This window comes from Scyliorhinus canicula, chromosome 5 (genome assembly GCF_902713615.1).
Source record: "Scyliorhinus canicula chromosome 5, sScyCan1.1, whole genome shotgun sequence".
NCBI lineage: Eukaryota > Metazoa > Chordata > Chondrichthyes > Carcharhiniformes > Scyliorhinidae > Scyliorhinus > Scyliorhinus canicula.
In genome coordinates, this window is record NC_052150.1 from 170,021,480 (window position 1) to 170,955,150 (window position 933,671).

A 933,671-nucleotide genomic window follows, 5' to 3' on the forward strand; every position below is an offset into this window, starting at 1 on the left:
TTACTTTAACTTTTGGACCATTCAATTTTTCAATTACTGTAAAGTAAAGGATTCTAATTGTAGTACAAGGTGGGTGGCACTGTGGCGCAATGGTTAGCACTGTTGCCTCATGGCACTGAGGACCCAGGTTTGATCCCGGTTCCTGGTCACTGTCTGTGTGGAGTTTGCACATTCTCCCCGTGTCTGCATGGGTCTCACCCCCACAACCCAAAGATGTGCAGAGTAGGTGGATTGGCCAAGCTAAATTGTCCCTTAATTGGAAAAATAGACTAATTGTAGTGTAATGAGTCATTTGCAATAAACCACTCCTCCACTTTAATTGGCAAAAGGGTTTTCTACATTGCCACATAAGACATTTGGCAGAGGGCTTGATGTATAAAATCACCTAACTATTTAAATAGAATTTTTATGCTTGCTTTACAAAAACATAAGAGGGAGCTGAACAGGAACATCAGTCAACCTTGATTGTATATGCAAATATGAATACCGCTGAACATGAATTTGTGACCAAAACACCATTTTGTTTCATATAAATGTGTTCAATCTACTTTCTCCTTCTAATACAAAAACTGTATCAAAGTATGTCAGGCTTCAAATGCATGTTATTTTGTTTCAAAATCTGAGAGCTAGTTCATGGAGCCTTGCTGATTGCTTTAACTGGACCAGGAAGAACCCTGTTTGATCACTGATCTGTCATCAGTTGATAAATAATGGTGGAGCTTCTTCAGCTGGATGAGTGAGGGTAAAATCATTGAGGCTACAGAGATAGAGCGGGGAATGGGTTTGCGAGTGTCACACAGGATGGTTTAACTAGTATGGCGGGGCAGGGGGGGGGGGGGGGGGGGGGGGGTACCGGAGCAATGGGTCTGAAGGTGAAAAGATTGAGGGAGAACTAGGAAATAGGGCCAGTATGGCTCTGAGGAAGAGCAGACAGGGAGATGTTGCTGAAAATGGCAGGACTGGTGGGTTGAAGTGCATATGTCTTAATGCAAGAGGTACAACAGGTAAGGCAGATGAATTTAAGAGCTTAGATTAGTACTTGGAACTATGATGTTGCTGCGATTACAGAGACCTGGTTGAGGGAAGGACAGGATTGGCAGCCAAACGTTCAAGGATTTAGATGTTTCAGGCGGGAGAGAGTGGGATGCAAAAGGGTGGAGGAGTTGCGCCACTGGTTAGGGAGAATATCACAGCTGTACTGCGGGAGGAAACCTCAGAGGGCAGCAAGGCTATATGGGTAGAGATCAGGAATAAGAAGGGTGCAGTCACAATGTTGGGGGGATTTACTACAGGCCTCCCAACAGTCAGCGGGAGATAGAGGAACAGATAGGTAGACAGATTTTGGAAAGGAGTAAAAGCAACAGAGTTGTGATGGGAGACTTTAACTTCCCCAATATTGACTGGGACTCACTTAGTGCTAGGAGCTTGGACGGGACAGAGTTTGTAAGGAGCATCCAGGCATGCTTCTTAAAACAATATGTAGATAGTCCAACTAGAGAAGGGGCTGTACTGGACCAGGTATTGGGGAATGAACCAGGCCAGGTGGTAGAAGTTTCAGTTGGGAAGCATTTCGGGAACAGTGACCACAATTCAGTAAGTTTTAAAGTGCTGGTGGACAAGGATAAGAGTGGTCCAAGGGTGAATGTGCTAAATTGGGGGAAAGCTAATTATAACAATATTATGCGGGAACTGAAGAACCTAAATTGGGGGTGTATGTTTGAGGGTAAATCAACATCTGACATGTGTGAGGCTTTCAAATGTCAGTTTTAAGGAATTCAGGACCGGCATGTTCCTGTAAGGAAGAACGATAAATATGGCAAAATTTCAGGAACCTTGGATAACGAGAGATATTGTAGGCCTCATCAAAAAGACAAAGGAGGCATTTGTCAGGGCTAGAAAGCTGGGAACAGAAAAAGCCTGTGTGGAATATAAAGAAAGTAGGAAGGAACTTAAGCAAGGAATCAGGAGGGCTAAAAGGGGTCACGGAAAGTCATTTTACACGGTACATAAAAAGCATGAGGGTAGCCAGGGAAAGGGTTGGCCTACTGAAAGACAGGGGAGGGAATCTTTGTGTGGAGCCAGACGAAATGGGCGAGGTACTAAATGAATACTTTGCATCAATATTCACCAAAGAGAAGGAATTGGTAGATGTTGAGTCTGGAGAAGAGTGTGTAGATAGCCTGGGTCACATTGAGATCCAAAAAGATGAGGTGTTGGGCGTCTTGAAAAGTATTAAGGAGGATACATCCCCAGGGCCTGATGGGATCTACCCCAGAATACTGACGGAGGCAAGAGAGGAAATTGCTAAGGCCTTGACAGAAATCTTTGGATCCTCACTGTCTTCAGGTGATGTCCCGGAGGACTGGCGAATAGCCAATTTTGTTTTTTTTAGGAAGGATAGCAAGGATAATCCAGGGAACTACAGGTCAGTGAGCCTTACATCAGTGGTAGGGAAATTACTGGAGAGAATTCTTCGAGACAGGATCTACCCCTATTTGGAAGCAAGTGGATGTATTAGCGAGAGGCAGCATAGTTTTGTGAAGGGGAGGTCGTGTCTCACTAACTTGATAGAGTTTTTCGAGGCGGTCACAAAGATGATTGATGCAGATAGGGCAGTGGATGTTGTCTATATGGACTTCAGTAAGGCCTTTGACAAGGTCCCTCGTGGTAGACTGGTACAAAAGGTGAAGTAACACAGGATTAGAGGTGAGTTGGCAAGATGGATACAGAACTGGATAGGTCATAGAAGGCAGAGAGTAGCAATGAAAGGGTGCTTTTCTGATTGGAGGGCTGTGACTAGTGGTGTTCCGCAGGGATCAGTGCTGGGACCTTTGCTGTTGTATATATAAATGATTTGGAGGAAAATGTAACCGTTCTGATTAGTAAGTTTGTGGACGACACAAAGGTTGGTGGAATTACGGATAGCGATGGGGCCTGTCAGATGATACAGCAGGATTTAGATCGTTTGGAGACGTGGGCGGAGAGATGACCGATGGAATTTAATCCGGACAATGGCGAGGTAATGAATTTTGGAAGGTCTAATACAGGTAGGGAATATACAGTGAATGGTAGAACCCTCGAGTTTTGACTGTTAGGCGTACAGATCCACAGATCACTGAAAGGGGCAACACGGGTAAAGGTAGTCAAGAAGGCATAAGGCATGCTTGCCTTCATTGGCCGGGGCATTGAGTATATAAATTGGCAAGTCACGTTGCACCTATATAGAACCTTAGTTAGGCCGCACTTGGAGTATAGTGTTCAATTCTGGTCACCACACTACTGGAAGGATGTGGAGGCTTTAGAGAGGGTGCAGAAGAGATTTACCAGGATGTTGCCTGATATGGAGGGCATAAGCTATGAGGAGAGTCTGAATAAACTTGGTTTATTCTCAGTGGAATGAAGGCGATTGTGGGGCGACCTGATAGAGGTCTATAAAATTATGAGGGGCATAGACAGAGTGGATAGTCAGAGACATTTTCCCAGGGTAGAGGGGTTAATTACTAGGGGGCATAGGTTTATGGTGCGAGGGGCAAGGTTTAGAGGAGATGTACGAGGCAAGTTTTTTTTTAAACAGAGGAACTTGCTGCCGGAGGTGGTAGAAGCAGTGATGATAGTGATGTTTAAGGGGCATCTTGACAAATACATGAATAGGGTGGGAATAGAGGTATACGGAACCCGGAAGTGTAGAAGATTTTAGTTTAGACGGGCAGCATGGTCGGCGCAGGCTTGGAGGGCAGCATGGGCCTGTTCCTGTGCTGTACTTTTCTTTGTTCTTTAGATTGTTCTACAGAGAACTGGCAGGGACTCGAAAGGGGTGAACAGCCGCTATAATGACTGATGCTTGATTGATCAGTATCATTCAGTGAGTCGTGCAGGAAAGACACTTATGAATATCAGTTTTTAAAAAATTTTTGAATACCCAATTATTTTTTATTCAATTAAGGGGCAATTTAGCGTGGCCAATCCACCTAACCTGCACATCTTTGGGTTGTGGGGACGAAACCCACGCAGACACGGGGAGAACGTGCAAACTCCACACAGTGACCCTGGGCCAGGATTCGAACCCGGGTCCTCAGTGCTGTAGGCAGCAATGCTAACCACTGTGCCACCGTGCTGCCCCTTTATGAATATCAGTTAAAGACATCATCAAACTATGCTTCAATTTCCTCTTCTTCTATCTGATTAACTCTATCTGGGCTCAATCGACTTCCTCCAACATTCACTCCCTCGATCACTGTCGCAGCAGTGTGTTCCATTTACAAGATGCACTGCAGCAGCTCACCAAGGCTCCTTTGACAGCATCCAAAGTTGTAACCTCTGCCACCTAGAAGGACATGGTGCAGGTAAACACCACCACCTGCAACTTCCCCTCCAAGCCACACACCATCCTGACATAGAACTGTATCATAGAATTAAGAGTGCACAGAGGCCATTCGGCCCATTGGGTCTACACCAGCCCTTGGAAAAGGCACCCTACCTAAGCCCGCACCTCCACCCTATCCCAGTAACCCCACCTAACCCTTTTTTTGGACACTAAGGGCAATTTAGCATAGTCAATCCACCTAACCTGCACATCTTTGGACTGTGGGAGGAAACCGGAGCACCCGGAGGAATTTCACGCAGACATGGGGAGAACCTGCGCACTTTGCACAGTGACCAAAGTGGGAATCGAACCTGGGATCCTGGTGCTGTGAAACAACAGTACTAACTACTGTGCCACCATGCTGCCCATATCACTTTGAACTGTCGCTGGGTCAAAATACCTGCACTCTTTCCAAAAAGCATTGTGGGTGTACCTACATCACATTGACTGCAGCAGTTAAAGAAGGCGGCTCACCACCAATTTCTCAAGGGCAATAAAAAGATGGGCAGTAAAAATGTTGGCCGAGCCAGCAAGACCCACGTCCTGTGAAAGAATTAAAAAATTTCTATCGCTCCCTTCCAGTTTCCATTAATATTGGATTGATGGCTAATAAGTCTCTTTCTGTGCTGTAATTTTTCTATGTTTCTACCTCTTCTGGCAGTATCTGGAGTGACAATGAGGTAATGTCACTGCTGGTAGGAAAGGAGGAGGATGTGGACCTATCGACTCCTTGTTAACTATCTTTCTCAAAGGTGTTTATAAATGGTCATAGATCCAAGCCTGGACTGTTCAAGTCCCAAGTCATCAAGGGTGTCGGCAGGGGCAAGAGCTGAGGAGGTTCATGGAGTGCATTTTGGGGGGGGGGGGGGGGGGGTGGATGAGACCTCTGGTGGCCAAGGGCAAAGGAGTTCACATACTTCTCCCATGTGGACCAGGTTTGCTTTTGGATTGTCTTTATATTTTTATAAATTTAGAGTACCCGATTCATTTTTTCCAATTAAGGGGCAATTTAGCATGGCCAATCCACCCAGCTTGCAATTTTTTTTTGGGTTGTGGGGGCAAACCCCACGCAGACACGGGGAGAATGTGCAAGCTCCACACAGACAGTGGCCCAGAGCCGGGATCGAAACTGGGACCTCGGCGCCTTGAGGCCGCAGTGCTAACCTACTACACCACCGTGCTGCCCCCAGATTGACTTTTTGTGTTGGACAATTCGCTGCTGGAGGGGGTGGCAGACTCGGCAACTGTGGTTTTTGACCACACACCACATTGGGTAGATTTAGCTCAGGGGGGGCTCAACGGCCGCAGTGGAGGTTAGATGTGGTGCTGTTGGCCGATGAGGTGGTGTGTGAGTGGGTGAGGGCTACAATTCGAGACTACGTGGAGTTGAACGACATGGGGAACGTGACAGCCAGCAAGTTGTAGGAGGCACTCAAGGCTGTAGTGGGGAGGAGTTTTTAATCGATTCAGGCACACAGGTAGAAGGCGGAGCGGGAGGAGAAGGCAAGGCTGGTGGATAAGATTTTGAGGGTGGATAGGAGATATTCAGAGTACCGGAAACGGGATTGTTGAAGGAAAGGCTGAGGCTCAAGATGGAGTTTAGGCTAATTTCTGCAGGAAAGGCGGTGAGAGGGTTGCAGTGGTTCAGAGGGGCTGTGCATGAGTGCGGGGAAAAAGCGAGTAGAATGTTGGCCCATCGGTTGAGGAAGAGAGGGTGATTGGTAAATCGTAGAATTTACAGTGCAGAAGGAGGCCATTCGGTCCATTGAGTCTGCACCGGCCCTTGGAAAGAGCACCACATTTAAAAACCCATACCTCCACCCTATCCCCGTAACCCAGTAACACCACCTCACCTTTTTGGACACTAACGGCAATTTATTGTGGCCAATCCAGCTAACCCACACATCTTTGGACTGTGGGAGGAAACCGGAACACCCAGTGGAAACCCACGCAGACACGGGGAGAACGTGCAGACTCTGCACAGCGACCCAAGCCAGGAATCAAACCTGGGACCCTAGTGCTGTTAAGCAACAGTGCTAACCACTGTGCTATCGTGCAGCCCACATTTGTCAGCTGTAAAACCAGTTGGCCCAAGCACGAGGTTCAAGGCCAAACCACACAATCTAGGCAGAGTAGATAGATAGATAGCGATAGATAGAGAAATACAGCACAGAACAGGCCCTTCGGCCCACGATGTTGCGCCGAACTTTTGTCCTAGGTTAATCATAGAATTTTGGACAATTTTTCATGGCCAATCCACCCAACCTGCACATCTTTGGACTGTGGGAGAAACCAGAGTACCCGGAGGAAACCCACGCAGTCACGGGGAGGATGTGCAGACTCCACACAGACAGTGACCCAAGTCGAAATTGAACTTGGGACCCTGGAGCTGTGAAGCAATTGTGCTATCCACAATGCTACCGTGCGGCCCTTAAGAAGTTAACCTACACTCCCTTATTCTACCCTAATCCATGTACCTATCCAATAGCCACTTGAAGGTCCCTAACGTTTCCGACTCAACTACTTCCACAGGCAGTGCATTCCAAGCCCCCACTACTCTCTGGGTAAAGAACCTACCTCTGACATCCCCTCTATATCGTCCACCATTTATCTTAAATTTATGTCCCCTTGTAATGGTGTTTTCCACCCGGGGAAAAAGTCTCTGACTGTCTACTCTATCTATTCCCCTAATCATCTTATAAACCTCTATCAAGTCGCCCCTCATCCTTCTCCGTTCTAATGAGAAAAGGCCTAGCACCCTCAACCTTTCCTCGTATGACCTACTCTCCATTCCAGGCAACATCCTGGTAAATGTCCTTTGCACCTTTTCCAAAGCTTCCACATCCTTCCTAAAATGAGGCGACCAGAACTGCACACAGTACTCCAAATGTGGCCTGACCAAGGTTTTGTACAGCTGCATCATCACCTCACGGCTCTTAAATTCAATCCCTCTGCTAATGAACGCCAGCACATCATAGGCCTTCTTCACAGCTCTATCCACTTGAGTGGCAACTTTCAAAGATCTATGAACATAGACCCCAAGATCTCTCTGCTCCTCCACATTGCCAAGAACCCTACCATTAACCCTGTATTCCGCATTCATATTTGTCCTTCCAAAATGGACAACCTCACACTTGTCAGGGTTAAACTCCATCTGCCACTTCTCAGCCCAGCTCTGCATTCTATGTATCTTTGAAGCCGACAACAGCCCTCCTCACTATCCACAACTCCACCAATCTTCGTATCATCTGCAAATTTACTGACCCACCCTTCAACTCCCTCATCCAAGTCGTTAATGAAAATCACAAACAACAGAGGACCCAGAACTGATCCCTGCGGTAGGCCACTGATAACTGGGCTCCAGGCTGAATATTTGCCATCCACCACCACTCTCTGTCTTCTATCAGTTAGCCAGTTTGTTATCCAACTGGCCAAATTTCCCACTATCCCATGCCTCCTTACTTTCTACACAAGCCTACAATGGGGAACCTTATCAAATGCCTTACTAAAATCCATGTACACTACATCCACTGCTTTACCTTCATCCACATGCTTGGTCACCTCCTCAAAGAAGTCAATAAGACTTGTAAGGCAAGACCTACCCCTCACAAATCCATGCTATCCCTAATCAAGCAGTGCCTTTCCAGATGCTCAGAAATCCTATCCCTCAGTACCCTTTCCAGTACTTTGCCTACCGCCGAAGTAAGACTAACTGGCCTGTAATTCCCAGTGTTATCCCTATTCCCTTTTTTGAACAGGGGCACGACATTCGCCACTCTCCAATCCTCTGGTACCAACCCTGTTGACAGCGAGGACGAAAAGATCATTGCCAACGGCTCTGCAATTTCAATTCTTGCTTCCCATAGAATCCTTGGATATATCCCGTCAGGCCCGGGGGACTTGTCTATCCTCAAGTTTTTCAAAACGCGCAACACATCTTCCTTCCTGACAAGTATCTCCTCGAGCTTATCAGTCTGCTTCACTCTGTCCTCTCCAACAATATGGCCCCTCTCGTTTGTAAATACTGAAGAAAAATACTTGTTCAAGACCTCTCCTATCTCTTCAGACTCAATACACAATCTCCCGCCACTGTCCTTGATCGGACCTACCCTCGCTCTAGTCATTCTCATATTTCTCACATATGTGTAAAAGGCCTTGAGATTTTCCTTGATCCTACCTGCCAAAGATTTTTCATGCCCTCTCTTAGCTCTCCTAATCCCTTTCTTCAGTTCCCTCCTGGCTATCTTGTATCCCTCCAGCGCCCTGTCTGAACTTTGTTTCTTCAGCCTTACATAAGTCTCCTTCTTCCTCTTAACAAGACATTCAACCTCTCTTGTCAACCATGGTTCCCTCACTCGACCATCTCTTCCCTGCCTGACAGGGACATACATATCAAAGACACGCAGTGCCTGTTCCTTGACAAGTTCCACATTTCACTTGTGTCCTTCCCTGACAGCCTATGTTCCCAACTTCTGCACTTCAATTCTTGTCTGACAACATTGTATTTACCCTTCCCCCAATTATAAACCTTGCCCTGTGGCACGCACCTATCCCTCTCCATAACTAAAGTGAAAGTCACAGAATTGTGGTCACTACCTCCAAAATGCTCCCCCACTAACAAATCTATCACCTGCCCTGGTTCATTACCAAGTACTAAATCCAATATGGCCTCCCCTCTGGTCGGACAATCTACATACTGTGTTAGAAAAGCTTCCTGGACACACTGCACAAACACTACCCCATCCAAACTATTTGATCTAAAGAGTTTCCACTCAATGTTTGGGAAGTTGAAGTCACCCATGACTACTACCCTGTGACTTCTGCACCTTTCCAAAATCTGTTTCCCAATCTGTTCCTCCACATCTCTGCTGCTATTGGGGGGCCTATAGAAAACTCCCAACAAGGTGACTGCTCCTTTCTTATTTCTGACTTCAACCCATATTACCTCAGTAGGCAGATCCCCCTCGAACTGCCTTTCTGCAGCTGTTATACTATCTCTAATTAACAATGCCACCCCCCACCTCTTTTACCATCCTCCCTAATCTTGTTGAAACATCTATAACCAGGGACCTCGAACAACCATTTCTGCCCCTCTTCTATCCAAGTTTCCGTGATGGCCACCACATCGTAGTCCCAAGTACCGATCCATGCCTTAAGTTCACCCACCTTATTCCTGATGCTTCTTGCATTAAAGTATACACACTTCAACCCATCTCCTTGCCTGCAAGTACTCTCCTTTGTCAGTGTTACCTTCCCCACTGCATCACTACGTGCTTTGGCGTCCTGACTATCGGCTTCCTTAGTTGCTGGACTACAGATCCGGTTCCCAGTCCCCTGGTCAAACTTGGGCAACTTGAACAGTCCAGGTGAGTAGATGGTGATTAATTTCCAATTGAGTGTTAAAAAACAAAATGACAAACAGACCTAAGAACATGCAATGCTAATTAGTGACAGGAGGCCTGGCCCTACAGTATGACGGTAAACATTAACATATAGGTTTTATCATAGGTTTTTAAATGTTGATATAAAAGTTGTGACTCAAAACTAGAGATTGTAAATTAGCTTACTGTAAATAATGCACAAAATTAATAAGTAAATACATAATAATACATTGGTTGTTCAGTCCTTTATTAGAGAAATGTTTCATATAAAACATTAATACATGATTTGACACCATCAATAATAAAATATAAAAATGACAAAGTTTCACAATTTTTTTTGTAATTTAAAAATAGAAATGTTACGCTTAAATGTAATGAAATCCCAAAATTTGACATCAAGTATATACTCCATGTACTCCAATAACTTCATGTGAGACGCAAGTTGCATTTCTGTTTCTATAGGCAAAAGATTAGAAAAATATGACCAAATATTGCAATCTGGGTTCTATGTGAAATGCAAAAGCTCCTAATGACCTTTTTCAGCACATTGTTTATGATCTCATTGCACAGCTATCAACATTTATTGCTACCATAGCAACAATGCCTTTGGCTTGCTGTCATAGGAACAACAAACTACTGGCGTTCACAGTTGAGCTTCAGGTGTAGCCAGTTTACAAAGAACATACAAACTATTAAACTATTAATGAATGGGTACACATATGATACATCAATAACCTGTCTTTATTTCTTATCGATGGTAACTGACCTTTTTTATTTCCAGAATCTTTAGTTTTTATTTTGGATTTCCAGTATTTGGAGTTTAAAAAAATATTTTATGACACATCCTGCACCTTCACAAATTTAGCAATGAAAAAGCCTATTGTGTCCCTATTGGCAGACTTGATTAAATGTGCGATCTGACTGCTGTTCAGATCTGAAGGAAAAACACTAGCGCCCCCTTCAGTCACATTGGATGGATCAAATCTCTGTAACAATTTCCGCTGATCGTCCGACAGTCCAGCACCCATCATTCCTTCTTCACCCAGGTGAGGTTCCTATGGGAGAAGATGAATGTTAAAAACATACTGATCTAATCCTGTAAAAATCCAGAGTGCTTTTGAAGCAGGAGGACAGTTGATGAACTTCTAAAGAAATTCATCACCTTGAGGAAATTACATTTAAATCAACCTTCGTGGCCAGAGTTCTCCAGCTGTTTGCTGATGGCAGGATTTTCTGGTCCGGCCGGCAGGCCGCAGACACCTCCTGCGGTTTCCCAGTGGCGTGGGGTGGCTTCAATGGGAAATCACATTGACAGTGGCGGGAGCAGAGAATCCTGCCGCCAGCGAATCGCACGCCGCCAAGGGAAACACCCATCTGGGAGGCCAGAGAATCCCACCACATGATATTATTAAAACATAAGAAGATACAAGTGAAAATGCAAATTAGGTTAAAAACATAAATCCAAGAGCAGCAATTGGGAGAATGGGGTAGTGCGGATCTACCAGGACTGGAGTGCGGAGGTGGCTAAGCGGCGGTCCGGATTTAATCGGACGAAAGAGGTGCTTTATAGAAAAAAGATAAAGTTCGGAATGTTGCAGCCCGCGCGCCTGTGGGTAACTTATTCGGAATCGCACCATTATTTCGATTCCCCGGAGGAGGCGTGGGCCTTCGTGCGGACGGAGAAACTGGACTTGAACTAGGGGTTGGGGGTTGCGAGGTCGGCTGTAAGATATTAGTGCTGGATTCGGCTGTTGCTGTGTTTTCTTTTTCTTTGGTTTTTTTCGTCTTGTTTTAGTACTTTTGCAATTTTGAAAAGGTTATTTACGGAGGGGTTGTTCTGCTATGTTTTTGTTTTTGTGCTTGGGGCATTGTTTGGGCTGTGTATCTTGCGGGGAGGGTCGGGGGGGTATGTTGTATTCTATGTCGGAGTGGGGGTATGGAGGGGGGCTGATATTTGGGAGCTGCGTCAGAAGGGTGTGGTGGGGCAGTGCAAAAGCACGGGCTTTCCTCTGGTTTCCCGCACTGCGGGGCTGGGGGGCGGAGATGGTGACGGGGGAGGTGGGGCCTTGACTGGTTCTTCCCCGCGCTGGAGCGGTGCCAGGAGGAGGGATAGGATGGGGGATGATCCCACTTCGGGAGGGGTCGGGCTATTGGCGGGAGTTTCCGGGGTCAGCAGAAGTTAGCTGACCCACGGAAGTACAATGGAGGACGGTTCGCGGCTGGGAGGGTTCCTAGCCTGGGGGGGAAGGGAGGGGGGGAAAGGGGAATACCGGGTTGCTGCTGGTAGGGGCAAGAAGGAGCTGGTGGGGGTTGGGGGGACAGAGGTGAGGGGTTGTCGCTATGGGGACGGGGTCGAGCAGGGGATGCTGGCCTGGGACGGGCCGCCCTCTGATCCGGTTGGTCACCTGGAATGTGAGAGGGTTGAATGGGCCGGTGAAGCGGTCAAGGGTACTGGCTCACCTGAAGGGGCTAAAGGCGGATGTGGCAATGCTGCAGGAGACCCGACCTGAGGGTGGCGGACCAGGTCCGTCTGAGGAAGGGATGGGTGGGGCAGGTTTTCCACTCGGGGTTGGATGTGAGGAACCGGGGAGTGGCGATTCTGGTGGGGAAAAATGTGTTGTTTGAGGCATCGGAGGTGGTGGCGGATAAGGGGGGTAGGTATGTCATGGTTAGGGGCAGGCTGCAAGGAGAGAAGGTGGTACTGGCTAGTGTGTATGCCCCAAATTGGGACGATGCGGGCTTTATGAGGCGTATGTTGGGACAGATCCCGGATCTGGAGGCGGGAGGTCTGATCATAGGGGGAGACTTTAATACGGTGTTGGATCCTTCACTGGATCGGTCCAGCTCTAGGACGGGTAGGAGGCCGGCGGCGGCCAAGGTACTGAGAGGGTTTATGGATCAGATGGGTGGAGTGGATCCATGGAGGTTTGTGAGGCCGAGGGCACGTGAGTACTCTTTCTTCTCCCACGTACATAGGGTCTACTCTCGGATAGATTTCTTCGTGGTGAGTAGGGGACTGATTCCGAGAGTGGAGGAGGCCAAGTATTCGGCCATTGCAATCTCCGACCACGCTCCGCATTGGATAGAGTTGGAGATGGGGGAGGTGCGAGACCAACGTCCATTGTGGCGGTTGGATGTGGGGTTGTTGGCGGAGGAGGAGGTGTGTAGGAGGGTCCGGGCAAGTATTGAGGGGTACCTTGAGGTGAATGATATGGGGGAGGTTCAGGTGGGGATGGTCTGGGAAGCCCTGAAGGCAGTAATTCGTGGGGAGCTGATATCCATCCGGGCACACAGGGAGAGGAGCGAGAGGAGTGAGAGGGATAGACTGGTGGGAAAGATGCTGGAGGTGGACAGGAGGTATGCAGAGGCACCAGAGGAGGGACTGTTGGGGGAGAGGCGCAGCCTGCAGGCTAAATTTGATTTGCTGACCACTAGAAAGGTGAAGGCACAGTGGAGGAAGGCACAAGGGGCAGTGTACGAACATGGTGAAAAGGCGAGTAGGATGCTGGCTCGTCAGCTCCGTAAGCGGGATGCGGCTAAGGAGATTACTGGAGTGAGAGACAAGAGTGGGAATGTGGTGCGGAAGGGGGTAGAGGTGAATGAGGTCTTCAAGGACTTTTACGGGGAACTGTACCGGTCGGAGCCAACGGGGGAGGAGGGGAATGAAGAGGTTCCTCGACGGGCTTTCTTTCCCGAAGGTGCAGGAGGAGAAGATGGAGGGGCTGGGTGCGCCGATTGAGCTGGAGGAGCTAGTTAAGGGGATTGGGCAGATGCAGTCAGGGAAGGCACCGGGGCCGGATGGGTTCCCGGTGGAATTTTATAAAGAGTTCGTGGACCTAGTAGGCCCCTTCCTGGTGCGGACACTCAACGAAGCGTGGGAAGGGGGGACTTTGCCCCCGACGATGTCACGGGCACTGATCGCGTTAATTTTAAAGAAGGACAAGGACCCCCAGCAGTGTGGTTCATACAGGCCCATATCTCTCCTCAACGTGGATGCTAAGGTGCTGGCAAAAATCCTGGCCACCAGGATTGAGGACTGTGTGCCAGGGGTTGTACATGAGGACCAGACAGGTTTTGTGAAGGGAAGGCAGCTGAACACGAATGTGCGGAGATTGCTGAATGTCATTATGATGCCGGCGATTGAGGGGGAGGCAGAGATAGTGGTGGCGCTGGATGCGGAGAAGGCCTTCGATAGAGTGGAGTGGGGGTACCTATGGGAGGTGTTGGGGAGGTTTGGATTTGGTGAAGGGTTCATTAGATGGGTAAGGCTGCTATATGAGGCCCCGATGGCGTGCGTGGCCACGAATAGGAGGAGGTCGGAGTACTTCCGGCTTTACCGAGGGACCAGGCAGGGTTGCCCCTTGTCCCCCTTGTTGTTTGCACTGGCAATCGAGCCGCTGGCATTGAGAGATTCAGAGAGGTGGAGAGGCTTGGTGCGAGGTGGAGAGGAACATAGGGTGTCGTTGTATGCCGACGACCTGTTACTGTATGTGGCGGACCCGGTGGGAGGGATGCCGGGAGTGATGGAGTTACTAGCCGAGTTTGGGACCTTCTCAGGTTATAAATTAAACTTAGGCAAGAGCGAGGTGTTTGTAGTGCACCCTGGAGACCAGGAGGAAGGAATTGGTAGGCTCCCGCTTAGGAGGGCAGGGGAGAGCTTTAGGTACCTGGGGGTGCAAGTGGCCAGGGACTGGGGGACTCTCCACAAGCATAACTTTACCAGACTGGTAGATCAGATGGAGGAGGAGTTCAGGAGGTGGGACATGCTGCCATTGTCATTGGCGGGGAGGGTGCAGTCCGTCAAAATGACAGTGCTTCCGAGGTTCTTGTTCCTTTTTCAGTGCCTGCCCATATTTATCCCCAGGGCCTTCTTTAGGAGAGTGACCGGCAGTATTCTGAGCTTTGTGTGGGCACATGGGACTCCGAGAGTGAGGAGGGTGTTCCTGGAGCGAGGAAGGGATAGAGGCGGGCTGGCGCTGCCCAACCTTCTGGGGTACTATTGGGCAGCCAATGTGTCAATGGTGCGTAAATGGGTGATGGAGGGGGGAGGGGCGGCGTGGAAAAGAATGGAGATGGCGTCATGTAGAGGTACGAGCCTGGGTGCCATGGTAACGGCACCGTTGCCGCTCTCCCCCAAGAGGGTTACCACGAGCCCGGTGGTGGCGGCGACCCTAAGAATCTGGGGACAGTGGAGACGGCATCGGGGGGAAACAGGGGGCTCGATGGAGGCTCCACTGGGTGGCAACCATCGGTTCATCAACACGGATGGGGGATTCAGGGGATGGCAAAGGGCGGGCATCAGCAAATTGAGGGACCTGTTTATTGGCGGGAGGTTTGCGGGCCTGGGGGAACTGGAAGATAAATTTGGCCTTCCCCAGGGGAACATGTTCAGATACCTGCAGGTAAAGGTGTTTGCTAGGCGACAGGTAGAGGGATTCCCTTTGCTGCCCTCGCAGGGGACGATGGACAGAGTGCTTTCGGGGGTGTGGGTAGGAGAGGGGAAGGTGTCTGACATCTATAAGGTAATGCAGGAGGTGGAGGAGTCGTCAGTGGAGGAGCTGAAGGCTAAATGGGAGGAGGAACTCGGGGAGCAGATAGAGGACGGGACTTAGGCGGAGGCCTTGGAGAGAGTCAACTCTTCCTCCTCATGTGCGAGGCTTAGTCTCATCCAATTTAAGGTGCTGCACCGGGCCCACATGTCCGGGACTAGGATGAGTAGGTTCTTTGGGGGTGAGGACAGGTGCACCAGATGTTCGGGGAGTCCTGCGAACCACGCCCATATGTTCTGGGCATGCCCAGCACTGGAAGAATTCTGGAAGGGGCTGGCGGGGACGGTGTCGAGGGTGGTTGGATCCAGGGTCAAGCCAGGGTGGGGACTCGCGATTTTTGGGGTTGGGGTGGAGCCGGGAGTGCAGGAGGCGAAAGAGGCCGGGGTCCTGGCCTTTGCGTCCCTAGTAGCCCGTCGAAGGATTCTGCTACAGTGGAAGGATGCGAGGCCCCCAAGCGTGGAGACCTGGATCAGTGACATGGCTGGATTTATAAAATTGGAAAAGGTCAAATTTGCCCTGAGAGGATCAACACAAGGGTTCTATAAACGATGGCAGCCTTTTCTGGACTTCCTGGCTCAGAGATAGGTAACTGGGTCAATAGCAGCAGCAACCCGGGAAGGGGGGGGGGGGGGGGGGGGGGGGGTTGCATTATTGTAGTGTTTATTCTGTAACTTTATAGTGTGTTAATTTGCGTTGTTGTTAAAATGCTGGGTTGTTCATGGGGATGGGGCGAATGTATATGATTGTTAATATTATTGTTATTTTCGGTATTTTACCAAGGTGCGTTATTGTTGTATAAAATCAAAATTTCTCAATAAAAATTATTTTAAAAAAAACATAAATCCAGCAGATATTATGAATCACCATTTAAAAGTAAGAAGTTTTATCAACAAATTAATTATCAAAGTTCAGCTAAAATCGCTGAGCTACAGTTGAAAAACCTTTGAACTGTAGCTCAAAGTTTTAATTGAACTTTGATAATGAACCTTTGAACTGTCTGGGTTCTTGACACACAGGCTAAGACTAAATCCCAGAATGGAGAATTAATTATCCCTGTTAACTCACAAAAATCATTCTTTTTTGAGGTAGGCCACAGTAATATAAACAGCCATATTACCAAAAACTAAAGTCACAACTGGATGATGGAGAAATTATAATTGTAGCCAAGAATAAAATTGGTAGGTACTCAAATTCTGTAGTTTCTCAAGGCAGTGTACCCATTCAGAGCAACGAAGAGTAAATGTCCGTGATTGCACAGCAGTCAACGTTCTGGTTTTAATAGGCTGCACAGGGGAAGGATATTTTAAATTTGGCAAGCAGGAGGAATGGTCAGCAGACAATATCAAGCCAATCTCTCTCCAGCTATTGGAGACAGTGTCCACCCAAGCTTGGAATAGTATACTACTAAGAAAAGCTGTCTGGGTAGAACTAATTTGTTCCAGGAATGGGAATCTACAGAAGCAATCCTGGTTCTATTTTTTCCCCAAATGTCTCAAGCTCTATCCAACCTCACATTCTTCCATCTCCATCAAAACCATCCTTTACACTGGGGTCATTCTGAAGAGCAAAGGCTTCTTTAATGTCTTTGTGCATCTCTCTCTCTCTTACACTGCCCATCCACCCTGAGCATTTATATATCATGTCTGACCTGGTAAAGCAGCCCAAAATGTTTCAGAGAAACATTTTCAAACAAAACTTTTGAGACCATGCCACATAAGAAAATATTAGAGAAGGCATCACAAGAGGTAGGTTTTAAGAAATATCTTAAAGGAGTAAAGATAGTGAGGTGGCGATATTTAGGGATGGAATTCCCTAGGGAACCTTATGTCCGAGGAAGCTCAAGGCACAATAGCCAATGGTGGACGGACTAAAATCAGTACTGCTCAAGTGGCCAGAATTAGAGAAGTGCAGACATCTGAAAGAGTTGTAAGCCTGGAGGAGTAGAGAGAGGGAGAGGTCAGGTCATGGAAGGTCATTGAAAATAAGGGTGAAAATTATAAAATCAAGATGTTGCTTACGTGAGAGTTAATGCAGGCTAATGAATAAGTGGGTGATGGGTGAACAGTAATTTTTGCAAGTAAGAACATGGGCAGCAGAGATTTAGTTGATTTACAGTGTGCAGTGAGTGTAAGACTAGCCAGAAGCATATTAAAACGCAAAGGCATGGATGAGGGTTTCTGTAACAGATGAGCTGAATAGCAAATGCAAGGAACTCGTGGACCATTGTGTTGTGAAGGTAGCTGCATCTCCTCCATGGCCGCCAATCCAAACTTCCCCACCGCTCCCACAAACTAGCACTGCCCCTATGTGTCTTCAGTTTCTCTCCCACTGTAACTGTACCCGTCACAATTTCTTTCTGTGCTCATTTGCTCCAAGTAACCCACTCCATGGTCGTTTATTTCATTTTCATTGAACTGCTGACCAACCAACTTCCCACTGTCAGGGCCCATGTCACATTATCCCTCCTCCTCTCTGCCACCTTTGACACGGCTAAACGCATCAACCTTCTCCAATGCCTCTCTATTGTCTAGCTCACCAACACTGTCTTCGTATCTGTTGCCAAATTATCACCAGTAATGACTTCTCATTAAGCCCTTACACAATTGCCTTAGGAGCCCCAACATCAATTCTAGAACTCCTCATATGTGCCAGACATCCAGTGTTGAATTAACTGGCATTTCCTCCAGTTAAAAAAAATAAAAAACAAATCCAGAGTTAAATAGGAGAAGTGTGAAAGAAAGCAAGAGGAGGAAAGTGCGTGTGAAAATAGATTAACAGGTAATGTAAAAGGCAATGCAAAGTCTTTAAAAACATATGAAGGGTGGTTAAAGGAAGGGTAAGGACAATTAGGGGCCAAATGGGGGATCTTGTGAAGGCAGACACAGCATGCTGAAGTATTAAATCAGTACTTTGTATCTGTCTTCAATAAAGACAAATATGTTGCCAATGTCACAGCAGGAGGATGTAGTAGAGAAATTAGACAGGATAAAAATAAAGAGGAGGTACTTAAAAGACTGGCAGTGCTCATAGTCACTGAGTTCAGATGGGAAGCTTCCAAGATTGCTGAGGGAGCAAGGCTGGAAATAGCAGACACTTTGGCCACAACCTTCCATTTCTCCTTAGCTCTGGGAGTAGTGCCAGAGGATTTTTGTTGTTTGTGTTCTTTGTTCAAGGATAAAGGCGGCAACCACAGATCAGTCAGTTTGACTTCAGTGGTCGGGAAATTTCTGGAAGCCATAGTTTGGGACATATCAACGGTCACTTAGACAAATGCAGGATAATCAAGGAAGGCCAGCATGGACTCATTAAGGGAAAATCATTTTAACTAACTTGCATCAGTTTTTTGAGGAGATAACGGAGAAGGTTAATAAGGGCAACATTGTTGATGTGGTGTAAGCGGATTTTCACAACAGGCTTGAGAGCAAAATTCTAGCTCGTGGGATAAAAGGGAAAGTAGGCACTTGGAGAAGAAATCGGCTGAGTGACAGGAAACAGAGAGTAAGGATAAATAGTTGTTTTTCAGATTGGAGGAAGGTTTGTAGTGGAGTTCCCCAGGGGTCAGTGTTGGGACCCTTGCTTTGATGTATATCAATGCCTTAGATTGTGTTGTTCAGGGCATGATTTCAAAACCTGTGGGTGATACAAAGATTGGAAACGTCAACTATGAAGAAGATCATCTTGAACTTCAAAAGGATATAGACATGCTGGTGGATTGGGCAGACAGGTGACAGATGACGTTCAATGCAGAGAGGTGTGAAGTGAATCATTTTGGCAGAAAGAATATGGGGTGATAGCATAAACGAAAGAGATAAACTTTAAAGGAGGTGTTGGGACAAAGGGACCTCAGAATATATGTCAGACCATCGAAGATGGCAGGGCATGGTAAGAGAGCAGTTAATAACGTGTATGGTATCTTAGGTTTTATTAATATGGGCATTGAGGACAAGAGTAAAGAGGTCATTCGAACCTATAGAAGTTAGGCCCAGTAGGCAATTCAGCCCCTCGAGCCTGCTCCACCATTCAATACTATCATTTCTTAACAGTATTGACAGGCAGAGGGATCTAGGTTTACAGATCCACAGGTCACTGAAAGTGGCAACGCAGGTTGAGACAGTAGTCAAGAAGGCATACGGCATGCTTGCCTTCATCGGCCGGGGCATTGAGTATAAAAACTGGCAAGTCATGCTGTAGCTGTATAGAACCTTAGTTAGGCCACACTTGGAATATAGTGTTCAATTCTGGTCGCCACACTACCAGAAGAATGTGGAGGCTTTGGAGGGGGTGCAGAAGAGGTTTACCAGGATGTTGCCTGGGTTGGAGGGCATTAGCTATGAGGAGAGGTTCGATAAACTTGGTTATTCTCACTGGAATGACAGAGGTTGAGGGGGCGACCTGATAGAAGTCTAAAAAATTATAAGGGGCATGGACAGAGTGGATAGTCAGAAGCTTTTTCCCAGGGTGGAAGAGTCAATTACTAGGGGACATAGGTTTAAGGTGCGAGGGACAAAGTTTAGAGAAGATGCGTGAGGGAAGTATTTTTACATAGAGGATAGTGGGTGCCTGGAACTCGCTGCCGGAGGAGGTGGTGGAAGCAGGTACAATCATGATGTTTAAGGGGTGTTTTGACAGCAGGGTAGCATGGTGGTTAGCATAAATGCTTCACAGCTCCAGGGTCCCAGGTTCGATTCCCGGCTGGGTCACTGTCTGTGTGGAGTCTGCACGTCCTCCCCCTGTGTGCGTGGGTTTCCTCCGGGTGCTCCGGTTTCCTCCCACAGTCCAAAGATGTGCGGGTTAGGTGGATTGGCCATGCTAAATTGCCCGTAGTGTCCTAATAAAAGTAAGGTTAAGGGGGGGGTTGTTGGGTTACGGGTATAGGGTGATCATGGCTTGGCACAACATTGAGGGCCGAAGGGCCTGTTCTGTGCTGTACTGTTCTATGTTCTAAAAACATGAATAGGATGAGAATAGGGGGATATGGACTCCGGAAGTGCAGAGGTTTTGGGTTAGACGGGCAACATGGTCGGCGCAGACTTGGAGGGCCAAGGAGTTTATTGCTGTGCTGTATCTTTCTTTCTTCTTTGATCGGAAGATTGCAAATATTATATCCCTGTTCAAAAAAGTGGAGAAGGATAAAGCCAGCAACTACAGATCAGGTAGCTTAATGTCAGTGGTGGGACAGAGTTAAAGACAGCAATCCAAATAAATTGATTGCCGCTTGGATGAATGTGGGGTAGCACATCTAGCATATATTTGTTAAAGGCAAAAGTAAAGTACTACAGAACTGAAAATGAAAATCTGAAATTAAAACAGAAAATGCTGGAAACACTCAGATCAGGCAGCATCTGTGAAGAGAGGAAAACAAAGTTAACATTTCAAATGGATAAGCTACCATTAGTGTTCAGACAAAGGCAGCCTTCATACCAAAGGCCTTGCCTCGCCGTCAATGGGGTTAATGGCTGAGACTATAAATTGTGCTATATAAATGCAACTCATTTTAAAAAAATTCTCACCTTAATATCCTTATCCTCACATTCAAATTTCTTAAGTGTCTCATCCCTCCCTCTCTCTGTAACTTCTTACAAACCCGAAGAACCCTGTGCTTCTATAACTCTAGTTGCTTGCACGCATGCTTGACCCTATGTTCTGGCATTCCCACCTTAAAATTATCCACCTTTCTGATTCTCTCTCCTCCTGTAGGAGGCTACTTCAACCTACCTCTTTCAGCAAGCATTTAGATACATATAGAATCAGAAAGATACAGTACAGAAGGAGGTCATGCAGCCAGCTCTTTGAAAGAGAAATCTAATTATACCCCCCATTTCTGTCCTTTCTTTCCCTTTCAAATATTTACCTAATTCCCTTGTCGATGTTGCTACTAAATCTGCTTCAGCACATTTTCAGTCAGTGCATTCCGGAATCAAACAACTTATTGAGTAAAAAGGTTTCTCCTCCTGTCACCTCTGGTTGCTGTGACAATTAATCTCAAATCTGTGTCCACTATTGCCCAACCTTAGGCCAAACACAATTTTTCCTTATATACTTTATCAAAATCCTTCATGATTTTGTACACTTATAGCAAACCAAAAATTTCTGCTTTAAGGAGAACGTACTTAGCTCCTCAAGTTTCTTCACCTAACTAAATCTTATTTGGGAATATGAGGGGACTGGAAACTCTTATCTACCTTACCATTAATATTTATGGAGATTGATGGTAGATGAAGCATAAATCTTTAATCAATGTAATGCAGTTCAGCTTTTACTGTTACATCATGAATTATATTACATTGAATGGGTAAGATTTCCTTCATTTCACGCCCTTGTTTTCAACTCATCGATACATTTCTTACGTCTAGATTTGACTGTCCTGGGTGCCCTTCTTAAACCTCTGCTGCCTGTGTTCCAAATTGAATCAAGTCCTATTTACCTATCACCCCAGCTGGCCGGCATTGGCTCCTGGTTAGGCAATAATTTTAACTTTCTTCTCCCCGTTTTCAAATTCCTCATAATTTAACCCCTCCCCATCTCTGAAATTGCCTCCAGCTCCTCAAGCCTCAGATTGCTGTGTTCCTCTGATTCTGGCCTTTTGAGCATCCCCAATTTTAATCATTCTACCTTTGGTGGCCATGTCTTTAGCTACCAAGACTCTAAGCTCTGGAACCTCCTAGCCACATTTCTTCACCTCTTTTCTCCTTTAAAGACACCATGTAAAACCTACCTTATTGCCCACACCTTTGATCATCTGGCCTAATAATACATTACCTGTTACCTCGAGACCGAACTAGGAGGCAATGCAGGCGAGCAAGCACAGGGGAGATGGGTATACGGGATTTGGTTGGAGTTAGAATACAGGTGATCTTAGGGCAGCACGGCGGTACAGTGGTTAGCATTGCTGCCTACGCCGCTGAGGACCCGGTTTCGAATCCCGGCCCTGGGTCACTGTCCGTGTGGAGTTTGCACATTCTCCCCGTGTCTGCGTGGGTTTCACCCCCACAACCCAAAGATGTGCAGGATAGGTAGATTGGCCACTCTAAATTGCCCCTTAATTGGAAAAAATGAATTGGGCACTCTAAATTTATTTTAAAAAATACAGGTGATCTTTGCTTTAGAACATTCTTGTGAACTGCCTTGGGACAGTTTATTTTGGTAAAGGTGTCATATAAATACAAGTTGTTGTAACTTTACCATTCAATATAGGGAGCCAAAGTACAATTATAAATTGCTCTGCTTGTTATGCCCATAATGTCACATTGTTCAAAGCTTTGATGCCTGTCTTGATCAAATATGTTCGTTTATGATGTCACCATTTATTAAATTGATTTTAGCAACTTTTACACCTCATTCACACATATCTTGCGGTAAACGGCCTGCTCACCAGAGGGACTCATATTTTTATTAAATACAGATAAAAATTAAGGCTCATTCTCCTGATTGCTAGCCTTCTCATACCTTTGCTATGCTGTACCTTCACCTGCCTTACTCCCTTTCCCTTCAGCTGCCCAGTTCCCCTGCTATCATCAGCTAGTACCTCCTAAGACAGGCCTATTCCTGACCATTAACAGCGATAGTATCCCTTCCCTTTGCTGCATTCGAGACAGTAAACCATCGCCCCTCCCCCCAGCAAATTATTTTTGAGACTAACCTTTTCTTCCAGAAGTAAAAGCTGAGAGATTGAAAGGGGCTAACACCAGAGGCTAGAGCAGGGGACGGTCACTGACTGGAAACTGCCTCTTCTTATTAATCAGTAAATTTGAGAAGTTAATGAACACACATTGGAAAAGCTGTTTGCGGTTTATTCGGAAGTATGTTACTTTTAAAACAGAAACAGAGTATGTGATCCGCCTACTTACTCCACAGTAAAACCAAAACAGTGCAGATGCTGGAATATGAAGGTTTTAATTGCTCCCTGCAAGAGCTTTTTGTTCTGAGCCTTGTTACCTAGAGAGGTTGTTGCATTTGGAAATGTTAGTAATTTTACTGAATACCATTGTATGAACATAAATCTCTCTCTAAATTTCAGATTCATTTCACTAGATTAAATGAGTAGATGGAAGCTATAAGTTATTTCCTCTAATTTATGATGCACTCAAAAATGTGGATCTTTAAGTGACCATACAGTTAAATATGGTGATGCTAGTGCCAAGACCTTAATCCAACACACAGTCCCAGTCACAGTTTGATACTTAGCTTCAGTTGACATTTTCAACTGAACATATATAAAAAGGAAGGATAGAATGTATGACTTTAGAATGAGGACTCAATTACATTCCAGTTATCCAGCAGTATTTGACCCTGCTTAATCTGAAGATTATACTAAGCTTTCAGTCCCCATGTCTGCAGGGAGGTCAACTAGTTGATATATTTTTTTAACAGCTTCTCATCTCGAGAATACATTAAACTTGTATTTTGTAATTTTTCGAGCTTTTTTAAAATCAAAGTGCACAAATTACATAAATGTTTTTATTGGAGAAAACAGCCTGTATTAACCCTGCTGTATAAATCAGAAAGTTAGCTGTGTCGTTTGAACCAAACATAATTACGAAATTCATAACTTTAATATGAATCATACATGCTGAATTTAAGTATTGCACAAGAAACATGACAACATTGGGCAAGATCTTTCGACTTTTCATGTCTTCTGGTCCCGCTGATGGCACTGGTCCTGCCGACAGGACATCCCCACTGCGAGTTTCCTGGTTGTGTGGGATGGTATCAATGGGAAATCCCATTGACAGCGGTGGGACCAGTAGATCTCACGGCCAGCCAACACCTGCTACCCCGTGCCGCTGAGACACCTCGTGCAGCTGAGACACACCGCTGGGAGGCCAGACAATCTCGCCCATTATTTCATAAACTGCCTTAACTAGGTTAACCACATACCGTGAGTAATACGGACCTGTGACTCTAAGTGCAAACAAGGAAACAAATCGAGTGCCCAGGCAACTTGTTCTTCATTTTCTGCCAGTGTTATTGTACAAGTGCTATACACCAAAGTACCTCCAGGTTTCAGTAAGTTGACGGCCTAAGGAAATATGTCATAGTGAGAAACCAGAGGCAAATCTAAAATAAAACCAAAACAGTGCAGATACTGGAAATATAAAATGAAAACAAAAAAAAGCTAGGAACACTCAGTATGTCAGGAAGTATCTTTTGAAAGAGAAACACTGTCCCAATGTTTTTCTCTTTTTGAAGGACAAAAGGGGCAAGTCTATGGTATGACAAAGGACAGGAGTAATTAAATGGCAAAGTGGTTGATGGTGAAAGGCAAATGGAGCAGTAATGCGTTGAGTATCAAAACAAAAGATGGGTCCAGTGAGATGTGAATGGTACAACAAAATAATAGAAGGGAAGCATGGCAAAATAGAAAGAGTTGTAGTGACCTAGTAATGTAATGAAAACAGGACAGGCGGACACCATGGGTGAAGCCTGCGCCAGTCCATACCTCCACCATTCCCAACGGCTCTAGTGCAGCCATCCTCCATTAACAGCTGCTACCTGAAGGTAGATGTAATCACTGAGCTATTAAGAAGTATATATGGGGAGGCAGCGGTGCAGTGGTATTATCGCCTGACTAGTAATCCAGCAGCCCCAGGGTAATGCGCTGGGGACCTGGGTTCAAATCCCACCATGGCAGATGGTGAAATCGGAATTCAGTAAAAATCTGGAATTAAAAAGTCTACTGACGACCATGAAACCATTGTCGATTGTTGTAAAAACCCATCTGGTTCACTGATGTTCTTCAGGGAAGGAAATCTGTCATTCCTTACCTGATCTGGCCTACGTGTGCCTCCAGGCCCATAGCAATGTGGTTGACTCTTGAATGCCCTCGGGGACGGGCAACAAATGCTGACCCAGCCAACGACACCCACATCCCATGAATAAAAAAAAAGATTCGGCTTCCCTGAATTTTTTCCCATAAAGAGGATTATAGAACATAGAACATTATAGCGCAGTAAGGGCCCTTCGGGCCTCGATGTTGCGCCGACCTGTGAAACCATCTGAAGCCTATTTGACCTACACTATTCCATTTTCATCCATATGTCTATCCAGTGACCACTTAAATGCCCTTAAAGTTGGCGAGTCTACTACTGTTGCAGGCAGAGCGTTCCACACCCCTACTACTCTCTGAGTAAAGAAACTGCCTCTGACATCTGTCCTATATCTACCACCCCTCAATTTAAAGCTATGTCCCCTCGTGTTGGTCATCACCATCCGAGGAAAGAGACTCTCACTGTCCACCCTATCTAACCCTCTGACTATCTTATATGTCTCTATTAAGTCACCTCTCAGCCTTCTCCTCTCTAACGAAAACAACCTCAAGTCCCTGAGCCTTTCCTCGTAAGACCTTCCCTCCATACCAGGCAACATCCTAGTAAATCTCCTCTGAACCCTTTCCAAAGCTTCCACATCCTTCCTATAATGTGGTGACCAGAACTGCACGCAGTACTCCAGGAGCGGCCGCACCAGAGTTATGTACAGCTGCAGCATGACCTTGTGGCTCTGAAACTCAATCCCCCTACTGATAAAGGCTAGCACACCATATGCCTTCTTAACAGCCCTATTAACCTGGGTGGCAACTTTCAGGGATTTATGTACCTGGATGCCGAGATCTCTCTGTTCATCTACACTACCAAGAATCTTGCCATTAGCCCAGTACTCTGCATTCCTGTTACTCCTTCCAAAGTGAACCACCTCACACTTTTCCGCATTAAACTCCATCTGCCACCTCTCAGCCCAGCCCTGCAGCTTATCTATGTTCCTCTGTATCCTATAACATCCTTCAGCACTATCCACAATTCCACCGACCTTCGTGTCATCTGCAAATTTACTAACCCATCCTTCTACACCCTCTTCCAGGTCATTTATAAAAATGACAAACAGCAGTGGCCCCAAAACAGATCCTTGCGGTACACCACTAGTAACTGAACTCCAGGATGAACATTTGCCATCAACCACCACCCTCTGTCTTCTTTCAGCTAGCCAATTACTGATCCAAACCGCTAAATCACCTTCAATCCCATACTTCCTTATTTTCTGCAATAGCCTACCGTGTGGAACCTTATCAAACGCCTTATTGAAATCCACATACACCACATCAACTGCTTTCCCCTCATCCACCTGTTTGGTCACCTTCTCAAAAAACTCTAAGGTTTGTGAGGCATGACCTACCCTTCACAAAACCGTGTTGACTATCGCTAATCAACTTGTTCTTTTCAAGATGATTATAAACCCTATCTCTTATAACCTTTTCCAACATTTTACCCACAACCGAGTAAGGCTCACAGGTCTATAATTACCAGGGTTGTCTCTACTCCCCTTCTTGAACAAGGGGACAACATTTGCTATCCTCCAGTCTTCCGGCACTATTCCTGTCGAAAAAGACGACATAAAGATCAAGGACAAAGGTTCTGCAATCTCCTCCCTGGCTTCCCAGAGAATCCTAGGATAAATCCCATCTGGCCCAGGGGACTTATCTATTTTTACACTTTCCAAAATTGCTAACACCTCCTCCTTGTGAACCTCAGTTCCATCTAGCCTGGTCGACTGAACCCAAGTATTCTCCTCGACAACATTGTCTTTCTCCAGTGTAAACACTGACGAAAAATATCCATTTAACGTTTCCCCTATCTCCTCTGATTCCACACACAACTTTCCACTACTATCCTTGATTGGCCCTAATCTTACTCTAGTCATTCTTTTGTTCCTGATATAGAAAGCCTTAGGGTTTTCCTTGATCCTATCCGCCAACGACTTTTCGTGTCCTCTCCTCGCTCTTCTTAACTCTCCCTTTAGGTCCTTCCTGGTTAACTTGTAACTCTCAAGTGCCCTAACAGAGCCTTCATGTCTCATCCTAACATAAGCCTTCTTCTTCCTCTTGACAAGTGCTTCAACTTCCTTAGTAAACCACGGTTCCCTTGCTTGCCAACTTCCTCCCTGCCTGGTTATAGATCACAAATCTGGTTACACGAGAAGCTGCAGTGAAATTTACTTTCCCAGTATCACTCTTAGATTACTTATATTTTTAAAATAAATATACATCAACTTCCGACAACACCCAAATTTACTAATGAGTTCAAAGGGAGCTCAGAAAGCAAAAATACAGCACGAATCAAGTTTACAGAACAATAGGCAGCACAGTGGCGTAGTAGGTTAGCCCTGTTGCCTCACGGCACTGAGATCCCAGGTTTGATCCCGGCTCTGGGTAACTGTCCGTGTAGAGTTTGCACATTCTCCGTGTCTGAGGGGTTTCGCCCCCACAATCCAAAGATGTGCAGGCTAGGTGGATTGGCCAAATTGCCCCTTAATTGAAAGAAATTAATTGGGTATTCTAAATTTATTTTTAAAAAGTTTACAGAACATTACTTAAATTCAATTTTTCATTACAAGAAAGTAGAGAAATTGGTATTCACTAAATTTATTTTACTGATTTTGGGCGGAATTCTCCAGTCCCCCAGCCGAGTGTTTTTCCGGTTGTACGCCGCTCACGGCTGTGGGATCCTATCCTCTCGCCACTTGTCAATGCGATTTCCCATTGACAGCAGCCCACGCTGCTGCAAAACCCGCTAGCGGGAGTGCACTGCTAGTGGGGAAAGTGAATCCCAACGATCGGAGAATTCTGGCCTTTATAGAACTCTAAAAGACAGAGGAAACTTACAAGATGTTATAAAAGGTAAAACTTACCACTCTGAACAACTTTCGCTGTAACGGTGGATATGAAGTGATTTCTTTTAAGCTCCAATCACAGGCCATATTTGGTCTCTGACCTAACCCACTGCAAGGTGCGTCCAGCAGGACCCGATCAAAAGATTCCGGTAGGAACGGAGGACCTGATGTTGAAATCAGAAATAGTTAGCCATGCCTCTTGAACCAAACATAATTACTAAATTTAATAAGAATTATATATGATCCAAGTTGAATTAAAGAAACATGACAAATTAAAGTAATTTTCTGTTGGTTATGGTTTTCAAAGTATCTTTTCCAGTTAAGTACTGCCCGTTGTTATATGCTGTGAAGAAATCAAAATTGACAAAAAGGGGCAAAATTCTCCGACCCCCCCGCAGGGTCGGAGAATCGCCCGGGGCTGGCGTAAATCCCGCCCCCGTCGTGGCAGAAATTCTCCGCCACCCAGGAATTGGCAGGGGCGGGAATCACGCCCCGCTGATCGGCGAGCCCCCTGCGGCGATTCTCCGGCCCGCAATGGGCCGAAGTCCCGCCGCTGGGAGGCCACTTCCGCCGCCGTGGTTTGAACCACCTGTGGTGGCAGCGGGATCGGCGGCGCGAGTGGGCCCCTGGGGTCCTGGGGGGGCACGGGCCGATCGGACCCCGGGGTGTGCCCCCATGGTGGCCAGGCCCGCGATCAGGGCCCACCGATCGGCGGGTGGGCCAGTGCCGTGGGGGCACTCTTTTTCGTCCGCCGCCGCCACGCCTCCACCATGGCAGAGGCAGAAGAGAATCCCCCAGCGCGCATGCGCCGGTGGTGACGTCAGCGGCAGCTGACACACCGGCGCATGCGCGAACTGGCGAAGGCCTTTCGGCCAGGCCTGGGCGGCGGGCGTCAAAGGCCGTTGTGCCGGTTTTGGCGCCAGTCGGCGTGGTGCAAACCGCTCCGGCGCGGGCCTAGCCCCTCAATGTGAGGGCTTGGCCCCCAAAGGTGCGGAGAATTCTGCACCTTTGAGGAGGCCCGACTCCGGAGTGGTTGGCGCCACTCCGCTACTCTGGGACCCCACGCCCCGCCAGGTAGGGGAGAATTCCGCCCAAGATCTAAGATTTGTTACCAATTCCTCTTTTCCCTATATTTTAGGCACAGCAACATACAATGGACTAATTTGTAAAGTTTTAAAGGTGCTAACGTAAATGCTGGAAAGCTCTCAAGACATTTGCTAAATATTAGATACAGGGTACATCTTTGCCACATTCTTGGCACTGCCAAGGGTCAGGGGCCAGGGGGGCCATGCCCATGAAATGTGGGGGGGGTGGTGTTTGAAGGCTGGGGGAGTGAAGACAGGTAAGTAAGTGTCTCTGGGAGGTTGGGTGGATGATGGGTGGGGATCTTAGAAGGAAGGGGGTGCTGTAGAGGGCTTGAAGAGGGGGGGACTCCCAGGGACCTTATAGCAGGGTGTCATCACTTGGGCGATGTGGCGTAGTGTCCATGTGTGTGGGGGGTGGCATTGCCCATGGGTGGGGGATGTGGGTGACCCATAAGCTCCCTTAGAGATCGAGGTACCCTTTCAAAATGGCGGCCCGAACTCGGAGTTCAGCTCCCCAGTGCTAAAAAAAAAAAGCCCAGTGTGGGCTAAATCGGTGAGAAACTTCCTAGGGCCCAAAAAAGTGACTACCTGTCACTGAACAGGGGTAGGGAACTGAAAAACCCGCCACAAATTAACTTTGACATTTTTTGGAAAAATCGAGCCCTAAGTTTTTTTTATATACAAGCACAATTTCAACTACTCCGTGCTGTCTAATGCTATTCAGTCTTTGCTTTGAATCATACCTTGCCCATCGCAAATGCCTTCCTTTGCCAGGGCTTTAGTTCCATCATAACAAAACACTTTTATACAACTCAGCTGCAAGTTCTCAGCATTCTGCTTTATCTTCTTTACCTTATTTGCAATCTTATCCATTGCTATCACTTCCCCCTGTTGAAAAAGTAAATGGTCCACATTTAAAGAGGTAAAAATGAGTGTTTTTGATCACTATTGTCAAAAATGTAAACAGAAAGACCAGTGAGGCAAAATCAGCGCAGTAAGGGAAACAGTTAATGTTTAAAGTTGAAAGTTGAATTTAGCAGTGGGCTAAACAGCTGGCTTGCAAAGCAAAACAAGGCAGGAAGCGCGGGCTCAATTCCCGTGCAAGCCTCCCCGAACAGGTGCTGGAATGTGGCGACTAGGGGCTTTTCACAGTAACATCATTTGAAGCCTACTTGTGACAATAAACGATTTTCAATTTTCAATTTCAATCCTTCATCAGAACGGAGTTTCAGATTTCCAACAATTGTCGTCTTTTTCTCTAACTTTTACTTGCATCTAACTGGCATTGGAATTTTATTGCAAGACTTGAAATGTTCCGTGAGAAAACATACATTGTGAATTAAAAGATGGGACATTTTACCTGATGACTCATGTACCAATACAAAGTAAACATTTACAACTTGAAACTTTTCCACAACAGCTAAAAAATGATTGCATTATAAATTCCATCAAGCAATTCTGGTGTACAAATATTTTGGCAGGCAAAATGACAGCACTTTTATGGAGAAGAATTTTACTTGTGTTGTTATTTTATTATTAATACTGGGACAATTCAACTCCAAACACATAATATAAACCTTTTATAAAAAGGAACCAATACATCGAAACACCATTAGAGGGAACCAAAGTCTTACACCAATTAAAGCAGTACATGCAAACAATGCATAAGAATAAGCCAAATACCTCAACAAGTAAGAGTGCAAATGCCTTATTGCTTCTGTACAATGCTTCCAGACTCATTTATAATTTGTCTTTGCAACACAGAATACTCCTCAAAAATTAGGACAGACAGAGGTTGTAACAAGTACAGAACTTCAGTATTGCTGAAATAAGGGGCATGCTATTCAAGTTTTTTTGTCTTGCATTCATCAGCTCAGATGCAATTCTGCTGCCTCACGGCGCTGAGGACCTGGGTTCGAATCCCAGCCCCGGGTCACTGTCCGTGTGGAGTTTGCACATTTTCCCCGTGTCTGCATGGGTTTCACCCCCACAACCTAAAGATGTGCAGATTAGGTGGATTGGCCACGCTAAATTGCCCCTTAATTGGAAAAAAAAATAATTGGGTACTCTAAATTTATATTAAAAAGGACAGATGCAATAATGCCAAATTTCAAAGGGAACAACAATTAATACTGCACGAGTAAAGGGATGTGGATTGTTGGCCAAATCAGCTCGGATTGGTTGAGAAGTTACCATTGAAAATGCACCAGGGAGCTATTATTCCCCCATGCTTATGTTCATTCAAAAAAAGGGTGTAATGTCTGAATATTTTCCCTTTGCCTGCAGAGGACAGGTCCCTGCTTATGATTATATGTAGCTTCCAGCAAACGTAAGTGAGCCACATTGTGAGACCGACTGAAAATATTAAAATGATTGTTTGCGTAATCATTAGCTCAGGATTGTTCAGAAACTGCTGTCCAATCATAGAATTATATTTAACGTTAGACATTATATTGTAAGCACTAGTTGGTTGAGTATAGTAGTATTCTTCCTATTGTGAATAGCCGAAGGGATGTGGTGTTTGATATGATCCACCAGTCATTGGGATGTATGCCCCACACACCCTTGGGAGTGTGGCTTCGGGCGAAAAGGAGGAACTGAATGAGAGCAAAGCAAAGGAGTGCAGAAGATACAGGAGTTGGGTGAATTTTTCAAAGAGGAAAAGGTAGGGGTAATACTGTAGTGGGAGTGATATTGGTGGGAAGGGGAAAAGATTATGAGGAAAATAAAGGGGAGGGCAACTGTGGATAGTGGGAAAGGTGAGAAGGGAGCCACTGGGGGGACATTTTGCCTCCACCCCATCCTAAATGCAATCTGCACTGGTTTGTGACTCTCTTCCCACTGTATTAGACCATCCACACCTTCCACCAAAAAAATAGAAAAAGAGACTGACGGAGAGATGAGGTGAACAGAAGATAAAAAGCATCAAACAGTTATAAGAGTAACCATAATCTCAAACTTGCTCTGTGCAATGGCACAGGAGATCGACATACACACACCTCACGTAGAGCTGTGAGTGTAGTACGTGTCTGTCATATTTCGTAATATATGAAGACAAGAGCATTAGTTCCTAATGTCAGTTTAGCTCAGCCTGGTAACACTCTCATCTTCGTCAGAAGATTCTGGGTTCAATTGCTACTATAAACTTAAACATACAATCTAGATTGACATTTAAATTCAGAAAGGTTCAGTATGGATCAAAGTACAACTTTTTGGAAGAGAAGCTAAAATTGAGGTTATATTGAGTTTTTCTTTTTCAAATCTTAGGCTCAGTTGAATAATCTGAATAAAGGATTTCCCTTGATAATGGTCTAGAGATACCAGTGCTAACAAAATGCATTTTGTTCACCACCACCCCACATTAAGAATATCCTTTGTTAGGAATGAAAAATAAATTAATTTTGTTTGTATAGACAAAAGAGACAAAATACTCATGACTTTCTTGAAATGAAAAAATGAAAATCGCTTATTGTCATGAGTAGGCTTCAATGAAGTTACTGTGAAAAGCCCCTAGTCACCACATTCCGGCGCCTGTTCGGGGAGGCTGGTACGGGAATTGAACCGTGCTGCTCGCCTGCCTTGGTCTGCTTTAAAAGCCAGCGATTTAGCCCAGTGTGCAAAACCAGCCCCTTCTTAGTTTAGCTACAACCGTGGTTGAAAATTCACAACCTGACTAAAAAATGCCAAGTTAAAATATTACTGGCTTCCTTTTTCAGTGTACTGTCAAACATGGATCATAAAATTTCCTTTTGTCCAATGCTACAAAGTTAAATTAAAACGGTTGGGCTGGCATTATACCAATGGCGAGGGTTAAATATCAACTTTCATTCGAGAGGGCTCTTAAAACGGTGCTCAAGCTAATATTTCTAAATCTATATATTATACTTATATATGCAAGAGCTGGTCAACATTCAGGCTTGGGCCCACAAGTAACACACACACCACACAGGGCCAGACCATGACCATTTCCAACAAGAGAAAATGTAACCACCATCCCTTGATATTCAATGGAATTACCATCACCAAATTGCCCACTATCAACATCCTGGGGGGGGTTACCATTGATGAGAAACTGGTCAGAGGCTGGGAATTCTGCAGTGAGTAATTCATCTGCTGACTCTCCAAACCCTGTCCATCTTCTGCAAGGCACAAGTTAGGAGTGTAGTAGAATACTCTCCACTTGCCTGGATGAGTACAGCTCCAACAACACTCAAGAAGCTCAACACCACCCAGGACAAAGTAGTCCGCTTGACTGGCCCCCCACCACCATCGACGCACACTGGGGGAAGACAGTGAAGTCATGGTAATATCACTGGGTTAGTAATCCAAAGGCCCAGGCTATTGCTTTCCGGCCATGGGTTCAAATCCCACCATGGCAGCTGGTGGAATTTAAATTCAATTAATAATGTGGAATATAAAGCTAGTGTTAGTAATAGTGTTCATGATAACCATCATCAATTGTTTCAAAACTCACTCTAGTTTACTAATTCCCTTTAGAAAAATAAATATACCATCCTTAACTGTTCTGGCCTGTGAGCAGTAGTTATGTACCATCTACAAGATGCACTGCAGCAACTCACAAGGCATCTTCCAAACCCATGAACTCTATCACCAAAAAGGTCAAGGGCGGCAGATACATAGGAACACCATCTGCTGCAAGTTGTCATCCAAGCAATACGCCACCCTAACGTGAGAATATGCGTGGGATTTTCCATCGGTTCACAGCAATGGGATTGCCCAGTCTCGCTGCAGTGAATGGGAGATTTGGCTGAGCGGAGCACTAGATTCTCTGTCCTTGCAAGCAGTGGTAACGGGGTGGATTTGCAACGGGGATCTCCGGTCTATATTGCCCTTCCTTCACTGTTGCTGAGACAAAATCCAGGAACTCTGGGCGGGATTCTCTCACCCCGGGGCCCGGACGGAGAATCGCGCCACGCCGCCGGTCCGCCAATTCTCAGAGAACGGAGAATCGCCGCCATTGGCGTTGGCGCGGCGCCAGTTGGGGGCCATTCTACGGGGCCTCCCTGCCGATTATCGGATGGGCCAAGAGGCCACGCCAAAAAAGCTGAGTCCCGCCGGCGCCGTTCACACCTCTTAACCGGCGGGACCTCGTCAGGGATGCATCTGGGGGCGGCCTGGTGGGGGAGAGAGGGATCCGAACCCGGGGGGGGGGGGGGGGGGGGGGGGGGGGGGGTCCGCTGTGGCCTGGGCCGCGATTGGGGCCTACCGATTGGCTGGCCGGCCTCTCCGGCTGGGGGCCTCTTTTGTTCCACGCCAGCCCCAATAACTCTACATCATGTTGCTTCGGGGCCAGCGCAGAGAAGGGAGCCACTACGCATTCGCGCATTGGCGCCGGTCCCATTGTGCATGCGCAGACCCGCGACGCCCATCTGGCACCAGGGATCGGCAGCTGGAGCGGCGTGGGTTGCTCCAGTGCCGTACTGGCCCCGTGTAGGGGTCAGAATTGCTGCTCCCGAGGCCATGTTGACACCGTCAAGAAACGCGACGGCGTTTACAACGGCGTCAATACTTAGCCTTAGGATCAGAGAATCCCATACTCTGTCCCTCACAGCACTGTGGGTGTACCTATGCCTCATGGACTACAGCGGTTCAAGAAGGCAGTTCACCACCACCTTCTCAAGGGAAATTAGGGACAGGCAATAAAAATGCTGAATTGGTCAGCGACTCTCACATCCTGTGAAATTTGTTTTAAGTTAAGTGAACACCTTCAAGAGAATTGGTGAAGGCATTCTTGTATTTCACCCAGTTTGGTCACTTTTTTGGCGAAACTGAAATTCTGAAAAGTAATTTTCAGTATCCAAAGCACTGCTGAAAGGGAACCATTCTAGGAAATATTGTTAGGTCATGCTTGCCTGCTACATTTCCTCCCTTAGGAACACTACTGGATTTATGTCTTTGCTATTTTTCACCAATACAGTATCAGGACCAATCTGTTATGTTTTAGTTTTACTACAAGACCAAAACAGAGAAATAAAGTTTAAACTTTCATACAGAATAGTCTCCAGCCTCGTCCCCCTCTCGGCTGCCACCTTTAATTTGCAGTCACTAAAATTTATCATTTATCAAAGGTCTATAAAATAATGAGGAGCATCGATAAGGTAGATAGTTGACATCTTTTCCCAAAGGTAGAGGAGTCTAGAACTAGAGGGCGTAGGTTTAATGTGAGAGGAGAGAGATACAAAAGAGACCAGAGGAGAAATTTCTTCACACAGAGGGTGGTGAGCATCTGCAACGGGCTGCCAGAGGCAGTGGTAGAGGCAGGAGCAAATTTGTCCTTTAAAAAGTAGTTAGACAGTTTCATGGGCAAGGTGGGTATAGAGGGATATGGGCCAAATGCGGGCAAGTGGGACAAGCATAGTGATAGAAACTGGGCGGCATGGTTAAGTTGGGCCGAAGAGCCTGCTTCCACGCTGTAAACGTCTATGACTCAGCGACTATTGAATTAAAATGAAAATCACACTTCTGTTGATCTGCTCTGCAACTCAAATGCTTCCACTATTGTCTTAGATTCTGGATGATCTCTCACGTTTACTGCCATTGCTGACTGAGCGGTCATTTAATTGGCTGAAGGGCAAATATACACACTAAGCTTAGCTGCTGAGTGTCAGGTCTGACTTCACTACTTATACTTCTGTTGACGAGTTCTATTGGTAAAAACAAACATCCTTCCATTTTTCATTATAAATATATATGTTTTGTTTTCCACAATGCAGATTATTTACAGTGCTTTACCTTATCATTCATTAATGCTGCAATATGAGTAGTCTTCCCACCAGGAGCAGCACAAATATCCAAGATTCTCTCTCCAGGTTTAGGATCCAACACGTGACTCACTACCACAGACGGCAAGTTCTGAACATTAAGAAAGTTATATTATCACACTGCATAGACCTCCACAATTAATTTGACATCTTTTCAGTATTTGAAATACAAGCTTCCATGTATATCCTGAAGTTAAACCTTTAAACAACGCAGCATATTATTTTATCGCAAGGAGGGTCGGAAGGGGATGACACTAAACCTTTGCTACCATCCCTCAAGACATTCCACTGGTGGTTAAATGAATACTAAGTGTGTACCTTAAGCAAATTACATGAATACAGCTGTGAATTCAGCTACCTGAATTCCCATCTTTTCTTCAAATGGCCGCTCATTGATAAATAAACTGTCATTTAAGGAGCTCCTGACATTCCGAGATGTTTATTGGCAACTGGAATTGGATTGAAGGTAATTCTCAAAGGATTTATAATTTGTTAATTTTGACATGAGCCCATAAGAGCACTCACTGTCATTCTTTTGTCAAAGATATCAATAAGGAGACATCCAAAGCAACAATAGTTAACAGTTAATATAAAACATATACAACAATTGAAAAAAACAAGTAAAATACTGTAGTTGCTGGGACCTAAAACAACAACCGAAAATATTGGAAATATTCAGCAGGTCTGGTACCAGATGTGGAGCGAGAAAGAGAGTCAACAGCAGGGTGACACAGTGGTTAGCACTGCTGCCTCACAGCTCCAGGGGCCCAGGTTCAGTTCAGGCCTCAGGTGACTGTGTGGAGTTTGTACTTTCCGTGTCTGCGTGGGTTTCCTCCGGGTGCTCCGGTTTCTCCCAATCTAAAGATGGGCCGGTCAGGTGGATTGGCCATGCTAAATTGCCCTTAGTGTCCAAAGGAATTAGGTGGGGTTAGTGGGTTATGGGGTTAGGGTGGAGGTATGGGCTTAAGTAGGGTGCTCTTTCCAAGGGCCGTGCAGACTCAATGGGCCGAATGGCCTCCTTCTGCAATGTAAATTCTATGAATCTATGATATTACATTGACAACCTTTCATCAGAATTTGAAAAGTCATAAATACAATAAGTTTTAAGCAAAACATTGCTCTTATTCCATGTGGATTCCAACTGAAATTTGTGTTTGAGATCAACAAATGAGGCAACTCTATCACACACCTTCACTTTTTCTTCTCTCCCCCTCCCCTCACCCATACCAATATCTGCTGCCTCTACACCTATTCAAAATCTGTTATATCTCTAGCTTTTCACAATTTTGATCCTTGACCTGAAACATTAGACTGGATTATATACAAGTTTAAAGGTGGAGTGGGGCATGCAAATCCAGCAGGTTGCCTGCCCTATATCCCCTGACCCTTCCGCCAGCATAATCTTACAAGTGGTGGGGGTAGCTGGTGTCGATCCACCCATCAGTGGGCCAATTTAGACCCTGCTGTAGGCAAATAATGTCGACTACAGGGCCTCATCCTGCCACTACCAGGATATAAGCAGCAGTGGGAGCAGCCCACGCCATGTTCCCAGAGGTGTAGGGCGGGATTCTCCAAACCCCTACTGGGTCGGAGAATCGCCGGGAGATGGCGTGAATCCCACCCCCGCCGGCCGCCGAATTCTCCGGCGCCGGAGAATTGGCGGGGGTGGGAATCGCGCCACGCCAGTAGGCGGCCGCTCGCAGTGGCCCCCCCCGGCGATTCTCCAGCCCACAATGGGCCGAAGTCCCACTCGTAATATGCAGGTCCCGCCAACGTAAATTGGACTAGGTCCCTCACCGGCGGGACCTGGCGGCGCGGGTGGGCTGGCTCTGGGTGGGGGGGATGCGGGCCGATCTGGCCCCGGGGGGTGCCCCCACGGTAGCCTGGCCCGCGATCGGGGCCCACCGATCCGCGGGCGGGCCTGTGCCTTGGGGGCACTCTTTTCCTACGCGCCGGCCGTGTCAGCTTCCGCGATGGCTGACACGTAGGTGAACACCCCATGCACATGTGCGGGGATGACGTCAGCAGCCACTGACGCTCCCGCGCATGCCGGCGGAGTCCCTTCGGCCCCAGCTGGCGCGGCGCAAACCACTACGTTGCCGGCCAGCCCCTGAAGGTGCGGAGGATTCCAGACCTTTGGGGCGGCCCGATGCCGGAGTGGTTCCCGCTACTCCGTCCCGCCAGGACTCCCCGCCCCACAGGGTACGGGAGAATCCCACCCGTGGTCTCTACACACATCGGATGTCCCAGTGGCGCTGCCTGAGCGGCTCCAATCCAGGCTGCAAAGCAGCTGGTAATTCCTTGCCCCCCCAGGTGGGCTCCCACCTGAAATATTAACATGGGGGGTGGGGGCAGGGACAGCAGCACCCCATAAAATCTTAACTCTGTTTCTCTCTCCAGAGATGCCACCTGACCTGCTGAGTATTTCCAGCATTTTCTACCTTTATTGCTGTAAGCTAAATTCTTTGTGAACACCATGCAGTACGTACAGAGCTGTTAAAGCAGAGTTTAGTATCAGCATGGAATAAAAAGTGAATGATTGATAATCACACGCGACAAGAGTGGAACAAGGGTAGGCAATGACTACATGAAAAAGACTGAACCAACATTTCATCTGTAATGTAAAGACATAGAGGAGTTCAAACTTGCCTGTAAAAACACAAAGCTAGATAAGAGGTTGTCAAACGATGGGCTAATGTAAACTGGCTCTGTCATCCTGATTCCCACACCCCTAAAACAAATATAGAGCAAATAGTTACATGTGAAAAATATTGTATGCACATACAACTGTTGCAATTCTAATCCTTAATGATTTAATAGCATTATTTTAGATGCCAAAATGTTAATGATATTGTACCATCATTAGGAACTAGAATACAAGGTTATGTAGTCTTTATTTTGTTTCCAATGGTGCTCCATATTCTGTGACAAACTTACTTCAGAAACATTTTTGTTTGTAAAAAGCTGCATTTTGAAATTAAGTGAAACCTATAAATAATCTATGAAATATGTTGGGAAACATGTCACCTAATGGAATATGTTAGCTAATGGAATATTGGCTTTATCTCTAGAGGACTAGAATGCAAAGGAGTGGATGTTACGTTACAGTTATACAAAGTTCTGATTAGACTTCATTTAGAGTATTTTGTTAAGGTCCAGACACTGCAATTCAAGAAAGACACTTTGGGGGTGATTCTCCAGCCACATTTCGCCCGCCGCAAATCCCGCCATGTGAGAAGAATTCCAAAATGCGATTTGCACCAGACACCCAACAATTTCTGATGCTCCCGGCCCACTACAGCTGGCAGGATCTAATTCATGCCCTCGCTAGGTGTGAACTAGATTAACATATTTAAATCTTCATTCGAGACCACAGTTGTGGGGGGACGGTGGGTGCAATGATGGACGAAGCCATGTCCTATGAGAAGCGGGCAAGGATAAGGGCCTCCCATGTCCTCCAGCCACACCCTCGTCGCCGCTGCCTGTCCTCTATCCTCCTGCTGGTCCTCCTCGGCCTTGTCCTCCAGCCCTTCCTGGTCCGGCTCCTCCTAGTCCTCCTCCTCAGAGGTGGTCGCATGTTCAACCTCTAGCAAAGTGTTGTTAATACCCTTCGGGGGTATACTGCAGTGCACCCCCAGCACGGTCGAGGCACCAGAACTGCATTTTCAGCAGTCCGATGCACCGCTCAAATGGTGGCCAAATGGGCCTAATTATATTAGAGCTCTGCATCGTTCTCTGGCCTCTGTACTGGCGTCATCAGCCAGGACCTTTGCAGGTAACCCTTCTCCCCAAAGCCAACCAGTCACCCTGGGGTGTCCCTCAAAGATGCTGGGGATCTCCGACTTCCCCAGGATGTAGCTGTCGTGCACACTTCCTGGGAAGCGTGTGCATGATCTTCAGGTGGTGGTCGCGCATAAGCTGGACATTCAAGGAATTTGAACCCCTTGCTGTTAATGAAGGGTGCTCCCTAACCACCAGGTGCACACAAGGCAACATGCATGACATCTATCAACCCCTGGACCTGGGCCATCCCGGCGATGGTGAAGAATCCTGTGGTGAAGAATCCTGCTACTTAGTCCAGGAAAAAGTTTACTTAGTCAGCAGCTCGGGCAAACAGGCCATCCGTGACTTCACGGATGCAATTGTGGGCTGTTGGTTTGATATGCTACACAGGTCTCCGCGCGAGCCCTGGAATGATCCCGAAACCTAAAGGTTCAGGGCTGCGGGCCACCGTGAGCGGGTATCCTCCTCCTCCTCCATGTGATGTCAAGTCCGTAATGACATGGCACAGATGCTGCACTGTCTCCTTGTTAAGGCGGAGCCCCCAAAGGCACATGTTGCCCGACATCAGTTCAAAATACCAGATACGCCTGCACACCTTGGGCTGTCGCTGACCTTGCCCTCTGGGTTCCTCCCTGGTCTGATGGGCGGCCAGGTGCTCAGGGTTTGGGGCCAGGGCCTGCACATGGGCCGCCATCTCGGGCCATTGTCAATGCGGTTGCCGCCACCTTCTCCGGCGTCTGGCTGCCAGACCTGCCAGCAGCACCTTGGGGGCAGCTTCCATGGGGTCCACAATATCATCCATGGTGTGAGATCTGTAAGGCATTGGAGAGATTGTGAGACTGACAATCAGCTGTGGCTTCCACCCCAGTACCCTCAGAGCACCATGCATTCCTCATCCTCACATCCTCTGCCATCTCTCAGGGTGCCATCCCACATGTCCTGCACACACATACCCAGCAGCAGGGGCTCCTGGGGACCAATCCCCAGAAACCCGCTGGAAACATTACCTGGACTGGGCGCTCGTTCCCTCCCTGGTCACACATCCATCCTCTGGTCGCAGGGATGTCCCCAGTTCTGTGGCCCAGTTCTTGGGTGTTAGAATGTTGGCTGCTGCCTTTGTGGTGTTAATGTCTCTGGAGTTGAGGCAAAGTGTCCAGGCTTCACAGTCTGATTGGGATGCTAGGCAGTAACAAGCGCCTGCTTCATCGCACACCTACCCACGGGAATCCACTTGGGAGATGTGAAGTGCTCACATTACTAGAATTGCCAAATCCCTCCCAGCAATAGACTTCACTGTGCGGCCAGCGGCCACCAGGGTCAATGGGATTTAGTGACCTTCACCATGTTACCACGGATGGGGATCGGTCATGGGGGTGTTCGGTGGGACAGACTCACAGCGGTTGGAAATGTCCTAGTCATGGAAATAGACGATCTGGGGGGGGTGGCATGGCAGACCCATGGGCGCTGCGCCCCCTCCCCCCCCCCCAGGCCTCCGACGGCAGCCCACCTGCCCAAACGAGCCTGTACGCCTCCCCCGCCATGCATTTACTCGGGCAGCGGCCCCGGTGCCCCCAGGCCGACCACCTGATATTCAAGATGGTTACTCACATCCTCGGTTCTCCACAACAGCAATTGCGGTAGCTTCATGTTTTTAAATAGGTTTATTGAACGACAACTGCGTGACCGTGCACTGGGGAGGGGATTAGGTCACTGGTGACCATTCAATATGGGATCCTTCCGTTAATGATATGGAGGTTGGACTTAATTGGTGATAATTGGTTTCTCGCCATGGGATCAGGATCTCACCAACGGGAGCGGGCTGATTAGATCGTAAACCAATCAGCATCTAGCAAGCCCCCCCCCCCCCCACAATCGTTGAGGCTAGGTCAACTAACATTTCAGAAATGAAGCTAACAGATTTTTGTTAAGGGTTAGAGAATTGAGGTGAACAGACAGTTGAGGTATAGATCAGAAATGATCAAACTGAATGGTGGAATGGACTCAAGGAACTTTAAACAAAATTCAATTATGGGATGTAGATATTGCGGGCTAGGCCAGCATTTATTGCCTATCCATAATTGCCTTGAGAAGGTGGAGGTATGTTGCCTCCTTGAACCATTGAAGTCCTTAAAGTGTAGGCACACCCACTGTGCTGTTAGGGACGGTGTTCCAAAATTTTGACCGAGTGACAGTGAAGGAATGATGACATATTTCCAAGTGAGGATGGTAGTGACTTGAAGGGGAACTTCCATGTGGTGGTGTTCCCATATGTCTGCTGCCCTTGTCCTTTTAGATGGTAGTGTTTGTGGCTTTTAATGGTGCTGTTTAAAGTCTTGGTGAGTTCCAGCAGTGCATCTTGTAGATAATATGCACTGCTGCCATTATTTGCTGGTGGTAGAGAGAGTGAATGTTTGTGGAAAGGGTACAAATCAAGCAGGCTGCTGGGTCCTGGATGGTGTCGAGCTTCATGAATGTTGTTGGAGCTGCATTTGTCTAGGCCTGTGGAGAGTATTCCATTATGCTCCTGACTTGTGCCTTGTAGGTGGTGGGGAAGCGAGTTATTCACTGCAGGACCCCTAGCTTTTGACCTGCTCTTGTAGGCACAGTATTTATATGGCTAGTCCAGTTCAGTTACTGGTCATTTGTAGGTTGTCAATAGTGGGGGATTCAATTATGGTAATGCCATCAAATATCAACGGGCGATGAGTAAATTTGCTCTTGTTGGAACGTTACTTGCCACTTTTCAGCCCATATTATCCAGGTCTTGCTGCATTTAGTCAGGGACTGCTTCAGGACCTGAAGAGTCGCGAATGATGCTGAACACTGTGCAATCATCAGCAAGCATCCCCACTTGTGACCTTATGATGGAAGGGAGGTCATTGATGAAGCAGTGGAAGATGGTTGGGCCTAGGACACACTACCCTGAAGGACTGCTGCAGTGATGTCCTGGAACTGATATGATTGACCTCCAGCAACAACCATCTTCCTTTGTACCAGGTATGACTCCAACCAGTGGAGAGCTTTTCCCGATTCCCATTCCATTGTGGAATCTGCAAACTCCACACGGACAGTTACCCAGAGCCGGGATCGAATCTGGGACCTAGGCGCCGTGAGTCATCAGGGCTAACCCACTGCGCCACCATGCTGCCCAAGCAAGAACTGTTGATGGCCTTTTCCATCATTTTACTGATGATCAAGAGTAGACTGAAGGGATGGTAATTGGCTGTGTTGGATTTGTTCTGCTTTTGTGTGTAACAAACATGCAAATTTCCACATTTCTACGTAAATGCCAGTGTTATAGCTGCACTGGATAGCTTGAAAAGGGCACAAAAAATTGTGGTGTACAAGTCTTCTGTACGATTGTGGGGATAGTGTCAAGACCCAATGCCCTCTGTCATTTCCTGATGTCAATCAAATTGGCTGAAGACTGGCATCTATGATGCTGGGGACCTCTAAAGGAGTTCAAGAAGGATGGGACTGAATGGACCAATCTAATTCCTGTGATCCTATTTCTATATTTCACATGCAAAACACTCAAATTTTAAAAAAGATAGTGAGTAAGAAACGGAGGATGAAATTATCCCCAAAAATGACTCGAGTCATTCTGGGTGGGAATCGCGGGGTGATTTCCACTGGGTTTATGGGCGCTATCTAGATCGCAATTCACCCAACCTGGGGCACGATCCAATGAAAAAAATGAGTTCATTCTGGGTGGGATGAGAGTGGGTGTTTCAGGTGCTTCCATTCCTGCTATCTAACGGCACTCTATTTTATTTCCCACTCAGGTCACACTCAAGTCGCATTTCCGGCACTGAAGAGCCCTGCTCGCCAATGCAGGAAGAGATCGGAGGAGTGCTATTTTTGGACTCCAACCCACATAGCATGGTAATAACGTCTGGTTTCCGCTTTTGGAAACGAGTACTGATTCACGCTGGTCTCACCCTGCACCGGTGGGGCCGCTAAATTGTGGGAGCCGGGAGATTCCGGCCTCGAATGGGCTGCACAAATTTAAATGAGTTTTAAGACTCATTAAAATATATAAGTCTGGTTCATACCCAGCGAGGGCATGAACCAGATCGCATCAGACGGCGCAGGTCAGCAGCATCACGATCGGTCCAGCACCTTCCACTAACCCCGTTTAGGGGCTGTTTGCTATACACCGTAACAGAATCAGTGCCGGGCGCATCGTTTCCAGAGAATCACGTCCAAAATCTCTTCAAAACAATTTACTGAACATGCATGGTACAAGTGGATAGCACCACGGCTTCACAGCTCCAGGGTCCCAAGTTCGATTCCCGGCTTGGGTCACTGTCTGTGCGGAGTCTGCACTTTCTCCCCGTGTCTGCGTGGGTTTCTTCCGGGTGCTCCGGTTTCCTCCCACAGTCCAAAGACGTGCAGGTTAGGTGGATTGGCCATGATAAATTGCCCTTAAGTGTCCAAAAAGGTTAGGAGGGGTTATTGGGTTACGGGGATAGGGTGGAAGTGAGGGCTTTAGTGGGTCTCGATAGGCCAAATGGCCTCCTTCTGCACTGTATGTATGTTCTATGTGCATCCCAAAGCTCAGATCTATTTGATGAGCATGTTACAAAATGTATTGTAGGGGAGCCTGGACATGGAATACTTAAGGAGTGTAACACATTATTACTTAAACATTGTAACAAGATTAATATCAATTTTGGTTCTGACTCATTATGCAGAAATGTTTATTTTGAAATTAATAATGTGTAAAAGCACACAGTATTTCTAAAATATTTACCTTAAAGTGTAGTTGGAGCAAAATATTTCATTACGGCTTAATTCAGCAATTCCGTTCCCCACAAATGTTTTTGACCCCATGAATTCGACTGCACCCCTTTTACATTTGCCACAAATATCTGAATAAACAGAAACTGCATCACCCGCTTTCATTACTGAAACAGAGAAAGATCATTTTCATTTTGTATTGTACAAATAAATTAAAAATACAATATGAAACCTAGTATTAAAGCCAGGATATTAGATTATAGTGGGCGTTAGGAAAACATGATTAAAGAATATTTTTTGATTACACATATACCGGCTAAGGTATATTAAAATAGACCTGATTGCAGCAGCGGAAGAAAGAAGGGGCCTGAGGTGGGTTAAAGGCTGTTTGATTCACTGCCAGCTTTACCGTGGTTCTTTAAATCAGCAACAATGTTAGCAGCTCAATTTTGGCTTTCCTGAACAATAAAAGAGTGCAGGTGAGATGACAACCTGCACCAGTCAGTGAAAGGCTCTGCATTTAAAGAGCCCCTGGCAGGGATCAGAATGGCTGGATCCCACTATCGTTGCGAAACCAGAGGGAAGAAGAAGGATGTCAGGAAGGCAGAATCCTGGATTAACTCCAAGTTAATTAATTATTTGAGTTACTCGACGAGCACCAAAGGGGTTTTGTACATATCTCCAAACGCACCCCAGTAAACATGAAAATGAGGGGGGCCATGATGGGTTTTGATCCACCAGCACTTTTCAGGACTTTAAACTCCTGCTCCCTTTTCTCCCCTCCCCCCCTTTTCTCCTCCCCCCCCCCCCCCCCCCCCCCCCCCCCCCCCCGCATTCCCCAAATCACCACCATCCTACATTGGGGCAGATCTTCCGGTATCCGGAACAGCAATGCTGGTACACTTCGGGACCTTGAGAAAATCCTGATACATGCACATGCACCTTAATTGCCCAGAAAATTTAAACTTCCAATGGGTTGACTTGTATTGCAGCAGGGCCTCTGTGAAAGTCCCTTGTACTGATCTCTGATCTCAGTGTTGTGGACGTGGGCTAGATATGCGCAACTTAGTCTGATCGTTAGCCTAGAATTGTTACACTGTTTAATCTCTGGTGTAATTCAATGATAAACTCAACTCACCAATACCCACACATACCCACCATCAACCCCCGATCCCTCCCTGGCCAAACTACCCATCCTGCTAACGCAACTTCTCACTGACCCACCCACCCATCTGACGACACCACCATCCCCACTGATTACACCCCCCTTGCCCCATCCAACTATTGAAATGGCTACCCACCCACCCATAATCAAACCCAAAACCCTCTTCTCCCACCTGAACCTCTGCCCTCAGGTGTACTCAACACTGCTGACCCTGCCAGTCCTCCCTGCAGTTTCCTGTGCCGAGACTTTGTTATTCCAGCTGGGATCGGAAGTCCCGGCTGTAAGTGTCCAAAAAAGCAAGCATGCAGTTATTTCTGTATCAGTAGGCATGCAGTCAGCATTGCTGTTGATTGGAAGATCTGGCCCATGATCTTACATTATTTGAGGCCAGTAAGAAGTCTTACAAGACCAGGTTAAAGTCCAACATGTTTGTTTCAAACACTAGCTTTCCTTTCGGAGCGCTGCTCCTTCCTCAGGTGAATGAAGAGGTATGTTCCAGAAACATATATACAGACAAATTCAAAGATGCCAGACAATGCTTAGAATGCGAGCATTTGCAGGTAATTGAATCTTTACAGATCCAGAGATAGGGGTAACCCCAGGTTAAAGAGGTGTGAATTGTCTCAAGCCAGGACAGTTGGTAGCATTTCGCAAGCCCAGTCCAGATGGTGGGGGGTGAATGTAATGCGACATGAATCCCATGTCCCGGTTGAGGCCGCACTCGCGTGCGGAACTTGGCTATAAGTTTTTGCTCGGCAATTCTGCGTTGTCGCGCGTCCTGAAGACCGCCTTGGAGAACGCTTACCCGAAGATCAGAGGCTGATTGCCCTTGACTGCTGAAGTGTTCCCCGATTGGGAGGGAACATTCTTGCCTGGTTATTGTCACGCGATGTCTGTTCATTCATTGTCGCCGAGTCTACATGGTCACGCCAATGTACCACGCTTCGGGACATCCTTTCCTGCAGCTTATGAGGTAGACAACGTTGGCCGAGTCTCACAAATATGTACCACGTACCTGATGGGTGGTGTTCTCGCGTGTAACGGTGGTGTCCACGTCAATGATCTGGCACGTCTTGCAGAGAATGCCATGGCAGGTTGTGTGGTGTTGTGGTCGCTGTTCTGAAGGCTGGGTAGTTTGCTGCAAACAATGGTTTGTTTGAGGTTGTGCGGTTTTTTGAAAGCAAGTAGTGGGGGTGTGGGGATGACCTTGGCAAGATGTTCATCTTTATCGATGATGTGTTGAAGGCTGCAAAGAAGATGTCATAGTTTCTCCGCTCTGGGAAAGTACTGGACGACGAAGGGTACTCTGTCGGTTGTGTCCCGTTTATGTCTTCTGAGGAGGTTGGTGCGGTTTTTTGCTGTGGCGTGTTGGAACTGTCGATCGATGAGTCGAGCGCCATATCCTGTTCGTACGAGGGCATCCTTCAGCATCTGTAGATGTATGTTACGCCCCTCCTCGTCTGAGCAGATCCTGTGTATACGGAGGGCTTGTCCATCGGGGTTGGCTTCTTTAATGTGTTTAGGGTGGAAGCTGGAGAAGTGGAGCATCGTGAGGTTATCCGTGGGCTTGCGGTAAAGCGAAGTGCTGACGTGACCGTCCTTGATGGAGATGAGTGTGTCCAAGAATGCAACTGATTTTTGAGAGTAGTCCATGGTGAGTCTGATAGTGGGATGGAACTTATTGATTTCATCGTGTAGTCGTTTCAAAAATTCATGACGCCGGCATCTCCACATCATTATTTGGGGCCAGCAATTATTCCTTACATGGTTTAATGGTCTTTCCTGTTTGTTCTTATTTATTCCCTTATTTCCCCCTTCTTTTATTTAGTCATTACATTTTTGATCTATGGATATTTAATGGATCTGGGACCTTTAAGGCAAAGCAGTCTGTGCCTATAATTTAAAAAGCAGGATCCAGAGGGCGGTGCTGTTTTAGGCTGGTGTTGCAGATTGGCTGAAGTCAGTGGTGACACAGTTTAATTGATTTGGCTGGTGGCCAATAAATTGGCCCAAAAGGCTGTGCTCTGCCTGGTAACAGGTGGCTATTGGATCTGATTCCACTGGAATGTTTCAGAGCTTCAACGGTTGAGTTTTTAGTTTCACTTTTGATTCTGCAGCTTGGATGGAGGGGTCCAATTAATTCCCTCCAAACAGATCTAACTAAACTCTCCCCATAAGGCCACTTACGGGCTGACTCTCCAGTAAGTCTGGTTGTCATTTTCACGAGATAGCAAAGGCTTGAAGTCATGGGCTGAAAGCAAAGTTTGATGTGGAATAAAGTATCTCTTGATGAACCTCAAGCTGAAGGCCCAGTTTGATAAGAAATAAAGCATCTCTCCAGAAAGCCTTCTGCCAGTGAGTACTAAATTATCACTGGCAGCAGGCTCCCTGTTCAATGGCTCCTGTTGCAAACATGGGCTAGATTAGATTCAGACTAGATTCAGCCTAGGACCAGCTGTAATACTCTCCGAAATGAACATGCTTGTGGCTGTCACTTTAAGTGAGGTACTAAATTATGCACTGCAGAACAAAGATAATTGCCTTAAGAGAGAAACAGCAAGATGAAATAAATAAACAACGCAACTCACGTTTTGGAGCTGACAGTATGCCAGGAATAAAAACATGTGCTCCACGAAGTACAGCGTTCCCACATTGTGCTCCCACAATCACTTCAATGGAATGTCTCTGTAGGTTTAACCTGGAAACAAGAAATCACAGTTTTCAAACAAAGTTCTGAATTAGGTTCCTTTCCTTCCACTCTTATAAACTCCACAAGTTCCTTAAAAATGTATATTATTTAAAATAATCTTTTCAAATGGATCAAAGATGATAAGGAGCAGGCCAAAAAAAGGATGGAGAGAAGGGAGAAAAGGAGGGGAGGGACATGGGCAAGAAAGGAGAAAGAAAGGGAGGAGGGAGAAAGGGAGGAGAAGGTGGTAAAAAGGGATCGGGAGACATGAGAAAAATGGGAAGCAGGGAGCAAGAGAGGGGTAGGACTGAGAAAGGAAGGAAATAGGGAGAAGGGTAGGGGAGGGAAGGAGGGAGAAAGTGAGGAGGGAAAAAGGGGCAGAAGGAGGGAGAACTGGAGGGAGAGTAGGGAGGTGGGAGGAAGGAGAAAAGGAGGAAGAGGCAGAAGGAAGGAGAATGGGAGGGGAAGATAGAGAAAGGAAGTGGAGGAGGGAGTAAGGGAGGGGGAAGAGAGATAAATTGTGGAAGGAGGGAGAAAGGGAGAGGGAAGAAAGGGAGAGGGGATGAATGAAAGAACAATTCCAAATGGTCATTGTGGAGCAAATTCCCTTCTACAATCATATTTCCATACCTGGGACCAAGAACTGGAATTAGAAGAATGTCTGGAAGCTCTGGATGTTCTAATACTGTAATATTACTCATAGGCCATCCTTTAAACTGCTGTAAATGAAGTAATACAAAGGGCGGCATTTTGATAAGATTCGAGCCTCGTAGCCAGGAAAACATTTAGTTTTAGAAATCCATATAATTGGAACAAACTTGTCAATCTTTGAACATTTCCTTAAAACTTGGATTAATCAGATTCAGAAAACCCTCACCCACTCATTTGGTTACGTCTTCAAAAACAATCTCAGCATACTTTTCAGTTATGCACCATTGCTTCTAAAACCACCTTCCTTGCTTTTGGCTACTTCTGCTCGGCATTGAATAGCATCTCATATATTGCTCCATTTCCCCTACTACCCCCCCTTCCTCGCCAGGGGGCTATACTTAGCTCTGAACCCCCCAGAGGGATCCCCTCGACTACCTCACGTTTGGCTCAATCTGTTGTAAACCTGGTATGAATATTTAGTGAGGGGGGATCATTTGTGCCGGGGGTTGGGGGGGCGTCTGCCAATAACAATGAAATTAGTTTCCCCATTCTCGTGAGATTTTCCACCCACGCGGTCAATCACGCAGATGGCGAGTGCAGATTCCAGATCGTGCCCTTCAAGTGAATGGGGTGGTATCGATGTCTCCAGAACTCACAGACCAATGTAAAAAGTAATTTCCAGAGTTACAAACAGCCAGTGGCTGTACAGATGCTGGGTGGAATTTTTCAGTCCCGCCCATGGCAGGTTTGGTTGTGGGTGGGAGCACCTTCTTTCCCCTCTTCTCTCCCTTCCCTTTCTCCCTGCTCCCCCTCCTCTTCTCCCCCTCCCCTTCCTCTTCTCCCTCTCTCCCATCTACTTTGTCCAGCCCTCTCATTATTTTGAACATCTTTATCAAATCTCCTCTTAGCCTTCTTTTCGCCAAGGACAACAGTCCCTATCTCTCCAATCTTTTCTCATAACTGAAATTTTTCATCTCTGGAACCATTCTGGTCAACCTCTTCTGCACTCTCTCCAATACATTCACACCCTTCCTGTAGTGCGGTACCCAGAACTGTACACAATACTCCAACTGAGGTCGAACTGGTGTCTTGTACAAGTTCAGCATAACCTCCTTGCTCTTAATAAAGCCCAGAATACTATATATTTTATTAACTACTATCTGCCCACTTCTCAAGCTTTGTATCATCCACAAACTTTGAAATTGTCCCCTGCACACTACAGTCTAGATCATTAATATATATCAGGAAAAGCAAGGATCCTAATACCAGCCTCTGGGGAACATCACTACAAATCTTCCTCCAGCCCGAAAAATGTCCATTGACCATTACTCTTTGCTTCCTATTATTCATAGTGTTACTATGTTTTTTATTCTATGAGTTATAACCTTTCTCAGAAATCTATGGTTTGGCATTGTATTGAATACCTTAGAAAATCCATTAGCACCACATCAATGGCATTACCCTCATCGTCCTTTTCTGATACCTGGTCAAAGAACTCCAGCAAGGTGGCACAGTGGTCAGCACTGTTGCCGCACAACTCCAAGGTTCAATTCTAGCCTCGGGTCACTGTCTGTGTGGAGTTTGCACTTGCTCCCCGTGTCTGCGTGGGTTTCCTCCAAGTGCTCCAGTTTCCTCCCACAGTCCAAAGATGTGCACGTTAGGTGGATTGGCCACGGTAAATTGACCCTTAGTGTCAAAAAGATTAGGTGGGGTAGGGTGGTGGTGTAGGCTTAAGTAGGGTGCTCTTTCCAAGCGCCGGTGCAATGGGTTGAATGACCTCCTTCTACACTGTAGGGATTGTATGAAAAGCTAGTTAAATGTGATTTCTCCTTCAGAAATCTATGCTGGCTCTTCCTAATCAACCCAAATTTTTCCATGTGACTACCAAGGGCACGGTTCAGTGGCCTTGTTGCACTCAAGCGAGCGCGCCACAAGGCCAGTGAATAGCGGGAGTGGTCAAAAATGAGAACTGTGTCGGGCGCCAAACCGTTTGCGATGCAACTGGCCTGCTCCAGTATGCGAAATTGGGATCTCGTCGTAGCGTGGCGAGAAACCAATAATCACCACATAAGCCCTATTTCCATACAATTAACGGGAGTCACCCCATATCCAATGGCCTCCAGTGGTCCAGCAGCCTCCTCAGCAAGTACTCCTTTTTTAAAAATGTGAACCTGGTGGAAGGGCTGTTGCGGAGAGCCGAGGAGGTGGGCAGCCATCTTCACTCACAGGCAATGAGCCCGGGGGCACTGGGCTTGCTGCCACTGTGCTCGGTGGGCGGGGCTACCCTCGGCTGGGCTGGATGCTCCGCTGGGCGGGCTACTGTGCGCGGTTCCGCCATGGATCGTGTCTGCCCATTCAGTGGGCAACCTTAGTCTATGCCGCACCGACCACCCCTAATCCCCACTGACGGCAGAGGCCTTTGTCCATGTGGCTGAAGGCTATTGCTAATAGGGAATTGGCAATCTTGGTTAAGTAAGCACTTCATAAATCCCAAGTGGATTTCCTTGGGTGGGCGTGCTATTTAGCATGTGGGAGTTATTGCCTAGCACCCCAATCAGAGCATGCTGTCTGGACACTTCAGAAGGCAGCACCATGGACATAGCAGCCAACATCCGAACACCCAGGGGACATGTCCATGACAAGAGGGTGGGTGAATTCAATGGGGATGGGACCAGCACCCGGTCCAGGTAACATTATGTGCAGGTGTCAGGGCTTCAGGATCTCGGGTCCGGTGGACGGGCACCCTGCTTTAGCCGTTACATCTTTTGAGGGGGGGGGGGGAACAATGGGGGGCCCGGGATGGAAGACATCGCTGTTGTCAGTCTAACACCCTCTCCCAATTCCTTAAAGATATTCAACGGATGGACAATATTTTGGACTCTGTGGAACTTGCACTAGTGGTGCTGCTGGCAGGCCAGGCGCCAGAGAAGGTGGCGGTGGCAGCAGCAGCGTCGACAGAGGCTTGAGGCAGTGGCTCATGTGCAGGACCCCGCCCCACACCCTGAGGGCCCGGTCACCCATTAGGCTAGGGTGAGACCCAGAGGGGCAGGCCTGCAACGACCCAGGATGTACAAGCATCACTGGTCTTTCGAGCAAATGACGGACAGTGGATGCCGCAGGAGGCTCCTCCTCAACAAGATTGTGAGGCACCAGTGCCATGTCGATGCGGACTTGGCACCACGTGGAGGAGGAGGACACCTGCTCTCCGTGGTCGTCACGGTCACCGCAGCCCTGAACTTTTAGACCCCGGGATCATTTCAGAGCTCCAGCAGGGACTTGTGTGGCATCTCGCAAGCTACAGCCCACAGGTGCATTCGACAAGTCATGGATGCCCTGAAAACTAGATAAACTTTGAGACGGCCCAAACCCAACAAGGTGCCTGGGAGGCAGGGTTCTCCGCCATCGCCAGGGTGCCCCAGTTTCAGGGGCTGATAGACTGCACGCATGTAGCCTTGCACCCAGCGGGCCATCTGGAGGAATGGGTTCCATCCCTGTATGTCCACCTCGTGTGTATCCACCACATTAGGATCATGCACTTGTGTGAGCGCTTCCCAGGGAGTGTGCATGACAGCTATATCCTGGGGCAGTCAGACATCCCCGACATCTTCGAGGACCACGCCAGACTGGCCCTTAGGGGATAAGGGGTATCTGCTTAGGAACTGGCTAATGAGGCAAGGAGGCCGGAGACCGATGCGGAGACCCAGCTGGATTGAGCCCCGGCTGCCCATGTGCCATCTGGCCCTGCCAGCTTCCCAATGTCTGCACCATGGTGTCAACACCCTCGACGATGTTCCTCAGTGACTGGGACAGGTTCCGCAGCGCCTCGGCTATGCACATCTGAGAGTGGGACATGTCCAACAGCACCTTATCAAGGTCAGCCTGGTACTGGGTCACGTCCACCAGCGAGTCGGACAGTCTACCAAGGCCCGCAGCCATGGCTGTCACCAACTGCACCACGCCTTGCGCAACTCCACTCATGCTGATATGTCATGCACCAAGCTCTCCACTGTGATCACCACCCTAGCAGTATTGGCCTTGGTGCCATGCATTGCTGGCACCATCTCTTGCGCCTGTAGCTTCTAGGACTCCTCCAAATGGCTATCCTGCTGAATATCACGGCCACATCAGCTCCGGGTAAACCTGATCCAGAGCCTCAGCATCTGACTTAGACCGAGCTGGGTCTTGGGATCCAGCAGACCCCCGACTACTGTCTTGCCTGGGCGTTACTATCTCCACCCGAATTACATCTGCAACTGTGTGGTGCCCACCAGAATGTGTCCCAGCAGCCTGACCCACTAACGTTGGCCACCTAGGTGCGTGTTTCTGCGCTGGTGAAGGGTGAGGATGAAAGCTGTGGCGCATCTATGGCGGCATTCTCAGAGCTGTCCTCCGAGGTATTCTCCTGGGAGGCAGGGAGGAGGGGGACCACCCCAAATGACCGGTGCCACGGCTGGAGGTGCTGCAGGAGAATGGACGTGGTCAGTGGGGAGGATGACTTATTAAAATATGGCAATAACTCACATGTGACATCCATCTGGGTGGGGCCAGGCGAATCCTCACCACTGCAGCATGCTCCGACCTCCACATTGGTGACCGCTCTGCGCACGGTCACCCCCGGAACCTCCAGGGCCTGTTCCTCAAAGGTGGTGAGGATTCTGATGTCCGGCACCCCGCTGCCCATCTGAGCCCTCTCCCAATGGTTGCGGGACAACTTCTCCAGCGGAGGCAGAGAGGGCATCGTTAGCCGCACATGTGGTTCAGCGCAGGAAGGTTGGGGGTGGGGGGGGGGTGGGGGGTGGGGCGGCACCAGGTGCAGTGTCGTGGAATGTTGGGGGGGGGAGGGGGGGGGTTCGGTTCCAACACATCTGTGCGGCCCACTAAGTCGTTAATGTTCTCTCAGCACTGGGTGCCAGTCCTAGTCACGCTGTCCAAGCAGATGGTCACTGCCATTCCTCCCAGGCGGCACTGACCCTGTGGCTTAGTCTCTGGGACCATCGGGGGAACAGGACATATCTCCTTGCCTCGACCACCTCTAGGAGCCTCCCTAGGTCTACACCCCCGAATGGTGGGGCCAGTCGTCTCGGCGCCATGGCTGCGGGCTGAGTGGGATTGGCTGTGCAAGAGCAGTTTATGTACTTCACTACCTTGTTGGCGAGAGACTGGCAAGCACAATCCTGGCGAATCGGCTGGTGAGCCGTCATTTTTGATGCAAAGCCAGTGAGGCCTCCTTAAGTGGACCAATTAATGTTGTATTGCGGTGACGATCTCGCCGGGCCAAGTGCCGGGAAGCTCCTGCCAATTCCAGCTTGCTACCACACTTAGAAACTTCTTGGAAGAATCGTGCCCCAAGTCTAACTTGAATAATTGTTTCCAGAAGCTTGCCCATCACTGATGTTAAACTAACTAGCCTGTAATCACTGGGGTTATCCTTATAACCTTTTTTGAACAAAGGAGTAAACATTTGCAATGCTCCAGTCCTCTGTACCTCCCCTGAATCTAAAGACTGGTGGATTCTTTTTATTAAATTTTTTAAAATTTAGATTAATTTTTTCCAATTAAGGGGCAATTTAGTGTGTTCAATCCACCTAGCTTGCTCATCTTTGGGTTGTGGGGGCGAAACCCACGCAAACACGGGGAGAATGTGCAAACTCCACACGGACAGTGACCCAGAGCCGGGATTGAACCTGGGACCTCAGCGCCATGAGGCAACAGGGCTAACCCACTGCGCCACCGTGCTGCCCTAGACTGATGGATTCTGGCCAGCACTCCTGCAATTTCCATTATTACTTCCTTCAATATCCTTGGATGCATCACTTATAGAACATAGAACAGTACAGCACAGAACAGGCCCTTCGGCCCTCGATGTTGTGCCGAGCAATGATCACCCTACTCAAACCCACGTATCCACCCTATACCAGTAACCCAACAACTCCCCCCCCCCCCTTAACCTTACTATTTGGACACTACAGGCAATTTAGCATGGCCAATCCACCTAACCCGCACATCTTTGGACTGTGGGAGGAAACCAGAGCACCCGGAGAAAACCCACGCACACACGGGGAGGACGTGCAGACTCTGCACAGACAGTGACCCAGCCGGGAAACGAACCTGGGACCCTGGTGCTGTGAAGCATTTATGCTAACCACCATGCTACCATGCTACTTATGGTCCTGGTACCTTGTGAACTTTGTCTGTTTAATGCTTTCTCCTCATCAATTTTGACCCCTTCTATCTGTCAGTGCCTTGGGTAGCATCTACCTCCTTGGTGAAGACGATGTCAGCCATGCCCCCAGCTCCATGTCGTCTCTAATCGGCCCTACTCCTCCTTTTAGAATTTATATGCCTATAGAAAAACTCAGAATTCTCCTTTATGTTGGCTGCCAGTCTTTTCTCATAATCCCTCTTCACTTCTCCAATGTGCTTGGTTCTCAACTGTATTTTCAACCTGACACCAGCCATAAGCACATCTTTTCTTCCTTATCTTAATTTTTATCTTCTTTTTCATCCAGTGTGCTCGGGATTTGTTTGCCCTACCGTTACCCTTTCAGGGACTATACTCTAACTGTGTCCGGATCATTTCTGTTTAGAAGGTAACCCATTGTTCAGCTAGTCATTCATGCCAACCTTTTGTTCTAGTCTAACTGGCCTGTTCTTGCCGCATTGGCTCTCCCCCAGTTAATTATTTTTACTCCGGATTGCCTATTTTATTTTTCTATCATCACACTTAACCTTACAATACAACGATCCCTATCTCCTAAATCCCGCAGATCCAACCAAGGAACAGATCCGCCAACTCAACAGACTGATCAAGACCTTGGATCCAGACCTTCAGAGCACCCTACGTGCTCTCATCCCACGTAATCCCTGCATTGGAGATCTCTACTGCCTCCCAAAAATACACAAGACCAACACACCAGGCCGTCCTATCGTTTCAGGCAATGGGACCCTGTGTGAGAACCTCTCTGGCCACATCGAGGGCATCCTGAAACCCATCGTACAAGGTACACCCAGCTTCTCTCGCGACACAACGGACTTCCTACAGAAACTCAGCACCCATGGACCAGTTGAACCAGGAACATTCCTCGTCACAATGGATGTCTCGGCACTCTACACCATCACCCCCCCATGACGACGGCATTGCTGCAACAGCCTCAGTCCTCAACACCAACAACTGCCAATCTCCAGACGCAGTTCTGCAACTCATCCGCTTCATTCTAGATCATAACGTCTTCACCTTTGACAACAAATTCTTCATCCAGACGCATGGAACAGCCATGGGGACCAAATTCGCACGTCAATATGCCAACATCTTCATGCACAAGTTTGAACAAGACTGCCTCACCGCACAGGACCTTCAACCGACGTTATACACCAGATACATCGATTACATTTTTTTCCTTTGGACCCACAGCGAAGAATCACTGAAACGACTACACGACACGATCAATAAATTCCATCCCACCATCAGACTCACCATGGACTATTCTCCAAATTCTGTTGCATTCTTGGACACACTCATCTCCATCAAGGATGGTCACCTCAGCACTTCGCTTTACCGCAAGCCCACAGACAACCTCACGATGCTCCACTTCTCAAGCTTTCACCCAAAACACATTAAAAAAGCCATCCCCTATGGACAAGCCCTCCGTATACACAGGATCTGCTCAGACGAGGAGGAGCGTAACAGACACCTACAGATGCTGAAAGATGCCCTCGTACGAATGGGATATGGCGCTCGACTCATCGATCGACAGTTCCAACGCGCCACAGCAAAAAACCGCACCGACCTTCTCAGAAGACAAACACAGTACACCACTGACAGAGTATCCTTCGTCGTCCAGTACTTTCCTGGGGCGGAGAAACTACGACATCTTCTTTGCAGCCTTCAACACATCATCAATGAAGATGAACATCTTGCCAAGGTCATCCCCACACCCCCACTACTGGCCTTCACACAACCGCGCAACCTCAAACAAACCATTGTTTGCAGCAAATTACCCAGCCTTCAGAACAGCGACCACAACACCACACAGTCCTGCCAGGGCAATCTCTGCACGACATGCCAGATCATCGACTTGGATACCACCATTACACGTGGAAACACCACCCACCAGATACGCGGCACATACTCGTGCTACTCGACCAATGTAGTCTACCTCATACGCTGCAGGAAAGGATGCCCCGAAGCGTGGTACATTGGCGAGACCATGCAGACACTGCGACAACGAATGAAGTGTTGAAGCGACAATCACCAGGCAGGAATGTTCCCTTCCAGTCGAGGAACACTTCAGCAGTCAAGGGCATTCAGCCTCGGATCTCCGGGTAAGCGTTCTTCAAGGCAGCCTTCAGGACATGCGACAACGCAGAATTGCCGAGCAAAAACTTATAGCTAAGTTCCGCACGCATGAGTGCGACCTCAACCGGGATCTTGGATTCATGTCGCATTACATCCACTCCCCACCATCTGGCCTGGACTTTCAAAATTCCACCAATTGTTCTGGCTTGAGACAATTCACACCTCTTTAACCTGTGATTATCCCTCTCTCTGGATCTGTAATGAGTTGATTACCTGCAAATTCTCGCATTCCAAGCATTGTCCGGCATCGCTGACTTTGTCTATATAAATGTTTCTGGATCATACCTCTCCAGTCACCTGAAGAAGGAGCTGCGCTCCGAAAGCTCGTGTTTGAAACAAACCTGTTGGACTTTAACCTGGTGTTGTAAGACTTCTTACTGTGCTCACCCCAGTCCAACGCCGGCATCTCCACATCATATCTCCTAAATGATCACCCACTGACATTTGATATACTTGGCCCACCTCATTTCCAAGAACGAAGTTCACCATGCATCGGGGGCCAACAGTGCATCCTTTCTTGTTGGACTGGACACACACTGCTGTAAAAAATTATCCTGAACACAACCTAGGAACCTTGACTGCTTTCCGCCCTTTACTCTACCATTGTTCTGATCTACATTTGGGTAATAAAAATCTCCCATTATAACCACTCTATAATGTTTGCATCTCATTGTAATTCCCCTGCAGATTGGTTTTTCAACATTCTTCTCACTAATTGGCGATATATATAGACTACACCGAGCAATGTAATTTCACCCTTTTTGTTCCTTAGTTGTAGCCAAATTGATTCTGTCCATGAACTATGGGGGGGGGGGGGGGGGGGGGGATTATTTCTCCAGCACTGCAATGCTCTCATTAACCAATACCGCCATCCCTCCTCCTTTCCTATCTTTTTTTGAACACCTTGTACCCAGGAATATTTAACACCCAGTCCAGCCCTTCCTTGAACCACATCATATTTCCGCAGTGCAATCTGCGTCTGTAACTCCCCAATCTTATTTACTATACTCTGTGCATTCACATTTGGGCAGCACGGTAGCATGGTGGTTAGCATAAATGCTTCACAGCTCCAGGGTCCCAGGTTCGATTCCCGGCTGGGTCGCTGTCTGTGCGGAGTCTGCACGTCCTCCCCGTGTATGCGTGGGTTTCCTCCGGGTGCTCCGGTTTCCTCCCACAGTCCAAAGATGTGCGGGTTAGGTGGATTGGCCATGCTAAATTGCCCGTAGTGTCCTAAAAAGTAAGGTTAAGGGGGGGGTTGTTGGGTTACGGGTATAGGGTGGATACGTGGGTTTGAGTAGGGTGATCATGGCTCGGCACAACATTGAGGGTCGAAGGGCCTGTTCTGTGCTGTACTGTTCTATGTTCTATACACGCATTGTAATACTGATTTAGACTCCATTACTTTCTCCCTTACACACATTACCTTACTATTCTTTATACTAGTGATTTTTGTTGCTTAATACAATATTAAATTATGCTGTGAAAAGGTCAAATAAGGCGTTTTCTTAAAAAAAGACTTAATTTAGCACTTAATTTAATATGAGAAAGCTGGAGTCTATTTATGACTACATGTAGTGCAGTCATACTGTAATTAACTGTTTCAGCTAAAAAAAAAGCAAATAATCCAGATTGGTCCAAAATATTTATCTTCACTTCTGCATTACTCTCTTTCCCAGTCCTGGTAAATTGTAGGAATATTGGATGGAGAAAAAAGAACAAGGGAGTGGGATTACTTGAGGAGCTCTTTTGAAAGGACTAGCAGAGGCATGATGCACTGAAATGGCCTCCTGCTGGAATGTACGATTCCACGATCTTCAAAGTCCCTCACCAAACCTGGATTTCCCCAATTACTCCAGCAGCTCATAATCTTGAGCCTTTATAGTTCAATGATTTATGTGCACTTGCATGAAAATGAAATGAAGACATTATTTAAATGCAAAAAATATCCAGTTGCCATAGTTTTCAGTTTCTACTGTTCCAATGCGGAAGCAGCAGTTTAGTCAGCATTATACTGAAGTCTCAATTCATTTCATGGTAGAATACTTTCAAATAAAGCTTCACATTACAGACAGACAATTAAATATTTAGTTTTTCAAAACTGCTCTGTAAAACAGAATGGTTCTGTGCTTCCAGGCAATTTTTAAGCTTTTCAATCGGATATTCATGATGGCCCCAGATGTATGCTGAAAACGAACAGTTACATTTTTCGGTTAAGCAGTTTTGTCATTTATTTCAGAAGTTTGCAACCAATGCATTTTTTAAAAAACGTTGCAAGCTGGTAAATCAGTCAAAACCATGCAACGGTCTGACTGTTTAGCAAAGAAAAATGCTTCTTTCTGACTTATTTTCTAGATTTTAAAATGTACTTGTAATAGTAAAGAAAAACATTGATTTTCACTTGCAGTTTTTCAACATCATCTAGTTTTTGCAGACACAGTTCATCAATGACAGCTATAAAAAACATATTATCAATCACATCCAGCGCAGCAAATATTATACTGATAATTAGTCATTCTCCATTTCTCACAAGATGGACAGGTAATTCCCTCAGTCTGCAGCCATTTTTCACAATTAGCAAAATAGATTGCCAGTGTGTGTCATCGCTTCCTCTGACACTTTACTACTGATTAGAGCGTGTGCAGTTGGGCGAAAACATGTTTGGGAAATTGGATAGAATAGACGTCACACCAGCAAGTCACTATAGTTTTGGTAAAGCCAATAGACTCTATTGATGAGATTTAATTTTAACTACATGATGATTTCAACAAGAGTTTTTCAAATTTATTCTATTCTAGTTCTTTTAAAAATAGTTTTGGAGTTTAATCATTTCTCACCCAAGTTTGTCATATTATTTATCTCAGTGACACGTTGTGGAGATACTTCAATGAAAACAAATGATTCTGCCACTGGCAAACTTTATCATTCAACTACTTGAAAAAAAAATAACTTGCTGGTAACTTTACAATAAATTAATCACAGTCTTGTTCTGAATAATTCAGCTGACTAAATTCAGCGAGGCAATTAATGCAATACATGCAGACAAAACGTTATACACATATAAATTAAGACTTAGTTCGCCCGGTGAAGTCACATTACAATTTAGCATCTTTAAAATATGAACAAACAACCAGTTCAAACCTTCCGGATCTCCTCAGTCAACAATTTTTTAATATGGTCAGTGGGGGCTGCAGAAGTATGGAGTCTGACGGTTGTGAACGCTGGAGGATGCGACAAACGGCTTAAAAGGGCATCAAATTTGACCTCGGACTGTTCAGATCCCAGAGATGTCAAAAGCTAAAAACAGAATGTTTATTGTTAAGAACAAATCTTCATAATTAAACAGTGCAGTAAAGTCTGGTCTTTTGGCTGCATCAAATAAGCAATCAAAGAACTTAATGGGCGGGATTCTCCGATCCCCCGCCGGGTTGGAGAATCGGCCGGGGGGGGGGTAAATCCCACCCCGCCCCGCCGCTCCGATGCCAGCTGCCGAATTCTCCCGCGCCGGTTTTTTGGCGGGTGCGGGGATCATGCCGCGCCGGTCAGGGGCCGTTGGCAGTGCCCCCCCCCCACCCCGGCGATTCTCCAGGCCTTGATGGGCCAAGCGGCCACCCGTTGTCATCCGGTCCCACCGGCGTGAGATAGACAAGGTCCATATCGGCGGGACCTGGCTCTGAGGGCGGTCTGCGGAGTCCTCGGGGGGGGGGGGGGGGGGGGGGGGGGGGGGGGTGTGGGGGGGGCATGGTGGCCTGGCCCGCGATCGGGGCTCACCAATCTGTGGACGGGCCTGTGCCGTGGTGGCACTCTTTCCCTCAGCGCCATCCTGTCTATAGCTCCGCCATGGCCGGCGCGGAGAAGAAACACCCTGCACATGCGCAGGGATCACGCCAGTGGTTCTGCGCATGCGCCAGAACACGCTGGAGCACCCGCGCATGCGCCAACTCGCGCCGGCCGGTGGAGACCCTTCGGCGCCAGTTCACGCTGCGCTAACCACTCCAGCGCCGGCCTAGCCCCCGGAAGTGCGGAGGATTCCGCACCTACCGGACGGCAAAATGCCGGAGTGGTTCATGCCACTCTTTTGCGCCGGTACGGCCCGCCCAATATGCTTGGAATTATAGGCCCGGAGTTTGCTGAGTTTTTGACAGCGGCGATCAGTTTCCCCCATCATTGCTGCTCTCAAGGTCAGGATTTAACCAGAGTACAAAGAAATGTAGAAATCCTGACGTTGCAATCTGCCATTCACGCCTCTGCAACATGGTGGACCTCCCAAGAACTGGCAATCATTTGATTTGGCCTCTTCACCTTTTTGCTCTAACATGGCTGTCAGAAACTACATGATCCTGATTCACTGATGTGTAACTGGGTCTTTAAATTCTGATCCAAGTAATATCTACAACCATTCACCTCTGAAAAAAATTACATTTCTCCATTACGAATGATCAATTACCAATTTATTGAACTAGATGTTTCAAATATTTTATTCTGCGTAGGTTTGTTCATATTTTAGTTTCTATCTTAAACCCTTTGTGTATGTCCCAACTTTTGTTCGACTCAAAAATTCTTAAAAAGGGATTTGATCATTTTATTTCCTGGTTTGCAACCAATAAAAAGTCTTTAATGGATCAGATGCTTAGATAGCTGATGGCAGGGGCAGCACGGTGGTGCAGCGGTTACATACATAGAAGATAGGAGTAGGAGGCGGCCTTTTAGCCCTTCGAGCCTGCTCCGCCATTCATCACAATCATGGCTGATCATCCAACTCAATAGCCTAATCCTGCTTTCTCCCCATAGCCTTTGATCCCATTCTCCCCAAGTCTCCCAGCCGCTTCTTGAATATATTCAATGTTTTAGCATCAACTACTTCCTGTGGTAATGAATTCCACATGCTCACCACGCTTTGGGTGAAGAAATGTCTCCTTATATCTGTCCAAAATAGTTTACCCTGAATCCTCAGACTGTGACCCCTGGTTCTGGAGACACCCATCATTGGTAACATCTTCCCTGCATCTACCCTGTTTAGTCCTGTTATAATTTTATAAGTCTCCATGAGATCCCCCCCTCATTCTTCTGAACTCCAGCGAGAACATCCCAACCTAGTTAATCTCTCCTCATATGACATACACGCCAACCCTGGAATCAGTCTGGTAAACCTTCGCTGCACTCCCTCGAGAGTAAGAACATCCTTCCTCAGAGGAGACCAAAACTGCGCACAATACTGCTGGTGTGGCCTCACCTAGGCCCTGCATAATTGCAGCAACACATCCCTGCTTCAATACTGGAAACCTCTCGCAATGAAGGCCAATATACCATTAGCCTTCTTTACCGCCTGCTGCACCTTCATGCTTACCTTCAGCGATTGATGAACAAGGACACCCAGGTTCCGCTGCACACTTCCTTCTTCCAATTTACAACCATTCGGGTAGTAATCTGCCTTCCTGTTTTTGTTTCCAAAGTGAATAATCTCACATTCATCCAAATTATACTGCATCTGCCATTGATTTGCCAACACACCCAACCTGTCCAGATCATCCTGTAGGATTCCTGCATCCTTGTCACTGTTCATCCACCCAGTCACCTTGGTATAGTCTACAAACTTTAAGATGTTACGTTTTGTTTCCTCATCCAAATCATCAATATATATTGTGAATAGCTGGGGTCCCAGCACCTATCTCTGTGGTACCCCACTAGTTACTTCCTGCCAATTTGAAAAGGACCCATTAATTCCTACTCTTTGCTTCCTCTCTGCCAACCAGTTTTCTATCCACCTCAATACATTTCCCACAGTCCCATGTGCTATAATGATGCACAGTGATCTCTTACCCAGGACTTTGTCAAACGCCTTCTCAAAGTCCAAATATACCACATCGACTGGCTCCCCCTTGTCAACTGTACTGGTTACATCTTCAAATAATTCGAACAGAATTCGTTGGTACTGCTGCCTCAGGTTCAATCCCGGCTCTGGGTCACTGTCTGTGTGGAGTTTTCACATTCTCCCCGTGTTTTAGTGGGTTCGCCCCCATAACCCAGAGGTGCAGGGTAGGTGGATTGGTCACACTAAATTGCCCCTTAATTGGAAAAAATTAATTGGGTACTCTAAATTTATTTTTAAAAAACAGATATAGCTGATGACATTACTGCAGCTTGGCGCTGGGAAGCCCCTTTAAACAATGTTAGCATCCAATGCAATTTGAGGGAGGCAAAGTTCTTTCTTGCCACAAAGATCACTAGATCTCTCAGCGTAGTTTTCTGGGAGATCAACAGCAGTCACAATCACTTTGCTGTTGTCTGCAAATTATGGGCCATAAATACAAATATCTGTATCATTAAATTGATAATGTTTTAAAGAAAGATCATAGTCAATGAATAGTAAACAAGCCCTCTTGCAGCACAAATCCAACCATGTCTTACTTTTTTTTGGGTTTTGCACTGTAAATAACAATTTGCGCATGAAATGCTCTTACAAACAGCCAATGTGTTTGTTGAGGAGCAGGTGGCTGCCAGGATGCTAGAATTCTGTTCTCTTTCTAAACAGTGCCGTGGGATTTTTTACATTCACCTGAACAGCCACTGGACCTTGGTTTAATGCCACATCTGAAAGATAGATGGGTGAAATTGGGCTGTGCAGCATACATTTTCCAAGTGCCATGTGGTACTACAAAAATGGCATCTGCAATGCATGCACAATCATTTTTATAATAAAATATAATAACCTTTATTGTCACATGTAGGCTTACATTTACACGGCAATGAAGTTACTGTGAAAATTCCCTAGTCGCCACATTCTGGCAATGTTCTGGTACACGGAAGGAGAAGTCAGAATGTCCAAATTACCTAATCATCTTTCGGGATTTGTAGTAGGAAACCAGAACACCCGGAGGAAACCCACACAAACTCGGGGAGAACGTGCAGACTCCGCACAGACAGTGACCCAAGCCGGGAATCGAACCCGGGACCCTGGCGCTGTGAAGCAACAGTGTTAAACACAGTGCTATCGTGCCGCCACAGTGTGCTCCCTTGAGCATGCTCCACTATTCAAAAAGATAATGGCTGATTTGATTGTGGCCTCGATTCCACATTCCATCTACCCCCGATAACCTTTGACTCCCTTGTCAGTCAAAAATAGCCTACTCCTGCTCCTAATTGTATGTTGGCAAAACCTTTGATTAAAGAAATCTACGGATGAAAGATTGAAAATTAGTTCATAAAAATGATTGACAATTTTTGTTCTAATTTGTTGGTTGCTAAGAACTTCAGCAATCGCTACTGTCTAAACATTTGCATAGTAAACTCATGCCATTGAGTCCAAGCACTGTTACATAAATCATTACCTCTTTGTTCTTAAAGACACTTTGGAGATAGTCCTCTACCTCTGGCTTCAGAGCAATTTTGGGGAACACAGAGACCATTTTTCTTCATTCAGTAATCTCACAACCCAAATTCACTGAAATAAAATGACAAATACAACAGGTCATTTCTGCACAAAAATTAGCAGCATATTCTAGAATTCAGGGTTAATGTTGCAATGGTTTAATACCCATATGTTGGATGGATGTCGCCAAGTAACTTGTTGACACTAAAAAGACACTGATGCAAGTTGGAGGTGCCAATCCTAATGTGCTCCTGGCTTTCGTATGAATGATTGTTTCAGCACCTAAATTCCAGAAGTGAGGTGAGAGTGACTGCTCTTGACATCAAGCAGCAATTAACTGAGTGTGGCATCAAGGAGCTATAGCAAAACTGAAACTGATGGGAATCAAGGGGAAAGCTCTTCATTGGTAGGAGCAATATCTAACACAAAGGAAAATGGTTGTGGTTGTTGGAAGTCTATCTTCTCCCAAGTCATCACTGCAGGAGTTCCTCAGGGTAGTTTCCTAGGCACAGTCATCTTCAGCCTCTTCATCAATGACCTTCTCTCCATCATAAAGTCAGACGGTGGGAAGTCCACCGATGATTATAAGGCACTCAAGTCAGCTGCAATACAATCTGTGCCCACATGCTGCAAGACCTGGAGAGCATTCAGGCATGGTTCATACCACACAACCCCCTGGCAATGACCCTGTCCAACTAAAAATTTTCTCACCATCATCCGTTGCCATTACCATCACTGAATCCCTGATTATCAGCATCCTGCGGGTTGCCATTGATCAGGATCTGAACTGGACTAGCCATACAGATACTGTGCCAACAAGAACAACATCGAGGGCCGAAGGGCCTGTTCTGTGCTGTACTGTTCTATGTTCTAAGAACAGTTCAGAGGCTAAGAATTCTGCAGAAAGTAACTTTCAACACGTCATTGATGAAGATGAACATCTTGCCAAGGTCATCCCCACTACTTGCCTTCAAACAACCGCGCAACCTCAAACAAACCATTGTTTGCAGCAAACTTCCCAGCCCAGCCTTCAGAACAGCGACCACGCCACCACTCAACCCTGCCATGGCAATCTCTGCAGGACGTGCCAGATCATCGACATGGGTACCACCATTACACGTGAGAACACCACCCACCAGGTACGCGGTACATACTGGTGCGACTCGGCCAACGTTGTCTACCTCATACGCTGCAGGAAAGGATGTCCCGAAGCGTGGTACATTGGCGAGACCATGCAGATGCTGCGACAACGAATGAACGGACATCGCGCGACAATCACAAGGCAGGAATGTTCCCTTCCAGTCGGGGAACACTTCAGCAGTCAAGACCTTTCAGCCTCTGATCTCCAGGTAAGCGTTCTCCAAGGCGGCCTTCAGGACGCGCGACAACGCAGAATCGCCGAGCAGAAACGTATAGCAAGTTCCGCACACGAGTGCGGCCTCAACCGGGACCTGGGATTCATGTCGCATTACATTCATCCCCCACCATCTGGCCTAGGCTTGCGAAATCCTACCAACTGTCCTGGCTTGAGACAATTCACACCTCTTTACCCTGGGGTTACCCCTATCTCGGGATCTGTAAAGACTGAATTACCTGCAAATGCTCGCATTCCAAGCATTGTCTGGCATCTTTGATTTTGTCTATATATATATGTTTCTGGAACATACCTCTTCATTCGCCTGAGGAAGGGGCAGTGCTCCAAAAGCTAGTGTTTGAAATGAACATGTTGGACTTTAACTTGCTTATTTACCATCCCATACCGATCAACCTCCTACTTTTACATTAATGTACACTACAAATAGCAAGGGACCCAGCACTGATTCTCACGGTACGCCACTGCACACGTTTCCAGTCACGATAACAATTTTTGACCATCACTCTCTGTCTCCTGCCACTAAGCCAATTTTGGATCCAGTTGGCCAAATTGCCACAGATACCATGGGCTCTTACCTTCTTGACCAGTCTCCCATGCGGGTCCTTGTTAAAAGCCTCACTGAAGACCATGTAGACTACAGCAACTGCATTCATTCATTCCATTCATTCATTCACCTGAGGAAGGTGCAGTGCTCCGAAAGCTAGTGTTCGAAACAAACATGTTGGACTTTAACCTGGTGTTGTAAGACTTCTTCCAATGGATATGTACCAACCTGTGCCACCTTTCCTCACAGAATAGTACCCCAACCATTCACAGATAGATAGATCCCAGGATCGTCACCCTTACTATCCCAGACTCTTCTCCCCCCCCCCCCCCCCCCCCCAACTCATTCAAACAAATTTCCCAATCTCCAAAGAATAATATCCTCTCCAAATCTGGTACCCTCAATACTCCCAACATGGACCACCCTGCATCCTGTAGCTGTCAAACCCCAAGTATAACTCACTAAACCAGATCCATTGTTTGAAAAGCCTCCAATGTGGACAATAGAAAATCTCTGTCCCACTGAAGTTCTTCCTCCTCCCGATGGCTTTCATTCTCTCTAACTGTTGTTATTAGAACCGCCTCCCCGGGATTACGGACCCTGCATTTTTACCAGTGATGCGATGCAGCCGCACGACTCGAAATCCGAGTTGATACTATTTCCTGTGGCGCAAGGCCCTCCTCCTCTCAACTTACGCGGTAAATATTTGACCCATCCCACTCCCTGCCTGCCGTCCGCCAGAGCAGCGTCAGCTCCACCCACCGCCTTCCCTCCACCCAGTTCAGTCATATCGCGCGCGCTCCCACCCCTCGCAGGCCCCGCCCACTCTCGCCGCCCCGCCCACTCTCCGCGCTCCGCCCACTCGCCCGCCCCGCCCACTTTCCTCGCCCCTCCCACTCGCCCGCCTCTCCCCGCCCCTCCCACTCGCCCCTCCCACTCGCCCGCCTCGCCCACTCTCCTCGCCCCGCCCACCCGCCCCGCCCACTCGCCCGCCTCGCCCCTCCCACTCGCCCGCCTCTCCCCGCCCCGCCCACTCTCCCCGCCCCGCCCACTCTCCTCGCCCCGCCCTCCGCACCCTTATCACCTTCTGATGGGCGGCTCCGGATTCCCCTCGAAGACGCCAATTGTCATGCGTCCTTATGTGGAGGTGTCAAAACAATGAGGGGCGGGCTTGCGTCATTACGTCAAAGCAGTACTGACGAATGAACGGCGGGGATTGGTGCCTCTGCGCGCGCGAGGTGGCAGACACCTGAACTAACGGTCAGCGGGGCCTCCTGTTTGAGAAGCGCAGTAGAGAGCGGGAATGTTGCCTGCTGTCGCCATGCCGGCCGCGGTGCGCTTCCGACGCCGGAAGGCAGAGGAAACGCGCTAACAAGCTGCTTGCCTTCCGCCAAGCCAGGGTGTGGTCGCAGGGGATCTGCAACTTGCAGCAGAGCCGCGGCGCGTTTGCAGAAAGCGAGAATTTAAAACCAGGAGAGTAACCGCCGGTTGCGGTACAAGGCGGAGCTGGCGAAAGGCAGGGTCAGCCAGCCCCCGCCGCCAGGCTAAGGAAAGGTCGGACTGTAGACCAATGGTCATGGGGCTCCTCTTCACCAAATTGTGGAGCTTCTTTTGTGACCAAGGTAAAGGTGGACCGTTATCTGGAGCTTCTCCCTCCTGAAGTGGTCCGAGATTCCCCATTTGTTTTGTAAAGTTTAAAAACTCCGCTGCTGAAAATCTCTGACGTTTAAGCTGGTTTGTGTGGAGGAGCTCCCACTCCCAAGAACCGGTGGACACCGCAGTTACATTGACGAGAGTTGCATCTTTTTCAAATGTCCTGATTGTATCAATTACTCCCTATCCGTCCAACTGCCCCATATTCAGGACCAAGGCAAACCTTCCCACAGATCCACCCCAGCCCGGAACTTCCAGTTCCTCCCCTTGAACATCTCACTCCTTGTCATTTATTTCCCATTCCCAACGCCACCACAAACTTTCCCGTTAGATTTTAATTCTTTCTGCAGTACTGAAACCAAAGCTGCAAAATGCGTGTCCTGTTACTGTGATGAGTTTACACTTTTTCGGCCTCACTGCATCCTTTACATAGTTGATCACCTGTTGTCATTCTGCGCATCCTTCTTTGTCTTGAGGACCAAACGGTGGGTGGGTGTAATGAAGGGAAAAGAATTGAGGACATCCGGCCCTACTACTAACTATCATTAGAAAATAGTCTGATAGCAGCATCTGACGAGTTTACTCGTGTACCTATTAACTGGTCCATAAATCATCCAATTAATTCAGATTACAGGATACTTAAAATCTTAAATTATTTGGTTTGCGATTCATCCATCTTAACTGACCCTATGCTTTCTTTCTCTCCACACTAACCCTCTTTCTCACCCACTCCTCTCATTTTAATTTTTTGCAGCATTTTCAGCTTCACTGCTCTATGCCTGGAAGCTCATTCCCAGTTTTGATCACTAGAAGAGCAACTTTTATGATATCAATTCTGAAATTACTTTTTAACTTCTTAACTTTACCTACTATAGTTTAACTTAAAAGTAATGCTTCATATGATATTTTTTCCTGTCTCTATATGTTATAAGTAGTTGTAAATATAGCTCTGTGGTTACCTCCCAAAATACACGATAAAAATACCAAATATGTGCAATTTTCTCCTATGGTGCATACTTCTGCCAAGGAAGAACAGCTTTAAGGCTCTTTTCCACTAGCTCCAGTGTTTGACTGTTTCTCTTATTTGTCAGTGGCCTGAGACAGTAGTTAAAGTGCAGTCTGGCCAGAATATTGCATTCTAGAATTGCATTTGCGGTTTGGCAATATAGTTGGAATGTTTAATTGGCTTTTTTGACTGCTAATGAGTGTTAATTCCAATGAGATTGTGTCTTTCATCTGTCAATTTTCATATCTTTTAAACTATTATATATAATTTGAAATGTCCAAAAACTAGTTAATCTTTATGACAATAATCAAAGCAATATACTGCACATGCTGGAAATCTGAAATAAAAGCAGAAAATGCTGGATAACCCCAGCTGGTCTGGCAGCATCTGTGGAGAGAGAAATAGAGTTAACGTTTTAAATCCATATGACCCATCCACAGAATTGATGAGAAATCTATGACAATGTTTTTTTCTGTATGAAATTACATTGCCCATATTATATGATCTTCAATGTTAACATTGGAATTTCCTCTGTGTAGTGTTTAAGAATGGGTTTGAGATTAAGAATGAGTTTGAGATTATCTTAATCTTTTTAAAACTGTGGAACAAAGTGTAGCACTGTCTCTAGGGTGAGCAGCTATTTTCCTTTCTCCCTGTAGTGACTGTCGTAACACTGCTGAACACCTGCCACAAATAAACATAGGATGCCAATTAACAATTTCAGTTTATCAATCTGATGTGTTTTATGATAAATTGTAGCACAATACCTTTATGCAATCTGATTATTTTTGGTAAACGTTTTGCTTGTTTTATTTTTGAGTAATTATTTGTTTTGTCATCAAATGCTCCTAACCATACTGTATATTGCATAGACTAGATGCAAGCTATACTCTCACTCCACTGTGTGTTCCAACCAGAGATTGATGTACTTTTGTGGGGTTGAAAAAAACAAAAGTCTCATCAGACATCTGTATGATTTTTGAGTGAGCTTGACCGATTAGAGCTGCATTGTGATGAATTGGAACATTTTGTGCTATGGTCCTAAATGCACATCGGGAACTTGATTAAGGAGCCCTAAACTTGTCATGTTTCTACAGTTGATAAAAATGATCATAGAAACTTGCCCATCTCATTAAAACAAAACTGAGAGTATAAAGACATCAAAGCTGGATATAAGAGGATCATTTCTACTGCATCTTGGAGTAAAACATTTTTGTAGTTGAATAGAACTCTGCAAGGCAAGCAACGCTGCTATTTATTATCCGTAAATGGATAATGGTGTGCCAAATAGAACTTTAATATGGATATAGGTGTTAAAGATTGACTCAATTTTGTGGTTTACTTTTGTTGCATGTGGCTGAAGTTGAGATCTGCGATATGAATAGTTCTCAATATATTAAATCACATTAGAGCTGAAATCAGTAAAGCAAAGTAAACCATACTTAAACTGCACAGTGTGCTCTGACCAAATCATAGTTTAATTATGTTGCTCAGTTGATACATATGGGGAGCATTGAAGGTTTTGAGGAGCTATGGAAAAGAGCCAGAAGTTTACAGTGTTAAAAAGGGCTGTCACAATGTATTGGATTAATGGTACCAGTAAATTCAGCAAACACCGAATCAGTAACCATTGGAATGGGTCTCTAGGTAGGATAGTGGAGACAAAACAAAAACTTGGAAACATCAGTGATGCGAATGGAGAACTGGGTGTTAACTTAAACTTATGGATAAGTTAGATTAGGCTGCATGGTTTCCTTATCTATCTACCCGAGTGATTTGAGGATAATAAACAGATCTATAATTTGCAGTGACTGGACTTGAAGCCATTGTATTACAATGTGAGGATCAGGAAGCCTATTTTTGCATTAACTTGGAGATGCTGTCCTGTCAATAGCACAAACTTCCAATTCATCACAAAGCAGTAGTCTATACCCTATGTTGAAGTATAATTCTGATGAACACTCACTAGGGTGGAGTACGCCATCAATTATTGAGCTGGACTTTATAATTAGTTGAACCTTCGTTCTTTACATTTTAATCCTCTATGCTTCATATTTATCAATTACACATTTTTATCCATAATGTGTACAGTTGCTTATCAGTATGCTTTTATTACAATGTTTTATTGATGCGTTTAGCACTCTTCAAAAATCTATATTTTACAGAACATAAAGTTATAGTAGTCGGCTTGGACAATGCTGGAAAGACCACAATCCTTTATCAGTTGTAAGTAGTGGTTGTCTTTGGACGTATTAACAAATGCTACCTAGTTGTGATTCGTGGCACAAGTTCTGATATTAACTCATTTTGCATGCGATGTGATGCTCCGGTGAAATACTTTCCATTTCAGTCACCCAGCCGTAACATAAACTCTCCCAGAACAGGGGAATCCTGGTTAAATGCAGATTGAAGTTCCATTTAATCAGTGGAGAACTTCATACTGCACTAATTTTTCACACCTCTGTTCTGCGAGCTCTTAAGATTATCAATTTTGCACCAAATTGATGGTAAGTTTGTGCTCTGGGCTCATGATAGAAACTACCCAAACTCCTTTCAAGAGAATCCTATCGATTAAGTTGGGATTCAAATAGAGGTTTCAGAATTAAAAAAATAACGTCCAACATGCTCCTGACCTCAAATGTACTTTTGGATTGGATTTGTTTATTGTCACGTGTATTGAGATATAGGGCAAACTATTTGGGTAGCACAGTAGCATTGTGGATAGCACAATTGCTTCACAGCGCCAGGGTCCCAGGTTCGATTCCGGCTTGAGTCACTGTCTGTGCGGAGTCTGCAAATCCTCCCCGTGTCTGCATGGGTTTCCTCCGGGTGCTCCGGTTTCCTCCCACAGTCCAAAGATGTGCAGGTTTGGTGGATTGGCCATGCTAAATTGCCCTTGGTGTCCAAAAACGTGAGGTGGGGTTACGGGGATAGGTTGGAGGTGTGGGTTTAAGTAGGGTGCTCTTTCCAAGGGCCGGTGCTGACTGGATGGGCCGAATGGCCTCCATCTCCATCCCTGATGTTTCTTCTCCAACCTTGCCTCGTCTCATCTCCTCCCTACCCCCATGTCCACTTCTCTTGGCCTTCTCCCCCACTTTGTTTCCGTTCACCAATATTACCTGCCAGCGTGGCAACTCCTGCCCAAAGGCTCCTCCTACTGACCTCCCCTTCCCTCCCCTCACCTTTCTGTTCTGTGAGGAAGGGTACCCGCTGACCTCTCACTCTCTCACCCAAACAAAGACTCATCTCGAACCACCGATCACCTTCCCCAAGAACAAACAAAAAGAAAAAACACAGTGGGGGGATGGGGACAGCTATCCCCTCACAAACCTTTCACCCCTGCTACTTTGTCAACCCAACAGTAAAAAGAAGAAAAAAACTTCACTTCTGAGGAAAAGAACCCCGCCCCTCCAACCTCCACTCTACCTGTATTCCCAATTAGTTCAAAGTGCCAGCACCTCAGTCTCTCAAAATTGTTCAGTTCAGTTCTTCCCCCAGTTTTTGTTCCTTGATAAAGTCATTAGCTGCTCCTGGGGTCTCAAAGTGGTACTCTTGGCCTTCATACAGCACCCAAAGCTTCACCGGGTAGAGTGTACCGAACCTGATCTGCTGCTGATATAGCTACGCCTTCATCATTTTGCCAGCTCAGCTCCAATGTCCGACTATATTCGGACCTTGTTCCACTTCTCATTCACATTTGCACTTCTCCCTGGACTACTGCAGAATCTTCTTCTCCCTCCACGAACTTGTGGAGCTTCAGGATAACTGCCCTGGACAGCTCCCCCGCTCTAGGCTTCTGCCTCAGAGACCTGTGTTCTCTGTCCACCTCGGGTCTTCTCCGGCACCCCCATCATCCTCGGAACGTACCCCTCGTGGCACTTGCACCTTCCACTTCTTCAGGCAGGCCCATTCTGTCTTCTCGATCTATTTTCCTGCTCCTTCATCTTGCAAAGTATCCTAAGAGCCCCACCTAGTCTCCAATGCCACCGCCCGATCGCTGTGGTCCGACGTTACCCTCTCAATCTCTCGGATCTGCGACCCCTGTGCCTCCAAGTATTTCTCCACACTCTCCAGGGGTGCCACAGCCCCTTCAATTGCCTTTGAGCGATCCTCCTGCATCACCTTCCTCTACTGGTGAAACTCATCCTTGAAGGCCATCAACTGTTCTATCTGGGGCTTTGCTACTTGCACTAGCCCTTCTCCCTCTGCCATCCTTCCACTGGCTGCTGCACCACAGGTCTCTTCCAACTCCTTGGCCAGGTCTTCCACCTTCTGCCGGGTTTGGTACCACTCCCTGGGGGAACTTCTCCAACCGTTAGTTAAATTGCACTCAATTTCAGGTAAAAAGGGCTTCTTTCTACGCCTTCAAGCAGAAACTGCACGTGTGCGACCACTCACACCATGGACAACACCAGAAGTCTGTAGAGAGATAGACAGGTTTCTCCATGAATGTCATTTGATGTTCTGACCTAATCAACTATTTGTATTTCTCCTCCTCTCAGCTCTAAATGATCTAACCCTTATCCTGAAATTGTATCGCAATGTTTTAGATCAGGGTTTTCAAAGTTAGGGTTGTGACTGGCGGGTGAGTCGTGGGCGGGTGTTGGGAGGGTCACGGATCGGTTGGTGCATTGTCACGGGACCAAATTTCTTTTTAAAACGATGGAATCAGCGGCAGCGAGCAGATCACTTACCTGGCACACTGTGCTCTGGGTGCAAAATCATGGAGGAGAGATTCCTCCAGTTTGTAACTGACAGAAAACAAGGCAATAGGACTGTGAAGAATTGAAAATGGATTGTATCGTAATAAGGAAAAGAGCGCCAGAGGCACAATCGGGCCAGGATCTCTCAATTAAATCTACTGGTGCACTGGAGAGTCCGCGGCAGGACAAAGCAGTGCTGGTGTGAGCTGCACTGGAGAGTCCGCGGCAGGACAAAGCAGTGCTGGTGTGAGCTGCACTGGAGAGTCCGCGGCAGGACAAAGCAGTGCTGGTGTGAGCTACACGGGAGATTCCACGGCAGGACAAAGCAGTGCTGGTGTGAGCTACACGGGAGATTCCACGGCAGGACAAAGCAGTGCTGGTGTGAGCTACACGGGAGATTCCGCGGCAGGACAAAGCAGTGCTGGTGTGAGCTACACGGGAGATTCCACGGCAGGACAAAGCAGTGCTGTTGTGAGCTACACGGGAGATTCCACGGCAGGACAAAGCAGTGCTGGTGTGAGCTACACGGGGGATTCCGCGACAGGACAAAGCAGTGCTGGTGTGAGCTGCACAGGAGCGTCCGCGGCAGGACAAAGCAGTGCTGGTGTGAGCTGCACAGGAGCGTCCGCGGCAGGACAAAGCAGTGCTGTTGTGAGCTGCTGAGGAGAGACCACGGTAGGGCGAAGCAGTGCTGGTATGAGCTCCAAGGACCTCTGGTGAGCAACCCATAAAGAAGCTGAAATCTGGAACAAAGCCTTGTAAAGATGACTTATTGAGGTCTGGCTTTGTTAATTGTGCCAATGCAAATCAGGATGCAAAGCCCATGTGTGTTATATGCAAGGGTGTACTGGCAAATGAAAATATAAAACCCTCAAAGCTCCAACGGCATTTGAAGTCTAAGCACGGCGAGTTTGAGGACAAACTTCTTTATTTTTTTCAAAGGATGCAGCGAGAACTTAAATCATCAGCTGAAGTCCTTAGTAGAATTGTAAAATTGAATGACAAAGCAAGTGAGATCATGAGGACCAAGCAGGCTCACCCGTCGCATTAAGGGTAAGCGAAAATGGTGGGCCGCAAAGGCTGGCCGGCGTGGGTCACAAAAGTTGACTGGTTAAGTGGGTCCCAGGAAAAAAAGTTTGGAAAATACTGTTTTAGATTACACAACAGCAAAAACAATCAAGTGTCTCGCCTAAGTCTCCACTGAGTAGATGGTGGTGTAGTGGTAATGTCACTGGACTAGTAATTCAGAGGCTCTGGGGTCACCGGTTCAAATTCCACCATGGCAGTTGCCCACAACTTTCCCACTGCCCCTCTCTCTCCTCATTGGCCTGTGTCAATTGAAATTTGAATTCAAGTTTTATTTTAAATCTGGACTGTAAAGCAAGTGAGTCTTCATAATTGTGCACTTCATCTGGTTCACTGATATGATTTAGGGAAGGAAATGTGCACTCCTTACCTGATCTGGCCTACATGTGACTCTGGACCCACAGCAATGTGGTTAACTTTTAAATGTCCCAGCAAACCCCAGTTCGAGGGCAATTAGGGATGGGCAGCAAAACCTACATCCCATGAAATAATAAAGAAAGTAAAAGCTCATTTAGAATCTTGTAGAAATATGGAAAATAGGAGCAGGAATAGGCCATTCAGCCTTTGGAATGTGCTTCACCATTCAACATGATTTTGGTTGATCTGATATTTCAACAGCATACTCCCACACTCTCCCCATACTCTTTAACACCTTTTAGAGTCTGGAAATCTATCTGTTTCCTTCTTAAATATATTCAGTGACTTGGCCTCGGCCTTCTGTGGTAGAGAGTTCCACAAGTTCACCACCCTCTGAGTGATGAAGTTTCTCCTCATCTCAGTCCTAAGCAGCCCAACCCATATTCTGAGATGTGATCCCTTGTCCAAGAACCCCCAGCCAGAGGAAATAGCATCCCTGCATCCAGTATGCCCAGTCCTGTCAGAATTTTATAGATTTCAATTAGATCCCTATCATTTCTTCTAAATTCAGCGACTGCAGGCCTAGTCAACCCTATATATCTCCTATGACAATCTTGCATTCCCAGAAATCAGTCTGGTCTTGTGTGAGATCTTCAATGAGATTGCCTCGTTCTTCTAAACACCAGAGATTAGAGGTCCAAATTACTTGTCCCTCAACTTCAGACAGCCTCTCATCCCAGGGACAGGTCGAGTGAACCTCTGCTGTACTGCCTCCAATGCGAGTTTATCCTTCCTTAAATATGAAGATGAAACTGCACTTAGTATTCCAGATGTGGTCTCACCAATGCCCTATACAACTGTAGCAAGACTTTAATGAAGGACAACGTACCATTTGCCTTCCTAATTGCTTGCTATACATGTATGCTAATCTTCTGCATTCCAAATATGAGCATACCCAATTCTGTGTGAACATCTGTTTACAAGTTGCACATCTTTCAAAAAATATTCTGCTTTTCTACTCTTGCAACCAGTGAATAAGCTCATAATTCCCTACATTACACTCCATCTGTCACATTGTTACCACTTGCATAATCTGTCTCTTTGCAGCGTATCTGTCCTCTTCAGAACGTACATTTCCATATCATCAGCAAAATGAGATTATTACTCTATCTCTTCATCTAAGTAATTAATATTAATAAGATTGTAAATGATTGAAGCTTCAGCACTGATCCTTGTGACACTCTGCTAGTTGCAGATTGCCAACTTGAAAATGCCCTGTTTATGTCTACACTCTGCTTTGTGGTCACTCACCAATCCTTTACTCATGCTTATATTTATTTCCAGCTCCAAGAGCCCGTATCTGACCTATTAACTTTTTGTGTGACACCTTATTGAATGCTCTTTGGAAATCCAGGTGTACCATACATTCCAGCATTTTCCTGCCGACTGATGTCAGGCTAACCAGCCTAAGGATGCCAGCTTTCTCTTTTCCTCCTCTCTTGAAGCAGAGTTATATTTCCTCACTTCCAGTCCACTGGGAGTGTTCTCGAATCTAGGGAATTTTTGAAAATCATAGCCAGCACTCCAACTATCTCTGCAGCTATCTCTTTTACAACCATTAGGTCCCAGGAATTTGATGGATTTTAGTTTCTTGCGTTTCTCCAATATTTTTTCTCTGCTGATATCAATTACTTACTTTCCACACTCTTTAACTCTTTGGGTATCCTCTGTTTCTGGCATGCAACTTATGTCTTCTACTGTTAAGACAGCCAAGCATTTTTTCAAAACCTGCCTCATTCCATCAGTAATTTGTCCTGTCTCTACTAAGTGAAGACCAATATTTGCTTTATCTACTCTTAATCCAAAGATGTGCAGGTTAGATGGATTGGCCATCATCAATGCGCGCCGTTATGGGGATAGGGCGGGAGGTGGGCCTAGGTAGAGTGCTCTTTCGGAGGGTTGATACAGACTTGATCGGCTGAATGGTGGCCTCCTGCACAGTAGGGATTTTATGGATTCTATACACATACTAAATACTCTTGAACAGTTTTTATATTCTTGGCTAGTTTTCTCTTGTGTTCTAATTTTTCCCTTTTTTTATCAACGTGGAAAACCACAATGCAGATCAAAACTGAAAATTTCTAGTTAGCTTGTGCTACACAGTCCTCCGCTACCTGCACTTGCCTCAGTTCAGCTTGCAGCTTAACCCAGCTAATGGTTGTTCAGGAATGTGGCTAACTCGGCTAACAGCCATTTTATGTAACTTTTTAATTGTATGTCTGTATTAGTAATTCTTGGGTTATAAAATCACATGCATTGTTTATACACAATCTGTTCCTACAAATTACCTCTTATTCGGGCTCTAAGCCAGGGTACCTTTATCTAAAATCTTCTTTCTAAATCTGATTTCAACAACATGTGATAGCAGAGAAGAGGCAGGCTTGTGGTAATGATTCTATTCTCTTGATTTGGTCAAGTTGCTATATTGGTTTAATCCCCACTAAAAATGCCCATTGTCTCAGACCAGAATTTATAGGTTCCACCTAAGAAATGTTGTGGCTTTGTTATATTGATGAATATACTGATGATGTTGCTATTTAGCTGGCATGAATTGATCCTCATTTCATTTGGGTAGAATCCTACCTCCTGTTTTGCTCCTTCCCTTGAACTTCACAAAGTGTGAGAATTTCTCGGGCGAAAAAATTTCTGTGCTGTTGTGTAGTAGCTTATTATTAAAAATTATTCAATTTTTAATTTGTTTGAAATTATGCAGTTTTTAAAATACCCAGTTCAACACAATGTAATTATCTTATATTTTAAGTACATTATAACTGCTATTTTTCAGCTTGATGAATGAAGTTGTTCACACATCACCTACAATTGGAAGCAATGTGGAGGAGATAGTGGTTAAAAGTGCACATTTCTTAATGTGGGACATTGGTGGACAGGACTCGCTGCGTTCATCATGGAATACTTATTACACCAACACTGAGGTATGTGAAACTACCCTGGTAGAGCTAGTTGATTTGTACAAACCAATTCTGATTGATTTTAAACATTACTAGGCTGTAAGATTTTATTAACCTTAATAAAACTTTGTTGTATAGGGATTCCCAGGGTTAGGAAGTTTTACATCACTGTACCATTTCCTTCAGTGCAGTTCTAGCTTCTCCATTGGTACGTTTATTGATTGTATCCACTCACCATCTCCCTTTGTAATCAAAACCAAAAGAGAGAAGTAGAGAGCTTGAGTATTGCATGAAAAAAAAAATGCTGTCAAAGCTTTTTTTTTTTGCATTCATCAAAACAAATGCAAAATTTCAAAGGGAGCAGCAATCTGTACTGTATGAGGAAAGGGTGCTGATTGGTTGGCAAATGGCTCATTGCCATGGAGAATGCACCAGGAAACTACTGTCCCTCATGCTTTTGTTTAGTTCACAAAGGTACAATGGCTGGACATGTTCTCTGCAGGCAAAGAAGAACAGGTCCCTGTGTATGTATAGCTTCTAGCAAGTGTAAGTGAGCTGCATTGCAAACCCAACTGTTGATCTTAAATTGATTAGTAGTGTAATTCTTAGCACACTTGGAATTTCTGTCCAGTCATAGAATTGCATCGAACTTTAGACATATTGTTCTGGGTTTTACAAGCACTGGGTGGTTAAATACCATCAGTGTTCTGCCTATTACAAGCAGCCAAAGAGACATGCCGTTTGATAACATCCGTCGGTATTTTAATAATCTTTATTATTGTCACAAGTAGACTTAGATTAACACTGCAATTAAGTTACTGTGAAAATCCCCTAGTCACCACACTCCGGCACCTGACATGGTCTGCATAACGCTGGCACTGAAATTCATATACCACCTTATTCATTTGTGTGGTAGGCAGAATGCCTTTTTCGTTTGACAGCAACACCCTTTTAGTGAAAAATATCACTTGTTGCCACTGCATAGTAACATGTAATGCCTAGATTTACCTGGTACTGAAATCTTTTGAGATATCTTTGCAGGGCAACTTGAGATAGATTGGGCACTTTTCAGTCTGAAAGTGATGGCCTCTGACCTATTTGTGAGGATGTGCAGTACACAATGTGCAATGATTAGATTGGGTGGCCGTTAGCGCACAGAATAACTTTGATGCGCCTATACCCACAGAATAGCTTTGATGCCCCCTATTTCTGTGCCAAGCTTGCACAATGAACAAATGGCTCGAGTTCTATTTTAAGAAATTGCCAGTCAGGTCAATCTTATAGCATGTAGCGCCAAAAGAATGCCAAGGCATATATTGACCAATTAAGAATTACATTCAATTTAAGATTTAGTTTGGCTTGCAATGTGACTAACTTATGCTTGTCAGGAGCTGCACATATAAGCACGAACCTGACCTCTATAGGCAAAAGGAGCGTGCCCAGACATTACACCATTTTTGAGTTAAACAAAAACTTGAGGGACAATAGTTTCCTGCTATAGTCTCCATGATAACCCCTCCACCAATGGGTTGACTTCCCAATCAATCAGCAGCCGTTTCTCACAAATTGTTGCATCTTTTGAAACTTGGCATTATTGCATCAGTCCTGATGAGTGCAAGACAAAAATGTTTGCTTGTGAGGCATAGAGATTTCGGGAGGGAATTCCAGAGCTTGGGGGCCTAGGCAGTTAAAGGCATATCCATTGAAGGGGAAGTAGTTCAAATCGGGGCAGCTAAAGAAGCTACAATTATGAGTGCATATATCGTGGGTAGCACAAGTGGGTAGCACTGTGGCGTCATAGCGCAGGGTCCCAGGTTCGATTCCCTGCTGGGTCACTGTCTGTGTGGACTCTGCACATTCTCCCTGTGCCTGCGTGGGTTTCCTTCGGGTGCTCCGGTTTCCTCCCACAGTCCAAAGACGTGCAGGTTAGGTGGATTGAATATGTAGCCATGATAAATTGCCCTTAGTGACCAAAAAAAAGGTTAGGAGGGATTATTGGGTTACGGGGCTAGGGTGGAAGTGAGGGCTTAAGTGGGTCGGTGCAGACTCAATGGGCCAAATGCTCTCCTTCTGCACTCTATGTTCTATGATCTCGGAGGATTGTGGGACTGGAGGAGATCTCAGATACATATAAACATGGAAATTAGGAGCAGGAGTAGGCCATTTGGCCCTTCGAGCCTGCTCCACCATTCAATTTGATCATGTTTCCTCATCCAACTCAGTAACGTTCCCACTTTCCCTCCATATCCTTTGATCCCTTTAGCCCCCAAAGCTATATCTAACTTCTTGAAAACAAACAATGTTTTGACCTCAACTGCTTCCTGTGGTGGCAAATTAACCGCTCTCTGGGTGAAGAAACATCTAATTTCAGTCCTCAAAGGTTTATCCTGTATCTTTAATCAATGTGCCCTGGTTCTGGACACCCTCACCATTGACAATATCTTTACTGCATTTACCCGGTCTCATCCTGTTAGAATTGTATACGTTTCTGTGAAATCCCACTCATTCTTCTGAAGTCTAGCATATATAAACCTAACCGAATCAATCTCTCCTCTTGCGTCAATTCTGCCATCCCAGGAATCAGTCTGGTAAACCTTCTCTGCACTCCCTCTATAGCAAGAATGTTCTTCCTCCGATAAGGAAAGCAAAACTGCGCACAATATTTTGGGTATGGCCTCACCGAGACCCTGTGTAATTGTAGCAACAAAAGGAATTTGTGGAATGTTTGAGACTTTTTTTGGAGCAGCTTGTGGTAGATCCCACTAGAGAAGAGAGAATCCTGGATTTGGTGATGTGTAACGAGGCAGACACGATTAGGGATCTTAAAGTGATGGAACCCTTGGGGAGCAGTGACCACAATATGATAGAATTTACCCTGCAGTTTGAGAGGGAGAACCTGGAATCAGAACCCGGAATCGGATGTAACGGTATTACAATTAAGTACGGGTAACTACAAAGGCATGAGGGAGGAGCTGGCCAGAGTTGATTGGAAAAGGAGCCTACCAGGGAGGACAGTGGAACAGCAATGGCAGGAGTCTTTGTGGGTTATTCTGGAGGCACAGCAGAAATTCATCGCAAGGAGGAGGAAACATGCTTGGGGGAGGACAAGGCATCCATGGTTGACAAGGGAAGTCAAGGACAGCATAAAAGCAAAGAAAAAGCATAAAAAGTGGCGAGGATTAGTGAGCAGCCAGAGGATTGGGAAGCCTTTCAAAGCGAAGAGAGGACAACTAAAAAAGCAATAAGGGGAGAGAAGATGAAATATGTGTGCAAGCCAGCTAGTAATATAAAGGAAGGTAGGAAGCATTTTTTTCAATATTAAACGGTAAGAGAGGGGCAAAAATAGACATTGGACCACTGGAAAACTTGGCTGGAGAAGTAATAATAGAAAACAAACAAATGGCAGACAAACTGAATAGTTACTTTGCATCAATCTTCACGGTGGAAGACAGCAGTGGGATGCCAGAGCTCCAGAGAATCTGGGCAGAAGTGAGTGCAGTGGCCATCATGAAGGAAAAGGTTTTGGGGAAACAGGTCTGAAGGTGGACAAGTCACCTGGACCGGACGGACTACATCCTAGGATTCTAAAAGAGATAGCTGAGGAAATTGTAGAGATATTGATGATGATCTCTCCGGAACCACTGGAGGCAGGGAGGGTCCCAGAGGACTGGAAAGTGGCTATTGTAACGCCGCTGTTTAAGAAGGGAGGGAGAGAGAAGACTGGAAATTATAGGCCGGTTAGCCTGACTTTGATCATTGGTAAGATTTTAGAGTGCGTCATCAAAGATGAGATCGTGGAGTACTTGGAAGTGGATGATAAAATAGGACTGAGACAGCACGGCTTTGTCAAAGGGAGGTCATGTCTAACAAATCTGTTGGAGTTCTTTGAGTGGTAACAAAGAAGTTAGACAAAGGAGAAGCAGTGGATGTGATTTATTTAGATTTCCAGAAGGCCTTTGACAAGGTGCCACAAAGGAGATTGTTAAATAAGTTAAGAGCCTGATGTTAAGGGAAAGATCCTGGCATGGATAGAGGATTGGCTGACTGGCAGAAGGCGGAGAGTGAGGATAAAGGGGTCTTTTTCAGAATGGCAGCCGGTGACTAGTGGTATGCCTCGGGTCAGTGCTGGAACCACAACTTTTCACAATATACATTAATGATCTGGAGGAAGGAACTGAAGGCACTGTTGCTAAGTTTGCAGATGATACAAAGATCTGTAGAGGGGCGGGTAGTATTGAGGAAGTGGGGGCTACAGAAGGACTTGGCGAGGCGAGTGGGCAAAGAAGTGACAGATGGAATACAATGTGGAAAAGTGTGAGGTTATGCACTTTGGAAGGTGGAATTCAGGCATAGACTATTTTCTAAATGGGGTTATGTTTTGGAAATCAGAAGCACAAAGGGACTTGAGAGTCCTTGTTCGCCATTCTCTCCAGGTTAACGTGCAGGTTCAGTTGGCAGTTAGAAGGCAAATGCAATGTTAGCATTTATGTCAAGAGGGCTAGAATATGTGTCCCGGAATGTACTTCTGAGGCTGTATAAGGCTCTGGTCAGACCCCATTTGGAGTATTGTGAGCAGTTTTGGGGCCCCATATCTAAGGAAAGATATGCTGGCCTTGGGAAGGGTCCAGAGGAGGTTTACAAGAATGATCCCTGGAATGAACAGCTTGTATGAGGAACAGTTGAGGACGCTGGGTCTGTACTCTTTGGAGTTTAGAAGGATGAGTGAGGATCTTATTGAAACTTACAGGATACTGCGAGACCTGGATAGAGTGGACGTGGAGAAGATGTTTCCACTTCTCGGAAAAACAGCAACCAGAGGACACAATCTCAGACTAAAGGGACGATCCTTTAAAACAGAGATTAGGAGGAATTTCTTCAGCCAGAGGGTGGTGAATCTGTGGAACTCTTTGCTGCAGATTGCTGTGGAGGCCAAATCACTGAATGTCTTTAAGAGAGATAGATAGGTTCTTGATTAATAAGGGGATCAGGGATTATCCAGAGAAGGCAGGAGAATGGGGATAACAAAAATATCAGCCATAATTGAATGGCGGAGCAGAATCGATGGGTCGAGTGGCCTAATTCTGCTTCTCCGTCTTATGGTCTTATCCCTGCTCCTGCTATGAAGACCAACATACCATTTTCCGCCTCTTTTTTTATAAAATATTTTATTGAGGCATTTATAATTTTAACACTATTCAACAATAACATCCAACAGAACACACAACAAAATAATCATAATTTCCCCCCAAACACAAACTCCAACCAACGTGAATTATAAAAACACACCGCCTGCCCTTTCCAGCCCTCCCGCCATTGGTTTTTCTACCATTATTCGTCACTTCCATGCCTCCCCTTTCCATTTGTATGCATAACTTTCAGCGACTGGTGCACAAGGATTCCCAGGTCTTGGTACACATTCCCTCCACAATTTACAATCATTCAGGTAATCTGCGGTCCTGTTTTTGCTATCAAAGTGGATAACCTCCAATTTATCCACATTATACCGCCAAAAGCCATGCATTTGCCCACTCAGGTTGACCAAATCACACTGAAGAATCTCTGCATCTTCCTCACAGCTCAGGCTCTCCTCACAGCTCAGGCTCTCACCCAGTTTTGTGTCCTCTGCAAATTTGGACATTATTATTTTTAGTTCCCTGAAAATCATTAATATATATTGTGAATAGCTGGGGTCCCAGCACTGATCCTTGCGATACTCCACTAGTCACTGCCTGCCATTCGGAAAAATTTATTCCATCTGTTTCCTGTCTGCCAACCAGTTTTCTAGCCATAAAACAATAAAACATAGGAGCAGAATTAGGCCAATCGGCCCATCGAGTCTGCTCCGCCATTCAATGCTGGCTGATATTTTTCCCATCCCCATTCTCCTGCCTTCTCTCCATAGGTTTGTAATGCAGAACAAGGCCAGCAGCACTGGTTCAATTCCCGTACTGGCTTACCCGAACAGGGGCTGAAATGTGGCGACTAGGGGCTTTTCACAGTAACTTTATATTTGTGACAATGAAAGATTATTATTATAACCCCTGGTCCCCTTATTAATCAAGAACCTATCTATCTCTGTCTTAAAGACACTCAGTGATTTGGCCTTCACAGCCTTCTGCAGCAAAGAGTTCCACAAATTCACCACTACCACCTCAATAAACTACCCCCAATTCCATGCACATTAATTTTACGTGCTAATCTCTCATGTGGGACTTGTCAAAAGCCTTCTGAAAGTCCAAATAAACCATATTCACTGGACACCTCTGATTAACTCTGCGAGTTAAGTACTCTAAGAATTCCAGTAGATTTGTCGAGCATGATTTCTCTTTTGTAAATCCATGCTGACTCTGTCTGCTCCTGCCACTGTTTTCCAAGTGCTCTAATATAAAATCTTTGCTAATGGACTCCCTGTTTTCTCTTTACCTCCCTTTTTGAAAGGTGGGGTTACATTGACTACCCTCCAACCTTAGTGACTGTTCCGGAGTCTAGAAAATTACCACCAATGCCTCCACTATTTATAGGACCACTTACTTAAGATAGGGGTAGGTGAGGCGATAGAGGTATTTGAAAACAAACATAAACATTTTAAAATTGATGTGTTGCTTGACTAGGGGCCAATGTAAACACAAGGGTAATGGACAGAGGGGAATTGATATGTGTTAGGACACTGGAACAAAGTTTTGGATGGTCTCAAATTTATAGAGGATTGAATGTAGGAGGTTGGCTAGGAATGATTTGAGTAGTCATGTCTAGAGGCAAGAAAGACATGGATGAAAGTTGCAGCAGTGGGTGAGCTGAGGTAGGGACAGAATCGGTCATTTTTATGGAGGTAGAAATAGGTGTTCTGAGAGATGGCATGAATATGTGGTTAGTTCATCTCGAGGTCAAGTATGGCACCAAGCAGACAGACAGTTTGATTCAATTGCCTGATGAAGGTGGGAGCTGAGAATGTGGTTTGTGTTCCTACAATTCTTCCCTTAGTATTTTTTTTAAATATAAATTTAGATTACCCAATTATTTTTTCCAATTAAGGGGCAATTTAGCGTGGCCAATCCACCTACTCTGCACATTTTTGGGTTGTGGGGGCAAAACCCACGCAGACACGGGGAGAATGTACAAACTCCACACAGACAGTGACCCAGAGCCAGGATCGAACCTGGGACCTCAGCGCCGTGAGGCGGTTGTGCTAACCACTAGGCCACCGTGCTGCCCTTTTCCCTTAGTATTTTGTACACTGATCATAAAGGGATAAATTTGAATCACAACATAAAAAAGATGGCAGATTTGATGTTGTCAAATCAACTCTTACAAGTGCATTTGTACTGTTATCTGCATTTTTAAAAATAAAAATGAAGGACAATTCAATTTTCATGGGGATTCTTCTAATTTGCTGTAACTTAAAGAATCATAGAATGCAGTGCAGATCATTCAGCCTATTCTACCTGAGCTGGCTTTCTAAGTGTGACTCTAATCGACCCACTCCCTGCCCTTTCCCAAAAGCCCAACATTTTTAATTTTGAAAGCCACATCTCATAATTAGTATATTCAGTATCAACAAAAGCAGGGTTCTGGTACTGACTACTGGGGAACTCCACTGTATGCCTTCCTCCAGTCTGAAAAACAATCGTTCGCTGCTAATCACTTTTCAGTCTGCATGGTATCATTGTCACTTTAATTCCATGGGCTTGAACTGACAAACCTATTATGTGGCACTTTATCAAATCCTATTTGAAAGCCCATGTACGCCTCATCAATCACAACATCAACAAAAGATCGGCTGCAACTCCAGACAAACAACAATCATTTCTCAGGGTTTCCATGAATCAACCATTGTAGCAGATAATTGCTAGACCTGTTGAAATTCTTCCCCTCAGTATCTTTATTTAGTATCCATATTAATGCGCTACTCTACACTAACTTTGATAGTAAGCATGGATCACGGTTTCGTATTTTGGTATTTTCAAACCAAAATAAGCTGCTGTGTCGACAGTATTGAATGGACTATTTTTGTAACTTTTTTTTAAATTTAGAGTATCCAATAATTTTTTTTTCCCAATTAAGGGGCAATTTAGCATGGCCAATCTACCTTGCCTGCACATCTTTGGGTTGTGGGGGTGAAACCCACACAAACACTGGGAGAATGTGCAAACGCCACAGTGACCCAGGGTTGGGATTCGAACCCGGGCCCTCAGCGCCGTAGTCCCAGTGCTATCCACTGCGCCACCATGCTGCCCTCTATTTTTGTAACTTGAGTAGGAATTTCCCATTCTCATCTACTAATCCAAATAGTTTGCCAAATTGTTACTATAATAGCTGAAATACATTTTGTGAACATTTAAATTTTAGATGCTATTGTACAATGTACAATTCATCTGAATTTTGTTTCATAGTATTTTTGGTGAATAAATTAGCTATTGTACTTAATGGAGCTGGTATGATTTCTGATAGGATTGTGAATATGTTCCATTTGAAAGATGTGCAATTAATGTATTTTTATTAATGATGTGGAGATGCCGCCGTTGCAATGGGGTGAGCACAGTAATAAGTCTTACCACACCAGGTTAAAGTCCAACAGGTTTATTTGAATCACTAATGATTCAAAACAAACCTGTTGGACTTTAACCTGGTGTTATAAGACTTCTTGCTATTTTTATTAAATATATGGAATTTCACTTGAAAGTTGTCCATTTTGAGATAATTGAAGATTTTTTTGTATTCATGCCCAAGGTGCAAGCTAAAACTTTGAAGTAATCCTTCAGTATTTTGAGCCTTCAGTGGATTTCACCATTTTTAGACGTTAACACTATTCACTTTGATGCCTGCTTTCCCAATGGAGATGCCATTTGTGTGTCATTACTGACTTGTCTAACCGCGGCATCTCCGTATTTCTGCTTAAAGGTGTTTTTTGGAATTTATCCATCGTATGGAGAATTTGTTTCACACAAACTAGAATTGAATCTACAATTTTAAAAAGTTGAACTTTACAATTTTCAGTTTATAATTCTGGTTGTGGATAGCACTGACCGCGAGAGATTGCCAATCACCAAGGAAGAACTGTATAGAATGCTGGCTCATGAGGTAAGTCCATTGTTGAATTAACGATAAAAATATTTTTTAAAGGTGCTAAGACATTTTTAAAAAACTAGACCATTAATTTGTATATGCTGGCAGGGGCTTTATTGAAGATTGGGAAACATGAACTCGTCTCAGTAAAAGATTGAGTTTGTAGATCACTGAAAATTTTTCAGTGGAGTTGAGATGCTGATCAGCCATGATCTAATTGAATCGCAGGTAGAAGAATCTCCAGGGGCTGAATGGCCTATGCTTGATCTCGTGACATTTCAACCTTTAATTTTGACTAAAATAAATGGTGTTAACCGTGTCAATCTTGGGAAGAATTTTATCGATTCTGCTGCATAACAAGAGATTGTATTTAATTTTTTTGAATGAGGTTGATTTTTGAATTAGAGTATTAATGGAATTCAAAAATTGAAGCGCACAAATAATCTACCAGACTTGAAATTGGAAGATATCAAATATTTTTCCTTTCAGGATCTCAGGAATGCCGCTGTACTTGTATTTGCTAATAAACAGGATAAGAAGTGTTGTATGTCCGCAGTCGAAATTTCAAAATTCCTGAAACTAAGTGCTATCAAAGATCATCCATGGCATATTCAAGCCTGCTGTGCTCTTACAGGAGAAGGGTGAGTATACTGTTCAGTTTTACAATCAATTTGTTGTAAAATACTATGGCCAATGTAAAATATCAGATTTAGTTGTTTACCCCCAAGTTTCCAATTCATTCCACAAAAAATATTCCTTTCCAACAAAAATAGACTTCCCCATTTTACAGCTCCTAAAGTTATCTCCCCCTGCCTATTCTTCGCAAGTAGCATGAAGCAACCTGCAGTATCCCCAAACTCACTCCCCAAAAGCAAAATTTCTATTAAGCTTGTCCATAAATCCCTGAATGTCACTCTGGCTGTCTTTAATGAAATAACTCTCGCTGGTCATTGTGTGGCCATCACCATTCTGTTCTCCCATCAAACAAATGCATAGATTATTCTGGTTATTGCCTATCCAACTTTGTTTAACAGAACAACTCCCTGAGCCGCCTCATCCTCTTTCTCATATGCAGGTGTCAGTCTGAATCCCAATGCCAGGACCACCGTTGCTAGTGGCATTGCCCATTGAAATTAATCCTAGTAGTCCTCATTAAGGCAAGGGTTAACATAGAATATAAAGAGAGATGCTCATGCGTAATAGAATTTCCTTGCAGTACACTCCCTTCTAACCTGTGCTTTTTCTGTGCCTCGCATGTTTCTCTGCACATTCCCTTTTTCCTGCTTCCATAGATAGTTTGCCCATAATGTGAATGGCAGAGGGTAACAAGTCATGACAGAAAAAATTAAAATGAGATTCAAAAACCAAGAGCAAGAAGTGGAGAAGGAAAGGAAAATGAAGGAGTCATTCTCCTCCTCCTCCATATTAAAAGGGAGACCCATAAATGATGTCCCCATGTTCTGGAATCCCCAACAAAGGGAAACTCTTCTCTGCATTCATCCCCTCAGAATCATCTTTATTTCGATATGATCGCCTCTCATTCTTCTAAATGCCAATTTACAAGCCCAACCTGTTCAACCTTTCCTCATAAGGATCACAAGAATTGGCCAAGTGAACCTTCTCTAAACTGCTCCAACGGCAAGTATATCTCTCCTCGGGTAAGGAGACCAAAGCTGTTCTGATTATTCCCCTTGTTTGTAAATTCCTCTATTAATTCTTGGAAATTTCTTTCGCACAATTTCCTTACAAAACCACGATGATTCTGCCTGATTTTAATGTTTTAAATGTTTAATAATATTACCTGCTGAATAATTAATTCCAGCCTTTTCCTTATGACAGATGTTGGGAAGCCAACTAGCCTCTAGCTTCCTGTTTTTTATCTCCCTCCTCAGGTATCATATTCCAATCTGCTGGAACCTTTTCAAATCTAGGGAATTTTAGAAGATCACAGCAAATTCAACTACCACTTATTTTAAGACACCAGGATGAAAGCCCATCAGGCCTTGTCAGCCTTCAGTTCTAATAGTTGTCCCAGTATCATTCTCTAATGATTGTGATTGTTATTCCTCCCTTTTAGTCTTAATTTTTAAATATTCCTGGGATGGTTTTTGTCTTCTACTGCGAAGATGAACACAAAATACCTGTTCAGTGCATCCACCATCTGCTTGTTTCCATTATTAATTCCCTTGCCTCTCCCTCTAAGGGACCAGTGTTCATTTTTAGTTAGTATTTTTCTTTGTAAATAGTTGCAAAATCTGTTTTTAGATTTCTAGATAGTTTTCTCTCGTGCTCTATTTAGCCCTCGTTTTGTTTTTAATCATTCATAGCTGATTTCTGAAATCTGTCCAAACTAATCTTCACAGATTGTTTTTTTTTCTTTCAATTATCTGTAATTTGCTTCCTTAGTAATGGATAGTGGATCCTTTTCATAGTTTTTTGTCTCTTCAGGAACTATATCTTTGCTGAGAGTTAGGAAATATCTCTGTCCCTGCTCCTCTACTGTCATACATCTATTTCTCCAGTTCAACTCTTTATTCGTATTGTTTAATTGCCTTTATTTAAATTTAAAACACTAGGTTTAGACCTACACTTAACCTAAAACTGAATGTGAAATTCTCTCATGTTATGATCACTGTTGCCTAGAGGCTCCTGTTGCTAAGATATCTCCTTAACCCAGTTTCATTGCACACTACCAGGCCTAAAATAACTTGCTTTCTTTTTAAAAAAATTTTGGAGTACCCAATTCATTTTTTCTAATTAAGGGGCAATTTAGAGTGGCCAATCCACCTACCCTGCACATCTTTATATTGTGGGGGCGAAACCCACGCAAACACGTGGGGAATGTGCAAACTCCACATGGACAGTGACACAGGGCCGGGATCGAACCTGGGATCATTGCGTCACCGTTCTGCCAATAACTTGCTTTCTAGTGGGCACTAGAATGTATTGCTCTGAGAAATTGTTCTGAATGGCATTCTATGAACTCATCTTCAATTCTACCGTTGCTAGTCTGATTTGTCCAATCTATATGTAGATTAAAAACACCCATTATTTTCACAGTGCCTTTCTTGCAAGCCCCGCTATTAATTCCTGTGCACACTGTACTACAGTGTAGCTACTGTTGGGGGGCCTATAAACTACTCTCGCAAGTACTTTTTTCCATCTCTTCCCAAAATGCTTGTACATCTTGATCTTCTGAACTAGGGCCATCTCTTACTACTGTACTAATGTTATCCTTAATTAACAGCTGCTCCACCAGCTTTTCCTGGCATCTTGTCCGACTTAATTGTCAAATACTTCTGAATATTTAGGTCCCAACCCTGGTCACTCGGCAACCTATTCTCTGAGATGGCTATCAGGTCATACATATTTATCTCTTGGTGCTATCAATTCATCTGTTTTGTAATGAATGCTGCATGCATTCAGTTATGGAGCCTTTAATTCTGTCTTTTTACCATTCTTGCAAGCTCTGGCATTATCTGCTAGTGCAATCTTAGATTTGTATGCTCTTCTTGCCATACTTTGGTTATCATTACTCCTATCGCTATCCTCTCTATTGTCTTGTTCATTCTCTTTAATTTACCAGATCTCCCCTCACATGATCCCTTTCCTCCCCCTCGTGGTTTATAGGCCTATCTACTGTCCAAGTTATACAATTCACCAGAACACTAGTCCCAACATGATTCAGGTGAAGACCATCCCAGCAGTACAGCTTCTACTTTCCCCATTATTTGTCCCAGTGCCCCATGAATCGAATTAAAGCAAAATGCTGCAGAGGCTGGAGGTCCAAAATAAAAGCAAAGTGCTGGAAAAATTCTGGCAGAATCTGGGGAGAGAGAAATAGTTAACATTTTGAGCCCAATGTGACTCTTCTTCAGAACAGTTTCATCTGCCATCTTTATTGTGTTTAATTCAATTAATTAAATTTAGAAATAAGACTCAATAATCATCTTTGTTATGTCAAGTGGTGTAACTAGTTAAGCTGTAAATGTACTGCAATACTCGTATCTTCCCTTTGTCCATTTAAACTACTGCCTCCCCAGGTGTAGAAAGAAAAAAAATAAACTTAAACCTCACCAACTACTTATCTTTCTGTTTATTTAAATAATGCTTCTGGCTTCAGCTTCCATGCTCCACTACTGGTCTTGGACTCTCTCTTGGCTCGCTCCTTTGAGGTAAATGAATAAGCACCTCCTTGGTTACTGCACCAAATTCCTCTGGCACCAAGTTCAGACTCGTGGGTAGTTGCACTCTGGAAGTGCTCTCTTCATGCTTGCAATGCGCAAGGTTTGACAGGAATTTTAATGCCCCTGAAAAAATAGGATGCAAATCTACTCTCATGATAAGGTTCCAAAGTAAATTGAATGGGCACTTCTAGTGGATTGAGCTTTGGCAGAAATTGGCATTGTATCATTTGTAAGGATACCTAGTGTTAGAAACTGAAATGACAATGTTCATGTAGTGAGACCAGAGGTAAGGAAAGTCTTAGAACACAGCAAGAGGAGTTTGAGTCACTGAGTGCTTGGTTCTGGATGCCTAAATTGCAAAAGTACCTCCTCTACCAATCACCCTTGCCTTTATTAGAAAAAGACTAATCAGCAGAGGCTAGTGTGAAGCACTTGTATACAGTAGTTTATTCTTTTTTTCCAACAAGTGGCAGAGTATGAAATCTATCTGTATTTCAAAAGGGGAATTCCATGCAAAAATGAAATTGGAGCAGAAGGGAAGCCATTTGGCCACTGAAGACTCTGCCATTCCATGATATCATGCTGATTTGTTTGTTTTGGATTCCACATTCTCATCTATCCCCAATCTTTGACTCTAGGACAGCACGGTGGCGCAGTGGGTTAGCCCTGCTGCCTCATGGCGCCGTGGTCCCAGGTTTGATCCTGGCTCTGGGTCACTGTCCGTGTGGAGTTTGCACATTCTCCTGTGTTTGTGTGGGTTTCACCCCCACAACCCAAAAATGTGCCAGCTAGGTGGATTGGCCACGCTAAATTGCTCCTTAATTGGAAAAAATGAATTGAGTACTCTAAATTTAAAAAACATAATAATCTTTGATTCTTGTTAGGCAAAGCAATCAGTCTACCTCTGCTTTAAAAAAAATGTCAATGTTGCCACTTCCACTGCCTTCAGAGCATTCCGAAGTCGCACAACCCTCTTGAGAGAGAGAGAGAGAGAGAGAGAGAGAAAAAAAAGTTCTCATCTCTGTCCTATAAGGGTGACCCCTAATTTTAAAACCTTGTCCCCTAGTTCTGGGCTTGCTCGCAAGAGGAAAGATCTTCCTCATGTCCATTTTGTCAAGACCGTTCAGTATCTTATACACTTCAACCAAGTCACCCCTCATTCTTCAAAATTCCAGTGGAATCAAGCCCACCCCGCCCGACCAATCTTTATAAGATAACCCACTCATTCCAGGTATCGATCTAATAAAGCTCCTCTGAACTGCCTCCAATGGATTTACATCCTACCTTCGAGACCAAAACTGAACACAGCATTCAAAACATGGTCTCTGTATAAGTGAAGTTTGAAGAACATGCATTCTAACTCTTTTACTTAAGAACACCCAAGATCCCTCTGCAGTTTGGAATTCTGCAGCAGTTCACCATTTAAATGATACTTTGTCTTTTTATTTTTCCAGCCAAAGTGAACAAACTTCACATTTTCCCACATTAGTCTCCATTTGCTAGATTTTTGCCTACTCACTGAATCTATCTATATCCATATGTGTCCTCTTCGCAATATACTTTGCCTGTGCTCTTCCCGTCTCAGTCATTGATAGAAATTGTTGAAAGTTGACACTCCAGCACACAGACCCTTGTAGGACTCTACTCATCTCCTCCAGCCAACCAGAAAAAGTCAATTTATGCCAACTGTTTTCTGCCAGCCAGCAAATCTTCAACCCATGTTAATGTGTTACCCCGTGTACCATGAGCTTTTATTTCCTACAATAATCTTTGATATGGCACCTTATGGCACTTTGATATGGCACTTCAATGCCAGGAGTATACAAAATAAGGTAGGGGAACTGGCAGCATGGGTTGGTACCTGGGACTTCGATGTTGTGGCCATTTCAGAGACATGGATAGAGCAGGAACAGGAATGGCTGTTGCAGGTTCCGGGGTTTAGGTGTTTTAGTAAGCTCAGAGGAGGGGGCAAAAGAGGGGGAGGTGTGGCGCTGCTAGTCAAGGACAGTATTACGGTGGCGGAAAGGATGGTAGATGGGGACTCTTCTTCCGAGGTAGTATGGGCTGAGGTTAGAAACAGGAAAGGAGAGGTCACCCTGTTGGGAGTTTTCTATAGGCCACCTAATAGTTCTAGGGATGTAGAGGAAAGGATGACGAAGATGATTCTGGAAAAGAGCGAAAGTAACAGGGTAGTTGTTATGGGAGACTTTAACTTTCCAAATATTGACTGGAAAAGATATAGTTCGAGTACATTAGATGGGTCGTTCTTTGTACAATGTGGGCAGGAGGGTTTCCTGACACAATATGTTGACAGGCCAACAAGAGGTGAGGCCACGTTGGATTTGGTTTTGGGTAATGAACCAGGCCAGCTGTTAGATCTGGAGGTAGGTGAGCACTTTGGAGACAGTGACCACAATTCGGTGACCTTTACGTTAGTGATGGAAAAGGATAAGTATACCCCGCAGGGCAAGAGTTATAGCTGGGGGAAGGGCAATTATGATGCCATTAGACATGACTTAGGATGTGTAGGTTGGAGAAGTAGGCTGCAAGGGTTGGGCACACTGGATATGTGGAGCTTGTTCAATGAACAGCTATTGCGTGTTCTTGATAAGTACATGTCAGGCAGGGAGGAAGGGGTAGAGCGAGGGAACCGTGGTTTACCAAAGAAGTGGAATCTCTTGTTAAGAGGAAGAAGGAGGCCTATGTGACGATGAGGTGTGAAGTTTCAGTTGGGGCGCTTGATAGTTACAAGGAAGCGAGGAAGGATCTGAAGCGAGAGCTAAGACGAGCAAGGAGGGGACATGAGAAGTCTTTGGCAGGTAGGATCAAGGAAAACCCAAAAGCTTTCTATAGGTATGTCAGGAATAAAAGAATGACTAGGGTAAGAGTAGGGCCAGTCAAGGACAGTGGTGGGAAGTTGTGTGTGGAGGCTGAGGAGATAAGCGAGATACTAAATGAATACTTTTCGTCAGTATTCACTCAGGAAAAAGATAATGTTGTGGAAGAGAATGCTGAGACCCAGGCTATTAGAATAGATGGCATTGAGGTGCGTAGGGACGAAGTGTTGGCAATTCTGGACAAGGTGAAAATAGATAAGTCCCCGGGGCCGGATGGGATTTATCCTAGGATTCTCTGGGAAGCCAGGAAAGAGATTGCTGAGCCTTTGGCTTTGATTTTTATGTCATCATTGGCTACAGGAATAGTGCCAGAGGACTGGAGGATAGCAAATGTGGTCCCTTTGTTCAAGAAGGGGAGTAGAGATAACCCCGGTAACTATAGGCCGGTGAGCCTCACGTCTGTTGTGGGTAAAGTCTTGGAGAGGCTTATAAGAGATACGATTTATAATCATCTAGATAGGAATAATATGATTAGGGATAGTCAGCATGGTTTTTGTGAAGGGTAGGTCATGCCTCACAAACCTTATTGAGTTCTTTGAGAAGGTGACTGAACAGGTAGACGAGGGTAGAGCAGTTGATGTGGTGTATATGGATTTCAGTAAAGCGTTTGATAAGGTTCCCCACGGTCGGCTATTGCAGAAAATACTGAGGCTGGGGATTGAGGGTGATTTAGAGATGTGGATCAGAAATTGGCTAGTGGAAAGAAGACAGAGGGTGGTGGTTGATGGCAAATGTTCAGAATGGAGTTCAGTTACGAGTGGCGTACCACAAGGATCTGTTCTGGGGCCGTTGCTGTTTGTCATTTTTATAAATGACCTAGAGGAGGGCACAGAAGGTTGGGTGAGTAAATTTGCAGATGACACTAAAGTTGGTGGAGTTGTAGACAGTGTGGAAGGATGTTGCAGGTTACAGAGGGACATAGATAAGCTGCAGAGCTGGGCTGAGAGGTGGCAAATGGAGTTTAATGTAGAGAAGTGTGAGGTGATTCACTTTGGAAAGAATAACAGGAATGCAGAATATTTGGCTAATGGTAAAATTCTTGGTAGTGTGGATGAGCAGAGGAATCTCGGTGTCCATGTACATAGATCCCTGAAAGTTGCCACCCAGGTTGATAGGGTTGTGAAGAAGGCCTATGGTGTGTTGGCCTTTATTGGTAGAGGGATTGAGTTCCGGAGCCATGAGGTCATGTTGCAGCTGTACAAAACTCTGGTACGGCCGCATTTGGAATATTGCGTACAGTTCTGGTCGCCTCATTATAGGAAGGACGTGGAAGCTTTGGAACAGGTGCAGAGGAGATTTACCAGGATGTTGCCTGGTATGGAGGGAAAATCTTATGAGGAAAGGCTGATAGACTTGAGGTTGTTTTCGTTAGAGAGAAGAAGGTTAAGAGGTGACTTAATAGAGGCATACAAAATGATCAGCGGGTTAGATAGGGTGGACAGTGAGAGCCTTCTCCCGTGGGTGGTGGTGGCTAGCACGAGGGGACATAGCCTTAAATTGAGGGGTAATAGATATAGGACAGAGGTAGGTTTTTTACGCAGAGTGGTGAGGCCGTGGAATGCCCTACCTGCAACAGTAGTGAACTCGCCAACATTGAGGGCATTTAAAAGTTTATTGGATAAGCATATGGATGATAGTGGCATAGTGTAGGTTAGATGGCCTTTAGTTATTGACTTCCCATGTCGGTGCAACATCGTGGGCCGAAGGGCCTGTACTGCGCTGTATCGTTCTATGTTCTGTGTTCTATGTTATCGAATACCTTCTGGAAATCCAAGTACATTGTCTGAAGGCTCCCCTTTATCCACATTGCATCTCACTCCCATCAAATAACTCCAATAAATTGGTTAAGCATGATTTCCCTTTCGCAAAACTATGCTAACTATTCCTGATTACCTTGGGGTTTTCTAAGTCTCCAGCTGTAACCTCCTTATGATCAATCCGAGGACCTTCAGGCTAACTCACCTCTAGTATTCTGTTTTCTGCCTCCCTCCCTTGAATAGAACATACAGTGCAGAAGGAGGCCATTCGGCCCATCGAGTCTGCACCAACCCACTTAAGCCGAGAGGGAATGGAATATTTGCTACTTTCCAATCTAATTGAACTTTTCCAGAATCCAGCGAGTTTTGGAAAATTCTCACCAATGCACCTACTATTTCATGAGCCACCTCTTTTAAGACCCTAGGATGATGCCCATTAGGACCTGGAGACTTGTCAACCAGCAGTGTCATCAGTTTGCTCAGTACTGCTTCCCTCGTGGTTGTAATTTCACCAGGTTCCTCTCCTCACCTCGTAATTTCCAGCTGTTTTAAGAATGATTTTTGTATCTTTTATGGTGAAAACAGAAGCAAACTATTTGTTTTTCATTTGCCATTTCTTTATTATTGCACAGTGGTTAGCACTGCTGCCTCATAGCACCAGGGTCCTGGGTTCAATTCCAGCCTCGGGTGACTGTGAAGTTTGCACTTTCTCCCCATGTCTGCGTGGGTTTCCTCAAGGTGCTCCAGTTTCCTTGCAACAATGTGCAGGTAGGTGTATTGGCCATGCTAAATTGTCCCCTAGTGTCCAAAAGGTTAGGTGGGGTAACTGGGTTACGGGATAGGGTGGAGGCGTGGGCTTGAGTAAGGTGCTTTTTCCAAGGGCCGGTGCAGACTTGATGGGCTGATTGGCAGACTCTGCACTGTAAATTCTTTTAAACTCTAGTCAACACTCACTTTACTTGCTCTCTTCCTTTTTAATGCCTGTAGAAACTCTTACTATCCATTTTTTGCATTTCTAGCTTTGTACTCTAACTTCTTTCTCCTTATTAACCTTTTAGCAATTCTGATTAGTCCTGGTTGGCTGGACGGCTGGTTTGTGATGCGGAGCAATGCCAACAGCGCGAGTTCAATCCCTGTCCAGCTTGAGGTTTTTCATGAAGGCCTGACTTTCCCAGCTTTGCGCCTCGCCTGAGGTGTTGTGACCCTCCGGTTAAATCACCATCAGTCAGCTCTCAAAGGGGAGACCAGCCTATGGTCCTCTGAAACTGTGGCGACACACGCACATAGTTCCCTACATTTTTCAAAAATGTGTTTTTATTTAGCATTTTAATGCATAGAGCAGAGATTATCACTAAAAATATATTTTTTGTTCTTTAGGTTGTGTCAAGGTCTTGAATGGATGACAACGAGAGTTGGAGTAAGATAAATATATCACTCCATAAATATGAAATTAACTTGTACCTGTGGCAAACATTTGAAGTTGCAAACTGCCAGCTGAATTTTAATGAAGTGAATTAAAAGCTCCATTTATGTTTTCCATAACATCAGTCGATGAATATTAAGCACTGTCAAATTATACTACAAAGGTGCAATGTTTGGGTATGCATTGCACAGACTTTTCACTCTCCTGTCTTTACAGTGGTGGTAACTTTTTTTAAAAGAAACTTGTTGTCTTTTATTATATTTATGAAAAGTATACTGAGTGGATTCAATGGATAATGTGCTTTTAGGTCAATTCTTTTCATCTGCACTTTTTTAGGTCACATATCTTCACTGTTTTGGTGTTGGAGTGACTTTACCACAATCATGAAACTAGAGCATCTTTGCAAATAAGACAAACTGACAGAATATAGATTTAAAATACATTTTTTAAACAAAGTTAATATAACTCGCTGCACAATTACAGCATTTGCCAGGGTGCAATGTGTTTGTCGTTTTAGCTACTGGCTCCCACATTTGTAATTATTTCTCTTAGGGATGTCTTAACCATTATTTTCTGCTGAATTAATTTCGATATGAAGTTATCAATCATTACTTTACAATATCACCAGCATGATGTATGTATGACCATTTTATAAGAACTACTTTAGGGTTGAATTGACTAACACAGAATCTGATTCCTGGTGAACTAATCACAGGTGCAATACCTTAATTGAGTGCATCAATTGTGAAGTTAACAGTATTGATATTTATACTGATAAATCTGGAATGTACTTGAGAATTAATGATATCTAATATGAGTAGGTAAACGCCACAGGGAAAAACAGAGGATTCAATTATCCTTTAAAAAGGAACAATGATGTCTGCATCTAATAAACTCTTAACATAACAAACAAAATGTATACTATTAAACCATCATGGTCGAATCTTAACTCGGATTAGTGGCAATACAATCTTTTAGTCCATAAACCAATTGCCAGAATTGTTGCATATTAGCTCACTGTTTCCTGTTCCTATTATAAAGGTTCTACTGTGGTTCATTGACAAATCCTGCAGCATCAACACTATGTACAAGTTTATTATGTCTGGGAAGTCGGGCTTGTATGTCATTGTTTGTATTTGAAGAATATTAAAGGGATTTTTTTTTTTTTTTGCTACACATTGTTTCAATACGCGTTTGGCTCCTGATTAACTTACTACGTAGTTGAGTCTGCATTTACCTATAGCATTGGATTTCTTTGTCATCAGGAAGATTTTTCAAAAATCATGTGCAAGCGTGATGCAGTGTCAGCAATGTACACTTGTGAAATTTCTGGCACACACCTCAGAATTTAGGTTGAAAGCTTAAACTTTTGTATATTTTTGCCTGTTGGCTCGGTTCAATTATTTTTTAAAGTTATTTTTAAACCATGTATCATTACAACTTTGAGGGGGAGTTTTTTGCTTTATTAAAACATATTCCTGAAAGAAACATTGGCTATTTCTATGCTTGAATGTGTTCTATCTCTATTCTATTCTATTGTGGTGCGATAACATCAATGTTTTAAAAACATTTGTGAGGCGTTGGTTGTGCAGTGCTTGTTCCAACAAATTAAACTAATACTGATGTGCTCTTTCTACAGTATGACTTGTGGTGAAATATTATTTAAAATCCATATCAAGGGGTTCAGTCATGCTGTTGACCACAATACACTGCAATCTAATGTCTCCCATGATATTGCTTCTTTATTGGCTTTGTCTTCATTTTCAACCACTCTATGATGTGGTAAAATTCGATGTTGAACTATGCTAGTTAGGGTCCTTTCTCATTGCCATCCAGCACTCGGTTTCGTGGGAATTTGAGGTTGCTTCTGGTATCCAAAAATGTAGGCATTACATCGAAAAATCTAACTTCAAATACTTCCTACAAGATGCTGCAAACAATGCAGATTAATAACTCATAATTCCCATTTTTTTTGTATCCCACCTGAATGTTGGCTGGTCATAAATTCAATAATTATAATTATGAAAAGGGACCCTTAGACACAACACTCTGAATTCAGTTCTAAAATCTTTGCACAGACAGGAAGGTATGGATTTAAATATTAAGATTAGTCCAAATGCTTTAGAAAGATTTTTTTAAACCTCAACCTTGCCATCAGCTGCAATGTAACCATTTAGGTTATAGTGGTACTGTTGAGAATCTGCTCCTTCAACTGGTTCTGTATGTGACTTCAGAACCAATGTTTCAGCTTTGACTTTTCAGAGTTTTTATTGTAATTTGGAAGAGACAAAATAATATTGTTTTCGTTTATTATTTCTGTAATGAAAGATGTAGATTTGCAGAGAATTTAATTACTAGGTTTGTCAAATTGTTTCAGACTGCTAATAATCTCCAACTAAGCTCTTGGTGCAGGTGTTACTTCTGCTTTAATCAACAGCCATGGGAATAAAATAGCTGCAAAACCATACGTGTCATTGTGAGAGTTGGAAAGTATTATTCTATGGGGAGACCTGCATTATCCAACAAAAAGGAAGGACGGTAGAAAGGGGAAATCGACCGTGGATATCTAAGGAAATAAGGGAGAGTATCAAATTGAAGGAAAAAGCGTACAACGTGGCAAAGATTGGTGGGAGACTAGAGGATTGGGAAATCTTTAGGGGGGAACAGAAAGCTGCTATAAAAAAGAGTAATTTAGAGTATGAGAGTAAACTTGCTCAGAATATAAAAACAGACAGTAAAAGTTTTTACAAATATATAAAACAAAAAAGAGTGGCTACGGTAAATATCGGTCCTTTAGAGGATGAGAAGGGAGATTTAATAATGGGAGATGAGGAAATGGCTGAGGAACTGAACAGGTTTTTTGGGTCGGTCTTCACAGTGGAAGACACAAATAACATGCCAGTGACTGATAGAAATGAGGCTATGACAGGTGAGGACCTTGAGATGATTGTTATCACCTAAGGAGGTAGTGATGGGCAAGCTAATGGGGCTAAAGGTAGACAAGTCTCCTGGCCTTGATGGAATACATCCCAGAGTGCTAAAAGAGATGGCATAGGAAATTGCAGATGCACTAGTGATGATTTACCAAAATTCACTATTAGAAATTAATAGGATTAGAAATTAGCAAACGTGACACCACTGTTTAAAAAAAGGAGGTAGGAAGAGAGCAGGAAATTATAGGACAGTGAGCTTAACTTCGGTAGTAGGGAAGATGCTGGAATCTATCACCAAGGAAGAAATAGCGAGGCATCTGGATAGAAATTGGGCAGACGCAGCATGCGTTCATAAAGGGCAGGTCGTGCCTAATTAATTTAGTGGAATTTTTTGAGGACATTACCAGTGCAGTAGATAACGGGGAGCCAATGTATGTGGCATATCTGGATTTGACAAGGTGCCACACAAAAGGTTGCTGTATAAGATAAAGATGCATGGCATTAAGGGTAAAGTAGTAGCATGGATAGAGGATTGGTTAATTAATAGAAAGCAAAAAGTGGGGATTAATGGGTGTTTCTCTGGCTGCCAATCAGTAGCTAGTGGTGTCCCTCAGGGATCCGTGTTGTGCCCACAATTTTCACAATTTACATAGATGATTTGGAGTTACGGTTCAAGGGCAATGTGTCCAAGTTTGCAGATGACACTAAGATGAGTGGTAAAGCGAAAAATGCAGAGGATACTGGAAGTCTGCAGAGGGATTTGGATAGGTTAAGTGAATGGGCTAGGGTCTGGCAGATGGAATACAGTGTTGACAAATGTGAGGTTATCCATTTTGGTAGGAACAATTTGGGCTTCCCCAAGGAAACATGTTCAGATACTTGCAGGTAAAGGCATTTGCTAGGCGACAGGTAGAGGGAGTCCCTTTGCTGCCCTCGCGGGGGGACAATGGACAGAGTGCTTCCGGGGGTGTGGGTCGGAGAGGGTAAGGTGTCTGACATCTATAAGGTAATGCAGGAGGTGGAGGAGTCGTCAGTGGAGGAGCTGAAGGCTAAATGGGAGGAACAACTCGGGGAGCAGATAGAGGATGGGACTTGGGCGGATGCCTTGGAGAGAGTCAACTCTTCCTCATGTGCGAGGCTTAGTCTCATCCAATTTAAGGTGCTGCACCGGGCCCACATGTCCGGGACTAGGATGAGTAGGTTCTTTTCTTCCAGTTCCCCCAAGCCCGCAAACCTCCCGCCAATAAACAGGTCCCTCAATTTACTGATACCCACCCTTTGCCACCCCCCATCCCTGTTCCCTGGGATGAACCGATGATTGCCACCCAGTGGAGCCTCCATCAAGCCCCCTGTTTCCCCCCCGATGCCGTCTCCACTGTCCCCAGATTCTTAGGGTCGCCGCCACCACCGCCTCTCCCCCAACAGTCCCTCCTCTGGTGCTTCTGCGTACCTCCTGTCTACCTCCAGCATCTTTCCCACCAGTCTATCCCTCTCGCTTCTCTCCCTGTGTGCCCGGATGGATATCAGCTCCCCACGAATCACTGCCTTCAGGGCTTCCCAGATCATCCCCACCTGGACCTCCCCCGTATCATTCACCTCGAGGTACCGCTCAATACTTGCCCGGACCCTCCTACACACCTCCTCCTCCGCCAACAACCCCACATCCAACCGCCACAACGGGCGCTGGTCCCGCACCTCCCCCATCTCCAACTCTATCCAATGCGGAGCATGATCGGAGATTGCAATGGCCGAATACTCGGCCTCCTCCACTCTCGGAATCAGTCCCCTACTCACCACGAAGAAGTCTATCCGAGAGTAGACCTTATGTACGTGGGAGAAGAAAGAGTACTCGCGTGCCCTCGGCCTCACAAACCTCCATGGATCCACCCCTCCCATCTGGTCCATAAACCCTCTCAGTACCTTGGCCGCCGCCGGCCTCCTACCCGTCCTAGAGCTGGACCGATCCAGTGAAGGATCCAACACCGTATTGAAGTCCCCCCCCCCCCATGATCAGACCTCCCGCCTCCAGATCCGGGACTCGTCCCAACATACGCCTCATAAAGCCCGCATCGTCCCAATTTGGGGCATACACACTAGCCAGTACCACCTTCTCTCCTTGTAGCCTGCCCCTAACCATGACATACCTATTCCCCTTATCCGCCACCACCTCTGATGCCTCAAACGACACATTTTTCCCCACCAGAATCGCCACTCCCCGGTTCTTCACATCCAACCCAGAGTGGAAAACCTGCCCCACCCATCCCTTCCTCAGACGGACCTGGTCTGCCACCTTCAGGTGGGTCTCCTGAAGCATTGCCACATCTGCCTTTAGCCCCTTCAGATGAGCAAGTACCCTCGACCGCTTCACCGGCCCATTCAATCCCCTCGCATTCCAGGTGACCAACCGGATCAGAGGGCGTCCCGCCCCCCTCCCCCGTCGACTAGCCATAGCCTGTCGACTGCCCGCCCCAGGCCAGCACTCCCTGCCCGACCCAGTCCCCACAGCAACAATGCCTCACCTCTGTCCCCCCCAGCCCCCACCAGCTCCTTCCTGACCCTACCAGCAGCAACCTGGTATTCCCCTTTTCCCCCCCTCCCTTCCCCCCAGGCTAGGAACCCTCCTAGCCGCGAACCGTCCTCCATTGTACTTCCGTGGGTCAGCTAACTTCTGCTGACCCAGGAAACTCCTGCCAATAACCCGACCCCTCCCAAAGTGGGATCATCCTCCAATCTATCCCTCCTCCAGGCACCGCTCCAGCGTGGGGAAGAACCAGTTAAGGCCCCGCCTCCCCCCGTCATCGTCTCCACCCCCCAGCCCCGCAGCGCGGGAAACCAGAGGAAAGCCCGCGCTTTCGCACTGCCCCACCACACCCTTCTGACGCAGCTCCCAAATACCAGCCCCACTCCATACCCCCAACCCGGCATAGAATACAACAACCCCCCCAACCCTCCCCGCAAGATACAAAACTTAAACAATGCCCCACATCAACAAAAAACATAACAGAACAACACCCCCATAAATAACCATATCAAAATTGCAAAAGTACAAAAAAAAGAGAACACAGCAACAGCAGAATCCAGCAATAAAGTATTGCAACCGACCCCGCAACCCCCAACCCATAGTTCAAGTCCAGTTTCTCCGTCCGCACGAAGGCCCACGCTTCCTCCGGGGAATTGAAATAATAATGCCGGTCCGAATAAGTTACCCACAGGCGCGCAGGCTGCAACATTCCGAACTTTATCTTTTTCTTGTAAAGCACCTCTTTCGTCCGATTAAACCCGGACCACCGCTTAGCCACCTCCACACTCCAATCCTGGTAGATCCGTACTACCCCATTCTCCCAATTGCTGCTCTTCACCTTCTTGGCCCAGCGCAGCACACACTCCCAATCACTGAACCGGTGGAACCTCACCAGCACCGCACACGGGGGTTCATTCTCCTTAGGCCTCCTGGCCAGTACTCTGTGTGCTCCCTCCAGCTCCAAGGGCAGATGGAAAGACCCGGCCCCCACTAGTGAGTTCAGCATCGTAGCCACGTAGGTTGTCAGGTCTGACCCCTCCAGCCCTTCCGCAAGGCCCAAGATCTGCAGATTTTTCCGCCTCATGCGGTGATCAAGCTCCTCGAAGCGTTCCTGCTACTTCTTGTGGAGTGCCTCGTGTCCCTCCACCTTACTCACGAGGATCCCGGCCTCCTCCTCTCGTTCAGTGGCCTGCGTCTGTAACTCCTTGATGGCAGCACCCTGGGTCATCTGAACCTCCGAGAGCCTTCTGTTCGTTTCCTGCAGAAAGCTCAGTACCTCAGCCTTGAAGTCTGCAAAACAGCGGAGAGCAGCTTGTTGCTCCAGGGCCCACTGCTTCCAATCCTCTGGAGCTCCACCAGCCGCCATCTTGGATTCCTTCCCCCATTTTTTCTGGGGAGCTGCTGCCGTTTTTTCCCCCTTTCCATTCCGAGTTCGAGTCATGGACTGCGGGGAAAGTCGATCAGCACACCTTCTCCCACCGGGAGATGTTGAAAAATTTCCGTTTTGGGCTCTAAAAAGAGCCTAAAAGTCCGTTTAAAATGGGAGCTCCCAAATGTGCGGCTTCCTACGTCATCGCCGCCACCAGAAGTCTTGCCTATCCTTACTGATTGTGGCCTGTGGGTTAGAAAGTTCAGGATCCAGTCGCAGAGGGAAGAGCCAAGGCCTCCTTTATGTATTTTCTAATCCACATTGCACCATATTTTACTTTGAAAAATTCACATCATTTGAATGATGCAGGCAGTTATGGACAAATCAGACAGAAGAGATGTCTGCATTGTGAATCATCACAAGTTTCTGGATGATTTGTACTGTTCTGCTTTGTGAAATTGGCATCTCACGGTTAGTCTTCCTGTGATGTTCATGAAGTTTCTGCATTTTCAGTTCAATTGCCTGTTAAACTCCCCACAAAAACTTAAGTCTCGTAATTAACAATGCAAGTTTGCAGGCAGCGCGGTGGCGCAGTGGTTAGTGCTGCTGCCTCACGGTGCCGAGGTGCCAGGTTCGATCCTGGCTCTGGGACACTGTCTCCCTGTGTTTGCATGGGTTTCGCCCCACAACCCAAAGATGTGCAGGGTAGGTGGGTTGGTCACGCTAAATTGCCCCTTAATTGGAAAAAATGAATTGAGTACTCTAAATTTATATAAAAAAACAATGCAAGTTCCTTTGTAACAATGTGATCTTTGTAAGTGAACGTTAACTTTTCTCACCAAGAAAGTAAACATTTATAAGTGTGAAGACTCACTCTTTCAATTTGTGAATTGTTTAAGATTTTAAAATCCTGTATCAGATTTGATATTGAATCTATTCACTCTAATTCATTCCCTTTTCAATCCATCACCTGTTTGTTTTTCAGTCCTTTAATCTCATTGTTCAAGGAGATAGACTGCTTCTCAGATTGTTCACCAGATTAGCCTCACTTTGCTTGGATACGTTGACATTGACTGGGGAGAGAAAGGAGATTTTTATTCTATTAATCAAGGGTAGAATTTAGATCATAGATAAGAAATGACAGTTTGCTAAATCAACATGTGGAGCTTCCTGATTTTTAAAAATTCATTTGAATACGTTGCAGTTAGTTTAAATCTGGCTGCAATTGGGGCAGGTTCTGTCAAACATACTAAATGTATTTATTATGCAGCATAGGGCAGCAGAGCAGAGCTACTGATCAGCTGTTCTGGGGGAATTTGCATACGTGCAGTGCGGTCAGCCTAAGTTGAAGGTGGTTTGTGGAGAGGCTGTTGGCAAGTGACAGTTAAACCCGAAACACTTCGTGAGTGTTTCCCACCCTACCTCCTCCTCTAACCAACCCCCCCACCCCACGGTGGTTGGGAAGCGGGAGCAGGGGCCTGTCGTGAAGGTGAGTGAGTGCCTTTAAATTTGCTTACCTTTCAGCGGGAGCAGGGTTTGAGGTAATATCAGGTAAGCTCTTCCTTTCTTTTTCTTTTTCTTGTTTTTTTTTAAATCTAGAGGTGATGTCAGGGAAGGCAGTACAATGCTCCTCCTGCAGAATGTTTGAGGTGAGGGACGCCGTCAGTGTCCCTGCTGATTTCATCTGTGGGAAGTGCACCCAACTCCAGCTCCTCAAAAACCGTGTTAGGGACCTGGAGCTTGAGCTGGATGAACTTCGGATCATTCGGGAGGCAGAGGGGGTCATAGATAGGAGCTTCAGGGAAATAGTTACACCAAAGACTGGAGATAGATGGGTAACTGTAAGAGGGACTGGGAAGAAGCAGTCAGTGCAGGGACCCCCTGCGGTCGTTCCCCTGAGTAACAAGTATACCGTTTTGGATACTTGTGGGGGGGACGACTTACCAGGGGTAAGCCATGGGGTACGGGCCTCTGGCACGGAGTCTGTCCCTGTTGCTCAGAAGGGAAGGGGGGAAAGGAGTAGAACATTAGTAATTGGGGACTCAATAGTCAGGGGCACAGATAGGAGATTTTGTGGGAGCGAGAGAGACTCACGTTTGGTATGTTGCCTCCCAGGTGCAAGGGTACGTGATGTCTCGGATCGTGTTTTCCGGGTCCTTAAGGGGGAGGGGGAGCAGCCCCAAGTCGTAGTCCACATTGGCACTAACGACATAGGTAGGAAAGGGGACAAGGATGTCAGGCAGGCCTTTAGGGAGCTAGGATGGAAGCTCAGAGCGAGAACAAACAGAGTTGTTATCTCTGGGTTGTTGCCCGTGCCACGTGATAGTGAGATGAGGAATAGGGAGAGAGAGCAATTAAACACGTGGCTACAGGGATGGTGCAGGCGGGAGGGATTCAGATTTCTGGATAACTGGGGCTCTTTCTGGGGAAGGTGGGACCTCTATAGACAGGATGGTCTACATCTGAACCTGAGGGGCACCAATATCCTGGGGGGGAGATTTGTTAGTGCTCTTTGGGGGGGTTTAAACTAATTCAGCAGGGGCATGGGAACCTGGATTGTAGTTTTGGGGTACGGGAGATTGAGAGTATAGAGGTCAGGAGCACAGATTTGACTTCGCAGGAGGGTGCCAGTGTTCAGGTAGGTGGTTTGAAGTGTGTCTACTTCAATGCCAGGAGTATACGAAATAAGGTAGGGGAACTGGCAGCATGGGTTGGTACCTGGGACTTCGATGTTGTGGCCATTTCAGAGACATGGATAGAGCAGGGACAGGAATGGTTGTTGCAGGTTCCGGGGTTTAGGTGTTTTAGTAAGCTCAGAGAAGGGGGCAAAAGAGGGGGAGGTGTGGCGCTGCTAGTCAAGGACAGTATTACGGTGGCGGAAAGGATGCTAGATGGGGACTCTTCTTCCGAGGTAGTATGGGCTGAGGTTAGAAATAGGAAAGGAGAGGTCACCCTGTTGGGAGTTTTCTATAGGCCACCTAATAGTTCTAGGGATGTAGAGGAAAGGATGGCGAAGATGATTCTGGAAAAGAGCGAAAGTAACAGGGTAGTTGTTATGGGAGACTTTAACTTTCCAAATATTGACTGGAAAAGATATAGTTCGAGTACATTAGATGGGTCATTCTTTGTACAATGTGTGCAGGAGGGTTTCCTGACACAATATGTTGACAGGCCAACAAGAGGCGAGGCCACATTGGATTTGGTTTTGGGTAATGAACCAGGCCAGGTGTTAGATCTGGAGGTAGGTGAGCACTTTGGAAACAGTGACCACAATTCGGTGACCTTTACGTTAGTGATGGAAAGGGATAAGTATACCCCGCAGGGCAAGAGTTATAGCTGGGGGAAGGGCAATTATGATGCCATTAGACATGACTTAGGATGTGTTGGTTGGAGAAGTAGGCTGCAAGGGTTGGGCACACTGGATATGTGGAGCTTGTTCAAGGAACAGCTATTGCATGTTCTTGATAAGTACGTACCAGTCAGGCAGGGAGGAAGGGGTCGAGCGAGGGAACCGTGGTTTACCAAAGAAGTGGAATCTCTTGTTAAGAGGAAGAAGGAGGCCTATGTGAAGATGAGGCGTGAAGTTTCAGTTGGGGTGCTTGATAGTTACAAGGAAGCGAGGAAGGATCTAAAGAGAGAGCTGAGACGAGCAAGGAGGGGACATGAGAAGTCTTTGGCAGGTAGGATCAAGGAAAACCCAAAAGCTTTCTATAGGTATGTCAGGAATAAAAGAATGACTAGGGTAAGAGTAGGGCCAGTCAAGGACAGTGGTGGGAAGTTGTGTGTGGAGGCTGAGGAGATAAGCGAGATACTAAATGAATACTTTTCGTCAGTATTCACTCAGGAAAAAGATAATATTGTGGAGGAGAATGCTGAGACCCAGGCTATTAGAATAGATGGCATTGAGGTGCGTAGGGAAGAAGTGTTGGCAATTCTGGACAAGGTGAAAATAGATAAGTCCCCGGGGCCGGATGGGATTTATCCTAGGATTCTCTGGGAAGCCAGGGAAGAGATTGCTGAGCCTTTGGCTTTGATTTTTAGGTCATCGTTGGCTACAGGAATAGTGCCAGAGGACTGGAGGATAGCAAATGTGGTCCCTTTGTTCAAGAAGGGGAGTAGAGATAACCCCGGTAACTATAGGCCGGTGAGCCTAACGTCTGTGGTGGGTAAAGTCTTGGAGAGGATTATAAAAGATACGATTTATAATCACCTAGATAGGAATAATATGATTAGGGACAGTCAGCATGGTTTTGTGAAGGGTAGGTCATGCCTCACAAACCTTATCGAGTTCTTTGAGAAGGTGACTGAACAGGTTGACGAGGGTAGAGCAGTTGATGTGGTGTATATGGATTTCAGTAAAGCGTTTGATAAGGTTCCCCACGGTCGGCTATTGCAGAAAATACGGAGGCTGGGGATTGAGGGTGATTTAGAGATGTGGATCAGAAATTGGCTAGTTGAAAGAAGACAGAGAGTGGTAGTTGATGGGAAATGTTCAGAATGGAGTTCAGTTACGAGTGGCGTACCACAAGGATCTGTTCTGGGGCCGTTGCTGTTTGTCATTTTTATAAATGACCTAGAGGAGGGCGCGGAAGGATGAGTGAGTAAATTTGCTGATGACACTAAAGTCGGTGGAGTTGTAGACAGTGCGGAAGGATGTTGCAGGTTACAGAGGGACATAGATAAGCTGCAGAGCTGGGCTGAGAGGTGGCAAATGGAGTTTAATGTGGAGAAGTGTGAGGTGATTCACTTTGGAAAGAATAACAGAAATGCGGAATATTTGGCTAATGGTAAAATTCTTGGTAGTGTGGATGAGCAGAGGGATCTCGGTGTCCATGTACATAGAACCCTGAAAGTTGCCACCCAGGTTGATAGGGTTGTGAAGAAGGCCTATGGTGTGTTGGCCTTTATTGGTAGAGGGATTGAGTTCCGGAGCCATGAGGTCATGTTGCAGTTGTACAAAACTCTAGTACGGCCGCATTTGGAGTATTGCGTACAGTTCTGGTCGCCTCATTATAGGAAGGACGTGGAAGCTTTGGAACGGGTGCAGAGGAGATTTACCAGGATGTTGCCTGGTATGGAGGGAAAATCTTATGAGGAAAGGCTGATGGACTTGAGGTTGTTTTCGTTAGAGAGAAGAAGGTTAAGAGGTGACTTAATAGAGGCATACAAAATGATCAGAGGGTTAGATAGGGTGGACAGCGAGAGACTTCTCCCGCGGATGGAGGTGGCTAGCACGAGGGGACATAGCCTTAAATTGAGGGGTAATAGATATAGGACAGAGGTCAGAGGTGGGTTTTTTACGCAAAGAGTGGTGAGGCCGTGGAATGCCCTACCTGCAACAGTAGTGAACTCGCCAACATTGGGGGCATTTAAAAGTTTATTGGATAAGCATATGGATGATAAGGGCATAGTGTAGGTTAGATGGCCTTTAGATTTTTTCCATGTCGGTGCAACATCGAGGGCCGAAGGGCCTGTACTGCGCTGTATCGTTCTATGTTCTATGTTCTATGCTTTCAGTTGACGTTTGCTTGGTTTTCTTTGTTTTGCTTCCCAGCAGGCATTGATGCTGTTTCGTGAATAATTACCCTTCCAGTGGCTCGACGGTGACAGTGATTTCTTGCTTCAATCTTACCTTTCTTCAGGCGTAGAATTTTATACGTCAATTTTGGGCTGCAGCTCCGATCCATTCAGCCAGAAAATATGAGCAGTGTCAATATCTTGGCATTTCTTGTTGTTTAATATAAACAGAAAATTGCCTCTCAGTTTGGAATATTTTAGTTATCAGTTTATTCTTACTGAAAAATTGAAAATTTCACAAAGGCTCGATATCCACATAGGTTGATTATCTGACCTATATTTATTTCTGAAACTATATCACATGGGGGGCACAGTTTGACAAAATAACTAGTTTGCTCACATTTATGGGAATGAACAGCTGCTGAAACAGGCCTGAAGACTCCTGTTATCCTCACATTTCACAATATAAGTTTAGATTTTTACCCAAAAGTTCTAAAAGTAAATTAACTGAAAATAGCTGTGCTTCAAATCTGTGTGGGTGAGTTTGGTTTATTCTTGACCCGGTGGCAAGAAACAGTCTTGAAGTCAGGTATACTGGAAGTGAGAAATTTGGTTAACATTCATAGAATCTACAGTGCAGAAGGAGGCCATTCGGCCCATCGAGTCTGCACCGACCCTTGGAAAGAGCACCCTACCTAAGCCCACACCTCCACCCTATCCCCATAACCCAATCAAGACAATTTAGCATAGGCAGTCCACCTAACCACATCTTTGGACTGTGGGAGGAAACCAGAGCACCCGGAGGAAACCCACGCACACACAGGGAGAACGTGCAGACTCCGCACAGCCAGTGACCCAAGCCAGGAATCGAACCTGGGACCCTGGCGCTGTGAAGCAACAGTGCTAACCATTGTGCTACCATGCTGCCCATAACATTAAACTTCCAGAAATAAGAGAAATTGCTGAAAATTACAACATAATGTATCTATGGGCTGAATTTAATGCAGGTGGCAGTGGCCCTGGCAGTGGATCAGAAAGCCAAGGGCAAGTCAGCTTTGGCTGTTTCCGAGACCCCGGATCAAATTCTGTGTCCGTTAGGTGATTAACTCCTTGGCATTGGGGTTCCCTTCCCTTTAAGAGCGGAGATTCCATATTCAAGAGCTGCTGACCAATCGGACGATCAGCTACTCTTCAAACCCAATAGCACTACTATGAGCAGGAGCTACTGCTGGAACTGCACCTGGCCCAAGCAACATCATGGTTGCTGCCAGGTGAGTGGGGCAGGGATCACTGGGCCAGTCAGGCATGCCCTTGTGATGGGTGGTTGGTTGCTGGTGAGGGCATAGGAGGGTTTCTCTATGGGAATGGCCCTTGTTGCTGTGCTGGCCCTCGGTTGAGCACACAGTGCTTGATTAGGAGGGTCCCCTCAAGTCCACAAGGATGACACCAGCATTTACTGGGTGGTCTGCCAATATGGTAGAGGACCCTTCCAGTGATGGCAGCAGGAAGAGGCCATTAAGTGACCTTTAATTGGCAACTTAAGGTTCTCATTTCGCCTTTAGGCAGAAAGGCAATCCTGATGCTTCCCACCAAGAGGTTGGAAAGGTGGTGGTAACTCCATCCCCACCTTTCCTGGTTCTATCGGTCCCCTCACATTCCTCGCAACCTGCTTCCATGGGCCACATTTGATCCCGTCTATGTTTCTAAAAAAAGGTAGAAATGGTAGGAGAAAAAGACTTCGAATAAACTGGAGATAACATTCCACACAGCTGGAAAAATGTTTGCCCAGGTAATTAATTTCAGTGCTTTAACAATTATCAATCCATTTAAAATAGAATTATAATAAAAAGATAAGAGGAAAGAAAGTCTTGTATTTATTGAGGGGGAAGGGGTGGTGTAGTGGTACTGTCACTGGACCTAGGGTAATGCCCTGGAAACCTGGGTTTGAATCTATTAATTTCCAAGATGATGAGATTGGAATTCAATAAAAATCTGCAATTGAAAATCTGATGGTGACCATTAAATCATTGTTGTAAAAACCCATCTTGTTAAGCCTGGTTCACTGATCTGCTGCCTCACCTGGTGTGGCCTAAATATGACTCCAGACTCCAGGGCCCTCCGAAATAGCCTAGCAAAAATTGGATAAGGAATGAGACTAGACGGACACCTGGCATCGACCTAGGCACCTGGCACTGGTGACCCTGTACCGTCCTCCTTACTAACATCTGGGGGCTTGTGCCAAAATTGGGAGAGCTATCCCACAGACCAGTCAATCAGTAATCATACTCACGGAATCATACCTTACAGATACACCACACCATCCCTGGGAAGATCCTGTCCAACCAGCTGGACAGAGATAGCAGCACAGTGGTATATAGTCCGGAGAAAGGTGCCTCAACGTTGACGCTGGACTCCGTGATGTCTCATGGCATCATGTCGAGCAGAGGCAAGAAAATCTTCTGATTCTTGCCCCTGCCCCAGCACCCCCATGCAGCAGTTGGTGAGGGAACCAACAAGAGGGATAAGCATCCTCACCAACCTGCCTGCTGTAGATGCATCTGTCCATGACAATTTCGTTAGGAATGACCACCATGCAGTCCTCACATTGTATGGCACTATCATCGTGATAAATGGCACAGATTTCAAACAGATCTGGAAAGTCAAGACTGAGCAACTATGAGGCGCTGTGGGCCATCAGCAGCAACAGCGACAATCTGTAACCTCATGGCCCAGCATATCTCCCACTCAAGCAGAGGGATCAACCCCGAATCAAAAAAGAGGGAATGCCAGGAACAGCACCTGGCATACCTAAACATGAGGTGTAAACCTGGTGAATGTACAGCACAGGAATACTTGGGTGCCAAACAGCATTAGCAGCAAGCATTAGAGCTAAGTGATTCCATAACCAACGGATCAGATCTAACCTTGCAGTCCTGCCACACCAGCTGTGAATGCTGGTGGACAATTGAACAATTCACTGGAGGAGGAGGCTCTGCAAATATCTCCATCCTCAATGCTGGAGGAACTCAGCACATCACTGTAAAAGATAGGGGTCATCAACAGTGCAATCAAACGACACCTGCTGAGCAATAACTTGCTCACTGATACTCAGTTTATTTCTGCCAGGGTCATTCAGCTCCTGAGCTCATTACAGCCTTGATTCAAACATGGAAGAAATAGCAGAACTCCAGAGGTGAGGTGGGAGTGATTGCCCTTGACATCAAAGCAGAATTTGACCAAATGTAGTATCAAGAAGCCCTAGCAAAGCTGGAATCAATGGGTATCAAGGGAAACTTCTCTGTTGGTTGAAGTCATACACCTATTTAAAAAGAAGATGGTTGTGGTTGTTGAAGGTCAATCATCTCAGTTCCCAAACATCACTGCAGGAGTTCTTCACAGTAGTGGCTTAGGCCCAACTATCTTCAGCTGTTTCATCAATGACCTTCTCTACATTTTAAGGTCAGAAATGAGGATGTCTGCTGATGATTGTGCTATGTTCAGCACCATTCGCGACTCCTCAGATATTGAAGCAATTGATGTCCAAATGCAGCAAAACCTCAACAATATCTAGGCTTGGGATGACAAGTGGTGAGTAACATTTGTGCCACACAAGTGGCAAGTAATGGCATTACCAACAAAAGATAATCTAATCATCATCCCTTAACATTCAGTGCATTTCCATTGCTGAATCCCCTACTATCATCATCTTGGGAGTTACCACACCTGAAACTGAACTGGACTAGCAATGTAAATACTGTGGCTACAAGAGCAGGTCAAAGACTCGGAATTCTGTGGTGCATAACTCCCCTCTTGATCCTCCTAAGCCTGTCCATCATCAACAAGGCACAAGTCAGGAGTGTGAGGAAATATTTCCCACTTACCATATGAGTGCAGCTCCAAAAACACTCAAGAAGCTTGACACCATCTAGGACAAAGCAGCCTGCTTGGCACATCATTCACAAACATTTACTCGCTCCACCACCAGCGCATAGTAGCAGTAGTGTGTACCATCTACAAGATGCACCGCAGGAAGCCACCAAGGGTCCTTAGACAGCAACTCCCAACCCACAATCGCTAACATCTAGAAGGACAAAGGCAACAGACACATGGGAACACCACCATCTGGGATTTATCTTCCAAGCCACTCAATATTCTGACTTGGAAAAATATCGCCATTCCTTCATTGTCACCGGGGTTTTAACTTGGAACTCCCTCCCTAACAGCAATGTGTCTATACACCACATGGACTGCAGTGGTTCTAGAAGGCAGCTCACCATCACCTTCTCATGGGCAGTTAGGGGTGGGCAATGAATGGGTGGCACTGTGGCTCAGTATTTAGCACTGCTCCTCACGGGCTCGAACCCGGCCCCGTGTCACAGTTCGTGTGGAGTTTGCACATTCTCCCCTTATCTGTGTGGGTCTCGCCTCCACAACCCCAATGATGTGCAGGGTAGGTGGATTGACCATGCTAAATTGCCCCTTAATTGGAAAACATTTTTAAAAAAAGGGAAGCCAATGAATGCTGGCTCAGCCAGCGAATCCCACATCTCATAAATGAATAGAGAAAATAAAAATAAATTGCACCTTTGACAACTTCAAGATGTCCCAAATTATTTAATTACGTAATTTTGAAGTACAATCATTGTCGTGAGCCACCAAACCTATTTTCTAAATTCTAATACCCTAATCAAACTGTAATTTTGCTTCAAAACTCCAAAATGAATTCCCTTGTTAAATCCTCCCACAAAACATCTGTCAGTACATATGCTGTTTCTATACTAGTTGAAGAGCTGACAGAGCTACTCTTTATTGTTATAACTCAATGGTATTCGAAAGTGAGAAAAACGCTTGTTAAGGCAACAATCTTCTATGACAGCCCAGTTTTAAGGGCATAATTACATTTTTACATCAACATAATGATTGATCTCAAAGATTATTGAAAAAGTTGGTTAACAAATCCACTTAAATGGCACTTGTGGTCAGCCGTGGCTGAACATGACTTATTAAAAGATGTTGCTGTGAGCAATTAACTCCCTGAGGGAAAGACCAAATGGAATCTCGAATAAGATTTATTTGGAAGTTATTTCTCCTTTGACATCGCTAGTCGCCCAGATGAATTGCAAAATCCCAACTTGTAAGCAAAAGATTATGCCCCTGCACAAAGACAAAGCAACCATTCAACCATGCAGTATATAAACACTAACGCAATACTCGCAAGATTGACACTACCTCCTCCTACCATTACCCCTGGAGACAATGATTAACTTCCATCTCTTCCACCCTTACCGCTGCCCCTTCTCCTTACCTTCTCCGCTCCTTCTCCTGCAGCCATCTTTTCTCCTTCTTCTTCACTCCTTTCGTTCCTCACCTTGTTTCACACTCCCTTCTCCCTATCTCCTTTTTGCCCTCTTCCCCTTCCTCCCCTCCACTTTCTTATCCCTCCTCCTCTCCCATTCACCCGTACAACTTTACTTTGTTCCTCTTTTCCTCCCCCACTCCTTGTCACAACTCCTCCCTCTTACTCCCTCTCTCCCTTGCAGCCGCTCTCCTTCCTCTTCCCCATTCATCACCTTTTGCAAGTTCCCTCACTCCATCCCCACCCTTCCATCTCCTTTCTCCGACCCTTCCCTCTCCTTTCTCCCATGCTGTACTCTGCTCTCACCCTACCCCACCCCCATGTTTCCTCCTTCTCCTCCACCTGCCTCTCTCCCTCATCCTCATATCTGGACAAAGGCATCGGACACATAGAACACAGATTAGGTATATGCATAAATCAAGACCTTGTTTCTCTTTCAAAGTAAGATTCTAATCATGGCTGGCTGCAGTCCAGGCGACTAGTATTTTGACAAGCTATTTCCTGCTAGCTATACCCCCATATACTAATAATAATCTTTATTGTCACAAGTAGGCTTACATTAACACTGCAATGAAGTTACTGTGAAAAGCCCCAAGTCGCCACATTCCAGCGCCTGTTTGGGTACACAGAGAAATGGCCAAATTACCTAACAGTACATCTTTGGACTGTGGGAGGAAACCGGAGCACCCGGAGGAAACCCAAGCAGACACGGGGAGAATGTGCTGACTCCCCACAGACAGTGACCCAAGCCGGGAATCGAACCTGGGACCCTGGAGCTATGAAGCAACAATGCTAACCACTGTGCTACCATGCTGCCCCCAATCCTCTAGCTACATGGGGACTCCACAACCATTCTTTGTGTAAAACATTTATACCTATTAGATTAATAGTTGGAATAACGATTCAGATGTTCAATAACATATTGGAAACACAGAAATCTTTCATGTCTGTGTGACAGTGGCTTTATACAGGATTAACATTTGTTTTGGGGTTTCCCGTCCAATCACTGGCACAGGCATGATGACACCTGCATGAACAATCTTAATCCCAGTATTTATTCAAACATGCAGCTTGATGCGATTGGATTTTGCTGCCAGAAAGCTTTTCATGTTCCAGTGGAATCCAGGCAGTCAAAGACTGCATTGAGCTTCGTGGACACCTCACTGGATGTGCTGCTCGGGCTGTGAGGAGTAGGAGAGAGTGACTGTTCCCGAGCAATGGGATGAAGAAGCCTGTTGGAGAGGCCAGGACGGCATGATTAGAGGTAGCAGTTCAGGTCAGCAGCAGGAGTGCAGTGCCAGTGTCCTGTTTGCAATGCAGGACGTGATTTAATAACATAGGCAGTGCAGCAAAGGTGAGATCAATAGCATGTTCGCCACATCCTTCTGTGTATCACTCCAAATCCATCAGTCAGACCTCTCAAGTCTACTCTAACACTTCACTCCTCACCCCAGGTAGAAAGCATCCTATCTGACTGCATCACAGCATGGTATGGCAACTGCTCAGCCCAATACCACAAGAAACTTTAGAGAGTCGTGAACACAGCCCAGTCCATCACATGAAAATGCCTCCCATCCATTGACTCCAGCTACACCTCCCGCTGCCTGGGGAAAGCAGGCAGCAGAATCAAAGACCCCTCCCATCCGGCTTACTCACTCTTCCAACTTCTCCCATCGGGCAGGAGATACAAAAGTCTGAGAACACGCATGAACAGACTCAAAAACAGCTTCTTCCCCGCTGTTACCAGACTCCTAAACATCCCTCTTATGGTCTGACCTCATTAACACTACACCCAGAGCAGCACGGTGGCACAGTGGGTTAGCCCTGCTGCCTCATGGCGCCGAGGTCCAAGGTTCGATTCTGGGTCACTGTCCATGTGGAGTTTGCACATTCTACCCATGCCTGCGTGGGTTTCGCCCCCACAACCCAAAGATGTGCAAGGTAGGTGGATTGGCCATGCTAAATTGCCCCTTAATTGGAATAAATGAATTGGGGACTCTACATTTTATTTTAAAAAATTAACACTACACCCCTGTATGCATCACCCGATGCCGGGGTTTATGTAGTTACATTGTGTACCTTGTGTTGCCCTATTATGTATTTTCTTTTTCTTTTATTTTATTTTCCTGTGCTTAATGATCTGTTGAGCTGCTCACAGAAAAATACTTTTTCTTGGTACACATGACAATAAATCAATCCAATCACCCCTCTTGTGTATGGACTTACTCACATCCCCCATCTATCCAATCACCACTGCCATTTATTCTCATCTTTATGCATGATCATGGCTCTCATAGAACATACAGTGCAGAAGGAGGCCATTTGGCCCATCGAGTCTGCACCGACCCACTTAAGCCCTCACTTCCACCCTATCTCCATAACCCAATAACCCCTCCTGAACTTTTTGGACAGGAAGGGCAATTTATCATGGCCAATCCACCAAACCTGCACGTCTTTGAACTGTGCGAGGAAACTGGAGCACCCGGAGGAAACCCACCCAGACACAGGGAGAACGTGCAGACTCCGCACAGACAGTGACCCAGCAGGGAATCGAAGCTGGGACCCTGGCGCTGTGAAGCTACAAGGCTATTCACTGTGCTGCCATGCTGCCCTTTGTGCTACCATGCCCTCCCTCATCCCCACCCTCTTCAAATGCTCTCTAACTATTGTATAGGGCCTTACCAGACACTGGTAACAAAATGAAGTGTCACACGGTATACGGACCTCAATTATTATGGGTGACACAGAACTTAGCACTGCTGCCCCAAATTGCGAGGGACCCTGGTCCGTTTCCAGCCTTGGGTGACTGTTTGCACATACTCCCAGGGTCGCGATTCTCCGCAAATGCGGAGAGTCATAAAGGCTGGCGTGAAACCGGCCGTGTTTCATAGCAGCCTCCGCGCCCCCTCCCGGGACCCGATTCACCCCCCTGGTCGGGGCTAGCATCGCGGCCCCGTGAAGAACGGCATCGCGGGCTTAGCGAGCGTTCGCTAAGCCCGGCCGCCAAGACTCGCGGCGGCTGACGCGCACAATGACGTCAGCTGCGCATGCGCGGGTTGGACGGCTCCAACCCGCGCATGCGCGGATGACGTCATTGCGCATATGCATCAAACCCGCACATGTGCGGTCCGTCATGCCCCTCATGAAAAATTGAGTTGAACCTTCATCAGTGTTGGAAGTGGCGGAGGGACAAAGAGTGCGCGGGTATCGGACCCGCTGCCCGCGATCGGAGGGCCGTGCCAATCGGTGCCATGGTTGTGCAGAACGGCACTTTGCGGCCATTTTCACGAATGGTGAGAGGAGGTGTGTTTAAATTTGTGAAAACGGCCGGAAAGGCCTGGGAACTCGGCCCATCGGATAGGGGAGAATCGCTGTTCGCCGTAAAAAAACGGCGAGCAGCGATTCGTGTCGTGGGGCGGCCATGGGGGGGGGGGGGAGAATAGCGGGAGGTCGGGAAAAATGTCGGGAAGGCCCTCCCGCTATTCTCCGACCCGCCGTGGGGGGCGGAGAATCGCGCCCTCCTGTGTTTGCGTGGGTTTCCTCCAGGTGCTCCTGTTTCCTCCCACAGTCCAAAAATGTGCAGGTTATGTGGATTGGCCATGATTAATGCACAGGGTTACGAGGATAGGGTGGTGGAGGCCTGAGTAGCGTGCTCTTCCGGAGGGTCGGTACAGACTAGATGGGCCGAATGGCCTTCTTCAGCACTGTAGTAATTCTATGTAAACAGCAGGTAAAATATGATCATGTTCATACTGTTAACTTGCAAAGTTAGACTTGCAATATTCTTACGTTGCGAATTGTCATTCATGCTTTTTTAAAATTTCTAACAGTCTCACAGGAGTTGCTTGAGGTTTCTGATGAGAACTCCTCTGAGAGTACAACACTATCACAGCACATATGCAGACCATGCATGTACTTGTCATAATATACACCAGTATATCATGGTGCAGACACACACTGATGGACACACACAGGGACCAATCGACATGTACAAACTCCGCAGCCAATCACCAGTTAGAATACACACACTATAAAGGCAGAGGGCACCATGGGTCCCGCTCATTCTGGGTGCTGCCTCTCAGTGTAACAAGAACTCATCCAGCCCAGCACACACTCACAACACGTGCTGAGAGGATCAACTGGTTCGGACAAGGCTTAGGTCTCTAGTTTAAGTTAGCACCATTTAGACCCACAGTCATCGTGTGTTAGTTAGTTAGAAATAGTTAATAAAATTGAGTTGAACCTTCATCAGTGTTGGAAGTGTCTTGTCATCTCTCAAGTCTACACTAGCTAACACTTCAGTACTTTGGTAAGGCCAGAACAGAGGTAGTTGGGTTTTCACCTGGTGACTCACATCAAGAGGAAGAGCAAATGGGACAAAGGTGAAGAGTCTGGGTTGGAGAACACAAGCTCTGTTCAGCTGAACACAGATGCTGTATTTGGGGCGGCAACAAAAAACAAAGAACAAAGAACAAAGAAAAATACAGCACAGGAACAGGCCCTTCAGCCTTCCATGCCTGCGCCGACCATGCTGCCCGTCTAAATTAAAATCTTCTACACTTCCGGGGTCCGTATCCCTCTATTCCCATCCTATTCATGTATTTGTCAAGATGCCCCTTAAACATCACTGTCGTCCCTGCTTCCACCACCTCCTCCGGCAGCGAGTTCCAGGCACCCACTACCCTCTGTGTAAAAGACTTGCCTTGTACATCTCCTCTAAACCTTGCCTCTCGCACCCAACCTATGCCCCCTAGTAATTGACCCCTCTACCTTGGGAAAAAGTCTCTGACTATCCACTCTGTCTATGCTCCTCATAATTTTGTAGACCACTATCAGGTCGCCCCTCAACCTCCGTTGTTCCAGTGAGAACAAACCGAGTTTATTCAGCCTCTCCTCATAGCTAATGCCCTCCATACCAGGCAACATCCTGGTAAATCCCTTCTGCACCCTCCACATCCTTCTGGTAGTGTGGCGAACAGAATTGAACACTATACTCCAAGTATTGCCGAACTAAGTTTCTATATTTGAGTTGCCAATTTTTATACTCACTGCCCCGGCCAATGAAGGCAAGCATGCCATATGCCTTCTTGATTACCTTCTCCACCTGTGTTGCCCCTTTCAGTGACCTGTGGACCTGTACACCTAGATCTCTCTGACTGTCAATACACTTAAGGGTTCTACCATTCACTGTATATTCCCTACCTGTATTAGACCTTCCAAAATTCATTATCTCACATTTGACCGGATTAAACTCCATCTGCCATCTCTCCGCCCAAGTTTCCAAATGATCTAAATCCTGCTGTATCCTCTAACAGTCCTCATCGCTATCCGCAATTCCACCAACCTTAGTGTCGTCTGCAAACTTACTAATCAGACCAGTTACTTTTCCTCCAAATCAGTTATATTTACTAAAAACAGCAAAGGTCCCAGCACTGAACCCTGCGGAACACCACTAGTCACAGCCCTCCAATCAGAAAAGCATTTTCCATTGCTACTCTCTGCCTTCTATGAGCTAGCCAGTTCTGTATCCATCTTGCCAGCTCACCCCTGATCCCGTGTGACTTTTGTACCAGTCTGCTATGAGGGACCTTGTCAAAAGCCTTACTGAAGTCCATATGGACAACATCCACTGCCCTACCTGCATCAACCATCTTTGTGATCTCCTCGAAAAATTCTATCAAGTTAGTGAAACGCGACCTCCCCTTCACAAAATCATGCTGCCTGTCGCTAATACGTTCACTTGCTTCCAAATGGGAGTAGATCCTGTCTCGAAGAATTCTCGACAGTAATTTCCCTACCACTGACGTAAGGCTCACCGGCCTGTAGTTCCCTGGATTATTCTTGCTACCCTTATTAAACAAAGGAACAACATTGGCTATTCTCCAGTCCATTGGGACAGCACCTGAAGACAGTGAGGATCCAAAGATTTCTGTCAAGGCCTCAGCAATTTCCTCTCTAGCCTCCTTCAGTATTCTGGGGTAGATCCCATCAGGCCCTGGGGACTTATCCACCTTAATATTTTTCAAGACACCCAACACCTCATCTTTTTGGATCTCAGTGTCACCCAGGCTATCTACGCACCCTTCTCCAGACTCAACATCCACCAATTCCTTCTCTTTGGTGAATACTGATGCAAAGTATTCATTTAGTACCTCGCTCATTTCCTCTGGCTCCACACATAGATTCCCTCCCCAGTCTTTCAGTGTGCCAACCCTTTCCCTGGCTACCCTCTTGCTTTTTATTTACGTGTAAAAAGCCTTGGGATTTTCCTTAACCCTATTTGCCAATGACTTTTTGTGATCCCTTTTAACCCTCCTGACTCCTTGCTTAAGTACCTTCCTACTTTCCTTATATTCCACACAGGCTTCGTCTGTTCCCAGCTTTCTAGCCCTGACAAATGCCTCCTTTTTCTTTTTGACGAGACCTACAATATCTTTCGTTATCCAAGGTTCCCGAAATTTGCCATATTTATCCTTCTTCCTCACAGGAACATGCCGGTCCTGAATTCCTTTCAACTGACATTTGAAAGCCTCCCACATGTCAGATGTTGATTTACTCTCAAACATCCGCCCCAATTTAGGTTCATCAGTTCCCGCCTAATATTGTTATAATTAGCCTTCCCTCAATTTAGCACATTCACCCTCGGACCACTCTTATCCTTGTCCGCCAGCACTTTAAAACTTACTGAATTGTGGTCACTGTTCCCGAAATGCTGCTCTACTGAAACTTCAACCACCTGGCCGGGCTCATTCCCCAATACCAGGTCCAGTACAGCCCCTTCCCTAGTTGGACTATCTACATATTGTTTTAAGAAGCCCTCCTGGACGCTCCTTACAAACTCTGCCCCGTCCAAGCCGCTAGCACTAAGTGAGTCACAGTCAATGTTGGGGAAGTTAAAGTCTCCCATCAAAACAACCCTGTTGCTTTTACTCCTTTCTAAAATCTGTCTACGTATCTGCTCCTCTATCTCCCGCTGGCTGTTGGGAGGCCTGTAGTAAACCCCCAACATTGTGACTGCACCCTTCTTATTCCTGATCTCTACCCATATAGCCTCGCTGCCCTCCGAGGTGTCCTCCCGTGGTACAGCTGTGATATTCTCCCTAACCAGTAGCGCAACTCCACCACCCCTTTTACATCTCCCTCTATCCCACCTGAAACATCTAAATCCTGGAACGTTTAGCTGCCAATACCGTCCTTCCCTCAACTAGGTCTCTGTAATGGCAGCAACATCATAGTTCCAAGTACTAATCCAAGCTCTAAGTTTATCTGCCTTACCTGTTATACTTCTTGTATGAAAACATATGCACTTCAGGCCACCAGACCCGCTGTTTTCAGCAACATCTCACTGTCTGCTCTTCTTCAGAGCCATACTGGCCCTATTCCCTAGTTCTCTGTCAATTTTTTCACCTTCTGACCTATTGCTCCGGTACCCACCACACTGCCATACTAGTTTAAACCCTCCAGTGTGACCCTAGCAAACCTCGCAGCCAGGATATTTATGCCTCTCCAGTTTAGATGCAACCCGTCCTTCTTATACAGGTCACACCTTCCCTGGAAGAGCTCCCAGTGGTCCAGATAACTGAAACCCTCCCTGAAACCAGCTGTTTAGCCACGTGTTTAGCTGCTTTAGCTTCCTATTTCTAGCTTCACTGGCACCTGGCACAGGGAATAATCCTGAGATTACAACCCTGGAGGTCCTATCTTTTAACTTTCTGCCTAGCTCCCTGAACTCTTCCTGCAGGACCTCATCCCTTTTCCTGCCTATGTCGTTAGTACCAATATGTACCAAGACCTCTGCCTATTTCAGAGACATCCTGGACCCTGGCACCAGGGAGGCAACATACCATCCTGAAGTCTCTTTCACGTCCACTGAAGCAACTACCTGTGCCCCTGACTATAGAGTCCCCTATGACTATTGGTCTTCTGCACTTTGACCCTCCCTGCTGAACATCAGAGCCAGCTGTGGTGCCACTGCTGTGGCTGCTGCTGTTTTCCCCTGATAGGCTATTCCCTCCAACAGTATTCATGAAGTATCCATTGGCAATGAAGAGGGGAGTCAATGCTCTGCAGCAGGGAATGTGCAATGTACTGATAGGTGTTCTCAGTGCCTTGTCCATAATTGCATGAGGGATCGGTGGAATCACTTCATGCAAAAGTGATGCTGCTGCCATTGTTATGATGTCTTATTCCATGGGTAGAGATGTCAATTTTACAGAGCATCAAAAACTGCAATCATACAAATGTTAGAGCTTGCAGACTTTGAATGCACTTTAAGGAGGATGGCTGGAATTTTAGCATTGGCCTGGCACAGCACTCCATCAAAGTTCTCTTTGGCACATCAGTAGCAGCGTGATGGAGTTGGGTCATGAGAAGAATGATGGAGAAAATGATACGGAAGTGGGGACCTGTCTGAAACTGCTTCTATGTTTCACCTTTATTTCTCACCCCTCCACCCCTAACACCTATACTGTCTGTATCTGACAAGCTCCTTCATCTCCCAATGACTGTGTCTGCTTCTGCACAGAAGCGGTGGGATGGTCTTTGCTGAGTCCACAGGAGCTCCGAAACCCAGAGGACATCATGTGCAGTCAGAGCAGGAATCTGAACAGTCTGTCTCTATCTCTGCTGAAACCACAGGGGTAGCTTCATCTCCGTGCTAAGAAAAGACAGAGTAACGATTTGTAGTTGTACATGGGTGTTTTATGTATTGTTATACTGTGAAGTTTCTTTTCATAATGTAAATCATTTTGTTGTCTTAATCATTTTTCCATGTTGGTTGAAAAGTGGCTTTTTTAGTTTATTGACGGTGAGCAAGTGACTCTTGCGTGAGGTTCTTAGATGGGTCTGTATTGGAAGCTAAGTGGACTTTGTAATGCCTGGGCATCCGTGGCAATATGTGCAACTGGTGGTGCATAGTCCTCATCACCTTTCATCTCCTCACCTTTCTCCTCCTCTTCTGAATCCTCCAAAGAGACTCTGTGCTCAGCGCTTTGGTCCAAATCCTGCTGCTGGGCAATGCTGTGCACAACACGGTGACCATTCTGGAGATGCTGGACGGTGTGTACTAGCATTAATTCCAATAGCTCTACTTCCAGGCACCTTGGTGTCCGGAAGGTTGGACTGCAGGTGGAAAATGGCATGGCAGCGGCCGGGAATCTTGTCCAGGGAACCATCCAGCAAAAACACAAAGATACCTCCAAAGATACCTACACAAGTGGAAAGGAACTAGCCAATCTTGCAACAATCATAGAGGAATCTCATTTGCTTCCAACATCAGCAAAAACTTTGTCTGAATCCTTCTGAACCATTTAGTGCAACATCTCGAACAGGATCTGCTACCCAGGAGTCAGTGCAGTTTCGGAAAAGGTCGAGGAACCACTGATATGGTGTTTGCAGTTAAACATCTCCAGCTGAAATGCCAAGAACAGAATCATAGAATTTACAGAAGGTGGCCATTCGGTCCATCGAGTCTGCACCGGTCCTTGGAAAGAGCACCCTACCCAAGCCCATACCTTCACCCTATCCCCTTAAACCCAGTAAACCCACCCAACCTTTTTGGACACGGAGGGCAATTTAGCACGGCCAATCCACATAACTTGCACATCTTTGGACTGTGGGAGGAAACCGGAGCACCCGGAGGAAAGCCATGCAGACACGGGGAGAACGTGCAGACTCCGCACAGACCATGACCCAAGAGCCGGGAATTGAACCTGGGAACCTGGCGCTGTGTAGTCACAGTGCTAACCACTGTGCTAACGTGCTGCCCCTCTACACTAGGCTTGCATGCTGATCAAGACCTTTGACACAGCCAGCCTTGAGCGCCTTTGGAGGATAATGAAGAAATTTGGCTGCCCTGAGAAATTCACCACGATGGTTCGATAGTTCATTGAAGGCGTGTTCACGTGTGTTCTGAATGATGGTAACCCTTCGGACTTGTTCCCAGTCACAAATGGAATTAGACAGGGCTGTGTGCTAGTGCCAAAAGTTTTCATGGGTGGGATTCTTCGACTCTGCGCCGGGTCGGAGAATCGCCGGGGGGGCCGCGCGAATCGTGCCACGCCGCCCCGCCGCCCCGCCGCCCCGCCGCCGGGACATGATTCTCCGCAGAACAGAGAACGGTGCCATTGGGGCCGCGTGGTCAGCGCGGCGCCCGTAGGGGGCACACTACGCGGCAAGGCGCCAGTCGGGGCCAATTCTCCGGCCCGGATGGACCAAATGGCTGTAAAAATAAACCTGAGTCCCTCCGGCGCCATTCTAACATGCTCTGAGCCAGCGGGACCTCAGCGTTGAAGGGTCCGGGGGCTGCTCTGGTGGGGGAGGAGGGAGGGTCCGGCTCCGGGAGGGGGGACCCTCCGATGTGGCCTACCTCTCTGACTCCCGGCCTCCTTTCTTCTGCGCCGGCACCTGTACTCCTGCGCCATGTTGGATCGGGGCCGGCGCGGACAAGGGAGACACCGCGCATGCGCGGAAATCGCGCCGGTGGGACTGTGCATGTGTGGGTTCACGCTGGACCCACTGCGCATGCGCGTATCCCCCAGCGCCCAGTCCACTGCCGGAACATCAGCTGGAGCGGCGTGAACCACTCCAGCGCCCTGCTGGACCCCTGTAGGGGCCAGAATTGCTGATCATAGGGCCGTGTTGACGCCGTCAAGAAACGCAATGGCGTTTCCGACGGCGTCAACACTTAGCCTCAGGATCAGAGAATCCCGCCCCATGTTTTTTTCTCCGTCTATGCCCTCTGATGCCTTCCACGATGGTGATCCTGGTGTCAAAATCAGATATGATTTGGACGGTAAGTCGGTCAGTCTGAGATGAGTTCTGGCAATGACTAAAGTTTTGAAGGACATACCTCATGATTTCAAGTTTGCCAATGACTGTGGGCTAGCTGCTAGTTCAGAGCTGGACATACAATATAGCTTGGACTTGTCCTCCAATGTGTGAAACTTGAGCCTGATAAGCATGCAAAAAACTGAAGTAAAATATTAGCCTGCTACAGGAAAAGACTACCTTGAGCCAGGATTTCTGTCCATGACCAGAACTTGTCAGCAGTGGATAAGTTCATTAGTCTCGGCATCACACTCTTGTGAGCTATCTGTATTTAGGATGAGACACATCTAAGAATGACTAAAGCAAGCGTGGCCTTGGGCAGACTGTGAACTGTGGTCTGGGAATGAAGTGGAGTAAAGTCTGGACCAAGCTGAAAGTTTGTAAATCCTGCCCACTCTGCTCTGTGCTTGCAAGATTTGCACTGTGTACCAGCATCATGCCAAGAACCACATTCATTTGAGTGGCCTCCAAAGGTTTGTGAAAATCAAATGGCAGGATAAAATACTAGACACTAAGTTGCTCACCCAAACTGGTATGCCAAGCATCTATGCCATATTGAGTTAGTCACAACTGAGTTGTGCTGGTCATTTAGCAGAACACTTACCAAAGCGAATCTTCTATTGAGTCTGGGGTGTGCTTCGATGGTGGTCAAAGGCAGCACTACAAGAAAGCTCTGAAGGCTTCATTTATCCACTTCAGGTCCTGGGAGACGTTCGCCCAGGATCGCTGTACCTGGCGCAACCAAACAAAAAGCAGTGTGGCCCCCTTCAAAAGCAAACACAAAATCAGAAGCAGAGAGAAGACATAAGCATAAATCACAAGTCATAAACTTATACAAACATTAATCAAATTTGATATCTTGTCCTATTTGCAACAGAACCATCTGGGCACAAGTTGGTTTTGCTGTTCACTTCCTTACCTGCCAGAACCCTACCTAGTGCCCCAGATATTGAACATGGTCATCATCTTCACGTCGACGGGCAAACACGAAGAAAAGACAGATACATTTAGGTGGAGGCTAAGCAAGCAGAAGGAAATAGAGGGTGATATGCTGCGATGGGCTTGTTGGGCTGAATGGCTTGATACTGTTTTGTATTTTCCAGGTAATTCTATGTAGATATTGCAAGGATGCATTGGAAGTCGATTTGCCAAACCAATCAGCCCCCTTATCTCCTGTAATATAAATTGTTGTGATAATTTGAAATTTGGCATTCTTGCATTTGTCCTGATGAATGCGAGATGAAAATATTTGACAGATGTCTCTCTTTCCAAATTCTGTATTACCAAGTGACTATCTCTTTCAGTCTTCAAGACGAGGTGACCCAGTAGATAGTTAGAAATTTCCAGTGCTCTTTGTGTGATTCACCTGATTTCTTGATTTCACCTCCAAATGACTTAGTTCTAATTTTAGTATTCCATGCTATTCTTCCAGAAATTGTCACCAGACAGCATCTCAGCAACGAACTTATAAAATCCCTTTAAACACAATGCACATTTCCATGTATATCAGTGTTTGTCTCCCCAGTGCTCACGGGCTGGATTCTCAGTTTCAGGGACTATGTCCCCACGCCGTCGTGAAAGCTGTGGTATTTTACGCCAGAAAAACTGGCATCAAAAGGCCACAGATTCATAGCATTGCAAGGGGCTAGCAGGCAGCTGTCATTCAGCTCCAGCTGGCGATATGGCCTCCGCACTTCCGGGTCAGAGGCCTCACATGCGCACGGTGGCAGCCTCCAGTGGCCACACCATGCTCCATGGCGTCAGAGACGACGGACCTGGATCCCGGAAATAGTGTCATCGATTGGCCGCGCGCCTGACCCGCACCGCCCGCTCCAAAATACCCCAGTCCTGAATGAGGCCCCCCCGCCATCTGATCGACCCTCCCCCAACTGTGGCGGCCAAGGACTGAGTCCTCAGCTGCCTCGCGAGTATCCTGAATGGCAGGACCATGAGTGGTCCACGAAGTCGGAAATCCGTCCGGTCGGGGATGGAGAATAGCGGGGCGGGCCTCTGGCAATGGCTTCCAGTGGTGGATAATCAGCGCGGCATACTTGGAGAGTACGCCGCTATTTGGGTGGCAGAGAATCGCTGAACTGGCACCGGCCCCGATTTCATGCAGGAAACTGGATTCTCCACCCCGTCGCCGAATGCAATTTTGGCATTGGGGTGCAGAGAATGTCCAAATTAACTAACAGCACGTCTTTCGGGACCTGTGGGAGGAAACACAGACACAGGGAGAACGTGCAGACTCCACACAGACAATGACCCAAGCCGGGAATTGAACCTGGGACCCTGGAGCTGTGAAGCAACAGTGCTAACCACTGTGCTACCGTGCTGCCCTTGTCTCCGTTTTAGGTGGGTTTCCTCCGGGTGCTCTGGTTTCCTTACAGAGTACAAAGATGTGCAGGTTAGGTGGATTGATCATGCTAAATTGCCCCTTAGAAGCCAAAGATGTGCAGGTTAGATGGGGTTATGGGGTTACAGGGATGAGCCTAAGTAAGGTGCTCTTTCAGAGGGTCAGTGCAGACTCGACAGGCCAAATGGCCTCCTTCTGCACTGAAGGAATTATATGGTTCTACATGCAGGAGAACTGTATCCACAACAACTGGTATAGAGCACCTATTGGTTGTGGGGTGTCAAACCCTAGCTATCCTTACCAGACATGAAATGGGAGAACTGGAATTTGAGTGTGAGCAGAGGGGGAGGTTGTCAGGTCACGGTGAGGCTGACAGCAGAATCGTGCCAGGATGAGGGTGAAAGTGATGAATGGGTATCTTATCCCTCAGAACGACTTCAGTTAACCGCTGTTTTTTAAGACACTTCAATGCAACTAAGACTAATCGCAATGGGCAGCATAATGTTGAAAATTAAGCCTGCGTGATATGATTGATGATTCTGACCACTTGTTTTCATCCCTCAGATGGGCCATACACCAGCGCCAGCCAAGAGGCCACGACCTTCCTTTGACACCAGAGCGTGACAACTCACAAGATGCACTCGCAGCACATCCTCTCTCAGCATCATGCACCAGTGCAGATACAGGCATGTTGAAGGGCATAACTGTTTTGTACAGCAGTGAGGGTACTTCATGCTCGCTAGTGCAGAAGGCGGGGGCAGGGAATGTCCAGTGCGCTGACAGTCAGAGGACTGCTGGAGACAAGGGTCATGCTGAATCTGAGAAAGATGATCAGCCTCTGGAGTTGTCCTGAAGGTGACAAATGCTGGATGTCCAACAGGATGTGCAGAGAACTCTGGCAGCGATCTCTGAGGGTCTGTGTGCCATGATATCTGTCATGGAGGAGTGCCTGCAGAGCATAAGCTCTAGTGTTTACCGTGAGCTCTGAGCGCGCAGCATCATCCGTTGAGAGTGTGGCAACGCTCATGGAGACGCACTTCCAGGATCAGAATGAGACGTTCGAATCTGCACGTCTGCACACAGGCACTGACCTCAGGAGGTTACTGCCTGTATAGGAGAAGGTTGTGACGACGAGTGTCACTGATGGCTATATGCAGGAGAAATGAATCGTTGGCGGGCAAAGAACTGAGTACTCAACTGACAATGGTGGACATGATGGCTATCATCTCCTGGGCCGCCTCCCACGGTGCCCCGTATGAAGGCTGCATCTCCTCTGCCTCTGCCAATCACCACGCCATCCTCTGAGTTCACAGTGACTGAGGAGTGCCCAGCTATGTCGCTGCTTAGGCCCCGCCGGCCAGAGGATGACGACCAAAGTTATCTGCGCCAACAGAGCATCGATGTCAGAAGCGTTTCACTCATCCCACTAACAGTGAGGGTGGGACACCTAGACTAGCACCCGCAAATGGAAACTTAAATCACAGTGTGCACAACCAGGGTTTAAACAGGATGCTCTTGATTTCCTACCCTCTCACTGTTTTCTGTAGGTTATCAAGCTGGATACTTTGTTGTGAGATTGATGTTGCTATTAAAGTCTTATTGTTAGGGGCAGCACGGTGGCACAGTGGTTAGCCTGCTGCCTCATGGCGCCGAGGTCCCGGGTTCGATCCCGGCTCTGGGTCACTGTCCTTGTGGAGTTTGCACATTCTCCCCGTGTTTGCGTGTGTTTCGCCCCCACAACCCAAAGATGTGCAGGGTAGGTGGGTTGACCATGCTAAATTGCCCCTTAATTGGAAAAAATGAATTGGGTACTCTTAAATTTAAAAAAAAATTCTTATTGTTCACCAAATAACATTGTCCTGTGTGCTCAAATGGTTTCAATGTGCTTAAATGATTTCAGCCTCATAAATGGTTGTGGATAGACATCCAGGGTATAAACCTTTTATTAGTCAGGCATTTGGACTCGCGGAATAGTTAAATGTGAGATGTTTGAGGTGATGCCCACGAACTCTATGGGATGACAGGGCAGGTTCACCGAAAAAGCTTGAATCGGGGCCTGCCTGTACTTCCCTGATGTCAATCTGCTCGTCCTCGCATTCTGCCTGCCTGGGATCTGCATCTGAGTCAATTTTGGTGTCCTCTTCTGAACCGTGCGTATTAGGTCCAGAGGTTCACCCTTGGAGAGAGCAAGGTTATGAAGAGTGCAGCTTAAACTACAATGAGCAACACTCACTCAGACGGGTACAGCAGGGCATCCCCGGATTGCTCCAGGCATTGCAACCTTACTTCAGCAGTCCAATGGTCCTCTCCACCTGTGCCCTTTTGGATACATGGCCGTGGTTGTATCTCTCCTCTAATCTTGGGCACCTGACAGATGTCATCAGCCACTTTTTCAGTGAATACCCCTTGTCACCAATCAGCATCTCTATCTTTGTTCCCTGTCCCGATCCCCCTCCTCAGAGGAGGTGCTCCCTGTTGAGTGGGAATGCAGGTGGGAGTCACCCATGCACAAAGGGTAACAGAAAAAAGCTATGTCCTGAGAGCTCCACACTGCTGAGCCCAACACAGAAAACACTCTCTAAAACACCAACTCAACTCTCTCCTTGAAATCCAAACTCCTCATCCAGCATTTTCTCCATTTCTCTTTTATCCCACCCTTGAAAAGTTAAAAAACGGTTGGGCTGCCTGCCTGTGTTTCCCATGCACTGAACTTGTAATCACACAGGGCATGTAAAATCTTAGTTAGTTGGGATTTACTCCCCTCCTCAAGCGGCATAATTGTTGGTGGGTGTTCCAGATCCGTACCTGTGTCCACCGACAGAAATATTGCACGATTGTACGATGACGTGGGTATACGTGTTCGGTATCATTACGCACTATTTAACACGCTTCCCGCTCAGGCCCGCCTGTCTGGCAGACATAAAATTCTACTCATGGGATATCATTGAATTATAAAGCACAGGAGAAGATCTCTCTTTGATGTCCATGTTGGCTCTTTGAAGGATTTTGCAAATTAGTCACATTCTCCTGCCCTTTGCCCATAACCCTGCAATTTCTATGCTTCAAGTGTTCATCCAATTTCCTTTTAACTACTGAATGAGAAAAATCTCGATCACACCTCTCTTTTGGTTCCTTTGCATAGCATATTATACACATCGAGCCCATCGAACTGGCACCGACCCTTCAAAAGAGCACCTTGGGCTGATTCCCCCAACCTATCCTGCAACCCCACCTAATCTGCACATCCTTGGACTGTGGGAGGAAACTGGAGCACCCGGAAGAAACCCATGCAGACACGGGGAGAACATGCCAGCTCCACGCTGATAGCCACTGCGGTGATGTCCATCACTGTAAATACACAAGGGGTTAATGTAAATACACGTAGACTAGCTAGACACTAGAAGGAGCACCAGAGACATGACACACATACACTCAACCAGTAGATCAGTTAGATAGGACATGACCAATGGCCATTCACGATACACACAGGGGTGACACGCATTACACCAACCCATATATAAAGGACACCACACATATGATCGGCCTCTTTCCAGTGGAGACAGTCAGTGAGTACAGACACAGGGTTGATTCAATATCACTCCCACCACGTGGCTTGTAGCCGACTGGTTAGTCAGTCTGGGTAGCTATAGTAGGATTAGCAGTAGTGTCGAACCCGAGTAATAGAAGTGTATATAGTTTAATAAACGTGTTGAAGTTATCTCCACGTCTGAACCTTCCTTTGTCAAGTGCACCACAAGGAAGCCGCTTATGCCACACTTAGAGCATAACAAGACAGCCACCAAAAGCCAGAATTGAACCCGGTCCCTGATGCTGTGAGGCAGCAGTTCTGACCATTGTGCCACCCTTCAGGAAGGATTCTTACACAACAATCAACATTAGCTTCATGGTCACCATAGCTGAGATGAGCTTTAAATTCCAGATTTATTAAATGAATTAAAATTAACAGTCCAATGACACTGCAACATCACCCCTTTTTTCAGTTTTGACTATGTACTGATGGTTAAACAGTAAATTAACTTTTCAATTGTAATAATAATCTTATTAGTTGTCTAAATTAACAAGATTTCTAAGCTTGTGTATTGTTTACATCGCTGCAGGTTATATTGCAATGCCTGCAGAATATGTTGAAATATAACCGACTGCGCAATTGCTAGGCCTGGAGTATTCATCAGCATGGGAGAGATGTTGGGTTCTGGTGAGAACATAAACATTTACTGCCACCTGCAGGATAGATCTGACACACTGTCCTTTGCTCAATGGGAATGCAGATAGTTTCACAAATCAAACTTTGCACAGTGAAAATACACTTGTGATTATTTTAAGGGAAACATGTATCATCCCACAGTTTGTAAAGTGGGACTGGATCAGTTTCTGAGTGTGGAAGACTCCGAATGCAAGGGCAGCACGGTAGCATTGTGGATAGCACAATCGCTTCACAGCTCCAGGGTCCCAGGTTCGATTCCGGCTTGGGTCACTGTCTGTGTGGAGTCTGCACATCCTCCCCGTGTGTGCATGGGTTTCCTCCGGGTGCTCCGGTTTCCTCCCACAGATGTGCAGGTTAGCTGGATTGGCCATGATAAATTGCCCTTAGTGTTGGGTGGGGTTACTGGGTTATGGGGATAGGGTGGAGTTGTTGACCTTGGGTAGGGTGCTCTTTCCAAGAGCCGGTGCAGACTCGATGGGCCGAATGGCCTCCTTCTGCACTGTAAATTCTATGATATTGCAGGAGGGGTGGATTTCTCAAATATAATACTGATTTGGATATACCTTTCCATTTCTCAATCATATTGTAAAGTTATCACGTGACTACAAGTCACAAATAATCACCATAGATTTGAATTTAGGTCACATAATTGGGTCTGAAGGAGCAGGGTTTATGATGTGACATTAGCCCAACGCGTGGCGTCGAATGTAGGCAACATGCATCTGCCAACATAAATCATGTCATTTGCAGTTAGTGACAAGCACATTGGATTTGATTGGGTGCACTGGGGTTTCTGCTCCATGGTGGAGTGTACCACTGGATATCAGTCTCACTCTCTCTCCCAGTTCCTTACAGAGGGCAGCATGGTAGCGCAGTGGTTAGCACAGTTGCTTCACAGCACCAGGGTCCCAAGTTCGATTCCCGGCTTGGGTCACTGTCTGTGCAGTGTCTGCATGTTCTCCCTGTGTGTGTGTGGGTTTCCTCCAGATCCTCTGGTTTCCTCCCACAGTCCAAAGATTTGCGGTTAGATAAATTGGCCACGTTATTTTGCCAGTAGTGTCCAAAAAAGGTTGGGTGAGGTTACTGGGCTACGAGGATAGGAGGTGTGGGCTTAGAGTGCTCTTTCCAAGGGCCGGTGCAGACTCGAAGGGCCAAATAGCCTCCTTCTGCACTGTAAATTCTATGATTCTAAATACTACATAAGGCGGATGATATCTTGGATCTCGCAGAAGCTGCCTCGCGGTGCTGCTGGCAGACACCAGAGAAGGCGGTAGCACGAGTATCGACAGCGACTCGAGGCGGCGGTCTTTGTGCAGATCCTGCCCCACATCCTGAGGACCCGGCTGCCCATCAGGTCAGGGAAGGACCCAGAGGCAGAGGCCGGCAACTGCCCAAGTTGGCCAGGTGTTGCTGATCTTTCGAACAAATGACGGACAGCGTGTGCTGCAGGAGTCTCCGCCTCAATAAAGCGACATTGCGGCAAGTGTGCCATGTCCTCGCGGACTTGGCATCGCATAGAGGAGGAGGACACTCGCTCCAGATGGTCATCAAGGTCACCACAATCCTGAACATTATGCCTCAGGATCATTCCAGGGCTTGAGTGGGGACTTTTGCGGCTTCTCATGAGCTACAGCCCACAAGTGCATCCATGAGGTCAACGATGCCCTGTTTGGCTGGGCAGTGAACTATATAGAATAGAATCCCTATATTGCAGAAGGAGGCCATTCAGCCAATTGAGTCTGCGCTGACTCTCCGAAGGAGCACTCTACCTAAGACCACTCCCACACCCCCTCCCAATCCCCATAACCTCATCTGATCTTTGTACACTTGGGGGTAATGTAGCGTGGCCAAACCACCATGGTGGCACAGTGGTTAGCACTGCTGCCTCATAACTCCAAGGACCCAGGTTCAATTCCAGCCTCGGGCGACTGTGTGGAGTTTGCACTTTCACTCCGTGTCTTTTTTGGATTTCCTCATGGTGCTCCAGTTGCCTCCCACAGTCCAAAGATGTGCAGATTAGGTGGATTGGCCAAGATAAATTGCCCTTTAGTGTCCTAAAGGTTAGATGGGGTTACTGGCTGTGGAGATAGGGTGGAGATGTGAGACGATGTAGGGTGCTCTTTCTAAGGGTCGGTGCAGATTGCCTGAATGATTCTATGATCTGGTTAGAGACCAATAATGTTTTGTTTTGACAGTCGAAAGAAATGAAGGTTCAAGGCACCTGTTAGAGAATAAAGCCACAAGGCTCCAGGGGCTGGATTCTCCATGTCTGAGACTAAGGGCCAGATTCTCAGTTTCTGAGACTATGTGCGGAGGATCTATGGCATTGTACAAGGAAATAATTGGCACCGCGTAAAACTCCCGACCTCCACAAAATGAATGGGCGGAAAATGGCCGGGTCTGTGGCTGCACATGCGCATGGTGACGACGCTGCCACCATGCTGGGTTCCTGCACGGCTGAGACCGCACGTCAACTGCGCGGTCGGGAATTTGGCTGATCAGGACGATGGAGAATCGGAGGAGGGCCTTCAAGTGACATACTGAGGCCGTTCGAATGGCATGCAGTGCGTGCCGTGATGAAGCTGGGGGCGGTGCACCGCCGCTCCAGAATTTGGCATCAAAAAGAATTCTCCGCCCAATCGGCGATTCCGAATTCGGCGTCGGGGAGAATCCCACCCTAAGTGTTGACGTCAACGGAGAATCCATGCACTTTCATGCACAAAAGTTGGCAGCACCTGGACTGATTCCACTTCCATTGAGGGGCTGGTACCGGTGCCGCGTGGAACACAATTGATTCTAATGGAAAATGGTGCGGGATTCACCATTGATTGACACTCGGGAGGTTGTCAAATTGCAGCCACATGTACACCTTACAATCTCCACACACACTTATCCCAGTCAAAAGGACGGCATCGGCTGGGCTGGAGTGCGGCCATACACCTGATGGGTCGTCTGGGGCCAGAGGGCATCCAGGGGGGTGCCCTGGGGGAACACCTATATGATCCATGGCACCAGGTTCAAAGTGGGCTGTTAGTGGTGTGCGCAGCTGCATGGCTACCTTGCCGGCTGCGGCAAAGGTGTTCCGTACCGTCCACCCCAACTCCACAGCCCACCTCCTGGCCAACCTCCACTACTGCCTCCAGCCCTGGCGGAAGCCCCCCGGCCAGTGACACTTTCATATCCATTCGCTCTCCCTCAGCAGCTGCCACGCAGCTTTCACGATTTTAAAAGCACAAGTGAACCGCGCCGGCGGGAACTTGGCCCATCGGAGGTGGAGAATCGCAGAGGCCCGGAGAGTATTGGGTCCGGTCCGCTAATAATATGCAAATGGTGTCCACTGTGCATGCGGAGTGAAACACATTTGTCAAGGCGACGGAGAAGACCAATACGGCCTCAGCTGGATTATAGTATCCAATTCTGGGCACCAAACTTTAATAATAATTTAATAATCTAGACTAACACTACAATGAAGTTACTGTGAAAAGCCCCTAGTTGCCACTTTAGGAAGAATGTGAAGGCATTGGAGAGAGTGCAGAAATATTTATAAAAATGGATCCAGGGATGAAGGACTTCAGTTATGTAGATAGATTGGAGAAGCTGGAGTTATTCTGTCTGGAAGAGAGAAAGTTGAGAGAAGATTTGATAGAGATGTTCAATATCGGGGTGGCGGGGGGGGGGGGGGGGGGTGGAGTGGTGGATTAGGCAGAGTAAAATCATAGAATGAATAGAAACATAGAATCCCTACAGTACAGAAGGAGGCCATTCAGCCCATCAGGTCTGCACCAACCCTCTGTAATAGCGCCTTACCTAGGCACCCTCCCCCATCCTATCCCTATAACCCCACTTAATCTTTGGACAGTAAGGAGCAATTTAGCATGGCCAATCCACGTTGCCTGCACATGTTTGGACTGTGGGAGAAAATTGGAGCACCCTGAGGAAACTCACGTAGACACGGGGAGAAACTGCAAACTCCACAACGGGGAGAAACTGCATACTCCACGCAGACAGTCACCCAAAGTGCTAACCACTGTGCCACCATACCACCCCTCATAGAAAGAAATTCTTGCCATTGTTGGAAGTGTCAAGAAGCAGACGACACAGATTTAAAGTGATTCACAAAAGAAGCAATGGTTACATGAGGATTTAAAAAAATGTAGCAAGCAATTAGCCATAGAAAGCATCCTATCTGGCTGCATCACAGCCTGGTATGGCAACTGCTCGGCTCAAGACAGCAAGGAACTTCAGAGAGTCGTGAATACCGCCCAGTCCATCACACGAACCTGCCTCCCATCCATTGACTCCATCTACACCTCCCGCTGCCTGGGGAATGCAGGCAGCATAATCCCCTCCCATCCGGCTTACTCACTCAACTTCTTCCATCGGGCAGGAGATACAAAAGTCTGAGAACACGCACGAACAGACTCATAGAACATAGAACATAGAACAGTACAGCACAGAACAGGCCCTTCGGCCCTCAATGTTGTGCCGAGCCATGATCACCCTACTCAAACCCACGTATCCACCCTATACCCGTAACCCAACAACCCCCCCTTAACCTTACTTTTATTAGAACACTACGGGCAATTAGCATGGCCAATCCACCTAACCCGCACATCTTTGGACTGTGGGAGGAAACCGGAGCACCCGGAGGAAACCCACGCACACAGGGGGAGGACGTGCAGACTCCACACAGACAGTGACCCAGCCGGGAATCGAACCTGGGACCCTGGAGCTGTGAAGCATTTATGCTAACCACCATGCTACCCTGCTGCCCCTAACTCAAAAACAGCTTCTTCCCCGCTGTTACTAGATTCCTAAATGACCCTCTTATGGACTGACCTGATCAATACTACACCCCTGTATGCTTCACTCGATGCCGGTGTTTATGTATTTACATTGTGTAACTTGTGTTGCCCTATTATGTATTTTCTTTTCTTTTCTTTTCATGTACTTAATGATCTGTCGAGCTGCTCGCAGAAAAATACTTTTCACTGTACCTTGGTACACGTGACAATAAACAAATCCAAATTGGGATCTCAGAGGCACTGCACTGTTGCTTCACAGCGCCAGGGACCCGGGTTTGATTCCCGGCTTGGGTCACTGTCTGTGCGGAGTCTGCACATTCTCCCCGTGTCTGTATGAGTTTCCTCTGGGCGCTCCAGTTTCCTCCTACAAGTCCTGAAAGATGTGCTGTCAGGTGAATTGGACATTGTAAATTCTCCCTCCCTGTACCCGAACAGGCATCGGAGTGTGGCGACTGGGGGATTTTCACAGTAACTTCATTGCAGTGCTAATGTAAGCCCACTTGTGACACTAATAAAGATTATTATTATTATGTTTAACTAGAAAGGTCCTGGGTTGGTTACCTGATCCATTCCTTTTCGCCACCTTGGTGCAGTATAGTTAGTTAAGGATTATTCCTTCATGATGGTGGGGCTGTGCAGCAGACCTCCACAAATCTGCTCGTATGGCATGGCTCCTCTAGATGGCCATGTATGTTGTTTTGCTGATAGTACACTATCGGTGACCTTAAAAACTAAGGGTCGGACTTCCATCCCTCAGTGGAAGGACATCCTGTCCTTCAGATGTGTTGGCCAATCTGATTGACTGGCAGCTCCTGCAGCTTTTGCAGTCCCAGCAACTCTGGGAGAGCGTTGTTGGTACTGCTGGACTGCAATAGGGCTGTCAACTGTGATTAAATGTATTCCTGGAAGGTTCATCACATGACTTTCCCCCATACTCTACTTACTTGTCACCCAACACATCCATAGCCTTAATAAAAACAAATTACTGTGGGTGCTGGAATCTGAAACCGAAGAGAATATGCTGGAAAATCTCAACAGGTCTGGCAGCATCTACAGGGGGAGAAAAGAGATAACGTTTTGAGTCCAGATGACCCTTTGTCACAGCCATCCTATCCCAACTTGAAAGCAAAAAGACTCAATTAGATGATGCTTGACCATCAGCCAAACAGCCATCACCCCCCCCATTTTCAATATTTTTAGAAATGTTCAAAGGAAATATCGAAAAAAGTATTTTTCAAATTTCCTGATGGCTTTTCTCCAGGGTTGTCTTGGTGATAATTCTTCAATTGCTGGAGACTCCAGCGTAATCCCGGAAGGTTGGCAACCCTAAAGCGCAAGGTTGCCCATGAGAAAGTGTCAAGGATATTGGATAAGGAGAGTTCATGGTTTCTTGGGTGGGAAAGGATTGGGGTTCCTGCGTGAGTGGTGAGGTGTGGGTCCCAGGGGCCAGGCTGGGAAATACTAAAGGGGGGGCTGGGGGTATGATCTTTGGGGGGGGGGGGGGGGGGGGGGGGGGAAGAACAGGTCTCCCAGTGCAGACAGAACACTCCTCGAAGGAGGTAACATATCTTCCTTCCCAACACCAACTTTGGTGAAAACATGACCTTCCCATTCTAGTCAATTGCCCAGGCTACTATGGCAGAGGAGGGGGATAGAGGCCCTCAATTGCCACTTAATTGGGCAAATGTTGGGCAGGTGCCCACGTTTTCCCCTAGTCTGCGTGGGTTTCCTCCCGGTGCTCCGGTTTATTCCTACAGTCCAAAGATGTGTAGGTTAAGTGGATTGGCCATGCTAAAACTGTGCCTTAGTGAAAAAATGAAATGAAAATCGCTTATTGTCATGAGTAGGCTTCAATGAAGTTACTGTGAAAATCCCCTAGTCGCCAAATTCCGGCACCTGTCTGGGGAGGCTGGTACAGTAATCGAACCGTGCTGCTGGCCTGCTTGGTCTGCTTTAAAAGCCAGCGATTTAGCCTGGTGAGCTAAACCAGTGTCCAACAGTGTGCAGGTTTAGGTGGGATTACAGTGTCATAGGGATAGAGCGGGGGAGTGGGCCTAGGTAGGATGCTCTTTCAAAGGTTTGGTGTAGCCTCGATGGGCTGAATGGCCTCCTGTAGTGTAGGAATTCTCCCATCACCCCTGTGCTAGCCGACTTTGGCTCCTGGCCCAGCAACACTTCAAATTTAGAATTCTCATCCTTATTTTTAAATTGCTCCATGAAATTCCCTCTCCCCCTCTCTCGTTGTCTACCAGCATCGGCAGCTGTACCTTCAGCTGCCTAGATCTAAAGCTCCAGAATCTTTTCCTTAAGCCTCTTAGACTCTCCAACTTGCTTCCTTCCTTTAAGTTGCGCCTTAAACCCGATCTTTAAACCAAGCTTCTGGTCAGCTGTCAAAACATATAATTGAGATTTTTTGATGTGAAATCACAACACATGGAATAGGTTTTATCCCTTGCCAGCCACTAGATGGGGCTTCACACCACTCCTATTGTTGCTTCCTGGTCTAATCCTTTGTTCCATCAAGTACCCCCTTGTATACATTAGGTAAAAGCTAATAATGCACTCAATTCTAGAACTAGATAGCAAGTGCAATGGTGCTAACTCTTTTCTTCAAGAGCCCTCTTTTCAAAACTCCTCTAAAAAAACTCATGAAAATGTACATTTGTGGGCATAAGCTCTCCTATACCTCCTTGACTTTCCTGTATTTCCTAGCTGTGCCAAAGTTATTCAACGGATCTAGGCATAGGAGAAGATAAAACACTGCTACACGGTTTTAAATAGTAATTTTTCCTTTTCTTCCTGGTTCTGTTGGTCATTTGTGGATAGTGTTGGCACCTTGTTGGCCTATTACTTATGAATCGAGGTGCTAAGACCCGCTCATGTCTTGGTCTGGCAATGGAGTAAGGGAGTGCATGGAGAGGAGAGGGCATCTGATTGTAATGTAGACTGTTTGTGAAGCTGTAGCAATTCGATGCAGAGGGAGAAAAAGGTGCTCCTTTGTCGATCTTTTTTCAGCCTCCAGTGGCTGATGAGTCTTGTTCCTTTGTTTCCAAATGAGGAGAGCGTAGCTTTCTATCACTTAAACTGTGTAGATTAAAAACAATTTGATTAAATAAGTACGGTTGGACAGACATGGCAGTGATGGTGGTGTGCCTTGACTGCGGCATGTGGGAATCTGCGGAATGCAATGTAATCCCAGATAATCATTCCTTCAGTAAGTGTCTGCAGCTTGCACAACCTCAGCTCAGAGTTGCTGAGCTGCAGTCTGAGTTGCAGACATTGCAGGGAAGGTGGAGAGTTACCTTGATGCTTTATTCCAAAAGGCAGTTACACCTCTCAGATGAGTCCGAACTTTGGAGTTGGTGAAGGGTCAGGGACAGCAGGATGAGACTGCATGTCAGGGTGGGGAACCCGCATGTAGCGATAGAGGAATCTCAGCCCTTGACTTTGACCAACAAATATGAGGTGCTTGCTAACTATGTGGTTGAGGAGAAGAACTGCAAGGTGGATGGGCCGACTGAGCATGGCACCATGGTACAAAATGCCAGTGAAATGGGGGAAGCAAAAAGGAATGTCGTGGGGATGGAAACAGTACAGTCAGAGGTATAGATACTGTTCTCTGTAGCTGTCACTGGGAGCTCAGAAGGTTATGCTGCCTGTCCAGTGTCAGGGTTAAGGGCATCACTTCATGGCTGGAGAGGAACTGGGAGTAGGAGGGGATGGATCACGTTGCCGTGGTCCATGTGGGAACCAATGACATTGGCCAAATCAGGAATGATGTTCTGCTAAGAGAATTTGAGAAATTAGGTCCCAAATTAAAAGACAAGACATCAAAGGTAATCATTCAGCCACGTGCCAATTGACATTAGGGTCAAGCAGTTCAGCAAATTAAACACATGGCTTAAAGAGTGGTGTGGAAAGAAGCGGTTTTGATTCATGGGGCACTGGCATCAGTACTCAGGAAAGAGTGAGCTGTTGGGAAGGGCTGTTTTTAAACCAGGCTGGGACCAATGTCCTGGCCAATCATGTAACTAGGGCTGTAGACAGGTTTTAAACTCACAGAGGTGAGAAAGTGTTTGGGAGAAGGGAGTCTTAGAAATCGAAACAGAAAGGTCGAGGCAACGGAACTATGTAGTGATGTGGGTAAAGACAACAGAGTGGGACAAAAAGAGACATTAGAATTGTGCATCAATGAATAAGGTCATTGCAGGGAATAGAAGTAAAAAGGTGAAATAAAAATTTGTTCATCTTGCAATAAGATAGATCACAGAATCACAGAATTGTTACTGCAAAGAAGGTGGCCATTTGGTTCATCATGTCTACACTGGCTCTCAAAACAAGCATCAAGGGTGCGATTTAGTGATCCTGTTTTGCCTGATGAGGATCCGAGTGCACAGGTGAATTGTGCGCTCGCCCCAAATCGGGCTCCACGCTGGGTGCAAAATGTCGTGCCAGTCACCTGATTTGCTCCCTTTGACGCAATCTAGATCTCGTTCTCGCTGGGCGATATCCAAATCTGAATATTTAAATGGGCCTGACAACTCATTTAAATACCTGGACACCAGATTCACCCGGCTCTAGGGACTCAATCGTAGTTCCTGGATGACCGCGCCAGGGCGCCATTTAGTACTGGTCCACACAAACGTAGACCAGTGGTAACGGCATTTGGTGGGATCTCCTCGGCCGTTGAAGGCCTCTGGGAGGTCAGGAACAGGGTAGCATGGCCGGGAACAGGGCAGGGTGTCACCCTGGCAAACCTTGGCACCTTGATACTGCAGCCTTGCACCCTGGAAATGTTACCCAGGCAGTGTGCTCAGATGGTACTGCCAGGGTAACTAGATGGCATTGCCAGGATGCCAGAGTGGCACTGCCAGGCTGGTCAGGTGACACTGCCAGGGTGCCAGGGCCACTGTCTGGGTGCCAGGCTGGCAGTTCCAGGGTGCCTGGTCTCTGGCACTGTGAGGCAGAAGTGCTAACCACTGTGCCACCGTGCCACCCCTGATGACATACCTTTCCTTAAATGAGAGAACCAAAACTAAACACACTATTCTAAATGTGGCCTCATTTGTACCTTGTGCAGTTGCAGCAACACCTCTACTTTTATACTCCAGTCCCCTTGAAATAAAAGCCAAAATTCTATTTGCCTTTTGTACATCTATTCTAGCTTTCTGGGCTTCATGAACAAGGATCCCAAGCCACTTTGTGCTACATCTTTCTCCATTTAAATAATAATCCGCCTTCTCATTCTTGCTTTCAAAATGGACAATCTTAAATTTTCCTACATTGATTTTCCATTTGCCAATTTTCTGCTCACTCATTTAACCTGTCAATATCTCTCTATAAAGCTATTTATATCCTCCCTACAACCTGCCTTCCCTCACACCTTTGTATCATCTGCAAATTTGGGCGTAGTACCCCTGTTCTTTCCTCCATAACATCGACTGGCTCTCCTCTTTCTGAGGAGAATATTCTGGCTGACACCTCCTCAAAGAACGCTAGCAAATGTGTCAGACATAATTTCCCCTTCATGAAACCATGTTAACTCTGCTTGATCAGATTATGAGTTTCCAAATGCACTGCGATTCTCTCCTTAATAATTAATTTCAATAGTTTTCCAATAACTGAAGTTAGATGAATGGCCCGTAGTTTCCTTCATTTTACCAACTTCCCTTTTTGAGCTAGGACAGTTTTCCAATCCTTTGGCATAGTTCCAGAATACAAGAATTTCTTTTGGAAAATGGCTACCAATGCATCCACGATCTCTGTAACTACCCCTGTAAGATCCTGGGTGAAAATGATCAGGTCCAGAGGACTCATCAGCCTTTAATCCCATTAGTTTGCCGAAAATTTATTATAATCCCATTAGTTTGGCAAAAACTAATTTTCTGGTGATGGTGACTGTATTTAATTCCTCCCCTGTATTTTTTTTTACAATTTCTGGGATGCTTGTGGTTTCCTCGACAGTAAAGGTGAAAGAAAAATATCTATTTAACTCCTCTAACATTTCTTTATTCCCCATAATTATTTCCCAGTTTCATTTTCTAAGGGGCCAATGCTTTCTTTTACTTTTCTCTTCCTTACAATGTATTTAAACATTGCCAGCTTGCCCTCAGTTTATTTTCTCCTTTTTGATTTTTTAAAAATTCAATTTTGGCTGCATTCTGAATCTAGCCATTCTTCTGGCCCACAACTAACCATTGCCATATTATTATAGGTTTCCGCTGTCAAAATAATACACTCCTTAAAGTCCTTGGTTATCCATGATAGAGTCTTCCTCCTCTTACAGTCTTTCCTCCTCATTGGGAAATATTTTTGCTGGGAGAAATGAATTATCTCCCGAAATGTCTGCCATTGCTCATCTATTGCCTTACCTACTGATCTCTATGACCAGTTCACTTTATCCAATTCAACCCTTATACCTTCGTAATTCCCCTTCTTTAAGTTTAACACTGATTTTTCGGTCCCGATTTTCTCACACTCAAGATACAGACTGGTTAAATGAACGGGCATCAAGATTACAGATTGAGTATAATGTTGGGAACCCTGAAATTATTCACTTTGGTTGTAAGAATCAAAAAGCAGATTATTTTTTAAAAGGTATGAAACTTGTAATTGTTGATGTTCAGAGAGACTTGAGTATGTTTGTACCAGGAACAAAGTAAGTCAGCATGCAAATACAACAAGCAATTAGGATGCCAGAAGGCATGTTGGCCGTTATTGAAGGGGATTGTAGTACAGGAACAAAGAATTCTTGCTACAGCTGCACAGGTTTTTGGGCAGAACCACTTCTGGACTACTGTGTGCAGTCTTGGTTACCATAGTTAAAAAAGGATATACCTGCATTGGAGGTGAGACAGCAAAGGTTCACTAGAACGATCCCTGGGATGGGAAGTTTCCCACTGATGAGAGGCTGAGCAAATTGTGTCTATATTTATTGGAGTTTAGAAGAATCAGAGGCAATCGCATTGGAAAATACAAGACTCTGTCAGAGCTTGATAGGATAAATGGTGAAATTGTTCATCTGACTGGGGCAATAGTCTCAGGATAAGGAGCCAATCATTTAGGACTGAGATGAGGAGCAATTTCTTCACCAAAATGGTTGTAAATTCTCTACCTGGAATGGTTGTGGATACTCCATCGTTAAATACATTTAAGGTCTCTGAGGGAATCAAGGGATATGGGGAGTGGACAGGAAAGTGGAGTTGAAGCCCAAGATCAGCATGATCTTAATTACTGCTGGAGCAGGCTCGATGGGCCATATAGTGTACTCCTACTTCTTGTGTTCTTGTTCCTGTAACTCAAGTCATTGTTGCATCGTCATTCAGGGTAATTGCACGGCGATCATTCCTGTTACGTTACATTAAGAAATCTCATGATCCAGGGCAGCACGGTGGCGCAGCGGGTTAGCCCTGCTGTCTCACGGCGCCAAGGTCCGAGGTTCGATCCCGGCTCTGTGTCATTGTCCGTGTGGAGTTTGCACATTCTCCCCGTGTTTGCATGGGTTTCCCCCCCAGAACCCAAAGATGTGCAGGCTAGGTGGATTTGCCATGCTAAATTGCCCATTAATTGGAAAAAATTCATTGGGTACTCTAAATTTATTTAAAAAAAAGAGAAATCTCATGATCCTTTTGTCCATTACTATTGAAGACAGAAAGAAAACCAGATAATGCTGGAAATACACATCAGGTCCGGCAGCATCTGTGGAGAGAGAAAGAGGGTTAATAAGCAGAATCTTCTTAGCACTTGCTAGAAGATGGGCTGGGAGGTGAGAAGGCTGGTAATACAATAAGAGAAGGCATCAGGAGGTGACCCAGTACCTTGCTCCATCATGACACATTGCCAGCAGTGGGAACTTCAGTGGCATGGCTCGCCAACCGTGTGACCAATTGAGGCAATTAAGTGCCCAATTAAGGACCAGCTGCCACCCCAGCTGACGTTTTATTGATGCGCAATTCCCAGGGTGGTCCTCCAGGATAGCTGCTCCATTACCCTCCAAGGGGACCCCAGCGGAAATGACTCAAGTTGAGATTTGTGAATGTAATAATACCTTATAGATCGCTTGAAGCCTGACATCATTGGATCTTTTGGGATTGTAATGAACTCTGAATATTTACAAAACACCAAAGAAGTCGTCCATAATTTTTAAAATAACACATAGGGCGCGATTCTCCCGACTTATGAAAATTCGGAGAATAGCGGGCGGCGTAAATTTTTACGGACACGCTGGTCCGACGCCCTCCCGCTATTCTCCCCCCCCCCCACGCCCGCCTCCCGACACGAATCGCTGCCCGCCGTTTTTTTACGGCTAGCAGCGATTCACTCCTGGCCGATGGGCCGATTTTCAAGGCCTTTACGGCCATTTTTACAAGCGTAAAACACACCTGCTCTGGCCGTTTGTAAAAACGGCCGTAAAGTCCCGTTCTCGGGAACCATGGCACCGATTGGCACGGCCGTACCACGTGCCAAGGGTGCCATGGGCCCGCGATCGGTGGGCACCGATCGCGGGCAGTGGGTACTTACCCCCTCTTTCTCCTCTTGCACTCTTTCTGCCTCCGCCGCCCCGCTGGATCCATTCGCGGGGCGGCTGAGGGGCATACCGGCCCGCGCATGCGCGTGTTTCACGCATATGCGTGATGATGCCATCCGCACATACGCGGGTTGGAGTCGTCCAATCCGCGCATGCGCGGCTGATGTCATCTGACGCGTCAGCCGTCGCTAACTTTGGCTAGCGGGCTTAACGAAATTAACGACCGGGGAGACGAATCGGTTCCCGGTCGGGGGGGGCGGAGGCTGGCGTCAAACGCGCCCGTTTTTGACGCCAGCTTCCCGATTTTTCGTAACTCGGGAGAATCGCGCCCATAGAGTTCGGGAAATTTTCAAGGGGCTGGATTTTCCAAGCAGGGGCTGAAAGCAGGACTTGAGCCCATGTGGACAGGTGGCAAGACTTTAGGTGGCATTTATTGGCAGCGACCAAGTCCGCCACTGGAACCGCCATCCAAATAAGAAAGTCTGCGCAAGTCCTAGGACTGTCATCCAATCAGAGTGCTGGCAGCCTTGCAGCATTGGCAATGCCACTGCTGAGGCTGCAGGTAGAGGGAGAGTGAAAGAAACAAGGTTCCATACCTTACCATGCAGCAGCCAGGCAGGCAAGCTCCACTGATTGGCTGGAATTGAGGGGTCCATCGTCCAGGCTTAGCCATTGGTGGTCATTGTCACCATGGGGCCCTGCACAGGCCAAGAAGCAGCTAGAAAAGATGGTGGGTTTCACCGTGAACTTGTTGGGAAGCCACAAGTGTCACCTGGCTGTCCCGCCACTTGGAGGTGGCACCTCCTATACTGGGAAAATGTTGTGGTGTGTATTGCGGCCCTGAATTAGGCACTTTGCTGGCTCACCTGCACCATCAGTGGACAGCCATGCTGCCAAAGTCCTCACTGCTGGGGAGACAATGGTGTCTTGGTAACGTTACTGGTCTTGTAAGCTAAAGGGCCAGGCCAATGTTCTGGGGAGATGGGTTCAAATCATAGAATTTACAGTGCAGAAGGAGGCCATTTGGCCCATCGAGTCTGCACCGGCTCTTGGAAAGAGCACCCTACCCAATCCCACACCTCCACCCTATCCCCATAACCCAGTTACCCCACCCAACACTAAGGGTAATTTTGGACAATTTATCATGGCCAATCCACCTAACATGCACATCTTTAGACTATGGGAGGAAACCGGAGCACCCGGAGAAAACCCACGCACACACGGGGAGAACGTGCAGACTCCGCACAGACAGTGACTCAAGCCGGGTATCGAACCTGGGACCCTGGAGCTGTGAAGCAATTGTGCTAACCGCTATGCTATTGTGCTGCCCAAATCCCACCAAAGCAGCTGGTGGGTTTGAATCCAATTAATAAATCTGGAATGTAAAGTAATGGTGACCATGACACCTCATTTGCTGGAAATGAATGTACCAATCATGCAACAGAGATTGATGAAACAATAATGTGGATTCTTTATTTAAAGACAAGCCTATATACACACACTGTTCACTGGGAGGCACATCTGAATTCTACTGCTGCTGTTGTATTCTGAGATTAAAGGCATGGGACTACACCATCACACCCTGTCTCACTAGATTGACAACAGTTACGATACACAATTTTAAAGTACATGTACATCATATCGCAACAGCAACTACCATTGAATGTTGTAAAAACCCTTCTGGCTCACTATTAACCTAAATATCTTCATGCCCTGATAATTACCCTTACTTAAGTTTAAAACACTATTCTTAGATTCACTCCTCTCTCCCTCAAACTGAATACGGAATTCAGCCACATTATGATCACTGCTACCGAGGGGCACCTTCACTAATTAATTAATCGTGCCTCATCACACATTGCCAGATCTAGTATAGCCTCCTCTCTGGTTGGTGCTAGAATGTGATGCTCCAAGAAAGTGTCCCAAAAACACTCTTATGAATTCATCATCCAGGCTTTCTTTACCAATCTGATTTGTCCAATTTATATGTAGATTAAAATCACCCATAATTCTCTCAGTATTTGTCTCACAACCCCCCATTATTATTTTTATGCATACCCAATTGTACAGTGTGGTTATTGTTAGGGAGCCTATAGACCACTCCCACAAGTGATTCCTTGCCATTATGATTTCTCATCCCTACGCAAACTGATTCTACATCTTAATCTCCAGAACTAAGGTGATCTCTCTATTGTACCAATACCATCCTTAATTGACAGAGCTAACTCGACGTTATCTTAGCTTCCTGTCCTTCCTAGGTGTCATATACCCTTGGATAGTCAGATCCAAGTCTTTATCAACCTGCAACCATTTCTGTGTAATGGTTCTCAGATCATATATATTTATTTCTATTTGTGCTGTCAATTCATCTGTTTTGATGGGAATGCTACATGCACTCAGATAGAGCCTTCAGATCTGTTTTTGTAAAAACATTTTTTGTAACTTCTGGCCCTATTTGCTGGTGCACCATTACGTTTGTACTCTGCCCCATCCTGCTACACACTGATTATAATTTCCCTTATCCCTACCTTACTCTTTGGCTTTGTCTTCTCTGTTTACTTCAGCACTTCTTCCCAAACTTGATCCCTTGCCTTTACTATTTAAATCAAAGCCCTCCCTACTATCCTAGATATATGACTCTCCAGAACACACACATCCCAGCAAGATTCACATGAAGACCGTCCGAATGGTGCTGCTCCCATTGTGCCCAGCACTGGTGCAAACACTCCATGAATTAAAACCCTTCCCAATGGTGCCTAAGTCCCATGAAAGAATTACAAAATAAAAATCCTGTGGCAGCACAAAGTCATCAGTCTCCCCTTCCTGACACTATCTGCTCCCATTTTACCAGGCCTCCCTCTTACTAGTCCCTCTTCAGAGGGCTGCTAAAATCCAGCACCGTATTTCAATCAGCATCAGAAAGAGAAAACGATGGGTTAACCTTTTCAGGACAACACCCGAAGTGGAACTGATTTCAGCATTTTGCTTTGTTTTTCAGACTTCACAAATTTTCCATTTTTGTTAACATTGATCATTCTGAAGATTGCCCAACATTTTCGATTTGGCTGCTCATGCAGTATGGGAGATTCTAATCTTGCCTGACTGAGATCTATCATTCCTTTCGAGTGGTTTTACATCTGAGGATCTAGCTTTTGAAAACCAGGATAGTGGGGGTGACTAGATAGTGAATTGCAACAGGAGATATTTCACAGAGATGGAAATCATAAACACATTTCTTTGACAAAAAACAGGCAAATAGCTATAAAATAGTCAGTCACTGGCTGTGGCCCATCCTCTTGGGTCAGATAATCGTCTCAATATGTTGTGCATGTGAGATGTTCTATAAATTTTCAATGGTAAGGTATTGGATTCTATTAATGGTTAGTGGAGTAATTCATTTGAAAGGGCAGTCAGTGCCCTTGGCTTCATCAGGGAAATGCAAAAAACTGCAATAAATACAACCAAAGATTTTTTCAATCCACATCCATGTGGTATGAATTTCTAAGTTTATAGGTGTTTTCTTTATCTGAACTAAGATTTATGGGGTTCTTTATTTGCAATAACCCCCCCAATCGCAGACTTAACCGTGTGGCATGAACGAGAACTTTAAATGATTAATTCAGAAAGTTTATTAACCATTATAAAGGTAACAAATCAGAAAGATAAAAGGCCTTAATAGCAATCAGGAGTAATTAACAGTAAGAGGAGAAAGCTCAACTTTAACAGTTGAACAGATTTCACACCACCCTTCTCAGACCAAGGCTGGAATTTTCTCACCGTTGGGATTTTCTGTTCCTGCCAGAAGTGCACCCTCGCGGGTTTTCTGCGGGACGGCTTCAATCGGAAATTCCATTGTCAATGATGGGAACAGAGAATCCTGCTGCCAGTGAATGGCACGCCGGAGAATCCCGCCCCAGGCTGTGAACAAAGAAAAAAGAAAATTACAGCACAGGAACAGGCCCTTCGGCCCTCCCAGCCTGTTCCGATCCAGATCCTTTATTTAAACCTGTTGCCTATTTTCCAAGGTCTAAAAAAACAAAGAAAATTATTCATGTGGAACCAGCTCTCAGCACATCGCTCACTTCCCACCTCTCCTTCTTCTCCGCCTCTGCCTGTCTCTATCCAGAATGGCTTCTCGGGACCATTTTTAAACCTTAAAATATTGAAAGCCCACTTTAACCTACTGTTGGAAAACTAGCCAATTGGCCTGTAACTTGTCAATAATTTAATAACAATTAACCTGTTGGTTTTTCGCTATTTGCCTATGTTGCTTAAGTTTTAAGACAGTGCTTCTTTTCAAACTACATCTCTTATCTTGAGGTAGGCTTGGGTCTCGACCAATAATTGATCAACATGGCCATCTGTCCGCTGGAGTTGAGGTCCTTTACACAAAGCTCAATTCAGATCTTCTCCTATTCAAGGTTAATTTTCATGTTATCTCTTTATTCTGTGGCCTGAGAAACAGACATTAATCTTTTTCTCACAGCACTTCCAAAGTTTGTATTACTAATAATAATAATAATATTAATATGTTAATAATCTGCTTATAATTACAAAGTCATAAACATTTGTGTTATAAATTGCATTTCCTGCCTTTCTAACATATCTATTAATGAATTACATATTCGTTAATTGTTTCATGATTAAGGCTGGCTACCTAACAAATTTGGGTGGATCCCAATAATAAGTGGGGAGAGTCACCTGGTTCTGAATGTAGGGGGAAGCGGGCTAGACATACCCTCTATAATGGCAGACAGTTATTAGACGTTCCAGCTGCATCTATCCAACAGAGATCCAATCATAATTCATGAACATCCACTAACTCAGTGAAAGTTTGGCAGGGTTGGTGCTTGAGGATGTCTGCAGACAAGATCACTGGGATGAGTATTCACCAGTTGCCAATTAGTTGAGAAGTAAGAGATGGAAAATAAGTGATCACATTTATAGGAAATCTTATCTGTCTTGTGCCATCTATCTACACCTCTATGTCGTCCTAATTGGTTTGGGTTAGAATAAAATGCATTTGATTCAACGGTTAGCTATCAATCCTTAATGTGCTGAATGTTTCATGCTTGAATATTTGTGTATGTTATGGAATGCGATTCTGTGCTATTACCAAGACTGGTTTCTACTGGATTTCTGCTGACTTCATTTTATGCACATTATGAACAATAGTGCCTTCATGTTGCTATGGTGCTTGCTTCGCCCTTGATTAGATTACTGGTACAGCTCGTGTCTTAATGTCAAACTGTCTTTGAAAATATGTTTCTTAGAACAATAGCTTTTTCATCTTTGCTTAGTAAAAATGTTGTTTTAATCTCCAATGAGTTTATGCATTTGTCAGGCTTGTTATGTCTCTGTTGAAGTTGTGTGTTTTATCATGACCTGAGGTTATGAGTGCTGAAATCTTCAATTTAAAATGGGTATTAAAACTGGGGCTTAATATTTACACGAAATAGCCTTCTTTTACCTATCAGATCTATCAGGAAATAGTCGATTCCTATCAGTAAGGCTAATGTGTTTGTTCATTTTTTTACTACATATCTTAATGATTTGATAGAGTTGTGTACCCAAGGTTAGAGATGATATTAAGTTAGGAGGTAAATTGTATACAGATATATATGAACAGTAATAAACCATTCAGCCATTCAAGCCTGTTCTGCCATTTAGCTAATCATGGCTGATCTATATCACATGGTATGGGTGGCACGGTAGCATAGTGGTTAGCACTGTTGCTTCACAGGTTTGATTCCCGGCTTAGCTCACTGCGGTGCAGAGTTTGCACATTCTCCCTCTGTTTGCGTGGATTTCCTCTGGGTGCTCTGGTTTCCCCCACACATCCCCCACACATCCCGAAAGACATGCTTGTGAGGTGAATTGGACAGTCTGAATTCTCCCTCTGTGTACCCGAGCCTGTGCCGGAATGTGGCGACTAGGGGATTTTCACAGAAACTTCACTGCAGTGTTAATGTAAGCCGACTTGTGACACTAATAACGATTATTATGATTATTATTATATCTTAACGACCTACCCACCTTTTCTCTGTGGCCATTAATACGCTTAATTGCCAAACAAAAATCAATCAATGTCAGTTTGAAATTTTCAATTACATAGAACATGGAACATTACAGTGCAGTACAGGCCCTTCGGCTCTCGATGTTGCGCCGACCTGTGAAACCCCTCTAAAGTCCCTCTACACTATTCCCTTATCGTCCATATGCCTATCCAATGACCATTTGAATGCGTTTATGACCTAACCTAACCAAGGAAATTGAGACCAGGAGTTCGAACCTGAACAGAGTCGTTCAGTAGTTCAAATCCATCTGGTTCACTAATATCCTTTCAGGAAGGAACCCTGTCATCCTGACCTGGTCTGGCCTACATGTGACTCCAAACCCACAGAAATGTGGTTAACTCTTAAATGCCCTCAGGGATGGGCAATAATGCTTGCCCAGCCAGCGACGCCCACATTCCATGAACGAATAAAGGAAAGTTATGAATCCCGCTCAAGGTTGTGAAGTGACTGTGGTGGTATGATTTGCATAGCTGCCTGCCATTGGTGCAGAACACCAGCTTACCATTGGCCCTGGACGGTCATGTGCCTCTCGACCGATTGGTTGAGACCAGTCATGTGACGGCTCTCCGATTGGTCGAGAGGCTGAGTTAACCACGCCTCCATACCGAGGTATAAATAGTCTGAATGCCCGGCGGTCGTCCATTTACTGTAGTCGACCGCAGGGCTAAGTTCTAGCTTATTAAAGCCTAACTTTTGTACAGCAACTTGTCTCGCGTTCGATTGGTGGCTCATCAATTTAATAAGCTAGATTTTTGAAGATGGAGTTCCGGATCAAGCCCGAATGCCTCCGCATCAGCCCGCAAACTCAGAACGCTTCAGAAATTTTTCAACATTGGCTGGCATGTCTCGAAGGATACCTGGAGTCTGCAAACAGCCCCCCCACCATGGCACAGAAGCTTCACATCCTCCACTCCAGCGTGGGCACAGCAGCCTACGTGATGATCAACGAAGAGAAAGACTACGATGCGGCCATGCTTAAGCTGAATGGACAGTTTCTTAAACCAGTCAACAGCGCGCCTCTCTCTCTCCTCCGGGCCCTTCCGGGCCCCTCCAGCGCACCGCGCAACTCTCTCCTCGCTGCCCCCGGGCCCCTGCGCCTGTCCTGCGCGCCTCTCTCTCTCCTCCGGACCCTTCCGGGCCCCTCCAGTGCACTTAGCAACTCTCCACTCGCCGCCCCCGGGCCCCTGCGCCTGGCCTGCGCGCCTCTCTGACCCCGCGCCCAGCCGCTCTGGTCGGCTCGCCGGCACCGCTAACTCTGCCCCCCTCAACCACAAGGGCCCCGCGGGCGCCGCTATCTTGGGGCGCCGACTCCACATGCAGGTCCTGGGTGCCGCCATCTTGGGGCACCAACCCCACGTGCGGATCCTGGGCGCCGCCATCTTGGGGCCCCGACTCCACGTGCGGGTCCTGGGCGCCACCATCTTTGGGCCCCGACTCCACGTGCGGGTTCTGGGCGCCGCCATCTTGGGATCCCGACTCCATGTGCGGATCCTGGGCACCACCTTCCAAGACTGGCACGCAAGGTTCTTCCAGCACCTACTTGGACGACAACAACGACTATGGATCGTCTCCACAGCTCGCGGCCATTCAGCTCGATCAGTCACGTCCACGCACGCTCGCCAAAACTACAACGCTGATCCACCTCAACGGCCACGAGACGGGCTGCCTGCTGGACTCCGGGAACATGGAAAGCTTCGTTCACCCTACCACGGTTAGACGCTGCGCACTCCCTGTCCATCCTGTAAAACACAAAATCGGGTTAGCCTCAGGTTCACACTCCGTCCGCATCACCGGCTGCTGCATCGCGGACCTCACGGTCCAAGGGAAGGTTTTTAAAAATTATAAACTCCTTGTCCTCCCTGACCTTTGCGCACCGGCACTCCTAGGACTGGACTTCCAGTGCAACCTGCAGAGCTTGACCTTCCAATTCGGCGGCCCTATACCCCCGTCACTGTCTGCAGCCTCGTGCCCCTCAAAGTGGACCCACCCTCCTTGTTTGCTAATCTCACCCCCGATTGCAAACCCGCCGCGACACGGAGCAGACGGTACAGCGCCCAGGACCGGTCCTTCATCAGGTCCGAGGTCCAGAGGTTGCTGAAGGAAGGGGTCATCGAGGGCAGCAACAGTCCCTGGCGAGGCCAAGTGCTGGTGGTCCGGACTGGGGAGAAAAACCGGATGGTCATCGACTACAGCCAGACCATCAACCGGTTAACGCAACGGGACACGTATCCTCTCCCCCGTATTTCCGCCATGGTAAACGATATCGCAAAATACAAAGTCTTCTCCACTGTGGACCTTAAGTTCGCTTACCACCAGCTCCCCCTCCGCGCGAGTGACCGCAAATACACCGCGTTCGAAGCTGATGGGCGCCTCTACCACTTCCTAAAAGTTCCATTTGGTGTCACAAATGGGGTCTCGGTCTTCCAACGGGAGATGGACCGAATGGTCGACAAGTACGGATTACTGGCTACCTTCCCGTACCTTGATAATGTCACCATCTGTGGCCACAATCAGCAGGACCATGACGCCAACCTCCAGAAATTCCTCCAAACCGCAAAACTCCTTAACCTCACTTACAATAAGGATAAGTGCATGTTTAGCACCGACCGTCTAGCCATCCTCGGCTACATAGTGCGTAAAGGAGTGATAGGCCCCGACCCCGAACGCATGGGCCCCCTGATGGAACTCCCTCTCCCCAATACCCTCAAATCCCTCAAACGCTGCCTGGGTTTCTTCGCTTACAACGCCCAATGGGTTCCCAATTACGCTGACAAGGCCCATCCCCTCATTCAAACCACGACCTTCCCGCCGTCGACAGAGGCCTGCCAGGCCTTTAGCCACATCAAAGCGAACATTGCAAAGGCCACGATATGCGCCATCGACGAGTCCCTCCCCTTCCATGTCAAGAGCGACGCATCAGAAGTAGCTCTGGCGGCCACCCTGAACCAAGCGGGCAGACCCGTGGCCTTTTTCTCCAGAACCCTCCAGGCTTCCGAACTCCGCCACCCCTCTGTGGAAAAGGAAGCCCAGGCCATAGTCGAAGCGGTGCGACATTGGAGGCACTATTTGGCCGGCAGGAGGTTTACCCTCCTCACAGACCAACGGTCAGTAGCCTTCATGTTTGATAATGCACAAAGGGGCAAGATTAAGAATGACAAGATCTTACAGTGGCGGATCGAGTTGTCCATGTACAACTATGAGATCTTGTATCGTCCTGGGAAGCTCAATGAGCCTCCTGATGCCCTGTCCCGCGGTACCTGCGCCAGCACGCAGATGGACCGCCTCCGCTCCCTCCACGCGGACCTCTGCCATCCAGGGGTGACCCGTCTCTACCACTTCATTAAGGCCCTCAACCTGCCTTTCTCCATCGCGGAAGTCAGGACAGTAACCCGTGACTGCCACATCTGTGCAGAGTGAAAAACGCACTTCTACCGCCCCGAACGCGCACACCTGATCAAAGCATCCCGCCCCTTCGAACGTCTCAGCATTAACTTCAAGGGGCCCCTTCCCTCTAACAACCACAGCATTTACTTCCTGGCGGTAATCGACGAATACTCCCGCTTCCCCTTCATCATTCCCTGCCCCGACATGACCACATCGACCGTAATTAAGGCCCTCCTCTCCATCTTCTCCCTGTTCGGCTACCCCGCGTACATACACAGCGATCGGGGGTCCTCATTTATGAGCGACGAGCTGTGTCAATTCCTGCTCAACAGGGGCATTGCCTCTAGCAGGACGACCAGCTATAACCCCCGGGGCAACGGACAGGTCGAGCGGGAGAATGGCACCATCTGGAAGACCATACTACTGGCCCTCCGGTCCAGAGATCTCCCTATTTCCCGATGGCAAGAGGTTATCCCCGATGCCCTACATTCTATCCGCTCACTCCTCTGTACCGCAACAAATCAGACACCTCATGAACGTCTTCTTGTTTTCCCCAGGAAGTCGTCCTCCGGATTCCCTCTCCTGACTTGGCTGGCCGCCCCCGGACCCATCTTGCTCCGGAAGCATGTGCGGGTGCACAAGTCCGACCCGTTGGTTGAGCGAGTCCAGTTACTCCACGCTAACCCGCAGTATGCATACGTGGAGTATCCCGACGGTCGGCAGGACACGGTCTCCCTCCGGGACCTGGCACCCGCCGGCGTGCGGCCTTCCCCCCCTTCACCACAGACCCCCGCCTGTTTTTTTGCCCCCAGCACCCCACCCAGGCCACCCCTTCCCCATCCATGGCGTCTCCACAGCCAGCTCGGGTGACGGAGACTGTTCAAGGACCATCGCTCCCGGACTCCAGGACATCAGCTGAACCACCACCATCGGCTGAACCGACGTCACCTACTCCACTGCGGCGGTCTGCCAGAACGTCACGGGCCACGAAAAGACTGATCGAATCGATTTAAATTACAACAGCTCCATGGACGTTGTTGGGACTTTGTGTACTATTGTTAATTGTCTGGGCCAGTGGGAATCCAAAAAATGTAATAAAAGAAAAGAAGAGAAATTCTTTTTTCTCTCTCCCTTCCCTGGCTGCTACTCATACTACCTGTTCCCCTCCCCCCCCCCACCCCCGCCCCCAGCTCTCGTTGATACCCCCCCCCCCCGGCTTCTTTCTCCGCAAGGGGTGAATGTGGTGGTATGATTTGCATAGCTGTCTGCCATTGGTGCAGAACACCGGCTTACCATTGGCCCTGGTCGGTCATGTGCCTCTCAACCGATTGGTTGAGACCAGTCATGTGACAGCTCTCCGATTGGTCGAGAGACTGAGTTAACCACGCCTCCTTACCGAGGTATAAATAGTCTGAACGCCCGGCGGTCGTCCATTTACTGTAGTCGGCCGCAGGGCTAAGTTCTAGCTTATTAAAGCCTAACTTTTGTACAGCAACTCGTCTCGCGTTCGATTGATGGCTCATCAGTGACAACATTGAAAACAGCTATCAGCACATTGCAGCAGATGTGTGTTAAGGCTGGAGAGAAGATTTGAAGCCCTGGGCCCATCAACGGGTCAGGTATGCAAAGTGTTTGGGTACATACATACTCACGGGGGTGAAGTGATGTGGAGGATAGCATGGTATGGTGCTGGAGATGGAGGGCTGAGTACACAATGGAACTCTGCACTTACTGGAGAAATATAGGTCGTGATTTAACGGAAAAGTTTCTAAGTGTGGTACCAAGCGGGAACTGCCACGAGCTTCTCGATGCTTGACCCAGCGAGACTGTCACCGGTATCAAACATTAATTGGTCCACTTAACGAGGCTCCACAGGCTTCACACTGCAAACGATTGTCCCGCTGGCTGATTTGCTGGGACTATGCCCACAAGGCCCCTGCCAGCAAGGGGGAGCCGCACTTAAACCAATTCCGCTCAGCAAACCCCACACAGCACACAGCCACAGGGTTTTTGATGTGTCACAGGTTTCCAATAATTCTTCACTCTCCCGATGATGCTGCGCCACTCCCCTCCTCCCCTCCCCGGCCTCCTACCCCTTCTCCGGTACCCTCAGTGACCCTCAACGTGCATAACATTCCTTGCTTTACCGCTATGTCTAGGTGTGTCCCCAGGATGCACATCTGAGGTGGAGGCAGCCAGCTGCTTACCACGTCCCGTGGCCTTCGATACCCCGGCAGGCATCCTCTGGGGGCTCTTGTCGACGGTACATGCACAGTCGTGAAGCCCTGTCCCATGTGCTGACATTGAGATGCGGCCTCATCAGAGGAGTGGAACTCGGGGGAGCTGGTGGCCATCATACCCACTCCATGGGATGGGTCCGGGTTGGCATCCAGCTCTGTCTCCTCCCACTTGGTGCCCATAGGGCCCCAGTGTTCACCTCAGGATGGAGGGGCAGCTGGTTGGAGCCCCGTCTGCCCCATTGTCTTCTGGCTCTGCCAGCCCTGGTGGCTCCCCAATGTCTGCACCATGGTGTCGACGCCCTTGGCGATGCTCCTCTACGACTGGGAGAAGCTTCGCTGTGCCTCGGCCATTCCCATCTGAGAGCGGGACATGTCCCGCAGCACCTCATCATAGAATTTACAGTGCAGAAGGAGGCCATTTGGCCCATCGAGACTGCACCGGCTCTCGGAAAGAGCACCCCACCCAAGGTCAACACCCCCACCCTATCCTCACAACCCAGTAACCCCATCCAACACTAAGAGCAATTTTGGACACTAAGGGCAATTTTGGACACTAAGGGCAATTTATCATGGCCAATCCACCTAACCTGCACATCTTTGGACTGTGGGAGGAAACCGGAGCGCCCGGAGGAAACCCACGCACACACGGGGAGGATGTGCAGACTCCGCACAGACAGTGACCCAAGCCGGAATTGAACCTGGAACCCTGGAGCTGTGAACCAATTGTGCTATCCACAATGCTACCATGCTGCCCTATCTACTATGTTATATTATTATGATTATTATTATATCTTAACGACCAACCCACCTTTTCTCCTTGGCCATTAATACCCTTAATTGCCAAACAAAAATCAATCATTGTCAGTTTGAAATTTTCAATTGACCTAACCTAACCAAGGAAATTGAGATCTGGAGTTTGAACCTGAACAGAGTCGTTCAGTCATTCAAGTCATTCACTTTGCTACCGTGCTGCCCCTAACTTGACTGCCAACAGAAATATTCCGCAAGTACGCAGTAACATCGGGATGCGCAGCCGATGTCTTCTCACATGATTTCACGCACTTTCACGTCAAGCGCACCCCACCTAGGCAATGTAAAATTCTGCCCGATCTCTTTTTTTAAAGTTATTGGTTTCAGCTTGGATTGTAACAGTGATTCCCCATGAGGACCTGAGCATAGAGAGCCTTACAATAAATCTGCTGGCTGCACAAAGATTGGACACATAGTAGATAGTGTAGTTGGAAGCATAAAATTACAAAGAGGCAGTGATAGATTGAATGGGCAAAATGGTAATAGATAATTTCAATGAAGCTAAATGTGAGTTCATCCCTTTTTGACCACCAAAGGATCTGGTCTCGTCGCACTCTTGGTCAAGCGAAACGGGGCCGGTAAATAGTGGGAGATGACAAAAATGAGAACTGCGCCAGGCACCAAACAGTTGCATCACAACTGGCCTACGACCGTAGGCGAAATTGGGATCTCACTGTAGCCTGGCGAGAAACCAATTATCACCTCACCACTTAAGCTCTTTTTCCATACAACATGCTCCAGTTTCCTCCCATAGTCCAAAGATGTGCAGGTTAGGTAGATTGGCCATGCTAAATTGCCCTTAGTGTCCAAAATTGCCCTTAGTGTTGGGTGGGGTTACTGGGTTATGGGGATAGGGTGGAGGTGTGGGCTTGGGTAGGGTGCTCTTTCCAAGGGATGGTGCAGACTCGATGGGCCGAATCGCCTCCTTCTGCACCCTAAATTCTATGATTCTATGAACAACCTCCTGTCATTCATCGGCCTCCCCAGCAAGTGGTCATGCTGACGCCGATTTTTACTCCTTTTAAAAAATGTGAACCTGGTGGTAGGGCTTCTGTTGGGAGCTGAGGAGGTGAGTAGCTATCTTTTCTCACAGGCAAAGAGCCTGGGCACGCTGGTTTGCCACCCCAGTGCTCGGCGCGGGGGTGGGGTGGGCCACCATAGGAGGGTGGGGGGAGGTGCTGGGGGGGCAACCGGAAGGCAACCTGCCCATGGCACTACCATGCCCTGGATCATGTGTTCCCGTTCCGGGGGCAACCCTTATCCCTGCCACCGTGCCCCACCGACCACCCATAACCCTCACTGACTGCCAAGGCCTCGGGCCATGCGGCTGAAGTCTATTGCTAATCGGAAATTGCCAATCGTGGTTAGGTAAATACTTCACACAACCCAAGTGGATTTGTGTGGGTGGGAAGGCCATGTAGCATGTGGGAATCATTGCTGAGCATCCCAACCGGACTGTGATGCCTGGACATAGAGTCTGAACACTGCGGGAGGCAACACCACAGGCGCAGCAGTCAACATCCGAAAACCAAGAAGGTGGGACACAGTTCCGGGTACATGTCCATGGCCGTAGGGTGGGTGAGTACCAAGGGGAGGACATTAGGGCCCGGTCCAGATGATGTTATGAGCGGGTGTCCTGGGTACAGGGTCTGGGGCCCGGTGTCCAAGGGCAGGGCGTTCCAGTTGGAGGACAGGGGTGATCAATGGGGAATGGAGGATCCAGGGGTGGGACCACCGCTGTTTGTCAGTCTAACATCCTTTTGTAATGGCTTACAGATACTGAATGCTATGGATGGTATTTTGGACCCTGCAGAACAGGCTCCAGTGGCGCTGCTGGTAGCCCAGGCGGTCAGATGCCGGAGACGGTGGCAGCAGTAGCCGATGCTCGAGGCGGCGGGCCATGTGCCAGACCCTGCCCCACACCCTGAGGACCTGGCTGCCCATGAAGCCAGTGAGGGGCCCAGAGGGGGAGTCCCGCGATGGCCCGGGGTGGACTGGCATCGCTGGTCATTTGAACAAATGACGGACAACGCGTGTTGCAGAAGGCTCCGCCTTAACAAGGAGATGGTGCGGCCCATGTGCCATGGCCTCATGGACTTGGTACCGCATGGAGGAGGAGGACACCTACTCCCTGTGGCCATCATGGTCACCGCAACCCTGAACGTTTACGCCTTGGGATCCTTTCAGGGCTCCATTGGGGACCAGTGCGGCATCTCGCAGGACACAGCCCACGGATGCATCTGACAGGTCATGGCAGCCCTGTTTTCATGGGCGGAAAACCAAATCAACTTTGACAAGAACCAAGCCCAACAAAATACCTGGGCATCAGTTTTCTCCCCCATCACCGAGATGCCTCAGGTCTAGGGGATAATAGATGGCACTCATGTTGTCCTGTGCTCACCCAGCCATCTGGGAGTTCCATAAATTCATAGAAATAAGGCTGCACCCCCGAACATCCAGCTCATGTGCAACCACCACATGAAGATCATGTACAGGTGTGCACACTTCCCAGGCAGTGTCCAAGACAGCTACATCCTGGGGCAGTCAGACATCCCCAGCCTCTTAGAGGACCATCCCAGGATAGGCGGCCAGCTCTTGGGGGTTAAGAGGTACCCGCTAAAGACTTGGCTAATGTCGCCAATATGGAAGCCAGAGACCGAAGCGCACCAAGCCACTAGGTTCTCTATCTCCCTCCTGTACTCTGACTCATCGTTGTTTGAGATCTGACCCACTACGGTTGTGTCATCAGCATACGTGTAGATGGAGTTGGAGCCAAATTTTGCCACACATTCATATATGTATCGGAATTACAGTAGGGGGTTAAGTATGCAGCCTTGCAGCATGTTGTGGAGAAGTTGTTACTGTTTATCCTTACTGATTGTGGTCTTGGGTCAAGAAGCCGAGGATCCAGTTGCAGAGGGCGGAGCCAAGCCCTCGGTTTTGAAGCTTTTATATGAACTTGGCTGGGATTACGGTATTGACAACGGAGCTGTAGTCAATGAATCGGAGTTTGACGTAGGAGTCCTTCTTGTTGAGATGGTCCAGGGATGGGTGTAGTGCCAGGGAGATGGTGTCTGGTGTGGACGATTTGGCAGTATGCAAAATGCAGTGGATCAAGGCATTCTGGGAGTATGGAGCTAATGTGTCTCATGACCAACCTCTCAAAGCACTTCATAATGATAGATACCAAGGCCACCGGATGGTAGTCATTCAGGCAAGTTGCCTGGTTCTCCTTTGGCACCGGTATAATGGTGATCTTCTTGAAGCAGGTGGGAACCCCAGAAAGGAGTAGAATGAAGTTGAAGATATCCATGAAAACATCTACCAGTTGATTAGCACAGGATCTGAGTGCATGACCAGGGACTCCAACAGGACCCGTTCCTTTCCGTGGGTTCACTTTTAAGAAGGCCAATATGACATTGGGAGCTGTGACGGTAGGTATGGATGTGTCCGAGGCTGCTAAGGCAGTTGACAACAGTTTGTTGGTTTCTTCCTCAAAACAAGCATAGAATACATTGAGTTCATCGCGTAGGGGAGCACTGGTGCCAGAGATTCTACTCGACTTTGTTTCTTAGTCCGTCATATTGTTTAAACCTTGCCACAACCGCCGAGAGTCCGTGTCATTTGTCTGTGACTCTAGCTTAGTCTGGTATTGTCTCTTGACATCCCTGATAGCTTTGTGAAGGCTGTACGTAGATTTCTTGTATAGGTCAGCGTCACCTGTCTTGAACGCCTCAGGCCTGGCTTTCATTAGGGAGTAAATCTCCAACATCAACTATGGTTTCCGGTTGGGGTACGTACGTACTACCTTTTTTCGCACGCAATCTTCTACACACTTGCTGATGAAGTCTGTGATGGTGGTGGTATACCAGTTTAGGTTGGCTGCTGAGTTCTTGAATATGGACCAGTCAACTGACTCCAAGCAGCCACGTAGGAGCTCTTCTTTTGCCTCGGAACAAACAGCATCGTACAACCTTCTTAACCAGATTCTCCCGCTTATGTTTCTGCTTATATGCTGGGAGAAGAAGCACTGTCTTGTGCTCCGATTTTCCAAAGTGCAGGCGGGGGATGGATCGATAGGTGCCCTAGATGTTTGTTTAGTAGTGGTCAAGGATGTTGGGGCCCCTGGTGGGACAGGAGATTTGTTGGCGGAATTTTTGGAGTACACTCTTGAGATTGGCCTTGTTTAAGTCTCTGGCCACAATGAACAAGGCCTCTGGATATTCTGTTTCACTGTTATTTATAACGGTGTACAATTCATCAAGTGCCTTCTTGACTGCCGCCTGCGGTGGGTTGTAGACTGCAGTGATGATGGCAGAAATGATCTCCCGGGGAAGGTAGTATGGGCGATACTTCACACTCAGGTATTCCAGGTCTGGGGAGCAGTAGTTTACCAGGTCGCCACGTCAGCGCACCAGGAGAGTTGATGAACAGGCAAACCCTCGCTTTGCCTGATGATACCGTGTGGTCCATCAGTCAGTATAGCACTGATTATCCAAAATTATATCAAGACTTAATGATTTAAATTATTTGGACATGTTGCATTAACTTGGCTATTAGTTCCTTGAGGTTAGAATGTTAAGGAATAATCCAATCAATCTATTTAAAATGATCAAGGGATGTGATAGGGAGAAACTAATCCTCATACCTTTAAATGAAAACTCTTCATTTAGTTGGCAGTTAAATTAGCACTGGTATTCAATCTAATCAATCGGACTATAATTGTCTATCATTCTAAGGATCCTATCTGATCCAGATGAGTGCAACAGCATTAAGATAGCCATGGAGTGGGAGACAAAAAACAAGCATGCCACTTAAATTTTAACACCACTCAGGGCAAAAGTTTAGAATCTAATTGCTGATTATGGATCCAATAGCTCGGCTCTCTGGCTGAGGTTGCATGTTGTCTCTGGCTGTTGTGTTTGTTTGCCTCCAACATGGCCATTCTCCTTGGGCAGCATAGAGCAGGCTAGATTTATCTCTGAATCTTGACAGAATTGTACTGTAGCACTTCCTCTGACTTGTCTGGATGACTGAATGCTAACCTATAGTGTGCTCGGTGAAGATCTTGATGGAAGCATACGCTACAATGTAGGCTCCCTTGAGTCCCATTTTTAGTTTTCTAATGTTATATTGTCAGGCACGCCTGCAGTATATAATCTTGATCCGCCGAGAAACCATCTCTGCAGTCTTCAAATAAACATCACAAAATGTACTGCAGTTGGTCAGATGAAACAATCTTCACAACTGCCAGCTAACGAGCATTCATATGTATAATTAACAAACAAAGAACAAAGAAAATTACAGCAGAGGAACAGGCCCTTCGGCCCTCCCAGCCTGCCCCGATCCAGATCCTTTATCTAAACCTGTTGCCTATTTTCCAAGGTCTACTTCTCTCTGTTCCCCACCGTTCATATAACTGTCCAGATGCATCTTAAATTACCTCTACCACCTCCGCTGGTAAAGCATTCCAGGCACCCACAACCCTCTGCGTAAAAAACTTTCCATGCACATCTCCCTTAAACTTTCCCCCTCTCACCTTGAAATCGTGACCCCTTGTAACTGACACCCCCACTCTTGGAAAAAGCTTGTTGCTATCCACCCTGTCCGTACCTCTCATAATTTTGTAGACCTCAATCAGGTCTCCCCTCAACCTCCGTCTTTCCAACGAAAACAATCCTAATCTACTCAACCTTTCTTCATAGCTAGCACCCTCCATACCAGACAACATCCTGGTGAACTTCCTCTGCACCCTCTCTAAAGCATCCACATCCTTCTGGTAATGTGGCGACCAGAACTGCATGCAGTATTCCAAATGTGGCCTAACTAAAGTCCGATACAACTGTAACATGACCTGCTGACTCTTGTACTCAATACCCCGTCCGATGAAGGCAAGCATGCTGTATGCCTTCTTGACCACTCTATCAACCTGCGTTGCCACCTTCAGGGTACAATGGACCTGAACTCCCAGATCTCTCTGGACATCAATTTTCCCCAGGACTCTTCCATTGACCATATAGTCTGCTCTTGAGTTAGATCTTCCAAAATGCATCACCTCGCATTTGCCTGGATTGAACTCCATCTGCCATTTCTCTGCCCAACTCTCCAATCTATCTATATTTTGCTGTATTCGCTGACAGTCCGCCTCGCTATCTGCAACTCCACCAATCTTAGCATCATCTGCAAACTTGCTCATCAGACCACTTATACCTTCGTCCAGATCATTTATGTATAATCACAAACAACAGTGGTCCGAGCACGGATCCCTGTGGAACAGCACTAGTCACCTTTCTCCATTTTGAGACACTCCCTTCCACCACTACTCTCTGTCTCCTGTTACCCAGCCAGTTCTTTATCCATCTAGCTAATACACCCTGAACCCCATACGACTTCACTTTTTCCATCAACCTGCCATGGGAAACTTTATCAAATGCTTTACTGAAGTCCATGTATATGACATCTACAGCCCTTCTCTCATCAATTAACTTTGTCACTTCCTCAAAGAATTCTATTAGGTTTGTAAGACATGACCTTCCCTGCACAAAACCATGCTGCCTATCACTGATAAGTCTATTTTCTTCCAAATGTGAATAGATCCTATCCCTCAGATCTTCTCGAACAGTTTGCCTACCACTGACGTCAAGCTCACAGGTCTATAATTCCCTGGATTATCCCTGCTACCCTTCTTAAACAAAGGGACAACATTAGCAATTCTCCAGTCCTCCGGGACCTCACCCGCGCTCAGGGATGCTGCAAAGATATCTGTTAAGGCCCCAGCTATTTTGTCCCTCGCTTCCCTCAGTAACCTGGGATAGATCCCATTCGGTCCTGGGGACTTGTCCACCTTAATGTCTTTTAGAATACCCAAAACTTCCCCTTTCCCTATGACAACTTGACCTAGAGTATTTAAACATCCATCCCTAGCCTTAATATCCATCATGTCCCTCTCCTTGGTGAATACCGATGCAAAATACTGATTAAGAAGCTCACTCATTCCTCTGACTCCACGCATAAATTCCCTCTTTTGTCTTTGAGTGGGCCAATCCTTTCTCTAGTTACCCTCTTGCTCCTTATATATGAATAAAAGGCTTTGGGATTTTCCTTAACCCTGTTAGCCAAAGATATTTCATGACCCCTTTTAGCCTTCTTTATTGCGCGTTTGAGATTTGTCCTACTTTCCCGATATTCCTCCAAAGCTTCATCAGTTTTGAGTTGCCTCAATCTTATGTATGCTTCCTTTTTCATCTTAGCTAGTCTCACAATTCCACCCATCATCCATGGTTCCCTAATCTTGCCATTTCTATCTCTCATTTTCACAGGAACATGTCTGTCCTGCACTCTAATCAACCTTTCCATAAAAGACTCCCACATTTCAAATGTAGATTTACCTTTAAACAGCTGCTCTCAGTCCACATTCCCGAGCTCCTGCCGAATTTTGTTATAGTTGGCCTTTCCCCAATTTAGCACTCTTCCTTTAGGATCACTCTCGTCTTTGTCCATGACTATTCTAAAACTTACAGAATTGTGATCGCTATTCCCAAAGTAATCGCCGACTGAAACTTCAACCACCTGGCTGGGATCATTCCCCAATACCAGGTCCAGTATGGCCCCTTCCCGAGTTGGACTATTTACATACTGCTCTAAAAAACTCTCCTGGATGCTCCTTACAAATTCTGCTCCATCTATGCCTCCAACACTACATGAGTCCCATTCAATGTTGGGGAAGTTAAAATCTCCCATCACAACCACCCTATTGCTCCTACATTGTTCTATAATCTGTCTACATATTTGTACCTCTACTTCATGCTCGCTTTTGGGAGGCCTATAGTAAAGTCCTAACAATGTTACTGCACCCTTCCTATTTCTTAGCTCCACCCATATTGCCTCAGTGCTCGAATCCTCCATCGTGCCCTCCTTAATCACAGCTGTGATATCATCTCTGACCAGTAATGCAACTCCTCCACCCCTTTTACCTCCCTCTCTATCCCTCCTGAAGCATCTATACCCTGGGATATTTAGTTGCCAGTCTTGCCCATCCTTCAACCAAGTCTCAGTAATACCAATAACATCATATTCCCAGGTATTAATCCAAGCCCTAAATTCATCTGCCTTACCTGCTACACTTCTCGCATTAAAACAAATGCACCTCAGACCACCTGTCCCTTTGCGATCATCATCTCTTCCCTGTCTACTCTTCCCCTGAGTCACATTGAGTTTATTAACCAGTACCTTACTGGCTTTAATTGCTGCTTCTTTACTGACCTCTAACTTCCTAATCTGGTTCCCAATTCGATTTCCAATTTTCATAAAGCACTGTGCTCCAGTGCAGTACCAGAAAATAAAAAGGGGTAGGATTAAGATGAAGGGCAATTTAGAAATACAAAGATCAAAGCAGTGTAGTGATTTGGGTAAAGGCAAGCAAAATGGGACAGGAAGGGACAGAGAGTTTAATGGTGGTAGTGCATTAGTGAATAAGATCCATACAAATAATAGTAAAAATATAAAATGAAAGGCTTGTGGTAAACCACTGTTGAACCTATATTGGGTGATGCATGGTAGGACCTGTACTACAGGTGCGTCGGTAGTCCCTGCCTGCAGGCTCCAGAGTATAAATGTATGTGTCCTCCTTGCTGCAGCCTTTTCGCCAGCTGCTGTGGGAGGCCACACATCTTAGAGCAATAAAGCCTCAGTTGTATCCAACTCTTGACTTTGAGCAATTGATCGTGCATCAATTTATTGCTCTAAGGTTTTCAAAAGATAGACCTCCGTATCAAGCTGGATCACCTGCAGCTGGATCCGCAATCAAACAACGGCAAAAGGGACTTTCAGCACTGGCTAGCTTGTTTCGAGGTGTACATCAACTCGGCGCCAAGCCCTGTCTCGGAGGATCAGAAAATACAGATACTATACTCAAGGTTGAGCTCCAACGTCTTTCTGCTGATCCAGGACGGTCCAAACTACGCCGAAGCCATGACACCTCTCAAAGAAAATTACGCTCAGAAGACGAACACACTCTTCGCAAGGCACGTACATGCCACTCGCTCTCAACTCCCTGGTGAATCCATAGAAGACTTCTGACGGGCACTAATCCCACACGTCCGGGACTGTGACTGTCAGGCCGTCACGGCCACGGAACATTCAAACCTCCTTATGCAGGACGCTTTTGTTATGGGGATTGGGTCGGACCTCATACGCCAGCAACTGTTAGAAGGGGCCACGTGTGATCTCGCAGAGACAAAGAAGCTAGCACTCTCTATGACGGTCGCCTCGCGCAACATTCAGGCCTACACCCGCAGCCGTGCGGCCCAACCCTCCTATGCATCGTGGACCCCACAGATGGCTGCCCAAGCGGGGGCCTTACCCAGCCAATATGCCTGCGCCACGCGCCAGCCAATGAACCCCGGAGGTCCCCGATGTTACTTTTGCGGCAAGCAGAAACAGCTCCGCCAACGCTGCCCGGCCCGCGCTGCCCTTTCTAAGGCTTACGGTAAGAAAGGGCACTTAGCCGCGGTGTGCCAGGCCCGTGCAGTAGCCGCTATCGCCACCACCCCCCTTGTTTACAGACAATGGACACCGCCATCTTCACCTCCCCGGACCACGCACGGCCAGTGGGCGCCGCCATCTTCTCCCCCTCAGACCAAGCGTGGCCAGTGGGCGCCGCCATCTTCCCCTCCATGCAACACGTGCGGCCCATGGGTGCCATCATATTGTTCAACCCCCGCCACGTGTGGCCCATGTACGCCGCCATTTTGTTCCCCTCAAGATCTTCAGCCGCTGCCATCTTGTCTCCCCCTCGACACATGGGCACCGCCAGCGTTCCAGGACCTGTGCCCTCGGGCTCCCCATCATCCGACACCAGCGACGACCGACCACGACTTGCCTCAGTGACCATCGACCAGTCTCATCTGCACAACCTGGCCACCGCATTGACCAGCGTGAAAATCAACGGACATGTGACCTCTTGCCTGCTGGACTCAGGGAGCACCGAAAGCTTTATCCACCTGGATACGGTAAGGCGCTGCTCCCTCGCGGTACACCCCGCCAGCCAAAGAATCTCCCTGGTCTCCGGATCCCATTCCGTGGCGATCCAGGGGTACTGTACGGTCACACTCACTGTACAGGGCGTAGAATTCAGCGGCTTCCGCCTCTACGTCCTCCCTAATCTCTGCGCTGCCCTACTACTTGGCCTGGACTTCCAGTGCAACCTCCAGAGCCTAACCCTGAAATTCGGTGGGTCCCTACCACCCCTTACTGTGTGTGACCTCGCGACCCGAAAGGTCGATCCGCCTTCCCTCTTCGCAAATCTAACCCCGGATTACAAACCCGTCGCCACCAGGTCCGAGGTCCAGCAGTTGCTTCGGGAAGGCATCATCGAGGCCAGCAACAGCCTCTGGAGAGCCCAAGTGGTAGTAGTTAAAACTGGGGCGAAACACAGAATGGCCATGGACTACAGCCAGACCATCAATTGGTATACGCAGCTCGACGTGTACCCCCTCCCATGCATATCTGATATGGTCAATCAGATTGCGCAGTACCGGATCTTCTCAATGGTAGACCTCAAATCCAGCTACCACCAGCTCCCCAATCGTAAATCGGACCATCCATACACTGCCTTCGAGGCAGATGGTCACCTCTATCACTTCCTCAGGGCTCCTTTCGGCGTCACCAACCGGGTCTCGGTCTTCCAAAGGGAGATGGACCGAATGGTTGACCGGTACGGTTTGCGGACCACCTTTCCGTACCTAGACAGCGTCACCATCTGCGGCCATGATCAACAGGACCACGATGCCAACCTTGCCAAATTTCTCCACACCGCCACTCTCCTCAACCTCACCTACAACAAGGAGAAGTGCGTGTTTAGCACGACCCGCTTAGCCATCCTCGGCTATGTGGTCCAGAATGGAGTTCTGGGGCCCGATCCCGACCGCATGTGCCCCCTCATGGTGTTCCCTCTCCCCCACTGCCCCAAGTCCCTCAAACGCTGCCTGGGGTTCTTTTCATACTACGCCCAGTGGGTCCCAAACAATGCGGACAAGGCCCGCCCACTCGAACAGTCCACCCATTTTCCCCTAATGGCCGAGGCACAACAGGCCTTCGCCCATAGCAGAGCCGATATCGCCAAGGCCGGGATGCACGCAGTAGATGAGACACTGCCCTTTCAAATAGAGAGTGACGCATCAGACATCGCCCTAGCCGCCACCCTCAATCAGGCAGGCAGACCCATGTCATTCTTTTCCCGCACCCTTCATGCCTCAGAAATTCGGCACTCATCCATCGAAAAAGAGGCCCAAGCTATCGTTGAAGCTGTGCGGCATTGGAGGCATTACCTGGCCGGCAGGAGATTGACTCTCCTCAGTGACCAACGGTCCATAAGACCATAAGACATAGGAGTGGAAGTAAGGCCATTCGGCCCATCGAGTCCACTCCGCCATTCAATCATGGCTGATGGGCATTTCAACTCCACCTACCAGCATTCTCCCCGTAGCCCTTAATTCCTCGCGACATCAAGAATTTATCTATCTCTGCCTTGAAGCCATTTAGCGTCCCGGCCTCCACTGCACTCTGCGGCAATGAATTCCACAGGCCCACCACTCTCTGGCTGAAGAAATGTCTCCGCATTTCTGTTTTGAATTTACCCCCTCTAATTCTAAGGCTGTGCCCACGGGTCCTCGACTCCTCGCCTAACGGAAACAGTTTCTTTGCGTCCATCCTTTCTAAGCCATGTATTATCTTGTAAGTTTCTATTAGATCTCCCCTTAACCTTCTGAACTCCAATGAATACAATCCCAGGAACGCCAGCCGTTCCTCATATGCTAGACCCGCCATTCCAGGGATCATCCGTGTGAATCTCCGCTGGACACGCTCCAGTGCCAGTATGTCCTTCCTGAGATGTGGGGCCCAAAACTGGACACAGTACTCCAAATGGGGCCTAACCAGAGCCTTATAAAGGCTCAGTAGCACATCGCTGCTTTTATATTCCAACCCTCTTGAGATAAATGACAACATAGCATTCGCTTTCTTAATCACGGATTCAACCTGCATGTTTACCTTTAGGGAATCCTCGACTAGCACTCCCAGATCCCTTTGTACTTTGGCATTATGAATTTTCTCACCGTTTAGAAAGTAGTCTATGCTTGGATTCTTTTTTCCAAAGTGCAAGACCTCACATTTTCTCACGTTGAAATGCATCAGCCATTTCCTGCACCACTCTCCCAAACTGTCTAGATCCTTCTGCAGCCTCCCCACTTCCTCAGCACTACCTGCCTGACCACCTAACTTCGTAAGGGATTGGTGTGGGAAAGAGGGATTCCACTTCATGGGACATTGGCATCAGTTTTGGAACCGGGGGGATCTGTACCGTTGGGACGGTCTCCACCTGAACCGATCTGGAACCAGTGTTCTAGCGAAGAGGATAAATAGGGTGGTCAGTAGGACTTTAAACTTCTGAGTTGGGGGGAAGGGAAAGTGAAAGCGACAGGGAGCATGGAGTTAAATGGCAAGATACGCAGGAGGATAACATGTAGGCAGGTGGATTTAAGCTTGATGCAGACTAGGAATTCAACAAAAAGGAAGGATAACTTTGGACATCTTAGGACTTCCAATATCTGTAATGATAAGAAAGTTAGCATTAAGGTACTTTACCTGAATGCTCGTAGCATTTGTAACAAAGTAGACGAACTAATGGCACAGATCATCGTGAATGATTATGATGTGGTAGGCATCACAGAGACATGGCTGCAGGGGGTTCAGGACTGGCAGTTAAACATCCAAGGATATACAACCTATCGAAAAGACAGGGAGGTGGGCCGAGGGGGTGGGGTTGCCTTGTTAGTTAAGAACAAAATTAAATCTATGGCACTAAACGACATAGGGTCGGATGATGTGGAGTCTGTGTGGGTAGAATTGAGGAACCACAAAGGCAAAAAAACCATAATGGGAGTTATGTACAGACCTCCTAACAGTGGTCAGGACCAGGGGCGCAACATGTACCGGGAAATAGAAAAGGCATGTCAGAAAGGCAAGGTCACGGTGATCATGGGGGACTTCAATATGCAGGTGGATTGGGTAAATAACGTAGCCAGTGGATCCAAAGAAAAGGAATTCATGGAATGCTTACAAGATGGCTTTTTGGAACAGCTTGTCATGGAGCCCACAAGGGAGCAGGCTATTCTGGACCTAGTGCTATGTAATGAACCAGACTTTATAAAAGATCTTAAAGTAAGGGAACACTTAGGAAGCAGCGATCATAATATGGTTGAGTTCAGTCTGCAGTTTGAAAGAGAGAAGGCAAAATCGGATGTAATGGTGTTACAGTTAAATAAAGGTAATTACGAGGGCATGAGAGAGGAACTGGCGAAAATCGACTGGAAGCAGACCCTAGTGGGGAAGACAGCAGAGCAAAAATGGCAGGAGTTTGTATGCATAATTGAGGACACTGTACAGAGGTTCATCCCTAAGAAAAGAAAGATTATCCGGGGAGGGATTAGACAGCCATGGCTGACAAAGGAGGTCAGGAAATGTATCAAAGAAAAAGAGAGATCTTATAAAGTGGCCAAAAGCACTGGGAAATCAGAAGATTGGGAAGGCTACAAAAACAAACAGAGGTTAACAAAGAGACAAATAAGGAAGGAGAGGATCAAATATGAAGGCAGGCTAGCCAGTAATATAAGAAATGATAGTAAAAGTTTCTTTCAATACATAAGAAACAAACGACAGGCCAAAGTAGACATTGGGCCAATTCAAACTGATTCCGGAAGGCTAGTGATGGGAGACGAGGAAATGGCTGGAGAACTTAATAAGTACTTTGCGTCTGTCTTCACAGTGGAAGACATGAGTAATATCCCAAAAATTATAGAGGGTCAGGGGGCTGAGTTGAGTATGGTTGCCATTACAAAAGAGATGGTGCTAAAAAAGCTAAAAGGTCTTAAAATTGACAAATCTCCTGGCCCCGATGGGCTACACCCTAGAGTTCTGAGAGAGGTGGCTGAAGAAATAGCGGAAGCGTTGGTTCAGATCTTTCAAAAATCACTGGAGTCAGGGAAAGTCCCGGACGATTGGAAAATCGCTGTTGTAACCCCCTTGTTCAAGAAAGGATCAAGACAAAAGATGGAAAATTATAGGCCAATTAGCCTAACCTCGGTTGTTGGTAAAATTCTAGAATCGATCGTTAAGGATGAGATTTCTAAATTCTTGGAAGAGCAGGGTCGGATTAGAACAAGTCAACATGGATTTAGTAAGGGGAGGTCGTGCCTGACGAACCTGTTAGAATTCTTTGAGGAGGTGACAAGTAGGTTAGACCAGGGAAACCCAGTGGATGTGGTCTATCTGGATTTCCAAAAGGCCTTTGATAAGGTGCCACACAGGAGGCTGCTGAGTAAGATGAGGGCCCATGGTGTTCGAGGTGAGCTACTGGCATGGGTTGAGGATTGGCTGTCTGACAGAAGGCAGAGAGTTGGGATAAAAGGTTCTTTTTCGGAATGGCAGCCGGTGACCAGTGGTGTCCCACAGGGTTCAGTGTTGGGGCCGCAGCTGTTCACCATATATATTAATGATCTGGATGAAGGGACTGGGGGTATTCTAGCGAAGTTTGCCGATGATACAAAGTTAGGTGGTCAGGCAGGTAGTGCTGAGGAAGTGGGGAGGCTGCAGAAGGATCTAGACAGTTTGGGAGAGTGGTGCAGGAAATGGCTGATGCAATTCAACGTGAGAAAATGTGAGGTCTTGCACTTTGGAAAAAAGAATCCAAGCATAGACTACTTTCTAAACGGTGAGAAAATTCATAATGCCAAAGTACAAAGGGATCTGGGAGTGCTAGTCGAGGATTCCCTAAAGGTAAACATGCAGGTTGAATCTGTGATTAAGAAAGCGAATGCAATGTTGTCATTTATCTCAAGAGGGTTGGAATATAAAAGCAGCGATGTGCTACTGAGCCTTTATAAGGCTCTGGTTAGGCCCCATTTGGAGTACTGTGTCCAGTTTTGGGCCCCACATCTCAGGAAGGACATACTGGCACTGGAGCGTGTCCAGCGGAGATTCACACGGATGATCCCTGGAATGGCGGGTCTAACATATGATGAACGGCTGAGGATCCTGGGATTGTATTCATTGGAGTTTAGAAGGTTAAGGGGAGATCTAATAGAAACTTACAAGATAATACATGGCTTAGAAAGGGTGGACGCAAAGAAACTGTTTCCGTTAGGCGAGGAGACGAGGACCCGTGGGCACAGCCTTAGAATTAGAGGGGGTAAATTCAGAACAGAAATGCGGAGACATTTCTTCAGCCAGAGAGTGGTGGGCCTGTGGAATTCATTGCCGCGGAGTGCAGTGGAGGCCGGGACGCTAAATGGCTTCAAGGCAGAGATAGATAAATTCTTGATGTCGCGAGGAATTAAGGGCTACGGGGAGAATGCTGGTAGGTGGAGTTGAAATGCCCATCAGCCATGATTGAATGGCGGAGTGGACTCGATGGGCCGAATGGCCTTACTTCCACTCCTATGTCTTATGGTCTTATGGTCTTATGGTATCATCAGCAAACTTCGCTAGAATGCCCCCAGTCCCTTCATCCAGATCATTAATATATATGGTGAACAGCTGCGGCCCCAACACTGAACCCTGTGGGACACCGCTGGTCACCGGCTGCCATTCCGAAAAAGAACCTTTTATCCCAACTCTCTGCCTTCTGTCAGACAGCCAATCCTCAACCCATGCCAGTAGCTCACCTCGAACACCATGGGCCCTCACCTTACTCAGCAGCCTCCTGTGTGGCACCTTATCAAAGGCCTTTTGGAAATCCAGATAGACCACATCCACTGGGTTTCTCTGGTCTAACCTACTTGTCACCTCCTCAAAGAATTCTAACAGGTTCGTCAGGCACGACCTCCCCTTACTAAATCCATGTTGACTTGTTCTAATCCGACCCTGCTCTTCCAAGAAATTAGAAATCTCATCCTTAACGATCGATTCTAGAATTTACCAACAACCGAGGTTAGGCTAATTGGCCTATAATTTTCCATCTTTTGTCTTGATCCTTTCTTGAACAAGGGGGTTACAACAGCGATCTTCCAATCGTCCGGGACTTTCCCTGACTCCAGTGATTTTTGAAAGATCTCAACCAACGCTTCCGCTATTTCTTCAGCCACCTCCCTCAGAACTCTAGGATGTAGCCCATCGGGGCCAGGAGATTTGTCAATTTTAAGACCTTTTAGCTTTTTAGCACCATCTCTTTTGTAATGGCAACCATACTCAACTCAGCCCCCTGACCCTTTATAATTTTGGGATATTACTAACGTCTTCCACTGTGAAGACAGACGCAAAGTACTTATTAAGTTCTCCAGCCATTTCCTCATCTCCCATCACTAGCCTTCCAGAATCAGTTTGAATTGGCCCAATGTCTACTTTGGCCTGACGTTTGTTTCTTATGTATTGAAAGAAACTTTTACTATCATTTCTTATATTACTGGCTAGCCTGCCTTCATATTTGATCCTCTCCTTCCTTATTTGTCTCTTTGTTAACCTCTGTTTGTTTTTGTAGCCTTCCCAATCTTCTGATTTCCCGGTGCTTTTGGCCACTTTATAGGATCTCTCTTTTTCTTTGATACATTTCCTGACCTCCTTTGTCAGCCATGGCTGTCTAATCCCTCCCTGGATAATCTTTCTTTTCTTGGGGATGAACCTCTGTACAGTGTCCTCAATTATGCATACAAACTCGGTAGCCTTCATGTTCAATAACACATAGCGGGGCAAGATCAAGAATGATAAGATCTTGAGGTGGAGGATCGAGCTCTCCACCTCCGATTACAGGATTTTGTATCACCCCGGCAAGCTCAACGAGCCCCCAGACACCCTATCCCGAGGTACATGTGCCAGCGCACAAGTAGACCGACTCCGGGCCCTGCACGACAGCCTTTGTCACCCGGGAGTCACACGGTTGTACCATTTTATAAAGACCCGCAATCTGCCCTACTCCATCGAGAAGTATGGACAGTCACCAGGGACTGGCAGGTCTGTGCGGAGTGCAAGCTGCACTTATACCAGCCGGACTGTGTGCGCCTGGTGAAGGCTTCCTGCCCCTTTCAACGCCTCAGCGTGGATTTCAAAGGACCCCTCCCCTCCACCGACCGTAACACGTATTTTCTCAGTGTGGTCGATAAGTACTCCAGATTCCCCTTCGCCATCCCATACCCCGACATGACGTCTGCTACCATCATCAAAGCCCTCAACACAATCTTCGCTCTGTTCGGCTTCCCCACCTACATCCACAGTGAAGAATTCCCAGTCTGATAGATGAACTAACAATGGAAATGGAGGCAGAAGGTTTAGAACTAATTACCATAAAGAGACAAGGTGACCAAGTTTGGAAAATAAATATTCGAGGGCTCCTCACATTTCAAAAAGTCAGACATTGTAGAAAAGAAGGTCTGGTTTGGATATGGAAGGATGACATAAGGACATGAGTGAGAAAGGACTTTGGCTCAGGAGATTGGGAAGCAGATCCCGGGTGGAAATTTGGAATAACAAAGGTCAGAAACATTAGTGGAAGTAGTTTGTAGGCCAACTAACAGTAGTCATACTGTTGGACATGGCACAAAGTAAAGAAAAAAATGGAACTTGTAACAAAGGCAATATAATAGTAATGAGGGGCTTTATCATTCATATAGATTGCCTCTGCACCACCTTCTCAAGGGAAATTAGCAATGGACAATTAATGCTGGCCTTAGAAGCAATGCTCAATAAAAATAATCAAACGTGATCTGGAAGATGAGTTTGTAGAATGCTTCTGTGACCCTTTCCCGCCTCAATATGTTGTGGACCCAACTAGGGGTAAATTTATTTTAAATCTAGCATTGTGAAATGAGACAAGATTAGCTAGTACTCATAATAAAAGTGAAAAGTGATTGTAATACAATTGAATTCTGTGTTAAATTTGCAAGTGACATACTTCAATCTTGCACTTAAACAAAGCCAATTCCATAGGTATGAGGTAAGAGCGTTTGGAATGTAGATTGTTCAAATAAACTAAATGTTATACCGATAAATAAACAATGGGAAACATTTTAATAGACAATTCAAAATGTTCAACAAAACTGCTTTCCATTAAAACTTAGCATGAATGATCCATTCTTGGTTAATTTAGTATTAGAATATCAAGATAGTATGAGAACAAAAAAGACTTACAATGAGCCAAAGAGTACTAGCAAGCCTGAGGACTGGAATTATTTTAGAAGCCAGAAGAGATCCATAAAATGTTGATGTAAAGGAAAAATAGACAATGAGAGTAACGTAGCCAGGAATTTCAAAACAGATTGTAAGAACTTTTACAAATTTTTCAACAGAATAGCTAAATTAAACATGTGTGCCTTAGGGCAGAGACAAGAGAAATTATGGGTTATGGTGTTCGGGCCGGAAAGTGGAGCTGAGTCCACAAAAGATCAGCCATGATCTGATTGAATGGTGGAGCAGGCTCGAGGGGCCAGATGGCCTACTCCTGCTCCTAGTTTTTATGTTCTTATGATGGGGAACAAGGAAATGGTTGAAACATTGAATAATTTGGTGTATATCTTTGCAGTAGAAGACCCAAGTTACATTCCAGAAATAGAGAGTAACCAAGAGGATAAAGAGATGAAAAATTAAGATAATTGATGATGCAGAAAAAACATGTTGGTGAAACTTTAGGAACTAAGATGCAACTAACTTCCCAGGACCTGATGGCTTACAGCCTGGGGTTCTAAAAGAGATATCTTCAGAGATAGTGGGTCTACTGCCTGTGACTTTCCAAATTTCTATAGAAAACTCCGTGTTTTGGAAGTGAGCAAAACTCCGCTTGTCGAGAAAGCAGGGAGCGAGAAATAGGTAAGCACAGGCTAGTTAGCCAGACGTCAGTGGTCAGGAAAATGCTGAATTCACTTATTAACAAAGTTTTAACAATGCACTTAGGAAATCGTCAGGGACTTTCCATGGTTAGAATGGTTACACACAGGGTGGCTCCTGTATGGAGGCATTGGCTTTAGAAGTTTGTGACCATTTGACATTGTTAGCCACACATGTGGTTCACAGTTGTGGGAGGGTGTGAAGGGTGGTTTGGGGTGGACGGAGGGTTGAAGGGGTGGGTGGAGGCAGAGCTGAAGGGGGGGGGGGGGGGAGGGAGGGTTGGGTGTCACTGGGGAGATGTTCCCTTGGGGGGTGCGGCGGGGGGGGGGGGGGGGGTGATATGGGACATTGGTGTCTACTCACTCATGCTGTCCGGTGTAGGACGTTGACCTTTTGACACTGCTGCAGCCACTTCATCCAAGGCAGCTCTGACTGCCTTGTAGCTCACCCTCCTGAACCCCCAGGGGAACAGGACATCCCTCCTGGCCTCCACCGCGTCTAGCAACCTCCCCAGGTCAGCGTCCCCGAATCTTGGGACTGGTCTCCTCGGTGCCATTATTGCGATCTGGCTGGGGTTGGCTGAGCAAGTGCAGCTTAAGTGGCGCTGACATTGTTGCCGGGGGGGGGGGGGTCTGGCGAGCGCGGTCCTGACGAATCAGCTGACGAGTCGTCATTTGGGACGAGAAGCCCGTGAGGCCTTGTTAAGTGGACCAATTAGTGTTGAATAGGGTTGATGGCCTCGCCGAGCTGAGCGCCAGAAAGCCCGCGGCATTTCCCGCTCGCCAGTACACTGAGAAAGCTTTCTAGAGAAATGTGCCCTCCAGTGTATTCCAGCAGAACAAATTTGAACCCTTTACAACCAGTCTGGTTTACAAGCCAGTGTGCAATTTTTTAAACCAAGTGCATGACAGGAAATTATCCAAACAAATCAATGTATGTTTTTGTATTAATATTCAAAAATCAATTGGTAATTTACATGACCAAATCACATTTAACTAGATTTATATGAACATTATGAGTATCTGAAAGACTTTAGGCCATCATCATTCATTTTAATTGTTTTTCTCCATTATTTCATGTTGAAGTGATTGGGGCTTTGTGTATCAGAATCCTGGAACCTCCTTCGTAATAGGACTGTAGGTGTAGCTGCACCAGATGGACTGCAACAGTTCAAGGATCAGAAGAATTGTTTTGCAGTTAAATCAATTAAAGATACATTTACAATACAACCCTGGAGTGAAACTATTTTGCTTCACCGTAGAAGTTTTAAATTAGTGTAATTCAGAATAAATCCAGAATAACTGAAATGCACATTGGTGAGAGATTGAGAGGTGTTGGGGGGCACAGTAGTACAGTGGATAGCACTGTTGCTTCACAGCGGCACTGATCCGGGTTCGATTCCTGGCTTGGGTCACTGTCTGTGTGGAATCTGCATGTTCTCCCCATGTCTGCATGGATTTCCTCCGGGTGCTCCGGTTTCCTCCCACAAGTCCCGAAAGACGTGCTTGTTCGGTGAATAGGACATTCTAATTCTCCCTCAGTGCCCCCGAATAGGCGCCGGAGTGTAGCAACTAGGGGCTTTTCACAGTAACTTCATTGCAGTGTTAATATAAGCCTACTTAGGACACTAATAAAGATTATTATGTTCAAAGAGAGCTAGTGTCCTTTTTCATAAATCACTGTAAGCTAACATGCAAATTCAGCAAATAATGAAATGAAAATCGCTTATTGTCACGAGTAGGCTTCAATGAAGTTACTGTGAAAAGCCCCTAGTCGCTACATTCCGGCACCTGTCCGGGGAGGCTGATACGGGAAAGGAATTAGGAATTAGGAAATTAGGAAATTAGGAATTAGGAAAGGAAGTGGTATGTTGACCTTCATTGCAAGAGAATTTGAGTGCAGGTGTAAAGAGGTCTTGCTGCAATTACATAGCGCCTTGGTGAAACCACAGCTGGAGTATTGAGTCCAGTTTTGGTCTCCTTTCTTAAGGAAAGATATACTGGCCATAGCGAGAGAGCAACAAAGGTTCACCAGACCCATTTCTGGGATGGTGGGATTGTTATTATTGATTATTATTATTGATCTTATTGAAACCATATCAGATCCTGAGCGGATTTGACATGGTAGATACCACAGGGATGTTTCCACTTGTTGCGGAGACCAGAACCAGGGGACACAGTTTAAGCATTAGAGGGCTACCATTTAGGAGGGCGATTAGGAGAATTTGTTTCTCTCAAAAGGTCATTAGTATGTGGAATTCTCTTTCCAGAAAGCAGTGAATGCTGGGCCATTGAATTTATTCAAGGTAGAGATGGAGTTAGAAAGATAGAGTAGCACTTTGAAAGGACATAGATAAGTTGATGGAATGGGCAGAGAGGTGGCAGATGAAGTTGAATGCAGAGAAATGTGAAGTAATTCATCTTGATGGAAAGAACATGGAGAGACAGTACAAAATAAAGGGTATAGCTCTAAAGGGGATGAAGAAACAGAAATATCTAGATGTGTGTGTGCATAAGTCACAAAGGCAGCAGAACAGGTTGAAAGAGCAGTTAATAAGCATACAGTATCCTGGGCTTTATTATTAGGTCCATAGAATACAATTGATAGGAGGTCATGTTGAACTTGTATAAGTCACTAATGTGCCTTCAGCTGGAGTATTATATCCAGTTCTGCGAACCACACTTCAGGAAGGATGTGAAGACATTGGAAAGAATTTAGAAAAGATTTACGAGAATGGTTCTTGGGATGAAGAACTTCAGTTGTGAAGATAAATTGGAGAAGTTGGGATTGTTTTCCTCAGAAAAAGAAAGCTGAAAGGAGATCTGAAGGAGGTATTCAAAATCATGAGGTGCCTGGACAGAGTAGATGGGGAGGAACTATTCACATTCCTGAAAGGATCGAGAATGAGAGAACACAGATTTAAAGTATCAGCAAAAGAAGCAATGGTGATGTGAGGAAAATCTTTTTCATGCAGCCAGTAGTTAGGGTCTGGAATGTACTGCCTGGGGATTTGGGGTAGTCTGATTCAACTGAAGCACTCGAAAGAGGATTGGATTCTTATCTGAAAAAGAAGAATGTACTGGATTAAGGAGAGAAGGTTGGGGAATGGAGGTAGGTGAGAGCACGGCAGGGTAGATGCAAGAAGAATGTTTCCCCTGGGCTTGCTCCTGCTCCTATCTCATATGTTCCTATGTTCAATCTCAGTGTTTTATGCAATGCCACTGAGAAATGTATTTTCTCAATGGGGGAATCACATTCCAATTTGCTTCTTTGCTTTGCTCATTCATGGCGTGTGGGAATCACAGGTAAGGCCAGCATTAATTATCCATCCTTAACTGTCCTTGAGCAGTTGATGATGAGCCACCCTCTTGAACTGCTACAGGCCTAATGTGCAGGGAGGGAAGACCAGGATTTTGACCCAACCACAGTGAAGGAGCGTCGATATATTTCCAAATTTGAATGTGTCAGTCCAGAAAATAACACATAATCCACACATCTTTGCGATCATTTTATCTCTGGCAATAATGTAAATCAGGTGATAATCATATCGACCACCTGTTATACACCTTTCCTGATTCAACTGAAAATGAAGACCAGTCAGGGTGCCTAATGAATGGCTGAAGAGATGACATCTATTTCCACTCTGGTCAAAGTCAAAATTGCTTCCCCCAAGAAAGACACTGGTCGGAATTTTACGGCCATTTGCTGGTGGCGGGATTCTCTGGTGCCGCCGACAGCTCAGCCCGCCCACAGGTTACGGCCGTTCGCTGGTCGCGGGATTCTCGGGTGCCGCCGACAGCTCAGCCCGCCCACAGGTTTCTTGGTGGCTTTGATGGGAATTTCCATGACAGTAGTGGGAGCAGAGAATCCTGCCGCAAGCAAACGGCACGCCATCTCCCACTGCCGAGAACCGCATGGCTGGGAGGGTTGAGAATCCCGCCCACCGTGAATCCAGAATCGGTTTGCACAGATATACGATATCTGTACCCCCTGTGAATTACTAAAACGTCAAATTCAACTTCATAGTCTTCTTGTGAATATTAGATTGTGATTCGCGACTGTTGAATCACTCAAAGGTTCCTAACTTACTGCTGATAATGCCAGCAGAAGAAATAAAGTGGTAGCTGTGATTTTGAAATGATCAGTCTCCCAGTGGATGTATGTTTAAACATGGGACTCTTGCGTATGCTTGAGTCTTATCACTTCACCATTCATGCCATGCCAAGCTCTGCCAAGCCTTCGGCTGCCTCAGGCCAATGAGTTTCACTCCCTCGCTCCACATTAAATTACCTCTTCAAATCTATCCCTTTGACCAACCTGTCGTAACATTTCCTTATGTGTCCATGTGCCAAATTTTGTCTGATCATGCTCCTGTGAGGCACATTGGAATGTTTTACACTGCTCATTTAGGTACTGTAGAAATATAAATGGTTGGATTTTTTGTTTAAAGGAAGATGCTTCAAAGTTGTAAAGAACAAAAATTCTGAGTTCTGGTTTGGACTATTTAATCCAGTCATTGAAGGGTAGGGATCTTGCTTTTCCATATTACATTGTTCTATTTTTGCATACTTTTAATTGTCCTGTTTTATCTTAGTCAATCACATCAAATATTAGTTCTTGAAATCTGTCAAATCCTATGTTTTATTTTGCAGGAGTGGCATATTTCGGTAAGAGATTAATCTGCAGTGACAAACCACACGATAGATGAATGGTACCAGGCACATGACTAGTTTGCTAAGATATTTTATACATAAATCATCATTGTGTTTGAACCTGGATCTGTGATTTCACAGAAAATTGTCAGTTTGAAAACCTTTTGTGAAACCAGTGTTTAATCTTTTTGCTCAATAAACAATTTGATGAAAAACAGCAGGGAATACTTTTTTTTCATTTACGGAATGTGGGCGTCGCTGGTTAGGCCAGCATTTATTACCCATCCTTAGTTGCCCTTCAGTAGGGGTGAGTTGCCTTCTTGAACGGCTGCAGTCCTTAAATGGGAGCAATGTTGTGGAAGAAGCACTTTCAATGTAAACTTTTTTTTGTGACAATTGAGATTTTATTGCTCAAAAACATTCACATTCACGTTACCTCCCTTCCTCACCGGTTATGCTTTATTTTTGATGCATTTATAATTAACATTCAAGTCAGTCTTGTTGAAGCACATACAGAATAATATAAAGCTGTGTCTTGTTTTTTAAAATATTTTTATTCTTCTCCTTTTTCCACATTTTCCTCCCAAATTTACACCCAACAATAAACAATAATCAGCAACAGATATGTCAATCCCCATACCAATAACAACGATCCCATCCTCCCACCAACCCACAAACATCAGCCCACATGTTTACATAAACAAATGACAAAAAGGAATCAGGGATTACCCATAGCCATCGTTAATATACACAGCCCCCCTCCCCCCAACCCTCCCACCCATCCCCCCCAAACTAAGTTCGATGTTATCCAGTTCTTGAAAGTGCATAATGAATAATGCCCAGGACTTGTAGAACCCCCCCGTCCTTCCCCTCAGTTCAAACTTAACCTTCTCAAGGGTCAAGTATTCCAGGGCACAGGGTGGAGAGGTTGCTCTCCATCCCAGCAGGATCTGCCTTCGGGCGATCAACGAGGCGAAGGCTACGATATCTGCCTCCGCACCCATTTACAACCGTGGCTGGCCCAACACCCCAAATATGGCCTCCCGGGGACCCGGGTCCAGTTTCACGCGCACCACCTTGGAAATTACCCTAAAAACCTCCTTCCAGTACTCCTCTAACTTTGGACAGGACCAAAACATATGAACGTGATTAAACACACACCCCCCCCCCCCCCCCCCCCCCCCCCCCCCGCCCGCCCCCACAACGCTCACACATATCTTCTACTCCTTCAAAGAGCCGGCTCATCCTTGCCCTCGTGAGGTGCGCTCTGTATACCACCTCCAGCTGTATCAGCCCCAACCTCAAACATGAGGTTGTTTTTTTTACATAGAATTTATAGTGCAGAAGGAGGCCATTCGGCCCATCAAGTCTGCACCTGCTCTTGGAAAGAGCACCCTACCCAAGCCCATACCTCCACCCTATCCCCATAACCCAGTAACCCCACCTAACACTAAGGGCAATTTGGACCCTAAGGGAAATTTATCACAGCCAATCAACCTAACCTGAACATCTTTGGACTGTGGGAGGAAACCGGAGCACCCGAAGGAAACCCACACACACACGGGGAGAACGTGCAGACTCCACGCAGACAGTGACCCAAGCCAATATTCGAACCTGGGACCCTGGAGCTGTGAAGCATTTGTGCTATCCACAATGCTCCCGTGCTGCCCGTGGAGGTATTTACTCTCCGGAGCACCTCACACCAGACCTCACACACATCCCTCCCAGTGGTGCCTTATCCTCTCCCAAAATAGCTACGTACAGCGCTGTCCAGTCCCCTTGTTGTCAGCACCTCCTCCAGGAATGTGGAGCCGGTTCCTCTGGGAAGCTCTGTATTGCCTTTCTGGCAAAATCGCGAACCTGCATGTATCTAAACATTTCTCCCTGCTCCAGCCCATACTTCGCTTCCAGCTCCCTCAATCCTGCAAACAAATCTTTTAGCGTCTTAATCCCCTTCTCTTCCCATTTCCGAAAACTTCCATCCCACTTCCCTGGCTCAAATCTGTGGTTCTTCCGAATCAGCATTTCCCTTGACCCGGCCCCCAACCCGAAGTGTTGGCGAAACTGCCTCCAAATTCTCAATGAAGCTATTATTACCGGACTCCCTGAGTATTTCCCTGGAGCTATCGGGAGCAGCGTTGTTGCTAGTGCTTTCAGTCCCGACCCCCTGCACAAACTCGCCTCCATTCTGACCCATTGGGAATCAACCCCTCTGACCCAGCACCGCACCTTCTCCACATTCGCCGCCCAGTAGTAGTACATCAGGTTCGGGAGACCCAAACCCCCTGCCTGCCTTCCCCTCTGTGGCCAGTCCTGACCTCCTCGTGCACTCGTGCGATATTTCGGTTGGAGGGTACTCAGAAATCAGAAGTGCACCTGCCAGAAATCAAGCAGGCAACAAATAAGCAACATATTAAACAGTATCCAGCCATGATTCCATGTCCTATCTGCAAGATAATTATGGATGTCAGAGGCCATCTAACCCAGCTCATCTCATCAATCCAGAATGACATACGAACATACATGTCAAGAGCAGGAGTAGGTCATTTGGCTCCTCAAGCGTGCTCCGCCATTTGACTACATTGCACCAGTGACTACACAGTATTTAATTGGCTGTAAATCCATTTGGGACACTGTGAAAGGTGCTGTATAACTGTAGGTTTTGTTTTTCTTTCATTACACTTGCATGCATTAGGCAGTGTAGAAGGAAAATTAATGTGAGGATACATTAATATTGGTTGCTAATATAGAAAAAGCACCTGCTAAAGCATGACGGGATTGCTTGACTATATTTTAACACTGTTTTTAGCCATATCTTAGGATATTGGGTAATGTAACCAAAATACTGCTTAGAAACTGTGTTTTAGTTGGCCTTATTATGCTGACGAGATGTTTTTAGCCAAGGGCGAGAACTATGTACTTTCTCAACGTTTGTTTAATATAAACATGGCCAGCCAGATGCTGTTTTCTTTCTAAAGCTGTTTATTTCAGACTATAAAGATATGCTTTTTTGTGTCTAATCCCAGAACGCTTGGAATGGTCATTGATCATTGCAGCCTCACCACGATATCATGTCAATAAAATTCCTGAAACGGAGCTCGAAGCCTCTTTCCAATGTTATTTCCACGATAATTTGACGTGGTCTTGGCAGTATCCCTAATTTAACGGGATCCGAACTGACAGAAAAAGTAAGACTAGGCCGGACTCTCTCAGCTGTAAGGGGGACAGCACCCGGCAGCCTTCATTACCGGTCGTTGACTCATGCTAGGACGAGTTATCTTAATTAATAAATTAACAATAATAATAATAATCACTTATTGTCACAAGTAGGCTTCAATGAAGTTACGGTGAAAAGCCCCTAGTCGCCACATTCCGGCGCCTGTTTGGGGAGGCCAGTATGGGAATTGAACCCGCACTGCTGGCATTATTCTGCATTACAAGCCAAGCTGTTTAGCCCACTGTGCCACAATGACCAAATTATAGATAATTGCATGAGAAGAAAAAGGTGCCATAGAGAAAGCACAGTGAAAGTACTAAATTGAAAGACAAGACTTCGAGGGTCGCGAAAAGAAACACCGGTGAGCGTTCCTTGTAATATTTGTGAATAATTTCTGCGGTTGTTGTTGTTTTATATATATGTTCTCGAGTATCTTTGCAGGAAACAAGAGCCATGGGCAGTAAACTCGGACGCCCCCTCACAGGTCGTCCCGAAGCCTTGGTTGAAACATCCGGAGTGAGAAAGAAGGTGAACTCTAGAAAGAAGACAGATGAGGGAGTCAAAATGAGTAAGAAAATAGAAAAGAGGATAAAAACAATCGTAAAGCAATGGAATAAGGTAGGAGATCCTATCGTTTCCCATAGGAACCCAAAGGAAAGAATAGTGAAATGAGTGAAATGGGCTGGAGAGCTCAGAGTGCAAGTGTAGTTAATCATAATTTATTATTATTCTATCTTGTTTATTTAATAGCTAGTAAAAGTATTGAAGAATCGAACTCATAGGTTATTTGTTTAATTACTCAATAAATTATTTGCTTTCATTGGACGATTACTAGTGTTAATCTCAAGTTTGAGAGACCTTGGTGTAAAGCAAATGAGTAACATATATTACAGTGAGGAATGGAAGAGATAACTGAGGGAGGTTAGAGAGTAGGGTTGAGGACATGGGGGACTGGACCCAACTGGAATAATTGACCCACCCGATACCGTCCAACCCAGCTATTCACTGACCCAAGCAATCCCTCAATCAGCCAATCCCCTTGACATGACCCATCTACCCCAAACCCGATTACCACCCATTGAGCTACTCATTCAACCACCCACTCAATGACTCACTCACCTGCTCATACGCCCATCTCACTCTACGACCTCATCACTCATGGTGGACTCCACCCACTGACCCGCCCAAACACTCACTCACACACCCTCAGACCCATTAACCAATCCCCACACTCACCCACTCCCTCACCCACTCAACCACCCACCCACCCACCCAACAAATTACTTACACATCCACTCACCCACCCATTGACCCATCCACTTATTCACTCACCCATCCACTCATCCGCCCACTCATCCACCCACTCATCCACTCACTCACTCACCTATTCACCCACCCACTTACTCACTCATTTATTCCCTCACCCACTCACTCACCCTGTCACTCCCCCCACCCCCACCCATTCATGCACTTGCTCGCCCACAAATTCACCCATCCAGCTACTCACCATCCACCATTCACCCAGCCACCCACATAGGCACCCACGGAGCCACTCACTCACCCATCTCACAGATCCATCAACTCACCCACCCACCTATTCACCCACCCAGTCAGCCATTCACCCATCCATCCACTCACTCACCCATCCTTCACCCACCCATTCATTAATTGAAAGACTTGAAACCTTTTAAAACTAACCTGAATATGGCAGTTAGTGTTGTAAAAAGACAAAAAGCCACCCTGGCATTCTGTCTTCCATGTTTGTAGGACTTGCCATGGAAAGGCCGTGTTGGTCTGTTCCTACAGCAACTGGGTTAGGAACTATAGTCGGGCTGCAGAAAACTTTGTGGGTGCCAGTAATTGACCCAGCGTTGTCACTGACTAGATCTGTGCCACAGAGCCAAAGCATAACTATCTTATATACTTTATATTTGTGACACTAGAATGCGCTGAACACTGGTAGAAAGCCAGCTGGAATAGCAACAGCCAGAAAAAAAAAACAAATAGCAATGAAACAGAAAGTTGTTAATCCACTTTGTACAGTACTATAATTTGGAAGGTTACGGGTGTCATTCCTAATGCTGAACCTGTATTCAGATGTCTAAAGTTAAGAAATGGCATTAGCTAAGGTGCTGAGTTCTAAAATGGCATTGCTCAAATCAAATTAATAGGCTGATTGACATCATGATCTGCCTACTCTGGATATTTCCAGTAGACATTCGCTCACACACACCACTGACCTCAGCAGTCCAGAGTGGCTTACATAGCAAGTGTGTGCAAGTGGCTCAAACACCACTTTGGATCTCGGAGGCCACGTCGTTTACAGCTGAATATTGTGCCTTATTTCCTTTGGAACTATCATGGAGTTTGGGCCATGATGTGAAATAGATATAGAAATGAGTTAGAAACAAATAATTTTCTCTGTGTTCCTGGTAGTTGCTGATTCTTCAAATGTGGCGATATCGATAAGTTGAAAGCTGTTTAACTGAAAGCCAAATTAATTTCTCGGACCATTTTCCCCACTCCGCTTTACTAAATTAATTACCTTGGCCTACATTTGACAAATCACATACCTGCTTAATCACTGAGAGGGCACTGGATTAACTTGTGACGTAAATAGAAGCAAAATACATTGGATTCTGGAAATGTGAAATAAAAACAGCTGGCAAACACTCCACAGGTCAAGCAGTATCTGGGGAGAGAGGAACAGAGTTAACAAGCTGAATTTTAAAATGGGCATTGGGAAGAAACGGGAATCATGTGCCTTTGCCTGAAGTCAGGACGCCAACTGACGCAATCTTCCAGGAGGCAGCCTCCTACTGGCTACCTCTACACTTTCCGCCCTATTAAGTGTGGAGGTTGTGTTCCTGAAGCTTGAGGTCCACTCGAAGGATGGCCAGCAGCCCCACAGGAAGAGATGGGCATGATCGAGGCAGATTGAGTTCAAAGAGTCTCACAGATGGTAGGGAGTCATTAATTTTATTGTTTCACAGGATGTGAGCATCACTGACTAGGCCAGCATTTGCTGCCCATCCCTAATTTCCTTTGAGAGGTTGGTTGTGAGCCACTTTCATGAATCACTGCAGTCTTCAGTGCTGTTAAGAAGGGAATTCCAGGATTTTGACACAGCGACAGTGAAGGAACAGCAATATAGTTCCAATATAGCAGGGTGGTGTACAGTTTGGAGGAGAATTTGCAGATGGTGGCATCTGTTGCCCTTGTCTTTCTCGGTGGTAGAAGTCAGTGTTTTGGAAGGTGTTATCTAAGGAGACTTGAAGGAATGTCAGTGCATCTTGTAGATTGGACACATTGCTGCCACTGTGAGCCTCTGTGGTAAAGGCAGTGAATGTTGAAGGTGGTGGATGGGGTGGCAATCACGCGGGCTGCTTTATCCTGGATCTGTCAAACCTCGTCCAGGCAAGTGGTGGGTGTTCCATCACACTACTGACTTGTGTCTTATACAAGGCTTTATACAAGGTGGACAGGCTTTGGGGCATCAGGAGGTGAATTTCTCTACATAGCATTCCCAACCTTAAACCCGCTCTTCTAGTCACAGTACTTATTTTGCTGATCCAACGGAAGTGGGCAGGATCTGCTCCCAAAAGTTGCTTTGAGGTCATGGACAGGGGCTGGTTTAGCACACTGGGCTAAATCACTGGCTTTTAAAGCAGACCAAGGCAAGCCAGCAGCACGGTTCAATTCCCGTACCAGCCTCCCCGAACAGGCGCCGGAATATGACGACTAGGGGCTTTTCACAGTAACTTCATTGAAGCCTACTCGTGACAATAAGCGATTTTCATTTCATTTTTCATGATGGGACCTTGGTTCAAATCCCACCGTGGCAGCTGGTGGAATTTAAATTCAACGTTCTTCTCAGTAATGATACCAATGAAACTATCATTGCTTGTTGCAAAAGAGAACCTGGTTCAATAATGTGCTTCAGGGAAGGAAATCTGCCATTCTTACCCGATCTGGCCTACATGTGACTCCAGACACACATCAATGTGGGTAGCACGGTAGCAGTGGTTAGCACTGTTACTTCACAGCTCCAGGGTCCCAGGTTCAATTCCCGACTTGGGTCACTGTCTGTGCGGAGTCTGCGCGTTCTCCCTGTGTCTGCGTGGGTTTCCTCCGGGTGCTCCGGTTTCCTCCCACAGTCCAAAGATGTGCAGGTTAGGTAGATTGGCCATGGTAAATTGCCCTTAGTATTCCCCCAAAAAAGGTTAGGTGGGGTTCCTGGATTACGGGGATAGGGTGGAGTGTGGGTTTAAGTAGGGCCAAGGACAGGTGCAGACTCGATGGGCTGAATGGCCTCCTTCTGCTCTATAAATTCTATGATTCTATGACTCTTTGCCGCCCTTTGAAATGATCTAACCAACCATTCAGCTCAAGGGCAACTCGGAATGGACAACAAAAGCAAGCCGAGCCAGCGCCGCCCACATTCCATGAAACTAATAAAGAATAAACAAGTAAAGTGCAAAGGAATCTGGGTATCTTTTCCCACTGATTTTCCACCTCCCTCTCTTTGCAGAAACACTTTATTATGCATGAGTACACAGAGTAACAGTCAGTTCCTGAAACCTGAAATTCAGTGACATGTATAGCACAATGTTTTTATGTCACTGTATTTAATCAGAATTCCAAATTGGCTGTTTTCCCATCATTATGCATTGTTACTTTAGGAAACAAACTACCGTAGTATCTCAATTGTTCATATTGATAGGATCTCTTTGCTGATGAAATGTACTAACATATAATTCAGTTTTTGGACAGCTGTACAGGATCATGGCTTTTTAAGATCCCATTTTAAATGCCTCTCTTAATAATCCGGGAACATCAGATGGTGCAGCAAATAGTCAGGAAAATGTCCAGTAACAGGTGAAGAGCTCCTCTGGTTTTTCATTGGAAATGATTGATTTTGTGCCACTAATATATCATTTTTACAAATGGCATCATCCCAGCTATTAAGGATTTTGCTCACTGTATTTCTGAGGTAGATACATGTGCCCAGCAAAAGCAATAGTAATGGTTAACTAATGGAAGAAGAGCGATAGTGCAACTTTCAGCTGCAACACCAATCTTCCATTGACTGTGACATGAATGGTAAGGGCTCTTTATAGGTCGATACTATATATGGCAATTTTTGCACCTTGTTAAAGTTGTTTGGTGCCCGACTGTTTTTTGTGAAGGATAAGTTCAATACCGAGAGAACCCATTTCATCAGGGGCTAGAAAGGGCACTGCCAAGGTGCCCGGATGGCACTGCCAAGCCAGCAGGAGCAATGCCCGGGAGCTAGGGTGGCAGTGCAAGGATGCCTGAGTGCCAGGGTGGCACTGCCAAGGGTCAGGGGAGAACGGTGCCATGCCCATGAAATGAGGTTGGGGGGGGGTTGAAGGGTGGGGGAGTGCAGGGCAGGTAAGTAGGGGCCTCTTCAGGGTTGGCTGGGTGATAGGTAGGGGTCCTAGAAGGAAGGGAGTATTGTACGAGGGCTTGGGGGGGGAGGGCCTGAAGAGGGGTGACCCCGAGGGACCCCTTTGCGGGGTTTCCTTACTTGTGAGGTGGGGTAGTGTCCATGTGTGTTGGGGGTGACATTACCTATGGGTGGGGGGGGGCGTTGTGTGGGGGATCACAAGCTCACTTAGAGATCGGGACACCCTTTCAAAATAGCAGCCCGATCTCTGAGTTCAGTTCCCCAGTGCTAAAAAAAAATTCTTATTGTGGGCTAAACCGATGAGAAACTCCCCAGAGCCCAAAAAGGTGCCTAAGTGTCATTGAATAGTGTTGGGGAACACAACTCCTTGAAAAACCCACCACAAATTAACTTTGAAATTTTGGGGGAGAATCGGGCCCAGAGTTAATGTCCCTTCATCAGAACACAAAAGTATTTTAGCTGCCTCGTATTCCATCTCTGAACACTTCATTGCTGACATTGCCGCTGCTTCACGCCAAAGTGGTCCACCTTGACCTGGCACCAGATTAACCGAGCATTGGGAAAGGAGTAAACCAGGCCGCAGAGATTGTTAGATTTTCGTCCGCATCTTTCTTTGAGTTCTGCAGCAAGCATCCTTGAATTTCAGCCGAATGCAAAGTCATGGGCCATTAGTTGAATTGAATGAACTATGACTATGTTAATATAAAACAATATTTCCTTTGTGAATTCTCTAATCTTTCAAAAACATGTTAGAAATAAGATCCAACACTGCCTGCTGTCCTTAAAATGCATAGAAGAGTGGTTTTGCCTTTACGTGGTGTTATTAAATGTTCTGTGAAAGTGCCAAGTTTGAAAGCTTAAAGGTGCTTTGTACTCAGGAGAGTTAAAAGTATTTTAAGATAATAAATCTTCCGGACAGCAATCCAGTTCAATAAGTATGTACTTTAGTAGTGAATTAAAGTTTAATAATACTTGGGTTGGATTGGTATCCCACTATGTAAAAACTAGACTTCAGTCCCCGAGACTGATGAGATAAAACCCCAGTACAAAGCAATTTACATTTCAAAGGAACTGGCAATATGCAAAAGTTCCCCTGGGGGGTTGGGGGGGGGGGGGGGGGGGGGCGGGGAAACCTTGTGGATTGCTGGTGTGGGAATTGCAAATGTTATGATAGTGCAGTGATGATTGGGGGTGGGGGTTGGGGGGGGGGGGGGGGGAGGAACGGAGGCAGGCTTTTGAGTAAAGTTGTGGCACCAGTGGGTTAGTGCAGAGGGAGATTTAACCTGTGCCTAGCGCTGCTAAAGCTAACTCAAAAATGCTCGATGCAGTTACTAGGTGCAAAAAGTGGGTGAGCATGATGTTTCACCAGAATTTTCATAATGCGTTGAAGGTGCTGATATTCTCTCTTGTAGCTTTGGTCTTTGCTTTTATACAATGTCCTGGTAGGTTGCTAGATAGGTGGTGAAGCAGATAATGGAAACAAATATATCAAATACTGCATAATACTGTAGCGTATTGGCATGATGTAAACAAGTACAGACAGCCTGATGGAGTTTTACTGTTAAAAGATGGACAAGGTGAGAATGGATTTATTTCTTAATTAGTTTATGGAATGTGAGCACTGTACGCACGATTAACATCGGTTATACATCCCTAATTGCCATTGGTGAGACATTCAGAAGGAGGCAATTCAGCATATTGAGTCTGCACTGACCATCCAAAAGAACACTGTAGCCAGGTCCATACCCCGACCATCCCACCCCATCCCAAGGAAACGAAAACATGCCCCGACCAACCGGAGCGGCAGTTCCCCCAATCTCCTCTCCTGTCCCCAAGCATTAATTGAGAATATCTCACTTTTCCCCATGTTGAAAAGCTGCCAAACTCCCCTAAAACCCTCATGACCCTCACAGGGGCTGTTTAGCACACTGGGCTAAATCGCTGGCTTTGAAAGCAGACTAAGGCAGGCCAGCAGCACGGTTCGATTCCTGTAACAGCCTCCCCAAACAGGTGCCGGAATGTGGTGACTAGGATCTTTTCACAGTAACTTCATTGAAGCCTACTCGTGACAATAAGCGATTTTCATTTCATTTTCATCCTGTCAAGGCTTTCGGTTGGGTCCAAAATGTACAGCAGGAAATATCATCTGCATACAATGAAACTCAGTGCTTGACCCCCCCCCGCACCCCCGCCTTCCACTCAATACTCTTTTAAGCCTTCGAGCCTCTGAGCGCCATTGCCAATGGCTTAATAGCCAGGCCAAATAGCAATGGGGAGAGGGGGAACCCCTGCCTTGTCCCCCAGTGCAACCCAAAGTACTCTGAGCTGACCTTCTTAGTCCAAACACTTGCCTTAGGCGCCTTATAAAGCAGCTGAGCCCAGTCCACAAATCCATGCCCAAACCTGAACAACCCCAGCACCTCAGACAAGTACACCTACTCTCCCCGATTAAAAGCTCTCTGCGCGTCCATCGCCACAACCACTTCAACTTCCCGGCCCTCTGAGGGCATCATAATTACATTAAGTAACCGCCGTACTTTCCCCAACAACTGCTGCCCCTTCACAAATCCCGTCTGATCCTCACCTATCACCCCCGTGGCCCACAATCCTCTATCTGCGTCACCAGCATCTTTGTCAACAACTTTGCATCTATTTTCAACAGTGAAAGCAAGTGGTACAATCCACACTACTTTGGGTCCTTATCTTCTTTAAAATAAGCGATGTTGAAGCCTGAGGCAGCGTGGAGGGAAGCTCTTCATCGACTCGTTATACATCTCGACCAGCAGGGGCCACAGCTCCGAGCCAAACGTCTTACAGAACTTGACTGGGAACCCAACCAGAACTGGGCCCTTCCCCGCCTGCATCGACCCCACACAGTCCATCAACTCCCTCAACCCGATTGGGGCACCCAGTCCCTGCACCTTTGCCTCCTCCATTCTCAGAAACTGCAGCCCATTCAAAAACCGCCTCATCGCTTCATTCCCCCACCCAAGGCTCCGACCTATACAATTTCTGGTAAAAAGCCTCAGAAATCTCACTCGCCCCTCCGGCTCCGATACTACTGTACCCCTATCGTCTCTCAACTTCCCTCAGCGCCGCCTTCCTCAGCTGTTGCGCAAGCATCTTGTGGTTTTCTCCCTGTATTCATACACTATACTTCTGACTCTGCGCAATTGCCCACCGCCTTTCCCGTGGACACCGGCCCAAACTCCATCTGAATCCCCTGTCTCTCCTTTAGTAGCACCTCCTCAAGTGCCGCCAAGAACATCAAGTTCACTCTCAGAATGGCCTCCTCCAACATCAACCTCTCAGCTCACCTATTCCTCTCCCTATGATCTTGATCATATTTATTGACCCAGCCTCTACAACCCTCTGTGGTAAAGAATTCCACAGATTCACTACCCTCTGAGGTGAAATTCCTCCTCATCTCTGTCTTACATTGCTGACCCCTTACTCTGAGATTATGCCCTCTGGTCCGAGACCTTCCCATAGAGGGAAATAACCTCTCAACATTTATCCTGTTAAGCTCCCTGAGAATCCTATGGGCGCGATTCTCCGCTCCCCACGCTGGGAGGGAGAATCACGGGAGTGCTGGGCGAATCACGACACGCCGCCCTGGCACCCCCCGCGATTCTCCCACCCCCCCCAAAATGGCGTGTCGCGTTTTGCGTGATGCCACTTGGAGAATCGCCGGTCGCCGTTCTCCAGCCCGGATGGGCTGAGCGGCCTGACGAACCCGACCGGTTTACGCTGGCGCCAACCACACCTGGTCGCTGCTAGCGTGAACATCGCGCGATAGGTAAGTGTGGGCCCTGTGGGGGGCGGAGGGAGGATCGAGCACCACGGGCGTGCTCAGGAGGTGACTGGCCCGTGATCGGTGCCCACCGATCGTCGGGCCGGCGTCTCTAAGAGACGCACTCTTTCCCCTCCACTGCCCCGCAAGATCAAGCTGCTATGTCCGGCGGCTGTGTTTCTCACAACCGCGCTCCTAGCCCCCTGGGGGGCGGGGGGGGGGGGGGTGAATAGGGTGCGAGGAGCGGCCTCCAACGCTGTCGTGAAACTCGGCCGAGTTCACAACGGCTTTCCCGATGCCGTGCGGCGTCGGAGAATCGCGCCCTATATGTCTCAATAAAGTCACCTCTCATTCTTCTGAACTCCAATGAGTACAGAACCAACCTACTCAACCTCTCCTCATAAGAAAATCCCTCCATACCCAGGATCAACCTAGTGAACCTTCTCTGGACTGCCTCTAATACCAGTATACCTATCCTTAAATAAGGGGAATAAGAGGACCAAAACTGCTCACAATGGACGGAATTCTACGCTCCCGGGAAAAATCGGGAAGGCCGTCGTGAACTCAGGCCGAGTTTCACGACGGCCTCAGAGGCCACTCCTCTCACAGTATTCACCCCTACCCGGGGGGCTAGGAGCGGCGCTCCGTTATTCTCGGCGGCCAGGCCTTGACGCTTGCGTAAAGACGGCGTGCCGAGAATGACGCGTCGGCGGCGCCTATGTGACGTCAGCCACACATGCGCAGGTTGGCCGGCTCCAACCCGCACATGCGCGGCTGATGTCACGACGGCTGATGGCTCAAACCCGCGCATGCACGGTGGCCGTCTTCCACTCCACTGCCCCGCAAGACGCGGCGGCTTGATCTAGCGGGGCAGCGGAGGGGATCGAGTGCGTCGCTTTGAGACGCCGGCCCGACGATCGGTGGGCACCGATCGCGGACCAGTTCCCTCCCGTGTACGGCCGTGGTGCTCACTCCCCTCTCCGCCCCCCACAAGCTTCAAACGGGCCTTTGGCGCCCATGTTCACGACGGCAGCGACCAGGTGTGGTTGCCGCCGTCGTGAAACGGTCGCGAACGGCAGGCCACTCGGCCCACCCGGGTCGGAGAATCGCCGGTCGCCGTGAAAAACGGCGAGCGGCGATTCTTCCGAGCGGGTGGTGGGAGAATCGCGGGGGGCACCAGGGGGGCGTGAAATGAGTCGCCCGGCCCTCCCGCGATTCTCCCACCCGGCGTGGGGAGCAGAGAATCGCGCCCAATATTCCAGGTGTAGTCTAACTAGTGCCTTGTATAGTACGAGCAACACTTCCCTATTTTTATACTCCATTCCCTTTGAAATGAAGGCCAACATTCTATTACCTGCTGAACTTGCATGTTAGCTTTTATGATTTAAGAACGAGGACCCCCAAATCCTTCTGAGCTGCAGTTTTCCGTAGTCTCTCACTATTTAAAAATATTCAGCTCCTTTATAATTCCCACCAAAGTGCATAACTTCACATTTTTTTACATTCACCTAACTTGTCTATATCCCTTTGTCGACTTTTTGTGTCATCCTCACCACTTGCCTTCCCACCTATTTTTGTGTTATTCGCAAACTAGTAGCAGGGTAGCACAGTGGTTAGCACTGTTGCTTCACAGCACCAGGGACCTAGGTTCGATTCCCGGATTGGGTCACTGTCTGTGCGGAGCCCACACATTGTCTGCATGGGTTTCCTCCCACAAGTCCCAAAAGACGTGTTTGTGGGTGAATTGGACATTCTGAATTCTCCCTCGGTATACCTGAACAAGCGCCCTAATGAAGTGAAGGGGATTTTCACAGTAACTTCATTGCAGTGTTAATGTAAGCCTACTTGTGACACTGATAAAGATTACTATTATCATTAAACTTGGCAATAGTGCATTCACTTCCTTTGTCCAAAGTTATTAATATATGTTACATAGAAACATAGAAAATAGAAGCAGGAGGAGGTCATTCAGTCCTTCAAGCCTGCTCTGCCGTTCATTATGATCATGGCTGATCTTCCAACTCAATAGCCTAATCCCGCCTTCCCCCCATATCCTTCGATCCTCTTCCCCCCAGGTGCTATATCTAACTGCTTCTTAAAAACAAAATGTTTTGGCCTCAACTACTTTCTGTGGCAATGACCTCCACAGGCTCATCGCTCTCTGGGTGAAGAAATTTCTCCTCAACTCTGTCCTAAATGATCTATCCCTTTTATAAGGCCACGAGGGAATCCACGCCGAGTAGTTCAAAGAAACTTGGTTTATTTACAATAACTCTTATATTACATCACATGGTAGATCCCATGTGTAATGATATGTAGAATATAATTTGTGTATATAACATAATAACTGAACTGTATATAAACATTAGTGCCTGTATGCATAGATTACAATTCTAGCATCCGATCATAGGAGGTGTGGCAACAGGAGAATGTTTCTGGAACACAGCCACATGTGTCTGTATGTATGTATCTTCCACCGAGCCATGGAGCAGATGGAACCTGCCTGGAGTTCGGGTGTATGTCGATGACCTCATCATCTGGCATCAAATGTGGTGGAACGCAATGAGCAACGGAATCAAGACGTGTTCCAGGTCAAGCAGTACGGGCTCAAACTCAACAGGGCCAAGTGCCAATTTGGCATCAAAGAAATCACCTTTCTTGGTGAAAAGTTGTCCAATCGCGGAGTGCTGCCCGATCCAGAGAAACCTTGAGCCATCATCAGCATACCCCGTCCGCAGGTGCTACGTCTGCTGGGGATGATGAACTTCATCAAAAAGTTTATCCCCAATTTAGCCTCGAAGACCGTAAATTTAAGGAATCTAATCAGGAAAAAACTGTTCCTTTTCAATGGACGGTCAGCCATGAAACTGAGTGGGCCAACCTAAAACAGGCATTGACCACTGCACCACTGTTGCTGTTCTTTGACCCAAATACGAACATATCAACCGACGCCAGCCAGAATGGGCTAGGAGCAGTCCTATTACAGGAGAACGTTGACACGACCTGGCAACCAGTGGTGTATGCATCCAGGGCAATGACGGACATTAAGCAAAGGTTTGCCCAAATTGAAAAGGAATGTCTTGGGCTGGTGGAGGGCATTGAGAAATTCCACAACTACGTATTCAACCAACCAATGTTTATGGTGGAGGCCGAAGATCGACCACTGGTCGCCATCATTTGGAAGAACCTTTGTAAGAGGTCACCTCGCATCCAGAGACTAATTATGAAGCTGCAGAGGTATGACTTCAGTTGCGTGTACTTGCCGGGCAAATATATTGTGGTGGCGGATGCCCTGTCCAGAGCTACCAGCAACAAGGAACATACAGACATCACTGTAATCATACAGGGACAGGATGATCTGGTAGTGGAAACGCTGCCAGTATCGGAGACCAAGTCTGAACTAATAAAGGCCGAGACATTGAAGGATGTGACCTTGCAGAAGGTCATCCACCACATGCGGCATGGATGGCTTACGAATGCGTGTTCCAAATTCTGGAATGTCAGGCATGAGCTAAGCCACACCAATGGCTTTCTGCTATGAAAAAACAGAATTGTTATTCCATAGGTCCAACAAAACATGCTCGTCATCCAGATCCACAAAGGGCACCTGGGAATCAAGAAATGCAAGAGACAGGCCAGGGAGTCTGTTTACTGGCCAGGCACCGTGGAGCGCTGTGAGACCTGCTAGAGGTAGTCAACAAAAGCAACCGATGGCCGAGAGCGAGCCAGTCAACAAGCCATGGCTGAAGGTCGGGTTGATCTGTTTGATATGAATTGCAAACTACCCGGAGGTAATGAAGCCACCGAGCCCCAGCAGTGCCAGCGCCATCAAGGGTGCAAAAGATATCTATGCTTGGCATGGCATATCGCAAATGGTCATGAGAGACAGCGGTCCCTGCTTTGCAATGGCAGTAGTTCGCAACGAAATGTGACTTCAAGCCCGTGATCTCCAGCACGCACTACCCTCAATCAAATGGGCAGGCAGAGAAAGGAATTCACATCGTCAAAAGCCTGCTTAAAAAGGCCATGGCATCACACAAGTGACCTGCACTCAGCTCTGTTGGCATACCGCACCACGCCACTGAGTTGTGGATTGGCTCCACCCCAATTACTCATGGGTAGGAGGCTGTGGACAACACTCCCACCATGCCAGAAAGAGTCGATGAGCCAATCATGCAGAGAATTGCGGCACAAAAACAAAAACAAGTTCAGCATTACAACCGATCCAGAAAGATGTTGGACGATTTGCGACCGGACAACATCGTCAGGGTGCAGACACTGCAAGGATTGTCCACGACTGCCAAGGTCATGAGACAGGCAGGTCCCCAATCATTAATGATCCTCACGCATCAAGGATCCATACTGAGATCCATTTTGTAATGTTCTCTGTATGCACGGATGGCGAGGTCTATGTAGAGTCAAGGGAATACTGAAGGCTGCCACTGCATCCTAAAAAAAGTATCTACAGAGATAGAGGATGCATTGGCTGTCATTTTCCAAAAGTCCTTGAATTCTGGGAAGTACCGGAGGATTGGAAAACAGCCAATGTGACACCCCTATTCAAAATAGGAGGGAGGCAAAAATGGGTAACTACAGGCTGATTAGCCGAATATCTATTGTTGGAAAAATGTTGGAATCAATTATTAAGGAAATAATAGCAGCACATCTGGAAAATCATAATCTAATCAAGCAGAGTCAGCATGGCTTCATGAAAGGGAAAAACTGTCTGACTAATTTATTAGAGCTTTTCAAGCTCTAAGGAAGTCTCAACCAGGGTGGATAGAGGGGAACCAGTAGATGTGTTGTATTTGGACTTCCAGAAGGTGTCTGACAAGGTACTTCACAAAAGGTTAAGTTATAAAATAAGAGTCCATGGTGCTGGAGGCAGTATATTGGTATGGATAGAGAATTGGCTAAAGGGCAGGAAACAGCGAGTGGGGGTAGGGGTTATTTTTCAGGTTGGCGACTTGGAAACAGTGGGGTTCCACGGGATCTGTGCTGAGACTGCAACTATTTACAATGGGCTGGATTCTCCTGCACTTGTGGGTGTCTCCCAGGGTATTGGAAGTCTTCAGGTGCATGCCCTTTGGGCAGAGTGGCACCCTGGCACTGTTGGTAGCACCTGGCTACCCAAGGATTGCCAACTTGGCCGCCTGGTATTGCCACCTGGGTGCAAGCCTGACACTACCAAGGAACCCAGGTGGAACTGGCAAGGGCACTGCCAAGATGCCAAGCTTGCATTTTTTTCATGGTGGCGATTGGGCTGGGTTGCCCTGCACATATGTTGGGGGGGAGGGGTGTTGGGGGGGGGGGGGGGGGTGAGGGGTGTGGAGGGGTGTGCTTCCCCCCCCCATACGGGATTGGGGAGGAGGGTCAGGGGTTGCGCGGGGGTTCCATCGATCAGGACGCCCGAACTCTCACTACACTGAGGAGGTCCGTTGAGCGGAGCTCCTCAGCGCAGTAAACGGGGCTATGTGTGGCCTCGGTTGTACATTTCCTGCTGAGGCCCCCGATCCAATCTTAGTGCTGTTCGATAGCATTGTATTTCTCAGCACCGTGAGCGGCAGAAAACACGCAACAAAATGTGCTTGCTATGGGACTTTGTTCCCATTTAGTTCAATTGCATCCAAGGTATCTGAACGTGAAGCTGAACAGGAGTGCTCCACTATTAAAATTGCACAGTAAGAAGTCTTACAACACCAGGTTAATGTCCAACAGGTTTGTTTCTAATCACTAGTTTTCGGAGCTCAGCTCCTTCATCAGGTGAATGAAGAGGGAAGGAGCTGCGCTCTGAGAGCTAGTGATTCAAAACAAACCTGTTGGACTTTAACCTGGTGTTGTAAGAGCTCTTACTGTGCCCACCCCAATCCAATGCTGGCATCGCCACATCATTAAAATTGCAAGCTGCTAACATCCGCTGCTCATCACCTCCAGACCCTCACCATCCTCTGGTGCTAAAGTCCCTTCCCAGCCAATCTATGTCTTCCTCACAACTAGTAGAATGGCTCTTGGGCATGAGGAACATATCCTGATGACACAAGAGTGTCAATTCTGCATGGCTCTCTTGCAACATCAATTTCAGGTATGGTGAAATTGTTAGGCTGTGGAGTATTATTTATAGAAATGTCAGGTGAAATAGGTTAGACTTTCAGATCCCAAGTCGGTTGCCAGTTTGAAACAGCTGATGGATGGGAGCAGGATGTTGGGTGGAAGGAAGCCACCAGAAAGAATGCAAGGAACATTCACCAGTGTTAAAGAAGTTTGTGTTGCAGTCTTTTGCATTGGCTTTCAAAGGTATGGGGCAGTTGAATCAACGTAGAACATACAGTGCAGAAGGAGGCCATTCGGCCCATCGAATCTGCACCGACACACTTAAGCCCTCACTTAGACATAGAACAGTACAGCACAGAACAGGCCCTTCGGCCCTCGATGTTGTGCCGAGCAATGATCACCCTACTCAAACCCACGTATCCACCCTATACCCGTAACCCAACAATCCCCCCATTAACCTTACACTACGGGCAATTTAGCATGGCCAATCCACCTAACCCGCACATCTTTGGACTGTGGGAGGAAACCGGAGCACCCGGAGGAAACCCACGCACACACGGGGAGGACGTGCAGACTCCACACAGACAGTGACCCAGCTGGGAATCGAACCTGGGACCCTGGAGCTGTGGAGCATTTATGCTAACCACCTTCTACCCCATCCCTATAACCCAATATCCCCTCCTAACGTTTTTGGTCAGTAAGGGCAATTTATCATGGCCAATCCACCTAACCTGCATGTCTTTGGACTGTGGGAGAAAACCGGAGCACCTGGAGGAAACTCACCCAGACACGGGGAGAACGTGCAGACTCCGCACAGACAGTGACCCAGCGGGAATCGAACCTGGGACCCTGGCGCTGTGAAGCCACAATGCCATCCATTTGTGCTGCCCCAACCTTTCCTTGAGCTGCTGATCCCCCTTTGCCCACAAGGGAAGTATATGCATTTTTAAAAATTGTTTGTTCGGACCATTTTTCGTCCTACCCCTTCTCCCTGCTTGGGTCACTGAGCGGTAATGTCACACAACAGCTTTCCCGCCCAGGCCATTGGTTTCGGAAGCTGTTGGTTCTCTGAAGAACCTGATGTGCACATTGGGTCCAGCCAGTTTCCAATAGAGGTCACTCTTGCCTGTTCATAAACACAGATTGAAGTGGGAGACGGTGGCATGAGAGACATTGATAGATAACAATATGAACTGCATACCAGAGGGCTACGAGAGAATGTGGAACTATAGCTGAAACTGATTTAATGACTTTAGGACTTGAGTGGAAAAATAAATCTGCATTAAGGAATACAACTTTTGCTTTCAACCTCTGAAAAGTCAAATATGTAAATGAAGATGGTCCCTCACCATTTGTGCCCACATCAAAAGTCCACAGGCAATATCATGAATTTTCCGTTTGAGAATAAGCACAGTTTTGAATGAAAGCCAAGGAAATTATAAATATTCTCTGAATATTTCGCGTAATATATTATATGATTGATTTTAGCTTGCTATTTGTTTGATGAAGGGGAGAGTGACTTGTTACATTTTCACAGATATGTTTACATGGCAATGGCCACAATAATGTACCAACTGCCGCACCACCTATGCCACTCCCATCTGTTGCTCCAATCAGCTGCCAAGTTTAAAAGAAAACTACATGCATTGCGCAAGCATTTACCAGAGCATTTTCAGAAGTACTTATCTGAGCTTTATTGAAGACTACAGAGGCAGCCAACCTTGTGAGGCCTCAACTCGCTGTCCATAGTGGAACAGGGTACAGCCCTTTCATGGCTGGTTAATTCTATGTGAAAAAGAGATAAGATGAGCAGAACCTTTGAACGATTCGCTTGGTTCAGACGTTCAGTTTGTGAAATGTGGTTCATTCAACTTCTACTCAGAATCAATTTACGCTATTCAAAATGTGCATGGCTCTGAGGAAATGTAATTTCATTCCTGATAATCCATATTCTTTGCAGCCGAATGTTGTTTTGTCGAGTGAACTGACACATAGCTTGGGGCACATGAGGGGTGGAGCATATGAGAGGTGTTACTGTTGGGCACAATGCAGATAAAATACTAAAATCTGTTGATACTGGAAAGGCACTGACGGCATCTGCTATTCGAATTGCTATTAATTTACACAGCACATTTCACAACAGTTGAATGGAATTAGATACCGATTCTGGCTGCGATCTGCTCGTTGATATACTGGGATATTTAACTGATTTGTGCAGATATGTTAACAGAGAGAAAGATTAGGAGTTCCAGTGATGAGATTTCAAAGTTGTTACTATCGCTTGGTTTAAATATGGATTGCCTACACTGGATGACTGCAAAACTAAATAGGAATTGTTAATATGTTTTAGCTGTGTTCAAAAGTAGTTCTTAATTACAGCTTTATTACTTTTCATTTATAGATTGAATGTTTCTTCTGAAAAGGTTACCAGTTCCTATTGTAATTGCCGTACTGAATGTCCCCTGGAAGATAAGGGGAAGGTTGTGCACTGCAGTGTAATGAAGATCAAATATATATCCCACACAAAGATAGAAAATGCTGGAAAATCTCAGTGGGTCTAACAGCATCTCTGGAGAGAGAACAGAGTTAATGTTTCGAGTCTGGGTGAATCTTTGTTAAAGCTAGAGGGAACTGGAAATAGGATGAGATTTATACTGCAGTGGCAAAGTGGGGGGGGGGGGGGGGGGGGGGAGGGATTGGCAGGGGGGGCAATAGGGCTGGATATTGGGCCAGTGACAGGTCGAGGCTCGGGAGAGATTAACAAAGATGTCATGGACAAAAATACAATGGGAATGTAAATGGTGGTGATCAAGGCGAAGAAGGGTGCTGATAGGGTACATTAAGAGATCAGAATGTGTTCATAGAAGAACAAAAGTAGGCACTGTGTCAAAGGATAACCTGTAACAAGAAGGCCCAAGTGGGATGGGGGATGGGATGGTGGTAAGGGAAAAACAGATTGATGGAAGAAATTAATATAAATTGATAGAAATAAAAAAGTGTGAATTTGGGGGAGAGAGTTAACAGTCTGAAGCTGTTGAACTCAATGTTAATTCCAAAAGACTAACGTGCCTAATAAGAAGATGAGATGCTGTTACTCCAGCTTGCGGTGGGCCTCACTGGAATATTGCAGCAGGCCAAGGACAGACATGTGGATGCAAGAGCAGAACGATGAGTTGAAATGGCAAGGGACAGGAAAGTCTGGGTCCTTCCTGCAGACAGACCAAAGGTGTTCTGCAATGAGGTCATCCAGTCTATGTTAAGTCTCTCCATTGTGGAGTAGACCTCACTGGGAGCAGTGAATGCAATAGATCAGATTAAATGAGGTGCACAGGAATCACTGCTTCACCTGAAAAGAGTGTTTAGGCCCTTGGATGGTGAGCAGGTAGGAGGTAAAGGGGCAGGTGTTGCACCTTCTGCAATTGCATGGGAAGGTGCCCTGGGAAGAGAATGAAGGGCTCAGGGCAATGGAAGAGTGGACCAACGTGTCACAAAAGGAGTGGCCCCTGTGGAAGTTGTGGAAGGGGAGTGAGAGGAAGATGGATTTAGTGGTGGCATCATGTTGGAGTTGGTGGAATTGCGGAGGATGATTATTTGAATGCAGAGGCTGTTGTGGAGTGAAACGTGAGGACAAGTGGGCCCCATCTTGGTTATGGGAGGGAGGGAAAGGGTGAGAGCAGAGGTGCGGGAAATGGGTTGGACACAGTTGAGAGCCCTGACAACCACAGGGGTGAGAAACCACGATTAAGGAAGAAGGAAGACATGTCAGCAGCACCATTTTGTAAAGTGGCACCCTCAGAACAGATGTGACAGAGATGATGGAGCTGGGAGAGTGGGATGGAGTCTTTATAGGATGTGGGATGTGAATAGCTTTGCTCGAGGTAGCTGTGATACTTGGATACAGCGAGGTGGCTGTGGGCTTGTAATGGATACTAATGGACAAATTATTCCCAGAAATGGAGATAGAGAGGTCAGAGAAGAGAAGTGTCTCAGATGGACAATGTGAAGGTGATAGAGGGGTGGAAATTGGAAGTAAAATGGATACATTTTTATAGGACGAGACAGGCAGATGAAGTGGCACCGAAACAGTTGTCGACATACCAATCAAAGAGTTCTGGGAGGGCCTGGTGTAAGTCTGGGACAAGGAATGTTCCACATACTCCATAAAGAGACAGGCAAAAACTGGGACCCATGAGGGTACCCATAGACACATGTTTGGTTTGGAGGAAGTGAGACAAATTAACAGAGAAATTGTTAAGTGAGAGGGCAAGTCTAGCTAGATTGAGGTGGTGGATGGGGTTTGTTCAGGCCTCTGTCTGAAGAAGAAGTGGAGAGCCCTCAGACCATTCTGATGGGAAATGGAGGTATAGAAGGATTGGACATCCATGGTAAAGAGGAGATGGTTAGGGCCGGCAAACTGGAAGTTATTGAAATTATATAAGGCATTGCATGGTAGCACAGTGGTTAGCACTGTTGCTTCACAGCGCCAGGGTCCCAGGTTACATAGACACATTGAAGATAGGAGCAGGAGGAGGCCTTTTGGCCCTTCGAGCCTGCTCCGCAATTTATCATGATCATGGCTGATCATCCAACTCAATAGCCTAATCCTGCTTTCTCCCCATGGCCTTTGATCCATTCTCCCCAAGTGCTTTATCTAGCCACCTCTTGAATATGTTCAATGTTTTATCATCAACTACTTCCTGTGGTAATGAATTCCACAGGCTCACCACTCTTTGGGTGAAGAACTGTGTCCCCATCTCTGTCCAAAATGGCTTATCCGAATCCTCAGACTGTGACCCCTGGTTCTGGACACACTCATCATTGGTAACATCTTCCCTGCATCTATGCTGTCTAGTCATATTAGAATTTTATAAATCTCTGTGAGATCCCCCTCATTCTTCTGAACTCCAGCGAGAACAATCCCAACCTAGTCAATCTCTCCTCATATGACAGTCCCGCCATCCCTGGAATCAGTCTGGTAAACCTTTGCTGCACTCCCTTGAGAGCAAGAACATCCTTCCTCAGAGAAGGAGGCCAAAACTGCACACAATACTCCAGGTGTGGCCTCACCAAGACCCCGTATAATTGCAGCAATACATCCTGCTTCTGTACTCGAAACCTCTTGCAATGAAGGCCAACATACCATTAGCCTTCTTTACCGTCTGCTGCACCTGCATGTTTACCTTCAGCGACTGGTGCACATGTCCCGCTGTACACACCCCTCTCCCAATTTACAACCATTCAGGTAGTAATCTGCCTTCCTGTTTTTGCTTCCAAAGTGAATAACCTTGCACTTATCCAAATTATACTGCATCTGCCATTGCTTTGCCCACTCGCCCAACCTGTCCAGATCTTGCTGGAGGATCCCCGCATCCTCATCATAGTTCACCCTCCCACCCAACTTGGTATCATCTGCAAACTTTGAGATGTTACATTTTATTCCCTCATCATCATTAATGGATTCATTAATATATATTATGAATATGCACCGATAGGGGCTGGTTTGGCTCACTAGGCTAAATCGCTGGCTTTTAAAGCAGGCCAGCAGCACGGTTCGATTCCCGTACCAACCTTCCCGGACAGGTGCCGGAATGTGGCGACTAGGGGCTTTTCACAGTAACTTCATTGAAGCCTACTCGTGACAATAAGCGATTTTCATTTTCATTTCATTTCCCTGTGGCACCCCACTAGTTACTGCCTGTCAATTTGAAAAGGACACATTAATTCCTACTCTTTTTTTCCTCTCTGCCAACCAGTTTTCTCTCCACCTCAATACAGTTCCTCCAATCCCATGCGCTTTAATTTTGCACAATAATCTCTTATGCGGGACTTTGTCAAACGCCTTCTGAAAGTCCAAATATACCACATCGACTGGCTCCCCCTTGTCGACTGTACTGGTTACATCGTCAAAGAATTCCAACAGATTTGTAAAGCATGATTTTCCCTTCATAAATCCATGCTGACTCTGACTGATCCTGCCACTGCTTTCTAAATGTTCCGCTATAAAGTCCTGGATAATGGATTCAAGATCTTTCCTCACTACCGATGTTAGGCTTACTGGTCTATAATTCCCTGCTTTTTCTCTACCTCCCTTTTTGAATATTGGAGTGACATGAGCTACCCTCCAATCTGCAGAGACAGTCACAGAGTCTATAGGATCCCGGAAGATGACAACCAATGCATCCACTATTTCCAGAGTCACCTCCTTAAAACTCTGAGATGCAGATTCTCAAGCCCTGGGGATATATCTGCCTTCAGTCCCATCAGTTTTCTCAGCACCGTTTCTCTACTAATGTTGATCTCCCTCAGTTCTTCCCTCTCACTAAATCTATCATTCTCCAACATTTCTGGGATCAGGTTTGTATGTATTTAATTGCTCAGCCATTTCTTTGTCCCTTATTATGCATTCCCCTGTTTCTGTCTGTAGGGGACTTACATTTCTCTTTACCAATCGCTTTCTCTTCACATATCTATAGAAACTCTTAGTGCCAGTCTTTATGTTCCCTGCAAGCTTACTTTCATACTGTATTTTCCTCTTCTTAATCAGCCCCTTCATCTGCTGAATTCTTTTTTAAAAAATAATTTTTATTCAAATTTTTCAACAACAAATTTTCTCCCAACAGTTAAATTAAACAAGGTGTAAAACTAAACAGAAACAGAAAAAGAAATCCCCCCCAATACAAAGTAATAAATTAATAACTAATAACAATACAAGAAAGAAGGAAATAGCAAACACACCGTCGCAAAAACAAACCCCTTTAACAAGCCCCGAACCCCCCCCCGGGTTGCTGCTGAGATTGACCACCCTCTCACCCTCCACCAGGAAGTCGAGAAAAGGCTGCCACCGCCGGAAGAACCCTTGTACCGACCCCCTCAGGGCAAACTTAATCTTTTCCAGCCTGATGAACGCGGCCATGTCATTGATCCAAGCCTCCGGGCTTGGGGGCTTCGCGTCCCTCCACTGTAAGAGAATCCTACGCCGGGCTACTAGAGGCGCAAAGGCCAGGGTACCGGCCCCTCTCGCCTCCTGCACTCGCGGCTCCGATGCTACTCCAAGGATCGCGAGCCTCCAGCCCGGCTCCACCCTGGACCCGATCACCTTGGACAAAGTCCCCGCCACCCCCATCCAAAACCCCTCCAACGCCGGACATGCCCAAAACATGTGGGTGTGGTTCGCCGGGCCTCCCGAACACCTACCACAGCTGTCCTCCCCCTCAAAGAACCGGCTCATCCTAGCCCCAGTCATGTGCGCCCTATGCAGCACCTTCAGCTGAATTAAGCTGAGCCGTGTGCAAGAAGAGGACGAGTTCACCCTCCCCAGGGCATCCGCCCACATCCCATCGTCAATCTCCTCCCCTAGCTCCTCCTCCCACTTCGCTTTCAGCTCCTCCACCGAGGCCTCCTCCTCTTCCTGCATCATCTGATAAATTGCCGAGATCCTCCCCTCACCGACCCATGTCCCTGAGAGCACCCTATCCTACACCTCCCTAGGCGGCAGCAGCGGGAACTCCGCCACCTGGTTTAGCTCACGGGGCTAAATCGCTGGCTTTTAAAGCAGACCAAGCAGGCCAGCAGCATGGTTCGATTCCCTTACCAGCCTCCCCGGACAGGCGCCGGAATGTGGCGACTAGGGGCTTTTCACAGTAACTTTATTGCAGCCTACTCGTGACAATAAGCGATTTTCATTTTTCATTTTCATTTAACAAACGCCCTAATCTGCATATACCTGAAAGCATTCCCAGGGGGGAGGCCCCACTTCCCCTCCAACCCCTCCAAAGTCGCAAACTTCCCATCGAGGAAAAGGTCCCCCATCCGCCTGATGCCTGCCCTGTGCCAACTCAAAAACCCACCATCCATTCTCCCTGGTGCAAACCGGTGGTTACCCCGTATCGGGGCCCACACTGAGGCCTTCACTTCCCCCCTGTGCCGCCTCCACTGCCCCCAAATTCTGAGGGACGCCACCACTACCGGACTCGTGGAATATCTTGCCGGGGGGAGTGGAGCCATCACCAATGCCTCCAAACTCGTACCCACACAGGACGCCACCTCCAACCTCTTCCATGCGGCACCCTCCCCCTCCATCACCCACCTGTGAATCATTGCCACATTCGCAGCCCAGTAATACCCACACAGGTTGGGCAAAGCCAAACCGCCTGCCTCCCTTCTTTGCTCCAGGAATACCCTCCTCACTCTCGGGGTCTTACGCGCCCACACGAACCCCAGAATCCTGAACTGGAATCAGGAGTCCCTGAATCAGGAGTCCCACCTCCTGAACTCCTCCTCCATCTGTTCCACCAGCCTCGAAAAGTTTAGCCTGTGCAGGGCCGCCCAGCTCCTAGCTATCTGGACCCCAAGATATCTAAAGCTCCTCTCCACCCTCTTCAACGGGAGCTCTCCTATCTCCCTCTCCTGGTCCCCCAGGTGCAGCACAAACAGCTCACTCTTCCCCATGTTGAGCTTGTAGCCCGAAAAGTCCCCAAACTCCCCAAGTATCTTCCACCTCTGGCATCCCCCCCCCGCTGGATCCGCGATGTACAACAGTAAATCACCTGCGTACAACGACAACCAGTGCTTCCCCCCCCACCCCACGCACAATCCCCCTCCAGTTCTTCGAATCCCTCAGCACCATGGCCAAGGCTCAATCGCTAACGCGAAGAGCAGGGGAGACAAGGGGCACCCCTGCCTCATCCCCCGGGAAAGCCGAAAGTCCTCCGACCTCCTCCCATTCGTCACCACACTCTCCACCGGGGAGCTGTGCAGCAACCTCACCCAGCTGATGAATCCCTCACCAAACCCGAACCCCCTCAGCACTTCCCACAGGTAGCTCCACTCCACCCTGTCAAAAGCTTTTTCCGCATCCATCGATGCTACTATTTCTGCCTCCCCAGCCGCCAACGCCATCATCATAACATTAAGAAGCCGCCGAACATTGACATTCAGCTGCCTCCCCATCACAAACCCCGTTTGGTCCTCATGGATAACCATCGGGACCACATCTTCCACCCTTCTGGACAGTACCTTCGCCAACAACTTTGCATCCACGTTGAGGAGCGAAATCAGCCTGTAAGACCCACACTGGAGGGGGTCCTTATCCTGCTTCAGGATCAGTGAAATTATTGCTCTAGACATCGTCGGGGGCAGGGACCCCCCTTCCCTCGCCTCATTCACAAGCAGCGGGCCCAACAGATCTGAAAACTTCTTGTAAAACTCCACCGGGAACACGTCAGGTTCCGGTGCTTTCCCTGTCTGCATGCTCCCCAGCGCCTCCATCAGCTCCTCCAACTCGATTGGGGCCCCCAGACCTCCACCCGCTCATCCTCTACTCTTGGGAATTCCAGCCTATCCAGAATACGGTCCATCCCGCCCACCTCCCTAGGGGGCACCGCCCGGTACAGCCCCTCGTAAAAGGATCTGAACACCCCATTAATGTCCCTGCCACTCCGCACCAAGTTCCCTCCTGCATCTGTGACTACCTCTATCTCTCTCGTTGCCTCCCGCTTCCGGAGCTGGTGGGCCAGCATTCGACTTGCCTTCTCCCCATACTCATATACCCCCCGCCCTCCTCCACTGCGCCTCCGCCTTCCGGGTGGTCAGTATATCAAACTCCGCTTGGAGACTGCGACGCTTCCTCAAAAGCCCCTCCTCCAGGACATCCGCATACCTCCTGTCCACCCTGACCATTTCTTCCACCAGCCTCTCCCTTTCAACCCTCTCCCCCCTCTCCCTGTACGCCTGAATGGATATCAGCTCCCCTCTAGCCACTGCCTCCCAAACCACCTCAACTTACACCTCCCCGTTATCGTTGGCTTCCAAATACCCCTCTGTACCCCTACGGACCCGCCCACATACTTCCTCCTCTGCCAGAAGCCCTACATCTAACCGCCACAGCGAGCGCTGATCCTTCCCCTCCCCCAGCTCCAGGTCCACCGAATGCAGAGCATGGTCAGATATGGCTATCGCCGAATACTTTGCCCCCGCCACTCTCGGGATTAGCGCCCTGCTGAGAACAAAAAAGTCAATCCGGGAATAAGCCTTGTGGACATGGGAGAAAAAGGAGAACTCCCTACCCCCCCGGCTTCAAAAACATCCAAGGGTCTACCCCTCCCATCTGATCCATGAACACCCTCAGCACCGAGGCCGCTGCCGGCCTCTTGCCCATCCTAGACTTCGAACGATCCAGAGCCGGATCCAACACCGTATTAAAGTCCCCTCCCGGGATCAAACCCCCCGTCTCCAGGTCCGGGATCCGGCTCAACATTCGCCGCATGAAGCCCGCGTCGTCCCAGTTGGGGGCGTACACATTGACCAGAACCACCCGCTCCCCCTGAAGTCTACCACTCACCATTACGTATCTACCTGCACTGTCTGCCACCACACTCAACGCAACAAACGACAAGCTCTTGCCAACTAAGATCGCCACCCCTCGATTCTTCGCATCAAGCCCCGAGTGAAGCACCTGCACCACCCAGCCTCTTCTCAGCCTCACCTGATCCGCCACCTTTAGGTGTGTCTCCTGGAGCATAGCCACGTCCGCTCCCAGCCCCTTCAGGTGCGCCAAGACCCGGGACCGCTTCACCGGTCCATTCAGCCCCCTCACATTCCATGTGACCAGCCGAATCTGGGGGGGACTTCCCCCACCCTCTGCGCCGGTCAGCCATAGCTCTCCCTTGGCTCACCACGTGCCCAGAGAACACCCCAGGCCCGTTCCCCATGGTGGCAAACCCACACCCCCGACCCAGCCTCCCCCTTCACCAGCCGTTCCCCTACGGCCCCTGCAGCAGCAACCCCCCCTACTCCCCCCCCCCCCCCCCCCCCCCTCCAAGCTAGGGCCTCCCTAGCTGCGTAACCCCTACCATTGTACTTCCGTAAGTCAGCCGACTCCTGCTGACCCCGGCTGCTCCCGCCATCCCGACGACCCCCCCCCCCGATGCAACACAACCACCAATCCCCCCCTCCCAGTGCCGGCCCCGCCCCTTCTCCTCCAGCGCGGGAAGAAATCCCACGCTTCCATCCCAGAACCCACCTCCCCCCGACCCAACACGCGGGAAAAAGACAGGCACCTGACCCAGCGGGACCGCGAACAGCTCCCCAACCCTCCACCAGTGAAAAAACTAAAAAGCACCCCAATAAATAAATAACAGCCCCATAAAGCGAAAAAGCAGAACAGCGAAAAGGCAACATCAAACACTGCCAATAAAAACGAAAGGATACCAAGGAGGACAGAGCCTCCGGACTATGTACATCATTCCCCAGCCCCCCAGTCCTCAGTTCGAGTCCAACTTCTCTGCCTGGACGAAGGCCCAGACCTCCTCCGGAGAATCAAAGTAGAGCTGGCGGTCCTTGTAAGTGACCCAGAGGCGAGCCGGCTGCAACAGGCCAAACTTCACCCCCTTCTTGTGAAGTACTCCCTTCGCCCGATTAAAACCAGCCCTTCTCTTCGCCGACTCCGCTCTCCAGTCCTGATAAATTCTGATTTCTGCATTCTCCCACTTGCTGGTCTTTTCCTTCTTCGCCCATCTCAGCACACACTCACGGTCAACAAAGCGGTGAAAATGGAGCAGCAGCGCTCTAGGCGACTCGTTCAGCCTGGGCTTCCTCAACAGCACTCGATGGGCCCCCTCCAGCTCCAAGGGTCCTTGGAACGACCCCGCGCCCCATAACGAATTCAGCATCACAACCACGTAGGCCCCCAAATCTGAACCTTCCAGCCCCTCCAGGAGGCCCAGAATCCGCAGGTTCTTCCGACGGGAGCGGTTCTCCATCTCCTCCATCCTTGCCAGCCATTTCTTGTGAAGCGCCTTGTGCGACTCCACCTTCACCGCCAGGCCCAGGAGTTTGTCCTCGCTCTCCGAGGCCTTTTGCTGTAGCTCCCGGATCTCTGCACCCTGAGCCGTCTGAGTTGCCATGAGCTTGTCCAGCGAGGCCTTAAACGGCTCCAGGATCTCAGCTTTCAGCTTTCTGAAGCAACGATGGAGCAGCTCCTGCGGCTCCTGCGCCCACTGCTGCCACGCTGCCGGTTACCCGCCTGCCGCCATCTTGTTTTTCCTCCCTCGCACTTTTCTCTGCTCCAAAGCTGATTTTTTGACCGCCCCGCTCCTGGTCCAGTCCATCCACCGGCAGCTGAGCACAGTGGATGTGTTCCCACCCAGGGAAAAGTCCAACCAGCTCCGCTGCGGGCCTTTAAAAGAGCCCGAAAGTCCAAAAATAGCGGGAGCTACCGAATGTGCGGCTTAGCTCCGCATCGCCGCAATCGGAAGTCTCATCTGCTGAATTCTTAACTGCTCCCAATCCTCAGACCTATTGGGCTGGATTCTCCGGTCGCTGACGCCAAAATCGCGTTCGGCGACCGGCCTGAGATTTTAAGTTTACGAATGAATTGGGGGCAGCGCCGCTTTTGTGATGCTCCGCCCCCTCCAAATCCGCATACTCTGCGAGTACACCATGCCATGATCAGAGGATTGTGATAAATGAAGGGCAAGCTCGAAGGGCCAAAAGACTTCCTCCTGCTCCTATCTTCTATGTATCGATGTATATCACCCCCGTGTTCATTTATCTACATTGGCTCCAAGCACCCAATAAGTTTAAATTCTCTTCCTTGATTTCAAATCCCTCCATAGTCTCACACATCGCTATCTCATGTATCCTCAGGCACATCCAGCTGCCAAGGATGCTTATGGGCCTAGGCACACTGAATGGATGGCTCCTTGGTGATACTGAAGAAGTGGCTGCTGACTCCATTTGAAGAACTATGATGGAACCTGAACACCATCATAATGAAAGCCACACGACTGTCAGGTCGTGCATTAAGCTGGTCAACCATAGCTTGAGCTACTCGCATATATCATAAAACTTACAGTGTAGAAGGAGGCCAGTCGGCCCATCGAGTCTGCACCGGCCCTTACTAAGAGCACCCTACTCAAGCCCACGTATCTACCCTAACCCCATAACCCAGTTACCTCCACTTAACCTTTTTGGACACTAAGGGCAATTTAGCATGACCAATCCACCTAACCCGCACATCTTTGGACTGTGAGAGGAAACCGGAGCACTGCAGGAAACCCACGCACACACAGGGAGAACGTGCAGACTCCGCACAGACAGTGACCTAAACCGGGAATCAAATCTGGGACCCTGGAGCTGTGAAGCAACTGTGCTAACCACTATGCTACCATGCTGTCCTTCAATGGCTTGCTCAAGATGAGGTTTAGATATCTCGACAGCTTATGATCTATCCAATATACACCAGCCAGCGTATTCCTCATGGTCAGCATGATTGCACAGGGTTAGCACTGCTGCCTCATAGAGTCAGGGACCCGAGTTTGATTCTGATCTCGAGTGACGTAGAAGGTTTTAGTTAGATGGGCAGCATGGTCGGCGCAGGCATGGAGGGCCGCAGGATCTGTTCCTGTGCTGTACTTTTCTTTGTTTTTTGACTGGCAGTGTGGAATTTGCATGTTCCCCCCCCGTAACTGTAGGTTTCCTTTGGGCGCTCCGCTTTCCTCCCACAGTCTAAAGATGTGCAGGTTAGGTGATTGCCATGCTAAATTGCCCCTTAGCGTCTAGCTGTTTTGTTGGGTTACAGAGATCGACCCTCCCTGCTTTCTTGATACAGACCAGGAGGTGGATGTAACTCCAAATGCACCCTGTCTCTGGGCTGCCAAACACACAGATAAGGCGATGGAGTGTAAGTTAGATTGCACACCTCTATCCTTTCAGAGATCTGCTAAGTTTGACACTCCATGAAAGTTCCTAAATGCAGGAAGCACATGTTCTGTAGACTGGGTGATTGCAGTGCTGCCAGTGCACACAACCCCTCTGTATCTCTGCCACATCTCCACAAACCTCTCACTGGACATTCAGCATCTTCTGTCTAATGGATGGCTCCAGAGGCTCATTATCTCAGACTGGGACTCAGCAGTTGGCTTGCCTCCTGTGACTGCCGGGAACCTGCTCCATCCCAGTTTCCAGGAGCTGCATGATGTGCTCTCACCGGGTTCTGATTCCCTTACAGCCGAGGTGCTGGTACTAGATGCAACGCATGAACCTGATGGTGGCATCATCTTCTTCCCCAGAGCTCATTGTGTTACCCTGGGGGTTAGCAGCAGCAACTGCTAGTGTTGCACCTGTGAAGGAAACAAAATAAGGAGGGTTTGGGGCACCTTCAAACTTCGGGCTGTGTGTGCTGTGACCAACTTCCCCATTAAATGCACTGGAACCATTCTGAGTTGTGACTCAGTGTTTGAACCTTATACCATTCAACACAGATTCACACCTTCCTCCCTAATGCAAGAAAACCTTTAAAGTCACTAATCATCAATGATTCATTCCTGACAGCTTGCCAAGCATCTTACACCATCGCCTGCCCTCCCTGTCCGTCTTAACACATGTTTGTTGAGATTTTTAAAATGTTCGCCTGCAATGTCACCACCTCAGGGCCTTCCTCCTATCTTGCCTGACTAATGGCCAGACTCCAGTCATTGGCAGCCAACTCAATGGGAGGCAATATGGCCAGGTTTGGCACACTGGCTCGGGTTTTGCTTCTCTCCCTGGAATTTTTCTGCAATCTGAGGGACATTGTAATGATGATGATGCCGCAATGTAATTATTCTATTGCGTGTATAGACAATATGAACTCTATCAGCAGCACAATTTTCACAAATATTTTGGCCAACTAACTGGTGTGGCATTCCCTCACCCCCACTTCCCGCCCCTCCAATCCCCAATGCCACCCAACTCCCCTTCATTACCTCCGCTGCCTTGTATAGTAGCATTGTGCATCATGCTGTCTTGTGCACTTGGGTAAAGCAGAAGTCAGTCCAACAATGGAACTACCGCACATTCTTCTGTGTATGACTATCGGTTCCATGACTTCTATAACTCAGAACATAGAACATAGAACAGTACAGCACAGAACAGGCCCTTCGGCCCTCGATGTTGTGCTGAGCCATGATCACCCTACTCAAACCCACGTATCCACCCTATACCCGTAACCCAACAGCCCCCCCCCTTAACCTTACTTTTTTTAGGACACTACGGGCAATTTAGCATGGCCAATCCACCTAACCTGCACATCTTTGGACTGTGGGAGGAAACCGGAGCACCCGGAGGAAACCCACGCACACACGGGGAGGACGTGCAGACTCCGCACAGACAGTGACCCAGCCGGGAATCGAACCTGGGACCCTGGAGCTGTGAAGCATTTATGCTAACCACCATGCTACCGTGCTGCCCATTCATCCTTGCAGACATCAGAAGATCTTTGAGGCATTTACAGCGCTGAATCCATTTTTGCTGGGCAACTCCCGAGGCTGCTCACCTCTGCTGCAATCTTTAGCTGGTCTACTAATGTCAGGCTGGGATGTTTCTTCTTCCCATCAGCAGGCATGAGAATTACAACTCACAACCTGGAAGAGGGCTTGCAAGGAGTCATCATCAAATCTTTCATTTTACCTTCCTTATATCCTGGTTTCCTTCTCTTGGACACCTGTGGGGAGCCAGGGAGAGTTAACAACTTGATGTTCGATGTGTTCCTAAACCCCTGTTACTCCTCAGGGTTATGGGTCAGCTACATTCCAAAGCTATTTCTTACCTGGCACAGGTCCCGATTGCTTCCCAGCTATGAAAACAGCCACAAACATTAATAAATTAGCACTACACTTCTGAAATGATTTCAATAAATTCACATTCACCAAGACAACGTTCTGATTCGCAAAACCTATGTTGCTTGGTACACATGATAGAGCCCTGTGCCAGGGCCACCTTTAAGTGAGTGGCAGTGACTCCTTCTGGGTCACGGTCTGCCTCCTGTGTGCCTGGATACCTCACCTTCATTTGTAGATTGAGTACTCAGCCAACCATCTCCCAAGGCCATTGCTGTCTGTTAATTGGATGAGTCCTGTATTATTCCTCATATTATGTGGGTGGGAGTCAGTGATCCACTGGTATCCAGAATGGACCTCTGGCCACCGCTGGGACATGTAAAATTTAACCAAATATCCCTGTCAAATATCCTTCACAATTTTGAATGTTTCAATGAAATCACCTTTCCAAACTCCAGAGGGTATGGGCCCAATTTACCCATGGTCCAATCTAATGATTTTTTTCTGTACTTTGTCCATTGCAAATCTATCCTTCCTTAAATATTGAGGTCAAAATTACAGACCAAGTGTGGTCTCACCACAATTTTAGCAAGCCTTCTTTATCCCAGTATTACAATCCCCATGCTATAAAGGCTGACATGTCATTTACTTTCCTAATTGCCTACTGTAACTACATGCTAACTTTCTGTGTTACTTGTGCAAATACATCCAAGTCTCATTCACCATCATTTACAAATTCCACACCTTTTTAAAAAAATTGAGCTGGATTCTGTTTTTGGGACTATGTCCCCACGCCGTAGTGAAAACTGTGGGGCTGGATTCTCCAATAATGGGGCTAGGTCCACGCCAGCGTACAAACGCTGGCATTTCACTCTGGACTTTCCTCAAAAAGTCCTGAGTAATTCTCCTACCTGCACAGGGCTGGCAGGTCCCCGGAGTTGTTCAGGACCCCGGAGTTGTTCTCGCAGCTCTGGCTGCGGATACGGGCGCCTGCACTTCCGGTCGGGAGTCCGTACGTGCCCACGGCAGCAGCCTGCGGCGGCCGCCCCGTGCAACATGGCGGACTCGCACCGTGGACCGTGATGGAAGAAGTAATTCCGCCCGATTGTTTGCCTGGCCGTCCATGAGATGCCGCCCGATGAACGATCCCCCTGCTCCACCACCAGGGCAGCCATGGACGGAGTCCGCAGCCGCCCCACGACGTTCCCGATGGCCAATAGGTGGTTAGAACCAGGCCGTCAGGAACTTGGCCAGTTGCGCGTGGAGAACCGCGGGGGGGGGGGCTCTGTCAATGGCCCCCTACCCGCACCGCGTAGTTTGCCCGTGCACGAATATCGAGGGAGTGGCGCTGGTCCGAATTTCCGGGTTGACAACCATTCTCCGCGGCAAACGCGATTTTGGCACAGAGGCTCGGAGAATCCAGCCTTTTACGCCAGGAATACTGGCATCAAAAGGCCACAGATTCAACATCTTGCAGGGGGCTAGCAGGCAGTTGTCATGGAGATCGTAGCTCCAGCTGCCGATATAGCCCCCTGCACCTCTGGGTCAGAGGCCGCGTATGTGGATAATTTTCAAAGTGAGATCTCCCAAGTGCTGCCAGTGTGTATTAGAAAAGCTTATGGTATTGTACCTGATTTTCTGATTTGCACAGTAACTCAGCATTGGATCGGTAACTCAGAGTTGATCTCCATTTGGTAAACATGGGCCAGCATTTTTCTGGCTGAGGGGAGGCTGGATGCAAGTTCAAATCATGGGGAGCTCACTGGTTCGGGTCGGCTTCTCTCCATGGCTCTGCCCTCAGGACATTTTACCATCAGCATTACTGACTGCGGAGAGGCTGCCCACCCAAGGAGGCAGGCAGCTGATTTAAGTAAGGAAAGTACCTATTAAAGGCTATTCTACAGTTCTGATACCTCTCCTAAAATTCAAACCTTAGACTCATGAGAGAATTTTCCAGAAGTGATGATTCAGAATTGTGTGCTGCCTGTTAGTGACAGAAACAGATTGTGGTACTCAGAACAATAATGAGAACTCAATTGAAAAGATCACTTTGTGACATTTCATAATCCTGGAGGCTGTGGAAACAAAGTACTCAGTTAAATGGCAAGCATAAGATTAATCATTTGATAGTTTATGCTGAAGCTTCTAGAAATCTCAAAGAAAAGTACTGGATTACTGGATTAGGATCCAAATATGCCATCGCTGCACATATTTGTGGGATTAATTAAACTTGCCAAAACCACTGTTAACTAAATATCACTGGACTCATAATGTGGGGAAATGACTACTTTATTAATATCAATGGTCGGACAGCTGCTGCTTTCACAAGGGCCCACAGTGGGTGGCCACAGCCTATCTGGGGAAAACAACAGTAGCCAGAACAGTGGCACCACAACTGGCTCTGTTGCTCAGCAGGGGAGGGCAAAGTGCAGGAGAGCGATAGTTATAGGGGAGTCTATAGTAAGGGGCACAGATAGGTGCTTCTGTGGATGTGAAAGAGAATCCAGAATGATATGTTGCCTTCCTGGTGCCAGGGTCAAGGATATCTCTGAATGAACACAGGTCATCCTGAAGGGGGAGGATGAACAGCCAGAGGTCATAGTACACATAGGTACTAACGACATAGGCAGGAAGAGTGATGAGGTCCTGAGGAAGGAGTTCAGTAAGCTAAAGTTAGGCAGTAAGCTAAAAAGCAGGACCTCTAGGGTTGTAATCTCAGGATTACTCCCTGTGCCACGAGCCAGTGAGGCTAGAAGTAGGAGGATAGTGCAGCTAAATACATGGCTAAACTGGTGGTGTAGGAGGGAGGGTTTCAGATTTCTGGACCACTGATGCAATATGTAGATCGTCCAACAAGGGAAGGAGCAGTACTGGATCTGGTATTGGGGAATGAGCCTGGACATGTGGTTGAGGTTTCAGTAGGGGAACATTTTCAAAGTAGTGACCACAATTCAGTATGTTTTGGAGTGCTTTTGGATAGGGTTGAGTGTAACCCTCGCGTTAAGGTGTTAAACTGGGGAAAGGCAAATTCCGCTAACATTAGACAGGAATTGAAGAATTTGGATTGGGTGCGGCTTTTGGATGGTAAATCAGCATCCGACATGTGGGAGTCTTTCTAGCAACATTTGATTCGGATTCAGGAAAGTCAAGTTCCTGAATGAATGAAGGATATGTTTTGGAAGTTTAGGGACCCCTGGATAACGAGGTACATTGTGAACCTCGTCAAAAAGAAAAAGGAGACTTTTGTATGGTCTAGAAGGGTGGGGATAGTCAAAACCCTTGAGGAGTATGAAGAACGGAGGGAGGTACTTAAGCGGGAAATTAAGAGCGCTAGGAGGGGTCATGAAAAGTCCTTAGCAAGTAGATTAAGGTGAATCCCAAAGCTTTTTATTCATATGTAAAAAGCAAGAGGGTGGCCAGGGAAAGGATTGGGCCACTTAAGGACATTGGGGGAAATCTATTTGTTGAGCCAGAGGAATTGGGCGAGGCACTAAATGAGTACTTTGCATCAGTGTTCACCAAAGACTATGTGAAAGATGATTCTTGGGTAGGATGTGTGGACAGTCCAGATCATGTTAACATTGAAAAGGAGGAGGTATTTGGTCTTTTAAAAGATATTAAGGTTGATAAATCTCCTGGACCAGATGGGATTTACCCAGAATACTGAGAGAAGCAAGGGAGGAAATTGCTGGGGCCTTGACTGACATCGTTGTATCCTCTTTGGCTACAGGTAGAGTGGATAGAGTCGATGGGCAGGCACTCTTCCCCAGGCTGGAGGGGTCAGTCACCAGGGGCATACGTTTAAGGTCCGTGTGGCAAAGTTTAGAGGAGATGTGCGAGGCAAGTGTTTTTACACAGAGGGTGGTGAGTGCCTGGAATGCGTTGCCAGGGGAGGTTGTGGAAGCAGATGCATTAACGGCATTCAAAGGGCATCTTGACAAATACATGGATATGATGGGTATAGAGGGATATAGCACAAGGAAGTGCTGATGGTTTTGGCAAAGGTTGGTATCATGACCGGTACAGGCTTGGAAGGCCGAAGGGCCTGTTCCTGTGCTGTATTGTTCTTTGCTCTATTCTTTGCTCTGTTACACTGCATTTACCTCACTTTGATGTGGTCAATGTATGTAAACATTATGGTTTCACCACTTAGGCCACTGAACCATGAAGGAGAGGAAAGAATTAAAGCTGCAGATGGTTCGTAGAAGCTGTCAATCAAAAAACATTACTAGAAAGATTTGTAGCGAATGGATCTGTGGGAACCAGGTGCAAATCACAGCTGCTCTCCTTCCAGAAATGGATGTATGGACTTCAACGTAAGCATTACAGCTGTAATTTTTCTCACTGCCTCTGTCCGAACTACTCTTTAGCTTCCAGACAGGGTCCTTTTCTGCTATTGGGCTGCCATTTTCATTATTCAGTGCTGTCAATTTCCAGCACACCACTTCAAAATCACTCAAGCGTGAAAGGGGGTGATTGGAGAGCACTTAACTCTCTTCAAAGTAAGTTTATAAACATTGTGGTTAGAGCACTTCAGAGTTATTCAACAGTGAAGGAAGATGAATGAAGCAAGGCTGACAGTTGTGTGTGTGGAAGCTGTCACTGTCAGTCTAGTAAGAAAAATGAATTAAAGGCTTGCAGTTTAAGGATCTGAGGGGTTTAAACAGAGCTGACCGGTTTCTCTTCCCAGGAATTGACATGTGCTGCTTCCTGTGTCTGAGCCAGCAGGTGTATTACCCAGGTGAGTGTTGCAACAGTATTTTTTTTTCACTGCCTCTGTCTGACTGCTTTCTAACTTCCATACAGGGTCTCTTCTCTGTGAGGTGGTGGGAGAAGGGTGGCTGCCTGACAGGGGTCTCTTTTCTGGGGGGGCCTGTGGTGGGTCTCCTTACTTAGGGTGTTCTGGGTGTCTCTTTATTTATGGGGTCTCTTGGGGGGTCTCTATTTAGGTGGGTCTCGGAGGAGGCTCTTTTTTTACAGGGTCTGTGCGGGCCTCTTTATATTGGGGATCTCTGGGTGGGGAGGGGTCTAGTGGGAGAGAGGGAGGGTTGGGCAGGTCTTGCATTGTGGGGGAGGGTGGCTTTTGGTTGGATTTTGGGGGCAACCCCTTTGAGGAGTTACTGCTTTGGCCCACGGCGAGTTTCACCTTGCCAGGTTCACGCTTGTCCATATCTGTAGTAATCCTTGCCAATGTGATTCCCGGCCCCGAGGATTGGAGAATCATGCGAGCCTGGACAATATGGCACCTGGCCCATCAAGGTCGTGAACTTTGATTCCAATGCCAGCAGTGTGCCGGAGCATCGGAATCAGATCGGTGCCTGCGATTTCTCCCCGCTGCTGGATTCCCTGCCGAGAATTCTCCGCGGAGAATTCCGACCAGATTGTCTGCCAGATGTTGAAGTGCAATTGCTGCTGGGTGAAGCAGGAGTAGCAAGGGATACTGTTATGGGCCAGGGTTTAGAGAACCCCAAAGTGTATCATGGAGTTCACCTGACCCACAACTTTAAATAGATTTTGGTTATGGGGAACACACGGGCCTACTTTACAGGTGTGATGCAACAGAGAACTAAGAGTATTTTTAAATTAAAACAACGTTTATTTATGAAACCAGGTAACACTTTATAAATCCACAGTAAACATCTTAACAACTATCAATACCAATCATCCCCACAAAGAATACAGTACTCTATAAGTAACTCTTAATCTTTCCTTACACCATCCATAAGACAAATGACCCTTTTTAAGAGATCAGATTTAAATTATCTACTGAGAGCAGTTACCACTGAAATTAGCAAGTAATCTGAAGACATTTCTTCCATACAGAAAGAAATCAGAATCGCACCTTGTCTTACTGGATACAGCTCTAAGTCTGCAAAAGAAAACTAAAACACATCCTGTAGTAGACAGCCCAAAGCGAAAGTTAAAGTAGACAGCCCAGCTCCATCCACTCTTTGACATCACCGCAGCTATTTGATAAATACCCATTTCTCAAAGGCACATCCACTACAGCTATTTAATAAACACCCAATTCTTAAATGTCTCTCACATGACAATACCCTCTTTATCACCCGTGTCATCACACCCAGCCCAATATTGCAGTATGCCTACAAGGAGACACAGCCAAGTTACAGTTTACAGTTACTGTGTGGACCAGTTCTCATTAATATACATGAATGGGAAATTGAGCAGACCTCATTATAGGTGACTAACCATCTCCATCATACTTGCATCTATTGCTGAATTTAGGTGATATGATGGTTTGAAGTACGCCTGATTGACAGCTTGGGTTTTTAGTTGAGCAGGAAGCACTCCAGGGCATGTCACAGGCCCAGCTAGGTTTGATTCCCCCACCCTAGCATCCTGGAGGGGGTCTAATCCCAGATCTGAGGAGAGTTTCTAACCTTGAGTGGGCAGGCGGAAATGGTGTGGGTTGGAGATCTGATGGCCGGAGAATTTTGCTGTCCAGGAGAAAGCATTCCTACTGCATAAGGAGTGCAGTGGGGGTACCTGCCTTCCCTGAATCTGTCCTCATCTTGCAGTCACTGCAGGGCTTCTCCAAAGCCCAGGAAATGCGGCCGAGCACAATGAGAAAATATGAGCCTATGTGACAAGCTTAATAAGGTGCCCAGAGAAGCCAGTCAGGAGCAGAAGGGGTGGCAGCACAAGCAGTCATTAGCTCCATGCGCATAAGACAGAGGAGCAGAATTAGGCCACTCGGCCCATCGAACCTGCTCCACCATTCAATCATGGCTGATATTTTTCTCCTGCCTTCTCCCCATAACTCCTGATCTCTTTATTGATCAAAAACCTCTGTCTTAAAGGCACTGTGATTTGGCCTCCATAGCCTTCTGCGGCAAAGAGTTCCACAGATTCACTACCCTCTGGCTGAAGAAATTCCTCCTCATCTCTGTTTTAAAGGATTGTCTCTTTAGTCTGAGATTGTGTCTTCTGCTTCTAGTTTATCCTACAAGTGGAAATATCCTCGCCACATCCACTCTATCCAGGCCTCGCAGTGTCCTGTAAGTTTCAATAAGGTCCCCCCTCATCCTTCTAAACTCCAACGAGTGCAGACCCAGCTTCCTCAACTGTTCCTCAAACGACAAGCTCTTCAATCCAGGGATCATTCGTGTGAACCTCCTCTGGACCCTTCGGAAGGACAGCACATCCTTCCTTAGATACGGAGCCCATTTGGGCTCAGAGAAGCTTGTGGGGAGCTGGGGCACAGAAACGGCCTGAGAGCCATTGATAGTTCAATGCAGTTGAGAGCTGGAGCTCAGGAAGCCCAAGATCAGTAGTATTCTACTCAGAGCAGTTAGAGTGTTGGGATCATGCCGGTGATTAAATGCTGAGGTGCAGCCTTGTAAATCCAGTGGCATGAAGTCTCAGCAAAAGAGATTGAGCAACTGAGAAATGAGCAGTTGTTGGAGCAGTCTGAGTTGGAGTGGCTGCTGAGGGAAATAAGAAGCTATAGCCTCAAAGGAGAGGAGCTGAAATACTTCATGAGGAAGACAGATTTCAAAAAAATATTGTGACTCACAGTGGTTACTGATGCCTGGGTGATTTGCTCTGAGAAATTCATGGTACCAATCTGCCATTTTAATGTGCAGTACGTGGTGTGTTTGATCGCAATTTACTGATAATTTATGTTTACCTCAAATTAATTCTGTATTTTAGAGTATAAGATTGATAGTATTGAATGTGCTTTATTGATTCTTCTATAAAAAAATCCCTGTTTGTTTTAAAGTGTGGAGTCTTGTGGCTTTATTCTTTTAGAAAGTACCTGAGATTTCAAATTGTGTCTACTTTAAACAAAACGTTACTGGTACCTAACCAGGTCATAAAAAAATTGTGGGTCTTGTGACGGATCATAGAATTACTCAAAAATGAATTATATATGTCCGTTTTCCTACATTACAGCAATGGTGACATTTGAGGAATACTTCATTGGCTGAAAAGTCCTTCAGGCTGTCAGGTAGATTTGAAAGGTGCCACATGAATACAAGCCATTATTTTAATTAAACAGTGCACTACCAGATACATTTAATAATACATCATTATCATTTCTCCATCATTCTCTCAATAGTTAATATTTGCTGGTAATAAATGATACAAATAAAGCCTTATAACTAGAGTACACAATATTGCAGCAGTCAAATGAAGATTCATGTCTGTAAATTTGGAGTAATATCAACACATTATTCCCATTTGTGATTGCCATGCTGCCAATGAACAGTTTATTAAATCAACATACTGGAAGCTAAAGCAGTGGTACTTCAAAACAACAAGTATGCAAATAAATGCTGCTTCTGTGTATCACTGCTGCTAATAATGAGGGATTATTATCTGATACTTTGAATAGATTACAGCACATTTATAAAGCCCATCTTCAGACTTACAACCAAAGTTGAATGTGATAAAACTGAAATATATAATAAAACAAAGGAACTAATTTGCTCTTGGGGTTCAAATGACAAGTATAAGTTCTATTTTTAGTTATATAGATTAAGCTTTTGTATGCAATTCCCATTTCAATTAATTTACAACGATGGTACCTGGGCAGCACGCTGGCTCATTGGTTATCATTGCTGCCTCACGGCGCCAAGGTCCCAGGTTCGATCCCAGCTCTGGGTCACTGTCCGTGTGGAGTTTGCAATCTCCCTGCTTTTGCATTTGTTTTGCCCCCACAACCTAAAGTTGTGCACGGTAGGTGGATTGGCCATGTTAAACTTCCCCTTAATTGGAAAAAATGTATTGGATACTCTAGATTTAAAAAATTATGTTACCTCTCATTTTTCTACATTTTCTATTATTATTATTTGTACCCCTTATTACAAAGCTGTATCTTTAAAATAAAAGGATAAAGACGGTGAGATATTCCCTATTATTTTTTCCAAAGGTTGTGGGCTGGATTCTCTGTGGGCGGGATCCTCTGTTTCGCCTCTGTGGGGGTGCCCACAATGGGAAACCCCATTGGCCGGTTGCAGCGACAGAGAATCCCGCTGCCGGTGGGGCGCACTGCACCAGAAAATGGATCCGGTGGGATGGAGAAGCCCGCCCACTATTTTGTGCTTTGTCAAGTTTGGAGACAGAAATCTTCGCTTCCCCAGCAGAAGAAAGAGCTGAGGATGACATTTTGTTTCAGAATTGTGGGTACACATTTTAAAAATCATTTATTGGAATTAAACAGAGACAAGCTTTGCTTGATTGTTGAATTTTTACAATTATTTTTATGCTTTCTTTCAGGCTTTTCATCATTTTCCCATCTTCCTTTATTAAAATGATTCATTTGTTATGCATCATTTAGATTGTAGTATGTTAGCATGCAGCTGTAAATTGCTGATCTACAATCCCCACTGAAAACAACCTCTTAATCATGAGTGGAACATCTCCCAGCACAACAAAATAAAAAGGGAAAGGGCGGGGTGGGATCACACCCAGATTCCTCTGAGGCGGTCATTCATCTGCTGGTGACGGATGACAGTATAGTATTAGCAATGAGCTGGGCGACACCTTTCCCTGCTGTGGTGAATGAGGGGTGGTAAATGGGACAGAAAAATATTTTTTATAGATGATCAAATAATAGTTTAAAAATATTTCAAAGAAACTGTGTTCTTTGTTCTTTGAAGAAAGATAGGGCACCCAAAGCTAAGATTCCCTAGATGACCAAAGAAAATAAAAGTTAAAATATAACAGAAAAAAGTTTATGACCAATGGCTGGTACAGAATACAATAGAATTTCAGCACAATATAAAGAGTGCAAGGGGAAATTGAAAAAGAAGTGCAAAAAACCGATATGCCCATGTGTGAATGTTGACGTTCTTGATGAATATCAACTACAATAAATCTGGTATGATGACATACCTGCCTTTGAAACTGGCTCCGCAGGAGATGCCTAGCTCATCCCCATAAATGGTGTCACATGAGCATGGGCACGCTGAATTGAATCAGGCCACCCATTGATGATGGTATTCCACAGTCTCTGTCGTGCGGAATCTTTCGCAGTTTCCTCTTGTAGCTGCTGGCATTTGCATTGCACAAAATGTTAAGAAATCAATTGAGGGACTTGCATTTTCCTGCAAGCATAACATTGCAGCTCCCTTGAAACTGCCAATTGTTTTGAAACATTCTGGGTATTGTGATGTTAGGTTGTGAACTCAGGTGATAAGAGTCATTTCTGAGGTTGATCTGCCTTGTGACATCTGAATAGTCCCATGGATTGTTACTAGCATGTGCTCACAGCATGCTGGTAGATCTACAATGTTACCCATCATATGTCTCCAAAATGAAGAATATCCGTGACACCCAGAATTGATTGTGCATGCACCCTGGGACTATGGATTGTGCACATGGAGTAACTGAACCTTTGTATGCCAAAAGTTTCACCATAGTCTGTTTTACCATGGCCTTCCATGTCTGTGGATATACGTCTTTTAAAATTCACTGGGTAGTGTGTTGGCACTTGCCCTGTGTCAATCTTGGCCAATAATGGTGAGTTACCAACTTTCTGAGGGCAGATAATTCAAATCTTGGCAAACCCTTCAGCTGGTGTGATGGCATGCATGTTTTCCATGAGATTGATGGTGGGAAACATGTGTTCACTGCTCTTCATCTCATCATGCACATCGTCGTCATTTTCTGGTTTGTCAGTCACCTCATGTATATGTTTCTGATCGGATCACCCCATGCGTACATCCATCCTTCAGTAGCTCTTTGATCTATACCTCTTGGGCTTGTCTAGCAGATCTTTCAGAAATGCTTCCATGGGATTTGATACGATCACTAACTCAACATTTCTGCCTGCTAGCTCTGCAGTTGAAAAATCAAAGCATTTATCTTTATCTCTGCATCTGCTGACAACAAAGTGGTCTTTGGATTCTGTAGGCTGTTGTCAAAATGACGTGAACTTTGGTCGGTCAATATGGAAGATTAATCTGATTCTGAAATGATCTTCCCATGTTGCCCATATCCTTTAGCTCTTCTGCTGTTAATCCTGATTCATTCAGCCTTCATTCCCAATTGATAGACTAATTTTTATGGCCTGCTTGTCCGGTTCAGATACACATGAATCAAAAAACCAACTCTGTACATTGTTTAAACATTTTTGGCTGGATTCTCCAATTTGAAGACTAAGTGCTGACGGCGGCGTGGGAACAGTGGCGTTTTACACCTGAAAAAATGGCGTAAAAGCTGCATCAATCCTCCGTCTGGTGGGGAGCTAGCAGGCACGCAGCGTAAAGCCCCTGGCTTTACCTGCGGATGTGGCTGGAGAATTTGGGGGTCCTTGGCCGTTCATGTACACGGCAATGGCTTGCAGCGGCCGCGCCATGCAACATGACGCCGGTCGTGCATGGATCCAGCCTGCCAAAAACTGCTCCCCTTTGACCAGGCTCGCCACCCTCAGACCACCCCCTACTAGTGTCCCCAGCCCCCGCCAAAGACCCCCTTGCCTGCGAAATGGCTCCATCCAACTGTGGAAGTGCTGGACTCAGTCCGCAGCCGCCATGCCGGGTTTGCAAAAATAAATAGCATGAGTGAGCCATGCAGTTGGGAACTTGGCCCATCGGGGCAGAACATCGGAGGAGGGCCTCAGGTGACGTCCTGAGGCCGTCCCAACGGTGTACGGCACACTCTGCAAGTATGCCTTTTGGAGTGGGCGCATCATCGCAAAAGCGGCGCCGTCCCCAATTTCGACACAAACGGGGATTCTCCGGCCAATCGTCGATCGCGATTGTGGCGTTGGAGACCAGAAAATCCTGCCATTTGGATAGTAAGTTACCTGCATCCCAATTCAAACGGAGGAATTTTATGGACTTTCTGACAATATTCCTTTGGCCTTCCTTCTTCTATAGTACCCGGAATGAGTGCTGCTACAGCTGCTTTTGCACGCTTTTCCAAAGCTCTGCCCATTATACTCACAACCTTCTCTGGCCCAATTTTTATGTCATTTTTGTTTGACCCTCTCTTGCCTGCTATTGATCTGGCATAGACCCATGTCATTTGCCTTTCTGACTGAGCTAACCCAGTGCTGGTCCTCTCAACACCCTGCTCCACTCAATTTCACCACAAGATATACATCTGTTTACCAGCCCCTAACTTGAATGCTATCTTTGCACTGAGTATTCATAGATTTTCTGTGCAGTTACCACACTGCAATTTCAACAATCCCCATCGCTGCCATTCCGTTGTGGCCTGACCGATTGTTGAGGGTTGTCTCATGTAGCCATCTGGGATGGCCACTTCCAGAATACAAAATGGATGATCACAATGACTGTAGGGAAATATGGACAATGTTAGGAAAGCAAGCAGGCATAGCGCCTGTATGCGTATTGAGAAGGCAACTCCCAGACGAGACTGAAACTGTAAGGCAATTAGCATATTGATGGCCCATCTCCAAGAACAAAGGAAAGATACTCAAGTAACCGATACTATTGCAGCACCCCGGCGCCAGAAAGACACAAACAAAGCAAGGCCAACGGCGACCAAAGACACTCCCAGCCATCAGGGCACCCACCCCTTTATCGGTCAAGATCAATACGAGTGATCAAGATACGGCCCAATTAATTGGGGCCAAGTTCAAGACCCACCCAAAGGCGTGCAAAAATCACTTTGAGTAAAAGAAGAAGCACCCGAGAGAGAATCGCTCTATTGGACTCGGCTCTCGAAGCGGAGAGACGCGTCCACTAGCTGCACCAGAAGCAAGTAAGTCCAAGGTCAACGTTCACCATCAGACGGACGACCTTAGCTGTTCTCCTGTGACACCTTCGCACCCAACAGCCTCCGATCCGAACAACGGCCATTGTTCCTCTGACTGAGTGGGCACCCGAAGTTAAGTATAAGCGTTAGCGTTAGAGATAGTTTAGTTTATGGTATTTTGTGCCTGAGTAGATATTACTGTGTGTGTAAATAAATAGTATTGACTTTGAACTAACTAACTGGTGCATTGGTTCTTTGATCAGTATTCGGGTTTGAACTTTGTGACGGTATCGAGAGACACCTGGTGACTCTGGAGCAAACATAATTAGGATTAAGGAAGGCGACCACATTAACTGCTGTATTTATAACCAGATAAATATAGCAATACTCATACCAAGCAGCACAATCTAAGGCTGTTCACCACGTCATATCTGTACTTAATCTTGCTGTTTGACCACCGCTGAGCACTTTGTCATGTTGTTATAATGATATAAGCACCAATCACGTATAAGGGATTAAGCAAACACTATGGATTCATTTATTTAGACTAGGCTCATGAGAACATTTATACACAGGTAAAAAGCTTGAAGACAACAGCAGCCGACGTGTGTATGCGTGCGCTGCTCAGAACTAAAAATGTAACTAAGACTGAATCGCATGATATACTTCCCTTCTCGTGATGTCATGCTGCTATCCATTAAAAGCATATTACAACAGAGATACTGGAATTATATCAGGAATGAGGGACGTCTGTTAAATGGAAATACTGGAGAATCTGTGTTTCTTTTCCTTACAGTTGAAAAAAGGAGATTTGATATAGATATTGAAGGTTTTGAGGGTTTTATTGGCGGAAGTGGGGCAAATAGAGTGGGCAGATGATGAGAGGTTTCTATAGATTTAAAACATTTACAGAAAAACCAGAGGGGAAAATAGAGGAAAATATTTTACGCAGACGGCCATTATGCATTACTTGAAAGAGTGTTGCATTGGACCTTTCAAAAACATCATTGGACACGTACCTGAAGAGGAATAATTGGCAAAGTTATGGGGAATATTTGGGTTGTGGAACTAAATTGGAGCAACAACAATGCTTTATCTGTACAGTAAAACCAGTAAATTGCAGACACCTGAGGTAAGTGCTTCTCAAATGCTTTTCAATATGATCCAATTTTAACATTTGAAAATTAACCCATCCCCAGGCACCAATATAAACAACACACCAATAAAGCAGCATCATTGCATTCAGTATATAATTAATAATGTTCTTGTATTATACATTATTATATAAAACCTAAAACAGATATGAAAATCTGTGTTTATAAAGTCTTTCTAGAAAATTTTATTATTTCACTACTCACCAGACCAGTTTTTCAGCTGATGCATTCCAGCTTATGGCCAGGAAGCAGGTTGGGGGTTTTGAGGTGGCTGATGTTGGAGTCCAGATCAGTGCACAGTGCCATTGGATTGGATTCTGATACACTGCAGCTTAGCAGCAGATGCATCACTGCCAGGTTCATGGTGAAGGCTGAGATTTGAGACTCGGTGAAGCAGCCATGGGCAGGTGCCCATGGCCCAGAGAGAGAGAGACCAAGACACGGACAGGGCAAGGGCAGGAGTGGCCATGGGCTGGGCCTCATTGCTGATGCAGGGTGCAATCTGGGAGGAGTGGGAGCTTGCGACCATATTTGGTGTTTGTGCAACTCCAACTGGAGTCATGAACCACAGTTTGGAAATCGCTACATTAAAGACTGACATCAGCTAAATCTTTTTTGGAGATGTCCTTATTTTCAAAATGTCATTTGGTCAAATGGTAATGGAAAAATGTACCCAACAAGTTTTAAGAACTAGCTAAGATTTAATCAGTTGAAAAATGCTAAGAATCCCCTCTCCACATACCAGCGTTCATTTAATGGTTATATGGACATGGTGCGGGGGCAGAAAATCAGCATTTTTAAATTTTTTATTACAGATTTCTATGCTCCTCTTCCTCTGTATAATGTGTGTGAGTATGAGGGGCAGCACTGATACAGTTTAAGGTCGTTCACCGGGCTCACATGACAGTGGCCCGAGAGAGGCAGACATTCTGGCCTTTGCTTCCCTGGTAGCCCGGAAACGGACATTATTAGCTTGGAGGGACTCAAAGCCCCCAAGGTCGGAGACCTGGCTAACTGACATGGCCAGCTGTCTCTGCTTGGAGAAAATCAAGTTCGCCCTGAGAGGATCAATGTTTGGGTTGGCCCGTAGGTGGCAGCCGTTCATCGACTTCTTTAGGGAGAACTAACTGTCAGCAGAAAAAGAGAGGCCGCACGGTGGCACAGTGGTTAGCACTGCTGCCTCACAGTGCCAGGCACCCAATTTCGGCCTTGCGTGACTGTCTGTGTGGAGTTTATATGTTCTCCCCGTATCTGCGTGGGTTTCCTCCGGCTGCTTCGGTTTCCTTCCACAGTCCAAAAGATGTGCAGGTTAGGTGGATTGGCCATGCTAAATTGCCCCTTAGTGTCCAAAAGGTTAGATGGGGTTACAGGGTTAGGGTGGAGGCATGGGCTTAAGTACGATGCTCATTCCAAGAGCTGGTACAGACTCGATAGGCCGAATAGCTTCCTGCACTGTAGCGATTCTATGGATTCTATGATATGAAGAAATGAGGAAGATATTAAAGAGTGGATGAACTGTTTGTTATCCCTTTCAGGTTCACTGACAGACATAATATTATTTGTTTGCAAGGTGTATCTGTTCCTTTTATGGGCAACAGATGATTACATTGATTTGAAGCTTTGGTGCCAACTCACTGGATCCCAAGCAAACCTTTATCCACATTCTATTGGCGTGACAGGCTAGTCTATAGATCCATAGAATCCCTACAGCAGACCATTTAGCCCATTGAGTCTGCACCGACCCTCCGAAAGAGCAATCTACATCGGCCCACACACCCACCTTATCCCGGTAACGAAGCACATTGATCAAGGTTGATACATTAGCACAGTGGTTAGCACTGTTGCTTCTCAGATCCAGGGTCCCAGGTTCGATTCCCGGCTTGGGTCACTGTCTGCACATTCTCCCTGTGTCTGCGTGAGTTTCCTCCGGGTGCTCCGGTTTCCTCCCATAAGTCCCGAAAGACGTGCTATTAGGCAAATTGTATATTCAGAATTCTCCCTCTGTGTACCCGAACAGGCGCTGGGATGTGGCGATGAGGGGATTTTCACAGTAACTTCATTGCAGTGTTAACGTAAGCCTACTTGTAATAATAAAGATTAGGAAAAAAAAGAGGTCAATCCACTTAACCTGCACATTTTTGGACACTGGGCAATTTAACATGACTAATCCACACAGCACGCACATTCTTTCTTTTCAGACATCAATCCAATTCCCCTTTGAATACCTGGATCGAACCTGGCTCCACTACCCGTCCAGCAAGTTTGTTCCAGACACCAAACAGCCTTTGGATAAAAAAAATCCTCACATCACTTTTGCTCCTTTTCCCAATTATTTTGAATTTGTGCCCTCTCGATCTTGATTCTCTCCTGAGTGGAAACAGTTTATCTCTATTTACCCTGTTTATACCCCTCAGGATCTTGAACACCCTTAAGTCCCCTCTCAGCCTGGTTTTAAACCTAACTTCTCAAATTTATCCTCACAGCTACAGTTCTTTATCCCTCGAATTATTCTTGTGATCCAGATCCTGAATCATTCTTCAGATTCCTGAACCATTTGTTGTTTCTTAACTGTATCAAAAATGTTTCTGTTACTTGATAACCTTGATTAAAAACCTTGCTTTCTGCAGCTGTAATGATGGACACAATTTAATGTCATTTCCCAAGGAGAAGGCCCACTGGTGTCCAGTTAAGTGCCTGATTTCCATTTAATTTGGGTGGCCTTCCTGAAAAGAGGCAATGCTGGGTTTTTGATGCCTCTTTAACCAGTGAACGAGATCCATGTCGCCTACATTAAATTGCACCTGATGTCCTTCATCACTATTACTCCTCATCCTGCATTCCCGATTTTCCTAATGTTTCTCTAACTGGGAATATGTAGTCCCATTCGTCAGAGTCTGAATTGTATAATCAGACACTGATTTACGTGCCGTTCTGCCTGGAGTGAAAACTTTACTAAACTGGAGAGTTAATGTTAAGGAGGAAAGTGAGCAGCAACAGGAAGTGCCTCCAGTTGATATGTATTCTTCACAGGGCCTCTTTTCAACTCGCAGAGGTTAAATTCTCTCCGTTAAGTCTCTATCTTTCTCAAGCAATTTCAAAGCCATTCTTGAATCACAAGGTTAAGAAAATAATTGTAAGTTGCTCGGGCCAGCAGTCCTCTGCACACATTGATGCATTAGAGTCTTTTAGCTTCCTCTGAATATCAATTATTTTCAATTTATCCTATGAGTTATTAATATTTCCACAGACCAGCAGCATGACAATTAACTAGAGTAGAAATGTATGCGGTGTCGTCAACCATATTAAATTATAATTTAACTTCTCACACCGTGTAATAAACTCCAGAGTACAAAATTGAAAGAACCCTTTCAATAAATTGAGCATTACACCTTGATGGTGAATTAAAATACTTCTTCCAACCACAGGAGTACACCGATGTTTGTAACATTTACCATTTATAAATCTTTCTTGTATTTCAAACTCCAACACACCTTTTGCTGCAGAGAAGGCCTATATTAATTATTCAAAACCAGTTACAGAAAGCCATAGAATCATAGAATTTACAGTGCAGAAGGAGGCCATTCAGCCCATCGAGTCTGCACCAGCCCTTGGAAAGAGCACCCTTCCCAAGCCCACTCCTTCACTGTATCCCTATAACCCGGTAACCCCAAGTCCTTGCTTTAAGTCACCCTGTTTAACATTGTTTCATTTTAAAGCTCTTCATTCTTTTGGCCAATTTGCGTTGCAAGTTTTGTCTTTATGTCATTTTGCGTGCGTCGTCGGAATCAGGATGAGCGTCAGCATTGGCGTTGTGTGTCAGAGTGGCAGGCCAGCAAAGGAAGTGTATAGAAATCAAATTGAGGGAGACTTACAGTGATGTCATGTAAAGCAGGGGCAGCAGGGTAGCATGGTGGTTAGCATACATGCTTCACAGCTCCAGGGTCCCAGGTTCGATTCCCGGCTGGGTCACTGTCTGTGTGGAGTCTGCACGTCCTCCCCCTGTGTGCGTGGGTTTCCTCCGGGTGCTCCGGTTTCCTCCCACAGTCCAAAGATGTGGGGGTTAGGTGGATTGGCCATGCTAAATTGCCCGTAGTGTCCTAATAAAAGTAAGGGGGGGAGGGGGGGTGGGTTATGGGTATAGGGTGGATACGTGGGTTTGAGTAGGGTGATCATGGCACAACATTGAGGGCCGAAGGGCCTGTTCTGTGCTGTACTGTTCTATGTTCTATAAAAGCCAGATGCATGAAAGATGGTTCCTGGCAGGATATTTGTTTTTGATCCCTCTCACCAGTTTTTTCAGGGACTTTTAGTGTCCAAACTCATTTAGTGGAGTTACTGATCTGTTTCCCGATGGAGACATGTCAAAAGCGTCGATAAAGAAGGCCCAGGAGGGTAGTCCGTCGAAAGAACTTGAAAGGGGGACGATAGTTGCTGCGCCCATTACTTTGGACGTGCTGGCTGTAATGATGGCGTAGGAGCTAGAGAAATTTGGCAAGCTGATGGACAGGCAGTTTGCACAGCAGGTCATGGAAATAAAGGAGCCATTTAAAGCACTGTCGAGGAGGCTCTGAGCCCGATTCATAATCAGTGAATGCACAAGCAGAGATGCTGAAGGGTGTGAAGGAGGCCTTGTCGCAGTGGGTGGCTCACCTCGTTGGAGGCTGAGTTCCTGCTCATGGCAAACGGCAACAAGAGTCTGAGATTGAAGGTGGAAGGTCTTTAGAACAGATCGAGATGATTGAACCTCAGGATGGTGGGGCTGCCGGATGGAGCAGAGGGCTTGACATTGACCAAATATTTCTCAGAGATGTTTTCTCGGCTAGTGGGAGGGGATAGAAGAAAGAACAAAGGACAAAGAAAAGTACAGCACAGCAACAGGCCCTTTGGCCCTCCAAGCCTGCGCTGACCATGCTGCCCGTCTAAACTAAAATCTTCTGCACTTCCGGGATTCGTATCCCTCTATTCCCATCCTATTCATGTGTGGTGAATTATATGCCATCGTAATTCACACTGTATTGCCTTGCATGTATTGTGTCCTTGTGGGCTCTGTATGAGAGCCGTTGCGTGGCTCTGCCCATAGGGGGAGATGAGGAGCTTGTACTTTGGGCTCCACCCTTGGCTACGCCCATAGCTCCTCCCACTAACCGGAAGTATAAAGCACTGCAGCCATAAGCCGGCTCTCAGTTCCTCTGGTCGCAGGCTGGCTTAGTTGTAAGACTATTAAAACCACAGTTTACTTCCAATCACGTGTCTAGTGAATTGATGGTCACATCAATTTAATAGTCTTAGAAAACTTGAAGAAAACTACTATGGAATCAGCCCTCAAACCTGACCGACTAGAACTCGACCCACAGGCTGCAGAGGCAAAATAAATCTTTCTACACTGGCTCAGATGTTTCAAGGCCTACCTGGCTGAATCAAGCACTTCAGAAACTACGGAGGAGCAGAAACTCAGCCTACTGCACGCACGGGTGAGCCATCGTATCTCTACGCAACTTAACTGTGCTACCTCGTATACGGAGGCCCTGGCCATGCTCGACCGAATGTACGTGCGGCCCATCAACGAGCTCTACGTGCGCCATATTTTCATGATCCGCTGCCAACGCCCCACGGAGTCGCTGGAAGACTTTCTGCGCGATTTAAAAGCCCTAGTTCGGGACTGCAATTTTCAGGCTGTATTAGCCGCCCAGCATATGGAACTCGCTGTCCGTGATGTATACCTGGAAGGGCTCAGGTCCAACTATGTGCGCCAACGGTTGCTTGAGCAAGGGGCCCAGAACTTGGAGGACACTGCAGAGTTAGCTACAATCATGGAGGTCTCGTTCCGCAGCCTCGCCTCGTTCCCCGCGGACCAAGCGACCCTATTATGGGCCCCCGATCAGCGACTGCCCCAGACCTGCGCTGCGCGGCCACCCACCCACTATGCAGCACCAGCGTGCCACTTTTGTGGGCAGCCCCAACACCCACGGCAGCACTGCCCGGCCCGCAACACGACCTGCAGCAGCTGCGGTCGCAAAGGACACTATGCCTGGGTCTGCCTAGTGAAGAAAACTCCAAGCCCTCCCGCAGCCCAGAGCACTCGATTCCCAAACTCACAGGCCTGCAATGCTGCAGCGTGTATGCCGACTCCACCCCCACACAACATGTGCGACTCATGGGGGCCGCCATCTTGGCAACCCTCCTCCACGCGGCCGGCCATGCGCGACTCATGGGGACCGCCATCTTGGACGCCATCTTCCTCGCCGCCCACCACGTGCGATCCACGGGGGTGGCCATCTTGGGCTCCATCCTCTCCAACCTCTGAAACTCATCTCGAAGACTACGACCTCAGCGGACAGTCATCATGGGGCCACTCCAGCACAGCTGATCGAGCCGCCGACTACCCGCAACTCAGCGCGGTCAGGTTGGACCAGTCACGTCCGAAACACCTCCGGAACTCTGTGATGACCGTTAAAATCAACGGTACAGGACACCGTGCCTCTTCGACTGCGGGAGCACCGAGAGCTTCGTACACCCTGAACTGGTAAGACGCTGTTCGCTCCCTATCTTCCCTGCACGGCAAACTATCTCCCTCGCCTCGGGCTCACACTCTGTTCACATCCAAGGGTGCAGGGTCACGACCCTAACGATTCAGGGCACCAGCTACTCTAATTTCCAGCTGTATGTACTCCCTGAACTCTGCGCCCCACTCTTACTGGGACTCAACTTCCAGTGTAATCTCAAAAGCCTCACACTCAGCTTCAGCGGACCCCTACCTCCACTCACTATCTGCAGTCTAGCGACGCTACAATTCGACCCCCCTCCACTCTTTGCTAACCTCACTCCGGACTGCAAACCCGTAGCCACTCGCAGCAGGCGGTATAGGCTGCAGGACAGGGTGTTTATCAGAACCGAGGTCCAGAGGCTCCACCGTGAGGGAGTCATAGAGGCCAGTAACAGCCCCTGGAGAGCTCAGGTGGTGGGCGTCAAGACCGGGGAAAAATTCCGAATGGTAGTGGACTATAGCCAAACCATTAACCGGTTAACGCTCCTCGATGCGTACCCCCTCCCCAGGATTGCAGACATGGTGAATCAGATCGCCCAGTACCGCATCTTCTCCACAGTGGATCTGAAGTCTGCATACCACCAGCTCCCAATCCGCCCGGAGGACCGCCACTACATGGCGTTCGAGGCAGATGGCCGCCTCTTCCATTTCCTCCGGGTTCCCTTTGGCGTCACGAATGGGGTCTCGATGTTCCAACGAGCAATGGACCGAATGGTGGACCAGTACGGGCTGCGGGCCACGTTTCCGTACTTGGACAACGTCACCATCTGCGGCCATGATCAGCAGGACCACGACGCCAACCTCCACCGATTTCTCCAGACTGCCCAGAAACTTAACCTCACGTATAACATGGAGAAATGCGTTTCCGCATGACCAGGCTAGCCATCCTTGGCTATGTCATGGAAAACGGAGTCCTGGGCCCCGACCCGGACCGTATGCGCCCCCTCTTACAACTCCCTCTCCCTCATTGTCCCAGGGCCCTCAAGAGGTGCCTGGGATTCTTCTCGTATTATGCCCAGTGGGTCCCTCAGAATGCGGACAAAGCCCGCCCACTATTTAAGGCCACACTCTTCCCACTGTCAGCTGAGGCCCGCCAGGCCTTCAACTGCATCAAGGAGGACATCGCCAAAGCGGCCATGCGGGCGGTGGATGAATCCGTCCCCTTTCAGGTGGAGAGCGATGCCTCAGAGGTCGCTCTCATAGCCACACTAAATCAGGCAGGGAGACCAGTCACCTTTTTCTCTCGAACCCTCTCCGCTTCGGAACTTCGACACTCCTCGGTCGAAAAAGAAGCACAAGCCATCGTGTAAGCCATACGACACTGGAGGCACTACCTCGCAGGTAGGAGGTTCACCCTCATCACCGACCAAAGATCGGTTGCCTTCATGATTGACAACTCACAAACATGCCTTCATGTTTGACAACTGCGGTGGAGAATCGAACTCTCCACCTACAAGTACGATATTATGTATCGACCGGGGAAGCTCAACGAGCCCCCAGATTCCCTGTCCCGCGGCACGTGCGCCAGCGCGCAAGACGACCGCCTGAAAGCTATCCACAATGACCTCTGCCATCCGGGGGTCACCCGGCTCGCCCACTACGTCAAAGCCCGAAATCTGCCTTTCTCCACCGAGGAGGTAAAAGCCATCACCAGGGATTGCCCGATCTGCACGGAGTGCAAACCACACTTCTATAGACCAGACAAGGCCCACCTGGTAAAGGCATCCCGGCCCTTTGAACGCCTGAGCATCGATTTCAAAGGGCCACTCCCCTCGACCAATCGAAACGTGTACTTTCTGGACATCATCGATGAGTTCTCCCGCTTCCCGTTTGCCATCCCGTGCCCCGATATGACCTCCCACACAGTCATCAGAGCTCTGCACAGTGTCTTCACCCTGTTCGGGTTCCCAGCTACGTACACAGCGACAGGGGTTCGTCCTTTATGAGCGATGAGCAGCGTCAGTACCTGCTCGACAAGGGCATCGCCTCGAGCAGGATTACCAGCTACAACCCCAGGGGGAACGGGCAGGTGGAGAGGGAGAACGTGACGGTCTGGAAGACTGTCCTACTAACCCTCCGGTCAAGGAAACTCCCAACCTCCCATTGGCAGGAGGTCCTCCCTGACGCGCTCCATGCTATTTGGTCCCTCCTATGCACCGCCACCAACCAGACCCCTCACGAACGGCTATTTGTTTTTTCTAGGGACACTACCACGGGGGTTTCGCTCCCTGCTTGGTTGAACCGGGCCCGGTTCTCCTCCAGAAGCACGTCCGGGCACACAAAACTGATCCGCTCGTAGAAAGAGTGCTCCTACTCCACTCCAACCCCCAATATGCTTTCATCGAATACCCTGATGGCCGTCAGGACACTGTTTCCCTCCGGGACCTGGCGCCTGCAGGATCCAACTCCACCACCACTCGAGGTAACCCCCACGCTACACCCCACCCAACCCTCCATGCCCTGCACCCCCATACCTATAGGTTCACTGCCCCCGCGCCTATAGGTGTCCTGCGCTCCCCGTCGCCCGTCGCACAAGTCGGGTACAAAGCTCGGACCGAATCACCCCCGGAGTCCACCATCGTACCCTCACCGACCGCCACCACCCAGCCACCTGAAGAGGCTGCAACCCCGGTGCTCTGCCAATCCCAAAGGACGATTCGGCACCGGACCGGCTCAATTTGTAGACCCGTCACCCCCGCCGGACTTGATTTTTTTACAGGGGGTGAATGTGGTGAATTATATGCCATCGTAATTCACTCTGTATTGCCTTGCATGTATTGTGTCCTTGTGGGCTCTGTATGTGATCCATTGTGAGCACTGCCCATAGGGGGAGATGAGGAGTTTGTACTGGGCTCCACACTTGGCTCCGCCCATGGCTCCACCCATGGCTCCTCCCAAGTATAAAGCACTGCAGCCGTAAGCCTGCTCTCAGTTCCTCTGGTCGCAGGCTGGCTTAGCTGTAAGACTATTAAAACCACAGTTTACTTCCAATCACGTGTCTAGTGAATTGATCGTCTCATCATCATGTATTTGTGATGAAGTACTTACCCCTCTGGAGTTGGATAGAGCTCATTGGGAACTCCGGCAGAAGCCATTGTCGAACAAGCTACCGTAGGCGGTTATTATCCACTTTCGCAATTATCAGAAGAAGGAGAGGGTCTTGGAATGGGTGAAAATGAGCCACAATATTGACTGGGATGGACATAACTGAATATACCAGGAATTAGGCCTGAGCTGATGAAGAGGCGTGCAGACGTCAACAAGCTGAAGGCGGTGTTCTATAGTAAAGGGGCCCATTTCAGGATGATATACCTGACCCGTCTGCAGGTCACAATGGATTCAAAGGATAATTTCTTTGACATGCTGGAGCTGGCGGAGGCCTTCATCAGGGAGACGAAGCTGGGACCGGTCTGCGAAGGACTGGTGGGCTCTTTATGGGGTGTTTGTAAAATGTATTTCTGCCTCTTTTTGTTTTGTTATATTCCTGTGTTTTTTGAATTTTGAATCAATTGGAAGAAGGAAACTGACATGTTTTTTTGGAGAAAAGGGAAGCTAGTAGGGATTCTATGATCCTACTCACTAGTGGTGTTTGGGTTTGGACATTTTAGTGGGGCAGTGGGATAGGAGGGATTAGATGGTTGTTGTTTTTCTTTTCGGGGGAATTGGAGTGGGACCATTGATGGGAGCCACCTCACCAGCGGGAAGGAGAAGAGATGGCTAGTGAACGGGAGTGGAGTGGGGAATGACCTGTGACCCATTGGGCCAGGTTGGTGGGGCACAATGGGTCTAGTTGTTTGTTTGGTTAGTGGAGGGATGGGATTGGGTGAGGCAGCAGGAAGGGATGGTGCTGGCTGTATTTATGGAAAAGACAGGGGCGGGATTCCCCATCGGCTGACACTGAAATTGGGAAATGCGATTGGACGGAGGATCGGTTTTGACCCCAAAATCGTGGCGGGCGCCGGGTTCACACATGATCACAATTATCCGGTGCCTCAACAGCAGCATCAATGCATTCTACTCCGTACGCACAGTAAACACCAATGACATATCATTAGCGGGCCTGACCCAATAATCTCCGGGGCCTCCACGATGCTCCGCCTCCGCTGGGGGGAATTCCCGACGGTGATTTTCACTTGTTCAACAGGCTACTTGGCTGATGAAGGCGAGAGAGGAGGTAGGACATGCAAATGTGTGACCGTGCGCCACCGATCCTGGCACTAGCCAAGGTGGCTGGGGCATGGGGGGGGGGGGGGGGGGGGGGGGGGGTGCCTGCCCGGGACAGGTGGCGGTGATGAGGGGTGACAGGGGTGACCAGGAGATGGGCCATGGGGTTGGGGTGACATCCCACAGGACTAGAGTGTCCAGGCACGGGCCACCATTGCAGTAGCCTGCAAGGCAGCCACCTTGCTGCCCACCCCACTGACCACCCACCTTGGCCCGTGGTTCTGCAGAGTGACACTCGCCATATGGGTGCCCCCACCCCGCCACACACACCCACACCCAACCCTGTGCCATACACCACATCCAAACAGGCCGCCAGCCACCACCTACAGGCAGGGTATCACGCAGCCCACTGAAGGGCAATGGCCACAGTAGTCCCTACAGGGGGGGGGTGCTGGAAGGGGCAAGGGAGCATACCACTGGCAAGGGCAGTGCCAGCCAATGGTTCCCTGGGCAGCAGTGACTGGCGCCAGGGCCAGAAGCCCCCAAGATGACAGGCACTGACGGGGTACAGGGGAAAGAGGGGGAGGGGAGGGGGAGTTTGATATGCGAGGGCAGGATCCGCCAACGAGGGCCACCATGTAACCCGTTGGACCTACTCGGGCACGGGAGTATGCACCATGCTAACATGTCGGCCTTTCACCCGCTGCAGTCAATGGATATTGGAATTCAACCAGCAATTCAACCAGCAATGTTAGCATTCCTCCTAGTCGCCACAGCCCTGGGGTGTTGTGTTTGGTCCCTTTATACTTCAAGATGAGCTCACTGAACACTTCGATCTGTCCAAACCAAGATCCTTTTGGTGTGTCTCATGTGGTAGGATGGCAATCTGATACAAGGCATGTTATCATGGAGTGTTGGTACTCCATTAGAACTTACACCTTCTGCTGACCTGTTACATGTATGTCTTATCACTTTGTGTTCTTCTGGAGATGGCTGGATGAGTCTCTCTTTATATACAGGTCCCATGTCACATGATCTTGGTCTTGAGACCGCATGGTGTGTCTGCACTGCCACCTGCTGGCTGGAGGTATCACACCAACCAACTATGATATGGCCCATAGGCATATCACCACATGAGGAATCCCGTGAGGCTGCAGAAGCTGCTTAAGGAGGACGCTGCAGCAGCGGAGCCTGCCGCAAAGGAACAGGAGGCAGCCATTGAGGATGGACAGCTGGCCGCCCAGCAAGCTGTGGAGGAGGTGGGAAGGAGGCACTGCATGAGTCTTCATGTGTACCGGCAGCGTCTGTCATTCAAGGACCTGCCGGACTGGGTATGCTGTCGAAGACTCCGGCTGAGCAGGTGCGACATATCTGCAAGATTATGGTGCACCTGGCCCCGCGGGGGAATGGGGAAGGACTTTAAATTGCTACAAAAAACGTTTCTGGCATGACTTTCACATGAGATGTCTGTGACTTCTGTTGGAAATCTTTCACACAGTGACTTCGCAGTCGGGTATTCCAGATCCGGGAAGCAGTAGTTCACCAGGGTCACCATATCCGAGCTCCAGGAGGAGTTGATGAGGAGGCAAACCCCCCCCCCCCCATCCTTCGTTTGCACGATGACGCCATGCGGTTCATCCGGTGAATTGAGAAGCCGTTAGGTTGTATGGCGCAGTTTGATGAGGCAGGGGTGAGCCATTTCTCCGAGATACAGAGCTTACAGAAGCGGGGGTGCTGGTTTCAGGAGCGGGGTGTGGGGGAGTGCTGGTGGGTTTTGGAGGGTGGTGTGGTTGGGGAAGTGGGGGTGGGTGGAGGGGTGGTGGGGTGGTGGTGGGTTGACAGACCTGCCATGGGGAACTGTAACTCAGTGGGGTCTCACTTCCTCCCCCAATACCGACATCCGCCCTGGCGATTGCCCTTTCTTAAAACAACCGGCCATGTCCAGGGCCCTCTGTTCTGCTGCGGTGAGGGGGCCGCAGGTCTGGGGGTCCCACTCCAGTCCTCCCCCGCTCTTGGCAGTTGTGAGTGGCCTTCTCCTGGGTGGGGGGGGGAGGGAAACAGAAAACGCACAATGTCAAACAGTCTAACGCATGGAGTCCAGGGGGTGGGTAGCTCATGGTTCCATTGGCCAGGGCACCCGCCTATGGCAGCCGGTATAGGTGCTGGCAGGTGGTGCAGCGTGAGGGTTCGGAAACCCTCCTGGTGGGGTGGGGGTGGGGGGGGGGGGGCATTGCGTGTGTGCGGGACGGGGATCGATGCTAGGGGAACAATGCTACCTACTCACCCTGGCCGCCCTGAGGAGGTTGTGCAGTGTCATTCGGCACTGCTGGCCAGTCCTTGTGGTGTTGCCCATGGTGCTGACAAACTCTGCCACCTGTGTCCAGGCCAGACGAATGGCGGTGACTGGCAGCTTCCTTCCACCCCGGGGTACAGGTCGCCCGCCTCTCCTCCATGGTGTCCAGCAATGTATCCAGTTCCGCATCAATAAACCTCGATGCCACTCGTCTTGCTGTCATCCTGTTGGCTGGATGCTGTGTGTGGGGAATAAAGTGTGTATATGCGGCTGCAGCTTGTCAGCCTCCTGAGTGTCAATTCCGAACCTAGCTGGAATTGGGCACAGTTTCTCATTGGAATCGATCATGTTCCACATTGTGCCAGTGCTAGCCCCTGTGGTAATCACCACTGTTGTATATATATCGCATATGAGGTGTATTATGGTAATGCTCCTGTACTACAGGTACGGGGGTAGACCCCTGCCTGCTGGCTCCGCCCAGTAGGCGGAGTATAAATGTGTGTGCTCGCCGAGCTGCAGCCATTTCGGCAGCAGCTGCGGGAGGCTACACATCTCTGCGTAATAAAGCCTCGATTACACTCTACTCTCATCTCATCGTAATTGTTAGTGCATCAATTTATTACGCAGAGATTTTACAATGGTGGATCACCGAATCAAGCCGGATCGCCTGCAGCTGCACCCTCAAGCAGACAACACCAAGTCGGCCTTCGCACATTGGCTAGCTTGCTTGGAAGCCTACATCGGATCAGCGACAGAACCACCCTCAGAGGCACAGAATCTCCAGATCCTATACATGCGGCGGAGCTCTGCTATCTTTCCCCTCATCCGGGACGCGTTGACCTACGCTGAGGCCATGGCGCTACTGAAGGAGAACTACACTCAGCAGACCAACAAAGTCTATGCCAGGCACCTCCTGTCCACACGGCATCAACTTCCCGGTGAGTCTGTGGAAGATTTCCGATGTGCCCTGCACACCCTGGCGAGGGACTGCGATTGCCAGGCTGTTTCGGCCGTTGAACATTCTGAACTCCTAATTAGGGACGCTTTCGTTATGGGCATAGGGTCGGCGTACATCTGCCAGCACCTCTTAGAAGGGCCTACCCTCGACCTCGTGGCGACCAAGAAACCTGCGATCTCACACAGTCACCTCCCGCAATGTACAGACGTACGCCCCCGACCGAACGGCGCCCCCCTCCTGGACATCATGAACCCCGCCAGCAAACACCCAATCGTAGACCCCACCAGTGACTGCTCCCAGCCAACCCCAAGCCTGCGCCGCGCGGCAGCCAGCCAACCCCGGGGGTCCCAAGTGCTACTGCTGCGGACAGACAAAGCACCCCCGGCAGCGCTGCCCGGCGCGGAGCGTGCTCTGCAAGGCCTGTGGGAAGAAAGGATATTTTGCTGCTGTGTGCCAGGCCCGCTCAATCGCCGTGGTAACCAGACCCATTGTCCCTGCACCCCCCACGTGCGACCCGTGGGTGCCTTCATCTTCCTCACCTCAGACCTTGTGCGGCCTGTGGGCGCCGTCATCTTCCTCGCCTCAGACCACGTGCGGCCCATGGGCGCTACCATCTTCCTCGCCTCAGAACACGTGTGGCCCGTGGGCGCCGCCATCTTACTTGCCTCAGAACACGTGCAGCCTGTGGGCGTCGCCATCTTGCTTGCCTCAGGACACGTGCGGCCCGTGGGCGCCGCCATCTTTAATGCCACCCGCCATGTGCACCCTGTGGGTGCCACCATCTTCCTCGCCTCAGGACCCCTGCTCGACGGGCACCTCATTGGGTCCCTCATCGCCTGCAACCGCCGCCGACCAGCCAGGGGCCTTCCAACACCAGTCGCGTCTCACCTCCATCACGATCAACCAGTCCCGGCCGCACAATCTCGCGACTGCGTCGACGAAAGTGAAGGTTGATGGGCACAAGACATCATGCCTTCTGGACTCAGGGAGCACTGAGAGCTTCATCCACCCTGATATCGTAAGGCACTGCTCCCTCACGGTACACCCCATTAACCAGAAAATCACCCTGGCCTCTCGATCCCACTACGTGGCGGTCCGGGGGTACTGCACTGCCACCCTCACCATCCAGGGCATAGAGTTCAGCGACTTCCGGCTCTACGTCCTCCCCAACCTCTGCGCTGCCTTGCTACTCGGCCTGTACTTCCAGTGCAACCTCCAGAGCCTAACCCTGAAATTTGGGCTACCTCCCATTATTGTCTGCAGTCTCACGACCCTTAAGGTCGACCTGCCTTCTCTGTTTGCAAACCTCACCCAGGATTGCAAACCCGTCGCCACCAGGAGCAGACAGTACAGTGCCCAGGGCAGGATCTTCATCAGGTCTTAGGTACAGCGGCTGCTATGGGAAGGTATTATCGAGGCCAGCAACAGCCCATGGAGAGCCCAAGTGGTAATTGTGGAAACTGGGGCGATAAACAGGATGGACGTTGGCTACAGTCAATCGGTACACGCAGCTCGACGCTAACCTTTCCAAATTTCTCCACACCGCCAAACTCCTCAACCTAACATACAACAAGGAGAAGTGCGTCTTCAGCAGTAATTGATTAGCCATCCTCGGTAATTTGGTTCAAAATGGAGTTCTAGGGCCCGACCCCGATCGCATGCGCCCCCTAATGGAACTCCCCCTTCCCCACTGCCCCACGGCCCTCAAATGATGCCTGGGGTTCTTCTCGTACTACGCTCAGTAGGTCACTAACTATGCGGACAAGGCCCGCCCACTCATTCACTCCACCGTTTTCCCACTGACGGCCAAGGCTCACCAGGCCTTCAATCGTATCAAGGCTGACATCACCAATGCCGCGAATCACGCGGTCGACGAGATGCTCCCCTTCCAAGTCGAGAGTGATGCATCAGACGTCGCTCTGGCCGCCACACTGAACCAGGCAGGCAGGCCCGTGGCATTCTTTTCACGCACCCACCATGCCTCCGAAATTCGGCACTCCTCCGTCGAGAAGGAGGCCCAAGCCATAGTAAAAGCTGTGCGACATTGGGGGCATTACCTGGCCGGCAGGAGATTCACTCGCTTCACTGACCAACGGTCAGTTGCCTTCATGTTTAACAACACACAGCAGGGCAAGATCAAAAATGATAAGATCTTGAGGTGGAGGATCGAGCTTTCCACTTTTTGTATCGCCCCGGTAAGCTCACGAGCCCCCAGATGCCCTATCCCGAGGTACATGTGCCAGCACAAAAGTGGACCGATTCTGGACCTGCACGACAATCTGTCACCCAGGGGTCCCCCAATCTGCCCTACTCTATCGAGAGACTACCAGATCTGCGCGGATTGTAAACCGCACTTCTACTGGCCAGACCGAGTGCACCTGGTGAAGGCCTCCCACCCCTTTGAACACCTCAGCGTGGGTTTTAAAGGGCCCCTCCCATCCACTGACCGAAACACGTACTTTCTTAACGTGGTCGATGAATACTGCAGATTCCCCTTCGTCGTCCCATGCCCCGATATGACACCTGAAACCGTCATCAAAGCTCTCAACACCATCTTCGCTCTGTTCATTTTCCCCGTCTCCGTCCACAGCGACTGGGGTTCCTCATTTATGAGCGATGAGTTGCGCCAGTACCTGCTTAGCAAGAACATCGCCTCAAGCAGGACGGTCAGCTACAACCCCGGGGAAACGGGCAGGTGGAGCGGGAGAATGGGACGGTCTGGAAAGCCGCCCAGCTAGACCTACGGTCCAGGAATCTCCCGGCCTCTCGCTGGCAGGAGGTCCTCCCCGAGGCCCTTCACTCCATTCGGTCGCTCCTTTGCACTGCGACTAATGAAACCCCCCCATGAACGTCTCTTTGACTTCCCCAGGAAGTCCACCTCCGGGGTTACGCTCCCAATGTGGCTGACAGCTCTAGGACCCGTTCTCCTCCGCAAGCACGTGCGGCTCCACAAGGAGGACCCGTTGTTTGAGAGGTTACTGCTACTCCATGCGAACCTGCAGTATGCCTACGTGGCGTACCCCAACGGCCGCCAAGACACAGTTTCCCTCAGGGACCTGGCGCCAGCTGGGTCCCCACACCACCCTCCCTCTGCCACGGAGCCAACCCTTCCTCCCCCCACAGCACCTCACCACAGCCCCTGCTCCAGGACGATCCGTCCTCCCCTTGGTCGCACCCGGAGATGAAAATGAGGTCGACACACTCCCGGAGTCACCGGCGACCGAACCGACGTCTGCATCGCCACCGGGACTCCGGCACTCGCAACGGAGGATCAAGGCGCCCGATCGTCTGAATTTGTGAACTTTCCCCAAAATGTTAACATATTCATGTAAATAATCTCCCACCACCCCCGCTGGATTCTTTTTTAACAGGGGGTGAATGTGGTAGTCACCACTGTTGTATATATATCGCATATGAGGTGTACTACGGTAAGGCCCCTGTAGTACAGGTATGGGGGTAGATCCCTGCCTGCTGGCTCTGCCCAGGAGGCGGGGTATAAATGTGTGGGCTCTCCGAGCTGCAGCCATTTCAGCAGCAGCTGCGGGAGGCTACACATCTCTGCATAATAAAGCCTCGATTGCACTCTACTCTTGTCTCGTCGTAATTGATAGTGCGTCAGCCCTTTAACGGTCGTTGAATTGGTCCTGTTGTGGCTCCAGTTTTGCTCTCATAGAAGTCGACCAACCCTGCCCCAGCATCAACATTAAAATCAGGAATGGAAATTCTGGCCCAGAAGGTGGCGACCAGGAGGACGAGTTGGCCTGGAATAGTTTCTGGTATCTGGGTGTCCAGGTGGCGCTGGATTGGCTGCAGCTTCATAAATAAAATTCCATCAGCCTGGCGAGCAGATGTACAGCCTTTCGTTCTCACTGGTGGGTCGAGTTCAGTCCATTCAGATGAACATCTTGCCATGATTCTTGTTTTTAACTTCAATGCCTCCCAGTCTTTCTGCCGAAGTAATTTCTTCGGGGATTATAGCGACTCATAGCGGGCTTTCTATGGGCAGGGAGGAGACCTTGAATTCGGAGGGGGTTCTTACAGAGAGAAAGGCAGGTGGTGGTGGGAGGGGGGGGGGGTGTTGGTGCTGCCGCATTTGTTGTTTTTTATTGGATGGCCAGTGCGGGGAAGGTGTTGGGATGGTGTGGCTAGCAGGAGGCTACCTGTCTGCGGATGGAGTCGGGGTCTTGCAGAGGGTCCTGCTTGGAGACGCTGGCGATGGTGTGTCTGCTGTTCACAGCGGCAAAATATTTTTCGAAAGCCCAGCGGCTGTCTCCACTTTGAATATATGGCAGCAACTCCATCAGCATTTTAAGCTTAGGGCAGTGTCACGATGGGCCTCTATCTGCAGAAATTGTTTGTTTGAGCCGGTGAGATTAGGTGCCACATTTGGAGTGAGGTGTTGGAGAGGCTAAGGGATTTGTTTCTAAAATAATAATAAGCAGAATAATCTTTATTATTGTCAGAAGCAGACTTTTCTTTTCTTTTTTTAAATTTAGAGTACCCAATTAATTTTTTCCAAATAAGGGGCAATTTAGCGTGGCCAATCCACCTAACCTGCACATCTTTGGGTTGTGGGAGCGAAACCCACGCAAACACGGGGAGAATGTGCAAACTCCACACCGACAGTGACCCAGAGCCGGGATCGAACTTGTGATCTCGGCACCGTGAAGCAGCAGGGCTAACCCACTGGGCCACCGTGCTGCCCTCAGAAGCAGACTTACATTAACAGTGTAATTGAGTTACTGTGAAAATCCGATGGTTTGCTTGGGGTGTATTTTTGATTTGCGGGGTGTTCTGTTTCTACTGTTGTTTGCAATAGTTAATTTTGATGTTGGCATTGTTTTGGTCGTATATTTTTGACATAAAAAGCTTAAAGTTCAATGAAAATATAAAAAAAACAAAATCCAATTGATGTGAATCGGTGAAAATTCGGGTAAAGGATACTGGAAAACCATCCGAGAGTGATTGAAGGGCTTGGGTTAGCCATCTGTCTTATGGGATGAAACACTTTCTTCAAAGGGTGAAAAATCCTCAAGAAGAAAATCATTGTGGCAAGAAAATGCTGTGTGTGGAGATAAAAGAAAATGTGAAAAAGTTCAAAAAGATTTTTTTAAACGCATTTAGGTCGACGACTGGAGAAAACTGCAGAGGGAAGTACAAAGAGGGGCAATATTGCTGAACCTTACAGAGGAAAGTTTAGCAGATAATTTGGCCTGGATTTCCCTCCTTCATGCAAGTCATTAAAATTCATGGCTTGGCCACCCCCTCAGGTGGAGGATAGGGTTCGGGCCAGTCAACCCGGAAGATGGTTAAAGGCAGCCAGGTGAATATTTCTTTCTGTTAAAATAAGAACACAAATGTCCTCCAGTCCTCACTCCTCATGCCCTCACCCTCCAAACACTCCCCATGCTGCATCCATGCCACCCTGATCCACCACCCACCTCATGGCCCCTTCTGTCCCCATACCCATTGACCTTCTAAACATTGGCTGGAAACAACAAACCCGATAAGATATACAGATCATGGCCGTGCCTGGTAGATCTCACAGGGAGCCATTTAGCACTGGTTTCCATTAACATGGACCAGTTGTAATGGCACCTGGGTGGTCTCCTGGGCCATTAAAGACCCCCGGGTGGTTGGATACAGGACAGGGTGGCAACCTAGCACTCCCGCTGGCACACAGTCACCTTGGTATCACCAGCCTGGCACCCTGGCAATGCCCTCTGGCACCCTGACAGTTCCCCCTGGACTCGGCAGCAGGAAATTGCTCGAGTGCGGCCTCGGCGAAGAGAAACTCCCCAAGGCCAAAAAGCCGGCAAAGTGCCATTGAAGAGCAGGGTGTTTCTCCACACTGAAGACACCGAGAAACAAACTGCTAAATGCACCCAATACCGGACATAGATTTTTTTCAGTTGAGTCATACCCATAATATTCAAGCATCTGTTTAAATGATCATTTAATTTGACAAATATATGAGGTTTTGTCTGCTTTCAAATTTCAGTATAGGCCTCGTGAATTCTACTTAAGGCTACTGATTGAAGGTGTTTGGGTGTTTGAGGGTTGGGGTAAGGGACGATGAGAGGAGGCAAAGGAACTACGGGGAATAAGGGGATGAAGATGAAGATGTGAAGAACTGGGCTGATTTCTCTGGGACAGCAGGTGACCCTTTCAACCTACCTTCAGTTCACAGGTTCATAAGATATAGGAGCAGAATTAGGCCATTTGGCCCATCGAGTCTACTCCGCCATTCAATTAGACTGACCATCCTGGCCTTAACTCCACTGTCCTGCCCGTTATCATAAGTCCGTTATCATAATCTTTCAACCCATTACCAATTAAAAATCTGTCTAACTCCACAACCCTTTGAGAGAAGTAGTTTGTCCTCAACTCAACTTTAAATTTGCTACCTCTTATCCTTAGACTATGCCTGCCTCAACAATGCTTGCTTCTGTATCCTGGTGGCAAAGTGGCAGCAGCTACCTGTCCATTAGCAATGGGCAGCTAATTAGGAACAGTTAAATGGTAACTCAACAGCAGATAGAGAAAACTATGGGATTTGATGAACATTCCATGGAGCTCACCCTATGTCACAACCTAGGAAGCTTAGTAGAGTTGGCCATTGTGCAATGAAGGTGAGGAAGTCAGTGGCATAGTGGTATTCTTACTCGACTAGTAATCCAGATACTCAGGGTAATGCTCTGGGGATCTGGGTTCAAATCCACAGGGGCAGTTGGTGGAATTTGAATTTAATAAAAAGAATCTGGCATTAAAAGTCGAATAATGACCATGAAACCATTGTTGATTATCGTAAATGCTAAACTGGTTCACTAATGTCCTTTAGGCAAGGAAACCTGCCGTCTTTACCTTGTCTGGCCCATATATGACTCCAGATCCACAGAAATGTGGTTGACTCTTTAATGGCCCCTCAGGGATGGGCAATAAATGCTGGCCCAGCCTGCGATGCACACATCCCATGAACAAATAAAAAAAATAATGCACTCATAACTATAAAGAATGAAGGTAGCAATGTTGATCCCTTGCACTGACAGACACCTGTCATGGAGGAGTACTTGTTCTGGTGCTGCAGATATAAAAAGTGTGAGGGAAGATAACATAGGATGTATACCAATAGGCCACCAAAGCTGAGTAGCCCACAGCAATGAAGTTCACAAGCAGTGAGGGGTTCTACCAATTCAACAGTCTACTGGCCAATGGAAAGGAGCAGTAGGGGAGCAGGATAGGCAACCACAGGTAACAGCACTGTGTCATCTCCCGACTCCCTCTATGATGTTAAAACCAGTCCTCCGTATTCCCACAAAGCCAACAGGAGCTTGTAGAAAGTAATAAGAACATAACAATTAATGCGTTATAACCAATGAAGTATCTTTGAAGTGTTATGTAAACAATGTAGCAGCTCAATTACAAAGTTACATTCACTTTACTAAAATACCATGAATGCCGCTGAAACATCGCAATATTGATATGGGGAGGTAACCTTCCCAGATCTGCTCAGTCTGACCAGCATTGAATTCCAGCTCCATTCGAGATTTTATCTTGATAAACAACTAGGCCAGGAATTAATGCTAAAGTGTCGGTGTTTCTGACATCTAAGGAACAAATTTTAAAAATAAACTTCTATTCACCCGAAGAAGTGTTGAACTATTAATTGATTTAATTTAATTTCTCCAATGATAATTAATTGTTAATATTGGCTCTGCTTTAATGACACACAATGCTTCAAGGTAGAAACTTTGTAATATACATTTTGAAGTTTTTTTCAATACACTTGCTGTCACAACATATGCTGGAAAGAGCAAGTGTGATGTGAGGAAAACCTTTTGCACCCAGCGAGTGGTTTGGGTCTGGAATGAATGGCCTGGGAGTGTGGTGGGGGCAGGTTCAATTGAGCATTCAATGCTAATTTGAATAGAAACAATGTGCAGGAGTACAGGGAAAAGGCAGGGTAATGGCACTAAGACACGATGCTCATTTGGCGAGCTGGTGCAGACACGATGGGCTCAATGGCTGTGATTCTCTGATTCAATTAAATGCTAAAACAATGTTATTTGCTTTTTCAATTTATCTAATAGTGCTATTTCAATCTGTTCCAAAATTGCACTCTTATTCATTGCATTTCTGAGTGGAGGGTCACATGATAGGCACTGCCATAGATAATTTGAAACAATCAGATATTCCTTTCATAAAAGATCAAGGACAGGTGACAAGGTCATAGTGTCATTAACTGTGTTGAAGGTCTCTCAGTTGAAGTTTCTTTGCTGACATCTGCTTCTGGTTCTTCTCCCTCCATCTCCTGTGCCAGACCAACATTTGATGACTGTGATATTGAAGCTGACTTGTCCAGCTGTCATCAGGATCAAGAGGACGATTGGAAAATCTAATTTGGCTGGATTCTCCTGTCCCCCAGCTCCATGCTTCTCAGCGGCACTCCATTCCCTGGCAGTAGGATTCAGTACTACCGCCACTTGTCAATGGGATTTCCCATTAAAGCCACCACACACCGCCAGGAAACCCACAAGCGGCGGATGCGTTGCCGGTGGGAACAGTGAAACGTAATGGCCAGAGAATTCAGGCCGTTATGGAGCATCAGGGTCAGTTTCTGCAGGGTAATACCGGACCCTGCTACACACAAGGGTATGTTATGGGTGGAGAGAGGTGCTGGGATAATTTCCCCATTTTTTGTCTCAACAAAATTTTAGTTTTAAGGAGGATTTCAATTCCTTTTTGGTGCAATAAGGTTAAAGAACTTACATGAACAGGCAATTTATAAGATTAAAAATCAAAAGAAAGGATAAACATTTATTGTCCCAATGCCTGAAATCTACATAACTAAACACCCATTTAGCAAAGATGCAGGCATATAAACACACAAGAAAAATGAGTTCTAAACATGCAGCATGCACTTAGGTTACTAACACAGATGACTAACTCTGATACTTCCCTGCCTGTGAATGGTTTTGCAAGAGGCGGGTGCAAAGGGGCAGTTTCCTGCCCACCAGTTGTGAATAGCCAATTAGGAGCAATTAAATTGCACTTGAACAGCATACAGAGTGAGTCATGATATTTTGCAAACATTGCAGGAGGCCCACACTTTGTCAGCACTTCAGCATTTCACCAGAAGAGCTTTCACAGCAGCAAGCAATTGTTCAATAAGAGTTTAATACAGGCATCACTATAAAGAGTGGAGGTGGCATGGATAATCCCTTGTATTGGCAGCCACCTGCTATGGAATGGTTGTTCTGGAGCTGCATCCGTAAAATGTGCTCGGGAAAATAAAATAAGGGGCGTGATTTAACAGCTTCGTCGCACCCAACTTGGTGTCAGGACAAGGCCGTTGAAACTCATGAGAGACCTCCCGCCAGATTTGCGATGCTTGAAATGCCTCACGAGATTTATCTGAGTCACGTGAGACATTGCGATTTGGATCTGCAGATTAGCATATTTAAATGAGCCATTAAGCATCGTACAGCAGTCAAGACAAATAAGTCCTATCGGAGGTGGTGTAAATCCTGGACTGGGCTCACTGTTAGAAGTGGAGCGGAAAATTTGTTTATAATTGTCATTTTGTAAACATGGGCTGGATTTCGGAATGCAAACCACTAAGGAAATCACCATTGTGAGAGAAGATGTATTATATTATTTTGAAGAATGTTTTTGGAAGTGGAGTTTTGAAACACTCATGTGACAATCATCTGGGTGGATTGTGAGGAGAAATTAACGGACATTATCTTGAGTTTGGAATAGAGTGTGTGCATTTGACCATAGTCATTCTGTGTGCTTAAAAGGGACTGTGTGTGTTAATGAGACCATTGTAGCTGAAGATGCACTTTATAATCCATGTTAATCTTAAAATCTGTGTGATGTCAAACTAAGGGGGAGTAAAGAAGTATTGTATAATAATCCTATTTTTTTATGTCCAATAAATCATTTGTTTCTTGGTGTTACAACCAATTTGCTGTCCTGTGACTCTGTTCCTCCATGTTTTAAAAAAAAGTACAAATTACAGTCTTTTGTGCCAGGTTTCCATTCTTGAATCTTCCCGTCCAGTTATAACATCAACTGGGATCATAACATATGTCTTTTCTAGTCAAAAAGAAAAAGGATGCATACATTAGGTCTAGGCAACTAAAAACAGATGACGCAGTTGAAGAATACAGGGAAAGTAGAAAAGAGTTCAAACAGGGAGTTAGGAGGGCAAAAAGGGGTCACGAAATATCCTTGCCAGATTAAGGAGAATCCCAAGACATTTTGTACGTATATTAGGAACAAGAGGGTAGCTAGAGAAAGAGTTGGTCCACTTAAGGACAAAGGATAGAAATTCTGCATAGAACCAAAGGTCGTTGGTGAGATCCCTAATGGATCCTTTGCACCGGGGGTTCACAAAGGAGAGGGACACGTTGGTTGGTGGCATCTCAGAGGGCTATGTAAACAAATCATTATTGCGGGGGCGGAAGTGTTAGGTGTGTTAAAAAGCATTAAGGTAGACAAATCCCCAGGGCCAGACGGCATCTATTCCAGATTACTGACAGAGACAAGGAATGAATTCGCTGGGCCTCTAACAGAATTCTTGTTGTCCACAGGTGAGGTCCCAGAGGATTGGAGGGTAGCCAATGTTGTCCTGTTATTTAAGAAGGGTAGCAAGTATAACCCAGGTAAATATAGGCCAGTGAGCTTGACGAATGTGGTAATGAAATTGTTGGAAAAGATTCTCAGAGATAGGGGGCGGGGTTCTCCGGTCGCCGGTGCCAAAATCGCTTTCGGCGATCGGCCAGGGAATCCCCGTTTGCGCTGAAATCTGGGGCAGCGACGCTTTTTCCCAGGGCAGACATGACAATTACTAGAGGGCACAAGTTCTAGTTGAGGGGGGATAGGTTCAATGGAGATGTGCGGGTGAAGTGTTTTGCACAGAGGGTGGTGGTGGCCTGGAATGCACTGCCAAGTGAGGTGGTTGAGGCAGATACGTTAGCGACCTTTAAGACTTACCTAGATGGATACATGAACTGACGAGATATATAGGGATACAGGCGGTTGTTCTTAATAGATCATGTGATCGGCACAGTCTTGGAGGGCCCAATGACCTGTTACTGTGCTGTACTGTTCGTTGTTTTTCATTCAATTTGACACCAGCCTTAACTTCCTTAGTTAGTCACAGATTGTTCATCCTTCTCGTAAGAGTCTTTCTTTCTCAATTAAATATATCTTCACTAAGAGTTGAGAAATATCTCCTCGAATGTCTGTCACTATTTATCCACAATCTTACCTTTGAATCTGTTTTGTTCATCCACCATAGCCTCTGCTTTCATATCTTTTTAATTGTCTTTATTTATTTTTCAGGCACTACATTCAGACCCAGACCCAAGTTTCTTTCTCTCAAACTGAATGTGAAATTCTAACATTATTAAAACTTGTCTCTTGCGGATCTTTTACTATGAGATTATTAATTAGCTCTTTCCAATTACACATTACCACGTCTCAAATAGTTTCTTTCCTGGTTAGTTCCACAACGTATTATTTTATGAAACTTTCCCAAATGCACTCGGTGAACTCATCCTCAAGGCTATTTTTGCCAATTTGATTTGTCCAATGTATATGAATATTTAAAACAGCCACAATTATTTCATTAGTTTCCTTGCAAGCCCCAATTATTTCTTGATTCGAACTGTTAGACGGCCTGTACACTCTTCCCACCACTGACTTCTTTACATTTTTATTTCTTATCTCCACCCAAATTAATTCTACATCTTGATCTCCTGAGCCAAGGTCATTTATCAATACTGCATTTATTTCATCTTTATTAACAGAGCTACCCCACCTCCTTTTCCTTTCTTATTATCTTTCCAAAGTTTTGAATATCTTTGAATGTTCAATTCCCAGCCTTGTTCACCTTGGAACTATGTCTCTATAATTGTTACCGTATCTTACCCATTTCTTTCTATTTGTATTAGCTTTAAATATTGGACTATATTTTTGACTTCACTGTTTCAGTGATAATGAAACAGAGTATGTTGTCAGTCCTTTACAAATATGCCCGATCTACATTCCTTTGAAATTGCTGGAATAAATGTTGATGCATTCTATAAAAGTGACTTCTCCCTTCGGGTGCAAAATTCTGATTTTAAAGTTCTAATTTTCCCTTGCTGCGAAATAAGTTCCAGGATTTTGATTAAGTGACGATCAAGGTATGGCAACATCAGGACAGTGTGTATATTAGAACTGAATGTATAAGGGCATTTTGGGAGAGACTCATTCTGCAACTAACCCTAAAAAGCTAAGTTTTTTCCATTACATAGAATTTCTACAGTGCAGAAGGAGTCTGTTCGACCCATTGAGTTTGCACCGACCCTCCGAAAGAGCACTCCCTCATCCTAGCCCCGTGACCCCACCTAACATGCACACCTTCGGATGCTACGGGGCAATTTATCATGGCCATTCCATCTCTCCTGCACATCGTTGGACTGTGGGAGGAAACCGGGGCACCCGGAGTGTGTCAGGGCTGGTGTTTTTCCCAGCTGCCTGTTCATCATAGTGATGGTGATATGACATTTGCTTTATATATTGCAGTTTAATAATACTTCATAAACACTTCAAATCTGACAAAAACCTTCTTTGGAATTCCCTGCAGCTCAGTGTGATGATTTGCCATCGTAAATGATGCATATTGTAGGTTAGAACAAAGAATAACATATATTCCAAATTTATTATTATTTTTAAATAATTTCTTCAGATATATGAAGGTTTCAAACATGACAGGTGGGAAAAATGGGAATTTTGTTTTATGATAAGTTATGTTTTGGGGTGAATGAGTTTGAAAATAATTTGTCTTTCTACCTGTACCGTTTGTGTTTGAATATTGCCAAGGTTGTTGAGATAAAAGCATGGATTTTTAAGTCAGCTTTAAGTAATGCTGATGTGAACACATCCATTTTCAATAGACCAAGACCAGGTTTAAAGTAAGAATGATTGGAAATGCTAAAAACTAAGTCAGTTTCCAAGTGCAATGAGTGCTGTTAAATTACATCCAGTTATCTCAATGTCCTGGCAGGGAGGTGCGGGGTAAATTCTCACACTTATTACAATGAAAATCAGGTGGGTTCTATAGAGGGGTTGTCTTCATAGAATTTACAGAGCAGAAGGAGGCCATTCGGCCCATAGAGCCTGCACTGATTCTTGGTGAGAACATCCTACTTAAGCCCACACCTCCACCCTATCCCCATAACCCAGTAACTCCACCTAACCTTTCGGACACCAAGGGGCAATTTAGCGTGACCAATCCACCTAACCTACACATCTTTGGACTGTGGGAGGAAACCGGAGCACCCGGAGGAAACCCACGCAGACACAGGGAGAGCATACAAACTCCACACAGACAGTCCCCAAGGTTTGTTTGTGCTGAATTTGGTTGCATTTGAGTGCTATAGTGAGAGTTTGGTGACTTAGGGATATTAAGGGTTCATTTTTTATCTAAAGTCTAGTCTTTCTTTTATTTAGTTAATTAACTTCAAAGTTGCTGTTTTCAAAGGTGAGTTTTCAACCTTACACTACGGGCAATTTAGCATGGCCAATCCACCTAACCCGCACATCTTTGGACTGTGGGAGGAAACCGGAGCACCCGGAGGAAGCCCACGCACACACGAGGAGGACGTGCAGACTCCGCACAGACAGTGACCCAGCCGGGAATCGAACCTGGGACCCTGGATCTGTGAAGCATTTATGCTAACCACCATGCTACCGTGCTGCCCTAAATATATATATATATATATATACTTTTTTTTTAAAGGGCCTAACAGGTGTTTAATCTTTTCTTTTTTTTCCCCCTTTAAATCTCTTTGTGAATTCAGATCAGCAGGGATGGAGGCAAGGATAGTTGCATGCTCCTCCTGTAGGATGTGGGTGGTGAGGGATACCACCAGTGTCCCCGCTGACTACACCTGCGGGAAGTGCACCCAACTCCAGCTCCTCAGAGACCGTGTTAGGGAGCTGGAGCTGGATGAACTTCGGATCATCCGGGAGGCAGAGGGGGGTGATACAGAAGAGTTACAGGGAGGTAGCCACACCCAAGGTACAGGACAAGAGTGGCTGGGTTACAGTCAGGGGAAGGAAAACGAACGGGCAGACAGTGCAGGGATCCCTCGTGGCCATTCCCCTTCAAAACAAGTATACCATTTTGGATGCTGTTGGGGGGATGACCTACCAGGGGAAGGCCCTAGCGGCCAGGTCTCTGGCACTGAGCCTGGCTCTGTGGCTCAGACGGCCATGGGGGAGAAGAGAAAAGCAATAGTGATGGTTTGGGAAATGGATAGAAGATTCTGTGGTTGCGAAAGAGACTCCCGGAAGGTATGTTGCCTCCTGGGTGCCAGGGCCAGGGATCTCTTGGATCGAGTCTACAGGATTCCTGAGGGGGAGAGTGAGCAACCAGAAGTCGTGGTGCACATAGGCAACAACGACATAGCTAAGAAAAGAGATGAGGATCTAAAAAGTGATTTTTGGGAGTTAGGTTGGAAGATAAAGAGTAGGACAAGCAGAGTAGTGATCTCAGGATTGCTACCGGTGGCACGTGCAAGTGAGGCAAGGAACAAAGAGCGAGTGCAGCTGAATACGTGGCTACAGGGCTGATGCAGGAGGGAAGGCTTCAGATCTGTGGATCATTGGGATACCTTCTGGGGAAGGTGGAACCTGTACATGAAGGACGGATTGCACCTAAACTGGAGGGGCACCAATATCCTGGGTGGGAGGTTTTCTAGGGCTCTTCGGGAGGGTTTAAATAGTTTGGCAGGGGGACGGGAACCAGAGCTATGGATCAGAGGATAGGGTAGCTGTTGAACAGGCAGAAATAATATGCAGCAAGTCTGTGAGGAAGGATAGATAGTTGATAGGGCAAAGTTGCACTCAGTGGAATGGGTTAAAGTGTGTCTGTTTCAATGCAAGGTGTGTCAGGAATAAGAGAGATGAACTTAGAGCATGGATCAGTACTTGGAACTACGATGTTGTGGCCATTACGGAGACATGGATTTCACAGGGGCAGGAGTAGTTGTCAGATGTTCCATGGTTTAGATGTTTTCAGAAGAATAGGGAGGGAGGTAAAAGAGGAGGGGAAGTGGCACTGTTAATTAGGGGGTGCATCACAGCTGCAGAAAAGGAGGTGGTTGAGGAGAGTTTGACTACTGAGTCAGTATGGGTGGAAGTCAGAAACAAGAAAGGAGCAGTCACTTTATTGGGAGTTTTCTATAGACCCCCAATGGCAGCAGAGAGATAGAGGAACAGATTGGATGGCAGATCTTGAAAAAGTGCAGAAGACAGAGTTGTTGTCATGGGTGACTTCTACTTCCCTAATATTGACTGGAATCTCCTTAGTGCAAATGGTTTGGATGAAGCAGATGTTGTCAGGTGTGTACAGGAAGGATTCCTGACTCAATATGTAGATAGGCCGACTAGGGGGGAGACCATATTGGACTTGAAGCTCGGCAACAAACCAGGCCAGGTGTCAGATGTCTCGGTGGCAGAGTATTTCGGTGACAGTGACCGCAACTCCTTGACCTTTACCATAATCATGGAGAGGGATAAGAACAGACAGTATGGGAAGGTATTTAATTAGGGGAGGGGAAATTATACTGCTATTAGACAGGAGCTGAGGAGCATAAATTGGGAACAGTTGTTCTTGGGGCAATGCACAACAGTAATGTGGGGGTTGTTTAAAGAGCACTTGCTGCAAGTGCTGGATAGTTTTGTCCCACTGAGATGAGGAAGGAATGGTAAGGTGAAGGAGCCTTCGATGACAAGAGAAGTGGAGCTTCTAGTCAAGAGGAAGAAGGAAGCTTACATAAGATTGAGGAAGCAAGGATCTGACTCAGCTCTAGAGGGTTACAAGGTAGCCAGGAAGGAACTCAAAAATGGACTGAGGAGAGCTAGAAGGGGGCATGAAAAAGCCCTGGCGGGAAGGATTGGGGAAAACCCCAAGGCGTTCTACACTTATGTGAGAAATAAGAGGATGATCAGAATGAGAGTAGGGCCGATCAGGGATAGTGGAGGGAACTTGTGCCTGGAGTCTGAGGAGATGGGGAGGCCCTAAATGAATATTTTACTTCAGTATTCACTGGAGAGAGGGACCTTGTTGCTCATGAGAACAGTGTGAACCAGGCTAATAGACTCAAACAGGTTTATATTAAGAAGGAAGATGTGCTAGAAATTTTTAAAAGCATCAGGATAGATAAGTCCCCTGGGCCTGACGGGATATACCCAAGGTTACTACGGGAAGCGAGGGAGGAGATTGCTGCGCCATTGGCGATGATCTTTGCATCCTCACTCTCCACTGGAGTAGTACCGGATGATTGGAGGGAGGTGAATGTTGTTCCCCTGGTCAAGAAAGGGAATACGGAAATCCCTGGGAATTACAGACCCATCAGTCTTACGTCTGTGTGAGCAAAATATTGGAAAGGATTCTGAGAGATAGGATTTACGATTATTTAGAAAAACATAGTTTGATTAAAGATAGTCAGCATGGCTTTGTAAGGGGCAGGTCATGCCTCACAAGTCTCATTGAATTCTTTGAGGATGTGACGAGACACATTGATGAAGGTCGGGCAGTGGATGTGGTGTACATGGATTTCAGTAAGGCATTTGATAAGATTCCCCATGGTAGATTCATTCAGAAAGTTAGGGGGATGGGATACAGGGAAATTTGGCTGTCTGGATACAGAATTGGCTGGCCGAAAGAAGACAGTGAGTGGTAGTGGATGGAAAGTATTCTGCCTGGCGGTCGGTGACCAGTGGTGTCCCACAAGGATCTGTTCTGGGACCTCTGCTCTTTATGGTCTTTATAAATGACTTGGATGAGGAAGTGGAAGGGTGGGTTAGTAAGTTTGCCGATGACACGAAGGTCGGTGGAGTTGTAGATAGTGTTGAGGGTTGTTGCAGGTTACAAGAGGACATTGACAGGATGTAGAGCTGGCTGAGAAGTGGCAGATGGAGTTCAACCTTGATAAATGTAAAGGAATTAATTTTGGAAGGTTGAATTTCAATGCTGAATAGAGGGATCTTGGGGTCCATGTACATAGATCCCTCAAAGTTGCCACGCATGTTGATAGGGTTGTTAAGAAGGCATATGGTGTGTTGGCTTTCATTAACAGGAGGATTGAGTTTAAGAGCCGCGAGGTTTTGCTGCAGCTTTATAAAACCCTAGTTCGACCACACTTGGAATATTGTGTCCAGTTCTGGCTGCCTCATTATAGGAAGGATGTAAATGCTTTGGAAAGGCTACAGAGGAGATTTACCAGGATGCTGCCTGGACTGGAGGGCATGTCTTATGAAGAAAGGTTGAGGGAGCTCGGGCTTTTCTCACTGGAACAAAGAAGGCAGAGAGGTGACTTGATAGAGGTGTACAAGGTGATGAGAGGCATGGATAGAGTGAATAGCCAGAGACTTTTCCCCAGGGTGGAAATGGCTGTCACGAGGGGACATAATTTCAAGGTGATTGGAGAAAGGTATAGGGGTGATGTCAGAGGTAGGTTCCTTACATAGAGAGTGGTGGGTGTGTGGAATGCACTGTCAGCAGAGGTGGTGGAGTCAGAGTCATTAGGGACATTGAAGTGACTCTTAGACAGGCACATGGACAGCAGTAAATTGAAGGGGTGTAGGTTAGGTTGATCTTAGATTAGGATAAATGGTCGGCACAACATCGTGGGCTGAAGGGCCTGTACTGTGCTGTACTGTTCTATGTTTTGTATTCCAAGGTACTCCCAGGCTGTGAAGATGAAATGCACTCGGTTATTTGTAACTTTTATGCTCAACGCATCCACAGTTCACCCAATCAGAAAATGACATCTGTAACCAGCCTTTCTGGGCTTACACTGTTGAAATTAGCTCCGTTATCCCATTGATAGAATCGCAGGCTAGAAAGTGAACTATTTAAAATTTAAGACCCCGTGGCTCCACTTAAACAAGCACAAATGTTTAGTTCTTATTTTCTTATGTTCTTAAGGTTTTACTCTGTTTCCTCTCCGACATTCCTCCTGCAACCAACACCACTGAAAATATACCTCTTATGACAAGTTGGGAGATCTTGCAGTATGCAAAATAGCTATGTAACAAGTGTCTGTACTTGAAAGTTATCAATGATGTACTTTGATTGTTTCTGAGGCACAGTATAAGGTGATGCATGAATCCAAACTCCTTGCAGAGCCAAAAAGCAAAGTGCCTCAAGGGAGGACCTTGTATTGCCTGTTGCCCTTATATTGAAATTTCTACCAGAGGCACTGACATGGCCCCCATTTATATTATGTTGTTTCTCCCAGGACCGGGGCTGCCTCCATCAATGTAATATAGATGCAGCATACAACATCACTTTTGTTAGAAAATCAATATCCAGTTTTCAATGACTCGTGACTGGTGTAATTTTTACTATTCAGATTCACAGCACAATGTAATGAATCTCTCAGCAGATTCTCAAGCGAGGGCCCCTAATATTACAGTAAAATGGGATGACAGCTGTGATATTCCTTTTTCCAAATCTTACCTTCAGTTTTTATTGAAAGATCCTTTGTGCTTATAATTCCAATTCTGGTATTTAGAACTGACATTGTCTCTCTCAACATTTACCTGATAAAATGTAACTCACTCGGAAAATCAATTTGGAACACAGCTGGAAACCATGGCAATGAATGACAAATGGCTCTTGTGAACATTAATAGCCCCAGGTAAAATAACCATGTGTACTCCAGGGAGACTATCACAGCTATATAAAATTCACTTGTAACAAAGTGCTGTTATTTCTCACAGATAACATTAGAAGCAGTTGTTGGTTCTGATGTGATGGAGTTTGTTGCTTTTAATGGCATCAGTCTGCAACAAAACTCTTGTTTGCTAACTGGGTGTTGTGATTTTCAAGTTTAGAGAGCTTGGAGCTTCAAACCCAACTATTACCCTTTGCGCACCAAACAAAGATACAAACATCTGCTTTTTCCGACCAAACAAAAGACAAATTTGCATGCACGATCACGAGTTACCAAGTTACCCACTATTCTCCTGCATTAACAACTATTTCTTCTCCTAGTCAGTCTCTGCACCTGCATTGCATAGGGCTGCATTCTCCATTCCGCCACATTTCTGTTTCACCCCGCTGGCGGGACGCTCTGTAACGCATGTCGTCGAGAAACCCCTGGGCTGCCGGCAAAACGGAGCATCCCACCAGTTGAGAATCCAGCCCATAGTCTTTAAACCATACAGGTCTCTTAATGGTACATGTTCGCATTGACATTGGCTGTTCATCTAGGTGATGTTTCTTGTTCAGAGAGAGTTGTTCCCGTGACATGTGTTGCCATGGTAACTGCTGTTCAATTATGGTTGTTGGAGATAGGCGGATTTCTGGGATTGATGCCGGTTCTGTTCTCAGTACAGATGGTGATATCCTTTCTTCCTAAACAGCCAATTTCTGTGAAGGAACAGCTTTGCTCTGAGGAGGAGCAGCTTTGCTTGTTGTTTGTACATGCCTGCGGTTGCCCTGGCATATTTGGTCATTCACTTCCACCGAGTATGAACGGGGTGACAGTTCCTCTATGCATGTCCCAAGTTTCCTGTGGAATAATTCCTGTTGAGCGCATTGAAGGTTTTTACGTGAACCAGATCCCCAGTTCTCAGCTCTGGTAATTGCTTGGCAATCTTGTCAAACTAAAATTTGGCTTTCTGACATTTCATCTTGATCTTTTACTTACTACCTCTGGTTTCAGTAGTACTTTTGTTATTGGAAAGGTATTTGCATGTGGCATGATGTTAGACTTTGGACATGACCACTTTCCATGCCTTCAGTCAGTGTGTTTCTCCATTTGAGGATTGCCTTTGAGGCTGTCTGTGCTAGATTTGCCTGATTTTGATGACGACTCCTTTGGCAATTTTCACTGCTGCCTCAGCCTTTCCATTTTGATTGGGGATAGTGTGGAGATGGTGTGTAGTATGGAGTTTCACAATCTTATGTGAATTGGCCAAATTCTTCACTCGTGAACTGAGAGCCATTGTCACTCATCACCATGACTGGAATGCCGAACTGACTGAATTGTGCTTTCAGACATTCTTCTATTTCTCCGATCATCATTGAAGGCAGCTGGTCTAATTCCAAGTAGTCAGAAATAATCAACAGTGACAAGATAATCAGTTTCTGCTACAGTGAAAAAGCTTAATCCCAGCTTCATCTATCTGGGGCATCATGCATCATCAAGGGTTGTCTGTCCTGTTTTGCTTGGTATTAATTACAAGCACTGCACTGGCCTTTGTCGTCTTTAATTCCATTGCTCATATTCAACCAGTAGAGCATTTTTCTTGCCTGTCTCAGTGTTGATTCAGACTCTTGATGGCTTGCATGGACATACTTCCACATCTCTCCTTTCATCTCCATAAGGACGATAACTCCATTTCCTTTGTACAAGATGCTATCTTGGGCTGTTAATTCACCTAGGTATGAAAATCGTGCAATCTTACTTTTGCAGTCTTTATTTCTGGATCATAATGTAGCCACCTGGGGTGACCACTGCCCAAACACAAAATGGAAGATTGCAAGGAATGCAGGGTAAATGGACATGTTGTAAAAAGCAAGCAGCTTGCAAAGCGCTTGTATATTTGGACTGCTGCAGAAACTAGTTCTGACTGCTGCAGAAACCAGACAGCACTATGAAAAGAAAACAGTTAGCATACTAATGAGGCGATACTGGGCGATCCCCAGATACAATGGAAACAAGTTAAACACAGATCGATACATTCAATGGAAGGCCAGACTTTTCGGCTCCAAAGAAGTCCAAAACAATAATTCCCAAGAACCGCCCAGGGATCGAGGAACTGCCCCCTTATTGGGAATTCAAATCAATCGATTGGGAAGAGACCCAATCGATTGCGAGTGAATAGAGGGTCCGCCCAGACCCTGAGAGAGGTATAAAACAGAGACCGTGACCCCAACTCTCTCTCTCTGCCAGCCTCTCCTCGACCAGCTCTCTCTGCCAGCCTCTCCTCGACCAGCTCTCTCTGCCAGCCGCTCCTTGACCAGCTAGCCCTCCCAGCAGAACACCGTTGCAGCAGAAGAACCCCTGTGGAGGAGAGGTCTGGAAAAGCAGCCGCCAACAAGTAAGTGTCACAACGCACGCTACGGGAATAGACACTCCTGACCCCTTTAGACCATAACTACTGGAAGCCTGCGGACACAGGACAAAGCTAGAAGCCGTTGTTCCCTGATCCGGCAGTCCCCTTGTCCAGATAAGTATTTGGCCTATTAGTGGCAGGATTAGCCTAGTCTTATAGTTTTATATGCATGATTAGTAGATTACTGTAATATAATAAACGTGTCTTGTTTGAACTTACTAATTGGTGTATGGTTTTATTGCTTTGAACTTGACCTTGAAACTTGTGGCGGTATCTTAACGATACCTGGCGACTCCAAAGCTAAGTAACGAAACAGAGCCAAATTGAGTGTTAAGCACACTCACCCAGAACGAGCAACAATAATGATGAGAAGGGCAGCACGGTGGCCTAGTGGTTAGCACAACCGCCTCACGGCGCTGAGGTCCCAGGTTCGATCCCAGCTCTGGGTCACTGTCTGTGTGGAGTTTGCACATTCTCCCCGTGTCTGCGTGGGTTTCGCCCCCAAAACCCAAAAATGTGCAGAGTAGGTGGATTTGCCACGCTAAATTGCCCCTTAATTGGAAAAAATAATTGGGTAATCTAAATTTATTTTAAAAAAACAATAATAATGAGGCATTTTGCACAGGTCTGTGAAAGTATGATGTTGCAAGAGGCACCGGTGCCTACCTGACAATTTTTGTTCACTTGATAGCCTTCTTCATCATTGTATCGTTCACAGACCATTAGTTTCCTATTGACTTGACAGAGCCAACCTTGTCGATTATGTATTTTCTTCATCAGACTCTTCTGCTGATATCTCACCAGCGCCTTCTGTCTAGGCTTGTTTTGCTTTTTTCTTGTCAAGTACTTGTGTGAAAAATAATTCAGCTTCTTAAAATTAAAACATTTGCTTTCCACATGCCAGGCAATCTTCTGTTTGCCATTGTATGATGTCCTCTGCAGAATTTGCATCCCATCCTTTGTCTGCAATTTCTCTGCTCTAATGGCATAGAATGTCTCTCAGCATAATGTATCTCCTGGTCTGCTCTACCATGCATGTGCTCTAACTGAAGTTTTAACAAGTGTCGCATTGCTATCACTTTCCTGAGCATAGGTTTCTCCTCTTACAGTAGATTTTCTCTTACTGTGGGGTATGCCTTAGGCTATTCAGTCCTTAATCAGATCATATTTTAGCTGTCCAAATTCACATGATTCTGAAAGGTGTGTTATAGCAGTCACATACTGTTCAAAGGTCTCATTTTCACCTTGAGCATTCATAAGCAATGTACACTTGGGGTTCAAAGGGTTCATTCAAGGCTTTAAAATCTTTGCCGCCTTTTTGTTTGTTTGTTTGTCAATTAGATTTAGAGTGGTACACACTTTGTAGCAGTCCTCCCCAGCAGTGTTAGAAGTGTAGTTATTCTCATCGGCTCCTGCTTGTTTCGGAACTCTATTGCTAGCTTGTAATGGAAAAACTTGCCAATTCTGCCATATCTCCATTTCATTTCTACTGGAGCGAGGCTTGGAAAGCTTACATGTTTTTACTGGTAAATTTTTCTGCTACTTAACTTGTAGCTTTTGGTTGGTGTTTGTTTTTTCAGCAGCTTTTTGCTGATTTAAACATTACTGTGCGCCTTTCTGAGCTGGGTCCTCTCTGCAACATTTTCAGGTTTCAAAAATCTGTTTTAATATCATTAATGTTTATTAGTGTCACAAGTAGGCTTACATTAACACTGCAATGAAGTTACTGTGAAAATCCCCTAATCACCTGTTCAGGTACACTGAGGGAGAATTCAGAATATCCAATTCAGCTAACAAGCATGTCTTTCAGGACTTGTGGGAGGAAACTGGAGGAAACCCACGCAGACACGGGGAGAACGTGCAGACTCCGCACAGACAGTGACCCAAACAGGAATCGAACCCGGGTCCCTGGCGCTGTGAAGCAATAATGCAAACCACTGTGCTCCCGTGTCCACGTCCTGACACTATGGCAAGAATACTTCACTTGGAAGACTATGTTCACCCGCTGGAGATGAATCACCACTGATTTGAGCTTGCGGTGGGAGCGGAAATCCTGAGGTGATTCCCCATCCCTTGCCATGCAAATTTAAACATGGTAGAGATTGCAAGGGATCCCCTCATAAATTCCGCTCAGGCCACCATTTTGAGTGGTAGGCCCAACAGCTATGTCCCCTCCCCCACTGCAACACAATTCTACCACCACCGTGGGGTTATCTGGCCCCCCCCACAGTACGAGGATGACACGACCCCCCCACTCACCCCCTATCAGAGACCCCCATCACAGAGAGCCCCCCAAAGAACCTTCATAAGAGAGACCCCCATCAGAGACCACCTGATAAAATATATGCTTACCAGAGACCACCCCATAAGAGAGACCCTCACCAAAAACCCCCCATTACAGAGACCTCCACCAGAGACACCCCCATAAGAAAGGCCACAACCAGAAACCCACCCGTTACAGGGACCCCCATCAAAACTCCACCCCCCCCATCCCCATTAGAGAGAGCCCTGCCTTGAAGCCCTCCATTACAGAGACCCCAGCCTGGAAACCCCCCATGATAGACACCCCTGCCTGGAAACCCACCATTACAGATAACCGTGCCTGAAACCCCCCATTACAGACATCCCTGCCTGGAAGTTAGAGAGCCGTCCAGACAGAGACAGTGAAAAAAATCACTACTTTAACACTCACCTGTGCAATACACTTGTTGGCTCAGGCAGAGGAGGCAGCACCTGCAAATTCCCAGAACGACACAGTTAAGTACTTTCTGCAGAGAAAAAGAGGAAGTAAGAGCACTTAACTGTATTTGATGTGCTACAAGAGCTGCCAATAATAGTTAGAGGTTAATAAACATAGAACATACAGTGCAGAAGGAGGCCATTCGGCCCATCGAGTCTGCATCGACTCACTTAAGCCCTCACTTCCACCCTATCCCTGTAACCCAATAACCCCTCCTAACCTTTTTTTTTTGGACACAAAGGACTTTAGCATGGCCAATCCACCTAACCTGCACGTCTTTGGACTGTGGGAGGAAACCGGAGCACACGGAGGAAACCCATGCAGACACGGGGAGAACGTGCAGACTCCGCACAGACGCTGACCCAGTGGGAATCGAACCTGGGAAACTGGCGCTGTGAAGCCGCAGTGCTAGCCACTTGTGCTACCCTGCTGCCCAACATTATGGTTAGTTTCACAGTTAACTACTTGAAATTCACTCAAGCATGAAGAGAAATTAAGTTAAACAATTAAGACAGCTGGCTGTGTGTGGAAGCTCTCAATCAAAGCTTAGTAAAATCAATTTTGCATTGATGTAAATGAAAGCATGAAATCAAATATCTGAGGCGGTTTAAACCCAGCTGATGCGGTTTTCTCTTTATAGAAATTTACAGGTGCTGATTCCTCTGCCTGAGCCAGCAAGTGTATGGCACAGGTGAGTTTTAAAGCTGTGATATTTTTTCACTGTCTCTGCCTGGACTGCTTTTTAGCTTCCAGGCAGCGGTCTCTGTGTGGGGGGGGGGGGGGTTCCAGGCAGTGGTCTCTGTATGGGGGGCTTCCAGGCAGCGGTCTCTGCATGGGGGGCTTCCAGGCAGCGGTCTCTGTGTAGGGGGGGGGGGGGGGGGGGTTTGAGGCAGTGGTCTCTGTATGGGGGGCTTTCAGGCAGCGGTCTCTGCATGGGGGGCTTCCAGTCAGCGGTCTCTGTGTGGGGGGCTTCCAGGCAGCGGTCTCTGTATGGGGGGCTTCCAGGCAGCGGTCTCTGTATGGGGGGGGGGGGGGGTTCCAGGCAGTGGTCTCTGTATGGGGGGCTTTCAGGCAGCGGTCTCTGTATGGGGGAGCTTCCAGGCAGCGGTTTCTGTATGGGGGGGGGGGGGGGGGGGGGGGGGCTTCCAGGCAGCGGTCTCTGTATGGGGGGGGGCTTCCAGTCAGCGGTCTCTGTATGGGGGGGGGGGACTTCCAAGCAGCGGTCTCTGTATGGGGGGGGGCTTCCAGTCAGCGGTCTCTGTATGGGGGGGGGGGACTTCCAAGCAGCGGTCTCTGTATGGGGGGGGGCTTCCAGTCAGCGGTCTGTGTATGGGGGGGGGGGGGGGAGGCTTCCAGGCAGCGGTCTCTGTATGGGGGGGGGGCTTCCAGTCAGCGGTCTCTGTATGGGGGGGGGGGACTTCCAAGCAGCGGTCTCTGTATGGGGGGGGGGGGACTTCCAGGCAGCGGTCTCTGTATGGGGGGCTTCCAGGCAGCGGTCTCTGTATGCGGGGGTTCCAGCAGCGGTCTCTGTATGGGGGGGCTTCCAGGCAGCGGTCTCTGTATGGGGGGCTTCCAGGCAGCGGTCTCTGTATGCGGGGGTTCCAGGCAGCGGTCTCTGTATGGGGGAGGGGCTTCCAGGCAGCGGTCTCTGTATGGGGGGACTTCCAGGCAGCGGTCTCTGTATGGGGGGGGGGGGGGGTTCCAGGCAGCGGTCTCTGTATGGGGGGACTTCCAGGCAGCGGTCTCTGTATGGGGGGGGGGGGGGGTTCCAGTCAGCGGTCTCTGTATGGGGGGGGGGGGGGGTTCCAGGCAGCGGTCTCTGTATGGAGGCTTCCAGGCAGCGGTCTCTGTATGGGGGGGCTTCCAGGCAGCGGTCTCTGTATGGGGGGGGGGGGGGGGGTTCCAGGCAGCGGTCTCTGTATGGGGGGGCTTCCAGTCAGCGGTCTCTGTATGGGGGGGGGGGGGGGGTTCCAGGCAGCGGTCTCTGTATGGAGGCTTCCAGGCAGCGGTCTCTGTATGGGGGGGCTTCCAGGCAGCGGTCTCTGTATGGGGGGGGGGGGGGTTCCAGGCAGCGGTCTCTGTATGGGGGGGCTTCCAGGCAGCGGTCTCTGTATGGGGGGGGGGGGGGTTCCAGGCAGCGGTCTCTGTATGGGGGGGCTTCCAGTCAGCGGTCTCTGTATGGGGGGGGGGGGGGGGGGTTCCAGGCAGCGGTCTCTGTATGGGGGGGGGGGTTCCAGGCAGCGGTCTCTGTATGGGGGGGCTTCCAGTCAGCGGTCTCTGTATGGGGGGACTTCCAGTCAGCGGTCTCTGTATGGGGGGGGGGGGGGGGTTCCAGGCAGCGGTCTCTGTGTGGGGGGCTTCCAGACAGCGGTCTCTGTATGGGGGGGGGGGTTCCAGGCAGCGGTCTCTGTATGGGGGGACTTCCAGGCAGCGGTCTCTGTATGGGGGGGGGGGGGGGGGGGGGGTTCCAGGCAGCGGTCTCTGTATGGGGGGGGGGTTCCAGGCAGCGGTCTCTGTATGGGGGGGCTTCCAGGCAGCGGTCTCTGTGTGGGGGGGCTTCCAGACAGCGGTCTCTGTATGGGGGGGGGGGGGGTTCCAGGCAGCGGTCTCTGTATGGGGGGGCTTCCAGACAGCGGTCTCTGTATGGGGGGGGAGCTTCCAGGCAGCGGTCTCTGTATGGGGGGCTGCCAGACAGTGGGGGACCTCTTGTGGGGGTTCTCTCTTATGGGAGTCTCTGGTGGAGGGGGTTGGTTGGGGTGGGGTGGGCAGGATTTGCATTGTGGGGGGTGGTGGGCGGGTGCCCACCGATGGGCTTTGGCGGCAACACCCTTAAAGAGTTATCCTCTTGGCCCATGGCGAGGTCCACCGCATTAGGGTCATGCTGGGAAATACCTGCACCAAACCTCACCCATGTGAATCCTCGCCCCGAGGACCAGAGATTCACGCAGGCTTGGAGAATCTGGTGCCCAGCCCGTTAATAGGATGCAAATGGGCATCCTCCTAGTGCTGCCAACGGGGAACCGGAGCATCGGAATGGGATCAGTTGATTCTGGATTCTCCGTCGCATCGGAATGGGATCAGTTGATTCTGGATTCTCCGTCGCATCGGAATGGGATCAGTTGATTCTGGATTCTCCGTCGCATCGGAATGGGATCAGTTGATTCTGGATTCTCCGTCGCATCGGGAACACCGTTACCAACAGCGGCGAGAATCCATCCCCATGTTTCATGTATAAGACAGCAGAGCTTCATTAGTATCTTCTTGATGAGATGAATTTATTGAACTGACTCTGAGTTGGCAGCTTACAGAAGCTTAAATGGCACAGGTCACCTGACAATGGAAAGTCAGACAGGGTATGTCGACCTGATTGCATTTCAAACCCAAACACGGTCAAGCATTAATAATGAACAACAACAACTTGCGGCTTTAAGCTGCCCACTTAAACTTTATGTAGATGCACCCAATTTCTTCAGGCACTTTAGAAGGCAGTTCATTTTACAGATTACAGGTTTTTATTGGTGCAAATCGGAGTGAATCTTTGGCTTAGTGGTTGCATCCCTTCTCTGGTTCAGAGACTGGACAAGGAAGAGGGTTGACATGGGGTGAGGAAATCGTCAAGACAAAAGGAAATTAGTTCAGTGGGAGAGCAGTAAACTAAAACAGTTGGTCTACCAAGGAAGCCGTTGTTTTCAGCACCGGGTGGAAACAATCTGCAGATCAGTTTGGAAACAGGGGAGAGATGATCTTTGGAAGAGAAAGGATTGCCAAAATCTGGGAAATGATAGCATATCATTTGGTAGTGGATTCATGCTCCAGAAAGGGATAGGAGTCATCAGAGAATGAGCTTATAGCTTCAGCAGATTCTGCCACTGTACAATAATAACATGCCCTTTGTCAGCAGTTTTGACAGTGGGGTTAGAACTGAGGGATTGGAGTGGTACAAATTCAGATGGAGACAGATTAGAGTGAGTAATCGGAGCAGAAAAGCCGAGGCAGCAATCACAGCAACGATTGAGAGGCAAGAATTCAGAGGGAGGAATTCTGGGAAATAATGATGGTTGGAGATAGAAGACACCTAAGGATTCATGTGTAATGTTTAAGAATTTATGGCATCCAAGGGCATACATAACATAAAAACATAGAGATACGCCAGAGAAATAAAAAATTAATGAGATTTATCTTCTGTTATTTTACAATAAATATAATGGCTTTCTTTAAAGTTAGGCCTGATCTACTTACATAGAACATAGAACATAGAACATAGAACGATACAGCGCAGTACAGGCCCTTCGGCCCTCGATGTTGCACCGACATGGAAAAAAAAAACTAAAGGCCATCTAACCTACACTATGCCCTTATCATCCATATGCTTATCCAATAAATTTTTAAATGCCCTCAATGTTGGCGAGTTCACTACTGTTGCAGGTAGGGCATTCCACGGCCTCACCACTCTTTGCGTAAAAAACCCACCTCTGACCTCTGTCCTATATCTATTACCCCTCAATTTAAGTCTATGTCCCCTCGTGCTAGCCACCTCCATCCGCGGGAGAAGGCTCTCGCTGTCCACCCTATCTAACCCTCTGATCATTTTGTATGCCTCTATTAAGTCACCTCTTAACCTTCTTCTCTCTAACGAAAACAACCTCAAGTCCATCAGCCTTTCTTCATAAGATTTTCCCTCCATACCAGGCAACATCCTGGTAAATCTCCTCTGCACCCGTTCCAAAGCTTCCACGTCCTTCCTATAATGAGGCGACCAGAACTGTACGCAATACTCCAAATGCGGCCGTACCAGAGTTTGGTACAGCTGCATCATGACCTCATGGCTCCGGAACTCAATCCCTCTACCAATAAAGGCCAACACACCATAGGCCTTCTTCACAACCCTATCAACCTGGGTGGCAACTTTCAGGGATCTATGTACATGGACACCGAGATCCCTCTGCTCATCCACACTACCAAGAATTTTACCATTAGCCAAATATTCCGCATTCCTGTTATTCTTTCCAAAGTGAATCACCTCACACTTCTCCACATTAAACTCCATTTGCCACCTCTCAGCCCAGCTCTGCAGCTTATCTATGTCCCTCTGTAACCTGCAACATCCTTCCGCACTGTCTACAACTCCACCGACTTTAGTGTCGTCTGCAAATTTACTCACCCATCCTTCTGCGCCCTCCTCTAGGTCATTTATAAAAATGACAAACAGCAACGGCCCCAGAACAGATCCTTGTGGTACGCCACTCGTAACTGAACTCCATTCTGAACATTTCCCATCAACTACCACTCTCTGTCTTCTTTCAACTAGCCAATTTCTGATCCACATCTCTAAATCACCCTCAATCCCCAGCCTCCGTATTTTCTGCAATAGCCGACCGTGGGGAACCTTATCAAACGCTTTACTGAAATCCATATACACCACATCAACTGCTCTACCCTCGTCTACCTGTTCAGTCACCTTCTCAAAGAACTCGATAAGGTTTGTGAGGCATGACCTACCCTTCACAAAACCATGCTGACTATCCCTAATCATATTATTCCTATCTAGATGATTATAAATCGTATCTTTTATAATCCTCTCCAAGACTTTACCCACCACAGACGTTAGGCTCACCGGCCTATAGTTACCGGGGTTATCTCTACTCCCCTTCTTGAACAAAGGGACCACATTTGCTATCCTCCAGTCCTCTGGCACTATTCCTGTAGCCAATGATGACCTAAAAATCAAAGCCAAAGGCTCAGCAATCTCTTCCCTGGCTTCCCAGAGAATCCTAGGATAAATCCCATCCGGCCCCGGGGACTTATCTATTTTCACCTTGTCCAGAATTGCCAACACTTCTTCCCTACGCACCTCAATGCCATCTATTCTAATAGCCTGGGTCTCAGCATTCTCCTCCACAATATTATCTTTTTCTTGAGTGAATACTGACGAAAAGTATTCATTTAGTATCTCGCTTATCTCCTCAGCCTCCACACACAACTTCCCACCACTGTCCTTGACTGGCCCTACTCTTACCCTAGTCATTCTTTTATTCCTGACATACCTATAGAAAGCTTTTGGGTTTTCCTTGATCCTACCTGCCAAAGACTTCTCATGTCCCCTCCTTGCTCGTCTCAGCTCTCTCTTTAGATCCTTCCTCGCTTCCTTGTGACTATCAAGCGTCCCAACTGAAACTTCACGCCTCATCTTCACATAGGCCTCCTTCTTCCTCTTAACAAGAGATTCCACTTCTTTGGTAAACCACGGTTCCCTCGCTCGACCCCTTCCTCCCTGCCTGACTGGTACGTACTTATCAAGAACATGCAATAGCTGTTCCTTGAACAAGCTCCACATATCCAGTGTGCCCAACCCTTGCAGCCTACTTCTCCAACCAACACATCCTAAGTCATGTCTAATGGCATCATAATTGCCCTTCCCCCAGCTATAACTCTTGCCCTGCGGGGTATACTTATCCCTTTCCATCACTAACGTAAAGGTCACCGAATTGTGGTCACTGTCTCCAAAGTGTTCACCTACCTCCAGATCTAACACCTGGCCTGGTTCATTACCCAAAACCAAATCCAAAGTGGCCTCACCTCTTGTTGGCCTGTCAACATATTGTGTCAGAAAACCCTCCTGCACACATTGTACAAAGAACGACCCATCCAATGTACTCGAACTATATCTTTTCCAGTCAATATTAGGAAAGTTAAAGTCTCCCATAACAACTACCCTGTTACTTTCGCTCTTTTCCAGAATCATCTTCGCCATCCTTTCCTCTACATCTCTAGAACTATTAGGTGGCCTATAGAAAACTCCCAACAGGGTGACCTCTCCTTTCCTGTTTCTAACCTCAGCCCATACTACCTCGGAAGAAGAGTCCCCATCTTGCATCCTTTCTACCACCGTAATACTGTCCTTGACTAGCAGCGCCACACCTCCCCCTCTTTTGCCCCCTTCTCTGACCTTACTAAAGCACCTAAACCCCGGAACCTGCAACAACCATTCCTGTCCCTGCTCTATCCATGTCTCTGAAATGGCCACAACATCGAAGTCCCAGGTACCAACCCATGCTGCCAGTTCCCCTACCTTATTTCGTATACTCCTGGCATTGAAATAGACACACTTCAAACCACAGACCTGAACACTGCCGCCCTCCTGCGAAGTCAAAATTGTGCTCCTGACCTCTCTACTCTCAATCTCTCGCTCCCCAAAACTACAATCCAGGTTCCCATGCCCCTGCTGAATTAGTTTAAACCCCCCCAAAGAGTACTAACAAATCTCCCCCCCAGGATATTGGTGCCCCTCAGGTTCAGATGTAGACCATCCTGTCTATAGAGGTCCCACCTTCCCCAGAAAGAGCCCCAGTTATCCAGAAATCTGAATCCCTCCCGCCTGCACCATCCCTGTAGCCACGTGTTTAATTGCTCTCTCTCCCTATTCCTCATCTCACTATCACGTGGATCAGAACATAGTTCTCATTATAAATATAAAGAAGAGATTCAAATTTGGATTAGCCAGAAAGTAAATTCACAGAATGTCACTGAAATATTTAAGCAGATTATCTTTATTCACTTAAGAGGAAGTGGTATTATAGAACTATTTATTGTGCTGGTTTTGTTTAATTTCATCTCCTGCAGATACTTAATTTCATATTGCTGCATTTATTTCCAAGGTAACCTGGCCTCTATCATCACTCTTGGATACCACAGTTGCCCATTGTCTGACCTTCTGGTACCACCCGTGGGTAACTTTCACTTTTCTCTACTTTCAATTTTTGGAAAACTGGCAGCAGAATCTCCATCTAATTTACATAAATTTATAAACGGAATTGAAGAGAGGGCTACTGGTATTGTAACTGAGTGGTGCAAGCAGATTGAAAACCTTTCATTTCACCATCGAGAATTGCCAGTGAGGGTAAAAGTTCTCCCTTTATCTATGTACTGACCTTTTCACTTGTGCTCAGGATTGGAGGAAACTGGATTTGAAGCCAGTTCAGACAAATGTTCTTTTTGCTGATTTAAATTCACAACATTCGTTTAAGGAGGTACCTGTGGTTATGGCTCCATGGCACAGAGGTGTTCATTACCTTGAAACAAATTGATACTTAGAAAGATCATGGATGGGATTCTCCGTCGGCCGTTGCTGGTATCGGGAAACCCAATTGGGCGGAGAATGACACGTGAGGTGAATGCCATGCTCCTATGCCGCGACAGTGGTGTCAGTGCATTTTACTCCACCCTTAACGTAAATGCCGTTGGCATATCATTAGCGGGCCTGACCTGGTATTCCCTGGGGCCTCTGCGATGCTCCGCCTCCGCCAGGAGGAATTACTCACGGCGGGTTTCACTTGTGATTTCAAAAATCGGGAAACAGGCTGCTGAGGGAGATTGAGGGGGTATAGAAAGCGTCAACATCGCTATAGTCTGCTGACAGTTGTGTCACTGGCTGGGAGGCTTCTGGCAGGGCAGGGGGAGTAGTGGGGACCGGCCAGGAGGTGGGCCTTCGGGTCAGGGTGGACGGGCAGAGAACGCCATTGCCGCAGCCGGCAAGGTAGCACCAGCGCAACCATTGCTATCTTGTTTGCTGGGTTGAGTGTGTGTGGGGAGTGGAGTGTTAATATGCGGCTGCAGCTTGTCAGCCTCTCAAGTGCCAATCCTGACCCCGATGAATCCGACGCTGTTTTTCATTGGAATTGCCCGTGTTCCATGTTGTGCTGGTGCTAGCCCAATAATGGTTCCGGAATTGCTCCAGAACCGGTGCCAATTTTGCTGCTGTAGAAGTCTACCATTTCTGTCCCGGTGTCAACACTTGGGGCTTGATTCTCCATTTCGGACTAAGTGCTGAACTTGGGTGTCAACTACCAACACTCATCAACTGTTAATGGACTAGCACTGGCGCCATGTTGAATTTGAGCAATTCCAATGAGAAACGGTGTCAGATACGCCAGAGTCGGAATTGACACTGGAGAGTTTGACAAGCTGCAGCCGCATATCAGCACTCCACTCCCCACACACACTCATCCCAGCCAACAAGAAGGCAACACGGAGAGCGGCACCCTGGTTCGTGACATTGAGCATGAGACCCTGCTGAATGCCATGGAGGAGAGGTGGGCTACCCTGTATCCCGGAGTGGGAAGGACACTGGCACCCACTGCCGTACGCCAAGCCTGCACACAGGTGGCAGACACTGTGATGCCGTGTGCCCCACCGCCAGGACCAGACAGTAGTGCTGCAAGAAACTCCACTACCTCCTCAGAGCACCAAGAGTGAGTAGCCATTACTGTGCCCTTGGCATGAATCCCCGTCCCACACACCAGTAACCACCACCCCACCACCCAGAGGCAACTGAACCCCTCCTGCACCACATACCAACATCCATAACGGCCGCCAGGGCCAAGTGCCCTGGCCACAAAGGCCACCAGGTACCCACCCCATGTGTCTGACTGTCTAACATTGAGAATTTTCTGTCTCCAACCCCCCCCAACCCCCACCAACAAGAGAAGGCGGCCCACAACCGCCGGGGAGGGAAGAGATTGAAGAGGGACTGCCGCACCTTTGGCCCCTCACTGCAGTGGAGCAGTGGGCTCTGGACATGGTTGCTGAGCCCAGAGAGAGGGCAGTCGCCAAGGCAGATGTCGGCTGAATTGCAGTTCCCCATTGCTCATGTGTCACTACTCCCACCACCACCCCCACCACCCACACACCCCCTCCACATCCACACCAGCTCCACACACCCCCACCCACTCCCCCACACCCGACCCACACTCCTCCTCCACCACCACCACAACCCCAACACCACCGCGACCACCACATCCCTCCCCCACCACCACCTCTCCTCACCATCCTCACACCCCTCGCACACACCCCACACTCCCACACCACCAACATCCACATACCACCCCCTCTCCAACACCACCTCAACCCGCGATCCAATCATGTGTCATGTCTTGTGTCTTGCAGGATCATCTGGTGATGAGGCGGGTCTGTCTGGTGTCTCCTGCCTCCAACACCAGGTGGATAGCAGCGAGGAAGAGCACACGAACAGCGATGGGAGCCCGACTAAGGTACTGTTATGCTCCAGTTCCTTTGCTGTAGCTTGCTGCAGTAAATACACTTTTGGATATTTTGAGCAAAGGTCATTGAATGGAAACCTGGGGCGAAATTCTCTGCCACCCGGGAATTGGCGGGGGCGGGAATTGCGGCGCGCTGAGCGGTGAGCCCCCTGCGGCGATTCTCCGGCCCACGATAGGCCAAAGTCCCGCCGCTGGGAGGCCTCACCCGCCGCCATGGTTTGAATCACCTCTGGTGGCGGCATGATTGGCGACGCGAGCGGACCCCTGGAGTCCTGGGGGGGCGCGGGGCGATCGGACCCCGGGGGGTGCCCCCATGGTGGCCAGGCCCGCAATCGGGGCCCACCGGTCGACGGGCGGGCCAGTGCCGTGGGGGCACTCTTTCTCTTCCGCCGCTGCCACGGCCTCCACCATGGTGGAGGCGGAAGAGAATCCCCCAGCGCGCATGCGCCGGTGGTGACGTGAGCGCCAGCGCGAACACTCATCTCCATCAAGGACGGTCACCTCAGCACTTCGCTTTACCGCAAGCCCACAGACAACCTCACGATGCTCCACTTCTCCAGCTTTCACCCGAAACACATTAAAGAAGCCATCCCCTATGGACAAGCCCTCCGTATACACAGGATCTGCTCAGATGAGGAGGAGCGTAACAGACACCTACAGATGCTGAAAGATGCCCTCGTACGAATGGGATATGGCGCTCGACTCATCGATCGACAGTTCCAACGGTCCACAGCAAAAAACCGCACCGACCTCCTCAGAAGACAAACACGGGACACCACTGACAGAGTATCCTTCGTCGTCCAGTACTTTCCTGGGGCGGAGAAACTACGATATCTTCTTCGCAGCCTTCAACACATCATCAATGAAGATGAACATCTTGCCAAGGTCATCCCCACACCCCCACTACTGGCCTTCAAACAACCGCGCAACCTCAAACAAACCATTGTTTGCAGCAAATTACCCAGCCTTCAGAACAGCGGCCACGACCTGCCAGGGCAATCTCTGCAAGACTTGCCAGATCATCGACTTGGATACCACCATTACACGTGGTAACACCACCCACCAGGTACGCGGCACATACTCGTGCGACTCGACCAATGTAGTCTACCTCTTACGCTGCAGGAAAGGATGCCCCGAAGCGTGGTACATTGGCAAGACCATGCAGACACTACGACAACGAATGAACGGGCATCGTGCGACAATCACCAGGCAGGAATGTTCCCTTCCAGTCGGGGAACACTTCAGCAGTCAAGGGCATTCAGCCTCTGATCTCCGGGTAAGCGTTCTCCAAGGCAGTCTTCAGGACACGCGACAACGCTGAATTGCCGAGCAAAAACTTATAGCTAAGTTCCGCACGCATGAGTGCGGCCTCAACAGGGATCTTGGATTCATGTCGCATTACATCCACCCCCCACCATCTGGCCTGGACTTGCAAAATCCCACCAACTGTTCTGGCTTGAGACAATTCACACCTCTTTAACCTGTGATTATCCCTCTCCCTGGATCTGTAATGATTTGATTACCTGCAAATTCTCGCATTCCAAGCATTGTCCAGCATCTCTGACTTTGTCTATATAAATGTTTCTGGAACATACCTCGCCATTCACCTGAGGAAGGAGCTGCGCTCCGAAAGCTCATGTTTGAAACAAACCTGTTGGACTTTAACCTGGTGTTGTAAGACTTCTTACTGTGCTCACCCCAGTCCAACGCCGGCATCTCCACATCATGGCTACCACTTTTTCTTACTCAACGCTTGTGAATTACACTTAGGATGGTATTTAATGGAGGTTAGGGACAGCAGGGGTGCCAGCGTGAGCCCCATGCCATATCTTTTAGGAAAAACTCACCATATCAAGTATCGTTCAGGCACTTTTCAGGCCAGTGGTGGGCTTTACCCGGGAGGTGTCTGCTGCTGGTACAACACCCACCAAAGGCCTCGATAATCACTGGATGGAAGGAGTGTCACAGGTTGTGGGGAGGTCACAGGAGAAGGGTTCAACAGCCATAGCATGGGGATGGCTTTTAATGGGCACACCCCTCCCCCCTCAATCAGACACTGATTGCCCATGAATATGAGCTCCCTTCACCACCATGAGGTATATGCAAGCACCTCACTCTGGTTTGCTTATAGTCCTCCCCAGCAGTAGTAGTGGGATAATGGCCTTGAGTGAGTATTGATTACTGCCCCATCATGGTCTTAATCAGGAAGGCAGCGAGTTCACACCCACCACCCTGCCGCCTGGTTAAATGTTCCTCCTCCACTAAACTCTCCACAGGGAGGGCATTAGGTTCTGCCCTTAGGATCTACAACAACAATAACAACTTACATTTGTGCAGAGCTTTTAATTAAAACATCCCGAGGTGCTTCTGAAGAACATTATAAAGTAATATTTGTCACTCAACCAATTAGAGATATTAGGGAAAATGACTGAAAGTTTGGTCAAAGAGAAAAGAGGGGGAAAAAAACAGAAAGGATTACAGAGAGAATTCCAGAGTTATGGCAGCTGAAGGTATGGCCTCCGGTGATGGAGCAATTAAAATTGGGGATTCTCAAGAGGCCAGAATTGGAGTTAGACAGATCTTGGTGAGTTATGGGGCTGGAGGGGATTACAGAGGGAGAGGGAGGGAAAGAATATAAAGAGATCTGCAAACAAGGATAAAAATTTTAAAATCTCGAGCGATTAGTTTCTTATTCCTAAGTCCTTGCAATGTTTGCAATTTAGATTCAAAAAGGATAATTCTCCCCAGTTATGCTGAGACTAAGTGCTGATTGAACATTTTTCCATAGTTAAATAAATCATGAATTGAAGTCAAAGATTATTTATGAATCCAGAAATTCACTGCTTGGAAAATTGCCTAGTTTTGTTTCTTCCTGAACCTAAATTCATTTGTTTTTTTAAATAACGACAAAGAGATACTGTACTCCAACAAAATTGAATAGTTCATATCTGCAATCATTTATAGACTATTTATAATTCAATCACATTTAGAAAAATGAAGTGTGTCAGCAATTAATATAAAAATGTTTGATTATAACACTGTAGAGTCGGTCAAAGCCCAGAGAGACAATGGTCATCTTAGATAACACCCTCTAGGAAATGAGAATGGCAATGATTAGAGTGATGAAAAAGCAGAGCAGGCTCTCTGGCTGTCTGTTGTGGTAAAGATGCACTTGGAGTGCACATCAGATTAAATGCCAATTCCCTAACGTTCTTAATAAAGGTGGCTGTGCAGATAGTGGATGTATTGGACATGACCTTAGAAAATTCCCTAGATTCTGAAAGAGTCCCAGTGGATTAGAAAGTTTCAAATGTTACGCCGCTTTCAAGAAAGAAGGGAACTACAGGTCAGCTAATCTGACATCTAGAGGAGATAATGTTGGGATCCATTAGCAAGTAAGGACATTAAAAAAAATCAAAGGCAACAAAATTGAATTCCGTAGCACCTGTAATGTTGTTTTATTATCAAGTTGGCATTTTATTATCAAGTTGGCATATCCACCTTGCATGCATACTTGCAGCATGCATGCACTGAAGCTATCTTGCTGAGGCAATTAGTAAAGGTAGATGGTGACAGGCACTGTAGTGTGGCGACTAGGCGATTTTCACAGTAACTTCAGTGCAGTGTTAATGAAAGCCTACTTGTGACACTAATAAAGATTATTATTATTATTATATGGCAGTTTTCTTTCCCTGTAGGCTAGGGAAAAAAGAATAATAATAGTTTAAAGCAGAGCAGTCTAGTCTGAAGACAAGGAAGTGGCTGAAATAACTCAGTTGAAGATATTTGAAGATATTCAGCCAGAGCCTGAAGGGATTGTAACAAGAGCCAGAATCTGTACTGTAATGTAAGCATTACTGCATGCTATGCTGGTTTAAGATGGATTGAGAGCTGTATCTTTATTTTCTTGTTGTTTAATGGGAAATTGTATAGTTGTGTAAGCTGTTCTTTTTCAAATGCAAAGTTAAGAAGTTAATCTTGTATTTCATAGAATCAGAGAATTTATAGTGCAGGAGGCCATTCAGCCCATCGAGTCTGCACCGGCCCTTGGAAAGTGCACCAGACTTAAGCCCACACCTCCACTCTGTAATAAAGTTTTGTTTTAGACATACCAAAGCCCAATTTCCTCATGCAATCACTTCTGGAAAGAATCATTCTTTCAGCACAGTCTTAAAATAAACTAAAATATTGGGGTTTTGTTCCAGTATCCTAGCCACTGTTGGAGTCTGGTCTAGAATCATAACAGTGGCTTCTACTTGTGGTGCAGTGGAATCTGAGACTTTTGCTGTTGGATGCTGCGTCATTGTTGAGTCCATGGCTGTAGTTATGAAGATGGCCACACCTTAAATATTGGAAGGGATGTGTTATATTAGACTCCTCGCAAAGCCCTGTGCCATGTTGATGGTAGACTCCTCCATGCAGTGACTATGTTTTCTTTCAGGCTTACTGATGCACCAAGCAATCTTTTGTGGATGCAAACAATAGGGGTAAACTAGGCATTTTCAATATGGGATCTGCAACTAGTGAGTGCCGTAAGGATGAGTGCTGGGATCAGTAAGGTAATCAAGGATTATGGGGATAAGGTGGGAAAGTGGAATTGATTATAGCAGATCAGTCATAATCTCACTGAATGGCAGGGCAGGCCCGATGGACCGAGTGGCCTACTTCTGCTCCTGTGACTAATAGCCTTATGGTCTCAGCTATTTGCAGGCCTATATTAATGACTTACACAAAGAGACCTAGAGTAATGTATCTAAGGTGCTGATGATATAAAGCTAGGTGGGCTGCAAAGAGATATAGGCAAGTCCAGTGTGTGGGCAACAAGGTGGTGGATTAAATATGAGCGGGATTCTCTGTTTTTAAGACTAAGTGTTAACACCAACGCAGAATCTGTGGATTTCTATGACAGAAAAACCGACGCTGCACCTGGACCGATTCCGCTACTATTGAGGGCTAGCACCAATACCGCGTGGAACACAATCGCTTCCAATGGCCAGCGGCACAACTGTCAGCAAACTATGGCAATGTTGGGCACCTTCCATACCCCTCTCTCTCCCTCAGTAACCGCCATGCCGCTTTCATGATTTTTGGAATCACAAGTGAACCATGCCATCGGGAACTCGGCCCATCAGAGGCGGAGAATCGCGGTTGCTCCGGAGAATACTGGGTCGGGTCCCCTAATGATAGGCAAACAGTTTCTACTGTACCTGCGTTCCGGAACACATTGACACCACAGTCATGGTGCTGGAATATTGCAATTTGCTGTCAAATCTGCACTTGCCGCGATTTTGGCGTCGAAACCGATTCTCCGCCCAATCATCTTTCCCGATTTTGGCGTTGGCTAAAGGAGAATCCTGCCCAATGTATGGAAGCACTTTGGTTTTAAGAATTGAAAAACAGATATTTTTAAAGCGCAAAACTTCAAAAGATTGATATTCAGGGAAAATTGGCTGAACACAGAAAGCTATCATGCAGGTACAGTAAGTAATTAGCAGGGCAAGTGTCATGTTGGCCTTCGTTATATGGAACTAAAAGGAAATTTTGATCCAATTGTTTAGGGCTCTGATGCGACCACACCTGGAGTATTGTACATAACTCTATTCTCTGTACTTGAGGAAGGATGAGCGGGATTCTCTGATCCTGAGGCTAAGTGTTGAGGCCATTCTAAACGCTGTCGCGTTTCACGATGGCGCCAACATGCCCTCAGGAGCAACTATTCGTAGCCCTACAGGGGGCCAGCATGGCACAGGAGCGCTGCCGATGCCGGCATCAAATGGGCACCGCAGACCTGCGCATGCGCGCTGCGGCTAGCACGGTTGTGTGAATGCATGGTGGCTCCCGTCTCCGCGCGGGCACCGACGCAACATGGTGTAGGGCTAGAGGGGCCGGCGCAGAGCAAAAGAGGCCCTCAGCCCGAGAGGCCGGCCTGCCGATCGGTAGGCCCCGATCGCGGGCCAGGCCACAGCGGAGGCCCCCCCTCCAGGGTCGGACCACCCCTCCCCCCCACCAGGCCGCCCCCGGATGGATGCACGCTGAGGTCCCGCCGGGTAAGACCACACGTGCACAGCGCTGGCGGGACTCGGATTTCTTTAGCGGCTGCTCGGCCCTTCCCAGGCAGAGAATCGCGGGGGGGGGGGGGGGGGGGGGGGGCACACACACACACACGCGTAGAGCAGCTCCTGACCGCGCCGGCGGCAATGGCGCCGATTGTCCGGAAAGCGGCGAATCGGCGGACCGGCGTCGGGGCAGCATCGCGCGATTCACGCCTGGCCTGGCGATTCTCCGGCCCGGCATGGGCTGAGAGAATCCCGCCCAATATACTTGAATTGGGGACAATAAACAGAGGTTCACTAGATTCATTCCTGGGGTGAGAGGGTTATCTTCTGAACAGAGGCTGAATACATTGGACCTGGACTCTGGGGTTTAGAAGAATGGGAGGTGATATAGTTGAATCATGTAAGATTCTGAAGGGGTTTGAAGGTGTAAATAGGCACAGAGAGGTTGTTTCCCCTGTTTGAGGAATCTAGAACATGGGGACGCAGTCCCAGGAGAAAATGTCAATCATTTAGGACTGAGATGCAAAATCTCTTTACTAATCTTTGAAATTATATACCCCAGATGGGATGGTCCATCGTTGAGTATAATTAAACTGGGATTGACAGATTTTTAGCCTCTTGGGGTATCAAGGGACTTGGGGAGTGGGCAGGAAAGTGGCGTTGAGGTCAGCCATGATCATACTGAATGGTGGAGCATGCCCGAGTGGCCTTATGGCTTACACCTTTCATTGTTTCCTATGTTCGAATGTTACTAATAGAAAAAGCAATTCTAAAATGCTAGCAACATTTTGAAGATGTTTTCCTGTTATCTTGGTGATTGAATTTGTGAAGTTTCCACCAATCGTTCTTGCAGTAATAAATTCAAGACTGCTGGATAGTTATCAGCAGATGTTATTGTTGCACACTTCACCTCCTTCAACAATGAGTTTGTTTCCTTCATTTTTCAGATCATAAATACGTGTTTCCCTACTGAGTAGACGAATCATGAGGTTAAAATTGCTGTTAATGATATGCTAAATGTTTCATATGATATTCCTTTCTTCACTATTTTAATCAAGGTATGGAACTGTTTAACATAAATAGGTTAATGCCTGTTCAAAAAAGCAGGTGCTTATTGTTTTGTTACCTGTGTGGTAGGTAACATGTGCTACTCAGTCCTTGGTTAATGATGAGGTCTTCTGAATCTTGATGAAGAAGACTCAAACTCGTCCAGTAGTAACAAAGGTTTATTGAGTAACTATGATATTAATTGCATGAGTTCTTTACTTTAACTTTGATACTAGTGATAAGGTTAACAAGAGCTAACTTCAGTAACTATACGTAACTCCACTAGCCATCTGAACTAATCTGATACTGCCCTGGTCACAGTGCACCCAAGAGAGAGGGAGAGACACAATGTGGTTGCTTTTTATACCCCTGTTGGTCCGGCCCGCTAGTGATCATGTGGTGCTACTGATTACACATTAACCCTTTATGTACATGCACATACAGAGATCACTACATCCCCCTTTTTATTCTGGTGTTACATATTTTCTGTATGTAGTAAAGAAAATTGAACAAACATAATGGATGCAGTTTGCAACTGCATTACGTATTGGATTCATCTACCATGAGTAGAATCGTGTTGAGCTGTGCAACCATGTTGCTGATGCTGTGATCAGCAGATCCGAATAACTCAGCCATGTCTGAGTAGTATTGCATGTATTGTTCAATAGACAAATCATCTCTTTTTGTTTCGGAGTTGACATTGTGCTCTTCACTTTGGGTGGTGCAGACTGCTTGTTCCAGGGTGTTGTGAAAGTTACTTTCAACTGCTGGTGTAAGTTCAGGCATCGTTCTGTCTTTTGAGGTAAGAAAATTGGGTTTTGCAGCTTTAAATTTCTTTTTTTCAATTTTCGTGCATTTCCTTTTTAAGTGGGTGTGGTCTGGGTCCTCTGATGTCATGCCTCTCGTGACATCATGCGCAGGGCCAGTTTCCTTTACTGTGCGCTCTTTTCGCAACTGTGCTTCTTGCGCATGCGCAGAACATTGTTTCGGCGGTTTGGGTCTTTTCGGGTAATGCGCATGTGTGTACTGGCCAGAACGCTCTCGCTCAAGATGGCTGCCAATCAAAAAGTGCTGTTGCATTGAGTGAGATTCTGCCTCTGTCTCGTGGTGAGTATTCACACCATTTTTACGGATTTTGTTTTCTAGATAATGATTCTGTCTTTGTAAAGACTCAAAGTATTGATTTTGTTTTTGTTCATAAGCAAGGCATTTTTGTATAGCGATTTCTAATGTTACAAACTTTTTTTGTGAAAGTTCTTCCCTTGTGAAAGTCCATAAATTAATAGATCCAATATAATAGCATCTCTGAAATCAGCATAATTACAGCCTTGTGCTAGTACCTGGAGGTCTGTAATAAAATCAGTGATGGGCTCACCATTTCTCTAGCATCTATGCCAAAAGATAAATCTTTCCAGCACCTCACCAGACCGACTTTTACAGTGTTCTTCAAATTTGCGATAATCACTTTAAATTTAGTTTTGTCTTCACCTTCCAAGAAATTAAAGGAGTTATAGATCACTATAGCTTCATGTCCTGTTCTTCCGAGTAGTATTGCTATTTTCCTTTCTTCAGAGACCGTGTTTAAATTAATATATATACTTGGAACTTTTGTATAAACATTTTCCAGTTATTACTTAAGTTACCGTCCGTTTTCAGTTACATTGATACTTGAGCATAGTCCATCGAATCGTTTAGTTTCATAGATATTTCATAGAATTTACAGTGCAGAAGAGGCCATTCGGCCCATCGAGTCTGCACCGGCTCCTGGAAAGAGTGCCCTACCCAAGGTTAACACCTCCACCCTATCCCCATAACCCAGTAACCCCACGCAACACTAAGGGCAATTTTGGACACTAAGGGCAATTTATCATGGCCAATCCACCTAACCTGCACATCTTTGGACTGTGGGAGGAAACCGGAACACCCGGAGGAAACCCACGCACACGTGGGGAGGATGTGCAGACTCCACACAGACAGTGACCCAAGCTGGAATCGAACCTGGGACCCTGGAGCTGTGAAGCGATTGCGCTATCCACAATGCTACCGTGCTGTCGAGGATCCACCTGCTGCAAAGTCTTCCACAGTCGAATATCCGGTCTGAATTTTCTTCTCTTTTTTTGTCTAACCTAATTAACTGGTTCTGTTGAAGCCAACACGCCTGGTACTAGGTTTTGTTACCTGTGTGGTAGGTAACATGTGCTACTCAATCCTTGGTTAATGATGAGATCTTCTGAATCTCGATGAAGAAGACTCGAACTCGTCCAGTAGTAACAAAAGGTTTATTGAGTAATTATAACATTAATTGCATGAGTTCTTTACTTTAACTTTGATACTAGTGATAAGGTTAACAAGAGCTAACTACAGTAACTATACGTAACTCCACTAGCCATCTGAACTTTTCTGATACTGCCCTGGTCACAGTGCACCCAAGAGAGAGGGAGAGACACAATGTGGTTGCTTTTTATACCGCTGTTGGTCTGGCCCTCTAGTGATCATGTGGTGCTATTGATTACACATTAACCCTTATGTGCATGCACATATAGAGATCACTACACATATATTTCAAGTGAACAAGTTAAGTACTCGCCCAACAGTAGATGTGAGTCTCAGACCAATAGTAATTCTCTACCTGCCTCAGAAAATTGTGGAACTAATTCCTGCTCCGCATCTGAGGGAATGATCTCTACTGACTCTCCCTACAGTACTGAGAGGTGCTGCATTGTCAGAGGTGCTGTCTCTTTGGCTGAATGTCCTCTCAGGTGGATGTATAAGATCCCATGGCAGAATTTGAGAAAGAGCAGAGAAATTAGTGGGCATTGATATCCTGGGCAACATTTAGCCCTTAATCAATTAAACCTAAATCAGTTTAATTGGACATTTATCTCATTGCCATTTGTAAAATGTTTCTTTATCTACATTTCCTTGCACCAATTCAAAATTACTTTAATGGATGTGAAACCATTTGGAACATCAGTAGGTTAAGAGAGGCAATTTAACAATTCCAACTCTCTCTTTCATTATTATCACTAACAGTAATTGATAGCTTAAGTTTCATTAAGCTACAGCAGGCTGTGATATTTTTGGAACTTTGTTTAAGAAGTTAGAACATATTTTGATCACATTTTTCATCTCTGGTGCTTTCGATTCAAAATCATCCCACTGAGGTAAGCACAAAAACTACTGAGGATGTTCCTTTTGCTCTGATTGGAAATAAAACAATGCAAAATCAGAAGATCCAAACTTGGTGGAGTCAAGATGAGAGCAGGATCTTACCTCTGCCACTGACCTATCTAAGAATGGATAGTATGTCACTTTACACAAAGTGAAGAAATCTGTTAATAATCAAATATTCATCATTATTTAAGAATCATCTGTGTCGGAATGTTTAGCTTTGGTGCCGTTCATAAGGCAGTGATGCAGGAAACCTGACAATCAAGATGCCCTGGAGACGTGGGATCGATCACGTTTCTATCTGAGGTGGGCAGCACAGTTGGTAGCACTGTTGCTTCACAGCTCCAGGGTCCCAGGTCCGATTCCTGGCTTTGGTCACTGTCTGCACATTCTCCCTGTGTCTGCGTGGGTTTTGTAATTTTGTAGCACAGAGCCTTATGTTTCTTATGCTCACATAGCAATATTGACAGAGGTGATGCATGTTAACATGGATATACCAGTCCTGATATTTACTGCAGCGAGATTTCCAAGAGGTGGGTCAGAAGTGGGTGGGGTGCAAGGATCACAAAATTCTGGTTTGCTTAATCCCCGCAGAGTTTTAATTTTCTGGTGGGTGAGGATCAGGAGGGAGGAGTGGCCATTCGAAATGTTAATTTTAAAATGGACTATGTACACACACTTTGATGTTTCTTAAATGATGGGTTTTGTGTCATATAAGTGGCCCACCCTTCAGGGAGGCTTCATTGACATACTTCAGTTGAGAAACAGCAGTAAATGGGAGGATGGAGATGCTGGTTCTGGAAAGGAAGCACTTTATTAAAGCATTACCAGTGAGTCAAGAGGAATTAGATTGCATTCTTGTTTCTTCAACAAAGCCTTCGACCCAGATGCAGATTTTCAATGAAACACACAGCCCTGCAATATGGCCCCAGCCAACGGGGGAAGGGGGGGTCCATAGAGAGAGTTGACTGTTGTGATGGGAACACCACAGGGACACCAATCAGATCCCTTGCCGGCTCCAAATTTGCTGATAGGCTCATTCAAATTTCTGGAGCCTGTCTGCAGCCAATACAGAGCAACATCGGTCTCTGATTGGTAGGCTCCCCTTTAGAGCGGGTAAACAGTGTGCCAGATGTTGAGAGGTGGTGGAGACTTAGAGCAGCTCAGACACAGATTCTCTGAATTGGTGTGAAGTTTGAACTTTCATTGAGTAAAGCAAGACAGTTTTCTGGCATTCGGTCTGGCAGGCAGCCTGAGGCTGAGCGAACATCAGGGTGCAAGTCGGTGAAGCTTTCAATGAGGTGAGAAGGAGGTGCTGACCAAAGGCTGTTGAGGGGAGTAGTGGTGTGACTCTTGACCTCCAGGCCACAACTGAGGAGGGAGGGTGGGCAACTAACTAAGTAGAACAGAGGCCACCAGGCCAGATAGCCAACCAGGCAACCAGCCAGGTGCACAAGCACTCATTGAGGCCTGGCCACCCAAGCGAGATATGAGAGGTGAGCAGAGATGTAATTGTGGGTGGGGCTCTACGTCATTGGGGCAGGGTGCCACATCACCTTGAGGCAGGGCTTGCATCAATGGGGGCAGGGCTTGACATCATTGGGGCAGGCAGCCAGATAACCAGTGGTTGGCGGAACGTGGGATCCCCACAAAGGGAGAGCACAGGGCCCCCAAGGATGTAAAGCCTCTCCGGCCTCTTCAGCCTCTCCTCTGCCAATTGTAGCCTCACTCCCCACTTTGTTGTAATTGGCAATCTCCCATCAACAAACTTCATTTGCTAACTCCTAATTGACAGGGGCTTCTCCCCAAGTCCCTGCCTGAGGTCCCCTGGCACTGGCTTTTCCATTCCATGAGGTCCGTGTTTTTACCTTGAGCTACATCTGCTCCCCTCACCATGCCATGTTTTCAAATGCCAGTGCACTCCCCCTGCACCCTCCTCATCAAAAGTGGGGCCCTTTATCACCCCCTTCACTCTAAATTGATGTTCTCTTTAGTTTTAATGTCAATGAGCAAGTAGAACATAAGATATGAACTGGAGTAATCAGTTCGGACCCTCGTGCCTGCTCCACAATTCAATAGGATCATGGCTAATCCGACATTTCTCACGTCCGCTTTTCTGCACTTTCCCTGTAACTTTGATTCCCTTCCTGATCATCTATCTCCGCCTTAAGTATACACAAGAACGCTGCCCCCACAGCTCTCTGTGGCAAAGAGTTCCAAAGACTCACAACCCTCTGAGAGAAGAAATTCCTCCTCATTTCAGTCTTAAATTCGCACCCCTTTATTCTGAGACTGTGCTCTCTGGTCCTAGACTCTCCCATTAGGGGAAACATCCTCTCAGCATTTACCCTGTCAAAGCCACTTAAGAATCATTTGGTTTTAATGAGATCATCTCGCATTCTTCAACATTTCATTGAGTAGAGTCCCAACATGTTTACCCATTGCTCATAAGACAATTGCTCCATACCTGCATCACCCTGGTGAATCTTCACTGAACCACCTCTAATGAAATAATGGGCTGGATTCTCCGATCCCCAAAATTGTGTTCGACGGCGGGGCGGAGAATCCCCGATGAAGCCAAAATCGGGGGAGGCGCCGTTTTCACGATGCTCCGCCCCCTGAAAAGCATATTCATAGAATACACCGCACGCCGTATTCACGGCCTCATTAAGGCGTATTGAGGACCGCCCTGCGATGCTCCGTCCCTGACCGGCCAAGTTCCCGTCGGCGTGGGTCACATGTGGTCTCACCCGTCGGGAATGGCGGCTGCGGACTCAGTCCAGTGCCGTCACCATTGGGGCGAGCCGATCCACAGGCAGGGTGGACATATTCGGGTCTGGGGGCACTGTGGTGGGGCGGTTCAGGGCGCAAGGGCCGGCCGAAGGGGGGGTCTATTTTGTGGGGCGGGTCTGCGAACGACATCCACCATGAAGCACGGCACAGTGGCTACAGGCCGGCGGGTGCATGCGCGGCCACGGACCCGGCAACTCTCCAGGCTGTATCGGCAGCTAGAGCTGGGAGCTCCACGCTGCCTCCCTGCTAGCACCCCTGGAATAGGAAATCAGTGGCTGTTTTGCGCCAATTTTCCCACCATTTTCATGCTGGCGTGGGGACTTAGTCTCCCAAAAGGAGAATCCAGCCCAATATCTTTCTTTAAATAAGGGGACCAAAACTTCTCTCAGCGTTCCAGATGTGGTCTCACCATGTAGCCACCTGGGTTGGCCACTTCCCGACTTTAAAATGGAGATTCGCTAAGAATGCAGGGAAATTCAGCCAAGGACAGAAAAACAAGCAGGTGCAAAGTTTCCTGTATATTAGAACTTGCAGAACCCAGACAGCACTGAAACTGACGACCATCTACATATTGATGAGCGATCCCCGGGAACAATTGAAACAGTTAAGATAATCGAGGCCAAGCCAGACTCCTTGGCGCCAGCAGGAGCCAAGACAAAGGAAGGCCAACGGACACTTAGGAACCGCCCATCGATCAAGGAACAGCTCCAGTATTGGAGAAATCGATCCAAGTGATCAGAACTCAGTCCAATCACTTGGAACCAGGTACGGGGTCCGCCCAAAAGGGCGCGAAGCTCCTGGGGACTATAAAATAGAGTCCCCAAGTTCAGTTCGTCCTTCTTGGCAGCTCTCAAAGAACTCAACCATGACTCTCAACTCGGAGGGACTTGCCTAGCAGCTGCACCAACCAAGTAAGTGGCCAGTCAACGCAAGCTACGAGATAGGCACTCCCAACCATTAGTCCATACCAGCTGGAAGCCTGCAGACTCAGGATCGAATGAGAGGCCAATTGTTCCCCTGACCTAGCGGGTCCCTTTTCCAAAGCTAATTATTGGCCTGTTAGTGTTAGAAATAGCCTAGTGAATAGTATTTTATGCATGAGTAGCAATTGACTGTGTATATAATAAATGTGTTTTGATTTGAACCTTACTAACTGGTGTATTGAGTTATTGATCAGCACTTGAACTTGAACCTCGTGGTGGTATCATAAAAATACCTGGCGACGCTAGAGCAAGGTTATAAAACAGAGCAATTAAGTGTAAAGCACACTTAGCAAAACGAGCAACAACCAGTACCTTGTACAACTTCAGCATGACTTCCTACTTTTATACATCAATCCTCTTGAAATAATGACCAACATTCCATTAGCCTTTCTTTCTGTGTGACATGCACAAGAACCCCCAAGTCCCTTTGTGTTGCAGCTTTCTGCAGTTTTTCTCCATTGAAATAAAAGTTTGTTCTTTTGTTCTCCCTTCCAAAATGAAAAACCACATTTCCCCGTATTATTCTCCATTTGCCAACTTTCTGCCCACTTATATAATCTATTATTATCTCTTTGCAAACTGTTTGTATACCTCTCGCAACTTGTCTTCCACTTATTTTTGTATCATCTGCAAATTTGGCTACAATACATTCACTTCCCTCCTCCAAGTCATTAATATATTGTAAACAGTTGTGGTTCCAGCACTGATCCTTGTGGAATCTCAGTAGTTACAGGTGGCCAACCTGAGAAAGAAACCCTTATCCCCACTCGTTGTTTTCTGCCCATTAGCAATTCTGTATCCATGCCAATATACTACCTCCAACCTCCAAAACCATTGGCTCTAATCTTATGACTGAACCTTTCGTGAGGGTATTTGTCGAATGCCTTCTGGAAGTCCAAATACAACCCATCTACTGGTTCCCCTGGTTGATTTTCCTCAAAAATCTCTAATATATTAGTTAGGCACGATTCATTTTTATGAAGCCATGCTGGCTCTACTTGATTGAATTATGATTTTCCAAATGTACTTAACAATGGGTTCCAACATTTTCCCAACAATGAATGTTAGGCTAATCAGCCTATAGTTACCCACTTTTTGAATACCTCCCTTTTTGAATAGGGGTGTCACATGGGCAATTTTCCAATCTTCTGGAACTTTTCCAGAATTAAAGGATTTTTGGAAAATTGCAATCAGAATCAGTGCCAAACCGTCACCGATCCTGTGACTGGTGCCACGCCCAGTAAAACTCCCGGCTCCCACGATATAAACAGCTGTAAAATGGCCGCATCCGTGGCCGCACATGTGCACAATGGTGACCTGCAGCAGTCACGCCGTAAAACATGGTGCCAGCCGTGCGCAGACCCGACCTGCCAAATATTGCTCCCCTGGCCAACAGCATGGTTCTCAGCCGACCGTGACGGCGCTGGACACAGTCCACAGCCGCCATGTCTAATTCCCGACTGCTGATACCACACATCCCCTGTGCGGGTCGGGAACTCGGCCCATCAGGGGCGGAGCATCGGGGGATGGCCTTCAGGTGATGTGCCATGACTCCATTTAGGAAGGGGCAGAGGTTAGAAAACCAGCATCAAACCGGCACCGCCCCCGATTTGGGCGTCGGAAAGGATTCTCTGCCCGATCGCCGATTACGATATCAGCATCGGGGAACAGTGAATCCCACCCATAGTTTCCCAAATGGAGAATTCTGCCCAATATTAAGTGACAATTTTTTTTTTTTAATTGACCTTGTATGCAATTTTTCCTGAAGAATTTTAAAGAACTGGATTGTTTTATGCAATAATCAACCTGTATTTTTTCTTTTTATGGCTGGTAAACATTTCCATTGCTCTCAATGCACTTAATATAAAAGACACTCAAGTTTTCCAGAAAACTGGAATGGAAAACATGTTAGAATTTGAGACTATGGTGTGTGAAAAGTCTTGTATCTAACACAGTGAGTCAAGTGTCAGAACATCTATAACTTGGAGCCGACTCAAGTTAATGAGGTGCGATTCTCTTTCATCTCAAAGTTGTTAATATTAACAAATCAAGAGCAGTCATAATCCATTTCTCCAATGTGGCAGTGGATATGTGTGGCAAATACATCTTGAGCTAATAATATACTAACAGCAAAGCTGGTTTAAGTGTGCCCACCTAATTATATGTTAAACTCATTACAGGAGGGAATTAATATTAGACCAATACATTATGTTTTGATGTAACTCTCCCATCTTTGAGTTTAGACAGATAGTGACGGATTTTTAATTGCTAGGTGAAATCCTAATTTCATTAACATGACTGAAATGATTAAATGTTCTTTATGGATTGCAATATTATAGGCAATAGTTTTTTTTAATTGACTGTACAACAGTAATTTCTAGAATATGGATTGAAGTTTTCTTAAACAATTTTTATTTTAGTCAGTGTGAGAAATTCAGGCAAATAAATGGAGTTGTTTCAATTAAGCCCCCAAGGCTTAGAAGGAGGTGGATTTAGGTACTGTCTCAAAGGAATTGCAATGCTTTGCAGTGTTTTAGCATAAGCTGTGTTTGACTATTTGGTGATTAATTGCCATTAAAGCTATTATTTTGTTGAGGCACTGGAGAAGAAGGTAAGTGCCTATCTCTAAATTGTAATAGATCAAGTTAATTGTTCTGCAAACTGTTGAAAAAAATAATTACGAGCAGCTACAGATAGAACACTGGGCATGAAAATGGATGAGAACATTGCCCTTTCACCTCTGGGACTTGGGAGTCAGAATTCAGCCGAGACAGGTGAGATGAAAGTGTTCCTCTGTGATGGCTACTGATGTTCTTTATTACACTGCAGATGGGCAGGCAGGGTTGATGTTTGCTTTGCCTAGCTGCAGCAGAATTAAATAACACGACTCAATGGGCCAGCTGGCCTTCTTCAGCCCATATTTTCATTTTTATTTGCATGTATATAAGTGCGCTGCCCATCAGAACTGGGTGCCTTGCTACTCTTGCAGTTTGGGGTGTTTTAACTGTAAAGTTAACTGGTCGAAAGATTGGAATCCAGAAAGGTTGGATCAGTCAGTTGGATTGCCAATTGTGACAGAGATAGATGGGAATGAAGCAGACACAGGCTGTATATTTTTATGGTTTGTGGAGATTTGCAAAACGCTGGCAGCCAAATAAGCATCTTTATTGCAACAGTATTTCTTTAAGCGTCCATCACCAAGAGTGAGTCGGTACCTAAAGGACATATCTCCTAATCTGGGTCGACAACAGGTGGCGACGGAACCAACAAGAGGGAAAAACCTGGTGGACCTTGTCCTCACTGATCTACCTATCACAGATGCATCTGTCCATGACTACTGGGAGGAATGGCCACTGCATAGTCTTTTTGGAGACAAAGTTCTGCCTTCCTACTGTGGATACCCTGCACCTTGTCATGTAGCCCTAACCACCGTGCTAAATGGGATAGATCCCAAACAGTTCTAGCGACTCAAAACTGGGAATCCATGTGAGCCATTTACAGCAGCAGAATTGCATTCAATCACAATCGATAACCTCATGGCCTAGCATATCCCTCACACTACTGTTACCATCGAGCTGGGGGATGAACCCTGATGAAAAATGCAGGAAAGCATGCCAGCAGCAGCAACAAGCATACCTAAATATGAGGTGTCAAGTTGGTGAAGATATGACACAGAGCTACTTGCCTGCCAAACAGCAGAAGTAGCATGTGATAGACTGAGTGAAGCGATTCCACAACCAATGGATCAGACCTAAGCTCAGCGCAGTCCTGCCATATTCAGTTGCGACTGATGATGGACAACAAAACAACTATTCAGAGAAGGAGGCTCGAGAGATATCCCTTCCTCAATAATGGGGGAATCCCAGTAAGTCAGTACAAAAGATTGCATTTGCAACAATCTTCAACCAGGAGTGCTGAGTAAATGATCCATCTTGGCCTTCTCTGGAGGTGCCCAGCATCACAGATATTAGTTTTCAGCCAATTTGATTCACTCCACGTGACATCAATAAAAAGCTGAAGGCACTAGATACTGCAAAAGCTATGGGCCTGACAGTATTCCAGCAATAGTACTGAAGACTCCTGCTCCAGAACTTGCCTTGCTCCTAGTCATGCTGTTCTAGTACAACTACAGTGGCATTTACCTGGGAAAGTTACCAGGTATGTCCTATCCACAGAAAAGTAGGACAAATCCAACCCAGACAATTACCATCCCATCAGCCCTCTCTCTATCGTCAGCAAAGTGTTGGAAAATATAGGGCTGGATTCTCCGTTTCAGGGATATGTCCCCACGCTATTGTGAAAACTGTGGCCTTTTACGCCAGAAAAACTGGCGTCAAAAGGCCACATATTCACAGCCCTGCAGAGGGCTAGCAGGAGCCGTCATAAAGCTCGCAGCTCCAGCTGCATATACCGCCCCCACACTTCTGGGTCAGAGGCCACGCATGCACACGGCAGTGGCCTCCAGCGGTCACGGCGTGCTCCATGGCGGACTCAGACCGTGGAGCTGGAATGTGGAAATAATGCCACCAATTAGCCGCACACCCAACCCGGAATGCCCGCTCAATGAGGCCCCCCCCAGGTCCTCTGATCGGCCCGCCCCCGTCCATGGCGGCTGTGGACTCACGCGAGTATTCCGAACGGCAGGACGATGAGTGATCCACGCTGTCGGGACGTCGGCCGGTCAGGGGTGGAGGATAACAGGCCAGGCCCCTTGTAATGGCAGCAGGTGGGGGATACCCGACGCGGAGTGCTCCATGAGTACGCTGCATTTCGGGGGCCGGAGAATTGAGGAACTGGTGCCAGTCCCAATTCCATGCATGGAACTGGATTTTACGCCCAGGCGCCGGACACAATTTCGGCATTGGTCTGCGGAGAATCCAGCCCATAATCTACAGTGCTGTCAAGCAGCATATTACTCACCTGCTCACGGACACTCAGTTTGGGTTCTGTCAGGGTCACCCAGTTCCTAACATCATCACAGCCTTGGGCCAAGCATGGATAAAAGAGCTTAACTCAAAATATGAGCTGTGAGCCTTGACATCAAAGCAGCATTTGACCAAGTGTGGGGATTGGAGCCCTAGTGAAACTGGAGTCAGCCAGAGTCAGGGGTAAAATTCTCTGCTGGTTGGAGTCACACCTGGAACAAAGGAAAATGGTGGCAGTTTTTGGAAGTCAATCATCTCAGGCCTGAGAAATCACTGCCTCCACACTAGCATTATTAGCCAGGACCTCAGCAGCAAGCCCTTATCTCCCAAGTGCTAACCGGCCATCATGGTGTGTCCATTGAAGACACCCGGGATCTCCAACTGCCTCAGGATGTAGCTGTCATGCACACTCCCTGTGAAGCGTACATGCACATGCATGAGGTGGTGGTCGCAAACAAGCTGAATGTTAATGAAGGGCAACTTGCGTGCCATCTTTTTACCCTGGATCTAGGCATCCCGGCGATGGCGGAACAACCTGCTGCCCCCGGACATTTTGATGGGCTTGGTTCAGGTTAAAGTTCATATGGCCAGATGTCGGGTAAACAGGGCATCTGTGACTTCACGGATGCACTTGTGGGCTGTTGGTTGGGATATGTCCCCTTGTTGAGGCAGAGCCTCATGTGACACATGCTGTCTGACATCTCTTTAAATGACCAGCGACGCCTGTACACCTTGGGCCATCGCCGGCCTCCCCCTCTGGGATCCTCACTGGTCTGATGGGTGGCCACGTCCTCAGGGTGTGGGGTGGGCCCCTGCACATGAGCTGCTGCTTCGAGCCACTGTTGACGCTGCTGCCGCTGCCTTCTCCAGCGTCTGGCCTCCTGCACTGCCAATGCCACCGTGATATCTGCGTACGGCGATATCTGTCAGGACTTGGACAGGGTGAGAGACCAACAATCGGCTATGGCTTCCACCTCAAATTCCCCAAGCCTCCCTTACCCCAACACCCTGCCACCTCTCAGAGTGCCAGCCAATGATCCGGTTGTGCTGAGGGACCCCGCCCTGCAGGCCTCCCCCCCCCCCCCCCCCCCCCACCCCTCCCACCCTCTGGCCACAGGACAACAGACCCCTGTCGGGAATGGTACTTGGACCTGACTCTGGACCCCCCCCCCCACCCAACCACCCGATCTACACGCCCATCCTCTGGTCATGGGAATGTCTGAGCATTGAAGTCCAGCTCTTGGGTGTTTGCTTGTTGGCTGCAGCCCCTGTGGTGTTGAAGCCTCCAGTGTTCAGGCAAAGTGTCCAGGCCTCACAGTGTGATTGGGATGTTAGGCAGTAACACTTGCCTGCAGCACGGCATGCCTACCCACACAAATCCACCTGGGAGCTGAAGAGTGCTCACATAACTAACATTGCTAATTCCCTATTAGCGATAGCCTTCAGCTGTGCGGCCAAAGACCACCCCGTTCAGTGGGTTTAAAGTGACCTCCACCGTATTACCACAGGCAGGGCTCTGTCCTGGGGGTGATCGCTGGGGCGGCCAGGCAGCAGTTGGAGTTTCCCGTTACAGGTATACATGATCCCAGGGCTCGCCCCCTCCGAGCACTTGGACAGCAGCCCCGGGGCCCCCGGTGCCCCTGGGCTTATTGCCCAATTACCTAGATGGCTTCTCACCTTCTCCGAACCCCACAGCAACAATTTTGCTAGGTTCACATTTTTAAATAGGTGGCTAAATGGCGCCTACGTATCCGTTCACTGGGAAGTTGGTTAGATCACATGAGTCCATTAGATATGGGTCCTTCCTGATAATGGGATGGTGATTGGCCTTAATTAGTGATTATTGGTTTCTCATCACCCGGGATCCGGGTCTCTGCCAACGGGAGGGGGCCGATTGGATTGGAATCCGATTGGTGCCTGGCATGGTTTCTGATTTCAGACACTCTGCAATCTAACCGGTTTGTTTGTATTTGTACCCGGTGAGACGTGGCCTTTAAATTGCACCACTTATTACCAATCTTACTCCATAGTGAAATCCCTTGTTTAGGGTTCAAGTTTTATTTAAACCTGCTCCTTTCTTGAGCCTGAGTGTGTGGGCTGGCATACTCACTGGAGTTAGACCAGGGGTGGGCAAACTACGGCCCGCGGGCCGCATGCGGCCCGCCAAAGGTCTTTATGCGGCCGACCAAGTCATTAAAAAAAAAATTTTAATTATTTTTTTTAAGGTTAATGGGGGGGGGGGGGGGGGGGGGGGGGGGCTGTTGGGTTACTTACTGGTATAGGGTGGATACGTTGACTTGAGTTGGGTGATCATTGCTCGGCACAACGTCGAGGGCCGAAGGGCCTGTTCTGTGCTGTACTGTTCTATGTTCTATATGAGGCGCCCAGAATCATAACCGGGTGAAGTAATTATTTTACTTAATATACTATGCGGCCCTTTAAAATTGTGAATTTCTGAATGTGGCCCTTGCACGGAAAAGTTTGCCCACCCCTGAGTTAGACTGTGTCAAAACTCTGGGGTGTAAAGACTGCTATCACCTTCTTCATCTGTAGATTTAACACAAGTGTATTCTTTTAACTCAACTCAGTACTTTACATTTCTAAAACCTTTAAATTCATATTGAGTGAGTGTTCCTTTGTAGCAAAATGTATAGCTTTTGTTTTTCCACTGTTGTTGGGCTTGCCTTTGTAATGTCAGGGGTTAATGGTATAAAATATGCAAATGAGCAATGGAGACTATGATGTATTTGTCACATCAGCTGTCATGTGCTGAAGACTCTTACAGCAGACGGGCAGCACTCGGGGGAGATGTGCCGGCTCATTAACCCACCTTGTATATTTGGTACATTATATAAAAAAGCCAGTTTGGAGTAACTACCTGAGTCCGACTACAGTTGCCCTTTGTAAGATACGTGATCTAGCATGTTCATTAAATGCCCTTGCCTTCCGATGTTTTTGTGAGGCAACAACCCTGTAACAGCTGCCACCATCAACCGTTTGCAACCACACATCATGCTCCAGTCCTCCGATCACCTCATGCGCCGGCATGTGTGCAACCAAATGAACCAGGAACCAATGTGCCCCTTAAACTGACCAATCAAAACTGTCTTAACTGACAGAAAAACTAATATCATTACAATTTCGCCAAGATCAAGGAATCCTCATGCACACAGCATCCCTTCACTGAGTTTCTTCTGGGAGTCCCAGCTACTAATGACTGGCGGAATTTTCCGATCCCCCACTGCGCATTTCTCGGCGGAGCGCCGTTTGCTGGCGACGGGATTCACCTCTTCCTTCCACTTGTCAATGAGATTTCCCCACGCTACCAGGTAACCCGCTGGCGGGGGTAGTCTGCCAGTGGGAAAAGAGAATCCCAACAGCTAGAGAATTCCAGCTGGTATCTCCTCCTCCTTCTCCTTCATGGTGGAAGGGCAACAACTGTCAGGTCAAATGGTGTGACCTCCTTGGCTCTCATCAACAGAAACAGATTGTTCTACGCTCTTCACTGTCACCTAAGTCTCTTTGCTGCAGTGTTAAATTTTAAAATGTTTGTGCTGTGAATTTACAGCCACCTGAAAACAACTTTAGTCCCCCGGTGTGAGAAGTAGAGGTTTGGTTTTGTCATCTGACATTCATCACCCGGATGGGCACAAGACTTACTCCTTCAAAATATATTTGCGCTGACACCAAAGTTAATCTAGATGGTTCAGACAAGGCCATAAAAGCATAAAACTGCTTTTGATCTTTCACAAAAGAGTCCAAAGTGTACTTCTGAATTTATATATTCGTTATTCAAGATCTAAAAGGGCTATTACAAATCTGGCATGCAACCGTGATCTCCCCCACCCAATCTATTACTTTTGAACCTCATTCTGAATGACATTTTGAATCAAAGAATAATGTGACAGTACTTAAACCAGTTGGATCTGACTTTTGGGCAAGCTGATTGTCCTATTTAATCTAATGTCCCTGGCCATTTGTAAACCAATAGATACATAGATACAATTTACAGTGCAGAAGGAGGCCATTCAGCCCATCGAGTCTGCACCGGCCCTTAGAAAGAGCACCCTACTTAAGCCCACGCCTCCACCCTAACCCACAACCCAGCAACCCCCACCTAACCTTTTGGACACTCGGGGCAATTTAACATGACCAATCCATCTAATCTGCACATCTTTGGACTGTGGGAGGAAACCGGAGTACCCGCAGGAAACCCACGCAGACATGGGGAGAAAGTACAAACTTCACACAGACAGTCACCCGAGGCCGGAGTTAAACCCGGGTCCCTGGAGCTGTGAGGCAGCAGTGCTAACCACTGTGCCACCGTCACCTCAATGTTAAAATTCCACTGAATGGTCAGCCTGATCTTCTTCCAGGCAATAAGTGAATTAAATAAAAGGACAACTTTTAAAATGGAGGTCATTCTCTACATAGCCTTTTTACTCAATAGATGGTGGTCATGGTTGTATCAACTGGTTTAGGGCTGGTTTAGCTCACTGGGCTAAATCGCTGGCTTTTAAAGCAGACCAAGCAGGCCAGCAGCACGGTTCGATTCCCGTACCAGCCTCCCCGGACAGGCGCCGGAATGTGGCGACTAGGGGCTTTTCACAGTAACTTCATTGAAGCCTACTCGTGACAATAAGCGATTTTCATTTCATTTCATCCACTTCTGCCACTATTAGAGATAAAATATTAGTGGTGTTTCCCTTTGCATTGCCAATGGATATGTAAAAAACAACCCAGGCTCACAATTAGAATACAACTGTGACGCTGATAAAATCTATTTGCCGTTTATTCAGCATTACTTTGTAAATATTTATGTTGTGCAGGCAGATGTTTTGAGAGTATAAATAGAAAGGAACTGCTTCAATAAAGATTGTAGGGTTGCAACTGTTCTGTGAACAGAAGCTGCATTAGTAGACCTGATATTTAGGAGGAGTTGGGGAGAGGAGCAGATTCGGTCAGAACACACTGGGAAACCTGGAAGTGCGGGTAATTCTGAAATCCTGCTGAATTTAATGAAAGGATGTCATTCTTTTTTTCTCAGTTTCCATACTGAGAAATTGAACCAATGTCTGCAGAAAGTCCTCACTTACTGCCTGCACCCAGAGAACAGAGAGTTGGGAGTTGAGATGATGGTCATCAGATGGAAGAGTTTCATATACGCAAAGGCATTCATGCTGTAGTGTACCAGTTTTGAGTGTTTGTTGCGTTAATGTAAAAATGGAAAACTCTATTAAAATATATATTAAAAAATAGTTGAAAGATTGGGTGGGGGAGATCACGGTTGCATGCCAGATTTGTGGGCCTAACTATTTTCCATCCATGAGGCAAAGAGGGAAAGCTCGAATGTGATGCTAATTGATCAAATAACCTGATGCCACTGTCTCCAGTTTCATGCCAGATGTACAATACTCTGATATGGAGATGCCGGCATTGGACTGGGGTGGGTACAGAAGAAGTCTTACAACACCAGGTTAAAGTCACCTGTTTCAAATCACTTGCTTTCAGAGCCCAGCTCCTTCATCAGTCTCACCATACTTCTTACTATAATACTCTGGAGCTAGGAATTGCCTGGCATCTGTCAAAAGTAACCGCAACATGCTAGCACATCGGAGAGAGGAAAGGCCATATTTTTAAAAAGTTAAACTTTTTTATGACAACATTGACGTTTTTTGGATTGAACACATCCTGTGGTTATAAAAAGACTTCAAAAATTACTTTTTTTGCTTAAATGGACATGCTGGTTATTTATTTTGGGGGGATGTAATATGACATCCATTTTTATTTGTTAGAAACAATTTTTTCATCTTAATTTTTCTTTCCGAATGGTCAATGGCAAACTGTTGCCTTGGTTACCAATGCACCCCGCTGTTTACATAAATGTATTAGCATCTTTTCCACAGCATTTAAGAAACTCTAACTTTGGCAATTTTGAATATAGTGTTATATATATGTATGGCTGCATCTATCAAGGAAACCTGAGCACATACAGCTGGATGGATTTTATTTTTTTGTAGTCACCCATGGGACATCAGGAGCATTTCTGGCAGAGCCATCGTCTATTATCTGTACCTAATTTTCCTTGCGAAACAGATGGTGAGTCACCTTCTTGAAGCACTACAGGTCACATCACGTAGGCACACCCACAGTGCTCTTGCGGAGGGAGCTCCAGGAGTTTGCTCCAATGACAAGTGAAGGAATGGCAACATAGTTCCAAGTCAGGATTGTGAGTGACTTGGTGGGGAATGTGTAGATAGTGGTGTTCCCATGTGTCTGCAGACTTGTTCTTTTAAATGTACTTCAGAATGTGAGGTTAAAGAAGCTTCGGCAAGTTGCTGCAGTATATCAGTATGATAGTTCACAATGCTTTCTTTGTGGGTTGTTGGTGGGGTGATTGGATGTGCCAATAAGTGGGCGGCTTTATCTGGATAGTATAGCATTTCTTGAGTGTTGTTGGAGCTGAATGAATACAGGCACGTGGCGAGTATTCCATTATACTCATGCCTTATAGATCTTGGACAGGCCTTGGAGAGTCAGGAGGAGAGTTACTCGCCATAGAATCTCCAGCTTTGGTACCCACTATATTTATGTGGCTGTGCCAGTTTGTTTTCCAATCAGTCGTAAACTTCAGGCTGTTGATGGTGTAGGATTCAGCAATGCTATTGAATGAAAAAGAGAAGTGGTTCTTGTTGGAGATAGAATGTTCCTTGCCACTTACCAGCCAATTCTAAATGTTGAGCAAATCTCACTGAAAAACCCCAGGAGGACAATGAAAGACTCCGCAATAAGGGCAATGACAAACCCCACAATAAGGGCAATGAAAGACCCCAGAAGGAAGACAATGAAAGATTCCAGAAGGTGTGGAATGAAATGCCTCACAAGGAGGTCAATGAAGATCCCAGAAGGTGGACAACAAAAGACCCTACAAGAAGGGCAATGAAAGACCCCAGAAGGAAGACAATGAAAGACCCCAGAAGGAAGACAATGAAAGATCCCAGAAGGCGTGGAATGAAATGCCTCACAAGGAGGTCAATCAAAGATCCCAGAAGGAGGACAACAAAAGACCCTACAAGAAGGGCAATGAGAAAATTGTTGACTGGAAACATGTCAACACTTCATCAGGGACAGACCTGACCAAAAGGGAAGCCAAAGGGTTTAGCTGAAGTTAAAAAGTAGAAATGAAGGTTCGATTTGTGAAATGTATATGCCCAGCAAGAGCATAATGGATTCCCCTTGGAAGAAATACGGAAATAAAATACTTCAAAAGAAACTAGAAACTATTGAACATAAAGATGAATCAGAAAAAAGCATCAAAGCTCAAGGGAAGATGAAATGTCTGACAGAAAATTTGGAGAACAAAGAAGTTGCAAAAATAAATTACAAAATGAAGTTAAGATGAAGGAAACATTGAGACAATTAATAATCCATTATAAAACAAATAAAAATTAAGAACAAATAAGAACAGAACAAATAAAAAATAAAAATTGAATTGAATTGAGAATGAGAGCTTGAAGAAGGGAAGCTTGGCAATGAGAAGTTAACGGAAGAAGCAAAAACATTGACACTGATAGTAGAATGAGCAATTTAAAATCAGAAAGAGACTGAGATTGCTGAAATGGTCACACTAATAGAAAAGCACAAGAACCAATATGATAAAACGGTTGATGAAAAAGTTGCTGAATTGAAATGCTGGAAAGATAAGAAACTCTATCGCATGACCCAAGTTCGCTTAGGTAGGAGACATGTAGGGAGCTAGGTGCAGCATTGAGGCTGTTGTTTTCTTATTAATAAATCATTTTTATATCAAATTAAGTCTGTGTAAGTGTGTCATTACAGCAACATTCCATTTCAGCAAGTAAATGGCAGTTTTGTAGCAGTACAGGAACAGAGGGGCAGCTAGTTCGGAGAATGAGCAAGTTGATGGCAGCCCTGGATGATGGTGTATCCAATGCTGTCCAATGGTGCATCCTGGTTCTCGATATTCCGTGGAGTGAATCAATTTGGCTGAAGACTGGAATCTGTGATAGTGGGACCCCAGGGACAGGCCAGGGTGGATTAGTGACTTGGTACTTCTGACTGAAAATGGCTGCAAACCACATGTTGTTTAAGTGGAAGACAGGCCAAGTACCAACAGTTGATGTTAACAAATGTCTAAATTTGACCACCTGATGTCTATTTTCAAACACGTTTTGCAGCACAGCAATTTAAGTGCTGAGTGGGAAGTTGAAAAATGTTTTTGTACTTGTATGCAATCACTCTGGCACAAAAAAATATTAGTCTCAAGTGGCATAATTATGGCCCACACCCTCTCCGATCCAATGATACTTCTTATTTTCAGCCATATCTTCTGATCTTTGTTCAAGCAGAAATGGATCAGTGAAATCTCTCCAGTGGTAGGACTGTGAGTGCAGGTGAGTTGGGGGAAGTAGTGGACAGGCCCTTTGGTCAATGAAGGTAGCTGCCATATTCAGGTAAATGTTTAAAGTCTCAAGGGTGTGATTCTCCCATTACATCACGTGGGAGAGGCCCAAATCGGGCCTTGCACCAGGCGCAAAACCTCATGTGAGTATCTTGACTCGTGGCATCTGGAGCGATCTGGATCACGCCCTCACTGGGCTTGATCCAGATAATTATAGTTAAAAGAGCAAATACCCCGACGCTGCATTCACCCAGCACCCGGGAGGCAATGGCCATGCCTGTGAGTCCTCAACCAGGTGCCAATTAGCATAGTTTCCACAAACATGGATCCGGTGTGATAGCACCTCGAGGGTGGGGGTCTTGCAGACTACTTGAGCCCCCGAGATAGTCGCAGACAGGGCAGGGTAGTAGTATGGCACTCCCCCTGGCACCCAGACAACTTCAGGGCACTTTCCAGGTGCTAGGCTGATTAGGGTGCCCGGGTGCCAGGTTGGCAGTGTCAAGGGTTGCATGCCAATGAACCAGACACAGTCTGAACCAGATCCGACACCCCGGCCCAGCTCACACTTAGAAACTTTTTCTGCAGTGGGGAGCTGAACTCGCAAGTGAGAGACCGGAGCCTCAGGGATTGGAGAATCAATTTGAAAGGGCGTCCCAATCTCTAAGTGAGATCCACGCATCTTTCATAACCCCCTCACCCCCCCCCCCCTCTCTTTTCATGGGCAAGGCCCCACACAAGCCCCAACCCATGGCAGTACCAACCTGGATCCAGGGGACACTGGTACCCAGGAAGTGACTCTTCACCCTGGCAGTGCCAGAGTGCCTGGGTACCAGGGAATGCCAGGGTACTACCCTGTCCTGTCCCCAACCACCCTGGGGCTCTAGTGGCCCCTGAACTGCCATCATGCCTGGCCCACATTTGTGGAAAATAGTGTTAAATGGTGCCCAGTTGAGGCCTCCCAGGTTTGGTTGTTGACTCCTGGACGCCAGGTCAAAGTGGCATCGGGAATGTTAAATGGGCCAAAGGCTCATATCTGGATCACGCTCAGCATGGCACTGCTAGAGTGTCAGGGGCACTGTCCTGGGTGCCAGGCTCCAGTGCCTCTGGGCCAGGTTGGCACTGCCAGGGGTCGAATCTGGGTGGGGCCTTGCCCATTCGAGAAGGGGTGGCCAGGGGTCACGATAAGGTCTGAAGTGAAAGGGGGGGGGGGAAGGTCCAGGAAGCTGTGTGGGAGGGACCTGAAAGGGGGGAGGGTGTAAGATCGAGGCACAAGTCAAATTGACAACCCGATTTGTGAGGAGCCGGTCCTGCTGGAGAGTTCAGTTCACCAGTACAGAAAATCCACTAAAGAGTGACCTCGGTGGGAAACACCTCCCTGCGGCCCAAAAAGTGGGGTGAACTCCGGTGTTGCAGCTGCCTGGAATCACACCGCAATACCCGCCTGAATGTGGGCTTTGTTTCATGTCCACTGAATTACGCCCCACCATCTCCGAGGATCCAGAGATAGGGGGCTGGATTCTCTATTTCTGAGACTAAGGGCGGGATTCCCCCTCCTGCCACACCCATTTTCTGGTGTGGCCCGCCCCCACCAGCAGCGGGATTCTCCATCCCGTCAGCCAGCCAATGGAATTTCCCATTATGGGCACCCCTATGCCACCGGGAAATCCACGGGCACCCAGACTCGACCCCTGGCAGTGGGTCCATAGTGTGCCCCTTGTGAAGCGGAGGATCCCGCCGACAGAGAATCCATGACAGCACAACAGCAAATGGCGCCAGACTTGGACCGATTCCGCTACTGTTGAGGGTCTAGTATTGCTGCCACGTGGAACACAATCAATTCCAATGAGAAAAGGTGCGGGATTCGCCGGGTCTGAGAGTGACACTTGGGAGGCTGACAAGATGCAGCTGCAAATACACACTTCACTCCCCATACACACTCCTCCCAGCCAATAAGATGGCAGCTAGGGGAGCAGCTCCACTCTTCACCGACACTAAGCTGGAGGCGCTCCTGAACGCGGTGGAGGAGAGGCAGATGGCCCACTACCTGGCCCGGAAAGGAGGCTGCTAGCCGTTCCCTTTCATGCCTGCGCGCAGGTGGCAGAGGTGGTGAGCGCCGTGGGTAAGGCTGCCCGGACCGGCCAGCTGTTACGGAAGGAACTGCACAACCTGCTCAGAGTGGCCAGAGTGAGTAGGCAGCACTGTGCACCTGGCACCAACCCCCGTTCCATACACCCGAAGACAGGAGGGGGACCACCAGACCTGCGGCCGCTCACCATGGCAGAGCAGAGGGCCTGGAAGTACCCCATCACGTAGAAGTTCAGGGCGACCGTCACCTTGACGGCCACTGAGAGCAGGTGCCCTCCCATAGTGTCAGGTGTGGCATGATCTGGCAGATATGTCACATTGTCCTCCTGCTCAGCCAGTCTTCAATGGTTTTCCTGGTCTGGCAGGTCCTCGAATGACAGGCCCTGCCAGTACACGCAAAGCGTCCTTGACACCGCCTCCTCCTCGGCCTGTTGGGCGGCCTGCTCTCCATTCTTGGGCGGCCGCCTCCTGTTCCTCTACGGCACGCTCTGCTGCTGCAGGTTCCTCTTCCTCCTCTAGCAGCGCCAGCTCGTACAGCCGCCGGGCATCCCCAGCGCTGCAATGACTAGCCGGAAGGCCACCATTGCTGATTGAATTCTAATATCCATTCTCTGCAGGGGCTGAACGGCCAACATGTTCACATGGTGCTTACCCCTGTGCCCAACCAGGTCCACTGGGCTACATGGTGGCACTGCGGACTCCACCCCCGCATGTCCCCCCTCCATCCCTGCAACCCTGGCCCCTCAGTGGTTGGCACTGTGGTGGCCTCTGGACCTGGCTCCTGTCCTTGATACCAGGGGTACCGTTGGCTGGCACTGCCCTTGCCAACAGTATGCTCTGCCTCCCCTACCCAACGCCCCCATAGTGGCTACAGTGGGCTTTTCCCTTGGATGTGTCGCCTGATGCCCCACCCAGGGGTGGCAGCCGGTTGGGTGGTGGGGGGTATGGCGGAGGGTGGGGTGCGTGGGTGGGGGTGGGGGGTCGGGGCACCCATACGGCCGGTGTCACTCTGCAGAACCAGGGGCCAAGGTCAGTGGGATGGGCAACAAGATGGATGCCTTGCAGTCTGCGGTAATAGCGATCTATACCTGGGCACCGCCCCTGTCCCGTGGGGACTCACCTCGGCCACTCGAGTTGTTCCCCCGTCAGCCAGCTTTAAATGCACAAGTGAACCGCTCCGTCGGGAACCCGTCCCATCGGAGGCGGAGAATCGCAGAGGCCCCGGACAATACTGGGTCGAGCTTGCTAATGACATGCATTTACTGCACATGCATTCCAGGCTGCATGGAAGCCGCTGTCGAGGTGACGGGGAATTGCGATTAGGCGTCAAATCAGCACTCACTGCAATTTTGCTGTGGGAGCCTATTCTCTGCCCAAACACATTTTGCGATTTCAGCGTCAGCCAATGGAGAACCCCGCCCATGAAGATTTTGCTTTTTAGAGTTGCACAAACCATTTGCCATTTTTGTGTTTTATGAAGAATTGCTGCAGTAAAATGCATCTAAAAAACATAAATGGTGTGAAACAATCCAAATTGAAACTGGAAACAATATAGATACCTTGAGTCCATATTTTAATATGTCTCACAGGCACCAATTTCAATGTCTTTATTTATCACTGTAATTAAATGTATTGTAAAACGTTCTGATATAAAATCATGCTTCTTTCTTTCTCACTGTGATGTCTTCCATCTGTATCGAACCTCTGTAGCAAGGTCTTCAACATGAAGCGTTAACTCGCTTTCTCTCTCCATAGTGCTGCCAGACCTGCTGAGTATTTTCGCTGAACTCCTCACTACGGTGGCATAGTGGCATTTTCCCACCAAAGCAGATAGTGAAATTTAACTTCATTAAAAATCTGGTGTTAAAAGTATCACTATGATAACCATGAAATCATTGTCGATTGTTGTTAAAAACCTATCTGGTTCACTAATGTCCTTCAGGGAAAGAAATCTGTCTTCCTTACCTGGTCTGGCCTACATGTGACTCTGGACAGCAATGTGGTTGAGTCTTCAGTGCCCTTAGGAATGGATAATAAATACTGGCCCAGCCAGTGACGTCCACATCCCATGAATGAATAAAGTAATGATTTTGCTTCGGTCTAATTTTTGCTGGTTTTTCAACTTTACTCATATGACTGGTTCCAGTAATAAATCTGCTGCTGTGCTGGTGTGATGTTTCTGAGATTAATATCATGGTAACGTGGGGAAGGCTTCCTCGATTTGCAATTTTAAATCGCGTTGTTATGCCGCACACAGATAACATGTTCTCACTTTGTTTCACAGCAAAACAGAAGCATCCAACTCAAAATGCATTTGCCATTGAAAATTCTGTTACTGAAATTGAGCTTTAACTAGACCAATGTATAATTACGACAGTGCCCTACCTCTCGACATTCCGAATTTCAATGAGCACAAAGCTTGCCCTGAACCTGTTTAATTAGCTTTGATTTTACGGTCTGTGGTGAAGAGGCAATGCCGCCATTTATCACACTGAGAGCTGCTCATAGACATTTCAGGCGCATTTGAACAGCAAATTGCAGGGGGTAGAATTGGATTGTGGCAGCAGTGTGAAATGGGCCCGTGTCAAATCAGCAGCCAATTATTCACTCTGCCTGTTTCTGGTTTCCAGTGACTTGGAAAATAATGCTGAGATTCAAACCAAGGAAAAGCAACTGTGAAAGTAGGCAGTAAGTCCTCAAAATGCAGTTTGAACTCTCGTTCTGTGAACTTGAGTACACAAAAGATGGGGCATGGTGGAAAATCAGTTGCTAATTTGGAGCTCACATTAGCTGTCATGTGGCTCTGCATTCCCCTGGGGGGGCATTGGGAGCCCTTTATGAACTGCAAGGGAATCCACTCCCTCGACATCCAGATCATGTGTGACCATGCCATGCACGTTATGTAGGTGTGTGCCCAATTCTTGTTCGCTCTCAGTTCCCGGCCATCTTTGACGGAGACCAACGGATGGCAAGATGGCTCTTTGGGACAAAGGATATCCCCTCAGGAAGTGGTTAAAGATGCCAATACAGTGGCCACAAACACAGGCTGGTTTGTATGACAACAAGGCTCATGCTTCAACCTAGCCTGGTCAGGCAGGCAATAGGCCTGCTGAAGATGTGTTTCTGGTGTCTGAACCGGTTGGGTAGAGCCATCCAATACCAGCCCCAGAGGGTGTCGCACATCATCGTGGTTTGTTGCGCATTACATATGATGGAACCATCAATTCAGCGAACACGTGTAGTTGGATCTGAACAGAGGCTTTAATACACTTACAACAGAGCCAGCCTATTCGTCGTTGAACTCCAGATGACTGCAGGCTGGCTCTAAGGCACTGATCTTTATACATTGGTCCCAGGGGGAGGAGTCCTGGGCAGAGCGAAGGGAGGAGCCCAGTACAAACTCTCGTGTACTCCCAGAGCGACTCCCCTGGTGGTCGGATAGTGCAACTGCACTTACAATGGTGGATAGTGAACATATCACGGAGTTATATTGGCAACTATATACAGCATTGATCTTACAACGGGTAGATAACGAACATATATACATGGAGTGTATATTGGGACCGGTTCTGGGGGAGGTGGGACCAGTACAAACCGGACGGTCTGCACTTGGGCAGGACTGGAACCGATGTCCTAGGGGGGGTGTTTTCTAGAGCTGTTGGGGAGGGTTTAAACTAATGTGGCAGGGGGATGGGAACCAATGCTGGAAGTTGGAAGGTAGTAAAACATGGACAGAAACAAAAGGAAGTAAGGGGAAAAGTGCAAGGCAGAGAAGACATAGTCAGAAATCCATAAGGGCGACAGTACAAGGTACAGTGACTGAGGGGAGCACAGTGAATAGGCCCAGTAATAACAAAAGGAATAAAACTGGAGATGTTAAGATTCAAAACAGAGGTAAAAAAACCAACATAAGTGTACTTTACCTGAATGCTCGTAGTATTCGGAATAAAGTAAATGAGTTGATGGCACAAATCATCGTAAATGACTATGATTTAGTGGCCATTACTGAAACATGGTTAAAGGATGGTCACGACTGGGAGTTAAATATCCGAGGGTATCAAACTATTCGGAAGGACAGAGTGGATGGTAAGGGAGGTGGTGTTGCTCTGTTATTTAAAGATGACATCCGGGCAATAGTAAGGGATGACATCGGTGCTATGGAGGATAAGGTTGAATCCATTTGGGTGGAAATCAGGAATAGTAAGGCGAAAAAGTCACTGATAGGAGTAGTCTATCGGCCACCAAATAGTAACGAGATGGTGGGGCAGGCAATAAACAAAGAAATAACTGATGCATGTAGAAATGGTACAGCAGTTATCATGGGGGATTTTAATCTACATGTCGATTGGTTTAACCAGGTCGGTCAAGGCAACCGTGAGGAGGAGTTTATAGAATGTATCCGCGATAGTTTCCTAAAACAGTATGTAATGGAACCTACGAGGGAACAAGCGGTCCTAGATCTTGTCCTGTGTAATGAGACAGGATTGATTCATGATCTCATAGTTAGGGATCCTCTCGGAAGGAGCGATCACAATATGGTGGAATTTAAAATACAAATGGAGGGTGAGAAAGTAAAATCAAATACTAGTGTTTTGTGTTTAAACAAAGGAGATTACAAGGGGATGAGAGAAGAACTAGCTAAGGTAGACTGGGAGCTAAGACTTTATGGTGGAACAGTTGAGGAACAGTGGAGAACCTTCCAAGCGATTTTTCACAGTGCTCAGCAAAGGTTTATACCAACAAAAAGGAAGGACGGAAGAAAGAGGGAAAATCGACCGTGGATATCTAAGGAAATAAGGGAGAGTATCAAATTGAAGGAAAAAGCATATAAAGTGGCAAAGATTGCTGGGAGATTAGAGGACTGGGAAATCTTTAGGGGGCAACAGAAAGCTACTAAAAAAGCAATAAAGAAGAGTAAGATAGAGTATGAGAGTAAACTTGCTCAGAATATAAAAACAGACAGTAAAAGTTTTTACAAATATATAAGACAAAAAAAAGTGGCTAAGGTAAATATTGGTCCTTTAGAGGATGAGAAGGGAGTTTTAATAATGGGAAATGAGGAATGGCTGAGGAACTGAACAGGTTTTTTGGTTCGGTCTTCACAGTGGAAGACACAAATAACATGCCAGTGACTGATAGAAATGAGGCTATGACAGGTGAGGACCTTGAGAGGATTATTATCACTAAGGAGGGAGTGATGGGCAAGCTAATGGGGCTAAAGGTAGACAAGTCTCCTGGCCCTGATGGAATGCATCCCAGAGTGCTAAAAGAGATGGCTAGGGAAATTGCAGATGCACTAGTGATAATTTACCGAAATTCACTAGACTCTGGGGTGGTCCCGGTGGATTGGAAATTAGCAAACGTGACGCCACTGTTTAAAAAAGGAGGTAGGCAGAAAGCAGGAAATTATAGGCCAGTGAGTTTAACTTCGGTAATAGGGAAGATGCTGGAATCTATCATCAAGGAAGAAATTGCGAGGCATCTGGATAGAAATTGTCCCATTGGGCAGACGCAGCATGGGTTCGTTAAAGGCAGGTCATGCCTAACTAATTTAGTGGAATTTTTTGAGGACATAACCAGTGCAGTAGATAACGGGGAGCCGATGGATGTGGTATATCTGGATTTCCAGAAAGCCTTTGACAAGGTGCCACACAAAAGGTTGCTGCATAAGATAAAGATGCATTGCATTAAGGGTAAAGTAGTAGCATGGATAGAGGATTGGTTAATTAATAGAAAGCAAAGAGTTGGGATAAATGGGTGTTTCTCTGGTTGGCAATCAGTAGCTAGTGGTGTCCCTCAGGGATCCGTGTTGGGCCCACAATTGTTCACAATTTACATTGATGATTTGGAGTGGGGGACCAAGGGCAATGTGTCCAAGTTTGCAGATGACACTAAGATGAGTGGTAAAGCGAAAAGTGCAGAGGATACTGGAAGTCTGCAGAGGGATTTGGATAGGTTAAGTGAATGGGCTCGGGTCTGGCAGATGGAATACAATGTTGACAAATGTGAGGTTATCCATTTTGGTAGGAATAACAGCAAACGGGATTATTATTTAAACGATAAAATATTAAAGCATGCCGCTGTTCAGAGAGACTTGGGTGTGCTAGTGCATGAGTCACAGAAGGTTGGTTTACAAGTGCAACAGGTGATTAAGAAGGCAAATGGAATTCTGTCCTTCATTGCTAGAGGAATGGAGTTTAAGACTAGGGAGGTTATGTTGCAATTGTATAAGGTGTTAGTGCGGCCACACCTGGAGTATTGTGTTCAGTTTTGGTCTCCTTACTTGAGAAAGGACGTACTGGCGCTGGAGGGTGTGCAGAGGAGATTCACTAGGTTAATCCCAGAGCTGAAGGGGTTGGATTATGAGGAGAGGTTGAGTAGACTGGGACTGTACTCGTTGGAATTAGAAGGATGAGGGGGGATCTTATAGAAACATTTAAAATTATGAAGGGAATAGATAGGATAGATGCGGGCAGGTTGTTTCCACTGGCGGGTGACAGCAGAACTAGGGGGCATAGCCTCAAAATAAGGGGAAGTAGATTTAGGACTGAGTTTAGGAGGAACTTCTTCACCCAAAGGGTTGTGAATCTATGGAATTCCTTGCCCAGTGAAGCAGTTGAGGCTCCTTCATTACATGTTTTTAAGGTAAAGATAGATAGTTTTTTGAAGAATAAAGGGATTAAGGGTTATGGTGTTCGGGCCGGAAAGTGGAGCTGAGTCCACAAAAGATCAGCCATGATCTAATTGAATGGCGGAGCAGGCTCGAGGGGCCAGATGGCCTACTCCTGCTCCTAGTTCTTATGTTCTTATGTTCTTATGTTCTTATGAGTGATATTGGCAACTATATATAGTGTGAATCACATTCACCACAACATAATCTATCACTACAACGGGACAATGAACTGGATGAGGAGGAGATGGAGGACCATCACATCTCCTCAGATGAGGAGGGAGTCGAGGAAGGTGGCAAGGAGCAACCCCTAGAAGAGGCAGAGAGGACGGACCTCGGGCAATGACCAGGGTTTGAATGGGATGCAGGGTTCTGGACACCCTGATAGCATCTTGCTTTGGGGAGGACCAGGACTAGGGTGGCCAATATATCTCCTCATGGGGTGTGCCACTTTCTCACTTGTGTGCTGTCGGCGGGAGGCCATGCTGGTTCTCGCTCTTTCATGGGCAGGGCAGGACAGAGCAATGCTCCTCATATCTCCTGTGAATGTCTGACTCCTGCCTGACAGAAACCTGAGTGCAATCTCCCAATGAACAGGGTGAGCATGGGGCGACTAGATGCTGAATTTCACATCTCAACTGCCTCTGCTTGCTCTAAGGTTAGGTTGCCAGTGTGGATCTGCATCTATTGTGCAGAGAGACAGACTCTCATAAGCTTTCAGTCGATGGCTTCCGCATGCTGAAATAATGCTGCAACAGGTGATAGACCTGTGTGTTGCCCTGGGGTTGGGGGATGTTTACAACAGCATGACTGCGTCACCACAGTGGGAGAGGAGAAGCCCCATTGAGCTGCTATCCTCTCAGAGCAGACAGGGGATGTGCCGGCATTGCACGGAGGTTGGCTTCACATGCTGTAATGTAATGAGAGTGGGGAGGCACTTTAAGGGTGCACAACATGACTTTTAATACATTTAATGGTGCTAACGCTGGTGAATAATTTCTACCCGTGCTATAATTCACACTTCTTTTGTTAATTTAGAGTACCCAATTTTTTATTTTCCCAATTAAGGGGCAAATTAGTGTGGGCAATCCACCTAACCTGCACACCTTTGGGTTGTGGGGGTAAAACCCACGCAGACATGGGGAGAATGTGCAAACTCTACATGGACAGTGACCCAGCGTCGGGTTTCGACGCCTTAATTCACACTTGCCCATGCTGTAACTATCATTTCTTAACATTCCTCACCTTATTGCCGCATCTTGTTGTTTCCCCAGGACCTACAGCTGAGGATGACTGCCAAGCCCTGTTGCCTCAGACAACCTTGGCAGTTGTCCTCTGGTCAACCAGGACCTTGAGGGTCCAGTCCTGCTTTCAAACAGCATAGGTGTTGTTGGGCTATCCTCCTCGGTTTGCAGGGCTGGGGGGGTGTTTGTACACCCCCAAGGTCTCCTGGTGGAAGGCCCTGCACTGTGCACCTGACAATCCTCTTCCCTGTGGGTGCTTGAATGGCCCTAGGCTCCTCCAGGGGATAGAAGGGCAGCTGGAGTGAGATATTTCAAAGAAATATCAGAAAATTCCACCCTACGAGCCCATTTTGTGCTGATGGCTTAGACTAATTTCACCTCCACCTCCACTGGGGGCTGGTTTAGCTCAGCTTGGGGCTGGTTTAGCTCAACTGGGGGCTGGTTTAGCTCAACTGGGGGCTGGTTTAGCTCAACTGGGGGCTGGTTTAGCTCAACTGGGGGCTGGTTTAGCTGAACTGGGGGCTGCTTTAGCTCACTGGGGCTGCTTTAGCTCACTGGGCTAAATCGCTGGCTTTTAAAGCAGACCACGCAGGCCAAGCAGCACGGTTCGATTCCCGTACCAGCCTCCCCGGACAGGCGGCGGAATGTGGCGACTAGGAGCTTTTCACAGTAACTTCATTGAAGCCTACTCGTGACAATAAGCGATTTATATTTCATTTTCATTATAGGTCACTACCATCTCTGCACTAAAAATCGAAGCCTTGAATGTATGAGGAGTGAAAAAAATAGTGTGGCTCTTCAATCGACCATATCGAAGAATCGACACAGAGCGGATAACTTTAACCCCCAACAGTGGATGGGCTTGGGTTACATCATGCCATTGTCTGCTGAGGCTTCATCCTGAGTTGTTTTCCAGGCAGTTTGCCAATGTCATCTACTTTCAGGGGCAGGCCAAGGAGGCAAGACTACCTCATCCCCCACTGAGATTGAACCCACAGTGTTAATGTTGTACCAAACCACGTGCTGGCCATCTAGCCATCTGAGCTAACAGATGGGATGTTCAAAGGTTAAAAATCTGAAAAAGAAACCCCACCCACCAGAACCCGCCCAGTTTCATTGTATTGAAGGTGGGCCAGGTGGTGCAATGTAAAGAGTTTGCTTTCAGGGAACCGTATGAAGGAGGCTGCATGTCTTTTAGATTTAGAACAGTACAGCACAGAACAGGCCCTTCGGCCCTCGATGTTGTGCCGAGCAATGATCACCCTACTCAAACTCACATACCCACCCTATACCCATAACCCAACAACTCCCCCTTAACCTTACTTTTTAGGACACTACGGGCAATTTTAGCATGGCCAATCCACCTAACCCGCACATCTTTGGACTGTGGGAGGAAACCGGAGCACCCGGAGGAAACCCACGCACACACGGGGAGGACGTGCAGACTCCACACAGACAGTGACCCAGCCGGGAATCGAACCTGGGACCCTGGAGCTGTGAAGCATTGATGCTAACCACTATGCTACCGTGCTGCCCTTTTATTTCAGCAGAATTTTATTTTTAACCCATGTTGGGTGGGTTTTCCTGAACCCTGTCCAGCGTGGTTTCGATATCTTCCCTGACCAACACCTTACTCCGCGATTGTATCGGCAGGTAAAGCCGGGGGCTTTACGTGGCTGCTAGCCCCCCATTGGCAGAGCATCGGTGCAGTGCGCCGCCGACATTTTGGGCCTGAGACCAGGCGGATCCTGCGGACATAGCTGCAGAATCAGAGAATCCAGCCCACATTGTTTGTTCTCACTTTGACTAAGAACAAAGTCATCTAAACCTCGACCATTTCCTATGATGGATGATAGCACCCCATTATATGCAGCTTATCTTTATTCATGGTAATAAATCTTGTGTAAACTGAACATGCTCCCCTGCATCTAATCAAAAAGACTCAGATCAATCACTCAAGTAAAAGTTGTAGAAATGTTGGGCTGGATTCTCCGTTTCAGCGGCTAAGTGCCGGCTCGAACGGAGAATTCGTGGGAGGTTTGCAATTGAAAATTGCCGCCGATCCCTGACCGATCCCGGAATCGGTGAGGAGCTAGCAGCAGCGCTGGGTGAAACTCCCGGTTCCCGCGCGAAAAAAGGCCAGAAAATGGCCGGGACCCGGGCTGTGCAAGCGCACGGCTGACGTTCTGCAGCGATTGCGCCATAAAACATAGCGCCGGCCGTGCGCGGGCCCAAACCGCCACCCGTGACCCCACAGGCCATCCCCTGGCCACTTCCCACCAGTCCCCCCAGCCCATGTAGAATACCCCCCCCGCCCCCGAACCCGGCGAGCGGCACAGATCCGGGACCAAGTATTTCCGCACTGGGCACAGTCTACAGCTGACCCCTGAGACTACATGTGTCCCGCACAGTTGGGAACTCGGTCCATCGGAGGCGAAGCATCGTGTGAGGGCCGGCCGATGTCACGTCAACAGCGATTACGCCATTTCCGAGGGGGTGGAGCATGGCTGACCGGCGCCAAACCTCACCGACCCCGATTTGGGCGTCGGAGTCAATTGGCGATCTGCCTGATCGTCAATTACGATATCGGTGCCGGGTAACGGAGAATCCCTCCCATTGTTTTTAATCCTATGAAACGCGGATTCAGTATTCACCCTTGTTCCCTTTAGGTTGTCCGATTGTATTTGACTTTTCATTTCAGACTGTTCAAATTTTTTAGTTCTTTTCAAGTCGTTAATCAATATGAACCATAATATGAACTTTGTTCATCCTCTTGTGGCTAAGGCAAGAAACATACCATTCAGATTATGATTAATTACTGTTATCAAAGGAAAGTTGCACAATAAAAATCCAGATTTCAAAGTTGAACTTTTAATAAATTGTGCTGACTGATGCTTGGGTGCATTTTCTGAAATATTGATGAAAAAAAGTATTTCAGGACATTTTCTGTCTTTACTGAGGCCTATCATCATGTTCTTCAAGGGGCAGTGAACCCAGTGAGGCAGATTTTTACTGAATTATACTCTGAATTGTCATTTTGGGCAGGATTCTCCGACCGCCCGTCGGGCAGGAGAATTGCCGGGGGGGGCGGCGTGAATCCCGCCTCGCCGCCCTGACGTCGGCTGCCAGATTGTCTGGCGCCGGTTTTTTGGCGGGGGCTGGAATCACGCTGCGCCGTTTGGTGGCCATTGGCAGCGGGCCCCCCAGCAATTCCCCGGCCCACGGTGGGCCGAGTGACCGCCAGTTTTCGGCGGGTCCCGCCGGCGCATATTACACCAGGTCCATACCGGCAGCACCTGGCTCTGCGGCGGCCTGTGGTGTCCCCGGGGGAGGGGGGGGGTGCAGGGGGATTTGGCCCAAGGGGGGACCCCCACGGTGGCCTGGACCGCAATCGGGGCCCATCGATCCACGGGCAGGCCTGTGCCCTGTGGGAACTCTTTCCCTCTGCGCCGGCCGGTGTAACGGTCCGCCATGGTCGGCGCGGAGTAGAACCCCCCTGCGCATGCGCTGGGATGACGCCAGAACACGCTGGCGCTCCCGTGCATTCGTCAACTCACACCGGTCGACGGAGGCCCTTTGGCGCCACCTGGTGCGGTGCCAACCCCGCTGCCACCGGCCTAGCCCCTGAAGGTGCGGAGAATTCCGCAACTTCCGGGCGGTCCGACGCCAGAGTGGTTCAAGCCACTCCTCGGCGCCGGTACAGCCCGCCTCGCCGGGTAGGGGAGAATCCCGCTCTTGACTATTATTTGTCAGAGGTATTGGGAGTTTATACGACCGCTCCAGAAGACAAACCTCAGAAACTAAAATAAAGCAGACTACTGCAGATGCTGGAAATTGGACATGAAAACAGACTGGGCTGGATCCTTCCACTGCCCATCGCAATATCACTACGGGCGGGACGTGGACCATGTAAAGGTCCATTGACCTTGGGCGGTAACGTCCGGTCGCTGGGCCGGCACTGCCAGAGAATCCCGCCCACCGTGCTGGCAAATTTCAGCAGATCTGGCAGCGTCTGTGGAGGGAGAAACGGGGTTAACGTCAATTTTGGAGTTCTGAAGAAGTCATATTGGGCTCAAAACATTAACTCTAGTTCTCTCTCCTCAGAGGCTGCTGGGTTTTTCAAGCACTTTCTGTTTATCAAACCTCTGAAAGTACTCTGGAAGACAGTAAAAAAAAATGTCTTTTTACTTTTACCAATTGCTTTCAACATTAGAAAATATGCAAATCCAATTAATTATTCATAGTTTTGAGACTTTATATTTGTGACACATTTACTTCACAGTTTGTGTGCTGCATCTTTTCTTCATGTCAGGCTCTTGCGCCTGAACGTCACAGGTCATGCTTAACTTTCAATCCTTCAGGGGTTAGATGGGTAATGGGACATAATGACACCAGTGCTACCTTCCCTACTTTCTTCATGATCTTAGTATCAGTCTGGTTATGCTTAATTGGGAGATTGAATCCGAAGATTGTGGGTTCACGCCTCACTCCTGAAGACAAAGTCAGGCACTAACCTTACAGGATATTGCCAGGAAAATAATATGCTGTCGGAGGTACCATCTTTTGCTTGAGTGGTTAAACTGAGGTGCTGTCTGCCCTCTCAGGTGGATGCACAAAATCCCATGGCACTGTTCCAAAGACGAGCAGAGACAATATTCTCTGGTTTTCTGAACATTTATCCCTCCATCAATACTCTGAAACAGATTATCTGGTTATTATCTATCACATTGCTGTTTGTGGGAATTTCTTGATTTGAAAATGCTTTGGGACATCATGAGGTTGTCATACACTAAATAAATGCAAGCCTTTTTCTCCTTGCATTTCAGATGATTGTGTCAAAGTTAAAATGTCGGTGCTAACATTTTAAAAGGAACCAATATAGATCATAAAACCATGGCCACTCATTTATCAAAACAGAAGATTATATTGAGCAACCACTTTATCCTCCTATAAAACATACATCATACTTTCATATATAGACACCACAACACCACACAACCCTGCCATGGCAACCTCTGCAAGACGTGTCAGATCATCGACATGGGTACCACCATTACACGTGAGAACACCGCCCACCAGGTACGTGGTACATACTCATGCAATTCGGCCAACGCTGTCTACCTCATATGCTGCAGGAAAGGATGTCCGAAGCGTGGTACATTGGTGAGACCATGCAGTCGCTGCGACAGCGGATAAACGGACATCGCGCGACAATCACCAGGCAGGAATGTTCACTTCCAGTCAGGGAATATTTCAGCAGTCAATTGCATTCGGCCTCTGATCTTCGGGTAAGCATTCTCCAAGGTGGCCTTCAGGACGCGCGACAACGCAGAATCACCGAGCAGAAACTTATAGCCAAGTTCTGCACACATGAGTATGGCCTCAACCGGGACCTTGGATTCATGTCGCATTATATTCACCCCCCCCCCCCCCCCCCCCCCCCCCCCCCCACCATCTGGGCTTGCGAAATCCTACTGTCCTGGCTTCTGACAATTCACACCTCTTTAACCTGTGATTATCCCTCTCTCCAGTTACTCCGTCTGGAACTGTAAATACTTAATTACCTGCAAGTGACTTGCATTTAAAATATCATCTTGCATCATTGACTTTGTCCATGTGTTTCTGGAACCCACCTCTTCATTCATCTGAGGAAGGAGCAGTGCTCCGAAAGCTAGTGATTCAAAATAAACCTGTTGGGCTTTAACCTGGTATTGTCAGGCTTTTTACTGTTCTTATATAGTGGATTAGCATCTTTAGTTTTGCAATATACTGAGAATGGAGTATTATGCATTTTCCAAAATGCCAGCAAATGTAAATGCTCGGAATGAGACCAGAACATTAGTGTGCAACCAGCCCTGGTTTTGAATTTATTTATTGAAAGAAAGTACAGGTGACTCTGGGAATTATTTCTCAGCCTTCTTGGAATGAATCAAAATGAGCAACTTCAGTGTTTCACTGACAAGAATGTATATTCATCAATAATTATAAGAGGTAAATAATGTTTCCCCTATTTTGCAGCAGAAACAGTTAAAACAGTTCCAAGCCCCGGAACAATATTAGGGGAGGTGTTTTCTTCATTGTAACTGCAAACATATATCATGCTCACAGCGATTAAGAGGAATGTGCAGGCCATAAAACCTCCTGTCTAGAATTTAGCCTTTTCACTTTATATTTATGTTATTGCTCTTGCTTCCAGTGCCCTTGCACTGACGTGTAATGGTTTATAGATGTTTGCCTCTAGTGCAACATTTTTAGAAATAAGAAGCAGTATTTCTTTTATATTGCCAGACTGCTTGTATGATTCCAGTGCTGGACAGACAGAAATGTTCTCAAGTTAAATATTGGGAAGACGAAAGCCACGTCTGGATCCCACTACAAACTCCAGTCTCTAGTCAATGACTCCATCCCTCTGCCTGCAAATTGTCCTGATTGTTTACAAATTTGATGTTACATTTGATCCCAAGATGAACTTCCCACCATGTTTCTGCACCACCACGAAGATGGTCGTGTTCCACCTTCACAACATTATCTGTCTTCACCCATCTCTCAGCTAGTCTGCTGCTGAAACTGTCACCATGGGGCGCGATTCTCCGCTGCCCACGACAGGTCGGAGAATAGCGGGAGGGCCTTCCCGACATTTTTCCCGACCTCCCGCTATTCTCCCCCCCCCCCCCCCCCCCAACGGCCTCCCTACGACACGAATCGCTGCTCGCCATTTTTTACGGCAAACAGCAATTCTCCCCTGGCCGATGGGCCGAGTTCCCAGGCCTTTACGGCCGTTTTCGCGAACGCAAACTCACCTGCTCTCACCTTTCGTGAAAACGGCCGCAAAGTGCTGTTCCGGACAACCATGGCACCGATTGGCACGGCCGTGGTGCGCTGATCGCGGGCAGCGGGTCCGATACCCGCGCACTCTTTGTTCCTCCGCCGCCCCGCAGGATCAGTCCGCGGGGCGGCTGAGGGGCATGACGGCCCGCGCATTAGCGGGTTTGACGTATATGCGTGATGACGTTACCCGCGCATGCGCGGGTTGGAGCCGTCCAATCCGCGCATGCACGGCTGACGTCATCGTGCGCGTCAGCCGCCGTGACGCTTGGCGTGTGGGCTTAGCGACGGTCGCTAAGCCCGCGATGCCGTGCTTCGCGGGGCCGCGCTGCTAGCCCCGTCTGGGGAGGAGAATCGGTCCCGGGAGGGGGCGCGGAGGCTGCCGTGAAACACGGCCAGTTTCACGGCAGCCTTTACGACTCTCCGCATTAGCGGAGAATCGCGCCCAACATGTCTTTGTTAATTCCAGACTTGACTATTCCAATAAACTCCTGGTTGGTGCCCCACATTCACCTCTACCTAAACCTGTGCCATCCAAAATACTGCTGTCCAAACGTGCAGCAAGTCCGATTATGTACTATCTTTAACACAGTCAAATATCCCAGAGTGCTCCATAGGAGTATCATCAGACAAAGAGCAGTCACTGAAATGCACACACTGTAATCAGGGGTGCTGTTGAAATGAAATGAAAATCGCTTATTGTCATGAGTAGGCTTCAATGAAGTTACTGTGAAAAGCCCCTAGTCGCCACATTCCGGCGCCTGTCCGGGGAGGCTGGTACGGGAATCGAACCGTGCTGCTGGCCTGCTTGGTCTGCTTTAACTCATGAAATTCCATAGGATCCAGAGCCAGTCTGGGATTCTATTGGATACCACTGGATGTATTTTAGAAGCCACCAAGTGGGAATATTTGGAGGAACAAATTTGCAGAGAAATGACTGGGAGGTACAAAAATTAAACCAGTGATAATGGGGACTTTAAATATCCTGATATAATCTGGGATAGTAACAGTGTGAAGGACAAACAAAGCCACAATGCCCTGGATGATGAAAGTGTTAAAGAACACAATGAATCTGAAAAGGCTGTGTATGTCATGTACAAAACAGACAATGCTGGACAATCTTAGCAGGTCTGACAGCATCTATGGAGAGAAAAGGGAGCTAACGTTTCGAGTCTGGATGACTCTTTGTCAATGCTGGAGAGAACTGAGACCTGCTGAGATTGTCCAGTATTTTCTGGGGGATTTTCAGATTCCAGCATCCATAGTAATTTGCTTTCACCTTTGTGTATGTCAGCTGTCAGATTGATAATACAAGGGAAAACCAGGTTGAAAGTAGGAAGTTCAGAGGTGAAGTTGAAAAGGATGTAAGAGAGTTAAAGGGAGAGTATCAAAAGGGCAGCATGAAGGTGCAGCGCCAGGGACACAGGTTTGATTCTGGCCTTAGGTGACTGTGTGCAGTTTACACATTGTGTCTGCTGTGTGCGTTTCCTCCAGATCCACCAGTTTCCTTCCAGAGAACAAAGATGTGCTGGTTAGGTGGATTGGCCATGCTAAATTCCCCATTTGTGCCAAAGATGTGCAGGTTAAGTGGATTGACCATGATCAATGCACACGGTTACAGGGATAGGGCGGGGGAGTGGGCCTGGGTAGGGTGCTCTTTCGGAGGGTCAATGCAGACTCGATGGGCCAAATGGCCTCCTTCTGCACTGTAGGGATTCTACCCTGGTAGTGAAAATAAAAGGAAACCCAAAAGTCTTCTAAAGGAATATAAATATTAAAAGGATGGTAAAAGGGGTGGGCTGATTAGGGGTCAAAACAAGTGTCCAAACATAGAGGCAAAGGGGTACAGAGGTACTGAATGAATATTTTGCCTCTGTCTTTACCAAGAAAAAAAGACGCTGCCAAAGTCACAGTAAAATAGAAGTGGCTGAGATACTGGAAGGGCTAGAAAATTGATCAAGAGGTGGTATTAGAAAGGCTGGCGCTACATAAAGTTGCGCAGTCACTAGATCCAGATGAGGTGCTTCCCAGGATACTGAGGAAGGTAAAGGGAGTGACTATGTAGGCATTGAGGATAAACTTCTAAACCTCTTTAGATACGAGAGTGGTGCTACAGGCCTGGAGAATTGCAAATGGGGTAAACTTGAGAAAGTACTTCTTTGGTGCTCAAATACTTTGGGAGATTCTGAGATTGTAAAAGAAAAACACTGTAGAAATGAAAGTTCTTTCCTTTCTAGACATCCTGGGGTAATATCAGTTTTATTTGAGGAAATTAAAGTGATCAAGGGGATGTGCTGATGAATGACAAGAATTGGTTTTACGCCAGTTGTGGTGATATGCATCACCATATATACACAAGGGGTTAATGTAAATACACTACAACTAAGTAAACACTCGAGGGAGCACCGGAGATGTCATGATATGCAAACATGCAGCTAATGAACACTTAGAATCGGACACAACCAATGAGCAGTCAAGACACCCAGAGGTGACACTACCACAAGGGGGCATTACACAACCCATATATAAGGACAGGGCACACATGCTCTGTCTCTTTCCACAGGCGACACTTAGAGAGTAGGACAGGGGCGGATCAGAAGCATCGCACCCAACATGTGACTTACAGCAGACTGGTTTGTTAGACTGAGTTACAATAGCAAGATTAGCAAGAGAGTCGAACTCATAGAGAACTGTGCTAATGGTTCAATAAATCACATTGAACTTACTTCAAAGTCTGGAGTATCTTTTGGTCAAAGCTGCATCGAGTTGCAGTCTGTGCTATCCCAGAGTACATAACACAACACCAGTTACATTCATATTTATACTCTCTGACTGAAGGGAGCAAAGGTTAGAACTGTAGCAGAGGTAACAGCAGGGGTGGGAGATAGTGAATTATTTTCAGTCCTGCTATAAATAAATTGCAGATTATTGTGTAATGGAAATCCGATCATTAATCTTCCCTTTTGAGAATCATTGTTTAAATCCAACAGCTAAGGTAATAACGCATTTAATTCAGTCTAATTTTGAGTAAATTTCAGTAATACTTGTTAAAAGCACGGGCTAAATCTGAATTATTCCTGTTAATTTCATCTGTTCAAACTCAGCTATGAGAAGCTGCTTTGGGCTTTTGCTCTTGATAAGACATATTATCAGCTTCATGACAGCGTTTTGTTCATCAAGAGGCTTTCAGTTAAACTTCAGCAATGGAAAAGCTTTCAGAGAGGATAATGCACGACAAAAATTTTTTTTTAAAATTTAGAGTAGCCAATTATTGTTTTTCCAATTAAGGGGCAATTTAGCGTGGCCAATCCACCATACACTTTGCACATCTTTTTTGGGTTGTGGGGGTGAAACCCACGCAGACACGGGGAGAATATGCAAACCACACACAGACAGTGACCCAGGGCCGGGATTCGAACCCGGGTCCTCAGCGCCGTAGGCAGCAATGTGCCACCGTGATGCTCCTGCAGGACAAAATTAACAGTCACTTTGACAACTGTTGATTAATTGAGGGACGGTAGCACGGTTTTGTCAAGGGGAAATTGTATTTAACTAATTTGCTTGAGATAATTGATAATATAAAAGAAAAGGTTAATGAGGACAAAGCAATTGATGTTGTATACATGAAACTCTAAAAGATATTAGGCGTAACTTAATCAGAAAGAATCTGTCCAGTTTTGGTTGTGTTTGGCGGGGTGTTACTTGGTGGTACTGGGAACCACCCCGATATTCAATAGAATTTTACCATTGTTGTTTGCCTTGGGGAACTTCTCTCTGCCGAAGCCGCACTTCGAGTCCTGCTGGTGAGCTGAAGCTCAACAGCAGGAAATGCTCCTTGCAGATCAGGCCGCCATATTGGAAGGCTGCCCCGCTATTTCACCCCCTACTTTCAGCCATTCCCCCCTGTTTCCGACCACACCTCCTCCCCCCAACCTCAGGGATGCCTCTAGCATCACCCTCTCACCCCCCTCCCTCCACCTGAAAAGACCCCTCAGGCCCAATCCCTGCCAGTGCCAACCTGGCACTTGGGCACACTGGCAAAGCCACCCTGGAACCCTGACAGTGCCCCTGCAATGCCAGGGTAGTGCTGAAGTGTGCCCAGTTGACACTGCAGTGTACCAGACTGGCACTGCCAGGGTGCCCAGGTGCCAGAGGAGTGCCAGGTTGCCACCCTGATTTGTCCCCAACCAACTGGGCATCTCTAATGGCTTGAGAGATGCCCCAGGTGCCATTACGGTTGGCCCACGTTTGTGAAAGCTAGTACCTAACGGTGCCCTGGCGAGCTCTCCCAGCCGCAGCCGTTAGTACCTGATGTCGGGAGAATCCCGTCTAATGCCTCATTTAAATATGTCAATCTGGGTCACCCCAGGTGAGGGCGAGATCCAGATCATGATGGCAGGCGAGATTTCGTGAAATCCCGCAAGGTGTTTCGAACATTGCACTTCTCATGAGAGGCCTCTCGGAAGATCCAATGGCCTTGTTCCTACACGAAGATGGGAGCAAAGACGCTGTTAAAATGTGCCCATTAATGAAGTGTCACACAATAGCCATTGGTGTAAGAGTTGGGAACTCTAGAACATTGATTTAAAGTGAATGGGGACAGAACTTAGGATGACATGAGGAAAATACATTATTTGCAGTGACTGGCTGGGGTCTGGAAAGCACTGACTGAGATTATGGTGGAGGCAGATACAACTATGGCTTTCAAAAGGGAATGTTGCAGGCCTACAGGGAAAGAGCAGCACGGTAGGACTGGAGAGTTGCTCTTGTAAAGAGTACTGAGATATAATGGTACATGGGTATAATGGGCCGAATAGTCCATTCTGTGCTGTAACTATTCTCTGACTCAATGGAGTATTTGAATAAAGTACATTCAGTCCTGGTGCAACTGCTCTGTATCTGTCACTGGCCGATTTCCGGTTTATGAAAACAATTAGCGAAATTCTCTGTTGGCTGGAGCCTCCAGTCAGCTGGCAGCGCACCCACACACGCGGGTTTCCCGACAGCTTTGGGTGGCCACAATGGGAATCCCCATTTTCTAGAATCCTGCTGGCGGCGGGGGAGTGCACCGTGTCGGAAAACAAAGCTGGCAGACTGGAGAATCCCTCCCAATGTATTTTAATTTTCTCTCAGTACTAGCAAATTTCATACAAAAAGATCTATCCATTCAAAAGGCCTCACTTGAGGGGAAGCTTTTGTTTTAAAAATAAATGTGTTGCGATGATAAGGTAACGCTTTATAACTCCTGGTTTGTCTGTCAGTGTTTGCAAACAGACTGCAACTACAATGAGGTCTCAGGGAGAGAATGATTTGGAGAAACTCAACGCACTGATGGATTTGACGAATTTGCACCTGATAATTACACATCGGCTGTGTCAATCTTTTGATTATCTAAAAGGCTCCATGAGTTAGAATTCTTTCACAAGGAAATCTTGTTCACGAAGGCAACAATTTCTTCCCATCAGTATCCAGCAGTATTGCTCTTGGTTTGTTAAGAAACACCAAATTCAGTAACTCTGAGGATTACAAGCTTTTGATGGACAAAATGCTGTCATGAAACAGATAATATTCTTTATCAAAAGAGTGGAATCCCAAAGCTGCTTCTCGGAGCTTAGTTTGATCGGATGCCAATTACAGGAATAATTCAGATTTAGACTGTGCTTTTGACAAGTATTACTGAAATTTACTCAAATTTAGACTGAATTAAATACGTTATTGCCTTAGCTGCTGGATTGAATCAATAATTCTCAAAAGGGAAAATCTATGGTCAGATTTACAAAATAATCAGCAATTTATTTATAGCAGGACTGAAAGTAATTCACGATCTCCCATCCCTGCTGTTATCTCTGTTACAGTCCTAACCTTTGCTCCCTTCAGTCAGAGAGTATAAATCTGAATGTAACTGGTACAAAACCAATTTGTGTTATTTATTGGCAGATACAACTTGACCACTCCAAGCTTACCCTTCCATCAATACTGTTTGTTATTCCAGGATGTCCAGAAGGGAAAGTACTTGCATTTCCATAGAGTGGAATTTTCTACTTTGGGGAATAAATGCCGTGACAGGCAAATTCTGTGGTGTGTCTTCCACTGGTCGGGTTGGCGAGAATTTTCACAATTTCATGCACGGAGGCCAATGAATTATGCATAGGAAAGTACCTCTTTGAATCTCATGGTGGGACAGGAACTGATTGGCCTGCCGTGCCATTATCTAGTGGGGTTTGAAGATCCAGGCATCATATTTAAATGCTTCCTGACCACACACATTCACTCTCCAACCCAGCTGTCTTCAGGAGGCGTCTTGAGATGGCTTCTCATAAGAAGAATTCTGGCCTGAGGTTTATCCACGGCACCAAACACTGGGATATCCTCTATCCCAGGGATAGCTCCAGGAAGCCCACTCACCTCACCTCGCCGGCCTGGGAGGCAGTTACAAGGGAGGTCAGCTTATCGGCCACCCACCTAAGAACCCCACCCAGTGCAGGAAGATGATGAATGATCAGATCGGCTTCACCAGGGTAAGTAAACTTCCAGCTCACTCCAATCTCACACTCTCGTCATGACATCATGTACTCAAAGCGTTACACTTCTGAGGAATGCATAGAACATATAACATACAGTGCAGAAGGAGGCCATTCGACCTATCGAGTCTGCACCGACCCACTAAAGCCCTCACTTCCACCCTATCCCCATAACCCAATAACCACTCCTAACCTTTTTTGGTCAGTAAGGGCAATTTATCATGGCCAATTCAACTAACCTGCACATCTTTGAACTGTGGGAGGAAACCGGAGCGCCCGGAGGAAACCCACGCAGACACGGGGAGAACGCGCAGACTGCACACAGACAGTGACCCAGCAGGGAATCGAACCTGGGACCTTGGCGCTGTGAAGCCACAGTGCTAATCACTTGTGCTACCGTGCTGCCCATCTCACACTATATTGTGAGATGGGCAGCACACTATATTAGTGGGAGACACATCGGGCGTGATTCAGCGGACCCAATTTAAAGTCCCCTGAACAGCACGTTAGATCCCGCTTCTCATCAGCACTACATCATGTTCTGTGGCCACGGTTAGGAACTCCCCATTGAGTCACACTTAAGCAATTTCCTGCACTGGCGAGCTATACAAACCAGATGTGGTGCACCCGGGCAGAGCTGAGGCCAAAGTCCTTGTGGGGCTTTTGCTACTGCTGTTGGAGAGTATATAAACTAGCATGGCAGGGGGATGGGATCCCAGGAATAGGATCAGATAGATCAGATTCAGATCAGGTAAATGGAGGTAGAACATTAGCTAGTGATATAGAAGATGTAGCGATAGACTTGGAATTACAGGAGAAGCAAAGTTTAAAAAGGGTCCAGCAAGGGAAATTGATGGAGTTAAACTATTTATACTTCAAATGCAAGGAGTACTACAAGCAAGGTAGATGAGTTAAGGGCATAGGCAGATGCATAGCAGCAAGATGTCATTTATATAACGGAAACTTGGCTAAAGAAGGGGCAAACTTGGTAGCTCAATATCCCTGGTTATAGAGTCTTCAGACATGTTAGAGTGGGGGATAAAAAAGGATGGGGAGTAATACTAATGGTTAAGGAATCAATTCTAGTTGTGAGAAGGGATGGTATACTAAACGGGTCAACAAACACGGCTTTTTAGATTGAGCTTAGAAATAAAAAATGTACACTACTGGGTCTATACTACAGACCCCCAAATAGAGAAAGGGAGATAGAAGAACAGATGTGTAGGCAAATGTATGCCTGTAAGAACAATAGGACAATAATAGTAGGAGACTTTAACTATGCCGATATCAATTGGGATTCAAATAATGTAAGGGGCACTGAGGGAGAGAAATTCATGCAGTGTGTCCAGGAAACATTTTCAATCAATTAGTGACAAACCCAACAAGAGGAGGTGCAATTCTAGACCTAGTCTTGGGAACGAAGAAGGGCAAGCAGGTGAAGTGACAGCTGGCGACCATATCAGGGATACTGATCACAATTCAGTTAGATTCAGTATTGCCATGGAAAAGGGAAGAGGTAAAGCAGGAGTAAAAGTTTTGAACTGGGGGAAGGCAATGCTTTCAGGAATGAGAAGGGACTTGGCTGAGGTGGACTGGAAAGCACTGTTAGAGGATACATCAGTGGGATAGCATTAAAAAGCGAGATGCTAAATGTACAAAGTAGGCAGGCCCCCTCCAAAAATAAGAGTGGTACTGCTTAATCTCGACCCCCCTTGATTGTCCAGAAGAATACAGGAGAGGATCAAACAGGAAAAGAAAGTGTACAATAGGCACAAAGAACTAAGCACTGCAGATAGTCTGGATGAGTGTAGGAAGTGCAGCGATTAAGTAAAACAGAAATAAGGAAATCAAAGAGAGGGCATGAAAAAAGATTAGTAAGTAAAGTTAAAGAAAACCCAAAGATATTTTACCAATATATCAATGGTAAATGTGGGACCTACTGGAGATGAAGAAGGGAAGAGTGTGAAGTAGGTCAGGATCACTGTGAAGCAGACCGGGAGGAGTGTGAAGCAGACCGGGATTGCTGCAGTGTTGCAAAATAAAAATCAATTTGTGATGTCACAGGAAAGCCAAGAGTTGATTGGCTGGTGATTACTGCAGCTCCATTTCCCAATCTTCAAATGTATGCATTTACTCCGAGCAGCTGGATAATTTTTTGGGGAAGATTTAGTAAAACATTTCAATGAAGCTCTGGATGTTTAAATGGCAACAGAAAAAGAGAAGTGAGGATTTGATGATTCTTTATTTTTCTAGAAAGGACATTTTATTATCAAATAGATAAAGGGAAGGTGGAGGTGGGAGCTCCAACCAATGGAATGCATATCCAGCTCCATGTAAGAACTCCTGGATATTTCTCGATTCCTGGATAACTGTATGTACAAGAACAGTTGTCAGTTGCAGCAACTTGAGTACCAGGTTTCAGAGCAATATATGGCATCATCGTGACACATTCAAGAGCTTTTGAGGGTGGCACCTTTATAGACTGGCTCACTCTGCACCATGAAAGCATGAAGGGAAAGGGAATGGATGCCCATCAAGAAGAAATAGGCAGATAATGCAGGAGTCTTACTCTCTTTTGAGTATTTGATTCTGAATCTTGACACGGTAGCACAGTGGTTATTGTGCAAATCCCCTAGTTGCCACATTCCGGCACCTGTTCGGGTTCACAGAGGGAGAATTCAGAATGTCCAAATTACCTAACAGCACATCTTTCGGGACTTGTGGGAGGAAACCGGAGCACCCGGAGCAAACCCACGTAGACACAGGGAGAACATGCAGATTCGACACAGACATTGACCCAAGCCGGGAATCAAACCTGGGATCCTGCAGCTGTGAAGCAGCAGTGCTACCCACTGTTTAGGGAGGTAGATAAGGAATTAGCAAGCAGGACCTCAAACGCTGTGCAGCAAATCTCATCGGGAACAACACAGAGAATTTGAGCAGAAGTTATGCCCATTTTTCAGAACCTGCTTCTGTATTTGTAAGGAAAAAGTTCAAATTTGCCAAAGCTGCATGAAAACAGGTACAGAGGGAAGGTAAATAAGTAAGCTAAGTGGGACGGGTAGTCAGATGGGGCAGCTGGTTGGTGGGCAAGGTGGTTAGGATGGCAGGTGATTAGGTAGGTGAGGTGTGTAGGGTGGCAAGTGTGTGTGGCGGGTAGGTAGGTGGTGTGAAGTGGATAGGTGAGTGAGGTGGGTGAGTTGCATATGTAGCGGGCGGTGAGATGAGTAGGTGCGTGGGGTGTGTAGGGTGGCAGGTGGGTTAAATGGGTAGGGTGGCATCTAGGTGAGCGGGTGGGTGGATTGGGGTAGTTGCAGAGTCAGGTGGTAGCAAGGGGGTGCCATAGTCGGGTATGGGGGGATCAATGTGAATGATTTTGAGGTCAGTTTTATAAGTGAGCTAGGAGTTGGACTAGGACTTTTCTGTCTATCATTTCTAAGTAACTGTCCAGGTAAGTAAGTCAGAACCATCCAAAGCCATTGACTCTAATTCACAGTAAGAGACTTTTTGGAGGGTCCCAGGGAGCAGGAAAATTGCTCAGCAGAAGTTCAGTCTTATTGGACAATTCCCACAGAGTCCTTGTGTTGGGACATCCAAGGGTTTCCTGTAGTACATCTTCCAGGGTACATCCACTCTCCAACTATCCAGAGACAGGAAGATTTAGACCAGGATATTCCAGAGCGGCCAAGAAGCAGAGATTTTGACTAGAGCTAAGGAACAAAAAAGAGCAATTATATTGCTCACTGTAGTTTTCAGGCCACGAGTGGGAACTAATAGGGAACTGGAGGAACAAATTTGAAAGGAAATTATAGAGATGTGCAAGAATTATAGCAAAGCTATAATGGGGACTTTAGTTATTCAAATATGGTCTAGCATAATTGTAGTGTAAAGAACAGAGAAGGGCAAGAGTTCCCAAAGTGTGTTTAGGAGAATTTTCCACAACGGTACGTTTCCAGTCTAACAAACAAGTGGGTATTAATAGACCTGGTCCTGGGCGATGAGGCAGGCCAAGTGGATCAAATGTCAGTAGGGAATTATTTAGGGAACAGTGATCATTGTATCATAAGGCTTAGGTTATTGAAAAGGGCAAGGAACACCCCAAAATAAGAATAATTAACTGAGGGAAAGACAACTTCAATGTGGTAAGAATGAATATGGCCCAGAAAAATCAGAATCTACGATTAACGAGCAAAGCCGTAACTTCACAATGGTCTGCCTTGAAAGAAATGATGATGCGAGTACAGTCGAGGTATAGTCCCACACAGGAGAAGGGTAGGGTAAACAAATCCAGAGATACCTGGATAAAAATGGAGATATAGTTTAAGATGAGTTAGAACATGTGTGGTTATGACAGATGTCATATGGATAATACAGTTGAGAACATGGTCTAATATAGAAGGTACAGAAGGGAATTGAAGAAGCAAATAAGAGTAGCAAAGAGAATGTATAAGAAGAGACTGGCAGCTAACATAAAAGGGAATCTGGAAGGGAATCTATGTAAGAGGAATGGGGATGATTAGAGACCAGAAGGGGATTTAGGCATGGAGGCAGAGGGCACAGCTGAAGTACTTCTTGATTTCTAGTTCGACAAGGAAGGAGGCATTGCCTATCTGGCTCTTGGAAATGAGTTGGGACATTTAGATCAAGTCTCAGGGAGAAAACAGTGATCATTGGATCATAATGTATAGACTGACTATGGAAAAGGATGTACAACAATCCAGAGTGAAAACACGCTAATGTCAATGGGATAAGAACCGATCTGGGCCGAAGAGTTGAAGGTTGGCAGGAAAAATGGTTGGGCTACCCTCAACGAAGAGATAGTTCAGGCAGAGTCAGAAGGGAAATATGGGAAAACAAATCCAGAGTTCGCTTGATGAGAAAGGTGATAAAAGTTAAGATAAAGAAGTAAAAGTGTGTTCATGACAGGTGTCGGCGAGAAAAACGAAGTTGAATATATATGAGATTTAGAAGAGAGATGAAGAAGCAAATAAGAGAAGCAAAGAGGGAGCATGAAGAGAGAATAACATATACATAGTGACAGGGCGGTAAAAGGAGTAGGGCTGTTTAGGGACCAAAAAAGGATTTCCACATGGAGGCAGAGGGCATAGCTGAGGTATTAAGTTAATTCTGTGAACCTGCCTTTACCAAGGAAGAAGATGCTACCCAGCTGTGATAAAAGAGGTGATAATTCAGATACTAGATTTAAAATTGAAAAGGAGCAGATATTGAATAAGTTATCTGTACTTAAAGCTGATAAGGGGCCAGATGAGATGCACCCAAGGATACTGTGAGAAGTGAAAATAGAAATTGCAAAGGCACTGGCCATAATTTTTCAGTCTTCCTTAGAGTCAGAGGTAGTGCCAGAGCACTGGAAAATTGCAGAAGTTACACCCTTGTTCAAAAAAGGCTATAAAGATAAGCCCAGCAAATACAGGCCAATCAGTTTAAATTGGGTGGTGGGGAAACTTCGAGAAACAGTAATCCGGGGCAAAGTTAATAGTCACATGGACAAATACAAGTTTTAAAAAAAAAGTAAAAGTACTCAATTCATTTTTTTTTTCCAAATTCAAGGGCAATTTAGTGTGGCCAATCCACCTATGCTGCACATTTTTGGGTTGTGGAGGTGAGACCCATGCAGACACGGGAAAAATGTGCAAACTCCACATGGACAGTGACCTGGGGCCGGGATCGAACCTGGGTCCTCAGTGCCTTGAGTCAGCAGTGCTAACCACTGTGCCACCATGCTACCCTGGACAAATGCAAGTTAATTAAGAAAAGCCAGTATGGATATATTCAGAAAAAATATGTTTAACTAGCTGTTTTTTTTTTGAAGAGATAACAGAGGGGGTTAGTGAGGGAAATGCTGTTGATGTGGTGAACATGGGCTTCTAAAAATCTTTGATTCAGTAACGCACAACAGACTTGTGAGCAAAAATATAGCTCATGGAATAAAAAGGACAGTAGAAACATAGACACAGAATTGGCTGAGTGACAGGAAACAGAGTAGTGGGAAATTAATTTTTTGGGGGTTGGAGGAAGGCTTGTAGTAGAGTTCCCTAGGGGTCTATGCTCGACCCTTGCTTTTTCTGATATATATAAATGATCTAGACCTTGGTGGACTGGGCACAATTTCAAAGTTTGTGACTGATATAAAAATTGGAAGCATTGTGAACTATGAGGAGGATAGTGTAGAACTTCAAAAGAACATGGACAAGTTGGTGGGATGGGCGAACAGGTGGCAGATGAAGTTCAATAGAGAGAAATGTGAGGTGATTCTTTTTGGTAGGAAGGACATGGAGAGCCAATAGAGAGACTCTAAAGGAGGTGCAGGAGCAAAAGGACCTTTGTGTATATGTATGTACATCATTGAAGGTGACAGGATAGATTGGGAGAGTGATTAATAAAGCTTACAGTTTCCTGGGCTTTATTAATATGGGGCATAGAGTACAAGAGCAAGGAGGTTATGCTGAATAATAGCAAAATATTGCAGATGCTGTAAATCTGAAATAGATATAGAAAATGCTGAAAACTCAGCAGGTCTGGTAGCATCCATGGAGAGAGAAACAAAGTTAACGTTTCTAGTCCACATGACTCTTCTTCAAGTTATGTTGAACTTGTACAGGTCAGTAACTTGGCCACAGCTGGAATACTGCATCCAGTTCGGGACACAACACTTTTGGAAGGATGTGAATACATTACAGAGGGTGCAGACAAGATTTAATTTAAATTTATTTTGAAGTTCTTTTGTTGTTCATTGGGGTTGGGGGGGTGGGGGGATGTGATACATGCGTCGATACGGTCTGGGGGTGGTACGGTTATTATGGGTTATTTTGTTGCATTTCATTGTCGTTATGTTTTATATTTTCTGTAAAAAATTCCAATAAAAATTATATTTAAAAAAAAAAAGATTCAGAAGACTGGTTCCAGGGATGAAGAACTTCAGTTATGAAGATAGATTGGAGAAGACTGTTTTTCTGGGAGAAAAAGAAGTCTGAGAGGAAATTTGATAGAGGTATTCAAAATCATGAAGGATCTGGGCAGAATAGATTGGGAAAACCTGCTCCCACTCTTGAAAGGATTGAAAACGATGGCACAGATTTAAGGTAATTAGTAAAAGAAACAAAAGTGATATGAGGCAGTTTTTTCACTCACTGAGTGGTTGTGGTTTGGGATGCACTACCTGAGAGCGTGGTGGAGGCAGGTTCAACTGAAGCATTCCGTAATAAGTCCACGGAGACAGAGGACCCTTCACCAGAATCCCTTGATTAACAAAACCAACAACAGAACGGCCATGTGCATTCCACTCGCTGCCTACACTGGGAGTGTGAGGATCTCACACTCCCTGTTAGATACAAAGAAGAGGTTCCCTGATTGGGCCACTAAGCAGTGAACTTGTATTCCAATTGGCCAATCTCAAAGGCCTGGTCTAAGCCATTACACATTCAAAAGAGAATTAAACTATTATCTGAAAAGGAAGAATGAGCAAGGTTACAGGGGGAAGGCAGGTGAATAACACTAGGTGAGTAGCTGGTGCAGACATAATGGGCCAAATGAACCAAATTATGTGGTTCTGTGATACAAAATTAATATTTTGCATCTGTCTTTAGCAAGGAAGAAGATTCTGCCAGGGAAATTCTGGAAGTATTTCAGACACCTTAAGGGTTTGAAAATTGATAAAAAGGAAGTGTTTGATAGGCAGTCTGTACTTAAAGTTGATATGGACTGGAGGACTGGAGAACTTCAAATGTTATACTCCGGTTGAAAAAACGGTGTAAAGGTAAACTCTGCAGCTTCAGGTCAGTCTGCTTAACTTCGGTAGTGGGGTAGCTTTTAGAAATAATAATTCAGGTCAAATGTAGATTAAGTAAGGAAAGCCAGTTTTGATTTGTTAAGGGCAGATTGTGTTGAGCTAAAATGCTGGAGTTGTTTGAACAGGAGTGATCAGGATAATGCTGTTGATGTGGTTCACCTGGACTTCCAGAAGACCCTTGATAATATGCCTCATAACTGACTTATGAATAAAGTTAGAGCTCATGAAATAAAAGGGGCAACATGGGCAGGAAATCGGTTAAGTGACAGAAAAAAAGTTGTGGTGAATGGTTGATTTTCAGACTGGAGGAAGCTCTGTAGTGGAATTCCCCAAGGATTGGTGTTCGGAACCACGATCATTCTGGTGTATATTAAAGACCTTTGCCTTGGAATACAGGGCAAAGTTTCAAAATTTGCAGACAATAGCAAAACTGGAAAGTGTTGAGACATGAGTATAGCGTGGAACTTCAAAAAGGACATAGACAGTTTGGTGTTACGGGTAGATAAGTGGAAGATGAAATTTAAGGCAAAGAAGTGTGAAGTGATTCATTTTGGTGGGAAGAACATAAAGAGGTGATAAGGTAATAATTCTGAAGGAGATGCAGGAACAAAGGGATCTGAGTGAATACATAGATAAATAAGTGAATTTGACAGGCAGTTTGAGAACATGGTTAATATAGCATATGACATTCTGAAGTTGAGGTTAACATAAGATCAACCATAATATTATTGAATGGTTCGAAAGGCAGAGTGACCTACACTTACTCCTAATTTATATGTTTAGAAAAATGGTGAATGTGTGTCAATTTTCTATTTATGTGCACTCAGCATAAAGCTCCAACTTTGTGCTAGGAGAAATGCAAATATCCCAGCATCAGCAATTAAAATGCCCTGAAATCGGGTCCAAAAACACTTCCTGGTGATGTACTGAATCAATGAAAAAAGTACCAGATTGGATAACCGTGAAGAATTAGCTGATTGCAGTGGAGGTGGAGGTGTGGTCACTGTACATGATTTCAATGTCCATGAGTTGGGGATGAAGGTGTGCTGAGAGAGGTTAATCAGCATTCTTTCTGCTTATCATTATCCAATGCCTTTATAAAGAAGCAACTGTATAGGGCGCAGACATGGATATTGGAATAAACTGGGTTCAACTACAACACCCTTTGCAAATAGCTTGCCAGCATTCACTGTCCAGATTCAGTCACTGACAAATGATCACTTGTATGGGATATTTGGAGGGCTGCAACCAGCCTGAGTCAACACAAGAGATGTGAAGGAAATTGGTGAGTAATATCTTCAATGATAATTGACAAATGTTGAAGAGTATTTGCACTACCTCATTCTATTCATTATTTTAATTTCAAACTTCAAATGTTCCCTTATTATTTGTTACGTCAGTTGGGTGCTTTTTAACACTTCATTGTGTATCTGCACCACCTGTCATTTGAGGACCTGCCGGACCGGGCATGGCATTGGTAATTCCGGATGAGAAGAGAGACAGTGCGACATATCTGCCAGATAATGGCACACTTGGCACCCCGGGGGTATGGGGGAGGACGGCCACTCTCAGTGACCGTCAAGATCCCTGAATGTCTACGCGACGGGGCCTTACCGGTCGTTGAGTGGGAACCTGTCCGGGATTTCACGGACCTTGGTGCACAGGTGTATCCGCGCCATCACGGGGGCTCTATATGCCCAGGCAGAGCAGTATATCCACTTCCATTGGGACCACGCCCACCAGCATGCCTGGTCTGCGGGGTCCGCCACCATCACCGGGATGCCCCAGGTCGAGGGGGCGACAGACGGGATGTATGTCGCCCCACGGGCACCTGTGGATAACAGGCCGCTCTACACTAACTGAAAGGGTCCACCTGTTGGCTTTGGACCACATCGAAATGGATGTATTGAACTGCCTGGGCGTGTAAGTTCTCCATGATGACATGGATGCACCTGTCCACAGGTCCCTACTTGGTGTTTGGAAGGATCCCATGGCGTAAACATTCAGGGCAACTGTCACCTTGACGGCCACCGGGCGCGGGTATCCACCCCATTTCCCCCACCTTGATCTGGCAGTTATATCATACTATTCCCCTGCTCAGCCGGAGTCTTTGACAGTATGTCCAGTCCAGCGGGTCCTCAAATGACAGGCACTGCCAGTGCACACGAGGCCTCATGCAGCTTGCATCTGTGCATCTTTTCCTCCTCCATGGCCTGTTGGGCAGCTGGCTCTCCATCCTCAGCGTTTGCTGCTGCTCCGTTGCTGCAGCTTCCTCCTCCTCCTCCTCGTGCAGCTCTAGCTCGTACAACCGCAGGGCATCCCCAGCGTTGTGGCGACTCGGAGGAAGGCAACATTATTGGTTGTATTCCAATATACATTGTCTGCAGGAAGTAAAAGGCCGACATGAAAGCATTGTGCGTACCCCTGTGCCCAACCAGTTCCAACGAGCTACATGGTGCCGCCGGTTAACACTGTGGACCCTGCTCCCGCATGTCCCCCACCTCCCTCCCCCTCCCACAAACCCCGCACCCCAGGACCTGTCGGTGGCTGGAACCATGGGGGCCTCTGGCCCTGACACCGATCCCTGCTGCCAGGGGTACCAATGGCAGGCATTGCCCTTTCCAGTGGTACGCTCCATGGACCCTGCCCGATGTCCCCCCCGCCCCCATAGGGGCTACAGTGGGCATAGCCCTGGATGGGCTACCTGATGCCCCACTGGCAGATTTGTGGCCGTTTGGGGAGGATATAGCAGAGGGTGGGTTGCGGGGGGGGGGGGGGGGTGGTAGGGTGGGGGCAGTGGTGCGGGGGTGCAGGGGTGGGAGCACCCATACAGCCGGTGTCATTCTGGGACCAGGACCAAGGTGGGTGGTCAATGGGATGTGCAGCAAGATGGTTGCCCACCTGGTTTACTGATGTCTGATTACCAATTAACTGTATAAAACATTGGTTCAGCACCAGTTGGAATATTGTGTGCAATTCTGGAATCCACCTTATCGGAGGGATATGATAGCACTGGAAAGAGTGTGGAGGAGATTTACCAGGATGTTGCCTGTTGCCTGGGCTGGAGAGTTTTTGTTATGAAGGGATATTGGATAGACTGGGATTGTTTTCTTTGGAGCAGTGGAGACTGAGGGAGGATTTAATTGAGATGTATAGAATTATGAGGGGCAGAGATAGAATAAACTGGAAGAAACTTTTCCAGGGATCAATGAGCAGGGGGCACAGATTTAAGGTAAGGGGCAGGAGGTGTAGAGGGGACGTGAGGAAAACCCTTTTCACCGAGAACGTGGTGGGAGTCTGGAACTTGCTGTCTGAAAGGCTGGTGAAGGCAGAGACCATCATAACATTTAAGAAATATTTAGATGTGCATCTGCGATGCCAAGGCATACAAGGCTATGGACCAAGTGCTGGAAAATGGGATTAGAATGGTTAGGTGGTTGTTTTTGACCAGCACAGACAGGGCCTTTTCTGTGCTGTATGACTCTATTACTCTACAATGTCCTTGAGGGAAGGAAATCTGCCATTATTAAATGGTCTGGCCTACCTATCACTCCAGGTCCACAGAAATGGGGTTGATTCTTAACTGTCCTCTGAATGGCTGAACAAGCCACTCATTTCAAGGGCAACAAGTGATGGGCAACAAATGTTGGCCTGGCCAGCAATGCCCAACTCCCATGAAAGAATAAATTGAGCTTCAGTTGCTGAGGAGGGGCTGTTCACCATTTTCTGAGGGGATTGAATCAATGGCATGTCCATATTATTACTTCAATATATCACCATGTCATTCATCCACTTTTTTCCATATATATTTTCCAATGTTCACTGTGACTCTTATAAAACATTATGATAAATCAATAATAACCTGTGCTTTGCTTCAGAAAAAATATCGCTCCTGCACGTTGATTGATCAACTCAGTTAGGCGCTTTGGCATTTAATCAGCGCAGGAATTTATTCCATCAAGGATGCTCAGAACCCATGTGGTTAATGCTTAATTAACACAGGACCAATCTTTGATAGGACCAACTTAAAACAGCCATGGGGTGGCCATGCTGGTGATGAAGTGACAGAAAATTAGCGGCTGTATATCAGTAAGAATTGGGTGCTGTATTTGGCTTAAACTGCACAAAGGAGAGTGGAGTGAGATGATTGATACATTTTTTATCTTTTGCTCTTATTGTGGGCACAACTTAAATATGGTTATTGGGGGGGTGGGGGGCGAACATTGATGGATCCCCTTTTAAATGAAACGGAAACAAAATATGCTAATGCCCATTAACCACAGACAACCTATATTACCAACTTCGACAAAGAGTCATCCCAACTGGAAACATTAGCTCCCTTCTCTCGCCACAGATGCTGTCAGACCTGCTGAGATTGTCCAGTATTTTCTGTTTTTGTAACCCACATTACCAGATATTGTGACTGCTGTACACAGCACAGAACTATGTAGCAGATAATTGTTAGGCTTATTGAAGTGGTGGTTTGTTCCTTGTCCCATCATGTGAATTCAAAGCCTGAACTACATTGCTGAGTTCAGTATCCGTATAAAATGGGTGGTGGAAAGTGCTATAGGATGCCAGCTTGTAAAAAGTAGAAAATGCTGAAACAAAGAAACTGACAGCTCAACTACAGCAGTGATTATAAGCCCAGGCCAGAATAAGACATTCATGGGCAGCATGGTAGCACAGTGGTTAGCACAGTTGCTTCACAGCTCCAGGGTCAGTCGCAATTCGCCTTCAGCAGAAGATTCTCCGTTTCTGAGGCTAGGTGCGGAGGATCTTTGGCGTTTTAAGTGTAACAAATTGGTGCCACCTCCTCACCGTTCCTCCAACCGGTGAGGGGCTAGCAGTCGCACATTGTAAAATTCCCAGCCTCCACGATATAAACGGCCGGCGAATAGCCGGGTATGTGGCCGTGCATGCACACGCCGACGACCTGCAGCGAACGCGCCGTAAAATATGGCGTCGGCCATGCGTAGACCCGACCTACCAGATAGTGCCTCCCCCCCCCCCCCCCCCCCCCCCCCAGTCCCCCAGCTCTCGCGGAAAGCCCCCCCAGGCCAGCAGCACAGCTCGCATCCGACTGTGGCAGTACTGGACACAGTCTGCAGCCGCCATGCCGGGTTCCTGCGCAGCTGAAACCACATTTCAACCGCGCGGTCAGGAACTCAGCCCATCGGGAGAAGGGCCTTCAGGTGATGCGCTGAGGCCATCCCAATGGCTTGCGCTGTGCGCTGTGGTGGGGCCGGATCATACAAAAATGCTTTTTTAAGGCATACCTGGGCTAGTGATGGCAGAATCTGGGATGTTGACTGAGAGATGCGTATCTGTGAATATCACAATGTTAGCTCGCCCAAACTAGACACAGAATGCCAGTGCAAGGACCTGGCCATATTCCTTGGACGGGAAACGCCCGCATTTTGTCCTGATTCAATGTCAAATCCCTCAATGGCCTCACCCTCCCTATCTCTGCCCTCCTCCAGCTTTGCAGACCAAGATATTTGTGCTGCTTCAATTCTTGCACAAGTCTCCCTTTATTCGATTTGTCATTAGTGACTGTATCTTCAGCTCCTTGGGCCTTAAGCTCTGGAAATACCTCCCTAAATTCTTTGTCTCTCTATCTCTCATCTAAAATGCTCCTTAAAACCGACCCCTTTCATCAAATATTTGCACAGTGAGAAGTCTTACAGCACCAGGTTAAAGTCCAACAGGTTTGTTTCAAACACTAGCTTTCGGAGCACTGCTCCTTCCTCAGGTGAGTGAAGAGGTATCTCACCTGAGGAAGGAGCAGTGCTCCGAAAGCTAGTGTTTGAAACAAACCTGTTGGACTTTAACCTGGTGTTGTAAGACTTCTTACTGTGCTCACCCCAGTCCAACGCCGGCATCTCCACATCAAACGTTTGGCCATAAGCTCTAATAATATCTCCCATTGCGGCTCACTGTCAATTATTTTTGATTATTGCTGCAGTGAAAAACCTTGGGATATTTTATTACATTAAAAGGTGCTATATAAATTCAAGTTATTGCAGTTGTCAAACCAGAGATGATTTGTTGTGGCATTCTGGTACAATCCGCTCTTTTCCCTTCCTCACTTTTCTAAACTAAAGTTTTAAAGTCAAGGATGTCCACCATATTTCAATGTAATTCAGTTCCTCAACAGCAATTGGTAATCTACTTTTCCTTGATATAGGCCTCATGATAATATTCATTCAACATCTCAGGAAATCTAAAGTCCAATCAGCAACAAACGAGGCAGGTTTCTTTCTGCTGGACTCTAACCATTTGTCTAATCTAAACAAAAATCAGCACGGACATTTTTCTGATGGAACTACTCAATAGTCTGTGTTTATTTGTTTGCATGTTGCATCTTCAATTGAGCTTTTGGTCATGGTATCTGGAAAATTCATTATGTTAGATGTGGAATGTCAGCAGAAAAAGACATGCTGAAGGCAGTAATGGAGAAAACAAATAAGGTGATTTTCTAAATTTATATCAAGGGCTCATCGTCTTCAGACACAGCTTTCTCATTTCCCAGTTCAGATACCACAGGGCATTATTTTGGAAGATACAAGCAGGTGAAAGCACAGCAACAGTAGAAAAGGGATTCAATGAAATAAAGCAGTTAAAATCAAGACATTCTAAAATGTTATATACAGTAGGTTTTCCAGCTAATAGGATCAAATATACTCTTTTCAATCAGTTACTTTGCAAGGCTGGCCAGTGTTAGATAGCACTACCTGTACTTACATGCGCCATTTTCTGCTGGGGATGGGAGCAGAGCAGAGTTGCTCAACATAATAATAATAATAATCGCTTATTGTCACAAGTAGGCTTCAATGAAGTCACTGTGAAAAGCCCCTAGTCGCCACATTCCGGCCCCTGTTCGTCGAGGCTGGTACGGGAGGCTGCTGGTCTTGTTCCACATTACAAACCAGCTGTTTAGTCCACTGTGCTAAACCAGCCCCTAATTGGAGCACAGAAAGGAGAGAACACCCTAAATCTCCATTTATGTATTGGGTTGCAGCATTACTTGTCAATCAAGATTTACCGGGACATCTCATAAGATGTCCTCCCTCCCCAGCATTCAGAAACTTACAGCAGAGCAGCAGCTTAGCAACCGTTCAATTGTATTACAGGTTTATCAACACATTTTGTTTAATGTAGAAGAACCTGGGCATGAACTCTCCCTTTGTCGTTGTTGCAATGGGGCTGTTAGCATCCCTAATAAAATAGTTGACAATGGAATTCCACGTGTTAAGTATTCCAACACTAATATTCGCACAACCCAATGTCAAGACATTTGTTTCTAACAAATTGAACTTCTGATGTGCATCTTAGGAAATAACAGTGGCTCCCACAACCTCACGGGCATCTTCAGTTTTTCAGGGCTACAGTAGTGGGTGGTTGCCAATGTAGCCCCTCTGTTCAATAAGGGGAAAAGAGATAAACCAGTTAATATTTATTGCCTTTATTCTTTGGACACCCCAAAGCATTTCACAGCAGATAAATTCTCTGCCATCGTGTCTGACTCTGTTCTGGCCTCAGCTCATTTGCTGCTGAAACCTTCATCCATGCCTTTGTTAACTCTAGACTCGACTATTCCAGCACACTCACGTTCTACTTTCATGTACCCTCACAACTGAAGTTCATAAGGCCGTTCTAGCAATTCCTTGCACCACCAGTTCACCGGTGATTGAGTCTGATTCTTCCATCCTTTCTCTCTTTGTGGCAAGTGCGCATGTTGTGTCAATCAGTACCTAGCTACGTTGCAGATGTACTTCCAGCATTCACCTTCTCGAGAGTAGCCCTCCTGTTTCCACATCTACGTTCAGCTGAGTAGAGTTTGGAGAGGATTGTAACCCTTGACATGGACCCTCAACCACTGTCCCTGCCACCAATATCTTCTCATGCTCGCTTTGTGAATCACGAAGTGGTAGCACAAATAATATTGTAGTAGATTCATTGAAGGGCGGGTTGGTGCATGGCTGTGTGTCCTGTGATGGTGCAGATTCAAAACAATAAGACCCTCTGCTGAACTGTCCTTAGGTCCACCGACAATTGCTGCATGAAGGCCCTGAAAAGCAGAAGAATGTGATAAGAATTAGTCATATATATGTAAGTGAGGGAGTGTTCTGTGGGTGCCTTCAGTGAGCTACTGGTGTCATTAATGGAGTACTCTGAATCAAAATATTCCTTGCGATTGTTATTCTGTACAAGATTTGAATGATGGTGGTTTAGTTAATGGCAATAGTTGGTAATGGGCCAGATCTTCTGATCTTCACATTATCAGAGGTGGGAGCATGATCCAAGATGTGCATAGAATGTGCCTACGTCCCGACATGCTAAAATCTGTGGAGTTTGCCCAGGAATTATGAACTTCCGATGGGCAATTACCCTGCTCCTCGGGACCTTCTGAAAAAAGTCTCCAAACTCTGAGAGCTAAGTTCATTTGTTGATTGCCAGTTTTGCAGAAGATTTGGGCCTATGTTTTACGCCGCCTCCATTTTAGAAATGGAATGTTAATTGTGCAAAGAAAAAAGAATAAAGAACAATACAACCTTCGGCCCTCCTGTACCAGTCATGATATCACCCTTGGCCAAAATCCTCAGCACTTCTGAGGAAGTGAACAAACGAATATGATGGACAGTAGGACCCTGAGGGTAATGTGTTCACAGACAGAACAAAGGGATGAGCACAGCATGGCTAGGAAGGGGGAGGGGAGCTTTGCCTCGTGGAGAGAATAGTGAAAAGGATGCTGGGTAACAAGAGGCCAGGATTGGGAAAATGCGAAGTGAGCCAATCAGGATATATGGCCAGGTCAGAAGGTGTTTACATTGGCCTATGGGAAGCTTGTATGCGAATCTTGATGTGATTCAATCAATATGTGCTGTGATTTCTTTGTCTTAGCTCTCACTAACTTTTGGGAACTTTAGAAGACAGCTGTGTGTGTTCTAATGTCCCACGAGTGAGTCAGCCTTGCAAGCTGGTGGAAAAAAAACAATAATTGATACCTGCTAATCCATCTCAGATTTTATTGAGTCCAGACTGGCCACAAAGAATTAGGAATTAACACTTCCTTGTGCCATATCCCTGTATACCCATCGTATCTATGTGTTTGTCGAAATGCCCTTGGTAGCATAGTGGTTAGCATCAATGCTTCACAGCTCCAGGGTCCCAGGTTCGATTCACGGCTGGGTCACTGTCTGTGTGGAGTCTGCACGTCCTCCCCGTGTGTGCGTGGGTTTCCTCCGGGTGCTCCGGTTTCCTCCCACAGTCCAAAGATGTGCGGGGTTAGGTGGATTGGCCATGCTAAATTGCCCGTAGTGTCCTAAAAAGTAAGGTTAAGGGGGAGTTGTTGGGTTACGGGTATAGGGTAGATACGTGAGTTTGAGTAGGGTGATCATTGCTCGGCACAACATCGAGGGCTGAAGGGCCTGTTCTGTGCTGTACTGTTCTAAATTCTAAATTCTAAACGCCGTTAATGCATCTGCTTCCACAATTTCCCCTGGCAACGCGTTCCAGGCGTTCCAGGCACTCACCACCCTCTACGTAAAAAACCTACCTCGCGCATCTCCTCTAAACTTTGCCCGACGGACCTTAAACTTATGCCCCCTGGTGACTGACCCCTCCAACTTGCGAAAGAGTGCCTGCCCATCCACTGTATCCATGCCCCTTATTATCTTAATTCAGTACTGGTCTATTTACAAAGTTGGTCCAGTAATTTTTAAAAAATTTAGAGTACCCAGTTGATTTTTTCCAATTAAGGGGCAATTTAGCTTGGCCAATCCACCTTGCCTGCACATCTTTGAGTTGTGGTGGCGAAACCCACGCAAACACGGGGAGAATGTGCAAACTCCACACAGCCAATGACCTAGAGCCGGGATCGAACCTGGGACCTCGGCGCCATGAGGCTGCAGGGCTAACCCACTGCGCCACCGTGCTGCCCAAGTTTGCCCAGTCATGAGTATTTTTTTTTCTGTGTCTATAAACTCCAGCTCACAAAGTGAGACAAAAGCAACATCATGGGGATGCTCCAAATCTGAAATAAAAACAAAAGAAAACGCTAGAACACTCAGCAGGGAAGGCAACATCTGTAGGGAGAAATCAGAATAAATGGACAAAATCTTCCATCCTCAATCAAAGCTGGGATTTTACAATGCCAGTGAGAGGAAAGGGACTTTTGGTTGGATTGGCAAATTTCTATGCTCGCTTACAATGGGCCCTGCCACAGATGAGACTGGAGAATCCCACCCAATGTTTTAGATCAATAATCCACGCAGGGTCGGAGAATCGGCCGGCAGCGGCGTTATTCCCGCTCCCGCAGGGTTTTTAAATCTCTGACCGGCCAAAAACCGGCGCTGTGCAAATCCCGCCGGCAGCCTCTGAAAACAGCTGGCGCCGGCGGGATGTCATTATATTTTTAGTTTCCACAAATCTCCGGCCCGAATGGGCCGAAGTCCCGCCGACGTGGCCACGGGTCACGTCGGCGAAAATCACAGTTGCTTTAAAACGTCGTCAACCATTGATGATGGTTGACACCGTTCAGTGTCAGGGGGAGTGGGTTGCGGCATGGGGGCGGGGAGGTGGGTTGCGGCATCGGGGGGGGGGTGTGGGTTGCGGCATCGGGGGCGGGTTGCGGCATCGGGGGGGGTGGGTTGCAGCATCGGTGGGGGTTTGGGGGCAGCGGCGTGCAGAGAGGGGGGGCGACGGATGCCCGGGGCCAACGCACCGTTGCCCACCGGGGGGGGGGGGGGGGTGGGTTGCGGCATCGGGGGGGGGGGTTTGCGGCATCGGGGGGGGGTTGCGGCATTCGGGGGGGGGTGGGTTGCGGCATCGGGGGGGGTTGCGGCATCGGGGGGGGGGTTTGGGGGCAGCGGCGTGCAGAGAGTGGGGGCGACGGATGCCCGGGGCCAACGCACCGTCGCCCCCCCCCCTCTGTACGCCGCTGCCCCCTACCCCAACCACCCCCCCCTCACCACCCCTACCTCCCTCCAACGCCCCTACCCCCCTCCCCCACCACCCCTACCCCCCTCCCCACCACCCCTACCCCCCTCCAATGCCGCCCCCCCATCTCTCGCAACGCCGCAAACACCCACCCTCAACGCCGCAACCCCCCCTCATCGCCGGGTCCCCCCCCTCATCGCCGGGTCCCCCCCCCTCAACGCCGGTACCCACACACCCCCCCTCTCTCTTCCTCTCCCCCTCCTTCCTCCCCCCCTCCTTCCTCCTCCCCCCTTCCTTCCTCCTCCCCCCCTTCCTTCCTCCGTTAGGGGGGGGTGCGGCGTTAGTGGGGGGGGTGCGGCATTGGAGTGGGGTAGGGGTGGTGAAGGGGGTAGGGGTGGTGAGGGGAGGGGGTTGGGGTAGGGGCAGCGGCGCGCAGAGGGGGGGGCGACGGTGCGTTGGCCCCGGGCATCCGTCGCCCCCCCTCTCTGCACGCCGCTGCCCCCAACACCCCCCCGATGCCGCAACCCCCCCCATGCCGCAACCCCCCCATGCCGCAACCACCCCCCCCCGCTGCCCCCAAACCCCCCCCATGCCGCAACCACCCCCCCCGCTGCCCCCAGCCCCCCCCCATGCCGCAACCCCCCCATGCCGCAACCCCCCCCGCTGCCCCCAAACAACCCCCGATGCCGTAACCGCCCCCCCCCCCCATGCCGCAACCACCCCCCCCCCCCCCCCAAATGCCGGGTCTGTCTCTCTCCTCCCCCCCCCCCCAAATGCCGGGTCTGTCTCTCTCCTCCTCCCCCCCCCCAAATGCCGGGTATGTCTCTCTCCTCCTCCCCCCCCCCCCAAATGCCGGGTCTGTCTCTCTCTTCCTCCCCCCCCCCCCCCCAAATGCCGGGTCTGTCTCTCTCCTCCTCCCCCCCCCCCCAAAATGCCGGTCTGTCTCTCTCCTCCCCCCCCCAATGCCGGGTCGCTCGTCTCCCCCCCCCCCCCATGCTGGGTCGCTCGTCTCCCCCCCCCCCCCCAATGCCGGGTCGCTCGTCTCCCCCCACCCCCCCCCCCCCCCCCCCCAATGCCGGGTCGCTCTTCTCCCCCCACCCCACTGGGTCTCTCTCTCTCCCCACCACACAAACGCCGGGACTCGCCACTTCCGCAGCGGGTGAAACTGACGCCTATCGCGTCAGTCCGCTGCTGGCCCTTCTGGGAACGGAGATTGCCGGCTTAAAAGAAGGCCCGGACGCCGGAGTCATGCGCACCGCTTTTTCCCACCGGAAATGGGCGTCACGTCGGTCCGCGGAGAATTTCGCCCCAGAACTGAAAGAAAGATAGAAAATTTGTATGATGTTGAAGGCGACCAATCAGCCCATTGTGCCTGCACCACCAAAATGTTTATACACCAGGGGCGGGAATTGGGGTGCGGGGAGAACAAATGGGAAGCTCTGTGATAGCATGGAGGGCAGTAGAGATTATCTCAAGCTTTCATGATGCGACAGCCAAAGAGAGTGGTGACTGTTACAGTAAAGAAACAAAAGTTGTGTTGAGCTTCGGAAGAAATGGTGACATAGCGATGAGAAGAAATAAAACACATGGACCAAAATGAAGGCAGAGGTTATGATCGAATGCAGTTGAACTGAATGTTGAGTCCAGAAGGTTGTAGAGTGATGAGTTGAAAAATAAGGGACAGGATTTCTCTGTTGGCTGACACCGTATAGTGGAACACAATTGGGCGGAAAATAGGCGCTAAAATAATAATAATCTTTATCGTCACAAATAGGCTTACATTGCAATGAAGTTACTGTGAAAAGCCCCTAGTCGCCACATTCCGGCGCCTGCTCGGGCACACAGAGGGAAAATTGAGAATGTCCAAATTACCTAACAGCACATCTTTCAGGACTACTGGGAGGACACCGGAGCGCCCAGAGTAAACTTACGCAGATACAGGGAGAACGTGCAGAGTCCACACAGACAGTGACCCAGTCGGAAATCGAACCTGAGACCCTTGTGCTGTGAAGCCACAGTGCTAACCACTGTGCTACCGTGCTGCCCAATGTAGCGGGTGCCGATTTGATGCTAAATCGCAATTCTCCTCGATAGCGGCAACAATGCGGTCCGGAACACACGTACAGTAAACACCATTTGCATGTCATGAACGGGCCCAACACAAAGGGCGGGATTTCCCGATGCCAAAATCGTATTCAGCAATCGGGCGGAGAATCCCCGTTTGCGACTGAAGCCCTGTTGACGCGTTTTCGGATGCTCCACCCCTCCAAATCGGCATAATCAATGCACGCACCGCATGCCGTTGCGACGGCGTCAGCACGTCGCTTTGAGGCCCTCCCCCGCTGCTCCGCCCGAATGGGCTGGGTTCCCGACTGCGAGGGTCACGTGTGGTCTGAGTTTTCAAAAACCGGGCGTGGCGGCTGCGGACTGTGTCCAGCTCCGCCACAGTCGTGGGGGGTGGAGGGGTGGAGCCTTGCTGTTGGCAGCGGGGTTTCGAAGAGGGCTGGGGGAAGTGGTGAGGGGGTGGTCTGCGGGTTGCCAGGGGTGTCCAGGGGGAAACTATTTGGCTGACCGGGTCCACGCACGACCGGCACCACATTGTACGTCGGGACTGCTGCAGGTCGTCACCATGCACATTCGCAGCCATGGACCCAGCAAATCTCTGGCCTTTTATGTCGGGAGTTTTAATAATAACAATAATTATGGTGCGGCTGCTTGCCTCCCCATCGGGCGGAGGATCCGTGCGGGGGCGGCGGCAATTTTTGCATTGTAAAATTAGACACTTCCTCCGGACATAGCCTCAAAATCGGAGAATCCAGCTGACAAATTATAACTGACCTCTGTTTGAGGGAGATGTTTATTTCTTTACCAGCCATCTTGTTCTTAAACCTAAAACTTAAACCGCTTGATCACAGAACTACATCCCTACGATTAACTTAAGTTGATGCTTTCCCCTCTATTGTTCATCTGCCAGGTCAACCTGTTCACATGATCAAGCCGGATGCTTTGCCATCTAAAAAAATGGGCGGGATTCTCCGACCCTCCATGCCTGAATTGCGCCCAGCGCGGGAGCAGAGTATAGCCGTTCACACCGGAAATCCAGCGTGATGGCGCTTCCGTGATTCTCCGCGGACCCACCAGTCCCCTGCGTGCAGTCAACGCGGCGCTGGTTATGGGCCGTTGGAACAGGCCCCCCTGGCGATTCTCCGCATTCGTCCGGCCGAACTCCCACTGACGTGGTTTACATCTGGTACCACCCGGCGGGAGCTCGGACCCGCAGCAGCTGTCCTGGTGGGAGGAGGGGGGAACCTGACTTCGGGGGGTGCTCACGGTGGCCAGGCCTGCGATCGGGGGCCACCGATCGGTGGGCCATCGCAATCTGGACGGGACATACCTTACTCCGCGTGGACCCGCTGTGTGGGTCCGCCATGTTGACGGCGCCCACGCAGAGGTGGGCCCCACACGCATGTGCGGACCAGCTTGCGGCAGCAGGGCCCACCGGAAGCCAGAGCTGTAGGACACACACCAGGGCCCTGCTAGCCCGCTGGAAAACATAGAATCACCCCGGACGTTCGAGGAAAATGTTCAGAGTGATTCTCGCCCGTTTTCCGGCTGGCATGCGGACTAAGTCCCCAAAAGGGAGAATCCCACCCCTAGTTCTCAAAGGGACCGTCAACCCAAAATAAAATATAGGGTGCGATTCAACCAGAACAATTCTATGTCTGGTTTTGGGCAGGTTTAGCGGGGTGTTTCTTGGCATCTGCAGCACAGAGAAAGACCCGCTATTTTGTGGCAATTTGCTGGGGTTTTTTGGCCTCGGTGAGGAATGCCCTGTCGAAACCACACTTTAAGTCATTTCCTGCACTGATGAGCTCAGCGTGCCAGTGCAGGAAGCCTACTCACGGATTGGGGCACCATTTTTAACTATTAACTTCCATGAACAATTAGACAGATTAATGTTATCAATAAACCCGGGCTGCTATGAAAAACTTTATTGAAATGAAACTGCATTCCATTCTCATTAAAATGGATTTCATTGCTCTTGAAGCATGAGGATATGATGAAAATAATTTATTGTTGTAAGGTAGCATACTCTGCATTAAGGTTCATGATGTAGGTTATAAAATATGTTGCTACGGATCATAAACATGTTGAACTAAAATATGTATAACTGGAACTCCCAATGTGGAAATAATTCTTAACGTGCATTTAAAGTTTTAACTAAAACCAGAAAGTGCATGCGAGTGAGCATTTTCTGAAGATACTCAGACTGGAGACCTGTCCTGCCTGAATGCATCTGTCATTGTGTGGTACTGAGCTATAATGGAGCAGAAAATAATGCCTGCATCAAAGCACTAAAACAGCAGAATGTTCCTTTAAAAAGTCTTTTTAAAATTGATTTTCACTTGAGTCCATTATAATTATTTTACAGGCAGACATTATTTTTAAGAATGAGTATTGAACACCTTAAAACTCGGCGTTGCTATTTGAATCATGATTATTTCAATGTTGTAAAGCATTTTTAGAACCTCTTAAAGCATGCTAAGGTATTATTATAAATACAAGGGGTGGAATTCTCCGTGCCTGAGACTAATGGCTGGAGTCTCCGAATTTGAGACTGGGCTGAATACTCTGCTCACCGACGCTGAAATCGAGTGCGGCAATGGTGTGGAGAATCCTCTTTCGCGCACGAGACCGGGAGCAGCGCCAGTTTTTCGATTCTCTGCCCCCTGAAAATCGGCGTACTCGTGGTGTATGCCGCGCCGAGTATCCACCACCTCAGGCCATTGCCTGAGGCCCTCCCCACGATACTCCGTCCCCGAACGGCCGAATTCCCAACGGCGTGGACCTCTCATGGTCCCACCATCCGGCATCCTCGCGTGGCGGCTGTGGACTCAGTCGGGGCCGCCACAGTTGGGGGTGGGCTGGTCGGTGGGCAGGGGGAGGCTTCTTTCGGGGATGGGGACAATGTGTGCGGGCAGTCCGGGGCGCATGAGCAGCCGATACGAGGCACTACTTTGCCCGTCCAGGTCCGCTGGCTGAGTCCGCCTTGGGGCACGGCGCGGCCGCTGGAGCCCACCGCCGTGCGCATGCGCGGATTCTGACCCGGATGTTCGGGGGGCTGTATCAGCAGCTAGAGCTGCAAGCTCTACATCGGCTGCCTGCTAGCCCCCTGCAAAACAGGGAATCTGTGGCCTTTTGACACCAGTTTTCCTGGAGTAAAAGACCACAGTTTTCCCGACGGCGTGGGGACATAGTCCCAAAAATGGGGGATCAAGCCCACTACGTGCCGACGCCGGCATGGGAACCGTGGCATTTTACGACAGAAAAAAAAGCGCAACAGCTGCACCCATTCAGCTAGTTTAAATGGGCTAGCGCCGTCGCCACGTGGAATGCAATCAATTCCGTGGAAAACGGTGCCGGATTCGCCGGGCCCGTGATTGGCACACATGAGGCTCAAACGTCGTAGCCGCACTTAAACGATCCATCCCCAGGCCTTGTACCCTGGCCTTGCCTCTGCCCCATAGGGGACGGCCGAACCCCTACCCTGCCCCACACACTGCCCCAGTCAACAAGGTGGCTGGAAGGGGAACAGCGCCACGGTTCAGGGATGCTGACCTGGAAACTGTCACGGACACAGTGGAGGAGAGAAGGACGACCCTGTACCCTGGCCCGGGAGGAAGGTCGCCAGGTGCCACCGTTCGCCATGCCTGGGCACAGGTGACAGAGGCGGTCAGCGCCATTGCTGATGTCATCCGGACTGGCATGCAGTGCCAGAAGAAACTGCACAGCCTCCTCAGGACAGCCAGGGTGAGTTGGCTGCTCCGTGCACTGATCCCGCACCCTCACACACCCGTAGCCTTGCCTCTGCCCCATAGTGGACGGCCGAACCCCTACCCTGCCCCACATGCCTGCACCCATGCCAGCTGGCATGGCCGGGTGCCCAATCACTGAGGCCACCGACTATCCAATCTCTTGGCTGCATGCGTCGGACCATCTAACGGTTTTACTGTTTGTGTTTGCCCTCACCCCCCAGGAGAAAGCGGCGCACAACCACAGGAGAGGGAGAAGACCGGAGAGGGACAACCACAAGTGCATCCCCTCACCGTGCCCGAGCAGAGGGCACTGGGCATGGTCGCTGACTGGAGGAAATAGAGGTCACCGGGGTGGCGTTTGGCAGCGGGCGAGGAATTGAGACCCTGCTTCGTTGTGAATCCCTGTGACACATGTGTGGACACCCCCCCCCCCCCCCCACTCCCCTCAACCCTCAACCCCCTCAACCCCGCTGCCTAATCATACATGTCGTCTTGTGTCTTACAGGACCTCACGGAGATGGTGCCAATTCATCCGGAGTCCCCCGCTACCGGCCAGTGCCAGAGCCGGTGCCCCCCAAACAGTTGAGCACTGACGGGGAGAGCAGCCCAAACGCCAGCCCTCCGCCCGAGACTCCGGACACCCCGGAGCTAGGGTCGGAGGATGACACTGACCTTCCGTCACTGCTGTCACCTACACCCTCCATCATCCCAGCGACTATCACCTCGGTTGGGCACATTAGTGAAGAGGCTCCTGGGACACTATCTGGTGCGCACCACACATCACATCCGGTAGATCAGGTGGAGGTAGGAGCAACCGAGATGCCGGACAGTCGGAGGGCAGCCCGGCCCCAGGAACCATCTGCCATCCAGATGGGTTCCTGGCTTCTGGAACATCCATTCCCAGCCACAGTGCAGATACAGTCAGAATACCCAGGGACCACAAGAGGGGATGACTGCTGGCAGCCTGCGCAGTCACTCCATGCCATTTCCTACCTCCTCTCTCTCGCTCAGCAGCCATGACACCAGGTTCACGACTTTTGAAACCACAAGTGAACAACGCCGTCAGGAACACGGCCCATTGGAGACAGTGAATCTCGGAGGCCCTGGAGAATAGGGTGTCAGGCTCACTAATGGTATGCCTACTCCACTTTAACCCTGCGCAGCAAGTGACGCATTTATGCCGTTTTCGGAGTGCTGGAGCATCCCGACTTGGCGTCAAATCGGCGCCTACTGCGCTTTTGGTGTCAGAAGCTATTTTCCGCCCAATCATGTCTCACGGTTTTGGCGTCGGCAAGCGGAGAATCCCACCCTCAGCATTGATGCCGGGGCAGGATTCGTGGAGTTTCACGACGGCAAAACTGCCACTGCCCCTGGACCAATTCAACGATTGTTAAGGGGCTAACAGCTGCGCAATGTGGAACACAATCAATTCTAATGAGAAATGGTGCCGGATTCGTCGGTTTCGCGCTTGACACTCAGGATTAGGAGGCTGACAAGTTGCAGCTGTATATACACTTCACTCCCCACACACTCCATCCCAGCCAACAAGATGGCAGGGAGGAGAGTGGTGTGGTGATATGCATCATTGTAAATACACAAGGGGTTAATGTAAATACACGACTAAGTAAACACTAGAGGGAGAACCAGAGACGTCATGACATGCAGACATACAACTAATGAACACATAGAATAGGACAGGATGAATGGGCAGTCAAGACACCCAGAGGTGACACTACCACAAGGGGGCATTACACAACCCATATATAAGGACAGGGCACACATGCTCTGTATCTTTCCACAGGCGACACTTGGAGAGAAGGACAGGGGCAGATCAGAAGCATCACACCCACCACGTGGCTTAGAGCAGACTGGTTAGTTAGACTGAATTACTATAGCAAGATTAGCAGGAGAGTCAAACTCATAGAGAACTGCGCTAATGGTTCAATAAATCACATTGAACTTCAAAGTCTGGAGAATCTTTTGATCAAAGCTGCATCGAGTTGCAACCTGTGTTATCCCAGGGTACATAACACAACAAGCGGCACCCCGTTTCATGACGCCGAGCTGGAGACCTTCCCGGACGCGATGGAGGAGAGGCGGGCCACCCTGTACCCCGGCCCGGGAAGGAGTCTGCCAGCCACCACCATTCGCCATGACTGGGTGCAGGTGGCAGAAGCCGTCAGCGCCACGAGCAACACTATCTGTACCAGCCTGCCGTGTCATACAAAACTACACAACCACCTCAGGGCAGCCAGGGTAAGCAGGCAGCACTGTTCCCCAGCACCAGCCCCATCTCACACACCTGTAACTTTACCTGGCTTCGCAGCCCAGAGGAAAGGGAGGTCGCTATGGTGATATCAGCCGTGGCGAGGAAGTGAGCCCCGCTGAGTTGCGCTTCCACATGCCACGTGTGTCAACTCCCCCCTACACCACACCACACCAACCTCAGCCCACCCGCATCCTCACACCAACAACACCCTCACCCCACCCTCACTCCCACAATACCCTCACCATCATCCCCACCCCCATCCTCACCCCCAACCTCACCACACCCACTCCCCCTCCCCAATCCCACAGTCTAATTGTGCATCTTGTCTTGAGTCTTGCAGGGTTTGCTGGTGATAGGGTGGATCTATCTTGTGCCCCCTGCCCCGACCAGTGCCACAGCTGGAGGCCCCTCATGTGCCGACCAATGATGAGGAGAGCAGCCAGACGGCAGCCCTCAACAAGAGACCCAAGACACTCCGGAGCTCAAGTCCGGGGATGACACAGATTTCCCGTCACAGCTGTTTCCAAAACCCTCCACCATCCCAGAGACACTCATTTCGGTTGGGCACTGTAATGAAGAGGCTCATGGGACAATATCTGGTGCGTACCACACAGCTGGTTCAGTAAATCAGCCGAAGGTAGGAACTCCCGAGGGGGTGGACGGTCAGAGGGCAAGCCGACCCCAGGAACTAGCTGCCGTGAAGCCGGGTTTCAGGCATCTGCAGTGGATAGTCCTATCGATCGTGGAGCTGCAGTCCCAGAGCCAGAGACTACATGAGGGGCAGTTGGCGAGTATCCAGCAGCTGCAGGCTCAGGTTAGATACCAGTTAAGTCAGTGTGGGTGCAGTTTAGTTATAGGGGCTAGGCCTCGGTACTCTGTCAGACGGTTGTGAGGGGTGGGATGGTCTGGGCTGGCCAGAGACTGGGTCTGGGGAGGGCCGGAATGGGCAGATGTTGTGAGTGGCCAGGGCTCCCCATCCTATTCCCTGACCGTCCCCACCTTCACCACCCGAACGATCCGAAGGGACTGTGTGATGGAATGACCAGCTCGCACGCAGGGATTACCCAGGTGGACGATGGAAAATGCTACCATGGGCTGGAGTCAGATGTTGTCAAACAATGTGGAGCACCAGAGCTTATCGCGGGTTGTCGTCATCCTCCATCCCATGGACCAGACCCTGTGTTCCTGCCAACCCAGGGTCGGCACTCTGTAGTGCGGCAGGTATGTATCACAACGAGGGTTGCAGGCTTGCAGGCGGGGGTGTGGCCAGTGGGTGGGGGAGAGATGCGGGGTTGGGGTGGTGTGGTGTGGTGTCTGTGCCTCTGGCCAGTTTACCCCCTCCCCTGCCTAGTCGGTGAACCTGGAGGCGATCAGGTCTCCATGTCGATTTGCGGCCTCTGGATAGGCGTCGTCAGCCACGGCCATAGTGGATAAACCCAGTCGCCCAGGAGCTAACCTCCAAGCCGGTGTGGGGGGCATCTTGAACATCTCAGGAATCGTCGAGTGTGCCAGGATGAAGGCATCGTGCTCACTGCCTCAGGCTGTCTGGCTCAGTCATACATGATGCACATCTGATGGTCACATCAGCTGCACGTTCATCAAGTGGAACCCCTTTCAGTTTGTGTAGAGCAGCCTGTCATCGTAGGGGGTCATGCATCTCATCGATCAGCCCCTGGATACGGAGCATCCCATCGATGGCGGCTAACCCTGCTGCCCGGGCATCTTAATGGGCTCGGTCATTATTGAAATGGATGTATTGAGCCGCGTGGGCCTGAGCCTCTGTGACAGTGCAGATGCACCTGTGCACCGAGGTCTGTGAGATCCCGGACAGGTCCCCACTCGGTGTCTGGAAGGACCCCGTGGCATAAAAGTTCAGAGCCACCATCGACTTGATGGTTACCGGGAGCGGGTGTCCTCCCAAATCCCCCATAGTGCCAGGTGTGCCATGATCTAGCTAATATGTTGCACTGTCACTCTGCTCAACTGGAGTCTTAGACGCCATACCCATTCCGGCTGGTCCTCGAATGACAGGCGGTGCTGGTACTGATGAGGCTTCATGCGGTACCTTCTCCTCTCGGCCTGTTGGGCATATGACTCTCCATCCTGGGCGGTTGCCACCTATTCCTCTGCAGCACGCTCTGCTGCTGCAGCTTCTTCCTCCTCGAGCAGCAACAGCTTGTAAAGCTGGAGGGTATCCCCCAGGGCTGCGGTGAATAGCAGGAAGGCCATCAATGCTGGTTGTATTCCAATATCCATTGTCTGCAGGGGGTGAAAGATGTCCCAAATGTTCCAGTCAATGATGGACGTTTGAAGTGTTGGCACTGTCATAATGTGGCATTAGATTGGATTTGTTTTATTGTCACATGTACCAAGGTACATTGTAAAGCATTGTTCTGCGTACAGCCCAGACAGATCATTCCATACCAGAAAAAAAACATAGGGCATGTCATGATATGCAAACATGCAACCAATGAACACTCAGAATAGGATACAACCAATGGGCAGTCAGGACACTCAGAGGTGGCATCACCACAAGTGGGCATGGCATAAACACTATAAAAGGGATGAGGCACTCACACCCTGTCTCTTTCCACAGACAGACATCTAGAGAGTTAGACAGGGTTGATCAGCAGCATCACACCCCAACAAATGGCTTAGAGCAAGCTGGTACAGTTAGACTGAGTTACTACAGTTAGATTAGCAAAGAGTCAAACTCATTTGAGAACTGTGTTAATAGTTCAATAAACACGTTGAACTCATTTCAGAGTCTGGAGCATCCTTTAGTTAAGACTGCATCAAGTAGCAGCCTGTGTTATCCGAAGCAGCATAACACAACAGGACATACATAAATACACAATGTAAATATACAGGCACAGTCATCTGGTGAGCAGACCGACTGCAGTACTACTCACTACTCATTTAGGAGTCTGGTAACAGCGAGGAAGAAGCTGTTTTTAAACCTGGCAGTGCATGTTCTCAGGCTTTATGGAAGCATTTGCAGAAGCCAGTATTCACACCACAAGATCCCTAAAGTTGCACCATTAATGGCCAATTAACGTGTTTTAATGATGTTGGCTGAATCTTGGATATTGGCCTGGACACCAAGGGAATGCCCTTGTTCTTCTTCAAATGGGTCTGAAGGACTGTTACCTCCACTTAAGCAGATAGCTGCTGAGAGATAAATGAAAAACTCAGCAAATTTTATTTGAAACTTCACTCTGCCTCCTTCGTCTTTATTTGGTTTCTCAATACTCCAGCCAATTCCCCCGTCTGATGTTGAACAAAACTCAATTTGTCCTTTGCTTATGGAATAATTCCACTGATCCCCTACCATGGATCAGATGTGTTCAGCAGGTGGAAGTTACAGCTGACACTAAGCCTCCGATCTGAAATGACCTGATGTACCCATTGACATGTTTGAACAGCATGTGCTTGGTATCCAAACAGCCTTTCATTTATGTTTCCAAAGGCATATTTATATGATGGAATAAATTATTGTGATCTCCAATAGAAGGTATTCCATTCTGGCACTCCACCTGTTGAAAATCCAGTAATTGAAGAATCTAAGATTATTTTTTCTAGTGATCAAGTTATGATACCCACAGAGACTGTAAGTTTTTAAAGAGATATTTGAAGCCATGACTGATTGAAAGTTTCACGCAAGATTTCACATTTTTGAGTGGAATTCAGCTCATATTAGCTGTCAGTTTAAATGGGATCACAGGTGCAAACTCCCGCGAGAGTCGGGAAACGTGACTCTCACCGGCGAAATCCCTGTTTGGAATTTTGCAAACCCCTCCCCTGTGGCGCATCAATGTTCTCACTCAAGAAGGTCAGAAGCCTCATTTAAATGTATTAGCATCTCATTAGTGGGCATTCCCACCAGGACCTCAGCCCTCACGGTATATACATTGGGTGCTGGCGTGGCGCCACAATTTATAACAGCTGGAGGAAAATGTGAACCTGGTGATCTCACCTTCAAAGGGTATCTCAGAGGTGAATGCTCCTGTCGCCATCACCCTTCAGGATGGAGAGGGGGCACCGGAGAGGATGTGGGGGAACCAGCGAAGTGATTTTCGGAGGGGGGTTGGGGGGTTGAGTCTCCCATTGTGGGGGGGGGGCATACTCACAAGCTTTAGTGGGCCTTCATTGTTGCTGGCCATAGGTAATCACCAATGGGCCTGGCGCCTGATGTGTAGATAGCATTTCTCAGGTCCCTCTTGTTGGGGCGAAAGCGATCTTCCCTCAGAGGGATTTCTCTTCTGTCGCTGGAAGTCAGTCGCAGCAGGTACAACTACAGCGTTAGCACAGGGGGTGACTTGAGGTCCCTGGGTGGGGTTCTGTGAGAAGCTGGCTGCATGGGTAGTGTGGGGGACTCTGACATGGGGTGGTGAGCAGCTCCGTGAGGTCAAACCGAATCAAGGGCAGTTGGGGGTGGGGGGCCTCGGTCAAAATGAACCCCCATCATCAGGCTGCCAAATTCAGCCTCAGAGCATAAGCTGTGTGGAGGTCAAGTGCCACTGATCATGGAGGCCAGGCTGTCAGGGATGTAATCAGGGGTGGCTGGCTGCTCAAGTTGGGAGGTTCGTTAAATCCGCAAAATGGGAAAGCTGGGGGACGGATAAGGCTTACTGTGAATTGTACTCTTGACATGAATCAGGAGTGCCTCATCAGGGGGGCAGCACGGCTGCACAGTGGTTAGCACAGTAGCTTCACAGCGCCAGGGTCCCAGGTTCAATTCCCGGCTTGGGTCACTGTCTACACGTCTCCCTATGCCTGCATGGGTTTCTCCGGGTGCTTTAGTTTCCTCCCACAGTACAATGATGTGCAAGTTAGATGGCTTGGCCATTGTAAATTGCCCTTTGTGTCCAAACAGTTGGGTGGGCTTAAGTGGGATGCTCTTTCCAGGGGCTGATGCAGGCTCAATGGGCCAAGTGGCGTCCTTCTGCACTGTAAATTCTATGATCTATGCCTCACCTGCCGCAGGGGGAAGCCAGTTCCCGAATCAGATGCCTGATCCACCCTTGACAAGTCAATCAGGCCACCTTAGTCAGTATTGCGATGCATGGCTGCTATTAATTTAACCAAATTGTTAACCCTTTGGTAGCTAAGCCCCAAGCATTCAACGCCATGGCTTATATACACCTCTCCATAACTGCGAAATAACACAGATAACAGATATTGCCCCCAAAGCAAGTTGAAAAGGTAACTGAGCTCATCAGCCAGCCGTAACAGGACATGACAGGTATCAATGTTTCGTACCCCCGGGAACTCAGTACAAAGGTCAAGTGAGTGCCCTCTATCCTTGGCAGGTCACACAGGCCGCTGAGGCTCACCAAGGGGAAGCGCATCTGCCAACTGGAGTTGGGAGAGGCAAGTGTGCAGAATTGGCCATTGTGTGAGAGAGGAGGGATGAGGCTCATTGGAATGGAGCTGACTTGGGAGATGTGCACGGTTGGATGTCTCAAATGCTGAAGGGGCTGTGGGTCAGGGCATAGTTTGTCTTCTTTCAGTTTTCGGATCCAGAGGATGATGGGGCCAGTCGAGCTGGCAGTGCAATTGATATCTGGAGAGCAACGACATCAAGGTCAAGGTATGGCTGCACATGGGGAGGAGCAGCGCCCTGCAGAGGAGGGCGTGGCAGGGCCCGCTGATCAAACGGGTGCAGGGCCACACATGGAGAAGGCTCAGAGGTTTCGCTACCGGCCATGGAATTACTGGAGGAGAGCATAATATCTCCAGAAGTCAGACATCCAGATGCCGGAGGTGCATACATCTGTCCTGAGGAATAGTGGATCACATGTGTCAGGTGATGTAGGGGTTGGTGCCATGTGGAATTGTAGGTCACCCATTGCCTGTGGCCATGAAAGTTATAGCTGCGCTATAATTATACTAGCGGCTCATTTTAGGGCTGCACAGGTGACCTGTGTGGCATCTCCCAGTCTGCCGCTCAAAAGTGCATATGCAAGGTGACCAATGTGCTATTTGCGAGAGATCATATGGACATAAACTTTGCCTAGGACGAGGCGAGATAAAAGGCCAGGACCATGGGCTACACCCACATAGCTGGCTTGCCCCAGGTGCAGGGCTTCACGGACTGCAACCACCTGGCTCTGCACTCGCAATGGGGCAAGGGGCACTGTTTATAAACTGCAGCGGATTGCCTCAACCATTGCCTCAACATGTATGTGGTGTGTGGCCATGTGAAGTGCATCATGTAGGTGTGTGCACATTTCCCAGGGAGCAACCATGACAGCTACATAATAATAATCTTTATTAGTGTCACAAGTAGGCTTACATTAACACTGCAATGAAGTTATTGTGAAAATCACCTAGTTGCCACATTCCGGCACCTGTTCAGGTACACGGAGAATTCAGAAGGTCCAATTCACCTAACAAGCACATCTTTCCAGACTTGTGGGAGGAAACTGGAGCACCCTGAGGAAACCCACGCAGACACGGGGAGAACATGCAGACTTCGCCTAGACAGTGACCCAAGACAGGAATCGAACCCCTGTGAAACACAGTGCTAACCCCTGTGCTACTGTGCTGCCCTCTGTGCTACCGTGTGGCCCCGTGTCTCCCTGAGTCAGACACACTCAGTTCCCAGCTGTTTTTGAGGAAGATCGACAGTGTAAGGATCCTTCCTGCTTATTCCCTTATTTCCCTTTCTTTTATTTTGCTGTTACTATTTTGATCCATGGATGATTATTGGACATGTCACTTTAAGGCAAGCAGCCTGTATCTTTAAGGCAGGCAAGAAAATCCAAAAGACTGTGTTGGTTTAAACTGGAGTTACCGACTGGTCAGCACTGAGGGAGATGATTTGGAACTCAATTTAATTGATTTGCCTGAGGGTGACATCTCTCTCCAGAAGGCCTGAGAGTGCGGTTTTTCTAAAACCACAGGAGCCTGAAAGCAAAGTTTGAACAGAAATGGATTCTCCATTTCTGAGACTAAGGGCTGAAGCCAATGGAGAATCCGTGGACTTTTCCGAATCAAAATCCGATGCTGCACCTGGACCCATTCCGCTACTGTTGAGGGACTAGCACCGGTGCCGCGTGGAACACACTTGATTCCACCAAAAAATGGTGCAGGATTCGCCGGGTCCGTGATTGACACTCAGGAGGCTGACAAGCTGCAGCTGCGCATACACATTACACTCCCTGCACACACTTATCCCAGCCAAAAGGATGGCACTGGCTGTGCCGGAGCGTGCCCATACAGCTGATGGGTCGGCTGGGGCCAGAGGGCTCCTAGGGAGGTTCCCTGGGGGGACAACTATATGACCCATGGCACTAAGTTTAAAGTGGGCTGTTCACGGTGTACGCAGCTGCATAGCTGCCTTGCCAGCTGCGGCATTGGTGTTCCGTGTTAGTCCACCCCAACCCCACAGCCCACCTCCTGGCCACCCCCTGGTACTCCTCCTGGCCCTGGTAGAAGCCCCCCACCAGTAGCACAACTGTCAGCAAGACTATGGCGATATTGGACACTTCCAACACCCCCTCTCTCTCCCTCATCAGCTGCCACGCATTTTCACGATTTTTAAAAGTACAAGTGAACCACGCCATTGCCCATCGGAGGAGGAGAATCGCGGAGGCCCCGGAGAATACTGGGTCGGGCCCGCTAATTATATGCAAATGATGTCTACTGTACGTGCATTCTGGAACTGGGAGGATTACGGGGCGGAGGAGTGTGCGAGTGTTGGGCTTCCGTAAGGTGGCGGGGAGGCACAGGCTCTGCGAATGAGCCATTCCCTCACGTGCTGATGAGCTGCCCTCGCTCATTGCTGTCCCTTGAGGAATAAAGGTTACAACCTTTTCCATCATACATTTATAATAAAGCTTTAAACACATCGCCGTGACAACACACAAGGCTCCAGAGACTAGTTGCACTGAGTCTAATGTTACATGAATGTTCAGAGTTGGACAGTATCACTGAGTGAGAGGATGTCTATACCTCGAGATAAGAGGATTACAAAGTTCACATTCACAGTGTATTCAGTTGACCAGAACATTCACATGCCCATCAAACGATTTCAAAAAAGTGCAATTTATTTACAGTGAGACAACGAGCAGCATGGTAGCATTGTGGTTAGTATAATTGCTTCACAGCTCCAGGGTCCCAGGTTCAATTCCTGGCTTGGGTGGAGGTGGGGACCTTGGGTATGGAGCTCTTTCAAAGAGCCAGTGCAGACTTGATGGGCCTATTGGCCTCCTTCTGCACTGTAAATTCTATAACTATCAACATTTTTAACCATTCTAACATTACCATTATGGCTTGGTGCAGCCCTGACATCAGAAAGAGTGCTGACCACTGCGCCACCGTGTCGCCACGTTTGATATGATCAACCAGTCATTGGAATGTATGGCTTACGTATCTGTCATCACATCGGCCCTGAAATTCATACATCACATTACTCACTTATGTGATAAGCAGAATGTCTTTTTGACCTGATTGTAGTGACCACCACATGTATTGCTACTGCATAGGAGAGACCGGTTGCTGTCAAGGAAACATCAGTTATGACTCTAACAAGTAGATCAGCTATTTTGGTGTTTAAGAGGCAGTGGCACAATGGTATGGTCACTTGACCCGTAATCCAGAGACCGAAGGTAATGCTCTGGGAACCCATGTTCAAATCCCACCATGGCAGATGGTGAAATTTAAATGTAATAAAAATTTGGAATTCGAATCATTACAGTACAGAAGGAGTCTGCACCGACCTTCTCAAAGAACACCCTAACTAGGCCCACAGCCCACCCTATCCCCAATAACCCGCCTAACCTTTTGAACACGAAGGGGTAATTTATGATGGCCAATCCATCTAACCTGCATATCTTTGGACTGTGAAATGAAAATGAAATGAAAATCGCTTCTTGTCACAAGTAGGCTTGAAATGAAGTTACTGTGAAAAGCCCCTAGTCCCCACATTCCGCGCCTGTTCGGGGAAGCTGGTACGGGAATTAAACCATGCTGCTGGCCTGCCTTGGTCTGCTTTCAAAACCAGCGATTTAGCCCTGTGCTAAACTGTGGGAGGAAACCGGAGCACCCGGAGGAAACTCACCCAGACACGGGGAGAACATACAAACTCCACATAGTCAGTGACCCAAGGCAGGAATTGAACCCGGGTCCCTGGCTCTGTGAGGCAGCAGTACATAGAACATAGAACAGTACAGCACAGAACAGGCCCTTCGGCCCTCGATGTTGTGCCGAGCAATGATCACCCTACTCAAACCCACGTATCCACCCTATACCCGTAACCCAACAACCCCCCCCTTAACCTTACTTTTTAGGACACTACGGGCAATTTAGCATGGCCAATCCACCTAACCCGCACATCTTTGGACTGTGGGAGGAAACCGGAGCACCCGGAGGAAACCCACGCACACACGGGGAGGACGTGCAGACTCCGCACAGACAGTGACCCAGCCGGGAATCGAACCTTGGACCCTGGAGCTGTGAAGCATTTATGCTAACCACCATGCTACCGTGCTGCCCAATACTAACAGTACTAACCACTGTGTGACCGTGCCGTCCCTAAAAGTCTAATGCGAGCATGAAATTGCTGTCGATTGTTGTAAAAATCCACCTGGTTCAGGAATGTCCTTTGGGGAAGGAGATCCGGCCTACATGAGGCTCCAGGTCCACAGCAATATGGTTGAATTTTAAAATGCCCTTTGGAATGGACAATAAATGTTGGCCCAGCCAGTGGCACTCACATGCCATGAACGAATACATTTTAAAAAATGAGATCAACTTCAAACATATCTAGCAGCTCATAACTGGGCATCTAAGAGTGCTGTGGTTCATCAGAAGTAGTAGAATTGTACTCAACCACAATCTGTAACCTCATGGCCTGGCATATGAGCAGTAGCAGTTGTTAAAGGAGATATTCAATTCCTCCCAGCTAAAATATATTCCAGAGAGGAAGAAAGATTGTAAGAGAGGGAAAAACATCCATGGCTAAGCAAGGAAGTTAAAGATAACATAAAGGCACAAAACTAGGTTGTACCATGTTCCAAAGGCCAGTGGAAGGCTGGAAAATGGGAAGTTTTTAAAGATCAGCATAAGGTTCCTAAAAGTAATAAAATGAGTAAAGGTAAATTCTGAAAGAAAGCTAGCACAAAATATAAAAAAGAACAGCAAAAGCTTCTATGAATATCTAAAAGAGAAGAGACTAGCTAAAGCGAATGCTGGTCCCTTGGCAGATGAAACCAGAGAGTTAATATTGGGGAACACAGAAATGGCAAAGACACTAAAGTAATATTTTGCCTCAGCTTTCATGGTGGAGGACACTGGCACCACCCCAATAGTAACAGGTAATGCAGAGATATAGAAAGTGAGGAACTTTGAACAATCATCATCAATAGGGGAAAAGTACAAAACAAACTATAGGGAATGACAACAGACATGTGTCCAGGGTCTGATGACCGACATCCTAGGGTCTTGAAGAAAGTGGCAGCGGAGATAGTGGATCCATTGGTTATAATATTCCAAAATTCCCTGGATGTGGGAAAGATTCCAGTGGATTGGAAACATGCTAATGTAATGCCCTTATTCAAAAAGGGAGGAAGGCAGAAGGTAGGAAACTACAGACCAGTTAATTTAACATCTGTCACTGGGAAATTGTTAGAATCCATTATTAAGGAAGTAATAACAGGACATTTAAAAAGTCAGAACACAATCCATCAATATGGTTTTATGAAGGCAAAATCATATTGACTAATTTGCTGGAGTTCTTCAAAGATGTAACAAGCCAAGTGGATAATGGGCACCCTGTACATGTAATATATCTGCACTTCCAAATAACAATTTGATAAGGTGCCACACAAAATGTTAATACACAAGGTAAGATCACATGGGAGCAGAGGTAATTTATTAGCTGGAATAGAAGACTAGCTAAGTAATGGAAGGCAGAGTGTCAGGAAAAATGGGTCATTTTCTGGTTGGCAAGATGTAAATAGTGGGGTGCCACAGGGTTCGGTTCTCGGGCCCCAACTATTTACAATATGTATTAATGGCTTGGATATAGAGATAGAATTTGAAGATGACACTAAAATAGGTGGGACAGTAAGTTGCAAAGAGTACTGAAGAAATTTACAAATGGATATAATTAGGTTTGGCGAGCAGACCAAAATGTGGCAGATGGAATTTAACGTGGATAAGTGTGAGGTTATCCATTTTGTTCAGAAAAATGGAAAGGCAACTTATTATCTGAATATAGGGAAACTTCAGTGGAGAAGGAACTGGGTATCCTCATGCAAGTGTGTCCACATTCGTTATGCATTTTCCAGGATGACGCTTAAATGTATATTCATCGACGGACAGAATTAAAGGAGCTTCAAATAAAGTTTGATTTACTATCGACTAGGAAAGCTGTACGCCAGTTAAGACGTGCTAGAGGGGTGGTGGACGAGTATGGGGACAAGGTTAGTCGGGTGTTGGCAGGCCAAATTAGGCGTCAGATGGCCTTGAGGAAGATCATACAGATCCATGATAAAATGGGGAGGTTGGTATCAGCACCAGAAAAGGTGAATAATGTGCTTGAGTAGTTTTGGTGAATTTGTATAGAACAGAGCTCCCAGTGGATGAGTGGGATATGCAAACATTCTTCAAGGAATTGAAATTTCCAATGCTAAATGAAGAAGTTAAGGCCGGACTGAAGGGGCCTTTAGGGGTGGAGAAGATACAGACTGCAATGGAGAAGATGCAGACAAGGTATGCTTGCCCATCACAGTTGCTGACACCCCTGTATCCATTTCCATCTTCAGACACTTCCCATTTCACCAGATAATTTCAATAATTGACTGTTTTAAAATTAAACAGAGAGTGAATACCAGAATCACTGGTGCCAGGCTCTTCCACATTGTATACTTGTAACAGTTTGTGCAAGGGTCCTCTAGGGCAGCATGGTAGCACAGTGGTTAGCACTGTAGCTTCACAACGCCAGAGTCCGATGTTCGAGTCCCTGCTTAGGTCACTGTCTGTGCAGAGTTTGCATGTTATCCCTGTGTCTGTGCTGGTTTCCCGCGGGTGCTCCACTTTCCTCCCACTAGTCTCGCAAGACGTGCTGTTAGGTAATTTGGACATTCTGAATTCTCTCTCTGTGTACCCGAACAGGCGCCGGAACATAGCGACTAGGGGCTTTTCACAGTAACTTCATTACAGTGTTACTGTAAGCCTACTTGTGACAATAAAGTTTATTATTATTATGACCCCCTTGTCTAATACTTGCATTCTTTTAATGTCTGTCCTGTTCGCTGGCTTTAAAATCACAGCCCCTCCCCTCACCTCCCGCTACCCCCCTACCGACTGCGACGCAGCAGTGGCGGCAACGTCTGCACAGGTGGTGTCGGCGACGACGGCGTAGGTGCTGGCGGTGTTGGTGCTGGCCAGTGGCGGGATGACTCTGGGAGCGAGCCAGAATCCTCCATGTCCTCTAGTTTGGGCAGGGGGAACGAGGGATGGACCTGATGGGGCTGAATTCGAGGGCGCCGGGGAAAAGGAGGGTGGCGCGTAGGTAGGGAGGGGCGTGGGCATGGGATCGGCACCCGCGGGAGCCAGGTCCCTGAGCGAGACTGTGTCCTGGCGGCCGTCGGGGAACTCCACGTAGGCATATTGCGGGTACGTGTGGAGCAGGCGTACCTTGTCCACCAAGGGGTCTGCCTTGTGGTGCCGGACATGCCTACGAAGAAGGACTGGCCCTGGAGCAGCAAGCCAAGTCGGGAGCGACACCCCGGATGTAGACTTCCTAGGGAAGGTAAAAGCACGTTAATGGGGTGGATTGTTAGTTGGGGTGCACAGCTGTGACCGAATGGAATGGAGTGCGTCAGCGAGGACTTCCTGCCAGCGAGCGGTTGGGAGGTTCCTGGACAGTAAGGCCAGCTGGACGGCCCTCCATATCGTCCCGTTCTCCCTCTCTACCTGCCCGTTTCCCCGGGGGTTGTAGCTGGTCATCCTGCTGGAGGCGATACCCCTGCTGAGCAGGAACTGACGCACCTCATCACTCATGAACGCGGATCCCCTGTCACTGTGGATTTAGTCGGGGAAACCGAACAGAGCGAATATGGAATCAAGGGCCTTGATGATGGTGGCAGACGTCATATCCGGGCATTGGATGGCGAAGGGGAACCTAGAGAATTCATCGGCCACACTAAGGATGTAGGTGTTGCGGTCGGTGGAGGGGAGGGGCCCTTTGAAATCCATGCTGAGGCGTTCAAAGGGGTGGGACGCTTTCACCAGGCGCGCGCGGTCTGGCCGGTAGAAGTGCGGCTTGCACTCAGCACAGACTGGCAGTCTCTGGTGACTGTCCGTATTTCCTCAACAGAGAAGGGCAGATTGCGGGCTTTGACCAGATGGTACAACCGAGTGACCCCCGGATGGCAAAGGCTCTTGTGCAAGGCTGGTTCACTTGTGCGCTGGCACATGTACCTCGGGAGAGGGCGTCTGGGGGCTCGTTGAGCTTGCCAGGGCGATACAAGATCTTGGAATTATAGGTGGAGGGCTCAATTCTCCACCTCAAGATTTTATCATTTTTGATCTTGCCCCGCTGCGCGTTGTTGAACATGAAGGCTACCGACCGTTGGTCAGTGAGGAGAGTGAATCTCCTGCCGGCCAGGTAATGCCTCCAGTGCCGCACAGCTTCAACGATAGCTTGGGCCTCCTTTTCAACAGACGAATGTCGAATTTCGGAGGCATGGAGGGTGCGGGAAAAGAATGCCACGGGTCTGCCTGCCTGGTTCAGCATGGCGGCAAGGGCGACATCTGAAGCGTCGCTCTCTACTTGGAAGGGCAGTGTCTTGTCTACTGCGTGCATCCCGGCCTTGGCTATGTCAGAGCGAATATGAGCAAAGGCCTGTTGTGCCTCGTACATGAGGGGAAATTGTGTGGACTGGATTAGTGGGCGGGCCTTGTCCGCGTATTGTGGGACCCACTGGGCGTAGTAAGAAAAGAACCCCAGGCAGCGTTTGAGGGCCTTGGGGCAATGGGGAAGGGGAAGCTCCATGAGGGGGCGCATGCGGTCGGGATCGGGCCCCAGTAGTCCGTTCCGGACTATGTAGCCGAGGATGGCGAAGCGGTCTGTGCGGAACACACACTTCTTCTTGTTATATGTGAGGTTAAGGAGAGATGCGGTGTGGAGAAATTTAGCAAGGTTGGCATCATGGTCCTGCTGGTCATGGCCGCAGATGGTGACATTGCCTAAGTACGGAAATGTGGCCCGCAGTCCGTACCGGTCAACCATTCGGTCCATTTCTCGCTGAAAAACCGAGACCCTGTTAGTGACGCCGAAGGGAACCCTAAGAAATTGATACAGTCCACCGTCCGCCTCGAAGGCAGTGTAGGGACGGTCCGATTTACGGATGGGGATCTGGTGGTAGGCGGACTTCAGGTCAATTGTCGAAAAGACCGGTACTGCGCAATCTGATTGACCATATCAGAAATGCGGGGGAGGGGGTACGCGTCGAGCTGCGTGTACCGGTTGATGGTCTGGCTGTAGTTCACCACTTGGGCTCTCCAGGGACTGTTGCTGGCCTCGATAATACCCTCCCGAAGCAGCCGCTGGACCTCGGACATGGTGAAGGTCTTGTCCTGGGTGCTGTACATCTGCTCCTGGTGGCGATGGGCTTGCAATCTGCAGTCAGATTGGCAAAGAGGGCGGGATGGTCAACCTTGAGGGTTGTGAGGCCGCAAACGGTGAGGGGAGGTAGGGGTCCACTGAATTTGAGGGTGAGGCTCTGGAGATTGCACTAGAAATCCAGGCCTAGTAAGAATGACGCACAGAGGTTGGGGAGAACGTACAGGCGGAAACGGTTAAATGCAACGCCCTGTACGGTAAGTGTAACCAGACAGAAGCCCCGGATCGGGACAGAGTGGGTTCCGGAAGCCAGGGAGATCCGTTGGTTGGTGGGATGGACTGTGAGGGAGCAGCGCCTTACCGTGTCTGGATGGATGAAGCTGTCCGTGCTCCCGGAGCCGATGAGGTAGGAGGTCGCGTGGCCGTTGACAAGCACTATCGTGGAAGCGGTGGCCAGGTTGCGAGGACGGGACTGGTCGAGCGTCATTGAGGTGAGTAGCGGGCAATCGACCGAAGAGTCAGACGAGTCCGATGAATAGCAGCAGCGACCCGGGTCCCGTGGTCCAGTTCCGAGGGAGGACAAAATGGTGGTGTCTGGAGTACCTGCGGAGAAAAAGATGGCGGCGCCCATGCAGCACACGTTGCGGGGGCAGGGCAAGATGGCGGCGACCATGGAACGCACATGGTGTCGGAGGATGAAGATGGCGGCGCCCATGGTGCGCACATGGCAGGGGCGGCGAAAGATGGCGGCGCCCACCGATCGCACGTGGAGTCGGGGAAGGAAGATGGCGGTGGCCACTGATCGCACATGGCCCCGGGGGCGGCGGACAGCAGGGCCCATTGCGCGATCAGCTGTGGCGAGGGGGGAAATCCAGGTGCGATAGCGGCAACTACGCGGGACTGACACACCGTTGCATAGTGGCCTTTCTTGCCACAAGACTTGCAGGTCGCTGTGCGGGCCGGGCAGCGCTGGTGGGGGTGCTTCTGCTGGGTGCCAGGGTGCGCGGTGCGGCGAGCGGCACAGGCATACTGCGCGGGAGCGGCTCCAGTCGTGGGGGTCGGTTGCGTGGTCCACGAGGAGTAGGATGGGTGGGCCGCGCGGCTGGCGGGGTAAGATTGCACATTACGGGAAGCGGCCGTCATTGAGAGCGCTAAGGTCTTTGTTGCCGCAAGATCGAAAGCAGCCCCTTCCAGCAGTCGTTGCCGGATGGGGTCCGATGCAATACCCGTAACAAATGCATCCCGCATGAGTAGATTCGAATGTTCCACGGCTGAGATGGCCTGGCAGTCGCAGTCCCGTACTAGAGGGATAAGGGCCCGCCAGAAGTCCTCAATCGACTCACCTGGTTGTTGGACGCGAGTGGCGAGTACACGCCTCGCAAACAGAGTGTTCGTCGATTGTGTGCAATTTTCTTTGAGCAGTTCCATGGCCCGGGCGTAATTAGGCGCCGCCTGGATCAGCGGGAACACACTGGAGCTCAATCTGGAGTAAAGGAGTCGTACCTTCTGAGCCTCCGATGGCTCAGGGTCCGCTGAGGAGATGTAGGCCTTGAAAACAGCCAGCCAGTGGTTGAAGTCTTTCCTTGTGTGTGGCGACTGTGGATCCAGCTGCAGGCGATCAGGCTTGATTCTGATGTCCATGGTTTTGGGAAAATCTCACTGTAATAAATTGTGGCGCTAACAATTGCGCACAAAAGACTCGATAAGGTACAAGAGACACTTTATTACAGTGAGATGCTATTCCTCTGGCAGCAGCTGTAGAATGGCATCTCAGTGAAACTCATGCATATTTATACGGCTCCCTGGGAGCGGAGCTAGCCGGCCGGGGCTGACCAGCAAACCTGTAATACAGGTACTGTCATACATCCCCTAATGAACGCACACTCATATATACAGATGTGGTAGAGATCACCACACCCTTGATGCTATTTTGATGGACTCGACTACCACCCAATCACCTCCTCTTGAAGTCCGGACCTTCACATATTTTCATTGGTGATTGGTCAAGCACTTCAGAATGTTCTGCAGAACAGGCATGCTCCATTTTGTAAAGTAGTTTCACTTTTGGTGTTTAGACCTAGAAGGAAAGACAAAGCAGATCTCTTGCTCAGCTCTCTCTGCCTGGCATTTTAAGAGGTTTTCAGCCAGACCTGTGAAAAGAACTATTGGTTTAAAAGGCTGCGCGCAGTTTCTTGACCATTGCAACTGTAACAATCTCCTGTATGAATGAGTGGGAAAAGCCTAGGATGAGAACTCTCTTCACAATACTGAGACCAGAAAAGCAGTTGAAAGACAGAGTGGATGTAGAATCTGCTGTTAAGAGAGTATTCGACAACCTGCATGTTCTGGTTGAAGATACCATTCAAAGATCATTGGCTGCAAAGACCACTACCTCGGCAGCAAAGGACCATCCCATACCTCTTAATCCATATTATTGTTTGAAACTTCCCCCCCTTCCCCATCTCCTCCGTGTGTCTGTCCTGAGTGTGTCTGTGTGGAGGGTGGAACAGGGTTTTGGGAATAGTTAGACTAGCAGACCATTGTTCCATTCTTATCATTATATGTTCATCTTTTTCTGTGTTATAAATAAACAGTTTTATTAATGTTTTACTTATAAATATTGTGCCTAGAAATCATGAGAGCAGTCAAGGGTCAAAGATCATGTGCACAAAGTACACAAATTATTGGTTAATTCACTTATGTTGGGATTCTGAGGTTTGTGGGGCTGGAATTGACCGCACACTCGCCCAGTGTATCATAACACTAGGTTGATCGATTATTCGTTGGTCTTGACTTAGCTCTACACTACTTTATTAAATTTTGCCTTTTGTGACAATAAAATACTCAGCCTCCTTAAACCGACATGATTCAGGAGTGTGGTTACCTCCACATCGATAAAATTCCATATTAGCATTACTGACTGATTACCTATTCTGTTTCATTTTGTTTTGTTGGTGGCTGAAATTGTTTCTCACTGGCCACTGCTGCAATGGTTTTAATACAGGTTGCCATCCTAATTGATAAACACCACCAGTTTGCGCACCTTTCTGCAGCTCTTTGGCACCTTTTTTTAGCACTTTCCATGGCCAGTGCTATCTCAATTGCATGTTTAAAATTAATGTTGACCTCTGCAAGCAATCTGTTGAATAGTACTGTTGGTCACCCCACAAACTAACCTTTCTTGTAACATGTCATTTAGAGTCGCTACAAATTCACAATACTCTGATAATTGCTTAAATTTAGCGATGTAAGTCAAGATCGATTTGCCTGGGGCTCTACCCTCAAATTAAGTTTGAATCGCTGGAGTATGACTGATGGTTGAGGCTGAAATTGAGGCTTCATTAAATCCATTAAACCACTAAATGACTTGGAGTCAAGCATGCCTGGGGCTGTAAGACTGCAGATAAGTTTATAGATTCTATAAACCCTATTTTGTTTGATTGGAAATAATGCCTGAGGTGCTCTCAAAGGGACAATGACCATAGGCTTCCTTGAGCAGACACATTGGTAAATAGGCTAGAACTGTCGAACAAGCACATGGACACAGAATTGCTGCCGATATGCAAGTCCTTGCAAATCTTTGTAAATATGAAGTAATCCTTCACCCTGCATGTGATAAACTTGCTCAGGACTGGTCATGACAATGCACTCAACCATGCATAACATTTTCCATGACAACCTGAACCGTGCCTCCCTCCCCCCCCCCACCTGACCCCTCCCCCCACCCCCACATTCCTAACCCCTCACCCACTTAGCTTATACACTGATCTCCATTGTTTCTCAAAGAGTCTGGGACATTGAAATTAACCCCCTTTATGGCAGGTAGTGGTGTAAAAAAAAAGAGACATGACTACACTTCTTCAGGCCCTACACTGGGAGGCTTTAGGAACTGCAGTACTGCACATTTCTCATCAGGCCCGGGTAGGAAAATCGACCAAGAGAAGTGTAGCTCCCGACCTGGGTAAGTAAAAAGGAGTGGGATGGCACCCCGACTGGGAGTACCACTCCATGGAAGTTTCGGACCACAAATCATGTAACGCGTCAATTCAAAATTCATGTCAGGTGTCATGAGGCAACAATGTTGTTTTCTTTGAATTATTACTAATATGAGGAAGGTATCAACTGCAATGTAAAACAAGTACAAAGAAACATCTTTGACATTAAAGTAATTCATGGATTCTTGGCAAAATGATCTACTTTCAGCGTTTCCATATCAATTCTAGTGCAGAAGCAAATTACCTTTGTTCAATAAGCAGACAGATTATCAGGGATTCATGAAACTCTGTCGAGATTTATTCACCAGTTTACATGCTGCACCCCTTTCATAATGGTTTACATGAGCAGGAAAATATAGGCTGAGAATTCAACCAACCAAATCAATCTAGTTTTATATCTCCATCAACAATTTGATTCTGGGGAATTTAATAGCTTGCCATTGCAGATTGAGCTTACTAGAAGTGGTTGCACTCAATCAAGCAACTTGCTAGCTTGTATTTAATTTACCTTCAGGGCAAACCTGTCATGCTCTTAATAACTTGGTGGATGTCGTGAAAAGTGATGGAATTATTCTGTGCTGATGACACTACAATCTGTACCTGCTGAATACTCCATTGAATCAACAATTTGCACCAAATCACTAAAACAAATATTGTTTGAATCAGAGAGTGGACAGATAAATCTTCATTTGGACGATAGCTTTAATAAGGCAGTATGACTGTGAGATTGCCTCTTCTCATCTCTTTCATTAGAGTTTCAAGGTCATTTCAATCACAGTCTGCCAAAGTCTTCCTTTATTGAAATTTTATTAGGCAAAGCTGGCAATGAAAATGACTGGATAAGCCAATAAGAGAGTATGAACCCACGGGAAAATAAGTCCTGTTTTCTACTGCTAATATTACTACCCTTCTATAAGACCTTTATAATAGGCACAGCAGCTGTTTAAGGTGGAAGTAAGGAATTAGTGACAGAGAAGAGACTGCAGATCATTTTGTCCATTGCCTGGTTGCTTTTTAAAATCAGGACCGATATTACCCCACCTTTTGGATTTTCCTTAACCATTTGGGTCCTGCAACAGTGCTGTATTACTTCCACAGAAAAATTTTCTTTCATTAATGCTACACATTTGTCCATGATGTAAATTGATAGCAGTACAGTAAGGAAAATGTGTAATTTCTTTAAAAGGTCTGTGGAATTTGTAATTTTTCAAAGCTTGTTTCGAAAAGGAATTTCAAAAGTTTACCTCAATTCTCAGAGGATCATTTGTGATTTTCTTGGATAATAAAAAAATACTGGGCTATCTGACTTAGTGACCCTTAGCTTGGAAGCAGTACCAACAGGGAGGAAGCGATGAATGAAGTCACGTGGCTGGTAGACACAAAGGAGACCCCAAATAATTGTACTTTGCAGACTGTTTGTGTGTCTGCTACTTATTTGTAGGTGAAATTTAGGGCGGGATTCTCTGGCCTCCGCACCACGTGTTTCTCAGCAGTGGGAGGCAACGCAGCGTACACTGGGATCTTCTGGTCCCACAGCTGTCAATAGGATTTCCCACTAAATCCACTCCATGCCGCCGGGAAACCCGCGGTAGGGGTTCGCCGTCTGTGGGACCGGAGAACCTCGCTGGCTTGTACGGTCTGAGAATTCCAGCCCTAAATCTTAGATTGAGGCTGAGCCAAAGTTGCATTTCGTATTTGAGGAAGGAACCATGATGTCCACTTTGAACAGTGCATAATGCCGTAAACAACACATCAGTTCTTCAAGACGGGATTCACCACTGGATTACATCAAACTCAGTTGTACTAGGATTTCCAAACAGCATTATAAAATGCACTGATGCTTCAGAAACTGCCGGATCAGACCAACATAAGTGGCTGCCACCAGAATGAAAGAGTTCCAGCTGTTCACCTGGTTTATTTGTCAAGATCTTTCACAGTTGTTGTGAACCAGATAATGGTGTGCGAAGATAACTTTTTCCAGACCTGATCAGGTGTGATCAGATTTTCTAAAGCTGATTGAATTCGATGGTTGCAGTATTTTTTTTTAGGAATAATGAAAGGTCATTTAGCTCAAACAGGTCGTCAGATAAGGTCATTTAGTTATGAAATCAAAACCTATCGTAATGTTGAGCATGGAGGTCGGGAACCAGGAGTCCTAACAAACCTTGGCATTCCCACGCATGTACTGATTGGGATATCTGCACATGTGTAATTTAGCAGATCTGCACCTTTAAGTTTTTAGGGTCCATGACAGGCCCAGTGTGCCTGGGCATGAAGAGAGGAAAAGAAGAAAAATGGCACAAAAATACAGATCTGGACTGGAGCAGAGTATCATGAAAGACCAATCTCTTACCCAGGGGCAGCGAGACGTCCATAAAGGAAGGTTCATGTAGGGGATGGAGGAAAAGAAGGTTCGGGTAGGGGATAGAGACAGAGGGCAAAATACGCCACAATTAAGTTAAGGAAAATGAATGGCAGAGAGGTCAGCTCCAACAGGAAAAGGGCTACTGTGAGCAGACACTAAGTGAAGAAGGCAGCCAAAGGTTGGGATCTCTGTGCTTCGGACTGCTAAGAGAAAGGTACCCCTTTGGAGCAGTAGCATTCTGCTCAGTATGACCAAAGATCTGAAGCTATGCCTGTAGTTTTGTGTTAGGGTGCACACCTGGGAATTCAGGGGAATGGAATCTTGGGACTCGAGATCACAATTCTGTGAGATTGGCCATTGTTGAAACTGTCCAAGTTGGAGTAACATTTGGAGAGAATCCCAAGGTAAAATCTTTAAAGGTGATGATGGAATCCCTTGTGAGAGTGTCAGAGTTTCAGTGAGATTGGTTTATTACAGTGATAGTGGCTTGTTGAGAAATCCATGGAATCTGTTTTTAATGTGTCTTTGTCCCTTAACCATGGCGATGACTTCCATATCAAGCCCACTGCTTTATTGAAACACCTGCTGAAATTGTGCTGGCAATTCTCCAATGTCCTCTTGAAGAAAAGGATTTGAGGCAAACAGTGATCTTTTCCCATCTTGTCTAATTGCTGAAATCGCCTGTTGAATTCCTTTTCCAATTTGTTCAGGTGGCCACAGAATTTGTTTTTATGGAACCATTTCTGTTTGACCTGTTGTTGGATTTTCTCCAGATTTGGGAAGTGCTTTTCATCTTTAACTGAAGTGGCCACAGGCCCAGTATCAACTTGAATGCATTCACTGCACTGATCATGTGTGACATGTGTCTGCCCCTCCCTTGCATTTCACGATTCGGCTCATTCGATTTTGCACTTATGTCTGTAAGAAAGGACAAGTTTAACAACCGTACATTATCTGACAGCTTGATGTCATAAATGTGATAATTTCAGGGAGCAGATCTAAAAATCTCTAGAGCACTTGTCCTCAACTTGGCCATTTCCCATCTGTAAGATGGATTCGCTAATTGTAGGCGGCATCAAGCTCAGTGACTAATGATTTTAGCAAACAATGTTGCAGAAATCTGGCACAAATTGAGTTGACGATCTTGACAACAATTGTCATTGCATAAGAAAAATCAATAAGTTTGCTTTGCTAGCACTTGTTGGTGGATAACACAGTGCTAATTGACAAAGGAGGAGAATTCAGGATGAAGTGCATCAAAGCCTGGATTGACACCCAGCATTGACAGAGGTCGTGATTGAAGCAGGTTCTTGAGCTGAATATTTTTCTCAGTCACATACCTTTAGAATTTATTGTAGACATTGTAGACAGGGGCTGTTTAGAACAGGGCTAAATCGCTGTCTTTGAAAGCAGACTAAGCAAGCCAGCAGCATGGTTCGATTCCCGTAACAGCCTCCCCGAACAGGCGCCGGAATGTGGCAACGAGGGGCTTTTCACAGTAACTTCATTGAAGCCTACTCGTGACAATAAGCGATTTTCACATCCTCGTCTCTTGTCCTCTCTTTGAGTGACAAATGAGTGAGAAAGTCTTCCTTTGTTATTGAGTCTCTGAATGCCATGTGAATGAAAACAATCACCGTGGCCGTATCTGTTATGTCAACAGATTCATCAAACCGAATCGGAAACATTCACAGCCTGATATGTTTTGGTGTATTTGCTGAGACACGTCTTCGCATAACAATTGCACCCTTCTGGCTACTATTAAAGCACCATCTTGATGGCTGTCATAATTTCACCTAATTTGGTGCGGGCAATTAGCTGATTTACTCGTCATTACAAAAATCCCGAGTCTTGTGCAATTTGACACGGTTCAGCAGGCAATAAGCTGATTCACTCTTCATTGCAAGAATTCCGAGTCTTGTACGATTTAGTGCAGTTATCATCGAATCTACAGTGCAGAAGGAGGACTTTCAGCCCATCGAGGTGGCACTGGCTCTTGGAAAGAGCACCCTACCCAAGCCCATACCTCCTATCCCTACCCTATCCGTACACCTCCACCCTATCCCCGTAACCCCACTAACCTTTTTAAGGGCAATTTAGCATAGCCAATCCACCTAACCTGCACATCTTTGTTCTGTGGGAGGAAACCGGAACACATGGAGGGAACCCACCGAGGCATGGCGAGAACGTGCAGACTCTGCACATACAGTGACCCAAGCCGGGAATCGAACTTAGGACCCTGGAGCTGAGAAGCAACTGTGCTAACCACTGTGCTACCGCGTGGCCCTGTTAGTTCTGTATGCCCTTTGTGAAGGAAGACATCCTCCCACCTGTGGGCAGAAGTCACGGCCTCAGGCCTGACAACCTTAAAATCTGATCGTATCTTCCAAGGCTGGTGGAGGCGGCCCCCCCCCCCCCCCCCCAACATTTCAGCCATCCCAGGGCACAGAATCCAGCCATCTATTTCTCTTTCTGTTCCTAATTTGACATTGAATTCACTCAATTTAATTCACCCTCCTTGTGTCTTTTTCTGTTTACTTCCCAATCCTTAAGCGTTCAGGGTACAACTTTAACTAACAATACATAATGTCAATTGACATTCTGGAGTAAAATCTCACCCATTATTTCTGCAGATTGGTTCTGAATTTATTCCTTTCTGTGAAAGGTGTACTCTCCTCTGGTTCTTACATTTTGGATAGGAGGAAGCAGTTTGGGATGGCTTACAGTATCACATCCTCCTAGAATCCTTAGAACACTAATCATTTCATTGCTCCGCCTTCTCTTTTCCAGTGCAAACATGCCCAATTTGCATAATCACTCATCATAATCCAATCCCTTCTACAATCATTCTGCTTGCTCTGTTCTGTAGCCGTTCAATAGCCATAATATCCTATCTGTCCTGTGGTGGCTAGAACTGTACACAGTGTGGTCCGACTAATGATTTATAAAGTGTCAGGATTGTATCATAATTCAGCGCTCAATATTGACCTTTTCATAATCTCACCATTGACATTTTTCTGGCAATAAGGCAGACATTGATTCGAAGGATAGCAAGAGTATAAATCTGTTCTAATCATGGTAATGACATCAATTTACAGCGATGGCAAGAGATTCAATGTTGGTATGCCTACTTTTAAAGTGCGAAAGGGGTGCCTAAGTTTCCAGTATGCTGGCAGGATATACATACACATTATGAACCAAGCTTGTGATGCTTGGCAGAGGAATAGGTATTGGCAGAAGAATAGGCATCTAGGACATGTGCTTAAAAGACAGACTTGGACTTTGATTATGCAACTAATGGGCCTACCTCTAGTATGAGGACTGCTGTATAAAATGGGATCGACCTGAATGCAAATGGCGCTGTGTCACATTTCTACCCACTTCAAACGCATGGAGGACAAATTTGCACACAATGGAAGAGAGATCACCAATTAAAGAAGGTCTTATTACTCTATAAACATTACCCTATGGAAGGCACAACCATTGACAAGATAGGCAAGAGGTACAGCAGCCAGCGTTCAAACTAGCAAAGGTGAAGGCCTGAACTTAGTCATCCATTCCTGCCTTCAATCTGCACCTGGATGTTCCATGGTGTGGATGGTCATGGGAAAAAGCTGCAAGTGTGGAATAGTTGGAAAGACAGTGACAAAATGTTGAAGTTGTGAGTGAAAGCAGAAAGTAGATGCAGGACTGACTTATGGACAGTCATTGTGAGTGGAAAAGCTGAGGTTTCATTATGATATAAAGATGCATCTTGTAGGACTGTGTCTTCCCTTGAATACAATTAAATTACTTATTGCAGCCAGCTCCTACTCTTATTGCAAATGCTGTCACCTATTGCTATGTCCATTCACCAACTAAGAGGAAGAGGCCTATCTTCCTGCTGCAAACATGCTCTAGCATCAGCTCCAAGCTTGAATTTAATGCCCCCACTGACCCACTGAAACTCCTTTTGCCCTCAGAGACCTTCCCGGAGCTCAACAACTTATCATTGTTTGGTTGCAATAATAATATTGACACAAGAATCTCTTTATTTTGTATGTCTCAGCTCCTAACTACCAAAGTGTCCCCCATTTTAGGTGAAGTTCAAAAGCAGTTGCTTTGGGAGAGTGGACAAGAATAAATCATTGTTGACAGGGTTATCTGAATGTAGTTGTTGAGCAATTTACAGAACAACGTCTAATTAGAAGGAAACTTGTTTTCGTAATGGTTTTGATCATTCATGATTGCTCACTGTTCCTCCCGCTCTTTCACTTTTTCTTTCTTGTCCACTCCATCTCTCTCTCTTCTCCACCCAAAGGCAATGCTCTAATAGTGTTACATTACCCTTAATAGACTGGGCTCAAGCATGTTCTGGACAAATGGATTACAATGAATTTACTTTACAATATCACAACTTCTCCATTAATATACTCATGTAATTATTATTGAACTATACATGAGTGTTTTAACCATTAAAACAAATATTGCACCACACATCTAACATCGAGCTCAATTGGCTAGACAGCTGGTTTCATAAGAACATAAGAACTAGGAGCAGGAGTAGGCCATCTGGCCCCTCGAGCCTGCTCCGCCATTCAATGAGATCATGGCTGATCTTTTGTGGACTCAGCTCCACTTTCTGGCCCGAAGACCATAACCCTTAATCCCTTTATTCTTCAAAAAACTATCTTTATCTTAAAAACATTTAATGAAGGAGCCTCAACTGCTTCACTGGGCAAGGAATTCAAAAGATTCACAACCCTTTGGGTGAAGAAGTTCCTCCTAAACTCAGTCCTAAATCTACTTCCCCTTATTTTGAGGCTATGCCCCCTAGTTCTGCTTTCACCCACCAGTGGAAACAACCTGCCCGCATCTATCCAATCCATTCCCTTCATAATTTTATATGTTTCTATAAAATACCCCCTCATCCTTCTAAATTCCAATGAGTACATTCCCAGTCTACTCAAACTCTCCTCATAATCCAACCCCTTCAGCTCTGGGATTAACCTAGTGAATCTCCTCTGCACACCCTCTAGCGCCAGTACGTCCTTTCCCAGGTAAGGAGACTAAAACTGAACAGAATACTCCAGGTGTGGCCTCACTAACACCTTATACAATTGCAGCATAACCTCCCCAGTCTTATTCTCCATCCCTCTAGCAATGAAGGACAACATTCCATTAGCTTCTTAATCACCTGTTGCACCTCTAAACCAACTTTTTGCGACTCATGCACTGGCACTCCCAGGTCTCTCTGCACAGCAGCATGTTTTAATATTTTATCATTTAAATAAGAATCCCTTTTGCTGTTATTCCTACCAAAATGGATAACCTCACATTTGTCAACATTGTATTCCATCTGCCAGACCCTAGCCCATTCACTTAACCTACCAAATCCCTCTGCAGACTTCCAGTATCCTCTGCACTTTTTGCTTTACCACTCATCTTAGTGTCGTCTGCAAACTTGGACACATTACCTTTGGTCCCCAACTCCAAATTATGTATGTAAATTGTGAACAATTGTGGACCCAACACTGATCCCTGAGGGACACCACTAGCTACTGATTGCCAACCAGAGAAACACCCATTAATCCCCACTCTTTGCTTTCTATTAATTAACCAATCCTCTATCCATGCTACTACTTTACCCTTAATGCCATGCATCTTTATCTTATGCAGCAACCTTTTGTGTGGCACCTTGTCAAAGGCTTTCTGGAAATCCAGATATACCACATCCATTGGCTCCCCGTTATCTACCGCACTGGTAATGTCCTCAAAAAATTCCACTAAATTAGTTAGGCATGACCTGCCCTTTATGAACCCATGCTGCATCTGCCCAATGGAACAATTTCCATCCAGATGCCTCGCTATTTCTTTCTTGATGATAAATTCCAGCATCTTCCCTACTACCGAAGGTAAGCTCACTGGCCTATAATTACCTGTTTTCTGCCTACCTCCTTTTCTAAACAGTGGTGTCACATTTGCTAACTTCCAGTCCGCCGGGACCACCCCACAGTCTAGTGAATTTTGGTAAATCATCACTAGTGCATTTGCAATTTCCCTAGCCATCTCTTTTAGCACTCTGGGATGCATTCCATCTGGGCCAGGAAACTTGTCTACCTTTAGCCCCATTAGCTTGCCCATCACTACCTCCACAGTGATAACAATCATCTCAAGGTCCTCACCTGTCATAGCCTCATTTCTATCAATCACTGGCATGTCATTTGTGTCTTCCACTGTGAAGACCGACCTAAAAAACCTGTTCAGTTCCTCAGCCACTTCTTCATCTCCCATTATTAAATCTCCCTTCTCATCCTCTAAAGGACAAATATTTACCTGAGCCACTCCTTTTTGTTTTATATATTTGTAGTTTACTCTCATAATCTATCTTACTCCTCTTTATAGCTTTTTAGTAGCTTTCTGTTGCCCCCTAAAGATTTCCCAGTCCTCTAGTCTCCTACTAATCTTTGCCACTTTGTATGCTTTTTCCCTTATTTCCTTAGATATCCACGGTCGATTTTCCCTCTTTCTACCGTCCTTCCTTTTTGTTGGTATAAATCTTTGCTGGGCACTGTGAAAAACCACTTGGAAGGTTCTCCACTGCTCCTCCACTGTTCCTCAACTGTTTCACCATAAAGTCTTTGCTCCCAGTCTACCTTAGCTAGTTCTTCTCTGATCCCATTGTAATCTCCTTTGTTTAAGCACAAAACACTAGTGTTTGATTTTACCTTCTCACCCTCAATCTGTATTTTAAATTCCACCATATTGTGATCGCTCCTTCCGAGAGGATCCTTAAATATGACATTGTTAATCAATCCTGTCCCATTACACAGGACCAGATGTAGGACCGCTTGTTCCCTCATAGGTTCCATTACATACTGTTCTCAGAAACTATCGTGGATACATTCTATAAACTCCCCCTCAAGGCTGCCTTGACCGACCTGGTTAAACCAATCAACATGTAGATTAAAATCCCCCATGATAACTGCTGTACCATTTCTACATGCATCAGTTATTTCTTTGTTTGTTGCCTGCCCCACCATAATGTTACTATTTGGTGGCCTATAAACTACTCCTATCAGTAACTTTTTCGCCTGATTTCCACCCAAATGGATTCAACCTTATCCTCCATAGCACCGATGTCATCGCTTACTATTGCCCGGATGTCATCTTTAAATAACAGAGCTACACCACCTCCCTTACCATCCACTCTGTCCTTCCGAATAGTTTGATACCCTCGGATATTTAACTCCCAGTCGTGACCATCCTTTAACCATGTTTCAGTAATGGCCACTAAATCATAGTCATTCACGATGATTTGCGCTATCAACTCACTTACCTTATTCCGAATGCTATGAGCATTCAGGTAAAGTACACTTATGTTGGCTTATATACCTCTGTTTTGAATCTTAACACCTCGATCAGTAACATCTCCTGAGTTATATTTCCTTTTCACTTTTCTCCTAATTTTCCTTGTCGTTGAACCCATATCTTCATGTAACAATCTGCCGCATTGCTTACCATTTATGTTTTTACTTCCCGTTTTATTCCTTTTAGTATTACTGGGCCTATTCACTGAGCTCCCCTCAGTCACTGTACCTTGTACTGTCGCCCTTTTTGATTTTTGACTATGGCTTCTCTGCCTTATACTTACCTCCTTACTGCCTTTTGTTTCTGTCCCTGTATTACTAACTTCCGACTTCCTTCTAAGGTTATCATCCCCCTGCCACATTAATTTAAACCCTCCCCAACAGCTCTAGCAAACATGGCCCCAGGACATCGGTTCCAGTCCTGCCCAGGTGCAGAACGTCCGGTTTGTACTGGTCCCACCTCCCCCAGAACCGGTTTCAATGCCCCAGCAATTTGAATCACTCCCTCTTGCACCATCTCTCGAGCCACACATTCATCCTATCTATCCTGACATTCCTACTCTGACCAGCTCGTGGCACTGGTAGCAATCCTGAGATTACTACCTTTGAGGTCCTACTTTTTAGTTTAACACCTAACACCCTGAATTCAGCTTGTAGGACCTCGTCCCGTTTTTAACCTATATCGTTGGTGCCTATGTGCACCACCACAGCTGGCTGTTCACCCCCCCCCCCCCCCCCCACCCACCCAACCAGAATGTCCTGCAGCCGCTCCTAGACATCCTTGAACCTTGCACCAAGGAGGCAACATACCATCCTGGAGTCTCGATTGCGTCCGCAGAACTGCCTGTCTATTCCCCTTACGATTGACTCCCCTGTCATTATACCACTGCCATTCCTCTTCCTGCCCTGCTGTGCAGCAGAGCCAGCCACGGTGGCATGAACCTGGATGCTGCTGCCTTCCCCTGGTGAGCCTTCTCCCTCAAAGGTATCCAAAGCGGTATATCTGTTTTGCAGGGTGATGACCGCAGGGGTCACCCGCGCTGCCTTCCTACTCTTGCTCTGTCTTTTGGTCACCCATTTTCTATCTTCCTCAGTAACTTTCACCTGCGGTGTGATCAACTCGCTAAACGTGCTATCCACGACGTCCTCAGCATCGCAGACGCTCCAAAGTGAGTCCATCCGCAGCTCCAGAGCTGTCAAGCAGTCTAACAGGAGCTGCAACTGGACACTTCTTGCACGTGAAGGAGCCAGGGACAGTGGACATGTCCCTGAGCTCCCACATCGCACATGAGGAGCATGACATGGATCTGGGACGTCATGCCATGTCTTAAACCTTAGGTTAACTTATACAACTACATTTCAAAAAACGAAAAAAAAATACAAATAAATTAGACAATGAAAAGAAAAACTACTTACCAGTCACTTACCAGGGTTAAAAATAAATAAATTGGACAATGAAGAGAAAAACTACTTACCAGTCACTTACCAGGGTAAAAAAGCACCTCCTCCCCACCTAGCTTCAAATTCCCAAACTCACTCTTTGTTGTGTCCACTCTGGCTGTGTCTTCTCCTGATGCAGAGCAAGGCCAACAGCGTGGTGTCAATCCCCATACTGGCTGAGGTTATTCATGAAGTCCCCACCTTCTCAACTTTGCCCCTCGACTGAGGTGTGGGGATCCTCAAATTAAATCACCACCAGTCAGCTCTCCCACTCAAAGGGGAAATCAGCCTACGGTCATCTGGGACTATGGCAACATTACCTTTATGATTTAATCCTCTATTAGCATTTTCCTAATGATTTTATATTCACATCATATTTGCTGTGGCATGAGTTAGCCACTGAGGTAAAAAACAAATAACTCGCTTTAAAAAAAAACATTTTTCACAACCTTTGAATTCCCGAAGGACTGCACAACCAATAAATCATTTATGAAATGCAGACAATATTCTAATGTAGGAACAGTCTGCAGCCAATTCCTGCACTGCAAGATCCCATTAATAGCAATGAGATAAATGACTAATTCAATGGAGTTTGTAATGTTGGTTGAGAGATAAATGTTGGCCTAGATGCTGGAAGAATTCCTAAGTAGCAAACAGGAGATGGTAAAATGGCAGAAGCATCCAAGTATGAGGCAATAGAAGGCATCATAAGAGAAGTAAAAGGCATACAGAAGACCTATAAAGTGTGAAAATAATTAAAAGGATAGGAATAGACAGATGTAAGGTACACATGAAAAATATGCATAGCAGAGCAGTCTCCATTGACCTAGAAGCCTTGTAGAAGAATGAAGCTGGTCAGCTGATATCAAAATACAATATTTATTTTAAAGGTTGAAATACTTAAGTGTAGTTCAATAACAATAAATAATGGATTATGCACACAGTGTCACTGAATCGAGGGTAAACTAAATGATTAACAAACTTGACCTTTGATATTGCCTTTCCTGTTTGGCCTTGGCAAAGGGAAAAAAGAAAGGCTTGTATTGATTTAGCTGTTTTCAAGTCTGTACTTTTCAGCCAATTAAGTATTTTAAGTGCACTCAACTTTGTCATATGGGAAATATGACAGCCAATTGACTCTCTTCTGCTATTCTTCTCATATTTCCACAGGAGTTTTTTTCATGTCCAGGAGATCAAATATCTGTTTCAATTCTGATCCAAATAATTGCATGGCATGAATTTTCAGGATGGTGAGCGCTTGATGCCCACCATGCTGAGCATCGGCAGGGATTGGCCAACAGCTATCCAGCTCATCCACATACAGCGTTGCAGTGGCTGGACGAAGCACTGCATTACCTTGACTGAGACTGAGTGCAAGAATCAGTGTCAAGATGAGTGGCAGGGCTCCAGGGGCGGAGAGGATAGGATATACCTTGCGGGGTTGCCAATGGGGGTGATCTTGGTGTCGGGAGATAGGCCGGTGAGGATGGGGAGAGATCCAGATATCTTTGGTCTGTGAGTCAGAAGAAGGCTTCCAATGGAGACCCCTCCCACCACAGGGCGGCATGGTGACACAGTGGTTAGTGCTGCCTCATAGCGCCAGGGACACACGTTTAATTCCAGTCTTGGGTGACTGTTTTGGTGGACATGATGTGGAGATGCCGACGTTGGACTGGGGTGAGCACAGTAAGAAGTCTTACAACACCAGGTTAAAGGCCAACAGGTGTGTCTCAAACACTAGCTTTCGGAGCTCTGCTCCTTCCTCAGAATTCACCTGAGGAAGGAGCAGTGCTCCGAAAGCTAGTGTTTGAAACAAACCTGTTGGACTTTAACCTGGTGTTGTAAGACTTCTTACTATTTTGGTGCAGTTTGCATGTTCTCCTCGTGTCTACATGGGTTTCCTCCGGATGCTCTTGTTTTCTCCCACAGTCCAAGGATGTGCAGGTTAGTTGGATTGGCCATGTTAAAATAATAATAATCTTTATTAGTATCACAAGTAGGCTTACGTTAATACTGCAATGAAGTTACTCCAAAATTCCCCTTGTCGCCACATTCTGGCACCTTTTCGGGTACACGAGGGAGAATTCAGAATATTCAATTCCCCTAACAAGCATGTCTTTTAGCCAGAGCACCCAGAGGAAATTCATGCAGACACGGGGAGATCATGCAGACTCCTCACAGACAGTGTCCCAAGTTGGGAATTGAACCTGGGTCCTTGGCGGTGTGAAGCAACAATGCGAACCACTGTGCTATCTCTTTCCCATGCAGGTTAGAACGGGTTACAGGGATAGGGCAAGGGAGTGGGCCTAGGTAGGTGCTCTTATGGTGGGCCAGTGCTAACTCAATGGGCTGAATGGCTTCCTTCTGTACTGTAGGGATTCGATGTAGAGAATCTATGGAATTCCCTCCAAGATCGAAAATGATAACTCCCACTATTTCCCACGTGGTCATCAGGATCCACCGGCCTGAAAGGTTTAAGGCTACCCATTTGAGGCCCTTCCTGCTTCCCACTCCAATTGAAAGTTTGTTAGGGGAAGCATAAAATTCAGGCCCATGTCTGACAATGCAACACTCCCTCAGTACTGCCTTTTCAACCTAGGTTATTTTCAGGTCGTGACCTTTTGAATTAGAGCTAACACTGACTCAATGTTGACAACTAATCTAAAACAACTGATTCCCAAAGCAAATAATGGAAGTGGATGCAGATAATAAAAGTAAAGTAGGGTCGCTCCCTTGCCTTATCAAATACATTATTTTAAAAAAAATTACAGTAATAATAAAGAACACCCACAAAATACTGAATTTCCAACTGCGATCTGATAAATGTGGAATATATTTGTCTGAGATGATAGGTCACTTATTATTTTTTTCTTATATATTCAAAGAATGAGAGCTAAACATTTTCTGTCAGTTCTCTGAATAGTTTCAGTATCAACAGCCTGCCTGGCACAGGAAAAAAGCCCTCATGAGGAACCACTTCATTGACACCTATGCCAATTTATTGGACATCAACATCTGTCATCTGGTGGTACAAAGCACATTTTACTAAAATACTTTAATTAGAAGATAGCATTAGTGCAAGGCAAGCTTTCAGAAAGTAAATTATATATTTGCTTGAATCTCGTAAGTGTCAGTGATTAGACTAATTAAACACACCTGACCATGATTGGCACAATGTTAAAAATTCTTCATTACTTTTTTCTTAATTATGGAGAATGGAATTTACAAGTAATTAAGGTGAAAGATGTAATTAATCACCTGATAATTAGAATTAACTCACAATTTAAATGCCCTTGATGTGCAGTGCAAGGACATTGTGGAATATTTATACTTGGCAAGAATCAATAGATTATAAACAAGGAACATATCAGTTACTTCAGTTGTAGAACTTTGCACGCTCACTCAATGAATTCTAAGTTCAAACCAATCTTTTTCAATACGTGATCAAAGGGTGATTGTATTGGTGAATTCCAGTATTAGATACAACATAGTAGACTCTGTGGGCGCGATTCTCCCAAAACGGGAGAAATCGTAAAGCTGCCGTAAAACCCGGGCGGGTTTTACGGCAGCGCGCCCCTTCCCGACCGGGGACCGATTCTGGTCCCCGGTCGGGGCTAGCAGCCCGACGCCGTAGGCTCCGGCAAGACGGGCTTAACGAAAATCGTTAAGCCCGCTTGCCGGAGTTAGCGCCGGCTGATGCGTCATATGACGTCAGCCGCGCATGCGCAGTTTGGAAGACTCCAACCCGCGCATGCGCGGGTGACGTCATCGCGTTTTTGCGCGAAACCCGCGCATGCGCGGGCCGGGTTGCCCCTCAGCCGCCCCGCGAATGGATACTGCGGGGCGGCGGAAGGACAAGTAGTGCGAGGGCATCGGGCCCGCTGCCCGCGATCGGTGCCCACCGATCGCGGGCCCATGGCACCATTGGCACGGCCGTGGTACGGCCGTGCCAATCGGTGCCATGGTTATTAATAGCGAGTTTGTGACGCCGTTTTTACGAACGGCAAGACCAGGTGTGTTTGCCGTTCGTAAAAACGGCGGAAAGGGCTGGGACTTCGGCCCATCTAACAGCTGAGAATCGCTGCCGGCCGTAAAAAAACGGCGGCAGCGATTCGGGTCGGGACTTCGGCGGGGGGGTGGGAGAATAGCGGGAGGGCGGCAAAAATGTCGGGAAGGCCCTCCCGCTATTCTCCCACCCGTCGTGGGGGGCGGAGAATTTTGCCCTGTATGTCTTGGGGGTCACCTGTTCTAGGGTCAAGGTCAGATGGCTCATTTAAGAGAGGATCGTAACAAGGCTGCAGATGCCTTGTAGTTGTCTGTCCGTGCTCTGAAACTGTGTTAATTTCTATAAAGAAACAGAATGCATAAATTTTGTTTTGAATCATTTTAGTCTCTTTCATTTAGTTTTGTTCTCCAACTGAATGTAACATTTATCCTATCCATCCCTCCGTGCAGCTCCTGCAGTATGATCTATCTATTGAATATAGAGCAGCATCTTACTGAGGTTACTTCAACAGCACCTCTCGGCTCTGCCACCAAAATGGGACAATGTCGTTGTGAAATCATTAATTCTGGCTTCTCCTCCAAAGTACACAGTATCCTGACTTTGACATTTGTTGTCCTCTATTCATCATGAATGGATCAATATTCTGGGATTCACTGTCTGGTACCAGGTATGATATCATTGTATTCTGGAAATAGACTGTTAAATCCAAATGTGACCCAAAAAAGTCCATATCTGGATTGAAATACTATGCTCATACCTTGCCTTTGGGAAAGGCTGAGGCGTTCCAGTCAAACCTTCAATAAAGCATTAAAAGGCAGCAAAGACAATTCAAATGATAAATTTAATGATACTATTGAAGAAGATGTTGGGCGGCATTCTCTGTTTCTGAGACTAAGGACGGGATTCTCCACTTTCACACGCCGGAATCGCGAAACACAATTGGGCGGAGAATAGCGTCCGACGTCAAAACTGAGGTAGGCATCGGTTTGGGCGATAGACGGGATGCATGTCACCCTACAGGCACCTGCGGATAACAGGCTGCTCTACACAAACCAAAAAGGTACCACTCGATGAACATTCAGCTGGTCTGTGAACATCAGGTGTGCATTGTGCATTTCTGCGTCCGATACCCAGGCATTGTGCACGACTCCTTCACCCTGGCACACTCGGCGGTCCATGACATGTTCGAGGCTGAGGGGTTGGCTTCTGGGCAGCAGGGCTTACCCGCTGCGATTGTGGCTGATGACACCTATCCGGAGGCCACAGACCAATGCGGAGACCCGCTGCAACGACGGCCATACAACAACCGGGAATGTGTTTGAGCGGTGCTTCGGCATCCTGGAGATGCACTTCAGGTGCCTGGACCACACTGGAGGGGCCCTCCTGCATGATGCTGACAGGATCGGCCACATCATGGTGGCGTGCTGCACCCTGCACAACATCGCGCAGCAGAGGGGCGATGTGCTGGAGGAGGAGGGTGAGGAGGAAGACCCTTGTCTGGTGAGGAGGATATGGGGTAGGGGATCCCAGACCCACATCCCCTCACTTCCCACGCCGTCAGACCGCCCAGTTGCACACCACTCTGTTAGTTATACCTGCAGCGCGACGAGGTGGGGGCCCTGTGTTGGAACCAACAGTGGGTCTGGTCCAAGGGGTGAAGGATGATGAGAACCGGCTCTGCAATGAGGTCTGGTGGCTCCGCATCATATGACAATGTCTGACTCATGCCCACGGTAGCAGCTCCCACCGGACTGATTCCTGCAGTATTTGACTGGCCAGCTCGCACGGTAGCACAGTGGTTAGCACAGTTGCTTCACAGCTCCTGGGTCCCAGGTTCGATTCTCAGCTTGGGTCACTGTCTGTGCGGAGTCTGCACGTTCTCCCCATGTCTGCGTGGGTTTCCTCCGGGTGCCCCAGTTTCCTCCTAGTCTAAAGATGTGCAGGTTAGGTGGATTGGACATGCTAAATTGCCCTTAGTGTCCAAAAAAGGTTAGATGGGGTTACTGGGTTATGGGTGTGGGCTTAAGTGGAGTGCTATTTCCAAGGGCCAGTGCTGACTCGATGGGCCGAATGGTTTCCTTCTGCACTGCAAATTCTATGATTCTATGAAATACACAGTTCTGTCGAATCCCTGGGGGTGGGGTGCTGGGGATGTTCGAGGCGCGGGTAGGATGGGACAGCATGGTCCTCCCATAGTGCGTGCACTGGTTCCCCACCCCCCCCACCCCCACTCCCCCCTGGCCTGCCGGAACCCACCTACCACCCACACATCAGGCAGGGCACTGAGGCAGGTTATAACGGTGTTAACAGGTGTTTAATGTGAAGAAATATATGTCCTAACCCCTATAACTGAACTGTGCCCTGCAGCAATGCTGGCCTTATGGGCCCTAACACTACGCCTAGGTGGTTCCCCAGATGGTGCAGCAGGAGTGGAGGCAGTCTGCTGTGAATCCTGCCCTGCAACAAAGGTTTCTGTTAGCGCGCGTCTCCTGTGGTGACCCGCCTAGATGGGCCCGGCAGCTGCTTGAGTGTCCCAGAGGCATAGTGCCACCCTGTTCTGCCCGCTGCCCACCAGATGCCCCAGGGACAGGAGGTGGGGAGTCCGAAGTACTGTGGTGTTCCGGCACCTCCACTGCGGGAGTCACCGGCACGGGCCCCATTATCTCCTTCCCCCTCGGGGTACGCATAAAGGTTCAGGGCGACCGTCACCTTGACGACCACTGGAACGGGTGTCCTCCCCCATCCCACCACGGTGCCAGGTGTGCCATCACCTGACAAGTATGTCGCACTGTCCCCCCTGCTTAGCCGGAGTCTCCGACAGCATGCTCGATCCGGCAGGTCCTCGAATGACAGGTGGTGCTGGTACACATGAGGCCTCATGTGGCGCTTCCTTGGCATCTCCTCCTCCTTGGTCTGTTGTGTGGCACGCTCTCTATCCTGGGCGGCTACCAACTGTTCCTCTACGGAATGTTCCGCTGCTGCACATTACGCTGCTGCATGCTCTGCTTTGCCCTAAATGAACCCTCATGAGCTCCCCCACAACCACCTACAGATCCCCCCCCCAGAAAAGAGACTCCTGTCTGGGAACTAGAGTGCAGTCCAGACGGGGCAGTGAAAAGAATTATAGTTGCAACACTTACCTGGGGGCTATACGTGTCCATTCCTCGAAAGAGAACAACTGTGACCTATGTCTCAAACCCTCAGCTCCATTAGCTGCAAGACATTTATTCCTTGGTAGTAGTGGGCTGTGATCAACAGCTTCCACAAAACTGCTGCAACCTTGATTCATTCATCTCCCTTCATGGATGAGTGACTTAAATGCTGAAACCTCAATGTTTACAAACATCAACCACATCAAAGTGCGGTAATTGCATTGTAATCACAATCATATATAATATTTATATATAGCTGTGTTTGTACATGCATTAATTGAGGGACTTAGGGGGAAGGGATGTGGTAACGCGGATCCTTTAAGGGGCAAATGCTCACAATTCATGTGGTTGGCTTGGGGCCTGTCATGTGGTAATGCGCGAAACCAAACCAATGAGGGATCTGCGCAGGTCGCGCGGAGGGGGGTTATGGTCAGAGTGAACCTGGGAGCCAGATTGTTAACACCTATATTATAGATTCTGTTCCTGTAAATAAGTTACCCTTATTAGTTGCCAATAAATACGTTGTTCTTCATTACTTCCATCTACCTGGTATTGCCTCGAGTCACCACACTCTTATATCCTTCTATCCTTCTAAAGGGAGGTGATATAATGTGTTGAAGAAAAAATGCCATTCCCAAGCTGCATTTTGTATGAGTTTATGAGGAAAATGTTCAGTGGAATTCTCTGCTAGCAGGATTCTCCGTTGCGCTGGCAGTGCACCCAGAGCCGTGGGTTTCCTGGCGGCACAGGGTGGCCACAATGGGGAATTGGCAGGTGACGGGAACGGACAATCCCACAGTCAGCGGCTCAGGAAGACGCGGCTGGCGGACTGGAGAATCCCACAAGTTGTCTTCAGTAGTCACTTCTCATCCTTTCACCCAATCACTTGTGAATCATTTCTATTATGACCTCTGTCATCAAACATTGTATCCTCCCCTCACCTTGTTCCTCGCCTATAACTCTCCATACATTCTCTCCTCCCACATGCTCACCAAGATTTAGTGCTGTTCGGCCGACCACAGCTTCCCTCACTAACAACCATTTACCACATCCCCTTTCAATCAGTACTTCTCACTGCTTCTGTTTACTTTCAAAATTCAACTTGAAATAAAAGTGGATTAGATTGAGAAAATAAACAATTTTATTGCCTCGTTGTGTCTTTCCCTCGATCCCTCAGGTGCTAGAACACTCTCGTGTGTACATAGCGATTGATCTTTTCTGTAAAGAAAACTGATTTCAAAATAATTAGTTGCCTTCAGGGTTCAATTTCTTTGGAACATTCAAGTAATATTGCAAGATTAACAACATCTTGTATTTTTTCAAACCCCAATTATTGCAGCAAAACATCTTAAAGCGCTTCCCAGAAGTGTAATGAGAAATAAGAACTGGGTTAGGGATGGAAATATTAGAAGGGGGACCAATAGTTTGATTCAGTTGGTGGGTTTTAATGGAGTTACGGTTGTGGTGAATCAAAGCGGTTCAGGAAGGGATTTATACAGTGCATTTGTAAACAGGATTGCCGATCATTGGGAAAAAGGGGATTGAAAAAATCCAGAGTCAAATGAGCAGAAAGTTTGAGAAGCCTTGGGGATGGATGTTTGGGAAAGAGTGACAGGATTGGTTGCAAGACCAAAGGAGTTAACAAGTACATCAGGATGAAAATGTTAAGTTTAAGATGTTTGGGGAACCGTAAACCCATGTTAAGCAGCAAGGGCAAGTGTGATATGGACTGAGATTTGGTGCAAAGTCTAGGCAACAACATTTAGGAAGAGCTGAAGTTAACACAGTTAAGGAGGGGGAGCTGGTAGGCAGAACAGCATTGAACAGATAGTGAGCATTAGAATAGTCAAACATGAGCTTACAAAAGCATGGAGGAAGCTTTCCGCAGCAAATTGATGGACAGAGAAGGACAGTGGGGTGAGCAAATCAAGAAATAAAGCAACCTCTCGCAAGCTGCAACTCTAATTCATTTGTTCTCTGTGCTGTTTTGGACTACAATATCTCTCTAATCCTCATTCAGCTCAACGCAACACAGGTTCATAGAATACAAACAGAAACATGGGGCTGGATTCACGCGATGCCGGTCCGCCGATTCCCCAGTGACAGGAGAATCGGTGCTATTGGCGCAGGCGCGGTCGGGGGCCACTCTATGCGCCACCACCCCGGCGATTCTCCGCACGTGATGGGCCGCGTGGGCGCCGAGGTAGGCTGAGTCCCGCCAGCGTCGTTCACATGTGGTCCTCTTCGGCGGGACCTCGGCGTCCATCCTGCGGGCAGCGGCCTGGTGGGGGGGAGGGGGGTCTGACCACGGTGGGGGGGAGGTGGGTCTGACCATTGGGGGGGGGGGGCCTCCACTGTGGCCTGGCCTGTAATCGGGGCCTACTGAATGGCTGGCCGGCTTCTCCTGGTAGGGGCCTCTTTTGCTCCGCGCCAGGCCCCTGTAGTTCTATGCCATGTTGCCTTGGGGCCGGTGTGGAGAAGGAAACTAGCGCGCATGCGCGAGTTCGCGCCAGTCGCACTGCACATGCGCAGACCCACGGTGCCTGGTTGACACCAGTATAGGCAGCTGGAGCTGCGTGAGTCGCTCTAGTGGCATGCTGGCCCCCTGTGAGGCGCAGGAGTGCTGATCGTGGGGGCCTGTTGACACCGTCGGAAAACACAACGGTGTTTATGACGGCGCCAACTCTTAGCCTCAGGATCAGAGAATCCCACCCATGTTATCAGAACACCTTCTCTTTCAAATACACACACATGTGCACGCTCAGAGTCTCTTTACTTAAAACAAAAACGAAATTCAAGTACTATCTTCATAGCAACAACTTGCATTCATAAAATGCCTTGAACATAGCACAAACATCCAAACTGTTGGCAGTGAGCCACAGAAGGAGAAATCAGAAGAGATGAACAGAGCTTGATCAAAGAGGTAGGATTTAAATGAAAAAAAGAAAGTTAGAGATGGAGAGGTTTACTTATGTTATTGCAGAGTTTAGGGTTTTGGTAGCTGACGACAGGGCTGCCAATGTTGGAACAATTATAACCGGGGATGTGCAAGATGCCCGAATTGGAGAAGTGCAGTTATCTCAAAAGCTTCTAGGGCTCGAGAAGGTGACTGAGATTGGGAGGGATGAGACAATGGAGGGATCTGTAAATAGTTGAGGATTTCAAAATTGAACTGGGAGTCTTTTACATCACGGGGTGATGGGTGAAGAGGATTTGGCATGAGCCAGAGATTAAGATGATCACAAGCTAATGTAGAGTGGAAGATGGCAAGCCAGCCAAGAGAACATTGAAAAAGTCACAGCAGATGGTGGAATTTGAATTCAATAAAAATATGGAATTAAAATTCTAATGATGATCTTTGGACCATAAGACATAGGAGCAGAATTAGGCCACTCGGCCCATCGAGTCTGCTCCGCCATTCAATCATGGCTGATATTTTCTCATCCCCATTCTCCTGCCTTCTCCCCATAACCCCTGATCCCCTCATAAAACTGTTGCTGATGGTCGTTCAAAATCCATCTTGTTTAGGAATGCCCTTTAGGGAAGGAAATTCTTACCTGGTCTGGACTAAATGGGATTCCAGATCTTAAATGCTCTGTGAACTGGCTGAGCAAACCACTCAGTTGTATACACTGAGGATACCCTCCATCATGTTCTATGGCACTAACACTGAGCTAAATGGGATAAATTTCAAACAGATCTAGCAATACAAGACTGGGTATCCATAAGGTATGATCATCAGCAGCAGAAATGTACGTTACCATAATCTAAATCATCATGGCCCGGCATACCCTCCACTCTACCATTACCACCAAGCCAGGAGATAAATCCTGGTTCAGTTAGAAGTGCAAGGAGAGCATGCCAGGAACAACAACAGGCATACCTAAAAATGATGTGCCAACCTGGTGAAGCTACAACACAGCATTGCTTGTATGCCAAACAGCATAAGCAGCAAATGATAAACAGGGCTAAGCAATTTCTTATTGGATACGATCTAAGCTCTGCATGTTTTGCCACATTCAGTTGTGAATGGTGGTGGACAACTAAGCAATTCATGTGGGCAGCACGGTGGCACAGTGGTTAGCCCTGCTGCCTCCCAGCTCTGAGGTCCAGGTTCGATCCTGGCTCTGGGTCACTGTCTGTGTGGAAGTTGCACATTCTCCCCGTGTTTGCATGGGTTTCGCCCCCACAACCCAAATATGTGCAGGGTAGGTGGATTGGCCACGCTAAATTTCCCCTTAATTGGAAAAAAGTTAATTGGTACTCTAAATTTATAAAAAGAAACTAAGCAATTCATTGGAAGAGTAGTCTCCACAAATATCTTCATCCTCAATGATGGAGGAGCCCAGCACATCAGTGCAAAATACAAAGCTGAAGCATTTGCAAAAATCTTCAGCCAGAAGTGCCGAGTGGGTGATCAGTCTCGGCCTCCTCCAGAAGTCGTCAACATCGCAGATGTCAGTCTCCAGCCAGTTCTAGTCACTCCACACAATATCAAGAAATAGTACAAAAGCTATGGATCCTCACAATATTCTGGAAATAGTACTGAAGATCTGTGGTCCAAAATTGCTGCACCCCCAGTTAAGCTGTTCCAGTACAGCTACAATACTGGTATTTACTCAGAAATGTGGGAAATTGCTCAGGTATATTCTGTGTGCAAAAAGCAGGACAAAGTCAACCCGCCCCATCAGTCTACTCTAGATCATCAGTGAAGTGTTAGAACAACAGTGCTATCAAGTGGCACCTACTCAGCAATAACCTGCTGACTGACACTCAGTTTGGGTTGCGCCAGTGTAGCTCAGCTCCTGACCTCATTACAGCCTCAGATCAAACAAGGCCAAAAGAGCTGAATGCCAGAGGTGACTGCCCTTGACATCAAGGCAGCATTTGACCAAGTATGGCAGCAAGGAGCCCTAGCTAAACTGGAGTCAATCAGGAAGAAAATTTTCTGCTGGTTGGAATCGTACCTGGCACAAAGGAAGATGGTTGTGGTGGTTGAACTTACAAAAGCATGCAAGAGGCTTTCAGCAACAGATTGGTAGATAAAGAAGGGCAGAGGAGGGTGAGCAAATTAATAAATAGTCATCTTAATTCCACAGGATCACTGTAGGAGTTCTCCAACCATTTTCAGCTGCTTTTCAATGACCTCCCTTTCACCATAATGTCAGAAATGGGGATGTTTGCGGATGACTGTACAATGTCCAGCATCATTCTTGACTCCTCAGATGCTGAAGCTCATGTCCAAATGCAGCAAGACCTGGCCAATATCCAGGCCTGGGGCTGATAAGTGGCAATCAACATTCACGTCATACAAGTTCCAGGTAATAACCATCTCCAGCAAGAGAGAATTGAACCATCTTCCCTTGACATTCAATTGCATGACCATCATTGAATCCCCCACTATCAACATCCTGGAGGTTACCAATGACCAGAAATTGAACTGAACGCACCATCTAAATACTGTGGCTATAAGAGGAAGTCAGAGGCTAGGAATTGTGCAGTGAGTAACTCATCTCCTGACTCCCCAAATCCTGTCCACCACCTACAAGACACAAGTCAAGAGTGTTATGGAATACTCTCCACTTGCCTGATTGAGTGCAGCTCCAACAACTCTCAGGAAGCTCGACATCATCCAGGACAAAGCAGCCTGCTTGATTGGGATTCCTTCCACAAGCATTCTCTCCCTCCACCACTGACACACAGTAGCAGCAGTCTGTACCCTTAACAAGATGCTCTGCAGGAACTCACCAAAGTTCCTACAGGCAGCACACTCCAAACTCACGACTGCTGCCATCTAGAAGGACAAAGTCAACAAACACATGGGAACAGCACATGGAAGTTCCCCCAAGTCACTCACTATCCTGATTGAGAAATATATTACTGTTCCTGCATCGTTGCTGCGTCAAAATCCTAGAACTCCCACCCTGTCCCAATAAAGGGTACACCTATACCATATGAACTGCAGCAGTTCATGGAGGCAGCTCCTCGCCACCTTCTCAAGGGCAATTAGAGATGAGCAATAAATATCAGCCGAGCCAGCGATGCCCACATCCTGTAAAAAAATATATAGCTGAAGCCGACGATGGTACAGAACTGTAAATAGGCAGTTAATGTTTTGAGCCTGGATGATTCTTTGTCAAAGTCATCCAGACTCAAAATATTAGCTCCCTTCTTTCTCCACAGAGGCTGTCAGACCCGCTGAGGTTGTCCAGTATTTTCTGCTTTTGTTTCAGATTCAAGCATCCACAGTAATTTGCTTTTATGTAAATAGGCAGTATTAGTGGTGGCATAGATCCAGCAGAGGGCAGCAGAGCAGAGCTACTGATCAGCTGTTCTGGGGGAATTTGCATACGTGCAGTGCGGTCAGCCTAAGTTGAAGGGGAACCGGCGAAGGAGACCCAAGGAGTTTGAGTGAAGACAAGCATCCAGCAGAGGGCAGCAGAGCAGAGCTACTGATCAGCTGTTCTGGGGGAATTTGCATACGTGCAGTGCGGTCAGCCTAAGTTGAAGGGGAACCGGCGAAGGAGACCCAAGGAGTTTGAGTGAAGACAAGCATCCAGCAGAGGGCAGCAGAGCAGAGCTACTGATCAGCTGTTCTGGGGGAATTTGCATACGTGCAGTGCGGTCAGCCTAAGTTGAAGGGGAACCGGCGAAGGAGACCCAAGGAGTTTGAGTGAAGACAAGCATCCAGCAGAGGGCAGCAGAGCAGAGCTACTGATCAGCTGTTCTGGGGGAATTTGCATACGTGCAGTGCGGTCAGGTGGTTTGTGGAGGGGCTGTTGGCAAGTGACAGTTAAACCCGAAACACTTCGTGAGTGTTTCCCACCCTACCTCCTCCTCTAACCAACCCCCCCACCCCACGGTGGTTGGGAACCGGGAGCAGGGGCCTGTCGTGAAGGTGAGTGAGTGCCTTTAAATTTGCTTAACTTTCAGCGGGAGCAGGGTTTGAGGTAATATCAGGTAAGCTCTTCCTTTCTTTTTCTTTTTCATGTTTTTTTTTAATCTAGAGGTGATGTCAGGGAAGACAGTACAATGCTCCTCCTGCAGAATGTTTGAGGTGAGGGACGCCGTCAGTGTCCCTGCTGATTTCATCTGTGGGAAGTGCACCCAACTCCAGCTCCTCAAAAACCGTGTTAGGGACCTGGAGCTTGAGCTGGATGAACTTCGGATCATTCGGGAGGCAGAGGGGGTCAAAGATAGGAGCAGCGCCGGCCCTAGGGTTGCTGGCGCCCCGGGCAAGCTGAACTTCGGCGCCCTTGGGGGGCGGGGCCGAGGGAGGGGGAGGGGGGCGGGGCAGAGGGGGGGAGGGCGGAGGGGGAGGGGGGGCGGGGCGGAGGGGGAGGGGGGCGGGGCCGAGGGGGGCGGGGCCGAGGGAGGGGGGGCGGGGCGGAGCCGAGGGGGGGGGCGGAGGCGGCGGCGGCGAGGCCGAGGGGGGGGGGGGGGGGGAGGACCCGAGGGGGGGGCAGGGGGTCTGAGGGGGGCGGGGGGGGCAGAGGGCAGACCCGAGGGAGGTGCGGGGGGTCCGGGGGGGCGGACCCGAGGGGGGTGCGGGGGGTCCGAGAGGGGCGGACCGGGGGGGGGGCGCCCTGGGGGAGGGCGGCCACCGCGCATGCGCTGGTTGGCGCCAGCCCAACTGCGCATGCGCGGGACCCGAGTCTGGCGCCCCCTAGCACATGGCGCCCCGGGTGACTGCCCGAGTTGCCGGTGCCTTGAGCCGGCCCTGGATAGGAGCTTCAGGGAAGTAGTTACACCAAAGACTGGAGATAGATGGGTAACTGTAAGAGGGACTGGGAAGAAGCAGTCAGTGCAGGGACCCCCTGCGGTCGTTCCCCTGAGTAACAAGTATACCGTTTTGGATACTTGTGGGGGGGACGACTTACCAGGGGTAAGCCATGGGGTACGGGCCTCTGGCACGGAGTCTGTCCCTGTTGCTCAGAAGGGAAGGGGGGAAAGGAGTAGAACATTAGTAATTGGGGACTCAATAGTCAGGGGCACAGATAGGAGATTTTGTGGGAGCGAGAGAGACTCACGTTTGGTATGTTGCCTCCCAGGTGCAAGGGTAAGTGATGTCTCGGATCGTGTTTTCCGGGTCCTTAAGGGGGAGGGGGAGCAGCCCCAAGTCGTAGTCCACATTGGCACTAACGACATAGGTAGGAAAGGGGACAAGGATGTCAGGCAGGCCTTTAGGGAGCTAGGATGGAAGCTCAGAGCGAGAACAAACAGAGTTGTTATCTCTGGGTTGTTGCCCGTGCCACGTGATAGTGAGATGAGGAATAGGGAGAGAGAGCAATTAAACACGTGGCTACAGGGATGGTGCAGGCGGGAGGGATTCAGATTTCTGGATAACTGGGGCTCTTTCTGGGGAAGGTGGGACCTCTATAGACAGGATGGTCGACATCTGAACCTGAGGGGCACCAATATCCTGGGGGGGAGATTTGTTAGTGCTCTTTGGGGGGGTTTAAACTAATTCAGCAGGGGCATGGGAACCTGGATTGTAGTTTTGGGGTACGGGAGATTGAGAGTATGGAGGTCAGGAGCACAGATTTGACTTTGCAGGAGGGTGCCAGTGTTCAGGTAGGTGGTTTGAAGTGTGTCTACTTCAATGCCAGGAGTATACGAAATAAGGTAGGGGAACTGGCAGCATGGGTTGGTACCTGGGGCTTCGACGTCGTGGCCATTTCAGAGACATGGATAGAGCAGGGACAGGAATGGTTGTTGCAGGTTCCGGGGTTTAGGTGTTTTAGTAAGCTCAGAGAAGGGGGCAAAAGAGGGGGAGGTGTGGCGCTGCTAGTCAAGGACAGTATTACGGTGGCGGAAAGGATGCTAGATGGGGACTCTTCTTCTGAGGTAGTATGGGCTGAGGTTAGAAACAGGAAAGGAGAGGTCACCCTGTTGGGAGTTTTCTATAGGCCACCTAATAGTTCTAGGGATGTAGAGGAAAGGATGGCGAAGATGATTCTGGAAAAGAGCGAAAGTAACAGGGTAGTTGTTATGGGAGACTTTAACTTTCCAAATATTGACTGGAAAAGATATAGTTCGAGTACATTAGATGGGTCGTCTTTGTACAATGTGTGCAGGAGTGTTTCCTGACACAATATGTTGACAGGCCAACAAGAGGCGAGGCCACATTGGATTTGGTTTTGGGTAATGAACCAGGCCAGGTGTTAGATCTGGTGGTAGGTGAGCACTTTGGAAACAGTGACCACAATTCGGTGACCTTTACGTTAGTGATGGAAAGGGATAAGTATACCCCGCAGGGCAAGAGTTATAGCTGGGGGAAGGGCAATTATGATGCCATTAGACATGATTTAGGATGTGTTGGTTGGAGAAGTAGGCTGCAAGGGTTGGGCACACTGGATATGTGGAGCTTGTTCAAGGAACAGCTATTGCATGTTCGTGATAAGTATGTACCAGTCAGGCAGGGAGGAAGGGGTCGAGCGAGGGAACCGTGGTTTACCAAAGAAGTGGAATCTCTTGTTAAGAGGAAGAAGGAGGCCTATGTGAAGATGAGGCATGAAGTTTCAGTTGGGGCGCTTGATAGGGCTAGTTACAAGGAAGCGAGGAAGGATCTAAAGAGAGAGCTGAGACGAGCAAGGAGGGGACATGAAAAGTCTTTGGCAGGTAGGATCAAGGAAAACCCAAAAGCTTTCTATAGGTATGTCAGGAATAAAAGAATGACTAGGGTAAGAGTAGGGCCAGTCAAGGACAGTGGTGGGAAGTTGTGTGTGGAGGCTGAGGAGATAAGCGAGATACTAAATGAATACTTTTCGTCAGTATTCACTCAAGAAAAAGATAATATTGTGGAGGAGAATGCTGAGACCCAGGCTATTAGAATAGATGGCATTGAGGTGCGTAGGGAAGAAGTGTTGGCAATTCTGGACAAGGTGAAAATAGATAAGTCCCCGGGGCCGGATGGGATTTATCCTAGGATTCTCTGGGAAGCCAGGGAAGAGATTGCTGAGCCTTTGGCTTTGATTTTTAGGTCATCATTGGCTACAGGAATAGTGCCAGAGGACTGGAGGATAGCAAATGTGGTCCCTTTGTTCAAGAAGGGGAGTAGAGATAACCCCGGTAACTATAGGCCGGTGAGCCTAACGTCTGTGGTGGGTAAGGTCTTGGAGAGGATTATAAAAGATACGATTTATAATCATCTAGATAGGAATAATATGATTAGGGATAGTCAGCATGGTTTTATGAAGGGTAGGTCATGCCTCACAAACCTTATCGAGTTCTTTGAGAAGGTGACTGAACAGGTAGACGAGGGTAGAGCAGTTGATGTGGTGTATATGGATTTCAGTAAAGCGTTTGATAAGGTTCCCCATGGTCGGCTATTGCAGAAAATACGGAGGCTGGGGATTGAGGGTGATTTAGAGATGTGGATCAGAAATTGGCTAGTTGAAAGAAGACAGAGAGTGGTAGTTGATGGGAAATGTTCAGAATGGAGTTCAGTTACGAGTGGCGTACCACAAGGATCTGTTCTGGGGCCGTTGCTGTTTGTCATTTTTATAAATGACCTAGAGGAGGGCGCAGAAGGATGGGTGAGTAAATTTGCAGACGACACTAAAGTCGGTGGAGTTGTAGACAGTGCGGAAGGATGTTGCAGGTTACAGAGGGACATAGATAAGCTGCAGAGCTGGGCTGAGAGGTGGCAAATGGAGTTTAATGTGGAGAAGTGTTAGGTGATTCACTTTGGAAAGAATAACAGGAATGCGGAATATTTGGCTAATGGTAAAATTCTTGGTAGTGTGGATGAGCAGAGGGATCTCGGTGTCCATGTACATAGATCCCTGAAAGTTGCCACCCAGGTTGATAGGGTAGTGAAGAAGGCCTATGGTGTGTTGGCCTTTATTGGTAGAGGGATTGAGTTCCGGAGCCATGAGGTCATGTTGCAGTTGTACAAAACTCTAGTACGGCCGCATTTGGAGTATTGCGTACAGTTCTGGTCGCCTCATTATAGGAAGGACGTGGAAGCTTTGGAACGGGTGCAGAGGAGATTTACCAGGATGTTGCCTGGTATGGAGGGAAAATCTTATGAGGAAAGGCTGATGGACTTGATGTTGTTTTCGTTAGAGAGAAGAAGGTTAAGAGGTGACTTAATAGAGGCATACAAAATGATCAGAGGGTTAGATAGGGTGGACAGCGAGAGCCTTCTCCCACGGATGGAGGTGGCTAGCACGAGGGGACATAGCCTTAAATTGAGGGGTAATAGATATAGGACAGAGGTCAGAGGTGGGTTTTTTACGCAAAGAGTGGTGAGGCCGTGGAATGCCCTACCTGCAACAGTAGTGAACTCGCCAACATTGAGGGCATTTAAAAATTTATTGGATAAGCATATGGATGATAAGGGCATAGTGTAGGTTAGATGGCCTTTAGTTTTTTTTCCATGTCGGTGCAACATCGAGGGCCGAAGGGCCTGTACTGCGCTGTATCGTTCTATGTTCTATAGTGTGATGCTCTCCTTGGGGTCCAACCCAATACCACTGGTGGGAATTGCATGGCTCAGCTTCAGGTAGTTACCAGATAAAGGGATAGAGATTGTGAAACCCAAAGACTGCCTTCGGTCTTCACACTATTTAGTTGGAAATTTGTGCCTCGACAATATTGGATGTCAAACAAGCAGTTTGACATATCAGACCCAGTGGAAAAGTCAAAAGAGGCGGTGGTGAGTGGACCTGGTTATTGTCAGTACATACGTAGCTCCAGACAACATTTTGGATGATATCGCTGAGGGACAACATGTCGAAGATTAATAGGATAGGGCCAAGGAGAGATCCAGGGGCAACACCAGAGATACTAATTCAGCAATGGGAAGAAAAACTATTGCAAGTGATTCTTAACGACAAATCAATCATTTATTTTTAAAATTTCACAATTCAAACATTTTAAGTTTATCACCTTGCTTTTCCCCAATATTTGTACAAATGCTGGAAAGGAAAGGTAAGAAAAAAATCCAATCGGAACAGCAGAATGGAACAGAAATAATAATAATCTTTATTGTCACAAGTAGGCTTACATTAACACTGTAATGAAGTTACTGCGAAAATACTTTAGCCGCCACATTCCAGCACCTGTTCGGGTGCACGGAGGGAGAATTCAGAATGTCCAATTCACCTAACAGCAAGTCTTTCAGGACTTATGGGAGGAAATCAGAGCAGCCGGAGGAAACCCACGCAGATATGGGGAGAACGTGCACATTCCGCACAGTCAGTGATACAAGCTAGGAATCGAACCCGGGGCCCTGGCGCTGTGAAGCCACAGTGCTAACCGCTGTGCTACTGCTATAGCCTGGGTTTTTAGCTGCACTACAATGTAAATTAAGGTCACTGCCTCATCACCTGAGACAAAAATATTGGGCTGGATTCTCCGGACGCCGGCGCTGGAATCGTGCCAAGTTTACGACAGAATCGAGCACTGCGCCACTTTCGCGATGCTCCGGACCCTCCAAAGCGGCGTACTCGCGCGCCACGTATCGACGGCCTCAGGACATTGCCTGAGGCCTGCCCCCGATGCTCCGCACCCCGACCGGCCGAGTTCCCGACGGTGTGGGTCTCTAATGGTCTCATCCATCGGGAACTCGGCATGGCAGCTGTGGACTCAGTCCTGCGCCGCCACCGTCGGGGCAGGGTCGATCCGCGGGCAGGCGGGGGAAATTATTCAGGCTGGGGGCACTGTGGTGGGCGGTCTTGGGTGTGTGAGCCGGCCGAAGGAGGGACTATTTCACGGACCGGCTTCGCGAGTGGCCTCCACCATGAATCACGGCAACCGCCGTGCATATGTGCAACCACAGACCCGGCAATTCTCCAGGGCATATCGGCAGCTAGAGCGGGTGCTCTAGACTGCCGCCCTGCTAGCCCCCAACTAAACACGGAATCGGTGGCATAAACCGTTCCCACGCCAGCGTGAGGACATAGCCCCAGAATCGGAGAATCCAGCCCATTGAGTTCAAACCCAGGATTTTAAAAGAGGCTGAGGCCTTCAAGTAAAGATTTTAACTAAGGCATTAAATGATGGTTAGGGCTGAACTTTATAGATCACCGTAGTCCCCACCCACTCCACCCCAGTCTAAAAAATGGGTGTCGAGCCCACCCAGAGGAAGAACAGTTGCCACACTGTCACTTAACAGTCAAGCTAATAGGCTGGAGAGGGGAAAGAGACATGGAGTCCTGCCACAGAGAGCAGCAAGCCAACAAACGGCCAGCAGCTCTGCCTACAGGCAGCCCTCAATAGAGATTGTTGCTGGAGCTGGACACCATGGTAATTGGTGCGATGCTAAATTCATAGGTGCCAAGACGGCAGGTCCCAGTGAGAGTGAGGAGGGTGGGGTACAGTGTTTGAGAGGCCAGGAAGTGGATAAGGGAGCCATGAGTGCTTGCTTTGCAGATGATATCCCAAGCCTCAACTATGATTGTATCAGCTGCTATTCCTTTGGATGATGCAGGATACCTATCTGATAAGTCATGCTTCTCCTTTCTATAACACAATATTTTCTTCTAATGTCCTCTCTTACTTCCTATACGGTGAGGGGGGGAGGGTACCTTCAATGGATAGAGGGAAACAGTCCTGGCTCCTATTTCTGGGTGATCCAATAGTGAAGATTCAGACCCGGGTGTATATCATTTATTCATGTGTGCTCTACCCAAGGGCAGGACCTTCCCGACGTCTGGTGATGAACTGAGCTATTTTTGTTGCAGTTTTTGACAATAGTAGTCGAATCAGGGAAAAGGAGCAGTTCATAAGCCTACCACAGCCAGAAAGGGAATCGAACCTGCACTGTTGGCATCATTCTGAACTGCACACTACCTATCTAAGCAAACTGACCCCTCAGGGAATACATACGTACAAAATATCAGGTGTCATACAATGTGAAGCTTTAACATTGAAAATGTCTATCACAGCATTATTGCAAATGCTTATAACTTTTCAAATAATCCATTCATCATTTTTGCGCACCTGTGTAAAGGTCATTTTTACAGGGCTTTTAATGTAAAAGAAATCTGAGGCACTTGACATTTGGAAATAGGTAAAACGGTAGACATCCAGTTACAGAGACTGAGAGATTTGGAAGGGTGGGTGAGAGATTTGGAAGGGTGGGTGAGAGTCAATTTTATTTTATTTAACTTTAATTCAAAGGTAGGAAGTGGAGAGATGAACGGCTTCCGGGAAATTCCGTGAGTGGGACCAAAGCTCAGTCACCAATGGTGAGTTAGCGGTATTGGGGTGGAGGGCGAATTTTATTCCAAAGTTTTGTCTTATTTCCTGTTCTATGGGCTTTGGCACCTCATTTGCTTTCTTGGTGAAAAACAAAAGTCCATGCAGAGCTTTCTCATTTGCTGTTTCCAGTTTCATTCTTCCTTCTCCAGTCATCTCACTGCCCTCATTGTTTCTTTTATCGAACTGGTTCTGCCAACATTCTTTCTTCCATTTTGAACGACATCAAAGTGTTTTTAACACTTTAATCCCCAATTGTAGCTCACACAGTTCAACCAGAGATTCGACTAGGATTTACATAAGAACATAAGAACTAGGAGCAGGAGTAGGCCATCTGGCCCCTCGAGCCTGCTCCGCCATTCAATTAGATCATGGCTGATCTTTTGTGGACTCAGCTCCACTTTCCGGCCCGAACACCATAACCCTTAATCCCTTTATTCTTCAAAAAACTATCTATCTTTACCTTAAAAACATGTAATGAAGGAGCCTCAACTGCTTCACTGGGCAAGGAATTCCATAGATTCACAACCCTTTGGGTGAAGAAGTTCCTCCTAAACTCAGTCCTAAATCTACTTCCCCTTATTTTGAGACTATGTCCCCTAGTTCTGCTGTCACCCGCCAGTGGAAACAACCTGCCCGCATCTATCCTATCTATTCCCTTCATAATTTTAAATGTTTCTATAAGATCCCCCCTCATCCTTCTATATTCCAACGAGTACAGTCCCAGCCTACTCAACCTCTCCTCATAATCCAACCCCTTCAGCTCTGGGATTAACCTAGTGAATCTCCTCTGCACACCCTCCAGCGCCAGTACGTCCTTTCTCAAGTAAGGAGACCAAAACTGAACACAATACTCCAGGTGTGGCCGCACTAACACCTTATACAATTGCAACATAACCTCCCTAGTCTTAAACTCCATCCCTCTAGCAATGAAGGACAAAATTCCATTTGCCTTCTTAATCACCTGTTGCACTTGTAAACCAACCTTCTGTGACTCATGCACTAGCACACCCAAGTCTCTCTGAACAGCGGCATGCTTTAATATTTTATCGTTTAAATAATAATCCCGTTTGCTGTTATTCCTACCAAAATGGATAACCTCACATTTGTCAACATTGTATTCCATCTGCCAGACCCGAGCCCATTCACTTAACCTATCCAAATCCCTCTGCAGACTTCCAGTATCCTCTGCACTTTTCGCTTTACCACTCATCTTAGTGTCATCTGCAAACTTGGACACATTGCCCTTGGTCCCCAACTCCAAATCATCAATGTAAATTGTGAACAATTGTGGGCCCAACACGGATCCCTGAGGGACACCACTAGCTACTGATTGCCAACCAGAGAAACACCCATTTATCCCAACTCTTTGCTTTCTATTAATTAACCAATCCTCTATCCATGCTACTACTTTACCCTTAATGCCATGCATCTTTATCTTATGCAGCAACCTTTTGTGTGGCACCTTGTCAAAGGCTTTCTGGAAATCCAGATATACCACATCCATCGGCTCCCCGTTATCTACTGCACTGGTAATGTCCTCAAAAAATTCCACTAAATTAGTTAGGCATGACCTGCCTTTTACGAACCCATGCTGCGTCTGCCCAATGGGACAATTTCTATCCAGATGCCTCGCAATTTCTTCCTTGATGATAGATTCCAGCATCTTCCCTGTTACCGAAGTTAAACTCACTGGCCTATAATTTCCTGCTTTCTGCCTACCTCCTTTTTTAAACAGTGGCGTCACGTTTGCTAATTTCCAATCCACCGGGACCACCCCAGAGTCTAGTGAATTTCGGTAAATTATCACTAGTGCATCTGCAATTTCCCTAGCCATCTCTTTTAGCACTCTGGGATGCATTCCATCAGGGCCAGGAGACGTGTCTACCTTTAAATCAGTGTTTAAGCAGATTTGATTCTGGTGCTGTGTGGTGGAACTATCAGGACAGCTGATGTTTAAAACTGTGAAACCTGAATTGCCTTTTCCAGTAGGGCAGCATAAGTTATTTTACCGAATAAATAAAATACACAATTGACTTTTTTATGGATGGCAACGACTTAAACAATTATGTTTGAAGATATAAATGAACTCCTGCAATTTTGATGATTTTGAAATCCAGTGCCGTGGTAATGCTATAATTGGAGTGACTCATTTATGATAACTGAATAGATCAAGCTCCCTGGTTAAATATTTCTTGAGGTAGATATTGTGAAGTCAGTTGAAGTTTACGATCCTTCCAGGAACAGTGGGATACTGTGCAGTGAGTGTTCTGTGTGGTGCTCATATATCATTCGTACACCTGGCTATTTGTTTTTATTCATAAAAGTAGTAGCTGTTTAATGGGAGAAGTATTCGTGGAAATACGCAGGGAGGATTACTGACGCTTCATTGAATGACCAATGAACAAACCCTGGAAAAGACTGTTCAGACTATCGTCTGTGATATTCTTTGTGGTGGGACTATGTACTGGAGCTGAATTCCAATGGCCGACAGGATCTCATGTGCCTCCTGATAATTATAATTTTACAGATAAATACAGAGACAGTAATGAAGAAGAATGTAAGTACATGGTAGTGCATTTTCAGTTTGAAATATATGGGTTTAAATCTTTTACGTTCTCTTAAATTCTAATTTTGTAAGTATAATGCATATGGCGTCATATCTTTTCTGTTCTGTAAAGATACTTTAAAAAACAAACTCAGAAATTGGTGTTTAAAAAGTTGATTTGATCACTCGGAGAATACATTTTCTTAACTGTTACATTTGTGCTAATGTGCCAGTTTGTTAGTAGGGTGTTTATAGAGTCCTGTATGCTTCAAGATTTTTTTTGTTTGCATTTGTTTGTACAGTGGGTGTTGGTGGCAAGGCCAGCAATTTTACTGCCCGTTAATAATTGACAAAGTGTTGGTGAGCCTCCTTCTTAAACCACTGAAGTCCACATGGTGTAGGTACATTCGCAGTGTGGTTAGGGAGGAAGTTCCAGGCTATTGACCCAACAACAGTGAAGGAAGGATGATATAGTCAGGATCATGTCTGACTTGGAAGAAAACTTGCAGGTGTCGTTGTTCCAATGAATCTGCTGCTCTTGTCCTTCTAGGTGTTAGAGTTGTGGGCTTAAAAGGTGCCATTGAAGAGGTCTTGCTTGAGTAGCTGCAGTGAATCTTGAAGATAGTACACACGAGAGTCACCGTGTGTTGGTGGTGGAGGGAGTGAATGTTTAAGATAATTGATGGGGCATCAATCAAGTGGACTACTTTGTCCTGGGTATTGAGCTTCTTCAGTGTTCTTGGAGCTGCACTCACACAGGCAAGTAATGAGTATCCTATCACACTCCTTACTGTACCTTGTAAAAAGACAGTGGATGTCAGGAGGTGAGTCACCCACTGGAGACTTCCCAGAGTCTGACCTATTCTTGACGTCTCGGCACTTATATGGCTGGTGCAGTTAAATTGTCAATGGTGAGCCTGCGAGGATGGTTAAGTTCTCTTTTTTTGGAGATGGCCATTTCCGGGCAGTTGTGTGGCTCAAATATTACTTGTAATGTATCACCCAAGCCTGAATGTTTTCCAATCCATGCTTCACGCAGCTATGTACTATTTCAGCATCTAAGGAATTATGAATGTTACTGAGCACTATCCAATCACTTCTGAAATTAAGATGGAAGGAAGGTCATTGATGAAACAGCTGCAGATAATTGACCCAAGGACACTATTCTATGGAACTTCTGCAATGACATCTTGAGGCTGAGATAGTGACTTTCAATAACTAATGCCATCTTCTTTTACATTTGGTATGAATCTGTGGAGGAGATTCCCATATGTCTTTGGTTTTGTTGGGGCTCCTTGATGCCTTTCCCAATCAGATGCTGTCTTGATATCAACACAATCGCTCCCACATCACTGCTGAATTGATTATTAATTAATAGCTCATTAATTATCACTATTATTTAAAAAGGGAGGCAGATAGAAAGTGGGAGACTGCAGGCCAGTTAGCCTAACATCTGTCGTAAGAAAAATGTTAGAAGCTATTTTTAAAGAAGTGACAGCAGGGCACTTTTTAAATAATCTTTATTGTCACAAGTAGGCTTACATTAACACTGTAAGAAGTCTTACAACACCAGGTTAAAGTCCAACAGGTTTGTTTCAAATCACTAGCTTTCAGAGCACTGCTCCTTCCTCAGGTGAATGAAGAGGTATGTTCCAGAAACATATATTTAGACAAAGTCAAAGATGCCAGACAATGCTTTGAATGCGAGCATTTGCAGTTAATTATGTCTTTACAGATATAGATAGGGGTAACCCCAGGTTAAAGAGGTGTGAATTGTCTCAAGCCAGGACAGTTGGTAGGATTTCGCAAGCCCAGGCCAGATGGTGGGGGGTGAATGTAATGCGACATGAATCCAAGGTCCCGGTTGAGGTCGTACTGATGTGTGCGGAACTTGGCTATAAGTTTCTCCTCGGCGATTTTGCATTGTCGCGCGTCCTGAAGGCCACCTTGGAAAATGCTTACCTGGAGATCAGAGGCTGAATGCCCTTGACTGCTGAAGTGTTTCCCGATTGGGAGGGAACATTCTTGCCTGGCAATTGTTGTGCGATGTCCGTTCATTTGTTGTCGCAGCATCTGCATGGTCTCGCCAATGTACCACGCTTCGGGACATCCTTTCCTGCAGCGTATTAGGTAGACAACGTTGGCCGAGTTTTTCACGCGACACTGGTCCGACGTGCTCCCGCTATTCTCCCAAACGGCCATATGTGATCCATCGTGTTTTGCAAACCTGGAGAATCGCCCGATGCACCCAAAGTGGCGATTCTCCGGCACCCCCGCTATTCTCCGGCCCAGATGGTTCACGCCGTCGCCGTCCACACCTGCTTTTAAAGTCGTCAGCCAGTCGTGCTGGCTGACGAGCAGTGAGGAGGTGAGCGGACCGTCCCAGAGTCTCCGCAAACTGGGGAAAGTATCCCCGAGAACGCAGCGGCCGGGGGGAGGGGGGGGGAGCGAGTAGTGGGGGGGGGGGGAGGGGAGAGAGGGAGTAGTGGAGGGGGGAGGGGAGCGAGGGAGTAGTGGAGGGGGGAGAGTGAGTAGTGGGAGGGAGGGGGGAGAGTGAGTGAGTGGAGGTGGGAGGGGGAGAGGGAGTGAGTGGGAATTGGGGGAGAGGGAGTAGTGGGAGGGGGAAGAGAGGGAGTAGTGGGGGGAGGGGGGAGAGGGAGTGAGTGGAGTGGCTCGTCCACCCTCGGCTGCAACATCTCAGCCGCCCGGCCATGGCAGGACGGTGACGAGGACACGGCTGCTGGTTGCCCTGTGGCTGATGGGCACAGGCCACTGACGCACCGGTGAGGAGACGTTCTTAACTGCCCGTTGGAAGCAGAAAGTGACCAGGGGTTAGGCTGGGCGCGTGTCAGCAGCGCGACCAGGCCACCGGGACACACAGATATCCCATGGCAGGCAGCTACCGAGGTGTGGAATAACCTCCGTCTAACATGTCGTTTCTCTGCCCCCCACCACCCTTCTGTAGGTGAGCAAAATATATTCAAACTGAACGGCGATGTTCAGCGCAATGGTTGGGGCCGCTGAACTGCAATTGGACATCCAGCAGCATCCACAGCCACATCCCACAGTGGATACAGGGGCAGCTGCAGCAGCAGAGGGAACGGCGGAGTGGCTTGTCGTCGAGCAGCATGGGGGGGAGGAGGAGGAGGAGGAGGAGACATTGATGGTGGAGCCAGGGCGCCAGAGGTGACGATCGAGGCCTAGGGTGTACCGTGCCCGGATCTCTTTCGAGACAATGCCGGACATCACCTGCAGGAGGAGACTACGGTTGAGCAGAGAGGCGGTCGCACATATCTACCAACTCGTGTCGCATCTCGCCCCACGTGGAACGGGAGGAGGACACGCGATCCCGGTTGCCGTCAAGGGGGCGGTGGCACTTAACTTCTATGCTACCAGTTCCTTCCAGTCTCCGAGCGGGGATCTATCCGGGATATCGCAGACATCGGTCCACAGGGATGTGACTGACGCCCTGTTTGCCTTCGCTGACCGCTACATCACCTTTCCCGAGGACAGAGCAAATCAAGAAGCACAAGCCCGTGCATTTGCCAACGTGGCCGGGATACCGATGGTCCAGGGAGTGATTGATGGTGTTCACGTCCCCATGCGCCCGCCTGCAGGCAACAGGGAAGTGTTCACAAACAGGAGGGGGACAGACTCCATGAACATCCAGGTGGTTATGCGACCCCCACATGAAGATCATGCATGTGTGCGCAAGGTTCCCAGGGAGTGTGCATGATGCGTACATTCTTGCGCAGTCATTCATCCCTGCTATGTTTGAGGGACGGCCCCCCCGGCTGAGGGGCTGGTTGCTGGGCGACAGGGGTTATCCACTGAGGTCTTGGCTGATGACGCCTATACGGAGGCCTCAGACCAACGCGGAGACCCTTTACAATGAGGCCCATGCAGCAACCAGGGGTGTGGTGGAGCGCTGCTTCGGTATGCTGATAATGCGATTCAGGTGCCTGGACCGCTCCGGAGGGGCCCTGCAGTACCAGCCTGACAGGGTCGCTCGCATTGTTGTGGTCTGCTGTGCGCTGCACAACATCGCGATGCAGAGGGGAGATGCCCTGGTGGAGGAGCCGGAGGGAGAAGCCACTGGCAGTGGTGCCAACACGGAGACGGAGGAGGAGGAGGTTGGTGGTGCGTCGGGCGCAGCACGCAGACACGACCCGGGTGCTGGTAATGTCCAGGAGGCTGCACGACGGCACCGGCGAGGACAGCGGGCACGCAATACGTTGGTGGCACTGTTGAACACTACCACCTGTACCGCCAGTCGTGCAGACGATCAGCACACAACTCCCACCACCACCCGCGCCCCCCCCCCCGCCCCCCTCCCCCCCCCGCTCCGTGTACACTGCTGCACTTCAAGATCACCCTTACCACTGCAGCCAGACGGTATGGCACGACATTGATGGCTGTGTCAGCGGGTGTGATCAGTGCCATGTTGCATGATGACAGCCCGACCTGCGATGAGCTGTGAGCTCAGAATCGTTAGACAAAGTCTGACTCATGGCAATAGCTGAACCATCCATCTCGGTGGTCGCTGAGTTCGTCAGGGACACTCCATCACGTGCCTGCGTGGGGTAGCTGTGGGAGGGGGTGGGGGGGGAAGGGACTGCACACCCGGCACCGAAGTTTCACCACTCGTCAACCCCAGCGACACTCGGTCACCATCACGATCCCCGTGGCAACGGACAAATCACACAGTCTTACAAGTTAGGTGCAACAGTGAGTTTAATGGTGAATATTATGTACAGATGCCCTAGCCCCTTCAACTAAACTGTGCCCTTCACCCGTGGCAACTTACTCTGTGTCCCTCTTCATTGCCTTACGGGCCCTACCACTACGTCAAAGTGAATCCCCAGATGGTACAGCAGGAGTTGAGGCGGACTGCTGAGAATCACGCCCTGCGACATGTCTCCCCGTCGGCACTCGTTTCCTGGGGCGACCCGGCCTTGATGGGCCAGTCTGCTCCGCGGGCGCTTTGGGTGACGTGGTGCCACCCTGCTCTGCCCGCTGCCCACCCGATGCACCAGGGATGGGACGGGGGGAAGCCGAGCGTTCAGGGACGTCCCGTGATGGAGTTAATGGGACGGGCCCCAGAACCTCCTCCTCCCTCGGGGAGCCCGGTGGCCCCCGGGCCTCATGTGGGACGGAGGTGCGAGCGCCCCACCGACACCTGGTGCTGCCAGTCCTGGAGGCCTGAAACGGTATCGACCAGGGTCCGAACGTTCGCTGAGACGGAGTCCAGGGAGTGAGACATTCCCGCCAGGGACTGTGCAACCTCAACATGTGAGTACGCGACCGCATCCAGCACGTGCGTCAGGCGGTCGATGCTCTCGGCGACTGACTGCTGGGACTGTGCCATGGCGTGCTGGGACTGGGCCATGACCTGCTGGGACTGGGCCATGACCTGCTGGGACTGTGCCATGGCCTGCTGGGACTGGGCCAGGGCCCGTAGAGCGCCGGCAATGTCATGTTGGCTCTGGCGCATTGCTGCCTGTGAGAGGGCAACCCTCTCCAGGGCCATAGATGACGCGTGCACATTAAGCCCAACGCCTTGCATAACCTGACCCATGGCCGAAACCGTTTCACCCATTGCCTCGACCGCGGACGCCACCCGTGCGGTGTCGGCCTGGGTGGCTGCCATGAGCGGCACCACTCCCTGCTCCTGGATGCGGTTTGACTCCTCTAACTGCGTCTGCAGCTGCTGGAAGATGGCCCTCATCCCGTCATTGTGCCCCTGGGTTTCAAAATGCATCGGCTGTCCAGGTGGGTCGAGTAAATCCAGGAACCCGGGAAGAGTCTGGCCGTCAGCTGGATGCTGGGCCTGGGCTGCCCTCCGACCATCCAGCCCCACGGCTGCTCCGACCTCCACCTGCTGTACCAGCTCAGCTGTGTGGTGCACACCAGACCGTGACCCAGGAGCCGCATCACTTAATTGGCCAACAAGGTGAGTGTCTCTGGGATGGTGGATGGTGTGGGAGACAGCAGTGCTGCAAGCTCTAGGTCCTCGTCTGTCAAAAAATCAGGAGTGTCCTGGCCCCAGTCATATCCCAGCGCAGGGCGCACGCGGCCCATGTCTGGTTCTCCCTCATGTGAGTCCATTGACTGCATCGCCGTCCTCTGTGCGCCCTGCTCGAGAGTCCCGGATTTGGAGGATGGCACTCCTGGCTGACCTCCTGCCACCTTCTGGCGTGCGGCCCTGGGTGCAGTGGTCGTCGCGGATGGTCGCCTGTGTGTGGCACCAGACGGCCCTGGACGTTCGTCAGCACACCCTAGGGAACAGAATATTGTGGGGTTAGTTAGACAGGCTCGGCCGGGTGTAGGATGGTCCAGTGCTTAGAGTCTGAGGGCACAGAGGATGGGGGGGTCCAGTGGGTAGAGTGTGAGGGGACAGAGGATGGGGGGTCCAGTGATTAGAGTGTGAGGGGACAGAGGATGGGGGGTCCAGTGGGCAGAGTGTGAGGGGACAGAGGATGGGGTGGGGGGGGTGTCATGCAGGGCTGTCTCACTTGGTTCTGCACCTCCAACCGCGCATTGCGCGACCTCCCGGGTGCCAGGTCCCCCAGCAAGATCCAGTGCCCTCTGCTCGAACACTGTCAGGGGGTGCATAATGGGTGAACCACCTCCGGTTTGTTGCGCTCCCGGCTGTTGTGAGCAGCCTTGTCCTGTTGGGGGGGGGGCATAGATTGATCATCACAATTCGGCAGGGAACATCAGGGCGTTCAGATATTGGCACAGGTTGGGAGGAAAGTTGCAGCTACACCATGGCATCTCTCCAGGGGGTTGCAGCGCTCATGTGGGTCTGTCACAACTTTGTTAACCACTCTCCACTCACTCTCGCCCCCCCTCCCCCTCCCCCTCGTGCCCGGGAGGGAGGTGTGTGATGAGGGACATTGGGGGGGGTGATGACAGACATGGGGGGGGTGGGATGGTTGTGACCCGGGGGCACCCTCGTGGCACTTACCCTGGCAGCCCTGGCGAGGTCGTGGAGTTTCTTGCGGCACTGCACCCCACACCGAGGGGTCTGCCCCACAGCACTGACTGCCGTGCCCAACTCACGCCAGGCCCGTCGCACATCGCTGGAAGGGTAGCGATGCCCTCGTCTTGGGCAGATGATGTCCCTGCGCTGCTCCACCTCATTGAGGAGGGTCTCGAGGTCCGTATCACGGAACCTCGGGGCGGCCCTCCGTGACTCCAACATTTTCACTCCCTCCCTTGTTGTCGTCGCTCGCGCCCTTTTACGACGCGGAGCGACGTCATTCGGGCATCAGTTGGGCGTCGCGGGCTCCAGACGTCACCCCCCCCCCCCCAGCCGTGTTTCCCGCGGCCCCGCTCCTAGGCCATTTCCGGGCCCAGAATCAATCGCGATCGGGGCCGTTTCGCGCCATCGTGGAACTCGGCCGGGTTCACAACGACTTTCCCGATGTGGCGCGGCATCGGAGAATCGCGCCCATTGTCTTGCATCTTTCACTTTGTCTATACATTTTTTTTATAAATGTTTTTTATTGAGTTTTTGAACAAAGTATATTTACCGTTATGTACATAGAATAAGCAGATATATATAAATATAAGGGAAGAGCACACTCAAACATACCAAAAAAAAAGTAATAATAAAAAAGAAATAAAAAATAAAATAAAGTAAGTATTATGCAGCAACTCAACAGCAGCAACTCATTACAATTGTCAAAATTATTTACAATCACATAAGTAGGCATCTGTTTGTGTGTGTGTGTGTGGGGGGGGAGGGGGCGGACGGATTTCGCTGCCGTTGTCGCCTCGTGCTCACCTCCGCTTCAACCGTTCCTCCCATCTTTCGCCTGTATTCTCCTTGTTCTCTGCTACTGTAGATGCTAAGTTTGTTATCGTATTCCGTGCCCTCCTCCCGGCTATCATTTTCCTGCCTCCCCCGCCCCACCTCCCTGGTTCTCCACTCTTGTTCCCTGTCCCTTCCCTCTCTCCCCCTCCGCCCCCCGCTTATGTCCTGTGGTTCGCCTTTCTTTCCTCTTAGATTTAGCTGTCCCCCCACCCCTCTCCTGGTCTAAATCTCCCTCTCAGCCTTTGGCTACTTTCCCCTGATTCTTAGCTACCTGGTTATTCTTCAGCTTGTTCGTTGGCCACAAACAGGTCCCGGAACAATTGGGTGAATGGCTCCCACGTTCTGTGGAAGTCGTCGTCTGACCCTCGGATGGCGGATTTGATTTTCTCCATTTGGAGAGATTCCAAGAGGTCGGACAGCCAGTCTGCAGCTTTGGGTGATGCTGCTGACCGCCAGCCAAACAGGATTCTATGGCGGGTGATCAGGGAGGCAAAGGCAAGGGCGTCCGCCCTCCTTCCCAGGAATAGATATGGCTGGTCTGAAGCCTCGAAGACCGCCACTTTCGGGCATGGCTCCACCCTCATCCCCACCACTTTGGACATTGCCTCGAAGAAGGCTGTCCAGTACCCTGCAAGTCTGAGGCAAGACCAGAACATGTGGGTGTGGTTGGCCGGGTCTCCTTGGCACCGTTCACATCTATCGTCCACCTTCGGGAAGAACCTACTCATACGGGTTCTTGTTAAGTGGGCTCTATGTACCAGGTTTAGTTGCGTCAGGCTGAGCCTTGCGCACGTGGAGGTGGAGTTGATCCTATGCAGTGCTTCGCTCCGGAATCCCTACCCTATTTCAATCCCCAGGTCCTGCTCCCATTTCTTTCTTGTTGTGTCCAGTACGGTGTTGGCCCTTTCTACCAGTCGGTCATACATGTCGCTACAGTTTCCTTTATCTAGTATGCTTGCGTCCAGTAACTCTTCCAGTAGTGTCTGCCGTGGTGGTTGTGGGTACGTCTTTGTCTCCTTTCGTAGGAAGTTTTTGACTTGCAGGTACCTTGCAGCTCGTTCCCCATGGCTAGCTGGAATTTCTCTGTCGGTTCATCCAGTGTTGCGATCCTGCCATCAGTGTATAGGTCCCTGACTCTCAGTGTCCCTCCACTTGTCCCCACCTTCTGAAGGTGGCATCAGTCAGCGCTTCTGTGAACCTATGGTTGTTGCAGATGGGAGCTTTGTCTGACATTTTGGTCAGCCCAAATTGCTGCCGTAGTTGGTTCCAGGATTGGAGGGTGGCTGTCACCACCGGGCTGCTGGAGTGTTTTTTGGGTGGGGATGGGAGTGCTGCCGTGGCGAGGGCCCGGAGGGAGGTTCCCATGCAGGAGGCCTCTTCCGCACGCACCCACTCGGCTTCCGGCTCCTTGATCCATCCTCTTATTCGCTCGGCCGTCGCCGGCCAGTGGTAGAATTGTAGGTTTGGGAGGGCTAGCACCCCTCTGGATTTAGTTTTTTGTAGGACCTTCTTTGGGATCCTAGCATTCTCCCACCCCCCGCCCCCCTATGAATGTAATGATTAGTTTGTCTCTGATGTGACCATCAATTCACTCAAGATAAGAGTAGAAGTAAACCGTGGCTTTAATCAACTTAGAACAGTGCCTGCCTGTGACTGATCCAATACTGAGAACCGCCTACAGGTTGACTGCTCTTTATACGTCCCTTCAAGGGGAGAAGCCATGGGCAGAGTCCATACATGCCCCAACATGTTCCCCTATGGATAATGCCATACAATGGCCCATAGGAGAAGCCCACAAGGGCAACAGCATAGCACAGATACAAATACCAGGGCAACAGCACAGATACAAATACAATGGTGGATTATAAGGCATAATACATTCACCACAGTCTTGTGCTTTGAAAAAGTCATTGAGGATGTAGATCGGGATGGATCTAAGTAGGAAGAGGTACCTGGGCAGTACATTCATTTTGATCATCTGGACTCTCCCCGCAAGGGAGAGTGCGAGTGTGTTCCATCTTTGCAGGTCCTTTTTTACTTCCTCTGTCAGACTGGTGAGGTTCCATTTGTGGATTACCAGTTAGCGGAATTTGTGTCGAGCTTGTTTAAACGGCAGTCCCATTAGTGCTACCCCTCTACTTGTGGGTGTACCGGGAAGATCTCGCTTTTGCTCATGTTGAGTTTGTAGCCTGAGAAGGCGGCAAACTCTTTCAGGAGCGCAATGATCCCGTCCAAGCTGCTTTGTGGGTTCGAAATTTAGAGGAGCAGGTCATCTGCATAGAGACTCTGTGCTCTCTGCCGCTCCTTCGGATCCCCCTCCAGCTTTTTGCTGCTCTGAGCGCAATTGCTAGTGGTTCAATCGCAAGAGTGAACAGCAGCGGGGACAGTGGGCATCCTTGTCTGGTGCCCCTGTGCAGCTGGAAGTATCGGGAGTCTGTCAAAGGCCTTTTCTGCGTCTAGGGAGACAATCACCTCTGGTACTCGCTCCCCAGAGGGGCCATTATCACATTCAGCAGGCTCCTGGTGTTTGAGGTAAGCTGTCTACCTTTGACAAAGCCCGTCTGGTCTTCTGCGACCACTTCTGGCACGCAGTCTTCTAGCTTTTTGGCTAGAGTCTTGGCCAGTATTTTGGCATTTGCATTCAGCAGTGAGATGGGTCTGTATGACCCACATTCCGTTGGGTCTTTATCTTTCTTAGGTATCAGCAAGATTGAGGCCTGTGCTAGCGTGGGAGGCAGTGTGCCCTTGGCCAACGAGTCTGTGATCATCTCCTGCAGATGCGGGGCCAGTGCTGTCGCAAACATTTTGTAGAAGTCCACCGGGAACCCGTCCGGTCCTGGCACCTTCCCCGCCTACATGGAGTTGATGCTGTCCATGATCTCTCCCAGTGCTAGTAGTGCTTCCAGGCCCCGTTTTCTGCCTTCCCTCATGACCTGTATGTCCAGCCCATTAAGGAACCGTTTCATCCCGGACTCTCCCATTGGGGGCTCTGCGGTGTACAGTCCTTGGTAGAAGGCCTTGAAGGTTTTGTTGATCTTTTCTGGTTCTGTTTCTAACGTGCCTCTGGTATCCCTGATTTGTGCAATTTCTCTGCCTGCTTTCTCAGCTGGTGTGCCAACAGGAGGTGAACCCTGTTCCAAGCCCAAACCGCTCCAGTACCTCTGAGGTATTTCCATTCGACTCTGTTGAAGGCCTTTTCTGCGTCTAGGGAGACGATCACCTCTGGTACTCTCTTCCCAAGGCTGGCTTTGTCTCCATGTTCGTATAGGGTCCCACGTGCCTGGCGGAGTTGGTGACTGCTTTCCTGGTGGAGAGCAGATCAAATTCCCTTTGTAGGTCTTTCCTCTCCACCAGGAGCTCTACGGTCAGGGCCTCAGAGTATTTACGGTCTACCTCCAGTATGGAGTCAACTAGCTGCTGCCTAGCCACCCTTTCCTCCCTATCTCTTCGCGCTTTGATAGCAATGATTTCCCCTCTTAGTACGGCCTTTAGCGCTTCCCAGAACGTGGAGCGTGAGACCGCCCCGTTGTGGTTGTTCTCCGTATACTCTGCTATGACCCGCAATATCTTTTTGTTGAAAGCCTTGTCAGTTGTAGGGCAATGTCCAACCTCTATGTGGGGCGTTGGGCCCTGCCTGTCTAACGTCCATGTAGTGTGGAGAGTGGACTGATATCGCAATTGCTGACTTTGTCTACATATATGTTTCTGGAACATACCTCTTCATTCACCTGAGGAAGGAGCAGTGCTCCGAAAGCTAGTGATTTGAAACAAACATGTTGGACTTTAACCTGGTGTTTTAAGACTTTTTACTGTTCTCCTTCGATGGGGAATGACGAAGTGATACCAGACGAGGAATGTATCAATTAAAGGAGCACTCTCCAGACCAGGAAGCTGCATGTGGCACAACAGGGGAAACAATGGCAGAGGGCCCTATGGTGTCATTACATGCGCAATGGTCTATGGTGTAGTTGGTCAAATTCCTTGCAGCTGAGTTTAAAAAACAGAGACCAGCAGCTTGAGATGACCTGGTGAAGGTGGCAGCGCTGATTAGTGCTGCTCTGGAGAGAGTGGAGCAGAGGTTGGAGACGCAGAGTGCGTCGATCCAAAAGGTAGAGGAGTCAGCGACCAATCATGAAGATCGGATTGTCTTATTGCGGGCAGAAATTATGATGATGGCAGACGGCCAGAAAAGTTGAGGGAGAAGGTCGACGACTCTGCCTCAATGAGGTAGAACCTGAGGATCGTGGGGCTGCCCGAAGATATTGAGGGAACGAGGGCCATGGAATATGTAGCCAAGATGTTCGAAATGTTGGTGGGGGAGTGGATCTTCGATCGCCCTCCTGAGGTGGATCTGGCACACCGGTCGTTGAGGAGGACGCCGAGAGCGGGGAGCTGCCACGGGCAATTATTGTAAATCTACCTGGACAAGAAGAAGATTTCGAGGTCGGCGAAGGAGATGGGGGAATGCACCTGGGAAGGCCATGAGGTTCATATTTACCAGAACCTGGAAGCAGAGCTGGCTAAGCAAAGAGCCGGGATTAATAGGACAAAGGCGGCCCTATTCAGGAACATGGTGTGGTTTGGGATGTTGTACCCTGCTCGGCTGTGGGTCACGCATAGGGGAAAGGAACACTACTTTGATACGCCAAAGGAGGCAAGTAACATTTTAAGGGACCATGGACTGGGGGACGTTTGAAATTTGGATTTTGGTTGGGTTTGCCGGAGATCTGAACCGGGGAAATTTTATTCAGTGCTTGGAGCAATGGTCTGTTTTCACACTCGGTTGTTAAGTATGTTCTTGTTAGTATTACCCTCTCTGTGTTGTTAATTGTGCTAAAGAAGCAGGTTAAATGGATGTGGGAGCTTGAGGAGCGTTTTTGAAGCAGGGCTATGGAACGAGACCCTGTGGAGAGTAAACCCAACCTCCCCTTGTGCAAGTTTGAGCCTAATTCAATTCAGAATGGTGCATAGAGCGCAAATAACAGTATCACTGATTGCTTGGTTTATTTGGAGGGTGGAGAATAGATATGGGTGGTGTTCAGGGTGGGCCAGCAAACCACACTCACGTGTTTTGGTCTTGCTCGAAGTTGGTGGCGTGTTGGGAGGCTTTTTCGGATGTTATGTTGGAGATTTAGGGAGTTGAGTGGCCCCAAGCCTGCGGGTGGCGATAGTCGGGGTTTCAGAGGATCTGGGAGTGCAAATGGGGAGAGTGGCTGACATGTTGATCTGTACCTCCCTGATACACTGGAGGCGGATCTTGTTCGGGTGGTGGGACCTGCAGCCCTCCAAAGCAGCGGGGTGGGTGAGTAATTTGGTAGAATTCTTACATTTGGAAAAAATAAAATTAGCCATCACGGGTTTAGAGGAGGGGTTCGTCTCAAGGTGCAGGTTGTTCATCACCTTCCTTAAGGAGCGGTAGAAGTTGCGGGGGCGGGGGGGGTTTGTTCGGGGATAATGTGGTTTTATATTATAAGTAAAAAGTGGGGTATAGAACATAGAACATAGAACATAGAACAGTACAGCACAGAACAGGCCCTTCGGCCCTCGATGTTGTGCCGAGCAATGATCACCCTACCCAAACCCACGTATCCACCCTATACCCGTAACCCAACAACCCCCCCCCCTTAACCTTACTTTTTAGGACACTACGGGCAATTTAGCATGGCCAATCCACCTAACCCGCACATCTGTGGGGTGTTAAGAGGGATGGAGAGGTTTGGGTCTAAAATGTATAAAGATAATAGTTTCCTGTGTTTCATATATAAATTGAAAATGCCTTGAATAAAAATATTTTTTCAAAAGAGGTCACCCATTTAAAATGGAGATTCAGTGAAATATTTCCTCTCAGAGAGTCGTGAGTCTCTGGAACTCTCTTTCTGAAAAGGCAGTGGAAGCAGTGTCATTGAATATTTTTAAGGCAGAGGTGGAGATTCTGAGTAAACATGGGACTAATAGTTTATTGGGGGTAGATGGGATGCAGGTTTGACGTTACCATCAGATCAGCCATGTGGCAGAGCAGACTAAAGGGGCCGAATTGCCCACTCTTGCTCATTGTTCATATATTCTCTTCTTCAGGCAGGACAATCTCAGTTTTGTCTGTTGAACTCTTGTATAAATCACCTTGTACAAAATTCCAAGTAGGAGGAAGGAGATCAGTCTTGGGTCTGATGGTCCCGAAGTAGAACCTCATGCTCTGGGCACTGGTCCCACCATAACAGCTGGAATTATAAAGCTAGTATAAGTGACAGTAAGGAAATATGCCATGCTTACCCTGCGACTGACTCTTAACTTCCCACTGAAATGCCAATCAGCTCAAGGGCAATTAGGGATGGGTGCATCCCATGAGAGAATAAAGGAAACATGGTCCAAGCAGTAAACATACCACGAATAAGCAAGCTGCTTCATAGAATTCGAAGAGTGCAAAAGGAGGCTATTCGGCCCAACGAGTCTGCACCGACTCTCCGAAAGAGAACTCTACCTAGGCCCACTCCCCTGCCCTATCCTCTAACCCCACCTAACCTTTGGTCGTTAAGGGCAATTTATCATGCCCAATCCACCTAACCTGCACATCTTTGGACTGTGGGAGGAAACCAGAGCACCCGGAGGAAACCCACCCAGACACGGTGAGAACGTGAAAACTCAACACAGTCACCCGAGGTTAGAAACCATTCCGTGCCCTGGCATTGTGAGGCAGCAGTGCTAACCACTGTTCTACCGTGCCGCCCCAAATGCTGCTAATAAAAACCTAAAACGTTTTCTGCTCCGCAGGGAAGTTGTTGCTGATCACTTGGAGAGCTTTTGTTACATCAAAGGGTTATGCCATCATAGAAATAAATGAGAGTAATGTGACTCAACACTCATAAAAATAAGGTACTCAGACTGATTAATTTTACAACTGGTGTCACTAAACCCGAGAGTGTACGAATGAATCTTAAAAGGCATTCAGTTTGCTGTGCAACAAGCATTAAAGAGCTAACGGATGCTTTATTTTGCTGCACATGCAACTACACAGACTTCTTCACTCAACTTCGACAGAAGACACATAAACTTCAGTTGTTTGATTGTTTTATACAGCTACATGCACAATGCTGTTGTGCTTTATTTTAAGTGAGCCTTCATAGCCACACTGTTTTTTTGTCCTTTGGGGAATAATGGGAGGAAGTGGTGGAAGGATTCCTGGAAAGAAGAAAGAAAAGAAAATCGCTTATTGTCATGAGTAGGCTTCAATGAAGTTACTGTGAAAAGCCCCTAGTCGCCACATTCCGGCGCCTGTCCGGCGAGGCTGGTACGGGAACCGTGTTACGAACAAGTCTCCCACGACCAACATGCCCTTGTGTTGCACTCAAACCTGCAGCTTCTGATCTAGAGGAAGGGGCACTCCCACCGCACCACAAGGCCTCTGTTATGCCATTGGGTGACTCAGTGGGAAAGGATGTTTCTCTGTGGATCTGGAAATGAAAAAGCTGTGCGTACTTGTGATGCCTATATTCTCAGGCCTCACGCAAGCTACAATTCCAACAAAGGGAAAGAAGGTTCCAGTAAGAACCTTGGTTACAGGATATTCATGGCTGATTATACTTCTACGTAATTCATATAGACCAGGAAAGCAAATCTCCAATGAGATGCTTAAGAAAGACAGGCCTTTTAGATAGCCAAGATTTAGAATCATAGAATTTACAGTGCAGAAGGAGGCCATTCAGCCCATCACGTCTGCACGGCCCTTGAAAAGAGCAGCTCACTTAACCCCCATGCCTCCACCCTATCCTCTTTATCCCGGTAACCCAGTAACCCCATCTAACCATTTTGGACACTACGGGACATTTTAGCATGGCCAATCCACCTAACCTACACATCTTTAGACTGTGGGAGGAAACCGGAGCACCCGGAGGAAACTCACGCACACACGGGGAGAACGTGCAGACTCCACACAGACAGCGACCCAAGCCGGGAATCGAACCTGGGACCCTGGAGCTGTGAAGCAACTGTGCTAACCACTATGCCACTGTGCTGTCCGGCTTGGGTTACTGTCTGTGCGGAGTCTGCACGTTCTCCCTGTGTCTCCCGGGTGCTCCGGTTTCCTCCCACAAGTCCCAAAAGATCTGGAGCGTTCAATCCACACTGAGCATATTTGGGGTGCCCAATTTAATTATTTAACAAAGGCCAGAGAAGGTTTTTACTTGACGTATACAATGCACCAAAAACAAAAATTATCTTGTAAAATACCACTGTGAATAAAGGCTTCGTTATTTTGGGAAATTTGGTAGAGTCGTGGTATTATCCAGAGACCCAGGGTAACACTCTGGGAACCCTAGTTCAAGTCTCACTGTGGCAGATGATGAAATTTGAATTCAATAAACATCTGAAATTAAAAGCCAAGGGATAACTGCTGTTGTAAAGACCCATATGGTTCATTATTCCTGCGGTACGGTAGCACAGTGATTTACACTGTTGCTTCCCAGAACCAGGGACCTGGGTTCCATTCCCGGCTTGGGTTACTGTCTGTGCGGAGTCTGCACGTTCTCCCTGTGTCTCCCGGGTGCTCCGGTTTCCTCCCACAAGTTCCAAAAGATGTGCTTGGTAGGCGGATTAGAAATTCTGAATTCTCCGTCTGTGTACCTGAAGAGGCGCCAGAGTGTGGCGACGAGGGGATTTTCATAGTAACTTTATTACAGTGTTAATGTAAGCCTACCTGGGACACTAATATAGATTATTATGGGAAAGAGATTTGTCATAGTAATCTGGTGTGGCCTACCAGCCTCATGAGGCTATGACTAGTTCTACGATGAAAAGATCGGCGAAGCCCCAGCAGCAATGCTCCAATTGGTGAGGGGCTAGCAGCCGTGCCATGTAAAACACACGGCCCTTACAAAATAAACAGCCGAAGAATTGCCGAGTCCATGGCTGCGCATGCGCACGCGGCGATCTGCAGCGGTCACTGCGTACAACATGGTGCCGGGCATGCATGGACCCGACTTGCCAGATAGTGTCCCCCCCTGACACCCCCAAGCCACCCCCGGACCAGTCGCCCCCGCCCTCGCCGAAGCTCCCCTGGCCTGCAGCATAGCTCCCCTCCAACCCCCCCCCCCCCCCCCCCCCCCCACCCCCCACAGTCCACAGCCGACATGCCAGGTTCACGAAAACTGAGTGAACCGTGCCATCGTGGACCCAACCCATCGGGGGTGGAGCATCTGGGGAGGGCCTTCATGTAATGTCCTGAGGCCGTCCCAACGGCGTTGGCGTACTCCTGGGTGATGTCATTTTCGAGGGGGTGGAACATCAGAAAGCAGGCGCCGCCCCCGATTCAGTCGTAAAAAGGTATTCTCCACACAATCGCGGATTACAAAATCAGCATCAGCGAGCAGAGAAACCTGCCCATGACTGCAGACTCACAACAATGTGGTTTACTTATAACCGTCCACTGAAATGATCCAAACCACTCAGTTCAAGGCCAATTAGGAATGGGTAATAAATGCGAGTCGAGCTAGCAATGTCCTGTGAATGAATCTAATAAATTGCAAAATTGGCTGAGAAAGCAACATAGGAAGAGGAAGGAAAGAGTCATGAGTAACACAGCAGCTGGGATATGAAATATGATTTCAATTGAGCCATGTATATTTATTTTGCTCTGCCATTTGTGTTTGCTGTGTTGCCATTTCACTTGCTTTTGTAGTTGGGTGCCTTTCTGACAAGTCCATTATAAGGAACAGTTGAATCCAAAATTGGATATGCATTGTGAAATTTGTGTAATAGTGCATGCAGTGACTAATTTTGCAGCAGGGCAATCAGGGAGCAGGCAACCTGAGAGGAAATTAAATATCACTCTGTCAGTGTTGCTGAGGACCCAAAATAAATTGCATACTCCAAAGATATTTTCTAAATTAGGTAGGGTGTAAAAACAGAAAATGTTGTCACTACTCAGTCGGTCTGGTAGCATCTGAGGATAGAGAAACAGAGGGCTCAATGAACTTTCATCTGTGTATTTCGGTCTATCTTCACCTAGATCAATATAGATTTTAAAAACACCTGGGGCTGGATTCTTCTCTACCCGGCGGGGCGGGGAGTCCCGGCGGGACGGAGTGGCGTGAACGACTCCGGCATTGGGCCGCCCCAAAGGTACGGATTCCTCCGCACCTTCAGGGGCTAGGCCCGCCCCGGAATGGTTGGCGCCCCGCCGGCCGGCGGGAAAGGGGCTTGGTGCCACGCCTACCGGCACCGAAGGGCCTCCGCCAGCGGGCGTGAGTCGACGCATGCGCGGGAGCGCCAGCACGTGCTGGTGTCATCCCCGGACTTGCGCTGAGGGAATCGCTTACGCACCAGGAATGGCCTCCAGTGCGTAGCAATAGAGTGCCCCATGGCAAAGGCCCGCCCACAAATTAGTGGGCCCCGACCGCGGGTAGGTCCACCGTTGGGGTTCCTCCCAGAGCCAGCTCCCCCGCGACCCCCCCAAGAACCCTGGAGCCCGCCCGTGCCGTCAGGCCCCGGCGGTAAGCGACCTACTCTAATTTACACCGGCGGGACCGGCAAAGAACGGGCGGGACTTCGGCCCATCGCGGGCCGGAGAAATCAGGGAGCCCCAGGCCCATTGAGTCGCGCCGGACCCCGCCATTCTCCGAGGCGGGCAGTGTGACTCACGCCAGGGCAATGTTTGGGGGGCGGGAGAACTATGAGGACAGCGGGGGTGGGATTCACGCCGAACCCCGGCGATTCTCCTACTCGGCGGGGGGGGGTCGGAGAATTCCGTCCATGGTGTCTGACCCCCACAATACTCAGGGCACTTCCCAGCATGTAATTCATGAAGGCATATTACTGTGTACATGGTTACAAAAATATAGTGAGATTTAACAGAAACGTTTCAAAGTGTCATTTTGGGCATGTTGAAGGGGCGTTTCTCGACGGTCACATTGGCGAGATCGCAGCCTGTATTCAGCGGCACTTATTGTCACAAATGATTCTCAACATCACTGGCTCCCTCGCCATCTAATTCGTTGGACTCACCCCTCAGCTTCTTGCCGCTAACAAGGGGGAGCTGCTTTTAAAAACTCCCTCACCACTCACTCCCAGTCAGCACACAAGCATGGCAACGTGCAGACATGCTCCTTGCTTTGGCGATGGAGACCTGGCCAAGTTTCTCAACATCGTCGATGATAGACTGGCCACCCTGTTCCTCCAAGGTGGTCAGAGGGCCAGCAGCAGGGTCAGCAATAGAAGCTGAGAGACCATAGCAGTGGCTATCAGCCCGGGCAGCATGTCAAGGAGGACTGGCTTCCAATGGCGGAAGAAGATCAACGACCTCCATTGAGTTGCAGTTACCAGGTAAGTTACTACCTCGCTCCCAGCATCAGTTCCGCCTGCCACCCTTAAAATTGCCAAATATCTCCACCCCAAAAACCACTGGCTGCCACCTTGCACCCTTCCCACATCCAATCTTCGTGCTTGTTCCCCAATACTCTCTGCAACACACCAGCACAACGCCTTCATGTCCAGGTGTGGTGTCCATACATGCCACTTGCTATAGACCCCCCTGACCAATCAAGCATGTGGCTCATAATGCCCCCTCCTTTTCCCCACAGGAAAAGGTAGCCCACAATATGCGGGAAAGGGCCAAGGTGGGGTGGGATGTCAGAGATCCGATTCCTCACCTCCAATGAGAAACGGGCCCTGGAAATGGCATGTTGTCCAAGGAAAGAGCAGTCACCAGCAGTGAGGTTGGCCTGTGCAACCTGCACATCGAGTGAAGGCAGTGAGGATCCACTGCCCTGCAACCCAGATGATCTGTTGAAGTGAATTGTTCATGTCAGACAAAATGATCCTTCCTTCTCATTGACCACATGTTCATTGTCCACAGGATCGGCAGGTGATGAGGCAGGGTCATCCTAAGTTGTTCGCCCTACCCCCGCCATCAAAGAGATCACCTCATTGGAGAGTTCCGAGGAGATCACCATCACGGCATCACAACTATAAGCCCCACCTTCCAGCATCGCAGAGAAACACACCTCGTGGGTGACATTAGTGAATTGGCTTCTGGGTCACAATCTGGTGAGCACCACACATTTGTTGATGCACATCAGGTGGAGGCAGGTGACAGCAGTCAGAAGTCTGCTCGATGTCAGGACACAACGGTTCCCAGTCAGATGCTGAGCCTCTGGACAAGGTCCTCCCAGAGCTAATGTAGATGATACGAGCACATCTCAAGGGCATCGGCAGAATAGGGTGGCACAATTACACCTGTGACACTGGTGAGTCGGCTGCGGCACTCTGGCTCCAGGCCCTCCAAAAGATGTCCACCAAGGGCATCAAAGGCCACAGGGCATGGACAGCAGCACGCTCTTTCCACCTCTGATGTGCATCCTGGGGACACACCTAGATGTAGCACTAGACCACAAAAGATCAAGAAGAGTGAGGAGAATTGAGTGGACACTGGGGGGGGGGGTTCACTATCTGTAGCAAGGGGGATTTGAAAGTTAAGATTTTCACTATTAAAACATGTAACACCTATTACATATAAAGCTTCTGTTATGTTAATCTTCACAGCGGGCCTGCCTGCACTTTCAGCCCATGTTGCCCGCCACTCCCCTTACCCCCATCCCCTGAGAAGAGTGGTCCTGATCAAACATTTCCAGTGCAGACCCCATTCAGAGGATGGGTGTGAGCACGCTGTCAGCAGAAAGAGGAGTCAGACATTTTGCAGAAACTGTGGAGCATCAGAGTTTTCCTCACAGCGAGTGATCATCACTCTCCTGCCTTGTATAGAGACCCGCTAACAGTGCCAACATAGGCCCTGGAGTAATGTTGGGATTGGGGGGAGGGGGAAATGGGGGGAGGAGGGATTGGAGGAAGGAGGGAAATGGGGGGTAGGACGAGGGAGAATTGGGGGATGGGGGATTGGGGGGAAGGAGGGAAATGGGAGGAGGGGGGATGGGGAGAGAGGGAAATGGGGGAGTGAGGGAAATGGGGGGTAGGAAATGTGGGTGGGTTTAAGCTGAAGGACACAGCCTCATCCTATGAGAATCGGGATACAATGAGGGCCTTCCTGGTCCTCTGGGTATGTCGACCCTTGCCGCATCCTGTCCTCCATCTTCTGGCTCCTCATCAGGTTCGTTCTTCAAACCCTCTTGGTCCATTTTCTCTTCACACAAGGCCGCATGTCCCTCCTCCTCCTCCTCCATGTCGCTTTGCTGCTGTGCCAGGTTGTGGAGGGCACAGCGGACCACCACAGAGCGGGAATTACTCGGGGGGGAGGGGGTACTACAGGGCACCAACAGAGTGGTCCAGGCATTGGTACTGTATTTTCAGCAGTCTGATGCACTGCTCAACGACAGCACGGGTGGCAGCATAGGCCTTCTTATAGCGAGTCTCAACATCAGTCTGAGGCCTCTGCACCAGCATCATTAGCCATGACTTCAGTGGTTATCCCTCATCCCCCAAGAGCCAACCTGTCATCCTGGGGTGGTCCTCGAAGACACCAGGGATCTCTGAGTGCCCCAAAAAGTAGCTGTCATGCAAGCTCTTTAGGTAGCAGGCACAATTGTGCATGATGCAGATCGGAACATTCAGGGTGTAAACCCTTCCTGTTAATAAATAGCTCCCCTGATGGTCCAGTGTGCATAAGGCAACAGATGTGCCATCGATTGCTCTCTGGACTTGGGGTATCCCGGCAATGGAAATCCTGCAGTCCGGGCATCTTGGTGGGCCTCGTCCAGCTCATAGATTTCATAGAATTTACAGTGCAGAAGGAGGCCATTCGGTCCATCGAGTCTGCACCAGCTCTTTGAAAGAGCACCCTGCCCAAGCCCATACCTCCACCCTATCCCCATAACCCAGTAACCCCACCCAACACTAAAGGCAATTTTGGTCACTAAGGGCAATTTAGCATGGCCAATCCACCTAACCTGCACATCTTTGGACTGTGGGAGGAAACCGGAGAACCCAGAGGAAACCCACGCTCAAACGGGGAGAACGTGCAGACTCCACACAGACATAGAACCGTACAGCACAGAACAGGCCCTTCGGCCCTCACCCTGTCATTGTGGTGTGCTCCATGTACTTGAAAGTTCCTAAAGCGTCCGACTCCACTATCGCAGCGGGCAGCCCATTCCACACCCCAACAACTCTCTGAGTAAAGAACCTACCTTGTACATCCCTCCCATATGTCCCACCCTAAACCTTATAGTTATGCCCCCTTGTAACAGCTACATCCACCCGAGGAAAGACAGTGACCCAAGCCGGGAATCGAACCTGGCACCCTGGAGCTGTGAAGCAATTGTGCTAACCATTATGCTACTGTGCTGCCCATAGATGATGAAGTTTGATGCCTGGGCATACAGTGCATTGTCACCTCCTGGATGGACCTGTGGGCTGCAGATTGTGAAATGCCAGACACGTCCCCGTCCGAGCCCTGGAACGAACAGGTGGCATAAAAGTTGAAGGCTGCGGTGACCTTCATAGCTACAGAGAGTGGGTGCCCACCTCCTCTATCGGCTGCCAAGTCCACAAAGATGTGGCACAGGTGCCACATTGTTTCTCTCCTGAGACGGATTCTTCTGCGGCACATGCTGTTCATCTGCTCATTGAATGATCAACAGTGCCTGTGGAACTTGGGCCATTGCTGGCCTCCCCTTCTGGGTCATTCCTCAGCCTGATAGGGTCTTCAGGGTGTGCGGCATTCCCTGCACATCGGGTGCCACCTCCAGCCTGCATCGCTGCTACAGTTTTCTCTGGCGTCTGGCTGTCTCGGCGGCCACTAGAAGTGCAACACCAGTAACCATTTTTGTATCTGTAAGGAATTGGAGAAAGATATAGACCAGCATTCAATTGGAGCTTCTATCCTTTAGAGAAAGTGACCATAATATGGTATAATTCTTCATGAAGTTGGAGAGTGACACAGTTAGGTCTGAGAATAGGGTCCTGAACTTAAAGAAAGCTAACTTTAATGGTATGAGCCGTGCATTGTCTAGGATCATCTGGCAAAGGATATTTAAGGGGTTGACGATGGATAGGCATGGCAGACATTTAAAGAACATATGGATGAACTTCAGTAATTGTACATCCCTGTCTGGTGCAAGAGTAAGACGGGGAAGGTGGCGCAACCATGGCTAACAAGGGAAATTAGGGGTAGTGTTAAAGCCAAAGAAAATGCATGTAAATTGGCCAGAAAAAGCTGAAAGCCTGAGGACTGGGAAAATGTTAAATTCAGCAGAGGAGATCAAAAGGTTTAATTTGGTAGGGGAAAATAGAATACGAGAGTAAACTTGCAGAAAACATAAAAACTGACTGCAAAAGCCTCTGTAGATATGTGAAGAGAAAAAGACTGATAAAGACTGGTTAGTTCCTTACAGTTCCTTACAGTTAGAATCAGGTGAATTCATAAGGAGTAACAAAAAGGTGGCAGACAAGTTGAACAAATACTTTGGATTTGTCTTCACTAAGGAGGACACAAATGACCTTCTGGAAATACTCGGAGACATAGGGTCTAGCATGAAGGTGGAAATGAAGAAAATCCTTATTAGTCAGGAAATTGTATTGGGGAAATTGATGGGATTAAAATCCCATAAGTCCCCAGGGCCTGGTGCTCTGCATCCCAGGGTACTTAAGGAAGTGGCCCTATAAATAGTGGATGCATTGGTGATCATTTTCCAGTATTGTATAGACTCTGGAAAAGTTCCAATGGATTGGAGGGTAGCTAATGCAACCCCACTTTAAAAAAAAGAGGGAGTGAGAAAATGGGGAATTATAGGGCGGTTACCCTAACATTGATGGTGGGGAAAATGCTGGAGTCAATTATTAAGGATGGAATAACTGAGTATTTGGAAAGTGGGGACAGGATCACTCCAAGTCAGCAAGGATTCACTGAAGGGAAATCATGCCTGACAAATCTTCTGGAATTTTTTGAGGATGTTACCGCTATAGTGGACAAGGGTGAACCAGTAGATTGGACATGAACAGAGAATTGGTTGCTAGATAGGAAGCAGAGAGTGGGAATTGACTCCAGCATTTTCCCAACCATCAATGTCAGAACTAGGGGTTACAGTCTAAGAATAAGGGTAAGCCATTCAGGACTGAGATGAGGAAGAACTTCTTCTCTCAAAGAGTTGTGAACTTGTGGAATTCTCTACCACAGAAAGCATTGGGGCCAGCTCAATGGGTATATTCAAGAGGGAGCTGGACATGGCCCTTGTGGCTAAAGGGATCAAGCGGTACGGTGAGAAAGCGGGAGTGGAAAACTGAATTTATGTGATCAGCCATGATCATATTAAATGGTGGTGCAGACTCCAAGGGCCAAATGGCCTACTCCTCACCTATTTTCTGTTTTTATGTTTCTGGCCTGGTTTAGCACAGTGGGCTAAACAGCTGGCTTGTAATGCTGAACAATGCCAGCAGTGCGGGTTCAATTCTCGTTCCAGCCTCTCCGAACAGGCGCCAGATTGTGGCGACGAGGGGCTTTTCACAGTAACTTCATTGAAGCCTACTTGTGACAATAAGCGATTATTATTTTTATTATTAAATCAGGAAGCACTTTTTAAATAAGGGTTAGTGGAAATATGAAACTCTCTCCAAACGGCACTGACAGTTGCATGAAGACAATGAGTAATGCATTAATGTTCGGTAAAGTTAACATGGGATATGCAATGAAGGCAGGTAAATAGAGTTGAGATACAAATCTGCAGTGGATGGCAGAATAGGCGTGGATGGCTGAATTGCCTATTTCCATCTTTCGGTTCCTATGGTATATATGGGCATGATAGGAAGTTGCCATGAACAATGATATATGTTTAAATACCTGTGCATGTATCCAGAACTGGCAACACAAGTGTAGGCAGTAAAATTAAATGAGTCGCTAGCAAGGCGTCCACAAAGTCAGAGAAATTATTGCTGCAGGCTTACATTGCCAGTGAACACAGTTCTTGTAGAAGCAGATGGTTGTCTGATGATTCAAGCAGCTGTAGACTGATGGTGGTGTCTCACAGGGCACAGCCATAACCCTATCAGCTGTCTGTAATGGGAGATTGTTAGCAGGGCGGTCTTGGAGGAGATGCAAGAAATTCAGTGAGGGCTGGGGGAACTGGTATGGGGGTGGGCAGGGCATGGCGAATGTGTGTCCAGGGGAGCACTCTCTGGCAGGTTGGGTCCACGCACGGCCGGCGCCATGTTGTATGGCGCAACCGCCGCAGGTCGTTGCTGTGCGCATGTGAGGCCACGGATTTGGCAATTCTACAGCCATTTATTTTGTGGAGTTTGAGCATTTTAAATGGCGCAGCTGCTAGCTCCTCACCGGTCGGAGGATCGGTGCTGCAAGGGCGCCGATGTTTCCCACGCAAAACACCATGGATCCTCTGCACATAGCCTCAAAATCGGAGAATCCTGCCTTTAGTTTTTACTATTAACTACAGTTGTGCTTGTAGTTTTTGTTGTTGTTCTTGTTGTGCTTCTTGTTGTTTTTGTTGTTGTTGTTGTTTCTGTTTTGCTTCTTGTGGTTTTAGTTGTTCTTGTTGCGCTCAATGACTGTTCCGTGTGGATAATTTGAGTCATTCTCAAATTTATTGGTGTCAGTGTCCTTTGTGGTATCTGATGTTTCATTGAGCGTTTCTTCTTGAGGATTGTGAGAATGATCTGATGTTGCATTGATCTTGCTGCCATCAGTCATTTGTGGTGGGTTTGATTCCTCTTCTTTGCTTCCTTGGTGCTCCTCTTCTGGAGTCATTCTGGAGTCATTTCTGGTTCATTTGAATCATCTTTAGTTTCTTGGTGCTCCTCTTCTGGAGTCAAAATCTTCAAGATTTCATTTTTTTGTGGGTAGTTTAGGGTAGATGAGGTTTCAATTGATGTGGTCTTACTAGACTCCTGAGTGGTTGTGCTTTGATTGTCAAGTTATTTTGTACAGACGAGCTGAGATCTGTCAGTCTCGCTGTGATCTTGCACATCTTTTATGGGAATTGTGATTTCTTCGTCACTTGTCTCACATACAGTGGGCAGACGTACATTGTAGAACATAGAACATTACAGCGCAGTACGGGCCCTTCGGCCCTTGATGTTGCACCGACCCATGAAACCATCTGAAGCCTATCCGACCTACACTATTCCATTTTCATCCATATGTCTATCCAGTGACCACTTAAATGCCCTTAAATTTGGCGAGTATAGAACATAGAACATCTTGTTGATTATGTGAGTTTGGTAGACTTTCATAGTCTGCTTCTGCTAGCTCAGATAAGGTTGATAGACGTCCATGGTCTTGTTCACGCATGGATTTCGCTCTGGAGTCTTTAGTTGCTTCCAGTTTGGAGTTTGTCAATGAGCTCTCTGTGGAGCCTTGCATCGCTCTCTGTGTGGTGTCTTTCATTCCTCTTTGTGTGGAGTCATGCAGTGTTCTCTCTGTGGAGTCGATCTGTGCTCTCTCAACGGAGTTGGTCAGTACTCTCTGTGTGGCATTGTTTTCTTCTTGGGTATTTGACAGGTTGGTGTCATCCAATGTATCGACGATCTGCCATTGCATCATGGCATTGGATTCATCTACCATGAGTAGAGTCGTGTTGAGCTTTTCAACCTTGTCGCTGATGCTATGATTAGCATATCCAAATAACTCAGCCATGTCTGAGTAGTATTTTTCGATAAACAAATCATCTTTTTTTGTTTTGGATTTATTATTGTTCTCTTCATGTTCAATGAACAAATCATCTTCTTTGGTTTTGGATTTGTCACTGTGCTCTTCACCTTGGGTGGTGCAAACTGCTTGTTCCAGGGTGCTGCAAAAGTCATGTTCAACTGCTGGTAGAGGTTCCGGCATTGTTGTGCCTTTTGAGGTTAAATTTGTTGGTTTTGTGCCTTTAACAGACTTGTTTGTGATTTTCGGGCATTTCCCCGTTAAGTTGGAATGGTCTGAGTCATCTGACATCATGACGCTCGTGAAGTAAAGCGTAGGAATCAATTGCGCATGTGCAAATCGATTTTCCTTTCTTGTGTGCTTTTTCGTAAACTGCGCATGTGCAGAACGACCTGCGCCCAAAACTTATTTTTTCAATTGCGCATCCGCAGCTGCGGTTTCCTGCGCATGCGCAGACCCAGATTTGCATCCTTTGTTCCCCGGGCAGTATAAAATGTGCTCAGGTGCCATTTTAACTTCTTCAGACCCATGGAAAAGAATCTTTTTGCTGTTTTTTCTTGTTAAAATCTTAAAGTTATTTTTTTCTTGCGATATGCACTTGTCAATCGCGATTTCAAGCGTTAAACCTTTCTGGTCTGATGATTGTCTGAGTTTCGCATCACTCATTCCCTGTGCAATTTGGTCTCCAAGCATTGAATGTCTTAAAGCCGCATTGTTACTGGTGTAACAGTAAACTTCAAATTTTTTTTAAGTATTACTTCTAATTTGGTGTTATTTTCACCTTTCAAGGAATTAAAGCAGTTATAGATTTCTCTAGCTTCATGTCCTGCTAGTAAAAGTGCTATTTTCATTTCGTCTGAGGCTGTGCTCAACTCATTAGCTACAATATATAGTTCGAATGTTTGTTTAAAAATATTCCATCTATGACTTAAGTTAGGGTTATTTTCAGCTGCGGTGGAGTTCCAAAGAGTTTTATCGACTCAGCGAAGTCTACCCACGTACAAGTTTTCTTCTGTTTTCAATCTTGCTTTGTCTGCATCTTGTGTAACCTTTCTAGTAAGCGTTCTGAAGTCATCGGGTACCATGTATTATTCCTTCTGTCTGAAATTATTCCTTGTGTCTGAATAAAGCTCGTAGTCTTCCAGTTGAAACAGATACTTTATTTCTATGAGTTTGTTCTCTCTCCAGCATTTACACTATGTCACATCTGAGCTGCCTGTCTGTGTCGTGCTCACCAGCTGCCGTTCCTGTGAAGAGTCTGTTGACGTCCTGTTTGTCTATGTATATGTACATCTCTGGTGTACCCTTTCGTGGTTACTTAGTGAAATGAAAATGAAAAATGAAATGAAATGAAAAATGAATTAAAATAGTTATACTATATTTACATTAACCCCTTGTGTATATACAGTGATGCATATCACTACACTCACCGCCGTGGTGTGGTGGACATTGTTATTGGTCGGTGGGCCCGGAGAGCAGGCAGTCGCCAAGGCAGACATCGGCATGGGAGAACCAAGTGAGGCGCCCCCCCCCATGTTGCGGTGTCCTCATGGCATGCATGGCACCACCTACACACCTCTCCACCACCCCCACCCCAGTAACCCTCCCAGCTCTGCCCCACCCCTCCACTGCCCCCACCCCAGCAGCCCCCCAACTCAATGCCACCCCTCTGCCACCCTCACCCACAATCAAACCATGCGTCATGTCTTGTGTCTTGCAGTCGTCTGGTGATGAGGCAGGGCCTTCTGGTGCCCCTCCCCCCCTGGCCAAAACCCAGGACACGTTGAGCGATGAGGCGGGATCGGACAGCAACGTGAGCCCCAAAATGCCAGTCCGCGACACTCCAGAGCACCAGTCCAGACATGACACTGACTTTCCGTCATAGCTGTCTCCAACACCCACCACCACCTCAGTTGGGCATTATAGTGAAGAGGCTCCTGGGACACTATCTGATGTGCATATCACATGCTTAACAGTACATCAGATGGAGGTAGGAACCCCCGAAGGGGTGGATGGTCGGAAAGTGGCCCGACCACAGGGACTAGCTGCCATCCAGATGGTTTGCGGGCTTCTGGAAACTGCTGTTCCAACAATGCTGGGGCAGGAGGCGATGTCAACCATGCGTGCTACCTGGGCCAACACTGAATGGGTGGTATCTGTGGCGGAGGCCTTGGGGAAGATGGGTCAAGATGTCCAAGGCCTGGGACACTCTGTGCGGGCGGTTGCCCAGGCACATGACAGGGCAGCCTGGTTACAGGCAGCTCTGTACCAGGGCCACCTGGACATTGCAGCGGTGCCCCAGAGCTTGGCCCAGTAATAAATGGTCATGGCTGAGGGTGCCAACAGCGTAGTCTGGGCATTGGCTGAGCTGAGCCAATCACAGAGGTACAGAAGTCCCTGTGCTCCATAGCGGTAGTCATTGAGGTCCTGATTGAGGTGAGAGCGGCCTCCAGGACTGGTAGCACGGAGTAGCCCAGGGGCCATCAGGCCACCCTGAGGGAGGAGGAAGTGGTGGGGCCCGTGCCGGTCACTCACGCAGGGGAGGTGCCAGAACACCACAGTGCCTCAGACACCACCCCCCCCTCCTGTCCCTGGCGCATCTGATGGGCAGTAGGCAAAACAGGGTGGCACCACGCAACCTGGAACACCTTAGAGACTATTGGGCCCGTTCAGGCAGCCTGAGGGGCTGGTTTAGCTCACTTGGCTAAATCGCTGGCTTTTAAAGCAGACCAAGCAGGCCAGCAGCACGGTTCGATTCCCGTACCAGCCTCCTCGGACAGGCGCTGGAATGTGGCGACTAGGGGCTTTTCACAGTAACTTCATTGAAGCCTACTCGTGACAATAAGCGATTTTCATTTTTTTTTCATTTCAAAGGGGACCCAGGTCCCCTGGCATAAATCACAGAAGGTCACCTCCACACCTGATGTACCACGTGGGGAACCACCTAGACATAGCATTAGGGCCTCTAAGGCAGAAAGGTTAAGTTGGCATGGTGCAGCACACAGGATAGCTTTCAGGGCTAGGGCATATATCTGTGGAAACATGTTAACATGTTCACAATAAACACCTGTTCACAAATGTTCCAACCTGCCTTGGTGGTCTCTCAGAAGAGAGTGAGGGGTGGGCTGGGCTAGGCTGGCTGCACAGAGGAAGCTTGGTGGGGGGGGCATTGTAGGTTAGCACGGGCCAGAATCCCCAGGTCAGCCACCGCACATCGCTCTGGATCCTGATCCCGGCCCTACTCCCTCCCTCTTCAACCCCCGGTGCGGGAGGGTGGACATGGGAAGGGATGGTCAACCGGTTGTGGGCAGGAGGAGAGGTGGGAGGGATGTTCGTGTTGCCGATGGCCAGGCCCATTAGTTGGTGAACCTGGAAGCGATTAGAGCGACTCATGCACGGTGACCCTGGCGCACACATTGTCGAACCTTCTGTGGCTACCCAGGTCCCATGCCCTGCCCATCCTGGCTCTCCTCCGCATCCTCCTCATCAGATGAGGTCTGGCATTCACCTTACTCCTCCAGCACGTCGCCCCTCTGCTGCACAATGTTGTGGAGAATGCAGCAGGCCACCACGATGTGGGAGATCTCCATCTGATGTACTGTTAAGCATGTGATATGCACATCAGATAGTGTCCCAGGAGCCTAGCGCTATACTGCAGGGTCCCTTGAGAGCAGTCAAGGCACATGTTCCGCATCTTCAGGATGCTGATGCACCCCTCGAACATGAATGAAATGAAATGAAAATTGCTTATTGTCACGAGTAGGCTTCAATGAAGCTACTGTGAAAAGCCCCTAGTCGCCACATTCCGGCGCCTGTCCGGGGAGGCTGGTACGGGAATCGAACCGTGCTGCTGGCCCGCTTGGTCTGCCTTAAAAGCCAGCGATTTAGCCTTGAGAGCTAAACCAGCCCCAGTCATGACCCAGGTCTGAGGCCTCTGGATAGGCATCATTAGCTATGACTGCAGCAGAAAACCCCTATTGTTCAGTGCCCAACCCCTCACCTGGGGGTGCATCTCGAAGGTATCGGGAACGTTCGATTGTGCCAAGATGAAGGCATCGTGCATGCTGCCTGGATATTGGGAGCAGATGTGCATGATGTGCATCTCGTGGTCACACACCAGCTGTACATTTATGGAGTGGAATCTCTTTCAGTTTGTGAAGGCCAGCCCCTTGTGCGCTGCTGCTCATAGCGGGACATGCATCCCATTGATCGCTCCTTGGACCTGGGCATCATGGCGATAGCGGTGAACTCCGCTGCCCAGGCAACCGGGTGGGCTCGGTCCACTTTGAAGTTGATATATTGTGCCGATCAGGCATATAGAGTTCCGTGATGGTGCAGGTCCATCTGTGCATCGAGGTCTGCAAGATCCCAGACAGGTCCACACTAGGCGCCTGGAAGAACCGCATGGCAAAAGAGTTCAGGGCGACCATCACCTTGACGGCTATCAGTAATGTGTGCGTCCCCCCCTCAGAGTGAGTGATGGAATATTCTCCATTTAACTGGTTGAATGCAGCTCCACTTGATTGGCACCAAGAAGCTCAAAACCTCCTGGACAAAGCGGCCCACTTCTTTGGCACCACATCCACCACCTTAAACATTCACTCCCTCCACCACTGGTGCTCAGTGGCAGCAGTGTGTACCAACTGCAAGATGCACTGGACCAACTCACCAAAGCTCCTTCAACAGCACCTTCAAAACCTGCCACCTCTACCACCTTGAAGAACAAAACAGGAGATGGTGGGAATACCAGCACCTGGAAGCCCCCTCCAAGCCACACACCATTGTGACTTGGAACTGTATCGTCGTTCCTTCACTGCTCCTGGGTCAACAATGTGGAAATACCTTCTGAACAGCACTGTGAGTTTACAGACACCACATGGACTGAAATGGTTCAAGAAGTGATACCCACATCCTGTGAAAGATTAAGTTATAAAAGAGAGAACTGAGTTCAAAAAACTTTGAATGTACGAAGAACCACTCAAAGTAAACTCTAACAGACTGTCCACACTGTGCACCAGTGATTATTGGCTACCACACTGTCAGAATATGCAGATGTTGGGCAGCACGGTAGCATTGTGGATAGCACAATTGCTTCACAGCTCCAGGGTCCCAGGTTTGATTCCGGCTTGGGTCACTGTCTTTGCGGAGTCTGCACATCCTCCCCGTGTGTGCGTGGGTTTCCTCCGGGTGCTCCAGTTTCCTCCCACAGTCCAAAGATGTGCAGGTTAGGTGGATTGGCCATGGTAAATTGCCCTTAGTGTACAAAATTGCCCTTAGTGTTGGGTGGGGTTATTGGGTCATGGGGATAGGATGGAGCTGTTGACCTTGGGTAGGGTGCTCTTTCCAAGAGCCGGTGCAGACCTGATGGGCCAAATGGCCTCCTTCTGCACTGTAAATTCTATGATAATCTGTTTTTCAACACAGGAAATGGTAAGCGCATATATGAAGGAATGAAAAAATGTTTCATCAGGAAATGGCTCTGAGAAAAACAAAGGCAGCATCACTGACCACAATGAAACATTGTAGAGATAGGTGATATGCCACCTTAAGTTGTGCTCAAGGGAGAACAGTGTCACCAAGGAAGCCCCAGATACCATAGAAAGCCTACCTGTCACAGAAGAGCTGCATATCTAATCTACAGTGGAAGAACATAACAAAGCTATTGACACACTTGCCATTGGAAAACTCCAGGTACTGATGCTATACCAGCTGAACTCTTCAATCACTAGCAACCGACACTCCAGCATGAACTCCTCTGTCTGCTGAAGGCAGGAAAAATGCCCCAGGATATGGTCAATGTAATTACGACCTGTACAAGAACACGGACGATCAGAGCCATTATAACAACTGTCCAGAAATCTCCCTGAAGAACAGCATTGAAAAGATATAGGCCCATATTACTCTTGTCACACTGCAGATGCAGGCTGAGCGAATCTATCTCGAATCCCAATGGGGATAGGAGACTGCTGTATATTGCCTTCATCAATTTTCACCAAAACATTTGAACACATAAACAGTGGCAGTCTATTTAACCTGCTGAATAAAATTGGCTGTCCACCCAAGATGCTCAATGTGATCTCCTCTTTACATGATAACGTGATGGTAAGGTCCGCTATGATGTGGCTCTGTTAAAACGCTTTGTGATCTGCATTGGGGTCAAACAGGGTTGTCTTCTAGCATCAACACATTATTGTGTTATGTTCCAATCTTTGCTGGTGTCATATGCCTTCAGATCAGCTACAGAGGGTGTCCACTTACCTGAATTGACAGAAAGCTGTTCATCTTTGCTCGCATGGGATCCAAAACGAAGGTGTGCCAAGTCCTCATCAGAGAATTGATCTAGGATGATGATTTCACACCAACATCACATTCTGAAGAATACCTGCAGCAGAAAAGAGACAGACTCTCAAGAGTTTGCTTTGACCATCAGCACCAGGGAGACAAATGTCATAGTCCAGGTTCTGCCAGCAGTGACCTTGTGATGTTGGAGGTTGTGATAGTTTCACATATCTTGGCTCTACTATCACCAACAATCTGTCACTTGATGCTGATATCAAGACACGCATTGCCGTGCCCAAGCTGAGTAAGAGAGTGTGCAGTGACACCAACCTGAGTGAGGACACCAAACTGCAAATCTACCCAACTTGTGCTGAGATTGAACAATATAAACCAGACAGGAGAAAAGGATGAACAGTTTCCACCTTCACTGTCTCGGATGTATCCTCAGCAGCCCTTGGCAGAACAAGGCCACCAACCCAGAGTTATTGGAGTGTGAAAATTACATCAGCATATGCTCACTGCTCAGCCAATGACATATTTTTTGTCATCAGAGGGATGACAGTCATATATCCGTAGATCTTCCGTATGGTGAATTGGCCATTGGGCCATAACCTCCTTGGCACCCACACCTCTGCACCAAGGACACCTGCCAGCAAGATATCACTTTGGTGGATATTGACATTGACAACTGGGAGTCGCTTCATGAGTCGCTGACAGTCAGGAGGATGACTGTTTGGAACAGCATTGGAAGAAAGTAGCAGACACAAACAGTTGACCGAAAAGGGGGCTCAGAGAAAACTGAGGCCAATGAATGTTACACTTTCTCAGTCCACTGTCTTCCTCTGCCAAGCTGGAGTGGACCTCCAGCACCCACCAGACGATGCTGAACAAAGAGTTGGCCAGCAAGCGCAAACCATTGTGATAGAAGGTGATCACCGGTTTTTTTCTGGGGTATTCTGAATTCAGAAACATCTTGTGGTGTATTTCTGTGCATCACTATAAGACACTTTATACCTCCCAGTGAATGATGGCACAGGAATCCAAACAAGAGGTTTTTATGTGTCGTCAAGCCAGCAACTGTAACACTCGGGAAAAAAAGGATTGTGTGTATGCTGAAGCATGAGATTAAACTGCGTCTTAAATTCACGAAGGTGGATCTGGTATTATTTATAATCCACATCTATTTTTCTTTTCTGAAAGCATTGTGTCAATTGATTAATACTGCAGTTTCTGTTCCGGTTTATCGTTACAGGACATAGGACCTTAGGAAATAGAAGAATTTTGATGGGAAACTTTGAAGCTACATTTTATGTTGGGTTTCACGCAGTAAGAATACTGTTACTGGCAGGTTATCTTCTGTGGTCAATTGTAGAAAAACTAACTGTGTAGTATAGGCTATGAATTGCACAACATGTTACAAAGCAGTGTAGACCAAAGAGATGTTATAAAATGCAGCAACAAAACTCGAATGATTGGAAGTCTGAGATGTGTAATATGGGACGCTCTGGAATTCCCATTTTCCCAGTCTTTGGAGGAACCTGGGTGTAGGAACTTTGTCCGGACCCAGTGAACCTCAATTAGATCAGTGGCAGAAGACCTGGCCAGACCCATGTCCACAAGCCAGTAATTGCAAAAAATGACTTTTTAGGGTCAATGAGTGTAAAGTGTATGCAACTGATACACATTGCAGGAGACTGCATTCATGTGAATGAGTCCTCTTAGCTTAATTGATCTTATCAAATCATGAAATGTTTGTTGGATTTCTGCTGCCATCTGTGCAGGTGGGAGAGGAGTTGGTGTTGTCAAGCACTGCCATTTCATATATCATTTACACAGAACACCTTCACGTCCTGACAGTGAGAGGGCCCTTTAAGTAACTGCATAGCGTAAAGCCCAATAAGGTCTCTACTTCCTACAGAAGCTAACAAAATTTGGCATGTCTGCATCAACTCTCACAAACTTCTACAAATGTGCCATAGAGAGCATCCTATCTGGCTGTATCACAGCCTGGTATGGCAACTGCTCGGCCCAAGATCACAAGAAACTGCAGAGTGTGGTGAACTAAACCCAGTGCAAGCTTGTCACCCTCCCATTGATTCTGTCTTCACCTCCTGCTGCCTCAGGAAGGCAGACAGCATTGTCAGAGACCCCTCAAACCTGAGTTTTGCCCTCTTCCAGACCCTTCCATCAGGCAGAAGGTACAGAAGTCTGAACTCCCGCACATTCAGACATAGGAACAGCTTCTTCCCCACAGCTACAAGACTCCTCAACAACTCCCCCTCGGACTGATCTGTTCCCTGGAAGAACATTATTCACGATGCCCTATGCAGCTCTTGGGCGCGATTCTCCCCTCCTCACGCCAGGTGGGAGAATCGCGGGAGGGCCGGGCGACTCACGACACGCCCCCCCTGGTGCCCCCTCAGATTCTCCCAACCCCCGCTCGGAAGAATCGGCGCTCGCCAATATTCACGGCGACCGGCGATTCTCCGACCCGGATGGGCCGAGCGGCCTGCCGTTCGTGACCGGTTCATGACGGCGGCAACCACACCGGGTCGCTGCCATCGTAAACATGGTGCCAAAAGCTGGTTTGAAGCTTGTGGGGGGCGGAGAGGGGAGTGAGCACCATGGCCGTGCTCGGGAGGGGACTGGCCCGCGATCGGTGCCCACCGATCGTCGGGCCGGCGTCTCAAAGGAACGCACTCTTTCCCCTCCGCCGCCCCACAAGATCAAGCCGCCACGTCTTGCGGGGCAGCGGAGGGGAAGACGGCAACCGCGCATGCGCGTTGGCGCCGGCCAACCTGTGCATGCGCAGCTGACGTCATTAGGCGCCGCCGCGTTATTCTCGGTGCGCCGGGCCTTGACGCCAGCGACAAGGCCCGGCAGCTGAGAATAATGGAGCGCTGGTCCTAGCCCCCCAGGTGGGGGTGAATAAGGTGAGAGGAGCGGCTTCCGAGTTCACGACGGCCTTCTCAATTTTTCGCGGGAGTGGAGAATTCCTCCCCTTGTTCATGTATTTGCTTTGTATGCCCCTTGTTTGGCACTGTAATCAATCACTATTTGTCGATGTGCTATTTGTCGATGTACTCTGTTGATTGTTCTTTTTGTCTACTATGTATGTGCTGTGTAAATTCCCTTGGCCGCAGAAAAATACTTTTCACTGTACTACAGTACATGTGACAATAAAATCAATCAATCAATATTCAAATTCTTCCAGCATTATGGTTGTAAGGACCACTCTAGATCAGTAGAACAGGCGTATCGACATTTACATTATCCCCTCTTGTGCAGCAAATGCACAATAGAACTTTGTGTTTATATTGACGAGCGTAATATTGGGCTGAGTTCTCCGCCACCCACCTCGAGTAGCGGAGTTCCCGATGTGGTGGAGAATTCAGCACTGGGCAAAAAATGGGATCGACGCCGAGCCTGTTCCGATGCGCTAGTCCCCCACTGGCGGTGGGGGTTCACGTCCACACCAGCGGGAGGATGCAAACGGGTCATTTAGACCCACGTATATCCTATCAATGGGCCGGGGACCATGTTCTCCAAGCCTATGTGAATCTCTGGTCCTCTGGGCCCGGATTCACGTGGATGAGAATTGGTCCAGTTATTTACAAATATGACCTTGATGCAGTTGGCTTCACAGTGGGAAGAGGGGGTAACCCTTTAAGGGAGTTGCCCCCAAATTCCAACGGAGGGCCACCCTGACTCCCACAATGCAAATCCTGCCAATCCCACCCCCACCAGCTCCCCCAACAGAGACAACCCCATGAGAGAGACCCCACCAGGACACGCCAATTACAAAGAACCTCATCAGAGACCTCCATGAGAGAGAGACCCCCACCAGATCCCCCAAATACAGAGACCCCCCACCAGAGGCCCCCACCACAGACCCCCCCCCCACAGGAGAGACCCCAACCAAAGACCCCCCTAAAGAGAAACCCCCACCTGGAAGCTTGAAAGCAGTCCAGACAGAGGTAATTGAAAAAAGATCATAGCTTTAAAACGCACCTGTGTAATACATCTGTTGGCATAAGATGTAGCACCTGTAAATTCCTGTAAAGAGAAAACCACTCAGCTGTGTTTAAATGTCCTCAAATCTTTTATCTGTAAGGCTTTTATTCATATCTCTGTGAAATTGCTTTAACTAGGCTGTGATTGACAGCTTCCACACACATCCAGCTGTCTGCATTATTTAATTCATCTTCCTTCAGGCTTGAGTGGCTTTCAGGTAGTCAGCTGTGAAACTAACAGTAATGTTTATAAACATCTAACTATGATTGAAAGCTCCTGACCCACATGAAAAACAGTTAAATGCTTTCTGCAGAGAAAAAGGGGAAGTTAGAGCACTTAAAGCATTTAACCGGTTAGTTTCACAACTGATTACTTGCCTACTTCCTTTAAAGTCAGCTTGCTTTCCTTAACAACCGCTTTTGAATCGCCTCGCTCCTCAACCCAAAGACTAGTCTCTCTTGGAAGGTATAATTTAATACATCACCAAATTCACAGTGCTTAGCCAATCTTTTCAGTGTAGCTACAAGCTGTGCAGTCAATTCCCCTTCTTGGTTTCGCTTGTGAAATGTAAACCTTTCTGCAATGAAATAGAGGTTTTGGTGAGCAGTGGCCCCACAATATTTCCACCATTCCTTTGTATGTTTCCATGCCTGGCTTTTACCGGTTGTACCAGACTTCTGAGGAGGTTAAATGCTCCCCCCCCCCCCCATTATAGTCAGGCATGTTGGGGCTTTTAAACCTTTGCTATCTCGTTGGCTTAAACAAAATGTTCTTTATTCGAGCTCCATTGCTCTGTATCCAATGGTCCCATGGTGCCAAACACTACTGCCATTTTTCTCCATGGAAGAACCTGTGTGCTTGAAGTGCCACGAATCTTTAGTATCGCCTTGCTTCCTTTCTCCCAAGATAACGCACAACCTGATTTCAACCTGTTTTTCTTTGCGTTTTACAACACCACCAGCTCTAAATTTGTTGCTGCAGAGTAATTATTACTCATGGCTACTGAGTTTGTTCCAGGCGGAGCACAGTCTCTTCAAAGCTATTTTTATTCAAATGTTTTTTTTGTTCCTCGGGGTAGCTATAACTATTATTCTACTTCCTCGGCACCAGTTTTTGTGTGGCGACGATTTTTCTAAATTTCAATTATAGACGCTGACGGTAGATTAACAATGCCAGAGACATTACAGGTAGGTTATCAATTCTAGTTATATATGGTGCAAATGGGTTACCAAATTCAGTGATAGATACCGAAGGTAGCATATCAATATCACTTATAAACACTGCGGGCATTGTTTTGATCAATGACAATTATAGTCACGGTGTCATCAGCATCAGTTATATTCACTGAAGGTGCGCATCAACAATATCACTTGTTAGCTTAATACAAGAAAATATATAATATGTTTTTTCATAACAGATATTACAGGAATATTAAATGATTGTAAATATGTTAATATAGAACCTTAGTTAGGCCACACTAGGAATACAGTATTCAATTCTGGTCACCATTCTACCAGAAGGATGTGGAGGCTTTAGAGAGGGTGCAGAAGAGATTTACCAGCATGTTGCCTGGTATGGAGGGCATTAGCTATGAGGAGAGGTTGAATAAATTCAATTCGTTCTCACTAGAAAGACCGGGTTTGAGGGGCGACCTGATAGAAGTCTACAAAATTATGAGTGGCATAGACAGAGTGGATAGTGAGAGACTTTTTCCCAAGGTAGAGGGGTCAATTATTAGGGGGCATAGATTTAAAGTGTGAGGGCAAGGTTTAGAGGAGATGTACGAGGCAAGTTTTTTACACAGAGGGTAGTGGGTGTCTGGAACTCGCTGCCGGAGCAGGTGGTGGAAGCAGGGACGATAGTGGCGTTTAAGGGGCATCTTGACAAATACATGAATAGGATGGGAATACAGGGATACGGAACCCAGAAGTGTAGAAGATTGTAGTTTAGATGGGAAGCATGGTCGGCGCAGGCTTGGAGGGCCAAAGGGCCTGTTCCTGTGCTGTACTTTTCTTTGTTTCTTTGTATAACTAAAACATATTATTTGTTGATGAAAATGAATGTGTTGTTGCATATAATTATTAACATTTTGCATTGTTTGCAAGGCTCTTCATGTGAAAGATGTGATTTTGAAGCTGGATTCTGTAACTGGTCTAATGATCTGGAGTCAAGGACGAAATGGACCAGGATGAGTAGTGCCAGCGGCATTGGGTCAATGGGTGACCACATAGGAAATCAGTCAGGTATGGAATTGTGAAAATTTACTATCTTGATTTCAACTAGCGCCTAAAACTAGTTGAAGTAGAAAAACAAATTCCATGGATAGATTAACAAGGGCCAGGTGGTTGATAAGAATATGTCTTATTTGTGTTGAGTATCTGCAAGATCACAGTAAAAATAGCTTGTATTGCTTTTTCAATCATCGTCTTTTTAAGTTCTGCTCTTGCCTCAAATTTATTCCTGTTTATTTGACCATTATCTCCATATGGTTTTGGCTGAAGTCTCTGTTGAATTGTTTGAGTTGTGGTTTATATTAGAAATTCGATTATAGGAACAGTGCCCTGTAAATCGCTGGCGCGTGCTTTAGATTTGTGGGATATTTGCTTCAAAGGTAACAGAAGATAAAGTATGTCTGTTGAACTGAATGCTGGAAAGGAAGGCAGCTTAAAAGTTATCAATTAATTGAAGCTATCACCAAGGCTTTAGGCCGTGGATTTCCCCGGCTAATTTGGCCATTGCATTTCCTAAACTAAAGGATTTATGAAATAAACGGAGTTAATTAACGTTTAGGTTAATTGAATTTGGAAGATCTGTGTTTATACTGTGGGCATTTCTCCCTAGTAAGAGAAGCCATTATTTCAAACTCATGCTCGAAGGTAAAACCAGATGGAACACAGAGATATTCGCCTAGAAATGTGATGGCACCATATCCACTTCTCAGGCATAGAATGGCAGTTAAGCATCAAATATGTGCACCTACATTTCCTGGTATATGCTCATCAACTGTTCTTTGGTAGCCAAAGCCCTTGATTCCAGAATTTGAGCCCTTTAAAGCATAGCTCCCAGAAGGAAGAACTGGGAACACACAAATATTGGTCTGAATGGTTTGGGCTCTCCTATCCTAGTTCCTGAATAGTTGTTCTCGGTGATTCATAGCACGATGACCCTTCCTCTAGCCGAGCTTCTAAATTGCACAAGGTGCTAGTTCTAAGCTGGTGCTTCTGGGGGCTGAGATCAAGTTAAGGTTTATCCCCAGGACGGCTGGTTTCTTCCTCCTGAGATGACAGAAGTATCTCGCATCCTCAGTACCTGAAATAAAAGAGAGGGACATGGTTAGCTTTTAGTGCATAGGAAGCAAAGACAAAGATAAATGACTGGTGAAAGAAATTGTCATCCAGTTTTGGATGAGAAGGAGAAATCAGGACAAGGTGACATGTTATCAGCTGCCTTGGCCATAACTCTACTTCAGCCCTTGATGAGAAGCCACTTTCTTCCAGGGCGGTGAGTGTATGCAGGTCAGTTCAGCCTCTTCTGAGGGCAGCCTTCTTTCTGGAATTGTACGTGGCCTTCTCCTGCAAAAAAAAGAATGGAGTGTACTCATAACATAATGGTGAGGCTTTTAGAGGTTGTACCTCTCATGGTGAAGTCGGGTGGAAGATATGAAGTGTAGGGAAATGAGGGTTGCAGTCGGAGTGAGTGTGTGAGTCTGAGATGAAGGAGGAGTGAAGTACGGTGCAGTGATCCCAAAAAAGTAAAAGAATGCAGTGGAGGGGAGTGTTGATTGGTGATACTGTAGGTGGTGGGGCTGTGAGAAGAGACAAAAGGAGCAGTATTCTTAACTTGACAAAAATAAATTGTGACCATGAATCTCACTTAGTGCATGACGTGTCATCTGGCTTCCTGCTTGGTAATTCGACTCAAAAAGAGTGAATTCATTCACTCAGCAAATTGAGGGCAACGTAACAGAAGGTGAGGGAATAAAATTCATTTTGATCCAAACTGTATTAAATATATGACATTTTGGCAACCGAGTCGGGATCATTCATCCCCAGACCGACGCTGGGAGTGAAGTCTCTGACAGATCTATCATGCTGAGGTAAAAGGTGGAATTAGGAATTTATCTGCTCGCTCAGCTTGTATTTGTCAGAATTCTGAAATCTAACTTTCTCACAACACCGAGATGTGAACTTTTATTTTGAAGAATTAAAATTGAAACTAAATTGGTTACCGATAGGAATCTAGGCATACTTCACCCAGGAGGCATTTTGGTCGGAAAGTAGTGGCAAGTTATTATCAGTGAAAGGGATAAAACAGCAGTTCATTCAGCACTGAAAATCAGATTTATAAGAAGGATTAGACTGACTGATGTGGACATTACTGGGGAAAATGTATAACACTGAGTAAAAGGTAGTGCACATATACAACCAGACAGCAAAGGAAAGATCAAAGTCCCTGGTTGTAATTGATGCCGCACTTTGTTAGCTGGCTTGCCGAGAACAGGTTTCTTCATTCCTGATACTTTCACTCAAGGGACATTGCCCAACCACTGAACTTATCTCATAATTCAAATAAAGCACAAGCATTATTCAAATTCCTTGGAAAGCTAAAGAGAACTTTGTGCAAAGTGGCCTGTACAACAGTTTCGCTTTGGTGCAGAACCTTGCAGTGTTTTCCTATGTTTAAAGATGATATGTAAATGCAAGTTTTCTGTTCAGTTGCAAGTATTTAACAGTATTTCCAATGAAATGCCTCAAATTATTTACGCAGATTTCCAAAAGAAAATAAGGACGGGATTCTCTGAGCCTCCACGCTGCAATCACACTTGCTGCGGGGGCGGAGAATGGGCGTCAGATCCGTGATCGGGTCCGGATAATCGCCGCCAATTGCGCGCATGCAGTCGATGCGACACCAATTGGGAGCCATTGAAAGAGGCCCCCGTGACAATTCTCCGCTGGCAACTGGCCGAGTTCCTGCCGCCGTGGTTTTCTCATGGTTCCACCCAGCAGGAGCTCAGGTTGGTGGCTGTGGACTTAGTCCGCAGGCTCCCTGGTGAGGGGGCAGGGGGGTCCGTCACCGCGGGGGGCGGGAATCTCTCATCCCACCAGCAGCGCACCACCATACGTGTGTTTCCTGGTGGAGTGGAGCAGCTTCAATGGGAAATCCCATTGACAGCGGTGGGAGCAGAGAATGGCCCGCCACCTCCTGCCATTGGCTGGGAGGACAGAGAATCCCGCCTTCAATGGTTCGTGATTATTCCAAGGAAAGGAGGGCGGAATTGTCTGTGTGTTTTCTGGCGGCAAAGGTTGCTCGCCACTGGCTGCTGGCAGGAGCCTCTGATTTCTCCGATGTCTATGGTGTTTTGTGTGGCTTGCCCATCCTGTCTCCAGGCAACCTGCCGGGGGGTGGGTTGCCTTTAATGTACCAGACGTTCCCACCAGCGGGAAGGATGGGAAAATCCCACCTCTTGGACAAGTAGACGATATGGATATTGCTCCCCTAACTTTCGATTTTTCACTGACTAAGACTATGACTTTAAAGGTGCTAAAACAATACCAATAGAAAAACCTACTCATAAAAAGATAAACTAAGTCATTTTGGCATGTTACTCTGATGGAAAAAAACTGCCACAGGCTGATTGGGGAGAGAGAATTAGATAGATTTTTTTGTTTTGAAGAGGCTTAGCAACAGGTTCCTGGAGAAGATTCAGCTGGATCTTTAACTTCCACTGACAGAATCCAAAGTAAAACTAAAATGGAACCTCCTTGCCCTGAAAATCATTTTAATTGGATAATATTCAATCACCACCTGTTATTGGGCAGAGCACAGCCTTTCGGGCCAATTCATTGGCCAAATCTTCCTCAAGAAACTAAGGAAATTCAACATGTCCACATTGACTCTTACCACCTTTTACAGATGCACCAAAGAAAGCATCCTATCTGGCTGCACCATAGACTGATATGGCAACTGCTCAGCCCAAGATCGCAAGAAACTTCAGAGAGGCGTGAACACAGCCCAGTCCATCACACGAACCTGCCTCCCATCCATTGACTCCATCTACACCTCCCACTGCCTGGGTAAAGCAGGCAGCAAAATCAAAGACCCCTCTCACCTGGCTTACTCACTCTTCCAACTTCTTCCATTGGGCAGGAGATACAAAAGTCTGAGAACACGCACGAACAGATTCAAAAACAGCTTCTTCCCCGCTGTTACCAGACTCCTAAACAAGCCTCTTATGGACTGACTTGATTAATATTACACCCCTGTATGCTTCACCCGATGCCGGTGTCCACGTATTTATATTGTGTACCTTGTGTTGCCCTATTACGTTTTATTTTTCTTTTCTTTTTATGTACTTAATGATCTGTTTGAGCTGCTCGCAGAAAATACATTTCACTGTACCTCGGTACACATGACAATACACATATCCAATCCAATCAAACCGAGCCCAGCCAATCTCTATCATTGGTATCGGTCCACAATTTAAATCAGCACAGCCTTCTGGATCCTTCCATTTGAATTAAAGGCACAGGTCATAGCTTTCTACTGCTTAAATGAAAAGAGCAGGCTGCCTTAAAGTCACATGTCCATAAATCATCCATTAATCAAAAATGTAACGGCAAAAATAAAAGAAAGGGAAAATAAGGGAACAAACAGGAAAGACCCTTACAACATGGTGAGAGTGAACTACCCAAATCCTTGCTCCCTTCCCATCTACCCATAAGCAGTAGGCTTTTGAAAGACAGATGTGAGTGTTTCTTAATCCCGGAGTGTGTGGATAATTTGAATAACCAGCAGCAAGCTTTTCATGGATTTAAATAAAGAGAATTGTTTATTCATGCACTCGCCCTGAAATCTAATGCCAGGGGACTCACTCACACAGTAACACAGACAAACACACTCAAGGAAAGCAAAGTTGAAAAGAATAGTGCTCTTTTACAAGCTACAAGCAAAAGAATAGTCCATAATTCACGGTCATAATTTAGCACGGATCTGAGCGTAACAGGTAAATCATGCAAGGGCCCAAAACGAGGCTCCGTGCCGGGCTGATCACGAGATCCAGATCTGCATATTGAAATCAGCCTAGGGCTCATTTAAATGCCCCAATGCCTGATTTACCTGGTGCCCGGGACTCAACAGCCGCGCCTATGAGACCTCTCCAGAGCACCTTTTAACACTGGTCCACACAAACATGGACCAGACAATGGTACCTCTTGGGGTCTTGCAGGGGAGACCCTGGGTGGTCGGGGATAGGGCCAGGTACTGCCCTGGCACTCTGCCTGGCGCCTGGGCACCATGGCACTGCCAGCCTGGCACCCTGGCATCACCACCCGGGCATCAGCACCCGGGCACCCTGGCAGTCCAGGCAGTAGGTTGAAAAATCACTGCAGTGGGGAGGATTCTCCATTCCGGTGACTAAGTTCTCTTGCCAGATTAGAATTGCTCCTGGTTGGCACTGGTACGAGGAATGGTGCCCAGGAGCAAGTCCCTCTCCCTTGCCATGTAAATTTATTTTAGCGGACGGCCCGATAACGAAGCCCAGTGGCTGGACCCCCTTCGCCTCGCAATGCAAATCCTACACACCCCTGCTGACAAGTAGGGGCATCCTGCCCCCCACCACCACAGGGATTATAGGTTTTGTCCCCCCCCCCCCCCCCCCCCCATGCACCAACAGCCTAAGAATATAAGAACATAAGAACATAACTAGGAGCAGGAGTAGGCCATCTGGCCCCTCGAGCCTGCTCCGCCATTCAATTAGATCATGGCTGATCTTTTGTGGACTCAGCTCCACTTTCTGGCCCGAACACCATAACCCTTAATCCCTTTATTCTTCAAAAAACTATCTATCTTTACCTTAAAAACATGTAATGAAGGAGCCTCAACTGCTTCACTGGGCAAGGAATTCCATTGATTCACAACCCTTTGGGTGAAGAAGTTCCTCGTAAATTCAGTCCTAAATCTACTTCCCCTTATTTTGAGGCTATGTCCCCTAGTTCTGCTTTCACCCGCCAGTGGAAACAACCTGCCCGCATCTATCCCTTCATAATTTTAATGTTTCTATAAGATCCCCCCTCATCCTTCTAAATTCCAACGAAACAGTCCCAGTCTACTCAACCTCTCCTCATAATCCAACCCCTTCAGCTCTGGGATTAACCTAGTGAATCTCCTCTGCACACCCTCCAGTGCCAGTACGTCCTTTCTCAAGTAAGGAGACCAAAACTGAACACAATACTCCAGGTGTGGCCGCACTAACACCTTATACAATTGCAACATAACCTCCCTAGTCTTAAACTCCATCCCTCTAGCAATGAAGGACAAAATTCCATTTGCCTTCTTAATCACCTGTTGCACCTGTAAACCAACCTTCTGTGACTCATGCACTAGCACACCCAGGTCTCTCTGTACAGCGGCATGCTTTAATATTTTATCGTTTAAATAATAATCCCGTTTGCTGTCATTCCTACCAAAATGGATAACCTCACATTTGTCAACATTGTATTCCATCTGCCAGACCCTAGCCCATTCACTTAACCTATCCAAATCCCTCTGCAGACTTCCAGTATCCTCTGCATTTTCGCTTTACCACTCATCTTAGTGTCATCTGCAAACTTGGACACATTGCCCTTGGTCCCCAACTCCAAATCATCTATGTAAATTGTGAACAATTGTGGGCCCAACACGGATCCCTGAGGGACACCGCTAGCTACTGATTGCCAACCAGAGAAACACCCATTAATCCCCACTCTTTGCTTTCTATTAATTAACTAATCCTCTATCCATGCTACTACTTTACCCTTAATGCCATGCATCTTTATCTTATGCAGCAACCTTTTGTGTGGCACCTTGTCAAAGGCTTTCTGGAAATCCAGATATACCACATCCATCGGCTCCCCGTTATCTACTGCACTGGTAATGTCCTCAAAAAATTCCACTAAATTAGTTAGGCATGACCTGCCCTTTATGAACCCATGCTGCGTCTGCCCAATGGGACAATTTATATCCAGATGCCTCGCTATTTCGTCCTTGATGATAGATTCCAGCATCTTCCCTACTACCGAAGTTAAGCTCACTGGCCTATAATTTCCTGCTTTCTGCCTACCTCCTTTTTTAAACAGTGGTGTCACGTTTGCTAATTTCCAATCCACCGGGACCGCCCCAGAGTCTAGTGAATTTCAGTAAATTATCACTAGTGCATCTGCAATTTCCCTAGCCATCTCTTTTAGCACTCTGGGATGCATTCCATCAGGGCCAGGAGACTTGTCTACCTTTAGCCCCATTAGCTTGCCCATCACTACCTCCTTAGTGATAACAATCCTCTCAAGGTCCTCACCTGTCATAGCCTCATTTCTATCAGTCGCTGGCATGTTATTTGTGTCTTCCACTGTGAAGACCAACCCAAAAAACATGTTCAGTTCCTCAGCCATTTCCTCATTTCCCATTATTAAAACTCCCTTCTCATCCTCTAAAGGATCAATATTTACCTTAGCCACTCTTTTTTGTTTTATATATTTGTAAAAACTTTTACTGTCTGTTTTTATATTCTGAGCAGGTTTACTCTCATACTCTATCTTACTCTTCTTTATAGCTTTTTTAGTAGCTTTCTGTTGCCCCCTAAAGATTTCCCAGTCCTCTAATCTCCCAGCAATCTTTGCCACTTTATATGCTTTTTCCTTTAATTTGATACTCTCCCTTATTTCCTTAGATATCCACGGTCGATTTTCCCTCTTTCTACCGTCCTTCCTTTTTGTTGGTATAAACCTTTGCTGAGCACTGTGAAAAATCGCTTGGAAGGTTCTCCACTGTTCCTCAACTGTTCCACCATAAAGTCTTAGCTCCCATTTTACCTCAGCTAGTTCTTCTCTCATCCCCTTGTAATCTCCTTTGTTTAAACACAAAACACTAATATTTGATTTTACTTTCTCACCCTCCATCTGTATTTTAAATTCCACCATATTGTGATCGATCCTTCCGAGAGGATCCCTAACTATGAGATCATGAATCAATCCTGTTTCATTACACAGGACAAGATCTAGGACCGCTTGTTCCCTCGTCGGTTCCATTACATACTGTTCTAGGAAACTATCGCGGATACATTCTATAAACTCCTCCTCAAGGTTGCCTTGACCGACCTGGTTAAACCAATCGACATGTAGATTAAAATCCCCCATGATAACTGCTGTACCATTTCTACATGCATCAGTTATTTCTTTGTTTATTGCCTGCCACACCATAACGTGACTATTTGGTGGCCGATAGACTACTCCTATCAGTGACTTTTTCGCCTTACTATTCCTGATTTCCACCCAAATGGATTCAACCTTATCCTCCATAGCACCGATGTCATCCCTTACTATTGCCCGGATGTCATCCTTAAATAAGAGAGCAACACCACCTCCCTTACCATCCACTCTGTCCTTCCGAATAGTTTGATACCCTCGGATATTTAACTCCCAGTCGTGACCATCCTTTAACCATGTTTCAGTAATGGCCACTAAACCATAGTCATTTACGATGATTTGTGCCATCAACTCATTTACTTTATTCCGAATACTACGAGCATTCAGATAAAGTACACTTGTGTTGGTTTTTTTACCTCTGTTTTGAATCTTAACATCTTTAGTTTTATTCCTTTTGTTATTACTGGGCCTATTCACTGAGCTCCCCTCAGTCACTGTACCTTGTACTGTCGCCCTTTTAGATTTTTGACTATGTCTTCTCTGCCTTGCACTTTTCCCCTTACTTCCTTTTGCTTCTGTCCCTATTTTACTACCTTCCAACTTCCTGCATCGGTTCCCATCCCCCTGCCACATTAGTTTAAACCCTCCCCAACAGCTCTAGAAAACACCCCCCAGGACATCGGTTCCAGTCCTGCCCAGGTGCAGACCGTCCGGTTTGTACTGGTCCCACCTCCCCCAGAACTGGTTCCAATGCCCCAGGAATTTGAATCCCTCCCTCTTGCACCATCTCTCGAGCCACGCATTCATCCTATCTATCCTGACATTCCTACTCTGACTAGCTCGTGGCACTGGTAGCAATCGTGAGATTACTACCTTTGAGGTCCTACTTTTTAGTTTAACTCCTAACTCCCTGAATTCCGCTTGTAGGACCTCATTCCGTTTTTTACCTATATCGTTGGTGCCTATGAGCACCACGACAGCTGGCTGTTCACCCTCCCCCCCCCCCCCCCCCCCCCCCAGAATGTCCTGCAGCCCCTCCGAGACATCCTTGACCCTTGCACCAGGGAGGCAACATGCCATCCTGGAGTCTTGATTGCGTCCACAGAACCGCCTGTCTATTCCCCTTACGATCGAGTCCCCTATCACTATAGCCCTGCCATTTTTCTTCCTGCCCTGCTGTGCAGCAGAGCCTGCCACTGTGCCATGAACCTGGCCTCTGCTGCCTTCCCCTGGTGAGCCATCTCCCTCAACAGTATCCAAAGCGGTATATCTGTTTTGCAGGGAGATGACCGCAGGGGACACCTGCACTGCCTTCCTACTCTTGCTCTTTCTTTTGTTCACCCATTTTCTATCTCCCTCATTAATTTTCACCTGCGGTGTGACCAACTCGCTAAACGTGCTATCCACGACCTCTTCAGCATCGCGGACGCTCCAAAGTCAGTCCATCCGCAGCTCCAGAGCCGTCAAGCGGTCTAACAAGAGCTGCAACTGAACACACTTCTTGCACGTGAAAGAGCCAGGGACAGTGAACATGTCCCTGAGCTCCCACATCGCACACGAGGAGCATGATACGGGTCTGGGATCTCCTGCCATGTTTTAAACCTTAGGTAAACTTATACAACAACAATTTCAAAATAAAAATAAATAAATTAGACAATGAAAAGAATGAAAAGAAAAACTACTTACCAGTCACTTACCAGGGTTAAAAAGCACCTCTGAAAAAGCACCTCCTCACACTCTGCACCGAATTACCTCACTGCACCAAATTACCAAGTTGCAATCCCACTCTAGATGAGTCTCACTCACTCCGGCTGTGTCTTCTTGACCTGCGCAAGCTTACTGAGTGCGCTTTCTGTCTGTCTTTTATGCAGACCTCAGCTAACCGATGACTCAAAAAAACCTAAACTTCGAAGAGAAGAATACATTGTGCCCTTTGTGCCCCTAAACAGGCCTCAGGTGACTGACAGATAACTGCCTCTCAGCAATTAGGGTGGGGGCAGCTTCAACCAATCAGACACTAAGCTACACACTGCACTTTTAACTGAAAAACAGCAGAATTAGATTTTCCACTTACCTTTCCTGATTTACCTCACTGCACCAAATTACCAAGCTACAATCCCACTCTAGATGAGTCTCACTCCGGATGTGTCTCCTGGAAAAGCGCTAGCTTACTGAGTGCGCTCTCTGTCTGTCTTTTATCCAGACCTCAGCTAATCGATGACTCAAAAAATACCTAAACTTCAAAGAGAAGAATACAATGTGCCCCTAAACAGGCCTCAGGTGATTGACAGATAACTGCCTCTCAGCAATTAGGGTGGGGGCAGCTTAAACCAATCAGACACTAAGCTACACACTGCACTTTTAACTGAAAAACAGCAAAATTAGATTTATTAGGATAGAGGACATAGGAACATAGGAACAGGAGAAAGACATTCAACCCCTCGAGCCTGTCCCACCATTTAATGAGATTATGGCCGACCTATGACCCGACTCCATATACCAGCCTTTAGCCCATATCTATTAATATCTTTGCTTAACAGATGTCTATCTATCTCAAATTTAAAATTAAGCACTGATCTAGCTTCTGCTGCTATTTGTGGGTAGCACTGCCAGTGGCAGTGCCAAGATGCCAGGCTGGCAGTGCCACGGTGTATGGATGTCAGTGAGAGTGCCAGTGTACCACACTGTCCGCAGCCCGGACACCCAGGGGCTCCTGATGGCCTGGGGGCCCACCCAGGTCCCGTTACACATGGTCCATGTTTGTGTGGACCAGTGCTAAACAGTGCCACAGCGAGGTCTCCCAGGCGAGGGTGTTTGTTTTTGGCCTCAGGACCATTGGGTGCAGACATATTTAAGTGAGCCTAACTGCTCACTTAGATATGTAAATCTGGATCTCAAAGTATCACAAGATCTTGATCGTGCGAGGCATTCCGAGAGCCTGAAATCTCATGAGAGGCCTCTCACATGATATAACAACCTCGTTGCCTCTCCAAGTCAGGGCCGGCGAGGCTGTTCGATCACGCCCACTGATTTTTCACTGTTTCTGCCTAGAATGCTCTTTACCTTCCAGGTATATATAAACATATATATATATATATATATGGGGGTCTCTGATATGGGGTCGCTGATGGCGGGGTCTCTGATATGGGGTCGCTGATGGGGGGTCTCTGATATGGGGTCTCTGTTAGGTGTCTGATGGGGTCTCTGTTTGGAGTCTGATGAGGTCTCTGTTTGGAGTCTAATGGGGTCTCTGTTTGGAGTTTGATGGTGTCTCTGTTGGGAGTCTGATGGGGTCTCTGTTGGGAGTCTGATGAGGTCTCTGTTTGGAGTCTGATGGGGTCTCTGTTGGGAGTCTGATGAGGTCTCTGTTTGGAGTCTGATGGGGTCTCTGTTGGGAGTCTGATGAGGTCTCTGTTTGGAGTCTGATGGGGTCTCTGTTGGGAGTCTGATGAGGTCTCTGTTTGGAGTCTGATGGGGTCTCTGTTGGGAGTCTGATGAGGTCTCTGTTTGGAGTCTGATGGGGTCTCTGTTGGGAGTCTGATGGGGCTTCCCTGTTGGAGCTATGAATGCGGGATCTCTATGGGTGTCTGTTGGGGACTCTGATCGGGGGTCTGATGGGGACGCCTGATGGGGGTTGTGGAGATGTTGGGTCACCCTCATGCATGCATGCTCTGTGGGGGAGTGAGCCGTAATTCATGTGGTGGTGGGGGTGCAGGATGCCCCTACTTGTCAACAGGGAGAGGGGGGGCGTGAGGATTTGTGTTGTGACAGGAGGGGGGCCAGCTGCCAGACCTCGGTATCGGGCTCCCTGCTCAAAATGGCAGCCCGACGGAATCCTGCAAGCTCCCCTCCATGCATAAATTTGCATGGCAAGAGAGCGTGAATTGCTCCTGGGTGTTGCTTCTATCGCCAGCGCAGACCAGGAGCGATCGTACTCGAGCGAGAGAACTAGTCTCCCGAATGGAGAATCCTCCCCACAATGTAATTCTAGAAGTCTCAATTGATAGTTGTGCACTTGTCTGTTTCATGGGCTGATTTTGCAAATGAGAATACTTAGTTGTGAGTAGCTGACTGCTTTCAAAATAAAACTAGTGTGTGGTTTGTCTTAACGGGTAGTGCGAAACTGCAGACCATTTCACATTCAGCACAATTTTCCCTTCCATTGAGGTAAGTAAAATAGAAAATTGTGTGGAGAGTAAGTCAGCCTGCTGATGCACTATTACTATTCTGTGCTTCCACTAAGAAGAATTTCACCCCAACCACTTTCACTGCTTATCTACTAATTGTGTCTGCTCTCCATCCATCAGAGATGTTGGTCTAGTGAGAGGCATTGATCCATTACTTTCCATGGATTAGACAGGGTGTATCTCAGCTTTCTCGTGCTTCAGTATGGCAATGCATCTTTTCATTACTTTGTTTTTGTAAGCTGCTGGCGCAGACTGGAGATGGCTCTGTTGATGTGCCATTGGAGCCATATTCCCCTCTCAGGTCTATTTATTGCCTCTAGTTATACTGCTGAAACAAGAACACAACCTCGTTTGGCACCATTGGTGGCTACAACTGTTGATGACCCAGGATCTTGGCCAAGTACTCAAGGCGAGTTGATAACTGATCAAGCAGAAACCTTGGAACAGTGAGCCAGTCATTTTAATCACATTTTCAGTTGTCTCTTAGCAGTGTCTAGTGACATGTAAGAACATAAGCACAGTTGACCTTTAGCCCCGGAACCTGTTCCGCCATTCAACGAGATCGTAACTGATCCATGAACCTCCAATTCCATATAGCTTTGCCTAATATTCTTTAGTACATAAAAAGAACAGAGAAATAAACATCTATCAGCCTATTTTTTTACTATAAACCACTGATCAAGCATCAATTGCAGTTTATGAGCAAGAGTTCAAGACTTCCATCACCTTTTGCCTTTGGGAGTGTTTCCTACGTTCCTTTCTGGAAGGCCTGGCTGTAGATTTTTGACTGTGCCCCCACGTCCTAGAGTCCCCCCCCCCCCCCCCCCCAATTGGCAGAAATTATTTATCTCTATCTGTCCTATCTATTGCTCTTAATACCTTGAAAGGTTCAAGCAAATCACCACTGAACCTTCTAAGTTCCTAGTTTAAATGACTCAACAAATTTGAGTGCCCAAGCAGATTTGTTACATTGTTCCACAATTATATGTTGATAAGATGGCGCAACTATTAACTGATGAATGCCTAAGATGTCAAATCAAATTCCTGAATCCATTATCTTAACAATTTGGGTAATAGTGCTTCTATGAAAATAATGTCAATAGGAATTAGGCACATAACACAATAACATTGTCTATAGTAATTTTCCACCTTTAGTCTTTATTTCCTCCTTGTTAGAACACATTTCAGGTATTAATTATATATATTACACATATTGATGATTTGTGCAGCCAATATATAATCTGCATGATGCTGCACACAACACATTGGATACACTTACTTTGATTTTGCTGAGTTGGAAGGGAAAAGTACATATTTTAGGATAAGACTATTTGTCGTTATGTCGAAGGGCAAGAGACTATGGTGATTAGTCGGCAAAAGGAGAAAATGGTAGAAAATTGCACTTGTGGAGAGAGCAGGTTAATGATTTGAATGTGCGAGCTCTTCATCAACGTTGGAAAATGTCACAAGTAAACCAGCAATTAAAAAGGAACAGGACAAAAATGTAATCAAGAAGTTATGGGGAAATGAATTAGAATGAACTTTGTAAAGTGCTTATGTAGAAACCAAGGCAAGTGGCAGAAGTGATAAGTGTGAGAAAAAAAGAGGCATAATGAGAAGATAATGAGTGTGTGTGAATAACTAAAAGGATGGGAATAGACAGAGGTAAGGGCATTGGGGGGGGGGGGGGTAATTGATGTTGGATGTGTGGAATACAATACAATATTTATTTTAGAGCTTAAAACACTCAAAATGTTGTTCAATAATAGTAAGTACTGGATTGCGCACACAGTGTCACCAAATTGAGAATAAACTAAATGATTAACAGAATCTAATAGTATAACACTCCCTTAGTACTGCGCTGTCACCCGAGACTATTTGTTCAATGCCAATTGTTCTGAAAGAATTCGATGTGTCGGAAAATAATGCAATATTTATTTTGAAAATTGATTTAAAGACTGTAGAACAATTGAATAACAAGAAATAATGGTTTGGGCACACAGTGCTGCCAGATTGAGGAAGAGCGAAGTAATTAATGGAGTCGACCTTTGATTTTGCCCTTCCAGAATAGATTTAGTAAGAAAATATATTTACGCATTTTTTTGTTTTTGTCTCACCCGGATATTTGCTCATTTACTTGCCATATGGCAGTTCCAGAAATGCTGGAAGCAGAGAGAAAGGTGCATTATTTGCCTGAAACTGCTACATTTTAACAAAGGAATGATTTGGGCCAGAAATGATCTTCAGTGATAAGGCGTCCGAAAGCTAAGTTACAACTGAGGTGAAGATTTGACTACTAGCTGATTTCATGAATAAATTGCGACAAGAATAGCTATTATTTTATAACCCAGTTGTCACCATGGAGACACAGTGAAAAGTGATTATAATATAATCCCTACAGTGCGGAAGGAGGCTATTCAGCCCACTGAGTCCGTACTGACCCTCCAAAAGAGCAGTCCACCGAAATGCCCACTCCCCTGCCCTATCCCCGTATACCCGCGCATTGAACATGGCCAATCACCGAACCTGCACATCTTTGGACACCAAGGGGCAATTTATCATGGCCAATCCACGCAGCCTGCATATCTTTGGACTGTGGGAGGTAACTGGAGCACCTGGAGGAACTCCAGGCAGATATAGGGGAGAATGTGCAAACTCAACAGAGAGTCATCCAAGGCCAGAATTGAACTTGGGTCCCTGGTGCTGTGTCACAATAATCCAAATTTATCAACTGTTTGCATGTAGGAAACGGTGCACAGTTGTTAGTTTTGAAGGAACACAAACAAGGAGAGAAAAAAATGGCAATTAAATACAGCAAACAGGGTAATCCCTTAGGTAACTGTGTTATCAGAACTTCACAAATGTGAATATTTCACTGTAAGTAGGACCCCCACATAACCCTGAATTTTCTGAAGATTTTCATGGAGTGCAGATAGAAAGCCTCACGGGATAATGATGTTGCCAACGTTCTCTGCTTTTGCTGGAGGGAGTGGACACTAATCCATGGGCGACTGCAGTGATTGAAACAATTACTGAGGCATCGCCCTGCTGAGCATTGCGGGCAAGGTATTTGCCCATATTGCCCTTGTCAGACTACAGATCCTGGCTGAATGCATCGATACCTAAATCCCAGTGTGGGATTAAATGTGGACGTACAAATCAGTAGCAAGTGCAGGCCATTTGGTCCCTTAAGCTCGCTCCACCATTCACCAAGATCGTGGCTGATCTGATTTCGCCCTCAACTCAATAATCCTGACATCCCTCATTATCTTTGACATACTTGTTAGTCAAGAATTTATCTACAAATGCCTTAAAAATATTCAATGACCTTGCCTCCACCAGTCTCTGGGGAGGAGACTTCCAAAGATTCGCACCCTCTTGGTGAAACAAATTCTCTTCATCTCCATCTTAACTGCGAGACCCTTGGGCTGGATTCTCCGATTCAGGGGCTATGCCCCCACATCGGCGTGGGAACAGTGACGCTTTAAGCAAAAAAAAATGGTGCAAAATGGCCACCAATTCCACGTTTTGTTGGGGCTAGTAGAACGGCAGTGTAGAGCACCCAGCTCTAGCTGCCGATATAGCCCGGTGAAGTGTTGGGTCCATGGCCGCACATGCGCATGGCGGCGGCCTGCAGCGGCCGCGCCATGCTACATGGCACTGGCTGCTGGCAGACCCGGCCCACAAAATAGTTCCCCCCTTCGGCTGGCTCGAGCGCCCCGGACCACCCCTCCACAGTGCCCCCAGTCCCAAATAATGTCCTCCACTGCCCGCAGATTGGCCCTCCCCGACTGAGTCCACAGCCGCCACACTGAGTTCCCGCCGGCTGAGACCACACGTGTCTCACGTCGTCGGGAACTCGGCCGGTCGGGGTCAGAGTGTGGTGATATGAGTGGGAGCACTGCCATTGATGCAGAGCATTGGTTTCCCATTGGCTCTGGCTGGTCATGTGCCTCTCGTCTGATTGGCTGGGACTAGTCATGTGCCTGCTCACCAATTGGTCTAGAGGCAAGTAGACCCCCGCCTCGGAGGCGGGGTATAAGTACCCAGGTTTCCCGGCAGTCGACCTTTCTCTGTAGTCGACCACAGGGCTAACAACTAGCTGATTAAAGCCACAGTTTGGATCTTCATCGTGTCCCGCGTCCAATTGATGGTTCATCACAGAGCATCGGAGGGCCGACCTGAGGCAACATCTCAATCAGTACATGACGTGGCGTACTCATAGAGTATGTCGCTTTGTAGGGGCGGAGCATCGCAAAAGCGGCGCCGCCCTGATTTGATCGGGAACTCGGATTCTCCAGCTGGTCGGCGACCTGAGAATCCAGCCCCTTATTTTTATACTGTGTCCCCTAGTTCTAGTCTCTCCCACAAGGGGAAAATATCCTTTCAGCATCCACTCTGTCAAGTGCCCTCAGGGTCATATGTGTTTCATAAAGATCAGCGCTCAATATTCTAAACTGCAAATGAAAAAAGGGTGGCATGGTGGTACAGTCGTTAGCACTGATGCCTCACAGTGCCAGGGACCCGCGTTCAATTCTGACCTTGGGTCACTGTCTGTGTGGAGTTGGCACTTTCTCCCCGTGTCTGCGTGATTTTCCCCTGGGTGCTCCAATTTCCTCCCACAGTCCAAAGATGTGCAGGTTAGGTGGGGTTATGGGTTTACGGGATAGAGCAGGGGAGTGGGCCTAGGCAGAGTACTCTTTCAGAGGGTCGGTACACAGTCAGTGGGCCAAATGACCTCCCTCTGCACTGTAGGAATTCTATGGTTCAATGGAATGCAGGCGCATCCTTTCCTTGTAAAATAATTCCCTCATTCCATGTATCAGTCGAGTGACCGTCCCAGCAGGTCCACAGTTGACTTGCCATGATCCACATGGTCTTCTCAGTTTAACAGCTGCAGCAGGTGCCATGAGCAAAGGCAACCACTATATGTATTACCTTCATTAATCTCACCAAGGCATTTGAACATGTAAGCAGAGGTGGTCTATTTAGCTGCTGGAGAAAACTGACTGCCCACCGAAGCTGGTCAATGTATTTTTAAAAATTTGTTTACGGGATGTGGGTGTTGCTGGTTAGGCCAGTATTTATTGCCCATCTCTAGTTGCCCTTCAGAAACTGGTGGTGAGCTGCCTTCTTGAATCGCTGCAGTCCTTGCGGTGTAGGTGTATCCACTCTGCTGTTAGGAGGGAGCCCCAGGATTTTGCCCCAGTGACAGTAAAGAAACGGCAATATATTTCCAAGTGGGGCAGCACAGTAGCATTGTGGATAGCACAATCGCTTCACAGCTCCAGGGTCCCAGGTTCGATTCCGGCTTGGGTCACTGTCTGTGCGGAGTCTGCACATCCTCCCCGTATGTGCGTGGGTTTCCTCCGGGTGCTCCGGTTTCCTCCCACAGTCCAAAAGATGTGCAGGTTAGGTGGATTGGCCATGATAAATTGCCCTTAGTGTCCAAAATTGCCCTTAGTGTTGAGTGGGGTTACTGGGTTATGGGGTTATGGGGATGGGGTGGAGGTGTTGACCTTGGGTAGGGTGCTCTTTCCAAGAGATGGTGCAGACTCGATGGGCCGAATGGCCTCCTTCTGCACTGTAAAATCTATGGAAAAAAAAAGTCGGGTGGTGTGTGACTTGCAGGAGAACCTCCAGGTGGTGGGGCTCCCAGCTATCTGCTGCTCTTGTCTTTCTAGATGGTAGTGGTCGTGGGTTTAGAAGGTGCTGTCTAAGGAACGCAATACATCTTAGAGATGATACACATGGCAGTCAAGGATCATTTTTTTTTGGTGGTGGAGGGTTTGAATATTTGTGAAAGGGGTAGCAATCAAGAGGGCTGCTTTGTCCTGGATAGTGTTGAGCTTCTTGAGTGTTGTTGGAGCCAAACTCATCCAGACAAGTGGAAAGTATTCCATTACACTCCAGCCTTGTGCCTTGTGCCTTGTAGATGGTGGACAGGATTTGGGTGGGGTTAGGAGGTGAGTCACTCGCCATAGGATTCTTAGTCTTTGACCTGCCCTGGTAGCCACAGTAATAATAAGTCTAGTCCAGTTTAGTTTCTGATCAATGGTAACTCCCAGGATGTGGATTGTGGGGGATTCAGCAATGGAATGCCATTGAATGTCAAGGGATAGAGCTTATATCTTCTCTTATAGGAGATAGTCCTTGCCTGGTACTTGTGTGGCGCAAATGTAACTTGCCACTTGTCGGCCCAAACCTGGATATTGTCCAGGTTCTGCTGCATTTGGACATGGACTGCTTCATTATCTGTGGAGTCAAGAATCGCACTGAACATTGTGCAGTCATCTGCGAACATCCCCACTTCTGAATTTGTGATGGAAGGGAGGTCACTGATGAAGCAGTTGTAGATGGTTTAATCTGAAGCCATGAAGTCCAGAGTCAATGTTGAGGACTCCCAGGACAACTCCCTCCTGACTGTATACAACTGTGTTGCTACCTCTGCTGGGTCTGTCCTGCCGGTGAGACAGGACATACCCAGGAATGGTGATAGTGTCTGGGACATTGTCTGTAAGGTATCATTCTGTGAGTATGACTATGTCAGGCTGTTGCTCTCCCAACTTTGGGACAATCCCCCAGGTGTTAGTAGGGAGTACTTTGCAGGGTCGGCAGAGCTGGATTTGCCGCTGTCATGGCCTGTGTCTGGTTCGATGCCGGTTGGCCCGCCCGGTTTCATTCCTTTTTTGTGTTTTTGTTGGGGTTGAATACAACTGAGTGGCATGCTAGGCCATTTCAGACGGCAATTAATAGCTAACCACTTTGCAGTCAGTCTGGAGTCCCATGTAGGCCAGACCAGGTAAGGATGGCAGATATCCTTCCCTAAAGGACATTAGTAAACCTTGTGATATCCTCTTTCTATGACAACATGACGAATAAAGTCAGCTATGACATGGCAATCCTTTAAGATCCACTCTGAGTGAAACAAGGTGGTGTTCTGGCTCGTACAGTCTTTGGCATATTCTTCTCTTTGCTCCTGCCATTTGCCTTCAATCACCTACAGAGGGTGGCCACTTGCACAGCAGAACAAACTAAAAGGTTTTTGCCCTAATCTGGCTAAGTGTGCCAAGTCTTTGTCAGAGTTTTTCTGCTTTGATGTGCTGCACTTTCATTGTCTACAAGGAATACCCACAGTGGCAAATTAACAGACTGTCTCATGGTTCTAATGAGTTCGGTTTGATCGCATCAGGAAGACAAATGTCATGGCTAGGATGTTGACAAGGCGACATTGGAAGCTGTTATAGTTTCACATATCTAGGCTCTACAATCACCAGTAATCTGTCAGTTGATGCTAAATCAACATACACATATCACAAAAGCTGCAGTTGTTATATCCAAGCTGAGAAAAAGTGTTTGGAACAACCACAACCTGATCAATAACACTAAATTGTGAGTCTAGCCTGTGTCCTCAGGGCACTCGTCTCCAGTGGCAAGATTTGGACAATTTATGCTGTGCAGGAGAAAAGGCTGAATAGTTTCCACCTTTGTTGTCACAGTATCTTCAGCATTTCTTGATCGGACCAGCTCAGAGGTCCTTGAGTTAGCTAATTTCATCAACATAACTCATTACTAAGCCAATGACATCTCTGATGTCTCGCCCATTCTCATTAAATGGATGATGGCCATATGTCCACAGACTTTCTGCATAGTGAGTTGGCCACTGGGTCATGACCCACGCGAGGTGCCAGAAAACTGAGAGGACATGTGACCGATGCCATCTGGATGTTGGCCAGAGGATGGTGAATCTGTGGAACTCTTTGCTGCAGAAGGCTGTGGAGGCCAAATCACAGTGTCTTTAAGGCGGAGATGGATAGGTTCTTTATTAATAAGGGGATCAGGGGTTACAGGATAAAGGCAGGAGAATGGGGATTGAAAAATATCAGCCATGATTGAATGGCGGAGTAGACTCGATGGGCAGAGTGGCCTAATTCTGATTCTATATCGTATGGTCTGATGGGGCTGGATTCTCCGATTTTGGGGCTATGGCCCCACGCTAGTGTGGGAACGATGACGTATTACGCCAGACAAAAAGGCGCAAAACGGCCACGGGTTCCCCATTTTGCTGGGAGTAGCAGGATGGTAGTGTAGAGCACCCGGCTCTAGCTGCCGATATGCCCCGGAAAATTGACGGGTCTGTGGCCATGCATATGCACGACGGCGGCCAGCAACATGACAGAGGCCACTCGTGGATCCGACCCGCGAAATAGTCCCGCGCTTCGGTCGGCTCGCGCGTCTCAGACCCCCCCCCCCCCCCCCGCCCCCCACAGTACCTGAATAATGTGCCCCCTTGCTCGCGGATCGGCCCTCCTCCTACTGAGACGGCGCTGGACTTACTCCGCCACGCCAGGTTCCCGACGGGTGAGACCACACGCTGTTGATAGTTAAATTCTTCACCCGGTAGTCTGGCTCAATAAAATGAGAGATGGATTTGTAGGTATAGTATCATTTAATAATAAGCAACTTGCAAGGCTGGCTTACTCTTAGGACCTCAGAACACACACACAGCCGTCTTCTGGGAGCCCAGAGCAAGAGAGACCGAGGACAAAGGGTCTCTACAGATATATTCAAAATCACAGTAAGATTCACATATAAGCTTCCCATTGGTCATTCTATACACCTCCTGACCTGGCCATATATCCAGAAATTTGCATTTCTCAATCCTGGGCCCCTTGTTACCCAGCATCCTTTTCACCATTCTCTCCACGAGGCTACCCTCCCCCTTATCTAGCCAGGCTTTGCTAAATTTCTTTGTTCTTTGTCTGTGAGCTCACTACCATCGGACAAGCCCTATTATCTATACTATTTTAACTAATAATCCTATTTTATATCACATTCATTTGTTCAATTCTTCATTCCCTCCTTTTATCATTTCATGATAACCTATCGGTTCAAGCCGCAGTCACGGCCCCTCATCTAGGAACATTCGTCGCTGTATTTCTAATTCCTGTAGCAGCACCCCATCATCCGCTGCATCCTCGTGGATCCGAACAGCCAAGACTCTAGGGGCGGCTATCTGTTCCAGCGCATCCTGCATTTTACCCATCACGCATTTAAGGATGGCCAGGCCCACAAAGATGCAGCCGAGTGCCACTGCTAGATACATGGCCATATTTATCAACCAATCCTTCCAACCTCCGAATCCCCAGCTACCCCAAGAGCCAGGGTCCTTCATACCGTCCAGGTGGTCCCTTATGCGATCCATAAATGTAGTGATGTTAGCGGTTAAATCTTGAACTCCCATGATACACTTACCCTGCACTATGGCGCATACCCCACCTTCACGGGCCAGAAGATAGTCAAGAGCATACCGGTTCTGCATGGCAAACAACTACAGTTGAGATAGTTCCTTTGTTATTGCCCCGAGGGTCCCCAAGGTATCGTTTCCCAGGATGGTAAGGCTGCAAATAAAATAATTCCTATCGTTGACCGCCAAGGAACCCCCCACACCCCCCAGTGTCAAGGTGCTCAGAATTCCCCATCCGGCTGAGTGGCCCCGGTTGGGTGCTAGTACCTGAGGTTTCTTCCAACCTTTGCAGAATTCGGCTGAGACTGATCGGCGCGCCAATTGATGGTGCAGTATCCACTCAGTGGGGCAGGGGACTGTGGTAGGGACTAGAGTCCCGATAGCAATTTGGCGGGGAAATGGGGGTGACAAAACATTGGTCGCTGTGCCATTAAAGAAAACGTAGTATCCTTGATCCATGTACAGGCTAGCATCACAATCAGTATATTGGTTGAGCAGGGATCCCCCAGTAGCCCATTTCATCCAGCTTTGGAACGCCCATTCAGGCCTCCTAGCAATGCGGAATGCCTGGCGTTCAATGGAACACAGGTGGTGTTATGACAGATGCATTGGCCAGACGCCTGAGTGACGTGACACCTCCTGTCCGTACAGGTGGGGAACAGCCATGTTATATTCGTTTCCACCTCTACTAGCAAACATCCGTACCCCGGACTGCTGAAACAATTCTCGTACGACCGGGAATCTCTATTGGGAGTGAAGTGGCTAGGTATATACGCCCTCTACCGTCGAAGCTTATCATATTGAGAGTGGGAATTATCCCGAGGAAGGGGAAGGCAAATAGCCGGTGGTGCGGAAGCCGAATCGTAAGGAAGAGTGACTTGTTCAGGCGGTGGCTCGGAACGCTGACAATGAACCACAGTTTGGGGAGTGCCCCAAACCGGTGAAACTGAAAATAACCTAGACACCGATGCAGGGTTCGGGTAGCAGACAATCCGTCCCTGGCCATACAAACGGTGGTAAATCTGGTAGAAGAGATTCATACGCGACCCATGCCGTCGAAAACTCAGTCGGTCGAGGACGGAGCATTGGGGGGGGGGGGGGGGGGGGGGGGGGGGGCCTCAGACAATATCCTGAGGCTGCCGATACGTGGCGCGACGTACTCTCCCAGTACGGCGCTTTGGAGGGGGCGGAGCATCGCGAAAGCGGCGCCGCCCCCGATTTGGTCGGGAACTCGGATTCTCCGGCCTTTCACTGAACGTGATTTCAGCATCGACGAACGAGGAATACAGCCCCTGGCCTCAGGAACGGAGAATGCAGCCACATATTTTTGAGGTAAAGTTAAAAATATTAGACTTGCCCGCTATGATTATACAAATAGTTAATGCTGTGCTCAAGGAGAGGAGACAGAGAAATATGATTTGCATGTTGGAAAGGTTGAAGGGAGAGGAAGCAATCCCTTGAGTGGATTGCAAGGGCTCTGTGGTAGTCACCACTAACTGTATATTAGATGTAGTACCTGTATATTAGATGTAGTATGGTAAGGCCCCTGCACGAGAGGTACATGGGTAAATCCCTGCCTCCTGGCTCCACCCAGTAGGCGGTGTATAAATGTGTGTGCTCACCGGAGCTGCTCCCTTTCTGGTAGCAGCTACAGGAGGCCACACATCTTTGCTCAATAAAGTCTCGATTATTCACTACTCTCGGCTTTGTAGTAATTGATAGTGCATCAATTTATTGAGCAAAGATTTTGAAACGATGGAACTTAGCATCAAGCCTGATAGCCGACAGCTACACCCTCAAGCAGCCAACGCCACGTCAGCCTTTGACCACTAGCTAGCCTGCTTCGAAAGCTACCTCCGAACATCGGCTGAACAACCCTCGGATGCACAGAAGCTCCAGGTCCTTTACTCACGGGTGAGCTCTGATATTTTTCCTCTCATCCGGGATGTGTCCACTTCCTCTGAAGCAATGGAGCTCCTGAAAGGACATTTCTTTCGGCCGGTTAACAAACTCTACTCCAGGCACCTCCTGTCCACGAGACAACAACTCCCCGGTGAGTCCCTAGATGATTTCTGGCGTGCCCTGCATTTCCTGGCGAGGAACTGTGATTGCCAGGCAGTTTCGGCAGTCCAGCATACAGAACTTTTAATCAGGGATGCTTTTGTTACGGGCATGGGGTCGGCGTACATTCGCCAGCGCCAAATGGAAGGGGGTACGCTTGACCTTACGGGAACCAGGCAACTCGCAAATTCGCTAACAGTGGCCTCCCATAACGTCCAGACATACGATCCCAACCACACGGCACCCTCGTGGACATCGTGTGCCCCACCAGCTACCGACCCCAGCCCACTGCAAGCCTGAGCCGCGCGGCAGCCAGCCAACCCCGGGGGGCCCAAATGCTACTTCTGCAGGCAGACCAAACACCCCCAGCAGCTCTGCCCGGCGCGGAGTGCAACCTGCAAGGCCTGCGGAAAGAAGGGACATTTTGCTGCTGTGTGCCAGGCCCGGTCGATTGCTGCTGTTTCTAGGCCCAGCCTTCCTACACCCCCCACGTGCGACCCGTGGGCGCCGCCACCTTCGGCGCCATTTTGGATGGTGCCTCAGGACCCCTGCTCGTTGGGAACTTTGTCTGGCCGCTCATCGCCTGCCACCACCGCCGACCAGCCCAGGGCCTACCAGCACCAGCCGCAGCTCGCCTCGATCACCCTCGACCAGTCCCGGTCTCACAACTTCGCATCCGCAACGACTACGGTGAAAATCAATGGGCACAAGACTTCCTGCCTTCTTGACTCCGGGAGCCCAGAAAGCTTCATCCACACCACTACGGTAAGGTGCTGCTCCCTCACGGTACACCCCATTACCCAGAGAATCTCCCTGGCCTTCGGATCCCATTCTGTGAAAATCCGGGGGTACTGCATCGCGACCCTCACCATCCAGGGCATAGAGTTGCACTATTTCCGACTCTACATTCTCTCCACCCTCTGCACTGCTCTGTTACTCGGCCTGGACTTCCAATGCAATCTCCAAAGCTTAATTTTAAAATTCGGCGGACCCCTACCCCCCCTCACCATATGCGGCCTCACCTTCGGTCGATCCACCTTCCTTGTTTGCAAACCTCACACCGGATTGCAAACCCGTCGCCACCAGGAGCAGACGGTACAGTGCCCAGGACAGGACCTTCATCAGGTCGGAGGTCCAGTGGCTGCTACGGGAAGACATCATTGAGGCCAGCAACAGTCCCTGGAGAGCACAAGTGGTCGTAGTAAAGACTGGGGAGAAACACAGGATGACTATTGACTACAGTCAGACCATCAATCGATACACACAGCTCAACGCGTACCACCTCCCATGCATATCTGATATGGTCAATCAGATTGCACAGTGCCGGGTCCTTTCCAAAGTGGACCTGAAATCTGCCTACCACCAGCTCCCCATCCGCAAGGCGGACTGCCAGTACACTGTGTGCGAAGCAGATGGTCGCCTCTATCACTTCCTTAGGGTTCCCTTCAGCGTCACTAACAGGGTCACGGTCTTCCAGCCTGAGATGGACCAAATGGTTGACCGGTACGGACTGCGGGCCACCTTCCTGTACCTAGACAACATCACCATCTGCAGCCATGATCAGCAGGACCACGACGCTAACCTTCGCAAATTTCTCCACACTGCCAAACTCCTTAATCTCACGTACAATAAGGACAAGTGCGTGTCCTGCTCCAACCGCTTAGCCATCCTTGGCTATGTTGTGGAGAATAGAATTCTAGGGCCCAACTCCGACCACATGCGCCCCCTCATGGAACCCCCCCCCCCCTCCCCCACTGCCCCATGGCCCTGAAATGATGCCTGGGGTTTTTCTCCTATTATGCCCAGTGGGTCCCTAACTATGCGGACAAGGCCTGCCCACTCATTCACTCCACAGTTTTTCCCCTGATGGCTGAGGCCCGCCAGGCCTTCAACCGCATCAAGGCAGACATCGCCAAGGCCACGATGCATGCGGTCAATGAGTCCCTCCCTTTCCAGGTCGAGAGCGATGCATTGGATGTAGCTCTGGCTGCCACCCTCAACCAGGCGGGCAGGCCCATGGCATTCTTTTCCTGCACCCTCTGTGCCTCCGAAATTCGGCACTCCTCTGTCGAAAAGGAGGCCCAAGCCATCATGGAAGTTGTGCGGCATTGGAGGCATTACCTGGCCAGCAGGAGATTCACACTCCTCACTGACCAACAGTCGGTTGCCTTTATGTTCAATAATACACAGTGGGGCAAGATCAAAAATGATAAAATCTTGAGGTGGAAGATCGAGTTTTCCACCTACAATTACGAGATTTTGTATCGCTACGTGAAGCTCAACGAGCCCCACGATGCCCCATCCCAAGGTACATGTCCCAGCACACAAGTGGACCGACTCCGGGCCCTGCACAATGATCTCTGTCACCTCGGGGTCATCCGATTCTTCCACTTCATAAAGGCCCACATGCTGCCCTACTCCATTGCGGAGGTCAGGGCTGTCACCAGAGACTGCCAGCTTTGCGCGGAGTGCAAACCGCACTTCTACCGGCCAGATTGAGCGCACCTGGTGAAAGCCTCCTGCCCCTTTGAACGCCTCAGCATGGAATTCAAAGGGTCCCTCCCCTCCACCGACCGAAACACGTACTTCCTGAACGTGGTCGATGAGTACTCCCGATTCCCCTTCGCCATCCCATGCCCTGATATGACTTCTGCGACGGTCATTAAAGCGCTCAACAGCATCTTCGCCCTGTTCAGTTTCCCTGCTTACATCCACAACGACCGGGGATCCTCCTTTATGAGCGATGAGCTGCGTCAGTTCCTACTCAGCAAGGGCATTGCCTCGAGCAGGACGACCAGCTACAACCCCCAGGGAAATGGGCAGGTGGAGCAGGAGAATGGGATGGTCTGGAAGGCCGTCCTGCTGGCCCTGCGGTCGAAAGATCTCCCGGTCTCTCGCTGGCAGGAAGCCCTCCCTGACGCGCTCCACTCTACCCGATCACTACTCTGCACTGCAACTAACAAAACCCCCCATGAATGTTTCCTTGCCTTCCCCAGGAAGTCCGGGGTTTCATTCCCAACATGGCTGGCAGCTCCTGGACCCGTCCTCCGCAAACACGTACGGACCCACAAGGCCGACCCGTTGGTTGAAAGAGTACAACTCCTGCACGCGAACCCGCAGTACGCCTAAGTGGCACACCCCGACAGGTGCCAGGACACAGTGTCCCTCCGGGACCTGGTACTAGCTGGATCCCCACCCACGGCCTGCAGCCCGACACTCCCTCCTCCGATTGCCACGGCGCCACTCACCCTACCCCCAGCGCACCTCACCTCAGCCCCCACCTCAGGACGATCTGTCCTCCCACTAGTTCCAGTCGGGGGCGATGAAGACGAGGACAACACGCTCCCGGAGTCACAGGTAACCAAGTCAGTGCCCGCATCACCACCGGGACCGAGGCGATCACAGCGGAGGATCAAGGTATCCGACCGACTGAACCTGTAAATTTTGCCTGAACTTGTATATTTTGACTGAACTGCAAATTTTTCCACCACCCTCGCTGGACTCTTTTTTAACAGGGGGTGAGTGTGTAGTCACCACTAACTGTATATTAGATGTAGTACGGTAAGGCTCCTGTACTAGAGGTACAGGGGTAAATCCCTGCCTGCTGGCTCCGCCCAGTAGGCGGTGTATAAATGTGTGTGCTCACCGGAGCTGCTCCCATTCTGGTAGCAGCTACAGGAGGCCACACATCTTAGCTTAATAAAGACCGATTATTCACTACTCTTGTCTTTGTAGTAATTGATAGTGCATCAAGCTCAACTGAGGGAAGGCAGGGAAAGGTATCCTTTTGGGTCGGGTGGGGAGAAAAAGACAGAAACTATTCTGGAGGCGGGTATGAAAGAGGCAGAGATCTATTATATTTGAAAAGAGACGGGGATAGAAAGAGAGACCCTCTGCACAGCAAATCTGGAGAGGAAGACGAGAGAGAGAGGCACCATGTTATGGGGCGGAGGGGAGATAAATTGTTGAACAAAGAATGCATTGAAGGAGGAGAAGCAGAGGGATCCAACAGGAACACGAGAAGACGAAAAAATCAGAGTTGGAGTAGACTGTATGGCCTTTCATAGAGACATAGAAAATAGGAGCAGGAGGCCATTCACCCCTTCGAGTTTGCTCTGCCATTCAATACGATCATGGACAATCATGGACTTCAACTCTACTTTCCCACCTACTCTCCTTATCCATTGATTCTCTGAGAGACCACAAATCTGTCTATCTCAGCCTTAACTGAAAGGGCAAAATGATAGAGAAAAATCTTGTTCTTGGCTAAGGTCAACTGCTGGCTCTCCTGGGAGTGAGTGGGATGGTCGCTGTGAGGATTTAGCTGTCCCAACTTGGAAAAAAGCGTATCCTCCAACTCACTGCAAGAAGTCATTGGGAGAACTACAATATTAGAATTTACTTATTGGGTAAAGGAGCAATGAATAATCGCTTTTTGTTTTACAGCTTATTATCTAGTTGTCTTAAATGAAGGTGATCCAAAGCATTTCGCAACTCTACGAAGTGTTGTTTTCCTTCCACCAAAAGATAATTGCCAGGTAGGATTTATTTTGCAGAAATTTAGAGGGCAGCATGAAAAATTTTAATGCTGCCCTCTAATTTTCTGATTTAATTTTCTCTTCAAAATTATTGGAAATTAAATGAATGTTGCACATTTTTATGATTGAACGTTGCCTTTTTCATGATAGATGAAGTTTTATTATCATTTTGGTCGAGTGAGTGGAACACTAAAAGTTGGCTTGTGCCAGCCCCCTCGTGGAACTTTCATTGAACTTTGGAAGCGGACGGTTCGACAGGAGAGCCAATGGACCAGAGAAGTAATCACAATAAACAGCAGAAGCAAATTTCAGGTCAGTGCCTCCACTCAAGCTTTTAAACCTTTTCTGACAGGTCCACTTGTGGAGGAGGCTGAGGGGTTTGGATGTTGGGACTTATGCCTTTCCCCCAACGCTGGACCTTCCTTTCGGATTCAGGTTCAAGAGATCCATCTGTTGTGGCACTTATCTGTTTTCCACCTATAAGCTGCCTGCCTGCCCGACTGACCTTGTACCCTCGATTCCTGAGGAGACCCAAAGCCAAGATCATAGAATTTTCATAGAATTTACAGTGCAGAAGGAGGCCCTTCGGCCCATCGAGTCTGCACCGGCTCTTGGAAAGAGCACCCTACCCAAGGTCAACACCGCCACCCTATCCCCTTAACCCAGTAACCCCACCCAACACTAAGGGCAATTTTGGACACTAAGGGCAATTTATCATGGCCAATCCACCTAACCCGCACATTTTTAGACTGTGGGAGGAAACCGGAGCACCCGGAGGAAACCCACGCACACACGGGGAGGATGTGCAGACTCCGCACAGACAGTGACCCAAGTCGGAATCGAACCTGGGACCCTGGAGCTGTGAAGCAATTGTGCTAATCACTATGCTACCGTGCTGCCCACGGTGATGCATTGTGGAGACTTCTGGTGGCGGCATGTAGATGGAGGTCGCACGTTAGGTGGCTCCTGCTCAAGCCTCTGGTTTTTAGACTTTTTGCCTGGTGCCAGGGGCAGTTTTTGAAGGAGCTGGTGTGGGATGGTATAAGCAAGGTGTGAGATGTCAAAGACCCATGAAAAGGGCACTGGGAAGAAGGGGGCGAGCGAACATCCACCATCGAGAGAGTTGGTGAGGCCGTCAGGAAGAATGCTGGCGGAGGTTGGGTCGCTGGGTGGGGCCGCTCCCCTCACAGTGGAAACTCTGATCGAGGTGATGGCAGGGGAATTTGAGAGGCAGTTTGCCAAGCATATGGAGGTGCTGCAGAGGGAGATGATGGCCACAATGAAAGAGTGGGTGGAGGAGGCGATTGCACTGGGAAAGGTGTCAGTGTTGAAGACATCGGTCTAGGTGCGGGGGAGCAAGGAGAGTTGAAGGGGGTGGAGGAGGCTCTGTCGCAACACAGTGACCAGTTCACCTCGATGGGTGAAGAGCTGCGGGGGGTGGCGGAGGCCAAGAAAGTGCTCACAGCTAAGGTGGAGGACCTGGAAAACATCGGGGCAGAAAAATAGACAGATCGTGGGCCTGCCAGAGGGACTGGAGGGTCCAAGGCCAACCGAGTACTTTGCAAAGGTGTTGCCAGGGCTGGTGGGGAGGGGAAGAATGCTCCCGATACAACTTGGATAGGACACATTGTTCGCTCAGGCCAAAGCCGAAAGCAAATTAGCCATTAAGGGCGGTGATAATCTGCTTCCATAGGCTTTATGTGAAGGAGAAGGTCCTGAGTTGGACGAAGCAGAGGTGAGAGGGGAAGGCGTTGGTATACGAATATATCAGGGCTTGACGGCAGAATTGGTGAGAGGCCTTCAGATGGGTGAAGGCAGCATTGTGCAGCAGCGGTGTGAGGTTTGGAGTGGTCTACCCTGCGAAGTTGAGAGTGACGCACAACTCGAGGGATTTCTATTTTGAGATTTGGACGTGGCGGAGTCGTTCGTGAAGGCCGAAGGACACGGACTGAAATGAGAGTTGGGACTGGGACTGCGACTTGAGTTGAGGGGATGAAAAAATCTGAACTAAAAGTCTAATAATGATCATAAAACGATTGCCAATAGCCGGAAAAACACAACTGGTTCACTAATGTCCTTTAAAGAAGGAAATCTGCCACCCTTCTCCGGTCTGGCCTACATGTGACTTCCGGTCTCCAGCAATGTGGTTCCCTCTTAGCACTCAGCTCAGGGGCAATTAAGGACGAGCAATAAATGCTGCTGGCCCAGCCAGCAACACCAACATCTCTTGAATTTAAAAAAAAACCTAAGTGTGCAATGTTAGGTCCAAGTTAATAAAATCTGGAATTTTATAGTAGGTTCACAGCAATGTGGTTGACTCATAATTGCCCTCTGCCCTCTGAAATTGTCTAGCAAACCACTCAGTTCAAGGGCAATTAGGGATGGGCAACAAATACTGCCCACATCATTTGAAAGAATTTTAAAACCTTTTATTACTATTATTAAGTTTTAGAACATAGAACATAGAACAGTACAGCACAGAACAGGCCCTTCAGCCCTCAATGTTGTGCCGAGCCATGATCACCCTACTCAAACCCACGTATCCACCCTATACCCGTAACCCAACAACCCCCCCCCTTAACCTTACTTTTATTAGGACACTACGGGCAATTTAGCATGGCCAATCCACCTAACCCGCACATCTTTGGACTGTGGGAGGAAACCGGAGCACCCGGAGGAAACCCACGCACACAGGGGGAGGACGTGCAGACTCCACACAGACAGTGACCCAGCCGGGAATCGAACCTGGGACCCTGGAGCTGTGAAGCATTTATGCTAACCACCATGCTACCCTGCTGCCCCTTTATTAAAACTTTTATGACAAACTTTAAAAACATTTATTAAGTGAAGAAAATGGGAGTCAATTACAAAAATTTTAGGTAACTCATGGGTTATGACTTTAGCCAAAACTTGTGATTAATCTGCTGATTTATAATTTATTCATAATAAGTTGCTTTAAGAACCATAATTCAATTTCAGCATCAGCAGAGTTTAGTTATTAAAATAAAGGAAGATAGGGGCAGCACAGTGGCACAGTGGTTAGCATTGCTGCCTACGGCACTGAGGACCTGGGTTCGAATCCCGGCCCTGGGTCACTGTCTGTGAGGAGTTTGTACATTCTCCCCGTGTCTGCTTGGGTTTCGCCCCCACAACCCAAAGATGTGCAGGGTAGGTGGATTGGCCACGTTAAATTGCCCCTTAATTGTAAAAAATAATTGGGTACTCTAAATTTATTTTTAAAAATAAAGGAAGCTAAGCGTTCATTCAAAATTGACTTTGAGAACGTTGATGCACTTTTACAAAGCTTTTTTTATTGTGTACATGTGTTTTATATTTGCAGTGTCTTTGTTTTTGCAGGATTATCAGTTTTAACTTTGTATTTACTGTATACATGTACAGGTTGTTCTTCAGGGCAGTATTTTTGCCAATAATCAACCCAGTGAAGTGCTTGCCATTGACGATATTTCCTTCAGCAATGGCTGTCTCGCAGCTCCAGGTAAATTCATCAAGACAAATGATTACTTAAATGGCTATTGAAGTTTAGAACCATTCAAACATTTACACTGCAGTTACTATTTATGCAAAGGTCTTGTGGGGCAGTGGGTAGCGAGTGTCCCTGTCTCTGAGCCAGAAGCTCCATGTGCAGGTCCCATCCCAGGACTTGATAGGCAAGGAAAGCATGTTCAAAATGGTCAAACAGGCTTGACTGTCAACCTGCAAATCCCATCCAAACACGTCAATGGTTGGTGGTGTGGGAGACTCCTCGTGTAGTATCAATGGGTGCTTGTGTGAATGCAACAAACATTCTAATGATGAGAATGCAATTGACACTCCATGCTTGATGTGGAGTGGTGCACCTTCAAGCTATAAGTCCCATGTGATAGACTAGTCACCAGTTCCATGAATTACTAACTACGGAAGCTGACAAAAGGCTTCCTTGGTGCACCACTAGGTGTAGGAAGAGAATTGGAATGGGCTATTTATGTGGTTGGACACAAATGATATAAACAGCATCTTAGAGAAAAAGGATTTTGTATCATAGTGCCAACAATATATGCAAATTAAAGGATGCATTCACTCGCACTACACTCCCATTGGTGAGCTTTATTTGAACTGAACATGGGCCAGGAAATCAAAGTTTGTGTTGCAGCCCATCTCCGATTTTCACGCACTGCAACTGTGGCCCCACTGTCGTGAAGAATTACTGATCAGCAGCAGCCTGAACCTTGGCTGCACCTCCATGCAAGCATGGTGCAATGCTGACTGAAAGGCTCATGCAGCATCATCTCCTCTTCAGCTGCCTTCAAAAGGAGTTTGCTTTCTGGACTCTGTTTCTTGCCCTTGGATTCATGGCTTAGGTATTCTTTTGCTTCAATGTTGCCTGTTAAGGCCCTTGGCTTTCAATTTTGGAAAAAGCTGGTAATTGATTGGCTTTTCCAAAGGATTTCACTCTTTTCACCATTCCAGTATGATCCTTCCTGTTTATTGTCCTCAATCCTGCAATTTTCTCTCAAACACATTTCCGTTATCAGCATTAGAATGTTTGTTGTATTCACACAAGCACCCATTTTTGCTAATAATGACGTATTAAAAATATTTTCACAGGATGTAGGCATTACCAGAAAGGCAAGAATTAATTGCCCATTGAAAATTAAGAATTTAATGCCCAGCGATATTTACCCGATATTTACCCGTGAGAAGATGGTGGTGAACCACCTTCTTGAGAAGCTGTCATCTATTTGTTGTAGGTACATCCACAGTTAGTTAGGGAGACAGTTTCAGCAATGATTACGGAATGCAATGTATTTCCAAGTCAGGGTGGTGGTATGACTTGGAAAGGAACCTGCAGATGGTCATGTCCCCATGCACCTGCTGTACCTGTCCTTTCAGGTGATAAAGGTCATGTGTTGGGAATAATGACCTTGGATAATTTGCCCCCATGATTCACTTCCATTTCAGTTGATCCAAAGCCGATTTGTAACTTGTTTCTGAGAATCTTGTCGAATGTGTACTTTGGATGGGTACAGAAGAGGTTTACCAGGATGTTGCCTGTTATGAAGGGCATTAGGTATGAGGAGACGTTAGATAACTCTGTTTGTTCTCACTGGAACAACAGAGTTTGAGGGGCAACCTGATAGAAGTCTACAAAGTTATGAGGGGCATGAACAGAGTGGATAGTCAGAAGCTTTTCCCAGGGTGGAAGAGTCAATTCCGAGGGGGCATAGGTTTAAGGTGCAAGGGGCACAGTTTTGAGTTATGTGAGGGAGTTTTTTTTTACACAGAGGGTAGTGGGTGCCTGGAGCTCACTGCTGGAGGAGGTGAGGGAAGCAGGGACGATAGTTTTGTTTAATGGGCATCTTGACAAATACATGAATAGCATGGGAATAGCCGGATATGGGCTCCAGAAGTGTAAAAGGTTTTACATGGTCGGTGCAGGTGTGGAAGGCCGAAGGGCCTCTTCCTGTGATGTACTTTTCCTTGTTCATTGCTCTTAGCACCCATACATGTTTTCCTCGCGCCCAGCGCGGGGGCAGAGAATTACCCAAAAAAGGCCCCCCCCATGCCATTCACTCGCCATCAATGTGACGCCGGTTGGAGCCGTTGGAAAAGGCCACCCCCCGGTGATTCTCCGCACTCGACGGGCCGAGTGCCCATCGAGTTCCGCCGGCGTGGTTCTAATGAGGTTCTACCTGGCAGGAACACAGAGTCGCGGCCACCATGCACATGCACAGCCGTGCGGTCTGCCCAGCAGGGCCCCACCAGCAGCCAGAGCTGCAGGACATATGCCGGAGGCCTGCGAGCCCCCTGGAGAACGGGGAATCACCCCGGACTTTCGAGGAAAAAGTCTGGAGTGATTCGCACCCATTTTCCAGCAGGAATGAGTACTTAGTGCCCCAAAGGGAGAATTCCGCTCCATATACCATTCTGACCTGGAACTATATTGCTGGTCCTTAATTGCTGTTGAGCCAAAATCCTGGAGATCCCTTCCTAGCAGCACTTTTGGCTGTACCTATACCAGATGGAAGGCAGCAGTTCAAGAAGACAGCTCACCACCATCGTCGGAAACTGTAATAAATGTTAGCCTTGCAGTTGCCCCTATGTCCCAGGAACACATAACAAATGTCATTTTGTACATGGATAGTGGGTGAACTAGTGAACGTGTGCAAATAGCTCTCTTTCACTCTTGTACTGAAAGGAAGAGAAACTTGAAATCCAAACTATGCACATGTAATATTTTAAGGGGAGCTGCATTAATGATAAGATTGTCATGGGAGGAAAAGGAAAGGAGAAAGTAAACAAGTGAAGAGAATGAACAAAACTGAAAGAAAGATTCAATTTTGCCATACTAAATGGGTATGACTGAAGATAAACGAAAATGTATGCCATCTGGAAGTTTACGTCCGTGACCACAATCTATCTCACGGGGGCCTCACGGTAGCATGGTGGTTAGCATCAATGCTTCACAGCTCCAGGGTCCCAGGTTCGATTCCCGGCTGGGTCACTGTCTGTGTGGAGTCTGCACGTCCTCCCCGTCTGTGCGTGGGTTTCCTCCGGGTGCTCCGGTTTCCTCCCACAGTCCAAAAGATGTGCGGGTTAGGTGGATTGGCCATGATAAATTGCCCGTAGTGTATGGTTAATGGGGGATTGTTGGGTTACGTGGGTTTAAGTGGGGTGATCATTGCTCGGCACAACATCGAGGGCCGAAGGGTCTGTTCTGTGCTGTACTGTTCTATGCTAAATCTATGCTATCTGACACCTCATCCAACCTCTCGATTCAGTTAGTATTCTTCCCTCTCTGTCCTGTCCTTGGAGATAAAAGGTGATGAATCTTTGGGAGCCAGGATTGTTTAGACTTGGGGATTGCCTGCTTCTGTGGAGATATTTATTGCCACCTCACAGCTCCAGTAAAAAATGGAAGATTAATAAAATCCTTGAAAGATATTTTCAGATTAAATTCTGTTATAATTAATCATTTCACCAGCAAAAATAATTAATCTTCCCGAAGTGCCCTGTCACTCCTAAATCGAGTCTGGAAATGTTCAAATTCAAATAAGATCAGCTCCAACTTATAAACCTTCAGTTTATAAACGCTATATATAATATAGAACTTTCCTTTTTTTTAAATGTTAAGTCCTTGATTTTGCAAGGCCCTGATGGCGATGTAAGAGCCTCTTATGCAATAGAAACAGGGTGGCAAGTAGGCTGACTGACTCAAAATTCTTAAGGCTATGTGAGGAAATTTATAAGGCAACAATTTAAATGTGTGGTGCTTATTTTACTCGTGTGAATACCGTGGTAAAGCTCTCACATCATATTTCACATTTTCAGGTCGGAAACCATGCAGGTATGGATCTTTCCTATAGGAAGCGTAGTTCTAAGACATAGGAACGTGAATAAGCCTCGCTCGTTACATTCAATTAGATCTGAAGAAGAGTCAGACAGGCTCAAAATGTTAACTCTTGTTTCTCTCTCCACACATGTTGCCAGACCACCTGAGTCTCTCCAGCATTTTCTGGTTTTGTTTTCGATCATGGCTATTTTGTCCACCATTGTTACACATCCAATACTCTTGCCGAATAAAAATCTAACAACCACAGTTCTGAAATTTTCAAATGACCTCATCTCAACCAGCTTCTTGGAGAAGCAAGTTCCAGATTTTCACTATCCTATGTGTGAAGAAGTGATTGCTGGCATCACCTCTGAACGGCATAGTTCTAATATTAAGGCTATACCACCTTACCCTGGACAATAACTTTATCAATTCCTGTAGTCATCTAAGTACCCTTCAGTCGTCTACATTAAAGAGACTACCAGCCTACTTTGTGCAACAAAAGAAAGCACATGGACTGTTAAAGCAAAGTGACAGGAAATAAGTTTCACATGACATGAAATAAATATTTTTCTGCAGAATTTACTCCTTTGTTACTTTAGCATACCAGACTGCAATTATTACACTATCTCACTTTGTCTCCACAAAAACTGACTGGAAATTTGCAGTTGGAGCGCCACAACTAGACAGAGTTTTGATATTTAAAAAACCCTCCACGTGTTTTGGGCGTGATTGCTGGACGTCTGTTTAAAATCTGCCTGAAAAGGTGCCCACCAGATTTTCCTACACTCACCTGTTCTTCAGCTGAGCTGTTACACACATTTGCCACAGGGTCACTACCTCATAGCTGCTGATTTCCTGGGAAACCTGTTGTTGTTTGCTGTTCCTTGGCTCCCTCTTCAAGAAATATCTATCATACACCCTGGACAGATTGGCTTGCGAGGTGATGCATTGCTGTGCTTAATAAACATAGAAACATAGAAAATAGAAGCAGGAAGAGGCCATTCAGCCCTTCGGGCCTTCTCTGCCATTCATTATGATCATGGCTGATCATCAAGTTCAATACCCTGATCCCACCTTCCCCCCCCCCATATCCCTTGATTCCTTTATCCCCAAAAGCTATATCTAATTCCTTCCTGAAATTACACAAGTTTTGGCCTCAAATACCTTTCATGGTTGTGAATTCCACAGATTCACCAGTCACTGGGTGAAGAAAGTTCTCCTCACCTCAGTCCTAAAAGGTTTACCCCTTTTCCACAAACTATAATTCCTAGTTCTGGACCACCCCGCCATCGGGAACATTCTTTCTGAATCTATCCTGTCTAATCCTGTTAGATATTTGTAAGTTTCAATGAGATCCCCACTCACTCATCTAAATTCGAATGAATATAATCCTAACTGACATAGTCTCTCCTCGTATGATGGTCCAGCCATCCCGGGAATTAGCCTGGTAAACATTTGTTGCACTCCCTCCATAGCAAGAACAACCTTCCTCAGATAAGAACACCAAAAGTGCACACAATACTCCAGGTAAGGCCTCACTAAAGCCCTATGCAATTGCAGTAAAACATCTCTATTGCTCTCCTCAAATCCTCTTGCTATGAAGGCCAACATACCATTTGCCTTCTTTACTGCCTGCTGTGCCTGTATCCTGATGCACGAGGATACCAACGTCTCGCTGAGTATCCACCTCTCTCAATTATTTTAGGGACAGCACGGTGGCACATTGGTTAGCACTGTTGCCTCACACAACTAAAGATCAGGGTTTAATTCCGGCCTCGGGTGACTGTGCAGAGTTTGAACATTCTCCCTGTGTCTGCGAGGGTTTCCACCGAGTGCTCCGGTTTCCTCCCACAGTTCAAAGATGTACAAGTTAGGTGGATTAGCAATACTAAATTGCCTCTTCCTGTTCAATGGTTTGGTGGGGTTGCAGGCATAGGCAGGGGAGTGGTATGTAAGGTGCTCCTTTTGAGGGTCAGTGCAGACTCGATGGACTGAATTGCCTCCTTCTGCAGGGATTCCATGATTCTATTTCAAACGTTACCTATGGGATATGAGCATTCCCAGTTTGGGTTTGATGCCACGATTGATTTTCTGTGTAAGAAATATAAAAACAAAGAGCACACTGTATGGTTGGTGGTGGCAGCTGACTCTCGTAGAGGGTGATGTCTATTTAGAGTCGTAGGTTTCTGCCATGGGCGTGACTGAAATGGTTGATTCTCAACCTATAGATCTTTGACAGAACCTTGGTAGACATCCGTGCATCACTTTGACATAGGGGTGTCAGCATTGGCAGTTGATGCTCAGACAGCTGAGAAGGCAGATGAAGGATGTAATGGCAATGTGGACCCAGACACTGAGATCTGAGAATCAATTAACAATGCTGACACCCCTATGTTAAACAAAGTGATGCATGGTCTTCCTCTGCTTGTTCTACTATTGAAGACATTTAGGACTGCATTTTTTCCAGCATATCTTCCTGCCCTGGATGGTCCAACCATGAGCAAGGAGCTCCTGAAGGCATCACTCAAAGGATCATCAGAATAAATTAGCCCCTCCATCATGTCAAGGTGGCGATGACTGGAGAGAAGCCTTCTCCTTGATTGAAATCAACAAACTGCATCTTCACTCTCAGCCAGATTCCAGAGAACTAGATGATTGAATTGACTCTATTGGTCCCTTCCCACCGTGAAACTTGCATATGGGCTTTACTGGACGATGGTGATCAGTTTCCACCTTTAACATGCTTCCTGCAGCAACGCTGTTACAACATCCAGCAGAGTACTGTAGATCCTGGCCTGGAAATTAAAAATAATAATCTTTATTAGTGTCACAAGTAGGTTTACATTAACACTGCAATAAAGTTTCTGTGAAAATTCCCTAGTCGCCACACTCTGGGGCCTGTTCGGGTACACAGAGGGAGAATTCAGAATGTCCAAATTACCTAAGAAGCACGTCTTTCGGGACTTGTGGGAGGAAACCGGAGCACCCGGAGGAAGCCCACACAGACACAGGGAGAACATGTAGACTCCGCACAGACAGTGATCCGAGCCAGGAATCAAACCTGAGCACCTGGAGCTGTGAAGCAACAGTGCTAACCACTGTGCTACCGTGCCGCCCTTAAGCAGTGTCATAAATTATTTTTATTCTTAAACCGATGGTGAAAGTGGCCAGTTTATAATCTAGGGAGGAAGAGGGATGAATGAGGAAATCAGCATTATCAGATGACTGAGTGAGTGCCTTTTAGAGTTTGGACAGGAAGTGTGTATTTGTTTTGTCAATTTTGAAAAAGCATTCAATCAGTTTGTCTGGATTAAGCTCTTGACAGTGCTGAAAGACAATGGAATATACTGGAGAGGTAGACAACTCATAATAAATCCGTAAATCGGTCAAATAGTAACAGTGAGAGTAGCTAACGCCAAGTTGAAACTATTGGCGGAATCTTCCGATATTTTTTGAAGTGTCGATTTTGGTGAGAAAATTGAAGAGAATCCTGCCAGTGCCATCGGCGAGAACAATCGCCGTATTATCTGCCACTTTGTGAAAACAAAATTTCCACGAGATTCACGCTGCGCTCGTAGCAGCCTGTCCCTGATTCACTCGGTCCTATTATTTGATCTCAGCAATTGGGGTTTGGGGTGCGCACCTTTTAAATGCCTCCCCAGCAGTTGTTTCAAATCCACTCAGGGGAATGGCAGCCAGGACGACAGCCCCACCATTCTCAGAGAGAGCCCTGACCAAGATGCTGGATGGGGGTGGAGCAGAGGCACGACAGCCTTTACCCTCCACAGGTAGGCGACCAGTCAGCAAGGTGACCAATCCCGCATGGAGGCCGTGGCAGGGGTAGTGAGGACAGGGATCCAGTGCAGGAAGAAGATGAGTGACCTTCTTCATACAACTAGGGTAAGACACGCTTCTCATGTGTACACCTGCACCCATTAACACACCTATCACACTTCCATGGTGATCTCATTCCCAGCCACCTCATGGCGTCCCAACACTTGTTTTCCAACCACCCCCTTCCCCATTATCCCACCGGTAGAAGAGTGGCTCCTATTCTCCTCATATGCCTTCTTCCACTCACCTCAACACATGCCAGATTTTATTGCCATTTGACCTGGCATATTTCCTGCTTATATTCTCCCCATCTGTCTCATTGCAGGACAAACTCGAGCACAATCACCATGAGTGGGCACAGCCTGCCGGTGTGATGCCTGAGCTGATGACGCTCACTCCTTTCCAAGAGCCAGTGCAGACTCGATGGGCCGAATGGCCTCCTTCTGTACTGTAATTTCTATGATCCGCACATTGACAACCATGCCACCATGGGGAATGCAGAGCCACATGCGTGCAGTCAATCAGACTCTGCACTTGGGGCAAGCGTGCCAAGTGGCCGAAGCCTATGGCCCTGGCGTTCTGGCTCACTTGGTCCCAGTTAAAGTTGATGTACTGGTGAGCCTTCAAAAATAGCTCATCAGTCACCCCTCTTATGCATTTATGTCTGGTGGTCTGGGAGATGCCACAGAGGTCACTGTGCAGCCCTCCGAGCTGTTGCTTTCAGGTCCATAGGAAATGGGTGACCTCCTAGTCCATGAGGCGACAACTGCTGCATCACCTGACAATGGTGGTCTACTGTCCCTCTGGACAGATGCAGTCTTCTCCGGCACTGGATTTCCAACATCTGGAGGTGTGATGTTCTCCTCCAGTACACACATGACTGGTAGTGTCTCCACCGAGCCACCTCCAAGTGTGACCTTGCCCCCGCTCACTCTGCAGGACCAGCCATCCTCTTCTCTGCAGTGCGCCGGTCCTGTCCAAATGCAGCTGCACATTGACATCATTGCTGTTGGTTCACTGCTGGCAATAGCACTTCCAGCTTGACTAGCTCCATGGTCCTCTCTATCCAAAAACTGAAAGGAAAGAAACAGAAATGTCAGCTTTGATGAGTCCTGAAATTCCCCTGACCCAGAAGGCTCCCAACACAGGGGACATCCGCCCGTGCACATCCCCTCACGTGAGTGCCTGTTAATGAGCTTCACTCCCTTCTCTCACACACAGTGGCCATAAATCCACATGAGCATCTCGCAACTCAATGTGACAGATGGATATCTACTTTGGATAGCAGGGTTGACTGATGAGCTCTGTAGCCTTTGCTTCTGACATTGGGGGGGGGGGGTAACATCAGTATAATTTATCTATTATCTAGGCCTAGTTTCGGGAGCCGTTCAGAGGAGGAGGAGCAGGCTCTGGGTGAGTATAAAAACTCACTTAACCCGGGGATCGAGGCCTAGTTTCGGGAGCCGTTCAGAGGAGGAGGAGCAGTCTCTGGGTGAGTATAAAAACTCACTTTAACCCGGGGACCGAGGCCTAGTTTCGGGAGCCATTCAGAGGAGGAGGAGCAGTCTCTGGGTGAGTATAAAAACTCACTTTAACCCGGGGATCGAGGCCTACTTTCGGGAGCCGTTCAGAGGAGGAGGAGCAGTCTCTGGGTGAGTATAAAAACTCACTTTAACCCGGGGATCGAGGCCTAGTTTCGGGAGCCGTTCAGAGGAGGAGGAGCAGTCTCTGGGTGAGTATAAAAACTCACTTTAACCCGGGGATCGAGGCCTACTTTCGGGAGCCGTTCAGAGGAGGAGGAGCAGTCTCTGGGTGAGTATACAGACCTAACGGTAACTTCCTGTTTTCCACTTTTTTTTCAAAAGTGACGTCAGAGGGAAGCTGTGATCTGATTGGTTGATAACCAATCTGCCCCAAATTTAAAACTCGTAAACTTAAATTAAACAAATTAATTAATTAGAGATGGCTGGTCAGGTGATGTGCTTAAGCTGCTTGATGTGGGAGCAGGCAGATCCCATTGCGAGCTGCAGCGACCACATCTGCAGTAAGTGTTGGTTGCTCGAAGAACTCCGGCTCAGAGTTGATGAGCTGGAGTCTGAGCTTCACACACTGAGGCACATCCGGGAGGGGGAGGCTTACCTGGACACTTTGTTTCAGGAGGTAGTCACACCTGTCAGAGTAAATAGTTTAAATCCTGCCAGTGGCCAGGGACAGCAGGGTGTGACTGCAAGTCAGGCAGGTAAAGGGAACCAGCGGTCAGGAACTCAGGAGCCTCAGCCCTTGACCCTGTCCAACAGGTACGAGGCACTTGCTACCTGTGTGGATGGCGAACAGGGCTGCAGGAAGGATGAGTCAGCTGACCAAGGCACCATGGTTCAGCAGGCCATTCAAGGGGAGGATGTAAATAGGCAAGTTGTAGTTGTTGGGGATTCTATTATCAGAGGGATAGATAGTATCCTTTGTGAGCAGGATAGAGGGTCCCGCATGGTATGTTGCCTGCCCGGTGCTAGGGTGCGGGACATCTCTGACCGGCTTGAAAGGATATTGGAGAGGGAGGGGGAGGATCCAGTTGTTGTGGTCCATGTCGGTACCAACAACATAGGCAAGTCTAGGAAAGAGGACCTTTTTAGAGATTATAAAGAGCTAGGATTCAAATTAAAAAACAGGTCCTCAAGGGTCATAATCTCTGGATTACTGCCCGAGCCACGTGCAAATTGGCATAGGGAGGCAAGAATAAGGGAAGTTAACACGTGGCTGAAAGAGTGGTGTGGGAAAGAGGGGTTCCTTTTCATGGGACACTGGCATCAGTTTTGGGACAGGGAGGACCTATACAGTTGGGATGGTCTCCACCTGAACCGAGCTGGGACCAATGTTCTGGCGAAAAGAGTAAATAGGGTGGTCAATAGGACTTTAAACTAGAGATTGGGGGGGGAAGGGAAAGTCAGGGAACCAAGAGGTGAAGGAATCAGTGGGAAGCGTAGCTGCTTAGGATTACAAAAAATCACGAAAAGACAGAGCTCAGGAGAGGTTACGATAGTCCCCATCTCACAAAATATGACACAGTGTATGGAAAGGCTCAGTAAACCAAGGTCCACCACACTAAGAAAACAAAAAGGGACAGTCAATAGGGAATTAAAGGTGCTATATTTAAATGCCCGCAGTGTACGGAACAAGGTAGATGAGCTTGTGGCCCAGATTGTGACTGGCAGGTATGATGTGGTAGGCATCACAGAGACGTGTTGCAGGGGGTTCAGGACTGGCAGTTAAACATCCAGGGATTTACAACCTATCGAAAAGACAGAGAGGTGGGTAGAGGGGGCGGGGTTGCCTTGTTAATTAGAAATGAAATTAAATCAATAGCACTAAACGACATAGGGTCAGACGATGTGGAGTCTGTGTGGGTAGAGTTGAGGAACCACAAAGGCAAAAAAACCATAATGGGAGTTATGTACAGGCCTCCTGACAGTGGTCAGGACCAGGGGCACAAAATGCACCACGAAATAGAAAGGGCATGTCAGAAAGGCAAGGTCACAGTGATCATGGGGGACTTCAATATGCAGGTGGACTGGGTAAATAATGGTGCCAGTGGACCCAAACAAAGGGAATTCATTGAATGTTTACAGGATGGCTTTTTGGAACAGCTTGTGATGGAGCCCACGAGGGAACAGGCTATTCTGGACTTAGTGTTATGTAATGAGCCAGAATTGATAAAATATCTTAAAGTAAGGGAACACTTAGGAAGCAGTGATCATAATATGGTAGAATTCAGTCTTCAATTTGAAAGAAGGAAGGTAGAATCAGATGTAAAGGTTTTACAGTTAAATAAAGGTAATTACAGGCGCATGAGGGAGGAACTGACGAAAATCGACTGGAAGCAGAGCCTAGTGGGAAAGACAGTAGAACAGCAATGGCAGGAGTTTCTGGGAGTAATTGAGGACACAGTGCAGAGGTTCATCCCAAAGAAAAGAAAGGTTATCAGAGGGAGGATTAGGCAGCCATGGCTGACAAAGGAAGTCAGGGAATGCATCAAGGCAAAAGAGAGAGCCTATAATGTGGCAAAGAGTAGTGGGAAGTCAGAAGATTGGGAAGGCTACAAAAACAAACAGAGGATAACAAAGAGAGAAATAAGGAAGGAGAGGATCAAATATGAAGGTAGGCTAGCCAGTAACATTAGGAATGATAGTAAAAGTTTCTTTAAATACATTAAAAACAAACGGGAGGCAAAAGTAGACATTGGGCCGCTCCAAAATGACGCTGGTAATCTAGTGATGGGAGACAAGGAAATAGCTGAGGAACTTAATAAGTACTTTGCGTCAGTCTTCACAGTAGAAGACATGAGTAATATCCCAACAATTCAGGAAAGTCAGGGGGCAGAGTTGAATATGGTTGCCATCACAAAGGAGAAAGTGCTAGAGAAACTAAAAGGTCTGAAAATTGATAAATCTCCGGGCCCAGATGGGCTACATCCTAGAGTTCTAAAGGAGATAGCTGAAGAAATAGTGGAGGCGTTAGTTATGATCTTTCAAAAGTCACTGGAATCAGGGAAAGTCCCAGAGGATTGGAAAATCGCTGTTGTAACCCCCTGTTCAAGAAGGGAACAAGAAAAAAGATGGAAAATTATAGGCCAATTAGCCTAACCTCGGTTGTTGGCAAAATTCTAGAATCCATCGTTAAGGATGAGATTTCTAAATTCTTGGAAGCGCAGGGTCGGATTAGGACAAGTCAGCATGGATTTAGTAAGGGGAGGTCGTGCCTGACAAACCTGTTAGAGTTCTTTGAAGAGATAACAAATAGGCTCGACCAAGGAGAGCCAATGGATGTTATCTATCTTGACTTCCAAAAGGCCTTTGACAAGGTGCCTCACGGGAGACTGCTGAGTAAAATAAGGGCCCATGGTATTCGAGGCAAGGTGCTAACATGGATTGACGATTGGCTGTCAGACAGAAGGCAGAGAGTTGGGATAAAAGGTTCTTTTTCGGAATGGCAACCGGTGACAAGTGGTGTCCCGCAGGGTTCAGTGTTGGGGCCACAGCTGTTCTCTTTATATATTAACGATCTAGATGACGGGACTGGGGGCATTCTGGCCAAGTTTGCCGATGATACAAAGATAGGTGATGGGGCAGGTCGTATTGAGGAGGTGGGGAGGCTGCAGAAAGATTTAGACAGTTTAGGAGAATGGTCCAAGAAGTGGCTGATGAAATTCAACGTGGGCAAGTGCGAGGTCTTGCACTTTGGAAAAAAGAATAGAGGCATGGACTATTTTCTAAACAGTGACAAAATTCATAATGCTAAAGTGCAAAGGGACTTGGGAGTCCTAGTCCAGGATTCTCTAAAGGTAAACTTGCAGGTTGAGTCCGTAATTAAGAAAGCAAATGTAATGTTGTCATTTATCTCAAGAGGCTTGGAATATAAAAGCAGGGATGTACTTCTGAGGCTTTATAAAGCACTAGTTAGGCCCCATTTAGAATACTGTGAGCAATTTTGGGCCTCACACCTCAGGAAGGACATACTGGCACTGGAGCGGGTCCAGCGGAGATTCACACGGATGATCCCAGGAATGGTAGGCCTAACATACGATGAACGTCTGAGGATCGTGGGATTATATTCATTGGAGTTTAGGAGGTTGAGGGGAGATCTAATAGAAACTTACAAGATAATGAATGGCTTGGATAGGATGGACGTAGGGAAGTTGTTTCCATTATCAGGGGAGACTAGGATGCGGGGGCACAGCCTTAGAATAAAAGGGAGTCACTTTAGAACAGAGATGAGGAGAAATTTCTTCAGCCAGAGAGTGGTAGGTCTGTGGAATTCATTGCCACAGAGGGCGGTGGAGGCCGGGACGTTGAGTGTCTTTAAGACAAAAATTGATAAATTCTTGATTTCTCGAGGAATTAAGGGCTATGGGGAGAGAGCGGGTAAATGGAGTTGAAATCAACCATGATTGAATGGTGGAGTGGACTCGATGGGCCGAATGACCTTACTTCCGCTCCTATGTCTTATGGTCTTATTATCGAGAGGTGAGAGAAATCCATGGCGCTCAATGTTTAGGGGACGTCAGTTCCCAAAGGGTTAACTAGTGGATACCAATCAGTGGCAAAATCATGCATAACAATGCTGATTTAATGGGTATAATTGACTCATCAGGGATGGGTCAGGGATGTTATTAATGAAGTGGCTTCCTCCCGTGGCAGGCAAGGCCTGCCTGTTTAATTTTAAGATTCCAATTTGTATTAAGCCTCATCCTTAAATTTCACCCTCATTCCCACAGCTCTCATGGGTTGCAGTTAAGGCTCCCATCTTGAACAGCCAGCATTCTCAAGATTACATCCATGATAGCCTGGATTCCTGGACCATTGAGATTGCATTCCATACATCTCTTTCCCTAAAACAATATTTTGCAGCCTAAGGATGGGGGGATAAATGTGACTGGTCTCTTCATCCCCTCTGTGTCAGGGTCCTCTTGCCCTCATGAAGCTAATCACCAGCCATGTTAGAGTCCCCCACACTGCCCAATCAATCTGGTGTTTCACTGGGCCCGCACCCTGGGACCCTACAATCATCCCCTGTGAATTGACCTGCTCCCACCCACTTCCAGCTGTCACTCCAGAAAGGCGAAGAACATTGTTTAGACATCAGCAAGGAGGACCCGAGAGGCGCAACATTGTCACCAAGTGCCAGACCCCTTCGAGCCCTGGAGGTCTGGAATAATGAAGGCCTGCAATGGCCTGTGGGCAGCAAACTAATGCCTCCCAGGCCTGAGAATGACTTAGCTAGTTCCCCCACGCCTTCTCGGTGGACCCTCTGCATTTGAATCCCTTGTGGGTAATGCTGACCTGTGCATTCACCTCTGATATTCCCTTCGGAGGTGAAGTAGCCGAACTCATGTTTTGGTGGAGCTGTTGTAATCCGTGCTGGCGTGGCGTCACATGAAAATGAAAAAATGAAAATGAAAATTGCTTATTGTCACGAGCAGGCTTCAATGAAGTTACTGTGAAAAGCCCCTAGTCGCCACATTCTGGCGCCTGTCTGGGGAGGCTGATACGGGAATCGAACCGTGCTGCTGGCCTGCTTGGTCTGCTTTAAAAGCCAGCGATTTAGCGCAGTGAGCTAAACCAGCCCCTAATGAATATTCAAAGAGGGTGGAAGTCCCGAAGGGGCACTTCACAAATTACATGCTAATGTATTTAAATAAGGTTCCCACCTTTCCCTGGCGGGAACCTCACCTTGACACAGACGAGGGCCGAGAAAATTCAGGAAACAAGATCTTGTCAACGAGAATCTTGTTCCCCGACTCTCACAGAATTTTGCATCCGCATTGCCATTTATGCTGACAGCTAACGCGGAATCAGAATTCCGCCCCACGAGTAATTGGAAAGAAAATTCAACAAGGGTGCTGTTTATCACCAGTTTCCTTCAATGTCTCCCCAGAAACAATGATCAAAACAGTATTTACAGCACAGAACCTGGTATTAAGATTGAGGTTGGGGTTGGGGATGGTGGGCACCCGGGGGGGGGGGGGGGGGGGGGGGGGTGCACACGGGGCGTGGAATGATAACATCACTTAGATTTGTGGATGAAAGGGCAGCACGGTGGCCTAGTGGTTAGCATAGCTGCCTCACGGCGCTGTGGTCCTAGGTTCGATCCCGGCTCTGGGTCACTGTCTGTGTGGAGTTTGCACATTCTCCCCGTGTTTGCGTGGGTTTCGCCCCCACAACCCAATAATGTGCAGAGTAGGTGGATTGGCCATGCTAAATTGTTCCTTAATATGAAAAAATAATTGGGTACTCTAAATTTATTTTTTAAAAATTTTAAAAAAAGATTTGTGGATGACAAAGCACCTGTAGCAAGCACAGATGAAAGATTACAAGAACCAAAAGAATGACTAAGAATAGCAGGCATGAACATTGGAATGAAAGGGAACATCAGCATATCTCAAAATTTCCAAGAGATGTTGATATACTCAGAGAAGAAAAAGAACTGGAACAAGAATTCATATATTTAGGAAGCATAATATCTGCAGTATCGAGGAGCGGGAATCAACAAACACATTTGCTGAATGTAATCAGGAAAAGGTAGCGAGACTGGGTAGGGTGGTTTAGCTCACTGAGCTAAATTGCTGGCTTTTAAAGCAGACCAAGCAGGCCAGCAACACGGTTCGATTCCCGTACCAGCCTCCCCGAACAGGCGCCGGAATGTGGCGACTAGGGGCTTTTCACAGTAACTTCATTGAAGCCTACTCGTGACAATAAGCGATTTTCATTTTCATGTGAAGAATAAACTGATTTGTAAGAGAAGTTACGGAGGGAAGGTTTCAAAGCAAATAGAAAGGAAGAGAGAACACCAATGCTAGAGAGCTTGACGACTGAAGGAAGATATTGGGAAATGAAAAGACTGACATAGGACAGAGTTGACATCAACTGAGCAGAAGGCACTCAAAGGCTCCCCCTCTCAGCACCCTAATGTACGGTATCTTGGTCAATTTCACCTCCTGGTCACTGGGAGACAGGGAGGTCACGCCAAACTGCGGGGGTAGGGGCAGTAGCAATGAGCGATCATGCTGTAGGACAATGCGATAGTCTTTCTCCATGATGTATCATTATCATAGAATTTACAGTGCAGAAGGAGGCCATTCGGCCCATCGAGTCTGCACCGGCTCTTGGAAAGAGCACGCTACCCAATGTCAACACCTCCACCCTATCCCCATAACCCAGTAACCCCACCCAACACTAAGGGCAATTTTGGACACTAAGGGCAATTTATCATGGCCAATCCACCAAACCTGCACATCTTTGGACTGTGGGAGGAAACCGGAACACCCGGAGGAAACCCACGCACACACAGGGAGGATATGCAGACTCCACACAGACAGTGACCCAAGCCGGAAGCGAACCTGGGACCCTGGAGCTGTGAAGCAATTGTGCTATCCACAATGCTACCGTGCTGCCCCACATAGAATTTACAGTGCAGAAGGAGGCCATTCGGCCCATCGAGTCTGCACTGGCTCTTGGAAAGAGCACCCTACCCAAGCCCACACCTCCACCCTATCCCCATAACCCAGTAACCCCACCCAACACTAAGGGCAATTTTGGACACTAAGGGCAATTTAGCATAGCCAATGCACCTAACCTGCACATCATTGGACTGTGGGAGGAAACCGGAGTACCTGGAGGAAACCCACGCTGACATGGGGAGAACGTGCAGACTCTGCACAGATAGTGACCCACGCCGGGAATCGAACCTGGGACCCTGGAGCTGTGAAGCAATTGTGCTAACCACTATGCTACCGTGCTGCCCTTCTTACTCAGGCTGCATCATTCAGAGATCTCATTACTGTCATGCATCAACACTTAAACCTACATGACTGCTACTCCAGAGGTTGAGAACCCACCCCACCTCAGGGTAAGCACCATGTGGCCTTCTCTTTCATGGTCACATCCACCCAACCCATTAGACCTGACCTCTTGACTCTCATGACATCCCACCCATGTGCCCCAGAGATGCCCCCACCCCGTACTCCCATGTCACAGGCTGCAGACCTATATAACACTAAAAGCTCATTTAAACAATGCAGACTAGGACCACCCGCACCCTTCTCTCATTCCCCTCCTCCCCCCCCCCCCCCCACCTCCCAATCCCCATAACGGGCCAGCGAGCTTGTCCCTTTGGACTCTCTGGTGCTCAGTGGAGACAGTAGTTCTCACCTTCCTTTCTCTTGGAGGTCATGGCACCTGGTTACCATTTTTAAAAAGCAATAGTAATTCGCGCCAGCCTGCCATCAGACCTGGTGATGGGCGACACAGTGACACAATTGTTAGCACAGCTATCTCACAGCGCTAAGTACATGGCAATGATTCAAAATCATGCAATTCAGGTCCGTTCCCTTCTTGGGCATGAACCTGACCGCATCATCAGGGAGGGCCTGGGAAGATCACAATTGGAAATCTCACCAGCGCAAATCCTGTTTTTGGCCTTTTGCGAGATTTAGCAGCCATGACGGCATTGTGCCCACAGCTAATGCAGCCACTAATGCTGTCCAGTCGCTTCCAGTTGGCACAACTTGGATCTCCTCGGCTTCAGGCTTTCTGACCCTCTGATAATCCTAACTTACCATGATGTGAACCATTTTCCTGGGTCCTTGGAAACTGCCCGACCTCTTGTACCCACCCAGGGTGGTGACATTATTCTTGCTGACCTCAGGAAGTGATCGGTGTCAGGCCTCTGTCTTACTGGTGGTGTGGGATGCAGTCAAGTTGTGCAGACCTGCTTCTCTCTTGCATCTCTGATTCCAGTCAGGAGTTAAATAAATGGCTGCTTATATATCTACGCGTGTTAGTACAGTTTTCTCATACAGTTAGGCCTAAGTCCTTGGAGCAAGTTCTGATAATGTTGTCAGTGCTCACCAATTAATTAAAAACACTCAGGGCAGTAGACATGGGAAAATGTATTTCAGTTCATTATAATTCTTTGTAACTTCGATTTTATTTCTGAGGATGTGATTCTCCCGAAGGAGATTAATTATTTGAACATCATTCTACATCAAAAGTACTGTGTAAAATTCTCCCTTCTCCTCATTATATTCCAAATCTTCACACATAGACTATGCATCCGTCAATGAAAATTAATAATTTTTTTCCCTCTTCGGGTGCCCAGGGAACTGTGAGGTGGTTCAGAATCAGAAACAGCTTTTTTAAGTCGAACAACACTGAGGGTTAAGTTTAACAGAGAAAATAAATGTCTGCCCTTAAATGAAGTTTGCTTATCATTTGTACTGGCATTACAATGTCACTTTGCACTGATAAGAATGCGGTGCATGTGTGTGGGCTCATTTAAAATGCTAATCTGGATCTCGCCCACGCTGTGTTGAATATCGCGAGATGTCTCGAGCATCGCAAATCTCACGAGAGGCCTCCTGTAAGATTCACCGGCCTCATCGTGAAACCAGGTCACCGTGACGATGGCGATATATCATTCCCGTAGAATGAGGGGTGTGCTTTTCAAACATCAACCGTACCACGTCACCTTGAGCGCCACAAAGCTGTTCTTTCTCAATATTCTTTAATACACTTAGTTTCCATGTAATTATCTATCTCTCTTTTAAAAACATCAGTTGATCCGAGATGAATGCATTTCTGGGAGAGAGAATTTCAATTAGCCTCTTTCCTAGGATTTTCCTGGGATTACTTTGAGTTGACTACCTTCAATTCAAAAACTTCCCCTGGATTCCCTACCAAAGGAAAGTGAGCACAGTAAGAAGTCTTACAACACCAGGTTAAAGTCCAACAGGTTTGATTCAAACATGAGCTTTCGGAGCGTAGCTCCTTCCTCAGGTGAATGGCGAGGTATGTTCCAGAAACGCCATTCACCTGAGGAAGGAACTGCGCTCCGAAAGCTCGTGTTTGAATCAAACCTGTTGGACTTTAACCTGGTGTTGTAAGACTTCTTACTGTGCTCACCCCAGTCCAACGCCGTCATCTCCACATTAAAGGAAAGTGAGATTCTCTACCCAAATTCTCACTATTTTAAGCATCTCAGTTATATAACCATTTAATTTTCCCCCCTCAAGGAAATGCTTCCCAAGTTTGTCATCCTTTTATCTCAGAGGGACAATTCTAGGCTTGCCCACCCAAATTGTACATCAGGATTCAAAAAGTAGTGGCAGCATGCTTTTGATTTTCCAACATGCACTGCCCATCCAAGTTCAAAAATCAACCTTTGGCTATCACCCTGAGCATTAGCTTATTTGTTTTTATCTTTGGTGCTATCTGAGATGCTGAGTAGGTCCAGCATTTATTAGTTTTGTTTCTGTGTAATGAATGATGGGCTTTGGAATGCCACAACTACAGTGTGTCATGGTTGTAGTGGTACAAGAGCTGGGCAGGATTCTCTGTCCCACCACACCAGTTTTCGGTACGGCGCGTCACCTCCGGCAGCGGGATTCTGCGTCCTGGCTGCCGGCCAATGAGGTTTCCCATTGTGAGCATCCACACACCGCCGGGAAATCCGCAGGCACGTTGCGCTGCCGGCGAAACAGATGGCGAATCCAGCACAGCATGTTCATATCAAAGCAACATTACTCACCTCAGCAATGATCCAACTGTTTTTGTAGACCCTGCCAAAATTGAGGGAATTGCTCCCAAAAGAGACAGTTGCGAGTGGAAATATCTGCTGCATGGACAATAACAACAATCTGCATTTATGTAGCCCTTTTAATGCAGCAACATATCCCAAGGTGCTTAATACAATGACCTCAATAGTGATAGGGCTGGATTTTCTCAACAGGGGGGCAGTGTTTGGGTCGAGAAATCTAGATGTCTGGGTTTCCCCACATGCTGTGAGTTATACTCAGCGTGAATATTTTGTTTGGCAGGATCCCCTATTGATGGGAATTTGATTCCGGTCAGTAGGAGAGCACTCCAGAGCAGGCAGTAACGAAATGGGAGATGTTCGAGGTTTGGGAAACTCAGCAGCTAAGGTTGAACCTACAAAATAAGTTAAATCTGAAGCTCCTAGCTTTATTATAATGCCTAAAGCACAAGCAAACCTCCACGGAGTGTATTGGTTCCCCACTCCCATCCTTCATCTATTGAACCCAAAATTGGTGTATTGTGGGGTCAGGATTTAAAAAGTTCACATCTCACCGGAACCTGTTTATTTTGGATTTTAAATTCACTCCAAAATGTCTTTTTGCACAAGGAGGTCTTGTGACATAGTGGGTAGCGTTCCTGCCTCTGAGCCAGAAATACTGGGTCAACAGGACTTAATGGCCAAAAGGAGTGACTATCAACTTGTATGTCTTTCCAACATGCACAAACACAGACAGCAACAGTGGAGCAATTCCTGGTCAGTTATATAATTGAAGCAAATTGGACTCTTACCATCACATACCATACCTCCAGGCAACATGAAAAGGTGGATGTTGCCACAGCAACTTGGTCTTCTTGGGGAGGGGGTGGACAGTTAATGTAGATCACATTGGTGCCAACAGCAGAGGGCTTAATCCCTATTCAGGCTCGGGTTGATTTGGGAACTGCCTTTTTGCCCTGTCCGTATATAGAGATTGTGATGTCTTTAGGCAGAGAACTGTCGTGTCAAATTTTGTCTGATGACACTTGGTCAAAGACACTTGGGTAGCACGGTGGCACAGTGGTTAGCACTGCTGCCTAATGGCGCCGAGGTTCCAGGTTCGATCCCGGCTCTGGGTCACTGTCTGTGTGGAGTTTGCATATTCTCCCCGTGTTTGCGTGGGTTTCGCCCCCACAACCCAAAGATGTGCAGGGTAGGTGGACACGCTAAATTGCCACTTAGTTGGAAAAAATAATTGGGTACTCTAACGCGTTAGGTTTAGGGGATACCTAAAAGAGGGAAGACGGATAGCAGGGCATTGTGGTTTAGTGACGAGATCGCAGAGCTTGTGGCCGGGGCAACTACATGCTTCGCCATCAATGGATCAATGGAAATCAGGAATGAAGGGGACCAGAACTGGAGGAACGCAGGCATCCTGAATGGCTGTAGGGTTGGAAGAGGTTACAGAGAACAGATGGAGTGAGGCTAAGGATTGGAAGATGAGGATGGGAATTTTACTTAGAGGAGTTGACAGATCAAGAGCTAATATAGGTTAGCAAGCAAGGGGTGGTTGTTAAAGAGAATTTGAATCGAGTTTCGGAGATCGGCAGCATAGTTTTGATCAATTTTACCACGGAGAGCAGAAGGTAGGAAACCTGCCATTAAACCATTGGAACTGTTGAGTCTTGTTGTTCTCAAATTTTCAGCCTCTGAATTCTTCGAGGCTAGCTTAGCGATTATCTACGGTATCAGCCATTGTGCTGCCTACCCTTGCATCAATCAGCATGGCCGGTACATTCAGTTCCTTTCCAAAGATATTTCTTACAACACATTGGTTGGAAATCTACCAGACTTAAATGTTCTGTTGTTAATCTATAACAAAATTTTCTGCTTATACTAATGCATGTTTGTTTATTCCCTCCTATGTTCCAGATATTATGGGCTGGATTCTCCTGTCACCGACGTGAAATCGCGTTCGTCGACTGGCTGGAGAATCCAAATTTCCGCCGAAATCGGGGACGGTGCCACTTTTGCGTTGCTCCCCCCTCCAAAGCGGCCTACTCAAGGAGTACACCACCCCACGTATCGATGGCCTGAGGCCTGTACTCCCCATTCTCCGCCCCCGACATGCCGAGTTCCTGACGGTGAGGGTCGCTCATGGTCTCACCCATCAGGAACTCGACATGGCAGCTGAGGACTCAGAGGGAGAGCTGATCCGCGAGTGGTGGGGGACATTATTCGGGGCTGGGGGCACTATGGGGGAGAGGGGGGTTGGCCAGAGCGCTTGAGCTGGCCAAAGATGGGGCACTATTCCGCGGGCCGGGTCACCGGGCTGCATCAGCCATGTTGCACGGTGTGGCCGTTGCAGGCCACTGCCGTGCGCATACGCGGCCATAGACCCGGCAATTCTCTGCGGTATATCGGCAGCTAGAGCCGGGTACTACAGCCGTGCTCTACGCAGAGGGCCTCCCAGTGATACTCCGATCCCAACCTGCCGATTTCCCGACAACATGGTTCTAACCATGTCTGGCCGATCGGGACTCACGCAAGGCAGCTGTGGACTCAGTCCGTCGTTGCCCTGGTGGGGAGTGGGGTGGATCCAGCGCTGGGGGGGGGGGGGGGGGGCGCCTTATGGGCGGCCAGGGCAGTGCCCGACGGTGCGGGGCCAAATGGGAGATCTTCTTTCTGCGTGCTGGTCAGCGGTCCGAATCTGCCATGGCGCCTGGCGCAGCCGCTAGAAGCCGCCGCCATGCGCATGCACGGACTCGGAACCGGAAGTGAAGGGGCCCGTATCTGCAGCCAAAGCTGCATGAAGCTCTCCGGGTCCCTGCTAGCCCCCTGCAGTTGAGTGAATTGCCTCTATTTTTTTCAGGAAGTCTGGAGTGAATCCAGCCCTAGGAGTGGTATTAAGCAATGCAGCCTCTCTAATCTGCTCCGCCATTCAATAAGGTCATGGCTGATCTCCTCTCGGCTTCAAGTCCACTCTCCTGGAGTCAATCTAGTTGAACCCTCCTATGAACTGGCTCAAATGCAACCACAATCATCTTCAAGTAAGGGAACTAAACTGTACACAATACTGTATGGGTCCAGCAACACTTCCCTACTTTCATACTCTTCCTTTAGCAATAAATGCCAGCATTCCATTTGTCTTCCTTAATACCCATTGTACCTGCTACGAGTTTTCTTGGATTCATCCATTTAGATAATAAGTAGCCTTACTATTTTTCTGATCAAAATGAATGATCTCACAGATGGACGTTAAACTCTATCTGCCAAATTTTGGCCCACTCACCTAACCTGTCCACATCTATTTGTAAATTTCTTATTTCTTTATTGCAACCTACTGTCCGACCTATTTTAGTGTTATCTGCAAATTTAGCTATTAGTACATTCTACCCTTGCATCCAAATCATTAATATAGATTATACATAGCTGGTTCTCGAGGACCGAACCCTGTGGCACCCCACTAGTTACATCTTGCCAACCAGAAAATGATCCACATATCTGTTGGTTAACTTGTCCTATATCCAAGCTAATAAATTACCTTTGGTCCCATGTAACCTTACATTGTGTATTAAACTTTTGTGCAACACCTTATCAAATGTCTTCTGGAAATCCAGACATACGACAGGCGGGATCTATTGGTCGCGTTGAACCTGAAAAGCAGCACTGCACCACGCAAAGTGACCAGTAGATGCTGGGAGATCCCACTTTCAGGAAGTACCGGGCTCGCCATGCCTTGCGGGTGCGGGTGCGGGTGCATGCCTTCTGAGCAGGGTGGTATGCTGGCACTGCTGGTGCCACCTGGACATCTGTGCACTGCCAGCCTGCAACCCTGGCAGTGCCACCTGGGTGCCAGCCTGACACCACTGATGAAATTGCAGATAGAGTTTAACGTCCATCTGTGAGATCATCCATTTTGATCAGAAAAATAGAAGGCTACTTTCCTTTACCTCTGCATTGTCAAGGTGCCACGCTGGCATTTTTTGTGTGATGGGGATCGGGCAGGGGTGTGCCCTGCACAGTGCTGGGGGACCCAAGGACCTCCTTATAGTGAGTTTAGTGGGGCTTGGGGGCAGTTTAGGGGTTGCTTGGGACTCGAGATTGGGGTGCCATGGTGTCCTGATCGCTTGCTGCACTGAGGAATTCTGGCGAGTGGAGCTCCTCAGTGCAGAAAACGGGGCTGAGTACGGCCTCAGCAGGGATCTACCTGAATAGGCATTAAATTGTGGGGTGGTTCTCAGGACTCCGAGCGCCAGGAAACAGCTGGCTAATCTTGTGTGCTATGGGACTTTGTCCCCATTCAGGTACATCGTGCCCTACATTTACAGAATCCCTCTCTCCACGCTGTTCCGCGTCCTGAAGCTGCTCTCCTTTCCACTTTGCTTGTTACAACTTGAAATGAAATGAAATGAAAATGGCTTATTGTCACGAGTAGGCTTCAATTAAGTTACTGTGAAAAGATCCTAGTCGCCACATTCCGGCGCCTGTCCAGCGGGCTGGTACGGGAATCGAACCGTGCCACTGGCCTGTTTGGTCTGCTTTAAAAGCCAGCGATTTATATTTGAAGAATACTTGCAAATTCGTCAAACATGATTTTGCCTTCATAAAACCATGCTGACTCTGATAGATTGTGTGTTAACTTTCCAAATGTCCTGATATTACTTCCTTAATAATGGATTCTAACAATTTCCCAATGACAGAAATTAAACTAACCGGTCTACTTTCTGCCTCCTTCCCTTTCTGAATAAGGGCATTACATTAGCATTTTCCAATCCACTGGAACCTTATCCAAATCCAGGGAATTTGGGAATATTATAACCAATGGATCCACAATCTCTGCTGCCACTTCCTTTAAGGCCCTGGGATGTAGGCCATCAGACCCAGTGGAATTGTCTGCCTTCAATCCCAATAGTTTTCACAGTACATTTTCCCTACTGATGATGATTGTTCAAAGTGACCCTTTCCTTTACCTCTGCATTACCTGTTACTATTGGAATGGTACTAGTGTCCTCCACCGTGAAAATTTAGATGGTCTAGTCATGCTAAAATTTCCCCTTCGTATCCAAAGATGAGCAGGTTAGATGGGCTTATGAGGGATATAGCTATGGAGTGGGTCTGGGTGGCTGCTCTTTCGGAGAGTTGGTGCAGGCTCGATGGGCTGAATGGCCTGCTTCTGAAAGGTAAGGTTTCTATGGGTCTATGAATTCTATGGAACTGAGGCAAAATACTGATTTAGTGTCTCCGCCATTTCTGTGTTCCCCCTGTCTCATCTTCCAAGGGACCAACATTCACTTTAGCTACTCTCTTTCCTTTTATGTACCTAAGAAGCTTTTGCTATCCATTTTTATATTTTGCTCTACTTTTCTTTCATAATCTGTTTTTATAAATTATTTTCTAAGTAACTTTTTGTTGATCTTTAAAAGTTTCCCATCCTCCATCCTGTCACTGGCCTTGCCAATTTGGTATGCCTTAGTTTTTGACTTTATGTTATCTTTAACTTCCTTGCTTAACCATGGATATTTCCCCCCTCTTACAATCTTCCTTTCTGGAATATATTTTAATTGGGACGAATTGAATATCTCTTTCAACAACTGCTGCTGCTCATCAACTGTCCTAATCTTCCTGCCAAGTTTACTATGGCCAAATCTGTCCTCATAACTGTGTAATTACATTTGTTTACCTCCAGATGCTAATGTGGGTCTCCAGAGGTGGGATTCTCCCGAATCGGCTTGATGGCTCGATGGCCTGACGCCGGCGTAAGAAATGGCGCAAACCAATCCGGCGTCGGGCCGACCAGAAGTTGCGGAATTCCCGCGGGCCAGGCCACCGTATGGCCCCCCCGGATCGGATCCCCCCCGCGACCCCCGAGGACCGCACCAACCAACTTACCTGGCAGGACCCGCCGTGTGGGACTGGCCAGAAACCGAAGGCGCTCGGCCCATCGGGGCTCGTGGAATTGCCAGGAGGGCCGCTGCCAACAGCCCCCAACCGGCGTGGCATGATCCCCGCCCCCGCCCAAAAACCGGTGCCGGAGAATACTGCAGCGGCGGGGCGGGATTCACGCCACCCCCCAGTGATTCTCCGACCTGGTGGGGGGTGGAGAATCCCGCCCCTATTCCCACCCACAAACTGAAATTGAAATTCTATCATGCTATGATCACTCCTCCTGAGAAGATTCTTAGCTATGAGGTCATGAATTAAGCCCTCCTCATTACACTATAGCAAATATAGAATAGCCTGCTCCCTGGTTGGTTCCACAACATATTGTTCCAAGAAACAATCTCTAATACATTCAATTAACTCTCCCCTTAGGGTACCCTTGCCAATTTGATTAATCCAGTTCATATGCATATTAAAATCACCCATGATTGTTGCCATTTCTTTCTTACAAGGCCCCAATATTTTAGTTTATACTGTGCCCCACTGTGCAATTACAGTTTGGGAATCTATAGATTACACCCACCAGAGATTTCTTTCCCTTATTATTTCTTATTTCTACCTAGACCACCCCGCCGGTTTGCAGAGAATCCCGCCCATAATTTCCCACTACAGCAGTAATCTCTTATATTACGAACAGATCTATATTTACGAACATTTCTACCCTGATCCTACATTTTGATCGCCAGTGCTTATATAGGGCGGAATTTTCCGACTCCCCCGCCGGGTCAGTAAATTGCCAGGGGGCGGCGTGAATCCCGCCCCCGCCGGCTGCCAAATGCTCCTGTGCCGGGGATTTGGCAGGGGCAGGAATCGCGCCGTGCTAATCGGATGCCGTTGGCCGCGCCCCCCCAGCGATTCTCTGGGGCCCGCGATAGGCTGAATGGCTCCGTGAGCGGCCTCCGGAGTCCTCGGGGGGGGGGGGGGTGCGGGGGGATCTGGCCCCGGGGGGGTGCCCCCATGGTGGCCTGGCCCGCAATCGGAGCCCACCGATCCGCGGGCGGGCCAGTGCCGTGGGGGCACTCTATTCCTCCGCGCCAGCCGCTGTAACAGTCCGCGATGGCCTGCGTGGAGATGAACCCCCCCTGCGCATGCCTTGGGATGATGCCAGCACACGCTGGGGCTCCCGTGCATGCGCCAACTCACGCCGGCCGGCAGAGGCCCTTTGACGCCGGTTGGCGTGGCGTCAAGCCCCTCCGCGTCGGCCGGCGTGGCGCTAACCTTGCCCCTGAAGGTGCGGAGCATTCCGCGCCTTCGGGACGGCCCGATGCCGGAGTGGTTCCTGCCACTCCTTGGCGCCGGAGTGGCCCGCCCCGCCGGTTCGCAGAGAATCCCGCCCATAATTTCCCACTACAGCAGTAATCTCTTACTTCACGAACAGATCTACAGCACTTCTTTTTTTCCTCCCTGCTTATCCTTCTGAGATACTGAGTACCCTTGGATATTAAACTCCCAAACTTGGTCTCCTTTTAATCATGTCACAGTAATCGTCACCACATCGTACCCTTTTAACTTTATTTGAATGGATAACTCAGTAATTTTATTCCGAATGCTTTATACATTCAGATACAAAGCCTTCCTCCGGGTGCTCCGGTTTCCTCCCACAAGCCCCAAAGGATGTGCTGTTAGGTAATTTGGACATTCTGAATTCTCCCTCTGTGTACCTGAAAAGGCGCCGGAATGTGGTGACTAAATGCTTTTCACAGTAACTTCATTGCAATGTAAGCCTACTTGTGACAATAAAGATTATTATTATCAAGTTTGTTCTGTTATCAAATTTCCCTACTCTGGTATGATTCCTTGGTGCAATATCATATTCACTCATTCTGCCCCTTCCTTTATTTTCTGATAATAATCAGCCTCATCACTAATCTGCACTCTTTTACTTCAACTTTAATTTTCTAATTTTCCATGCAACTAGCCCCCCTCATCTCCATTTTTACATTTGCAACTTAATTTTTTAATCTGTAAAGTGTTTCTCCTATTTACCTTTAAACTGAAAGCAATTTAGATTAAGTCAATCAAATTATTTACCAACCAATGAAAGAGTCATGTCACTCTATTTTCCCGCTCTGTTTATTGTGAGCTCCTCCCTCACAGCTCTCTCCCGTCCCCTGCAGCCCGCCCACTGCTGTGTTAATTCACTCTGCCCACCTCCGCACAGTTTCGCACTGTGAACTGCTCTCCCTTCCTTACATGTCTTAACTGGCCGGGTCCACCTCTCTCCACGCTGTTTCTCACTCTGAAGTTGCTCTCCCTTCCCCCACTGTTTTAACTCACTGGCTTTGCCTCCCTCCACACTGTTCCACGTTCTGAAGCTGCTCTCCTTTCCCCCATTGTTTTAACTCACTGGATTTGCCTCTCTCCACATTGCTCCGCATTCTGCAGCTGCTCTCCTTTTCCCCCATTGTTTTAACTCACTGGATTTGCCTCTCTCCACACTGTTCCATGTTCTGAAGCTGCTCTCCTTTCCCCCATTGTTTTAACTCACTGGATTTGCCTCTCTCCACACTGTTCCATGTTCTGAAGCTGCTCTGCTCTCCTTTCCCCCATTGTTTTAACCCACTGGATTTGCCTCTCTCCACACTGTTCCATGTTCTGAAGCTGCTCTCCTTTCCCCCATTGTTTTAACTCACTGGATTTGCCTCTCTCCACACTGTTCCATGTTCTGAAGCTGCTCTCCTTTCCCCCATTGTTTTAACCCACTGGATTTGCCTCTCTCCACACTGTTCCATGTTCTGAAGCTGCTCTCCTTTCCCCCTTTGTTTTAACTTGTTGCATCCACCTCTCTCCACGCTGTTCAGTTGAGAGAGTAGAGAAAACCATATCCTCTTTTATTTGACTACACCAATGACTAATTTAAGATAACCAGTAAGCTCGTAAACTGTGGTTCATTCACACTGGCTGGAGGTGAAATATATTTATACACAAAAATCTGTCCTGTGCTATCAAAAGGGATATGTTCAAGCTTTGTGTCTTTTTAAAATTGGTTGGGAGCTTAGCGAACCCATAGTTCCCCTTTGCTTTCTTAATGGCAGTCAAATTGGCTTCCACCCAATCAGCACCTTTTTCTCCTGCAGTATTTGTTCGGAAAATAAAGGTAGTTTTAAGGGATTTATATGTGTTTTGGTAAACATTAGAAATAAGGTATAGTTTTAACTGGGTTTAAATTAATGTTTCTGTGCCTCAAAGCGTAAAAACTATCATTAGATTCATGATGGACAAATGTAACTCTAGGCATTGATTTTGATTCCAATTGTGATTCAAATGTGCTTAGCGAGGGTTACAGTGTGAAGAATAAATAAGCCAGCAGTCGTTGTTTAGTGTCTGGGGCTTGTAAGATAGAGAAGTTTTTAGGTTTTAGTTTTGCTAATTTGATTGCAAATGGAGATAGGTACTGAGAGAGAAGGCAGCTTGGCTGGAAGCAGTTGGTTTAGAGAGCTAGACATGGAACATCTCTCTTAGTTTAGTAAGAAGAAAAGCCATAGCATTGAGTAATGGTTAAGAAAACAAGCGCAGTGATCTGAAGAGCAGCTAGTTAAGGATCTAGAGAAATGAAGAGGAGTTTCCAAGAAGTCTGAGGATAAAGGTACTAGTCATGATGTGGAGATGCCGGCGTTGGACTGGGATGAGCACAGTAAGAAGCCTTACAACACCAGGTTGTCTCAAAAGCTAGTGATTCGAAACAAACCTGTTGGACTTTAACCTGGTGTTGTAAGACTTCTTACTGTAAAGGTACTAGAACAGAGAACTGTTCAGTAAAAAGACAGACTGAGCTGAGAAGAGAAATCGATGGCTGGATCTCAGAGTTTGTGTAAAAGTAGTTAAACAAGGGAAACCTAAAGGGGTTGTTGTAAAATCCTGGATTGGATTCGCTGTTAAAAGTGGAGTGGAACCTTTGTAAAAGTGTCATTTGGAAAACCTGCTCTGGAGTTCAGAAGGAAATCAGCTAAGGGAAAGCATAATTATGAGAGAAGAGTTTAAAGCGTGTTTTGTAAATGGAGTTTGGAGACTCTGATGTAATCATGATCTGAGGGGGATTCTGAAGAGAAATCTACAGACACCAACTTTGCTTAAAAGTGGATTTGACCACAGTCATCTTGTGTGCTTAAAAGGGACTTTTTGTGTTCATGGGACCATTGTAGGTTAAGAAGTATTTTGTAATCTATGTTAATTTCTAAATATGTCTGTATTTATCAAGGTACAAAGTCTTACAACGCCAGGTTAAAGTCCAACTGGTTTGTGTCAAACACCAGCTTTCGGAGCACTGCTCCTTCCTCGGATGAATGGACCATTCACCTGAGGAAGGAGTAGTGCAGGGCAGCATGGTGGCCTAGTGGTTAGCACAACTGTCTCACGGCGCTGAGGTCCCAGGTTCGATCCCGGCTCTGGGTCACTGTCCGTGTGGAGTTTGCACATTCTCCCCGTGTCTGCATGGGTTTTGCCCCCACAACCCAAAAAAAATGTGCAGAGAAGGTGGATTGGCCATGCTAAATTGCCCTTTAATTGGAAAAAATAATTGGGTAATCTAAATTTATTTAAAAAAAAGAAAAAAAAAGGAAGGAGTAGTGCTCCAAAAGCTAATGATGTGAAACAAACCTGTTGGACTTTAACCTGTTGTTGTAAGACTTCTTACTGTGCTCACCCCAGTCCAACGCCGGCATCTCCACATCATGTATTTATCAAGATAAGGGGGGAGTAAAGGACTATTGTATAATAGCTCAACTCTTCCAGTTTATTTGTTTTCTTGTTAAAATAATTAGCGGTCCTCTGATTCTGTTCCTCCATGTTTCATAAAGAAAAGCTAAAGTTACGGTCTTTTAAGTCAGGGTTACATTCTGGGATCTTCACATCCAGTTATAGCACCAACTGGGATGCTAATATACGAGTGTTTATGATTGTTTGAACTTTGGCATTCTTGTATTTGGCCTGATGAGTGCAAGTTGTAAAGCTTCAGCAATGGGTCCCTCCTTTTGGCAATATTCAATTTTTTTGTTCCTTAGCATGGTCAGAAGTATCAATAAAGAACAGAATCTACACATGTCTTTGACAATCAGGATCCAGTTTGCTGACACCTATTGATCATTCTTGCAGTCAGAGAGGCCAGCTTAGTTACGGTTAACCTGCTGTGGCATTCTGTTTGAGCAGAAATAAATAACAAAGTGCAGTGAGGCAAAAAACACCTTTTTTTTTATTACCCTGTCGCCATGACGGGATTGTCACAATCCTATTATTGCACAAATATATACTTTTCTTAAAATCAAAGCAAATACAGATAGTGGAGAACCCATGCAGTTAACAAAATAGTTTGCCAATGTATCTTAATAATTGTGTGCTGTCAAGTATTTTTCTGAGGCATGGATTGCGAAACATAACGTGAACAATAAAGTGATCCACGCTTCAGCAAACAAATGTAATTGTTTTTAAACTGTTGGAGGGTAAAATCCCAATGTGAAGCCAGGGCTGAGAGATATGGAACTAAGCTATCTCAAAGACTGTGTAGTGATGATAACCTCCGACTGTTGAAACTGTTACTTTGGAACCACAATAAAGATCAGCTGATACTGCTCACACCAGAGGATAATTCTTCTTCTTTGTACAGTCTGGCAGTGAAGGATAGAAATGGTTCCTGAACTTTATACTTTATAAGTTTTTATAGACATGGACATTACACACCTGTACCTCCAGACCCAACAACAATGAATCACAGTTAATGCCCACCACCTGAATAATATTAAATATTCAATTACTACAAGATCAACTCTGGTCCATTCTTGTATTTCCCTCATAAATTTGTATCTGTCGTAACTCCACACTGTTGTGGGGGAAGGGCTTAAAAATGCAGCAATTGTCCTCTGACGTTGATGGGGCCGTAAAATTCTGCAAATGTAAAATTCTGCTCGTTGTCTCACTAAGATTTCATTAAGAGCAGTTATTTCCTGCATTTTCTCTGTTCTCCATATGACTCCGGACACTTTGGGTAAGAATTTTAAGCATTGTGAGTGATCTGTGCTACCATCCCGACAGTTGGTACCTAATACGAAGCATCCAACTCTCGAACTCCCACTGCCATTTACACTCACTTGAGCATTAATTGACCGTGGGTGGGACTTCCATCTAAACTTGGAAGGAAAATTGACTTGCCAGCTGTTCAACCCGGCCAGATGCAGGACTGCAGCGCTCTGCCGAGGGACTAAGTCCTGGGAGGTTTAAAAAAGTAGGTTCTGGGGGAGTGGATAGATAGGGGACATCCTGAGGAGGTCCCGGGGTGGGGGGCATCATCGTGGTATCGAGGGTTGGGCCAGTGGGGAGGGGGTTCCGTAATTCCAAATGTCCCAGGGGGAAAGACGCCCCAAAATTGAGGGGCATTCAGATTGAGACGTCCCCCTTCTCGCCCGAGATGGAGAAAAGTTTAAATATCTGTCTCCCACCCTACCCACTCCTGCCAGCCTAGAAAATTGAGGCTGGGTGGGAAAAGGCCATTAAGTCACCACTTAAGGGCTTTAAGAGGTGAATGGGCTAACGTCCCACCCGAGAACCTGCTCACCCGAGCGTGAAATTGCGACTAGGTTTGGGTGGGCGGGCTCTGGAAGGAAGACCTCTGCATTCAATTTTACACTCCCTCACCCACCGCTCCCACCCCACACACACACCTCAGAATCCACATTGGGGGGATGTAAAATGCTGCCCCCAATTAAGTTGTTTTTCAAAGTCTGTAATGGGTTGGAGAGCCGGAGAGTTTAAATTACAAAGATGTCATGGAATATAAGACAAAGGGAACGGTAATGATAGTTTTGAAGATTGAAGTTTTGCTCCAGAGTAGGTGTTAATCAGAAAATAATGGCCAGCACTGAAAGCAAAATGTTTATATTTATTGATTCTTCCATTCAAGGCCTGCATTTGTTCCCCATCTTTAATTTCCCTTGAACTGAGTGACCTGTCAGGTCATAAGACCATAAGACATGGCAGCAGAATTAGGCCATTCGGCCCATCGAGTCTGCTCCGGCATTCAATCATGGCTGATATTTTCTCACCCTGTTATGGGCCAGGGTTTAGAAAACGTCAAAGTATATCATGGAGTTCACCTGACCTACAACTTTTTATTGATTTGGTTTGCTTTTCAGGTGTTATTCAGGTAAGGCCTTAAGCACTTTTAATCAAAAACAAGCTTTATTCAATGAATTTAGTTAACATATTTAAAAACACACACTGTAAGGATTTTTATCAACTACCAACATAAATGCCCCACACAGCTACAGTACTCGATGTATCACCCTTAATAACCTTCCCACATTCACTGTTCCAATTTAATATGATCCCATAAACCAGAAGCTCGTTTTCAAAGGTGTGACCCAACACATGGCACTCTTACTATCTTTACGACTTGGTTTCCAAAACAGTAGGTTTGAATTCCTTCCAGAAAACAGTTATCACTTTTAAGTTATCAAGTAATCTGGAAACAGCTTTTAAACTGAAGATAGAGACACCTTTTTCCAACCTGTGCAATACAAAACCAGGTCAAACTCAAAACAAAATAAAACCAACTCCCAGAGCCACAGCCAGCTCCACCCACACATTGACATCACTGAAGCCATGTGATCAGACAGAGACATTTTTTTAAAGGTGCACTCCCATGACAATCCCCATTCTCCTGCCTTCTCCCCGTAACCCCTGATCCCTTTATTAATCAAGAACCTAGCTATCTCTGTCTTAAACTCACTCAGTGATTTGGCCTCCACAGCCTTCTGCGGCAAAGAGTTCCACAGGCTCACCACCCTCTGGCTCAGGAAATTCCTCTTCATCTCTGTTTTGAAGGATCACCACTTTAGTCTGAGGTTGTGATCTAGTTTTTCCTATAAGTGGAAACATCCATCCAGGCCTTGCAGTATCCTGTAAATTTCAATAAGATCCCCCTCATCCATCTAAACTCCAACGGACCTAGAGTCCTCAACCGTTCCTCATACGACAAACTCATCATTCCAGAGATCATTCTTGTGAACCTCCTCTGTATCCTTTCCAAGGCCAGCACATCCTTCCTTAGATATGGAGCCAAAAACTGCTCACAATACTTCAAATGAGGTCTGACCAGAGCCACATGCGGCCTCAGAATTACATCCCTGGTCTTGTATTCTAGCCCTCTCAACATGAATGCTAACATTGCATTTGCCTTCCTAACTGCCGACTGAACTTACACGTAAACCTTAAGAGAATCGTGAACAAGGACACCCAAGTCCCTTTGTGCTTCTGATTTCCTAAGCATTTCTCCATTTAGAAAATAGTCTGTGCCTCCATCTCTCCTTCCAAAGTGCATAACCTCACTCTGTTCCACATTGTATTCCATCTACCACTTCCTTGCCCACACTCCTGCCCTGTCCAAATCCTACTGCAGCCCCCCTGCTTTTTCAATACTACCTGTCTATCTACAGATCTTTGTATCATCTGCAAACGTAGCAACAGTGCCTTCAGTTCCTTCTTCCAGATCATTAATGTATATTGTGAAAAGTTGTTGTCCCAGCTCTTTTGCTCATTCAGGGTGAGTGTGCTTAACACTCAATTGGCTCTGTTTTATTCCTAAGCTCTAGAGTCGCCAGGTATCTTTATGATACCGCCACGAGATTCAAGTTCAAGTTCAGATCAATGACTCAATACACCAGTTAGTAAGTTCAAACAAGACACGTTTATTATTACACAGTTATTTACTACTCATGCATGTAATACTAAGACTAAACTATTCCTACCACTACTAGGCCAATACTTATCTGGAATAAGGGAACTGCCGGATCAGGGAACAATAGCCTCTTGCTCTGTCCTGGATCCGCAGGCTTCCAGTTGGTGTGGACTAAAGGGGTCAGGAGTGTCTATTCTCATAGCGGGCGTTGTATGACACTTACTTGTTGGTGTAGCAATTGGCCAGGCCTCTCCTTCTCACGTTCAAGTTCTTAGTGAGCTGCTGCAAAGGTGTTCTGCTGGGAGGGCCAGCTAAGAGAGAGAGGCCGGCTAAGAGATCAAATTCGTATTGGGACCTTACTTTTATAGGTCCCAGGGGCTTCGCGCCCTTTTGGGCGGACCCATAACTCACTGGCAATCGATTGGGTCTCATCCCAATCGATTGATACGAATCCCCCCAATACTGAGGCTGTTCCTCGATCGCGGGGCGGTTCTTTCTATAACTTATTTGTGTCCTTTTGTTTCAGACTCCGTTGGCGCCGAGAAGTCTGACCTGCTATAGAATGTTTCTATTGCAGCTAATTGCTGTGTCCATTGTGCCCGGGAATCACCGGGAATCGCTCAATTAGTATGCAAACTTGCTAGTTTCTATGCTGTCTGGTTTCTTCACAGAGAGGTTCTGCAACCTCCTTGCCTTTCTGACATTGTCCAATTTTCCCTGCATGTGTTTCAATTCTCCATTTTATGTCGAGAAGTGGCCAGCTTCGGTGGCTACAGCACAGACCCCCGAGGCACACAACTAGTCACTGGCTGGCATCCTGAAAAAGACCCTGTTATTCCCACTCTCTTAGTTCTGCCAGTTAGCCAATCCTTTACCCATGCTGGGATCTTACCCTTAACACCATCGGCTCTTAACTTATTTAACAGTCTCCTATGCGGCACCTTGTCAAAGGCTTTCTGGAAATCTAAATAAATCACGTCCACTGGTTCTCCTTTATCTAAATTCCTTGTTACCTCCTCAAAGAACTCTAACAGATTTGTCAGACATGACCTCCCTTTGACGAAGCCGCGCTGACTCAGTCCTATTTTATCATCCACTTCCAAGTACTCCGCGATCTCAACTTTAATAATGGACTCTAAAATCTTTCCAGGGACCGAAGTCAGGCTAACCGGCCTATAATTTACCGTCGTCTGCCTCCCTCCCTTCTTAAACAGAGGCGTTACATTAACCACTTTCCAGTCCTCTGGGATCCTTCCTGCCTCCAGTGATTCCTGAAAGATCACCACCAATGCCTCCACAATCTCCTCAGCTATCTCTTTTGGAAACCTGGGGTGTAGTCCATCCAGTCCAGGTGATTTATCCACCTTTAGACCTTTCAGTTTCCCCAGAACCTTCTCCTTAGTGATGGCCACTGCACTCATCTCTGCCCCCGATTCTCTTATAACTCTGGCATCCACCGTGAAGCCTAATGCAAAGTAACTATTCAATTCCTCTGCCAGTTCTTTGTTTCTTATTCTATGTTCTATGTTCATCTGACAGGAACTAATGTGTTCAACTTCTCCAGCCACATTTTCCAGTGGTCCAATGTCTATTTTTTCCTCTCTCTTATCGTTTATAATGTGGAGATACCGGCGTTGGACTGGGGTGAGCACAGTAAGAAGTCTTACAACACCAGGTTAAAGCCAACAGGTTTGATTCAAACACGAGCTTTCGGAGCGCAGCTCCTTCCTCAGGTGAATGACACCTGAGTGTCACCGCAAACTGGCGGCTCAAAGTGGAGAGGATCTCCAGGAAGATTGCGCATATAGACACTGACATTAAGTTTCTACAAAGATGCAAAAAAGCAGACAAGATCCCGAAAGGGCTACAGATCACAAACTCAAGTCGACCTACAACACAGACTACGCTGAAAGACTCTGCCGCCGCACATTCACCTGAGGAAGGAGCTGCGCTCCGAAAGCTCGTGTTTGAATCAAACCTGTTGGACTTTAACCTGGTGTTGTAAGACTTCTTACTGTTATCTTTTATAGGCTATTTTAGAAGAGAGTTAAGAGTCAACCGCAGGCTCGATCCAAAGGCTACGTTGCGCCCGAAAAGCAGCACAGCATAGCCGAGGAAAGCTGGGAGATCCCATTTCCGGGATCCACCCGGCTCGCAATGCCTTGCGAGATTCAATGCAATCTAGTGAGACGTTGCGATGTGATTCCCGCCCATAATCGATGGATACCCTTTTTGGCAAATCTGCCCATTAGAGTGAGACAGTGGGCATCACTCAAATGTACAGATTCCCAAGGTATCTGATGCTTTGGGATTCAACCCCTTTGCCTATGAGATCTCGGGCTAGTGCCGGTCAGCATTGGTCCCCACAAAAGGGACCAGAGTACACTCTGGTTTCTCTTCAGATCGTATAAATCTTTCCCCTTTTACAAAAGGGACCAGAGCTAATAGCATTCGTGGGAGACTCCCATGGGATTGGAGGTCCCCAGCTGCATGCTCTTTGGGCATGGTTTTGCCTTGGCACTGCTGGTGCCAGCTTGATCTGGCAGGGGCTGTTTAGCGCAGGCGGGAAAAGCCTTTGGCGCCATGCCAGCAGGGGCTGAAGGGACTTCACCGGCCGGCAGAAGTCCGCGCATGCGCCGGTGCATCAGCGGCTGCTGACTTCATCCCCGCGCATGCGCAGGGGAGGGGGGTCACATCCACGTCTGCCTTTGTGAAGGCTATGGCAAACGTGGAAGGAAAAGGGTGCCCCCACTGCATCGGTGGGCCCCGATCGCAGGCCAGGTCACCGTGGGGACACCCCCCAGGGCCAGATTGCCTCGTGCCCCCCCAGGACCCCAGAGCCTGCTCGCGCCGCCTGGTCGCGCCGGTAAGGGACAGCAGCGGGACTTCGGCCCATTGCGGGCCGTAGATGGGGGGGGGGGGGGGGGGGGGGGTGCCGCCGACGGGCGCGACGCAATTCCCGCCCCCGCCGAATCTCTGGTGCCGGCGGGGGGTTGGAGATTCCCGCCCAGGATTGCCTGGTTTGGGTGTTGGGGGGATGCGCAGAGGGGTCAGGGACCCTCCCATAGTGCGATTGAGACAGTGGGAAGGTTGGGGATCATTTTGAGGGCCTCATAGATCTGGTCGCCCCAAATGGTGTCCCAATCTCGCACTACACTGGGGCGTTCAAGAGAGCAGATCTCCCAACTGTAAAAAAACGGGATTACGTGTGCCCTCAGCCATGTGTTCCCCATTCAGGCCCCTTATTCAACACAAGTTCTGTGTTTCTCGGCACTGAGAGAGCTGGGAAACCTGCGGCTAAATGCGCTCGCTCGGATATGTTGTTCCCTTTTGGGAGAATCGCACCCAACAGTTTTGTGGGTCTGGAGTCACATGTCATTCAGACCAACTTTCCTTCCCAAAAGGACATTAGTAATCAGGTGGGGTTTTTTGATGACCAACAATGGTGTCATGGTCACCATTACTGAGACTATTATTACATTCCAGACTTTATCAATGGGCAGGTGGTGGCAGAGTGATATTATCACTGGACTGGTGATCCAGAGATGCAGGGGACGTGGGTTCAAATCCCACCATGGCAGATGGTGGAAATTGATTCCAATAAATATCTGGAATTAAAAGTCCAAAGATGACCATGAAACCATTGTTCATTTTAAAAAAAACCCAGCTGCTTCTCCAACACCCTTTATGGAAGGAAATCTACAGTCCTTACCCTGGTTTGGTCAACATGTGATTCCAGATGCACAGCAATGTAGTTGACTCATAAATGCCCTCTGAAGTGGATGAGCAAGCCACAAAAAGGAACAAAACTGGCATATGGCATCGGCCTGGGCACCGGAAACATCACCTGCAAATGCAGCCCTATCAACCCTGCCAAGTCCTCCTTACTAACATCTGGCAGCTTGTCCAGAAACTGGGAGAGCTGTCTCACAGACTAGTCAAGCAATAGTCTGACATAGACATACACCACAGAATCATACCCTGTGGATAATGTCCCAGATGCCACTTTCACCATCCCTGTCCCACCAGCAGAGGTGTGGCACAGTTGTCTATAGGCAGGAGGAAGTTGCCCTGGGAGTCCTCAACATTGACTCTGGATCCCATGAAGTCTCAAGGTTTCAGGCCAAATATGGGCATGGAAACCTCCTGCTGATTAGCACGTACCGTCCACCATCAGCTGATGAATCAGTTCTTAGAATCATAGAATTCCTGCGGAAAGAGGTCTTCGGCTCATCACGCCTGTACCGACTGTCCAAAAGAGCATTCTATCTATGCGCAATCCTTCGTCCTATCCCCGTAACCCCATAACCCCCCCCACCTAATCTTTGGACAAGCAACAGGAAGTTTGGGGTCATGCTTGCAGACTGAGCGAAGGTTTTCCGCAAAGCAGTCACCAATTCTGTGATTGGTCTCCTCACTGTACAGGAATCTGCATTGTGGGCAGCGAATAGTGGACTCAATTGGAAAGAGTGCAAATAATCGCTCCTAACTGGAGTATCTGGTGCTTTGGGCAGTGAGGAGGGTGTAGGTAAAAGGACAGGTGTTACTTTTTTTACATGTTCATGGGACTTGTGCGTTGCAGGCTGTGCCAGCATTTATTGCCCATCTTAATTCTCCTTGAGGGGCCAGTTAAGTGTCAATCACATTGCTGTGGGTTTGGAGTCACATGTAGGCCAGACCAGGTAAGAACGACCGATTTATTTTCATAAATGACATTAGTGAACCAGATAGGTTTTTACGACATTCAACAATGGTTTCATGGTCATCATTAGACTTTTAATGCCAGATTTTTATTGAATTCAAATTTCACCATCTGCAGTGGTGGGATTTGAACCTGGGTCCACAGAGCATTAGTCTGGGTCTCTGGTTTACTAGTCCAGTGACAATTGCATGGGTAGGTGCCATGGGAAGGGGATGAAATAGTGGGAGTGATAGAGGAGTAAACCAGAGGGTCACAGAAAGAACGGTCTCTTGAGAATGCTGCCGGGGGTTGAGGGGGTTTTTAGTTGTAACATCATGCTGGAGTTGATGGAAATGGCGGACGGTGGTTCTTTGAATACAGAAGCTGGTGAGGTGAAAAGTAAGGGGAGAAGGGGTTATTTTGTTATGCTCTTGACGTAGTATAAACTGCTTTCTTGATGTGCACTCTGATAAAGGAAGGTTCAGACTTGGAGATAGCTTCAACACATTATTAAACTGTTCACAATTCTCCTACTTGGATTCGACTCTCCTGTTAGTCCTGCTATAACTACTCAGACTATCTAACCAGTCTGCTACAATCCACGTGGTGGGTGTAATGTGTTGAATCAACCCTGTGTACTCACTAAGTGTCTCCACTGGAAAGAGGAAGATCATGTGTGCAGTGTCCTTTTATATGTTTTGGTGTAATGCCCCCCTGTGGTAGTGTCACCTCTGTGTGTGTCATGGTTTAGCACAGGGCTAAATAGCTGGCTTTTAAAGCAGACCAAGGCAGGCCAGCAGCACGGTTTAATTCCCATACCAGCCTCCCCGAACAGCCCTGTGCAGCAAACGTGAATTGGTAAGATGCATCGTCCTGCCATGGTATGTCATTGTACTGAGCTGAGCAGTAACGTGTCCCTCAGTTGTAGAGTTGTACCATGTCGTACCAGTCGCAGTTCCATTGTTTTTGGCTTTGTCGTGCTTGTTGTCGATGTTGTTGTTGTGGTGGTTGGTTGTGTTGCCATGTTTGCTGCTCTCAAGGACCACACTCTGGATAATACGAGTCCTTCACACAGTTACTTGTGTCAGCGTCCTTTGTGGCATCTTCTGTTTCCTTGAGCGTGCCGTCACTGAAACTGCGGCGCTCCCCGTCTGGAGTCAAGTCCGGCTTACTCGAATCAGATTTGGCTTGTGGATGCTCCCCATCTGGTGTCTGGTCTGTTTCACCTGAGTCAGTTTCGGCTTGTCGATGCTCCCCGTCTGGAGCCCTTTCTGGTTCACCTGAATCAGCTGAGGTTTCTTGCCGCTCCCCATCCGGAGTCATTGCAGGTTCACTTGAGTCAGCTGAGGTTTCTTGATGCTCCCCGTCTGGAGTCATTTCAGGTTCACTTGCATCTTCCGAGGTTTCTTGATGCTACACGTCCGGAGTCAAAACGTTCAGGAATTCATTTGCTTGTGGAGAGGCTCGAGCGGATGAGATTTGAATTAACGTGGTGGCACCGGAGTGACCAAAAGTCTCACTGTGATTGTCGAGTGCCTCTGTAATTCTAGATGAGGTCTGTCACGTTGCACATCTTGTATGGGAAGTGGGATGCCGTCGTCATTTGTCACACATCCAGTGGGTAGAGTCTCAGTGTTTTCTTGCTGTACACTTGAGCATAGTAGACTATCATAGTCTGCTTGCTGTACACTTGAGCATGGCAGACTGTCATAGTCCTTCTGTTGTTCACTTAAGCGTGGCAGACTTGCATCGTCTGCTGCTGGTTGCTCAGAGGAGATTGCTAGACCCTCATGGTCTTGTTCATGCAAGGACTGTGCTGTGGAGTCTTGCGTTCCTTCCATCGTGGAGTCTGTCCACGAGCTCGCTGTGGAGGCTTGTGTCACTCCTTCTGTGGAGTCGTGCATTGGCCACACTGTGGAGACTTTCATCGCTTTCTGTGTGGAGGCTGGGACCCTTCGTGGTGCGTGGACCACTCTGTGTGGAGTCGGGGACTCTTCGTGGTGCGTGGACCACTCTCTGTGTGGTAGCAGGCCGCTCTCTGTGGGCTTGTACCGCTCTCTGTCTCTTGGCGTCAGGCCGCAGCATAATCCTGCACTCACGTTTCGTGATGTCATACATGCTGCGCTGAAGATTCCCCAATCTGAAGAACTCATCGTCGGGGTCTTCAATGTACAACACGTCTAGTTGCGGTTCGGATTTGGTACTTGGGTAGCCATCTCCCAAGATTAAATCTTCGTCTGAGTCGTAGTCTTCTAGGACCATATCATCTTCTAGGGCGGTGCTAACTGCTTGTTGCAGGGCTCTGCAGAGGGTACTTCCAGCTACTGGTCGAATTTCAGGCATTGTGCTCTCGTTCCAGGTGAAAGAATCTGTTTTTGAGGCTTTAAATTTTTTTTTCTTGTTTTGGGACATGTCCCTTTAAGTGGCCGTGGTCCGGGGCCTCTGCAGTCATGAAGCGTGTGACATAGAGCGTAGGAAGTGATTGCGCATGCGCAGATCACTGTTCCTTTACTTGGGGCCTTTTTTGCAATTGCGCATGCGTGGCTTCTTGCACATGCGCAAACGGACCTTCCCGTTCTGTGCACTCTTCGCGCAACTGTGCATGTGCAGCTCCTTTTTCAAGATGGCTGCAAATCAAAACTGCCGTTTGTTGCTGCAAGCCTACCTCGTGGTGAGTTTTTCCGCCTCTTTTACCTTTTCTTCTTGTATCCTCCTTGCAGAATTCTTGGAATTTGTCCAGGACTGCCTGGAAGTTGCTCTTGTTTTGCCCCTTTGAGTATTTGAAGGTCTGGAAGATTTCAGCTGCTCTTGGACCCGCAATGGTAAGTAGAAGCTTTATTTTTTTCTGCATCGGCCACGCCATCTAAGTCGGACGCTACCAGGTAGATCTCAAATCTCTGTCTGAACGCACGCCAGTTTTCACTGAGATTGCCTTGGTACCTGAACTGCTGTGGAACCGGAATCTCGAACATCATCTTGCCTGGCTGCTGTTGCTGGTTGTCACTGTCTGCTGAGTTGTAACTATATGGATTTAAACAGTTCACTCACTGGTACCATGTTTTGTTATGCTCTTGACATAGCATTAGCTGCTTCCTTGATGAGCATTCTGACAAAGGAAGGTTCAGACTTGGAGATAGCTTTAACACATTTATTAAACTGTTAACGATTCTCCTACTTGGATTCGGCTCTCCTGTTAATCCTGCTATAGCTACTCAGACTATCTAACCAGTCTGCTACAATCCATGTGGTGCATGTGATGTGTTGAATCAACCCTGTGTACTCACTTAGTGTCTCCACTAGAAAGAGGAAGATTATGTGTGCTGTGTCCTTTTATATGGGTTGGTGTAATGCCCCCCTGTGGTAGTGTCACCTCTGTTTCTGAGTTGTGAATGCCCATTGGTCATGTCCTATCTTACTGACCTATTGGTTGACTGTCTGTGTGTCATGATGTCTCTGGTGCTCCCTCCGGTGTCTATCTAGTCTACGTATATTTACATTAACCCCTTGTGTATTTACAGTGATGCATATCACCACAGGGGTGAGGGCAGAAGTGTGGGAAATGAGTCAGAGATAGTTGAGGGCGCTGTCGACCAAACCTTGGCTCAGGAAAAACGAAAACAGGTCAGAAGCGACGTTTTGAAAGGTAGCACCTTCAGAACTGATGTGAGCCAGATGGAGAAATTGGGAACATGTAATGCAGTCCCTGCAGGAAGTGGATGTGAGGAGGTGTAGTCGAGGTAGCTGTAGGAGCCCATGGGTTTGTAATGAATTTTGGCAGATAGCCTATCACCAGAAATGGAGAGAGAGAAGTCAGGGATGAGAAAGGTCTTGTCGGAGATGGACCATGTGAAGGTGAAGCAGGTGTGGACATTGAAAACAAAATTGATGAATTTTTCCAGGTCCAGACAAGGGCATGAAGCAGTACTGATATAGTCATCAATATACCGGAAAAAGAGTTGTGGCAAAGAGTCTGGGAAAAAATTGGCAGATGGAGTATGAAGTGGATAAATGTGAACTCGTTCACTTCGGCAAGAAGAACAAAAAAGCAGTATTCTATTTAAATGGAGAAAGATTGAAGAACTTGGTGGTACTGAGGGATCTGGTATGCTGGTTGCTGGTAACACGATTGGGAAGGCAAATGGAAGTTTTATCACACTTGTACAGGGCCTTGGTGAGTACGCACCTGGTCTATTGTGTGCAGTTTTGATCTCTGTAGAATCCAGGAGACATGAAATGAAATGAAATGAAAATTGCTTATTGTCACGAGTAGGCTTCAATGAAGTTACTGTGAAAAGCCCCTAGTCGCCACATTCCGGCGCCTGTCCAGGGAGGATGGTACGGGAATCGAATCGTGCTGCTAGCCTGCTTGGTCTGCTTTAAAAGCCAGCGATTTAGCTGAGTGAGCTAAACCAGCCCCTTGTTTATGATGATAAAGAGACATGATGATAAAGGTTCAAACAAATTTATTTTAACTCAAAAGTAAAGCTGCACCCACAGCACACAACACAGGAACTTCTAATTTTGGTCTGGGACAGTATTTAAAAGTTGGATAAGGAGTCCTCAGCCCATTACCATGGGAACCATGGGAAATATAATCACTTCAGAAGCAGTTCAGAGAATGTTCACTGGATTCATTCCTGGGATGAAGGGGTTGTTTCTTGAAGAAGTATTGACTTATATCCATTGGTGTGGAGATGCGAACATTGGACGCGGTTGAGCACAGTAAGAAGCCTTATAGCACCAGCTTAAAGTCCAACGGGATTCACCTGAGGAAGGAGCTGTCCTCTGAAAGATAGTGATTCGAAACAAACCTTTTGGACTTTAACCTGGTGTTGTAAGACTTCTTACTATTTCCATTGGAGTTTGGAAGAATAAGAGGTAATCATATTTAAATTTAATAGGTCCTAAAGGGACTTGAAAGTGTGGCTAATCAGAGGATGTTTCCTTTTGTGGAGGAGGCTACATCTGAGGCTACATATAGTTTCAAAATAAAAGGCCTCCTTTTTAAGAGAGATCAGAAACCTTGGGATGGATTCTCCATCAGCGGGATCCTCCTTTTCGCCGGCAGTGCGGTCATGCCCATGGATTTCCCGAAGGCATGAGGGTGCCCACAATGGGAAACCACATTGGCCGGCCGCCGGGACGGAATCCCGCTGCCAGCAGGCGTGTGCCGCACCAAAAAACGGGTGCAGCAGGACAGAGCATCCATCTTCTTTTGTCCCAAAGGGTCAGTGGTGTGTGGAACTTTCTTTCCCAGAAAGTAATGGAAGATTGAATTGATTTAAGGCAGAAGTAGAGAAATTTTTATTCGGCAAGGGAATCAAGTGATATGGGGCACAAACAGGAAAGTGGAGCTGAGACCACAATAAAATCAGCCATGATCTTACTGAATGGAGGAGGAGGTTCATAGAATCCTAACAGTGCAGAAGCAGGCCATTCAGCATATCGAGTTTGCACCGAGCCCCAAAAGATCACTCTGTCTAGCTCCAATCCACCTTAACACTGTAACCCCACTGATGCACCATCGATTGCACGTGAGGCGAGTGATTTACCAATGTCAGGCTTTAATTAACTAGAACACAGCCTGGCAATCGTCTACAGTGGAAAGGGACGATCGTCAGGCTTCTGAGCATTTATACCTCGTTGATAGAGGCATGGTTAACTCAGCCTCTCGGCCAATCGGTCGAGAGGCACATGACCGACCAGGGCCAATGGTAAGCTGACGTTCTGGCCCAATGGCAGACGAGTATGCAGATCATATCATCACATTCACCCCTTACGGAGAAGGAAGGCGGGGGGGGGGGGGGGGGGGGGGGGGGGGTGAACGAGACCCGGGGTGGGGGGGGGGGGAAGAACTGATGATATGAGTAGACGTCGGGAGAATAATTTTCTCTCCGTACCCTTGTCGAATTTGGGGGCTTGCCACTGGCCCAGACATAACAATATTTACAAAAGGAAGTCCATGGGACCGTAGAACTCTAGAAGGATTCGATCAGTCGTTTGGTGGTCCTTGACGTCCTGGCCGAGCGCCGTAGTGGAGGAGGTGTCGTCGGATCGGCTGATGGTCCTGCTGATGTCCTGGAGTACGGGAGCGATAGACTTCGAGTAGTCTCCGTCACCTGAGCTGGCCGCGGAGACGCCATGGATGAGGGATGGGGAAGCCGAGTGGGGTGCTGGGGTGAAAAAGGGGAGGGGGGGTCTGTGGTGGGGGGGGCTGCACGCCGGCGGGTGCCAGGTCCCGGAGGGAGACCGTGCTCCACATACGCGTACTGCGGGTTAGCGTGGAGTAACTGGACATGCTCCACCAACGGGTCGGACTTGTGCACCCGCACATGCTTCCGGAGCAAGATGGGTCCGGGGGTGACCAGCCACGTCGGGAGAGGGGATCCGGAGGACAACTTCCTGGGGAAAACAAGAAGACGTTCATGAGGTGTCTGATTAGTAGCAGTACAGAGCAGTGAGCGGATAGAGTGCAGCGTATCGGGGAGCACCTCTTGCCATCGGGAAATAGGGAGATCTCTGGACCGGAGGGCCAGTAGTATGGTCTTCCAGATGGTACCATTCTCCCGCTCGACCTGTCCGTTACCCCGAGGGTTATAGCTGGTCGTCCTGCTAGAGGCGATGCCCCTGTCGAGCAGGAATTGACGCAGCTCGTCGCTCATAAATGAGGACCCCCGGTCGCTGTGAATGTACTCGGGGTAGCCAAACAGGGAGAAGATGGAGAGGAGGGCCTTAATGACGGTCGATGTGGTCATGTCGGGACAGGGAATGGCAAAGGGGAAGCGGGAGTGTTCGTCGACAACCGCCAGGAAGTAAATGTTGCGGTTGTTAGAGGGAAGGGGCCCCTTGAAGTCAATGCTGAGACGTTCAAAGGGGCGGGATGCTTTGATCAGGTGTGCGCGCTCGGGGCGGTAGAAGTGCGGTTTGCACTCGACGCAGATGTGGCAGTCACGGGTTACTGTCCTGAGTTCCTCGATAGAGTAGGGCAGGTTGCGGGCCTTAATGAAGTGGTATAGGCGGGTCACCCCTGGATGGCAGAGGTCTGCGTGGAGGGAGCGGAGGCGGTCTATCTGCGCGCTGGCGCAGGTACCGCGGGACAGGGCATCGGAAGGCTCATTGAGCTTCCCAGGACGATACAAGATATCATAGTTGTACGTGGACAACTCGATCCGCCACCGTAAAATCTTGTCATTTTTGATCTTGCCCCTTTGTGTATTATCAAACATGAAGGCTACTGACCGTTGGTCTGTGAGGAGGGTAAACCTCCTGCCGGCCAAATAGTGCCTAAAATGTCGCACGGCTTCGACTATGGCCTGGGCTTCCTTTTCCACAGAGGGGTGGCGGAGTTTGGAAGCCTGGAGGGTTCTGGAGAAGAAGGCCACGGGTCTGCCCGCTTGGTTCAGGGTGGCCGCCAGAGCTACTTCAGATGCGTCGCTCTCGACCTGGAAGGGGAGGGCCTCGTCGATGGCGCGCATCGTGGCCTTTGCGATGTCCGCTTTGATGCGGCTAAAGGCCTGACATGCCTCCGTCGACGGCGGGAAGGTCGTGGTTTGCATGAGGGGACGGGCCTTGTCCGCGTAGTTGGGAACCCATTGGGCGTAGTATGCGAAAAACCCCAGGCAGCGTTTGAGAGATTTGGGGGTATTGGGGAGAGGGAGTTCCATCAGGGGGCGCATGCGTTCGGGATCGGGGCCTATCACTCCGTTACGCACTACGTAGCCGAGGATGGCTAGGCGGTCGGTGCTGAACACGCATTTATCCTTATTGTACGTGAGGTTAAGGAGTTTTGCGGTTTGGAGGAATTTCTGGAGGTTGGCGTCATGGTCCTGCTGGTCGTGGCCGCAGATGGTGACATTATCAAGGTACGGGAAGGTAGCCTGTAATCCGTACTTGTCGACCATTCGGTCCATCTCCCGTTGGAAGACCGAGACCCCATTCGTGACACCAAACGGAACCCTAAGGAAGTGGTAGAGGCGCCCGTCAGCCTCGAACGCGGTGTACAGTCGGTCACTCGCGCGGATGGGGAGCTGGTGGTAAGCGGACTTAAGGTCCACAGTTGAGAAGACCTTGTATCTCGCGATCTCGTTTACCATGGTAGAGATACGGGGGAGAGGATACGCGTCCAGTTGCATAAACCGATTGATGGTTTGGCTGTAATCGATGACCATCCGGTTTTTCTCCCCCGTCCGGACCACCAGCACTTGGGCTCGCCAGGGACTGTTGCTGGCCTCGATGACCCCTTCCGTCAGCAACCTCTGGACCTCGGACCTGATGAAGGATCGGTCCTGGGCGCTGTACCGTCTGCTCCGTGTGGCGACGGGTTTGCAATCGGGGGTGAGGTTAGCAAACAGGGAGGGGGGGTCCACTTTGAGGGACGCGAGGCTGCAGACAGTGAGGGGGGGTATAGGGCCGCCGAATTGAAAAGTCAAGCTCTGCAGGTTGCACTGGAAGTCCAGTCCTAGGAGTGCCGGTGCGCAAAGGTCAGGGAGGACAAGAAATTTATAATTTTTAAAAACCTTCCCTTGGACCGTGAGGTCCGCGATGCAGCACCCGGTGATGTGGACGGAGTGCGAACCTGAGGCTAAACTGATTTTGCGTGTTACGGGATGGACAGGGAGCGCGCAGCGTCTTACCGTGTCAGGGTGAACGAAGCTTTCCGTGCTCCCGGAGTCCAGCAGGCAGTCCGTCTTGTGGCCGTTGAGGTGGATCAGCGTAGTCGTTTTGGCGAGCGTGCGTGGCTGAGACTGGTCGAGCTGAACGGCCGCGAGCTGTGGAGGAAATTCGTCGTCGCTGTCCGATTCCATGCTGGAGGGACCTTGCGTGGCAGATGTGGAAGTCGGTGGCCAGGATCCATATGTGGGGTGAACGGCCGCGAGCCGTGGAGAAAATCCGTCGTCACTGTCCGATTCCATGCTGGAGGGACCTTGCGTGGCAGATGTGGAAGCCGGTGGCCAGGATCCCCAGGTGAGGTCTGTTCCCCAAGATGGCGGCGCCCAGGACCCGCACGTGGGGTCGGGGCCCCAAGATGGCGGCGCCCAGGACCCGCACGTGGGGTCGGCACCCCAAGATGGCGGCGCCCAGGAAGCCCTCGTGGCCGCTGGAGGCGGAGCTCGCGTTGCCGGCGCTGTGAGCGGAGAGGCGCGCAGGCCGGCTCCAGGACGGTGGCTAGGTGCATCAGCTGTGGGAGGAGGTAAGGCGCGCGGGCCGGGTGTGGGGGGCCGGGGGCGGGGGTAGCCGAGTCGGGCTGCGGGTAGACAGGGACCGGGGGGGGCCCGGAGAGGCGAGCCGGTCGGGCGCCGGGGCCCGGGGGTGGGGGGAGCCGGGGTCCGGGAGCGGGGGAAGCAGGGCCGCTGCGGGCAGGCAGGGACCAGGGGGGCCCGGAGAGGCGAGCCGGTCGGGCGCCGGGGCCCGGGGGCGGGGGGGAGAAACATGCGCAGCGGGCAGGCAGAGGCCTGGAGGGGCCAGGGAGGTGCGCATGTCGGCCGGCGGGGCGCGAGTCGGGAGCGGCTGGAGGGGCCCTGGAGGAGAGAGGGAGGCACACAGGCCGTTTGCAGAGGCCTGGGGGAGGGGGGGAGAGTGCTGTGCAGCTTCCAGAAACGCTGCAGCCAGCGTTTTGGCCTGGCAGACCGTGGAGTAGTGGCCCTTCTTCCCACAGCTCTTACAGAGGGCGGAGCGGGCTGGGCAGCGCGAGCGAGGGTGCTTAGCGTACCCACAAAAGTAGCAGCGGGGCCCCGCGGATTTATCGGGTTGCCCCGCGGCACAAGCCTGAGGGAGGCCGGGAGCGGTGGGTAGCTGGTGGGAAGCGTGCCAGGAGGCGGCCTGGCCAGGGTCATAGGTGCGAGCGCTTAGATCTGCGACCTCCAGGGAGGCGGAGAGAGTCAGCGTCTCCGTTAAACTGAGTTCGTCTCTTTCCAGCATCCGCTGGCGGATCACGGGAGACAGCATCCCAGCCACGTAAGCGTCTCTGACGAGTAGCTCCATGTGCTCTGTAGCGGACACCGCTTCACAGGCGCAACCTCTCCCCAGGGCACAGAGGGCCCGGGCGTATTGGTCTAGAGACTCACCGGGGACCTGCTTTCTGGTGGCCAGCAGATGTCGAGCGAATACCCTGTTGATCGGTTTGATGAATTGTCCTTTTAGCTTTTGTATATCGTCATCATAATCTGTTTCGTCTTCGATTATTGAGTAAGCGTCAATACCCACGCTGGAGTGGAGGACGTGCAGCTTCTGTGCCCCGGTGGGGGGGCTGGTTGTAGATGCCAGGAACCCTCCGAGGCAAGTCAGCCAGAGTTTGAAAAGTTCTGTAGAGTTCGGAGTTTGCGGGCTGATGCGGAGGCATTCGGGCTTGATGCGGAACTCCATCTTCAAAGTTGTAGTTAATTAAATTGATGCACCATCGATTGCACGTGAGGCGAGTGATTTACCAATGTCAGGCTTTAATTAACTAGAACACAGCCTGGCGATCGTCTACAGTGGAAAGGGACGATCGTCAGGCTTCTGAGCATTTATACCTCGTTGATAGAGGCGTGGTTAACTCAGCCTCTCGGCCAATCGGTCGAGAGGCACATGACCGACCAGGGCCAATGGTAAGCCGACGTTCTGGCCCAATGGCAGACGAGTATGCAGATCATATCATCACACCCACCTAACCTTTGGACACTTAGGGGGCAATTTAGCATGGCCAATCCCCCTAATCTGCACATCCTTGGACTGTGGGAAGAAACCAGAGCACACAGAGGAAACCCACGCACACACAGGGAGAAAGCGAAAACTCCACACAGGCAGTGACCCAAGGATGGAATCGAACCTGAGTTCCTGGTGCTGAGAGACAGCAGTGCTAATCACTGTGCCACCATGCCACCCCACTTGAAGGGCTAAGTGGCCTACTCCTGCTCTTAAGTTCCTAAGTAAAAGTGATCAGTGTTAATTACTGCCAGTCAACCTCCCAGGCAACTAACTAATACAATTGCCAAATGCAGAGTATTATTCCCCATTTGCTTGCTCTGTTCAACCAGGTTCCCAATGCAACAGAGAGGGCCCCACACAATTTCCATCTCACACTTAACTTGCAACACAATACTGTGGACACTACATTAAGGACAAGTCTGGCTAATGCTGGATACCACTTATTGCACTGTCACAGGAAATGTTTGGGCCATTGTATTTACAGATATTACTCTTAAAAAAGGCTGCACAGACACAATGGATGGGATTTTCCACATTGGCCACTAGCCATTGGCCAGTGGTGGGATCTTCTTGTCCCGCCATTGTCAATGGGGTTTGAATGCGCCTCTCACTGCCGGGAAACGCACATGGGAGGACCAGAAGATCCCACCGGCGTGAACAGCAGGAAAATTGCGGCCAATGGGTCAAACGGCCTCCTTCTGTGATGTGTTTGTCTCTGATTCAATGAAATTAAAGTCACAAATTTGGAGAGTTGCATAAGCCTATCTATGATTTTGTTTCTTGAAAGTATAAAAATTAAACAAAAATTTGAAAGCTAGTTAGCAAGTAAGGTAGTATATTCAGTTCAAGACTCCAACTGTTAGCGAAATGGTTATACTCTTGACTCGAGCTTCTTGCAGTGACTTGTCGAATTTTAATGGATTCCTCCATTTTTGTTCCTACTTTAGCTCCAACCTGTGATTTTGAATCTGACCTATGTGGATGGCACTCTGAAGAGGCTCAAAACGTTGTTTCATGGCTGCACGTACAAGCTAACAGTATTTCTTCAAGCGGCACTGCTCCGCTGAAAGATCACAGCACGGACTCTTCATTGGGTAACTGCAGAAATTTTAATAAACTGTAATTTATATATAAAACTTTAAATAGGACTGCAAATATAGAACTAACATAAACTTAGATATTGACAAATCAGTAAGTACATTCATAAAGCAAGGTGGAGGTGGAAGGACTAGGGGAATAAAGCCAGAGGATTACAGTCAGAGCTTTCAGTAGTGGCTGCCATTGAGTCAATTGTTAATTTTAAGTCTGCGATTGATGACTTTTAGGTGCTAAGGGATATGAAACAAAAGCAGGTATATGTAATTAAACCACAGATTAGCCATGACCTTATTTAATGACGGAACAGGCTTGAGATACTAAATGGGCCACTGCTGTTTCTTTGTTACAGTGCCTCATTAAAACATTCCAGAAAGAGTCAGACTTCAGTATGTCAGGAAAGGATGAGGGGCAGGCATGGGCGTTCGATTCCGGGCCTTGGCAGCATCGGGCGCCAACATATTTAAGTGAGCCTAACCTCTCACTTAAAACAAAGAACATTACAGCACAGGAACAGGCCCTTCGGCCCACCAAGCCAGCGCCGATCCAGATTCCTTATTTAAGCGTTCTACTTATTGCCCAAACAATCTGTATCCCTCTATTCCCCGCCCGTTCATGTGCCTATCAAGATACATCTTACATATGTAAATCTGGATCATGATGAGTGAGGGTTTGCGAGGCATTCTGCGTATCGAAAATCTCATGGGAGGCCTCTCGTGACATTTACTGGCCTCATTGCGTCCCGAGTTGGGCATGACAAGGCTGTTTGATCGCACCCATTGCGATTTCAGTCTGCGGGCAAAAAAATTGGTAAAACTCTTCCTCATCTGTGGCGAGGTAATAAATACAAAACAACATTGTAAATTGGAATACACCATGAGACAGTGTTATTAAAGCTCTGTAGTATGTTTACAGTAATCATAGACTTTTAGTGATCTCCTTAAAATGTCAAGAACATAAAAAAGAAAGATAAATTAAAGACAAATTAGCCTATAGTCTGAAAGAAAACTCTAAGGGTGGGATTTTCCTGACTCACCCTTTGCTGGGAACATCGAATCTTGCCAAAAGTCAGTGGATCTTTAGCTGGGCCGTCACATCCACCGCAGTGGATCCCACCATGACAGAACGGGAAAATTCCCGCTGAAGAATTTGTGATTTAAGTTAAGAGCATTTATAAATGTATGGATTAATCAAGGGCAACATGTTGTTGTTAAAGGTAATTTGTATTTGAAAAATCTAACATGCATATATTGTATAGTTTTAAAAATTGACAATTTGGAGAGATAATAGAATTCAATAGATATCCCAAAGACATTTGATGGATGTTTCATGGGAGGCAAGCTTTTAACCCTTGATGTCTATAACCAAGAGAACAGAATCCAACAAATAAAACAATTACGGACAAAAATGCTATCAATATCCTTGCTTGCTTTTTCACGAGCATTATGCACTTAAGAGAATCATTCCCCCATTTCCAGCAATATGAATCAGGGCAGTCAGCGGCTGGGAATAGTGCACTAACTTGAGTCCTGAATTTACTGACTTCTGAATGCCATTAATTAGTAATGCGCAGGTCATTATTGCTGAATTGATGTATTTTTGATTAACAGAGGCGTAGATGTTGAGAGTAGTTTCTCCTGATCGAAGATCTAGAACAAGCAGACCATAATTCCAGGATATGAGATCGGCCATTTTGGATTGAGTAAAAGATTTTAACTCAGAGAATTCGGAATCTTTGGAATTATTTACCTAGAGAGTTATAGGATGCTCAAACATTGTGAATATTCAATTGAGACATCAACAGATTTTTGGGCACGAAGGGATTTGAGGGACATGAGGAGAGGACAGGAGAGTGGAATTGTTATGAAAGTTTAGCCATGATCTTATTGGATGGCAGAGGGAGGTTGAGTAGCTGTGCGGCCTACTCCTTCCTCTTAGATGTTCTTATGTAAAAATCTGCTTCATTTTTATTCACAGGCCATTTTATTTGGATAGAAGCCAATAATATCACATTCTCCCGGACTGCTCTCTTTAATAGTTCTGTGCGCCACAACTCTGGGCAAAGTTGCCATTTTGAATTCTTCTACCAAATCAGTGGCAAAAATGTACTTACAGTATTTTTACAAACCCATGAGGTGAGTCAAAATAATGCTTATTTTAGCAAGCAGATAAAAATGAATTTTTGGGAACTTGAGGAATAGGAAGCTCAAGTACAAACAATTCTGATTGATTTTAATTCACCTCCTTTTCACCTTCTGTCGGTGTTCCGTTGTTGCACCTATTTCTGGAAATGTCTATCGGGTTGTATTTACCATTTATATCAAAAAGGCAGTTAAACTCCCTTTCTTTCTTTGACTTTAAAGACACACTATTAAAACGACAATGGAAATGATTTCACCTTAGAAATTTCACACAACTCTATATTGATAGAAGAGCAGTAGAATACTGGCCAATCATATGTCTGTCAATTCCTCTGATATATGAGTCAGTTATCAGTAAAAACACAAGCGCATAGTTATGTTAAAATGGAAGAAATAAAATTTTGTTCAAAGGTACTAATGAGTATATTGACTAATTCCCACAACATATCCACAAAGCAACTGCGTCAAATAGAATTGTCTTTTTCCCCAGCACTGCTGAATTACTGTTAATCCTGATGTTGATTTCTACATTTGGTTTAAAATTAAAAGTAGTTAGTAAGCAACCAGAGCAAAGAAAACAGAGATTATCATCATGTTTAATAATATGCCACTACCTCAATGTCATTTTCAAGTATTATCATGCTGTAACCTTTAGGGAGAAACAATACTGTGGGAAGAACAGACACCAACTGAAAACCAATGGATCAAAGGAGAAGTAGGACTGCCTACTTCCTTGAGTCAATTTCAGGTAAAATTGGTCTAATTTATTCACAGGAATAGAAATGCACATCGAAACATACATAGAAAATAGAAGCAGAAGGAGGCCATTTGGCCCTTCGAGACTGTTCCGACATTCATTCTGATCATGGCTGATCATCAAGTTCAGTACCCTGATCCTGCCTTTCCCCCATATCCCTTGATCCCTTTAAACTCAAGAGCTATATCTAATTCCTTCTTGAAATTGCACAACATTTTGGCCTCAACTACTTTCTATGGTAGGAATTCCATGGATTCACAGCTCTCTGGGTGAAAAACTTTCTCCTCACCTCAGACTCCTAGTTCTTGACTCCCCCACAATCGGAAACATTCTTTCTGAATCTACTCTGTCTAATTCTGTTAGAATTTTGTAATTTTCTATGCGATCCCCTCTCACTCTTCTAAACTCCAGTGAATATAATCCGAACTGATTTAGCCACTCCTCATGTGACAGTCCAGCTATCAATGTTTTCAGAGTGCTAAGAGTTTGCTGTTACTGCTTAATAATAGGTATTTATTGCATTCTGCTGTGCACCTCGAACAGATGCTCATCCACTTCTCATTGTAACTCATATCTGTTGCATTGACATGAAACTTAAACCAACTAAAAACCCAATGGTCTGAATTTTACTTAAGTTTTATTGCTCAATCTACCCAGAGGAAATGCTGGTCGCGAGTTTGGAATAAAAGGGACAGTAGCAATGCGGATACAAATTTGGTTTAATAATAGGAAGCAAAGATGTCAATGGATATTTTTCAGGCTGGAGGAAGGTTTATAATGGCATTGCCCAGGGGTCCATATCGGGATCCTTGCTTTTCCTGATATATATTACTGAACTGGATCTTGGTGTACAGGGGCCAATTTCAAAGTTTGCAGATGACACAAAACTTGGCAGTATTGTAAACTGTGAAGGGGACAGTATAGAGCTTCAAAATTACATAGACAAGATGGTGGAGTGGGCAGATAGGTAGCAGATGAAGTTCAATGCAAAGAAGCATGAGTTGATCCATTTTGGTAGGAAGAACATGGACAAACAATATAAAATAAGGGGTTAAATTCTTAAGGGGGTGCAGGATCTGAGGAACGTGGGTGTATATGTGAACAGATCATGGAAGGTGACAGGACAGGTGAAGAGAGCAGTTAATATTCTGGACTTTATTAATAGGGTCATAGAGTACAATAGCAAGGAGGTTATGCTGAAATTATGCAAGACATCATTAGACCTCAGCTGGAATATTGTGTGCCATTCTGGGTGCTACACTAGAGGAAGGATGGGAGTGCAATAGAAAGGGTGTAGAAGAGTTTTACAAGAATTTGTCGAGAGATGAGAGACTTCAGTTATGAGGACGGATTGGAGAGGTTGGGACTGTTCTCCTTGGAGAGAAGAAGGCTAAGAGTGATTTGATAGAGATGTTCAAAATCATGAGTGTGCTGGGCAGAGGAGATAGGGAGACCATCTTGTCTATGTCCTTTTGAAGCTCTACACTGCCTTCTGCACAGTTTAGGGAGAAACTATTCCTGCTCGTAAAAGGTTCACGAACAAAAGGATACAGATTTAATGTGATTTGCAAAAGATAGGAGAATGGGGTGAGAAACATATCAGCCATGACTGAATGTCAAAGCAAACTCAATGGGCTAAATAGCCTAATTATGCTCCAATATCTTATGGTCTTATGGTTCCATTTGCACTAGATGATATAGTTTAGCGGCAGTCTCCTTAATGAAGCCACGATGTCTGACATTCATTTCCTGAATGAAATTGAGGTGCATGTAGAATTGTTTGAAGAGCCATTTCAGATTTTGGGCAGCATGGTGGCACAGTGGTTAGTGTTGCAGCCTCAGAGTGCCAGGGACCCATGTGCGATTCCGACCTTGGGTGACTAGGGGCTGGTTTAGCACAGGGCTAAATCGCTGGCTTTGAAAGCAGACTAAGGCAGACCAGCAGCACAGTTCAATTCCGGTACCAGCCTCCCCAAACAGGCGCCGGAATGTGGCGACGAGGGGCATTTCACAGTAACTTCATTTGAAGCCTACTTGTGACAATAAGCGATTTTCATTTCATGTGGCGTTTACACGTTCCCCCGTGTCTGCATGGGTTTCCTCCGGGAGCTCCGGTTTCCTTCCACAGTCTAAGGATGTGCAGGTTAGGTGGATTGGCCATTCTAAGTTAACCCTTAATGTCCAAAGGTTAAGTGGGATTACGGGGGTAGGGGGCCTGATGGGTCGAATAGTCTCTTTCTGCACTGTAGGGGTTCTATGATTCTGTGATATAGATTCTTGCACTTTTCTCTCTTCTCTCAATTAATCCTCCTCACTCTTGTATCCTTCACTGCTCTCCCTTTGTCTTCAGCCCCAAAGGTCGGCTTGCCAAACTACCTATGATTGCAATAAATCTGTTCTGAAGACAGACGGAGTCAGTCCAGCCCCAATAAAAACTTGGTAACAGAAGTCATAATTCTATTGCAAGCGGCAAAAACAAGTTAAGTTAACCAGCAGCCTAAAAGGCAAAAATAGCATCCAATTGAATGGAGGTGATGAACCTTTCAAAAAACACTGCTGCAGAATTGTTGCTGCCTGTTTTGCTTTCTGTTCGTGACATAGCTGATTTATGAAGTACAGAGGGATAATTACAACAAATATTCCACGCTGGGGAATGAGTGTGATCTCTTGGAAATCTTGAGATTTGAAAGCAGATGGAGATGAATTTGTCTGTTATTTTAGAGAAACATCGGGAAATGTTCTGCAAAGCAGAGCTGCTGGAAAGCATATTCGAGCATCTGTGTATTCTGGCATTCATCCAACTTGTTCAATGTATGTGGAGCAGCTATTGCAATATTAATCAAAAGGATTACAATAATGTGATTCAGCAGTATTAACTCTTAGAGGAGTTGATTAAATCTGTCAAAGAGGTAAAACCGCCGCAAAATAATTAGAGGGGCAAACATATTATTGAGTATGGACTGAAATACATTGTGAGCAAAATCTGGCGTTGAGTTGTCAAATTAATGGTATTGTCACTGGAATCCAGTGCTAATGCTCTGGGGAACTGGATTCAAATCCCACCATGGCAGATGGTAAAATTTAACACAATATGATCTGAAATTTAAATTCAAATGATGACTATGAAACCATTGTTGATTCCTGTAAAAACCCCAATAGTTCGCTAATAAAGTTCTTTACGGAAGGAAATCTGCCGTCCTTACCTGGACTGGCCTACACATGACACCAAATCCACAGCAATGCGGTTGACTTTTCAATGTCCTTAAAAGCCATTCAGTTCAAGGCAGTTAGGGATGGCCAATAACTGCTGGCTCAGCCAGTGATGTGCACATCCCATAAATGAATTTTTAAAAACATATATTTTAAGGGATGGCTGGAAAGCAAACTCAGGCTGCTTCTTAGTCAGCATGATAGCACAGGGCTGGTTTAGCACAGTGGGCTAAACAGCTGGCTTTTAATGCAGTACAAGGCAGCAGTGCAGGTTCAATTCCCGTACCGGCCTCCTCAAACAAACACCGGAATGTGGCAACTAGGGGCTTTTCACAGTAACTTCATTGAAGCCTTCTTGTGACAATAAGCGATTATATTATTACATCACCACCATGGTACCTCATCCAAATTCGCATTCTGATCTCACCAGAGACAAAACAGAATCACATTTATATTTTAAGACCTGTTATTGGGATATGGATGATGCTGTTCATAAAGACCTTGTGATCTCTGTGGTTTGGACCTCCCTCCGCTCTTGATACCACTTTTATTTCTGGTGCCAAGTTTAGGGGATCACTCAAGTGTCCACAGCGGTGATGTCAGCAAGCTGTGTAAACAACCAATTTACACTGAACTATTCTTAATGCCAGTAAACTACTTTTCATTTTAATTTTTTAGAGATGCCGAAACATTAGATTAAGTTGGAAGATAACATATCATGAACAAACATTTAAAACAGTAAGATGTCTTACAACACCAGGTTAAAGTCCAACAGGTTTGTTTTGAATCACTAGCTTTCGGAGCACTGCTCCTTCCTCAGGTGTTGGACTTTAACCTGGTGTTGTAAGACTTCTTAATGTGCTCACCCCAGTCCAAAGCCGGCATCTCCACATCATGGCAAACATTTAAAAGATTTATATTTTGAAAATATGGAAAATTTGTTGTAATGGAGAAATTTGACATTCAGTAAATATAATGAGGGTATTTAAACGTATTTATGAAGTTAGCGTGCTGTTAAAATTGCAGTTGCACCTCATTCAACAAGATACAACTGTTTGAAAGACTTTTACGAGTTTAAGGGGATATCTTGGATTTCACTGCAAAGCTATCATTACATTTTACTCGGTTTCTCATTGCTATGCCTATATTTCTGCAGGTTACATTTGTAGGGTCTGTGCACAGCAAAGCAGGATTCTTAGCCCTGGATAGTTTGCAATTCAATGACTGCGAAGTGACACCTTCACCAGACTCCTGCTCGCCTTCAACATTCGCTTGTGGAACAGGCCACTGCATTCCAATGAGTTCAGTTTGCAACTTCCAGACTGACTGCTGTGATGGTGCAGATGAAGACCAAGCAGTCTGTTGTAGGTCACTCCTCTTTTTTGGTCAGAAATTACATTTTTACTTTTCACTGGTTTTTGCACCAAATATGTTTGATTGCCTGCTTTATCAGGATTCTTAGTATTAATATAGGGCAATCTTAAAATCTTAATATAGGAGAATTAATCTTAAAATGTGCTGATTACATATCAAGTATTGAATTATGTGGATCTCTAGCCATTGAAGCATCAGGAGACAAATATTCTCCACAAGTGCACAAGTAGTGAAAATTATGTGCAACCACTAATGATTTTTCTTCTGTTCATTCATCCATCCATATATATATTTTATGTATTTGTCTAAAATAATGTAGAGAGAAAAGAAAAAATTCTCTCTGACAATGAGTCACCCGGACTCGAAACGTTAGCTCCCTTCTCTCTCCACAGATGCTATCAGACCTGCTGAGATTGTGCAGTATTTTCTTGTTTCTGGGATATAGAGAAAAGTATTAGAGATTTAACTAATTAATGAAAATGTGTTGTAAATTCATTAATGTTGGATTGATACAATAGGTATCTTTTTATGAGATCCCTGCATGTTCCAATTTAATTAGATTGCTGGCCAGCCTACGGGGGAGCTCTTGTAGCACAGTGGAAGCCTTCCTACCTTTGTTTCAGTAGCTCTAGGTTCAAGCCCCATTTCAGAACTTGAAGGTCACAGAAGATGCATTCAACTCACGGCTAAGCTAGTTTTTTTTTATCAGCCTGTAAGACTTTCCTATATGCCTGATGATAGCTGGTAAGAGTGGGAGAGTTTCCTGGTCAGTCATAGTTTGTATAATTTCATAATCTTCAGAGTTACAAATTCAATGCACAAAGTGGACAGGGTAAGCCTCTAATCCATCACCTTGCTTGCTCCAGAAACCAATTCAAATTCAATCCAATTCATGGTCCCCACAAGAGAGACATACAAGATAAAAGAAAATTACAGTGGATGCTGGAATCTGAAACAAAAACCAGAAAATACTGGACAATCTCAGCAAACCGGACAGCATCTGTGGAGAGAGAAGGGAGCTAATGTTTCAAGTCTGGATGACTCTTTGGCAAAACAGGACATAGGGTCAGATTTATACTCTTGTGAGGGGGGGCATGGAACAGTGGGGTTGGATAGGGGGCCAGTGATATGTGGGGATTGACAAAGATGGCGTTGACAGAAAGATAAAGGGAATGTAAATGGGGTGATTAAGGCTAAGAAGGGTGCTGATAGTGGCATATAAACAGATTAAAATGTGTGAATGGCAAACAAGATCCAAGTTGACAAGAGCAGGCTTTAAGCCTGACCTCACGCTTTATCTTAGCTAAAATGCCGAATCAACCAAACTGCAGAAGGCAACAACAAACCACTGCAGTGCTTTACCAAAGACTTCACCAATCCAATGGAAGTCCATGGTCACCCACACCTCTTAGGGTATGAAGGAGGAGGAGGTCAGCCTACTTCTATGAGAACTATAGGGTCTGAAGCAAGTAGGCTTGGTCCACTGGGCTTCATTGTGCTTTTGTTATGGTGTGGTTTTCATTGCTGTTGTAAATGAACTGTACATATTCAAATATAAAACAGCCTAGCTGCAGCTCAAACCGTTACTTCACCAGTTATGGTGACCTAAAATACATACATTCTCCATGAAGCTTCTCTCCAGCATAAACACTCAATGCATTTTTCATGGCAAAATGTGGTTGTTTCCTTTAACACTGCATCCAAATCTGGATAGCCTTGCTGCCGATTACTCTAGCCATGGTTGAACCAGTGGCTTTTACAGGTTCTTTTTCCCCAATTATAACGCAGGGTGGAATTTTGTTGGGTGGTGACCAAGGCAGCTAGTAAACCATCTTGAGTTTGACAGTGTGTGTCCAAAGAGATTTTAGCTACTGGGTAATTTTTGTTTTATTCAAAGTCCACATGACTTTGCTGACAAGGCCACATTTACTGGCTGTTCCTATCTGCCCTTGATGAGGGAGGTGGTGGTAAGCCGCCTTCTTGAACTGCTGCAGTGCATCTGGTGTAAGTACACCCAATGTGCTGTTAGAGAATGAGAGTTTTGACACGGTGACCATGAAGGAACTGTGATATTGTTCTAAATCAGGATGGTGTGTGGCTTGGAGAAACACTTTGAGGTGATGGTGTTCCCATGCATCTGCTGCCCTTATCCTTCTAGGTAATAGAGGTTGTGGGTTTGGAAGTTGCTGTAGACGGAAGCTTGGTGAGTTGCTGTAGTGCATCTTCTATACAGTACACACTGCTACCATTGTGTGCTGGTGGTGGAAGGAGTGAGTGTTTAAGGTGGTGAATGGGTTGTTGGTCAATTGGGCTGCTTTGGCCTGGATGGTGTTGAGCTTCTTGACTGTTGTTGGAACTGCGCTCATCCAGACAAGTGAAGAGCATTCTATCACATGGAATGGGCAGCACGGTAGCAATGGACAGCACGGTAGCACAGTGGTTAGCACTGTTGCTTCACAGCTCCAGGGTCCCAGATTCGATTCCCCGCTTGGGTCACTGTCTGTGCAGAGTTTGCGCGTTCTCCCCATGTGTGCGTGGGTTTCCTCCGGGTGCTCCAGTTTCCTCCCACAGTCCAAAGATGTGCGAGTTAGGTGGATTGGCCATGATAAATTGTCCTTAGTGTCCAAATAAAAAGGTTAAGTGGGGTTACTGCATTACAGGGATAGGGTGGAAGCGTGGGCTTGAGTAGGGTGTTCTTTCCAAGGGCTGGTACAGCCTCGATGGGCTGAATGGCCTCCTTCAGCACTGTAAATTCTATGATTCTATGACCACATTCCTGACTTGAGCCTGAGATGATGAACAAGCCCATGGGAGGCAGAAGTTGAGTCACTCATCACACATTTCCCGGCCTCTGACCCACTCTTGTTGCCACAGTATGCAGATAGCTGGTTCAGTTAAGCCTCCAGTCAATGGTAAATGTCAGTATGTCGATATGGGCGATTTAGCAATGGTAATGCTCATGAATATCATGGCAAGATGGTTAGATTCTATCTTGCTTGCATTTGTTTAGCGCAAATATTACTTGCCACTTTTCAACTTAAGCACTAGCGACTGTGCAATCATCAGAGAACGTCTCTACTTCTGATATGATGATAGAAGGAAGGTCATTAATGAAACAGTAGAAAATGTTTGGGTCCAGGAAACTACCCCAGAGAACTCCTGCAATATTGTCCTGCAGCTGAGATTGTTGATCTCCAAGAATCAAAACCACCTTCAGCCTTCCAACCAGTTGAGGATTGCCCTTCTCCAATTTCGTATTGACTTCAGTTTTGCTCATGAAGCCACTCTTGGTCCAATGCTGCCTTGTTGTCAACTTGTTGCTTTCCTTTCTCCCTTTGACTGTCAATTCCAGTCTGGCTTTATTAATCGCTTTCTCATTTCAACAGTGTCCCCTTCTTAAAATTGTGTGTTTCTGTTTTACTCCCCTTACCCCATTAACGTTGGCACAAAACCCTATTACGAACGGAATTTTACACCTCCCCCTCCATAGAATCATAGAATTTACAGTGCAGAAGGAGGCCATTCCGCCCATCGAGTCTGCACCAGCCCGTGGAAATAACATCCCACATAAGCCCACACCCGTAACCCAGTAACCCCGCCTAATCTTTTTCAATATTAAGGGCAATTTAGCATGGCCAGTCCAACTAACCTGCACATCTTTGGACTGTGGGAGGAAACCAGAGCACCCGGAGGACACCCACGCAGACACGGGGAAAATGTTCACACTCCGCACAGTGACCCAAACCGGAATTGAACCTGGGACACTGGAGCTGTGAAGTAACTGTGCTAACCACTGTGCTACTATGTTGCCCCAACATGTTTTCAGTGGGATCAGGCACATAAAAAGTGATGGATGGCTTACCCAATGCCAATCTGACTCCCGTGACCCTGTCCCCATAGAACAGTAGGTGGGTGGGTGCCAATATTGGCAGCCCATCCGCCATCCTGAAATCAAGCTTGTTCCCGAGCCAACTAACCGGAATATTATACCACCCATGTCATAATATGGTTGGTGTAGTCAGGTGCAGGGAGACTGATTAGGCAAAGGCAGGAATGAAGGGGACATATTATTTGCAGGGCCCCCTGCGCTTACCACCGCTTTGTTTCTCCATGCATGGCTTTGAAGACCCACGTCCCTGGCCCCCACCCCCCTCACCAGCTTCTATTGGCCAAGCCTACCTGAACCCTCACTGTTAAATACCCCAGGCTTGCATGCGTCTGAATGCCACAACAGTTTTCAACATGTGCCTGCTAGCTGTTCCAGCAGCAGCCAATAATCAGTTTTTGCACTGCTTGGACTGCTGGAGCTGTCAGCCAAGCAGGTTGGCTGGAAGGCAAAAGGATGCCTTATGTGTGGGCCACGAAGAATCCAGCACGAGTTTTAAGGATGCAAAGAAATAACATTTATTTACAATAACATATATATATATATATATATACAACAGCAGCAGCAACTTCCCTTGCTGCTCACTCCTCTCTCTCTAGCCAGTTCCAAACTGGCCAGCTCTATTTATGCAGGGAGTCTGCTAATGATTTCTCCGCCCCCCTGATTGGGGAAGCTCATACTCCCATAGGATTGTGGGATTGTCATTAGTCCCCAGCCAGTGGTAAGCAGGCATGTTATAACAATGCCCATCCACAAAGAGGCAGTAGTCCCACCCTCTGCTTATTTAGCCCCCGGGGCAGCTCTATCACATTCGAGCAATATGCTTGCTGTGAAATTCATTCTTCTGTTTCCATCTCCCTTTCCAAATTGTTCCCTAACCTTAACTTGTTCAATAATTTCTGATTGTTTCCGTAAAATCAGATGCAAAATTCCTTCTCCCTCCTATTGGGTTCTTTAGCCATCTGGAAAAGCAATCCATGGCCAGAAGACGGATCACTGTTTGGGCTCCCACTACAACTGGAAAAATGACAAACACTTGGATATCTCAAAAATGTCAAGGATTACTAATGTGCCCATCTGTATAAAGATGCATGCACAGCTAGATTTACTAACAGTGGTACACCTCATTAATTCCAGTGTTCAGTAATTGCTCCTGTCATCCAAATAAATCCATATCCCAGTTAACGCAATAGAGACATTTCAGTCTACTGCTACCAAAGTTGACTACTTCCATGACAGTAAGATTGATGTATCCCGACGATTTTCATTGTTTTTAGCATTTCATGGATTGAGACTAATTTTTCTGTTGGTCCTACTTTTCATTGTCTTTTTTTTTGCTTGTTATCTAAAATTATTTTTGATGCCGTTAAAGCCAAATTTCGACTTCTCATACCTCAGCCTTTCCCAAAAAGCTTGGGCTTGGCCTTTACATTTCGGCACAGAATGATGACCCCTGAGGTGAATATAGCTCCTACCATCTGCGCATGTGCAGTGTGCACAACTTCCCAGAATATATAAACAGCATTTAAGCAAACCAAATGATAAATGCCATCTTTGAACGGTTTTCTAAATGGTTTGAAGAAAAGGACGGCTCGGCAGCACAGTGGTTAGCACTGCGGCCTCACAGCACCAGGGACCTGGGTTCAATCCAGCCCTGGGGGACTGTATGGAGTCTACATGTTCTCCCCATGTCTGCGTGGGTTTCCTCCAGCTACTCTGGTTTCCTCCCATGGTCCAAAGATGTGCAGGTTAGGTGGATTGACCATGTTAAATTGCCCCTTAGTGTCCAATGATGTTCAGGTTAGGTGGATTGACCATGTTAATTGCCCCTCAGTGTCCAAAGATGTGCAAGTTAGGTGGATTGACCATGCTAAATTGCCCCTTCATGTCCAAAGATGTGCAGGTTAGGTGGATTGACCATGCTAAATTGCCCTTTAGTGTCCAAAGATCCTGCTCCTTGAGGTGCCTATGTGCAGGTTCAAAGAACCTTGGAGAACAGTGTGGTGTTGTTGAGGTGAAAACTGGATTATCAGGAAGACCAGGAGAACTGAGTGCCGACCAGCCAGCGTAAATTCAAAACTGTCCCAATTTTCATCCATGCTGCTCCATTGTTGACATTCAAATGGCAGTGGATTTAAAAGAGGTTGATCATTGGTTGGATCTAACATTATGGGATCCACTTACAGCCCGTTAACAACGTCCCATCTATTGACTGTGAAAGCGAAAATGAAAGTCGCCATAGTCCTCGCGACCGTTGGCTGCTCTCGCCTTTTGAGAGAGAGCTGACTGATAGTGGTTTAACCTGGGGGTCATCACACCTCAGGTGAGGGTCAAGGTTGAGAAGGCAATCAGTAACCTCAGCCGGTACAGCAATTGAACCCAAACCACGAACCAGCCATCCAGCCAACTGAGCTAACAATAAGTAGAACTGCTGGTGATTCTGGGGAACCCAAGAAGCCAATCTGCAAGAGTGACAATATGATTAATGGAGAAGCACCCACACTGGGAATTCTTTTTCCAAGGAACCAATCTAAAACCCACTTTCTTTTTCTTGAGCAGATCTCTTACAAATGCTCTTCCAAATTCTTTGGGCCGCGATGTGAGGATGGAATTCCGTATTCTTAGATGCCTGTGTTAACTTTGAAATGGAAATTTATGCAATTGATTACATGGCCTTAATTCAGTCAAACTGTTCCAAACTGGTTAGAACCCTAACATCAAATTAGTACCTGAAATATATTGCCAACTGTTACTTCATTATGTTACAATCCTTAGTTTATTCATCATTAGATAACACCTGCTTGTTTTAAACTTAATACTGCAGAGCCAGGAACTACCAGTGCAATATTGGTTAATCAATAACAATGAGGCATTATTTCACTGCTCATATAATATAATGGGCCCCTTATTCTGGCAAAGATTTGCCAAGAAATAAATTGTGTCGCCAGGCTGAGAGAGCAGTTAATAAAGCATACAGAATTATTGGCTTTATCAATAAGACATAGATACATAGAAGATAGGAGCAGGAGGAGGCCTTTTGGCCCTTCAAGCCTGCTCCGCCATTCACCAAGACCATGGCTGATCATCCAACTCAATAGCCTAATCCTGCATTCTCCCCATAACCTTTGATCCCATTCACCCCAAGAGCTATATCTAGCAGCCTCGTGAATATATTCAAAGTTTAGCATCAATTACTTCCTGTGGGAATGAATTCCACAGGCTCACCACTCTTTGGGTGAAGAAATGTCTCCTCATCTCTGTCCGTAATGGTTTACCTCAATCCTCAGACTGTGACCCCTAGTTCTGGACACACCCACTACCGGGAACATCTTCCCTGCATCTACCCTGTCTAGTCCTATTGGAATTTTATAATTCTGTATGAGATCCCCATCATTCTTCTGAACTTCAGCGAGAACAATCCCAACCTAGTCAATCTCTCCTCATATGACAGTCCTGCCATCCCTGGACTCAGTCTGGTAAACCTTTGCTGCACTCCCTCGAGAGCAAGAACATCGTTCCTCAGAAAAGGAAACCAGAACTGCACACACTATTCAAGGTGTGGCCTCACCAAGGCCCTATATAATTGCAGCATCACATCCCTACTTCTATACATGAAACCTCTCGCAATGAAGGCCAACAGACCATTAGCCTTCTTTACCGCCTGCTGCACCTGCATGCTTACCTTCAGTGACTTATTATGGGAGCCGCGTTTTCAGAACCCCAAAATGTATCATGGAGTTCAACCAGCCTCTCCCTTTAATGTATTGTTGCTTTTGAATGACACGGCTTGGTCTCCAGGTGTGGTATTACAATTATGGACACGTGGGTTGTTTAAACACAAAACAATGTTTATTCCATGAATTCAACTTAACCTTTTTAAATAAACATTGGATCACTTACTACCCCTTACTTCAAAGATCACCCCAAAAATAATACAACACTAAATAATCCCTTAAAATGTTCCTTCAAACCTCCAAAAGATTTAACACCTTTAAACAGAAACACATCAGGTTAAAGACATTACTATTATGAGTTTAAATCACCCAAATGATTCAGAGATAGTCTTTCATGGCAGAGATCACAGCAAATCCAGCTCACTGCAAACACAGACACACCCAAGCTCTTTTCCTCCAAACTGAAACCAAAACACTGCAAAATGGCTGAGCTAAACACCCAGCTCACCCCCACTCTGACATCGCTTCAGTAATATGAGCTGCTCATTTCTTAAAGATACATTGCTTAAACATCCATTTCTTAAAGGTACTCTCACATGACAGACTGGTGCACAAGGACACCCACGTCCTGATGCATACTTCCCTCTCCCAATTTACAACCATTGAGGTAGGAATCTGCCTTCTTGTTTTGCTTCCAAAGTGAATAACCTCACACTTATCCAAATTATACTGCATCTGCCATTGATTTACCCAGTCGCCCAACCTGTCCAGATCATGCTGTATGATCCCTGCATCCTCGTCACAGTTCATCCTCACACCTCCCACAAGAGCAAGGAGGTTATGTTGAACTTGCAGAAGATACTAGTTTGGCCTCAGCTGGAATGTTGTGTCCAGTCCTGGGTGTCACACTTTAGCAAGGATGTGAAGGTATTGATGTTGCGATCCCTGCACAGGACAAATCAAATTCCAGAGTGAAACCTGACTTGATAGATCCTAATTTTCTTTAGCAACTGAATCTCGGGGGGCGGAGAATTTGGGACACGGCGGGGGCAGGATTGAAGCCGGCCCCGGGCGATTCTCCGACCCCCCGGGGGGTCGGAGAATTCAGCCCATTGTTCCTAACATTGGCTAGAGGACAGAAAATATTCATGAGAATGGTTCCAGGGATGAAGAATGAGGAACTTCAGTTATGTAGATAGATTGGAGAAGTTGGGACTGTTTACCTTGGAGAAGAGGTGGCTGAGAGGAAATTTGAGGGAGCTTTCAAAATGATGAGATGTTTGGGCTGAGCAGATGGGAAGAAACTGGGGCCGGCGTCAATCCTGCCCCCGCCGTGTCCCGAATTCTCCGCCCCCCGAGATTCGCCCCCCGGTCGACGGGCCCCCCGCGGCGATACTGCGGCCCGCGATGGGCCGAAGTCCCGCCGCTGACAGGCCTCTCCCGCCGGCGTGGATTAAACCACCTACCTGACCGGCGGGATTGGCGGCACGGGCGGGCTCCGGGGTCCTGGGGGTGGGGGGGGCAGGGTGATCTGACCCCGGGGGGTGTCCCCACGGTGGCCTGGCCCGCGATCGGGGCCCACCAGTCGGTGGGCGGGCCTGTGCCGTGGGGGCACTCTTTTTCTTCTGCCTCTGCCATGGCCTTCACCATGGCAGAGGTGGAACAGACCCTCTCCCCTGCGCATGCACCAGTATGACGTCAGCAGCCGCTGATGCTCCGGCGCATGCGCGGACTTATGCCGGCCGGCGAAGTCCTTTCAGCCCCGGCTGGCGTGGCACCAAAGGCCGTTCACGCCAGCCGGCAGAGTCGGAACCACTCCGACACGGGCCTAGCCCCCCAATGTGAGGGCTTGACCACGCCAGAGTGGTTCACGCCACTCCGACATGCCGCCCACCCACCCCCGCCCCGACGGGCAGGGGAGAATCCCAGCCCTGATTTTAAGTACTTAGTAAACAAAGCAAAAGCGACACTGGGGGAAATATTGTTCACACTGCCCAGTGTTTAAGGTCTGACATGCAGTGCCTAAGAGTGCAGAGGAGGCAGCTTCAATCAATGCATTCAAAGAGACTGTTACCTGAAAAAAAAAGAATGTGCAGGGTTATGGGAAGAAGGCAGGGGAATGGAACTAGACAAATTTCTCATTCAGAGCCGAATGGCCTCCTCCTGCACTGGAACAATTCTGCAATACAGCCTGCAGTACTGGCATAAACAGTAATTCAAGTTAAATACTCCAGTCCACAAATTAGGGATGGGCAATAAATTCTGGCATGGCTAGCAATGCCCATATCCTGTAAAAGAATAATACAAAAATGCAAAGCCAGATATGATTTTAACTGCTCTTCATTTTTATTTTCCAAGGTCCCTCATTTTTACAGTGCAGCATAAATGTGGAGATGGTGACCTCCTCAGTGAAATGTCTTAACGGCGGTCTATTCCCTTGCTTTTTGTTTTCCAGTAAATTATACCTTGTGTAGCTTCGAATCTGGTTTCTGTGAGTGGAAGCAGCTGACCTCAGATGGTTCTGTGTGGGCGAGAGGACAAGGACAAACATCCTCAGGATTAGGATTGCCTATTACTGACCACACGACTAACAGTAGCCAAGGTCAGTACTCACTGTTGTAACGTCGTTACTCATATGTAATAGAAAACCGTGCAGCCCAGATGCTTGATGGTCAAACCAAGGGGGTTTGATTCCGTTGATGAGAACGGCCAGAAAACCTTAGCCAAGGTGAGTACAGGTAGATGTCTGATCGGCCAGTAAACAACAGTTAAATTGCATCCATGTTTTCTAGGTCACGTGACTGGTCTATTATGGAACAATGTCGCGTGTTTTAAAACACATATTTAGCAATTTTTCAGAACAAAGATGTGGTATTTGCCAGAAGACTGGTGGATAGCTTATCTAATTCCTATATTGAAGAAGTGGGATAGAACATGCCCACAAAACTATAGACCAGCCAGCTTACCATCCGTGGTAGGAACACCAAAGGAGAGAATAGAAGAACATCTAGAAACAAGATTTATAATAATGAACAGTCAACGTCAATTTCAAAAGGGAAAACCTTGCTGAACCAAATCAATTCCTTTTTTTTGAAAAAGTGAATGGAGGGAGTAGGCAATTCAGTAGATCTATTTTATCTGGACTTTCAAAAAGCCTTCAATAAGGTGCCCCATGATTCATTCATGATAAGGTCAGAGAATGTGGAGTTAGGGGAGAAGTGGCAGAATAGATCGCGAGCTGGCTTCAAGACAGAAAGCCGAGCTTGGGAGTAAAGGGTAGTTATTCAGAGTGACAGAAGGTGGGAAGTGGTTTCCACAAGGATCAGTGTTGGGACCATTGCTGTTCACAATTTATATTAACTATTTGGACTTCGGAATGAAAATCATAATTTCTAGATTTGCAGATTACAGATGGGCACTAATAACTTGTAGAATGGACAGTAATTGACAAATTAGGTTCAACAGATAAACGTGAGGTAGAATTCCTTGTTCAGAAAAATAGGGAAGTCACTCATTACCTGGAAGGTGAAATTCTAGGTGAGCTATAGGACCATGTTGTTGGTGAGGATGGGGCTGGTTTTAATGAGCAGCCCTTGCAGCTGGGCAGGGCCCTTCACTTAAGATCACATAAGGGCTTCAATTGGCCTCTGGATGGGAAGGCCATCATTGACATTCCCCATCATTGAGATAGTTGCAAGTGATGAGCACTCCATGTTCCATCCCATTCCACAGCCCCCAACCCATAATTCCCAGATCACAATCACTCCTGCAGGCCATATTGAATCCTACCCAATGTATGCTTTTGTCTAAATTATGCATTGTGTCAGTATGAAAATGCCAGAGCATGTAATGGCATCTTTTCTTCATATGGTCACCCTGCTCTTCCACCACTGCGTGGCCCATGGCAGTTCTTGGGTATCTGAAAGTAGAAAGTAGAAAGGGGTAGAGTTATGGTGAGGGGAACAGAGTGTGGCCTGAGGAAGCATGAGGTGCATTCTTACACCATCTTGTTAGCAGAAGAAATTGCTATATGTGTCACAGAATTGATATAAGTAATAATAAAGATGTCTCGAGTATTATAGCGGCACAGGTCAAGGGAAAAACGAGTAGGCAAGGGGTTAAAATGTTGAACCTTAAAGAAAAGTCACCTGCACTCGAGGTAATTGAATCATCCTACAGGGCGTTAGGATAAGAATGGGGACCCATGTCACAGAAACCAGGGCTCCAGCCTGTCTGTAAGAGATTCATTGTCCAGCCCAGAGCAGGGAATAAAAATACATTAACACCCCATCAAAGAGTTCAGGTTAAGGGAAATATATTGAACAGAATCCAGGAGATTGTAAAGAAGCATTGTATTAGTTGATCGTTTCCCATTAAAGGGCCCAGAAAATATGCATATTGATCACCTTTTATTGTTTCGAATGAATCAATGATGTCAGTGCCTACTTGGAACTCTGAAAGAACTTTAAATATATATGCATGTAACTCTGAATATGATCAGAACTGACTTTTGCGAGCTGAGGGCAGCAGCAGAATTTGTCTCTCCTGCAATTTTGACTAAATGCAACTTTTTTACAACTCCACGCAGTCGAGAAAAGACTCTGAGTATTTCTTCCCTCCAACAATCTGCAGGTTGGTAAATAAGAAATTGGTGGGGTGTGGTAAGAAGTCTTACCACACCAGTTAATGTCCAACAGGTTTGTTTCAAACACAAGCTTTCGGAGTACTGCTCCTTCCTCAGGTGAAGGAAGGAAGGAGGAAGGTGGAGGAAGGAGCAGTGCTCCGAAAGTTTGTGTTTGAAACAAACCTGTTGGACTTTAACCTGGTGTTGTAAGACTTCTTACTGTGCTCACCCCAGTCCAACGCCGGCATCTCCACATGGTGGGGTGTGAGTTAGAGGATTAGGTTTTAGGATACTGTCATCTTCAACATTACAGACCCACTGCTGACCATGGCCTCACCAATGGCTGTTGCCCACCATCTTCTTGATCAGGGTCAGGGCATGCAGCCATGCATGACCCCGTTGATTAGCTCCTGCTGCCTATAGTTGTGCAACAATTTTTCCTACAGGAGAGAGTTATGTGTCTTGGTGAGGGTGATGTTTGGTTGATGTGCCTGCCATGGAAAAAATAGCTGGCAATATGTGTAAGCTGGGAGATGTTGGTGTGAGGCTTGCAGCAGAGGTAAATGTGAATGTGAAGTGAAGCAGTAATTGTGAGCTATGAATGGTGATTAATGGAGAGTGTTGATAGGTGAGGAATAGAGATGTGGTGCATTGAGCAGTGCCTAAGATGACAGGTGCAGATGGTAGAACATAGCATTTAAACATACATATAATTTTTCCTCATCAGGCATGAGAATATTGTGACGATGCATCCAGTGCTTGACTCTTGGTATTGACTGCCAGAGCTATCTTGTTTCACTGCTGTCACAAAGTTTGTCTGGAGGGGCTCCTGATTATGTGTGGATAGATTATGGGCGGGATTCTCCCGTACCCGGTGGGGCGGGTGGTCCCGGCGGGACGGAGTGACGTGAAACACTCTGGCGTCAGCCCACCCCAAAGGCCTTTGGCGCGTGCCAGCCAGGGCCGAAGGGACTCTGCCGGCCGGCGCAAGTCTGCGCATGCGCAGGAGCGTCAGCGGCTGCTGATGTCATCCCTGCGCATGCGCGGGGGGGGGGTCACCTACGCGTCGGCCATCGCGAAGGCTGACACGGTTGACGCGTAGGAAAAGAGTGCCCCCATGGCACAGGCCCGCCCGCGGATCGGTGGGCCCCGATCGCAGGCCAGGCCACCGTGGGGGCACCCCCGGGGCCAGATTGCTCTGTGCCCCCCCAGGACCCCGGAGCCCGCCCACATCACCAGGTCCCGCCAGAAAGGGACATAGTCTGAACCATGCCGGTGGGACTGGCTAAAAACCAGCAGGACTTCGGCCCATCGCGGGCCTGAGAATTCAGGCAGCCCCGGGGCCCATTGAGTCGCGCCCGTCGCCGCCATTCTCCGAGGCGGGCGGCACAACTCACGCCTCGCCGATTTTTGGAGGGCCGGAGAATTCGGCAGCCAGCAGGAGCGGGATTCACGTCGACCCCCGGCGATTCTCCGACCCGGCGGGGGTCAGGGAATCCCACCCATGATCTCTCCTGCTTTCCATCTCCTACAACAAAGCATCCAGTGCTGCATCCAAAAATCTTGGAGCTTGCTTTCTGCCTATTTGAGCTATTGAGGGTTCCTCATATCAAAATTAATTTTACATGACTTCCAGCACCTGCTGTAGCCACCTTTGAGAGGCGCAGGCTGGATTTAAGTAATAACAGCTCATTTTAAGTCATGATGCTAGTTTGGAAATCCAGTGTAGACACAATAGACCAAATGGCCCCTTCTGCGTCGTAACAATTCTGTGATTCTAATTCATGTTAATGTCGCACAGTTTTGTATCTCCCAATCAGGTTTGCAGCCACTTAACAGCATTCATCTCATTAGTTATTTAAATTAACAGGAGATACAAACAATGGGAATGAGGAATTCCCATCAGGATCCCCATGCTCGTTTTCAGGCCCTGTTCAATTTTCACCTCATGGTGTTGCAGGGGAATAGGGCAGAAGGGGGGTGTGGGGGGGGGGGGGGGGGGGGGGGGAGGTGTGGGGGGGTGTGGGGGTGTGGGTGGGGGGGGTGTGCACTTGATGCTATCCTTAGAGTAGAGGATCTGAGGGTAGGTTTTCTTTCCAGAAGTACGTGATTATAGAAGGTAGTGGAAGTAATTCCAGAGGTTCAAAATCAATGAGCACAGACCAAGGACAGATAGCTTGAGAAAAACAACTGTGTAATGAATATAATGGAGGAAATTACTTTGAGTTTGGATCACAGATTAAAGTCGTATCTAAAGTAACATTATCATCATCAAACTAAGCACACCAGTACACAACATTTCACCCAATATTTAAAATTAGATAAATTAAAATTGATTAATGTAACTGTAGAAACAATTATGTGCGCCTCAGATATTACCATGCGTGCAAAGCTAAATGCATTTTTATGAACATGCTCTGTTTATTATTTTAATGGAGATGTTAATCCATTTCTTTAAGTGCCCTATCAAAATACAATGAAAGAGGCTTGATAAAGTATTACGCAAAAATGGGACTTCAAAGTCATAAGGAATAGGAATAAGAGGCACCTGTGACTATATTTATGCTTTCAGACAGAGCTGACATTTATTCTGCTCTTAATACCTGCTCTGAACCAATGCTTTGTTTCTTTGCTACTATCATTAACTCTCCCTCTGCATCTTCTGTCATTTAATCTTCCCATCTTCTAATCTATCCCTGCTGTGCACCTGACAACCTCCCCTCCCAGCTTTCCACTGCAAAACCCATCACAGTTCAGTTGCAGAGAAGTGTCATATTGGATACAAAATGTTAACCCTGTTACTCTGTCCAAGATGATGCCAGACCTTTTGAGTTTTCCCAGAATTCTCTCTTTTTATTTCAGATCTCAAGCATCCGCAACATTTTTCATTTATTTCCAATATGTGTTCTCAAGAGTAGGGATGTGTTTTATAGTCCACCCAGTGGGTGGGGAGGGTGACAATTAAAGGCCTTAATCCACCCCCACTACCATAATATGCTAGGCAGTGGAAGGCGGGCTCGAGTGGAAAGGCTGTATTTTTCACCAAAGTTGGTGAACGAATGGGAAGGAATACCTCCTTTGGGGGCTGGGACGTGGGGCCCTTTATGCCTCCCCACCTGGCTTCAAAGACCCACCACCTCATCCAGCTTGCTGGAGTGCCAGATCTCTCCTGTCTCAAGAAACCCTGGACCCACCATGAGCAGTGCCCATGTCACTTTCTCGTGAGCCCCATTGCAGTCCAAGAAGTGTCACTACGTCCTTCTGGTGCTGCTAATTGGCGCAATCAGTTTGTCTGGTAGATCCTGAGGGCAGGATTGGCTTCCACTCAGATTTGTAACCTTTTTTTTTTTGCGAGAGGTGATGGTGAGCACTATGCCCCCAACCCTGAAAAATTCATGCCGTAAATTCTGCCCCGACTTTACACTGAAAATCTGATTACCTTTAACTTTCTAACCTAAATTAAATATTGCTAAGATTGAAGCCATTGATTTTGATCCCTTCTTCAAACTGTTCCCTGGTTACTGAATCCATCCCTCTTCCCGACAACAGTCTGAGAATAAACTAGCCTGTTGTAACATTAGTGCCACATTTGACCCCAAGTTGACATTGTGTTTACACTATCCCGAAGACCACCTGTTTCCACCTCCGTAACATTGCTCGACTTTGCCCTGCTTGAGCTTATCCGCTACTGAAACCCTCATTTATGCCTTTGCCACCACTTGACTTGACTATTCCATCACATCCCTGGCTGGTCCCCTCTATTCTGGCCTGTGGAATGTTTGACATCGCCCACAATTCTGCTGCCTGTTTCTCATTTCACAGCGAGTCCAGTTCCACCAGCACACCTGTGCCCGCTGATCTGCACAGGCATCTGATCAAATGGCATCTTGATTTTAAAATTCTCCTTCTTGTTTTCAAATACCTCTGTGGCCTCGCGTGTCTCTATCTTTGTAATTGCTGCTCCATTGGTGGCTGTGTCTTCAGCTGCCTAGGTCCAAGACCTTGAATACCTCTCTACACCTCTTGGCTTCTCTTCCTCGCTTTCCTCCTTTGAGATCTTCCTTTGAACTATGTCCATGACCAAATGTTTGGCCACCTGACCTAATATTTTCTTATGTAGCTCAGTGTCATACTTTATTTTTTACTGCTCCTGAAAAGTTCCTTGGACATTTAGTTATCTTCAAGGAGCTATTTAAATACAAGTTGTTATTATTCTAACATTAGGCCTCAGGGCAAGTGTGACTATGCAACTGTGCTGACCCTTGGAAATACACCTGACTAGACACTGTATAATCCTGATGGATGTTCTATTTATTTTATTTGCTGTGGAAGCCAATTTAGGGTAAGCTGCTGAAACACTGACTCTCTTTCTTGGTTTCGACAGCTTAAAACAAAAAATTCAGCTGAGAATACTAAAAAGCTGAATAGGAGCACTGCTTGGAAAAGAGTATTTGTTGATCGGAAAAACATTTTCATAGCTATATTTTACAGTGACTGAATAAGTCAAGGTCCAACTTTATTGCACAGGAATCTGAGATTTTTATCCATAATTCCATTGATTTATAATTATCGCCAAAATTTGTGATGACTGGATAAATTTAGTTCTTTCATAATTATGTGGCAGGTTCAAGATTTCTGCCAATGTTTTGGGGCTTATATGCTGCAATTCTATTGAATTTTGTATTAAAACTGGCCTTGGATATCTTCAGTGCTTCTGGCTGATTTAATGGGCTGACTTTTTCCTGATTCCTGAATCTGTCGTTGGAAGGAAATATCAGCCAGGAACACACATATGCTGACTCTGGAACCCAGAGCATGATTTTTGAAGGGGCTACCAATTAAAGGTGCCTGCTGTCTATTTAACTGGCCATATTGACTACTCACCACAGGCAGAGAGTGGGGTGGATGGGGGAGTGGGGTGTGATGGGGCATCGGTAGCCTGCAATCCAGCTTCAGAGAATGTTGTTCAAGATGGGATCATGGCAGCAGACTGGCACCTTGGCCAGTTGTGGGAGATAGCAGACTCACCTTCTGGTCCCTCTTCCATGCCCCATCAAACTTTTAGCTGAAGGTCAACCCTGTCGACCCTTAGTTGATGGAAGTGCTAGGTACTTTTAGGGGTAAGTTAAAAAAAGTAAAGTCACCATAGTCCCGCTTTCCCCTTTAAGGGGGAGAGCTGACTGGTGATGATTGAACCTGAGGATCATCACACCTCAGGCAAGGGGCAAGGATGAGAAGGTAGGGCCTTCATGATTAACCTCAGCTGGTGCAGGAATTGAACCTACATTGTTGGTCTTACTCTGCATTACAAACTGGCTGTCCAGCCAACTGAGCTAAACCAACTGACCTAAATATTGCAGCAGCAGTTGACTCATTTGGCTTGCGGTGTCAGGCTCCCACTCATTGATGGGAATTTCACTGGACTTCCACCCTGATAGCTGATAACCCTTGACCCAAGAATATGTGATAGATTCCTGATGGGGCCTGTCTTGAAGGTGCACATAACTCACCCCACCACCCTAACCCTGTCCAAACCTCCCTCCTGGAAGTAAGATGAGAATCTAATCCCTCATGCTAAGTATAGGATAAGTTACCAATGATAGTGTGTATAAGTCAGAGAAAATTTGCATGTGAGTGTATTAGTAGAACAAATGGTACAGCATTTGGAAATCCATAAATATTAATATCAGAAGCTACAGCTGGCATTTATTCTGGTATTATCTTCTGGAATTCTAGGAGCATTAGACCAGGAGTCTGCTCCACCATTTAACTAGATCATGGGTGATCTTGTACCTGAACACTAATTCCATGCGTTATTTGGGCAGCACAGTGGTCAGCACTGCTGCCTCGTGGCGCCAGGGACCCGGGTTCGATTCTGACCTCAGGTAACTGTCTGTGTGGAGTTTGCACATTCTCCCTGTTTCTGCGTGAGCTTCCTCTGGGTTTTCCGGTTTCCTCCCACAGACCAAACATGTGCAAGTTAGGTGGGTTGACCATGCTGAAATGTCTCTTAGGATGGAGTTGCAAGAATAAGATGGGGGATTGGGCTGAGGTATTGTGGTTGTTCAAAGGGTTGGTGCAGACTCAAGGGGCTGAATGGCCTCCTTCTGCATAGTAGGCATTCTATGATCCCGTAACCCTTGATGTCTTGAATACCTAGGAATCTATCAATCTCTGTCTTAAACTTGCTCAATGTCTGAGCATCCACAGCCCTCCGGGGTAGGGAATTCCAAAGATTAACAAGCCTCTGAGTGAATCAATTCCTTCTCATCTCAGTCCTTAAATTGCTCCCCCATTTTCTGAGACTGTGTTCCCTGGTTCTGGACCACCCAGCCAAGAGGAACATCCTTTCTGCATCTACCCTGTCAAACTCTGTAGGTGTTTTGTATACCTCCATGTGATCACCTCTCATTCTTTTAAACTCTAGGGAAGAATTGTGTCTTCACAATCGTTCCTCATAGAAAAATCCCACCATCTCTGAGATTAGTCTGGTGAACCTTCACTGTACTACCTCTCGAACAAGACTATTTTGGTAAAGGGACCTAAACTGTACACGATACTCCAGGTGCAGAGGGTAGTACTGTTGCTTCACAGTTCCATGGTCCCAGGTTTAATTTGCGGCTTGGGTCACTGTCTGTGTCTGCATGTTCTCCCCATGGGTTTCCTCTGGGTGCTCTGGTTTCCTCCCACAAGCCCAAAAGAAGTGCTAATAGGTAATTTGGACAGGCACCAGATTGTGGCGACGAGGGGCTTTTCAGAGTAACTTCATTGCAGTGTTAATATAAGCTTACTTGTGACACTAGTAAAGAATATTATTATTATTATTACTCCTGTAGTCAAATTCTCTTTGAAATAAAGGCTAACATGACATTTGCCTTTCTAAATGCTTGTTACACCTGCATGTTAGCTATCAGTGACTTGTAAATAAGGACACCCAGGTTCCTTTAGACATCAGCATTGCTCAATCTCTCCCCATTTTAAACATACTGTGCATTTCTGTTTTTCCTACAAATGTGGATAACTTCACATTTTTCCATTTTCCATTCCATCTTCCATGTTTTTGCCAATTCACTTAGTCTGTCTAAATTCTCTTGAAGCCTCGTGTCATCCTCCTCACAACTCATATTCCCATCTGGTTTTGTGTCATCAGCAAACTTGGAAATATTGGCCGGGGTTCTCCAAAATCCCGGCCAAGTGTTGATGCCGGCGTAAACACCAGAGTGGTGTACGTCGGCATTAATGAGTCTCCTGGCCCAGTTATTCTCCGGATTTCAGGGGGCTAGAACGGCGCTGGAGTGCTGTGCGCTGCTCCGGCACCGGCTGCACGGTCGGCGTGGGTCCGCGCATGCGTGCGACAGACAGCGCGAGTCCGGGCATGCACGCGACGGCCATCTTCACGTCGGCGCATGCACGTGGTTGCCATCTCTGCGCTGGCCCCACGTAACGTGGTGGAGCGCTACGGGGGCCCGGCGCGAAGGAACATAGCCACCCCCCAGAATGAGCGTCCCCGCCGATCAGTAGACCCTGATCGCGGGCCCGGCCACCGCGGAGCCCCCCCCCGGAGTTGGATCCCCGCCCTCCCACCAGGACGGCCCACACAGCCAGAACGTCGAGGTCCCGCCGGATGGGACCACATGTGAACCATGCCAGCGGGACTCGGCGGGCACTCGGCCCTTCGAGCGTGGAGAATCGCCATGAGGGCCAACGGCCCCCCGATCAGTGCTGCAGTGACCAAGCAGGTGCGATTGGTGGGATTCTCGGCCATGATGTTTGCTCCGCACATCCAAATCATTGATATAGATTGTGAAGTACTGGGGCTCAGCACTGATCTTTGCGGAATCCACGTAGTCATAGTCTGCCAACCTGAGAATGACTCATTTATTCCTACTCTTGGTTTTCTGTTTGTTAGCTAATTCTCAACCCATGCCAATTCCTTACCCCAAGTCCCATGTGCTCTAGTTTTGTTTCCTAAGCTCTTGTGAGGGATCTTCTTGAAAGCCTTCTGAAAATCCAAATACACCACATCCACTGGTACTCCCTTGTGTATTCCACCAATTACATCCTCAAAAAACTCATCAGGTTTGTCAAAAATGAATTCCTTTCCTGAAGTCCATGTTGACTCCTGAAAGGGAAACAATTTTGTCCTTGATAGTGGATACTGGGTGGCTCAGTGGCACAGTGGTTAGCACTGCTGTATCACAGCTCCAGGGACCCGGGCTCAATTATGGCCTTGGGTGACTGTCTGTGTGGAGTTTGCACTTCTTCCCTGTGTTTGCATGGGTTTCCTACGGGTGCTCCAGTTTCCTCCCACAGTCCAAAGATGTGCAGGTTAGGTGGATTGGCCATGGTAAATTGCCACTTAGTGTCCAAAAGGCTAGGTGGGGTTACTGGGTTACGGGAATAGGGTGGAGGCGTGGGCCTCAGTCGTCTGCTATTTCCAAGAGCTGGTGCAGACTTGATGGGCTGAATGGCCTCCTTCTGCACTGTAAATTCTATGGTGCTATGGATGATCATGTTGATTCACTCAATATTAAGTAATCAGAATTCAGCCGGTGGTATTTCAAATTGAAGATGAGCAAACATGTGTTTTTTCTAATTTATGCTCTATGAATTGGGTGGCTTGAAAATAAAGCATATGAATAAATATTTTTGTGTTCTCTTACATGGTAGGAATGTTCATCTATGTCAAAGCAACCTCAGAACATAAAGCAAAGAATACAATTCAACTTGGAAGTCCTGTTTTAAAGAACAAATTAACCAAGAGTCTTCCATGTCAGGTAATTATGGATCAGTCATTTCCAGAATGCAATTTGTTTAAATATGAAGCCTGACGAGAAGAAAATAAAACAAATTACACAAGCAATTAAGGTGCGACCAAGACATTCAAACGGAATATTTAACAAGCCAGAATACAGCAACAAGTAGAATTTTGAAGAGTTTGTTGGCTTGAACTGGCCCTCACAGATTTTACAGCAGATGGTAGTGAGGATCTATCTCTCATATCTCTTGCCATTGTCCTGTTTCTGATGCCATGAGTCTTGTTCCCAGCTCCTCTTTATATGGATATGGGTGTGAATTCTCAAGGGACTTCTCCTGTGCAGCTGCATTGGCAGAAGTTTATCCACTAGCTTATTGTGTGTCAAGTTATGAGCAGAGCTGGAGGATTCCCTTCTGAACTTTGCCACCTATTTTTCTCAGGGAGATAAATGTGTTTTGTGGAATGAAGATGTGTCCACCATGGTCCATCATGAAACAAAGTTAGTCATACCAACAAACCTGTTGTACAAATTCACAGTATCTTTCGAGTACACTGTGGCTAATTAAAATTTAAAGTGGCCATCTGTATTACTGCAATAATCTTCAGCTGGAGCTCACCAAATAATTTCCAATTCCCTCTAGTTATCAGTCAGTCTGCAAACAAATATGCCTGCAAGGTTCACATTGCCTCTATTCTTACACTTCTCCTTCATTTCCTTTTCCACTGTACTCATTAAATTCTATTTTAATTTTTCTTTTTCTTATCGCTCTGCTGTTCTCATCTCTTACTCTTGTTTATCAACAAAAAAAACTCTCCATTTCTTTTAATATCCGTGTTACAGAACCATGGGTAAGAATACACAGTTGGGAAAAGGTAGGGTGTTGAAGTTTGTCAGAGATCCAGATGTTGCAGAGGCCAAAATCACTTATGACATTCTGATTACTAAGCCACAAAGGTCTCTCTCAATTTCATCCATAGCTATTTCAATAACATTCATAAAGTGTGCATGTTGCCTAATTACCTTCCTCTATGAAATATCTTTACACGTGGGAGCTTATGCATGGGATTATGACTGTAAAATGTATTATTAAACTACACTTTACATCATTATGCTACAGTGGCCACCTGAAAGAAAAAACAATGGCCTTGAAATTATAAAGTTCCTCTTCTGTTATTTTAGCAGAAGGGCCAACCCGAGAGGACTTCATGAGAGAATTTTTAAGTGCCTGTGCATCATTCCCCACAACAGAATTTAAAAACATAAGAAATAAGAGCAGGAATAGGCAATAAGGCCACTTGAGTCTACTCCACCATTTAATAAGATCATGGCTGCTTTTCTCAACCTCACTGCCTCGTTCTCTCCCTGAACACAAAGGCATTAGATAAATAATTAAGGACTTTGTGATGAAATGCTTGTTAAAACTTTAGCTGCTCCATAATAAAGAAGCAGGTAGTGTGGGTGAGTATATGCTGGTCAAAAGGATTGTTGAACATGTGCAAAGAGAATGGCTGTCCTCAGCATTACGTTATCAACATCCTTCAAAACACTTGTTGCCACTATTCCCAAGATGAAGGATATTTGACTACACATGTAACATAAGCTCAAGTGTTAGAATTTAAGGGCGCAATCTAATGGGCGCGCTGCCCCCGACTCAGGATGCGACATGGCCGGTAAACTTGTCACGCCTTGCAAGATCTAACACGTTCTGGTGAGATGTCATAATATGGATCCCGCCACAATTGGATGGCAGGACCCAGATTTGCATTTTCAAGTGTGCAGTCAGGAGTTACCCAAGACGTGGGATCTAACGCCTGTGTCTCGGAGACCCCGACTGAGCGCCGTTTAGCACTGGTCTCCACCAACATGGACCAGTTGATCGGAAGCCCCTGGGTGGTCGGCATCTGAGCACGGTGGTGCCCTGGCAGTGCTGATGCCACCAGGCACCTTGACAATGCCAGCCTGGTACCCTGACAGTGCCACCTAGTGGCACCCTGGCACTGCCAGGTTGGCAGCACCAAGGTGTCCAGATCGCATTATGCCCATGCCGGGATCAGGCCTGGGCGTACTGTGCCCTTATGAGGTGTGGTGCGAGGGGTTCAAGGTGCCCCCTTATAGGTGGGATGGGAGGGTTTGCAGGCCATGATGAGGAGATCTAAATAGCACCCGATCTCTTCCTACAATGGTGAGCAGAACGCAACAGTGCAGGAAATGGGACTAAGTGCAGACTCGGTGGGCCGTTTCTCGCTGAGGCCCCGAAATTGAGCAGAGTCCCGTTTGCAGCAATTTGACAAGGAAATATTCAATCTATAGCACCACACTGGGAAGTCCTGAGGAACAATGAGACCTTTGCGTGTTTGCAAATAGATCTCTGAAGGCAGAAGGGCAGGTTAATAGGCTGGTGAAAAAGGCTTATGGTACACTTGGCTTTATCAATCGAGGAATAGATTACAAAATCAAGAAAGTCATGTTGGAGTTATATAGAACATTGGTGAGGCCACAGCTGGAGTACTGTGTGTAGTTCTGGTCGCCACATTATAGGAAGGATGTGATTGCACTGGAGCGGATGCAGAGGCGTTTCACCAGGATGTTGCCCGGGATGGAACATTTAAGTTATGAAGAGAGGTTGGATAGGATTGGGTTGTTTTCGCTGGAGAAGAGGAGACTGAGGGATGCCCTGATCGAGGTGTACAAGATTATGAGGAGCATGGACAGGGTGGTTCGGGAACAGTTGTTCTCCTTAGTTGAAGGGATCGTTACAAGGGGACACATGTTCAAGGTGAGGGGTGGGAGGTTCAGGGGGAATTTGAGGAAAAATGTTTTTAACCAGAGGGTGGTGATGGTCTGTAATGCACTGCCTAGGAGGATGGTAGAGGCGGGTTGCCTCACATTCTTTAAAAAGTACCTGGATGAGCACTTGCGATGTCTGAACATTCAAGGCAATGGGCCAAGTGCTGACAAATTGGATTAGGAATGGCAGATCAGATGCCTTTCATGCGACGGTGTAACTCGATGGGCTGAACGGCCTTTTCTGCACTGTATTTTTCTGTGACAGCAGGGTCGTTCTTGACGTTGCCAACATTACTTTTTTTTAACGTGTCTAGCACAGGGTATCTGGGCAGCCAGGGATTGATACTTTCTAAATCAGGGTTTATTTGACCTGACCCATAATGTTTCTTCAAGCATTTGACTGGCATGTGGGTGTCCTCTATGATCAAGGGAAGTATGTTTTATTCCTTGTAAATAATGTCTCGGGAGCACAGTAAGTTTATTAGGAATGAAAAATGAAACCGCGCAGGACATGAAATGCTTCCTTTCTTAAATCCCACCTTAGTAACAAGGCAATTTCATATAATATTGACTAAGAATTCTAGAATGTTTCACTATTGAAGTTTTTAAGTATTCTCAAAAGTATTCCTGTTAAATAATGTGGCGTGCTTCATCTGAAGTTAATGAAACATAAAATTGTCAAAAAGTAAAAACATTCCATGGCATTCTCTAAATAATATTTTTGTAGCCAGTTTCAAATTATATCTTGTGATATGAGAAATCATTTCCAATCAATACTTGCAATTGTTTTTTCTTCATTTTGCTGTTGTCTATGTCCGATTTCACAGTGAGTTGTGCATGTTCAGTGATCTATATTACTTTTCTCCAGCTCAATCTCATACTGCAGTAACAGTGTAACATGGACTTAAATTATGCCCACAAAAAATGACTTTTATACAAAAGAAAATCCAAATGAAATGTTTTCGTATGCTGCACATGTACAATTGTATGAAAGATTGTGGAGACTTCTTTACAGTTTTACACAATAAAATTAGGTTTTGCAAGTGTCAGTTGACAAGGTATGCCAAATACTCATTATAATGATATCAAATTAAAATTACCATATTGTCACATACCTGCTGAAATATATTGTTTGGCTCTCATTCTCAGCATCTAATACTCGACACATAAACAGATTAAGATGACAAATCTGATTATCTGAAATCAGTCGGGAGAAGCAAATTTAGATCTCAAACCCTTGCCAGTGAGCAGGTAGGTAATGGGAAGTGGTCGGGGTGGGATTCTCCGGGTTTCCGGCACGGCTGTCCCCGCCAGCAGCAGGATTCCCTGTTCCGCATCCGGCCATTGTGTCCACCGCACGCATTTGGGAAACCCGTGGGTGTGCTGCTGGCGGGCCGCAGGATGCTGCTGACGGAGAATTCCGCTGCAGGTCTTTGAGAGAACACTGTTCAGTGATCTGGCGTAATAGAAGCAGAAAATACTGGAAACACTCAGCATGTCAGGCAGCATCTGTGGAGAGAGAAGCAGATATAACGGGTGGAACCTTACCATATTTGTTCAAGGTGTCAGGCTCTGTGTAGCTCACTAGCTGTACAGACCAAATTTCACGCCAGATCTAGAGCCTCTCTACACGTGGGTATGGTTCTCGCTGTCTGTCTGGCTAGACAGGGCATGATAGAGCCAGCAAAGCCAGCTCCACAGAGGCCCACCTCTGGCACTACTCCCTGGCACAAGTTGGCACTCCCAGGTTGGCACTGTGCTGACCTGGCAGTGCCTACATGTGCCAGGGGCAGTGCCAGGGGCAGTGCCAGGGGTCTCTGGGTGGGATCCTCTTGATCGAATCTAATTTTTGAAAACATGTTCTAAACCTCCCCGATGTGAGGTGTGAATATTCAGTGAGGGGGAATCACGTGGTACAGGGGCTCTCTAATTATATTAAAATGCATGCAAAGCCATTAAAATTAATTTCTCGCCTTTTATGGGCAGGAACCTCGTGACATCACTCACGAGGGGAGTGGAAAACCAGGAAACGCAATCTCCCCAGATCCCGCCCGCATCAGCGATCCCGCAGACCGCTAACTCGGCCTCAAAATGATCCCCAGTATTTCAAGTCAATATAGGAAAAGTTACAAATGTAAGAGGACTTAAGGTGGTGAAATATGGGAGGGTATAAAAAGATCAAAAGGAACAATCTGTCATCGGGAGAAAAACAGGAGTCATTAAATGACAAAGGAAAGAAAGGCTGAGATTTTTACTCCCACTTGGGTTTCCAGAAACTGGAGAATTCCTGGCTCTGCAAAGCTGACCCTTAAAAATGGCTGCCTGCAGTTGGGATTTCCTTTACGGGAAACAGCTGAATTACATGTCTGGCATGCAGCCCCCGGAACGAGTGCAGAGGCTGCCAGGTGCAGAGGAGGGCTGGGCGGGTGGCCTGCCGCTGTGTTCCTGCATTGTGTTTAAGTTATTTTTAAAAAGATTTAAACAAAAAACAACCTTCCATCCCTAAGCACTCAACCCCCGCACCCTTCCCATGTCCCATCCTTGCCAACCTATGCCACCACATAACTCCACCCAACTCTCATGGCCCCTCATACATGTATCTCAGCCCATGACCCCTCCATCAATGCCCATGAAACATAGTGCCAACTCATACCAACCCATGCTCTCTAATCACTACTTTTTGTCCTTTAACCTCCTCCATGCCAACTCACCTAGCTTCCTTTGACAGTTTTTTGACAGATTGACAGATCTTTGACATTTCCTTCACAGCTTTGATAGTTCCAATGAGTTTATACACTTTTTACACACAATTATGCTTACTTTTAAGAAACCAAAGAGTTCTTTACCTCTCCCAAAGGGTGCCTTACCTTCCCAAAGATGTCCCAGCACATCTCCAATGGGGTACTTTACTCTCCAAAGGGGTACTCAGGCTATCAAATGAATCCACCATGTACAGACCCCCTCCCTGGTCTAATCTGCTCATAGAACCATAGAACTGTAAAAATGATACAACACAAAAGGGGTTTAGCACAGGGCTAAAGAGCTGTTTTTTAAAGCAGACCAAGGCAGGCCAGCAGCACAGTTCAATTCCCGTACCAGCCTCCCCAAACAGGCGCCGGAATGTGGCGACTAGGGGCTTTTCACAGTAACTTCATTTGAAGCCTACTTGTGACAATAAGCGATTTTCATTTCATTTCATTTATTCAGTTCATCTTGTCCGTGCCGAACCAAAGACACCCTTTCTAATCCCATCTGCCTGCACATGGCCCATAGCCCTGCAACTTACAGCACCTGAGGTGTAGACCCAGTTATTTTTAAAAGAGTTTAGTGTTGCTGCCTCCACCACAAACTCAGGCAGTGAATTCGAGACACCCAACCACCCTCTGCAAAAAAAAAGACTTTTCCTCTTTTCCTCTATAATCTTTCTGCCACTTAGCTTGATTTTTGAACTCTCTGCCAAGAGAAACAGCTTCCTCCTGTCTACTCTATCTCTACCATCACAATTTTGTATACCTCAATCATGTCACCCCTCAGCCTTCTCGAACCCAAGTAAAACAAGCCTAACCTCGCCAATCATTCTTTGTAGCTACAATTCTCCAGCCCTGCCAACATTTTAGTAAATCTTCTCTGCGCTTTCTCCAGAGCAATTACATCCTTCCTGTAATGTGGTGGCCAGAACTGCACACAATACTCCAGCTGTGGCCTCACCAATGTTTTATACAGTTCCATTATTATATCCCTACTTTAGTATTCTATACCTCTGCCGATGAAGGATAACATTCCACATGCCATCTTTACAACCTTATCGACCTGTAATTCTGCCTTTCGGGACCTGTGCACTTGTATGCCAAGATCTCTCACTTCATCTACCTTTTTCAGTATATTCCCATTTATTTTGTATTCCCTTTTACTGTTTGACATCCCTAAATGCATTACCTCATACATATCAGAGTTGAATTCCATCTGCCACTTCCCTTCCCACTCCACCAACCCACCTATACAATTTTGGAGCTTGCAGCTTCCTCTACATTAATGATAATAATAATCGCTTATTGTCGCAAGTAGGCTTCAATGAAGTTACTGTGAAAAGCCCCTAGTCGCCATATTCCGGCGCCTGTTCGGGAAGGCTGGTATGGGAATTGAACCCGCGCTGCTGCCATTGTTCTGCATTACAAGCCAGTTATTTAGCTCACTGTGCTAAACGAGCCCCTATCCACTACACAGCCATTTTTTGTCTGGACTACAAATTTCCCAATCATGCCTCCCACATTCAAGTCCAAATGATTAATATATAAAACAAACAGTAGGAATACCAACACTGAGCCCTGTGGAACACCACTTGAAACAGCTTTCCATTTGCAAGGGCAGCCATCAACCTTTACCCTTTGTTTCCTGTTACTAAGCCAACTTTGGAACCAATTCATCACATTCCCTATATCCTTTTATGGGCTTTTACTTTTTGATAAACCTGCCATATGGAACCTTGTCAAATGCCTTACTAAAATCCATGTGGATGACATCCACTGCATCGATCCTCCTTGTTACTTCCTCAAAAAATTCAATCAAATTGGTAAGGTATGACCTTCCAGGGCCAAGCTGGCTATCCCTGACTCGTCCATGCCTTTCTAAGTGATAATTTATCTACTCTCTCAGGATTGATTCTAACAATTTGCCCACCACCGAAGTAAGACTGAACAGCCTATAATTGTTTGGCATTTACTTTATACCATTTTTAAACAATGGAAACACATTTGCATTCCTCTAGTCCTCCGGCACCTCACCTATGTCTGGTGAAGATTGGAAAATAATTCCCAGAGCATCTATAATTATCTCCCTGACCACCTTCAACATCCTAGGATACAATCCGTCCGGTCCTGGCGACTTATCCATTTTCATGGATGCCAACACCTTTAACATTTCCTCTTTCGCTATGATTATTTTATCCAATATTTCACCCTGCTCCTCTTGGATTACTATGTCCGCATTATCCCTGTCCTTTCTGAATAGGGAGGCAAAAAAATGTTTAAAACTCTTCCCATATACTCTGCATCTTCACACAAGTTCCCTTCTTCATCTCTGACAGGCCCCACTTTCTGCTAACTATCCTTTTTATCATAGATTATCACAGAATTTACAGTGCAGGAGGAGGCCATTCGGGCCATCGATTCTGCACTGGCCCTTGGAAAGAGCACCCTATTTAAGTCCACACTACCACCCCATTCCCGTAACCCCACCTAACCTTTTTTTTTGGACACTAAGGGCAATTTAGCATGGTCAATCCACTTAACCTGCACATCTTTGGACTGTGGGAGGAAACCGGATCACCTGGAGGAAACCCACACAGACACAGGGAGAACGTGCAGACTCCGCACAGTCAGTGACCCAAGCCGGTAGTCGAACCTGGAACCATGGAGCTGTGAAGCAACAGTGTTACCCACTGTGCTACCGTGATTCCCACCTTTCGCTCTATATATACTGATAAAACATCTTTGGGTTTTCCTTAATCTTGCTTGCTGATATGTTTTCATGCCCCCTCTTTGATTTCCTGATTATTTTTTTTACTTGATGCCTGTACTTTCCATACTCCCCAAGGCTATCTGCAATGTTGAGTTTTTTGGAGCTTTCATAAGCTTGTGTAGTTTCACAGAGGGCATATGAAAATCCCACCTCCGTGGAAGCAGTTGGTGATTTAAATGGCCAGCTGCCTCCGTAAATAGTGCATCCACGTACCCCGGCCCAACTCCAGTCCCGCCCCCACGAAAATGGGAAATGCTGTGTTCGGGACAGGACTTAGAATTTCCAGCCACTTTGGGGATTTTTGCTATGCTGGAGAGGTATAAAAAGAAGCGCCTTTTGAGATGTGAATGATGGCCTGCCATCTAAATGGAAAACAAGTGAAACGCTTAAATAAAAGATAACAAAATGCGTGCAGAGATTATGGACCAAAATATTTGAATCTAATGGCTGGAATTTTACAGCCTCATGGCGGATGCGGCAAACATCCATTGACTTTGACGGGACTGGAAAATCCGACTGGTGGGAGGGGCCAAAATAATCCAGCCAATGTTGGTTCTGGAGGCATGTAAAGTGTGTAATTAAACATCTCAAACTTGGGTGAGGTTCGTTACAGCAGTGTAATTGGTCAAGAACAAAGAGGTCCAAGTGAGAGCGAGGTGGAACAATTAAAATGGCAGGCCAACGGAGGCTTGCATGATGCTTTTGGACTGCACAGAACACCTCTGATCAATGATTCATTAGTAATCCCGAGTAGTTTGCTTGGGTTCACAAGTAAGGTCAGTCCTTTGTTACAGATGTTCCTAATGTATTGTTAATTGTGGAACAAATTGCATCAGGAATTCAGAATAACAAGTGTTATATGGATCAAGCATTTTGTAATCCTCCAATACATAGTGGATTTAATTTATGTTTCAATTTAGTTATTTATTCTAAGCATTCTCTTTAATTTTGAACCAGATAAGGTTCTGGTACCAAATGACAGAAGGAGCTAACATGTCAGTATATATAAGGACTATACCTGGAGGGCATATGAAAAGTGCTGCCGACCTCGCTACACCAACCAGCAAAAGTTGGACAAAGTTAGAGATTCCCATGATACCCAGCGGAACAGAGACCGTGACAACTTTCCAGGTGAGGAGACCAAAGTGGTGAAAATGAACATTATAACACCCGGAATATACCGTTATCTATAACCGTTACTGTTCTGGAGAATCTGAACTTTGTTTTATCTAAAGTGGAGGAATTTAGGGTAAGGAAGAAGATATGGGGTAATTCAACCACACAAAATATAACAGAGCTGTGGAATAATTAATCTGTCAGGCAAGGCCATTAAAGCAGAAAGTGAAATGTGTTTAACAGACAACTGTGTATGTGTTCCTGAAGAGAGGAAAAGCTGAGGGACATGGTGAAATAGACTTCTGGAAGCAAATTGTTTTTCCTGTTTGTCCATATCGATGTACTTCTAATTTCTAATTTTAGCAACATGCTACAGCTAACGTGTTTCATATGTTCATACTAAGCTTCATGCATATGTCTCCATGTTTTTAAATGTTTGCATTGTTTTCAGCTTGGCTCAGTGGGTAACATTCTTCTATGTTCCAGCCCGTATCAGCACTTGAGCTTATAATCAAAGAGGACAGTCCAGTGCAGTAGTGAGAAAGTGTGGAATTTTGGGGGAAATACTCCCTGTACTAATAGAAACTCCAGGCAATCATCAGCGGATAACAGCAGCAGACTGTTTATTTAGAGACAAAACATGTTCATAGAAAGTATCAAGGAACATTACCATACCAGCCACCGACTCTAACTCTTCTCCTAGACTTGATCTGTTCTGCAGGTTTTAAAGGCCCCAGCAAACTGCTGGAATTGCATGCGTTTTGCCCTGACAGCTGGGCGTCACGTGGCCTCTGAGGTTTGCCGAGGCCTCGGTCGGGGAGGTCACATGACCCCCAGTGTTCACCGCAACACTCCTTTAGACATCAAATACATTCCAGTACAGGTCCCATATGGCACTATTATCCACTAGCCATCCACCTCGTACCAGTGTAATGAATGATTGTTAGCACAGATTGGCTGCTGCATTCAGCTGCAGCAGTACTTTCTAAATGGTGAAAAGCTCAGAGGTCCAAAGAGACTTGAAGTTCAACTACATAGAATTCTTAATGAATTGAATGTGTTCCTGAAACCAATAAAAGGCTAACGGATTGGTGATCCTTTGCAAATTGTGATGTGGGAGAATATAAGAAGGAATGGAGGGGGTATTTTGGAGATTCAGCAGGATGTTGCCTGGGATGGAGCATCTGAGCTATAAGAGGAGACTGGATAGACTTGGATTGTTTTCTTTAGAGCGGAGAAGGCTGAGGGGGGATATGGGTGAGGTGTAATCATTAATAATATTAATAATAATCTTTATTAGTGTCACAAGTAGGTTTACATTAACACTGCAATGAAGTTACTGTGAAAAGCCTCTAGTCTCCACACTCCAGCACCTGTTCGGGTACACTGAGGGAGAATTCAGAATGTTCAATTCACTTAACAAGCTCATCTTTCGAGACCTGTGGGAGGAAACCGGAGCACCCGGAGGAAACCCACACATACACTGAGGGAGAATGTGCAGACTCTGCACAGACAGTGACCCAATCCCGGTCCGTAACGCTGTGAAGCAGCAGTGCTAACCACTGTGCTACCGTGCTGTCCATTATATGACGGATTTGGATAGGGTAAATAGGAAGCAGCTGTTCCCCTTGGTTGAGGGGTCAACTAAAAGGGGGCATAGTTTTAGGGTGAGGGGCAGAAGATTCCAAGAGGGTTTGAGAAAAACATTTTACACTCAGAGGATGGTAAAAATTTGGAATGCACTGCCTGGGAAGGTACAGGAGGCTGGTGTGGTAGTATGACTAGGGGTATTACGGTACCTTGGAAGTGATCTGCTATTGGTGCAGAGGACTCGCTGTCCATGGGCCCGGGTAAGTCATGTGCCTCTCAGCCGATTGGCTGAGAGGTAGGTAGCTCCGCCTACAAGGCGGCATATAAGAACCCGTGCTTCCCGGCAGTCGGCCATTCTCTGTACGTCTGCTGCCGGGCACACATCTTGTGCATTAAAGCCTATCGTTTGGATCTCATCTACGTTTCGTGTCCATTGATTGTGCATCAGCTGGAAACCTCACAATCTTTAAAAAGCACTTGGATGTGAATACTCGATGGGTTGAAGGACCTTTTCTGTGCTGTAGGAGTCCATGACTCTAAGAAAGAACTGGAATACTCAGCAGGCCTGGCGGTACTTGAAAAGAGAGAACCGAGTAAATGTTTCCAGTCAAATATGACTCTTCAGAACTGAAGGAAGGTAGAAATGTGATGGGTTTATATTGTTGATATAAGGGAGGGGAGGGAGAACAAAGGAAAGGTGTGGAATAGGGTAGAGGGTGGGAGAGATTAAATGCCAAAGATGTCATGGAACAAAAGGCAAAAGAAGTGCGAATGGTTGTAGTAAAGAAACAAAGCATTTGTCCAGAGTGCGTGTTAATACAGGGCTGGATTCTCCGTTATTGGGATCCCCACTCTGTGGGGAAAACGCCAGGAAAACTGACAGCAAAAGGCCACAGATTCACCATCTTGCAGTGAGCTAGCTGTCGTGGAGCTCGCAGCTCTAGCTGCCAATACAGCTCCCCGCACTTCCGGGTCAGAGGCTGCGCATGCGCACGGCGGCTGCCTCCAGCGGCTGCGCCATGCTCCATGGAGGACTCAGCCCCTGGACCTGGACCGGCTAAATAGTGCCTCGCATCGGCTGCTTGCGTGCCCCGGACCGCCTGCACACGTTGCCCCCAGCCCCGAATGAAGTCCCCCCTGCCCGCCGATTGGCCCTCTCCCGACTGTGGCAGCTCCGGACTGACCATACAGCTGCCACGCGAGGATCACGGACAGTGGGACCATGTTAGAACTACGCCATCGGGAATTCGGCCGGATGGTGACAGAGCATTGCGGGGCACGTCTCAGGCAATGGCCTGAGGTGGTGGATACTCTCTGTGGCGTACTTCATGAGTACGCCGATTTCTATGGGGGGTGGGGTGAGGGGGGGGGGGGGGGGGGGGGGGGGGGGTGGGTAGAATTTGAAAACCGGCTTCGGAAAGCGCAGAATCCAGCCCACAGAATGAAAATGGGGGCAGAGTTCATATCACAGATCACAGAATTTACAGTGCAGAAGGAGGCCATTCGGCCCATCGAGTCTGCACCGGCTCTTGGAAAGAGCACCCTACCCAAGGTCAACACCTCCACCCTATCCCCATAACCCAGTAACCCCACCCAACACTAAGGGCAATTTATCATGGCCAATCCACCTAACCTGCACATCTTTGTGACTGTGGGAGGAAACCGGAGCACCCGGAGGAAACCCACGCACACACGGGGAGGATGTGTAGACTCCGCACAGACAGTGACCCAAGCCGGAATCGAACCTGGGACCCTGGAGCTGTGAAGCGATCGTGCTACCCACAATGCTACCGTGCTGCCACGGTAGCATGGTCAATATCGAGTACAGAAGACTATATGAAGGCTGTTTAATCGGATAATGAGGTGCTGTTCCTCTTGCAATGAGCTTCACTAGAATACTGCAGCAGACCAAGGACCAAAATGAGATTGTGCGAGCAAGGTGGTGAATTAAAATGACAAGTAACTGAGAGCTCGAGGTCATGCTTGCAGATAGAGCAGAGTGGTTTCAGAAAGAGGTTTCCTAATCTGCATTTGGTTTGGCTAAAGTAGAGAAGCTACTTTGAGCCTTGGTCAGTGAGAAGATAGGAAGTAAAAAGACAGTGCTACACCATCCAGACATTTCCTTTTGCCTTTTCTACCCCCACCCCCCGCATTTGCAATGGCATAAAACACATCCTACTTCTATTTTCCGTTCTGAACAAGAGTCAGATTCAACTCTTGGGGGCATGGTAGCACAGTGGTTAGCACTGTTGCTTCACAGCTTCATGGTCCCAGGTTCAATTCCCAGCTTGGGTCACTGTTTGTGCGGAGTTTTCAATTTCTCCCCCTGTCTGAGTGGGTTTCCTCCGGGTGCTCTGGTTTCTTCCCACAGTCCAAAAATGTGCAGGTTAGGTGGATTGGTCATGCTAAATTGCCCTTAGTGTCCAAAAAGGTTTGGTGGGGTTGCTGGGCCCACTGTCCGTGATCCTCGCGTGGCAGCTGTATACTCAGTCCGGTGGAGGTGTGGGCTTGGGTAGGCTGCCTTTCCAAGGGCTGGTGCAGAATAGTCTCCTTCTGCACTGTAAATGCTCTGATTATAACTCACAGCATCTGTTTTCCTCTCTCTCCAAAGGTGCTGCAAAGCCTATTGCGTATTTCCAGCACTTCCTGTTTTTTATTTCAGATTTCCAGCATCTGCGGTATTTTGCTTCTATAATAATATTACAAGGATGTTTTAAATGAAATGCTTCAGTTACAGTTACTTTCATTGTTGTTGATCCATGAAGTAAAACATAAATGGATGACTCAGCGGTTGATAATAATATAAGGACTAGGAGCAGGAGTAAGCAGAGAATACAAGAATAAAAGGGAAATATAAAGAATGGAATAACTGCCACCTTACTGAGAAGTGCCTTAGCATGTTTATAAACTCCTGTATTAATGCAAGTCTTTGTATACAAAGTAGTACTGTGCTCAGTTTACTAGACAGCTGGTTCGAAATGCCAGCAGCACAGATCCAATTCCTGTACTAGCTGAGGTTATTCATAAAGGCCCTGCCTTCTCAACCTTGCCCCTCGTCTGAGGTATTGTAAGCCTCAGGTTAAATCATCACCAGTCAGCTCTCGCTGTCAAAGGGGAAAACAGCCTCAGGTCATCTGGGACTATGGCAACTTTACATACTTACAGCACTTTACATACTATTTTACAGCACTGTGAAATAGCAACTTTGCAATTTATAATACCTGATTGTTGGAAATATATAATTGATCAATTTTTCTCATATACTTTTGTGACAGGTTATTCTGCAAGGCAGTGTCTCGGAAGAACCAAATGCATTTTTTGCTCTTGATGACATTAGTTTAAATCCAGGATGTGCTGTATCTAACACAATGATTCCTAATTCCATCATGGAACACAAAGGCAAGTGTTTAAAGATAATTTGTTTCATGTATTTAATTATCAAGTGACAAAAACACTGAAAGTTGTTTAGCAGTTTTGCAAGTATTATGTAATTTCTACATAGCCAGGAACTAATTATTATGTAAACGGATCCTGGGGTGCCAGATTTTACTGCTGCACTGCCTCACGTGCCGATTACCCATCTATCCACCAGCCAAATGGAGAGGTGCAAGGAATAGATTTGATGAAGATCCTAGAATTTTGGCCTTGGTTTTAATCACCGAGGTTAGGTGGATTGGCCATGATAAACTGCCCTTAGTGACCAAAATGTTAGGAGGGGTTATTGGGTTTCGGGGATAGGGTGGAAGTGAGGGCTTAAGATACAGACTCAATGGGCTGAATGGCCTCCTTCTGCACCGTATGTTCTATGTTCTAAGATGTAGATAGCAAGAGTTGGAAAAATTCCCAGCTTCATGCGCCTAATTCGGGAGAAAGTGTTTCCACAGATGGGATCTTAATTCCCCGGACGAGTGCACACTGCTGATTCAGGAAAGAGGTGAGAGACAACCCCAAGGACAGCTGGGTGCTGAGTCATGGTGTTTAAAAAGTCCACCTCGGTGTTGGAAATTTGGCCCGGTTATAATGAGCAAGTAAAGCTTTCTAGCCTTACCCCCTCACTCTCCATGTCCCATCCATGCCACCTTATGTCCCATGCCAGGATATGCACCACTCAACCCATGCCCCATCCATGCAACCTTATGCCCCATGCCAAGCTATGCACCACTTAACACCCATGGCCCCTCATGAATCTCATGCCAGACTATATCCTCAACCTGCATCCTTGCCCCCCCCCATGCCATCCATGCTAGGCCACATTCCCCCATCCACCGATCATGAGCCCTTATGGTCCATGCCAAGCTATGGTAATTCCTTGTCCATTCACCCACTATACACTATATGCAAGCAATGAGCCCTACAGTGACAATAGGATGTTAAAAAAAACTTTTAAAAAGTAATTCATTCATTACTTTCCTCCATGTTCAGAAAATACCTTTTATTACAGGGCAGTAAAAGTGTCAATCATCCAGGGCTTTTAAAGTATCAATATCAGAAACTGAAAGCACTTGAAACCTCTTACCCTTGTGAAAATAAACACCGACAGCAGGAATCAGAGTCAGATATGTCAATCAAGCAATATTTACTTTGGGGCTCAGGTGCTTCAACAGAGTAATAGATATCTGGACTCACAGTCAATCCTCACATAGAGTTAAATAGAGTTAAAAAGCAAGTAATTTATGGTGGACCTCCATAAAACACTTGTTCTGCCTCAGTTGAAGTATTGTGTCAAATTCTGGGGACCATAATTTAGTCAGGATGTAAAGACAATGTGGAGGGTACAGAAAAGGTTTACAAGAATAGTTTCAGGAATGAGGGGTTTGTAGGAATTTGGACACTATACTAAACTTCAGAGTGAATAAATTCTTGTTGAAGAATAATCATTGTCAAAAAATGATAATCAATAATTTAGAATGCAAACTAACTAGATTTACTGGACAATAAAGACATTCCATGGATCCTGGGGCTGCTCGGGATTTCTGTTCTTGGTTCCTTGAACCAGATCCCTTGCCTCATGACGTCATTTCATATTTGAACTTAGCTAACCTAACTCTAACATACAAACAAGCCCCTACCTATTACCCATTGACTGCAATGGTCCATACACATGCAAAGTTGCTAGCGCAAAAACCTCAGTGATGCTTCCCTATCTTTATAAGACCATAAGACCATAAGACATAGGAGCAGAATTAGGCCCCTCAGCCCATCGAGTCTGCTCTGCCATTCAATCATGGCTGATACTTTTCTCATGCCCATTCTCCTGCCTTCTCCCCATGCCCCTGATCCCCTTATTGATCCTATGCCGGGACCCCCCGCCCCACCGGGTAGGGGAGAATTTTGCCCCATGAATCAATCCTGTCTCATTACACAGGACAAGATCTTGGACCGCTTGTTCCCTCATAGGTTCCATTACATACTGTTCTAGGAAACTATCGCGGATACATTCTATAAACTCCTCCTCAAGGCTGCCTTGACTGACATGGTTAAACCGATCGACATGTAGATTAAAATCCCCCATGATAACTGCTGTACCATTTCTACATGCATCCGTTATTTCTCTGTTTATTGCCTGCCCCACCATAATGTTACTATTTGGTGGCCGATAGACTACTCCTGCCAGTGACTTTTTCGCCTTACTATTCCTGATTTCCACCCAAATGGATTCAACCTTATCCTCCATAACGCCGATGTCATCGCTTACTATTGCCCGGATGTCATCCTTAAATAACAGAGCTACACCACCTCCCTAACCATCCACTCTGTCCTTCCGAATAGTTTGATACCCTCGGATATTTAACTCCCAGTCGTGACCATCCTTTAACCATGTTTCATTAATTGCCACTAAATCATATTCATTCACGATGATTTGTGCCATCAACTCATTTACCTTATTCCGAATACTACGAGCATTCAGGTAAAGTACACTTATGTTGGCTTTTTTACCTCTGTTTTGAATCTTAACACCTCTATCAGTATACCTCTCCTAAGTTATATTTCCTCTTAACTTTTCTCCTAATTTTCCTTGTCGTTGAACCCATATCTTCATGTAACAACCTGCCGTGTCGCTTACCATGAATGTTTTTACCGTTAATTTACCGTTTTATTCCTTTTAGTATTACTGGGCCTATTCACTGAGCTCCCCTCAGTCACTGTACCTTGTACTGTCGCTCTTTCTGATTTTTGACTATGGCTTCTCTGCCTTACACTTTCCCCCTTACTTCCTTTTGCTTCCGTGCCTGTTTTACTACCTTCCAACGTCCTGCATCGGTTCCCATCCCCTGCCACATTAGTTTAAACCCTCCCCAACAGCTCTAGCAAACATCCCCCCCCCCCCCAGGACCTTGGTTCCAGTCCTGCCCAGGTGCAGACCATCCTGTTTGTACTGGTCCCACCTCCCTCAGAACTGGTTCCAATGCCCCAGGAATTTGCATTCCTCCCTCTTGCACTATCCCGCGAGCCATGCATTCATCCTATCTATCCTGACATTCCTACTCTGACTAGCTCGTGGCACTGATAGCAATCCTGAGATTTCTACCTTTGAGGTCCTACTTTTTAGTTTAACTCCTAACTCCCTGAATTCAGCTTGTAGGACCTCGTCCCATTTTTTACTTATATCGTTGGTGCCTATGTGCACCACGACAGCTGGCTGTTCACCCTCCCCCCCAGAATGTCCTGCAGCCGCTCCAAGACATTCTTGATCCTTGCATCAGGGAGGCAACATACCATCCTGGAGTCTCGATTGCGTCCGCAGAACTGACTGTCTATTCCCCTTACGATTGAGTCCCCTATCACTATAGCCCTGCCATTCTTCTTCCTGCCCTGCGCAGGGAGGCCCGGCCAACCACACCCACATGTTTTGGGCCTGTCCCAAACTTGCTGGGTTCTGGACAGCCTTCTCCGAGGCAATGTCCATGGTTGTGGGGGTAAGGGTGAAGCCATGCCCAATCATGGCAATATTCAGGATGTCGGAGCAGCCAGAACTACTCGTGGGGAAGAGGGCCAATGCCCTTGCTTTCGCTTCCCTAATCGCACGCCGGAGAATCCTGCTCAGCTGGCGACCAGCATCATCACCCACAATTGCAGACTGGCTCGCTGACCTTTCGGAATTTCTCCACCTGGAGAAGATTAAATATGTCATCCGAGGAAGGCTTCCTAGATACATGGGGGCAGTTTGTCAGCCACTTCCAAAACATGTTCGAGGTCAGCAACAAGGAGTAAGATAGGAAAACGGGAGAGAGAGGAATAAAAAGAGGAAGATAAGGGGGAAACAAAGATAGAGGGGGAACCAAAAGAATGCACAACCCCGGGGGGGGGGGGGGAATGAGAAAGAGAAAAGGCTCAAAAGTTACAAAAAGGGGAAGAGGTGGGAGGGGGGGGGCTCCCTTGTGTCCTCCCCATTTCCCTCCCCCCCCCCTTTTCTTCCCCCCCCCTCCGATCACAAAGCAAACACAGCTGAAGTCGACGGTGGGGGGGGGGGGGGGGGAAGAAAAGGGGTGGGGGGAGGGAAATGGGGAGGACACAAGGGGGGAAGTGGGGCGGGGGGGGTGTGGAGGGTGGAAGGGACACAGGCCGAGCCAGTGGGTGGTGAAATGTACATGAAGTAAATTAAGGGAAGGACAGGATAAACCTTTCTGTGCAGTAAAATAAATTAACGTGGGAAAAAAAATATATAACTGTTTATAAATGTGGAAAATGCCAATAAAAAGATTTTTTAAAAAGCATTGTCTGGCTTTCTCACTGGCCATGCCTTCACTTTCCCTCCTTCAAGAGTGACTCTATCACCTCTTCCAGTAAAGGAATGCTTCCCCTGGGAGTTTGGTAGAGTTTGAGAAAAGAATGACAACGTCCATAAATTATTTCTTCACCTTTCAATTTCTCACACTCGTGCTTTCTCCTAGCAAAAACTAATAAATGCTCCCTAATTATCTCTTGGACTCAGTTATCCAAATGGCAAAGAACTTCATATGTTGAAGCCTCTTTGATTGCAAAGTCTGAAGGAACATCAGAAATTTTAACAAGTTCCTGTACCTTCCAGACACTCCCCTAATTACAAAACGTAATCTTTTCATTAATATCCATTTTCACGACACTTAATCCTCTAAGAACTGCATCTATTACTTCATTTGCTGTTCTTTCATAAATCAGGATGAAGTCCCATCTTAAATAATGAATTGCAAGCTGCAAGAATAAATTTTCTTACAATCGTCTTCCTCTAACTCTGTGTGTCTCAGCCTGAAATACTGATGTATACAATGCCATTAGACACGTCACTGACCTAATAGTCCCGAGCTCCTGAACATAAGCCTGAAAGGCAATAGGTGTCAAATTGTTTGAAATCATCCTGTACTCCACTATTCAACTGTGAGGATTCATCTCATGCTGCATCTGTACTACGCCTAAGGAACAGAACTGTCTCGATACTATCCTCACTCTCTTTCTAATCTTCCAAATTGCTTGTCTTACCAACTGAAACCTGGGACCAGGTAGTCACAGCTGAAACTATTTCAGCTTTTCAATCTGTTATAACCCAACTGGAGGTCATGGGGTCTGTAACCTCAGAGTTCCTGCGGCCTCACCTGAGTACGATCTCCCTGGACAAGGGGGCGGAGACAACCCCTTTAACCAGGGGCCTCTGGGACATAAATACCCCGGCCCAAGTGTGGCTGGGCGCGGGAGGTCCTTTGGGAGTAGGAGGTGCAATGTGATCGATTAAATACATTTGAAATTCTCTTACAGTCATCCCTCCCATGTGGTCACTCACCTGTAACTTTACTTTGGCGATGAGGATGGGAGAACCAGGTTGACCATGGTCTCGCCTCCATGTCGATTTCATGGAACCCTTTCAAGGAGCCATGTATCTAATTATCATGAAAGCCCATTCGAAATGCATGGATATCCACCGAATGACCATGAAGACATCACGGGCCACTACTGAACGGCTCAGACAAAGCTTTAGTGTTCACGGGCTTCCCTAAGTATTGCTATTGGACAACGGCACCACTTTCATGAGTGGACTGCACCTTACCACCTGTCATTCAACGGTTTGGCCGAACGGGCAGTAGAGACATTTAAGCTCAGCATGCGAAAACAGACCTCCGGTTCCCTGCCCGTTTTCTTTTCTACTACAGGACAAACCACAGCCACCATCAGAATGGCATCCTTGGAATTGTTGATGGGCCATCGGCTGCGCACAAGGTTGAGCGTCGTCCTACCAGACATTGGGCAAAGGTCCACAACCTGCAGGAACACACCAAAACACGCTGATCTGGACCCATCAGGAAATCTATGGTGGGCGATGCACTCTACATCCGAAATTTCATCAACAGGGTGTTGCGGATCCCAGGGACGGTGGTAAAGTGATCAGGACTGGTCTCATACTCCATATGAATACAAGGTAAAGTATCGAACAGGCTCATTAACCACCTCTGCAGCCAAGCCTTACAGATCCTCGAGGACAAATCAAAGCCCCCCGAGCAGTGGCGCCTCTTCCTCCAGAGTAGCCACCTGTAATACTCAAGTGAGGCGGATGAGCTCCTCGATTTGGAGATGCTGGAGGTCAACTCATCAGTCCCGGAATCAGACATGGAGACTTTGCCAACAGTAGTTGAAACGGATTCAGTTTGACCGGCAGGCTCAGCGCAATGGAACCACCCAGACATTCAGTCTGCAAACGTTGCTCCCCGGTTCGTTACAACCCTCCGGTCCCAGAACAGTGGGCAATCAAGAGACAGCCCTGAGCAAAGCGGGCAAAGGATCTCCACCCCCCCTCTTGTCGTCAAGATGGAAGACGTATCAGACTTGGGAGGAGGAGTGTTAGAACCCTACATGAGGCCATGGATCTGTAATCTCAGAGTTTCTGTGGCCTCACCTGAGTATGACCACCCTAGATAAGGGGGCGGAGCCACCCCATTAAGCCAGGGCCTCTGGGACATAAATACCCCAACCCAAGTGTGGGGCCGGGTGCGGGGAACCCTTTAGGTAAAACAAATTTGAGTTTTTCTTATAGTCATTACTCCTGTGTGCTTGCTCATCTGGAACTTTTCACGGTCTCTACTTTACATGGGCTATGATCTGTCTCCCCGTGAGACCGCTTAATCGTTTCCCGGAGTTCCCTATGTGCATCAGCTAATGCCTGTCTGAGATCCATGATTTCCTTCTGACACTGTTTAAATAATTGCTTTACATCCTGCAACTCATTCAAGACTATTCCTTCTGCAAATCATTCCTTAAGATATCTGCTATCACTGTTCCTATTTCAACCACTATAGTTCCTGTTATCCATGCAGACTTAGACATCTTAGAGAAGTCTACCTCTATGAGAGACTCATATGTCGAAGCAAAATTGTTTAAGACCCAGGAAGTTGAACAGTAAGGTAAATGCTAGTTAATTCACAAAAGATCTGCCTATGGCAGCAAACTATTTACACAGTCCAGTCCAGTTGGACAACCAACCTGCGGTCCCAGTCGAGCCCAGTCTTTGTACTGGGTTCTTATGAGCTCCAGGGTATCTCCATGGGCCCTGTGGGGTTATTACACTCCTGAAAGTCCCACCTTCTCACCCTTGCCCCTTGCCTGAAGTGTAGTGAACCTCAGGTTAAAATCACTGCCAGTCAGCTCCCACATCAAAGGGGAAAACAGCCAATGTCATCCAGGACTATGGTGACTTTACCTTTACCTACCTGCTTTGCTTGTCTGGGCCCTTAGAGAAGGTTGGTGATCAGGTACCCAACTCAAGTTCGAAACACTCAGAAAAAACTGTCCTTTTTATTCCTTGACTTGTCCTTGGAGAATGATCATCCCTTTTCCCCCTACCATGCAGTGGTCTCCACAAACCGTACAGATTTTGACTCTATACTAAATCCCAGAGTAAGAAAATTCTTCTTGAGGAATAACATTATTAACAAAAAGAACAACACCTAATTTAGAGTGCAAACTAGCACGGTATATTGAACAACAAAGAGTAATAATTAATATTCCACAAGTTGAAGGTACAATACACAAGTTCAGAGCATGTGTCTGTCTTTCTATGGATCCTGGGCTTTTGGGGTCTTCACATCCTGGTTCCTTAAACTTGGCCTCTTGACTTACAATGTTCGCAATTTTACCTTAGTCAACTTAATTCTAACATAAATACAAATCCCTTGCAGTTTCAAGACTTCAACTCCCATGGCTCTTTTTCTCCCTCTAAGTCTCTCTTTCGCTGTGGTGGAGGCAGTTTTCTCTAAGCTCCAATGTATTACAATTTGATAATTTAAACTTTATTAATTACAGAAATGTGCCAATGAGGTAAAATCTAGCAGCCTTTAGTTATTTAAATCATTCCATGTGATATCAAGAATTGGCTGAAGGCTCTGGATTCTGCAAAGGATATGGGCCCTGACAATATCCTGGCAATAATGCTGAAGACTTGTGCTCCAGAAATAACCACAGCCCTAGCCAAGCTGTTACAGTACAGCTACAACACTGACATCTACCAGTGATATAAAGTGATGGAATGGATCATCAATAGTGCTACCAAGTTGCACTTAAACAAAAATAACCTGCTCACTGATGCTCAGTTTGGGTTCCGCAAGGGTCACTCAGCTCAGGACCTCAGTACAGTCTTGGTCCAAACATGGACAACATAGCTGAATTCCAGAGGTGAGGTGAGAGTGACTGTCTTTGACATCAAGGCAGCATTTAACCAAGTGTGGCATCAAGGAGCTCTAGCAAACAGACATCAATAGGGATCGAAGAGAAAATGTTCCATCCATTGGCTGGGGTCAAACCTGGCACAAAGGAAGATGATTATGGTTGTTGAAGGCCAGTTATTTTAGACCCAGAACTTATTTGCAGGAGTACCTCAGGGTAGTGTCCTAAGCCCAACCATTTTCAGCTGACCTTCCTTCCATCATAAGGTTAGTAAATGGGACTTTAGTTGCCAATTGCACAATGTTCAGCACTATTCATGATTCCTCAGATACTGAACCAGCATGGGTCTATATGCAGCAGGATCTGAACAACATTTAGACTTCGGCTGTGAAGTGGCAAGTGAAATTTGTGTCATACAAGTGCGAGGCAATGACCATCTCCAACAAGAGCAAATCTAATGATCATTGGCATTCCAAGGTCTTAGCATTAGTGAATCCCACACTACCACCTTCCTGAGGGGTTACCATTGAATTGGATCAACTATTTGAATACGTGGTTATAAGAACACGTAAGAGGATGAGGATTCTGTAGAACTAATTCACCTTCTAACTCCCCAAATCCTATCCACAATCTACAAGGCATGACTCAGGAGTGTGATGGAACACTCTCCAATTGCTTGGATCAATGCAGCTCCAATATCACTCAAAAAAGTTCAACACCATCCTGAATAAAGCAACTTCCTTTACTGAGACCCCGTCCATCCCGTTATACATTCACTCGTTCCATTATTGATGTTCAGTGACAACTGTGTACCGTCTACAAGATGCACTTCAGAAACTTAGCGTGGCTCCTTCAACATAAATTTACAAACCTGTGGCCTCTATCAGTGAGAAGGACAAGGGTGGTAGACCCATAAAAACACCACCACCTGCAAGTTGCCTCAAAGACACTCACCATCTTGAATTTGAGCCAAATCGGCGTTCCTTCATTGTTGCTGGATAAAAGTCTGAAACTCACCTTCTAACTGCACTGTGGGTGCACATACACTTTGTGGACTGCAGTGGTTCAAGAAGGCAGCTCACCACCTCTTTCTGATGCGTAATTACATCTGGGTAACAAATGCCATTGAAGTCCAAATTCCATGAAATATATATACTTTTTAAATTGATTGAATCGGGATGGGGGAATTGTTCTCCTTAAAGAAGAGAAGGCTGAGAGATAAGGGGTGGCACAGTGGCACAGTGGTTAGCACTGATTCCTCACAGCGCCAGGAACACGGGTTCAATTCGTGACTCGGGTGACTGTCTGTGTGGAGTTTGCACATTCTCCCTTTGTCTGCGTGACAAACCGAGTGCTCCAGTTTCCTCCCCCAGTCAAAAGATGTGCAAGCTCGGTGGATTGGCCATGCTAAATTGCCCCTTAGTTTCCAAAGGGTTTTAGGTAGGGTTACTGGGTTACGGGGATAGAGTGGAGATGTTGGCTTAAGTGGTGCTCTTGCCAAGGGCCGGTGCAGACTCGATGGGCTGAATGGCCTCCTTCGCACTGTCGGCATCCTATGATTCTGTAATTCTATGATAATGGTGTTCAAAATCATGAGTGTTCTGGACAGAGTGGATATGGACAACCTTTCCCCATTAGTGGAATGGTCAAGAACCAGAAGACACTGATTTAAGGGAAAAGATAAAAGAATCAAAGGTGGCTTGAGGAAAACATTTTTAACGACACGCAGCAAGCGGTTATGATCTGAAGTGCACTGCCTGAGAGTGTTGTGCGTGTCAAGTCAATGATGGCATTCAAAACGGAATTGAATGATCAAAAGAAAAAAAAGGGTAGGACTATGAGGACAGGGTGGGAAAATTGGGGCTAACTGAGTTATTCTTGCAGAGCGCTGGCTAAGTATCTTTCTCAGTTTTTGGCAGTGACAATGCACCTCACCATTAAGAGCTGCTTTTAATTGATGTCACAGAAGTCCAATTGCATGGCCTTGTGAACAGGCTTGCAGCCCATGAAGCAGCTCAGTAAAGTAGCTGCAAACCTAGATTCATGACAATGAGCTGCCAGAACCCCAGCTTTACCTGCTGCACTAATTTCATGTGGATTATGTGCCACATGGACAGGCAAATGCAATGTTCACTCCAATAACTGCACACTTGATGGTTTCAGATGTAATCAATGTTCTAACCAAAGTGTAGTGACAGATCACGCGTATAGAAATAAAATCCCCGCTTGATATATATTCAAAAGATAAATTACATTGAAAAGTTGTAAAATGTGATAACTTATGTTAATCACAAAAAACTTGATTGATTAACATATTTCTCCTTTTGTGACTCCTAACAAAGAAATGGCTAAGGAACTAAATTCGTACTTTGCTTCTGTCTTCACAAAGAAATACGTGAATAATATATTGGAAGTTCTGAGAAGCAGAAGTTTTAGTGAGGAGCTGAAGGAAATTAGTATTAGTGAAGAAATGGTTTTTGTGGAAATTAATGGGATTGAAGGCTGTTGCCTTTTCTTAGATTGAGCTGTTTCTCATATTGACCAAATGACCACACAACCAGTATGTTAGCTCAAAAACACAGTTTATTAATAACACAAGACTTGTATCTCTATGCAATAATACACACGCCTCCGTACTAAACTACACCTAACGACTAAGATGACCTTTACTTAACTTTGAGTGACTGGCACTGTGCGAGATAAGGCCTTTATCCGGGTCCACGTGGTCAGTTGGAAGTTGTTGGGTTTGTCTTAGCTGGGCTCGTCCTTCAGGAATGGTCATGGGTCCTTGAACTTGGTTGTTCTGCTGCAGTTGGTCGGACACAGGCCGGTCCCAAAAGAGACAGATCTCTAGTGCGCAAGGCTTTTTATCCTTCGTCTCTTTCAAGCCCTTTTGGGTGGTCCTTACTCCAGGTCCATTGGATCGATAGGGATTTCGATCACCCTCATTGATCTCTGCCAATCAGGGGGCGGATACCTCGATAGCTGGGCTGGTCCCAGCTATCATTGTCCCAGACAGGTAGGCCTTTCCAAATAAAGGGGGGGGGGGGGTGGCGCCGGTTAGTCTGCTACTGTTGTAACTCCTTGATTCAAACGCTATTGTCCTGGGGGAAATGGTGATCGACTCTTAATGGATACTAGTTTCAGCCAAGTCTGGTTTCTTTGCACAATACACAGAGGGTGTGTACCTGTCTGTGTCCCTAATTGACCACAATTCCCATGGTCCTTTGCAGGTGGCCATTTTACATGGCTACAAGACGGAAAAATCTCCGGGGCTGATAATCTTCATCCTAGAGAATTGAAGGAAGTGGCCCTAGAAATAGTAGTCACTAGTGGTCATTTTCCAAAATTCTTTGGACTCTAGAATGGTTCCTACAGATTGGAGGGTAGTGAATGTAACCCTGCTATTCAAAAAGAGAGGTAGAGAGAAAACAGGGAACTATAGACCAGTGAGCCTAATGTCGGTAGTAGGGAAGTTGCTGGAGTCCATTATCAAGGATTTCATATCACAGCATTTGGGAAACAGTGGTGTAATCAGACAAAGTCAGCATGGATTTACGAAAGGAAAATCAATCATAACAAATCTACTAGAATTTTTTGAAGATGTAACCAGCAGAGTTTACCAGGGGGACTCAGTGGATGTGGTTTATTTAGACTGTCAGAAGGTTTTCGAAAAGCTCTCACATAGCAAATTAATGTGTAAAGTTAAAATGCTTGGGTTTATAGGCAGTCTTCAGATAGATAGAAAGCTAGTTAGCAGACAGGAAGCAAAAAGTTGGAATAAATTAGTCTTTTTTTGATTGGCAGGCAGTGACTAGTGGGGTACCGCAAGGATCTGTGCTCAAACCCCAACTGTTCACATTATATTAATGACTTGGACAAGGGAACTAAATGTATTATCTCCAAATCTGCAGATGATACAAAGTTGGGTGGGAGGATGAGCTGTGAGGAGGATGCAGAGATGCTTCAGTGTTAAGGAATGGGTTAAGAAACATTTCAATATATGTAAACTGATATGTAAAGAGGCTACAGGTGGCCTTGGAGGCATGTGGTGTGATGATAGAATTTGGTGCTGAGTGTGCTCAAAGAAAAATAAAGGTGTTTGGGAAAAGTAGCAGAACTTTGACTCTTTACTCAACAGCAGCCAGAGGCTAACATTCAGTGGATTTTGACAGTCTGAGTGAGTGGTCACATGCATGGCAGAAGCAGTATAATGTGGATAAATGTGAGGTTATCCACTTCGGCAGCAAAAATAGGAAGACAGATTATTATTTGAATGGGTTTAAACTGAGAGAGGTGGATACTCAGTGAGACCTTGGTGTCCTTGTGCATCAGTCGCTGAAAGTAAGCATACAGGTACAGCAGGCAGTAAAGAAGGCAAATGGTATGTTGGCCTTCATAGCGAGAGGATTTTACTTAGGAATAGAGGTGTTCTACTGCAACTGTATAGGGCATTGGTGAGGCCACACCAGGAGTATTGTGTGCAGTTTTGGTGTCCTTATTTGAGGAAGGATGTTCTTATGTTCTTGCAGAGGAGGGAGTGCAGAGGAGGGAGTGCAGCGAAGGTTTACCAAGCTGATTCCTAGGATGGCGGGGCTGTCGTATGAGGAGAGACTAAATCGGTTAGGATTATATTCATTGGAGTTGAGTGAAAGGGGATCTCATAGAAACATACAAAATTCCAACAGAATTAGACAGGGTAGATTCAGAAAGAATGTTCCCGATGGTGGGGAAATCCAGAACTATGGTTCATAGTTTGTGGATTAGGACAGAAGTGAGGAGAAATTTCTTCACCCAGATGGCGGTGAATCTGTGGAATTCACAACCACAGAAAGTAGCTGAGGCCAAAACGTTGCATAATTTCAAGAAGGAATTAGATATAGCCTTGGGGCTAAATGGATCAGGGATATGGGGTTCAGGGTATTGAACTTGATGGTCAGCCATGATCAAATAATAAATGGGGGAGCAGTCTCGAAGGGCCAAATGGCCTCCTCCTGCTTCTATTTTCTATGTTTCTAACATAATCATCCCTGAATTTTGGAATCAAGTGATTATTTCCTACTCCAGTGGAGCAAGCTGTTAGCTTCACAGCAGCATACTTGAGATGTATTCAAGCATGAAGGGAGATGAAAATAAATATTGTAGATACCTGACTGTCTGGAAGCTATTAACTTGTCAATTACAGCCTACGAAAAGCTTTTTTCCCTTTGAAAGCCTCTCAGTTCAAAGGATCTGAGGGTGTTCAAAGGGTCTGAGGGTGTCTCCTAGTGACGGGGCAGACAAGGAGCTATTCCACTTTGGCGGGAAAATGTAGGGCTGGATTCTCCAATTGCCAACACCGAAATCGAAATCGCATTGGAGAAAAGATGGCTAAAGATGAGACTTGATGGAGGTCTTCAAGATCCTCAGGGGTATTGTAGCCATCTCAGATGACCACCTGCAAAGGACCATGGGAATTATGGCCAACCCAGGACTCAGACACACTCAGAGCTTGTGTGTGTATTTGCAATCCAGATAGCTAGACACGATCGAAACGCTCGCTCGTTTGCATTCTAATGGTCCATTTCCCCAGAACAAAAGGACTGTACTCAGGTAACCGATACAGATGCAGATTAACTGGTGCCACTCCCTTTGCCAAGAAATCCCAAACAGCCACGGTCAATGACCACTGAGGACATGCCCAGCCATCAAGGCACCCACCCCTTTATTGGCCAAAATCGAAGGCAGTGATCGAAGCCTTTTGAATTATTGGGTCCAAAGCTAAGGACCGCCCCAAAGAGCACAAAATCCCAGAGGGATAAAAAGAGACACAACCATGTGTTCAGTCTCTCTTGGCCCCGGCCTACGCCTAAAACCAAGTGTAGCATTACGACCAGAAGACAAGTTCAAGACCAACGATCGCTATCAGACGGATGAGCCCAGCAGAAATGAAGCCACTTCTTCTACCCAGCCACACAAGATCTGAACAAAGCCTTGTTCATCTGCGAAGAGCAGGTTGCCCTGAAGTTAAGTATAAGTTATTATAGTTGTTAGGTGTAGCTTAACTTGTAGTGTTTTATGTTGCATGTCGTAGTAATCCTTGTGTGTAAATAAACTATCTTTGAACTTGAACTGACTGGTTGGTCTTTGATCGATATCCGGTAAAGCCTTGTGGTGGTTTCATTTGATACCTGGCGACTCTGAAAAGCAATATTATCATTAATAACTGCCACATCTAGTTAATTTGGCAACAGTATGGACAGGGTAGATAGTGAGAAACTGTTCGCTCTCAAGAGAGCTTCAAGAATTAAAGGGTACAGATTCAAAATGATTCACAATAGGAGTAGAAGTGATGTGAGAAAAGATACTTTTCACCCAGAATGTGGTTGGCGTCTGGAATATACTTCCTGAGAGGGTGGTGGAGGCAGGTTCAACCAAGGTATTCAAAAGGGAATTGGATTGATATCTGAAAATAAAGAATGTGCATGGTTACTGGATAAGGCAGGGGAGTGGGACTAGGTTGACTGCTCTTCGGGACTAGGTAGACTGCCATGCAGACTTGATGGACCGAATGGCCTCTTTCTGCACTGGACAAATTCTATAATGCTAAATGGTGACAAAGTCCAAAGATGTGCAGGTTAGGTGGATTGGCCATGCTAAATTACCCCTTCGAGTCCAGGGATGTGTAGGTTAGGTTATGGGGCCATGGGGATAGGGCAGGTGGATGGGGGAGCAGACCTGGGTAGAGTGTCCTTTTGGAGGGTCGGTACAGATTTGATGGGCCAAATGGCCTCTTTCTGCACTGTAGGAATTCTATGATTCTATGACTATGAACCATAATAACTCTCTTCCTTGTATGTGAGAGGAAGCAAACGTGACCAGGGTACAGAAAGGAAAAAGGATGAATTAAAAGAGACGCTGCTGTTTCAACCTGAAGCAATTTAGGCCTGGAAGAATGTATTGAACCCATCTGTTACATTTTTTCATTTGAATTTAACAATTCAGATGGTGCGTTGTTGACGAAGACCTAATAGGAATGAGAAACATTGCATAAATTGCACAACAATGGAACATTCCAGAACTTTTTGTGTGTTGCAGATTCTACATGTACCTTTGAAGAGAATAGTTGTGGTTGGTTTGAGAAGGCATCTAATGACAACTTTGATTGGATCAGGAGCTCAAGCAGTGCTTTACCTTCAAATATCAGGAATCAGGCCCCTGCTCAAGATCACACAACCAATTCAGCTGATGGTAAGAATTAATTTTGTAAGACCTTTGCACTTTGGAGCTTTTTTGCTTTGCATCATATCGGTTCTCAGATTACTGACGAGACAATATTTGGTCATTTCTCAACAACCTTCCTCATTATTTTTACTTTATTTCCTTTCAATTGCACCTGATCTATAGTAAATCAGATATATGTGTCAATCAGTTAAGAGTCAACCACATTGCTGTGGGTCTGGAGTCATATATATACACCAGACTAGGTAAGGATGACAAATTTCCTTCCCTCAAGGGTTTTTACAACATGAGAGTTGTCATTGTCACCATTATTGAGACTAGTTTTCAATTAATCAAGGTGATTGAATTCAAATTCCACAAGCTGCTATGGATCCTCAATCTCAAAATATAGACGCAGGGTACAAAAGCAAGGAAGTTATGTTGAATCTGTGTAAAACACGGGGGTAGATGTTCCACTCCTGTTTTAAGCAGATAGAAATAGCGGAGCTGGCAGGATCGAGGGGGAGTACCAAAATGGTTTTTACGTCAGTGGAATTTCCCCACTTGATTGTCCCAGTCATTTGTCAGTGATGTAACGGGATTCCCACCATGCAATCATGGGAATTACTTTTTTATACATGTAAATATCATTAGCGGACTTCCCTGCTGTAACCTCCTCCCACGTGGGAAAGTCCCCTCCATGGCGGTGTGATGTCACACCGGTAGGGTTGAAAACACGTTTCTAAAAATGGGGAGCTGGCAAACAGAACATTCCGGGGTTGGGCACAGGTAAGTACAGTCACCATGAGTGAGATGGTCATGCCCGGGTAGTATCCTGGCACTGCTGCTGATAATGCTCCTCGTAATGCCCCAGCATGATGTTATGGGACCCAACTCCTGGAATTTATTTTTCAAAGTGTTCAAACATTTGGCGAGAAAGCCGGCAGTGCTGCTGACGGGCCATGCATAGCTTTCCCCACCTGAGTAGACACTTCACCTACTATTACAGCCTCAACCGTTCACGCCAGCGGGATCTTATGGCCCCGCTGATAGGCCCACCCACCCGTCGTGGGTTTCCTGGAGGCGAGGGGCGCAGTCAATGGGACCCCAGTTGACAATGGCAGGGCCAGAAGATGCCGCCATCAGTCATTGGTGGGCCACCTGGCTGTGGGTTGTACGGAAAACCCCGCCCATCATGTCCAGTTCTGAGCATTGCCGTTCAGGAAGGATGTGAAGGCTTTTGAGAGGGTGCAGAAGAGATTATTAGAATTGTTTCAAGTGCCATGGACTTCAGTTAAATGGATAGATTTGAGAAGCTGTGGTTATTCTCCTTAGAGAAGAAAGGGTTGAATGGAGATTTGATCGTGGTGTTCAAAATCATGGTAAGAAGTCTTACAACACCAGGTTAAAGTCCAACAGGTTTGTTTCAAACACGAGCTTTCGGAGCACGGCTCCTTCTTCAGATTCACCTGAAGAAGGAGCCGTGCTCCGAAAGCTCGTGTTTGAAACAAACCTGTTGGACTTTAACCTGGTGTTGTAAGACTTCTTACTGTGCTCACCCCAGTCCAACGCCGGCATCTCCACTTCAAAATCATGAGTGGTTGAGACAGGATAGATGGAAAAAAAACAGTTTCCCTTCAGGTGCTCTGGTCAAGCATCAAAGGATACTGATTTAAAGCAGTTGACATGAGGAAAATCTTCTATTACACAGCGAGTAATTAAAAAGTTTACAGAGAGCAAAAGAGATGAGTGTGAAATACGTGTGGGAATGCAGTATAAGCTGAAATTTCATAAAGTTAAAAAAAATTAATGTGATTTTTTTTATCATAAGGGAAAGATTTGACATCCCACAGTTGGAAAATTAGCTTTCCAGAAACAGTGAAGCTGTTCAGAAGTAATTCTGAAATTAATCTTTAAAAACCTCATTCCATAGAACCCCTACAGTGCAGAAGGTCGTCTTTCCGCCCATAGAATCTGCACTGACCCTCTGAAAGAGAACCCTACCTAGGCGCACTCCTCCGCAATCCCACCTAACCTGCACATCCCTGGATACTAAGTGGCAATTTTATCATAGCAAATCCACCTAACCTGCATATCTTTGAACTGTGGAAGGAAACCAGAGCACCCGAAGGAGAGCCACGTGACCCTGGGGAGAATGTGCAAACTCTGCAGTGACACAAAGCTGGAATTGAACCTGGGCTCTTGGCATTGAGGCAGCACTCTGCCACCGTTCCGCCCTTAACATTCAATAAGCCTTTTCTTCATGGCTTTTTCAGAAAGATGAAGGGCAGAATTTAATGTTATTAGAATTGTACAGCCCCGCCAAGTCAATTGACCTTTGAATGGCTGCCACATTTTACAGCCCTGCCATCGTCGGCACTCCCCTCCCCTCCCCCCGCACCCCGGAACTGTACAATTCCACCCAAATAGTGTAAAAGGGAAAATTTTCATCAGTTCAACCATTTTTACTTAATTGCAGTATGGGGATACTTCAATAGCATTCTACTTACACGCCTGTGACATTGCCTGTCTCCAGTGTATCCAAACTCATCTGCTACTGAAACAATCATCCATACCTGTTACCTCCAACTCAACTATTTCATTGCTCTCCTTTCCAACTTGAATTTTCCATCCTCTCTGAACTTGAACTCATTAAAAACTCTGCTCATGTATCCTAATCCACACTAAGCCCCTGCACTTATTGACCACTTTGGTTAAAGTCCACCATCGACTTTCACATTCCCTCTATGGTTTCACCCTCCCCATCTCATAAACCTCAGACTATCTTCTGAGAGCTCTATGTTCCTCTAACTCTAGCCTCTTGTGATTCCCCCAATTCCTTCATCCCACTATTTAGTGGTCCTGTCTTCAACTATAAAGGTCCTAAGCTTCCGTCCATAAACTTATCTGCCTCTTGAACGTGCATATGAATTAGAATCATGGTTGATCTACTTGTAACTTCAACCCCCATAATCCTGCCTACTGATAATCTTTCATCCTTTTCTTAATCAGGAATCTACCTCGCTCTTTCTTAAAAATATTCAAAGACTCTTCTTCCACTGCCTTTTGAGGATGAAAGTTCCAGAGACTTGTGAGCCTCTAAGATATTGTTTTTAAAATCTCCGTCTTAAATGAGCGACACCTTGTTTTAAACAGTGACCTCTGGTTCTAGATTCTCTGACAAGAGGAAACATCCTCCCACATCCACCCTGTCAAAATCCCTCAGGATCTTAAAGGTTTTGATCAAGTGGTCTCTTATTCTTCTAAATTCTAGTGGAAAGAAGCCTAACTCTCCAACCTTTCCTCTGAAAACAACCAGCCCATTCCTGAAACTAGTCTGGTAAACCTTCTCTGGACTGCTCCTAATGCATTTACATATTTCCTTGGACAAGGAGATCAATACTGCCCACAGTATGCCATATATAGTCTCACCAAAGCCCTGTACAACTGAGGCATCACCTCCCTACCTTTGTAATCAATTCCCCTCACAATAATTGATAACATTCTACTATCTTTCCTAATTATTTGCTGTACCTGTATACTAGCCTTCTGTGATCCAAGCATTAGAACACCCAGATCCCTCTGCATCAGAGCTCTGCAATGTCTAACCATTTATATAATAAGCTTCTTAAAAAATTCTTCCTGCCAAAATGGGCAATTTCACATTTGTCCACATTATGCTCCATTTGCCAGATTTGTGCCCACTCACTCTATCTAAGCCCCTTTGTAGCCTCCTTACGTCCTCTTCACAATTAATTTTCCGACCTAGCTTTGCATCATCAGCAAATTTAGCAAACATGGGTGGGATTCTCCCCTACCCGGCGTGACGGGGGGTCCCGGCGTAGGGGAGTGGCGCCAACCACTCCGGGGTCGGGCCTCCCCAAAGGTGGGGAATTCTCCGCACCTTTGGGGGCTAGCCCCGCGCTGGAGCGGTTGGCACCAGAAGACTGGCGCAAAAAACCGGCGCCCCCGGCAGCGGGGCTGGCCGAAAGGCTTTCGTCGGTCAGCGCATGCGCCGGCGGTGACGTCAGCGGCCAGCTGCCGCTGACGTCACCACTGGCGCATGCGCGATGTGGGTTTCTCTTCCGCTTCCGCCATGGCGGAGGCCGTGGCGGCCGCGGAAGAGAAAGAGTGCACCTAGGGCACTGGCCCGGAGTCTGAGCGGGGGGCCCCGATCGCGGGCCTGGCCACCGTGGGGGCACCCCCCGGGTTCGATCGCCCCCCCCCCCCCCCCCCCCCCCCCAGGACCCCTGGGTCCCGCTTGCGCCGCCGATCTCGCCGCCACCAGAGCTGGTTCAAACCTCGGCGGCGGGAGAGGCCTCCCAGCGGCGGGACTTTGGCCCATCGTGGGCCGGAGAATCGCTGCAGGGGCCTCGCCGATCGGAGTGGCGTGGTTCCCGCCGCCGCCACTTCCCGGGTGGCGGAGAATTTCTGCCACTGCGGGGGCCGGATTTTCGGCGGCCCCAGGGGTCGGAGAATTTCCCCCCATATCTCCAGTCCCTTGATCCAAGTCATTCATATAAATTGTACAAAGTTGAGGCCCCAGCACTGATCCCTGTAGCACACCACTAGTCACATCCTGCCAACCAGTATATGTCCCATTTATGCCAACTTTCTGTTTTCTGTTAGCCAGCCAATCTTCCATCCATGCCAATATGGTACGCCTACAACATGAGCTTTTATTTCCTGCAATAACTTTTTATGTGACACCTTTTGAAATGCCTTCTGGAAATCTAAGTACAGTACATCCACCAGATCCCCTTTATCCACAGCACATGGTGCTCCTTCAAAGAACTCAAATAAATTGGGTAAACATGATTTCCTTTTCACAAAATCATGTTGACTTTGCTTGATTTCCTTGAATTTTTGCGATTGCCCTGCCATAATATCTCTAATAATGGTTTCTAACATTTCCCCTATGCCAGGTGTTAGAATAGCTAGTCCATAGTTTCCTACTTTCTATCTCTTTCCTTTTTTGAACAAACGGATTACATTTGCTATCTTCTAATCTAATGGAACCTTGCTGAATCTAGGAATTTTGGAAAATTAAAACGAATACATCGTGCGGGATTCTTTGGCTGTGGCCGTGCCCGGCGACTGGAAATTCCTGCCCGAGGTCAATGGACCTTTTGATCCGCGTCCCGTCCGTGGCTGTCTTGTAGCAGGCGTGGCCAAAGAATCCAGCCCATCAACTATCACAGGAGCTACTTCTTTCGAGACCTTAGGGTCAACCTCTGACTGCTCCTTTCGAACTCTTCTTCAAACCCACCCCTTTGTGCAAGCTTTTAGTCATCTATAGAATCATAAAATGATACGCTACAGGTACCGGGTACCCATTGCACCTCTGCCAGCTCTTTGAAAGTCCTATCCAATTATTCCCATCAATTTTTCCCCTTCAGATGTTTGTACAATTTCCTTTTGTAAGTTACCACTGAATTTAGTTCCACCATCCTTTCAGGCAGTGAAATCTGGATCATAATGATTTGCTTTGGAAAAAGTTTATCTCTTGTCACATCTGGTTCTGATGCCAATTACTTTAAGTGTGGGTTCCCTGATTATGAACTCTTCCACCATTGGAAACAATTTTGCTATATTTGCTTTATCCAAACACTTATTGATTTTGAATACTACTTTTACATTTTCCTTGCACCTCCTTTGATCTGAGGTGAACAATTACCTTATCTCTCCATGTAAATGAAATCCTACATTTCTGGTACCATTTTAGTACATTTTCTCTGCGTTCATTTTACAGCCGTAACATTCTCCCTAATGTGTACAACTTTGAATTGGACATTGGGGTGTAACCAAGTTTTAGCATAACCTATTTGCTTATAAAGACAAAGATCTTGTTATGGACACTTGTTAAAATAGCTTTCTCAACTTGTTCTGCCACCATCAAAGATCTATGTAGGTACGCCAACATGTCTCTCTTCCTGCACTCCCTTTAAAAATATCCAAATATCTCATTCATTGGCTCATTTAAAAAAAAAAATTATTATGCTCCAGTGGAGTGCTTAGGGATGCTTTACTATGTTTAATGCATTATATAAATGCCAGTTGTTGTGGTAGTGCATAGTGATTTCAATAATTTTTTCACGTGTATTTTTGGAAATATCTGCCTTTTATTTCAGGACACTTCATGTTTATTCTGAACAACAAGAGCAACTTTTTTCAGACTGCAGAACTGACTAGTCCCCGATTCAGTCAGTCAGGAACAGGATGCACCATGTCCTTTTGGTAGGAAATAATTTCAAATTCATGAAGATTTGTCAGAATGTGGAGATGATTCTTTTGAAGTATCGGAACTCTTCTCCAGCACTGTTTGAAAATTGTCACTTGCGCTAAATCGCTTCACATTTCAAACTTATTTTATATATGATTAATAGATTTTAGGAATGAAAAACTTTTTAAGGATATATATTTCCTTTATACGCCACCAGCTTCACTTGAGAAATGTTTCTTTTTCTTTACTAAAACAAAATGCAAGTTCAAATTGCATGATAATTAATATAATTTTTAAAACTATTTCCACCAAAGCAGCTTTTTACTGGCTTGAATCATAATGGTTGGGATTCTACGGTCTGCCAGCCGCGTGCGTGCCAATCACTGGCGGCATGAGTCTATCTTTCCGCTGCTTGTCAAAGGGATTTCTCTTTGAAACCACCCCACGGTGCCACAAAACCCGCTGGCAGGCGTGCACTGCCAGCAGGAAAATTGAATCCCGACAACTGGAGAGTTCCAGCCAATTAGTTTTTGACCATTTTTGAAGTCTAAACAAATTACTTGCCATTTTCTATCTGCAATAGGTATTATAATTATGGGCAGGCTGTAGGGGCCGCGAAAATGTACCTGGAAGTCGATGGTGTGCAGAATCGTACTGTGGTGTGGTGGACTTACAATACTCAATACAATCAGTGGATGCAAGGCTCTGTTCAGCTTGGGCGTCTAACACGACCCTTCCATCTTACATTGGTGAAAGTCAGCCTGAGCATTTATTATGGTGTGGCAGCAATGGATGATATCATGTTTGCCAACTGCTCCCTTCCACCAGCTGCAGAGAACTGCAAAGGCACAAATTGGTTTTGGTGTGGAGAAACCAGAGCTTGTATCGACCGGTTACGAGTATGTGACCTTGTAGATGACTGTGGTGATGATTCTGATGAAAGCAATTGTGGTAAGTGGAACTTGAGGATTCTGCTAAACGCTAATGTTGCCCATTCAAGAAGTATGTGTTTAACTTGTAAAGAATATTTGTGCAAATTATTTTACACGTGCATCAATGTCCACATTTATTGTTCTTTAGCGAAATTGCTAATTTTCCATCATGATAATTAACATTGGCTAAAGTGCGACTGGTCGAAAGATCAGGCAACAATATGGGTAATGGCTTGAGAATTAGGTCAGCACTCAGATATGATTTGGTGGGTGCTGGACTCTCTCACCAATTTTTGCAGGGTCTTATTTAGGTAAAGCCTTAAACCTTTATCCAGTAAAACCCTCCACCTTCATCACCACCATCTCCCCCCCAAACAAACCCCAAAATCACCCACGTTAGAGTGAGGAACGAGAGCTGCCAGACTGGCAGTTTTCTTCTCCAAGCCTGGTGGCTGTGTGTATGCACCGCCAACCCTCCCACTCCATACCCCCCACTGACCCCCCCCCCCCTTCAGCCTGCCCCTGCCCCGATCACTGCTCCCCACAAAGGGGCTAATTGGTCCCAACCACAACCTTCTGATATTGGAGCTGCTGGGGCCCCCTAAAGCATTAAGGATCTGCCTCAAAGTCTTTCCCAACGCTACAGCATTTAAGCTGCACCCTTAGTAGCCTGGGAGCCCACTAGATATTTTTAGATTGGGGAACCTCCGTTTACCCACGCGTACTCTATTGGGGGCAAAGGAAATGAAAATCCAGAGAGATATATAATGGCTGACTGAACCACCATCATGTTTTCCACCATCACTTCAAATCAATATTACCCATTAACATAAAAAAGGATGGGAAAACATTTGTTATTTGGCATTTTATCAGTAAATTGAAGAAGTTGATTTGTTGCAGATGATTCTAGCCACAACCTCTTATCCTGGTTGATATTAGTAACCTCTATGATATAAATGTCTGTGGACGATTACCCATTTAAGCAATTAATCCATTTTTTCCATGCCTTTGACAGCTCAGGATCTGCTCTGTAATTTTGAAAATGGGCCATGTAACTGGCAGCAAGCTAAAGGTGATGATTTTGACTGGACAAGACATAAGGGACAAACTTCAACGGTGAACACAGGGCCATCCAAAGACCACACGGTGGGTACATCAGAAGGCTACTACCTTTACATCGAAGCATCTGCCCAACAATTTGGAAGTACAGCTGTTCTCCTCAGCCCAATCTTGGACGCCACAGTCACTCACACCAACAAGACCTGTATCTTCCGTTTCCATTATCACATGTTTGGAAAACAGATTTTTAGGCTGGCAGTTCACAAAAGGACATTCCGCAATCTGAAGGGGGAGCAACTTTGGGTGAAATACGGTGACCACGGCGACATATGGATTAGAGAGACTCTATTTATCAACAGTTCTCAGCCATTCCAGGTAAACATAGTTAAATAACACAAGATTCTCTGGAATTCTTTCCCTAAGCTTCTCTGCCTCGCGACCCCTTTTTCTTCCTTTCAGGTGCTCCTTAAACCTAATACCACCAAGTACAACCAAATGTTTAGCCTGCCCAAAAATCTTATGTAGCTTGCCGTCAATTTTTATTTTAGAATGCTGCTGTGAAGCGCCATTGGACATTTTGCTATATTCAAGGTGCTATGTAAATATTCTCAAGAACAAGGGCAATGGATCACATAATCAGGTTTTGGTTTGTAGATCGTTAGATAGATGAAGATGATTGGTTTATTGAAAGATTATCATGGCGGCAGGTACTAAATTGTGTTGATGGTACAAGGCAAGTAATCATCATTCATAACATACCATAGACAATCATTAAAGCAAAATCCAAGTATAAATTAAAGGAGTGCACAATTATGAATGTTCAGAACAGGTTTAAAAATGCCGGTCTCCTTAATTTACAGAATAAAAGTGAATGGCCTACTGCACTCAGCATTTTGTACCAAAGTCCATCAATAATATGCTGTCAGGTTCAGTTCCTTCAATTCTCAATCATTTACATATTATTTATGAGTTTGATAAAGCAGAGGAGGGTGGGCTGCCTCATAGTCTATTTGTTTGCAGCTGCAACATATTTATTTCATTGCTTCAATTGAAAAATATACATCAAAAATTATAATTATAATTAAAATTCTTATTAATAATAATAATAATAATAATCACTTATTGTCACAAGAAGGCTTCAATTAAGTTATTGTGAAAAGCCCCTAGTTGCCACATTCCGGCGCCTGTTTGGGGAGGCTGGAAAGGTGATGAGATCTACCATGCGGAATTAGTGAAGTTTTGCGACACTAAAACTCAGTAGAAATTTGAGTTAAACATCTCGGATGCAAACAAGAATCTTTATTGCCTCTATTTGATTATAATTAGGAGAAACTTAAATCTATTCTCAATAAAGTCCGGCTAGCAAAGGACTTAAAGAGAAGTAACTTATAAACAATTTAACTTTCAAAGTAATACAGAAATGGTTTCTTGCTTACGGCAAAACAGCTTGCATTTACTTCAAGAGTTAGAGTGGAAAAGTGAAAATATGAAAAATAGAGATAGCGAATAATTAGATCAAAGTATAGGATGATCCCGGAATAAAGATGGCCGTACGGCCCATCATGTTTAAAGGAAATCTTATCAGTCTTGAGCCATCTATTTACACCTCTATGTCATCCTAATTGGTGTGGATTAGAATCAAATACATTTGATTCAATGGTTAACTGTCAATCCTTAATGTGCAACATAAGTTCTGAATGTTTCATGTTTGAATATTTGTGTATGTTATGGAATGCCATTCTGTGCTATTATTAAGACTGGTTTCTACTGGTTTTATGCTGACTTCGCTTTATTCACATTATGAACAATAGTGCCTTCATGTTGCTATGGTGCCTGCTTCATCCTTGATTAGATTACTGGTACAGCTCATTTCTTAATGTCAAACTGTCTTTGAAAATATGTTTCTTAGAACAATAGCTTTTTCATCTTCCTTAGTAAAAATGTTGTTTTAATCTCCAATGAGTTTATGCATGTGTCAGGCTTTTTGTGTCTCTGTTGAAGCTGTGTGTTTTCTCATGACCTGAGGTTATGAGTGCTGAAATCCTCAATTTAAAATGGGTATTAAAACTGAGGCTTAATATTTACACTAAATAGCCTTCTTTTACCTATCAAATATATCAGGAAATAGTCGACTACTATCAAACAGGAATTGAATCTGCACTGCTAGCGTTGTTCTGCATTGCAAGCCAGCTGTTTAGCCCACTGTGCTAAACCAGCCCCATGTTATTACAAGAAATGAGAAGTTCTTGTATGAATTTAGTACCACTGGCATATTTTGTCTTTTTGCTTTTTAATTGATTTCTATGTAAGATATCAAAGGTGGAATATTTCTGAACTGTCCTGTGACATTTATTAGTTCCATCACCTTGCAAATTGGCCAATTTGAGGCAAATCACAACTGGGAGACTGTTCCTTATACAATGTTGGCTTTTGACACATATTTGACCAGAATGGCATGGTTTCCAAAGCCTGTGGAGAAAATCCTGCTTGATGTTTCATAATAGCATAATCAGACAAAAGTAGACATTGAGCCAGAGGAGGTGACAGTGGGACAGATAATTAAAACCTTGGTCAATGAAGTGGGTTCTAAGGGATGTTTTAAAGGAGAGGAAAGAGATGTGGAGAGGCAGTAACTTTTAAAGAGGGAGCATAGGGCCGAAATGGCTAACAGCATGGCTGCCAATGTAGAAACAACGGAGGCGAGACTGCACAACCAGCCAGGGTTTGATTATTATGTTATTCTCAGAAGCATGTAGGGCTGCAGGAGGTTAGAGATTGGAAGCAATGAACACATGGAGCATATGGAACAGAAGGATTATAATTTTAAAATACTGGCCTTGCTGGACTGCCAGCCAAAATAAGTCAGTGAGCGCAGGGATACTGAATGAATAGGAATTGTTGTGAGATTTGGTAAGCTCAAATATATAGAGGGTGGAAGGTGGAAAGGCAGCAGAAAGAGGTTTAGAATAATCAAACCTTTCAGAGCTATTGTGAATTGACATGGAACAGATAATTTGGGCGGAATTCTCGGTCCAGCGACACCGGAGTCGCGAAACACGATTGGGTGGAGAATCGCCTGTCAGCCGCAAATCGAGGCTGGTGCGGCGCCCAACGGAATGCCGTGCCCTGGTGCCTCGACAGTGGTGTGAATGTGCACCACGCCACACACCAGTGTGGGTATGCAAATTGTACAGTAAACGTGTTGTCATATCATTAACGAACCTAGCCCGGCAATATACCCCCCCCCCCCCCACCCCCCCCCCCCCCCCCCCACCCCCTCTGGGGCGGTGTTGCTTTCAATGCTATAGAACTCACAGGATTCAGTCCCGGCGTCAGCACTCAGTCTCTCAAGCAGAAACCTTGCCCTTTATATTCACAAATAGATCTTTGTTTTGCAATATCTTGTTTTGTGCAGATGTATTGATACTGGTTCATTAATACTATTAAGCCTGATACCTGCTTTATAATGCAGGAAGCAGACAGCGTTGAGTTATACTTTATTTTATCAGTTTATTTGTTGGGGGCATCACTGGCAAGATAATATTTATTATCCATTCCCTTGGTTGTCCCAAATGTATTGAGATTCAATCACATTGGGTGGACTTTTCCATTCTTTAATCTAGGGGCAGGTTTTAGCGGGTCTGTTAGACACGGCTGCAAATCCTGTAATGGCTGCTAAGTCTTGCGACATGCCAAAAGCGGGATTTGTGCCAGTGAGATTTTGGAACGCGATCTTCCCTGGCCCTCCCCGATGATGCAATCAGGTTCATGCCCAAGAAGAGCGAGACCTGGTTTGCATGAATTTGAATCCATTATAATATATTTAGCCTGGCTATCATCGCATCTTCAGCCCTTATCGAATCTTCCCACCCACCGTGTGTGACACCACTCCGGCACAAAGTACTGCCGCTTTTTATAAATGGGAACCAGGCGCCATGACCTCCGAGAGGGAGGAAGGAAGTGAGAACTACTGTCTCCACTGAGCATCAAGCAGTCCAAGGAGACAGAGCCCACCGGCCAGCGCCAGAGAAGGGAGGGGGAGGGTTGCTTGGGAGTGTCCGGGGTACTGGAGCAGGGTGGGGTGTCAGGTGTCTCCAAGATGGGAGCCGTATAGGGCTGCAGTGGTATGCTACTTGTGTTGTTAACATGGTAGCACAGTGGTTAGCACTGTTGCTTCACAGCACCAGGGCCCTAGGTTCGATTCCCGCTTGGTTCACTATCTGTGCGGAGTCTGTACTTTCTCCCCGTGTCTGTGTGGGTTTCCTACCACAAGTCCCGAAGAGATGTGCTTGTTCAGTGAATTGGACAATTTGAATTCTCCCTCAGTGTACCCGAACAGGTGCCGGAGTGTGGCGACTAGGGGATTTTCACAGTAACTTCATTCCAGTGTTAATGTAAGCCTACTTGTGACATTATTAAAGATTATTATTATTAAATCTTCGAGAGGGCTGTTTTAGTCTGCTGTTGCAGCATGGGGTGGCTGTGGCTACGGGCTACATAAGGTGGAGGTGCGGTGTGATGAGACTTAAAGAACCGGGCCTAATAGGCCGGGTGGATGAGACACTGAAGGTGAAGGCAACACGGGTGACTTAGATTGGACAAGGGCATAGGCTGGGACCAGTCCTGCAATGGAGGTGGGAGGGCACCTGAGCTGTGAGTGAACAGTAGCCACCAAGTTGTAGGACTGGCTGTTCCACATCCAGGAGGCCAGTGGGTCAGGGGAGGTGCTAATGTTGTCCGGCTGCTATAGCAACCATACCCTCTCTCTCTCTCTCTCTCTCTGACCTCTCGCAGGTAACTGATTGATATCAGTAAAGAGCAAGTGGAGCTGGCTATTCTACTTATTACAATTCTGTAGGAGCACAGACTCCAGCAGCAATGTACAGCAGCACACAGGGGAAACCCAACGCAGGATACCAAGGGGCCACAGGGCAGGCTCAGGGGCCAGAGGCCCCACTAGCTGTACAGGGGACACAAAGGCACAGAATGAGACCAAGGGTGTAAAGGTCTTGAATGACCTTTATGGTGTTGGTCGTTCTGGGTGAGTGTGCGTAACACTCAATTTGGCTCTGTTTCTTTACTTAGCTCTGGAGTCACCAGGTATCGTTAAGATACCGCAACAAGTTCAAGGTGAAGTTCAAAGCAATAAAACCATACACCAATTAGTAAGTTCAAACAACTGAGTTTATTATAATACAATTATAATAACTACCCATGCACACGCTAAAAGGATTAAGCTATTCCTACCGCTAAATAAACTAATACTTATCTCGAAGGAACTGCCGGGTCAGGGAACAAGGCCTCTTGCTCTGCTCTGGTCTGCAGACTTCAGGTTGGTATAAGTTAAAAGGGGTCAGGAGTGTCTATCTCTGGTAGCGATCATTGTGAGACACTTAGTTGCTGGCTGCTGCTGTCCGAACCCTCTCCTCTCTCTCGTTCAAGGTCTTCTTGGCAAAAGCTGGTCGAGGTGCTGGTCCACGGAGGAGTGCTGGTCAAAGAGAGAGGAGGGCTGGACGAGAAGACTGAACCATGTGTGGGACCTGTCTTTTATAGGTCCCAGGGATCCGCGCCCCTTTGGGCGGACTCCCTTACCTGCTTGGAATCGCTTGGGTCTCTTCCCAATCAATATGTTTGAATCCCCTCAATACTGAGGTTGTTCCTTAGCTACTGGGCGGGCTCTCAGGCTCTTTGTTTTCGAACCCGGTTGGTGGCTGAGTGTCTGGTATCCTTTACAATGTTGCAGTTGCTTCCCCATTTGTGTCCATTGTGTCTGGAATTGTTCCATTAACATGCTAATTATCCCGGTGATTGCCTCATTAGTATGCGGAATGTTCGTTTCGGTGCTGTCTGCTTTCTTAGCAGACAGAATTCACACCTGCTTGGTGTAGCCTGCTGGCACTGCAAACATTGTCCATTTTATCCTATATGCTTTGCGTTCCTCCATTTTGTATTCAGGGAAATGGCCAACTTCGGTGGCTACAATGGAAGACAACTTGTGCCATAGGAGACTCCGGCTCAGCAGGGAGACTGTGCAGTACCTGTGCCACATCTTTCCAGACGTGGCACCACGTGGAGACGGGGGACACCTCCACGCTGTAGCCATGAAGCTCAAAGATGCCCTTAATTCTTATGCAATGGGTTGTTCCAGGGCTCCATGGGTGACCGTTGTGGCATCTCACAGGCATCAGCCATAAGTAAACCCTTGAGGTTTACTTCAGTAAGAAGTTCCCCGCGCATGCGAGGATGGCGCGGCCCAAATGCGCATGCGCAGGACTGAGCTGGCCCAACTGCGCATGCGTGGGTTGGTGCAGCGCCCATTTGGCGTCACGTAAGGAGGCTGGAGTGGCCAGAATAGGTCGTGCCCAGGCCCTGTTCGCGCCGTCGTGAAACACTTGGCCTCAATATCGGAGAATCGCCCCCCTTAATCATCAAGGTACTGGGGATGGGGAGTCCTTGGGTGTCCGCTGCCCAGTCAATGTAGGAGGCTGATGACGACTCGCAGTGAGGAATGGTCTTTGATGCTCCTCACCTACTGCTTCTGTCTGACTCCTGTCTGTCTGCTGTTCGCACGCCGACTCGCTGGCTCATGTCTGAGTGAGGTTCTGCCCTACGATCCTTTGTCCTTTAGCTCTCGAGGGGGATTAGCAGCGAGGGTCTCGGGTTCACTGAGTCATGCCTGAGTCTTATCAATGCAAATGAAACATTGGCAATGAGTGGGATAGACCCTGTGGCGGACATTGAGGGCCAGTGAGAACAACTGTACCCGATGAGGAGATGTGCCATGCCACTGGGAGGATGGTTGAAGATTCTCAGGTGTTAACGTGGCGGGAAAAATAATGTTTAATTTAGTGACATGCGCAAATGTTACAAATGATAATGGCCCCCAACTACCTGGACCTAAATTCACCTGTATCCACGCTGTGCCCCCATCTGTGTTCCCAGAAGTGGAGGTGACCAGCTGCTTTCCACGTCCTATTGCCTGAGATGCCTTGGTGGTTGTCTTCTGCAGGACCATGGCCTGGAGGGCCCCGGCCTATTTATGGTGGCTGTGTTATTGTTGTGTCACCCTGTTCTGCCCACTGTGCCTGTGCTGCATCTGTCTCAGGAAGGGGGGGATTCAGATTGGCTCGTCACTCACAGGATTTCCTGAGTGGAAGGGTTTGGGATGTGTTCCAGAAAACCCTACTCCATCCAGGTGCTCATGGGCCCCTGGGTTACTCCAGGGACCGAGGGGCAGCTGAAGTGAACTCCAGAAGTCTCAACATCATGTAATGCAGCCAGTCCTGGAGGCCCGACATTGTGTGAACCATGCAGTTGAAGCCCTCAGCCACGGTGCTCAAGGACTCAGCCATACTTTGGAGTTCTCCTGACATGGATCTGACATCTTACCCGTAGCTTTCCATTCTGATGCTACCCTTGTAGCGTTGGCCTGGGTGTTGTGCATTGCCAGTACCATGTCCTGTGACAGAAGGCTTTGGGACTCCTTCATTTGGCCTTGCAGTCACATATGTATCTCTGACAACCCCTCCTGGTATTCCCAATTCTACCTTTGCGTCTCCAGCAGCTGAGGGATGAACATGTCCAGAGGCATGGAATGTTGCTGGGGGGGGGGTCCTTGAATCCCGTCCCGCTGCCCTGATGCTGGCTGCCATATTCTCCGGTGCCGGTTTTTGGGCAGGGGCGCGATTCACACCATGCTGGCCGGGGCTGTTGGCAGCGGCCCCCCCCCCCCCGGCAATTCTCCGGGCCCCGATGGGTCGAGCAGCTGGCCGTTTCTGGCCAGTCCCACCGGCGTAGATTGGACATAGTCCCACATGGCACGACCTGCCAGGTAAATTGGCTGGTGCGGGCGCCGGGAGATCTGACCCGGGGGGGGGGGGGGGGGGGGCATGGTGGCCTGGCCCGCGATCGGGGCCCACCGATCTGCAGGCGGGCATGTGCCGTGGGGGCACTTCTTCCTTCCACACGGGCCCCTGTAGGGCTCCGCCATGGCCGGCGCGGAGAAGACAACCCCCTGCGCATGCGCCAGAATACGCCAGACTGACCGGCGGTTCTGCGCATGCGCTAACTCGTGCAGTCCCTTTGTCGCTGGCTTGCGCGGCTTCAACCACTCCGGCATTGGCCTAGCTCCGGAAGTGCAGAGAATTCCGCTACTTCTGGTCGGCCTGACGCCGGAGTGGTTCGTGCCGTTTATGACGCTGGCGTCGGGCCATCGCACCGATCGCGGAGAATCCCGCCCCTGATCTCAATAACGGTGACCAAGAAACTTCAATTGTCAGAAAAACCCATCTGGCTCACTAATATCCTTTGGGCAGGAAATCTGCTGTCCTTACCTGGTCTGGCCGACATGTGACTCTAGATCCATAGCAATGTGGTTAACTCGTAAATGCCCTCTGAAATGACCTATCAAACCATTCAGTACAAGGGCAATTCGGGATGGGCAACAATTGCTGGTCCAGCCAGTGACGTCCACAATTCATGAAAGAATTAATTTTCAGAAGTGCAGTATCACTGCAGGGTCTGGTTTAGCATACTGGGCTAAATTGCTGGCTTTTAAAGCAGACCAAGGCAGGCCAGCAGCATGGTTCAATTTCCGTACCAGCCTCCCCGAACAGGCGCCGGAATGTGGCGACTAGGGGCTTTTTACAGTAACTTCATTGAAGCCTACTCATGACAATAAGCGATTTTCATTTTCATTTCATTTCATCACAAAACACAATTACAAATTCAAGGCATCTTGTGATGTACTTAAGTTGTTTATGTGCAGATATTTGAAGTGTCCAATGCATGTTGTGAACATATTGCAAAGGCACATTCAAATATTTTATTGCATGAGATTATAGCATGAGACTTCTCAAATTTGACATTAATAATGGGAATATGTCCTACAATTAATAACATTCAATCATAGGGCTGGTTTAGCTCAGTGGGTTAGACAGCTGGTTTGTGATGCAGAACAAGGCCAGCAGCACGGGTTCAATTCCCGTACCTGCTTACCCAAACAGGCGCTGGAATGTGGCGACTAGGGACTTTTCACAGTAACTTCATACTTGTGACAATAAAAGGTTATTATTATATCACCATGGCATGGTGGTTAGCACTGCTGCCTCAGTGTGCCAGGGACCTAGGTTCAATTCCAGCCACGAGTGACTGTGTGGGTTTCCTCCGGGTGCTCCGCTTTCCTCCCACAATCCAAAGTTGTGCAGGCTTAGGTGTTTTGGCTGTGATAAATAGCCCTTTAGTGTCCAGGGATTTGCAAGTTAAGTAACGTGGATAAGGTGGGGGAGTGACCCTGGGTACTGTGCTCTTTTGGAGGATCGGTGCACTCTCGATGGGCCAAATGGCCTCCTTCTGCACTTCGTTTTGCATTACAATTGTTTCTGAGTAGGAACAGGGAAAATATGTGCGACCATGTGTTTGGATCAGGAGAACATATAAAGGCTGAGACTCGGGAGCTCACCCATTTGCAGTTTTCACACTGTTTGAAGTTGAAAGCAGTGATGGTATTGGACTTGCTGTAAATGTTTGTCATTTACAAATAGCTCAAGAAAAGTTCAAAAACGTATCTCGTATTGCAATAACAGCACAAATTGCTACTTTACAGTGAGCGACCCTACCTCATTTTGACAGCAGTAGAAAATCAATTACAGAGCAGTTTCTGCTCACTGGGAGGAACAAAGTGGGCTTTAATGTTTCTGTGAAATGAGTCATGCTGCTCCCGATGAGATTTATTTGAAATTGCCTTTGTCCCAGTAATAGCAAATTGTAGCTCAATGTCTCATTATTTTCAGTGTGATCCATGAATAGCTTTATGGTTACTCCGACTTTAGGCTCGAGAAAAAAATACATCAAGGGTGAAAAGCACCCAAAGTAACAAGCTAAAAAAATATTCAGTACATTCTGGTTAATCTATTCAGAGCTAAATAAATCTTTAATTTTCAAACCTGTCCATGTCAGTAATATGATATTAAAACATATCTTACGCTGGAAATATCCCCACACTTCAGTTTGCTCGTAATTTGGTGTGTTGTGCATTTGACAGGCAATTGCTTCAGTTAGCTGTTTTCACCCTGTGGAGTTTGTTGTGTGCTAATTTACCTCCATTACTTACATTTGGAACAACAATAACAGAAGCAGTTTATTGATTCTGAAACATTTTGGACATCCTGATGAGAAAAGTGCAACATAAATGCAAATCTTTCTTACCGAAACATCGTCAAAATTCTCCGAGCACATGCATTTTCAGATCAATTGTATAATATGTTTCCTCCTTAATCTATCCCCAAGTAAACAAAATTGGGTTCTGTGGTGTCATTTGTTATCTTAAACAAAGAAAAGAAAATCGCTTCATTCATTAGTAGTTTTGAGAATGTATCCGCAACTCTTTCTGTAATTAATTTCTCAAACACAATCTGCTTTTAATCTATCATCATTGATCACTTTCTAACTAGTTCTCACACTGTATTTAAATGTGTACCATATACAGGATTATCTAGATCTGGTTTAACCGCATTGTTGTGCCTGGCATGGATTTGGGCGCGACGGTTAAATCGTGATTCGCGCCAGGCACTATTCCGTTTGTCACCTAACCAGCTCATTCCCAATAGGTGAGTTCATCTCACCCAAATATGGCCTCAGGGGAGTTGGGCTTGGCTCGGTGCTGAAGCCTTCCAGGTCCAGCGGAGGGGGGTCGTGGAATTAGGTATTTTTCATCTGTGAGGCCTTTAAACCATTTTTAAATATTGTGGAGAACCATAACAGGGGTAATTACAGCTGCTGCCTGTCTATCTGTCCCACCAAAAGCTTCCAGGACAGAGACCTCTTCTTGGTTATATGCTGAAGGTCACTTTAACTCCTTTTGACTGTGAGCAGCCTCTCGCTTCACAGCTGAAGGCTATTGCAAATAAGGAATTAGCTTTGTTAGTTGTGAGAGCACTTCACAACTGCAGGTTGTTTTGCTCCTGCTGGTGGCTGCAAATGCCTGGAGGCTGCTGTTGCTGAATCCTTCCTTTTCTGTAGCCGGAAAGAAGGACAATTTTTTCTAAGATACGTTGGTCCTAGAACACTAGGCTCAGGGGTACGTATGAGTCCAGAACATAATTGGTTTGAAGTAAGAAGACATGGAGGGACCTGGGGTGGTGCGACATTGATCCAAATGGGTCACTTGATGACTCTGTTGAAGAAATGCTTTCGCGTATTGCTGATGTTTTTGTTGCTGGTGTGGTGAGTGTTGCATGTAACAGGCACGTCACTGTGGGTTAAACACTCTGGAAGTCAAGGAGATTCAACTGCACCTTGAGCGCCAGAGGAACATGTGGATGTCAGGATTTGATTCTGGTGAGATTGGGCCATGTGGGAGGGCCTGCACAGCTGAGGCTCCTGGACAGAGAATTGCACCGATACGTGGAACAAGTTACACATTGAAGGACAGATCATTTCTATGACAAAGTTCAGGACATGATAAAACATTCTCAGGCTTATCTTCCATTTCTGTTGAGTAACCTGTGAGGAGTGATAAATTGGGCTGGATTCTCCGAACCTCCACACCGAAATCTTGTTCAGCGCGGGGGCGGAGAATAGGCATTTGTGCGGGAATCATGGCCGGCGCCGCTGAAGCTATTCTCCGGTCCCCCGGCGAATCGCTCACAAATTGCGTGCACGGTCTACTCAGCGTGGGTAGGGGGCTATTGACAGAGGCACCCCCCCCGGCAATTCTCCAAGTGTAACTGGCCGAGTTCCTGACTGCGTGGTTCTAACCATATATCGGCCGTCGGGAACCTTGGGTGGCGTCTGCGAACTCAGTCTGCGGCCGCCCTGGTTGGGGGGGAGGGGGGGGATCCTTCACCGCGGGGAACCTCATGGATGGCCAGGAAACACCAATGCGTGGGCGTGCGCAATCTCAGGGAACGTTACGTAGTTGCTTTTCAAATATTTGTTAATGTCGACCGTTTAATAAACATAATATTCTCAAGTGGCTTTGCGTGGGTACAGATGCAATGCCTCAGACGGTGATTATTGCATTGCATTCACTCAAACTTTGAAGCCTGGACAGTTTTCCTAAACCCGAGAAGCATCAGTACCATAGAGGCAGCAGCCAACAATCAAACACTCAAGAGCTGGGATTCAGCACTGTGGATGTCATCATGACCAAAGGTTGAGTGTGTGGGTCAGGGGAGGGAACCTGAGCACAGTCTCCTAAATGTTCCCGAAAGCGGTCTGGCATCAAGGAGCTCCTGCTGTGGCTCGGGATGAGTGTGCAAAGCAAGGTTTTCCAGCACAACTGGCTTGGTGGATGACACTGAGAGAAGGCAGAATACAAAGGGTGGGAGAGTCTTGGGGAACTTGAGGGTTTTGGGGTGGAAGTCCTAACTGGTCTATCTCCTTCCAATTCCTGACTGAGACCAAAATGGATGGTCATGTCGGTCCTGCAGAGGCTGCTCTCACGGTGCTGGTGGCAGCACAGGTGGCTGGATGCCGTAGAAGGCAGCAGAGTTGACGCTAGCTGGAGGCGGCACCCCATAGCATGGGGGGTGCTGCAGCGGGTACTGCACACCCTTAAGACCCACAAAGGGGAATGCCAGCGATGGCCCTGTCACAGATGCCCTGTATTCTCAGGCAGCTGACTATATAAAATTTGAGCTGGACCAAGCCCACCAAGATACCCGGGCTGCAAAATCTCCGCGATCGCCGGAATGCCCCAAGTCCAGGTGTAATTTATGGTAAGCACGTTGCCTTGCATCACTGGGGCATCAGGGAGTCCCCTTCATTAACAGGAAGCGGTTCCACTCCCTGAATGTTCAACACGTGTCCCATCCACTGCCTCCCCATCCCCCCAGCCTGACTACCCTGTTCCACCCTGCCAGAGTCTGTGTAACATCACACAAAGGTGATGGGTCTGTGAGAGCACAGTCAGCAGGTCAATATACAAGGGAGGAGGGTAATCACTCACTGTGAAGTTATCTCTGGTGCTCCTCAGTTTATGCCAAAGTCTGACTCCTGTCTTACTGCTGACAACATGCTCACACCCAGCCTCTGAACAGAGTCTGCATTGGGGACATGTGATCTTGGACCACTGTGCCCGAGGTGGGGGGTGGAGGGGAGCAGAGGGCAGCGTGAGGTTGGGTGTGCAGGCAGGCCCACTGTGAAGATTAACTTCACATGTGTCAGGTGGGATATGTTTTAATTGTGAGCATTTGACTTTTCCATTTCCCCCAGCTACAAATAATGCCCCCTCAACTAACATTGCACAACCAGTGATACTCTCTCTTCTTGATCTTTCGTGGTCTACTGCACCGATGAGGTGAGTCCCCAGGAGGAACATCAGAGGTGGAGGCAACCTGCTGCTTTTCCAGGTCCTGTGGCCTTTGATGCCCTTGATGGGCATCCTTTGGAGGGCCTGTAGCTAGACGGTTCCGGACGACTTTCCGGTGTCACAGGCATCACCATGCCACCCTACTCTGTCCGCTGCCCTTGAGATGCGGCGGTGTCAGGAGGGGGGAATTTGGAAGAAATGGAGACGACTGTCAACTCCTTGGTAGTAAGACTCCAGCGCTTCCTCCTCCCTGCCGTTGCCCCTTGGGCCATGGGGATCGCTAAAGGATGGAGGGGCAGCTGGAGCAAGCTCCATAGGCCTCTGCATCATCTGGCTCTGCCAGTCCTGGCAGCTCCCTATTGTCGGCACATTCAATGATGGTGCTCAGAGACTGGGCAATGTTCTGGAGTGCCTCAGGAATGTCCACCTGCACCTGGGACACGTTCCTCAGTGACTGGGACATGCTCTGCAGTGCCTCGGCAATGCCCACTTGCATCTGGGACATATCCCTCATTGCCTGGACATGATCTCAACACCCTCAGCCATGGTCATTGCAGACTGAGCGATGCCTTGGACTCAACCACTGAAGACGCTGAACTCGTGCTCCTGGCTGTCCACTGAGGTTGCCGCCCTAGCAGTGTTGACCTCGATGCCGCGCATTGTCGGCATCGTCTCCTGCGCACGTAGCCTTTGGGACTCCTCCAATCGACTATGGACTCACCGGAATGTCGCTGACATCCCCTCCTGAATCTCACGGTCATGACCTAACATCTGCATCAACTCTGAGACAACCTCGTCCAGAGGCTCGGCATCTGACTAGTACTCAGCCGAGTCCTGGAATCCAGCAAACCTCCAACTGCTGACTCCCGTGGATGTTCCTGCTCGACCTGATGTGTATCAGCAACTATTTGGTTGTTCACCAGATTGATCCCCAGAAGCCTGTCCATCAATGTCGCCCACCGTGTCTCTGTGCTGAAGGAAGGTGGGGGTGATAGCTGTGACACCTCGATGGTGGTTTCCTCGGAGCTCTCCTCTAAGGTGGACTCTTGGGTGGCAGGGTGGGGGGACAACTCTAGATGGGCCAGTCCCATCAGGTGGAGATTCTACGAAACATTGGACAATGAGTGGGAAATTGTCTTGGCCTTTTCCGCTTATTATTGGCTATCTTCACCTGCGGGGACAAAGAGACGGCATTGTGAGCTGCACGCTTGAGGGGCCAGGGAGGACTATAGCAGGTGGCATATGTGGGCACCGTAACTGGACATGAAGGGGTTCTGCTGATGGGGTGGGGGGGGGGGGGGGTGGCAGCGGTGAGGGGGAAGACGCTGAAGAACAAGCACAGAGACCAGATGTAGAAAGGGTGCGAGGTGCAAGCCACTGATTTGTGGGCGGGGTGCAAATTTGAGGGACGGCAGGTTGAACTGATGCCAGTAGAGAGGCGATATCTTACTCTTGCAGCTCATTGGAGGTCGTTGGTCTGCTTCCAACATTGGACGTTGGTCCTCATTGTCATGCAGCTGACACTGACAGCTGCTGCTACTGTCTCCCAGGTGGTATTGGTGGCCCTGTTGCTGGCCCACCACGGGGGAACAGGATGCCTTGTTTACATCAATGACATCGCAAAGGCTGGCCAGGTTGGCATCCCCAAATCAAGGAGCAGGTCTTCGCGCTGCCATGCTTGTGTGTTGACTGGGAGTGAGTGGTGAGGGAGCGTTTAAAAGCAGCTCCCACATGATCATGTCAAGACACTGAGGTACGAGTCTGGCAAATCCCACGGCGAACCAGCCAGTATTGACAAGAAACTCATGGGCGCTCATTTTCAGACACTTCAAATATGGGCTGTGATCTTGCCAATGCGGCTGTCGATAATCACCCTTTCAATCGCACCCAAAATGACACTTAGAAATGTTTCTGTGAATTCACGCCCAGCAAGTATCTAGCATTAACCTACCACATTGAAATGAAATTATGGCCTGTATATAGCTCCAGTAATTCAGTGGATAGCTCTCCTTCCTCTGAGCCGGAAGACGCTGGGTTCATGTCCCACTCCAGGACTTCTTGGCTCTGGTGTGGGAATGCCATTGTGTACTGGGGCGGGATTCTGCGGAATCCTCTGCACCTTCAGGGGCTAGGCCGGCCCCGGAGTGGTTTGCGCCGCACCGGCCGGCTGGGAAGGGGCATGCGCAGGAGCGCCAGCGTGTGCTGGGGTCATCCCCGATTGCGGCCAGGCCACCGTGGGGACACCTCCCGGGGTCAGATCCCCCATCCTGTCCCCCCCGAGAACCCCGGAGGCCACCTGCGCCGCCGGGTCCTGCCGGTAAGGACCTATTCTAATTTACACCGACGGGACCGGCAAAAAACGGGCGGCTACTCAGCCCATCAGGGGCCGGAGAATCACCGGGGGGGCCGCTATCAGCGGCCGGCTACCGGACCGGTGCGAATCCTGCCCCCACCAGATGCCTGGTGATGGAGAATTCGGCAGCCGGTGGGGACGGGATTCACGCTGCCCCCCAACGATTCTCCGACCCGGCGGGGGGGGGGGGGGGGGGGGGGGGGGGGGGGGTCGGAGAATCCCGCCCCTGGTGTCAGTGTCCAGCCCAGATAAATGTGGAGGATTAGTGGCAGGTACAACATCTGACACAATCTCAGACTAAAGGGACGATCCTTTAAAACAGAGATGAGGAGGAATTTCTTCAGCCAGAGGGTGGTGAATCTGGGGAACTCTTTGCCACAGAGTGCTGTGGAGGCCAAATCACTGAGTGTCTTTTAGACAGAGATAGATAGGTTTTCGATCAATAAGGGGTTCAGGGGTTATCAGGAGAAAGCAGGAGAATGGGGATGAGAAAAATACCAGCCATGATTGAATGGCGGAGCAGACGATGGACGAGTGGCCTAATTCTTCTTCTATATCTTATGGTCTATGGTCTCATCTGGCTCTAAAACCACCTGCCAAAACCAAAATAAATTCTGGCTGAAATGAATATGATCAACCAGCATTGTGGTTTAACCTTGTAACATCGGTAAAAGCTTAAAGAAAAGCCAAGTAATGAAAACAGCTAAGTTCTAATGTAAAATCATAAACATTTACTGTTCTAATTAAATGTTTTTATAGTTTCTCATCCTCATTTGCCTTGAATTTAAAAGGGATTAAAATAATTTGAGAACAATGAATGCTCACAGTCTCATTGAAGTATTGATGAAACAATGGGTTACGCTGTTACAGTGTCTTTCATACTCGGGGGCACGACTTGCGGGTGGGTCGCGGGCGGGTGTCAGGAGGGTCGAGGAGCCGTCCTTTGCAGCGCTCCCACTCATGCCAATCAGCCGCAGCAGCCGGCTTTTAATAACGCCGGCTGCAAGCGGCCTTCAAAATGGCCACGAACATATTTTTAAAAATCAGCCGCATTGCGCATGCGTGCCCGATCATTGGTCGCATGCGCAAGACTATATATCTATAGATATATCTATAGATATATCTATATATGTATAATTATAGCAAAACTATAATTGGGCGCGCAGCGCATGCGCAATGCGGCCGATTATAAAAAATATGTTTGCGGCCATTTTGAAGGCCGCTTGCAGCCGGCGTTATTAAAAGCCGCTGCTGCAGAGACACAGAACATTTTTTTTACCTAATCTATCTAATCTTCCTGCCTAAAGGGAGGCAGAGGGCAGGTCACGCCCCCTGAACGTCGACGTCACGTGCTTTGGGCGTGATTGCGATTCCTCCATTTTGTTAGCAGCAAACAAGCAACAGGCCAGTAAAATTTAAAATGGATCGTTTTGTTATAAGGTAGAGAGGACCAGAGGCACAAAGAGTCCAGGATCTCACAACTAAACCTGTTGGAAGAGAGTGGCTCAGGAAAATCCACAGCAGGACAAAGCAGTGTTGGTGTGAGCTGTTCAGGAGGGTCCACACCAGGACAAAGCAGTGTTGGTGTGAGCTGTTCAGGAGGGTCCACACCAGGACAAAGCAGTGTTGGTGTGAGCTGTTCAGGAGGGTCCACACCAGGACAAAGCAGTGTTGGTGTGAGCTGTTCAGGAGATTCCACAGCAGGACAAAGCAGCGTTGGTGTGAGCTGTTGAGGAGGGTCCACAACAGGACAAAGCAGTGTTGGTGTAAGCTGTTCAGGAGAATCCACAACAGGACAAAGCAGTGTTGGTGTGAGCTGTTCAGGAGGATCCACACCAGGACAAAGCAGTGTTGGTGTGAGCTGTTCAGGAGGGTCCACAACAGGACAAAGCAGTGTTGGTGTAAGCTGTTCAGGAGAATCCACAACAGGACAAAGCAGTGTTGGTATGAGCTGTTCAGGAGGGTCCACAACAGGACAAAGCAGTGCTGGTGTAAGCTGTTCAGGAGAATCCACAACAGGACAAAGCAGTGTTGGTGTGAGCTGTTCAGGAGGGTCCACAACAGGACAAAGCAGTGTTGGTGTAAGCTGTTCAGGAGGGTCCACAACAGGACAAAGCAGTGCTGGTATGAGCTGTTCAGGAGGATCCACACCAGGACAAAGCAGCGTTGGTGTGAGCTGTTCAGGAGGGTCCACACCAGGACAAAGCAGTGTTGGTGTGAGCTGTTCAGGAGGATCCACACCAGGACAAAGCAGTGTTGGTGTGAGCTGTTCAGGAGGATCCACACCAGGACAAAGCAGCGTTGGTGTGAGCTGTTCAGGAGGGTCCACACCAGGACAAAGCAGTGTTGGTGTGAGCTGTTCAGGAGGGTCCACACCAGGACAAAGCAGTGTTGGTGTGAGCTGTTCAGGAGGATCCACACCAGGACAAAGCAGTGTTGGTGTGAGCTGTTCAGGAGGGTCCACACCAGGACAAAGCAGTGTTGGTGTGAGCTGTTCAGGAGGGTCCACAACAGGACAAAGCAGTGCTGGTATGAGCTGTTCAGGAGGATCCACACCAGGACAAAGCAGTGCTGGTGTGAGCTGTTCAGGAGAATCCACAGCAGGACTAAGCAGTGTTGGTGTGAGCTGTCAGGAGAATCCACAGCAGGACTAAGCAGTGTTGGTGTGAGCTGTTCAGGAGGGTCCACAACAGGACAAAGCAGTGCTGGTATGAGCTGTTCAGGAGGATCCACACCAGGACAAAGCAGCGTTGGTGTGAGCTGTTCAGGAGGGTCCACACCAGGACAAAGCAGTGTTGGTGTGAGCTGTTCAGGAGGGTCCACAACAGGACAAAGCAGTGTTGGTATGAGCTGTTCAGGAGGATCCACACCAGGACAAAGCAGTGTTGGTGTGAGCTCCAGGGCCTCTGGTGAACAGTCCATTAAGAAGAAACTGAAATCAGGCACAAAGCAGTATAAAGATGATATTTTAAGGTATGGATTTATTAATTGTGCCAATGCAAATCAGGATGCAAGGCAGGCAAGTGCTGGTGAATTAAAGTTTAAAACCCTCAAAACATCAACGGCATTTTAAGACTAAACATGGCGCGTTCGAGGACAAACCTCTTGATTTTTTTCAAAGGATGCAATGAGAACTTAAATCGTCGGCTGAAATCCTCAGCAGAAATGTTACATTGAACGAGAAAGTACAATTAGCCTCTTACATAGTAGCTTACCATATAGCTAAAGAGAAATTGCCCCACACTATCGCAGAGAGATTAATTCTCCCTGCAGCATTAGATATAGTTTGTACGGTCATAGATGAGAGGTTCGTTGAAAAAGTGACATGCATCCCACTTAGTGATAGCACAGTGGCTCGCCGAATTTCTAATATTGCTGAGAATTTAGAAGCCCAGCTTATTTCTCATTTAAAATCAGCGCAGGCATTCTCAATACAACTGGATGAAAGTACAGACATTTCAGATTGTGCAACCTTGCTAGTATACGTTAGGTATGTTTGGCACAATGAATTTGTGGAAGATTTGCTGTGCTACCTGACTTTAGCAACCCACACGACTGGCGCAGAAATGTTTGAAGTTTCGAATGTTGTTGGAAAGTGCGGGCTCGACTGGGGTAATTGCAGAGGAATCACAAGTGATGGAGCAGCCAACATGACTGGGAAAAACAGCGGAGTTATAGTAAGGATTAAGGAGGCAGCTGGTCAGGACATTGTTTGGAATCATTGTTTTATTCACCGTGAGGCACTGGCATCGAAAGGAATTCCATCCAATCTTGAAGTGGTGCTGAAAGGAACAGTGAAAGTTGGGAATTTCATTAAACGCAGCCCACTCAATACCAGACTTTTTGACACGGTGTATGGGGGCTGATCACACACATTTATTGTTCCACACAGAAGTACGTTGGCTGTCAAAGGGTCGGGTGCTACTCAGAGTTTACAAACTGAGGTACGAAATCCACGCTTTCATCCTTGAGAAATTTTCCCCTCTGGCTGATTCATTTGCTGATGAAACTTGGATGCTAGCAATGTCTTACCTTGCAGACATCTTTTCAATTCTAAATGAACTGAACCTCAAATTGCAAGGGAAGGATGATGATTGCTTTTGGCACTCTGAAGAAATTGAAGCTTTCCAAAAGATATTGCAAGTTTGGCAATTGTGAGTGCAAAGCCAAAACTACTACATGTTTCCCACACTGATACGACACATTGAAGAAAACAGCATTTGTAAGGAAACTGTAAATTGATTGGCAAGCCTTATTGAGTTGCATCTGGCTGCCCTGATCGACAATTTTGGTCACTACTTTCCAGAGGAGAAGTTTAAGATTCTGAGAGAGAGGAGGTGGGTGAAAAATCCCTTTGAGTTTGGGACCCCAGAATCAGTTCTTAACTTGCAGCTGACTCCAAAAGAAGAAATTGAGCTTATGCGTCTCAGCTGTGACAGCATATTAAAAATTCAGCACAAGTCAATGAGGCTGTCGGCATACTGGAGTAGCATCTCTGAGGAGTATCCGGAGCTGAATAAAACAAGCATTTTGTTGCTCTTATCCTTCACAACGACCGACATGTGCGAGGTTGGATTTTCCATCCTCACAAAGGTGAAGACGCCATAAAGGACCGGCTGAATCCTTCACCCGATATGCGCATAGCCCTCTCTTCCTGTGAACCTGATTGGAGTGAGATCATGAGGACCAAGCTGGCTCACCTCTCGTAGTAACAGTAATAGAAAATGGTGGGTCGCAAGGGTCGGCCGGCGTGGGTCGCGAAGGGTGGCTGGTGGTAAATATGGGTCCCCGGAAAATAAGTTTGAAGAACACTGCACTATTACATCATAAAACGTAGCAGCAGAAGGAAGACAGTTGGCCCATCCAACCTGCTCTGCCACTCAATGAGAATATGACTAATATGAAACAATAATCCTCAACTCCACTCTTCTGCCTTCTCCCGATAACCCTTGATTCCCTTACTGATTAAAAATCTGTCTATCTCGGCCTTGAACATACTTAATGACCCAGCCTCCAGAGCCTTCTACAGTAAAACATTCCACAGATTCACTACACTCTGAGAGAAGAAATTCCTCCTCAATCCTGTCTTAAATGGGCAACCCCTTATTCTCAAGTGATGCCCCAGACTCTCCCACAAGGAGAATCAACCTTGCACCATCAACCCTGTCAAGCACCCTGAGAATCCTGTAAATCTCAATATGGTCACCTCTCATTCTCTAAACTCTAATGAGTACAGACCCAACCTACTTTATTTGGGAGTGTAAGGTTTTTCAGTAGGTCAAGTGATGTGGGATTCTTCAAGTTTTACCCTTGCACTTTGTAGTAAAACTTTCTGCCTATGCCACAGTTTGAGAAAAGATAGTTGCGAGAATAACTTCTGAATAATAGACATAATTGGCCAGCTGGTAGCACAGTGGTTATCACAGTTGCTTCACAGCTCCAGGGTCCAAGGTTCGATTTCCGGCTTCGGTCACTGTCTGCAGAGTCTGCACATTCTCCCCGTTTCTGCGTGGGTTTCCTCTGGGTGCTCCGCTTTCCTCCCACAGTCCAAAGATGTGCAGGTTGGGTGGATTGGCCATGCTAAATTGCCCTTCATGTCCAAAAAGGTTGGGTGGGGTTACAGGGATGGGGTGGAAGGGTGTTGGGAGCCAGCACAATAACCATATTCCCATCTCGAGGCCTTATTCATTGTAGCTGGGGGCTTCAATCAGGCCAAGCTCAAGAGCATACTACCAAGTTACCACCAACACGTCACGTCACCAGAGGCCCAAACATCCTGGAACACTGCTACACAAATATCAAACATGCCTACCGCTCTATCGCCCGCCCACACTTTAGCAAATCTGAGCTCCTGCTCCCGGCTTATAATCAAAAACTGAAGCACGCACACACGGGGAGGACGTGCAGACTCCGCACAGACAGTGACCCAAGCCGGAATCGAACCTGGGACCCTGGAGCTGTGAAACAATTGTGCTATCCACAATGCCACCGTGCTGCTCTCGAAATACTTGTTGGGCTTCAGCTCCAACACTGAAAACGAAACCAAAAAAACAGACACACCCAAGCTTTTCTCAAAGTGAAACTAAAAAGCAGAGCCAGAGCTCAGCTCCACCCACACTCTGACATCACTGCAGGAACATGAGCAGACAAATATTTCTTAAAGTGACATTCTCATGACAGAAGCATGATCCAAGTTTCCTCCGAGTGCTTCCCCGCTACTGCCATGCCTTCACTGAATTGTGTTGGAAACCCTATTTACACACGTCAGTGGTGTTTCTGCCCCACTGGGGCTGGCTGGGAGGCAGGGAGACCTGTAAAATAGTGAGGGAAGGCGAAGGCAAGGATTGCAACAATAAAAAATAAATTAAGTAACGGTGAAGTGTTGAAGCTTACATTTAAAAGCTTGTGGATGGAGGAGGAATTGTAGATTGAGGGAAGTGAAGACTGATGGAAGTGAGGATTTACATATTTGAAGGTTTATGATGACACTACAGCTGTGGCAGAGAAACCTATCTGCCCTTGAAGGTTTTCAAATTTGACAAGTTGAATTAATGTGGGTCATCGTCAGTGAGCAAAGCAAAAATTGTTGAGATGTGTTTTTAAGTATAATTAAATCTCTTTTTGTGGTAGCAGTTGAAAGTTGTAATTGAACAATGAATTCCTATAACATGGATAAACTGGTACCTGGATTAGTATGAGGATGATTTTCTGTTTGTGTGCTTTGTTACAGATATTAATAGAAGGTACTGTGGGAGATAACTTAGGAGGAGATATTGGAATTGACGACCTATCCTTCATGGATTGTACTCTCTATAATGGTGAGTACATTATTTATTGTTCAATTATAGAAGTAGTTTCATCGGCATTTACTGACATTGTGGATTTGACCTCTTTTTAGTGCCCTTTATACTGTTACTCTTATGACTGAAAGATGATGTTAGAAAAAATATAACTACAATGTGGCTACAGGGAGCAGGCAATATGCCATCGCTCACTGTATAGCTAATGATCAAGGAATTTATAACCCCAGTAGAGACAGTTGGTAAAAAGATTATATTGAACGCCTCATAAACCTGGAGCAGGAGTTAAATATGGACCTTGCACAATATTGGAAAAAAGTAGAATAGTTTGAAAATAATGGGTGTGATTTTGCAGGTCCATTAGCCATGGGGGCAAATCCCGTAATGGCTGATAAATATCGCAAGGGGTCAAAAATGGAATATGCGTCAGCGAGATTTCCAATCGCGATGTTCCTGGGCCCTTCCTGAGGATGCGATCAGGTTCATGCCCAGGAACGGCAAGAACCTGATTGGAATTCATTTTAATGAATTTTAATCTAATTCGCAAGTTTAAAGTCGCACTCTCAGACCTCATTGAATCTTCCCACCCACCAGCGTGATGTCACGTGTGCGCAAATTACTACTGCTTTTTTAAAACAGGAACCAGATGCCATGATCTCCTAGAGGGAGGAAGGAGGTGAGCTTCCATGTCCACCCTTGTCCCACTAACCAACATCAGAGTGGTTGACCTGACAGCAATGACATCTTCGGATAATGCAGCCTGAGTAAGAAATGTGCCTCTTAGCCTTACAGATCCCTGATTTGGAGAATAATTGTGCCCTCTTACATTCCTGAGACTCATTTTCATCAAGCTAACTGGCCATCATGAGGTAACCCCAACAATGTCAGCTGTCTACATTCTCAAAGTCAAGGCTATGGGTGAAAACCCATATTTCAAGGATAAAAGGTTGGGTGCAGGGGATGGAGAGCGAATGTGTAAACATAATTGTCGGACTCCAGCACTTGACATGGAGGACTCATTAGCCCTCAAGGTAGAAAGAAGCGTCCAGTTGACCCTGCCTATGAGAGATGGTGACCATTGAAAAAGCCTGTCAGAACCCCAGTGATGTATATATTAAGGAAGGGGACCATATATTAACCAGATGGGAAGCCACTGGCGACTCTCAAGGGGCAAGGGCATTGACTGGGGCTGGCCAAGTGATGAAGTTGGAAGGGCACCAGACATGTGAAGGAACGCTCGCTGCCGGATAAGGTGTAGGAATGGCAGCTTCCAGGAACAGGAGGACAAAAGGTGAGGGGAAGGTCTGAAGATAACCGCTTGGGACACCAACCTGCCTATCCGTCTCTCAACCTTCGCAGCATTCTGAGGGATCTCGTGATAGAGCCAGTGAAGCTGGGGATTCTGCTTCTAACAGTGCTGGAGGAGCACAGACACCAGCAGCAATGAGCTGCTGCAACCGAGGCGAACCTAGCGCCAGGGGCCAAAGGGCAGGGGTCAAGGGCTGGATGCAGCACAAGCTGAACACAAAGCTCAAAGATGAAAAAGGAGACTGAGGGTTTACAGTACCGGAGTGACCATCATGGAGATGTTATAGATAGAGAAATACAGCACAGAACAGGCCCTTCGGCCCATGATGTTGCGCCGAACTTTTGTCCTAGGATAATCATAGAATTTTGGACAATTTTTCATGGCCAATCCACTCAACCTGCACATCTTTGGACTGTGGGAGGAAACCGGAGTACCCGGAGGAAACCCACGCAGTCACGGGGAGGATGTGCAGACTCCACACAGACAGCGTCCCAAGTCGAAATCGAACTTGGGATCCTGGAGCTGTGAAGCAATTGTGCTATCCACAATGCTACCATGCTGCCCTTAAGAAGTTAACCTACACTCCATTATTCTACCCTAATCCATGTACCTATCCAATAGCCGCTTGAAGGTCCCTAACTTTTCTGACTCAACTACTTCCACAGGCAGTGCATTCCATGCCCCCACTACTCTCTGGGTAAAGAACCTACCTCTGACATCCCCTCTATATCTTCCACCATTTATCTTAAATTTATCTCCCCTTGTAATGGTGTGTTCCACCCGGGGAAAAAGTCTCTGACTGTCTACTCTATCTATTCCCCTAATCATCTTATAAACCTCTATCAAGTCGTCCCACATCCTTCTCCGTTCTAATGAGAAAAGGCCTAGCACCCTCAACCTTTCCTCGTTTGACCTACTCTCCATTCCAGGCAACATCCTGGTAAATCTCCTTTGCACCTTTTCCAAAGCTTCCACATCCTTCCTAAAATAAGGTGACCAGAACTGCACACAGTACTCCAAATGTGGCCTGACCAAGGTTTTGTACAGCTGCATCGTCACCTCACGGCTCTTAAATTCAATCCCTCTGCTAATGAACGCTAGCACACCATAGGCCTTCTTCACAGCTCTATCCACTGGAGTGGCAACTTTCAAAGATCTATGAACATAGACCCCAAGATCTCTCTGCTCCTCCACATTGCCAAGAACCCTACCGTTAACCCTGTATTCCGCATTCATATTTGTCCTTCCAAAATGGACAACCTCACACTTTTCAGGGTTAAACTCCATCTGCCACTTCTCAGCCCAGCTCTGCATTCTATCTATGTCTCTTTGAAGCCGACAACAGCCCTCCTCACTATCCACAACTCCACCAATCTTCGTATCATCTGCAAATTTACTGACCCACCCTTCAACTCCCTCATCCAAGTCGTTAATGAAAATCACAAACAGTAGAGGACCCAGAACTGATCCCTGCGGTACGCCACTGATAACTGGGCTCTAGGCTGAATATTTGCCATCCACCACCACTCTCTGTCTTCTATCGGTTAGCCAGTTTGTTATCCAACTGGCCAAATTTCCCACTATCCCATGCCTCCTTACTTTCTGCATAAGCCTACCATGGGGAACCTTATCAAATGCCTTACTAAAATCCATGTACACTACATCCACTGCTTTACCTTCATCCACATGCTTGGTCACCTCCTCAAAGTCAATAAGACTTGTAAGGCAAGACCTACCCCTCACAAATCCGTGCTGACTATCCCTAATCAAGCAATGCCTTTCCAGATGCTCAGAAATCCTATCCCTCAGTACCCTTTCCATCACTTTGCCTACCACCGAAGTAAGACTAACTGGCCTGTAATTCCCAGGGTTATCCCTATTCCCTTTTTTGAACAAGGGCACGACATTCGCCACTCTCCAATCCTCTGGTACCACCCCTGTTGACAGCGAGGACGAAAACATCATTGCCAACGGCTCTGCAATTTCATTTCTTGCTTCCCATAGAATCCTTGGATATATCCCATCAGGCCCCGGGGACTTGTCTATCCTCAAGTTTTTCAAAACGCGCAACACATCTTCCTTCCTGACAAGTATCTCCTCAAGCTTATCAGTCTGCTTCACGCTGTCCTCTCCAACAATATGGCCCCTCTCGTTTGTAAATACTGAAGAAAAATACTTGTTCAAGACCCCTCCTATCTCTTCAGACTCAATACACAATCTCCCGCTACTGTCCTTAATCGGACCTACCCTCGCTCTAGTCATTCTCATATTTCTCACATATGTGTAAAAGGCCTTGAGGTTTTCCTTGATCCTACCCGCCAAAGATTTTTCATGCCCTCTCTTAGCTCTCCTAATCCCTTCCTTCAGTTCCCTCCTGGCTATCTTGTATCCCTCCAGCGCCCTGTCTGAACCTTGTTTCTTCAGCCTTACATAAGTCTCCTTCTTCCTCTTAACAAGACATTCAACCTCTCTTGTCAACCATGGTTCCCTCACTCGACCATCTCTTCCCTGCCTGACAGGGACATACATATCAAAGACACGCAGTACCTGTTCCTTGAACAAGTTCCACATTTCACTTGTGTCCTTCCCTGACAGCCTATGTTCCCAACTTCTGCACTTCAATTCTTGTCTGACAGCATTGTATTTACCCTTCCCCCAATTATAAACCTTGTCCTGTTGCATGCACCTATCCCTCTCCATAACTAAAGTGAAAGTCACAGAATTGTGGTCACTACCTCCAAAATGCTCCCCCACTAACAAATCTATCACCTGCCCTGGTTCATTACCAAGTACTAAATCCAATATGGCCTCCCCTCTGGTCGGACATTCTACATACTGTGTTAGAAAAGCTTCCTGGACACAATGCACAAACACTACCCCATCCAAACTATTTGATCTAAAGAGTTTCCACTCAATGTTTGGGAAGTTGAAGTCACCCATGACTACTACCCTGTGACTTCTACACCTTTCCAAAATCTGTTTCCCAATCTGTTCCTCCACATCTCTGCTGCTATTGGGGGGCCTATAGAAAACTCCCAACAAGGTGACTGCTCCTTTCCTATTTCTGACTTCAACCCATATTACCTCAGTAGGCAGATCCCCCTCGAACTGCCTTTCTGCAGCTGTTATACTATCTCTAATTAACAATACCACCCCCCCCCCCACCTCTCTTACCATCCTCCCTAATCTTGTTGAAACATCTATAACCAGGGATCTCCAACAACCATTTCTGCCCCTCTTCTATCCAAGTTTCCATGATGGCCACCACATCGTAGTCCCAAGTACCGATCCATGCCTTAAGTTCACCCACCTTATTCCTGATGCTTCTTGCATTAAAGTATACACACTTCAACCCATCTCCTTGCCTGCAAGTACTCTCCTTTGTCATTGTTACCTTCCCCACTGCATCACTACGTGCTTTGGCGTCCTGACTATCGTCTTCCTTAGCTGCTGGACTACAGATCCGGTTCCCATTCCCCTGCCAACGGGAACATTGGATAACATATGCTGCAGGAGACTCCGCCTCAACAGGGAGACATTGAGGCACACGTGTGGCACTTTTGCCAACTTGATGCCATGTGGAGGACGAGGGCACTCACTCCTTGTGGCTGTGAATGTTACAGTAGCCCTCAACCTTTACGCTATAGGATCGTTCCCGAGCTCAACAGGTAATCTTTGTGGCATCTCGTCATCATCCACCCCTGGGGCTGGATTCTCCCCTACCCGGCGTGACGGAGGGTGCCGGCGTAGGGGAGTGGCGCCAACCACTCAGGGGTCGCGCCTCCCCAAAGGTGGGGAATTCTCCCCACCTTTGGGGGCCAGCCCCGCGCCGGAGCAGTTTGCACCGGTAGACTGGCGCAAACACCCGGCGCCGTCGGAAGCGGGGCTGGCCGAAAGGCTTTCGGTGGTCGGCGCATGCGCCGGCAGTGACGTCAGCGGCAGCTGGCCGCTGACGTCACTGCCGGCGCATGCGCGATGCGGGGTTCACCTCCGCGTCCGCCATGGAGGAGGCCGTGGCGGCGCGGAAGGAGAAAGAGTGCCCCCACGGCACTGCCCCGCAGAGTGAGCGGGGGGCCCCGATTGCGGGCCAGGCCTCCGTGGGGGCACCCCCCCGGGTCCGTTCGCCCCCCGCCCCCCCAGGACCCCGGGGGCCCGCTCGCGCCGCTGAGCCCGCCGTTCCAGAGGTGGTTTAAACCTCGGCGGTGGGAGAAGGCCTCCCAGCGGCGGGACTTCGGCCCATCCGGGCCGGGGATTTAAGGTAATTTTTTTTAAAAATGAAATCCCGCCGGCGCCAGCTGTTTTCACAGGCTGCCGGCGGGATTTGCACAACGCCGGTTTATGACCGGCGGGAGAATTACAAAACCTGCGGGAGCGGAAATAACGCCGCTTCCCGCCTATTCTCCGACCCTGCGTGGGGTCGGAGAATTTCGCCCCTGATGTCACAAATGCACTTTATGCCGAGCATCTGTCTGCATAGATTTCAACCTGGACCAGACCCATCAGGACAAGAGGGCTGAGGGATTACATTCCATTGCTGGTCTGCTGCGTGTGCAGGTGGTCATTGATGGCACTTATGTGGCTCTATGCAGTTGGTGGTATTAAGGAGTTCCATATATTAATAGAAAGGGGTTCCACTGCCTTCATATGCAGCTGGTGTGTTACCACCAGATGAGGTTCATGCACGTGTGTGCACATTTTCCAGGAAGCATGCATGATAGCTTCATGCTTGTGTAATCTCAAATCCCTGGTATATTTGAGGGTCACCCCAGGCTGTATGGATGGTTCATTGGGGACATGGGATACCCACTGAGGTCGTGGCTGATGACGCCTGTGTAGAGGCCTCAGACTGAGACAAATTCCTGTTATAATGAGACTCACAGTGCCACTCAGTTTCTGACAGAGTGATGCATTGGGCTGCTGAAAATGCACTTCAACTGCCTCAACAAGTCTGGTGGGGCCCTTCAATAAAGTCCACAGAGGGTCTTCTTCACCATCGTTGTCTGCTGTGCCTTCCATAATTTTGCGTAGCAGCGGGGCGGTCTCCTTGATCAAGAAGACCGGAGGAGTGGAATGTCTCCTCTGATGAGGAAGAAGTCCAGGAGTGAGTGGAGGAAGAGTCAAAGAGGAGCTGGAGGATGGAGGCCAGGTGGGGGCAAGGGTCTGCAAGGGCAATAGGGCTCGGGATTCCCTCATCACTTCCCGGGTCACACACTAGGACCATCATGTTGTCCAGTAGCTCTAAAACCCCACTTCCTCCAAGACCACCGCGACCCGCTTCATGATCAAGTGTGGAGGTCCTCCATATAAACCTCTCATCAGTGTGCTGGGTCTGGGGGGTATGTTTAGCATCTCAGTGTAGGAGGTTGATGACGACTTGCAGGCAGGAAAGTTCTGATGCTCCTCAGCTTTTGCATATGTCTGCCCATTATCTTCCTGCTACAGCATGCTGACTCCCCAGCTCATGTGTGAGTAAGGGTCGGGGCCACATTCCGTTGTTCCATTGCTCTAGTGGGGGAGAATAAAGGGCTCGGGTGAAGGGTTCACTGAATAATGGTAGAGTCTCTCCAGGATGTATATAACTCTCCGTGCGTGTGGGCCAAACTGTGTGCCCCACATTGAGGGACTGTGGGAAAAGCTGTCTCCAGATGGGGCGAGGACCCACTCCAGTGGAAGGAGGGTCAAAGAAAGTGAGGCCTTAATGTTGTGAACAACAAGAGGTTTTCATAAGGTGACTTCTGCTTTTGTGACAAATGATTTTGACCCACGACTATCAGTGCCTACCTTCACCCATGCACCTTCACCCACTCTGTGCCCTTAAAGCTCCTTCATCTCGTGAGCCCTCCCACTACATTTAAGTGTATTCCCAGGATGCACATCAGAAGTGGAGGCATCCTGCTGCCTTCCATGATCTGTTGCCTGAGATGCTGTGGCGGGTTCCTTTGGCCGGGTTTCGGGTGGTACTGATGTTGTCACATCAACCTGTTCTGCCCACTGTCCCTGAAAAGTGGCGGTATCAGGAAGGGGGAATTCGGAAGGCCTAGTCACTCCCCAGGTCCCCTGAGTGAAAGACCCCAATGCTTCCTCCTTCTTCTGGGTGCTCGTAGACTCCTGAGTTACTCCATGGGATTGAGGGGCAGCAGAGTGAGCTCCAGAGCCTCAACTTCATTTGGCGCTGCCAGTACTGGAGACCAGCCAGTGCCGTACCCAATTGCAACTTGTAAACTGCACTTCGTTGAAAGCAGAAAAATCCCAGACAAAGTCAGTTGTCAGTCAGGTGTGGGTTTTGGAAGCCACAGAAAAGCCACAAAAGGTTGATGTGACAACATCAGTGCCACCCGAAACCCGGCAGTTTGCGAGCTTAAGAGGAAAATCCAGCCCATGGTGTTCGATTGTTACTTCAGTGTCACAGAATAAAAAAGTAAAGATTAACAAAACCAAATTAACGAATTAGTGTCCAAAGAAATGCAGGTTAGGTGGATTGGCCACGCTAAATTGCCCCATAGTGTTGAAAGATGTGTAGGTTAGGTTCAGGGGTTATTGGGATAGGGCGGAGGAGTGGGCTTGGAGGGTGTGCTCTTTTCCAGGGTAAGTGCAGACTCAATGGGCCGAATGGCTTCCTTCTGCACTGTAGGGGTTCCATGAATTTACGTCTTGATTGATGACGAACAAAGTCATCATCATTAAGCCTCTTTTAAACTATTTTGATCTTCCATAGCTTTTTGCAACACATCAATTTAAATCTATTTACTAATCTTTGATTCGTAAAAATTTCTCCCAAGGAAATTTTTATCAGTTCTACAATATTTGCAAATGACATTTCATTACAGATTTTGCTCATGTTTTTGTACCACTTCTCCTTTCATTTACTGGGACAGAAGGACTGGCCTGGAGCTTGCGCTTCCACGGTAACAATGAATAGCGGAATGAAAATCAAGATTTTAGTGTTTAGTGTGGAATTAATAAGATGAGTATGATATTCACTGTAAAGAACTGGGACAGCAGCAAAGAGAGAGAAGATAATTAAATCTAGCACTATTCAGAGAGCGCTGAAGAGTCTGTATTATTCTATCAGTCACTTTGAGCTATTGGGTACTGGCTTGAACAGGCTGGAACAAGAAGGAGAAAAACAACTTGCATTTATATTGAGGTGGCACGGTGGCACAGTGATTAGCACTGCTGCCTCACAGCGCCAGGGACCTGTGTCCAATTCCGACCTCAGGTGACTGTGTGGGGTTTGCACTTTCTCCCATGTCTGCGTGGGTTTTCTCCTACAGTACAAAGATGGACAGGTTAGGTGGATTAGCTATGCTAAATTGCCCCTCGGTGGGATTACAGGGATAGGATGAGGGATTGGGTCTGAGGTAGGGTGGTCTTTCAGAGGGTTGGTGCAGACTCAATCGGCCCAATGGCTTTCTTCTACATTGTAGGGATTTTCTATGATTCTATTCCACATGGCCTCTTTGTTTTAGACAAAAGAATCCCCCTATAAATGTGCATCAAGCCAAAAAGAATAGATTTAGGAAAGTGAACAAGATTCTTGGGTTGTTTAATCAGAATAAGCTTAGCAATACCTGGAGCGAAGAATGTATGCAACCCCATATTAACCAACATGGAAAGAAACAATCCAATATCATGATAAATTATAGAAAGAATGCTTCATTTTTCCCACAAGCAGTCGTTGTTACACCTGTTAGTTTTTGTACAGCTGTCATCTTCTGACATCAATAGAGCACCCTTGCATTGAATGTAAATAATGAGTTCTCAATAAAGATATATCAACAGTTTGTTAAAGAAGAACTTTAAGTTCATCAGCTTTTTGGCTTTTTGCATACAACACCATGATTCCCTTTTCATCCGAAATTACTCAATGACAGATCAAAGTTGGTGACTGCCAGTAAGTTTAAAGGCATCACTTATTCTCGAGCTAGAGTTTTGAGATTTGGAAATTAGATATTAGGAACAGAGAGTGTACATCCAGCAGAGGAATGGGATTGAGAGGAGATTGCCTACAGATCTTTATCAGAACCAGAATAACTCAAACTATTGGATCTTCTTCAGGTGACTTACCAGCAGCCGTTCTAACAACACCACCAGGACCATCAAGGCCTTCAACACTCCCACCCAATAACTGCACGGCCAATGAATTTATTTGCAAAACAAACGGGCAATGTGTTGACATCATCAAGAAGTGTGATTTTAGAGATGATTGCTCAGATAAGACAGATGAATTGTCCTGTGGTAAGGATCCTGGTTTCTTTTATCCATTCAATGGTAATTCGGGAGAATTCAACAATAAAATGTAATCTGCAGAAAATACATTTAAAGTGGAAAATTGGAAACAAATATTTTGAGAATCAAATGATGTACATTTTATTTTTATTTTTGTTCATGGGATATGGATATTACTGGCTAGGCCACCACTTATTGCCCACCCATAATTGCCCTTGAGAAAATGGTGACGAGCTGCCACCTTGAATCACTGCAGTCCATGTGGTGTAGGTACACCCAAATGCCGTTAAGGAGGGAGTTCCACAATTTTGAACCAACAACAGTGAAGGAAGCGGTAATGTAGGTTAGCGTGTCGCTTGGAAGGGAACATTCAGTGGTGTCTGCTGCCCATGTTCTTCTGGGTGTTAGAGTTTGAGTGTTTTGAAACTGCTGTGAAAGGAGCCTTGGCAAGTCACTACAGTGCATCTTGTAGATGGTACACACTGTTGCCACTAGGTGCCGATGATGGAAGGAGTAAATGTTTACAGGTGGTGGTGGATGGGATGGCAATCAAGTGGGCTGCTTTGTTCTGGACACTGCTAAGCTTATTGTGTGGCGCTGAGCTGCATTCCACCAGGCACCAGACTTGCTCCTTGTAGATGGCAGAAATGCTTTAGGGAGTCAGGAGGTAAGTTATTCTCCATGGAATTCCCACATCTGACCAGTTCTCATAGCCGCAGTATTTATGTAGCTAATCCCATTTAGTTTCTGATTAATGGTATCCCCCAGGATGTTTTTTTTTTTTTTAAATTTAGATTAGCCAATTATTTTTTCCAATTAAGGGGAAATTTAGCGTGGCCAATCCACCTACTCTGCACATTTTTGGGTTGTGGGGGCGAAACCCACGCAGACACGGGGAGAATGTGCAAACTCCACACGGACAGTGACCCAGAGCCGGGATCGAACCTGGGACCTCAGTGCCGTGAGGCGGTTGTGCTAACCACTAGGCCACCGTGCTGCCCTATCCCCCAGGATGTTGATGGTGGGGATTCAGAGATGGCAATAGAGCAAGCTATAACGAGTGCCACAAGGATCAGTTCTTGGGCCTCAGCCATTGATAAACTATAGCAATGACCTGAATGAAGGAACCTATGTATGGTATCTGGATTTGCTGATGACAAAATACAGGTAGGAAAGTAAGTTGTCAAGAGAACATTGGGAGTATAGAAATTGATTTAGATAGGTTAAATAAGTGGGCAGAAATTTGGCAGGTGGAGTACAATGTGGGAAAATGTGTACTCGCCCACTTGGGCAGGAAGAATAAAAAGCAGTATTATATTTAAACGGAGAGAAACTGCAGAACTCTATGTTACAGAGTGATTTAGGTTGGTACATGAATATCAAAAAGTTAATAAGCAGAAGCAGCAAGTGATTAAGAATGCAAATGGGGGCAGCATGGTGGCCTAGTGGTTAGCACAGCTGCCTCACGGCGCTGAGGACCCAGGTTCGATCCTGGCTCTGGGTCACTGTCCGTGTGGAGTTTGCACATTCTCCCCGTGTCTGCATGGGTTTTGCCCCCACAACCCAAAAATGTGCCGAGTAGGTGGATTGGCCACACTAAATTGCCCCTTAATTGAAAAAAATAATTGGGTAATCTAAATTTTTTTTAAAAGAATGCAAATGGGATGTTGCCATTTATTGCAAGGGGAATCAAGTATAAAGGTAGGGCAGTGTTCCCACAGTGGCACAGGGCCTTAGTGAGATGCATCTAGAGTGTTGTGAACAGTTTTAATCTCCTCACTTAAGAAATTATATAACTGCACTAGAAGCAGTTCAGTAAAGGTTCACTCAACCTATTCCTGGATGAAGGGATTATTTTATGCAGAAACTTTTGCACACAGCGAGCAGTTTGGGTCTTGAATGCGCTGTCTGAAAGTGTGGTGGAGGCAGGTTCAATCGAGGCAATCAAGAGGACATTAGATGATTATTTGAATAAAGTGCAGGGATACGGAGAAAAGGCAGGAGAATGGTACTGAGCCATGATGCTCATTTGGAGAACTGGCACAGGCCTGATGGCTTCCTTTTGAGATGTAACAATTCTGTGAGGTTGGGTTTTTAGCCATTGAAATTTCAAAGAATGAGAAGTGATATTATTGAAACATATAACATCCTGAGGAGAATTGACAGGGTGGATGATGAGCAGATATTTCCTCTTGTCGGGGAATCTAGAAGTAGGGGGACACTGTTTAAAAATTTGAGATCTCCCATTGAAGACAGAGATGAGGAGATATTTTTCTCTCAGAGGGTCATTAGTCTATGGCATTCTCTTCCACAGAGTGCAGTGGAGATTGGATCATTGAATTGATTCAAGACTGGGTTAGATGGATTTCTGATCGACAAGGGAGTCAAGGGCTATTGGAGACAGGCAGGAAGGTGAATTTGAGGCCACAATCAGAAAACATATTTTCGGACCATTTTTAAAATTTTCTCTTGCTTTCCTTTAGTCTCTCTGATTTTTTAGATCTTTTTCTCATTTGTTAATTTTACTCAATTTTTCTTTATATCCCTAAATTAACTTTTATTTCCCCACCATTGTTTCAACGTATTTTACATTTTTCTTCTTTTTTTCTCCATTTATCATTTTGTCCCCCTCAACCCTGAGGGCAGGATTTGGAATTTGCGTCTAAACTCTGACATCAGGGCCAAATGGGATAGCTGACCCAAAATTATGTTAGGAGCAGTTATCTGGTAGTGATTTTCCCGGAATGTGTTGAATAGTGTCAGAGGACATGCTCATCATCCAATTAAGGATGGTGGGTCAGCTCTTTAAGCTGGAGCCAATAGGATGTCCTTCTGTATGAAAGGAGATAAAGCCTGCAGTTGTAGTTAACAGATAGAGAGAGGAAGCTTCCACCTTGACCCTTTCAGAATTTTTAAAGCATTTGAACTAAAAATGGTCAACACAGCAGCAGGGGCAGCAGGGTAGCATGGTGGTTAGCATAAATGCTTCACAGCTCCAGGGTCCCAGGTTCGATTCCCGGCTGGGTCACTGTCTGTGTGGAGTCTGCACGTCCTCCCCCTGTGTGCGTGGGTTTCCTCCGGGTGCTCCGGTTTCCTCCCACAGTCCAAAGATGTGCGGGTTAGGTGGATTGGCCATGCTAAATTGCCCGTAGTGTCCTAATAAAAGTAAGGTTAAGGGGGGGGTTGTTGGGTTACGGGTATAGGGTGGATACGTGGGTTTGAGTAGGGTGATCATGGCTCGGCACAACATTGAGGGCCGAAGGGCCTGTTCTGTGCTGTACTGTTCTATGTTCTATGTTCTATGTTCTACAGCTAGGCCAGCATTATGGGGAGGAACCCCACCAGAGAGTTGCTTGTGGTGGCAGCTATGTGGTGGTCAGGTAGGCAGGGAAGGCTGGAATGACATCCTGGAGCATTGGACCATTAGTGCCCCATTGGGAGGTCACCTACAGGTTTGTTCCAGAATCTTGATGCTGGGGGGCACACAGACCAATTAAAACATTCCAGTTGACCTCTTATAATTGATTTTAATTGGCCTGAAACTTACCTTAATTGGCTACCCACTACTGTGGTGAATAGCCCTTTCAATGCCAACCTTACCTCTAGAATAATAATGGGGCTGACAAACTGGCACACCAACCAATTGCACAACTTACACATCCAACCAATTTATGTCAAAAGGAGAAATCACCTGACTATGATGTGGATCATGATGTTATCAGGAGATTTCAGGTTTGAATTCTGCTGTTATCACTTTCAAAAGTTCTCAGGAGTAATATGGAGTTGGGGGGGCATGATTTGATCAGCCGTGATCTTATTGAATGACAAAGCAGGCTTAAGGGGCCGAATGGCCTCCTCCTGCTCCTAATTTGTATGTTCATGTGACTAACTCCATTCTCGGCCCGCATCAATGTGAAAACTCTGCCCACGGGACCGATCTTTTAGGCATCCTGGGAAAAGGCTTATCAAAGCACATCCAATGTCTAAACTCGTACCCTGTACGTTGACCAGGCTCAATGACCAATCTGGTAAGAGTGTCAACTGATCATACTGCACTTCTGGGTCCATAAATCTAACCCTGTATATCAGTACTGTCCCTGACTTCTGCTTAACATAGGTACAGACTTTTAAAATGTTGCAAGCCACAAATATTGAATTGCACTGATGGTTTTGCACTCGCTGTGGTGAGCGAAATTGAAACATTGGGCATATATGCGTGTACAGAACACCACTCACCAGCATCCAAACGATGTGAAATGTTCACTGCAGAGAAGTCAATCTTTTGCTCAAGAGACATAGTGACATAGTGTTAATGTCCTTGGTCTAGTAATCCAGAAGCCCCAGGTTAATGCCCAAGGGGGATGTGTGTTCAAATCCCGCAACGGGAGCTGGTGGAATTTACATTCAATTAATAAAGTCTGACCGTTCAGAAGGAACTCTGCTTCTGGCCTACATGTGACCCCAGACCCATTTGACTTTTAACTGCCCTCTGAAATGACTGAGCAAGCCACTCTACTCAAAAGCAATTGGGGATGGGCAATAATTGCTGGCCTTGACAGAAATGCCCACATCACATGAACAAATAAGAAAGAAAGCATTACCGAGTTTGGAAATTTCACAGATGGTTGTCAATATACAATTTACAGTACAGGGAAGCCAAAGCAATGGGAGACTGTTTCCTCGAGGTGGTTTCACACTGCTTGTGCTGAAGTGAATCATGATGAGATTGTTCAACAATTCAAGTGGTAACTAGATTTATTCCGAACTCTACATAGAATGCTGCAGGAACATCTTTGTATGTGACAATAGTAATGAGCCACAGGCTGCAATGGTAAAATTCTAATGCTTTTCTCTCCACAGTTGGTAAGACCTGTGATTTCGATAATGGGACTGCATGTGGTTGGAAGCAGCAGATAGATTCATCAGCAGATGAAAATATTTTTCAATGGTTCACTGGACAAGGTTCTAGTATACATCCAGGAGAAGTGGGTAACAGACCGACCACTGATCACACAACGTATGGGTTATATTATGTTTTGGCTTAAAATTGATATGAATCCTATCCCTTGATTTTATATTTTTATTTTAATCAGAATCCTAAGTAAATGCCACCACAGTCGCAGAGGACCTATAGGCTGCTCTCTGCTTTGAGAGCTGACTGGTGGTGATTTAACCTGAGAGTCACCACACCTCAGGCGAGGGGCAAGGTTGAGAAGGTGGGGCCTTCATGACTAACCTGAGCCAGTACAGGAATTGAACCTGCGTTGTTAGTATTGCTCTGCACCATAAACCAGCCAATCAGCCAATGAAGCTAAACAATCCAAACTCTAGGTAAAGATCAAAGTCAGCAGTATTGCATACAATATTGGTCTCCTAATTTAAGGAAATATGCAAGTACGTTTGAAGCAGTTTGAATCATAGATTCACTACGATGCAGAAGGAGGCCTTTCGGCCCATTGAGTCTGCAACGGCCCTCTGAAAGGGTACCCTATCCCCTTAAGCCAGTAACCCCACCTAACCTAACTTTTTGGACACTAAGGGGCAATTGATCATGGCCAATTCACCTAACCTGCACATCTTTGGATTACGGGAGGAAACCGGAGCATCCAAAGGAAACCCACGCAAACACAGGGAAGAAGTGCAAACACGACACAGACAGTCACCCAAGGCCAGAATTGAACAAGGGTCCCTGGAGCTCTGAGGCAGCAATGCTAATCACTGTGCCACTCTACCGTACACAAGGATTATAAAGAATTGGAGAGAGCACAGCATTAAGTTGCAACGTATACAGTATATAGAAGGTTGCCTCAGCCTGCTTTACAGAGAAACTGAAGGAGGGCTCAGATAGGAGCTGGAGAATATTAGGCGTGATAGATTTCTGTGGCTCAGATGAACTGAAATTTGCGAAGCAAAATGGAGACAGTTCACCCGAGAAAAAACAGATCCCCTGAAATCAATGTAGGGTCAGGATCCTGACATCCCAATGCCCTCTTCCGGGTTTCTGCAGGGTGATATTGAATATAAGCAGAGAACCCCTGTTGGGTAAGTTATTAAGGTAATTAAAAAGCCAATTATCAACTCTTAAACCTTCCTTTCTGGATTTCCCAGGAAGGAAACCTGTATTCCGACCTGACAGTAACTCACCAGGCTCAACAAGGCAAAAGAACAGGAGGAAGACCTCCTTCAGTAATACTAACATGCTGCAAATGTTTTGATCAATTACATTGAAGAGTACAGACGTGGCCATTAAGAAACTGATATTTATGTCTCAGAATGTGCCATCAATACTTGACAAGTGATTGCCAACTTATTGGCAGTCACTTCACCTGGTTAGGACTTTATTCACCTTCAGCAGTACTTGTATGCTGCCAACCCTCACCATGACATGGAAGCAGCTGATGTAACTCCATCTTGCACTTGTGCTGAAGGGCAAGGATAGAAGCCACACCATCACCAACGGCAGCAAGAGCCACACTAGTGACAAAATGAGCTGCCTTCTGCTTAGCCACATGCCCAAACACAGGGCAGAAAGGGTGAATGCTGGATCCAACTTGAGGGTGGCGAGACCCCGAACACAGAGTCTACACGCAGAACATCATCGATCCTGACATATTTGAACACGAATGCCATAGCTAAGCACCCCCATTAGTCAATCAGTTTGCAGACGTGGAAATGACCCTGCCTTTTTGGCAGTGCCTAAGTCCAAAAGATGCTGATTGTGGCATAAGCAGTGATGGTGTTGAGATGTAAACCTGGACCACGATTCTTCGTTTAGGAATCTAAGTGCTCCCGCTATTAGAGAATCATGGCAAGTTTGTGCTGACGTTGGCAGCAGCACCCAGGTGCGAGTCTCATACCATAACCATGCAAATTTATGCGTGGCGGAAGGCTTGCCGAATTCCACAGGACGTTTGATATCAGACCACCATTTTGAGTGGGCCTATCACAAAGTTCGCCAGCAGTCACCTCACCCCCTTCTACCCTCCACAACAGAAGTCCAGGCAGTCCAATGAAGAATCAACGCAGAAACACTTTCACTTTCTGAACGTCTTCTCCCTCAGACAAAGCATTTAAAACCGCAGCTGATACAACTGTCAGAGGCTTCCTGGAAAGCCCACAACACGTGAAAAGGCTTCAAATCCCCGGACAATCTTTGAAATGCAAAACTCCTTTCCAATTCACCTTTCACTAGCCTGTGATTTACAGTTTAATGGTTCAGACACAACTGTTTGGTGGATTGTTTATTTATCTTTCCTTTCATGCATGAATGCATCTTGAGTTAACCACTGCTTTGATACTCACCGCAATGTCGATAAATACTCTAACTATGATCGACAGTGCCTGAGCACATCAAAGGAGCTAAATGATTTCACTTCCTCTTTACTCACAGCAGAAAGCACTTAGCTCCTTTGATGTGGTGAGGTGTTGTCAAGCATAGCAAGAGCGTTTCTAAAATTGAATGGAAGAATCAGGCTTCCACACAGTTAATTGTATGCTGGTGCATGCTTATCATGAATTTATATGTTCCCACCGGCGAGGACGGGCAGCGCTGAACTCACTGAACTCATTTTTCAGGGGACACTCCATTCTCCACCCATTCAGGATTCCTAATCACAGTGACGACAAATGGAGAATCCTGGCCCTGGAGTTAACGTTGGCAAGCCAACCTCAATGCCAAGCGGCATTAAACTAAACAAAGTAGATTTCTAGAACTGGAGTTAGCTGCATTGTTTGGAATGAAAGAAGATGATATCAGCTTTGTTGTAATTGAACAAAGCAACATTTATTCTCTTCCAAGCCTTGATAGGGGCAAATTTCACCTGTTTGTCATCTATAAAATGGAGGACCAGCAATTGAAAAAAATAATAATTGTTATTAGTGACATTAATACTGCAATGAAGTTAATCAGAAATGTGGACAGCTTTGCCATCCTATGACCCTGATGTAACTATACAAAGATCTTGCCTTGCCATCTGAAACTAATGGAAAGCTGCTTAAATTTGAAACTTGGTGGTTGACTCTCAGCTGCACGTTTCTAGCAGCATATTTTGCCCATTTATACCAGATGTAGAGCAGTTTCATTAACAATCCTTCAAAAGGCCTACCAAGAACACAGTCCAGCAAATCTGTTTTTTATTTGTTCTTCGAAGGACCAGGAAAGCATGAATGCTCTTCTTGAACCTCCAAAACTAATCCAACAACTGTCAGTTCATTCAAAGCCCACTGAATGATTAACTCTCCCTGCCCTGGTACATTATCCCTTTCAAGATTGATGCAGACAAAGCCAGGCAGAGTGGTTGCACACAGGGAGCGTTAATGGGCACCTGTTGTTGCTTCAGCTTACACGTCCCAAGTAACGTGATATTGCATAATTTCCTGTGATGACAGGTTTCGTGAGGGCCATGAAGAATCCAGCACGAGTTGAAGGATAGAAAGAAATAACATTTTTTAACAATAATATATATATATATATATATACACTGCAGCAGCAGCAGCAACTCCCTTGCTGCTCACTCCTCTCTAGCTGGTTCCAAACTGGCCAGCTTTATTTATGCAGGGAATCTGCTAATGATTTCTCCGGCCCCCTCATTGGGGAAGCTCATACTGCCAAAAGATTGTGGGATTGTCATTAGTCCCCAGCCCGTGGTAAGCAGGCAGGTTATAACATTGCTCCCCCCCCCCCCCCCCCAAAGTCCAAGGAATCCACGAAAGACCCTGGCGAAGGAGGGCGTCAGACTTGTTTTGCCACAGGCTGGACACCATTTGCACAAGGTGCTGGATTGGGCGGTGTATAACGAGACGGAGAACGGCGCTTCCGTGATGAAAGGCGTAACGGTTGTACATCCACAGCTCGTGGGACTGAGGACTCCCCCTCTGAGGTGTCCTGTGTCTCCATCTTGGAGTCGGAGGCCGCTTCCTCTGTCATCTCGGCGTCTCTATCTCCACCCGGTTCTGCAATGACCAGCACAGCCTTTGAGTGCGGCACCAGAGGAAGATTGTGAGGAATACTCTCCACTGTGTCTGGTCTCTGTGGCTGTAGAAATGAGCTCCAGGGGCAGGGAATCTTTGGAAGAGATGATCTTCTGGACTGAATGTGGTCTCATGCTTGGGCTTGAGAAGACCCTGGGCTTGCACCTGATAAGAGATAGGGCCCATTCGGCAAAAGGTAATACCACGGACCCACTGGGCTCCACCAGCAAAATTTTGAACGATTCACTGGGTCACCGGGCGCAAACTGCCGAATTGGCTGATGCCGAGAAAAACCATGTCCCTGCCGTTCTTGAGTGCTGCGTACTTTTGTGCCAATGTCTGGGGAAACCATGCTAAGGCAGGTGCGAAGTCTCCGGCCCATTAGGAGTTCCACGGGAGCTACCCCAGTCACCACATGTGGAGTGGTCCCATATGAAAATAAAAAATGAGCCAGTCTCGTGTCCATAGTCCCAGAAGACTGCTTCTTTAGGCCTCGTTTGAATGTCTGCACTGCGCGCTCCGCCACCCATGGGAAGCCGGGAGGTATGGATCGGTGCGGATATGGCGTATGCCGTTATCTTCATGAACCTCGCAAACTCCTCACTTGTGAATGGAGTGCCGTTGTCCATGACCAGCACGGGGAGGTCATGCGTACTGAAAGACAAACGCATCTTCTCCATTGGTGCTCAGCACGTTGTGCCTCCCATCTTATGCACCTCTAACCATTTAGACTGGGTATCAATTAATAGAAGGAACATGGATCCTTGAAAAGGGCAGGCGAAATCCGCATGCAAGCGTGCCCAAGGCCGCCCTGGCTATTCCCAGTGATGTAGGGGCATGGCCGGCGGAAGCTTCTGATGTTCCTGGCAAATGGAGCAATTTTGGGCCACATTCTCAGTGTCGATGTCGAAGCCTGGCCACCAGACATAACTCCAGGCCAACATTTTCATTTTGGTCACACCTGGATGCCCATTGTGCAAGTCCCTTAGTATCAGCTCCTGCCCTTTTTCCGGGACAATCACACGTACCCCCCACAAGAGGATACCGTCTTCCACACTAAATTATGACAGCTTGGAGGAAAATACCCACAACTCGCCTGGGAGCTGTCTATGCTGCCCACCATGCAGGACTATGTGCCGAACCTTTGACAGGATAGGCTCCGTCTGGGTCCACTCACGGATCTGTGATGCCGTGACAGGCAAGGAGTCCATAAAATCTAGGGTTGCAACCACCTCACTGGTCGTGGGGGTCGACATGGTGCCGGTCGATGAAGGCAATCGGCTCAGTGAGTCTGCATTCCCTATCTGGGTTCCTGGTTTGTGCTCCAGAGAATACTTGTAGGCAGTGAGCAACAAAGCCCAGCGCTGGATCCGTGCGGAAGCAGTGGGCTGTGTTGGCTTACCCTCTTGGAAAAGTCCCAGCAGAGGCTTATCATCAGTCACGATATTGAAGTGGCGGCCATATACATATTGGTGGAAGCGTTTCACCGCAAAGACCACTGCCAGGCCCTCCTTCTCAATCTGCGCGTACTTCTTCTCTGCTGCAGTCAATGTGCGGGCGGCGAGAGCTATCAGCCGCTCGACCCCGTTCTCCACCTTGTGAGACAGGACAGCCCCAAACCATATGGGGATGCATCACACGTGACGAGCAAAGGCTTTCCAGGTTCATAGTGGGTTAGTAACCCAAATAACGACAATTGTTGTTTTACCCGCCAGAAAGCAGTTTCTTGCGGCTGACCCCAAACCAAGGTGTGATTCTTCTTCAGCAAAAGGTGCAATGGGACCAGCGTAGTTGCCAGATTTGGGAGGAGCTTCCCGTGATAATTTACGAGACCGAGAAAAGAACGAAGATGCAAAGTGTCAGTCGGGGCGCGGGCCTGTTGAATTATGCGCACCTTCTCTGCGACGGGTTGCAAACCTTCGCGGTCCACCTGATAACCCAGGTAGGCTACTTCCTTCGCCTGAAAGACGTACTTTGTGTGACGTAAACGGACTCCAGCTTCTGAAAAGTGTCAAAGGACAGCTTCCAAATTTTCCAAATATTCCTGCTCCAAAGTCCCTGTAATCAAAACGTTGTCTAAGTAAACAGCGACAGGCAGTAAACCTCTCAAGATGCCCTCCATGACGCATTGAAAAATAGTGCAGGCAGAGGATACCACAAAGGGCAATCGTGTATATTCATACAGGCCCCGGTGTGTATTAATAGTTACATATGGCCTGGAGGCAGGGCCAGCTCCAACTGTAGGTAGGTGTGACTCATATCTAATTTTGTGAACGAGAGTCCACCTGCAAGCTTCGCTGAGAGATCCTCTATGTGAGGCATTGGATATTGGTTGAGCCAGAAAGCCATATTCACTGCAGGTTTATAGTCGCTGCACAAGCGAACTGTGGCATCTGGCTTCATTACAGGTACAATTGGTGCTGCCCAGTCAGCGTAACAGATGGGGCTGATAATACCCAAGGTTTCCAAACTAGTGAGCTCCCCTTCTACCTTCTCGAGCAAGAGGCACCGGGCACACCCGGAAATAATGCGGCGTGGCTCCTGGTTCGACTTGGATAAGGTCCCTTTTATTTTCCCCAAACCGGGCTGGAATACATCTGGGTACCGTCCTAGCACCTCAGTCAACCCTCCAGAACCTGTTTGGAGGATGTGCTGCCACTGCAGCCGCAAATGGCGCAACCAGTCCCGAACCAACAGGCTGGGCCCATGGCTGCGCACCACGATAAGTGGGAAACGCCCCTCCTGGCGTCCATAAACAATAGGGGTCATCGTAGTTCCTGCAATATCCAATGGTTCCCCCATGTAGGTGGCCAACCTGGCCTGTATGTCGGTTAATGTAAGGGTCTGTATACCCTGCTTGATGTGGTCGAATGTCCTCTGGGCGATCACGGAGACCGCTGCACCAGTGTCCATCTCCATCTCAAGCGGGTGACCATTGAACGGCACTGTCAACTTATTGTGCGCCACACAGGGAGCTGCCACACAATGCAGCTGAAGGCAGTCGTCGTCCGTCTCCACGTCCTCGGGAGTAGTCGCCGCAGGTTCATCCAAATGGAAGGTCCGGCCCCTGGGCTGGCCTCAGTTTCTGTCGGAACGACGGCACCTCTGGCGCCCCCAGGACCGGCGTCCGCAACGGGGTCGGCTCCTACAAGTCTGACACAGACATGGCTCTTCATCCATTGGTTCTGGAGAAGGCTCCCTTCGGGGAGGAACATCTGACAGCCACTGGCATCAATCCGGACGGCGCCTCACCCAAGGTACCACAGGGGTGCGGGGAGACGCTTTTAGATGGAAGGGGTTGCGCCCCAAGGTGTGCACCTCCATTCTCTGTTCTGCGCTCTCTCGGCACAATACTATTTGAATGGCCTGATGAAAAGTCAATGTTGGCTCGGCTAACAGCTTTCTCTGGGTGGCCGCATTGTTTATAATGCAAACCAAACGGTCGCGTAATATTTCTGACAAGGTCTCACCATATGCACAGTACTCTACAATCCTGCGTAGCCTGGATAAAAACTCTGCAAGGGATTCTCCTGGGGTCCTCTCAGCGGTATTAAACCAGAAACGCTGTACTATCGTGGATGGGGTTGGGTTAAATTGTTGCCCCACTAAGTTCACAAGTTCATCGAACGCCTTGGTGTCCAGTGCAGCTGGGTACGTAAGGCTCCTAATTACCCCAAACGTATGAGGGCCGCAGGCAGTGAGCAAAATGACCACCTGGCGCTCGTTTTCAGTGATGTTGTTTGCCCGGAAATAGTAACGCATCTGTTGTGCGTACTGGTTCCAGCTTTCCAACGCAGCATCAAAAACACCCAAACATCCATACAGAGGCTTGGTGTAACAGAAAACAACTTCCAACCTGTATCCAACAAAAATCCAGGGAGATGGCTTCAGCAGCATAGACAGCTATCCACTTTAACCCTCGTCGCCAGTTTTGTGAGGGCCACGAAGATTCCAGCATGAGTTGAGCGATAGAAAGAAACAACATTTATTTATAATAACATATGTACAACTACAACAGCAGCAACAACTTACTTTGCTGCTCACTCCTCTCTAGCTGGTTCCAAACTGGCCAGCTTTGTTTATGCAGGGAATCTGCTAATGATTTCTCAGCCCCCCTCATTGGGGAAGCTCATACTCCCAAAAGATTGTGGGATTGCCATTAGTCCCCAGCCAGTGGTAAGCAGGCAGGTTATAACAACAGGCATATTAGCATAAGCATGTTTTTTAATGATTATAATTAACATTCTAACACATGCACAATTACGACACGCCCTTTCCCAGGCCGACCTGCTGTAGACATCCGTGCGCAAGATGAACAGTTTTTTGTGCCCCCAGAACAAATGTGCTGCTGTGGGACAGCTGTTTGGCACCCATAGCTTCCCAGTGGCATATAACCCAGGCCCAGAATGACTTTTGTGTCTCACTAGCACAGAGTGTGAGGGGCGGAGCAGATGTTTCACTGACATTGAGCCATTTCGGAGGCTCCTTTAAGTTGATCTTGCTATCTGACAGACAGCTAGATTATATGACGGCAAAGTTCAAGTTAATGGAGGTGGCAAAAAGGAATAGTTGAGTGGGTTCTGAGAATGCTTTTGGTAATGCCACTGAGGAGTAGCATGCAGGACCTATATAAAAGAGAGGGGAAAGGAGGGAACCCAAGGAATGGTGCAGCTGATTGCGTGGTTAGCAGGAGAAACCAATCAGAGGAATATTGGGACAGATATAAAGATAAAAAAGTACTGATTGTGAGATGAAGGAAGGACTGAAGAGAGGTAAAGAGGCCAATTTTGAGGTTCTGAGAAATAATGGGTTGGAGTGGAGATGCATTAGAATATAACAATACTGTGGGCTTAAAATACCAAACACCACGACCCTGACTCTTTGCCATCAACCTAAACCTGATAAGTAAAAGATGGCTTGGTGTAAGAAGAAAGCCATTTTCTAAATCATCTAATGGTCTGTTCCAATAAGATAAGGAGTGGGTTTACTGTCGAGGCATACTCAGCAAAGGCCCAGATGCTATCATGATACCGGAAAATTTACAAAAATCCATTTCCCAATTATTTGACTCGAGTCTAGAGATCCTCAATTTGAAATGATTTTTTTTCAGTCAGTAATTGCTTCATAGCTTCTTTTTGTCTGCTGGAGCTATTCCAGTAGCTAGAAATCCTTCATGAATATAAATGTGAATGAGCTTATCGTGATCAGCACATTGAAGAGTCATTTCAGGTTGTGTACTTCCTGCGCTTCTCTAATTGAAGAAATCTGTTGTTGTTTTCCGAGTCTCTGGATGATGAGATGAACTGACTTGCCAGTCTGCAAGTAGCATTTAAAAGGGCTATACCGAGAGGTCGCAAGATGGGCCCTCCGTAATAATTACTTTGAGAGAATATCACTAGACGTTTTCGTCCAATGTTTACTTATGCCAAAATAACACCCATAATTTATCACTAAAGTGGTGTGCTGAAATGTTGAGGCTTGTTAACCTTCACACATATGAAAAGAAAATGCAATTGATACATTCTGCTCCTGGTTGATCTGGGGTGTTTAATTTGCCAAGAGGGCATAGTCTGCACCTGTGGGAAGCCAAGCCGAGTCAGGGATCTGAGTGACCGCTCATTCAGGGAGTTGTCATCACAGGAGAAGTTTATATATCTCTCAGCTCCCAGCAAACAATCTATTGGGCATCTGCCTAATGCATTTATATGTCAATGACTACAAATTCTTTAAGTCTGAGGTAACAACTATGAAGGAACAGGTGCAAAAGATATTGAGGGTGATGGTGATTTTCACAGCTGCTAATAATGCATAGTAGCCAGGTCCAGTAGGAAACATCTTCTTCTCGAAGACTGAGGATGCCTCAATCTTCAAAAGATTCAGTGCTCACTGCCACTTTCTTGGTTCCCCTACCACACATTTTGTGATTGATGTGGAGATGCTGTCATTGGACTGGGGTGAGCACAGTAAGAAGTCTTGCAACACCAGGTTAAAGTCCAACAGGCTTGTTTTGAATCACTAGATTTTGGAGTGGACGGAGCTACGCTCCGAAAGCTCGTGATTCAAAACAAACCTGTTGGATTTTAACCTTGTGTTGTAAGACTTTTTACTGTGTACACATTTTTGTGTGAGAGAGTTATTTGGAGAGGTTTGAGTTGTCTGGTCAGGAGAAGATTATGGTGTTGTGGTACCATGGTTACTTTGATTTGACAGCTGAAGAGAAGGAGAATAAGAAACAACAGCAGCAAGGGAGTGATGTGGAGGGAACTGCAAGTGGCCAGCAGAGAAAGGAAGCAACAGAAAGGTTGTGTTGGCAGGGGCCCTGATGGATCTTTCTATCTATTCGGAACCCTGGATATCCATTATCCCTTCTCAGTTCCCAAATAACAGAGGTCAAGTCTGTGCTTTTTGCCAAAGTCCATTTGAACTTTACTGTCAGCTTTATTGTATTTTCAATACAACATTTTACATAGAATTTACAGTGCAGAAGGAGGCCATTCGGCCCATCGAGTATGCACCGGCTCCTGGAAGGAGCACCCTACCCGAGGTCAACACCTCCACCCTATCCCCATAACTCAGCAACCCCACCCAACATTAAGGGCAATTTTGGACACTAAGGGCAATTTTGCATGGCCAATCCACCTAACCTGCACATCTTTGGACTGTGGGAGGAAACCGGAGCACCCGGAGGAAACCCAGGCACACACGGGGAGAACGTGCAGACTCCGCACAGACAGTGACCCAAGCCAGAATCGAACCTGGGACCCTGGAGCTGTGAAGCGATTGTGCTATCCACAATGCTACCGTGCTGCCCATTTAGAAAGTTCCAACTAGTCCTTGAGTCAGCTAGTCAGATTGATTGTCTTTAGCAAATACAGTGGTTGAGTTTTAAAGTACAGATTGTGGTAATTCTTCAAATCACAATACACAGAATAACATAACTAAATGATTTAAACAACAGAAAAATGGCGATTAGCAGAAGCAAGCAGCAAAGACCCCGTATAGGTTTCAGAAAAATAGAGTGATTCTGGAATGCGTTTTTCCATTCCAGTAAGTGATTCTTAAGATTATTATCTTAAGGTCTGGCCTTCTTTTTACTTCTGATTGGCTTTAACTAATTTATAATTCACTCAATTCGGCCAAACTGTCTGTCTATCAATTTTAAGAGATACATATATTTAAATATATTGGTGCGACTTTCCCATACACCTGCATCTATCATTAATTAGAAAAACACAGTTTCGGCTGAGAAATCATATCTTTCGACTGGCTGTTTCCATAGAAACAGAACTACTTGTACTGGACAGCCACCCAGTTTTTAACATACAATGGGACCTTTCAGCTAGTTGGCGTCAATGACTTCATAGTTTCAAGCTGCTTGCAAAATGTAACACCTAAGACAGAAATTAGAGTGTTATCTGGATTAACCCTCAGTGGGTTCCCAGCTATTTGTTGCACTGAAGTAATGCCTAATATTATTAAAGTTAATTATTCTTTATGAGTTCTCAATTAAACCTTATCATCTCCCCTTACACTCAGGGTTATAGCTGAATAGAAAAAGCAATATCTATCAGGCCCTGACTCAGCAGTGCTTCCTTCAATTGAAAAGGGCTTCTTGACCTTGAACCCCTCCAATAATGTACCACTTAATATCCATGACATTTCACTACTGAGTTCCTGACCCCTTGGAAACCCAAACAGTTTCAGGTAATTTCAAATTAGGCTCCCAGTTGTACAGTGGAAGTCTGATTTTCAACCTCTCCACGATTGCCCCATTTGGACAGTGGCAAGCACGTACATGGAGTGTTGAGGCTCTGTTTTGTGCATTTTAATTTTTCAGCCCCTTGTCTCGACTCTCATTCTCCCAGTTATGCAGAAGGCAGGGGATTAGTTTTGAGGCTGCCACCTCTGTGCTGGGAGGAAATAAAACTGGTCACTTTGAAGAAGGGAACTGGAATCATTGCGACTGTTGGCTCCATGTTCTCCTTCAATTCATGTCAGCGGACAGATTAAATGGCTATGAACTTCCTGGAGATGTTGCTGTAAGTTTGTACCGGCAGTGCCAGCCTGGCATCTGGGTGGCATTGCCATGGTGCTAGGCTGGCACTGCCATGGTGCCACCCTGCCCAGAGAACAAGCATCTGGGGGCCTCTGATCCCCTGAGCGACCCCCACATGTGCCATTCTACCTGGTCCCCGTTTGTGGAGACCAGCAGTGAGTGGCATTTGCCCAAGATCTCTAAGGCAAGGGGGTTAGATCCCATGCCTTGGGTAGCTCTTAGGAGTATATCCTAGAGCGAGACTTGCTGTCTGAATTTGCAAACGTGATCCTGCCCAAACTGCGCGTGATGTTCGTCTCGATGTCGCGCGAGATTGCGGCCGGTCGATCGTGCCCTATATCACTGACTTGAGGAAGGGACTAATTAGACTGTAGCCAGAATTGTTGATGATAAAATGAGAGATAGGAAAGCAACTTGTGACCCCCACCGGGTCGAAGAATCCGCGGGCGGCGGGGCAAATCCCGCCCTGCTGGCCCGACGCTGGCTGCCGTCTTCTCCCAGGCGCCGTTTTCCGGGCGGGTGTGGGATTCACACCACGCCGGTCGGGGGCCGTTGGCTACGCCCCCCCCCCCCCCCCCGTCAATACTCTGAGCCCCGATGGGCCGAGCAGCCGACCGTTTTTAGCCAGTCCCGCCAGCATGGGTTATGTAAGGTCTGACACGGTGGGACCTGGCAGCTAAGTCGACGGTTGTGGTCCTCAGGGGGGGATCCGATCTCGGGGGGTCCCCATGGTGGACTGGCCCGTGATCGGGGCCCACTTTCCTTCCTTCCGCGCCGGCCCCTGTAAGGCTCCGCCATTGTCGGCGCGGAGAAGAGAACCTCCCGCACATGTGCCAAAATACGCCGGCCGGTGCCGGCGGTTCTGCGCATGCGTGAGATCACGCCGACCCTTCGGTGCATGCGTGAACTCGCGCCGTCCCTTCGCCGCCGGCTGGAGCGGCGGCAACCCCTCCGGCGTCCACCTAGCCCCCGAGACAGGTGAGAATTCGTCACATTGGGGCCCGTTGCTGCCGAAGCCGTTGGCGCCAGTTTTCTTGCTGGCGTGGGGACTTAGTCCCCGGAAAGGAGAATTCCGGCCAAGATGTCTGCAAAGGGACATAAGAAGGTTAAGTGCATGGGAACAAATTTGGCAGATGGAGTATAATGTAGGAAAATGTGAGATTGCCCATTTTGGCAGAAAGACTGGAAAAGCCAAATATTATTCAAATGAGAAAACCACAGAATCTGGATGTCTTTGTATGCAAATCACAAAAAGTCAGCATGCTGAAGGCAAACGGAATGTTTTTGGTCACCTTACTTAAGGAAGGACATACTTGCAATGGAACCAGCTCAGTGAAGGTTCACTGGACTGATTCCTGCGATTAAGCCATTGTCTTATGAAGAAACATTGAGCAGATTGGTCCTAGCGAAGTTTAGAAGAATGTGAGCTAGTCTTACTTAAAAATAAAAGATTCTGAGGGAACTTGGCAAGGTAGACGCTGTGAGGTATTTCCTCCAGTTGGGCTAATCAATAACTAATGTAAAAATAAGGGGTTTCCCATTTATGATGGCGAAAAGGAGAAATTTATTCTGAGTGTTGTTAGTCTTGCAATGTACTACCGCAGCAAGCAATGGAGGCTAGATCAGTAGAAAAGGCTAAATTAGATAGTTCTGGTTCACAAGGGAGATAAGGATCATGGGGGACAGGCAGGAACTGGAGTTAAAGCCATAATTAGGTCAGCCATGATGGAGAAAGCTCAAGCAGCCACAAGGCCTAATCCTGCTCTTCTTTATTATGTTCAAAAGATATAGGGCAACTCTTTGTGCATGACTAGAAATAGGATAAAATGTCAATGTGGTGTTTTCAGGCAAGATTAACTAATATGAACTGCATTATATCTTAACTTACTGGTGCAATCACTTCTTCTGTTGATGACATCATGGCAGGTAGATGATAGCCAGAGGCAATATGTCATACCCTTGATCTTGATAACTTCCATCTCAGTCCCATCTATATTGGTACTACAGGCAGTTAGCGCAAGGTGACCATGAACAGCATATGCCCAGACACAAGGATTGCACACCGGAGCATAATGTGTGATGCAAAGTTAATGCACTAGCCGTAAAACTCAATGGCTTCTAATATCCTACCTACTCTCTTTTTCGAAAAAGAACAATGTTGCCGTCTATTAGCTTCATAAGTGTGAACCTTACCAGAGCACAAACTGTCACAAAGCTCCAGCATAGATACTGACCCTTGCTGTGATTCTGATAATGCTGCAGTTGTGAAAATACTGATGACCTTGTGATAGCCACAATGAGGGTGGGGCACAAGAAGGACACCATTCAGCTTGTTGTATCCATTCTGGCTGTCTGCAAGCATTCTCAATGATAAACACCAATCTTCATTGTCTGCTGTTCCTTAATTCGAGGATGATATCTGCTCATGGTCATGAGGTGCTGTTAAGGCTTTTAACAGGAATCAACAGGCTGATTTTTGACTGGCAGATCTTTGGGCACATGAGGCAGGGCACCTCATAAAGCAGTAAGATCGGTCATGAAGAATTTTCTTCCTTTTCTTATCCTCTATATAGCTACTCTGCCTCGTCCTTAAGACATGATGCAGCTCGATGAAGAGGTTGTCACAATTCTAAATGATTGGTAGCAAGCTCATCACAGTCTTTACCATTAATATTGCTTCACTTCACGGAGTGCTATCGAGTGTCTTTGAAGCATTTTCATTATCCTCCCCTGGAATGTTGGCCATTTGAGAGAAAGCGAGAGCTGGTGGGGGAGACAGTTTTCCTGACATCCAGATACAGCATCTAGAGCACTGAAGATGATTTTTCAAGAGTTTTGTCTGAAGGTTTGTGGAGTTGGCTTCAAAAAGCACATTAGCATTAGTTTGTAGGTCCTCCCATTGAACCTAGATGATACATCAGAGGTATTGCTAATGGAATTTCCCTAGCACTCTTATGTGTCACTAATACACTGTCCAGCTCTAACTGCAGTCCAGGAGTGTGGTGACAATTACTGCTCTGTACACTAGGCCTCTTGTTAACTTGTGAAGTCTTTGTTGTCAGACACTCACGTCCGTAGTTTGTCGAAGGTTGTGATGGTGCTGCTGATCCTTTTTTAAAATTCACTTTATGGGACGTGGGCGTCGGTGGTTAGACCAGCATTTATTGTCTATCCCTAGTCGCCCTTCAGAAGGTGGTGGTGAGCCACCTTCCTGAACCGCGGTATATGGTGATATATTTCTAAGTCAGGGTGGTAAGAGACTTGGGGGGAACCTGCAGGTGATAGGTTCCCAGGTATCTACTGCCATTGTCCTTCCAGATGGTAGCGGTCGTGGGTTTGAAAGGTGCTTTCTAAGGAACTTTGGCGAGGTCCTGTAGTGCAACTTGTAGTTGGTACACATGGCTGGCACTGTTCTTCGGTGGGGGAGAGTTTGAATGTTTGTGGAAAGGGGAGCAATCATGTGGGCTGCTGTGTCTTAGATGGTGTTGAGGGTTGTTGGAGCTGCACTCATCCAGGCAAGTGGAGAGTATTCCATTACACTCCTGACTTGTGCCTTCAAGATGGTGGACAAGCTTTGGGGGGGTGGGGCGGGGAGGGAGGGGGGGGGGAGGGCGTCAGGAGGTGAGTTACTTGCCATAGGATTCCTAGCCTTTGATCTGCTCTGGTTGCCAACTTATTAATAATTCTAGTCCAGTTCAGTTTCTGATCAATGGTAACCCCCAGAACGTTGAACGTGGGGGATTCAGTGATGTTAATGCATGTCAAGGGGCAATGGTTAGATCCTCTCTTGGCATCTGTATGGTGCGAGTGTAACTTGCCACTTGTCGGCCCAAGTCTGGATATTGTCCAGGTCTTGCAGCATTTGGACATAAGCTGCTTCATCATCTGAGGAGTCACGAATAGTGGTGAACATTGTGCAGTCATCTGCAAACTTTCCCACTTCCAACGTTAGGTTGGAAGAGAGGTTATTGATGACGCAGCTAAAGATGACTGGGCCTAGGACACTACCCTGAGGAACTCCTGCAGTGATGTCTTGGAGCTGAGATGATTGACCACAACCACCACAACCATCTTCCTTTGTGCCAGGTATGACTCCAACCAGCGGAGAGTTTTCCTCCTGATTCCTATTGAGTCCAGTTTAGCTAGGGCTGCTTGATGCCATACTTGGTCAAATGATGTCTTGATCTCAAGGGCAGTCACCCTCACCTCACCTCTAGCATTTAGCTCTTTTGTCCATGTTTGAACCAAGTCTGTAATGAGGTCAGGAGCTGAGTGACCCTGGCGCAACCCAAACTGAGTGTCCATGAGCAAGTTATTGCCGAGTAAGTGTCACTTGATAGCAATGTTGATGACCCCTTCCATCACTTTGCTGATGATTGAGAGTAGACTGATGGAGTGGTAAGTGGTTGAGTTGGATTTGGCCTATTTTTTGTGTACAGGATACACCTGGGAAATTTTCCACATTGCCAGGTAGATGCCAGTGTTGTAGTTGAACTGGAACAGCTTGGCCAGGGATGTGACAAGTTCTGGAGCACAGGTCTTTGGTACTATTGCGGAATATCGTCAGGACTCAAAGCCTTTGCAGTATCTAATGCCTTCAACCATTTCTTGATATCACGTGGAGTAAATTGTATTGGCTGAAGAGTGACATCTGTGATGCTGGGGACCTCTGGAGGAGATCGAGATGGATCATCAACTTGACACTTCTAGCAGAAAATTATTGCGAATACTTCAGCCTTGTCTTTTGCACAGATGTGCATTGAGAATGGAAACATTTATGGAACCCCGTCCTCCAGTGAGCTGTTTAATTGTCCAGCACCATTCACAGCTGGATGTGACAGGACTGCAGAGCTACATTCTGATGCACTTGTGTGAAATTGCTCAGCTCTGTCTATTACTTGCTGCCTATGCTGTTTTGCATACAAATAGCCCTTTTGTTGTAGTTTCACCAGGTTGACATCTCATTTTTAAGTATGCCTGGTGTTGCTCCTGACATACTCTCCTACACTATTGAAACTGGGATGATCCCCTGGCTTGGTGGGAATAGTTTTGGATCACCGTGTCAATGATGGTCTTTTGAGAGAGGTAGCTGCCAAGTTGGATTGTAAATCATCATGGAGGTTCTCACATAGCCCCACTTGACTCCTGTCCACATTTTGAAGATGTCCGTTGAATGGCTGTTTCACTCCTCAGGGCAATCAATACCTTGACAAGGAGGGTCAAACAATAGAACATAGAACATAGAACAGTACAGCACAGAACAGGCCCTTCGGCCCTCGATGTTGTGGCGAGCAATGATCACCCTTTTTAAACCCACGTAACCCGTATACCCGTAACCCAACAATCCCCCCATTAACCTTACACTACGGGCAATTTAGCATGGCCAATCCACCTAACCCGCACATCTTTGGACTGTGGGAGGAAACCGGAGCACCCGGAGGAAACCCACGCACACACGGGGAGGACGTGCAGACTCAACACAGACAGTGACCCAGCCGGGAATCGAACCTGGGACCCTGGAGCTGTGAAGCATTGATGCTAACCACCATGCTACCGTGAGGCCCTATGGTTGGCCGTTATCTGTTAGTCACAAACAACTGCTGGATTCTCCCTGGCAATGCCTCGACCAATCAGAATCCACTTGCCAACCAATCATCATTCTCTTCTCATACAGCATAAATTGTTGTTTTCCCCTTATACTGATATTTTTGGAAAGTGACCTGATGAGTGCAAGACAAAAAGATTCAACTGGTCTTTTTTTCTTCTACGTCTATCTTCCATTTTAGTTAGTTGCAGGACTGTCGTCATGAAGCAATCACAGGGTTGTGATTAAGTTCCTTGGACATCAAAATCTTTAGAGGACAATTCACATAGCTTTGTAATTTAATAAGTCAAATGGTTTAATCAGGCCAATGAAGTCAATAAAGGGTTCCGAGTCATGTTCTTGCCGTCTTTCTTGGATTTGTCTGGCAACAAAGACCATGGAAGAAGTTCCTCTGGAAAGTCGACATTTTTGACTGAAGATGTTTGGCTGGTCCGTCAACCTTTCTTTCCTGCCTGCAATGATGCCCGCTGCATAAAATCCCAGCCTATCTCACTGGGAGGATTTCTTCAGCCAGAGAAAGTGGGCAATTCAAAATGTATGGCAGGACTTTCCCTGCTATGGATAGGAGGAAAATACCTGGATGCTTTCCTCAACACGATATATCTACATTCTGGAAGTTAATTACAATTGTAGAAAAAAAGACAATTTTGTCTAAGCTTTTCATCCCGTGCACATCAGCGAAATCAGAAAAATACCAATATTGGGGGAAAATACAACTTTATACTCTCTGAAAATAGAGTGCTGATTGGTTGGCAAGCATTTCATTGGCAATGCCTTGAACAATCATAGGCAAGCTGTCTGGTTTAAATAATGAGGGATGGGGGAAACTGTTCCATTGATTGAAGGATCGAGAGGCAGAGGGCACAGATTTAAGGTACTTGTTAAAAGAAGGAAAAACAATATGAGAATTTTTTTTTCACACTGCAAGTGATTAGGGTCTGGAATACGCTACCTGAGAGGGTGGTGAAGGCACATTCAATTGAAGCATTTGACAGGAAGTTAGACGATTATTTGAAAATAAATAATGTGTAGGGTTAAAGGGAGAAGGCAGGATAATGGCACTAGATGAAATGCTCAATTGTAAAACTGGTGCAAAAATTATGACCCAAATGTCTGCACTGTAACAATTCTGTGATTCTGAAGGATACACACATCACTTAAATCTTTGACCCAAACAATGACATAACCCAGGATGTTGTATTGCTTTGATCTAGAATGCCATCTTGTGGCATTAGGGCGGCATGGTAGCACAATGGTTAGCACTGTTGCTTCACAGCGCCAGGGACCCAGATTTGATTCCCGGATTGGGTCAATGTCTGGGCGGAGTATGCACATTCTCCCTGTGTCTGCGTGTGTTTCTTCCGGGTGCTCTGGTTTCCGAAAGACGTGCTTGTTAGGTGAATTGGACATTCTGAATTCTCCCTCAGTGTATCCGAACAGACGCTGGAATGTGGCGACTAGGGGATTTTCATAGTAACCTCATTGCAGTGTTAATGGAAGCCTACTTGTGACAATAATAAAAGATTGTTCAGATTATTATTATTATTGTGTTTGTCCGACAGGCAAAAGAGGATGCTTATTCTAATGCTGAGCACACTTTGTCAGCACCAGGATGCGATTTGCATTGACTTCTCCAACCCTGCTTTTCCCATTTGGTTCCTCTCCAGACATCAGAGTCATGGCAAAATTTGGCACCAAAGAGCCCAGGGGAAGTACTGGATGATGAAGGGTACTTTGCTGGTTGTGTCCCGTGTTCGTCTTCTGAGGAAGTCAGTGCTGGTTTTCGCTGTGGCACATTGGAATTCTTGATCGATGAGTCGAGCACCGTATCCCACTCAGATATGACGCTTGACTCATTGATCGACAATTCCAATGTGCTTCAGCGAAAAACCACACCGACCTCCTCAGAAGACGAACCCTTGTCCAGTACTTCCCTAGAGCAGAGAAACTATAACCTCTTCTTCGGAGCCTTCAACTTGTCATCGATGACGATGAATATCTCGTCAAGGCCATTCCCAAACCAACACTACTTGCCTTCAAACAACCGCCTCACCTCAAATAGATCATTGATCGCAGCAGCTTTCAGGAGAACAGTGGCCATGACACCACGCAACCCTGCCACAGCAACTTCTACAAGACATGCTGGATCATCAACATGGATACTACCATCATACTTGAGAACACCACCCACCAGGTACATGGTACATACTCATGCAACTCGGCCAACGATCTCTACCTCATATGCTGCAAGAAATGGATGTCCCAAGGCATGGGTACATCGGCGAGACCATGCAGATACTACGACAATGGATTAACAGACACTGTTCAACAATTGCCAGGCAGGAGTGTTCCCTTTCAATCAGGGAACACTTCAGCAGTCAAAGACGTTCGATCTTTGGATAAACATTCTCCAAGGCGGCGTTCAAGAAGCACAACACAGAATTGCCGAGCAGAAACTTGTAGCCAAGTTCCGCATGCATGAGGATGGCCTTAATCGGGATCTTGGGTTCATGTCACATCACATGTAACCCCCACCATATTGTCCGGGTTTGCAGAACCTTACTAACTGTCCTGGCTTGAGACAATTCACACCTCGATTACCTGTGATTATCACTCACTCCACTCACACTGTCTGTACCTGTAAAGACTTGCATTCCAACCATTCTTCACATTCCAATCTGTAATTATCTTGCAATTGTGTCTTTGCTTATATTTGCTGTGTTTGTGAACCTGCCTCCACTTCAGCTGATGAAGGAACCACTCTCCGAAAGCTTGTGATTTCAAACAAACCTGTTGGACTTTAACCTGATGTTGGGAGACTTCTTACCATGGACATGAGGATCACTGCCAGCCTTGCCTTTTCAGTAGATGGTGTATCTCCTTGCTTGTTGTTTCAGCTGCCCCTTGCCATGAGGCAGTGATGTCAAATTGGATTCTCGATAGCTCATGTGATACAACTGCAGTTTTTCTTTCTGGGCATACTATCTTGAGATTATCCAAGAGTGTTCCAACATTGCAAGTTGCAAAATTGAAAATTTTCTTTCTTTAGGACACCTTTTCTAGCTCCCTCTGCATGTAGGTAGAAGAGAGGTGAAGAGAAATCTTTGCATGTGTTGGGACAGAGATATCTCTGTCCCAACACATGCACATATCAACATTCATTCATCTTTCAACTGTGAGCAGATTCTTGACGTCACTGCAACAATTCCTTCCTAGTATCATGCGGGAGATGGATCTGTGTTTTTGGAATTCATTTTCACAGTACTTAGATCATGGGCTGGATTCTCCGTTTGGGAGACCATGTCCCCACACCGGTGTGAAAACCGTGGTGTTTTCCGCCTGGAAAACTGGCGCAAAACAGCTACCGATTCCCTGCTCTGGTGGCAGGAGGGTGGGGGGGCTGCTAGCAGCCAGGCACCGTAGAGCTCCCAGCTCTAGCTGCTTATAGGGCCCGGAGCATTGCCGGGTTCTTGGCTGCGCATGCACACAGCTTCATGGCGGACACAAAAATAGTACCACCCTTCGGCCGCTCGTGCGCCTGGACCACCCCACAGTTCCTCTAGCCCTGTATAAAGGCCCCTCCTGCCCGTGGATAGGCCCTCCCCTTGACTGGCAGCGCTCGACTGACACCGCAGCCACCACGCTGCATTGACAATGGATGAGACCACACGTGTCCTACGCCATCGGGAACTCGGCCAGTCAGGAACGGAGCATCGTGGGGCAGGCCTCAGGCAATGGCCTGAGGCCGTGGATATGGTGTGGGCCATACTCCTAGATTATGCCGCTTTTCATGGGCGGAGCATTGCGAAAGCGGCGCCGCCCCCGATTCTGTCATCATCAGGGATTCTCCATCCCGTAGCCAAACGCGTTTTTGGCGTCGGGGATCAGAGTATCCAGCCCCATATCCCACAGTTGTGTGCAAAAGCCAATGGCCCTTTAATATGGGTCAATTTTTGTACCACCCTCATTTAAAAAAAAGATCTACTGAGGTCTGTAATCTGTGTGGACGACAAAAGCGGCACCCGCTGGCCCAACAGCAATCAGCTCTTCACCTGTCTATAGGTCAGTAGCATTTGCAGATACTTGAGTCATGGACACCTTTCATGCATTCTATTTGACTTTTGCTGTGTCGGGGTCATCAGGAATTTACAGAAAGCGTTCGCAATCAAGTGGACAAATGCATTTGAGCAGAAGTAAAATAGTGATAGTACCCAATAGCTGACTGCGATAACCAGACAATGAAGTTGTCTTCAGGCTATTTCTCTGGCAGCATTGCTGGTTGCTTGTCCTCGAGGTCCGCTGTATCCTGGAGATACTTCTGATTCCAGCCTGATATGTATATGACTGTCAAGTATAGAAATTTTGCTAACTTCCTCTGCCATTGCTAACTATGACCTTTGCAAACATGTTTGCTGAATAAGAGCACTGCCTCCCATGGTATCTGTTCTTCACTAAGGTAGGGAAGGATGCACAGAGATGTTGTTAGCTTTTGTTGCATGATATCTTCTCCTCAGGCAGTCCCTCGTGATCGAGGATGATTTGCTTCCACTCCGTTCCGATTGGTTCTGAAAGGGTGAAGTCCGATGAGTGATCTGCAGTCTCAGCCATATGCAAAACAGGTGGTGCTTGAAGGATTGGATAGATGTAAATTACAAAGCACGTATTGCCACATAGCTGGGTATTCATCCTTACTTCTGCTTTGTCAAGCTCTGTTACATCTGATTGCCTCAGAATGAAAGCATGATGAGCACCCCTGGGAAGCACTGCGTTGAAATGCATTATTTGCTGACAAGAAAAGCACTGCATTCACATTGATGGATTCTGGTATGCCATGGGGATTAATGATAGGCAGTGAATAGTTACATTGATATAGGCAATGTGCTCTGTGCCTTGGTCAAGTCAATCATTTAGCGCAACAGTTGCTGTGTGTACTATAGTACTGATCATTGCTAAAATGTACGGAGGTGTAACATGTAACACAACGGGTAGAAGCAAACATAGAAAAATCCTTCTAACTGTACCATTCCTTAACATCTATAATGACACTTTTATTTAATTCCCCGCTAACTAACATCATAGAATCTATAATGCTCTGTAATAAGCTTTTTAGTATTAGCTTTCAGGATGTCTTTAAGAAAACAAAGTCATTTTTCTCAAAACCTTTTATTAACATTTGATAAGCCATCTTTGAAAGGGATCATGTCCTAACAAATGCATTAAAGCAATGTCCATATAGTCTTCAATCATTGAACAGATTTCACCTAGTTTCACTGGGGCCTACATTTTCATTAACTCAATCAAGTTCCTGGAGGCACTATGGCACAGTGGTCAGCAATGCTGTCTCACAGCACTGAGGACCCAGGTTCAATCCCGGCTCCGGGTCATTGTCCATGTGGAGTTTGCCCATTCTCCCTCTGTCTGTGTGGGTCTCACCCCCACAACCCAAATAGGTGCAGGGTAGGTGCATTGGCCATGCTAAATTGCCCCTTAATAGGAAAAAAATGAATTGGGTACTTTAAATCTGGTTTAAAAACTCAACCAAGGGCAGCACGGTGGCCTAGTGGTTAGCACAACCGCCTCACGGCGCTGAGGTCCCAGGTTCGATCCCGGCTCTGGGTCACTGTCCGTGTGGAGTTTGCACATTCTCCCCGTGTCTGCGTGGGTTTCACCCCCACAACCCAAAAATGTGCAGAGTCGGTGGATTGACCACGCTAAATTGCCCCTTAATTGGAAAAAATAATTGGGTAATCTAAATTTTAAAAAAAACTCAACCAAGTCCCAAACTATTGAAGAGTGGTGTAATGTTATTTGCAATGATCCACTTTTCAGTTTATCCGAATCCTAGTTTATATTTTAAATATATTGTAACCATATTGTTTTTCACTTAAAGGTCAGAAGTTATTAATTGAACTGTTCAGTAATAAAACAAAGTAGCTTCTGTATTTTATGCCAGAAACATTGATTCATTTATATGCGACATAAAAATGTATTTACAGCGTTGATTAAGCACTGTAAAAATGTGTGGCAGTGGACTGCAAACTTTGAGCACATCAGCTTTCAACTTTTAATTTACACTTGCAGGGGCACAAGACAAGGTTGGTACCTTTATGCTGATAGTTCAAACGGAGAATTTGGTCAGTCAGCTGACATCATCACTCCAGCAATATCCCTTTCCGGTCCAAAGTGTAAACTGGGTTTTTGGTATCACATGAGCGGAATTACCATTGGCTCATTACAGGTATTCCTTTTCTGACTGCAGTATATCATTCTTTTTCTTCATCATTGTGGTAAACCATGTTATTGCATTATATGTATTGTATTGTATTGTGCATGCCTGGGCTTGTCCAGGCTGGCTCCGCCTGTGGCTCCTCCCCTCGGGCTGCTGTATAAAGGTGGCAAGTCTCCGCCTCTGGTCCCAGTTTGGGTCCAGAGGCAGGAGGCTTGTGTCATAATATACAGCTATGTATATAATGGAGTGCAGACAGGCAGTGATTGACACACAGTATGACCAGTAAGCACACAGAACACAGCAGCCAATCGCCAGACAGGACACGACCACTATAAAGCCAGTGGGGACTAGGTTTCCCACTCTCTCGGGACCCAGCCACCGAGACAGTCAGAATTCGTGAGCTAGCCAGTGCAAACACCATGCGGTAGCTAGTAAGTCTGGGCAGTCTAGTACATAGGTCTCCGGTCAAGTCCAGTAAGAAGTCTTACAACACCAGGTTAAAGTCCAACAGGTTTGTTTCAAACACGAGCTTTCAGAGCGCAGCTCCTTCCTCAGGTGAATGGCGAATACCTCGCCATTCACCTGAGGAAGGAGCTGTGCTCCGAAAGCTCGTGTTTGAAACAAACCTGTTGGACTTTAACCTGGTGTTGTAAGACTTATAACTGTGCTCACCCCAGTCCAACGCCGGCATCTCCACATCCAGTCAAGTCAGCATAGTGTCAACCCAAGTTGAACATGTATAATAGTTGAGACGTTAAATAAAATCGTGTTGCATCTTATCAAGTGTTGGAGGTCTGTCTCTCGCTACACTGCATCAAGTGCAGTCCACATCGACCCAGCCTGCCCAACACATCAGCTTGCTGTTTAGTGCATTAAAGCCTCAGTTATGTTCATCACTCGTGTGTTATTGATGATGTATCAATCATTATGTCCACGCTTTGAATTATTGTTCTCATGTTGAATTCCTCAGTGTCGAACCAAAATTAGATTTGCACCTCACCTTTTACGAGCGTTTATTTATACATAAGGGCTAAAAGGCTGGGATTTATTTCATGCATATTATGGATCCATGTTCAGTTCTGGAAGAATTGTCTATCTTGGTGCACAAGAAATTTAAATGGCTGGATAAAAAAAAAAGAGTTACTGATTTCTGTTGCAGAAAAATCTTCCAAATCGGACCATATTACCAATGGTTGCAATTTTGTTTTCCTGAAGGTCTTCAGTAAATTCGGTAATTCGACACAGTTGCTCTGGTCGCAAAGTGGTAACCAAGGTAACCATTGGAGGCGGGGAGAAGTGTTTATTGGAGTTCACTCTCAATTTCAGGTTTGCTGTGATGGTTTTCCTTCCGTTGACAATGTAAGCTACAATAACAGGTTAATGCCATTCTTCAAAGATGTGTTTGTTGGGCTGCTTTGCTGGACAGCTGTGGGAAGTGGGGTGGTTCAGATGTTTCCCAGGGCAGGTTCAGAGAATGTTTCCGGGGTTTACTCCACAGGAAATAGTGTAGACTGTGATTTCAAATTGTAAGGCTACGTCACACCTTCTGTAAAACTCACGGCTCACAGGTAGGAAGAGGGGCATAACACCAAGAAAGTGAAAATTGCAAATGTCACACCCATGTTCAAAAAAGGGTGTGAGATCAGTCAGTTTAACTTCGGCAGGGGAAAAGCTTTAGAAACCATAATCTGAGGCAACATGAACTGTTGTTTAGCCATTTGTGGATTGAGGGAAGGCCAGCATAGGTTAAGGGCAAATTGTGTTCAACAAATTTGTCTGAGGTTTTTGATAAGGTAACAGAGAACTCATGGGTTAGGTGGGTTGGGCATGCTAAATTGCCCCCTAAGTGTCCAAAGGTTAGGTCGAGTTACGGGAATAGGGCGGAGGATTTAACCGAGATTGGGTGCTCTTTCGGAGGGTTGATGCAAACCTGATGGGCTGAATGACCTCCTTCTGCAATGTAGGGATTCTATGATTCTATGATTAAGGTAATGCTGTTGATACGGTATACGTGGATATTGCCTGATGAAATGCCACAAAACAGGTTTGTCCGCAAAGTTAAAGTCCATGGAATAAAAGGGACAGTGGCCGCATGAATACAAAGTTGGCTGACTGGCAAGAAACAGAGGGTACTGGTGAACTTTTGTTTTTTGGCCTGGAAGACGGTATATATTGGAGTCCCTCAGTCACCGGTATTAAGGTCAGTGATTTTCTTGATCTATATTAATGACCTAGACTTAGATGCGCAGGGCACAAGTACAAAATTTGCAGATGACACAAAACCTGAAAATATTGTGAACTGTGGGACTTCAAGAGAACAGAGGCCGCTGGTGGAACGGGCACACGTAGCAGATTAAATTTAATGCAGAGAAGTGTGAAGTGATAGATTTAGGTCGGAAGAACGAGGGAAGTATAAAATAAAGGATACAACGTCGAAAGAGTACAGGAGCAGATGGACCTGGAGGAATATGTGCTCAAATCATTAAAGGTGGCAGGTCAGGTCGATAAAATGGTTGAACATGCCTACAGGATCCTGGACTTTATAAATAAAGGCATTAACTACAAAAGCAAGGTGAATCGTTATAAAACACTGGTTCAGCTTAAATTGGAGTAGTAAATACAATCCTGGGCAACAGGCTTTAGGAAGGATGTGAAGGCATTGTTCAGAAAAGATTTGTACAAAATGGTTATGGGATAATGGACTTTCGTTATGTGGATAAATTGGAGAAGCTGTGATTATGCTCCTTGGAAAGAAGATTTGATAGAGGGGTTCAAAATCATAAAGGGTCTAGACAGAGGACCAAGAGAAACTGTTCCTGTGGGCAAAAGGGTCAGAACCAGAGGATACCAATTTAAGTTGATTGGAAAAAAACATAGAGTTGACATGAGGATTGTCTTTTTGATGCAGCAAGTGGTTAGGATCTGGAGTTCATTACCTGGAGGCAGGTTAAATGATGGCTTTCAAAAAGGAATTGGATAATTCTATGAAGAGAAAAGATTGGTAGGGCTACGAGAAAGAGGCAGTAGAGTGAGTTGGTGAGTTCCTCTTGCATAGAGCCAGCACGGACAAGGTGGACTGAATGGCCTTCTATGCTTTTATGATTGTGCAGAACTGTCATCATCTTGTTTTATTTTGGGAAATCCCACCAGAATCCACATGAGGCATATTCGTTTATCTACAATATTGTCCTACTTAACTACCAAAGACCAAAGCTCCAGGAAATCATAAAGTATTTATTTAGTTTTTACTTTGTTTGCCAAATTAGAAACACAGATGTCTTTTGCAGGACATAATGAAGTGACTGACTCTGATTAAAACTATGGTTGTTAAATATTCAAGAGTGCAATCTGTTCAAAAAGAGCATGTTAGCCAGATGCATGAAGTTGGAACTAAATAATACAATTAAGAAATGCAAACAGAAAATGCTAGATTCACTGAGCAGGTCTAGCAGCCTCTGTGGCCAGAAAAAATTAGTTTACCTTTCAACAAAATTCAGTAAAATTAAAAAGTCTTGATGAAAGTGGGCAGTTAATGTTATGAGATATCGTAAATTGTGCATGTGTAATAAAATTCTTAATTTTTAGTTAGAACTAGAGAATAGCACAGCACAGGTGACAGTTCAAACCATTAAATCCATTCAAAGTTTCACTTCCTGGCTTTTTTCCCACATCCCTGCACTTTTTTATCTTCCAAGTGTTTATCTAATTCCCTTTTGAAGGTGACTATTGAATCTTTATCTGGCACCTTATCAGGCAGTGCATTCCAAATCCTAAACACTTATTTGATGAATGCATTTTTACTTAAGTTGCCTCCGGTTTCTTGACCAATCACTTTAGTTCTGTACTAGGTAGTGCCAGAGAGCAGTGGCTGGGATAGAGGGTTCTTCCGTTGTGCAGGTCTGTGAATGGGCGAGACTCCTGTGTCAGTGGGTGGGTGGAGGGGAGGGAATCACCATGTCCGTGATTCTCTGTTTTACATCGGGGTGACCTGATATCCCAATCTCCTGAAATTCGAGGTTGTATTATGGGAAGCTCCTCCTGGATTTGTTTTGAACAATATGGCAGGAAAGACGGCAGTGGTGCTGGCTGAGTGACAAAAGTGACAAAATGATCAAATTCCAACCGCAGTCTAGTTTATCCATGTACCTGTGATGTGCGATCTCCTCAACCCTCCCAAAATACCTTATGCACTTCCCCAAGCTTGGAGTCCAAAATTAGGCACAATACTCCGTATGGGGATGAACTAATTTCTACATAGCTTTGGCGTAGCTTCTTGTTATTTGTATTTTCCATCAATGAAGGCAGATCATCATTGGCTGATGGGTTCCCCAGTGGCACAGGTGGCAAGCAACGCAAAACACCATTGTTAACAGCAGGATTGAAAGATTCCCACCCTCAGCCAATGACGAGCCCTCTCTGCCAATTGAAAACCTGCTGTGGTGTGGGGGGAGGGTGGAATCCAGGCCTAGAACTTGGATTTTAATACAAAGTTGAATATTGTGAGGGGGAGGGGCTCAGTTGCCGTGTTGTGAGGAAAAACGAAAGAATGGTACATCGGTTTTGCTATGTCCTGTAGAATTTCACTGCAGAAATCAGGTAGCCCGATTGGCAAACTTTGAGGATTTTCAAGGGGAAATCCCTGATTCACAGGGATGAAGCCAGCAGGGGTAGGGTCACATGGGGGAACAGGAGAAAGTTCTGGGGCATTTTCCAATCACGGGGGTCTGGAGAGGGGGTGGGGGGAGGAGATTTGGTCAGATGTTGTTCTGAGAGCTCCCAATTGGGGTGTTCAGTGGCAAGGGTTCTGATGGTGTACCAGAGGCGGTTGATGGTGAATGGTGTAATGTCTCATGGTGGTTGGGGGAGCAGTTGATTGTCAGAAGTAAGCTGGAATGTCCTATGATGGTCAAAGTAAGCAGTTGACATTTGGAAAGATGTAGTTGGTCAGGGAAGGACCTGATTGTAGTTGAAGGGGTTCAGATGGTAGGAGCAAACAGATCATGGTTATGGAGAGAGAGCTTAACTGGTCTGATTTGGTGGCCTGGTGAAAACACTCACTACTGGCCCACAAGCCATACTTCAAAGGCACTTACTTCATGGATACAGCTGCATTTCTTCCTTTAGGCTGCATTGTTTGTTGAGGTCTGCAAAACTGCAGCTGTCGTTAAAAAGAGAATGAAGGCATGTAGCGATGTTATAATATTTAAATGATAAAGCTTAGATTGGTCACACATCCCTCAATCTGTTTTGTTAAAGCTATAAGTTTGAGGATTCAAGATAGGTTGTATCCCTATTTCAGATTTCTTGCACTTTAATTAAGCAATTAAGAGTCCTGACATCCAATAGTATGTTGAAATAGGTGCACACAAGGGAAAATATTGCTTTATTGACAGCTATTTTCCTGGATCTATTTTGTCAATGGCTCAAAGTTTATTTAAACAAGATAACAGGGTGTCAGTACTTGTAGTTTCTGCTATTGACACTTTAAAGGTCTGATTGATTGACAATTTTATAGGGTTATAATAACAGCGGAATGTTTAAGGAAGTTATGAGTGACTGGTTTTTTAAGTTTTTCCACACATGCCGTGGTTACTATAGGGACCATTGGTTCTATACAGAGTGTATATCAGGTGAATTGGCATAGAAGTGCTACGAGTTGGCATGGAGGTAATGAAAAGCCTCAGGGCATTTGTGAAGGGACATAGTTGGCACAGAGTGCACGAGGGGCCGTATAGAACTGGATGGGTGGCATGGGCAAACCCTTTTGATGTTATATTTCAAAAGATTCCATCATCTAGTTTGTGGTGCACAACTCCTCTGAGAGGCAATGAACCACACGTCCTTGAGAAATGGGCTTACATGGGAGATGCTGACCCTACCTCCACAATGGAGCTGGCCAAGTCAGGAACGCAGGGAGTAGGATCACTGCCCTCAGGCTTCTGTTGCACTTTTGAAATTGGATGCAATGGGGGCTGGCACCCAGAATTGGGTCCCGTCTGCCATTTTTAAGGGTCCTTAGATTCTCGACGATTACCAGAAAATCCAACCCACCATCCAGTCAACACACTTCATTAAGTCCAAATGTACATGCTGCAGGTGGAGCTCCATTATCTCCGCTCACTTACCAATTCCTAATGTTTTCTTTTATTCATGGGATGTGGGCGTCGTTGGCTGGGCCAACATTTATTGCCCATCCCCGAGGGAATTTATAAGTGAACCACATTGCTGTGGATCTGGACTTGAGTCACATATTGGCCGCTAGGCCAGGTAAAAACAACAGATTTAATTTCCTAAATGACATCAACAAACCAGATGGGCTTTTACGACAATGGCTTCATGGTCATCATTAGACTTTTAATTCTAGAATCATTTTATTGAATTCAAATTTCACTATAATCCGTGGTGGGATTTGAACCCAGGTCACCGAAGCATTACCTTAGGTCTCTGAATTATTAGTCCAGTGACAATACTACTACTCCAAAGCCTCCTGACCACATTACAGTCTTAGTCCAAGCATGGACAAACGCAAAACGTGCGGCGAGAGGGACTGTCCTTGAAATTAAGGCAGCTTTTACTTAATGTGACATCAAGGAGATGAAGTTCAATGCAGAGAAATGTGAGGTGATTCACTTTGGCAGGAGGAATATGGAGAGACAATATAAAATAACTAAAGAAACTCCAAAAGAGGTGCAGAACTGAGGGACCTCACAGTATATGGACATAAGTCATTGAAGATGGCAGGGTTTGTAGAGAGAGTGGTTAATAAAGCATTTGGTAGTTTAGGCTTTATTAATTAGGCATTGAGTACAAGAGTAAGGAGATCTTGTTGAACTTGAACAAGACACTAGTCAGGCCTCATCTGGATTACTACGTCCAGTTCTGGGAGCCATACTTGATGTTGGATGTGAAGGTGAGAGGACAGAGGATTCCAAGAAGAAAGAACTGTAGCAACAAGGATAGATTGGAGAGGTTGGGACTGTTTCCTTCGAGAAAAGAAGGCTGAGGGAAGACTTGATAGAGGTATTCAAGACCCTGAGAGGTATGGACAGGCTAGATAGTGAGAAACTGTTCCAACTGAAGAGGTCATCAAGAACCAGAGGACACAGGTTTAAAAAAATTAACGAAAGTAGTAAAAGTGATATGAAGAAAAAGAGAGTGATTTGAGTCAGGAACAAATCTCCTGTGAGGCTGGCGGAGTTGGGTTTGATCATGGTTTTCAAAAGAAAATTGGATTGCTATCTGGAAAGAATGAATGTGAAAGGTTTCGGGGATAAGCCAGGGAAGTGGGACGAAGTAGAGTGGTCTTTCAGAGAGCCAGAACAGACTCGATGGGCCTCCTTCTGCACTGTAAAGATTATGTAGTTCTGTTATATAGGCACCTTAAATGTCATCATGAATAAGCAGTAGATGATAATAACTGTTTGCTTGTCAAATCTTTACAGATTGTCTTCAGAGCCAAGCGAGGTGTGAGTTACATGGGCGATATCACAGTGGATGACATTTCCTTTGAAAATTGTGCTTCCCTTCTGATCCCAGACAGACAGTGCAACTCTGAAGAGTATTCATGTGCTAACAAGTATTGTATCCCTAAAGACCAGCTCTGTGACTTCAACAATGACTGTGCTGATCATTCTGATGAGCATCCAGTCATCTGCAGTAAGTAATTAACAAGCTTGTATGAACCATGCAGATTTAATCTTCAATCAGCTGTTAAAAGATAAATTCATTGAATTTCCAGATGCTATTCTTTGATAACTATGTCACACAGTGGATTTATTGTTTTGTTTTACGTCTTATGCATAGAAAGAAAATACACTCTGCCAAAATTACATAGCTCTGTTCTTAATGCCTATTGGCCTGATGACAAAACCAATAGTGCAGTGATCACTGCACATATGTTTACCTGGCCTTACACCTTCGGCCATAGTTACGATGATTTTGTTCGCTATTCAGCTTCTGTGTGAATAAATAAGCAAATCTTGATTTATATTCAGATCACTTCAGTTCAATCCATCTAATCCAAGTCTATTGTATCCAGAGCCCAACAGAAACAAATGCTAACATAGCTGTTTATAGCAATTGCACAAGCAAACATCTGATACAAGTCCAAGTTCTCTTGGATCTTCCATTTCTTGTACTTTTGGGTAATTCTATTGTTCCATACCAAGCTGAGGCTGATCAAGGCAAGTAACGATCTGAGATGGTAAAATTAAATCAAATGTACTGGGATAGTTTTGTTGAGATTTACATTTGAATTCATCTTGACAGAATTGCTTGATGGCATAGGATATTTTGGATGGAGACATGGAAGATGTGGCCCATAGTAAGAACACCTGCCTTTGTTCGAGCACTATCCAAGCAGATGGAACCTCAATTTAACGGGCGCAATTCTCCGCTCCCCACGCGGCGTGGGAGAATCGTGGGAGGGGCCCCCGACAAAATTCACGCCCCCCTCGCGCCCCCCTCGCGATTCTCCCCCCTCACCTCCCCGCTCGGAAGAATCGCCGCTCGCCGTTTTTCACGGCGAACGGCGATTCTCCGACACAGATGGGCCGAGCGGCCTGCCGTTCGCAGCCGTTTCACGACGGCGGCAAACACACATGGTCATTGCCGTCGTGAAACGGGAGTGAGAAGCCCGTTTGGGGCTTGTAGGTGGCCTAGAAAGGAAAGAGCACCACGACTGTGCTCGGGAGGGGACAGGCCCGCGATTGGTGCCCACCGATCATCGGGCCAGCGTCCAAATCGGACGCACTATTTCCCCTCCGCCGCCCCGCAAGATCAAGCCGCCACATCTTGCAGGGCGGCTGAGGGGAAAGATGACCACCGCGCATGCGCGCGTTCATGCCGGCCAACCTGCGCATGCGCGGCTGACGTCATTAGGTGCGCCGGCCACGTCATTCACGGCGCGACGCACCCGCGGCCGACATTTACGGAGCGCCGCTCCTAGCCCCGCCGGGAGGGGAGAATAGGGGGCGAAGAGCGGCCTCCGAGGCCGTCGTGAAACTCAGCAGAGTTCACGACGGCCCTCCCGATTTTTCCCGGGAGCGGAGAATTCAGCCCGTATTGGAATTCTGATTAACAGATGAAGAGGGCACTCAATAGAGCACATTCCTCAACTTCACTTTGTTGGTTCAACATGTATTAAAATTACATAGTTCTTCCTTGAGGATTTCCCCTGCCCAGTTTATGTTCTGTAACTACAAATATGAAAAAAAATGTATATTTTTATTAATAACTTCCATCAAACTGAGGAGAATTCAGGCGAATAAACCTCCGCGAATCCACCTCCAAACTACCTTCTCTGAAAACTCACATTTTGACAGCTGTGACAAATTCCACCAGAGCAACTGAGGCAATCCACAACATTCTGGAACAAACAAAAACATTCTAAATAAACCACCCCATAACACTATTTAAAAAGTCAATTTGCCCATTCTTCCAATGTTAATGGATCCTATAAAGAATTCCATGATCTGGATCTTTGCCAAACATTAAACATTTCTTCAATAGGCCATGCCCTATCCTTGTTCCATGTTTCATTGAAATCCATCCATTAATTTTTACGTATGTCATTACAGACAAACAGACTAATAAAAAGAGGCAAAAAACATTGGGCTGGAGTTGACCAAAGTTGATGAAGTGTGCGAAGGGGAGGTGAGGGGGTTACAATCTTTGGTATGGGGATGAAGGGTGCCCTGTGTGCATTGGAGTACACCCCTCCAAGATCGTACACTTGTTTTGTGCCTCCCCACTTGGCCTCCAAAACCTACCCCTTGCCTCCCTCACCCCGTCCAAAGGTGGGACGTCCTCCTACTGAGGGGCAAAAGTCCAGCTTGTTAAGGCTAACTGCAGTGTATTATTGCTGCAGAGCAAAATTTTAAAAGGTTTGTAACTGACTGTTCTTCCTGAGGGCAGTACATCCCCACCGACCCTCAAAATGTATCCCTTTACCTCTGCCCAACCTCAGTGGTGGAGTTCCTTATCTGATATTTGGAACAAACAAGTCATGATTGCTGCAATTACCTCATGTTTTGGATGATGTCTAAATGTAGTTCAGTTTGTTTCAAAGAATTTTTTTTTCCTCTATCACTCTAACTCAATCAATGCATCTAACAACTTGCTTTGGAGAGATCTCAGAAGATCCTTTCAAAGCAACAATAAACTAGGTGGGAAGCACGCCAAAGCAGTTCATTGACAGCAGTACCTCTAATTTCATTGCTCCCAAAATCAGTCAATGATCTGCTTATAGATTAAAAAGAAAGGAAGACCTTCATTTATATGCTGTCTCTCATGACCTCAGTGTGTCCCAAAGTATTAGTGTCAAATGAACGGAAAATCCACAGGCTCCACATCCTAAAGTAGGTGGCAGGATTTGCCGACTGGGATTGTCTGCCATTGGCGTTATTGGATTTAATGGACAAGACTTTAACTCTGTGTAAGTGAGCTTGAATGAAAATTTTACCCACTGTGATCAAGCCTGGGTCCCTCAGTATTTTCAATGGTGCGTACTTGCAACCATTTATGGGCAGCACGGTAGCATTGTGGGTAGCACAATCGCTTCACAGCTCCAGGGTCCCAGGTTCGATTCCGGCTTGGGTCACTGTCTGTGCGGAGTCTGCACATCCTCCCCGTGTGTGCGTGGGTTTCCTCCGGGTGCTCCGGTTTCCTCCCACAGTCCAAAGGTGTGCAAGTTAGGTGGATTGGATATGATAAATTGCCCTTAGTGTCCAAAATTGCCCTTAGTGTTGGGTGGGGTTACTGGGTTATGGGGATAGGGTGGAGATGTTAACCTTGGGTAGGGTGCTCTTTCCAGGAGCCGGTGCAGACTCGATGGGCCAAATGGCCTCCTTCTGCACTGTAAATTCTATGATTTAAAAAGAAAGCAGGGAGGAGATGCAGCAGTAGCAACTGCCCTTCATCCAGCCAGCATCAATGGCACAAAAGATGGAAACAATTAGCCTCATAAAGCCATGGGTATGACAACATGCCTTGAGAATAAGCCAGGATCCAAATGCCACTGACGGTCTAGAGAGTGGATAGCCTCCCCATTTCTAGTGGATGCCCGAATAGTGCGACCAGATGTTAAAATGCTAATGAGGAAACCTTCCATACCCGGCACATCTGGAGAAGTTTCTGGCGGATGTCCCTGGTCGACAAATCCTGACATTAATGCCAGAATGTTGGCTTGCGAATTCTTAGGCTCCCAAGAGATTTTTTCTGATCTGTGTTACAATAACACAATATAAAAATGGTGTGGTACTAACACCGCCGTATAATTTAAAACAGCAAAACTATTAGAAAAACGTAATGAGACTTATTTCATTTACAGGTACAAGTTTGGGGCACTGTGATTTTGAATTTGATCTGTGCTCTTGGAGACAATGGAGAAATGATAACTTTGACTGGACCCTTAAACAGGGCAGTACACCGACATGGAGTACAAGTCCAGCGACTGACCACACCCTAAGAAATCCAGCTGGTCATTACATTTATATTGAAAGCCCATTCTCACAGCTGCCTGGACATAAGGCGAAGATTTCTGGTCCATCCATTAGTAAGAGAAGCAAAGACTGTAAGGTACTAAAGACTTTATCGGCTGAACTTCTTCAGAATCACTCATATAAAGGAGATATCTTCTTAAGCCATTTTGTAACATAAGGCAATTACATTTAGAACGGTTACTTTTGTTCTCATTCTGATATTTGATCAAAATATTTGTGAAATATATTCATCATAATAATACTCTTTATTGTCACAAGTCGGCTTACATTGCAATGAAGTTACTGTGAAAAGCCCCGAGTCGCCACATTCCGGCGCCTGTTCGGTTACACAGAGGGAGAATTCAAAATGTCCAAATTACCTAACATCACATCTTTCGGGACTTGCGGGAGGAAACAGGAACACCCAGAGGAAATCCACGCGGACACGGGGAGAACGTGCAGACTCCACACAGACAGTGGCCCAGCCGGGAATCGAACCTGGGACCCTGGAGTTGTGAAGTCACAGTGCTAACCATTGTGCTACCGTGCTGTTATGTTAACCGTGGTGTTAACATAAAGCAGTTTGTAGAAATACAGGATGTTATTTTATTTAATGATCTTCCTCCCAAGACCGCCTCCCCCCTCACCCATAGAAACCTTTGAATTCCTACAGTGCAGAAGGAGGACAGAAAGTCCATCGTGTCTGCACCAAACCTCTGGAGGGACATCCTACCAAGGCTCACTCAATCCCACCCTATACCCGTAACCCCACCCTATCCCTGCAACCAAAGGGCAATTTAGCATCGCCAAACCATCTAATGTGCACATCGTTGGACTGTGGGAGGAAACTGGAGATCCCAGAAAAACACGCACAGACATGAGTAGAACGTGGAAGCTCCACACAGTCATCCAACGCCGGAATTGAATCCAGATCCCTGGTGCTGTGAGGCAGCCATGCTAACCACTGTGCCACCATTCCGTGAGAACTAATGTCAGTTAAGCCTTGGAGTCATACTCAAGTCTTTCAGTTGTGAGACATGTACTAGTTTTGTGCCTACTGGGTTTCCTCCAAAAACAAATACTGAGGTGTAGACAGCAATGAAGACATCAGCCCAAAGACTGCCACAAATATAGAGGCTTAGGAGCTCGTACAGAGCTATTATACATCAATCAAATGCCTGCTTCTAAATGGTCCTGCATGTTGAGGATGAAAACCACATTATACTAAGAATCAAGCTGTGACATTGTAAAATTAAACACCAGAAGTCTGTTAATAGATACAGTCTGTGGTCTGGACATTGTAAACAGTTTGATGTTTATGTAGCTTTAAAAATAGTTTATTTTGATAAGCTGTAAATTTATTTTGACTATTAAAAGGAGGAACAAGGTAAGATTACTACATCTAGAGATGAATAGGTGATACAAAATAAATGGAGGAACAGATACTACTGCATCTACTCACATGTATATAGTGGGCAGGATTCTCCAATTGTCGACACCTACATCGTAATTGGCTATCGGACGGAGAATCCCCGTTTTCGACCGAATTGGGGACGGCGTCTGTTTTTGGATGCTTCGCCCCCTCCAAAGTAGGTCATCGAGGAGTACATCGCACGCCGTTGGGACGGCCTCATGACGTTCCCTGAAGGCCCTCCCCGATGGACCACACTGGTGGCGGTGATTAAAGGCTGGGCCAAATAATGTGTGGTGGGCGGGTGTTTGGCATAGCAAGAGTTAATGTGGGACTGGAGAACAGTGACACCTAAAGTGTGATGTAAAGGGTCATATGACAAAGGGCCTGAGAGAGTATGCAGAGATCTGTATCAAAGTAAGCTTGGAGTTAAATCATAGAGGGTGATTCTCCAGCCATACCGTGCTCAGTGCAAATCCTGGTATGTTGGGAGAATAGACGGATAGCCTGGAGACTTTTTCGGGCACAAAACAGTTTCTGAATCTCCCGGACCGCTCCAGTGGCTGTGGTCAGGATCTCGCCCCTAGAGGGCGAGAAACAGATCATAGCTAATTTGCATTCATTTTAATCTCATTAGTGATATTAAAGTTCAATGCAGCGGCCTGCCGGTATTCTCCTGCCCCCCACCCCCTCCACTCTGTTATATTACAGGGGTGTAATATATATGCTACTCGTTTGTCTTGCCGAGTTATACTTAACTTGATGATAAACAGTCGAAGTCTTCCAGTTGATGACAAATTATTTATTGAGTAACTAAATAACATACTTGTGAGTTCTTTACTTTAATACTTTGACTAGTAGTAGAATTAACTTAGATTAGATTAAATTAACAACGAATATAATACACAACACTCTGAGTTGGTCAGCACGGTAGCATTGTGGATAGTACAATTGTTTCACAGCTCCAGGGTCCCAGGTTCGATTCTGGCTTGGGTCACTGTCTATGCGGAGTCTGCACATCCTCCCTGTGTGAGCGTGGGTTCCCTCCGGGTGCTCCGGTTTCCTCCCATAGTCCAAAGATGTGAAGGTTAGGTGGATTGGCCATGATAAATTGCCCTTAGTCCAAAATTGCCCTTAGTGTTGGGTGGGGTTACTGGGTTATGGGGATAGGGTGGAGGTGTTGACCTTGCGTAGGGTGCTCTTTCCAAGAGCTGGTGTAGACTCGATGGGCCGAATGGTCTCCTTCTGCACTGTAAATTCTATGATAATCTTCTAGCTGCATTACACACGAAGAAGAGAGGGAGAGAGAGCAGGGAACTGCTTAGATAGTCCCTGTTAGTGTTTCCACCTAGTGATCATCTGACTGTACTGACTGCACATTAACTAATCATGTATTTACATATATAGAGATCACTACACCCTCCAGCCCCGCCAAATGGAAGGCACCTGCGGCCAAACTACTACTGGTCTTTAAAAGCGGGGACCAGGCACCATGGACTCCAAGAGGGAGGAAGGAGGTGAATACCCCTCTCTGCTTACTTCCAGGGAGTACTTCCAGGAAGTACAAGGGCACAGCAGCCACTGGACAGATGTTGTGGCAGTGTCCTTTAAGTTGGGGTTTGAGGGGCTCGGGCTGAGATGGAGGGAACCAGGTTGGGAGCCTCACCTGGCGTGGGGTCACTTTGGGTCTGTGAAGCCTTGAAGCCTGCTTTATTTCATGTTTAACACCCCAGAACAAGGCAAATCACAGCTTTTATGGTCTGTCTGTCCTAAATTCCTCTCACAGGACAGAGCCATTCTGCAGCTTGTTTCTAGGAGAAGCATTTCACTCCCCTTGAAGTTTCAAGAGGCACTGTGGTTTCAATGATTTTTAAAATTCATTTTTACGGGATATGGGCTTCACCGGTTAGTATTTATTGCCCATCCCTAATTGCCCTTCAGAAGGTGGTGGTGAGCTGCCTTCTTGAACCGCTGCAGTCCCTGAGGTGTGGGTACACCCACAGTGCTATTAGGGAGGGACTTCCAGGATTCTGACCCAGCGACAGTGAAGGAACGGCGACATATTTCTAAGTCAGAATGGTGAGTGGGAACCTCCAGGGGGTGCGGTTCCGAGGTATCTGTTGCTCTTGGCCTTCTAGTTGGTAGCAGTCATGGGTTTGGGAGATGCTGTCTAAGGAACCTTGGTGAGTTACTGCAGTACATCTTGTAGATGGTACACATGACTGCCACTGTTCATTGCTGGTGGAGGATTTGAAAGTTTGTGGAAGGGGGATCAAACAAGCGGGCTGTTTTGTCCTGGATGTTGTCAAGCTTCCTGAATGTTGTTGGAGTTGTACTCATCCAAGCAAGTGGCGAGTATCCCATTACACTCCCAAATTATGCCTTGTAGATGTTGACCGGGCTTTTGGAAGTCATTGGAGTCCTGGCCTTTGACCTGCTCTGAGTAGCCACAATATTGATATGGCTACTCCAGTTCAGTTACTGATCAACTGTCACCCCCGGATATTAATTGTGCGGAGTTCAGCAATGGGAATGCCATTGAATGTCAAGGAGCGATAGTTAGATAGTTAGATCCTCTCTTCATCGGATTCCCACAGTGCAGAAGGAGGCCATTCGGCCCAACGAGGCTGCATCTATCTACTCTGCCCTATACCCGTAACCCTGTAACCTAACCTGCACATTCCTGGACAAATGGGGCAATTTATCATGGCCAATCCATCTAACCTGCACATCTCTCTTGTAGGAGATGTCATTGTCAGGCACTTGTGTGGCGTGACTGTTACTTGCCACTTGTGAGCCCAAGCCTGGTTTATCCAGGTGTTGCTGCATTTGGACATGAACTGCTTCAGTATCTGAGGAGTCGCAAGTGGTGTTCAACATTGTGCAGTTATCTGCGAACATCCCCACTTCTGAACTTACGATGGAAGGGAGGTCACTGAAAAAGGAACTGAAGATGGTTGGGCCGAGGACATTACCCTGAGGAACTCCTGCAGCGATGTCCTGGAGCTGAGGTGATTGACATCCAACCACCACAACCATCTTCCATCTTCCTTTGTGCCAGGTATGACTCCAACCGGGTGGAGAGTTTCCCCCTGATTCCTATTCACTCCAGTTTTGCTCAGGCTCCTTGATACCGTACTCAGTCAAATGCTGCCTTATTGTCAAGGTCAGTCATTCTCACCTCACCTCCGGCATTCAGCTCTTTTCTTCATGTTTGACTCAATGCTGTAATGATGTCAGGAGCTGAGTGACCCTGGCAGAACCCAAACTGAGTGTCTGTGAGCAGCTTATTGCTGAGTTAGTGCCACTTGAATTGCACTGTTGATGACTCCTTCAATCACTTTACTGATGATGGAGTGACTGATAGGGCAGTAAGTGGCTGGCTTGGATTTTTCCTGTTATTTGTGTATAGGACAGACCTGGGCAATTTTCCATATTGCCGGGTAGATACCAGTGTTACAGTTGTCCTGGAACATCTTGGCTAGGGGTGTAGCAAGTTCTGGAGTACAAACCTTCAGGACTATTGCTGGAATATTGTCAGGACTCATAGCCTTAGCAGTATCCGTGCCTTCAACTGTTTCTTGATAGCATGTAGAGTGAATTCTAATGGCTGAAGACTATTGCAGTATGCCTTCTTTTATCCCTTTGTACTTGATTATTTATATACCATCTCACTCCCCTTGAAGTTTCAATAGGCTCTTTGGTTTCAATGTTGCAATATGCCTTCTTTTATCCCTTTGTACTTGGTTGTTTACATTGAATTTCACACCTCATTGACTTTTACAAGCTGCTTGATTGACAGCTGAAGGCTATCTCAAAGGAGGGTTAGCTTTGTTTGTTTTGAACACAGTAAGAAGTCTTACAACACCAGGTTAAAGTCCAACAGGATTGTTTCAAACACTAGCTTTTGGAGCACTGCTCCTTCTTCAGGTCCTCAGGACCTTCTTGAGCCACTGTTGCATTCACTGAATAAACATGATGACCACACCAGGGGGCTGGACAGTGACCTGAGGAAGGAGCAGTGCTCCAAAAGCTAGTGATTTGAAACAAACCTGTTGGACTTTAACCTGGTGTTGTAAGACTTCTTACTGTGCTCACCCCAGTCCAACGCCGGCACCTCCACATCTTTGTTTTGAACATTTCACAGTCCATTAACACTGAATTGCTTCCTCTTTTGAGCAAGTGTCCTGTCTGACTCTATTTTTTTCTACTGTGGATTTTTTTCTGCTCTGAAGTACTTCCTAGCAAGACCAGGTGTGCTCTGTCTGAATTATTATTTTTTTAGACTGGATCTTTTTCAATCTCTGGTGCCTGAACAGAATACCTGTACTGGAGGAACTGGAGAAGCAGCTGGCACCACTCGGACATTAAAGAGCAAGGGTTCCTCAATGAGGACCTTCTTGAGCCACTGTTGCATTCACTGAATAAACATGATGACCACACCAGGGGGCTGGACAGTGTCCTGACAGTAGCCCTTGGCACCCTGGAAGTGCCATCATGGCACCTCATTGAGTGGTGTCGCTCACTTGGGGGACCTTTACAAATGCGCCCCAGCAGCATGGTGGCACAGTGGTTAGCACAGCGCCAAGGTCCCAGGTTCGATCCTGGCCCTGGGTCACTGACCGTGTGGAGTTCTCCCCGTGTTTGCGTGAGTTTCACCCCCACAACCCAAAGATGTGCAGGGTAGGTGGATTGGCCATGTTAAATTGCCCCTTAATTGGAAAAATAAATTGGGTACTCTAATTTTTTTTAAAAATGGCACCCAGATCTCGGGGGATCAGGCTTTTCCGATGTCTTCAGGTCCCACACCATCACATTTTCAGCGCAAATTATCCCGGCTGTAAAATAAATGACTAAGTGTGGGAGAAGTGTGATAGAAATAACACTTAGTCATTTTTTTAGGGAATTCCATCCATAATCTGGGCTGTCTGGGGGCGGCACGGTGGATGGTGGTTAGCACTGCTGCCTCACGGTGCCAGAGGCCCGGGTTTGATTCAGACCTTGGGTGACTGTGTGGAGTTTGCACTTTCTCCCCGTTTCAGCGTGGGTTTCCTCCAGGTGCTCAGTGTCCTCCCACGGTCCAAAGATGTGCAGGTTAGCAGGATTGGCCATGGTAAAATTGCCCATATGTGGAGTTACAGGGGATAGGGTGGGTGGGGGGGGGGGGGGGGGGGGTCCAGGTAGGGTGTTCTTTCTGAAGGTTAATGCAGACTCGATGGGCCAAATGGCCGCCATCCGCACTGTAGTGATGCTATGATATGTACAAAGTTACGTGTTACCAATAAATAGTACTTACAAGCCTCCAAACCTCTGCATGAGGCAAACCCTTGCAACATGGTGGAAACTCTTGGATAAAGACAGAAGTGAAGATGCCGGAATATGAAACAATAATGGAAAAGCTGTAAATATGTTGGGTAAAGAGGGAGGTGTCGTATAAGAGCTTTTGGCATAGCAAGGATGAGTACAAATTTCAGTTCTCAGGCTGAACCAATCTTTAAATGTCTCATGGTATTAATTAGTCAGAGTAGTCCATTTTGTTTATCACTGTGGCCAGCACGGGTTCAGAGACAGCCTCATTCCTTGTGACGGCCAAGCTCTGTTGGAAAAATCAAAGGGGGAGTATTTTCTGCTCCTGTTTTCGGTGGGTGGATATGGCATGGGGGCTGGAAATTTATTGGGCAACCCAAAATGGCATTTACACTGGTGGGATTTTCCCGATCAACAGTCCTTACCCCCCTCCTACCAGTGACTTAACTGGAATATTAACTTTGCAAGCCTGGGTTCTCCTCTGCATAGATTTAAATATAAGTATCAGGCCTTTACACCTGATAGTCAACCCACATGTTGGAGTGCCCATTCGCACCAATGTGGATCACAGTAGGGCTCGACATGCACCTGGTTACCGGAACCCACTGGAGACACACAGGTGACTACAGGCCCGAGGGGGTGGGAAAGAGGGTCATGGCTCTGACCATACCCTGGCACTGTCCCTGGCATTGCTCCAGGCACTGGTCTCAATCAGAGCACGCCTTGCCAGCATAACATGGTGGCACTCACTTCTTAACATTTCATTGCACTGAGTGGCTAATGCTGCTGTGCAGGAAGCTGTCTTTGGGGCCAATGGCTCCTCCTAGCCTCACCTCACCCCCCAACCCCATTTTTACCCCATCCCATCTGCAAAAACATCAGAAGATTTTGCCCAAAGTTCTAAAGACAGCCACCTGAACATACACTGAAAACATTCTTAAGTGTCCACATCTTTGAATAAAAAATTCACTGCAAGGAATCAGTCCTTTTGAGGTCAGGCGTACAATTGCTCTGAGAGTCCACCAATACCTAACAACGAACATGAGAAGCTATACTGGGAAAATGCTGACTGAAGCACCATCTTAAGCAACAATGGGATAATAAATCAACCTTACGAGATCAATTTGGGCTGATACAAAGGCCAGACAGTGCAGAATGAGGGATTTTGACATAAAGGATTGTCAAAAGACATGATAGCTTCAGGATTAGATGAGAAGGCAGAGGCTGAACATGCAAAAGCACGAGTGTAGTCTGCCAGTTCGATAGCCAGTGACATCAATGGCATCTGAAATCCTTTGATGCCTACTTTAATTTAAGAAGTAATCAAATGTTTGAACAAGCAAAGTTCAACAAGCGAGTCCATCAGCACAGAGAATCTATTGACCCTTTCATAAATTAATTATACAGATTGGAAAAGGGCTGTAACTGCAGCAAATTTAAGTCAGAATTCATATTGAGACTGAACAGTAGTCAGAGTGGCTGATGATGCCGTTCCGGACATACTACAAGCAAAAAATGTCTGACTCAAGAAAAGGCCAACCAAAATAATCAGGCAGTCTGAAATTTGCCAATAATTAGTGGAACAAAGGAAGTAAGAGGTGCACAAATAGTCAGCCAAACCCTCTGGTATTGTCCTCTGATATAGCCTATCGTGTCAGCATGTAAACAGAGATGGCTGGGAGTGACCCAAGTCCTCCATGCAATTTCTCCTGATTGGTTTTTTAATAATCCTTATTGTCACAAGTAGGCTTACATTAACACTGCAATTAAGTTACTGTGAAAAGCCCCTAGTCGCCACATTCCAGCACCTGTTCAGGTATACTGAGGGAGAATTCAGAATGTCCAAATTACCTAATAGCATGCCTTTCGGGACTTGTGGGAGGAAACTGGAGCACCCGGAGGAAACCCAAGCAGACACAGGGAGAATGTGCAGACTCTGCATAGACAGTGACCCAAGCCGGGAATCGAACCTGGGATCCTGGCGCTGTGAAGCCATAGTGCTAACCACTGTGCTACCGTGCTACCCCATTTGACCTCATTATATCCTGAGGAGAATGTTCTAAGTATTTGTGAAACATTTTCTGAACATCAAATTCTGCTGTTCATTTCTCTGAAGACTTTACTGGCCGTTTATTATGAATACTGGTAGAAGTTATTTTGGGGACTGAAGAACTAGATTTATTGATGTGAACTGTTACCAGACTCCTAAATCACCCCCTTTGGACTGAACTGATCTCTCCCCGCCTTTTCTGTACTGTGTAGCACTTCACTCTGTATGCTTCACCCGATGTCTATGTATTTACATTGTGTATCTATCGTATGTCATATGTTTTTCATGTATGGAACGATCTGTCTGGACTGTACGCAGAACAATACTTTTCATTGTTCCTTGGTACACATGATAATAAATACAAACCCAAATGCTCTCATTCTGTTTTACGAACAGAAGGGGCTGGTTTAGCACAGTGGGCTAAACAGCTGGCTTGTAATGCAGAACAATGCCAGCAGCGCGGGTTCAATTCCCGTACCAGCCTCCCCGAACAGGCGCCGGAATGTGCCGACTAGGGGCTCTTCACAGTAACTTCATTGAAACCTACTTGTGACAATAAGCGAGTATTATTATTATAGAAGGAGGAAATAGAAGAGGTTAGATTGGAGGAACTTTAAAGTGAAGCATCACAAAAGATGTTTGCTTCCAACATGTTGAGTTTGTGGAACCAGTATGTCTGCCAGTAAGTGTTTCAGAAATCTGTACTTGGTCCGCGGAGGTTGTTAGGAAGTTACATCAAATACTGACTAAAGGCCATCAGCTGCTTCAGTCAGAAGACCAGTCTCAATCAATTAAAGTTACTATAGCACGACCATTAGTCAGAAAGCTCACTATTTTATAAAGAAATCCCACGTCACAAAGTATCTGAGGGTCTGTGAATATCAGTGTACAGTGATGGGAAAACAAGTAGTGATCCCAGGGCAGAACAGCAACTCTGAATATTTTTATCAATTACTAAACTGTTTGTCACCTTGATTTACTCTATTAGTTGCAGGCTGTGGGCCTTTGAGTGGTCCTGGATTTTCCACTCCCTAATCAAGGCCTAACTCCCTCATTTGAAGCTCTAGATGTGTCAACAGCCTATTCAAATTAAGGGAAAACTCCCAACAGGATCATCAGCGCAGGCCATGGTGAACCAGCTCGAACCCATTTTGCTGGAATACAAAATTTATGTTGACGGAATTTCCCCCAAGGTGCTCCCAAGTGGGCAAAGAGGAGCCATTATGAATGTGAATGGTAAACTAGACTTAAACATCCTTCAAATATATTCTAACAATCATTTAGCTCCCAATGGGTGAGTTGTTGAAAAAAGAATGGAAAAACATGAGTTCCACTTAATTGTTCTCACTAAAAAGCGAGGACTTTGCCCTCGACTCCGACCCACCCAGCCGGGGGGGGGGGGGGGGGGGGGGGCAGTGGGGGTGGGCCGGGCATGCCTGCCATCAGCCAATGGTCTTTTCCTCACGTCCCACTAGAGTCAATGGCCATATGCGTTGTTCGTCGGCCGGGTACCGACGACGGGTGTTTGCCTTCGGCGGGAACGGAAGATTCCACCAGCGGGATAGGCCAGAAAATCCTGGCCTGTGTGTTCTCTCCAGGTGATCATTTCCAGCCTGTGGAATCCACTCTTATATTTAAATGAATATTTAATGCCATTTCTCATGTGAACAGGCAACACTTTAAAAATAATGAAAAAATATGTTTAAAAAGTGGTGTTTAGTGTTTCCGAACTGATTATTGCACAGAGGACAGTTGATTGATTATATCCCCCAGTGATCGAGTGCAACTGACAAATGTACCAGCGTGACAGAAACAGACATTTGTTAATGCATCAAATGAACAAAATGTGTTGTATCTCTTGTTCAGCCGATGCAGCAATCTTTTCCTGAAATTTTATGTATGTTCAGGTTTACAATCAAACAGTTTTCACCCCTTTCCAACAGACTGCAGATAGAGTGCACAAGGCCTTCAAATACATATTCAATATGAGACTTGCATTTGTTCTGGATCATGCTCCTGTTTATAGCATTGTCAACTTGCTGTTAAAGGTGCGTTGTGAACGTGTTGTCAACAGTGCATGGCAGAGATAACAAATGGCAGCATTAGCAGCATTTAATGTGCTGCTCTGAAAGTATCACGGCTTTTGACCTTGATATTTAATGGTTTTCTTAGCAGTGAGCAGGAAAAACTGCTGGAATCTTTGAGTTCCGTGGTGTAGAGAAGTACTGAGTTGGAGCATCTGGCGACCAGGGACTAGTAGCAATGGAAGTTTATTGATAACTGAGCAGCCCTTTCATGCTGTGTGCTCTGCCCACACTCCGGGGAAACTCCCGCACACCCGACACGTGGGGCGGGATTCTCCCATTTGGCGCAGAGTGTCCACGCAGTTGGAAAAGTCGTTGCGTTTCACGATGGCGTAAACGGGCCGCTGGGAATACCAACTCTGGCCTCTACAGCGGGCCAGCATGCTGCTGGAGCGGTTCATGCCGCTCCTGCCTTCCATCCTGGCGCGAACTGTGGGCCGCGGGATCCGCGCGTGCGCAGTGGCGCCGGTGCCAACCCGCACATGCGCGGTGGCCTCCCTCAATGCGCCGGCCCCGTCGCAACATGGCGTGGGAGTTCAGGGGCCGGCACGGATGAAAATAGGCCTGGGGAGCGTGAGGCCGGCCCGCCGATCGGCGGCTGCCAATCGTGGGCCAGGCCCCATCGGAGGCGCCCCCCCCCCTCCCCGGGGTCGGAGCCTCTCTCTCCCACCCCTCCCCCCCACAGGCCGGCCCTGACCCTGCGCGCAGAGTTCCCGCTGGCTGCGACTAGGTGTGGATGGTGCCGGCGGGACCCAGGCCGAGAATCGGAGGCCTGGCCGTGTACAGCGACCAGTGCCGCGCCAAATGCGCCGGCGCCAATGGCGTTGATTCTCCGCTTAGCGGAGAATCGCTTGCCGGCGTCGGGATGGCGTGGCCCGGTTGTGGGGATTCTACAGCCCGGGCCCAGACTGGGAGAATTCCGCCCGTGACCTTTTGTGTACCGCGACATCCCAATGTCACAAGGGCAGAGTGGGTTAGCATTTCGATTGTAACCTCTTTCCACTTCATCACCATTTGATAAGGATGCCACTCATGTGGGTTTTGAACTGGGGTTGCAGAAGAGACTTCACTATGGGGATCGTGATCATGGTGCATCTGGAGAACATTCTCTGTGTTGACGAGGGCCGACTCTGTCTCGGCACATTTTGCAGGCTGAGAAATGCAGAATAGGAATCTGTGAGGCCTCAGGCACATTTCTCAATAGGTGCTTGGCTGAACAGACAATTCATTCTGTAGGCTGTTAGACTGTATGTACAGGGGATTGCTTGTAACATGCTCAAAGTAGCACGTGTGTGCAAAATCCCTGAACTCTCTGGTAATGAACTGGAGAATATTATCTGTCATTATCCTCTGAGGGATGCCATGTGTGGCTAAGTGTCTCTTGAGCTTGCCTATCACCGTGTTGCTCTTTACGTCTGGCAGGTGGTCAATCTCAAACCATCCAGAGTATGAGTCGACTAGGCCTGAGTGCTGTTTACCATTCCATTAGATGATACCAGCCACTGTGCATGACCATGGGAGATCCAGGAACTTATGTAGGTGCAATAGTTCCTTGCTTTAATTATGCGTGAGTGAATTGCATGGAGTGCACCTGGATACTTCCCTCTCCATGTCCACATACATCGAGGGCCGGCATTGGGACTCCTTCATCCTGTATCTGGTTGCTTCCAACCCTGGGTATCTTTGGTGGAGTTGCTTGGCATAGTAACTCTGCAGAGAGGTGCAGATGACTAATTGCTAGCCATGGAGTTTCAGTCCATCTTGGATGGTTAGCTCCTCCCTTGTAAAGGAGGGAAACACTTTTGAAGACTGGGGCCAGCCTTTCATAATGACACCATGAAGCTGCCTATAGGGCATCTTTAAGTTCTTCAATTCAACTAGATGGAAGTAACTGTTTGATCATGATGTCAATGTCCTCTTCACAATCTGCCTGCTCAGTAGTGGATAGAAAGGCTCTGGAAAGCGCATCAGCAAGGTCCAACTCCTTAGCATGTTTGTAGACCACACCTAGCCTGTAGTGCTACATCAATCTGGAGCATCATGTTCTACAGACGTTCAGAGGTAGAGTGAAGAGGTTTTTTAAGAATAGTGATGAGTGGCTGATGATCAGCTTTGACACTGATGGGAGAACTCTATGCAAATTCATGACATTTCTGACAAGCGAAGACGAGGGCAAAGAGTTCCTTCTCGATTTGCACATAACAAGTTTCAGTGTCAGTGAAGGTTCGAAGGCTACTGATGTGCCATTCTGGATGCAGACGACACCAAGTCCATGCTGGGAGGCATCTACTGATAGGAGTACAAGTGCTCAAACATCAAAGTATTGTAGCAGCGGAGGGACTGAGAGGCCTGCTTGAGCTTGTTAAACACAACAGTCTTGTACTCCTGCCAAAACCATTTGACATCTTGGTGGAGGAGCTGTAACAAGGAATGAACTTGGAAAAATGATTTGTCATACTAAGGAAGCACTGCAAAGGATGATTGTCGACAGGAAAGGAAACCTGTTATACAGACTTTGTCTTGTCTGGATCTGTCTTCACACCATCATCTGTGAGTAAGTGACCCAGGTAAGGAACCTGGTTGACCTGGAATCTGCAATTAGCAGGGTTAAACTTGAACTGTATGATCCTGGTTCAGTCAAAGACTAGACAAAGATGTGCATCAGTTCTTGCATAGTATGACCTCAGACTAGGATGTCATCGATGATGATTTTGCAAGGTTATCCTGTGAAGAGCTGTTCCATGCACCGTTGGAAGATGGCGCCAGTGGAGATCCCTTCGGGCATGCAAATGAAACAATATCTGCTTTCTAGAGACATGAATGTGATCAGTTTCGAGGATTCTTCACCGAGCAGTATCTGCCAGAACCCACACTTGGCACCCAGAATGCTGAAACCTTAGCGTTGGGCATATCTGCTATCATAATGAAGTCTGAGCAACGCCTTGTTTAAGTGAAATGGGTATTACGATCTCAGACCAGACCCCACCTCTGGTTAGGCTACTGGACAGTTCTAACCACAGTTCATACAACCAGGATCATACAGTTCAAACTTAACCCTGCTAATTGCAGACTCTAGGTCAACCAGGTTCCTTAACTGGGTCACTTACTCCAGGAGCAAAGGCATAAACAAATAGGGATTATGGTATTTTAAAACAAACTTTATTACTAACACAGTATTAATATTACTCAATGCAGTGAATACAATACCCTTAATTGCTATCTTTATTCCCACTTAAACATACAAGAAAAAAAACATCTCAGCTCTCAATCCACTTTCCAACTACCAATGGCACACAGGATTACTTGCTTTACAGAGATGTTCTTTGAGAAAGGGGGATGGCTTGACACTGCTTTAAAGAAAAGGTCTGACTCTTGTCAGACCCATGCAAACACTCTGGCTGTATTTCTTCAGAAGATGTTTCTCAGCGTGTTTCAGCTCCCCCTTGTCCTCAGTTGAGTCTGCCCTACTTTAAAGACGACTGTAGTGAAAGCATAATGGCTTCACTTGTGCAGACAGCTTCATTCAGCTCCAAGCTGCACTGCTTTCTCAAAATACCTTGGCTCCACCCAGCTACCATATCATCTCACCAAGCTGAAATCTAATTAACTCCACAGAGAATCCCCTTACTCAAAGCAACAGTCTATTATCCCAAACCTTTGACGATGCTTTAATTGCACCCCTGGCTCCTAAATCCTTAGCTGTCTTTCAAACTAGGATTCATTTGAAACATGACTGCAGCAGTGAAACCCCTTTTGTACCTGCAACATCCCAGCGTCCACATGACCACTGTTGCTCGTTTTACTGGAGTGTATTAACACACCGCCGTTTAAAGGCCGTGTGCTTAACACTACTATGGCTCTGTGTATGTAATTATGCTCAGGAGTCGCCAGGTGCCGTATTTAGACACCTCACAAGTATATCAAGGTCAGGTTCAAAGTAATAAATCTGTACACTGATTAGTAAGTCCAAACGATTGATATTTATTATGACAAATATAATAAATACACATGCATACGCTAAAGAGACTAACTTACTTCTAATACTAAACAACTGAAATACTTATCTAGACAGGAACAGGCAAGGTCAGGGGACAAGGCCTTCGTCCCGTTCTTGGTCTGCAACTCTCAGGTACTTAAAGTTGTCAGGATCTAGCAAGGTCTGGATCACGTAGCGATCGTTGTATTGGCACTTACAGTTCGATGGCTGATGGCTCAACGGCTGGTGATGGAACTGGAGTCAGGATGCAATGTAGCAGCAAAGCAGAGCCGGAGCAACAAAACAGCAGAGAGCCGGAGCCAAAACAGACCGAACCATGTGCTACTTCTATAGGTCTTAGAAGTCCGTGCCCCTTCGGGGCGGGCCTTTTACCTGCCATGTATCGATTGGGCCTTTCCCAATCGATATCTTCTAAACCCCCCAATCTGAGGGTCGTTCCTCGATGGGTGGGGCAGTCCCTATGGTTCTTTGTGTTGGTTGCTGTGGTGCCGTTCTGTCTGGGCGTCTACTCAAAAGTATTCATTGATACTTAAATGTTTCTATTGTGCGGGGTCTGGATCTGGATCACCTCATTACTATGTAGATCTGTTGCCATTTACACCTTTGGCTGAAACTCTGCACCTGGCCAAAAACTGGTTTCTGTACGTGCAGAATGCTAATTAGTCTTCTGCAAACTGCTTGTCCTTGCTAAGACTGTTTTTCCCTGCAGCCTTAGCAGTTCTCCATTTTGTAGCCCAGTGTCCATCTTAGATGGCTACACCACCTGGTCTATATGTGGAGCCCCAACAGAGCTGAAAATGCAGAGGGCCTAATACCTACCTAACCTTTAGTGGGGAATGGATGCAAGTTGAAGGAAGGCACACTGTGGTTGGGATTTTCCGCACCCCGCACTGCGTGTTTCACGATGGCGGAGGTGGCCATCATTGGCTGACAGCAGGATCTTCTGGTCCCACCATTGTCAATGCAATTTGCCATTGAATGAACCCCCTCGCCCGCCGATGGGAAACTCGCAGCAGGGGTGCGCCATCGGTGAAACCAAAAGATCCAGCCAGCGTGAACAGCTGGAAAGTTCCAGCCCGTAAGGGTAAACACTAGGGTGGGGATTTAGTAAGACATTGCCCCTTTTTCTTAATCAATTATCCCTGCAGTCAATGATAATCACAAAGATAATTGTAGATGAGTGATGTAATTATCCCCCAAGGATTAAATGCAAGAAATCTAGAATGGAGGGCAGGGGATATCCATTTACTTTACAGTGCAAATGCATTACCAGAGTTCATGATTGAAGCAGAGATGATGTCCACATTTCAGATAGGTGGTGAAGGAAAGGGGAATAACAAAAATTGGAAAAGGATTGGCATAAGACTACTGATTAAGCGGAGCATCAATATTAACATGGACTGGTTGGACTGAACGACCTATTTCTGCAGTAATTTCTAATATTATCTCACCAAACATACAGAACAGTTATGATCAGATGTTCATTGTTCAGTTGGCATAGCTTGGCTCTGCATAATGTAACAATTCTAAGGTTTGTAATATTATGATAGGTGGAACTATATCTTTAAATCTAGGATAAACAAAGGGCATCATGTGACCCCATTCTGACGTCTACTGGGCAGTAACCTTGAGTTATTTAATTGTCCTTTAATTATCAGAGATCAAAGGAAGGCTTAGATTGTTTTATTGGAAACAAGGTGGAAGGTATTTATGCTGAGACAGTGGCGACTTCTGGTGGTGGCGATGTGCTGAACATCTCGAAACCTTAACTTAGGTCCTTAACCTGGAAATCAACCAACAAACTCCTCACCCTCACCCAAAACAAACAACCACTCGAGGAAATGCCCTCAAATCCACCAAGAAATAGAAAAGACAACAACAGCGGCAGGAGTCAGGAGAGAAGAACCCAGACAGCTGACATGAGGAGCGAAGCATAGCAGGACATGGTGGACCAGGAGGGACCACCAATGCAAACGCCGGCTCATCTACTGACAAGGCAGTGGATGGAACTCCTCGGATCACTTAGGGACCCCACGAAGGAGGAACCGATGGTGACCGTGAAGGCGGCCACAGTAATCGCTTTGGCCCCCTTCAGAGGACGGAATGGCAGTTGGAGAGCCAGGAGGCGATGGTGAGGAAATTGGAAATTGGATCCCTAAAACAGACAAAGGTACGGTGGAGTTCAGGTCATACAGACCCATCTCATTGCTAAACACTGAAACTAAAGTGGGGGTGGGGCAGACACTTTAGACTTTGCCTCCCTGATCATCCGCTGGAGACTTCTGCTTGGAAGGAGATCAGCAGCGCCTCCCAAGGCCTCAGACTGGCTGTCCGACTTGGCAGAATTCCTGTAATTGGAAAAAAATATTCGGCAGTCGGAGATCAGTGGCAGTCTTCCACAACACATGGAGGCTATTCACCAGCCTGTTCCAAGATCTGTTTGTGACCAGCAACAAGTAGGGGAGCGGGTGAAGGGGCGGGAGGGAGGAGAGAAACAGACAACGGAAGGAAAAACGAAAGTGGGGGGGAAGGGGGGCTGTAATGGGGAGGATGAAGGGGGAGAGGGAGTGGACATCAAGTAAAACATAGGCAAGCAGGGAGACTGAAGGGCCAAGTAGTGAGGACGCACATGAACGTGACCACAATAGCAATGCTGAGGCACGCCAGGTTGGCGCCAAACATTCTAATACCAGGAGACAGCATGTACATAACTAAAACAGGCGGCACGGTAGCACAGTGGTAGCACTGTTGCTTCACACCTCCAGGGTCCCAGGTTCGATTCCGGCTTGGGTTACTGTCTGTGTGGAGTCTGCACGTTCTCCCCGTGTCTTCGTGGGTTTCCTCCGGGTGCTCCGGTTTCCTTCCATAGTCCAAAGATGTGCAGGTTAGGTGGATTGACCATGCTAAATTGCCCTTAGTGTCCAAAAAAAAGGTTAGGTGGGGTTACTGGGTTACGGGGATAGAGTGGAGGTGTGGGCTTAAGTAGGGTGCTCTTTCCAAGGGCCGGTGCAGATTTAATTGGCCACATGGCCTCCTTCTTCTATGGTTGTTGCCAACGGCGGCACAAAAATTGGGGCCCCACACCTGTACACATATTACTCTTGGATGTATACTTGTAGGTTTTGTCGTGGAGATTTTCCTTTTTGTACCCATTTGTGTAGATTCCACTTTATTGTTGTGTTATAGCCCTGGCGAATGTTATTATAAATAAATATAAAACCAATAAAAATATATTTTTTGAAAGAGACAATGGCAACAGCCTCTGAGTAGACGCTGAGACCCTAAAGTCCCAGATTGGTGCGAAAAGTACTGGATTGCGAACAGTTGTATTGCAAACTTCCAAGATGAGAGATTTGGGCTTTCAAGGATAGGTAATTTTATCTATATACAAGGCTAATGTGTTTCATATTGCCATGGGGAAGTTTTATGAGGGCAATGAAGAATCTAGCATGGGTTTTCAGGATATAAAGAAATAACATTTATTTACAATAACATATATATACAGCAGCAGCTGCAACTTCCCTTGCTGCTCACTCCTCTCTCTCCCTGGTTCCAAACTGGCCAGCTCTATTTATGCAGGGAGTCTGCTAATGATTTCTCCATCCTCCCTCATTGGGGAAGCTCATACTCCCACAGGATTGTGGGATTGTCATTAGTCCCCAGCCAATGGTAAGCAGGCAGGTTATAACAGGAAGAGAGCAGAGGAAGCCCTTTTTTGAGATCAGAGTGCAGGCTTCCCTACAAATCAATGAATCTCAGATAGACATGTATGGTGAGCAGAGATGAAGACTGTTTGGCTTTGCAAACTGCCACAGCCCAGGTGCAGATGGAGATGCTCTCTGGTCAAAGAGAAGCATCCTGCAGTCTCCTCAGGATTCTGGGAGATTGCCTTGTGTAAGAAGAATCATCACAACAGTCTTTAGTGCTGGTTGTGGATATCAGAAACTGAGGAAAGTGACTGGAGATGGTCACTTGGAGTTACTACTTGCCAAAATGGGGATATGGCAACCCATTGTAAGTTGGGAGCACCTGTGAACTGTTTGCAATAATGGACTGTAATTCCGTGGGGAGTATGACGTGTGATAAGTATAAAAGGAGAACATACCCTTCTGTTGTTAAAGTATAAGTTGCCTACAAAAAGAAAATGGCGTCTTGACAACAGTGGTTGGGATTCTCTGGTCCCTTCCACTGCAGGACTGGAAAATCCCAGCCGAAGTCAACGGACCCCTGGATGGAACATCAAATTTTCCGTACTGCCCACTTTCCACCATGTGTTGGACCAGAAAATTACCAGTCGGTGTCTTTTTGCAGCAGAGATTTTATAATGTACAAATCCTGCTGTGTCATTCAACAGGAAGTTCAAATCTCTTTTTAAAAGTTACTGGACTCCGGTGAGAATGTGTCAAACTTGCAGGCTATTAGCAGCATTTTGTATCCACAGGTTGAGATGGGGAAACTGGGATTTGTGAAAGTCTAAACAAACGCAGTTCAGAAAGCTGTTTGAAAAAAAGCATATGGCTTTGTTAATCGAGGTATTAGCATGCAAAAGGAAGAAAGTAATGCGATAACATATGGAGTGTTACATTCAATTCTGGTCTTAAAAAAGAGGTGCAGAAGAGATTTGCAAGAATTGTGCCAAATATAGAGGACTTGCAATGTGACAAGTCTGCAGAAGGTAAGATTGTCCTCCTCAGAATGAAGGAATCTAAGGGGAGAGTTGATAGAAATGTGAAAAATTAACAGTTTTATCGAGTAAATGAGAAGAAGCTGTTCCAGTGGCTTAGGAGTTGGCAACCAGAGGACATGGGTTATGATGATTTTCAAAAGAACCAGAGGTGACATGAGGAAAAATTTATTGATGAAGTGAGATGTTCTGATCTGGATCACATTGCCTCACAGGGGGGAAACTTTCAAAAAGGAAGTTGATGAAAATTTGAAAGAAAAAAATTACAGGGCTACAGGCAAAAAGCAGGAGGGGAGCTAATTGGATCGCTGATTCAAAAAGGCACAAATAACTGGCGAGGGACCACACTCCTCTTCACATTTCAGGCCAGTCCCTGAAACATGCCATTTAGGCAGTGGTGCAGTGAGTGGCAGACCTTCCCTGGATTTAAGAATCCAGGGTGGAATTCCGGCCTGCTGGACAACCAGGGGCTGGCAGCTCTTGTGCTCAGCAGTGTCACAAGGGAGGTGGGAGCTGCTGCTGCTGGAAGGACAGGTACCAGAATCCCAGACCCATCCACGGGTAAGTAATGTTGAGCAGAGGGAGGGGTGGAGATTAACAGGTGGCACTGCCAAGGTGCCACGTTGGCAGTTTTGTATTGCATTGATCGGGCATGGAGGTGCCTTGTGCATATGTCGTGGGGTGCAACGGGGCGGGAGGGGGGGGAAACGAGGACCCCCTTATCGGTGGGTTGGGGCTTTGGGGGGTCATGTCTGGAATTCGAAAGATCCGGACGCCATTTTAAATGGTCCTTTAAATGTTTCGGCAAGCGAGGCTCCTCAGAGCAGGAAAAGGGACTAAATGCAGCCTGAGCCGCATATTCCCCGCTGAGGCCCTGTATCTAACTGCAAGCACTGGGAAAAATGCGGCTAAATGCATCGCTATGGGACGTAGTACCCATTTGTTTTGATTATACCCTTAATCTCTTCTGCATTTGAAAAAATTATGATTAACTGCGCCTATGTTCTACCAAGCGAGCATGTTCTATAGACAGATCACTTGCTCACTGAAATATTGAACATGAATTCCAAGCCTTGCTCGGACCAGAGTCAAGATTTTTCAGCCAGTCTCCAAGTTTCCAGGTAATAGGGGCCTGTTTGAGAGGCCTGGACATGGCCTCCCCACTGCAGACTGGCCTCACTTTCTACCTGGTTGCTGCAGCAGCCATAGGCCACTCTGTAAACTGACTCCTGCTGCCACCCACCCACCCCCACAGTGATAATCTGACTGCAAAAGCCACTTTTACATTTATATTTTAAAGAAGTTGGGGTAAGAGCGCCTCAATTTTGAAGCGCCCCCTCCTTTACTTACTTTCTATTGCAACCTGCTGCTTCTCTCAAGTTGGAAGGTCTGAAGTTGGACCTCCAGTTTAAAGAGCCCACTTGAACCATCCAGCCTCCCAGGGAAAAATCACAAAGAGTGAGTGGTTCCCCACAAATTGCTGGTGTTTCACCCCATTTCAGCCTGGCAGGGGGGTGGTTCAGAAGCCTGCAGGGAAAATGCTGCACATGTTTCTGCAGATTAATTTTGAACTTAAATTGGACGCATAGGCTATGACAGGTGGTTTTACATTGCTTGACAAAGATAGCGATGTGTAACATGTGTTGCTGTTATTTTTTTGGAGATGTGGACAAATAATTAAATATTTACTGTCTTTTCCTGCTGAAATGTACCGTATACTCTGAACCATTATTCAAATTCTCAAACACATTGCTCACAAAAACTCTCCAGTTTGATGTGTTGGGTATGCTGGGTCTGTGAGGACTGTGTTTACCATAGCAGTAAGAGAGACAGGCTACCAACACTTGTAGAAGTACGACTCTATTTTATTTAACTATGAGCTATTAAATATACTTGCAATGTGGGGTGTTGCTGATCACAGGCTCTGGCTGTCTCAGAGGCTGCATCCCAAGAGAGCGGGAAAACTAGTGCCCTCTGGCTTTATAGTGGGCGTGTCCTGTCTGGTGATTGGCTGGTGTGTTCTGTGTGTTGATTGGTCATTCAGTGTGTCAGTCAGTTTCTGTTTGTGCACCATCATATACATGTGTGTATATTATGACACGGTTGACAATGCCATTGCTTTCTCTTGCAGATTATTTTCTATTACCATATAGCTGGAGATATTATTGGATCATTAACAGTGTACCAAGTGACCTTATCAGGTTATCACACATTGCTTTTCAACTTAACTGGAGACCAAGGCCATTACTGGCAGCGAGCTGTTATCGCCTTCAGTGCTGGTGAAGACTTTGAAATAATGTTGGAAGGATGGGTCGCGAAGGGGTCAAGAGGAGTCATAGCACTTGATGACATCACCTTCACAAAAGAATGCATTCGTTCCTCCTCTGCATTTCATACAGAATCGACTCCACTTCCTCCGACAAGTATGTGATAGCCACTTAAACCATGTAGCCGCATTTCCATGTTAATTAGAACAAGTCACCTAGATCACTTCAGAATATTTGGCTCTTATTAACATTGGACTGTATGGTGCTTTCAACGCGATGAATTAGATTCCGAAAGGGGCCGTGTTTTCGCTACTGAAGTGGCGAGCTTGAGTCAGAAAATCAACTCAGCTCCTTTTAAAGGTCACTGTTAGACCCAGTTTTCCCTTCAGTGAGGTGTGGGTGGGATAGACACACGACTGCTGACCCGAGCAGATTGCAGGCAGCCACGACAAGAAATTACACATTTATTCCTCTGAGATATGCCAGAAAATTGGCATTTTGGGGATGCAGAGCTGAAAGATAAATGGCAATAACTTGAATATGAAGTCTACTCAGATTTGCCATTCAGTTTGTATTATTTTCAAAAGCAGACAAACGTACATATCTTATCTGCTGTTTGCCTTAAATGACCATTCTTTGTGCAAGCCAGTCACTGTCTCCCACCTTTGTCAGTTTCCAGCACAGTCCGATCTCCTTTCCTCAGTTAGAAGTCTCACAACACCAGGTTAAAGTCCAACAGGTTTGTTTCAAATCACTAGCTTTCGGAGCACTGCTCTTTCCTCGGGCGAATGAAGAGGTAGGTTCCAGAAACATATATATATAGACAAAGTCAAAGATGCAAGACAATACTCTGAATGCGAGCATTCAATTTGATATTGTTGCCATGTTAGTTATACAATGTAGTAGGTTAGTCTTTAATATATTTCCAACTTTTTGTTATTTTAAAGTGCTTTTTTCTAAGTTGATACTATAACTAAACAATAGATACATCTAACCAGATACAGCTTCATGCTATGTGCTAAAATTATCACCTGCCCTTAGTAAGTTAAAATTCTGTGACCCTCAACATGTTTCACTATTTGTATTGACCACAGAAACAGACTTCTAATACTTCTAACACTTCTAATAGTGCATTTGTGAAAGCATCTGACCATGACTGTACACGGTCAATGCCAAACTTAATTACGCCGCTTGCAGACACAAAGGACTAAAGACCTCCTGTGTGGTGATCATTTTATGATACAACACTATGGTTCACCAGGGGCTTTTAGTGTTGCTGCTTTACTTCATTGTATTTTGGGTTTACAATTTCTCTGGAACATGAAAAATGTCTCCTTCAATATTCCCCCTCCCCCACCTTTTCTTTAGCTTACAATGTTTTACAATGAATGAGACACGGTTCATTAACATCAAGATAAAAGCACTATGAAATTTGTTCTTTTCAGCTGAGCATAAACAACTAAAGGGACTACTGCCTCTATTTTAACAGAATTAAATTCTTTGAACAACAAATAAATTGGATGAAAACCGCAAAGATTTTCTGAGAAGCCAACTCCTCTCAGTCTGTGGCTGATTTTCATTCATTTTGAATATTAATATTTAGTTTATTACAATTCGCAATGTGTTGGAGTGCCCCAGGTGGAGACTGAAAGGGGCACCAACTTCCCAAAACACACCATTTTACAGTATCTGAAATAAAACAGTTTACCTCCATGATATGGAGGGGGGGGGGGGGGGGGGGGGAGGAGTGTAAATAGAACTGTTACAGATGTGAGTAGAATCCATTTTACTTTTGTGCACTGGATGCAATGGAGTACGGATAAAAATATTGCATTTGTATACAGCATATAAAGTAAAATGTCAAAAAACCTGAGCATGCATTGCAACACACAGCTGCATGGTTAACTGCCATATACCAACTGATGTTAAACTTCAATATTTCTTATTAATTTTGAGATTTGTTAAGGTGGATATGCTTAAATGAATCCATAACTAAATTATTTTAAAGTTAGTTATACATGGGGATGAATTTCTGTGAGGGTCTTCCTGTTAATCCACCATGATCCCAACAGATGAGTCATAGACATCTTGAAGAATTAAACATTTTGGATAAAGAGAGCAAGGCATAAAAGCAAAAAACATGGTTCAACCAAATGTTTGGATGGATGGCCAGATTAGTTGTGTCAGAAATGCTCAAAGTTATGGCTCTGTGCCCTGAGGAAAGGATGATGTGGAGATGCTGGTGTTGGACTGGGGTAAGCACAGTAAGAAGTCTTACAACACCAGGTTAAAGTCCAACACATGATTGAAAGAGTCATCCTCCACCCTTTTACAAATCCTGTTTTTAAAGATTATAAACAGTTGGTCATTTATAGAAAAGCTTCTAGATCATGCTAAAGGCTCGTGTATTGGAGCTTGGACTATTCCTGAAAATCATATTCAGAGGCAATTTTGATTGATATTCACATGGTCAATGGAGGATGAACAAAGCTGATTGTGTCCAATTATGTAAATTTGACTGCTAGTATCAAGGAGTAGAATTCTCAATTGCAACTTAAATTTCTAAATCTAATTTTAAAAGAAATGTAAACTAGTTTTGGATTATTGCTTTCAGCATAATCCCCTTAATGGATGGAAATACAGGATTGGTAAAATTGATATCATACAAATGTATTTAAACTTGTGCAGATATATATATATATTAGATATATTGTACATGATAATGGGAATAGCAAATGACATATTATACTTGATGGGCACTGGGTGTCAAAAATCGCAATTAAAAAGCTGAATATGGAAATGTTCAAGAATATTAAATGAACCATAACTTATAATTGAAAAGTATTCTCTTTGTTATGGCTTGGTTAAGAGGACTGTTGTCAGGCAACCTAGCACGAGGTACAGTACTAGGACTTTTCATGAACCAGAGGGTTTGAATGGATCCCTGGAGCAATAGGAATACACCTGGAGGCAAAACGCAATTGCAAAATTTCACTCGCCCAGGATGAGCATCTCAGAGCCTCAAAAAAAAATACACAAATCTTTTGGATTTTACCCCAGAGTTCCCTCTATTAGAGAAAGTCAAGTGTATATAGAGCTTGAGGGTGCACCACTCCAAGAGGCAAGGCAAGGAGGGAGGTCTCCATGAATTACCACAGCCAGTACAGGAATCAAACCTGAGCTCTTGGCATCATTCTGCATCAGGCTCTCACCATCTAGCCGACTGAGCTCCCCTGTTGAATAAAATCATTTAATTATAAAGTAACATTTGAATGAGTGCACAACATGGTGTTGCTTCATCTTTGGAGATGTAGGATGTCCCTGGTGTGTATGTGTGGTTGATTTCAGTTAGGGTGCTGGGAGAAATTTGCCTCTGTGTCCCAAGGCTGGAAACAATTTAAATTAATTAAGGGCCCCATACAATGTTGATGTCTGCTAGAACGTGTTGGCAATAGCAGAGAACTGGATCAGGCACAGCTGGTTTTATTCCAGAGTGAAATAGCTTGACAATACCTACCGCAGAGAAAAATCACTGATGTTGGTGAGGTACTAGAAACTTGATATAAAGCTCTCAACTAATCCAGCACACAGTTGTGGTAAAATGGGAGAGGATCGTGACATGTTTTGGTGTTGGTGAGGAGGGCAGTTTGGTTATGTTGCAAATTTGTGGGTGGCAAGCAGAATTTCCTGTACTTATTGTCCCATTAATTTCTTTGAAATTAAAACTTCTGAGTGCAGATTGTTTAATATAAATGGGTTATTATAGCATTTCAGAATAATTAAATAATTGAGCCAGCAGTTTGGAAATTTACATTTTATAGATCATAGTTAGTTGTCACTTAGTTAAGTCGTTACTGGGGGAAGAAGTCTTCACGGCAACACTACAAACAAGAATTTTCCTTTAGAGATTCCCTTCTGTTGGTCGCATTCAATGGCATAAAGAGCCCTGAGGCAATAATAAATGTATTAATGGAAGCAGGTACCACTGAAAGCTACACAGACCAACATCCATTAACTGCAAGTGGCACTTCAGAGATCGCTTCATAACCTGCTTCAACTTATCCATGGGAATTCCTTGTTTTTTTCAGGATCCTGCCCAGAAGGTTATTTGGAGTGCCTGAATGGAAACTGTTACCACCCAGAACAGAGGTGTGATTTTGTAAATGACTGCAGTGATAACACAGATGAGAAAGAATGTGGAACATCTTGCACCTTTGAAAGTGGGCAATGCGGTTGGAAAAACTCCCCTGCGGATAACTTTGATTGGATTTTGGGGCAGGGTTCCTTTCAGAGTCTGCGGCCGACAAACGATCAGAGCCTTGGAAATGAGAATGGTAATTAAGTAATTTGTGTCGCATTTTAATATACTATAAAGGAAGATGATAACTGTTTGAATGTGTGATTACACAATATGTTTGGCAAATCTTTTGCAATTATTTGCCAGGATCTTGATGCGATGACACATTTAATACTCAAACGCCTGCCACAGTAATATTTGTGTGAAATAGTAATACAAAAATAGGGTGATGTCTCACTGCTCTTCCTCAAAATAATGACACTTCCCCTTTTATTATTCACCTATGTGCTTTCTATGGACAGCATGGTGCATTGTGGTTAGCACAATTGCTTCACAGCTCCAGGGTCCCAGGTTTGATTCCCGGCTTTGGGTCACTGTCTGTGCGGAGTCTGCATGTTCTCCCCAAATGTGCGTGGGTTTCCTCCGGGTGCTCCGGTTTCCTCCCACAGTCCAAAGATGTGCAGGTTAGGTGGATTGGCCATGCTAAATTGTCCTTAGTGTCCAAAATTGCCCTCAGTGTTGGGTGGGGTTACTGGGTTATGGGGATAGGGTGGAGGTGTGGACTTTGGATAGGGTGCTCTTTCCTAGAGCCAGTGCAGACTCGATGGGGCAAATGGCCTCCTTCTGCACTGTAAATTCTATGATCTATGATCTTATTAGATCACATTGAACAATGAAACCAAACTATTTAAATACAGAAATGAAAGTTGGGTTCAATCTGACAACTAACGATGGGAATTGCAAATCAACAGCCAAGCTGAAGGATATTTTTTGATAAACAAGACTCAATATGATTTCATTATTATTGCTATTGCCTTTATGATTAAACAAAAAAAATTTTGTTCCATGTTTTTAGTAAATTGCTACTTATAAAACCAAAATGGCAATTATTTCAATTTATATATGGCCACAATATTTTAATTGAAGTCGCTAAAGCCATAATCATGACCTATCAATTTGAGGTGGCCACGCATGTTATATTGTGATTAAACAAGTCCCTAACCCTCCAAATGTTGGGCAGGAAGACTTTGTTTCATACCTTCTGGGAATATGGCATCTGCCTTGTTGGTGTAGGCAAAAGGATGGGTGTTTAGGGTCCACATCTGAAACAAGCATTTGGTTCTTATGCAAATGAGGGACCTAACATTTGTTTCAGATCTCCTTTTCCATATTCGTTTCCTCTGAACTAGCTGCATTCAGAAATAACTAGGAGGCGAAATGTTCCTTCATGTAGTGGCGCTGTTCGTGGCACACTGCATCTAGAGGATAGACAGTGCTGCCGGATGCTTCCTTCATGGCTCAAATAGAACTCTTCGATGATCTCAATGAGAAAATCCATGCAGTTGCTACCGATGTTTCCCATGGCAGGTTGATGGAAAAAGTGAAGTCGTATGGGGTTCAGGGTGTACTAGCTAGATGGATAAAGAACTGGCTGGACAACAGGAGACAGAGAGTAGTGGTGGAAGGGAGAGTCTCAAAATGGAGAAAGGTGACTAGTGGTGTTCCACAGGGATCCGTGCTCGGACTACTGTTGTTTGTGATATACATAAATGATCTGGATAAAGGTATAGGTGGTCTGATTAGCAAGTTTGCAGATGATACTAAGATTGGTGGAGTTGCAGATAGCGAGGAGGACTGTCAGAGAATACAGCAAAATATAGATAGATTAGAGAGTTGGGCAGAGAAATGGCAGATGGAGTTCAATCCAGGCAAATGCGAGGTGATGCATTTTAGAAGATCTAATTCAAGAGCGGACTATACGGTCAATGGAAGAGTCCTGGGGAAAATTGATGTACAGAGAGATCTGGGAGTTCATGTCCATTGTACCCTGAAGGTGGCAACGCAGGTCAATAGAGTGGTCAAGAAGGCATACAGCATGCTTGCCTTCATTGGACGGGGTATTGAGTGCAAGAGTTGGCAGGTCATGTTACAGTTGTATATGACTTTGGTTAGGCCACATTTGGAATACTACGTGCAGTTCTGGTCGCCATATTACCAGAAGGATGTGGATGCTTTAGAGAGGGTGCAGAGGAGGTTCACCAGGATGTTACCTGGTATGGAGGATGCTAGCTGTGAAGAAAAGTTGAGTAGATTAGGATTGTTTTCGTTGGAAAGACGGATGTTGAGGGGGGGCCTGATTGATGTCTACAAAATTATGAGAGGTATGGACAGGGTGGATAGCAACAAGTTTTTTCCAGGAATGGGGGTGTCAATTACAAGGGGGTCACGATTTCAAAGTGAGAGGGGGAAAGTTTAAAGGAGATGTGCGTGGGAAGTTCTTTACACAGAGGGTGGTGGGTGCCTGGAACGCTTTGCCAGCAGAGGTGGTAGTATCAGGCACGATAGCATCATGTAAGATGCATCTAGACAGATATATGAACGGGCGGGGAACAGAGGGAAGTAGATCCTTGGAAAATAGTCGACAGGTTTAGATAAAGGATTTGGATCGGCGCAGGATGGGAGGGCCGAAGGGCCTGTTCCTGTGCTGTAATTTTCATTGTTCTTTGTTGATGTGGTCTGTGGTGCTGATGGCCATCCCTCCACTAGGATACCGATACGGGTTTTCATAGTGGCACTAAAAGTGATGCTGCACGAGCAATTTTCTTCTCCCAGATCCATCTGTAGTCGGACAGGCCGTCCTCAAAGGGACTATCACTGACCAACACCAGATAACAAGTTTATTAAAAATGTGGAGATGGGAGTTGCAGCTGTGCTCCTCATGGCTCCACATTCAAAGCATGTTTTACAGTTGTTCATTGTTAGATGCCCCAACCCCCTTTCCAAATTGCTACCATCGCTCTTCTGGTACCAGCCACTTCTAACTTCCCATGCAGCTCTGGCCAATGCTCCACTTGGAGATTATTACGCACCTCTCTCCTAGCCCCCTTTAAGAGTTTCTCATCAGTGATAAAGAGACCCAATATGCGTATCTTGGTCTAATCCATTCAGGTCACACGTTAAATAGATAAGGAGAAAACACCTTTCACGACCACAGGACATTTTAAAGCGTTTTGCTGCTAATTGAGTACTTTTGTAGTGTAGTCACTGTTATAATGTAGGAAATACAGCAGCCAATTTATGCGCAGCAAACTTCCAGAAATAACAGTATGATAATTACCAGTAAATCTGTCTTTGTGATGTTGATTGAGGGATAAAAATTGGTCAGGACACAGGGGAAACCTCTTCTGTGTTTAACCGGCTGGTGCCATGCGATTTTTTTACATCTACTGAAGGGGCAGTCAGGGTCTTGATTTAACATCTCATTTGACCTCCAACAGTACCATACTCAGATGTCTGCTTTGATGTTTCTGCACATGGGTTTGAACCCACAACATTTTGGCTCACTGGCAAGATTGCTGCCAATCGAGCCTCCTGCATGCCCATTTGGGTGTGTACAGATTTTCCCTCTATGCACCAAACCAAAGAGAAATATTCATTTTATTTTTACTACTGCAACAAACCTGAGCATTCTTCTGTGCTTGTCACAAATTGTGTCAGATGAGCAACTGTCAGCTGAACAATCTGCTGAATTCTAGACCTGCTCTTGAAGATGCGATATGTGCCACTTATAGCAAAGTGAGTTTTCCATAGGAGCGACATACACATGAACAGCTGTTTGAAATATGCCTCTCCGGTTGTGATAATTACGTTATGGATTTTAATTAAACATTGGGCGCAATTTAATGGGAAAAAAACAGAGTCCTGTTTTGGGCGCAATTAGCAGAGTGTTTTGTGGTTCCTGCAGCGCCGACATTGACTCTGCTATTATACGGGACCTTGGGATTTTTTGGGGGTTCATCGAGGAAATCCCCACTGAGGCTGCACTTACATTAATTTCCTGCACTGACAAATGTTTTTAAAGGCACTGCTGGGGTGCTCGAGTGGCACTGCCATGCTTGTAGGGGCACTGCTACGCTGCCAGCTGGCAGTGCCAAGGTGCCCGAGTGGCATCAGGAGTGCCGGCGTACTACCCTGCCCAGAGCCCAATGACCCAGGGGCCTCCAATATCCTGGAAGACCCCCCCCCCCTCCAGATGTTGTTACGTTTATTCACGTTTGATGGACCAGCGCTAAATGGTGTCACGACGAGGTCTCTGAGGTACGGACGTTCAATGTCATGCATTGGGAGACTCCAACCCGATTATTTTTAAGTGAGCTTAACTGCACACTTAAATATGCAAATTGCGTTAGATCTCACAAGGTATCGTAAATCCCGTATGAGGCATCTTGCGAGATTTACTGGACTCATCACATCACAGATTCAGCGCAACAAGGCCGTATGATGGCTGTCAATTGTTGATCTAATGCAAAGGCAGAGGCTTCTGATACAGCCACAAGCCGCCCCTTGATATCTGCTTAGGTGTTGTTTAAGCGTTGCTCAGGTTGGTGTTGCTTAGGTCAGTGTTTTTCAAATTATTTTCCACAGGACCCACTTTTGCCAACAGGCCGAATTCCGTGACCCACGCCAGCCGACCTTCGTGACCTACACCACATTCGCTTACCTTTAATGTGAAAGAGGAGCCTGCTTGTTCTCACACTCTTACTCCAATCAGTTTCACAGGGGAAAGGGCAATGCATACATACATCAGGTGTGGACTTCAGCCAGTTCCTTTGAGTCGTCTTCATCTTTGTGGGAATGAAAAATCCAACCTCGAACATGTATATCATCGTGAAGGGCAATAGCAACAAAATAGAACATAGAACATAGAACATAGAACGATACAGCGCAGTACAGGCCCTTCGGCCCACGATGTTGCACCGACATGGGAAGTCAAAAACTAAAGGCCATCTAACCTACACTATGCCATTATCATCCATATGCTTATTGTACAGCTGCAACATGACCTCATGGCTCCGGAACTCAATCCCTCTACCAATAAAGGCCAACACACCATAGGCCTTCTTCACAATCCTATCAACCTGGGTGGCAACTTTCAGGGATCTATGTACATGGACACCGAGATCCCTCTGCTCATCCACATTACCAAGAATTTTACCATTAGCCAAATATTCCGCATTCCTGTTATTCTTTCCAAAGTGAATCACCTCACACTTCTCCACATTAAACTCCATTTGCCACCTCTCAGCCCAGCTCTGCAGCTTATCTATGTCCCTCTGTAACCTGCAACATCCTTCCGCACTGTCTACAACTCCACCGGCTTTAGTGTCGTCTGCACATTTACTCACCCAACATTCTGTGCCCTCCTCAAGGTCATTTATAAAAATGACAAACAGCAACGGCCCCAGAACAGATCCTTGTGGTACGCCACTCGTAACTGAACTCCATTCTGAACATTTGCCATCAACCACCACCCTCTGTCTTCTTTCAACTAGCCAATTTCTGATCCACATCTCTAAATCACCCTCAATCCCCGGCCTCCGTATTTTCTGCAATAGATGACCGTGGGGAACCTTATCAAACGCTTTACTGAAATCCATATACACCACATCAACTGCTCTACCCTCGTCTACCTGTTCAGTCACCTTCTCAAAGAACTCGATAAGGTTTGTGAGGCATGACCTACCCTTCACAAAACCATGCTGACTATCCCTAATCATATTATTCCTATCTAGATGATTATAAATCGTATCTTTTATAATCCTCTCCAAGACTTTACCCACCACAGACGTTAGGCTCACCGGCCTATAGTTACCGGGGTTATCTCTACTCCCCTTCTTGAACAAAGGGACCACATTTGCTATCCTCCAGTCCTCTGGCACTATTCCTGTAGACAATGTTGACCTAAAAATCAAAGCCAAAGGCTCAGCAATCTCTTCCCTGGCTTCCCAGAGAATCCTAGGATAAATCCCATCAGGCCCCGGGGACTTATCTATTTTCACCTTGTCCAGAATAGCCAACACTTCTTCCCTACGCACCTCAATGCCATCTATTCTAATAGCCTGGGTCTCAGCATTCTCCTCCACAATATTATCTTTTTCCTGAATGAATACTGACAAAAAGTATTCATTTAGTATCTCGCTTATCTCCTCAGCCTCCACACACAACTTCCCACCACTGTCCTTGACTGGCCCTACTCTTACCCTAGTCATTCTTTTATTCCTGACATACCTATAGAAAGCTTTTGGGTTTTCTTTGATCCTACCTGCCAAAGACTTCTCATGTCCCCTCCTTGCTCGTCTTAGCTCTCTCTTTAGATCCTTCCTCGCTTCCTTGTAACTATCAAGCGCCCCAACTGAAACTTCACGCCTCATCTTCACATAGGCCTCCTTCTTCCTCTTAACAAGAGATTCCACTTCTTTGGTAAACCACGGTTCCCTCGCTCGACCCCTTCCTCCCTGCCTGACTGGTACGTACTTATCAAGAACATGCAATAGCTGTTCCTTGAACAAGCTCCACATATCCAGTGTGCCCAACCCTTGCAGCCTACTTCTCCAGCCTACACATCCTAAGTCATGTCTAATGGCATCATAATTGCCCTTCCCCCAGCTATAACTCTTGCCCTGCGGGGTATACTTATCACTTTCCATCACTAACGTAAAGGTCACCGAATTGTGGTCACTGTTTCCAAAGTGCTCAACTACCTCCAGATCTAACACCTGGCCTGGTTCATTACCCAAAACCAAATCCAATGTGGCCTCGCCTCTTGTTGGCCTGTCAACATATTGTGTCAGGAAACCCTCTGCACACATTGTACAAAGAACGACCCATCTAATGTACTCGAACTATATCTTTTCCAGTCAATATTTGGAAAGTTAAAGTCTCCCATAACAACTACCCTGTTACTTTCGCTCTTTTCCAGAATCATCTTCGCCATCCTTTCCTCTACATCCCTAGAACTATTAGGTGGCCTATAGAAAACTCCCAACAGGGTGACCTCGCCTTTCCTATTTCTAACCTCAGCCCATACTACCTCGGAAGAAGAGTCCCCATCTAGCAAATACTTGTTTTACTCCGCACTGGATACTCCTGGGAGATGTTACTCCAGAATGCTGACAGCCTCCTGGGCTTTTGGCATGTTTTAAATTTGGTGTCACAATTCAGGTAGAGCAACTTTGGGTGAGATCATCCGTACCGCCGTGCCACATTTCTGCCTCACCCTGCCGACAGGATGCTCCGTTACGCCGGCCGGTCAATGCGGTTTCCCATTGTGGGGCAACCCCACGCTATCAGGAAACCTCCGGACTGCCGGCAAAATGGAGCATACCGTCCGTTGAGATTTTTCGCCCACTACTTCTCTTTTAAAATCTGAAACTTCTCCTCTCATTTGCAGTACTTCCCTGCATATAACACACATGGGCTTTGCATCCGTATTTGGATTGGCACAATTGACAAAACCATAAATCAAGAAATCATCTTGATACTCCTTTGTTCCCTGGTTAAGTTTCTTCTTTGTAGGCTGTTTACCAGAGGCCCTGAAGCTCGGTCCAGGCCTAACACAAGCACTACTCTGAACTGCTCTGGACTCTTTTGTGCAGCTCACTCCAGTAGATTCTGTTGTCAGATCCTGTCCAGTAAACTGTCTATTTTTGTCTCTGGCCATCCATTACTTGTAAGAAAATGGAATAAGCTCTCCTCCATGATTTGATGGCAAAAGCAAGTACACAGGGGGTACTTGACGTCAAGTGTACAGGCAGGGCACATGACCTGCTCACTGCTGCCACTTCTTGCAGGGGACTGCACATAGCCTAATTTCTTCTCATTTAAAAGGTGGCACCAGCCGTCATTCTCAATAAAAATGCCAGTAGAGATCGTTGGGCACTTCTCCCGCGATCGGGACCACCCGGAAACAGGGTGACCGATTGCTGTGCGACCCTCCTGACACCCTCCCATGACCCGCCTGCAGGTCATGACCCACACTTTGAAAATATCAGATTCAAGCACCTGTTGCTGAAACTCTACACCGCCAACTGTTAGAGTTATCTATCATTGGGGTATGCTGTGTGTTCATGATCTGGTGAAAGTATGGTCACAGTTAGTTGAACAGATCCTTGGATGATTCCTTATCCTGGGCTGTGCCAACTAATCTATGCGTAAACTCTTAGTATTTAGGGAAGCGGTGTTTTCTGTGCAAAACAAGGGCAAAGAGGAGTTGTTTTGAAGATTCTTAAACATGTGAATATTTTCTGCACATATCAGACATGCTCCTAACCAAAGCAAAAAATCAAATCATGCCAATTAAAGGTTTCCTTACCAACTGCATGATTTTTAAAGCATTAAATACTCTCCCATTACAGCCATCATCCACCTGCTTTGAGTCCTGAGGCAAGAATAGATCGTGTGCTGAATGGAAAGATAACTGATTAGTGTGCTAGCTGTTTAGCAAACACTGCACTCAGCAGCACAGAACAAGAGCAGATTTTAACAAGCAGCTAGTGAATGTATTGAGATGGTCAACAGTAGGTTTCAAATCGTGAGCTGGGTACAATAATCTACTTCATTTTTCTCAATTAAAATTTATTAACATCTGGTTAGAAGCAGCATGGCAGCAAAAAGCTTCATTTGAGATTTTGACAACTTGGCAGAATAATTGATCATTCAGCGTTAGTGCAGCCAACCATGGTTATGCTTTCCATGTTTCCATTTTTTCATAATCCTTGTGCCCGGTGATCAATAGGACTGGTGCAGAGCTGGCTGCCAAGCCTCCACTAGTCCCACAGTGTATCTGTGTGTGTGTATATATTTATGTCACTTTCTTTATGGAAGTGCCTGCTTTACTAGCTGATTTTAACAATTTCCAGGTCAAAGATACTGCATTGCCTGTTTGTCCGTGCTCTGAGGAAGGGCTTTGCAAGATTCTCCATCCATTTTGTAAAATGTATGATTGACAGCTGTGGCTGTAAAGGATTGTGTTTAAAGTTTCATTGAAAAAAAATGTTTTGATGAGGTTAAAAATCTCCCGGGTTATTGCCAAACCAGGTGAAAATTATATAAAGACCGACAGATCGAGAGTGTTAAGAGGCCACTCAAAACGTAGTGAGGGAACAAACAATTGCTTTTCATGGGACTTTGGCACCAGTTCTGGATATTTTAAGAGTCGACCATATTGTTGTGGATCTGGAATCACGTGATGAAAATGAAATGAAAAATGAAAATTGCTTATTGTTCAAGTAGGCTTCAAATGAAGTTACTGTGAAAAGCCCCGAGTCGCCACGTTCCGGCGCCTGTTCGGGGAGGCTGGTACGGGAATTGAACCGTGCTGCTGGCCTGCCTTGGTCTGCTTTAAAAGCTAGCTGCTTAGCCCTGTGCTAAACCAGCCCCCCATGTAGGTAGGCATGATGGGTTTTTACCACAATTGACAATGGGTGCATGGTTATCATTAAGTTTTTAATTCCAGATTTTTATTGGATTAAAATTTCACCAGTCCTGGTGGGATTCGAATCCGGTCCCCAGAGCATTTACCTGGGTGTCTGGGTTACTCGTCCAGCGACCATGCCATTATGCTTCCTCCTCCTTGGCTCCATCTGAACTGGAATGGGGCCAGTTTTTTAGCCAAAGGGGTAAATAAGGAGATAGGAACAGCTTAAATTGCCCCTTAGTGTCCAAAGGTTAGATGGGGTTACAGGGTTATGCGGATAGGGCGGGGGAATGGGCCTAGGTAGGGTGCTCTTTCACAGGGTCAGTGTAGACTCGAAGGGCCAAATGGCTTCTTTCTCCACTGTAGAGTTTCTATGATTCTATGATTGACAGCTGATGGCTACTTAAACAATGCTAAATCCTTTCTGTGATTGGAAAAGAGGGAGTTCAGAGTAAGAAGGCCACTTCAAAGTTCAAACAGGTCAGACAAGAATGAAGGACTGGATTCTCCATCAGCGGGATCCTCCATTTTGCCAGCAGCGCACTCATTCCCACGGATTTCCCGCCTGCGTGAGAGTGCCCACAATGGGAAAGCCCATCGGGCGACTGCCGGGACAGAGAATCCCGCTGCAGGTAGGGGCGGGTCACATCAGAAAACGGTGCAGCGGGATGGAGAATCCAGCCCGAAGACTTTGAACAGAGGGTTGCCTGCGATCACCATGCTAAGAGGGATGTTCAGGATGGCCAGAGCTGGAAGCGGCAGTTCAGACATGGGTCTCCCACCCCGAGGTATCAAACCCTTGCCCACCCAGCAGCCAGGACCCTTTGGGATCCGTCCCCTGCAGCATAGCAGTGGCAGAGAGGCACATAAGCAATAGGCTGAATTCCTTGACCCTCCCCCACCCCACACCCGAGGGTTCCAGCATGCCATTTACATTTAAACGTACATTTAAGCCATAAGACAAGAAGATTTCTAAGTTCTTCCTTTCTCATTTGATTGATTTTTTAAATACGGAATGAATAGCTTCCCTACCTCCAATAAAGAAACGTACATTGAAGTCATAAACAATAAGACTTCTGAGTTCCACCTTTCTCATTTAATTTTTATACAAAATGAATAGCTGCGATTTGGCCATGATACAGAATGGTCTATTTAGGGGAATGCAAATACATTGAAGGCCATTTGAAAAGCATGTGGTAGTTCCTTTTTAATAACCAAATAAATTAACAACCCAGAACAATTTTTATTGTAATTGTAACAGTATGAAGCAATTACATCTCTTTCGTTAATGAAGAAGTAGAACCACAGACAATTGCAGCCATGTGCCGCAGTAGCACTGATATCAAAGGCAAGAATGTATCCCATAAAATCACATCACAATCAATGTGATGAAATATTGAAGACGACCTCCGACAAAATTCTATACAAAGTGGGCTGCAACGTGCCAAAGCAGGACCGATGGAAACTATTATTATGTAATAATTATTTTTGAAATAACTCTTTTTCAAAAAGCACAAAATCCATGTTTTAAGTTAAACCATTTCACTAATTTAACTGATTGTATGTCAGAATTCCCAATGTATGAATGCGATGGGGCAACACTCCCTACCAAGATATGCTTTTGTAAAGTTTATCAAAATGGGCAGGATGTGTTGCTGTTGTTAGGCTGCTTCCCTGGCATCACTTCAGTCGAACATGCCAGCAAATGTTTTGTCAGCCTTTCTGTCCATTTCCCATTAACCAATGTAACTGAGGGATTTCCTTCCAGGCATGACAGGAAATTGACAAGGACTCCTTTCAAATATGCGTGGTCATTTTATAATGATATGCAAATGATGAGAGTGTATTTGGCAATATATTTTCTGTTATTTAAACCATAGCGATGCTGGTTGCTATGAAAAGCTGTGTGTTCCAAGTTTGCTGCGGTGATTGAAATCATTTTTAAATTACCAGATTATATGGTCCCACAGACTAAGCAGAGGTCTGGATTTTCACCTCGGATTCAGGAAGTATGGGGCGGGATTCTCTCAGCCTGAGGCCAGGCCGGAGAATACCTGCAACCAGTACGAAATACGCCACGCCGCCCGATGCCGGGACGCGATTCTCCGCAGAGTGCGGAGAATCAGCGCCATTAGCGCCGGCATGGTTGGCGCGGCGCTGTCGGGGGCCGTTCTGCGCGGCCCCCCGCCCCCCGCCGATTCTCAGCCCAGGATGGGCCGAGTGGCCATCGTACAAAACCCTAGTCCCACCGGCGCCGTTCACACCTGCTCCCAGCCGGTGGGACCTCGGCGTGGAAGGGTCCGGGGGCGGCCTGTGGGGGGTGGGGGTCTGATCCCGGGGGGGGGCCTCCAATGTGGCCTGGCCCGCAATCGGGGCCCACCAATCAGCGGGCCGGCCTCTCTGGCTGGGGGCCTCCTTTCTTCCACGCTGGCCCTTTAGCCCTGCGCCATGTTGCGTCGGGGCCGGCGCAGAGATGGAAGCCACTGCGCATGCGCACATTGGCGCTGGTGCCCTGCACATGCGCGGACCCCACGGCACCCAGTTCACACCAGGATCAGCAGCTGGGGCGGCGTGGATCGCTCCAGTGGCGTGCTGGCCCTTTGCTGATCCTGAGGCCATGTTGACGCCGTCGAGGAACGCGATGACGTTTCCGACGGCGTCAACACTTAGCCTCAGGATCACAGAATCCCGCCCATGTTCGGGGAAGTTTCAACTCAACCCAGAGCTGTCACTTCCTCCAATGCCAGCCATATTTGTGACACCCAGAGCTGCGTGTGGGAAGGATTTGGATCTGCCATCTCCCTCATGCAGTCCCGACACAACATCGGAGTATAGGGAGTGCCGAAGTGCGCTGGTTAGAAAGACCACAAATCATTAAGTGTTATGAGCTTATAATTAATGTTGATTTTCATTTTCTTTTCACAATTAAAAGTTCATTTTTCATTTTTTCCAAACTGAAATCAACCAAATTCGACTAAATGATTCCTGTTTCATAAATGAATCATTTGTATGATGCACACGAAAATATGGCCCAAAAAAATCAATTATTTCAAAAGCCAACTCCAAGAGGTTTACGAAGCAGGTTTATTGATACTGTTGCTCAGCATATTCTGACAGTACAGGGCACTGATATGCACTGACATCTTGCTTCTTGCTCAAAGCTAGGCTGGGTCAGTTAAACAGTCAAATTATCTTTTTCTTCCTTCCATAGAACATAGAACAGTACAGCACAGAACAGGCCCTTCGGCCCTCGATGTTGTGCCGAGCAATGATCACCCTACTCAAACCCACGTATCCACCCTATACCCGTAACCCAACAACCCCCCCTTAACCTTACTTTTTAGGACACTACGGGCAATTTAGCATGGCCAATCCACCTAACCCGCACATCTTTGGACTGTGGGAGGAAACCGGAGCACCCGGAGGAAACCCACGCACACACGGGGAGGACGTGCAGACTCCGCACAGACAGTGACCCAGCCGGGAACTGAACCTGGGACCCTGGAGCTGTGAAGCATTGACGCTAACCACCATGCTACCGTGCTGCCCATGATACCCTTTTTTGTTTTTTATGTACGACACAGACTGTCAGATATGGTAAATTCATTTTCCATTCCCGACAACTTACTGCTACACCAACGCAGTGTCACCATTGTGGGCCATAGGTTGCTAGCTTTGGTTTTCACTTGACAGTTCCCTAATCTTGGCCAAGTTATAAGAAGAGGTGCAGAATGGGAAGCTGGACTCTTCATTTCTGTGGAGAGATTTTTAAAAAAGTTTGTCTCTTTGCTCGGCATTCTCACTAACCAGGTATCTAAAGAGTAACCTTTGCAGAAGTCTGAGATCAAGTTTTTTGATTGTCTTTTGGGTCCAGGAATTATAAGATGAAAGGTGAGAGGAATAAATGAGGAAGGGGTGGAAAAAGTGAATTGGAAAACCTAATTGCCGTTTGTCATCACAACAATGTTACTGGAAGACAATGGAGTTGCAATCTTTTAACTTTCACTGACCAGAATATTTTGTCATTCTCATAAAAAATATATCCTTTGCAGGTCATTTTATGTACCTTGAAGCTAGTCCTGGAAGTTTGAAAGGTGACAAAGCACATCTGGGGAGTTCAATATGGAAGGAATCCAGTGCTGAATGCACTCTGTCATTCTGGTATTATATGTCGCAAAAAGCTACAGGACTTATAAGAATTCTTGTTAAGGTAAGTGCATGGCCATAGCAACATACAGTGTATGTAGACATAAGAATTTAACAAAAACCCTTTAAATTGCAACATTTCATGATAGTGAGCACCTTTTAGGCATTTAATTCAACATTGCAATTCCAGTAGTGCGATTGTAAAGGTATTTCCGTTCCACAGTCCACTTGTCACTGCTTCACACTGTCTGTCTCTACCTCACTCTCTCCCAGTCACCGCCTCACTCCGTCTCATTCTCTACCTTACTCCCCCTCAGTCTCTACCTCACTCCCTCTCAATCACCACCTCACTCCCTCTCAATCACCACCTCACTCCCTCTCAATCTCTACCTCACTCCCTCTCATTCTCTACCTCACTCCCCCTCAGTCTCTACCTCACTCCCTCTCAGTCTCTACCTCACTCCCTCTCAATTACTACCTCACTCCCTCTCAGTCTCTACCTCACTCCCTCTAAATCACTACCTCACTCCCTCTCAGTGTCTACCTCACTCCCTTTCAGTCATGGAACGTTCATGGAAAGTTTGTGGGATTGTTCAAACAATTTCCACTCTAAAATAGTAGCTCTCAAACTGTCCTTGACCACCCTGTTGAACCGTTGAAGTCACCATTCAATTGTGGGTGGTATTGTAATTTCAGATGGTGGTGGATTCCTAGCTATAGGAACATTGTGCACTGACTGGAAACAACGTACCGTCCATTGTTTGCAGTCATAGTTTCCAGAAAGCTCCATTTTGTAAACAAGATATCTAAAATATCAGTAAATAAAGTGGTGTTTATAGAATTTGCTGTAGAGATTTTCAACCATTTACTGTGTAGATCATGAACAAGAAACAAAAAACACTGCTTTCTTGTACTTAGCTAAAAGTACCTACTTGGAGTTGTTGCCATGGTTTGTTGACCATGGGCCTCTTTTGTAGAGGTGCAGGATATTGTTTAATCGATGTTTCACTGAGTATACGAACTATGCAGTTTCTAATGAACTTTAGTCTCCAGCTATCTCTTGCTGGCCGCCAGACTGTTTCACACGATTGTTGCTTCTTCGTCCCAATTTAGGTAAGATGCAATACATGTTGTTGTAGCCCTTTCCAGGACAACTGCTCAAGTACTGCATGCAGTACAGTTGCCATCAAACAATGTGAGTTTGTTGTGGACTATGTGGAATGGGATTAGTTCTTGCCATATTTCATGAGGCCACTTAGTTTTCCAGTACTGATTTATTTTCTGTGGTACTCTTTCACAGATTCTGCCTTCAACTCATCTTGTGTAACAATATTTTGCAGTCCTGTGTGAGATCAACGAGATCACGTAGCCATCAATGTCACTAATACTATCTGCGATAGTGTTGAGGCTAAGAATGCCAGCTACTCAGTTGTCTGGATATGTGAGAACTCAACCTTGAAGTTTACCAATGAAGACAATCTGGCCATGTGCAGATACATAAAGGGAATGGTTTAGCACAGTGGGCTAAACAGCTGACTTGTAATGCAGAACAAGGCCAGCAGCGCTGGTTCAATTGCCGTACCGGCCTCCCTGAGCAGGTGCCGGAATGTGGCGACTAGGGGCTTTTCACAGTAACTTTATTGAAGCCTACTTGTGACAATAAGCGATTATTATTATGACCAGATCCTGATGTGGTTAACAATGTAGTCAAGATTAGTGATCATTGTGAGCAGTGGACTTGAGATACATGTGCCAAAGTTCATAAGTGTAGATGCAAGCTAGTGCTTCTCACTCTCCAGGAGAGTATTTGCATTCAGTTTTCGACAACGGGTATGACGCATAAGCAATTCATCACCCATTCTCTACTGGGAGAGTACTGCTCCTACTGTTTTTGCTGACGTGTCTGGTGTGGCACATAGTTTTGCATGTGAGTTAAAATGCACAATTATTGATGGAGATGCCATCTTCACCTTGAATGTGACAAAGGCTGTTTGCTGTGCGATTGTCTATTCCTATTGTGCATCTTTGCGCAGTAGCTTTTGAAAAGACTGCAGTTTCTGTTTACTAAGAAATAAATACGTGATAATACTTGGTAGCACCAAGGAACAACCAACTCTTTCAGTGCTTTTCTGGAATGCACAAGGTGCTCAATTTGGTCCAATGGTCATTCTGCAGTACTGAAACTCACCTTCATAAGTAAGAAAAGCTGTAAGATATTAGCTTTGCTCCACTAGTTTTATTTGAAGCTAGTTCTGTCACATGTCAAGCTCTGTGCAGTCTATGGAGTCATCAGATGATGCTGATAGTTCTTGAATCGTAGAAAATGGATACTTGTCTGGAATGATTCTTTTGTTGACCGCCTCAAGATTATAATCTAAGGGCCGTATTTTCCACTGGAGGTGATGATCCCCCATGGTGCGTTCCCTGGTGGTGGCACAGGTGAGCCGCGCAAAATGGCGGGACCAGAAAATCTGGTTGCTGGCCAATGGCGAGCTGCCTCTGCTGCCGGAAAACACGCCACGGGGGATGGGATGGGCATGGGTGGAAAATCCCACCCTAGGTTTGCCACTTTTGCATTATGCAATAAATGTGTCTATGGCGATGAGTCAAATCACTCAGTGATACCGTCTACTTCAACTCTTGTGACACTTCGGCACAAACAGCAACCATCGCAAATTTTGTAAAACATGTTGATGTGAGGAACATGACAGCATCCCTTAATTTCCTCAATTCTGGCAAATAAAGAAGGGTACCATTGCACAGTCTATGTTACTGTGTGCTCTGAGTTATTTTCATATCAACCTTGGCGTGACCCAAAGACGGGCACAGTCACGACTCAACATTCTTTAAATGGTGGTGCTTTATGGTCCATAATGACATACACATGCTCACTTCAGGTAGAGACTCCCCCAAGAGTTGAGCCTCTTCTTCAATGACCCAACACCGTTACGAAAGACTCCACCTGAAGCATGAATTAGACTTTTCCCTTTGAACTGGACATTGAGTTATGAACCAATGGGTGTACAACAACAAAGAACAGTACAGCACAAGAGTAGGCCCTTCGGCCCACCAAATCTGTGCCAATCATGATGGTTGTCCAAACGAAAACCTTCTGCACTTCAGGGGTCTGTATTTCTCTATTCCCACCCTATTCGTGTATTTGTCAAGATGTCTCTTAAACAGGGCGGCACAGTGGCACAGTGGTTAGCACAGGGACTACAGCGCTGAGGACTGGGGTACGAATCCCGGCCCTGGGTCACTGTCTGTGTGGGGTTTGCACATTCTCCCCATGTCTGCGTGGGTTTCACTCCCACAACCCAAAGATGTGCTGGTTACGTGGATTGGCCACACTAAATTGCCCCTTAATTGGGAAAAAAAAATAATAGGGTACTCTAAATTTTGAAAAAAAGATGCCTCTTAAACATCGCTATCATACCTGTTTCCACCACCTCCTCCGGCAGCGAATTCTAGGCCCTCACCATGCTCTGTGTAAAAAAACATGCCTCACACATCTTTAAAAGTTGCCCCTCACACCTTAAACCTATGTCCTCTAGTAATTAACTTTTCCACCCTGGGAAAAAGCTATCCACTCTGTCCATGCCACTTATAATTTTGTAAACTTCTATCAGGTTGTCCCTCAACTTCCGTTGTTCCATTGAAAACAATCTGAGTTTATCCAACCTCTCCACATAACTAATACCCTCTAGACCAGGCAACATCCTGATAAACCTCGTTTGTACTCTCTCCAAAGCCTTTACATCCTTCTGGTAGTGTGGCAACAGGAATTGTACACAATATTCCAAATGAGGCCGAACTAAAGTTCGATACAGCTGACTTGCCGCACACCTTCTTTACTACCAATTTGACTACCAGTGATCTGTGGACCTGTATGCCCAAATCTCGCTGCCTGTCAATACTCCTAAGTGTTCTGCCATTTACTGTAATCTTCCCACCTGTATTAGACCTACCAAAATGCATTACCTCACGTTTATCCGGATTAAACTCTATCTGCATTTCTCTGCCCAAGTCTGCACATTTTGAGCACATTTTTAAAGATAACTGAATGTGATGGCCAAGTTTGATGAGACAGAAGAACATAAGAACTAGGAGCAGGAGTAGGCCATCTGGCCCCTCGAGCCTGCTCCGCCATTCAATGAGATCATGGCTGATCTTTTGTGGACTCAGCTCCACTTTCCAGCCTGAACACCATAACCCTTAATCCCTTTTTTCTTCAAAAAACTATCTATCTTTACCTTAAAAACATTTAATGAAGGAGCCTCAACTGCTTCACTGGGCAAGGAATTCCATCGATTCACAACCCTTTGGGTGAAGAAGTTCCTCCTAAACTCAGTCCTAAATCTGCTTCCCCTTATTTTGAGGCTATGCCCCCTAGTTCTGCTTTCACCCGCCAGTGGAAACAACCTGCCCGCATCTATCCTATCTATTCCCTTCATAATTTTATATGTTTTGATAAGATCCCCCCTCATCCTTCTAAATTCCAACGAGTACAGTCCCAGTCTACTCAACCTGTCCTCATAATCCAACCCCTTCAGCTCTGGGATTAACCGCGTGAATCTCCTCTGCACACCCTCCAGTGCCAGTACGTCCTTTCTCAAGTAATGAGACCAAAACTGAACACAATACTCTAGGTGTGGCCACACTAACACCTTATACAATTGCAGCATAACCTCCCTAGTCTTAAACTCCATCCCTCTAGCAATGAAGGACAAAATTCCATTTGCCTTCTTAATCACCTGTTGCACCTGTAAACCAACTTTCTGTGACTCATGCACTAGCACAGCCAGGTCTCTCTGCACAGCAGCATGCTTTAATATTTTATTGTTTAAATAATAATCCCTTTTGCTGTTATTCCTACCAAAATGGATAACCTCACATTTGTCAACATTGCATTCTATTTGCCAGACCCTAGCCCATTCACTTAACCTATCCAAATCCCTCTGCAGACTTCCAGTATCCTCTGCACTTTTTGTTTTACCACTCATCTTAGTGTCATCTGCAAACTTGGACACATTGCCCTTGGTCCCCAACTCCAAATCATCTATGTAGAATGTGAACAATTGTGGGCCCAACACGGATCCCTGAGGGACACCACTATCTACTGATCGCCAACCTGAGAAGCACCCATTAATACCCACTCTTTGCTTTCTATTAATTAACCAATCCTCTATCCATGCTACTACTTTACCCTTCATGCCATGCATCTTTATCTTATGCAGCAGCCTTTTGTGTGGCACCTTGTCAAAAGCTTTCTGGAAATCCAGATATACCACATCCATTGGCTCCCCGTTATCCACTGCACTGGTAATGTCCTCAAAAAATTCCACTAAATTAGTTAGGCACGACCTGCCCTTTATGAACCCATGCTGCGTCTGCCCAATGGGACAATTTCTATCCAGATGCTTCGCTATTTCTTCCTTGATGATAGATTCCAGCATCTTCCCTACTACCGAAGTTAAGCTCACTGGCCTATAATTTCCTGCTCTCTGCCTACCTCCTTTTTTAAACAGTGGTGTCACGTTTGCTAATTTCCAATCCACCGGGACCACCCCAGAGTCTAGTGAATTTTGGTAAATCATCACTAGTGCATCTGCAATTTCCCTAGCCATCTCTTTTAGCACTCTGGGATGCATTCCATCAGGGCCAGGAGACTTGCCTACCTCTAGCCCCATTAGCTTGCCCATCACTACCTCCTTAGTGATAACAATCCTCTCAAGGTCATCACCTGTCATAACCTCATTTCTATCAGTCACTGGCATGTTATTTGTGTCTTCCACTGTGAAGACCAACCCAAAAAACCTGTTCAGTTCCTCAGCCATTTCCTCATCTCCCATTATTAAAACTCCCTTCTCATCCTCTAAAGGAGCAGTATTTACCTTAGCCACTCTTTTTTGCTTTATATATTTGTAAAAACCTTTGCTGTCTGCTTTTAAATTCTGAGCAAGTTTACTCTCATACTCTATCTTATTGAGGAGGTCTCTTTGCCCATAACTCTTTCAGTCAGCTGGCTGCAGAAGAGTATTTCTACAATGCTGAGGCTGAGGACATATTTCTGTGTAACCTCTTCGAGTACAACAATGCAGGTTCAATTTGGACTGCCAAGATTGTTTTCCAAGTTTGGAACATCATTTGCCATGAGGAGTCATTCCCTAAATTCATGAAATTAAAGTTTTTTCCATTAACTGGTCAAAACTAAATTTATTAGTTAATGCAAAATGTAGGTATAGACGCTAACCACTATAACGCTGACAACTATTGTTCTGTGGACATAACTGGTGAAAAATTTATTATTCAATCCGAAGACCTTTCTTTGTCCCAGAATGTCTTTTACGAGCTCCTAGCACCACATCAAATGTAGACATGTCTTCTGTGAACTGCTCAATTATTCACTGGCCTTCTGGAGGTCACTGCGACAGCCAGGATGTATGTCTTCATAGTGAGTAACTAAGTCTTGTACCTTGGAATCCATCGATCCCATAGCATCGGTGGATCCCCTGGTGATGAAATGACAGGTGCGGGAGCAGGTAAATTTAAATGTTCTCTTCATCACCCAGTAGTTGTGTTTAATGCCTCTACGTTATGCAGAGATGACACACCAACTTCTACGTCCAAACAGGAGTTTTACTCAACGCTGTCAAACAGCTGCTCTCATGCATACTGCTTCTTGCTTCAGTTTAGTTTCTCTTAATCTCTATAAGCACACCCAGGCTTAACTATCAGCACACAGAACAGAGAAGAGTCAACAGATGCACATAATCAGACTTTGAATAATTTACGAATTGGACACCACAATATCCACGTCATCTGAAAAATTGTTGAAATGACAAACAGCAAAATTATAACTTTTAAAACTATATTTAAGTGTGCAGAATTGTCAAGTTCCCAAACCATCCAAGCACACTTGTGGCTTCTTGTGAAACTGGTTAAAGAATTAAAAAAAAATATATATATGTGTTTACTTCAGTTAATTTGGTTTGTTGACAATGAGCCAAGAATAAACTGATGGTAATTATCCTCTCAATCTTGTTTCCGTTCTAGTCTTTACACATAATCAACACTTGTTTTTAAAAATTAAAACATAGTCCTTTTTATTTCCTAACTCGATCTTCTTTCATCGATAATTGTTAATTATTGTTGTGAAGTACTATTTACTCTGACCACTATATGTTGCTTTAATGGCAAAATGTAATAAAAGTGGAGATGAAGAGTACAATTCTTCCGTACATGCTGTGCAATATCAGCTAGAAAGCTCAAACATCACAAAACTATTATAGTCAACGAGTCAAGTTATTGGCTGAGAAATGTGGGTGGGATCGTCCGTTCCATCGGCTGTGCGTTTCTCGGTGGCGTGCCATTCACTGGTGGCATGATTCTCTACTCCCGCAACCATTCAATGGGATTTCCTGTTGAAACCACCCCACGCCGCCAGCAGATCTGCAGACGGGGGTGCACTGCGATTGGAAACAGATAATCCCAACTACCAGAGAATTCCGGCATTATGTTTTAATTCATTCTCTGAATGTGGGCATCAGTGGAAAAGTTGACATTTATTGTTGACACAAAAAGGTGGTTTGGGCCCCTACAATCCATGTTTACTGCAGTTTGATACAAACAAGATACATCATTTTATAAGACAGTTAAGCATTAACTGTGTCGGCTTTGGTCTGGAGATCATAACAGACCAGGCAAAGAATGGAGAATAGGCTTTCTTCTCTTACGGATAGTGGTGAACTGGTTAGATACTTTTCCTGAAATCCATCTTGTCTCATGGTGAGAAAACAAGTGCAAGGCAGGTGGAACAGTGACTCCATCAACATCCAGTTCAATTTAAATGGCATCAATGAGCTGCAGGAACCAAACAGGTGTATCCTGGAACTTCTGTTAAGAACCCCATTGATGTGAGGATATCCCAAAACCCAAAAGGGTAACTTGGAACCTGATTCATAGTGGCGTATACTTTTAATTTTGTATTCTGTGAGAAATGATGCGAACCAGGGAGGAATAGTCCAGCCATTGTGTGATCAGTCAATAAAGAATATTTATTAACTTAATGACAAGAAGGATTATAATACACTTAATTACACTGATGGCTATACACACACAGTTTTGCATAACATTATCACTTGATTCCCAACTACCTACATTTCCTGAACTCTGAGACACCCTTTTGTTCCCAAACAACACCTGACATTATATAACACCATGAGTTAGATCCAGCAGATAATTACCATGCACAGGTTATTTAGTCATGTTTGGAAAAACTATCTTCAGTTTCAGCAAAACCAAAATCTTCTTATTTTGAGTTTTGGATCTTAATCAACTTTCCATTTAGCATTAAATTGTGTTCAGAGATTGTTTCTGCAGCTGAATTATGGCTGTCGTGGTAACTGCTATTGTGCTTCATTCTTCAGTTTTTGTGCTATGGATATATCATTCTTTCCCTTTGATGTTGCCCATCCTGTGGGTCTGGCTTTTAGCATATACATGTCAATTTCTTTATCTCTCCATTTTGAAGTTACCTCTTCTATACCCCACTCTTTCCCCAGTCAGGTAGGTAAACAGAGGCTTTTCTCATTGGTATGCTAATTCACATAGCAAAATCTCTTATGCCCTTATCAGTTACATGTTTTATTTTGTTTTATCCCAGTTTCATTTTTTAATCCTGAATTTCCCCAATTCTTAAATCTCTGACCTGTACAATTGGGAACATAAGAACATAAGAACTAAGAGCAGGAGTAGGCCATCTCGCCCCTCGAGCCTGCTCCGCCATTCAATGAGATCATGGCTGATCTTTTGTGGACTCAGCTCCACTTTCCGGCCTGAATACCATAACCCTTAATCCCTTTATTCTTCAAAAAAAACTATCTATCTTTATGTTAAAAACATTTAATGAAGGAGCCTCTACTGCTTCACTGGGCAAGGAATTCCATAGATTCACAACCTTTTGGGTGAAGAAGTTCCTCCTAAACTCAGTCCTAAATCTACTTCCCCTTATTTTGAGGCTATGCCTCCTAGTTCTGCTTTCACCCGCCAATGGCAACAACCTGCCCGCCTCTATCCTATCTATTCCCTTCATAATTTTATATGTTTCGATAAGATCCCCCTCATCCTTCTAAATTCCAACAAGTACAGTCCCAGTCTACTCAACCTCTCCTCGTAATCCAACCCCCTCAACTCTGGGATTAACCTCGTGAATCTCCTCTGCACACCCTCCAGTGCCAGTGCATCCTTTCTCAAGTAAGGAGACCAAAACTGAACACAATACTCCAGATGTGGCCTCACTAACACCTTATACAATTGCAGCATAACCTCCCTAGTCTTAAACTCCATCCCTCTAGCAAGGAAGGACAAAATTCCATTTGCCTTCTTTATCACCTGTTGCACCTGTAAACCAACTTTTTGCGACTCATGCACTAGCACAGCCAGGTCTCTTTGCACAGCAGCATGCTTTAATATTTTATTGTTTAAATAATAATCCCGTTTGCTGTTATTCCTACCAAAATGGATAACCTCACATTTGTCAACATTGTATTCCATCTGCCAGACCCTAGCCCATTCACTTAACCTATCCAAATCCCTCTGCAGACTTCCAGTATCCTCTGCACTTTTCGCTTTACCACTCATCTTAGTGTCGTCTGCAAACTTGGACACATTGCCCTTGGTCCCCAACTCCAAATCATCTATGTAAATTGTGAACAATTGTGGGCCCAACACTGATCCCTGAGGGACATCACTAGCTACTGATTGCCAACCAAAGAAATACCCATTAATCCCCACTCTTTGCTTTCCATTAATTAACCAATCCTCTATCCATGCTACTACTTTCCCCTTAATGCCATGCATCTTTATCTTATGCAGCAACCTTTTGTGTGGCACCTTGTCAAAGGCTTTCTGGAAATCCAGATATACCACATCCATTGGCTCCCTGTTGTCTACTGCACTGGTAATGTCCTCAAAAAATTCCACTAAATTGATTCATTAAGCTGGAGAGGGTCAAATTCACCCTGAGGGGGTCGGAACAAGGGTTCTTTAGGAGGCGGCAGCCTTTCCTCGACTTTCTGGCTCAAAGATAAGGAACTAGGTCAGCAGCAGCAGCAACCCGGGGGGGACAGGGGGAGAAAGAGGGGGGGGGGGGGGGAAGGGGGAGGGAGGGGGGGGGGGGGGGGTTAGGGGGATAGTGTTTAAGTTAATTTGCTTATTGTTAATTTATTTTGTTGTTTATTGGGTTTGGGGGGGGGGGTTTGTTATATGCGTTGTTACGGGTGCCGAGGGGTGTTTATTATTGTTATTGGTATTATTGTTCTGTTGATATATTTTTTTTTCAAAAAATTCCAATAAAAATTATTTAAAAAAAAAAAATTCCACTAAATTAGTTAGGCACGACCTGCCCTTTATGAACCCATGCTGCGTCTGCCCAATGAGACAATTTCTATCCAGATGCCTCGCTATTTCTTCCTTGATGATAGATTCCAGCATCTTCCCTACTACCGAAGTTCAGCTCACTGGCCTATAATTTCCTGCTCTCTGCCTACCTCCTTTTTTAAACAGTGGTGTCACGTTTGCTAATTTCCAATCCACCGGGACCACCCCAGAGTCTAGTAAATTTTGGTAAATTATCACTAGTGCATCTGCAATTTCCCTAGCCATCTATTTTAGCACTCTGGGATGCATTCCATCAGGGCCAGGAGACTTGTCTACCTTTAGCCCCATTAGCTTGCCCATCACTACCTCCTTAGTAATAACAATCATCTCAAGGTCCTCACCTGTCATAGCCTCATTTCCATCAGTCACTGGAAGGGCAGGATCTGGTTCTCATGCAGTGTTTGCCCTGATAGGTTCGGTCAGGAGGTAGGGACACCAACCCTGGGGAAAGCCTTGAATGTGCTGGCAGTGGACTGGGGTTTAATCCTGCATCTTCTCTGCCAAGGAAAATATAAACTGAACATTTCCTGGATCCATCTTTTTGAGCAAGGACAAGCAGTTCCAAAGAACAAAGAAAATTACAGCACAGAAACAGGCCCTTCGGCCCTCCCAGCCTGTGCCGATCCAGATCCTTTATCTGTCTCCTATTTTCCAAGGTCTACTTCCCTCTGTTCCCACCCGTTCATATACCTGTCTAGATGCCTCTTAAATGATGCTATCGTGCCCGCCTCTACCACCTCCGCTGGTAAAGCGTTCCAGGCACCCACCACCCTCTGCGTAAAAAACTTTCCACGCACATCTCCCTTAAACTTTCCCCCTCTCACCTTGAAATCGTGACCCCTTGTAACTGACACACCCACTCTTGGGGAAAAAAGAACAAAGAAAATTACAACACAGGAACATTCCCTTTAAATGTTCCTGATTTGGCCACCGAACACATTGGCAGAGTATGTGGAAAGAACTCTTCATATTTGTACCTTAATTTCATATTCAGAGTCCTACAATCAGTGTAGGAACTCTAATCTTAAATATTTGCATATTCATGGGGCCTATGTCTGTTAGACAGCCGGCCTGGATATTAAGAATCACCCCAGCCTGTATGGATTGCAATAAACTTGAATACGGCAGGCACTGACATGAAATTAAGGGTCCCAATGAGAAAAATATGCTGGCTGTGAGATGAATTTCTCTCTCAGTTCTGACTGTTCTTAATTTAGATTTGAAAATCTACAAGTTATGTTGATTTGACTTATGCTCAGGATTACATTATACCAGTTATTTTTATAAACCTGTTTTGATATTAAAAATATTGTGCTGTTTTCTTATTTAAAGAAGGTGATAGTGGCACAGTGGTTAGCACGTCTGCCTCACAGTGCCAGGGACCCGGGTTCAATTCCGGCCTTTGGTCACTGTCTGTATGGAGTTTGTTCTTTCTCCCAGCGTCTGTGCGGGTTTCCTCCGGATGCTCCGGTTTTCTCGCACAGTCCAAAGATGTGCAGGTTAGGAGGATTGGTCCTGCTAAATTGCCCCTTAGTGTGCAAAGATGTGTAGGTTAGGTGGGTTTATGGGGTCACGGGGATAGGGCGGAGGAGTGAACCTCAGTCAGATGCTCTTTCAGAGGGTTGGTGTTGACCCGATGGGCTGAATGGCCTCCTTCTACACTGTAGAAATTCTATGATTCTAAAATGCAATGTTTAATTTTGGTCTAACTCTGATAAGGAGTCATTTACACATTTACACTAAGGTGCCTGTGGTGGAGAAACTGAACCCAACTATGCCAAGTAAGGTTCCTCCCTTGGTGTCCTCCCTTGGTGCAGGCTGAATTATTTCACCCATTTTGGGAACATTTATACTTGCTTTGAGTTTCTACTGTAGCAGATCCAAGCTAGAATCTGATTGATGTATAGGTGCTTGTTTAATCACATCATGAATAACACTCTGTTCACAGCTTTCTTGCCCTAAAAAGAACTATATCCAAAAATCAGTATGAGGTTACTGAAACAATGGCATAAAATTAAAGTACTCTGTCGTTTCAATTGTCATATTTAATGATGTTAAACCAGAAAAACATCTTGCGCGGGATTCTGTCAGCTGACGGCGGATTTGGGAAACGTGATGGGGTGGAAAATTGGTTTTGACACTGAAATCGTGGCCGGCACCGGTTTCACACTAAATCGCAATTCTCCGGTGCCTCGACAGCAGCATCAATACCTTCTACTCCGCACATACAGTAAATGCCATTGGCATATCACTCGCGGGCCTGACCCGGTATTCTCCGGGGCCTCCATGATTCTCAACCTCCACTGGGGCGAATTTCCGACAGCGAGGTTCACTTGTGCCTTTAAAAATCGTGAAACAGGCACCGTGGCTGCTGAGCGAGAGAGGGGGGGGGGGGATGCAGAATGTGTCCAACATTGTAGAAGGTTCCAGAAGGACCTTTTTTAACACTATAATCCAGGAACATAGCACCACCCTCCTGCTGCTCACTTCCTCAAAACCTCCAAGCCTTCTTCTCTGAGGTTGGCTTCTTCCTTCTGTCAGCAGGAGAGATAATCTCCCACTGGAACCTTACAACCCAAAGCATCATCTCGAGAACAAACCATCTCGAGGGAGCCTCGGTAATTCCTTTGCTGCAGTTCTTTGCTCTGTTGAAGGTCCAGGACAATCTTTCAATTTTCATTCCAGCAGGGTCCCTTTAAAAAGGCTCAAGTGGGCTACACCAACTTACACCCAATGTCCAGGGAACCATGGGCGGGATTCTCTGACCCGTGCCGGGTCGGAAAACTGCCGGGGGGCATGAATCACGCGCCGCCGATCCGCCGATTCTCTGGTGGCTGGAGAATTGGCGCCAATGGCGCCAGCATGGTCGGCGAGTTGCTGGTCGGGGGCCGCTCAACGGGGTTACTCTCCCCCCCCCCCCCCCCCCCCACCAGCGATTCTCCGCGCACGATGGGCTGAATGCGTGCCGAGTTCGGCCAAATCCCGCCAGCTCCGTTCGCGTGCGGTCCTACCCGATAGGACCTTGCCGTTCATGCTGTGGGGGACGTCCTGATGTGGGGGAGGGGGGATCCAACTCTGCAGGGGGGGGGGACCTCCATGGTGGCCTGGCCCATGATCGGGGCCAATCGAACAGCGGTGGGCTTATCCCGGGGGGGGGAGGGGGGCTGCTATGTTCCTTCGCCCCGGACCCCTGTAGGGCTCCGCCATGTTTTAAAAAAAATTTAGAGTACCCAATTCATTTTTTCCAATTAAGGGCCAATTTAGTGTGGCCAATCCACCTCCCCTTTGGTTTTCACATCTTTGGTTTGTGGAGGCGAAACCCTCGCAAACGCAGGGAGAATGTGCAAACTGCACACGGACAGTGACCCAGAATCGAAACTGGGACCTCGGCACCATGAGGCAGCAGTGCTATCCACTGCGCCACCGTGCTGCCCAGGACTCCGCCATGTTGCTCGGGGGCCGGCATGGAGAAGGCAACCCATCCATGCTCATGCGCGACCTCGTGCCATGCTGGACCCCTGTGCGCTGCACGATTGCTGATCTGTGGGGCCAGATGACGCCGCCGTAAAACGCTCCGGTGTTTGACGTCAGCATTTAGCCCCAGGATCGGAGAATTCCGCCCCATGAGTCAGATATTATCGCAGCGACTGGCACTGCAAACATACTGCTGAAACTTTCAATCTCATCTTCTGGCAATGATTCAAAGTTAAAATCAAGCTTATTATGTTTCCAGAGCAATATTTTAAGACTCTTAAAAGACGGGTTCTCACATTCCTCAAGGTCCAGATCCCATACTAAATCAATGACACGAACCAAACCTTGATACAATATCCATTTTATGTGAAAGCCTTATTGACCCTCTAAATCAGGGGTGGGCAAACTACGGCCTGTGGGCCGCATGCGGCCCGCCAAAGGTCTTTATGCGGCCCACCAAGTCATTTAAAAAAAAACAATTTAAGGTTAATGGGGGGGGGAGTTGTTGGGTTACTTACTGGTATAGGGTGGATACGTTGACTTGAGTAGGGTGATCATTGCTCGGCACAACATCGAGGGCCGAAGGGCCTGTTTTGTGCTGTACTGTTCTATGTTCTATATGAGGCGCCCACAATCATAACCGAGTGAAGTAATTATTTTACTTAATATACTATGCGGCCCTTTAAAATTGTGAATTTCTGAATGTGGCCCTTGCACGGAAAAGTTTGCCCACCCCTGCTCTAAATAATAGTACAAAATTACAACACCAGTTGCTTAGCACAACCCACGAATAGGAGCTCCTTCCTGAGTGGTCAATCTGCTGAACAAATTCATCCACACAACTTCCTTTTGTTTTGTAAAAAATACTTTATTTGTTAAAATTTCTGAGAGAATATGATAAACATTTCAAAGTTGTCATCACACAAAGTGCAAAGATATTCAGGTTTTCTACACACATCATATTGCACACTGTGGTGCTTCAACACAGCCAAAGGAACTTTACGGTGTTTCAAAATGGTCATTACAGATGGTGTAATATTTTAGTTGTCAACATAGATCAAGTTTCATTCAGAGGTTCTTCAATACAATTGTGAGACACGTTATATTCACCGTATACATTAAATATGAGTCATACAGTCCGAGGGGGTCCATTCTTTCCCACTCTCCTCGATTCATTATGGCTGAAAGATATCAACCTTCCCCCATTGCACTTCTGCGGTGGCTGTCCCAAGATATAGTACGTCGCTCAGCATGTAGTCCTGGGATCTGGAATGTGCCAGACTGCAACACTCGGTCGGTACAACTTTTTGTACTGGAAGACGAACATGTTTCAGACCAAGTATGTCCCTCATCAAGTTGACGATCCTCCGGCAACAACTGACGTTTGTCTCGGTGTGCATCCCTGGGAACAGCCTGTAGAGCACAGAGTCCTGTGTCACGGAGCTGCTCGGGATGAACCTCAACAAAAAACACCTCGGGCGGGATTCTCCGACCCCCCGCCGGGTCGGAGAATCGCCCGGGGCCGGCGTCAATCCCGCCCCCGCCGTGTCCCTAATTCTCCGCCACTCGGGATTCGGCGGGGGTGGAAATTGCGCCGCGCCGGTCGGCGGCCCCCCCGCGGCGATTCTCCGGCCCACGATGGGCCAAAGTCCTGCCGCTGAGAAGCATTGGCAATGCGGGCGGGCGCCGGGGTCCTGGGGGGGGGACGCGGGGCGATCTGACCCCGGGGAGTGTCCCCACGGTGGCCTGGACCGCGGTTGGGGCCCACCGATCGGCGGTGGGCCTGTGCCGTGGGGGCACTCTTTTTCTTCCGCCTTCGCCATAGTCTTCACCATGGCGGAGGTTGTAGAGACCCCCTCCCCTGCGCATGCGCCGGTATGACATCAGCAGCCATTGACACTCTGGCGCATGCACGGACTTACACCGGCCGGCGTAGTCCTTTTGGAATGGTGCCAAAGGCCATTCACGCCAGCCGGCAGAGCGGGAACCACTCTGGCGTGGGCCTAGCCCCTCAATGTGAGGGCTTGGCCCCTAAAGATGCGCAAACTTCCACACCTTTGGGGCGGCCCGACGCCGGAGTGGTTCACGTCACTCCAACACGCCAGGACCCCCCGCCCCGCTGGGTAGGGGAGAATCCCGGCCCTCATCTCTCCCAGGCCTTCTTTGCAAAGGTGCATTCCACAAAGAGGTGGACAACGGTCTCTTCATCACCTCGAGGGCATCATGCAGATGGGATGAGATTCCGAGCAGGTAGGAAGGATCTGACGAGGAGGGTCTTTCTCACCATCAGCCAGGCTAGATCTTGGCGCTTGTTTGAATTTCTGATGAGGCATTCTACAAATGACATTGACAGTCCGTTCAGGGAATCATCCGACAAGATCCATCGTCTCCTTTTCCCACAGGGCATCTTGAACATTATGAGCGCACCACTGCAAAGGTGTTTCTTTGTGCAAAATTTTTTCACGAGGGACAGGTGCACAGTCCAACTACTTGGAGCATTCCACAGCGATATGGCCAGACCTATCCTTCACAACACTGGGCACAGGTAGAACCTCAGCACAACTTCCTGTGACTGACTAAGTCACACTTACTTGGTCGCACAACAATGGGTTTGTAGGCTGTGCTTTTCTAAATGCAGTCCCTTGACACACAAGATAATAAATACCTCAAATCAGGTCATCAGATTGGGTTTCAGTGCTTTATCAAACCCACCATAGCTATTCAAGACCACCTGCATGGGCCTGTGTTTATTTTCTGCTCACAGCTGGGGGTTTCTCCAGGTGTGTACCAGCAGTGGATGCAATATTTGCATCTTCATAAGGCAGGATGAAAGCTATTTACACGTATCCAGAAAGGCCATTGTCTACAAACGTTACTGTAGATAGATTATCTGGCTGCATTTAGTCTGGGCCACCACCTTGTGGACATAGATGAACGTGTCTGTATGTGTGTGTCACTGTTCAGTTGAACAATAAATGGTAGAACTCTTGCGAGTACTGACAGGCAGAGAGATCTGGGCGTGCATATCCACCGATCACTGAAAGTGGCAACGCATGTGGATAAGGTGGTCAAGAAGGCATATGGCATACTGGCCTCATCGATTGGGACATTGAATATAAAAATTGACAAGTCATATTGCAGCTGTACAGGACCTTAGTTAGGCCTTATTTGGCATATTGTGTACAATTCTGGTCGCCACACTACCAGAACGATGTGGATGCTTTGGAGAGGGTACAGAAGCGGTTTACTAGGATGTTGCCTGGTATAGAGGGCATTAGTTGTGAGGAGAGGTTATTTAAACTCAGTTTGTTCTCACTGGAACAACGGAGGTTAAGAGGTGATCTGATAGAGGTCTACAAGATGATGAATGGCATGGACAGAGTGGATAAACATATGCTCTTTCCGAGAGTAGGAGACTCAAGTACTAAGGGACATAGGTTTAAAGTGTGTGGGGAAAAGTTTAGAACAGATGTGCGAGACAAGTGTTTTACACAGAGGGTGGTAAATATATGGAATGCACTGCCTGGGGAGATGGTGGGAGCAGGTACGATAGCGGCATTTAAGGGACATCTAGACAAATATAAGAATAGGGTGGGAATGGAAGGATACGGACTCCATAAGTGCAGACAGTTTTAGTTTTGGCAGGTACCATGGTCGCCACAGGCTTGGAGGGCCGAAGGGCCTGTTCTTGTGCTGTATTGTTCTTTGTTCTAAACTGAACTTTATTTTTGAAAAAATATAAACATGAGCCCCAGTCATGATGTCTTCAGTCAGATTTCTTCTCCCTTCATCCCGACGTCCTCTACACACCATGTCCCGAAATTCCAGTGAGCTCCACAGCCTGGTCCACACCACAACTAGTTACATTTTACTTCTGTCATGTGAGAAAATACATGAAAAGTTTCTAATGTTTTCACTGTAATAAACTAGGCCATGTAAAGTCACAGTGTTGGTGGTGGAAGAAAAGCACTGGGAAGGCTGATGTGGTAAAACAGGATAAGACAGTGGGGTTTGTTAAAGTGGGAAAGGAAAGCCCAAGTGAAGCGAACGAGGTGCAAAAGATTGTACAGCATGATCAAGAGGTGATTGATAAGAAGGTGCCAGATCTCTTTAAAGAATTTACTTGCGTGGGTAAAGTTTACTCATGTGTACCAGAAGAAGCAGGTAAAGAAGTCACAATTTTAAGAGATGCAGGAGCTAGTCAATCTTTAATGGTAAGAGCTGAGGAGTTATGTAGTTTGGGAAGAATATTGCCAGAAAAGGTGGTAATATGTGGAATACAGGGTGAGAAGAGTAGTGTTCCATTATCTAAGGTGAGGTTGGAAAGTCAAGTGAAGAGTGGTTAAGTGGACTAATAGACAAACTACCTTGTCCAGGAATACAGTTTATCTTGGGTAATGATATAGCTGGATTGCAGGTGGGAGTGATGCCTACTGTGGTTGATAAGCCAGTGAAAAATCAGACAACTGAAATGTTGAAGGACAAATATCCTGGTATTTTTCCGGATTGTGTAGTAACAAGGTCGCAAAGTCACAGGTTAAGACAAGAGGAGAAATCAAAGAGTGAAGATAAAGTTGAAGTTCAATTATCAGAAACAATTTTTGATCAGATGGTTGAAAAAGAACAAGAACAGGTGGAGGATGAGGCGGATATTTTTAGTTCAGGAAAATTGGCGGAGTTTCAACAGAAAGATATAGAAATAAAATGGATGTATCAGAAAGCATACACGGAAGAGGAATCAGAATGTTATTACCGTAAAAATTATGTCTTGATGAGAAAATGGAGACCTTTACATATGCAGACGGATGAAAAGTGGGCAGAAGTTCATCAAGTGGTATTGCTGGTACAATATAGAGAGGAGGTGTTGCAAGTTGCACATGAGGTACCAGTGGGAGGTCATTTGGGAATAAGGAAAACTCAAGCTAAAATCCAAAAACATTTTTATTGGCCTGGACTACATAAATATGTAGTTAAATTTTGTTGATCATGTCACACATGTCAAGTGATGGGGAAACTCAAGCAGTGATAAAACAAGCGCCCTTAATACCCATTCCAGCATTTGAGAAACCTTTTACAAGGATCTTAACTGATTGTGTAGGACTGCTTCGTAAAACGAAAAGTGGGAATCAATATCTTTTGACTATAATGGCTGTGTCTGCTAGGTTTCCAGAGGCCATTCCAGTATGCAATATTACAGCTGAAAAGATTGTGGAGGAGTTACTTAAATTCTTTACTAGATATGGACTACCCACAGAAATGCAATTGGATCAAGGATCAAATTTTACCTCCAGGTTAATCAAAGAAGTTATGTATAGTTTAGGAATAAAACAATTTAAGTCAACTGTGTACCATCCAGAATCACAGGGAGCATTAGAAAGGTGGCATCAGACATTAAAGACAATGTTGAGGATATATTGTCAAGATTATCCAGAGGATTGGGATAAAGGAATTCCATTCGTACTGTTTGCAATTAGGGATGCACCTAATGAGTCAACCAAATTCAGTCCTTTTGAACTAATTTTTGGTCATGAGGTAAGAGGACCACTCAAATTGATTAAGGAAAAATTTGTGAGTGAGAAATCGTAACTTACATTGTTGGATTACTTGTCAAATTTTAGGGAACGATTAAATTGAGCAGGTGGATTGGCTAGACAACATATAAAAGTGGCACAACATGTGATGAAATGGGTAGCGGACAAGAAATCAAAGTTCATAGTTTTGCCAGTGGAGATAAAGTTTTAGTATTGTTACCAGTGGTAGGTGAACCTTTAAAAGCAAGGTTTTGTGGACCTTATCACATTGAAAGGAAATTAAGTGAGGTGAATTATATGGTAAGAACGCCAGATAGAAGGAAAACTCACCGAGTGTGTCATGTGAATATGCTTGAAATGTACTTTGAAAGGGAAGGAGAGCAAAAGGAGGAGGTTTTAATAATTCTAACTCAAAGTGACGAACCAAATCCAGATGACATGGAATTTGACATACTTCAAATTAAATTGGAAAAGGAGGATGTTCTAAAAAATTGGGATAAATTGTTGAGTTAGCTTCCAGAGGAAAAACAGACTGACCTGAAAGAGTTATTGATATCACATGGGCAAGTTTGTGGAGATACATTGGGAAGTACTAAAATGGCTACCCATGATGTAGATGTTGGAAATGCTGTTCCAATTAAACAACATCCATATAGACTTAACCCTTTAAAATTGGCACAGGTTAACAAAGGGATTGAAAGTATGCTTAAAAATGGCATAATTGAAGTGGGTTGCAGCCAATGGAGTTCACCCATAGTGATGGTACCTAAACCAGATGGTATCCATTGGTTGTGTGTGGACTATGGAAAGGTTAATGCAGTTACAAGAATGGACTCTTATCCTATCCCACGTTTGGAGGATTGCATTGAGAAAGTGGGACAATCAGCTTTTATTTCCAAACTGGATTTAATTAAAGGTTACTGGCAGGTACCGTTATTCGAAAGGGCGAAGGAGATTTCAGCATTTGTGACTCCAGATGGTATATACCAATTCAAAGTTATGCCACTTGGCATGAAAAATTCCCCAGCCACATTTCGACGGTTAGCTAACAAAGTTTTTTCAGGATTACCCAATTGTGCGGTTTACATCGACGATCTGATAATTTTCAGCCAGACATGGAAAGAACATTTAAAACATCTGATGGAGTTATTCGATCGACTTCAGGAGGCAGGTTTGGCCAAAAGTGAATTTGGAAAAGCCCAAATCACTTTCCTGGGCCATACAATCGGGCAGGGCCGAATGATCCCACGGGAGTTTCCAATACCTTCGACACAAAGGGAAATAATGCGATTTCTTGGCATGAGTGGATTTGATCGAACATTTGTGCCAAATTCTTGTAGCATGGTTACTCCACTGATGGAGAAACATCGAAACTTTCAGTGGACAGCGGAGATTCAACAGGCATTTGACTGCCTGAAGGCTGTGCTAACCAATGCTCCTGTGTTGGAGAATTCCAAGGGACTCTGTGATCAGGTTGAACTAAAGTATCTGACTTTAAAGAGAAATGCCGAGGCACAGAGAAATGGATGGATCGTGTAGAGACCTTCTTGTCCAAAGAGACTGCCAATCAAGAAGGGTTCCAGGTGGAGGAAGAAGAACTAAAATGGACTGTGTTGTCATAAATGTTTGCGTGTTTTGTTTTGTTAAAAAAATGTATATTCACTGTCAATATTTCTTAAAGGAAAGTGAAAAGATGAAAAATGAAACCATCTTGATGTTGATGGTTTATTTTTTTGTGGGGGGAGGTGTCATGTGAGAGTACCCTTAAGAAATGGATGTTTATAAAATAGCTGTAGTGGGTGTACCTTTAAGAAATGGGTGTTTGTCAAATGGCTGCAGTGATGTCAGAGAGTGGGTGGAGCTGGGCTGCCTGTCTGCTTTTACTCTCGCTTTAGGCTGTCTGCTATAGCGTGTGTTTTAGTTTTGTTTGAGAGCTGGATAGCTTGAGGAAAAGCAAGCAGCTCTATAAGGAGCTCTCTGCAATCTAAAGATTGTCTCCCGATCATTTGGGTGATTTCAAATTGATAACTGCTCTCAGTAGAGAATTTAAAACTAGTGCAGGATTCTCTGACTCCCTGCCGGGTTGGAGAATCACCGGGGGGGGGGGGTGAATCCCGCCCCGCTGCTCCGATGCCAGCTGCAGAATTCTCCGGCGCCGGATTTTGGGTGGGGCACGGCGGTCGGGGGCCGTTGGCAGCAGCCCCCCGGCAATTCTCGGGGCCCCGATGGGCCGAGCAGCCACCTGTTCTTGGCCAGACCTGCCGGCGTGAAATGGACATGGTCCATACCAGCCAGACCTGGCTTGGAGAGTAGTTAGTGGAGTCCTTGGGGGGACGCAGGGGGATCCGGCCCGGCCCCGCGATCAGGGCCCACCGATCTGTGGGTGGGCCTATGCCGTGGGGGCACTCTTTTCCTCCACGTCGGCCTGTGTAAGGCTCCGCCATGGCCGGCACGGAGAAAAACCCCGCTGCATATGCGCAGGAAACACGCTAGCGGTTCTGCGCATGCGCCAGAACACGCTGGCGATCCTGCACATGCACCAACTCATGCCAGCCAGCGGAGGCCCTTCGGCACCGGTTGGCACATCGCCAACCCCTCCAGCGTCGACCTAGCCCCCGGAAGTGCGGAGGATTCCGCAACTTCCGGGCGGCCCGACGCTGGAGTGGTTCACGCCACTCGTTGGCGCCGTTACAGGCCACCCTGCCAATTCCGGGAGAATCCCGGCCCTGATCTCTGTGTTAAAGAGGATCTTTAGTCTTACGGATGTTGCAAGGAAAGATTACGTGTTAATTAAAGAATATTGTGTCTGTTGGGATGCTTGGTGTTGATAGTTGTTAGGATGTTTACTGTGGGTTTATAAAGTGTTAACTGGATTTCATAGAATAAACATTGTTTTTGTTTAAACATACTTTAGCTCTCTGATGCACCACACCTGTAAGGTGGACCCTTGTGCTCCCCCTACCCCCCTCCCCCTAATCTATTCAAAGTTATGGGTCAGGCGAACTCCATGATACACTTTGGGATTCTCTAAACCCTGGCCTGTAATACTTCCAAACAGAAATGTAAGGGACATCAAAAATTCCTTACAGCATGGCAGGGATCCAAGGGATGTCAAAATGCCTTTACAAAGCTTGTCATTCACCGATGGAAAGTCACCAGAAAACACTTCAAGGATATTTGACCAGTTTTTTTTTGTTTTAAAGCCAAGGGTAGTCAAGAGGGGGAAGTTTTCATCTTCACACCCACGTCCCTGGGCAGCACGCTGGCGATGCAGAATACCCGCATGTTGTCAAAGCTGCTAGATTTTCATTCTATTGATCTTCCTTCCCGTTTCCGAGAGAGAACAAAACAATTTTTGCACGGAGCACAGTGCGGTGAATATTAATCCTGCTGACGTATTTTTGAAAGAGTAAAGAAGTGTTTAATCAATCTGGAGGAGGGAAACAGAAGTTGATGTCAAAACAGGAGAGTGAGGTTTAGGCAGGCCCTGATCGTGGGCCTTAGCAACAGACAAGTTAAATGACGTGTGCATTATTTTCTCATTTCTACATTCCTCTGTTTATCTTTGAATTTTCACTAACAAACTGAGACTGGACAGAGCATATAGAAAGCTAAATATGATGTAACACCACCCTCTGCGTCAAATGTGAGACCGTTGTGCAGGTTGTGACCTTTGCAAAGCACTTAGCACGGGTATCTCGCCTTAGTATAAAATGTGAACATAATAAATTCAGACCATGTCCTTCTACTTATAATAAAAGAACCTGATTGGCTGCACGAGTGAGTTTGTAATTTAGGACTCTTTGTAATTCCCATTAATGGCATGCACTCATGCTGAAAGGATTGTAGTACAGATGCATCATGCAGCGAATAACAAAAAAATAAGCAAATTTTTATTCCCCACAATGATGTTGAACCAAATCCCAAGTACCGAGACACTAAAAACCCATTTTGCTCAGCGGTGGAGGTCAGCAAAGTGGCCAGCTCACACAGCACAATGAATTTATAGAGCTACCTCTTCCTTCTGCCATGTAGCCTTGAAAGAAATTGTGAAACATTATACCAGCGGCGCTTAGCAACAGGAGGTAACATTGTCAGGCATGTGATACAGAATTCATTTAGAATCATAGAATGGTTACAGAAGGAGGTCATTTGGTCCATTGTGTGTGCTAGCCCTCTGAAGGATCAATTCACCAAGAGTGCTACTCCCTGTAGCTCTGCATCTTTTCTTGTAATTGACCCTGACTTCACCACACTCTCAGGCCGTGTATTCCAGATCCTAACCACTCGCTGTGTGGAAAGGATTTTCCAATGTCACCATTGCTTCTTTTGTCAATTACCTTAAATCTGTGCCCTCTGTTTCTTGACCCTTCCATCAATGCGAATTGTTTCTCTCTATCTACTCTGTCCGGATCTTTCATATTTTGCGTACCTCTTGTCAACGTTCCTCCCAACTTCTACAATCTTTCTCTGTAACTGAATTGCTTCAACCCTCAAACCATTTTCGTGAATCTTTTCTGCTCACTCTCTCCACATCTGCCTTCACACCCTTCCTAAAGTTAGAGCTGCTCAGCAGTGAATACAGTTCTCCAGTTGAGCCCAGTGTTTTATACAGTCTAAACATAACTTCCTTGTTTGTTCAGCCATGATCTCATTGAATGGCGAAGCAGGCTCTAAGGGTAGATGGCCTACTCCTGATCCTAGTTCTTATAGAATTATCATAGAATTTATCATAGAATTTACAGTGCAGAGGGAGGCCATTCGGCCCATCGAGTCTGCACTGGCTCTTGGAAAGAGCACCCGACCCAAGATCAACACCCCCACCCTATCCCCATAACCCAGTAACCCCACCCAACACTAAGGGCAATTTTGGACACTAAAAGCAATTTATCATGGTCAATCCACCTAACCTGTACATCTTTGGACAGTGCGAGGAAACCGGAGCACCCGGAGGAAACCCACGCACACACGGGGAGGATGTGCAGACTCCGCACAGACAGTGACCCAAGCAGGAATCGAACCTGGGTCCCTGGAGCTGTGAAGCAACTGTGCTACCCACAATGCTACCGTGCTGCCCTATTTACTTTTTTTTGGTTAATTAAAAAAAGAAAAAGAAAAGAAAAAGAAAAAATGTTTACCCTATGGCTCTACTATATACCTTATAATCACTCTCTCAATCTGTCGTGCCATTGAATGATTTCTGTGCATATATACCCAGGGCCCTCTGCTCCTGAATGTCCTTCAGAATTTCACCCTTTATTATATATTGTCTCTCCTACCAAAAATGAATAATTTCACACTTCTCTGCATTAAATTTCATTGACCACTTACCCACCAATTCCACCAACTTGTCTATGTCTTTTTGAAGTTCTACACTATTCTCCTCACGGTTCACAGTGCATCCTAGTTTTGTATCCTCCACAAATTTTGAAATTGTGTCCTGCACATCAAGGCCTAAGTTATTAAAATGTGCCAGAAAGAGCAATGGTGCTATCGCTAATCAATGTGGAACTCCACAATAAACCTTCCTCCAGTCTGCAAAACAACCATTCACCATTACTTTTTGTTTCCTGTCATTCAACCTTTTTCAATATCCCTTTTGTTACTGCCCCCTTTATTCCAAGAGCTCTAACTTTGTTCACAGCTCTATTGCATGGCACCTTATTAACTGTATTTTGGGAGTCCATTTACATCACATCAACAACATTACCCTTATCAACCCTCTCTGTCATAACTTAAAAATACTCAAGCAAGTTCGCAAGACAAAATGTAGCAAAAGTACTCAAGCAAGTTCGCAAGACAAAATGTAGCAAAACACAGGTGAAGTGAGAGTGCCTGTCCTTGACATCAAAGAGCCCGAGCAAAACTGGAGTCGGCGCAAATGAGGGGGGAAACTTTCCGTTGGTTGGAATCATACCTGGTACAAAGGAAGATGATTGAGGTTGTTGGAGGTCAACCTTTTCAGATTACAGGGCATCACTGTGGGAGTTCCTCATGATAGTGCTTTAGGCCAAGCTAATTTATCTCCTTCATCAATTATCACAAGGACAGAAGTGGATACATTCACTGATGATTGACTGAATGTTCAACACCATTCATGATTCCTCAGAAAATGAAGCAGTCCGTGTCCAAATGCAGCAAGACCTCGACAATATCAGGCTTGTGTTGGCAATTGGCAAGTAATATTCACGCCACATAAGTGCCAGGCAATGATTATTTCCAATAAGAGAGAACCTAATCATTATGCCATGACATTCAATGGCATTACCATAACTTAATCGGCAGGGTCCCAGGTTTGAATCCCGGCTTGGGTCACTGTCTGTGTAGAGTCTGCACGTTCGCCCTGTGTCTGCGTGGGTTTCCTCTGGGTGCTCCGGTTTCCTCCCACAAGTCCCGAAAGACATGATGTTAGGTCATTTGGACATTCTGAATTCTCCCTCTGTGTACCCGAACTGGCCCCGGAATGTGGCGACTAGGAGCTTTTCACAGTAACTTCAATACGGTGTTAATGTACTTGTGACAATCAAGATTATTATTATTATAATCACCCATTATAAACATCTTCTTTTCCAATACTGTCACCCGTCCTCCTTTCCTCCCTTTTCTATCTTTCCTGAACATTTTGTATTCAGGAATATTTAATATCTGCCCTTTTTGGAACCTGGGCTGGGATTCTCCCCTACCCGGCGGGGCGGGGGGACCCGGCGTGATGGAGTGGCGTGAACCATTCCGGCGTCGGGCCGCCCCAAATGTGCGGAAGGCTCCTCACCTTTAGAGCCCAAGCCCTATCATTGAGGGGCTAGCTGGGCAAGTAAAAATTCTTCAGTGTCTGAAAGAAAAAAATAAAAGAGGAAGGTTGGTGTAAGGGAGTGGTTTGTGGGAGTAGGAGGAATCAAGAGGTCCAAGATCATATCATCAGCAGCTTGTTTGGCACGCCTGAAAGCAGGATGAATATATGCTGGGAGTTGGGAAGGAGCAGAGGGATATGTCACTATTCTCAATAATGTTCTCAGAAACACTGGATGTCAGGGGCCCCATTGTAGTTGGAACCATGATGCAGTGAAGCATCTCCTCTGCAAGACTCAGGAAAGGCAAAGGCTTTTGGCCCCATTGGCTCTGCAATTGTGTGTTGGATTCTGCTGCAAGAGTGAGGGAGCAGAATGTCGTTGATTATGTAGCAATGATTTTGAGTGATGGTGAGCGATTGGGAAATGTTGATCTCCAAACTGACCTAGATGTCCTTGTTAATAAGTCACTGAAAGCTAACATGCTGGTGCCATATGCAACTAGCAAGGCGAATGGCATTTATCGTTGACTTTTTTGCAAGACAGTTTGAGTACTGGAGTAAAGAAGTCTTTTTGCCATTGTATAGATCCTTGGTGAGAGCACACCTGGAGATTTGTGCACAGTTTTGGTCTCCTTATCTAAAGGAAGGATATACTGGCCACAGAGGGTGTGTAACAGAGTTTCATCAGACCCATTCCTGGGATGTTGTGATAGTCCCATGGGGCGATATTGAGGAGAATGGGCCTGTATTCTCTCGAATTTAGAAGATTGAGAGGCGATCTCATTGAAGAGATGGTATGTTGGCCTTCATTGCGGAGGTTTTGAGTATAGAAGCAGGGATGTGTTGCTGCAATTATACAGGGCCTTGGTGAGGCCACACCTGGAGTATTGTGTGTAGTTTTGATCTCCGTCTCTGAGGAAGGATGTTCTTGCTCTCAAGGGAGTGCAACGTTTACCAGACTGATTCCAGGGATGGCAGGACTGTCATATGAGGAGAGATTGACTAGGTTGGGATTATTCTCGCTGGAGTTCAGAAATATGAGGGGGGATCTCATAGAGACTTTAAAAATTTTAACGGGACTAAACAGGGTAGATGCAGGAAAGATGTCACCAATGCTGGGTGTGTCCAAAACAAAGGGTCACAGTCTGAGGATTCAGGGTAAACAATTTCAGACAGAGATAAGGAGAAATGTCTTCACACAGAGTGGTGAGCCTGTGGAATTCATTACCACAGGAAGTAGTTGATGCTAAAACTTTAAATATATTTAAGAGGCGGCTAGATATAGCACTTGGGGAGAATGGGATCAAAGGCTATGGGGAGAAAGCAGGATTAGCCTATTGAGTTGGTAGATTAGGCATGATCATGATGAATGGCGGAGCAGGCTCGAAGGGCCAAAAGGCCTCCTCCTGCTCCTATCTTCTATGTATCTATGAAGTATAAAATATTCCTGCAGGACTCGACAGGGTAGATGCAGGAAGGATGTTCCCAGCTAGGAGTTTCTAGCAGCAGGGGACACAGTTTTGGAATAAGGGGTCAGCCATTTAGGAAATAAATGAGGAGGTATTTCTTTACTCAGAGGATGGTAAATCTTTAGAATTCTTTATCGCAGGGAGTAATTGAGTATGCCCAAGACAGATACCAATACATTTCTACAAGTTAACAATCTACGAATGGGGCGGCACGGTGGCGCAGTGGTTAGCACTGTTATCTCAAGGCGTTGAGGACCCAGGTTCGCTCCTGGCCCCGGGTCACTGTCCGTGTGGAGTTTGCACATTCTTCCTGTATCATTTGGGTCTCACCCCCACAACCCAAAAAATGTGCAAGGTAGGTGGATTGGCCACAACAAATTGACCCTTAATTAGAAAAAAATATTGGGTGCTCTAAATTTAAAAAAAACAATATACAAATACATTTGGCCCCTCGAGTCTGCTCTGCCATCAGCTTCACATTTCTGCGTGCCCCTTTTAACTTTTCACCCCTTGCTTATCAATAATCGATCTACTGCTACCTTAAAGTTATTCAAAGACTCTAACTCAACCACCTTTTGGTGAAGAGAATTCCAAAGTTCACAACCCTCTGAGAGAGAAAAAATCCTCATCTCTGTCTTCAGTGAGTGACTTCTTATTTTACAGTAAGAAGTCTTACAGCACCAGGTTAAAGTCCAACATGTTTGTTTCAAACACTAGCTTTCGGAGCACTGCTCCTTCCTCAGGTGAATCTGAGGAAGGAGCAGTGCTCCAAAAGCTGGTGTTTGAAACAAACATGTTGGACTTTAACCTGGTGTTGTAAGACTTCTTACTGTGCTCACCCCAGTCCAACGCCGGCATCTCCACATCATTCTTATTTTACAACAGTGACCCCTAGTTCTAGATTCTCCCACAAGAGGAAACACCCTCTCCACATCCACCCTATAAAGATCCTTCAGGATCTTGCATGTTTCAATCAAGTCGTCTCTTTTTTAGATTCCAGCAGATACAAGCCTTTCCAAGTATTATTCTAGTAAACGTTTTCCGAACTGCATTCAATGAATTTACATCTTTCCTTAAATAAGGAGGCCGGTACTGTACATAGTATGCCAAATGTGGTCTCACCAATGCCCGTGAGCAGAATCTCTCTATTTTGTATTCATTCTCCTCGTAATAATAATAACATTCTGTTAGCACGGTGGGCAGCACGGTAACATAGTGGTTAGCAGTATGGCTTCACAGCACCAGGGTTCCAGGTTCGATACCAGTCTTAGGTCACCGTTTGTGCGGAGTCTGTACGTTCTTCCGTGTCTGCGTGGGTTTCCTTCCGGTGCTCCGGTTCCCTCCCACAAGTCCCGAAAGATGTGCTATTATGTAATTTGGACATTCTGAATTGTCCCTCTGTGTACCTGAACAGGCGCCGGAATGTGGCGACTAGGGGCTTTTCACAATAAATTCATTGCAGTGTTAATATATGCCTACTTGTGACAATAAATACTATTATTATAGCTTTATTATAGCTGTGTACTAACCTTATGAATCATGCACTAGGACACCCAGATCCCTCTGCATCTCTGTAACCTCTCACCACTTGCCTTTGTTAACCGAGGCAGAGAATATAAGAGGAGGGTGGTTATGATCGAGCTGTATAAAACATTGGTTAGGTCACAGCTGGAGTACTGTGTGCAGTTTTGATTGCCATACTGTAGGGAGGAAGTGATTGCACTAGAGAAGGTGCAGAGGAGATTCACCCGGACGTTGCCTGGCCTGGAGCATTGCAGCTATCAAGAGCGACTGGATAGGCTGGGGCTGTATTCCTTGGAGCAGTGAAGGCTGAGGAGGGACTTGATTGAGGTGTATAAAATTATGAGGGGCATTGTAATTGTGGAGAGGAAGAAATATTTCTGCTTTTTGGAGGGGTTAATAGTCAGGGGCATAAATTTAAGGTAAGAGGCAGGAGGTTTATAGCAGATGTGAGGAAAATATTTTTCAACCAGAGGGTGGTGGGAATCTGGAACTCACTGCCTGAAAGGGTGATAGAAGCGGGAACCCTCACAACATTTAAGAAGCATTTAGATGAGCATTTGAAATGCCATATCATACAAGTCCAAATGTTGGAAAAAACGATTAGAGTAAAAGGTGCTCGATGGCTAGTGCGGAAACGATGGGCTGAAGGGCCTCTTTCCATGCTGTAAAACTCTATGACCCTACGACCATTTAGATAAAATGCATCTTTTTTGTTTGTCCTGCCACAATGGACAACCTCATATTTCCCCACAGTATATTCCATTTGCCTGATATATCATGGGGTAGTGCAGAAAAATGACACTGAGGTAGAAGGTCAACCATGCTGAAGTTGAATGGTGGAGCAGACTTGAGGGGCTAAATGGCCTACTTCTGCTCCTATGTTCCTGAATAACTGAGGGTAAGTGGAGTTGAGATGGGCAGATGTGAGGTTGGCAGAATCAATAGGCGTTTCAGGGTGAGGAGGGGTTTCTGCATGTTCAGCATATGTGAGTCCTAACTGTTAGGGATGTTGATGGGGTGCGGTACATTGAGCAGCACGAGAAGCTGGGGCTGTGGTGGTGGTCAGTAATTGTCATGTGAAGGTACAATCGCTGTGCTGACCACCCGAATACCATCTTTAGACTTCTTGTAGTACAGCTGCCAGGTCTTCAATTACAGACTTGGGGGATTGACCTTTGTAGCCACCTGCCTGCAATTCTTTTGGAGGGTAGTCCTTGAGGATCCCTGGGCTCCTCAATCTCCTTGTACCATAGTATATCTCTCCTCATGCCAATCTGCATCACTAATGCCCTGTAGTGCCATATTCATTAACCTGGATCGCCTTGTCTGCTCTGGTGTCACCTTCCAAAAGATTTGCATTGCAGGGATCTTATGTGAAGATACCCTTTTAAAGACCACTCCATTTAAGAAAGAGCAGTAAAGACTGCACTATGTGAATGGAAAACAAGTTTCAAGTGTCTCCTGCTATGTGCAGAGCTTGCTGGCAGTGTTACGAGAAGAGATCAGCTTCAGAGTTGCATCAGCAAATGCCTCACTCAATCACTCAAATACATTGATGACATGAACCATGTGTGTTTCCCACCTCAATCTGAAAAGTCACATGCCAAAAATTAGGGCAGAGGAATTTCTAGCCCAATCCTGTTTGTTGTGAATAGGACATAACTGGGCAACCTTCCACATTGTTGATAGAGCTGTTGATAGTTGTAGCGGTACTGAATAGCTTTGTATGCAGGCTTTCAGTCTCACAGCCAGGCTCTTGCCAGGGCCCTGGCCTTTCCTGTGTTCAGTGCTTCTTAATGTTATGTGGAATGAATGCACTTACGCCGGCGCCAAGGCACAGGAGAATTGCAATTGTGTAAACCCGACGCCCGCCATGATTTCAGCATCAAAACCGATTCCCTGCCCAATCGCGTTTCGCCAGTCCGGCATCGGCCAACGGAGAATCCTGCCCGTGATTGAGTTAGAAGTTCCGTGAAGGTGTACCAGACTACTCTGGAAGGAATGGGCTGTCTTATGAGGAAAGATTGGAAAGGTTGGGGTAACATTTCCAGTCCCACCCACCACAGGAATTGTCATGGGTGGGCAGAGAATTTGACGGACCATTTTCAAAGGTCCATTGACCTCGAGTGGGATTTGCGGTCTGGGCAGAAGTGGCTGGAAAATCCCACCAGTTAGGTTTGCATCCACCAGAGTTTAGTAGAGTAAAAGGCGGCTTGATTAAAACCATCAAGATCTTGAGGGGTATTGACAAGGTGGATGTGGAGAGGACGTTTCCTCTTGCCGGAGAATTTAGAACTAGGCATCACTGTTTAAAAATAAAGGGTCACTCATTTCAGATGAAGATGGGGAGAATTTTTTTCTCTGAAAAGATCATGAGTCTCTGGAACTCTCTACCTCGAAAGGCAGAGGGCACGATTCTCCGCTGCCCACGACGGGTCGGAGAATAGCAGGAGGGCCTTCCCGGCAATTTTCACGGCCTCTCGCTATTCTCCGCCCCCCGACACGAATCGCTGCTCGCCGTTTTTTACGGCGAACAGCGATTCTCCGCAGGCCGATGGGCCGAATACCGCGCAGTTTATGGCCGTTTTCACGGCCGCGATCACACCTGCTTTCAGCGTTCGTGAAAAAGGCCGCAAAGTGCCCGTCCCGGACAACCATGGCACCGATTGGCACGGCCACACCACGGCCGTGCCAAGGGTGTCATGGGCCTGCGATCGGTGGGCACCGATCACGGGCAGCGGGTCCGATACCCGCGCACTATTTGTTCTTCCGCCGCCCCGCAGGATCAGTCCGGGCTGAGGGGCATGACGGCCCGCGCATGCGCGGGTTGGATGAGGTCATCCGCACATGTGCGGGTTGGAGCCGTCCAGCCCGCGCATGCGCGGCTGACATCATCGTGTGCGTCAGCCGCCGTGACTCTTGGCGGGCGTAGTTAGCGATGTTCGCTAACTCCGCGTCGCCGTGATTCCCCCGGCCCCGATACTAGCCCCGCCCGGGGGGGAGAATCGGGTCCCGGGACGGAGCTCCGAGGCTGGTGTGAAACACGGCCAGTTTCACGCCAGCCTTCACGGCACGCCGGATTTGCGGAGAATCGCGCCCAGAGTCTTTGAATATTTTTAAGGCAGAGATAGATAGATTCTTGATTAACAAAGGTGTGAAAGGTTATTGGAGGTAGGCAGGAATATGGGGTTGACGTTACTATTGGATCAGCCATAATTTTATTGAATTGCGGAGCAGGCCGGATAGGCCAAGTGGCCTACTCCTGCACCCAATTCTTACATTTGTATGGCCACTTGCCCTTTCTATTTAATATTTCCTCATCGTCTTCATTTTTGATGTTTTGAATGAGCTGGGAAGAGGAATTTCAGGGGGTAATTTTAGGCTCTCAAAAAAGAAGATTGCTCTATTTTTAATTTAGTTAATCCTCTTTCTGAATACTGCATGTAACTTTGTTTTTTATTCATTCATGTTGACATGGGTGTCAGGGCCGGTGTTTATTGCCCATCCCTAATTGTCCTTGAGAAGGTGGTGGTGAGCCCTGCCTTGCATTCATGCAGTTGATGTGGTGTAAGGACAGCCACAGTGCTGTTAGGAACTAATTGGTAACTAATTATCTGGGCCATACAATGAGGAGCATTAAAAGGTCTGTTTGATGCTGTATGAAAGTGCTTTGTGTTGTAACTCGGAATGAGGAAGTGAACATTGTGGATAGCTTCGGAGAAGCCTCGGAGGACAAATAATTCACCAGGAGGCATTCGCGATTATTTTCGGTGCTCCGATGGACTGAGATAATTTGATATTCTGAAGGCATTTCAAATAAGGAGCAGCAGAGCAGCATTTTCCCAACTGCCCATAAAAAGAAGCTTTTTTTTCCAATATATTCAGATTAAGCCATTTGAAAATTGCCTGCAGTATTTAATCACTTCACAACTCATCAGTTATGGGTTAAAGATCTTACTCAGGTCGTCACGCATCTCAGGTCACGTGTTAAATTGCAACAGTGACAAATCATATGCAGAAGCTGAGGTGTCGACTACGATCCAATGACTCAATTACAGTTTATATTTTGTAACATTTCCTTCTCTTCCTTTTGTTGCTGAATTTCAGAGGCAGTCTTTGAAAAGCTGTCATCCAGAAACCACAGTGATGCTATAAATTGACATTCCATTGTTGTAGATTTACTGTGCAGATTTACGAAGGGGATTACGCAAAGGTTTCAAGACTGACCCTTTTTCCCCCCCTTCGCAGACAAATATAGAGTGAAAGGGAGCCTAGGTAACTGGGTCAGCCTCTGCTTTTCCTTTCACATCAGTCATTATTTTGGAGAGCTGCTTGACTTAAATACAAAATCCACCGAGAAATTTGAAAAGTTGAACTGCAATTTCAAATATCTATTCACTTAACTTAATCCCAGAAAACAATTGACTATTCCTGATTTCCTGTAACAAATGAATATGCTTAACAAAAGCATGAAAGCTGAAATACCAGAGCACAGAGCACGATTTCTTCTGAGGTTAGAGCTACATTGTCAACTCATTCCTTTGTACTATAAATAGTCCTCCAGAGCTCGTGTGAGAACCTCTCTGCAATTCATATTTATTGTTGCAGGTGTGAATATAAATTGGATGATTAAAGTGGATATCCCATTTGTAACAGTGGCCCACAGTGCTCTATAAATCTATAGATTGAAACATTTACCTTTGAGTCTGTATTTCAGCTGTTTTCACAAATTTGATCAGACAACAAGCAAATCTACTGTCAGAACTGCAGATCCTGACATTGCCTCCAGTAAACTGATGTAAACATGCGGCTTTGATTTGCTTTCACCGACATAACAGAAATTAAGGTTGTTTTCCTCCACTCTACTTTCTAGACCATCTCTCGCCTTGTTTCTCTCAGTTCCAGCTCTCCCACCTGCTGGGAAATTGGATTTGTAAACCTTGCGCTGCTGTGCTTTGTCAATGTAATTCACAGAATAGACGACATCACAATCAGAGATGGCGCGCCTTGGTACTCAAGGTTTCAGCAATTTGCTCGCAATGTTATAAAAAGTATATTAGAATGCTTGTGCACATCATTAACTTCACACTAACATTACTCGATCTCTCCTAGTTCATTTCAGCACCAGCTATTCATCCTGTTGGGGATTAATACATCTCTGCTTTGCATGCTTGACTTGTGTATTAAATAAGATTTTTGTGGTTCCAATGTTGTGTGTCCTTTGTGTTATTGCTACTAAATACCATTGTTGGTGCTGGACATTTCTTCTTCTGGTGTGGTCCTGATATAATTCGGGAATAGCAGGAGCCAACCTGGTCAAGTCAGGGAATTATTCTTTTCTATGGACAGCACTGCTGCACACATGTAGTAAAACATCACTTATCATGCAGGGCATCACGTGAAACACAGAGATTTGAAGCCTTGCTGCTCAAGGTTATAGAAGTTCAGTCAGAATGTTATGGAAATTATGGTGGAGGCTTAGGCAAATTACTAAAGTATAATGAGAATATAGAATAAATAATGCCAATATTTTTAAAAATAGCAACAGTAAAGTAAGCCAGAAGAACATAGAACATAGAACATAGAACAATACAGCGCAGTACAGGCCCTTCGGCCCACGATGTTGCACCGACATGGGAAGTCAATAACTAAAGGCCATCTAACCTACACTATGCCATTATCATCCATATGCTTATCCAATAAACTTTTAAATGCCCTCAATGTTGGCGAGTTCACTACTGTTGCAGGTAGGGCATGCCACGGCCTCAGCACTCTTTGCGTAAAAAACCTACCTCTGACGTCTGTCCTATATCTATTACCCTCAATTTAAGGCTATGTCCCCTCGTGCTAGCCACCTCCATCCGCGGGAGAAGGCTCTCACTGTCCACCCTATCTAACCCTCTGATCATTTTGTATGCCTCTATTAAGTCACCTCTTAACCTTCTTCTCTCGAACGAAAACAACCTCAAGTCCATCAGCCTTTCCTCATAAGATTTTCCCTCCATACCAGGCAACATCCTGGTAAATCTCCTCTGCACCCGTTCCAAAACTTCCACGTCCTTCCTATAATGAGGCGACCAGAACTGTACGCAATACTCCAAATGCGGCCGTACCAGAGTTTTGTACAGCTGCAACATGACCTCATGGCTCCGGAACTCAATCCCTCTACCAATAAAGGCCAACACACCATAGGCCTTCTTCACAACCCTATCAACCTGTTTCTACTTTGAGTGCAATCTGTGATCCAGGCACAAATTGCACCCCCTTTTTTATCCATTTTAAGAAGTGTCTTTATTGTCTCGTATTTTAGCTCAAATACATTGCATTGAAATAACTGAACCATCTGTGAGTCGGGATTCCCTCAGCCCGACGCCGGGCCGTGGAATCCACACGACCGGCGTGAATCGCGCCACGCCACCCCGACACCGGCACGTGATTCTCCGCAGAGCAGAAAATCGGCGCCATTGGCGCTGGCATGGTTTGCGCGGCGCCAGTCGGGTGCCACTCTACGCAACTGGCCCACCGATTCTCGGCCCAGGATGGGTCGAGCGGCCGTCGTAAAAACGCCGAGACCTGCTGGCACCATCCACACCTGCTCTCAGCTGGCGGGACCTTGGCGTTGAAGGGTCCGGGGGAGGCCTGTGGTGGGGGAGGGGGGTCCAACCCCGGGGGGGGGCCTCCGATGTAGCCTGGCCCACGATCAGGGCCCACCGATCGGCAGGCCAGCCTCTCTGGCTGTGGGCCTCCTTTCTTCCGCGCCTACCCCTGTAGTCCTGCGCCATGTTGCGTTGGTGTCAGCACGTTGAAGGAAGCCACTGCGCGTGTGCGCGTTGGTGCCGGTGCCACTGCACATGCGCGGATCCCACGGCACCCAGTTCACGCCGGGATCAGCAGATGGAGCGGCATGAACTGCTCCAGTGCCATGTTGGCCCCCTGTAGAGCCCAGAATTGCTGATCCTGACGATCACAGAAACCCTCCCTTGATGTGAACCAAGCAACGGATGAAATTGTCATTTCCTAATTTAAACTTTGCTTTTAAAAATATTCCCTGATAATTTTACGATGGTCGTGCATGCAATTTGATTAATATAGCTGAGATGTATCCGGTCATAAATCTTAATTGTTTTTAATCGCAGGGTCAATCCATTCAACTGTGAGTGATTTTAGATTATTCAAAATAACTTTGAACAAATATACAGAACGATTTTCTGGTTACATTGGGATGGAGTGTTCAGTAAGGTAAACAAAAAAAAAATACAAAACATTTCAAAATGTGCTTATTTGTGTACTTGCACCAAAAGAACCAACTTCATGTCTAGAGCCTCGTCGAAAACTCATCAATGAGAAAAATTGATAGAAACTCTTCGTGGTGATGAATTCACCCTGGAGGTATAGCCGCTTTTATGGACAAAGCTGGCTTCCAGCCCAATGTTTAATAAACTAAAAGAAAAATAATCACAGAAACTTGCATTGCGTTGAATATAATGTGTGGATAAAATTTCAATTATCTTATACCAAACTGGTTTCTACCAATTTTGTGTGAATAATGCCAAGAAAGTCAATGCAACTGAACAGTAACTCTGGGCGTGTTTCTCTGATCCTGAGGCTAAGTGTTGACGCCGTCGTAAACTTCGTCAACATGCCCTCAGGAACAGCAATTCTGACCCCAACAGGGGGCCAGCACAGCACTGGAGCGACCCACGCCACTCCAGCTGCCAGTCCCAGCATCAGATGGGCACCGCGGGTCTGCACATGGGCAGCGGAACCAGCGCGAGTTCCACGCATGCGCAGTGTCTCCCTTCTCCTGGGGGCCCCGATCGTGGGCCAGGCCACATGGAGGCCCCCGCCCCCATGGGATCGGAACACCTCTCCCCTGACAGGCCACCCCCGGATCCTTCCATGCCGAGGTCCCGCAGGGTAAGACCAGGTTAGAACGGCGCTGGCGGGACTCGGGAGTTTTTGAACGGCCACTCGGCCCATCCCGGGCGGAGAATCACCGGGGGGGGGGGGCTCCATTGAGTGGCCCCCGACCGGCGCCGCACCAGCACCAATTCTCCCGTCTCTGAAGTATTGCGTCCCGGTGTCGAGGCGGTGTGCCGCGATTCGCGCCGGTCACTGCGATTCTCCAGCCCGGCCCCGGGGTGAGAGAATCCCACCCAATATACCTCCTCATTCTTAATCAACATTTCGGATTACAAAGGTAAGACCTACAAATGTAAGTCCCTCACAGTCAGAATAGGGGAATCTGTAATGAGAAACAAAGAAATGGCTGAACAATTAAATAGATCCTTTGGTTCTGTCTTCACAAATAACGTACAAGAAATGTTGGTGAACGTGAGGTATAGTGTGAGGGAGAAACTGAAGGGAATTTATACTAATAGAGAATTGATGCTGGGGAAATTGATGGGTTTGAAGGCCAATAAATTCCCAGGGCCAGATAGTCTACATCCCAGATAGCTTAAGAGTTATCCACAGAAATACTGGATACATTGGTGGTCATCTTCTAAGACTCTGGAATGGTTCCTACAGATTGGAGGGTAGCTAAAGTAACCCCACTAATTAAAAAGGGAGACAGAGAGAATACAGGGAATTCATAGAATCATAGAATTTACAAGGCAGAAGGAGGCCATTCGGCCCATTGAGTCTGCACCGGCCCTTGGAAACAGAACCCCACTTAAGCCCACACCTCCAATCTATCTCTGTAACCCTGTAACCCCACCTAAACTCTTTGGGCATAAGGACAATTTCGCATGGCCAATCCACCGAACCTCCACATCATGGACTGTGGGAGGAAACCGGAGCACCCGGAGGAAACCCATGCAGACACAGGGAGAACATGCAGACTCCGCACAGACAGTGACTCAAGCCAGGAATCGAACCTGGGACCTTGAGCTGTGAAGCAACTGTGCTAACCACTGTGCTACCATGCTGCCCTTCCACTGTGCTACCGTGCTAAGGTGTGCAGCTGAATATTTAACCATGCTTGTGCTACTTCCATTTTGCAAATAACTCAACCGCAGTCCACACACATGAGCAGAGTACCATTGAAGTGTTGTAGGGTGTTGCAAGGATCAAGAGGAAAAGTAAGTGAAAAATGGTCCTGACAGCTCCTGACAGTGTCTCTCTGACTCATTACTTTATGTGCTTATTCACCTCATCAATATGCTCCAATAATGAACCAGTTAAACAAGCATTTACATTTCCTTGGACAATGCAGTGCCGTTGTTCTCAGAATATTCAGCAATGGCCACTATCTACCAAAATACTATATCCATAAACCTCACTTCGATATCAAGTGAAGTAATGTTTTATTAGATTTTGGAAAATACGTTAGCTGATTAATGTTTTATTCAACTGGGGCTATATGTTCTTTCTTGATGAACTAGAATAGATACAGTGCTTAATTAATCCGCTCTATTTTGTGATGTGGTCATGCCAATATGAAAATGTTTGTTGAATACACAGCATAAGTATAGATATTGTGGCCAAACTTTTCCGGCCATTCCTGCTGGCGGGATCTTTCGGTTTCCCCCAGTAGCGGCCTCCTGCCATGGATTCGCCAGCAGCGGAAGGTGCAAACAATGGGGAAACCCATCGAAGAGGAGGGACCAGAACATCCCGCCCGCTGGCCAATGGCGGCCATTTCATCACTGCAATACATGCTGCGGAGGGAGCAGACAATCCAACCCACAGAATGTATTCAAGCAATCAACTATTTTATTTCTACATGGAATAAACAATCATTGAAAGCAGATTATGCATGTTAAGGGCGTGTCTTAGATTGGAGACAAAGGGATGATTTCTAAACTATAGAAGCGGGTCTGCCAGTATGTTGCTGGTTACAAGAGCTAAAATTGATGGAGTGTCAGGAAACAATGGGAAACCTCAGTGGGAGAGGCATATTGCCAACTATAATGAGCAAAGACACTGTTATCAATTGTTTTGACTGGAATTTGTGAGTTGAACTATATGTGCACAGGTTTGCCAGGCTTCTTGGTACTTGCCAGGGAAATGAAAGTGAGAAGACAGCAGAAAAAGGAAAGTGCTGTAAAAGCTCAGAAGGTCTGGCAGCATCTGTGGAGATAGAAACAGGGCTTCGGTTTGAAGTCCAATACGATTCTTCTTCGAAACCTGAGGTTCAAATTGGAAACTGCTTGTCCAGTGTACTTTTGGTCCTCAGATGAGGAAGGTGGAGAGAGGTGGGGCTGGTGAGGACAAGGGATCTATGCCTGGAGGAGAGGTTTGTAAGTCTAGAAGAGTTGACATGATGTAGAGATGCTGGTGTTGGACTGGGGGGAGCATAGTAAGAAGTCTTACAACACCAGGTTAAAGTCCAACAGGTTTATTTGGAATCAGGAGCTTTGGGAGCGTAGTCCCTTCATCAGGTGAGTGAAGTCCCACAAACGGGAACAGGTAGAATGGTACCTGGGGGAGGAGGTTTCCCAGGCAATCGGAGGCCCCAGGGTGGTTGACCTTTGGGCAAGGTGGCAGCCTGGAAATCCGTGCAGGAAATGACACTGAGTGCATTCCCCGCCGGGGCACTAAAAATAACAGAGTGCCCTTAGATAGCGGGGTTTTTCCCAGCATACTAAGGGCCAAGAACAACCCTGCTATCCCGCCCAGAATGGACTCTATTTTATTAGACCACTGGTTACAAGAGCTAAAATTAGAAGTGATTGTTAAAGTTCCCTGTGGATACTCTGCCTGGGGAAATCAGTGGGCTGTTATCATCTTTCACTGTTGCTTCATCAGAAGTAGTGCATTTACTCTATGTTTAACATGGATATCAACTGCACTGCAAGGAATAACAAGCCATGTAACTTGGGCAGCTTCTCTTAAAGTTTGTGCTTAAGTGACACCAATTTCTGACCTGTCAAACTTGAAGCATTGGGCACTATGCCTGCTTTGTGTCCCTGTATTGCTACTTAAAGCAAAAAGTTAAGGCCTTGGAATTGTTAGCTTAGTTACTGCTGCTATTACTGTATAAATCTGCTGATGTACAGAGACACATAGATACATAGAAAGATTGATGCATAGATACATAGAAGATCGGAGCAGGAGGAGGCCTTTTGGCCCTTCGAGCCTGCTCCGCCATTCATCACGATCATGGCTGATCATCCAACAATAATTCTGCTTTCTCCCCATAGCCTTTGATCCCATTCTCCCCAAGTGCTATATCTAGCCGTCTCTTGAATATATTCAAAGTTTTAGCATCAACTACTTCCTGTGGTAATGAATTCCATAGGCTCACCACTCTTTGTGTGAAGAAATGGCTCCTTATCTCTGTCCAAAATGGTTTATCCTGAAACCTCAGGCTGTGACCCCTGGTTCTGGACACACCTATCATTGGTAACATCTTCCCTGCATCTACCCTGTCTAGTCCTGTTAGAATTTTCTAAGTCTCTATGAGATCCCCCTCATTCTTCTGAACTCCAGCGAGAATAATCCCAACCTAGTCAATCTCTCCTCATATGACAGTCTCGCCATCCCTGGAATCAGTCTGGTAAACCTTTGCTGCACTCCCTCGAGAGCAAGAACATCCTTCCTCAGAGAAGGAGACCAAAACTACACACAATACTCCAGGTGTGGTCTCACCAAGGCCCTGTATAATTGCAGCAACACATCCCTGCTTCTATACTCAAAACCTCTTGCAATGAAGGCCAACATACCAGTAGCCTTCTTTACCGCCTGCTGCACCTGCATGCTTACCTTCAGCGAAGCTGCACAAGGACACCCAGGTCCCGCTGCACACCCCCCTCCCAATTTACAACCATTCAGGTAGTAATCTGCCTTCCTGTTTTTGATTCCAAAATGAATAACCTCACACTTATCCAAATTATACTGCATCTGCCATTGATTTGCCCACTCACCAACCTGTCCAGATCTTGATGTAGGATCCCTGCATCCTCGTCACAATTTACCCTCCCACTTAATTTGGTATCATCTGCAAAATTTGAGATGTTACATTTCGTTCCCTCATCCAAATCATTAATATATATTGTGAATAGCTGGGGTTCCAGCACCAATCCCTGTGGTACCCCACTGGTTACTGCCTGCTAATTTGAAAAGGACCTATTAATCCCTACTCTTTGTTTCCTCTCTGCCAACCAGTTTTCTCTTCACCTCAACACATTTCCCCCAATGCCTTGCATTTTTAATTTTGCACAATAATCTCTTATGCGGGACTTTGTCAAACGCCTTCTGAAAGTCCAAATATACCACATCGACTGGCTCCCCCTTGTCGACTGTACTGGTTACCTCTTCAAAGAATTCCAACAGATTTGTCAAGCATGATTTGCCCTTCATAAATCCATGCTGATTCTGACTAATCCTGTCACTGTTTTCTAAATGTTCCGCTATAAATTCCTTGATAATGGATTCAAGCATTTTCCCCTAACAAGATGTTAGGCTTACTGGTCTATAATTCCTTGCTTTCTCTCTACCTCCCATTTTGAATATTGGAGTGACATGAGCTACCCTCCAATCTGCAGAGATAGTTTCAGAGTCCAGAGGATTCCGGAAGATGACCACCAATGCTTCCACTATTTCCAGAGCCATCTCCTTAAGCACTCTGGGATGCAGATTCTCATGTCCTGGGGATTTATCCGCCTTCAATCCCATCAGTTTTCCCAGCACCATTTCTCTACAAATGTTGATCTCTCTCAGTTCTTCCCTCTCACTAAACCTTTCATTCTCCAACATTTCTGGGATCTGATTTGTGTCCTCATTTGTGAAGACAGAACCAAAGTATGTATTTAATTGCTCAGCCATTTCTTTGACCCTTATTATGCATTTTCTGTCCCGTATTATGCATAAGAGTGTAGAAACTCATAGTGTCAGTCTTTATGTTCCCTGCAAGCTTCCTTTTGTACTGTACGTTCCCCTTAATCAATCCCTTGGTCCTTCTTTGCTGAATTCTAAACTGCTCCCAATCCTCAGACCTATTATTTTTCTTGGCCAATCTGTCTGCTTCTTCCTTGGATCGGATACTATTTCTAATTTCCTTTGTAAGCCATGGATTGGCCCTCTTACCCTCTTTGCTTTTGTGCCAGACAGGAATGAACAGTTGCTGTAGTTCCTCCATGCATTCCTTGAATGTTTGCCATTGTCTATCCACTGTCATCCGTTTAAGTAACTCTCCCCAATCTATCAAGGCCAACTCACGCCCCATATCCTCATAGTTCCCTTTATTAAGATTCAGCACCTTAGTCTCCGAATCAACTACTTCACTCTCCACCTTGATAAAAAATTCTTTCATGTTATGGTCGCTGATCCACAAGGGATTTCGTACAGCCAGATTGGCAATAATCCCCTTCTCATTACACAGTACCCAGTCTAAGATGGCCTGCCCACTAATTGGTTCCTCAACATATTGGTCAAGAAAACCATCCCGTATACACTCCAGGAATTCCTCCTCTACGGCATTGTGGCTAATTTGATTTGCCTAATCTATGTGAAGATTAAAATCACCCATGATCACTGATATTCCCTTATTACATGCATCATTAATTTCTTGTTTAATGCCATGCCCAACCTCACCAGTGCAGTTTGGGGGTCTATTTATGACACCCACTAATGTTTTTTGTCCCTTGGTATTTCTCAACTCTACCCATACAGATTCCCCATTGTCAGAGCTAATATCCTTTCTCACTATTGTGTTAATTTCCTCTTTAACCAGCAGTGCCATGCCACCACCTTTTCTTTCATGCCTGTCCTTCCTAAATACTGAGATGCCTGGGACATTCAGTTCCCATCCCTGTTCACCCTGCAGCCATGTCTCCGTAATCCCAATTATATCATACACATTTATATCTATGAATAATATGAACCCGTTAGTTCATCCACTTTGTCATATTGATCGGCTATCTTCTTTTTGTACTTCCATGATCCACAGGTCAGGGTCAGCCCACCCCCAGATAAATTGACTGCTGAGACCAGAACATTAATCCTTTAGCCACAAGCGATCAAAAAGACACTGGGCGGGACTCTCCGTTGGCTGACACCGAAATCGGGAAACGCAATTGGGTGGAGAATAAGTTCCAACGACAAAATCGCAGCGGGTGCCGATTTGACGGCAAATCGCAATTCTCCGTCACCTCGGCAGTGGTGTCAATGCGGTCTGGATCACACATACATTAAGCACCGTTTGTATACATTAGCGGGCCTGACCCAGTATTCTCTGGCGCCTACGCAATTCTCCTCCTCCGATGGGCCGAGTTCCTGACGACGCAGTTCACTTGTACTTTTAAAAATCATGAAACCGGCTTTGTAGCTGCTGAGGAAGAGAGAGGGGTCATAGAGTCATAGACGTTTACAGCATGGAAACAGGCCCTTTGGCCCAGCTTGTCCATGCCGCCCAGTTTCTATCACAAAGCTGTCACTGCTTTGACAAAGGGTCATCTGGACTCGAAACGTTAGCTCTTTTCCCTCCCTACAAATGCTGTCAGATTCCAGCATCCGTAGTAATTTGATTTTATCCAGATGCCAAGGAGGTTCTGCATGAGGCCTCGGGTGTACCAGAGGGGTGTACAAATGGGTATACCATTTGAGGACCTGCCAGACCAGGCATGCCGTCGAAGACTCTGGCTGAGCAGGGCGACAGTGAGACATATCTGCCAGATCATGGCACACCAGGCACCGCGTGGTTATGGGGGAGGATACCCGCTCCCAGTGGCTGTCAAGTTAATGGTCACCCTGAACCTTTACTCGATGGGGTCCTTCCAGGTGTTCAGTGGGGACCTGCCCAGGATCTCACAGATCTCGGTGTACCCGTGCGTCCACGATGCCTAGTCGGCACATTACAGCCATTTCAATGTGGACCGAGCCCACCAGGATGCCCGGGCAGCGGGGTTTGCCACCATCATCGACATGCCCCGGGTCTAGGGCGTGATCAACAGAATGCATGTCGCCTTACAAGCACCTGCAGATGACAGACCGCTCTACACCAACCAAAAGGGATTCCACTCGATTAAGGTATAGCTGATATGTCAGCTGCGCATCATACACGTCTGTACCCGATACACGGGCAGTGTGCATGCCACTTTCATCCTGGCACACTCCACTATTCCTGGCATGCACGAGACCCCCATCCCCCCTCCATCCAACCCCCCAGCTGGGGAGTTGGCTCCTGTGTGACAGGGGTTGTCCACTTCAGTCGTGGCTGATGACACCTATCCGGAGGCCACAGACCGGCATGGAGACCCACTAAACGATGCCCATGCAGCAACCAGGGGTGTGATCGAGCGGTACTTCGGCCGCCTGAAGATGGCCTTCTGCGTCCTCCGCAACATCGCGCAGCATAGGGGTGACGTGCTGGAGGAGTAGGATGAAGGCCAGGCCTTCTCCGACCAGGAGGATGCGGGGGATGGCAGGGCTGGACAGGATGTGAGGCCCAAGCAGGCATGGGAAGCCGCACGATGTGTGCGCCTGGACCAATGCACAGGGGATGCTCTGATCACCTCCAGGTTCACCGATTTATGGGCGGGGCGACTGCTGAGGGGCAGGGATACCACGTCCCACCACCACCCACCCACCCACCCGCAACACCCCCTCACCTGCAACCCCCTCGGTGATACATACCTGCCGCACAACAGGGTTAGGGTAATGCTGAGCGTGAGGGTGGTGTGGGGGTGAGGGTGATGTGAGGGTGTGCTTGGTGTGGGGTGAGGGGAAGGGGGTGGTGGGGGGGTGGTGTTGGGTGGGGGGGGCTGACACACATGTCATGGGGAACCGCAACTCAGCAGGGTCTCACTTCCTTGCCTGTGGCCGAACTCCACCCCGGCAACCTCTCTTTCCTCCAGGCCACCGACCACGTCCAAGGCCCTCTGTTCTGCCACGGTGAGGGGCTGCAGGTCGGGCGGTTTCCCTCCAGCTGTCTCCTGCTCCCAGCGGTTATGGGTGGCCTCCTCCTGGAGGCAGGGGGAGAGGTTGGGAACAGAAAACAACAGCGTTAGACAGTCCGACGCATGCAGCCCAGGGGGCAGGCAGCTGGTGGCCTCAGTGGCCAAGGCATCCGGCCATAGCGGCCAGTATGAGTGCTGGTGTGTTGTGCAGGGTGGGGCTCGGCCGCCCTCCGAGTGCGGGGGCCGGGATCAGGTTATAGGTGTGTGGGACATGGGTTCGCGCCAGGCGCGCAGTGTTGCCTACTCACCCTGGCTGCCCTGAGGAGGTTGTGCAGTTTTTTCTTGCACTGCTGGCCTGTCCAGATTGTGTTGCTCATGGTGCTGACCGCCTCTGCCATCTGCACCCAGGCATGGCGAACAGCGGTGGCCGCCAGCCTCCTTCTCAGGCCATGGTACAGGGTCAATTGCCTCTCCTCCACTGCACCCAGGAGGGTCTCCAGCTCGCTGTCGGTGAAACTTGGGGCCGCTCTCTTGCTGCCATCTTGTTGGCTGGGATGCTGTGTGCGTGGGAAGTCAAGTGTGTATGTGCAGTGCAGCTTGTCAGCCTCCTGAGTGTCAATCTGGACCCTGTAAATCCAGCACCTTTTCCCATTGGAATTGATTGTGCCCCTTAACAGTCGCTGAATTGGTCCAATCGTTGTGCCAGTTTTGCTGTCATGGAATGCCACGAATCCTGCGCCTGCCGTCAACACATAGGGCCCGATTCTCCGCCCCCCACAACGGGTCGGAGAATAGCGGGAGGGCCTTCCCGACATTTTTCCTGCCCTCCCGCTATTCTACCCCCCCCCACCCCCCCGCCCAACTCCCGACACGAATCGCTGCCGCTGTTTTTTTACGGCCGGCAGCGATTCACAGCTGATAGATGGGCCGAAGTCCCAGCCCTTTACGCTGTTTTTACGAACGGCAAACACACCTGGTCTGGCCGTTCGTAAAAACGGCGGGAACAACTCGCTTTTTATAACCATGGCACCGATTGGCACGGCAGTACCACGGCCGTGCCAAGGGTGCCATGGGCCCGCGATCGGTGGGCACCGATCGCGGGCATCGGGCCCGCTGCCCGCGCACTATTTGTCCTTCCGCCGCCCCGCAGAATCCATTCGCGGGGCGGCTGAGGGGCATTCCGGCCCGCGCATGCGCGGGTTTCGCGCAAATACGCGATGACGTCATCCGCGTATGCGCGGGTTGGAGTCTTCCAATCCGCGCATGCGCGGCTGACGTCATATGACGCGTCAGCCGGCGCTAACTCCGGCAAGCGGGCTTAACGATATTCGTTAAGCCCGTCATGCCGGAGCCTACGGCGTCGGGCTGCTAGGGGCGCGCTGGCGTCAAACCCGCCCGGGTTTGACGCCAGCCTTACGATTTCTCCCGTTTTGGGAGAATCGCGCCCTTAGTTTCAGGAATGGAGAATTCCGCTGCATATGTTTTATGGGAATGAATAACCTGTTTAGAAATTAAAGGTGCCTAATATCGATTTGCAACATCATTAATTAACTGAGCATTCATTTGTCCAAGATTAAATTATTTTCTTAAATCTAAAAAGTAGATCAACTTTAAACTTTTCATTGTTTAGAAATATGCTAATTACCGTCTGTCAGTTTGTCTAATTGTCTGTTCGTCCATCTGATAATCGCTGTCTCACTGATCATCAGCCTGCCTATCGACCTATTCTATCATCCTGCCATCAGCCCATTATAATTTGCATATATTTTATGTAAATAAACCATTTTGTAAGTTTGCTCCGTTCCTCAGCTGCCCTGCGGCTGTTTTGAAGATTCAGGTTGCTTCCCTGATTGACTCTATCAGCAGCTTCTTGCTTCTCCACCCATGGGTCAATATCAGGCAGAGGGAGCTGTCTTTCCAGCTGGTCTTTGAAGCGTTTGTGAGGAGCACCTCAGTCTCGCTTACTGGAGCATCGTTCATGATAAAGATCGGCTTTTGGCACTCTGGAAGCCTCCATGTGTGAACCTCACTGAGTGCTGCAATGTCAATGGCCAGCCAGGCGAACTCTCTGGGTTTCTTTAAGTTCATGTTTTTGTTACAAATAAACGAGTTGAAACAAATAATGTTTGGCCATGTTTTTGAGGCTGCCTCCATTGAGAGTAAACAATTTAATTGCTATAGAAGGCTTCCTCGGTTACTCACTGTGCTGCTGAATGATGTTGCTGTCTCAGGTTAAAACAGTCAAGCAACATATTCTATGGAACTACCTGGATGCAGGATCCAAGCTGTGGCTGCCAGTGTTATCCTTTACCTACTGTTTTCACCTCTCCCACGTCACTGTCGGACTTTTCTTTCTGCCTACACTAAACCTGTTTGAAGTGAAAATCAGTTTACATGGACTAATTCCACTCATCAGATTAAGTGTTTGTCTACAGTGGCTCAGCAAGATGAGGTGACTGCAGCAATCAACAGGTTATGTCTGTCAAAGTGTCCTTTTGAAAGTGTTCGAAAGCCTGTTCTCAAGGTAGAGGTTTTTAAAAAAATGAATTTCCACAGATGGGATTCTGGCCATCAGTTCCTTTGTGTTTAAGATGACACCCTTGGAGGGTGGCACAGTAGTTAGCACTGCTGCCTCATGGCGCTGAGGACCCGGGTTCGATCCCGGCTCCGGGTTACTGTCCGTGTAGAGTTTGCACATTCTCCCTGTGTCTGCGTGAGCCTCACCCCCACAATCCAAAGATGTGCAGGGTAGGTCGATTGGCCACGCTAATTTGCCCCTTAGTTGGAATTTAAAAAATAATAGATGACACCCTTGAGACATGGGAGGGTAAATTCTACGTCACCTTCCTAGCTATCTAACCCATCGGCCTCTCCACCTGCTCTGCCAAAACAGCTATCCTTTATGAAGACAGGAAAATGGGTAAGTGGCATTTCCATCATTACAGCAACTACGACACACAACACACAATGCGTCTACATTGTGAATCCTGGGTTGCAATGTTGTTTAACAAAGTATGGAATTACAAATGTTCAGTAGAGATCATGGGCGGGATTCTCCCATACCCGGAGGGTCGGGGGGGTCCTGGCGTAACGGAGTGGCGTGAACCACTCCAGCGTCGGCCCGCCCCAAAGGTGCGGAATCCTCCGCACCTTCAGGGTCCAGGCCGGTGCCGGAGTGGTTTGCGCCCCGCCAATTACAGATGTTCAGTAGAGATCATGGGTGGGATTCTCCCATACCCGGCTGGCGTGGAATGCCTTTGGCGCCACGCCAGCCGGGGCCGAAGGGACTCCGCCGGCCTCGCGTGTCCACGCATGCGCGGGAGTGTCAGCGGCTGCTGATGTCATCCCCGCGTATGCGCGGAGTGGGTTCACCTACACGTCGGCCATCGCGGAGGCTGACACGGCCGATGCGTAGGAAAAGAGTGCCCCCACGGCACAGGCCCGCCATGGGATTGGTGGGTCCCGATCGCGGGCCAGGCCACCGTGGGGGCACCCCCTGGGGCCAGATCGGCCCGTGCCCCCCCCCCCCCCGCCGTAGAATTCGGCGGAAAGCGGGGGCAGGATTCACGCCGCCCCCCGCCGATTCTCCGACCCGGTGGGGGGGGTCAGAGAATCCCGCCCCATATGCTAAAATATCCCAGGGCTCATTTCAGTCGCAGCATGTGTGTTTATAACTCATATCCACTCTTCACCCATTGAAAACAGCTCTGAGGCTAAAATCAAAGGCAGGGGAATCATTGATTCCCCCCTTGAGGGGGTCCCCCCATAACAGGGATCCCTGTGGTAGACCCCTCCCCCCGTAACAGGGGTCCCTGTGGTAGACCCCTCCCCCCATTACAGGGGTCCCTGGGGTTCACCACTAAAAGGGTCCAGGGGAGTCCCCCTATTATAGTGGTTCCTGGGGTGTTCCCCTATTACAGGGTCCTTGTGGGAGATTTCCCTATTACAGAGGTCCTGGGGGGATGTCCCCCTATTACAGGAGTATCGATGTATTGTGCACGGGAGGGTGGTTGGGCCCCGGATGGGTACTGATGGTCTCTGCCATTGTGGCCCTGGCATGGTGGATATCGTAGTGGACCAAAGGGGCAACGGTTGCTCTCTGGCCACCGCAACGTCTACCATACCAGGGCCATGATTGTAGAGACCACAAATGAATCGTGGCCACGTGGTTCCTGGCCACGGGAACTGGAGAATCAAGGGTAGGCAGAGCATAGGGCGCCAGGCTTGCTAAATAGATGCAAATGGATCATTACACGGTGGTGTGCAGCATGTAATCATTCACACCGCCAGCGGTGGGTCAGAAGAGGGTGTCTCTCTGCTCCTTACTGGCATGGAGCTGTGTGTCCACCTCAGACCCCCGCAGATCTTCTCTGAGTCATCTTGGTGGCAGCAAATCGCAACAATATCCACTATCAACACTTAGGGAGTTGGGTCGGAACATTCAGCCCTAAGTGTTGATAGTGGATATTGTTGTGATTTGCTGCCACCAAGATGGCTCAGAGAAGACCTGCAGGGTCCTGAGGTGGGCACACAGCTCCATGCCAGTAAGGAGCAGAGAGATATGCTCTTCCCAGGTTGGGTCACAGACTCAAGCCTACCCTCCTGAACAGCGCTAGTGACAGAGGCACTGCCAGTCTGCCAGTCTCACCAGGAGGAGACAGCTGGTGATCCTGAGGGGTGGGGATCACTGGTGAGTCCTCTACCCTGGGATGGGCAGAGAACCAGGGAGGGTTCCAAAGGCTGCGGTGCAGGTGTCCTCTGGTTGGGGTGAGCTCTGCTGATTCCTTGATTCCTCTGCAATGGGTAAGCACTTCTCAGGAGTGTCAACACCTGGAGGGCTCCTGATTGAGCTTGATCCTCGATGATACAGTTGGGGTATGAGAGTGCCCAGTGGGGCAGCCAGGGTAGGTTCCCAGATGACTAGAGGCCTTCTGAGCATTTAAAGGACTCAGCAGTGTGAGCAGCCAGAAGCCTGTAAGTAGCACCAAAGTAATGTGTTTAAACGACAGACTGCGGCAATGGCGGTCTGCGCCACCCTAATCCGAGGGGGACACGCCCAGTCCACGGACTTTGCACCCAAGTCACTGTGCGCTATTACCCCTGGGCTGCGGCAGCCATTCCCCAGCAAGCTTGATGGTTTTCAGTGTTATTTAGCCTCCCATTCCCCCTCGCAGCCATGGCATTAAGTCCACATTTGTAAATGCTTGCAGTAATTCACGCCTGTGAGACTCCCGCCTGAGAGGAGCGGAGCATCGCGGAAGGGCGGAGCATACTGTTTCCAACACGCTAATCATATATAAATGCATGCAAATGCTGCCGCTGACTAGCAGAGCAAACCTCATTCTCACCACCAGCGAGGGACCGGAGCATGGCGCCTGAATGGTGTAGCCATGTAAAATGGCCACCTACAAAGGACCATGGGAATTGTGGTCAATTTGGGACACAGACAGGTACACAACACAGCCTCTGTGTATTGTGCAAAGAAACCAGACTTGGCTGAAACTTGCATCCATTGAGAATCAATTACCATTTTCCCCAAGGCAATAGCATTTGCATTAAGGACCATCAACGATAGCAGACTAACCAGCGCCGCCCCCCCCCCCCCCCCCCCCCCCCCCCCCCCGCCCCCCCTTATTTGGAAAGGCCTACGTGCCTGGGATAATGATAGCTCGGGCTGGCCCAGCCATCGAGGTATCCGCCCCCTAATTGGCTAAGATCGATGAGGGTGATAAAAAAACCCTATTGATCCATTAGACCTGGAGTAAGGACCGCCCAAAAGGGCGCAAAAGAGACAAAGGATAAAAAGCCCTGCGCACACGAGATCGGTCTCTTTTGGGACCGGCATGTGTGCGACCAACTGTAACAGAACAACCAAAATCAAGGATCAGTGACCATTCCTGAAGGACAAGCCCAGCTGAGACGAACCCAACAACTTCCAACCAACCACGTGGTCCCAATCATGTGGGCCTTATCTCGCACACACGAGTGCTGGTCACTCGAAATTAAGTAAAGGTCATCTTAGTAGTTAGGTGTAGTTTAGTACGGAGCCGCGTGTATTATTGCATAGAGATACAAGTTTTGTGTTATTAATAAACTGTTTTTGTGCTAACATACTGGTTGTGCGGTCATTTGGTCAATATAAGAAACAGCTTGTGGTTCACATAAAGGGTAAAAAGGCAACAATCAGAATTGGGATCGGGCGCGGACCTCGATTTTGGCTAACGCCTGATTCTCCGCCCAATCGTGGTTCGCCTTTATGGCATCACTAGGCAGGGTTTGGCCCACTGTTTTCATACTGGCTATCCTTTCAATAGTATGAAATGTACTCTACCGTTTTATCCATTTGATCAACTTTTTGGCTAATCAGAAGACTTGTGCCCGTTTTCACTGTTGATCTTTTTCTCAACAGCTTGCCAGTGGAGGCAGTAGCACCTAGTACACACATTGTTTCAGGGTTTGTTACATCTTCCATTCACAGCACTGCCATGAATCACCTTAATGAACACAGATACAACTCGCGCTACAGTATTTCACGATGCACTGTACCGAATTTACCTTTTAAACACTTGCCATCTCCAATCCAGGGTTCATGCTGCCATACGATTGGAGCAAAAGCGGACAGCTGCTAATGTCCGGCTGCCGCCATGAAAATGAGAAAACTCACTGGGCCCTCAATGTGACCAGAACATTGCCTTCTTCATTCATTGGAGCAGGTGGATTCTGGGATCTGCTCCATCCCCTAACCTATTGAAAATGGCCAAGGGCAGGAACAGAAACAGGATTAACGATCACCCGGTTTGGCTGCTAGTTTTTTTTATAGTCCGACCTCTGTGTGCTACCGATCAAAGACATGAAAACTCTAGTATTTATTATAAGGCATTATTAAAAAAAACACGGGTAACGGATTTCTTTCATATTGTCAGTTTGTATTGAGTTGGATGATTCAGTTTGACTGTTACCAAGGCTTTGGAGATTGTTGATTGCATTATTAATAAGATGTTTTTTAATTGCTTTTATTTCAGACAGATGAAGATCTCTCTGAAGTATGGAACAAAACTGGGAACCAGGGTGATAGATGGAACAAGGCAGTGATCGAATTGAGAAGGATGCGTAACTTCAAAGTCATTTTTGAAGGAATCCGTACGAAGAATTTTGGAGGTGGAGCAGCTATTGATGACATTCAGTTCAAAAACTGTGCTCCAGGTCTGTAGCACAACCTTCTACAAAATATAACATTTTTAACCCAATTATAAGCTAGACTAAGAACCTTCTTTGAGCAGTCCATGATGTTATCACACTAAAAAAAACATTGCTTTGAGCAGAACACCCTGCAATCTCTCAAATAGTACTTCAAGATTGCATTTTGTGAATTGTATCTGAAAAATACAACACGAATGTGAAGTTTTGTGTATATATACATATATATCCAACCATGCAGGTCCTTTGATATAATTCCGGCTTACTACACTGGAATATGGGGCATATAACAGCTGTATCAGACCTATTTCATTTCTGATTCACCAGAATAATGCAAGTGTTTAAAAGGTTCAATTGTGAGAACAGGTTGCATAAACTTGACTTGAAGAGTGGTGATTTAATAGAAGTTCAGACAATAATAAATGGATTCGAAAGGTAGCAACAGAGAAGCTGCCTGCTGTAATTGAGAAGATATAACAAGGGGACATGATCTTAAATGTAAAAGTTTGGTCATTTAAGAACAAAGAAAATGTCAGCACAGGAACAGGCCCTTCGGCCCTCCAAGCCTGCACCGACCATGCTGACAGTCTGAACTAAAAAACCCTACCCTTCTTGGGGCCATATCCCTCTATTCATGTATTTGTCAAGATGCCCCTTAAAAGTCACTATCGTAAGTACCTGCCCCGGCAGCAAGTTCCAGGCTCCCACCACCCTCTTGCCTCGCACATCTCCTTTAAACCTTGCCCCTCGCACCTTAAACCTATGCCCCCTAGTAATTGACTCATCCACCCTGCTAAAAATCTCCTGAGTATCCACTCTGTCCATGCCCCTCATAATCTTGTAGACTTCTATCAGGCCGCTCAGGTCACCCTTCAACCCTTTGTTCCAGTAAGAACCAACCAAGTTTCTCCAACCTCTCCTCATAGCGAATGCCCTCCATACCAGGCAACATCCCGGTAAATCTTTTCTGTACCCTCTCCAAAGCCTCCACATCCTTCTGGTAGTGTGGTGACCAGAATTGAACATTATATTCCAAGTGCGGCCGAACTAAGGTTCTGTAAAGCTGCAACATGACTTGCCAATTTTTAAATTCAAATCTTCGGCCGATGAAGGTAAGCATGCTGTACGCCTTCTTCACTACCTTCTCCACCTGCGTTGTCACTTTCAGTGAGCTGTGTACCTGTACAGCCAGATCCCTCTGCCTATCACTACTCTTAAGGGTTCTGCCGTTTACTGTATATTTCCCATCTATATTAGACCTTCCAAATGCATTACCTCATATTTGTCTGGATTAAACTCTATCTGAGATCTCTCCGCCCAAGTCTCCAACCAATTTAAATCCTGCTGTATCCTCTGACAGTCCTCATCGCTATCCGCAATTCCACCAACCTTTGTGTCATCCACAAGCGTACTAATAAAACCAGTTACATTTTCCTCCAAATCATTTATATATATGACAAACAGTTAGGAGTAATAGAAACCGAGAACTCGCTCCCCCAAAAGACTGTGGATGCGGGATCAATTAAAAACTTGAAGACTGACTATAATAACTCCTCAGGAAACTGTCATAAACATAGGTGGATTTATTTACATATATACAAGTTAGATTTTATATAACATCTCACTCCCAGTATGGATCCTACTGGGTGGATAGGTCTGGCGATTGTCCATTGAGGCAGGAATGTTCCCTTCCAGTCGGGGAACACTTCAGCAGTCAAGGGCATTCAGCCTCTGATCTTCGGGTAAGTGTTCTCCAAGGCGGCCTTCAGGACGCGCAACAATGCAGAATCACCGAGCCGAAATTTATAGCCAAGTTCCGCACACATAAGTACAGCCTCAACCGGGACCTTGGATTCATGTCAAATTACATTCATCCCCCACCATCTGGCCTGGGCTTGCGAAATCCTACCAACTGTCCTGGCTTGAGACAATTCACACCTCTTTAACCTGTGATTATCCATCTCTCCAGTTGCTCCGTCTGGACCTGTGAAGACTTAATTACCTACAAAGACTCGCATTCAAAGTATTGTCTTGCATCTTTGACTTTGTCTCTATATATGTATCTGGAACCCACGTCTTCATTCACCTGAGGAAGGAGCAGTGCCCCGAAAGCTAGTGATTCGAAACAAACCTGTTGGACATTAACCTGGCGTTGTAAGATTTCTTACTCTGCTCATCCCAGTCTAAGGCAGGCATCGCCACATCATAATTTAACTTTAAAAGTTTAAGTAGAACTTACAGAACATTCTTGAAAGGGCGATTGCGGGGATTGCTTTACAGAGGGCCAGCATGGACTCTAGCAATGGAATATCCTCCTTCTGTGCCATAATAATGCTATAGGCTGGACTTTAAAGACAGCTTTGGGCCTTCAATTGGCTTTTATAGATTCATAGAATTTACAGTGCAGAAGGAGGCCATTCGGCCCATCAAGTCTGCACCGACCTTACAAAGAGCACCCTACTGGGGCCCACGTATCTATCCTATCCCCGTAACCCAGTAACCCCCACATAACATTTTTTGCACAGTAAGGGCAATTTAGCACGGCCAATCCACCTAACCCACCTAATCTTTGGACTGTGGGAGGAAAGCAGAGCACCTGGAGGAAAACCAAGCAGACACGGGGAGAACGTGCAGACTCCACACAGACAGTGACCCAGACTGGAATTGAACCTGGGATCCTGGAGTAGTGAAGCAAAATGGTGCTAACCACTGTGCTACTGTGCTGCCCGCTCTTCTTTTGGCCAGATCCTCACCCAGGTCCTGGTAGATGCACAGCATGCTGTTCCCCCACTTTCAGCTCCGTGTCTGTCTGGCCCACCGCAAAATCTGTTCCTTATCCAGGAACCGGTGCATTCGCACCACCATCGCCTTCGGCGGCTCGTTCACACGTGGTCTCCTCGCAAGCGTTCAGTGCGCTCTATCCACTTCCAAGGGTCAAGTAAACACCACATCACCCATTAACTTCTCGAGCATATTCGCCACATAGGCCCTTGTGTCCGTTCCCTCGCAGCCCTCAGGAAGGCTGACGATCCTTAAGTTCTGTCGACGTGACCTGTTCTCCAGGTCCTCCACCTTCTCCTGTAGCCTTTTCTGCTGATCCCTCATCAGACCCACCTGTAACTCCAGCTCTATTAGGTGTTCCTCATGCTCGACCACCTTCTCCTCAACCTTCTGGATCGCCCGACCTTGGGCTTCCAGCCCCTGCTCCACCCGGTCGATCGATGCCTTAATCGGGTTTAGACGTTCCTCCTTTTGTTTGGCGAAACCCAGCGCCGGCTCTAGGGTTGCTGGCGCCCCGGGCAAGCTGAACTTCGGCGCCCTTGGGGGGGGGGGGCTGAGGGGGGGGCGGGGCCGAGGGGGGGGGCGAGGGCGAGGGGGGGGGCGGGGGCGAGGTCGAGGAGGGGGGGGGTGAGGCCGAGGAGGGGCGGGGGGGCGGACCCGAGGGGGGGGCGGACCCGAGGGGGGGGGCGGGGGGGGGCGGACCCAAGGGGGGGGCGGACGCGGGGGGCAGACCCGAAGGGGGGCGGACCCGAGGGCGGTGCGGGGGGGCGGACCCGAGAGGGGGGCGGACACGCGGGGGGGCGGACCCGAAGGGGGAGCGGACCCGAGGGCGGGGCGGGGGGGCGGACCCGAGGGGGGGGGGGGGGGGGGGGGACTGAGCGGGGGGGCCGACCGAGCCGGGGGGCCGCCCTGGGGGCGGGTGGCCACCGCGCATGCGCTGGTTGGCACCGGTCCAACTGCGCATGCGCGGGACCCGAGTCTCTGGCGCCCCCGAGCACATGGCGCCCCGGGCGACTGCCCGAGTTGCCGGTGCCTTGAGCCGGCCCTGGCGAAACCCTCCTGGTAAATTTCACCTGCTGCTCCATTGACCACTGGGCCGCTGAGCCAGTACCCTGCACCTCCGCCATGTTTTTCTGTGTTGTGGGTTTTACACGTGCCTTCTCTGCTCGATATTTCCTTCTTATACGACCACTTCTGGTCCACGACTCTATATACTGGTGTGGGATTCCTCCTCACTCTCCCATCCACTCCCAATTTTTCAAATAAAACTAAAAACAAATCAGGGAAAAAGGTCCAGAAGATCCGTCACGAGTGGGAGCTACCAAATGTGCGTCTTCCTACTCCATGGCCGCCACTGGAAGTGCCTTTAATTGGCTTAAGGGAAGACTTCTGCCCCCTTCTTGTGAGAGGGCCTGCCTTGGAGAGCTGCCAGATAAGCAAATGGCCATCTGTCCTCTTGTCCCTGCAGCACCATGGGGAGCAGTGCCCATTGTTGGGAATGCAACCACTTCTCAACAGCAATCAATGATGGAGCTAGATACCAAGCTATTCTGGGAGGTGAGGGCTGGAAGGGGGGCAGACATTGCCAGAACCAGAGTGGTGAACCCTGGCGAGGGGATGAGGGAGAGGTGTGGAGGCCAGGGTGGATAGGACAGAGGGTAGGGAGGGGTGAAGCAGGAGTTAGAACACATGGGCTGTGTGTGTGCTCCAATGGGCACAGTGTGCATGGAAAGGAAATACTCCACCCAGCCGCCAATACAAGCAATGAAAGCTGACGGCTGTACACTCAACATGGGCCTCTCCCACTCTGGGTTAAATCTCAGTGCCAATAGGAGGGGGGGGCTTTACGTGGCCATTTATTGGACACACACGTGCCTCAATTGTCCACAGCTTCCTGATGTCTCCCCCTGCTGCTGCTAAAATTGCAATGGGATGGGTAAGTAGTCAACGGGAATGGCATCCATGGCAATTTTACACACCCTGACCTGCCAATCCACCTCTGAACAGTCCGTAAAATCCAGACTCATGGCACTATGATTTGAAATCACAGGTTTTGAATGTCTCCAAATTTCAAAGCATCAGCTAAAACTGAAGCAAATGGCAAAACCTTAGAAATGAAATTGTTCTTTGGATCTTGTGCAAAAGAGGAGTTAAAAAATCAGCAGACCTTTGACACTTTGATTTAATGTTCCATTGAAACCTGGCATTGGACTTTGGAATAATTCCTGCTATTTGTTCCTGCTACTCCAGGGTTGTCTTCAGTATTTCCATAGGAGTGTAATACTCAATCTGTTTAGTGCTAGGGCCCAGAGGTCTGAGTCCACAAGCTTTGAGCCAGAAGTTGACTTCTACAGGATGTCCACCCCACCCCCGTATCAGATCCCATTATTCCTTTTTACTTCCCTGGCTCGATGAATGTAATGAATAATAGAGCTCAACAAACATACGGAGACACAAGTAAGGACGATAGGGGGCATGTAGCTTTGCTTGACTACACTGGCAAGGTTGCTAATCCTCTTCCTGCATTCTAAAGGATCTTCAGGGTTAGGGAATTGTGACTCACTGCCGCAGCCACTTCCCGCCACAAATTTTACTTCACATTTGTGGTAGTATGACTGGGGGTATTACGGTACCTGAGAGTGTGAGCTGCTATTGTTGTAGAAGGTTCGCTGCCCATTGGCCCAAGTGTTGTCTTCTCATTGGTCGGGAGGAAGGTAGCTCCGCCTACGAGGCTGAGTATAACAACCCGTGTTTTCCCAGCAGCCAGGTCATTCCTGTACTCCTGCTGCTGGGCACACTTCTTGTAGATTAAAGCCTTTGATTCAGACTACTCCTTCATTTTTGTGTTCACTGATCGCGAATCAATTTAATCTACAAGATTTTAAAGGATGGAGCTCCGCATCGAGCCGGAGTGTCTACGATTCAGCCCCCACGCAGCAAATGCAGCAGCCACATTCAAGCACTGGCTGGCTTGTTTCAACAGCTACCTTAGTATGGCGGAAAACGTACCGACGAAGGAGCAGAAAGTACACATCCTCCACTTGTGCGTCGGCACCACCATATACGCTCATCAAGGACACGACTGACTTCGATGCAGCCAAGGACCTGCTTAAAGGGCAGAGGGCAGCAGAGCAGAGCTACTGATTGGCTGTTCCGGGGAGATTTGCATACGTGCAGTGCGGTCAGCCTAATTTGAAGGTGTACCTGCGAAAGAGACCCGAGGAGTTTGAGTGAAGGCAAGCATCCAGAAGAGGGCAGCAGAGCAGTGCTACTGATTGGCTGTTCCGGGGAGATTTGCATACCTGCAGCGCGGGCAGCCTAATTTGAAGGTGGTTTGTGGAGGGGCTGTTGTCAAGTGACAGAGTGAGAGAAGGTGCTTTTTCGGAGGTGCTTTTTAACCCTGGTAAGTGACTGGTAAGTAGGTTTTGCTTTCATTGTCTAATTTATTTATTTTTATTTTGAAATCGTAGTTGTATAAGTTTACCTAAGGTTTAAGACATGGCAGGAGATCCCAGACCCATGTCATGCTCCTCGTGTGCGATGTGGGAGCTCAGGAACACGTCCACTGTCCCTGGCTCCTTCACGTGCAAGAAGTGTGTTCAGTTGCAGCTCCTGTTAGACCGCTTGACGGCTCTGGACCTGCGGATGGACTCACTTTGGAGCATCCGCGATGCTGAGGAGGTCGTGGATAGCACGTTTAGCGAGTTGGTCACACCGCAGGTGAAAGTTAATGAGGAAGATAGAAAATGGTTGACCAAAAGAAAGAGCAAGAGTAGGAAGGCACTGCAGGTGTCCCCTGCGGTCATCTCCCTGCAAAACAGATATACCGCTTTGGATACTGTTGAGGGAGATGGCTCACCAGGGGAAGGCAGCAGCAGCCAGGTTCATGGCACCATGGCTGGCTCTGCTGCACAGCAGGGCAGGAAGAAAAATGGCAGGGCTATAGTGATAGGGGACTCGATCGTAACGGGAATAGACAGGCAGTTCTGTGGACGCAATCGAGACTCCAGGATGGTATGTTGCCTCCCTGGTGCAAGGGTCAAGGATGTCCCGGAGCGGCTGCAGGACATTCTGGGGGGGGGGGGGGGGGGGGTGAACAGCCAGCTGTCGTGGTGCACATAGGCACCAACGATATAGGTAAAAAACGGGATGAGGTCCTACAAGCGGAATTCAGGGAGTTAGGAGTTAAACTAAAAAGTAGGACCTCAAAGGTAGTAATCTCAGGATTGCTACCAGTGCCACGAGCTAGTCAGAGTAGGAATGTCAGGATAGATAGGATGAATGCGTGGCTCGAGAGATGGTGCAAGAGGGAGGGATTCAAATTCCTGGGGCATTGGGACCGGTTCTGGGGGAGGTGGGACCAGTACAAACCGGACGGTCTGCACCTGGGCAGGACTGGAACCGATGTCCTAGGGGGGGAGTTTGCTAGAGCTGTTGGGGAGGGTTTAAACTAATGTGGCAGGGGGATGGTAACCGATGCAGGAAGTTGGAAGGTAGTAAAACAGGGACAGAAGCAAAAGGAAGTAAGGGGGAAAGTGCAAGACAGAGAAGACATAGTCAAAAATCAAAAAGGGCGACAGTACAAGGTACAGTGACTGAGGGGAGCTCAGTGAATAGGCCCAGCAATACTAAAAGGAGTAAAACTGGAGATGTTAAGATTCAAAACAGAGGTAAAAAAACCAACATAAGTGTACTTTACCTGAATGCTCGTAGTATTCGTAATAAAGTAAATGAGTTGATGGCGCAAATCATCGTTAATGACTATGATTTAGTGGCCATTACTGAAACATGGTTAAAGGATGGTCACGACTGGGAGTTAAATATCCGAGGGTATCAAACTATTCGGAAGGACAGAGTGGATGGTAAAGTAGGTCGTGTAGCTCTGTTATTTAAGCATGACATCCGGGCAATAGTTAGGGATGATATCGGTGCTATGGAGGATAAGGTTGAATACATTTGGGTGGAAATCAGGAATAGTAATGGGAAAAAGTCACTGATAGGAGTAGTCTATCGGCCATCAAATAGTAACATTATGGTGGGGCAGGCAATAAACAAAGAGATAACTGATGCATGTAGAAATGGTACAGCAGTTATCATGGGGGATTTTAATCTACATGTCGATTGGTTTAACCAGGTCGGTCAAGGCAACCTTGAGAAGGAGTTTATAGAATGTATCCGCGATAGTTTCCTAGAACAGTATGTAATGGAACCTATGAGGGTACAAGCGGTCCTAGATCTTGTCCTGTGTAATGAAACAGGATTGATTCATGATCTCATAGTTAGGGATGCTCTAGGAAGGGGCGATCACAATATGGAGGAATTTAAAATACAGATGGAGGGTGAGAAGGTAAAATCAAATATTAGTGTTTTGTGTTTAAACAAAGGAGATTACAATGGGATGAGAGAAGAACTAGCTAAGGTAGACTGGGAGCAAAGACTTTATGGTGGAACAGTTGAGGAACAATGGAGAACCTTCCAAGCAATTTTTCACAGTGCTCAGCAAAGTTTTATACCAACAAAAAGGAAGGACGGTAGAAAGAGGGAAAATCGACCGTGGATATCTAAGGAAATAAGGGAGAGTATCAAATTGAAGGAAAAAGCATACAAAGTGGCAAAGATTGGTGGGAGACTAGAGGATTGGGAAATATTTAAGGGGCAACAGAAAGTTACTTAAAAAAGCTATAAAGAAGAGTAAGATAGAGTATGAGAGTAAACTTGCTCAGAATATAAAAACAGACAGCAAAAGTTTTTACAAATATATAAAGCTAAAAAGAGTGGCTATGGTAAATATTAGTCCTTTAGAGGATGAGAAGGGAGTTTTAATAATGGGAGATGAGGAAATGGCTGAGGAACTGAACAGGTTTTTTGGGTCGGTCTTCACAGTGGAAGACACAAATAACATACCAGCGACTGATAGAAATGAGGCTATGACAGGTGAGGACCTTGAGAGGATTGTTATCACTAAGGAGGTAGTGATGGGCAAGCTAATGGGGCTAAAGGTAGACTAGTCCCCTGGCCCTGATGGAATGCATCCCAGAGTGCTAAAAGAGATGGCTAGGGAAATTGCAGATGCACTAGTGATGATTTACCAAAATTGACTAGACTCTGGGGTGGTCCCGGTGGATTGGAAATTAGCTAACGTGACACCACTGTTTAAAAAAGGAGGTAGGCAGAAAGCAGGAAATTATAGGCCAGTGAGCTTAACGTCGGTAGTAGGGAAGATGCTGGAATCTATCATCAAGGAAGAAATTGCGAGGCATCTGGATAGAAATTGTCCCATTGGGCAGACACAGCATGGGTTCATAAAGGGCAGGTCGTGCCCAACTAATTTAGTGGAATATTTTGAGGACATTACCAGTGCAGTAGATAACAGGGAGCCAATGGATGTGGTATATCTGGATTTCCAGAAAGCTTTTGACAAGGTGCCACACAAAAGGCTGCTGTATAAGATAAAGATGCATGGCATTAAGGGTAAAGTAGTAGCATGGATAGAGGATTGGTTAATTAATAGAAAGCAAAGAGTGGGGATTAATGGGTGCTTCTCTGGTTGGCGATCAGTAGCTAGTGGTGTCCCTCAGGGATCCGTGTTGGGCCCACAATTTTTCACAATCTACATAGATGATTTAGAGTTGGGGACCAAGGGCAATGTGTCCAAGTTTGCAGATGACACTAAGATGAGTGGTAAAGCAAAAAGTGCAGAGGATACTGGAAGTCTGCAGAGGGATTTGGATAGGTTAAGTGAATGGGCTAGGGTCTGGCAAATGGAATACAATGTTGATAAATATGAGGTTATCCATTTTGGTAGGAATAACAGCAAACGGGATTATTATTTAAAGAATAAAATATTAAAGCATGCCGCTGTGCAGAGAGACCTGGGTGTGCTAGTGCATGAGTCACAGAAAGTTGGTTTACAGGTGCAACAGGTGATTAAGAAGGCAAATGGAATTTTGTTTTTCATTGCTAGAGGGATCGAGTTTAAGACTAGGGAGGTTATGCTGCAATTGTATAAGGTGTTAGTGAGGCCACACCTGGAGTATTGTGTTCAGTTTTGGTCTCCTTACTTGAGAAAGGATGCACTGGCACTGGAGGGTGTGCAGAGGAGATTCACGAGGTTAATCCCTGAGCTGAAGGGGTTGGATTACGAGGAGAGGCTGAGTAGACTGGGACTGTACTCGTTGGAATTTAGAAGAATGAGGGGGGATCTTATAGAAACATTTAAAATTATGAAGGGAATAGATAGGATAGATGCGGGCAGGTTGTTTCCACTGGCGGGTGAAAGCAGAACTAGGGGGCATAGCCTCAAAATAAGGGGAAGTAGATTTAGGACTGAGTTTAGGAGGAACTTCTTCACCCAAAGGGTTGTGAATGTATGGAATTCCTTGCCCAGTGAAGCAGTTGAGGCTCCTTCATTACATGTTTTTAAGGTAAAGATAGATAGTTTTTTAAAGAAAAAAGGGATTAAGGGTTATGGTGTTCGGGCCGGAAAGTGGAGCTGAGTCCACAAAAGATCAGCCATGATCTCATTGAATGGCAGAGCAGGCTCGAGGGGCCAGATGGCCTACTCCTGCTCCTAGTTCTTATGTTCTTATGTTAAAGGACACTTCATCCGGCTGGTAAATCAAGTCTATGCTCGGCACTTACTAGCCACAAGGCAGCAGATCCCTGCTGAGTCACTGGACGATTTTTACCGTGCCCTCCTTGTACTGGGGAGGAGCTGCGACTGCCTACAAGTGTCTGCTAATGAGCACACGAAACTCCTCATCCGAGTCGCCTTTGTTGCAGTCATGTAGTCCCCATAGATCTGCCAGAGACTATTAGAGAGAGAAACCTTGAGCCTCACGGAGGCACGGTCCCTCGCTAACTCCCTAGATGTCGCGAACAGAAACGCACGCTCCTACGCCCCCGACCGCGCGGCGGCCCCCTGGTTAGCGTGGAACTCGGCCTCTCTCTCCCCCACGGACTCGGAATGCCCGCAGGCCTGCTCCGCAGAGTGCCCCAAAAACCCACGGGGCCCCGTTGCTATTTTTGCGGCCAGGGCTGCGGAAAGAAAGGCCACTTTGTGGCCGTCTGCCAGGCAAAGGCGGTCGCTGCGGTCCCGGGCAGCGACTGCGAGACTCCCCCTTCTCTCTCTCCAGGGGCCCCGTGCGGCCCGCGGACCTCACTACCTCCATCCCCCAACGCCACGTTTGACCTCCGGGCACTGCCATTTTATGCTCCCGACGCCACGTGCGACCACCGGGCACCGCCATTTTACGCCTCCGACACTACGTGTGGGGGACGGGCGCCACCATTTTGTCCACCCCCCACCATGCGCGACCGATGGGTACCGCCATCTTAGATTGGCTCCGAGGACCCCGCGGGTGACTACTCACTGCCTGATGAAGACTCCGACTATATGCCACGACTCGCATCAGTTACTCTGGACCAGTCTCGACCCCGCACCCTCTCTACAGCAACAACAGATCAGCGTGCGCGAGACGACCTGCCTGCTGGACTCCGGGAGCATGGAGAGTTTTGTCCACCCCACCACGGTAAGACGCTGCACTCTCCCTGTCTACCCGGTCAAACAAAAAATCGCCCTGGCCTCTGGCTCCCATTCAGTACAGGTCACGGGGTCTTGTATAGCGGACCTCACGGTCCAGGGGAGGGAGTTTAAAAATTACAGACTCTACGTCCTCCCCCACCTCTGTGCGTCCGCACTCCTGGGGTTAGACTTCCAATGTAACCTCCAGAGTCTAACATTTAAATTCGGCGGCCCTATGCCTCCCCTCACTGTCTGCAGCCTCGCGTCCCTCAAGGTCGATCCCCCGTCCTTGTTTGCAACCCTCACCCCAGATTACAAACCTGTCGCCACCAGGAGCCGACGGTACAGTGCCCAGGACCAGACGTTCATCAGGTCCGAGGTGCAACGGCTTCTGAAGGAAGGGATCATCGAGGCTAGCAACAGCCCCTAGCGAGCACAAGTTCTGGTGGTAAAGACCAGGGAGAAGAATAGGATGGTCATAGACTACAGTCAGACTATCAACAGGTTTACGCAGCTGGACACGTACCCTCTCCCCTGTATATCCGACCTGGCCGACAGGATCGCGCAGTACAAGATCTTTTCCACGGTGGACCTCAACTCTGCCTACCACCAGATCCCCATCCGCGCAAGCGATCGCAAGTACACTGCGTTCGAAATGGACGGGCGGCTCCATCACTTTTTAAGGGTTCCCTTTGGTGTCACAAACGGGGTCTTGGTCATCCAATACGACTTACGGGCAACCTTCCCGTATCTCGATAATGTCACCATCTGCGGCCACGATCAGCAGGAGCACGACACCAATCTCCGCAAATTCCTCCAAACCGCAAAGCTCCTGAATCTGACTTACAACAAGGACAAATGCGTGTTTAGCACCGACCGCATAGCCATCCTCGGCTACGTAGTGCGAAATGGAGTGATAGGCCCCGACCCGGAATGCATGCGCCCCCTGATGGAGCTCCCCCTCCCCCACTGCCCCAAAATCCTCAAGCTCTGCCTCGGTTTTTTCTCATATTACGCCCAGTGAGTTCCCAGTTACGCCGACAAAGCCCGTTCCCTCATCCAAACAGCCATGTTCCCGCTGTCGATGGAGGCCCGCCAGGCCTTCAGCCGCATCAAAGCGGATATCGCAAAGGCCACGATGCTTGCTATCGACGATTCACTCCCCTTCCAGGTCGAGAGCGACGCGTCCGATGTAGCTCTGGCAGCCACCCTCAACCAAGCGGGCAGACCCGTGGCCTTCTTCTCCCGGACCCTCCATGCTTCCGAAATCCGCCACTCCTCAGTCGAGAAGGAAGCACAGGCCATAGTAGAAGCTGTGCGACACTGGAGGCACTATCTGGTCGGCAGGAGGTTCACCCCCCTCACAGAACAACGGTCAGTGGCCTACATGTTCGACAATGCACAGAGGGGCAAGATAAAGAACGACAAGATCTTGCGGTGAAGGATCGAGTTGTCCACCTACAACTACGACATCTTGTATTGTCTTGGGAAGCTGAACGAGCCTCCCGACGCCCTGTCCCGCGGCACCTGTGCCAACGCACAAGCGGACCGCCTCCGATCCCTCCACACGGACCTCTACCACCCGGGGGTCACCCGCTTCTTTCACTTTGTAAAGACCCACAACCTGCGCTACTCCATCGACAGTCACTAGGGACTGCCACATCTGCGCGGAGTGCAAGCCCTACTTCTACCACCCCGAAACAGCGCATCTGATAAAGGATTCCCGCCCCTTTGAACGCCTCAGCATGGATTTCAAAGGTCCCCTCCCCTCTATCAAACGCAACACGTACTTCCTCAACGTGATTGACGAGTACTCCCCCTTCCCGTTTGCCATGCCCTGCCCCGACATGACCACACCCACCATCATTAAAGCCCTCCACACCATTTTCTCCCTGTTCGGATTCCCAGCGTACATTCACAGTTATATGTGGTCCTCCTTTCTGAGCGACGAACTGCGTCAATTCCTGCTCAGCAGGGGCATTGCCTCAAGCAGGACAACCAGTTATAACCCCCGGGGTAACGGACAGGTCGAGAGGGAGAACTGTACGGTCTGGAAGACCGTCCTACTGGCCCTACGGTCCAGAAATACCCTGTCTCCCGCTGGCAAGAGGTCCTCCCAGATGCCCTCCACTCAATCCGGTCACTGCTTTGCACATCTACCAATCAAACGCCTCACGAGCGCCTTCTTGTCTTTCCCAGGAAGTGTTCCTCAGGGACCCTGCTCCCGACCTAGCTGGCTGCCCCCGGGCCCATCCTGCTCCGGAAACACGTGCGGGCGCACAAGTCGGACCCATTGGTCGAGAGGGTCCAGCTGCTCCATGCGATCCCGCAATACGTGTATGTGGAGTACCCCGATGGCCGACAGGACACGGTCTCCCTACGGGACCTGGCGCCCGCCGGATCCCCGCCACCGCCCCCGACACCAGCCCCCCACCTCCACTCCAGCCGCAAATGCTTCCCGCAGGGGCTCCCCTCCCTGGCCCGCCAACCCCCTCACCCGCGCCGCCTAGAGGACCAGACGCAAAGGTCCAAAGAATATACACAGATATCAGTGAGAAAAATTCTGTTGCTACTCATGCAAAAATGGGTTTACTGAGGGTAGCTGGTGTTCGTCTCCACAGTCAGTTGGGTACCATGGCCTGGCTCTCACCAGCTCTGCCTAGGGGTACGGACGCAGCCACGTGGACCGGATCATCGCTCCCGGAGTCATGGACGCCCGCATCTCCAATGTCTCCAGCGAAGCTCCGCAGGTCACAGAGGACGTCCAAGGCCCCCAATCGGCTGATCAAATCGATATGAACTGTTAATGGAATTTTTTTTGGTTTTCCTCTCATTTTTCCAACTCTGTAAATAGTTACCGTGTTCTAACATGTCACTGTATATCGTTACAGGCCAGTGGGCAGCCACCGTTGGAGAGGTATGATCCCACATCAGTAGTCATACTACCAGTCTCTTATCCCACTCGCACTGGACACATCCCCCCTCATCCCCTGGTTTCTCAAAGGCACATGCCCCCCCCCCCCCTCCCCCCCCCCCCCCCCCCCCCGGGTTCCTTTCTCAACAAGGGGTGAATGTGGTAGTATGACTAGGGGGTATTATGGTACCTGAGAGTGTGAGCTGCTATTGGTGTTGAAGGCTTGCTGCCCATTGGCCCAAGTGTTGTCTTCTCATTGGTCGGGAGGAAGGTAGCTCCGCCTACGAGGCTGAGTATAAGAACCTGTGTTTTCCCAGCAGCCAGGTCATTCCTGTACTCCTGCTGCTGGGCACACTTCTTGTAGATTAAAGCCTTCGCTTCGGACTACTCCTTCGTTTCTGTGTTCACAAGTCCAAATGTCTTTCCTGCTCTAAACCTTCATTAGGAGGACACGCAGATCTGGTTCCTTCAGTTCGCTGATTGTTTCGTTAAGTGGTTGCCGGTCTTGTCTATCTTGCAGTTCTGTCATTGTCTATTTAAGCAGCAGTGGGTTTTATGCTCTAGTGTTTCACGAGATCTCTGCCTGTCGTTCAGGTATTTAAGCTGCCTGCATACCTCTGGCTATCTAAATTGCCTGACTTTGCAACTTATAGTGTGATCAGTGCCACAAGTCCCACTTCACCTCAGCAATAAGCGGCCTTTAGAATTGCAGCACAACAAATTTCTTTAATATAATGTTACTATATTAAAAAGTCCCAACGTGCTTCACTGGGAGACATCCAGAAGATAAATGGATACTGAAGTAAGAAAAATATATATTAGGAGGGATAAACAAAGGCTTGAGCAAAGGGATTGATCTTACAACAGTAGAAAGAGGTGAAAAAGTGATAATGTTTAGACAGCAAATTCCAAAGTGTAAGGCCTAGGTGGCTCAAACCAATAATGGGGAAAAGGAAGGAGACATGCACAAAAGCATCAGTGATTTTCTGTCAGTTAATTTTAGATTCATGCCTTTAGTTTTTCACTTACAGCCCACGCTAAATACCAGGGTACTTCATTGCTATAATTGGCAGAGTTGACTGCACATCGTTTATGGATCTGAACTAATTTTCATGCCATTATACACAGTAAGAGGCTTTTATACTGACATATTTATTAAAGAAATCAATTTAAATGGGCAGTCAATCAGGAGAGATTTAGCGAGGGATTCCCAGAGTTTAGGACCTGGACAGCTGAAGAAAGCGGACACTATGGAGTGATTAACATAGGCAATGCTGAACAAGGTGGAATTGGAGGAGCACAGATATTTCAGAGGATTGTGGGCTGGAGGAGATTACAGGAATTAGGAGGGACCGGGCCTTGCAGGAATTTGAAAACAAGGCGAGTATTTTCATATTGAGGTGTTGCTTAACACGGAGCCAACGCAGGCCAACAACTGTAAGGGTGAGGGATGAACTGGGCTATGCAGGTTAGGACATAAGCAGCAGGCTTCTGAATGAGCTCAAGTCGATGAAAGGTAGAAAATGGGAGGCTGACCTGGAATGTGTTGAAATACTCATGTGTAAAGGTAACACAGGCACAGATGTGAGTTTTAGCAAAAGCTAAACTGAGACAGGACTGGAATAGGTGATATAATGGAAATGGTTATGTACTAATCTCACCGTCCCATTTCCCTCGATGCCCACAGAATAATTTAAACACAAGTGCAAGAAGAGGAAAATCTGTCCCAATATGTGAGAAATCTAGATTAACTTCTGTCAAGCTCAGAGGAGAAGTTAAAAGAAAATAAAAGAGGCAAAGAGAGAGTATGAGAAGAGACTGACAGCTAACAGAAAAGGAAATTTATTCTGCAGGCATATAAATAGTAAAAGAGCAATAAGAGGGATGGTATGGCCAGTTAGCTCAGATGGCTGAGTGTAGTACTTAGTAACAGTGATGGCCAGGGTTCAATTTCATAGCGATTGAGATAATACTTCGGGCCTGTTTCTTTTGATGTCCCATTGTGATATCATTGCATCATGGGAAGAACTGATTGAGATAGAGATGTGTGGAGTGCTACATTAACAACCTGTGTACACCAAGGATGCTACATGAAAAAAGGGAGAAGAGGATAGATGGGTTTGATCAGGGAGCAATTAGGGATCTTGAGAAAGAGGGCACAACTGAGGTATTATATGAATACTTCAAATCTCTATTTATCAAGTAAGAAAATGGTTCCAAGGTCATAGTGAAAGGGAAGGTTGTTGAGATATTGGGTTGGACTAACGTTGATAAAGAGGAGGAATCAGAAAAGCTGTCTATGCTTAAATTTGGTAAATTACCAGGATCAGGTGGGATACACTTGAGGATACTGAGAGAAGTAAGGGTGGAAAGTGTGGCGGTACTAGCCATCATTTTCCAATCATTCTTAGAAATAGCGCTAGTGCTTGAGGATTAGAAAATTGCAAATGTTACAACCTTGTTCGCAGGATAAACCCAGCAATGACAGGCCAGTTAGTTCAACGTCTGTGTTGTAAAAGTTTTTAGAAATGATTATACGGAACAAAATTAACAGTGACTTAGACAAGTGTAATTAAGGAAAGCCAGGGGCGGGCACGGTGGTGCAGTTGTTAGCGCTGCTGCCGTACAGCGCTGAGGACCTGGGTTTGCTCCCGGCCCCGGGTCACTGTCCATGTGGAGTCTGCATGGGTCTCATCCCTCCAACCCAAAGATGTGCGGGGTAGGTGGATTGGCCACACTAAATTGCCACTTAAAAGAAAATTTAAGAAAGCCAGCACTGGATTTGTAAAAGGTAAGTCATCTGTAACTAACTTAATCGAGGTTTTTTGAAACGGTAAAAGAGGGGGTTGATGAGTCAATTAATGCAGTTGATTGACTTCCAAAAGGCATTTAATAAAGTTCCACGTAATAGACTAGCCAATAGAGTTGAAGCCAATGGAATAAAAGGGAAAGTGGCAGCATGGATACAAAGTTTGCTGAGTCACAGGAAAAGTCGTCATATTAAATGATGGTGGGGACCTCATGGATATTAGGGCCACTGCTTTACTTGATATATATTAATAGTTGTTTGGTAGTACATAACTTGAGCATTACTAAAAAAGAGATAAAGCTATTTAAGCTTTTTGTATTGTATTCACATGATGACATTAGAGATCACATGAATTTGGAAACTCGCCGAATATGGGAAGGCAATGGCGTGGTGGGGGAGGCAATGACGTAGTGGAGGAGGCAATGGTGTAGTGGTATTTTCACTGGAGTAGTAATCCAGAGACCCAGGGTAATGCACTGGGGACTTGAGTTCAAATTCCGTCAGGGCAGATGGTGAAATTTGAATTTAATTAAAATTTGGCATTAAAAGTCTAATGATGACCATGAAACCATTGTTGATTGTCATAAAAACCTTTCTGGTTCACGAATATCCTTTGGGAAAGGAAATATGCCATTCCTACCTGGTGACTCCAGATCCACAGCTCTCGAACTGGTACCAAATGTGGGCAATAAATGCGAGCGACGTCCACATCCCATGAACGAATTTTTAAAAAATCAGCCATTCCAGAACCCAACGAACTAGAGTGGAAGCAAATAATCCCAAGTCCCAAAGGAAACTGCCTATGGAAAAGAGATTATGTACTGGAGTAGGAACGGGGCTTGAACCTATGACCTAAAAGCAAGAGTGCTACCATTGAGCCAAGGCTGACACTGCTGCCACCCTCTACATATTCGCAAGGCATTAAGCATTGAAGAATATATTGATTGATCACATTACCCCCAGTAGAGTATGTTGCTCAAAGAATCAGCAAGACAGCAGTAATAAGATGGGGCTCCTGACCTTAGAACCAATTCATTGATCTGTATTTTGAGCGTTTTCCAGCGTGAGGGAAACTGTGCTTTTAAAGTTTGTATTTTTTGAGGCATACCCTGCTTGAAAACAGAAATAGAAAAGGAAACAGAAAAGCACCTAAGCTACCCAATTTCTAAGGAAACAAAAATGAACAGATTCGGAAACCAAAACTCCGGACATCTGAACCGGGTTGAAAGATATAAAAGGATACAGATCAATGCAAGCTGTCAATAACAGCTGATGATGACTCCAATGTTGCAGAACAGGCAGGCTGAATAAGTCAGAGTCCAGATATAGTTGCTGCAGCTGTTTTATTACTTTAAGATATCATCGGAGGATCTATACCATCAAGATTGAGTTGAGCAAATTCTGCAGATGTGTGCCATTTGTGGTGAAGGCAGTGCTCGTGGAACTCAGATTGGTAATGTGCTGCTGAAGGCTGGGGATCAGACAAGCTTCGAGAAGGAGAGGAGCTGAAATCCATTGTAAGGAAGACAGAGTTTTGAAAGATTTGTAACTGAGTGTGATCACCAAAATATGAATGAACTGCTGGGCCAATTTGTAAAATCTATCTTAGCTGTATCAACCATTTTATGTGTAATTTATAGTTTATGATCAACCACAATTTTTATATTAATTAATGTTTGGCTTATACTGATTCTGGGTGTTAGAAAATAGGAGACTATCTATGAACAGTATTTACTGTTTGCTTTGCTTGACTCTTATATGGAAAACATTCTTCTGTTTTAAATTGGAATCTTATGACTTCATTCTTTTAGTAAATAACTGGGATTTTGGATTACTTCTATTTTTATAAAAGGTTAATGGTCTCTATCAAGAGCATAACTCTCTCTCTCAATTCTCTTCCCACACCTCGGGCAGATGAACATTTTGCTTATGACTTTCTCTGTAGCTTTTTTATTCATGGAGCAGATAGCTAACTGGAAGCGATAGCTTGAGGAGAGCTACCACACATCAAGCATAGCTGGTCAGGAGTCTATCCCACTAACCTTGGGTGCATTGGAAGGATTTTCAGATTGATAATCAATTGGTTGAGCCGTACTATGAACACACCTTCCTTGGCCATCAGAGACCGTAACACCAGGGATTGGATCCACATTTCATAGCTACTGCAGCACAAATATTTCATAAATTGTTTATTTTGTCTTTTATTAAAAATAAAAAGAAACAGTAATTTGCAGTAGCAGGCCTGACTGAAGATACAGTAGAGTTAATGCACAGCCAATCATAGTATCTCATCTGACTGTTTACATACAAGCTAAAAGGTGTGATTTTCTCCTCAGTCTCTATGAAGGTATAATTTTGATAGGGTGGGATTTTGAAAGGCCGTGGCAGTGATTTTCAGGGTCAATTTTATTTGGCTAATTTCATTGGGATTCCACATGGCAGTCGGGGGGGTGGGGGGGGGGGGGGGGGGGGGGCGGGGAACGGCTGCAGTGCTTGGAGGACTGCAACTTGGACAAGAGAGGCTGTGTTGTCTGTTCTGCGGGTAACTGCTCAACGTGGGGCCTTAGAATTTAAATCACCATTCCACCTGTGTAAAGGAACATGCAACGTTTCATGCTTGCAACCTTGCTGTAATGCAAATAATAGGAAATATATCATGTGACATGTGCTAATCATTTGCACCTTGCAACAATACATCCTCACATGCTTGGGTCGATAAATTGGATATTTTCCATGACCTTTTAATGGGAATCCCAATCTGGGACCAATCCTCAGCCAATATCTCACCCATCCACATAAATCGGAAGGAAATTCAGTCCCCTTATGTCTTTCCAGAAGCATTATCCCAAAGATGAAACACCTTTAAATGAGGGTGGTTAAGACTTGGTAACAAATTTGGTGAATGTTGATTTGATTGTGCTTACTTGCAATGTTTCAGATGTGAGTTTATCAGGCTCTTGCCCAGCTGCCACGGATTATGTCTGCCAAAATTCCAAATGTGTTGAGTCAGATCTCGTCTGTGACTACAAATCAGACTGTGCAGATGGATCAGATGAATTTGACTGTTGTAAGTAGAGTTACTATTCAAACCATTAATTTTATTCCCAGTTAATTTTCAATGTAACCTCATAGTTGGTCAAGCGAACAAGCATGATGCATTGATATAAATTATTTTTAGACACAGATGACTTATATCCTCCCCTGTTTGCTCTTTAGTAAGTCTTCCTGTTGTTCTGTAATGTGAATATACTTAGATATATTATGTGAACCATAACACCAGAACTCTCCTAAATAATCCAGCCACACTTTGAAGAAAAGCCATCAAGGCAATAACTTGTGACTACTGTCTTGCATGTCAAGTTTTCATTTGTGGCTATATAGAACATAGAACATAGAACACTACAGCGCAGTACGGGCCCTTCGGCCCTCGATGTTGCGCCGACCTGTGAAACCATCTGAAGCCTATCTGACCTACACTATTCCATTTTCATCCATATGTCTATCCAGTGACCACTTAAATGCCCTTAAAGTTGGCGAGTCTACTACTATTGCAGGCAGGGCGTTCCACACCCCTACTACTCTCTGAGTAAAGAAACTGCTTCTGACATCTGTCCTATATCTACCACCCCTCAATTTAAAGCTATGTCCCCTCGTGTTGGTCATCACCATCCGAGGAAAAAGACTCTCACTGTCCATCCTATCTAACCCTCTGACTATCTTATATGTCTCTATTAAGTCACCTCTCAGCCTTCTCCTCTCTAACGAAAACAACCTCAATTCCCTGAGCCTTTCCTCGTAAGACCTTCCCTCCATACCAGGCAACATCCTAGTAAATCTCCTCTGAACCCTTTCCAAAGCTTCCACATCCTTCCTATAATGTGGTGACCAGAACTGCACGCAGTACTCCAGGTGTGGCCGCACCAGAGTTATGTACAGCTGCAGCATGACCTTGTGGTTCCGAAACTCAATCCCCCTGCTTAAAAAGGCTAGCACACCATATGCCTTCTTAACAGCCCTATTAACCTGGGTGGCAACTTTCAGGGATTTATGTACCTGGATGCCGAGATCTCTCTGTTCATCTACACTACCAAGAATCTTGCCATTAGCCCAGTACTCTGCATTCCTGTTACTCCTTCCAAAGTGAACCACCTCACACTTTTCCGCATTAAACTCCATCTGCCACCTCTCAGCCCAGCTCTGCAGCTTATCTATGTCCCTCTGTATCCTATAACATCCTTCAGCACTATCCACAACTCCACCGACCTTCGTGTCATCCGCAAATTTACTAACCCATCCTTCTACACCCTCTTCCAGGTCATTTATAAAAATGACAAACAGCAGTGGCCCCAAAACAGATCCTTGCGGTACACCACTAGTAACTGAACTCCAGGATGAACATTTGCCATCAACCACCACCCTCTGTCTTCTTTCAGCTAGCCAATTACTGATCCAAACCGCTAAATCACCTTCAATTCCATACTTCCTTATTTTCTGCAATAGCCTACCGTGGGGAACCTTATCAAACGCCTTACTGAAATCCATATACACCACATCAACAGCTTTACCCTGATCCACCTGTTTGGTCACCTTCTCAAAAAACTCAATAAGGTTTGTGAGACATGACCTACCCTTCACAAAACCGTGTTGAGTATCGCTAATCAACTTGTTCTTTTCAAGATGATTATAAACCCTATCTCTTATAACCTTTTCCAACATTTTACCCACAACCGAAGTAAGGCTCACAGGTCTATAATTACCAGGGTTGTCTCTACTCCCCTTCTTGAACAAGGGGACAACATTTGCTATCCTCCAGTCTTCCGGCACTATTCCTGTCGACAAAGACGACATAAAGATCAAGGACAAAGGCTCTGCAATCTCCTCCCTGGCTTCCCAGAGAATCCTAGGATAAATCCCATCTGGCCCAGGGGACTTATCTATTTTGACATTTTCTAAAATTGCTAACACCTCCTCCTTTTGAACCTCAATTCCATCTAGCCTGGTTGACTGAACCTGAGTGTTCTCCTCGACAACATTGTCTTTCTCCAGTGTAAACACTGACGAAAAATATCCATTTAATGCTTCCCCTATCTCCTCTGATTCCACACACAACTTTCCACTACTATCCTTGATTGGCCCTAATCTTACTCGAGTCATTCTTTTGTTCCTGATATACCTATAGAAAGCCTTAGGGTTTTCCTTGATCCTATCCGCCAACGACTTTTCGTGTCCTCTCCTCGCTCTTCTTAACTCTCCCTTTAGGTCCTTCCTGGCTAACTTGTAACTCTCAAGTGCCCTAACTGAGCCTTCATGTCTCATCCTAACATAAGCCTTCTTCTTCCTCTTGACAAGTGCTTCAACTTCCTTAGTAAACCACGGCTCCCTTGCTCGACAACTTCCTCCCTGCCTGACAGGTACATACTTATCAAGGACACGCAGTAGCTGTTCCTTGAAAAAGCTCCACATTTCGATTGTACCCATCCCCTGCAGTTTCCTTCCCCATCCTATACCTCCTAAATCTTGCCGAATAGCATCATAATTGCCTTTCCCCCAGCTATAATTCTTGCCTTGCGGTATATACCTATCCCTGCCCATTGCTAAAGTAAACATAACCGAGTTGTGATCACTATCACCAAAGTGCTCACCTACATCTAAATCTAACACCTGGCCGGGTTCATTACCCAGTACCAAATCCAATGTGGCCTCGCCCCTTGTTGGCCTGTCTACATACTGTGTCAGAAAACCCTCCTGCACACACTGCACAAAAACTGACCCATCTATAGTACTCGAACTATAGTATTTCCAGTCAATATTTGGAAAGTTAAAGTCCCCCATAACAACTACCCTGTTACTCTCGCTCCTGTCAAGAATCATCTTTCCAATCCTTTCCTCTACATCTCTGGGACTATTCGGAGGTCTATAGACAACTCCCAACAGGGTGACCTCTCCTCTACTGTTCCTAACCTCGGCCCATACTGCCTCAGTAGACGAGTCCTCAAGCGTCCTTTCTACCGCCGTAATACTTTCCTTGATTAACAATGCCCCACCCCCCCCTCTTTTTCCATCTTCTCTGTTCTTACAGAAACATCTAAATCCTGGAACCTGCAACAACCATTCCTGTCCCTGCTCTACCCATGTCTCCGAAATTGCCACAACATCGAGATCCCAGGTACCAACCCATGCTGCAAGCTCACCCACCTTATTCCGGATGCTCCTGGCGTTGAAGTAGACACACTTCAAACCAGCATCCTGCTTGCCGGTGCCCTCTTTCGAACTTTTAACCCTATCCCTGACCTCACTACTCTCAACATCCTGTACACTGGGACTACAATTTAGGTTCCCATCCCCCTGCTGAATTAGTTTAAACCCCCCCGAAGAGCACTAGCAAATCTCCCCCCCAGGATATTGGTACCCCTCTGGTTCAGGTGAAGACCATCCTGTTTGTAGAGGTCCCACCTACCCCAGAATGAGCCCCAATTATCCAGGAAACCAAAACCCTCCCTCCTGCACCATCCCTGTAGCCACGTGTTCAACTCCTCTCTCTCCTTATTTCTCACTTCGCTAGCACGTGGCACGGGTAACAACCCAGAGATAACAACTCTGTTTGTTCTAGCTCTCAGCTTCCACCCTAGCTCCGTGAATTTCTGTCTCAAATCCCCATCCCCATCTCTCTTCCTACCTATGTCGTTGGTACCTATGTGGACCACGACTTGGGGCTGCTCCCCCTCCCCCTTAAGGATTCAATTTTGATTTTCAGACTATCTTTAAACATCATATGCTCCATTGACTCAACATCTGAATATGTGCTTCTGACATTGATGTGAAAAATATATGAAGGCAGTTTCAATTTCCGTGCACGAGGATCAATTACATATTCACATTTTATTGATGGCAGTTTCTAACTTTGATGAAGCCACCTCTCATGTACTTAAGTCATTACAATAGGAGAATATTGACTGTTTCTATTATAAAAAGATTTCTTCTTTTACTTTACAAGACTACATGATAGAATTCAATATATTCCTCTGCCAGGTTATAGACTTAAAGGATGTAATATTTCACTTTTTCACATTCTGAAGTAAAAGTTGCCATAGTCCCTGAGGATCATAGGCTGTCCTTTTTTGAAAGAGCACTGACTGGTGGTGATTTAACCTGAGGGTCACCACACCTCAGGCGAGAGGCAAGGTTGAGAAGGCGCGCCCTTCATGGATAACCTCAGCCGATTTCTGTCCTGGCTCACCTGACCCAGCAAATATTGAAAAATTGGATGGATGGTAGCATATATATAAAGGACCATTAGTTTGCAACCAGAGTCTGTAGATTTATTTTGCCCCCAACCCTTAAGTAGAGTCAACAAGCTGTCATGGTCCAATGTAATTGTATATTTATGGGCAGCACGGTAGCACACGTGGATAGCACTGTGGCTTCACAGTGCCAGGGTCCCAGGTTCGATTCCCCGCTGGGTCACTGTCTGTGCGGAGTCTGCACGTTCTCCCCGTGTCTGTCTGGGTTTCCTCCAGGTGCTCCGGTTTCCTCCCACTGTCCAAAGACATGCAGGTTAGGTGGATTGGCCATGCTAAATTGCCCTTAGTGTCCAAAAAGTTTAGGAGGGGTTATTGGGTTGTGGGGATAGGATGGAAGTGAGGGCTTAATGTGGGTCGGTGCAGACTCGATGGGCTGAGTGGCCTCCCTTTGCACTTTATGCTCTGGTTCTATTACAGTTTATATTGTAGCAAACTACAGATATTTCGAAAGCCAAGTTACACTGATGCATTTGGTGAAATAATTCCATAAGATATTGCGAAGGGAACTGGAGTTAACAAATGCAAGTTTGTCTTTGACCTCTATCCAAGATTCTTAATAAAGAAATAATAAATAATACCCAATTCATTTTTCTTATCTATGCTTGCTAATTAACATGCCCTTATTATAACCATGTTCCATAATTTCTACCCCAGAGTAGAGTTGCTTATGTTTTTCATTTCAAAATCCATCTTTATTCATTCCTCATTCATACGATGTGAACATAATTGGCAAGGCCAGTGTTTATTTTTCATATGCCAGCTGCTTAATTGACTGTTGTCATTCTCCCTGATACTCCATCAGCTGGTAAAATGGTTTGATAATGCTTGGAGATTTTGTAATATTACTAGATGTGACTTGTTCCATATTAATGAGTGGTGTGGACAAGTGGGGGTCTGGTGGAAACTTGGTTTAATTTTCTTTGCCTTGGTCATGCCTGTCCAAAGAGATTTGCTTGATTTGGCTCCCTTCAACTCTGAATTTGATGTGAGGTGATTGTCAGCTGTATGACTTCAATACTTACAAGTATCTGTTTGGGAAATCTTCTGTGACAGCTGTAAATTGGTGGAAACCGATTTGTTAAACGAATATGGGGAACAGGCAGGGAGATGGATTTGAGACCAGGAAGAGATCAGCCATGATCCGATTGAATGGCGGAGCAGGCTCGAAGGGCTGAATTACCTACGTCTGTTGCTAATTCCTATGTACCTATGCATGCACCTGGGCTTTCTGCCAATCTTCTGCCAAGATTATCGGAAGAATCCCTGCAAGGAAATTCACAATGATGCATTGCACCGAAAGCTGGCAGCTAGAGTTTTGTGGTCTTGCGTACTTCTTGCACACAAATAAATGGTGTGGTGTCAATCCTCAATACAATTTACTACAATGAGTTTTGTTTTTTGTTTCTTCAGCACAGTTTGTTAATATTCCAGGAAGCTGTAATTTTGATGGGCCAATTGGAAGTCCTTGGTTCACTAACTGTAACCTAATGCAAAAGAATGATGATGATTTTGACTGGACTATAGGAAGCAAAAGCATCACTGCAGGAACTGGTCCAGTAACTGATCACACCCCCGGTAAGTACATCTGCTTTATCGATCACAAAGCATCAGTGCAGAGTACCAAGTCACCCATTTCCGCCCCTGACCCCAGCGCTTTACTACTGAAACCCTCATCATGTTATCTCTAGACTTGACTATTCTATTGCATTCTTGGACAGTCTCTCACATTCTAACTTCTGTAAGCTTGAGGTCATCCAAAAGTCTACTGCCCATGTCTTGATTCATAGTCAATTCCATTCACTCATCACGACTGCGTGGCAAAATTTGGTTCCAACTCCATCTACAAGTTTGCTGACAACACGACCATAGTGGGTCAGAACTTGAACAACGATGAGCCTTAATACAGGTGGGAGGTAGGGAACCTAGTGGAGTGGTGCAACGACAACAATCTATCCCTCAATGTCAGCAATACTAAAGAGCTGATCATTGACTTCAGGAAGCAAAGCACTGTACACACCCCTGTCTGCATCAAAGACCCCTCCCACCTGGCTTACGCACTCTTCCAACTTCTTCCATCAGGCAGGAGATACATGCACAATCAGATTCAAAAACAGCTTCTTCCCACTGTTGCCAGACTCTGAACTGACCCTCTTATGGACTGATCTGATTAATACTACATTTCTGTATGCTTCACCCGATGTCGGTGTCTATGTACTTACATTATGTACCTTGTGTTGCCCTATTATGTTTTTTCTTTTTCTTTTATTTTCTTTTCATGTACTAAATGATCTGTTTGAGCTGCTCACAGAAAAATACTTTTCACTGTACCTCGGTACATGTGTCAATAAACAAATCCAAATCCATGTTCTCGCTAACCTACCATCGTTCCCAACAATGCCTCAATTTTAACATTTTCATTCTTGTTTTCAAATCCCTCCAGGGCCTCAGCCCTCTCTACCTCTGTAATCTCCCACAGTCCTACATCCTCTGCGGTATCTGTGTTCCCCTAATTCCAATCCCTTCAGCATCCCCGATTTTAGTTGTTCCAATTTGGTGACCTATCTAGGCCCAAGTTCTGGAATGCCTGCTGTTAACAACTCCATCTCTCTACCTCATTTCCTCCATGAAAACACTCCTTAGAACCTACTTCTACAACCAAGCTTTGATCATCTGTCCTAACATTTCCTTATGTGCCTGTGTGTCATATTTCATTTTGTGGGGCGGCATGTGGCGCAGTTGTTAGCACTAGGACTGTAGCGCTGAGGACCCGAGTTTGGATCCTGGCCCTGGGTCACTGTCCGTGTGGAATTTGCATATTCTCCCCATGTCCGTGTCGGTTTCACCCCCACAACCGAAAAGTTGTGTTAGGTGGATTGGCCACACTAAATTGCCCCTTAATTGGAAAAACAATAATTGGGTACTTTAAATTTATTGAAAAAAAGAAAATATTTAATTTCATGATCTCTGAAAGACCTTGGGACATTTTATTACTCTGTGTTATGTAAATAATAATTATTGGCATTTGAAGGGAATTATGTATTTGTAAAGTATTATTCATTAGAAAGTGAAGAGTAATCCATTTTAACACATCATTTTCTGCAATTAACTTTTGTTTAAAATAAAAGCAAATCAATTTCGAAGCATTTTATGTTTACTTTTCATATCCAATTATTGATGACTATTCAACTATTGTTGAATGCAAAGTGGCTTTTCCTTATTCCATGGTTGAGGTTTGGTTTCCTTCTTAGTGATAAGTGCACTGACCAACATTTTAAAGAACCAATTCCATCATTTTGCGATGCTGGCTGGACAACTGGCAAGCAGGCCTTCGGCTATTGTTTTTCATTTCATATGAAGAGTCATACAGTAACAGGGTTGGATTTTCCCCTTGGAGACAGGATACAGGAGTAGTGTCACTTCTGGGACAGAAACCACTTCTGGGGGGACCTGAGTTTCGGTTTTCCTGCCCTCATTTGGGGTGGAAGCAGATTTCCTGCCCAATTACAGCTAGTGGGGGCAGGAATTGGGACAGGTTTCTGACACCCACCGCAACCATTAAAGGTAGAAGGAGCAGAACACCTTGTCATGTCGCAAGGCCTTTAGCAAATGGGAGGCAGTGGAGTAATGGTAGTGTTGCTGGACTAGTAATCCAGGGACACAGGGTAATGCTCTGGGGACCTGGGTTCAAATCCCACCATGGGAATGCCACCATGGAAGATGGTGAAATTTGAATTAATAAAAATCTGGAGTTAAAATGGTGACCATGAAACCATTGTCAATTGTCTTAAAAACCCATCTGGTTCACCAACATCCATTAGGACATTAAGTGACTCCAGAGCCACAAAAGTGTGGTTGACTCATAAGTGCCCAGCCAGCGATTCCCACTAACCATGAACAAATTTTTAAAACTCACTCTACCTGCGGCACCATCTGACCGCTTCAGGCACTGGAGTGCCAGTGCCCTTCGAACCCACAATGCCCCATCAGCTGTGATCCTGATATGTTGTGCAATAGCAGTAAGCAGGGTATCTGCCATCTGGGTTATACACCATCGGTGAGTTGCCGCAGAGATTCCCAGCTGTGACCATCCTTCTCGAGATTCACAGTCTCCTTTGGCACAGGTCCACTGTCCTGTAGGTATCTTTGACTCTCCCCATATAGGTCCTTTGGTCAAGGCACTGCCCAATGCTCAGCCTTTCCTGTGCAGGCTGCTGCATCTCATCTCAATTGACCTAAATTTCTGAGGATGAAGGATCAATTTCCATCAGCACTCTTCCTGAAATGGAACTTTGTAAGCCCTTTAAATGTGAAATACCATTTTTACTTCCCTTTTGAAACCCTTCTCACCTCCGCAGCACATCACTGCCTCCATGTAATTGGTCTGACACCAGACAGCTGCTGTGGTCTTGCCACCTGGCTGAAAATGTAAAGAAAAACTTCCTGGAGCTGGGCTCTTAATCAGCCCAACTTGATGTATATTAGTTCCTCTCTGGGAACAAGCCTGTACTAAAGCCCAGCCCCTCATCAGGCAGCACGGTAGCATTGTGGTTAGCACAATTGCTTCACAGCTCCAGGGTCCCAAGTTTGATTCTGGCTTGGGTCACTGTCTGTGTGCAGTCTGCACATCCTCCCCGTGTGTGCGTGGGTTTCCTCCGGGTGCTCCGGTTTCCTCCCACAGTCCAAAGATGTGCAGGTTAGGTGGATTGGCCATGATAAATTGCCCTTAGTGTCCAAAGTTGCCCTTAGTGTTGGGTGGGATTACTGGGTTATGGGACAGGGTGGAGGTGTGGACCTTGGGTAGGGTGCTCTTTCCAAGAGCCAGTGCAGACTCGATGGGCCGAATGGCCTCCTTCTGCACTGTAAATTCTATGATTATCTTGGCCTTGGGAAAATTTGTGAGGGCAAAAATGGAGATTCGGGGACATTTTACTTTCAGTCCCCGCTCCATTTCCAACCTATCGGGATCCAGACAATCTGTCCAATGGAGTCATTTATTGCATAAAAGGAGGCCATATGGCCCATCAAATCCATGCTAATTCTCTGCAGGGAAAACAGTTAGTCACATTATTCACTGTATCCCCATGGCCTCCGCCATCCTTGTGAGCAATGAGCGGCAGGTCCTTACCACTCGCTGCGTGAGAAAGCTCTGTCTCATAAATCCCCTGCACCTTACATGGAGATAGACGTGAAACATAGAATCCTGACAATGCAGAAGGAGGCCATTCGGCTCATTCAGTCTGCACCTACCCTCTGAAAGAGCACCCTATCTAGTTAGCACTGGGACTGCGGCGCTGAGGACCCGGTTTGAATCCCAGCCCTGGGTCACTGTCCGTGTGGAGTTTGCACATTCTCCCTGTGTCTGCGTGGGTTTCACCCCACAACCCAAAGATGAGCAGGTTAGGTGGATTGGCCATGCTAAATTGCCCCTTAATTGGGAAAAAAAAGTAATTGGGCACTCTAAATTTATTTTTTTTAAAAGATCTGTGTCATTAAGTAAAATGTGCCTCTTCCTTATTACTTCTGCTAAAATGCATCACCTCCCACTTCTCTTAACTAAATTCCATCTACCACTGGCCTGCCCATTCTGCTAGGCTATCCCGTGTCCGATTGCAGTCAATTTGTACCATTCCCACTGTTTGCCGTTCTTCCAAGTTTTGTCTCATTGGCAAATTTTTCAATTTTGCTCAGCATTCCAATCTCCAAGTCATTTATATATATCAAAAAAGAGCAGTGGTCCCAGCACTGAACCTTGGGGAACACCACTGTCCACCATCCTCGACTTTGAAAGACAAAAATATTGCCATTCTGTCCTTTTTTTATCTGTACTTACAGTGACCCTCCTATTTCATGAGTATCAATTTTGTTAACCAGCCTTTTATGTGATACTTTGTCAAATGTTTACTCATACTCCATACAAACAGCATTCATTCAACTTTCTCTGTCACTTCTTCAAAAACTTCAGCTAAATTAGTGAAGCACCTTCCAAATCCACAACCACTGCCATCTAGAAGGACAAGGGCAGCATATATATATATATATATATGGAAACACCACCACCTGGAAGTTCTCCTCCAAGCCACTCACCACCCTAACTTGGAAATGTGTCACCGTTCCTTCACTGTTACTGGATCAAAATCCTGACTCTCCTTCCCTTACAGCATTGTGGGTGTGCCTGCACCTTCTGGTGGCAGCTCACTGCCACCTTCTCAAGTGCAATTATAAATGAGCAGTGAATATTAGCCTCGCCAGTGATGCCCACCTCCTTTGTTCATTCTCTTCATCATTTGTTGCCTTTTCTGTGCAGCAGATCCTTTTTATTCTCCTCCAAGCCCACATTTCAAAGCTATTTAGCAAGTTTGTTTCCGTAAGATCTAAGTCTCACATCCATAAAGAATGACAGTCCAAATCAAACTCTTTACGAGTTCCTTCTTGAGTTGTTTATTCAGCTTTCCGGTTAGAAACTGTCTATTCTTACTTAATACAGTCTTTCCTATCACTAATCTTGTTATTTCTATGATGCGCCTTCCAGCTGCAGAATGCTTCCTAAGTACTTGAGTTCTTGCAATATGGTTTGAGGTGAGAAACAGGCTTTGCGCGCTTTTGGGCGGGCCTTGAACTTGGTTCCAATTAATTGGACCGCATCTTGATCATTCCTATGGATCTCCTCCAATAAAGGGGTGGGTGCCTTGATTGCTGGGCGTGTCCTAGGTGGACGTTGGCCTGCTTTGTTCTAGCCTCCTCTGGTGCCGGGGTATCTGCCTTAGTATCGTTTACCTAAATGTTACACTTTTGTCCCCGGAAATGGCTCATTAGTATGGTAATGGCTTTGCAGTATTGGTCTTGTCAGGGAGCTACAGCTCCAATCAACAGACAAACCTTGCACCTGCTTGCTTTCTCAGCATTGTCCATTTTCCCTGCATTCTTTGCAAAGTGTCCATTTTGTAATCGGGACGTGGCTACCCCTGGTGGCTACAGGACGATAGTAACATTTAAGGGGCATCTGGACAAATACATGAATAGGATGGGAATAGAGGGATATGGACCCAGAAAGTGTAGAAGATTTTAGTTTAGACAAGCAGCATGGTCGGCACGGGCTTGGAGGGCTGAAGGGCCTGTTCCTGTGCTGTACTTTTCTTTGTTCTTTGTTTGCTCTTTGTTTGAACGACTTCAGAGGTACATTGACAAGTTGGCTAAATGGGAAGTTGGCAGATGAATTTTAATGCAGCGAAATGTGAGGTAATGCATTTTGGTCGGAGAAACATGGGGAGACAATATAGGCTGTATGGTACAACTTTGAGGGGAGTACAGGAGCAGAGGGTTCTCGGGGTTCAAATGCATAATTCTCTGAAGGTGGCTAGGCAAGTTGAAACAGTTGATAAGAAGGCTTAATAGCATCCTTGGTTTACAAATAGAGGCATACGGCGCGATCTTCCAGCCATGCTGCACCAGAAAAGCAGCTTGCCACGGCGCAGCGTGGCCGATTAAAGCCGTGATACTCTGCTCCCGGGATCTACCCAATTTGCAGCGCCTTGCAAGATTCAATGCAATCTCGCAAGGCATTGTAAGGGGAATTCAGCCCACAATAGTTTCTGGCAAATCTGCATATTAGAGCGAGGCAGTAAGCCTTACTCTAATGTGCAGATTCCCAAGGAACTTGTGGCTTTGGGATTAAATCCCTTCACCTTGGTGACCTCCGGCGAGCGCGTTTGGTACTGGTCCCCACAAACGGGGTCAGATGGAACAGCACTTGTGGGGGTCTCCAAGCGGATCGTGGGCCACAACTGCCTGCCATTTGGGCAGGGTGGTGCCCTGGCAGTGCTTGTGCCACCTGGGTACCCTGGCAGTGCCAACTGGCTGCCAGCCTGGCAGTGCCAAGGTGCACAGGTGGCACTGGCAGGGGCATTGACAGGTTGCCATTGCCAAGGTGCCAAGCTTGCATTTTTTTGCACATGTGTAATTGGGCCGGGGTTGCCCGCCATGGGTGTTGGGGTGGGGGTGGTGACACTCCCATGTTGCGTTCAGGCTGGAGGGGGTGGGAGATCGGGGATTTTTTTGTGGGCCTCGGGGAGTTGCAGCGAGCAGTGTACCCTGTTCAGGCCCCTTATTCAAAGCAAGGTGCATTGAAAAGCCATGTGTTTCTCAGCACTGCGCGTGCCGGGAAACACGCGGCTAAACGTGCTCGCTCGGGAACTTTATTCCCATTTGGGAAGATTGTGCCCATAGAGTATAAAAGCAAGGAAGTGATGCTACACCTCTACAAATCATTGGTCAGACAACATTTGGAGTACTGTGTTCAGTTCTGGGCACTATATTTAAGGAAGGATGTTAAAGCCCTGGAGAGAGTACATGGGAGATTTACTCGAATGATACCAGGAATGAGGAATTTTTGACACCAGGAAAGATTGGAGAAATTGGCCTTGTTCTCCTTGGAGCAGAGAAGATAAAGAGGTGATCTTATTGAGGTGTAAGATGGTCAGCAAGAGATCTAGGAGTGGGATGAGGAGAAACTTCTTTACTCAGAGAGTTGTTGGGGTTTGGAATGTGCTGCCTGGGAGAGTGGTGCAGGTGGATTCCATAGGAGGTTTCAAAACAGAGCTGATATTTATTTGAAAGTGATGTAATTAGAGAGCTATGGAGATAGGGCTGGGAAATGGGACTAATTACGTTGCTCTTTTGGGAGCCGGTGCAGACACGATGGACCGCATGGCTTCCTTCTGTGCTATAAATAACTAACAAACAAACAGATTATTATTTGATAATTTTGAGATATGCATTGCTTTGGTTTTGTCAATGTTCACTTTCATTCTGAGATCATGCGTGTTGTTACATGTCTATCCACTAGTTCAGAAATCCATTTTCTGTGCTTGTGACAAGAGTTTATACATCTGCAAATCTAAATGATGTAGTCATTTGTTCCCCAATCTTAATGCTGAATGCTACGGGCGAAATTCTCCGCCCCCCACGACGGGTGGGAGAATAGCGGGAGGGCCTTCCCGACATTTTTGCCGCCCTCCCGCTATTCTCCCACCCCCCCGCCGAAGTCCCGACCCGAATCGCTGCCGCCGTTTTTTTACGGCCGGCAGCGATTCTCAGCTGTTAGATGGGCCGAAGTCCCAGCCCTTTCCGCCGTTTTTACGAACGGCAAACACACCTGGTCTTGCCGTTCGTAAAAACGGCGTCACAAACTCGCTATTAATAACCATGGCACCGATTGTGCCAAGGGTGCCATGGGCCCGCGATCAGTGGGCACCGATCGCGAGCAGCGGGCCCGATGCCCGCGCACTACTTGTCCTTCCGCCGCCCCGCAGTATCCATTCGCGGGGCGGCTGAGGGGCAACCCGGCCCGCACATGCGCGGGTTTCGCGCAAAAACGCGATGATGTCACCCGCGCATGCGCGGGTTGGAGTCTTCCAAACTGCGCATGCGCGGCTGACGTCATATGACGCGTCAGCCGGCGCTAACTCCGGCAAGCGGGCTTAACGATTTTCGTTAAGCCCGTCTTGCCGGAGCCTACGGCGTCGGGCTGCTAGCCCCGACCGGGGACCAGAATCGGACCAGAAGCGGGATTTCTCCCGTTTTGGGAGAATCTCGCCCTACGTCTTCAAAGGCTTTAATCACTGCTTCTGCATATTCATTGAAATGGAAAGATTAGAATAGTTGGGATTAGCTAGCTGAGGAAGAGTTGGGAATAGTTTGGGATGAGAATAGTTAGGTATTTGTTTTGACCGGTGCAGACGTTATGGGCCAAAGGGCCTTTTCTGTGCTGTGGGCCTCGATGACTCTATGACAGGTGATAAACAAAACCATTGGAGCATAAAATATTTTGGGTGAGATTATCCTGTTCATGCTAGTGGGATCTTCCAGTCCCGCTGATGGTGCCCCCCCACCGAGGGTTTCCTGGCAGCGAAGGGTTGATTCAATGGGAATTCCCATTGACTTTTTTTAAAAATAATTTTTATTGGAATTTTTTGAAAAATATATATCAACAAAACAATAATAACAATAGCAATAATAGTAATAAACACCCCCCGTCACCCGTAACAACGCATATAACAAACCCCCCCACCCCCCCAACCCCAATAAACAACAAAATAAATTAGCAATAAGCAAATTAACTTAAGCACTATCCCCCTAAACCCTCCCCCCTTTCCTCCCCTTCCCCCCCTCCCCCCCCCCCGGGTTGCTGCTGCTGCTGACCTAGTACCTTATCGTTGAGCCAGAAAGTCGAGGAATGGCTGCCACCTCCGAAAGAACCCTTGTACCAACCCCCTCAGGGCGAATTTGATCCTCTCCAGCTGAATGAATCCCACCATGTCATTAATCCAGGTCTCCACGCTCGGAGGTCTCGCATCTTTCCACTGCAGCAAGATCCTCCGCCGGGCTACTAGGGACGCAAAGGCCAAGCCATCGGCCTCTTTTGCCTCCTGCGCTCCCGGCTCCACCCGAACTCCAAATATTGCGAGTCCCCAGCCTGGCTTGACCCTGGATCCCACCACCCTCAACACTGTCCTCGCCACCCCCTTCCAGAACTCCTCCAGTGCCGGGCATGCCCAGAACATATGGGCATGGTTCGCTGGACTCCCCGAACACCTGACGCACCTGTCATCGCCCCCAAAGAACCTACTCATCCTAGTTCCGGACATGTGGGCCCGGTGCAGCACCTTGAACTGGATGAGACTAAGCCTCGCACATGAAGAGGAGGAGTTCACCCTCTCCAGGGCGTCTGCCCATGTCCCCTCCTCAATCTGCCCCCCCAGCTCCACCTCCCACTTAGCCTTCAGCTCCTCTACTGACGCCTCCCCCACCTCCTGCATTACCTGGTAGATGTCAGACACCTTCCCATCCCCGACCCACACCCCCAAAAGCACCCTATCCCTCACCCCCCGCGGGGGCAGCAAAGGGAACCCCTCCATCTGTCGCCTAGCAAACGCCTTGACCTGAAGGTACCTGAACATATTCCCCGGGGGGAGCTCAAACTTCTCCTCCAGTTCACCAAGGCTCGCGAACCTCCCATCGATAAACAGGTCTCCCAACTTCCTAATGCCCACCCTGTGCCACCCCAGGAACCCGCCATCCATGTTCACTGGGACAAACCGGTGGTTCCCCCGCAGCGGGGCCTCCACCGAGCCCCCCACTTCCCCCCTGTGTCGCCTCCACTGCCCCCATATTTTGAGGGTAGCCGCCACCACCGGGCTCGTAGTGTACCTCGTTGGAGGGAGCGGCAGCGGCGCCGTTACCAGTGCCTTCAGGCTCGTGTCTCCACAGGACGCCATCTCCATCAGTTTCCATGCTGCCCCCTCCCCATCCATTACCCACTTATGTACCATCGAGACGTTAGCTTCCCAATAGTACCCAGAGAGTTTGGGCAGCGCCAGCCCCCCTCTATCCTTGTCCCGCTCCAAAAAGACCCTCCTTACCCTCGGAGTCCCGTGCGCCCAAACAAATCCCAGAATGCTGCTGTTCACCCTCCTAAAAAAGGCCCTCGGAACGAAAATGGGGAGGCACTGAAACAAAAACAAAAACCTCGGGAGCACCGTCATTTTAACGGACTGTACTCTACCCGCCAACGACAACGGCAGCATGTCCCACCTTTTAAATTCCTCCTCCATCTGCTCCACCAACCTAGTAAAATTGAGCTTGTGCAGAGTCCCCCAGCTCCTAACCACCTGAACCCCCAGGTACCTAAAACTCCTCTTTAGCGGAAGCCTACCAATCCCCTCCTCCTGATCTCCCGGGTGTACGACAGACAGCTCACTCTTGCCCAGGTTCAATTTATATCCCGAGAAACTCCCAAACTCAGCAAGAATCTCCATCACCTCCGGCGTTCCCCCACCTGGTCTGCTACATACAGCAGCAAGTCGTCCGCATACAGCGACACTCGGTGCTCCTCCCCACCTCGCACCAAACCCCTCCACCTCCTCGACTCCCTGAGTGCCATGGCAAGAGGCTCAATTGCCAGCGCAAAAAGCAAGGGGGACAGGGGGCACCCCTGCCTCGTCCCACGGTGGAGCCTGAAGTACTCGGACCTCCTCCCATTTGTCGCTACACTCGCCATCGGGGCCTCGTACAGCAACCTCACCCATTTAATAAACCCCACCCCAAACCCGAACCTCTCCAACACCTCCACAAGTACCCCCACTCAACCCTGTTAAAGGCCTTTTCCGCATCCAATGCCACCAAAATCTCCGCCTCTCCTTCTGCTGCCGGCATCATTATCACATTTAGCAGCCTTCGCACATTAGTGTTCATAAGAACATAAGAACTAGGAGCAGGAGTAGGCCATCTGGCCCCTCGAGCCTGCTCCGCCATTCAATTAGATCATGGCTGATCTTTTGTGGACTCAGCTCCACTTTCCGGCCCGAACACCATAACCCTTAATCCCTTTATTCTTCAAAAAACTATCTATCTTTACCTTAAAAACATGTAATGAAGGAGCCTCAACTGCTTCACTGGGCAAGGGATTCCATAGATTCACAACCCTTTGGGTGAAGAAGTTCCTCCTAAACTCAGTCCTAAATCTACTTCCCCTTATTTTGAGGCTATGCCCCCTAGTTCTGCTGTCACCCGCCAGTGGAAACAACCTGCCCGCATCTATCCTATCTATTCCCTTCATAATTTTAAATGTTTCTATAAGATCCCCCCTCACCCTTCTAAATTCCGAGTACAGTCCTAGTCTACTCAACCTCTCCTCATAATCCAACCCCTTCAGCTCTGGGATTAACCTAGTGAATCTCCTCTGCACACCCTCCAGCGCCAGTACGTCCTTTCTCAAGTAAGGAGACCAAAACTGAACACAATACTCCAGGTGTGGCCGCACTAACACCTTATACAATTGCAATATAACCTCCCTAGTCTTAAACTCCATCCCTCTAGCAATGAAGGACAAAATTCCATTTGCCTTCTTAATCACCTGTTGCACTTGTAAACCAACCTTCTGTGACTCATGCACTAGCACACCCAAGTCTCTCTGAACAGCAGCATGCTTTAATATTTATCGTTTAAATAATAATCCCGTTTGCTGTTATTCCTACCAAAATGGATAACCTCACATTTGTCAACATTGTATTCCATCTGCCAGACCCGAGCCCATTCACTTAACCTATCCAAATCCCTCTGCAGACTTCCAGTATCCTCTTAAGCTGCCGCCCCTTCACAAAACCCGTCTGATCTTCATGTACCACCCCAGGCACCCAGTCCTCTATTCTCGTGGCCAAGATCTTTGCCAGCAACTTGGCGTCTACATTCAGCAGTGAAATCGGCCTGTATGATCCGCACTGCAAGGGGTCCTTATCACGCTTCAGGATCAGGGAGATTAGCGCCCGAGACATCGTCGGGGGCAGAACATCCCCCTCCCATGCCTCGTTGAAGGTCCTAACCAACAGGGGGCCCAGCAGGTCCGCATATTTCTTATAAAATTCAACCGGGAACCCACCCGGTCCCGGCGCCTTCCCCGACTGCATGTGGCCAATCCCACTGACCAGCTCCTCCAACTCAATCGGCGCCCCCAGTCCCTCCACTTGCTCCTCCTGCACTCTTGCAAATCGGAGCCTGTCCAAAAAATTCTCCATTCCCCCTCCCACCGCCGGCGGCTCCGACCGGTACAGTTCCCTATAGAAATCCCTAAAGACCTCATTGACCTCTGCCCCCTGCCGCACCACATTCCCATCTCTATCCTTCACTCCACCAATCTCCCTAGCCGCGTCCCGCTTACGAAGCTGGTGCGCCAGCATCCTGCTCGCCTTCTCTCCATACTCCTAGACCGCTCCCTGCGCCTTCCTCCACTGTGTCTACGCCTTTCTGGTGGTCAATAAATCAAATTTGGCCTGCAAGCTACGCCGCTCCCCCAGCAATCCCTCCTCCGGGGCCTCCGCGTACCTCCTATCCACACTCAACAGCTCCTCCACCAGTCTCTCCCTCTCCCTCCTCTCCCCCCTCTCGGATGGAGATCAGCTCCCCACTAATCACTGCCTTCAGAGCCTCTCACACTATCCCCACCTGGACCTCCCCAGTATCATTGACCTCGAGGTGCCTCTCGATACATCCCCGAACCCTCCTACACACCTCCTCAGCCAACAACCCCACGTCCAGACGCCAAAGCGGGCGCTGGTCCCGCACCTCCCCCATCTCCAGATCCACCCAATGCGGAGTATGGTCCGAAATCGCAATAGCCGAATACTCGGCCTCCTCCACCCTCGGGACCAGTCCCCTACTCAAAACAAAGAAATCAATGCGGGAATAAACCCTGTGCACATGGGAGAAAAAAGAGTACTCCCGAGCCCTCGGCCTCCCAAACCTCCAGGGATCTACTCCTCCCATCTGGTCCATAAACCCCCTCAACACCTTGGCTGCCGCCGGCCTCCTGCCTGTCCTTGAACTAGAACGATGCAGTAGGGGATCCAGCACCGTATTGAAGTCCCCCCCCCCCATGATCAAGCCCCCCACCTCCAGGCACAACATACGCCTCATGAAACCAGCATCATCCCAATTTGGGGAGTACACATTAACCAACACCACCCTCTCAGCCTGCAGCTTACCGCTCACCATCACATATCTGCCGCCACTATCAGCCACAACCTCAGACGCCTCAAACGCCGCCCTCTTCCCTACCAGGATCGCCACCCCCGGTTCTTCGAGTCGAGCCCTGAGTGGAAAACCTGCCCCACACACCCCTTCCTCAGACGGACCTGGTCCGCCACCTTCAGGTGGGTCTCCTGGAGCATGGCCACGTCCGCCTTCAGCCCCTTCAGATGCAAAAACACCCAGGCCCGCTTAACCGGCCCATTCAACCCCCTCACGTTCCACGTAATCAGCTGGATCAGGGGGCACCCCGCCCCCTCCCCCGTCGACTAGCCATAGCCCATCGACTGCTCGCCCCTGGCCAGCACCCATTCGGCCCGTTTCCCACGGCGATAGAACCTCACCCCGACCCCCCCCGTCCCGCACCAACTCCTCCCTGGCCAATCCAGCAGCAACCCGGTATCCACCCCCCCCCCCCCCCCCCCCCCCAAGGCTAGGACCCCTCCTAGCCGCGACTCTCCCTCCACTGTACTCCCGTGAGCCAGCTGACTTCTGCTGACCCTGGCAGCTCCCGCTCTAACTCCAACCCCTCCCGATATGAGGTCCCCCCTCCTCCCCTGCATCAGCTCCTTGGCACCGCTTCAGCGCGGGAAACCCGGTCTAGTAACCATGCCCCTCGCCACCAGCTCCATCCCCCTCGTCCCGCAGCGCGGGAAACCAGAGAAAAGCCCGCGCTTTCACACTGCCCCACGCTACCAACGCAGCTCCCAAACCGCAGTCCCAACCCAACCACCAACTCCGTACAAACAAAGACACAGATCAACCACAAACCCCAGTACCCCCCTTAGAACACAAAACCATAACCCACATCGTCCGAAAGCGAGAGAAAAAACAAACAAACAGAATAACCCACTACAGCATAAACAATGATACAGAAATAGAAAAACTCCCACAGCCCCCAATCTCTAGTTCGAGTCCAGCTTTTCAGCCTGCACAAAGGTCCACACTTCCTCCGGGGACTCAAAGTAGTGATGCCGGTCCTTGTAGGTGACCCACAGGCGCACAGGCGGCCAACATGCCGAACTTCACCTGCTTTCCATAGAGCACCGCCTTCGTCCGGTTAAACCCGGCTCTCCGCTTGGCCACCTCCGCACTCCAGTCCTGGTAGATACGCACTACCGAATTCTCCCACTTACTACTCCTCACCTTCTTGGCCCAGCGCAGCACACACTCCCGGTCACTGAACCGATGGAACCGCACCAGCACCGCCCGCGGTGGTTCATTCGCCTTTGGCCGCCTGGCCAGTACTCTGTGGGCCCCCTCCAGCTCCAGGGGCAGATGGAAGGATCCTGCCCCCACCAGCGAGTTCAACATCACGGCCACATAGGCCGGCAGGTCCGAGCCCTCCAGCCCCTCCTCAAGGCCCAGGATCCGCAGGTTCTTCCTCCGTGACCGAAGCTCCATCTCCTCGAACCGATCTTGCCACTTTTTATGAAGCGCCTCGTGTATCTCCACCTTCCCCACAAGGGCCAAAACCTCCTCCTCGCGCTCAGAGGCCTGCTGCTGCAACTCAAGTATCGCTGCACCCTGGGTTGTCTGGGTCTCCAGCAGCTTACTCGTCGTCACCTTCAGGGATTCCAACAACTCTCCTTTCAGCTCCGTAAAATAGCGCAGAAGGGCCGCCTGCCGCTCCTCAGCCTACTGCCTCCACTCCTCAGGGGCTCCACCGCCCGCCATTTTGTCCACCTTCCCCCGCTTTTCCAGGGGAGCTGCTGCCGTTTTTCTCCTCGCCCCACTTCGAGTCCGCACCATAAATCCCGGGGGGTTTTGCTCCAGACCCCTTTATCCACCGGGAATCGTCGAATCAGCGTCGTTTGGGGTCCTTAAAAGAGCCCACAAGTCCTCTTAAAGCGGGAGCTGCCGAACGTGCGGCTTAGCTCCGCATAGCCGCAACCGGAAGTCCATCGAAATCCCATTGACAGTGGTGGAACAGGAAGATCCCACTGCCGACCAATGATGGGCTGCCTCCCACCACAGAGAAACATGCCACAGGGCGACCAGAGGCATGTCTACACAGGCAGACAGGGTCTTAGTTTGAAACATAATACCTTCACAACCTTTTCTCAGTACTACACTGGCATCTCAGCCTGGAATTTTGCTCCGGGATTTGGCATAAGTGAAAGAGGGGAATAGCATTCCCAAACTCTAATTGGCATAATGTAAGATGCCTGCAATGTAAACTCTTTCCTTACTTTCCACATAGAACAAGATAGCACTGCACCTTTTCCCAACATGGCAAGTTTCCCCAAGGTGCAAATGTTATCGAACTCATGTATTCAGTCAAATAGACATCTGTCTCTACAATAACCTTCATGAATAGAAAAGAGTTCCATTTGACAGGGTTATATTTATTAGGAGAGATTTATTAAGGGTGTTGCTCATACAATCAAGGTGATAATCTGCTCAAAGGTTGCGCAAATACTCTACTCACGTCACTACACATCACGTGATGCAGTACCAATAAGAATGTATTCCCAGATACAGAATAGACAGGTACGACTTTCTGCACAGAAATGACCACTACCCGGAAAGCAGTCATGATGCTTCCATTTCTGTCACAATTGTTTGAAGTTGCAAGAAGGCTAAGCATGAGTCACAGCGTCACATGAGCAAGAATATCCCCTTCGACCTTTGCTCAATAACCCATTTGATGAACTCTCACATGTTTTTCTCACAAGACAAAACAAAGTAAAGTGTATATTCATGAAGCAAAAATGTAAACAGAGCAGACCTTTTGCCAACTAAAGACATTTTCTAGTACTTGGAGTGCTTTGCTGTTGCTACGCAATAGCCTGGAGCACATTGACAAAATAATTATTGTTTGTTGCATGCTGCACAATATTACTATTGAAAGGCAAGGCTTTACTTGGTGAAGAACAGGCAGACCCTCGCAAGACAATGATAAGTAACATGAACCCCTGTAACTTAGGGCCACTGGAGCTAAAGGCCAGGAGAGTACAAAGGTTCCGCTTAGTAGCAGAGTGATTGAGGCTCAAGTACCGAAATTTTCATATTCATTATTTATTAGAATTTAACTTCAATTTACATAATTTTAACAGTCAGAGGTCATGGTTTACATTGTCCAATTGAAAGAAATAAAATTGAGGTTCTGCAAAGGAATTTTCAGCAATTAGGTTTATGATTTAGAAGTCGGATTGTGAGGGTAGTAATCCCTGGATAACACAAAGAGCAATGAACTGCTTAAAAAAACCAAAGAAATTCACAATTGTTTGTGCTGACGTTTAGAGCACTTTTGTGTTATTTACAACTGTCTATAGTACAAAATTTGTGGATGATTGTCAACAGTCTTTGTTTTATTGAAATTTCCAGGAAGAAATCCGATTTTCTTTCTTAAAACCATGTACTAGATCACACTGTTTGCACCTTACAACATGGTGTGCATGGCTAATATCCTCCCGAGCAACAACAGACACACAGACATCAGGATCTCTTTGGGGATCCTGGTGAAGTACTTGATGTAGTAGGACAGGTGGTATGCCTCAGAGGTGATGCTAGTTACTGCGAAGGTGCTAATATGTTAACGAGAAACTGGAGCAGCATTACTAACCTGTTGTCAAGGGAACTAAATCTCAAAGAGGAGATTGAGGTGGAAAGTCTTTACTCAGAGCGTGGTTAGACTGTGGGCCTTGGAACCACATTGAGTAGTTGAGGCAAATAACACCAATGTATTTAAGGAGAAGCTAGATAACCACATGAGGGAGAAATATACGCTGATAGAGCTGGATGAATTAGGGTGAAAGGAGTCTTGTGTGGGACATAAACATCTGTATAGACTGGATGGCCTGCTTCTGTGCTGTATAGACAATATACCACAGTCATAAAGTTTCAAATGTTACTCCAGAGACAGAGAAAGTAGCAAATCTGCTGTGGAACCCAGATTAATTGGAAGGCAATTGCCAACCAATGGCCATTGAAGACATTGAAGTCTCCGAACAGGCATGATCGAATGATTGTATTGAATGGCAGAGCAGGCTCGGCAGGCTCGATGGCCTACTTCTGTACCTATGTTCCAATATTATGAACAAAACACAAACCAGAGCAACTGGGAAGAAGGAAAAAACATTCAGACAAAAATATTTAGCTACAAAAATTATTTTGTTTCACATTGTGCAAATTAAATTCCTCCAACATGTTACAAAGAAAACATAGTGGCTTACTTTCCTTCAACATTCCAAACACGCCTGCTCTGTGTTCCGCAAGACAGGGAAAACTCATTAATCTGTGCAATTTTCATTAATGTGGGAATTCATATGTCAAATCCTGCCTTTCCTGCTGAAGTGGATAATTATTCTTTTCAGTGAGTTCCCTAGCTCACAATGGTGGGCAAAGATTAATGTTTTTATGAGGGTGATGTGAGTGATGTCTTTTTACTGTTGATATGAGCATGATGGAGACGTATTCTGTAATATTTGCATGCAAGCAAACAGAACAACATCAATTTGTGCTGCTCATGATGTGTCAATTGTTACTTGCCAGCTCTACTGATGCTGAGAAATTCAATAAGTACATAATGCTATTTGTTTCTTTTGAAGGGATTGGAGGAATGTTTCTGTACATTAATTCCGCAGCTCAGTCTGAAGGTGACATTGCAAGAATAACCACCACCCATCCATTTCCAGCAAGTGTTGGAGTCTGTCGCCTGCGATTCTGGTACTATATTCATGGTTCAAAAGAAATGGGAATTCTAAAAGTAAGGAAAACATTTGAAGAAGTAAGGTTGTCCATTCATTATTTTTAATATCCTGACTAATATCTGGTATGGCTCAGTGAATTAGTACATTGTTCATAGAATCAGAGAATTTTACAGTGCAGAAGGAGGCCATTCGGCCCATCGAGTCTGCACCGGCCCCTAGAAAGAACACCGTCCTTAACCTATCCCTCCACCCCCATCCCCATAACCCAGTAACCCCACATGGCCTTTTGTATACTAAGGGGCAATTTATCGTGGCCAATCCACCTAACCTGCACATCTTTGGACTGTGGGAAGAAACCGGAGCACCCGGAGAAAATCCACGCAGTCATGGGGAGAAAGTGCAAACTCCACACATACAGTCACTCAAGGCCGGAATTGAACCCGGGTCCTTGGAGCTGTGATGCAGCAGTGCTAACCACTGTGCCATCGTGCATTGGTCTTTCAACATGGTGACCCTATTACCAGGTATCCTAGATGAGCAAACAGGTTTTCACTCTCTGTTAATTCTCACCCTCCTGCCTCTATTATTTATAGCCACCTTTAGCTGGGACAGTGCCAACCACTCTCAATGTCTGAGAATGTGCAGAACAAAGCTCCCACTATTTTGACGCCGTTTGGTTTTCCAGAGACAGGTTCTGATGAAAGATCACAACCTGAAACATTAACTCTGTCTCTCTCTCCCCGGATGCGGCCCCACCCGCTGAGCATTTCCAGCACTTTCAGCTTTTATTTCAGATTTTCAGCATCTTCTTTTATACAGTATTGCCCTCTTTGTCTTATTTGCATAAAGCACTGTAACGCAGGACGGGATTCTCCGGCCGTGTTCGCCTGAATACCGGAGAATCCCGCCCGAGGTCAATGGATTTTTCCATTGTCGGTATCTTGCCATAGCGTTCCTGTGGCAGGTGGGGCAGGAGAATCCAGCCTACAGTTTCATGATAATTACCTATGATTGTTTGCTTTTGGGAAATACTGTTCCAAGGAATGGAACTTGGCAAGCAAAATTATTTACAAATGTTGGAGATGATTTTGCACTCTGCATCCGTGAGAAAATAGCAGGCCCAAAATCTCAGTTCAATTGCATTTCCCCCGAGTGAGAGGGGTACTTCTGTTTCTCGTGCCCTGTTGCCTGAGATGACTTTGTTAGGTATCCCCTGCGGGACCTGGAACTTGATGGTCCGAGTGTACTTTTGGGCAGCATGGGTCGTAGTGCTACCCTTCTCTATGTTTGGAGGTGGGTCGCTCACAGGGAGGGGGGGTAATCAGATGGGCTGTACACCTCCCCTGGGTCCCATGGGCCGAGGACCTTGGTCTGTGCTCTTGCTGATTATCTTCCCTTCTCCATGGGATAGAGGGACAGCTGAAGGGAATCCACAAAATCCGTAGATGAGTTCCAGAAACCCCACTGTGCTCTGGTGCAGACATTCATGGATTCCCACAAATGAACTCATGACTTCAGCTATGGAACTCATGTCCTCACCATGGAGGTCATGAGCTGAGCCATGGAGCGGACATCCCCCTGCCATGGAACTCATGTCCTTCACCAACGTCTCCTCTGCGGATGCCACCCTCGCAGTGTTGGCTTTGTTGCGTTGCATTGACAGCACCATCTACTCCAGCTGACTTTGCAGTCTGAGAATGGATGCTGTCAACCCTCCTGATTCTCGGAACTCTGCCTTTGTAGTTCTATCAATCCTGGAATAATTGGACCCAGGGACTTGTGATTAGCTGGGAGTTTAGCAAAGTCCTGGGCTCCGGCAGCCCTCTTAATGCCAGATCCCTGGGACGTCCCTGCTTCCACCTACTGTGGATCATCAGCTTTGAGGTGCTCACCAGTGAAAGACCCAGAAGCCTTAATCCCACCAAGCTGTGAGTATCTGCGCTGGTAGAGCATCCGGAGAAAACCCACACAGACATGGGGAGGACGTGTAGATTCCGCACAGGCAGTGACCCAGCAGGGAATCGAACCTGGGACCCTGGCACGTGAAGCCACAGCGCTAGCCACTTGTGCTACCGTGCTGCCACTGATCGCCAACCAGCAAAACACCCATTTATCCCCACTCTTTGCTTCCTGTGAGTTAACCAATCCTCTATCCATGCTAATACATTACCTGTAATGCCATGCACCTTTATCTAATGCAGCAACCTTTTACGCGGCACCTTGTCGGATACCTTCTGGAAAACCAGATGCACCACATTCCACCGGTTCCCCGTTGTGCACTGTGCTCGTAATGGCCTCAAAAGACTTGAGTAAATTGATTGAGCATGACCTCTCTTTCATGAATACATGTCTGCATCACCTACCATTCTGCTAAACTCCAATAGCTACAGGCCCAACCTGCTCAATGATTCCACACAAGATAACCCTTCATTCCAGAATTCAGTCATGTGAACCTTCACTGAGCTACATCTAATGCAATTATATCCTTTCCTAAATAAGAAGACTAAAACTGAATGGAATACTCCAGTTGTGGTCCCACTATGACCCTGTACAGCTGTAGCTTTTACTGTAAGTCATTATGAGTCTTGTACTTAACACAAACACACTCAACAACCATCACCCAGGGATACTTATTGGCGAATGGTTCCACTGATGTAGCTTGCAGTGTCACAATAATAAAAAAAGGTTAATGCTGGTAATTAAGGCAAATTTGTAGGCATTCATTATTCCAAAGGAACTCTGATCAAGATCTTTGAAAACAGCACATGAATTGTGAATCAGAGGCAGTTGAAATAAGCATAACGGATGCAGAAAATTGATAGAATGTCGTCCTCAGGAAATGGATTCATTGAGCTCTTTTGTCAAACTAGACAAAGCAGATAAAATAACTACAGGCAAAAAATGAACTCATGGGACTCAAATACAGGAAGTGCACAGTTGCAACGTATGTTCTGGAATGCACCTGCTGGGAATTGCCTTCCTGGTAGCTAATGTGGTGCTCTAGTTTTATCTCAGATGACTGCTCTAGTGGAAAGGATATAAACCTGGCCGCAGAGAGCGGGTCCGGGGGTTATCATTACTTCCATCACAGAATATTAAAATTTGTGACAGATCATCCTCCCTCCAAAATTAGACAATTAAATACAATGCTTGGGAGACCCAGGATGGACACCACTCTGCCTCAATGTGGCCCCGAATATCTCTCATCCAGGAGGACTTTGTTGTTTACCCCAGCTTGTGGACCAGGGAAAAAGCAAAGCCAAAACAAGGAATTCCATTCTATTTGCTAAACTACCATCTGATTCGAGGTTTCAACCAGATGGAGATGCTGCGGCTAAAAAAGCACAACAAACAAACAGTTTACTTCAAGAAGTCACTTCAGATTTTCAGAACAATTAACTGCAATAGTTAAGAAAACCTCTTAGTGATATTCTCATGCTTATGGGGTTGTAACTCCAGTAGTTACAGCTTGAGAGGTTCAAAGCTGTTGAGCAGGTTCTGTCCTGCTCTTCGCCGACAAACTCAAGGGCTCAATCCTCAAATGGGGTAAGGGTCTTGAGCTCAAGCATCACTCCAGCTGGCTGTGCCCACTCATGTCAGTTGTGCTCAAGTTTGTTCTTCAGTGAGACAAATGGGGAGAGTCTAGGTGGTAGCCGTGCCTGGCCAGATGGTAATGAAGTCTGCATGAGTGGGAAGCGAGTGGGAGTGGGGATGTGAAGAGCTGAGGTGATACAGGGTGGGATCATGGGGAGTTTGGGGGGGGGGGTGGCAAGTGAGGGTGGCATGCCAAGTGCTGGGACTCCGCACGGTGGCTGAGAGAGATATCCCCATGGAGGTGTGAAAGGTGTGTTAAGGGGTGCTGAGGGAGATATGAGGAGGCAGTCTTACCCTGCTTGCATGAAGAAAGTCATTCAATGACTTCCAGCACTGCAGCCATGTCCTCTTATGGAGTGAGCTGGCGGTCGCAGTCATGGCCACAGTCTCCACGCGGCGCTGGGGTGGGGGAGGGGGGGTGGCGGTTAGTGAACTTGCTGGCAGGAAGTATGCCTGATTGAGGGCAGAGGGTCTCCCGCCTCTGCTGGACCCCCATCCAGAATCTTGATGTGTGCTCCCTCGATGAAGCATGATGCAGTCTTTCTGGCAGCCTTCTCCCCTCGATTGGATTTGGAGCAAGCGCTGGGGCGGCGTTTAAATGATGAGCCCCAGATATTGCAGCGATTAAATTGCGTCAAGGTGAGCGAATCTGAGGCAGGCTGCCACGGATGTGGCATGAAACCATGGGCAAAAAATTGGCTGTCAAGAGGCTGAATGTACGGCGACTTTTTTGTTGACGGCGCCGGCGGATTCTCTCCAGTGTTCTCGCTGAGACAAGGGCGGGATTCAACTTTCACGGGACTAAGTCTCCACGCCAGCGGGAAAACTGGCATAAGCCACTCCGTCGTCAACAGCCCCCAAAAGTGCGGAATTCTCCGCACTTTCGGGAGCTAGGTAGACGGCGGAGGGGTTGGCACCACGCCAGCCAGCACCGAAGGGAATGCACAAGCCCGCGCATGCGCCAATGGGCCAGCGTGATACCGCGCATGCGCGGAACTGCCGACATGGTTCCGCGCATGCGCAGACCGGCAAGCATATTCTGGCACATACGCAGGGGCTGTCTTCTCCGCGCCGGCCGTGGCGGAGCCCTATAGGGGCCGGTGCAGAAGGAAGGAGTGCCCTCACAGCACAGGCCCACCCGCAGATCAGTGGGCCCCAATCGCAGGCCAGGCCACCATGGGGGCCCCACCCTGGGGTCGGAATACCCGTGCCCCCCCGAGGACTGCCCCCGCCGACTTACCTGCCAGGTCCTGCCATGTGGGACCATGTCTAATCCACGCCAGCGGGACTGGCCAAAAACGGACAGCAGCTTGACCCATTGGGGCCCGGAGAATGCCGGGGGGGGGGGGGGGGCGCTGCCAATGGCCCCTAACTGATGTGGCGTGACCCACGCCCCGCCCAAAAACCAGCGCCGGAGAATACACCAGCCGGCGTCAGGGCGGCAGAGAGGGATTCGCACCGCCCGCCGGGTCAGAGAATTCCACTGTAAATTACGGAAAATTTCACCCAATAATTGTCCCTTTCGTGCATTTGCACTGATGGTGCCCTAGGTCCAGCCTTAACTCTTTCACCAATTATGCAGTGCATGTAGACCTCACATCTCACCTCTAAGGTGCACATTGTGCCAGTCCCCATGTTAGATTGAATGATGGTCCACCTTCAGGAAGGCTAACCTACTCCTCCTGAATTATCACATGTGCATCAACATTTTCAGCACTTGAAAGGAATGAGAGGGTGAGCTTTTAATGAGGAGAGAGAGATAAATGGCTGCTTTTAGCAGCTAATTTATGATGCAGAGTTTGTAGAGTGAGTTAGAGGTGAGGAATCTTGCACATCGTCTCCTCCAGCCACTCATTACGGCCATGACTACCCCCCTGACTGTTAATCAGCACACCCTCCTTGAGTGAGAAGAAGTGGAGCAGGTAGCCCCTGACTTCTGCCACATGTGTGTGACCTTTTAAAAGAAAGATGGGGATGTCTTAGTGGGAGCTGTTTTAACAATGTGCCTGTCAATATGCAGATACTGTGGAAAAGGGATGTGGGGAAGTGAGAGCGGCAATCGTGGTTGGAGTAGGAGGGGCAGTGTAGTGGGGGAGAAGGCTGTGGAATGAATGCAGCACAGTCAGTGTAATTGAATGAGGACAATTGGAGAGGGGAGTGTTGTAAGTAATGAGTCAAGAGATGCTGTGGATGTGGGTTGGGAGTAACTCAGCTGAGAGGTGGGATTTTTATTTTGATTATTCTGACGAGGTTATTGAACTTCTTTCCGCACTGCAGCCTTCATATGGCCTAAACAGAAAATGCTGGATATCCTCAGCAATCAGGCAACACATTGAACAGAGTTAACATTTCAGCTCAATTCCCTTTCATCAGAACAAGTCAAGAGGAGGAAAGTCAAAGGGTATTATGAATACATGGCAGGGGTAAGATTTTTAAAAGGTGTTGTAAGATGTTGGGCATAGTTAAGGTATCTATAGTCTTAGGTAGTTCAACAGTAAGTATTTATTTACCATTAGAAACTATATACATAGGTACAGTAAAGGTCTGAGCTAGGAACCGTCTACATGCTTACTTCTATACCGGGTGGCACGGTAGCACAGTGGTTAGCATAGTTGCTTAACAGCTCCAGGTCCCAGGTTCAATTCCCGGCTTGGGTCACTGTCTGTGTAGAATCTGTACGTTCTCCCCGTGTCTGTGCGGATTTCCTCCCACAATCCAAAGATGTGCAGGTTAGGTGGATTGGCCATGCTAAATTGCCCTTAGTGTCCAAAATGCTTGGGTGGGGTTATGGGGATAGGGTGGAGGTGTGGACTTGGGTGGGGTGTTCTTTCCAAGGGCCGGTGCAGACTTGATGGGCTGAATGGCCTCCTTCTGCACTGTAAATTCTAGGATTCTATGATATACACAACTCTGTCCAACACCACACTGATGCCAAAGTGTGGATCATGCCTTTTGTTACATCACCGTTTGGGCTGTGCTGTACTCAGTATTATGCTAACCCTTTATGCGCCAGACTATGCCTCCTCCAAATCATTATCCAACATATTTACAAGTTAGTCCCAGTTACCCCGTGTATGATATTCTTAGTACTATACCATCTCCCCCCTCCTCCTCCCCACACCCCCACCCCCCTCAAGTCTCTTGAGTTCATAGGTTCAGGTGGCCTGGAGGCCTGATAATCCTTCAATATCTTGTCTTCACTACTAGAAGTGGAGTTTTAGGGTCTGTCGCGGAGTTAAACATTGGTCAATCAGGAGTTGTCCTGGCACCTGGGTATCTTTTCATCCTCTTTTGTTGGTCTTTAGCATTGAATTGCTCTTGGTGCATTCCCCAGTGTTGAATGGTGGATGGTTTATCCCACTCTTTAAAGAGCAGATGGACACTGGGCTCATCTCTACTTCTCTTTTTCTCTTCTTCCTTTGTGTGGCTCACTGTGAGGCATGCAGGGATGGAATATGACTCTTCCTGTTGTGACGATGTGACCTAGCTGAAAGTTCATCTTTGTATTTGTCCATGTGGTGTGCTGTTGTCAATAGATGGCTGCTGCTCAGTTCTACCATTTCTTGGAGCACTGTCATGCTGGTTGTGGGTTATTCTGTGATCTGGGGGATTACCCCTCCAACTTGCATCGGAGCCAGAGGCTGAGGCTCTTCTCATTGCTGGTTCCTCTCCATCTTCGGGTATTGCTTCCCATGACCTGAGATGTCCCTGCTTCTGTGCTGCTTCACAAGCTGGACAATAGGATTTACTTTGTCCCAGAGTTTGCTGTATCTCCCTAATATGGATCTGTGTGAAAACAGATTTCAGATTGTCTGACAATCTGGATGCCCTTCCCAAGGGTAGATCTCCCTTCTCTTCAAGCATGTCTGAGAATGAAAATGAAAATGAAATTTGCTTATTGTCACGAGTAGGCTTCAATGAAGTTACTGTGAAAAGGCCCTAGTCGCCACATTCCGCCGCCTGTTCGGGGAGGCTGGTACGGGAATCGAACCGTGCTGCTGGCCTGCCTTGGTCTGCTTTAAAAGCCAGCGATTTAGCCCAGTGTGCTAAACTAGCATTATCTGCCAATTGTACAACCATTTTATCCCTGATTCGCTCAGATTGTAGGTCACCATATCACAGCCTTCAGCCATTCTATACAGTGGATGATCTCAGTGTTTTAAATTGTCTTCCTGACTTTAGTACAATCTTCACGGGTCTTGGTCTTGCTGGGTTTTTAAAGCTGCCTACACAGTCATAATTCATGTTCAATTAATTATTTTTTTCTTTGTTTGATGCAAGCTCGGCCCTCATGTGTTCAGGTGCCCATTCAGGAATCAGATTTCTTGGACTGCAATTTAAATGGCAATTTCTGAGCACGGCAGTACTTAAACTTGTGTTGCCTAGGAATTTAAAATGTTTAGCTCACCCCTGCTGGGCCTGCTGGCTCTGCACATTCTGGGTATTGAAGCTGGAGTCACAGCATTCAGTGGAGTTCTTCCGCTGCAGTGAGAAATTTAATTTATGCCTTCAGCTTCCAAACTTGTCTTTGGAGCTTTTCTCTGGTGATTTTCTTCTGCGCCTTCAATTCTTGAGGGCAGAATACCCCTTTGAATTGTCCTTCAGTTTTCCAGGATTTTAACTTTCTTCTGAAGCCTTTATTCACTGCCACCATGTTGTAAAGTGCTGGGCAAAATTCAGTAGGCCTTCATAAGATATTCATAGTCTTAGGTAATTCAACAGTAAGTATTTATTAAATATGAAATGATGTATATAAGTACAATAATGCTTCAAGCTAGGGGTTGTCTCCGTGCTTGCATCTATACACGGCTCTGTCCAACACAACACTAACCCCTAGTTGTGGGTCATGTGTTCTCTTACATCACTGTGTTGACAGCAATATTCTTAGTCCCACCTTAATCCTTTTTGTGTTAGAGCATTATACTACAGAAGGAATATGGTCAGAGGGACATTAAGAGGAAGAAAGATCAGGAAGGGTGTTGCTACCAAAGAGTTGTTGAAGCTTGCAATCCTTCGTATCTGAAAGGAAGAAAATAAGTTTTCTGTTAAAAAGTCATATGAGACAAAGGATGTGATAAAACTGTCTTGAGGAAGTGTAAGTCAGCGCTGCTGAAGAAAGAGGTCGAAAGTGTGTACGAGGCGGTGAATTGAGTTGAGTATGGATCACAGGATGCAGGAAGAACAGCGGTTTGAAAAATTCTAAATGTTGAGGACATATCTGTAATTGTGAATGAATCCAAAACACGATTGGTGGTATTTAATGGAAGCAATGGTGAGGGGTGAAGGCCAAATGAGAGCCACCCCGATTCCTCTTTTTGGGAAGACGCACCAAAATAAATGCCAATCAGGCACAACTGTCCAGCAGAGAGACCAAGGACCCTAGGGGTAGAAGTCCCATCCCCTGAGAGCTACCAGCCAATCATCTCATGAATGCCACTGCTGGTATTACACTCACCTGAGGCCCAGGGTCACTGAAGGATCCAGGAACAGGTGAGCGATGTTGGAGTGGGTTCACAGGATGATTGATGTCATGACAAGTGCAGGGGGAGAAATCATGGACCCTGATGTTTCTCCTGTTTCCAGGCCCACAGATCACAATATGTAACAATTTTAAATTGTTGAATTTAAATATGTTTGACAATTCTGTTTTCTTCTGGGATTTCAATTTCTTTGCACACAATGTCAGTCAATGTCAGTTTTATTACAATAAAATATGCTATTAGTTAACCATAGATTAGGCAGATCATTATTTGAATGGGTGTAAATTTAGAGAGGTGGATACTCAGCGAGACCTTGGTGTCCTCGTGCATCAGTCACTGAAAGTAAACGCGCAGGTACAGCAGGCAGTAAAGAAGGCAAATGATACGTTAGTCTCCATAGCGAGAGGATTTGAGTATAGGAATAGAGATGTTTTACTGAAATTGTATAGGGCATTTGTGAAGCCACACCTGGAGTATTGGGTGTTGTTTTGGTATCTTATCTGAGGAAGGATGTTCTTGCTATGGAAACAGTGCAGCGAAGGTTTACCAGGCAGATCACTGGGATGGCAGAACTGTCATATGAGGAAAGACAGTCGGTTCGGATTATATTCATTGGAGTTTAGAAGAGTGAGAGGGGATCTCATAGAAATGTATAAAATTGTAACAGGATTAGACAGGGTAGATTCAGAAAGAATGTTCCCGATGGTGGGGGAATCCAGAACTTGAGTCATAGCTTGAGGATAAGGGGTAAACCTTTTAGGACACAGATGAGGAGAAATTTCTTCACCCAGAGAGTGGTAAATTTGTGGAATCCGCGACCACGGACAGTAGTTGAGGCCAAAACATTGTGACATTTCAAGAAGGAAATTTCTTGGGGCTAAAGGGATCAAGGGATATGGGGGGAAGACGGGTTCAGTGTGGTGAACTTGATGATCAGCCACGATCGTAATGAATGGCAAAGCATGTTCGAGGGGCCGAATGGCCTCAACCTGCTTCCCGTTTCTATGTTTCTAAATTTCAATGATTCAACAATCAGCTCAGCAAAGCACTCTGCACCCTATTCATTTTCAATATCTGTCAAAAAGTCTTTCTGGAAATCATTTGAACAGCAAAATCTTTCACTTTGTATCCTCTGGCTCAAAGTAAGGTGAATGGCAGTCCATCTGTCATTTGTAAAATTTAACCTTTGTAATTTAGAGTCAAGAACCGTCCTTCCAGATAAAGAGCCACACACAGTGGTATCCAAAACGTGGATATCTAGTTCAGGTAAATTATACTCATTGTGAATTTTCTCACAGTGCCGAGGCCCTGGGTTCGATCCCAACCCCAGGTCGCTGTCCATGTGGAGTTTGCACATTCTACCCGTGTCTGAGTGATCTCACCCCTACAACCCAAATCAGTGCAGGGTACGTGGGTTGGGCCATGCTGAATTGCCCCTTAATTAGAAAAAAAGGAATCGGGCACTTTAAATTTAAAATAAAAGTAATTTTCTGACTAACTCTACCACAACTTTAAAGTGGAATGCAGTTCATTTTATTTCTTAAACAACAGCCTGGGTTCTGCTGCTTGTATTCTATAATATGCCCCCATAGCACAAACCACCCACAAATACAGCGTGACTGCAGCAAGCATCGAGGATCAGTAATTTGCTTCCTTTATAAAATGGAGCTGTTTTAATTTAGTTTTGAGAGACATTCCAGTGATGGTTTTCAAGGTTGCAGCTTTTGAATTAAAGTCCATACGATCACAATCAATAGTTACCAACCAGGAGACGGGAATTCAGGTTAACTTAAAATGCACTGTACAGTATTCTCCAATTGGTATTTTAAAACACAGAGAGAATCATTTTTAACTTTTCAGGTTGATGACCTTTCATTTGTTGCTCATTCTGGGTGAGTGTGCTTTACACTCAATTTGGCTCTGTTTCGTTCCTTAGCTCTAGAGTCGCCAGGTATCGTTAAGATACCGCCACAAGTTTCAAGTTCAAGTTCAGACCAATAACTCAATACACCAGTTAGTAAGTTCAAACAAGACACATTTATTATAATACAGTTATCTACTAATTATGCATATAAAACTACAAGACTAGACTAATCCTACACTAACAGGCCAATACTTATCTGGAATAAGGGAACTGCCGGATCAGGGAACAACGGCCTCTTGCTTTGTCCTGGATCCGCAGGTTTCCAGTCGGTGTGGACTAAAGGGGTCAGGAGTGTCTACTCTCGTAGCGTCATTGTATGACACTTACTTGATGGCGACTGCTGACCAGGCCTCTCCTCGAGGTTCTTCGAGAGCTGCTAACATGTTCTGCTGGGAGGGCCGGCTAAGAGAGAGAGCTGGGGTCGGGGTCTCTGTCTTATACCTCTCCCAGGGTCTCGCGCCCACCTGGGCGGACCCTCTATACACTCGCAATCGATTGGGTCTCTTCCCAAACGATTGATTTGAATTTCCCCAATAACGGGGCTGTTCTTCGATCACTGGGTGGTTCTTGGGGCTTATTGTTTTGGACTTCTCTTGGCGCCGAGAAGTCTGGCCTTCTATTCACTGTAGCGATTTGAGTTAACTTGTTTCCATTGTACCTGGGAATCACCGGGTATCGCCTCATTAGTATGCTAACTTGTTTTTTTCACAGTGCTGTCTGGTTTCTGCAGCAGTCAGAATACACAAGCGCTTTTGCAAGCTGCTTGCTTTTGCAACATGTCCATTTTCCCTGCATTCTTTGTAATCTTCCATTTTGTGTTGGGCAGTGGCCACCCCAGGTGGCTACACATTCGAAACTTCAGTTGACCTTCTAAGCTCTCCTTAGCACTGGCAACAGAGGATCTGCCCAGAGAGCGCTCTGACTCCAAGGATAACAAGATTTTTCTCATTCTATACACCACCTAAACCTGCACTTTGAAAGTTGCAGCAGAGAACCTGATGTTTGATCTATAGGTCTTCATACCATTTTACTTGTTACAAGTGTTGCCACGTGTAGGAGATGGCCCCTTTAAGGGGCAAATATCGGAAAGTCATGTGACCCTATCTCCCAATGAGAATCGAGCACGAGGATTTTGATGCTGAGCGAGGGCTTTTACAGCCAGAGTAGATCATGGATTTAGTAGCAATAACATCATGAAAACCCTGTGTCAATGGTAAATAAACCATCATATTTTGTAATGCGTACTGACTGGTGGTTGCCAATTCTTCCTTTACGCCGCCTCCTGCCAGCGGTCACAGTTCATTTCTCTTTCAGAGGTGCTGGCTATCTTTAAGTCAGCATGAGTAATGTTGGCCGCATGCCTGACCTGTTATAATGGGTTCCAGGGACACTTTAAAAATGGTCTCTGCACCCACGTGGGCAGGCCCGTGAACAGTAAGCCTGCTCACTTACCCATCCACGTACAAGCGCAACCGAATTTCTGAGCTGCACCATCTAAACTGAATTGTCAACACAAGGAAAACATCATGGGCTGGAGTCTCCGCAGCCCCACTCCAAAATCACAGTGTGGGTGCAGAGAATCCATTTTCACGCCGAAACCGGGTCCGGCGCCGATCCGGCGATTTTCCGGGACCCAAGAATCGGTGTGTTCGTGGAATACTCCGCACGGCTGGGGTCCATTGCCAGAGGCCCGTCCAATGATCCTCCGCTCCGAACTGGCCAAGTTCTAACCACCTATCGCTGTTCGGAAAGCTCAGGAAGACTCAGTCTGCAGCCGCTCTGGTGGGAGGGGCGGGGGGGGGGGGGGGGGATCGGGCGGGGCCTTATGGGCGGCTGGGGGACAGATCGGGCTGGTCGCATCTTTGGGCGCGCGGCCAATCGAGGAGGGCCTACATTCTGCAGCTGCCTTCGCAGTCCAAGTACGCCATGCCGCTCGGCGCAGCCGCTGGAGGCTGCTACCGTGCGCTTGCGCGGACTCAAAACCGGAAGTGCAGGGCCCCATATCCGCAGCTAAAGCTGCGTAAACTACTCTGGGTCACTGCTAGCCCCCTGCAGGTAAGTGAATTATCGGAAACTCGGGAGTGAAATGCCAGCGTTTTTACACCGGCTTGGGGACATAGTCCCGTTTTGAGAGAGTCCAGTCCCATTACCCTCATTTGCTGAGCTGCCTTTGGTTCTAAATAATGACAAATTATGTCCCAAAGCTTTTGAAATGTGTCAGAGCAAAAACCCTGGATTCATTTCTATATCCGTGCCTGCTACCGATGTGCAGCATAATGATCCAAGCACCAGCTTTGAATTTCCGACATGTGCTGCGTGCAAGGGAGGGCTCTGAGAAAGCTTATCCTCTGTCTCAGCTTCATATCAATACATTTTATTTCCAAACTTTATAAATTTAGAAGCCTGTACTGTTGCATGTTAGAATCCGTTTGTTATAACTCACAAACTAGCTTTTCTTTTGCGACCAATAATTTCCATTTTCATATTGATTTTAAAAGCTGACTTACTGGGGAGCCACCAATTGGATGCACTGACTCCATGCCCAGTTCTCTAATCTGTGCTTCTGTCAAATTAAATTCTACCAGGAGCAGGTGCTTACAAGGTGGGAGCCCATTTGAAATGCTGGCTTTCCCTAAAATAAGGAAAGAAACAATGCAACAATGCAGAGCAATTCTAATATATTTTGTTGGAGACTGCCCATTGATAACTGTCAGCCTAACGCAGGAAGAAAATGAGTAAGTGTTCAGATTCTCAACTTCCAAGTTCAAAGTTCCCATAAAATGTGACTGGCATCTGGAGCGAAGTTTCAGAAGGGTTTATTTGTACAGTAAGCAGTACAGAAGTGAGATTAACTGTGCTTGAAGCAATGACCCATACATGAAAAATGTGAAGATGCATTCTGCTCTCTGTCAACACAGTAATATTTCAGAAATATTTCTCTCTTCCAGGTATTCAGTGTCGGTGAGCATGGAATGCCCCTATTGATGTGGTCAGTGACTGGGAGCAAGGCGGATAACTGGATTTATGCCAATGTGATTGTTTCCAACAACTATCCATTTAAAGTAGTGTTTGGAGCTGAAGTGGGTGGCGATGACCTCACAGATATTGCAATTGATGACATCTCTTTTAGCCTGGAATGTGTTACTGGAGGTACTGTACCATGAAACCCACTCTTCAGTGTACATTAATGGCTGTCAGCAGTAAGACGAGGAATTTGCTGTCATGAGGCACTCACCCCTTTATCATCTATTAACCTTTTTTCATGAGCAGCCAAAGGCTCTGTCTTCATTCTAACCTTCAATTAGACTCTACTCATATGGATGAGTTTTTAAATTAACCTTTAGGCTGCCAGCAGATCCAAGGATTCCTGTCTCCCTGCACTGACTAGTTGAGGAAAAATCATCTCCAGCTAACAATTGATAATAGAAAGGAAAGCACTTGAAGTATTTTAATTTTCATATTAATGTTTCCAGTCTGCAACAGTAATGTAAGAGTGTAAACAAAACATTTTAGACATTTTTCTCTCATAATTCTCTCAAGGATCCAGCGACACTTGTCCAGATCTGTTTCCACAGCCACTACATACTCTTTCAAGCTTGTCAAATGGCCTGTCCTACCAATGTTGGTTGCATGTCCAATTTGTGAAATCGTCAGCTACTGTGACAGCTTGTCGGTCCATAAGATTATGTGCAGGCAGATTTTGCATCAATCCTGTTTTTTTTTTAAAAAAGGCTTATTTATTATTTTCAGGCTTGCAAAAGTTGCTGAATGTGCTGTTGGCAATAAATCTGGCTCGAGCACAAGCAGGCATTGTTGAGATTCAGGTTCTGCTGTGGTCACTGTGATAAGCAGCTTTAGACATTATTTACGCAAGATACCGATTGCTTACGAATACATGCTGCATTTTCCCCTCCACAAAAAATTAACTCCTTTCCTCCCAGTGTCCTCTAAAGATCCCAGGCTTTGCTCACCCCACTTCTTCCTTGGTTCTCAGTGTGAAAGAGCACAGGAGGATCCAATTGGCACTGTGTCAGTAGTCTTTTCTGTGATCATTTTGGCCTGTATAAGTAACATTTCTGAAAGCACAGGGCAGCAACTGTAGCTGGTACTGTTGATGGTCTGTGAAGGTTAGTCACAGGTTCAGGTTGGGTCCAGGTTGGGTCCTTATCTTCTGCACTAATGAGCTGTCCCACCATTGCTAACTCTCAGTAAGGGAGCACTTAACAGAGCATATTCACAACTAAGCCAGGGAAGTTCATAACCCTTGGAGCAAACAGATTAAGCATGTACACAACTAGTCCGTGAAATTAAATCAAATCAATTCCTGCACTGTGAATTGAGCCTTGCGGCCTTTGGATGGACAACTGAAAAGTAATACACTCTGAAGCATGTAGGTGTTAGCGGCATGGCGATAAGGTGGCTGAGAGGGGTACAGCGTAGGCACCCTGAGGTGGCAAGGTCCTCACAATTAGTGGTCAGCCTGCCACGTTTTGTGAACTCAGAAACGCGGTTGGCACGCACGAGCGCACATGAGCTCTGAGGAGGGCGTCGTGGCTTGGAATCCCTGCCACAGTACAGAGAGTACATAGAGTATACATCTCTGTCGACATCTCTCATTCTAAACTAGGCCTTCACCTTTCGTGAAAGCAGCTGCTAGTCCACATCAGCCTCAATCTTACACAGGCAAGAATTAGCAATGCAGGACCCTGTGAAGCATGTGAATCATCACTGATGTTGAGAATGATTTGTGAATGGGCACACATTGTAGTGTGATGGAAGAAGAGCACATAAGTGAGAAGTGCTAGATAGCGACATCTGTGATAAATGGAGGGAGAGGCCACAGTGGCAAACCTGCTTGATAACAACACAGCTCATCATTAAGAGCGGGCATGCATAAAAATAGCTGTGAAATCTGCACATCCCTGGACACTATGGCGCAATTTAGCATGGCCAATCTACCGAACCTGCACATCTTTGGACTGTGGGAGGAAACCGGAGCACCCGGAGGAAACCCATGTAGACATGGGGAGAATGTGCAAATTCCACACAGTCACCCATGCTCGGAATCGAACCCAGGTCACTGGTACAGTGAGGCAGCAGTGCTAACCACTGTGTCGCCATCTTGGTGCTTCCACAACATCACAGTGGAGGTGGATGAAGCCTGCTGAATGCTACAGCCTGTTGTCTGTGATGACTTTGACAGGCATCTTCTGGAGGACCAAGAACAGGAGGCCCCCTGCCTGCTTTGGGTGGCCTGCCATGGGGTAAGTGCATTCTCGTTCGCCTGTGGAACTGGGACTGATGGGGGCTGTGGAACTGGAACTGAAGAGGGGATTGGGATTGGATGGACACTGCCGGGGTCACCTGTGTGGATACCCACGTGGTATGTACCTGCTGATCCTCCTCCCTATGGATGCCTGAGAGCCTCTGGCTGATTACCTGAGGAGAACGGGAAGCTTGAGTGAGATGGAGGTGGCCCATCCCCCTCTTGTGCAGGGGTACTGATGGATGCCACCATGGGCTACAGTGAGGGAACACTGCTCCTGCAGCAATGCAGAACTGACTTCCGGTGGCGGCTATTTGGTGAGCATAGGTGGTGGCTCCTGCCAGGGCCGTCTGTTTTTGGCCATTTTGCCCGGATTATGGACGATGTTTTGAAGGAAATTGGTGTAGTTTGATGGAATAAGATCCCCTTGTACGAGTAATGTCCGGTAAATGTAACACAAGGCAGAAGTAGAGCAAGGGACCATCACCAGACTCAGGACTTCCTCGTGCCTCAGCAGGGGGACCATGGCAGAGTCTTCTCCGGTGTCGTTGGCCCCTCAGCGGTCGACTGAGATGTTGGTTAGTTTCTTGACCGATGAATTTATGAAGCAGTGGCAGGCGGTCGCTGAGGATCTGGAGAAGGCAACGACCCCATGGGCAGCCACAGACAAGAGGGACCGGCAGGTAGATGTACAAGGGATGAGGATACAAAAGGTGGAGGTGGCGCTCTCTGACCATAGTGATTGGATTATCTCCCTGGAGGCAGAGAGGCATTGCTGACAGAGGGCCAGAGAGTGCTAAGGACCAAGGATGCCGATCTGGAGAATCGTTCCAGGCAGCAAAACTTAAGAATTGTTGGGCTGTCGGAGAGCCTGGAGAACCCAAACTCCATGGACTATCTGTTCAGGATTTTCGGAAAGTTGATGGGGGAGGGGGTCTTTCCGACCTCTTCTATGTTGGACCGGGCTCATTGGTCCTGAGGCAGAAGCCCACATCTGGGGAGCCACCATGGGTGATCACAGTCAGGTTTCATTGGTACCTGGATAAGGAGCGAGTCTTGGCGTGGGCCAAGGACCATCGCGACTGTAGATGGGAGGGCCATGCCATCAGATATACCAAGGTGTGGGGCAGAACTGACAAGAAGGCGTGCAGCGTTTAAGAAGGCTAAGCAACATGAGGCTTGGAGTGGTGTAACCTGTTCATTTTCAGGTGACTTTCAATAACAGAGACAAGTGGGGGGATTTTCAATTCCTGAGACTAAGGACAGGATTTTCCGCTTGCCGATGCCGAAATCACATTCGGGCAGAGAATCCCTTTTAATGCCGAAATTGGGGGAGTCGCCTGTTTTTGGATGCTCCCCCCCCCCCCCCCCCCCCCCCACCAAAACTGCATCGTTGAAGAGTATGCCGCACGCCGTTGGGACAGTCAGTCTCAGCACAATACCTGATGGCCCACCTCAGATGCCCCCCACCACTGATGGGCCAACTTCCTAACGGCATAGATCACTTGTGGTCTGAGGTTATCTCAACCATCGATTGTGCTCCACATGCTACCCGTCTGGGGGAATTGCTCACGGTGCTGAATGCCTCTGTTGCCTACGCCCTGGCATGGCGAATGACGATAGCTGGCAGCCTCATTTCTGGGCCGGAGTACAGAGTCCAGGAGTATCTCCAGCTCAGTGTCTATGAAATAGGTGTCGCTTTCCTCGCTGCCATCTTGTTAACTGGTATGGTGTGTGTGGGGAGTGCAGTGTGTTTATGCAGCTGCAACTTGTCAGGCTCCTGAGTTCAATCTTGGACCTGGTGAGCTCGGCACCATTTCTCATTCGAATCGATTGTATTTCACATGCAGTGTCCATGCCCCTGGACAGTTCCCCCGCCCTAGTCGGTGATCCTGGAGGTAATCAGAGTGGCCCATGCGCGTTGTCCCTGGCGCACAGGTCATGTGGCCTCTTGTGCTTGCCTGGGCCCCTGTGCCTGCCTGGGCCCCATGTCCTGGCGACCCTCCCCCGCATCCTCCTCGTCAGATGAGGCACAACGCCCCTCTGCAGCGCGATTCTGTGGAACAGGTCAGGAATTGTCGAGTGTGCCAGGATGAAGGCATCGTGCATGTTGTCCGGGTATCTGGCGCAGGCATGCATGATGTGCAGCTGATGGTCACATATCAGCTGCATGTTCATCGAGTGGAATCCATTTCACTTTGTGTAGACCAGTCTGTCATCTGCAGGTTTTTTGTAGGGGGCATGCATCCTGTCGCTCACCACCTGGACCAGGGGCATCCCGTCAATGGCGGTGAACCCTGCTGCCCGGGTATCCGGGTGGACCTGGTCCACATTGAAATGGATGTATTGCGGCGACTGGGTATATAGGGCCACCATGATGGAAGTGCCTGTGCACTGAGGTCTGTGAGGTCCCGGATAGGTCCCCACTCGACACCTGGAAGGACCCCGTCGTGTAAAGGTTCAGGGTGACCGTCACTTTGATGGTCACCGGGAGCAGGTGTCCTTCCCCATACCCGCAGGTGCCAGGCATGCCACCATCTGTCAGATATTTCACTCTGTCACCCTGTTCAGCCAAAGTCTTCGACGGCATGCCCAGTCCTAAAGGTTCTCAAATGCCAGTATGCACAAGGCCTCATTCTGCGCCTCATTGGCACCTCCTACTCTTCGGCCTGTTGGGCGGCTGGCCCTCCATCCTGGATGGCTGCATTCTGTTCCACTAGAGCAGACTCCGCTGCTGCAGCTTCCTCCTCCTCAAGCAGCTCCAGCTCCTACAGGAAGGCCACCATTGCTGGTTGACTTCCAATATCAATTGTCTGCAGGGGGTGAAAAGCCGACATGTTAGCATGGTGCGTACCCCATGCCCAACCAGGGCACCGCACGCCTCCCCCATCTCCGCACCCCTGGCCCCATTGTTGGCCCTGGTACCTGTCCTGCTGCCAGGGGTACCGTCAGCTAGCACTGCCCTCGCCAGTTATATGCTCTGCGCCCCCCCCCCCCAACCTGACACCTCCGTCGATGCTACAGTGGCCATTGCTCTTGAGTGGGCTGCCTGATGCCCTGCCAGTGGGTGGCAGCCGGGTTGGGGGGGTGAGGGCACCCATACAGTCGGTGTCACTGCAGAACCAGGGGCCAAGGTGTGTGGTCAGTGGGGTGCGCAGCAAGATAGCTGCTTTGTAGGCCGCGGCTATGGTGGTCCATTATTGGACAGTGCCCCAGTCTCGCGGAGGTCACCCGGCCACACGGCCCATTCCTTGATCATTCCCCCTCCCCGACCTTGGCAGACCCTGCCCCCCGACCCCCCCCACCTCAGCCAGCCCAGCCAGTGTCCCACCTGGCAGCCCGCAGTTGCGCCTCTCTGTATCCTACCTCTCTCTCCCCCATCAGCCACAACGCCGGTTTCACGATTATTGAAAGTATAAATGAACCGCGTCATCGGGAACTCGGACCATTGAAGGCATAGAATCACGGAGGCCCCAGAGAATACTGGGTCGGGCCCATTAATGACATGAAAACGGTATTTACTGTACGTGCCTTCTGGTCTGCATTGACGCTGCCGTCAAGGTGACGGAGAATTGCAATTTGGCGTCAAATGGCCGCTTGCCGTGATTTCGGCGTCGGAACCTATTCTCCGCCAAATCGCGTTTCACGATTTCAGCGTCAGCCAACAGAGAATCCTGCCTTCTAAAGTTTGATGCGCCGGAGGATGCAAATGGGTTTGTCAAGAAGCATGGACTGGGGGAGGACTAAGGTTTTTTAAGGACTATGGAGTTTGTTGTTTGGTCACTGTTAGGTTCTTCTGTATTTTTATTTTTTGCCGTATTTTTGTAATACGGGGAAGGGCTTGGAGTTGTGTCTGGGCAGGTTGGTGCGTGTTTTTCCTGGGCAAAGTTGGGGTTTGTATATTGCACTATTGGGAGGTTTTTTTTCGATGGGGGTATTGGTTTTCCCATTTGGTTCTATATTAAAGTTTGGTTTGGGTGGGGGGGCGGGGGCGTGGGTGCAGAGGCTGCTGATCGTCGATGTACTGTTTAGTTGACATTGATTTACTGATTTCCTGTGCAATGGTCACTCTGTTAGCAGTACAGCTAATTAAGGATAGATGTCTGTAGCTTGTTACCATGGAGGTGGGATTAATGTAATTAGCTTTTGTTTTATTCGTTCATGGGACAGCATTTATTACCCATCTCTAATTACCCTTGAGGATTCCCGGAAGGCCATCTTGGGTTAGCTCAGAGCTGCCATAGATTGGGGCACTGCTGGATTGCCTCACAGCCAATGGTTGATGCTGGGTCCAGTGGGCATGGGAGGGGGAGGGGTGAGAGTGTGGTCAGAGGCCTCTGGACCAGTTGATAACTTGGAATGTGAGTGGGGTAAATGGCCAAGTAAAAAGGTCCCAGGTGTTTGCATACCAGAGACGTTTGAAGGCTGATGTGGTTTGGAAGCATGGATTATACAAGGTTGTGGAGGGGAAGGGTGGGGCAGGTATATCACTCAGGTTTTGATTGTCAGCCGCAAGAGGCTGCTGAGGTGTTTGAGGCCTTCAACCGTGGGTTATGTGAGTCAAAGGCCCTGGAGGAGGGTTCATCAATGAGGCAATTTTGGATGGGTTGTCCTTGCCGGAGGTGGTGCAGGGGGGAAGGCAGGAGTTGGAGATGCCAATAGGGTCTCCCACTCAGACCCACCCGGTCCGAATGGGTTCCCCATTCAATTTTACAAACCGTTTGCTGATCAGTTAGTCCCACTTCTGCTGGATATATTTAATGATTTTGCGGTGGGTGTTGCAAGTCACGCTGGCACAGGCATCAACTTTTTTGATCCTGAAGAAGGACAGGAATCCAATGGAATGTGGGTCGTATCAACCTATTTCATTATTAAGCGCTGACGCTAAGTTGTTTGCTAAGGCTTTGGCAATGCGTTTGGAGCCCTGCCTACTTGGGGTGATTTCAGGTGCTCAATTTGTTTGATACAAAGAGCTTTTTTCATTTCCCCTGGTACCATCGCCTTTACTTATAGGCAGGGTCCTGTCCTTGGCCGAGTTAGGGGAGGTTAAAATATTGGATGTCTCTGGGCAGATGTCGCCGATGGAACAGACATCGTTTTACGATGTAAACGTCGTTCACGCTGTAAACATTACGATGTTTAGCTCACCAGGCTAAATCGCTGGCTTTTAAAGAAGACCAAGCAGGCCAGCAGCACGGTTCGATTCCCGTACCAGCCTCCCTGGACAGGCGCCGGAATGTGGCGACTAGGGGCTTTTCACAGTAACTTAATTGCAGCCTCCTCGTGACAAAAAGCGATTTTCATTTTTTTCATTTTTCATTAAAGAGGAGGTGGGAGGGTGAGCTGGGCTTAGTCGTTGAGAGGAGTGTGTGGAGTGAGGCTCTTCACAGGGTCAACTTCACCTCCTCATGTGTGAGGCAAAGCCTGATCCAGTTCAAGGTGGTGCACAGGGCATACCTGACAAGGGCACGTATGAGTGGGTTCTTCTCAGTGGGGGGAGAAGAGGTGTGAGTGGTGCTTTCGGGAGTCGGTGAATCACACGTACATGTTTTGGTCTTGCTCCAAGCTTGTTAGTTTCTGGGTCTCCTTTTTTGACACAATGTCAGGGATTTTGAACGTTCAGCTGGAGCCATGCCCGTTGGTGGCCATGTTTGGAGTATTGGACACCTTCACCTCGCTAATAGCCCGGAGGTGAGTTCTGCTTGTGTGGAGATCCCCAGTGTCGCCTAATGCCTCAGCATGTTTGGGAGACCTGATTGAATTTTCGCACCTTGAGAATGACCAGTATACCATGAGGGGGTCAGAGAATGGGTTCTACTTGAGGTTGCAGCCCTTCATTCCCTACTTCAGGGAACTGATTACTGTCAGCTGTTAGGGGGGTGAACGTTGTCTTTTTATTTTGGTTAAGGTTTTGTTTCCTTTATGGGGGGTGGTGAGAGGAGAGGTGGATTGGGGGAGATGGGGTGGTTGCATTTCTGGTATGATACATGGTTGGGATTTTCTGTAGTGTTGCTGTTTTTGTTATCATTTAAATCTTATTTGAATAAAAATATTTTGTAAAAAAGCAACGCAGAACTGAAGTCCTAGACTAAGGTCTCCACGTCAGCCACCAACCTGCCAGTGTAAACTTCGGTGTATGCGCAAACAGGCGCTGTCACCTTGGACTGAACGCGGACGGACCCTTCCATCACTCGCTGCAATCTGAGGAGTGCTCTTGGCTTCCTGATATTCACTTGACTGTTGCTGCAGCTCCAGCAACTAATTTTTGAGTCCTCAGGCTCATCAGCACGGTTCGATTCCCGTACCAGCCTCCCCGAACAGGCGCCAGAATGTGGCGACTAGGGGCTTTTCACAGTAACTTCATTGAAGCCTATTCGTGACAATAAGCGATTTTCATTTTTCATTTCATTTCATCATCTGACTTGGACTCAGCAGGATTGTGAGCTTCTGAGGTCCTCCGAGTACCAGTGATATCTGATGTCCCTGCCTCCGCCTGCTTTGGATCAGATTATGTGCTGTGCTCACCAGAGTGTGACCCCAAACGTGCTGTAGATCTAGGTCCCAGCGCTTGTGAAGGGTGTGGGTGAGTACTGTCATCGGAGGTGTTCTCGGACTTGGAGCTAAGGGGCAGGCTTGTGGGTCTCCTAATGCACTTTGCAGATGTGCCTGTGAGTGAGAGTAGAGAAAATTAGTGCATGGCAGAGGAATTGAAAAGAGGACAAAGGGCACTCAGTATCTTTGTCTGTGGGACAAGCTGATGCCGAATCCTCATTTGGGTGTGCATCATCCACTACCCTCTCATCACAGGCACAGTCAGCGCAATGGGCCGTCCTCAAAGAAGTGAAGATCTTGATGCTGGGCATTCCTCTCCTGGTTTAGGACCTCTCCCTGTTGTGTGCAAGCTTGTCCGGCATAAAGACAGATGATGAGAATGTGAGCAGGATGCATGCCAAGGTAGATTATACAGAAGTTTGGCGTGCATTGTGTTGTGAGTGGAGCCATGGACAAGATGAGGACATGAAATTGAGAGGATATGAGGCTAATGGAGATATGAAGATCTGTGTGAGAGTGAGCGGTGATGTCCCTTCAGGTGGCAGTGTGTGAAATCAATATGAATGTGTGTTGGGCTTGCGAGTGTGTCAGGTAAACATAGAACATAGAACAGTACAGCACAGAACAGGCCCTTCGGCCCTCGATGTTGTGCCGAACAATGATCACCCCACTTAAACCCACGTAACCCGTATACCCGTAACCCAACAATCCCCCCATTAACCTTACACTACGGGCAATTTAGCATGGCCAATCCACCTAACCCGCACATCTTTGGACTGTGGGAGGAAACCGGAGCACCCGGAGGAAACCCACGCGCACACGGGGAGGACGTGCAGACTCCACACAGACAGTGACCCAGCCGAGAATCGAACCTGGGACCCTGGAGCTGTGAAGCATTGATGCTAACCACCATGCTACCGTGAGATTAAGGACATGATGGACTTACCTTGGTCAGGGCACAGATGAGATAATTCATCCTCTGTCTGCACAGGACGGTGGACCTCTTATGTGATGAGTTGTCACTCACCGCTGCTGCCACCACCTCCAAAGCTGTAGTGGTGACATTGATTGACCTGCAGCCAGAGCTGGGGTTGAGGATAATGTGGTGGACCTTAACCACATCCAGTCGGTGGTTCTGAGAGTCCTTGCAGAACTTGGGGACAGCAGTCTTCTTTGGTTTAGAGGCCCATCTGTTTGCTGTATATCAGTTCTGGTGTGCACTCGGGGTGAGGCACCGATGCGTTCGTGGCATAGCGGATGAATCAGAGCTGCCGGCCAGCATTCTGGCATCTCTCCCTTGGATGAATATTTACTGAGCTCTGCAGCAGATGGTACGGTGTGAAAACCCAGCATTTTATCAAACTCACTACAGCAACCCCAGGTGGAATGTTCTGCCCGTCCCCTTCACAGCATGTTTTGCCATGGCGGAAATGGCCTGCCTTTGGCTAATGGCGGGATCTTCCAGTCTCGCTGCTATCAATGGTCTTTCCTGTTGTTCACACTCTTCGCTGACTGGGAAGCAACAAGGGGGAGTCACCATCAACAGGACCGGAAGATCCTGCTGTTGGGAGCAGTTGTAAAATTTTGACATTAGTGTACAAATTGTAACATTCTGCCTAATGTATCAATCTCTCTTGAAGATTCCTGATAGCAGCAATTAAATTATTCAAATACACAGATTATTTTACTGCTTATTTAAATCATTTCTGCAGGGTCTGAGAGTATATGAATGTGTTACTGTTGCAGCAAATATTAAAATTCCCAAATTAACTCTTATCCTGGCTCTATCTACTCTCTTTTCCAACCAAAATATATAGGTATTCAGATTTGGTCTATGGTTCGGCTGTTCATATATGTTATTGGAAAACTAGATTTGCACAAGGAGAATGGATAGTAGTCTCTCTTTTTCCTCTCTCTCTCTTTCGTATTCAAGCTGCTTTAATTCTTTCTCATGTTCCATTTGTTTAATTTGTAACTGAAGTTTTGCCATTTCCAATGAGTCAAACTGTATCTCAGGCAATTTTAAATGCTTAACCACCGCCATAAGGACCTCATCTTTTCACATCTTGTCAGATAATGTTAACTGCAATGTTTTTGACAAATCTAACAGTCTGCTTTTATTCTCTGTCCGTAAGGTATTGCGTGTGACCGTCTCCATCCCCAAAAACTGATAGAGCCATTGTCCACAACACACTCCCTACTTAAACTAAAATACCACACCTGAAAAGCACCCACAATATGCTCACCCCTCACTGTCTTTAAGTTCACTAAGCCAATCCAGTAGATAGACTTTTATCCTGGACGCGTGACCAATTTGTTATGGGCCAGGGTTTAGAGAACCTCAAAGTGTATCATGGAGTTCACCTGACCCACAACTTTTAATAAATTGTGGTATGGGGAGCACATGGCCCACTCTCCAGGTGTGGTACAGCAGAAGTTAAAAAGTATTTTTTAAAGCAAAACAATGTTTATTCTATGAACTCAAGTTAACCTTTTAAAAACATACAGTGAACATCTTAGCAAACATCAATTCAAATATAACCCCCAAGGAATACAACACTAAGTACTTCTTACTTTCCTTTTGACACCCATAAGACTTAAAACTCCTTTCAACAGAAGCACATCAGGTTAAAGTCACTACTGAGAGCAGTTATTAGTTTTAAATCACCAAAGGAGCGATTTACATTCTTTAGATTACAGAGAGAGACTCTGATACACCTTCTGGCTGTGACTGCAGCTATCCACCTCTGAAAACGAAACTAAAACACATCCTGCAGCAAACAGCCTGAAACAAAAGTAAAAAGCTGACAGACCAGCTCCACCCACTCTCTTACATCACTGCAGTAATATACACCCATTTCTTAAAGGTACTCTTCACTACAGATTCTTATATACACACCCATTTATAAACACCCATTTCTTAAATGTACTCTCACATGACAATAGTTACAACAGTTCTTAAGTAAAAGGAGGAACTGCAACTTACTTGCTAAACCTGCCTCTGTATTCCAATTAAGCAAACCAATATAGTCCAAATAAATAACTCATGAATAAAGTTAACAACCAGGTTTGTATTTGCTTTTCTCTGTGCAGAATCATTGGAGAGAGACTCTTTCAGGTCCAAAGCTGCAACACCTCTGTTCAGATTAAATTCCGAGGAAGGACTAACTTTACAGACATACCTGGCGTCTCCCTTTAATTACATAAAAAGCGTCCCAAAGCATAAGGTATTCTTCTGACTCCTCCCACATGATATCCCATAAGTTGTTTAGCCAGGATGAAACATATATAAACCTTATATATAAGGTCCCTTATAAACTATCTATGCCCCAGTTTCCTTTAAAAATAAACAAACAACATTCCATGGGCAGAACACTTCACCTTTAAAAATCAATAACCTTACATTTATGACCCCTTAATCACAGCTTTAGCAGACATACTCTGTCTGGATGCATTTTAGTCCAGGTTTTAATAAAATTACCACAAAAAGTATAAATATCACAATTTCTTACATTCATCACACTTAAAGCCAGTTTTCAGAAAATATCAACCTAATTGTTTTTTTAAGTTGCCTTTTCCTCCAAAATGACCAGCAGGCTTTGTAATAAAAAATAAATATATAGGTAGAAAAATGAATTCAATCAGCAGATTTTAGGGTTGAGGAAGAAAACTAGCAAGCAGTACCGCAAATATATTGAGCTGGATTCTCCGATTTTGGGGCTATGTCCGGAGGATCCGTGGCGTTTTACATGGAAAAATCGGCGAGGACCCGGCACCAATCCTCTGACTGGTGAAGGGCTAGCAGCTGTGTCACGTGAAAAGCACGGCCTTCCCGATATACACGCCTGGAGAATTGTCGGATCCGTGGCCGCACATGTGCACGGCGACAACCTGCAGCGGTCGCGCCGTATTACATGGCGTCGGCTATGCGCGGACCTGACCTGCCAAATATGGCCCCCTAGACATCTTCTCGCCACCCCCAGGCTACCCCCCACACTAGTTTCCCCAGCCCTCGCCGAAGCCCCGCCGACCAGCAGCATGGCTCCCGCTCATCTGTTGGCGGCACTGGACACAGTCCGCAGCTGCCACGCCGGGTTCCCACCCGCTGAGACCAAACATCAACCACGTGGTCAGGAACTCGGCCCATGGTGCTTGTTCATTGAATTTCACATTCTGAATTCTCCCTCCGTGTACCCGAACAGACGCCAGAATGTGGCGACTAGGGGCTTTTCACAGTAACTTCATTGCAGTGTTCATGCAAGCCTACTTGTGACAATAAATATTATCATACTATGTTATGCTATGGTTCTAATGGTTCCACTGGCATCAAAGCATTCTATCTCAAGGACTTGATGTTGTGCATGGATTGAGATAGGGTTATTTGCCCCAACAAAGAAATCGTTTGAATTTCCTCACAAAACGAGGGCTTTTCTGAAGAGGGGTTGTCATGTTCTCAGGATCTAACCTTGGTTAAAATTTAATATGAACTTTATAATAAGGGCGGGATTCTCCGGCCATGTCCACCTGCTCACCGTAAATTCCCGCCCGAGGTCAATGGACCCGAACATGGTCCACATCCCGCCTGTTGCGATCTTTCGGCAGGCAGGGCGGAAGAATCCAGCCCAAAATTTCTAAACATTAATGTTATTTTGAGGGAGATATGATTTTTTAAAAATTAGTTCATGAGATGTGGGCATCGCTAGCTGGGCCAGCATGTATTGCCCATCCCTGAGGGCATTTAAGAGTCAACCACACATTGCTACTGGGCCTGATCAGGGACTTGTTGCCTCGAGGAACTTAAATCTGGGTTTTACAGCACGAGCTGTGAAAAAAGCTCCTTCTATAGTTAATAATCTAAGATATATATTTAACATAAATGTAAATGTAAAATTATTTTTCAAATCAGAAACATATTGGGGGGGCAACAGTGGTGGATTGAGATCCTAACCATCGTTACTTTAAAATATTTTTATTAATCTTTTTCAATTCATAAAGTACAAAAATAGAAACAACAACAGTAAAACAGTAAAAGGAAACAACAAGCTAAATTACATGATTTCCCCCCCCCACAAAAAAAAGAAGGGCCCCTCCAACAATTAGCATAGCCCCTCCCCCCACATGGTAAGAACAAGCTCCGCCTCCAGCTCCCTGAAGCTAAAAGGCACAGCCCTGCCCCTCTCCCCCCACCCTCAGTAGCTTACAGTGACCAACACTTTCAAATAGACGATAAACGGTTGCCATCTCAGGTAGAAATCTTCAATTGACCCCCCTCACGGTGTATTTGACTTTCTCTAGGTGTAGAAACACCATTGAGTCACTGAGCCAAGCCGAGGCACTGGGTGGAGTTGCTGGCCTCTATCCCAGCAGGATTTACCTCCGATCAATCAGCGAGGTGAAGGCAAGAACATCTGCCCCCGCTCCCATCTGCAGCCCTGACAAGTCCGATAGCCTGAATAAAACAGGATTTCCTAAGGGAACCTAAGGGTTCCAACTCGATGTTCAGAATCACCAAGATGGTGTTGAAAAGGAAGACTAATTTGGGGCAGGACTAAGACATATGCGTGTGGTTAGCTGGCTCCCTCAAACAACGCTCACACCTCTCCTCAACCCCCGCAAAGAAGCGGCTCATTCTACCTCTGGTCAGGTGGGTCCTAAACACTACCTTAAGCTGGATCAAACTCAGCCTCTCATTCACCCTGCAAAGGGCCTCACTCCACACCTCATCCTCCAATATGGGCTCTCGCTCCTCCTCCCTCTTGGCTTTCACCCTTGTTGTATTTTATATTTTCCCCGCGTCTTGACTGTGATAGAGAAATACAAGCATGATTCATTAGGTAAGCAAAACTGAACTTTATTTCCGAATGAGAACTGTCTGCTAGCAGTAAATGGCTGAGACTTTTGAAGTCGGAAGGCAGTCAAATACAAACTGCTGAGTCCGTCCCAAGTCTGCGATATTACAGGAAAAGAAGGCGATTCTTATACATTATAGGATCAAGATAACATGAATACAACTTGGTCAGGAATTTGATTGAAAGTAAAACATAAGTAATAATCGTTACAATGGCGTCACCTTGCTGACCTTTAGGGGAATGGAGTTTCATATCATTATCTTGTCATTGTTTTAAGAAAGGGAAGAATTTGTTTAGGAACAGGAAGAAATAGTTGTTCAGCTTGTTATGTATTAAGACTGCTTCTAAGTTCAAGCCTTATCTAGACTCTCAGAGTCACCCAGTTCTCAGGACATGCTGTCTCTGTGTATTCTGTTTCCTGTATTCTGTATCTGTGTCTTAGGTTAAATTCAATTGTACCAAGAAGACTTGACTAGTTTTCCCATCATGCCATTATTTGCTTCACACAATACCACACCCTTGCACTGAGACTGATCCTCCACCAGAATCCACTCATATATGCCAGATGTACTACCCTCCTCTGACCCGAACAGGTGGTTAGCTCAACTGGGGTCCAGCCTTGATACCAATCCCAGTTTTAAAAGCTGACAGATTTATCATAGAAACACAGAATTTACAGTGCAGAAGGTGGCCATTTTGCCCATCAAGACTGCACCAGCTCTTGGAAAGAGCACCCCACTTAAGTCCACACTTCCAACCTAGCCCCATAAACCCAGTAACCCCACCTAGCCTATTTGGACACTAAGGGCAATTTAGCACAGCCAATCCACCTAACCTGCACATCTTTGGACTGTGGGCGGAGCACCTGAAGAAAAGCCACATACGCACGGAGAATGTGCAGACTTCGCACAGACAGTGACCCAAGCCGTGAATTGAATCTGGGACCCTGGAGCTGTGAAGCAACCGTGCTAACCACTATGCTACCATGCTGCCTCCATATTTTTAAAGTCGAGACAAGCACCAAGTTCAACGAGTACTTTGCCGGTGTAAACGGAAGAGAAGTGTCACCAGTTCACCCAAATTGGACCCTCTGCATGGCCCAGTCTCCTTCTGCATCCAGGTAGACCCCGGGTCCCCACACCATCACAACACCTTCTCTGCATTAGCACGCCAGTTCAGCAGCGCGAGACCTCCCAACTGTCTATCCCGCCCGAATCCTCAGAGATTTGCCCACCTGAATGAAGGTCAATGTTAACCGTTCCACCCCTGTCCCCCAAAAGACGATTTGGGAAGAAAGATCGAAAGACAGTGGAATAGAAACAGAACTCTTGGCAAAATGTTCATCTTGATTGGCTGGACCCAATTCTCCAGACACAACGGAAGGTTGTTCCACCTTTGTAAGTGAGATTTGACTTTATTCACCAGGCTGGTATAATTCAGCTTACAGAGTCGGGCCCAAACTCAAGCCGCCTGGATTCACAGATACCGGAAACTGGATCTGGCCAAGAGAAAGGGAACTACCCCAGATTGGCTCCATTCCCCGGGGTGCTGACCGGAAAATGCTCCAGATTTAATGTGTGTCCAGAAAAGGACTCAAAGCTCTTCAGTATCCTCATTATGTCTCCCATGGTGGGCACCGGGTCCTTCACAAATAACAAAAGATCAGCAATGTACAGGCACACCCTGGGGCTGGATTCTCCAAGCCTCCATGCCAAAATCGTTAAAGCGGAAATTCAGACCTGCACAGGCAGGGCGCCATTGACAAAGGCCTTCCTCTACGATTCTCCGTGCGCAACTGGCTGACCTCCCAACGATATTGGTTCTAACCACCTATTGGCCGTTGCGAATGTCGGCCAGTTGCACACAGAGAATCGCGGGGGGTGAGGCCTTTGTCAATGGCCCACTACCCTCGCCGCATAGTTCATGTGTGCATGATTCTTGAGTGATTCCCCGGAGACCGGGGAATTGTGTGAGCGGCGCCAGTCCAAATTTCCAGTTTGACGCCCACCGCACCGGACTCGATTTCGGCGTGAAGCCTCGGAGGTTCCAGCCCTGGAAGTACAGGGCCCCGTGTCCTCAGCCAGAGCTGTGAAAACCACTGCGGAGCCCTGCCAGCCCCCTGCAGATGGCTTGGGGAGATAGCCCCATTATTGGAGAATCCAGCTCCCTGTGTTCCACTTCATCCCTAGCTATCCCTCTCGACTTGGCAAAGTCCTCTGGGAAATGGGCAATGCCTCAATCGCTAATGCAAACAGGAGGGGAGACAAAGGATACCCTTGCCTCATCCCTTGCACAACTGGACACCCCCCCAAACTCATGGTACTTGTCCGAACGCTGGCCAAAGCGGCCTTGTAGACATGCGACTTAAATCTGGGGCCCAACCCAAACTTCTCCAATGTAGTCTTCATGGCATCAGGTCAAACAAGGGCAAAGAAATCTCCTACTGATTACCACCTAACACATTCCATTAGTTGATAAATCAGTACTCCTCCATCTTAAACACCAATTGGAAGAAGCACTGAGGGTGGCAAAGCCATAGAATGTACTCTGGGTGGGGGCTTTAATTCCCATCACCAAGAGTTGTTCGAGAGCATCACTGCTGATGGAGCAGCTGCTAGACTGGGCCTGCAGCTTGTGGTAAGGGAACCAATGAGAGGGACAAACCTGGTTCACCTCGTCCTAACTGTCGCAGATGACAGGATTGGTAGGAGTGACCACTGCGCAGTTCTTGTGGAAACAAAGCCCCGCATTCACATTGGGAATACTTCCATGGGGCTATGTAAAACTATTACCATGCTAAATGGGATAGATTTTGAAGAGATCCCGCAACTCAAAACTATGTATACATTAAGTGCTGTGGACAAAGGGGATGCTCACTGATGACTGCATACTATTCAGTGCCACTTGTAACTCCTCAGACATTAACATAGGGGGTGGGGAGGATGGTGGCATAGTGGTATTGTCACTGGAATAGTATTCCAGAGAGTCAGGCTATTGATCTGGGGACATGGGTTAAAATCCCAATGCTGGTGGAATTTAAATTTAATTAATGAACCTGAATATCTCTCATGACAACTGTCACCAATTGTCATAAAAACTCAATCAGGCTCATTGATGCCCTTGAGAGAAGGGGGAAGGAAATCCTCTGTCCTTACCAGGCCTGGTTTACATGTGGGGCGGGATTCTCTGATCCTGAGGCTCAGTGTTGATGCCATCGTAAACGCTTGACAGCATCAACATGGCCTCAGAAGCAGCGATTCTGACCCCTACAGGAGGCAAGCACGGTCCTGGAGCGACCCATGCCGCTCCAGCTGCCGATTCCCGGTGTCAGTTGGGCGCCGCAGGTCTCCGCATGTGCAGTGGCTCCCTAGTCCGCGCTGGCCCCGACGCAACATGGCAAAGGGTTACAGTGGCCAGCGCAGAACAAAAGAAGCCCCCAGCCCGAGAGGCCGGCCCGCCGATCGGTTGGCCCCAATCATGGGCCAGGCCACAGCGAAGGCTCCCCCGGGGTCGGACCGCCCTTCCCCCCCACTAGACCGCCCCCCGGATGGATCCACACCGGGTAAGAGCAGGTGTGAACGGCGCCGGCAGGACGCAAGTATTTTTGCGCGGCCGCTCAGCCCATCCTGGATGGAGAATCGGTGGACCGGCATCGGGGCGACGTTGCGCGATTCGCGCCCGTCCCGGTGATTCTCCGGCCCGGCCTGGACTGAGAGAATCCCGTATTCCAGAACTATAGCAATGTGGTTGTCTCTTAACTGCCCTCTGAAATGGCCAAGCAAGCCACTCAGTTCAAGGACAATTAGGGATGGGCAACAAATGCTGTTCTTGCCAATGATACCAATATTTCATGAAAGAGTAAAGGGAAAAAAAAGATTTATACCTGCATGCTGAGGCCTGGCCAGCATCCAGGCTTGGGCCAATAAGCAGCAAGTAAGATTTGTGACAGGCAAGTGACAGCCAATGACCATCTCAAAGAGAGAATCTAACCACCTCCCTTTGGCAGTCAATTGCATTGTCATATTTTAATCTCCCACTATCACCCTGGGGATAAGCATTGACAGGAACTAACGTCCAACTGTATAAATGCTGTGGCTTCAAGAGACTGGTAATTCTACAACAAGTAATTCACCTTCTGACTCCACAAAGCCTGCCCACAATGTACAGCACACCTCAGAAGTGTGATGAAATATCTTCACTTGCCTGGATGAGAGCAGCTCCACAAACACTCAAAAAGCTGGACATCATCCAAGATAAAACAGCCTGCTTGATCCACGCACCCAATCCACCACATTAAACATTCACCCTCTCCACCATCGCATACATTGGCAGCAGTGTACTATTTATCAGGTGCACTGCAGCAATTTGCCAAAGCTCCATTGACGGCACCCTCTAAGCCTGTGACCTCTATCACCTAGAAGAACGAGAGGAGCAGCTGCATGAGAACACCACCACAAGTCCCTGCTGGTTCCCCTCTAAATTGCATACAGCCCTGACCTGGAAATGTAGTGCCCTTCCTTAATTGTAGCTGGTCAAAATCTTGGAACTCCATCGCGAACAGCACTGTGGGTGTACCTACACCACATAGATTGCAGCATTTGTTTTGCTGTCCTCATTTGGATTGGATTTGTTTATTGCCACGTGTACAAAGGTAGTGAAAAGTATTTTTCTGCGAGCAGCTCAACAGATCATTAAGGTAATTTCAACGGTAGGATGGCAAGACAAGCAAAGCGGTACCGCTATTGCGAATTGATTCATAACAAAGCCCTCAGAACAAAGATAATTACAGCACAGGAACAGGCCCTTCGGCCCTCCCAGCCTGCGCCGTTCCAGATCCTTTATCTAAACCTGTCTCCTATTTTCCAAGGTCTACTTCCCTCTGTTGCCGCCCGTTCATATACCTGTCTAGATGCCTCTTAAATGATGTTATCGTGCCCGCCTCTACCACCTCCGCTGGTAAAGCGTTCCAGGCACCCACCACCCTCTGCGTAAAAAACTTTCCACGCACATCTCCCTTAAACTTTCCCCCTCTCACCTTGAAATCGTGACCCCTTGTAACTGACACCCCACTCTTGGAAAAAGCTTGTTGCTATCCACCCTGTCCATACCTCTCATAATTTTGTAGACCTCAATCAGGTCCCCCCTCAACCTCCGTCTTTCCAACGAAAACAATCCTAATCTACTCAACCTTTCTTCATAGCTAGCACCCTCCATACCAGGCAACATCCTGGTGAACCTCCTCTGCACCCTCTCTAAAGCATCCACATCCTTCTGGTAATGTGGCGACCAGAACTGCACGCAGTATTCCAAATGTGGCCTAACCAAAGTCCTATACAACTGTAACATGACCTGCCTACTCTTGTACTCAATACCCCGTCCGATGAAGGCAAGCATGCTGTATGCCTTCTTGACCACTCTATCAACCTGCGTTGCCACCTTCAGGGTACAATGGACCTGAACTCCCAGATCTCTCTGTACATCAATTTTCCCCAAGACCCTTCCATTGACAATATAGTCCACTCTTGAATTTGATCTTCCAAAATGCATCACCTCGCATTTGCCTGGATTGAACTCCATCTGCCATTTCTCTGCCCAACTCTCCAATCTATCTATATTTTGTTGTATTCTCTGACAGTCCTCTTCGCTATCTGAAACTCCAACAATCTTAGTATCATCTGCAAACTTGCTAATCAGACCACCTATACCTTCCTCCAGGTCATTTATGTAGATCACAAACAACAGTGGTCCGAGCACGGATCCCTGTGGAACACCACTAGTCACCCTTCTCCATTTTGAGACACTCCCTTCCACCACTACTCTCTGTCTCCTGTTGCCCAGCCAGTTCTTTATCCATCTAGCTAGTACACCCTGAACCCCATACGACTTCACTTTTGCCATCAACCTGCCATGGGAAACCTTATCAAACGCCTTACTAAAGTCCATGTATATGACATCTACAGCCCTTCCCTCATCAATTAACTTTGTCACTTGGTTAAAAAAAGTTAAGACATGTGGGTTGTAAGAGAAATAGAATGCAAGGCTAGAAAGTTGGTGAGAGGTAAGAAAGAAAGGTGCAGGATAAATGATCATTCTCCAGTTGTGTCTGGTGGATTTTGTTTCTCGCATATAGTTGACCTGAACATAGGCAGAAAGGAAATAACAGCAACATTTGTCATCAATATAAGATTTGGGGTGCAGGAAACTGCAAAAGAATGCAAAAGAGTGCCAAAGAACATAATAAAGCAAACAGATAGGGCAGATATCAGGAAATATGAAGTAAACAGAAAGCATACCCTGAGTGGTAGGACCTATATCACAGCAGCGAAACTCTGATGTCACACAGCACAGTAATAATGCAGAAGGAAAAAGAATCATAAGAAGGCAGAAAGTTCTTGGACCGACACAGAGGAGTAATTAGTCCTTTAAAAAAATAAAGGGAATCTGGAAGTAATGTTGGTTAGATCCAATGCCTTGTCAGTCCCTATGTCAATTTGCTCAAGAACCTCACAGTTTCTCTCCACGAGTTGTATCTAGTTCCTCATTTCCTCAAGTGAAACAAATGTGAAGTATTCGCTCAACACCCTACCAATGTCATCTGGTTCCACCCACAGATTGCCCTCTTAGTCATTTATGGGCCTTACTCTTTCCTGGATATCCTCTTCCCATTGATATACTTACTTGGGATTGATATCTTGGGATTTTCCCTATTTTTACCAGTCAGAACTTCCTCCTATCCCCTCTTTCTCTACTAATTGCTTTTTTAAGCTCCACCCTGCACTTTTTATATTCCACGGATGCCTCTGCTGATTTGCTGCCCTGGTACTTGCTAAAAGCCTTCCTTTTCCTTCTCATCGTATCCTGAATATCACTGGTCATTCATGGTTCTTTGGGCTTGTTACTCCTCCCTATCACCCTAATCGTCCTAGAGAGAACATGTTGGGCCTCTACCCTCCCCATTTCCTTTTTGAACCCCCCCTCGCCTCCCCCCACTGCTCTTCTGTTGACTTCCCCACAAGTAGCCCTTCCCAGTCTACCTTGGCCAGATCCTGCATTATTTTATGATAACCCCTTCTCCCCCAATCCAAAACTTTTTTTTTTGCAGCAGGTCTATTTCTTTGTCCATAATAAACTTAAATTGTACCATGTTGTGGTTGCTATCACTAAAATGCTCCCCCACTGCCACCTCAAACACTTGTTCGGCATCATTCCCCAGAATTAGTGCAACGCTGTGACGACCCTTGTTGGACCCTCTACATATTGACCTAAAATGCCCTCCTCTATATATTTAAACAAATCTGCTCCATCTAAGTCTTTAACAATATGACTATCCCAATTAATGTTGCTAAAGTTGAAATATATAAAATAATTACCTCATTGTTACTATTTTTAACCTCCGCAAATTGTGCACATATTTGCTCCTCAATTTCCCACTGACTATCTGGGGGTTCATAATAAACACTCAGTAATGTGGCTGTCCCGTTTTTATTCCTGAGCTCTACCCACAAAAAATAATTTGATGCCCCTTCCAACATTTCTGCTTACTGCAGTAATTGACACCCTAACTAATAATGCAATGTCTCCTTTTTATATCCCCTCCCCGTCTCGTCTGAAGATTCGACATCACAGAATGTTGAGCTGCCAATCCTGCCCCTCAGCCACGTCTCTGTGATGGCTACTATATCACAATTCCAGGTGTCAATCCTTACCTTTAACACATTTGTTTTACCTGGAATTACAATCCTGTATCATCTTTTATTACACTTCCTGGTGTGTTTTGATATACTACGGAGTGTAATATGTGTTAGTCAAACCTTGGTACTGATGAGGTCTTCTGAATCTCGATGAACAATGAACAAAAGAACAAAGGAAAGTTAAGCACAGGAACAGGCCCTTCAGCTATCCAAGCCTGTGCCGACCATGCTGCCCATCTAAACTAAAATCTTCTGCACTTCCGGGGTCCGTATTGTTGCTCGTTCTGGGTGAGTGTGCTTTACACTCAATTTGGCTCTGTTTCGTTCCTTAGCTCTAGAGTCGCCAAGTATTGTTAAGATACCGCCACAAGTTTCAAGTTCAAGTTCAGACCAATAACTCCATACACCAGTTAGTAAGTTCAAACAAGACACGTTTATTATAATAGTTATCTACTAATTATGCATATAAAACTACAAGACTAGGCTAATCCTACCACTAACAGGCCAATACTTATCTGGAATAAGGGAACTGCCGGATCAGGGAACAACGGCCTCTAGCTTTGTCCTGGATCCGCAGGCTTCCAGTCGGTGTGGACTAAAGGGGTCAGGAGTGTCTACTCTTGTAGCGTGCGTTGTGTGACACTTACTTGATGGCGGCTGCTGGCCAGGCCTCTCCTCTCAGTGGTCAAGTTCGAGAGCTGCTACAAAGGTGTTCTTGTTGGGAGGGCCGGCTGAGAGAGCTGGTCAAGGAGAGGCTGGCAGAGAGAGAGAGAGAGCTGGGGTTGGGGTCTCTGTCCTATACCTCTCCCAGGGTCTCGCGCCTGCCTGGGCGGACCCCCTATACACTCGCAATCGATTGGGTCTCTTCCTAATCGACTGATTTGAATTTCCCCAATAATGGGACAGCCCCTCGATCACTGGGCGGTTCTTGGGGCTTATTGTTTTGGACTTCTCTTGGCGCCGGGAAGTCTGGCCTTCTATTCACTGTAGCGATTTGAGTTAACTTGTTTCCATTGTACCTGGGAATCACCCGGTATCGCCTCATTAGTATGCTAACTTGTTTTCTTTCACAGTGCTGTCTGGTTTCTGCAGCAGTCAGAATACACAAGCGCTTTTGCAAGCTGCTTGCTTTTGCAACATGTCCATTTTCCCTGCATTCTTTGTAATCTTCTATTTTGCGTTGGGCTGTGGCCACCCCAGGTGGCTACACTCCCTCCTTGTGATCCTCATGAGAAATCATGAAGGATCACCCAAGTTCGGTGTCTTTGTGTTCCCTAATCTCAGCGAGTCCCATGGCCTCTACACTTTCCTCAATTATGGCACAAAATTTTTTATCTAACAGTCTCTGGTTAGCACTATGTCAAAGGGGACATGCATTACTAGGGAACCTCTAACTATCCTTTCTAAACTACACTCCCTTACACATTTAAACATTCTAACTTCCTATCCTTAAAACACTATCATCATTACATTCCATTTCTGGCTCGGCAGTCGCTCTCAGAACATCACAATACGTCAGAAAAGGTCTTTATTTACAACAGCAACTCAAAATTAAATCATTAATTACACGTCAAGGGGTTGGGGGACTGGTGGAAGCCGAAAATAGGGAATTGTACTCTGTATATGGTCAAGGCGCGAGAGCGGTATGCTCTCCTTCTCCATTTCCTTAACCTAAGTGTCTATACTACGATGCAGAGAACTGCTATCGCCAAAAGTGATTCTACAACATATGATAGGGAGTACCAATCCATAAATTTTGTGCACCCCAGGTCGGGTCATCGCTGTTCGTTACTGGGCTTTGAGAAGTCGGTGTCTGGGAAACATTAACGGCCGGGGTCATAGGGGAAAAAGGGTTCACGTTCGCGCGCAAAAATACAACGGTGGCGAAGAAAAATACAGGCGTGGCGGTCATGTTCCATCTCTCTTCTTTCTTGTTCTCTTCTGGCTTTTGTTCTTGCGGTGATCTCCTTGGCTTGTCCGAAGCTAGGGGATCAAGCATAGTATCTGTCAATGATCCGTTTAATACCTTTAATGCTAGTGTATCTGTCCTCTTATTCCAATTGTCCCTTAAATGAATGGCCAAGTCACTCCCTGTGACTCCCCTCATTTTTTTTTTCAAAAGTGAATTTTGGACCAGACATACACTTAACAACTGTGCTACTGCGAGCCATCTCGCAGGTTTTGCGATTTACCATCCCAATGTTCCTGGATGTAAATAGCATAAAGAGTGGCAACCGAAGGGCTACCTCAAATAAAATAAATGAAACCAAACTTTAGAAATAAGATATCTGAATGAGTTGCATATGGGCCGCGACGGGTAAGATTTGGATGGAATCCCCGGGTAGGACGTGCTGTGCTGTACCCGAGCTTAGCTGACCAGAGGGGGGGTCCTCAGACAGGGTGGGTCCTCAATGCCGTTTCTTCACTGCCTGAGCAACCTGGAATGAACGGGCATGAATGTGGTCATCGTGGATTTGCAGCCTCTATTCCCAGAATAGAGGGGCACCTAAAAAAAGGGGGAGCCAAGATGCTCCTAGTGGGGTGAAGGGTGAAGCCTTAAGCTGGGCTCCAGACATTGCAGCTGAGTCAAGTTCTCAGAGATATCTGCGGACAAACTAACGTGCGTGTGAGGTGGTCACAAGCTTTTCAGCTGAAAGTCGTGTGGCCGATCTCCAAAAACAAACATTAACAAACAAACAAACATCACCAAACATTCTTGCAGGTTCCATCAGAAAGGACACCGTTTATCTCTCAAGCGGTTCCTCATTTTACATCATCTGGACACCTCAATTCTCTTCATTCTCCGTGAACAGGGTCGCAAAGGGGTTGCCGTGTCGGGAGTCAGACTCAGAGTCATCCTCTTCTCCCGGATCCCATACTGATCTCGTATGGATCAGTCATGCAATCATAGCGTTATGTGACCGGGGGTCACTCTCGTCATTTCGGACAAGTCTCCAAGAATTGTCCCTGTGCCAAACCGTGGGGTCTAAATTTGTATGAACGTTGTCGGGGTCGTCATAGTTGGGCGGTGGGGCTGGATGTGGGTCTGGTGTTTTAATGTAAGTGATCTCCAAATCACTGCAGTCGGGGTCGTAGTTGGTGTGTGTGGGGTCTGTTGTATCAGGGCAGTAGAGAGGCGTGCTGTGGCTGTCGTCAAGTGTCACAGTCGTTGTCTCTGCTGTGGCAGCTTGTGGGCGTTTCGGGGCATGGTCTGAAGTCAATGGGTGGAGTCGAGGTCGATTCCGATGAAGAGCGGAGGTATGAGGGGGAGGGTGGAAATGTGTCTCTTGTGGGCGGGGCGTGGTGTTTTGCTGCATCTAGCAGGACATGGTGTGAGTGGTTGGACCGTGTTCCATATGCCTTTAACTGGTTGAAATGGAACCAGGCAGTCTTCCCATTGGGGTACTTTATCTTGTAAACTGAAGGGCTGATTTTGTCTGCAATTGAGTACGGGCCGGAAAATGTTGGGGCCAAAAACGTACTGGGGTTATAAACAGATAACATTACTTGTTGTCCAACCTGAAATTCTGTGGAATGGACAGTCCTGTCGAAACAAGCCTTGCTCTGTTTCCTTTTCTTTCCCAATTTAACTGCGGCTGCTAACTGAGCTGACCGTACAGTTTCAACTAAGTGTTTTACTACTGTCTCGTGTGTGAGGGTCGTCACCTCTGGGCTGGTCATGTCGAGTCCTAAAAGGAATTCAGATCCTTTCATGGGGCGTCCGGTCATGAGTGTGTGTGGGGTGAAAACTGTTGATGCTGAAACAGTATTTCTTAAAAACATAAGTGCGAATGGGAGCACCGAATCCCAAGTGGTATTGTTTTCCTGGACCATCTTTCTAAGGGTCGATTTTAGAGTCCGATTCATGCATTCCACTATTCCGCTTGACTGGGGGTGATAGGCAATTTGGACATTTTGGTTAATGCCGAATATGGTCAGTACGTTCTTCATGACCCGTCCTGTAAAATGAGATCCCTGGTCCGACTCAATACTTCTGGGGAGTCCCCATCTAGTAAAGATGTGGTGGGTCAGGATCTTTGCGGTCGTTTTTGCTGTGTTTGTTCGAGATGGGAATGCCTCTACCCATTTCGTAAACGTGTCTATGACCACCAGAACATATTTATAGCCATTCCTGCAAGGGGGCAATGGACCTATAAAATCGATCTGGAGGTTAGTCCAGGGGCCATTAATGGGGCGAGTGTGGCTGAGTTGTGCCTTCTTAGAATACCTCTCCGGGTTGTCATAGAATTTACAGTGCAGAAGGAGGCCATTCGGCCCATCGAGTCTGCACCGGCTCTTGGAAAGAGCACACTACCCAAGGTCAACACCTCCCACTATCCCAATAACCCAGTAACCCCACCCAACACTACGGGCAACTTTGGACACTAAGGGCAGTTTATCATGGCCAATCCACCTAACCTGCACATCTTTAGACTGTGGGAGGAAACCGGAGCACCCGGAGGAAACCCACGCACACGGGAAGGATGTGCAGACTCCGCACAGACTGTGACCCAAGCCGGAATTGAACCTGGGACCCTGGAGCTGTGAAGCCATTGTGCTATCCACAATGCTACCGTGCTGCCCCATTCTGTGCACAAATCAAACAGTTCTCTATGTAATGCGTTACATCATCTCTTAAATTGGGCCACCAACAGAGCTTCCTGAGGTGGGCTGTGGTAGGGTCGATCCCTTGATGTCCATGACCATCATGGAATAAGGCAATCATTTGATGCCTGTCTTTCTCAGGAACCACATACAACGTGTCTTTGATAACCAGACCCTCGTGTGTGGTCAGAGCGTGTTTAAACTTGTCGTACTGGGCCACAAAGTTTCCTTTTAAAATCTCCCGGAGATTTTCGTTCCTGCCTCTGTGCCTGTACTAAATCCTCTATGTTCATTTGTGAGACTTGGACTGAGCTCACAGGGTCGCTGGCTGGTGCGCTAGCTGGGGGTGTCCAAAAATTACCTCGCCTGGAACCTCCTTTAGCCAGTGCGTCGGCTTTCACATTTCCAGGGGGGGATGACCGATGGTGGCTACTAACTTTAATAATGCCATACATCCTATCCTTTGCCTTCTCTAGGATATGGTGGAGTAATGGGGCTGATGGAAGGGGCTTCCCTTCCGCGGAGACAAAACACTTGTCTTCCACAGGGGTAGAAAATCTGTGACGCTGTTACAGACATATAGACTGTCCGAATATATATCTGCTGGGCTGGGGAACGAATCTGGGTGGTCCACTATGTATGCTATGGCCGTGAGCTCTGCTGCTTGTGCACCTAAGTGACTGGGTAACTTTAATGCTATCTCCTCTAATGCGCGTCCCTGCACATCTTCCACATAAATTCCGCATCCAGTGATGCGTTCGCCATCTAAAACAGTGGATGAACCATCCACATAAATCTTCAAGGGGGCACACGTGTCTGTGTGCTGGGGGTTTTGAGTTGAACTTCCTATCTTCCTGGGGGGGGCTTCTTAGCAATGAAGGGTCGTGTGTTGTGGAGGGGGGCTACTATCTCGCATTCATAGGGTTGTCCTGGGTATTGGAGGTTGTCTGCAAAATATGTGTGTGTCCTGGTCCGTTCAACTGTTATGTCCCGTCCCTGTAACAGAAGTGTCCATCTAGCTGCTCTTATCTGGCTCACTGAACCGTCCTTCAGTCGTCCATCTAAAAGTAACTGTGTGGGGGTGTGTTCGGTCAAAATGGTGATGGGGTTGAGTCCGGTAATGTAAGAAAAGTATTGTACTGCCCAGAATACAGCGAGTAGGTGCCTTTCGCAGGCTGAAAATCCTTGCTCTACTGGGTCTAACAGTCTGGAGGCATAAGCCACTGTTCATAGCTGCTCGTGCCGTTCCTGAAGGAGCACGGCCGAGAGGGTCAGATCTGTGCTTGCTACCTCAATTGCATAGGGGGAGAGTTGGTCTGGAACTTGTAGTGCAGGTGCTGCGCTAAGGGCTCTCTTTAAATCTTCCACTGCCTCTGTATGCTGCGGAAGACATTCTCAAGGGGATCCTTTCTTAAGGAGGTCTGAAAGTCAAACTTGGTCGCAAAACCATCCTTATGGTTCCAACAATACCCAACCTGTCCTAAAAATGACCGGAGGGCTGAAACATTTTGGGGAAGGGGCAATTTGACGATCGAGTCAATTCTTTTGAACTCGATCTCGCATTTGCCGTGCGTGATGATTGTCCCCAAATACATCACTTTATTCTCCAATATTTGGGCCTTTCTGGGGTTAACTTTACATCCGATTGAGTTCAGAAGTTCCAGGAGTTCAGACAGAAGCGTGATGTGTTCTGCCTTGGTGTCTGTCTGCAGTAATAGGTCGTCCACATACTGTACCAGACATTCGGGTCGGGAAAATTTTGCTAGTCCATTTGCCAGCTGTCGGTGGAAAATGGAGGGGGAATTGTGGAATCCTTGTGGGAGGCATGTCCACGTGTACTGCTGACCTTTGAAAGTGAAGGCAGATTTGTACTGGCACGCCTTTGCCAATGGGATTGACCAAAAGCTGTTGTTAATGTCCAATACCGTGTAATACTTGGAGTTGAGTCCCTGCTTGAGCATGGTCTCGGGACTTGTTGCTACCGTGGGGGCTACTGCTGGGGTAACTTTATTGAGTTCCCGATAATCAATGGTCAGACGCCATGATCCGTCGGGCTTCCTCACTGGCCAAATAGGGGCATTATTAGTCGAGGCTACTGTCCGTAGTACGCCCTGCTCTAATAAGCTCTCTATAACCTTTCCAATTTCTCCCTCCGCTCCTAAGGGAAATCTACACTGTCTTTGTGGTCTCGGGTCAGGTCCTGTAATCTGAACTTGTCCAGTCATTCTGCCCCAGTCGTGCTGGTGACTGGCAAATGCTGTCCTGTGCTTGTTCAAAACTGCCCTAACCTGTTTGTCCATGCTAAGCGTGATCGGGTCAAAACAATAGTCGCCTACTGCGCTAATCTTGTTTGCATACTCTCCTACTGTGAGCATTGCGGGTGCTCTGTCTGATTTTGCCATTCGCCAGACACACTGATTGACTGGGTCGAATGACAGGCTGTGGGCATTCATAAAATCAATGCCCAGTATGTGTTCTGCTGTGCGGGGCAGATTAACTAAAACAACGGGGTGTCTGGTGGAGATATTCCCTAGTTGAATTGGTACAGGGGCTGTAATGGTTCCTTGCTGCGAGTGTCCTGTAAATCCGCTGAGCGTTATGGTGCCTGTAGTGGGCCACGTGTTTCCCTGTGGTGTAGTGGAATTAATGGTCGTGCGGGACCCTCCTGTGTCCCAGAGTAATTCTATGGGCTTTCCCCGAATTTTCGCCGTGACTACCGGTCGTCCGAATCGGTCCCAGAGGGTGCCACCAAGTGGGGGAGCCCGAACACTGTCAGTCCGTTCCGTCCACATTGGTCTGTCCTGACTGCGTCCCTATTCTGTGAATAGGCTTCGCTTTGTTCCTGTTCAGAGTGCCTGTCTGCTGGCCTCTCTGAGATTTCTGCGGGGCGTTGCATTCCCTAGCAAAATGCCCTAACTGTCCGCAGTTAAAACATTCCTGTGACTTCTGTGGGGGGCTGTCCTTTCCCTCATTTACCCATGCGGGGTTTTGGTGCGCTCTCACTGCCTGAATATCTGCTGCAGCCTGAGCTTCTTCGGGGTTCTTAAGTGTTGCCTTGCCGAGGACAGATTGTTCCCAAGCGCGGGACAATCTTTTCAATACCCATTTTTCATTATGGGCCTCTTCTGAGGGGTCGTAATTGGAGCCGACATTCTGTTCTGCATCTGTGGCGTGGGAGATGATAGTGTGGATCCATTTAACCATGTTATCCTGGGTCAAATGTGCGCGGTCTAAATCACCGAAAACTGCAGTGAAGTGAATCCACAGCCTTCCTGCGAATGCTGTGGGGTGCTCGGTCCTTTTCTACCTACACTTGTTTAGGCCTTCGACTGGGTCTCCTCTGTTGTACCCTATCGCGTCTAAAATAGCTGTATGCATCTCTTTGAGGGTGCCTCCTCCAATGTTCTGTGGGTCAGGGAGGGCTGCTACAACTGATGAGTCTAAACTCAAAACTGTGAGCTTAACCTGCTCTCGCTCATCCAGGCTGTACATGGTCGCCTGCTGCTTCACTCGTGCAAAGAATTGGTGGGGGTCTGAAGTGGGGAGAAACGGGGTGATTTTCTCACACGCGTCCCTTAGTTGAGTCACGGTTAAGGGGGTGGTGTAAGTCATCTCGGGTGCACCGTCTGCAGTTGCTTTTATTTGGGTGGTGACTGGGTTCATTGGTGCGGGTGCTATCTGCTCTGTGGGGGGTTGGGGCGCTTTCCTTTTCTGCTGCGCTGCTAGTGCACATGTTCCCTGAACATATCGCTGCGCTGTCTCACTTAACTCCTGCCAATCTGGGGCATTCTCTTCTTCTAATTGTGTTCCAAAGGTCTCTTGGAAGCCATTCTGCACAGAAAGCAGAGATTGCAGCTCCGTAATCTGCTTCCTACATTTTGCATGGTCCACTGTGCTTTGCCTTTGCTCAGTGGTGGCAGCATGGAGTGCCCTTAAAGCTGCCTTCAGGTTGCTACACTGCTTATTCAGTGTCTCTATCTGTTTTTCTGATTCTTCTCTTATCAAGACTGCACGCTGCACATCTTGATAGGCTTTTTCGTACTGAACTTGAGAGCTGCTCAGATGGGCTAGACAAGACTGGTGTGCCCTCTTGGCATCATCCACCTCTCTATCCTTATCTGCCAGTCATTGTCTTAATCCTATATTCTCCTTTTCGATGTCCCTGGCATCCACTTTGCTCATTCTGTTTTTCTCCTCTAAATCTGCTCGGTGCGTCCTGACGACCTCCTCTGTGCCTCGCAGTTGTGCCAAGCAGGACACAATTGCCATCGGCTTACGTGCTTTACTCAAACCTTTCTTATGAATTTCAGACAGGTTCTCCCACCAAGTATGCCCTATACTCCCGGGACCTGCCTCCTCATTCAAATAAAGCTCACTCCAAAGGGGCCATCCTTTCCCTTTGAGGTACTTCCTGAGTTACAGCTCCCAAACGGGACACTGACCTACTCTGCTGCTGTTGGTCGCTGCGACCACGAACTGCTCTGGGTTCATGAGGTGTTCCATTGCCTGCATGGCCATCTCTTTTTCTCTTATGCTCTCTTAAATTTGGAACGAGGGATAAAAAGGCAATGCTATAAAATACGGGTACGACTTTCGCTATTTTCCGAATTATAAACTCCCGACAGTTTGTCGCAACAAAAATCTCTCGGTTTTACCTTACAACCCTGTTAGTTACGCATGCAAAAACACACTTCCGAATTATGAGGATTGATTTGAACTACTTGAACACTTGTGGTTTTTCCTTTTCCCAATTGGATTTCAGATTCAAATTTCTGGGTTCTCTCGGAGTAGGGGGGACCACTTCTAGTCGAGACCCGTCGGATGTCGCCACTAAATGTTGCTCGTTCTGGGTGAGTGTGCTTTACACTCAATTTGGCTCTGTTTCGTTCCTTAGCTCTAGAGTCACCAGGTATCGTTAAGATACCGCCACAAGTTTCAAGTTCTTCAGATCAATAACTCCAAACACCAGTTAGTAAGTTCAAACAAGACACGTTTATTATAATATAGTTATCTACTAATTATGCATATAAAACTACAAGACTAGGCTAATCCTACCACTAACAGGCCAATACTTATCTGGAATAAGGGAACTGCCGGATCAGGGAACAACGGCCTCTAGCTTTGTCCTGGATACGCAGGCTTCCAGTTGGTGTGGGCTAAAGGGGTCAGGAGTGTCTACTCTTGTAGCGTGCGTTGTGTGACACTTACTTGGTGGCGGCTGCTGTTGGCCACGCCTCTCCTCTCTGTGGTCAAGTTCGAGAGCTGCTACAAAGGTGTTCTTGTTGGGAGGGCCGGCTGAGAGAGCTGGTCAAGGAGAGGCTGGCAGTGAGAGAGAGCTGGGGTCAGGGTCTCTGTCTTATACCTCTCCCAGGGTCTCGCGCCCACCTGGGCGGACCCTCTATACACTCGCAATCAATTGTGTCTCTTCCCAATCGATTGATTTGAATTTCCCCAATAACGGGGCAGTCCCTCGATCACTGGGCGGTTCTTGGGGCTTATTGTTTTGGACTTCTCTTGGCGCCGAGAAGTCTGGCCTTCTATGCACTGTAGCGATTTGAGTTAACTTGTTTCCATTGTACCTGGGAATCACCCGGTATCGCCTCATTAGTATGCTAACTTGTTTTCTTTCACAGTGCTGTCTGGTTTCTGCAGCAGTCAGAATACACAAGTGCTTTTGCAAGCTGCTTGCTTTTGCAACATGTCCATTTTCTCTGTATTCTTTGTAATCTTCCATTTTGTGTTGGGCAGTGGCCACCCCAGGTGGCTACAGTATGGCTCTATTCCCATCCTATTCATGTATATGTCAAGATGCGCCTTAAACATCAGTGTCGTCCCTGCTTCCACCACCTCCTCCAGCAGCGAGTTTCAGGCACCCACTACCCTCTGTATAAAAAACGAGCCTCGTACATCTCCTCTAAACCTTGCCCCTCGCACCTTAAACCTATGCCCCCTCGTAATTAACCTCTCTACCCTGGGAAAAAGTTTCTGACTAACCACTCTGTCTATGCCCTTCATAATTTTATAGACCTCTATCAGGTCGACCCTCAACCTCCGTCGTTCCAGTGAGAAAAAAACGAGTTTATTCAACCGCTCCCCTGTAGCCCTATGCCCTCCATACCAGTCAACATCCTGGTAAATCTCTTCTGCACCCTCTCTAAAGCCTCCAATCCTTCTGGTAGTGTGGCGACCAGAATTGAACACTATACTCTTAAGTGTGGCTGACATAAGGTTCTATACAGCTGCAACATGACTTGCCAATTTTTATACTCAATGCCCCGGCCAATGAAGGCAAGCATGCCGTATGCCTTCTTGACTACCTTCCCCATCTGTGTTGCCCCTTTCAGTGACCTGTGGACCTGTACACCTAGATCTCTCTGACTGTCAATACAGAAGACTCAAACTCGTCCAGTAGTAACAAAAGGTGTATTGAGTAACTATAACAATAATTGTGTGAGTTCTTTACTTTAACATTGATACTAGTGATAAGGTTAACAAGATCTAACTACACTAACCATCTGAGCTAATTTGATACTCCTGTCCTGGTCACAGTACACCCGAAAGAGAGAGAGAGACACACACAATGTGGTTGCTTTTATACCCCTGTTGGTCCAGCCCTCTAGTTATCATCGAGGGCTACTGATTCCACATTAACCCCTTATGTGCATGCACATACAGAGATCACTGCACACCTGGTATTAAAGTAGAGGCCATCCAGCCTTGCCATACTCCCTTGAAACTTAATACAGCTGTACTCCCTCTGACTTGATTGTTTTACTGTTTTACTGTATTATCTTGTTTTACCTTGTCACTTATCTTGTTAGGGACAGTTTCCCAGTTACTCTGCTAGCATTCCTTATGATTTCTGACCCCTGCCCACCAATCATTATGATATTTCCATTGGCTTCAGGAGGGAGTTTGATTTGAAATGGAATTAGGAGGTGTTAAAATGGTTCAAGTCTTTTGCCAATATTGTTATGCGAACATGTTGCCCATCCTACCCATGCAGCACTCGTACCATGAGCTAAAATTAGGGATATATGTTTTTACAGAACAGCACTAAGCAGAAAATTTAACAGCACAATTCTTAAACAAGGAAACACTTTGAAAATGCAATTCTGATGCAAAGAGGCAAGACGTAGGATGCATAGGATGGGGAAGGAAACTGCAGGGGATGGGCACAATTGAAATGTGGAGCTCGTTCAAGGAACAGTACTGCATGTCCTTGATAAGTATGTGCCTGTCAGGCAGGGAGGAAGTGGTCGAGGGAGGGAACCGTGGTTTACTAAAGTAGTTGAATCACTTTTCAAGAGGAAGAAGGAGGCTGATGTAAAGATGAAACGTGAAGGTTCAGTTAGGGCGCTCGAGAGTTACAAGTTAGCTTGGAAGGACCTAAAGAGAGAGCTAAGAAGAGCCAGGAGGGGACATGAGAAGTCTTTTGCAGGTAGGATCAAGGATAATCCTAAAGCTTTCTATAGGTATGTCAGGAATAAAAGAATGACTAGGGTAAGAGTAGGGCCAGTCAAGGACAGCAGCGGGAGGTTGTGTGTGGAGGCTGAGGAGATAGGAGAGGTGCTAAATGAATATTTTTCGTCAGTATTCACGCAGGAAAAAGACAATGTTGTCGCGAATACTGAGATACAGGCTACCAGACAAGAAAGGCTTGAGGTTCATAAGTAGACGGTGTTAGCAATTCTAGAAAGTGTGAAAATAGATAAGTCCCCTGGGCCGGATGGGATTTATCCTAAGATTCTCTGGGAAGCTAGGGTGGAGATTACTGAGCCTTTCGCTTTGATCTTGATGTCGTCATTGTCGACAGGAATGGTGCCAGAAGACTGGAGGATAGCAAATGTTGTCCCCTTGTTGAAGAAGGGGACAGAGACAACCCTGGTAACTATAGACCAGTGAGCCTTCTGTTGTGTGCAAAGCCTTGAATAGGTTTATAAGAGATAGGATTTATAATCATCTGGAAAGGAATAATTTTATTAGGGATAGTCAACACGGTTTTGTGAAGGGTAGGTCGTGCCTCACAAACCTTATTGAGTTCTTTGAGAAGGTGACCAAACAGGTGGACGAGGGTAAAGCAGTTTATGTAGTGTATATGGATTTTAGTAAAGCGTTTAATAAGGTTCCCCACGGTAGGCTATTGCAGAAAATATGGAGGCATGGGATTCAAGGTGATTTAGCAGTTTGGATCAGAAATTGGCTTGCTGTAAGAACACAGAGGGTGGTGCTTGATGGGAAATGTTCAGCCTGGAGTTCAGTTACTAGTGGTGTACCATAAGCACCTGTTTTGGGGCCACTGCTGTTTATCATTTTTATAAATGACCTGGAAGAGGGGGTAGAAGGATGGGTGAGTAAATTTTCAGATGACACTAAAGTCGGTGGAGTTGTGGACAGTGCGGAAGGATGCTGCAGGTTACAGAGGGACATAGATAAGCTGCAGAGCTGGGCTGAGAGGTGGCAAATGGAGTTTAATGCAGAAAAGTGTAAGGTGATTCAGTTTGGAAGGAGTAACAGGAAGACAGAGTACGGGGCTACTGGTAAGATTCTTGGTAGTGTGGATGAGCAGAGAGATCTTGGTGTCCATGTACATAGATTCCTGAAAGTTGCCACCCAGGTTGATAGGGTTGTTAAGAAGGCGTACGGTGTGTTAGCTTTTATTGGTAGGGATTGAGTTTTGGAGCCATGAGGTCATGTTGCAGCTGTACAAAACTCTGGTACGGCCGCATTTGGACTATTGCGTGTAGTTCTGGTTGCTGCATTATAAGAATGATATGGTAGCATTGGAAAGGGTGCAGAGGAGATTTACCAGGATGTTGCTTGGTATGGAGGGAAGATCTTATGAGGGAAAGCTGAGTGGACTTGAGGCTGTTTTTGTTAGAGACAATAAGGTTAAGAGGTGACTTATTTGAGGCATACAGGGTGATCAGAGGATTAGATAGGGTGGACAGTGAGAGCCTTTTTCCTCGGATGGTGATGGCTAGCACGAGGGGACATAGCTTTAGGGGCTGTTTAGCACAGGGCTAAATCGCTGGCTTTGAAAGCAGACTAAGGCACGCCAGCAGCACGGTTCTATTCCCGTAACAGCCTCCCCGAACAGACGCCGGAATGTGGCGACTAGGGGCTTTTCACAGTAACTTCATTTGATGCCTACTTGTGACAATAAGTGATTTTCATTTTCAATTGAGGGGAGATAGATATAGGACAGATGTCAGAGGTAGGTTCTTTACTTAGAGAGTGGTAAGGGTAGTGGACTCGCCAACATTAAGGGCATTAAAATGGTCATTGGATAAACATATGGATGATGAGGGAATAGTGTAGATGGGATTTAGAGTGGTTTCACATGTCGGCGCAACATCGAGGGCTGAAGGGCCTGTAATGTGCTGTTATGTTCTGTGTTCTATGTTCTATTCTTAGGGTGCAAAACTTCTGTTAGTATGTTGAAACAACTTAGAGCTCATGAATGTGTACCAATAGACTATGTGAAATAATGCACAATTGGTTAATGCGTGCATGAACTTTGTGAGCTGTTGCTATTAATTAGTAACAGGAATGCTGTGAGCACATAAGGGTCTGCATGGATTAGCTAAAACCAGCTTTTGTGTCTTAGATGGCTATAGTTCCAATCAATTTTTCTTGACTCTTTGCCATTTTATTTCCTGCTGTTCAGCGTTGTCTTGGCTGATCCCAGAACAATTTCTAATGTAAACAGGAGGGCACTATAAAGGCACTGTAAACTTTGCAACCAAAGAAAATACAAAGTCAGTCCCTCTGTAAGAATTTGATCAGACATAGATGCTCCCTTGTGCTCATTTTGAAGGCAAATAGCACAATGTTAACATAAACATTAGGATATTGCATTAAATATTCAGTTTCATATGTTTTGCATGTTTTTTTCAGTTTTAATAAAGCTATGGCATGCAATATAATTCAATACTCCAACATCTAAAATGTATCTGGTCAGAAGTCACAGGTAGAATGAAGTGGGCAAACATTTGTCAAAGACCCTTTTCTCTCAATTTTGCAGTTTTGACGACATGAGTTCTGTGTCAACACAGTTGATAGGAAAATATTTCCTCAGATGCAGCAAGGTACTGTCGTCCTTCTAAGAAATAAATACTAGTTACAACACATAGCTTAGACATAGTGCATGCTATAGGGCAGCACAGTAGCATTGTGGATAGCACAATCGCTTCACAGCTCCAGGGTCCCAGGTTCGATTCCAGCTTGGGTCACTGTCTGTGCGGAGTCTGCACATCCTCGCACTGTGTGCGTGGGTTTCCTCCGGGTGCTCTGGTTTCCTCCCACAGTCCAAAGATGTGCAGGTTAGGTGGATTGGCTATGATAAATTGCCCTTAGTGTCCAAAATTGCCGTTAGTGCTGGAAGGGATTACTGCAGGGGTGGGCAAACTTTTCCGTGCAAGGGCCACATTCAGAAATTCACAATTTTAAAGGGCCGCATAGTATATTAAGTAAAATAATTACTTCACCCGGTTATGATTCTGGGCACCTCATATAGAACATAGAACAGTACAGCACAGAACAGGCCCTTCGGCCCTCGACATTGTGCCGAGCAATGATCACCCTACTCAAGTCAACGTATCCATCCTATACCAGTAAGTAACCCAACAGCCCCCCCCCATTAACCTTAAAAAAAAAATTTTTCCTGGACTACTGGGTTATGGGGATATGGTGGAGGTGTTGACCTTGGGTAGGGTGCTCTTTCCAAGAGCCGGTGCAGACTCAATGGGCTGAATGGCCTCCTTCTGCACTGTAAATTCTATGATTATGATTAATTAGCATTTCTCACCTCAAATGGCAATTGGAATCTTAAAGCCCAAATTTGCATTTTAAGAAGTACTTGCACCCTAAACCACCCAGGCACTTCAGACGCTTTCAAAATAGAATCTTAGAATTTTACAGCACAGAGAAGGCCATTCCGTCCATTGTGTCTGCACCGGTTCCTGAAAGAGCGACCTAACTAGTCCCATACCCAAGCCCTATCTCCATAGCCCTCTAATCACTTCCAAATATACATTCAGCTCTTTTGAAGCCTCCTATAGAATCTGCCTCCACCATCTCCCAGGCACCGCTTTCCAAACCCCAACAACTGTCTGAGTAAAGAAGTTTCTCCTCATCTCACTCCCAGTTTACTTGCTGACCATCTTAAAATTGTGGCTCCTAGGCACTGACTTACCAACTGGAGGAAACAGAATATCCTTCTTTACCCGGTCAAAATTGTTGAGAATTTTGAACATTGTTTTAGTGCAGTCTGCCATTCTTTCCTCATGCTTCCTTTAGCCTTCCTTATTTCAACCTTAGTCTCTCTCCTGCATTTGAGATACTCCTCCTGATTTCTGTTTCTATTATTATGCTGGTATGTATCATATGCAGCACGGTAGCATTGTGGATAGCACAATTGTTTCACAGCTCCAGGGTCCCAGGTTCGAATCCCGGCTTGGGTCACTGTCTGTGCGGAGTCTGCACGTTCTCCCCGTGTGTGCGTGGGTTTCCTCCGGGTGCTCTGGTTTACTCCCACAGTCCAAAGATGTGCAGGTTAGGTCATGCTAATTTGTCCTTAGTGTCCAAAATTGCCTTTAATGTTGGGTGTGGTTACCGGCTAATGGGGATAAGGTGGAGGTGTGGGCTTGGGTAGGATGCTCTTTCCAAGAGCCAGTGCAGACTAGATGGGCTGAATGGCCTCTTTCTGCACTGTAAATTCTATGAAATATGCCTCTTATTTTCTTCCTTATTTTCTCCTCAATAACCTTAGTCACTCAAGGTACTCTAACTTTGGATACCCTGGGCGGGATTCTCCGACCCCCGCTGGGTCATAGAATCGCCGGGGGCCGGCGTCAATCCCGTCCCCGCCATGTCCTGAATTGTCCGACCAGCAAAAAGTCGGCAAAGTGTCAATCCGACCGCCAGCCTCGGAGAATGGTGGGGGCCTGCGGGTGCTATGGGTCCCACGGGTCACATCGGCGTAAATCACAACACCTATTTAATGGCGTCAACCTGTGTTGATGGTTGACGCCGTCCAGTGCGGAGGTAGGTCACCGGCGTGGGGGGTGGACACAGGAGAAGAGACGCGTGGCCGCAGTCTGTGGGTGGGCAGGGGAGGGGCAGGGGGGTGGGGGGGCTGGTGAGAGTGAGAGCGAGTGCCGGGGTGGGGGTTTTGGGGGTAGTGAAAACCAGTGCCGGGGGGGGGGGGGTTGGGGGGGGTGCGAGGAGCGAGTGCCTGGGGGGGGGGGAGTGGGTTGGGAGAGTAGTGAAAGCGAGTGCTCGGCGGGGGGGGGGGGGGGGGGGGGGGGGGGGGGGGGAGCAAGTACGGGGGGGTTGAGGCTTTTGGGAGGGGTGCCGAGAGCGAGTGCCGGGGGGGGGCGGTTGGGAGGGGTGGTGAGAGTGAGTGCCGGGGGTTGGGAGGGGTGGTGAGAGTGAGTGCCGGGGGGTTGGGAGGGGTGGTGAGAGTGAGTGCTGGGGGGTTGGGAGGGGTGGTGAGAGTGAGTGCCGGGGGGTTGGGAGGGGTGGTGAGAGTGAGTGCCGGGGGGTTGGGAGGGGTGGTGAGAGTGAGTGCCGGGGGGTTGGGAGGGGTGGTGAGAGTGAGAGCGAGTGCCAGGGGGTTGGGAGGGGTGGTGAGAGTGAGTGCCGGGGGGTTGGGAGGGGTGGTGAGAGTGAGTGCTGTGGAGTGGGGGGGTTGGGGTTGGGAGGGGTGGTGAGAGTGAGTGCTGTGGGGTGGGGGGGTTGGGGTTGGGAGGGGTGGTGAGAGTGAGTGCCTGGGGGTTGGGAGGGGTGGTGAGAGTGAGAGCGAGTGCCAGGGGGTTGGGAGGGGTGGTGAGAGTGAGTGCCGGGGGGTTGGGAGGGGTGGTGAGAGTGAGTGCTGTGGAGTGGGGGGGTTGGGGTTGGGAGGGGTGGTGAGAGTGAGTGCTGTGGGGTGGGGGGGTTGGGGTTGGGAGGGGTGGTGAGAGTGAGTGCCTGGGGGTTGGGAGGGGTGGTGAGAGTGAGAGCGAGTGCCAGGGGGTTGGGAGGGGTGGTGAGAGTGAGTGCCGGGGGTTGCGAGGGGTGGTGAGAGCGAGTGCCGGGGGGTTGGGAGGGGTGGTGAGAGTGAGAGTGAGTGCTGGGGGGTGGGGTGGGTGGGTTGGGAGGGGTGGTGAGAGTGAGTGCCGGGGGGTTGGGAGGGGTGGTGAGAGTGAGAGCGAGTGCCGGGGGGTTGGGAGGGGTGGTGAGAGTGAGTGCCGGGGGGTTGGGAAGGGTGGTGAGAGTGAGTGCCGGGGGGTTGGGAGGGGTGGTGAGAGCGAGTGCCGGGGGGTTGGGAGGGGTGGTGAGAGTGAGTGCCGGGGGTTTGGGAGGGGTGGTGAGAGTGAGTGCCGGGGGGTTGGGAAGGGTGGTGAGAGTGAGTGCCGGGGGGTTGGGAGGGGTGGTGAGAGTGAAGGCCGGGGGGTTGGGAAGGGTGGTGAGAGTGAGTGCCGGGGGGTTGGGAGGGGTGGTGAGAGTGAGTGCGGGGGGGTTGGGCGGGGTGGTGAGAGTGAGAGCGAGTGCTGGGGGGTTGGGAGGGGTGGTGAGAGTGAAGGCCGGGGGGTTGGGAGGGGTGGTGAGAGTGAGTGCCGGGGGGTTGGGAGGGGTGGTGAGAGTGAGTGCCGGGGGGTTGGGAGGGGTGGTGAGAGTGAAGGCCGGGGGGTTGGGAGGGGTGGTGAGAGCGAGGGTTGGGGGGGGGGGGGGGTTGGGAGGGGTGGTGAGAGTGAGTGCCGGGGGGTTGGGAGGGGTGGTGAGAGCGAGTGCCGGGGGGTTGGGAGGGGTGGTGAGAGTGAGTGCCGGGGGGTTGGGAGGGGTGGGGAGAGTGAGTGCCGGGGGGTTGGGAGGGGTGGTGAGAGTGAAGGCCGGGGAGTTGGGAAGGGTGGTGAGAGTGAGTGCCGGGGGGTTTGGAGGGGTGGTGAGAGTGAAGGCCGGGGGATTGCGAGGGGTGGTGAGAGCGAGTGCCGGGGGGTTGGGAGGGGTGGTGAGAGTGAGGGCTGGGGGGTGGGGGGGGGGGGTGGGTGGGTTGGGAGGGGTGATGAGAGTGAGTGCTGGGGAGTTGGGAGGGGTGGGGAGAGTGAGTGCTGGGGGGTTGGGAGGGGTGGTGAGAGCGAGGGTTGGGGGGTTGGGAGGGGTGGGGAGAGTGAGTGCTGGGGGGTTGGGAGGGGTGGGGAGAGTGAGTGCTGGGGGGTTTGGAGGGGTGGGGAGAGTGAGTGCTGGGGGGTTGGGAGGGGCGGGGAGAGTGAGTGCTGTGGGGTGGGGGGGTGGGTTGGGAGGGGTGGTGTGAGCGAGTGCTGGGGAGTTGGGAGGGGAGGTGAGAGCGAGTGCTGTGGGGTGGGGGGGTTGGGGGTGGGAGGGGTGGTGAGAGCGAGTGCTGGGGGGTTGGGAGGGGACGTGAGAGCGAGTGCTGTGGGGTGGGGGGGTTGGGGTTGGGAGGGTTGGTGAGAGCAAGTGCTGGGGGGTTGGGAGGGGTGGGGAGAGTGAGTGCTGTGGGGTGGGGTGGGGGAGTTGGGGGTGGGTGGTGAGAGCGAGTGCTGGGGGGGGTGTGGTTGGTGAGAGCGAGTGCTGGGGGGTTGGGAGGGGTGGGGAGAGGGAGGGGTGGGGAGAGTGAGTGCTGTGGGGTGGGGTGGGGGAGTTGGAGGTGGGTGGTGAGAGCAAGTGCTGGGGGTGTTGTTGTTGGTGAGAGCGAGTGCTGGGGTGTTGGGAGGGGTGGGGAGAATGAGTGCTGTGGGGTGGGGTGGGGGGGGTTGGGGGTGGGTGGTGAGAGCGAGTGCTGGGGGGGGGGGATTGTGGTTGGTGAGAGTGAGTGCTGGGGAGAGTGCGAGTGCCGGGGAAGGGGGGGAGAGTGCCGGGGAGGGGGGGTCGTCTGCGTGGCCAGGTTCCATCCTCCCACAGTTGCGCCCATGCAGCCCATGGCACCTGGCTTACGGGGGGGGGGGGGGGGGAGCACGAAGAGGAGGAGCACGGGGAGAGGGTGGAGGATGTCGTGGTGCCACAGCGACGGAGACGCCTGAGGAGGCCCCGTGTGTACCGGCCCTGTTCATTGTTCCAGGACCTCACGGACCGGGAATGCAGCAGGCGATTCCGGATGAGCCGGGAAACCGTGGCACACATCTGCCACCTGCTGGCACACCTGGGGGATCTCCCCGTGTCTGTCAAGGTTACAGTGGCCCTGAACTTTTATGCCACGGGGTCATTCCAGGCACCGAGTGAGGACCTGTCTGGCATCTCGCAGACATTGGTGCACCGGTGCATCCGAGCAGTGACAGATGCCCTTTATGCAATTGCGGACCGCCACACCCGGTTCTCTGTGGACCGGGTAAGCCATGATGCCCGGGCAGTGGGCTTCGCTGCCGTGGCCGGTTTTCCCATGGTCCAGGGGGCGAGCGATGGGATGCACGTCGCCGTGCAGCCACCTGCAGACAACAGGGCCGTGTTCACCACTAGGATGGGCATGTATTCCATGACCACCGCATGATGACCCTGCATGTCTGCGCCCGGTACCCAGGCAGTGTTCATAACTCATACGTGTTGTCGTGGTCTTACATCCCTGGCATGTTCAAGGACGCCACCCCCGGCTGAGGGGCTGGTTGCTGGGTGACAGGTGTTACCCGTTGCGGTTGTGGCTGATGACTCCTATACAGAGGCCACAGACTGACGCGGAGAATCGCTACAATGATGCCCATGTGATCGAGAGGTGCTTTGGGCTGCTGAAGAGGTGTTTCAGGTGCCTGGGCATTTCTGGGGGGGCCCTCCAGTACCCGCCAGATAGGGTCGGCCACATCATTGTGGTGTGCTGCGTCCTGCACAACATAGCCCAGCAGAGGGGCGATGTACCGCAGGCAGAGGAGGGGGGAAGTGGAGGAGCAGGAGGAAGAGGCGCAGACCTCCCCAGATGAGGGCGATGGGGGCAATGGTCAGGGCAGACAGGCTGGACATGGGCGGCTGGCTGCCCATCGTTACCGGCTGGGCCAGCGAGCACGGGACAGGCTGATTGCCGCCCGGTTCACTAGCTAGAGGGCGTGGGAATCGGTGAGTATGGCCACATACCACACACCATGGCAACATCCGACAACCCTCACTTCCCCCCCCCCAACCCACCCAGCACCAACACCCTAGCCCCCCCCGACCCACCCAGCACCAACACACTGACCCACCCCTGACCCACCCAGCACCAACACCCTAACCGCCCCTCACCCACCCAGCACCAACACCCTAATTCCCCACCCAACCACCACCAACCACCCCCACCACACCCGCATGCAGCAGAACTGAGGTGGACTCCTGTGATTCCTGCCCTTTGACTCGGGATCCCTTTGGCGTCCGTTTCCTGGGGCAGAAAGGCTAGATGGGCCAGGCTGCGGCTCAGGCGACTGGGATGGCGAGCTGCCAGCCTGTCCTGCCCGCTGCCCACCAGATGCACCTGGGACGGAAGGGGGGGAGTCCGAGGTGTTGCTGTGTTCCGGGACCTCCACTACAGGGGGACCCGGAATGTGCTCCAGCACCTCCTCCTCCCTCGGGGTGCCCGATGGCCCCCGGGCCTCTACATGGGTCGGGGGTGCAAACGGACCGGCCATCCGACACTCCCCCGACACCTGGCGCTGCCAGTCCTGGAGGCCCGTGCTGGTATTGACAAGGGTCTGTAGGTTTGCAGCCATGGAGCTGAGGGAGTTGGCCACCCCTATCTGTGTCTGGGCAACGCCGGCCAGCAGCTGGGCAATGGCGCCGATGCCCTCAGCCATGGCCTGCTGGGACTGCGCCATGGCCTGCTGAGACTGGGCCATGGCCTACAGAGACTGGGCCATTGCCTGCTGAGACTGAGCCATGGCCTGCTGGGACTGCACCATGGCCTGCAGAGACTGGGCCATTGCCTGCTGGGACTGGGCCATTGCCTGCTGGGACTGCGCCATGGCCTGCTGAGACTGCGCCATGGCCTGCAGAGACTGGGCCATTGCCTGCTGGGACTGGGCCATTGCCTGCTGGGACTGCACCATGGCCTGCTGAGACTGTGCCATGGCCTGCTGGGACTGGGCCATTGCCTGCTGGGACTGCACCATGGCCTGCTGAGACTGCGCCATGGCCTGCTGAGACTGAGCCATTGCCTGCTGAGATTGGGCAATGGCCTGCTGAGACTGGGCCATGGCCTGCTGAGACTGGGCCATGGCCTGCTGGAACTACGCCATGGCCTGCTGAGACTGGGCCATGGCCTGCTGGGACTGCGCTGCCGCTGGCTCTGGCTCATGGCTTCCTGTGTAAGGGAAGCCAAGTCCTGGGCCACGGACGCCGCCTGCACGGAAAGCCCCAGGCCTCGCATCCTGCTCCCCACGTCTGACACCGTCGCACCCATTGCCTCCACCGTGGACGCCACCCTTGCGGTTTCGGCCTGGGTGGCACGCATGATCGGCACCACTCCCAGCTACTGGACGCGGGTGGACTCCTCCACTGCGTCTGCAGCCACTGCAAGCCAGCCATCAGCCTCTTCCTTCATCCCAGGTTTGGTGGCTGCATCGGGTTTATGGGTGGGTGTGGTAACTCCAGGAACCCGGGCCCATCTGGACGGCAGATGTTCGCTTGCGCCAGGATGCCCTCCGACCTCCCGGACCCTCTGCTGCTCCTACCTCCACCTGCTGTACCGGTACGGCAGTGTTGTGCGCACCAGTGAGTGTACCAGAAGCCTCATCACTAAAGTGCCCAACCGAGGTGAGTGTCTCCGCGATGGTGGAGGATGTTGGAGAAAGCAGTGGCGTTGTGTCATGCGCATCGTCCGACTCCGAGTCCATCGACCACTGGGGTGGCGCCTCGTCTCCACCCGTCCGCTGTGTGTCACTGTACTGTCATCCAGTCTCATGTGTAGCAGTGTCCTGGGTAGGGCTATCCTGGGTAGGAGTGTCCTGGGTAGGGCTATTCTGGGTAGTGGTGTCCTGGGTAGGAGTGTCCTAGGTAGGCCTGTCCTGGGTAGGGCTGTCCTGGGTAGGGCTGTCCTGGGTAGGGCTGTCCTGGGTAGGGCTGTCCTGGGTAGGGCTGTCCTGGGTAGGGGGTGCCCTGGGTAGTGGTGTCCTGGGTAGGGCTTTCTTAGGTAGGGGTGTCCTGGGTCGGAGTGTCCTGGGTAGGGCTATCCTGGGTAGGGCTGTCCTGGGTAGGGCTGTCCTGGGTAGGGGTATCCTGGGTAGGAGTGTCCTGGGTAGGGCTATCCTGGGTAGGGCTATTCTGGGTAGGAGTGTCCTGGGTAGGGTCGTCCTGAGTAGGAGTGTCCTGGGTAGGGCTATTCTGGGTAGGGCTATTCTGGGTAGGGGTGTCCTGGGTAGGGCTGTCCTGGGTAGGAGTTCCTGGGTAGGGCTGTCCTGGGTAGGGCTGTCCTGGGTAGGGCTGTCCTGAGTAGGGCTATTCTGGGTAGGGCTATCCTGGGTAGGAGTGTCCTGGGTAGGAGTGTCCTGGGTAGGAGTGTCCTGGGTAGGAGTGTCCTGGGTAGGAGTGTCCTGGGTAGGAGTGTCCTGGGTAGGGCTGTCCTGGGTAGGGGTGTCCTGGGTAGGCCTATCCTGGGTAGGGCTTCCCTGGGTTGGAGTGTCCTGGGTAGGGCTGTCCTGGGTAGGGGTGTCCTGGGTAGGGCTGTCCTGGGTAGGGGTGTCCTGGGTAGGGGTGTCCTGGGTAGGGCTGTCCTGGGTAGGGCTGTCCTGGGTAGGGGTGTCCTGGGTAGGGGTGTCCTGCGTAGGGCTGTCCTGGGTAGGGCTGTCCTGGGTAGGGCTGTCCTGGGTAGGGCTGTCTTGGGTAGGGCTTTCTTGGGTAGGGGTGTCCTGGGTCGGAGTGTCCTGGGTAGGGCTGTCCTGGGTAGGGGTGTCCTGGGTAGGGGTGTCCTGGGTAGGTGTGGCCTGGGTAGGGCTGTCCTGGGTAGGGGTGTCCTGGGTAGGAGTGTCCTGAGTAGGGCTGTCCTGGGTAGGAGTGTCCTGGGTAGGGCTATTCTGGGTAGGGGTGTCCTGGGTAGGGCTGTCCTGGGTAGGAGTGTCCTGGGTAGTGGTGTCCTGGGCAGGGCTATTCTGGGTAGGGGTGTTCTGGGTAGGGCTATCCTGGGTAGGGGTGTCCTGGGTAGGTGTGGCCTGGGTAGGGCTGTCCTGGGTAGGGCTGTCCTGGGTAGGGGTGTCCTGGGTAGGGCTATACTGGGTAGGGGTGTCCTGGGTAGAAGTGTCCTGGGTAGGGGTGTCCTGGGTAGGGGTGTCCTGGGTAGGGCTATCCTGGGTAGGGCTATCCTGGGTAGGGCTATCCTGGGTAGGGCTGTCCTGGGTAGGGCTATCCTGGGTAGGGGTGTCCTGTGTAGGTGTGGCCTGGGTAGGAGTGTCCTGAGTAGGGCTGTCCTGGGTAGGAGTGTCCTGGGTAGGGCTATCCTGGGCAGGGGTGTCCTGGGTAGGTGTGGCCTGGGTTGGAGTGTCCTGAGTAGGGCTGTCCTGGGTAGGAGTGTCCTGGGTACGGCTATCCTGGGTAGGAGTGTCCTGGGTAGGGGTGTCCTGGGTAGGAGTGTCCTGAGTAGGGCTGTCCTGGGTAGGAGTGTCCTCGGTCGGGCTATCCTGGGTAAGGGCTGTCCTGGGTAGGGCTGTCCTGGGTAGGGGTGTCCTGGGTAGGGCTGTCCTGGGTAGGGGTGTCCTGGGTAGGGCTGTCCTGGCTCGGCTGCAAAGGGGGCCTATGGTTGCTCCTCTCGTCGCCGGGTGTCACACGCCTGCGTCGCCACACCCGCACGAGACAGGGGCGTCGTCTCCATGGTGCTCCAGGTCTCTCCCTCTCCCGTGGCCGCCCTGGGGGGGCCTGCGGGCGTTGCACGCCAGAGGGGCCGGGTCCTGGCCATCACGCCGATTATCAGAGAATCCCGCCCACCATTTTTATTTCTCATGGGTATGTATCTAACTTGTACCCTATTCATCTCTCCTTTGAAAGTCTCCCATTTTTCATCTGATGTTTTATCCACCAAAATGCGTTTCCAATCAACCTGCTCAAGTTCAGCTTTTGGACCTTTAAAATTTGCTCATTTACAGTCTGAGATCTCTATCGGTGGCTGATTTCTATCTTGTTCCAAATTAATATTGAACTTTATTATATTATGATCGCTATTTCCCAACTGCTCCCCCACTCTGACATTCTGACCTGGCCTGCCTCATTTCCTAAGACCAAATCCAGCACAGCTTCCCCTATGGTAGGACTGGAAATGTAATTTTCTGGAAACTCTCTTGCACACACTGTAGGAATTTCACCCTTGCATACCCCACACTCTACCCTTCTCCCGGACTACCTTAGGGTAATAGAAATTCCCAACTATCTTAACTCTACTTGTCCTGCAGATTTCCATAATCTGACTACAAATGCACTCTTCTACTTCCTCCCCACTATTTGGAGGTCTGTAATAAATACCAAACGAGGTAACCGCTCCCTTCCTGTTTCTCACCTCCAACCAGATAGATTGTAATTCAGGAACTGCAAAATGGTGGGCATCCTGTTGGGGTAAAGGAGTGATAGGTTACCAACCCTAAACTACTCCATTAATGCCAAGGAGAGGGAGTGGCGTAGTGTTTTTGTTACTGGACTAGTAATCCAGAGACCAGGGTAATGCTGTGGGGACCTGAATTTGACTCCCATCACAGAGGATGGTGAAATTTGAATTAATTGAAAATATGGAATTATAAGTTTATTGATGAAACAATTGTTGTAAAAAGGCAGCTGGTTAACTAATGTACTTTAGGTAAGGAAATCTGTCATCCTTACATGATCTGGTTTCAGATGCACAGAAATGTGGTTGATTCTTAAATGGCCTCACTTCACTCAGTTCAAAAGGTCTTCTTCATGACCTCCAAATTATGGCCCCACCCATTCCCAATGCCCTAATTTCCCCCGATGCCAGGGTATTCCCCTCAAGAAATCCCTGTGCCCCTTATACCCCCATGCCAAGGTAATCCAGAATGTTGCATCCCCAGGGCCTGGTGCATTTGATCTGGGCTGGAGAAGAACTTGCTGTTGGAGGAGGAGGATCCAGTTGTCATGGTCCACATATTGATGGACGTGGTACCAATGACATAAGTAGGAATAGGCAAGAGGTTCTGCTTAAAGAGTATGAGCATCTAGGGGCTAAATAATTTCTAGATTATCACCTGAGCCATGAGCAAATTTCAGTAGGGTAATAGGATTAGAGAGTTAAATGCGTGGTTCAAAGATTGGCATGGGAGAGATGGGCTTTGATTCATGGAACACTGGAACCAGTAATGGGGAAGGTGGAATATGTTTCAAAGATTAATTGATTTCTGAGATATTAGCCAAATATCAATATGCATTACTGACTGAAAACCCAGACATCCATTAGAGTACGAAAACAGCTGTGCCCCAGGGAAAACATTGCATGCTTGACAGCTCTGGCTCTCTGATCTATGCTGTCAATTTCACAATGCTAAATCACACAAGATAAAGAGGCTTCAAGTGCTGGCAGTTTCTGTTTATAATTTAAAGCACCTGAATGATTTACAATTTTATTCCGCTGTATTAAAAATGAGTTTATTTTAAGCAGGTGGAAAGTGGTCATTAAATGACTGATCTTAAAGCTTTTTTTACACATCCTACTGTCACTAGAGGGTTTGTTGTTGCCATAAAGTTTATAGTGGTTAAATGGACATGGATGTGTCATAGCTTAACACCAGGGGCATGAGGGGGCATGGGGATTATTTTGGGGCATGCTATGGCATGGGGACATGACAGCCTAAAGGGGATGGTGGGTGGCATTGAGTTGGCATGGATGGGCATGAGGATCACATGGCGTTGAGTGGATGTGAGGGGTAAGGACTGGAGGCCCTTTCTGTGTTATTACAACTGGGACAATGTCCCACAGCATCCAGGTGGGCCTTTTAAACAGCCACCGTCACACTGGGCAGGGCCTGTGTATGTCTCTGAACTTTTTTACAGCTTGGTTCACCAGACTGCAGCCCACATCACCGGCCCACAAAGAGAATCCTGTTCTTGCGGACACTTCTTTGTGAGGTGGGCTGTCATGTTCTGTCGTCTGGCCAAAGTGAATGATAAACTACAGAACATGTCATTTGAAATAATTTATTACAGAACAAACTGCGTGGTAAGATAACTAGTATAAAGTAACTAACAAACAACTAAAACGAAACAACTATTAACTCTTTTTTTTAAATAATCTTTATTGTCACAAGTAAGCTTACATTGACACTGCAATGAAGTTGCTGTGAAAAGCCCTTAGTCGCCACATTACAGCGCCTGTTCGGGTACACAGAGGGGGAATTCAGAATGTCCATATTACCTAACAGCACGTCTTTCGAGACTTGTGGGAGGAAACCGGAGCACCCAGAGGAAACCCACGCAGCCAAAGGGAGAATGTGCAGACTCTGCACAGGCAGTGACCCAAGCCGGGAATCAAACCTGGGACCTTGGTGCAGTGAAGCAGCAGTGCTAACCACTGTGCTACCATGCAGCTCGTGGAACTACTGCAAATACGTCTATCTCCCAGCACGACCAGTGCCCAACAAGCAGATCACATGGTGACGTGATGGATTTGCAATGCCATCTAGTGGTCGGAGATTGTGCATAACATCATGTACAAATTTACATTATGCATATCATCACAGGCTCGAGCTGGGAATTCTCCTGACACCCACTACCTGCCTTGAGGCTGAAAACCCATTGTTTCAGCTTGATGACCTTTTTATCAGAACAGTTGCTCTCTCCTCTCATAGGCCGGCTTCAACCTCCACCACTGACCTGTTCCCCAGGTGCACTTCAGGGCCTGGATGGACAGGAATGCATTCACCAATCATGGAAATGTGATGGCAAAGAAGACTGTATGGATGGAAAACTAATTAAATTGCCCGACTCTGATTCCAGGCACCCTACCTCCTCAAGACCAATGTGAAGATAAAGAATTCCGATGCGCTGATAAAGAATGTATTCCATCATTGCTCCGGTGTGATGGCGTTCCAGACTGTTCTTCCAAAGAAGATGAATTTGGCTGCTGTAAGTTCCAGTTATTTGTCCCTATTCGGTAGCTTAAAGTAATTTAATGCCCTGTGGTCCTCAGGCCATTAAAGGGGAAGGGGATGTGGTCGGGAGTGGGATAGGACAGCCAGCAAAGAAGATAATATTTGTTCTTCGATTGTATGGCACTGAGATCTCTTCCCATTTAGTCGAAAAAATATTTATTCCCCAAGGGCACAGGACTAGAAAATGGGATCAAATCCATGATACTCAGTCTCTGTCCTTTCACATTTCCCTGGGATTTCTCTCAGGGGTGATGATGGGGTGCAGTGATGGTGCCTGCATCTAGAACAGGCAAAAGCACATACATTTATTGGAAATTAGAGGGAGGGCCTAACTGCACATGGGAAGGCAAATCCGACAAGCATTTGGAAAGGACCATTGAGGCTGAGGGTCGTCTGATGTTGCTTTGTGCAGCAGATTAAGAGCATTAACAGCAGGTGTCAATACACTACTGTAGGCCTGTCCGACATGGGTCATCAGCAGTATTTCCACCACAATTTCTAGGCCTGGGGACGGGGTTGACTTGGGGTGCTGGACTTGTGGCATACCAGGGAGATGATAATGAGGGAATTCTGAAATGCAGATGTGCTATGATATTTGAAATAGACCAGTGATTATGCGCCTAATTGTCTGTGGGTGCACAGGTGAGTGGCAAAATAAAGCTTCTATAACATCCTTGTATGGCAGAATGCCAAATCATAGAACATAGAACAGTACAGCACAGTACAGGCCCTTCAGCCCACGATGTTGTGCCAACCATTTATCCTAATCTAAGATCAACCTAACCTACACCCCTTCAATTTACTGCTGTCCATGTGCCTGTCAAAGAGTCGCTTAAATGTCCCTAATGACTCTGACTCCACCACCTCTGCTGGCAGTGCATTCCACACACCCATCACTCTCTGTGTAAAGAACCTACCTCTGGCATCTCCCTTATACCTTCCTCCAATCACCTTAAAATGTTGTCCCCTTATGACAGCCATTTCCACTTTAGGGAAAAGTCTCTGGCTATCCACTCTATCCATGCCTCTCATCACCTTGTACACCTCTATCAAGTCACCTCTCTGCCTTCTTCGCTCCAGTAAGAAAAGCCCGAGCTCCCTCAACCTTTCTTCATAAGTCATGCCCTCCAGTTCAGGCAGCGTCCTGGTAAATCTCCTCTGTACCCTCTCCAAAGCATCCACATCCTTCCTATAATGAGGCGACCAGAACTGGACACAAGTGCGGTCTAACTAGAGTTTTATAAAGCTGCAGCAAAACCTCGCAGCTCTTAAACTCAATCCCCCTGTTACTTCGGAAATAGATTTTGTCATGCAAAGGTGTCTTATAGCTACCCTGAGATTATGAATTTGAGGTTGTAGTTCTGTGTGAGGAGGCAGATGATCAATATCACAATTGCTCTTTGGAAAAGGAAATTAATTCTCATGATCACCGTCCTCAAAGTATCCTGGTCTACTCACTATCAAGTGCTGTCATTCAACAGTTGAATGTTGTTACCAAGAAACTGCTTGATCTGCTTTGGTCCAGACAGAGATGATGCAAGTTTACAGTTGCAATTTGGCCATTTGATGTGAACCCAATCACCAATTTCAAATCGTGGCTCTCTTGCACCTGTTAAATTGTCAAAGTACACTTTTGCTTTACCTTGTCACTTTGCAATATTTTTTCTGCTTTTGCTCTGATATTCTTATTGAATGGTGGCAACGGCTTAAGAACTGTCCGTGGCATGTGAAAGACACAGCCTATCATACATTCCACTGGTGTCTTACCTGTCAAAGAGTGCAGGGTGGATCGATATTTGCAAAATAGGATATGAATGGACCCTTTAAATATTTTCCTCTCCGTCTTAGACTGTCATTGATCACCCTATCGAATAATTCAATGACACCATTTGATTGTTGGTCGTATTGCAATGTTAGATGGTGGTGAGTGCAGTAGCTTCCTAGGAACTCCGTGGCCTGATTGGAAACAAACTCCTGTCCAGCCCTTTGCAATGTAGATCACGAAAAACAAGTAAAAACCTTGATTTTTAGGGGCTGCTTGTACTTCTCCAAAATTATCAAATTTGGTACTGTTTTCCATGGGGTTGGTTATTGAGGCGTGGGAAATAGTTGAAAAGATTTTTCCTTGTATGTACAAGCCACACAGTTTCTGGTGAACGTATCAATACAGATCTGTTGCTGGCCATCAGACTGCTTTACAGGATCATTGTTTCATCCAAACTACACCAGGACATCCTTCATGGGAAAAATGCTGCAGGATATTTGGGAGATCTGTTTAAGTTGCACAGGCAATACCTGTGTCATGAAACAATGCAAGTTAGGGCAGCACGGTGGCGCAGTGGTTAGCACTGATGCCTCACAGCGCCGAGGTCCCAGGTTCCAGCTCTGGGCCACTATCCATGTGGAGTTAGCACATTTTCCCCAAGTTTGCATGTGTTTTGCCCCCACAATCCAAAAGATGTGTAGTCGAGGTGGATGGGCCACGCTAAAGTGCCCCTTGGGAAAAAAATTGCGTATTCAAAATTTATTTTAAATGAAAAATTAGTTCATTACATACTCTGTAGTGCAGGGCTAATTCTTCCTCTATTTTGCAAGGTCACTCAGTTTTAGGGATTGACTTACATTACACCATCCAATTATGCTCTGCTGTTTCCAGATGGCATCATTCATCTCTTTTGTTCTAGATAAGCAGACTGTAATGCTCTTAATATAAGTACACAAAATTACATTTCATGAAGAAAATGAAAGGCATCATCAAAACACAGATAAACTCTGAAATATTAGCTCATTATAACACATCTGCAGATAATGAGTCAAATTACTTAACAACATCTGATGTCAAAAGAGTGACAGCAAATATCCAAACACGGTTCTTCAGAAAACTGAAACAGAAATATTTCAAAGAAACAGTCTGATGAGCCTGCTTGTTCCTGCTGTTCCATACAACAAAAAACTAATGACATCTGATAGTTTCAAGTGAATTTTCCTCCTCCCTTCCTGCCTTATTGTCCAGCTCCGGGTAAACATTTTGTGACGGCCTCATTCAAGGAGATAGTTAGCTGACAAACTATGGAGCGATTTGAGGGGGAATGGGATAATTGAAGCCAGTAAAACCTATCAAGGACGAAGGTGACAACATTGCAGCTGAGAAATGAAGCTGCGGCATTCGGGATGAAATAGGTTTCATTGGAAGTAGAAGTAGGGAGGCTGGCAGAGAGTTTTCCTGAAGCAAATCCCTGAATAATGGAATGGGTTTGTATCTCAATAGACATGGGGGAGAAAGAGAAGCAGAGGCGAGCAATCCTTCAAAAGAGAAAAAAAACAAGTATCATTGAATCTACAGTGCAGAAGAAGGCCATTCAGCCCATTGTGTCTGCACCAGCCCTTGGAAAGAGTACCCTACCTCCACCCTACCCCCATAACCCAATAACCCCACCTAAACCTTTTGGACTTAAGCGCACTTTAGCATGGCCAATCCACCTAACTTGGACTGTGGGAGGAAACTGGAGCACCCAGAGGAAACCCACACAGACACGGAGAGGACGTGCAGACTCCGCACAGACAGTGACCCCAAACCAGGACTCGAACCTGGGACCCTGGAGCTGTGAAGCAACAGTGCTAACCACTGTGCTACCGTGCCGCCCTTGATAACGGTAGTGGATAAAGATCTGAAGGACAAATTGGGTTTGTGGTGGAGTTGTACTGTCAGCTTAGTTTATGGTGGCAGTTGAGCAGGTTGACGGAGTAGAGATCAAAACACGTAGTTTTGCCAATGTTTAGCTGAAGCATGTTTTGAGCTTAGCTCAGACTTAACGTCAAATACACTGCGAGAATTACCCTGAATCAATGGACAAAATGTCATCACTGAACATGCATCAACTGATGTCACCAAGATTTGGAATGTAAATAGCCTATTTAAAATAGATGAATAAGCTTTAAGCAATCAAATCTTGGGCAGGATGGTTAAAAAAGCATCAAGTGGCACACAAAGGGTTAAGTGATTTGAGAAAATTGGAGGAAACAAGATTCTGAAAGTGAAGTTAAAGGAACCTGAACAGATACTCAAAAACAAAATAATAAAATTGAATAGTAAATTGTTGTGTCTATTAGAGAAAATGATTTTCGGGGATATTTATCAAAGTAAGAGTACGGTGGATGAGTTGACAGTGGACAAGGGAAACCTATTAAGGATCTTGAGGACGTCAACAATAACCACAAGGAGAACAATAAATTGAACAAGAAGGCATCTAAATTTATAGTGGAATGAGTACTCCGCTAGTTAAAGCTCTTTCAGAAATTAAAGCATTTGGGATTTTACGATGGAGAGCTAAAAAGTAAAACAAAGCATGAGATACAGCAGCAGCATTATTGATAGGTTCAAAGAATATTGGAAGCATACTGGAGGCCTGAGATATTACTGACACAGGTCACGGGTGTGCCAAATATGTGATCACGGGTGTGCCAAATATGTGATCACGGGTGTACCAAATATATGAAATCTAGAATAGAGCAACATTCTAAAAGCCATTATAAGCATTAGAGAGCACCCAGTGAGAGCTAACACACTCAGTGACACCCAATACAGGAACATGGACCTGATGCCAAGGCAGCATGAAAATGAATGTGGTCTGAATGAGACCTGGACATTACTTGGGGGTCAGTTAGAGCAGTAGAATAAGGCAGCATAAATGGAACAAAACAAATGGTACGTTTCAAATAGATTTTCAATGGAAGTTCTTTATTCAAAGAGTACTAAATATGTGGAATAATCTACCAGTTAACATGGAAACAAACGTTTGAGGTATTCAAGATGCAGATTAATTGTGGACTGGAGGAATTTAAATCATCTTATCCAATCTTCTTCACCTACAGCTAACTACTGAGGCAGGAATAAAGAAATTATCCAATATCATTTTAAGAACAATCTTATCAGACAAGTGCCAATCAACTGTGGCTATTTGGTTCAAAAAAGGACAATGTTTAAAAGGACTGCTTCTAAAAGTGTAACAGATAATATATTTTAATTTAATGTGTATGCTGTTTATGACATACCAAACACCAACATTATTTTATGTATTTTCACACCCACCCTGCTTTGTTACCTTTGAGGAAGGGGTGGCAGGTTTTCTGAGCTGATTATCAGCTTGTTGAACCACATTGATTAGTTCTCCTGTGGCCGACAAATCCTGGTATTAGATTCCGACCCAGAGCTTCTGGCCCAGCAGTAGAGATGCTCCCAGTACACCAAGGCCTCCTACCTAGCATCAGTGTGCAGTAAAACTAGCGCTGATAGCCAGCTAGCTGCATTTTAATGCAAGTTTCCAACCATCTGTTTTAACTCTTAAGGCTACAATAGCAATTCTGCATGGGAAATATGCAAATAAAACAAAATATAATAAAAATGTACAATGTTTTTTCAGTTTGCTGCGAACAACATGGGCATGGACAGATTTACAGTTTTGAGGAGCTCTCCAAAATACACTCTGGTATCTACAGCGAGAGAGATTTCTCAACTTATTTCAGCTGCCTAGGCACATTTTTGCAGCTACAAACAAGATCCGTTATTGGAAGGTTATGGCTACAGGAGCCATAAAATGAACGTGATTTGAGAAACTCAGACTAGCAGACAATACAACTTTGCATGTGTTTGTACCAATGAAATAGGATTAGATAGAGGTTAGTAAGAAGATTAACCTCTCCTTCAATTCCAAGTCTGCACATTTTCATGTACAAATAAAACTGTTACATTGAAATCTCAATCTCAATGCAGCAACAATGCCCATTTGCATGATTGAATTATAAAAGAAGACCACAATTTTTATTTCAATTAGCAACCTTATTATGCTCATCAATATTGAAATGAATGGGATGACCCATTCGGTGGAGAAGCACTTCCAGTGACATATTTTTGTTGCTTTACATCTAGCCTTGTTGCTGTAGGATGGTGCGTGTAGATAGCATGTTATCACGCTGACCTCTTCCATAAAGAACATCACAACTTGTCTCATTATTGTACAGCACTTTGCTTTTCTTTGCCGGACTGGTGTCAGTAATCACAGGCTCATGGGATTTTAAGTACAATGGTAACATCCCTCCTCTTACATGTAGCAGATAGGCAACTACCTCAATTGTCTTTAATGCTGCAAATGTCTCTGAATTTTAAAATTAGTCGCTGCATATTTAGAGTGCATGTTTATTATTGAAAACTCCCCTTTGTTCAAATTTATTTTCAGAATTTGCAATGTCTTTGGAGTCATCTATATTTTGTGTCACAATGTTTGAGCATCAGGGAGTATTTATGGTGGATGGTACTTTATGACGTTGGGTGAAAAGAATCCTCTATGGAAATTGTGTATGCTCTGGTGCAGATCACCTTCATAGATGCGTGTGAATCAAAATCAGGGCTAGAACGCCGCTGCTCAAATTTGGGCCCCACATCTAATGAGGCTCAGTCCACAGCAGAACTTCACAATCTCTATCCAAATACATTGAAAGAATGGGCTTGAAAGACCAAATTGAATTTTTATGTTATCAATAGAAAATATTGTCTCATTTGTCCTATTGTCCTAAAATGAAGACTAATTATTTTCTCCAGCTACACTACGTTGCTTCAATGGCTCTTTGCTCTGTGGATCCAGTAGACAGTGTATTCCACTCACACAGAGATGTGACGGCGTCGTTGACTGTGGAGATTTTAAATCTGATGAATCCAGCTGCTCGGGTAGGAAAACAAATCGGAAACAATTCAATTACAAAGTTGTTTCATTCTGTTCTTAATGTCTAATTGAATATCTCAGTCGCTTAATGACATTGGTAATTTTACTCTCTTGTAGAATGTCCCAATGCCTATTGTAAAAATGGAGGAACATGCATCATTGATAACAGAATCGCATTGTGCAAGTAAGTGTTTGTATACTTGTTACAGGACACTTTGTAAATGTCTAATAAGAAATTAAAAAAATTATGCTTCATGTCCTTCTGTCATTTATGCAGATTGTCAAAATAGAGCAAATTGTGGAATGCTGTGAAGCCATCTGTTCTTCTCATTACAAATCCAAATGTTTGTGCTTTGTATTCTTATGCTGCTATAATGTTGCAGATGTCATTTGAAAGAGGAGCATCATTCTGACTAGTATGCAAGCAGGCTGCACTGAGTTATACTGACAATTCTGTCCCATTGTCAGATCAGGAGAGGGGAAGCTTGGGGACTGTATACTTTCAGATCAGCTAATCATTCTGAATGCTGGTGACATTTTTTATGTCAGCAAGGACACCAGTTATCCTGGGTGGAATTCTCTGTTCCTGAGGCTAAGTGCTGGCACCAACGGAGAATCCTCGGGTGATTCACGACGGGAAAATTGCCGAGAACTCCTCTCCAAATCCAGTACCGGTGAGGGGCTAGCACCGGTGCCAAGTGGAACACTCACGGATCATGCGGAAAACGGCTGAAGAATAGCCAGGCCCGGGACAGGGCTAACGAGCTGCACCGGTCACGCCGGAAAACATGGCGCCGACCATGCTGGAACCCTGACCCTCCCACCCCGACCTAACAGCCCACCCCCTGACCACTCCCCACCACTGTCCCCAGCCCTAGCAGCAGCCCTCCGACCAGCGGCATGTATCCTGGCCGAGTGTGGTGGTGCTGGACACTGTCCGCAGCCGGCATGCCAAGTTTCCAACCACTGGGACCACATGTGGCCCGCGGTGTCGTGAATTCGGCCCATCGGGGGCGGAGCATCACAGGTGGGCTGGCTGATGACACGCCAACGGCCTTGCGGCTGCACATGACGTGCATCTCGATGACGCAGATTTGGAGGGGGTGGAGCATCGAATCCAGCGTCGGAAGCCATTCTCCGCCCGATCGCCGATCCCAATTTCAGCGTCAGGCTCTGGAGAATCCCACCCCCTGACTTTATTAACGTTAGAAGATTCCCGGCATGGGACACTGTCCGTGTGGAGATTGCACATTCTCCCCATGTCTGCATGGGTTTCACCCCCACAACCCAAAGATGTGCAGGTTAGGTGGATTGGCCACGCTAAATTGCCCCGTAATTAGAAAAAAAATAATTGGTACTCTAAATTTATTTTAAAAAAGAGAAAAAAAAATGAATGTTAGAAGCTTTAAAGGTGTTCCTCTCATCGACCAGATCACCTATCTTGAATATTCTATCAGATCTCATAGAATCATCATTTCTTTTCTGATTCTCTTGTTGGGACTCGTAGAAAGCTGCCGTCTCATTAACAGTTCCGCCGGGGCAATTCCTGTCATAGAATAATTGAGTAAAAACCCTGCCAATTTGGTCTTTATGGATGCTGCTGGTTGTTTTCTCATGCTGATTTTAAAGGTCTACACCGCCCGTTCTGCCAGCCCGTTTGACAATGGCTGATAAGGTGCTGTTCTAATTTGTCTGATGCTGTTGGATTGCATGAAGCTTTGGAACACCCGACTGGTAAAAGCACGGCCGTTGTCAGGAACCAGGACTTCTGGTATTCCACGTGTGCAAAAACAGTTGTATTTTTTCAATCATGGCATTGGAGGTCATGGAGCCCATGTAGTGTATCTCCCACCATTTGGAGTGTACATCTACCAGGATATAAAATATTGAACCCATTAAAGTTTAGGCAAGGTCCACGTGCACTCGCACCCATGGCCTGCCTGGCCACTCCCATGGACATAGGGAGGCTGAAGGAAGGAGTTGTGAATTGACCTGGCATGAATCACACTGCTTAGCCAAGTCTGAGATGTCTGAGTCGAGACCAGGCCACCAGGCATAGCTCCTGGCAAATATTTTCATTTTGTATACCCCAAGGCGACCATTACGTAGCTCCACTAGAATTGGGTACCACCCTGGGCGCCGGACAATCTGGGAGCTCCATAGAATGATCCAGTTCTCAAATGAGTTCATCTTTTTTGGTCAGGTAGTTGTCCTCGGACTCAGCCATTCAACATCATATTCTTCCATTTTGACAGTGTTGGATTCTTTTTCGTCCAGGTCTTAATTTGCCTTTCACCTACTGGTAAAATCCCGAAAACTTTTTGGGTCATTGTAATATTTCCTAATGCTGGCAAGGAAGCCTGGTTTGTGGGCAGTGGGATGCGACTCAAGGCATCAGCATTACCTATTTGCATTCCTGGGCAGTGCTCCAAGAGATATTCACAACCTACAAGTAACAGAGCTGTATCTGGGTGAAGGCGATGGGGAGAATTACCGTATCCACTTCAAAAAGTCCAGGAAAGTCTTGGGGTCAGTCACTATTATGAACTGGGTACCATTGATGTAGCAGTGAAACTTTTTTTACATCAAACACGACCACCAAGGATTTGAGAATACCTCTGCTTGGCATCCGAAAGGATCCTGGAAGTGTAGGTGATTGCTCTTTCTGTTCCCTCTTTCCTGTAGTGAGAAAGTACTGCCCTAAACCTGTAAGGAGAAGCATCACATGTCAGGATGACTTCCTTTTTGGTGTCAAAATGGGCCAATAAATTTGACAGCAGCTGTTGCTTAACTTTCAAAGGCCTCCACTTTTGGCGCCTCCCAAGACCATTATTGGCACTTTCACAGTAGTGTATGTAGGGGAGTCAGAAAGGAAGCCATATTCAGGATAAACATCCCATAATAATTTACTCATCCCAGGAAGTAATTCAATTCCTTGGTGTTTCTTGGAGTTGGCGCTTTCCTGATGGCCCTCACCTTGTCCCCCATTGCATGTAGCCCTTTTCTATCCACCCGATATCTCAAATAGATCACTTCGCTTGCTTGGAATACACATTTTTCCCTTTTCAGATAAAGCTCAGCTCTCGAAAATCACTGTAACACCTCTTCTACATTTGCCAGGTACTCTTGTTCTGAAGTCCCCGTGATCAGAACATCATCAAAGTACAGCGCCACTTGGTAACCCTTGGAGTATGTTCTCCACGAACCGTTGGAATATGGCACACACTGACGATACCCCGAAAGGCAATCGGATATACTCATATCGGGCCTTGTGCATGTTAATCACAACATACGTACAGGAAGGTTTTTCTAATTCGTGTTGATGATAGGCGTGCCTCATAGTTAACTTAGTGAACATGTGGCCACCTGCTAGTTTGAGGTATAGGTCTTCTATTCATGGAATGGGATATCTATCCAGTTTGGAAACCCAATTGCCTGTAAGCTTACAATCCCTGCGGAGATGGACTGATTTGTCTAATTTAAGGACAGGGACAACAAGTGATGCCCACTCTGGGTCACTCTGGGCAGTGCTTATCATCCCTGTCCTTAAACCAGCTCTTATTATACCTCGATTTTCCAGGCTCTCAAGCTCAGATTCTACCTTCTCCACAAGGTATATGGAACCGGTCTTGCTCTAAAATATTTACAGTAAGAAGTCTTACAACACCAGGTTAAAGTCCAACATGTTTGTTTCAAACACTAGCTTTCGGAGCACTGCTCCTTCCTCAGGTGAATGAAGAGGTATGTTCCAGAAACATATATATAGACAAATTCAAAGATGCCAGACAATGCTTAGAATGCGAGCATTTGCAGGTAATTGAGTCTTTACAGATCCAGAGATAGGGGTAACCCCAGGTTACAGAGGTGTGAATTGTCTCAAACCAGGACATTTAGTAGGAGTTCGCAAGCCCAGGCCAGATGGTGGGGGATGAATGTAATGCAACATGAATCCCAGGTCCCGGTTGAGGCCGTATGTGGAACTTGGCTATAAGTTTCTGTTCGGCGATTCTGCCTTGTCGCGCGTCCTGAAGGCCGCCTTGGAGAACGCTTACCCGGAGATCAGAGGCTGAATGCCCTTGACTGCTGAAACATGCCAGATCATCGACATGGGTACCACCATTACACGTGAGAACACCACCCACCAGGTATGCGGTACATGCTCATGCGACTTGGCCAACGTTGTCTACCTCATACGCTGCAGGAAAGGATGTCCCGAAGCTTGGTACATTGGCGAGACCATGCAGACGCTGCGACAATGAATGAACGGACATTGTGCGACAATCACCAGGCAGGAATGTTCCCTTCCAGTCAGAGAACACTTCAGCAGTCAAGGACATTTCAAGGCTAGTTTTTGAAACAAACATGTTGGACTTTAACCTGGTGTTGTAAGACTTCTTACTGTGCTCACCCCAGTCCAACGCCGGCATCTCCACATCTAAAATATTTAGGCGTGGCATCGGGGTTGACAGAAATTTTATTTCTCCAAGTTGTCCCTGGAAGACCTCAGGGTATTTGCTGGTGACTTCATACAGTCCTCCCATGCCCAGCCTGAAAATCTCTAGCCAGTTCAGCCTAATCCGCTAGAGCTAATCTCTCTCCATTAGGCTTGGTCCTTGTCCCCGCACAATCATGAGTGGAATTCGGGCTGATTGCTGCCTGTTGGTCACTGAGGTTGATGTGGTTCCCTTAATCCGCAAGGGTTCGTCCTTGGCTAGTAGGTGGCTCATTAAAACCTTGTGCCTTCTAAACTCTTCTAAGGGTTGGACACAGTTTGGAAGCGATCAAATGTCTGCTCCCCAATGACAGAGACCGCAGCTCCCATATCCACCTCTATTTTCAATGGATCAACATTTACCAGCTATTCCACCATTATTGGGGCAACCTTGGTCGTGATGATGCAGTTTATTTGCATTGTCTCTCTTTTGGAAGTGGGTATACCTGTATGCTATGGACCTGTGTTGGCCTTGGCTTCTTCCCTGAGTAACACATGTATTGCTGATTCCTATAGCTTTGCCTTGGCTGTACCCATTTACATTCATTGTCTAGAATCTGCAGCCTTTTGGAGCTGGTTCCCTTGCATCGTTAGGACTGTTATAATATCTCCAAAACTGCAGGGGTACATGAGCTGAGCTCCAATTTGGTGACGGATGATTTACACAGTCGATATCAGTTGAGGAATGGTCACTTTTACATGAGGCCCCTCCCCCTAACTGGAGGCCCTTAACCAGAGGACATTGTTGCTTGATGCCCCTTGTAGCTCCTGAACCCCTTTTTCTGCATTTTCTATGATAGAGCCAGAGCCATTTCAATTATTTTTCTAAAGTCCAGCTTGGGTTCTGCTGGTTACTTTTTTTGAGTTGTCAAATTGTTTGTTCCGCAAACTAATCTGTCTCGCAGCATCTCAGTTCGGGATGGGTCAAATTCACAATGTTCTGCCAGTTTCTGAAATCCGGTCAAAGATTCAGTGATAACTTCCCCTGGGGTTCTGCCAGTATCTCTTGAGGATGAAAGAAGGATTTGGGTCATAATGATTTTGCACCAGGTCAACCAGGTTGTCAAAAGATTCTGAGGCAGGAGCATCCGGATAGTTCAAGCTTTTTATCACACTGAATGTCGCACCCCCAAATGCTGTCAGCAGGATGCTTCTGATATCTCACAAGGTTATTAGCCCAAAAGAAGTAACGCATGTGCCTGTGTATTAGGCCCAACCTTCTCCGCTAATGTCATAGGATTCGAGTTTACTGAAGAGAGGCATTTTTCATTCTTATTGGTTCTCTTCACAATTATGCTGTTCATTGGCTGCCTCTCTATTTGGTGAGAAGGGTTGGCAGGGCAAGGCTGCAGAAACTACCACCTTGGGCTGGGTTTACTCCAGTTGTTGCAGTGGGAATCATGGCTGCGTCCAATTCATCGCAAGAGAGGTCTTGCATCAGCCTCCCAGTGATGGGAAAACTGCTCCCAATTGCTGACAGAGGTGGGATGATAAGCCAATTGACACCCATTGATCCCTGATCACACTACACTTCAGTGGTTGCTCGGGGATTAGGCAGGAGCTGCATAGCTCTTCCGTGCCTTCCAAAGACTGCTCCGTGATTCCGGTCTACTCTTGCACACCAATCGTCTGGGGTCACTCAGCAATCCTGGGTGTTCCATCATAGGCAGATTCCAGCACTCCTGATATATTTTCTTTCATGGGATGCGGACATCACTGGCTGGACCAGTATTTGTTGCCTATGACTAATTGCCCTTGAACTGAGTGGCTTGCCACACCATTTCAGAGAGCAGTTAAGAGTCAATCACATTATTGTGAGTCCAACTAGGTACGAATGGCAGATTTCCCTCCCTAAAAGGACATTAGTGAACCAGATGGATTTTTCAACAATCATTTCATGGTCACCGTTACTAAGACTAACTTTATCTTCCAGATTATTAATTCAATTCAAATTCAAATTCAACCAGCTGAAGTGGTGGGAAATGAACCTGTGTCCCCAGAATATTAACCTGTACCTCTGGATAGGAAGTCCAGTAACAATACCACTATACCGTCGATTCCCCCAGCAATAGATTGGACTCTGATTGGACCTCGACCGCTGAGGTGCTAAATCCCAGGGAAGGCCCTACGGTTGCCACTTTAAGTGCCTTGAACATTGTTGGGATTCCACCATGGAATTGATTGCGGTTCCTCGTCACTTCTCTGATCAGCGGGCGGGACCCTTGTTCGGTTGACTAAATCCAGCACTCTTAAAGGTGTGATGCAGTCTCGGATCCCGAGAGCAAGTGGTTCAGACAGGGCATGCCATGTTGAAGACTCTGATCCTGGTGTTGGACAGGAGGCGAATGCTCCCAACTAAAAAGAGGAAACGGTCACAGAGTTGGGCAATGCCAAGAGATTAGCTGCCAGGGCATGGCTACAATGCAGTAAAACATTCCATGACCTCACTAGAGGTACAGGGTAAAAATACTTCACTTTACTCTCCACTCACACCTCCACCACTTCCAGTCTCACTGTTCACAATATTCTCCTGTTCCAATTTCTTTAGCTCTGCAACACATTACATTCCACTGCCTCTCATTTACAAACATTCAATGCTACTAGACCCTTCACTTTCCCACAACTTACATCCTGCATGCTGCAGGGCAACTATTCCAGAATCTCAATTCTTGCTAGACTATCATTCACACACACTTCGTTCTTGAGGAAGAAAGTGTGCACAAGCTTCACCAAGAGGCTTTCACCAGAGAAGATCAAGCCCACCTGCACACCCTCTCCTCCATGGAAGGAAGCATACTTGACAGCATGGGCAGGGCCCGAGTAATGACCATGGCCATTGGCAGAGCTGGAAGCGTTTCACAGTAACTTCATTGCAGTGTTAATGCCAGCCTACTTGTGACAATAAAAAGATTATTATTGTTATATTATCTTTTCCCCCTTTTTCCTTCAGTCTCATCCAATCCATTCTGAATCACAAATTACAACTGCTTTCACGAGGCAATCATCTCTCCTTGCTTTTCCTTTACATGAAAAGCTAACCCTTGCATTGCTTTTTTATGCTGGGCTTGGGAAGTGTGACTTGGGCTTTTCAAACTTTGGAAAGATGAGCATATAATTTCTTCCATGTTCATCATATTTTCATCCCCGAGAGACATGGGGGGGCAGGATTCGGATTATCCGACTCCCGGTGTAGCATCGGAGGAATGTGGGTGACAAGGTGGACTAGTTAAAACCAAGTTTTGGTTCTCTGGAACATCAGCCCAGATCTCTATATTGTTCTTTTGGCCCCTAATCCTCACTCCCTCATCCCATGAACCCTCCATGCCCCCTCAGATTCCCCATGCCCTCTTTATGATGCCCCATATCCTTAACGTCTTCTCAATCGAACATCATATTCCCTATCCTCCTTCATTTATCCTTCATAGTCACTCACCCAGTATCCACTATGAGTTTCCAAACACTTTTTTCTTTAGTTTTGAATGCACAATAACATTTTCCCAATGGATCCCAACACTTTCACTTAATGGAGAATACCATTCGTGTTTCTACTGCATAGTAACAGCATGCAATGGCTAGCTTCACCTGTTGCTCAAGTTATTGAGACATCTTACATGAAACAATCCTGATTGTAATAAGAATTACACTGAAAACCAATTTCAATTTATCAGCCAGGCCCGCCGTGTGGCTCCCTTATGCATACTAGAAGCCACATATATTCACAGACAGGGGCCTGTTCTATGCAGAAAGAGGGAAAATGTCTACAGTTTGCCCCTTTCCCAACTAAACAAAAGCTTAGAGTGCAGTCATTCCGCGATTCAATGTCTTGATCAACAGAGTCAACCTTCCTATTGTGAATTCTGGTGACAAAGCTGAGCAGTGAAATATTCCCTGATAAATTCTCCATGGCAACCCTCTACCCATCAGAGTCCACTTGCCAACCAATCAGCATGCTCTTCTCATGTTGTATAAATTATTGTTCCCCCGTTACTGTTGGGAATTTCTCGTGAGCTTTCCTGATAAGTGCAAGATGAAAATCTTTGATAGCATGTGTCTTTTCAGAAAGAATGAAAGTGAAATACAAAGACTGAGAGAGAAAACAAAGATGAATTTGCAGTTGTTAGATAAAAATAAACACCGCTAGAAGAAAATTAATGAGCAATTTATTTTATCTGTGAGCAATAACACTGGAGAGCTACTTGTAGCTATGTTATATATTATATTTTATATGGAAGGTAGAAACCATTTATCTTGTGACACATTGAGTTATTGGTGTAAGATTTATATTTGATGCTGTCGCCAAGGATTTGTGAAAAAATAGTCCCTTACAGTTTTTTGCAATTTATCAGACTAGATTCCCCTGCAGTCTGCTGTAATATCAGTGACACTTTTACAAAAGTGCACCTGGAGAGCTTAAAAATGAGACATTAATATTCATCCAGTAATGCTGATCTTTTCTTTCCAATGTCAAACAAATTGATTTTTTAGCATGGGGTACTTTGAATTTCCTTTACAGCACATTTCGCATTTTTCTCACTACATTCCAGATGGGCAATTTGTCATTTTTGCCAGATTTGTTCTTTGCTGGACCTCCTGCACTGCAAGTAAGCTAGTCACGCCAGTTGAAATAGGTTCCCTTCGGGCTTTCAGTGTTGTTGCAGAAGCATATTTGGTTTCTAACATAATTTGCAAGACCACAGAGCAAAATTCAGGTACAAATCTGTGCAAGCTCCATCTAGTCTTGTATGCCTTTTCTACTGAACCTTAAAGGGACCACTTGAGGACGGTCAAGAAATTAGCACAAAACTGTAACTTTAAAAAAAAACAATGGCGTAGTGTAAATTCGCTGGATTAGTAAATGCTCTGGACCCATGGGTTCAAATCCCTCCGTGGAATTTAAATTTAATTAATAAATCTGGAATTATCATTGATTGTTTTAAAAATCCATCCGGTTCACAAATATCCTTTGGGAAGAAAATCTGCCATCCTTACCTGGTCAGACCGACATGTGACTCCAGAACCACAGAAATGTGGTTGACTCATAACTGCCCTTTCAAATGACCTAGCAAGACAGTTAGCATGGTTTTATCAAAGGCAGGTCATGTCTGACAAATTTAGTTGAGTTCTTTGATGAAATGACACAGGCAGTGGAAGAAGGTAGTGCCGTGGATGTTGTATATTTGGACTTTCAGAAAGCATTTGATGCAGTGCTACAAGGCAGGTTGGTTAGCGAATTAAAAATGTTTGTGATTGATTACAGCATGGATTAGAAGTTGGCTAAGTGATAGGAAACAGGGGGTAAGTATAGATGGGCATTTCTCAGACTGGAGATGAGTTGAAAGTGGTGTGCCCCAGGGCTCAGTGTTGGGACCCTTGCTTTTTCTGATTTACATAAATGATTTAGAAGTGGTTGTTGAGGGCAAAATCTCTAAATTTGCTGATGATAGTAACCGAGGGAGAATAGTGAATTGTGAGGGTGATGCTGAGAAACTTCAGAGGGATATTGACAAGTTGGTCAAATGGGCAGACACCTGGCAGATTAATTTCAATGCAGCGAATTCAACTTTGAGGGGAGTACAGGAGCAGAGGGATCTCAGGGTTCAAATGCATAATTCTCTGAAGACAGCCAGCACGGTAAAACATTTGTTAAGAAGGCAGATAGCTTCCTTGGGTTTATAAATAGAGGCATAGGGTATAAAAGCAAGGAAGTGATGCTACACCTCTACAAATCATTGGTCAAACCACATTTGGTGTCTTGTGTTCAGTTCTGGCACTTTATTTAAGAAAGGATGTTAAAGCCCTGGAGAGAGTGCAGGGAGATTTACTAGAATGATACCAGGAATGAGGAATTTTAGACACCAGGAAAGATTGGAGATATTAGACTTGTTCTTCTTGGAGCAGAGAAGATTAAGAGATGACCTTATTGAGATGTACAAAATTATGAACAATTTTGACAGGGTAAAGAAGTATATTCTGTTTCCACTAGTTGGTATGTCAGTGACTAGGAGTCACAATTTCAAGATGATCAGCAAGAGAGCTCAGAGTGAGGTGAGTAGAAACTTCATTACTCAGAGCGCTGCCTGGGAGAATGGTGGAGGTGGATTCCATAGGAGGTTTCAAAAGAGAGCTGATATTTATTTGAAAGTAATGAATTTAGAGGGTTACGGAGGGCTAGGGAATGGAACTAGCTGGGTGGGAACCGGTGCAGACATGATAGGTCGAATGGCCTCCTTCTGTGCTGTAAATACAAACAAATAACAAACAAATTAGCGATGGGCAACAAATGCTGACATTGCCAGCAACAACCACATCCCAGAAAAGAATAAATAAAGTTACAGTACTTTTCCCTCTCAGGATCTACTTTTGGCCTGCACCAGAGTTGTCTTTCACTGGCCAAGTATTCAAATATTTATTAAAATTACAAGTCGAACCATGTATTAAAATAACAAATCACAATATATTGTGAAAATTGAGGTGTGAGTCCCACATTCGTACAGATTTTGGTAAAGCATAACCCAAGATTTTACACAACTGGGTTGAAGCAAGGAAGTAGTGTCATGAAGGTGGTGTGGAACCCACAGAGCAGAACATTCTACCCAGAGGCAGACTTACACTTTTGGGGACCCTGTGCTCTCCCTCATTGCAGGGTCCCTGCCTGTTATCTAGCCTTGCTCCTGCTCTCGTCCCCTCTGATCTGGTAGTTGCCTTGCACTGGACTCTAGTTGAGCTACTGCGCTGCTCCACGAAAACCTCAATTCTGCTGCCTGCCTACCTCATACCTCCTGACTGCTCACACCACTAGCTTGAATTGCTGAGCCTTGAGGGACGTATGTGCGTCGGGCTGGCTGCCTGAATGCTGATGGCTATTAGACATGGCATTTGCTCTTTCGCCCTCGCCAGTCCGGTTGCAGCCCAGCTCTCACACTTAACCCTGATGTTTGGCTCTGTTCGAGTCACCCCGCCGCTCCCCGAAAACCCCAAAACGGTGATTGCCTGGCCTTCGTACCTCACAACTGCTCATCTCTCGGCTCTCACTCAGGTAGCCAGGCCTCAACAACCACGGGCACTGCTGGCTGGCTGCTAGTTACCTAACTATCTGGCCTGGCCTCTACTCTCTCGCCCAGCCATCCCCCTCAGCCTTGGCCTCTGGTGGAGTTGCCCTGCTGGCCACTGCTCCCTAAGATACCGGCAGTTGCCTGACCTTCCCATCTCCTGACTGCCCACCGCTGGCTACCACTGGGCGCTTGCTTTATCTGACCTGGCATCTGTTCTTTGAATGGTTGGTTGCCCGCCCTCCTCAGCCCTGGCCTGGAGGTCAAGAGTTGCCCTGTTGCTCCCCTCAACATCTGTTGATCAGAGCCTTGCTGCAGGTTTTGCAGACTCACCCCCCCCCCCCCCCCCTTCAATTTTAGGTTGGTGACCTCACTTTTGTTTGAGCCTGTCCACCTGGCCAAATGTCAGCAACCTAGCTTCTGCTTCACTCAATGAAAGTTCAGAAACTTCACCCCAATTTAGGAGATCTGTCTGAACTGCTCTAAGCTTCCACCACCTCTCAAAGTTTGGCAAACCGTTTTCCCGCTCCAAAGGTCCACCAATCAGAGCCTGATGTTTTTCTGTATTGCCTGCTGATAGGCTCATTGAGCCAATCAGCAAATATGTGCTACCAGCCTCTGACTGGTGCTCCCACACCATAGTCACCTCTCAGTATGGGGCCACCCCATTGGCTGAGGCCCCACACCGCAGCACTGTGTGTTTCATTGTCTGCCTCTGGGTCTGCCACTAACAGCCCAGGCAGTCAGCCACATCTTGTTCCACCCAAGCACTTGGTAGGTCGATGGTCAGACTTTCCCCAGCATCCCGGTGGGTGGAAGTCCCACCCACCGGGACTGCCAGTCAACCAGAAGCCGGCAGCTCTATTGAATGGCACTGTTGGAGCAATGGTTGCTGCTGGTCTGACAACTGCCCAAGACCTCAGATTGTCGTTAGATGCCAGTGGTGTCTGATAGCTGGAAGGACGTTACAGGGGCTTCGCAGCCAGGATAGTGGATGACTCTTGATGCTGGGTCCCACTGAGTGCCTTTTGAGTAGGAATACCAATCCCATTCCCAGGAGCCCATAAGCAAACTTGCACAGATTTGATCATTGCGCTCCCCAGTTGGCAAGTACCCACCCACTTCTGGGTTAATACCAGAGGCAATGGGATAAGGCCCTTAAGTAGCCATTAATTGCCCACCTAAGGGCCTCAGTTGGTGGCTGGGTGGAAAGGCCGTCCACAGTTCTTCCTGCCAGTAACTTAATCAGGACAGTTGGGAAGGTGGATAGCACTGTGGCTTCACAGCACCAGGGTCCCAGGTTCGATTCCCTGCTGGGTCACTGTCTGTGCAGAGTCTGCACGTTCTCCCCGTGTTTGCGTGTGTTTCCTCTGGGTACTCCGGTTTCCTCCCACAGTCCAAAGACATGCAAGTTAGGTGGATTGACAATGATAAATTGCCCTTAGTGACCAAAAAAAAGGTTAGGAGGGGTTATTGGGTTACGGGGAGAGGGTGGAAGTGAGGGCTGAAGTGGGTCGGTGCAGACTCGATGGGCAGAATGGCCTCCTTCTGCACTGCATGTTCTATGTTTTCCCATCCTGCTTTGGCCCCTGCAGTATGGTGCTCCCATATGACATCAGTAGAAGTGCTTCAAGATGGCGCCGGAGTGAGGCGACTCTCTGCAAGCTCTCCCCAACAGATCCACTTTTAACTTAACTTATACCCGTTCTAATCTTTTATTTTCTTGAATTTTGTTTAATTCCCTTTTCTTCCATGGACTGAATGATCTGTTGAGCTGCTTGCAGAAAAATACTTTTCACTGTACCTCGGTACACGTGACAGTAAACAAATCCAATCCAATCCAATCCAATCTGCTCATTCCCTACTCTGGCTGCTCAAATGCTGTTGGCCCAGTCCTGTGGTAGTGATCCCTCAAAGTCTAAGGACTCTTCATTGAATTCATTTGCGACGCCTGGACAGGGATGAAAGATGTGACTTAGAACTGACATGACAAGACACGATTGTGCACAGATCATCTTTCAGTGACAGCTGACATTAAGTCAACAGGAGTTAGTGTTGTATGCTATATGGCTCTATGATATTTAACCCTATCACCAGACAAGTTGGAGAACCTCATCTCCCTGCCTCCGATAGTCAAGCCCGCTGAGAGTTTTCTTATGTCCAGCTCCTCCGCCTTGACAGGTGTCAGTTTGCAAATGACTGGAGAGCTACCCCTAGCTCGCTGCCTCTCCTGCTCTTCTCCTGCAAGTGTGAGAAATGGAACGTATTGAAATGATGGATGGACACCATTTGTGGAGGATTACTGAAGCATTGCGTTTAAATGAGGGAGAGTGTCGGTGATGGTGGGCAGATGGGGATATGAAAGGTGTCTATACAGAGAGGGATGGGTGTATCAGAAAGGTAGACCAGTATGATAAGTGTTGTGCAGAACAAGGCTTGAGAGGGAAGAATAAGTAGATTTGAGCTAAGACACACATTAGAATAAACTTGAATGTATGATTCCACTCATCTTTCCTGACATAATTAAAACATTAAACTCCATCCGACATTGTATCCAGACGCATGGCACCATACTCCTGCCATCGATCTCTTCAGTGACTGGTTCGCTGAGGCAGGCACTGTCCTCCCTTAGTAAAGGCACAAAATCTCCCCTTGGACCCTCTTAGCCCACAGAGTTACCTCCAGATAGGCATCATTGGAGTGCGGTGTTGCTTCATCACATTGTGTTTCCACTGCTCCACGTCAACATTTGGAACTTGCGGGTTCTCTATGCATTGTAAGTGGGGCAGAAAGTTCAAATCCATGTTATCAGATAAAATAGCAGAGGCATTGCTCTAAGACAGTTAGAAAATACTTTTTTTTTAAACAAACAATTTATAAATGAAGGTTGTGTCTTTGAACATTTTATTTTGAGTTTCCTGTTAATTCCTAGGATTAGTTTTTCTCTGCCTGTTTTCCAGATGCACGAGCCAATGGAGAGGAAATCGATGTCACATTCAGGTCAAACCAACAGGACCTCTCAGCCCTGCTCCAGCATCAAAGAAAGATGGAAATGGTAAAGAAAATGTCCCACTATTTAAGTACTGATGTGTTGGGTATGCTGGGTCTACGAGGACTGTGTTTACTATAGCAGTGAGAGAGACAGGCTTCCAACACTTGAAGAAATAGAACTCTATTTTATTGAACTCTTAACTATTAAACATACTTTAACTGTGGGTTGGCACTATGCTGAGTTGACTGGAGACCTTTAGGCTAACCTGACCAGACTATCTTACTACCACATGGTGGATGTTCCAGTTGTTGCTCACAGGCTCTGACTGTCTCAGAGGCTGCATCCCAAGAGAGTGGGAAAACTAGTGCCCTCTGGCTTTATAGTGGCCATGTCCTGTCTGGTGATTGGCTGCTGTGTTCTGTGTGCTCATTGGTCATCCTGTGTGTCAATCAATGTCTGTCTGTGCACCATCATATACTTGTGTGTATATTATGACAAGTACTTGCTTTCTTTAACCTCCCGACATTGCTAATTATTTTATTCCTTTTTGTATCTAGTATCCATGTGGGCAGGACTGGGCACTGGCTTGTGTTTAGTTGTGCTCAGCTTCATCACCATTTTGGTCATACTCTCGAAAAAGAAAACAAGCATGTATGTAATATATATATATTTTTATTATTTTACATTGATGTTGGACTTCTGCACATAAATCTGAGGAAATGTGCAAGCTTAAAAAAGTAGGAAGTGGTATGCAGACAGCTGAACTCTTTCACTTTAACACACCACATGCGGTATATTCCACCTCCACGAGTTCATTCTGTAAGAAATGTAAAAGGAAAACAGAGTTAAACATCCAAGAAGATTAACTTAAATGTATCTCTCACTAACATAATTGAAACTTAAATTTCGGGGTATCAATATTACATTAAAGAAAAGCTTGAGTCTACGTATTTCAGTATTTTCCTCAAAAGATATAAACGTTTTTCCACATACTATTAATTAGTTTTAAATGCCATGTCTGCAGGCAACCATAACAGCCCTATTGGACACAGCAAAATCCCATGCACGGGGCAGCACTGCGGCGCAGTGGTTAGCATTGCTGCCTCACGGCGCCGAGGTCTGAAGTTCGATCCCGGCTCTGGGTTACTGTCCGTGTGGAGTTTGCACATTCTCCCTGTGTTTGCGTGGGTTTCACCCCCAAAACCCAAAGATATGCAGGGTAGGTGGATTGGCCACGGTAAATTGCCCTTAATTGGAAAAAATGAATTGGGTACTCTAAAAAAAAATTTAAAACCCATGCACAGCAATGAGATGAATTGTCAGCTAATTTGTTTTTGCCTTGTACAATGGGTCCAGAAACCAAACTTTAGCAAAAAGGACCTTTCTCAGCATTAGGAAAGTTCCGTAAAGCATGCACTCAAATTCCAATCGGCACTCCTAATCAATATTCAGCCTGAGAAAGAATCAAACATGGAACTATGCCCATGAGAATGCTCTGGGATATAATTTCCAGCCACAGCTCCGAATCCTAGATCTGCTGCTGGACTGAAATTTTTCGTTCGTATTGCCATTCATTAATATGCTGATGGTGGATCCCACTTCTGACCTAGAATTGAATCTATACTTGCTTTCGGATTAGGGTGCTCAATGTTGGTTGAGGGTTGTTGTCAGGAAGGACATTTCTGTTTTGTCAGGTATTGACACAGATTCCAGCAAAGATGGAAGCTGTGTTGGGTCCCATCGAAACCAGAAGGGAGTATTGTCAAAGTGGTTAACTAGGGAATTAATATGTATTTACATAAGGAAGAAAGAGGGTGGGGATTATTACAGTAATAAAAAGATTAAATGGTAATAACAGAAGACCCAAATGAACAAATAAAGGGTATTTCAGCAGAAAGGGCAGTGTGAGGAAGGAATAAAGAGAGTGAAGGAGGAATAACAAAAAGCAGAGAAAAGTCAGTGATAAAGGAACAAGGCACGAGCTTGAACAGCTAAGTGTAAAGGAGTAGATTTAAATATCAACAAATAAAGATAAAATACCTGTGCTACAATGCTCAGTGTGAAAATAAACCACGAGAATTGGAAGGAGTTTTGTCAAGAAGATGCAGGTATCAATAACACCTACAGAAACCAGACGGCAAACCTGACAGAAATGGAAAATAAATATATCAGATACAATAGTTTTAGGAAGGCAGAGCAGTTAATAATGGAGGAGGATTAGCAATAAGCAGAAGGAGGGAATATATTTTATAGGAAGAACTGATGTGCACATGAGTCAGTTTGATTCAGGAACAAATATAAAACAAAGATTGTTACATAAGCGGGATTGTACTATTAACTGCAGCAAAGAAATCAAAGATTAAGGGCGGTATTCTACATTGGCCGACACCAAAATCGGGAAACGCGATTGGGCGGAGAGTAGGACACAGAGAGGAGGACTATGCACTGCCGGGGCGCCCATATGCCGGGTTCGCTGGGGTGGTGGGGCCCTGCCAAGGCCGGGCAAGGGGGGAAGCAGTGGTGACCCCCCACAGGACTTGGACAGTGCCCAGGCACAGACCGCCATTATCACGGCCTGCAAGGCAGCCATCATGATCGGCACCCACCCTCGTCCCCTGGTCCTTCATAGTGACACCCGCCATATGGGCGCCCCAACCCCCCACCCCACTCTCTGAAACACCTACCCCCCCCACCAGGCCACAACCCGCATCAGGGACAGATGCCAAGGCAAGAGTTCACCACAGTGCCAGCCACCAACAGGGCCAGAGGTGCAGGGATGAGGGGGTGATATGCGGGAGCAGAGACGGCAGTGCCACCTGAGGCCACCACGTAGTCCATTGGACCTGGTTGGGCACGGGTATACACACTGTGATGTTCTTTGTTTGCTTATTTCAGGATAATTGGCATAGTTTTCATAAAGACCACAAAATAGCTTGAACTTAAACAAAGCTATAAATTTATTAACACCACTAATTTGGATTCACTTGTACTCCTAAAGAATACACAGTTGATTAATAACGTTTAGCTACACTCATCTATAGCTAATCTTATTACTGATGTGAACTATGATCTGCTCTCACTTACACTATTTTTACATGTGACTCTCTCTAGCTAACTCCTGCACAGTCTCCCCACAAGGCTTAGCAACACCAAAACCAGCGAATCCTGCACCGTTTCTCATTAGCCCCTTAACAGTAGCGGAATCGGTCCAGGTGTGGCGCCAGCTTTGCTGCCGTGAAAGTCGATGAGGTCTGTGTCAGCGTCAACACTTAGTCAGAGAAACGGAGAATCCTGCCTAAATCTATTGACAGATCAATGAGACAAATTCCTGTTCAAGGGAATTTAAATTGCCCACATATTGATTGAGACAAATAGAAAGGGGAATGAAATTTCCCCCATGTGTAGGATTCCTTCTTTATGTCCCTATGCAGTACCTGCGAGGGAAGGGGCATTGAAACATGTAATTAAAGTAATTCAATTGATCAAATTGGGGCCTCACGGTAGCATGGTGGTTAGCATCAATGCTTCACAGCTCCAGGGTCCCAGGTTCGATTCCCGGCTGGGTCACTGTCTGTGTGGAGTCTGCACGTCCTCCCCGTGTGTGCGTGGGTTTCCTCCGGGTGCTCCGGTTTCCTCCCACAGTCCAAAGATGTGCGGGTTAGGTGGATTGGCCATGCTAAATTGCCCGTAGTGTAAGGTTAATGGGGGGATTGTTGGGTTGCGGGTATACGGGTTACGTGGGTTTAAGTAGGGTGATCATTGCTCGGCACAACATCGAGGGCCGAAGGGCCTGTTCTGTGCTGTACTGTTCTATGTTCTATGTTCTAAATACAGTAGATAAAGTAAATGTTGATGAGTGTTTTCAGTGCAGTGGCCATAACATGATAAGGTTTAAGATTCAAAAAGAAAGGAAAAAGGTTGGTTCAAAAGCATATTTCAGAAAGATGAGAAGTGAACCAGTTGCGGAGAAAGAGAAATTGTTGCACAGGGTTTAGACCAACAAAGGGATAATTTTTTGAAAGGGGATTACAACGTTGCATTAAAAAATAGACTAAGAAGTTTCAAAATGTTATGGGTGGATAAAGTGAAGAGTTCAAATGGTACTTAAAATGATTTTTTAATTAAAGAGATACAAGAAAGTAAGGAGAAATTGAAGGTGGGAATGAAAAATCACAGAGACAGTGTGAAGGGAGAATCTCAAAAATATTTTTAAAACCTAGAAACGATTCTTTATTTATAACATTAAAAAGAGAATTATCAAAAGGGATTGCAGAGAGGAACAGCGGAGTCGGGGCTTTTCACAGTAACTTCATTGCAGTGTGAGCCTACTTGTGACAATAAAGATTACAAAAGATGGAGTGTCCAATTTTCCAGGCCCGACCCAACCAAACTCACCCCCACGAGTGATTAAAAATTCTCGCCCAGCCAATTATGGGTTGGCTAGTTTAGCATCTTCGCTCAGGAAAATATTGGACTATTTAATTGAAGAAGAAGCTACTGAAATCTAGATTTGGGGAAAATGATTAGAAGCAATCAACATTGATTTTAGAAAGGAAGATTGTGCTTCAAAACTTGAATGAGAAGGACGTGTAATGGATGTGATGTATGGGGTTGGATTCTCCATCGGCGGGATCCTCTGTTTCGCTGGCAGCACACTCGCATCTGCGGATTTCCAGAAGGCGTGGAGGTGCCCACTGCGGGAAACGTCATTGGCCGACTGCCGGGACGGAGAATCGCACCAGAAAACAGGTGCGGTGGGATGGAGAATCCCACCCAATTGTTCTTAAGAATGCCTTTGACAAGGTATCAGGTAGAGACTATGGAGGAGATTAAAGCAATGAGGGAAACTTTGGCAAATTACATGAAAAATTGAGGTGAGAAACAATGGAGAAAAAGTTAATTCGTGTAATGTGAGTCCAAAGCAGGTCTACACAGGTTTTGTAGACTCCCTGGGAGCAGACAGTGCCGCAGGCTACTACTGTGCAGCCTGTGTGGATTTCCTCAATGATAGCAATGAAGAAAACCACAAAGGCCAGACAGGTAGAGCCCAGGGAATTGACATAGTTTGCTGTCGCACTGCTTTAAAACCAGGAAGTGGGAATTGAGAGCTGTTTTACATAGTGGTTGGAAATTGTTCATAATAGCCCACAGGGTTCTGTTCTGAGATCGGTTCTGTTCACTGAGCGCAATTATTTTAGTATAGGTCTCAAGGGAGTTGTATCCAAATTACCAAAGTAGCAAGCACAGTAAATAATTCTACAAACCAAAGGAAGCTGTCAGGGGATTATTGGTGAGATGATAAAATGGGCAAAATAGTGACAGATGGAATTCAATGTTGGTAAATGTGAGGTGATACATGATGGTGCAATAGTAATAATTATACTCAGAGGAATGTAGGGTGATATGGAAGAGCAGGGTAGTTTGGAATTTCAGAACTTCAAACGACCTTAAGAGTAAGTACCTCAAGCAGGTAATGTCATAGCAAATATTAGCATTTATTGTAAGATGAAGTGCGTATGGTTCAAGTTTGCTTCTTTAGGTTTGTAATAATTGACTTCTTTAAATCAATTTTTTATTATTATTAAAAATTGAGGGAAAGGACCTAAAAGTGAAATACAAAAATGATTGATTGGTTAGTATGTGTTTGCAGCTCTTGCTTCACATTACCAACACCAGCAGGGTTCAAAAGAGCAGGGAGCAGTTTCACCTAACTACCGGTGCTTGATTTATTACTTTGCATTCCAGCACACAATCTCACCATCCACTTGGCCACTAAAAGCAGTCTGAATATTACCTTTGGCTTCAAAGGTTTTTCTGTTTCTTTCTGAAGTTAGTCAGGCAATAATGAACAATGTGTGCTTTAGGTCAGAGCTTTGAGGATATGCCAGACAGTCGGAAAGAAGATTTCTCATGAAACCTATTGATCGATCAATTTCCCCTGAATTCCACCTTCTTCCATTGTTACTCAGTATAACTTCAATGTATTGAAAGCAATAACTACTGACCCCTGTCTTTATTATCAATATTTGATTCACATAGATCAAAAGGTTCACAGGTTTTGATTTGCCACTCGTGCTGTGTTCGCTGATTTTGACTGGACAGTGTTGGACTGACCGGTTGAAATCATCGGGCTGGGAAGAGGAAAATTGGTCAGCAGTCCCACTCATTGGCAGAATTTTCCAGCCTTTCCCTCTGGCAGGATCTAATGGCCCTGCCGAAAGTGACTCCCCATGGCGGGTTTCCCTACAGTCGGGAAGGTGGGGCTGTGCCATACATAACACCATAGGCCTCGGTGGGATTGGAAGATCCCACCGGTAGCCAATGCTGAACCACCTCCACCGCTAGAAAGCACATGGGGGGTAGGCGTGGGGGGGGGGGGGGGGGGTAGGGGGGGAATCACAGTCATAATCGGCATGCAGGTACAGTCCTTTAGTGTTTTAAACAGGAAATACATTCTTCACTGGAGAAACCGAAAAGCAGTCTGTCACTTTATCTGGATGATGTCACAACTGCCTGATAGGATAACGTTGCAACTTAATGAGAAAAGGTCTAAGTGTGCTATTGGGCATGACTTCCCGTGTAGTTCCTGACAGCTGAGCTGGCGAGACCACGATCCATATCTAACGACACCTCGGCCCCACCAGCTTTACGGTGGAATAGCTGTCCATCCAGCTGATTCAACTGGATTCAACCCAGCTGCTCCCCGCTGCGCATAAATGGCTCCCTCCAGGGCAGCACGGTGGCCTAGTGGTTAGCACAGCTGCCTCACGGCGCTGAGGTCCCAGCTTCGATCCCGGCTCTGGGCCACTGTCCATGTGGAGTTTGCACATTCTCCCTGTGTGTGCATGGGTTTGGCCTCCACAACCCGAAGATGTGCAGGGTAGGTGAATTGGCCACGCTAAATTGCCCGTTAATTGGAAAAAATGAATTGAGTACTCTAAATTTATTTTTTTTAAACTCATGACGCTGGGGGGGGGGGGGGGGGGGGGGGTCGCACAACCCCAGATGGCCTGGTCCCATCGGATGGTGACCTGCAAGAGACTGGACATTTGGTCAGTGAAGAAGGAAGGTCCATTTCGTCTGACAACTCACTTGGGCAGGTCATCTGGGTGAAGGGGAGATGGATCCTTCGCTCTGCGGTGAAAGGCAACCTCCCGTTAATTGGTGTCTTGCCAGTCTAGGCGGGATCCAGAATCTGCCAACGGGAGAAGGCCGGTTCGATCGCGAACCGTATGGCGCCCGGCGTGGATGCTGATTTCTGCCTCTCCCACAATTTAACCGTCGAGCATGAATCCGTGCCAAGCATAACACAGCTGTTAAATCGTGCTGAATGTCTTGGCAGAAAAGATTGCTTTTTTATTCATATTTGACAAAGAGAGAAAAAATTTGTTTTGCTGAACAATTTTCGACCAGAACCTCCATAACCAGTTCCAAGAGCTCAGACTGCTCAGAGTGCAGGTTGATAAAGGCAGTGCGAATCAATTCAGAGAAAAATCAATTAAGCTCAACAAGCATAGAATATACAGCATAGAAACAGATTATTTGGCCCAATAGTCTTTGCTGCTGTTTATATGTCAAAGGTATCTCTTCCCATTCCATTGCCTTCAGCCTTTCAACATATCTTTTCATTCCCTATGCTCTCACATACTCATTCAGTGTTCTATGAAAAGCATCCATTATACCAGCCTCATTCAGTTCGTCTTGTATTGATGTTCATATTCCTTAAGTAAAGAAATGTCACCTTACTTCCCGATTGGATTTATTAGCAGTTATTGGGTACAGGTTTCCCACCGCATTGCGCATGACACCGATCTCGTTGTGCTGGGAGCATCTCAGTAGAGGCCCAACAGGGCTTTGTGCCGGTCACAAAACAGTGAGCGAGTCACCTGGTTGCGGTGTCCAGTACAAACTGGGTCTTGCCCTCTCTGGGCATGAACCAAATAATCAGATTTAAATGTGCCATTACGCCCCTTTAAATATGCACGGCTTATTTGAGACTGCATTCTCCTGGCTCCCAGGAGTCACAAGCACACCTGCTAGGCCTCATCCAGGAGCTGATTAGAACTGGTCTCCACAAGCGGAGACCAGGCATAATGGCCACTGTGGGGGTCTTGGGTCTTGGAACACCCCAGGTGGTCGAGGACAGGTCAGTACCCTAGCACTCCCCTGGCAACTGGGCACCCTGGTAGTGCCAACCTTTCACTCTTTCATTACCAACCTGCCATGCTGGCAAGGGTCTAGGCCTGAGGGGGAGTGAAATAGAGTTTATGGGAGGGTAAAGGGGTGTATGAAAGAGCTTCATAAAGGTTGGTGAGGTTAAGAGGGGGTCTTGAAAGGGGGGGGGGACTGAAAGGGCAGGGGTCCCCAGCGACGCCATAGCGGGTGTGCTCACTTGGGAGGGGAGAGTGGTAATGCCCATTCTCTGCAAGGGGTTGTCGGGAACTCTCAAATTCACTGAGAGATAGGGCACCCGTTCAAAATTGCATCCCGATCTCTGACGAGTCGGTCTCATTGGTTAATTCGGCTCCCCTCTGCTAAAAAAATTTCTAAAGGCACAATTCAACCAGAAGAAAACAGAGTCAGGTTTCAGGAGCATTGAGCGGGGTTCCTCGGCACCTACAGCACTGAGAAAGACCCAGCTATTCAAAGGGACTTTACCGTTTTTTGGCCTCTGCCAGGTACGCTCCGTCGAGGATGCACTTACGTCATTTTCTGCACTGGCTGGGGCCTGGGCAGGGTGGTACCCTGGCACTACCAGCCTGGCACCCTGTCAGTGCCACCTAGGTTCCATTCTCCAAGGTTTCCAGGTAGCATTGTCAGCTGGCCGGGGCACTACAAGGATGCCAGACTGACACCGTCAAGGTGCCTGGAGGCGTTTTGCCCACACCAGAGATCAGGCCCGGGGGGTGCCCTGTCCTTATTAGGTGGAGTGTGGTGGGGCACAATGATCCCCTTGAGGTACATTGGGGCACTGGGTGGCACCGGGGGTTGAGATCGGGGCCCCATTTATAATTGGCGCACAGATCTCTTCTTGCACTGGCAAGCAGAGCTCCTCAGTGTAGGAAATGAGACTAAGTGCAGTATTCCCCGCTGAGGCTCCGAAATAAACCAGAGTCCCATTAAATAGCGGGGCCTTTCTTCTTGGTGCTCAAGCACTGGGAAAAACCCGGCTGACCACGCTCAACACCGGACTCTTTCATTTCCATGAGATCGCGCCCAGAGTGTGAGTGAATTCAGGTCTGGATCTCACCCAAAAAGCCTACACAAAAGTGGAGGCACGATTGGGGAGCCGGTGGCATAGTGGTACTGTCACTAGACTGGTAACCCAGAGACGCAGGGTAATGATCTGGGGACCCGGTTCAAATCTGGCCACAGCAGGTGGTGGAATTTAAACTCAATAAAAATATCTGGAATAAAAGTCTAATGATGACCATGAAACCATTGTTGATTGTCGCAAAAACCCATCTGATTCACTATCATCATTTAGGGAAGGAAATCTGCCATCCTTACCTGGTCTGGCCTATATGTGACTCCAGACCCACAGCAATGTAGTTGACTATTAAATGCCCCCTAAAATGGCCCAACAAGCCACTCAGTTGTATTCAACCCCAACAAAACACAAAAACGGAATGAAACCGGGCAGACCATCCGGCATCGAATCAGACACCAGAAACGACAATGGCAAACCCGGCCCTGCCGACCTTGCAAAGTTCTCCTTACTAACATCTGGGGGATTGTGCCAAAGTTAGGAGAGCTGTCTCACTGACTATTTAAGCAACAGCCTGACATAGTCATACTCACAGAATCATACCTTACGATGTACCAGACACCACTATCACCATTCCTGGGTATGTCCTGTCTCACCGGCAGACCCAGCAGAGGTAATGGCATAACCTGAGTTGCAGCTCTTGTTAGACCGCTTGACGGCTCTGGAGCTGCGGATGGACTCACTTTGGAGCATCCACGATGCTGAGGAGGTCGTGGATAGCACGTTTAGCGAGTTGGTCACACCGCAGGTGAAGGTTACTGAGGGAGATAGAAAATGGGTGACCAAAAGAAAGAGCAAGAGTAGGAAGGCAGTGCAGGTGTCCCCTGCGGTCATCTCCCTGCAAAACAGATATACCACTTTGGATACTGTTGAGGGAGATGGCTCACCAGGGGAAGGCAGCAGCAGCCAGGTTCATGGCACCGTGGCTGGCTCTGCTGCACAGCAGGGCAGGAAGAAAAATGGCAGGGCTATAGTGATAGGGGACTCGATCGTAAGGGGAATAGACAGGCGGTTCTGTGGACGCAATCGAGACTCCAGGATGGTATGTTGCCTCCCTGGTGCAAGGGTCAAGGATGTCTCGGAGCGGCTGCAGGACATTCTGGGGGGGGGGGAGGGTGAACAGCCAGCTGTCGTGGTGCACATAGGCACCAACGATATAGGTAAAAAACGGGATGAGGTCCTACAAGCGGAATTCAGGGAGTTAGGAGTTAAACTAAAAAGTAGGACCTCAAAGTAGTAATCTCAGGATTGCTACCAGTGCCACGAGCTAGTCAGAGTAGGAATGTCAGGATAGGTAGGATGAATGCATGGCTCGAGAGATGGTGCAAGAGGGAGGGATTCAAATTCCTGGGGCATTGGGACAAGTTCTGGGGGAGGTGGGACCAGTACAAACCGGACGGTCTGCACCTGTGCAGGACTGGAACCGATGTCCTAGGGGGGTGTTTTCTAGAGCTGTTAGGGAGGGTTTAAACTAATGTGGCAGGGGGATGGGAACCGATGCAGGAAGTTGGAAGGTAGTAAAACAGGGACAGAAGCAAAAGGAAGTAAGGGGAAAAGTGCAAGGCAGAGAAGACATAGTCAAAAATCTAAAAGGGCGACAGTACAAGGTACAGTGACTGAGGGGAGCACAGTGAATAGGCCCAGTAATAACAAAAGGAATAAAACTGGAGATGTTAAGATTCAAAACAGAGGTAAAAAAACCAACATAAGTGTACTTTACCTGAATGCTCGTAGTATTCGGAATAAAGTAAATGAGTTGATGGCACAAATCATCGTAAATGACTATGATTTAGTGGCCATTACTGAAACATGGTTAAAGGATGGTCACGACTGGGAGTTAAATATCCGAGGGTATCAAACTATTCGGAAGGACAGAGTGGATGGTAAGGGAGGTGGTGTTGCTCTGTTATTTAAGGATGACATCCGGGCAATAGTAAGGGATGACATCGGTGCTATGGAGGATAAGATTGAATCCATTTGGGTGGAAATCAGGAATAGTAAGGGGAAAAAGTCACTGATAGGAGTAGTCTATCGGCCACCAAATAGTAACGATATGGTGGGGCAGGCAATAAACAAAGAAATAACTGATGCATGTAGAAATGGTACAGCAGTTATCGTGGGGGATTTTAATCTACATGTCGATTGGTTTAACCAGGTCGGTCAAGGCAACCTTGAGGAGGAGCTAATAGAATGTATCCGCGATAGTTTCCTAGAACAGTATGTAATGGAACCTACGAGGGAACAAGCGGTCCTAGATCTTGTCCTGTGTAATGAGGCAGGATTGATTCATGATCTCATAGTTAGGGATCCTCTCGGAAGGAGCGATCACAATATGGTGGAATTTAAAATACAGATGGAGGGTGAGAAAGTAAAATCAAATACTAGTGTTTTGTGTTTAAACAAAGGAGATTACAAGGGGATGAGAGAAGAACTAGCTAAGGTAGACTGGGAGCTAAGACTTTATGGTGGAACAGTTGAGGAACAGTGGAGAACCTTCCAAGCGATTCTTCACAGTGCTCAGCAAAGGTTTATACCAACAAAAAGGAAGGACGGAAGAAAGAGGGAAAATCGACCGTGGATATCTAAGGAAATAAGGGAGAGTATCAAATTGAAGGAAAAAGCATATAAAGTGGCAAAGATTGCTGGGAGATTAGAGGACTGGGAAATCTTTAGGAGGCAACAGAAGGCTACTAAAAAAGCTATAAAGAAGAGTAAGATAGAGTATGAGAGTAAACTTGCTCAGAATATAAAAACAGACAGTAAAAGTTTTTACAAATATATAAGACAAAAAAGAGTGGCTAAGGTAAATATTGGTCCTTTAGAGGATGAGAAGGGAGTTTTAATAATGGGAAATGAGGAAATGGCTGAGGAACTGAACAGGTTTTTTGGGTCGGTCTTCACAGTGGAAGACACAAATAACATGCCAGCGACTGATAGAAATGAGGCTATGACAGGTGAGGATCTTGAGAGGATTGTTATCACTAAGGAGGGAGTGATGGGCAAGCTAATGGGGCTAACGGTAGACAAGTCTCCTGGCCCTGATGGAATGCATCCCAGAGTGCTAAAAGAGATGGCTAGGGAAATTGCAGATGCACTAGTGATAATTTACCGAAATTCACTAGACTCTGGGGTGGTCCCGGTGGATTGGAAATTAGCAAATGTGACGCCACTGTTTAAAAAAGGAGGTAGGCAGAAAGCAGGAAATTATAGGCCAGTGAGCTTAACTTCGGTAGTAGGGAAGATGCTGGAATCTGTCATCAAGGAAGAAATTGCGAGGCATCTGGATAGAAATTGTCCCATTGGGCAGACGCAGCATGGGTTCGTAAAAGGCAGGTCATGCCTAATTAATTTAGTGGAATTTTTTGAGGACATTACCAGTGCAGTAGATAATGGGGAGCCGATGGATGTGGTATATCTGGATTTCCAGAAAGTCTTTGACAAGGTGCCACACAAAGGGTTGCTGCATAAGATAAAGATGCATGGCATTAAGGGTAAAGTAGTAGCATGGATAGAGGATTGGTTAATTAATAGAAAGCAAAGAGTTGGGATAAATGGGTGTTTCTCTGGTTGGCAATCAGTAGCTAGTGGTGTCCCTCAGGGATCCGTGTTGGGCCCACAATTGTTCACAATTTACATAGATGATTTGGAGTTGGGGACCAAGGGCAATGTGTCCAAGTTTGCAGATGACACTAAGATGAGTGGTAAAGCGAAAAGTGCAGAGGATACTGGAAGTCTGCAGAGGGATTTGGATAGGTTAAGTGAATGGGCTCGGGTCTGGCAGATGGAATACAATGTTGACAAATGTGAGGTTATCCATTGTGGTAGGAATAACAGCAAACGGGATTATTATTTAAACGATAAAATATTAAAGAATGCCGCTGTTCAGAGAGACTTGGGTGTGCTAGTGCATGAGTCACAGAAGGTTGGTTTACAAGTGCAACAGGTGATTAAGAAGGAAAATGGAATTTTGTCCTTCATTGCTAGAGGGATGGAGTTTAAGACTAGGGAGGTTATGTTGCAATTGTATAAGGTGTTAGTGCGGCCACACCTGGAGTATTGTGTTCAGTTTTGGTCTCCTTACTTGAGAAAGGACGTACTGGTGCTGGAGGGTGTGCAGAGGAGATTCACTAGGTTAATCCCAGAGCTGAAGGGGTTGGATTATGAGGAGAGGTTGAGTAGACTGGGACTGTACTCGTTGGAATTTAGAAGGATGAGGGGGGATCTTATAGAAACATTTAAAATTATGAAGGGAATAGATAGGATAGATGCGGGCAGGTTGTTTCCACTGGCGGGTGACAGCAGAACTAGTGGACATAGCCTCAAAATAAGGGGAAGTAGATTTAGGACTGAGTTTAGGAGGAACCTCTTCACCTAAAGGGTTGTGAATCTATGGAATTCCTTGCCCAGTGAAGCAGTTGAGGCTCCTTCATTACATGTTTTTAAGGTAAAGATAGATAGTTTTTTGAAGAATAAAGGGATTAAGGGTTATGGTGTTCGGGCCGGAAAGTGGAGCTGAGTCCACAAAAGATCAGCCATGATCTAATTGAATGGCGGAGCAGGCTCAAGGGGCCAGATGGCCTACTCCTGCTCCTAGTTCTTATGTTCTTATGTTCTTATAATGGTATACAGTTGGGAGAGAATTGCCCTGAGAGTCATCAACATCGACTCTGGACCCCATGAAGTCTCCTAGCTTCAGGTTAAACATGGGAAAGGAAACCTCCCATTGATTACCACGTACCGGCCACCTTCAGCTGGGGAATCAGTATTCCTCCATGTTGAACATCACTTGGAGAAAGCGCTGAGAGAGGGTGGCAAGGGCTTAGAATATATTCTGGGTGGGGTCTTCAATGTCCATCGCCAGAAGTGGCTCGGTAGTGCTGCCACAGCCTGAGCTGGCTGGATCCTAAAGCACATAACTGCTGGACTGGGACTGCAGCAGGTGGTGAGGGGACCAACAAGAGGGAAAATATCTTGATATCATCCTGACCAACCTGCCTGCTGCAGATACATCTGCCCTTGACAGTATCAGTAGAAGTGACCACCGCACAGGCCTTGTGGAGACAAAGTCCTGTCTTCACTTTGTGAATGCCTTCATTGTGTTGTGTGGCATTACCACCATGCTAAATGAGATAGACTTGAAACAGATCTAGCAACTCACGACTGGGCTTCCATGTGGCGCTGCGGGCCATCAAAAACAGCAGAATTGTACTCAACCACTTGGGCAGCACGGTGGCACAGTGGTTAGCACTGCTGCCTCACGGCGGTGAGGACCCGGGCTCAATCCCGGCCCTAGGTCACTGTCCGTGTCAAGTTGGCACATTCTGCCCATGTCTGCGTGGGTCTCCAAAACTCAAAGATATGCAGGATAGGATGATTGGCCATGCTTAAATTGCCCCTTAATTGGAAAATAAAAGAATTGGGCACTTTAAATTACAAAAAAGAATTGTACTCAGGAACAATCTGCAACCTCATGCCCCGGCATATCCTCCACTCTACCATTATGACCAAGCCAGAGGATCAACCCTGGTTCAATGAAGAGTGCAGGGGAACATGCCAGGAGCAACACCAAGCATATCGAAAAATGAGCTGTCAACCTTGCGAAGTTACAACACAGGACTACTTGTGTGCCAAACAGCTAAGCAGCAAGTAAAAGATAAAGCTAAGCGATTCCACAACTATCTTATCAGATTTAAGCTCTGTAGTCCTGCCACATCCAGTTGTGAATGGTGGTGGACAATCAATCAACTCACACAAATATCCCCATCTTCAATGATGAAGGAGCTCAGCACATATGTGGAAAAAACAAGGCCGAGGCATTCACAACAATCTTCAGCCAGAAATGCCGAGTGGATGATCCATCTCGATCTCCTCGGGTCCTCAGCATCATAGATGTCAGTCTTCAGCCAATATGATTCACTCCATGTGATACCAAGAAACGGCTGAAGGCACTGGATACAGCTAAGGCTATGGGCCCTGACAATATTCCACCAATAGTACTGAAGACTCGTGCTGCAGAACTTGTTGCACCCCTAGCTATGCTCTTCCTGCAACTACAATACTAGCACCTACCCGGCAATGTGGAAACTTGCCCAGGTGTGTTCTGTATGCAAGAAACAGGACAAATCCACCCAATCAATTATCGCCCTATCAGTCTATTCTCCATCATCAGCAAATTGATGTAAGGAGCCATCAATAGTGCTATCAACTGGCACTTACTCACGGATTTTCATAGTAACTTCATTGCCGTGTTAATGTAAGCCTACTTGTGACACTAATAAAGATTATTATTATTATAACCTGCTCCTGATGCTCAGTTTGGGTTCCACCAGGATCACTCAGCTCCTGACATCATTGGAGCCTTGGTTCAAACATGGACGAAAGAACAAGGGCGTGATTCTCCGCTGCCCATGCCGGACGGGAGAATCGCGGGAGGGCCACTCTGGCACCCCCCGCAATTCTCCCGCCCACCCCCCCACCCAAAATTTTTTCACAGCAACCCGCGATTCTCCAGCCCGGATGGGCCGAGCGGCCTGCCGTTCCCAACCTGTTCACGCCGGCGGCAGCAACACCTGGTCGCTGCCGGCATGAACAGCGCGCAAAAGGTGAGTTTCGGGCCTGTGGGGGGCAGAGAGGGGATCGAGCACCACGGCCGTGCTCGGAAGGGGACTGGTCCGCAATCGGTGCCCACCGATCGTCGGGCCGGCGTCTCCAAGAGACGGCCAACCTGCGCATGTGCGGCTGACGTCAATAGGCGCCGCCGGCCATGTCATTCTCAGCGCGCCGCCTTGACACCAGCGTCAAGGCCCGGAGGCCGGGAATTACGGAACGCCGCTCCTAGCCCCCCCCCGGGGGGAGGGGGGGGGAGAATGGGGCGAGGAGCGGCCTCCGTCGCCATTGTGAAACACTCCGGGTTTCACGACGGTGTCGGCCGTTGCGGAGAATTCCGCCCCAGAGCTCCAGAAGTGAGGTGAAAGTGACTTCCCTTGACATCAAGGCAGCATTTAACCGAGTATGGCATCAAGGAGCCCTAGCTAAACTGGAGTCATGGGAATCCGGGGGGGACTCTCTGCTGATTGGAGTCATACCTGGCACAAAGGAAGATGGTTGTGGTGGTTGAAAGTCAATCATCTGATCTCCAGGACATCACTGCAGGAGTTCTTCAGAGTACTGTCTTCGGCCCAACCATGTTAGCTGCATCATCAATGATCTGTCTTCTATCATAAGGTCAGAAGTGGGGATGTTCACAGATGATTGCACAATGTTCAGCACCATTCGCAACTCCTCAGATAAGAAAGCAGTCCATGTCCAAATGCAGCAAGAACTGGACAATGTACAGGCTTGGGCTGACAAGTGGTAAGTTACATTTGCGCCACACAAGTACCAGGTAATGACCATCTACTACAAGAGAGGATCTAACCATCACCCCATGACATTCAAGGACATTACCATCGCTGAATTCCCCCGCAATCAACATCCTGAGGGTTACCATTGATCAGAAACTGAACTGGACGAGCCATGTCAATACTGTGGCTACCAGAACAAGTCAGCGGCTAAGAACCCAAGGCGAGTAACTCACCTCCTGACCCCACAAAGCTTGCTCACCACCTACAGGACACAAGTCAGGGTGTAATGGAATACTCTCCTCTTTTCTGGGTGGGTGCAGCTGCAAGAACACACAAGAAGCTCAACACCATCCAAGACAAAGCAGGCCACTTGATTTCTACCCCTTCCACAAACATTTAATCCATCCACCTCCGACCAACAGTGGCAGCTGTGTGTACCATCTACAAGATGCACTGCAATAACTCACCAAGGTTCCTTCTAATTTTGATATTGAGTTATTTCAAATCATTATTGTGAATTATCAATAAGAGTGGTTCCTGCACTAATCCTTGTGGAACTGTATTTTCTAACTTCCAGCGATCTGAAAAGCTGTCTTTTACTCCTATTCTCTACCTTCTTTATTTCTAAGCCAATTTGCTATTCATTTAGCAATTTGTCCACTGACTCGACATGTGAGTTCTAAGCCTTGTACAATATACCCTATCATGGACCTATTTAATCTTCTAGTCAATAGATTCTCCAAAGGTAGTCAAACAGATCTCAGGACACCATTTTTCAACCCTGGCCTGCTGTCCTTCGAACCACATGAGAGCAGGTACTGTGCACAGTTAGTGATAGAGCATTTGACCATCTCATTCTATAATGTCCCATTAATCACTGATTGCATTTCCAATCTGATATTTTCTGATATCTACCTAACTGCTTATAAAAATAATTAATCTCTAAACTTGTTAGAAATCTGCATGACATATCCACCACGTTGTACGGTGAGGTCCTGTCTCAGAACCATAAGATAGTATGATGATCTCCATGTGGACAAAAGCTGGTTGCTGAAATCATGAACAGCAGGATCTGTGCGATAATAAATGGTGCTCATTGTATAGAGCGTCTGGATCTTTGGCACTCACACCTGACTCAAAAGGTTCAATTCAGACTCCAGAGCACAAACATCAAAGCTGACACTCTAGTACAGTACTGAAAGAATACTGTACTGTTTGAGGTTGCTATCTTTCAAGTGAGCTGTTAAATGCAGCCCCACCTGCCTGCTTTGATGAACTTAAAAGATCACGTAGTACCACCTTGAAGAATAGTTGGGGAGTTATCTCTGGTGTATTTGATATCAGTAAACATCATAAAAAACAGATTATCGACTGTTCTGGGACTTTGCTATGTGCAAATTGACTGCAATGTTTTCTACATCACAACAGTGACAGCACTTCAAATGTATTTTGTTGGTTGGAAAGTGCTTTGATACATCCACTGGTTGTGAAAGAGGAAATATAAATGTACTTTTTTTTCAGTAACAAAGCATGTATGGCTGAATCATAAGTATTGTCGGATGTTGAATATCTTACTGTCATTAATTTTCATGGCAAAATAACCAAATTTAAAAAGCTGTGACACAAACAGAATACCAATATGGTCTCCCATTTTATGCAAGGTGCATTCAGCTCATGGTCCAATCCATTATAACACATCAGAACTTTGGTTTTATGAGTTTTGTGACATGCACTCAGGGAATAAAAGGGGACAGCTCATTAATAATGAAAATAAAGTTGCTGAATTCAAAATCCAGCCAAAACCACTGGAGCTATCATTACGTCTGTGAATGAGCATCACCGTTAGTTTAGTATTTTATCTAATAAAGCCTTGCCTTATATTAAAAATATAAGCATTGCGCTACTTCTCATTAACTGCATTCTGCTTCCTAACAAGGATCCTCAAGGTTTATAAATTCTCCTGGGAGTATTTCAGCTGCAGAAATTGTAAACTGTTTTTGTTGCTGAGGACAGCAATATGCTTTTAACTTGTTTTTTATAAAATATTTTTTATTTGCCTCCTTTTTCACATTTTCTCCCAAATTTACACCCACCAACAATAAACAACAATCAGTAACAAATATGTCAATCCCATATCAATAACAACGATCCCATCCTCCCACCAGACCCCAAACATTAGCCCGCATGTTCACCTAAATAAATAACAAAAAGGAATCAGGAATCACCCATAGTCACCATTAACACACACCGCCCCCCACCCCCCAACCCTTCCACCCACCCCCCTCAACTAATGTTCGATGTTATCAAGTTCTTGAAAGAGCATAAAGAATAATGCCCATGAATGCTCCATCCTTCCTCTCAGTTCAAACTCAGTTCAAACTTAACCTTCTCAAGAGTCAAGATTTCCAACAGGTTCCCCCGCCACGCCAGGGCACAGGGTGGAGAGGTTGCTCTCTACCCCATCAGGATCCACCTTCGGGCGATCAACGAGGCGAAGGCTACAACACCCTACCTCCACACCCATTTCCAACCCTGGTTGGTCTGACACCCCGAATATGGTCTCCCAGGGGCCCGGGTCCAGTTTCACGGGCACCACTTTATAAATTACCTGAAAAACCTCCTTCCAGTAATCGTCTGGCTTTGGACATGACCAAAATATATGAACGTGATTGGCGGGGGCCCCTCCGCAACGTTCACACACATCTTCTACTCCTTCAAAAAATTGGCTCATCTTCTCCCTCATGAGGTGTGCTCTGTTTATCACATTCAGCTGTATCAGGTGTATCAAGGTGGAGGCGTTCACTCTCTGGAGCACCTCACACCAGACCCCCTCCTCTATATCCTCTCCCAACTCTTCCTCCCACTTTGCTTTGATCCCTTCCAGTGGTGCCTTCTCCCCTTCCAAAATAGCCCCGTAAGCCGCTGACACTACCCTCTTCTCCAGTCCCCCTGTCGTCAGCACCTCCTCCAGCAATGTGGGCTCCGGCTCCACCGGGAAGCCCTGTATCTCCTTTCTGGCAAAATCGCGAACCTGCATGGATGTAAACACTTCCCCCCGCTCCAGCCGATACTTCGCTTCCAGCTCCTTCAATCCTGCAAACCGACCCCGAAGAAACAAATCTTTTAGTGTCTTAATTCCAGTCTCATTCCATTTCCGAAAATTTCCATCCCACCTCCCTGGCTCAAATTTGTGGTTCCCCCAAATCGGCATTTCCCTTGACTCTGCTCCCAAGCCAAACTGTTGGCGAAACTGCCTCCAAATTCTCAATGAAGCTATTATTACTGGACTCCCTGAGTACTTCCCTGGGGCTATCGGGAGCGGTGCTGTTGCTAGTGCTTCCAATCCCGACCCCTTGTACAAACTCTCCTCCATTCTGACACACTGGGAATCAACCCCTCTGACCCAGCTCTGCACCTTCTCCACATTCGCCGCCCAGTAGTAGTACATCAGGTTCAGGAGACCCAAACCCCCTGCCTGCCTTCCCTTCTATAGCAGCACCTTTCTCACTCTGGCCACCTTCCCTCCCCATATGAACGACATAACCCTTCCCTCAATCTCACTGAAAAAAGCCTTTGGCAGGAAAATCGGCAGCCATTGAAAAATCTACAGAAATCGCGGCAACACGTTCATTTTAACCACCTGTACCCGACCCGCCAGTTACAGAGGGAGGCCATCCCACCTTGCCAGATCAGCTTTCACTCTCCCCACCTAAACTAGAGATGTTGTACCTGCGGAGCTCCCCCCACCTCACCAACTCCTGGAAAACCTGCACCCCCAGGTACTAAAGTGAGTCCCTGCCCTACGGAATGGCAGCTATACCACCCCTGCCCCATCCCTGTCTGAGATACCACAAAATACTCACTCTTGTCTAGATTTAGTTTGTACCCCGAGAAAGACCCAAACACTTGAAGCCGCTCTAATATTCCCCCTATCGACACACTCGGTTCCGACACGTATAACAGCAAGTCATCGGCATATAAGAACACCCTATGTTCGATCGCCCCCCTCCCGCATTATTCCTTTCCATACCCCCGAATGTCTTAACGAGATGGCCAACGGCTCAATTGCGAGTGCAAACAGCAGGGGGACATAGGACATCCCTGCCTAGCCCCACTGTGGAGAGAAAAGTATCTCGAGCTGATGTTGTTTGTGCGGACACTCGCCCTTGGCTCTTTATATAGTAGCTTTACCCAGTTCACAAATCTTGGTCCAATCCCAAACTGCTCCAGAACTGCCATCAAGTACCCCCATTGTACCCGGTCAAACGCCTTCTCAGCATCCAACGCCACAACCACCTCTGTTTCCTTCCTCCCTGCTGGTGCCATAAGAAAGAACAAAGAACAAAGAAAATTACAGCACAGGAACAGGCCCTTCAGCCCTCCCATCCTCCGCCGATCCAGATCCTTTATCTAAACCTGTCGCCTATTTTCCAAGGATCTACTTCCCTCTGTTCCCATTCATATATCTGTCTAGCTGCATCTTAAATGATGCTATCGTGCTGCATCTACCACCTCCACTGGCAAAGCGTTCCAGGTACCCACCACTCTCTGCGTAAAAATTTTTCCATGCACATCGCCCTTAAACTTTCCCCCTCTCACCTTGAAATCGTGACCCCTTGTAATTGACACCCCCACTCTTGGAAAACGCTTGTTGCTATCCACCCTGTCCATACCTCTCATTATTTTGTAGACCTCAATCAGGTCCCCCTCAACCTCCGTCTTTCTAATGAAAATAATCCTAATCTACTCAATCTTTCTTCATAGCTAGCACCCTCCATACCAGGCAACATCCTGGTGAACCTCCTCTGCACCCTCTCCAAAGCATCCACATCCTTCTGGTAATGTGGCGACCAGAACTGCACGCAGTATTCCAAATGTGGCATAACCAAAGACCTATACAACTGTAACATAACCTGTCGATTCTTGTCCTCAAAACCCCGTCCGATGAAGGCAAGCATGCTGTATGCCTTCCTGACCACTCTGTCGATCTGCGTTGCCACCTTCAGGGTACAATGGACCTGAACTCCCAGATCTCTCTGTACATCAATTTTCCCCAGGACTCTTCCATTGAACATATAGTCCGCTCTTGAATTGGATCTTCCAAAATGCATCACCTCGCATTTGCCTGGATTGAACTCCATCTGCCATTTCTCTGCCCAACTCTCCAATCTATCTATATTTTGCTGTATTCGCTGACAGTCCGCCTCGCTATCTGCAACTCCACCAATCTTAGTATCATCTGCAAACTTGCTAATCAGACCACCAATACCTTCGTCCAGATCATTTATGTATATCACAAACAACAGTGGTCTGAGCACGTATCCCTGTGGATCACCACTAGTCACCCTTCTCCATTTTGAGACACTCCCTTCCGCCACTACTCTCTGTCTCCTGTTGCCCAGCCAGTTCTTTATCCATCTAGCTAGTACACCCTGAACTCCATGTGACTTCACTTTTTCCATCAACCTGCCATGGAAAACTTTATCAAACGGCTGACTGAATTCCATGTATATGACATCTACAGCCCTTCCCTCATCAATTAACTTTGTCACTTATAGAACATAGAACATTATAGCACAGTACGGGCCCTTCGGCCTATCACTGTTAAGTCTATTTTCTTCCAAATGTGAATATATCCTATCCCTCAGTATCTTCTCCAACAGTTTGCCTACCACTGACGTCAAGCTCACAGGTCTATAATTCCCTGGATTATCCCTGGTACCCTTCTTAAACAAAGGGACAACATTAGCAATTCTCCAGTCCTCCGGGACCTCACCCGTACTCAAGGATGCTGCAAAGATACCTGTTAAGGCCCCAGCTATTTCGTCCCTCGCTTCCCTCCGTAACCTAGGATAGATCCCATCCGGCTCTGGGGACTTGTCCACCTTAATGCCTTTTAGAATATCCAAAACGTCCCCCTTCCTTATGACGACTTGACCTAGAGTATTTAAACATCCATCCCTAGCCTCAACATCCGTCATGTCCCTCTCCTTGGTGAATGGAGATGGAAAGTACTCATTAAGAATCTCACCCATTTCCTCCGACTCCACGCATAAATTCTCTCTTTTGTCTTTGAGTGGGCCAATCCTTTCTCTAGTTACCCTCTTGCTCCTGATATGCGAATAAAAGGCTTTTTGGATTTTCCTTCACCCAGTTAGCCAAAGATATTTCATGACCCCTTTTAGCTCTCTTTATTGTGCGTTTGAGATTTGTCCTACTTTCCCGATATTCCTCCAAAGCTTCATCAGTTTTAAGTCGCCTAGATCTTATGTTTGCTTTCGTTTTTCATCTTAGCTAGTCTCACAATTTCACCCGTCATCCATGGTTCCCTAATCTTGCCATTTTTATCCCTCATTTTCACAGGAACATGTCTGTCCTGCACTCTAATCAACCTTTCCTTAAAAGACTCCCACATTTCAAATGTGGATTTACCCTTAAACAGCTGCTCCCAGTCCACATTCCCTAGCCCCAGCCGAATTTTGTCGTACTTGGCTTTTCCCCAATTTAGCACTTTTCCTTTAGGACTGCTCTCGTCTTTGTCCATGAGTATTCTAAAACTTATGGAATTGTGATCGCTATTCCCAAAATAATCACCGACTGAAACTTCAACCACCTGGCCGGGATCATTCCCCAATACCAGGTCCAGTATGGTCCCTTCCCGAGTTGGACTATTTACATACTGCTCTAAAAAAACTCTCCTGGATGCTCTTTACAAATTCTGCTCCATCTACACCTCCAACACTACATGAGTCCCATTCAATGTTGGTGAAGTTAAAATCTCCCATCACCACCACCCTATTTGCTCCTACATTTTTCTATAATCTGTCTACATATTTGTACCTCTACTTCACACTCGCTTTTGGGAGGCCTGTAGTAAAGTCCCAACAACGTTACTGCACCCTTCCTATTTCTTAGCTCTACCCATATTGCCTCAGTGCTCGAAACCTCCATAGTGCCCTCCTTAATCACAGCTGTGATATCATCTCTGACCAGTAATGCAACTCCACCACCCCTTTACCTCCCTCTCTATCCCTCCTGAAGCATCTATACCCTGGGATATTTAGTTGCCAATCTAGCCCTTCCCTCAACTAAGTCTCAGTAATACCAATAACATCATATTCCCAGGTATTAATCCAAGACCTAAATTCATCTGCCTTACCTGCTACACTTCTCGCATTAAAACAAATGCATCTCAGACCACCTGTACCTTTGCGTTCATCATCTCTTCCCTGTCTACTCTTCTCCTTAGTCACAATGAGTTTATTATCTAGTATCTTACTGGCTTTAGTTGCTGCCTCTTTACTGACCTCTAATTTTCTAATCTGGTTCCCATCCCCCTGCCATATTAGTTTAAAACCTCCCCAACAGTGTTAGCAAAAGCTAGGACATTGGTTCCCGTCCTGCCCAGGTGTAGACCATCCGATTTGTAATGGTCCCACCACCCCCAGAACCGGTTCCAATATCCCAAAAATCAGAACCCCTCCCTCCTGCACCATCTCTCAAGCCACGTTTTCATTCTAACTATTCTTGAATTTTTACTCTGACTGTCTCGTGGCACTGGAAGCAATCCTGAGATTACTACCTTTGAGGTCCTACTTTTTAACATATCTCGTAACTCCCTAAATTCTGATTTTTGGACCTCATCCCGTTTTATACCATCATCATTGGTGCCTATATGCACCACGACAATTGGCTGTTCACCCTTCCCCTTCAGTATGTCCTGCAGCCGATCTGAGACATCCCTGACCCGTGCACCCTGGAGGCAACATACCATTCGGGAGTCTCGTTTTCGACCACAGAAACGTCTGTCTACTCCCCTTACGATTGAATCCCCTATGACTATAGCCCTGCCAGTCTTTTTCCCGCCCTTCGGTGCAGCAGAGCCAGCCACGGTGCCATGAGCATGGCTACTATTGCCTTCCCCTGGTTAGTCTTCTCCCCCAACAGAATCCAAAACGGTATACCTATTTTGGAGGGAGATGACCGCAGGGGACACCTGCACTGCCTTCTGGTCACCCATTCCATGTCTCCAACACCAATCCTAATCTGTGGTGTGACCAACTCACTTAACGTGCTATCCACGACCTCCTCAGCATCGCGGATGCTCCAAAGTGAGTCCATCCGCAGCTCCAGAGCCATCATGCGGTCTAACAGGAGCTGCAGCTGGACACACTTCCGGCACATGAAGGAGTCAGGGGCATCGGCCGCGTCCCTGAACTCCCACATTGAGCACGAGGAGCATAACACAGGTCTGGGACCTCCTGTCATTTTTACACTTTACCTTAACTGATTACAAATATAATATCAAGTAACAAATAAGTGACAGGAATATAGATTTTACTTACCAATCATAATACTAACCAACACACGAAGAGTTAAATTTCTCCCAGCTACTGCTAATTACAGCACTTCTCTTACCAGCCAATCAGGTCACTGCTTTGCTGTGATGTCACTCTTTAAATTTATCCCCAAAGACCCTCTGCCCGCTGTTTAAGCAGCGAAGCAGCTCCGCCCACAGCTGAATTCCCGCCGAAAAGACTTGAATCCGCGAAGCAGCTAGTTTAAATACTCACCGCTCGACTCTGTAGCTCCGCCCACTCAAACAGCTGAATTCCCGCTGAAAATGTTGAACATTTGAAAAGAGCTGCCTCCCTCTCGTGAACCCTATCTGATCTTCACCTATCACCTTCAGTAGGCACTCCTCCAGCCTACCCACTGGTACCTTCGCCAATACATTTGCGTGGGACCAGCGAGCGGGCCATGACATGTCCAACCTTGGCCAGCCCCCCCGGACTATCAGTTTGTGTGTGTCCAAATCAGGGATGACCCCAAACACCTTCTTTGCGACTCACACATCGTCCCAATTGGGGTTGTATACACTTAACAGTGCCACTAACCTCCCCTCTAGCACCCTTGTCACAATCACATCTCTACCGCCCTGATCTGCCAACACCTTCTCCATCTGGAAGCGTACTCTCTTGCTGACCATTACCGCTACCCCTTGAGCCCTTCCGTGAAATCCAGAGAGAAACACTTGGCTAACCCAGCCCTTTTTAAGTCTCACCTGGTCCCTCACTCTCAAGTGAGTCTCCTGCAGCATTGCGACATCGGCTTTCAAACTTTTAAGATGCACAAGCACCCTTGACCTCTTGACCAGACCTCCTAACCCCCTCACGTTCCACGTGACTATCCTAACTGGGGGTCTCTCACCCCCCCCCCACCCTTCTTATCCAACATCATCATACCACCGGGCCCTGCCGCAGGAGCCTTACCCGCCCCTAACCATTATTAACATCGAACCCCTTCTCCCGCCTCCCAAACCCCCCCCCCCCACATTTCCTCTCGAAAAAACATCTCCCAGCATCAATCCTTCCCCCGCCCACACTCGCTCGCCTCGTAGGCCCATCGAAACCTGTTAACCAGGCTCCAATGTCCGCAGCCCTCCTCTCACCTCACATCCATTCACTAGCCGACTTTATTTAGCTGGTGTGGGTGGCTCCCCCCGCCAAGATATACTGTCCCCTCCCACCCAGTCCTAGAGAAATAAAAAACTAAAACAACAATCCAACCCATACAATTCACTAAATTAAGATATAACCTAAAGTCGGTGGAGTTGTGGACAGTGCAGAAGGATGTTACAAGTTACAGAGGGACATAGATAAGCTGCAGAGCTGGGCTGACAGGTGGCAAATGGAGTTTAATGCAGAAAAGTGTGAGGTGATTTATTTTGGAAGGAATAACAGGAAGGCAGAGTACTGAGCTAATGGTAAGATTCTTGGTAGTGTGGACGAGCAAAGAGATCTCGGTGTCCATGTCCATAGGTCCCTGAAAGTTGCCACCCAGGTTGAGAGGGTTTTTAAGAAGGCGTACGGTGTGTTAGCTTTTATTGGCAGAGGAATTGAGTTTCGGAGCCGTGAGGTCATGTTGCAGTTGTACAAAACTCTGGTGCGGCCGCATTTGGAGTATTGTGTGCAGTTCTGGTCGCCACATTATAGGAAGGATGTGGAAGCATTGGAAAGGGTACAGAGGAGATTTACAAGAATGTTGTCTGGTATGGAGGGAAGATCATATGAGGAAAGGCTGAAGGACTTGAGGCTGTTTTCGTTAGAGAGAAGAAGGTTAAGAGGGGACTTAATTGAGGCATATAAGATGATTAGAGGATTAGATAGGGTGGACATCGAGAGTCTTTTTCCTCGGATGGTGATGTCCAGCACGAGAGGACATAGCTTTAAATTGAGGGGAGATAGATATAGGACAGATGTCAGAGGTAGGTTCTTTACTCAGAGAGTAGTAAGGGCGTGGAATGCCCTGCCTGCAACAGTAGTGGACTCGCCAACACTAAACGCATTCAAATGGTCATTGGATAAACATATGGATGATAAGGGAATAGTGTAGATGGGCTTTAGAAGGGTTTCACAGGACGGTGCAACATCGTGGGCCGAAGAATGCCAATCGCTTTTGACTTGTTGATGATTCATAACGATCGAAGAACACTTGTCTGCATTCTTCTAATACTTCCCAGAAATACAACAAATTACCATCATGATAAGTGCGCACAAACTTCAAAATGTATGCTTGGGGTGATTTTATGAGTCTGTGCTACTGGGAGATATAGGGCGCGATTCTCTGAAAATGGGGCTATGTCCCCACGTCGGCAAGAAAGCCGGCGCCAACCACTCCAGTGTCAACAGCCCACGAAAGTGAGGAATTCTCCAATTTCTAGGCGGCTTGTTTGACGCCAGAGTGGTTGGAGGTGCTCCAGCCGGCGCCGAAGGGCCGGCGCAGGTTAGCGCATGCGCAGAACGGCCAGCGGGATCTCGCGCATGCGCAGACCAGCCGACGTATTGCCACGCATGCACAGACAGGCTGGCATATTTCCGCGCATGCGCGGGGTTTCTCTTCTCCGTGCTGGCCCCCGGGCAATATGGTGGAGCCCGATAGGGGTCCAGCTCGGAAGAAAGAAGGCCCCATGGAACCAGCCAGCCAGCCCACAGGATTGGTAGGCCCCGATCGCAGGCCAGGCCACCGTGCCCCCCCCTGGGGTCGGACCCCCCCCCCCCCGCACCCCCTCCCAGGACCGCTCCCGCACAATTACCTTCCAGGTCTCGCCATGCATGAGGTGAGTAATTCAAGTCGGCGGGACTGGGCAAATCTGGACGGCCACTCGATCCATCGGGACCCGGAGAATCGCCGGGGGGCCGCTGTCAATGGCCCCCGACCGGCGTGGGAGGAATCCCGCCGGGCCCCAAAAAACGGCGCCGAAGAAAAGGGCAGCCGGCGTCGGGGCGGGATTCACACCTTCCCCGGGGATTCTCCGAATCCCGGCCAAGATCTTGGAAAGCAAGCACCCACATTTCCAAGCATGTATCGCCAGCAACACCAACAAAAATACCTGCCTGTCTCTATTTTGTGTATGTTGTTATCTCCAAATATTTTCAAATTAATCATTTGAAAATATGAGAGGCATATTTTTGAAAATATTTCTCATAGGGAATAACATTTCAACATTCATTATTAAATTATTTTTCTTCTCAAGGTGAGAAATATTATTCCCGAAACTGGAACATGTCTGTCCCTTCTTGATACCCAGAATCCGTATCAAACAGATCAATCAACGAAGGAAAAAACTTGTTTGTTTACCGCCACTTAAGTGTCACTACGCAGACTTATGTGGATTCCCCAGCAGCAGACAGTACCACAGGCTGCGACCTTTTTGGCCCAAGTTCCTCATTGATATAATTGAAGAATGTCACACAGTCTGTGTAACTCACAGCACTGTTTATTAATGGAGAATCAACATAGTGGAGCACAGTGGTGCAGAGGTTAGCACTACTGCCTCACGGCGCCGAGGTCCCAGGTTCAATCCTGGCTCTGGGTCACTGTCCGTGTGGAGTTTGCACATGCTCCAGGTGTTTGCGTGTGTTTCGCCCCACAACCCAAAGATGTGCAGGGTAGGTGGATTGGCCATGCAAAATTGCCCCTTAATTGTAAAAAATGAATTGGGTACTCTAAATTTATTAAAAGAAAAAAAAACATAGTGTGCGGCCTGCCACTTTAAGCTGGGCTATATGAGCAAATTGTTCTCCCAGTGCTCTTAATCATGTACCTCTTTTGTGCTGATAATGAATTTATCCATTTTCCACACCAGCCACCTTATGGCTGATTGCCAATTTTATGCTAGTATAGCAATAACATGTGACCACTAGCAAATGTGTCAGGTGGTGTAGCCTCTGGGGTGGCCACTGCCCAACACAAAATGAAAGATTACAAAGAATGCAGGGAAAATGGACATGTTGCAAAAGCAAGCAGCTTACAAAAGCACTTATGTATTCTGACTGCTGCAGAAAAAAGACAGCACTGTGAAAGAAAACAAGTTAGCATGCTAATGAGGCGATACCCGGTGATTCCCAGGTACAATGGAAACAAGTTAACTCAAATCGCTACAGTGAATGGAAGGCCAGACTTCTCGGCGCCAAGAGAAGTCCAAAACAATAAGCCCCAAGAACCGGCCAGTGATGAGGGACTGCCCCGTTAATGGGGAAATTCAAATCTATCGATTGGGAAGAGACCCAATCGATTGCGAGTGTATGGAGGGTCCGCCCAGGTGGGCGCGAGACCCTGGGAGAGGTATAAGACAGAGACCCCGACCCCAGCTCTCTCTCTCTGCCAGCCTCTCCTTGACCAGCCCTCTCTCTCTGCCGGCCCTCCCAACAAGAACACCTTTGTAGCAGCTCTCGAACTTGACCACGGAGAGGAGAGGCCTGGCCAGCAGCCGCCATCAAGTAAGTGTCATACAACGCATGCTACGAGAGTAGACACTCCTGACCCCTTTAGTCCACACCGACTGGAAGCCTGCGGATCCAGGACAAAGCTAGAGGCCGTTGTTCCCTGATCCAGCAGTTCCCTTATTCCAGATAAGTATTGGCCTGTTAGTGGTAGGATTAGCCTAGTATTGTAGTTTTATATTCATAATTAGTAGATAACTATTATAATAAACGTGTCTTGTTTGAACTTACTAACTGGTGTATGGAGTTATTGGTCTGAACTTGAACTTGAAACTTGTGGCAGTATCTTAACAATACCTGGCGACTCTAGAGCTAAGGAACGAAACAGAGCCAAATTGAGTGTAAAGCACACTTACCCAGAGCGAGCAACAGTGGCCAAAGAAACACTTATGACAAGTAGAGTGGGGAGTCTTTGCCCTATCAATCTGGGTTGAATTAAAACCCTGATGACAGAAATGAAATATTAGTGTATTATGTTATTTCACCACTCATGCCCCATTATCATCTTACAGTGTTGCACGGAGACATGACATCTGATAAAACACACACGGATTATTTTAGATGCTGAAATAAAGCTGCCCTTTCAGAAGTCATGATTAATAAGTTTTTTTTTATTAGTGGAATGAAAGATTTACAAAATGTCGCAGTGAAATTTGTCCACAATGGTATATAATGTGACATAATTTAACTTGTCACATATTCGTTTTACAAGCAAACAGAATAAAGTTGGACAGACATTCTTGTTTCTGAATGTAACTTGTGTAGCTACTAAATAAAGGGTGCTCTGCTTGCTTTGAGACGCATTTGCCCAAGAGCCAGTCTGACCTTTGTTGCCCAATGTGGTAGTATGACTAGGGGTATTACGGTACATTAGAAGTGAGCTGCTATTTGTGCAGAGGGCTCGCTGCCCATTGGCCCAGGTAAGTCACGTGCCTCTCAGCCGATTGGCTGAGCGGTAGGTAGCACCGCCTACAAGGCGGGATATAAGAGCCCGTGCTTCCCGGCAGTCGGCCATTCTTCTGTACGTCTGCTGCCGGGCACACATCTTGTGCATTAAAGCCTTTTGTGTCCAATTGATGGTGCATCACCCAGTTGTGACAATTTCATGCTGCAGGCAATAAAAGTACATAATACATAGCTGGAAACATAGGTCCCTGCTGCAATACAAAGTGAGACATTGTCATGATAGCCCAGTGGTTTTTAACTAACTGAATATTTTTAACTACAAACAAATAGATGATAGTTGTGGAAATCTGCCCTGTACTTAGAAAGTACTAATGTTTGGGATGTAACCTAATATTAAAGAGTGTTATTTGTAACTAGATCAAAATTTTATTATAGGAGACCTTCGTCGAGAACCAAATGTGATTCAATATCCAATATGATATATGGCGATCAAAGGGAAAATTTGAATGCAGAGGTAGGTATCATTTTACCTGAACTTTTACATTTGACACATCTAATTAAAGCAGCAGGTTAATATGGCTAGAAAAAACAATCATGCACTTTTTTTACCAGAACAGTGATTCTCAAACTATTTTCCAGTGTGACTTCATTTTAAAATTTGAAAATTAATATGAGCCCAGACACCAACAAAAACAAAGCAGAAATAAAGCACCATTGTAACATTCAGTATATAATTATTAAACTTTATGTAATATAGATCAACATATGAATATGGAAATCTGTGTTTTTAAAGTAGTTTGCAATAATGTCATTTTATGTACTCATGCATTTCAGACAAGCTCTTCATGTTCCCTGTGGAGAGAAAAGGGAGGTAATGTTTTGTGTCTGGATGACTCTGTCAAAGCTGTCATCCAGACTCAAAACGTTAGCTCCCTTTTCTCTCCACAGATGCTGTCAGAGCCGCTTAGATTGTCTAGTATTTTCTGTTTTTGTTTCAGATTCTAGCATCTGCAATAATTTGCTTTTATCTTCATATTCCCTAGTTGCAGAAAACTTTCATCTCTGCCCATCCCTCCCCACCACACACACACACGCCACACTCTCTAATCAGTCCCTCTCCCCTTCTATACATGCATACACTCTAATCACCTCTCTCTCTCACACGCCCACAGGGCAAAACTTTCCATTCTCTGCACAGAGTGCTGGCCGAGGTGAGAAAACCAATGTGCAACCAGCATGCACATGCATAATGGGAACCTTCTTCCCCCAGAGGGCCTCCCTCCCCCAGTCCCGCCCCCCCCCACCCCCATTCCGGCTCTGCCGCTGAAGGACAGTGTCAGGATGTCAGGGGACTGTGCTAGGGAGCAATTCCAGAGTGTAGTGCCAGGGTACTACCTGGACATATTCTCCTCCGCCCCCCCCCCTCCCCGCCCACGGGGATTATTTTTTTAATTTTATGTATTTTTATTGGATGTGGGTGTCTTTGTTGCCCATCCCTAATTGCCCTTGAGCAGGAGGTTAGACCAGTGGAGAGTTTTCCTCTTGATTCTCATTGACTCCAGGTTTCCTCGAGTTCCTTGATGCCACTCAGTCAAAAGCTGCCTTGATATCATCGATAGTCAGCCTCACCTCATGCGTGGATTTCAGCTTTTTCTCATGCTTGAACCAAGGCTGTAATGAGGTCAGGAGCTGAGTGATCCTGGAACCCATACTGAGCGTCAGTGAGCAGGTTATTGCTAAATAAGTGCTGCTTGATAGACTGTTGATGACGCCTTCCATCACTTTACTGACGATTCAGAGCAGACTGACAGGGTGGTAATTGGCCGGATTGGATTTGTCCTGCTTTTTGTGGACAGAATATACCTGAGCAATTTTGCACATTGCCGGGTAGATGCCAGTATTGTAGCTGTACCGGAACAGCTTGGCTAGGAGTGTGGCAAGCTCTGGAGAACAGGTCTTCAGTACTACTGCCAGAATATTGTCAGGGCCCACAGCCTTTGCAGTATCTAGTTCCTTCAGCCATTTCTTGATATCACGTGGCATGAATCGAATTGGCTGATGACCAGTATCAAAGAACAAAGAACAAAGAAAAGTACAGCACAGGAATAGGCCCTGCAGCCCTCCAAGCCTGTGCTGACCATGCTGCCCGTCTAAACTAAAATCTTTTACGCTTCCGGGGTCCATATCCCTCTATTCCCATCCTATTCATGTATTTGTCAAGATGCCCCTTAAAAGTTACTTTCGTCCCTGCTTCCACCACCTCCTCCGGCAGCGGGTTCCAGGCACCCACTACCCTCTGTGTAAAAAAACTTACCTCGTATATCTACTCTAAACCTAACTCCTCGCACTTTAAACCTATGCCCCCAAGTAATTGACCCCTCTACCCTGGGAAAAAGTCTCTGACTATCCACTCTGTTTGTGCCCCTCATAAGTCTGTAGACCTCTATCAGGTTGCCCCTCAACCTCCTTCGTGAGAACAAACCAAGTTTATTCAACTGCTCCTTATAGCTAATGCCCTCCATACCAGGCAAAATCCTGGTAAATCTCTTCTGCACCCTCTCTAAAGCCTCCACATCCTTCTGGTAGTGTGTCGACCACAATTGAACACTATACTCCAAGTGTGGCCTAACTAAGGTTCTGTGATGCTGGGGACCTCTGGAGGAGACCGAGAAGAATCATCCACTCAGCATTTCTGGCTGAAAGTTGTTGCAAATGCCTTTTCTTTTGCACTGGTGTGCTGGTCTCCTCCATTATTGAGAATGGGGATATTTGAGGAGCCTCCTCGTCCAGTGAGTTGTTTAATTGTCCACTACCACTCATGACTGGATTTGGCAGGACTGCAGAACTGAGATCTGATCCGTTGGTTGTGGGATCGCTCTGTCTATTACAATCATTGAATCATAGAATTTACAGTGCAGAAGAAGGCCACTCAGCCCATCGAGTCAGCATTGGCCCTTGGAAAGAGCACCCTAATTAAACCCATGCCTCCATCCTATCTCTGTAACCCACCTAACCTGTTGAACACTAAGGGGCAATTTATCATGGCCAATCCACCTAACCTGCACATTATTCTTATTATTTGGACTGTTGGAGGAAACTGGAGCACCCAGAGGAAAACCACGCAGACACGGGGAGAAAGTGCAAACTCCACACAGTCACCCGAGGCTGGAATTGAACCCGGGACCCTGGAGCTGTGAGGCAGCAGTGCTAACCGCTGTGACACCGTGTCGCTGCTTATGCTGTTTAGCACACAAGTAGTCCTGTGTTGTAGCTTCACCAGGTTGACACTTCATTCTTCCGCGTTCCTGGTACTTTTCCCGGCATTCCTTCCTGCACTCTTCATTGTCCCTGTTGTACTTGTGTGCCCCTCAACGTGTTCCCTTCATCTTTCCCGATTTTGAATGGCAGATGTAAACCTTGCCAACATGACGTCTAGGGTGTCACTGGTTAGGATTGTTGCTTCACAGCGCCAGGGTCCCAGGTTTGACTGGGTCACTGTCTGTGTGGAGTCTGCACGTTCTCCCTGTGTCTGCGTGAGTTTCCTCCGGGCGCCCCTGTTTCCTCCCACAAGTCCCGAAAGACGTGGGGCGCGATTCTCCGCAAATGCGGAGAGTCGTGAAGGCTGCCGTGAAACAGGCCGTGTTTCACGGCAGCCTCCGCTCCCCCTCCCGGGACCCGATTCTGCTCCCCGGTCGGGGCTAGCAGCGGGGCCCCGCGAAGCACGGCATCGCAAGCTTAGCGAACTTCGCTAAGCCCGCGCGCCAAGGGTAATGGCGCCTGACGCGCACAATGACGTCAGCCGCACATGCGCGGATTGGACGGCTCCAATCCGCGCATGCGCGGATGATGTCATCACGCATATGGCCGTCATGCCCCTCAGCTGCCCCGCAGACTGATCCAGCGGGGTGGTGGAGGAACAAAGAGTGCGCGGGGTTCGGACCCGCTGCCCGCGATCGGTGGGCACCGATCGCGGGCCCATGCCACCCTTGGCACGGCCGTGGTGCGACCGTGCCAATCGGTGCCATGGTTCTCGAGAACGGCACTTTGTGGCCGTTTTCACGAACGGTGAGAGCAGGTGTGTTGGCGTTCGTGAAAACGGCCGTAAAGGCCTGGGAAATCGACCCATCGGCTAGGGGAGAATCGCTGCTCGCCGTAAAAACGGCGAGCAGCGATTAGTGTCGGGGGCGGACGTGGGGGGGCGGGGAGAATAGCGGGAGGTCGGGAAAAATGTCGGGAAGGCCCTCCCGCTATTCTCCGACCCGTCGTGGGGGGCGGAGAATCGCGCCCGTGCTGTTAGGTAATTTGGACATTCTGAATTTTCCCTCCGTGTACCCGAACAGGCGCCGGAATGTGGCGACTCGGGGCTTTTCATGGTAACTTCATTGCAGTGTTAATGTAAGCCAACTTGTGACAATAAAGATTATTATCATGTCAGCGAAGGGGGAATTCCAAATGAGAGGGAAAGATATGGCAGAGAAGCCCACTAATTATATTAAAATTTATTGAAATTAGGATCCTGATCTTCCTGGGCGGGAAGCTCGTTACGTACCAGTGGGGTGTAGGGAAAATCAGAAAATGAGATCTCACCGGCAAGATTCTCAAGTTTTCCAAGTCCAGCAAGATTTTGCCCAAATCATCATTCCCCTCCCTTTTCCACACATATACACTGTAATCAACCTCTCTTCCTCCTGCTCTCTCTCCACACACACACACAGACACCCCATGTACACACTCTAAACAGTTCATCTCCCCCCTCACCCACACATTCACTGTAATCAACCCCTCTTCCTCCCTCTCCCTCTCTCCACACACGTACACTGTGATCAGCCTTTTTTCTTCCCGCTCTCTCTTTCCACGAACACACACACACACTGTAATCAGCTTTGCTTTCCCCACCCCCTCACACAAACTGTAATCAGCAACACCTTCTACCTCCCCCCACCCCATCCATATATCCAAGTCAGTCACAGGTGACCAACAATTGCTATTAACCATTAGATTTTTTCATGACATAGTTTTAATTAAAAATGTTTAATTAAAAAATGCTATTCATTTAAAGTTTACTTCCCCAGACTCTAATGGAGTAAGCCGATATTGTGGAAAACTGTGTAAATGATGCTGTCCTCTTTCAAACTGGATCACTGATTAATTAGGAAGATTACTCCCTCACTGCCCCCCTACAACCCTTGCATCCTCTCATACCACTCATATGTATACCAATCTAATTTTTAAATCAATTGTTTTCGGGATTTTAAAAAAAATTTAAATTTAGAGTGCCCAATTATTTTTTTTCTAATTAAGGGGCAATTTAGTGTGGCCAATCCACCTAACCTGCACTTTGGGTTGTGGGGGCGAAACCCACACAAACACGGGGAGAATTTGCAAACTCCACATGGATAGTGACCAGAGCCGAGATCCAACCTGGGACCTCGTCGCCATGAGGCAGCAGTGCTAACCACTGTGCCACCATGCTGCCCTGAATCAATTGTTTACTATTCCAGCTTCATGTCTCTTAGTGCACACCAGGTTCCAAAGGGGCCAAGGAGCTGGAACTCCCGAGTTAGTGAGTCCGCTTGTACACGTTTTTACATGACCTTCTCTTAAGAATGTGGTGAACGTATTGTACTAACCATTGACCACTGTATTACACTGTATCACGCTGTTGCCCATGTGGGCTCCACCTATGGACCATTGTATGATATTACACAGAATGTATCATGTTGGTGCCCTTGTGGGCTCCGCCCCTGGCCCCGCCCCTTGAGGGGAGGTATAAAGAGCAGCTGCCCTGTAGGCGGCTCTCAGTAGCAGTGCAGTCGCAGGCAGGCACTGTTCTAGTCGGTTAAAGCCACTGTTCACTTCAACTCTCTGTCTCGTGTGAATTGATGGTCGCATCAAAGAAGAAGAAAAATAAATCCAAAGCGGAGATAGAAAAGCTCAATAGAAAAAGGACGAAGTGGGGTGGGAGAAAATTAATTACTCATTCATTGAATTTGCAGTTTAAAGTTTTGGCATCAGGATCTACTCAACGGCCTCTGAGAGAGAGAATGAGAAATGAGGCAAGACAAGGGCCTTAATGCAGGGTGCAGACTCAGAGGAGGTGGAGTATGGCCCCATCTGCTGTCTCTGTGACCCCACTAGGGCAGCCATTGCATTCGAATAAACAATCCATTTGACAATTCTCCAGCATGACACATTCTTGGTGGTTCAGTGAAACAGGAATGCCACGCCATTGCTGACCTCCAGTCCTAACTCTGGTGGATGCTGCAGGTCTGGGTAAGCTGGTCTGTTCAGCACATTTTGGGTCGGCAATAAGGGCATGTTAGTGGAGGGAGCTACTTTTTAGTGCAGCTTCTCACTTCTGTTTTTACTTTTGAGGATTATTGGGGAGGTGGTGGAATGATTCCTGAGCTGATTATCAGCATCATGAAAGATTCTTCTGTGGCCAACAATGTCCAGGCATGGGATATGAACCTTGAGCTTCTGACCCAGGGGGAAGAACACTGCGCCACAAGACCAGTGGAGGGAGAGGGGGGAGGGGTGGGGGGGGGGGGGGTGGGGGGGGGGGGGGGGGAGGAGCTGGACCTCCTTCAATAGGGAAACCTTGAACTCTTGGCTCTCTTTTATAAGAAGGGCAATCAGAAAAAAAACCCAGCAGGTATCAGTTCCAAGGTCTTCTACTCACAAACTTCAGCATCTCCTCATTCTGTCACAGCAATGATATCATCATTGTTGTCACCTTCTTCATCAATAACAAAATAAATTTATACACCACATTTAAGATAATAAATGCCTTGAGGTACGTCACAGGAACCATATAAAGTAAAATATAACACCAAGCCACGAAAGGAGAAGGATGGTTGGATTTAATGGAACCCATTGAAGTGGGCAAAGTTGCGGGAGGGCCACATTATCATGGGTGAGGCCGTAAATCCCGTTCCCACCAGTGAGGAAACTGAATCCCATTAGGTCAGCGGTGGGAATGTGCCAATAATCCCACCCTCTGGCTAATTAGGCTAACTAATGAGCCATTTAAAGGTAATTATTTCTGAGTGTGGTGGCTCAAGGAATCTCTCCCTCGCATGGATTTCCCATGCCTCTTAAAGGACCCCCAGAAAACCCTGTCAGGATTGCCAGAGGATTCCCCCAGACCCCTTCCTTCAAAGTGCCCAATCGAGGGACCCAGCATTGGGATAGACAGGACCCCACAGCCACCAGATCAAATCAAAGCTCGCAGACCTGCCATAATCCAGTCATGAATGGTGGTGGACATTTAAACAAATTAACTGGAGGAGGAGGCTTCCCAAATATCTTCATCCTCATGGATTGGGGAGTGCAGCACATCAGTGCAAAAGATAAAGCCAAAGCATTTGGAACCATCTTCAGGCAGGGTGGCCAGGTGGATGATCCATCACAGCATCACAGATCCCAGTCTTTAGCCAATTCGATTCACTCCACATGATAGCAACAACGGCTGAAGACATTGGATAATGCAAAGGCAACTGACAATAGTATTGAAAACCTGTGCTCAATAACTTGCTATGCTCCTAGCCAAACTTCCAGTACAGCTGCAACACTGGCATCTGGAACATCCAGCAATTTGGAAAGTTGTCAAGGCATATCCTGTTCGCAAAAAGGAGGATAAATCCATTCTGGCTGATCAGCTTCATCAGTCTCCTCCTTTGATCATTTGCAAGTGACAGAAAGTGTCATCAATGATGCTATTAAGCGGCACTTACTCAGCAATAACCTGCTTATTAATGCTCAGTTTGGGATCTGCCAGGGCCATTCAGCTCCTGACTTCATTGCAGCCTTAGTCTAAATGCGAACAAGAGAGATGAATACCAGAGGTGAGGTGAGAGTGACTAACCTTAACATCAAGGCAGCATTTGGCATCAAGGAACTCTAGCAAAACTGAAGTCAAAGGGAATCGGGAGTCATTTCTACACTGGTTGGAGCCACACTTAGCAGAAAGCGATGCTTTGTGGTGGTTGGAGGTCAATCATCTCCGCACAAGGTCATCATTACAGGTGTTCCTCAGGGTAGTTTCCGAGGCCCAACCATCCTCAATTCTTCATCAATGACCTTCCCTCCATCAGAAGGTCAGAATGGGGATGTTAGCTGATGGTACTGAAAGATGCTCAGTGCCATTTGCAACTCTTAGGTCACTGAAGCAGTCCCTGTCCCTATGCAGCAAAAGCTGGGCTGGTATAAAGGTCCTCTGTGTGCTATGTTAAAGTAATTAGTGTTTACAGGTGAAATTCCTCTTCATTAAAATTGATAGCCCTTCTATTTTAAATGGGCTGTCGGCTTTGTTAAAATGTCAAATGTTGGTATGTCTGCCCTCGGTGCGATGTTATCATTGACTATGTAAGGAAGTTAAATGAGTGGCAGCAGATAGATAATTAACCCAGTGACTATCATTTCAGCTGTCTATATTGATTCCGCTTCACAGTGTTGGCTTCATTCCTCATCAAGGCAATTCTCCTGCTCATTATGCCAACTAAATTCAATATTTAAAATATGCAATGTTTCCAACCACGGTTTTTGTTTAAATCAATAGTAGTTCTTTGCAAAGGCTTGAATTAAAATGAAAGACGCTCATAGTGAGTATTGGCCGCCTGTATGGGGTTTAATATTTGCTTTGGCTGCATATGTGCATTTGAGGTTCCACAATGGGTCTTTACTTGACTCCAGCTTCCGATCACTATTCAGTAACCCCTGCTCGAATGTGAGAAGGTACCGATGTTTTGGGAGGATAGGGTGAAAATTTGCCATCGTGCCATCTGTGCTCAGTAAGTAGCGAGCAATCACTATCTAGGCTTTCATATAAAAAGTATTCACAGAGGGCCAGAGCTGCCCGTGGAAGCATAGCTGAACAAGTACCTGCGCTTTCGGGAGAAGAAGGGAGAAAATTGAAAGGAAAAGCAGGGTCCCTGAAGATAAAACATGCTCTTTAAATGCCACTGGCTTGTATGACGCAACAAAATAAAATCTATTCATCATTACATTTAATCAAAATCTTCAGGATACAAATAATCCTAATTATAACTGGCAGGGTCCATGGAAAAAAAAAAGTTTTAGTTGAGACTTGTTAAGTTCACAAGACAAATGTTTCTTTCTGTATGAATGGTATCCCGGGATTTGTCCAGTTATATTCAATAAACTTGTGATTAGTCGTGTTGTTCTGTGGTGTTTGTTTTCCTGACAGTGCTCAGTGTGAAACCAAGTAATGGAACTGACTGTTTGCCAAAGCTGTACCATTCTGCTGTGTTTTCTATTTCAGTTTGCAGTGGAGGACCTTTTGACTAGTCCGGCTATCAGTGTTTACCCCTGGCACACTTCGTATAAGGTACGGTCAGATTCAGCTATTGATAAAAATGTTCTTGCTCAGTTAGCGTAAATAAACCATTTAATCAGTTTCCTCATTACTAGACTGTGGAACAATTATAAAGATAAATACTTGTGTTGAATAAGCTGTTATGAAAGAAATATAAAAGCAAATATATATGAGGCGAGCACAGATCAGGGAGAAGGCCTGGGAAATGGCAGTTTTATTGCCATTTACCCGGGGCCTCTCCATCCTCCCACCTCCAAACCCATCTCCATTCGTTGGGAAGATTTGCGCATATGTATGCAAAGGTTGATGGTACTGATTCATTCAGTAATAAATGAATTATGACAAGGTGAACACATTAGAAAATGTGAAATCAGAAAACACCACTTTTTCTGCTTTCTGTCTGGAAGCCAGCCAGCAATCCATCCTGCCACTTGTCCTCGGACTCCACATTCTCTGACCTTATTCATGATAAATGTTCCCTACATTGAATGTCTTTTGAAAATCCAGATAAACCACATCCATTGCATTATCATTTAAGTCTCTCTATTGCCCCTTCAAAAAAATTCAACAAGGCTTGGTCAGGAATTCCATGCTGACCATTCATTATTATATTTTTCATTTCTAGATATTCTTTTATTCACTCCTTTAGTAAGGATCACATTATTTTTCTTCCGCTGAAATTAAGCTGCCCGGTCTAGAATTCGCTGGATATGTTTTGTTCCTCTCCTTAAATATAGGAATTATGTTAGCTATGTGTCAGCCCTCAGGCACTATACTTTTATAATGAAATATCAAATATTTGTAGAAATGGCTCTGCTATCTCTTTCTTAGATACATTTAAAATATGGATGAAATCCATCAGGGACAAGTGTGTTATCTTCTTTGAGTTTGTTTAGTTTATTCAGCACATCTTTCTATATTATTTTTAATACACTTATTTCAATACTCTCCTCATCATGCGTCATGTCTAACTGTTTTATCTTCCTGGAAATACCGAAACAAAATACTTAATATTTCTGTTATCTCTCTATCATTATGGGGAGGTGGTGGAGTAGTGGTTTTGTTAATGGACTAGTAATCCAGAGATTCAGAGTAATGCACCAGGGACCTGGGTCAAAATCCCACCATGGCTGATGGTGAAATTTTGAATTCTGGAATAAGAAAGTTTGATGATGGCTCCAAAGCCATTAAAACCCATCTGTGTCATGAAGGTGTAGAGGGGACATGAGGAAGAACTTTTTTACCCAGAGTGTGGTGGCAGTCTGGAACCCACTGCCCAGGTTGGTGGTGGAGGCAGAAACCCTAAACTCTTTTTAAAAAGTACCTGGATCTGCACCTTAAGTGCTCTAAGCTACAGGACTATGTACTGGGTATAGTAAAGTGGGATTAGAAAGAGCATCTGGGTGTCCTCAGGCTGGCATGTGCCATAACCTTTCTATGATTCTATCTTCTACCCCCTCTTTCTGACTCATCCTTGCCCTCCTTAAGTGCGCCCGATACACCACATTAATTGTATGAGCCCGAGCCTCGCACACGACGATGTGGCATTCACCCTCTATAAGGCCTCACACCACACCCCCTCCTCCACTTCACCCCCTAGCTCCTCCTCCCATTCCCCCTTCATCCCCTCCAGCGAGGTGCCGTCCTCCACCAGCTGCTTTTGTGTTCTTAATATGTGCCTCAATTGTTCCCGACGTCTTTATTCATCCCTGGATTCCCACTGCTGTTTAGTTTATTCTTTTCTTCTGAAAGAATATTATATTTTCCCTGCAGTCAGCTGAACATCATTCCCACTGTTGTTCTACATCATTGTTCGCCCAGTATAGTTACCCATTTTATATTCTCAGTCCTTCCAAATCAGCTTCTCACTAATCTAGTAAACTGGTTTTCACCATACTTAGGTCATTCTCCACCATTGTGATTAAAGTATATTATATTATAGTCACTATTGGTTCATTCACTGTCATTAACTCCATCAACGAATCTTCCCACGTGTGGAGTGGTTAAAGTCAGGGTGCTGAAAAGGCCAGAATGAAATGAGTTTACATATCTCAATGAGATTAGGGGGTTGAGAGGATTACAGAGGTGGACAGGATGAGGCCATGGAGAGATTTCAAAACAAGGATGAGAACTTTAAAATCTAGACGTTGCTTGACCAAGAGCTAGTCACAGTCAGTAAGGACACGGGTAGTGGTTAAATAAATGTGTGCAAGTTGGATCACGCCCAGCAGAATCTTAAATGAATGTCAATTTACAGAAGGTAAAATGGAGGAGAATAGTTAAGTGTAGAGCAAATGAGTTACAACAAGGGTAATCAGGTGACGTTATGGATGTGGAAATAGGCAGTCTTAGTGAGAGCATGATTATGTGGTTAGTAGCCCACCTCAGGGTCAAAAACAATACCAAGGTTGCAACAAATGATGGGAAAATCATGAAGGAAAAGCATGGCAGCATGTTAGCATAGTGGTTAGCACAGTTGCTTCACAGCGCCAGGGTCCCAGGTTCGATTCACTGTCAATGTGGAGTTTGCACTTTCTCCCTGTGTCTGCGGTGTTTCCTCCGGGTGCTCCGGTTTCCTCCCACAATCCAAAGATGTGCAGGTTAGGTGGATTGGCCTTGCTAAATTGCCCTTAGTGCCCAAAAAGGGTAGGTGGGGTTACTGGGTGATGGGGATAGGGTGGAGATGTGGGGCTTAAGTGTGGTGCTCTTTCCAAGGGCGGGTGCAAACTCGATGGGCCGAATGGTCTCCTCCTGCACTGTAAATTCTATGTTCTATGTAATACAGATTTTAGGTATAACATATTGTACGTGTCCCTACATTAGTTCAGGCCGGAAGATAATGCAAGAAAATTATTTATAGGTAGTAAGTTTGACATTTCTTGTTAATTTTTACAGGCATTTTCCAATGTATCAGATGTACCCACTTCTTTTTCCAACCCTCTGTATGAAGATAAAAGAGGGAACAGGGAGGCATCAACAGAAAGAATTTTGCAAATGTAATCAAAAGAATTCCATATTTGCCTATTAAATTGTGAATCTCCGAGCTAAATCAACTCAGTGACTCTGATATTCAAAACTGTTTATATGATTCGTACTGCAAATAAAAAAACCTTTGTGACAACAACCATATGAATGCTTATTCTGAATAAATAAGTGAAAGTTTTTGTAAACTTTTGCAAAATTTTGGCAAGCTTCTCTATTTGAAATCATTAAGTAAGGACATTGTATTTGTGCACATCTATGCAGTTGAAATTATGACTATTTAATTATCTTGAATTTAAAGGTTTCCCTTGCTGATCATAAATTGAATTGATGTCACGTTTAATGTGAGCAAAGAGTTCCATGTGCTGTAGTACATATGGAAGACATCATTAAGATAGAGACTAGAGTAATATAAATCTGTCAAATGACACTGTTCTGAAAAAATATATCGTTAAATGTATTCAAGGTGAAGCCGATTGGATAGCAATTTTACCAAACCAGCATATTTCTCTGTTTACTGCAATGTGGCAGATCACATTGTTGCTTAATGTGCCCCATTGGGCCATCAACATCTCCTTGGCACGAACCTCACGTGTATCTGGTCTTTTTCGAAACTGATAGTCAATTCACAGACTCACAGTTCACCTATTTTACATTGTAATTTAAATCCTTCTGCCCATTTTATGATCCACTCGGACAATCTTGTATCCACCATTATCAGAACTCACCCGACCCACTGCATACAGTATTTTATTGAGTGCCTGCCTCTTCTCCATCTTCCAATTTCCCTGCTTGTTTTGATTTGGCTCATGACCTCAACCCTGCTGGATCAGGACCGGTGATTCGATAAAAGTATGAAAGTGAACTGCATTTTTAACTCTAAAGCTGACTCAGGTGGCAAAATGCACCCAGCATTCCTGTACCAGCCTCCCCGAACAGGCGCCGGAATGTGGCGACTAGGGGCTTTTCACAGTAACTTCATTTGAAGCCTACTTGTGACAATAAGCGATTTTCATTTCATTTTCATTTCGTTTCAGCGGTAACTGTTGTGTTCTGTGGTTCCACCAATGATGAAGATGCACTCAGAAATTATATGTGTTCAACCAGAATGATGATTTATTATGAAACACCTGGAAAAATAACTAATAGTTTTATATACAGCCAAAGTTACTCAAATTCCTAGGGAACTACTCTAAATGCGACTATCTTACCACCAACTGCCCGTTTGCTTCAGTTGCGTGATGCATGTCTGATGGCCAGAGGTCATATCTATGATTACATGCACTGATATGCGCCTTTATACATTTATTCAATTATATACATTTGTATGTGTATGCATATCA

At 47.1% G+C, this 933,671-nt stretch overlaps 3 protein-coding genes across 14 annotated transcripts; 2 read left to right on the forward strand and 1 right to left on the reverse strand.

Moving 5' to 3' along the window:
• Nucleotides 1–9,974: 9,974 nt before the first annotated feature.
• nsun6 (NOP2/Sun RNA methyltransferase 6) lies at nt 9,975–67,715 on the reverse strand. Of its 9 annotated transcripts, XM_038798060.1 has the most exons (13): nt 67,577–67,628; nt 66,524–66,648; nt 64,533–64,645; nt 60,346–60,501; nt 48,831–48,919; nt 48,100–48,209; nt 44,360–44,513; nt 38,470–38,551; nt 35,792–35,911; nt 29,782–29,926; nt 27,972–28,117; nt 24,187–24,312; nt 9,975–10,799 (listed from the first exon to the last, which is right to left on the reverse strand). In XM_038798060.1, exons 3-13 carry the CDS (start codon nt 64,608–64,610, stop codon nt 10,578–10,580), a joined length of 1,428 nt encoding a protein of 475 aa, XP_038653988.1. In that variant the 5' UTR covers nt 64,611–64,645; nt 66,524–66,648; nt 67,577–67,628; the 3' UTR covers nt 9,975–10,577. The 9 variants fall into 9 exon arrangements, with proteins under 9 accessions (XP_038653988.1, XP_038653990.1, XP_038653989.1 ...); XM_038798062.1 differs by lacking the exon at nt 66,524–66,648 and having other exon boundaries at nt 67,577–67,715; XM_038798061.1 differs by lacking the exons at nt 66,524–66,648; nt 67,577–67,628 and adding an exon at nt 67,188–67,239.
• Nucleotides 67,622–99,081, forward strand: LOC119966428 (ADP-ribosylation factor-like protein 5B). 4 transcript variants are annotated; one of them, XM_038798071.1, is made up of 7 exons: nt 67,622–67,752; nt 71,317–71,377; nt 78,143–78,290; nt 87,261–87,344; nt 87,819–87,970; nt 91,453–91,504; nt 97,548–99,081. In XM_038798071.1, exons 3-7 carry the CDS (start codon nt 78,147–78,149, stop codon nt 97,563–97,565), a joined length of 450 nt encoding a protein of 149 aa, XP_038653999.1. In that variant the 5' UTR covers nt 67,622–67,752; nt 71,317–71,377; nt 78,143–78,146; the 3' UTR covers nt 97,566–99,081. The 4 variants fall into 4 exon arrangements, with proteins under 4 accessions (XP_038653999.1, XP_038653995.1, XP_038653997.1 ...); XM_038798067.1 differs by having other exon boundaries at nt 67,727–68,114; XM_038798069.1 differs by lacking the exons at nt 91,453–91,504; nt 97,548–99,081 and adding an exon at nt 88,838–88,982 and having other exon boundaries at nt 67,731–68,114.
• A 334,381-nt stretch (nt 99,082–433,462) lies between these two features.
• Nucleotides 433,463–932,470, forward strand: malrd1 (MAM and LDL receptor class A domain containing 1). Its single transcript, XM_038796452.1, has 40 exons — nt 433,463–433,559; nt 447,921–448,058; nt 475,932–476,023; nt 476,174–476,335; nt 479,423–479,519; nt 530,176–530,322; nt 532,301–532,458; nt 533,120–533,212; nt 537,588–537,795; nt 547,821–547,967; nt 558,660–558,766; nt 568,010–568,183; nt 573,034–573,157; nt 588,461–588,613; nt 594,715–594,820; nt 595,390–595,757; nt 596,754–597,172; nt 619,193–619,280; nt 628,630–628,809; nt 633,661–633,817; nt 657,513–657,669; nt 658,876–658,986; nt 665,103–665,316; nt 668,990–669,237; nt 690,805–691,096; nt 695,029–695,274; nt 708,546–708,703; nt 760,729–760,909; nt 780,870–780,998; nt 786,643–786,807; nt 804,363–804,541; nt 818,411–818,612; nt 868,304–868,432; nt 875,054–875,179; nt 875,292–875,358; nt 889,676–889,770; nt 890,265–890,358; nt 920,445–920,523; nt 929,293–929,358; nt 932,242–932,470. Exons 1-40 carry the CDS (start codon nt 433,463–433,465, stop codon nt 932,344–932,346), a joined length of 6,258 nt encoding a protein of 2,085 aa, XP_038652380.1. The 3' UTR covers nt 932,347–932,470.
• Nucleotides 932,471–933,671: the final 1,201 nt, after the last annotated feature.

Bases quoted from the DNA above. Each gene is read 5' to 3' on its own strand.
- nsun6 (XM_038798062.1), bottom strand. From the start codon at position 64,610: ATGGTCTCTGTGTTCCCCAAAATTGCTCTGAAGCCAGAGGTAGAGGAC. The intron at 60,502-64,532 runs GTAATGATTTAT...TTCTGTTTTTAG, and splicing joins GTGTCTTTAAGAACAAAGAG to CTTTTGACATCTCTGGGATC. The intron at 28,118-29,781 runs GTATGATTCAAA...TTTCAACATCAG, and splicing joins AGGCATTTGCGATGGGCAAG to GTCCTCCGTTCCTACCGGAA.
- LOC119966428 (XM_038798067.1), top strand. From the start codon at position 68,063: ATGGTCATGGGGCTCCTCTTCACCAAATTGTGGAGCTTCTTTTGTGAC. The intron at 78,291-87,260 runs GTATGTGAAACT...TACAATTTTCAG, and splicing joins CTTATTACACCAACACTGAG to TTTATAATTCTGGTTGTGGA. The intron at 87,971-91,452 runs GTGAGTATACTG...TTCTGGCTTCAG, and splicing joins TGTGCTCTTACAGGAGAAGG to CTTCCATGCTCCACTACTGG.
- malrd1 (XM_038796452.1), top strand. From the start codon at position 433,463: ATGAAACTCTCTCCAAACGGCACTGACAGTTGCATGAAGACAATGAGT. The intron at 628,810-633,660 runs GTAAGGATCCTG...TTCTCTCCACAG, and splicing joins GACAGATGAATTGTCCTGTG to TTGGTAAGACCTGTGATTTC. The intron at 695,275-708,545 runs GTAATTAAGTAA...TATCCTTTGCAG, and splicing joins GAGCCTTGGAAATGAGAATG to GTCATTTTATGTACCTTGAA.